At 37.5% G+C, this 1,153,433-nt stretch overlaps 6 protein-coding genes and 1 non-coding gene across 24 annotated transcripts; 3 read left to right on the top strand and 4 right to left on the bottom strand.

Moving 5' to 3' along the window:
• Positions 1–30,611: 30,611 nt before the first annotated feature.
• LOC134546317 (kinesin-associated protein 3) lies at positions 30,612–165,459 on the top strand. Of its 2 annotated transcripts, XM_063389056.1 has the most exons (19): positions 30,712–30,821; positions 32,994–33,111; positions 40,722–40,890; positions 45,559–45,765; positions 52,220–52,356; positions 69,355–69,682; positions 72,563–72,741; positions 75,740–75,902; positions 86,546–86,646; positions 94,330–94,548; positions 99,357–99,522; positions 103,055–103,180; positions 114,285–114,383; positions 115,458–115,543; positions 115,790–115,979; positions 124,940–125,015; positions 128,010–128,135; positions 155,587–155,634; positions 165,272–165,459. In XM_063389056.1, the coding sequence occupies exons 1-18, from the start codon at positions 30,790–30,792 to the stop codon at positions 155,603–155,605; spliced, it is 2,541 nt and encodes an 846-aa protein (XP_063245126.1). In that variant the 5' UTR covers positions 30,712–30,789; the 3' UTR covers positions 155,606–155,634; positions 165,272–165,459. The 2 variants fall into 2 exon arrangements, with proteins under 2 accessions (XP_063245125.1, XP_063245126.1); XM_063389055.1 differs by lacking the exons at positions 155,587–155,634; positions 165,272–165,459 and adding an exon at positions 138,131–140,130 and having other exon boundaries at positions 30,612–30,821.
• An 8,262-nt stretch (positions 165,460–173,721) lies between these two features.
• Trnam-cau (transfer RNA methionine (anticodon CAU)) lies at positions 173,722–173,794 on the bottom strand. The gene has a single exon. It is a non-coding gene; the product is annotated as a tRNA-Met (tRNA).
• A 736-nt stretch (positions 173,795–174,530) lies between these two features.
• Positions 174,531–333,550, top strand: LOC134546316 (uncharacterized). Of its 2 annotated transcripts, XM_063389054.1 has the most exons (9): positions 174,754–174,820; positions 269,314–269,455; positions 316,353–316,544; positions 322,111–322,248; positions 326,550–326,688; positions 329,559–329,708; positions 330,796–330,924; positions 331,756–331,947; positions 333,171–333,550. In XM_063389054.1, exons 3-9 carry the CDS (start codon positions 316,380–316,382, stop codon positions 333,272–333,274), a joined length of 1,017 nt encoding a protein of 338 aa, XP_063245124.1. In that variant the 5' UTR covers positions 174,754–174,820; positions 269,314–269,455; positions 316,353–316,379; the 3' UTR covers positions 333,275–333,550. The 2 variants fall into 2 exon arrangements, with proteins under 2 accessions (XP_063245122.1, XP_063245124.1); XM_063389052.1 differs by lacking the exon at positions 269,314–269,455 and having other exon boundaries at positions 174,531–174,820.
• On the bottom strand, positions 326,422–398,920 carry LOC134546314 (uncharacterized protein F21D5.5). Of its 6 annotated transcripts, none has more exons than XM_063389048.1 (8): positions 398,701–398,910; positions 395,503–395,903; positions 393,274–393,591; positions 376,654–376,935; positions 374,811–375,098; positions 361,716–361,777; positions 360,710–360,844; positions 326,422–326,753 (listed from the first exon to the last, which is right to left on the bottom strand). In XM_063389048.1, the coding sequence occupies exons 1-7, from the start codon at positions 398,837–398,839 to the stop codon at positions 360,721–360,723; spliced, it is 1,614 nt and encodes a 537-aa protein (XP_063245118.1). In that variant the 5' UTR covers positions 398,840–398,910; the 3' UTR covers positions 326,422–326,753; positions 360,710–360,720. The 6 variants fall into 6 exon arrangements, with proteins under 6 accessions (XP_063245118.1, XP_063245121.1, XP_063245117.1 ...); XM_063389051.1 differs by lacking the exon at positions 326,422–326,753 and adding an exon at positions 333,471–340,431 and having other exon boundaries at positions 374,811–375,074; positions 398,701–398,920; XM_063389047.1 differs by lacking the exon at positions 326,422–326,753 and adding an exon at positions 333,471–340,431.
• A 112,747-nt stretch (positions 398,921–511,667) lies between these two features.
• Positions 511,668–515,351, bottom strand: LOC134537938 (uncharacterized). The gene is made up of 2 exons (XM_063378971.1): positions 515,000–515,351; positions 511,668–513,109 (listed from the first exon to the last, which is right to left on the bottom strand). Exons 1-2 carry the CDS (start codon positions 515,349–515,351, stop codon positions 512,322–512,324), a joined length of 1,140 nt encoding a protein of 379 aa, XP_063235041.1. The 3' UTR covers positions 511,668–512,321.
• A 20,404-nt stretch (positions 515,352–535,755) lies between these two features.
• LOC134546312 (nuclear receptor coactivator 3) lies at positions 535,756–1,152,061 on the top strand. Of its 8 annotated transcripts, none has more exons than XM_063389038.1 (23): positions 882,419–883,487; positions 959,008–959,069; positions 1,017,235–1,017,345; positions 1,024,736–1,024,886; positions 1,026,325–1,026,441; positions 1,027,286–1,027,463; positions 1,028,269–1,028,402; positions 1,029,306–1,029,539; positions 1,030,120–1,030,346; positions 1,033,244–1,033,961; positions 1,034,730–1,035,294; positions 1,049,487–1,049,900; positions 1,053,174–1,053,370; positions 1,058,070–1,058,207; positions 1,078,508–1,078,690; positions 1,083,937–1,084,106; positions 1,085,646–1,085,760; positions 1,089,734–1,089,874; positions 1,093,004–1,093,334; positions 1,116,493–1,116,771; positions 1,121,397–1,121,603; positions 1,136,234–1,136,310; positions 1,148,797–1,152,061. In XM_063389038.1, exons 1-23 carry the CDS (start codon positions 883,485–883,487, stop codon positions 1,148,872–1,148,874), a joined length of 4,830 nt encoding a protein of 1,609 aa, XP_063245108.1. In that variant the 5' UTR covers positions 882,419–883,484; the 3' UTR covers positions 1,148,875–1,152,061. The 8 variants fall into 8 exon arrangements, with proteins under 8 accessions (XP_063245111.1, XP_063245108.1, XP_063245112.1 ...); XM_063389043.1 differs by having other exon boundaries at positions 882,421–883,487; positions 1,033,670–1,033,961; XM_063389041.1 differs by lacking the exons at positions 882,419–883,487; positions 959,008–959,069 and adding an exon at positions 535,756–536,011.
• Positions 663,294–666,884, bottom strand: LOC134546309 (uncharacterized). Of its 4 annotated transcripts, XR_010079135.1 has the most exons (4): positions 666,455–666,884; positions 665,087–665,223; positions 664,792–664,995; positions 663,294–663,627 (listed from the first exon to the last, which is right to left on the bottom strand). XR_010079135.1 is itself a non-coding variant. In XM_063389035.1 (3 exons), the coding sequence occupies exons 1-3, from the start codon at positions 666,554–666,556 to the stop codon at positions 663,402–663,404; spliced, it is 465 nt and encodes a 154-aa protein (XP_063245105.1). In that variant the 5' UTR covers positions 666,557–666,884; the 3' UTR covers positions 663,294–663,401. The 4 variants fall into 4 exon arrangements, 1 of the variants encoding a protein (XP_063245105.1); XR_010079133.1 differs by having other exon boundaries at positions 664,792–665,223; XM_063389035.1 differs by lacking the exon at positions 664,792–664,995.
• Positions 1,152,062–1,153,433: the final 1,372 nt, after the last annotated feature.

Raw genomic sequence — 1,153,433 nt, 5'->3', positions numbered from 1 at the left:
CAGTTACCTTCATTGTCACGATTTGTTGTTCAACAACCCGTCACCAATATACATGTTGCTAACGGCGAGGTGATACGCGCCGAGGTAGTGGTCGTGTTACATCTTAAGATTCAGGGTTTTTCCAGGAATGGGAAATTTTCGGTGGTTCCCGGGCTTTCGCCAAAACTTATATTGGGTCTGGATTTTCTTAGTAAGACGCGATGTGTAGTGGATATGCATCGTCATGAACTTAGTTTTGGTTTTGCCCCGTCAGTTAAAGTTTTCATGCGTCATGAGTCAAGCATGCCTATTGTGCTTACTAGTGACGGCTCTAAACAGACTACGAACGAGACGGCTATCGCCGAGCTTGTTAGGATGTTTCCTGAGGTTATCACGCGCAAATTAGGGAAATGTGATATCCTGCCTTACCGTTTTCATCTTAAGGACGAAACACCAGTCTGTAGTAAATACCATAAAGTTTCACCCCCCAAATTACAAATTTTGCGTGACACCATTGATAGGCTTTTAGACGCCGACATCATCACTCCTTCCACTTCTGATTTTAGTACGCCGACGTTTCTCGTCCCTAAGAAGGACCCGTCAAAATGGCGATTGGTTCACAACTTTAAACCATTGAATGCTAAACTGGTAGATGATATTTGGCCCTTACCTACTGTGGAAAGCGCCCTTCAACATCTTGGCAAGGCGTCCTTTTTCTCCGTAATCGATCTTAACGAAAGTTTTCATCAATGTTTGTTAGCTCCCGAGTGTCGTAAATATACAGCTTTCTCTACTCCCTTCGGTCAATTTCAGTTCAACAGAATCCCCATGGGAGTGAGTTTTGGTTCACAAGCACTTAGTCGCGTTTAAGATCATGTGTTTAGCGATCTTAAGTATAAATTTGTGTTCAATTATATTGACGACATTATTGTTTTTAGTAACTACTTTCAGGAGAATTTGTCTCACCTTAAGGAGGTCTTCAATCGCCTTAAGGAAGTAGGCCTTACTGTGAATCCTAGTAAAATCACCTTGGGAAAGTCTTACGTTAAATTTTTAGGCTATGTAATCTCGCAAGGTCAGCTCCTTATGGACACTGACTAAATTGCGCCTATTGTTAACTTCGCACGTCCTGTGAATCTTAAGGGAGTTCAGAGGTTTCTTGGCATGCTTGGTTACTTTGCCCGTTTTATCCCGGATTTTGCGGCCATTTGCGCCCCTCTGAATAAGTTGCGTAAAAAGAATATGCCATTTGAATGGGGTGAAGAGCAGGAATTGGCCTTTACTTCACTTAAGTCCTGTATGGCCTCTCCTCCTGTGTTGATCCTCCCTGAATTTGATAAACGGTTTGCTGTGCTGGTAGACGCGTCCTCCATAGCCCTAGGCGCGGTCCTGGGGCACATGGAGAATGGCAAAATTAGACCTATTGCCTACGCTAGCTGCACCCTGTCAGAATCCGAACAACGGTTAGGCACCTATGAGAAGGAGGCCCTTGCTTGCCTTTTTGGTATTGAAAAATTTCAGAACTATTTAGATTGTCGTTGTTTTGACCTTTTCACGGACAACCGTGCATTGAGCTGGTTGTGTAATCACCCCCATCAATTAGGGAAGTTAGGACGTTGGATACAAAGGCTGTCTAGGTTTAATTTTGTTATTCACCATATTAAGGGTACCGACAACGCCGTTGCGGATGCGCTTTCGCGCATGTTTTGCCTGGACGAGTTTGAGCCTGTTGATCCCCCTCCGTTACTCAAGGCTGATTTTGTGTCGGTTTGTAAGGTGTTTCCGGCATCATATGTCAACATTAAGGAGTATCAACTGGAGGATGCCTTTTGTGCCCAAATCCTTAAGGATTTGAAGGCTAACAAACCCGTTCCCTTTATTGTTGACCGGGATTTGATCGTGTACACGGGCAAGTCAGGTCGTGCGCGGAAAGTGCTCGTTCCAGATAAGTTAAGACCTATGGTCCTTTCTTATTTTCATAGCTCGGTAATAGGGGGTCACTTAGGCATTGACAAGACTTTCCGTCGTGTTTCTGCACACTTTTATTGGCCTGATCTGTGAGGTGACGTACGTAGCTATGTCAGGTCGTGCCATGACTGCCAGATTTCTAAGCCGCCCCATAATTCGAAAGTGGGACTTTACTGTGCCGATCCGCCGGTGGCGCCATGGCACGCTGTGCATTTAGATATTTTTGGGCCTCTCACAAGGTCCTGCAAGGGAAATGTGGGTTTATTAGTGTTAGTTGATGTTTTCACGAAATTTGTGATACTCCTCCCTCTGAGAAACATGAAGGCCATTTCCATTGTCAAGGCCCTTAAGGAACAGGTCTGGAAATTGTTTGGTGCCCCGGCGCTCTTAGTGTCTGATAATGCCCCGTATTTTAGATCCCATGTATATCTTGACATGTGTTTTGAGTGGGCCATCAAACCTGTTTTCAGCTCAGCGTATTTCCCTCAGGGAAACCAGTCAGAGAGGGTAAATAAAGTCCTTAAAGGCATTTTGACATTCTTCTATCGTGATGACCAAACTCTCTGGGACTCGGACTTAGAATTTTTAAATGTGGGTCGTAACTCGGCTGTTTATTCCGCCTCTGGCTACCCTCCCTCTCTCCTTTTCCTGGGGCGAGAGCTCACCCTCCCGCTACTCAATAAATGGGGCCTGCCGCCACTGTACTCTGACCTTAGCCATGTTGATTTGAAATATTTATTGCAGAGTGTTGATTGCAATTTGAAGAAAGCTAGAGACTGAGTCTCGAGTGCTTATGACAAGCATCGGGCAGCCCATTCCTTCGTGGTAGGGGATACTGTCATCTGCAGAGCTTATACTCTCCCTTCTTTAGCCTCTAAGTTAAATACTAAATTATTACCTCCTTATCAGGGTCGGTATACTCTTGTTAGGTTTTTGGGCAGTAACACGGCTTTATTACAAGATTGTCAATCTAAACATAAATTCAAGAAATGCCACGTAGCTCAGCTCAAAAGGTATGTGCCTTAATGTGCATTTGGGTACCGTAGTGATATTTTTTTTCCTTTTGTTATGTAATTAATATGTGTAATGTTTATTTGCATCTTTTTGTATGTAGAATTCTGGCGCCTCCTATCCTTTCCCTCGATTTCGACACGCCGGTGCACTCTGATGTCGTCTTCGGATCGTCATGGCCTACGTCAACACTGTGAGGAGACATCCTCGCCGTGTCACCGTCGGCCGCTCCTCCCCGCGCTGCCCGCTGCCTGAGTTTTGACGCCTGTGCTCGTGCTGTTGGTGGCCTCCTTTCGGGGTTATCACTGCCTGCTCATCCTTGCCTTGCTTTATGTGTGAAGTCTCCTGGGACTGGCCCTCCTAGTTGAGACTGCCCTCTGGATCGAGGTCTCCGTTCTCAATCCTTGGTGACGCTGCACGGGGAAAACGCGGATTGGGACTCGTCGTCTGCCTGAGGCGGTCCTATGACTCCGTGCCGGCGCCCTCTGCGCCGCCTGAGTTCGTCGCTGCCCGGGCCGGCGGTTGACCCACGTCTTGGCACTGCTCCGTGCCGATTTCGTCGTTGAGATGTGCCGAGATCCTGGCAGTTGGCACTCTTCTCCGCCGGCGAGCAAGGAGCGTGTCCGCAAGGCTGATGCGGCTTCACCACCAGTTCTACAGTCGGTGGCCATGCACTCCCTGTCCGGAGGCGCGCCATTCTTGCGCCTTGAGTGGTGGTGCGTCGGGTTGTTGCGGCTACGGGTGCAGTCCCTCTGTCACCGTGCCGTGGCGGGAGCGGACTTGGCCTCTCTGGCAGTGGCGCTGGAGAGCAGGTACCCGGGCCTAAAAACGGGCTGTAAACTGCACAGCGAGGTTTCCCCTTTAGCCTTGCAGTCGGTGAGGAGATTCAGGCAACCCCGAGGTCTCCTCTGCCTGCTCTAAGGTTTCCACACACCGATAGGAAGGTGATTGTCGTCTGAGATGTCGGAACTGTTGCCGGTTCTAGTATCCGAGACATGAACCATCAAGTCCGCGGAAAGGGTGTGTGATGCGATTATATAGCCTCTCCACACCAAGTGGCAACTCTCTGCCTCCACGTTGGCACCGCTGTTGGGGGAGGATCGTGGTGACTATGTTGGGAGGGTTCCCCAACCTCTGGTCATAGCACCTCTCTAACTAAAGAGGGCGCTGCCGGGTCTAACTCTGCCACAGTGCATCCTCAATTGCATGTATGAGACCGGAAATGGTGAAAGGGCTGAATCTGCTGGCAACAGCAGATGCGATAGAAACCTTTCCGGGGGGTTCGACGGCCGAGCCTCGGTGCATCGGTCCCAAAGGACCCCATAGTGAATGGATTAGGCCCCATGGTAAAGGAGTTCGACTGGGTATGGTGGTTGCGGTGTCGGGCGACCGGGCCTAAAAACGAGCTGTAAACTGCACGGCGAGGTTTCCCCTTTAGCCTTGTAGTCGGTGGAGGTACTGAGGAAACCCCCAGGTGCCTCCTGCCTGGGCACTGTAGTTGCCATTTTCCAGCTGGGGTTGACGGCGGTCGTCGCCTGACGAGTGCGGTCGCATCCGGGCCCTAATCGGCTGTAAACCCGCCTGGCCGAGGTACGGCGGGTCGGAGGGTTTTCCGAAGCGACGAGGACACCTCGTGGCTGCACTCTGAAGTGCGGTGGTCTGGTCAAACTACCGGCGAACAGTCTGCCGACGAGACCAAAAGTTGGTCGTAGTACGGGAAGAATCCATCAAGTTTAAATGGTTCCCCGCTGAGGTTTCCTTAAGGCCCAGGATTCTTGGTGAGGTAGGACTCGTACTTGGGAGTGGTGCCCCGAGTGCTTTAGGGGCAGGTATCAGGGTTCCCTAGCCCATTGAAGTACCGACGTTGTGAGCGACGAGGACAGCTCCGGTTACCAGCCTGGACAGCTGGCAGAGGTTGGGTAGGCCTCCACCGGACCGCGGGTTCGCTGGGTGATTGAGGAGTCCCAGTGTGAGGCGGGAGACCGGGGTAGGCACCAGAAGTGATTACAACTCCAGAGGGCTAAGGGAGCATCCAACTTGCTGGTTAGCTGAGTGGAGTAGGGGGCCGGAGGTGGTGCATAAACTGAGATGGGTAGCCTCAGTCCCTTTGCATAGCCAAAAGCTCTAACGCTCTTCCTGGTTGCGTATGCGGCGTATCCGCATCCACACCCGTGGGGGCCCCAGGGCGGTAGGGCTTATTGCTAAGAGCACTGAATTATCAAAGAAAAGGGGGGAAACCCTTATTCGTGACTTCGTGTCACCGTGCCGTCGGTTGCAGCCTGGGGCACGCCTTACCGCCGCCACCCGCCTCATCTTTACCGGGACGTTCCGGCACCGTCCGCTTCGTCCATTTGCCGCTTCAACCGACGGCCGAGGTCGACGAGCAACTTGGTGTGCCTGAGCATCTTGAAGCCATCATGAAGATTTCGTACACTGAATGTTACTTTTTCATTCTGCTCACTCAGGCAGTTAGGGCTGTTAAGGGGGCGGGAGTTGAAGCGGGCGCTTAGCCCTGACTTTCGCGCATGCATCGGATCGGCGACCTTCCCCTCTTCCCCACTTCTTTCCACTCCTACTTCCCCTCTAGTGCCTTAGTGACCTCAGCGCCACCTGCGAGGTTTTAAAAGCGGCTGCGCGCGCTGAGTTTCGTTCATTATTTAGTTGCTCTTAGACAAGTTAGTATGAGTAGGATGCGGTGTGCGGAGCTCGGCAGTAGCTGGCCTGAGGGGTAATGCCTTGGTATATTCTTAGGAATGTCGTCGCACGAGGTGGCCGTGCCATTAGCCATGCCTTAAGGTGACGTATCGTTGAGTGCCTACTCTTCTAAATTCCGTTTCGGCCGCCACCTGTAGAAATTCACTTTGGACAAGTCATGTTTCGTTTTCGTAAGGCAGTATTTTTGGCGTATCGTTTGGTTATAATGGGATGCTCTTGATTTGCCCTTTTTATTGCTTGCTGTTTAGCCAGTTGCTACCATGAGCAGTTGTTCGTTGCGCAATGTTTCCGTAATTATGCGTCGTTATGTCTGTCTTATATAGTATCATTTTTGCGTCTTGTTCTGGTTTCCGGGAATTTTAACGTTCCTTGATTGCGGGCTTGTATCGTAGGGTCGTTTGATTTGGATCCGCACGCCTCATGCGTATTTGACTATTCCACATCTATGTTTATTGTACTTAATGACTTATGAGTCTTTTGAGATTCTATGTATGATTATTTATTGTCGTGGCCGCGCGTCTAAATGTAATTCCTTACTGTGATATATATATAGTAGTAGATTGTACACGCATGTAACTGGCGTATTTGTATCCTAGTCATTTCCTATTACAAGCCTTCATTAGTCATGTAATCCATATTGTTTTAGTATGCTCATTCCTTGTGATAACGTTGATGATGTTTGCGATGTGACAACATAATTTAATCACCTCATGTTAGCCCATCTGAGAGGCCTTGTATAATGCGTGAGCTTTTGTGTGTTAATTAAAAATAAAATAAAAGAGATTTCGCCGAGGGCGAGTGGAGAATTATATGGGTGTTTTGTTTATTGGGTTTCTTTTCCCCGGGCCAACGGTCACTTTGCTCTGTGGCTCTGATATTTGAGTCGTAACCATCTGTTACAAGAGAATCACTGTGGCTGTAGCGTGCGAAACACGGCTACAAGACGAACACGAGTTCGGCGTAATACATAATGTTGAACAAGTTTCGTTGCCATTGGGCATGCTTGGAAATAAAATATTAAAAGGACAAATATTGTTTATGGTTTATGGAAGTGAAACATGCCACGGTTAAACCGCAAACCGGATAACCCCCACCCGCATACTCGGGAGTCTACTATAAAAAAATTTAAAAGGAAAACTGTCAGCGATAAGTAGGCTTTTCTAGTTTAAGAGTAACGATCAACCAACTTAACCACGTACAGTTGAGTCTGCATAATATTCATTCAAATTCATATAAATGAACTACAAAATTAAATTTGTATTTTTAAGATACATTGAATTTTTGCTCACTGCATTAAAAGACTTTTGTGGCCTGTATTGACTACGGAACTCTACCCTGTGTATAGTCAGACATGCACTTGGCTGGTTTTTTATTTTTTATTTTAATTTCGTAAAGATTTAATTTTATAAATGTTACAAACAGATGATTACTAGGAGCTATGATTATTATAAGCCGATAAATAAACATAGGTACTTAGCTGTAATTACAATTTTTTTGCAATGACAAATTATACATTGTTTTATAATCACACTAACCAGTTAAAATAATACTGATTATATCATTATATGTAGACCCACATCAGAAATAATATTAACGCAATAATTGCAATTTGATGTGTGATAGTACTCTTCGAATGTGTACAAGTACAAACAGTGAAGGAAGCCCTTTGGGTATTCCCCAATTTTGCCAGTCCTGTCATAGAGCACGAGTATGGGTACTTATTTCGATATGCGGGTGGCGACCGGTGGCGCAACCTGCCGACAGACTTTTGCATTGCATCTTAGTTCTGATGGATGGCGCTGTTAATGCTAAAATATAAAACAAAATAGTTAATCCGCAGTCAGAATTTTTTCTTGGTGCGATGATATTTCTTATGTTATAGGAGGGGTGGGTATTATGACAATGATTTAGCATATTACCTGATTGATGGCTCGGTTTGCCGCTCCCCCTAAACATGCAGCCCATGTGTGGTGCACTTCTTGCACACCCGCTTATGACGGGTCTGTGGATCTACCAGTGTCAGTAAGTTGCAGTGCGTGAATGCAATCGAAGGCACACAGAGTGGGGGCGTCCCACTTGTAGCTGAACTGGGGTGACAAGTCGGTCAGTGGTGCAGTGACTAGTGAAAACTCAGGGATGTAACATCTTAGCCAGTTAATTAGCCCTATGAAGTGCTGCAGTTGTTTGCATGTCCATAGCACCTCGGCTTCCGCGACTTTTCGAAGGTGATGGGTTGGAGACGGTTGACTTCCACACTGACAATATGACCTAAGAATTTGACTTTCAGTTTCCCTACCATATGTGGCATTTGTGGTGCACATAGTGTGTAGAGTGTCGCCAGTCACTCCAACACGAATGCCAGGTGTTTGACATTATACTCCCAAGTCCCAGACGACAATAACATTATCTGGTTAGGATATTACGAATTTCCCCCCATAGCCCTGAAGAACTCTGGTCATTATTTCCTGAAAGTGGTGGGAGCGCATATTAGGCCAAGAGGCATAGCTCTAAACTGAAATCTTCACCCATCGGGCACATGAAAGCTGTCTTCTCTCTGTCCCCCACCGTATAGACACCTGCCAGTAACCAGCCTTTAGGTCGAGTGTGCTAAATACTCTTGGCCTGGCCGAACCCAGCTATGGTGGCATTAGAGCTTATCTTTGGGGGGGGGGGAGGGGCAGCTGACTGTGATGGCATTCAGTGGCGGAAGTCGGCACAAAAGAACGACAAGCAGTCTTTTTTCGAGACTAACACAACACACACATTATAGTGGCTATTGGAAAGCTCAATCATGCCATCTTGCAACATCTTTTACATTTGTTCTCTGATGCATGTTTCTCTCTGAAGCCATAACCCCAAGGCGGTTCACAACTAGGGATGACATGGGTGGTTAAAATTCTGCATTCCACCACTGGGGTTTATTGGAAAGTTAATGGCATACAAGTTCGGTCTTACATAACACATGCTTGACAGCTGACTGGAACAATGGGGAAACATTGATATAAATGCAGTAGAGTCAGTAGTTCACCAGGTGGTTTGGATGCTATACCCGAGGCATATACAGTGAAGCGCTCATGGGTACCCACATAGATACAGGTGAGTTTCAATTATCCACGAACCAAGGCTGCCCCAAAATGATTTCCTCATGCAAGTCTTCCACAAAAACAGCTGTCACTTTGGTCATCAGGTCTCAAAGGCTTACCATAAATGTCCACTTGGCCCACTATCATGTCAGGCCATGTGCTGGTTGCCAGGCGCAGTTCAGTGCTGTTTGGTTGGAGTGTGTCAGGTGGCACAAGGCCGTGTCAACCCGCACAGCTGGGATGCAAACAAACAGTCGTGAGGCTGGGACAGCTGGCCCAGGATTTATGGGCCACCCTCGACTCCTGTGTCCTGATCAGCTAGCCCTTAGGCTCCACAACTCCCGCAGTCTGTTTCCCAGAAGCAGTGCTGGCGGTTGTTTGCTGTAGTGTGAGGGGGCCTTCACTATGCCAGAGAAATGTCCTGGCTAGGAATTCTTGTTGACATGGTGGTGGCCGATTGAAGTTTGGCCACGGCGGGTCGTCACAGTGGTCTGGCTGTGGTTGGTTCGTTCATGTATTTGGCACATTTTCAATGGCGCATTATCGTTTGGATGATGGTTGCATTTCATTTGTTATGTTATGATGTGTGGTGACTGGGACTTACCTGGTGGAGGGCAGGTTGTTTGTTCTGCCCGAAGTCAGTGAACTCCGAAAACATACTTTTTAAGGTTTCTCTCCATTGCCACATTCTGGTGCATGTATTCTTTTACAGGGGCGGATCGGTATCACTTGAGGGACGACTGTAGTTCGTCATGTAGCAATGTTGTCACGAATGGTAGCATCGCTGTCGGCTCCATGTCGGGTGAGACACGCCTGAATAACTGTAGCTTGTGTGCGATAAATTGCTTTATTTGTTCACTATCTCGCTGGTGTGGTCTGTAGAATTGTAATGTGCACAGTATCATCGATTGGCCGGTATCGAATCTATGTACAAATGGCACCAATGAATTCACCTGTGACGGACTGTGCCTCTCAGCTGTCCGCTTGCATGCTCTGTCCTCGTATCATTCAGTTGCTAGACATACTTCACACTGCCTTAAGTAGATGCCTGGGTCTTCATGCGGTGGTCCGCTAAATTCCAGCAGTGTTAATCGCCCCGGGCTCGTCACTACTTATGAAGCTAACCATGTGTTTGGGTCGGTTAGCGAAGTCAGTTCCCATGCTAGTACTCTGATTCTGAGCGTGAACTGCGCAATTTGTACATGTGACTGTTTTCATGTCAACTAATTTGGTATCTTCCATGACGGTATACTTGTTTGGTTATGTTAATTGGGTTAGCTGCAATGGTTGTAACAGTTCTGTTTCGCATTTTAATTTTGACGTCGTACCGACCGGAGGCCATTAAGCCCAGCCTCGACCCGCCAGTATTGGCTCCCGCTGGTGGAACGCACCCCTCGCAAACTCAACCCAGGTCAAACGCGGAGTAGATACGCAAGTACTCCCAGTGTATAACTTTTGTCATGGAACTGCACCTGATGCAAACAACCGATAATAATTCACGAAGTAAGCTCATCAAGCCATCCCCTTAAATTAACATGTGATAATCAATGTGCATCGTAGAGCACGAGTGTTAGCCCCCTCCAGGCACAGTATTTAATGAACGCCCTTAATTGTCATCGCGGTATAGAGATTTAATTTAAGTAAGAAACCAGGTGCTGAAGCGATATCCATAACAAACCCACAAACATAAACATAACCATTGGTTTTTACCAACTAGTCAGTAGTCTTTAAGTTGACTCATCTTTTTAAATAATGTTTGTTCAATTTCTTAAACTAAGGCTTTAATCAATATTTCATAATACATCTAATGTTAGCATTAATATTCAAACAAGGGTCATGTACAATTAACAAGTAAGTTTTCAAATAAAAACCGAGTAACGGTAATTTCTTCTCTTCACTCGTGGTTTGGCGCGCGGCGGAACAGTTCCCCCCCTGCGCGACAGCCCCCTCCAGCAGTCTAGATCAGCTCGCGGCCTGGGGTGGATGTGTTCGTGTGTTCGTTCTGTGGGGAACCTTCAATTTAGTAACTCACCGATTCTTCACTCTGATTAATATAGACACGGACCAAATACTTTGTAACGTAAATTCCCCACGCGACCCGGGATTGGTTTTTACGGTGCAGGGCTTAACCCGGCCGTCGTAATTCCTACCTTAAGGCCACGGGCCACAGGGCCACCTTAAGGTCCGTCACTTTACTGACCTGGCCGACTCCAGGACAACCAACGAACTCCCCCTTCTAACGGACTGCCTTAGGGAGAGACAATCATAATTAATCAAGAGTAGTGTCGTGCAATAACGTGTACCCAAATATGTCTGTTAATAAATACGTGTACCACACATTTTCAGTTCCAGTGCGTGTATTACATCTGTAGTTAGGCACCAGCCACCTTATGCTGAACAGGGAGTGTCACCATTGTCTACTAGCAGTTAATACCACCCTTAAGATACAGTCTAGGGAAGCATGCTGGGGGCGATCGACCCACCCCATTGGTTAGACATGCGAGCTAACCTGGCGCCCTCCCGGAAAAACACACCATAAAACACCACTCGAGACCCCGGCCGACGGAAATTTCTACTTGTGATACAGTAATTGTTATTTCCCATACATTATTGGCAGTGTTGACTGTTTCCTGCTTGGGTGTTGCATTGCTGATGTTAGGTGTGCACAGGCACATGTTGCGCCACTGTAGTGCAACTATCAGTAAGGCCATATTTTTTTTGTAGAAAACAGTGTGAAAATATGACTGCCATTGTATATGGTAACATTTCGATGGTTTGCTATGTGTGCTAGGTCAGAGTATAAACAAACAAAAAATGTTGCACTGCTCTGCACCGAAGTCCTGGGTGTGGAAGTTCTAAGGGTTGGCGTAGTGGTTGTGTGTGTACAGCCATGGAGGGTGTGGTTCGCTATGCAAAGGAGAGTGCAAAAGACAATGGGCGATAGGGAGTTTGGATCGTGTCGTAGCATGCCCGTTTCGCTGGAATGTAATAAAGGGATGGGGAGACCCTTTGTCCACTGCCTTGATCGTGCCAAACTGTCAGACCCTGATCACTTTCTTAATACAAAATGGCCTTTTTGTGTACATTGTCTTGTTCGCTGTTCGAACTTTGTGGGAAGAATACTAAATTATTGCTGATTTTCACCCTATGTTGGGCGCTAAATGCCATTACCTGTGGTCTCAAGCCTGAAACCCAGAGTAGGCCGGGAGGGCGCCAGGCTAGCTAACCATTGCTGTTGTGTAGTTCATCAACTTCAGCGTAGTCCACTAAGTTCGTAGGATATGACTTAATATTGAATAACTAGCTGCTACACTGATGCACACTCCCTAGTCAGCTTTGAATATATATACTGTATATAAGTCGCGAGTGGATAGGATTTACTCTACGTTTTTCAGAAGGGTATGATGAGCAGCTTGGGAACTTCACCGTTGCAGTGCGCTGCCGTATTGCCCTGTATCGTCTTAGTTGTTATGTACACATTAGAGAGCAGCACTGTCGCCTGCTGCCATACCCCGCACCCCTCATCCATCATTCACTGCAGCTCAAGGTCGTTCAATGGGAGGGGGAAGGGGTGTTTGAAGAGTTCGACACTTGTCCGCTAGGGACCACCACAAGTCGATGCCCTAGAGATGGTGGCGATTGCGGCGGTGAATTAACCAACTACCTCAAAACCGTATTAGAAATTTTAACCTGGGCTGGCGACTTCTATACAGTATATATATTCAAAGCTAGTCAGCATGGTGCACTGATGCCTTTAGTGAATACTGGTAAATAACTATAAAATGTTTTTGACGTGACAACGTCTAATAAATCGATGAAAGCCGGCTGCACACACGAAAAAGTGTCACTTTACGCACATTGTCCCATTACGCTTTGTCCCGTTACGCTCATTGTACGCTTGCGCCGCATCTATCTCTCTTCCACTCGATTGGAACAACCATCGATTTGCCTTTTTTTGGCACATTAAACTTGAAACACTCCCATTCGTTTCCTACTTTTCCTATCATCGTCCTATCCTTAAGAATATAACACAGATTGGAAGAAGTTAAAAAGCAAACATGTATAAAAGTTATAGTTAAAATAATCTCTTCGTTTAAGTAATAAACATATTTGAATTAATGAGTGCAAATAAAAGTAAATTTATCAATTAAATTGTAGATTTCATTTCACTCCTTTGTATCCATACAAAATAGTGCTAATTCAATAAAAATGATTTGATGTCGTCCCAAGTGCTCCTCAGGCTCGCTGAGGCCATTATTGCCCGTTGCTGCTTCAGGCTTGCGTGTGCGCCGGCGCCCATGCACGAAAGTGTAAGAAACGGCCTTGGCCGAGAGGGGAACGCCCTGCAGAGGCACCACCATAACAGTGATGTATCTTTTCATAAGGGTTTTGTTTATGTAATTATGTGAGTGTTTAAATATATATTTGTGTTGTTGGGTACATGTAGATGTGTTTGCGGGGCGAATGAGTCGCGTCTCCCCGCCTGTGACCATGTGGGCTCCACACACTCGCTCACGAAGGGAAGAGGGGGCATTCATGTGCGCGCGGCAAGGGGGGAGGCCGCTGAGACGTCGCGGAGTGTGAGTCGAGTTAGTCGCCTGAGTGGTATGAGAGAGTGCGGTCGCGAAGTTGTGAGTGAGAGTCGAACGGACACTGTCAGTCGTGTCACCACTGTCATGTCCCCATCATTCGCGTCTTCGTCGGTGGCGTCACCATCATTCGCGTTGTCAGTCACATCATGTCAGTCACGTCTCCATCAGTCACGTCACCATCTTTCGCGTCGGCAGTTATGTCACAGTCTTTCGTGTCATCGTCATTCACATCACTGACAGTCACGTCACCATCATTAACGCCACTGTCAGTCGCGTCACTGTCGTGTCACCGCCAGTCAGGTCACTGGTAGTGTCGTGTCGCGCTCAAAGTGCGTGGAGCCGGGCCTAGCCCTGATGGACTGTCACAGATGGGAGCCATGACAGCCCATGTACAGTGTGTGACATGTGCAGTAAACACAACTTAACATCATAAACTCTTTTATTTCACCCGAGTTAGGCTAGTTCCTTTGCCACATGGCACGAACCTTCTCTGCCGGAGCAGCTGGGCAGCGACTCCGAACCACGGGAACGGCCCTAACATCGACAGATTCAATTTTATTCATAAAAGTATGCAATCATTTCATCAATGTTTTGTTATGACGTCACGTTAAACTATCGTCCGTAAACCGACTTTACAGACAGTCAATTTTTTGATGTGACAACGTTTAATAAATCTATGAACGCAGGCTGCATGCACGAAAAAGTGTCCCGTTATGCACATTGTCCCGTTTCGCTGTGTCCCATACGCTCTTTGCTAACCTGAACCTCCTAGCATTGCGACCGAGTCCGTGGCGTAATTCTGTTTTCATGCATTTCAATTTAACATTTTCACTGCTCTTTGCTAACCCGTTCCTCATAGTATTGCTGCAGAGTTCGTGGCGCAAATATATTATTTTTGACTGTAACATTAAAATGACCTGGGACTACGTAAGAAGTAATATAAAAAAGGTTTTCGGTCAATTAATTATAGTTACTACACGACCAAGCCAACTGTAGTCCCGAGGAGGGGAGTGTCTGGAGCGTTAGTGTCGCAGTGAGAGAGGGGTGGGAAATGAGGAGGGGTTGGCAGTAGGGGAATACCGTTAGCTGTGGAAGCAAGGAGTATACACATGCGTTCATAAGTGTACGCAACATGTAAGCATGATTACCTGGATGAAACGATGGCCATGAAGCGCAGTCATGCAGTAAGAAATGTTGTGATAAGCTGAAGGTACAGTCGTATGAAACAGCGAAACACAGTGTCTACGAAGATGTCACAGCATCACATCGTACTGTTTGTGTTATAATAATTATTTCACTCAGCACCATATTTTAACATACATGTCGGTATACATTTGCCTATAATCAAAGAAAATATTGTTTGTGTGATTAATTAATGGAAAAAAATGCAAGAAACATTTCAACACAGTTTCGTGCATAGTGCACGTAACAAACGCCCACTCAGCCATTTAGTTCTTCAATTCCTGTTATGTTACCATTGGAATATGTGCTGCTGTTGTCCGAAAAGTCCCATTCACTGTCTGAGCTGGACTCGCCAAAGTTAACAACAATTTTCTCAATTTCGTGCTCCATTAGACAGTCACTTGTCCAGTACTCTGCTTCTGTATGTTTTACATGTAAAATAGCATTTTGCCATTCTTCTTGACGCTATTGATTGCTTCTGTTATGTTATTTTCAATAGTACGTGATGATTGAGCGCCTTTTTTTTCAGCAACACGTGATTTCACAATGTTCCATACATACTCAATAGCAATAAGCTCACAGTGGTATGGTGGTAAACTTATTACTTCATGCCCATGTTCTTCTAACATCTCATCTATGCGAAACCTGGGAGGTGGATGTCGACCACGAACGAGCTAGAGGAGTTCACATTTTGTCATATCATTGTCATTCGGAACGTTGTTGTTCTGTAACCATTGAATGATATCTTGTTTTCTTGTACCGGCTGTTGGTGGTTTATTTAAATGAACGGAATGATAAGGGGCATTATCCATTACAACCAACGAATTAGCAGGCAGATTTGGAATAAGCTTGTCTTGCACCCATCTGGAAAAGTTTGCGAAGTTCATCTCCTCGTGATAATCGCCACTTTTACCTTTCGACTTGAAAATGAGATATGCACCTGGTATGAAACCTAGATCGCAACCTGCATGTACGATTATCCAACGTTGACCAGCGCTGTCTTCAAAACACCGGCTGTTTTGTTGTCTTGCCAACACTTGTTTACTGTGTACGTCGGGTGAATCCAGGTTTCATCAATGTACACAACTGTTTTTTTCTTTTCACCAGCCTGCTTATTTGCTTTCATACGACGTAAATATTTGCCCCTACAAGCAACAATGTCATTGCGTTCCATTCATATTTTCCTTTTATTCTTGCATTTTTTGAACCGGAAACCCAATTTATGCAGGATTTTTCTCAAAGTTTCTTTTCGTCCAGGGAAATTTATTTCTTCTTGTAACACTGTAAGAAGCTCATTAAGTGTTGGAACCTCTTCTTTCACCGTATAAAACTGTTGTACGGTGCGCCGTATTACCCCAAGGTCAAACCAATCAACCGATATCTTGTTACTACTTGCTTTTCTTTTCTTTCCTGGTGTGCGCAAAATTCCCCCAGTGATAGCGGCTTCTTTACTTTCTTTTCTAATTTTGCAAATTGTTCCTTTAGATTTCCCTGTCGCTGCGGCCGCACGCTTTGTTGCATTACATAATGGATGGGTAAGTTTGCCTGATGCCTTCTCCTGATCACAAAATGCAATCACATTGCTAATCACTTCCCTGCACTGGCTATGTATAGTTTTGTGTTTTATTGTACTGCCCGATGCCATTTGTCAATACACGTTATATTACAGTCACGCACGCTTCGAAACCTTGCTCCGCTTTCAAAGGATCCGTGAAATACTTGAACAGCGATACTCCCGTATCGCACTGAGTCGTGACTTATGGTAACAACTCTACTTGCCGTCCCACCCGCGACATGACGCGCTTCGACACTTGAGGCGGACTAGGGAAAGGGAGGGGACAGTGTGCCAGAAGGGATGACGTCGGAGAGAGGGGTCCGTCTGACCTTGAGTAGTTCACATTTTTCCCGGGACCACAGTTGGCTTGGGCGTGTAGTACCAGAGTTATGAATCAGTGAGACAAAAATAAAGGCTTCACATGAAATGGTACATCCGCAACTGGTCGTAGCCTAATGAGGACTGCTTCAAGGTGTTGGCCCGAGAGATGGAGACAGTGTGATATCGTGCAAAAACCCACATGAAAAGGTAAATAATTCTTATATGAAACTTACCTGCTCTAAACATATTGCAATTCCCTTGAATAAATTTCTTAGATGAAATACAAATGGCTAAAGCTTAAAAGTCCTCAGGTTAATTGTAAATTAAATTATTAGTTTAAATATATGAGTCAAATTGAAGAATGTCTGTTGTTTGATGTAAATACTCTGTTTAGTTACTATAAAACAATCTTTACATTAGGAAACACACTCAGTTGGCAATATGAATTAAATAAGACCTAAGGATGCCAATGGGATTGAGGATGTTCATTAAGTACGGTGGCCTTAAGAGGTCAACACACTTGTATGTCCTACTTTCCCATTTGTGCATAATTGGGATTAGATTGGTTTAGTTACATATGTGCTGGAATTGTATGTGAACACATTATGGAGGGCAAATAAAATACACCACTTATGTGTGTTTGCATGTTTGCACTGTTCTGTCCTTGACTCGTGCGGACTGGATGGGAGAGTGTGTTCCACCAATAGAACTGATACAGGTGGTATAAGTACCGGACTTTACTGCCCCAGGAGGTACAGCATCATTGTGTAATGCTAGATTTATTGTATATTGAAATAGTTACTGGGCATTGCGAATCTAAATTTTCATTTTTCTGATGTTGATATCCATATCAACTATTTCCACATTAAATAATGCAATGTCTTCAATATCCATTGCATTCGGATTTTAATCGCTATTTGAACATACGGAATTGTTTAGTAGTTGAATATGTAATCACAGTATACAAACAGACTCAAACGATTTAAAACACACATTTATTTTTCTTCTACACTTCATACAAAATTTAGATAAATTTGAAAAAATTAGAGATTTACAAGTATAATTTATTTTATACACTGCAAGCTGAACAAGCAATTGCTTGATACATATTTGCAGCTGTCTTAGAAAACACTTGACGTCCCTCGGCTTTAGATCCCTGATTCCCCGTTTACGTAATTGTCCTGTTATGCCCGTCCTGCTCTCGTCGGTGAGGTGTGGGTCCAGGCCAACGTGGCCGGGACCGAGAAATACAGGACCTGGAGAGAGAGTGAGGTGAGGAGGAAGAATGGTAGGCGGTTCCAAGGATAACTCGATGTTAACAGTTCCACAAGCCCCTTTTATTGTAGTTTTGAGATCCTGCCGCAGCCTGGCGGATCCGTCGCGGAACGAGCGAGCTTCCCAGGACGACCCGGACTCCCGGAAGACCGTCCCATCCAACACGTCCCGACACAAACTGGAAATTCTCCCATGTAACAATGTCCCCGATTAAAGTCGCTCCACAAAGATGCGTGACACGTGCGCTGTCCGTTACGTAAAAAGTCTCGTAATGACGGCGAAGGTTCGGCGGTTCGTAACCACGCTTACGCGTTCTAGGAAGTTCGACTGGTGACGTAACTCGTAACTCGTAAACTCAACAGGGTGAGTGACTCGGCGGATGCAGCTCAGCTGCCGCGACAACCCGTGCAGTTACACTGTCGCCGGACCACGAGCTCGGAAGACGCGCCTCGCGATCAGCGCGGAGCGGCGTTCACGTCTGTCCCTGATCGAGCCCTGAGCAACACTGCCCTTCCCCGCCCGCCAGTGGGCCGCGGAGGAGGGGAGGAGAAATCGGCCGGCGCGGGAGAGTCCCCCCCCCCCCTCGCGATGCGCCAGGCTGCGATTACATACTAGCACTGCGAAACATTTGAGAAAATTACAAGATTATTTACACAACTTAGCTAGACATTAATCAAAAGTAAATTTACACAAGAATTAATAAATTACGATTACATTATTTACACACTTATTGAGGTTCGCGACCATTTGAAAAATACATAAAGCAGAATTATTTGTAACACTAAAAAAGCTCACTGGCATGCTAGGGCGCACGCGGGTGCGTCCCTGGCTGTCTCACTACACAGATGGTACACTGGGGGGACAGACTCCCTCAGGCCCACGTCGGTGAACAGGTACGGCCTCTGCATCTGGGAGGGTACGACGACTGTCGTCATTCCCCCCCCCCTCTCTCGAGGCCGTCCTGGCCCCCGACGTCGATCTAGACCGGCAGCTGCGTCCGCGTCCGGCCACGTGTCTGGTCGTCGGAGTCCGTCACGTAATTCCGTATGGGTTGGGCAATCTGGGGCAGGAGCTGCATCACGCTGCAGCGTAGCCCACCGACGGCCGTCTGTCGTACGTCTCGGGGCTTGTACTGACCCCCCCACTCGTAGTACCGGAGGTAGTGAAGGGCCGTTTTCTCACGCGTGGACCGGCGCAACGCCGGTCCTCTACCCGCGCGAGCGGTCGTCATCGGCTCCCCGGAAGGCAAGTCCAGGACCACCTGCTGGGCCCTGTCAACATCGCCCTCCCCACTGAGGAGCCAGACCGTTACCCCATCTGTCACGTCCTTGCTCACATCCGTCCTTGTCACCCGCCGTTCCCAGGGGTGGACGCATCTCCGTCCATGCCTCTGGACAGGCTCCAGCAACGTCACTACTGGATCACTCAGGTTGACCAGGTCGCCCTGTGCAATGTCGTCATGCGTCACGTCCTTGATGAGCAGTCTGTCATTAACGTTGGCGTTGGCGTTGACGTCATTGGGCGGAAGTACCCGGTCCACAAAGCGCTCCAGCTCTGCCATACTCACGCCATGCGGACCCCTTCTGCCCCTCCTGACGGGCGTTCTTGCCCCGCCCCCTATCGCCAGCCGAGAGCCGCCGTCTCCTCCCTGATGTCCCCTCAATGGGGGCTGAGTCGATATCGTCGTGCGGGCCCGTTCGTGCGTCATGCCCCGTGTGTCATCGTCTCCGTCAACGCCCCCCTTACCACCTGCCGTGACTTGGGGTGGGTGTGTCCCCGTCGATGTCCCTGGTCCAGCTTCGGTGGCGTCACCACGGGGTCACCGAGGTCGACCAGTATTCCTACGGCGAAGTTGCCATTGGCCCTGTCCTTGACCACTGGCCCACTGCCGTCATGGCCACCCCTGTGTGACCCGTCCTGTGTGTCATCGTCCTCGTCAACATCCCCGCTTACCACCCGCCTTGACCTGGGGTGGACGTGTCCCCGTCGACGTCCCTGGTCCAGCTCCGGTGGCGTCACCATGGGGTCCCCGAGGTCGACCAGTATTCCTACGGTGACGTTGTCATTGGCCCTGTCCTTGACTACTGGCCCACTGTCATCGTGGCCGCCCCCGTGTGTCCCGTCCCGTGATTCATCGTCCTCGTCAACGTCCCCGCTTACCACCCACCGTGACCTGGGGTGGGCGTGTCCCCGTCGACGTCTCTGGTGCAGCTCCGGCGGCATCACCGGGGTTGACCCATACTCCTATGGTGACATCACCATTCGCTCCGTCCTCGACCACTGGCCCGCTGTCGTCGTGGTCGTCCTTGTCGTGCGGCTCGTTTACCGATCGGATGTCGTCTCTGTGTACTTTAGTCGTTCGTCCGTCGGCGCGACGTACGAGGTACATGGTGGTCTCCAGTCTGTCAACTACTTCCTGCGGTCCTGACCACTTTGGAACCAGACTAGCGCAGAAGCCCCTCTCGCCAGACGACAAGTGGTGACACCTGACAAAAACCAGCTGGCCAGGCTCCAATTGTCCTGGGGGCTGGTGCGTCTGCAGTGTACGTCGGACCAGGTAGTCAGCCTGGCAACGTCGGGCTCCTCGCGCAGATCGTCCGTGGTCAAGTCGTGCGAGTCAGGTGGTGTGCGTGCTTCCCCGGGCAGGGTGAGGTTTCGGCCCTGCAGCAGTTCAGCGGGGGAGTGGCCCGTGACAGCGTTCGTCAGGCTGCGCAGGCAAAACAGCAGCGTCGGCAGGTGCAGGTCCCATTTGGTGTGGTCCTCGTCCAACCGGATGCGCAGCTGAATCTTAATGTCCTGATTCCGCCTTTCGGTCAAATTCACGCGCGGATGGTAGGTGGGCGTGGTGTGATGCTCCACCCCCCATCCCGCGCAGGACATTCGCCAGTTTCTCCCCGTGAACTGCACCCCGTTGTCATTCAGCAGGACTGCGGGGTACCCGTATCGCGGGAAGAACTCGCGCTCGAGCAGGGCAATCACGGTGCCGGCCTTCACGTTTGGCACCGCGAACACCTCCACCCAGCGGGAGAAGACGTCCGTGACCACAACGATGAAACGCCGGCCACGGGACGTACGAAGATACGGCCCCATGATATCAACCGCCACTGTGTGAAAGGGATCTCGGGGCCGTCGCGGGACCTGTTGCTCTTTGCTGTCGGGTCGTCTGGACTTCCGCTCCTGGCAACGCAGGCAGGCCCGCACGTAGCGTCTCACTTCTGCCGCGTCGCCAGGCCAGTGGAACGTATGTCTGACCTCACGCAGCGTCTGCTCCGCACCTGGGTGTCCCGCCAGGGGGTGTTCATGCAGGTAACCCATGACCCAGCGCCTCGCCTCGGGCGGCACGTGGGTCTGCCACATGCTCGTCCTGTGTGCCCCACTGGTCTGGAGCACCCTGTCCAGATTCCGGCAGCCCGGTACCACCCCTTCCCCGCACTCCGTCAGTTGAGTCTGGGTGTCGGGATCCCGGAGCTGTGCATCGTGGACCCACTTGAGCAGCTCAGTCATTGTCTCTGGTCTCGCGTCCGGCGCAGGGGCAGTGGAGCTGGACAGCACGTACAACGCACACGGTCGCGGCACCGAGTCCTCGACCCCGCGTTCGCGTTAAGGGAAGAGCACTTCCTCCCAGCCCTGGTCGTCATGGAACTTATTCTCAGGGTCCGGATTCCGGGACAACTCGTCGGCCAACTGATTTTCACGTCCAGGAACGTGTTCGACCATGAACGAGAATTCCTGGATCAGCATGGCCCACCGAGTGAACTTAGACTTCCGGCCCTGAGCGGGGTCTAGCCAGCGGAGGCATTGGCTGTCGGTTCTTAGCGTGAATGAGCGCCCCTCGATGTGGTGACGGTACCGCTGCAGGGCCCAGACCACCGCAAGGCACTCCTGCTCATTCACGTGATACCTCCGTTCAGCCTGCCCAAACTTGGCGCTGGCATACTCGATCACGCGTCTCACGACCTGGTCATCCATCTGGTACAGTACCGCACCCATTCCCTCCTGACTCGCATCTGTCTGGATGAAGATGGGGCGGCTGGGCACCAGGCACGAGAGCGTGTGACAGTTCCTGAATCGGTGCTTCACCTGCCGCAAGGCCTCGTCCGCGGCGGGGGTCCACCGGAACTTAGTCTTTGGCGACAGTAGGTCCGTCATCGGGGCCGTGATCGTGGTGAAGTCGGGGACAAAGGTTCGCAGTCAGTTGAGCAGCCCCAGCATCTTCTGGAGCTGCTTCCGGGTCTTCGGTGCCCCCTTTCCTTCGATCAGCTCCAACTGCTCGGGTCTGGGGTGGCACCCCTCCGCCGTCACTATGTGCCCCAGGAACTCGATCTCAGTGGCCCCAATGTGACATTTCTTTGGGACACACGTCAGTCCGTGTCTGGCCATACGTTCTAGCACCAGTGCCAGATGGTGCGCGTGCTCCTCCCACGTCCTGGACCAGATGATAACGTCGTCCAGATAGGCACTGGCGAATTCACCAATGTACCCATCCAGAACACATATCATCAGGGCCAAGAATGTCGCCGGGGCATCCATGAGACCAAACGGCATGGCGCAGAACTGGTATCGCCGTCCGTCTGGTGCTGTGAATGCCGTCTTAGGGCGGGCCTCCGGGCATACCGGCACCTGCCAGTACCCCGATTTCAAGTCAAGTGTCGTGAAGATGGTTGCGTCCCCCAGTCCGGCCAGAGCGTCCGTGATGTTGATCTGCGGGGGCGGGGCCGGGATGGTCAGTTTGTTTACCGCCTTGAAGTTCACGCAAAAGCGTAAACTTCCGTCCTTTTTGGTGGCCAGCACCACCCGCGAGTTGTACGGGGAAGTGCTGGGTTCAACCACTCTGTCAAATAACATCTCGTCAATTTGAGTCTGTATGGCCCCCCGTTCTCGGATGCCAAATCCGTATACCTTCTCAAAGGGGGGGCGGTGCGGTACCATCGGTATCCGGTGCTCAGTCACGTTCGTCCGTCGTGGGCGGTCTGCGGCCGCAAATACCTGTGCCTGGGAGGCGAGGACACTGTTGATGGCGTCGACGTGCTCCTCGGGGACACAGTGCTGAAGATCCTCCAGGCAGATGTCTGACTGAGGGGGACTGGGGGGAACCTGGTGCACGCCGTACACCGTCCAGCACCCCCGGGTGCCGAAGTGCATCCACCCAGCTCGTACTTCCACGGTGGCGTCGACCTTGTACAGCCACGGGACTCCCAAGATCAGCCCCTCGCGGAGCTCGGGGACCGCCCAGGCCTCGATGTGGCTAACGTGACCAACGATGCTCAATGTTACCTGAGTGATGCCCCATGCTGCGACGACAGCGTCCCTGGTGGCCAGCTGCACCAGCTCCCTCCGCGGGGTCACCGCCTCCGCTCTCACCAGGTGGGCCGCAATGTAGGATCGACTGGCGGCGGTGTCCACCAGGGCTAGCATCTCCCGTCCATTAGCGTGGACGGGAATTCGTAGCAGCTCCTGCTCCTCGGGGCCGACCTGCCCCAGCTGTGCAGCCATCTGTCCCCCACCGCCCCCGGCCTCCTGGCCGTCCGGGCGAGGGGAACTCGCAGCGAGGTCCTCAGCTCGTCCTGGCGTTGACGTGTTGACGTTACGGTGGTCCACCTTGTCGACGGCAGGTCGATGATGCAGCTGGTCCGGCCCCGGAAAAACCTCCGTCGGGGCCGCTGTGGTCATGGCGGCATCCAGTTGTCCCTGGGGTTGTCCCAGCATGGGAACTACTGGCGGGATACCTATGCTGACGCTCCGGTTGCCCACCTCGCCGACGGCATGTCGACGAGGTGGCTGGTCCGGCCCTGGTAAAACCGACTTCATGGCCGTGGTGGTCGTGGCGGCATCCAGCTGTCCCTGAGGTTTTCCCGGCACTGGAACAGCTGACGGGGAGAAGTTCTGTTGCTACTTGCTTCCCGGCGATGGACACGATGTTGGTGTGGTAGGCGCTGGCGGTGGTCGACGAGTCCTGCTGGTTACTGGGTCTGCTGGTGGCTGGCGGGTCGGGGAGTGGCACCCAGTTGTCCCTCCGCCCCCGTTCCTGTGTTTCCCGCCTGCGACGTGTTTCCTTCGCGCGCCTTCTCCCACGCGGCTCTGGTGGGGCACAGGCGATGCCAATGGTACGCCTCCGGGCAAAACCGGCATCGCGGCGGACGCTGGTCCCTCTCCCGCGTTTCTGTCCGCTCGTGACGTTCTCCTCCTGCTGCAGCTGTCTCTGAACGTCCCCTAGTGCCACCTCGGTCTGTTGTCTTCCGAGGTCCCGCGCCGTCGGCGTAGCTCACCATGGCCATGTCATTTTCCGTGACTTCAGTGACGGTCACCCCCCACGGTCCCGAGCGGGCCCGGGGAACCCTCGCGCCCCTAAGTGCCGTCTTCCACTGCGACATGTCGCGCTCAATCACGCGACCGAGGGCCACGAACTCCTCTGTGTCACGTCCGGCAGCTGTTCTCATGAAGGGGCGGAACTCTGGTAGCAATTGTTCGACGTTGGTTGGTAACACCGCACTCACTACACACTCGTCCCCAATCGGCGGAACATGCGCAGCTTCTCATAAATGAACTGTTCCGCACTCTCGTCCTCATCCTGGTTCCGGCAATAAAATGTCCGCAGACACATCGCACGCGCCTGAACGTTATCGAACCTATTCTCGACTTGGCGTACAAAATGTCCCCACTCGGTATCAAAACTCCCGGCCATTGACCACCAGTTTCTTGCCTCGCCGCGGAGCTGTCCTGCCACTCGCGACGCCCACTCTGCCCGTCGCACTTCATATAGTTTTAGGAGGTGCTCTCACTCCCACTCAAACTCCCGCGGGCCCTTGTTGTCTCTCCCCGCAAACACTGGCAACTCGAACTGCGTATTCACGTACCGCACTACCGGCCCCTCCACGTCCGCGGGCCTGTCGCTCTGTTCCCCTTTACAGTTGTCGTCTGTGCTGTCCATGCCGTTCGCGCCCCCGGCCACCCCGCCGGACCCGCACACTATGCTTTTTATGTCCATTTTTGCAGAGTCCCCTTCCTCGTACATGTCTGTTTCGAAACTGATCAGATCGCCTCTGTCTTGTCCCGCCTGCTTCCATGCCATCCTATCCTCCGGCGCTCCTGAGCCGGGACGTAATCGCAATCTCCCCCAGTAATGCAGTCCGATCCTTCCCGTCGCTTTATCTTCAGTCGGAGATCCCGCTGCGCCGCCGTCTTGAGTTTCCGTCGCTCCCACATCGCGCTATCTCTCGCTGAAACATCTCGTGTTCTCTGCGATATCTCTCGCCGACGTCTCAAGTTCGCGTTATCTCCCGCCGGCGCGCCGGCGCGACGGCTCGAGATCGCGCCGCTCCCACGCCGCGCGGCTACACCTGCTTCCGTCCTGTCTGCGTGCGCTTGCGTGCGCTTGCGTGCGCTTGCGTGCGCTTGCGTGCGCTTGCGTGCGCTTGCGTGTGTTTGTGTGTGCTTACGGCCACACTAGTTGGGCGCCAAATGACGTCCCTCGGCTTTAGGTCCCTGATTCCCCGTTTACGTAATTGTCCTGTTATGCCCGTCCTGCTCTCGTCGGTGAGGTGTGGGTCCAGGCCAATGTGGCCGGGACCGGGAAATACAGGACCTGGAGAGAGAGTGAGGTGAGGAGGAAGAATGGTAGGCGGTTCCAAGGATAACTCGATGTTAACAGTTCCACGAGCCCCTTTTATTGTAGTTTTGAGAGCCTGCCGCAGCCTGGCGGATCCGTCGCGGAACGAGCGAGCTTCCCACGACGACCCGGACTCCCGGAAGACCGTCCCGTCCGTTAACACGTCCCGACACAAACTGGAAATTCTCCCACGTAACAATGTCCCCGATTAAAGTCGCTCCACAAAGATGCGTGACACGTGCGCTGTCCGTTACGTAAAAAGTCTCGTAATGACGGCGAAGGTTCGGCGGTTCGTAACCACGCTTACGCGTTCTAGGAAGTTCGCCTGGTGACGTAACTCGTAACTCGTAAACTCAACAGGGTGAGTGACTCGGCGGATGCAGCTCAGCTGCCGCGACAACCCGTGCAGTTACACTGTCGCCGGACCACGAGCTCAGAAGACGCGCCTCGCGATCAGCGCGGTTCGGCGTTCACGTCTGTCCCTGATCGAGCCCTGAGCAACACTGCCCTTCCCCGCCCGCCAGTGGGCCGCGGAGGAGGGGAGGTGAAATCGGCCGGCGCGGGAGAGCCCCCCCCCCCCCCCCCCCCTCGCGATGCGCCAGGCTGCGATTACATACTAGCACTGCGAAACATTTGAGAAAATTACAAGATTATTTACACAACTTAGCTAGACATTAATCAAAAGTAAATTTACACAAGAATTAATAATTTACGATTACATTATTTACACACTTATTGAGGTTCGCGACCATTTGAAAAATACATAAAGCAGAATTATTTGTAACACTAAAGAAGTTCACTGGCATGCTTGGGCGCACGCGGGTGCGTCCCTTGCCGTCGCACTACACAGATGGTGCACTGGGGGGACAGACTCTCTCAGGCCCACGTCGGTGGCCAGGTACGGCCTCTGCATCTGGGAGGGTACGACGACTGTCGTCACACTGTCTTATTCTTAATCATTATCCCAGTCTCAACGACTATTAAAAACTGTCTTTCATGATGGTTTTCTCCATCAAGTGATTGATTAAGATACAGGAGAATGTCCTCACAGAAGCACGAAGTATGAGACCAATATAGAACAGTCTTCACTATGCCTTTTTTTGTTTTTGTTTCAATTACTTGAGACGATCTCATGCAATAATTATAAAACACCAACATTTAGTTAGAATGCATATGCAGTGATTTAACTATTGCTTAAGAAATAAGTATAAATACCTTTCTAAATAATATTGTGTCAAAATTTAATTCATTTAAACACATTGACTTCTAACCCACTGCATCGCGGATATGTGTTGAATGATTGCGGTTGTGCTCGGCGCCAATCAGTGATTATGTGCATTGATACACGAGAATATCTCAGGGGGGATATTGGCCACGTGGCCGTAGGCAGTGGTATGTCGGCAGAGTCGACTTCTCCTGCTCTTACTGGCCATCTCAGGTACCACACACACCGTAATTAGTCACTACAGGAATGTTGAGAATGTACGGAAACAAACTATGAAGTACACTAGCAGGGTTTATTTTACATACCAGCCTCGTACATGGTACTGCCCCAGTAACTAACCTGTCCAGTGCATGAGAGAAGCTCGTCTGGTGCGCTTTGAGTTGCTGGCGAAGGTTCCACGTGTCCCGGCGCTGAGTTCTACTGGCAAGGCCATGGACCGATCGTAGCTGCCCGGACCGTTCCCGCGCGAATTCCGCGCGCCAAAACCGAAAGACCAGATAGGCCAACCAGTTTGGAGTAATTGCACAGTGAACAATTAGTAGCAGACTAAACAAGCCTTCCATGTTTTCAAAATTATTACTGTAAATTTTTACCGAATTTATATCCACAAATCGGCGAAGCTTTCCCTCGTACTGCATCGATAGCGCCGTCTCGCTTCTATCGATGTATCGTTGTGGCGTGGGCCGGTCGGCGCACTGCACATTTCGACACCACGGCAATGGGCAGTAATGGCCTAAATGACCGGAGGGAGCCCAAACAGGTGTCATCAACATATTACTTTTAGTTAGCTTCACCTGTATGTATGTATGAATGGACTATGTAATAAAGTCTTTCAATTCTATTTTTACCCACTTTTTGACATCTAAATGTGTTGAAATTTTGCATACATATAAAGAACCAACCTCTTACAATACAATGTTTTGATATAAATAAAACTTGAGATTTAAGGTGAAGTGGGTGGTCAGAGTGTTAGAAAGCCACTAATTTCGAGCTATTGGTAATAACCAGGCTCTTTATGTATCCATGGGGTCGCGGCATGATGGAAATTTTCCCCGGGGTCGACTGTTACCCTGGTGGGGAGGGGGTGGTTAAACTGCCAAAAGCCAAAACTCGATGCTTTTTTGATTTGGAGTGTTTCCGATCCAAAATGTTGGGTTATGTTAGAAAATCTTTCCTTCTGAGAGGGAGGTGGGGGAGGGGCAAAATAACCCATAATTTAAAAATTTTAAAAGTATATTCTTTTCGATTTAGAGTTTTTCTGAGGTCGTATTATGGTGTAAAATGTGCCAGGAGTTTGACTTTCTCCCCCTTGAAGGGTGAAAGGGGTGTAAAGCCCCTAAATTTCGAAAATTTAAATATTATTCTTTTTGATTTAGAGTTTTTCCAAGGTAGGATTTTATGGTGGAAAATTGACCCAGGGTTCGTTAATGGCAATGTGGGTGATATATCTGAAATTATCTGGCCCCTCTTACAGCGTAATCATGTGTATGATACGGACATTCCATCAGTCTGTGTTGATTTTGGCACAGATAGTGCTGTCTTCTGGGGTCTCGTGCTCGATACCGGGCATGTGTTCTAGCAGATATGTGGCTTTTAGGTGTTTCTCCGCGTGGGCGGCAGGCTAGCTGCTCTAACCATGATGTGGGTGTGGGTGCTTCGCCCCTTGCGTGGTCTACTAGCGTCGGCGGTACTTACTACAAATAATGTACATGGGTTTTCTGAGACGTCTTTTAATTGCTCAGCACACACTGATTAGGCATAGCCTGCACTGTACGAATGTTTGCAATTACATACGAAATTACACGACATGTTACAAATGAAGTTACACTATACCTTACAAAGGAAGTTTTTTATTAATACATCTGTGAGTGCTCCCCTTGCGGCCTTCAGCCTAATTTAAATAAAGTAGTGTGTGACTTAATTTAAACCGCCCAAAATTTTCATGTATCATTCGCCACTGGAGCAGTCATCAAGCGACGAACAGTATCCAGTGTGACTCAGATTATTCAAACTTAATTAATGTAAACTTGTTAAATACAATTTCCAAAATGTATATATGTATTAGGTTAATTGTTAATTTTTAATGTGTGTATTTAGAGCCACTTACAATCTTTTTTTAATATAATATTTTACGAATAACGCAACTTTAGAAACCTTGGCGCGAGAGGATGCTCACCCGTCCCCTCGCACGAGGGCCAGATGCCAGTACCAAGCGACTCGCGGACCGGGATGGACGTACGTCCCACGGGGAGCCTTCAACCATTGTCTACACTGATTTCATTCTGGTCATTATAGTCACACTTCAAAACCTTTTTTAATTAACTCCCTGTGGCACCCGGTCCTTTTACGGTGTAGGGCCTATCCCAGCTACTTAATCGTAAACTCCCCGCACAACCAAGCATCGCCGTTCGCAATTTACGGGATTGGCCGACTCATATCGAACTCTCCCCCTCAACCTCGACTGGCGTGAGGGCTTAACGTTAGTGACGGCGTGTCAGAACACACAGTATAAACATAGTGTAATTTGTGTAGGGAAAATAGTGTAACTGTAACTGCAAGTGTAATTGCCAACGTTAATTAAACGTCCACTCCGCACACTCCGTGCGCGACGTGTATACGACAGTGCAAAACAGACTCGTGAATGTTATTTGTGAACCTCCCCAATCCAGTTAGGGATCAGTGTGCTATGCTGTGTAGGGCCAGTAGTGCATCAGTAATCAGGGACCCCTAACATCACGACCACCGCCGCCATTCCTAGTGGGCCACGCAGGGGCATTCGTACCCAACGACCCACCTCGTGGTTAACCACCTAGTTAGCCTGGCGCCCTCCCGGACACGTTTCACGTAAAACAACAGCCTTCTCACTAAGAACTACGCCGAAATTCGAACACGAGAACCCGGGAGACAGCAGTACTGCTGAAAGGCGAATGTTGCCTTTAATACTGAGTTGGGCATCTACTGTGCACAAAATGTAAGGCTGCACTGTAGATTATGCAGTTGTTTATTTGCGATCGCATCTCATTTTGCAGCACAGGTTTATGTAGCTCTTAGTCGCGTAGTCACTGCATGTTCTCCAAGTAGAAGAAATTAATATAACATTAAAGTGTTATGCAATGTTGATGCATTAGCTAAAATGACTAACTAGATTAAGTTAACATTGATGACTAATTTTAAGTTCATTGTAACAAATAAACACTTTTATCACTCATATTTAGTTTTTTAATTTATTTCAATTTCACATGTTTAATATTCATATTTTTTGTGACAAAGAGTAATAACATAAACTCATGGAAAAAATCTAAAAAAAAAAGCTCCACTTTTCTCATTGAATGACTAAAAATTAAAATAAAATTTAAGTGTTTTTGTCCAAATGCAAATAATGAACCACAACTCTGTATAACTAAAAGTGTGGGGTGCTCTCTTCTTTCATTTTCGTAATGACTATATCCTAAAATTAGTGCTAGAAAATTTAAGACAAATGAAATGAAGCACCTCCTGGGCATAGATCCCATGGAGGTGGACAGAGGTGCCCGGGCCTACTTGGAATTAAGAATCCCCTCACTAAGGGAGGCTGCCTGCACTTGCAAAAGTATGACTGTGAAACGTGTTGATGTGAAAACTATGTCTTACAGAAAACTTTCTGTAAATTTCCGCGTGCCCTACTTGCGAATCCTACAATTTTGCGCCCCTGAAGCGCTCCATTACGAATTTTAAGTTCATTACTTTTATTAAGTTTTTTTATTCATTGTCGTATCGTATTGACTAGATCCTAAAATAACTGTTAGAAAATCTATTATAAATCAGACCGAAAATTCAAGACAAATAAGATCAAGCACCCCACGTTTAAATTTGTATAGAGTTGTCGTGTATTATTTGACTGATGGACAAAAATAATATTTTTTACTTTTTTTTAATTTTTAGTTCATTCAATGATTAAAGCATTTTTTTTTTTTTTTTAGTTTTTAAACTTTTTTTTTACATTATATCACTTTACAATCTGTACAGATCGAAATAAATTTTTTAATTCTTTATTTACATTTTATTCGATTGAACTATCAACGCTGTTCATAAATTAGTGCTATTGAAAATAAGAGACAACACTTTAATTGTTATAGGTTTTTATAAATATTTATTTAATGATAAACTGAATTGTTTTTGCGCAAGGTTGAAAATGTTTTATTTCAGTGCTAATGAAAAAAAATTATAAAAAAAAACATGTTTATTAATGTCTACCAGTGTTAATTGTTTTTGTAAATGTTTTTGAAATATTATCAGAAATGCAGTCTGAGGATGCCAGATATTTAAAAAGGTAAATGCTTGTGAATATTACCGGGTATTCTTAGAATATTTTGGTTGGATGACATTTAAAATAAAGACAATCAAAATATTTGAGATTGTCATATTAGGCTATGGTTCAGTATGATAAGTAAACGGAAAAATTTACATTCTCTGAGCACTTCATGATTTAGTTCTGTATTTACTTGGTGTCCGACTTATTTATCTAGCCTTAACTTGGTTGGCAAATGATTCCAGTTTCAGTTCCCAAGTAGAGCTAGTGGAATGGACACACTCGTGTTCTGTAGCATCTTATTCCTTGTCTCTCTCTAGACACAAGGTTTAAGTCCTAACCCACATTTCCAAAAAAAATAATTTACCAATGTTGAGACAGTGCAGCATATTGTGCCATGTGCATCAGTATGTGATGTTACTTTTTTTTAAAGCTGAATATTAGATTTTAGTTTTTGATTATAAAGCAGCATGTTCCCTTGAATGCTTAGTAGGTAATTTTATAAGTAGGTGCTAATTAAATAATATAAAAATTTGTAAATTGTTAACTTTACCTACTTTTACCAGAAAAAAGTTGTTGAGTGTTTTAAATATTGCTAACCTAACCAACTGTTAAACTGTATTTTAAAAACAGTATTCTAAAAGGGGTAATTATTAAGGAGAGCCACTTTTCTAAAATAAAATAATACAGAATTCCAAAATACTTTTTTATTTTCCTGAAATGTTTTACAGTCATATTGTAAGAGGGTAGTGTGATACTTTAATGAGTTGTTCACTAGTTATTTACCATTTTAATGAGTCTTGAGTTTAGGTCATATATTATAAAGGTACTTACGTATTAATGCCACTGTAGCTACAGATTTGGAATATTGTAAAATCACATGAAGGGTTGGTTAGGTCCGGATAGCTACATCTGAAATTGGTAATTTCTAAGCAATCATAAGATATATTTTATAGTTTTTATGATAGCTATATAATAAACCAACCAACCGTCCACAATGTTAATTTTAGCACAACTTCTGCTGGGGTGGCGTTAATACGTAAGTACCATTATAAATATTGTGGTATTGTGAGAATGGTCATTGAAGTTTGCTACATTAAAAATACTTTATAACAGTGTGGACAGTTGGTTAGGTTAATTTAACTACATTAAAAATACAGTAAATTGGTTAGGAATTGTCAATATAAAATTAGCTAATTTAACATTATGAAACATCTGTATTATTTTATAGTACTTTTTAATGTATCTTATCAACCATTCACACAATTTCAAATTTCACTAACATAACCAACTGTCCTCACTATTATAAGGTATTTTTAGTGTAGCTAACTCAACCTAAACAATCTTTCTTATGATTTTGCACTTTTTAATGTCCTAATCTCATATAATAGTTTTTTAAAATGGTAAATTACTGGTTAATTACTTGAAGTATCACAAAAACTTGTTATATTATGATTGGAAAACAAGTCAGGAAATAAAATTAATTATTATGGAATTTGTGTAATAATTTTTACAGAAAAATGGCTGTCCTTCAGAATTAACATTTTCAAAATGGTAATCTACTTGAAATATTTTGAAATTTTGTTTAACAGAATCATCAAATAGAATAAGAGAAACTAAAGATTTTTTTTTCAGTAGCGCACCTAATCTAGAAAATAACTGTAATATTTCAAACCATTTGTAATTTAGGGCATACATGTGGGCCAACATGTACATGGAAATTGTTCCTGGTATTATAATTTATTGTTATCTTGGATTTAAGTTGCTTTGAAATTGATCATTTAATAAGAGTGCAGTTAAGCTGCTACTAGATTACACTACTTTCCGAACAGAGAGAGCTTACTGCTCCGTTTCGTACTACGGTACCTGTTTTTCTTATCTAATTATTACACCCTGTTTTTAATTTGGTCTGTTTTTGATTCCCAGAATATAATTTTTATAAAGCTTGTAGGTCTATGTAATGTTGGAAGTTGCCTTAAAAATGAAATAGGTACCTACTCTGTGGCATAGAAATATTACAAATAGTGTAATTGTTTAGTACTAACATCATAAGAGTAGAGTAAGAGACCTGTCCATTTAAAAAATTGGTTTTTTCTTCTTCAGAATAAATTACCGTAAATTTAATTATTTTTTCCTTGAACTTTTGCTAGGTATGATGTGAAGAGTTTGTTACTGAAACTTGTTGTAATGCAGGAAAATCCGATCAAGATCCATTGATGTTCATCCAACAGAGAAAGCTTTGGTGGTAAATTATGAACTAGAAGCATTTATTCTAGGAGATTTAGGAGATCCTCTACTGGGGGACAAGAAGGTATGTCTCAGTATTTTGACATCAGTGTGTGGTCGCATGCCATGAAATTTGTTGTAGATAATAAGTACCTAGTATATAACTATACAATAAGCTTAACATTTAATTGTGTTGTATCTTTTCACTGATAAATTTTGTGTGCAGAATAGGCTTTCAGTCAGTGTAGCAGTATCACCTACATATATACAGTGTTTATTGGTTAAATAATAAATAGCTTTTGAGCTCAGACTGACAAATGGGTCAGTATTTTAAGCAAAGTTTAGGAATATTAGGTTTTTAGAATGTTTCCTGTTCTGTATAACTACCAAGCAGTCTACTAGTACAGTAATGTACTTGCAGTGTTAAGCCCCTTTGTTCAGCAACTGCTACAGGGCCAACGTGACCGTAATGCGTATTTTTATAGGCATCTTTAAGTGGGTAAATACCTGTTGGGGAGGAGGTGGGGCTTAGATATGTGCTATTTTCTTTCATATTTCCACACCAAAATGTAAGATTGGGGTAGATGTAATATATTTTCTGGCTTTCTTGTTTATGAATATTAATTCAGATTTTAAATATTGCTCCATCTTATTTTAAAAGGGGTGGGGGAGGGATCCAAAGAAAATTCATTATTTCCTAAGGGTTTTCGAGTCAAAAAATTTAAGTTTGATTAGTTAAATTTTTATTGGACATATATCAGATAAAAATAAGAAACAATAGTATTTTTTTTATTAAGTTTATGAGAATAAAGTGAAAAAATACTTGTGAAATCTTTTTTTAAGTACCGTATCCAAAAACACAAAATGTAGGTAATAAATTGTCTGTGATTCTTATGAAAGTTATTCAACCATCAACTATAAAATGTGCGTGATAAACCATGATAAAGTGATTTTTTAAAAAAAAAAAGTGTTTTAATGTATTTTTAATTAGAATATCTTAATTAATTTTAATAAAAGTTCTAATTTCACTGTAATAATAACAATAGCTCATTAGTGTTTCTTGTGATTTATGGAAACAAATAGTTATATACTAATCAAGTTATTATCATTTAAATTATCTGAATACGCTGTAAATTATACCCAGCTAAATACTCCTCCAAAATAAAATAAATTAGTAAATAATAGTCAAAGTGTAAAAAAAAAGGAAATACATAAATTTATTATTAAAAATATTCCTATTTTGTGGGAAATCCCTAACAATACAGTAAATCCCCTTTCTGTGGTGAATCCTCCTCCTGTGGGGAAACACCCTTTATGTGGTTAAGTTCCAGTCAGTTGTGCAGATTTTCTGGACTTCAGTTCTTTGATGCTGAGAACCAAAATAACTAGTGTAATAAAAAAAACTGGTTGTTTGGTTTTTTAAAAACCTGGCTTTTTTCCAACCCTGATATAAACATAGACAGAGGCAGGGTCCACATGGATGAAATGGGGCACACACTCATAGGAGCCGGCTGCCGTGCCCAAGGTTCAGAACTGTCGTTCCAGCCAGCCTGAGAGGGTGTGAGGAGTGTGGAGCAGCGACGGAATGAATTGGTGGGGGTAACGGGAGTAGTACCACCATGTCATGTTTCCCACTTGCTGGAAATGAAATCCCGGTCACCTTGTTGGTGGCCGATTGCTCTGACCACTTAACTACTGTGCCTTTTAATACCCTTTTAACTGAAGTAAACATTTTGATTCATACTTAATCTATTATTAGTATCTATATTATATCATTGCTTAGTTCTGGCAAACATTACCATTCATCATAAACCATAATTTTGGTCATCGACAATCATTTTTTTAATTGACCGTCATCAAAATGAACATTCATCGTCCATTATCATCTGTCACCATTACCTATCTATTATATTCGTTGTTGTCAGCCCTTGTCATCATCTATACTAAAATTAAAACTGTTTAAGGCAAAAAGTCTGTACATTGGATGAAATGATAAAAAAAACTATTGGAAATATCTAATTTACATTATTGAAAACTCTAAAATATAGTTTTTTAAATTTTTGTTTGTTTGAGCATCAATTGAAAACTACTTTATGGATTTGGATGAAAGGTTTTTTAATAGAAACGTCTTTGGCTAACTTAAAAATTTGGCTATATATTATTACTGAATTCCACTCATATGGAGGTGAAAAAGGGTTAAATATGGTTTTAAGATAGTTATATCTCTGAAACTAATCAGGCTAAAAAATAAATATTTGGTACCAATAATTAAAATACAAAACCATCCAACCAAAAATTTAGAATTTTGCCAAAATCAACTCCTAAGGGTTGAAAAAGGAGTAATTATATTTTTAAGTTGTTTAATTATAACTCAGAATTCAATTAACTGTAATAAATTATATTAAATACCAATAATAAACATACAAATACAAAACAAAATTCTTTTTTAAATTTTGGAATTTCAACCCCTTAGGGGTATAAAAAGTGGTAATTATGTTTTAAGATTAATAATTATATCTCCACCTTTTTTTTTATAATGATAAATAATATTGGGTATCAATAATATAAAATACTAATACAAACAACCACAATTTTTTATATTTTGAGAAATTCAACCCCTAATGGGTAAAAAGGGGTAGGTAGGTATATTTTTAAGATATATAATTATATCTGAGAATTTAATTAAGCACAATATTGGGTACAAATAATAATCATACAATTACAAAACACCTCAAATTTTATATTTTGCAAATTTCAACTCATAAGGGGTGAAAAAGAGGTAATAAGTTTTGTCTGAGTTTATTTCAGCATAGTAAATTATATTGACTACCATAAATAAACATACAAAAACTACCAACCACAATTTTAATATTTGCTCAATCCAAACTCTTAAGGAGTAAAAAAGAGGTAAGAATGCTTTTAAGATAAATAATTATATCCAAATTTAATCAAGCATAGTAAATAATGTTGGGTAATAATAGTACATATACAATAATACACAATACAATTTTTTTATATTTTCCAAAATTCTAACCCTGCGGGGTGAAAATGGGGTAACTATATTTTTCAGATTAATAATTATACCTCTGATTTTAATAACTGTAATAAATTACATTGTGTAACAATCATAAACCTACTAAAATTACCAACCACAATTTTTATATAAATATAATTTCACATAATACCTTTTTGGTACTATAATAAACATAAGTAATCTACCAATCACAATTTTATCATTTTATGAAATACAACCCCTAAGGGGTGAAAAAGAGGGAAATATGGTTAAAAGATAATTAATTATATCCCCTAAGCTAACCAAGCATAACAAAATAAACAAGGGGCAAAAAAAAACTCACAATTACAATTTTATCATTTTGTAAAATTCCAGCCGTAAGGGGTGAATATGGTTTAAGTTAAATAAATTTTAATTTTTTATTTAATCAAGCATAAAAAATATTAGGTACCAATAATAAACTTACTAAACTTACCTATCACAATTTTTACATTTTGCGAAATTCAGCCCCTAAGGTTTGAAAACAGGTTAAGTAGGCTATGGTTTTAAGATTATTAATTATATCTCTGAACTAAATTAAGCACATTGAATTATTTTGGGTTCCAATAATAAACATACAAAATTTACCAACCACAATTTACCAGTTTGCAAAATTCAAACTAAGATTGGTAAAGGGGTAGGTGTGTTTTAAAACCAAAAACTGACACTTCATATTCCATTAGAATAAGAAGTTAGAAACCAAAAAAAAAAACTTGTATTTAATGTTATGTATAGCTTTTTTTTTTTTGCATTTATTAAAATGTGCCTTTTAATAGGGGTGAAAACAGGATAGGGCTTTATGTATTAAAAAAAATTTATGCCGAAGCTAATTAAGTAGGACGTAAATTAATGCTAAAAATAATAAACTATAAAATTAATATTTATCTTATTTTCAAGATTCTTCTGAATCTACTAGATCTAAGGGTTAGAAATTAAGAATGAACAACAAGCACATAGAGTTACGAATTGTATTTTATCAGTTTTTCTGGATTTCGTCCTTTTAGGGTGTGAAAAGAGAATAAGTCATGTATTATCATAATAAATTTATATCTCCATAGCAAATAAAGTTGGATGTAAGGAACTTAGCATGAATAAAGTAAATAATGAATTACGTTGAGTACTTTTACAATTTTTCATAGTCAACCCAAAAGCAGTGAAACAGGAGCACAATAATTTTTATAGTAATAAATCATATAGCCAATCAAATTAAGATTAAGGTAAAAAACTGAGCAAGAATAAATACAAAATTATGTTTTAACATCAGTTTAAACCTTTACCATTTTTATATATTTGACTGCGAAAAGGGTGAAAAGCAGGTTTTTTTTTATTCTTATTAAATTCGTATCTCTTAAGCTGATCAAGTGGAATGTAAGTTAAATGATTTACAAACATGCAAAATCTACCAACTATTTTTTACAGCTTGCTGAAGTTCTACTTTTTAGTACTTAGGTGAAATATTGTAAATATTGTTTTAATATTAAAAATATATTCTGAGCAAATAAAACTTAATTTTTTATATAGGAAATGATAAATAAACATACTTTAAGCTACCTTCTCTTATTCAACTTTATTTTAAATATCACCTCTTAAATTGTAACAAGGATTAATATTATTTAAAAATAAAATTAATGTTATGGAATCCATGAAATCAGTATATTGAAGATATTTTTAAATTTAATAGAATTATGTTTATTATAATTATTTTAGAATCCATAATTGGTAATAAAGGGGGGGGGGGGGGGGAATGGGATGAGTTTGGTTTTTGTTTGGTTAGTGGATATTGCCTTATTTACTTAGTTCTGAATTTTTATATGGGCATCTGTGTGGGAAAAGATGAATGGAGTAAAAAATTTGGGGATATTAAGTAATACTAAGCAAACTAAAATTCATCTAATATGTTGGATAATAAATTTTATATCTGTATTATTTATTTCAAATAAAGATGTGATTGTATCAAATATATTTAAATAATGAGAGGTATTTGTAATAAGAAATAACTTAATAAGGTGAAATTATATAATTATTCCAAGCATAGCTTTACTATAGTAAATGATAGTGTTAGTGTAAATGATGGCATGAACATAGTTAAAATTAAATAGGTATGTGTGACAATTTTTAAAATTGTGTACCTCATGAAATTAAAAGTAGCCAAGTATGATGTCATCAACATAAAATAGATACTTGATCTATAATAAAAATTAAAAAGGTCTACACATTTCCACTTTAAAAATATACAAGGGTTATTTTTTTTCAACCTCCGATTGGCTGTAATAAAAAAAACGGGAATGAATTGGGAAATTATTTTAATGTCAAAAGAAACGTACATCTTTACTCTATTTTTACACATAATCACCGTGCAGATTGAGGCATTTGTCGTACCGATGCAATAGCTTTCCAATACCCTCTGCATAAAATGATGCCTCCTGCCTATTCAGCCACGTTTTAACAGTGCCCTGCAGTGTGATTACAGTTTCATTTCTCCATGGCATGCCCATTAATCGATACCCTAATCGCTCGTACACGAATCGACACGTCTCGTAGTGTTTACCCCCTCCACCAACCATGTGGAGCGGCCAACTCACACCTCAGTTGAAGCTTGGTTATGGGAATGTCAACATGGCTGCAACGATAAACTGTACGGCGAAATGCGAGCTGCGTGGAGTCATCCGTTTCTTACAGGCAGAAGGGCACACTGCAGCAGAAATCCATCGCCGAATGAGTGTTGTGTGTTAAAACGTGGCTGAATAGGCAGGAGGCATCATTTTATGCAGAGGGTATTGGAAAGCTGGTGCATCGGTACGACAAATGCCTCAATCTGCACGGTGATTATGTGGAAAAATAGAGTAAAGATGTACGTTTATTTTGACATTAAAATAATTTCCCAATTCATTCCCTTTTTTTTATTACAGCAGATCGGAGGTTGAAAAAAAAATAACCCTCGTATATATCTGTGTGTGTGTGTGGGCATGTGTGCGTGTTCATTGCATGTATCTCTACTTGTTTGCTACATAACATGTTAGTAGTGCTTATATGCTGTGGTATAGATACGTAAAATGCAGTTGATTAGGCAGTTGGCGAGTTCTGAAATGGTATTTTCAATGTTCGTAATGTTTCGATAATAATTTATATCCCTAATTTAAAATGTGTTTTTATAGATAGGTACGTTGTAAAACAGAGTAAAACAAAAAAAAAATTCTTATTTCTAAACCTCTGTAGCGCAGTTCAACTGTGAAGGAGGCCGGCTACTTAAGTAACCCAGGTAATTAGACTTCTACGGGAACCATTGTTTTATTAGTCTTGTAATTCCTGACTGCATCACTTTCTTGAGGTCCTCGCTGTAACAAGTCCTCGAAATGGCTTGTCAAAGTAGGCGTCCTCGCTTGTGGCGTTAGCAGCGCGGAAGTCATGTCCTCAGATCAGTGCCAGTAGTTAAGGTCCTCGTAAAGGAGCATGTGTACGTATAGGTGTGTGTGTGTGTGGGGGGGGGGGTGTGGGCATGGGCATGTGTGTGGGGGTGTATGTGTGTGTGTGGGCGTGTGTGTGCGTGTGAAAATGTTTGGAATTAATAAAAAAAAATTTCATTGTTAAGATTTTAGCAATAATCTGAAATTGTGTGAGCGAAGCCACTGGTTTTAAGCTAGTCATAGAATAAAGGTACAGTTGGCAGCCTTCGATCTTGAACATTGTGTGATTATTTGTCAATTGTGTTTACCGTACTGTGTTCATGTCATGTATCACATGTTTCAAAAAAAGTTATCAAAATTTAAACTTTAATATTTTTATGACTCCTCGCTACATATAAAAATTACATTTTGAATTGTGTTCACACGTTGTCAAACCCAAGCATCTCGGATCGCAAAGCATCGGTGTCTGAAATTTTCCTTCGCAAATTTGCAACTGAGTCCCGCTCGCAACTTAGCTGTTTCGGAAACTTGTTAAGGAAGGAAAGCCAGGTGGCAAGTTCCTTATGGATCCTTTGATGAACTCTCCTTCCTTGCCACGCACACCGCCTGCTACTGCTCGAGGACGAAGAGGACTTGTCCTATTTTTATGATGAAGAATATGCTTCAGTAAAACCATATTTTGAAAATCAAACAATAGAAAATTATGATGGGCTGAAATCTGTTCAAACTAAAATGGTGTATTTTGGTTTATTTTTCTTCCCCTCAAGTCTTATGTCTTCACATGGTTAATTAGCACTTATTGTTTGTGTACTTTTTTTCTCTGCCAGAAATTGATTGGCTCGAGGACGTAGAGGAAACTAGAGCTTGATAGTAGGGATACAGCTACTTCTTGGAATTAGTTAGGTCTTTAATTTTATTAACTTCCCCCCACCTCCAACCATTGGTCTTGTTCAGGTTTCAAGAGTCTCGCAGTAGAAGGCTGGCTTTTGGAATTTCTTTGCCAAGAAGTGAACCTGCTGACAGCTGTTACAAAAAAAATTACAGATATTTGTCTGCATTTAATGCACTTTTTTTTATACAATGTTGTAATTGTGTACTGATTTCTCTTGAATATAAGGTTTTGTTTGTTAGCTTGTTTGTAAACATCAAGTAATGTTTGAGAGTGTGTTCCCAATATGCCTCTAAACGTGTGGGTATTGTGAATGTTGGTGCAGTGGCCAATGTTGTGTGCTTTTTCAGGAGCTACAAAAGATAATAAGGCTGAAGAGCTTGAATGAGGACACGGACTGTGCAGCCTTCGCCAAGGAGGTGGTGGAGAAGTGTACTCTCATACACCCTTCCAAGCTTGAAGAGGTCGAGCAACTCATCTACTACCTTCAGAAACGCAAGGATGCTTCGCTCTCTACCTGTGAGCGACATTCTTTCATTTCCATTGAGTTCACTGCTTGAAGTTCCGTCTCGCATGCCATGTTGATTATTTTTTTATCTATTATTTTTGAAGGGCTATTTCTAAAAATTTGAATTGATATCTCCCGTATATCTGTGGTTCTGCCACAAATATTTTCAACAGATATTCACTTGGTGTAATATCATGGGTGTTAAAAGTCGTGCAAGTGATGCTGAGAGATAAGAAATAGAAACCACAAGACACCATATTAGTTCCTACAATTTTTATCCTATGAAGATTTTTCATAGTTTAAAATTGAAACTTTGCCTTCGTTAAGGCAGAGATAACATAGTGTCTACTGACAGTATTATTAAATTGTAGTCATTCCAAAAAATGAGTTCAATATTAAATGCTAATGATTTCACTGAGGAAACAAATTATTATTTGCCACTTATTATTTTCTTCAGACATTCCATTAAATTATATACTATGCTTTAGTAAAACCATATTTTGAAAATCAAACAATAGAAAATTATGATGGGCTAAAATCTGTTCAAACTAAAATGGGGTATTTTGGTTTATTTTTCTTCCCCTCAAGTCTTATGTCTTCACGTGGTTAATTAGCACTTATTGTTTGTGTACTTTTTCTGTCTGCCAGAGAAATATGACGGTTAATTTGTAAGTCAAGTTGTGTTTATTATTTAATGGACTTAAGTAAATTCGTCAGTTTGTATGGATGGACTTCGTACTGTACACATGATGGTTTATGCTCCTGTAAGCTCAGATTGAAGTGCTGGGTAAAATTCTAACATCGCTGCTTATTTGGGAATAAAATAATAAAATCCTGGGAAAAAAATTTTTTTTCTAACATTAAAGACGTTCTTCTATTTACCCGGAAAACAGTGTTATTCTTACTGGTTTCTAAGAAATTACTGTTTAAAAGATACATTAGGTAGCTTGTGCAGTGTAGCGACCGCTTCCATTGTGCTTTAGCATAGCAACTTGATTTGGTGGTTCTAAATATATATATGTATGTGTGTGTGTGTGTGTATTTTGTATTTGGATTTTGTAAGGGTAAATAAAAATTAAAAAATATGATTTGTGTTTCATGTATGGCCACGCCCCCGGCCTACATGAGTCCCAGCTGTGCATCTAAACCCCACCATCAACCCTTGACAGGGATTTTTTTAGAATTAAAGAGGCGCAGGGCACCTACTTGTTATGTGAAGTATCATGTAACCTGACTTAAAAAAGGAATTGTCATTACTTGTATCAAACATAATAATTCTTTTTTAAAGTCAGGTTATGTGCTGTTGCACCTGTCCGCATCTCCATACTCAAAAAATTCCCTGTCAAGGGTTGATGGTTGGGTTTGGATGCACTGCAGGGACTCGTGTAACTGGGTGGCCCGTGGCTGTACACGAAACACATATTATATATTTTAATTTTTATTTACCACCAGAAATATATTTTATTTATTCTCTTTGTATGAAAAAATAAACAAACATTTATATTTGAGTATAAGATAAAATACTAAAATAATTCTAGAATATTTGACATATTTTTAGAGGAGTATGTTTGTTATATTTTTCACACTTATCATAAATGCTTCAAATGAAATGAAATGGTTTATCAAATTATATCATTTTATGTGTGTGCTGAACCAACAGACAGAACAGGATATTTAATTATAATAAATACATAGTGCTAATATTAGGAAGAACATATTTTTATTTACGATATCAATGTTCTTAGTTCTCTATAACAAAAACAGGAGAGAACAATTAATTCATGTGTTTTCACATTTGTTAGATGAGAAGTTGCTTCCATTTTTGTTTCAGCTGTTGTTGGGCTGGTCCTGATATCACTTAAAGCATTTGTTGTTTTCCTAAATGCTTTTAAATTACAGCTGCAGCTTCATTCTTATTCAACCATCTGGTATTGTTTTGCAATTTGAGAGATAGGGGAACATGTTTTACTTACTGAACCTCCCATCTTTTGGTGGAGGAAGCAAAGAAATTGTACAGGCAGTCAACTGTAAGTAGGACTCTGCCTCTGGTGGCAAGCTAGTAGCATTCGCACCAAGTTTAGCAAATGTGCTGCACATGGCACAAAATATGCCAAAATATTTAATTCTTTAATTTGAGATTTAACTCCTTTGTACACACCAGCCATGTTTGACCAATTATCAATTAACAAGGGATAGAGGACATAAGTTCATAACTCACTTAATAGGTGCACCATAAAAACTGTTCAAATTATTTGTTAAATTTATGATTATTAATTATTATCTAAATCTATTGTATGAAACAATTTTTGATAATTAAAACAATTGCTGCAAGGGTTTGAAAAAAACAGGAGTAGAAATACAGAACAAAATTCATAATTTTTGTAGTATGTATATTAAAAAAAAAGTTTCATGTTAATTGTAAAATTTCTAAATATTATTTACAACTTTTATCTGAAAGTTTATACAACCAATCATTACTGCAAAAGGTAAAATTGAAATGGGGTTGTTGGACAAAAAAAAATCATAACTCCCTTGGTAGGATCACTATTAAAAATTTTTGTAAACTTTATAAATATTATCTAAAACTTTTGTCTGAAACAATTTTTGATAAGACAAACCATTACTGCAAGTGGTTGAAAAAACAGAGGTGTAAATGAAACGAAAATTTGTAACTTCCGTACCATGTACACTATTGAATCTATTCTTGTTTATTTTAAACATTTGAAATATGAGAAAAAACTTAAGTCATACTAAGTTTTGATACAATCAATCATTACTGAAAGGGATGGAAATAATAACAGTTGAAGGGAAAAAAATCATAACTACGTTAGTTAGTGTACTTTTAAATCCAATATAATTTATTGTAAAAACCCTACACATTATCTAAAATTTTGGATGAAAAAACTTTTTATGAGAGAAACTATTACTGCAAGGGATTGAAAAAAGAGGGGTTGAAATAAAAAATGTCCTATCACATACATTATAAAATTAGTTGAAATATATTGTAAACCATCTAAACATTATTCTAAACCGTGATCCAAAACAAATTTTTATATGACCACTTATTAGTGGAAGGAATGAAATTGAAATAAAGTGTTGAAGGTAAAAAAAAAATTATTGTAGCAGGCATGGTACGAAGTTCATTAAGTTATTCATTGCTGGATCCCTTGAATTAAAAAACATTTGAAACAAATTTCACTGCATGAAATATGAGAAAATGTGTAATTGATCAACTGGGAATATTGGAGAACATATAGGATGTTATGTACATTTTCTCACAATGTTCCAGAAATTTCCAGAATATTCCAGAAGAAATTGGTATTTCAAAATCTACCTGTGACTGTAGGCTGTGCCAAAAGGAATATTTTAGATATTTAACATTGAATCTTTTTTATTTTATAGGTCTGGTGTTCTATTAGAGATTGTTTTATCTTTTTCCAACATCCATAAAAAAATTTATACATATCCTGGCAATAAAATCGTTATTTCTAGATTATTGCTATATCTATCTAATATTTCTGGGTTTTTATAGTAAACCTTGCTCACTCAGAATTAAGTCTACTACATGAATAGAAATACAAGATATTTGTATTTTTCCCTTGATGGCAAGGAATATGAAATTTAGTGGAAATTGTGGGTAGTGGCAACCATGTTGAACATACATAGATGAAGTACATTGGAATTATCTATGACCTATGAGTACAAGTCAAAGGGTGTTATGTTGCACATTTACAGTTTTTGTTCGTGAACTCAATTAAATACCCACAAACCGTTAATACAGTAAGTAGTATAATAACTGTATACACAAAAATGACACATTTCATCCTAATCACATAACAGTGAGTTGGATTAAAATCATATTACCAATAGATGGACAGAAGACACGCGCAGCAAACTGTTAGTGTACTTTGTTTGCCTACGGACCTTCAAAATGTTATGTAAAATTAAGTATTAAAGGTATATGTGACCCTAGTTAAGTTCTAGTGCAATACCTTTCTATAACAAATATAAAATAAAGAAGTAACATATATCAAATCATTGTTGTATTAGGTATTCAAATTAGTTGATTAATAACTTCTTTCTTTTTTCACGTCTTTAACATTAAAACAAGATTGCAACAAAAATGAAGATTTCTTTTTCTCATTCTTTAGCTCTTCTTTTCAATTTTACACCAGACAGATTTTTTTTTACATATTTTATGATAAAAAAACTAATATCAAACACGGTTTAAACGGTTCACAAGATTGTATAATTGCAAACAGTAAAATTGATTTACCTGACAACCAAAAAAAAAACTAGAAAAGATAATCGTGGGTGAATGACCCCTACTGGGTTGTGGTTTTGATCAGCTGAAGATCAGCGCCAAGGGGAGGGGGGGGGAGAATTGTGGCGACTTTCCAAGGTCAGTTGGAGAGCTCCCCTCCATTCTTCCCATGACAGTGTTGCCAATCTAGACGGTATTTGTACCATAATTCAGCTGTATGTACCACCTTACCATCACAAGTTTGGATGGTATGCATAAAATACCACCTTTTGAGCATTTTGACAATATAATAATGTATGCATCTTTCAATTTCAAATAATTCAGTTCATCTTCCCTCGTACTATGTTTGTTGTTCTGACGCTGTGATATCTGCAGTTGAGCATCCCCCCCACGGGTAAGTGTGGTGTCCTCTCAGCCGGCAGCACGTCCGCGGGGGAGGAGGCCTCGGGCTCGGGCAACGAGAGCCCCGGCTCGGCCAGCCTCGCGGAGGCCGCCAGCATCAACCGCGTGGACAGCTACGTGGAGCTGCTGTACGAGGGCACGGCCGACAAGGTGCGGGGCTCCGCGCTGCTCCTGCAGCTGGCCCGCAACCCGGACAACCTGGACGAGCTGGGGGCCAACGGTGCGTCACGCGGTGGCTCTGTTTCATGCTGCTATCTTTTTGTGAACAAAAAAATAACTGCAGGTGTCAGAATTATTGGACTCAAATCAAACAGTTAAATATTCGATAGTTTCTGTTTGTTCTACATGTAGTATTTCAGAATCACTCGGCTTTGTGTGATAATGGTAGATGAACTAAATTCATTGCACACAAAATACTAATGTACTGTTTAATTGGTGAAAAAAAATTATCTTAAAATATATATATATATATATATATATATATATATATATATATATTGTGTGAGGGTTTTTTTTTTTTTTTTTTTTTTTGAAATCATCTTGAGTATAATAATTTTCACACCTCTGTGACACTTTTGCAAATTTAATCAGCTTTTGGAAACAAGCTATTAGAAATTTTCAGGAATTCATAGCATTATTCATATATAGACACACACACACACACATGCGCGTACACACACCATGCACACGTTAGTTGTCCATTACTACCATTTTGTTTTAGCAAGTTCAGAACATGATGTTTTAATTTTTATATAGCACACATTTTCATATTGTGCTTTAGTTTTTGTTGTTCTGAAACCACTTGAGCATGCTTGGTGCATGGCTGTAAGTATCTAACAAGCAGGCCATGAAAACAGAAACCACCCATTTCAAGCATTATATTGTGTATTAAAAAATTACTAATTATTATTTTGCATCTTTTAATTTTTCATCACATCGCTGCTGCGGATGAGGAATGCAGTGATCTTTTATACTCTTTTTGCTCTCGTTACTGTTCGGCAAGTTGTTTACATCTTGTTTCAAATGTGTGTTTTTTGTGAGTTGCACTCTAATGTATAGTTTTTGATGTGAGTTTTATAAACTATATAATGTAAATAGTGTAAAATCCACCTGGTGAAGAAAAACACACACTGGCAGTGTACGACATGCATACCTAAAATTGGTTCAGCAATTTTGAAATATTTTTTTTTTATTCTACGTTCACTCTTAGCTGAGTTCTGAAATAAACAAACACAGCCGTATCACTGCGCCGCGTCAGCAAGTGATAGGTTGAATTCATCTGGCGCGCCAAGCACTAGTTGCAACACACACACTTCAGTACAGTCGGTGCTAATAAAATAACGGAGACGTAATATAACAGGAAGCACCGTAGCACTTTGTTCAGCGTAGGTGGTTCATTTGCGAAGAAAAAACTATGCACTTTACGCCTAATAACCGTCTTCACAAAATCATCACAAGTTTTTATAACAGGATACTCAAGTTTTCTTTTCTTCCCGGAAGATGTTAATGTCCCGGTGTCCTGTAATTCTTTCCTTGCACGAAGCACACTGCTCTTCGAAACACGCCTAAATTCCGCAGTTAAACTCGCAATATCGTTCACACGACAATCTGGATATTTGTCTGAAAATGTTTTAAAAACATTCAACACAATAGTTTTCTGTGCACTTTTCAAAGGCTTTCCCGTTCTGTGTTTTACAAAACTCGGTCCGACGTCAGCCATAACAAACCGTGCGCGCGCGAATCCGAAATGCAACTGTTGCGCCGGGCATCAACTGTACACTGTACAGTACCTTTTGTCTATGCCACCGTACACACGGCGTCTGCTAACATAATTGTAAGTACATACTTGCTGACACATTAAACTGTATTAGAAATTAATGATGAATCGCTATAATGCTATATATCAACAATTGTTATAAAAAAGACAGTGTAAAAATACTTACAAATGGTACGTAACCAAGGGACTATTTCTTGCGCACGAATAATGTGCGCGGAGGCTGGCAGCCAATGAAAATGTTTGTTTACAAGAGGCTTTGTTTATTCCAAAACTCAGGTAAGAGTGAACGGAGAATAGTCACCTTAATTTACAAAAAAAAAAAAGGGGGTTTTTTTTTTTACTAAATACTTAAGTTTAGTAGTATGATTGTATGGCATATAATAACACTATTAATTTTTTCCCTGCTCTTGACCATGATCAGTCATGCAGAGGAAAATGTTATTTTAAGTGCACATATTGAAATGGTGCAATCTTCACCATGTGTTATGTTCTGTTAACAGGATTCCTACAATCTGGATGGTCAGGGAGATAGCTATAAAGTCAGTGAAATGTAGTGGAAAGTAAAATTTCGAAAAATAACTCTGAAAGAAATATATCTAATCAAAAAACATCATAGGTCTGGCTATTAGCTATGTATGTACATACATCATCTCTAGTTGCAATAAATTCTGTTCCGCTCACTGTATCTTTTGAAGGTTACTGCAGTCTTCTGCATGCAGTGATGAATGAAGATGTGAAAGTAGTAAAGAAGTTCACTAACTCGGCTTGTATGTCTTAAGTTTTGAGATATATTAAGTATTACGCTGTATTTACCATTAATAGTGTTTTGCTAACACACTTACTAGTTTGTTTTAAAATACAGTGGAACCCCTGAATTACAGTTTTCAAGGGGAAGACTGAAAAAGGTGTAATTCGGAGGAAAGTATAATTGAGGGGAAAGTAAAATTTTACTAAAAACTACATGATGATAGATATAATTATTCTTGAAGTCAACGCTTGATGTAATAAAGTTTTACAACAATAACTATATTATTTTTGTTTGCAATTAACTTTAGTATTTAATGGCAATCCTAAAACTTAAGTAAAAATATGTTATAGGCCTAACATTAACAATAGATATTTTTTAATTTTTTTTTGCCATTGGTCGATATTGTTCTGCTGCATTTTCGTTGGACGTTCGATTATGAACAATTGTGTTTAATGTAGACACGATAAGTTCTCAATGCCTTGGCTAAGGCCACATGCGATCCAACTTGGTTGTCAAACTACCTCAAAATATTCCATTTTTGCTTAACTGTTACAGCGTTTCTTTCACGACCACTCGCCATTGCATGAATATTGCGATAATTAATCATAAACGTGAATAAATTATCTGTAGAACGTGTCAATAAAGCACGAAAATTTACGTCAAGGTAAACTAAAACAAAGCCCAAAATCACTGGTACCAAACCAACACAGCGGTGCGCAGTATGTGTTGCCAACGTTTGACAAGGAGTGAGAAACTGTATTTGCTACGCGGATGTGTTCCTTTCACTACATGGAACGATCACCCATGAAACACACCATATTTCAAGGATTTATATATTTTACGGTGATATAGTATTTTAAATAATGCGAACCTAACCTAACCTCCTAGAAAATAAAAATAGAAAGAACTTTTATTTATGTAACTGACCGAACCTAACTTAACCTTTCACTTCGGTAAACTTCGGAACTGTTCGGGTTGTGGCTGTGGCTCTCTTGCCTGTGAAAAGAAGGCTACCTGTTTGTTGCATGTGGAGTAGTAAGCTTTTGTGTGTAACCATCCACATACTTTGTTTTGTTCCAGGTTGATTATGTAAAGACTGTTACAGTTCATTATGTCTGACAAAAAAACTGTATTTAATCAGCTGTGGCTGAACCCAGCTGTTTCCAGATTTTTCAGCATGGGTGCATCCTGTAGATGGGAATAATACTCAAGAAATTTGTAGTGTGTGTAAAAAGACTTTGAACTTGAGCAATATGGGAAAGCAAGCATTAGTTTCTCATGGGAAAGGACCAACCCATTTGAAAATGGTGGGAGGTGCAACAAGTCAGACTTTTTGTCTTCTTTTTTCATAAAGACGCCAGGTAATATTGCAAGTTGTTCTGGATCAACAGCGATTTCAGACGTTAACCTAGACAAGGGACAGAGTAGTGATTCTTCTTGCTCAAATAGTGTCTTCACGTCACAATGCACTCAGCTTCAGATAAACACGGTCACTAGTCTACAGAATGTAGTGCCTCAAAGAAATCTCAACAATTATGTTTTAAAAGAAGATGCAATGAAAGCAGAGATTATTTGGAGTCTACAGGTTGTGTGCAAGAAAATGTCTTTTAATTCTTGCAGTAACATAAGTACTGTATTTAAAATTATGTTTCCAGATAGTGCAGTTGCCAATGCATTTACTTTAGGAGGAGATAAAGTTGCGTATGTTCTTCATGGGCTAGCACTGTACTTCCAGCAGAATATGCTAGATCGCCTGAAGTTGTGCGAAAATTTTGTATTATGTTTTGATGAAGCATTGAACAAAGTAATTCAGCGAGGACAAATGGACACAGTAATCAGGTTTTGGGATAAAGAAAAGCAAATGGTTATTACCAGATACTTGAATAGTGTGTTTCTTGATAGAAGCACAGCTGAACATTTGCTTAGGCATTTTTTGGATGGAATTGCTCCTCTGTCATCTTCCAAAATAATACAGGTGTCTATGAATGCCCCCAACGTCATTTTGAAATTTTTCAAATGTCTCCAAGAACACATCAGATCCACTACAAGCAATGAAACTTTCACATTACTGAATCTGGGAACGTGTAGTTTGCATGTGGTTCATGGTGCTTTGAAAACTGGCATTGAATCTGTTGGATGGGACATTAGTACCTTGTTGCTACAATTATATTTTCTTTTCCAAGATTCTCCAGCTCGGCGAGCATTATTTACAGAGTTGACGGAATGCACAATATTTCCTTTGAAGTTCTGTAATGTACGTTGGCTAGACAATGCCAAGTGCCTTAAAAGAGCGTTAGAGATATGGGATCATGTTGCAAAATTTGTTAATGTAGCCAAGCTTCCGAAGACAAAAGTTGCAAAAACCTTGATTGAAGCTGCTCAGGATCCATTTGTAAAGTGTAAATTGGCATTCTGCAAGACAATTGCAGATAGTGTGAGTACTTTCTTAAGAAGTTTCAAACTTCAAAACCCACGAGTCCATTTATTTTTGAAGCAGTGGAGAAACTTCTGAGAGAAATTATGAACCGCTGTGTAAAGCCTGACGTGATGAAGTATACTAGCACAAATCTGCTCTATTGATGTAAAAAAAATCAGACAATTTGATCCTAAGCAATAAAGTTGATGTTGGATTTGCAGCAAAACGCTTTCTTGCAGAAGTATCAACCTCTGTAACGGAAAGAGAAAAGCTTGAGTTTATGCATGAATGTCGTGGCATGTTGACAGCCATGAGTGCCAAACTTCAAGAAAGATATCCTTTGAAGTACAAAGCAGTTAGAGGATTGTCTTCTCTAGATCCCTCGATTATTCAACACTCACCTTCACTTGGTCAGAAAAGGTTTTCTTTTCTTTTAGAAAAGCTACTTTCTTCAAACAAAATAGATGATGAAGTTGCAGAAAAGGCTAAAAAAAAAGAATACTGTAACTTGTGTGATGTGAAGAAAACTGTACTTAGGGAAATGTTTCAAGAACACTGCGAAACTAATGAGGAGGCAAGACTCTATAGCACCTATGGAAACTTCATGAGAGGAAGTGAAGTGTACAAAAACCTGTGGGAAGTAATTAAGATATGTCTTCTGCTCTCCCATGGTAATGCAACTGTGGAAGGGGGTTTTTCAATTAATAAGTCACTATTGGTTGAAAACATGCTAGAAAAGACAGTGATAGCACAACTCCATATTCAAGATGAAGTGCAACAGGCAGGAGGTATTGAGAATGTGAAAATAGATAAAAGGATGTTAGATTATGTGAAAAGTGCTCGAAAACGATATCAAGATTATTTGGAACTAAGAAAACAGAAAACAAGTGAGGAAACAACAAGAAAGGGAGAAAAGAGATTGTTAGAAAAACAAGTGAAAGAGTTAGGAGAAGAAAGAAAAAAAAATTATGAGGTAAATAGAAGAGAAAAAGGAAGCAATGGAAAGGGAATTAAAAGAACTTGAAAAAAAAAAAAGAGCTTTGCTGTAACTAGTATTTCAAATTTTTTGAATTTATTTGTTACATGTTAACATTTTGTTTTGTAATTGAATTACGTATTTATTGAACCACAGTGTTTTGAATTTTTTTTAATATTCATGTCAAAAATGGAAGTTTTAGTAAAGTTTGTGTCTGCTTTCTGATATTTATGTTGAAGGTGTGGTACGGTTAGCTGAAGGGGAGGAGGAGGCCAATATAATTAGTGCACAGTTAAAACATCAATATTTTTTGTAAAGCTGAATTTTTTTTCGTAATTGGTCAGGGAAGTTTCAATGAATGGTTAGGGAAAAGTCAGGGAAATAAATTTGACTCAGACTGTAGGAACCCTGGTTAAGCAGTTCTTAATTTAGGCATTCAATCAATGTTAAAAAGGTTTTAAATGAGAAAATGAGTACTAAGCACAAAACAAAATGGTTATTGAAATAAAACAAATTGGTTTTATGATAATGTGATATAAGTTCAGAACACAAAATACTAGCTTCTCAGCCTCTATGATTTAAAATTTCCTCCCAACACATTAATTCATTCTAAATTGCAGAAGTAGTAAAACTAGTATGTACGTGTAACATTAGGTTATGTAGTTTGCTGATTACAGCACTCATGTGATAGGTATGGAGTTATTGATGGCATTAGTGTTAATAGTGCACATATCTGTGTCTGTTTTGTGTGGCGCAGAGTCCGTGTTGAGTGCGCTCTCCCGCGTTCTGCGAGAGGACTGGAAGAAGAGCGTCGAGCTGAGCACGAACATTGTTTACATTTTCTTTTGCTTCTCCACGTACAGCCAGTTCCATCACGTCATCCTCCAGTACAAGGTCTGTGCTACCTGCCTGCTTGCCTGGAACGGAACACTACTCTCTGTTTAGAGTACCTTCAGTTCTTTTATTGTTCTGATGGTCGACAGTTAGTTAACCCTTAATACCCGAGTTGACATTTATAGTGCACAGTTCTGAGGCAAGGACTGTGAGACCACGGATGTATTTTTGCTAAATAAAATATACACAGTGTCATTTTTAACTGCTTGATAATGAATACTGAATAATTTTTTTTTAATTGTATCCATTGCTAGCGTAGTTCCCGTATTTACGTGAATATAATTCTATGATTTTTACCAAAACTTGTAACAACCCAGATTACAGCCTTCCCCATGCAATCCAGTAAGAATAATTTTGTTATAAATTGTTTGTCATATATCAGGTTAGATGTAAAGTTTTTCCTTTTAAAAGTTATTGTTAATGTAATTCACCGGGTTTATTGTTTTTATTTATTTTTTAATTAAGAAATTTATTTTTCTAGTTTTTTTTTTTTTTTGCTGGCTTCTTTGTGTGGGAAGGCGTGCTGAAGTGATTCTCCTTCATTTTTTCTACGACCGAGGCTTCGTTTCACATGCTAGGCGTGTGAGTCACGGTCACGGGAGTGTGAGAGAGAGACAAAATTGCTGCATCGTGGGAACAGAAGTAAGCATTTCATGGAAGTTTCTGTTGCTATGCACCGTGATTGGCTGAGAAATACGTCAGCGAGCCCAGGTTACTGCCCGCACAAAGGAAAGGAAGGTCCGGTGCTCGGACAATGACTAACTTTACAGCCTTCCTTCCCTTTGTGCGGGCAGTAACCTGGGCTCGCTGACGTAATTCTCAGCCAATCACGGCGCATAGCAACAGAAACTTCCACGAAATGCTTACTTCTGTTCCCACAACACAGCAATTTTGTCTCTTTCTCACACTCCCGTGACCGTGACTCTCACGCCTAACGTGTGAAACAAAGCCTCGGCCGTGGAAAAAACAAAGGAGAATCACTTCAGCACGCCTTCCCACACAAAGAAGCCAGCAAAAAAAAATACTAAAAAATAAACTTCTTAATTAAAAAATAAATAAAAATAATAAACCCGGTGAATTACATTAACAATAACTTTTAAAAGGAAAAACTTTACACCTAACCTGAAATATGACAAACAATTTATAACAAAATTATTCTTACTGGATTGCATGGGGAAGGCTGTAATCTGGGTTGTTACAAACTATGGAAACTAAAAGTGGGGGTCGCATTATAATCGCAAACTTTTATCTTGCCAATGGGAATAGCTAGGTTGAAAAAGTACATGCTCTGTCGCTTAAATGTGTCACTTATGTGACTTAAGACCACTGTTAATTACTGCCTCCTGAACCTACACAGGCTGACAGATGTGTGATGCAGAATGAAGGAGAGGGTATGAAGTACGAATGGTGTTTGTAACTGGTTCTTTCTGCTTTTCTTCACTATGGCTTCTGTCTCTTTCACCCTTTCAGGTGACCACCGTATATCACCACATTCTTAGCTCCCTGAACAGCCCCCCCCCCCTCCCCCCCCCCCTCCTATTCTCACCATTTTGAACTACTGTAATAAAAAACAATTTTTTTTTCTGACTGCAGCGTGGTGTTTCAAAAGAGACCATGTAATCACTCTACTGATGAAAGTGGCTAGAAAGGGTCTAGTAAATATAGAATATATCTAATAATTGAAAAATTATTAAGTTTTATGTACCTGAATTGTGATTTCCATTCCATAAAGTCTTTTTCATAAATTTATAATTAAAAAGTTTGGGGCCACATTATATTCAGAGGCGCATTATTTTCCGGTAAATAAGATATATGAAAAGTTTATCTGTTAAATGTGATGCAAATTTCAAATTCCAGTTATCTTTAATTTGGATCCCAAAAAGTACTTGTAATATGCCCTACTAATTGGAACATAGATATCAAGGGTCCAAAATACAATAATTAGAGACAAGATTTTATGGTTTTATTTTACGTCCAATTTTGTTTTTAAAACAGATTTCCGTGTTATTGTTTTTATTTTTATAAAAACTTGTTTATTTATTTGTAATTTTTTTTATATTTACTCCACAAAAATAGTGGTAAAATTAATATGCTGCATTTTACGATAAAATAATTTGTAATAAATTGGTCTAAAACAGATATATTCACAAGAATAAAAATATATTAGCGAGCATTTGTGGTTTAGAAGTGATTCAATAAGAGATGCACATGCCTTATTTTCAAACATTAAAAGATTACTTTTGTATCATTTGAATTAAGTTTGATTAAATGTAACTTAATTCCATGAAATGACTTGCATTTTGATGTTATGTAGTGTAATACCCCTAGTGTCTTAAAGAATAATTCAGTAATTAGATAAAAAGATTTGGAAACACTGAATACTGGGGCCCTCAATTGATAGCTATAAAAGTCAACAACAGAGGCGACACTAGGAGTAAACAAAGAAAATTTAGAGACTCCCTACGAACACTTGGGAGAAAAAGGATCGTTCTTATATATTAAACAAATAAAAAACAACTGTTACGTCTATAGACTTCCTTATTTTATTAATCATTGTTCTTTCTTTTTTTATAGATTAAATTTTCCTTAGTAACATCGTTTTTTTTTTATAAGTGATCTAACATAAATTCCTCACAATTACACTTATTATATGATATTCCTTAACGTTATTTACGAGAGGGCCGGCCCTGAATGTATAACAAAAATTACAATATTTAAAAACAAGAATGAAATTAACATTGGTAACTTTAAGAGTTGTACATATAGTCCTTGCAAAACATAATATAAATTTCTTCTCCTCGACTTGCTTTTACTGTCCGCTGTCTTAACTGGGTTACACTATTTTTTTTGTTGAGTTTGTGAATAGAATAATAGAATAATGCGGGTATCACCCGGGGCTGTAGGTAGACGGTGAGCGAGGTAGTTGGCCTAAAGGTGGTGGGGTCTGCTCAAGAACCGACTCCAGAGGTTCTGGCAGAGGATTTTGGCTGCCCCAAACTTGGAACCCTGTCTGAAACAGAAGTCCAAATTCCAAAGAATTAGACCTGTTTCCAGACAGTATGCTTAAATGGCGCAAAAGGCCAATATAAGGAAAATTAAAGGGGGGGGATGTTGATGTCAAGACTTACCAAAACAGGGTGTTGGTCCTGGCGCTCAGGAGAGGGCGTCTCGTCTCCGAAAACTCGAACCACGATTCGCGGTAGCCACGGAAGTCATCATGATTAATTTTAAAAAAATATAAAAAAAATACTAAATTTCTCTAGGTACTTTCAACTAAACTACTGACTGGTTAATAATAATTTTAGATAGGGACTCCATCCCTCTAGTCTGAGCAGACTACATAATATACGGTGCGATGTCGATGATTCGCCGAAGATCGCAACTACAAACGGTACCAGTCAGTCAGGAGGCGCGCACCGAAGTAAGTTCAGAGCGGGATATCACCAGGATATCATAAGCGCGGGGTCTCTAGAGAATGGGAAGGGGGGTAGGCTCTGAGCCGAAAATGACCGAGTCCACCCGAAGGTGTCCGGCATAAAAAAATTAGATCTTACTGGAGTGACTGCGCGACTGAGGCGCTATCTTTTGGTGGCGAGAGGAAGTACTAATAAATCGACTTGTGACCGACGAGAGTGTCAAGCTAGGGGGTAATGGAGTAACCAGTGGTGCCACCTAGCGGCCTGAGACATAAAGAGGGGAAAGGTTGTCGTTACCTCCGCGCGAGCGCGGTAGTGTCGGCGCCGCCGACGCCCACGAGTGGCATTTGTTACCACAGCCGTCGCTAGGTGTCGCTAAGGTGTCGCTAAGGTCCAGAATCGTAACTGCGGCTGTCAAGCCTGAGATGGCCTTGACTCCGGTTAACGTCCCCGTGCGGTCGTGGCTCCTAGCCACACTTCTGAGAAGAAAGTGGTGGGTGAGCAGTAGGGGGATGGCTTCAAAAAACGCATGGTCTGTGGGACACAAGGCCCACGGGATCCTCCTGTCATGTCTTGCTGCTAGTGAACCTTATACCGATTCGTGACAGAGTTAGCAGGGCTCAGCACTGCTTCACAAGCTGCTATAGGCAAAAGAAGACCCGCGAAGAAATAACGTTACCGGCTCCGACGTGCCTGGAGGCGGGAGAAATATTAGCCAGAATGCTAGCCTAGCATGAGGCTGGGAAAGAAAATCAGCTCGCCTCTGAGAACAGAGGCTGAGGGCCTGGCCGTAAAGAAAATAAGATGAGAGAAAAAAATAATAATTCCAAAAATATTTAAGATTACAAAATTTTTAAATAAAACGTGCCTAAATCCCTAATACACGGCACAGTAGTGTGTTGACATGCTTTTTGGTCTTATTTTGATTTTATTGCAATCACCATACATATAATCTTGTCTCTAACAATAATGTACAAGAAAACAAAATTATTAACTATGGTGTTGAAACATTCAACACTTTAAATGCTTTATTCATTAGCTCAAGTTTCCAGAACCAAAACATATTGCAATTTTATTTATATATGTAATTACATGTTAAATGTACAATATCTTGGAGAATGGTAACATGATCGTTATGAAGAATAAATATTGACCTAGTAAACATCAAGGTTATCAGTGTTGAATTTTTTATTTACATTATTCCTGTAGTATTTTTCTTTGAATCTTTTTCCTCTAATATTGAATTCTTTGAATACTAAGGATTTGATGGCATTTGAGAATTTTTTTGGTCCATCCTTTTTTTTTTTTTCAAATGAAATCACAAATTGTCAAGTTGACCATACTATCAATAAAATTTGGAGAAAAAAAATTCTTAAACATTTACAAAATTTGTTTTTATCGTTTAAAGAATTTAAACTTTAAAATTATTGGATTTTGGTTTGGTCATAACTAGGGACATGATTATATGGTGTGAAGGCTTCCATGAGCTTCATAGGAAAGTGTCAACAGGTGAAGTACATTCACGTGAACCTTCAACTGCGTGTAACACCATCCTTAAAAATAATAAAATAATTTAAGCTGAGTAAACAGTGTTCAAAAGGGTAATCTAATAAATTATAGCCAAGGATGGATGCAAAGGTTAAATTAGCAAGTAATGAAATTAACACATGTCGTTTAATCCTAGGCAAAAGCCTCACGTAAATCCTTGTACAAATACATCATTCTTTCACATACAAAAGTAATACTGAGTATTAATTAATACTGATAGCAAGAAAAAGCAGCGGTACAAATGCCACGGCAAAATACGTGAACGCATATCTATATTTTCTTTAGGATTAAATACTTGATAGAATACATGATAGAAACTTGATAGATACTTGATAGATAGAAATTTTACAATTAATTTAATGCTTACATACAGGGACAATGAATGTCGTTAACACAGACAAATGCCTCATTAGAGAATACAAAAAACGTTAAATGAACATGCAGGCGACCGCGGCCTGACCTACACTAGGCGGTATAAAGCTTACTTTAAAGCATGATAAAGCATGATATCAAAAGAAAACTCACAAATTAATACATTAAATACATTACGTAAAAGCGAAAAACAAGTCCTAGCGAAGAGTGAAGACATGACGGGGAGAAACGTCAAACAAACTACACATGGTATAGAGAGCAATTAATACAAAAACGAGCAAGGTAAAAATAAATGCCAAATAGAATTTAGAAGGTGACGGCCGAAATAAGAATTTATAGTTTAGCTATTACCAAGTACCAATTACATGACTGTAAGGGTCACCACCTTACAAACACTTACGTGCATTCTCCCCGCTGTCACACTCTCTCTCTAAAGCAATTATCTGACTACATGCTTAATTCAGCAGCGCACGACCAGCACCGACTGAGTGCTAACGAACAAGAAGAGCCTTCAAGGCAATACACCTAGTTTTAAGTAAGAAAGAGGGCGCCACGCGCATGCGCGGACACCTCACGAGGGGAAGTCAGACACAGCACTAGACGCAGAGAAAGGGGGGGGGGGGGGAAAGTAGGAAGGGAAGGAGCGCCGAAGCCCGCCGCGCGGCGCGAAGTTCAAATGACGCGCACCGACCACTTCAGGTGAATTGAAATAAAACTGAAATAATACCAAAAAGCATGTCATATACCAAATAACACCAAAATTCACAATAATATACACTACAAAGCACCAAAATACAACTAATCAGCATTTTTAATCAAAATTTAACTCTTACTACAAGTAGCTAACTAGTCTTTTAAATATTAAATTCAAGGAAAGAAATTAATTTAGCATTTAATCAAAAATCCAATAACTTAATTAACAATTAAACAATTTAATCAAATATTATTTGGAAAAGTTTACTTTTTTAATCCAGCAACTTCTATTAATTACTCATTTTTAAATTACGACCTTAGAACATTTTTCAAATACAGAAATACAACAGACTTATTTTATTTGTTCCAAAATATTAAGATATGCGTATTAAAAATCATGTAAAAGTGCATCATGTATCAGTCAATATGACACCTTTTTGGAGAAATTCATATCATGGAACTTTTAGTGTATCTCATTTGTTCAGTAATATGTTTTTTTTTAAATAAACAGATATCATAAAAATAAAAAAAAACAGTAACACAGAAGCATACTGTTTTAAAAATGAAATTGGTCAGAATAAAAAACGTTAAAATCTTATCTCTAATCATAACACGCCTAAAAATGTTCTTCCCACTAATATGTGTTGCAAAAAGATACATATTGGGTGGACTCATGGTTAGTGTAGAAAATTTCTGAATATATCAACAGACCAATTACTGCCTTCAACTGTAGCATGTAAAAGTCATTTATGTCGCTCACATTTTTATTGTCTTTTTTGGCTCTTTGTCTACCAAGTTTTGATGTTTATCCATTTCAAAATTATTTGAAATTTTATCATTCTCTACCAAATCCCATAGAGTTAAGTATATGCTTCAACACCAAGATGTGCAAAAGCTCACAGTATATTATAAACTTGTGTTTCCGTGTTCATGCTCTAGATGTAAAAAAGTTTTCTGTCCTTTTGTACCTGTTTTGATCATAGTAATTTAGAACTGAGTACTCTATTTCATCATGTGATGTGGAATGTTCACTCTTTTCTGGTGTGGAATGGTCATTGTGAATGGCAAAATCTTCATCACAATCATCAGCATCACTACTGTAACCAGTAGCGGATCCAGCTCAAGCCCCCTCCAAAAGTATCTGGGTCCACTATTGTTTTAGTGTTTGCCTTTATAAAGCCTAGCCTCAGCTGGGTCAAGCCCCTCCCAAACCTAAATCCTGGATCCGCCACTGACTGTAACCTATATTAACTTTCTGAAATCCACCGACTTGTGATGGCATCAAAATTGGGATCATCAGCACAAATGTTTCTCTGCACTTAGTGGTCATAGTCCATGATGTTTACCCTGACGTACAGTCTCGGGGACTGATGTTTTAAAAAATTTAACACAGTGTAACACAATCTGCTAGATAGCTAGGGCATAACTGATGTAGGTATTGAAAGATGATAGGAAAGGAAGGTAGGCGAACTGGGGGAGTATACAAGACGCGAGTCAAGAAAACAAACATTTGCCATAACATGTTGCTGTCTCAGAGACCACACCTCGGGTGTTAGGGTTAAGATACACAATTAATAGGTTTTTTTTCTTAGATTCAGGGTTGGAAAAGAACCAGGTTTTTTTTTTAAAAGAAACCAAAACTGGTTATTTTGGTTCTCTGCATGTTCAAATGAAAGCCTTACAACATCCCGCTTTCCGCCACTCATGTTAAACCAGAAAAGTTATAACATCTAAGAACTGAAGTCCAGCAAATCTGCACATCTGACTGGAACTTGACCACAGAAAGGGTATATGTATTACCTCAGGAGGAGGATTCTCCATAGAATGGGTGTTTCCCACAGAAAGGGGATTTACTGTACAGTCAGGGACTCTAAAAAAAAAAAAAATTTTAATAATAAATTTATTTATTTCCTCTTTTTTTACACTTTGACTACAATTTTATAATTAATTTTTTTTAGAGTATTTAGTTGGGTATAATTTATGATGTATTCACATAATTTAAATGATAAGATCTTGATTAGTATATAACTATTTTTTCCCATAAAGCACGAGAAACACCAATGAGCAAATTATTGTTATTACTACAGTGGAATTAGACCTTTTATTAAAATTTATTTAGGTATTCTATTTAAAAATGTATTTAAATTTTTTTATGAAAAAAAATTAATTTATGCATGATTTACACTGGTTTAAAATATTGCAGTTAAAATCAGCAAACTTTGTTTAGATCATTAAACAAATATTAACTTTATGGATTCCTTCAAATTATAATTTTCAAAGCTGCTTCTCTGGTTCTGGTTTGTTGATTGTTGTTTTGCAGAATTGTTAGCTAAGAGGTAAATCTTAAATGGATGATTTGAAACATTGAGAGAATATTAAATGATATAATATTAAATATTAAATCTTTTTAAATTCTTGCAACACTGTTGTTACATTCCCGTAGGGCACACAATAAAAGAACTCTCAAATTTTACTTTTGTTTAGGGTTAGAGGTTTTACCAGGTGACTTGCATCAGTTTCTTGGACTCTGTGCAGGAGTGTACACAGAATTTAATCTTGGGGGGGGGGGGGGGGGGGTTTACCTGCTGTTTTTTTCAAATTCTTTCAATTTTTTTTGTTACACCCATGACTCTGGTCATGATTGCCAATGCACCACGCTCAAATTTATGAGTGCCAAGTTTGTTTCATAGTTAAACTTTCATGCTTAGCTATATGATGTACCCTAGCTCCACTTTTTCTGCATGTTTAGATAAAATAAAATTGCATTCTTTCATGAAAACCGCTAACTAATTTAATTTTTAGTGTACTATAAATTGAGCATACCATGGAACAGTTATTAAGCAGTTTAAAGTGCAGGGAAATGTAGAGTCAAGGTGTGTGAATGAGTATTACTGTTCTCTTCCAAGTGTCACAGGAATGTTATGCAGTCGTAAAAGAATGGACTTGCATTGGGAAGCGCCAAGTTTTTAACCGTGGTGTGACCATCCTGATTTTAGTTTTTCATGGTTTCTTAAGGTTCATTCAGTTAAATGAGACATACTGTCCACGCCAGGAAAGGTGGCACTTCTCTCCGCGGGGGTGAGGGGTCATGCTGGAGAGAGGGGAAGTGACTCCCCGCGTATACCTGCGACTGTAGCCTGCAACCTACAAACATTGTTCCCTCACAGCAGTTGAACAGTGGTAGTCGGTTACGATGGATGCTAGAGAATGTCCGGTACGATTTAAAAAAGTAATTCATAGTGGCGAAAGAGAAATAATGAAACATGTTATGGAATGTTGTGACCGCGAAGCGAAAAATAAGTGTTTAGAAGTGCCAGTCCACAAACCTACGGACAGAGTAGCACACTAGTGTAAGCCGTCGGTCTGTCCTAAGGATAAGGAAACAAAACAAAGAACGTCCACACGAACCTCAAACAACTCCTGGTATAAAAAAGGTATGTAATGTAAGGGATCATTATAATAAATAATGGTGTTTGGGGGAAGCGTTTTTGTATTCCATGTTACTATGATAATTTGCAGGGGCGCGGAAAGAATTGAAAAATAAATAAACTATATTTTAATTAAACCAAAAATCCTCGCCTCCTATTTGAACGGGTGTTTTCGGCATAGAAAGGCCGCCTACTTAAGCCCAATATATACGTTCATTAAACACAAAGAACCGATGGAAAATCAGGTGTATGTTCGTATGTGTCCGAATTGTAGATTGTGCTGAAATTGATTCGTGAAAACTGTCCAGTTTCTATTTAAGTATGTTAGTTTTATTAAGGGGTTAGTTTCCTAGATTTAATAATTTTATAATTATTACTCAGTAATAATATTTATGGCTTAATCTTGAAATTTGGTGGTAATCATGACACATTAAAGTACTTATCAGACCTTTTGAAGTTGAAATCAGTTGCCTGTCATCCATATCATTTGTTGAGGGACTGAAATTATTAACTTATTAGAATATACCTAATTAGGATCATGCAGGTCATAAAATGGTTTTAATATTAACAAAAAGTACTTAAAATTACTGTTAAAACGTGATGTATGTCATACTTAACCTAGTTTGAAAATATTGCATATATATAAATATAGTAATGGAGAAATCTCAACAAATTCATGAAAGTAAGGAAACTACCCCCTTAAAGCTAACTTGTTGATTCTAATTTAAATTAACAGGTTTTTGCAGTCCAAGAAAGACTGTAAAAATTGACGTTGACAGTTTTGATAGAAGACTTATTCGAGATACAATTCACAAATTCTATATTGTGAAAAAGGTTGTGCCAACAGTCAACAAGCTATTATTAATTCTTAAAGAAAAGATCGGCTGGATTTGGAGCAAATCGTCATTGCGCCGACTTCTGAAGGAAATGGATTTCGTGTGGAGGAAAACCCAAGACAAACATGTAGTACTCCTTGAACGAGCTGATATCGTTCGTTAGCGGTCAAAATACCTTACTGAAATGAAGCAAATCAGAAAAGACAGAAAAAAAATATTTTTCCTTGATGAAACTTGGGTGACACAAATTTAACATTCAAGAAATGTTGGCAGAAAAAGGACTATATAAACGGTGTTGAGTACAGGAAACGCTGCTCACAGACTAATAGTTTTGAATATTGGTTCGAGAAATGGTTTCCTTCCAGGAGCATGTGTTGTTTACAAAGCTAGTGCTACAGTGGGGGATTACCACAGACAAATGAACACTGTAAATTTCGAAAAATGGCTTTCAGAAAAGGTACTGCCAAATCTACCACCTGCATCGATCGTAGTTATGGACAACGCACCATACCACTCCAAACAAGTGGACAAGCCACCATAAAAATACGATGTTAAACGAGAAATAGTGGGTTGGCTTAATAGAAATGGGGTCGAATGTAATGTGACTATGAGTAAAACAGAGCTACTAGATCTGCTGGACAGACACCGACCACGAACAAAAAGGTTTAGAGTTGATCACCTATTAGCAACTCATGGTCATCAGGCTATCAGATTACCACCCTACATGTGTGAATTGAATGCTATAGAGCTCGCTTGGGCACAACTTAAACGTCTAGTGCGAGAAAATAACACCACCGGTGAATTGTCTCTCCAATCATTGCAAATTCAAACCACACAAGCTATGAATTCTATTACCTGAAGTGACTGGGAGGGCTACTGCCAACACGTACAGAACACGGAAGACAATTATTGCAAAAAAGACCACTTAATGGACGATATTCAAGACAAATTTTGTCATCACCATTGGGAACGACGGTGAAGATACTGATACCGGTGAGGGTAGTGAAAACAGTGCCAAAAACAGTGATGGTTACTGTTATACATCCTGTGAAAGTAACGACAGTGTTTTGGCAAGTCCATTGTGAGTTTCCTGACATGTGCAGCACATTTTGTACGTTTGAAACAACATTATATTTCAAATATATATCTATCAGCGTAGCTTGGTATTTACCTCATACATTTCTGAATCGTATTTAATTTGTTGGTATTGTTTATTTATAGCTTTTGTAATTCTACACTTTCAGCCTTATTATTATTATTATTATTATTATTATTATTATTATTATTATTATTATTTTACCATTCATGTTATCACATTTTTAATTGCACTAGGGTCATTCCAAATCAAATCATCCAGAGAAAACAAAATTTTGCACCCCACCCTCTCCGATTTTTATGAATTTTTTTTTATAGCATCTATGAACAAATATAACAACGCGTATTTTTTATTTTGGCCAAATTCGCTTTAGTTATTTTTTTATAATTTTTTTAGGAAATGGTGCATTTTAACCAATCTGTTATTTTAGGTGCGAGATGAAAAAGGCACCTTTCAATAAAAATTTAATTGTGAAGTTATTATTTAATACTATCCAATGAATTTTACAATTCTTTCTTGAAATTTCATCAGGGTTTCAAAAATCAGGTTAAAAATAACATTAGACTCATATTAAACCCTGTTTTCACTCTTTAAAATTGGCGCTCTGTAATTTTTTTCATCTGTACAGCAATTTCCGTAAATGTTCCTAACTTTTTTCTGGCTGATCCAATGAGGCTGAGAAATGTCTCATTTGAAAGAGGATGAAAAGGTACTATAATAATATAAAATAAAATTCATGGGTATTTGATGTTATCATTTGATAAAAAGGGAAAAAATTATTATATTGCTGAAAATATGCAGGTTAGCTCTAAATCATTATCAAATCAATAGTTAGAACAATCATATTAATTTTATTTATTATTACACATAACACATAGTTTGTGTACACTTTAAAATTAGTTAACCTTCTTTTACTTGAGATTTACATTTACAGTAAACTCTTGATTATCCATGTTAATTAGAACCCACCAATGTAAAAACCCTGGATAATCCTTTTCATCCTAAGAGCCCTCAAATTTAGATTGTACCATATATTTGCCTTCAGTAGAATTCTGAGCACAAGAGAAGTCTTTGTATTTTTTCTCAGCTATTGGAATGTAAACCCTACAGCACTGCCCCCCCCCCCCCCCCCCCCTCCCCTTCCCCGCACACATGTAATTGTCCATCTGCTGGAGAGGCCCCCTTCTCCCTCCTTCCTTGTATTTAATTTTTTTTCCTTGGTGGAAAGTTATTATTTCTTCTCAGTCCCTTGCCAGTTAGTCACATAACCATAGAAAAAAATTGTTTGAGGGAGGGGGGGGGGGGGGTTGCCAGGCAGACAGGGGCAGGCTGAAACAAACCAGGCATCTGTGAAGTAGCTTTATGGCCACTATCTAATACTGTAATAGCAGCAAAACGGATAAGCAGTGACAAATTTTTTTCATCGAGGTATAGTTTATCACAAAAACTAGATCTTCCAAATTTCCAACCAAATACCTATGTGTATGAAGATAATGATTGGACTCATTTTGGTGCTTGATGATGACAATAAAGATGCTTATATCAATTTCATGCACCCTCACTGGCCATCACAGACATTTTTTTTGGCCACAAAACTGAAATGTTGGAAGAGAGGATAAGTGCTGGGTCCCTTTTACAAACATAAGTTGCTCCATAGATGTTCCACAATTAAGGGCCGATATTATGACCTCCGGCTAAATCTTCAGGTTAGCTAGCCTTCAGGTTAGGCTAGCCTCCGGTTAACGAACGAGGGGTGTATTATGACCCAAACTTAGCCTGCGGTTGGCTAACCGGAACCTGACGAAGCGTGTGGTGTAATAATGGGTGTGTTGGTAATGAAATAAACCAGAATTTGGTAACTTTTGTTGCAAGACAGTTCTTTTTCTGGTAGAATGTTAGTCAGCTGTTTGTTTTTATTGTGAATCGTAATGTTTACAGCTGCAGTAAATAAATATGCCGCGAACTTTATCTTGCAACAGATATAATTAAATTAACCAAAAACTCCTTCGACGTCAAACCTGCTTTGTATTAAACCATAAAATTACAATTTACAATTCAAAACCGTGTGTTTTCAACTTTACTCTTGTATTGAAACTCATGATTTTGTTAGGTTATATAGTAAGCCAAAACTAACGAAGTAATTCTTTACAAACATATAAATAGGGATGACATTTTTGCTAGAGAACACTTATTTCTTTCATAAATTTATTTCATAATCAAATAATATAGATCCTGTTTCGGGAAAATACTTGTCGATTTTCATTTCACTGGTGTAGGTTTCATTTTTGTACTAATAGTTTTGTATCACGTATCCAAATTAATCCAATCCTGATGGAATTAGTTTGTGGTATAGGATGCTTGCTGTTTTAATTTAGTAGGTCGAGAGATCCTAGACATACCTATTCACTGGTGAAATAATTATGATTGTAAAATGTATACGAAATAAATATATTTTTACAAGACCTGACATAATTTGTTTGTATCGTGATATGTTAGGTATTTTGAGTTATGTACAGGATTTTTCAACATTCTAAATTAAAACAGCAAGTCTAATGTAAAACAAGACCAACATATAAAGGGTCATGCCGATAAGATCAAGGGATAAACTTGGATACGGGAAACAGAATAATTCCAGTGCTGTTTTCGTTTTGCACTTGCGTGGCAGGTAGATAATAAGTACCTAAAGGTTTGTAAGATAGGGAAGGGGTAATTGGGTAACATTTATTTTCACATTCAATTGTATTCATTGAATTAGAACCACGTCTGAAGTCGTATGAAGTGTATTTCATTCCCGGCATATGTCCACTGTATTACGAATAAAAATTCACAGATACAACTTCCATGAAAACACACATTTTATAGGTAATAATAACCCTTGTTTTGCAATTTTAAAATGCACTAATTTACACATGTTCTTAAGCAGGAACATTTAAGTTTATATACATTGCACACGTTTATGTACTTCGTGATCAATTAAAGTCAAATAATAATACACGACTCGAGGAGAATAGAAAAGCGTGACTACACTTTCATGTCATGTAATTTTTAATAAATCTTTGACGAATACGACGAAGCATTTTATATTTAGTAATAAATTATTCCATCGCATCCTGCAAATATTGAATAGAATTCCTCAAATAGTCATCATCACTATCAACAACTAACCTCGCCTGATACATCGCCATTTTATTTTCTGTTGCTTAGCCTCCGGTTAAGCAGCTATCGGCCGGTTCATCCACCCGCTAGGTTAGCCGGGACTTTAACTTGAAGGTAGACGTTAACAGGGAGTCATAAAACCGAAATAAGAGCTAGCCTGCGGTTAAATTTTAGCCGGAACTTTAGCCGGGGGTCATAAAACCGGCCCTAAGTGCTCAAGTTGGACGAATGATGTTCAGTCTTTCTAAAAAAAAAAGTGTTAAAAACAATTATGCTGCCTGGCCAAGGAAATATTATGTTTCATATCAACAAAAAAGGTAAACCAAAAAATTAAATAACTTTATTAATACCTATAATTTTTAACACACTTTAACTACCTACTCGACACTTGAATGTTACCTAAAAATCCTAAGTAGTAACCTTTACAAAATTAAAACTATATGATTAGTTTCATTAGCCTATTAGAGAGTATAAGCTATTTGTTATCTGTAATAATAAAATTAATATAATTGTTCTAACCATTGATTTGATAACAATTTACAGCTAACATGCATCTTTTCAGCAATATAATATGTTTTTCCCGTTTTATCGAATGATAACATCAAATACCCATGAATTTGGTTTATATTATTATAGTACTTTTCATCCTTTTTCAAATGAGACATTTCTCAGCCTCATTGGATCAGCCATAAAAAAGTTAGGAACATCTACGGAAATTGCTGTACAGATGAAAAAAATTACAGAGCGCCAACTTTAAAGAGTGAAAACAGGGTTTAGTATGAGTCTAATGTTATTTTTAACCGGATTTTTGGAACCCTGATGAAATTTCAAGTAATAATTGTAAAATTCATTAGTTAGTATTAAATAATAACTTCACAATTAAATTTTTACTGAAAAGTGCCTTTTTCATCTCGAACCTCAAATAACAGATCAGTTAAAATGCACCATTTTCTAAAAAAAACTTGTAAAATAAAAACTAAAGCAAATTTGGCCAAAATAAAAAATACGCGTTGTTATATTTGTTCATAAGTGCTGTAAAAAAATTTCAAGAAAATCTGAGGGGGTGGGGTGTAGACCCCTGGATGATTTGAAATGGATTGACCCACTACCATATTTGCGATAACAATTAAATGGTGTTTTAAGAAGATTATTTATGTAGTATTGACAAAATGTTAATGCGTTGTAAGATATGTGTTATTAACGTTATTAGGATATTTTATTTTTAACAGCATATATACATATATATATGATTTGAAGCATAAGAGACATTAATGCCTAAGACACTTTGTATTGCATAGCTATACAAAGACTGCAGGGACATTTCAGCTGCGCAGTAATGCAGTACCGTGATGAATGTTTTGTTTACATTTCAATGTGACATAAATGTTTAGTATTTTAAATTATGTTTAATATTCGATGTGTTGTTTTTTTTTTTACTGAAACAAATTAGTACCTGGTCTTGAAAGCTGTTGTAAAGTCAATGATTATGGTCACATGGTACAGGTGTATATCAACATTTACTGTGAAACATTTATAAATATAGTCATGTAACGGAATATATGACCACGCCGTTACTACTATCGTCCTCGCTACAGATGATCGTACCCTCTGATCCGAGGAATAGATTGACCGAGTGCCACCATTCCTGGCGTGGACAAATGTTTTCATGTAAGAGAATGTACGGCCACGCCGTTACTGCTGTCGCCCGTCGCTGCGGGTGGTCGTGCCCTCCCATTAGCCCGAGGACTAGGGAGCTTGAGTGCCACCATTCCTGGCGTGGACAGTAAGACCTTAAAAGAGTCCTGCCTACCCGGGCAGACATACTGTGTGCAGAGCTTCCGAAGAAACCATGTGATTTGAAAACTGCTCAAAATATCCAAGTGGGTTCTGTTTACAAAAAGCCTTTAATAATACACTGAGCGTGGATAAGTACTTCTGTTTTCTTTTTTAAACTGTATTTTCCAAAGAGTTAAAATATTTTGTAGGCATAAAACATTCAGTAGAGTTTCGTGAAAGCATTCAAGGGACTTGCATTACACCATTATTTAATTTCTCCATCATAAAATGTTATGGTTACTGCTCCAATCTCATAGTTGCCCAGTGCACTTAAAGGCAATACTGCACTAGAAGCACAGTGGGCGTCGCTCTTATCATTTCGCCTCACACAAATATACCCCTGACTAGCGGGCCCCTTAATATCTTGTCGAAATTCAAGTCAATAGAGATGATGAAGGGTGATGAGATGAGAATTGGTGGAATTGTTTGGGGGTATGGGAGAAAGTACCTCGAGAAAACCTACTGGCTATGGCAACATCCAGCACGTTTCTCACTTGCGAAAAATCGTGGTCTGACTGCGAGGAATGGAAACCGGATGTAGGAAGGCAAATAATCGGATTGCTGGAGCACTGTTTGAAAACATAAAGTAGCTATAGTAAGTGTGTTTTTTTTGTCAGATCGGGTCCCTGTGCATGGAAGTGATCGATCACGAGCTGAAGAAGTTTGACCAGTGGAAGGGTGACCTGGACCTCCGGCAGCGCAGGCTGGACGAGAGCTGCCCGGAGCAGGGTCCCGCTGCCCCCGAGAGCGCGGGTGAGCCCCGCAAGAGGGCGTCCGACGGCTCTGTGTCGCACATCCCAGTGGCCGCAGCGCCCAAGAGAAAGCAGGGCGACGCGCGCTGCTCGAACGAGGCGACGGACGACGCACGTAGAACTAGAGAGGAGCTGGACAAGGGGAGGAAGAAGCTCCTCAGTTATGTCAAGAAGCAGGATCAACTACTGCGAGGTCTGCTCCTTTTTTATATATAAAGTTACAATTTGAGATGGACCTCAAGTACAGTAGTGTCTCGATTAACCGAGTTAATATAGACAGCTCTAACCTTGGATAAGCAAAATCTTGGATAACACTGTTATAGTAAGAAAATCGCATTGATTTTTTAGTCGGTCCAGTGGTGTTACTTTTTTGGTGTTTTTTTTTTTCCTCCCAGATTTTCTTCCGTGAAAATTTTTTTTCGTCAGTCCATAATTTGCCCAACCAGTAACTGGCATCTTTGAAGTTAATTTTTTTTTTGGCTTCCCCAACAGTTTTGCTGGTAAAGACACTTTAGTTCGGCTAGGATAAAGTGAAACCTTGGTTAATCGAGGGTCGGTCAATCAAAACTAATGTACCATCAAATCTTAATAGTCGAAAAATTGGATTTTCAAGAAAAAAGATTCAATAAAAAATGTATTTAGGAAATTAGTCGATTATATAAAAAATATCGACTACTTAACTCCTTTTACCGGTTTTTTAATTATATTTTGCCTTTTTATTGTGTAATATTAAAATTAAAAAATTATATCTGGTGATTTGGAATACATAAGGGTTAAATGTTTAACAGCAGGGTTAATGGTTTTTATTGTTTGTACATTATTTTATTTTTGACCTAGGTCACGAAAGTCACAAAAAAGTCACGAATGTTGTAAAAGGTCACGAAAGTCCCGAAAAAGTCACAATTTTTAAGTATATTTTTGTAAGTCATGAAAAAATTAATTAAAAGGCTATTGTGTATTTCTTGTGCACTGATCTTGTATATACCATATTTTTTGTGCTTTTGGCAGCTTGCATTTTCAGGAAAATCATCGCTTAAGATGTTCCCACACAATACATTTTCCCGTGTTTAACTAGGCCAGTCCTGCCATTTTTGCCATAAGACGTTTGCTTTAAAATCCCGTTCAAAATGTTACTTACAGCTTCTATTCTCCTATGTGTAACGTCATAATTTTCACATAGAATGCAGAGAAAATTTTAATAATAGCGATTTGCTCTTCTTTATTTAAAAAAAAAAAAGTCCATTAGAATGCTGTGAATATGTAATTTATTCAATTCTCGTACCTTACACGCTTAAAAAAAGGGTGGTATTCGTTCCGTCGCAGCCACGGTGTAGTAATTTTCATTCTTACTCTACAGAGTGCACAACGATCGCACATAATCGATTGTAGCTGTCAAATGGCAAGCGTTCATAATCAAACTTATAGCGTTGAGTTTGTTTGTTTACTGCTTGCTTGTGTGTACGAAACGTAAATTTATGTTTGGCTACGATAAAAGAAAGCCAAAAATTTGTGCACAAAATGTGTGATGTATTTTCGTGTTTTGGTTTTGTTAACGACTGTGTTTACAAATTACAAAACAAAAAATCCCTAAATAGCCGCCACATTTTATTTTCCAACTGAAATCATTTTCGAAGAGGTTAAAGTGCTATGGAATGGAATAGTAATATTTTCTATAATATAATGTGCTGAAAATGTTTGCCAACAAATTTTAACGTGTTTTAGCGCTTAAAGTGCGACGAAAAATTGGCATGCGGGAAAGCAAATATAATTAATTTTATTCAATTAAGTTTCAAACTAACCTTCATTTGTTAACTTTGTATATTTTTGCATGCTTTTACTGCAACTACTTGCTAATAATTTTATTTTCAGTGTTAATTGAATGAAAAGTAACTAAGAAAAAGAAAATTCCTGGAAAATGTTTTAAAGAATATTGGCTCTCAGATGAAAATGATAGGTTTTCAAAGTGGTTGCGTCCTGTTAAAGATGACAAGTAGAAGGCATTTTGCACACTCTGTAAATCGAAGTTTGATGTAAGTCACAGTGGTTTGTCATCTGTGGAGGTTCATGAAGCAGGAAAAAAACATCTGGAGCTATCTTCTACCATACTACAAAGCAAACAATCAACACTAAGTTTTTTGAAGGTTGACAAGCTCCCACATTTGGGTCAGGAAAAAGATACGACACCTTCCACTTCAAGTAGTTCAGGAACCGTGACTTCTATTGATAAATCATTTACTGAATGTGCAACTCCTTCAAATTCAAAGTCACAACATTTCCCAGGTTCTTTAAATAAATATTGTGTTGATGAGAATGTGTGGAAAGCAGAAATATTGTGGTCACTTAATAAGGTAATGACACACACATCTGACAGAGGTTCATGCGCTACTAGTGATTTTTGTTCCCCATAATGTTCCCAGACATGTTATAGCACAAAAATTCAAAATGCAGAAGGATAAAATTGGTTATGTGACAACCTTTGGCCTTGGCCCTTTTTTTCAAGATTAATTTTATAACATTTAAAAATTATACCATTTTGACAAGTTTCGTGGTCACACTTCAGTAGAAATTGTCAAGAAAAAGTCACTAATTTTTGTTTTTGTAACTCAGTAGACACCCTGTTTTAAGACTTACATTGAGAGAGGAACTCTTTGTGACTTGAATTTGCGATTTGGATTCGAGAAAATTTGGGAATTGACACATCACTGGTTTCGAAAAAACCATTTTTTGGTTCTTTTGGTTGTCAGTTTGTTTACTAATGAAACCTATGCATTTATTATATTTTCCCATTTGTTATCTTTGGCTTTATTTTATCATCAATAATATTTTGTACCATCAAAAACTTCAGACTTTTTCTTTCTTATTTATTTAATTTTTTGCTTAATTTTTTGGACTTTTTTTAATAGTTCTATTACTTACCTTATTGTTATTACATCTCTTTCATGGTGTAGCTTTTAAATGTTTTGTATGAGTTCAGTTATAACTTTTGAAGTGTAAGTTTTTTTGTAATTATAAAAAAAGGTTTGCAATGGCATAGTATCAAAGAAGTGTTGTGATTAGTTTTTTTTTTGTCTAGTGTCATTCTACCTGCTACTGAACATTGCAGAAGACACCAAGGTAGAGGATAAAATGTGCAGGAAGAATATAGTGGGCTTGTTGACCATGACGCTGGACCGTGATAATGTAGACCTTATAATACTCATTCTAACCTTCTTAAAGAAGCTGTCTGTATTCAGGGAAAATGTGAATGAAATGGTAATGTATTGTTTGCTTATAATTTGTTTACTTTTTAACAATAAAATATAATATATAAATTTTGCATGTAATGGAATTCATTACCAGTCGTATTATAATTTTCTGGTTGGTTGTAGTAGAATATTCTTCACTGAAATTTGCATGGATGTTTTGTACACCAGTATTTACTCTGCAGTATTTATATAAATAAAAAAATTTCTTCAGTCTGCTAACAGTATTCCTAACCTCATGGTGTGTTTACTGCAATGCATCAAAATATTGGCTGCATGATAAATTCATTGTTTATATGTTAAAATGAGTGTTAATATTTCATTTTTGTGTACTGCAAAATATATACACAATTTATATATCAATGGAAATGACAGTGAAGATATATTACTGAATTTTAAGATTGTGTATATTAAATAATTGGTAGTGGTATCAGTAGAAAAAACATTGATTCTTCAATTAAATTGATTTAAAAATGAATCCATCAAATTGTAAGGTAATGAAAAAAATATTTTTAAGTTCTATGATTTAGTTTCTAATTATTTATTTAGTTAATATAAAATTAATGTAGTACTTGGGAGTCACCTGCATACAATTCTTGCTACTTTATACTATATTTAAAATATCAATTTAATTCTTAAATGTTTAGCAGTCATGTAGAATGACCTCAATTATAGATTCCCTCAAGTTTAAGATGCTCTAACATATAAGGTTGTCTTGAGTGTAGGACGACTTTAATAAGGCGATCTTATCTTAATACAACCTCAAACAATGTAAGCAAGCCTTGGAATAAAAGGGGAATGTTGAATACTAGACATTTTTGGTTATAAAGTTACCTTGAATATAAGGCAACTTCGACTGTAAGATTACATCAAATAAATGTGTCTTAAATTTTAAACATCTCATAATTAGTTTTAATTTGGTTTGGATAAGCTCTCAAGTAAAATAATTGGTACTCATTTCAGGGTCATACAAATTCCTAATATTCAATTTTTGAAGCTGAAAGATATAATTCCTGGTCTATTTGTGATTTTTTATGAATATTTGTGCTTAACAAATTTTGTGTTTAAGTTTGGTTTTATTACTTTTTAAGTTTAGGTATACATTTTTTTTTTCCATATGCCAAATGAACTATTATTTCCTTGTCTGGTTTTGAACTGGGCATTGTGTTGTTTCTTCACCTCCAAAGTGTAAGGCAGTGGTGAACCATCACTAGGTCTGTGTGAAGCTTCAACTAAGCGAATCAATTGAAGCTCTTTTATTATTCAATTTTTCTTCACCAGGTAATTTGCTATTCACGTTATTTGAAGCTTTGGTTGCTGTGCAAAGCTTTAAAACATTGAAGCCTATAATTTGCTCATAAAAAATTTTTAATTTTTAGTTTTTGTTTTGTATATGAACTGCGTAAATAAAGTTAGTTATGTAAAAAAAAATTTAAAAAGGCACTCTGTTTGCTTCTGTGAATGCTCAATGCTAATACAGTGTAACTCCTCAATTCCGAACTAATTGGGGCTGTAGCCTGTTAGGATTTCAATTTGTTCGGATTAGCCGAAAACTACCCGTAACATAATAACGAACTCTTCTTACAGTTTAGGACTGTGCATTGAGCTAGGCATACTGGTTTTGGCGCTGGTTGAGGATTCTGTAGAAGGTTTTCTAGAGGAGTGGGCGAGATTTGATGTCAATGAAGAATGCAGCGAACATGAAATAGTGAGTCTGGTCCAAAGTCAACATGATGGCAATGTAGCTAGTGACAGTGAGAAAGAAGAAACTTCGACAGTCAATGTGACTTATACTGATGCTGCCTCTGCTCTTGACATCGCCTTGCGCTTCGTAGAACCACACGCAGCAACCATGCCAAACAATGTCATGTTCATGCTAAATATCCTCCGTGGGAAGATTTCATCACTTCGACAATTGAAGATAACTGGTGTCAAGTAAAAGATTAAGTGATATTTTGTGTGTTTCTATTGTTATTTCATTGTTTTTGCAAAGTGATTAACCTAAAGAATTTCAATAACCAAATGTTACCGTTTTTCAATCCTGGATGACATAAGTATGTAAACACATTTACACCTGTTAGGTATGCTAACTGTACTTCTTTGTTAATTTTCAACTAATTATGTAAAATAAGTTTATAATGTTGAATATATAATTGTTTTATGACTAAATAAATAAGTTTCACTTTTTTGCGTGTTTTTCAAACCTAAATTTGACCAAAAAAAATTGTTCGGATTTCCTGGGATTTTGGATTTCCAGAGTTTGGATTTGAGGGGTTTCACTGTATTATTAATGGTGATTTTATAATTTTATTGTATGATGTAAAATATATTTTTTTAATAAGTGTAATGCAGGTTTGCCTAGAACAATATTTGCAATTCAATTTGACTTGAATATTTTAAACTTTCAAATTGAATTTTGCTTTGCATCAAAATACTATAATTCGCCCAGGCCTAACCATCACAGTTTCACCTCGCCTAGTGCGCCTGAGTCACCCAAAGGTCATTTTTCCATGACAATGGCTGGGATACCAGCTATATATAGTTTTTTTTTTTTTTGCTTGTATATATTCCCAAAAAGTTACGTGTTATTGTTATTACGTTATTAGTATTGAATTAACTATTTATTATCATCAAGGGTGGAGCTCTCTTATCACCACCATCGTCATCATTTTCATCATCTAATAATCCTACTAAAATTCTGATGTGTTCATTGAATGATTCTTACAAAGAGATTGATTAAAAAAATTTTTTGGCCACATGACATTGCTGGCTTGCACTGTAGAGAACCTCTATAAGGGGGGGGGGGGGGGGGACTTATAAGTTGTTTAAAATTTTGTTTTATAGTAAATTTAAGATATTGTTCAGTTTCACAATAAGTTTGGCCGTATTTGATATTGTACATAGTAAGGATTTTTATTATTATTTCAACCCTACTTGATTATATTATTCTGGTTCAGCAAGTCGTCAGATCCGAGATGCAGTGGCCACAGCATTGTGTTTTGGTGCAGGCGAGGCTCAACGTGGTGGAGAAGATGCCCAGGATCTTGAAGATGAACCACTCGGACCTGATCCACATTGCCTTGAGGCTGTTGCTGAACCTGTCCTTCGACACTCAGCTGCGGGACCGGATGGTGCGGGTCGGCCTGCTCAACAAGCTGGTCGGCTTCCTGGGTGGGTGCGCTCGCTTTCAGTCCGTTTGCCCGTCGCACCGCCACACCGACAAGGAATCAGTACTCACTTGCTGAATAAAGTGAAACCAAATAACATAGCATGGTTTTGTAAATTGTCAAATTTTTAATCGTACTTTTTATACTATTGTTCAATTGCCCTATATGAGAGGTGTGATTTCACTAGGGGTGTGCGAATATTCATAAACATAAATGGTTTGGAATAGCATTTAATATACTATTAGCATTCGGAAGTCGAATACACCAATCCCTCACTTAGCACGACTAATGCGTTCCTAAAAATGTCTGTGTTATTCTAAATCGCGTCTTCTGAAGCATTGGACTCCATAAATAGCTAGGCTAATTTACTTAATGTGTCCCAAAATGTGTAGGGAAATATTTTTTATGTAATATAAATGTGTAGAATAACACTCAACAATAAACATGTCACACCATTTATCTTTATAAGCTTACCATCAAATACTTTGTGTGACAAATATGACACAGTATAATGGGAGATAGTTACAGGAAAGCACCAGTACAACGAACTTCAGTTAAACGAACACTTCACTTAACCGAACTCATTGTTTGGTCCCGCCAAAAACGTATATAATAACCTTGAATTTTATTTCATCTTAACGAATTTTACGACGGTCCGTTTCTTCCTGAAACAAAAATATTCACTTGAACGAACAACCTTGAGGCAAATTTTGAAAAAAATTACCATCCATAAACTTGTACTTTATTTTTAATTTTCTTATTCAAACGTAACAGCGTGTACGTAAACAAAAACAATAACGGAACTAGTATGTGTGCGCATGTACTGTCGACATGAGTAGATTAATTCTCGTGTTTTGAAATAATAATGGGATGGTATTACGTCCGTTGTACGATACAAATAGTACATATTCTCGGACTTTTCGTTTGTTGGCTACTTACATCACGATAATTTTTGTACGGTACTTTGGCTAACCTGTGCTGTTTTAATTTATTTCTTGAAATTCATTTTTTTCACCATATTGTTTTTGTCGTGTCTACAGACGTGAAATTTTTTTCCTTTTTTCAATAGTGTTGTGTTCTTCAGTGCCGGTTGTGGGAAGCCTACAACTCACGTAGTTTCGGTTCCCTGCAAGAATTTCCGAAGATTTTCGAAGTTTTGCGTTTCGGTATTAACGCCACTTCAGCCGCTAAATCAATGAAAACAAGCATGTTGTGACTAACCTAACCCAACCCTTCGATTTTTTTAATTTCAATTTTTGAGTGAAATCCAAAGTTGCACGAACGTGGTAGGAAACTGAAACTACGTGAGTTGTAGGCTACCGGCCGGTTGTAGAAATGAAGCGTGTATCTGGGGGATAAAAAAAAGAACGCAATTCTTCAAAACTTTCGACCTAAGACCTAACTATTCAAAAGAATGGTCATGCTTGTCTTCAAATGTTTTGGAACACCACGCGTTTTGTAATGTATGCACGTTTGACTTTTCGATTGCACATGGTGGAAGGGATGACTGTAGAGGGCACATTGAATTAAAGAAACAGGCGGAACATTTTATAGTCATGACGAGCAATAAATCCATATCGTAGTTTTTTCGCTACATCTGAAAAAACGAAAGTAACGAACGCAGAGTTATTGTTTACAAGTTCTTTTGTTTGTCTTCTGTTGTTTGTTTATAAGACAGTTCTTATCAAACCAGGATAAAAGAAGCAAATAAAAATATAATTGTTCAAAAGTATAACTTTGAATACTTTGAATTGAAGGTTGAAAATTTCCTGTAAAATTAATGACATTTCTTACATATTCAGATGATTGTATTGTTCAAATAGTTTTTTTCTTCGATTCATTAATTTTCATTGTATTCATATACATAGGCCTACATTTTTAATTTTTTTTGCATATTATTGTCCTTTGTTTTCTCTTGTGTGTGTCATAATTCCTCAGGAAAAATTTATTGTGCATGATTTACGCGTACTTTTTTAATATAATTGTCATTACTGATGGGTGTGATTTGAGGTTGGCAGCTCTGCCTACAATGTGTCTCCTGACCATAGACAAAGCATCAGCAGAGAGTATGTGAACAGGTTCTTCAAGCGGCCATAGACTAATGACTGAGATACTGAACCTTAAAACACTTAAGGTGTTTCATGTGTTTATCGGTATACATATTTATAACAATGCTTATGTTTCAGTATAAAGAACTTCAGTATAACAAACTCAACTATTTTTTGGTCCCTTCATGTTCTTTATAGTGAAGCTTTCCTGTACCTTGTTTTCTTGTATAATCGTCACACATTTTATTCTAAAATCAAGTTTGAAAAGTAGGGGTGCGACGATTATGCGGAAAAAAAAATTTTTTTGTTAGGTAAAGTTATTCATAAAAACAAAACCCGTTCATGGAAAGTACGTTTATTTAAAAAAAGGTGGAGTACACAAGATCACTCCAAACAATCTATATTAATAATTCCTTAAACAAAAACCTTTCTTCAACTTTAAATAGAAAAACCAAAACTGTAACACGAACGCAAGCCACTTGAATCTGACGTGAACTAACATGTCTTAGTATACACTTGCCACGAAAGAATGCGGGCTATCAAATGTAGTTAACCCGGCACCTGACAGAGAGCGCGCATTGCATCCAATCGGCGAGATATCAATATTCGACTATGTGCGCGCGCTCTATACGCAGTACTGCCAACTATTACGGATTGTCCGTAATTATTACTGATTTAGACGTTCAGTTACAGAATTACGGAAGGCTATTTCTTTATTACGGACAATAATAAATTTAACGAAAAGTTAAAAATATCGGGTGTCTAGTTTTCCTTAGATATTTTCGAGACGGAGCGCTATATATCGTACCATAAATATCGGTCGTGTATCCGATTAGCAATGTTTAGGGAACGAGACTTTTGGTATTCTATAATCTTACGGGCACGACAATTCTGGTAATTGTGGGTAGTTAATGTTATGGCAACATTGAAAACATGCAAGGTTGGTAGCAGCCTACACATGGAAGTTTTTCTGTTGTCTTTCGCGTTCCGCGTCGCAATAGTTTTGTGTCTAATGGCAAAATGAAGCGTGTAGGCGTTCCTTCTACATCTAGTGGCAAAAAAATTGTTAAAAAATACCGTGAAAGTTACACAAAAGAGTGGCCGTGTCTAGTCGCTTCAAAAGTTTCAGATAAACATGTATTTTGTGAAGTCTGCAGTTGTGATTTTGTTATCGCACATGGAGGACGTGATGACTGCCGAGGCCACATTGAATCTAAGAAGCATCAAGATTACGGTAAAGTGAGATGTGTACACAAACCTATTTCGTCTTTTTTTGTGAAATGTTTTAGTGAAAGTGAGAGTACGACCGCCGAACTGTTATTTACGTCGTTCCTGGTGGAATAATAATATTCCATTGGCCGTTTCCGACCATGCGAGTAATTTGTTTCGGACTATGTTTCCTGATTCCAAAATCGCCCAAAAGTATGGATGCGCACGGACAAAAACTTCTGCGTTTGTGCAGTGTATGGCAAAACAAACTAAGGAAGAAATTGCTTCTGTTTTGCAAATTTCAGCATTTTCATTAGCAACTGATGGCAGAACAGACAAAAATGCCATTAAATTGTATCCAATTGTGGTTTCATTTTATAGTGAAAAACTTAATCAAGTCTGTACTCTACTGTTATCTTTGCTGGAATCTTCGGACAACACAGGTGAAGGAATTTTTACTGCCATAGATAGAGAACTGCGTTCATTGGAAATATGTTGGGATAACTGTATTGCTTTCTCATGTGATAATGCTAACACAATGATTGGTTATAACAAAGGCATGATTTCATTTGCACGGGCTAAACACCCATCCATTTTTCTACAGCGCTGTTCATGTCATCTTATCCATTTGGCTGCTCAGAAGGCTTCAAGTCAACTTTGTGTTAATGTAGAACAGTTTTTGGTGCAGGTTTTTTACTTTTTAGAGAAGAGTTCCAAACGACAGAATACCTTGAAACTACACCAAGCTGTCTGCGGAAGTAAACCTCACAAAATTTTAAAGTGTGTCAGCACTAGATGGCTTTCTCTTCTTGAATCTGTTGAAAGATTGTTAGAACAGTGGGAACCTTTGAAATTGTTGTTTTGTGAACCAGACAGTAATCTTGCTGCAAGCAGTTCTCAGTTTGAATTCATCAAGTCATTGATGCAAAATCCTTCTACAAAACTCTACTGTCTGTTCCTTGAAAGTACACTTCCACTCTTTAATGCTGTGAATATTTTTTTCCAACAAGAAGCCCCTGTAATTCATGTGTTAAAACGAAAATTGCAAGGTCTTCTCAAAGAATTGTTGGTTAGATTTGTCAAGCCATCTGCTTTGCAGATAGGTTCTACATCAATTACTGATGTTAACTTCAAAAAAAGGAAACACCAAAAAGATGACACTGATTTGGTAATTGGTTCCAAGTGTAGAGCACAGTTGAAAGACTTAGCCAGCCAGGTTGATGCTCAAAAATTCTATTCTTCTGTGCGTGATTTCTATGTTTCAGCATGTAGTTACATGGTAGATAAATTCCCACTGAATGATAAGTTCCTGCAACATGCTGAAGTCTGTGATATTTCTTGCAAAGAAAATGCCTCCTATTCTTCAGTCCAGTATTTCACTGAAAGATTTCCAAAGCTTGTTGATAGTACAGATTTGGATCTGTTGGAACAAGAATTTGCAATGTATCAATGTGAAACTTTTTCGGATGACATACTTAATGCTGAAAGAATGGATGTTTGCTGGGGTATTATTTCTACTCTCAGAAATTCAAGTGGTCAACTAAAATTTAGAATATTGCCAAAAGTAATGTTGGCGATTTTGACAGTGCCTCACAGCAATTCTTCAACAGAGAGAATTTTCAGCAGTGTTCGTCGCAACCAGACAGAGTTTAGATCATCTTTGTCTACAGCAACTTTGGGTGCTCTAATGGTGCAGAAAGTAAAATGCAGTTCATCTAAAGAAGTATGCTATAAAAACACATTTACTTCAAAGCAGATTGAGGAAGTTAAGCATGCAACAATGCGGATGTTATCAGGCGATAATTAAAAGGCAAGAATGTTGAAAAGAACATACATAAATAATGAAATAAAATGTTTTTTTTTTTTTTAATTTTTTAGTTACATTTTTGTTATCCTACTCTTGTAAATATTTATTATTCAGTGGATTAGTAAAGTTTATCGAATTCATAAGAGTGTGTCTGTGAGTTGTTAATCTTATATATAAAATTCTCGTGTCACAGTTTTCGTTGCCATACTCCTCCGAAACGGCTTGACCGATTTTGATGAAATTTTTTGTGCTTATCCGGTATCTATGAGAATCGGCCAACATCTATTTTTCATCCCCCTAAATGTTAGGGGTAGTCCACCCCTAAATTTTTTTTTTATTTCCAGTTTTTGGTAGGAAATCACCATGGCAACGGCTGTAGCATTGTTGATGCTTCATTCGTCTCTATGGCAACGGCTATTTCATTGTTAGTGCAGTCCTCATCACCGTTGAAATTTTGCGGGTACTTTAAATATCAAAAATTGCCCTTTTTTTTTCAAGTATATATATTTTACAGACTTGAAACTTCACAGTAATGTTCCTTATGTTACGCAGGATGACATTTTCCGAAAATTAGATCCCATAGCATAGGTGGTTAAAACCAGGAAACAGTGGGTACTATGTCTGCATGAGAACAGGATTTTCAATTGTTCATGCCTTCTGCGTCTCCATGCCAACGGGCATCGCGCGGCAGTGGCGTACCCACAAGGAGGGGCATGTATAATAAGCGGCGCAAGAGTGATCTGCCTGTAGACTGCCATAGCGAAGTACGGGTACATCAGTTTTATGTTGCGTGCACGAGTCGGGAAACCATCGGTACATTATACAGCATTGTAATAAATTTTCACGGAATTTTTTATTATTTACCATTACTGTAAATGGGAGATGTGGCATAATTCTTTTTCCATTAGTATAGCCGTGCGAAGCCGGGTCGGGCAGCTAGTATAGTATAAAATTTGCCTCTTATGTTTACGCATGTTTTATTTCATTTATAATTCTCATTACTGATGAGAGAGTTGGGAGGTTGGCAGCACTGTATACGGGAAGAAACATAACCAAACATGAATGATGCGCTGGCTACATTTTTATAAGCGATACACCGTGGTAACGCAGACAATCAGATAAAGAAAATACAGTTTAAAAACGTCTTTAAAAGAAAATTTACACTTCAGACAACTTTGTATTTCCGTTAATAAAATAAATAAGTGTTAATGACCGAAACAAATTTTAGATTATACCTACACAATTATACCTACACCGCAGCGACGCATACGATCAGATAAAGGAAATAACGTTTAAAACGTCTTTATAAGAAAATTTACACGTCAAACAACTTTGTATTTTTCCGTTCATTTATTAAGTGGTAATGACCGAATAAAAAGGTTTATTCCTAGAAATTAAAATTGTCTTTATTAAATCAACAAGACTTAGGTAGTAAATTAACACAGTGCTGTCAACGTCATTTCCAAATGAATTAGAATGTTAGCAGGAATGCCATTCCTCTCGTATTTTTTTATGAATGTTTGCTATAATTTGTAAAATGTAAAAATAAATATTCAAAACATAATTTGAGTATAACCTTTTCAATCTCTGCTGTTTGAGATTACAGTGAAATTAATTTCCAGTTTTTGCACTACTTTTTTTTTAATATAACCATTTGCTATTTTGGTAACTGGATGAAATAACAACAGTAATAAAGTTTTCAATCTTTGATGTCATCTTAATTATGAAAATTTGTATATGGTTTGCTACCATGTAAAAAATGCTATTAACTGAACCACATTTTTTTAGTAGTTTCATTGATTACAAAAAAAACTATGAAAACCTTCCATGGTTCATGAAAAATCGAATGTAATCTTTATCTGTGCGTGTAGTCAGCCATTGTCCTTGGGTGCTGGGTATGCCTAGCCTCAGTTGTGTTCATTAAGAATATAAAAACAGAGATTTATATTTTTAAAAGAAGTTATTCTAAGTTTTGATCATAAATAGATACCGGGCAAAGTGTTGAAGAGTCAAGTTCTAAGAGTTTGAACCATGACAAACCAAATACATCGAAAATAAAATGGTGGTATCTTTTACTTTACCAGCAGCAAGCAAACACCAAAATGGTAAATATTCCACTTATATTCTGAAAACTCCAACAAGTTGTCTATTTTAAATTATGCTCAACACTCTTTTGAACATATTTTTGTAATAAAATGATATACCCAAAGTTACTATTTTATTTTTCATTTATTTCTATTCACTATTCACTGAAATACAATCAAACACCATTTTGTTACTACTGAGTTTGCAGTGAGGTATAAATGGATATCAAAAATAACTGGAAAAAAAATGGTTTTCTTATGTTTAAATTTGTCCATTTGTTTAGCTAATTCAATTAGCATTCAAGAATTTCTCAAACCACGTTTAAGGAAAACATGCTTGTCGCTGTGGTGCCTAGGTTTTTTCAAATTAAGTTTCAAGAATAGCAAATGTTGCTGTATAAATGAATTTACCCTTGCTACCCAAAACTTGATCTGTTGATGTTGTTTATTCTGTTCTATTCTGTATGGTAATACACCAAAGTAAATTATGACATCTATTTGACTTCAATACTATTCGCATTCAATTAGAAAATTATACTATTCAGTTTGAAAACTGTGTAATATTTAGTTTTTGTGGTTGTACAGTTTGTTTGTATATATGTATATATTTGTATTAATTGACTTGTTCTATATCCCGGAGTCCTTACCTCCATATGTGATCTACAGAACAAAAATTGAATAAATAAATAAATAAATAAAATATTCTACCTCCAAAATCCACTATTTGCGCACCTCTTGATTGTACTGATATAATTTTTAGTTTCTTGTATTAATGTTGTATAACTAACCTAAATTGGTTTTAAATCTGACCGGGAGGGGTGGTTTGATTATTAAAAAAAATTTTTGTAATCCTGAGTTGTTAGAGAAACAGGGAAACCTGGAAAACTCAGGTGATTTTAGAACAGGTAAAAGTCAGGGAATATCTTAGGTTGTCAGGGAATTTTTTTGATAATGTTACTGAAAAATTAAAGTCATAGCAGAGATTTATTTTGATTTGTCCCGGTTCCTGGTAGATATCCTGTCTTTCTCCTTTCTTATCTGTATCTAAGTGTTACAAAAAAAATTTTGTCCCATTTTATTTTGCTTGTAAGTATATCAGCACTTTGACCATGCACGTTGACTTCCGTACTATTTATTTTAATGTGATAAAGTAATAGTTGCCTGTTGGTATAGCGAAGTATGGTATAAATTTGAGTATTTGACAGTTATTGGCAACTAACTATAATATCAATGGCCAGGGAATTATTTTTTTCCAAGCCTGGCAAAGTCGGGAAATTTTTTATCAGATTTGCTAGCCACCTGGTTCTTGACTCTCACTGCTTACAGGTAGGCTACTCAGCTTGTCATAATTTTGCTAGTAGTATCTCTTTAAAAGATAACAAAATATTTATTTCCTTAGAGTTTGTAGGATACTATACTACATTCAGGTCTTTTAAAACCCTGGAAATGCTGTGATTCCAGCAATATTTTATTCCTGTGCTAAGCTTCGACTAAGCAAATCAATCAAAGCTCTTTTTTTTATATTCTATTTGACATAGCCAGGAAATTTGCTATTCGTTTTATTTGAAACTTCATATCTGATGTAAAACTTCACATTTGTTGCAGAGCTTTACAAACATTGAAAGCCTAAGATTTGCTCATGAAATAATTTTTTTTTGTATATATGTTTTGCTTGAATAAAGTTGACTACTTAAAAAAAATCAAAAGGTGGCCCTCCAATTTTGTTTATGAATGCTCAATACTAATATTATGCATGGTTATTTAATAATTTTTATTTGAATTATGTTATACACAAGATTTATTTGGTTAATCACTTAATTAGTTCAAACACTACAAAAGTTCAATAATTTTTTTTTTTTACTTTAATCCTGTATTTTATAAAAATAAGTGTAATACAGTTTCCCCTAGAACAATATTCGCAATACCATTCAACTGCGAATATTTCAAACATTCATTTTTAAACTCGCTTCGCATCAAAAAGTAGCATTTGCATAGGCCCGCACTATTCCTTATAGACCACACTAGCAGTCATTGCAGAACAAGACAGGTTTCAAGGATGTGTGGACACAAGGAGAGTTTTTGACATGCCCTTACTTTAAGAATGAAGAGCAAATAGGGCCCTCTTGTTTGGTGCCCTACTGATATTTTCTGACCACCTCTGTAGGACCTAGAACATTAACTAAGGAAATTTAATTCCTCTCATTTGCAAAATGAGGAATTGAGAATAAGCATAATTTCTGTACTGAAAAGATATGGGGACCTATGGATATGACTGTTGTGATCTGTAGTCATTGGACAGGTATTCTTTCACAGGGTTTCTACATCTTAATTACATTTGAAAAGTCCTTAATTTGATTTTAATTGCTTAAGGTCCTTTGAACATTTTTAAGTTTTACAATGGATTGTATAAAACTCCTTAATAAACATTTTACTATAGCCAAATTTTAAAAAATAAACACATTGTGTTGTGTGAATTTTTTATGCTTTGGTTTGTCACTGGCAGCAAGTAATGTTTTGTACATGCAATTTGTGTGTTATGCTAATGCTGGTTATCTTATAAAATACTCTTTGTGCCTGTGTATCTTTGTGAATGGTGAAGCAGACGGTTTTCTTACCTCTTCAGTTTTCGGATGATGATAATTTTAAATATGATTAACTAACTATTAGTTAAAAATATTGATTGGTATTAGGTTGTATTTTAAGTCATAAGTCATTATCTCCTTAAAACTCCCAAAATTTCGTACCTTTTGGAAAATGACTGAATTATATTTAAGTGAAACCATGCTCTATATGTGTTTATTTTTATGCATTTACTGTGACTGTAAGAATTAATGAGTGAACTTAAAATAACTTATATGAATGTTCAGTTATGTAATTGTGGTTACCTTTAGCACCAAATTTTCATAATGATATTGTGAAGTTTTCCTGATTGTACATAACATTAATAAATATTAAAATACAGTGTCATTGGCATTGTGTTAGTATTACTGGTTGTACGACAATTCACAGTTATAACAATTCCTTTCACAGTATTGTTCTTGAGTACCGGATATTATACTAAAGTTCCATGTATGTTGTAACCAAATGTACTTTGCAATTGAAATAGTTTAAGTAAATTCTGGTAATTTTTTTTAATATAAGAAGTTAAAGAAAATTTTACTGCTATATACAACTTGATCAAGATGAATAAATCTTTTTTGTCAAAAACTTGTCAATCCAAAACTTTTATTTTGGAGTAAAAAAATTTGGGCTGGATCAATTCAAATTGATGAGGAGTTTATGTATAAAATTATCAGTACATCTTAAAATAATCCAGAATTTGAAATTCATTTTACATATTTTTACAAATAAAATATTTTTGTACCTTTTACAACTTTCAATACATGGAAATGGCCAATATACGACTGATAGGTTTTTATTGAACAGTGAATTTAAATCACTCTTTTGTTTCTAATACTTGTTGCTTGTCTCTATTTTTGTTATATGATTTTATTTTCAGGTGATGAGAAACATGAAACAATTGTTCTGAAGATATTGTACCACATGAGCATGGATGACAGATGTAAATCTATGTTCTCGTATACAGACTGCGTTCCAGTGGTGAGTGTGTGTTTGTGTCTAGCAATACCTTTTTTCTTATGTTATATAATATATAATACAAATAAACTTCAAATTTTTAAAATTTTATATCAGAAGTGAAAAAAGTGTCTTTGAGAAGACCCAATTTCAAGTCTCAGTCCAGTCATCTGGATTTTAGTTTCCATGGTTTCTTGAAATCACACCAGGTAAATGCTATCCCTGAATTTTATGGTAACGTATCATCATCAAAATAATGATCGTCATATAATCATCATTATATCACCTTCGTCTTATCATCATCCATCATCTTATTAATCCACCATCATCAATCCATTCTCACTATCATCTTATCATCATAATCCATCACTATCATCCATCACTACCATCATCATCATCATCATCATCATCATCATCATCATCGTCATCATCATATCATCCTATCATCATCAAAATGTTTGACCGCAACTATTGAAATACATGATTTATAGAGATGTGCGGGTACCTGATATTTTCGGGTATGGTGGTTTGAATCCACAATTACCCAAACCCGGAATCATTGTACATACATGGATTCTAACAGTATTACAAATGTTATAAATTTATTTAATACGGCTTAAAAAACTAGCAGTGAAAAATCAAATTAGGCTACTATTACGTAAGTATTTATAATATGATGTATCAAAGAAGGAAACGTAAATTAAATAATTAACACAGTGACATTAAAAAATTTTTGAGATTTCGAGAGCTTAAATTGTAATTACGAATATCTTTGTAAAAAATGGGTTCGTTTGCTGAAACGTTTATAAAACTGAGATTTCCCTGTGGCGTGCAGATTATTACGATTGTGTCGGAGAATCTGCAAAGTGTAAGCCAAAAGCCAATTCTTGGGAATATCAAAAAACTAACAAACAACGTTCAACGAAAAACTAAATGTAACTGCAGTGTTGCCAAACCTGTAAATCCTATTTAACGTACCTGTATCTATAACTAACGTATAGCATCCCTTGAATTTCATACAAAATCGTACTTCAGGCAATGTTATGCCATACAAAACAATTTTATGGCGTACAAGACACTAAATCCTTGTAAACGTAAGTATGGCAACACTGAAACGGTGTGGTAGTTAATATTCGCAGTAAATAAATTTCCCCCTGATTATTTATGCGATGATTAGTTTCCTTATTCAACAAGTGTCACTGTTGAGTGCGTATGTATACTGTATTTCAGTTTGTTTTTTTGTCTTTTGACAGATTTTGTCATACAGTAGAGCCCCGATTATCCGAGCTAATGTGGACCAGAGGACCCTCGGATAACCAGAAACTCGGATAACACGGGCAGACAGAGCGGCGAACGAGAGCGTCCCGTGCCGCTATTGAAATCAATGATAGCGTGTGCGTTTTGGGCCGCTGGTCTGTGTTACGGGCGTTACAAAGACATTTTGGGGTTGATACAGTAATAAATAAAGACGTAAAATTGAATTACAGTAACATATTAAGTTCACTTTATTATGAAACCCACTAAAAATACAGTTTTAGTTAATAAAATCCAGCCTATAAATATAAAACAAGGTCAATGGTAAATATGAAAATATACACTTAAGAATAACACACTTAATAACAGTATTAAAAACAGTTTTGTACTGGTACTGTACAGTACTTTATCAATAAAAATTTAACTTTAAAACTAAGCATACTTCTTGAAAAAGTTCATCAGAGTTTTCTGCTTTACTGAACTGGCCCGCTTCTTTGCAGCTGTTTCTCGAAGTCGACGAAGCAGCAGAAGATCCGTCGAAGTTGTTCCTGCCTGTTGCTCCAAATAGTCTATAGCACTTTGTATGGCTTTGAAGCCCTCGGCGTGACTTATTTTATTTTCAGTCTGTTCCATCGGCTCATCTTCATCACTCACCTCTTCGGCGTTTTGTGCCTCATCATTGACTGTCTCGACAATCATGTCATCTGTGACTTCATATTGTTCGTCCGCATTAATCCATTCTTCCACGTCGTCTGTAGTAATAGCCTTGTCAGAGGGGATTCTTTGCACCAGGCTTACGATAGAGTCATCAGCATTTTCATTTTCCGAGGTTGCGGCTTCTTGAACATCAACACTATACAGCTTTCTCCAGGATCTTTCAAGGGTAGAGCTTTTAACTTCCTCCCAGGACTCGGCTGTCATGTATACAACATCTTTCATTGTGATGGCTTTTAGAGTATGCAAAACTTCGTTTCCTTCATCAATTTCCTTTATGAGCAGTTTTAAAAGTCTTCTTTTATAATTTCTCTTAAGGTTTTCCAACACCCCTTGGTCCATGGGCTGGAGAAGTGGGGTTACGTTAGGGGGCAAAAACATTGTCTTGATTTCGCCAGAAACCATTTCTTTCGTGTCGGGATGAGCAGGACAATTGTCCATAAGCATAAGAGCTTTGCGAGGGAGATTGTTTTCTGCCAAATATTTTTCGACTTGAGGCACAAAGCTATCAAAAAACCACTCTTTGAAAATTTTGGAATCCATCCAAGCACTTTTTTGGTTTTTGTACAAAACGGGGAGGCTATAAATGGAAATGTTTTTAAACGCTCTAGGCTTAGCAGATTTCCCTATGAGCAAAAACTTTAGTTTGCAGTCTCCGGTAGCATTTGAACAAGCCAAAAGTGTAACTCTGTCTTTTGATTTCTTGAACCCCGGAGCAGAAGCTTCTTGTTTGGAGGCAAGTGTTTTTGTTGGAAGCATACGGTAATTTAATCCCGTTTCATCACAATTAAAAATCTGCTGAAGCGACAAATTTTCCTGGTCAATCAAAGCTTTAAACTGGTCCTTGAACGATACAACAATTTCATGATCGGATGATAGTTTTTCGCCTGAAATATTAAGCTCTCTAATTCCATACCTGGTTTTCCAGCGATGCAGCCATCCTCTGCTAGCAGTAAACTCCTCTTCTCCATCTTTAAACTTGTTGTGGAATTCACTAGCTTTTTCTTGTAACAAAGGCCCACTGACGGGACTTCCTTTGCTCCGTAATTGGGTAAACCACATAAAAAGGGCACTTGATGTTTTTTCAAACTCACCAGTTTTCATTGTTTTTCATTTGCTGTCATTTTCGTTGTCCTTTTGCGAACACCACTTTTCAATATCAGCCCGTTTTCTTCTCCAATCACCAACCGTTACCTCACCAACACCTAAATCTGCAGCCACTCTTTTTATCGTTTCCCCTTTGTCTAGTCTTTTAATAGCCTTTAGTTTAGTCTCTAAACTCACAACAGTTCTTTTAGGTGAAGAGCTCATAATGAAAACACCACAGTAACACAGCACAAAATGTCAGAATACCGTTCGAGTAACAGCGGGACTAACACCAACCAAGACTGTGAGAAGACACTGACTCAGCCAAAGCGCTTTAGACTACGTACGTGCAGTGTGGTGGGAGAGCGAGGGGGGTGGCAATGACCTTGGCACAGTAGCAGCGGTCACCCCACTCCACCGCTCGCTCGCTACGGTACTGTACAGAGTACAAACACTGTCGCCGGGCGCCCGGCATCCATGGCGCCGTCTTAAATAAATATATTTTTTAATTTTTTTTTTTGCGCTTACCATTTATTTTAATATAAAACTTGCAGTACACTTTTTAATTTTTTTTTTTTTTTTTTTTTTTTGCCAAAACTCAAAATTTTTCATGCCTCTGCAATTGATATGCTTGTCGATGAGATTTCCTTCCGCACCGCATTCGTTCAAATTCAACATAACCTCCTTATTGGTCTTTGTCTTTGAGTCTTGCATTGTAATTTACGTTATTTCATGGTGAAACAGTTTTCAGATATTGTTTAGAAAAAAATATGAGTTCCGGCAGTGATGATGGTGCATGTGCGCTGCCAGTGACGTCAAAACGAAAACACCGTAGTTGGCGTAGCTTTGTTTGGAATTACTTCACTAAAACTTCAGATTTTAAGTCAAAGTGTAAAACGTGTGCACGTGAGCTTAAATGCACCTCTGGTAGTTCTTCAAGCATGAAGAAACATTTAATGCTGCACAAGAAAAGGATTCTGAATTTCTTCAGCTTCAACAGAATACAAAGAAACAACCGCTAGTGGAAAACAAGTACAACAAACACTCACAGGTATGTTTCAAAAAAGTGCTAAGTACTCGAGTGAAAATCCCTGTGCCATTGCTATTACAAACAGTATAGGCAGTATGATTGCCTTAGATCTGCAGCCATTCAGCATGGTAAATGATAGGGGTTTTCATGAAATTATGTACGTTTTGGAACCACACTACACAGTTCCAAGTTGCACCACGTTTTTAAGAAATGTTATTCCTGAACTGTATGAACACACAGTTGCAAAAATTACTAGCAACTTGTGAAATGATTTCAAAGATGGTGTAAATTCAATATCTTATACCACTGACATGTAGACATCACGCAGTAATGACAGTTATTTGTCGCTGACATGTCACTACCTAAGCAAGAAGAACTTTTAACTTGTGCAATACACATTAGGGAACTTCCCTTTCTCACGAGAACACAGTGGCACTGCTATCTCTGATGCTTTGTTGGAAATGTCAAATAAATATACAATTCCACAATGTATGCCTTTGTATGTAGAATCTGACAATGCCAAAAATATGAAATTAGCATTGTCAAAAACTTCATGGGTAGCATTGAATTGTTTAGGCCATACACTGCAACTGGCTATAAATGACAGCAAAAAGGAAACTCCAGGAATAGGAGTAGTTTGTAAGAAGGCACACAGTATAGTGAGCTACTACAAGCGTAGTTCTCAGGCAAGCCAAAAACTACATAATCTGCAGAAGCAAATGGGAAAACCCAGCACGAGCTTATCCAAGATGTTGATACATGCTGGAATAGTGTATTTGTTATGCTGTCCTGTCTGCTAGAGCAAAAGGAAGCTGTTGCTGCAGAACTTGCATCCTCATGTTCACTAGATAATTTTGCCTCCAATGAATGGAAACAAATTTCAGGACTAATTGATGTATTATCACCTATACAACAAACGACTTGAGTGGTAAGAAGTATGCAACTATTTCTAAGGTGATTCCTATTATTAATGGTATCATAAATCTCCTCGAAAGCTTCATCAGTAGGGCTGATGCCGGAAGTGTTATCATCTTTGCACGCAAGGTATTGAAGGCAGTAATGATGTGATTCCCAGACTACAGGTTACGCAATGAATATCTTGTTTCTATGATTGTCAATCCTCGTTATAAAGTTGTTTTATTACAGGAACTCTAAAAGAAAAAATGCCTTCATTCGCTAAAACATTTGACAGGGAGTGATCCAAGTCTGGCAGGGAAGCACCAAGAATCAACTACGAGTACACCACAAGGGAATCCCGCAACTTCATTGGCTTCTAATTTCTCAGTGTGGACTAAATTTGACCAAGTGTCTCAAATAGCTGCTGTAAATGAGACCTCTTCGTCTAGGTACAACAATATGGATAGACTGGATAGTGACATAGAAAACTATCTAAAAGAGCTTGTCGTCAATAGGCATTAGGATCCATGAATGGTGGAAAACAAATCAGCGCCGTTTCAGTTATGTGGCAATTGCTGCAAGAAGAATGCTCTCAGTTCCTGCTACTTCTGTGCCAAGTGAGCTGCTTTTTTCTACTGCTGGAAGTATTGTTACATCTCGCTGACAGAATCTTGCATGTGAACTAGTAGAAATGTTAACATTTTTACATGGCAATCTCTAAAATGCCACCTAGGCTTATATAATTCTTAGACTTTGACTTTGTTTTGTTTATTTTTATTAAGTAATAGGTAATCAGATTACTTTGGATTTGAAAAAGTTCTAATGTGCTTGAATTGAACTCCACTGTAGGAGGTAAGGTTTCTCAGCTAATTTAATGAATTTTGTATGCATGTATGTAACCAAAACTTTTGAAAAAATTTTGAGATATGGTAGCTTCAATAAAGTAACCAACTACTTTTTTTTGTTCTTATAAATAGTTGTGTGAATGTTGTACTAGCCTATATCTTTATTAATTGAACCATATTATTGATAATAAAATTAGATTTATAAATAAAAGTAGCCCAACTTCTTTTGCTTGATTTGCAGTCAGTTGCATTAATCACAGAATATTGTATTATTTTTATTTAAAAAATACTGCTTTAGCTTGCTTACTTTACCGATACAACTAAATTCATACATAAATGAAAATGACATACAGTTAAATATGTACTTCAAACTGCATCAAAACATATCAATATAGGCCTAGAAATAAGCTGTCTTTAAGTATGGATGTAACAGAAACTTGTGAAAACCAATTGAATTAGGTAAGTCAAGTAGGGAATATTTGAAACTTGCTTCATGTTTTGGTTATCATCATTTAGAGTGTTTATTATTAATTAAGTTTACATAATTATAAACATTTCAATCTCAGTGTAAGATATAATTGCCAGTAGTTACAGTTAGAAAAAAGAGAACACACATACGTAATTTTTAAATTAATCAATTATTTTTAATTCTTCTGTGCTTAATATTCAGAATCGGATTCATATCTCAAATATTGCTAGGTATTCGAATCGGATTCGAACTGAACTGAAAATCAAGGATTCGCACATTCCTAAATTGATTTAACTACTACTTGTTTATGAAATATTGCAATAACCCTGTTTGCCACTGAGTTGTCACACACTCGCTTGTGTTGATAGTGTATAACTGTCTGATACTGTATTAGTGTCTAGTGTATTTGTTACAGGCTGAGGCATATATTGTTGGCTGCTAAGAGGCAATATTATCACGTGCATGTAAATTATGGAAATTTATATACAATTTGTTTGAAAGTGTCAGGAAAAGAACTTTGTCCTTTAATTCATTTTATTTGTTTTTATTTGTGTTATCAAACTACTAAGTACAGGAAGGGCAAGTTACTTTGATACCTCGATACTATGTCGAATTGATAGTACAGTGATCCAAACTTATTGGGACCAAGACCTAAATGTTTTACCCATTTCTGATTGGCACCATAAATGCAGTAATGTGACAGCATGTACTTCTTTTAAGTGTTTAGTTATGAAGTAACATAGCCTGTAACCTTATTATGAACACAAAATCACTAAACTTGTTGGGATTAATCAGATTTTCAGATTAGAGATACTCTACTTTATAAAATATTGTTCTAAACCATTATACTGGAAGACCCAACATTATTTTCCTTGCCACTCCAGCTGACAAGGAAGTTGAGTCATGAAAGTTTAATTTCCAGCAGTCTTTTGCTAACTTGAATTTTTTTTAATGCCTCACTCCACTTTATGGTTGCACAATGAAACTAAATAGTTGGAGACTACCTATCCACTTAAAAGGTTTTAGCTTTCCAACTTAAAAATCTGCCTGTGCAAATAGTAGATGTGTTTTGTATTATGTTTAATTTTTCTTATTACATTTATAAAAATAGGCTTGTTGGTTGAGTGGTTAAAACACTCACCGGGTTAGATTCCTTTCGAAGTTGGACCTGGACGTTCCGTGCAAGTGGATCCTGCCTCAGGCGGGATTCTTCCTGTCAATTTTCATTTTTCACTTACTTAAAAAATGTCTGTGTGATATAAAAATAAAATATTTAAAAAAATGTTATTGACAGGTCATGAAAAAGTATTGAAATTGATTCACAAGGCTAATGTAATCCATGTAAAGTTGAATGTATACATAAACAAATTGTATGAAATGTGGCGTACAGTGGTATGTAACCCGTGCTGCAGGCGATGCGCATGCTGCTGAAGTGCCCCGAGGACGAGGTGAACCTGGAGCTTCTGGCGCTGTGCATCAACCTGGCCGTGAACAAGCGCAACGCACAGATGATGATGGAGAACAGCCAGCTTCGCGGCCTCATGGAGCGTGCCTTCCGCAACCAGGACTCCCTCATCATGAAGATGATACGCAACGTGGCGCAGCACGACTGCACCAAGAACAGCTTCGTGGTCAGTGGAACATAGCTCAAAGCTTTATACTTTATATTTCATAATTATATTAGAGGCCCCGCCTACCTAGGCATACAAGATGTGAAGAACTTCAGAAAGAAGAAGAAAAAACAAGCAATTTTAAAAACTGCTCAAGATATTCAAGTGGTGACTGTTTACGAAAAGCATTTAAGTAGTTCTGTTTCTGTATTTTGTTTTTAATTATACTTTTAGAAAAGTGCAAATTTTTTAAGTACGTGTTTTCAGAATAATCTTTAAGCATGATACAGCTGGTACACATTCTTGAAAACACTCGAGGGCCTAGCATTACACCTTTGTCTTCATTTCTTTGCTGTATAATGTTATGGTCACCACTCAAATTTCATATTTGTTCTATGCATTATGAGAAGACTGTGCCAGTTTAGAGCCTTGAGTTAGAGGTGATACCACGCTAGAAGCACCAGTGAGTAGGGATGAGCATGCCGATTCTTCTATTGCACCGATTCTACGTAGAATCTATAAGGAATCTTACCATATAAGGAAGTGTATCAAATTTAGAATGATAGGTCATAAGAACTGTCAATAATTTGGATGTAAAGTAGATTCCCATAAATTGATTCTTTCCACAATAGCCATTGTTTCTGGCCAGTAAGCTGACAATGTTTGCGCAACTCGCTTAGCACCAATACAGTCAAACCTCATTATTACAAACCTGAAGGGACCATAATTTTAGCACTTGTATTGACCAAACTATTGGGAAATCATTACGACAAAAGTTTATTGATTACCTTCTAATTCCTATAATTATAATCATAAAGAATATTATATACACAGCATTATATAAACCGTTATAGCCAACCACGACTGAACTTAAATTCCGAAATCCCTAACCTCAATGCTAAGTAATCTGCCTTCTTCTGCATCATAGGTCCAGAAATTAGCAAATTTGCTGCACAGATTTCTTCATTTCATGCAAAATGCAGCTTCATGTTTTGGATCTCACGTTCTTTTTTTAGTTGATAACCTACAAGAACTCGCAAAAGATGATTCAAACTGATTTATATTCATATATTGTTGACAAGGATTAATGCAAGATGTTAAATTCTCTATCAATTTCAGTTTTTGTTTTTTCTCCATTGTCATCTAATTTGATAATTTTAGTTTTAACTTGGTTACTTTTGCAATCATTTTACAACACAACACAAACTCAAAATTTTTGTTATGGCTCCTATGCGAACAAAAGAAAATACTCAAACTTATTATCATAGATTATTAGAGATGGTGATTTATAGCATTTAAAATAATAACATTTAGTATTTTGAATTTGAAATTTAGCATTTTGTAGCATTTTTAAAAACAAGATTTAGCCAATTCTCTCATTTTACATTACTGAAGAAAAGTATATTTTTAATAAGCATTAAATAATACACATATTAATTATTAACAACCACAGAAATAAAGATCTAGCACAACTACAAAGATAGCCTATCTTGGCTGGTTTCCAAACAACTTTTTAGCACTTATGAGTGCAATAAATTGAATTCTTAAAATTACAATAAATATTTTTTAGCCGTGTTCATGGCCATAGTTGATGTAGAGTGCACAAATAATGTTATTGAAGCTCATTTTTTCAATTTTTTCTTTTCGTTTTTTCAATTTTTGCCTTCTTTTGGTTTTCAATCATGCCGGAAACCGTTGCTTGCCGTTTTACCGACTTTTTTTCTTCATCCGATTTCTCGGTGAACCTTTTTTTTAGCAGCCTGATGTCCCTCAAATTTAATGTGCTTTTCAAGTACCTACATCTTTTTTTTTCCCACTCCAGACGGCGATTACAAAAATTGCACATTAAAATATTCATATCACTTTCGTAGAACTGTTCACTTTTGTATTCATTTATACGATCGCGAATGGAAATTACTTTTCGTACCATTTTTACCACGAGAAATAACAGTACACAACACATTCGCGAGTATGCACGTATTTGTAAACACACCACTTTCCACAGACTACACAAGAACGTGGCTTTCACGTGAAACAGCCAGAAAATGGGACTTACATTTGTTAGCGCGGCGAAGCAGAGATGTCGCAATATGGTAGCCTAAAAACTTGTACTCTGCATGATGACGGACAATCTTTTAGCTAGTTGTTCTTTGCTTTGTTTACAATCGCGAGGCACGGATGGCCATTCTTCATTCAATATTTACGAACAATAGTTGTTGTGAATGACTGAACTGAAACTAAATACAATCGGTAAATAAATTGTGTAGAGTGAAGACGAATCTAAGTTTTTTACCTTGATTTCGCATTTATCTCGGAATAGTCTAGATTTCGCATTTTATAGCGGGAAAAATATAATTTAGCTTAATTTCGCATCTATTTCGCGAAAACGAAAAATCACCATAACTATAGATTATCAACCTTTTTCCTATGTGCACTTCCAATGACTAATATAAATAGATTACCTTCCATTTAGTTTCAATGTCATATTTAGTTGCTAACATCGCCACCAGAGTTACAATTTAAATTCTTGTTTTTCAATCAATTTGTGCTGTGAGATACATACATCTTTGAAAAAATGTTTGTTTACTTGATGGCTATGAAAATTTGATTATTTATTTAAACTTTGGCAGTGAAATTCATATAAACAGTTTACTTGTATATATTAACAGTATATCGTATTAAAGTACTGAATAACACAGGAAAGAATATTTTATTTTCTGTGACTGTGAAAGTACTTCACATAAACAGGAATGTACTAAGCGATTGTTATTAATAAGGTTTGATTGTATACATAAGATGTAGTTATAACCCTCTTTTAGCTCATAATCGTCGCACGCGCATAATCTTCACAACCATATTTTAGGGTGTCAAAATTTGGATTAAAAAACCTCTCGCGTAATCGTTGCATGATGTTTTTGGTCCCACTATTAGTTTCCGAGCTCTTTGTTTAGGTATTTTTTCCGTATAAAACAATTTATTTTAAAGTAGAAATTTAATATTTATGCATACATTACCACTTATTTAATTAACGGAAATACGAAGTTGTATGACATGTAAATTCTCTTTTAAAGGCGTTTTTAAACGTTATAACCTTTATCTGATCATCTGCGTCGCTGCGATGTACCGCTTATAAAAATGTAGCCAGCGCTAGTTGGCATAATTCATTATTAGTTATGTTGCTTCCCGTATAGAGCGCGCACACGTAGTTGAATATTGATATCTCGCCGATTGCATGCAACGCGCGCTATCTGTCAAGTGCTGAGTTAACTACATCTGATGGCCCGCCCTCTTTTGTGGTAAGTGTGTACTATGACGATAGTTATGCGTTTCTTCATGCTCGCATTTGAGTCACAGATTTTGGTTTTCTATTTAAAGTTGAAGAAAGGTTATAAATTGTTTGGCGTGCTCTTTTATACTTCACTTTTTAAATAAACGTACCTTCCATGAATGGGTTTTGTTTTTATGAATAACTTTAGCTAACAAAATTTTTTCTCTCGCATAAACGTCGCACATCTACTTTTCAATCTTTGATTTTAGTATAAAATGTGCGACGATTATGTGATAAAACACTGTATTTTAAAGGGTAGATCACAACTGCAATCACCTACAATCCATAATTCTGTACTTACTTGGTAAAGTTAAATTTCTGGTCTTGCGGGGGAAACATTATATCCTCATTTCAGCATAGTAACTTTATTTCATAAATACAACATTAATGTAACATTTTTTTTCACTTGTGAGTATAATATCTTTCACTTACAATGTCTGCAGGCAATCGTGACACCATGTTAAAGTAAATAATTTAAAGCAGGCTGGCCAACCATGTTCATATACATTTAAGTTTTACTTTCGATACTTTTGTGTAAATATTTTTCGCTTCAAAGAAGAAGATGGTTTAATATTGGATTTACGAGCATGTAAAGTCATTAAATTAAATGTCTAATGTTTATTATTTGTGTTAACATGTTGCTGTCTGAGTGTAAACAAAATTTTGTACAAAATTTGCTGTTTTTATGTTTGTGTTGATGTTTCAATTGCCATGATCCCGATAGCTTGCATTATTAAATCTATTGTGAATTTGAATCACGATAAACAGAAACTATCTCAGGATCTGTTAGTGTTTTGACATAATGTAAATGTTCATGGGCGTAAATCATGTGAAACAGGACATGTGATGTGAAGCATGACAGGAGAGAGGAATTTCACAGGAAAACATAATTATGGATTTGTATTGGTAATTAGAATCGGAATTGAACTTGGAATCGAGAGAAATTTTGGAATCGGAATCGGAATCGAATAAATGTGGAATTGACAATTGACCCATTCCTACTAGTCTGCATCACACTTATCATTCCCCCTTACTAATATAGATCCATTCCTGACAATGCTGGTCCCTTAATGCAAATCACATTTAAAAAATTTAAAATAAAAAATAAACACATTTTTCATTAGTAAAAACTTTTTCAGCTTTGACTGAAGCCCATTTTGCATCCACCAATAGTTACTATCATGTGGAAAGCTCAAGCAAAATGCACTAGCCATTTTACCAAAGAATTCTAGCTTATTTTAAAATGCATGTTTAATATAACTGCAGCTCACATGACCAGAGTAGACAGGACAAGAGACTTGCCTGTCTCTGCTAGATTCCTGATCATGCTGGAAGTATAGGGCATTTTTACTACCTAATCTTCAGGGGTGGACTAGCTGTAACAAGGGGGTAGTGTACGTATCTGGAAGACACCAACCATATCCATTTACAAGGCTGCTGTTGCGGTAATGTAGAGCTGTTATGAGTGGAATTCAGACGATGTGTAGTGTGTGTGTTGCAGGAGTTTGTAGGGGACATAGCGAAGGCTATCGTCGACTGTGAGAGCGAAGACTTTGTAGTGGAGTGTCTGGGCGTGTTGGGCAACATGACGCTCCCGGAACTCGACTTCTCGCAGTTGTTCCAGCGGTTCAACCTCGTGTCCTGGGTTCTCAACGCGCTTGTGCCAGGTGAACAATGCTTATTGTAAGAAGCCATGTTACTTGGCTTGTAGCCAAGTAGCCTCGTGTGTTCTAGTGATCTAAAGTGTGTTTTTTTATGTGTTTATTGTGGCAGCACTACTTGACTAAGTAGTCTGTTCATAGTTACCTGGGTAAATAAGCGTGTCATGCTCCAGCGCATGTTAAAGATAACTGGAATGTGGTGGCACTCCAAATTAGGTGTTCAATCCCTAGGAGGATCAAACACAGATTTTTCGCAATTGGGGAATTTGGTGCAGTTTTCCATGCATTATAGGGTGTCATGCTTATATTACAGTACAGAGTAAATTCTATTACCATACTATACTACTTGGGTTGTTAACATTAAAAATTCTTATATCATATACCAGGGATGCCACCAAGAATGGTTATAAAATCCTGTATTAGACCATAAAAAACCCTGTAAAATCATGTAAGAAGAAATTTCTGTAAACAGGTTTTTCATTCGCGCCAACATTTTTTTTACATCTAAGACACAGGAGAAAACAAAGTATTTTAAGCATATTTCTTCAAAAATCAGCTTTTCCTTCATTCCAGTTGCATAGGCCTACTTTAAAATAATAATAATGAATGTAGATAAAAAACTGATAAGTTTACATGTAAAGAGTTAAGTACCAGTATGAGGTTCTCACAAAAATCACTTAAAAAATATACACACACTTTTTGATGTATTTGCAGGCATTTCTTGCCTGAAAACTCCAACTGCTTCACTTCTTCAGGTTCTAGCTTTTTTCTCAGCTCATCAGTGGATTTGAATTCTAGCCCCAAATTTTTGGTCCTGTTGTGGCAGTACAACAATGCATTCAACATTGGCATTTCTAAACAACAGCGACCGTTTTACCGGGTTTCAGCCACTTTAATTCTACTTTCCACTCACATTTATATCGTTGTTTTTACAGCGTTCGATCTGGAGATGTCTTGCGTTTTCTTTCCATTTCTTTCAATTACAATCTCCACAAAGATGCAAGCCGATTTTTTTGTACGTAACAATTACTTTAAAATTAACAAACTGTAAACACTCCGTCAATCCATCATAGAAATCGTGATTGCATGGTATAACAACACAGACTGTAAAAACACCGTCTCAGATATCACTTCGCACAAATATTACTGGGTGTGTTCCATTACACGCACGAACGCACCATCGCGCAGAAGAGAGAAACAGAACACGGTGTCTAAAACAACTGTCATAGATATTACGATGCACTGTATATTTTCATCCGTGAAATAAAAAAATGCTTCCAGACATAAAAGGTAGAGCGTGAATTGTTATCATCTTAGAAAAACTGAAACTACGTAGCAAAGTGAAGTGTCTCTTGATGACATGTTATCTATGAAGTGGAGCGGGAGCAGTAAGTAAATATTTATGTTTGTGCGTTCGTCAATTAAAATATCCGTGATTCGAAGTGCTTATCTGTTAATTCGTTGTAACTCCAAAATATCAGTGGAAACGGATAAAATCCATAAAAACTGCAACACTGTTATATACCATTGTTAATTATAATATATTTTGATATTTTTTATCTTGACTAATTGTTAATTTTATTCAACTGTAGTCATTCTGAAAGAAGAAAATTTCAGTGCTAAACACATCATCATCATCATTATTATTATTATTATTGCACAGACAAACTATTTATAGCATTCTATCACTATTTATAACAAAACATGTCACTACAGTCAAACCTCTATCTATCGTTTTTCAGGGGACCAACAAAAAAATTCAGTAGATGCGGACATTCAATAGATGTGGACTTCACTCTAAGAATTTTTAAAAAAATAATATTCCAACCTCAAAATTAGTGTCAGAAATATATCAGTTACTTGTCTTTAAAGTTAAATCAGTTGAAAAATAAATACAAATGAAAGTATTTTTTACTTAATTCAATTTACACTTCCAAAAAAAAAAAACATACACACAATAAATCTACATGGCAATTAAAGTCTTTTTCAATATCCTGAAGTCTGAAATATGTTTACTCATGTCATCAAATGTAGAGCTGTACTGAAGAAGCCGATTTTGCCAATATTTAGTTGAATCGGCATTTCTGCCGACTTCCGATACGCTTGTTAATTTTCGGCCGATATTACTGAAAAACGAGAGACTGCCATAACCTAAAAATCCACGAGTATCCTTTTCACTTTTCGTAGTAGTACTGCATTCTTTCAGATCGCATTATTTCTTCGCAACATGTGCCAAACGTACATATAAAAATTTAACATCCTTTTTTTCAATAATGTTCTTTAATTTTAATATGTCATAAATAAATTCATTACCGTCACGGTAAATATACTTCTCGGTTGTTACGATAACTGTAGTGCAAATGTGGTAGCTATCGTGCTTCTGTAGTAATTATGGTATCGACAAAGAATCTTTAGTTCTTTTCATGGTAATTATCTTAGAATAACAATTGGGTTTGTACTGTAGTTATGGTACATCATCCATATTTCTTCGTAAGGTGTTGTTCATTTGTCTTTTCTTCATATTTACGTGCTCCATTACTTGGCTGCAGATTTAAGTTGATTTTTACTACTGTATACTATCGTTACTGTTTTTATGACGGTTTCTTTCTAAGAAATTGTTATTTCTGCAAAATCTTTATGGTTAAACGATCATCTATTATAATTTATAGTGACGGGACCACATTTTTGTACGATCAATGCGGACAAAACGATAATTCCAACATCGGTACAAGCGGACGTTTTTTAACCTTAGTTGTATGGCAATATTGCCGGGACCGTAGAAAGTATACGATAAACACGGACAATCGATACATGCGAGTTCGATAGATAGAGGTTTGACTGTATGTGCTCTCCTCAGTCAAAATTGTCAATATTAAACAATTGAAAAAATATTTTGGATAAAAAGGTTGAAACCAAGATGGCTGCTTACAGTTGTCTCTCTTTAGAGGTAAAAATGAAATATCAGATGATGCTCTTAGTAAAGAACAAGAAAATGTGTTTCTAAAATTCTAATTCAAAATTTTCCTTTACAGAATATAGACACATATTTAAAAAAAAAAATTCATTTCATTTTAAAGTTAATCTTTTACACTCTGTAATGTGTATCTGACAACAGAACACACTGAAACAAGTACAGCACTAATAGCAGAGATGTGCATTGAAAAGAGAGAGAGTGAATACCCATTAAAATTCACACTGAAACTAAGAATAATACATGCCACAGTGAGTTTTCTCAAAGTATTCTGGTTTCCCTCACACATTGATTCCATCAAGTCACCATTCTCATCTAATCTCCCTTTACTATCTCTCATGACCCTGATGTTGAAACGTTAAGCCATAATTCATTCTTTCTATCATTAGTTTATTCATTCATTCATTCATTCATTCAATCCATCCAAATTCGGTAGCTCGATTGTGACATCAAATCTAAAATGTAAACTCAATGTGCAGTCAGTATTTTTATTTGAATTAAGTAACTGTCTTTGTTGATGTTTGTTGGTAGTCAAAAGCAGAGGAAACATGTCTCTGAGTGCTCTAGGCAAATACGAGGATGACATCTTACTGGAAGTGGTAGTCTTGTTGGGGACTGCTGCGTTAGATGAAGGCTGTGTGTCTCTCCTCTGCAAGGCGGATGTTCTCTTGTCGCTCATCGAATTGCTCAAAGGTAAACAGTTTTTTTTTTGCTTACAAGTGTAATAGGTACCATGTTTTATCGCATAATCATCGCACCATTATTATAGGATGTCAAAATTTGAAGAGAAAAAATTCTTGAATAAACGTTGCATGATGTTTTTGGTCCCGCTGTTATATTCTGAGCGCTTTGTGTAGGTAGTTTTCCCATATAAAAGATTTATTTTAAGTTGAAATCTAATATTGATTTGGATATTACCAGTTTCTTATTTAATTAACAGAAATACAAAGTTGTCTGATGTGTAAATTTTCTTTTAAGATGTTTTCAAACATTATAATGTGTATCTGTTCGTTTTCGTCGCCGCTGTGTACCGCTCATAAAAATGTAGCCAGCACTAGTTAGTATCATTCATGTTTGGTTATGTTTATTCCTGTATAGAGAGTGTGCATGTAGTCGAATATCAATATTGATAGATCGCCGATTGCATGCAATGTGCGCGCTCTATGTAATGCCGAGTTAACTACATTTGATAGCCTGTACTCTTCTGTGGTAAGTATGTACTACGACGATAGTTATGCGTTAATTCCAACTCACGTTCGAGTGACAATTTTTGTTTTTCTATTTAAAGTTGAACAAAATGTTTTTGTTGCATGACTTACTGATTTAAATTGTTTGGCCTGCTTTTATATACTCTACTTTTTATAAAAAAGTTCTTTCAATGTATAGGTTTTGTGTTTATGAATAACTTTACCTAACATAAAATTATTTTTTCCCATAAAAATTGCACCCCTACTTTTCAAACCTGATTTTAGTGTTAAATGTGCGACAATTTTACATATTGACATGCCAGTATTGTTGACAAACTATTTTCAAAGAAAACACTGTACTTTAACCTAAGTCAATACATGCATGCAAGGAAATCTGAAATGCACCGTTTTTGGTATTTTAAACTCAAAACTATTAATAGTGGTGTAAAAACATTCATATTCATGATCGTAAGCAAGCACTTTATCCAGCATTTGAAAGGTACAACAAATAATCTAAGTTATTTTCATAGCGTAAGGAATATAATCCATGACTAAAATACTGGCCTATTTGACTCATTAAACATATTATAAACCATTATTAATTTTTTTTATATTACATACTGGAGGAAAAAAAATGTCAACGACCATGAATTACAAAAACAAAAAGGACTTTAATTGTTTTGCTATGAACAGAATGTGAACACAGTAGTTGAAACGATGTAGGTATAAATTGAGAGTCATGTTCGATTTACCATCACGTTCACAGTAGTATCTTACTTGCTGCACTATATATATACATATACATATATATATATATATATATATATATATATATATATATATATATATATATATATATATATATACACACTAGAGTCGTTATAAACATGATTATATAAAAATAAATTTTAACCTAGCGTACGTCTCCAGAGCAATATTCTTTTCAAATGAGTGTTTCATGAAATTGACCTGCCATTATCAATTTATTATCACTAGATTTAGACTTACGTAATCTTTGTAAAATTATTGAAAATTTTGGGATATCTAACCTCAAATATTTTTATCCTGTCTCGTTTCATGCTGGAACTTTATCTTTCTCACCCAAAATTTTTCCAAACCAAAATTTTCTATCCGCCCAACTCTAGCTCTGTCTTATGTCTGATGTACACTAGCATTAAGGGTAAGAAATAACTTTTACTACAAGGGTGGGTTTCCCCCCCCCCTCCCCTTCCCCTGTCAAACCTCAGTAATACGAATCCGCTTTGTACGAAATTCCCATTTATTCGAAGTACTTTCATAGTCCCAGAAAATGAAATATGCTTTCCAGTGTTATTCAGTACTTTTAATACGGTTAATATGAAATACGAAGTGGTTTTTAACCCTCAAGTTGTTTAAATGTATAAGTAATCGGTTAATATGAATTTCACTACCAAAGTTCAAAATAAATAATCACATTTGCATAACCAGCAATTAAACAAACGTTACTCCAAAGATGTATGTATGTATCCCACAGCGCACAATGGTTGAAAACAAGGTGAAAAGTGTAACTATTGTTGGATGTTAGTAACTAAACTAGAAAAGATGCCATTTTGTAAACTGAAGCTAAAAGGAAGATACTTTATACCATATTTATTCATTCGAAGTGCACATATGAAGTTTAGATAATAGGGTGTTTGAGGGTGTGTTATAAAATAACTGCAAAATGTAAACTTAACACTATTACATTTCATGTTAAAAGAAAATTATCAAAGAAGTTGACAATGGAGAGAAAAAAATTTGTAATCGCTAGAGATTGGGGTTAGGGATTTCAGAATTTAAGTTCAGCAGTGGTTGGCTACATCAGTTTATATAATACAGTGTATATAATATTATTTAGGTTGTAATTATAAGATTTAGAAGGTAATCAATTTATTTTTGTTGCCATGTTTTCCCAATAGTTTGGTTAATACAAACCTCATTATGACAAAGGGCTAAAATAATGATCCCTTCAGTTTTTGTAATAATGAGGTTTGACTGTATGTATAAATTTTCAAACCATTAGCTATAAAAGAATTTTAAGATCTCATTTCAGTTTATTGAGTCACTGGCATGTTTTTTGATGTTAAGTTCTGAGTTATGGTAGGCAATCTTTTCGTAGTGCTGCATGCAATATTGTGATTATAATTTTAGTTAGAAAATATGTAACAGAGGTCAGTGCAGTTCATTTGAAAGGTGTTGAGAGGTATTTTTAGTCAGAAAATGTAGCTCATTTACTCTTTGTGCAATGTATTAAATGTTTTCCTATAATGTGTATTAATGTGTATTAATGTGTATTTGAAACACTGTGCAGTACAACTCAATGCCAGAAATAGAAAGATGAGCCCTGTGGGACTAGTCAACCATGTAGCACAACTCAGTGTTACTATGTTCTTTCAATGGGTCTTGCAGTGATTGATTTAAAACATTTTTATGTACATACACCATTACTGGTTTTCACTCTATGATGAGTGTGTGCTTTTTCTGTTCTTGTTACAACTGTCTCGAAGTCATCTGCTCACAGTAATTGTTTGTGCCATGTATTTTTTTCTGATTATTCCTTTCACTGTGTAAAAATAGAGCATGTTTACAAGATATTTTTATTATTATTTTGAAACAATATATATTTAAAGTTTAAATCATGAAAATTGTAAATTTTAATTTTAAGATTGGTACAGTTGTATAGTGAGCAACCCAATCCCTAGCCATATAATTTCATTTATAATATGTTTCATTTTGATTTGATTTAGTTTGGTTTTAATGCTCATACATTGTTGCAATGCCGGCTTCAAACACACATTCTTCTATTAATTACACCTTTCCAAAGACGGCCAGGTAGCAGTAGTGTCATTCATTCTTTCTCCTAGCACTGTTACTCCTTGGTATGCATGCTAAATTAAAATATAATTTTTCTCTCAATGAAAAAGACCGTTCATCGGGCAAGACGTCTCCCATGTGTGTGGCAGTCCCGATTCCTACGGGACCCCACACTGGAGACTAGAAGCTTCACAACAACCGCGAGAGAGGCTGTGTTTCCTACAAAGTTCCATATTCAGGACGTCTGATTTAGCTTACGTCAGACGAAGGGTGTTGAAGCAAACATATCCTCCTTTCGCATCAGGCAATAACAATAGATAGTGCTTGAAGAACACGTCGGAGCTGTACTATTTTATGCAAATATCATTGGTGAGATTTTTTTTTCCCCCTTTTACTTTTTCATGTTTAGGAGTTTGCAGCCGCCCAGAGAATCGCTGATATCCAGCTTCAGTTCCTGAAATTTGGTATTAGTTATAGCATTCTATACAGATATAGCCCTGCTATCCTCATTGCCATGAAAATCTTCCAGAGGTTCTGAAGACTACGACTATCATCTCTGTCCAGTTCCAGAACTACAGAAATTACATTTTGAAGTGGCTATAATACCATCATCAAAACTACCAAAGCTATTCTTTAGTTGATATTTTTAATTATACCTAAGTTTGCTCATTATAGTCATAATGTTAAAGAAATTGTTAAGTCTGTGCGATATCAGTTTTTTAGTTGGAATCAAATACGAATACAACTATCAAATTATTCTTGAATACAAATATTGAATTTGAATAGTAAGAAGTAGAATACCAAAAAAAAATTTCCACATTTAACAAATGCATATTGAAAGAAAAATTAAATGTCTAGTGTAACCTTCTGGGTAATTAAATAAATAATACTAAGTGAAAGGTTGGTTAGGTTAAGTCAGCCACAATTACTATAGGTAAAATTTTGTTGAAATATTCGAATTTTGAAAGGGAAATATAAATTATTTATCATGGTACACAAGAAAGAGCTGCAAAAAAAAAATATATTTTAATAAACAGTGCAAAGTGAATATGTAAAGCAATTGCAGTATGTGTGAAGAATCTTCAATAGGGTGGGTTTAAAAAGAATGTACAGTGAGAAGTTTAAATCTATAGTTAAATATGATGTAGATCTAAAATAATTTAAAACTCATTTGTTTATATTTTTCTTTATGTGAAAATCATTGTTTATATTAACATATATGGGTAGAGACCCCAAAAAATGGTGAAGCGTGAAATTCACGAAATAACGCGAAAATTTGATACTTTAAAATGAATTTTGCGACTTTCCTCACCCAATTGATTTTAACTGATCTGAAATGAAAACTGTCAACTTACACACCCAATTGATTTTAACGGACGTATTTATCCTTATCAGTATGCTGTCAGTTCTAATCTATTTTTAACGACCTGCGGACCTGCCTGACTTTCTTCTCCAAAATATACTTTAGCTAATAACGTGGGTGTTACTAATGGTTCGGAATTACTGTGTTAAATCCGGCTTTACTATATAGATCAGTCAGATTAGACATTGAACATTGCATCAAATCAGGTAATATTGCTTTTTTGATATGTTATTTATGGTGCAAAGGGAATGCTAAATCCAAGTTTTCGACCTTTGGCAGACGACCGCGTCATTATCAAAAATTGAAAAAACCTCAAAATTTTCCACCTTTTTTCAGTTTTTGTCGTTTTTGACCCAGAAAGACTGGTTAAACTCACGGAGATACAATTTTTAAATATTTGGCCAGTTTTTCAGGTTACATGATTTTTAGCAAAATTTCATAGTTTTTAGTAACATGTGTTTCTGAAGACCCAGTGTATTTTTCGAAAATCCTCTCCTACTCTCTCAGTGTACTCTACTGTCCTGGAATCTCAGGGGATCACAAATGAACCCACCCCCTAGCCACTTGAGCAAAAAAAAGAGATTTTGTATTTTTATTTACAGGCAGGGAATGCAAAAAAATCAGAAATACTGACATTACAAACAATGTCTTTTAATTATTGGGATGATCATTTATATATAATATTGAAAATAAATACCTAGATGGAAATATCTGATAATCTAACCTATTTATACAATTTCGAGGATTTTTTTGTTATTTTAATCAAATTTCGTCCTCTTTGATGGACCTGGTTGGTCTAAGACTTCTTCTGAAAGGACAGGAAGATTTTCAAGAATGTCTGAGACAGGCGTCCACAATTCTTCATTTAGTTCGTCTTCGTCTGTCATGTCATCTGAGACAGATGAGTAATTCATGCCAAATGCAACCTCAGGGACATTGTCACATTAGGCTCCCTTGCAGTGGCTGCAAACGATGGAGCACTTGGCACTTGAGTACAGCCTTCCTGCAGCTGCAAGCACTGCCGCAGCCTTTTCTGCAGCTGAAGGAGATGAGCTCCAGCCAGGGCCGCAACTAGGGGGGAGCAAGTGGGGCATACGCCCCGGGCGCAAAGCTGTGGGGGCGCCTAAATCGCTTGCATTGTAATCCCTACTACAACTGGTAACTGGTAAAAAGTTTTTTTTAACTTGCATGCCAGGAATGTCTAATCTGATTTACAATATAACGTCTCAACATATATTTAATGAACAAGTCTAGTGATTATACGGACTACTTTATGGACATGGTGGGTTCATGCATGGAAGTTACAGTAGCACAGAAACTGTTACATGCAGGTATGGAAAATGCTTAAATAGCACCATTTTTCGTGGGAGGGCCCCCGGACCCCTCTGCTTTATTGGTGTGGTATGTGCAAAAAAAGAGGGGGGGGGGGGGGGGGCGCATGAATACATTCATTCCCCGGGTGCCAGAGACTCTAGTTGCGGCCCTGGCTCCAGCAGATGTTGAGGCGCCGCATCTCTTGTCATGATCTTGGGGGCTGAGACCTTGAGAAGTGCGCAGCCACCCCCCAGTCAAGAGTCTCTTTGTCGACTCCTAACCACTTCTGGACCTGTGTTAAAAACACATACAAAGAAAGTTCAGGCATTAATTGGGTACCAAAACAATCAAAGAGCAAATATGCATGAAGATAAATGGTATTAAAAGACTGTTGTACCTGGTGGTAGGTGCGCAGGGAGTGAAACCTGATTGAATCCTGGCTGGGAGGCAATCTCGCTAGGTTGAATTTTGTTTTCATTGCAGCCTTTGCGAACAATTGTATCTCAGTTCACCCAGGTTTTGAGTTTTGTGCAGTCCTCCATAAAGAGCAATTGTGATATGCTCACCTGCAGCTGCAATATCATCCGGGTTGGCGTTGCTGTCCAAGAAAATGGCAGCTTTTCAATCAAGGTCTAGATGTTTTGGAAATGTTGGACAATTTTTATTTTCCCTTGCCCGAGAATGAAGATGTGGAGTTGCAACCACTGAAGGCATGGGAGACAAGCAGAAGTTGAGGGTTACTATAGTCATATTTGAAAGAGGTGTTGGTATAGGTCACATCATGTTGACCCCGCCCACATTTCATGAAAAATATGTTCCTGTGGTTTGGCGGTGTGATGCCTTCGGGTATGACTAGCAAGTCCACATCCTCACCAACAATTACAACATCGTGAGTAGTGATTAAGAGATTGCTGTTGTTATGATCAGTCTGTCGGCATCTTCTGTAGCCTGCACTGTTGGAATATTGTGTTACCCCTTTCTGTCTTCAAGAAGTCTACAATGAATTTTATTGTTTTCATTGGATAAAAACTTTTCTTGAGACACATGAGCAATTGTACTGGCGTTAATTAAAATTTGAGGGGATGTTGCAGCCTTAGATCTGCGAATACACACGGAGCTCTTTGTTCTCTTCTCTGCAGCCTGTTGGCTAGCCATCGAAAACTACTGTGACTTTGGATCCATAGTGAGTAGTGAGATATTGGATGTACCTGACAGCTATTACCTCGAACGAGGAGTTGTGAGGCCACACAACTTTGTGGAGAAGATGCCCGCCATCTATCACCACATGTTTTGGTGTTTCTCGAGACTCATCCCTGTTGACAGGTTCGAATGCTGCATAAAAAGCCGATTTTGTGCCCTTACTCTTTCCTTCTTCTGTAAACATTGACAGTGGGAATGGTGACAGCTCATACATAAAAAACAATTTCAATTCTTCATCAAATTGTTTCAAGTTGCATAACCTGTGAAACAGGGTTAGAGGGTCAACTGTCATCTTTCTCTCACCAACTGATACTGTTGTTTAGCAGATGTCAGGTATATGACTTTGTTGTTTCGTTTCAATTTGACATCACAGAAGTTTTGTCCAGCTACTCGTAACAAAGATTCATGCCCAATCTGAAGGGCCATGTGGCAGTTAACAGTGCTTCTCCAACCATCCCACTGCTTATTGACATGATGAATTTAGTGATTGGGAAAATCAGTGACACAACTATTCTGTATCCGCTACATCTCGGGTAATACGAGACTGTCGTAGGTCCACATGCTGCTCACTTGTTGCTGAGTCAATATCACAGTTGACCTCTACTTCTTCGTAGATGTTCTGGAGATAAACCATTCCCAAAGTCCATCGAGTCAGCATGCTGGAAGTAATTTCACGACAACGGGTGAGCCCTCCATAGCTCTTCAGGGAATTTCATGAGCACTTGCTCTATATAGACATATAAGACGAGATGCCAGCCCAGAAATTTTTAGACCGTTGGATTGTTAAGTATCCATCTGTTGTAAAAAATTTATATTCCCGAGGATCCATTCTCTCTTCCAAACCCAGCATGTCCTGAACATACAAGTGAGCACACTTATCATAAAACAAGTGGCCTGCAGCATGGAAAAATGGTAGCATATGCTGTGAGGTGGTCAAATGTAAATCCCAGTTCCCAGATCTCTCTGCTTCAATGAATTGTTTCATCAGTGTCACCATTTGGAAATACTACTACCACAATTGGGCAGTAGGACCATTGCAGATTACACAAATTGGGGAAGAGGGGGGTCACTTTGTGGCCCCCTGAGACGCTAGTAGAGTCCGTTGAGAGGGTACGAGGGTTTACAAACAATAAGCTGCGCCTTTGGAAATATAAATGTTACTGAAAACAATGAAATTTTGCTAAATATCATGTAAAATGAAAAATGTTCCATATTTTTCAAAGCTGTATCTTCAAAACTATTAGTCCTACAATAACCGTTTTAGTCTCATATTGTTGCAAATTTAATCTTCAGTAGTAAATTAACCATTGTTGCCCAAAAACCAGTCCTTCTGGGTCAAAATCGACAAAACCTGAAAAAGGGTTGAACATTTTGAGGTTATTTCAATTTTTGATAATGACGCGGTCGTCTGCGAGGTCAAAAACTGGGATTTAACATTCCCTTTGAATCATAAACAACATATCAAAAAAACAAAAATATCTGATTTGATGCATCGTTCACCCCCTTTTCATGTCTAATTTGACTATTAATATTAATATTAGTCTTCTTAAAATTTAAGTGGCCAGATGTAGCAAAAAAACTCCACATAAATAACTCCCAAAACATTACGAAAATCCTGTGGAAATTTTGTCCTGGCCCGACAAGAAAATCTACTGTGATCTCAAAATTATTACAGACTTTAAAGATCCCGCACAGCCGTATTCGTAAACGACTGAATATTTGTTTTTCGAAGTGTTAGTATTTGACATTGAATACTTATAATAAACTATTTATTTTGATATTTTAAAATTCATTATATTTTGCGCAGGCCTAGTAATTGTACAAGTAAGCATTTATAAAGCTATTATAGAAATGTTGATTCAGGTATTATACCATAATATTCAAGTGTAATATACTTAATGCATGTCGTGTCAGCAACTAAGTAAAGCCATTAAAGATCGTTAATATTTTAAAAACTAATAATTTTATCATTTCAGTTATTTTGTTATATGTATTTGAATTAGGTGCAATTACACAGATTATTTTGATATCTCAAGTAGTCATTTTGATGTGTTCATTATGGTCCTGTAATCATGCTATCCTACTAGCCTGCCATCACACCCTATTAAATATTATATTTTGACGTGACAACATCTAATAAATTGATGAACTCCGGCTGCACGCACGAAAAAGTGTTCCGTAACGCACATTGTCCCACTATGATGTGTCCTGTTACGCTCATTGTACGCTTACACCGCATCTATCTCTCTTCCACTCGATTTGACTTTTCAATCATGTTTTCGTCGTTTGAATTATTAATATAATGTAATTTAACGATCGTCCACCAATTTTCAGCACAATCAGTACGGTTATTTTAAAGTAATGTTGAATTTTCAAATACGTTTTTGTAAGAACAATGGTGTTTTACAGTTACACATAATAATTCAAATTACACCCGGGATCTTTTGCACAATGTTTTAAAAAATATTGGAACACATTATAAATAAGTTTGGTGTATTAGAGATGTGTATTTGTTATAAAATCGTATTATAAAAACGAAATAATATTATTCCCCTACGGTGCTGTCATCTACGGTGATGGACGCGAACCAAACAAATCACGCTATCTATCAGCTTCCACTGCAACCAGGAACTCGTTAATACATATTTTCCAGGCACTCGTTAATACATATTTGTGTTTGTGTATCGCGAGGGGCGTTATTATTAATGAATTATAAATAAAATTTTGTGCCCGGGGCCACATTCGCATATCATTTTGAGCACTGGAAGACATAAAAACGTAAAATATTCTCGACGAATTTTAATCTCGGCCCCAGCGCACCACGAGTGTCTGGGTTGGAGATTAAAGCTGAAATTCTTTCTTAAACTTACTAATACTTATTTTATAAACTGCAAGGGCATTTTTATTAAATTCTACGTTTAATTTCACGACGAACAAACTTCGTCGTTAAATGTGTAATTGTGAAAAAGCGTAAAACATTCTCGACAATCTTGAAGTTAAATAGCAAACATGTGTAAAAGTTATAGTTAAAATAATCTCTTCGTTAAAGTAATAAACATATTTGAATTAATGAGTGCAAATAAAAGTAAATTTATCAATTAAATTGTAGATTTAATTTCACTCCTTCTTTGTATCCATACAAAATAGTGATAATTCAATAAAAATGATTCAATTTTATTCATAATAGTATGCAATCATTTCATCAATGTTTTGTTATGACGTTCTCACGTTAAACTATCGTCCGTAAACCGACTTTACGGACAACCAATTTTTTTTTTTTTTTTACTCAAATCATTCTCGTTGCTTATATACTATCTGTTAACACTATAGATCAACTGAATTTGTTGCAGAGTGTAGATACATCTGTGGTTATCATATTGCCGGGTAAAGCAGTAGTAACACATAATATAATTTGATTTACCACAACCAAATTCTCTGTGCTTTGTATTCATTTAACATTGGACATCTGCTGATTTTGGTTTGTTTTTCTGTATTTTTATTTATTTTTCTTTCTTGTCCATTTTTGTGGTTTCTGTATGACATACAGTGAAACCCAGCAGGGGTGTATGGCCATAAAAATGTTTTTACAGGTTTAACACTGCTTGGTTTTCAATCCTATCAGCATGTGCACCTTCCTTATTTGGTGATTAAGTGACCAAAATTCAGGTACTCCAACCCTTGATTTCTACAGCATTCATCACTCGTTTGAGAAAGCATTAGCTATGGGAAAAATAAAAATAAACACTCTTCACTAATGGCATTTCTGCAGTTCACCTGAAGGGCAACAGGTGTGTAATTTGTGCTTCAAGCCTGGGAATTCATTTTGAGTCGAACTACTCTATCCTAAATATAAGAGTAGAGATAAAATGACTAAAATTATATTATTTTCTTTTGTTAACAGCCAAACAGGAAGACGATGAAATGGTGCTACAGATTATTTATGTTTTCTATGCTGTTTCTCGTCACATTTCTACACGTGACTACATTATTAAAGAGACTGGTATCCTTTTACTTTGGTTATACATATAACATGTGGTATTTTGAATACTATGTGATGTAATTTGCACTGTTTTAAATGAAATTACACTAGTAATGAACATACCTTTCTTAAAACTTGAGCATTTGCTTTAGTTCATATGGTCGTTTGAATCTTAGCTTTGTCTGGCAGCCTAGACAACTCCAACCAGTTAAGCCATAAAGAAACTCACGAAGTCATAACAGTTACACTAAAAATGTTTTAAAACAAATATTTTGCATATGTAGAATGTTTACAAGTTAATACTTGATTCTAAGAGTAATTAACAGTTTTGGACCATTGAATGCACCTAGCACGTTTTACATAGTGTGTCTCACTTCAACCAGTAATTACCCAGTGAGTTGGGCTGACAACCGGAGATGTGAACTTAGCACGAGCACTTAACATTTAATCTGATACTCATCACCAGCCTTTAATAGCAATAAAAATAACAATCTACAAATAATTGGCAAATACCCTGTAGGAGGTTGCAACCTCCTGCAGGGCATCCACCACAGTCTCACCATATTTCCTTTTTTATTTTCTTCATTAGGATAAAAAAAAATCATTTAATTCTGACCACATAGAAGTAGGCCACGGTGGGTTGAAAGTAGAGCTTGGTTTACAGTGAGTCTCCATACAAAATGGTCAGGAATCTGCACGCAGGTTATAATGTCCACACAATATGATTCTGGCTCCAGTTATTGAACATTGATCATTTCCTCAAGAACCCATAACTACACTCCGTGTGGCTCTGACCATGACTCGGCACCCTGCATTAGGTGCTTCTCCCCTTCTGCTGGCGGTGCTTGCTCCCGGAAGGTGGACTGAGAGACTGGCAGCTTCGTCTGGGACCAATTCCATGTATGAAACACTTGCTGCAAGAATAAATACCAGTGTAAAGTTTAATAAAATACAGTAGTTTTATGCATTGTAAATAACTAGTCTTGTTCTTACTTTATAACTCGTAGGTACATACTTTGCAGTGTTAGCACTATATATAATATATATAAATGTATCAACATAATAAATAACGATAATCCTTAATCATATAACCAGAGGTGCCTGCTTACCTTATTGACTTGATGCACGACAAGAATCTTCAAATTCGTAAAGTGTGCAACTTGTGCCTGGACATTATAGCTGTGAGTATATATTCGTGTGTGTGATTTTTATACATCTGTAATTTCATTGTAGCATTACATTTAATTTAAATAGCTTATTGTGTAAGGGTGTTTTCTTGTCAAGTTTCGAAGCTTTGTATATTTGAAATGAAATTTCTGTGTGTTATTTGATTTGAGAGTTGACATGATACATTTGCCTAACAGGAAAGCTGAGGTAGATGAGGGGGAGAGTAGCGAGATGTGCATGCATTGTTGCGCTGGCTGCAGGAGTGGAACAAGGAGTGGTCGGAGCGCATCAAGCTGGAGAAGTTCCGCTGGCACAACTCGCAGTGGCTGGAGATGGTCGAGGGCAGCGCAGCCGACCCCGTGGCCTTCGATCACGCGGGCAGCCCCGATCGCGAGGGGCCTCCCTATCCGGACGATGACATCGTGCAGCGCACCCTCCTCTTCTCTGCGGGCAAGCACTTCGAGCTCTTTATCTAATAAATAAATACTATGCAACAGTTTAAACATTTTGGAACGTTGTTTTGAGACTGTAAGGTGATTTTAGAAGTAATTTTTTTTTTTACTTGTGTCAAATATTATTTTACTGTTCCTGTATCACATAAGGTTTTTATACAATTCAATTTTGAGTTTTTTTTTTTAAGGGGCAGTAGGACTGAAAACTTAAAATTAAGTTGGTTTTCACCAATTTTCTCTCTTGTAACGTAATACTTTTGAATGGTTTCACTTTTAATAATTAATTTACATTACTATCTCAATTATTTGCTACAGTTTTAATTATAAACAAAGTATTAAAGAAGTTATGCACTATTTAGCATCCCAAAACGCTTGTTCAGAACAGAGGTAAATAAACCCCTTAAGTAAATGAAATTTTTTGGATAGTGGACAATTTATTTCAGTTTAATTTAAAAGTGGTGTATTTTATAACCCAGTGTGAAATTGCAATGCACTTGCATTACAGTGGACAATAGTATAATATATTATACTCACTTTAAAATTCAATGACTGTTACGAAAACACAATGGTATCTGACAATTTAATTCATCGTCTTTGTTGATTTCACTTCAAGATCTGTCTGACGTGGGCTGAAACTTCTCTTCCTCGATTGTCTTCCTTCAGCAGTGCCATCTCTTATAAGCATGAAGCAGTAGTCCGCCATAATCTTTACATCCCACCTTCCCTGGTATCTCATTTCCATGTTCTTTATGTCCTAGTGGAAACGTTCTCCTTGTTCTTCACTGACATTGCCGAGATTCACAGGGAAAAAATCAATATGTGAATGTAAGAAGTGAAATTTCACACTCATGTTACATCCTAATTTCATGAAATCCTCGCAACGTTTCTTTAACCATTCTTTTGTACTCTGGGGCTCTGCTGTCTCATTAACAAATAAAACATGGCATTTTTGTGTAGCCAAATGGTAGACCAAGTAGCATACCAACAACTTTTAAATCACCGCAAATTGTCCAAGAATGTTTTTCATTGTTCACACATTTTAGCAGAACTTTTGAGTTTTTCATATGTTTCCTTGAGATGCACTGAATATGCATTGGGTAATGACCCAAAAAATATTCCATTATGTAAAATTATGCTGTTGAGATTACTTTTGGATGAGTCTATAAATAACCTCCACTCAATTGGATTGTAAGTGACATTAAAGAAATTCAATAAACCCTTAATATCACATTAATAAATCAGAGAGTCTTCTTCTTTAAAGAATTTTATTAATTCTTTGTCTCAAGTCCTATACCAAGAGAACGAAACTCCAAATAGTAGGAGAGTTTTTGCTTTCAATCTTGATCCAAGCAATTGAGCAGCATCCTGTGTCAGATTTAATCACGAGTTAAATCGTTAAGTTCATTTTGAGTGAATAATTTTGCCGCAGAATTTTCTTCATACTTGTAATCATAAGCATTATCACATTTATTTTCTGAACTGCTCTCCTGTAGCACATTTTCGAGAACGGGAGGTGGAACTGGGATAGGAAGAGATTCACAATGTATAACTGGTCGTATTGCCAAAAGAATGTTAGGATATTGTATGTCTTTCTTAGTTTTTACATTATAACCTTGAACGTTAACCATACAGAAATAACAGTCATTAATATGTTTTTGTGACTCCCTCCAAACCATTGGAATTGCAAAGGGCATTGATTTTTTTGCACCATTTTTCCACAGTCTGTCCCTCGACACATGTACAACATACCTTGTGCGGTGCCCAGTTTTTGTCTTGATCACCAAGCTTTATGCCGAAGTAAGCATAATTGACATTTCTCACAAAACTGCTGATGTCTTGTTTTTGCTTAACAGTTACATAACAACTACAAATATGACAGAACACGTTTGGGTTATTTAAACATTTATGGGAAATCATTTGTTAAATATAACCTCACACTACAGCATATAAACAATGAAATACTGTTTCCCTCCTAAAGCCAGCTGTGTGTTACAAGTGTTGCTAACTATTCCCTGTTACCACAATAAAATTTCCCCTTCACAGTGAAAATTCTCTTTGTAAAATCTACGTTTAAATAAAAAATGAGTTTCCTCAGTGTGCAAAAAATCTGTTTGTGATAAGAAAAAACGGATTGCATATCTGGAATCGCCGCAAAAACATACTGTTGCAATTTATAATGTGAGGAGAACTGGGTTCGTAAGGGATAGCCCAATTAAGTTTTATTACAGTTTTATTGATTACTAATATTTATATTAATAATAAATAATTATACTTAAAAATAATGTTCAATCACAAGTCACTGGCACTTAAAAATGTTTATTCTCAAGTTACTAATGTCTATCAAGTTCTGCAGTTCGCACTCCTCACTAGAGCTAGGCTCAACAGTGGTTCGCCCCTTACCTTGCTCCTGTCCACACACACACAGTCTCGCGCCACTCAGTCGCACTCTCGATCCCGTCGCTCCGCGTCACTCTCGAGGGGGGTTTCTCACCCTCTTCGCCTATATCACACTTCTCTTCACTCGGAATCCTTTCGGAACTGTCGCGGGACTGACGCGGCACCCGTGAACTCTCACCGAACTCTCGTCAAAACTCCGTAGCCGCACTCGTGGCACTCACCGGTCCTCACCGTCACGAGAGACTGTCGCCCCAAAAATTCCTGCAGAGGCCGGTGTCCCTGCTTTAATAGTCTGTGCATACTTGCCAACTTGTACGATTTACCCGTAAAATGTACGGAAAATCATGTTATTGTACGATTCTACGGCCATATCAGTTATTTTACTGGTTTTCCGACATTTTTACGTTATTAAAATACGTTTGTAAGATTTTGGTATCGTATCAGCGACGGGATATCAAGGTCAAATAAAATTTGTCCGTGTCAATTGTTTCTTCATTGGTTGCTACAAGCGAATCATCGCGCAGTTTATGTTGTGTTTATCTTTTGGGCATGTATTTTTTTAGCAGTCTTGGAGTATTTTAGCGCGGAATAAAGTGTTGTGGTTTGAATACGGTTATATAATAATTTTTTTTTATTTAGCTTGCATTAAACAAAATGCGTAGTACTTCGTAAATAATTATTTAAAGATGCGTGTATTGTAATTGCGTTTGTGGCATCAGTACGATTGTATTGTTTACAATATGAGCGGAAAAACCAAGCAGTACTCGCAGGCATTCAGAGACGTGTATATGCAAGAGTTTCCGTATATTATCAAGTCTGATAAAGGTAATACATATGCCTTCTGTAAGGTTTGTCGTGGCGATGTAAACATTGCACACGGCGGAAAAAACGACATTAGAAATCATGGCAAAACCACCAAACACAACAATAACATGAAAAGTGGCGAAGAAAATACAAAAATTCAGAATTATTTTGTGAAAACTGAAAGCGTGGACAATGCCGTCATTAGAAGTGAGTGTTTGTTCACGCATTTCATTGTGGAACATAACCTGCGGCTTAGTGTGGCCGACCACGCCGGGCCTTTATTTAGGAAAATGTTTTCTTCATCCGACGTCGCAAAGAAATATAGCTGTGGCAGAACAAAAACATCTGCTATTGTTAAAGAAATGTCTGCAAATGCTACAGAGGATATTGTGACGCATTTGCAAAATGGCCCTTTTTGTTTGTCAACCGATGGGAGTAATGATTCCGATTCCAAATGGTATCCAGTGGTGGTTACGTTTTTTGACGAAAATGTGCAAAAAATGGTCTCATGCATTCTTTCGTTCCCTAATTTACAAGGCCATGCAACAGGTCTTAATATCGGCAGTTTGATGTTAGCAGAATTGGAACGTCTTAAAGTACCCATAAAAAACATGATATTTTCTGCAGACAATGCTGCAGTTATGCTTGGACATAAAAATGGTGTGGCAGCTGTTTTAAAAAATGCTCAGGAGGGACTTATTGTAATGGGATGTTTGTGCCATTTGATTAATTTGGCTGCAGAAAAGGGGTCAAGTTGCTTGCCAGTAAAAATTGACGAAATTTTAATAGACATTTATTATTATCTTGAGAAAAGCAGCAAACAAAAAGAAAGTCTGGCAGAATTTCAAAATCTACACAATAAAGATGCTAAAAAGATTTTGAAACATGTTTGTACCAGGTGGCTGTCATTGGGTAGAAGTCTGACTAGATTTGTAGATCAGTGGGAACCTTTGTTGAGTTTCTTCAAGAAAGAAGTCAGTCATCAGAAACCATAGTGTTCGTCACTGACATCTTACAGGATTCCGAAAGAGAGTAACAAATCTGGAGAGAGGGTAGGCATGATTCAGAAACCATCAGGTTCTTCACTCTTGCCCAAAGAGAACTTCTCATCAGTAGGTAAGTAAGATGTTCTTTCACCATCGTGTTCTTCCTCACCTTCAAGCATGACTACCAAGCCATCTGGAACAAAAGAATCTTTTAATTTTGAAAGAAAACAGTCAAGTAAAAGAAAAGCAGATGGTGATCCTAAGGTCTCTTACAAGAAAATGGCTGGTGCAGTCTTGTCAGTAAGTGATTTTGACCTTATTTTGAAAAGTAAAAGTCCAAATTTAAGTCGTGAAGAAAAGCTGTTTTTTTTATTTCTCTCAATGCCACTGAATAGAGCTTTCTGCTTGTTTTTGTTGCATGTGATACCCTCATTTGAAAAAGTAAGCATAATGCTCCAAGCATCAGAACCGCAAATTCACATTTTGCGACACATGCTCTGTGACTTGTTGAAAGAGATATTATCTAAGTTTGTTAAGCCTGCTGCTATCAAGAATGTGGATATTCTTGAAGTTAGCTATCATGCTGTTGAAAATCAGAGGCAAGACTCTGATATGGTTATTGGCTTTCAGACTTCACAAACTGTAAGTGAATTAAAAGCATCTGACAAAAAAGTGTTTTATGAATCTGTGAAAAAGTATTTCATCACTGCATGTGACTATATTGTTAACAAGTTTCCACTGAAGAACAAAGTTTTGATGAAAGCAAATGCTGCCAACATTGAGGGCATTGAAAATGTCAGTTTCTCTGATGTTGAGTACTTCCTGAAATTGTTTCCTGTAATGTTACCACAATGACAATGAAACAAGGAGCATGGCCATGGATGAACTTCACAAACAGTTCATTTCCCTTCAGCTGGAAGATCTTTCTTGTTTAACACAGAGTGCCAATATGGTGGAAAAATGGGTCAGTGTCTCAAATATGAAAAGCATAACTGGGGAACCAAAATTTGATAGACTATCTAGAGTAATGTTTTCCATACTCACAATCCCTCACAGTAATGCAGAGTGCAAGAGGGTGTTTAGTTTGGTCAAGAAAAACAGGACCCAGTTCAGATCCCAGTTGTCAAATAACTCTCTTGAAAGCATTTCTGTAATTAAATCCAGACAAGTGGGTTTTTGCTATGATCAGAAGTTTTCTGAGAAATTTCTTCAAAAAGCTAAGAAAGCTACTGCAGCATCACTGAAGCATTTTCCTTAAGAAAAAAAAAACTAGTTCGAAAGTGTTGTAAATAAGTTTGTAGGCCCATATTTAATTACATACCTAGATAAGAACATGAATTGAGTGCAGCTGATGATGGGTGCAATATTGTGTAAACTTATATATCAGATGTGTGTGAAATATGAAATTCACAATATTACAATGCAGATGTTTAGGTAATTTAATAGCTGTATTTACTTTTTTGTTAGATAGTATAAAATATACAATATTTGGTTATTTGTTATGTTTAATCATGGAGTAACCAAATTGCCGTGTTTGGTTCACGCTATAATTAATCATTTGAAATTTCTACTGGATTGGGAATTTCAAAAGTTGGCAAGTATGTCTGTGGCACCTTTCTAGAACTGACGAGAGCAGCTGGGACGGGTCACGTTATCCCACGCCGACCCGACGCAGCGTCGAGAATAGTGTCACTCGTTCACACGGCGGCCCGCGCAATTCCCAAGGCCGTTCAGCGATAGATAACGGCGCCAAGGCAGGACAAAGCGTTTTGAGCGGAGGGGGGAAGGGGGTAGCGACGACCCTTGTAATCCGGCAAGGCACGTGTGGTATGCCTTACGTCAGTGGGCCGCACGTGATATGGCGTACGACGCCTGTGGCCTGGCTGGGCCACCAGCCAGCTCTGTCTGCGTTCGTAACAATACTTTAGGAACACCTAATATCAGAGAATCATAGAAAATCATGTTGCATAGTGTAATCATTTAATTATTTATTATATCAGAAAAGAATGTATTATATTGTTAATTTACCATATTACACCTCATTAAAGCAAAACTTAACAAAACCAAATCTTTTTGTTGTTTGAAGTTATATAAAAAAAATTTACTCTAGTTATTTTTGGACGCAGTAATGCACTCCGAAACAAACTACAAAAACTGTTTTTTTGTTCTACAGCCACTTTCACAGAGCCTTGCGATTCAAATTTTATCTTGCATCTTAGTTACATAGTGTGGTATTATTTTCCATATTGATTTCTTTCCAAAGAACATATTAGGTCTTTTCTTTTACCAAGATCCAAAATTTTATTAGTTCTTGGTTTCGCATTGCATGACTGCATCTATTTATGACAACTTTTAATTAGTTATGAAACTTGCTGTCATAAACTCAATGCTGCTTGAGCTACAAGCCTTGACCATCTTTTAAGCCAGCAGAATATTCCTAACATTGTTGGTTATGGGGTTATGGCTTAAATATCATGCCTCTAACACTTGTACAACAGGCGGACGAATTGCAGACAGAATAATTGTGGAAATCCTGATATTGTCACTGCTGTTAAGAAGTTGGCATCATAAAAATTATAATTCAGATGTTGACAGGCCACAGTGCATAGTTGCACTTCAGGAGGCATCAAAAGATTGGTTATAGTCTAGGAAATAAGTGTTGTTGATTGATGTTGACTGGTGTCTAACATTAATGCTAGTGTGGGTGTGGTGTTTTTTTGTGTTGAGCAGATTGTGCATACCATAAAGTTTTAATTCATCTTTTTTGTTTCATTGCTGCCATGTTCTGATTGAAATCATTATATGGCCATGAGCTTTGTTTTGTATACCTGCTAGATACTGTCATATGTTATTTTAATTTGTTGTGACATATTCATATTTTTCTCCCCTTCATGTTAACTTGTTTCTTGTTTGCATTGACATGTGTTCATTGACAATACACAAATGATTTGACGCCACTACTGTGGCCGGCAGTTATCTTGGCGTGTCTCAGCGCGGGGGTGCGGGGACAGCGGGACCGGAGAAAGAAGAGGGGGTAAGCAGGCGACACGTAGCCGAGAGCCGTGTAGTGGCTGTTAGGAAAATATCGCCCTTCAGTGTATACCCGAAAATGGAAGGCGAAGGTGGCAGCTCGCAGAGGCGCGGTAAAGTGATACATAGCGGAGAGCGGGAAATAATAAAAACGTGATGTAGTTTATTGATGAAGAAGCGAAAAATAAATGTCTGCTCGAGCCTTTACAGAGACAGACGGCAAGAGCAGCGAAGTACACGGGTGTGAGTGAACGGTCCATAGTCAGGATTCGTAAAGTCAGCAAAGAACAACCACATGACCCACAGACTACGCCAGGAAAAAAACAGATATTTTAAGTATTTAATAAACAATGGAAATATATCTTTACTACGTTACTGTTACGTAGTGTATAGTGGAGTAAAATATTTGGGCAGTTAGGGTGTGTGTGAGTTGGGCGGCTATTAACAAGTAAGGGTCTTGATAGCCTATTGTGGAGAAATGATGAGTATGAAGCGTTGACGAAATGACAGAACGGGGAAAACGGGAGTACCTAGAGAAAGTAATAAGAATAGTAATATTAGTAATTAATTTTAACTTAATTTTGTTTTTCTTCACCTAATACAATCAATTATCATGGAAAGAGAACTTCACACTTACATTAAACAAATCATATAATATATATGATGTTTTGAAGGTTATAATATGCATTCTAAAGTGGAAGTACAATGCAAATTGTATTTACATTTATAATAAATAATCGATTATAGGTGCATTAAAATATAAAGCCACACATACACAAGCATTTTTTAAATGCCATTAACGTTGATAGTCAGGTGTTTCCTAAACGACTGACATGAAGTTAAAGCAGCAAATATAACATAACAAGCTCCATGTTTACTTAAATGTACATCCAGCGCTAAATGGAACGTTTTAGGTACGGAAACCGGAGAACGATAAAGGCTAGACTGGCTCCTGCGTCATCTACTGTGAGATAGCTTTCGCGCGGAGAGCTACAATTGCGTAATGTTTTGGTCGTTTCCTTTTTCTTGTAAGACTTTTGTTTTAATTAACTTTGAGAACACAGTGAATTGAGAAGCATAGTTTTAAATTTATTTTAAATACTAAGTGACCTAGTTTTCCAAAATAAATCGTGTCTGGTTTTCGCTAGTTACTGAGTTAACATTTCAATTAATTTTGGTTAGCATAATGATTAGCAGACACCGTAAGTATATTTAATGGGACAAAGTAAAACGTTACAGGTTTAGATAATAGTTTGTTACTTTTTCTGACAGATGAGTACAAATATTCGAGCAGAACCACTGCAATTTACACAATGTTACACTTATGTAATACAAGTACAATTCATAGGATTTCTCACTTTTGGTTTGGTAACCCAGCGCTCTTAGCCAAAAGGCCTTACCACCCTGGGGCCCCCACGGACGTGGATACAGACTTACGTAGTGTAGGAAGTCACGCACCGAATGTTTTCTGTTCTGCTAGTACAACCTGGCCGCTGACCTTGACAATAGGGTATCGCTTTCTCTTCACCCTCCCCTCCCTGCCAGACAGGACTAGGGAGCTCAGACGCCAAGATAACTGCCGGGCATAGTAAATGTTTTCCATATTATGAATTCGGAAAAAATTAATTCTTCATCACCTTTTTAATTATGTGTGAAAAGGCAGTTAATTGTACATAAAAAAATATTGTAATTATTTATTTTTAACTAGTGCTAAAAAATGTTTTCCGGCTGCGTATTTTAGGTTCACATCTGGCCTTGAATGAATCAGAAGACTCATTGATGAACAACAAAGATAACCTTACTGAGCCAAGGAGCAGGTGAGTAATAGAATAACATTTAAAAATACTAAAAAAAAAATATTATTTGCTTACAGTTAGGTCACGTAGCAGTTTAATCTTGTAGTTATTTGCATAAGCCACACTACAATCTGACCACATTTTCACCCAGAGTATGGGTTGTAGAGATAATATCTGGGAGTGTGAAAAAGAATTCATTTTAAATAAAATATGTATTTGACATTCCAAGAAAATTTATAGTACTCATTTGAAGAGTATCTTCTAATTTTCACTTGCATGGTATTAAGCTGTGTGGCGTATGACTGATTAAAGAATAAAGAATAAACACTAGAAGGCAGTTGCTGGCCAGCAAGTTAGCTAGTGTCACAGGGTGCCATGTTTAGGTAATTTCATGGCACTTTTAATTTTTTCATAAAACTCAATGTTATTAATTTATTATTATATGGGAGTTACTTTTGTTTAATTTTATGTTGTTTACCTTCAAAGCTTTCAACCAGAAAGGTTTAGCCAATTTTTCTATCTTTAAACAGTTGAAACAGTTAAACAGTCATGTTCAAATTTTGCCAGTGCTGGTCCAAGCATATCCTGTTCTCTCAACCATGGCATCACACCATTTTCTTGCTATATTTCTACCACTTCATCTCTGTACTTTTCCCACCTAAAACGGTCCCGTTCCCCGCATCTAAATCCTATTCTGTGTCCTGGCAGCAAGTTGTGTGTCCTACACTGGTTTTTCACTGTTAATTTTCTTGCCTTTGACTCTCCTTCCCTCTTCTGGCCCTAAAACTATCAAAGTGAAGTGTACGCGCAGTCACGCTGCAACTTCGCTACCTCACTTGTGTATTATTCCGCTTTTCCTGGTATGCCACGATGCTCCACCATTTCTTGCACCACTGTTCTCGTAAGCCACGACTTTTGTTATCGGTGCCTTTTCATGTTCGGTGCAGAGGTTGTGATATGCAATGTAATTGCTTAAGTGGGGAATATTTTCCGATAAAACTGGTCGTCTATTTAAATTCTTCAGCTGGATTGTCAGTTCTATGTGCCAAAATGGCTTCTTCTGCGTTCTTCTTTACAATTGCCATTTCAGGATGACAAGATGTAAACTCACATAATTTTGGGTTTCACTATACCCCCAGAATGGTGGTCAGTCTACTAACTTCAGTCTGTACTTAGTGACATTCCTTCACACCACCTACGCCTTGTTCGATGGCATCCTGAGTTTCATCTATAGCTAATTAAATAAACAATTTAATATATTTTATTTATTTATCAAAAGAACTGAAAAATAATTATATTAATTCTCCAGATGAACATTTTGATTAATAATCTACAAAATGTTACAATGACAGTTTTAAACTTAAAAAAAATCATTAACGGTACTTTTTTTTTTTTTTCATATTTTATCTTGTTTGGTCAAATTTTGTAAATATGTATTGCATCATCAAGTATGATTACCAGGGGGAAAAAATAGTATCAAAGTTTACTTGTTATTTTTTGTAAAACCTGCGTAATGTAAAGTTATCCTATCCAGTAATAGTTTTAGGAAAAAACTAAAAGATTTACTTGTTGGACTGTTAATATGTCTCTCTACCTGTTTAAAGTATATAAAAATAATAGTATTTTTTACCTCAGCATGCATCCAAACTATTTTAAATCATCAGTAATTAATTAAGGTAGTAGAGTATGGTTATTTGCTGCAAGTTTATCTGTTTGACTGTTTATCTATCTGAATGTTTTTAAGGCAGTTAAGTATTTTTGGTACCTCTGGGGAGGGGTGATTTTCAAGGAAACATAAGTAGATTTGGGGGTGTAGAGAATGCAGTATATCTTTGCTCCCTCTGTTGACCACCCGCAGGAGGGGAGGCTCATTCCAGCACTTCTTGTCACCACATAACACTCACCTTTCCATGCTCTTTGGTTGCAATTGAGGTCAATCCCTTTTTGACATCAATAGAAACTTCCTCTTTGCCACTTTACACATATTTCTCACATGTAACATTTCAGTGCTGACATTATACATATTTTAGGACTGTAAAAATAAGGGTGCAGACATTACGCAGTGGCAAGGCTTATACAAGTAAATGCAGTTATTTTTTGCAATCTGTTTGATTCCTAGTGATGCATAAACACAATTACACTGTATGTGAATTGGGTGACCCATACCATAATCCATAACTAGAAGTAATCTGTAATTTTATTGTTTGAATCCCTTAAGTGTGTTGCAGTACGAGGGACTTATTTGATTAATAATATGTTTTCTCTTTATATAGTGTATTTCACAGTCTACATAATGTGCTATTTGTTTCCTCCATGACTTGTTTTAAGAAAAATATTGGAAAGAAAAAACTCACCTATTATGAAAATTTTAATTTATTTCTTTCCCACGTAAGTAAATAAAAAGTTAGTTCATTATGCATGTGAGTCTGGTCTCATTCAGTTACTTTCAAGGTCTTCGTTTAGGACTCTGGGTTGATGCTAAACATTTAATATCAATGGTTTGAAAATTTGGAAGATTTCTGAAAAAAGATTATATATATTTAATTTTTTAGTTTAGAAAAACTGTTTTATTCCCAAGTAGTACAATGTTCATATAATATAAACAGGGCCATGGGGGGGGGGGGGGGGCAAATCTCGGGCCTGGGCTTGAGGTGGTTGGGGGGCCCGGTTAAGTCTCGAGATTGTTAATAAATTCATAGGTCATGGTAACGTTTAGAGTTACAAAGATTCTTTTTTTTCATCTTGGAGTTCAAACAGTTGTGCAATACCTAAATAACAGGGAGGAACCTGACAAAATTATTTCCACTTGGCCCTGGGTTTTTCTTGTCAGCCCTGTTAATAAACTAAATTAACGTTAAACAGGAACAGGCACCTGAATATTCATTTTTCATTCCTCTGACAGCTCAGTGAATTTGTAAGGAAATAGATGAACAAATGTTGGGAAATGTTTGGTATGGACACCAGTACGGCATCTCTACGACAGTTCAGTGCAGTGAGTGTGGGGCTGGCTCGCAGGTACAGCAGCGACCTGGAGGGCCGGCGAGGCCTGTCTCCCAGCAGCAACAGCAGCAGCAGCAGCAGCGAGGACCTGGCGCGCAGTGGCCTCGGCAACCTGAGACTACGGCCCGTCTCCGCCGCACAGTACGTCCTCATATAGCTCCCAGCAGCCCGCACCTTCCCACAGCTTGTAGCCAGCATACTCACTCTGCCGCTTGTCTCGTTCAGATGTTTTATACTGTTCCAGCGACTGCTCCGCACTGTTTAGTTCAAACTACTTATGTACACGTGTAATTCAGTGTTTTATATACTGTAGGCCATTAGTTGTGTAGACTGCAGTAGATCAGTGATGACCAACTTCATTCATTTGGGAACCTTTTATTATTCTTCAAACTAATCTGAGGGCCAGGCACATGAATAAATATCACATTTCTAGCAACAATTTTTTAAAATATATTCTGTGTATTAACCAATAAATAGAATGGTTTGTCATCAAGAAACAAAAAATTATTATTTTAAACATAGTATTGGCAAAAAATAATAAATGAAAACCTTTTCATCCAAAAAGAATATTGAAACAATATATAGATTTTAAGAAAAGTATAATCATATTTTTCAATATTTCAGTGACAAATAGGCTTCATAACAGTGTCTGCTGGCAACTTATTCTACATATAGGTAGGCAAACAAATATGGCTGATACATGAGAATATACCGAATATTTTATTGAAAGATTCTTTAAATGGGCGGATCCCCCCCGTGGGCCGGCAGTTGGTCATCACTGCAGTAAATGATGAAGTAAACCTACATAAAAAGATACCGACATTTTTAAACATAACAAATGGCATTTACCTAGTTTTTTTATTATGTGGTATAAAATTTTCAGGACTTATTGATATGTAGTTATAAAATCTAATTTTTTTGTTACCATTGTATCAAGCCTCTTTCAACTCCCTGTGAATATATTGATATTATATTGTTCAAGCTAGTCATGAATGAAGTTATGCAAAAAAAATTGGTACTTGGTAGAGCATACAGGTGTGTTTTACCAATAACTTTTAGGAAATAACTAATTCTTTTCAGAGCTGTGTTTTGTTACAGTGTTAAGTGTCTGTAAGAGTGAACATTACCAACAAAATTTTCAAACTTAAATAATTTGGGAAACATTATTTAGACCAAAAGCTATAAATAAATTGTTGTACGTATTAATTAAGGTAAAAGAAAACATTTAAAAAATATTAGTATGTATTAGGATTAGACATAATGGACAGATAAATTTGAAAGACTATAATTATTGTTAGATAAAAACTCTGACTATAGGCCCAGTGTAGCGTGTAAATTACTTTGAAGATGGTGGATTTAATTAGTATTGAAAGTAACTTGTTCAGTTCTTGAATTTATGGCTGCAACAGCAATTGAAAAAATACATTTAGTAACAACTCTACTGCCTGGTGTACAGTAATATGTAGTTTTATAGCACCTTAAAGTGCATGCATAATATGCCATTTGCCTTTGTGTTACCTTTGTTCGTAATTAGGAAACCATCTCATAAACAATTGCTTATTAATAGTGGTGCACCGATATGACTTTACCGATTACCGATTCGATTACCGATTATGAGAGCAATAATCGGCAGATACCGATTCAGTTACCGATTATAATGAAATTTTTTTAAGTGTAATAATGCACACAAAATTTTTTATTCCCATGTGAATTTAATAACAAGATTAGGTAAAATTGAGAATACAGTTATAATAACAGTATAAAAATATATAAAATACACAATTAAGTCATTAAAAGGGGAAATTAAATTAAATTCTATTTAAATATTTGTTATTGTAAACAACTTGAACTACAGTCTAATAATAATTACAATTATTGTAATTTACAATGGGTAAGTTTTTGTTGCGGAAAACCAGCATTATTATCGTCTATCACATCAGGTTGCATCAAGAAATTACCGTTTAACAATGTAAACATGCTGCTATATTTTGTTCACTTGAGTTTATAGAAAAAATGTTTCCACACTTCACTTATTTTCTCCCTACTCGCCATCTCACTATAATTATATAAAAATGACTAAAAACCAATTCTAGCACATGTGATTTTATTTATGTTGACTGAATATATAAAATTATAAATACTTTTTCACTTTTCACGTCACATACAAATAACAAACGGATAATGTTACCAAAGACGCCCATAACGAGTTTGTAAAACGCAGTGATAAAAACTAGAAGGAATCGGGACCACGATTTTACAACGCTGCTACGACTCGAAAAGATCGATTGTCATAGAATCCACTGCAACTGTTTGTGGTATTTTGATTGCGTGCCATCTATTTTACTTCTCTGGCTATACGTAATGTACAAGGCCACTAAACAAAAGACGAAACGTAAATAAACATGTAAGAAAAATGCATTTTTTATTGTTTGAGGCAATGAGATTTATTAAACTTAACGAAATATCTGTAATTATGATATGACGCAGTTAGATGAATTATGTAATATATACAAATATTACCGTATTTCATCCTAAAATGTGTAACAAAATATTACACGGTAAAAACCTACTTAATTACGCCGGGACGTAAATAATCGGCAAAGTAATCGTTGAGATAATCGCCGATTACGATTAATCGGTAAGTACCCATAATCGCCGATTACGATTCATCGGTATCCGCATCGGTGCACCACTACTTATTAAGCATCATAGTAAATTAAGTATTAATTAATAAAATCCCCTAATATGATTTTTCCTGTTATAAATTGAGTACTGGAAGTGTGTGTGTGTTTTTTTATTATTATTTAAAAAAAAAAAAACTTTGTGGTGTGTTTGAATATTCAAGCAGTGTGTAAAAATTACCATTATGTCTCAATAGGAACACACTGTAGTATAATGCTTTGTTTGAACAATCATATGAAAGTAATCATTATTCACATGTATGACACATTGTAGGCTTGCTTGGAACTGCAATTTGACAATTAATAAAGTGGGTTAATTCTTCACCTTTATAAAAACCTGAAAATTTGGGAGTATCTATCATATAATAAGGGTAATTGGTCAATACAGTAAATTAATTTTTTTTCTCGATTTAAACTGTATATTTAATTAATCAGGATTTGCACACTTTAAAACATGTTTTAAGTCAATTTAATATGATTTTTGTTGTTTTGTTTTTCTTTCATTAAACATGAGGTTTTTGGTAGATAAATAATGGGGTTTATCAGTGTCTTTATCAATTACTCAGTGCTAGTATTGTCTTCTTTTGATTATTTAAATTTAATTAAGAGAAAGTTTTGATTTTCAAATTAATCAACAGTACTGGTTCATACTTTACAGCAAAGTGTTTTAATTAAAAGTGTCATTTGAGCAACATCTTTTAGTAAAAGTATAATTTCAATAAAATCCCATTGTTAGAGTATGTATTAGAGATGTGCGAGAAGTCCTTTTCAAAAACCGAGACAAGATCACAACAGAAATACTAAAATTCTCGAGAATCGAGACGAGATCGAGAATTCAGTTTTTTTTTAATTTCAAAATTGCAATTTGGTGTCAGTGAAGTTTTCCTCAACGAGATTTTAGATGCAATAAATTGGGCCCACCCTACTCTTTCCTCTTGAGTTCTTTGTAATTCTTGATGTGCAAATATCAACAGTTTTACATGTATAAGCTATTTAATGAAAGAAATAAAAGGACTACATATACGCTTACAAAAATGAATTCACAAAAATAAATAGGCCTGCACTGTACTCACAGGAGCATTTCAATAGGCCTTTTATTGAAAACAGTCAACTTTATTTGGTAGCTCACATTTAAAATCTGCTGTTTAAAAAGACAAGCTGCTCTATATTTTCGGCCAACGGATTCTCTCTTCTGGATGTAACAGTGTCACCAACACTGCTGAAAAGCCTTTCGCTTTCCACCTGCGTGGCTGGTATGGCCAAATATTTTCTTGCGACTCTGGCAAGAGCAGGGAAACGTGACTGGTTCTGCTGCCACCACATAAGAGGGTCACTTGATCGGGGGATAACATTTTCACCAAGATAAGTGGTAAGTTCATTTTCAACTCTTGGTGACGTTGCTGAGGAACAGCTTGATTTCTTCAGATGTTCAAAAGTATTCCACAGAGAACAGGTGGCTTCAACTGTATCTGATGGATTTTCTTCTGGAACAGGTGCTGTTTTATTATCAACAACCACTTTGATATCTGAAATAATACGCTGCACGCAAATAAGAATTTCTAGGTCTTGCAGCAATATGTTTTTGAAGCGTGGGTCAAGTACCATTGCAATCATGTCTTCTTTTACTGTTGTGTACAACGGAAACCTAGATTTAATACTTTTCTGAAGAGAGATAGTAAATGCAATTCCAGGGTTACTTTGATCTTCAACATAGTTAGAAAGTGTTGCCTCAACGCCATACAGCAATGGTATTTTGGAAGAGATAGTGGGAAATTGAGAGTTATTGGCTGTAACATACTTACTACATTAGCAGCAAGCTTCCACTCACTCAATGTGAAATTTTCTACTGCCATTGAATCTCCTAGATCTGCAGATAAGGGTACCTGCTGCTCAACAAGGCGGAAGAGCATTGTAAACTCACTGTTCCATCTTGTCGGCACCATTGGTAACAGCTCGTGTACAGGTTTGTTCAACTTTAGCTGCAGCATGAAGCCTTTCTCAAGCAATATTGCTATGGCGATAATGTCCCACGATTGCCTGGCATTTTACTACAAGGTCTGCAACATTTTGTTCACTTTTAGCATCTTGAACTGCCAACTGTAGTGTGTGAGCAAAACACCATGTGTGAATCCATGATGTTTTGTTTATGGCAGCTGTGAAATTCTTAGCATTATCTGTAACTACGTACAATGGAATTGAATTGGTGGGAAAATTCCATTAGTCTATAGCTGCTGTCAGCTTTTCTTGTATTGCCAGAGCAGTGTGCGAACCTGAAAAGTGGTAATTTCCAAGGACATGATATTTCAACTCAAAGTCTTTTGTCAAATAGTGACTTGTAAGAGAAATAAAACTGTCCTGCCTTGCGGATGACCACATGTCAGTAGTAAATGAAACAGACTGAAGTCCATCATCAACATCTCTCTTTATTTCTTCTGCAAGTTTGGCTTTTTCTTCACGGTAAATTTTTGGTACAATAGACCTGAAAAATGTAGTGCAAGATGGTACTTCTTAACCTGGTTCTAATTCATTGAGCAGTCCTTTAAATCCGTGATCCTCTACAATGCTGTATGGCTGAAAATCACATGCCATCATTACACCAATTTTCCTGTCAATTATGTTTTTTCTAGCTTCGCAAACTTCTTGTTTCTTTGTGACACAGTCTTGGATTGATAACTATCTATAAGAATTTTCTGGTTGTTTTGTAGCTTTTTCCTTTGTTAATTCCAAATAATCCTTTTCGACGGCTGGATGAAGTTTCAAGTGTCGCAAGAGAACTTGTTGAACAAGTCGGCGTCTGAATACGTTTTTTGCACACTTTGCACTCGCCCTCACCCTTTCATTTTTCATAAAATTTCCAAATGTGCGGCAATTTACGGTCTTGAACATTTCCAGAACTATCAGCCATTCTAATAATTACATGTATTAGCACTGAAAATAACTTTAAAAAAAAAAAAAACTGGTACGATCCTTTATTTCCCGGTAATTTAAACTAAACCCCAAAAAGAAAATAAACAACGTATTGAGCTCTTTCCATAGATTACAGGACACACAAACAGTGAGTGTTCACTTCTTGCCATATCCGTGCCGTTGTTGCTTGCGATCCAAGCGAAGTTCTTTCAAAATATGGTATATTCTTAAAGTGCGACATGTATTGGTGTTCGTTTGAATTGTGAAACGTCACTGTTATGAAAAAATTTACGTGAACGTGGAAAATAAACGATAGAACATACACTGTGTTATGTCGGCATGTGGTAACTGATTCATTTTTTTATTTTAATTACCTAGTAGCTCTTTTTTTTACATGTAAGTAAAAACTTTGCTTTGTTTAAATGCATAAGTAGACAATCAGAGCTAAGCAATACAAATTCTCGAAATTGTCGGAAATTCTAAAATGTTCTCGAGACGAAATCAAGAATATTTTGATGTCGATAATTTCTCAATATTACCGAGACTCGCACGTCTCTAGTATGTATATTGATAGAAGTGTTCCAATCAGTTTTAAATTAAATTACCAAAACATTTTTGCCACAATATAAAAAAAACCAAACCTTATCTAACATGATTTTTTACTTAAACTTTCTTTTAATGTAGTAGGTATAACATAAATTACAATGGTTTAAATTTTACTGTCACACAGAAACAGCACTGAGATACACAAGTGTTGATTTATTTCAGGGCTTTCAGGTACGTAACTGAAATTAGTGTCATATTAATAAGCTGTTATAGTCGGGAGTAGTTGGATAAGCATTATCTATGGAATCGACCCAACACTAGAAGATTAAATCTAAACATCTGCATGTCAGAATTCCGTAAATATAATTCAATCATTCTTTATAATTTCTTAGGTAAATATATATTTTTCATTTTAAATAATTCCTTAAACTATAAAGATACTACTATATAATTACTTATTTTCAAAATATATTTGAGTTAAATATTTACAAAGATTTCATCTTAAAAGTAAAATTTTGGAACACGTGGGCTCTTAAACAGTATCATTATTTTATTATCATTCATATATAACAATGTAAACATACTCAGTTAAATTGTACATGGAAAATAAGAGGTATGATTTCTGAACATACAAAATACTATACAAAAATTTGTCTATTCCATTATGTTTTCTCTGAATCAATATCAAAGTACAGTAGAACCCCAATTTTACATTTTCCCGTTATTTGCAACATTTTATTTAGGTCCCCTTCTAACTTCATTTGATGCAATGCAATAAATTCCCGTTGATTACAACTGCTTCCCACAATTTATGCTGCTTGTTTATGCTATACCTACATAAATTTGTTATTTCCATGTTTGTCACATACATCATACATATGATCTCCGTTGAGGGTATACTAGAATTTTTTGAATTGCCAGTTCTCATATTCATTATTGTAATTCTTGGGTATAATTTAATTTATTTGGTTTTCATTCTTGTGGTTGAGAGGGGTGCATCTTATGTTTCAGTTCTATGATTTTATTGAACCTATGGCTTGAATATTTTATTATGCATGTACTTTATTTCTTCTGATGTCTTTCATTCTGCTTTCTTTGTCCTGAACCTTTCTTTTATTTGTTCAGACATCAAGCATAAATTTTTAGTTCTGTATTTACCTTCCTCTTATGTGACTGAATCGTGCTTAACAGATTTTATATCTTCTCTTCTTATATCATTTTGCTTGGGTTATATTCAGTCCATGTACCTATCGTGGGTTTCGTCTGCTAGCATCATTTTCTTTTCTTAACTTCTTTCAACATCATTTTATCTTCTTATCTTCTAACTCCAGTCAGCTTCTTCTCCAAGTTCTTAGTTGTAACTTAAGACATTGTTATTCTAAAATAATTTAGAAGAAGCAGCAGTAACAGCAGCATTGAATGAAATCCAAAATGCTGTTGGGAACACTAGCGCTGTAGCCCCTGGATTTTTCTATGTGCTCTTCTATTAAAAATGGTATTTACAGTCTGCCAACACCGGCCTTATAAAGGCAGACTTTATGAAAATGTTAGCACTAAAGTTTATAAAAATTCCGAGTGGCCATTATATTTACGTAATTATCTATGGAAAACATTTTTCAACTGACGAAAAACTAAACATTTTAAAGTGCATGGACGAACACTAAGGTACTCATGTTTTACTGCTGAGAGTTAGGCGTGTCTGTTTCAACTCTGAACACAATTTTGAAAAGTTGCAGAATCATTTAAGGAAATGCAGCTCAGTGTGATGATAACGTACTGTATTTTTATTAATATGCTTAACCTGTAAATGTCTGATCTCTGATGTTAGTATGAATTGCTAATTTATGTATGAAAGTACATATACTGTATGTATACTTACCTATACTCTACGCAGAATGAAAATATAGGATTTAAATGTTAATTATTCTATTTATATATGCTTCAGACATTCTTAATCAATAATTATGTTTATTTTAAAGTATGGTAGGCCTATGTTCAAGTCGTATATTGCTGTTCTATGAGAAAAAAAATATTTCATACATTTTTCTTATTGTTCACTTTCCTGCATTTTACATTTTTAGACAACAAACACCCCCCCCCCCCCCCCACCTCCCCTCCCCCCAGAATAGTGTAAAAACGGGGTTCTACTTTATTATTTTATTCAAAGTTGCCAAAAATTTTAAATAATTTTCTTGTGAATGGGAAAACAGGTTTGTAATGGATATCCTAATTAATTAAATTACAATGTTTTAACTATCTGCACAAATTAAGCACTCGTTCATTAAGTCCACAATGTACTCTCCCCACTGGAGCTCAGTGACACGCTCTCTTCTGCTAGTCTCTTAACGTGCACCTATGTCCTGAAACATTTCCTCGCATTAGTCACTCGTCCGTCACACACACAGTACCGTCCCAGATGCTTTTGTCCACAGCCCTCACAGGTCAACTGCATCATTTTTTTACCCCTCAGCCCCCGCCCTGGAAAAGTCTTGCAGCCTTTCGAAGTGTCACATCATCAGGGTCAACTCTACATCCGGAGCTCCCAGAACAGTGGCATTCTAGTTACGTCACTTCACGCGGACGGGGTGCTTATCCAATTACCATGAAAGGGAGTGGGGACTAGTATATAACACGTATGTACCAAAGATGGTGCAATATTTTTTTATGTAGTTCAGTTATCCTAAGCAACCATCCCCACTACATCAAAATAGTCTTAATGTACCCGACCTAACATAACCAACCTTTCACTGTGTTTTTAATACCTGAACGAGTGTAAACCTACCTTAGAAAATTAAAAGTTTTACGTAAACCAAGAAAAGAAATTTTCTAACCTATAACTAGGTCATGTATTTTTCGTGAAAAGATATTGTGACCAATTGAGTGCCAAAACTCTGTAGCAGCGTCTATGATTTGTGATTGGTCGAGTTACTTTCAGGTACATGTCTGGTGTCACAATAATTATTTTGTGGAAACAAACGCGTTCTGAATGGCCCTGGCCTGCCTCGTTGCCTCACCTCTAGTATCCCAGTAACAATATCTTTGATGTGGTTGAATTATCAACATGGTCTAAAATAGAGCTGGTCACTTCTTTCTTACAGAATCTGTTTGGAAATCCATCGATGTTATTTTAGTGAACAGTGAATACATTTTTTTTGAGCTGTAAATGATTGAGGTTAACAAAATCCACTTTACCGTGGATGTAACTACATTCCCAGTGGGATTGTAGTTACAACCTCTGTAATCCATTGCCATTAATGGAAAATAAATTGTTGCTTTTCTGTTGTGAGTGCACAATACCTTTGGTGTACCTCCATAGAATGTGGATAAACAAGGACTGAATTACGATGAGTAGATTGACCCTCTACTGATCCTTCTACTGAGTAATTGTTTATTTATTACAAGGGTTAGTATTGCCTGAGTTGGGTGGTTTTACATACAACGCACTTAAATTCAACAGTGAATGATAAACACCATGTGCAGTTAACATTTAGTTAAAAACTGAACTAACATGTTGAGCAAAACATTGTGTGCTGTGTTGGAATACTGCTGAACTGCACTCAGGGTTTTCTGGGAATTTTCTTTGCAAATGATTTAAAAAAGTACCTACGTATCTTCTAGCTGTTTTACTTGGAGCGTACTTTCCAAACACATGCCTGAAGTTTCTCAGAATCAATACAGATTCTGCTTATACACACCACAAAATGCACTGTGCCTTATATTATCCTAGTTGAGTAGCTTTGACTATCTTGTTGCCATTTATTTAAAATTTATCCTGGTTATCTGCAAAATGTTTTAAGCAAATGAATTATGAATTGCAAAAACACCTGTGTACACCTTAATCTCCAGAGATCTTTCTCGGACATCTGTAACAGAGCAAGTTGTTGTGTATTGGTACCTAATGTTTATTAATGGGAAACAATGTCCCAAAATTTTTGTTCTTCAATTCGGATTTTCAGTGAAAAAATGTTAATGATGTTGACGATTTGATTTGGCCCATCACAGGTTTATGAATTTCAAGCAGTCGCAGATGTCTTAGTGGCAGGACGTTGGCATGCAGGAGGCAAACTTGAAGCATTTCTAAGTACTGTACGTGTCTTGTTAAAACTGCTATATGAAGTGTTGTACAAATGATGTGGCTTTTATTTATCCCAATTAATAAATACCTTACACTGTACATGCTTTCTGTTGCTCAAAGTGTTTGTTAAAATTAATGTATTGTAACTAGGCCTTTGCGAATTTTTGAATATAAATAACTTGATATTTGTATTCAATTCGAATTTGAATATTAACACTTTGAAATTTGCTTACGAATATTTGACACTGTGTGTTTGTCGTATATCAGTGTTCACTGTTGAGCTTAAGTCTTTTATGCAATATAAAGACCCTTTTTTATGTTCTAATGGGACTTCATAGTTAAAAACATTAACAATAAGCAATGTTTTAAACATAACAATCATTCAAAAAAAAAATTTTCACTTTTGTCTCACAAAACAGTAATGGAAAAATTGTATGAACAATGTTAAACACTGCATATTTGTAACATTTCAAACTTGAAAACGAAATATTATTCGGTTTCGATTCCTCACAAGGTACCAGTAGTGGAAATAAATAAATAAACATCAACAACCTTGTACTGCATCATCACAAAACACGGGACACTCCATTGTGATGACCATTAAAAGAAGTGAACACCAAAGTTTCAACGGCATACAAATTGATAGTCATAATAGATCTAACAAAATGTGACACAATAGAAGCTTATTTGCTGTATGTATCTATGGCGAAATAGACTTTGTAACTTAAAAGAAAAAAATTTGTAGAAACTGTGTTTATAACATTGCTGAACTAAAATGCAGTTATCTGGCTGCCATTAACAATGAAAATGTGTGAATAACTAGGGTGTAAATATGTAAATATGAGTTCATTTAATCTCTAATTTGGAAACATTAAAAAATCATGTTTTTCATGAAATGGATTGGCTTTCTTGGTACCTATTTTGCACTTCACGAAATTTTTTGGATCATTATGTAGAGTAACAAGTTCTGGAAAATAAGGTGAATAGGAAATGAAATGAAATATTGGTTGGTCAGGTTAAAGTTAGGTTTGTTGCATTATTAAAAACACAATATTATTATTTCAAAATTTAAATATTTTACAAAAATTTATGTACAATTATTGTAGCTTCTTAAACAAACCAACTTTTCACTTTAGAATTATTTGTCTAATTTCCTATTTGATTCAAACTAAAAAACTGATATTCACACAGGCCTAATTGTAACACAGAGGGACATAATGTTTTGTCCAAATTGTCTTTGTAAATTATTGATAATTTACTAAGACGATTTGGACAAAATATCACGTCTCTTGTGTTAGTACAACTATCCTAGTTAACATATAATCATAGAAGTGAAAATACCTTTTCTTAATATTTTTCACAGCTTAAAGTATCCATGGAACCATCTCATCAATATTTCTAGAGGGTCGATAACTATGTACATTAAAAATAATGGACAGGTGCTTGTAGCTGAAGCTTTCTAAAAGTTACCTGCTAATATGATGATTTGCCAACAGTGTCTTTTACATTATATATTTATTACATTTTTTTCATTAGATTTTTGTGAATAATCATGGTACAGTAGAGTTTTGATTAACCAAGTTGATGTATTCCGCACCAACCTTGATAAAATCACAGATAACATGGATGTAATAATAAATTGGGTTGGTTTTCAGTTTGCCCATTGTTATCAAATTTTGGGGTGATGTTTTTCCAACTTTTCTTCAGTGTAGAAAAGTCACTCCATGATTTGCTCAACCAGTGACTGGCATCTTTGAGGTTAATTTTTTTAAAGTTTTTTACAACAGTTATATAATTTTCTAGGTTGTCAAGCTATTGTTGAAGCTCGGTTAATCAAGACACTACTTACAGCCACACAATGCTTTTCGTAGTTGCAAAATAATGATTTGCATGTACATCGTATACAAACTGACCACAATTTAAAATACTCATAATTTATTGCCCCTGCTACCTTTATAAAGAGTAACTGTAAATGTTTATACTTAAATTATTTGGAAAAAATGTTATTTTTGTAAAACAATTAAATTTTTGCATTTATTTCTTGCTATATTTATTTATTTATTGCAATATTTGTCTCTTTATTAAGTTTATATAATACTTTTATTTATTCTTTCTTGCTGTAAAAGTTTTTGTATAATTATATAAGTTTTATAATATTATAACTCAAAATAAAATTTGTTGTCAGTGTTAAGTTATTAGTGTTTTTGAATGTAATTTTGGTGCTCGAAAATGATCTGAAATATAATTATGTTTGAGTAGGTAATTGTAATTAATTGAAGTTTTTATGTTTATAAATGTTTCATCCCACCGAAAAGTAATAAAATATTTGAGAAGTGATATAGGTATTGTAGAGTTTCTGTAGTTGTACAGTAATGATTGCGTTCATGATTATTATTAGCCTTGATTCAGTTATTTGTAAAAACATTAGTATGTTTAAAAAAAATTGTATGATACTGAAAGTAGGCATAATGCAGTGGAGCTTTCTGTATGTGTAATTATGGTATCCTGGTGTATCTGTTGTGATACAAAATAATTGAAAGTTAAATTTTACTGCCCCCTCCCCCTAATTCTGTATAAAAATTGTTCATGCTAGGGATTGGAGTGAGTTGTAGAGAAGCTTATCTGCTTGGTCTTGTTTGAGTCACCGTTATGTGTGTAACTTACCTGCTCACAATGTTTATTTAACATAAATTTTGTAGTTGCAGCGACAATGTTAGCCTATTATTAGGCTTGTGCAATTATTCTAAATTATAGGACAAATATTTATATTATTTGTGTTTAGTTTTATTTCCTCAAAATAATGAATATTCAATAGTTTTGTAAGCATAGAAAGGCTATTCATCAACTCATGTATCAAAATTGAAGTTGAGTCTGATATAAAAGTTTGCAAACCCAGTATATAAAGGGGCAATGCCCAATGCCCATCCCATAACTATAGACTAGATTATTGTGAATAGCGATAAAACCCAAATAATAGCAAAAATAAGTCAACTCACTGCTAAACACCAAAATGGAAGTCACTACAATGCCAAACACTGAAATAGAAGTTAATAACGCTGCATAACACCGAAAAGCAGCAAAATTCACCTCAATTACCTCTGATAATAAATTTAAATATTCAATTCTATCATAAATAAATCTTAAGTTTAGGTTTTTATTTAAAAACCTAAAATGTTGTTTACTAATAAAACAATTATTTAGTTCCTATCCAAGGTTTTTTTCAACGTAAACAAAATAAAAGCAGTCTTTAGCTTGTATCATACAGACATCCATAAAGAGGTTTACAGAGAAACACAACAAGAAAATGTATAAATCAAATGATTTTGGGCTTTTAACATTGCATACTGATTTTTTTATTATTGAATGTTTTAATTGAAGTTTTTTGTTTGACTTGCCTTTATCAGTATCCAATATATGTAGTATTTTTAATGTAAATCTTTTAAATGTCTTACCACTATTTGTTAAACCAATTGAGCAATATAATTGTGTTGATATGTATTATCATTACTTGTTTTTTTTAAATTTTTAATGACAATGAAGGCATAGACACTATTTTTAATAACAAAATTTACTTTCTTAGAACACCATAAAATCTTGGCTCCGCCCATAAGTTATTTTTAAATGTCTGCAGTAATAAGCAGAATGGCAAAGATTCAGATGGAGCAAAAACTGAAAAAGTACCTAAAAACTCCAAAGCAGACATATTGTATAGTTGTGTTTCATTATTTATGACCATTAACTTGAAATATTTATTGCAGTTGCATGAAAGCACACACGAGTTATTGTTAAAATGTGAGATGCAAACAATTGTGAGAAATACTAAAAACATTTTTATTCATATTAAGTTCAAAATATGAAATAACCTTATACTTGCACAAGCCTATGTTATTAGGTGTTTTATGTGAAAAAAATAGTGCTACATTAATCCAGAACTGCAATAAAGATAAGTTTGGGGTAGTGAAGCTGCTGGATGCTAGCATTTGTGTAAAACATTTGTGTTCATTTTATGATTTTGGTTTTACAACAATATTTAAAATAAAAATGAACAAATTATTAAATGATTGAAAAATGCATTTCATTCAAAGTTGTAAACTTGATATGGCATTAAATATTTTTCATCTATTGTTGCCTGTTAAGAGTGGTTGTTGAACATATTCTTGCTGATGTTGATTGATCACACAGAACTAACTAAAATTGTTCTACATGACTGGCAACATTCCATAAGTAAATTATTGTTCATTCGTTAATCATGCAACACTTCTAATGAACCAGATTTCAGATGCTGTCTCTTATATTTTGTTGTACCTTGACTAGAGAACTTGACGAAGAACTTTTTTGTTTCAAACATATATCTACAGTATTCCAGGTTCCAACCTTTTTTTATACAGAATGCTCTACTTGAAAAATAATTTTCACCTTTATAAAATAAATGGATGTAGATGTTTCCCAAAATAGAAAAATAAATCTCTAATAAAAGTTTTTTTTTACATAACTGAATTTATATTGTAGTTCATCCTGTGGATTACATTGCATGAGATTTGACTGTGACTTTCAGTTTTCAAGTACATACTATTATAGTTTCGCACTTGAAACATTGTAGAAATGTCTATGGAACTTGGTGCGTGACTATGTGTGTAACATTTAGTTTAGTTTTTTTATTCCATATATTTATCACTTTAAATTTTAATGTTGTTAAATTTGTTGTTTTCCTTTTTTTTGGGTGATTTAATATTTACTGTTGTGAAATCTATTTTTTAATAATTATCTTTTGGTCAAGAATCAAAAAATGTTGCCTTTTTAATGTTATTTGAAGACTGTAATGCTACTTATTTTAAACATTTGATTTGTTAAATGTCCATTACATTATCACATTTTTATTTGTGGAATAAGAACATGAAACTTTTATTTGAAGATTAATTGATTAAAACCCATTCCCATTTAAGATTTTTCATTAGAAAGTTTTCAAATATGTTCTAAGACAATGTAAAAATCTAAATTTGAATCTGTGCCAGTTTTTGCATGAGTAGCTGTGATTTATTTTTCCAAGACTAACACAAAATAATAGGCCAGTTGGGTAGTAAAGAAAAACAAAAAAGAGCCCACTTTTCAATCAAGTTGTTTATCATGAGAATTCCTGACAGATTTAAATTTGAAACATAGAAAAAGTGAATTTAACATAACCTTAAGTTAAAAATGAGCAGTCGCACAATTAAATATATACTGTCTGATTCTTCAAAGACATGTCACTGGCACTTCAATAATTAAATCAGAAAATAAATATTATTAAGTATAAAATTAAGTAAAATTAAATTACCAAATGTGTGGTATAAATGATGATACATGTTAATATTGTTTAAGTGTCTATTCTACTTAAAAACTTTAGGCCAATAAGAAATAAACGAGGCCAAGAGCTAAGAACTAGTCATAGCTCTATTAGTATAGAAGGAAGGTGTTAGCAGGCTGTGGGGTTTTGTCTATGCACAACGTCACCGCAGAGACTCGGACACAAAACCAAACTGACTAAAATACGTGCCAAAGTATGGAATATAATGATATTTTAGGTTACACAGTTGGTAGTTATGCACAGGCAGTCTCTCCATGATCATAGTGTGCAGCTTTTGAAACTGACTCTGTGCTCATAAGTTTAGTTATGCAAAGGGAGTCATAAGTTCTAGACAACTTTTTACTTAAGGGCGCGGTTCAGTGACTAAAAATCACTACTCTATATTTATGTTTTGGCAAAAATGTGAATAACACCATCGAAATCAACTACCCGACCACTCCGCCCGGTCGGTATAAGTGTCTGCGTAGCTGGGAACAGCGGTCATTCGAGTCAGGCTCTTCATACGGGAAGGGTGTGTCTCTCCTCTTTCTTGGCCGGCTTTAGACACGCGAAGGCAGTCTGCCTGCCCCCTCCCCCGGAATGTGCGGGTTCTACCCGCGCATGCGCAGTACAGGGCTGATAACCGCACTGTTGCCAGTTCTGCTCGACCCTTCCCATTCTTCCTTCCTCCTTCCTCCTTCCTCCTCTCCCTCACCCTGCCGAGACCCGGCCGTGCTGACAGTCCGCCGGAACAGACAAGCTTGGCTGGCGGCCCGCGGGAAAACACTTCACACACTCCAGAGTTCACACATTTAAAAAAAAAATACATTACCGTGTTGTACGCAATAATTGGAGTTAAATTTTTTTAGAAATAAAACAATAATACACAGTGTTATTCACGTTTAGACGTGGCGTCTAATAAATAGAAGAACGCCGGCTGAACACACGAAAAAGTGTCCCGTTACGCACATTGTCCAGTAACGCTGTGTCCCATTACGCTCATTGTACGCTTGCGCCGCATCTATCTCTCTTCCACTCGATTGGAACAACCATCGATTTAACTTTTTCGAGGCACATTAAACTTGAAACACTCCCATTCGTTTCCTACTTTTCCTATCATCGTCCTATACTTAACAGAATAACACAGATTGGAAGAAGTTAAATAGCAAACATTTATAAAAGTTATAGTTAAAATAATCTCTTCATTAAAGTAATAAACATATTAGAATTAATGAGTGAAAATAAAAGTAAATGTATCAATTAAATTGTAGATTTCATTTCACTCCTTTGTATCCATACAAAATAGTAATAATTTAATAAAAATGATTCAATTTTATTCATAAAAGTATGCAATCATTTCATCAAAGTTTTGTTATGACATCACGTTAAACTATCGTCCGTAAACCGACTTTACAGACAACCAATTTTTATGTAAAAACATTTTAATAAATTTCTACTAACGTATCAATTTTGAACGCTGAAAACAAAAGTTAAATCAAGCGCAATCATACCACAATTTTTAATTCTGTCTAGGAACCTAAATTTTGAATGTCTTATAGTTATATTTTACTTATGACTCACATACAAGAAGTCAAATAAATCGGAAACACAAGGTCACAATAAATATATAAGTAGCATTAATGTCAGATATCGTCATTATGTCACTTAGATGTAATTAGTACAATAGTAGAATGTAAAATTAGAGGTATAACAATAATCTTGTCAGTTAAATGGTACATTTTTATTACCTACCTAAATCATTACAAATAAATTACAAATAAATTTTGAATGTCTTATAGTTATATTTTACTTATGACTCACATACAAGAAGTCAAATAAATCGGAAACACAAGGTCACAATAAATATATAAGTAGCATTAATGTCAGATATCGTCATTATGTCACTTAGATGTAATTAGTGCAATAGTAGAATGTAAAATTAGAGGTATAACAATAATCTTGTCAGTTAAATGGTACATTTTTATTACCTACCTAAATCATTACAAATGCTGTCAAAAAAACACAAATAACACGGATATTTAATCACATAATTTGGTTTCTATTTACAAGGGAAACAGAGAAACCAACATTTACTACTACTTTATATAGGTATATATAAAATTGTCGTAATTTTTTAGTTAGGCATTGTGGAATTAGGAATTGTTATCAATTGTAGTGTTACTCAGAATTGTGTAGCAATATTTTATAATAAAAGATGGGTATTTTAACACTTTCTAATTCTCATAGGCCTAACTAAAAAATTACGACACATTTTTAATTTAGCATTTTTGATGTAGAACCGTTATTAATTAGCCTATAAACTGTTTTCGTTGAGTTCTGAAACAATCTTTATGATTACAAAGTACATGATAATTCATTGGCGACCGATGTGAGCTGCAGGAGAGGAGTTTGCCAGTGCGCTGTACATTCACAACAAGCATAATTCACCGATGACCACAATGCCACAGAGGAGCCAGCGACTACCAACCAGTTACAGCCACGCTGATCAATATTTCAGTGGGCGTTGCATCTACTGGAAAGAATTGGAGTTGGAACACTGCATTTATTTACTAGTTAACACAGTAACAATGCGCTACAAAAACAATAAATTACAATAATGTTGTCAAAATAAAATTAAAATCCCTTGTATATGATAGTAACTTAGTAACCTCGGTCCAGAAATGGTGTCGTCTGGTTGGCGGCGACTGTGGCAGCTAATTCAAAACGCCGCTCCGTAGATAACCTCCGCTTTCTCAACGATTAAACCCACAGATTACGGTGTCAAAATAATTACACTTTTCTGATGAACATGGCACTTTTAATTATTGTATGCACACTACTTCTGTCGCTGACTTAGGCACACCTAACTTCCAGACTCTCATCTCAAAGACTGTCTTCTGGGTAACTAAAGCTATATGCTGACTGCTGCCCCGTCGCTAGGGCAAGGTCAACAAGAATGAATACGTTTATAAAAATTGAATGAAATAAATGTGGCATAATACAAAAAAAAAATGTATTTATGAAAATAAGCATGAAAAGCCACCCGAGAATAATAAAAGCATAATTATATATCACTCTTGAGAGTTACTTTTAAACAAACTGTTTAAAGAAAAGCTAAGAATCTTGTTACATAAAATATGTATATTTTTTAGGAGTACGTATATTTCTTTTGAAACATTCTGTGAACTCCTAGAAACGTCTTGAACATCTTCAAGAACTTACATTAAGTTTTATCGAATTTGATACTGCTCATAGTAAGGAAGTTTTAATTTTTTTTCAACCCCTGTTATTACAACCTCTTGCAGCATATTTGGTCTCAACAGAAAATGCGTCAGCTAAAGTGATAGTGTTAAGATATTTTACAATAAATTATAATGGATTTGATAGTTTACCCCTTAAAAAAAATTAACGATTTATTGCGACTTCGGCCCTCGTTATTTCGACCCCTTGCATTATTGATAAATGGTATCAACATTTATTTGTGATGAATGTTCGAGATAATATTTATAAATTTTTTAAATATATAATAATTAATTCGATAGAGTACATCACACGGAAGTTATTTTTCGACCACTTTCTGTAACGGTTGGTCTTATCGAAAATTGATTCAGAAAAATGCTATAGATAGTATCTAGAGTAGAAACAGATTTGATATTGTACCTAGTAAGAATGTTGTGAAATTTTTGTCCTTCACCCCTGACTTTCCACCCTTAGCAGCAATGGTTGGTTGTATAAAAATATTAATTCAGATTATTTTGATTATATTGTTGGAGATACAACCTGAACGGATTCGATAGGTATTTATTTACTTAGGGAAGTAAGATATTTTTGTCTTTCAACCCTTTTATTTTTTCTTCACTTCTTTAGGTAATGGTTGGATGTAACAAAATAATTTGTTTAAAATTGTAGACAATCTTTAGAAAGGATTTTATTATGTTTTATACATTTTTAAAGTCTTTATTTTAACCCTTGATTTTCCAAACTCTTGGAGCAATAGTTCTTATCAAAAAATTGATTCAAATAAAAGTTTTAATATTATAATAAAAATTGGATTTACTAACAACTCGAACGGATTCGAAGGTGTACCTAAGGCCTGTTCCACAATGACACGGAAACGGAACAGACGGAAACGGAGACGAAAACGGAGTATTGTTCCGTTCCGTCCGTATTTTTCTCGTTCTACAATACACGGACCCGTAAGAAATCTTGGCCAATAAGAAAGAGCGAGCGTGACGTAACTGAAAACTACGAGTATCAAGTGAACTACCTGTTAAATCGAAATGTATGGTTGTTAACTTGGTAATGTAGTAATAGTTTTTTTTTTTTTTGTGTTGTGGCGGTGGTAAAGTAGTCCTTCTCCGTCTTCTCATACATAGCAGGTATATCTTTAACCATGAAAATTAAATGTTCATCAAAATTCGTCATGATGAAACCCACGTGCACAATTCAAATTTCAAAACAAATCTTGTTTTGTTGTTCACGCATAAAAAAAGTAGTCGAAAATACGGAAACCAACATTAGTCAAAACTAATATCTTAATTAACATGAGCTCGCAACTGTAGCTTGACAACTGCAGTGAATAAATAACGTGCTCCTATTGGTCTAACGGAGTAACGTAAACGGAAGACTTCAGCACTGCTGAGCAGGTCCGTGTGGGTACGTCTCCGTTTGCGTGCTATTGTAGAGGCTCTGTTCCGTGAAATCCGTCTTCGTTTCCGTGTTCCGTCTCCGTTTCCGTGTCATTGTGGAACGGGTCTAATAAGGGAGGTATGACTATTTTTGTCCTCCAACTGCGGTTTTTTCCACCCCTTGCAATTATGGTTGGTTGTGTTTTACAAACATTTTTGGTATTACTCAAACAATATTCAATTACTTCATACGGATACGATATTTATCATACTAAGGTAGTTGTAACGATTTTTTTTTTAATTTTCCCTATTTCTCTACTTTCAGTCAGATTTTGCCCAACGAACTCGACCAAGATTTTCGATTAGGCCTACTATTTTTATTTTATTTATTAGTTCGGAAGTGATTCTTACAAAATAACGGCTGTTATAGTGTTCATAAAAGTGTGTGTGTGTGTGTGTATATATATATATATAGCCTATGGTTTTAGGGTCCATGAACCATGAAACAACAAACTATGTAAACATTTCCTAGAAATTGCACGATGGTAATGTTTAGTCCTTCTTCTAAATCTACCTAAAAAGCTGCTCGCCTCTTGCAACAGTGAAAGTTGTTTTCTTTTAAACATTAACTTTTTTTTTTAAACATGTTTGTGCTTCTAAAATGTATCGTGGTTCCCTAATAGATTTTCCTTTGTTACGTTTGTATCGGCTAACTATGGTAGCAAACAATTCATATAAAATCTCTGAAGTTTGGGAAGCAAATCTTACGTCCAAATAGCACCTAAGAAAGTGTTACATAAATCACTGCTTGATACTAATTCGTTCTCTTCTCGCCAGCCGCGAACAGAACGGGCGAAGGAACCGGGCGGCAACACTGTAGTATCGTCCACTACCTGCTGGACCGCCGTTCCGTCAACAACACTCCCCGCGCATTCTAGTGAACGAGAACAGAACTGTGTTTACCATTGAGGCACGCGGAACACAGTTTGTTTTAATTGTAGCGAAGTAAATTACCATAGTAACGAAACATACAAAATATCTAAGTAATCCGTAAAACTTGTTTTACCTCTTAGCCTACAATATCAGCAGTAATAATACTTCTTTGCATTTAAAAGTGTCGAGTTTGTAATAACATGTATTCAGTTTAATAAAGAAAATAATTATTTTCTCAATAATGCAGCACTCTGAACCAATTTTATCTGTGATAGCCTTCGCGAAAAATACTAAAGAAAAGTTATGCATTTAAAATTTTTGGATATCATGCATAAATGAAAAATTATCTATAAATAACTAAATTGTGAGACAGCAGTTTTGTATCATTCTCTATGTACTCTTTTAAGTGCTAAAAATATTTTTATCAAATTAGTAATAGCTTTAACTGCAAGAGTAAAGATAGATCTTCGAATAAGCAGCAATAGACGTTTTCACAATTTAAAATAGATGATCAGTGAACTATCGCAAGGAGAGAAAATTTTCAAAACACCTGAACCGCGCCCTTAAGCGTAGCTCCTCATTGACATCACTACTCCCCGAGGATGTATTGCGTTCTCTTTTTCAGTTTTATGTAATCTGGGTACTAAAAGTTTTAAGTGATTGTTTCAAATAAATATAACCATAATGTTTTGTAAGATTTCAAAAATTATTATTTTTTTTTTTAAGTTAACGTTCACATAGACCTATGTAATCTAAACATTGAAAAATGTATACACACTGAAAACACACACATATATATATATAAACTATTTACTATGTATATATTATATGTAAAAAATAAACTTGGTAGTCTTTACGTAGTGTAAAAATTTATATCAAGAAAAGAATACAGAAAGTTTTTGGAAATTTTTATCTGAATATTCAGTCAAGAAGTGGATACTATAATACACAGTATCAGTTATATGGAGGAAAATATACATGTTAGTCTTTAACTTTTTATTATTTTGCTACAAATTTATAAATACTGGTATCTAAAAATGGCATATTTGATGTAATTTTTTGTTTTTAAGTGTAAACCATTAATATATATATATATGTGTGTGTGTGTGTGTGTGTGTGTGTGTGTGTGTGTGTGTGTAGTAGTAGTAGTAGTAGTAGTAGTAGTAGTAGTAGAGGATGACCACAAACTTTTCACAACTCGGATACACTGCAGACATTGCAGTGAGCCGATAGTTTTACTCAGGGTGTTCCTGTTTCACCCACCAGTGCATTCCTTCACTGTTCCATCCACATCATTTCACCTTTGTCTAATGACTTCAATGTGGAGAGAGGTAAGCCATTGTAAACCCCTGACGGTCGGCGCTAATCGAGGGGACGTGCCTGCAGGTGACTGAAATTGCCAGATAATTCAAAGTACCAGATAATCCTCAAAAATATACAACCTTTCATCGCCAAAGAAATCATAAACACAGTCATTCAAAACTTTTAGCGAATGGCCAGTGATTTTATTGTTTAAATATTAGTTTATTTCATTTGTCAAATGTCCTACAAATTTACACCACTGAAGATAAAAATTAAATGTTAACCAGTTGAAGGTATAAATGAGAGAATTTTTTGTGGACAGTTTTTACTTATGTCTGTATCGACATCAATAATGAAATGTGGTGTCAGTTATAAAGTTTGCAGTTTCTCCAAGCTGTGAGTAGCACCTGTGCAAAGTCTGGGATGTGAATTGGGGCATGAAGAAACAAACACTAATATGTAGTTGCGAGTTCCCTCGTGGGCCACTTGCCGATTCTGTTTGTTCAGCTGTATTGCTCATACAGGTAGTATATATACAGTTTAGAGCGCTTTCTACGAGGTACTGATCTTCAACATGCTTAGATATCAGCTCATTCTTACTGTGGCAGTGCTCGCCACAGTGGTAGCTTCAGCTATCGCTTCGCCGGTAAGTTCGCTGTTCAGAAATGGCTGAATCATAAGTAAAACACATATGTACATACTAGTGAAGTATACTTATTACATACTTGCTTGGTTCCTGTTCAGGGAAGGTATGATTGCAGACTGTTTCTTTTGCAGAACTTTGCAACAGTAACAACACATAGCATTGTTCTGACTGGCATTATTATGTTTTTCAGTCGTTCGCTTCAATATCCAACCACTTTTTTTTTTCTTCCCCAAGTGAAACTTCTTTGCTGAGGGGGTAACAATTTTTGAGCGTTATAAAAATTTCAATCGCGTGAGAGGAAATAGCTAGGTGTGTGGTGGAGGAATCTGGAGAGGAGATGGCAGGGAAAGGTATAAATGACGCAGCATACTTGCGCTCTTGCTCTTTTGCACTCTTGCTCTCTTGTGCACTTTCATGTGCGCAGTTGTTTCTTGGGGGTGGACGTCGCGCTATCCCCACTCCGGGGCCGTTGGCATGGTCTGTGATCGCTGGAGCAGCCTTGAGCGGGCTCCACGTGGTGGCGTGGGGCTCAGGTTGAACCCCGCCATGCTGCAGGGATAGGCGGGTCGCGGCGGTAGGGACCCACCTGCGCCTGACGGCTCCCAACTTGGGCAGAGGGCAACACAACTGGGTTTGAGCTTATTGTTGGGCACTGTGCCACTGGCCGTATTTGAAAGAATACATTTTTCTTTCATGTATGTGGGTATTATCAGGGTGGCCAGCCAACCGATGAATCAGGAAATGCGGGAAATAGCCAGGATTTCTTTAAAAAAAAAAAACAGGAATACCTGGAATCAACCAGGAATTTTTATTAGAACCGGGAATTTTTTTATGAAGTAACGATCGCAATAACATACGGCTGTTAAAAGTCTATGATGGAGAAACTTGAACGAGAGCACGTTCACCACCCGTCGAAGCACGACAGTATGCTCATGAGCTATATTTTGTGAAAGTTAATTTGTTCATATTGCATTTAAAATCTTTTGTAGTACGTAAGAAACCTTTAACAATTCAGACTTCCATTCTTATTATGTTTCTGTATTCAAAAGCAACAGCTGAAAATGTTGTAATTTCTCGCACTGCATGTTGGTAGCACTAGTTTTGTATATGTATATATATATGTGTGTGTGTGTGTGTGTGTGTATGTATGTATGTATATATATATATATATATATATATATATATATATATATATATATATATATATTACTTTGCGCTCATGTTGTTGCATCACGGTATCACGGATACTTTTCTCGAATTTTTTAAAAGTATAGTTGTGCGGGACATTGTTTTGAATTTTTTAATCCAACATGTAATTTGCGCAGACTATCAAAATGTCAAAGAGTTTGGTCACCACATACAATGACAAATATACAGAAGAGTTTGAATGGGTGGAGAAAGATCCAAAGTGCAGGACAAAGCCATTTGCAATTTGTGTAGTGTTAAAATCAATATCAGTAGCATGGGAAGAACAGCAATAGCCAGCCACGCAAGAGGGGCAAAACACGTGCGTTTGGTGTCAAGTAATTTTGGTGACGTGAGATTTTAAATTTTTTTGTTGGTGGTAGGTTTTGTTTTAAGCAAGTTCATTGATTTAATTTTTAAGCCTATAGTTAAGTTGTTTATTGTTTAACACCAATTAAAACATCATATTGTGTGTGCTTTGTGTAACAAAAATGCAAATTGTATGCAAATATTGATAAAAAAAAACCTTGAAAAATCCTGGAAAAAACCAGGAATTTTATTATCCCAGAAGAGTGGCCACCCTGATTATTAATTTAATTACTTGTGTAAATAAGTATTGTTAAACAATGTTGTGTGTTGTTTAGCTGTGTAACTAAATATTTCTGCTGGTACAGTTCTTTTCATGCTTTAGCGTGACATGGGTAATTATTTCATTAACTAAATCACGCACTGTATTATAGTTACAAGCCTATGAGTGTGTAAATATGTTAAGTTCAACTAAAAGGCGTGAATATTTCTCGATCGGAGAGTAGGTGTGGGTGACTGTGACTCAACAAAATAGCATTGAGCTAAGTTCTATTTATATGCAATGTTGTTACTTTCACATGCCTCATACCTACCTCAGACTAAACACGTCCATTTGGATAATTCGTTAAGTTGCATAAACTACCTAATTATCGGCAAGCTTCAAGTTTAAGAATTATTTAAAATCAAAGTTTGTTTTAAGTGTAAGAGAAAAAAAATTTAGTACTTATTTTTTTAGTCAAAGAATCTACAATTTATTTATTTGTGTGGAAAAGACTTATTCCATTTGAGATCATACCTGCGTTCTTACTATTCTCAATTATCTCTCGTATTAAAAAATATTAGTAATTTATCTCTATCTGGGAATAATAAGTAATAAATTTCACATCTGTAGTGTGTGGACTCCACACTCACATTTTTTTTTTATTTAGGCTTAATTATTTGTTGACATTGAGGGCATAAAGAGACTGTGACACACAGCAAAAGAGACCATGGAAACTGAGGTCAGGATGGGCGGACGGAGTTTCAAACTGGGGATCCTCTGGAATTTTTAACTCATTTAAGCTCATGGAATCTATATATTGACATGGCCGTGGCCTAACTGTCATGCTAAGCGGGGGTTTGCGTCGATACATGTACTGAGATGAATTTGTGGGCGCCACCGTGCAAGGGGCACGGACCCGGGAGAGACGTTTTCAGGGCCATGACGTCGCCCATGTGAGGCGTGATTTTAACCCCCCTGAAGCCAATCCTAGTACTCGCCACTGGTTCGCTCTCAGCGTCGGGTACGCTCTTCACCTACGCAGTGGGCTCTTACGGCGTCCCAAATGCCGTCACACTCAGGATGTTGAAATAAAAAAATACAAATAAAATCGTATGCCCTGGTTTATTAGTTGCTACTTCGCCTACACCTTTGATTATATCACACAATGCCTGCGGCACGAATCGGTTACGTGGTCACACTCTACAATTAGGTAATTCGCATAAAAAGGACTATAGTGGTCACTCATACAATTATTTAAACAGTCCCCCCGACCGAGCGAAGCCCCGAGGAATTACGAACGTAAGATATAAGATGATAAAGATTTAACAGAATTACTTAGCAGTGCAGGCAAGCGGTGAGGTCCCCGGGGTGCTGATACGTCTGCTCTTGGTCGGTGCTGGTGAAGGACTGGGGTGAACTCAGGGCTCTGCTAGCCTAACATGGCGTCTTCGCGCCTAACCAATTACCGTCATACTTATTTACGATTACGTGCCACAGGAAGCTACAGGTAAAACATGAAACACTCTTAGTAATTATATTACACCTAATGCATGCATGATAAAAATTATTAACTAAAATTACAACAATTTATTATTAATGATAACCAGTCCGGCTTCGGTGGACTTCGGTTTGTCTCGTGCATGTTCGGTACGTCTTTTCGTTGTTTATGCCTTAACTGAATATTAATCACTTAAAGTACATAAAACACTCCCGGCCGATCTGCCATCACACGCCACTTGGGGAAAAATAAGCAAAAAAGAATTACAATGTTTATCTCTAGTTAAAGGGGTGTGGTGCACTGCTGCTACAGCGCCCTCTTGACGTCCGTGGCGCGCTATTCAAACACACACACACGACTACGTACTCGAGACGGAGCGGCTGCCAGTACGGGAAGTGGGACGTGGGCGAGGGGAAAGGTGGCGGAGGCTGACCAGGCTTCTGGGGCGCAGGCCCGGTTGACGTCAATATGTATTTTGAAGATAGAAAGCTATAAAATTGCTATGAAAATTATTGTGCCAAATTAACTGCTCAGTATTCAAAGACCATCTTTCTCACTGAAATAATTAAGTTTAATGTTACAATAATTACTCATTTTGATGTTTTATCAATTGAGCTAAGTGCCACAATTGTAAAACACTTTCCTTGCATTCATGAGCATAAATTAATTTTTCAGTATGGTATTCTAAATTTTTTATGTTCTCTATAACACAAATCATATTAAAGACTGTAATTTTGAATTGGATCAAATTGTGAAATGTAATTTTAATACATTGTAATTGTGTGTGGGGGGGTGTGTGGTGTGGTGTGTTTTGTGTGTTTGTGGTGTGTAATTGTTGGTCTTGATTGTAACAAAAGCTGCCAAATTATGTTGAGGTGAAACTTTTTTTCTGAGAGAGCTACAATTTTTCGAAACATCCGATCACATGAGGGGAATAGTTAGGTATGTGGTGGGGGAACCAGTAGAGGAGGAGATGGCAAGGGAGAGGTAGGAATGATGCAGCATACTTGCACTCAAATACTTTTTGTGTGTGTGTCTGTCTGTGCACGTGCATGTGTGTGTGTCTCATATATATATATATATATATATATATACACACACACATACATACATACACACATATACATATATATACACGTATACATATACATATATATAGATATATATATATATATATATATATATATATATATATATGTTTCCTATACCCAATAACATATGAAGCAAGAAGTTTCCTATCTGTCATACACAGACTCCATGCACACATTTTTTGTAGTATGTATTGTGTTTTTTTTTCCAGATTGAAAAACGTTACTTAGTTTGGCCAACAGCACTGAACACAACAAATGTGAGTTTATTGTCACTATCAGTAGTAGTAGTAGTAGTAGTTGATAATGTACTTTCAAAACATAATTTTTACAATAAATTTTTGAAGTACAGTCTATATTTGTTGAAGAGCATATATTTCTAAGATAAAATAATATTTTACCATATTTATGATTAATGTTAATTAGGTATATACTTTTTCCAGCAGGTTTCTTTCATAGATGTCAACTATTTGTTATCCAAGTATACTGTATTTTGAAGTAGTACCTAATTATCTAAAGCCACTTGTATTCACAAAAGCTGTGAAATAAATGATGCAAACCCCGGTGTCATGTCATAACCCCATAGCCAGTTCATTGGGAAGATACAGCAAAGTAACTTACACAGTGGAGTAGTTGCACGCGTGTGCCCATTTTATAGCTTTGTTCTTCTTTGCAACCCTGCAGTGAAATTAGTAATGAGGTTGTTATGGCTTTTTTTTAATTCAGTTATATTTTGCTTATATTAATTGTGCTGCATTTTCCATGAGTTCAAGATAAGCACTTAGTCCTACTTGGGCTGTCATGACTTCAAAAATAAAGTACTAGGTAGTCCATTTGATCAGCTTATATAGTTTTTGTTCTTGACTATGCAATTTGATCTTAATACAGTCATTTTCACAAAACGTTATTAATTTTTGACAGCTGTGCAGGTAAAATATACAGTGATGTGCTCTCCCACCATAGCGTTGCCATACAATTTATTTATCTGAGGCGCTAAGGTCAGCATCACATGCCAAGAATGTAGCAACCCAGGTTACTGCCCTTCCCATTTGATAAATAGTTTAATTTAAAATTTATTACGTTATCTTGTAGTAAATGCTAAGGTTAGTTTTCTTTTTCGAATAGTTTATTTAATTATGAAAAAGTCGTTGAAATGGGTTTTTACTTATTTTGGCATACTTATTTGAGTTTTTAGAGGCTTTCATATAATAATATTGTTTATTTGTCTTGGTTTTTAAAAATTTGCGATAACGTAACTTTCCATTATTTTTTGTAGCATGGCTAGTTCTTTGTGCTAGGGCAGGCTGTTGGCTGATGCAATAATTTATTAGTTTCGTCACCATTGGAGGTACATACATTTATTGTTTGTGTAGAAAGTTAGCAAAGTGGGTTTTAAAAAATAAGGTTTGTTGCAGATTTCATGAAAATCACACATTTGAGGCTATTAGAGCTCCTGGTGCAACCTGCACGATGGTTTGCACTCTAGTTTTAATTTTTATTGATAGTACACACATGTATGAAGGTTGCTCTATCGTTATCTTCGCACATTTTGTTGTAAAAATATAAAATTGCTGTAGTTGTGTGGAATGACTGTTGTTCCAAGCTCTGTCCTGGGCGGCCGGTTAGAGCTAACTTTAGCTCATTATGTATTCATATATATTTACTTATAGCACAATTTAATCATATATGTATCAGTGGCGAAGGGTGAATTTCAAAAAGGGGGAACCAAATATGTTCACTATCACCCCCTATTAAGGTGGGGGGTCCGGGGGTCCTCCCCCGGAAAAATTTGATTTTAAGGTGCAAATTGGTGCTATTTAAGCGGTTTAACGTATCTCTTTTGTAGGAAATTTTATGCTCTTTAATTTTGTATCAAAATGTTTTTTTTTTTTTTTTTGCTAAAACCCATAGTTTGGAAAATACTTAAGCAAAAGTGATGAATTGTACCTTTAAACAGCCCTACCACCGACCAATGGGTCTATTAGTATGTTTTTCATTTATTTTACTTTTGTTGCCTCGACTAATAAGGCGACTTCCGCAGCAAAACAATTTTAAGTGTCGATGAAAGCTAGGCCTAAGAGTTTCTCTTCAAAATGTTAAATCAACATTTCCTATATTATAATAAAATTAAAAAGCTGGTATGACTAAAACTTGAGCAATCGTCGTTACACGAAGCAAGATATTTTAATCAGTGAAACTGAAAGATACGCTCGGAAACACATCACCAGCATACCTATATCAAAATTCACGAAATTATGATTTTGGTAGTCAATGCAATACATGTTAAAGTCACACAGAATTTAATAATCTTAACTTTCACTTTCAAGCATGAGCATGTATGGTCATTTTGTTCGGCTATTTCTCTTATTAGATTTGAAGTGTCTTTTGCACTGCACACCGCTTGAATTAGCATTTGTTACCATACACGACATGTCTGGCGTGGGTCTACCTTGCAAAATTAAAACCCGTTTTTGTTCGAAACCTTAAGCACCAAAAGATGAAACAAGTAATTTTCTAGAGCTGTAGCAAACCGTATGTATTCGGTACTGAGTAACGGGTGTGCCATCTAGTAACGAGTAACGAAACGTTACACACACACGGATGCATTTTTCGTATGTTTTAGGCATGCGCGCGCATATTCGATGAATTTACGTTAGAAAGAACGATGTTTGTTTATTAAGTAAAGTATAATTTGGAAATTCGTCGTTCAAGTTTTTTTACTGTTTATTTGTGTAGACAAAGTTTGAGATTGGAACAGAAACAACGTAAGAAAGTATTTTTTACTAAAGCCCACCCCACACGATGCCCATTTTCTGCTATAACTTCTGTTATACCCATGGGTATAAAAATTTTCATAAAAATTTGTATAGCAGAACCGCAGAAAGATTTCTTAACTCCATACACACGATACCTAGAATGCTAACAGAAAACCAGCCAACGCAGTTGCCGACCAAAGCAAACATATCAGGGGAGGATAAACCTGTCGAAGTCAACTTATCAAAATACTGAAAAAAAAGTGAAAGTTACACCTGTTTGTGTTAAAAATTATGTAACTTGCGGAAATATTATTTGATATTTTATCTTATATTTTTCATTTGCAAATAAATAACAAAATTGGTTTAGTATTTAAAAACAAATTAAGAGCAATTTTGGAATTACAAATATATTTTTAAGTTGTAGGTTAATTTCAAAATCTAAAAATATATAAATTTAAATGATACAAGGGACATTGGGTTTACTAAATGTAGTTTATGTACGGTTTAAATTCTAATATTAATTTAATTATACAGTTAATCAAGCTAATTTCATTGTAATAGTAAAAAATGCTACCGATTCATATATGTTATATATAAGATTTATTGATTACTTATATATTTAACTACATAATTAGAGGAATTGTAACTAATATTTTTTGTAACCCAGTGAGACAAATAAACACGCACATACCGCGTAATAAATTTAAATCTTAGGTGAAGAAAAACATTTTGCATGTTTTTTTTTACCCTCACAGGTGTGTCGCTATGAAGTATCAGTTTATTCATTATTAATTTATGGACACTCGTTTCTTAATAAACGTTGGCGTTTTAATTATAAAATTAACTTTTGGTTTAAATTATTTGTGAACATGTGATTTTACTTTACTTTTTTAAAAGTAAAAATAAATCTAGGTACGTAGTACCATTGAATATATATAATGTATAGAAGTCGCGAGCCCAGGTTAAATTTTCTGTCCGGTTTCTCAGAAGAATTGTTGTAGTTCCAAGCTCCGCCGCTGCGATCGCTTTCATCGCTGGGTATCGGCCGTATACGCCCCTGGTGGTATTTGGCAGAACTAGGTTAACCAGCCCAGTCGTGACATCATCCTTCACCCCCCCCCCCCCAAACCCCCTTCGAAAATCCAAGACCAACGATTCAAATTACCCGGCAGGTCTTATCAGTATCGTTAGGCGACCTTGAAGAGGAGCTTCCCTTACCGTCGTTTGAGAATGATGAAATCCCAAAAGAAGCTAGCCACGGAAATCACTGAATGATGGGATTCTGTACCCGAGTGAAGTGAAAATTAGCTATTAAAACTGTATTGGGTTAATAGTCAGTGTTCCGTTCAAAATATGGTTTTATTTTAAAAGTAAAATACTTATTTAAACTATATTTCGCGTTTGTACAAATTTACTTTTAGATATTGGCAAGGAAAATCAACATACCTTAAACAACCTTCTCTTATTCAACGTAATCTATTAAGTAGTAAAAGGGGTAGATATTATTTTTAAAAATAAAAAAATGGAACCCACTAAGTCAGTGGCAAGATATATATAAATTCAATAATAAAATACGCATATTAAATTTTTTTGTATTTAACTTTTTTCGGAAATAAAAATTAAGGATGATTTTGGTTTAATTGGTTTACGTATATTGCTATATTTTCTAAATCACATAGAAAAGGGAAAAGAGTACATCAGTGAAAATTCAAAAATTTAGTTTAAGTAATACTAGCCATACCAAAAAATCAATATGCGAGATAAGAAATTTGGTAACTGCTCTACATTTCAAATAAAAATGCATTGGTTTCATGAATACTGAAATGTATGCGTAATAAAGCATATTATGTTATTATCCTAAGCATGTCTATAACTAAAAAAATTACAGTAATTTAAAACGATGGCAGTCTTAACATACAATAAGTGCGCGATTCTTAGTTTATATTTTAATTGGCTTCTTCGTCAGATGGAAAAGAGTTAAGATTTCATCAAGGAAAAATATATTCTCAAAGTCACTAAACCGGGAGATAGAAAATAAGGTAGGTACTTAATTTTAAATAAAAGTTAAAATAGGCTTACGCTAAACCAACTAAAAATAAATCGTAAAAATATTTTTATTTATTAAATATGTTCTATACGTGACAGTTCTTTGTGTATAATTCTTCAAAAATCTTTGGAATTTAATACATACTTTTCTTAAAATGGTAGAATATCAGCAATACCCGGAAATTACGTGAGCAAAGCCACGGGTTATTAGATATACTTTTACTATAAAATAAAAACAACTATACATTTATAGTTCACGAATGTGATATTTTGTTTATTGCTTCACAACATTCATTTGCCAGTCTGAAATTTCATCGTACCACTTGTCAGAAATGTCACCAAAAATGAGAGATTTTTTTTGACGAATTTCAATTACGAGGAAACCTTTCGCAAGATTTTTTTCTTCGCAGTAGACACTGGGACACCATTAATTTAAATCCACTAAGATATAAAATTGTATGTATAATGATTTGTTTTTGTATATTTATATAACTTCCCAACCAATTTTTAATGATTTTCATGTGAATAAAAACTTGTAAAGCAATTTAATTAACTGTGTCATAATTATTCTGATTAGATGGAAATACAAACTTTTCATCCGTAATATACGATGATAAAATATATTTATTATTGCAAAATAATATTCACTGTTCAAATGCAAATTTAAATAGATTATTCATACATGTTTCCTGCTAATTAATGGTTTAACATAATAATTGTTAGTATAAAATCCTTTTTCTCTTGTGTTAAAATGGGTTGCTAAAATGAGGAATTATAAATATATCACCTACTAAGTCCGTGCACAGATTTACACAAAACAGCAATGTAGATAATCTTTTTTGGTAGTTTCTAATTTTCTGCCCTGAATAACATGAATTTGGTTAAATTCATACCAAAGTGAATTTTTTGAACAACTTAAATTGATGTCATAAATAAATATTTATTTTATATTAAAAATCCACAAACTGTTTTTAAAATATAATATTTATCACGCCAGATGGAATAATAAACAAAAAATAGCTCTTATATGTTGTCTGTGTTTAAATAATTGTATTATATTTCATGGAAATAATATTAACCTTTCGGTTATTAAAAGAAAATATATTTGTATTCAAAATACTTGCGCATCGTTTTTACGAGCATAACTTGTGTATCTAACCTCAAAACAAGGAATATAAAGAGTGGCAACTAAATGCTATAACAAAAACTCTTATTTTCTTTGGAGATCCGGGAAATGTGCGTTATTTATAAGCAACTTAACATAGTAAATCGTTAACTTTTCAGATCTATGTTGGCAATATTCACCTTATAACGTTTAAGATTATTTATTTTGAATTACGAAACAACCAAAACATTATGTAAAAATGCTTCATCTTATGTTAAAAAAATTATAAACTGCATAGCCACAAAGTATGACATCATACCATTAGTTTCAGTTACTAATAACATTACGTGCACGCGTTTGAACAGTCATCGCAGCCATAGTTGTTTCATAGCTACCAAAATCATTCAACGTTGTCAAGAATTATTCCAAATTATGTTTAGCCATTTTACTCAATGCGCCACTCCGTTAACACAACATTTTATAAATTCTGAACTACGAATGTCAGTATTTTTTTATTTTTTTATTTACGTTATTACGTTTAAGAAATTTCTGTAGTTTTCTTATAATTAAAACTTAAATTTTGATGTTGGCATCTTTTAACCGCACTTTTTTTTTCGGTGGCCGTACTCCTCCAATTCAGTTGCGCCCGTCCGTATCTAAGCGCTCGGATTTCAACAAAAGGCACCGCCTCTCGATAGAGTGAGACAGAGAATTACGCGCATGACCTTGAAAAAAGCGACGCTACAGCGCTCTGGCGTGGAAGCTGGTAACTACGAGTACCCTCTTGTGGAAAGAAGAGCTGTCTAGCGGCGGAGCTAACAACTACCACAGTTTTGGATCCGAAAATTGGAATAATAAATCCTATCCCCTCGCGACTTCTATAAGTTATATATATTCAATGGTAGTACTATGAATAAAATCAATGGACTGAGACACCTAAATGTAGTTAATAATATTATATCATAAATTAATTCTAATAATTTATATTTGCAGAAAGCACAGTATGTACAATTTAATTATCTGTTATTTAAAAAAAAAAAAACTAAAAAAAAATTGGACTGATGTGGGTTCGAACCACATTCAAAATCACCCTTCTACCACTGCCATCGTGCCCTTCGCCACTACGCTACCGCAACTTCTACTAAAGTAATAGGAGATAATGGGAAATATAAAATGAAACGTATTTTCATAACGTATTTTAAAATTTCCGATTACTTCTTTCTGTGGCAATTTCAGCTTAACAAATATATTCCATAGTCGTTTTACTATTATAAAGTTTCATTTGGCATACCATTACATTTGTTACGTCCCTTAGTGTTGACAATACAGACTATATACGGGGTTATATTGCAACACGTGGGTCCGCCATCTTGACGGCTCCAGCTCGTGGGTATAGCAGAAAAATAGAACACATTCTATTACGGTTTTGGCTAAGACTTCTGTTATGAAAACTTTTATACCCAGAGCCAGACCCCTTGGAAGGGTGCTGAAATGTTACCCACACGGGAGCAGGCGCGCTAGCATAAAAATTACATGAAAACTGCTAAGGAAATGGGTGTCGTGTGGGGCAGGCTTAATGAGAAATATGTATGTTTTTGTTTTTTAGTATCGCGTATTTTCACGTTTTTCTTGTTATTATCTTAAAAGAGATAATATAATGAAGCCGCTCTAATGAGATTTAATTGTTTCTTGGTTAACAAAAACTGTTAATTATCAAATATTGTTAATTGTATATATTCTATTTATTATTATTTACGCGACGTCATACTGTACGCGTACGCAATTCGTTGCTGCAACATAACATAGCATGTTATGCGGTATCAGAAGTAACGAGTAACGTAACGATACGATAGTAACGAGTACTAATTGCTATAGTAACGAATACATACGGATACGCTTTTTTTCGTTACTTTTACACCTCTAAAATTTTTCTACCACGCAGTCACAAGCGTGTCTGTTTCCTGCCGCTCCCTCCCCTACTGCGACAGCTTCGTCCCTCCGCACTCCCCTTAAAATCCCCTCCATGGCCAGGGCCCGCAGAATAGACTGTTGGTTCCCTTCAGGGGGGTGACAGTAGATAGGACAAACTGAATCCTTAAAAATGAGATCATACCATGTTTCACCAACATCGGAAAAAAAAGTTACAAGTTTTGATCTCTTTAGTTTATTACATATCCAGTTATTATAATTATATACGGCCATCTTTGTATTGTCTCGTGGTAATAATGGGATTTTAAAGTAAAAGTATATATTTTTTAAATGTCACTGAAAACTAGATGCTGCGTGGCATATTGCCGAAACCGAAAATTAGAGCACGTTGGCCTGTCGTTCTCCATATTACCTGCTAGGGCTGCTACTGTAGTTTTTGGAGTTGAAAATTAAAAAAAAAAAAATTAAAAATGGAATGGAAAATAAATATAATAAACAGAAATAAAATTAATTACTAAACGATCATCAGTTTCAATCTGACTGTATATAATTAATTTGGACTTTACTAGTGCAGAAAAATATTGTATAAGTATATACACTTGTTATATCTATTTGAAGATAGATTGGTGGTCTTGTGGGCAAAGGCGTCATATCTCGAAACTGACGATTGAGAGTTCGAAACTACCTAAGTTCATAACTTTTTTTTTCTTTTGCGGAAATAGTTTAACGTCCTATTATAAGGACTAACATAAAGCAATTTTACAATATCAGTAGCCTTTATCGAAAAAATATAAAATATGACGACTACAAAGGTGCCAACGGTGCCAACTATCACACGCTAAACCTTTCTCAGGTTGTATCTGGCTGTAATTTTTTCGTTGTCAAGTTGCAAAGAAATGGTATGATCGCAAGGGTTTTGTTTACAAATTTAAGCAAACGATCATTACTATGGGAGTGGCGCCTCTCCCTTTACTTACTCTATGGTTCCCTTGGCAGAGCCTACCGCAAAGAGCGAGTTCAACAATGCTGTAGCTATGTGGCCACTTTTGAATTTGACGAAACTCTTCACCAAAAACTTGGAACGTAATTAAGTATTATAAAGTACGTATTCTTACCGCAGTAAATCTGCTTTCAGGCTGCCAGGCGAGTTATTTTACGCAACGCGAAGCACACAATTTCTCTAGAGAATACACCACGTGGCACTCGGTGGAACCAGCCCTCTGGGCTCTGGCTTGGTTCCTCAGGTCGGAAGCCGAAGCCGAGTGCTCACGGAAACACCCGAAGGCGAAGGCGCAGAAAGCAATGGATGACCCCGGGGGGGGGGGGGGGGGGGGGGAGGAGGACATGGGAGCGGGGAAGGCTGAGAGAGAAAGAGAGGCGTGAGAGAGATAAAGCGATAGCTGAAGAGATTCAACGTGCGAACTCGCCTACACAAAGTGTTAGGGTGAGCTGTTCAAAAAATACGAGTTGAATTATTTACGACAGTAGACAAGTAGTAATATATTTATTTTATTTATTTGTCAGCAGTGGGGAACCAGTGGTTCCCTTGGTTCCATGGAATATTCGCCCCTGATATGTATATATATTTGTAACCCAGTGATTATGTTTCAACCAGAATAAAAATTACCCCTTGAGCCTATCAACTGTGCATTTTAACACTAAGCCATCAGGAGTGCTGGGGGTTGGGAAGGAGACTATTATAAACAGTATAATGCCAGTTTTCTTAGGTATTTGAAAACTTGGGATTACATTTTACTGTAGCTAGTATTTTAGTTTACCAAATATATTCCAGGGTAGTTTCACTATCATAAAGTTTCATTTGGCACATTTGGTACATATGTCTCCTAATGGTTACAAAAGTGACTATACATGGGTTTATGTTGCTACACGTGGGTCTGCCATCTTTGTGTTACATTTCTGTTCATCCATTTTCAATAAGTTACTCCTACCAAATGCCATATACCGAGAGCTAAGATGTTTACACGTCAAAAATAATTTAAATTGATTTGCATTCACGAATCTTTAAACAGTTGTAAGTTCATTACGTTTATTTTGTTTCAGGCAACTGTGCAATGGATTCCCCTTTATCAAGCTTTGTTTGGCAGAGAACCTGTTGTCCTCTTGGGGTAATAATTCAGTAATTCAAGAAAATTGACTTGTGTTTTTATTGTAAACCGTGTAAATTATTTGATTATTCACACATTGAATTATTCAAAATAAAGTGAATAGCTCCTTTTTTTTTAATACCATACGATTTATTTATTCATTTGTGCATGTTTTCCTCTATCATTCCCACTATTTTAATTTATATTTGAAATGTTCTGATGTAAAAATTAGTGCTCCTACTCAATAAAACAACACAATCTTCACAATAATTGTGAGCAAATGTAAGAGGAAGTAAGGTCATAGAATTTAGAGAGATTTAATTACAAATTTTGTGGGAAATTTGAGCACATTCCTACATAGCAGATCCACCAGTTGAAACTGGTTTAGTGGAGGAAGTGATTATGTGGTTGTTGGTCCGGACCTTCTAGACCCATCTTGAAGTGGCTCTTTACACAACATGGAATCTAAAGGTTTTTTTACCTCAACTTTATATTCACTTCCTTAAAATAATGAATATAAGGAACATGTAACTGCAACATAAGAAGCTGTATTACGCTATTCTCAACTTATTCCCGAACATCAACTTCAAAAAATATTGAACAGCCTTTGATCATCTAGTTCGTGTATTGCACTGGGGTTGAAAGTCACGCGGTGTGTGAGCATCGACTAAATATGAGCGCCACCACGTGGTTTAAGGGCACGTGGATTCGGCTATCCCCTCTCAGGGTCGTGACGCCCAAGTGCGACGAGGCTCGCAACCCCTTAACGACTCAAATCTAGTCTAACCACCCTCTCTCAGCGGCGGGCACGTTCCTTCACTCACGAGAAGAAATCACAAGAGTGGTTTCTAGGCGTCCCCAAATGCCGGAGGACGGGAAGGAATCACACGTGGTCGCTGCGTCCTGCTCCGGGTGGTGATCGAGATAAGACTGGGCTGTGGTCAAGATGTCATGGCCGCAGGAAGCTTCGGATTTACCATTAGGCAACGGACAATGATGTGGAGGAACTAAGTACCTAGCGGAGCAAAGCCCTTACAGTTCTTAACACAAGTTTAAACATATTTTTACTTGAATTAATATTACATAAAATCGTCACAAATTTCTACTTAAGTTAAAAAATAGTCTACCCGCATCGGGTAGTTCTGAAACCTGCCCCGCATGGCGCTTCTCAGTCCTTATGTAGGGAACAGTAAAAGAAAAGATAAAGAATGACAATTTATTTAAATAATTATGTTACGGTTGCATGGCACAGGCTCTATATATGTGTCTCTTGCAGGGCGGACAAACACACGCACGCACACTGGTTCTTGATGGCAGGAGGTTCGAAACCGAGGGATGATTGGGGGGGAGGGGCCGGGCGAGACGTGAGGCACATCGGGACGTCAGCTTAATGACACAGATACGTTAAAGTAACTCCCCAGCAGATTTTGAACAACAGTTCTGATACATCCTTATTTTTATTTAACATGCGTCTTCTCGAAACCTTGTTGTACTTGGTGCTAGTGGGAATACCTAAAATAATCAAGCACTTAATTACTGCTTGAAACCAAATCTAAATTTTAAAAAAAATGTTTGAATATTTTTTATCTTAATGTCTTGATTTCTTGTACATTGCTAACAAGTTCTGAGAATGAACAATTTTGTTTGGACATTTTTTTTTTGACGTGACGTATAATAAATCGATGAACGCCGGCTGCACGCACGAAAAAGTGTCCCGTAACGCACATTGTCCCACTACGGATGTGTCCCGTTACGCTCATTGTACGCATGCGCTGTATCTCTCTTCCACTCGATTGTAACAACCATCAATTTGACTTTTCAATCATGTTTTCGTCGTTTGAATTATTAATATTATATAATCTAACGATCGTCCACCGATTTTCAGCACAATCGGTACAGTTATTTAAAAACAATGTTAAATTTTCAAATACGTTTTATTTGTACGAACAATGGTGTTTTACAGTTACACATAATAATTCAAATTACACCCGGGATCTTTTGCACAATGTTTTAAAAAATATTGTAACACATTATAAATAAGTTTGGTGTATTTGGGATGTGTATTTGTTATAAAATCGTATTATAAAAACTAAATAATATTATTCCCCTACGGTGCTGTCATCTACGGTCACAGACGTGAACCGAACGAATCGTGCTCTCTATCAGCTGCCGCGGCAACCAGGCACTCACTAGTACATATTTTCCTTTGTTTATCACGAGGGGCGTTATTATTAATGAATTATAAATAATATTTCGTGCCCGGGGCCACAATTGAATATCATTTTGAGCACTGGAAGACAAAACGTAAAATATTCTCGACGAATTTTAATCTGTGGTTTTGATTGCTTATTACCTACAACAACAATTTCGGCAATAAAGGTTAATTATTCTTGCATTTTAAAAATCTGATTACGAGTATAATTTCAAGTAATTTATTCTTTTATTATTAAAAAAAAGTAGCATCTGTCGGCGAGTGCAGTAATAGTAGGTTATGTTAGCTATTTGATTACAGTTTATTTATATGAAATCTTGTTCATAATGATATTTAAACGAAAAGTTAATGTGGATTTCATTGCTAATTACAACAAAAATTTCGGCAATAAAGGTTAATTATTCTTGCATTTTAAAAATCTGATTACTAGTATAATTTCAAGTATTTATTCCTTATTATTAAAAAAAGTAGCATCTGTCGGCGAGTTCATTAATAAAAGGTTATGTTACAATTGACTAAAAAAATATGGTAATTCATATAATTGATGATAGAGATATTTGATTACAGTTTATTTATATGAAAACTTGTTCATAATTATATTTAAACTTTATAGCTAAACGCCAGTTTTTAAAATTAATTACAAGTCATCTAAACGTGAACTGTTTCGTCGACTGTTTATAAAGTGAAGTGAAAAGTTAATGTGGTTTTCATTGCTTATTACAACAACAACAACACATTTTCGGCAATAAAGGTTAATTATTCTTGCATTTTAAAAATATTATTACTAGTATAATATCAAGTATTTTTTCTTTTATTATTAAAATAAAAATGATTCAATTTTATTCATAAAAGTATGCAATAATTTCATCAATGTTTTGTTATGACATCACGTTAAACTATCGTCTGTAAACTGACTTTACAGACAACCATTTTTAATTCTATTTTTAGTCACATACATTCATTGAAAAAATTTTAGATTAGCTCTTTTGAAATTTTTTTTTGCTTAGACACATTTATTGTAATTTTTGTTTATTTTGTCATCCTAATCTGCAGAAAAAAGCTACAATTTATTCAAAAAATGTATTCATTTCATTTCACTACGTACTCCTCTGGTACTGTTGAAAGTGAAATTGCTGGCTTACTCACGGCTTAGTTTTTCCAAACTATGTATTAAAATCATATGTGCAAAGCAAAACTTCTGTTGAGCATATAAATTGTATATAAATGTATTCAGAAATTATGGAACAAATTTGGTCGATGATTGCTAGCAAGACAAATGATTAAGAGAGAACTTGTGAATATATTGTACAGTAAAGCACAGACAGGGACAGATCTAGGCTTTCCTACACCTGGGGCAGAAATTGTGATCAGCGACCAACCCCCCCCCCCCCCCCCGCCCCTCCCTTTTCTTTTCTCACAAATTAACAGCAATAAACATAACAGTCATAATTAGTGTTGCCTCCGTGTATATTATATGTAAACATTTTCAGTTAAATTTAATAAAAACCCATGTACTTACGAGTGTTGGTATGTTTGACGTAAGTACGGTATTTATAGTTTTTATATTTAGTATTCAAGGTTCAGGTTCAATGCAAATATGAAACATTTTAAAAAATACATATCTAGTTTTAACGGTGTTATAGTTTTTAAATTGTAGTATTGAATATTTATACTTTTTTCTAATTGCCTTTAAAATAACACTTTTCGTAGTCTACAAAAAATGTATCGGCACATTCTGTGCCCCCTATAACCCGACGCCCGGTGGGAGGCCGACCCCTCCCTGCCCCCAAAAACCGTCGCTGAGCACGGTAATTCTAACATTGTTAAGTCTGCCCCACTTTCACAATCACAGCTAAAGTTCAAAGTGTCTGACTGCACTGCACTACAATGCAAGTTTTGCTCCCTGAAGCATGCGACTGGTGAAAACACTCAAAGAACCCGGGTCCATTTCGAATATCATAAAATACGTTGATGGCATCACGATAGCACATATTTACACTTGCCAGCTACCCAGAAGCTCTGATATCGAAAGCCAACAAGCTATGCAGCAAGTCAGGCCATGATGACATTATACAGAAAACTTTTATCGGAAAGATTGCCGTTGCCCAACCAGTAGCAGAATATGCTACTCGATAGCATATTCCTCGATATGCCAAGGAAGTGTTGCAATGCCATGTTCAAAAGCTAAGAAAGTCGGTGCAGTTAACTCCTGTAGTTAGACCCTTGGCCTAGGCGTGCTCAGCATCCAAGCACCATCTGCGTCTCAGTAAACTATTAGGCCACTAATAGACGAGCGTATGAAAGTAAGATTTCCATGCTGGACGCGCCTCACGCAGGAGGCGCAAAACAAACGATCGTGTAACCCGCGCTTGCGACGGCGTTGTCAGCAACTAATGTGCCTACCGATGTTATGCATATTATATGTTATTGAGAAATAGGCCTAATGACCTAATGAACAAATGTCCTGTTGAAACTGCCTAGGGCCACCATTTCAGCGCAAATGATACTATGTTTGGGACATTTGTGCACGAAGGTTTAAATACAATAATTACGATTGGACACCTGAGAATAACCAGATAGCTAGCACAAATTAAAAGTTGTTTTTTTTATGTAGGTGTACATGAGGAGTCACACGGTTACAGTAGCCTACTTTCGTTAGTACATGAGGCGAGGCCTTAAGTAAATGCAACCTGCTGCATATGTCGGCAAATCCCTCCTAAGTGTGTTGGCCTCCACTGCTGCAGAACACATACGTGATGTCAGCTTGCACAAACATCCATGGCGCGTTTCAGTTGAAACTGTCGAGAATAGTCAACCTAATATTGTTTGTTTGTCACGTTGTTAGAACGCAGGAGTGGGGTGGGGAGATATTGGAGGCTATCTCTCTCCCCCCCCCCTCCCCAAAAATGGTAAATTATATATCATTCCCACCAACAAATGGAAAAAAAAAATATTGTGAAAGCAAACAGCGCAGCTGGGAAAGTGGTTATATATATCCCCCCCCCCCCCCCCCCCCAATTTCAAGAGAAATGAAATTGTGCGCACAGTACGCTCCTGCCTTAGGTTGACATAATGTTTTATGGCTAAGAGACTAGCGGGAGTGGAGTCCAGCAGCCACGAGCTTCTCTTAGACGTGCCCGGGCGGCGGGTACTCGCGACTGAGGTCCTGTGTTCGAGTCTCCGCTAGAGCAGCAGCACCCAGCGACCCGTCCATGCACAGGCGAATAAACGGCATTACTTAAATGGCAAGTGCGAGAATCACGAACTCACAGCCCAGTCAAATCCCCAAACCTTCCCTGCCCCATCCCAACTCCTACCCTATCCCTTTCCTTCCAGTGGCAACACTGGTTGTGTCACATAGCGAAGAATGGTTCCATTACATTTGGTACCATTGCACTTAAAAATATTATCTAAAACTATTGTCTGAAACATTTTTTATACAACCAACAATTGCTTCAAAGGGTGGGTGAAAAAAGGTTTAAAGGACAAAGAAATTCATAACTCACGTATCAGATAATCCATCAAATCGATTACAATTTGTTATATATCTCCTAAATATTATCTCTAACTTTAGTCTGCAACAATATTTGTTAAGACGAATCCTTCTGCAAGAAGTTAAAAAAATAATGGTTAAAAAAAATTTCAAAAACTGAACCGCGTACATTACCGAATCCGTTCTTATTTATTTTGAACATTCTAAATATCTAAAAAATTTGTATGAAATAAGGTTAGATACGACTAGCCATCACTGTAAGTGGTGGGAATAACAAGGGTTGAAGGACAAAAAAGTTCATTTAATAGGTATACTTTCAAATCCGTCATAATTTATTGGAAAAATACTTAACATTATCTAAAACTTTTGGCTGAAATAATATTTTGATGAGATAAATTATTACTGCCGAGGATGTACTCAAATAGTGATTTGGAATGGGGAGGATATTACTTCCCACTTTTCCAAAATCCTAAGAAATCATAAAATAATATAGAATTCCCACGTACAGAAATAAAGCAAGCTGCAAGCAAACAAGTTCTATGGCCAATCCGAAATTAAATTCTGCATACACTCTAAAAATTTTAACTTGTCTGCCAACTCGATGCTCAAAATTTTGTCGTGCTGTCAGGGCTGCAGTTAGACCCCTCCCTACCATAATAGGTTCGTAGTCAGGGCCGGAACTAGGAGATTCGTTAGGGGGGGGGCAAAGCTTAATTTGCCGCCCCCTCCTTACCAACATTATAAAATACACTTTTTCGTTAGAAGCGGTGGTTGAAATGATACCATTCACTTATACATAATTGAGAACTTTTATTTATCAAGTACACTAATTGGAAAACTAATACAATTACATTTTTTTATTATAATATATTAGACTGTTATCAAACTATTGTTTATTGTTTGCAAAACAGTGAAAATAAATGTCTTACCAATAAGTTTATTAAGTACTAAAATTACATAAGGAACATGTGATTCTGAATTAAGTATAATATTGTATTGATAACCATACAAAGAAATTCAGTTCAAAATTTAATTTTTCGAGCATGATTAGCTGCAAAAGTGTTAATAATATCATCAAAATTGATCAAAGCAGCTCGTTTTTGTTCAATAGATATAATACTTAGATTTGTTAATCTCTGCTGGTCCATCGTGCTTCTCAAATAGCTTTTAATAAGTTTAAGTTTACTAAAACTTCTTTCACCTGACGCAATTGTAACTGGAAGGGTGAAAAACATTCTCAGAGTTTGTTTTTGGAAATAAGGCTCAACATTGTTGATGCTGTAGCATCTTTTAATTCATAGTCTACTGTTAATGCATGGTGCTTAAAACTTTCAATTTCAAATACGAATTCTTCTTTGTTAAGATCGGCACTGTGTTTCCTAATTCTGCTGCTTTGATTTTTATTCTTCTACTTCCATTTTAGGAATTTGAACACCTTTAAAAATCCAAACTTATTGTTAGTGTTCTCCAAAGCCTTAAACGTGTTACTCAGTTCCATAATTAATCTGTCAATGACTTTAAACATTACTTGATGTAAGTTTTTTGGACATAAGCCATTGCTAAGCACTTTTTCTGTAGAAGAAAACTAAAAAATAAAATTAATAAATAAGTAAAAATAACCAAAAGACAAAAAGCGCAAATTAAGCAAAAAAAATTCTGTTGTCAACAGAATTAAACACCACAAAATATTCCGTAACAGGAATATGGTCAACAAACAAAGAAAAACAAAGAAAAATGTACTAAGAGAACGAAACAAAACCACAAATCATGACGACACAATAATATTGAACCCAAAAAAAATTCAGCACAATGGTTGAAACGAGACAAAAACACGACAAAACGAAAAGACGAAACAAACACAATAGATCTCCAAAACAGAATAGAACGATAAAAACCCCACAAATGATGACAGAACAAAAATATTGAACCCAAAAAAATTCAGCATAACAGTTGAAACGAGACAATAACACGACAAAACGAAAAGACGAAACAAACACAATAGTTTTTCCAAAACAAAAACAAGCGACGTTTCGGGAACTGCTATCTGCTCCCGTCCTCAGGCAGAGACGCACATGGTACGAAAACACAGGAGCGACTGAGTAGGGGCTGGAAAAATGAGGGTATTTATCAGAGAAAGGGCTACATCTTGCTCAGCCAAGTGATCACCCGCGCAACGGGTCCTTGAGATGCCAGCTCTCATCGCAGTGGTTTTACTCACTCAAGACCACGAATTATGGTAATACTTGTTTCTTAGAGTGAAGTAACGCATTTGAAGTACGAATATATTTACAAATTATGCATAATCAAGTTAAATAGAATTTCTTAATTTCTTGGTTAACTTATTGGTTGCGATATGTACACTTTCAAAACTTTTTTTAATGACTAGTTTCAACTTGTTTTAGTGAGCCACTTTTCATATTTTGCCGCCCCCTGATATTTGCCGCCCGGGGCACATGCCCCCCATGCCCCCCCTTAGTTCCGGCCCTGTTCGTAGTTCCATTTTATCTAGTGCGACTGAATGTTTTGGTTATGATTTCGGAAATGTCGATTATCCTGCTTATTTTAAATTCATTTCTGAACATTTTTCTTTTGAAACAGTAAAATAAATTTAAAAACGTCGTATTACGATTTCGAAAGGATAAACGGATGGTATTCGGTTGGTACGTTAAATAAAGCGAAGTTATTACAATGTAAAAGGTAATGCCCCGGGTGAGGATCGAACTCACGACCTTAAGATTATGAGACTTACGCGCTGCCTACTGCGCTACCGAGGCCACTAAATATTCACGTTACGCACAGTTGTATATATTTACTTATATAGTTAAAGTTCATTACTGTATTATTAAAGATTAGTGTTATTCTACAAAATTTTTGTAGGTAATTGTTCTTTATGACATATCCAGTTTTTTAAAAATTAATTATTAGAATTAAAGGAGGAATGGTATTTTTGTGATGCAAAGCTGTGTAATTACCAAAATATATTATTTTGAAAATATGTATAAAAATAAAGTTCGCAGGCTTTCGCAGCCAAGTAATATATACCTAGAAAACCTTGCATTGTTCCCGGAAGCAATTTCACAGTGCAAATATCCATTCGCATTTTAACGTAAAAAGAAAAAGAAAAAGAAAAAAAGAAACGGTTGAATGTGTTTGTAATTTGAAAGTGTACAATTACCAAAATACTTTTAGATTTGGAAAATATTTATTATAAATCTTTGATGTATAAGTTATAAGGAACGCTGTCACTGGAAGAAATAGTTCAATATACAGTAACGCATCGAATTGTATTTTAACGTAAAATATTATAAGTAAGCAATTGAACGTGTTTGTGATGCGAAACTTTAACATAAAAATAAATTGTATTTTTTTTAAATATTGAATCATAAAACTTGTATATGAACTGGATAAGCAATAAGGAACAATTTTTTTTTTTTCTTATAGATTTTCTATACAGCAAATTTGGCATACCAAGAACGGGAGAGAGCGAATAGCGAACTAAAGAGCGACTGCGCGCGCGCTACCTACCAGCGAGCAAGGCAACTACGTCGATCCCTCACAGGAACGCCATCAGCTGCTCGGGGAGTCAGTGTGGCACCAGCTGTGCGAGTTGGTGGTTGGGTGAAGTGAGGTGTACGGTGTCCGGGCTGTGGTGCACGATGCTCGTGGTGGACGGGGGTGCCACCCCTGCTGGCGACGCCTCGCCGTCGCTGCTGGACTCGCCCACCCTAGCGAGGGTCGAGCGCGCGAGGCTACGACAAGAGGGCGGAGAGACGCCACTCAGACACACGGCGTGCTGTCAGGTAAACACAATCACCCGTGTTCCTTCTTGTCGTCCTGGAGAAACAGTGCTATTTGTAACTGTAGATAGTACTTACCTTCTATTATTATTATTTACTTTTTTAACATACTCAAAGAAATATTACAAAATTGACAAACATAAAAACTGCTTTACGAAACAAATGGTAGTTTTTTTAAGAGCAAATTATTTTTCGTGTTATCTTTGAAAGATTTGTGCAATGGGAGTGCATGACTTGATGTAAGTTTTTGGACATACGCCATTGCTAAGAACTTTTTCTGTTGCACCTGTGTTTCCGTACCATGTGCGTCTCTGCCTGAGGACGGGAGCAGATAGCAGTTCCCGAAACGTCGCTTGTTTCTGTTTAGGTAAAACTATTGTATTTGTTTGTTTTTTCGTTTTGTCATGTTTTTTGTCTCGCTTCAACTGTTGTGCTGAATTATTTTGGGTTTCAATATTTTTGTGTTGTCATCAATTGTGGGGATTTTTTCGTTCTCTTAGTACATTTTTCTTTGTTTTTTCTTTGTTTGCTGACCATATTCCTGTTTCGGAATATTTTGTGGTGTTCATATCCTTGTTGACAACAGCAATTGTTTGCTTAATTTTGTGTGTTTTTTGTATTTTTTTTTTTGAGTATTTTTATTTTTATTTATTTATTTTATTTATTAGTTTTTCTTCAACAGAAAAAGTTCTTAGCAATGGCGTATGTCCAAAAACTTACATCAAGTCAATTATTTTTCGGTTGGACAAAGTATTTACACGATTAAAAAATATCAAATTTAAAAACACGGTAAAAAAAAAAAATTGTACATGTGCTCCACAGCACATTTCTTACATCTTAAAGTAATCTCATGATCAGTTGAATTATACAGCTAAAGAGTTTTTTTTTATTTCAAAATAAATATAAGTTTTTATATTGTTCAGTAAGTACTGTAACATTCGATAGCTAAACTAGTTTAATGGTCTTGGGTTCAAAATTCTCAAAACGTATTAAAATTTTTATTTAGTACATGCATTTCATTACCATAGCTTCGGTTTTGACGTCTTACTCAAAACAGTAAAATCTTGAGTTAGGTATTTATCATTTATGTGGGGAAAAATAAAGTAAAAAAAAAATTGTAAAATTATTATTATTATTATTGTAAGCAAGTCATAATTGCGTAAGATCGATTCCATTTTTGAAAAAGGGGGGTGGGGGGTGGAATACATGGGCGCAAATCTGTAGGATTTCCAGGGGGGGCCCGTGAATTCTGTGGTTTAAGAATTTTGCGCTAGAGGTCAACCGAAACAAGTCTTCTCTGGATGATAAGCTCGTATGTTACACACTTTATTTTTACGTAAGTGATATTAACAATAAAGCAGAGCAACATATGTTTTAGTAATTATTAATTAATGACTATAAGAAGTGATCTCTCAAACATGTTTGAATAATTTGCTAACCTAAATACATAAAATATCCATTAAAAAAAATTTATAAAAATAATATACGTGAATATAGTGCAAATAGATAACACCCTACCCATACATTACCATTTTCTAAAAGTGTTTATTCTAATTTCAGATCTTGAAGCAAAATCTTTAGCTAATTCATGTAAACTAAGTTCATCCAAACGACTTTTGTGAACATGACACACAGTCACTGAGTTGAGACGGGTTTGAGTCATGGTACTTCTTAATCATATCTTCAGACGCCTCAGAGCGCATAGTGGTCATTTAGAACTTTACCAAATACACATTTTCGATATACCTATGTTTTGCTCATTTCATTTGTGTGATGATTTCATCACACGTCCTAAATGCGTACATATTATTGTTATTAATCATTTGAAACAAAAATGTCAAGTTTATGTGAGAAAAAATCTTTTTTTTTTTTTTCATTTTCGTAATAATACATAAACGGCACAGAATAATGTATATACTTCAGTGATGAGTCATTTATTTGCCATATTATTCTTTAAATTATTTTCGATCCTCTTGAGAGTATAAAATGTCAGCTTCACCGTAGAGACCGATTAAGTTGCTAAGAAAATCAGTAAAAATTTAATATTAGGGTAACAGATCTTATTAAAATCATCTCAACCTGACGAAGTTTCAGATGTAAAGAGTGGGGTTACATTTTAAGGCTTCCGTACCCAAAGGGTAAAACGGGACCCTATTACTAAGACTCCGCTGTCCGTCCGTCTGTCTGTCTGTCTGTCCGTCTGCCACCAGGCTGTATCTCATGAACCGTGATAGTTAGACACAACAAATACTAAAAGCATAGTAAAATAAATATTTAAGGGTGCTCCCATACAACCAACGTGATTTTTTTGTTTGTTTTTGCTCGATATTGAAAACGGCAAAAGGTGATATTCACAGAATATTTAATTATATATTCACTTTAAAAATAACTGATTAAATTAAAATAAAACAAATATTTAACAGGGCTCCCATACAACAAACGTGAAAACAGAATAAAATTTCACAAATTATGTATTTCTGTTGCCACTATTACAAGAAATACTAAAACAGAATAAAATAAATGTTAAAGTGGGGCTCCCATAAAACAGACATAATTTTTTTTTTTGCAATTTTTATAGATAATGGTACGGAACCCTTCGTGCGCGAGTTCGACTCACACTTTAGCGGTTTTTTTTATGCCACATCACATAATTACTGCGATTCAAATGCTGTTCGTGAAATTCTTTGTTCACAGTTTTTGATGCGCCCTAAAAACCCAAAGTGCCAAAGCTAATAAACGGATCAACATCAAATGAACGATCGAATCATATTAAAACCCTTAAAGACTATTTTATTTGGTAAAGGCATAAACCAGGTAAAAGAGAAAAAAACTTAATGACACGAATGAAAAATCTCGGAGATAGAACTATGAAATTTATCCTACAGCTAATTGAACCACATACATTTCTCGGCTTATATTTATTATAATCAGTATTTTGGCAGTGAATTATTTAGTTAAAATATGCCGCTTGATTAGTTATTAAAGAGACGCGTTTGCTTCCTTATTAACTTAAATACGGATGTGTAACGTTTAAATACTTCTTTCTCACTCTTATTTCTGTTTACTCGTGCAGTGTTGCAGTTATCAAAAAACAAATGTTTTAAAGTGATTATCGGACATGAATTGTGAAAACTATCGTTTGATAATAAAAGGGGAGTGATTTTAAATTCCATATTGACGAGGAAAAAAATTATTCCCTGTATATTCACATGTAACGTACAGAGCAGCTAGCCTTACAGAATGGAGACGAGCTAAAAAAAATTCCAGAAAATGGTATATAAGTTTCAGTTCGTAAATAAACTAAATTCTGCTTTAATTACTGTTAAAATATTAAGTTGTTTATTTACTGGAAAAAATAACGTTACATAATCACTTAAATAAAATATATTACCTAAATAATAGTCACTACTTATAAAACAATCAAGCTTACCCGGTGAGAATCAGATTTTGTTTTCCGTTTCTTCCGCGTCACGAACTTATCCATGTTGATGTTTGCCAAGAAAGCAGAAGACTGGCGCACACGAGAGCAAAACCACTTTAAAAACAGACTACCTGAAACCTATAATACTGTCGTTTCAGAGGACAAGGTAGTGTGGGTAACAATGGGGAGGAAATGCTAACGGAACCCTACCCTAGCTTCGTCCTTTAAAATGAACGGTTTCTAGGAATTAAGGGTTTCAAAGTTCTCACTGGAAAACTCCATACCATGGCTTTCGCAGAAGGGGTAAGGGAAAATAACTACGGAACTCGAAGGTAGGAATGTAAAGCATGTCAAAGTGTCTGTCGTCGTTGTAAATAATAATCTGATATATATGTTGTGTACACCATTAACTTTAAAATCACGAAGTGGGCCCCCCCAAGGAGGGGCCCATTAATTCCAGGGGGGGCCCGGGCCCCCCTGGCCCCCCCGGGATCTACGCCCATGGTGGAATATAATTACTTTGCCCGCTGTTTACTTTAAAATTCTTTCTGTTTGGTATAATTAATTAAATCTATCATTTACGGAAAACTGTGACCTCTGTTAACCAGGAATCTTGTAGGTTCTAGATTTTGATTTTAATCAGGAATTTATCTAGATAAAATGCATTTAGTCAGGAAATATAATCTAAGAACAGTTCTGTTTAAAAATAATATTTTTGTTTGTAAAATACAAATACATAAGTGTAAATAGGTTTTTAATGCGGGTGATATTACTTTTGTTTATGTTTTAAACAGTTGAACCAAACATTCTTGACGAGTTTGAGCACTTTTTGTTTATTTAGTGCAATATCATTCAAGCTTCAATCAACTAAACAAATTTTGATAGTTATTAGTGTGAAGCGAGAAATCTATTTTCGTAAAAGAATTTTGTTTTATCTTTCTGTTAAAATTAAGCTTCAAACCAGCTCATGGCATAAAGCTGTTGCCCCTTTTTAAAAGTTAGTTAGACAATTAATCTGTATATTTGAAAACTTGTCGCGTACTAGTAATGCGTATTCTTCTTCTTTCAAACAAGTGTAGGTACAAAAATGATAATATTACAAATCAAGCAAATGTGAGCGCAGCGTCCCGCGCGGTACACATTGGTAGTGGGGGTGCATACCCCCTCCACCCTTTCCAAACCCTGCTGAAGTTATGAAAATAATGCGAGCTCTCGGTAAAGGCAGTACAGTATGTTATTTTGGGTTATTCCAGATGATGGGTTGCAACACATGGAATCACAAACCACTAAGGCAGTGATGCATATTGAGAATTATAATGTAGGTAACTGTCCAAACCCCTTGTAGACGTAAGTTTATATTTATATTCAAATACCCGCCCGAAAGAAATTCCTGAATCCGTTACTGCATACGAGTCTAAACAACCAAACAATTATTTTTAAACTTTGTATGGCGCTTGTCTTCTCTCTCTCTCTCTCGCTCTCTCGCTCTCTCTCTCTCTCTCTCTCTCTCTCTCTCTCTCTCTCTCTATATATATATATATATATATATATATATATATATAGGGTGTACTCTATAAGACTATCTAATAAGACATTGACTATCCTGAACACAACTCGTCATTTTACAGTTTTCACGATTACAAAAGTATAATAATTTGCAATTTAGACGCCCTGTCACATCGGTATATTATTCATCTGGACCAATGAAGTCCAGTTTTTGATACAATTTTTTTTATTACAACTGTGGAGTAAGTAGAGGAGACCGGGGCTGGTTGTCAAACTCTTTATATAGACGTTTCTAATGGCTAGAATGTATAGATTTCATTCACAGGTTACAAGAGTCACTATCTAACGGACGTAAAAGAATTTACATGCTGACCGCAGCTTTTCTTTCTTCGGAATAACCATTTTTGTGTTCATGATAAGTGCGAGTAAAAACTTTCTGTCTACTCAATCAGTCACTGTACACATTCCTTCATATAAGTTAAGAAATTTAACAACATATTCATAATCTATAAACGTTTTGCGTTAAAATAATGTACATAAATAATATTCACTTGAAAAACTTTAGATAGTGTTGCAAAATGAAATAATGGTGCTCTGGGGCAAGTTGTCACAAGGAATCGGTGGCTAGTTGTCACTGTGACATTTTGCCCCATGTGGAGAAGAAATATAAAATAGTTTACTGACTTTTTTGATAAAAATGTTTGCATTGTTAGTATAATATGTTAAGGATAAATATCAAACTGTCTTTCATAAATTGGCTCATGACAATGGCCAACCACTTATGTCGAGGGGCTTTTTTGATATCATAATATAACAATAAACGATTCAATTTAACAATAAGATTATATGTAATTTTATTAACTCACAAAACAATAAGTTGCAATTGTTAAGTTTTAGGTAATTTATACTTCGTTTCAAGTTCTTTTGCTACAAGACATACATAAATATTTATTTTCCGGAAATAGCGTACCCCATTTAAACATTTCTCCACGTATTAATTTTAAACAGCATTTCTTAAGGGATGGTCTATCAGGATGTCAAATAACAACAAATCAATCTGGTTGGATGAAATAAGAAAACTTCCTGAATTTCATTCATCATTTTGTTGCAAATGAGTGTACAAACTAAATCCCAACCTCCTCCTACTCGATAATCACGGTTATCATCTTTCTATCTCAACTCTGGATTATTCTAAAGAAAATGGCATCGTTATGCCACCCCAATGTTCTCACAAACTTCACCCTCTTGATCTAAGTGTGGTTGAAACACTAATAAAGTTGGTTAACACCGCTTGAGATTCGTAGTTAATAAACCACCCTGGATCAACTCTAAGCATATACACATATGAGATTCCATTGATAATTCCCACAGCACTTCTGCAGGCTATCACTCTAAGCAATATATCACCAGGTTTCAAAACGACGGGGATCTTTCCATCTAACTTATTTCTGATGACTTCCGTCCTAGTTATGCCACGGGAAGATCGAATCCAAATGGATCTATTACAAACCAAATACAGGGAATAAGCAGTCCCTTATTCTAGTGCCGTTAAAATTCAAGTCTTAGATAATTCAGTTTCTCCTGATTATCTACAAATTTTTCAACTTCATTCTCACCGGAACATGTAAGACTATTTCCCAAAACTGAAGACAGAAAACACTGTCCATAAAGAAAAACAAGAAAATTCGCTACCCTGACTGACACTCCGGTAAAAGATGCATTGATGGCAGAAATAAAGAGCGTAAATCGGTGTAAAGAAAACTCCTTTGTTAGATCTACGTAGTAAAACAAAATATTCGAAATCATGAGAGCTCCACTCATGCAGCTAAATCGTCTGAAGATACAGATACATTCTGTTCATTGGTGAAGAACCTTTCAGACAAATTGTTCCACAAAATGAATGAGTTAGGTTTATTCTGTAAAGTGTGTGCCAATATTGTGAATCCGACTCTTCAGAATAAAGTGGTTAGTTTGAGTTGGGTAGGTATCTATTAAAATTATTGTTTGAATTTGTAATCAAAAATAGTTTCTTCAATTTCAACAGAGACAAACATTGAATTAAAGTATATTTTAACTAAGAATAAAAATATCTTTATGATAATTCTTTGATATAACAAATTATTAATCAATATATTTGTGACAACAAGCCCCTCGCTAAGTGACAACATTGGGATAAGTTGTCACAGTTGCAACTGGCTTTTGGTTGTGAAAATAAATACTTTAACTATGTGCTTTTAATTTGTAATAAATTTCAGTAATAGGAAAAGGTCTAATAAGTAATTTGTAGTAACTGCATCAGTGAACATTGTAACATTTATAAAGGGAAAAATAAAATGTGAAATTTGTGACAACTAGCCCGGTATCCCCTACTAAATGGACCCTTGAAGTTTTATAATATTTCTACACATTTTAAACACAATTTTCAATGTGGCGATGCGTCATCCGATGAGCGTGGAATGAATGTTTGTCCCGTCGACATCGAGACCACTAAGACCGACTGACCTATGAGTGTCAAAGTTAATGTAATGGTTTCCTTCAAGGAGCTTAGAGTTTGCTTCGCACGGTTACGCTCAAACTCTAGGATCGAACTTCTTGGTTATCGACTCCGTGCTCATGAATTATTGAGTCTCGCCTGGGGTCGGGATCGAAGATGGCAAGGGCGTTAAGCGGCGAAGGCTTGGATTGTTATATTACGCAGTCAGTCACGGTTGTATTGGTAAAAGAAAAGGTTTAAACGGAAGAGGAAATTTTTGAACGTGGCTTTAGCTTTTTTCGTTTCCATATTGGTTTACATTTTTAGCATTTTTTCTCGTGTTACTACAAATTAAACATTATTATACAAACGTAAATTATTACAGATCTTGGGATTAACCTTGAAGTCGGAATTGCTAGTTGGTTCAGCTTATTTACCAGTGTGAAAAACAGTTTAAGAATAGAAAATGTTTCGAAATTCGTAGTACATACGTTAGGATGTAGAAAGCAACTAGACAAGAACTGCGCGGTTACATCGTTTACTGGAAAGCGCCGTCTAGCGCTTCACCGGTTCAGTTCAGTGATATATTGTATGTTGACTTGTGTTTGTCTAATTGCCAGGGCCGTGCGCAAGGAGAGGGAGGAAGGGGATAATCCCACCCCCTTGTAACCCCTTCCCCTTCCCAAAAAATCCTTAAGAAATATAAATAAATCTATCATGCCCAACAACAAAAGAAAAAAAATCTAAAGCAAACAGCAGGCAACACGATTCCAACTCTCCCCCCCCCCCCCCCCCCCCAAAAAAAAAAATCTGCGTTCTTTTCTTCTAGTCCATTCTATCACGTAAACACTACGAATCTGTAACAACCATTATATCAGCAAGAGCTAAAATTCTTTTGTGTGTGTTTAAATTTGATTCCTTGCAGCATCTACAACTGAAACATGAAACAACATCAAATGGATAGTTAACCTCCTGTGCATTTGTGTCTGTGTTAGTAAGGCGGGGTGATTTAAGTGCGAGGCTCGCTGGTGCTTCCAGCGCAGTGTCGCCTCTGAACTGACGCGCAGTCTTCTCGTCGTATCTACGAGATTATAGCGGTAACCATAACATTATATGGCGGAGAAATGAGATATGTGTAGTACAAGTCCCTTGAGTGTTTTCAAAGATCTGTGAACCGGTTTTTTCATGCCTAAAAATTATTGTGAAAACGCTGTTTAAAAATGAAATGCGGAAACAGAACTACTAATCCGCCATCAGCGTATCTGTAAATGCTATTCGTAAACAGACCTCACACAGATATCGTGAGCAGTTTTTATGTCACGTGATTTTGTTTCTGAAGCTTTGCACTCCGTATGTGCGTCCAGTTAGAAAATTAGCTTTTGTCGTGTAAAAAGGCCTATTGTTGGTATCTCGTATCTCTGTGAAGAAAACTTCACTTCCGCCATACTAGACGCTGAATACCTGCGCACACAAGCACAGTTGTCTCGGGGGACAAAGGCAGGTCGGATCAGCCTTTGCCACGCTTTGGCATGGATTCCAGCCGTCCTTGAAGGAAGTAGAAAACTTTTGATAGCTCGTGAAATACTTATTTGCTTTATTTGGTCGTGACGGCCCGTCGACAGCTAGTTCAAAAGAGACGGATAAACCCAACAACACAGTTAAAGGAAACTGAAGAGGACTCGCATTGCGGGAAACCGCGGGAATGTGGAATCTAGACGGCACAACCCTGCTTCGCGTGGCAGCATCTCGCGAGGTGTTCTCGGCTGTGTTTGCTTCCTGCTCCTTGCAGGAAACTAGGAATTCTAAAAACTGCGTTTAGTAATAACTATCAGTTATATCTCTCCTTTATTTATATTAAAAATGAGGTTCTGCATACTTTTAAATCGTGTAGTACATCTAATAAATATCAATACTTTACAGGAGTGTTGTTGACAAACAATTGAGAGATCAAAAGTCTTAATTCAACATTTCATTAATCTTTTTTACTTCAAATATCTATATTTGTTTACGTTTATTATAAAAGTAATTACTAGTTTTTTTTTTTGCAATTTTTTTTAAGTGAAAACTTATATGGGAAGGTTTGGGTAGGGATTATATTCATGTAAGTCGTCATCGACATGGTCACTTGACGTGTTAACGATAACACTATATCTGTTCCTATTAGTGTTCAAATTGTGTTTTTATTCGATTTTTATTTTAAATCTTAAGTATACGATTACTGTGCAGTAAAAAGTGAGAATAAAATATATTAATATTCTCATATAGATATATAGTTTGAATAACGAAGAAAACAGTCTTTGTAGCAATATAACCTAATAACTAAGAACATTATTTTTTTTAATACCTTCAATTACTATGCAATGTGTATTTTATAGTAATTTTGGAGTTATTTTACTAACGTGATAAAACAAATTTTATGTGTGATAATATTTTTTTTCGTAAAAATTGCGAAAAAGTCTGATTTTTATCAAGAAATATTTTCTTGTGTTATACAATTATATTTTACAAAGTTAGTATTTCTTATTTAAGATTATATTTGTATTTTCTTAATTCTAATATTAATATTAATAATAGTTACTTTGATTTACAAGTTTTAATTTAAGATCAAACAATTAATTTGGATATCCAAATATAACAACTGTTTGTTTATAGTTTAGCATTTCTTATTTGATACCTGACCAAAAGGCTATTGCGATCGCCAGTTAGTTGTACAACAGAAAGAACCAAGCCAAATATTCAGTTATGAAGAGAATTGGACTGAGACCGAGCGATAGTTTTAAAAATGTGAGAGAACTGTGTGTGTGACATGGCGCCGCGAGACTACACAGCTGTAGTCGTGTGGTCCTGGAAAATGTTCCCCCACGCATTATGCAAATGAGCGTGATTCAGCGGTTAACGGGAGTGGATCAGTTCATCCCGCGGGGGGTGGTGACGTCACGCGCTGAGATCCTCTGTCGTCCCGGTCTTCGCCAAACCAGCGGCGCTGCGACGTCGTGTGACGTCACTGCTCCGCCCACTGCTTCTGGGTAGAGAGTCCTCGCTGGTTGTCTGTTTGCCCTCACGGCTTAGCTCACGGGTAGTCGTGATCCAGGGTTGTTGGAATGACTGTGAAAGTAAGATAAATGTATGTTAGGTCAGACTAGACGAAGGCTCGTCCATTATCACTAACCCATTGAGGGTCTCGCCTAGCCGTGGGTGTATTTGTGTTGGTGAGGCGGGACGATAAGGTTGACGCTATCTGGTGCTTCTAGCACGGTGTCGCCTCTGAGATGGCGCGCAGTATTCTCGTCGTTCATGGGCCAACTATGCGATTTGGAGGTAACCGTTGCATTTAATGGCGTAAAAATGAAGATAAGTTCCCTTGGAGTGCTTTTAAGAATCTGTACCGGATGTTTCATGCCTAAAACATTATTCTGAAAACACGCGTTTCAGCAATTTCCACTCTTCTGAAAATACAGTTTGAAAACGAAATTCTGAAACATAACTACTCATCCTCCATCGCCATTCTTAAATACTTTTCGTAAACGGACGCCACTCGGATGTATCGAGCAGTTGTCAAATCGCGTGGTTTCTTCTGAAGCTTTGCACAGTGTATGTATGGTCTGTCCGAGTAGGCGATTCCCTCAACTCAGTTATGCATGTTATGTCTTGCTCAGTTTTTTTTTTACGTTGCAATGCAGTTGTGCCAAGCATTTTTTTGAGCGTAGCCGTATTTTTGGCATGTGCGTCTGAATTACATCTGTGGTGATGTCTAGCTTTTTATTACTGTGTAAACAGTTCTGTCGCATGGAAGAATGTGTAAGTACGTTGTGACTATGTCAGTGTTCGGAAGTAGTGCAAAAATCTAGATTGGTTGTTTTCGGGATATATTTCGTGTTTCGATCGACGTAAAATCACAAAAGACTTGGAAAAGTCAGGGAATTCGTTTTATGGATTTTGCTGGACATCCTGTGATCCCATAGATATCAGGCTCTAATTTATGAAACCCTAGTCGGTAATCTGTGGCTCGAAGGACTGAGACCCACCCATCCATTATGACCCCAACTTACACTGGTAAAAATTACGTTTTTGGAGGGGGAGGTGGGAATCATTCAATGTAAATTAAAACGGATCTCCACCCCTCACCCCACTCTTTCTCTATACTCATTTTCTCAAATCACGAGCTTCGTTGGTAACCAATAAGATATAATTGTAGATTTTATCTTATTGGAGCTTTTAGTTACTTCATTATCCGGAACTCCCCCCCCCCCTCCTGGTTGCAGTGTTTCCTGTTAGGGTCCCGCCTACCCGGCCACACGCACGCGGTGCGTAGAAGTAGGTAATTATAGTATGTATGGGGACACCGGTGGGTGGTGGGGGAGCCGGGGAGCCACGGCGGCCATCTTGGTTTACGTCACTTCCGGCGACCATCTTGGATTACGTCATTTCCGGCGGCCATCTTGGATTACGTCATTTCCGGCGGCCATCTTGGATTACATCACTTCCTGCAACCATCTTGGATTTGACCTTGACCTTTGAACCCGGAGGCCATTTTGTTTTTCTAGAACTTTCCTCCATTTTGTTTTCTAGATCATTCTGCCATTTTGAGTTTCGTCCGCCATCTTGAAAATCTCTATTTATTATCCGATTTTAATGAAAAAAATTTAAAATTTAAAAAAATTAAATAATCAAAATTTTAAAATAAAATTAAAAATATTATTTAATAAAATTTTAATTAAAAACCTACGCATCGAACACCCCACTCCTCTAAATTACAAATACATAATCTAGCACCCCCACCCCTCTGTTACAATGACATCGTCATCGAACACGCCACTCATTCCTGTTACAATTTTTCGTTACATCCACCATCTTGGAAAATCATAATTATTAACTTAGAAAATCAGGGAAAAAAATATATCATCATTGTCTGCTGGAGGCAGCCATCTTATTTAGTGGAGACTACCATCTTGATTTCATCTGGTGGGTGTCGTCATCGGTTGTAGGTTTCTAAAGTATGTTAGTGTATGTAAGGTCGAGTTACAATTCTCTACCAACATTGTTATGAACCTTATAGACCAAAATCCACAGAATCCACAAGATCCAAAAAATCCACAGTCACTTTGTTGTTGTAACCGACATTTTTTCTTAAAGTCTTATCACTTATAGGTTTTAACTAAAATATATGTTATCAATACTGTCGTTGTGGATGCGTTAGTTAAAGTAATGATAATTTAAAAAACATTTATTACTCCATCTTAGCTGACCAGAAATTTTTCATAGTCCTATCATACATGTAAACATACTAAATAAATTAATGTTTGTGTATTCGTGTTTAAAACTGCATGGAAGCAGATATTTAGGTGTTTGTGTATAATATCATTTCTTAGTGTTCGTGTTTGCGTTCCTGTGTTTAAAAGCTGCATGGAAGCAGATATTTTAGGTGTTTGTGTCTAATTACATGATCATTTTACGATATCAAATTAAGTATAAGTACCTTGAGGAATATAGGGCATTAATTAAAAAAATAATAAGCGATATGTAGGTAAAATTATATTTACTGAATCAAAGAAATATATTGTACAAAACAAAACCCTCAAGGAGAGAAAAATATACTTGTCAAACGAAGCTATAAAAAAAACAGAAACTATATACAAAAACGAAAACTGTTTACAACAAAAAGACTGGAACTATACAACAGATAATTCATCTCCAACATAGCCGTGGGGAACCGTATGGATGCCATCCTCACATATTTGGCGCTTATCATCCTCCCATGTTATGGCCAGCTTATTTGTGCTCTCGCTATAGAGCACCTGCTGCCTCGAGCGTATGGCCCTAACTGCTACTCGTCGTGTGTGGTGATCGTGCAGGGCATCCAGGTAGTCACTGAATGTTATGCGGTTTTTGACCACACACCGCTGGATACCCTTGGCCTTCTTCTCAACTTTGTCACCACACTTGTATGCATACAGTTTGGCCCGCAGACCGACAAACTCACTCATCACTTTCCCCCCACACTCATCCTTAAACTTTCCGACAACCTTTTTGTTGATGGGGGAGAAGCAAGGGTGGTCGGAAGGGTAGCAGCTGGTGTCGAACTTCTCCATGAGTGTAGGATCGGCTTTGAGGTCATGGTAGAAATCATCGGTTTGTATCTCGTATACGAAACTATCGGTGTCCATGTATGCCAGATGAATGTTTTCTGCATATCTGGGTTTCATTGTGCTGTAATGGAAGTCGTACATGAGTGTTTTTGAGAGATCAAGTACTGCGAGTCCGGCATAGATTGGCTTATCGAAAATTATGGTCTCATGGTTCAGGTGGACTAGAGTCAAGTTCGGTTCATACATTGTGCGGTCCTTGAAGGATGGACGACACACCAGTTTCTTGAACCGCTTCTCGGAACATACCAACTCCATTTTGAGCCTCCGCCTCTTGTTCTCCATCAGTTTCCCGAAAGTACTGTTTACAGCGAGCTTAAAGAACTCCTTCTCGAATTCGTTGGCTGCAGCCTTGCGCTTATTGGTGTTGAGCTTAATGTATGGCTCCAACCACGCCGACTGCTCAAACTGGAGGACTCTGTGTACCTTAGTAACTATCAACCCATGTGATACTGCTTGCTGGAGGTTTCTGTAGTGTACAATGTAATGTTCCTTAATTTCTAGTGTTGTCATGAGCTTTGATTGTTTGGAGCCGGGCGGACATTGATTGATGGGGAGAAACGGAAGGTCTTTGTGACTTTCGTGGAGTTCAGTAGGGTACTCCACGTCACATTCGATAATGTACCCGATAGGAGAATTTTCTGGAATAGTCATGACATCAATAGATGTGTCTGACCATTTGAAATGTCGAATCGGAAGCGACAGCGACATCGCCCACCCGTACAAATTATTTGCATCAATGTACTGTAGATATGTGGATGGCTTGGACACATCATGTGTCTCAGGAACGTATTTGTTGTTACCCACACAAAGACGTTTGATGCTTTGCGCTACACCCCCACGAATACCTGCTTCCACAAACATATACATATCGTAATCTGTCAGAAGCTCGAGTTGTACTCCTGTGGTGCGAAGCATCGCATCGAAAGCGAACCCAGGACAGGAAATGTAGTGTGACGGGTCTAGACTGTATGTCTCCAAGCAAAGACTGCGAAAATTCTCGAATACGTCCGCCAAAATCAGGACATCCGTCTTTAGGTACAAGTCAGCGTACTCCCCCAAAGTAGCACACTGAAACTTGTCCCAGACATTTTGTGCGTGAGCGTAATCCGCCTCGGAAATACCAGAATCAGTCAGAATATTAAAGAACTCATCGATAGATGGAAGACTAGTATCGTCTAGTCGAGCAAAAGAATCAACGAAGTCGTAGGGGAAGACTCCCTTGCGAGTAACCAACTCCAACTCATCAGGAGCGAAAAACTCAGCAGTACTGACAAACTTGTCTGCAGGCAAGAACTCTGCGAGCGAAGCAAGACCCCGACTCATGAAACGGAACGTATCGACAAACTGAATGCTGAACTTATCATGCAACTTCTTGGAAAAAGTTATCAACTTCTCTTCCGAATTAGGAATGATGAAGATGTCTTTAGTATCGTACCCCAACTTCCTGATAATGAAGTTCTGGTCGTACGCCAGGTTGTGGAAGAACACAATCATCTTTTTCGGTCTGCGCCTGAGAAGGTTGCAGTCATTACATGCAGGTCCAATAAATTTGCCGGTGAAGTGATTATGATCACGAACTTTCTTTACGACCCCTCCAAACTTTCCTCCACAGTAGCAACAACACCTTGCTTGCAGAAAAGCAGTGTTTTGTGCATGTGTGAGCGGAGTCATAGGAACAGACATAGAAAATATTTTCTGCACGTCATGTCCAATCTCCACAATGCGGGATATGAATTTATCTTCTGCGTCACAACCGCGATACACTTCAGGCTGTGAAGGAAGTGAAGAAGTGAGGTGTACTGGAATCACGGAGTTATCTGCTTTCACGTAAATGCAGTAGCTGTACGTTTTATGCTTTTGATACTGCAGTGTGTATGCTTCATCAGGATTCGGGTGACATGTATGGATTTTCTCCAGAATAGCTTCAAAGTCGCAATATACCACGATGGGCATTTTATCACTGTGATGGAAGTTTTTGAACTTCAAAACAGGAGGCAAACCATTTTCATCAACCTGGGGCATTTCCATCCTAACAGCAGCATGCTGTTTACAGAGCTCACTGTGTTTTTCCAAACACTGAAGACCAGTAAGCCCGCTAACCCTATCCTGATCATCATAATGCTTGAAGCATCTTTTGCAAACATGAATAGCCTCAGTGTGTGTAGTGATTTGGGACCGAACCAGAGCAGAAAAATTATTGATGTAGGCGAAATGGGACGAATTGTCATTGACCAAGAGCAGAAGATCGAAATGATGTTCTTTTTCTTCAGGAGCGACTCGTGCAGGAACAACATTCAGATTCTCGTCGATACTGTAAATGTTGATGGAGACTCCGGGGTTCTGTTTTTCAAACAGCGGTATTTGCTTGATTGGAGTAGGGGAGTCAATGTTGTTGAAGTTGAACTTCCCCTCCAAGTCATGGTAGCGCTGGTTGACACGTTCAGGATGCTCACCTTCCACGTACTTAACAAGAATTGACCACTTGAAGCACATGTGGTCTTCGAGGTTTTGCGGATTGATCACAGCGTATTTGTCTTTGATGGAAGTAGGTAATTCAATGTAGGAGCTGGCACGGAGTGGATCAAGCTTGTTTATTCGGAGTTGAAGTCGCTTAACGGCCGACAAAGTCCATCCGGACCCCTTACCCATGTAATCTTCCTCCTCCTTGCAGATCTTGGAGATGGACTCGGTAACTGCCTCCTCCACCTCATGAACTGCGTAGAGGGGAACATTCATGGTTTTGAAGGCCCTCTTGTCTTCACAGGCATCTACTGGTTTTTCGTAGTCGCACTCAAGAACGACATTAAACTTCAGCGGTCCATTCTCTTCAATCTCCTCCTCAAGTTGGCTTATTATTTTTGCCTTGATGGAGTCCAGGTACGTACAAATGTCCTTGGCAGAACTTGACGTATTTACAGCAACATAAGTCTTCAAGTTGCCCTTGAATCCCACTTCGGCGGTGATGAAGCCATGGGTATTGGCCAAACCCGCGCCGGTCACCACCTTTGTTCGGCTGGTCGATGGTTTAGTCAGTACTGCTGGCTTAACTGCTGCCATTCTCTGCTTCTTTGTTGGAGGCGGAGCAGGCCCCTTGCACACCTTAATGTGGTTGCGAAGAGTGTCAGCCCTGACGAACTCTTTAGCACAGTTCGTGCAGGAATGTGCTATGCGGTTAGGGTTAAGACCGCAAGCCGACTTCTCATGTAGTCTGGCGACATCAGCACGGGCGAAGGCCTTATAGCAGAAGCTACACCGGGTGCCTGATGTCGTGGCGACAGCACCAGTACATGTTGACAGGTGCTGCTGCATCTTGTCGCTGCGTGCGACCATCTTGCCACATAGGTGGCACTGCTGGTAGTCACGATGCTGGTTCTCGGCACACTGTCGCTCGTGCCGGTAGCGGTTCTTAGCTGCCGTGAAGGTAGCAGAGCAGAAACGGCATTTCTGCGCGGTAAATGCCATCTCGACAATCGGTAGACTGGTCTCAACGTACGGAACACGCGAAGGAAGCTCGACGTACGGAGAACTATAACATAAGAATAAAGAAAACAATGTAGCTAGATGTTACATGAAAACAAACATATCCTCAAAACTCTAGCCTCAAGCTTTCTAACCTAAACTACTAGCAATGTTACTAAATAAAAAAGTTGCAAACATAACCTCAAAACTCTAGCCCTCAAGCTTTCTAACCTAACTTGATAGCAATGTAATAAATAAAAAAGTTACAAACATAACCTCAAAACTCTAGCCATCAAGCTTAATAACCTAACTTGATAGCAATGTTACTAAATAAAAAAAGTTGCAAACATAACCTCAAAACTCTAGCCCTCAAGCTTACTAACCTAAACTGTTAGCAATGTTACTAAATAAAAAAAAGTTACAAACATAACCTCAAAGCTACTCCTTCATTCATGTACAATCCTAAAAATGGTAGAATATTTAAAGTACTGATAAAAGTCAAAGCTGAAAAATATTCAATGTTAACTAAAAATGATTGATTACATAACCTCAAAACTACTCTAATGCACAACCCAAAAATGCTAGAATTTTAAAGTACTGTTAAAAGTTTAAGCTAAACAATTCCTGGTTACCCACACATAAGTGTACAGAGAAAAAACTAGTTAGCTGATAACCTACGAAAAAGCTGAGAAACATTCAATGTTAACGAAACATGTAGCATACCTCAGAAAAAGATGAAGTGGAGCTGTAGAACACAAAGTAGCGTTGGCGGTAGAAATCGTGGTAGCAGCTAAACTCACACACGAACTAGCTCACTCAAACTCCAAGAACACAATGAAGCTCCGACAGCTAATCCCGGCCTTTTATAGCCGCGGACCTGCTTGTTCTTGGAAAAACCATTAGGAACATAGTATTTTTACCGAACCTACCAATAGGAATATAGTATGTGGAGGGGAAGTACCATTGTCTTCGGAAAAACCCAGCATGACTCATGCGCAGGTCGTAGTAGGTCTGTGAGGGGTGGGAGGTAGAAATGTAGGTAATAACTTAACATAGGAAACCACTCTCGGGTAAAACCACTAATGACCTAGGTGATGAGAGATTAGGTCGCGAGGCACTTCATGCATCGTGACTCATCACTCAGAAATGTCGTCTCGCAGTGCCGAGGGGACCCGAACAATAGACTTGACCGTGCATGTCACAACAGATCCATTAGTCGCCCGACTTTGTGGCGCCATGAGGCGCTCAGGTAGCAGTCATGGTCTACGGCAACAGACTCGTTAAAGTGTCATTACGAAGCACTCAAGCTGAGTTCGAGGAAAATACAGCTAAATATTCATTATAGATATGTAAGGAAATAAATAAAAAATAAATCGGGTAAGTTTAATACATTTGTTAAAAGTAAGAACACATTACAAAACTACAACATTAAAAATTTAACCTACACTTATTATGACCAACATTCGTTTAAAATTTTTTAGCATTTCATTGCGAACAATCAGTTGAACATCCACAGAATGACACATTTTGCTGATGTTCCAGGAACAAACCCTTTTCACAACCATTTAAGGAGACTTTCCTTAAGCTCTCTTTTTATTGGTCAAATAAAACATCTCCCTCTCTTCCCCTCATACAATGATGCTGCTTCACCATCACGCTAAAATTCTGTAAGACCAAACAAAATATACTTCCCTTAAACCTTATGGTAGAAATTTCATCCTAGGATGCTGTTACTGCATCTAGAAATTAAAAATTATATTATCTCATACAGGTTTTATTTACATGTTAGACTTAACCATCCTACCACACACTGGCTCACACTTACACACACACATGCGTGCGCATGCGTGCACTGAGATTAAATACATACTTGCCCACATAATGTACTTTTATTTACAAAGGCAACATATTAAAACACATAATATTTAAATTTTGTGTAGATTGGATGGTACCAGGAAACCATACTGCAAAACGAGCGGACAACACTTGAGTCTTTACTATCATTGGGCTGACGGATTGCCTCTGAACGCCCTTACCTTCAACGACTTAGAATTAATACTTTTATCCATCAAAAAACAAAACAGTTTTACTAAGCAAACATACACCCCACACCCCTCAAAAAATTGTTATTACACAGGGCATTATTTACATGGCAGGAGACCGCACATACGAAGTGCGCAGCTTCAGGTTAGAAATATTGATTAAAATAACTGCTAAAGATGATAATTTGTTTATGAAAAAACTGCACATGAAATACAGACACTTGGTTATTTACACACACATACATACATACATACATACATACATACATACATACATACATACATACATACATACACCCTGCATCGCTTCAGATGGAAGTACGATATTTTGAAAACCACTCAAGACTTACATCTGTTTATGAAAAGGAGCTAAAAATTAAAAATTTTCAAAGTTAATTTTAGAGATGAAACATCATGTGCAAGTCCTTGCATGCGAGAACATTTTATTACGCAATTATCTTCATTTTTCCCAAACCATAGGTCTGATGTCTGGATACCACACAAATCTCATACTTAACATATGCACTACGAGATGACTGCGCGCCAGTCCAAGCCCCCTGCGCTTAGAGACGAAACTGCACTAGAAGCGTTAGCAAGCATTGCAATTATCTCGCTTCAGTAATGCAGATTCACCTCTGACTAGGTGGACCTCCTGAAACACTAAACATAGGACAGTGAAACACATTAAAATAATGCATTTCAAAATAATTGAATAATATAAAACACTGCATATTTCTCTAGAATCACCACGCAACTGACAGCCCTTTCAATCACAATTCTGCGAATGCTATCACAGAATGCTATATTAAGAAAGAAAGTATCATTCATTCCTTCATTATGGAACACAGTAATACATCACATGAAGAGAAACAAAAAAGGAACACACTTCGTTCTTAGACTCGTGCCGCCTCCTTGACAGAGAGAAAAGTTTTTACACATAAAATAGTATATATTTCTTTTCCAGCGATGAAGCTGTACTAATATCACCTTGACAAGCTTAGATGATCTAGGGAGAGACAAAGTAAATTAATTAACAATAAAAAAGTCGACTAAAATCATTTACAAACAATATACTTAATATTTCTTCGATTACATATTTTTCTCAATTTAATAAATGTGTGAACACAAAAATTTCCTTAAATCACTATTTATCAATTTTAAACTCTCATGTACATCAGGAAAAAATATATAGTTTCAGGCATTATTAGTTGTAATGTAAAAAATTCAAAACAGTTTCTTTGTGGGATGTGGAATGCTCACTCACGATCGAAAAAAGGAGGTGCTTCGCTGTAACACAAGGGGAGGGGGAAACCATCTTTAAAGTTGTCGTTGCTCATATATTTGGATATATAGTAATCAAGCAAGTAATAACATTTGGTGGTATAATCTCCGGCTGATTAAAGTTTATTTGCTAACATGAATTCACAAATTAAACGAATCTCTAAGTACATTTGCTTATCTTTTATAGAAAAAAAATGCACAGATTGATTTTTTTATCATGAATAACCAGGAGCACACTAAAAAAACCAACGAAATTCTCGCCAATAATAACCAACAGCACACGAACAATAGAAAAAAAACATTTTCTCAGTAATCACATACAGCATGCGGAGAAAATCACCAAAATATTGTCAAGAATATCCATTAATACATGTAGAATACCAATAAAGTCTTGACATAAAAAAGGCTGAAGTGCACGGACAAAAATCATCAAATTCTTGTCAGGTAAAAAAAGCAGAAGCACATGAAAAAAAAAAACAACAAAATTCTAACACAGTAAAGTTGAAGCACACGTAGAAATCTATCGAAATTTCATGTAAAAAAATAGGAGCACTCAGAGAAAACCATCAGGGAGAAGATGTTTAAAAACATCATAAATTATCAATTGTTTAAGCAAAGAGTTCACAAGCTGACTTGTGCTAGAACTCTCATGTTACTTAAGCAAAGAGTTCACAAGCTGACTTGTGCTAGAACTCTCATGTTGCTTAAGCAAAGAGTTCACAAGCTGACTTGTGCTAGAACTCTCATGTTGCTTAAGCAAAGAGTTCACAAGCTGACTTGTGCTAGAACTCTCATGTTGCTTAAGCAAAGAGATCTGGCAGGATTTAATTTGAACTTTTTCTTAAACAATTGATAATTTATGATGTTTTTAAACATCTTCTCCCTGATGGTTTTCTCTGAGTGCTCCTATTTTTTCACATGAAATTTCGATAGATTTCTACGTGTGCTTCAACTTTACTGTGTTAGAATTTTGTTGGTTTTTTTTTTTTTTCATGTGCTTCTGCTTTTTTTACCTGACAAGAATTTGATGATTTTTGTCCGTGCACTTCAGCCTTTTTTATGTCAAGACTTTATTGGTATTCTACATGTATTAATGGATATTCTTGACAATATTTTGGTGATTTTCTCCGCATGCTGTATGTGATTACTGAGAAAATGTTTTTTTTTCTATTGTTCGTGTGCTGTTGGTTATTATTGGCGAGAATTTCGTTGGTTTTTTTAGTGTGCTCCTGGTTATTCATGATAAAAAAATCAATCTGTGCATTTTTTTTTCTATAAAAGATAAGCAAATGTACTTAGAGATTCGTTTAATTTGTGAATTCATGTTAGCAAATAAACTTTAATCAGCCGGAGATTATACCACCAAATGTTATTACTTGCTTGATTACTATATATCCAAATATATGAGCAACGACAACTTTAAAGATGGTTTCCCCCTCCCCTTGTGTTACAGCGAAGCACCTCCTTTTTTCGATCGTGAGTGAGCATTCCACATCCCACAAAGAAACTGTTTTGAATTTTTTACATTACAACTAATAATGCCTGAAACTATATATTTTTTCCTGATGTACATGAGAGTTTAAAATTGATAAATAGTGATTTAAGGAAATTTTTGTGTTCACACATTTATTAAATTGAGAAAAATATGTAATCGAAGAAATATTAAGTATATTGTTTGTAAATGATTTTAGTCGACTTTTTTATTGTTAATTAATTTACTTTGTCTCTCCCTAGATCATCTAAGCTTGTCAAGGTGATATTAGTACAGCTTCATCGCTGGAAAAGAAATATATACTATTTTATGTGTAAAAACTTTTCTCTCTGTCAAGGAGGCGGCACGAGTCTAAGAACGAAGTGTGTTCCTTTTTTGTTTCTCTTCATGTGATGTATTACTGTGTTCCATAATGAAGGAATGAATGATCCTTTCTTTCTTAATATAGCATTCTGTGATAGCATTCGCAGAATTGTGATTGAAAGGGCTGTCAGTTGCGTGGTGATTCTAGAGAAATATGCAGTGTTTTATATTATTCAATTATTTTGAAATGCATTATTTTAATGTGTTTCACTGTCCTATGTTTAGTGTTTCAGGAGGTCCACCTAGTCAGAGGTGAATCTGCATTACTGAAGCGAGATAATTGCAATGCTTGCTAACGCTTCTAGTGCAGTTTCGTCTCTAAGCGCAGGGGGCTTGGACTGGCGCGCAGTCATCTCGTAGTGCATATGTTAAGTATGAGATTTGTGTGGTATCCAGACATCAGACCTATGGTTTGGGAAAAATGAAGATAATTGCGTAATAAAATGTTCTCGCATGCAAGGACTTGCACATGATGTTTCATCTCTAAAATTAACTTTGAAAATTTTTAATTTTTAGCTCCTTTTCATAAACAGATGTAAGTCTTGAGTGGTTTTCAAAATATCGTACTTCCATCTGAAGCGATGCAGGGTGTATGTATGTATGTATGTATGTATGTATGTATGTATGTATGTATGTATGTATGTGTGTGTAAATAACCAAGTGTCTGTATTTCATGTGCAGTTTTTTCATAAACAAATTATCATCTTTAGCAGTTATTTTAATCAATATTTCTAACCTGAAGCTGCGCACTTCGTATGTGCGGTCTCCTGCCATGTAAATAATGCCCTGTGTAATAACAATTTTTTGAGGGGTGTGGGGTGTATGTTTGCTTAGTAAAACTGTTTTGTTTTTTGATGGATAAAAGTATTAATTCTAAGTCGTTGAAGGTAAGGGCGTTCAGAGGCAATCCGTCAGCCCAATGATAGTAAAGACTCAAGTGTTGTCCGCTCGTTTTGCAGTATGGTTTCCTGGTACCATCCAATCTACACAAAATTTAAATATTATGTGTTTTAATATGTTGCCTTTGTAAATAAAAGTACATTATGTGGGCAAGTATGTATTTAATCTCAGTGCACGCATGCGCACGCATGTGTGTGTGTAAGTGTGAGCCAGTGTGTGGTAGGATGGTTAAGTCTAACATGTAAATAAAACCTGTATGAGATAATATAATTTTTAATTTCTAGATGCAGTAACAGCATCCTAGGATGAAATTTCTACCATAAGGTTTAAGGGAAGTATATTTTGTTTGGTCTTACAGAATTTTAGCGTGATGGTGAAGCAGCATCATTGTATGAGGGGAAGAGAGGGAGATGTTTTATTTGACCAATAAAAAGAGAGCTTAAGGAAAGTCTCCTTAAATGGTTGTGAAAAGGGTTTGTTCCTGGAACATCAGCAAAATGTGTCATTCTGTGGATGTTCAACTGATTGTTCGCAATGAAATGCTAAAAAATTTTAAACGAATGTTGGTCATAATAAGTGTAGGTTAAATTTTTAATGTTGTAGTTTTGTAATGTGTTCTTACTTTTAACAAATGTATTAAACTTACCCGATTTATTTTTTATTTATTTCCTTACATATCTATAATGAATATTTAGCTGTATTTTCCTCGAACTCAGCTTGAGTGCTTCGTAATGACACTTTAACGAGTCTGTTGCCGTAGACCATGACTGCTACCTGAGCGCCTCATGGCGCCACAAAGTCGGGCGACTAATGGATCTGTTGTGACATGCACGGTCAAGTCTATTGTTCGGGTCCCCTCGGCACTGCGAGACGACATTTCTGAGTGATGAGTCACGATGCATGAAGTGCCTCGCGACCTAATCTCTCATCACCTAGGTCATTAGTGGTTTTACCCGAGAGTGGTTTCCTATGTTAAGTTATTACCTACATTTCTACCTCCCACCCCTCACAGACCTACTACGACCTGCGCATGAGTCATGCTGGGTTTTTCCGAAGACAATGGTACTTCCCCTCCACATACTATATTCCTATTGGTAGGTTCGGTAAAAATACTATGTTCCTAATGGTTTTTCCAAGAACAAGCAGGTCCGCGGCTATAAAAGGCCGGGATTAGCTGTCGGAGCTTCATTGTGTTCTTGGAGTTTGAGTGAGCTAGTTCGTGTGTGAGTTTAGCTGCTACCACGATTTCTACCGCCAACGCTACTTTGTGTTCTACAGCTCCACTTCATCTTTTTCTGAGGTATGCTACATGTTTCGTTAACATTGAATGTTTCTCAGCTTTTTCGTAGGTTATCAGCTAACTAGTTTTTTCTCTGTACACTTATGTGTGGGTAACCAGGAATTGTTTAGCTTAAACTTTTAACAGTACTTTAAAATTCTAGCATTTTTGGGTTGTGCATTAGAGTAGTTTTGAGGTTATGTAATCAATCATTTTTAGTTAACATTGAATATTTTTCAGCTTTGACTTTTATCAGTACTTTAAATATTCTACCATTTTTAGGATTGTACATGAATGAAGGAGTAGCTTTGAGGTTATGTTTGTAACTTTTTTTTATTTAGTAACATTGCTAACAGTTTAGGTTAGTAAGCTTGAGGGCTAGAGTTTTGAGGTTATGTTTGCAACTTTTTTTATTTAGTAACATTGCTATCAAGTTAGGTTATTAAGCTTGATGGCTAGAGTTTTGAGGTTATGTTTGTAACTTTTTTATTTATTACATTGCTATCAAGTTAGGTTAGAAAGCTTGAGGGCTAGAGTTTTGAGGTTATGTTTGCAACTTTTTTATTTAGTAACATTGCTAGTAGTTTAGGTTAGAAAGCTTGAGGCTAGAGTTTTGAGGATATGTTTGTTTTCATGTAACATCTAGCTACATTGTTTTCTTTATTCTTATGTTATAGTTCTCCGTACGTCGAGCTTCCTTCGCGTGTTCCGTACGTTGAGACCAGTCTACCGATTGTCGAGATGGCATTTACCGCGCAGAAATGCCGTTTCTGCTCTGCTACCTTCACGGCAGCTAAGAACCGCTACCGGCACGAGCGACAGTGTGCCGAGAACCAGCATCGTGACTACCAGCAGTGCCACCTATGTGGCAAGATGGTCGCACGCAGCGACAAGATGCAGCAGCACCTGTCAACATGTACTGGTGCTGTCGCCACGACATCAGGCACCCGGTGTAGCTTCTGCTATAAGGCCTTCGCCCGTGCTGATGTCGCCAGACTACATGAGAAGTCGGCTTGCGGTCTTAACCCTAACCGCATAGCACATTCCTGCACGAACTGTGCTAAAGAGTTCGTCAGGGCTGACACTCTTCGCAACCACATTAAGGTGTGCAAGGGGCCTGCTCCGCCTCCAACAAAGAAGCAGAGAATGGCAGCAGTTAAGCCAGCAGTACTGACTAAACCATCGACCAGCCGAACAAAGGTGGTGACCGGCGCGGGTTTGGCCAATACCCATGGCTTCATCACCGCCGAAGTGGGATTCAAGGGCAACTTGAAGACTTATGTTGCTGTAAATACGTCAAGTTCTGCCAAGGACATTTGTACGTACCTGGACTCCATCAAGGCAAAAATAATAAGCCAACTTGAGGAGGAGATTGAAGAGAATGGACCGCTGAAGTTTAATGTCGTTCTTGAGTGCGACTACGAAAAACCAGTAGATGCCTGTGAAGACAAGAGGGCCTTCAAAACCATGAATGTTCCCCTCTACGCAGTTCATGAGGTGGAGGAGGCAGTTACCGAGTCCATCTCCAAGATCTGCAAGGAGGAGGAAGATTACATGGGTAAGGGGTCCGGATGGACTTTGTCGGCCGTTAAGCGACTTCAACTCCGAATAAACAAGCTTGATCCACTCCGTGCCAGCTCCTACATTGAATTACCTACTTCCATCAAAGACAAATACGCTGTGATCAATCCGCAAAACCTCGAAGACCACATGTGCTTCAAGTGGTCAATTCTTGTTAAGTACGTGGAAGGTGAGCATCCTGAACGTGTCAACCAGCGCTACCATGACTTGGAGGGGAAGTTCAACTTCAACAACATTGACTCCCCTACTCCAATCAAGCAAATACCGCTGTTTGAAAAACAGAACCCCGGAGTCTCCATCAACATTTACAGTATCGACGAGAATCTGAATGTTGTTCCTGCACGAGTCGCTCCTGAAGAAAAAGAACATCATTTCGATCTTCTGCTCTTGGTCAATGACAATTCGTCCCATTTCGCCTACATCAATAATTTTTCTGCTCTGGTTCGGTCCCAAATCACTACACACACTGAGGCTATTCATGTTTGCAAAAGATGCTTCAAGCATTATGATGATCAGGATAGGGTTAGCGGGCTTACTGGTCTTCAGTGTTTGGAAAAACACAGTGAGCTCTGTAAACAGCATGCTGCTGTTAGGATGGAAATGCCCCAGGTTGATGAAAATGGTTTGCCTCCTGTTTTGAAGTTCAAAAACTTCCATCACAGTGATAAAATGCCCATCGTGGTATATTGCGACTTTGAAGCTATTCTGGAGAAAATCCATACATGTCACCCGAATCCTGATGAAGCATACACACTGCAGTATCAAAAGCATAAAACGTACAGCTACTGCATTTACGTGAAAGCAGATAACTCCGTGATTCCAGTACACCTCACTTCTTCACTTCCTTCACAGCCTGAAGTGTATCGCGGTTGTGACGCAGAAGATAAATTCATATCCCGCATTGTGGAGATTGGACATGACGTGCAGAAAATATTTTCTATGTCTGTTCCTATGACTCCGCTCACACATGCACAAAACACTGCTTTTCTGCAAGCAAGGTGTTGTTGCTACTGTGGAGGAAAGTTTGGAGGGGTCGTAAAGAAAGTTCGTGATCATAATCACTTCACCGGCAAATTTATTGGACCTGCATGTAATGACTGCAACCTTCTCAGGCGCAGACCGAAAAAGATGATTGTGTTCTTCCACAACCTGGCGTACGACCAGAACTTCATTATCAGGAAGTTGGGGTACGATACTAAAGACATCTTCATCATTCCTAATTCGGAAGAGAAGTTGATAACTTTTTCCAAGAAGTTGCATGATAAGTTCAGCATTCAGTTTGTCGATACGTTCCGTTTCATGAGTCGGGGTCTTGCTTCGCTCGCAGAGTTCTTGCCTGCAGACAAGTTTGTCAGTACTGCTGAGTTTTTCGCTCCTGATGAGTTGGAGTTGGTTACTCGCAAGGGAGTCTTCCCCTACGACTTCGTTGATTCTTTTGCTCGACTAGACGATACTAGTCTTCCATCTATCGATGAGTTCTTTAATATTCTGACTGATTCTGGTATTTCCGAGGCGGATTACGCTCACGCACAAAATGTCTGGGACAAGTTTCAGTGTGCTACTTTGGGGGAGTACGCTGACTTGTACCTAAAGACGGATGTCCTGATTTTGGCGGACGTATTCGAGAATTTTCGCAGTCTTTGCTTGGAGACATACAGTCTAGACCCGTCACACTACATTTCCTGTCCTGGGTTCGCTTTCGATGCGATGCTTCGCACCACAGGAGTACAACTCGAGCTTCTGACAGATTACGATATGTATATGTTTGTGGAAGCAGGTATTCGTGGGGGTGTAGCGCAAAGCATCAAACGTCTTTGTGTGGGTAACAACAAATACGTTCCTGAGACACATGATGTGTCCAAGCCATCCACATATCTACAGTACATTGATGCAAATAATTTGTACGGGTGGGCGATGTCGCTGTCGCTTCCGATTCGACATTTCAAATGGTCAGACACATCTATTGATGTCATGACTATTCCAGAAAATTCTCCTATCGGGTACATTATCGAATGTGACGTGGAGTACCCTACTGAACTCCACGAAAGTCACAAAGACCTTCCGTTTCTCCCCATCAATCAATGTCCGCCCGGCTCCAAACAATCAAAGCTCATGACAACACTAGAAATTAAGGAACATTACATTGTACACTACAGAAACCTCCAGCAAGCAGTATCACATGGGTTGATAGTTACTAAGGTACACAGAGTCCTCCAGTTTGAGCAGTCGGCGTGGTTGGAGCCATACATTAAGCTCAACACCAATAAGCGCAAGGCTGCAGCCAACGAATTCGAGAAGGAGTTCTTTAAGCTCGCTGTAAACAGTACTTTCGGGAAACTGATGGAGAACAAGAGGCGGAGGCTCAAAATGGAGTTGGTATGTTCCGAGAAGCGGTTCAAGAAACTGGTGTGTCGTCCATCCTTCAAGGACCGCACAATGTATGAACCGAACTTGACTCTAGTCCACCTGAACCATGAGACCATAATTTTCGATAAGCCAATCTATGCCGGACTCGCAGTACTTGATCTCTCAAAAACACTCATGTACGACTTCCATTACAGCACAATGAAACCCAGATATGCAGAAAACATTCATCTGGCATACATGGACACCGATAGTTTCGTATACGAGATACAAACCGATGATTTCTACCATGACCTCAAAGCCGATCCTACACTCATGGAGAAGTTCGACACCAGCTGCTACCCTTCCGACCACCCTTGCTTCTCCCCCATCAACAAAAAGGTTGTCGGAAAGTTTAAGGATGAGTGTGGGGGGAAAGTGATGAGTGAGTTTGTCGGTCTGCGGGCCAAACTGTATGCATACAAGTGTGGTGACAAAGTTGAGAAGAAGGCCAAGGGTATCCAGCGGTGTGTGGTCAAAAACCGCATAACATTCAGTGACTACCTGGATGCCCTGCACGATCACCACACACGACGAGTAGCAGTTAGGGCCATACGCTCGAGGCAGCAGGTGCTCTATAGCGAGAGCACAAATAAGCTGGCCATAACATGGGAGGATGATAAGCGCCAAATATGTGAGGATGGCATCCATACGGTTCCCCACGGCTATGTTGGAGATGAATTATCTGTTGTATAGTTCCAGTCTTTTTGTTGTAAACAGTTTTCGTTTTTGTATATAGTTTCTGTTTTTTTTATAGCTTCGTTTGACAAGTATATTTTTCTCTCCTTGAGGGTTTTGTTTTGTACAATATATTTCTTTGATTCAGTAAATATAATTTTACCTACATATCGCTTATTATTTTTTTAATTAATGCCCTATATTCCTCAAGGTACTTATACTTAATTTGATATCGTAAAATGATCATGTAATTAGACACAAACACCTAAAATATCTGCTTCCATGCAGCTTTTAAACACAGGAACGCAAACACGAACACTAAGAAATGATATTATACACAAACACCTAAATATCTGCTTCCATGCAGTTTTAAACACGAATACACAAACATTAATTTATTTAGTATGTTTACATGTATGATAGGACTATGAAAAATTTCTGGTCAGCTAAGATGGAGTAATAAATGTTTTTTAAATTATCATTACTTTAACTAACGCATCCACAACGACAGTATTGATAACATATATTTTAGTTAAAACCTATAAGTGATAAGACTTTAAGAAAAAATGTCGGTTACAACAACAAAGTGACTGTGGATTTTTTGGATCTTGTGGATTCTGTGGATTTTGGTCTATAAGGTTCATAACAATGTTGGTAGAGAATTGTAACTCGACCTTACATACACTAACATACTTTAGAAACCTACAACCGATGACGACACCCACCAGATGAAATCAAGATGGTAGTCTCCACTAAATAAGATGGCTGCCTCCAGCAGACAATGATGATATATTTTTTTCCCTGATTTTCTAAGTTAATAATTATGATTTTCCAAGATGGTGGATGTAACGAAAAATTGTAACAGGAATGAGTGGCGTGTTCGATGACGATGTCATTGTAACAGAGGGGTGGGGGTGCTAGATTATGTATTTGTAATTTAGAGGAGTGGGGTGTTCGATGCGTAGGTTTTTAATTAAAATTTTATTAAATAATATTTTTAATTTTATTTTAAAATTTTGATTATTTAATTTTTTTAAATTTTAAATTTTTTTCATTAAAATCGGATAATAAATAGAGATTTTCAAGATGGCGGACGAAACTCAAAATGGCAGAATGATCTAGAAAACAAAATGGAGGAAAGTTCTAGAAAAACAAAATGGCCTCCGGGTTCAAAGGTCAAGGTCAAATCCAAGATGGTTGCAGGAAGTGATGTAATCCAAGATGGCCGCCGGAAATGACGTAATCCAAGATGGCCGCCGGAAATGACGTAATCCAAGATGGTCGCCGGAAGTGACGTAAACCAAGATGGCCGCCGTGGCTCCCCGGCTCCCCCACCACCCACCGGTGTCCCCATACATACTATAATTACCTACTCGTAGAGCTTCATAAGAAACCACGGGATTTGAAAACCGCTCGAGATATCCAAATTGTGTCTGTTTACGAAAAGCATATAAGAATACGGTGATGGCAGATGAGTAGTTCTGTTTACGTAGTTTGTTTCTAAACTGTATTTTTTGTAGGGTGAAAATGGCTGAGACACACGTTCTCAGATTAATTTTTAGGCATGAAAATACCGGTACAGAATCTTGAAAGCACTCAAGGGACTTGCATTACACCTTAATCGTCATTTCTCACCATGGTTAACGCTAGAATATCACAGTTGCCCTAAGCCCAACGAGAGGTCTGCACACCAGTCCACAGCCTTGCCCTTAGAGGCGACATCGCGCTAGAATCACCTGTGAGGGTCGCACTTATCACCCCGTCTCACCAACACACACACCTGACTAGGTAAGCTAGAATCAGAATGACCATACCGGGCTTTAGACGCGGGTTGTGATGTGAACAGTACGTTCACCCAGTTCCTCGCGAAGCGGGCGACTCTGGAAATGTGCTGACCTCGTGTTCTTTAATGTTCCTTTTCGAGCGTAACGTGTTCGCGAGCATTTTAATGGACCTGCGGCTACGTGAAAACCTTCTCTGGCTGCCCGTGCTGCCGTCGGGCCAAATATGGTAGCGCAGAGACTGCCTATACGCAGTACGTCGTGCGTGTGTGCGCTTGCGAGAAGAGAGATAGAATACGTGCATCAGGGTGTCCACATTCTGTGAAGTAAGGGAAAAGTCGGGGAAGTTGTAAATGGTCAGGGAATTTACTTCAAATCCCGGAAAAGTTATGGAAATTTCCCAGGGTGTAGTTATTTGAGGGGGCAATTTCATACTCCAGTCTGCCATTACCCAGACAGTGAAAATGTTTTAATGAAATAGTGATTAGAGTGAATTTTGCGATGCACGCATAGCATGCAAAGAAATTTTCACAGGACGAAAAAAAAAAAAGCTTCATACTAATAAAAATTATGTATGTGGTTTTAAATCTTATACTTTAGTGATTAATATTTATTACTGATACGTATAATTAAAACATTTATTTATCGTGAATATTCGTGATATAAATAGTTTTACAAACTTTTTTAAGGCCATTTTCAAGTGTATTTATGTAAGTCAGGTTATGTTCCCGTATTTATAAATAATTTGTATTATAAATTATTACAATATTAAATAAATAATTAAAATTTATAATTAAAAATAATTTTTCAGTATATTGATTCATTTTCACTATTAATTAAAATTAACTATTTTATTAAATAATTGATTGTATACACATGTTTATATTACTATTGAATACTTAGTATTTATTTATTTTTAAATTTGGTTTAATTTATATTTTGCCACTAGTATTTATAATGTTACGACCTATATGTGGAGACAGGCTTCGTAAGGGATAGGTAACCCAATTACGTTGTATTACAGTTTTATTAATTACTTCAATTTACATTAATGATAAATAATTGTACTTAAAAATGTCCGATTACAAATCACTAGCACTTAAAAAAATGGTTATTCTCAAGTCACTCAACGTCTGTCAAGTTCCACAGTTCGCACTCCTCCATGGAGCTAGGCTCAGCAGTGGTTCGCCCCTTACCTCGCACCTGACCGGCACACACAGTCTCGCGCCACTCAGTCACACACTCTCGATCCCGTCGCTCCGCGTCGCGCCACTCTCGAGGGGTCACTCGGAACTGTCGCGGCACTCACGACACTCCCGCCACTCCCGCGGAGGCCAGCGTCTCTGTTTAAGTACTTGAGGCACCCTTCTCTAACCTACGAGAGCGGCTGTGACGAGTCGCATCATCCTGGGCCGACCCGACGCCCGAAAAGTCCAGAAAGGCGTCGCTCCTTCACGCCACTCCGCGCGGCAGCCCATGGAATTCCCAAAGCCGTTCAACGATAGACAACAGCGCTGAGGCAGGACGATGCGCGGGGAGTGGAGTGGGGAGGTGGGTTGCGAAGACTCTTGTAATCCGGCCAGGCACGCGTGCCATTCCTTACGTCAGTTGACAGCACGTGACACGGCGTGTGACGCCAGTGGCCGTGCATTGCCGCCAACCAGCTCCGAACCTGGCATCGTGGTCTGGTTTCTCGCGTTCCTAACAATAATATCACTCCAGTCATTTTATTATTTTATTTATATAAATTATTTGCATGCAAAATGAAAGTTAGTTTTTTTTATTACGCCAACTAAGTATAACTTCTAACGCTAATACATAAGTACACGCACCCATTTTTTCAGATATTGTATTAGTGCATAGTCACACACTCTAAAATGGCGTAAGCAAGGTTCTGTTTGAATGTTCATTTTTCTAACATAATTCTTAGCCAGCTACGGGGGTGGTGGATGCTGTATTTTCATCATTTCTCTCAGAAAATACAGAAATTATTTTTAAAAATAGTCAGGTATTTTAGAAATTTGGGTCATGTAAAGTCAGGATAGATTAGAGAAATTTGTGATGTTTGTGTAGACACCCTGTTAAAAGACTCTTTAGCCTGAAGGATCCTGCAAAAGCGCATCATAAAATATGTCCTCTACTTATGTTGGCCTTTCGAATAGTTACAAGGAATCTTGCAGAATTCCTCGCGTCCTTTCATGCATCCTTGTGGCCTTTCAGGGTTTTGCGACAGTATATTTTAAAACAAATGTAACGATAGCCTGTTCCTTAACTATTAACAATTGCTGCCAAATTATTAACTTGAACGTTTAAAAGTTGAAAAATTCCTGAAAATATATGCTGTTTTCGAATACAGGGGGATGCGTCCATAGCGCACGCGTTCCTGCACCCCTTAGCAAATTCAGCCACAATGGAAAGGACTCATGCCCAAGGGATGAATGGTATCCGAATACTTCTACTGCTAACACTATCTGTTGAGAGTTCACTAACATGCACGCAGCCATTTCGAGTCGTGATATCTACGGAGATTCAGCGAGACGTAAACAGCGACCATTGGTAAATACAATCACAAAATATTATTATAATGTGAGTAATAGAAAAAGTTTAAAAATAAAAATGTACTTATAATTTTAAAAATTAAAAAATATATATATATATAATGAGCATTAAATAAACTTAGAAGTTTTACGTTCGTCCATCGGTAATACTTTTATTGGCGTTTTTCTTTGTCTTTGAGTTATAACTTACTCTTCACCATAGTAAACAAAATTCTAAACCTCTGAAGTAATATTATGTACAAACAAAATACAAGCTAATAGACGTAGGGACGCATATCTCTAGGAATCTCTCGTGGACGCATGTAGGGATTTATAAGCATCCCTCACGAGAGTCCGGAAGCAACTTCAAGATGGCCACGTCCACTACGATGCACTTTTAAGGCTCCCCCACACACTCAGTCCAGCTACCAGTTCGGACTACTCAGCCCGAACTGACATTTTGGATTGAATTAAAACCCTCAGTCCAGGTGCTCAGCTCGGAACCAGCAGTCCAAACTGACAGTTTGGACTGAACTGAAGCCTTCCCCACACACACATTGGTATTGTAGCTGCTGCTGTTGTTGGATGTATCGTTTATTGGATGTTGCAATCACATTTTCACTTTTAGTTAGAAAAAAAGGGGAAAATGGCAAAGCAACCAAACAAAGATGTCTGCCACGACACTCAGCTGATGGAATGATTTTTCGGACTGACAATTTGGACTGGCGAGACGATGTTCCCACGCACGGCAGTTTGGACTGCGTGCTGTCGAGCCCAGAGTCCGATTTGATATAAAGCCATCATTTGGTCAGTCCGTTAAATCCGACTGATCAATCCACCGTTGCTCACACACGACAGTTCCGACTGATACGTGTGTGGGGGCCTTTAGTGGATTCCTTAGCTAAGGGATCCACTGGGATACTATTCAGAAACAGCCACTGTTAAAATGTGTGTGAGAACGCAAACAATTGACTACCTAAAAATTATTTCTTTATTGATACTCCAGGTTGTGTTATCGTTGAAAGAATTAAGATATATTTTCCGGCCAGTTTCTTACCGAATGAAGCCTTAAAAATTGTAGGATTTTTGAGTTAAGTCAGCATCAGTAAAGAACACGGCCTTAATATTTTAAGACAATAGTAACAATATTGAGACACGCCTGAGTTCGCAGATTGTAAAGTTAGCCTAATTGTAGACAGTTCTGGTGCTTTTATTACATTGCAGCCGTTATGTCTATATTGCTATGGGTTGTTAACTTTTTGCTCGTCGAGTAACGATTGAGAAATTATTTAAGAATTTAGAACGCTTGTGCGTAACTAAAATTGAGTTTCAGGAAATCCATCGTATATGCTACTTTAGTAATGAATTAAATGTCCCAAAGCAGAAATTCTGAGCCACCAACAAGTGCTTCAAACATATTAAATTCATGTATTGTGCTTCTGCTGAGATTTGTAATTGTACCAAATACAGATTTACTTGTATATTGACTTGAATTTATCGCATTTGTCAAGAACGGAAACTTCCCCCACTGTATACCTTCACGGTTTATATATATATATATATATATATATATATATATATATATATATAAGTTTTTTAGCTTAATCAATTTTTCATCCAATTTTCGTTCGAGATTTTGCATCCCAAATTGGTGACTGGAGGTATTACGAATTGGAAAATCAATGGTAAAATTATATCATAATACTTTTTGTCGTGTTTTATGCGTGCTGTAAATGAAACTAAACACTAGCTAAAGTCACTCAGGTGTGCTGTATGGTTGGTAGCCGTGTGCTCAGCGGGTCGCATGTCGCGCCGGCCGACCGGAAGTTACCGGCATGGCCGCGACACGACTTCGACATGTTTGGTGTGTCGCCGGCTCCAGGAGCGTCAGCAGAATTTCAATGGTGGTGTTACTTTTCCTGCTGTTTGCTTTTAAATGCTTTCCTTTTGGTGGTAGGACTGATAGCAGCAATTTTAGGGAGATGTCTCCCCATCTCACTTCACGTCTGCGTACGCCTTTGTAAGGGTCAAAATCATTTTAGAGTTCGGTTGGACATGTCTGATAGATTTGTTTTGATCGATATGTTGACTTAATACACATTATATTAATGTAGATGGGTACCTATACCTATATATTATTTTAAATATTGTTCGACTTGTCAGGGGTGAAAAGCCAGTACTACCGACGGTTACTTGTTAAAAGCACTACACAATAATAGTGTGTCAAGACTGGTCATTGCTATCCGAACATACTAAGGGTAAAAATTTCAAATTGTTGAAAAATAATTAAAAAATAATAATAATAAAACCCAAATACCCAATTTGGTATTATGATATTGAGTTCAACATTTTCGAAGCCACCATTAATATCACGAAAACAAGACACTGTCGAACTTGTATCGCAATTTGACACATGTGAACTACTGCCCCCCCCCCCCCCCCCCCCCCCCCTTCACCCCATTTTTTTTTTTCATTTTGCTCAAAGATAAACATTTACATTTATGACGCCAGCATTGAACAAATATAAATACGACAGCCATCGATGCGTGCAGGTTTTTACTAAATCGACATGTTTGAGAAAAATATGTACAGTACAAATTTAAAATTCAGTTGGAAAAATAACCGTGCGTGAACATTTCAGAGTTTGCGTAGATAAATTTAGTAAAAAAAAAAAACTTTAGCAATACACGTATGATAGTAATATTATTGCCAATCCGTCAGTTTGGTCATTTTACGAAAACAAGTTTCGCGTCCGCGATGGGATGGAAATAGACAATATTCCGTATCGGGAAGATCTTCGTCCGTCGCGCTGTTGGTGTTTCCTGCATTATGGTGCACGCAGTTAAAGCTTTGAGTTTATGAAATCTCATATAACTTTCTATTGTTTCAGAATCAATGTTTTGTATGTTATCCCGTGACTAGTACATTAAAATATGTACTACGTCGGTCGATTTACAACTTTACGTATAATAATCTAAACAAAAGCTTGCGTATAGTATCAGTTGTATACAAACGCACGTTGCTTACATAAGCATATATTTACATTTACGTTGGCAAAATTTTAAGCCAATACTGGAGCATTGCGCAGGAGACAACAATCGGTCTACACTTAGATTAGTTTTTGACCTGCACCTACACCCCAACGTTGAGCGGCAGTTATCTGCAACTTTTCCCGCGCTTACTGGTTATTACTAAGGTCGGGTTTATGATCTACGCTTCATGCAACCAACGCGACAAAATCAACAGTCGTTTATAAAGCTCGAAAGTCGTGGAAACGTGATTATACAATACAAATATTTATTTAAGTAAAAAATTAATATACCTAGCAATTTTTTTTTTAACTGGCTAAAGTATAAAATTATTTGTACTAGTCCCATACAGATTCCTAACTCCATAGAGATTTTTCTGAAAATTTGTGATTGTGAATTTTTAATACATGTGAAAATAATTGATTGTAAGATTAAAAACGAAAAACGTGGGGCGTATGCAGTAGATTATTGATACAGAGTAGTTCACATAAGTCACTAACAATTTTATTTCACTGCAAATGATATGAACTTTTGCGTGAGTGTCTCAACGACATTTACTCCTCACACTAATTCATACTATCAGTTGCATGTCTCCCACGGTTTTCGTTTTAAATCTTACTAGTATTTTCATAGCTATTAAAAATTTACAATCACAAAATTTCATGATAATCTGTTTGGGGTTAAGAATCTGTATTTGGTTATAAATTTGTATGAGGCTAGGATAATTTCTTTATAATTTTTAGCTCGTTTTAGAAAAAAAGGTATATATATTTTTTTAATTAAATTATTATTTTCTGCTTTTTAGTCTTGTGTATGCAAGGTCATCAAGTTCTGAGCTATGTTTAAATTTCATGTCTTCAGCTAATCGGGAAGTTGGTTTAAAAGCGATTGCAAAATTTGTACCGAATACACAAACAGACAAGAAAGCGAGTTATAAAAACGTGGTGATAACAACATCGTGTCTTTCTTTGTACATGACGTTTGCGTCTTTAAAGGTTCTCGGAACATATTTCTTCAAGTGTGGAAGGCGGAAGCGCAAGCCAAAACGCAAGAAGTTTAAAGTTGGCCGATTCTTGCGTTGTGTTTTTTTTTTCCTTCGTCTTGCGTAGTTTATAAGCCCGGCCGAAGGCTGACCCCCTTTGCCCCTGCCCGCTGGTTCTAGCCTCGCGTCACAACTTAGAACAGTCTAACTTAGAATTCTTAAACAAATTCCCATAAGTTAGAACGATCGTAACCTAGCAACACGCAGCACAGAACCACGTGACTTAGAACTATCACATGTTAGAACCACGTAACAGAGAACAGGCATTACGTAGAGAATTCTGTCTGTGTTTCCAAGTTATGACGAGGATTACCCACGTCAGAATGATGACATTGTAACCAGGTGAAGCCTTTTTTTTTTCTTTCTTTCTTTCAGAGAATGGCCTGCACTGTGTCCAAAACATTGGCTGAAGTGCAGTGTTTGCATTGTGAAAACAGTTTGAAATGGTTTGTTTGTGGAAATGACTAACGACGGAGATTCTGGTCTAGACGTGGTCAGAGGTCAGAGCGGTGGCTTGGGCGTGGCAACATGGCGACCTGCGTGGTTGCTGCAGGGGGCGGGACCCGGACAGCGCACGTCGCGCGAACAAAGCCCGCGGGACGCGAGTTCGGGCCGCATACCGACGAGACGACCGCTCATGTGATTTGCAGCAGGTGTCGCGTGTGGCGGACAGTGGAAATATGATTTCCTAAACGCGCCGGAGGTCTTCAGTGGCCGCCACCATCCGCCTCAGGCCTGCGTCTTTCTCCCCAGTGTCGTTGCTCCTGGAAACTGAAGCCTGAAGCCTGCTGGCTCTGCACTATAGACCGTCCGTCTCACGCTGTTGCCAGACCTCTAACACATTACGAAAATGTTCAGCGGGTGATGTACTGCTTTGGATTTTTTTCGTGCACAAGAAGCATTTTAAGAATCCATTACAGAAATGTCTAATGTTTTAGCCCTATAGCAATTATTACGTTCATGAATCTGTAATGCATCGCCTTTTTTTTATCTTAAAATAAGAAACAATTCACACACATCAATTGATTCGAATACATACTAAAATTGTAATATTCACTTGATAAATAAATAAACAAGATCCAACACCTTCAATTTCAAATACTTTTTATATTTGGTAGGGGTATCACCCCCTCCCTCCTTACGTGCGCCCTTGAAACATACATGGCACTATTCAGAAATAGGCCGTAACGTTTGGCTTTCCCACACATTCAGCTATGATAAAGGTAAATCGTGCCACAAAGTTTTTACACTTACTGTAGCAAAATTACATCGCCAACCTTTTATTCACGTGATACCGCCAATTGACACGCTTTTAAATCAGTTTTGGCCGTAAGAAAAAGGGGTATATTAATAAAAAAATATGCAATCTATGGGTGAAGGTGGTATGCTTGTTTGGATGATGCAAGGTGAGCTGTTAAAACAGCTGGAACTACAAACCAAACAGGAAGTAGTGCACGTTGAGAATTATAATGTAACTTTTAAAACCTTTATGTGACGTAGGTTCTTTTAAATCACAAATTATTGTTTTAAAATAACCTTCCGAAAAAAAAAAGTTTTTTCTGAATCCGCCACTGCGTGTTTTGTAAACGTAGCATTCTAAATGTGTGCTCATACTCATGCCGTCATGAAGTTGTCAATATTCAAAATGTTGTGTTCACACTAAAGAAAATGGTTTCTGCGCTAATATCCACGATCTTCGTGTTTACCAGGTCTCATGCCTCAGAGCGTGAGTTCATCATCAACTTTCACGCGCACGCCTCTTTCGGCGGACCGCGGCTCCAACTGCTATTTGCGAATAATTGCTTAAAGGTCCGTTTAGCCTAAAGGATCCTTGAGAAGCGCACATTAAAGGATGTCAGTGTTTTTTTGTCGACCTTCAGAACCGTTGAAAGTATCCTAACAGAATTGGCGATGCAGCCATTCGTGAAAGGAAGAGTCATTGCTGCCTTTGAGAGGTTTGTGCCGCTATATTTTTGTCAAAAAATTTACGGATGGTCTTAACCAGCCAACAGCTGTCTAAACCATTTTATATTTATCTATGTCAACCAAATGAATAACTGAAACATGTGAAAATTTAAAAGTTTCCTAACAATAAATGTGTGAGAATTTAGTAAATGTAAACAAATGACTGCCGAAAAGGTATTTCTTTGTGTAGTATACACCTTATGTTAGTGTTGAAAAGGTTTGGATATCCTTTCACGGCTGTTGTCTTATTAAATGCAGCCTTGAAACTGAAGGGGCCCGTCTAATGAGTTGTGTCTTGTGTATTCGTGTTAGCGGTGATAGGTGCGACGCTCGCTGGTGCTTCCACCGCGGTATCTCCTCAGAACTGGCGCGCAGACTTCCTCGCCGTGAGTGGAACGGTCTCCATAACATTATAAGCTGTGTAATGCAGGTCCCTTGATTGCTTTCAAGATCCTCTATCAGGAGTCTCATGCCTGAAAATTATTCTGAAAACACACAATTTAGCCATTTCCTGTCTTCTAAAAATACAGTTGTTGAAAAACGACACATGGAAACAGAACTGCTCATCCGACGTCCGCGTACATTTAAATTCTTCTAGTAAGCAGACTTCACTCGCCCGGATATCAAGAACAGTTTTCAAATCGCGTGTGTTTCTTCACACCATGTGCGGGCCCGGGTAATATGGGTGTGGGGGGGGGGGGGGGGGAGGCTAGAGGTAAAGGACACCACCCTACTACTCGGAAACCGCGGACGTGTGCGCCGAGCATTGCCGGGGCCGAACAGCGTCCGCGGAACACCGCGCGCCGCCGTGGTGACGTCACGCTGCAATCCCGGGAGGCTGAGTCGTGGGCGAGCGCACCAGTCGACCTCCGGTTTACAAACCTACCACCATTCTGCTCTTTTGTACGGTATGTGTAACATCTTAGCTCTCGGTGTGTGGCATTTGGTGGGAGTGAGTTCGTGAATGGAACGGAAATATGTAATAACCACGGTGCGGCCATCTTTGGCGGATTGCGAGAACCAAAGTTCACAAAGCCAAATGGAAACTTCATAGTTTTAACTGTTTAATGTATTTTAACAAGGTAGAAATTATTTCAATAAAATTCCGTCCAAGGACGGTTTTTTTCCCCCCAAGTCTTTTTCGCTTTTATCGAAGCGGTTTCATTATATAATTTGAAATTTCGGTCTGATTGTATAGTCGACGTAGGTGCTCCGGCAGCGAATTCTAGCGGCAGTGCGGAAACTACGTGAGATTCGAGTTAATAATTGTAGTTGAAAACACAATTTGCGTATATTTATCGCGCTCGGCATTATTTTAAATAATTATACGGTAAATTTCGCGTCTGAGGTCTACGTTTCGTACTATGAGTGCATTTGCAACATGGAACGCGTGAATTTGCTGGTTACAGGGGTTAGATGTTACACATCTCTGGTGAGTATTGAAAGACTGGCTTACATTTTTTTTATTAGCCATAACCTAGATTATTTAACGCACGAGAAGGGTGTTAAAGAAGGGGGGGGGGATAGCAAAATCCCCCGACCCAGTTGGGTTTCGAGATTTTTTTTACGCATGAATTTTCCCTGCAGAAAACGGAAATTGTAAGTATATTGCTAATAGAATTCAAACGAAACTCTAACCCATACGCGCATTATAAAGTTTTCTGGACGACCCTAGCCATAACTTGCAGTGCTAGTACACTCTTTTTTATGGCTCGAAAAACTACAGGACATAGCTTTGAACCCTGGTTGAAGTCAACACTCGAGACTAGTGTAACTGTTCCGTCAACCGCAGACTCACATGAAATCATCAGTGATTTGCTCCCTGTGATTACTTTTTGGCGCCTTTTCATTTGCCCAGCGGTTTTTACACGTGAGGGTAACCGACACACGTCATCTCACTAGACAGTCTAGACCCATATGCATTCAATAAGCGGAAAACTTTATAATATAAAAAAAATCCTATTATTATTACGTTTATCATCCCCGTATCAGTGACTATTGCCTCCAGTGAGGAACTGTCTTAATTCCTGAGGGGGGGGGGGGGGGCTGTTTCTACGCCAATGCTGTTAACAGTCTTCTTAAACAAGTGCAAGTGACAGTTGGCACCACTTTTGAAAACTGCCACGGCCGTTGATAGTATCTTGTAAAGGAGAAGGTCTGGTATAACCATTATATCATTTGATATGAGTAAGTTATTTTGTAATAATGTTCGCAGGTTGAATTTAAAATAAAATTGATTGGAACGGTAAAATATCAAGCAATAGACTTTTAGAACTCCAACATTTAAACATAGAAATTTAAATCATGTTTTTTCTTGAGAAAAGAAAACTGAATTTTTTTATGTTTAGGCTTTTATTTTATTGTTTGAAGTACTTTGTACTTAGGTAAGTTTTTTTGATGACTTTGTTCTAACAAGACACACATATATATATATAATACATATGTTTAAATGTTAGCTATTAAATACATGAAACATAAACGTCAAGTTCGTTTAAAAGACATACAGCAACACGTGTAATCCGGCATTAAAACACAACTCTTGCCGCTCTGTGTATGAGGGCTGTCAGGCTATAATGGGGAGGAAATACATTATTGGATCCCACTAAGCATTACGAGTATTCTCTGTTACGTTTAGTAGCTAAGTTGCAATAATTTTCTTATTCTGATTCACGTCTGTGTAATTTTTTTTTCTTTTTACAATCCTATAAGGGAGTGGTTTGGGTCCCTGGTTACGTCCCTGTGTTCTGTATCCGAGGCAAGTCACACGACACAAACTGTACCGCACAACGGGGGCGGGCCCATCGACAGAAATGAAAGGCCTATGGATAAATAATTTTCTCGGGCCCCCTCCCTACTACCTAATAAACAACTTTTCAAATCCCAACAATTTAAAAAAAAAAATTCTAAAGACCGTAACTATTACTATGTCCATAACAGTAAAAGAGATCTGTGCGTATTCCAACTAATTATGTTATAAATAGACATGTATCGGTATAAACCCAAGCTGTGAAGGGGGGAGGGGGGACGGACCGAGTGACGTCAGCAACACTCACCTCGTGGGTGCGCACCTGTCGTGACGCCGAGGATTGCGCGGTGCCGGGCGCGCCATCTTGCATGCGTGTCGAGTACCCGCGACAGCGGCCGAGGGGACGCTTGGCGAAGCTCTGCAGGCGCGAGCTGCCCGGGCGAGGTGGGGGGGTCGGGTTCGCATTACAGGAAGCCCGGGCTCGAACCCCATCACAGCCATCACGCCGTGTGCTGTCCCATTCTTCCCGGCGAATGCCGGGTGGTTCCTCGCTGTAGGCCAGTCGCGGCCAACTGCAATCTTTTGGAGGCCCACGTGTCATTTTTATGAATTATACATTCTGTATATTGACCTATAAATCAAATATGTAGAATGCGGTGGAAAAAAAAAACACCGAAAAAATACGCATTTTAAAAATAGTATTACAAAAATGAGACTTAAAATTTAAGAACATTTTTTTATTGAACCTTTATTACAATTAATTAAAATAATTTTTTAAAGATATATCATGTAAACCACTTGCCATGTACATTTTTATTTTAACTTTTAATTATTTTAATGTATAATGAAAAACCTGTAATTTTTAACTAATAATAGTAGAAGGTTTGATGTTTTTGCTTGTCCAACGTCTACTGTGTTTTTTCCGTTCTTGTGATTTGTGTTTCTATGTCGTGTACACCCTAGAAGTCTTTTGACTGTTGGTGTGCATGGTACAAGTGTAAATAAATAAAATATAGAATAATATTTGAGTAATTCGGCGAGAATACTGGGTCTTCTAATACCTTTTTGACACTTATTCTTCACACACACACACACACACACACACACATAATATATAAACAAAGACGGATAGAAGAAAGTAAGTGTACAATCATTATAATAGTTCTTTGTTGAAAAATACGTTAAACTGCCCGCCAGTCTGTTATCACTCTATAGGTCACGGCTGATTCCTTCACAGACATTCCTGATCTTGTGTTGTTGCGTGAGGCCTTCTCTAATGACCTCGCCGTCGACGTAAAGCTACGCATAAATAAATACAATCCTTGAATTGGTGTAATTCTGGAATCACAACAGATGGCGGCGCGCCAGAGCAAACCAACGCTTTAATGTGAACACGCAGTGTCTACCCTCGCGAGAAACAAAATACCCAACGTTTAAATAATAAACAGAAGTATGTTTTGCCATTACGTATGCACCACAAATACGACCGCCATCAATGCATGTGCATGTTCGAGAGAAATGTGTTTATTACAAATTTTATGTTCGTAAGAGTATAGTTGAAGCGCTGTCCATTACTGCCGCGCACCTAAACGCCTCGCTATCCCCCTTACTGGAGGGTCTGGCACGTTCCCAGAGCCCCGCCTTCGTGAAGTGCCGTGTCTAGGACGTCATTGTTCTGGAAGCGTCGGGTGTCAAGTCGACCCTGATGACGCGACACTTCAAAGTGGTTCGAGACCATTCCAGAAGGGAGCAGAGGGGCATGAAAACGGTGACGCCAGCCTCCGAGGCAGTGAAGTACGGAGAGCGAGTGGTCCCTTGGTGAGCAAAAGCGGGCGACGAGCCTCGTGTGCGGAGACTGGTGCACCCATGATGTAAAGAAGGGGAGGTGAAACCGTGCGCAGGTTTTCCCCCTCCACGCGGTCCCTTGCTACGTCACCTTGGTTGTAGCCAGCGCTCTTCTTCCAGGCGCTTCCCATCCATTTCATCTGCGTCTCGTGCGAATTTTTGTTATTGTTGGTGTTTACATAATCCTGAGTGCTTTTATGTAGCTGTGCAGTGTTCGGATTTCACAATCATTTCAAAAAGACTCGAGATTCTGGCATAAAATATTTTTCTTTTCCAAAAAATGAAGATCTTTGCAATAAGTGGGTGAACGTATGTAAAAGGAAGGACACATTCTGTGTTAGCAGAGGTAAGTTTAAACAAACGTGATTTTAAGTAGAAATGTCACTTGTTTTATAATACGAGTATTTATTTTTAATTTTTTATATGATTAACTGTAGGTTAATATTAGGTCAAGGATTATATTTTGTGCAAAATACTGAGTTATTATCTATAATAATAAAGTATTTCGCGGTAAAAAGGTTATTTACTGAATTAATTTATTAAAAATTAAATCTTAACGTATATATACCCACCCATTAATAACAACTCAAATCAATTGTTTTTAAAATGTTTGTGTGTTCGGGCATCAGCGAGAACTACAGAATTTATTTCAATTTAACTTTTTTTCTTGTTTGTTATAGAACTAACCTAAACACTAGGTTGTGTAGTATTAATAAAGAAGGGAAAATATTTCATCAATGCATGTAAACAAATCGAATGAAAGTAGGAATGTGAACCCGTTATACATAAAAAAGAAACATGCGCATTTTTTCTATTGTTCAAAATGTTCTCTTTAATGGAGTGGGGAGGACATATGATATCATTACGTTTAAATATATTTAAGTATACACGCAAAACCGTGAGATAAGAATTATAAATAGTATTTAACGCGTTAAAAAAACTGCCATTTTAAATACTTAAAATTAAGGTTTGCAGGGACCATAGATCAGTACATTCTCAGCGCACGTGCGTGTGTGCTCCATAGGTGAATCCTGAAGGGGGGAAGGGGGGCACAGGGGCACGTGCCCTCCCACCCATCTAAGGGTAAAATATACATTGATTAATAACGACTTTTGCAGTAATAAACAGGTATCATACTAGGCCCAGACTCATGGCAACCCCCCCCCCCCCCCCCCAGTAATTCCTGGATCCGCCCCTACTGTGTCTACAATCCTAACACTAACACAACTCGGCTATAACTAAAAACAGTTTAGAACATAAGTTTGCATGTTTGTAGGTATTCATTTTTCTAGATTATAAAACTATAAAGCGCATGATATATATAAAAAAACAGCTATGTATTGAAAATTGTACAGCGCGGCCTTGGAATAGTTATTATGGAAGGAAGCGGCTTTTCCGTAAAACTAGATATAAGTGGGAAAAATGGTATTTCCGATTTTAATGTTTTATGATTACAATGATTTTATTCTATTTCAATATTTTTATATTTTTAATGTTTTTATCACACCATTTCCCTTGAATGTATTGCCTTCAAATCATTTTAGTATTACAGAATCCAGGAGGAATTTTGAAACGCCAATTTTAAGGGGAATTAGATGAACTTAGATATTTATTTTGTAATTTTTTTCCATGGAAAGGCCGTGACTCTCTTCAAATTATGCGAGTGCCTGCAAATGCACAATGTACAGCAGGTAAAACAATACTTATTTTGTTATAACATGGAATTTTCAGTAATCAAAATGATAGCAAGCAACATTTTTGAGTTTTCAGAAGTTAAAATTATAAAAATGGAGAAAGAAACACCTACAGCCAAGATACACGCGTTAAAATTACATTCAAATACCTATGAGGGACGGGAGTTCAAGCCATTATGAATCGATTTTGGCTTTAATAAAATGTAGTGTAGAAGGCATACGGGTTTTGTGAAATATTTAGTGGCGAGTTATTTGGCAATTGAGTTATTTTTAGTAATCAACCAACAATTATGTGCCATGTTTTAACGCACAATGTGCTTGGGGGATTTGAATACTATTAGGTTTTTCCTTTCCAAGATAATAAACAAATCCAACCTTTTCGTTTTTTTTGCCGTGAAAAAAAATTTGTATGCCTGCAAGCTGTTTTTTGCTGAATATTGTAGAGCTATTTGGTTTAATAATATGTTTTTAAATATTTTTTCTATCATTATTTACCCTTTTGTTTATTGTTTGTAAATAAATACAATTAAATTTAGTAAATAAATCAAAAGCGCTTATGTTTATGTAAATTACAAATAAGTATTTATAGAAACTTTGCTTTGTGTCAGATGCTTTTTTTTTTTTAATACGTTTGTATTATTATTTGCCGCCTGCATCCTGAATGTTTATTATATCTATTTAATTAATATTCATAATAAATATTTTCGAAGTATATTCATTCCAATTCCCATTACCATTCCGTGTTTACAAGACTCAATCAACATTTTGAAGTGATGAAACAGCAGAAAAATATTGTTTCGTTGATTTTATTATTAATATAAACCCCGTGTTTGGATGCTAATACATTTATTTAAACTGTATGTTCTAAATGCATGCTATGCAATGTACATAGAAAAGTATTTCTACGCTTCGTGGTCACTCTTACTATTCAAACGATTGTAAATGAACTGTCTCTGCGTCGTATTCCCGTAAGCGCGCTGCGTGTAGACCGGGCGGTGCGACCAAGGTGACGTAGTGCGCAGTGGAGGACGCGTTTGGGCGGCCGGAAGGTTTCACCTCCTCTTCTTTACATCATGGGTGCACCGGGACTGTGCTGTGTGCGAGGGGCGAGTGAGCAGTGCGAGGCAGTGTTGGGACAAAGGTGCGCGGTAAGAGACGAGCAGTAGAGAGCCACTGTCGAGCCGATCTCCAGTGGGGAGAGTGAATAGTGGACTGATAAAGAGTAATTAATTTGTAGTCAGAATTTAGATCTTTGTAATTTAAGGAAAATGTAGATATTTAATAAATAACACTGTATTAAATTAATTGGGCTAAATTTGTCGAATCTGTCTTCCCAGTAGTAACAATATTCAGTTAAGAAAACATCACTGTATGTGAACATATTTCAAAGCTTGTCCAGATAAATTTAGTAAACAAAACATCAACAATACACGAATAATAGTATTGCCAATTCACGAGTCTTACCATCTTTCGAAAACAAAGTTCCGATGATCTATACAGTAACATCGCGCCCGCATCGCTGCGGACATAAAAAAGTATTTCTTATCGGGAAGTGTTTCGCGTCCGCCATGAATGTCGCGCTGACGCCACACATGTCGAACGTGATTGGTTTGACAAATATTCGCGCCCAGCGCGCAATTGTGATTCCAGTGCAACTATGATGATAGCTCTAGTCGCCTGCGTGAAGAAACGCCCGTTTTTCCTGCACTTCTACAAACGTTTTTCGCTCAGCACGATTGCGTAGCTGGACACTTGACTAACCCTGGTTTCCAAAACACTTGCCTCATTTAAGAGTTTTAAGACCCTGACCACAACAGTCCGAACCTGTGGGTGATCGGTGTCCTTATCCTGATGTGAATGGCCGTCACGTTGTTGCACGGAAACCTGCCCTTTGTACTATTTCGATCACCGATGTCCGAATATACTGTTTTGTAAAGTATTCACCTGAGCGCAGTAAATAGAGAGCGCCAAAATAAGTGTTATTTCGATTGTTTTTTGTTTATTGTTACCATGCATTGTAAATGAGTGCGCAGTTAAGTGTTGCATATTCGTTTAAATTATGAAAGTTGTAGGAGTTTAAGAATATTTATTTTTGAAACAGAGAACAGGAAACTACAAATATCGTGATTGTTCTTCTTATGTGCTACCAAAGAACATAGATTGGGACAAAAGGTCCAATCTGACTAATGTATTCGGACCACTGTTCGCACCATCCATGACGTCAGAGGGTCGCGTGGACCAACCAGCTACCAGTGTCAGTCGGACACAATTTGGGACGTTGCTGTTGTAGACGGGCCTAAAAGTTACTTCCTCTCGAAACGGAGATAGGTCGAGTGTTAGATCATGTTCTTAAAAAATATACAGCAACAGGATATAATATCTCGGGATAGTACTGAAAACAATTTTAAATAAGTAACTGAAAGAGAATAAAAACATGGCACTAGAGTTGTATAATTTTTTTAACTTTTCTTTCTTTTACCGTTGTGTAGGAAAAAGCAAGCATTAATTATGAACTGTGAAGCTACGCAACCTCACTGTACTCTGTTGCAATAAAAATGACTCTGAAGGCGAAAGGAGGCTGAATGATTCATGATTCGGTAGGCGGGAGCCTAAGCAAACTGTGACGAGTATTGTGATTCAGTTTGACGAGGGAGATTCCCCCGAGCCAGGAAAGTTATGGGCGCGCCATCAACTCGCTGTCTCGGAAATAACGAGGGAAGGAAGGAGGCATATTCGCTGGATGACTGCGCCGGTATCTGCGAAGAGCGGCGCGCTCTGGGCTGCACCAGCCGGGACCGCTCAGTCGTTCACATTATGCACTAGGGAACATGTAGTCTTATAGCAGATAAACGAAGGCGTGCTTTCCCATTATCTAAACTACCCTTAGTTTTTTTTTTAAATTAATTTTTTTAAAAACTATTTTTGATCATGTTTACCTGGTTATCTCCACAGCCATTTTTTGACACCTCGTTAACTTTCAGATCTTAATTTTCAGCCATCATTATCTTTGCTATCATACTGATTGTATATTGTTGGTTAAATTAATTCTATTTCAAGGCCCTTAGAAAATGCTGAAACCAAGAAGGCGTTTATATATATATATATATATATATATATATATATAAGTTCTTTGTTCTAAAGATTATTTTTGTTTCATAAGTGAATTTCCGAAACTCGATGCAGATAATGTTTTTTTTTTTCGCCGGAGGCGCGGCAGTGATTCTATTTTGGTAACTGTGCAGTTTTACATCACAAACACATTCAAGTGCTTTTTTATTTATTGTTTACGTTAAAATACAATTGGATATGGACAGTTGTTCCCGGGATCAACGTTGTTTCTCAAAGTTTTATACATGTTTTCAAAATAAAACATATTTTGGTAATTATAAAGCTTTGTATTACACATACAACCAATTCCTTTCTTTATTTTAATATTTTATTTTAAAATACAACTGGATATGCAATAAAAAGCAAACCCCTGGTAACGTCGCGGTGCACCTGGGTTTTCGTGGCAGAGTTGGGGCTCGTTGTCACTCGCCATGTAGATTCTTTTTTTTTTCGTTTTTAATTCTTTGTAGTTGAAGGCTATTTCGAAAATTTTGACTCTATAACTCTCGAGCTTTTGTTGTGCCACAAATATTTCTAACAGATATTGAAGTAGTGTAATATCATGGGTGTAAAAAGTCGCGCAAGTGGTAATAATACTAATAAATAAGAAGACTTGCACGCATTTTCACACGCTTAATATTTCACCAAGTGAATTTCTGTTAAAAATATTAGTGCAGAACAACAAAATCAAGGGAGGTATCGAAAGGGACCAACATGGCGTTGGGGCCGAGCCCCAGGACGCGACACAGGACCTGGAAGGACGCCCTTCACCCGTGAGCACTCCCCGAGCCGGCCGGGACCTCTCTCAGTCTTGCAGCGACGGACTTCTGCTGGCGACAGGCGACCTGCCACTCTGTCCCTTCTGGGGTGAGACCCGATGCACCAGTTCGCGATTAACTAACGTAATTCAACCTACAATGAGTACCATTAATATGCACTCAGCACCGGCTTCCTCTACGTAGTTTGAAGCACACGTGCTGGCTGGCAGCCGCAGGGCGACGAATGACGTCACTCACCGCCAGGGGCGCATGGCGCCACACACACCAACGTGGACAGCGAGGTCCAAGCTCCCGACCCCAGCATGACCAACTCTTCTACCGGACCATCCTTCTGGTCCTGTATTGACCCTGCCTGCTTAGTGCTTGCAGTCATTTAACCCTGCTTGAATGTGTCTATGCAGGTTTTACCTGGGCCCCACTTAACCAGTTATAGTCTAGATCTAAGATCAATCGCTGCCATGGCTGGCCAATCCCCGAACAAAGCACACGATGAATGCTACACTCTCTGCATGGCTGACACCCAGCATGATGAGGCGTAAAGGCTTCGGCCTGGGACGCACCTAGAGTCCTCCCTAACCCAGACCTCTCCCAAACAATTGCACTTTGTTTTAGTTAGGTTAGGAAAAAAATTATCAGCAGCCAGCAGCTCCAATAACCACTGAGCCGAGATCTGCTGCGATGTGCGATGGTTGGTTAGCAAGTATGGTCGTCACATTTGAATTGAGTGAGTAGAAAACTTGCAATCCTATATATAGTTACGCTTATCACTGACTTAATGATAGCGTAACGCTGTGACATAGTGCCTGCCTGCAGAATGCTAGCGTGCGGCGGGAAGTGGCCCACCAGGAGTCTGGAGCCGGCATTCTGCAGGTAGGCGCACTCGCTGTTTCACACACAGCAACGCTTTCATAATCTTTTATATGTGTATTGTATTTATGTATTTGAATTTTTTGACTTTTCGAATTTGATTGATTAATTTCGCAAAGTAAGTAAATATTTAATTTATCGCTTAAAATCAATTTTGATTACGTGAGTATGTCGTTATAATTAATTAATGATTATTGAGTGACCAGAGACAATTCACACGCAATGTAGTTTTTCAAGAGGTTCTTCATTAAAAACAAATTTTCTGTCAAATATTTTGTTATCATTATCAGAAAATATTTTAATTTACACAGATTAAAATAATTTTTTAATAAATATATCGTGTATATTAAAATAAGGTTTTATATTTATAATTTTTTTGACGGTTGCCTTGGGTGCCTTACAACTCACTAGATTAGGATAGTGTGCAACAATTAGCCAATTTCGCTATCAAGTATTTAGAAATATAATTTTACCAGCTTTGTTTAACTCCATAGTAAACATTTATCAGGATCTTCAAATGTAGTTAAACTATTTTTTTTCTAACGTTTATGCTAAAAACGTTTGTACAAACCTGTAATAACTCTTTTTCGTGTTTATATCTCTCCTTCAGACTGCAAAATTAGGTTTTTATTTCAAAACAATGTGCAAGATTAGCGAGTTAAACGTACCGTTCAAGCTTAACAAAGTTTGTTTACTATAACTTACCACTTGTTTTGACATTTGTTTGACAGTCTGGGAAACAAACCAGGGCAGAAGACAAGGTCGTCGAACTACCGTTTGCTGGCCTGAATGATACAGTTTCCACCAGCTGACTGTTATCAACTGTTCGGCAATCGACCAAAATAGGAAGAAAAATAATTAGGTTGTTAAGCGCAATTTAGATTGCTCGCCTCTTGGGGAACCTTATCTGATCCGCGAGAAATGCTGCGTGTTTAAATACCGCCGAAAGCAGTAACCGCGACTGAGGAACAGGAAATAAAGATTCCTCGCTTTTTCTCGCCTCTTATCTCCCGCGGGTTGCCTTGGTGATAACAGCCGCGCCGCGGAGATAAGCCCTTCCTGCGAATGCACATGGTCCCCAGTAGCGCGGGCTGTTCTCATTTCCTGCGTGCTTTAGTTTTTATTATTTGGGTGTATTGGTAATTTAGCTTACACAGAAAAACAAGTCAGTAAGTGTTTCAGTACTCGCCAGAGATGTGCAACATCTAACCTCGGTAACGAGCAAATTCATGTGTTCTCATGTTGCAAATACACTTGTAATACGAAACCCTGACATAAAATTTAAAGTAAAATTCTTTGAAAAATTGCCGAGCGTGATAAATATACGCGTATATTCACTACATTTCTGGACGCGAATCACGTGTAGTTTCCGCACTCGCCGCTAGAATTCGCTGCCATAGCTACATTAACTATATAATCATTTGATTAGTATACATAAATTTTAAACTATATATTGAAACGGCTCCGATAAAAACGAAACAGACTTGAAAAAATTACTTAACCCGGCTTTGGACCAGATTTGCGACAAGGAATTTAACTCAAAATACTGCTCATCTTGTTTAAATTCATCAAAGAGTTAATACTATAAAGTTTTCCTTTTGTTTTGTGAACTGCGGTTTGCGCAATCCGCCACGGATGGCAGCACCGTGGTTACACATTTACGTTCCAAGGGACTTCGTTTCATTCGCGAAACTACTACTACCAAACGGGCGGATCCTATGATGAGTGTCTGTCCCCCCCCCCCCCCCCCCCCCCCCCTCAAATCATCACCAAAAAAAAAACATGGATAAGGAAGTGAGGAACTTATTTCCTAAAACATAAAACATTATTGACAAAACCCTATTTTGGAAACTCGGGCATAGATTAGCCAATAAAGAATAAACATATTGATTATACCAACCTGATAAACATAATTCAAAATAATTAACCTAAAAATTAAATATTATTAGAAAGCTAATTTAATTATTTTTTAAAACAATTCTGATCAAGTAGAATGCAATACTTGGAGCATTGGAAAAGGTCTTGGACAAATAAACTGAGAGTAATTTCAGCTTATTCACAAAAAAAAAACATTCACCTGGATTGCTTTGAAACCTGATAATTACAAAATCTAGCTAACCTAGGAATACTAAAATACCCAAAGTATGTCTTAAATGCGTACAAGTCCCTACTTCCCAATAAAAAAAATCAATTTAAAATATAAACCATGATGTGTGGCTGTAAACATTTTTCGTGACTACTGTAAAATGTATGAAAATGGAATAATGAAATAATCAAGCCAGTAGACTGAGCTATGTATTTAATAATATAAAAATTATATTGACCTAAACAATGAAAATGCATTAATATATATTTGCTTGAAGCCAATTTTTTTTATAATCCAGTAATCTTTTATTCAAGGATAAAAGTGAAAAATTCCAGTGGCGAGGTTTGAACCACGTCAAAGTTAGACCTTAAATTTCCCAAACGCCCGCTCTGCCGCCCGCGCTGCCGAGAATATTGGAATCTAGAAAGGGGACAATGTATTATAAATAATGTAATGTCTGGTTTCTTTCGTATTTAAAACCATGCTGCAGTAATTCTTACATCAAACAGCTCACGGAAAACATGGTTTACCGAAACAACTCTCATTACCACTGTCCTGCTGCTTGTTTCCTTTTACAGCGCGTGAAATTATCTCGGACATTACAGTTTCCAAGCAGTCTTGCCACATTCATACTGATAAATTCCTCGAAATAAGAATAAACTCCCCATTTAAGATATACTCTTCCATATACAGTAAAGTTACGAGCAGTGTTGCCAACTTCATATTGATAAATTCCTTGAAAAAAGCATAGGTAAATTTATCATTAATGATACGAAATTTTTTCCAATATATCCTTTAATAAATGTTTTAAGTGTTGGTATTAATAAGCATCATTACATTATTTGGCAAGGTTCGGCTCTTAGGGGGAGGGGGAGGAATCCTTCCCACCCCTTGAAACCGCCTTTGCTACCAAATACCGTATCCCGAGAGCCAAGATGATGAACATCAGAAACTTGTAAGATGTTAGATTTGTACTTTGTAACGTTATTTCAGTCTTACAAAATACGTATTTCATGTACAGTAGGTGCAGCATATCTCAAGGCTTGTCATCGTCAGACTATTAAACCGCCATTGAACAAGTTTAAGGTATTAACTTTCATTTGACATATATATATATATATAGTTTCAAAGCTGTTACGCTGGTTTCGTAAGTGGAGGGCCGGGTTTATACATATTCAAGGAACGCAACACGCAACCAACGCAAGAAACTAACGCAAGACGTTACCAACCTCACTACTTGAAAATGTAAAGCTGTAGAAAATAATTTTCTTCCCCAGACTTCATTTGATAAGATCATGAAGCATATAAAAAAAAGTCGATTTGATTTAAAGGTGTCATTTTCTTTCACTCCGCTAAAAATTAACTGGTGAAAACGTTATGCAGGTATATAATAAAAACATCGGCCTTCTATGCACATAACGTCTGCGTCTTGAAAAATTTGACTTTAAATATTGCAGGCGTAAACGCAAGTCGAAACGCGAGAAGTTGAAAGTTGGACAATTATGGCGTTATTTTTTTTTTTTTCGTTTAGTGTAATTCATCAATTAGTATTTGGAAACATAAAAATTGGACATTTGCGTTCTTGCGTTTGTGCGATTATTGTGTATTTTAATCCGTTCTGGAGTAAAATATAGTTGACTAGTATTTTTTGTCCTTTTGCAGGAATGAATCCTGCGCCTACTTAGTTCCGTATTTTCCACCACAAGTGAGTGCTTCTATTTCGGAATGTTCGTTGTTTGACCTACATTCACAAACAATTTGCGCAATCTGCGCGCATTTTATCAGCATCTAGTCGCATATTTCGTTGAGAAAAAAAAAACCTCTATGACATTAAACAATGTTCTATGAACGTGTGCACTTTTCTGGTACGTAACTTGTCAACGTTTTCCAACTTTGACAACTCAATATTCTTATATCGTTTTGAGAAAAAACTGGTAAATGGTTGGTAAGCCTAGTTCTATAAAAAAACGAACATTTTATTTCATTTGATGGGATTCTTTAATTTCATTTGTGTGGAATGAGTGAATGACAGCACGCTGACAGAATCCCTGGCACGAATCTCCCGAAATAGTTCTCTCCTTCATGGGGTGGACTTTACGTGAAGCTGTTGCGGAGGTAACAAATTTTATTTATTTTTAAAGGCGTGAACGAGAGCTTCCGTACGCGCGAGACACGACCTGGGAGTGGATTCCCGCCCGGAGCTTGGGCACTGATGGCCGGGAAGGGGGGAGAAGGCTACGTAGGTATCGAAGTTCAAGTCATTTTTAATTCTAGAATTTACCATAGTAGTAAGACGAAAATTACAAGTCTATTGTTAATAGAATTAATTAGAACGCAGAAATCACGTAGTTATTGCCACGGTAACTTGAACAGTTTTTATATTTTTTTGGTAGTACCTAGTTCTATTTCACGTATACAAGTTGATCCCTTCATCCTGATGGCATGATCCTGTGGTACATGATGCTTGCTGTTTTAATTTCGTACGTCGAAAGAGCCTGCATATAAAAAACTTGTGGAATAACAATGTATCACAATAAGTTGAATAAAAAAATATAATGTATTTAGTATTGAACTTGCGATATTTATTCCTTGTTATATCACAATTATTTGTTATGTTCAGGATCTTTGGGCGTACTAAATTAAAACAGCAAGCATCATGCACCACAAGATCAAAATATACATCATGGCATCAGGATCAAGGGACCAACTTGGATACGCGATACGAAACTTTTACAGATTTTTTTATTCGTGGGGAGTTTTTTTTCCACGTTCACAGTCATGGGGAAGGGTCGACAAAACAATTTGCCCCCGGGCTCTTGGTTTTTCTCGACGGCAGAGGCAGAGGCGGCCGCGCATGTGAGGCGTTTATTGCTCCCAGGAATGCGAGTTCTCGTTCGAGGACGGGCCGCGCCGTCGCTCCGCGTGCTGCGTGCCGCGTGCCACGTGCCACGTGCCCCACACGTCGTCGCTTTCTCCGTGTGTTCGGCCGGGCATTTCGCGGCCCCGCGCGCCTCGCGTGTACTCACGTCTCGGCTGTGCTCGGCGTGTTCGCTCGTCCTCCAGCGTCTCCCGAATAATGCGCGAGGGGGCTCGGGACAGCATTGCTGGGCGCACGATCCCGAGCAACCACCATTCATTCCCTCTCCTTGTACATCATTTGTAGGTAGAGTTTTTCAGAAAAGTATTTCTGGGAAAATTTCTACAAAACTGGTAAATTTTTCAACGAGTTATACTGTCACAGAAACACAATTTAATTTTATCTACAGACATAACTAAATAGCAAAGGAAGTGAGCCATTAGGTGGTTAAGAAAGATACAATTTACTATACATGACATAAAGTCAGTTCTATACCTACTTTTTAATTTCAAAATATTTTACCTGTGCTGTAATGTAATGGTAATGTACGATTTTACATGTAGTATAAACCATTTGTGATATAGGATAAATATAAAACACTGTATAAATGCGTACAGGATTCAGCATAGTATTTCAGCATATTCCAAATTATGTAAAACTATGGGGAGGGGGGAGAGAGAGAGAGAGGAAGACTTCCCGGAGGATCCGTGGTTATGTTTTTCAAGACAATGGCCACTCGCATCTTTATTGGAAAGTGCTTAAGGCCGCGGGGATCGGGAGGTAGGACCACTCGCCTCGCGTCAGGGTGATTGTGGTTCGATTCCTGGGCGAAGTGGTGGACGTTGCCGTGAGCCAGAATATTTCCTCAGCAGCACTCCTGTGTTCCTCGGCTGGTCTGCCTCGCACATTCGCCTGTCCCCTGCCTCGCTGATCCTGGTGCGGACCCAGATGCAGTCAGTCACGTGGTCGGTGAGTTTGCCCACAGCGGTCAGATATGACATTGGTTATCATTGTTTTAAATACCGAAAAGTGTGGTCTTTTTAAAACGTAAATATTAGTTTCAGAAAAAGTTCACTGAAAGCATTTTGTTACAACAACAATAATAATTTTTAAAATGTGGGTTATCTGTAAAGTCTGTTTACGGACGATAATTTTACGTGATAACGTCATATGAAAACATTGATGAAAAATTGCATACAAACCACATTAACTTTTCACTTCACTTTATAAACGGTTGACAAATTAATTCACGTGTAGGTTGTGTGCTGCCGCTGTCTCTCTTCTACTCGGACGCATCGGCCGATGGAGTGGAAGAGAGATAGATGCGTCACAAGCCGAACGCTTAGGCCGATCGTGCCTCTCTATCGCTTGTTCCGCGCTCTCGCTGGCACGCTCGGCTCAGGCGGAACGTGACAATGAGTCATGCTTTTTCGTGCGTGCAGTCGGCGTTCATCGATTTATAAAGACGTTATCACGTCAAAAGACGTACGTGCAGAAACGAGTATTCCCAAATGAGATGCAAGATCCGCGGCTTCCTGCGTGGATGTACCCGTGATGTGGTGTGTGGCAGCAGTTGTGTCGGGAGCTGCAGGGAAACTTCCAGCCTGGCGGACCCCAGCCCGGGAGTCGCACGCCAGGCGCCCGAGACCTCGTGCGCCGTGTTCGCCCAAGTGGTCCAAGTTCGCGCGGGTTTTAGCGCGCCCATTGTGGTGTAGGTAAAAGTTCCGTGTCACGTATCCAAGTTTATCCCACGATCCTCTATTCATTGATCCTGTGGTAGGTACATGATGCTTGCCGTTTTAATTTAGTACGTCGAAAGATCGTGAACATAACAGAATCTTGTGTTATAATATAGTGTATTACGTCCGTAAGTTCTCGACACGAATGTAAAACAAAATCTCCCAGATCTTGTAAGTATAATATGTTTGTATTGAGTGAGATATTTGAGTTTTTGTTTGGCCAGAGGATCTAATCACGTACCACAGATGAATGTAAACAGTACCAGTATTGCGGGGAGTTGCCCCCAGCGACGGCGGCTGGAGCGACGAGTCGTGCCGGGGCGACCCCGGGCACTTGGCGGGAGTCAGGGTCGCGCGGTCCGGCAGAGTTCGCCCACAGCGAGCCGCGGCAGGAAATAGCGATGATGCACCGCGCAGCCGGCCCGGCCGGGTCCCGCTCACTCTCACTGCCGGACACGCACCACCTTCTTTCACAGAATAATTAACATTACGTAATTTAAATAATTACATACATTTACATAAATAAAATTAACACCGCTAGAATTCGCTGCCTGAATCGTAAACGTTGCTCGGCACCATCAAACGCAGATCAGACTGAAATCAGCATGTAAATACTTAACTGCAAACACACCTTAACTTTATTGAGCTGATACAACGTTACTATATTATGTTATTAAAAAAAGTATTTACAAAATCCTGTGACGATATTAGAACCACGCCCCTTGAGGTTACCAAGCGCACGCTTTGCTACTAAGGCTCTTGGGAATTGAGAAGGGGAATATGTAATTATAATCATTGTAATGCCAGTTTTCTTACTTATATTAAAACTTGTGATTATTTTTTACTGTGACTATTTTAGTTTACCAAGTATATTCCAGGGTAGTTTCACTATCATGAAGTTTCATTTGGCAGACTGTGTTTGGCATGTCCCCTAATATTTACGAAAGTGACTATATACGGATTTATGTTGCTAAACGTGGGTTCGCCATCTTTATGACACATACCCGTTCATCGAATTCCGTTCCATTTTCACGAAATGCCGCACCAAATGCCGCATGCCGAGAGCTAGGATGTTAACACATGAATAAAAGAAAATATTTGAATATGTTGACTTGTGACTAGTATTTTTTGCTGGAATAAACTTATTGTTAAATAATTGTGTCATGTTTTCATATGTGTAAAACCCAATAACAATCTTTAGTCTAAAGAATGTATCCCTACCCCACTACACCCCCTCCCATTGATAAAAACCCAAACAAAAAGCTGGGAAATAACATTTTCTACAGCAGTCTTCGAAGCATACCTCGATAGAGAAAATTGGCTCAGGTAGGTACGTCTTGACTTCCATACGTCAAATTCCGTTTAACCGATGATTACAAACCAGTCTGGCCGCAGTACTTGGTGACAGTCGCGCGGGACACTGTGGGGTCAGTACTTACCTCGGGGTCAGCCTGTGCCGGGTCGGACGGCAGCATTGAGGAACACGCGCGGAGGGCGACGGGCTGGCGGGCAGCAGCGCCACGTGTTGCCGTGGCGCGGCGCGCTCCTGCAGTGGCGAGGCCCTCGTGTTCTACCGCGAGGCAGAGGCCGGAGGGAGGACGGATATGCGATCAAAACCTCCCCGAGGGAAATATGAAAAATAAAATGTTTAAAACAAACATTTTTAAAGCCAATATGAAACTTAAATTTAGACGATGGTTTTTTTTAAATTTATCTTATGTAATTTTGGTATGTATTTCTTGTTTTTCTGAGAAATCATACGCCGGTTGATTTTATAAATTCAAACGATCAAATTCCGGTTAAATGGCGTCATCATGAGCCAGTACGAATTTTGAACGTTATTTGTAATGAAATCGTGAAAACTCAATTTAAATGACAAGCTAATAACATTTTAATTATTCCTTTTCCCATTAATGTGGATATGTTTACATAAAACTGGGCAAAAAGGAAAATAAAAATGAAGTGTCGGCGCAATGTTTCTGGTTAATGGAAGTAAAAATAAATGCACTTTTGGAATCAGATAGTGACGAGGGAGTAGCTTGTGCCGCAGTGGTTTGTGTTTTTGAAGAGGAAAATCGTGAAAAGTAAAAAGCTGTTGATGGTGGCATTATATAAAAATCAGAGAAGGTAATTATAATGATAACGACACTCAGGGGCGCAGATCTTTCGGATTCGCAACCGTAGAAATAGCCGGGAGGGGGGGGGGGGGGGGTGCGGCCCGAGAGTTATGCGCGTGGATTAACCGATATGTGTCATTCATATCTGGATGGGGTGCTTGTATGTTGTATACTGTCCATATTTTGGCATGCAATAAGCATATAAATGTTAAATGTACAGAAAGTTTTCAATAAGAAATAGTTTTGACATCAAATCCGTTGGTTTTGCAAGTGCGGGCAGGCCCCCGAGATGCACGCCCATGCCGGCACTAATAACTGCGCTGCCCAGACCACAACGGGCCGCGGGGAGGGGGCAGACGAGGCTTGTACCGCGAGCGCCCACTTCATTTCGTAGAAGGGGGGGGGGGGGGGGGCGGCTAAACTAGCAGAGTAATTTTTACTATGGATATTTACTTGAATTTACTAGTATTGAAACACAAAAAAGTTGGAGGGCAAATGATTCGAATTATTTATATTGAAAGATACAAACATGTTATCGTCAAATTGTTAAAAACTGGTATTTTTCGCGCACTATCTATATTGCGATGTACAAAAAATTACATGACTGCAAATAAATATATTTTTTTACCATATGAGTTAAAACAAAAATATTTTTTGAGTAGTGTAGTGGAATTAAGGTGGTGGCGATATGAGGTGTTGTCTGGGAAGGTTTTGGTTTGGTTGGTTAAAAAAGGGGGGGGGGGGGGGGCATCAAGATGAGTTCTTTCCCCGGATGGAAGCTAGTCTAGTTACGTCACTGAGGCCGAGACAACCCGAGCAATTACGAGTTCTTACGTTCCCACGACGCGAGGTGCGACCAACTTCATCTCGTGGTTTTCATGATTTTTTATACAAGGGGTGCCCACATAAATCTATAATAAAATATCTGACTTTTCCTTGATTTTCCATGACCAAAATTACAAATTTCTGCGACTATTCTTTTTTTCAATAACTTACTTTTTTGCAATTTTCTGAAAGCAATAAAAGGAAACCCAGCCCTCACCAACCCCATAGCTGGCCTAATAATCTCTCCACTTTTTTAAATTTCAAACAGAACCTCGAATACACAATTTTATAGTGTGCACGACTATGCACTAAAACACCATCCGATTTTTTTTTTTTTTTTTTTTTTTCAGTCTGGGTGATGACAGTCTCTCTTTAATCTTCTATCACTAGGGAGTTTATATTACTTTTCCAGGTTTTCAAGTAAATTCCCTGGCCAACTCCAACTTCCTGGTTTGCCCTGCCGCGCCGGCCTGTGGACTCAGAGTGACCGCGCACCTGCCAGTCCGGCGCCCAGCAGCGCGGTGGTGCCTGGACCTGGGCCGTGTTGGGCGAGGGTCGCGTGCATTGTGATAACTGTCCAACCAAGTGGTCTGGAGGTCCTAACACAGACAATTTTTACTTTTCTTTTTTAACAGGTTCAAAGTTTATTTATTTAGTTGTTTCCATTAAAAACGTTTTTAAATGAAGTTTGATGCAATATTCGCCCGAAAAAGATAACAGTTTAATGATTTATAATTGCTTAACCAAAATGACCGTTAACGTTCACAAGTTAAATTTAAATCACTTTTTTTTTTAATCCTTCTAGTTACTTGGAAATATTTGATTGACGAGTCGCTCAGCTTGCTGGCGGACGAACGCAACGGATCAGTGAGAGTCCAGCTTGACGGGCATATACGGAGTGAGCCTCGTTTCTCGATCAGCTGTTTCTCTGAAACAACTGAGAATAGGGTTTTCTCCTTTAGAGAGTGGATAATTGCAACATTAGAACACATGAATGTGCTCGTTACCGAGGTTATGTGTTGCACGTCTCTGGCGAGTACTGAAACACTCGCCCGCTTTTTTCTTTTTTATATAGCTTTGATATGACCATAGCATAAAAATATCCCCGTACCTACTCCAGTTTGAAAGGAAAGCTTCCATCTCAAGGCACCTCGCAACTTGCCGGGCGAGAGACTGCAGTGGCTAGACGCCATCCGCAGACGGGCACGCTGCCCGTGTCCCTGGAGACAGAGCGACAGAGGAGGGCCGTGGTTGTCGATCTGGGGGAAATTGCCTGTGCTAGCGACGACTTCCTCCCCAGCGCAGCGCTTCGGCGGATATTTGGGCCCGCGGTGGGGCGCGAGAGGGAAGGGTTGCGTCCAAGTGCGTAGTCTCGTCACAGTGGCGTCGGCACTCACCAGCCCGACTGTCTGCGACCAAGACTGAAAGCTTGAAGATCGAATTCAGTTTGTCTGTGTGTGAGACAATGATAGCTTCAGTCAGAATTCTTCGTCCGTCTCACTCTCACTCATGTTGAATGGCTATAATACTTAGACAAATTGACGCAGAATTTTGAATAGGTACGCGGAACGAAGATCATTTGAAATTTGGTTATTTTACAACAAAAAAACACTTCTTTTTTTCAGAAGTGATTAGTTTTGTACCACTTTGCGTAAGTGATTTGTCTTTTAAAATACTTGCCAAGTAAGCATAGTACATTTTCTACAGTATGAATAGTCAAAGTTACCCGATAAAAATTTTCTGCCGCATAAGACGTGGAAAGATATTCCTTTTATTTCCGTTTGATTTTGTTTTCAATTATTAATATTAGGGTTATTCAGAATAGCGTAGCGAAATGTATAATCTTATAAAATGGAAATGTGTATACACAAGTACCAAATAATTCGGTGCAGTGTGGGAATTTAAAAACTTTTGAAAAGAAAGCCTGTAACTTAAAAATAAAGATTTTTTTTTTAATATTCAAAACCATCTGTTCTCGGCTTGACGTTGAGTTCCGGGAAACCCGGTACATGCAACACATTTTCTTTTTTTTGATGAAAAGTCTGGCAAGATTAACATTTCGCTTGACTCTTCGTCGCGGTCACGTCCAAAAAGTTCATTCTACGCTCCAACAGCTATACAACGCAGTGGCACCATTTCATCTGCCAGCAGGACGGTCCGGTGGGAGTGGCCGTGAGCCGATGGAAGTTTCTCGGGATGCTCCTGTTTCCTCCTCCATTGCTCCATTACTCTCTCGTCACCCTTCTCCGACGAGATGGAGTACAGAAGTAAACAGAGATGTCACTCGAAGGTTAAAAACAAATTCCTTATTTTTTTCTCTCCTAAATCGGCTACAAACGATTCTGAGCATAAAGCCAAAGAAATTTAGCTTTGTCCCGAACAATATCAGAATATAGATTTATTTTTTTTTAAAAATTCAGAATTCTTCGGGTTTAGGATTTAGGTCTCTTTAATACATTTTAACGTTTTAATAAAATATCGTCTAATTTGTGTTTTCATATCTTTATATTCATCACAAAAATTAAGGACGAGCCGTTAAAGTGTAATCCATTCATATATTCAGTCTTATTTGAATCAGCGGCGGATCTAGAAGCTCGTAAAGGTGGCGGTTAGTGTTAGAGAATTTTTATTTTACAAGATTTTCCCAGAAATCTTTTTTTATCAATCGTTAGTTTAGATAGGAAGGGAGGGGCTTCAAACATTGAGGCAATAGTATATGTATGCAACAGCTCTATAGAGAAACAAATCGTAGTTTTATAAAAGCTAATATGGTAGAAGTTTGTTTAATAGCTTGAAAGTAACTCGCTAGGAAGAATAAATGACATCATATATTTAGTATTGTCAAACGACATTATGATAACACATCTGCAAGTAAGTAGCTTTAAACTTTAAAACAACAACAAAACAAAAATGTGAGCGAGTATTTCAGTACTCACCAGAAGTACGTAACAACTAGCAACTCGGCAGCGAGCAAACTCGTGTGTTATCATGTCGCCAATACACTTAATATACGAAACTGGACACGAATCAAAAAGCAAAATTCTTAAAAATAATTCCAAGCGTGATAGATTTACGCAACTACATTTATGGACGAGAATCACGGGTAGTTTCCGCACCTGCTACTAGAATTCGCTTCCAGAGTAGCTACGTCAATTAGCAGACCCAAATTTTAAACTATATAATGAAACGGCTCCAATAAAAACAAAAAAAGACTGGAAAAAAACCCCACTAAACCCCCCGGCTTTGGACATTATTTTTGAAAATGAAAATTATTGAAATACTGCCCGTCATGTTTAAATTCATTAAGGAGTTAATGTTATAAAGTTTCCCTTTGTCTTTGTGAACTTAGATTCGCGCCATCCGCCACAGATGGCTGCTCCGTGGTTGTCGCACACGAAATTGCTTCCACCAAGAATGCCACATACCGACTGCTAAGGTGTTAAGAGCTATGGCAGTAACGCGGCGAGGACCGCGGCCCGTGGGAACCTGGTCTGCGCAGAGGCGGTGCCGGCGAAAGGCACGGCGCCTGTAGAGAGCCGCGGCCGCCACTTTCTCGGGGCGATGAACCCTCCCGGGCCAGCGAGAGTCGTCCGGGCAGCGGCGACTGCTGGCTCGACGGTCCACTCTTTCAGTGGCCCAACTTCAAACTATAAATATAGTGCTTACTTTTTAATAGGTACCTAAATGTTAATTTTGAATTTTTAACATTTTTGTGCATTTTAGTTACGGGGAACTAGATGGAATAAATAACCGAACAGTTTTTTTTTTTGTTTAAGGGCAATGTTGAAGGATACTGCGTGGCATGGGCGTTGATCCCGCAGGAGGGAAGAGGGGGGTACGCTTGCACTTGCAGAACCGTGACTATGAAGCGAGTCTGATGTCGAAAATATATGTTATGGAAAACTTTCTGTATATTTTAAAGTTTTCTTCTTATTGCACGCATGTTGGCCAGAATATGGGCAGTGTACAACATAACATACAAGCACCGTATCAATAGATGACTTGTGTCAGTTAACCCCACGTCCCCCCCCCCCTCTGCCCTGGAAATTTCCGCGGGCCCCTCCCCTTTTCGAATCCTACAGATTTATGCCCTTGCTGCGTGGTATGGTTTAAATTTATATCCGGAAAAAAATATTTTCAAAGCTAAAAAGTTCTGAAGGTTTTAAAAGGGTAGTTAATTATTTTTTCTGAAATAATTTAAACCACATAACATAGTAGCCAGTAAAATTTAATTTAAACAAAAAAGTTCCAGTTTTATATTTTGTATCATTCTCCTCATCCATACTGCACAAAAACGTTAAAAATGCAATTTTTTTTTTAGCTAATTATACAATAAGTATACGATATATATATGTGTAAAATAGAGAAACCTTTGAAATACAGCTACATAAGTAGAACACACCTTAATTATTAAATAAAGTGGCGCGTTACGAATAACTATGCTTACAATTACTAGAAAGGCATATATATCAGAGTTTAGCTCTACGAAAAATGGCGAAAATGTTTTCCTTTTTGGAACTCCAAGTTTGCGTCACTGGGAATAATTTTTTTATATTTTGAATTGGGTACTTTTGCCCTTTCGAAAATCTTTGTTGTTTTTTTAAATTATTTTAATTATGCTTGTATATTAGAAATTTTTAATTTCATTAAAAAACCGTTTGTATTTGTATCTTTTGTGTATAAATTATATTTAATATATTCAAAAGATTTTTTTACAGATTTGTTTTTTGTAAATACGCCCTTTTGAATTGTTAGTAAACATACATATATTTTTCTTCTGTAGTCATTTAATTTGTTGCGACTAAATTTACCGGTAAATATCATATATACACTATATATACAGGGGTGCCCACAAGGGGGGTAACGACGCAGACTGCGTCATTAAAATTTCAGGGGGGGGGTGTTAAAAGACGAGAAAAATGTATATATTATTTACATAATTATAGCTTCTAATGTGAAAATACGTTTCTGGTGCTTTGATAATTGAAAGGGATCTTGTAAATCAAATTGGCAACCCCGCACTTTCCTCAACAAAAGCAGTTTGGCATCTGTCGGTTCAGGATGGAAATATTACCTGATATGACCAAAATTATTATTATAAAATCAGTTTTAATTAATGCAAAATGTGATAAAATATAATACTAAAACAGTATATTATTATAAAATAATTGAGTAAATCATTAAGAAAATGGCATAAAAAATTTCGGGGGGGGGGGGGGGGCGCATCATTAGGTTAGGGGGGGGTGAGTCAGTGTTTGGGGGGGGGGGCACCTCTGATATATATACACACACACACACCTACACACACACACACACCTACACACACACACCTATATATATTCTTAAACATTTTCCCCTTTTTATATATAATCAGAAATAATTTTAATTTGCGCAATATTAAAATTAATTGAATTATTAATATAAATTTCGTGTGTATCAAATTAAAATGTTCGTTGTTTTCATTTTTCAACGGGCGCCTTAGGCGCCTTGCAGCCTCCCAGTGTTGAAATAAATATCAGAGTGGAAAATATTGAAAAATATAAATGAGTTATAAGTGCCTAGATTTCTGGATTGTCAAACTGATCGAACCATGCAAGACAAATTTTCTCCAAAATGTAATTTTTCTCAACAGTTGCAAATCGCTCGGTGACTGACGGACGGGCGCGACGTATTATTGCAACTCCGGTTTTACGAGCTTGAGGGTGGGGGGGGGGGGGGGGGGGCTTATCGGGTTCCAAGAATAGCCCAGTTGGTTTTCAGTCTACGTCCAAGCTTTTCCTGGTTTGGCTGGACGATTTAAGAAACTGATTTAAAAGTACCACCGTGGAATTATTTATGGCTTGCGAGATCTTAAAGCCCTGATACCCATGATGGTTACCGACCTTCTTAGAGGAGATGGCACGCAAGTCTATTGTCTGTCAACATCAAGACGTATGTAAGAGGGAGATGTGGAGGGGATATGTACCTCCTTCCCGAAATCTTAAAGAAAAAAATCTTACCCTCCCCAACAAATGGAAATAATTTGAAAGCAAACAGCGGGCAAAGTAGCTCTATCCTTCCCCCTGAAATTAAATTCTGCTTACCCTCCCGGCCCACATCGGAATATTACCTATGCCACTATTTACATACATACGTCGCTGCAATCTGACTCGTCAGTGGCTCACTGTTTTTGTTGTCCTTACCGCCCACCACTGTTCCCGCACACTCCCACCACTACCCACTGTGCGCAGTCTTACCACCCGAACAGTCTTCTGGCTGTTTAACGGAAACTAAATTGTGGCGATATATATATTTTTGAAGTTATACTTCTTGAGGCGCGTTATGATAAAATTATGAGAGTGAACTTCTACGATGCGCGTGCACCATGTAACGAAATTTCCACAGGATAGAAATAAAGCTGCATACAAAAAGGATACATATAAATACAAATTATATATACATATATGCTTTTAAATATTATACTTTAGTGATTGATATTGAATACTGGTCCATATAATTAAAATACGTTTATTTATTGTGAATATTAGGTTGATAGAAATTGTGGGGCATGTGTCGTTTTGCCTAAAGGCGTTTTGCCTAATTTTAGGCAAAACGCCGTTTAGGCAAAACGCCGTTTAGGCAAAACGCCGTTTAGGCAAAACGCCGTTTAGGCAAAACGCCGTTTAGGCAAAACGCCGTTTAGGCAAAACGCCGTTTAGGCAAAACGCCGTTTAGGCAAAACGCCGTTTAGGCAAAACGCCGTTTAGGCAAAACGCCGTTTAGGCAAAACGCCGTTTAGGCAAAACGCCGTTTAGGCAAAACGCCGTTAAGGCAAAACGCCGTTAGGCAAACCGCTGATAGGCAAAACGCCGTTAGGTTAGCTTAGGTTAGGTTAGGTTAGGTTAGGTTAGCTTAGCTTAGGTTAGCTTAGGTTAGCTTAGGTTAGCTTAGGTTAGCTTAGGTTAGCTTAGGTTAGGTTAGGTTAGGTTAGGTTAGGCGAAACGCTGTTAGGCAAATCGCCATTAGCAAAATGCCGTTAGGCAATTCGCCGTTAGGCAAAACGAGGTTTTGTCATCATAGTAACATTTTAGGCAAAAAGCCGTTAGGCAAATCGCCGTTAGGCAAATCGCCGTCAGGCAGAACTCCGTTAGGGAAAACGCCGTTAGGCGAAATTTTTTTAGGCAAATCGCCGTAACGAATTCATGTTTAGGCAAATCGCCTGTTACTCAAATTGTGTTTATAAACTTGTTGAGGTGTATTTATATAAGTGAGATTATTTTCCCGCGTGTATATAACGATGTCAGGTTGCGTTTAAGCATACATTGTCGCTGGTAGGGAGTGTTTGTGAAAGATTTGATAGTCTCCTGGCCGTTTTCATGGGAGGGTTTGTGAGGTTATGTTCCCTTATGTAAATTTATTTGCATTATAAATTATTACACTATTTAAAAAATAATGAAAATTAATAAATTGGAATAAACTTTTAGCATATTTTTTGAGTTCCGTTATTATTTAAAATTTATCTCGATTATTTTACTAAATTAAATAATTTATTTTGTTCTTTTTATATAAATATTAAATACTGCGTATTTATTAAAAACTGTTTAATTTTATTGAATTAATACCTAACCAACCGTATTTAATCACTCCAGTTATTTTATTTCTAATGATTTGCATGCAAAATTAAAGTTATTTTTTATTACGCTACGTAAGTATATTAGGTATATATTGCGCTTACGAAAGTAAATACACCCATTTTTTTTTTAAGTTTTATTTAACTTCATGCTGTCGTTAAAAAAAAAAATCAATTGCAAGTGAGTAGCGAGAATAGTCCCCGCCCCGCCTAGCGAGTCGACTTGGTTGCACAGCGCGCCTCGTCTCTTCCGTCAGCCGCGCCCGTGAGTCAGCGCGAGTCAGCGCGAGTCCCGCAGACTGCCCACGCTCGGAATTAGAAGCTGGATCATCCGTGTGCGGTGAGTCAAGGTATTCCGAAGTCTAGTGTCGTCATTCCTTTATTTCCCTTTCCCCCCTCCTGGAGGCCACAGACAGGCAGGTACCGTAGCGTCGCTCGGCAAAGTGGTCAAGGCTGTCGCCAGACACGTGACTCGCTGCCTGAGCGAGACGCCGCCGCCTGGGCCATGGGTTAGCCCCCAAACACACTTAATCCTACACTTATGTTGCTAATATATCTTAACATCATTTTGGTGTTCTTTCCTGATCAATTATTCTCAAGTTTTCTTTACAAATTATAACTATGCGTCGTCATGTGAGACAAAACTATCTCTGAAAGTTGATAAAAGTCTTTTAAAAACTGTGGTGATAAGAAAATCGAATACATAATCAAAATGGCTACAGCCGTCATGTCCAAGGCTGGGTTTGTAAACTTCGCAAGAAACGTAAGAGTGCAAGGACGCAACACGCAGCAAACGCAAGAGAATTGCGGTTGTTTGTAAAACACGGAAGTCGCAGGACGACGTCATCGACTTCACAACTTGAAACTGTAAAACTACGTTTTTTTTACATATTACATTAAATACTTATTATTTGATTCAAAAGCGTCATTAGTTTAATAAGTGAAACAGGTTATGCGTGTGATAAAAAGGAAATAGTATGCATCTTTAAAAGATTTCGGAACAATTCGCTTAAAATATGGAAGGCGGAAAAGCAAGGAGTTGGAAGTTGGTCAAGGCTTGCGTTGGGTGTTTTCTCTTGCGTATTTTATAAGCGGGTTTTTATTCATTTATTTATTTATATTTTTTTTTTTTTACTTTTCTGGCTACTTTTGTTTCTTGCTTACTTTGTAAACCCAGCCGAAGATATCGTTTATAAACCTTTGTAAGAACTAAGAACGCAAGATGCAAAATGTTAAGCAACATCCTTCTAGAGTATCTGTTTATATATGTATACTACGCAGGACGCAATAGCGCATCGCAAGTATTGTTCTACTTCCAACTTTTTTTGCGTTTGACTTGCGTTTTCGACAGCCATATTTGAAGAGATGTGTTCCGAAAACATTTAAAGACGCAGAAGTTATGGCACGATGTTCATTTTATTATATACAACATGTTTATACTTGTTAAACTGTTACATAGTGAAGTAGTATTAGTATATACACATTTAAATCAAATTACTGATTTTTTTTTGTGTTCATGAGAAATATTAATTATCAAAATAAGCCCTGGGCAGAAATTGGTTTTCTACTGTTTTGCAATTTTAAGTTATATGGTAGTGACGTGCTTTATAAACGGGTCTGATGTTGCGTCGTTGCGTTTTCAATGAGGCCCGTTCTTCAGTGGCACGGAAACGGGGACGGTTCTCACGAAACATTTCACTATGATGTCTGCCGCATCCACAATGCACGGAAACGTAACGAATGGCAACCAATGAGATTACATTCAAGGTTGCGAAATAGTAATCTCATTAAAATATGCTTCGAGATCATAGCACCTTCAGAATTGTTATAAATGATAATAAAAATAAAGTACAAAGTTATAATACAGCCATGGGCGTCGCAAGGATATATTTTTTTTTGGGGGGGGGGGGGACTTCAATTGATTTAGTTGTTGAGGAATATCCATCCCCTGGAAAAAAAAGCGGGGGGTTGGGGTGTCCTCCCCCGGGAAAATTTGGGGTTTGAAGGTGCAAAAAGGTGCTTTTTAGGCGTTTTTCTTTCCTAAATATTCTAATTATAGTTGGTTGCAATATATAATTTATTTTTTATAAAAAATATTTTCAGAGAACAAATTTGTAAAAACACAGTTAACATATCTGCTGGTGCTATATCCACACAAAATCATTAATTTAAACATCAGGAGAAACTACGAAACTACGAAACTAAATACGTGTCCCCCCCGGTTGCGACGCCCCACTAGCTATGCTTGCACTTGGGATAATAATGGAAGGTGTGTAGAACACCGCGGCAGAGGTGAGAGCCTGCCCGGCGCGCCGCAGGTGTGGGGCAGGCCCCGGGAGTGCTGACGGGGCGCTATCGCGAGGCGACACGCGAGGCGCGGTGAGGTCACACCGTGTCCCCGCGCCCGGTCAAAGGTCGTCCTGCCCTCCGGCCAGGGCGCGGTGTTGCCAGACGCACCGCGACTCCTCCCGGGAGCCGACTGGGTGTCGGGTGTGCAGAGTTCCCGAACACACAACACTCGCGATTTGAACACTGTTCGATTATCACAGTGATGAGTTCTGTTTCAGTATTTAGTTTATAAACTGTAGCTTTAGATGTTTTTAGGCATGAAACATCGGGTATAGATTCTTGAAAGCACTCGAGGGACTTGCATTACACCTTTATCCTCAAATCTCTTGGTTGCGCTATGCACGACGAGAAGACTGCGCGCCGGTCCAGAGGCGACACCGCGCCAGAAGCTCCAGCGAGCGTCCCGCCTCGCCAACACATACGCCCGGCGGGCAATCATCTCCAAGCTGTAAGGTAGAAACTTTTTTGCCCGGTCCAACTCTTCTTCCGGGCCGTTCCTTTGTCCCCTTTGTCCTGTTTTCACACGCCTGCTTAATTTTTGCCATACCTATACCTGTATATCTTTTTGTCCGTGTGTTTTTTACCTTGTTAAAAAACCCGGTAAATATTTAAAATCGCGGTAGATGCCAAAAAAAAAAACCTAAAAATCTGAAAATACTTTTATTCTGTGCCCTTTCACTTCCTCTTTTCAAAACAACCGGCGGAGGTAAGAAATTCCAAATACTTTAGGAGATATCGAATTTTTTAATTTCATTATATGTAGAGTCGCGGTAGATGCCAAAAAAAATGCTAAAAATCTGAAAATACTTTTATTCTGTGCTCTTTCACTTCCTCTTTTCAAATCAACCAGCGGAGGTAAGAAATTCCAAATAATTTAGGAGATATCGAATTTTTTAATTTTCATCACAATACCTGCGTAGTATGCGGCGATGACATTGTTTCTTGTTTACGAGTATCATGTTTCTTAATAAATAAAGTAGGTTGTCACGTGACTGTTCCGTGATTGGCCAATATTCAAATGAACCAATATGTGATTATTTATTCCGTGATTGGTCAGTATTCAAATGAACCAATACGTGATTATTTATTCATTTATTGTTCAATGCGATGTTTAATTAATCGGTCAACTTCTGCCGTGAACGACTACATCGTTTCCTTATAGTGACAAAGGAAATGTACCCGCCTCCAACTTAGGTGAGTTTTTAACGTTTCTAATTTTAAAGTTTTTTTTTTTTTTTAGATATTGTTGCGCAAGTAATAAGTAAAAAAAAATTACGTGAGTTGTTGATGTTCATCATTTGTCCGGGTTTTGTTAGGTCAGGTCAGTTACATTATAAATAATTTAAAACTAAAGAACCATTAAATTAAATTCACATTATTTTTAATGTTCGCTTAGTTTGAAAGTATTTATAATGTAACTGACCTGACCTAATCGACCATTTTATTTATTACGCATTCACTAACACACGTCAAAATAAAAAATGGCGACGTTCGAAGGGTTAAACGGGCGTTGTATTGCTAAATTAAAAAATTCGATATCTCCTTAAGTATTTGGAATTTCTTATCTCCGCCGGTTGATTTGAAAATAAGAAGTGAAAGAGCATAGAATAAAAGTATTTTCGGATTTTTAGCATTTTTTTTTTGGCATCTACCGCGACTCTACATATCATGAAATTAAAAAATTCGATATCTCCTAAAGTATTTGGAATTTCTTATCTCCGCCGGTTGATTTGAAAAGAGGAAGTGAAAGAGCATAGAATAAAAGTATTTTCGGATTTTTAGCATTTTTTTGGCATCTACCGCGATTGTAAATATTTACCAAAAACCCTGCATGATCATGCATGCAGGCTTGATATGAGACGCACTGACAGTCTTCCCTAACATGGATCCCTCCCAAACCATTACACTTAATTTAGGTTTATAATTAGGAACATGATAAAATAATCGAAACCTACGACGTTTTTTAACGTCTCCAGCAGTGCCGTAACCAATGTTTTTTTTTTTGTTTGGAAAAAGAGGAATGTGGTAAAATTGTATTACCTTGGTCCTCGGTGGGTGTTCTACAGTAAGTGCTATATTCCCACCTGGGCCAGTCGTACCATTCCATTGGCGACTTTTAAAATTAAAGTAATTAATACTCTTTACTTTTGAATATTAAAGAATATACCTATAAGAACATCAACATTTACCAGTGAGATAACTAATTGTACGGTTTCGTTACATAATTTGTTAATGTTTTTTGTAATATGTCTGGGGATATTGTAATATTTTCTGGACTCTGAAAACACACACATTCTTTTTCGTCTGGCTGCGAGCCTGCGTCTCTAGTCAGGATTTGTAATTTTTGTTGCAAGTTACAACCATGAGCGTACGTAGATATTCATTTGGGGGGGGGGGGGGGGGTATAGACACACTTTGCCCGCTGTTTGCTTTATTTTCTCCTTTTTGTGGTAATGATAGATTTTTTAGGATTTACATCCCCCTCCCCCCCCCCCCTCTCTGTTAGTACGGCCCTGATTACAACGTAACAGGAACATCGGAATGATTTTTTAGGTACAGAAGCAAAAATATCCTATTTCCGAGAAAAGAGATCCCATAAAATGATCGGTAGAGCAGCCAGATGCAGACGATGACAGCGGTGTGGCTAAGGCGGGGGCTGGATAAGGTGATTCTGTCATGGTTCGCCCTTGCCTTCTGCAGTACACCCAGTTATGAACTCGTTGAGGAAAAAATTTCACTTGTGAAAAATCTCCGACCCGGCCTGGAACAAGCCCGTAACCTTTGGCACACCATCCAGCTGGGTGGAAAAATATTTTTCTAGCTAAATTGGTACTTTAAGGTTTATGGTGAAGTATTTTACAAATAAAACTTGTTACATAATAACAAAACACCATAATAACAGTTTAGGTAACAGTTCTTATGTCAATATCAAGAGTTCCATAAAACCCAATTCAAAATAGTAAGTGATGACTAAAAATATATATTAAAAAAAATGCTCAATAGAGAATAATAAAACTTCACGGAGTTCGGTTTTTAAGAGGCCACTCCAGTGTTTCAGGGGCACTACGCAACCCGCGTTAACCTCTTAAGATTCAATGCTATTTTTATTTTGCTTATAACTTATTAACTAATATAGATTTGCTTTATATGTAAGACAACGATGCTCTTATCAAAGCCCCTTTCTTCAAAAACGTGCATAAATTATGGTTCAAACCTAGACAATACACTGATGCATATTAGTAAAGATTAGAATAAAACCATAATTTATGCACGTTTTTGAAGAAAGGGGCTTTGATAAGAGCATCGTTGTCTTACATATCAAGCAAGCATCATTTCGAAATCTCTATTAGTTAATTAGTTATAAGCAAAATGAAAATAGCATTGAATCTTATGAAGTTAACGCGGGTTGCGTAGTGCCCCTGAAACACTGGAGTGGCCTCTTAACTCCATGTTCATATTTACACAAGTCTTAACATTTATACAATATGCTTTAAAGGAAAAGAACGAGGGGTGAAATGTACATTCTGCCCCAGTAACCAACTAATGTGGTTGGGGGCGATATCCCACATTGCTCCCCCCCCCCCCCCTCAAGTTTTGACCTCACTGCAAAAAAAAGCCGTGTACACATGGCCACATGGGCCTATCTCTGTCATCTGCATCAACAGTTGCCAGACTTGTTCGACGGCATTTCTTTTTGCATCCCTGCACTGCCCCTGTCTTTCCGTCTTCCCACGAGTAGCACATTTTTAGAGTTCCGCTTCAAGTTCTGTAGCCCTTTCATTTCTTATCTGCTGGTCAAGCGTCGATCACTAAGGTAGAATCCCGTAATCTGCGATATGTCTTTAGCCAACGCATTCAAGTATACTTGCAGTTTAAGTTTAAAAAAAAAAATTGATGACTTCAACGAAGACAACACCTAAAATTAACGTAGGGCTCTTCGTATAGTATGTCTCGTTATTAGTTTGCAGTATACAGCAAATGACGCACACTGTTGCCAGATTTCGTATACCTACTAAAAATAATTATGGTATCTTTAATTTTTGTAATTGTACCAATTTTTTTGATTTTTTAAAGAAAAAATAGCTGCTTTTGATAGTTATTGCAGTTTTATAGGTACACGTGAAAGCAAAAAAATACAATTCTAAACATCAATCATTATTTTACAAGAGAAACGTATTGTGGCAGTCTGTCACTATTAATAACAAGGCATTCCATTAAATTATTTCTATTGTCGAAGATAGGTCAAATTTTTAACATTGAAAGATATTTAAAAAAACTAATGACAATTGTTGAAAACATTATGGCGTCTTTATGATAAATTTTCTTAGAAGAAAGAATTGAATATTATCAGATGATGCTCTTGATGAAATACAACAAGAAACTGTATTTCCAGATTTCTCATTCCAAATTTTGCTTTAAAAATAAAATAAAAAATTATCTTTACCAATTTAAAAACTATTTTTAAATGATAAAGAATTGTCTAAAAACCTTTTATGCTCTTTGCATGTATCTGACATTACTAGTAGCAGATATTGTGCGTTGGAAAGAGAGAGTAAAGGCCCGTTAAAATGCACACTGCAATCTAAGGATAAGAAGTGCTTTCGTCCCAAATAACTAGCTCTCCGTGGCACATTGAGCTAGGACTTGGTTCGTCGGACATGGTGCAAACAGGCACGAGGAAGGAGGAAGAGTGTTTCCTGTGGATTTATCCATATTTTGAGAGTTTTTGCTAATGTTCGCAGGCTCTGATATCGGGTATCTAGCGCTCTGGGCATAGGCTATAATATTTAGCCCCCCCCCCCCCCCTTTTATCTTCTTTCCCTTTTTCAGTCCTCCCCAAACATCATAACATTCTACAAATTCAAGCTTATTCAATATTAGTTTTAAACTGCGTCATTATGCAAGTAAATGCCAAGTTTTTTCAAAGACATAGGCTGTCAATGAACCTGAAACAGGTTATGTGTTCTGTTACGGCAAGCGCGGGGATGTTAAACATGTTAAATGACAGGATTTACAAAGTATTTTTGGATATCAAATCATTAACATACGTTAAAAAAATTATTTTATTTCCCCGACCCTCAAATTTTTTTGGGGGCGCGTCGTTTAGCCTAAAATCGTTTTGCCTAATCGTGTTTCCCCACCTTCGTTTTGCCTAAAATTTGGTTTGCCTAAAGTCATTTTGCCTAAAGTCATTTTGCCTAAAGTCATTTTGCCTATAGTCGTTTTGCCTAAAGTCGTTTTGCCTAAAGTCATTTTGCCTAAAGTTAGTTTGCCTAAAGTCGTATTGCCTAAAACCATTTTGCCTAAAATCGTTTTGCCTAAAGTCGGTTTGCCTAAAAGTCATTTTGCCTAAAGTCATTTTGCCTAAAATCGTTGTGCCTAAAGTCGTTTTGCCTAAAATTATAATCTCATGCTTAAGTTCCCCTACAGTCGTTTTGCCTAAAATCGTACTGCCTAAAATTCGTTTTGCCCTAAAGTCGTTTTGCCTAATGTCATTTCGCCTAAAGTTGTTTTGCCTAAAGTTTCAGCACTTCGCTTTCTTTAACAGACAGTTAACTTGCCGAGCAGTCGTTTTGCCTAAAATCGTTTTGCCTAAAGTCATTTTGCCTAAAAGTATTTTAGTATATTCTTGCTCCATATAGTGTGTGTAAATACATTCCAGCCACTTGTAACTCTATTTGTGGATTCTGGAACTACTACCGAAACATTGTGAGAGGTTTGACATTCTGCCACAAGAGTGGAGGGTGTTCAGTATCGCCTGCATCTTTCAAGGAGGAAGGGTAGTTCGTTTTCGAGACAACAGGTAGTGTGTCGCTCATCAAGTATCGCCTGCATCTTTCAAGGAAGATGGGTAGTTCGTTTCCGAGACAAATAGATTGTGTGTCGCTCACCATTACTATATATCGTCTTTTAAGGTTGCTTCCTTATTAAATATTTGAGCGCAGTTGTCCCATTTACGCCATGCATTCAATGCTACGGAACGCATCACGCCTATACTAATTACTCGCAAACAAGATCTGTAACAGTGGGGTATTATTACGCGATAAAAGACAAATGATAAATCTACTAATTTCATGTTGTACATTTTGACTGCGAATCAAGTAAACTGCGTAACCAGGCTCTGAATATGCGCTTTTTCGCCATTTTCACAAAAAAATTGTCTATGTAAATATATTATACGGAAAATGTAAAACAACACAATTTTCACTTTTCGTGGAATAAAATCGTATTACCAAAACATTTTTTTACGGGGACTTACGAATACCTACGCTTAACTAGGGAAGGCCCTTACGTATAAAGTATTACTGTTTTTGAAGGAATATTATACACTCCTGCGCTATTATTTATAACTTAGGATAGATACTACGACAGTTTAAATATACTAAAACTGTTAATATTTTTGGAGTCCTAGAAGTATATTTCGTGGTTTAATGTTTCCAGAGCAAAAATTTAAATTGAATTTCCTGTATGACTTATTTATATATCATTTCTATAGCTGAGTAATATGAAATAAATACTTTGAAATCAAAGGAAAGAAAGCGATAGGGTAAGTGAACGAAACGGAAACTTGTTAAATAAAACACGTTCGGCAACTTAACATATCATGGAATTATTATTATTATTATTTTTATTCCACAAGGAGTTGTCTGTGGTAATGTTGTGGCCTTTGTATCGCTGTGACGACTTTACGTTGAACTTCCCCTTCTCAAGATACTGCAAGCCTATTACATTTTGTTTTAGTAATTTTAATGAACATAATCTGAAGACGAGTTTATAAATAACACAAACGTATACAATAAAGTTTACTTCTGCTATGTATGTTTGCTATAATCAATAAATTTGTATTGCGTTAGCAACTTGACTTCACCTAAGCCACTGAAAAAACCTGATAGCCTATATGTTTAAGAAACGGAATAGCCCTTATTAGCCTACTTTACTCTAAGAAAAGTAGTATAAACTAATATATCGTCTTTAGTCACGCCGGATATCTGTATGTATATTTATATTAAAAATATTTGTAAAATTATGATAATCGCCAGAAAATACGCCTACTTTTAACCAAATGCTATGCAGATCAAAAACGGGGCGCTATGTTTTTTTACGTTAGGAAAGTGAGTGAAACCACCGCTACTAGCACTACCTCTTGAATGCTGGATGCAATATAATTCGAAATAAACTTTGTTATAGCACTTTAGAAATTTTTAATCGCGTTTTTCAGGTACTTTTGATAATTTTAGTACACATTTTCTGAATTCAACTCTCGACTTTTCAATGTAAACGAATACGGCGAAACCCCTAACTTCATCCACATCCCGCTGGGATCGCTGGTCAAAGTAGTTTCCGCTACTCTTGCCGAATTTCCGGTATTGCTCTGTATTGTATTTGGTTTACCTCATTGAAACGTATGATTTTATGATATGTAGTTTTTCATGATTTATGACGTAATTTCACATGATTTTTTATTTTTAATTTAGTCGGAAATTTTTTTACGTCTGTAATTTGTTTACTCTATGCGATTTAAGTATGCCTGAGTTCCAGGTACTAAGCAATTTAAAGTAACGATGATGTTGTACTTTAACAAAATTTTTTTATTAAATAATTTATTCCATGCAATCCCTGTTTTCACACCTTTACAATGATAGCGTAGTACGCCACCTTGGTTGTAATATGGAGCGAAATAAGTAGGCCGCGTAGCGCGACGCCTGAAGCATTTTATTGTGAAATTTAAGTCATTTGAGTACCTACTAGGAATGCGTATCGTCCCAGAACAGTTTTGAGAGATGTGAAGCTACATTGTGTAGTAAAATAAAGTAGTTTTGAAATGGTAATCTATAAATTTATATTAAGAGAATAGATGTGGTTAACCACTTTTAATTATTGTAGTTAGCTTTGCTTAAGCCAGCCTGCCTAAAGAGAATCTACGGTCATTTTTTTAAAGAGAATTTAAATTCGGTTTATATCATATTCATAATTGAGATTATTTTCCAATTAATGAGAGGTTGTATTTGTTTTGCTATGATATTGACTATCCTACCAAGTCACAAAAGCTCTGATAGTGATGAGAAGAATTAATTGCTTTAACCTAGCCCCAGAACAATGTTATAGTCGACTTTATTTTGATTTAAATACCTGATATGTGTATATTACTTCTATAATTACGTCACAGAGATTTTTAATTCGGTTAATTGCTATAATACCTGTAAACCTGTGCTATTCGTTTTCTCTCCGATTTATTAAAAAAAAACATTGTAATAAATTAATTGCCATTATATTTCATTTATTATTACTGTAAATCGGAGATTTGGTCTTTTCCCTTTAGTATAGCCGTGCGAAGACGGGTCGGTCAGCTAGTAATATAAAGTTGGAGGTGTTTCGAGTACTATGGCACTGGTTCCCATTTTAAGAAGTCAATGTGTTTATTGAGTAGGTAAAACTAAACGAAAGACAAAAATTTTACCGTATGTTAATAAAAGTACATATATAGTTATTTAAATATGATAAACAACCACTGAACTTCTTTCAACAGAGCCATACGCCAGCGACCGTATGTTACTGCGACGCCATTCAGATTTCACTATAAATTCATTTTGAACTTTTGAGGCTAAGTTACAATGGAAACTACGTGGTTTTAGTTTTTTTAATCTTCGACACATTTGTGACTCTGAGTTCTAATATATTTACTTATATTGTATAAAACACTACATATTATAACTTGGACAGTGAAAAAATATGTTGTGATTATTATTTTCCTGTTTATATACTATCGCTGTTACATCTCTTTACATTTTGGTTTTATTTAGCAAAAAATATATTAGAACTCCGAGTCACAAAAGTGTCAAACAAGTTATGGTATTTTCAATCCATCACCTCTTATAAGGACCTCGCCAAAATACATAACATTATCTTCTTACTATACTATATGGACCTTTGAAAAATGCGGAACTGTCATATAGGGGATGCACACTTTTAGATATTACCGAGCACCTATTTTTAATTCTGCATGGCAACGCTTAAAATTAACATTTAATTACGAAGCAATTATTCTTAACTTATTTACAGGTAGACTTACCAAATCCTTAGGTACTTCATGTTGCACATATGTATTTCTACAAAGCACCCTTCTTACAAAAATTGAAGACACTAATATTAACGTAAGAATATTGTTTTGTTATTTTCAATATTATCTCCAACATGTCCAAAGTAATACCATCACCGTTGTCCGCATCACTATTTTATTACATGCTCTACTTAGTTTAAATACTAACAAGTGAAATGTTTAATATAAGGTTTGTTATTTTGAAAATAAAAGTGTCTTTCTTAAATCAAAACGTAAATGTCGAATACCATATAACTAATTGCATGCCTGATTTGACGCGAATCGATTACGTAATGTTAAAAACTAGAAACCTACCCCGGTTTCACACGGGTAGCAGATCACATATGCCTACATAAACGGACGTTACGATCCTGATGCGGAAAGGAATATGCATGCCAAATTTCAATTCAATCGGACGTATAGTTTTAGAGATCTCGTGATGAGTCAGTGGTATTTCGCTTATATTTATAGATTATGGCATAGTCTTAATTTTTTAACGAATAATGATTACAAAACAAGATGAAAATAATGCATTTGTGTCACATTAAAGGTGGTTTAACGTAGATAAATAAACGAAACATTATAGTTGGCAGAAAAGTTTAATATAATTGCCTCATATTCTGAAAACTTATAGTGTTGTATTTTTTGCATTACTTGACTACCAAATTTGTCACAAGTGGGCTGTGGAGTTCACATGTTATGAAGTAAAAGTTTTATATTTTTGGTTTCAGTATCTTAGAAGCTAGTGAATTAATAAATTTACGTAAATAACAATTTCGTTCTAGCACAGTGGACTGGTTGTTAAAATGTGTCAAACATTTAATGAGATTTGATATTAGCTACATCATTTAAAATAGTTCAATTTTGAAAAAAAATAGAGTGCATTATCTTCTTGTTTCTCATAAAGTTATCCCTTCTGTATTATATTTTTTTGAAAACTAAATTTGCTGCGAGTATCGCGTATAGCTCCCAAGAAATTAAGTAGGTTAAAATTTGTGTAATGGTTCCTGCGATATTATATATGCAGCAACCAAAACGCTGAATAAACAAATATGTATTACTGAAAATGTTTCTAATAACCATATTTTGGAGCCAAACACTTAGTTTGGACAGGTATCCGGATTTTTCCCATTGGACAACACAAGTTAGTCATTCTAAATAGCTACCTATCCGGATTTCAGTAATGGGGCAACTAACGCCTTTAAAAATTCTGAACTATGCCTAACCGGAATAAGTTCCCTATACGGATATTTACATCAGTACAATAAAATGCAGACGCCAGGAAAGGACAGCTATCCGATTTGTAAAGTTCACTAATTTAGAGTTTCATGACTCGGTGCCAAATTAAAATAGCCAAGTAGGACACTTATCTGTATGTTAACTTACACGCCACAGTTTTAAAGAAATTATTCGCTTTGCTCACATATTGTATTAAGTGTATTTGCAGATTGTGCCATGTATAAAAAAAAGGCGAAGTTTTGGTTAACCGTAAGCGGTAGATTACTAATCCCCTCGGTTTTATTAAAGTTGGTTTATAACGCCCCCGAAGTTTTCGTGTTTTGCATTTCCTCGTTCCATGATGCATCCGGAAACTTTGAGATATATCTTCCAATGTCGACGTTACTAGCAATAAACTTGTGCTTAAATTCCATTTTCAAGATTTTTTAAAATATATTTGGCTTTTACGTGGGCTAATAGTTGTGAATTTTATGTTTACCTACTTTTTAAAAATGAATCGTCACCTGAAGTTCGTCCTTGTGGTTTGTCCTAGTGGTTCGTGTTTTAAAAACAAAATATATTTATTTAAACAGACTCGTGGTTTTTAGAATGACTCGATGTCACAGTGCGGGTTAATGTATCTGGGTACCGTAAAGACCCTGCTACAATTGACTTGTCCAATGCCATGTCCGTTGGACACAACTCACCTATTGGTCCACGAAGCCCTGTGGCGTCATATTTCTTGTCCCTTCGTCCCTTGTCCCTTCGTGATCAAGCAGTTGGCGAACTTTTATAATTTTGTCCCTTATTGAGTTTTCCCATGCAAGAAAAATACGTTTGAAAACATGTAAAAATTGTAAACAAACATAAATTATTTAAAATTAAAAAAAAACGTAAAATGTCTACAGAGGATCACAAACCGCGCGGGAAAAATAGTAGTATACAAACAATAAAAACAAAGTGAATTTTGTGAATTGACCATTATGTACCGAAATTGGAAATAGGTCACGTAATTACTCTGCCATTGAAATGTCAGTTTACCGAGCTACCTTTCAAACAGAATAAGCTTGGCAATATTCACATCATCAATATTTTTAAATTGATTTTGTGGCCTCTAAAAGATCTACTAGTATTATAATTTTTTTTAAGGGATTTGTGGTCTCCAACTTTTGCAAATGGCCACAACACATCAGACAAATGAAGAAGGAAATATTAAAATGTCGCTCAAAACTACTGCACTCTTGTGTTGGTATTTGAAATGTTTACAATTTGACAACTCGGGACATAACTTTTGTGGCAACCTTTTTTCGTGAGAGGATGATACAAAGAGACCAAGACACATGGCAATTGTAGCAGGGCCTTATTAAAAATAGGCGAAAATTCCAATACTGCATTTATCTGACTGAAATTTAAGAGCAGCGGCTATTTTCCGCGATATTATTTTGGTTTTATTATTATTGGTTATTATTTTGGACCATTTGCACAAAATTAATTTCTTCCGTTTAATTTTTTTGGATTCAAGGGTTTAAGTTGTTTCCGTTGTCTCATTAGAATAATGCCCCCTCTACACTTAGCCCGAACGTTCGCGAACGTTCGCGAACGTTCGCGAGCGCCAAGTGTGGAGGGCTGGTTGGCATGTGAAGGCTTGTGTTCGTGTTAGTTCGTGGGCGCTCGCCTCGGTGACGTTTTTTTTTTTGAACAAGTCAAAGGAAGTTGGGCCAACGTCCGTAATGTGTGTATCTACACTTGGCCTGCAAGCAGTAACCCAAGAAGATTCATCGAAGTTATCTTGGTGTTTATATTTTCTTGGTAAACAAAACAGAGTAAACTATAGCTGCCTGCAGTGTACCATAACTACATCAATACTCTTTATAGCAGACACTTTCAGTTCGTTTGTGACTGATTCATCTAGTTCGCTTCGGAATTGGGAATCGCGTTTGCAGGCCAAGTGTGGATTCATGGTTCATTGGCATCTGAAAAAATTCGTCTTTGTTCGCATTCGTGTTGGAATTCGAGTTAGCCTGCCAAGTGTAGAGGTAGCATAACATATGCCCGTGTACTTCTGCCCCCTCCTTTTTTTCCCACCGCTTTTTCGACACTCCTTTTAGGCCAGCGGCTGTCCTAAGCGCCTGGGTAGATAAAAAAAATCTAGAAAATCATAAAAAGTGTAAATAAATTAAATGAGCTTAAATCTAGCACCAAATTTTGTTCTTGATAACGTATGTGGAATTTTACTCGTCTGCCTCCACTATAACCACAGTTGCTCTTCAGCAATCTCAGTTACCAAGACCTGTAATCCCATTTACTACCTTGTCCATTCCTCTCTGTACTATGGTGATGACATTCATGCTATTCACTTTAGCAATATATAGACATGGAAAATTTGTGCTTACAGATACACCAGTTAAATAATGGGTAGAGACTGGAAAATTTAGCAAGTTCAGTTACAGGTCGGCTACACTTTACCTTACTATGTTAAATGAATGCTCTGCAAGTTTTAAGCTGTTGTTGCTCAACTGCATTTACGTTTTTACATAATCACTCAAAATGTGATTTTATCTAATTGTCTGTTGCGGTATTTGGCATTTATTAATATATCTACACAGCGTGCGAAAGAACTGAGATACGCCACTACATTTGCAAACTCAACATGATTTTACATGCGTTGAGAGTATAGATTGCCCTAAAACTAATATATGATATTTCGCGTACCTATTTATAGGCTGTTATTATTAGTTAATTTCTCATATTCACAGAAATAAGCTATATAGCTGGCCTCAGGTATATCAATTGTAAAATATGTAATATACATTCAATATACAAGTAATTTTAATCATTGGTAGTATTTTATATAAGGCAAAATAGAACCATGAAGAATCCTATCGTTTAATGAACTTATAAAACATGTATTTTTCAATGCGTATTCAGCCTTCCAGATTTTAACGAATAAGTTTCTAGTAGGCTACGTACGAATAGAAAATAACGTAATTTCCAACTAGGCATGTATAATTATGAATATAAAAATTTACCAAAAAACAAAACACATACCATAGAAAATCCAGTGTATAATAATTATCATTTAAAACATTATTATTTTCAGAATACGTATTTCTAAGCACTATAGTAAAATTAAATTAACAAAGGCTGTTATTTTTCGCGAAAAAATACATTTCTTATTCATGATTGATAGAATTACAATTTTGACCGTGTGAAAAGTCTGAAAGCGAATCACGAAAGTTCGGTGCAAAAGTTACCGATTTCTGATTGGGCCAGAGAAAAAATTAAATTTTCGTGAGCGATAGCAACCATTAGCTAGAAAGACACTGCTGGTATGTGCGTATAGAATTGAAATATACAGTAAGCTCAAACTGTTTCAGAAAATAATCACGGGATACATAAATAAGTTGACTATACACCACAAACATACTATACACCTTAACACACATATAATTCACTTAATCAGTCTCGTAACATATTTAAATTATGGCATGCAGTATGATCGTAGTAACAAGCCTATTATGTTTCATTTCTCATTATATTTATTAATCCTAACAGAATAAATGTAATTAGTAAAACTATCAGCTTTTAGATTGTAAGATACTTCGGGGTTATTTTACATTACGATAAATCCCATGTGGTATCGCAAAGTAAAATAATGAGGCCAGCCGGCCTGCTATATATACTTATATATATATATATATATATATATATATATATATATATATATATATATATATATACAGTGTTGTTAAGTGACGAATTACAAGTAATCGGATTACTTGAAACGATTACTTTTCAAGTAATTTATACTTGTAACGAATTACATTTCAAAAATGTAATTCGTACTTGTAATCGGAATACATAACATTAATTGTAATCCATATATTAAGGTAATTGATACTTTATATTTACTTGCCGTTACTTTTATTCTCGGAACGTATAATGAATACATAAGAACAAGAAGATGTTACACTTTTGTATTAGTAAAGTTTATAATTTTACTCTTGTAGTGCTACGATCTTATGCACAACATGTATGATCAAAAATGAAGAGCCATAATGACTTGCAGTTCGGAAATCTTCGGAAATTCTTGCAGGGAACCGAAACTACGTAAGTTGTAGGCTTCCCGTCTCAACATTAACCTATCCTAAAATCTGCATTTTAAAAATTTAACACATCGCTGCCGTCAAGTGCTCCCGTTGAGCGTCTTTTTAGTGTTGGTAAAGATGTTTTTTGCCATCAAGAGAGGGAATCTATCTGATCGAGAACTTTAAAATGCAATTGTTTTGTAAGGTCAATTCCACTACTTGTATGAAGTCTTTTAATGTTATTCAAGCAAGTTTGTCCTCAAATATTATTCATTTAATTTAAGATAATAAATTTAATAATTACATGAAATAATTTTTTTAAAAAAACATATATGTATGTATGTTTATTAATGTAACAAAGTGTAAAAAATTGAATCGTAGGTCAGTTTTAAAATGGTAGCGGAAAGTAATTGTAATTGTAATTTTACTGATTATTTCTATGTAAAGTAATTTTTACTTGTAATTAGTTACATTATCACCACAGTAATTGTAATTGAGCCCAATTACTTTTTCTGAGTACTTTTAACAACACTGTATATATACTTATATATATATATACACATACACTTTTTTATTCTTCAAGTGCAAAATTTATTTAACTAAGTTAGGAAAACACATTAACCACAAATTTCTTGCCGTTCGGGTTTATAACAGTGATATTTTCTAAAACAAGAACAATGTAGTCCGCGGTTTCAGTGCCTGTATACAGCTGTTCACATTAACGTTTTAGTGCAAGAAGTACTCAATTATGAAAATTAATGAATTTATGTTTATAATAGGGTTTTAAATTAACTTCCGTTAATTTCTACTCACTTAAGTAATTCATGTCCAGGGAAACTTTATACTATACAATTTTATTATTAATAAAAATGGTGTTTGTTTGTTTATAATGTCATGCTATTTTGTACGATGCTGTCTGCAATTTCCATGGATTGCCGAATCTCTTTTGCGATAACAGTTTTTACTAGCACATTCTATTAAATAAATATGCATCATGTGCTACAGCAAAATCATGGATATATATGAAAATTAAAATAAAATGTATACCTTCAAACAAAGCTCACATGTCTTAAAATAAAATTAGTTCTGTGAATCTAATATATTAAACTGAACTAGTATTATAAACAATTATTACTTATAAACATTATAATATAATCAATTTACATATTACGTATATTCACAAAATTGCTTTTCTTTGAACTTATACGCAGCCTTGTGACCCGAAATTAAACCAGCATACTCATTGTTTTAAATGTAACTTGTAGCACCACCTGTTTTGGTTAAACTGAACTAAATGATTCTTTACTTGTGCTAAACATGTTGTTACGAGATATACTACTAGTCACGCCATCTATGCGCCAAATGTGAACGAAGTATTATTCTGAATATTTTATAGATTACATTTATGTATCCAAATGTCGTTTTGCCTAAAGTCGTTTTGCCTAAAGTCGTTTTGCCTAAACTCGCAGAGCACCACTCCACATTCTCAGGCAGTGATAAAACCTTACAGTCATTTTGCCTAAATTCGTTCTGCCTAAAGTCGTTTTGCCTAAAATTTTAGGCATCTGTTTAGCTTGCCTACAGTCATTTTGCCTAAAGTCATTTCGCCTAAAAGTCGTTTTGCCTAAAGTCGTTTTGCCTAAAGTCGTTGTGCCTAAAGTCGTTTTGCCTAAAATTATTATCACCTGCTTAAGTTCCCTTAAAGTCGTTTTGCCTAAAATCGTAATGCCTAAAATTCGTTTTGCCTAAAGTCATTTTGCCTAAAGTCATTTGGCCTAAAGTAAGTTTGCCTAAAGTCGTTTTTCCTAAAGTCGTTTTGCCTAAAAGTCATTTTGCCTAAAGTCATTTCGCCTAAAGTCGTTTGGCCTAAAGTCATTTTGCCTAAAGAACATTTTAGGCTAAATGACTTTAGGCAAAACGACGTGTACTCATTTTTTTTCCCCATTTCTTTCGCGCCTCGAATTCTCCCGCCCCTCAAAAACTGGCGCTGTGGGCGTATGCCCGCTTGGTCTGTTTGTAAATCGGAGCAAGAATTCAGCAAAAGGAGTCTTAATGAGTTCTTGCTGAAAGCACTATAAGGCTTAATAATTTCTGGCCAGTTATGTTCGTCAATTTAATGTGTAATATTTTAGCAGTGAACTATCGGATGTCCAAGTTTGGCCTGTGACCCGGCAATCAAAGGACTCAAGTTGTCTACTACTAGGCGCGGACGTAAACCTGTTGGATTCTGAGCCTGGGTTTTGTACGTGTAGTTAACCGACCCAAGACATCAGCGATGGGGCTTTTTAATTCCAGGGGGGGGATCCCCCTGTTTCTTCCCCCCAACTCCGCGATCTCCGCCCGTGTGTTAGGGACGGTCCAGCGGTCCCGCGGAACGCCGAAGAGAAAGGCGTTCCACGCAGCACGCAACACTGTCTTGGCGGCGCCTGAACTTGACCGAAAAAAATCTTGGGTTTGCGGTGGAAAGTGTTCTTAAGGCTCGGTCTCACTCGCCATTTTGAATTTATCGGTTGTTTTCATTATTATTTTCATCTAGGCAAGTGATGATAATGACTATCAGTTGAAAATATTTGTGGCAGAACAACAAATGCAAGGGAAGTATTGAGTTAAAATTTCATAAATAGACCTAAAAATAAAGTAATGAAAAAAAAACAATAAAAACAACGTGGTTGGTCAACGTAGACGTTTACTACACAAAATTGCACAGCATACTAAATAGTGGATGGTTCCATACAAAATTGCAAGAACGTTACATCTATTTTTTCAATACATAGCCTACTTGAAAGGTAATTTATAGTTTTTTTCTTACCGCTGCGTATAGATTGGGAACTGAATGTATTAAATATTTCATTGGGTGTCCAAGTTTAATTGGGTGGTACCAATGTATTCGAAATTTTCACTTTGGGTCTCTTCTTACAACTCATTAACCATAACATCATTCTGAAGATAATTTAAAAAAATGTCAAACTGACAAATCTCTTTTCCAGACTTAAAATCGGTAAGTCACGAGTGTCACTAAATGGTAATAAATTCATGTCGCACATGATTAAGGCTGTTATTTCTTCCCTTTTCGAATGGAAAGCAATTAATGATTAATTTAGCTGAAATAATTTTTGTAATAACATGTTGTCACGGGGTTATTTAATTTATATTATTCTCACATTGTTGCACGAGATAAAATATGACTAGAAATGAGGTCAGCTTTCCCGCGTGTGACTGCGGAATCACCCATGGTGGTATTCCTGCCGAGTTCAGTAGAATGGTCGGTCTGCCCTCCGACGTATTTTCATGGGTAGATATCAATAATTTCTTATTTGAAGGCATTAAATTTCGATCAAGTTTCGTTACGATAAATGCATCTTAATTTATAAACACAGATCAGCTGTTGAACGGCTTTTTCCCCTAATGTTCTTTGAATTTTTATGTCATGCATACTGAGTTTCAACCATTTTATCAACCTCATAATCCACTGTGTATTACTGAATAAGGAATTTTTTTAAATGATTCGGTGAACAGTATAAAACAAAAAAATATTCAATGTTTTGTTTTGGTGGATTTTAATATCATTCTTCATTAAATTAAAATAGTTGGTTTCCTTCTGTTCATGGCATAATTCTTAATATTTTATAAACTATAATTTTATGATATTATTTATGACATGTTCTGCACTAGAAGCGAGGTATACTATTTTCTGCATCAGTAAAAGCCGTACTGCTAATGCCATAACGGTAAATGTCAATTACTCCCCCCCCCCCCCCCCAACCCAATTGTTCCGCCTTTGAGAACCGGTAGGACAAGTTCGAAGTAGCGGCTGAGCAGCACTCGAGATTGCGCTGCAGTGTTTTCTAAGCGCGCTTTTCTTTTTACAGGAAAACCACTTATACACGTTTAACAACATCCATCAGACTAAGTTCAACCGAGGTATTTTGGCGTTTGGTAAATATTTGTTGGAAGTTCTTCAACATGGCCCTAAATGGAAATTTTCATGTTGCTGTACAGATTATGCTGTAATAATTTAATTTTTTTTTGTCCTTCAAAATCTATTTTTCATCCCTTGCACTAATAACGTGGTCGTATAAAAATGTGCTTTGGACCAAGGTTTAAGATGATAATAATAATAATAATAATAATAATAATAATAATGTTTAAAATAAATTCAAACGGATTTGATACTAAAAAAAGTTTTTATTTTTTTATTTTTTCAACCTCTGTTTTTACGGTAATAATTCGTTTAATCAAAAATTGTTTCCGCCAAGTTTTAGTTAAAGATTAGGATTTATACAATAAATTATAATGGACAGTCAACTTTCAAGCCTTGTTATTTCCACACCTTGCAGTAATGTTTGGTTGGATAAAAATTTGTTTTAACAAAAGTTTTAGACAATATTTAGAAAGAAATAAGAATGGATTCGATAGTATACATGGTACTGAAGTTTTAATTATTTTCTTATTCCAACCCCAGTTTATTTTTTAACCCTTTGCAATAATTGTTTATATTATCAAAAATTATTTCAGACAAAAGTTTTAGATTAAAAATGATAAAATTTACAAAAAATTTGAACGGATTTGATAGTGTGCTTACTAACACGTTATGCATTTTTTTGTCATTCAACCCCTGTTTATTTCATCCCTTGCAGTAACGGTAGGTCTTATAAAAAATTATTTCAGACGAAAGTTTTAGATAATAATTCATGGTTTATCAATAAATTAAAACAAATTTTATAGTGTACATAGTTCGGAAATTATGAATTTATTTTCATTCTACTCCTGTTTTTTTTCCAACCCGCTGCAGCAATTTATCAAAAATTGTTTCCGATAAAAGTTTTAGATTAAAAATATAACATTTAAAAACTTTTTGAACATATTTGATTGTGTGATTACTAATAAATTTATTAATTCATTTTTGATTTTAACCCTTCTATATCCACTTTCTGCAGCAATGGTTCGTCTAATCAAAATTTGTTTCAGACAAAAGTTTTAGATAAACATTATAAGATTAATACATCATTTGTACGAATTCTATGTTGTGCCTACGAAGGGAGTTAAGATTATTTTTTGTCCTCCAGCCCTTATTTTTTCAACCCCTTTCAGTTTTTAAGTAAAATATTTTGATATTACTCCTACGATTACTCATACGTTCATACGGATGTGATATTTTCCATGGGAGTTACAGCGATTTTTCTGTTTTCAAAAAACCATCCCCATTTTTACCCCTCTGGTTGGATATTGGCCATATCGAACCGAGTCTATGGACCATGAAACTGAAAAATAATATAAATAGTTTTCGGAAGTCGCACCAAGGTAACGGTTACAATAGGCAGTCTTTCTTAGAAATCTACCTAAAAATGATGCCTATGTTAAAAATAAAATCGTAGCATCCTTTCTATACACGTGATGTTCGAATTATTACAAGTTTTCGGAGCACTTCCTTTCAAATAGGTATGACAGGCGGAAACGCAGGCAGTTGGATGATGGCGAATTCTTGCGTTGCGTTTCTGCGTCTGGCGTATTTTAAAATCATGTACTACTTTAAAACGTCTTTATTTAACTTTTTTTCGTTCTTGCGCATTTTATAAACCTGTCCTTAAAGCTCGGTCTTACACGCCATTTTGAATTTTTTTTTCTTCATTTTTTCGTGATGACTTTGATATAAGGTCTATTTTTAATATTTTAACTCGATACCTCCCTTGCATTTTTTTGTTCTGTCACAAACATTTTCAACATATCGCACCCCCAGAATAATACTGTCGTAACTCCCAAAAATGCCATTTTGAGGTAAGTGCGCAGCCTGACTCACCGTTTTGACACGCATAGAACAGTAAAACTGTCGTATCTCTAAGTACGAAGGACATCAGTCAATGAACAAAACCACAGTATAGATCTAATCGTTTTACAGTGGGTATAAACACAAAGACTGTCGTATGTATAACATCACAGATTGATCTGTCAGAGAATGGGTATTGGATTGATTGTAAAACTGTAGTAACTCCAGTTACCACAGTTTTGCTGTTAAAAGAAAATATTTTTTAAAGTTTGGTACTGTGGTAACTCCAGTTACAACAGTTTTGTTGCTAAGAGAAAATATATTTTTAAGGTTGGTTCTGTATGTTACAGCTGGTGACCGCCATTATTAACCGAAATATGTTATATTAGATGGGATTCGCAGCCACATAAAATCCTTCCCTGTGATAGAAAGCCACTACTTACGTGCTCAAACAAGGCGATGTTATTTAGATGGGAGCCTATCGATTTCTCACATGTACCGACTGTATGAAGAAAAATGTGGCATATCAAATGAGGTATGTGCTAAGGAACACACGTATGCAAGAGTGTTCAACAACGAATTTAATTTATGTTTTTTTCACACCAAAAAAGGACCAGTGTTTACTTTGCGAGCTATACAATAACACCAGTCTTGAGGAACGTGTGCAGCTCGAAGATAGATATCAAAACCACATTAAATTAATGTAAATAATGTCATGTGAAATAAAAAGGGCTGATGTAGAAGTAGCACTCAAAAACAAGCAAATAAGAGTATGTGACTTTGATTTACAGTCAGTATTACAGACACCTTGTGGGGATGTTTCTGTATTGTACTATACGAGGAGACTAAACGTGTATAATTTCACAATATTTGACAATGCATCAAAAAATGGCTATTGTTACCTGTGGAATGAGGCATCTGGAAACAAAGGAACAATAGAAATTGCATCGTGTGCAAATGAATATATATAAAGTTTACAGACTGTACAGATTTCATATTCTACAGCGATAATTGTTGTGCTCAAAACAAAAACAAATTCCTAGCTACAATGTATCTGTTCGCCACCCAGACACTACAGAAGGTAGAATCCATTACACACAAATATTTGATTGTAGGACACACACAGAATGCTGGAGATTCGATGCATTCTTGTATCGAAAAACAAAAAAAGAGAGCCTTGAAAAGTGGTCTTGTTTATGTACCTTCACAGTGGACTGGGATTGTTCAGTGTTCCAAAAAGACAGGAAATCCTTATCATGTGTGGGAAATGAACTTTACCGACTTTCATGACATCAAGACATTATCTGCAGAAATGGAAAGTAATTTCACTGTAGATGAACATGGAGATATCGTGAAATGGAATGACATTCGCGTACTAAAAGTCAAGAAAGATCACAAATATGTGCTGTTTTATAAGACAGATTTTGAAAGTGACGAATTCAAATCTATCCATATTAGGGGACTTCGAAGAGGTCGTCCGTTTTCTGAGGGTTTTTCACTCACTCCTGCCTACATAGCAAGGCCATGCATCTCTTCTGAAAAGAAGGACCTTTCATCATTATGTACTGATGGAATAATTCCAAGTGTATATCACGAGTTCTATCAGTCCCTACCAACAACTACTGTTCACTTGATCAGTCAAAGCGAAGCAACAATCCCAATGAGGATACTTTCGAATGTGAAAGCGAGTAGCTAGTGTTTTTTGTTGTTGATGAAAACTCTTTACAAACAACTGCAATAATGTGTTGCATTGATGATAGTTGTATTTTAAGTGTAATTTGGGACAGTGTAATTAATGTTTGTTCTCTATATTAACTACAGTATATTCAACCAACTTGAAGTATTTAAATAGTCACTGACAGTTAACTTGTTGTATCTACATTTTTTTTAATGTTCAAATTCGACTGCAGTTGTTTTGAATTAACTTTTATTATAAGTATTATAAGTGTAATTAAGGAAAATGTAACATTTAGTTTTTGTTGTCTTTACTAACCAGAATTTCAATAATCATTCATAATAAACATTGTTGTAATTCTTTATTTGCACCTGTCATCAACAGTTAAACTGTTGTAACTTCTTTCATTATTTTTTTTAAATATTTATTTTCAATTTCAGATGTCTATTAGAAGGTATCTTCAAAGCATTGCAATAACAACACATGCCACAAAAATTACGAAAGGGAGGTAGCTGACCCTGATTTATCATGACACTTTCAAATATTTAAACCCAATTTACTCAAAACATTGAATTCGTAGTTACGACAGTCTTATTCTGGGGGTGCGATATATTTACTGAGTGTAATATAATTTGTTAAAAAGGTTGCGCAAGTGATAATTATTACGAAGATTTACGTGAACTTTCACGCTAAAGATATTACACTAAGTGAATATTATGTTGAAAATGTTTGTGACAGAACAAAAAAATGCAAGGGAGGTATAGGGTTGAAATTCCAGAAAGAGCTCCTAAATAATAGTAATGGCGAGAAAATGAAAACATCAACTACCGCTGCCCCAAGGTTCGTGAAGGCCGACCTGGAAGAATGCCGGACACAAGTGTGACCTTGACGTTTAAGCTGGTTGATGAAGGAGGGGGGGGGGGGAGGTAGTGGGCGAGCTGGAACGATGGAAGTAGAGGGAGTACGTGTCCTGCGATACCTACTCCAAAGTGAACAATAAATCGCTGCTGTCTTCGGCAGTGCTCATTTTTTTTTGTGTGCTCAAACCCACGCTCAAACCAAGCTGTCTGGGGCCTCATACACGCGTGCACGTGTTCTTACAATAAGGCACGTAATATAGGGTGTCGGCGACGTGAATTGCAGGCGAGTAGGAACCACAAACCGGTTCCCTAATTCGTGAAATGCCAGCTGATGTCGCTTCTGTTGTATCCTACCTTCTCAACTACCAATCCAGCAAGTTGCGGTTGGTAAGTAATTGGCTCCAAGGGGTTAGTCGATATATAATTGAACATACGTTTTTCAAACGATCTTAGGGTCTTGTAACAAGTGGGTTAAAATCTTACGTGTTTCGTTGGATGAGTCTGTACCGTCTTTTTTTTTAAATTGTAAGTAATGCTTGCTGCTTGCGTCCGGTTACCACGATATCAAGTCGTTTATACCAGTTGCGTTCAGCGATAAGACTACTCTTGCGCAATCGTTGTGACCATTACGCACGTGCATGTGTTCGCCGAGGAAAGAATAAGTAACGTGGAGTGACTCACTGGCTCCGCAAACCGCCTTCAGGCCCTCCTCGCGTCGTCTCGCCCGACCACGCCACTGGTCGCGTGCTGCGGTGCCAGTCTTCCACATCAGTTGCTTGCATGTTCTGTTCACCAGGTGCCTACTAGAGTCCTGCCTCCTGCGCTCTAAGAAAAACTATCGACACAATATTCAGCAAAAAAAAAAAAACAGTAGTTTTAGCCACACCGACATAAACACATAGCGTGTGACAAAATTCACTTGCGTAAGGAGCGATTTTCAAAGAAAATGTCTTACTGCAGAATGATTTAAAGTGGGGTCTCACATGCCTTGTTGATTTTGTTAATTTTCTCGTCATTTATATTATTTAAGGGCTGTTTATTTTATTTTACATTATACCTATTTTGCATTAGTTTATCCATCGAAAATAATTTCAATGTTTAGTTAGTGTTAGAGGCTGTAAAAAGTCGCGCAAGATTTTGCAATGGTCATTTGCGTAACATTTTACTGTAATTATATCACACTTAATAAAAATCTTTTAAAAATATTTGCGGTAGAAAAACAAATGCAAAACGGGTATAGTGTTTAATTTACAGAAATATCCCTTCACTTATAGTAATGACGAAACAATTCCAATTAACATGCGAGATCCCACCCTCAACTGATGCGAAAGGCTGTGTTGGATCCAACGACACGTACATATCCCAGCCACCAGACCATGGTGACACGGGGGCTGTCTTCGCAGAACCCGCAGACATCGCCATGGAGTGACAGGGTCGAACTAGGCGAGATGATACTGTTGTGGCGCACTATTGCCTTCCGCATTATGTGGTAGACATAGAACATATCTGAACGAACTGGTAATGAAATATCTGTGTCGGAATAACTCGAATATAAAGAAACACACGAGAGAGTACAATCTCAACGAGCAACGACAACGTGTGAACTGCTGTCCACCATGACAAATATGTATTTTTTGACAGATCTTTGGGGAAATAAGCCGTTGAAAGATGGACTGAAAAAAAAAAATTCTACTCCACATCTTGCGTGCATGGTCTTTATTCATATTTAGCCTATAATTTTTTTTCCTCCGCCCAGTACATGTTGGCGTAACTCATCCCGCGAATAATTCCCCAGATTTCATCACCAGTGGATGCCATCCGGGCGTCGTTTCCGCCTTCTAGTTTCCTGGTGTCGACATCTCGCACTTCTCGTCGAGACGCGCGAGGCGAGGCGGTGACTCGTTAGCTTGGCCAAGCAGCAACAGAGAAGCCGACTGGTTCGTCTTATCAAACATTGTTTCCGACAAAAGTTTAATATTTACAAACAATTTTAAAACGAATTAGATGTGCCTACGAAGGGAGTTGTGATTATTTTTTTTTTGTCCTCCAACCCTTGTATTTTTAACCCCTTTCAGTTATGGTTGATCGTATCAAAAACCTATTCAGGCAAAATATTTTGGTATTACTCCTATGAGTTATAATACTTTAAAAACGGATGTGATATTTTCTATATTATGGGAGTTACAGCGATTTTTCTGTTTTTAAAAAGAAAAAACCTCTTTGGTCGGATATTGTCCATTAACGAACTAGACCGAGATTTTCCACTACTAGATTTTATGTATCAGTTTGGAAGTGATTAGTGAAAAATTGACGTACATTTCACTAAAACGTTATATCTTAGAAATTTGACCGCCTATGCAAAAAGTAATGCCATATTTGAATTCAGGGCACCGAATTCACATTAAATCAGCTCCAAATACCCCGGCACCAAAACTATTGTTGCTCTGTGATAATCTGCTCTAAGGTTTATGTTCTCGCAGCCCTCAGCAGCAGGCAGTTGGTTTGCAAAGAATTTTTTTTTCGTGTTGACCCTCGACCCCTTTGGTTGCACGCTTGATTTCATTTAGTTGAATTTGGGGCAAGGCATATAACTTCAAATCAAGTAATATACCAAATGCATGCCCTTATTTCCTGATACTGTTACACGGCTTTGTCCGCTGTGTGCTTTCAACTTTTTTTTGGTGGGAATGTTATATTGTTTAGGGTTGAGGAAGGGGCGCTTACCCAGCCTCCACCCCCCTTTTCCTTTTGTACGCCACTGTTGACCTGTTTACACACACGTGTAGACGGGCCGCCAATATTATAGTGGGACAAACTACTTGTGGACCTTCTCGACATAAATTTAAATCAATGATATTTGCTTGCATTCAGAAAAACCCGACTATTGCCTGTTTTCGTGGGTTTTCGAAATATCACGTTGTGATTTTGCTGTAATTGCTCCCTTATCTTCTCTGAGTCATTGGCGATTCCTTCTGCGGCTGTGACTAATCTTCTAATGAACTCGTTGTTGACAAGGCGTTACATTTCATTGTCCACGTGTAGAAATACTAATATTATAAATGCGAAAGTGTTTGTGTATTCATCTTTCACGCAGCAACGGAGCAACGGTTCGACCTTTTTATTATGTATATGGATAGTTTATGGGCTGGAGAGTGACATAGATAACATATAATTATGAAATTCCATCCCTAAGGGAGTTAAAAAGGGTAAATTCAGTTTTATAATAGAAAATCTAAAGAGGTAGGTTATACACACAAACAGTGAGTTTGTGTCATTTCTCTATGTACGCCACACGGTCATATAGTAACGTCTGGCAACCTACTATTCTTCTCCTCGACGAAACCCATTCGCTTAGTGAAGCTCTCGGCTTCTAGCGAACTAAAGCTAATAACAGTTTAGTTTAGAACTTTGATGGCGTTGCCTTGAATTGGTAACGCGCTATCGTTTGGTGCGTCCGTCACGTCTTGCCTAGGGGTTACCTGCCTTCCCCCAAAATGAAGCTGAAGATTGACTGAAGATTTGCTGATGCGTAGCCTTGATGCACCCAGATTGTGCAATCAATGGGAATTGAAAATCAAAATTTCCCGTTTTTCATGTTTATGTCCTACAGACTTGAAATGAAACTTGGTATTGTTGGTCTATACATTATGATGTGTTTAGCCCGGGCAACGCCAGGTACGTCAGCTAGTATATAAATATATACACATCATAATGTAAAGACCAACAATACCAAGTTTCATTTCAAGTCTGTAGGACATAAACATGAAAAACCGGGAAATTTTTATTTTCAATTCCCATTGATTGCACAATCTCGGTGCATCAAGGCTACGTATCAGCAAATCTTCATTCAGCTAGTATTATATAAATATATATATATATATATATTGCTAAGTTTCTCTTCGTTCTTCGTCCACGGTTCGGAAAATTTTCTTGGGGCGACGGCTCTTGGAAGGAATGTCGTAATCGCAAGGTTGCCAACAGCCCAAGAGCTAAATATTTGTAATATACCTCCTCTCCCCCAGTTTCCTTGACCCCTGGCAACCCTGCGCGCCGTGCCCGACCGGTGCTACTTTCACTGTAGCGGGTAATTACCGCCGGAGGGCACCTGCAGGCCACAGCCAGATACGGAGTCCGTGCCGATCCCACGCCGCGCTGCTAGCGCGAGACAAGGCTGTGTTTCACTGCCGGCTTATTTATTTGTTGACTTGTTGACTCTTGCACTTCACCACAGTCAAGGGGGGGCCGAGCCATTCACCTAGCGGGGCGGGGACTTATCGAGGGGCTTGTAGCCATCCTCCGGGACATTTGAAGAATAAACTATTTATAACTACGTTTTGTAATCCAACACTTTTTACTTAAATTTTCGGCGAATGTTTTAATAACATGTCTTGAGGAATTAATATATTATTTCGTAATGAAGTATACACGAGTTAGTTTTATAAATGCTAGCGATCGAATTCCGATGGATTATGTTCATTACGTGATACAAACAAATGTGAAAGTTTTTATAGTATCAAATCATGAAAACTCAATTGGAAAACTTTAAATGTGTTGACCAACACAATGAGTTACATGCAATTAACTATTTTCTTTAATGTCCCAGCTAGGAGCGGGGAGTTGCTAGGTGCGAGGGGCTAATAGGCGCGGGGCCTAGCTAGGTGTGGGGCCCAGCTCGGTAAGGGGCCATGCTTGGCGCGGGGGGCTGCTAGAAGTGAGGCCGCTAGAAGTGAGGCCCTGCTAGGCGCGGTGCCCTGCTAGGTGTGGGGCTCTGCTAGGCGCAGGGGCCTAGACTTTGCCTGACTAGTCCGGTTCTGGAGCCGCTTCTTGCTACAGTACTACATAACTAACTACACAAAAAGCAACTTGATAAACGTATAAGGGATTATTGTTGTTTGCGATACCATATCAATACTAATGGCGTCACCAATATGGCTTCGCAAACATCATTACAACCCCTACTGTCTAACGGGACAGGCGTGGGAATATGGGGCTTTTGGGTTGGGGGAACAATAAACACACAATTTTTTACTCATTTAATTTTTGAATATATTTTTCCGATAATTGAACTAAAATATAATGCCTTCCTCTCCCGTCTATGTTCTACTTTGCGATACCAATTTTTTTAATTTTTTAAGAAATTATGTAAGTTCACATTACATTTTATGGTGGAAACGTGAAAGTTAACATCGTGCTGTATTTATTATAATTAATTTTACTGAAAAATTAAAGTTGCATGAAAAGTGGTTAGTTATAAGAATTTTAATACCAGTATCGCAAAATAGAGTTGACTGGTTGGGACTTTATTCTAGTTCACGATACCGAGAAAATATTACATAAATGTCTCACGTTCAAAAATTAAACTCTGGTATCGCAAATTAAATCTGACCGGGTGGGACTGTATTATAGTTCAAGATACCGATAAAATATTGTACCAGAGAGTGTTTCTGAGTATGTCATAGAGAAACCACAAGAATGGATGAGAAATATGTCACTCAAACACACATAAAACAAGCCAAAGTCAGCATATGTAATATGTTAAACACACAGACAGTACAGAGAGAATTCCGTGGAAGGATTAGCCGGAAAAAAAATATCTCAGCACAGGCGAGCAGTGGGCTGACAAACGAGACAGTTGTAACAAGAAAAGAAAATACAAACAAACAACAACCGTGGACAACACAGCGGCAAACGGACGAGCCCGACTATGACACACAACAGATTGTGTTTGCTACGGGATCTCTTGGCAAGGACACGCACAGATATTTTGGTGTAGCAGGGAAGGACCGAGGTAAAGGCGGTACGAATTAATCTCTTACTCTTTTAAGTCTTACACTTCAGCTAATCGAGGATTGGAGCTAGAGATATTTTAAGAAAAACAGTATATTTGTAAAATAATTGTCGGTAATTTGCAGGAAGATTTTCTGCAAAACAGAAAAATTCTCTGATTATACTTTCATAGAACACACACAAATGAATGTTATCAACATTAATATAAAAAACACAGTATTTTATCACATAATAGACAACTTAACATTTGAGAGGTGGGTAAACCCCTTGCTACCCTCTACCAACTGATAACACAAAAACTAAAATTGTAATTTAAACAATACCCATTAATCTGCTGGAAATAAATTTTGTATAATGCATATCAACCTATCTTAAATTATGTAACTATGTTGGTAATGGAAAAATGGAAAGTTTTTCTGAAAATAATTTTAATATAATCAGAAAATATCGAACAGCCAAATAAAAATTCCTTCAGGGATGAGTGCTGGTTCGTCTAGATCCAACGAGACAACAGTGCCGGAAATAGTAACGTTTGTTTGGATTGCACATCACAAAGTTATGCACAGAGGCGTAATGTTGGTGTTAGAATTATAATAGCATAATGGAAGCAATGCTACGGCTGTGAATATTTTTTCAACTCATTATATTCGCCACTTATGTGACTAGAATGCGAGAAAAATGGTGTACGCGACAAACTTCGTGATTATAGTTTTTTTTTTTCTATTTCCATCGTATCGCGGGCGCGAAATGTATGAAGTGAAGTTGAGAATTAGTTTTTGGATGTTGGTTAAACTGTTGCATTAGTAATTACATTATTATTATTCAGTATTTGAGGTATTAATTACTATGCTGTTTTAGGAAAGATTTAAATTGACTTTTCGTAACTAATATTAAATTTGGATCAAAGCAATGATTCTCAAATTTGTCAGTTTAAACAAACTAGTAAACACTGATGTGTGATGGCTGTCTTATATATGGGTTGCATATGGGATGAAAATAAACCTTTTATTTATTTCTAATTTTTTGTTTTGGTTGGTGCGTGTTTAAAAGTGGCATGTTCACAATGATGCGATATTTATCTGTCGCGTCGCCGCCTTCACGTCGCATCTGTCGCACTGTTGTGATTCCAGTATGTTTGGCAACGTTGCACAACAACGCGCAACGTTGCCAGATGATGAACATGGCGCGTGTCAGTCAGTGGTGGCTCCAGCGAGTAGACCGGGTAGGCCCGGGCCTACCAACATTTTCAAAATTGAAATCTGGAAATTTGACTTTTTATAAAAATACACAATTTATATTAAACATTAAATTTATTTTGAAAACCATAAGAAAATAAATGTTATTTTCATTACAAACTGTAATTTATGTGCAGTTTGCCATGAAATTAAACTATGCATTCGCCTGCAGATTTGTAACATTTTACATTAATATAAGAGTTGTGTTGTAATATTCACCTTATGAGTATTACAGTGTATTTTGTTCACATACAATCATACGTTTATAATAATTCTTATGATTAATATATTACACAAATTGGACTTCGGAGAGAGAGCCACAAAATTTTACCATTTTTGATCTGAATTGTAAAAATTCCCCGGGGCACCCTCTGATATGGAGGCCTGACTCCCAAAACTGTGCATACGCCCCTGCGGTACAGTCCGGGCCTACCAAAATAAATCCTGGAGCTGCCCCTGGTTTCATGTATAGTCTAGTTGCGCATCAAATGTTAGCATACGTATAGACGCAGGACCGTACACTAGGAAAATGAGGAGGGGGGATATATATCCCCTTCCCCTGAAATCCTAAAAAATTTTTTTAATAATTCTTACCAACAAATGGAATTAATTTGAAAGCAAACAGCGAGAAAAGTTGTTCTCTACCTATTCCCCTTCCCACACGAAACGAAATTCTGCATACTCTCCCGATCAAGCGTTTTTGTCATGTTGTAATGTCACGCGACATGTTGTCAATGACTAATCATGTACGGACAGAAAACAAGAACGCGGATGAGGGGGGCAGGTAGGGGTCATGGGCCCCCTTCTAAAATATTGCATTTTAAAAATAACGCAACTTATTAACCAGCTTAAAATGACTGATGCACTGTTTTATTTATGGCCACTAAATATGCTAAATTTTTTAACTGAAACCTTCTTTTTAAACACACGCATGGACTTAATCAAAAGCAATACGTTTTCAGTATGAAACTATTCACTTAAGAATTTAAGGTTTTAAAAAATCATTTAAGTTTCCTCAAACAGCCTTAAAATGCGTATTACTTTTTTTTGCGTGGGGGGGGGGGGGGGTGGAAGGGGGGTAATTCCATCCCGGATTCCCCGGCCTTTAGAAACAGGCTCCCAAAAATATATTCTTACCACTTCCCTCCGCGCCCGTCACCCATGAATCCTGGCCCGCCCGTGACAGACGAGTAGCCGAACAAGAGTCCCGTGCCGGCGCGGGTGTTGTCCGGTGAGCAGCTCAGCCTGGCTGTCGGCGGTCCCGGTCACGAGAACCCCAGAGGCCCTGTCACACTCTGCAATATCTTGACAATAGAGTTGGAGGGGAAGTATTGTACGGAAAATGGCTTCCAATTTTCCCCATCAAATATATTTGGACAGATAACCTCAAATATGTTTTCAATCATGTCACACTATCAAAGTTTATTTTTGGTCTGAGCTATCTCAAATTTTCAATTTTTTTTAAACTTTGAATTCAAATAATGCATCACATTGTTTAACGGAATTTTTTGATTATTTATTATGTTTGTGCATTTTTAATATTTTTGAACATGTATAAATTTAAATCACAATAATATTCGTTTTATAATGAAATAATTTTTCAGAGATTTTTTTAAGTTGTAGAAATATGATTTCATTTTCACGCATAAAATGTTTTCGCATACGACATTCATTTTAACATTATCTTTAACCTTTTTAATCGGTCATGTGCTCTTCGCCATTTTAAAGAATCGTTGAAATGAAAACGGATGTAATTTCCGTTTCACGTAGGGCATGATTGTGTTTGGCCAAGCGCACCCAACTAGTGGAACGAGCATGGCTGTGAAGGTGCTGGGAGCGGCGGCTCGGCAGGCGGCGGGCCTAGCGCGGCGGCGCGGTGGCGTGGAAAGCGGCGGTCTCGCCCCACCGGGCCCCGGAAGCCGGCCATCTGACGGCCGACGCCGGCACTTGCTCGAGTGAAAGCGTAAGCAAAGCCGAGTAAAAAAAAAAAAAAAAACACCAGCAAAGACCCGTCACCTTGCTTCCGGTCAAGAGCGGAAGAGAGAAAAGGAAATGGAAAAGGAAAGACACTTTCGCGGAAAATTGTGCATCAGCATGGCACGGCGACCCCACGCGCTCAAACTGCAGACGAAATAAATGCAACACTTTTTTTTTATCTTGGAGGAAATTAATGCCCAGTAAGTATCTGTCAAGTCCACAGTTTACACTCCTCACTGAAGCTAGGCTCTGCAGTGGTGCTCCCCTTACCTCGCACCTGTCCACACAGTCTTGCGCCGCTCGGCCGCACTCGCTCGGTCCCGTCGCTCCGCTTCTAAGCCACTCACCGAACTCGCACTTCACTCTCTCGCCTGCTGGAACTCCCGTGGAGGCCGGCGTCACCGCTTTTATTCCCGTTGGCCGTCTTTCTGGAACCGACTGGAATGGATATGACGTGTCGCGTCATCCCGGGCTGACCCAACGCTCGAAGCGTCCAGAACATCGGCGCTTATTCACGCCACCCCACGCGGCGGCCTCTGTAAGCCCTCGGAATCCCCAGGCCGCGGGGGCAGGGGGTGGCGAGTTCGGGCAGCTCTAATCCCTGAAGGTATGCGCGCGTGACGTCAGTGGCCGGGCAGGACCGCCAGGCCGCTCAGTTACCTGGCCCGCGTTGTGGCCTTGTCTCCCGCGTGCGTTACAAAAATATACAGTGGGGGAAAAACTCCTACACTCTACTATGTTAACGACTTCATAATGAATATGTTCGCAGCATTTTAATAGTTTTTCATTGTAATTCAGCTGATTCGAAGCTAACAGTTTCACATTTGAAGGGTGTCACATCAAAACGTTCTATCATTTCTGTAATTGAAAGGTTGCTGCGCAAAAAACTTGTAAATGCCACTTTGTGTATCCTCTAGTGTAAAATATTTTACAAGGTTTCAAGTACCGTTTTACATTTTTACTGGAGAACATAAGCAAAGTGGTTTTTACAGCGTTTTGGGGGGGGGGGGGGGGGGGGGAGGGGGATACACATTCATTTCAAGAAATGGCACTCACAACGTTTTTTAAGTGGCGCCCTTCATCGTTCTCTGTGGGGAAGTACTACAAAAGTCTGAAACACGACTTATGGTCTAAATGGCTTTCAAAGGCTGGTACACGTCTTTGAAGATGGAATTTGAGAACATTTTTATTGTAAATAATAGAAAAAGTATTTTTAATGGAACACAGAACTTCACAGAACGTATGTTTAATTGAACGAAATTCTACAACTAACGTGAATTTTGTCGCTGTAGAAAAATTATTTGATTGAATTAACTGGAGGTATGTCACAAAACTGTGTGGAAAATAAAGATCGTATCCCCTCACATATCAATGAAACATTTTTTTGCGACAGTTAAATATAAGCCAGACATTTAGTGTTCCATCTTAAATACGTTCTCTATTTAAAATAAAAGGGTAATATAGCACCAACTTCAAAGACGTATTCCAGCCTTGGGAAGCACTTAAGAGCATATAAATCGTTAAAGTGTTTTCAACTTATTTTGTCGTGATGAACCTATAACTGAAGTTTGTTGGTAGAATTCAGACTCAACCTTAATACCGCGGGTAAACTGCAAAAAACGTGACCAAGTCAAAAAATAACAAAATGGACAAACGTTCACTTCGTAAATTATTATCGATAAAAAATTTAGGTATTGCGTGCTTTGTCAAAATATCGACAATTTTATTTTTAGTTTATTGATTGAGGTACTGAATTGGGCCTTTTTTTTTTTTTTCGAGGCGTACTTCTGCTGTTTATTACGCAGATGGTAATTTATTCTCGTTTCTGCCACATTTCGACTTGTTAACTACTTGCAATATAATCACGCACGATGTGTACTCGTAGATTCACCCACCCGCAAACTTCGAGTGAAAGAAACGTGTTCGCTGTCTCGCAGCGGGGAACTCCAAACCCTCCTTCCCCTTTATCCCGTTCACCTCCGAAATCCAAGTACAGTCATTCATATACTGTTTTAACTGATTCAAAATTATTGATCATATAACTGCATGTTTTAGACAATGCCGAAAGGTTATACATTAAAAGAAATGTTAAAAATATGATTGCGAAGGTCTTGTTTCCCTTAGATTCTTATCTCCTAATTCGGTTCGCCTCAGGAAAAGATAAGGCTAGGGCCTGTTCCGATCGCCTAATCAGGTTGGTGGCGAGCCAAGGCAAGTAGTTCTGTGGCTGGACGGCTAATATGAAGTGTTAAGTTTGAATTGGTAGCTAAGCGCAAAACTGTAGGATTCGCGCGGCGCGAGAGGTTTGTGCTCGGTGCTCATCGACACAAGTCGTCTCTGGATGGGCGCTTGTATGTTCCGGTCTGTGTGCATCCAGTAAACAGAGAACTTTAAATAAAATGTACAGAAAGTTTTCCATAACGTTTACGTTTATCAACCTCGTTTCACAGTCATGATTTTGCAAGCGCAATCGGGTTCCCTCGGTGAAGGGCTTCTTGTTTCCCTGGGGGGGGGGGGCTGCCCCCCTGCCCCCTGCCCCCCTGCTCCATGGTAGCTCTTAGGACCAGCTACATCTTGTACAACTCCAGTTATAATTGTTAGCAAAATGACACATGTTTTGTTTTCTGTATCCAAGCATCACAGTTTCAAGACAATTAACACGTTCACTACCACTAAGTTAACCAAATAACATCTTATTCAGACCAAGCAGTTTTCTGATATATCCCATATAAATTAATTATATACTTTAGTGCAACATAATATACTAGAAATAATATTTATTGTGAATAATATAATTATGAGACTTTGGTCTCCAGGAAAATACAATTGTTCTATTGTCATGATATTTCTACCTGTTGCATTACGGTTTCAAAAGAAAATAAATACATTGACATTATCGTTAAGAAAACAATGGGCACATGTTGTCGTTATTTTACATTATTTATTAGTGGGTACAAATTTAAAACCACGAAGAAACAAGTTAATCTAGATAAGATTTCAAACATAGAGTAAACAAAACATTAAAAAAAAAATTGGCATCAAATGGAAGTCTTTCTTCACATTGTCAATAAAGATTTTTTTCTCCAAACATAAACAACAATGAAAAAGTTTCGAATCACCAGAAATATTTACAATTACAGACAAAATTACTTCAATTGGCAACAGGGCATAACCAGAATGCAAATCACTTCCAAATAGGATTCTTATAAACATAATTTAAAACCAAGAACAAACCAATTCCGAAGATCAAAATATGTGTGTATAAAACATGAACAAGTTTACACAAATTGGCTGCATTGCATTGGCCACACTGCCAAACATTATAATCCAAAGGTAATTGGCACTAATCCTTGTTTTAGATTGCGGATAAATTCTTGATAAAATTAACAAAAATTGAATGAAAATAGTTTTAAATTAACATTTTTTTTTCCAAATATACTCACAAATATACATATTATTTTTAATGACGTTAGCAAAACAAAAGCAAAACTTTTCAAAACAAGGAGGTAAATTATGATAGGCCTACCGTTTTAGCAGCACTCATAATATTTGGTGCCAAAATGCACAAGGATGAGCACAATGTCCGGTTTTTTTTACCTTTGTCATCGTTACAGATATTGCAAGTAAAAAAAAGTAGCAGAACGCTTTTAGTTTTTAATACACTGGCGACATATCAGCCTTTTCTCCCTCTTAACTTGGAAGTGCTGAAGCCGTGGACTGACATGAGGATTTTTAGGAGAGTGATACGCGTGTTTTAAGAATAATGTTTTGGCTCAAAACATCTGGTAGAGATTATTGAAAGCACTGAAGGGACTTGAACAACTCATTTATCTTCATTTCTCCGCCATATAATGTTACGGTTACCGCTGAAATGTCACAGTTGCCCCATGCACGACGAGAAGACCGCGCGCCAGTCAGAGCCATAGAGGCACCAGCGAGCCATAGAGGCACCAGCGAGCGCCACACTTGTCATCCCGCCTCACTAATACTAATACATCCCTGACCAGTCGACGCTTAAAGTCGGACACACAACGGAACAAGTATAACGCAAAGGAATCAGGCATCGTGCCTGGGCTGTATATTAAGGAACCAACCCAGCACTCGACAGTATTGATTTTGGGAAACCACGAATGACTAAAGCTGGATGGATGGACTGGAATTTGAACCCAGACCTTCGGAGTATATTCCAGTATTTTCACCATCTCTCCATCTCGGTAAAACAGTGGGAAATCAAACATGGTTGACAGAAAGGGTTGCAAAAAAAATGTGAGTTAGTCTTCCAGCACTCGCCAGAGATGTGTAACATCTAACCTCGGTAACGACCAAATTCATGTATTGTCACGATTTAAATACACTTATAATACTAACTCCGGCCTTGGAAACGAAATTTTAAGTTGAATTCTTTAAATAATGCCGAGCGTGATAAATATACGCAAACTGTTTTTTCAACTAAATTTCTGAACGCGAAACACACGTAGTTTGCGCACCCGCAGCTAGAATTCGCTGCCGGAGCAGCTACGTCGACTATAGAATCATGTCATTTGCAGAACTAAATTTTAAATTATATAATGTAACAGCTCCGATAAAAGCGAAAAAGACTTGAAGAAAAATACTAAATCCTAACTTTGGACTTATTTTCGACAGTGAATTTTTATTTAGAATACTGCCTATCTTGTTAAAATTCATTATACAGTTATTACTATAAGTTTTCCCTTTGTCTTTGTGATCTTTGGTTCGCGCCATCCGTCACAGATGGTAGCACCGTGGTTGTTTTACATTTCCGTTCGTTGACTTCTTCGCATTCACTAAATTAACCCCCAAATGCCGTATTCCGAAATCAAGATGTTACACATAAAAAAATGTATAATGTGACTTGCAGATGACAGTTCTTCCCCTCGCTGTGTAGGGAGGGGGGGGGGGGGTTGCGCGGAGCTCCCGACAGAGAGCGCCACACACCTCTCACACGACGCTGCTCACTGCTAATGCTGGCCGGAGTCATTCATTTGATTCTTGCAACGGAACTCGAAACCGATTCTATACAAAAAATAGTGTATCATCAATCTGTATTGGTGTAACTGCGTACAGAAGGGAGGAGACAGTCATAAGCAATACTACATAATATAAGGATTTACCGTTCATAAAAGTCACGTTTTATTTAAAACTTTAACATTTGGCAAAAAAAAAAAAAACTTGAGGGTCATCAGATAGCCGACAATGTGTATTAAAACCTCATCTTTTGAAAAAAAAATTCTGGGAGAGGAACACCGGACCGGACGCTTTTCTATGAACGGTGGGTGATGGGGGAAGGGGTGAAGTTTTCCATATCGTTCCCCTCAGAGCCCTTAAAACAGGCCTGTCAAGAATGTATTCTTGTTGAAGCTTCGCTTGGCCCTCCTCTCGCCCAGCTCCTCGCTACGGCCATTGCTGGTGTGCAGTCGGTGAGCCCGCCACGCCGTGCTGTCGCTGCTGCCGGCCCTGCGCCACGAGGCCGCGCCGAAAAAGGCCCGCGACTGGATATCTCGGCCACGCCCGGAGTCGCCGCCTGGTGGTTCCCTATTGCCCCCTGCGAGCCTGCTGGCCGGCCGTGATCGCATTACCCCCTCCCGCACTCCCACCTTCCCGGCACACCGCTCTGGCCATGTTAGCTTTCCTCCGAACTCTACTGGTGTGCTGGCTGGCAGCCCGGTGGGAAACAACTAAAATGCCCCCCCCCCCCCCCCTACCGTCCCAGCACCGCCCGAACTAATGCGGACAGCAATGTACAAGTTCCCGCCCCCTTGACTAGTAGTTGCTTTCTACTCTGCCCAACTCTTCTTCCGCAACCATCCCGTTGTTTCCTGTAGCCAACCTGCTTTTGCACCACGCATGTAGGTGCCCCGGGTTTTCCCTGTGTCTATGCAGGTTTTACCTGGGCCCAACTTATCTAGTTATAGTCTAGAATAGTCAGTGAGGGGAGTTAGTCATGGCGCCAATCCCCCTCCTAGTACATGACGCATGCTTCCCCTCCTGCATGGCTAATACCCTGCATATGTAGAGCATATAGGCTTCGGCCTGAGACGCACGTGGGCCCCTGCCTAACCCGGACCCCTGCCAAATACAAGCAGTTTTTAGTTAGGTTAGGGAAAAAATCCCGACTGAGTGTAGCGACCAGAATGGTCATTTCACTTTCCTCGCGCCAGAACCAAGGCGATCCTGATTTGATTCTTGGCGGGATCAAACCACAATTTTCGCAAGTGGGATACGTGGTGGACGTGGTCTTGTTCCCATCCCCCACCCTTCAACACACCATATTCATTCCTGCAGTGTTCCATTCACATCTGATCTCCCCTAATCACCCCGATGCTGTTCTTTTTATACTTTGCGCTATTTCATAATACCTGTAGTTATTAATTGTTTTAATATAGTCACGATGGAGAGGTATTTATTTTTTCGGGATCGGTTTGGCGTCTAGTGGTTATTCAGACGGTTGGATCGTGAAGGTGATTCTGCGATGGGCTTCGCTTGCCTTCCGCAGTACAGCGACTCGGCAGCCCTGTAAAATAGCTCTGCAGTCCTGTAAAACGACTAGACTGACCTGTAAAACAACTAGACTGACCTGTAAAACAAATAGACGGTCATGTACAACTAAACGGTCATGTACAACTAAACGCTCATGTCCAACCACTAAACTGTCATGTAGGTACAATTACTAGTCGGTTATGCACAACAGCTAGACTGTCCTGTACAACTATACGGTCATGTACAAAAACTCGACTGTGTAGTACAAAAATTGGACTGACTGTCATGTTCAACTATATTCAACTGTCCATTTATACAAAAAAAAATATATATATGTCGCTCCCAGGAGCCGTGCTTGCCTCTAAGCGCAAGGCTTCTCGTCGTGCACAGGCCAACTATTAGATTTGAGTGGTAAACTTATCATTATATGGCGGAGAAATGAAGATAAAGGTGTAATGCAAGTCCCTTAAAGAATCTGTCCTGGGTGTTTCATGCCAAAAAATTTATTCTGAAAATATGCTTTTTAGCCATTTTCACGATTATAAAAACAAAGCTTAAACACTAAATACGGAAACATAACTACTCATCCACCCTCTGTGTATTCAATGTTTTTTCCCCCGTAAATATACTCTTTGCTGATATATTGAGCTGTTTTTAAATTACGTGGTTTCTTCTGAAACTCTGCACACCGTATGTGTGCTCGGGTAGGCGGGCAACCCTTGGTTATTTTACGAACTCCGACCACAAAACGAACATGTTTACGAACGCTGTTAACAGACCAACAGTGAAGGAGGATATATGCCATTGGTACATTTCAGACAAGTTACGTGACCTAGATTATAGTTCCCTCACGCGTGGCGGTTCTGCGCGGGGCCTGAGCCATCCAGTCGGCGGGCAGGTTCAGAAAAGCGCGGCCAGCTGGGAACCACATCAGGCCTCACATACAACTACTTACGCAAATAGAGCTGTCAAAACATTCTTTCATGGCGGATGCGTCTCTCACGCCATGTTGCTATTTTAATTTTCTCATCGTTACTATTATTTAAGGACTATTTTGAACATTTTAACGCGATTAACTCCCTTGAATTTTTTGTTCTGTCACAAAATATTTTCAATAGATATTCACCAAGTGTAATATAATTAGTGTAAAAACTCGCGGAAGTTTTCGTAATTATTATGCCTTGCACAACTTTTTACAGCCATAATATTACACTTTTGGAATATTTTTTTGAAAATATTAGTGACAACCACAAGTGCAAAGGTTGTGTCGTGTTAAAATGTCAAAAATAGCCATTCAAAAATTGAATGACGAGAAAATAATAATAAAAAATAATAATGTGTCGTGTGAGACCGAGCCTCAAATGCACATCTTTAACAACGCTTAGTGCGCCCGGGTTTCAATGTGTGGCGACTCCTTGCATCAGACTGTGTATTGCGTCAAAATACAATCTAACAATTTAGTACTTAACAGTAAGAACATGTGTAGGAAATATAATATGAGAGGAAGTGTGTCGTCTAAACTCCACCAGGCCGCCTAGCGACCCCGTGTGTCCCAGGTGCGCTGTGCTTGAGAGCCGACACGTGGCTTGGCGCGGCAGGGGTGGCAGGCCAGTGCAGTACTGCTAGGTTACTAAGAGTACCGCAGGCAGTACAGGCAGTACTGGCAGCAACTAAGACGTGGAGTAGAGTCTGCGAGACGCCACGAGCCTTACCGCGGTGAGCAGAGCGGTAGGTGCTCGCTAGATAGAGCCTAGTTCGACCTTGTGATAGAGCAGAGCCACAGAGACTAGACTTCATGTACAGGGTCGAGCATGCAGAGACGACGAATAAGTAGGAAGATCCTTAGAAATATCTGTTGGTGTTTTAATTGATGTATACTATGACAAACTCTCTAGAAACTGTACGGGCAGGCGACAAATGCGAATATCACGAACCCCGCGCCCTCCTGTTCCTCCTATCCCTACCCAGCGTCCCTAATCATCATCCAGTGAAAGGGCACTGGTGGTGGCAGCCATTGCAAGTGGCATCTGATGTTAGGCACCTTACATAGGCTATCTGTAAACAAAAATCACTGAAGTGACATCTGCTGATTTTGACAGTTCTGTTGGCAGATCGTAAGCTAGCATAAGGCTAGAGTTTGAGTCAGGGAAAATAGTTGTGGTGCCAATTGCTGACACCATATTCTTATAGCACAGCACCGGCTACCCTGCTACCTTTTCTGCGTGGTCAAAATACCCGCATGATTAACCATTTAAGCACGATGAGGGTTATCCACGCAGGGGGGAGAGCTGGGAGATATTCACCTCCTCCCCTCGACATACTAAAAATCGGTCATTCCCACCAAGAAAAGTAAAGTATTTGAAAGAGCAAATTGCGGACAAAGAGGTTCTCTCCCCCTCCCTCTCAAAATGAAATTCTGCGTATGCTCCTTTTTAACCTCTTTAGGACCTATTTAACACCTTTAACTGTACTTAGTTCTAAAAATTAACTTACGAGTATGAATAAATATGACTTTATTAATTTTGCTCTCCCTAAATATGGAATGCCTAATTTTGAGGTTAGTTGGTAGTACCCGTACCGAACTTAAACATCAGTACACTACCAAAATCACTGGCTGTCGCAGCCATTGCGTGAGTTTTCTTGGCTTGTGTGTTCTAGGCGCGGCAAAAAGTGAAGAGGCTACCAAAGTTTCGGTCGACATTGAAGTTCCCATCATCAGGGCAAAAGTTCATTGGGAGACTTGTTAGTTACCCTGATGATGGCGACCGAAGCGTGTGCGAACTCCCCACGGTGCATGTGGCTAGAGCGCACAAGCAGTGTGGAGCTAGTTAGCGCCGATGCGAGAGCCATGTGCTGGAGCAAGAACCGGCCGTGCCACTGGCGCTTGGCACGACCCGCGCCGAGGCACGAACACGGCGCGTCGAGCAGCGGGGCCGGGGCTGGTCGTGACCATTGCCGAGCCTGAGACCTTGTGTTTTTAAGTAGTTTCGGTCCCACCCGCTAGATAGAACTTTCATTATATGTTGCTAACATAGCTACATTGATTGTGAGAAGTGTTGCATAAGCTATTAGGAAAATAAACGAGTGAAAAATAATACCTTCTATTTTTGTAATCACATATTTTGTGACGTGGCATACCAGAAGTTTTTGCATATCTTACTCATTTATATATAGCATGACTTTTTTTTATTATCACAAAACAGCATTAAATGTGTTTAACACAGATTAAATAATTTTTACTGTTAATCGTCAAGTAGATAAATTAACATCATTAACCTAAAAATTTGTATTAGAACCTATATCACGATGTTTTTTTGCTTGCAGTTACGAGCCCACCCAACAGATAGCGTCACATGTCGCGAGACAAGTATGCAGTTGCAAAACAACCGCTTTCAATAAGGCTTCGAATATTTACAAACACAGTGCGTATCAAATTCATGCATATTTCACTGCATGGGTTTCCTTGCAGCTAGCACGCCGATTAGGTACTTTCAACACGCCATGTTGTCTTATGTTTGCCAGGATTCATCACGTGATAAAAATTAATAAAATTTCCGTTCCTCGTAATTAACAGTAGTAACAGTTCGAGGGTTGAAAAAGTTAAAAAAAAAAACATATTAATTAAAGTAAAAAAATCAATAGCTTGAAAAGTTTTGTTTGTTTTTCCAAGGTTCGATTTAGCGTCGAGCCATAAGAATAACGGGCTCACTGCTCCCTATGGTGTCCCCTCCTGAACAGACTCTACACCGTGGTGCGGGCAGTTATAGTTAGTTGGGGGGGGGGGGGGGGGGGGGGAATGACCACGATGCTGGAGCCGTCTCGTGGTAGAGAACCTCACAGCTTGCCTTGCACGAGGGAATGAGCGACTGTGATAGACGCAGTTCAAATACATGCAAGTTGTATTTCAGTTAAATTCTTGAGATCCAGGACACCATATGTCACTGGCTTGAATTAGCACAATCGAGGTCGTTAAGGTACTATGAAAGGTGAAGTTATCTGGTTGGAGCAGCAGAAGAATTTTCGGGGAAGTACCCCGAAGAAAAAAACCATCGGCTCGCAACATCATCCACGTTTCCCACTTGCGGAACATCCGGTTTCGACTCCGCCAGGAATCGAACCTGTGTGAGATGTGTTCCCCCCTCCCCTCCTTTTTCTTACGCACGGACACACTTCTCTTCCTTGGAACATCGTGATATTATTTCTTTAAGATTTTTTTTCATTGCTGGTTACACTTAATGCCATAATAAATCTCAATAACAGGGGGAAAAAAAAAAACACTGGAAAACGAGCCGAAATAAACCGACGTTAAAAAATATAGCACAGAAAATTCCGTGGAAAGAATTAACCAAAAAAAAATTATATTATATATTACAGCACAGACAGATACAGTAGCCTAACAACGACGATACAATAGCAACTAGAATGGTAAATAAAGATAAGTAACTGACCTTGTACAACACAGAGATAGATGCACAACGACCGCACATACGGGCACTTCACTACATAGTATAAAATAAAGTCGCTTCCCGCTGTCTGTCTGTCCCTATGTATGCTTAGATCTTTAGAACTACGCAACGGATTTTGATGTGGCTTTTTTAATAGATAGATTGATTCAAGAGAGAGTTTTATATGTATAGTACATATTATATAGTAGAGAAACACTAATAATTTTAGAGGTTTCTAATGTGATGTCGTAAATAAACACATTTGTTTGCGCTCACATTGCAAACGCTGGCTGAACCCTACGAGATAGATCAAAATAATGTACTACAGTCCGTGATGGTATATGTCTATCTCTTAGGGATAACCCACAATAACCATTTTTTATCCATTAATTTTTACGAGAAATAATGGCTTATTTACGAAGCGATTTTAAGCAATACAGAATCAATCCTTTTAAGTACCTTAAATACATAGTGCATTTAATATAGATCAATATGGCCCTTTACAGCATGTAATTGCGGCGCGTGCCTATAAATAGCGCGTCGAAGGCCACGCTTCACCCTACAGCACTTCATGATTAGCAACGATCGCACGCGTTTATCGGAGCTCCCTCTTAATAAAAACGTGCTTTTCAGCGCGACAACGTAATCCGTATTTATAAGTACGTTACGATAAATTAAAAAAATATAAATTCGAAATTATATGATAGTATTTAAATATCTAAAGTGAATTCTTTTTTAAGACTAAACGTGTTTTTCAGCGCGACAATTTGTTCGAAATTGTATGTTCTTACTTTAGTCGGTATTAAGGTTAATTTTTAAACCGCACTTATTGTAAGTGGCCTACATTAGGTTGGATATGATTAGATTGAAACCATAATTTATCAATTGTATTTCTTATATTAAGATCTTGGTTTGAATTTAGACTTAAGGCCATTTAGTATTAGGGCAAGTATTTTTAATTATCGAAAATCGTAGTTTAAGGTAAGGTATTTAAGTTCAAAAAAGAACTGAATAGAATAGGTATATTATGTTGTTGATAATTGTTGATTATCTTTTGTTTTTAGTAGAACGAATAGTAAGTAAAATATTTTTTTTAATTTAACTATCAAAAATCGTAGTTTAAGGTAAGGTATTTAAGTTCAAAAAAGAACTGAATAGAATAGGTATATTTTGTTGTTGATGTTTGTTGATTATCTTTTGTTTTTAGTTGAACGAATAGTAAGTCAAATATTTTTATCTGCAGCACATACTAATTATATGGCAATTTGTTCATAATCATACGTATAGTTTTAAGGTGTGAGTTCAAACAAGAACTGAGTAAATTTTGTACAGAAATTATAAAGTCATGTCTGGAAGACGTCGTCGTTCGAACCTAGGTCGTAGTACAGCGAATGCCAGAAGAGCACGTTCAGCAAGAGATGAAGAATCGTCAACGGAACGTGAGGCTCGCCGTAGCCAGGATCGGGATAGACATCGAATACAGAGAGCCAGACATTCTGTAGTATATTTAATATCAGCATTGCACCCGTGCGAAGCCGGGGCGGGTCGCTAGTAATAACTAAATTAAATACTGAGCAGCGACGGTCTCTTGCTCGGATAATGTCGCAAAAATCCCCCTCCTTGCTTGCCAAATCTAAATAAATTTCCCACGAAATTAAATTCGGCAAAACCTTAATAATGTTTAAATGATTAACTTCAATATATTTTATATATTGTCAATCGTGGCCACAAACCGAATAGTATTTCAAACATAGCTTCAAACGTTGAGGTTGTGGGCAGATGGTACACCCAGCGGGCTCTGGGGTTCGATGCATAATTCGGGTACTCTGTCCTGAGGTCTGCAGTAGCGACGATATCCCAGCTGCAGTCGGTAATGGTTACACGGGGTTGCTTCATTATACAATAATTCTGAGCAGTTGTCGGCAAACTAGCGATTCCAACCCCAATATTCTGGTGCGTCCAATAGTTACGGCACGCTAGTGAAATTATGGCAGGAGGGAATAACCGTACGCGGTATGTGTCGGGCAGAAATGATGGTAGGCCCTCTTAGCCAACACTCTACCTCCACCCCTTCATCCAGGTTCGTCTGCAGAAGTACGCCATTTTGGCTGGCGTCTCCGTCTCTCCTCTCAACAGGATTTGTTTTGCAAGTGTAAAAGGTGTTGTAGGTTGCCGGGAGCCGATGTGCTTCCCCGCCGCTGCCTCGGTCTCCAGCGACCCTGGTGGGCCCGCCGGCCAGGGCGTGTCTTGGCGCGCGGCGCGCGGCTGAATCACGACCGGGCGGACCGCCGCCTGTCTGAGTCACCCCCTTCCCTCCTCTGTCTCACCTTATCAGAGGTGCGTCTCGTAGCACGCAACAAACCAAACGGGCAACGGAAGGAGACGAGATTCATTGGAGCATGGACGGTTGAACGTTTTTTTTTTTTGGTGGGGGGTGGGGTGGAACTCCGTGGGGGGAACCTGCTCACGGTAACGTCCGCTATGTTTCTATACCTCCGGGAAGACCTCTAAACTACCACTGCCCCTCACGTAACACATTCGAGGCCTCGAACATGAGACTTGCCTTATTGCTTCAAAGCGCACGCCGGTCCAGCGCTGTAATACTGTTAACACGTCATCACAATGCAGATAAAGTTTTTCGCGATTAGTAGTAGGCCTGCATGAAAATTTGCATGGGTACGCCTAATCAGTAGTGTACCTGTGTCAGTGAGGGGACGCTCGCTGGTGCTTCTAGCGCAAGGCTCGCAGTCTTCTCGTCGTGCATAGGACAACTATGATATTTGAGCGGTGATTGTAACATTAAATTGTGGCGAAATGAGGATATAGGAGTAATGCAAGTCCATTGAGTGCTTTAGGAATTTTTACTGGTTGTTTAGTGCCTATTTAGTCATTTCCAATATTCTAAACACAGTAATTTTTAAATATTTTTCGTAAACGGACACCACTCTGATATCTTGAGCAGTTTGCAAATCGCGTGGTTTCTTCTGGAGCCCAGCACACCGTGTGTCAGCCCGGGTAGGAACAAACTATTGAGTCTGGTGGTGAAGCAAATGTAAACCAACGAATGCTGTTACTGGTTACATAAAGTTATTTCACACAGACCCATTAGACCGTGTAGCCGACGACAGGCCCTCGTGCAGGACTGATAAGCCGCGCACCTCATCGCTAGTCCGAGGGTCGCCTCCCGGCGGTCGTGTGTGACGTCACGCCGCCCGTGCATGACCGGACCCCGCCGGGCGCCTGGAAGGCGTCTCCCCCAGGCCGGCTGGAGCCAGTACCTGCAGGGTGCAGGGGGTGTCCAGCTGGCGCGCAGTCTGCTCGCCGTGCGGAGCGGTCACCAGCCATTACGTTATGTGGCGGAGAAATGAACACAAAGGTTAAATGTACTGCCTTTGGGTACTTCGAAGACTCTACCTGGCGTTTCATGTTTCTAAAATATGTTCTGGAAACACGCGTTTTAGCCAGTGGCGTAGCCAGTATTTGTGTATGGGGGGTGTTAAGAAGCATGGTGTAAAATAGTGCTATTTTAGCAGTTTTCGGTACTTAAATTTAAATATTGTAATGGTAAAAATTTAATTAATTTTAATATGAAATTTGTTTGAGTGATGAATAAGAAATTAATTAAAGATTTGGTGCTAAGGGGGGGGGATGAACCCCCAAACCCCACCCCCCCTGGCTACGCCCCTGGTTTTAGCCCTTTTCACTTACCGAAAAATACAGTTTCCAAACGAAATACGGAAACAGAACCGCCCATCCACCCTCAACGTATTCTTAAATGTTTTTCGTAAACAGGCATGACTCTGATATCTTGAGCAGTTTGCAAATCACTTGGTTTCTTCTGAAGCTCTGCACACCGTGTGTGTGTCCGGATAGGCGTGTCCTTCTATGCCGTTGGCTGCTGAGCTGTGATGGGGTGTACAACCTCCCACCGTAATGGCTTAATGATTTGGAAATATAAACTTTCCATTAAGCGGGACCGGTGTAGTTTCAAGATTGCTAATACAATTCTTAGGAAACCTTAAAAGTTAAAGAGATATGCACAGATCACATTTACAGTTATGGCACGGTAGTTTTTTTGTTTGAATTGTGGGATTTGGTCATTTGTGTATAACATGATAGGGAGGCCATGCCATCACGTTTTATATACTAATCAGCAGGCAAAGTCGCAAACATTGTATCGGTTCTGCATATGATTAGAACATATAAATTTCACAACACTATTTAAAGTAGCATTCATTACCTTCCCTTATCCGGGATAAATATCGCGTACGAGACAACTCTGCATCGCAGGTGGTTTTTGTGCGTGAAAGTAAAGTGTATCAATGTTTCGTCTAGGTGCCGTAATTATTCCATAAATATCTACATAGACTTGCAAACTTCGCATTGTTTTCTAATGCTAGGGTTAGAATCCACATGCGTGTGCATAACCGAGACAATAGCAGGCGTACATTGGCTGCTGCCACAGTTCATTTTTATCCTCGTCGCACATGATTGGCTAGTTTTAATTTTAAAGTGTTTATCATTGGTGTCTAGTCCTTCAGGGCGTATCAAGTAATCTGTGTTCGACGACGAAGGTAATTCAGTGTAGAAATATCTGCATACTAGACAGTCAACTTATAATAACCACGAGGTTTCTGCATGTCTCTGGATCAGGGGGTACCCACCATTAACCAGTGACCGTATAATTAAGGAGAATTATTTCTCAGGATTATTTTTTTTAATGGATAATATCTTGTTGTTCTTTTTACAGCATGGCAAACCACGTGACCTTACTGTAGACCGACGACTATATACCCTTGTTTGAAGTCCATGCGCGTGCGTAACTGTTACGTCATATACAGTCACCTTCGTTGAATAATAATTTCTTTTTTCAGGTGGGCTTGTTATAGAGCTTGTTAAATAAACGCCATATTATAAAAAAAAACTAGAAGGAAAGGAAGCTTAGGATCGTATGATTCATTCCTCAATGTTCTATTAATTCTGATTAATAAATCACAATAGAACTTAGCAGAGAAATGGTATATTCAAGCTGACAGTGATTATTTTGCTTCTTATATTTCGTGTTTTTGCACATAATATAACCATATTAAATTGTTTACAAAAGCTTTCTATTTTACGAAACAAGTAATTATTTAATGGTTTTTATGGACTTAAAGAAAAATATTTGTCAGCTCTAGCGGACTGTAATCATATAATCATGTGGTATACAGTTCGGGATTAACGGTTCGTATGTAGCCTTCGTCTTCAACAATTAATATTTAGTACATCGCCTATTAAATCAGTAAAACATTGGTTTCCCCAAAAACATATGGTCTATAAAAAAATCTTGAGTAAAAATACGAAACATCAGCAGTAAACTAGTCTAGGAAACTACCTCGTACACGCTTCTGCCGTCCAGATTCAATCCTCAGCGAACACAACCGCAATATTGTCCTCGTTTTCATTCCACTTTTAATTTTAAGATTTATTTACGTCGCGTATTTCATGCCAGTAGGCTAAATAACTAACAAAAGTAAACCTAGCAAGTCCGGGAAAAAGGCTATGAAAAGAATTGCTGGCTCCTGCTTGGGAACGAACTCAGTCCTTCCCGAGCACCGTGTCGATGTCAGCGCTGTGGCGCGTCTGCGGCCGTGCATGGCAGCTTCGTAGTATCACATCATATAGAGTGTGCCCCTAAGATGAACTAATCCATTTTCTGAAATGTTTTCAAGCCTTTTTTTTTGGGCGTCATTAATGAAGAGTACGACATCCTAAACGTGCGTGGGAATAAAAATTATTACATTTTAAACGGTCATGAAGCTTGTTTGGTGCAGTTTTCTCCAAGGATAATTACATTAAACATAATACTGAATGTTTATTTAATAAGAACATTTTTCAAAAATAGAATTTGTTTTTAATCGATTCTTCAAAATATTTACATGATAACCGAATTCAATTGAACGGGTTTATTGAAGTAATAGCGAAATTATTTAAGAATAAACACGTGCCTAGGTAATGTTTAATTCAACAAATTTATTTAAAATGATTTAAGGTAACTACAACACAGAAAAATGTATGGAAAATAATGGCGCCATCCACATTTATTTAAATGAAATAATTTTGCCATAACGACCATTTGTAACTAGTAACACCCGTGACCTCGCAGTGGCACGATGTCAGTTGGCTATGTAAACTTGCTTGATTCCGCCCAACTTTTCCTAGATGGAATTGTACGCTTCTTTCTGGTTTTGTCTCTCTTTTTTATCATGCATTTGTTGACGTGATAACGTGTTATAAATCGATGAACGCCGGCTGCAAGCACGAAAAAGCTTCTCTCGTTGTCACGTTCCCCATGAGCCGAGCGTGCCAGCGAGAGCGCGAAACAAGCGATAGAGAGGCACGATCGGCTTGTGACGCATCTATCTCTCTTCCACTCCATCGGCCGATGCGTCCGAGTAGAAGAGAGACAGCGGCAGCACACAACCTGCACGTGAACTGTTTTGTCAACCGTTTATAAAGTGAAGTGAAAAGGTAATGTGGTTTCCATTGTTTATTACAACACCAATTGCGGCAAAAAAGGTAATTAATTCTTGCATTTTAAGAAATTGATAAGCGATATAATCTCATATATTTGTTATTTGATTATTAAAAAAAGTAGCATCGGTTGGCGAGTTTAGTAATAATAGGTTATGTTACAATTTTGACTAAAAATATTATCTCATATAAACGATCGTATAAAAATTCAACTGCTTTTATTTAGTATTCAATGAATAAAATAATCTTGCGTAGCTATTAATGTAAGATTAAAAATTAATGTTTAACCTCACACATGTCATAATGTCTAAAATGACAAGTTGAACCGGCCAACCACCGTGCGAGAAAATCTTATATAATATCAAACAGGTTAAGGCGGGCTTTTTAAAAGCAGCAATTTTAAAAAATTAATATATTTGTCCAATTTCGTCATTTAAAATTAACAATTTATTGACATTGATTTGATTTCAGTTTATTTCTCTAACTAATTGTTCGTGATTATATTTAAACAAATTATTTAAATTAAATTTGCAAAAACTGTAAATAATATTTGAAAATTAAAAAAGTATGCAATATTTCATCAATGTTTTCTTATGACGTTATCACGTAAAATTATAGTCCGTAAACCGACTTTACAGACAACCCCCTTTTTTGATTATAGAGTGTGTTCTAGATATTTTTAAAATTACACATGTACATGCTTCGGTGTGGTGACTACGTGTGAAGGTGAAGCGAGCGGGTCGTTACCACAACGCCGAAATACCATAACGTCGAATGTCTAAATTGACCACAACGCCGACAGCTAGAAAACTGCTGTGTACCACAACGCCTAAATAACAACTGAATGAATTTGTGTGAGTTTCTTAAATGTACCTTAGCGCCGAAATACCACAATCAAACCTAACCTAACCTAACCTAACCTTACCTAACCTAACCTAACCTAGCGTAATATAACCTAACTTAACCTAGCCTATCCTAGCCTAACCTAACCTAACCTAGCGTAATATAACCTAACTTAACCTAGCCTATCCTAGCCTAACCTAACCTAACCTAACCTAGTCTAACCGAACCTAGTCTAACCTAACCTAGTCTAACCTAACCTTTGTGGCAGTCCTGCAATGACATTTTTCGGCGTTGTGTTATTTCGGCGTTGTGGTGTGTCCCTCGGTGCTGTCACCGGCGGCGCGGCAGACCAGAGCTGGCGCCGCCCGGCGACATCCTGTGGGCCGGCAGTGACCCTCCCCAAGGTCGCCCGTGCCCTCGCCCTGCCCCGCCGCGCCGGCCAATTACAACGTCGCGTCCCTACTGATGTTATAAAAGCGAAAGTGTGTTTGTCTGTCCTTTCACGCAGCAACTGAGCAACGGACGGACGTGATATTTTTGCATGTAGATAGTTCACGGGCCGGAGATTGTCATAGACTACAGATAATTTAGAAATTCCATCCCTAATTGAGTATTAAAAGGGGCAAATTCAGTTTTATATTATAAAATCGTAGGAAGTAGGTCATATACACACAAACAGTGATTTTGTGTCATTTCTCTATGTCCGCTACACGGTCATATAGTAAGATCTGACAACTTCCTATCCTTCTCCTTGACGAAACCCATCCGCCTAGCGAACTAAAGCTAATAACAGTTTAGTTTAGAACTTTGATGGCGTTACCTTGAATTTGTAACGCGCTATCGTTTGGTGCGTCCGTCACGTCTTGCCTAGGGGTTACCTGCCTTCCCACAAGATGAAGCTGAAGATTGACTGAAGATTTGCTGATACGTAGCCTTGATGCACCGAGATTGTGCAATCAATGGGACTTTAAAATCAAAATTTCCTGTTTTTCAAGTGTATGGCCTACATACTTGAAACTAGGCAGTGATGTTCATTATATTATGACGTGTTTAGCCCGGGCAAAGGCGAGTACTTCAGCTAGTAGTCTATATTTAACAACTAGTAATTTCTTCATATTTCGGTAGGTGTTTGTATTCCACATACTCTGTTTCCATGAAGATAAAAAGTTAGGGTGTGGTTGTGTATAATCTTTGCCATGTTAATAGGAAGTCAAAACGAAAACGACCCCAAACCACCTTTCCCATTATGATATAATATTTTGTCGTTGTTATAATGAAGGGTAAATCTTATTCCTTTCTGATATGCCGTTAAGATCTTTTTGAGCAATACTCAACTGATGACGACTTTTCTAAGATTTTCGTAGCGAGTACTTTTCAAGTTATTAAACAAACATCTAGCATTAGCAAAAATACATGTACGGTTTTTTCTAAACAATTGTTAACTAAATTGACTTTAACTTTATAAAAAAAATTCATAGATTCTTATGGAGTGTACTAACATGGCCTCCATGAATCTCTACCCCCCTACTAATTCTTCAAGACTACTTCAGGTCTGGTACAGCAGCAGTAACTTATATTCTTTGGACGTTGTTTCTGTTGACAGGAGGTAATTTTAGGTGGAAACCAACAAAAAATCCACAATAAATGGAGATATAAAGAGGAAATCGGCCATGCCTGCATATTATGGTGACTAATATTCCCAGCATTTGCATGGAGTTATTTTGGAAATCCAGCCTAAATCAAGATGCCTTGCCCGGGATTCGAACTCAAGACCTCTCAGATGCGTGTCTGAAACAACGGCAATATGTCACTTATGAAAAAGGCTATTTAAGTAATTGACTAAGATGATTTGAAACAACGCTTTGAAAGTAGATTTAAAAAAGAAATTAATTATAATATGGAGACGACTTACACATACTTATTTTTTTGTTAGTTCTTAATTCAGAAACACAGCTCATTCTCGAATGTGTAGTATTTAAATAAATTATTATAAACATAAATAATGGCAGTTTGATGTAGGCCCCTACAGTGTCGTAAAATCTTACTCACGTAGATTATTAAATGCTATATATATATATGTATTAATTCATGCATGTTAATATGAATTAGTATTTGTTATCCTTCAGTGCAGCAGCGACAACATTCGATAGTAAAGTAGGCTTTTAGGAGGTTTATTGCGTGGATTACGTAATCAATGTTCATCGTTGTTAGTGACTCTTGAATTTCATATAGTAGGTACTTTCAAAACACAACTGGGCCTTCTGAGAGCGTGATCGCTGAAGCGCCTCACTTGTGGCAAGCGTCGTGGGTTCGAGCAAATATCGTAAAGACAATAAAGGAAACTCAGGCCTGTTCAGAATAAACAAAAATAATATACAAATAATTTTATATGTATAAAACTATGTAAACATGTGTTAAAGACTGAAATAAGTTAATTCAATGACATTGTGATACCTAGTTATAAAGCTTTGGGACCATTTCATAGCAGCAGTAACACAAACAGCCTGCAAAGACTATTATTTTAACTTTAATTCACATAGTTGTCTATGCAATTTCATATTCTTTTCTCAATGCACATGTTAACTGTTTTAATATTACCATTGTATTTAGTATATATTTAGTTATAAGTGTTTCTCCTTTTTTTAAGCTTGATGGTAACTATGACCTCAGGCCATAGAAAAATTTGCTTGACCAGTATGATTTGAATTGTTGAAAAAGTTTTGGAATCATGTCAATCAGAATATGTAATACTGAATTAAGACATCAAGATTGAATTAAATGATTGCAATGATATTTGTGAAGAATATAATGCTTATTATGAGTAAATTGAGGTGCATAAAACTAGAACTGAGGTGAGCTGATTATCTTCACTATTTCCGAATATCGGTTTGAATGAATATATTGGATGGCCACAGAAATTGACGCTATGGAAAGAATCATCAATATTCAATATTTTTTCCTTACCATAACTTGTGTTAAAACCAGGAGTCTTGTAGACCTTACGAGTATCTGAATCTACCGAACTGAAGTCGAGGCAACATTGATATACGAGAATATTTCTAGTTCAAATTGTTTTTTAATAATTATCATAAACAATAATATTCGATTAGATCTGGACTTTTGATAAAAGCTGGACCCCACATAACTTCCTGCTAGTATACCTACAAAATATAATAATTTAAAACATGTGTTTGGTTCCTTATATTAGGTACATGATTTGTGTATTGGGCATTCCAAAACAGTAATATATACCAATCACCTTTACTATTTACATATTTGACAGACCCGCAATAAAACTCAATATATGTATATATCATATAAATAAATAATAATTATGTAATAGTAAATTTAAATAGATACTGTATAGTAATGGCACACCACCATAATACACCCTTACACTGTTAACCTGGGCGAAGCATGAGACGCTACTACAGCGATCCGAGTGGAGTGAGAGTTAAGCATACTTTGTGCTGTTTTGATGGGTGACTTAGGTCGTGGAGGTAAGTAGTTATATCAAATATCGTAATACGACAACATGAGAAACTCTGGCCAAATAGCATTGGCGAACCGCGAGACACTTTACCGCATTGCTTTCAAGCTATTTTACTCTCCAGGCCACTAGATGCCACCACTGTAACGTAGGTACACTTGGCGCCGCGAGGTTCGCTGACATCATTTTGTCTCGCGTACTTCTTACCAGTTTCCCATACTGTCCCTAATACGATATTTATACCTCCGTGACCTAGGCATGGTTTTTCTCTAAATACTGAAGAAAAACAACTCTTCTTGTACTGAAAATAATGTTTATATGTATTTTTTCGTATTTCTCCAAAGTTCTGAAATGTATTCATGCTTCAAAATTTTATGTAAAATAAATAGTAATTAAAACGAAATGAAACTTAAAAATCTCGTACTAACAACATTGTTTACAGCTCGTGCCACCAGCGCCAGGGTCGCTAAAATCACTCGTCCTGTATTAACCTACTACAATATTTGGTTCGAGCCCACGATAACCTCGGCGGTCCCGTCGCTGCCAGCCTCTGAGCACAGCCGCGGCACGCAGTCCCTGGACGGGACATGTTCTCACGTGTGTGTGTCTGTGTGTCTGTGTGGCTTCGCATTGGCATTGCGTCCGCTCTCGGAGGCGGCTCCGCATAAGGAAGCCTAAGATTCACAACAGCCCATTCCGAGGCTCGAACAGTCCCGAGCTCATATCGTATGATAACAACGCACAGGAAATACGTCGAGATAGACTTTCATAGACTTTATTGTCGGAGAAATTAGAGAATTGTCAAGCTACATAAAAAATACTCTAAAATAGTGTGGTTGGTTGATTATGTTAACTACACTGAACGGTTGGTTGAATTAGGTTAACTATTTTACTAATACTATAAAAAAGAGATATTTGTTACTTTAAGTTAGCGACATCTTAAATTAGTAATTTCTAACAAACCATTAAGTTTATTTTACTGTAGGTATATGTAATGTAACCAACTATCCACTCTTTTAAAGTATTTTTAATGTAGTTATCCTAAACCATCCGACCTTTCTCACGATATCACAAATTTGTAATATTTACACCAAACATTAAAATTGTGAGCTACTAACATTTTGGAATTATTTTTAATTTTCAGAAATTTGACTTTTTTCCAGAGTTACCAATACTTTTTAACCAATCAGCACACAACTTCTAACCAAATACCCTATAAATTGAATTTAAAATTAGAATCCTTGACGTGTTTATTTTAGATAAACGGAGAGAAAGAGAGAGGAAACGAGGGGGGGAAAATACGTAAGATGCACGAACGCGACCTCGGAATGACCTTGGTGTGAACCTTAAGTATCCCTTCCGTGAATATCCTCGCTAAGCGATGCTAACGAATGCGACCGGTCGAACAAACGCTCCCGGACATCCATGTTCAGCAGCGACGATCGACTTCGTCAGTCGCTGTTACAGACAGTTGCGGGAGTGGCAACAGCTGTCAAGGGTCGTCGAGAGAAACTAAGAACCCGGGAGCAAATCATCTTGTCGGGTCTCCTCCCTGTTAAGTATTTAAAGTAGTGATGGGTCAGATCCCAACTTTCTCGAATCAAAATCTCGAATTCGAATCCCAAAACTGTGCAGGTTAATCAAATGGAGAAATACTTTACTTTGCCTCGAGTTACGACTGTGCAAGTCGTCCAAGGCCTGAAAGGTCAAAAATATAATTATATTCCATGATGGAAGAAGTGGCGAATGACGACCACTTACTCTGCAAGTTCAACTCTGCAAATAAAATATCACAGAATAATTTTCTACTGCTAAATATACGGACAATTCTGTCTTCAAAGTTAGCGTGTGTCTAACTTTATGTTAGTGCTGTCTGGCTTCCGTTTGCTTCGACTGTGGCATCTTGGTCGAGTTGTCGCTGTCTTGTTCCGCGGTCACGTGACATCCGCTCGCGGTGTGACTGTCACATGGCTTCCCGACTGGAACGAGGCCGGCGGGAACGGGTCGGCAGACTCGGGCTTGCTGGGGACCTGGCGCGGCGGTCTTTACGAAGCTGTCGGCTCTTTCATCTGAGAGCCGAGCCGCGCCAATGCTGCCTCCCGCTTGGATCTGATGCAAGTGCACCGAGCATTACTGGGCAATCCGCACATTGCTCTGCCTCCGAGAAGATTAATATTCTGATGCTTCCTAAAGACGAGACCCCCTCCTCACGAGATTAAAAAGAAACTAAACACATTCGACAAGTCTAGTCTTTTAGTGTGTAAATGTGTATGTGTAGTATATATAGTAGTGATGAGTTGAAAATTTGGACACCATTTCACCAGACGGGAGAAAGTTACATATTATGTGACGTGGTCTAAAAGGGTTTTAGCGGTTTGAAATTAAACAGAACAATTTAAAATCGCTATTTTAAAAATATTTATTTCCAATATTCCAATTGAATAAAGTTAAAAGTGGTAAACGAAACAAAATTATGTAAAACAAAGGATGGCGTAAGTAGACTAATTTGAAATAATAAATAAAATCTGGTTCGTATCTAATATGGTTTCAGTTGCCTAGCTCCAAAACTAATAATAGCAGTAGGACGTAGTTATGAATTTCCACACCCATATCCACACTTCACCGCCATACTCTTGTTTGCATATTTGCATATGCATATAACGGAACTGTTCTTACGTAATTGCGACTTAACTCTGGCTTACAAAAAACAACGTGGTAGTGAATGCCGTTATCTGTGATGGCGGCTGTGTGTGGTCCGCTACAAGCATGCCCTGCCGGAACTAAGAACCCCGGCATTGGCAGCGCAGTGCGTTGTGGAGGCTGCTATCTCCTCGCTCGACGGGAAACATGTTCGGTTGTTAGCCTTGGCTGGCCACGCACCCACGCACGCACGCACGCACAGGCTGGGCAGCGCCGAGACTCGCCATCCGTCAGCGAGGTCGGCGCATCATCGCGACACCTCGGCGGCCACAACAGGCCTGCGAGTGGCCCACGCAACCATGTGACTGGTTCATTGATGGCCACGTTCACTCTCTTCGTGGGCCAGATATCAGTTTTGAAATATAATCCTACGACCAAACTCACATTAGTCATTTTTTTTTTACATTATTTAAGTTCTGCACAGTGGCCAATTAATACAGTTTGTTGTTTTTCATAAAGTAACAAATTTCTTTTAAAAATATTTACAAAAATAAAAAAATAAAATGTAAAATGTATATTATCATTAAACAAATTTTGAAAATGCATAACTAGAAATTGTGTATATATATATCATTATTATTATTATTATTATTATTATTATTGTGAGGATTCTGTGGTTTCTGAACAGTTTCTGCTGCCAACTCACTCTACATACATGCAAACAATGGCTGCTTACACAAGACAATTTGCCTGACAATACTTCTTTGTTAAAAGATTGTTGACGTAAACAATGTCGCAGGCCGAATGTGGCCCGTGCGCCACCAGCTGGTAACCACTTGACGAGATCGAAATGATCAGGTTCTTGTCTTCAGCGTACGAATCCTTCATTGGCTTTACTGCTTGCCAACAGAACTGGTGTGAACAAATACCTACAAGTTGATTTGTTACTAACTGTTTCTTTTTGACATTTTTAAATTACAGGAGGTTATAATTAGACACAGGGCATTTTGTAAATGCACTTGTAACGATATAACGAACACTTGCTGTTTTGAAACTCTGGACGTAAAATGTTATACAAGATTCTTATAACCTCACCGACGCACCAACTGCCGTCCTCAAATAAGCCTGTAAATCACAGATACAAAAAATAATTTATGGTGAATTGCGTTGAAACCGAAGTTACATTGAAAAGCATGTCATTTACACGATATAACACCGAAATATAAGTTAATAAACCACATAGCACCGAACAGCAACTTAAATCATTAAATTGTTCAAGTTATTAACGAAGGTTAACTAAAATCACAAACATTTAATATTTTAATATATTTAATTCATTTTAACATTTATTTTAGCGATTTGTTGATACCAAAAAATATAAAACAAATAAATATTTAAAAAAAATATTTTGTTCCATCAACCTGTATATTTTATTTACTCATATTTTAATTGCTGACAGTACTTATTTGTCGAATAATATGCTAAATTATAAACAGATTTTTTAAAAATAAAAAAATTACACGGTTTTAGTTTTTATAACGATTTTTGACCGTAAAAAAAAAACCAAAAAATCTTGTCTAATCATGGACAGACACAAAATATATCTACTACGCAGCTTGCACGCGCGGTCTTTATACAGTCTTTGATATTTCTTTACTAGTGCACTTTAATATGTTGCATATCAAATAACTTATTTACATCTAATAATTTTCAAACATAAGTGATGTGGATAGTTCTGTGTGCAGACTAAAAATGGTTTATAGACCGCACGTGCTAGCTGGTTAGTAGAAATATTCTGTGTCCAAATGTTGAAAAACTGTTGATAAACTGCTTGTCAGATGTCATGGAAAAATCATTTGGTAGTTAATATAGTTATTTACTAACACTACCAACAGATTTCGGGTACATTTCAAAATTTCATTGGCTAAAACAAACAGTAATATTTCATTATTGTGAACGTATTTCGCCCAGATTGTGTGCATAACAGAAGGTTTGAATGCGGCTTTATCTGTGGACGGCTGTTGCGTCGTTGAAGTTATAACAATTTCTTGTCACTTTTGCCGTTTAAAAATGTTGTGAATTTTTGGTGAAACGTCAGTAAACAATTGTATCTTTGTTTACGACAGAAATGAAAGTCACAACCACAACCCGAACAATTTTGAAGTTTACCGAAGTAAAATGTTATGTTTATTTTAGGTTGGTTCGGTTCGGTCAGTGTAATAAATAATATTTATTTATTTTTTATGAGAGGGTAGGTTAGATTAGGTTAGGTTATCGTAACTAAAATGAAAGATTGGTTAGGTTAGCGATATTAAAAATACTCTATGATCTTAAAATATATAAATCCTTGCATTAATTTTTTTCCACGGACGATCGGAAAACTTCAAAGAACTTGTTAACTGTTCGGGTGCGTCTCTCATCCCCTTGACGAGGACAGTTCTGTTGGCAGACCGTGAGCCAATAAGGCCTCGTGCGCTGGAGACACGACAAGAATTTGTTCTGTCAGTATAGTATATGTCTTGTACATCCTGCTACAAGAAGCGAGTTCGCCACCGTGGCAGAACTGCCACAAGTAGGTCTACGTTTCGGCGTGTGCCCAACATCGCGTGAGCCGCAGCCGCCCAATAGTCGAGGTTTTCTGGAGCGTGAACTGCGCTTGCAGGTCGCCCGCACTAGTCACGTCCACGGCCGTGGTCACACGTCACCGCCAGTGTTGCCAACCGGCCGAGTTCCCCAACTAGCGTTAACACTATTCCTTAAGGAAGGACTGCGAAACATTGCGCGATTTGGTTTTGGTAATGCCTTTGTCGACTTCTTTTTTTTTTTTTTTTAATGTGTAACATTCTAGCTCTCGGTATACGGCATTTGGTTGGAGTAACTTCGTGAGTGCGACAGAAGTAAAGGAACGGAAATGTGTTACAGACGTTGGAGCTATCTGTGGCGGATGGCGCAAACCAAAGTTCACAAAGACAAAGGGAAAACTTGTGTTATTAACTTTATAATGAATTTTATCAAGATGAGCTATATTTTAATAAAATTCCTTGTCGAAAATCAGGTCCAAAGCCGGGGTTTAGTATGTTCTCAAGTCTTTTTTCCCTTTTATCGGAGCGGTTTCATTATATAGTTTAAAATTTCGGTCTGCAGAAGGTATGATTCGGTAGTTGACGTAGCTGTTCCGGCAGAGAATTCTAGCGCCGGGTGCAGAAACTACATTTGATTCGCGTCAAGAAATGAAGTTGAAAACTCAATTTGCGCATATTTATCACGCTCGGCATTAAATATATAAATGTGCGTTAAATTTTGTGTCAGAGTTTTGTATTAGGTATAAGTCTACATTAATTTGCTCGTTACCGAGGTTAGATGTTATACATCTCTGGTAAGTACTGAAAGACTGTCCACATTTTTTTTTATTAATAGCTTATTGTTAAAAGGTACGTGATTGCAATTTGGGAAGATGTCAGAAATATGGGGAAAAACTGATTTACAAGGAAAACTGTTGGGTTGAAAAATTGTCGTTTTGTGTTTAATTTCCAACTTGACACGTGAACACAAGTCAACATAGCCCACAGTTTTCTTGGAAATCTGTATTTCAAATTTTTTTCACAACTTCATAAATGGCGTTCAGGTACCCGTTAAAATATTTTAGCATTATCTCATCATTGGTAGAGTGTTTTTATCTAGCTTTATTTTCAGGCGGTAAAGAAATGTTTTATCATTGTTATGCGTGTTAGCTAATTTGGCAACAGCGCTCAGTGCGAACTGTCAAAACGCAGGATTCGGTAAAACTCGCCCTGCCCGCAGTTCTGTTCGATGGGATGATTTTTTGGGTTTTGGGGGGGGGGGGGGGGGGGGGGTGAATTTGAGTAAGCTAACCGAACCATTCATTACCTGAAATATATATTATTTTTTTACTTGTACATTGCCCATGATCATATAAGAACATATTTCAAGGAATAGTTTCTAAATATATCAAAGTTTCAAAAACACAATGAGAGAGGATTTTAAATATATTATGTATTAATAACCTTGAATTTTTTAATGTGTAAATAAAATTAATATATGTATACTTGGCGTAGTATTTTATTCTAATTGAATTCTAATTTTTACGTTACCAAACGTATATATCACTCCAGTCCTTTTATTGTATGCAAAATTTCGGCGTAGTAAAATACTAACTTCTAATGTTCGTGCATGCGTCCAGGTCTTACCACTTATTTTAATTATTAATAATGAAAATCAATAAACATGCTGAAAGATTTTTCTAATTTATTATCTTAAATTATTTATTGAATAATAGTTTGCATCAGTGTAATTTATAATGCAAATAAATGATAAACACGGGAACATTTGTATAACTCCACTAGAAAATAAACTTGAAAAAGTTTATAGACACAATTTCTTTTACTAAAGTATATTATTTAAAAGTACTTATATAATTTATGTTTGTACGTAGCCATTTTTCATCCTGTCAATTTTTGTTGCATGCTGCGCGTGCATCGTAAAATTTCTTTCAATTAATTTTTTCCATAACGCTCCGAAAGATGTACTATCATCCCCACCACAAAAAGGGAAAAGAGAAGTGAAAGCAAAGCCGAAGCGCGCTCGCTCGTGCCGGGTGTCGCGCGGCCGGTGGGATCGTCGCCAGGGTGCACCGACACTCAGCACGGGAGTTCCGGCGTTCACGACCAGTGTGCGTCCACCTTAGTTCGCCAGGCCGCAGCCGGCCCGGTAGCGTGGTCAAGGCCGCTGTAGACAGTGGCATACAATTTTAAAAATATCTGTTTCTTTCAGGACAACTTGACATTCAGAATACTATTAAACAGATAACATGCTCATTTAAAATTGCACTATCATTTTTGAAGGTTGCTTCAAAATTATAAATTTGCTTATTGCATGTTTGTATACTTTCAAAAAAAAAAAAAGTTAAAAATGTAGATATATTAAATTGTTACAACATGGTATGTGCCACGTAACTTGTCTCAAATATAACAGTTCTCAAAGGCAGTACTAAAGGTGTACGTATCCTCCTGTTATTACTGATGTCACATTGTAAACTGCTGCATGTGGTTGTTGGTGTTGGTAAACAAAGATAATGTAATGACATGTAGTGCCTGGTACTATTGCTTTTGAGAACTCTCAAATTTAAGTATTCCTTATAGATTTGACAATTAAGTTTTTTTTTTTATTTCCCTTAACCAGTCCCTTAAAGGGTGCATTTGTATTGGTGAGGCGGGATGATAAGTTCGATGCTCGCTGGTGCTTCTAGTGCAGTATAGCCCTGAAATGGCACTCAAACTCTCTTGGGTGCTTTCAAGAATCTGTGCCGGGTGTTTATCCTGAAAACACGCGTTTTAGCCATTTTCACTCTTCTTCTAGACACACAGTTTAAAAACGAAATGCAGGAACAGAACTTCATCCGTCCTACATAAATGGTTTTGGAAAAGACTCCACAGATGTCGTGAACGGTTTTATGATCGCGTGGCTTCTTGCAAAGCACGTGTGCCCTGGAGGAGGGGCGCAGCCAGTCGGCAGGCGATAAGGCGGCCAGGAAGTGACGGTGCTGCTGCCTGGCGGCGGCTGCGGGCGGCTGCGGGCTTCCTGCGGCCAGCGCCACATCCTACAGCTTGATAACTTCCCTCCTTCCCGCCGGCTTCCGCGCAGCACGAGCGCCCAGCGGCACAACGCGCTCTCTGTGCCTGCGGACACTTGGCAGCAGCACGCCAGCGCGGACACGGCCATTGTTGGCTGTCTGGGAGATTAGCAGGACACTTTAAACTGTTAAAGACGGCTTCGATAAAACCCCGGCTTTTGACCTGATTTGCGACAAGCGACTTTGTTAAAATACTGCCCATCTTGTTAAAATTCACAAAAAAAAAAAAAAAAAACTTTAATACTATAAAGTTTTTGCGCGCGTTAGAATTTATACTTCTATGGCATTACTAGAATATTAACCTGAAATTTTTTTGAAAAAACATAACGCTAAGTATATATGTTTATATATTTGTTTTTGCTCAAAAGACTTAAATCAGTCTGTAAATACTTCCAACAAAAATTAATAATATTGAGCTGACTCAACATTATAATTATATTATAATAAAGTATTCAAACATCCAGTGAAGAGATTTGAATCATGATCCATGAGATCACCAAGCGCGCGCTCTACCGCTGTGCTAGTAGCCTCTTGGGAATTGAGGAGACTATGTATTATAATCATTGTAATACATACCAGTTTTCTTAGGTATTTTAAAACTTGTGATTACTTTTTGTTATGACTATTTTAGTTTGCCAAATATATTACAGGTTAGTTTCACTATCATAAAGTTTCATTTGGCACACCAATATGTTTGGTACGTCCCGTAAAGTTTAAAAAAGTGACTATCTTGCTACAATTGGGTCCGCCATATTTGTCACATTTCCGTTCTTCGAATTTCGTTCTTCGAATTCCGTTCCATTTTCACGAAATTACTCCTACCAAATGCCGTCTACCGAGTCACACATCAAAATATAAACTAAACTAAAGAATTTGAAAGCAAACAGCAGGCAGTGTAGTTCTCCCACCCCAGCTCCCAACTGAAATGAAATTATGCGTACAGGGGGAGAAGGTGTATGGCGATCTCTGTATCACGTGGGAACTTATGTACGGAGACACTTTTGTAATACACTTACATTTGTGAGCAGTGGTATTTAGTGTGTGTCCAACCTCCTTGTCATGGTTGATCATTTTACTAACTAAAAAAATAATAATAAACTAACAAAACAAAATGCACATTATTTACATGAGGTCTTCTCCAATCATTCATGAAGGAGGGGAAAAGTCGTCCAACACACCCCCCCCCCCTCCCTGGAACTATCACTCGGCAGCAGGTGTTAAAAGCTGCTACGCGTTCAGGCTAACATTTTTAAGAGCGTTGCTTCAGACCTTTTAACCAAATGTGTTATCATTCCACGGCATGTCTTGGTAAAGGCTTACTGATTCGTGTCCACGTGTTGATAATGTGAAACGGAGATAGATTTTACTAACATTGTAGTTATTATCTTGAAATATGTATTATGCTTTTTAATGTTCGATTAAGTAATTAAAAGTAACCATGCGTGCTTATTCAACATTTGACGGTTCATACACATCGTCCATTGAAATGTCAATCACTAAAGAGGTTGTATGTTAGGCTTAAATCGCAGTATTTGGTGGTTGTTTTTTTTTAATATTTCTCTATCCAAAACAAAATTATAATAGCGTAGCGCATATCGTAATTATATTAGTTTTATAGCACGTGTACATTATTCTTAAATATTGAAAAATACAGTAAATAATATTTTAACTTATAATATATTTCTTAAAGCACACTATATATCACATTATCTTATGTTTTTTCACCTACGATATTCCAATCCTGAATGATTTATTTTTCGGCGAATGAAACCATTTAAAGACCTGACAGTTTTATTGTGTCTGTGGCTGTACTTACGGATGTTTGTGAAATATAACTTTTTTTTTACAAAGTTGCAATACTGTCCATATCCTGGATTTGCTCGAGTGAAGCCGCGGTTGGTGGTTTTAAATATCAGTGTTTTTCCCGTCAGACGTACAAATGAAGTATTCGCAGCACACAAGTTCACGCATCCAACAAGCCCGACTACAATCCGCAACTCGCTAGTCACGTGTGGTGTCGGTCGTGCCGAGTTCGCGCATTCGAACTCCCTTCGGCGTCAGCACTCGGGTGTAGAAACAATGGCCGACAAAGAAAAATTTACTGACCAGCGAAAATTGTTTCTGAAAGGCGACCCGTCCAAATCAGCGTGCCATTAGCCATCAGCTGACGAAGCTTCAAACGGTCTCGAAAACGAACAGGCGTGTTTCTCTTTGGCAAAGACTTAAGGTTCCCGATTCAAATAATGTTTTTTCGAAAAATTAACATTTTTTTCTGATCCCATAGTGGTTTTGACTGCCACTGTACCTTGTAAATGTTCTTTGCTTGTAAATAGGGCTAACAGTACGTATTTTTATTTTTCAAACTAAGAAGTAAAATTTAGTAATCGAGTCTGACTGTCTCTGATTGAAATTAAAGTTGCATGTTTAAAATTAGTAATTTATTTGCAATCCTGTAGTAAAAGCAGTGAACGCTGTTACATCACATTCTTAGGTGGGAGATTTTTATTAAACGTTACAGCACTTAGCCAAATCTTTGTACTGAACCAACCTCAACTGAGAGCTGTATTTAAACAGAAGACCGAGATAAATTTCACTTAATGTACCTGAACATTGTATTGGTAAAATGCAGCTGAGAAGCGCCTCAGCGCCGAGAACACGCAGCTGCAAGTACATGCGTGTGTAACCAGTTGCATATCACTAGGCGACCTGCCGCGCGAGATAGCGAGGTCCTGCCTGTTACCGTAGCCATAGCATTGAATATATATAATGTATAGAAGTCGCGAGCCCAGGTTAAATTTTCTGTCCGGTTTCTTAGAAGAATTGTTGTAGTTCCAAGCTCCGCCGCTGCGATCGCTTTCATCGCTGGGTATCGGCTGTATACGCCCCTGGCGGTATTTGGCAGAACTAGGTTAACCAGCCCAGTCGTGACATCATCCTTCACCCCCCCCCCCCCTCGAAAATCCCAGACCAACGATTCAAATTACCCGGCAGGTCTTATCAACATCGTTAGGCGACCTTGAAGAGGAGCTTCCCTTACCGTCGTTTGAGAATGATGAAATCCCAAAAGAAGCTAGCCACGGAAATCACTGAATGATGGGATTCTGTACCCGAGTGAAGTGAAAATTAGCTATTAAAACTTTGTATTGGGCCAATAGTCAGTGTTACGTTCAAAATATGGTTTTATTTTAAAAGTAAAATACTTATTTAAACTATATTTCGCGTTTGTGCAAATTTACTTTTAGATATTGGCAAGGAAAATCAACATACCTTAAACAACCTTCTCTTATTCAACGTTATCTATTAAGTAGTAAAAGGGGTGGATATTATTTTTAAAAATAAAAAAAATTATATAACCCACTAAATCAGTATTGGCAAGATATATATAAATTCAATATTAAAATACGCACATTAAAAATTTTTGTAATTAACTTTTTTCTGTAATAAAAATTCAGGATGATTTTGGTTTAATTGGTTTACGTATATTGCTATATTTTCTAAATCACATAGAAAAGGGAAAACAGTGCATCAGTGAAAATTCAAAAATTTAGTTTAAGTAATACTAGCCATACCAAAAGATCAATATGCGAGATAAGAAATTTGGTAACTGCTCTACATTTCAAATAAAAATGCACTGGTTTCATGAATACTGAAATGTATGCGTAATAAGGCATATTATGTTATTATACTAAGCATGACTATAACTAAAAAAATTACAGTAATTTAAAACGATGGCATTCTTAACATACAATAAGTGCGCGAGTCTTAGTTTATTTTTTAATTGGCTTCTTCGTCAGATGGAAAAGAGTTAAGATTTCATCAAGGAAAAATATATTCTCAAAGTCACTAAACCGGGAGATAGAAAATAAGGTAGGTACTTAATTTTAAATAAAAGTTAAAATAGACTTACGCTAAACCAATTAAAAATAAGTCGTAAAAATATTTTTATTTATTAAATATGTTCTATACTTGACAGTTCTTTGTGTATAATTCTTCAAAAATATTTGAAATTTAATACATATTTTCTTAAAATGGTAGAATATCAGCAATACCCGGAAATTACGTGAGCAAAGCCACGGGTTATTAGATACACTTTTATTATAAAATAAAAACAATTATGCATTTGTAGTTCACGAATGTGATATTTTGTTTATTGCTTCACAACATTCATTTGCCAGTCTCAAATTTCATTGTACCACTTGTCAGAAATGTCACCAAAAATGAGAGATAGTTTTTTTTGACGAATTTCAATTACGAGGAAACCTTTCGCAAGACTTTTTTCTTCGCAGTAGTCACTGGGACACCATTAATTTAAATCCACTAAGATAATAAAATTGTATGTATAATGATTTGTTTTTGTATATTTATATAACTTTCCAACCAATTTTTAATGATTTTCATGTGAATAAAAACTTGTAAAGCAATTTAATTAACTGTGTCATAATACTTCTGATTAGATGGAAATACAAACTTTTCATCAGTAATATACGATGATAAAAATATTTATTATTGTAAAATAATATTCACTGTTCAAATGCAAATTTAAATATATTATTCATACATGTTTCCTGCTAATTAATGGTTTAAAATAATAATTTTTTAATATAAAATCATTTTTCTCTTGTGTTAAAATGGGTTGCTAAAATGAGGAATTATAAATATGTCACTTACTAAGTCCGTGCACAGATTTACACAAAACAGCAATGTAAATAATCTTTTTTGGTAGTTTCTAATTTTGTGCCCTGGATAACATGAATTTGGTTTAATTCATACCAAAGTGAATTTTTTGAACAACTTAAATTGATGTCATAAACAAATATTTATTTTATATTAAAAATCCACAAACAGTTTTTAAAATATAATATTTATCACGCCAGATGGAATAATAAACAAAAAATAGCTCTTATATGTTGTCTGTGTTTAAAGAATTGTATTATATTTCATGGAAATAATATTTACCTTTCGGTTATTAAAAGAAAATATATTTGTATTCAAAATACTTGCGCATCGTTTTTACGAGCATAAAGGCCGGGATACATTCGCAATAGCACGCAAACAGCACACAGATAGCACACACGCACAGAGATAGCACAGAGCTTGATGCTACATTCACGCACAACACAACACAAAATAATACCGGAAGCATTCAAAAAAGTTTTTTAAATGTAAAACTCCCGTTCACAATTTTGGTCACTGAAGTTGGCATACGTGACGTTTGTTTAGATTCGTGTGTTGTTATTGTGGTACGGTTTTCGTTAAACCCAGAAATATTTTAAATATTTCAAAGTTTACGTACAAAACACAATGAGCATTCAAAAATATATATCACTGTTTATTTCAAATCCGGCTTCTTTAACACATTCAGACACAGACTTCCAAGCATTTAATTTAGCTTCTTCATTTTTGTATCCTGCGGATCCCCTGTCATACAAAATATTTTTACTTTCTATTACAGCTATCAAAAAGCTATCAAATGTGCCTTCCATTTTTATGTTATCGCGTGTTTGAAAACAATAACAAACTACTCAAGTCAAGAGCACCAATACTTTCGTGACAATTGTTCTTTTATAAGCCCACTCGAGTAGTACTTAAACTGTTTGCTGATTGGCTACCATCATGGTCGCGCACAGAAAATAACCTAAAAGTTAAAAGTTAATGAACTTTCTGTGCGCCGATCCTGTGCTATTTTTCTGTGCGCGTGCTATTTGCCAATGTGGCAGCTCATATCTAATAGTGTATGTTGAACTTCTGTGCGTCTGTGCTGTTTGCTTGCTATTGCGAATGTAGCCCGGGCTTAACTTGTGTATCTAACCTCAAAGCAAGGAATATAAAGAGTGGGAACTCAATGCTATAACAAACACTCTTATTTTCTTTGGAGATCCGGGAAATGTGCTTTATTTATAAGCAACTTAACATAGTAAATCGTTAACTTTTCAGATCTATGTTGGCAAAATTGATTTTTTTTGTGGTCATTCGCTACTGGGAATATTCACCATATAACGTTTAAGATTATTTATTTTGAATAACGAAACAACCAAAACATTATGTAAAAATGCTTCATCTTATGTTAAAAAAATTATAAACTGCATAGCCACAAAGTATGACATCATACCATTAGTTTCTGTTACTAATAACAACACGTGCACGCGTTTGAACAGTCATCGCAGCCATAGTTGTTTCATAGCTACCAAAATCATTCAACGTTGTCAAGAATTATTCCAAATTATGTTTTGCCATTTTACTCAATGCGCCACTCCGTTAACACAACTTTTTATAAATTCTGAACCACGAATGTCAGTGGGAATGTACACTATACTGTACATTCCAATCTGATACGCTTTAAGAAATTTCTGTAGTTTTCTTATTATTAAAACTTAATTTTTGATGTTGGCATCTTTTAACCGCACTTTTTTTTTTTTTTTTTTTTTTTCGGTGGCCGTACTCCTCCAATTCAGTTGCGCCCGCCGATATCTAAGCGCTCGGATTTCAACAAAAGGCACCGCCTCTCGATAGAGTGAAACAGAGAATTACGCGCACGACCTTGAAAAAAGCGACGCTACAGCGCTCTGGCGTGGAAGCTGGTAACTACGAGTACCCTCTTGTGGAAAGAAGAGCTGTCTAGCGGCGGAGCTAACAACTACCTCAGTTTTGGATCCGAAAATTGGAATAATAAATCCTATCCCCTCGCGACTTTTATAAGTTATATATATTCAATGGCCATAGCGAGGCAGATACGCACTCAGATAATGTATAAATATGTATATTTTTAAGGATTGTTTTACATTTAAATTCAAGAAAGGTCACATCTGTCGTGCGCTTCAGTGGCGTATTCGGGGTTCATTAAAGCGAGGGGCAAACAATATAGTATTGTCACGTAATTTGTCTACGTATCATTCTACAGCTGTTGTTTCGTCAAAATTGTTTGCAAGCAGCTACATTTGTTTTCAGTCTCCAAGAAAAAGTTATGTGTAGCTTCGAAAATGGCAGTTAGAAAGTGGGCTCCAGTTGTACTACTTTCGAGAACTGTCAAATTTGAGACAAGTTAAATTACACAGACTTCAACTGCGATTGTTCCTATTAAAATTCTGTTGATCATCTCATCTACCCACGGTCATGTAGGTCGCTTCAATATTTACCCAATTTTTTTCATAGTTGGCTTATATTGCTTCTAATATGTTTTTAGCACATAGATAAAACTATTACAGTACAGTTTATGGTTATTACGGTTTGATGTGTAATTAACATGATTTCAAACAGGGCGCATGCCCCCGTAGACACGCCACTGGTTAGCTTCGTCCGGGCATTGTCATCGGTCTCGAATCTCGCCGGTTGAGGAGCCCGGATAAACTTAAACTCGCGCTCGGGCGCACCTCAGGCTTAGTCACGCGGAGTGTCAATGACACGAATCAAGCAAGCACATGATAATGCACATAGTAGGAGAGGCTGTTTCGGTGAGGCGACAAGAGTTGCAGCAGGAGCAGCGGCTCTTTTCGCAACAGACGTGTGCCGAATTGTGAATACCTTCGTACGGCTTCAACCAGCGACCGCCTGAAACTGGGAGTTTTATACCACGAAGGGTGCTGTGTGCACCGTACAGCTGGTTGCAAGTGTACGGCTAAACTCTGTAAACGTCTGCGTCCCCTCTCCACTGGTACCACCTGATGCGCGCGAAATTCAAATTTGCGCTATACTGTTAATGCCTGTAAAGTAGAGGCCACACAGAAAGCTTCGCTAAGTTCGCGACGTTTGCGATGTTCGCTGTGTTCGTTGTGTTTGCTGCGCCAGGTGGCCAGACAGGATAGTCTAGTTCGCGATGTCGCAGAGACGCATGCCGCGGGACGACGATGCTATTATTCTGCTGGCTCTCACGGTATGTGGACGTAAAAATAAACGGGTTCATGAATTTAATATATATTTTTTTAATTTCATCTTTTGATGAAGCAATTGCTTGTGAGAACGAAAAATTCAACTCAGTTTGATAGCATTCCCTCGGAATCAAATCCCAGGCATTGTCCTGCCTTCTATTTTCTTCCATCGATTTAATCCATAAACGTGGATGTTATCGTAATCTTTCACTTAACTTTTACTTCGACTTGACTATTTAAAGCACAATATTGAGAAGAGAGATATTAAACTTCATAAAAAGCAAACGCAGAAGTACAGCACAATTCCGCACGGAAACGGGTGTTTTTATCTGCGCATGCGCGAAGTTAGCGACGTTTCAGAAAAATAGCCGAGAACCTAACACCTGGCGACGTCGCGCCAACACAGCTTGGTGTGGCCAGTGACACCTGAGATGCACCTGGCTATATTTTACTCGCGTAGCGAACATCGCGAACATAGCGCATATAAAAAATTTCCTGTCGTGGCATTCCCTGCCACCCATGAAATTTAAACCTAGGAGTTTTCCCGAATACACTGGCTATGTGCCACTGACACAAACGCACACGCACACATACGACATATATATAACCTGTAGGCTGCCCATCTTCCCGTAACAAAACCCTGGCCAACCCGCTTGTTCTGTTGTAAGCTTGTACGGAGGCGTCGTGCACTTGTTACAGCCTCCGACACGACACTCGCATTCCACAGCAGCCGGGCCCAAGTCCTGGTCTCCTCTGATCTAGGTCCACTCCCCTCCCTCGTGGTTGCCATGACTTGCATACATTAGGTGTTGTAGGGGGCCTACTCCACACAAATAATTTTTAATTTACAATCAGTGGCGTGGGAACAGATAGGTGCAACTTATAATTTGTACCACCCATATATTAAACTTTCACATTCATAAATATTACCACATTAAATTAAGAATACTCAAGTTGGTTAGTTGATCTCATATTATATAATAAGGCTTTATATAAGATTTATTTGTAAACTTCAGCTATAAAAATAATCTATGAACATTTAAAATTGGTGCAATATGGATAAGAAAGAAAAAGAGGGCATGTACTACCACTCCGCTGTTTATCATAAATGGTAGCAGTTAGGTTTACCACATGATGTACAGATGGATATGGTGCAAGGTGGCCACTAGCCTATGAACACTGAACAGTGGGTTTTCGCCTGTTGGCCGCACTTGTCTGCTCCGTGGCAAGAAGGGCGTGGGTAACAGATCACAACTGAGAGTGCCTCTTCTATGATCATGTGAAGTAAATAGGTGATTTTTAATTAATAGAATACATGTATTTGGAAAAAAAAATATTTGCAAGGAAGGAATCAAGGCTTTAACAACTCGAAGTGAAAGATGGGATTTTGCAACAAGTGTTTCTTCACAGTATTTTTTTTTGTAGTTTTTCTGCAATAGAGTAAAGTCATTATTTCCAAGGAAGTAATTTTCATAATTTCTTTCGCGTTTTATGTCGTAATAATACCTTGGTTTCTGCTAAGCACTAAATAGATTTTTTTTCTGCTTTTTTTTATACTAAATATTGCATAATGTATAAAGTAATGATTGAAAAGACTTAGAGGAGGAGATAACTATCTTCAAATTAAAGTGTCTCTTTAAGGTTTAAATAGCTGAATACTGTGACCAAATTCAGATACATATGGTATCAGACTAGCTTATAATGCATAAATAATTATTTTGTAAATTTTGTAAAAACAAATTAGCTGTTTAAGTTTGAGTGTTGAAGCACTTGCCAAAAAAAGTGACGCACAATCCTGAACAGATTTTAAGTTTCAAGGTTTAGAATATTCTACTCCTGATGTGCAGTAGGCGTAGCAAAATGATTTTAAAAAAATGTGAACTTGTGGTTGCAGTCGTTGCTGTCGAACAGAGGACGGGAGATGCACGCCATCAAGAAGGGGTTGCTCTGGCAACAGAGGGACCGGATCTTCTCACGCTGGAAGGAGCGATACTTCATCCTCACCAGGGACTACCTGCACTGCTTCAAGAGGGCTTCCGGGTCGGGACCTGACCGGATATCCGACATGGGCCAGTTCATATTCAAGGTGAGCTATTGGGCACGCCATGGGCTGGCTGCATATAACGGTGCCGTTATTTTCATTGAAAAATGCTTGTCATTCACAAAAAAAAAATCATTTTGGGGCAGCATCTAATATTCACATCGTAACTGTGAGTACGCAGTAAGGAGAAACATCAATGTGCGTAGGTCCAGACGGGCGGTTCTAGGATTTATTTTTGGGTACGCTCGGACTGTACCGCAGGGGCGTATGCACAGTTTTGAGGATCCGAATCCTACCGGGGGGTCTGGCCCCCCTGTCAGAGGGAATCTGGGGAATTTTTTTAAATGCAGGTGAAAAATGGTAAGTTTTGTGGGTTCCTGAGGATAAATATTGCTCTCTGAAGTCCATTATGTATTTTTATGGTTTATAATGTCGGGAGAAAGGGTTCGTATTTGATAGCGCAATTAAGTTTTATTGATTTCAAATATTTATAATAATAAATAATTGTACTTTAAAATTTTCGATCACAAATCACTGGCACTTAAAAATGTTTATCCTCAAGTCACTCAATGTCTGTCAAGTTCCACAGTTCGCACTCCTCACTGGAGCTAGGCTCAACAGTGGTTCGCTCCTTACCTCGCGCCCTGTCTACACACAGTCTCGCGCCACTCAGTTGCCGCACTCTCACGATCCAGTCGAACTCCAGGTCGCGCCACTCTCAAGGAAGGGGTGGGGGGGGGGGGGTTGTCTCTCTCGCCCTCTTCGCCGATGTCGCATTTCCTTTCGCTCGGAACTCTATCGGGACTGTCGCCTAACTGTCGCGGCACTCTCACCGCACTCGCGGCACTCACTGTCGGAACCCCGGTGTATGCCGGCGTCGTTGCTAAGTACTCTGGCGCCCTTTTCGAACCGACGAGAGTAGCCGTGACGAGTTGCGTCATCGCGGGCCGACCCGACGCCCGAACAGTCCAGAAGGGCGTCGCTTGTTCACGCCACTTCACGTGGCGGCCAGCGTAATTCTCAAGGCCGCTCAGCGACAGATAATAGCGCCGAGGCAGGACGATGCGCGCAGAGCGGAGGAGGGGAGGAAGTGTATCGACGATCCTTGTAATCCGACCAGGCGCGCGTGGCATGCCTATCGTTAGTGGACCGCACATGGCCGTCAGCCAGCTCTGAACCTGGCATCGTGGACAGGTCTTTCACATTCGTAACAATATTATATATTAATCATAAGAATTATTATAAACTTATAATTGTCACCAAAATACACTGTAATAACTATCAAGATTACAAAATAATTGTTAGCATTAAACTTGTATTAATATAAGGTGAATATTACAACTCAATTTGTATGTTACTTGCGAAAGTATAGTGACATTTAATTCCAAACTGCCCTTCTCAGAAGGGCAGACGATTATAATTTGTAATGAATATAAGATTTACTTATTATAGTTTTCAAAATAAACCTAACTTTTAATATGAATTGTGTATTTTTATAAAAAGTTTTATTTCCAATGTTAGGTAGACCCGGGCCTATCTGCTGAAACAGCCACTAGGTCAAGAAATGCTTCTGTTTATAGCCACAGCCATAACTGCATACAATTAGATACACTGTATTCCTGCTATGTGGAATGCAATATCAGTGATAGTGATGACGGTATACTATTTGCATGTTCGAGGTTACAACATGGTTAGTTGTGTAGTTGTGTAGTTGTGTAGGGTGCAAAAAAACTCTGGAGCCTAGTTTAAAAAAAATTCAATCATCTTATTTGTCAGTGCCGTTTTATGGATAAAATAACTCCATCACAAAAAATAGAAGTAAATAATAAAAATACCTGCTGTGACCCACTCCACATGCCCTTCACACACCTAATGAAGGCTCCCCTGAGGAAAATATCCTGCAGCTCATGCCTGAAGGTGTTTCAGACTGACAAAGGGCATTGGCGTTGTACTATCTCTGTGCTTCTTATCTGGCCTGCTTCACATCGCGACAGTCCTTGTGTGGCTGACAGTGAGTAACTTGTAACATGAACAGCTTTATCTTTTCAAGGTGACCAAAGTTGTTTGTATTTGTTGTAAGTTGTCTGTGTTTATATGCACCGTGTTTAGTCACTTGGAAATATGCATCAAAATAAATTTTACTAAAGATTTTTTACGCACAACATTTATACATTATACTAAAAATACATTATGTGCTGAAAAATAGTTATCTGAACTTTACTGATAAGTGGCAAACTGGTACAATTATCACTATTATTCTGATATAAAACACATTATTATTCATTATTTATCAATGTTGTATCTTATAAAAATGTTATCTTTTATTGCTAAACTAGCTGCAGTACCCAGCGTTGCTCGGGCTGAACACAGGGTGAAGGGGAACTGTTTAGAGATCAGATGTAGTTAGTAATTGTCTTCTTAATTTGAATGTCAAGTGTGCAAAATAATTTATATCACTTTCAGATCCGGACAGACGTTGTTCTGCCAGTTTATGGTTATTTACCTGGCCTGTATGTAATCTAGACTCTATAAAGCAATATAGAAAAAAAAAACTGAAAAATAAGGGATTACTAATATTGAAAAGATTCCATTATCTAGCTAATGTTCGGCATGCATTGCAATGCCTCAATCAGTTTTGTTTTGTAATATGTTTGAAGTAATCACACATATACAAATAATCTATCCATGTCTCAAAATATATATTTATATCTATCTACATCTATAGTCCTATATATCTATGTACCTCTATCTGTATTTATCTCTTTATATCTACATATATACCTCACACTATCTCTATGTATTCTATATGAGGGTACTGATTGCTTCGTTGTTAATATCACACGGGTGTTTTTTACTTGTATGGGAAAATTAAGAATGATAAGGCAATTAGTGCGTGGCAACAATGTTAATAGGCAATAGGAAATAAACTTCTGGCACCTGCGGCATTGTCAACACACACTTTGTACGTGTACTGCATGTTGTATCTAACCCCCTCCAACGCATTTGATTCTGAATTTGACTTTTAGTAAGGATCCCTAATGTTATTGATAATATAATATAACCTTTAGCCTTCCTCGATAAATTTACTATCCAACACTGAAAGAATTTTTCAAATCGGACCAGTGGTTCCTGAGATTAGCGCGTTCAAACAAACAAACAAACAAACAAACAAACAAACAAACTCTTCAGCTTTATAATATTAGTATATAGATTTAACTGCAACAACATTTTCAATCATCTTTACTAATCACAGTGTCAACATTAAAAACATAGAATATTTGAAGTTCAGAATTTTAAATAAATATGAGGTGACATAGAAAAATGGAAACTTTTGAAAAAAAAAAAAATGAAAAAGAAAGAAAGAATATACTCAATGACACAAACATGTGACAGTAATTAAACCATTACAACTTGCCTTTCAAGAACAACAATCTAAATTATCAATTTATGAAAATTACGTTCTGCAGATGGCTTCCTTGTCTACATATACATTCTTATAATCTGTTGTGCAGGTTCCCCATTGATCGCTGCAACATCTCAGCTGGGATACCACTAATTTCGTCTTTAATTCTTTATTTCAGTTTATCCTATGTACTTGGCCGAGTTGGGTGGACCCGGCTCTAAAGGTAGCCCCACAAGAAAAAATCACAAACCTATGAATTCGATGATGTTGGGAGTAAAGGAATGTCACAGAATCTTGATGACATGATTACCAAAAAATTCTCACACAGCTGTAATTGATTGCCTTGCAGTGAGCGATGTGGCACCATCCTGCGGAAACCAGGTTTCATGAAGTTGTAAGAAATTGTTCAATGCAGGTGCAATAAAAGTTCACAACATTCAGATCCGAAGTGACAGTCACTGTGATTCAGTCTTCATTTTCGAAAAAGTAAGGTCCGATGACCCCGTTTGACGAAACTGCCCACCATACTGTGACCATACTGGCATTTAAAGGGTGTTCATGAACTTCCTAATGGTTGCTCTCTGCCCAGAAACGATAGTTATGCTTGTTCACATAACCAGTAAGATGTAAATGGGCCTCTTCTGACATCCACAGCTTTTTCAGAGATTCATTGTTCTCATTTATGTCATAATTTGCTGACAGAATTGTAATCGCGACCGGTAATCATTCCCTTGTGTCATTGCATGTATTCTTTTTTTATTTGTTTGTAAAAAGTTACTGTTTTTCTGTGTTAACTTGTATTTTATATTTTCATGATCTAAACATAGCTACTAAACAACTATAGAAAAGTTTGTAATACAATCAACTAGAAATTTAAAAATCTTGCCCTTTTGATGTAAATTTTTTATTATTCGTTAGTCAAGACTATAGCAAAAGGATAAAAATGAATCCAGTATGTAAATATTTTGATGAAAATGAAAGACTACAACCACAAATATCCACTTTTAGAGATCAGATATATATTCTTATTTGCTTTTACTTTTCAGATTTTGGTTTCTAATATTTTTTGTGTTTAAAATATTGCAGAAATGTGAGGACAGCCAATGAATAAAATGTTTTTGTTTTGCAAAGTCCTGCGAAGAAAAGTATTATTTTAAATGGCAAACTCAATGTGAATTTTCAATGCAAACCTAGGTATCGGCATATAATGTCCCTTGGATATCATGTCGTTATTCTTTTCTACTTTAGTCAGTTTCGAGTATTACATTTTTTACAGAAGCACCAAGCTTGGAGTGACTACGTAGTGAACCAGCTACCTTAAGGTAGCAGTAATCTGTCTGCTCAGAGAGTTAATATCAACTTTTTATAATATTAACCATTAGTTAAAATATTACCGTTTCAACAAATTTACAGCAACTAACTCTTGGTTCTAAAGATTTACAGAACCTATCAAATCATACAATATAAGTCTGTGATTTAAGCCAAGACAATTTGAAATATTTAACACACAAGCATTCCTACATTCTGAAGTACCTAGTGTTTGAGCTTCAGTATGTATGTTGTAAGTACAGCGGTCATTAGTCTGGCAGGTTTGGAACTGCGGCTATGCTGGATTATTGAAAGTCAATATAAATATAAAATGTTAAGTTTATGCCTTATTAAAACTCGGACATATATCCTACATGAATAACATTATTACGGTGTTAGGGCAAGGAATGTAATAACCAAACAATGTAGTTTATGAACTTTTATACACTGTAATTTAATTTTAGCTTATTGTTTAATCTCAAAATGTCATTTAAATGTTAATTTAAATGTACTTAAAATGTTAAGTACTGCAAATTGATTTTAATGGGAGTAGGGCCTTCAATAAAATGGTATTAAACAAGCACATTTACCTGATCAGAAAACAAATTATTTTGATTAACATGCACACTTATGGAAAAAAATGTATTTGATTAGCTTGTTTTGATTATCAAACTGTTTACCTGGACCCATTAGGGTGTTACGTTAAGTGGGGGGTGTAGTTTAAAAAGTAAAACTAAATGTGAAAATGTGGAATGTAGCCTGCTGTAAAACAGGAAACACTGTACTGAAATAAAACTCTAATTGTGAACTAAACTAAGCTGGTAGTGCAGTGATGCGACCTGGCGGAAACCTTTCACTGCAGCGTGTGCTTGCTAACACAGCGAGGAACGCTCTCCGCAGGTGAAGCTGGTGGAAGTGGACAGAGTGGAGTGGATCAACAAGAAGACGTACAGCACGGTGGTTCTGGACCTCGGCAGAGATGGGAGGGTCCTGCTCAGGGCCCCAGAAGGACTCGAGGACTGGTTTGAACTCCTGGAGGTACGCACGGGTCCACTACTTGTCTGCTGTAGTTCTCAGTTATGTACCTAAATAGTAGGCAAGTGGGTTATTATTGGCAGCGGTATGCCGGGATGCAACCATTGTGTGGGTTATAGTTGTTTCCCGGAAAACAAACATTTATCGCTAGTGGGATACTCGGCTGATGTTGCAGTGAGCCGGTGGATTTTCTCCGCGTACCCCTGATTTCCTTGCTCATTTCTGAAGCATTTTGTCAATGCTTCATTCACACCACGTCACCTCATCGTCTCTAATGACCTTGAGTCAACAATAATTCATAATTCATTTATTCAATCTGTCACCCCTTCCCCAGACCCTACCAACTTGAACGAAGGTGTCATCTACAAAACATCTAGTACAAAAATATAAATTTTTGAAGAATTGCTATTCATAAAGCAAAGTCATAGCACATTTTTCACAACTTTTGACTTACTCAGTAGACTATCTGCAGTTGGTTATCTCTTGACTAAGAATATACCACATTACTATATAAAAAAGTATCTTTTTTTGTGCTGAAGGCTTGTAAAACGTTATGTAATCAATGCTTGGCAGTTTAGATATGCTAAGTGTTGTTGAAAAGTGAAAATATTGCATAAAACACACATATTACTATCGTGGTCGTAGACGACACCTTGATTTATGTTGGGATGTCAGTAAGAGGTGACAGATTGAATAAATGAATTACGAATTATTGTTGACATCAAGGTCATTAGAGACGATGAGGTGATGTGGTGTGAATGAAGCATTGATGAAATGCTTCAGAAATAAGCAAGGAAAACAGGAGTACTCTGAGAAAATCCACTGGCTCACTGCATTTGCATAGCTCCACTGAAAACTAATTATTTATAATCCCTTAAGGAACTGTGATGGTTCACTTTTAGTTTGGAAGGTTCCCTCCAGCTTGGGTTTTGACATATTTCTTAATTTCTGAATGTTATAGTTCAGTATTTATAGTTAACCCCAATGTAACAACTGTTATTTTAAAATTCTTCATATTTTCTACTGTTCAGTTGTGAATAGACCTTGAAGATGGGTGAACATGGCATGCCAAAACATCAGGCACACCATAATTTTCGCATTGTATCTGTAACTACTATACGTGATAGTATTTTTTTAAAAAATCTCAAATAAGAAAATTGATGTTTCTCAATCGGCACCAGTACCACAAAATTGTTGTATGTATTCTCTGTAAGATATCATGAACTTTGTTTTTCGATCCATTTAAAAGATATAAAATATTCAAGATGCAATGAATCTCTCCACCCAACGAGAATTTGAACAACAATTTAACACCTAAATCCACTGGAACACCTTTAAAGTAAACTCAGTGGGTTACAGTGTAACAAATAATCTAGTGGCAAGAAGTGTCACTACAAATAGTTAAATCATGAAGCTATTATATTTTATGGTAACAAACATTTTTCAGTTTTGTTTAAAAATTTGAAGCACTGGAGGTTTAGTTTTACAGTAAATATGCATTACCGTAAAAATAATTTTGCTAAGTCAAAAGTTTTTCCCATTATCATATTATCATGAATGAAACAAAAAAAAAATGGTTACATGGTCACCATACATATTATAAGTGAAACTTCATAGACAGAGGGATAGGAAATATTGTTGGGTACCTACACAAATATTTGAAACACATGCGATGATAAAATATCTTTATTCACTAGTCTCAATTTCTTCATTAGAATCTAAGAATGAAATAGTGGGTTTCTGGTAGATAGTATATAATCCTATTGTAAATGTGTTTAATTTTTAAATATTATGAATTAATTTAATATTTAAATAGAAAACTCGTCTTTTCCAGTATAACAAAAAAATGCAGCACTGTAGCATTGCATCACCAACGTTTACCCTGTAGTGAGGAGTGGGGCACTCAATATTAGGCATCCCCCCTTCCATCACCAAGTCCCCAATACGTGCCATTGAGCAGCTTACTCTTGAGCAGTTATTTTTATTACAATGTGATGAGTCATTGCCTCGTATATTCTACCGGCTGTAAATAGAGGTAGGTTGTTACAGCAATTTTCGGTATCTGTTCCAACCTGATACTGATACAGTAATGTACCTAGTTACAAGTCTCTGATATTTTTGTATCAGAGCAGTAGCGGTGTCAGGAAGCGACAAGGTATCAGCATTCTCGTTACAGGGTACACATCCTCCGTGCCGTCATCACCAGCGTAAAAAGGTATCGGTGTCTCTGATACATTATTTATCACGCCTGGTAATTCTCTACCTCTGTTACTCTCATGCCCGCCTGATACAGCCAGTATCAATCATATCAACATTCACTGCAGTTCGTCCTGGCCGTGTATTACCATGTACATTGTTACGGGCTGTCATGCTTTGTAGTTAGTATCTTTATAGTGAAATAAGGAATGGATAAGTGCAAGAAAAAGACTTAATTTGTGTGGAATTTTTTTTACGGAAAATAATGAGTTTGCTAATTGTAATTTGTGTAAACAAAAACTGAGTTATAAATCATCATCGACTAATCTGAAGAAACATTTGAAATGTAAACATTGATATAGTATGCTCACTAATGAACGTATCTTTTTTTTATTTTTTATTTTTGATAAAATCGTAATCTTTTAATGTATGAAAACACTAGTTACTAATCGTTTTCGAAAAAAAAAAAGTCTATATGTTGATTACATCTGTTATTAGTGTCAACTGAGAATTTATTTGCATTTTCATATCTGTTAGGTGCACAAATATAAATATTATATCTTGTATTAATGTACTTTTTAATATTAAAATTTCGTTAGTTTTATTATTGAACGAGACTGTGCACGCACTCCTTACTGAGCGTACTTTGATGTGGGACAGTAACCAAACGACTCGTAACAATTTCGCTTTGCGCCTCTCCTTCAACGCCTTCCCCTGCGCTTCCTCCCCTACATTATTTCCCTTCTTTATCCCTTATTCGTCATTCCTGCTCCCTCCCCTTTCACAAGCTCCGCCCAAGTGACCGTCATCTGCGATCGGGTTCTGCGCACATTGGCCGTGGTGTTGTTCCAGGCGAATTCTGAACTGATACTAAAGTACTTGATACTTTTCAAGTGTACTCGTTTGCCGTTCCTGATACAGTCACGTATCAGTGACAAAGTATCAAGTTGATACTTTTCGACCCACCTCTAGCTGTAAAGAACTTTTGCCTAAACATGGAAATTCTTGCAACATTATTAACCGTGCAATAGTTTGTTATTGTAATATATGAACCAACCTCTGTACATTTTAAGACAAATACATTTTTACTATGTTCCTTAATATGTAAACTAAATGGAAGTTGTAAACCTATACAACTGTAAAGAAAATTTCCCAATAAATCATAGCATTTCTCTTAAGATTTGTTTTGGAAAAAAGTGAAGTGCATAGAAAATGTACCATATATGTATGGTAAATAATTTCCTACACAATTGAATACCTATATCAATAATGTCCATACAATGTTTAGGATTGTTACCAAAAATTTCTTAGTTTCGTTAGACTAAATCCAGAGCAGGATGCTAAAATATTCTTATGATTAATATTGGCTACCATTCCATACCATAATACTTCAATTAAACTTATGTGACATTCATTGTAAGAAATGAATGAAAATTTACTGACTTTTCAACTAAGAATGTGCCTCAAATAAACAAGGATTCTTCATAGTGTCAATTAACTTGGTCTTTCTATAAACTACACAGGATCCATCAACAGCGCTGAGAGTTGTAAAAGTATGGAAAAGTGTGGAAAAGTACACAAAAGTAAATGAAAGTGTGGGGAAAAGTGTGCTGTATGAAGTGTGTAGTAATTCACTTGAACGGTAAAACTTTACAATAAACAATGAATGTGCACTATTGCAACAAACATGCAAACAAAAAAAATCTCAGTGTTTATATGAAATATCAGTAATTCACTTCACAATTAAATTAATAAAGTACACAATGAATGTTCAAAATACTAACAAAAATGGCAATGAAAAACCTGCAAAACACCCCCCCCCCCCCCCCCCCACCCCCACCAATTTAAACACTGCGCAATTAATTGAGCAATATCTGTTACCTTCGTTACCTGCTCAATTCTGTCCCCCTGTGAAGACATCATCACTCAACTCGCTCTACAAGCTGTATTGAAGTTTCACTTGAAAAAAAAACAGTGTTGATATTGGCCACATCCTCTGCCATTTACTAGATTCATTAGAGTGAGAAGTGTTCTCCAGCGTGGTTGGTCACACACGTGACGAGGTAGAGAGGAAGTGCACGACCGGCAGCCGTGTTGCGTTGTCGCAGGAGTGCACTCTGGCGAGCAAGGAGCGGCGCAAGGCTCTGCGGATCTCGCGCGACCCCAGCCAGCTGCAGCAGAACGGAGACCCTCGCGACTCCATCAGCAGCTCCCTGGACGAGTGGCTGCTGGCCAGGCACAAGATAGGTGAGGACGCTTCCTTGCTCCTGCCCCGTCAAGGAGGCTGCATGCTCTCAGGGGCCAGTCACCAACTACACAACAAACAAGTGAAACCAAACAAGTTTTTTTAAAATATTCAATTACAAGTTTTACACAAAAATTACTCTTGTAAACTTGTAATGACAAGTGAATTTTCACTAGTTAACAAGTTATTTACTTGTAAACTACCTTTAGGGGGATTTGGCCTCTCTATTTTGCTATTTAAAATATTTTCATATGGCTTGCAATAAAGCTTCCATGCTAAATTTTTTGGTTTGACGTGGCATAGGACTTGACTTTGGCTGCATGTTCAAGTCAACCAACACTTGTGAACTAGTGTGTTTATCACGACAGTTGCTGTCACCCGCATGAAATAATGTTATTTCCTTGTGGCACTTACAGATTAGAGCCTGTTAGTTAATATATGGTTGTAACAAGGTATAGGTCTGGGAGAAATTTATGCCTTCTTATGCCAAAAATGAGGATAAATAGTTCAAAATTATAATTATAGCAAAAATATGTAAAAACCAAAGCTGGTGGGCCCTCTGGGTTATTGAAAATTGTAGCTTATAAACTTGTAGCTGACACTTGTTGTCTACTACTAATTTTCTACCTATCTTAAAAATTACAAGTTTACTAACAATACACCTAGAAAGTTGTTATGGTCTAGTTTTGTCTTCTACTGTGTTAAAAAAAAAAAATACAATCTAAATAAAATTACAAACAAGTTCATGCTTGCTGTTGCCAGTATTTTAATTAAATGGGGTTATGTTGCTAAAATTGTTCGATACAAGTGCACTAACTACTACGCTCTTCACACGAATCCTAGAATTCTACTTGTTAGCAAAAATTTTTAGACAAGTTATGTGAAATGAACTCCTGTTCAAGTACCTGCTAGTGAAATATCTTTGCCCATAGCAACACACAGGAAATTACTTACTGGAGTGAGGCGATGCTGTGGTAAGACACTGACTCACATTCCAGAGGATCTGGGTTTAAATCCCAATCCAGCCACTATTTCTTTTAGTTTTGTCAAATTGTTGATTGATTTCATGTTTTAGTTACACTTCAGAGCTAAATGGTGTATTAACTTGCATTTCAGTGTTTATGTGGTATTGGCAAGCTTTGCGGTGTTATTTCGGTTTTATCACAATTCACCTTACAATCTTGTCCCTAGCAATTTTGTACATGTGATGTGCTTATAGTCCAGTTGACAGCAGAATAAAGTAAAGTATTTCTTTGTCATAACTGACACTATAATACATTTATATCCATGACAACTCCACAGCATTACATGAACACCAAATGCTAGGCCCATGGAAATGTTAATTTTGATTAATAAGGTAAGGAATAAAATTCCAAATATTGCAAAAGTCTAAGGACCAGCTAAACCTATGCCTACCAATCCACTCATTAAACCAGCATAGGATCTTCTTAGCTATTTAGCGTTGTTAAATTTTTGTACCTTTCTATTCTACTTGCCAGATCATCCTTAAATGTTTTTTCCCTAGTATATTTTATGTAAAGTTTGCCATACTGTACAGTTTTTAAGCTTTGAATGAATTTCAAACTGATGTGCAACATTCGTATTACTAAAAAAGAAATTTTTCAATACTATATATTTGTTCAGCACATGAAGCTTCCCAATGATTTTTTAAGGGCACACAGTAAAAGATTTTGAATATTTAGGCTGCTTTTATGCTTTCCACAATACAATTACGTGCCAGTATCTTGTATCTGTCAACCATCGCTGGAAACCGCACACAAGTATGTCATTTCGTTTGTGTCTGGCACAAGTGAAAGTTTCCAAGGCTGTGGACAGAGAGATTGTCAGTAAGTGTGTCAACTGTTCTCAACATGTCATTATTCTGTGCACACACCTTTACATGCAAAAAGAACACATCAGTTCTGGTCCTTCGTGAAATTCCATAATGACAATACATTATACTGTGTATTCTTCTTGGTTTTGATGTAAGAAGAAGATAAAAACTATGGCTTTTGATGGCAAGTGGTTTGACTAGGAAAGTGCGGGGACCCTGAAATACGTTAATATGTTTGCTCATTGACACATCCACAGCGTTTTCCACCTTTAAAAACATCTGTACCCTGAACCATAGGTGAAGGGATGGTTATACATTGCATAGTTGTGCACAAAAGCTTGCTTATGGCGATGCGACTTCCAAGAGAAAACTTGGTATCAGCTCAGATTAATTCCAGAGGGTGGGATCAAACCATAACTGTAACCTTGCGAGCATGACATGTTAGCAGTGATGGCCAATGAAAAGTTAAAATTTTTTAAGCATTTATAAACTTAGGCATAAAAATACACAAAGTGCATTTTTACTAATAAGGTTACTGTAGGTTTATGTACAATAGTAGCTCTCATTAGTTATTTATATACTGTAATGGCTAGTTGCCCTGAAGAGATTTTATCTGGACCCTCCATCCTTTTATCATATGAGAAATTTTTTTAATGAATTCCCCAAATACACCTGAAAGGTAATGCAAGTGTTTGTGCGTGCATGCTTAAATTTTTTTTTTGTTAAGATGACATACATCTTAGTTGTAACAAAGTGAATGATGTAAACATGACAAAGCTTGTTCACAAAATAAGGCCCGGACAAAATGTTTTAACATAGTTAAACACTGACTGGCACAACCCATTTTATTAAAGTAGTACGCAACTCACAAAAGCCTGCCTGCAGTCAGGTATGAAGAATCTAGGCAAAAACTCTGTAGGTTTACGAAACAGAGCAGTACATTCCTTTTCCTCGAGTGACGTTTGTGCAAGTGAGCTTCTGTTAGTTGAAAAGCAGCAAGTTAAGTGCAGCACGTGTGATCTTTGATGGTGTTTTCAGCTGGCCTCCAGAACCTCGCAGACTCGGTTCCAGATCTGAACCACGACGGAGACTCCAGGAGGTCCAGCCGGGACTGTGACCGAGATAGTTCCCACGAGGAGAGTCAGTGGCTCCGCAGGAGGCCTGCCAATCACGAGCAGAGACTTTCCCGTGAGTTCCCACTGCACCAGCAAGCACCTATCGCTGCTTTACTCCTACTGTTGTGTGTTGTGTCAGCAGCTTAAAACAGCAATAGTGATAGAACATGTTGTAGAGGAACATGGCTGAACTTTGGAGAAACCACTCTACTGCAGGAGTGAACGTCTGAACAATGGATGACACATAATGCATTATTATTACTCATTAGTGTTATATTATTGTGTTGAATGAAGTGTGTGTTTCAAATCAGAAAATAAAAACATAATTATTAATTAATAATTTGTACATATTTATCAGCAAATATGCCAGTGGTTCAAGCATAGAGTGAAAAACTTAATCTTGCTTTACATTTTTCTGAAAGAAGATATGGATGGTTAAGAGCACATTTTACAGCCAGGACTCTTTATATCCACCCTGCTTGTTTGTAACAACATAAGGCTGGTTTTTAGTTGTCACATTTAGCAAACCAATCAAATGCTTATGCATTTTTCAGAATAGTGCTGTGTGTTGTGTTGAGTTTGTCAACAGAGCTTCGACAGGCTAAGGGCATCATAATCATTGCATGAACATCTGATACTGCATTCATTATATATTGTATTCTTGGGATAGTAAAATAATAATAAACTTTTAAACCCAAAACTGTGCAAATAATTGAAGTTGGGTAATAAATGCATGTGATTTAACAGTTTTTAAAGATACTGATGTTGTCTGAATTTAAATATTATTGTCACATAAGTTCATAGTATTTTACAGTGTCATATTTTTGTTTAAGTTGTAAAAGTTTCTATAGGAGAATCTATGACAGTCCAATATTCCTCACCAGTGATCAGTGATCTTCACTACACTACTGTGAAATCATGAAAAAATGTTCAGTTGACTGCTGGCATCAAGCACATTACATTTAAAACCTATGGAACATACTTACGTCCATACAGTTGTAGTTAGTCCAACATCAGGCATAGATAAATTTTTGTCATGATTAGTAAGTATGCAGACCATCCATCATCAAAGCCACCAAAATAAGATTACTTTGAATATGACACACAAACTGACTTGCATCACTAAATAGTTTATAACAGATCATGCTTTGTATGTGTAGTGCTGACGGATATAGACATCAACAGCTACGATGTGCAGATGGATACCCCTCCTCCTTCCGTTCCCCCGTCCTTCAGGGGACGACCAACCAGCTACCGCCTCAACAGTGATGTGTTCTTCATGTCTGCAGGTAACAATTTAGATAATAATGAGTTTGAGCTATATCAAGCAGAGAAGTTGTGCATAAAATAATGTTGTATATAGTGCATGCCTTTAAGCAATATTATTATGTAAAATCGTAATCAAAATTCTTTTAAATTCTCAAAATAATAATAATAATATAGGTAATAATGTGTTTTTATGCAGCTAACCAAATCATCATTTCACTTCAGTTATTAGTCGCCTTAATTTTCAGAAGGTGCTACTACTCCACATATTGATCGAGGAAATTTTTGCTAAATTTTACTAAACATTTTACTAAAAAAAGTGAAATTTTGTTAAAAAAAATAGTTTGTTTTTAAGTTTAAAATGTAAAAAATAATCAGTTTTTTTTGGATTGGACCACATAATTTTCAAGAAACAGTAGCGAAATAACTTTGAATGCTTGCAAGTTTTAAATTAAGTGGTTCCATTAAACCATATAAATTTGATATACTATATGTTGCACAAATAAATTGACCTCAACAGCGAACACTGATATGCTACAAAGTTACGTGGTATACTGTCAAATATACGGGGTGGGATGACGACATGGAATTTATATTATTTTGAAGTGTTAGTATTCAAAAGATAATTCAAAAACTGATACATCATAAACAATTCATATTTGAAAATTCAAATACCTATTCACAGGTCTAATTATTAGACCTTTTCTCAACAATGAATGGCCCTTAATCACCCATGGGAAATGTAAATTAGATAATGCAGCTTACCCATGAGGGAGTGTGTCTCTGTATGGTTGCACATGTCACCTTAAAGGCTACACAGACTGAGTACATTTGGTGACTTGTTCTGGTGCAAGCTCCGAACGACGACCGGGAGCGACACCGCTATGGAGGCGGCGGCGGTACGGCTACACCGTCCTTCTGCAGCACTCGGCCGGTCCTCACACCCGTCGGCTCTTTCCGGAGCACGCACCTCTTCAACCCCTCCAAGATGGCTGCGGACCGATACTCCGTCATGAGCGACGCTCCGCAAGTGTCCCGATACAGAGGTTAGCCATTAATCATCTGCCCACGTATCGAACCTATGAACTTACCAGCCCACCCTATGCTATTACTGAACAATCCTCAATCAGTTTCACCTACTAATTAATATTATAAATTATAAATTATAAACTAATACACTCAAATGTCTTTCTAATTCCCCCATGTTCAGTACCTGGCCATGATGAAGTTGGGAATGTCAATATAGTTTTAATGGAAATACCACAAAAATTAATATAGACTACAGTGGTATTGAAACAAGTACTATCAATAAACTACTTTATCAGAAAAAAATACAGAAGAGCATTTATCTTCTTCAAAAAATGCATAACACAAATTAATCTGTAGGAAAAAACAAAGAAACACACTGAAATAAAAAAAAAATAGTAATAATGATAAACTCTGAACAAACTAAAAATTCAGTAATGCGACCTGGTGGCCAGGGGCAAGACTTACCTGGAGGTAGGCATAAGGGGCTTGGAGGGGGGAGCTAAAGTAAGTAGAGCAGTAATATATACGATAGATATTTACTTGAATATTGTAGTGTTAGAAAAAAACAAAAATGTCGGAACAGATGAAGTGAATTATTTGTATTGAAAAATTCATGATGAATATGGTCATATATTTAAAAACTGGTATTTTTCGTGGACTATCCAACTTGCGATGTATATATGTATGTATTTATTTACCATTTAAGTTGAATCAAAACTATTTGAAATAGCGGCAATATGACGTAGTGTTGGTAAAGGTTATGGTTTAGTTAGTTAATAAAAAAAGGGGGGGGGGGGGTGGTGAGATTAGTTCTTGCTCTGGGTGAAAACTAGTCTAGTTACGTCGCTGGGCAAGGACAACAGCAGCAGCAACAGGAGTCCACTCAGTAAAACTGAAACTTGAGCTGCTCAATTGCTGCCGGAGTACAGAATGCCAGATTAAAGACCTTTCACAGTCAGATAGTGAACAGGGTGGCTACTCTTCTGACAATATCACACCCACCCACCCACACCCACGCACACACCCACACACAGACACACACAGAGAGAGAGAGAGAGAGACTTTTAAAGTCTGATATATAACTCTTAATTAATTTACTACCATTCTTTCTTCAACTAAAATTATGTGCTGCATGATGGTACAACTGGTAGGGCAAGGGGAAGGAGACAGCATGTAAAATAACACAATCATAATGCTTGATGTGTTTAGAGACTTAAACTGACAAGCCATTTGATTTCAGATCGTTCTCAGAGCGAGACGCACAAGCAAGAACGCCACAACTGGAAGGCTACAACTGAGGCAACCAGAAGGACCAGTTACTTGGTGAATGCTACTCAAGTTTAAGAAGATGGTCATAATTTTTATACATTTATAAAAATTTTAGACATATGACTTGCACTTAAGACTAAAATATAAATATCACTTTGTTACCAATGGAAAGACATTACTAGCAAGCAATATAGATATTTTGATACATAACTTATGTTATAAATATCATAAACTAGCAAAATGTGTATGGCTATATACATGTAAAAATGAAAATGAAATAAAAATGTATTAAAATAGATAACAAACCTTCCAAGTATTTCCTCATTTGATACAAAATTTCATTCAGAAAAAAAAAATTTAACATGTAGCAGCGAAATGTCAAAATTTAAATTTTAAGTTTCAGCCATTGCCCATATCTAATTTAATTTCAAATACTAGTTTCTTTGCTGTCCTTAACACACACAATTATGTTTTTTAATTTAATATCCATAAGTTATTTGCTAATATCACTACACAAAACTGCCAAAATGTGAAAGTTATTAACTAGTATTTGGTTTAAATTATGGACACAATACTAAAAAAAACTTTGGATGAAAATGTTATTTATCGCTTAAGTCACACATTTTATGCTAAAACCAAGTTTGAAAAGTAGGGTGCGATTTTTATGCAAGAGAATCATTTTTCTCGAGATTAGTTTTTTCATAATGAAACTGTTGCATAGGAATTATGTACGTTTAATTGAAAGAGTATACAAAAGCATGCCAAACAAAACTACATAATTAGTCCTTCAACAAAAACAAATTTTGTATAAACTTAATTGATAACGAAAACTGTGAATTGAACATACGGTGGAACAATACTTATAACAATCATAGTAATGCATGCAAACCATTGAAGTGTGCAGGCTATCAAATGTAGTTTATTCGTAGCGGCCGGAAAAATTATCACCTCGCTATAAATGCTATTTTAACTATTTTTTTAATGCCTTTTTTTAATAGCAAAATTGGGTTAAAATAGCCTTTATAAAATGTGACAATACAGCTACATATATTTTGATAGTTTTGAAAATCATTGCTCAAAACTTATATTCTCTTACACTTAGAATGAAACAACCCTTCAAGTATAGACTTTGTTACCCAACTTACCTTATATATGGACGGCTTTTATATAAAAAGAACCAAGCGCCATTTTTTACATTTTTGAGATATACCCATAACTGAATGCATGAAACACGCTAAATTCTTTAAAAAAATAGACCCAAGTGATATCTAGACTGTGCTGCTATTTGTGAGCACTTGAACCAACAACCATTTTGCATAGAGGTTTTCTACTTTTATTTAAACTGAACCAAGTGACATTTGGCGGTTGGTTCTGTTTAAAGAATATTTAATGTGTATTTTCTTTCTTGATTTAAAAAGAACCACGTGATATTATGGTGATTCAACAGTGATAATATTGTGAAATCAAACAGCTGCTGGATTCAATTTGTTTTTAATTCAATGTAGATTTTGAAATACTTGAGGGTACAAAATTCTGTAAGTTAATATTAGATTTGTTATTGTGTGTGTTTTTTTTTTTTAACAAGATCATGATGTATATTGTCAAAAGGATCATACAAATGATGATGAAGACTGGGATGATAGTGTTCAAGATCCAGACTACACTCCACATTTAGATTCAGGCAATGAAGGTGAACATAGAGAGACCAAAGACATAGAGGAAGAGAATAAAAATAATAGTAATGTACCTGAAAAGTTAGATGGGCAAACGACTCAAAATAAGAAAGGAGGTAGACCTAAAAAGATGAGAAAACGAAAGCATGTAAGTCAAACATGCCAGTCACGGAAAAATCTAAAAGACAGCATCAAACCTCATTTCGTAGTTAAAGGTACTTACTTTAGTCCCAAGAAATTCAATGATTTTAATTGCAACTACCCCAAACGATGCAAAGACAATGTTAATATTGATTCTAGAAAAAAAATTAATTTTGGGATTTAGGATTTTATGATTGCCAGACTGCTTTCATTGCTGCACATATTCAAGAGGTAAATGTTAAAAGAAAGAGGTCATCATCTAACAAACGACAATACACTAGAAAATACGAACTGGACAAAGTGAATGTCTGCAGAGAAATGTTTACTCATGCCTTGGGAGTATCAACAAAACGAGTCAACACATCACTGAACAAATTTCGCTCCGATTGTGTAACTGACAAGAGAGAAACTCAAAGAAAAGGTGTGCCTCGAATTTCTCCCGTTGAAATTCAAAAAATTAAGGATCACATCAACAAGTTTTGTAGGTATAAATCACACTACTGTCGGCGAGTGAGTGGTGATACACAATACCTATCTACAGAACTTACAGAATCAAAAATGTATTAATTATACAGAGAGAAAAATGAAGGAAATGGAGCAGTAAGTTTTAGTTGCAACAGAATGATACTTCACAGAGATTTTAATATCAAACGGAAAAAGCTGAAAAAAGATACATGCAATGCATGTGACAGATTTCATGCAGCAATGCAAAACTGCAACAACATTGAAAAGAAAACAATTATGAATGAGTTAAATGTGCATCAGTCAGAAGCTGAAGAAGCAAGAGATGCAATGAATCGTGAGCTTAAGACTGCAAAGGAATGTGAAAATGTGGAAATGTTATGTTATGACATGGAGAAAACATTGCCTCTGCCTAGAATCCCAACAAGGGATGGGTACAAGGCACTGCCGGAAGAGATGCCCAAGAAGTGGGTTCCAGCTTGCGAAAGCATATTGTTACTCATGTCGGAAGGAATGTCACAGACATCATTTTGTGGTCTGACTCGTGTGGGGGCCAGGATAGGAATATCAAAATGGTACTAATGATGAACACATTGTTTGGTGATCCAAACTCACTGAATTCTGTGACACTTAAGTATTTAGTTTCAGGTCACACCTCCCGAATAATTCTGATTTTGGCGATGTGGAATCTGCCCTAAAACAACAGCTTCTATATACTTTGGAGGACTACATAAAGGTAATGGAAGGATGCCGTAAAAAGAGAAAATTTGTTGTGACACAAATGCAGAATGACGACTTTAAAGGGACCAGTGAAATAGAGAAAGAGATCACCAACAGGAAGATTGACACAGAAGGAAATAAAATTAACTGGCTCACACTTCGTCAAATTAAATTGGAGGGATGTAAACCACAAGTTCTTCAGATGAAGACCAGCCATTCTCAAGAAACTTTCATTGATGTTAACATTAACAAAAACAAGCGACGAGGGAGACCCTCAGATGGATTTCAATCATCTAAATTAATTTCCCTGTGGCCTGAAGGAAAGCCTATAAGTAAGGAAAAGCTTAAGGGTATTAAATCTATTCGTCATCTTATACCTCAAGGAGTATGGCATTTTTATCAGAAATTTCAATCGAGTACAGAGGTTTAAGATGACATAGATGGCTTTGGGAATAACGCAGACTTCACAATGGAAGATTAATAATAAATTGCTTTGTGTTTTATGCTGAAATGTGTAAGTAAAAGTTTCTCATAACCAACTGACTTTTAAAAACATTTTTGTGATTTATTTGTCATCTCATATGGTATAAGTTATTCTTTCAGGGTATCTGGCATTTTTAACACAAAGCTTATATCCGATACATGAAGAACACTTGCCAGATTGTTTTAAGACTGATTATGTAGATTTGCAATGGGCAATTACTGAACGATGGGTATTAAGGTATTTAAAATGGTGTATTATTTGTTTTTTTGACAACGTGACCATGGCATTCATGTTCCATTATACTTGGTTCTTTTTAAAGAAACTCTACTTTATTTTATTCAAAGAGAACCAACATCCATTTTTACTGATTAAACTATGATAGGAAGAGAATTCACAATGTTGTGCATAATAATAAAGCAGCTTATTATACCTGTTAAAATATTTTACATTGATTTTTTTATGTAGATGTTTCATTATTTTTTTGACATATGGATACTTTGAACAGTCTTTTCTCAGTTGTGACTGAATGGCGCTTGGTTCCATTTATATAAAAGCCGTCCATATATGGTAATAAATAAATATATACACATACATACACTTTGCTGTTTGTCTAGGACACATTAGCATGTATAATTAATTAAATTATTTAAATAATGTTTTCACTTAAGACTTTTCAGCACATATTAACTTAAGGGCGCTGGAAGGCTAATGCAGTCACCCGAATACCGCTAGGTAGCGGAGGCTGCTCTACAGGCACTGGAGGCTGGAAGTGTGTCTTATCGCAGTCACAATCTGTAGTTCCCCTCTCTGTCGCACCCGGGCCGTATACCGAGCCGTGCTGGGCGAAGGGAAGGGATCAGCTACCAGTGTTGTCAACTCCACGGGCTAGCCTCGGGTGACGTGTCACAGCCAAGAGGTAACGTCAGCGAGCCCTGACCTTGAAGAAACGCACGTCCTTTGCCAAGAATGAATACCTGGCTTCCTGCAGCGATTGTGGTGACCGTATCTCAGCCTATGGCCAACGACAGTTAAAATCGACAAATATGTATGGTAATTTTGTTTTCTCACGTATAGTATTCCTAAACTTATATACGTACATATAAATGATAATGTATTTATTGTTCCGTTGATTTGTATGCAGTTAGTATAAATGAAATTGGAAATCTAAAAACTACTAGGTATATATGATTAAGGTAGTGGATTTTTAAAATACACACATACAAACATAGTGTTGAGTCAAAATTATATTCCAAATAAATGATGTCGCTCTCATGCGACATGGGTCGTGTATTCTATCCCAAACCTCTTTTTGACTCAATTTATGAGCACTGAGTGGTTACCATAACACCGTTATGTAAAATCAAATTAAACTCTTATCGCAAACTGTTCTCTTTGAGATTGTACGTGATCTAAATTGCATTCGTAACAGTTTACTTACTACAAAAGAAATGGTGCATGGCTCAAACGTTGTATCTTGTCACATTTAGTACTAAATGTGTACTAATTTTTAATGATAAAGTACCTTTAACATTAAAATACTCTGTGGAAGGGAACACACAGTTAATTATCATATATGGTGATCAAAACCGATCTAAAAAAATAAGTATATCTTCGAATAAAAAAAATCCATGAAGAAATATGTTGTTGATCAACAACTTGTTTGGAATCCCAGTTTTGCTGTGGAATTTCCAAACATTTGTATATTTTTTAATACAGGCATTTTTAGTGACTACTTACCTTGCCTATTGCTACAAAGTTTTATAGTTGTATTACATGTTTTTTTTTTAAATGGAAATTGCCATCTAAATACAAATCTGAGTTATATAAATAAGGCCATTATATTTTCTCATAATATATACATGTCAACTGGCCTTTTGGTATTGAATCCCTAATATTGAGAATACAGTCTATAGAAGTCTTCAAACAGCATTTTAATTTTTGTATACTGTATATTTAGCCAGATGCTTTTGTTCAGAAATCAACAATATTATCTCAATTGAAAATTTATTACAACTTGTGATTACTAACAGCAAGGCTCTTCCATAATTAAATAATATAACAAGGAATTTGTAAAAATGTTTGTCCACTGCTGCACAGAAAGCAATGGGAGATATTTGTTTTCATTTAGGTATAAATTTTAAACAGCCACTATACTAACATGCACAATGTAAATTACCAATTCTGGTCAACTGATTAATAAATTTTTTAATAAACTTTTATGTACATAAGAAAACACACCGTATAATATATCATTTTAGAAAACTACCTATTTAGGCAAATAGCCTACTATTAGAATAATCTGTAACCCGCCCTATGACGAACGCCGTCTGTCCTTTGCTCCGGCTAGTACTAGGTAAACACGACTGGTTGAGGTCAGATGTAATAAAAAAAATTGTATTTTAAATGGCCTCTCATGTAACTTGGTTGCTATGGCTCGGTTTTATATACATTTGTTATTCTGTCTGAGTATCTGGCTTGCTTATATTTTAATCATCGGCTATACCGTGCCCTTAATAGATAAAATTTCCTGGGACCGGCGTTTACGCTTCAGGCCCCAGAACTCTTAAATATCGAACTGTGCCAGGACCTTTCGAAGATCGGACACGTTAATCTGCCTTAGACGCTAGATCAAGACTACCTTTTTTTTTCTCTTCGCACATTGCCCCTCAAGGAGGCCTGTTCGGTGCCCCCGGACTCTTGCGGTCCACCAACCAGCGCTCTTAGACTATTCTAGGCTCTGCCCCCGCAGCCAAATTACGTGTTTGTGGTCAGAGTTTTATTACGATAATTTTGAATTTTTGTATAATTTACATTGGTGTGCTGTAACAAAATTTGTCAATTATTTAGAAATAGTTGTAAAATTAATATTCATTTGACCTTGAATACTGTTTCCCTATTGGACAGTCAACCCATCTGACCATTAGGTGAGGTGGTTCCACAGCCCTCAAGCACAGGCCAGCAGGAAATCCCTTGACAAAGGAGTTCTGCTAGGCCATGCATAGTGCATAGTTTGAATTGATACACTTATCTTAAATCTTACTTAAAACATAGCATTAATCAATTGATATATTATACAATTATAATAAAACATAAAATAATATTAAGTAAATGGGCGTATTACAAAACATATTTCCAACACAAAAAAAGTAATGAAAGATAAAAGGTTTCTGAATTCAAATTTGGACATTATCTGTATTGTCTACAAGAAAAACAAAATAATTATATTAGAGGAGATCCACCTTCACTCATCTGATAACCAGATGAGACAGATGTTTTATGAAATTTTATTGATTTATTAACACGCCTATGATAAATGGGGCCATTATAAAAGCATGGATTTGATATTTGACTCGCTCATTCTTGCTTTTTAAAGTGTGCCATTCCATGCTCTGGCGCTTGGTTTTTGGGTCGTATTCAAATACCCCAAGACTTGTCACCGGTTATGACAAGTTCCAGAAAAAGGTGATCATTTTCACTCAACTCCAAAAAGTCAAGGCACCTTTCCCTCCCAATGTTCTTAGGGTCCTGCCAAAGGTTTATTGGAACCATTTTTGCACAGATTTTTCTCATTCCCAATTTGTTGGTTAAATTCTGATGAATGGAGGTGTAAGTCAAATTCAACTCTTCCCCAATCATTCTGACCATCAACTAATGATCTGAACATACAAGATTTTGGATTCTGTCAACATTTTCACTGGTTCTTGATGAAGGCCTTTCGCTTGGTGGTTCATCTTCAATCAACTGTCTTCCCTCTGAAAATGCGCACACCGTTGATCGAAATTTATGTCACTCATTTTTAGAATGCAGGTCATGTTTACTACCTACACAAAGCAGCGGGACCAAAAACATCAAGCAACTTTTAAACGAGAATTACCCCCCCCCCCCCCCCCCCCCATTTTGATGCCCTAAAACAACAGTGTAACAATTACACAAGTGCAACAATTATGTGATACAACACGGTAATACTCTTGTTACAATTTTATTATAAAATGTATGTTTATACCATTATATGCTGGTTTCTGAAACCCTTATTTCATGTGACATTATAAACGTAATGTGTCTCATATAACTTAAATTTTAACAGTTCTGTAGGAAAAGTAATGCACAATAATATGTCCTTCCATCACTTCTGTTGTCAATGTAACTCATATTGCCATGTATCTTCCATTGTTTTCAAACACTGCATGATTTGATGTGTCAATTTTGGTTTTTACTTTCAAATGTATGCTTTTATGTATAAAGAAACATAAAACTTAACTCTGAATGTGCAGGAACTTAAATTAACAAAGGAAACTTAAGTTGACACACATTTATTTAGCAGAGGTGAACTGTGTTTATCATCACTGCTGCTTGATAGCAGCATCATTGCATGCTATGGAGGTTGCTTGAATGTAAATTCTTATCACCAGTGGAGAGATATAATACTAAACAAAATAACTTTTATTGGTGAAATACTGTATTTTGTGTACCAATTTCTAAGAAAGATTTCTGCACAGTGCACATAAAACTGTCAATCACTAATATATGGCTGTACTTTTGTCCCACTGCAATCACAAACTGTTAATTCCCAAGTGGACGATTGGACTGTAAACTCTTGTCCACATCTGTTCCAGACACAACAAAGTACTTTTCACCATGTACCATTTACTTTTCACCATATTATGTACTCATCCACTTTTGACCCATTTATTACCATCTCTTAGATGTCAAATAAAAAATGTAAGTTTCAAAGAATTAATGAAACCAGAAATATTAAAATTTTAATACCATAATTTTAAGTTGTCAGATTTTTGACACCGCTTTTTCGTACCTGCAGCCACCGTAATAACATACACCCAGCAAAAATGCATGAATTGAGAATATTTTTCAAATAAGATGATTTACATGTTTATATACTGTTTCATTGTAAAAATTTAGTGAAGTAAGTTAGTGTTGAAACAAAATATTTTTAGATATTTAAAAAAAAATCAAAATAAATACTATTAAAAGGGATTTATTAAAATGAATTAAAAAATTTATTGTTATTAACAATATTTAACCATACAAAAAACTCCAGTTTCTTTCTACAATCACATTTTCTATAATTTTTCATGTTGTCTTGCAAATATTAACAGTGCTAAATACAGTATTACCTATAATAAATATCCTATATACAAGGCCATCATAATGTACCATTTTTCAAAAGCACGAACTAGTAAAATCTCATAGCTAAACATAATACAATAATTTAAAAAAAAACTTTTTTAAAAGAATTAATATTAACCACATTTATTTCTATCTTTTCTGGCCATTTATCAATATCCTAACCAATAAGTATGAAATATTATATAGAAACTGAAAAATATTAAAAATAATAAAAATACACATGAAAACACAAAATTTACTTATGATTAGAGGCACTGGAAAATCGTAAAAACGATATAGGCGCGAATAAAAGCGACAAAATGGTTTACCGACAAATAAACAATACAATACCGTTTTTAGGAGTAATTATTAAAATTTTAAGTAATATTAAAATTTCCAGTAAATTTTAGGTGAACCTAATATTTTTAAATAAACCATTCCTTATTATTAACGGCCTAACCTCATACAATAAAGAGCATTCTTTTTATTATGCATCTTCTTACCATGTTTGAAGATTACCTAATAAACAGTGACGATGGCGAGCCATGTAAACAATCAACATGAAACACAATTTAAATACGCATAGGCTCGCGCGGAAAATTGGTTAACTGCAAACGTAACGTACAACCCAAACAAATGTAAACGATTAAAGAGAGACGTTTATTTACGTGCATGAATATATTCACGGGAAAGAAAGTGAAAATATTGAAGCGGCCATGTTTGCCAACGTGTGCATGCATGCGTGTGTGACAACGACCTAGAAATACATAGACTGCTAATAGGATGCCATATATGATTCCAATTGAAACTCAATGTTATGATGTTGGTTATGATGGACTTTGACAGTTGAGGGGGCAAAACAAAGCGGTAACCTCCATCCCAAAGCAAGGAAAGCATGGCGAAGTGACTGTAATTTTATGAAACGAACGTGAATTTGTGGATTATTGTGGTTCGAGCGATATGTTTATCTCCTCCAAGCTTTATCTTGAAGATATTTGTTAGCAGTTTTGTTGTAACAGCCAAGATCAAGTGGCTACGAAGCGTCGATATGCCGAATTCGTGTGTTGCCTACAATTGTACGAACAGAGTTTTACGTGCATCTGGAATATTGTTTTACAAGTAAGTAGTATAGTTACTCGTATACGATACGCAGTTATTAATCAAAATTAGTGGGTTTAAGTGTATGTTATGTAATGAAGATCCGGATGCTAACAAATAAATACAAAAAAAATACCCGTACAGTGAGGGGTTAATGGCACATACAGGTGTAACCTTATGAGATATTGTAACGAATTAGTTTTCATTTGAAAAATTGTATTACTGATACCGTCAATTTATTAGTAAAGCAATGGTATGACAAGGCCAATTTTCAGAATGGAAACCATGTATCCATGTAGGCCTTTGATTTCGGGCATTGAGTGCGCTGACCTGCAGTCGGAGATATTGTCAACTTATCATGAAAAGTAAAGAAAGGACTGCAAATTCCTACTGATGTAATACTGAAATAATTTGTTTTTTAAAGTTCTCTTGTTTGTGGGTTTAACTTGTAACCAGTATACAAGTTAAACAATTATGAAAACTGGTAATCGCCAATGCACCTGTGTGTGTGAAATGCCTTTTATATTAGTATGTTTTAACTGCACAGATGTTGTAAAATAGACCACATAAGACACAGTCTCGTGGAAAATAAAACAAAACTTTATTATCTAAACAAACATTCTTTGTTACATAGACACAGACACAAATACTAAGGGTTCTGCGACATGAATGCAGGTAGCAGCAGCTTTTAGAGCCAAAGTTAATATAATTACATGCCATGTAGAATTATGTAGAATTTTGTACTTTCAGGTTTCCTACCTGCCCAGATTTGAAGAAACTATGGGTACATGCAGTGCGAAGACAAAATTGGATGCCATCTGTTGACAGCAAGCTTTGTTCTCAGCATTTTAAGGCTACATGTTTCAAGTAAGTTTAGCAATAGGCCTACAATTATTATTAATTATATTTAGGGAGTGAATTCACAGGACAACTGTAGTATGCGATGTTGAACATAAACATAATGTATATTACACTGAAGCCCGGGGGGGGGGGGGAATTTGTATATGCCGATACTGTTTAACGAAGAATTGTTTGTAACAGTGTTACATCCAGGTTATTAAGCAACATTGTGAACCGAACTAAAGAAATGAACAGTAACATTGCACCACATGGAAACATACACTAGCTTACATGTTTTGCTAACAACTGCATATTTTCTAAAGTAATTTTGCAGTGCTCAGCTATTCAGCTATTCAGCTATTTTTTCCCTGTCTTATTTGCCATATATGCTCGTAGAAATGTGCTAATGCACAGACCACAACGATAATTCATGTATTCTTTATATTCACAAAGTACTATTGCATCCACATAAAGAACCAACTAGTATAGCCACAAGTGATTTACCTTAGTGTGCCTTTACAGCATGAATGTCCCATGAGTTTTAAAATTGTCTGTAATTAGTTACATAATTTTCATCCCTAGAATCTTCGACACACACATACTGTATAAGGTTGTACATAATTCATATATTCGCCTCTCGAAGTAACGCCTTTATTCTTTCAAGGAAAACTGCTCGAACAATCAAAATAGGTCTGTTCAATACTTTTCTTACATAAGAGTGCATGTTACTCAAAAAACATAATTCATTTTACTATAAGTTAAGCCCTAAGAGATTGTTGACTACCATTTTAAGAATCTACGCTGTTGAAACTGATTTACAGTTAAGATGCGTCTAAATATAAATGAATTTCATTCAATTAAATTTTGAATAATATTTTGAGGTTAAATCATGTAAAATTAAATTTTAAAACATTCCTAAGTAGGTGCTACCAACATTTCTGTTTCACAAAATAAAATTTATTAAGATAGGAAATGAACTGTTTCAGTTCTAATAATATTTAATTAAGAAACAATGTAATGCTTTCTAGTATTAAAGAGTTTATTTACCCTTTTAACATAATTCTAGACTACATTGCTTAATAAATGTGTTTCTGCCATGACTTGTACTAGCGCATTATGGTGGCCCGAGGTAAACTAGCCTTTCAAGCTTCTCATTTTTCTTTCAATAGTTGCTAACAAGCAAAATGGCAGAATATAAACACTGGGGGCTATGACATCGTCGGAATTAAACACACAATGAAAGAAGCAATTAGCTATTCGTGGCATTATTAATTCTTTGCTTAGTTAATAATTTGTGGGATTGTATTTAATGCTACACATACAATATATAATGGTTGACATTGTCCGTGCACAGAAATAAAACGCAATATATTTTTGTTTATGGTATATACAAGTGAAAAATGGCATGGTTAAGCTGAAAACCGGTTAAACCACACCCGGATAATCAGAATCTACTGTATTTAACTTTTATGTTAGGAAGTTTTTTAAATGTTGTTAATATAAAAACATTTTTTTTATTTACAGTGTCTTTGGTGACCGCAAGTATTTGAAGGAAACAGCAGTTCCAACAATATTCAATTTTCCAGCTCATCTCATGAAAACAACAAAACCTCGTTCTACAACAAAGAAAAGGAATCACTCCCCAGATGTTATTCCAGCTAGTACGAAGAGGCAGAGAACATGTAGGGAAGTAGGTTCTAAGGATCAAGAGTACCATGTTGGCAAGCATTGTCTGGGCACAACTGAAAATATAGAAGCAACTGACTCGGTACAGGCTTCCATACAAGAGAACTGTTCAACAAGTAGAGAAGATGTATCTTCTGTTACTCCACCAACCACTTCTACAATAGATAAATGTCCAGAAAATGCAAGTGTGCTTGAGTCTCATGAAATGAATACAATAAGTGAGAATTCATTAGCACCATGTCATAGCGAACCACAGAATTCAAAAAATCTCAAACACAAAAATTTAGACCATGATTAATGCTTGCCAAGTCCTATAAAAATGTACAAACAGTTGTGTGCGTACAGAGAAAGAAACAAAATCCTAACGAAGAAAGTTAAGGTTACTAAAATGAAAAGCAAAAGACAGATTAAGAAGTTGAATAACTTGCAAGATGCTTTGACAGGACTCAGAAAACACCTTTCTGAGTCAGATTCCGTCATACTGAGTGAAGTTTTTGGTGATGTCATCAAGGAGCTAATTACTTCGAAGAAATCGTTGGCCTACTCTGATGAAGTAAAAAAGTTTGCTACTACTTTGCAGTTCTATTCAGACAAAGCATACAGGTACATAAAGAAGTACTTACCTTTGCCTCATCCCAGTACTATTCGTAATTGGGCATCAAAATTGGATGGTGGGCCAGGATTCACACAACAGTGTTTTGGCTATCTAGCTTCTTTGCCAGAGCCCAAGAATGTGTGCTTAGTCATGGATGAAATGGCCATAAAACATCAAATTGATTTTGATGGTAAGCAGTCTGTAGGTTTTTGTGATCTTGGCCATGGATTTCTTGAACATGACAATGTCCCAGAAGCTAGAGAAGCACTAGTTTTCATGGTTGTGGCCATGAACGGAAGTTGGAAGCTTCAGATTGGCTACAGTTTGGTGAATGGTTTGAACCACAGTGTCAAGACTAACCTTGTCATCCAGTACATAAAAAAACTGTATTCTGTTGGTGTCACTTGTGTAGCAGTCACGTTTGATGGTGCACCTACAAATATTGCAATGATGAAAGAGTTGGGAATAGAGTTAGATGATTCTGGTGTTCCTAAGAACTGCTTTTTCCAACATCCGTGTGAGAAAAACTTGAAAGTTAGATGCTTTCTGGATATTTCCCACATGTTGAAACTTATCAGGAATTTGTTGGGGGAGTATAAGATTTTGATATATGATAGCGTCCAAGGTCCAAAACCAATTGACTGGAAGTATTTCACCATGCTTCAAGAATTACAGTCAGAAGAAGTAATGCATGCAGCGAATAAGTTTGGTAGACAGCATATTAAATGGCAACGTCAAAAAATGAAAGTTAAACTAGCAGCCCAGACCTTCAGTTTGGCTGTATCCAGTGCCTTCAAATTCTTGGAGAAATTGTTACCAGAATTCTCTGGTGTCACAGCTACTGCTGAATTTTGTGAAGTAATAAATAACTGTTTTGATTTACTCAATTCATGCCACCCTTTGGCCTCCTATTCAAAGAGCCCCATCACCAAAAACAACAGAGAACATGTCTGCAGTGTAGTAACATCTACAGTAGATTACCTTAAACGAATTTGTGATGGCAGTTACATCCCAGTGTTGAATGGCAGGAGGAAGACAGCTGTATTGGGTATGATTTTGGATTTGATGAGTGTACAGTCCATTGCCGAAGAGTATGTTTGGCAGAAAAGCTCACATATGAAGTATTTGCTGACAAGAAAATTCAGCCAAGACCATCTTGAGTTATTTTTCGCAACAATCAGGAGCAGGGGTGGGAATAACAACAATCCATCAGCACTTCAGTTCAGGTCAGCCTACCGTAGAACCCTTTTGGCCAGCATTACTCCTCCATCTTCCGGTAATTGTGCAGCAGACGACACACACACTCCACTTGTGCATTCATTCATCAATGATGTTACACAAAATGTTGCACACAACATCTTTGCTGTTGAAAAGGACCACAATTATTGTTTGGGCATAGTGATAGAATGTGTGGTGGTTTGGATATTTGAATTTGGCGCCATCGATCGTGAGGGCGCCACTGTGGCGGCCATCTTGTTCAGCAGTGCCATCTGTAAATAGTTTAGTCAGTCTTTTACTGTTTCTCCGCATTGCTGGGCGTCATGCAGCTAAACTATTAGTTTCAATTTAGTTTTGTGAACATTTTTGGTCCTCCGGGCCGGATATCTGTATGTTTGAGCCAGTTTACTCGGTGGATCGCATAAACAACGTAAAAGCCATTCAGATATCGGTCTTCTTTGTTCAAAAATAGACCTGTGCAGTACCGTTACGAATCGCGTGCGTGACTTTATCCGGGATTATAGTGTTGTGCTATCAAGAAAATATCAGTGTATACGCAAACACTGTATTATTTGAGCTCATAAATGTACTTTACGTAATTTTGATTGCGTGCAAGCGATTATATGCAACACGTGGTTTTAGGTTAGGCCTAGGTTACCTATCTTGCATTGGTTCGTGTATTGCCGGTGCGTCCGAACGTCTGCAAGACCGTTACTTAAAATGTCAAATCAAGCCAAAACGCGTTTGCGCCTCGTTAAGTGCCGCATTACAAGACTTCTGACGCTCGCCGACGAAGTCGAGCGCAACCCGAGTCGCGCGGGACTTTTCAAGGCCACGTGTACCGATTTACACCAATTGAAGACAGACTTTGAAGAAAATCACATGCAACTTGCTATTCAAGCTACAGAGACCGAGTCGTTAGTGGAATCTGAAGCCAGCGAAAGGGAACTTGAGGAATTTGATGAAGCCTACTATAGGATACAGGAAGTATTGAACAAGCTCACTGTAAACGAAACAGGCCAGAACAAACAACGCAATCAAATTGCCAAGACATCTTCCAACGTTAAGTTGCCGAAGCTGCAGTTGCCAGAATTCAAGGGTCTCTTGACTGACTGGCCCACATTTTATGACCTTTTCACATCCTTGGTGCATAATAATGAGGGCCTGTCAGATGTGGAGAAACACCAATACCTTCTTACATCACTATCAGGTGAGCCATTTAATCTAATAAAGACACTCCCACTGTCTAAGGAAAATTATATTCTGGCATGGCAAACTTTGGTAGATAGGTATCACAATGTCCGGGCAATTGCAAACATGCATTGGGACAAGATTGTGCAACTTCCTCGTCTGTCAATTGTCGCGCCTGACAAACTGAGAAATATGTTCTAAAGGAGAATCTGGGTGCCTTGAAGGTTCTCAAGTTGCCTTTTACTGAATGGAGCTTTGTGTTGCTGAATCTAATGTTACCAAAGCTTGATCCAGATACAAGAAATCAGTTTGAAATAGCACACAAAAATGTTCAAATGCCCACATTTAATCAATTGTTAGAGTTCGTGGAGCTGCAGTCTAAGGCCCTGATGATGTCAAATCACACTCCAGCTGTAGTGCCTGCCGCACGCCCTTTTCCAAAGAGGTCACTGCCTCAAAACCCAAATTTTAAATCCTCATTTCTAGTGACCGCAGAAGCAGAGCCTTGTAGTGCCTGTGGAGACATGCATGGACTTCACAAGTGCCCTGTTTTTACGGGTCAGTCAAGCGATGATAGGATAGAGTTTGTACGTAGGAAGATGCTGTGTTTTAACTGCTTACAAGGTCACAGAGTGAAGGATTGTAGGTCAAGAAGAAACTGTTATCACTGCTGCAGGAGACACCATTCTCTCCTTCACACTGCGGTTCCCAATCAAGAAGTGAAACTACCTGCAGGTGAATCTATCCAAGAGATTACTATGCCACAAGCAAGTCACAAGGAGGATGCTGCGACAGTGGTATCGCTAACTTCTTCAACTGCAGTTTCAACCACTGTCGTTCTAGGTACTGCTATGGTACGAGTCCAGGATGCAAGTGGAATGCTGCAAAATGTTAGAGTACTACTCGATTCAGGATCGCAGAGCTCATTTATTACCGAAGAATGTGTTCATAGGTTGGGGCTAAAGTGTCGAAGGGCTAAGGTTCCTGTTGTGGGCCTGGCTCACTCTGTTGTTGTTGCTAACAGTGGTGCAGTTACTTGTTTTCTAACATCATGTAAGGGCGTAGGAACTGGCGTTACTGATGCTTTAGTGTTGAAGAACATAGCTGCCAATTTACCCACCATTCCCCTTCCCCACCATGTGAGAGACATGTATCGACATCTGGAACTAGCGGACCCATCTTTTGATACTCCAGGAGCAATTGATATCCTTCTTGGTGCTGATGTATATCCAGACGTGTTTAATGGTGGGCGGTACCAGCCTTCGAAGGGAGTTCCCGTAGCGTTGCACAGTATATTTGGTTGGGTTATTATGGGTAAGGTGACTCAGGTTGCAGATACTTCCAGTAGTGGTGTTGTCTCAATGTATGCGTCATCGGATACAGCCCTAACAGATACCATCCGCAAGTTCTGGGAGACCGAGGAGTTACCATCTGTCCAGCTTCCAGCCTAGAAGACACAAAATGTGAGAATCATTTTGTTGAGACTCACTCACGAAACCTCGAAGGAAGATATGTACTGAGACTACCATTTAAGGAGAGAGACCCAGATTTAGGAGATACACGTAGTCATGCAGTTAAGAGGTTACGTCAGTTGGAATCCAGACTGCACCACCAACCGGAAGCCTATACCAAATATTGCAAGTTCCTCCGTGAATATGAGCAACTGGGGCACATGCATTGTCTAGATAATGCAACTGGTCAGGAACGTCGTTACTACATCCCTCATCACTATGTGTGCAAGGAATCCAGCTCAACGACAAGGTTACGAGTGGTGTTTGATGCCTCAACTCGCTCCACTTCAGGGAAGTCACTCAATGATGTTTTGATGACTGGACCCAAGCTTCAAAATGACATTGTGGACATAATCACTCACTTCCGTCTTCACCGTGTGGTATTAACTACAGACATCTGCAAAATGTATCGTCAGGTTCTGGTGCATCCAGACGATGCACCATACCAGGTAATTCTGTGGAGGGAGAACCCTGACCAACCAATACGTGAATTCCAACTTGACACTGTCACTTACGGAGTCTCAGCTGCTCCATTTATGGCGATGAGAGCCTTACAGCAACTTGCAATGGAAGAGGGTCCTCGGTATCCGATGGCAGCAAGGGTTGTGATGGATGATGTGTTTGTAGATGACATTGTGACTGGTGCAGCATCAGTCACAGAAGCTCTCGCCTTACAGCAAGAATTAATAAATCTCCTGAAACAAGGTGGTTTTGAACTAAGAAAATGGTCCAGTAATAGTAAGGCAGTTTTGGATGCAGTTCCAGAAGATCACCGGGAGAGTCCACTTAGTTTTCATGGTAGCAATGAAGTTATTAAGGTACTTGGTCTTCAATGGGATTGGAAGGCAGATGTTTTCTCATATCATGTTCAGCATGCTAGTGCAACAGTCACCAAGAGAACCATCCTTTCAGAAATTGCTAGGTTATATGATCTGCTAGGGTGGATTACTCCAGTCATCATTTGAGCCAAAATCTTTCTCCAAAGGCTTTGGTTACTGGGAGTTTCTTGGGATGACACCCCACCACTAGACTTAGTTGCTGATTGGCAGGTTTTCATTGGCCAGTTGGATGTCCTAAGCAAGCTGTCCGTACCTCGTCTTGTTTCTGCACCACAGTCTGAATACCAGCTCCATGGTTTTAGTGATGCATCCAATGAGGGTTACGCAGCTGTTGTGTATTTGCGGACTTCTAGCCACGGTGAAACAAAATCACGTTTGCTTATCGCCAAGTCACGTGTTGCACCACTGAAGACCGTCACACTTCCGCGACTTGAATTGCAGGCTGCACTCTTGCTTATCAAATTGATCGAATCACTGATCACAACACTGTCCGAGCGAATCCATATAAGTTGCATTTATGCATGGTGTGACTCGACCGTAGTGCTTGCTTGGATTAAGATTCCGCCACATCGGCTGAAAACATTTGTGGCGAACAGAGTTTCTCGTATTCAGGAGAGCAAGGTTCCGGTCCACTGGAGACATGTTTCCTCTGCTGAAAATGCTGCAGACTGTGCATCAAGAGGACTCTCACCCAAGGAGCTTCTAACACAACCACTTTGGTGGACTGGGCCAGGTTGGTTGACAGCAGAGGTGGATTTATGGCCCAGTCAAGGATATACCAGTTCAGAGGAAGGTAAAGAGGAGTTGAAGGCAATCACGCTAGTCTCATTGGTTGGTCAGTGTATACCGAACATTCTTAACATCCTTTGTAGGTTTTCGTCCTGGTCACGACTGCAAAGAGTACTTGCGTACGTGTTGAGATTTGCATTAAATTTAAAGGTTTCAAGGGAGTTGCGACACACAGGTCCTCTCACTGTAACAGAAATTGACGCTGCCAAGAAGGTGTGTTTGAAGCAGCTTCAGCAAGAGAATTTCAAATTAGAGTTTGATTGTTTGGCTGCAGCTCGCGAATGTTCTTCTGGAATTAAAAGACTACAGCCATTCATTGACGCTGATGGGATCATCCGTGTAGGTGGACGCCTGCAGAATTCACATGTAGCCTATGAAATGAAACATCAAGTCCTGCTTCCCAAAAGGAGTTTTGTGACAGAAATGATTATTGACTACTATCATGTCTTACACCTTCATGCTGGCCCCAGTGCCACACATGCTGCAATTCGGTGTGAGTACTGGATAGTGGCAGGTAGAGGAGCTGTCAAGACTAGGATACACGCCTGTGTAAAATGTTACAGATTCAGAGCCACCAATGTGCAGCCATCCATGGGAAATCTTCCACCAAGTCGAGTGCAACAAACAAGACCATTTCTGAATGTGGGTGTTGACTATGGGGGCCCTTTCCAAGTCAGGCTTTCGAATGGTCGAAACAGTCGTTCATCCAAGGCCTACCTGTGTTTATTCATATGCTTAGCAACTAAGGCAGTACACTTGGAAGTTGTTTCATCATTGAGTACCACTGCCTACTTAAATGCCTTTTTCAGATTCGTGGCTAGGCGTGGACTCTGTAAGGCTGTTTTTTCAGATTGTGGAACCAACTTCATAGGGGCACGTCGCTACTTCAATGACCTTCAAAGGTACCTGAGGAACACCTCTAACTGGCATTGTGTGGCAGATACTCTGGCTACTCGTGGGATTCAGTGGAACCTCAATGCTCCATCTGCACCACATTTTGGAGGCCTGTGGGAGGCAAGCATCAAGTCTGCGAAGTACCATCTCAAGAGAGTCGTTGGCCAGCAGATACTCACGTTTGAAGAGCTGTCGACTTTGTTCACTCAAATTGAAGCTGTCCTCAATTCACGTCCACTCTGTGCCATTTCATCAGACCCAAATGACGTGGAGGCCCTTACGCCAGCACATTTCCTTGTTGGCACTTCTCTGACATCTCCTCCAGCTGCAGACCTCACGGAAATTCAGACCAACAGATTAGACAGATGGCAGCTGGTACAGAGTGCATCACAGCACTTCTGGCAGCGGTGGCACAAGGAATATTTGCACACACTACAACCACGTGGCAAGTGGACCAAAAGCGAAGGTGACCTGCAGGTTGGTGACCTTGTCCTCATCAAAGAAGACCACCTTCCACCCCTGCAGTGGCAACTCGGCCGTGTCGCAACCCTACATCCTGGTCAGGATGGTGTGTCAAGAGTAGCTACCATCAAACAGCAGCATCGAGTGGTGAAGCGGCCAGTGATAAAATTGTGTCGGTTGCCAGTCAACTAAGAACCAGTGTAGTGAAACATAAAAAATGTTATTTTTGGTGGGCGGTATGTTTGGGCATAGTGCTAGAATGTGTGGTGGTTTGGATATTTGAATTTGGCGCCATCGATCGTGAGGGCGCCACTGTGGTGGCCATCTTGTTCAGCAGTGCCATCTGTAAATAGTTTAGTCAGTCTTTTACCGTTTCTCCGCGTTGCTGGGCATCATGCAGCTAAACTATTAGTTTCAATTTAGTTTTGTGAACAATTATGCTGCGTATGTTGGTGAATTCAAACAGATTTCAGAATACAGTGACCAGGTAGTTGTATACATTGCAGGTTGGGTTGCTCGCAAACTACAGAAAGTTTTAACATGTCAGTTGTGTATCAACATTGCTGTGATTGCAGTTTCACAAGAAGAATACAGTTTGTTAGCAATAAAAAACAGAGGTGGTTTAGTTCATGCTTCTGCAGATGTAGTAAATACGTGTTTGATTGCTGAGAAAGTTTTGAGAGTTAGTTGCCTCCTGCACAAATTGACACCTCAAAAAAACATTCTTCTTCAGTTAACAGTGAAGGCTGCTAACATTTTGTCAGGTAAGAAATATTTCAGACATCATGAACATCTGTTTACTGCCTCAGAGTTTGGAGCAGAGTCTCACCACAGCATTTTGACAAAATGTCATAAAACTGTACTTGCAAACTAGGCTTCGCCATGTAGCAAAACTCCATAGTTCGTTGCAGCAGGGTCAGTCAGTCAGACAGATGTATACTAAGCTTATCTTATTTAAAGGTCAGTAATAATTTTACTGTATAGTTTATTGCCCTGAATAAGTCTGTTTGTCTGTCTAATGTACTATAAGTGCACCAGTTGGATTCTATTTTAAAAGGGATTTCCACAGGTATTATTTTTTCTCAATGAAAAATAAGGTAAACATGGGCTATGGATAAAACTGTAAACATTTACTTTAGCAACATTGTTTAGTCAGTGCAGTTATGCTCCACATAAACTATGATGTAGCTAAAACAACTTTTATGATTGAGATGTCAAGTTTTGATTGTTATGACATTATAGTATTCTGTAAATTTTGTAACCCTATTCAATCATTTTATGGGGTACAGAAAAAGGGAGGTTTCAATTTTGTAATTATTTCCTTAGGTTATTTATATAGTTTTGTGTGTTGATTTATATAACTTTGCTAGAGCCAATTTTGTTAGTGAGTTAAATATGTATTTGTCACTGCCAATTGTAGCCAATACCAAAGGAATGATAAGGTGTTTTCATAAAAAATACACTTTTTTTACTATTGGTTTATTTACTGTAGCCTAGTGACACTTGCAACAGACCAAGTTTTTACAGCTGCTATGCAAAGGTATAGTGTTTTGATGTATGTACATTTGTTACTGTTGATTTATCCACTATATTGTCACTTGAAACTGACCAAGTCATTGCCATTTCTAGTTCAAGAGTTACTTCTTTGATGTGCATATATGTGTCACTGCAAATTATTTCACCATATTGTCGGAGGCTGACCTAGTTTTTACCGCTGCTATGACAACGGTGTAGTGTTTTGATGTACATACATTCGTATTGAGAAAAATGCACTTGGTTTTATTTCAGTTTTGGAGATAAATTGTTTTAAACATACCATCAGGTTATTTGACTTCACGCCTTATTATAGCAGAATCTGCCAACGATATATCCATGTAACTTTGCATTTGGCTGCAGTAGTTCTGTCTTTAATGTATATCAGGAGCAGAAGAGGTCCAACGACCTTGCAGGACTCCTGAGTATTTTTGTGAGTGATATGCAATGTGTGTGTGTATGTGTACATATATATAGAATTTTTTTTGTTATTATTTCAACTATCTCTGAAAATCATATGAAAAGCTGGGAACTTGCATATATAAATATTGATGGCTTTACACTAAGCTCACACTTTTATACCATCCATGAATATTTAAACTTTATTTAAAAAAGGTAAACATACCATTTATACACTCAGTATTTTTTTTTTGTATGTATGTAAATAAAGTTTAAAGGAGGGCATGTGTATGCAATGGTGTGTGATCACTTGTGTGTGTATATTTATTAATTGGTTGTTTTAGCTACATTATGCAGATCACATCATGTTTGTAATGTAAATAGCTTTGCAACTCAGTACAGTTTAAACATATTTGTCAAAGTGTATGTACATAGATTTCTCATCATGTATATATGTATTTGTAATATGAATTAATTATTACACCATGTATATCTATGTATCATTGACATGCTTCAGATCCCTATTGTCTGAAAGACACATAGAGGGATTCACAAAGCGAAAATAAATAGATAAATCTGCTTCCTGTTTGTCATATATGATAACAGTAATTTGTTTGCAAATACCTTTTATATCTATGTCCTACAGTTTTTCAAATAATTTGTGCTCAGCAATATCAAAAACTTTTGATATGTCAAGGAATATTCCAAGTTATTTACAATTGTCATTATTATTGGTTACAATTTATTTCTCTGTAATAATAACTGGTACAACAATTACTTTGTAATATTTATTATTAAGTAATTTAAACTTGAAAAAATTGTTACTTAAGTTAATATTAACTTAAAAATTGCACTTAACTGTGATACAGGTGTCTTATGCTCACACTCCCAAACATGTTAAAACATAACTCTCAAAACAAATCAAAGGGTATTTTGATTATAAAAACTGAGTCAGGCTCAAGAAAACCCTAATAACAAAAAATTAAAAAAAAAAAAAAAAAAAAAAAAAAAAGGTGTGCAGGAAGCTATCTGATAACATTCACTTTTTCATATGATCATGATGATTTAAAATTAAGGCTTAGCAAGCATTCTTTGATTACTTGATGTCAGCTAGTCATGTTAAATTTTTTGATCTCAATATATAACCTGAATTAATGCCAATCTCTGTGTAGCTACCTAGGCAATTCATTTAAAAATAGGCTATGTGTAAGGTACTATACAAGCATTTGTGTAGAATGAAATGAGTACAGAGTGTTATGGATTAGCAAGAGAATGCATTGTTTGAAACAATTTCGACATAATGGTAGTCTGAGGTGAAACCACTAGAAATCCATCCCAGAATACCTTGGTGTTATGTATTTGAAATGAATTTGAATTTCTCTTGCAATTTGCCTTCAGCCCTGTAGCAAGTACTGCCTCTACCAACATCTCAATCCCTCAGCCAGCCCCTTCAACATTTTCTGAAACTCCCTTGCTTCAGTCACCTTAACCACATCCTTCCCCAACTCATTACACTCCTTTATTGTTCTTTCTGTAATAGTGGTTTTCCTCTCTCTCTCTTTGTCCTCTTTCTCACCCCTTGCCTGATAAAACTTGTGAAATGGAAAAAAGTTGCTGTTATAAAAGCCTAAAAATAAACAAACTTGTTATCTATTAATGCACGAGGTAACATCACAAATATGTACTTTCAAACTCATCACAACACAGATAGCCTGGTGATTAGGCCATAATTAACAGTGAAAGAAAATGAACTTAACTCTTTCGTCGTAAAAAATACAGCCACTTAGGTTTTTTTTAAAGGTATGTTTACCTTGCCTGCCACAGGGTTCTGCTAAATTGTATGTTCTAGCCGAGGTGTACATAATGTATTTTAGATATGTAGCGTTTATTATTTGCTACATACGATACTGGAACAGAAAGAAGCTATGCATGCTGCAAGTAGCTAAGGGACCTTACTTCCACGTGCTTAGCTAGACAAATGTTGGGGCAGGATAATTCTGTGAGCATACTATAGTTCACCACACACACCTACGATCACTTTCAGTTTTAAGGAAACAAGCACAGCTGTGTTTTTTCAATTCACTATTCTTTAATTGCATCCTAGTAGACTATACCGGACCTTGTCATGTAAAAGGCCTTTCAACTATAAACGCAGTGTTTCGGCAACTGAACTATTATATAACTTAGGCCTATTTAACTTAAAAAGTTGCTTAATTCAATTGTTACGTAAATCATTTTAAAACGGTACATTTACAAATACTTTACGTGAGCCAAGATAAGCGAAATCGCGGGGATAAAATTGTAAATACAAGACCATAACAAACTTTTATTTACGGAAATTCCAACTAGGCACAGTGGTTGATTGAATCTCACTGTATTATTTATATTGTGCTGCTTTAATATTACACATTTTGTATGGTGACCTTACTTGTTACAAATAATTAGACTTGAAAAACGAACTAGTAGTTTCATTTGTCCATAAGGAACAATAAACAATGGATACAATCTCTGCCCCCTCTTCTGTCAAAACATGTTTCTGTCTCACTCACTCGAAGAGTAGTTCCAGAGATTGCCGTCGACAGCAGCAAATGGCGCTGAAAGCATATGTACCAGCAGTCTATGTATTTCTAGGTCGTTGGTGTGTGATATTAACACAAACAATCAAATTATTTATTGTTAAATGACAACTAAAATATAAAAATGCATTAATTTAAGTTTACAGCACACGCAGCTTATATTTGGCAACTACAAAAAAAAAATTATGAAAATCTACTTCAGTCAAATTCGTTAGCACTTTAACGGGAAAAAAAGATGGCAGCAATGTAGCTCTATGCTTTTGTTGCTCATTTGTTGAACGTACCTAGTGTTTTCCGAATTTCCTAACCCGAAAAACAAACGGTAATCTGTGAAACTAAAATATTGCGCTGCTATTCACAATAAAATTAAGGTTATTAAAGTTGGTTTTCTGTATCGCGTTTGCGGGCAATGCAGTTAGAACTGTAATATATATATACACACACACACACACACACACGCACGCACACACACACACACACACACACACATACCATTATGGGATGGACAAAATCTGTTACCGTGCATTCACGTGCAGAGCAATACAAATCGCACCATTTATATGTATGTTAGTGACACTAACATTCTTACGTGCAAAGCTTGCAACATCCGCATAAACTGGGAGAAGAATTAAAATTAAAGCTATATTAATGCTATATGGCAAAATATAAATGCTACGAACAGATATTATAAACGCTATTTTCCAGTGCCTCTACTTATGATAGTTAAACATCTCTAAAAAAAAAATTCTGCCCCCCACTCACACTAAGAGCATAAATGTGACATATACTTAAATGCATAATAATGCACCCTTCTGCATTTCTTACAGTGTTTTAGCACATAATCGTCATTCTCACATAATTGTGGGTTTGTGGCATTGTTATTTTAGGGCTTAAAAATTTAGGAAAAAATATTTTGCATAAAAATTGCATGAATTTTTTAATCCAGCTGTTAGATTCAGAGCAATTTCTGTAGGTAGTAAACATGAACGTGCCAAAGATTATAGGACAGTTTTCAAGTTGCAGTCAGATATGGTAGTTAAAATGGAAAAATAATGTAATCACAGTTAAAATTCTTTGACATTCCCACATAATATGGTCTAATGTTTCCAGTCCCGCAATTTTTCCATAAGATGTATGTAATTTTTTTCCATGTAAAACATTGCTCAAAAACTCTTCCTGTATGATGAAACCACATTTTTAATTTAGTTGAAGTCTACTGTTCATTGACAGTTTCCAACATGTAAATTCTCTTTTACACACTTTTACAAATTTTAAATCTTTATCTGTTACGTTGCCACTGTGAAACATTTATGAAAATGGAAATTTAGCCAGTTGGCATCATACATGTTTGGTTATGTTGATGCCTGTATAGAGCGCGCGTACATAGTCTTAACACTGATAGCTCGCCAACTGCATGCAACGCCCACTCTGTCTCTTGTCAGAAAACATTTGACAGCTCGGACTGCACTATTTCCTGGTTAATGTATACTATGACAATAGTTGTGGGTACACTACATTAGTTCCACCTCACATTAGATTCATGATTTTCATTTTAGGTTAGGTTAGGTTAGGTTAGGTTAGGTTAGGTTAGGTTAGGTCACTTTACAAACTAACCACTGTCAGAAAAATCCTGAAGGGCTGCCCATCCAAGGGGCAACAATTCAGACAAGCTTTCAAAAACACCACTGCCAGAAAAATCCTGATGGGCTGCCCATCCAAGGGGCAACAATTCAGACAAGCTTTCAAAAACACCACTGTCAGAAAAATCCTCATGGGCTGCCCATCCAATGGGCAACAATTCAGACAACCTTTCAAAAACACTACTGTTAGAAAAATCCTGATGGGCTGCCCATCCAAGGGGCAAGTTTTCAGGATTATTTAAACTCTTAAAGGAGCGTGTTTTCAGAAATTGGATGGGCTGCCCTTCCAGTCTCTGTACAAATAAACCACTGTCAGAAAAATCCTGAAGGGCTGCCCTTCCAATGTGCAACAATTCAGTCGCCCCTGATAAAACACATTTCACTACCTTTATATGTAATCAAGGTTGGAGGCATTTTTTTAAGGGGAGGGAGGAGATTAAAAAAGTGTGTCACACTGTGTGTGTTGTGTGTGTGTTTGTGTACACACAGGTATTCAAAAAGTTTACACTACTACTGACACTAAGTCTGACAAATTGGCCTACAGAACACGCCATAGATGACGCAGCTTCTCACGCAGTTGAAAGTGCAGTTGTTGTATCAGCTCACCTTGCATCACCTACAATAACACACTGCCATCAACTTCGGTAGCGGGGTGCAGGGGCTGCATTCCAATATATTCCCCCTATCCCCCCCCTCCAGCATCCACCAGTGTGCAATTAATGTGAGGTGGACTGGAGCTTACCCCAATGCCCTGGTAAAATGGCAGTTAAGCCACTTCTTCCAACCGCCCCGATAGCAGTATTGTCTATAGCAAGGGGGCTGTTATTGGCTAGGAACTACTTTCTTGCGCCCTGATCCACCTAGTATTTAGCTTGAAACTTTTGCGTTGTGAACTAACTTGTAGGACTTCAATAATAGTGGTTAAACACTTTCTGAAATTATACTTCGTTAGAATAAGTGAGCTTGCTAAACAGTTTTGAATTCAAATTCCCTCATTTGGAGTGCGGCGGAGGGATACGGAGTGCGGCGGAGGGATACGGAGTGCCGGTGAGGGAGACGGGGGAGCAAAGGAAGGACAAGATGGAGAATGGGAGGCGGAGAGAAAACGTGTGTGTGAGGTGCACAGGGGAGGAGTAAGGAAGAGGAACTGCAAAAAGACTGGATGTGACTTGTGTAGCCATTTCTCGGTAACCAATGAACCGCTGGAAAATCCCTTTGTTTGGGGAGTCGTGCAACAACCAATGGCGCCCGAACAGACGTGAGTCGGGGGTGGACAACGTTACATTAAGTATTAATAAAAATACAGGACTTTTCCATTAACATTTCCTAGGCCTACAATCATAACAGAACAAACCATTTTCTAACAAAAGTTTCACAAAAATAAAAATTTCTGTTGGCCAAAGCAAGACTTCATATCCATCAATTCGTTTGATTGTTACATCCTCAGTTCTCGGTTTCGACAATTTGCGGAGAGCTGGGAAAATATCTTTAGAACCAATTCACTGTATCCCTTAAGTAAAAATTATATATTCATATTCAACCCAAAAGGGCAATAGAACTCTTAGAAACAGCTTATGAATTGTTTGCTGTTTTGACATCACTTTCACAGGCTCACATAACAGTCTCGACACCAACCTCTGCCATGCTCATTTTTCGACCAAGTACATCTTGTACAGCTTCTCTTGTTCTGGATCGGTAAACTCCGGAATGAAGTTGATCTTCACCACAGCACTGAAACCTTCGCCTGTGGTTGGCTCTTCGTACTTGGACCTGAAAACAAAAAGCCACATTAAATATTTGCAGATCAATACACACTAAAAATTAACATGTAAAAACATCCACAAGTTTCTAGTAATTATAACAAAGAAAAACATTTTTGAGGCTTAATAAAATACTTTTTTTAAACACTGTTAATTAAAGTAAAAACAAAGCTAAAAAATAAATGTAATCTTTAATAATGAAATAATACTTATAAATTGATCAGTACTAGGTACATGTATGCTGTTAGCAGTGAATCAATGTGAATTAGACTTTCAAATAGTTCATTTGCATAATTTAGCATGATTCAGCTCAAAGAAGAGTCAGCAATTTTTGCATGATGAAGAAAGAATTGTGGGAACAATGCATTTTCACACTGTAGTGGCAATATAAGAAGAGTTAATACGTATACTTTTATTAGTTAAATATTTTCAACTTTTGGTTACTTTAATATACGCAGCATCATGATAGATTTTATTTTTGGCACAAGAAGCCAGCTTTATGAATACTTCAAAAATAATAAAATATAATTTCTCAAACTGCACTGCAAGTTCTAATATAGTTGCAAAGACTATAATAATTTCCATTTCCAGGCTATTTCCTCTTTTCTTCAAGAGTTTAAAAGATATTGAGTGAATCTCAGTTCACCAGTTATTCCATTAGAACAAAAAAGTTACGAACCTTAAAATGCTGCTTAAAAAATAATTAGTCTCAACTCCTAAGCATTAGAATAAAGATTGGGAACCTGTACTAACTTCGAGTATTTGTTAAACTCGCTAAAATTCAAGCACCTAAATTATAATTGCGTGCAATTTTCTCTCAATGTTTTAAGCAAGTACAGATATTTTATAGCTATGCAGGCAAAGCATTTTTGCATACATACTTAAACATGTTGATGACCATTTCACTCACTGGAACATGTGAACTGTCGGTGAACTCTCTGAACTGCAACAGAAAATAAAAAAATATTTAAATGACAGAACTCATTGAAATAAAAATATAATACATACCCAGGGGCAATGAAAAATGGTAAATAAAATGTTTCAATTTCGGTGAATAAACCAGAGGATTTCGTCATAAAATTTCGGTATTATAAGATAATTTAGTTGAATAAAAACAATGTATTTAGAGTCATTTTTATGCATTTCATAAGCAATGAGATTCAATTACAACAATTTTTTACACAAGACATTCATAATAATACACATTTAAGATTTATAATAAAATTTATAAAGAATATAATGAATATAGCCTTGTAGTCCTATCTCTGGTTTGAGGTTTCCCACATACGGTTTCCTCAAATTTTGTATACAGTTTTAAGGCCATGTTGCCCATGTTGCAGTGTTTTTCAACTACTTTTGAAAAATTATAATAATTCCATTTGTATGGAAAAATTGAAACACAGTTTAAACAAAGATGTGTCTGAACACCTACCCAAAATTTGTTTCATATCATTTCAAACAATTTCTTAATATTTTTGACCAAATGTAATACAATTTTCAGTATAAAATAAGCCAAAGTCAATCTAAAAAATTGTGTTATAAATTTGCAAAACTTGTAACACAGGTTGGTGGCGTGCATAGTGTGACTGGATCCTCTTGATTTTTTTCGAAGCAATCTGCTACAATGTTTTTGAATAATTTGCAAAAGTACTTTTAGAGTAAACTGAGTAACTTAACGTGGCCTTCTTAATCTGTTTACATTGTTTCTGACAAGAATGAAATAGAGAACATGTGAAAATATTGAATTGTGGTAGTAACACAAGAACACAAAAACTTAAAATCCTTGACTTCAATGGCTATCTCTAAAACACATTCCCAACATAAGTTTAATGTTATCAGCCCACAAAGATGTTCGCTTGTCGGACATGATGTTGCTGTACATGGAAAAAGCCCTCTCACTGTCAACATTGGAAACAGGGATCCACAGGCACTTCACAGCATTGGTTACATACTCTGGGAAATCTGATTTTAAAGACAGCAGGATGGTAAGAATGCCGACATTGTTAGAAATTGATTTTAAGACTGCCTGTTTAGTCTGAGTGTAGCCTTCTAGAACAATTCGAAAAGGCACCTGGGATAGGAAATGAAGTTTTTCAATCTTGTTCTGCAACTCAACAGCGTCAACCTCTAGCCCCTTACAAGCAATTTCTCTGGGATCAAACAAAGCACCCACACACTCTACAAAATCCTTGGCAGGATCACTGGCAATCAACGATGATAGCTTCAATAGAGACTTTTGTCCTGTTGAAACAAGAGTAGCCCTAACAGCAGATTTCAAGCAAAGTTGTGAGTTCAGCATCTGTGTTGTTTCAGGATGAAATGTATTATCACTGGCCAATTTGAAACTGGTTTTCAAATCATAAAGTTTTCCTAGCAACCTGTGAGCAAAAGGATATGACGAACCCTCTAAAATCTCAAGCAATTCTACAGTTGACTTACAGTGCTCAACTACAAATCTTGCTTCACATTGCAAAACAGCAACTTTGTCCATAGACATCTGCATGTAATATTCTGTTGAACTGCCACTAGTTTCTGCATCTTCTGTCTTGAAGTATTCTAAAAGATGGGGTAAGTATGTGTCAATGTACTCCACAGCACGGAACCACGAATTCCAGCGTGTTAAAACAGGAGATGGGAACAATTTGGGGTGAATGGACGACACCGTCAGAAACTGCAAATAGTGGTGTTTCCTTTTCCTTGAATTCAAGAAAAACATTTTGGTTTTCATTACACACTCATTCAGTTCGGAAAGCTGTGCCACCTAAATATTGCCAACCAGGCAGAGCTTGTGTGCCCAGCACTGGATATGTAGCAGTTTGTCACTTACCAAAACGCACATAAGGTCAGCACATTTAGTCATGTACTTCGCCGAGTCGCAAGTGAAAGAAATTACGTTATCATATTTCACATCAAATTTCACCAATATATCAACAATTGCTCGTGAGCATTCTGTCCAATTTGCATTCATCAAAACTTTTGTCCCAGCTACAAGCAATTTTTGTTCACTGCTTGCAGACAGAATCTTAAATAGTACGACGAACACACACTGTCCTTTCTTGTTGGTTGTTTCGTCACACAATACAACAATGTCTTGCCCTTTCACCAGTTCTTTTATTTTCTCCTCCTCTTCAACTTTCAAACTTTCAAGGTAAGTGCTTCGTAAGGTAGGTGAATGTGGAAGATCACCGGACCGTAAAAATAAACAATATTTATTTTCTCAATTTGTATTGATTTCACACATTCTGAACTAAACTTTTGAAAAATAATCCTGTTTCCATGTGTTTTGATACTAGCACTACATACTTCTCTTGTGAAATTTAAAGGCCCCGTATTTACCTTGCACATTAATAAATTATGGAAATACCATAGATGAAATATAGAAAAAAGATAAGTAGTTTTTATTATTAGCAAGTGTGAAATAATGACCAGTTGGTGTTAAGACTTAAGTGATTTGAGAATATTTTGCATGTGTCAGAATAACAAGTAACAGTAAAGTTTAAATTACCTAAAAATGGGTTGTTAGCAAACTCAAAAAGACTAAAAATACAAAATACATTAAAAGTGTTTTATTGTGGTAACGAGGCACTTCTACTTAACTTACCTGGAATGTATTCATTCATCCAAGATCGCAGTCCTGGATGGTCCAGTTTTTCAAGCGGGATGTTTGCTTGCACGAAAGCCCGCACTGTGTCTTTCGCCAATTTAGTTTTTTCTGCCTTTTGTTTTTTGTTCATAGACACATTTTCAACAATTGTTATCTGTCTTTTCACTCCGTTGCCACCATTATCTTTGTTGACTTTGTGCGAAGACCTTTGTTTACAATGTTTTTCGCAGCTATCCTTCCTTTTCCAGTCAACTGTTACATTGCAGTACTTGCACATCATAACTTTTTTATGTTTGTCAAACACATAGAACCCTTCCCCCGTGCCCTTTCAAATACACTTAAAACCTTTGGCATGTTTATACACAATTTTTACTGAGAACGAAGCGTTTGTTTGGGAGTTAAAGTCAAGTTAATTTAAGTTTAGGTTATGTTACGATGCATTAAATTTTTTCAATGATATTTTGCGGTAACACAACCAGTTGGCAAACAAGTTTAATTTATTACATCCCGTGAACAGGGACCACAAAGAACAAATTTAACAACAACTCGCGGGCTGTTCTGTTTGGTATACACGCCCGTTCTGTTCCAACCAATACCATTCCTCCGTGATTTTTGTAGTTCTTTTGTCTGGAAAGCTGTTCCCATTTGTGTACAGTCCCCTACGTCGGGTATCGTATCGATGTACTTAAGTTATTTCGTGCATTGCTAATAATTTTAACGTACCTATTTTCAAATTAAATTAGATAGGCATTTCGCAATTTCGTTACAAAATAGCCAATTTCGCGCCTTGACGGTATATTTCGCGGTGGTAATAAGATTTCGCGAAAACGAAATGTGTATAGGTGTGCTGTGGATAGGTTAAGTTCACTTATTGATACAGTACAGATAATTGGAAGGGGTTTTACAAAAATTTCGCGATTTCGCATTCACCATTTTTCACTGCCCCTATACATACCTAAACAGTAATATAACCAAATATCTTAAAATATATGACATATACTTGACAAAGAGAGGAGTTATTGCATCACATTACAAAATTCATATACAGTGACATCATGTATTTAAGCCAATAAGCATCAAACCTTTTATATGTCTTGTCATAAATCTCTACAATAGTGTTTACACACAAAGATACACATATTATTTCGCCACCAGCATCATTAAAATTATTAACATATTTGACTAGTGCATAGCCTACTTTAGTGTCCAGAAGATCTAGCCATTGTCTGTTTTGTGAAATGTAAAATTGAAATTACAAAAGGATTCAATAAAAAATATTATCAAAAAATAATCTACTATTTTGGAAGATTTTGGCTTAATACTGCAAAGTATCTTCAGCTACCTTGAACCACTAAATGAAATGGTCAACTACAAAAAAAAAATCACATCACAATTTTATAAAATTTTAAGTTCAGTGCATTCATTAAATAAGGTTATCAATCACATGTTTTCAATATTATGAAGAGAAAAATGCAGAATTTTAAATACTGGTAGCATTCAAATCATTTGTGTTGTACATTTAAAATGTTAAGTTGAATTACTATAAATATAATTGCATCATGAACAAACATACTATTTCTATTATGTTTTTTGATAAAACATTTGGTAACATTCCCAACTACACAGCTAAATTTATATAAAAAGATAAAATAAACAATTCTTATTTTATTTTATACCCTTGACTTAATGTGTAATGTTACTGACAATAGTGAAATAATTCAAAACCTTGTGAACATTAACAAATTATGATGAGGAAATAAAAATATCACTGGTTAATGCTTAAATGAACATTTTCAGGAGCCCTGCTTAAGATCTACCTTCAGTAAGTACCTTTTGGCCACACTCATTAATAGGGATGGGACGATTCCAATATATCAATTCTCGATACCCAATTCTCGATTCCCTATTGATTCTTGCTCCACTTCTGCATACCTTAAGTTCAATGAAGAAATTAGATCATTTTTCATACCCAGAATTCCTGAGCCATTGGGTGCTGGCTTTTGTAGCTCTCTACGTGTGCTGTTAACAATCGATATTACCTCTGATGCAGTCACAGTTGCAGAACTAACAGCAAGTGTAGCATGGTTGAAAATGCTCAGTAGGTCAGACACATGGGCAAGTAAATTCCATTCTGCAGTCATCAATAAACGCAGTATGTTTCCCAAGATGTTTTATCATGTTTGCTGTTGTTTTTGAAGCACCACCTCGCAAAATTTTCGTACTACAAATTTGGCAAATTGCATAATTGTTGTTGTTTGGATCAATAAAAAAATTCTCCCAGACTTCACTTGACATGATCGTAATTAATAAAAAAGTAGTAAACACTCGGAAGTATACAATGTTTTTAAAGCATTTTAAACAGCACAGTACAAATTCTTCCAGATATACAACAATTTCGAAGTGAAGTTGCATGCAATCAATATAACTTACTTAGTAGGTACGTGTTTACGTTTTGCCGATGCTGCTTTCCTTACGGTAGTTGATTCTGCGGCCACGTGCTAGCTATCTATGACTGATTCAGTAAAACTGAACGCACCAACGACTATTTGTGATAGAATGAAATAGCTCTTTTTTTTTTGTAGCAAACTGTTATATCGTGCCATACAGCACGGCAGCAAGCTGTAGCAGTGTATTTACTCAATGGAGATATACTCTATGGCTACTACATCTTTGGAATCTCGTGATGTCATGTTGCTATGTATATAATATTTAAAGCCGGCAGTAATAAGTGTAACTATTAACAGTCGGGGCAATCATAAGTATATAATCATTTAAAATGTTTTTAAGGGTATGGTACATTTTTACGTTACGTTACGCAGTTTTATTATGTTATTGGTACGAGTCCTCTGCGTTCATATTTTCGTTGCGGCGAGGATACAATAAAATTTTTATATTCCTTTTTATTACCAATAATTACCGTGGAATATAAAATGGTTACTGTATGTAAATCAAAACAATATGTAGTTAAAATTACGGGTATATATTTGTCAGTAAACATACGTGTACAGCTGATTTATGAACAGTGATGGGCAAAAATCTTCACTAAACTTCCGAATGTCTAAAATTTGCACGGAAAATTATTTTAGATCGCATATTATGCTGGTTTTGGCATTTTTATTCCAGTACCACATATTTTTTGTATGTTTAGATAAATTGTGACGCAAAGATTAGGTTAGGTAATCGAAAATGAAAATAATCGACGTTTTTTCCCGATTCTCAATTAATTTCACAGAATCAATTGGTATCAGGGAATCAATTTTCCCATCCCTACAAATTACGAAACATTACTTAATTATCACTGTTATGACTCAAGGACCTAATGTAATGATCTTTGACCGGCACCACACAAAGTAAAACTCTTACTTTGTGGAAATATGGAAGAGTTGCCACTGTGCCAAATTTCATTCTATTGAACATAGATGAAAATAAATCTTAGTAACAACCAATTTTCCACAGCACGTTAAGCTGAATCACTTTTCCTTGATCTACTTCTACCATAAATGGGTGTACCTATATCAGATTGTAAATACAATCCTTCACTAAAGCAGTTTATGTGAATTTTTTCTTCCAACAAATGGTCAAAAGTATTCAGATAAGCCTTGCAGTAGTCCTCTCACCGCACCGAGCCCTCTTGACAGAGAGCCAGCAGAGGTGGAGAAGGTCGAACTGCTAGTCTGGCCCCACGTTGGGCGCCAGAATGATGTGCTGTCGTCTCCTCACCGATGTCTCTCTTGGGTGAGAGCCAGGTATCGGGTGGAGAAGGTCCAAGCTGCTGGTCTTGCGGCAGGATGCACAGTTGGTTGGTGAAGGCGAATCTTATGCTTGGGTAGTCTTCTTGGTGGGGCCGCGCATGGGTTTCGGATGAGTCCGTCTCCGGGCTGGGATGGTGTTGAGGATGGCTGTTGGAAGATCCCCGGATGACCTGGACTGCTTCATTCCGGGATGTTGTGGAGAGCCGGCGAGGGGTGACAGGGGAGCCGGGAAGCGCCGATAGAGTCGCAGGATGCTTCTTATGCGCCTCTGGCTGGACTCCTGGTCTCTCGAAGGAGTTTCGAGGGGGCTGGTGGTCGGTTTAGGAGCATGGGTCCTCGGAGGGCTGGGTATGGGTGAGAGTGGAGGCGGAATGGAGTGATAGGGGCGTAGGAGTTGATGGAGCTGACCCTGGTTGAGCTCTTCCCCTTCTTGCCTCTTGATGGTGGTTGGCCGGATACTGGGAAGGGCGGTCTCCAACAGCTCGCAGAATCCCCTCGGCAGAGGGAAACCGTGGCGCAGGTCTGGGCGGTTCTCCTGGTGTCCAATGAGCTCCTCCAGGGTTGGTGGCGGCCCGGGAATCCGCACCAGGGGTGGGAATAACCCCGACGGAGGCTTCACTGAGGCGACCTGAAGCTTCCTCTGCTGGGCGGCCTGCTGGCGTAGCTGAATAGCTAGTGGGGTGAGGGATGGAGCTAGGCTATACATTGAAGAATACTGTCGGTATTTTCGCGAAACTTTTATTGTCCTGAATGTCCAAACATACACTGAGTGGAAACACGGTACACCCTATCGTCCAGAAAGGGGAGGGGGAAGGGAGACAAATTCCCTAGGCCGAGATAGGTCCTCGGCTGGCCTAACCGCGAAGGAGGGGTGCGAGCAGCAGAAAACGGATAGCCAGTAGTTCTGCTGCTCCCCCTATGATCGTCCTATGACCAGTGGGCGGAATCCAGCCACACTGGCCGTCGGGCCGATCAACTCACTCTCAGGTGGATGACCTCGCCTTTATATAGGGAGAAATGCGCGGGAACGAAGAAAAAGAAGGGAGGGGCGAACTGACTCCTCTTTGGAAGGGATGAGATGTGCGCGCATGAATCTCGCTGAAATTTCCCTGCCCTGGTGGTGGAAGTATAAACTAGATATTAATAATTAAAAAGAAAAGATAAATGTGGCATAAATAATTATATGTACCTACATTAATATTCAATCCTATGTATTAAAAAGTATTTAAACTTGCTTTCACAACTTAATTAGTTAAATTTATACTATTATAAAATATAAATACAGTTGGTAGATCGCCGTTCACAAGATGGCGTCACAATGTACATGTTTAGCTGTGGCAAGAGAAAAATATACATTGTTTACATAACTCGTCCATATTTACTATTATATTCTGAAGTGCATTAATATGTGTGGTTATAGCGACGTGAAAAATAAAGGGTGAAGATGGTTCGTTGCTTTAATGAATTATTCTATTGTTCGTCGCTTTGTTTATAACCTACGACGTCGCACAGATTCGTTGCCGCATATTACGTGAGTAGGCCTACTGCCGAAATACAATTTTCCCTGAATTGCTTCTGAACTTATAAAAACTTGTTTTGGGTTTAATTATCACGTAAAGTAACGTGATATTTAATATAGGAAGGGCGGGCACGCGTCAATTTCCCCCCTAGTGGCGAGCGTTACTTTACGGGAGAAGACGCTAGGACGTCTTGGAGGAACACTTTACACATAGATAACTGTCATTCTCTGTAATGTACGAGTCTCTGGGTTATCACTTCGGATATGGCTTCTTCAGCTTTCTGGAAGTCCTGATTGGGGACAGCTGCCGGTGGTCTCCTGGGAACGCCTATTGGGACAGCTGCCGGTGGTCTCCTGGGAACGCCTATTGGGACTGCTGCCGGTGGTTGTAGGATTCGGCCATTGGTAAGGCCGTTTGTTTGGTGGCCGCCAAACTGTCTCTCGGTACCGTCCTGGTAAGTCCTTGGGGTCTCCTTTGCAGCTCCGCCATGGCATCTGGCGACGTTGTGGAGGCTGGTAGAGGCCTAGTTGGGGTTTGACTGGCCTCTGCTGTATGAGCTCCGTTGGTTTTGGGTGCTGACCTGTGTTGAATTGCTCGGAGTTCAGGGGCTGCCTTGAGGTACACGGTTGCTCTGGAGCGGTTGTTTGTCTTTTCCCTGGAAGATGTTCTGGATCCTTGCCCTTGGAGTGGTTGGTCCAGCCCTGGTTATCCTGGAACTGGGTTGGTTGAAACTCCCTTGGAGTGGTTAGGAGCGGGATTCTGTTCGGGGTCTCCTGTGCTTTCCATGGGTTCGTGGTTGGCATTGCACCTTCTGGCTGGAAAGCCATGGGAGGATAAGTTCCCTTGGTTACAGAGGGCAAGATGATGGGTTGATTACTTGCTTTTCCCGTGGTGACTTGCCGGTTTCTATTGTCAGCTACTGAGCTCGGACAACCTTCATCTTCCTGATTTTCCATTGCTGGGGTGAGGATGCCTCTTCTTCTTACTTGTGTGGGAGGAGGACTGGGAGCTTCTCTCGGTATAGTAGTTGATGGTGCTGGCTTGAGCTGGTCACGAGATATTTTCCGTATTTTCCCATGTGGGTCCTCTATCCAGTAGACATTCCCTTGTCGCTGGAGGACTTGGTAGGGTCCTTCCCACTTTGGTGCGAATCCGGTGCAGAAGTGGTTAGGTTTATTGCTGAGTGGATGGGTCTTGGCTAGTACCATTTGTCCTTCAGCAATCTGGTGGTTGGGCGGATTCTTCGGTGTAGGATACTTGCGGGCTAGGTACCCTAGTTGAGCCTTTCGGGCGGCATCTACTCTGGTGGCAGCTCGTAGACGGATCTCTTCGGCTGAAGGGCGGTATGTGGGGTTGGAACTCCATTTCCAATCTCCGGGTCTCTGGATCTGTCGTCCCAAGTTCAATTCGCTGGGGCTGGTTCCGATTGCTTCATTGTGTCTACGCCGCAGTGTGAAGAGGATTTCTCCCAGGTAGCGATCCCAGTGGCGATGATTGCCCGTGGTACGCAACCTGAGCCCTTTCTTCAGTTCCTGATTACGGCGCTCAGTAGGGTTTGCCTGGGGATGGTAAACTGGAGTGGCCCAGGTTTCTAGTTCCCTTTTGGCGCAAGTGTCGGCCCATAATTTGTTAGTGAATTGCACCCCATTGTCTGTAAGTATGCTTTTGGGGTATCCCCATCCAGGGAACACTTTATCTTGGAGTAGAAAATAAATCAACTTTAGCGAGGGGAAAGGCTTCGACCCATCGTGAGAAAAGGTCTGTGACGACGAGTAGGAAGCACTTACCTGTCGTGCTTCTGGGGTAAGGTCCCATCAGGTCTGGAACTAATTGGTTCCATGCTGCAGCAGTATTGTCTCTGCTGGCATGCGAGGCATCGATATTCTAGTACGGCGTAATCTCGGGGCTCGTCTGGCCATCCCAGACAAGAGTGATGGAACAGGAGTCCACAGTGAGCACAGCTGATCTGGTGGATTCCGGTGCCAGGGCAGTCTTCTACAGCGCAGAGTCGATGAGCTGCGTCTGCCGTCGTTGGGTATGTACAGGTAGGTGAGTTGTTGGGCGCCATGAGGGGAGGCTGTTCCCCTCCACTGTCTGGGTCTGCTTCTCGAGGATCCATGGTGGTAGGAAGGTCAGGAGCACTTGACTGCTTGCTGCTGTTCCCGGTGTGGGCCATGGTGTGCCTGCTGTTGGTTAAGTCTTCTATGAGCTGTAAGTGGTGGCAAGGGTCCATTCCAGTGGTTGCTGGCTAGTCCATCTGGTAGAGCTTGCAATGGGTCTTCACGGGTATTGTAGAACAATCAACGGGCCCCGCGTTGGTGCGCCAACTTGCAGTGCTGTTGTTGATCCTCTCCTCTCCTCTCTTACCGAGCCCTCTTGACAGAGAGCCAGCAGGGGTGGAGGAGGTCGAACTGCTGGTCTGGCCCCACGTTGGGCGCCAGAATGATGTGCTGTCGTCTCCTCACCGATGTCTCTCTTGGGTGAGAGCCAGGTATCGGGTGGAGAAGGTCCAAGCTGCTGGTCTTGCGGCAGGATGCACAGTTGGTTGGTGAAGGCGAATCTTATGCTTGGGTAGTCTTGGTGGGGCCGCGCATGGGTTTCGGATGAGTCCGTCTCCGGGCTGGGATGGTGTTGAGGATGGCTGTTGGAAGATCCCCGGATGACCTGGACTGCTTCATACCGGGATGTTGTGGAGAGCCGGCGAGGGGTGACAGGGGAGCCGGGAAGCGCCGATAGAGTCGCAGGATGCTTCTTATGCGCCTCTGGCTGGACTCCTGGTCTCTCGAAGGAGTATCGAGGGGGCTGGTGGTCGGTTTAGGAGCATGGGTCCTCGGAGGGCTGGGTATGGGTGAGAGTGGAGGCGGAATGGAGTGATAGGGGCGTAGGAGTTGATGGAGCTGACCCTGGTTGAGCTCTTCCCCTTCTTGCCTCTTGATGGTGGTTGGCCGGATACTGGGAAGGGCGGTCTCCAACAGCTCGCAGAATCCCCTCGGCAGAGGGAAACCGTGGCGCAGGTCTGGGCGGTTCTCCTGGTGTCCAATGAGCTCCTCCAGGGTTGGTGGCGGCCCGGGAATCCGCACCAGGGGTGGGAATAACCCCGACGGAGGCTTCACTGAGGCGACCTGAAGCTTCCTCTGCTGGGCGGCCTGCTGGCGTAGCTGAATAGCTAGTGGGGTGAGGGATGGAGCTAGGCTATACATTGAAGAATACTGTCGGTATTTTCGCGAAACTTTTATTGTCCTGAATGTCCAAACACACACTGAGTGGAAACACGGTACACCCTATCGTCCAGAAAGGGGAGGGGGAAGGGAGACAAATTCCCTAGGCCGAGATAGGTCCTCGGCTGGCCTAACCGCGAAGGAGGGGTGCGAGCAGCAGAAAACGGATAGCCAGTAGTTCTGCTGCTCCCCCTATGATCGTCCTATGACCAGTGGGCGGAATACAGCCACACTGGCCGTCGGGCCGATCAACTCACTCTCAGGTGGATGACCTCGCCTTTATATAGGGAGAAATGCGCGGGAACGAAGAAAAAGAAGGGAGGGGCGAACTGACTCCTCTTTGGAAGGGATGAGATGCGCGCGCATGAATCTCGCTGAAATTTCCCTGCCCTGGTGGTGGAAGTATAAACTAGATATTAATAATTAAAAAGAAAAGATAAATGTGGCATAAATAATTATATGTACCTACATTAATATTCAATCCTATGTATTAAAAAGTATTTAAACTTGCTTTCACAACTTAATTAGTTAAATTTATACTATTATAAAATATAAATACAGTTGGTAGATCGCCGTTCACAAGATGGCGTCACAATGTACATGTTTAGCTGTGGCAAGAGAAAAATATACATTGTTTACATAACTCGTCCATATTTACTATTATATTCTGAAGTGCATTAATATGTGTGGTTATAGCGACGTGAAAAATAAAGGGCGAAGATGGTTCGTTGCTTTAATGAATTATTCTATTGTTCATCGCTTTGTTTATAACCTACGACGTCGCACAGATTCGTTGCCGCATATTACGTGAGTAGGCCTACTGCCGAAATACAATTTTCCCTGAATTGCTTCTGAACTTATAAAAACTTGTTTTGGGTTTAATTATCACGTAAAGTAACGTGATATTTAATATAGGAAGGGCGGGCACGCGTCAGCCTAAATGGACTGTAGGTCAGTGTCGGCCGTGCAGCCTGGGACACGCGTCCTCCAAGCTAATCCAAGTGCAGCACCTGCCATGGTTCTGCCTCCTCCTGCCTCCTTCCCGGCCTGGTGTTCTACAATGGGGCAGTCAATAACTCATGTGTCCATAATCTTATCAAGGCAGCACCAGTGGTGCATCCACAAGCTCCCTGTTTATTTCTCAAAAACTTAATATAATACAATGTGGGCGGTTGTTATCCCCGAAGGAGGACCCGGAGGGGGGGAGAGGGCACTTTTAGCCCCTCAGCACTTGGATCCACAGCCACCAATATCACAATGGCTAAAGACAGCAATGCACACAGTACACAAGCATCAATGTTTACCCTGTTCACAGAGTGAATTCCGACGGACTCTGTTTTGAATCCTGGGACGTACATCCAGATTTTGGTTCTTCCATGGAAGTCACTCCAGGCAAATTATGTAATTGTTTTTAATTCAGGGTGTCTATAAGTAACTGGTGAACCAATTTCACTGCTTTTTCAGGACTGTGATAAAATTTTCCAACAATATTTTTTTTTATAAAATGGTGGTTTTTAAATAAATATATATACATGACCAAAATTAAACATGAGCAAGTGTAATGACACAATTTTCTTCAATTCGCAGGAATGTATAAATTTTTAAAATTAAAAAGCTAAAACTTTTTCACAGACAATTTCCACATGATTTGATTTAAGTGGACTATCGCCAACTATTTGTTTTTAAAGAGTGACTCGACAGCGCAAGTCAGAACAAGGCTGCTGGAAATTAAATTTTCCTAACTTCCAGAGCTCCGATGCTATTTATTTAGGGCCTTTCCATGAGTTTTGTGACAAGTCCTCCAGTTTACTTTCTTTTCCACGACTTTGGTTGCCTGTAGACACACTGTGATCGTAGGCCCTTGAAGCTGAGTTAGCCATACCCTGTTGTTGTGTCTGGCGAGCTCCGGGCCGGCGCCCATCAGGAAGCACCTGCAGGGCACCCCGTGCCTGCGAGCGACCTCCAGGAACCTGGCGCGGGACTCCCGGTCGGGGTTGGTGTTGTCGATGGCGACGCTCCTCCCGGAGGCGAGGGCGGAGTCGGCAGCGGAGATGCAGCGCTGCCACGAGCCCAGCGTGTCGCGGTTCACGTGGCAGTAGCCGGCTGGCACGAGGCGCGACCGCGCCAAGAAGCTCTTGCCCGAGCCCTGGCAGCCCACCAACACCACCGCCTGCCGCAAACACACGTGTCGCGCCCACACTAACTGCCTCAACTTATCACACTGAGGCACGCAGAACCACCTAACATGTCACCATCTTGACTACTATTCACTATACACTATACACCCAAAAATTTTAATTTTTTTTCATTTAATCCACCTCCACTTAGTTATTATGTAGTTATAACAAAATTGTATCTTGAGATGTACCAGTAATATTAAGCACACAATTCTATGTACTAAATATTACACTGAATTAAAAAAAAAAAAAAGACTAAAACTGTACATGTAAACAGCCTGAAATATTTTGGCAGCCACATTTTTGGGAGCTATTTATCCTCAGTGTTGATTAGATAGTATTAAGCAACTTCCAAAAAAAAAAAAAAAAAAACAGGACAAACTTTTCTGCCAGGTGGGGTGAGAGTGTACTAGCTAGATTAAGGCACTCTAATTAATATAATGTGTAAAATACCATATTGATAAATAAACAACTATAAAATGTAATGAGCACAGTTAGAAAATGGAATATTACTGTTGTGCTCATTGATGATAAAAGTTTAATCAGATGATGGCTTTGTAAGCTAGTGGCTGTAGGAAATTTTCTTCTTTCTACATTACCATATACGTATATACATATTCAAAAACATTGCAAGTTTATATTTTGAATTTGTATTCATGTGTCTTTAGGTAGAACAATATTAATGCATATGTTTTTTTTAAAAATCTGTTTCTTTATGAGTCTATGCTGAGATACAAGGAAATGACATCAATGTAATTCTAACAGAACAAAAAATTAAGGTGTGAAAAAAGTCCTGACAGTGATAGAAGTATCTTATTTGATTTATTGTCCCAGCAAGTGGCAAGTGTTTGTTGTTGACCTCAAACCTTATAGCATAATTTGTACAGGAATTTACACTCTATTGAATTACTCGAACCATTTACAGATCTGCAATTAGTCTAACAGAGAGCATGGGCGTCGCAAGGATATATTTTTTTGGGGGGACTGCAATTGATTATGTTGTTAAGGAATATCCATCCCCTGGAAAAAAAGCGGGGAAATTTGGGGTTTGAAGGTGCAAAAAGGTGGTTTTTAGGCATTTTTCTTTCCTAAATATTCTAATTATAGTTGGTTGCAATATATAATTAATTTTTTATAAAAAATATTCTCAGAGAACAAATTTGTAAAAACACAGTGCTCACATTACCACAATTGGACTAAATACACCATGCACAACATATGGGTTATATATATCACAGAAATCATATTTTTTAATATAACTAAAAAACTCAATATATCATTGGAGGGGACGAAATTGAAGACTTTTATTATTCGGGGGACGGTTGCGACGCCCATGACAGAGAGCAAGAAAAAATTTACAAAAATAGAAGAATAACCTTTCCCATGAAAACACTAATCAACTTCCAAAATATTCCTAAGCATTTAATTAACGTTCTTACTGCTAACAGCACTCTATGACAAAGCAGTCATAAATCCAGTATGTTTCACTAAGATAAAAACCAGAAATAAACCTCTAGCAAGAGGTAACAAAACATCAGTGTCACCTACCTCCTGCTTATCCGAGACGACGGCAGCGTCCGATGGTTCGCACAGCGGTGGTGGCTTGGTGAAGAGGTCCGCGGGGTCGAAGCTGGGCAGCTTGAACGGGGCCGGCCTGTGGCCCAGGAAGTGCTCTTCAGGCGTGAAGAACCTGAGCCCGACGTTCAGTGCAAACAGGCGGTCGGAACTGGAGAAGTCCTTCTTCTTCTTGGGGGCCCAGTTGGCTTCTCTCCCTGCGGCGTCACCGCAGTAGAACGATGCTTTCATGTCCACGGCCACACCGTCATTCTTCTACAAGAAACACACAGTAGAATCTCATTACGATCTGACCTCGCCCACCATGCCGAGTTTTTTTTAGAGATGCGACGAATTTGCAAATTTTTGGGTCGAATCAAGCTGAGCCGAGTTCATTATCAATATCTTTAAGTAAAGTCGAATGAGTCGAGTCCACACTTAATACTTTTTTTAGTCTAGAAGAGTCCTTAAAAATCGAGATGGGTTCAAGCAATTGCAGAAATTTTAGAGAACAGTATTATATTCCTGGTGTTTATGTAAATGTACCATTAGCATAATACTAAATTTCATATGTGTCTTCAACTAGTCTTTGATAAGTTATCCATTTGTGTTAATTGTACATAATTAAGATTTCTTTTAAAATTATTTTATTCCCAATGGATTCTGTGAAATTTATAGTTGTGAAGGCTTTTGATGTAAAGGAAAATTGTGTGGTATAGTAAAATAAAAATGAGAAAATATTAATAATAAATTTTAACAATGTTTTTCTTGATTTAAATTATTTTAACCTTACAATTTCCTGAGAAATTATATTTTTAAAATACCTGACATGTTTTTGAATTGTTTTCTATGTAAGCATTGCATAAAGTAGTTAACACTTTCTTTTCTTTTGTTAGTTTCAGATCTTTTCGAAGAAATATTTTGGAAATGGGACTTTAAAAGTTATATTTGTTTAGAAGTTTTGAAAACACAAAGAACTTCTTGTGAATTGCCAATATACAATAAGTCTGCAAAAATTTAAATTATAATATTTGCCTGATGTGGCAAATAGTTAATATAGAAAATTAAACACAAAAACATATAACGAAGTAATTGCAATAGAACCCTGTTATAATGTTTTTCAAGGGAGCACAAGAAAAAAACATAAGCAGGAAAACGTGTTAAGCAGGAAATCTCAATTTAGCACTTAACAATGTTCGAGCTTTGTACCAATGGACTCACCAAGCTATGTAAACAACTTTAGTGTTAAAACCGAAGATAGTATACTTGATACATGAATTTTCTGAAACAAGCCAACAATTTTTCAACTTCGTCATGTTTTGTTTGTCTTTAAAGATACACTGCCACATTTTTTGTAAAATTGTCTCACGATTCATGATGATAACATTAAGAGTGAGAACGTCTACTCCTTCGCCACCTGAAAATGTTTAATTTTGGGATTCCTATGTATGAATGAAAAAAAAATTATTTGTAAGCAATATAAAAAACTTTTAGTTATGCCCTCGCTCAATGGTTGGCAACTTAAATATCGTAGGACTATGTACGTGCATCTGAATACCCACTGGAATGGCAAAGAAGAGAAGAGTTGACTAAGGGTGCCAACTGACACGTAACTATGGACATTGTGTACCTTCAGTATAGTGCATAAAATTGTATTTTAACAAACTTCATGTATTGTATGGCAGTGATTGTAAACATAAACATACATAAAGGAAACTTTTTATCGTAAGTGTTCGAATAATTTGGTTTTAAAACATTTTTTCCCCATTTATTGAATGTTAGAAAGCAAACATTATAAGCAGGAAATTACACTAGGTATTTATGAATGTTATATGCAGGAAATAAATACATTGTCCTTATGGGGGAAATATTGGGACTTTAAAAATATGACATTATAAGCAGGAAAACATTATATGCAGGAACATTATAACAGGGTTCTACTGTGTATGGTGAACTGTTTACAATATCATAACTAAGCAAAAATAATGACGAGAAAATGCAATAAACAACCTAACGTGGCAGGGACGGGTGAAGCAGTCATAAGCTGGTATAAATTGCAGTGCTGCCAACTGCCGGGTACACCCATCATCACATTTATGCATACAACTCAAACGTTAAACAAACGCTATAAAGTTTATGCCCGATACATGATACTAGACAACAAAATAATTGACACCACTTCCATATAGTAACAAGATAATCTATCCATGAAGTAATTTAAAAATTACACAGGTTTGGAAAACACTTGATAGGTAATTAAAAAGATAAACTAAGTTTTAGGATTCATATTTACTTTAAGTACATACTTTACAAAAGATTCACCTCCTTTTCACAAGCGATAAATAAGCAATATTTATTGTACAGAACACTGATTTTGAGACATTGTCGTGAGGGGAGTTTTGGAATTGGCGTACGTGTATACCTTGGGCGCCATGGATGGGCATGTGGACCCGGCTACCGACTCTGTCCTAGGGCCGTGACGTGACCCATGTGGAGCTAGGCTCGACTTCCCCATGCTAGCACTCACCGGCCCGCTCTCATTGGCGGGCACGCTATGTTACTGCTTGTGGGGTCTTGAGGCGCCCCACACACGTCTCTGTGCTGGGAAACTCGTGGTCGGGAATTAAGTGCAACGAGTCGTGGGAATATTGAGTTTTATTGGCGCCGACATGAAAAAAGATGACGCACACAGAAAACAGCACATAGTCCAGGTTTCTTGCTGACAAGGACACCGCGTGGCCCGGCCCCGAAATTACACGTCCGCCGATTAATCCAAAACGCTCCGGGCAGCTTTAATTAATTAATTTACACAGTCTGCCGCCAGGGTAGGCCTCGAAGGTTGATTAAAAAAGGTTTAAAAAAAAAAGTTACGACTGTGGATGTTAATGGATCGGTTACGAGCAAAAGTTGAAGTCGACGAGGTGCTGAGATGCGTCCTACCTCGCATAGCAACGGAAGAGACTGCCCCGGGCCCTGGGTGTCATGGCCTCAGGAAGTGCTGAACTTACCGTTAGTAAATTGATATTAAACACAGTTAAACATAACTATTTAATCCTTTTAAAAATTACAAGTTAATTTGAATTTATGGATTACATATTACAGATATTTAAGAATTACCACATTATTTGAAGAGATGCAGTCAAAAGGTGGGTGCCGAAATGGTTCGCGCAGGGCGACCGAACACACGCACACACACACACACTTGTTGGCGGGAGATTTGAAACAGAGGGTGTCAGTGGGAGGAAAGGGGGTCAACAGTGGCGTGAGGCACATCGTGCTTAGGGAGTGCGTAGCCTTGGTCGACGTCAACGTCCTAAAGTTTATCTGTTTTAGAAATACTCCGTAGTTTTGTAACTGGCCATTTAAAACAGTAATAATTACTGAAAATCTGTATTACTTGGCAGTGCTGCAATTGGGATTGGAGCAAGTTATGGATTACGGAAGTCCTGGTTAACTGAGAATATGGGCAGAATCAATCTAGGACAATATAGTTACAGAAAAATGAACACTATATTGAACAAAAAATGTTTGAAACATATTTATATTTATAGTTTAAAACACATCTACAAAAATGCACTCGCCGTACATTACAATCACATTTTAATGAGAGAAAAAATATGCTTGTAATTCTTGCACAAATTGTGCTTTAGCCGCTCTCTGATTGTCACCAAAGGCTTAACTGTGAACTAAAATTTAGTTGCTTGAATAAATTTTTAATTAAATTTTTATTTTGTGTACAAGTGTACCATGGGTGTCAGAATCCAGCACTTTCCTGGTTTATTTTTTGCTTAACATGTTGTCAACAGCCAAGTTATTGGCGATAGTAAAGGAATCCTGGTGATAAATATTCAATATTAATAAATAATTTTTATATTCGATTCAAAACTACAAATCAAATATGTAATTTGTTTGATTATTAGTTAAAGCAAGTGGGACTCATTCGCAAAAAAACTTAAAAGAAAAAGTGTAACATTAATGATGCCAAGAAGATTAATTGTCAAATTTGGGTTTGCTTTCTGCAAATACAACATACATACTTTTTAAGCAACTAATTATGTGTTTTTGACTAAAAAATACTCTATTTGTATGTATATGATCAGTTTTATAAACAGAACAATTTTCAGAATTAAAACTTTAGTGTTTTAAGAAAATTCATTACCTCCTTTTGTTTTATTTTCTTGCATTTTACATTGCGAAATTATAATTTCACTTTTATATATATATTGACGACAGTCGTCGTACCCTCCCAGATACAGAGGCCGTACCTGGCCACCGACGCGGGCCTGAGGGGGCCTGTTTTCCCCCCCCAGTGAACCCCAGTGTGTGCGACGGCCAGGGACGCACCCGCGTGCGCCCTAGCATGCCAACGAGTGTTTTTTCTATGTGACTTTATCTTTTATTTCAGTGTGTATATATTTGTGAACGATTAAGGGATTTGAATGTGTGTAATTAACTTATTTTATTTATTATTTATTGTGCAAGTTCGCTGTGTAATTAATGTCTCGTGTATGTCTTTGTAAATAATTCAATAACTTTTTCTGAAGTGTTTCGCCATAGTATGTAATTGCAGCCTGGCGCGCCGCGGGACGGAGCTCTCTCCCACGCCGGCCGATTTTCCCCTCCCTCCCCGCCACCCGCGGGCGCCGGCCCGCGGGCGAGCGGGGAGAGTCAGTCGCGTCCTGGTCTCGAGCGGAGACAGACGTGTTCGTTGCTCCGCGAGCCGCGCACGTTGCGCTCGGGATTGAACGTTCGCTCAGTCCGCAGTCGGTCACGGCAGCTGAGCTGCCACCGCGAATCAGCTTAGCATTGTTAACTTACGAGTCATCGGGAGACGTGTCTAGCGGGCAGTTTCTACAACGCGAACGTGGTGCTACGAGTCTCTGAACTTTTCGCCGTCCACGAAACATTACGTAACGGACCGCGTATGTACAGCGCTCCGTCTTCGGGCCCTTTCTCACTGGGTCAGCCTGGCATTAATAAACTTTACGATTCGCGCCGAAACGTATTTGAGAACCGCCCCGTCATCAGGGAGTCCGTGTCGCCGTGGTAGGGCACTTGTTCCGCGACGGTTCCGCCAGGCTGCGGCAGGACTTTATAAGCGTTAATAAAAGACGGCTCGTGAAATTCGTTAATGCCGTGTTCTGCTTGCGACAACCTACCAACATTCCTCGCAATCACTTCACTCTCCCTCCAGGTCCCGCCTTTCCCGGTCCCGGCCACGTTGGCCTGGACCCACACCTCTCCGACGAGGGCAGTACGGGCATAACAGGACATTTATTTCAACGGGAAAACGGGGACCAGAAGCCGAGGGACGTCATTTGGCGCCCAACTAGTGTGGCCGTAAGCGCACGCAAGCGCACGCAAGCGCGCAGGTGCAGGACAGAACGGAAGCAGGTGCGACCGCGCGGCGTGGGAGCAGCTCGAATTCGAGACGGCGCGCCGGCGCGCAGGCGGGAGATAACGCGGCGCGGGAACATCGCGAATACGAGTCGTTTCGGCGAGAGATAACGTGTCGTGGGGGCGACAGAAATACAAGACGGCGGTGCAGCGGTATCCCGGACTGAAGATAACGCGCCGGGGAGGATCGTATTGTATTACTGGGGGAGATTGTGTTCACGATCCGCGGATCAGTAGCACAGGAGGACAGGATGGCGTGGAAACAGGCGGGACAAGAAAGATACTATCTAATCAGTTTCGAAACGGACTTGTGTGAGGAGGGAGACTCCGCGAAAATGGACGTAAAAAACGAGGTGTGCGGGTCCGGCGGCGCGGCCGAGGGCGCGAACAGCACGGACAGCACAGTTGAGGACAGTAAACGGGAACAGGGGGACAGGCACGCGGACGCAGATGGGCCGGTAGTGCGGTACATGAGCACGCAGTTTGAGTTGCCAGAGTTTGCGGGGAGAGACAACGAGGACCCGCGGGAGTTTTTGCGGGAGTGTGAACACCTCCTAAAACTGTACGAAGTGCGACGGGCGGAGTGGACGCCGCGAGTGGCGGGACAGCTCCGCGGCGAGACAAGGAACTGGTGGTCAATGGCCGGGAGTTTTGATACCGAGTGGGGACATTTTGTACGCCAAGTCAAAACTAGGTTTGATAACGATCAGGCGCGGGCAATGTGTTTGCGGACATTTTATTGCCGAAACCAGGAGGAGGACGAGAGTGCAGAGCAGTTCATTTACGAGAAGTTACGCATGTTCCGCCGATTGGGGACAAGTGGGGACGTGAGTGCGGCGTTGCCAACCATTGTCGAACAATTGCTGCCAGAGTTTCGCCCCTTCATGAGGACGGCTGCTGGTCGTGACACGGAGGAGTTCGTGGCCCTCGCCCGCGTGATCGAACGTGACATGTCGCAGTGGAGGACGGCACTCAGGGGCGCGAGAGCTCCCCGTGCTCGCTCGGGGCCGCGGGGGGTCACCGTCACAGAGGTCACGGACAGTGACTTGGCCGTGGTGAGCTACGCCGGCGGCGCGGGACCGCGCAGGACAACAGACCGCGGTGGCACCAGGGAACGCCCGGAACCAGCTGCGACAGGAGGAGGACGTCACGAGCGGACAGCTACGAGAGAGAGGGACGAACGTCCGCCGCGATGCCGTTTTTGCCCGGACGCGTACCATTGGCATCGCCTCTGCCCCACAGAGCCGCGTGGGAGGAGGCGCGCGAAGGCAACACGTCGCAGGCGGGAAACGCAGGACCGGGGGCGGAGGGACAACTGGGTGCCGCTCCCCGGCCCGCCAGCCACCGGCAGTCCCAGTAACTGACAGAACACGTCGACCACCACCGGCGCCTACCGCACTAACGTCCTGTATGCCGCCGGGAAGCAGGGGACAACGGGACTGCTCCTCATCAGCTGTCCCCACGCCGGGGCAACTGCGGGGACAGCTGACTGCCGGCGCCACCACCGCGGCCCTGAGGCCGGGTATACCAGGGCCGGACCAGCCGCCTCGTCGACACGCCGTCGACGGGGCGGACAACCAGAGCATCAGCGCAGGCATCCCGCCGGCCATCTCCGTGCAGGGACAGCTGACTGCCGGCGCCACCACCGCGGCCCTGAGGCCGGGTATACCAGGGCCGGACCAGCCGCCTCGTCGACACGCCGGCCATCTCCGTGCAGGGACAGCTGACTGCCGGCGCCACCACCGCGGCCCTGAGGCCGGGTATACCAGGGCCGGACCAGCCGCCTCGTCGACACGCCGTCGACGGGGCGGACAACCAGAGCATCAGCGCAGGCATCCCGCCGGCCATCTCCGTGCAGGGTCAGCTGACTGCCGGCGCCACCACCGCGGCCCTGAGGCCGGTTATACCAGGGCCGGACCAGCCGCCTCGTCGACCTGTCGTCGACGAGGTGGACCACCGGAACGTCAACACGTCGGCGCCGGGGCGAGCCGCGGACCTCGCCGCGAGTTCCCCACGCCCGGACGGCCAGGTGGCCGGGGGCGGTGGGGGACAGACGACTGCACAGCTGGGGCAGGTCGGCCCCGAGGAGCCGGAGCTGCTGCGAATTCCTGTCCGCGCTAACGGGCGGGAGATGCTGGCCCTGGTGGACACCGCCGCCAGCCGAACCTACATCGCGGCCCACCTGGTGGGAGCGGAGGCAGTGACACTGCGGAGGGAGCTGGTGCAGCTGGCCACCAGGGACGCCGTCGTTGCAGCAGGGGGCATCACTCAGGTAACAATGAGCATCGTTGGTCACGTTAGCCACGTCGAGGCCTGGGTGGTCCCCGAGCTCCGCGAGGGGCTGATTCTGGGGGTCCCATGGCTGCACGAGGGCGACGCCACCGTGGAAGTACGAGCTGGCCGGATGCACTTCGGCACCCAGGGGCGCTGGACGGTGTACGGCGTGCACCAGGTTCCCCCCAGTCCCCCTCAGTCAGTCATTCGCCTAGAAGACCTTCAGCACGGTGTTCCAGAGGAGTACGTCGATGTCATCAACCATGTCCTCACCTCTCAGGCACAGGTATTTGCGGCCGCGGACCGGCTACGACGGACAAACGTGACGGAGCACCGGATACCGATGGTACCGCACCGCCCTCCCTTTGAGAAGGTATACGGATTTGGCATCCGGGAACGGGAGGCCATACAGACTCAAATTGACGAGATGTTACGTGACGGGGTAGTGGAACCCAGCACCTCCCCGTATAACTCGCGGGTGGTGCTGGCCACCAAGAAAGACGGAAGTCTACGCTTTTGCGTAAACTTCAAGGCGATAAACAAACTGACCATTCCCGCCCCGCCCCCGCAGATCAATATCACAGACGCACTGGCAGGACTGGGGGACGCCACTATTTTCACGACACTAGACTTAAAATCAGGCTACTGGCAGGTGCCGGTATGTCTGGAGGACCGCCCTAAGACGGCATTTACGGCACCAGACGGTCGACGTTACCAGTTCTGCGCCATGCCGTTTGGTCTCATGGACGCCCCTGCCACGTTCCAGGCCCTGATGGTACGTGTTCTGGATGGGTACATTGGTGAGTTCGCCAGTGCCTATCTGGACGACGTTATCATCTGGTCCAGGACGTGGGAGGAACACGCGCACCATCTGGCATTGGTGCTAGAACGTATGGCCAGACACGGACTGACGTGCGCCCCAAAGAAATGCCACATTGGGGCCACGGAAATAGAGTTCCTAGGACACATAGTGACGGCGGAGGGGTGCCGCCCCCGACCTGAGCAGTTGGAGCTTATAGAGGGAAAGGGGGCACCGAAGACCAGGAAGCAGCTCCAGAAGCTGCTGGGGCTGCTCAACTGGCTGCGGTCCTTCGTCCCCGACTTCGCCACGGTGACGGCCCCGATGACGGACCTACTGTCGCCGAAGACTAAGTTCCGGTGGACCCCCGCCGCGGACGAGGCCTTGCGACAGGTGAAGCGCCGGTTCAGGAACTGTCACACGCTCTCACGCCTGGTGCCCAGCCGCCCCATCTTCATCCAGACGGATGCGAGTCAGGAGGGGATGGGGGCGGTGTTGTACCAGATGGATGACCGGGGCGAGAGGCGCGTGATCGAGTACGCCAGTGCCAAGTTTGGGCAGGCTGAGCGGAAGTATCACGTGAATGAGCAAGAGTGCCTTGCGGTGGTCTGGGCCCTACAGAGGTACCGTCACCACGTCGAGGGCCGCTCATTCACGCTGAGAACCGACAGCCAATGCCTCCGCTGGTTGGACTCCGCTCAGGGCCGGAAGTCTAAGTTCACTCGGTGGGCCATGCTGATCCAGGAATTCTCGTTCACGGTCGAGCACATTCCTGGACGTGAAAATCAGTTGGCCGACGAGTTGTCCCGGAATCCGGACCCTGAGAATGAGTTCCACGACGACCAGGGCTGGGAGGAAGTGCTCCTCCCTGAGCGTGAGCGCGGGGTAGAGGACTCGGTGCCGCGACCGTGCGCGTTGTACGCGCTGACAAGCCCCACTGCTCCTGCACCCGACGCGCGACCCGAGACTATGACTGACCTGCTGGCGTGGGTCTACGCGGCGCAACTCCGGGACCCCGACACCCGGACCCGACTGACAGAGTGTGGGGAGGGGGTGATACCGGGCTGCCGGAGCCTGAACGGGGTGCTCCAGACCAGGGGGGCTCACAGGTCGAGCGGGTGGCGGACCCACGTGCCGCCCGAGGCCAGGCGCTGGGTCCTGAGCTACCTGCATGACCACCCCCTGGCGGGACACCCGGGCGCGGAGCAGACGCTGCGTGAGGTCAGACGGACGTTCCGCTGGCCTGGCGACGCGGCAGAAGTGAGACGCTACGTGCGGGCCTGCCTGCGTTGCCAGGAGCGGAAGTCCAGGCGACCCGACGGCAAGGAGCAGCAGGTCCCACGACGGCCCCGGAATCCCTTCCACACTGTGGCGGTGGATATTATGGGGCCGTATCCTCGCACGTCCCGTGGTCGGCGATTCATTGTTGTGGTCACGGATGTCTTCACCCGCTGGGTGGAGGCGTTCGCAGTACCGAACGTGAAAGCCGGCACCGTGATTGCCCTGCTCGAGCGCGAGTTCTTCCCGCGATACGGGTACCCCGCGGTCCTGCTGACGGACAACGGGGTGCAGTTCACGGGGAGAAGCTGGCGAGTGTCCTGCGCGGGTTGGGGGGTGGAGCATCACACGACGCCCACCTACCATCCGCGCGCGAATCCGACCGAAAGGCGGAATCAGGACATTAAAACTCAGCTGCGCATCCGGTTGGACGAGGACCACACCAAGTGGGACCTGCACCTGCCGACGCTGCTGTTTTGCCTGCGCCGTCGGACGAACGCGGTCACGGGCCATTCCCCCGCTGAACTGGTGCAGGGCCGGAACCTCGCCCTGCCCGGGGAAGCGCGCGCAACCCCCGACTTGCACGACATGACCACGGACGATCTGCGCGAAGACGCCCGACGTCGCCAAGCTGACTACCTGACTCGACGTACGCCGCAGACGCACCAGCCCCCAGCACGACTAGAGCCTGGCCAGCAGGTGTTTGTTAAGTGTCATCACCTGTCGGCTGGCGAGCGGGGCTTTTGCGCCAGTCTGGCTCCTAAGTGGGCGGGGCCACAGGAGATCGTAGACAGACTGGGCACCACCTCGTACCTCGTGCGTCGCGCCGACGGACGGACAACTAAGGTGCACAGGGACGACATTCGACTGATAGGCGACCCGCACGACGAGTACGACCACGACGACAGCGGACCAGTGGACGGTGACGAGGCCGAGGATGACGTCACCGAAGGTGTACTGGCCGACCTCGGCGCCCCTGTGGTGGTACCGCCGGAGCCGGACCTGGGACGTCGACGGGGACACGCCTACCCCGGGTCGCGGCGAGTGGCAGGCGAGAACGCTGACGGGGACGGTGACACACGGGACAGGACCGATGACAACGTCGCAGTAGGGGTCCTGGTCGACCTCGGTGACCCCGTGGTGACGCCACCGGAGCCGGATCAGGGACGTCGACGGGGACACGCCCACCCCAGGTCACTGCGGGGGGTGGGCAGGAACGTTGACAGGGACGACGACACACGGGACAGGACCGATGACAACGTCGCAGTAGGAGTCCTGGTCGACCTCGGTGACCCTGTGGTGACGCCACCGGAGCCGGATCAGGGACGTCGACGAGGACACGCCCACCCCAGGTCACTGCGGGGGGTGGGCAGGAACGTTGACAGGGACGACGACACACGGGACAGGACCGATGACAACGTCGCAGTAGGAGTCCTGGTCGACCTCGGTGACCCCGTGGTGACGCCACCGGAGCCGGATCAGGGACGTCGACGAGGACACGCCCACCCCAGGTCACTGCGGGGGGTGGGCAGGAACGTTGACAGGGACGACGACACACGGGACAGGACCGATGACAACGTCGCAGTAGGAGTCCTGGTCGACCTCGGTGACCCCGTGGTGACGCCACCGGAGCCGGATCAGGGACGTCGACGAGGACACGCCCACCCCAAGTCACTGCGGGGGGTTGGCAGGAACGTTGACAGGGACGACGACACCTGGGGCACGACACATGGACGGGCCCCCACGACGACACCGACTCAGCCTCCTACGGGGGGACAGCAAAAGGGGAACGGTGGTTGGCAACTGGCAAGAGGGGGCGGGGAACGGACGCCCGTCAGAAGGGGCGGAAGGGGTCCGCGTGGCGCAAGCATGGCAGAGCTGGAGCGCTTCGTGGACCGGGTGCTCCCGCCTGATGACGTCAGCGCCTACGCCAACGACACTGATGGACCACTCATCGAGGACGTAACACATGACAACACTGCTCAGGGCGACCTGGTCGACCTGAGTGAACCAGTGGTGACGTTGCCGGAGCCTACCCAGAGACGTGGACGGAGGTACGTCCACTCCTGGGAACGGCGGGTGACGGGGACGGACGTGAGCAAGGACGTGACAGACGGGGTAACAGTCCGGCTCCTCAGTGGGGAGGGCGATGTCGACAGGGCCCAGCAGGTGGTCCTGGACTTGCCTTCCGGGGAGCCGAGGATGACCGCTCACGCGGGGAGGGGACCGGCGTTGCGCCGGTCCACGCGTGAGAAGACGGCCCCCCACTACCTCCGGGACTACGAGTGGGGGAGTCAGCGCAAACCCCGAGACGTAAGACAAACGACCGACGGGGGTTTACGCTGCAGCGTGATGCAGCTCCTGCCCCAGTTTGCCCGACCCGGACGGAATGACGTGACGAGCTCCGACGACCAGACAAGTGGCCGGACGCGGACGCGGCTGCCGGTCTAGGTCGGCGTCGGGGGCCAGGACGGCCTCGGGGGAGGGGGGGCATATGACGACAGTCGTCGTACCCTCCCAGATACAGAGGCCGTACCTGGCCACCGACGCGGGCCTGAGGGGGCCTGTTTTCCCCCCCCAGTGAACCCCAGTGTGTGCGACGGCCAGGGACGCACCCGCGTGCGCCCTAGCATGCCAACGAGTGTTTTTTCTATGTGACTTTATCTTTTATTTCAGTGTGTATATATTTGTGAACGATTAAGGGATTTGAATGTGTGTAATTAACTTATTTTATTTATTATTTATTGTGCAAGTTCGCTGTGTAATTAATGTCTCGTGTATGTCTTTGTAAATAATTCAATAACTTTTTCTGAAGTGTTTCGCCATAGTATGTAATTGCAGCCTGGCGCGCCGCGGGACGGAGCTCTCTCCCACGCCGGCCGATTTTCCCCTCCCTCCCCGCCACCCGCGGGCGCCGGCCCGCGGGCGAGCGGGGAGAGTCAGTCGCGTCCTGGTCTCGAGCGGAGACAGACGTGTTCGTTACTCCGCGAGCCGCGCACGTTGCGCTCGGGATTGAACGTTCGCTCAGTCCGCAGTCGGTCACGGCAGCTGAGCTGCCACCGCGAATCAGCTTAGCACTGTTAACTTACGAGTCATCGGGAGACGTGTCTAGCGGGCAGTTTCTACAACGCGAACGTGGTGCTACGAGTCTCTGAACTTTTCGCCGTCCACGGAACATTACGTAACGGGCCGCGTATGTACAGCGCTCCGTCTTCGGGCCCTTTCTCACTGGGTCAGCCTGGCATTAATAAACTTTACGATTCGCGCCGAAACGTATTTGAGAACCGCCCCGTCATCAGGGAGTCCGTGTCGCCGTGGTAGGGCACTTGTTCCGACGGTTCCGCCAGGCTGCGGCAGGACTTTATAAGCGTTAATAAAAGACGGCTCGTGAAATTCGTTAATGCCGTGTTCTGCTTGCGACAACCTACCAACATTCCTCGCAATCACTTCACTCTCCCTCCAGGTCCCGCCTTTCCCGGTCCCGGCCACGTTGGCCTGGACCCACACCTCTCCGACGAGGGCAGTACGGGCATAACAGGACATTTATTTCAACGGGAAAACGGGGACCAGAAGCCGAGGGACGTCAATATATATATATATATATATATATATATATATATATATATATATATATATATATATATATATATATATATATATATATATATATATATATATATATATATATATATTCCTCTTTTTAATTTTACTGTATTTTGCATTAATTTTTCATTAAGAAAAAGTTTACTGTGTGATTAAATTTGATTTTAAAAATATTCAACATTCATTAATAATTTGATACTCAATTAAAAATTCAGTTTCAATTAAAAAAAGAATATTCGAAGAAGCCTAAATTGACTTGTAATAAGGATCTATCCCAGAGTTTGATTGACAGGAGGGTCATACCACATGAAATTGTCAAATATATTCAAATAAATGATTACTAGACTATTATAAATATTTAATTTTTTTAATACATGTAACCCCACGAATATCTGTCTTTTTTTTAATCAGCAATTATATTGCATGTAGGCTCAATTTTATTTGTAACTTCAGGCAAAACCAAGGGCTAATAGAAGTTTTGATAAGCCACTGTTTTTCTGAAGGTACTGATTTTCTTAAACATAAAGATAACATTAGAGATAATAGGTACATAAATATATAGGAATGGTGGTAAATATTTAAAAACCACAATTCAATTGTTTGTATTATAAATATAGCAAGAGTAATTTAGAGCAAAGTCTGGGTTGACTTGCTACTTTTTTAAGTCCTCAAAGTTTAAAAATATTCCATTTTTGCTCAATTCAAGATAAAATTTCTCAAAACAAAGACCAGATAACAAAGATTTTGGCTTTCGCTAAATACAGGGTGTCTACCAGATCTAGTAAATGAAATTCCCTGATTTTTCCAGGTTTTCCAGGTCTAAAACTGAATTTTTCCAGGTTTTCTTTAACACAATTACGACATTCCACGAAACTGAAAAAACTGCATAACAATACATTGATGGGTTTCGAAGTATTTCAACTTACTTAAATTTGTAAAAATATTACCTTCTTCTAGATGTCGCCAAAGTGACTCAATTGATGGCAAATAAAACATGCTGCTACAAATATTTCACACACTTACTTTTGCAAAGAACATTAGTAAAGGAAGCTCCCGTCAATTTCGCAGTGACTCAACTTTTGCATCTATAGCACTTGCTTCAGAACAAGCCAAATCCAACACTCAAGCCTTCTTAAACTGCAATGCCTTGATCTCCTCTTCAACTCTTCTTTTTTCTGCCTTCTTCTTGTCTGTAGCTTCCTTTCCTTTTTGTTTTGTTTGCAGGGCTTCCTTACGCCTACAACTAGCATTTCTTACATACTGTAACATGGACTTGATGATATCAACATGCTCTACATCTCCAGAACGTTGAACAAAGTCATACTCTTGTCTTTGTGCAATCAGTGTTTCTTCCTGCAAGTTTTCAGTCAGCAGATTAGAATTCACTGAAAATCCTCTTTCCAATGATGCATTTCCATCATCATCCTCACAAACTTTAGAAGGCCTGTTTTGGCAACTACTGTATGTGCCTTAAGAATGAGCATCCACAAGTGATCAAGGCGCCCATCTTCTCGAGAAAAAGACGAGACCAGTGCTTCAGAATCTTGCGAGGAACATACCAACTGATATGATCACTCAATGTTATCAGCTTCTTGTCCTGATAGCCACCTGTTTCGAAGACAAAATTCTAAACTGTACTTCACACGCTGTTTCCTCACACCCGAATTTAAAGCCATAGACGGACATAAGCAGGAAATTCCTTTGGTAAGTTTGTACTTTAGGGGACTTTTTTCTTGAAGTTTTTTTACCATAACCTTTGGACAAGTCCTAACATCATTTTTCAGTAACAGTACAGACTTTTCTGGTACTTTCTCTTTCTTGATGGCATGGCGTACTGCATAACCCAACTTGATATTGTTAGCAGTCAATAGGTTTTCCTGGTTATCTACATCCAATCGAGATACATTGTGTTTTTCCCTAAAGCTCTTCAGTACTTCTGGTTTCACAAACTTTCCTGCCAAAGCTAATAAAATGTCTACCAGTGAATCATACAGAAAAGGTGCCATGGGTGCTTCACTTTGGAACATTGTAAGAAACAATGCCAGCTCTGATGCCAAAGAGTAGAAGAATGTAAATTTTACTTCTACAAGATTATCTTCAAGAGCATTTTTCAGTACATTGAAAGACAGATGAAATAGAAACTTCACTAACAAATTTCTTTGGAACATTGTAAGAAACAATTCCAGCTCTGATGCCAAAGAGTGGAAAAATGTAAATTTTACTTCTAGAAGATTATCTTCAAGAGCACTTTCCACTACCTACATTGAAAGACAGATGAAATAGAAACTTCACTAACAAAGTTCTTTAGGTGGGGTAACGTTTTCATGGCACGCTCAGCAACTGCAGTATTTTCTAACCATCTGATTGCCCAAAATTTCTTGGGAAAAAGCTCTGATCTAGTTATTCTAATGTAATCTGCCCTCCTTGCAGGTACATGCTTAAACAAAAAGTAACTGTGCCTCAAAAAAATAACAACGTCCCATTGTGTAGCAGAAAATTCAGTTTTGAAAGCACCATGGACCGTATGAAGCCCACAGCTACCAATTTATAGCAACGATGGCGAATCTTCACCAAAAGTGTCTGTGATATGTATTTTCAAAGCTAACAAAAATGCCCAGTTTACGTTGGGGGCATCCATAATTACTTAAAATTAAATGCACCTGTCAGTGTAATCCGAGCGCGGGATGCACATGCCGCAGCACGTCACGTCAGCACGATAACAGACCAGCTTGAACCAGTTTGTATCACGTGATATGACGCCACTTCCGAATCCGATGGTAAATAAAAGAAAATGGACGTGGGAACTGTTCGTTATTTGCCATTCAAAAATAAAAATGGGAGGGATACACTTGATGCTACATCAATGCAAGCTGATCAATAAACAAAAAAGTATTGCCAACTACAACCTACCAAACAAAAATTCCCTGATTTTTGAAAATATTTCCTGATTTTCCCCTGATTATTCCCTGATTACAATATTCCCTGATTACAATATTCCCTGATTTTTCCAGGTTTTACATAGTTTTCCAGGGTCAGTAGACACCCTGTAAATAATACTTTTATTCATCAAAAACTGTTTAATTTGTGGTTTGGACTGGTTTAGAAGTTACAGGCTCCAAAAGATGTTAAAGTCTAGTCATACAATCACTAAGAGAATCAATTAACATGTCTATTACACTGTAAAAGAAGTTAAAATACAATTTTAAATTTGTATGTTTATATTCTTGGTAACATGAATTGTAACCCGAGTCCTCTGCACGTACCTGCCGTATCAAAGTGTTCCACATGCCCGGGGCTGGCTTCCTGTAGACGCCCTTCCCGGCCGAGACGAACACCTGGAGGGGCACCCCCAGGCGGGCCGCCACCTTGCAGACCTTGCCCTTGAAGTCGCCCGCCTTCAGCGTGCCTCGGCCGATGCCCGCCTGGTTGGTCAGCAGCACCACCTTGTGGCCGGCGGCCCACAGCTCCTTCAGCTTGCCCGGCACCTCGGGGTGCAGTATCTGCCAGTCGTCCGTGTCCTTGGGGAACACCCGCCCCGACTTGGTGCTGATCAGGGTGCCGTCCAGGTCGTACGCTGCGATCTGCCGACACCATGGCATATTCTGGCCATTACCTCTACTTCATTCTACCATTATTATGTATACACTGTACAGTAATTTTTCTAGACGTGTATACTATGTATTGTATTTTAAGGAAATAAACATGTTTATATTTTTTTTCTATTCATGTAAATAGCAATGCATGACTTGACGTGTTCTATAGCCCAGAGCCACGTACCCAAATAAGAAAAAAAAATTTCGGTAACAGGAAATTTTCCAAATTATAGTTTCACAAAATACATACAAATAAATTTTATCAGCATTTTTATGCAAACAGAACAAATTTAAACAAATTTTTATATTTATTTACCACCTAATGGCTAACTTATCATTAGTAATGTAGGACCAATGTCACCCTCTATCAACTTGTAGAAACTAAAACTTGTCTTCTAAACAGTACCTACCAATCTGCAGAAAAGAAATTATTGTATAACGTATGCAAACCTATCATAAATTATGTAAATCTATGTTGGTAATGGTAAAAAATAAAATTTTCAGGAAAATAAGTGGTTACATTTTTCCAAAAACATTTTTCCGGCTCACTTCTCTAAACAGCAGTGTGACTAAACACTTCCTTTGAGTGGCGACATTAGGTAAACTAGACAGGAACAGAATTAATTATTTTTCTGATTCATAACAAAAAAAAAAGTATCACTCCATAAATATACTGACCACTGAGGAACCATTATTATATAGCCAAGATATTTATTTAACACCAAAATAACATCATACACTATATTGAAATATAATTCAAACTAAAGCTCACAAAATTAACCAATAAGAATTTCTATCTTTACACACAACACACGTAACTACCTATGATTTATATATTTATAAAATATATAGTACTTTTAATGTCTATAATTGAAATAGTTGTACAATAGCATAATTTGTAAAATATGAAATCATGGTCACTAACAAAATAACAATGTGAAAACTCAGCTTAGAAGTTAACTACTGAAAACTGACAACGGAAGACGAGGTATAGTATGCCACACCACATTTTAAAATAAAAATTAACAGCTACCTAGCTTTGTGAGGTCTCAATTGACTAGCCTTTCCAAGTATTTAAATAGTGCAGTTATTTTTTTTTCAAATACAGAAATATAAATTCTCTGGATGCAGTTAACAAGACTAAAGCAAGGTGTTGCCACTGCTGTTACAATCAACAGTCTTGAACGACAGCCCTAGCCAGCTATTCAAGATTTTGACTGCACTTACATTTTGTTATTTACAATTCACATTGCCAGATGCATATGTGGAAGAGGCATGAATGCTCAGAAACAGAAGTCAGACACTGCGCAATACTCAGAACCAGCCACTGATCGTTTAGTTAGTTCAAAAACCCACTCCAAGAAGTAATAATAAAAAAAAATGCTAAGGGCTCTTCTGTGAGAAAAAGAGCCAAAATAAAACAAATAAATATATAAGTAACTTCTGTGGGATAACACAAACACAGAATCATCATTAAAGTGTAATTTTCTAGAGAAAAAAAAGTAAACATAGGTATGTTCTGAAAAATTTATTTATAGTTCCCCTAATTATATTTCATAATTATGCAAAACAGCATAATAACATTTCAAGTAGTTCACCAGAAGTTTAACATTTTGTACAGTTGGGTGGATTATGTTAGCTACAATTTAAAATACTATAAAACTGATTGAACACTTGGTTAGGTTAGGTTAGGTGAGCTTCAATTAAAATAGTGCTAAATGATTGAATGAATGGTTACGTTATGGAAAGTAAGCTACATTAAAAATATTGTAAATTGGTGTTAATTGTTTTGTTTTAGGTTGTCTAGGACAACTAGTATTCAAAAAACCATTTTTGGACATTCATTTTTTTGGATGAGTACCTACCCTAGAATATTATCCAATAAAAAATCAGGTATACCTTAGAACGCCCTTCTACACCTTTTGATGTAAAGATAAGAAGATTGCCATTATCAATGTTTTCCCATCTATCTTCTGGACATGGTTTATTTTTCTCATCAATGCAGTTTTCACTTGGGGTAGGGATTGTGGTCGCAGGTGGACTATCACACTTCCTCTTTGCTGCACCATTCTCGCCAAGAGATCTCTTTACTCCAGCTCCACGGTGAGCCTTGCTGTCTGGTGGCGCCGGGTCAAACTCCACAGTGTGGATGTACTGGCCGAGCAACACTTCAAGCCTGTCGCCGTGTTGCAACGTGTATGCTTCACCCTTCCTCATCAGCAGGCCGTTGATACCAGAGCCGTTCTGGCCGACCTGCTTAACCAATACCTCGGACTTGTCCTTGTCTGCTGTCAGGCTCACTGCAAACACACACAACACTCCAGATACAACCAACCTCAACACAATAACCAAGAAACATGCATTTGGCTGCCAGTCCTAGGGAAGACACTGTCAAGCAAGCAAATGTTACTGGCATTTAGTACACTTCTTATACAATAAATTACTTTATAAATTGGAAAACTTATTTTTACATGATGTTTATAGTTTGGGAATTTTGTTGGTTTTGAAAATGTTTGCTTAGTTTAGACATTACCACTTCAAAGATAAAATAACTAACAAAAACTTACAAATTTTATGATGTAGACAACACACTCTCATACAATATTTACTAAAGGTAGTTACAACATTAAAATTTATATCATGTATATAGTTAGCTTTTGTATACCAATCTATTCAAGATGTATTTGCAAAGTAATGGTCTGCGACATGAAACAAGAGGAAAATAAAATGATGCCATAAAAGTGCGGTTTGAAGAATGTGCTTGTTAGAGTGATACAAGGCCAACTAAAATGATCAAGTCATATGTTATAGGAATATTAGGAATGTCCGGGTGTCCACACAAATCTGTAAAAAATTTCCCTGACTAATTTTATTTAAATTATTTCACCTATTTTTTTATTTTTATGAAGAAAAAAAAATGAGGAAAAACCATCATCCACCAACCCCATGGCTGTTATTGTACTCTCTCCATTTTCTTTATTTCAAACAGAACCTTGCTATGCCATTTTAAAGAGTGTTTGACTATGCACTAAAACACCATTTGGGGAAAAAATACTTTTATTTTTGATTTCAAATTGGAGTGTATATTTTCCATTCAAATTATTATCACTGAGAAATTTCAGTGAATTTTCTACAATTTCATGTAAATTCCCTGACTTTCCCTGACCATTTCTAACATCCCGATTTTCTTTAACTTTCCAGAAAGTGGACACCCCGAATGTAGTTCACAGTGTGGTGAGTAGTAGTGATATGTCGCTTGTTAATTTGTTCAAAATAAACAAATCTTGAGAATGGAATCATGTGATTCGTTCATGATGTAAAGAATTGGTTCTTTGAGAGTCAGAAGAATGTAAAACGCAGAGAGTACAAGACAAGAACCGGCCACATGGCCAGTCTCATTCATTTCTTGGATTTGTTTGTGAAATGACTCATGATGTCAGGAGTCAGAGTAATTAGTAATTGTAGTGTGCACTTATACACAAGAGCAAATGTTACCTGATAAAATAAAATAGGGCAACATGAAAAGTATCTACACCTGACAATGTCAACTGTTAAGTAGTTCCTTGGAATATCTTTATCACATACACAAACTTTGGAAATAAAAAAAATAACAAACCATACGAACTAACAAATTCAGGAACATAATAAATGTGCACCACACTTACTATATCTGGGGTAATTACCTACTTAACATTTCTTGTAATGGCTTTCTAAAATGGTCCTATGACAATGTTGTTTAGTTGTTGCTTATATGTTTACGTTTTTGTTTATTGAATGACAAATAAATAATATATAAAGAAAAATAGCTTAGAAAATAAGTTTATTTAACAATGTGTATCAGATAAAATTATAATAATTGTCATCAGCTGTTGAACTTATACAAATATTGATATAATTTTGCAAACATTCACTAATATGTCATTATATAATGTAATTATTATATCTGACCAGTTTACTCAGTGTGTCAAGCTCCTGGTCGGAGAACTATAGGTACAAATTTTATTCTCTGCCGGGTCAGGAAAAGAAAAACTTTCCACCCAGGTCCAGAACTGGATGTTGCACAATTTCTTTCACGGAAAGAAATGGTAAACCATCACACAATCAACCTGTCATGAAAACCGCAGGTACACTGCAGCTTCCCACCACAACATTACCTGGGTTAATCGTGCTCAGACACAAGTAAAAAGAAATCATCAATGTGATCATATTTACAAATGCTCCAAAATTATATATTTAAAAAGGCACGTAACACTTAAAGCAAATAGCAGTAAATATTTTTGTAAGTCAGCATACAGTTAGACATCTACAATTTCTGCTATCCAAACCGAGCAGATTACAATAACCAGCCAGGCACAAAGACGTAACTAATACTCGAAAGGGTGAAATAGTTATGACTCTTGATAAGTCAAGTGGCACATTCCGTGCTCAGAACTAAAAGAACAAAATTAACAAATATTTTGAATGAATCACTACATGGACCTGGTTAAAATTAATTGATTTGGTCAAAAGAATCCTTCTGCCATCACTAATGCATGTTGGATAATCATGTCATAGTGTAGCTGAAAACTAGAATCCCAATAATCTAGTGTCTATTTATTACCAGAAAGGTAGTAGTTTTTGAATGAAATTATTTGTAATATTATTACTGGGCCCTCCCAAAACTCTCATTATTCCCCTGCTTGTACGTTAAGAATGTAGGAGTTGTAATGTAAGCACCACCATTTTAATGATGCTATCACTATTTATATTTATGATATTAAATATTTTCCTAAGTGAGTCGCTCCATTACTGTAGGTATGCCAATCTATAGTTTTATCTAATGCATACAAATTCTCGAGTATTATTTTGAATTATAAGCCTAGACAAGTAATATAGCAAGATCTATACGATTTTTATTTTTCATCGAAAAGTGCAGTCATGCTAGTGAATTTGCAAAACCCAATCAAATGTGTGATGCAATTTCCTTTTTATAAGTAAAAAAAAATAGGAGCCAATTGTATCAATTACAATTTCGTTTAGCCTCTAACAAATTAATTTTTTGAATCCTACAAATGCGAAAACTTAAAACGTTTTCCTTAATTAAGCAAATAAATTAACCTTGTTGTTTGGAACATCTCTTATCAGAAATTTTAGTCTCCACACTTCTTCCAATAATAACTTCTTTCCCGTGAGGTAAAATTATAGGATCATGAGTACTATTTATGCACAATAACAAACATTTTTTTGTATTTTCCATAACTAATACCCACTAATAAACAAAAACAAACATTCATTCCGCTTTTCTGAACAGTCAAATTAAAAACAACACAAATTCCGTTTCCGGTACGTTGTTGGATTGGTTCCGATAGTAAACCATTTTACTTGTGGATAATGTTTTTTAAATGAGAAAAAGGTGGTTATGTGGATAAGGCTGGGTTCACAATTAAAAAAATTAAGCGAGTGCATAGCAAGCCATGCACACGACCTGTGCGAACTGCGAAATTGGTTCACAATTGAATTCTTACTGTTAATTTCAGCCAATGAAATTTCGCGAACTATGCGACATCTGTTTGCAGTGTTAGTAAATAAACATATTAACTTTCAAAATAACGATAGTACTATTATTATCTCGACATTTTCTTACCACAATATGGTTAGTAAATATATACATATTTCTAGTCCCGCCAAAAAAGCACCCTGCTCTTCTCTCATTGGCTGTTGTGCCATGCGTACGCGACCGAAATAAGGCTGGGTTCGCAGTTGAAAAAATAACAGTAACAGTAACAGTAGGTCGTGTGCATAGGATATGAACGCCATGTTGCCTAACCTAACGATTCACAATAGCAGAAAGTTGGTTGTGTGCATGGGAGCGAGGTCGTGCGCATAGGAGTGAAATGAATAAACATTCTAATTAATTTTTTTTTTAAATATAGTTATGTGGCCTACAGCTTTCGCCTATAGCCAAAGGGTCATTATACGCAACGTGAATCTCAATTTCAAGTCGTAATCAAATATTAGAATATAGGTATATATATTACACCCATGCTTTACCCGGGACTAGAACCCAGGACCCCTCGCACCGTAAGCCGGAAAAACATTCTACAATCAGCATAAACAAGTATATAGTTGCATTGACCAAAAGTGGTTTGTACGAAATTTACTTGTTTTGTGTAAAAACCAATTTCACCAATCTTATTAGGTACCTAAAATATTATAAATTCCAATTATCCACAACAATTTTGATAAAATTAATTTTATTTCACTTTCAACAAAATTGCAAAATAACTTTGGAAACTTATTCTTTTATTCACACATCGTGAAATAAATGCCACCACTTCTAAACATTCAATCTTCCACATATACGCAATGAACATAGGAAAAATCCCTGGGACCCGAGCAGTAGTTTCAAAATTATTTTTAATGCTTGGGTTTACCCTGAAGGGACGAAAATAATAAATATATTGTTAAAAGTAAAACTTGCATCTAATAATGTACATAGTGATATGCACAGATAATTTTTACCATACTTTTATTAGATATATGTGTATGTATGTATGTATAGACTACCTATGTAATAAAATATTCCCATTCAGTTTTTACCCACTTTTCGATGTCCGAATATGTTGACATTTTGCATTCATATAAAGAATTTCTGACAATACATTGATAACTTAAGACCTTAGAGTTAAGGGAGAGTGGGATTCACTGTATCAAAAAACTACCAATTTCGAACTATTGGTAATAATCAGGCATTTTGTGTATCCATAAGGTCGGGGCATGGTGTGAATTTGTTCCGGAGTCGACTGTTACCCTAAAGGGCAAAATAAAAGGAAAAAGAAGGGGGGAAGGGGGGTAAAAACCAAAAATTTCGAAAATTCTAAAACTTAATTCTTTTTTGATTTGGAGTGTTTTCGATCAAAAAGGTCGGGTTATGGTGGAAAATGTGCCAGGGGTTTGTTAATTGCAATATGGGTACTATATCTGAAATTATCTGGCCACTCTTCCATAATGATCAAGTGTATGATTGGACCACGGTCTAAGAAGGGGAGGTCTGGACACTCGCCAGATAAAAGTGACAACTTACTGTCTCCATAGTTCGTTCGACATCCGCTATTCAACTCTAGCGCTAGGTGTCTTGCGGTGAAAATATATCACTAGGTGTTATGATGAATTTGTCAATTCTCGTGAAAAACAAACAAGAGGTAAATAATATACGATACAACGATAATTTAAAATCATCGCCGGAGGACGCACAGTAACGTGATAATCGGGCATAGGGCCACGTTTCCGCAAACTAATAAGTTAATATCTATAAAACTTTAAAAAAATACACTCGTTTAAAACGGTAATTTTATGCAAATTACTGGAAATATCGCAATGCCGTTTTGCAGAATAATCAGGAATCATGTAAGAAAGTAAAAATATATATATATTTTTTTACTTTTTTATTTCCATGGTAGCTCTCTACTCCATAATTGCAAACGTAGAGAGTTACGACAGTATTTGATGCACTGCAATGAATTTTAATATAATTACACTATATTTTAACATTTAACATTAAAGGCTGAATCAAATTACATAACTTGGCTGATTTACGTATTTGAATAACAATACCAAACCTGCATTTACAATACATTATTTGCTACACAAATAAGTGCCATCGTCAATGTTTTGTGTCTCATGTCAAGGGTTGACGCTTCAGCTTGGGTGCATAGTAGGGACGTATTTTTTTAAATTTTTTATTTACATTGCATTACAATATCAAAATAAAAAATATATACGTTTTTATAAGTTTTGTCGAAAACAAACAAGACGCACATACACAGCAAGCAAAAATAATGGCTTCGACTACATAAATGCACAGGTATTGTAATGTAAATTACAAACGGCGATTACTCCTAAACGAGTTGGAATTCCGTATCTGCGCCCTTTGAAATAACAAAGGAAAGTTTAGAGCACTGAATAATTTTTTTTTTTGGGATTTTTATTATTTTTTTTGAGGAAGAGACCGCACTCGTTTTGCAAATTTTGTATTTTAATAAAAAAATGGTGTATTTTCAAACTACTTACAAACAGGTATTATCAGGGTTGTGCTGGTCATTAATAAAATTAGAGATCATACATTCAATTTTTAAAAAAGTCGGGCCTATACAAAAATAAGTAATCTTTAGACTACATTCATACAAATAATAAAATTTAACTTACTATTCCAATGACGTTTCGGAACTGATCTTTGTGTTCCTTTTTTTGTGAGAATGTCGTCTTCCACAAAATGTTTTTCGCATACATAATGGGATCTTTTAAGTACAAACTTGTCTCATGGAATTGCTTTCTGCCACAATTGCCTAACATTGTCATCATTGAGAACTCGGAATATTGCAACTTTCTCGTCCGACTTTGCCTGATAATTTGTTTTGCACCCAGCTGCAACACAATGGTTAGGCATTTTCACAATTAAAATAATATACACTTATTCTCTTTACTAACAATCAATGCTCCTTGCTCACAATGAAGTTCCCGGCTTCCCGCAAATGCCAATGTGGAAACTGTACTTCGTAACCTAATTTACCTAATTTATGAAATAATTTCCAAACTTATAAAAAATAAACACATCCAATTTAACACTGTGTCGATATCTGGAGATGAATGCATTTTTAACATTTAAATGAACATTTAAATGATTATTATGTTGAGTTGTTCATAACAACAAAGCTTAAAATACCACCGCAGAACAACCAGCGCTACAGGTCAGATGGTGGAGCGGAGCGTAACTACGGAGACATTAGGTGTGCCACTTTTGCATGCTGGCCTGGTTGGGGAGTGTCCAGACCTCCCCTTCTTAGACCGTGGATTGGACATTCAATCAGCCTGTGTTGATTTCGGCGCAGATTATGTACATATAATTAAACCAATAGCCAGTAATTTTCCAGTGAAATACAGCTATTGTACCATTGAAAGGTGAATGTTGCCATTAATACTGAGTTGGGCAAATACTGTGCATAAAATGCAAGGATGCATGGTATATTATGAAGTTGTTTATTTGGAATCGCTTCACTTTGCTGCTGGACAGACTTATGTAGCTCTTAGTCGTGTAAAGTCGTCTCCAAGTAGAACTTTGTCCTAAGATAACAAGAAAGGTTCCTTGTAATGTTGATGCATTAGCTGAAATGACTAGATTGTGTGAAAATAATGCCTAATTTTAAGTTCATTGTAACAAATATATATTTTAATCACTCTAATTTTAATATTTGTTATTTGTTTAAATTACTCATATTCGATTTTTTTTAGATTAAAAAGAATAAAATAAACTTGTAGTTAAAACTCTAAAAAAAATTATCATTGAATGAATTAAAAATTAAATAATAAATTTAATTTTAAGTTTTTTCTGCAACAGCTAAATAATGCACTATAACTCTGTATAACTAATTCTATATCCTAAAATTAGTTATGAAAAATTTAAGACAAATGATATCAAACTACCCCCGGGAATTCATTCAAGAAAATGGCATGGGGGGGGGGGGGGAGGCAAGAATTTTGCCCCAACAGAGAAGTCCTGGCCATTGTAGCCACTGGGTAAACGATGTTAATGATGGTCGCTAAATACTTACATAATAAGAATTATGGCAGCACTGGTAAGACTGGTGTTTATTTGTTCATGATCCTCGTGCATGCGCTGCCTAATACATGACTTCTCTTAGGGCGGTATTCCAAGACGTTTGAGTAAGGTAGCGAATATGCACTGCCTAATTGGGTAACTGCCGTACCCTAACTCTCGGGTCATATTCCAAAACGTGTCCTAACTGAACCCCTGTAAGGTATCAGATCGGCAGCCGTTTTAATAAATGAGGACTTGTGCGAGGCTATAAACAGTTGTACTTCGTGGAATCCATCGTAATTTTAGCTTGTTTTTTAAAACTATGGAATTATAATGTGAAATAAAATATTTAATTTTGGCTGTACAAGAATAAACGATGAATTTTTGGCCGTATTTATGTTTGCTGTTTTTTAAGATATTAGGGGGGGGGAGGGAAATTTTAATCGTAAAAGTTCCGTTAAAGTTCATTAAAAAGGAAAAAATATATACAGTTATGGATCAAATCGGCAACAGATAGGACACCAAAAATCAGTGCCCTAGAAATAAGGGACTGGCCGTGTCCTATCGTGCACTTGGAATATGGTTAGGGTACAGGTATTGCATATTCAACACCTAAACCCTTATTTTTGTGTCTTGGAATACGGCCCTTAGTCTTTAAATTTAGGCTCGTCGTGACATATATCTTATGCCACATGACTGTGAACAATAATAACGAACCTTAGCAGTTTGTGACTAGATATTTAAGATCACTCGGCACTTAGGTACTCTGAAAACGAGACAGCTATCGACGATGCTCTGTACTGAAAGTTAATAATATTGTATATGAAAACATGAGGGCTTGTGTATGATGACTATGATACGCGATTTGATTGAGCATACACAATAAAATACAAAAACACTATAATGTGACAGCTACGTCCTATAGCTATATTACACTTACACAAACATACTGTATGTGACAAACTATGAAATAGAAATGCACCACTTATTCCATGAGTAATTAATTACACATGAAACAGTACCTAGTTATTCTAATTGATGCTGAGTTGGATACTAAACAATCGCCAAGTGAACTGAAACTTCAGGCCCCAAAAGTTCTCGGGCCATATTAAATGAAAATTGTCTAAAGGGGGTGCTTATCACCTATCATGGTGGCCCTGTGCGGGCGATACTGTAAATGTCTTTCGACAAAGTCCAATAGTGAGACCTGGTCCGCATTCCACGACCAAGCAAAATCGAGAATTATATATTAAATATAAAATGTACCTTGAGCGGTCATAGATAGTAATGTAGTAGTAATAGTAGTAATAGTAATATGGCTGTTGAGCTCAATCCAGTACCATTTGGGGGGGCGGGGGGTAGCTGGCCATGGAGCCTATGAATGAGGATTTGGAAAAAAAGTCACACTATTGTTGAACATAGTCAATGTTGAAGACGGTTTAGGGGCTCCGCTGTGCAACACACTCGCCTAGCCCTGGTGATGATGGATGACAAACAATGAGTTCTGTGTAGCTGCGAGCTACTAGGAGCCGGACCGGTTCCCGCAAAAAATGTGCTGTGAACTGCAGAGTAGTTCAGGCCATGGTATGTGTGGAATCATGCTAAGTCAAAAATATTTTAGTAGCTATCTGTTTCCATAAAAACATCTTATAATTACTGAGTTATTATATAAAAATATTTAACATATTGAAGCAACCCTGGTAGTTTACCACTCAGGCCACAATATATACATCGGTTGTGCATTCTGTTCGTGGTGTCACACTTAATTACGCTACATGGCACTCGGGGTGCATTTTGGTAGTGTGTACTGATGCACACGCCCTGTCGAGGTGGTGTCGAGGTATAGTGAGTAACCTGTGCGGATCGAGGGAGCACCGATGGATGTCGTCACTGTGGTGGATCACGACCCACCTCACAATGTGTTTGTCCGAGTTTTGAGCCAAGCATAATACAACTTTTGGTTTTTGTCATGCCTACCTTTTGAGGATTTTCTCAAAAGCATATAGTAGGTAGCAACATAAACCAATAGGTACTTATTTATTTTCCAAGTCCGGAACACCAAACTAAATAACATGTCTACAATGTTCAGTGACTTGGATTATGTTTTCATTAAAATGAAATAAATCTTAATGAGTAATTACACACAGTTAGTTGTTCGGAACCGGTTATAAGATAATTTTCCATCATCGTCGTAGCCCCATCTGATAAAGTGGTTTCTACATGTGGACGCTCTTGTCCTTATCTGTTACTGAGATATTCATATTAAGTTTTTCAGCTGTTATCTGGCAGCCAGCTCCTCTCCGACGAGTTCATGACTATCAGCTAACTCTTTCTATAAAGCGATCAATCTCTCTCTTCAGGCTACTTCAGAAAAGGTGTAGTTTGATGAAATGAAGCTGCAACTCGATCTCAAACGACAGGCTGCAATGTATGGCTATACATATAGCTAGCCACTCACCTATCAGCTGCTTCTTCCTACTTATGTCGGTTGATACCCGATGCCTGATTCTAAGTGGTGCTATACCGACCCAAGAGCGAAATTTGTGAACTGTTATACATCGGGATTACTCTTACGCTATTGATCTTTCCATTAGCCGGGGTCGTGTGCTCGGTGCCCGGGGTGGTTTTAGTACAATACTGGTGACTTCGATCGATGTAAGTTGTCCGGAGGGTGCCAGGTGAGATCAAGGCTAGTCGATGAGTAGGATCGCGGATCGACTGCCCTAGTGTGAGTTGTGCTAGTCCATTAGCATTCCTATGTGTTTGTACAGAAATGTGGTACCTAGCAGTGAGGGAATTTTCTAAATAGCGAAGAATAAGTACAAAATAATACGAGACAAGTTCTGTAGCAATGCAGTTTGAAACCCACCTGATTTTATTTATTGTCAACACTCGTGCACAAACTGTATTGGTTAACACATTATATGAGTGCAGCAATAATTGCTATATTGATTATGTTAATTAAGGTACTTGGTAGCAGCAGTCTCGCTTGATTGTTGTGTTCTGGAATAGGCCAGTGTCGTAAATTAAGAAAAAGTTAAAGCCAGCAGGATCAAGCCCTTAACTGCAAATGGCCCGAGGATGCGTGGAGGCAAAATTAATTTACAAAAAAGGTTAGCTTGAAAACTACTATAACTACCGGGATGAAATTTCTATGAAGTAAAGTTGCTGGACCTCCACAGTACATCCTTAGCCCCGTCTACTGCCGCTACGACATTTTGATCATGGTGTTGGGGGTAGGGGTGGGGGTGGTAAAATCACCTACGTGCCAGGTTTACACAACAAAAGATAAACTGTCAAAAAATTAATTTGCTAAAAAACCCTTAACATAGAAAACGTTTTATGACACATTAATTCTGATTTTAATGTTTTAGTAAAATAATAAATAAAATAGTATAATAGTTCTAATGCTGGGGTGGGCACGTTCTGCTACTGAGCCAAGCTACTGCTGGGACTGAGACGGGGCTTTCAATCAAGCCAGGAAGTACGGCGTCAATGTGTGAACGTGTGTGTGTATGTTTATATCTGTTTATATTGCTGAGGCTGAGTATATAGGGCGATCCTATTTGGCGTCACCTGAGGAATATTCACAGGATGTATAGTGGGTTCATTGCATAAATTATTCACGAATTCTTTTGTAATTACATATCATATCCAAGTCAGAGAAAGTCAACAAATTTTTTCTCTCTTCCTCAGCTAACACCCGCACCGAGGACTTTTTTTTCTCAAATGAACGTTACAGCTTGGAATTAAATTTTTCTGAAAAGATTTAGTTTAGGTTATTACATGCGCCTCAAACGGAAAAAAAAAGCTAATTCTAATTTTGAAAATTAACTCATGAAACCAAAATATCGTTAGAACTAAGATAAACGGAAATATATATAAACCAAAAGCCGCCATCTCGGAATCAAAGTTTTCTAAAAGCCTTCGAGTTTTCATGTGTTTAACCAACATTAATGTGTTCCTGTTACGATAAATATGATTATAGAGAGACTGGAATATGATCCGATCCGAAAATGAATAAAGTCTCGACAATACAATAGCCGTTGCTGCGAGACGAAGAAAGCAACCATACAATATCCGTCGCCGGGTCGAATAAAGTTTTTTCAACAATGTAACAGCCATTGCCATGGAGATGATCACGAAAACATGGTCGGAAATCGCTATAAGTATTAAAAAAAACCTCTTTGAGGTGCAAAAGGATCCCGCCTGATAATCCACGTACCGAATTATTTCCATATCAACATTTTTCATGTTATTTGCAATTTTGTTTTCACCAAATTGTGACAGTTCTACGTGCACACTCCCTCTCAAGAGTGTGACGTAATATTACTCGTGCTAACTGAGAATCGCGCGTGCAAAATCCCTGTCCGCCCGCGCTATCGCACGGCCCCAGAGGTAGGTACTCTACTCTCTGAACGCTAATGACCACTTCGAGCAGTTCGTCCCCGGCTAATGAGCAATTGTGGCGGCCTTTAGACGATCGCACGCCTCGCCTTGCGTGTTTCGCAATATGCGTTCGATGCCATGCGCCTGCATTAAGTCGACTAGAGTTCCCCCCCCCCCCCCCCATGTATTCACAGCAGTTTGATCTGTCACTGACCAAGGGGTAGCGCGTTGCATGATTACATGGTAACCGGATTAAGCCGTTTTCGAGGTGCAAACATCTTAGCTCTCTGTATACGGTATTTGGTAAGAGTAATTTCGTGAAAATGGAACGGGAGTCATTGAACGGAAATGTGCCACAAAGATGGCGGACCTACGTGTAGCAACATAAATCCGTATATAGTCACTTTCGTATACTTAGGGGGACATACCAAACGTATTGGTGTGTCAAATGACGCTTTATGATAGTGAAACTAATCTGGAATATTTTTGGTAAACTAAACTAGTCATTAAAAATAATCAGAAGTTTTAAAGAAGCTAAGATAACTGGCATTACAATTAATATAATACATATTCTCCTCAATTACTCAGAGGTTTACTAGCAGAGCGGTAGAGCGCGTTCTTGGTAAACTCGAAGGAGGTGATTCGAATCTCCTTTTTACTTGTTAATAACATTATAATTTAATAATAGTATATAATAATATAGTTGAATTAGGTCAATAAGGTTAAGACCTGTTTGTAAGAATTACTTACAATCGTTTAAGCAAAAACAAATGCACAAACTTACATTTAATAGTATAACATGTGTTTTAAAATGTTTCTGGTTAATATTTTAGTAATGCCATAGAAGTATATCTTCTAACATGTGCGGAAACTTAATAGAATTAACTGTTTAGTGAATTTTAACATTATAGGCAGTATTTTAATAACATTTTTGTCGAAATTCAGGTCCAATGCCGGGGCTATTTTATTTTTTATATTTTTTTTATACATTTTATTTTTATATTGTATTATTATGATATTATATTTTTTTATAATTTCCTGTTGTTTCGTGCTGCTAACTGCTATCAGCGTTTGATGGCGGCAAGCAACGTTTTCGATTCCGGCAGCGAATTTTAGCGGTGGGCGCAGAAAGTTGTGTGATTCGCATCCAGAAATTTTTATATTTGAAAAGCGATTTTTTTTATCAGTTTATTTATCACGCTTGGCATTATTTTAAGAAATTCTACGTTAAATTTCGTGTTCCGAGTTTCATATTATAAGATTATTTGCAACATGAACGACATGAGAACACATGAATTTGCTCGTTACCGAGGTTATACATATGTATACACATCACTGGCGAGTACTGGAAGAATCGCTCTCATTTTTTGTATATCATATCATAGCCTGCGCCAAGTTGGTTAGACGCCCAGTACATTAGCTGAAGTGTAGTTTTCTTTTGGAAACAGTTTTAAATGACTGTATTTTATGGAAGTTATTGTGTTTAGTGAAGTAAATTTTAATTCACACTTACTAACCATCATCACACATGGTCAATCATCATTTCCACCCTCTTCTGGCAATTCCTAACTTCATGTCTCTAACGACCGATGAGATAAACAGTGCTACTATACATTCTCTTACAGAAAATTTAATGATGTGACACAGTAGCGTAGCCAGGATTTGTGTATTTGGGGGGGGGGGGGGGGGTTAAGAAGAAGCATGGTCCCCATCTATTAAAGCGGGGGGTCCGGGGGTCCTCCCCCGGAAAAATTTGGTTTTTAAGGTGTAAAATAGTGCTATTTGAGCATTTTTCGGTACTTAACTTTAAATATTGTTATGGTAAAAATATTATTAATTTTTTAATAAAAATTGTTTGAGTAATGAAGTAAGAAATTAATTAAACATATTTTAATCAATCCAAGTGCCTTGTCCACATCCACTCAAAATCATAAATCATGCTCGAAGCTCGACAATACAAAAAAAAAAGAATAAAAATGGTTGGGCTTTGGCAGAACTGGCCTATTCCTGGAAACAATTAGCTTTAGCTTGAAGAATTATCCAGTCACCACCTGCTTATAATTATCGCACTGGTTAAATACAGTAGGTGTAAGATATTTGAAAGCTTGGGACCCGTCACGGCGTCACAACCTTATAGCTTCTGCTCGTGACAGGGGTAAGGGAAGGGAAGGAGAATCGGTAGGGCTCGCTTACTCTTCCCCTCCAGTGCAGTAGCCGGTGATAGCAGTATGACACCCAGGCTTTTAGCTAATCTGCTTTCAGATAAGAAAAAAATGTTGGCTAGGGGGAGGGGGGGGGGGTTAGAACCCCTAAAAAAAAAACCCTGGCTACGCCCCTGATGGGACATAAATACAACACTATAAACTTAGATGACTTGTTTGTACTACTATCAGTATTAATTTAAAGTGTTCCGTTATGTGCATTTTTAAAACTAGCGCATCGATGTGCGCTGAATACAATGTTCGACGTCCGTGCCACGCACTCTACGCATATCGCTAGTCGCATAGCCTCGCATCAAAACTCAACGCATTCGTGTGAAACATGCATCTACTCTCCGTTTCTGTACAAGCGCCGATGTTCTGGTCTCTAAAAAAACATTCGCTTTTTTTAGTTGAAGCCTCAGTTAAAAAGAATTTAAATTCGGACGCACCTTAGTCTATTTCCATACACACGCCAGATTATGTTTATTATTATTTTTTTACTTACAGCTTAGTTAAAGAGGATGAAAATTAATTTAACTGGCAAGGTACTCGAATTTTTTTTTTTTTTAATGAATGGTATCTTACAAGCTATATATTATTCGTCCCACCGTAAAAAAAAAAAAAAAAAAAAAAAAAGGTTGTATCTTTAAATTCCGATACTTTGGTAAGTGTTTATATTCTTCAATAACAGGTATTTAAAATAACAAAGCCTTAAAACAAAATATTCCTTTAGTGAATCTTTTAAGGCTTTATGTATGAAGATACCCCGAAGAATTTTTCCTGCTAACAAAAAGTACTGTTTTTTTTTTCGGTTACGATGATTATTTTTAACTACATGTATGTGTAATTTTGAGTTAATTGTAAACTCTTTTTCAAGAGAGTGTGCTAGGAGTGTTCAAAATAAAACTCTACTCCCAGAAACGGCAGGCATCTTGTATTGACAAAGTGCTGTCGAAGCTGAATAAACAACATATACCTAACTTCATTTGGAACATGGTTGATTGGAAATGCGACAACTGACTTTTTGACAAATAGGCAGGATAATCAACCTTCCCCTTCGTAAAGCCTTGAACATCCACAAAATAACGTTAATTTTGCTGCTCAACAATTTTTAAGTGAGGAAAACAAATTAGCGCGTAGTAATAGAGAAAATGTTGCATTTGGATAAGTCTAAACACGCTTAGAATAAATGTGTTTAATTCAGATAGGAATGTTCGCGGTTGATCTGATGATGAAATTTTGAGGACAGTTTTTTTCCTTCGATTTAATCGAAAGCACAGAATAAATTTCATGTTAAAAAAAATTGGTTGTCTGTAAAGTCGGTTTACGGACGATAGTTTAACGTGACGTCAAAACAAAACATTGATGAAATGATTGCATACTTTTATGAATAAAATTGAATCATTTTTATTGAATTATCACTATTTTGTATGGATACAAAGAAGGAGTGAAATGAAATCTACAATTTAATTGATAAATTTACTTTTATTTGCACTCATTAATTCAATTATGTTTATTACTTTAACGAAGAGATTATTTTAACTATAACTTTTATACATGTTTGCTATTTAACTTCAAGATCGTCGAGAATGTTTTACGCTTTTTCGCAACTACACATTTAACGACGAAGTTTGTTCGTCGTGAAATTAAAAGTAGAATTTAATAAAAATGCCCTTGCAATAATAAAATAAGTATTAGTAAGTTTAAGAAAGAATTTCGGTTTTATTTCCAACCCAGACGCTCGTGGTGCGCTGTGGCCGAGATTAAAATTCGTCGAGAATATTTTACGTTTTTATGTCTTCCAGTGCTCAAAATGATATGCAATTGTGGCCCCGGGCGCGATATTTAATTTATAATTCATTAATAATAACGCCCCTCACGATAAACAAAGGAAAATATGTATTAACGAGTGCCTGGTTTCCGCGGAAGGTAATAGATAGCACGATTCGTTCGGTTCGCGTCCGTCACCGTAGATAGCAGCACCGTAGGGGAATAATATTATTTCGTTTTTATAATACGATTTTATAACAAATACGCATTCCCAAATACACCAAACTTATTTATAATGTGTAACAATATATTTTAAAACATTGTGTAAAAGATCCCGGGTGTAATTTGAATTATTATGTGTAACTGTAAAACACCATTGTTCGTACAAAAACGTATTTGAAAATTCAACATTATTTTTAAATAACCGTACCGATTGTGCTGAAAATCGGTGGACGATCGTTAAATTACATAATATTAATAATTCAAACGACGAAAACATGATTGAAAAGTCAAATCGATGGTTGTTCCAATCGAGTGCGGAAGAGAAATGCGGCGAAAGCGTACAATGAGCGTAACGGGACACATCGCTGTGGGAAAATGTGCGTTACGGGACACTTTTTCGTGCGTGCAGCCGGCGTCCATCGATTTATTAGACGTTGTCACGTCAAAAAAATAAAAAATTATTTTAAAGGCAACCAACGTTCTGGTTAATTGGGTTGTACTGTCTTCAATTTCTTTCGTCAATTTTGTTAATGCAATATTTTATTTCCTAGTGACATAACTGGTTTGGAAGCCCAAAAATTTCTACACTTATAATAGGTTTTTGATTGCTACAACTGGGAGGAGCACCAGTTGCCAAGAAATCTACAGTCAGATTATACGAGGGACTGTCACGGTAAACTGACCGGTAACATATTGGGTTATCCTGGCTCAACCTACTTTGAAATTCCCATCGCCTGGCTACAGGATGTGAATTAGAGAACCATTGAATAAATAAAACTAACACGATAGATACATTAGATCAAACTTAACCTGAAACAGTTATTAACTTTATAATTTTACAACTATCCTTTAATACTTTGTTATAATTTGCACTCATAAAAATAACTAATGACAACATAAAATACTCGTTAAAATACTGTAAATACACCTTTGACCACCCTTAGTTAACATTGAAATGTAGAGATTCAGAAAACAAGGGGAAGACAGCAGTGCTTCCTCTGCAAAGAACTAGGACACATCCGGCGCGAGTGTCCGAATCGTGGTAGGAAGCCCAATGGAGAAGTACATCGCTGTGAGACAACGATCGAACAGGAGAAGAGTCTACCGGTCCGACGGAGAAGAGGTCGCCCACGATGTTACGCGTGTCAAGAAAGAGGGCATGTCCAACATGACTGCCCGAATCGTGTGAAGAAACCGAAGGAAGAAGGACATCGATGTGATAGCGGGATTAAGGAGGGTGCTAACTCACTGGTTAAAGGAACGGGAAGTCACCTACGGTGTTCTGCTTCTGCGTGCCGACAAGGGTATTCTCAAGGGAGGTGCCCGGAATGGGAGCATGTTCAGCGGGGTTGCCTGGTGGAAAAGGAAGCGCCACAGTAGCAGGTGCGGAAGAGCGAGACCCATAGTCACCGCAAAGCTGGCATACGGACCCGAAAAGTCGAAGGATGGCCGCGATGTTACATCTGTCAGGAAGTGGGCCATAATCAGTACACCTGCCCGCTGCGTAGGATGGCTTCATCGCATGGCTCACAACAGCGCTGTTCGTCCCGAACAGGTTTAAGGAGGGGGCAATGTTACGACCGTGACATTGGCCGGGATACGTGCAGGTGCAGAGCTGGCTGGCGACTGCCGCAATATGATATGTGCCGCGCGCGCTTGGAAGATAACAAGGATTGTCGCTTTCCCCCCTCCTTCCCAACACTCCCCGCGCGGCGCCCTGCCTTTGACACGTAACTGACACCGGACAGCTGGGAGTTGCGCGAGCCGCCGTCGGGACGGCTTGGAGTGACGCGACAGGCCCCAGCCGCTCTCGCGAGTTCTGGAATTTCGCTGGGGCCTATATATAGGCCCGAGGACGTCAGTCTGAGTCAGTTGAGTTCGGAGTGTTCAGTCGGGAGTTTTCCCGCGGCGGAGTTTCCGGGCGATAGAGTCGCGGGCGCGGTGGAGTCCCGAGCGAAGTTGCGAGCGAGACGTCGAGCGGATCATCTGCGAAGGGGAAGTGCGTCGGCGGTGGCGGAGTGCGGCGACGGAGTCCCGCGGTGGAGATCCACGAGGGGTGCTGCGGCGAGAGTTGCGCCAGAGTTGCGGCCCAGCGAGGTGTGTGGAACGAGTGACTGGGGAATAGACCTTTCTTTAAGTGTAATTAATTATTTCCCATTTTAGAAGATTTTTGTGACAAAAGTAGTGGCACTAAATAAAACTGTGTAGTGTAATAAAATCTTTAATTGGGTTATCCTTTACGAACCCGCGGTAAATCGTAACAATATTATTATTTTATTTTTAAATAACATGCTTGGAGTTATTAGAAATGGAGACTTTTTTAAATCAATTGCAAGAGGACCTCTTTTTGAGACGTTTCCGGATTTTTACTCTAACGTTGTAACATCTATCGATAAAAGAGTATTTATTCTATTCTCGTTCTTTCCATTATTCCCACTTCACTTTGCTACCACTAAATTATTTTTTTATTGATGAATAATCATCAGTGATGCCAACTTGTGGGTTTTCCCCTCAAATGTGTGTGTGTGGAAGGGTGGGGGGATGAGTTTTAAAAAGAGGATTTTATGGGGGAAAATATTTTAGGGTATTTTATAGGGAGAGTTCTTTGAAATTATTAACGAGTTGGGAATTAACATAGTCTAAATATGTACAGTTATATATGTATTTATTTTATTTTTATTTATCGTTTTCACGTACTGACACCGAAACAATAAATAAGAAAACTTTTTTTAAAAAATCTATGTACTATTTCTAATATACATTTTTTATTCAAAACATTCTTATTAAAAAAATTTGCAGGTAATTTAATTAAATATATTTTAAAAAATTAGAAATATATAATTATATTTTTCATTTAGTTAATAAATTATGCTAAGCAATAAAATATAACAAAATGAAACTGTATCATTGATTTAAAATTTTATCACGTTCGAAGTAAAGGTATTTTAGTCAGAATTTAGGGGATTTTAAAATAGGCTTGGGGGGAAAATTTTTGGTTAGTTTAATTCCCTGCCAATCATCCACACAGACTGTTCAGCCACACACGGTTCACCGTCAGCTCTGGGCAGTAGTCACGACTGTCAAGCAAGCACTCTCCAGCCAGCTGCAAGCTGAAATGCAAATCGCTGGGATTCGACAGGAAGAGGGTGGAAAAGGGGGGGGGGGGGGGTGGTTGCGCGTGGGGTTAACGGACACAATTCTTCTCTGGATAAGTTGCTTATATGTTTTATACTCTCCACATTCGGGCATATATGCATGCAATAAGCATAAAACTTTAAATTATACAGAAAGCTTTCCATAAGCCATAGTTTTGACATAAAACCCGTTTCACAGTCACGTTTTTGCAGGCTCAAGCAGGCCCCCCTCAGTGAGGGGCTTCCTAACTCCAGATGGGGCCCTCCCCCCCCCCCACCACCCGCGAGATCTACGCCCATGGCTGCAAGTAAGTAAGGATGGCAAGCCTAGCTCCAAGTCCCGTTCTACAATGACACGGAAGCGGAGCTGAATCACGTACACGGATAATGATCTCCCGGAATGGAGCATCCACAATGGCACGCATGCGGACGCGAACTCGTAAGGATTAGCTCTTCCGTTTACGTTGCTCCGTATGGAAGCAATGGATACGAGTTTTTTGGCCGCGGTGGTAGCCAAGTTTATTTACGTTTTCAGTACGTTAAAAATGGTTTCAAGTAGAAGTATAGCTATTGTTATATCATTATTCAGTGGGTTATTTTTTATTACATACTTAAATCCTGATTTTTTTTTTGTTCACGTTATCTCAAAAATATTTCACTAAAATTAATTTTTCGCTACCGTGAATTTCAGTCTCATTGGTTGCCATTTGTTTCGTGGAAGCGACAGACGGATAGTGAAACGTGCATATCTTGTGGGTCCGGATATGTTTCCGTTCCTACGTTTGCGCGTCATTGGAACACGCCTCCGCGTCTCGGCAGTTTCCCCGGCGGCGGAATCGATTGCTCGTTCCTCGAGAGCGAAACTGATTAGCTCGCCGTGAACGGCAGCGCGAACCGAGCTGTATGTCCAGCCGCCGCGTCGCCGTATCGCAGCTCCAGGGCAGGGTCGCAGGCTGTCCACAGAACAAGGTCCCGGTTACAATGGTTTAATTTAAGGTAAATTAACCTAGTTTATCTTACAAATGTCCAATATTTGCACCTTAAGTTATACGGCACACATCCAATTCTTTCCACACTTTGGTTAACACGTCCGGAGTAATGGAAGCAATAGCCTCTTAAATTCTGTGTCTCAACTCTGGCAAATCATTAGGTAGCGGCGGAACTTAGACACGATATTTTATACAGCAACAAAGGGGAAAAAAATCGCATGGCGTTTTGTCAGGTGAACGTGGAGTCCAGCGAAAAAGAGCTCTGTCGTCTCGAACATTACGAATAATCCAACGGTGAGGGACTTCGACGTTCAACCACTCTTTCTTTATAAGAGATTACAATGGGGAGTGGTTATATCTTGTTGCCAATGAAGTTTACAGGGTCATCCTCTTCTAATTGGGTAAAGAAACATTCTTTCGTGTTATAAGCGAGAAAACAACAAAGCAGTATTCTCGCATGCGCTTTAATGGTGACCTTGAACCAACATTCTACAACGCTTACAGTTGATACTATTACATTTTATGACTGTCACATTATTTTATGGAATACACACTATATGGCCGAAGCACCTGTAAAATATGCATTTATTTATGTAAATTAGCAAAACCATCGTCTAAGTTCCAGGTTACCTTAAAAACTTTGTTTTAAAGAGTTAATTTTTCAAATTTCTCCGGGAAGAGCCCCAGAACCCATCTTTTTTTTCTGGAGGCTATTCCATACTAGGTAGGCCCCTCTCTAAAATATTAAGTCCCTGCAAAACTAAATGGTCCAGAGCCCCGCAAAGTCTTGGGCAGCCACCGGGGCCCCTGCCCCTTAATTCCGTGACAGACACACTTGTTGCTTCTGTGGTCGCACGTATATGATACTCAGAGTATTGAATATACTCACAGCAATAGATCCCATTGTTTTATTATTCATATAGAACATTCACTCGAAGATAGGGTAGAATGTTGCACATACTTAGGATTACTGTGTTGGCCATAGTTTGAGTTTTAGGACGCACATCCTATGTTTTTTTTTCATTTATTGCTTGGTTATAATACAAAATTAATACCGTCATAAAACTAAAACAATTCAGAGAGTACATACTAAGTACTTTAAGATTATATAAATCGAGCAGAATGATGTTGATACTGAAACAAGTCAAGAAACAAGGTAAACTGTATACACGAAAGACACCCCAACCTTTATTACCAAATAATTGTACATAATCATTAGTATTCCCAAATTTTTAACCCTTTTAAACCGACTTAAAAAAAGAGTAGGTTCACAATTCGTCTGTAATATATCTTTTTATGTATAATCGGTCATAACTTCTTTGTTTATGAATAGATTTTAATTATTCTTTTTAGTTGAGTTCAATATGGCTACAAGGTGGTTCAATTTAATTTTATTGTTACTGGACATTGTAATTCGAAAATACATAACAGAACTCCTCGAAATAAAATAAGAAATATATAGTAATTGAAGTATTGTTAGCTTTATGACAATTCCAGAACAAGATATGTACCTAACTGTGGCAAAGGACGTGCTGGACTGGACTTTGACTGCGAATGTTAACGACAAACAGCACGACTTTGTAATAATTTGTTATTTGTAATATGGTACCATACTATAGGTACCTACCTTACTATAGAACTAAGTAGAAATACATCGAAACGCTTTAGCGAAAAATAACAACATAAAAACGGTGAATTGATTTATTGTTTGTGACTTATACTTTTTTAATACATTATCAATAAAAAAAGATAACTTGTTAGTATATAATGTCAGTTACAGGACGAAGTTAGACTTCGCAATCGTATAATTTCTGACAATGCTGTTTCGTTGTGTGGCCTACGGAATAATTTAATTGATTCTAAATCAGATAATGCTATTCCTTCCAATATTTCCACACGATGAGAGCTACTTACATCTGGCATATAGAACAACTTTTTCCCCAGGTCTATAACAGCTTTATCAAGTGCAGTGCCCTGTAACTTCTGTACGTGACTGCCCAGCTTAGAATCAAAGATAACATTCGGTGCTCGACGTCTCCGTATCCTTTAGTTGCATGAAATGTTGCAACAACAATAATTATCGCAACCAAGCTATCTCCATCATTCATTCTGCTTTCAATCGTATCATCATCAAATTTTATAAATGCACATTCGGGTAATTCGCCTTCTTCGATTTTTCTCTCCGAAGAGCAGGCAACTTAAATTTATTGGCAATCTCCATTGCTCCATTTACAAGCCGGTCTGAGACCGATATATTTAGCCTTAGCGTGACCCGAAATTCTTAAGCTAACTTCAGCGTTGATAATAAACCTCCGCAGTTATATATATGTTTGGAATGACAATGTTTGGTGGCGTCTTTCCCTAAGTGGCTATTTGATGAGACTCATCTACAGAGTTTATGGTTTAAACTTGACTGGTTTTCGCATTTTATGCTGTCATGTTATCATTGTAAGCTCCAATTGTTTCACAGTGGTGTAGATTCGAACTGCAACTCCGTCAGAAAACTCCCCCTTTAAATATATTCTGCCACATTCACATAGCAATTGCATCTGATTGGTAGTTAATTCATCAACTCAAAACTTATTTAACAGATCTATAAATTCACTATCGTTTTGTTGGTGCATATTTACTGTCAGCTCGCAAAATGAAAACTGATGCCACAAATTAATTTCTGCTGCAAACCATAATGGTTTCAAAAACACCAGTGACCTTTGACAGGAGGCAATTCCATAATGTTACCAAATAGTAAGATGTTAACTCCGCCAAATAATTTCTCGTTGTTTTGAAATCCCTGTAGACGAAAATAGATAATCCTCAAATTCTAGTAGGAGACCTTTGACATTTGACTAAGCCGGTTTGTACATTCTTCATCTGTTTCGCTGGCAAGTCGCGTGCGAATTAAACGAAGTTGATGAGCACGGTGTTCATCTGCATTTGTTCAATCATCTCGTATCATGGTAAAGCGATGGTCTCAAACTTCTTGACTTTCGTTTCTTAATGTGGTATTCAAAACATAAACTCTCACACCCGACAATCAATTTTCTCGCTCCTTTGGACTTTCATTCTTATCTTTTAATATTTATGTTTCAATTTTTTTTCTAGGCGTTTCCATTTTTCATCTTCATGTTCAACTAGTCATCATTTCCTCATTCGAGAAGCGTCTTTACAAGGTTTACCCATAACAAAAAATCGAAAAATAAACAACTAAATAAATTGACTTCAAAGTACACAAAAGTAACATAAGTTCACTAAATAGCAAAAAATAAATATTTTATACACAAATTTAATACTTAATTGTTTTTTTTTCGTTTTTGTAATTAAGAACTTATTCATAGAGTAAGAACTTATTGTTTATTATGCAATTACTAATTTATTGTTTTATAATTTTGAAGTCGGTGCCTAGTAGAACATAAAAAAGAGCATTTGTAACTCAATACACGTGGAAGTGACACTTCTTTGGCAGTTCAATTTACACACAGTACCTATATCTCTTTGGCCAAGTACCTATTCTCCAACCTTCTCGTGTCAGAAACGTTTCAAAACGTTTCACGAAAACGTTGCATTTAAATTCGGCCTTGATTGATGTTTTACTCTCATCGCGCCCAAAAGAAGTTTCAACTTCAAAAATTATGTACCTTACTTGTATAATATTTGATATATAGCATCCATTATTTATCGCAAACATGTAAATAAACCAACGCAAATAAAAACTTAAAGCAAAGACTACAGAGCTAAATACCGGACATTCTTTGAAAATCATGGCAACCAGTGAGCCCAGCGCTCCTAGCGACAGTTGTTTTCTAACTACCATTAAAGCTGATTTTAAACAGTCGTGGAAATTTAGTGACTATCAATAACAATTAAAGTGTACATTTGAATTGAAACTTCTTCTTTCAATACCGATATTTAATGCAACATTTTCGTGAAACATTTTTGCGAAACATTTGTAACACGAGCAGGACAAGAATAGGTATTTGGCCAAAGAAATATGAAGATAGCCCTAGTATACATAATTAGTTGAGGTTTGAAATGGCAGAGAAGTTTTACTTCTATCACGTGTATTGAATTACAAACGCTCGTTTAAGATATATTTCAAAGAAATGCTACCTATTTTAGCCGTTACCATGGTGTGCTTTTCGAAAATTTTTATATAGTTTTTCTTTCATGGTCCATAGACCCCAAAACCAACGTCAACACAAAACTTTATATATTTATCACAATTTGTGGACACGATAACTGTCGCAATTTTTCACAGATCACTTACAAACTGATACATAAAATTTAGTATTGGAAAATCTCGGTCGAGTTAGTTAATGGCAATATCCGACCAAAGGGGTGGAAATGGAGAAAGTTTTAAAAAAAAATAAAAATCACTGTTACTCCTTATAATGGAAAATATTACATCCGTTTGGATGTATTATAACTCGTAGGAGTAATACAAAAAAAATTTTATCTGAATAAATTTTGATAGTACCAACTAAAACTGCAAGAGGTTGAAAAAACAAGAGCTGGGGACAAAAAAAAAATAATAACTCAGTTCGTAGGCACACTAGAATTAGTTAACAGTGTTCATGAATTTTATAATTTTTATCCAAAACTTTTGGCTGAAACAATTTTTGATAAGACTAACTATTGCTTAAAGGGGTAAAAAAAATTCAAAATAACAATATGCATAAAATACGTACTTTATACACTATTCAATCCATTTCTTTTTATTGTAAAACCTAAAAATACTATCAACAAATTTAGTCCAAAATTATTTTTTATACGACACGTCATACTACAAGGGGTGGAAAATAGCAGGGGCTGAAAGATAAAAAAAAATCATAACTCCCTTAATATGCACATTATTAAATCCGTTCGATTTGTTTGTAAACCGAATAAATATTATCTAAAACTTTTGTCTGAAACAATTTTTGATAATACCTAACATTAAGCAAGGGGTTTAAAAAGCCTGGGGTTGAAATGAGAAAATAAATAAAACTTCCCAACCCGGTACATTATAGAAACCATTCTTATTTTTGTTTAACTGTCTAAATACTGACTAAAGTTATTGTTAAAATAAATTTTTGTGTACCCAACGATTACTGCAAGGTTTGAAAGTAAACTACAATCATTAATTTTTTTAATAGATGCACTTCATATCCGTTATAATTTATTGTATGAATCCTAAACTTTATATAAAACTTTGCTTGAAACAATTTTTGATGAAACGAATTATTACCGTAAAAACATCGGTTGAAATAAAAAAATCAATACTTTATTAGTATCAAATTCGTTTGATTTTTTTTTTAACCATCTTTATATTATCTTAATCCTTGTTGCAAAGCAAATTTTTATACGACCACGTTATTAGTTCAAGGGATGAAAAATGGTGTTACAAGGTCAAAAAAATTAATTAATTCCCTTAGTTGGCATATAATATGAAATTCGTTCTAAGCTATTCAATACTGCGTTCTAAATAATGAGTTAAAAACATTTGTAATATTATAACTGAATGGAAAATGAGCAAATATGTAATCGATTAATTTGTAATATTGGAGAACATAAATATGTTAAGTACGTTAAGTTCTTAATAAGTTCCAGAAGTTTATAGAATTTTCCAAAATATTTCTAGAAAAAATGGGTACTGCAAAATATACCTACGCACGTGAGCTGTGCCGAAAGAGATTTTTTTATGTTATACTAGGCACCAACTTCAAAATTATAAAACAACTAGCTCCAATACCCGGCGTTTCCCGGGCTGAACACAGGGTGAAGGGGACCTTTTCGAAATCAGATATAGTTAGTAATTGTCTTCTTAATTTGAATGTCAAGTGTGAAAATTAATTTATATCACTTTCAGATCCCGACAGACGTTGTTCTGCCAGTTTATAGTTATTTACCTGGTCTGTGTGTAATTTAGACTTTATAAAGCAATATAGGAAAAAAGCTGAAAAATAAGAGATTACTAATATTGAAAAGATTCCATTATCTAGCTAATGCTCGGCCGGCATTGCAATGCCTCATTCAGTTTTGTTTTGTAATATGTTTGAAGTAGTTACACATATACAAATCATCTATCCATCTCTCTCTATATATTTATCTCTATATACATATATGTATCTCTCTAGCTCTATTTATCTCTTTATATCTATATAGGCCTATATACTTCCCACTATCTCTATATCTTCTATATATAAGTCTCTATATAGCTCTATACATATATATGTATAACTCTTTATCTAACCCATTTCATTCTCTATACCTCGCTCTATCTTAACTTATCTCTCCGTCTCTATCTCACTATATATATATATATATATATATATATATATATATATATATATATATCACTCTATCTCTGTCTCTCTTTTATATTTAAATAAATTGTGTCATGCGTGCGCACTTATACAACAAAAACAGACGAAGTGCAGCTATATAAAAAGAAATAAACACATTTTTTGACACGATTAGTGCTCCAACTATTGAAAAATAGTTATACCGTCTCAGTAACCTTCATGGGCATGCGCATAACAAATCACCAAAATTTCATCGCAATCGGATGAATGGTATAGGAACGCATACGGCACAAACAAACGAAAATTAAAGACATGACAAAAGCATCAACCGATGGTGTGTTTAAAATTCAAGGCAACTCTATCTATTGACGAAGTTAAGAACAAAACTGTTATTAGAGCCTTTATTTTGCTAGCCGCTGCGAGCTCCACTAAGCGGACTGGTCTCACCAAGGAGAAAAATATTAATTTGCCAGACCTTACTATGTGCATGATCGTGTGTCAGACATAGAGAAATGACACTCACTCACTATTTGTATGTCTATGACCTATGATTTTTCTGTTATAAAATGAAATTATCACTTTTTCACTCCCTTAGGGATGGAATTTCATATTAATATGGTGTCTATGTGTTAATCCAGGTTATAAGCTAGCTGTAGGCCAAATTTCATTCAAATCCATTCAGTAGTTTTTACGTGAAAGAGTAACATCCATCCATCCATCCATACTTACAAACTTTCGCGTTTATAATATTATAAAACAATTAACAATTTCATAATAAACAATAAGGTCTTAGTTATAATAAACTAAAAAAAAAAATCAATTGAGATTTAACTTGGCTTGTTAAATATATATTTATTGCTTTTTAGTGAACTTATGTTCCTTTAGTGTATTTTGAAGTCGCTTATTTTTTTTTAAAGTTATTTATAATTTGGAAGTTCCAAAAATTTTTTTTTAATTTTTAGAAGATTTGAGACACGTAACTTTTTATTAGTGGATTTATACTTTCTAATATTATCCAATTCTGTAATTCTGTACGGTGAAGTTTATAATAATAGCATTCTTACTATATGAAGGACTAGTAAGTTATAAGGCGCCTAATGCGCCCGTTTAAATATGAGGAATATAACAAACACTGTAATTTAATACACACGAAATGTTTATTAAAAATTTAATTTCTTTTAATATTGTGCAAATGAAAACTTTATATATACCTAACTATTTATTATATGATACATAAAATTTAAAACAAATTAAAAATTATATATACGGATTTTTAATAAAATTATAAACTTTAAAGATATAAGCATATTAAAAAATAAGTTCACATATTTTCGGAAATGCATAACTACAAATTCAATATATCATCAAAAAATCCCAGTGTAGCAAATTTAGATTTTCAAGAAGGGAAACATTTTACAGTTTTTCGTTAAAAGCTTAACTTTCAGAGACATAAGAATTTTAGTAATTATAAGCGTAGTTATTCGTAAGGCGTCTCTAATTTAATAACTAAGGCGTGTTACACTTATGTAGCTGTATTTCAAATGTTACTCTATTATTACTCTTCCATTTTATATTTTATACATATCTATATGGATTAAGCTAATATCTGTACTTCGTGATACGCTTGTCTACAAGGTATACATATATCTTTGGCGTTACAGAGTCAGTGGGTCAATGATGAGCGTAGCTATATATAGGATTAATATAAACATGTGTATAAAATTAATTATTTAATTTAGTAAAATAATCGAAATAAATTTTAATTAATAATGAAAATAAATCGATATTCTGAATGTTTATTCTAAATTTCTATGTATGATAAGTCAGTGAGTGACTGCTACGCTACTTAAGTCCACCTCTGCTCCTCCTCGTGGGTACGCCACTGTCCTTTCTTGTGGGTACGCCACTGTCCTTTCTTGTGGGTACACCACTGTCCTTTCTTGTGGGTACGCCATTCCATGCTGTATGGCTTTTAGGCTCCGTTTAAAAAAGAATAAAAAACTAACTTTAATTCTTTATGCAAATAATTAATAGAAATAAATTAATAAAAAGGACTGGAGTGATTATAACTACTGTTGGTAAAGTTTAAATGAAATCACATCATTTTTTTATTAAATAAATAATATTAAATATTAATATAAATCCGTGTATAAAATTAGTTATTAAATTTAGTTAAATAATTGAGATGAATTTTAACTATTAATGAAAATGAATAAAAACATAGAATTCAAATAGTAATGTAATAATGTATAATTTGTAATGCAAATAAATAATACTTACGTAATATAACTTCACTTACATAAATACAATTGAAAATACACTTGAAAAAATTTATAAACAAATTTTTATCACTAATATTCACAATAAATCAATGCTTTTAATTATATGGACCAGTATTCAATATCATTCACTAAAATAGGTATATATTTAAAAGCAAGTATATATTTTTCTTTGATTGTGGCCTTTTTTCATATTATAAATTATTCGTTGCATGCTGCGCGCGCATCTATATTTTCACTTTCGTTATTTTTTCATAACTTGCCTAAAGAAGTATAACATAACCTCACTTATGTATAATTTGTATGTAGCCTGTTTTCATCCTGTCAGTTTTTTTTGTATGCTGCACGCGTATCATAAAAATTCACTCTCATAATTTTTCCATAAAGTGTCCAAAGTGTAACTTCAAGAAACATTTTATTAAATTTTAATTTAATATTTAATTCCTTACGTACGTAATTTTAGTTAGCTGTAAGGCATCTAAGGCACCCGTTGAAAAATGATGAATATAACAAACACTTTAATTTAATATATACAAAATATATATTAAAAATTTAATTTATTTTAATATATTACAAGCGCATTAATTAATTGTCTCTGGTGATTCAATAATCTTCTTTGCTGTTGATTGATTCAATATACATTTTCACTTGACTTGCAACTCTTGATCGTGACAAAGCCGCATACAGTTGGTTGTGTGAAAATATATTGAACAATAAAATATGTATTTCATTGCATATAAAGCTGATACCAACAAACAGGATGGACCATTTATCTACCTTAATCATTCAAATACAGAATGACATAAGGAAAGATAATGGGTATACATATATGGAAAAATAATGGTCATGTATATTGAAAGATAATGGTCAAACACATAATCATTCAGACACAGAATTATATAAATGAACTAACACACAGAATCATGGGCGCAAATCTGTAGGATTTCCAGGGGGGGCCCGTGAATTCTGTGGTTTAAGAATTTTGCGCTAGAGGTCAACCGAAACAAGTCTTCTCTGGATGATGAGCTCGTATGTTATACACTTTATTTTTACGTAAGTGATATTAACAATAAAGCAGCGCAACATATGTTTTAGTAATTATTAATTAATGACTATAAAATTGATCTCTCAAACATGTTTGAATAATTTGATAACCTAAATACATAAAATATCCATGAAAAAATCTATAAAAATAATATACGTGAACGTAATGCAAATAGATAACACCCCACCGATACATTACTATTTTCCAAAAGTGTTTATTCTAATTTCAATTTAAAAATAAATGATTAAATAAAAATAAAACAAATATTTAAGGGGGGCTCCCATACAACAAACGTGAAAACAGAATAAAATTTCACAAATGATGTATTTCTGTTGCAGCTGTAACAAGAAATACTAAAACAGAATAAAATAAATATTTAAGTGGGGCTCCCATACAACAGACATGGTTTTTTTTTTTGCCGTTTTTATAGATAATGGTACGGAACCCTTCGTGCGCGAGTTCGACTCGCACTTTGTCGGTTTTTTTTAATGCCAAATCACATAATTACTGCGATTCAAATGCTGTTCGTGAAATTCTTTGTTCACAGTTTTTGATGCGCCCCAAAAAACCAAAGCGCCAAAGCTAATAAACGGATCAACATCAAATGACGATCGAATCATATTAAAACCCTTAAAGACTATTTTATTTAGTAAATGCATCAACCAGGTAAAAAAGAAAAAAACTTAATGACACAAATGAAAAATCTCGGAGATAGAACTATGAAATTTATCCTACAGCTAATTGAACCACATACATTTCTCGGCTTATATTTAGTATAATCAGTATTTTGGCACTGAATTATTTAGTTAAAATATGCCGCTTGATTAGTTATTAAAGAGACGCGTTTGCTTCCTTATTAACTTAAATACGGATGTGTAACGTTTAAATACTTCTTTCTCACTCTTACTTCTGTTTACTCGTGCAGTGTTGCAGTTATCAAATAACAAATGTTATAAAGTGATTATCGGCCATGAATTGTGAAAATTATCGTTTGATAATGAAAGGGGAGTGATTTTAAATTCCATATTGACGAGGAAAAAAAATTATTCCCTGTATATTCACATGTAACGTACAGAGCAGCTAGCCTTACAGAATGGAGATGAGCTAAAAAATTCCAGAAAATGGTATATAAGTTCAGTTCGTAAATAAACTAAATTATGCTATAATTACTGTTAAAGTATTAAGTTGTTTATTTACTGGAAAACATAACGTTACATAATCACTTAAATAAAATATATTGCCTAAATAATAGTCACTACTTAAAAAACAATCAAGCTTACCAGGTGAGAATCAGATTCTGTTTTCCGTTTCTTCCGCGTCACGAACTTATCCATGTTGATGTTTGCCAAGAAAGCAGAAGACTGGCGCACACGAGAGCAAAACCACTTTAAAAACAGACTACCTGAAACCTATAATACTATCGTTTCAGAGGACAAGGTAGTGTGGGTAACAATAGGGAGAAAATGCTAATGGAACCCTACCCTAGCTTCCTCCTTTGGAATGAACAGTTTCTAGGAATTAAGGGTTTCAAAGTTCTCACTGGAAAACCCCATACAATGGCTTTCGCAGAAGGGGTAAGGGAAAATAACTACGGAACTCGAAGGTAGGAATGTAAAGCATGTCAAAGTGTCTGTCGTCGTTGTAAATAATAACCTGATATATATATATATATATATATATATATATATATATATGTTGTGTACACCATTAACTTTAAAATCACGAAGTGGGCCCCCCCAAGGAGGGGCCCATTTATTCCAGGGGGGGCCCGGGCCCCCCTGGCCCCCCCGGGATCTACGCCCATGCACAGAATCATACATTTAATATACTTAACTCACCGATGATGTGCAGGAAAATGGCTTGCCTAACACCAAGATGTAGTCAAAATCTTATATTTGCGTCACGGACTCGGCAACAATGTTAGGAGGAACAGATTAGCAAAGAGCAATGAAAATGATATAGCCTATAGCGTTACGCGATCATTAAGTCAGTGATGAGCGTAACTATATATATATATATGTAGGTTGCCTTTTTCAAACTTAGTAGTGGTGTGTTGTAAGGGTATATTTTTATTACGGCCTCAAGTATGTTCGAGTGTTTGCACACGATAAGAGTTGGAGTTGCACAAAGGCCATAATGCTGTAAATTGATTATGAAATAAACTTATTGTGTTGCGAAGTATATAGTTGCAGTACAGAGTTTTAATGTAATGTTGCAGAGTGGAGGCTAAATAAATTGACTGGAGGATGACAAAATCTGATCAGTCGAGAGAGAATAAAATAGCAACATAAAGACGGCATGAACCAGACGACTCACCGCGGTAGACTCTCCATCAGATGACGCCAAAGAGGGATGGAACCGCCACGTGGCACAAGTGATTGCAACGCACGAATGGAACAGGGTCTCAACTCTTGACGTGTGCCGCGCCACCAAGAGCAGTTCCTGAGGTAGGGGGTTAGCGCAGCAAGGCGATAGCCCCTCCCAAACCCAAATTTTATTTTATATTTTATATTGTATGATGTATTTATGTTAACTGAAATATTTTAATTCATTTATTAAACTTTTCTTTCATTAAAAGTTGTCTGAAACTATTACAGCACAGTATTTGTAAATGTCCCAAGACTATCTCTGGCTTGCTCAGGCGTCACAGGGCGGGTCCGTAGCGCGGCAGGTAGGCGCGCAAGAACTATCTTGAGCCACAGCTGCGAACAGCGACTCCGCCACATTACCAGGATGGATTTGGAGGCAGCAAGTTCATTTTTTGTGTTGTTGCCACAGCAGAAGAAATATCGTAAAAGCAGATGATATTGGATCTATACGATCCTTTGTTTATTAATAACATAACAATTTCTAACCTGCACTTCTTTTTAACTCTGAGTATTCCTTTGCAGGTATGTCCTAGATTGCGATTCCCTCCTGCTTTACTAGAATAAACCGTCGGTGTGGGAACTTGATTCAGCAATACCCTCGATGAAGCAGATGTACTGCAGGAAGTGGATTGATTATAAACGCGCCAGTGTGCACGACACCCAGTCACTTCTGGCGTGAATGTGCGCCATTCTGTGTGAATAGTTGTGTTTGGTTTCACGTCGCCACGGTGTAGCACGTTTATATTGGCGCGCACGCAGTGGCCCGGTGTGAAGGGAGCCCTAATGCCACGTCTTGCAACTGCATTATTTATTTGGCGATAGCCCCTCCCGAAAAGTATTCCTGGATCCGCCACAGCACGCCACTCGTCTCCAGCGGTTCTCGGACGGCTGATGGGCGGAACACGAATGGTCGCCGGCGACACCGAGTGGCAAGTTTACATCTGCTACTCCCTCAAAAGACTTCTCACCTTAAATTTACGAAGAACATTGGCCACAAAATAACCAGGGCTCTTAGTAAATTTAAGGTTATCTTCGTAAATTTACGAATCCTCAGTTCACTTAATTTGAACACTAACTCAAAACAATCATCGTGAAGTTCAAACATCAACCTTACAAATACTTCGTTAAACCTACAGCAAAACATTCTTCTTTCCCACGCATATTCTCCTTGCTTACAACAGAACACAGAACTCGGAGATCGGAATTCAGCGCATTTTCTATGAAGGTCTGATTTTCTGAAGCTACGAAGAACTGTTCAATTATTCGAAGTGCATCCTTAGTTAGAAAGTCTGTAAGTTTACTGTGATTTCAAACAGCGCACAAAAGCTCTTGCTCGAAGGACGTGTTTACAAAATACGCAAGAAACGCAAGAACGCAAAAAAAAAAAAAAAAAAAAAAAAAAAAAAACATTTTCAAAATAATTGTTTATAAATTACGCAAAAACACAACGCAAGCATCGGCCAACTTTCAACTTATTGCGTTTCAGCTTGAGTTCTCGCCCTCCATTTTTGATGCGAAGTGTTCTTAAAACTTTTAAAGACCCAGATGTTATATGCATAGCAAGCCACGATGTTGTTTTTATTATAAGAATCACATTACTTTATCACATGTTGAACTTTCGTACAGAGAAAGAAAATAACACGTTTGATTTCATGTTTTCATGAAAACAAGATATATCAAAAGAAACCCAGGAATAATTTTTTTTTTACTGTTTTACAATTTGAAGTTGTAGGGTTGGTGACGTGTCGCAAATTTCGTGAGTAGTATGTATTGGCCGGAGCTGTGACAGGCTTCAGGCTGAGGTGTGTGGTGGGGTCAATGACCGACCGACCTCTGACGTCATGGCGGCCATATTGGATGATCTTGACCTGGACCTTTGACCTTGCCGCGACCTTGACATTCAAAATATTCTAAAATTTGCCCAAAATTCGCCAAATCCACCAAAATTTTCAGTTTTTTGGAAAAAAATTTGACAAATAAAAAATTTCTCTTTTTCGCGGGAAAAATTCTCGTTTTATTCCTCAAAAATTCAAAAATTAAGATTTCGAAAAATCTCTAAAGACTTTTGCCTTAGAAAGAACACGTAATTCTTATTGAGGCTTAAGAATCCATGTCTACAGCCTCCGATAAGCCTCTGACGTAATCTCGGATTATGACGTCACCGTTGCAATTTCCGTTACAGCCACCGTCTTGAAAATCTTTATTTATTATCCGATTTTAATGAAAAAAATATAAAAAATATTAATTAATCAAATTTTAATAAAAAAATATTCTAAAAAGCACTTACTCTATGGAATCCTCGGTTCGAACCCGGTGACAGCAAAACTAAACAATAGCGACCGATCCTTCCTCCACGGAAGCTACCTGCAGACTGACCTCACATCACTTATGTCAAGGTTTATATATAGTCAGTCAGTATTATGTAATGTCCGCCATCTTGAAAATCCATAATTTAAATGCTAAAAAATCAGGAAAAATTAAAAAAATTATAAAAAAATAATTAATTAAATTTTAATAAAAATCTTTAAAAAACACCATTGCACATATCGTTACGGCCACCATCTTGGATTATATAAATGTTGCATGTTTCGTAATGCCTGCCATTTTGGATGAGTATGAGGCTATCGTTACACTTTTCGTTAAGGCCGCCATCTTGAAAATCCGTAATTTTTATACTAGAAATTTGTAAAAAAAATTCAAAATTATAATAAAATTTTATTAATCAAATTTTAATAAAATACTATTTAAAATTGCACTTACGCCTTGAAGTCCTTGCTTCGAACCCGGTAAGAGCAAAAAAAAATGTCGATAGATACTTCCTCCACGGAAGCCACCTGTAGACTGACCTCCCACCACCAATGCCAAGGTATATATCATCAGCTGGTATGACGTCAAGTTCATTATTTTGTTTTCATCTGTCGGAGACCGACATCTTCTTTATGTCTACTAGAGTGCGCTACCATAGTGTTATTTTAATTATTACCCGCTAGAGTGCAGTAATCACTTAGTATTACTGAAGCGCCTGCCATTTGAAATTTGGGAGCCATCTTGGAATTGTGTAATTATTTAGCTAGATATTCGGGAAAAATTCCAAAAGTCATTAAATAAATTTGCAATCAATTTACTGATGGTTTCTATCGATTCCTGTCCTTGGTTATATCCCTGGGCGATGCAAAACCTTTAATTTTGTTTAAAAAATAATCATTTCAATAAATCATTTTCAAAATCCTAAAAGCAGCATAAGCTACTAGTCTGCAAGCCTCTATTAAGCCTATATGTCCGCCATATTGACATTTGTGCACCATCTTGGAAGTTCGTAATATTTAACCTAGAAATTCGGGAAAAATTCTAAAATTCATTAAATAAATCTGCAATTAACATACTGATTGAATCGATGGATTACTGTCCTAGGTTTGATTCTTGACCAGTGACAAGTGTAACTAAATATTAAACAAATTTTTTATTCTATTTCCCATTACCTTTTGCAGAGTTTATTAATTATGCACTCCAAGAAAAAACAACACAAGGAAATATACATGTCCAACGAATTAAATATGTCTCATTACCTAACATGGAAGTCTTTTATTTTTCAATACTAAGATTAACTTCTAATCAGTTCATGTACAAAGCCATACATATAGACCAAGCGTCTTCGGACCGCAGGACCAGGTCATTAACAATGTCAGAAGTATAGACCAGACATTTCCGAACCTCATGACCTTCTTTGTCGTCAGCTAATATAACATATTTCGACCAGTCAAGACAAGGTCTTAAAACTGTCAGACCTAATGAATCATAAAATCAATTACAATCAATTAGACCAACAAAACATGTTTTATGCATACTAAATGACCAAGGTACCTTTAAAAATGTTATCAAGACAAAGAGGTTTTGAACTAGTAAATATTCAGAGTCACTGCAGATTATACTACGCAGAATCATCGAAAGGAAACACATGTGGAAGCACAATAATCGAAAATGAAGCACATTTGGAAGCACAATCGGAAGCACAATCATCAAAAAGGAAGCAGAATTATCAAAAAGGAAGCACCATCGGAAGCATAATCAATTAAAGGAAGCACAACCAACGAAAGGAAGCACCATCGAAAGCTCAATCAACGAAAAGGAAGCACATTTGGAAGCATAATGAAAAAAAAAAAAAAAGGACTGTGTTAGTCTACAGGTGGCTTCCGTGGAATCTATCGACATTTTTTTTTATTTTTGCTCTTACCGGGTTCGAAGCAAGGACTTCAAGGCATAAGTGCATTTTTAAATAGTATTTTATTAAACTTTGATTAATAAAATTTTATTATAATTTTTAAAACTTTTTCCAAATTTATAGCATAAAAATTACGGATTTTCAAGGTGGCGGCTGTAACGAAAAGTGCAACGATCTAGAATCCAATGTGGTAGCTGTAACGAAAAGTGTAACGATGGCATCATACTCATCCAAAATGGCAGGCGTAACGAAACATGCAGCATTTATAGAATCCAAGATTGCGGCCATAACGATATGTGCAATGGTGTTTTTTAAAGATTTTTATTAAAATACTAGCAGACCCGGACACGCGTTGCTGTAGCTGAGTGATTTAGAAAGGATTTAAAAGACAAAATTTAACACAGATTAACATAACGTTTTCAATTCTATAGATTATAAAATTTGCAGTAAAGGTAGAATTAATTAATACTTACAAATTTTTTAACATTAAATAAAATTTGATGAACTCTGATTCTCTAGCTAATATTATTAATTTTATTATTATACCTATCTGTAGATTCACAGCTGAAAATAGATATCAATAATTGTAAACACGTGAGAATAAAATAAAAAATAATACAAAAAAGCGAGGTTACGTAGTACATTGAGCAACGAAAATGTGCACAACATGGAGAAAAATAAAATTTGAATTGACACGTAGCGCCATCTATGAGATATTTATGTCAGACAGTACAACAGTTGTCCGTAAAAAACTGATTTAAGGCGTCATCTGTTTGAGACTTATAAAACTTACGATTAATAAAACCAATCAACATTGATAATCAGTTTATTATTAATTATAAATAATTAAGACCATTAATCGAAATAAAAACTATCCTATCTCTCAAGTTGGAAAAAATTACACATAAATGCCAATTTTCATCGAAATCGGTTGACTTGGTGAAGAGTTCACTGGAAACAAACATCAGGACACTGAATTTATATATATTAAGATAATAATTATTTATAAATTTTAAAATTTTTCCAGATTTTCTAGCATATTTAATTATTGATTTTCAAGACGGCGGACATTACACCATACTGACTGACTATATATATATATAGGGCCTATATACCTTGACATACGTGGTGGGAGGTCAGTCTGCCGGCAGTTTCCGTGGAGGAAGGATCGGTCGCCATTGTTAATTTTTGCTTTCACCTTGTTCGAACCGAGAATTCCATAATGTAAATGCCTTTTTAAAAGATATATATATTTTTAATTTGATTAATGAATATTTTTTTATAAATTTTAAAATTTTGTTCAAAAAAATCGGATATTAAATAAAGATTTTCAAGATGGCGACCGTAACGGAAATATGCAATGGTGACAACATAATCCTAGATGACGTCAGAGGCTTCTCGGAGGTTGTAGACATGGATTCTTAAGCCGCAATAAGTATTACGTGTTCTTTCTAAGGCAAAAATCTTTTTAGGTTTTACGAAATCCTAATTGGTGAATTTTTGAGGAAGAAAACGAGAATTTTTTCCACGAAAAAGAGAAATTTTATTTTTTCCCAATGTTCTGAGAATTTTTGGTAGATTTTTTTTTCCAAAGAAATGGAAATTTTAAAGGATTTTGGGCAATTTTTGAAGGTTAAGGTCACGGTCAAGGTCAAAGGTCAAGGTGAAAGTCATCCAAGATGGCCTCCGTGACGTCAGAGGTCGGTCGGTCATTTACCCCACTACACACCACAGCCTGAAGCCTGTCCCAGCTACGGCCAATACATACTACTTTCGTGCTTTATGTATGACCGTGATTTTCTTGTGTTGGTTACGTGTAGCGATGTTGCGTCGTTGCGTTCCTTGCGTAGTTAATAAACCCGACTGAAAGCCAACCTTAACTTGCAATGCGCGGTACACACGTCTGATGTGGGGCGTCAGAGCACAATAATTTGATCAACACTTTCAATGAGTGTAAAACTGAAGCAAGAGGGCGTTATATGAAGATTTAAACTACTCTATATAAGTGCAATGGTTTTAATAAAATTGCGTTTGAACTTGTTTGTAAGGTTATACATAGAAAATATTTTCTGTACTTTTAAAAAAGATATATTTTGAAACCAGTTGCCAAGAAATAGTTTGTGATACTTCAAGAAAGATATTTTTACGATTTATAATGTGGGTTGGAACTGGGTTCGTAAGGGATAGTCCAGTTAAATTTTATTAGAGTTTTATTGATTACTGATATTTACATAACTAATAAATAATCTTACTTAAAATGCCTAATCACCAATACTCGCACTTAATAATGTTTATTCCCAAGTCACTCGGTGTCTGTCAAGTTCCACAGACCGCACTCCTCACTGGGCCGCACTTCTCGCGGAACTCTCGCAGCACATACCTCTAAACTCTGTCCCAAAAAACTGTCTCCGAAACCACCGCGGAACTCCGTCACGGGACTCTTGTCGCCAAACTCTCGCCGCATTCGCGGCACTCTCGAAAAAAATTGGTTGTCTGTAAAGTCGGTTTACGGACGATAGTTTAACGTGACAACGTCATAACAAAACATTGATGAAATGATTGCATACTTTTATTAATAAGATTGAATCATTTTTATTGAATTATCACTATTTTGTATGGATACAAAGAAGGAGTGAAATGAAATCTACAATTTAATTGATAAATTTACTTTTATTTGCACTCATGTTTGCTATTTAACTTCTTCCAATCTGTGTTATTCTGTTAAGGATAGGACGATGATAGGAAAAGTAGGAAACGAATGGGAGTGTTTCAAGTTTAATGTGCCTCGAAAATGTCAAATCGATGGTTGTTCCAATCGAGTGGAAGAGAGATAGATGTGGCGCAAGCGTACAATGAGCGTAACGGGACACCTCGTAACGGGACACAGCGTAACGGGACAATGTGCGTAACGGGACACTTTTTCTTTTGTGCAGCCGGCGTTCATCGATTTATTAGACGTTGTCACGTCAAAAAAAAAACTCTCGCAGAGTACGGCGTTGCTGCTTTAGTAGTGTGTGGCGCCCTTCACGAACAGCCGAGAGCAGCCACGACGATTCGAGTTATCCCGGGCCGACCCGACGCCCGAAGCGTCGAGAGTAGCGTCGCTCGCTCACGTGACATAACGCGGCGCCCCGCGGAATTCCCAAGACTGATCAGCGATAGATAACGGCGCCGAGGGAGGACGATGTGTTTGAAGCAAAGGGGGGAGGGGGATAGCGACGACCCTTGTAATCCGGCCAGGCACGCGTGGCATGCCTTACGTCAGTGGCGGCCACGTGTTGCGCGCATGACGCCTGGGGCCTGGCAGGGCTGCCAGCCAGCTCCGAACCTGGTGCGCGCCGCGGTCTGGTCTCTCACATTCGTAACAATGTTATAACTTTGTACAACAAATGGCAATGGTTATGTTTGCATATATGAAATACTTTTTTCGAGCTAATACTGAATATTTCTTACAAAAATTGCCGTATAATTATGTACTTTAATTGATTTTTCATTCAAGCATCATTTTTATAACAACGGAAAATATAATCAATCATTTAACAATTTGACTTTATTTTGTTGTATCATACTTACTATGTAAACAGTTAATACTGGAAAACTACTGCGAAAACGGCAAAAAAAAATAGCTCTAACCATTGGAGGTACCGGACAACACAAAGCATAAATGACCGAAGAATCCAAACCCAGTATTACTGTCAACACTATTTTGTAGTGATACGGTTTTATTATGGAAATGTACATATTTACAAATACCTATAAGTTTACATGAATATTTCTGTTCCATTTACGAAAAAAATAATTACAGTGAATGATAATCTAAATGAACTTATAAGTATAACAGTAGGTATATCCATTACTTGGCAAAGTGCATAATAAATGGTTACTGCACTCTAGTGGTTAGAAATCAAACTAACATGATGGCAGTGCACTCTAGCAGACGAAAACAATATGGCGGCCTCCAACAAACAAAAATAATATGGTGGATGTGACATCATACTAGCTGGTGATATATGTACCTTGGCATTAGTGGTGGGGGTCAGTCAGTCGGCGGCTTCCATGGAGGCAGGATCTAAAATCCGGTTTTTTTTACTTTGCTCTCACTATGTTCGAACCGAGGACTCCATGATTAAGCGCGTGTTTAAAATATAAATTTATTAAAATTGGATTAATACTTTTTTATAAATTTAAAATTTTTTCCCGCATAATAATTACGGATTTTCAAGATGGCAGCCATAACGTAAATGGCAACGGTGTTTTGAATAATATTTTATTAAAATTTTACTAATTAAATTTTTTATAAATTTAAAAACAATTCTGATAATAATTATAGTTTTTCAAGATGGCGGCCTTAACGAAAATTGAATTAGTGATGAAATAATTAAAAATGACAGAAAATTCTAGAAAACAAAATGACATAATTCAAAATGGTGGAATGTTCTAGAAACTAAAATGACGGATCCAAGATGGCGGCCGGGTAAAGGTCAAAGGTCAAGGTCGTACAATATGGCCACCGTGACATCACAATCCAAGATGGCGGTCAGCACCTCGCACCTCAGTCAGAAGCCAGGGCTCGGAAATACTTTCCTATATACTACTTATTATGTTATTCGATACGATGTCCAAGTACCTCTGCAAAGCCCGATGACCTCTACAAGGACTGAGGACCTCTACAAGGACTGAGGACCCCTGCAATGGCCGAGGATCGCTGCAAGGCCAGAGGACCCCTCAAGGCGCGACGAGCTCCGCAAGTCCCCAGGAGCCCGACAATGCCCGATGCTACCGGGCAGATCAGACGACCCCTGCAAGGTCCGAGGGCCACGCGGTGCCCGGGACGGACGGAGGGAACGCGGCGTGGCGTGCGGCGGGTCGGAAAGGCTGCCGCCGGTGACGTTGCGTCGTGTTGCTAGGCAACAAGCCTCCCGCGGAGCGTCCCGCGCCCCGCCCACCCGGCCCCCGCGACCCGCTGGTCGCCGGCCCGCCAGTTGTTGCGCTAGCGCGCGTCCCGACGCCGGCCGGTGCGCGAACCATGGACTCTCGGCGCCTCTACGACGAGATCGACGCGTTGGACTTCACCAGGTAAGCCGCCTCACCCGGCTGTCTTGCTGTTGGATGAGTGATGTCTTGCTGCTAGATGCGAGACGACCTGTCTTTGCTGTCATAGCTGCTGGATGCGAGGTGGCATGTCCTCGACTGTTTTCTTGCTGCTGGTTGCGCGGTAACCATCAGTTACCAGATTCTTTTAATTCAAAAAAATGTCTGTGAAAAATTGGCATCAAGAACATTTTGTAACTGTCATATATATGTTTACGTGTTGAATTTTTTCTGATCTGTAAATTTAACTTTTTTGTTTGTTTTGAAATTTAGCAATCTCCAGAAATGATTTAACGGTTGTTTTCAGCAATATTGTCATAAAACCAAGAGAGGGCCAAAAAAATAATTTATGGTCATTCGTTGCAATTTTAGGAAGACAGAAGAAATTTTCATTTTCTAAATTAAAATAAAAAATAAAAACAATTTGTGTCCGACACGGTTTATGGTTATCGTGGATAGACTCGCCTCATATCTCGTGGTCCCTAGGTCGACAATCCACTGGGCACGCAATGTTTCACCGTGTTCCGACAAGGCCATGACCGGCAAGAGACCGCGGCGAACATTTGGGATGAACGCGACGTCAACCCAGAAGCTAGGAAAACTCGCTCTGCTCTCTCCACCCCAGCAACCCTGGCCCGCCACGGGCGGTGTGGCGGCGACCGTCGCTCCGTCGCGTCGCTCGCGTCGCGGACCTCGCGCCGGCGACGAGCTGCGGCCCGTCTTCGGGAACCTGCTGGCTCGGCCGGCGACCAGCACGAGTCATCGCCTTTAGCAGCAGGCGACTCCCGTCCACCTGGACGGAAGGACGCCGTACTAGCCTGTACGCTCGCCTCTTCCTCAACCCGAATGTAGATCCTCTCGGGCGCCAGAGCTCTGATAGCTGGGGGGCACCAAGGGCGACACTAGTCCGCATATAACGCGCATCTTCGCCTTTACGCGCAAGGCACCGCACTGGCGTGCAGTAGGTAACGCGCCTCTGTGTATCTTTAAGCAGCGCCCCTGTATTGTTACGGAGGAATATTAAAGATAAAGAATAGCTGCACGTACCTATCCTACACAGAAAGAAAATTTCTATATTTTTACAAAAGATTTCTTTGGAAACCGGTTGCCAAGAAATATTTTGTAATAATACAAGATATTTATTGCAAATTTGTTCAACACACGGCTTTGGTTATTTTTGCATATATGAAATACGTTTTTCGAGATAATTCTGAGTGTTTATTTTTTACAAAAATTGGCGATTATTTTTATATTTTAATTGATGTTTCATTTTAGTATAATGTTTTTTAATAATATAGAAGATAATTGGATATTCAACAATTTGACTTTATTTGGTTTTACCGTGCTCATTAATATGCGCAGTTAATATTGGAAAGCTATTTGGGGCACTGTTTACAAATAACTTTAACTATTGGAGGTATTGGGTCAACAAAAAACATAATTGCCCGGGTAAGAATCTGAACCCAGTATTACTGTGAACACTATTTTGTAGCGATACAGTTGCTTTCATGCAAATGTACTAAATTACAAATATTTGTACGTTAAAATGAATATTTATGTTCCATTTACAAAAAAAAATTACAGTGCACTTGCAATATTGTGCACCTTAATGTCCATGCAAACACCCGTTTCAGCCTTTTTAAGAACTTCATGTTAACATCTAAACCTTGAAAACGTTAGGAAAGTGCAATAGTGCTTTCACGCTCTTCGTAATCAGACTTATGAAATTAATGTTGAGCGGTTTGTAAACATCCGGAGCTCTGCACGCCTTAAGAACATTTTATAAGTTGTCATCGTTTTATTTTGCTCGCTTAGTATGCCGCCCTGAACTAAGTCTTCTGGTATCATGCGAAGAGTTAATATCTCCTAAAATATTCCGAATGTAGAAATACTGATACCAGCGTTTATACATCACTTTAATGCTCCCATAAAACAACCAGCTACCTAGAGACTGATTCATTAATTTTAGTCCAGAAAAAATAGACATTCGAGTTGGCATTGATTCCCAACAAGCTGGATTTTTTAACCTTGAGGTAGTGTACTCGGCGCTTTTTTTAAACGTGGTTTCCCCAGTATTATTACCCCACCATATTTCGATCAAGGAAATTTGATGGGACAATGTTTTGTTAATAAAAATTGTAGCAACAAGACAATTACACTATTATTCATCATCAAATTCTACTTGATCACTCGTCTCTTCCTCTTGGCTCTCTTCTTCCTCTTCTTGATCGATTTGTGTAGACTGCTCCAAGAAGAGAGATATTTATGTTATATCCTCATCGATTTCGAAACAATCTTCATCTGTTGCATTTGATTCAACATCAGTGCAACCGGCTGTTTCCAACTCACGTTACACTTTACGAAACTGCTTATGGATTATTACAGATTGTTTGTCTTTCAAGTATTCATCAAACCCATCACTCCTTTCATTATTCGAATCGATCAATGTTTTCATTCCACGATCAACAACCATAATTTTCACCTTCAGTCAAAGATTCACTGCAAATGAAGCAAAACTTCTGACATTTTTATAAAATTTTGTAACGACACAGTTGAAAATGAAAATATCATCTACAAACACGTCTATTCACTACGAAAAAAACTGTTTAAAAGTGACTGGATTTACTACAGTTATGTCCCTTGAAAAAAGCAGGTATACGCCGGTTCCTACCCAAAAAATGGAGTGTCGAAGCAGGTTGCTTAAGGCCAACCGACCAATGGAATTAGGGACGGATAGTTGAATCGCTCAAAATTGTATATTTTCCCCGTATTTGAGTCACAGAAACCAATTCTCCAATATTTTTTTCTTCAAATGGAAGACCCGATGATGCATACTGGCTGCATATGAGTGCATATTAGTATTTTTGAGGTTTGAAATCGCGATAACTCGAGAATTGTGATTCTTAGGGGAAAAGGTTTTGATACCTTTAATGTAAAGGATTTCACGATCTATATACTTTTTCTGATCCATTTTTACGGTTGCTCTTGTCGTTTCAGAGATATACGTAAAAACATAAATTGGTGACCTTTGACCTCGAATAAAAAACAACGCACCAGCGGGATCGATGGGGACTTTTGACACATCATTCGTAATGACGTATTCAAGACCTGTGCAAAAATCCAGCTTGTTGGGAATCAATGCAAACTCAGCATCTTTTTTCGTCTACTTTTTATGGACTATATCTGCCAGAAACTGGCCGAAAATACACTAACCAGTACGCACGTTTTACTGTTCGGTGCAGTGCGTCGTTATCAGGCACTTTGTTATGTGGAGTGGGGATAGGAACTGACCACCCTAACTTGACACTGCTGCGTCTGTACTTAGGACAGTCACTGTCACTGTCACTGTCACTGCAACTGTCACTGTCATGGCACAGCCACCAGCGGTTTGGTTCGAATCAGACTGGTTGCACAGCTGATAAGGAACGAAACCAATCTTCAGTCTGAAGAAAACAACATGTTGTTGATGATGACTGGGTGATAAGCCCGGAGACTGGACAAGAGGCTCATCCATAGCGTGACTAATACGCTGGTTCGTCATCGCCATCCTCAGGGAGAGAATCAGCCACAAGTGGAACATCTCCGACCCGAGCGGGAATAGAGCCTAGGGCCACTTTTTTCTTCATATTATTTTTAATCACCAACGAGCCAACCATTTGTGACTTTTCGTAGAATTTTTGTTACCAATTTAGAAGTTACAAATTCACACGAATGTCTCAACCGGGACTCTAACCCAGAACTCTTTGCGCCGTGAGCCGACGTGTGTCCGACAGCGCTGCTGAGGTTGGGAACACTGAGCCGACAGGTCTGGCCATAATATGTCAACACCGCATTACTTATAATGCGTTACACACGATATTTAATGCTAAGAATTAAAAATTTATATAGTTATTTTTTATATAATTTTACTTTCACGTTGTTACCACTCAACGAGACTTATCAAATACGAATTCTAATGACTGTCAGTTAAGTCGAGGTAGTCCTAGATGTAGTGGTGGTCCTGTACTTTGTGGGGCCTTAATATTTTTGAGAGGAGCCTAACTGTGAAAAAAAGGGGAGGGGGCAGATATGGAATAACTCCCAGAGATACAGGTGCTGTGGGTTCAGTGGCCCTCCACAGATAATTTTAAAAATAATATATTTAAATCAACAGTTTTAAATCAACCTGAAACTTAAATTTTGATTATTTATCTTAAAAAATTTTAATATACTTTTTCTGTTAAATTACACCTGGGTTAATTTTATAAATTCTAACGATTAAATTCCGGTGAAATTAAGTCTCTACATAAAGGAATAAAATTTTTGAAAGTTTTTCTAACGTAAAATCATTAAAACTCAATTGAAATTGGAAGCACTTTAAACATTTCGCTAATAAAAATTTAATTCTTCCTTTTACCATTAATGTTCATATATGTTTACATAAAAATAGATAAAAAGAAAATAAAAATGAACAAACCGGCGCGGCGCCCTATAGCCGCACCACCAATACCAACATAAGTTAACACGAAATGTTATATATATACATACATATAAGCGATCGATTAACGTTACTTCTAAATGTTGTCAAATAAGAATATGTTGTAATTGAGCCTAAATATATTTAACCATAAATTACTAGTTCTTCTTTTTAACATCGTCAGATAAAGTGGTTGCTTACCTGGATAACTACACTGCTTCAAACAGATGTCTTATTACTAGAGACCGGAAAAATTCGCGAATTCATTTCGCGATAGGCTAAAATACAAATAGTTATACCTCAGTGCTGCCTCTGCTATTGGCTCACAACTCACCTGGATGTCTCTGAGCCAATGAGAAACACTCAACCAAAGCTGTATCGAATCACAGGCTGCTATGTTGGGACGTCTCACAAGACAGCAGCCAATGAGTGGGTGACATTTGACCGAGTGTACGTAGAACTATGGAGTTCATCCTACAGGTCATTGAACCCGCGAATTTTTCGTCTCTATTTATTACAAATATCATTTAAGAGCGTAGGTACTTTTCAATACAAGTTTCATTTTTTTCTTCCTTGTTACGTTCTCAATGTGTTTCAATACTAAGTAAAAATTATTTTAAAAAATCACAACCATTTTTGGTAAATATTTTGTATGCAATATCGCAGGGGTGCATGGAATCTTCGTCTGTATTATTCCATTGGGAAACTTTAGGTTCAAAGCCCAAAGTCTCAGAGAGTCGTGTGACTGTCGAAAGAAACGTACGTCAGCGCACCATCTTGCGCTTGGAGACGAAGAGGTGTGCGATGCGTTAGTCAGTGTCGTTCTTAAAGGGCCCATCTAGTCGGTTGTATTGGTGTGTGCGAGGCGTGATGAGTGCGGCGCTCGCTGGTGCTTCTAGCGCGGTGTCGCCTCTATGCGCTTGGCTCTGGACTGTTGCGCAGTCTTCTCTTCGTAAAATCTGTAACGGGTTTTTATGCCGTAAGATTATTCTCGAAACACGCGTTGTAGTCATTTTCACTGTTCTAAAAATACAGTTTAAACGAAATACATAAACAGAACTACTCATCCGCCCGCAGCGTTTTCTTATATGCTTTTCGTAAACAGGCATCAGACGGATACATTGAGTATGGTTTTCAAATTGCGTGGTTCCTTCTGAAGCTCTGTACACCGGGTAGGCGGGAGCCTTAAGGAGGTAGTGTCCTAATTTATTCGGCTTTCACAATTTCTTAATTCTGATCATTATTCAAAATACTATCATACATCACATACATCATTCATAATACTATTATTTTTAGTTGTTTATAAGATGATTTATAAATTTAATACGTAATTATTCAAAAGTTTTTAGTAACTTAAAGGCTAATTTTTATGTCAACTCTAGCATGAACTAAAAGCATGTAATTTTCTTGTATACAGTTTTAAATCAATCATTTTTGTATATTTTTGGACATGTATTACTTAATTTTTTTGTATTATTTTCATACTCAAAAAAAATTTAATTTCCCAAACCCTGAACAACTATGTTTTGTAGATTGTGAGAAAACCAAATTTTTATCGACTTATGAATGAATATCGATTTAATATTTCTGTCACATAATAAAACCTTCGTTCAACATATATATACATATAATTAATTTTTTTTACAGACTTTACACTACTGTAACTAAATAACATAGCATATCCTGCTGCTTCAAGTTGTCCATTATCTTCTCTACAACCGGTTACTGAACCTTTAAATTTTGTACAAATATACAAATAGCACGTGTAGTATTTTTTTCTGCTTTTATAAGATGCTGTATCATGGAGTGTGATTTGTTTTAACATATTTTTTTTTATTATAACTTTTAAATCATTTTGTCAGTCATTATACCCAGTGACAGTCCCTTCCTCCGTCTCCCATAACCCCTGTAATCATTAAAATAATAACTGGCCATGTAAAAATATATATTAAATATGTCACTTATACGATAAATTAGCCTAAGGAGCTATTCCTTTTCAAAACTATTTTAACCCTCCATACGCACCTCCCAAAACAGTCCGGTCATCCACTCACCCCCCCCCCCCCCCCCCCAAATCGCCATCAATTACCCCTTTAAAAATTATAAGCCTGTACCGCCCCTGATTCTACTACGATATTTTCTCTAATGGTACTCAATCGTTTATTAAATAAATGCGCGAATTTCTTACATCTTCAAAATTCTTACTGTTTTCATTCATGTATATTCATGAACTCAAAATATCACAGAGAATAAGCCACACGTTCCGTTCAATCGAAATGCGCTGGTAATCTTTGGCATGATGATCAATGACCAGCAGTCGATAGGAAATGTAATTTGCTTCCTAAGAAGATCATTTATTGAGCACTTCATCATTCAGTCTCCTGGAACTACGACATTATAAGTTTTAATATTTTCAACTTTGCAAACACAGCATATGCCAGTTTTCTTATTTCGTAATTTCCCTAGCTTCTGTGCCTTCATTCTAAGGATCTGTGATTTCCAGAGATCAAAGAGACGCTCTATATCCTCTATAATAAATTAACTTCCCTTGCACAAGGCTAGGTCTTATCTTGTCTTTACTCTCTGAAAGCGCCGGCTAACCACTCGCTTAGCTACTGGGATTACCGCAAAAGTCTTAACTCAATGAATATAGCGAAAATGCGAAATAATTATTTACATGTTGGTTAAACCAATGTTGGGTTTAGCTAAATTAATGTTGTGAAACGTTCGCCCTCTCTAATTTCCCTGCAACCAAATTAAGTATGCAAATTATGCGTTAACGGCTTTTTGATTATCAGAAAAATAAATAATAACACCGAAATAGCTTTGTGTTTGACAATGAATTTAAAATGCCCGTCTATCTTTCGCGTTGATATGCTGCACGGTATTTTTCAATTATACGTTTTTGCAGGAAACCAAGTGATCTGCTTTCAATCTGTTTTACACAAAAAAATAAACCGAGCATCCAGATGACAGCTTTATAACATTGAGTGTGAGGTAAGCATTGCAATAAATACTTTCAGAAAATTTTTATGAAAACCTTCCTACTATATATATATATATATATATATATATATATATATATATATATATATATATATATATACAGACTTGTATGAACTCTGATACGCGATGTCAAACATAAACATTATGGTTATCATTAAGATTTGAATATGCTTCCCATCACTAAAAAAGATCAAAAACAGCCAAATATGTAACAGCACAGATAAAAACAGCCAAATATGTAACAGCACAGATAAAAACAGCCTGAATAAGAGAACAGATTCTAGGGTCGGAAACAGCGTAAATTCTTGTGTTGTCATCTCTGTCGCCCTACTTCGTTGCTTAATCTTCTCTCCTTTGGCGTTTTTATGTTTTGTAATAGTTCTGCCAGTTGTTTTTAACACTGTCGTTGATTGTTGCATGGAGTTAGGAACTGTCAGGAGACGGCATGCTGTGACGTAGGTGAAGTCACTTGTTAGCCTTGCCTTCGCCAAAGTGTATACGCCCAAAACATTGTGGGAATGATGCTGAACCACGTCTGATGACCATTGGTAAGTATGAACTAGAATCTCAGTCGTTAAAACCAGTCACTTCCATAAAAAAAAGTAATTCAACGCAAACACTAAGCTTTAGCTAACGTTATGGGTGTTTAACCAAAATGGCGCAACAATTAGTTGAAGGGAAAGAAAAGCGGCTTCACAGTTTCACACACTTGCCATATAATCATGAAGACGTGGCCACCCTCTGGATTTTTGGGTATTTAGTTTTGGTTTTTATGTCAGACTTTGTGTTGATTCCAATTACTAAGTCGGCGTCGTTTTCTTTTATTGTTCTGGCACGTCATTTGTTATTTCGTCTAATTTGTATGCAATTGAAAAGTCTGTCAGTAGTATAGGAAAGTATGTCCGAGCGCACGGGTTCTGGGTGAGGAGCCTGAGGAGCCGACCGCCATATTGGATTGTGACGTCACGGCGGCCATCTTGGATGGATGTGACCTTGACCTTTGACCTTGACCTTGAATTTGACCTGCAAAATGTGTCAAAATTCTCCAAAATTGGGCAAAATGTGCCCAAAATTCCTCAAAATTTCCATTTTTGTGGAAAAACATTCCACCAAAAAATCTGAAAAAATAAAAAAAATAAAAAAATTCCCTTTTCGAGGGAAAAATTCCCATTTCGAGGGAAAATTTCCCGTTTTTAGTCCTTAAAAATCCCAGTGGCTAGAAATGTCCATATAGCGGCTTAAGCATCCATGTCTACAGCCGCAGATAAGCCTCTGACGTCATATTGGATGATGACGTCACCGTTGCAGTTTCCGTTACGCCCGCCATCTTTAACTTTTTTATTTATTATCCGATTTTAATGAAATTTTTTTTAAAACTTATAAAAAAATTCAATTAATAAAATGTTAATAAAATATTTATAAAAAATATACTTTTACGACACGGAGTTCGGAGTCCTCGGTTCGAACCCGACGAGTGCAAAAAAAATTAAAAATGGCGACCGATCCTTCTCTCACAGTGAACGCAGGTAGACTGACCCCCACCACTTTCACCAATGCACATATACCATCAGGTAGTATGACGTCATGTCCACCATCTTGAAAATCCGTAATTTTAATGCTAGAGATTCGGGAAAAATTTTAAAAATCATTAAAAAAATTAAATAATAGAATTAAATAATAGAAATTTAATAAAATATTACTTATAAACCACTGTAGCACGTATCGTTATGGTCGCCATCTTGGATTATATAATTGTAGCATGTTTCGTTACGCCCGCCATCTTGTCTTCGTCTGCTGGAGACCTCCATCTTGTTATCATTGGCTAGAGTGCGCTGACACCATGTTAGTTTAATTCTTACCCGCTAGAGTGCAGTAATCATTTATTATTACTGTGACACCCGCCATCTTGTCATTTGGCCGCCATCTTGAAAATCCGTAATTATTTAGCTAGAGATGCGGGAAAAAGTTCAAAATTCATTAAATAAATCACCCATTAATTTAAATATTGATTCGATCGCTTCCTGTCCTTGCTTCGATACCCGACCGATGCAATAATGTTTAATTTTATGTAAAATAATAATAATTTCAATAAACCATGTTCAACATTCTTAAAGAGACTTTAAAACCTCTACTACCATCATCCTAAAAGCCATCAACACCACCACCTTGGAAAATTCGTAATTATATTGCTAGAGATTCGGGAAAAAGTTACAAATTCATTAAATAAATTTGCAAACAATTAAATGATTAATTAGGTCGACTTAGGCCCTTGGCACGATTCGGAATGAAGATGAAAAATAATAAACATAATATACTTAATAGTGGCAGGTTCGACAAAGAAAACAACACAAGTTCTTTCACAAAATAAACTTTATTACATAATTTCTACTTTACTACACGAACACTTGCGAAAGTTAACATTATAATAATCATTTAGGTCCGCATAGGCGTGAAATGACTAATTCTTAGCTCCAATCGGTTTATACTAGAAAGAGTCCAACCAGAACCTTTACAGACATAGTCCTCCTCTTCTTGACAGAGTTTCCGGATACCATTTTTAACAGTATGCTTCACATCGTCAGAACTGTAAATTACTGCAGCCGATGTCTTGAATGCACACTTCTTCACTTCGTCTTCGAATGGATACGGCTTTCCATATATACAGTCCAACCACAAGTTGTATTTTAATGGACCGTTTGTTGCAACGTCATCAGTAAGTTGACTGATTATGTTCTCTCTGATATCATCAAGAAAATTACAAATGTCTTTCGACTCACCTAACGTATTTAGATAATAGTAGTCTTTCAATGTCCCACGAAATGCAGACTGCGCCAAGTAGAACCCATTATCATTCACTTGTAATGTGCCGAACACAGTCTTAGGTTTATTTTCTTGTCCAGACGTTATAGCAATCGGTTGCTGCACATCGGTTTTCTTGCTTGTTCTCTTACGAGTCTCCAATCTAAAGCGAGGAGTCGAAATTTCTACAGGTAATTCTTCAGCAGACACACGGACCTTACCGTTGCAATTTTTCACATGCCGTCGCAAACTATCAATACGTGTAAACCATTCATGACACCCATCACAGCGAAACTTTATACGGGATGGATTCTTCTTGCATTTACTCCGTTCATGTCTTCGTGCATCATGAGAAAATGCGAACGACATATCACAGTAGCTGCAAGGATACCGGGGTGATGAAGACGAGCCTTTCAGGCCCGATCCAGATACTAACGTTGCCGCAGTTGCGTCATCTCTAGGCATACTCTTATGCACATCGATGCATCGTTGTTGCACCGATACCTTTACTTTCTGCCGCTCTGCAGGACCTTTACATGTCTCCAAGTGATGCTTCAAATTAGCATTTCTTGTAAATTGCTTGCGACATTTGTTACAGCCAAACATTTTACGATAAGGGTTCTTAGCGCATTCTCTCCTCTCGTGTCGTCGAGCATTGCTGTTGTTTGAGAAAATCTTGTCACAGTAACAGCACTCATGTTCGTTAGTTGTTGTTGAATCACCATCCATTGAAGTTTCCATCGAGGGCGAAACGAAGTTCGACGAGTTTCCCTGCGTAGTCAGCACCACCGGCATTAAAGTCTCTCCTGCTGACGGTATCGCGACTGTTGAAATCTCCTCTTTTGATGACGTCGTCGTTGCCGACGGGATCTGCACCTTCTCCGCCGTAGCTGACGTCAGGGTTCCCGTAGACGATGGTGCGTCGTCCATCAAGTTCAGCGTTTTAGATGGTAAAGATGCCATCGAAGTCTCAAGAACAAGCAATTACACGACTTATGCACCAGAAGAAACAAACTAGGTGATCCGTACACCGTCGACGTCAGTAACAACTGAGCGTCCTGCTGTCTAGGACTCGCTTATATACATGCACCGGTTGGAATAATATGCTAGTCAAATCAAGAACCAATTACTATAATACTCGAGTCAAAACATCATTTAAAAAAGAAGCACACCAAAATAAGGTAACACATTTGGAAGCAAATTCGACAAATGAAATGGTCACACAATACACGCACGTGCAGCTTTCATCACAAAGTTAACATTTACATTCCATTCAAGCGAAGTATCAAGCCAACGCCACATCATCATATTAACATCCTATTGGTCATACTATCCTCAAAATTTCACAGTCTTATAAATCACACTAGTTATAGAAGGACTTATAGTTTATAACACACATCATTTCAGACATTGATCGTTAACAAATTCGAATTTAAAAATGTAAAATGTAAGTACTTGTTAAATTGAAGAACCAGGTACGTAAATATTTTATATACTTTATGTACACTGTAGGCGTCAAGAGCTTGAAAGTACTTACGTAAGAATGATATTTAATAAAACTCATATTAAATTGTATATTTATTTCCAATAATATACATCTGATCAAAAAAAGCGGGTTTTATTCTATAAACCCTGCATATCGTAGTTCATGTTTCTTTGAGGATGTACAAATTTTGAACATATCGCGAACCAAGTAGAAGTTTTAGCCTATTCACCAATCATTTGGATTGACTCTCGATGAGCAATTTGGTCTCGCGTGCTACGGCTTCCATCATCTTTACATATATGTTATTAATAGTCTTAAAATCTTCACTATCACAGACGTAAAGACATCATCACCGTAGCTACCAGTTATAATACCAGGAGCCGCATCAATATCACTCATTTTATGATATCGTCTCCGCATTTCTGTTGTCAGAGACGTACCACAATCTACGATCGTGTAAGCTTTACAATAGTCTCTATTGTTTTCTAGACATGGTTAGCTCCATTCCCATTTTCTGTAAAAGCTAGTGTGTCCAGTTTTACTATTTAAACCTTCAACCCATCATCCCAAACAAAATTAAATCATCGTAGTATATAGAAAAAAAAAAATCAACAAAGTTCCTTTCATTTAATCTTAGGAACCGCTTCATCCTTTACACCTTTAGTATAGTTTCTTGAGCCCAAGTGTCTTTCATTATATACCATGCAGTGTTTTTCAAGAGATGTGGTATACTACCAGTTCTACATACAAATCCATCCTATCATTGATTTGTTTACACATTAGAAAAAAAACCACGTTATTTTTACGTGTTTTATTAAATTACCACTTCGACTAAAATAATTAACACACATAGTAATTTCTACAAAGGACACTTTACCCAAGATATTTTAACCATCATCTCTGAAAACAACCATGTCCCATCTATATTACGTAGTAAACGAGGGTTAGAGGAGATGGGACAAACAAGTGCTAGTCACTCATAGGGTAAGAACCATGTGTGTTCAATACCTATCTCAGTCAATGAAGCATATATGTATTTCTCTTACCTCATGTAGAAAAATATCTTCCAATGCATACGAATTTAAACTTATTCACGTACGACTAGTCAAAAGTACATAAATTCAAGCATGTCAACCGAAAAAAAAAATCTCAATGATAGAGGCAGAGACTTCTCGATCGAGACACGCCTACCATCACCTGCAAATGAACATTGACCCCTCGCGCGGGAGTTGCAAGCTTGCAGAATGCTGCGACACTCATATGTTTTGCTCGAGACATGCATACATCACGTCGCTAGCCTTCCAACTCATTACACGTAAAACTCCAGTGAAATCGTAATCAAGCACATGTAAAGTACTTGACGGAACCACTTCAAAGTATACATCACCGAACCAGAGAGAAAATCAGCCTACGAATGTATATCTTGCTACCTACAAAAATAAATGTGTAGCACATATACGAGAGGAGTCGATTCCTACATACCATACTCAAAACTCTGATAATTATAAGCAGCAAAATATTTTAAATCAAGACCTTAGCCAGTATACATTTAATTTCCCATGTTGTAAAAATTCATGTTAGTAATCAGCTACGAAGGAGTGAGTAACTTGGATGAAGAACCGCTTTCCAAGTATCCAGAATCTTACTGTTACAGCCAGTGCACCAGCTTACTCCAAAGTGTGGTCAATTGATAAACATTCTTTAATTTTTTAATATCACCCCCGTAGTGTCCACCAATATATGACAGGTTACGATTTAAGACCATAAATTTCCCACAAGTCTGTTAGTTTTATTTCGGGAAGTAATAAATTATTTCTCAGAAATAATAAATCAAGTTCCTAGTCAGATTTGCTCTAATGTTACGGCATTACCTGTACCTGCACTTTACCAAAATATCTCCCATAAATAATCTTAAGAATGCAGATGGCATACTCAGTCAAAAATAATTTTAGCAAAAAAAAAACTGTCTTCATCATCATTGGTAAAACAAAATAATACACTCAAACAAGACAAAACGAACATTACAAACCTAACCAAGATTACGTGTCACATGTAGTTTATTACATTAAGTTATAACGATGTAGGTTAGAGAAGAATGAATAAAAAAATTCTTTAATTCTATAATTTATTTAAAATTGTACATTTATACACAATAAAATCTGACACTATATATATTTTTTACATTTCTCAGTCCACACGACATTCATTTTTATTAAAATAAATTATTAAAGTTCGTATTAAGAGTGACAAAATACTAATAATTCATACAGATCACGATACATCAGTTCAGGAGTGTAACACCTTAGAGGGCCAGAAATTATGCTAGAAACCCGCCTTTACAAAATTTATAATGTTTTTTCAAGTAAAATTTTCGTGTAACCTGTACACCGCACTTCTCACACAGAAATTTTACACGGTCAAGATTTCTTCTGCAGCTATGCTTTTCATGGATGCGTGTACTTCGTAGTCGTTCAAATCGTTTACCACAGTAGCAGCACTGATACAGATATTCATCACAATTACCATCGCTTCCCCGCTGTACAACTTGCAAATGAACTTTGCTTTTACAATGCCTAATAAAATTACTTTTGTTTGTGAAATGTACACCACATGGGTAACACGGAAATGTCACACGATTAACGTTTCTTCTACAGACATGATTTTCATGTCTTCTTGCATGTTGACGGTATTTAAAACTTTTGTCACAGTAACAGCACCGATGTTCGTTAGTCGTTCTTGAATCACCAGTCATTGAAGTTTCCATCGAGGACGAAACGAAGTTCGTAGAGTTTTCCTGTGTAGCCAGCACCACCGGCATTAAAGTCTCTTCTGCTGACGATATCGCGACTGTTGAAGTCTCCTCTTGCGATGACGTCGTCGTTGCCGACGGGATCTGCACCTTCTCCACCGTAGCTGACGTCAGGGTTCCCGTAGACGATGGTACATCATCCAGCAAGTTCGTCGTTTTAGATGGTAAAGATGCCATCGAGTTCACAAGAACAGGTAATTACACGTCTTTTGCACCAGAAGAATCAAACTAGGTGATCCTTACACCGTCGTCGCCAGTAACAAACTGAGCGACCTGCTGTCTAAGACTCGCTTAAATATCAGCGTCCGCTTGTATAATACGCAAGTCAATACATCACCCAATGCTATTACTAAAAAAAATTAGGAATTTCAAGGAATAAAAGTTTAAATTATTTATTGAAACAACTAATCACACATCCTACATACACGGTTCATTTAGACTTAATAGAGGAGCAAGAGTCTGTAATCAATGGAACTCTCACAACCCAAAAAAAATTTAAAGTAGGTACCCGAATTTAAATATTATTATGTAGAGCTACACATAACATCCAACTGACTCCAAATGACTACAACACATGACTAAAATAATTTATACGATACCAGGTTAGGTCCAAAGTCAATTTTTTTTGTACCTCTCATCTACAGTTCAGAGGACCTTCAGTGTTGATATAGCTACAGCCAAGACATGTCCAGTACCATACATCTTCAAAGCCTTCAAAGTCGATCCTTGTTAAGCCTTACGACAAAAGTCTCCGAAACAAGAGTCCTACTCTACAAGTTTACTATACAATTTTATGCCTTTTCATAGCACACATCGATAAATATCTTCATAAATAACCCAAAATATTATCAGACCACTAGCATTCGATTTATGCACCAACATATCCATCAACACAAATGTCCATTCTACATTAAGCTCCTCACTTATTTTCATCAGTCTACTCGGCTACACTCAGCACACAAAAACCAAAAGAAGTCAATTAACAACCTAGTATTTATGTACATTCGGTCATTTAACATGAGGTGCCCACCATATTGAAATTTAGGCACCATCTTAGATATTTGTATTTATTGACTTATTAGTTCGGGAAAAATTCCAAAATTCACCGAAAAAATCACACATTATTTTACATATTGAATCGAAAATTGCTTCGATCTATGGACGAAGCTGAAAATAAATTTTAATTTAAATATCAGAAAAGTGTCAGGTTCGAGAAATAAAACACCTCAAGTTCTTTTACAAACATAATATTTATTACACAATTTCTATCCTACTACAGAATCACTTGCGAAAGCCAGCAATCTTATAAACATTTAGCCCTGCATAGACGTGCAACGACTACTTCTTAGCTCCAACAGCTCTAAATGCTCCAACAGCTCCAAATGCTCCAACAGCTCCAACAGCTCCAAATGCTCCAACTGCCTTTTCTTTCAACAGCTCCAATGATATTGGGCTACAATGCTACGAGTCTAAGAGACTACGAGGCTACAAGGCTACGAGTCTAAAAGGATCTAGATGGTTCCGAGTTATACATGGCTGCGAGACTGCATGACTAAAAGACCGCATGGCTACGAAACTACATGTCTATGAAGCTACCTGGATACAAGTCTACTCGGCTCCAACACGCAATGTACACACAGTACACACAGGAAACTGAACGTACACACAGTACACACAGGAAACGGAACGTACACACAGTACACACACACACACATGAAAACGGAACGTACACACAGTACACACAGTACACACAGGAAACGGAACGTATACACAGTACACACAGGAAACAAAACGTACACATACAGTAGCGGAAACACAGGCTTAGTTGGAAATCAGAATACAAGAAATAAAAACATTAAATTTTTTTTAGTTTCAATATTTAATTTATTTCTCAACATTACACAAATACAAGTAAAAGAAGCCATTATTGTATGTAGCAAGCTTTCCTCAGTTCTTTGAGTATGACGGATATTTCATTGATGCACGAATATTTTCCTGCACAAAGCGAGCCATGTAGAAGTCTTAGCCTGTCAACCAATATGTTGGGATCTTTCCATGAGCTACAATCAATCTCTTCTGCTACGTTCATCTTCCTATTATGTTTATAATAAATATTATTATCCCTGGTGTCTTCTGTTTCAACACCAACTACAAGGTCACTTTCGACATCAAGCCAGTGATTATCACAAACTTGATTAGGATAATTGATTTTATTATGTCGTTTCCATCGTTGTGATCCCAGGCCACCATCACTGTATTTGCTCTTGACCGCTTTAGGTGCTTCAGCACAGTACTCAATCATGTCAGCATCACAAGCTTGATCAGAATAATTCATTTTATTACGTCGTTTCCATCGTTTTGGTCTCAAGACACCATCACAGTCTTCGCTCTTGTATGATTTAAGTGCTTCAGCACAGTACTCATTCATATCAGCATCAGAAGATTGATAAAGATAATGTATTTTATTTCGACGCTTCCACCATTTTGGTCTTAGGCCGACATCACAGTCTTCGATCTTGACCGCTTTAGGTGCTTCAGCACAGTACTCAATCATGTCAGCCTTAATTGTGACAGCACAGTCATCGATCATGTCAACCTCAGATGTGTCACCACAATCTTCAATCATGTCAGCTTCAGATGTTTCATCACAGTCTTCGGTCTTGTCAACTTCAGGTGGTTCTCCATCTTTCACATTTTCATGGAGACGACTAGATATTGGTGTAAATATCTTTTCATTTCTAATGAGGTTGCTACTTTCTTCGTTTGTTTTTAATTTTAAATTATTGTTTTGATCTATATCAATATTTTTAGCATTAGCTTTTTTACATTCTTCATAATCATTATTGTCGTCTAATATTCTGCCTTCGTTCCTCTTCCACGATGTTGGAATACAGTATTCGTTATCTTTATTCATTTTAGTTGTACAGTTCTTGCAATGTCTATCCAAGTAATATCTTCTACCAAAGGATTTATGACACTGACTGCAATTAAATGGTTTTTGACAAGGATCCAAACTACACTCGCTTCTCTCGTGACGTTTAGCATTCTTTCTCAAGGTAAACACCTTGCTGCAGTATCTACAGTGATGCCGGTTTGATACAGCTACAGGCAACGAATCAGGGTACATGTTAGCTTCTGCGACTAATGGCAGATGAAAACTAAGAGTTGTAAATTAAACCATTACTTAAATAGAATTTTTAAAATTATTTCGTCAGCGAGAGTTAAGTTATCTCATACAAAAGTACTGGTTGTAAGTAGTTCTACTTTTCATCAACAGATGACTCCACATGTTGCTAGCTGGTAAATAATATTTATTTCTTTTATGCGGGATGCGGGATGCTCACTAACGATCTGTTGAAAAAGGTGTGCTTCCCTAGATCTCAAGAGGAAGAACATCGACCTTATTTTAAAATTAGTGAATAACATCATGGCCTAGCGAGAAACACAAGATAACCTATTCACATATTAGTAACCATCATGTATCAGTTGTCTGTATAAGCAGTCTCTGTTGTCTGTATAAGCAGTCATTGTTTTGTGTGGGATGCGGGATGCTCCCTAACGATCGCAACAGAAGGAGGGCTTCGCTACAACTCAAGGGGAAGGGAAATTATCGTGTATGATAGCGTTTCCCAGTTGTTTCATGGCGTAGTAATCGTCTGATTAATGAATTTTTTTGTCTGATGTCCACCTGATAAAAATAATTAAGTGATGATTTGATAATATGAATTCGGAAATTTATACGAAACTCTGAATAAAATTACCTGTCTTAGACATCAAGGACAATGCAGCTTGTCTTACATGTTAATGCTTCTTAGCTGTCTCAAAGCACATTATTTGTCTGAGTAAGGTTATTTTTCTAATCCACCTGATAAAAATATTGTAAGTGTCAATTTATTAGCAGAATTTTACTAATTAAATGTAACTCTGAATAAAATGACATGACTCATTAGGTAAAAATTCCTTCATGAAGAGATCGATTCCTCACAAATAAGCAGGAGCATTCGGAGAAAACCTCCATCATATTGACAAGGATCATCAGAAGCACACGGAGAAAACCACCATAATATTGACAAGAATAATCAGAAGCACACGGAGAAAACCTCCATAATATTCACAAGAATAATCAGAAGCACACGGAGAAAACAACCACACATTTTCTTTGATATCATAAAATTAAAGGAAAATAAAATTTAAAAATAAAAATAAATTAATAAAAAATTTAAAATAAAAACAAAAAATACATAAAATTCTGGCTTGTACTAGAACTCTATCTTTGCTCAACAATGAGAAGTTCACAAGCTAGCAGAATATATTTATGCATTTTTTGTTTTTATTTTAAATTTTTTATTAATTTATTTTTATTTTTAAATTTTATTTTCCTTTAATTTTATGATATCAAAGAAAATGTGTGGTTGTTTTCTCCGTGTGCTTCTGATTATTCTTGTGAATATTATGGAGGTTTTCTCCGTGTGCTTCTGATTATTCTTGTCAATATTATGGTGGTTTTCTCCGTGTGCTTCTGATGATCCTTGTCAATATGATGGAGGTTTTCTCCGAATGCTCCTGCTTATTTGTGAGGAATCGATCTCTTCATGAAGGAATTTTTACCTAATGAGTCATGTCATTTTATTCAGAGTTACATTTAATTAGTAAAATTCTGCTAATAAATTGACACTTACGATATTTTTATCAGGTGGATTAGAAAAATAACCTTACTCAGACAAATAATGTGCTTTGAGACAGCTAAGAAGCATTAACATGTAAGACAAGCTGCATTGTCCTTGATGTCTAAGACAGGTAATTTTATTCAGAGTTTCGTATAAATTTCCGAATTCATATTATCAAATCATCACTTAATTATTTTTATCAGGTGGACATCAGACAAAAAAATTCATTAATCAGACGATTACTACGCCATGAAACAACTGGGAAACGCTATCATACACGATGATTTCCCTTCCCCTTGAGTTGTAGCGAAGCCCTCCTTCTGTTGCGATCGTTAGGGAGCATCCCGCATCCCACACAAAACAATGACTGCTTATACAGACAACAGAGACTGCTTATACAGACAACTGATACATGATGGTTACTAATATGTGAATAGGTTATCTTGTGATTCTCGCTAGGCCATGATGTTATTCACTAATTTTAAAATAAGGTCGATGTTCTTCCTCTTGAGATCTAGGGAAGCACACCTTTTTCAACAGATCGTTAGTGAGCATCCCGCATCCCGCATAAAAGAAATAAATATTATTTACCAGCTAGCAACATGTGGAGTCATCTGTTGATGAAAAGTAGAACTACTTACAACCAGTACTTTTGTATGAGATAACTTAACTCTCGCTGACGAAATAATTTTAAAAATTCTATTTAAGTAATGGTTTAATTTACAACTCTTAGTTTTCATCTGCCATTAGTCGCAGAAGCTAACATGTACCCTGATTCGTTGCCTGTAGCTGTATCAAACCGGCATCACTGTAGATACTGCAGCAAGGTGTTTACCTTGAGAAAGAATGCTAAACGTCACGAGAGAAGCGAGTGTAGTTTGGGTCCTTGTCAAAAACCATTTAATTGCAGTCAGTGTCATAAATCCTTTGGTAGAAGATATTACTTGGATAGACATTGCAAGAACTGTACAACTAAAATGAATAAAGATAACGAATACTGTATTCCAACATCGTGGAAGAGGAACGAAGGCAGAATATTAGACGACAATAATGATTATGAAGAATGTAAAAAAGCTAATGCTAAAAATATTGATATAGATCAAAACAATAATTTAAAATTAAAAACAAACGAAGAAAGTAGCAACCTCATTAGAAATGAAAAGATATTTACACCAATATCTGGTCGTCTCCATGAAAATGTGAAAGATGGAGAACCACCTGAAGTTGACAAGACCGAAGACTGTGATGAAACATCTGAAGCTGACATGATTGAAGATTGTGGTGACACATCTGAGGTTGACATGATCGATGACTGTGCTGTCACAATTAAGGCTGACATGATTGAGTACTGTGCTGAAGCACCTAAAGCGGTCAAGATCGAAGACTGTGATGTCGGCCTAAGACCAAAATGGTGGAAGCGTCGAAATAAAATACATTATCTTTATCAATCTTCTGATGCTGATATGAATGAGTACTGTGCTGAAGCACTTAAATCATACAAGAGCGAAGACTGTGATGGTGTCTTGAGACCAAAACGATGGAAACGACGTAATAAAATGAATTATTCTGATCAAGCTTGTGATGCTGACATGATTGAGTACTGTGCTGAAGCACCTAAAGCGGTCAAGAGCAAATACAGTGATGGTGGCCTGGGATCACAACGATGGAAACGACATAATAAAATCAATTATCCTAATCAAGTTTGTGATAATCACTGGCTTGATGTCGAAAGTGACCTTGTAGTTGGTGTTGAAACAGAAGACACCAGGGATAATAATATTTATTATAAACATAATAGGAAGATGAACGTAGCAGAAGAGATTGATTGTAGCTCATGGAAAGATCCCAACATATTGGTTGACAGGCTAAGACTTCTACATGGCTCGCTTTGTGCAGGAAAATATTCGTGCATCAATGAAATATCCGTCATACTCAAAGAACTGAGGAAAGCTTGCTACATACAATAATGGCTTCTTTTACTTGTATTTGTGTAATGTTGAGAAATAAATTAAATATTGAAACTAAAAAAAATTTAATGTTTTTATTTCTTGTATTCTGATTTCCAACTAAGCCTGTGTTTCCGCTACTGTATGTGTACGTTTTGTTTCCTGTGTGTACTGTGTATACGTTCCGTTTCCTGTGTGTACTGTGTGTACTGTGTGTACGTTCCGTTTTCATGTGTGTGTGTGTACTGTGTGTACGTTCCGTTTCCTGTGTGTACTGTGTGTACGTTCAGTTTCCTGTGTGTACTGTGTGTACATTGCGTGTTGGAGCCGAGTAGACTTGTATCCAGGTAGCTTCATAGACATGTAGTTTCGTAGCCATGCGGTCTTTTAGTCATGCAGTCTCGCAGCCATGTATAACTCGGAACCATCTAGATCCTTTTAGACTCGTAGCCTTGTAGCCTCGTAGTCTCTTAGACTCGTAGCATTGTAGCCCAATATCATTGGAGTTGTTGAAAGAAAAGGCAGTTGGAGCATTTGGAGCTGTTGGAGCTGTTGGAGCATTTGGAGCTGTTGGAGCATTTAGAGCTGTTGGAGCTAAGAAGTAGTCGTTGCACGTCTATGCAGGGCTAAATGTTTATAAGATTGCTGGCTTTCGCAAGTGATTCTGTAGTAGGATAGAAATTGTGTAATAAATATTATGTTTGTAAAAGAACTTGAGGTGTTTTATTTCTCGAACCTGACACTTTTCTGATATTTAAATTAAAATTTATTTTCAGCTTCGTCCATAGATCGAAGCAATTTTCGATTCAATATGTAAAATAATGTGTGATTTTTTCGGTGAATTTTGGAATTATTCCCGAACTAATAAGTCAATAAATACAAATATCTAAGATGGTGCCTAAATTTCAATTCGGTGGGCACCTCATGTTAAATGACCGAATGTACATAAATACTAGGTTGTTAATTGACTTCTTTTGGTTTTTGTGTGCTGAGTGTAGCCGAGTAGACTGATGAAAATAAGTGAGGAGCTTAATGTAGAATGGACTTGTGTTGATGGATATGTTGGTGCATAAATCGAATGCTAGTGGTCTGATAATATTTTGGGTTATTTATGAAGATATTTATCGATGTGTGCTATGAAAAGGCATAAAATTGTATAGTAAACTTGTAGTGTATGACTCTTGTTTCGGAGACTTTTGTCGTAAGGCTTAACAAGGATCGACTTTGAAGGCTTTGAAGATGTATGGTACTGGACATGTCTTGGCTGTAGCTATATCAACACTGAAGGTCCTCTGAACTGTAGATGAGAGGTACAAAAAAAATTGACTTTGGACCTAACCTGGTATCGTATAAATTATTTTAGTCATGTGTTGTAGTCATTTGGAGTCAGTTGGATGTTATGTGTAGCTCTACATAATAATATTTAAATTCGGGTACCTACTTTAAATTTTTTTTGGGTTGTGAGAGTTCCATTGATTACAGACTCTTGCTCCTCTATTAAGTCTAAATGAACCGTGTATGTAGGATGTGTGATTAGTTGTTTCAATAAATAATTTAAACTTTTATTCCTTGAAATTCCTAATTTTTTTTTAGTAATAGCATTGGGTGATGTATTGACTTGCGTATTATACAAGCGGACGCTGATATTTAAGCGAGTCTTAGACAGCAGGTCGCTCAGTTTGTTACTGGCGACGACGGTGTAAGGATCACCTAGTTTGATTCTTCTAGTGCAAAAGACGTGTAATTACCTGTTCTTGTGAATCTATGGCATCTTTACCATCTAAAACGACGAACTTGCTGGATGATGTACCATCGTCTACGGGAACCCTGACGTCAGCTACGGTGGAGAAGGTGCAGATCCCGTCGGCAACGACGACGTCATCGCAAGAGGAGACTTCAACAGTCGCGATATCGTCAGCAGAAGAGACTTTAATGCCGGTGGTGCTGGCTACACAGGAAAACTCTACGAACTTCGTTTCGTCCTCGATGGAAACTTCAATGACTGGTGATTCAAGAACGACTAACGAACATCGGTGCTGTTACTGTGACAAAAGTTTTAAATACCGTCAACATGCAAGAAGACATGAAAATCATGTCTGTAGAAGAAACGTTAATCGTGTGACATTTCCGTGTTACCCATGTGGTGTACATTTCACAAACAAAAGTAATTTTATTAGGCATTGTAAAAGCAAAGTTCATTTGCAAGTTGTACAGCGGGGAAGCGATGGTAATTGTGATGAATATCTGTATCAGTGCTGCTACTGTGGTAAACGATTTGAACGACTACGAAGTACACGCATCCATGAAAAGCATAGCTGCAGAAGAAATCTTGACCGTGTAAAATTTCTGTGTGAGAAGTGCGGTGTACAGGTTACACGAAAATTTTACTTGAAAAAACATTATAAATTTTGTAAAGGCGGGTTTCTAGCATAATTTCTGGCCCTCTAAGGTGTTACACTCCTGAACTGATGTATCGTGATCTGTATGAATTATTAGTATTTTGTCACTCTTAATACGAACTTTAATAATTTATTTTAATAAAAATGAATGTCGTGTGGACTGAGAAATGTAAAAAATATATATAGTGTCAGATTTTATTGTGTATAAATGTACAATTTTAAATAAATTATAGAATTAAAGAATTTTTTTATTCATTCTTCTCTAACCTACATCGTTATAACTTAATGTAATAAACTACATGTGACACGTAATCTTGGTTAGGTTTGTAATGTTCGTTTTGTCTTGTTTGAGTGTATTATTTTGTTTTACCAATGATGATGAAGACAGTTTTTTTTTGCTAAAATTATTTTTGACTGAGTATGCCATCTGCATTCTTAAGATTATTTATGGGAGATATTTTGGTAAAGTGCAGGTACAGGTAATGCCGTAACATTAGAGCAAATCTGACTAGGAACTTGATTTATTATTTCTGAGAAATAATTTATTACTTCCCGAAATAAAACTAACAGACTTGTGGGAAATTTATGGTCTTAAATCGTAACCTGTCATATATTGGTGGACACTACGGGGGTGATATTAAAAAATTAAAGAATGTTTATCAATTGACCACACTTTGGAGTAAGCTGGTGCACTGGCTGTAACAGTAAGATTCTGGATACTTGGAAAGCGGTTCTTCATCCAAGTTACTCACTCCTTCGTAGCTGATTACTAACATGAATTTTTACAACATGGGAAATTAAATGTATACTGGCTAAGGTCTTGATTTAAAATATTTTGCTGCTTATAATTATCAGAGTTTTGAGTATGGTATGTAGGAATCGACTCCTCTCGTATATGTGCTACACATTTATTTTTGTAGGTAGCAAGATATACATTCGTAGGCTGATTTTCTCTCTGGTTCGGTGATGTATACTTTGAAGTGGTTCCGTCAAGTACTTTACATGTGCTTGATTACGATTTCACTGGAGTTTTACGTGTAATGAGTTGGAAGGCTAGCGACGTGATGTATGCATGTCTCGAGCAAAACATATGAGTGTCGCAGCATTCTGCAAGCTTGCAACTCCCGCGCGAGGGGTCAATGTTCATTTGCAGGTGATGGTAGGCATGTCTCGATCGAGAAGTCTCTGCCTCTATCCTTGAGATTTTTTTTTTCGGTTGACATGCTTGAATTTATGTACTTTTGACTAGTCGTACGTGAATAAGTTTAAATTCGTATGCATTGGAAGATATTTTTCTACATGAGGTAAGAGAAATACATATATGCTTCATTGACTGAGATAGGTATTGAACACACATGGTTCTTACCCTATGAGTGACTAGCACTTGTTTGTCCCATCTCCTCTAACCCTCGTTTACTACGTAATATAGATGGGACATGGTTGTTTTCAGAGATGATGGTTAAAATATCTTGGGTAAAGTGTCCTTTGTAGAAATTACTATGTGTGTTAATTATTTTAGTCGAAGTGGTAATTTAATAAAACACGTAAAAATAACGTGGTTTTTTTTCTAATGTGTAAACAAATCAATGATAGGATGGATTTGTATGTAGAACTGGTAGTATACCACATCTCTTGAAAAACACTGCATGGTATATAATGAAAGACACTTGGGCTCAAGAAACTATACTAAAGGTGTAAAGGATGAAGCGGTTCCTAAGATTAAATGAAAGGAACTTTGTTGATTTTTCTTTTCTATATACTACGATGATTTAATTTTGTTTGGGATGATGGGTTGAAGGTTTAAATAGTAAAACTGGACACACTAGCTTTTACAGAAAATGGGAATGGAGCTAACCATGTCTAGAAAACAATAGAGACTATTGTAAAGCTTACACGATCGTAGATTGTGGTACGTCTCTGACAACAGAAATGCGGAGACGATATCATAAAATGAGTGATATTGATGCGGCTCCTGGTATTATAACTGGTAGCTACGGTGATGATGTCTTTACGTCTGTGATAGTGAAGATTTTAAGACTATTAATAACATATATGTAAAGATGATGGAAGCCGTAGCACGCGAGACCAAATTGCTCATCGAGAGTCAATCCAAATGATTGGTGAATAGGCTAAAACTTCTACTTGGTTCGCGATATGTTCAAAATTTGTACATCCTCAAAGAAACATGAACTACGATATGCAGGGTTTATAGAATAAAACCCGCTTTTTTTGATCAGATGTATATTATTGGAAATAAATATACAATTTAATATGAGTTTTATTAAATATCATTCTTACGTAAGTACTTTCAAGCTCTTGACGCCTACAGTGTACATAAAGTATATAAAATATTTACGTACCTGGTTCTTCAATTTAACAAGTACTTACATTTTACATTTTTAAATTCGAATTTGTTAACGATCAATGTCTGAAATGATGTGTGTTATAAACTATAAGTCCTTCTATAACTAGTGTGATTTATAAGACTGTGAAATTTTGAGGATAGTATGACCAATAGGATGTTAATATGATGATGTGGCGTTGGCTTGATACTTCGCTTGAATGGAATGTAAATGTTAACTTTGTGATGAAAGCTGCACGTGCGTGTATTGTGTGACCATTTCATTTGTCGAATTTGCTTCCAAATGTGTTACCTTATTTTGGTGTGCTTCTTTTTTAAATGATGTTTTGACTCGAGTATTATAGTAATTGGTTCTTGATTTGACTAGCATATTATTCCAACCGGTGCATGTATATAAGCGAGTCCTAGACAGCAGGACGCTCAGTTGTTACTGACGTCGACGGTGTACGGATCACCTAGTTTGTTTCTTCTGGTGCATAAGTCGTGTAATTGCTTGTTCTTGAGACTTCGATGGCATCTTTACCATCTAAAACGCTGAACTTGATGGACGACGCACCATCGTCTACGGGAACCCTGACGTCAGCTACGGCGGAGAAGGTGCAGATCCCGTCGGCAACGACGACGTCATCAAAAGAGGAGATTTCAACAGTCGCGATACCGTCAGCAGGAGAGACTTTAATGCCGGTGGTGCTGACTACGCAGGAAAACTCGTCGAACTTCGTTTCGCCCTCGATGGAAACTTCAATGGATGGTGATTCAACAACATTTAACGAACATGAGTGCTGTTACTGTGACAAGATTTTCTCAAACAACAGCAATGCTCGACGACACGAGAGGAGAGAATGCGCTAAGAACCCTTATCGTAAAATGTTTGGCTGTAACAAATGTCGCAAGCAATTTACAAGAAATGCTAATTTGAAGCATCACTTGGAGACATGTAAAGGTCCTGCAGAGCGGCAGAAAGTAAAGGTATCGGTGCAACAACGATGCATCGATGTGCATAAGAGTATGCCTAGAGATGACGCAACTGCGGCAACGTTAGTATCTGGATCGGGCCTGAAAGGCTCGTCTTCATCACCCCGGTATCCTTGCAGCTACTGTGATATGTCGTTCGCATTTTCTCATGATGCACGAAGACATGAACGGAGTAAATGCAAGAAGAATCCATCCCGTATAAAGTTTCGCTGTGATGGGTGTCATGAATGGTTTACACGTATTGATAGTTTGCGACGGCATGTGAAAAATTGCAACGGTAAGGTCCGTGTGTCTGCTGAAGAATTACCTGTAGAAATTTCGACTCCTCGCTTTAGATTGGAGACTCGTAAGAGAACAAGCAAGAAAACCGATGTGCAGCAACCGATTGCTATAACGTCTGGACAAGAAAATAAACCTAAGACTGTGTTCGGCACATTACAAGTGAATGATAATGGGTTCTACTTGGCGCAGTCTGCATTTCGTGGGACATTGAAAGACTACTATTATCTAAATACGTTAGGTGAGTCGAAAGACATTTGTAATTTTCTTGATGATATCAGAGAGAACATAATCAGTCAACTTACTGATGACGTTGCAACAAACGGTCCATTAAAATACAACTTGTGGTTGGACTGTATATATGGAAAGCCGTATCCATTCGAAGACGAAGTGAAGAAGTGTGCATTCAAGACATCGGCTGCAGTAATTTACAGTTCTGACGATGTGAAGCATACTGTTAAAAATGGTATCCGGAAACTCTGTCAAGAAGAGGAGGACTATGTCTGTAAAGGTTCTGGTTGGACTCTTTCTAGTATAAACCGATTGGAGCTAAGAATTAGTCATTTCACGCCTATGCGGACCTAAATGATTATAATGTTAACTTTCGCAAGTGTTCGTGTAGTAAAGTAGAAATTATGTAATAAAGTTTATTTTGTGAAAGAACTTGTGTTGTTTTCTTTGTCGAACCTGCCACTATTAAGTATATTATGTTTATTATTTTTCATCTTCATTCCGAATCGTGCCAAGGGCCTAAGTCGACCTAATTAATCATTTAATTGTTTGCAAATTTATTTAATGAATTTGTAACTTTTTCCCGAATCTCTAGCAATATAATTACGAATTTTCCAAGGTGGTGGTGTTGATGGCTTTTAGGATGATGGTAGTAGAGGTTTTAAAGTCTCTTTAAGAATGTTGAACATGGTTTATTGAAATTATTATTATTTTACATAAAATTAAACATTATTGCATCGGTCGGGTATCGAAGCAAGGACAGGAAGCGATCGAATCAATATTTAAATTAATGGGTGATTTATTTAATGAATTTTGAACTTTTTCCCGCATCTCTAGCTAAATAATTACGGATTTTCAAGATGGCGGCCAAATGACAAGATGGCGGGTGTCACAGTAATAATAAATGATTACTGCACTCTAGCGGGTAAGAATTAAACTAACATGGTGTCAGCGCACTCTAGCCAATGATAACAAGATGGAGGTCTCCAGCAGACGAAGACAAGATGGCGGGCGTAACGAAACATGCTACAATTATATAATCCAAGATGGCGACCATAACGATACGTGCTACAGTGGTTTATAAGTAATATTTTATTAAATTTCTATTATTTAATTCTATTATTTAATTTTTTTAATGATTTTTAAAATTTTTCCCGAATCTCTAGCATTAAAATTACGGATTTTCAAGATGGTGGACATGACGTCATACTACCTGATGGTATATGTGCATTGGTGAAAGTGGTGGGGGTCAGTCTACCTGCGTCCACTGTGAGAGAAGGATCGGTCGCCATTTTTAATTTTTTTTGCACTCGTCGGGTTCGAACCGAGGACTCCGAACTCCGTGTCGTAAAAGTATATTTTTTATAAATATTTTATTAACATTTTATTAATTGAATTTTTTTATAAGTTTTAAAAAAAATTTCATTAAAATCGGATAATAAATAAAAAAGTTAAAGATGGCGGGCGTAACGGAAACTGCAACGGTGACGTCATCATCCAATATGACGTCAGAGGCTTATCTGCGGCTGTAGACATGGATGCTTAAGCCGCTATATGGACATTTCTAGCCACTGGGATTTTTAAGGACTAAAAACGGGAAATTTTCCCTCGAAATGGGAATTTTTCCCTCGAAAAGGGAATTTTTTTATTTTTTTTATTTTTTCAGATTTTTTGGTGGAATGTTTTTCCACAAAAATGGAAATTTTGAGGAATTTTGGGCACATTTTGCCCAATTTTGGAGAATTTTGACACATTTTGCAGGTCAAATTCAAGGTCAAGGTCAAAGGTCAAGGTCACATCCATCCAAGATGGCCGCCGTGACGTCACAATCCAATATGGCGGTCGGCTCCTCAGGCTCCTCACCCAGAACCCGTGCGCTCGGACATACTTTCCTATACTACTTCTGTCAACTGATTATGCTACATAACACGTCACACTTGACATTTAACTTTGAAGATAACCGTAAAAAATACGATGATTGTCGAAGTCCTGTTGTTATCCGCAGCTATGCGCATCAGCTCACTGACTCGCGTCTAGGTAGCTCGACCGGCTGGCTGGGCGCACGAGCTCTGACAGCTCGGGGCGCTAAGGGCGACACTGGCTCGCGCGTCGCACGTATCACAGCCTCTACGCGCCAGGCACAGAACAGTCGGTGCCGCGCCTCTGTGGGACTTGAAGCGGTGACCCTGTCATTTTATTCTGGAATATTAGAGATAAAGCTTCTCAACCACTAACAATATTTTGTTTAGAATTTTTCATACCTGAAAAACGTGCGTGAAAACACCCGTTTTAACCCTTTTCACTGTCCAAAAAAAATGCATTTTGAAGACGAAGAAATGAAACATTATTTGTATAGGCAAGTGCAATGGCTTTTAATGCCTTTCGTTATCAAGACACTTTCGAGAAATCATTGTAAACGGCGCGTGACGTTTGACAACCAGACCAGACAGCCTTTCACAGTCCTATGACAGTTCCATCTATCGTAATAAAGAACGTTATGACAGGCAGGAACAGATTTTCGCTCCCGCCCAAGGCGATACGGGTTCGGTTCCCGGCGAGGGGGGGGGGGGGAGGGTTGTCACACCCTGACTTTTCGCAAGTGAGAAACTTGTTGGGTGTTGCTTTGAGCCGGTGAGTTTTCTCTGGGTTCTCACCTCCCTAATCGCCTGATGTCGACGGGACGTTAAGCTATAGTTAACTAATTAAATAAATATAACATTCACATTTGTTTGCAGTACTTCTCTATAGACCTGCCACAAATAAAATATTTTAAAAGAAACTGATGGTGTATAATTAAAAACAAAAAAAAAATTACGAGAGAACATTTTTTCACTGAAATCGAGTTTTGTTTTTACTGAATAATGCTTTTGAGTTACAAACTAAATAAATTATAAATCCTACTAATATTATAAATGCGAAAGTTTGTATGTGTGTGTTTATTACCACTCAGCTCCTTATCGTTTGAACGAATTTTCCTGAAGATTGGTTTATAATTACTTTAGTCCTGGAATAGGACATATGGTACTTTCCAATCATTAAAAAATTATAGTTCTTGTGAGATGGTAAAACGTCACTCTGATTTCCTGAACGGATGATTTTGAATTTTAGCGTATTCGATAGGTGTACGACCTGAAATAACAAAATATGTTTATACAGCTTTTGTTATAAGTTTATAAGTCATGTAATACATTGTTTTTTTTAATAGAGAGCAGGAATAATATTATTTTCTCTTCCGTATTTACTTTTTCTTTTCATAGACTACTTATAAACCAAAAAGTTCATTTTTTTCAATTGTTTCGTCTAATTGTCATTGTAATTCTTTCTGTTGTGATATTTAAAAATATATTTTGAAATAACTAAAGGAGTATCATTTATAAATTTTTATTTAAAAATAATTATATTTGCCATGTTTCAACTAATATATTTTCATATTTAGCATTAAAATTCAAATTTATTAAAACAATACTATATATAAAACTTTATCTGCCCAGGCAAAGCTAGTTAAAACTTATTTATTGAATTAATGCTTGAAGGGATTGAATCAGGGTTTTTCCGTCAGTTGGCATCATCAGTAAAAAAATGTTACGTACACACAAATTGATTTAGCAAATGGCTTGGCAAGCTGAAAAAAGACGGTCAGTGGACCAACGGAAAAAATAACTGCTATGGCAGGTTACTTTGAGTCTGTTTTAATACCAATTTCATTCCCTTTTACTAGCCGACCACGTGATCTAGTTTATTGTATTTCATTAAACAAATTTAAATAAATATAGTCAAAAACAAAAAATAGGGTTAAATACATTACTTTTTTTATTGATAAATTTATGTTTTACAATGTGGTCGATCAAACGCATATTAGAAATCTCTTATAAAAAATAGCAGTAAATAATACCTAAAATATTATAAATTACATCCATTAGGTTAACTAAAACAAGCACAAACTGCAACACACAGATTAAAACAATATTTTGGATAAATTAACTATCTATATCTAAATGACAAATGATATCACATTATTTCTTTGCAGGATTGACATCTGACGAGTAGGTTACCAGATTTTGGAAATAATATCCATGCTTATTAGATGGAATCATTTGTAATTCTGAATTCCTTTTGGCATCGTTATTCCTTATGATAATGAGATTAATTTGAAAATATACGAAAAACTCGTTTTAGCTATATTAAAAACTATTCTATTATAAACAATATGAACGAAGTGACAACAGAAACAAACAACTAAATGTAAATGTTTCTTGCTAATACATACGCAACCTTTATACAACAGTTATCAATATTTACAAGTTTTTTTTAACTAACCTTTATTTTTAATTCTTTGATCCACATTGATATATACATAAGTATATATATTTCAAAAAAGTAATTTTTATGAACGTATTTAATATATTTCTTAAACGAATGTAGTAATTAAAACATAAATTATACACAAATAATAAATTTATTACCTATCACCAGTTTAACCAACTAAGAAAACCAAATTTTCTCGCTCATTTATGTAACATCACACCCACGACACGATGGAGGTAGAAAAACTTTCTAACTGCCATTTTTGTCTTGCGTGATAGGTTAGACGAATAGTTAATTCATCGCACTGCGCCTTTAGGGCTATTGTGATGATTCCAACACAAGTGTCAACTGCTTGTAATTCAGGAAACTAGAGTCGGTGCGCATGAATGGAATGAGCTTTCAGTAATTGGAGTGGATAAAATGTTCCCTGTCTCGGTTATTTGCGGAACTATTTCACACATATGAAACAATTTCAAACGGTGTTTCATTCATTTTCGTAATGTCAAAGATGAAGAATAGCTCCCGCGGCTTCTTGTAAACATGCTCCCTCGGCTTGGAACATATAATAATTAAGGATGTGCAAGTAGTATAGGAATGACGGTCCGGGCGCAGGCCTCAGGCGGCGGTGCTTGGTGCCGACCGCCATCTTGGATTGTGACGTCACGGTGGCCATCTTGGATTCTGACGTCACGGCGGCCATCTTGGATTCTGACGTCACGGCGGCCATCTTGGATGAGCGTAACGGGACACATCGTAACGGGACACAGCGTAACGGGACATAGTGTAACGGGACATAACGTAACGGGACAAGTAGATCACGGCGGCCATTTTGGATCCGCCATCTTGGATCCGCCATTTTGAATGACGTCATTGTGTTCTAGAAAATTCCGGCGATGTGTTTTCTGCCATATTGGATGATGACGTCATCGTTGCAATTTCCGTTACGGCCGCCATCTTTAACTTTTTTATTTATTATCCGATTTTAACGAAATTTTTTTTAAAAATTATAAAAAAATTAATTTAATAAAATTTTAATAAAATAATTACAAAAAACAAACATGTACGACACGGAGTTCGGAGTCCTCGGTTCGAACCCGATGAGTGCAAAAAAATAAAAATGGCGACCGATCCTTCCCCCTAGGTGACTGCAGGCAGACTGACTCCCACCACTTTTTTTCAAAGCATATATATCGTCACCTAGTATGACGTCATGTCCGCCATCTTGTCTTCGATGCTGGAAGCCATCATCATTGTATCGTCGGCTAGAGTGCGCCCATGACATGTTAGTTTAATTCGTATCCGCTAGAGTGCAGTAATCATTTATTATTGCTGTGACACCCGCCATCTTGTCATTTGGCCGCCATCTTGAAAATCCGTAATTATTTAGCTAGAAATTCGGGAAAAGTTCCAAAATTCATTAAATAAATCACTCATTAATTTACATATTGATTCGATCGATTCCCGTCCTCGGTTCGATACCCGATCGTTGCAATAATGTTTAATCTTATGTAAAAAAAATAATTTAAATAAACCATGTTCAACATTCGTAAAGAGACTCTAAATCCTCTACGACCACCATCCTATCAGACATCAAGACCACCATATTGGAAATGTGTAATTTTAATGCTAGAGATCCGGGAAATAGTTCAGAAATCATTAAATAAATTTGTAATCCATATACTGATTGATTAGATCGACTTAGGCCCTTGGTTCAATCCCTGGCCGATACAAAACAACTTTAATTTAAAAAATACTAAAAAAGTGTTAGGTTTGAGAAAATAAAAACACCACAAGTTCTTTTAAAAAAAATTTATTACATAAATTCAATACACTACTACAAGTACAAAAAAATACACAGACAAATTACTAAAGTTTTGTGGATTTCTCGATTGAAACAGTCTTCTTACTATACGGACTAAGTCCTTTACATGACTTGAAATGTCTATTCAGTTTATCAGGTCGACATATTGGTACACCACAATTTTCACACAAAGCCGAATTATCGACTTCATTAAAAGGACAGTGATATATTTCATGTTGTTTTGCACTTCGAATAGTTGCTAATGTTTTGTTACAAAATATACAGCTTGATTCCGATGAATGTACAGCCAGTCTATCACAATTCCTGAGGTGCCGTTTTAATCTTCCATAGTGTATAAACTTGCTTAAACACCTGTTGCACTGATATTTAATGCGTTCAGAGTTACCACTACAATTGTGTATTACATAATCACGTAATTTCAAGTTTTTGATCTTCTCGCAGTATGTGCAGTCGGGTGATGGAACACCGTTGGATGCTCCTTCCTTCATCAATGCCACTGGAACTGTTGACAACCATTGTAACACTGCTGACATGTTAACTTCTGAAGCCGTTGAGGTCTGCTCTGCGGAAGATGTTGCACGCGTCGAAATCTCCCGCTGTGCTGAGAGAGCAGGTGTAGCTGTAGACGTCGATGTCATCGTGCTCTGCACTGATGATGGTAGACCTTCGATCCAGGTTGGTGTTGATACTGGTAATGATGCCATCGAGTTCTCAAGAATAGATAGATACTGGTCTATTATGTTATACAAGTCTAACTATCCGAGCCGTTCATCACCGCAGTCAGAGACGGACTGAAGTCCATATCACCTGGGGTCTCACTTATATAGTCTCATTAGCCGGTACAACACATGAGTCAAATCAATAACCATGTTCATTATACGTCTCGGAGCATTTTTTATAATGAAGATGCAAGCTACCGAGACGTGAAATTAGTTTATTGCACTTTTTGCACTGAAACAGTATTCTTTGAGCATTATTCTGACAGCTGCTTCTTTCATGTCTGCGCGCATTTGAAGTTCTAGTAAATGGTGCGTCACAGTATTTGCACTGACGCAATGTACGCTCTTCATTAGTTGAAGTCTGGAATGCAGATGGTGAAACTTCAGCTGATGATGGAACAGCACGTATCGTTGTCTCCTCTGCAGCAGGTATCGGGATCTTCACAGCTGTCGTCACCTCAGCCATTGAGCCCTCCGCTGCCATGGTCTCCTCTGCTAATGGTATCGGGATCTCCGTCTCCATCATCGTTGCTGCCATCGAGGTCCCCGCTGCTGACGGTAAACTTTCTATTCCGGTCGACATAACTAAATCTCACGAAACTTAATGGAGAGAGCACGTCCGTACAGCACCGCGGCCAGAGGTGAACTGCGGGTCCAGTCGTCCGAACCTCGCTTATATACCCACGGTCTACTGGTATACTACATGAGTCAAAATAATGTCTGTATTAAAAATTATTTTTTTATTAGGTACCTAAAAATTATAGAAATAAAAAACACACGAGTTCAAGTTTTACACATTTATTTATAAAACATACACAAATACACATTAGGTTAAGGAATCAAGCATTTTCACAAGCAAAGTCTTTAATGCCGCACGAACTGTCTCGTCGACTCCGGTTCCAACTGGTTCGCAGGCCACGGGATCAGGAACACAGGTTTCCAGCTGGTCATCTTCTGCGATGTCGACAACTCCGACAAGACATGGTCGATGACGTCTGTGACCACGTCTACACCTGGGCTTTGGCTCAGTGCTAGTTGGGACAGATTCACTGCCTGAACTGCGACGATGAGACGCACACCGTTTGGACGTCTGCGTAGAAGCATCACAGGTCGCAACAGTTTGCAACACGTCCATGTTTGGTGTTGCACATGCAGACGAGGCGACAACCTCAGCGATGCTGGCAGGAAGGATTGTGTGTGGTCTCATGTGATAGACGGCACAGTTTCCAGGTTCGCAACAATCTACCAGCTGCTGGGTCGGTTCGTAGGACACAGGAAAGTGCGCAAACCGCCAATGCTGAGCGCCTCCATCACAGGTTTCTGTATATGTACGTAGATACCCGGAATCCCAGTAGCTGTACTCGACACTGCTGAAGCTAGGTCTTGCGCTCACGTACACGTTAGCAGGATGAAACGTAAACATCTTCTTGCAGGTCGAACGTCAACTGAAGGCACGTACGTATGTACGCCATTTATATATGCAGGCTCCTACTAACACTGTGTGTGCCATTTCTGCATTAACTGCGAGTTTGTACAGGCACAGACACGTTCAAACTTGTCACGTAGCTGCACGGCGTATATTGCACTAAGATTGCGCAGGGAAGGACAGCCGTAGTCGGTCTGTATATCCACAATTTCAGCTGCTCCGACGTCACACAGTTCTCGTAGCCATTTCTTCTGTTCAGGTCCAGCGACGTAGATTATTTCGTTTTGCAGTAGTAAATCTTCAATAGTGTTTTTCACTTGGTGGTACGGAATTTTTCCTTCGTCCCACTCTAGTTCATGATAATATTTACATAACCATTCATTCGACCGTTTACTTTTTTCGTCTAGTAGTTTCCACGGATACGGAGGTCGGAAGCTGCGGGTTCGAGTCTTGTCTCCAGAGGTGACGCTAATTTCCTTGAGCACGAATCCGTTTTGGCTCTGGAAACCTTGCAGGTTGCAGTACATCTTGTCGCTAGCAATGCTCGGTCGTAACTAAATTATCATAGAAAACGAAACGGTATTTATGTCAGAATTTTCACAAGTTTGTCTCGACAATTGTACGAAGCAAGCCGATCGTGAAGTATCAGACAAAAAGCATAGGTGTTTGGCGGAATATTTCCGCTAGTCGTTATCTCGATCCTACAGTCGATGATGTTTGAATTTATACGATCATCCTGTTTGGAAACGTCAAACACCATTAACGGTGCCTTGTTCTTGAAACTGTCGGGACTCAGTATCGGTGACTGTATCCGACCGTAGTAAGCTTGCTGAAACTTGGCATACATTTGATATGCTAGAAGAAATCTTCCACTTTCAAAATCCATGTTCATGTCAACGTACGGATAACTTTCGCTGTTTAAAAATATTTTTACATTACGTATTTGACAGTTATCGAATATGGAGCGACTTACTCCTGCATTAAGCTGTCTTCCGGTCTGAAGTCCGACGATGATGTATCTTGGTTTTTCCGTAGCGAAGCTGGACTTTACTATCCAATTGATACGCTGACTATGAGGCAAGCCAGGATAAGTTTCCAGGCTCCAGGATCGGAATGGCACATCGAAGTTCTTGCCATTTTCTATGTTCTTCAACATCTTGACTCGCTCAACGGTGCTCACTTGGATGTGGGGCAGCATCCACTCGATAGACTGAAGTGTTAGCGAAACATCTTGAGGGTTTTCAGCAGCGGCGACAATTGCATTAATGTGCGTGTTGGCTAGAAGCAGTACGAGCTCTTGTTTCGAATTAATGATTATATGCTTGTAGTCCTCAGCGAATCCGAGAAGCATGGACAGAGGAACACAAACTTCGAACTTCCCTTCGGCATAAACCGGAAGCTTATATTCATCCTCGAGAGCCCAACCGGCCATCTTTGCAGCAGACAGTTCATTTGGCGTGAGCGAAAGGTAATTTTTCATAGCAGATGTTATGCCTACATCTCTCGTCTGGTCTACCTCGACACCATTGAGTACATAAGTAATGCGCTCGATTAGGTGAAGAATACCATTGCAGGATATTGATGTCGTTGTCGGATGCGTACCATCCGCTTTTGTAAGCGTGCCTCTTATACGTAGAAATGACTGCGAAGGTAAAGTACAAATATCTTGGTGCTGTACAGCAATGCGTACTTCCGATGGTAGTGCGTACGGTCCGAGCAGGAAAGGCTGGTACTCGTGCAATTCCATTTTCGTAATGCTGTCATCAAAAATGACCGGATCTTCCACGTTGAGGATTTCGTCTTCCATATTTATTCGGCACTTGTCCAATACTGAGAAGATACTTTATGTTGTCAGGTGTTAATGCACCGATGTCTGGTAGAGAACTGTTCTTATTCACGACAATACGATTTCTTTTATAACTGTTCGGTGTTACGAACTTTATGCCCATCGCTTCAAGTGCAGACGTAATGTAATTTCTTCGTCTTGAAAATTCACCAATCGTCCTCGCTGGTCAACGATTCTGACGACGACTTCGTGTGCGCACTTCACGACGACTGGAACGTAAATGATACTTTGCGGTACTTCTACCAGTTTATATCCTGGCGGGACCATCGGCGAAAACTCGTGCAGCATGTTGCTTAGTCTTCCGTTGAGATACGTTCCACTTGCCAAATTACAGTTTATTCTTATGACATTCACAGGCAAAATGTTTACTGCGCGCGTAGATTCGTACGTTCTTCCTGTACCATACACCTTTGATTCGAATCCGAGCATCGTACCTATGGTCCCAGGTTTCGTAAAGTCGACATTTTCACTGCATGTTAGAATGCTTTTTTGAGTGTTTGGATTTCCACGCAGTTGAAAGTCTACATCCTGTGGTAACATATCCCTGATGTAATTTGCAATGTCATCTATTTCGTAAGAGCCAACAGGTAACCGTATTTCATGAGCGGTCCCATCGCTTTTCAGGAAGCATATCTTGCAGTTTTCCTCGTCGATGTTCGGTATGGCATTATACGTTTGAAAATCTACGAGTCCGATACACCATTCTCCGTCTAAATCCAGAGGCGGGAAATGAACCGCCCGCAGCTTAGATGCGTGACCTGTCAAGGTAAGTGTTATCGACATGACTAATAAATAATCGTCACTGCACAACCTTTAAGTAGCAATTTTTATTGGTCAGCTAATTTTTGTTTGTTAAAAAGCGAAGACACAAGTGCCCGCAGTTTGTTTGATTTGGCCTCTGTTCCGTTTCGTAATTGTAAAACAACGTAGTGGACCGGCCCAGGTACAACCTAAGTTCTGGCGGAGGGCGTAAATTACCGAAACTGTCGTAGTACTCGGCCATGTTTCCAGTCTTTACATAGGCTACCCAGTGCGTGCCTCGACCCGCCGACGTGTCTAAATTAATTATGGCGCACTCACGTGTCTTTGGCTTGCTGGGCAAAGTGTCTCGCATAAACACGCCGCGGAAATTTGCTATTTTAAGTTTGCGTGCGTACTTTATTAAATCTACGTTGGTGAGCGGACGTTTCGGCAAAGAACTTAGGATTTTTTCATTCGTTTCTTTTTCATGCCTCGGCCTGTCTTGTGAGGTCGTAAGTACAGTCCTGCGCCGTTTTTTTTTACCGATGGCAATGGCTTCCATGCTGGCATTGTGTCGCTGTGCTTCTTTTAACTGCTTGCGCTCATTCTTCGAAGTGTTGACTGCCCGCACTATACCGCTCGTTGCACCGATGAGGCCGCCGAGAACACCCAATGCAGGCAAAAGCAAAGGAAGAAATCCTCCTATAATCTTCTTGTCGAGAGTCTGTAATTTTTGCTTGGCTTTTTGCACACCTGCACCGATCTTGCGTTTGGTCTTGCGCGAGTTAGTCTTTGACTTGATGGAGCCGGCTCGACGAGCGCCCAGTCCTAATTTCGTCTTTGCCTTCATGATCTTAGATACGCCCCACGCTGCGATTTTCTCTCCTAGTCCCGCGTTCGACGATTTACTTATATCTTCGGCTTCCTGTGCCAATGTCTCGTCGGCCCGGTGCCTGGATTCCAGATCCTTGCTTAATGAATATGCGATATCGTGCTGCTTGCACTTTTCGTCGAGAGAATTAATGCCCACGTCACCGCGAGCTAACCTTTTCGCTAGTTTAGTTCCGGGGCCGCAAAATCTGTAGCCGGGAATGTGTAGCTCGAATGGTAGGTTGTTTATCAGCGAGTTTACGAGTCCCGCACCGATGTGTTTTTTGTTCTTACCTCTTCGAGTCATTACGCACAACTGACCAGAAAGTATAAATGTGTTTGATTTTATACAATTACTTTAGTACAATGCAGGTCGTCAAGCAAGACGTGTGTTTGCCCGTGCGCATTACGCAAGACGATGTATTTAGTGCGCGTGAATCACGACATGGCTTACTGTTGCCTTCTGCTGTACGATGCATAATGGCGGGTCCGTCCAACTGTGGCAAGACGTGTGTTTTACTGAGTTTACTGGAGGAACCAAATGGTCTTCGGTTCGAGAACGTTTACTTGTATTCCAAGTCGTTGCAACAGCCAAAGTACCAGCGCCTAGCAACTGTTCTACGATCTGTGGATGGTCTGGAGTATTTTCCGTTTAGCGATAATACCGATGTTGTACCTCCAAGCGAAGCAAAAGCCAATTCCGTGTTTGTTTTCGACGATGTAATGTGCGAGAAACAAGGCATAATACAAGAGTACTTTTCCATGGGCAGACACGCCAAGGTAGACTGCGTTTACCTGTGTCAGACGTACAGTCGTATTCCAAAACATCTCCTACGAGACAACGCAAATGTCATAGTTTTGTTTCGCATGGACGAACTTAATTTACGCCACGCTTATGATGATCACGTAAACACCGACATGACATTCCAGGAATTCAAAGACATGTGCTCCTTGTGTTGGAAAGAAGAACACGGATTCCTAGTTATAGTCAAAGACTGGCCTCTATATAAGGGCAGGTACAGACGAGGTTTCGATCAGTTTATCACCAAACATGAGTCATAGCATTTCGAAATTCGGTCGTAGCAGTCGAGACTTACGTACTGCTCTCAAGTCTCATGACGACGTTATCCGCAAATACATTTCGCTACTGGCTCAAAAAGTAGACGGGGTGAAAAAGGAATTTCTTGAGTACCTTGTAGCCATAGACCAGCGCGTGGAAGCTTCGGATTCTTGCATTCGCGACATGATCGAAGTATCGAATGCACAAAGACGTGACGATCTGAGGACTTTTCAAAGTAGTCTGAAAGCATCACTATCTCAATCGTCAACAAATTCAGATTTGGCCAAACACAAGAAAGAAGTTTCTGCGAACGAATAAAAAAGTATATAAGGAGGTCTTGCAATAAGTTTTCAGCCAGTACAATGTCGGACCTGGCCAGTGACCTTCATCGAGCTATACAGTCTGTTCGTGAAAAATATTTACTTGCTAGACGAACCAGACTTGCACGTGAGATGGAAAATGAGGAGATATTTAAACCAATCACTAGTCGCCTCGACGAACTTAAAAACAAGGAAGAACCAGCCTTCATTGTGAAGACAGAAGTTGAAGATGAAATGCCGACTGTAAAGAAGAGAAAGTATGAACCAGATCGAGAAGAAGAGGACTTAACAAGTACAGAGTCCATGCACAAGAAAAAAATACCGAAAAAGGGACATCAAGTTAATGCAATGGTCCGACCATACCTGACATCGTTTACGAGCCGGAATAATGACACGACCTACGGAGTGTACAGAAAACATAATAAGTGGTTCCTCGGTGCTAAAGAAATAGACTTTCTACCAGGAAACATCGTGCGCGTAGCAGAGTTCAAAACGCGCGGGACTCCGGGTCTGTACGAATTGCTGTTTCGCAGGGAACCTAAAGGATATTCTCACAACGACTTACAAGAGTACAAAAAACTGCTAGAGCTAACCAATGCACATTTTCGCGATAACGATCCAGATAGTGGTGTATATAAAGATGTAGATCATGAAAAAATGGACATTCTCGCTAATCTCTTCAGTGAACTAACAATACACGGAGAAGGTTTAAAAAGGCTAGAAAGTGGTCAGACATTTGACTATGTATATTGGGACGACCCTAATGAATTAGTTGATCGCCTTAGAATTCTACATGCTTCGCTTAGTGTAGGAAACTATTCGCACATCAACGAAATAGTCTCCATACTTGAAGAACTGAAGGAAGCCGGCTACATACAATGAGTCGAACTGGAATCGCTCGCGAACTTCATGCTCCTGCTAGACGAAAATACCTTCGTCGCAAAGTCATAGTTCGTGGAATTGATGATTTATTCCAGGCGGACCTTGTTGAGATGGTACCGTATTCCCGATTGAATAAAGGTTTCAAGTACATGTTGACAGTCATCGATGTTTATAGCAAGTTCGCTTGGGCTAGACCTGTAAAATCAAAGACTGCAACTGACGTAACCAAGGCCATGAACAATATTTTGCGTGATGGACGTGTACCGTCGCACCTGCAAACGGACCTCGGGAAAGAATTCTACAATGCAACCTTCAAGGCTTTGATGAAGAAGTATGGCATCAAACACTACTCTACATTTAGTAACGTCAAGGCCTCCGTTATCGAAAGGTTTAACAGAACTTTGCGTTCCAAGATGTGGCGACAGTTCACGGCTAACGGAAATTACAAATGGCTTGACATCTTGTCAAAACTAATAAGCGAGTATAATTCCACTGTGCATTCTACCACGAAAATGAAGCCAAAGGACGTAACGGACAATCGCCTGCTTCAAACAGTGTTTTCCAACACGAAGAAGAAAGATCCACGAAAGAAAAAAGCTAACGTCGGTGACATTGTGCGAATCTCCAAGCAGAAAGGTATCTTCGAGAAAGGTTTCACTGAAAACTGGAGTCCCGAACTTTTCCGTGTGACACATGTTCGTGAATCAGAGCCTAGGACCTACTACCTCGAAGATTTGGACCACAAACCTATCCATGGAGGCTTCTATGCCGAAGAGATTCAGCCTACGTTGTATCCCGATACGTACTTGGTGGAGAAGATTATAAAACGAAGAAATGGACGGTCCTACGTCAAGTGGTGGGGCTTTCCACCTCGCTTTAATTCGTGGGTGGCAGATGCAGATGTCGAGAAATCCACAAAACTTTAGTAATTTGTCTGTGTATTTTTTTGTACTTGTAGTAGTGTATTGAATTTATGTAATAAATTTTTTTTAAAAGAACTTGTGGTGTTTTTATTTTCTCAAACCTAACACTTTTTTAGTATTTTTTAAATTAAAGTTGTTTTGTATCGGCCAGGGATCGAACCAAGGGCCTAAGTCGATCTAATCAATCAGTATATGGATTACAAATTTATTTAATGATTTCTGAACTATTTCCCGGATATCTAGCATTAAAATTACACATTTCCAATATGGTGGTCTTGATGTCTGATAGGATGGTGGTCGTAGAGGATTTAGAGTCTCTTTACGAATGTTGAACATGGTTTATTTAAATTATTTTTTTTACATAATATTAAACATTATTGCAACGATCGGGTATCGAACCGAGGACGGGAATCGATCGAATCAATATGTAAATTAATGAGTGATTTATTTAATGAATTTTGGAACTTTTCCCGAATTTCTAGCTAAATAATTACGGATTTTCAAGATGGCGGCCAAATGACAAGATGGCGGGTGTCACAGCAATAATAAATGATTACTGCACTCTAGCGGATACGAATTAAACTAACATGTCATCGGCGCCCTCTAGCCGACGATACAATGATGATGGCTTCCAGCATCGAAGACAAGATGGCGGACATGACGTCATACTAGGTGACGATATATATGCTTTGAAAAAAAGTGGTGGGAGTCAGTCTGCCTGCAGTCACCTAGGGGGAAGGATCGGTCGCCATTTTTATTTTTTTGCACTCGTCGGGTTCGAACCGAGGACTCCGAACTCCGTGTCGTACATGTTTGTTTTTTGTAATTATTTTATTAAAATTTTATTAAATTAATTTTTTTATAATTTTTAAAAAAAAATTCGTTAAAATCGGATAATAAATTAAAAAGTTAAAGATGGCGGCCGTAACGGAAATTGCAACGATGACGTCATCATCCAATATGGCGGAAAACACATCGCCGGAATTTTCTAGAACACAATGACGTCATTCAAAATGGCGGATCCAAGATGGCGGATCCAAAATGGCCGCCGTGATCTACTTGTCCCGTTACGTTATGTCCCGTTACACTATGTCCCGTTACGCTGTGTCCCGTTACGATGTGTCCCGTTACGCTCATCCAAGATGGCCGCCGTGACGTCAGAATCCAAGATGGCCGCCGTGACGTCAGAATCCAAGATGGCCACCGTGACGTCACAATCCAAGATGGCGGTCGGCACCAAGCACCACCGCCTGAGGCCTGCGCCCGGACCGTCATTCCTATACTACTTGTGCAGTAGAAATGACTTGAGTCATTCGTTGGATGGCTTATTGGCCGATATAAGGCCCGACTTGATCAGCCCGAACCTGCGAGCGGCCGGTGTCCTTATCCTGATGTGAATGACGTCACATTGTCGCACGTAAAAACTGCTGATCTCTAAAGTAGTCACCAGAGTCCAGTAAATACAGAGCGCCAAATAAGTGATTTTACGCAGCGAAGTTTTGGATATTCATTTGACTTGTGGAATTTGTGGAAGATAAAAAATAATTCGTTATTTGGTAACGCGAAAGTAAATGCTAATAAATTAAATTCTAATCATACCTCCAATGTGCCGGTTGAAAACGCACCGCACCAATCAAAATTTTGACTTGGTCTTCTTAGGTTTCTACCACACTGTCCATTGTTATTTCTGTTTACAGCAAATATCTTGAGTGTTCTTTTTCTAGGCTACCAAAGGACACACATTGGGACAAAAAAAAACAAGTTGACCAAAATATTCGAACCACCGTCCACACCACCCATGACGTCAAAGTCTTACGGGGACCAATTAGCGACCTGCGTCCGTTTGACATAATTTGGTACATTGTTATTGTAGACGGGCCTATAACCGTAAAAAAAAGTGTCATAGGGGACGGCAGTTGTTGCGGCGTTGTACAGCACATTGTTATGTTTTTTTTTAATGTATGAAATGCGTTTTTATAAACAATACTAAAAGTTTCTTGTCGTGTTTATAAAAATTGTTGCAAAATTTAAAATTTGATATATGTTTTATGCAAGAATAAATTTTTCAACCATGGAAAAGATAATCGAATATTCAGGAATTGGACTTTATTTTGTTTTATTATATTTATTAATGAGCACAGTTAATATTTGAAAGATTTTCGGGGAACAGTTTTAAATAACTTTAACTAATGTAGATATAGGAACACAAAGCATAAATGACCGGGCAAGAATGTGAACCCAGTATTAGTGCGAACATTTTTGTATCGATACAGTTGCTTTCGTGTAAATGTACAGATTTACAAATATCTGTTATGGTACATGATTATTTCATTTCTATTTTAAAAAAATTACAGTGTAGTTTATTTAAATTTGTTTTAAGTCAGATTAATGATTGAAATTTAGAAACATCATCAGAAACATGTGTCTGTCGGTGTACCGTTAGTAAACAAACCCACATGTCTTTGTTTACTTCAGTTGAATTTGGTAGTTCTGTTGGCAAATCGTAAGTAAATTATACCCTCGTGCGCTGAAGACAAGAACCGGCTTATATTATTATATCCTTGGTCCATGTCTTGAACACCTACGTGTGAAGGCACTGACACTGTCAAGTCGTCGCTTCCAACACCTTCCAATAAAGTTGGTCAAGTAAAGTTGGAGGATTATGACTTCACCGAAAACTTCACTACCGCAGCCATGTGTTGTTCGACAAGTTGGATGGATTAAGTTTGTATCGGATATTCATTCTAATATATAGGACTGATTCTAAAATATGTTGAATGCTTGACGGAATCAGCCAATCAGAATCATGCCCAGCGGAAACAGAAATTATGTGCTTCACCGTCTCAACGAATCTTTAAAATGTGCGAAGAAGACATTACAAGAGTTTACGAATGTAAATTGATGTTAATATGAAAGTAACGAGTAAAGTGAAATGTCCATAAATTTTTAAGATCGCGAACATTAATGTATTATGCAATGCGTATTAATGTTATTTAATATTAAAATTTGTTTTCAACGTTAATAAAACCATAAATATGATTAAAAGTTCAAATTTTCCATCCAGAAGTGTAACACAAATATTTAAAAAAATTTTAAATATGATATTTTAAAACGTTTTAGCTAGCTCAGGCAAACATTAAATTTTGATAGTGTGACCGGATTTAAAACATGTTTGAGGGTTTTAGGACAACACATTTCATGGAAAAACATTGGGATTAATATTTCAATAAATATAACCTATGGAATTATTTTTTTCCAGTATAAAGTTGGAGGCTAAACTTGGTCAATATGACGGGGCCTATAGGGACGAGGGGTAGTCAGCTAAATAGGGGTGACGACATTTAACTTAAGAGGAATGTCCCGTTCCAGGTCAATATTCCACACGTTTAAACTTGCTGCCTTTTTGAGTGGCTGAATTTTCACAAAATGAAAAAAATAATTCAATTGCATACGTTTTGTATAATTAGCTGGATAAGTTTCATTTTTTAACATTTTTGCGCAGTATGGATAAGAAGAATGAAATTCAATATAAAATCGGAATTATTTATGTATAAAGACAATTTTTACTGGCTACTGTGTGATGTGGTTTAATTTCATTCAGGAAAAAATTATTTAATCTTACCTAGCCTTTTGAAATGCTCAGAATTTTTATTATTTTAAAAGGCTTTAAAAAAAACCTTGTTTAAAGAATTAAAACCATATCACGCAGTAGCCACAGTATTGCCTTTAAACCTAAAAATTCTCAGTATTTTTTTAATTTGGTTCTCCTTATCCATACTGCATTAACATGTTAAAAATTACACTTTACCAGCAAATTATGCAAAAAGTATGCACTATATATATATATATATATATATCATTTTGTTGAAGTTCAACCACTCAAGATTTGTACTAGTTTAACCGTGTTAATCGTAAATGTAAAATAATGGCCTGGAACGGGCGAGCTAGGCGGCGCAAGGGTGGCCGTGAAGCCGGGTCCCCGTGCTGGCCAGAAGTGACTCCGCGGACAGTTGCTGGGTTGGCCGCTCGCCTGTGGCCAGGGGTTGGCAGGAGGTCGCTGCGCAGCCACGGCCCAATCACAGCGCAAGTCCTCAACCCGCGCTCGCTCAGCTGCTTTTTATTTCAATAATTAATCACAATAATTTAGGTTTCCTTGTTTCATCAATAGAGTCATAAAAATGTCTACAATATTTCTCACATTTACGTGGTTTTTTTTTTCAAGTAGGCTTTATTTTTAAGACTATGTTGAATTTGTGAATAAAATATTATGATTTTATCTCTTTTTTATCGTTTTTAAACTCCGCGTAGAAACAGAGAAAATACGTGTCGCGGCTCTCTAAAAAAAATGTGAGAATCTGGTAACTTCATATTCGGCTCATCTCACTCGAATGTGTGCCGACCCCTGTCCTAGGCCGTGGCAGATTTCCCTAAACTGTATCGCGTATGTCTGTTTTTTTATGGCCTCGTTGTCAATGAAACGTAATACCAAAATACATCAACTGAAAAACTAACGCTCTATCACTGGACCCTTTACTAATAGAAAAAATGTTTAATGTCACCAATCACAATGCATACTGAACATACCGTTATAAACTTAAATAAAAATCAACTTCACAATATAAAAAAAAACTAACATTTCAGTATACTAAATACGTGTTTAATGAAACACACCGAATAAAAAATAAATGTTAAAAGTACTTATTTTTTCGCAACTATCAAAGCAAATGTTTTCATAGCTGTAGACCAGCGGTTCCCAATCAGTGGGTCACGGAAGGGTTACAGGTGGGTCGCGACTCGATCCTAAAACTATCAGAAACCATCGAATAAACATAAGAAAAGATAAGAAAAATCGAAACAAATCAAATTGTGTTTTGATTATTTTCTTGGTTCTTGATTTTCGGCATCTGGAGCAGACAACAGAACCACTACATCCCTCCCCGATGACTCAGTCACACAGGTGGTGCACACTCTGGCAACGCCGCTCCCCCTCCAGTTCTACCGCCACACTGTCGTAGGTCTCGCCACGGGAGCACTATTGTTTACTGACCTCAGTCACTCAGTCTTACTGTGGACATCGTGCAGTGAGTTACATTTTTGGTTATATATCTATTGTTAAATAAATAACTGGTTTGCTACAAAGTGCTTATAGGCTATTTTGTCAACCATTTTCAAATCAGAACACAAATTGTTTATCAATAATCAATCTGTATCTTCAAAAAAGCATATATATATATATATATATATATATATATATGTATATGTATATATATATGTAATATTTGATGTTAAATTATACAAACATAAGGAAGGGATACGATACAAGTAAGGTTTTTTACTCCACCATGGACCGATGGACCGTGGAGGTATTCCGATATGGAAAGGTGGGTCGCCAGCTGAAAAAGGTTGGGAACCACTGCCGTAGACAATTATTTAGTCGGTGAAACAATTATGATTAATTACATGTGTGCCTAGTGACATTGGCTTTTTACATAAGAAGATCCATGATTGATTCAGTTCTCGCAAATGCCCTGTCGCACTGAGGCGCGCCAGCTCGGAACACACGCTCTTCAACAGTCGCGCGCTAATTCGCGCCGGCTGCAGGGAAGGCACAGCAACACGATGACAAAAAAAAAAAAAAAGGCTGTTTCACACGAGCGGTTCGTGCGCGACTGCCGACTGTGCTCCAGTATTATGAAGCTTTGGCAGACGCACGTTAATTACGGTAATGGTTTTGAATGCAGCGTGCCAGCAACTACTGCGGTAGTTCTACCAGGATTATCACAACCGACAGCGAAGAAGCTGTCCGCATGATTAAAACTCTGTGCGTGACTCTGCACTGACAATTTCAGCATTGTCAACCAGCCCTGAATAATATTTAGCTAATTTACTTCTAATCTATAATAGTTTGACAAATTTCGAAATTAATTTATTTTGCAATTATTATTCTCTCAGTACAAAATATTTCGTGAACCTCCTTAAGTAAAGCTTCGTCACTATTATCGAAACAAAGTAATAATTTCGCTTGTGAAAGTATACACTTTGTAACGCTAAAATTTATCTTATGTGATAACTAATTATCGCTTCCGTGATTATTTATATAGTGAATTAGACATTCCTAATTCTTATAAGAGAGATTAACTACTACGAGTTCATAAGCCCAATATTTATAATTCAAAAGATAATTTGCATCTTGTATAAAATGAAGTTGTGGTATAAGCATTGCATACTATGTTTGTTTTTTTCAAATTTTGTTGCCAGATCTAGGCTACACGATAATTAACGACTGATTAACTCTGAGTTCTTTTTCTTGTTTGATTTTTTCGCAGTTGGGTGATGCACGCGGTTTAACTAGAAACCCCTATTTTCGTTCTGAATTTAAAATTTAATTTTTTCTAGTTACATAGTTTTTTTTGCATTCTTATTTTTTGGCCCGTTTAATTAAGTTAATTTTATGTTTAGTTCATAATTTATTTCCTGTGGTCGGCGTCTTGTTTGGAAACAATCCTAAAGGAAATTACTTTTAAGTTGTTATACCTAACCTAAAATGGCCTGGAAGGTCGAAGAACATTCTGGTTTAGTATAATTTATATGGTATTTAGTATGTTGTAAGTATTTTTAGGATATTTTATTGTATTAATTTTTAACCATATTTTTATGGTTTAATTTTTTTAGCATGGCCACCTTATAAATAGGTAGGTAAATATAAACGTGTGCTTGCGTGAGTGAGGGGGAAGTGTGCAGTGACAGTTGGCCACGGCCCGGCGCGGGAGACGCGAGAGCCGCTGCCTGCGCTCCGCGAGAATACTTTAAACCCGTGGTTGCACGAGTGTCACGCATTTTTGAGAATCTCGCACGTATTGCCGTGTAACTATGTCCGTGATCGACTACTGCAAAATGTGGTTTCTGGTTTTCAAGATCTATGAGTGCGTGGATTGGCGCCCTATAGTACTGGGTGCTGTTGGTCGTCGGGCACGCCCTGTGCTGCTGTAGTGTGATAGAGACTTTCAGCACACCTGAAGAAGAAATCCACTACGAACCACGGACTTGCAAGTAAACGTTGACCCACCATATTGAGTACGCCCCTGGGAAAACAGTAAACTTACATTTTCATGACCGCGTCAGCGCCGAGCCACTTGGTGTTCTCAAGCTCACAATCGAGAGCAGAACACTGTGTTGGGCTTGGAGACCGTTAATAATAATGTTTAAACTCGTGCGGAACTAACTTTGTAGTGGATTTATCAAGAAATTACCATCGTCGCTAACGGAACCTTTCAGTATTTTTTGTTGTTGTTATAAAAAAACCTTTAAACACACGCAAAACGTTGAACTGACTGTGATAAGACAATTAATATGGTTGAGCCAAGGCTTTAATGTTCAATGTTTGTAAAAAGGAGCCGTTATTTTTATGAAGTATAGGTATATATTGCTTATTTCCCTTTTTTTATAATTTTAGGGTACTTTGTATGTTAGGTTTTTTATATAATTTTAACGAATTAAGCCCTGTTACAGAGTGTTTTTTGCAAAAACAACCCAAGAACTCAAGGCCAAGCGTATTTTCCCCAGAAAAACAATGTTTTGGAGTCTTTATGATTTTTATAGTAATTTATTAAGTGATAATTTTTTTATTATTTTATACTTCCGCCTATCCGTACTCATTTATTTATCTGCTTAAAATTTTCAAATTTCATTTCTGTTGGTATTATTTGCTGGCAACCTTTAAGACGCCAGAGCTAGTTCTTTTATTACTGCGGCACTTAAAAATGTTGGTTCATGTGTGCGCCGCTAATGTTTAACTTAGCTCCCCGCTGGGTGCCGGAGATGTTATCATTGACTCAGAGTAAGGGCAGTGGTAACAAACTTTTGGGGTCACATTTTAACAAAAAATTGTCCTCATAAAATTCTTAAATTACATAAGCAAACCTATAGACATGAAATGGAAACAAGAACGAGATCAGGGAGGGGCATGGATTTTTTTTTTCAATAACATATAATGCACTTCGTTAACTTTCTTAAAATGACTTAATAATCGCACAATTTATGGCCATTGAACATGCAAAATTAGACACGTATTAGAACATTATCAAAATCAGCGGTAGTGTAACGAATATAGGTACCTTTAATAAGTGGGAATTTTTATCTAAGAATTTCATGTTTTGAAAAAGAACTTAAAGGTCTTCAGATAACCTTAAATATGGGTTTCCAAGCTAAATTTTTTTAATTCCCTGGAAATTGTCCTCCCAGGGTCCCAGACCCCCAGGATTAGGCATATGCAAAATGCGATATTCTTACAACTCTCTTCATCCTCCGTCACGCAGAAATCCTGACTACGCCTGTGGCTGGGATGTCTCCTTGGAACAAGTGACGGTGGGTTCCTTCGCCAACTTCCTCGCTCCTTGTCGTGTGTCGCTGTCCCTGTCTGCTCGCTGCCGACGAGACGTCAGGCCCCACCAACAAACAAATCATTGCAGACAGTTAATAGCAACTCCACTCAGTCCATTAAACCACGTGAAATGTTTTAACGAACCGTAAAACGTGGTGAACAGAAACTGTCCGTTCAGAGAATCATAAAATCCCAGTTTAACTGATGATGTCTCTCTTTTTTATGGTGGCATATGTACTTGTACTTTTATTTTTAATGTTATTTTTAATTTTATATATTTTTGCATGAATTTAAAACTTTCTAACTTAAAAATTAATTTTCTATAAAAAAAAAAGCAAAATATAATAAAATTTTATTTTCGAATTTTTGACATGTTTTTATAATTTTTTGCAATATTTAGTTTTTATTATATTGTTACGAACGTGAGCAATGCCACGACACGTGCAGGTGCAGAGCTGGCTGGCGGATGCCGCAACATGATATGCGCCGCGCGCGCCTGGAAGATTACAAGGATTGTCGCTTTCCCCCCTCCTTCCCACCACTCCCCGCGCGGCGCCATGCCTTTGACACGTAACTGACACCTGACACTGCGGAGTTACGCGAGCCGCCGACACGTGTTTCGAGAGATTTCTGCCGTCGGGTCGGCACGGAATGACGCGACTGGCCCCAGCCGCACTCGCGAATTCGAGTAAGCGCCTGGGCTATATATATGCCTGGGACGCCGGCCTCGGAGTCTGAGTTCAGTCAGAGTTCAGGCGGGAGCTTTCCCGCGGCGGAGTTTCCGGGGCGATAGTGCCGCGGGTGCGGCAGAGTGGCGAAGTCCTTGGACGAAGGTACCAGGGCAGGAGTTCAGTGTAGTCGGGAGTTTTCCCGCGACGGAGTTTCCGGGCGATACAGCGGCGAAGTCCCTGGACGAAGGTTCCAGGGCGAAGAGTTCAGTTCCGGGCGATAGTGTCGCGGGCGCGGCGGAGTCCCGAGCGAAGTTCCGAGCGAGGCGTCGAGCGGACCCTCGGCGAAGGCAAGTGCGTCGGCGGAATCGACGGAGTCCCGCGGCGGAGATCCACGAGGGGTGCTGCGGCGAGAGTTGCGCCAGAGGTGCGGCCCAGCGAGGTGTGTGGTATGTGGGAAACGAGTGACTGGGAGAAGCAACATTATTTTGTAAGTGCAATTGATTTTTTGCCATTTTATAATATTAATTGTAAGTGACATAAGTAGTGGCCATCAATAAAACTGTTAAGTGATAAAATATTTAATTGGGCTATCCATTACGAACCCCTGTAATTCGTAAGAATATAGATAGTATACTGCACATACCACACGTAGCATAAAGACACTAGTAGCACTCAAACACAAGCTTGCTTTGTGAGAGTTAAATCTTTCTAAAAAAAAACTTAGTGTGTTTGTAACATGTATAAAAAAAGAAAATAAGAAAATAATATTATTTTAACACTTCTATAAAAATAACGCTTATTTATATTGGCAAATAACTGACAAAATGTAAAAATGTACAGTGGAAGATTTAATTCATACTGCTTCCTTGAGCAGACTGTTTGTAATAAACCCGCAGTTTGACGGTATTTCAAAAGTGAATAATGGACTGTTTCGAAGTTGTAATGGGTGAATCCAAGATGGCGTCGCGAGCGGGTCGGGCCCTCGCATGCGGTCCATTAGCCGTGATCGCAGCCTCGTGTCGGGCCGCGGGCGTCCCTTCTTGCGGCTCCGCGGGGCCCTCCCCCCCCCCCCCCCCCCACGTGACGTAGTGGCGGGGTCTGGTTGGTGGTTGGCCAGGCGCCCGGGCGTAGTCAGGTAGAAGCCATAACCCTCTTCCCCCAAGGATACTCATCAGCCAGCTTAAAGTAACGAATATATGGCTCACTGAATATGAATAATCATAGAGTAAGTAGCCTTCCCTTTGAAGCACTGGTACATAGTGTAAGGATCTGCCGTTCATAAGTGCCACGTTTTATTTAAACGTTTCACGGTTTGAAAAAAAGAAAAGCACCCGAAGGTCATCAGTTAGCCTAAAATGCGTATTAAATTGTTCATTTTGAAATTTTACAAAGCTCTGCCTTGCCGTTTTAAAAGTGATATAGTTGGCAACTGAGTTTCCAAACGTACAAACATTTTTTTCAGTGTACGTACGCCCATGGACAGACGCAGATGCTTAAGATGACGGGACCTGCGAAATTACAGCGGGCTCCGATCTACGTGTTAGCGATCACGGCTTGCTTAATGAACATTCAGTCCAAAAGGTTCCCTTTTCAAGTGAGCCAGCTGATTGCGGTGACAAACGTAGATGTAACTTTGACGTAAAGTGCGCAATAAACCTGCACAGAACCCATTTGTGGTCCCGGCACTGAATCGCGTATTTGCCCATGGAACTGCCAAAATAACTCTTGAGAAGTATCCATGCAGTTTCCAAAAACCTTTAGTTTGTGAATTATGTAGCACATCGTTGCCCTATGAACGACTGTACGTCTGCGTGCCAGAGTTAGAAGCACCAGCGAGCGTCACACTTATCATCCCGCCTTACTGACACAAACACGCCTCTGTGTGAGCCCCTTAATGTGAAACAGGTGTTTGTTTACGTGTTATAATGGTAAAAAAAAACATTAACTGTGAAACCCCTTGAATTAAGTGTATGAAATACTCCTGGGAGGGAGTACCGATATATGCCACCAGACGTATGTGCCCTCTTCCCCGGATCGACCGGATGCGTATGTCAGTCTTCAGAGGCCTTTCTTAGAGGGTTCGCCGCCCCCGTGCGCCAAAGACATAACGACCACGGCTGCCGTCGCCATGGAGGCCGGCCGCGTGCGACCTGCGTCACCGCAGCCCAGCGTGCGGGTTCCGGGAAGTCGTCCCGATTGTGTTCCGCCCGCTCAAGTTGGCGGCACTGCGGTTTTCGAGTTGGCTGTTGGCGGGACGTCCCCGCTCGGGGGCCACGCACTAACGACGAGATGTCGCACACGCGAGCTGCGCAGGGACACATTTCCAAGCACCGACGTAAAACGGCTTTTTTTTTTTTGCCAACGGAATGCTAAATACAACATTTGTCAGGGTGGACACAGCTTTGCTGAGGCTGCAAAATCTCCTTAGCACTTTTTTATAGTCAGTATCATGACCTAACTTGACAATTCTCAAAAGTATTACCATTTCCCAACTGTCACTTGCAAAGCATCACATTTATGTTTGTTTACGAACACCGACAGACACATAAAGTTGTTTGCAAACAAACACCGTTGACACAAGAAAGTAGTGTGCAGAATAATACGAAGACCGTTGGTCTTACTTTTGAAAACGGCTAAACTCGAGACAAGTTACATGGCTCAGACTACATGTTCTATTTTCGTGACTGGTGCAGTGAACTAGCTATGCATTGTTTAATTTTTTTTTACTACTTGTAAGCAAGTGTTTGTGTTACTGTTCACATCAGCCTATGCTGACAGTTCTGGCGGCTAATCGATCGCCAATAGTTAGCCTATGTGCAGATAACAAGATTATATGTACAGTATAGCCAAGCACATTATGCTCAATGGAAGCTGGATATTTTCATTTTCTCCTTCCGCACTAGGTTCTCACAATGATCCGTCGCATCAATCCGTCACCCGTCTGTCCGTCAAACACGTGAACTACAGCCAATCAAATGGCCCAAACAAACCCATATGTTCGTCCGTAAAAACAATGTTACGCTTTAACTTTCGACGGACTGACAGGTGAAATTATAACCTCAAACATTTCTGAAGGTATTGCCTTTAATTTAAAAGTTTTTTAGTTTGTTTATTTGTTCAGCTGCTTCTGTATTATGTTTATAACTTGCGAGTGAACACGTTTTAAAGTTTGCAAATCGAAAATTTTTTTTTACCTAAGTAGTATGTTTTGGTATGTCCGGGCACAGGGTTCAGGGTGTGGAGCTGTGTGTACAGGATTTTTTGAGTGGTGCCGACCGCCATCTTGGATTTTGACGTCACGGCGGCCATCTTGGATGAACTTGACTTTGAACTTTGACCTTGACCTTGACCTTGGACCTTCAAAAATTGCCAAAATTGAGCCAAAAATCGCCTAAATTAGCCAAAAATAGTCAAAATAGGCAAAATTTAAATTTTTTTGGAAAAAAATCCCGCCAAAAATTCTCAAAATTTTCCACAATTCAAAAATAAGGATTTCGAAAACCTCAAAATTTGTTTTTGCCTTAGAAATAACCCAAATTCCTAAAAACGGTTTAAGCATCCATGTCTAAAGCCTCCGATAAGCCATTTCTAGGAATAAGGATACCATTACCGCCATATTGGATTATGATGTCACCGTTGCAATTTACGTTACCGTGGCCATCTTGAAAATCCGTAATTTTTGTTAGAAAGTCGGGAAAAAATTTAAAATTTATAAAAAAATTAAATAATCGAATTTAATAATGAAAATTTAATAAAAAATTATTTTAAAAAATTTAATGTTCACTTACAACATTGAGATCGGAGTCCTTGGTTCGAACCCGGTGTGGTAAAAAAAAAATGACGACCTATCCTTCCTCCACGGAAGCTGCTGGCAGACTGACCTCCCACTACTTATTTCAATGTATATATATCGTCAACTAGTATGACGTCAAGTCCGCCATCTTGAAAATCTATATTTATTATCCGATTTTAATGAAAAAAGTTTTAAAATTTATAAAGAAATATATAATCAAAATTTGATTTAAAATATTTAAAAAAATACAGTTGCATGTTTCGTTACGACCACCATCTTGAAAATCCGTAATTTCAATGCTAGAAATTCCAAAAAAAAAAAATCCAAAAAATATTTTAAAAATCGCCTACTTCAAATGTTTAGTTATTTAAACGATTTCGGTCGTCAGGTCGATTTCCGGCGAGTGTAAACCAGTAATTTATAAATGTATCAAAAAAATTCTCAACTAAAAGTAGGTAATAAAAACATCTTACGACACACCCTAAATTTTGAATTATGTCACCACTGTATCAATTATCGTTATGGATGCCATCTTGAAAATCTTTATTTATTATCCGATTTTAATGGAAAAAAGGTTCAAAATTCATCAAAAATTAACTTATTAGAATACTTATTGATTAGATCGATTCCCGTCCTTGGTTCGAAACCGGTAAGAGCAAAAAATAAAATAAAAACAGATCCTCCACGGAAGCCAACTAGACTGACCTCTCACCACCAATACTAAGGTATATATCGTCAACTGGTATGTCATGTCCGCCACCTTGTCTTCGTCCGCTGGAGGCCGCCATTTTGTTTTCGTCTGCTATAGTGTGCTGACGACATGTTAGTATAATTTTCTGTTCACCATACATTTGACCTTGACTATTGACATTGAACTTTGACCTTGAACTTGAAAATTGACCTAGGCCTTGAAATTTGACTTTGACCTTGACTACCATCATGGGTACAACATTTTGTGTTCAGTAGGTACATGCTACCAGTAGCTACCACCAGCTAGAGGACATTGCCACCACCATGTTTTTGGCTGCTGGAGGATACCATCTTGTGTGTGTACTCGTCTTATAGAGTGCATTAAAATCATGTTAGTTTTATTCTAACCCGCTAGAGTGCAGTAATCATTTATTATTACTGAGGTGCCCGCCATCCGGAAATTTGGGTGCCATCTAGTAATCGTGTAATTATTAGCTAGAGATTCGGGAAAAGATCCAAAATTCATCAAAAAAATTAACTCATTAAAGTAATGATTGATTCGAAACTTGGTTCGATCCCTGTACGATATAAAATTAATTTAATATAACGTCAATTTAGCATAATAGTGACAGGTTCGAGAATAAAACAGTACAAGTTCTTTTACAAAATACATTTTATTACATATCTTCTATTCTACTACAGAAACACTTGCGAAAGTTAACAATTTCATAAACATTTAGTTCCGCAGCGGTGTGAAATGACTAATTCTAAGCTCCAATCGGTTTATACTGGAAAGAGACCAACTATAACCTTTAATGAAATAGTCCTCTTATTGACAGAGTTTCTGGATACCGTGTTTAACAGTTTGCTTCACATCGTTAGAACTGTAATTAATTACTGCAGCCGATGTCTTGACTGCACACTTCACTTTGTCATGGAACGTATATGGTTTGACATATAAACAGTCCAGCCACACGTTATATTTTAAAGGAACGTTTGTTGCCACATCATCAGTAAGCTGATTTATAATATTCTTCCTGATACCGCCAAAGGAAAATAAAAAAGTCTTTGGCTCCAAATGATGAATCAGCTCCAAAGCTCCAACAGCTATAAATGCTCCAAAGGCTTTAATCGTTCCATAGCTCCAACAGCTCCAAAGCTCCAACAGCTCCAACAGTTCCAAAGCTCCAACAGCTCCAACAGCTCCAAAGCTCCAACAGCTCCAAAGTTCCAACAGCTCCAAAGCTCAAACAGCACCAACAGCTCCAAAGCTCCAAAGCACCAACAGCTACAAAGCTCCAAAGCTCCAAAGCTCCAACAGCTCAAAAAACTCAAATTCGCGCCATCAGGTATATCTACATTTGGCTACAATTTCTCGAAGTGTGCTACGTTCATCTTCCTTGTATGTTTATAATGAATATTATGATCTCTGGTGTCTTCCGTTTTAACACCAACCACAAGGTCACTTTCATCATCGAGCCAGTGATCATCACAAGCTTGATCAGTATTATTTATTTTATTACGACGTTTCCATCTTGGTCTCAGGCCACCATCAAAGTCTTCGATCTTGACTGCTTTAGGTGCTCCAGCACAGTACTCAATCATGTCAGCCTTAGATGTTTCAGCACAGTCCTCGATCGTGTCAGCCTCAGATGTGTCACCGCAGTCTTCAACCATGTCAGCTTCAGATGATACATCACAGTCTTCATCCTTGTCAGCTTTAGGTGGTTCTACGTCGTTCACATTTTCATGGAGACGACTAGATATTGGTGTAAATATCTTTTCATTTCTAATGAGGTTGCTAATTTCTTCGCTTGTTTTTAATTTTAAATTATTATCGTGATCTAGAGCAGTATTTTTAGCATTAACTTTTTTACATTCTTCGTAATCATTATTGTCATTTCTAGTGAGATTGCTACTTTCTTCGTTTGTTTTAAATTTTAAATTATTATCGTGATCTAGAGCAGTATTTTTAGCATTAACTTTTTTACATTCTTCGTAATCATTATTGTCGTCTAATATTTCGCCTTCGTTCCTCTTCCGCGATATTGTAGCCCAGTCTTCGTTATCTTTATTCACCTTAGTTATACAGGTCTTGCAATGTCTATTCAAGAAATATCTTCTACCAAAAGATTTATGACACTGACTGCAAATAAATGGTTTTTGACAAGGACCCAAAATACACTCGCCTCTCTCATGTCGTTTAACATTTTTTCTTAAGGTAAACACCTTGCTGCAGTATTTACAGTGATGCAGTTTTGATACAGCTACAGACAACGGACCAGGATACATATTAGCTTCTGTGACCAATGTCAGATGCAAACTGAGAGTTTGAAATTGAAACCATTACTTAAATAGAAGTTTTTAAATATTTCGTCAGTGAGAGTTAATTTATCTCATGCAGAATAACATGTGGTAAGTAGTGTCGATTCTTACCAACAGATGATACCACATGCTGCCTATAGGGAAATATTATTTAGTTATTTTATTTGGGATGCAGGATGCTCACTGATCATCGCAAAAGAAGGATGGCTTCGCTAAGCTCCAAGGAGAAGGAAGTTCGTCTTGCTTATTAGTGATTTCCAGATGTCTCAGAGCTTATTATTTATATATGACTGAGTAATGTTTTTTTTTTCGTTTCAATTCCATCTGATAAAAATATTGCAAGTGCTGATTTAGTAGCAGAAATTCAAGATGGCGGAAATGACGTCATACTAGTTGATGATATATATATATACGTTGAAATAAGTAGTGGGAGGTCAGTTTGCCAGTGGCTTCCGTGGAGGAAGGATAGGTCGTCATTTTTTTGACCACACCGGGTTTGAACCGAGGACTCCAATCTCAATGTCGTAAGTGATCATTTAATCTTTTAAAAATAAATTGTTATTATTAAATTCGATTATTTAATTTTTTTATTAATTTTAAACATTTTACCGTTATTCTAACATAAAATTACGGATTTTCAAGATGGCGACCGTAACGGAAATTGCAACGGTGACGTCATAATCCAATATGGAGGTCATGGTATCCTTATTCCTAGAAATGGCTTATCGGAGGCTTTAGACATGGATGCTTAAGTCATTTTTAGGAATTTGGGTTCTTTCTAAGGCAAAAACAAATTTCGAGGTTTTCGTAATCCTAATTTTTGAATTGTGGAATTTTTTGAGAATTTTTGGCTAAATTTGTCTAATTTTGGCAAATTTTGAAGGTCAAGGTCAAAGTTAAAGGTCAAGGTCATCCAATATGGCTGCCGTGACGTCAAAATCCAAGATGGCGGTCGGCACCACTCAGAAAACCCTGTACACACAGCTCCACACCCTGAACCCTGTGCCCGGACATACCAAAACATACTACTGACCGAGACCCAAACGTATATAATTAATAACGTATTGTAACTCAAAAATATATTTAAATAAACATTAGAGCAAATAATAGTTTTACAATTTTTAAGTGTTTAGCATACATGATTGTCAAACTAATAATCTTTTACGAAAAAAAAAAATTCAAAAAAATTTAAGCCTTCCAGTCAGTTGGCAGCATCCAAGTGGAAATATATGAAGACGGACGTACGTATCATCACGAATCGCTCGGCTTGCTGACGGACGGACGGATGGCGGACGGACGCAACGGATCATTGAGAGTCCAGCTTAAGTATACCGGCATAAAAGTCGGGAGATATTTAAACTCATAATCACTCTAAAATTAAAAGCAAATAATAATAATACAATGGTGTCGAACTGTTTCGCTGATTGTTGGTGACAGCGTACAAGGCGGTTACTGCCCAAATTCGCTTTTCAAGCCTCTAGTTGGGATTAACTCCTCAGGATCGTGTTTAAGCGTGCCACCGAGCACCAATACAAAGTAAACTAATCCACTGGCGTGCACAGGAACCTTCCTCGGCTGTGACGAAGACATTTTGTCATGATGCGCGCATATCGACCTCCGAGATACAGCGTGGCGATGAATGGGAGACATGATGAACTCCCGCTGCTGGTCTTTGAATGTGGTTTGATTATTTGGAGGATGTACAACAGTGTGACGTCATATCGCTCTACCTCACAGCGACGTATTCTACACTAATCACCACTTTTTACTGATGGTAATATTACTACGATGTGTTTGTTATTACGCCACACTTTCAAAATACAAAATAATATTTAAAAAAATGATAAAACTTCACTTTATAGCTGCATGGTCGATTTGAAAATATGGACAACTTCAACAAGAAGTATTTGATTTATGGGATGATTTTTTTAAGTGGCGTGGGGGACTGGGGGAAGAAACAATAGATCCTGGAAACGTATCACTTACATAACACCCTTTCCTTTTTACGAGATTCTGGACCCGCTACTGGATATATATTTATATATCATATATATATATATATATATATATATATATATTTCATATCATGCTATAAGAAAGGTAAATGAGTAAGAAAATGTTATAAGAGATTAACCTTGAAAATAAATCTTTGTTTGGTGATCAATGACAGATAGTCATAGCTACAGAAATTTTATAATAAACAATTGAAAACTATACTGTACTTTACTGTTCGACATAATCTCCACACACTTTGAGGCACTTGACGAAACGTTAAAGAAGTTTTAAAATACTTTCTTCAAAAAAATGCATCCACCTAGGAACGAGGCCACTGTGTAACAGCATCGCGATGTGCATATCGTCATCGTTGACGCTGTACGGCGCAAGCCACTGTTTCATGGGCCAGAAGAGGTGGTAATCACTCGGGGCCAAAGGGGGAAGGGGGATGATCAGAAACGAAACTGCTGCGGAAGTACTCCGATGCTTCTAGCCCTGAGCGGTCAAGCATTATCGTGAACCCACACCATACCAGAAGTCAGAATGCCTCGACGCTTGTGATGAACGGCTCGTTTGGGTTTTCTTAATGTTTCACAGTATGCGCGCTTTTCTATGACAGCGTTCGTTTTCTACCGATGTAGCGGACGAGTCACTGCAACACAATCTTCTAATTCCACCTGTTCGCACGCCACAAGAACGATATTGCTACCTTCGCCCATTTATCGCACGTGTGCAAACGGAGTACCCCCCCCCCCCCCCCCCAAATCAAACTCGTACTCACACAATTCGAAACCTAGCACAGTTCAACAACAACGGCCTAGTCGGGATTCGCACCCGGAGCGTGTTACGAGAAGCCGGCGTTATAATCGCACTTTAACCAAAGAGCCATATCCTTCCCTCCGAAACATGACAATACTCCAAAAATAAATCTAAAGTAATTTTCACGTAATATGCACGTCAGACGAGACTCAAAACCTGAGCTTTAGTAATTGGTTTAGGGAGTCTTGAATTAGAATTAAATTAGCGGTTTATATGTTTAAGAAAACATTACCAATAGTTTTCCACTGCCTTGCTCAATCTGTATCACAGCATGGCTTCACTCCAAAAGTAAAGTAAGAAAGCAGTGACAGATTATGAACGCCAAAAAGAAAGTAAGAAAGCAGTGGCAGATTATAAACTTCAAGAGGAAAGTAAGAAAGCAGTGGCAGATTATAAACTTCAAGAGGAAAGTAAGAAAGCAGTGGCAGATTATAAACTTCAAGAAGAAAGTAAGTAAGCAGTGGCAGATTATAAACATAATGCGCCATAATGATGAACAATGGAGAAGCAATGTAATGATCAAGCACAATCCCCAGAATTACAGTTCTCCAATTGCATGCACCGTTTCGCTCCTCGGAATGTATCGCGTACTTTCAGCACTCTTGGTGCCTTAACGCGCCATCAGCTGTGATACCGCGGGCATTTGTGCCGTGGACTTCAGCTGGTGTACACGCACTAAAGTGCCAAGTTTTGGCCCTCAGTTAATTATAATAATTTTTTTTCGTTTGATGTAAAACAATGAATTATTCGGGCTACGTTAAAAAACGGGAAACATATATGTACAACTGACTTATTTTTCCTCAGTTGTTTTTGGAAGGATCATGACATGTTAGTTAGTTAAACAACCAATTATATAAAACATTATATCGAAGTCATTCAAAATATTCTCTCTCTCTCTCTCTTTCTCTCTCTATCTCCCTATCTCTCTCTCTCTATATATATATATATATTAAAATTAAAATTTGTATACTTCATTATGGAAATATAATGGATACAATATTAATGGAAACTGTTGGAAATTATGTTATTGATGCTATTGTGTTAAGGATACACCACCATTTTCAGACCCAAAATTTATATGGATTTTGTGACTTTTCAAATACTTAGTCATTTTTTATATACAATGCATTGAGGTGGACGTAAGTATATAAAAAATGACTAAGTATTTGAAAAGTCACAAAATCCATATAAATTTTGGGTCTGAAAATGGTGGTGTATCCTTAACACAATAGCATCAATAACATAATTTCCAACAGTTTCCATTAATATTGTATCCATTATATTTCCATAATGAAGTATACAAATTTTAATTGTAAAATATATTACTTGGGTGTTAAGACTAGTATAAATAATTGTTACACATATAACAAGGCCATGAATGTTACAAGAAACATTATGAAACACAAGAATAATATTACATTAAGAAACAGCTTGCGAATTATAAATCTGAAGTTTTAATTGTAATAATACACCTGTAGTTTAAATGAAACAATATTCTGGATTTTTCCCCCCCTTAGTTATACAAGGGAATTCACTTGTGACTTGTAGAGTTGTAGATTTATGGAATAAGGCCCTCATAACACGGTTATGATGAGACCTCCAAGATTATAAAGGGTTCCGAACAATTTGGCTACCAACATTGTGGCTCATATACGATTCAAGCCTGTGGTTGGACTGGCGCCACAGAGCGTGACGCATCAAAAATGTTTCATGAAACATTTAGCCTTGTGGCATATATCAACACGTGGCGATTTATATGCCATTTATGCAACTATATTTCCGTTCTGTGCACATGCAGTTTTTAAAGGTGGGTATTAGGTTTATATTGTTTAAATTTTATTTATATTTTTGATGATTCCATTAGTAAAAAATATTAATTATAAATTACTGCTTCTGTATAAATGAACATAATTAATGCACTTTCAGTAGTATATAATAGTATGTTCTGCGGCTGGTTCTTGGGTCCAGAGCCTGAGTGGATGCCATCATTTTAATTGTGACGTCACGGCAGCCTTTTGGTGTCAAATTTCTTCAAAAATTCCTCAAAATCTACTCAAAATTCTTCAAAATACCTAGAAATATCTTTATTTCGAGGGAACATTGTCCGTTTTAAGGAAAAATTTCCCATTTTAATCCTAAAAAAATTACAGGGGCTTGAAATGTCCCCATTGAGGCATAAATTCCCCATGGAAAACCTCCAATAAGCTTCTGGCAGGGACCTATGACCATGACCTTGACCTCGATCACCATCGTCGCACTTTTCGTTACGGTCGTCATCTTGGAAATCCGTAAATATTAACAATAGTAGAAATAGTTTTTTAATTCTTAAGATATATAAAAAAATTCAATTAAAGGAATTATGCCGTTTTAAAAATTGTCCACCATATTGTATATTCGTGAATAATATCCGATTTTGATGGAAAAATAAAACATTATAAAACTTTAATTAATAACATTTTTATTAAAAAACTATAATGGAGTCTTCGGTTCGAAACCGGCGAGGTCATTCGATTAAATTTGGCGACGAATCCTTCCTCCATGGATGCCACCGGCAGACTTACCTCCCACCACTACTGCCAAGGCAGATTTTACGTCAGCCAGTATGACGTCAAGGCAGCCATCTTGTTTTCGTTGGCTGGAGGCTGCCATTTTGGATCTGACTTGATGTTTTTCGTCTATTAGATTGTGCTGCAGCCGTATTAGTTTAATGTTTACTTGCTATAAAGCAGTGTTAATTTATTACTGAGTTGTCCGGCAGCTAAAATCTGGCCGCTATCTTGGAAATCTGTAATTTAAAAGCTAAAAATATGTAAAAAAATCGGTAAAAACAATTTATTAAAATAATTATTGATACGATTGTCTTGGTTCGATCCCTGACTGATGCAAAATTAGATAATTTAATTAAAATTACAAAAAATACATGTTTAAGAAAAAACCAACCTAATTACAAATAAAATATTAATTACAGAAATTCTACAAGTAAAAAAAAAAGTACTAACGTTTCTCAATGTCTACAGTCTTCTTAGAAAACGAAACGAGTCCTTTGCATGCCTTGTGCAATTCAACATGTAAGTCGATTAACCAGCTACGTCCAGTCGGTGACCATGCACATCACTGGGACCAGACATGTCTAGTCAGTGCTCAGGAACGCATGTCCAGTAGGTGGTCTAAAACATCCAGGCCATAGCCAAGATGTATTTTTCGACGATACTCGGCGAACATATTGAACATTTCATGTACAATGTTAGACGTATAGACAAAGTGTCTCCGAACCAAGAGGTCCTATTCGCCGATACCCACCCCCAAAAGTTTAAACAGGTCATGTTCCATGTAATGCGTATAGACAAGGCATCTCCGAACCACGAGATCAATCTTGGCCTGATTACAGTCTTATCGATACACATAGAAAAAAAAGGAAGCACATTCATGAAAGGAAACACATTCAAAAAAGGAAGCACATTCATAAAAGGAAGTACGTTCAAAAAAGAAAGTACATTGAAAACAGAAAGCACATTTGGAAGAATATTTAACGAAAAGAACGTAGCTTTGGTCGAAAATTCAACTAAGAATACGATTTCGTCACAGCGATACGATCTCGTCGCAGGGATACGGCACAGGGATAAGATTTTACCACAGGGATACGATCTTGCCACAGAGATGCGATCTGGCCACAGGGATACGATCTCATAGAAGGGATACGACGCAGAGATAATATCTCGTCGCAGGGATACGGCATAGTGATACGATCTCATAGGAGGAATACGACACAGGGATACGAGTGGTAGGATACAACGAGAATTCAGTCTTAGTTAGAAATCTGATTTAGAAAATAAAACAATAATTATTGAAATCCAAATAAATGATTTTTTTTTCTTATACAGAAGCAGGTATAACAGGTCATTATTGTATATAGCCTGCATTTCTTAGCTCTTTGATTATGGTGGCTACTTCGTTGAGATATGAATAGTTACCTGCCCTAATCGAAGCCATCAGTAGTCTCAGACGATCGCCCAATATGTTAGGATCTTCCTATGATGTGTAATCGATATTTTCTGCTAATGTTGTATTCCTTGCATGTTTATTATGAATAATTTTAGTATCACTATCGTTCCAGTGATTATAGTTAGCTTTATCAGAATAATTAATTTTATCACAACATTTCCATCGTTTTGGTCTCAGTGCATCATCATTGGTAGCTTCTAATTCTTCTATGGTATTGCTCTCATTTTATGTAAAGTAGTTGTTGCTATCATGTTTCCGCTAATATTATTTAATTCTTCAGCTTCAGTAACAGAAAATCCATCAGAGATTTCTGAAGGAAGATCAAATCCTTCATGACTCATCTTAGAAAACATGTCATCATTTTCTTCCTGTAGTAGTGTATTTTTCTGTCGTTTATTAAATGCTGCTATCTCATTACATTTCAATGCAGACGATGCAGATGCCAAAATGTGATGATTTTTTCCAATTCAAACATTGTGACCTTCACAGGTTTTTAAGTTTTTTTAAAAAATTTATTACTTCATAGAAAACTGCAAGTTACAACTATCGCAACATAGCAAAGGACTCTTTGCACGATTGTTTTCATATGAGCGTCGAACATTGTTTGTTTTAGTGAACGAAATGCCAGAGTACCCACACTTATTATTATATTTGCATGAACAAGACTAGTCAGGTCATGATTGATCTCGTGGTTCGGTAATGCCTGGTATATACCCTTAACATTGTACATGAACTGTTTAATATGTTCGCCGAGTATCGTCGAAAAATACATCTTGGCTATGGCCTGGATGTTTCTGACCACCTACTGGGCGCCTGGCTACCAACTGGGTGTGTCTGGCCACCTACTGGACATGCGTTCCTGGCCACTGAATAGACGTGTCTAGTCCAAGTGATGTGCATGGTCACCGACTGGACGTAGCTGGTTAATCGACTTGCATGTTGAATTGCACAAGGCATGCAAAGGACTCGTTTCGTTTTCTAAGAAGACTGTAGACATTGAAAAACGTTAGTACTTTGTTTTTTTTTTTGCTTGTAGAATTTCTGTAATTAATATTTTATTTGTAATTAGGTTGGTTTTTGCTTAAACATGTATTTTTTTTGTTATTTTAATTAAATTATTTAATTTTGCATCAGTCAGGGATCGAACCAAGACAATCGAATCAATCATTATTTTAATGAGTGGTTTTTACTGATTTTTTGATCTTTTTTTTTTTTACAAATTTATAATTTTAAAATTACAGATTTCCAAGATAGCGGCCAGATTTTAGTTGGCGGATGCCTCAGTAATAAATTAATACTGCTTTCTAGCAAGTAAACATTAAACTAATATGGCTGCAGCACAATTTAATAGACGAAAAACATTGTCAGATCCAAAATGGCAGCCTCCAGCCAACGAAAACAAGTTTTCTGCCTTGACGTCATACTGGCTGACGTAATATCTGCCTTGGCAGTAGTGGTGGGAGGTAAGTCTGCCGGTGGCATCCATGGAGGGAGGATCCGTCGCCAATTTTAATCGAATGACCTTGCCGGATTCGAACCGAAGACTGCTTTTTTTTTTAAATTTAAATGTTATTAATTAAATTTTTACAAATTGTACAACAATCCGTTAAAGTTGGATAATATTTACAGAATTCCATAATGGCGACCGTAACGAAAAGTGCCACGATGGCTGTTGAAGTCATGGTCATGGTCAAAGGTCCCCACCAGAGGCTTATTTGAAGCTTTTCCATGGGGATTTCAAGACTCAGTGGGGATATTTGAAGGCTCTGGAATTTTTGGGGAATGAAATGGGAATATTTCTCTCAATACGAGAATTTTTCTCTGAAAATAGGGGAATTTCTAAGAATTTAGAAGCATTTAGAGACAAATTTGAGGAATTTTGATGAAATATGACACCAAAATGGCCACCGTGACGTCACAATCCATGATGGCGGACATCGGCTCAGACTCTGGACCCAGGACCCAGCTGTAAGACATACTATTATACACTACTAATATCCCATTGTGTATATATATACATCTCTATAGATTGTCTTTTTTGTGGTCATTTAAGGATTTTTTTTATGTTTTGTGACAATTTTTAAATACTTTAACAGTTTTTTTTTTCTGTATATACACACGTCCACCTCAAAGGGGGTTTAATATATGTTATGCAATATACTCTTGAATATCAATTCAAATACATTTGCTTTTATGTTTTTAACTTAATAACATTTAATTTAAATAAATACACAATCATACAACAAGAAGATACATAGTGTTACGAACGTGAGCAAGGCCGCGACACGTGCCGGTGCACAGCTGGCTGACATGCGGCCGCGCAACATGAGATGTTCCGCGCGCACCCGGGTCACCGCTTCCCCTCCCTCCAGCACTCAGCTCCCCGCGCGGCGCTGTTAGTTTGACATCCGAATCCTGACAGCTGCGGAGTTACGCGAGCCGCCGACACGTGTTTCGAGAGATTTCTGCCGTCGGGATGGCGCGGAATGACGCGACTGGCCCCAGCCGCGCTCGGGAGTTCTGGAAGGTGACTGGGCATATATATATATATATATATATATATATATATATATATATATATATATGTGTGTGTGTGTGTGCCCGGGACGCCGGCCAAGAGTTAGTCTGAGTTGAGAAGAGATTTCAGGCGGGAGCTTTCCCGCGGTGGAGTTTCCGGGGCAATAGTGCCGCGGGTGCGGCAGGGTGGCGAAGTCCTTGGACGAAGGTTCCAGGGCGGAGTTTCCGGGTGATAGTGTCGCAGGCGCGGCGGAGTCCCGAGCAAAGTTCCGAGCGAGGCGTCGAGCGGATCCTCGGCGAAGGCAAGTGCGTCGGCGGCGGCGGAGTGCGGCGACGGAGTCCTGCGGTGGAGACCCACGAGGGGTGCTGCGGCGAGAGTTGAGCCAGAGGTGCAGCCCAGCGAGGTGTGCGGTGTGTGAAAACGAGTGACTGGGGAAGCAACATTTTTAAGTGCAATTGATTATTTGCCATTTTGGAGTATTATTTGTAAGTGACATAAGTAGTGGCAATAAATTAAACTGTGTAGTGTGTAGTAAAATCTATTAATTGGGTTATTATTTACGAACCCGCGGTAAATCGCAACAATAGATAATGTTATTCATCAAATGTAAATCCACATAATCAAAAATAGGTTATGTTTCTCAACATGGTATATAAATAAGTTTTATTTTTTATACACCTCTTTTTTTCTTTTCCAAGAACAAGTCCAATAATTAATTTTGTCCTTTTTGTAATTTTATCTGAGAATGTTTTTAATTTTTCTGAAGTACTGACAGTTTGATATGGATTTGCGTGTTTTTCAAGTTCTTTTTTTCAATTTTCACATAAAACTTGTTATCTCAATAAAAATTTCCATCAAAAAATAAACAATCCTAGCTAATTGTAAACTTTTTATTCAGTTTTATTAGTGTGCCAACTTTTACAAGTCAATTATTTTTCGTTGTGAAACAGTTCAGTTTTACCATTTCTAGACTTACACGTATAACTAATAACGTGTAATTTGTAGACTTGTAGTTTTGTGAAATAGAGTCCACATTGCACGAAACGCAAGGCAAAGCAGATGGGAAAAGGAACATGCCACACCTGCCAGTGCAGGGTAAATGAATGTTTAGGCGTAAGAGAAACGATGCCGCCGAGTGTGACGACACAAGCCCCTAGCCCATATGCAGGCCCGCAGAGCCGCAGCGTTGCGCGGGACGGCCTACACACAGCTTCTCAGGCGCTCGCCGCCGAGCGCTCAGTTTGTTGACACCGGTACCTTGGCGACAGGAGCTCGATAAACTTGGAACGAATGCGGTGCCGATGGGGAACTCGGGGGAACGGTGGAAGGGGAAGAATGAAAAAAATATATAAAAAAGCAAGGCCTGTGAGAAGGAGGTGAAAGAAGATAAAAGAGACTAACACTTGACGACACGACAAGAAGACATTACTTTAGCGCTCAGAACCTCGGCTTTTGAGACCCCTTAGAATGAGAGGAACAATGTTTTAAGGCAGCTGTAGTTCATGATTATTGTTGTTTCTCACGAGAGCTTCTTAAGCTTACGTACTCTGAGGATATAGTCTTTCTTTAAACGTTATAAAACTCACATCTGAAAAAAAAATTCATCATTATAGAAAACATGTAAGGTGTATGCCTATTTTGAAAAACCATCCCATTTCCATTCTTCAAATCATAATGTCGGTATATACATATATACATGAAATTAAGCACAATTAATGTTAAGAACAAGAGGGAATGTACTTCTTTATCGGATTTCAAAATAGCCACCCCAATCTTCTTATTAACAGAAACCCTTTTTTCAGAAACCACCCCTTCTCCCTTTTCCATCCCTTAAAACAGTATATTGGCATTTCTCTGTCAAATTTTTCACACTTGATGTTAAAAATAAAAATTTAATTACTGTTAAACCCACTATTTTTCCTGGATGCATGAAGCTTCATTCCACTTCACTTTCCCTTAAAGCAGATTGTTGGGTCTTCTTGGTGAAATTTAGAACAGTTCACGAACAAAAAAAAGGAGGGGGGAATTTATCGTCAACATCCAATTTAAGAAAAAGTAGTTCACTTAAAACATGAGATTACGAAACTCCCCCTCCCCCGTTTCCCTTCCACGCCCGTAAAAACAGTATTTTGGTCATCCTAGGTGAAAATTTGCTCACTTGACGTTAAAAATAAGAGCTCTACTATCTACATCTGTTTTTAATAAAAAGTTAATTGAATATATGAAATTTTAAAACTTCTTTCCTCCCCCCCCCCCCCCCAACCCTTCCACATTACACTTTTCTATCCCTTGAATCAGCATTTGGACAACTTTTGATGAAAATTTGCACCCTTGGATTTTAAATTAAGAAGACAATTACTGTCTACATCTTTTTTTAAAAAAAAAAGAATTCCCTTCACCCTGGGTTCAGCCCGGGCAGCGCCGGGTACTTCAGCTAGTCTTTATATAAAATATATAAGAAACCATACATATTTTCCAGCTAGAATATACCACGAGAATGTGCACTATTTTTTGCAAGTAACTATATTAATGTTTTTAGTTTTAAAGTTGAATATGCATAAATGATTACAGTAAAAAATACTAGTAAGGGGTTGGCTAACCTATTTCAATAAAATAAACAAATGACTTTATCTTCTCTGTTGTAATAATTTGTGTGGAAAGACAGGTTAATGCCACAGTCGTAGATACTGACATCATACGCAGCAAAATGACTTTGATGATTAAGTTATTATCAATGCATTTCTACCAGCGTAGTTGGACCAAGTTTCTCTGTGACAATGTCGCTCGTGGTCCACGATGCACAGCTCACTCTATTGGGACGCGACTCGGGATTGATACGCTGCCGATATGTTATCAGCATCGATAAACGTTGCAACCAATAACTGATACTGTAAAATACTACTTTTCTATCTAAAAACATACTTTTACTTTGGCATGGAAAAAACATATACAAACGCTTCTGTCCAAAAGGCCCTGTTGTGCGTGATGTAGCTGTTAGCTCCGTAACTAACACAGCCAACTTGAGCTGATACCTCGGTAAGTAATATGATTTATAATATAATTATAATATGCACGTAACAAATGGTAAATAAATAAATAAATTTTTTTCTTAACCCTGAAGAAGCCTGCTGTAATGCAGTGCGAAGCGTCTACCACCTCGACATGGCTCAACCTTGAAAGCAACGGCTAACGAAAGCCTGTAATATATTTTAATGAGTGTTCTTACTGACATTCTTAGAAGGATAACCTTCAGTGGAACCTACCCTGAAACGCGGCAATAGAGAAAACGCATCCATCGATATGAAAGTGAAAACAAAAGGGCGATAGGCTTCAAAAGCGCGGATGATGCGAAGACTATAAGTGCTCCCACACCCGACGGTGTGGGATGAGTGGTGTGCGCACTGTTCAAGATGAAAGACCATTGGCGCACACAGCAATCGTTCCTTCGCGGGTTTCAAGAACTTGGGCAAATAAAAGAGATTAATAACTCAACGCACTAAAAGAAAGAATCGTTTGACATAAAAATATTAATTCCTTAAGTGAATAATCTTTCAGTCGGTAAGGTAAGTCGAGGCGATAACTCATCAGAGCGTAACGAACAGGGGTAACGGGCGAGAAGGTGAGGGGTAAGTGGAATAACGAATAATGCAGAGAGACAACTGTAAGACTCTTTGCCGATCTTCGTTTGGTGCGATTGTGAACCTCGAGTGTGAATGTGAACCTCTACTGTGTACTTTATCTTTTAGTTTTAACTTTATTAAATATTGCTGTGAAAACGTCTGTTCACTCGTTACAGCGATAGTCTGTCCAACTTACTTGTGTGACAAAACACCGTCAGATTTGAATCGCCAACAACTTCGAGACTAATAATGGGTAAACAAAGGTTGAGCTCACAAGGGACATACCGTGTTGGTTGCGCAGTATTTGTTTTGCCTGATACGTCATCGTACCAGTGCAGGCACATGCACGAGATTGTTACGAATTAGTTTAATGTAGAGTTATAAACTTGTGTAGCGTGGAAACGCGTGCAGCGAGGACATTGATTCGGGTGTCATTGTGTGACAGTAAAAATATTTGCCTGAATATAAGTGAAACTCGGTATTCATTAGAAAATTACAAAATAATTAATGCTTTCTCATATGACTCATAAATATGCTCGGAATGATAGAAAACGTAAGTCAGGGGAAATATTTGCGTCGAAAGGAACCCCAAAAACCTAAAACCTAAGTTTTCCAGTGCCGAGCGAATGCAAGAGCTACAGCAGCGTCGAAAAGGAAATAAAAACCGAATTTGTTCACGAAAAAACTACGGTGCGAACCCGAACTGCGCATTTATTCCATTTTTTCCCCCCATCGTTTGAGTGGATTGTTCAAGTATAAAGTTTCATTTTCTAAATAATGCCAAACAAATAAGAAATACTGATTTCATTCACATATTTTGTTTGACCAAATTTTTTTTCCTATCGTAACTGAATATTTATTTTGTTCGATTGTGTATGTATGTATGTATGTATGCCAAAAAAATCATCAGCCGTTTTTGTTCTTATAATTAGGTATGTCCGGTTAATTCACATAAACTGATTATCGTAACAGTAATTTGTATGTCGCCATTAAAACTAGTGTTTTCTACTCATCCAATCAAACATTTTTTTGTAAGAATAACTGGGACGCTTGTTTGTAATGTAAGAACTCTTTTGTTTTCGAATTCCAGACAAAGTGTTTTTTAACTTAAAATATTGTTACGAACGCGAGAGACAAGACCGCGATGCACACCAGGTTCGAAGCGAGCTGGCGGCCCTACCAGGCCACTGACGTCACCCGCCGTCCATTGACGTAAGTCATTCCACGCGTGCCGGGCCTGATTACAAGAGTCCTCGCTACCCACCCCCTCCGCTCCCCCCGCACCGTCCCGCCTCGGGATATTGTCTCCTTTTAGCGGCCTGGGAATTCCGGGCTTACAGAAGCCGCCGCGAGGAGTGACGTGAATAAGCGTCGCTGTTCTGGGTGTTTCGGGTGTCGGATCGGCCCGGAATGACGCGATACGTCAAAGCGCTCTCGTCCCTTTGAGAAGGACGCCCCAGGTGTATAAGCGACGACGCCGGCCTTCGCGGGAGTTCGAGGTTCCGGAGAGTTCTTTGAGTAGGGGAGAGAGTCTCCCCTTCGGTGAGTGATATTGGCGATACCCGAGCGATCAGCAGAAGGTGAAGAGGGCAAGTGGCCCTTGCTGAGCGAACCAGATCTATCAGGAGGCGATACCTGCAAGTGAAGGCCTGGCGAGCCAGTCGGGTGCGATGAGCGATAGTTAGGGACTGTGCTGCGGCGTGGGTGAGTGTACGAAGGAAGCGGACAGAGGCGGAAAGAAGAGCGAGCCACTGTCGAGCTCAGGCGGAAAGTGATAATGTTTCAATGACCAGTATAAGACTAATTGTTGTGGACAGAAATCTTGAGTGCAGTAATTAAATGTATAGTGTATACATTAGTAATAAATAAAACTGTACTAAATAATTGGGCTATCCCTTACGAACCCAGTTGTTCTCCCCACATTATAAATCGTAACAATATGTATCATTAAACCTCAAAAACAATAAAAAGTAAATAAAATAAAAACACGTAAAATGAGCTTTGTAATAGGCATTGCATGGGACAAAGAAAAGCGTTGCACTCGGGTAGGGGGGGGGGGAGAAAGAGTTCTAAAGAGAAACAGGTTGAAACACAACCCACTACGGGAACGCCAGACAATGGCTGGAAGACACGGCACGTCTGAGAAGAGCGGAGAGTGCAGTCGCTGAAAGCAGCCGTGTCCGACGCGGCCAGTTAGAGGACGGGCGAGGCCAGTTGGACGCCAAGGCACTCCGACGAAACGAGCGCAACTGTCGATGCAGAGCCACTAGACGTCACACGCCGGGCTGGGGCCATTGCGCGGCGGGTTTACAAGCTTCTGCGCTGTTAGAAATTACAGTACATTTACGGACTTTCAATGAAGAATTGACCTAAAAAAAACGAAGAGTTCTTCGTTCTTAGGACCTACGCCGTATTTTAAATTCCGAGTTGTTTTTTTTTTTCGTTCTGAACAAAGATAAACTAACACGTGAACAAAAGAATATTGCATTTAACAAGTTTATGAAAGGTTTGTTAATATACCAAGAATATTATTTTGACTTCATGTTCAAAGAAAGTTGGAAAGTGTTCGTAACTTTACGAAGATCCGTTGCTTATTTGTAACCAGTGTTATTCGTAAATTGAACGTAAAATATTGTAATAGTGTGGGCCGACATTCGCAGGCTGGCAAGTTCCGTCAGAGCGCGTTTCAAACTAAACTTTTTGGCTGAGAAATTTTACTTGCACTATTTAACGGCTATAAACGAATATATTTCGCATAGCTCCAATATGTATGTAAGATTTTCGGAAATTACTGGTAACAAATTTAATAATGAGTGGCAGGGAATACAAAACAAACTTGAATTCCCCGCGCATTTGGCGCCAATCCAGTGTCTGAGAGGACGCGAGATCGCAGCGCGAAGCAACCCCCTCTCAGGACTTGCCACTGCTTCCGGTGAAGGGAGGGTGTTAGGAATCTCCCGGTATAAACAACACCCAGCACACAAACAGTCAAGCCAATAATAATAAATCGCCACAAAATAACTAGAAATCTGCACACTTTCTCAATGCGCAGATAACTGAAGATAAATGCACACAAATTAAATAATTTTAAAACAACATTTAAATCATCCAAAATATTTACATTCAAAATTTAAACCAAAAAAAATCCAAAATAACCTTCCCCGGCCCCCTTCCGCTTTTTTGAACTTAGGCTCGTGTCACGGCCGATGCCTCAATAATAAAGTTAAACATGCTACGTGGCCGAGGCCCAGGGGCGGGTGCCCGGGACTGTCCTCCAGGCAGCGGGGCGCGCCCCGGCCCGCCGTCTGCACGCCTTAAGCTAAGGCCGCACCGAACACAGCAGGAGGGTAGATAGGAGGGTAGAGGGTGGAGGTTGGCGGGTAGTGGCTGGATGCAGCCTGACCGCACCGACAGGCTGTTTACAGCTTGCATCCTCCTTCAGTCTGACGCGAAAGCTGAAAACGTGCACATCTAAATGTCACTTTCAAAAGCATCTCGCAGAATTTTGCTGTCCGAAAATTCTGTTTTGAAAGCGAAACTACTAAATAGGAACCATAGGGCGTGGATTCATGATTATAATGTACAAAGAACAACGGACGGTGAATTTGTTAGGGTTTATAAGGAGCTTAGGAACCACAGTGACAAGTTTTATAATTACTTGCGGATGAGCAAAGAATTGTTTGATTTACTTTTTTTCAAAGTGCAAAAGTTTCTGCATCATGTGACAACAAACTTCAGAGAAACAATCTCTGCTGAACAACGACTAGTAATTACATGCAGGTAAGACCAATTTTATTTTCACTACTATAAATTATAATATTGCTGTTATAAATATGATATTGGTTTTGATGAGCCTTTTCACAGGGTTTTTATTAGTAATTTTAATGTTATTATTATTGAAACAGTACAAATGGTATACACTAGCCCTGCCTAATTTTCACTAACAATATTATCACACAATTATAAACATTCAATGGTATTTTCATAGATGCATATTTTACACTTGCGAAAAATTACGAATAGTGAGAAACATCAAATGTTCCTGTTGATGTATCCAAAGATTCCGTTGAAGGCGCATTAAATGACGCAGGATGTAGTACATGGTGATTCTCGGATGAATCCCGCGTGGCGGGAGAAGACAAGTAGCTTCCTGCAAGTTGATGATGTGGTAATGGACCTATGCTCTGTGTTGCCTCATACTCTCGGGTAACGATTTCTTGTATTGCCGCACGTACTCGAAGCTTTTGTAAGCCATTGAAACAGTGCATGTACGGCAATAAACTCTTGAAGAAGTTCAGATCCGGATCTTCTGTGGTGTTGATCTCTTTTTCGAGAAGAGCAATCTTCTTTTTTTCTATTTCAATTAACTCATCTTCCTTACATCTTTGCTGTGATGAAGTTTGTTTCCGTTTTCTAACTTCACTTCTTTTCTTTAAAAAATTGTACTCAGTTTCCTGTGAAACACTCAAAGTTGACGTTTCGGGTATGACATCTGCTAGAATGGCAAGAGACTCACTTTGCTGTTCGAATGTTTCGTAATTGTTGGTCACATTTGTTTCAGATGATTGTGAAGCATCGTTGCTGTCTTGTGTTGTTGCTTCTTTAGAAACATGAAGGTTATCGTCTCTAGGACAACTAGAGCTAACAATGACATCTTTTAAAAACATCAGTTGAGAGAAAAAGCTCCATGTACTTACAGTTTTTGTATTGCCACCACTTCCACTTTTTGGGATTTCTAACTCTCGCAATTCTTTGGCGAAATAAGCGCGAAGGTTCTTCCATTTTGCTCTCGCTGTCTTCACTGAAAGAGAAAGAAAACGGGTAATGAATAAAATAAATATTAGTTGTTTACATATATATATATATATATATATATATATATATATATATATATACATACATACAAACAGAAACGTATTTTGGTCAAACTGTTGCGGCTACTAGGCCTTTGCCATTCTCAGGTGCTATCTATGTTCAAAATCTCCATTATCATTGGTATTATTTATTAATATTTCAGAAAGATTTAAGAAATTATATATTTTTGTTATTCTAATGGAAGTACCTACAAATAGTTCAGGAAAATTCCGTAATAAGTCAAACATAAAATGTCAACACCAAATTAAATAATCAACAATATACACAACATAAAACATTCAGTATAAAATTCTAACGAGCTAGAATGCATTAAGTTTTGTCTATGTTTTTATTATATTAGCTTTTCATTTTATCACATTATTTGTTTTATGTGTTTCAGATATCTGGCTTCCGGGGAGTCCTTCAGTTCGTTGGCATTGAGATTTAAGATGGGCAAGACAACTATTGCTGAGATCGTCCATGACACCTGCCGAGTTATATGGGATATTTTAAAAGATGATTATCTACCCGCCCCAAAAAAAGAAATGTGGCTTTCTGTGGCTGAAAATTTTGAAAAGAAATGGAATTTCCCCAACTGTTTCGGGTGCATAGACGGCAAACACGTAAGAATAAAGTGTCCTGCCAACAGTGGATCGCAGTACCACTGTTATAAACAGTTCTTTTCAATTTTACTGCAGGCTGTAGTCGATGCAGATGGAAGGCTTATTGCTGTCGACATTGGCACTCCGGGGAGACAAAGTGATGGAGGAAATTTTAGATCGTCGAATTTGTTCCGTTTACTTGAAGCTGGAGAACTGAACGTGCCAGAATGCAGACCTCTTCCATCTACAAATACGACAGTTCCATTTGTCTTGTTAGGAGATGAAGGCTACCCCTTATTGTCATACCTGATGCGACCTTACCCGCAAAGAGATTTAGATGATCGGAAGAGAGTGTTTAACTACAGGTTAAGTCGTGCGCGAAATAGTGTTGAATGTACATTTGGCATCATGGCTGCAAAGTGGAGACTGTTAAATAAGGCAATTGAATCGAATGTTTCTAATGCTGTACAAATAGTTAAAGCTATTTGCATCCTACATAACTTCGTTCTGACACACGAAAGAGATGTGTACGAGAAAATGTATGCCGCGGTGTCCCTAACTTTCAGCCTGTGCATCACCGATTCACCACAACAGCATTAAGAACCAGAGATCACTTAACGGATTACTTCAATGGCGTGGGTTCAGTCCCATGGCAGGAAGATTATGCTCTCCCACAGAACATTGTGCGCCGCCACAACAGAAACCAAAATCTTAACAACTTTTCAGTTACATAATTTGTTGTGTTTTTAAGATTCAATTAGGGCTAAAGTTATTTTATGTAGTATTTGTCTTGAAATTTAATGGCTGAAGTGATAACAATGGTCTGGGTAAGTTAAAAACAAAGTCAACAGGCATTACAATTTAATAAACATTGCAGAACAGACATATGGAGCAACGTATGTTCAAAGAAAATTGTACTTGACACTGTAAATTAAAATACGAATAAAGATGATACTGTATTATCATTAAATGGTAGTTATACAAACGTTAACGTTCCGCTCCAATATATCTTTTACTACTGACGTTTTGTAAAATATACTGTAAAAATTATCTTAATGAAATAGGAAAGTAAAGAGTAAAGTAATCATAACTTAATATTATTTCATTAGGTACTTGTGTGTCAATATAATTACATTTTAATAGCTTTCTGCAACAGAACACAAATTACATGAAACAAATAGAACTATGGACTTTCCAGACTCATACATCCCGAATACTGTAGATTAATAACTTACCATCTATTCCAACTTCTTGAGCTACTTCAGCCCACAATGCATTCAAAATCTTTGAATTCTTCCTGAGACCGTCGGTAGGATCCCAAATAGCTTTACGCTTGTACACAGCTGCTATAATAAGTTCCTCCATGCTGTAGCGCAGTCGTAGTGCAGCGGTAAAATGCCTGGATGGCTGGCTGGAAGAACAAACAGGATTGTTCGGGTGGATACCCGCCAGGCGACCCGCCAGGCGGTTGAGACTGGAGGGTCGAGGGTGGATGTTTCCGGTGCGGCCACTTTCACCCGTCAACAAAGGTAATATCTCTGCCTCGCTGGTCGCCAGGCGTCTCGCTACCCTCCACCCGCCAGGCATTTCTGTTCAGTGCGGCCTTAGGTTGCTGCTCGTGCCGGCAGCTCTGCAGAGTCGCGTTCCCGGACATAAGCTCTTCGACAACAAATCGCCACTCATTGAAGTTATTCCCAGCAATTTCCAAACACTCTGTATTTGTTCCGTAATAACACTGTGCTTTTTTAAGAGTTTATTTTTTTATATTTAACCATCCTAGTGGAGTGGCTAATATACTAAACCGGTTCTACCGTTGAAAGTACCCAAGCGCTGACACTCACCCTACAAACCAAACAAACTCTTAACACTCTCGGCGGGAAGATCCTAAGATCCACTTCATCGGCTTGCGCGTTACGATTTCGAAAACACGCTCGTACTACCTTGGAAAAAAATATTATTCCTAAATAATTTCCCCAATCAACAGACAGGAGACTACTCATATTTTAATTTCGGAGAAGGGGGCAGGGATGGTATTGGTTTTGAGAGAACCTGTTTGCCTTCAAATTATTTCCTTTTGTTGGATTTCTCCCCTTCTTCATTCGCACCGCTGTCAACAGATGATCACCTTATTGGAAATAAGTTGGAAAAAATATCTAAAAGCACAATTTTTTTCCGACGTCTAACGAACGCCAGCATGGAACCAGGTGTTCCGCAGCAGAGGATACGAGTTTCCGCTTCGAGCCATGGCCGTCGCTTGCTAGCCGTCCGCCATGGAGGTCGCTGAGTTGGAGCAGCTTCCCGAGGTGCGCGCCGCCGCCAGAGGTCAGCGCGGTAGCTCGACCTGGGCCAACAGTCGTAGGTCGCGCTTCGAGCGCTGCGGGGGAGGGAACAAGGGTTGGTGGAGGGGCGGCTCCCAGCTTCGGAGAGGGGGATCCATGCCACCTCCCCCTTCGCCGGTCGCCCCGACCAGCTGACAGCTTTACATCGCGGGGCAGCATTTCGAGCACAATTCGCGTGACAGCATGTTGCTACCATTCGCTCAGCCGGTTAAATTCATCGCTCATTAAAAATTCCACGGCGGGCTACTTTTTTTTATGTGTAACATCTTAGCTTTTGGTATACTGTATTTGGTGGGAGTGAATTCGTGAATGGAACGGAAGTGACATGAAACGGAAATGAGTAACCACGGTGGTGCCATAATATTAACTGTTTAGTGAATTTTGACATGTTCAGTATTTTAAAAAAATTCCTTGTTGAAAATTGGTCCAAAGCCGGAGTTCAGTATTTTTCTTATACTGTTTCGCTTTTATCGGAGCAGTTTCATTATATAGTTTAAAATTTTGTTTTGCTAGTCAATGATTCAATAGTCGACGTAGCTGCTCCAGCAACGAATTCTTGCGGTGGGTGCAGAAACTGAGCGTGATTCGCATCAAGAAGTATAGTTAAAAAACAATTTGCATATATATTTATCATTCTCCGCATTATTTTAAAGAATTATATGTTAAATTTCGTGTCTGAGTGCCGTATTATAAGTTTATTTGTAACATGAGAGCACATGAATTTGCTCGTTGCGATTGTTAGATGTTACACATCACTGGCGAGTACTGAAGAACGCGCTCACGTGTTTATTTGTTTATTTTGAATTTCATAGTATCCCAATTAATCTTGTTTCTATTATTTATATTTATTAATCACATTTAACATCCATTCGAGGGAAATTCATTCAGCAAGTTTCAGAATGTGATTAAAAATAACTTACAGTGAAACTGGTTATAGTTCTCAATAAAATCTCCCATAATTTTATCAGTTCCCCAATACCCGCGGCATGAAATTATTTGTGTTGCTGTCTCGGCTACAACACGCTGTTCTCTATCGTACAATCATAGAACACCATCGCCATTTTGGAAAATAAATGACGCACGCGTGCAAATGAATTCGATGTCATAATGCTTCATGATGTTGTCATCTATTAGCATTCTTGGAAAGTACTTGCTACTGCTTTTAAAGTAAATTAAATCAATTTGTTTTTTAATGAATGTACCTCGTATTGATCGGAAAATGAGAAATGTTACCGACTAGACTGAACCGCACACGGAGTTTATAGTCTTTCCTGAAGGTAAAATATCAAACAAAAAAAAGATAAGCTAGTATTCAATTTCACCCGCTGGAACAAAGTTAGCGGACAGTTAACTTAGTGTAACAAGCTGATAATAATCTCACTCGGGTGATAAGGATTATTTTGATCGTAGTTACAGTCTATGAAAAGGGCTGCCATGTTGGTGCATAGAATAACTTTTCTGTACTTTTACAAAAGATTCGTTTGAAAATCAGTTGCCAAAGAAATAGTTTTTAATACTGCAAGAAAAATACTGTCGCTTTGTACAACACATGGCTATTGTTACTTTTGCATTTTTTAAATACGCTTTTTGAAATAATAATAAGTATTTCTTACGAAAATTGGCGCAAATTTATATATTTATTGTTGTTTTACTCAAGCATATTTTTAAACCATTGAAAATATTATGGAAAGTTCAATAATTTGACTATATTTTGTTTTATTTTGCTTATAAATGTGTGCAGTTAACACCGGGAAGCTTTTCAGGTTTACAAATAACTAACTACCGTATTTACAAAAAACATAAACTCACGGGTAAGAACCCGTACCTAGAATTATTGCGAACACTATTTTGTAGTGATATCGTTGTCTCCATGCAAATGAACAAATTTACAAATATCTGTGATTTTACATGAATATTTCTATTCCATGTATAAAAAAAGTATTAGAGTGTGTAATGATAGGATCGCAGACTCCCGGTGGAGTCGAATCTGAATTTTCGCAGTGTAACATAATCAGGAGGGACTGAAGAGAGGAAGGTATACATTCCCATTCACCCCACCTTTCAATATTATTCCATTTAAAGTCCATCCTGAAAACTGTATCTTTCAGCTCAGAATTAAAAATTCTTGTGAAAAACAGTTTTAAAGTGACATAACTTTTATGAAATTAACGATAAGTTTTAAATTTAAAAGAACATATGTTACAAATTATTCGGGAATATTCGTAAATGTAGAGGTAGTAAATTTACTTTTTTTTACATGCCCTCTTGAGAATAATTTCGGATCTTTACAAGAACCTTAATGAACATGTTAAGGAGGAAGTATCTCAAATAATTTTTATTTTATTATTTCGTGCTTTTACACGTGATTTTTAATAAATTCATAATGTTTGTTCATGAAAGAGTTTTTATAATAAACAATTCTTTATTTAATGGTATTTATGAACTTAAAGGCAAATTTTTACATCAGTCTTAGAAGGAACTGGAAACATGGAATCGTGTGGTACACCGTTTTGGATTAACCGTTCGTATGTAGCCTTCGTCTTAAAAGATCTATTTTTGTACTTCATTCATTAAATCACTAAAAACAGGTTTCCCCAAAACCATGAAAAAACTCAGGTTTATATGGCTTTGTAAGCGCTGCGAATAAATAACTTATTATTTCACGCTTGCGACTACGGCTATCATGACAATCACACAAGTGTTGACTTCAACAAGTAGTCAGTGCCCTGTCCTATTCCATGCCGATCCAAAACATTTAGCACGGACGTTTAATTGCAAGCGGTATCAAAATATTTGAAATGGCAAAATGGTGTGGCCTAACCCCCCTTAAGTCTAAAGCAGAAACACGCTTTGCTCTTCCACTCTCGTGTTTTCAACGGAACAGACATAATATACGTACATATAATTAGTAAGTCTGGATCCGCCGTAGCTTCTAGGAAGAGCCAGGTATCTGGAACTAAGAAGTACGCTTAGTTTATTTGAGGAGCATTCTTATGGCTCTGTTACACTGTCAAATATTTGTCTCCAACTATATTTGACAATAGAGTTAAAGGGGTAGTATTGGACGGAAAATAACTTACGATTTTCTCCTTAAAATTAATTTGGACACATAACCTCAAATATGTTTTAAATCATGTCACACTATCAAAGTTTATTTTTGTACTGAGCTATCTCAAACTTTCTAATTTGAATATCATTTTAAAATTAAATAACGCATCATTGTGCTGGATAGAATTTTTGAACTTGTTGTGCTATTTGTGCATTTATAAATTTTTAAATATATAAGAACTGAACTCACAATAATCTTCGTTAAATAATAAAAGTAAATGTTCAGTGATTTTTTAAAAGTTATAGAAACCTAATTTCCTTCTTACACATACAATTATTTCGTATATGACATCAATACTATCATTATTTTAGTTATTTCACTTTTAAAAACCTCTTTAATCGTTCATGTGTTCTTCGCCATTCTAAAGATTCGTTGTGACGAAAAGGAATGTATTATCCGTTTTCGATAGGATCGAATTTGATTGGCTGTTCGCATCCAACATCCAACATATTTTAGTATTTGTACTTAAGCAAAATATTTGTTGGAAACTCGAGTCATCCAACTTGTCAAAGAAACGTAGCTGCGCTAGTGTAGTTTTTGGTGGTGTCATAACCCTCTAACATTATTTGACACAACATATTGGAAGGTGACTGAAGCAAAAATTTGAAGGTATGTCAGGGCCTTTAGTCGCAAGTAAATTTACCGTTATTTCTAACAGTGCTCAGGCATGAGGAATCAACGCGAAAACAGAGAAATAAAACGCGAAGCATGACGCAAGGAAAGAGAAATCAAGTGGACGACGGGCGAACCGATAAATCGACGTTGAAACTATGGCTTTTCCCGCGAGATCAAGTAAAAAAACTCGCGGGTGAGAAAAAAGAAATGAAACAATGATATACGAGGACGTGATGAGTGATGAAGAGCAGACAGGTCGATACTAGGTCAGCTGGAGCTATTAGTTACGTGAAGGGGATGCGACGTGGAAAAATAGAAAAGGCACGGATTTGAAATTGGGAGTAAACCGATTACTCAGAGATTCCCGCTGCGGGGCCAGTGGTTGGAAATGAGAGCGCGTGTACTTGGATGTGAGGGTATCTTTCACCCCCACGCAGTCGGCCGAGGGCAATTTCACGCTTCCCCGGGGAGATAATATCGCGATGCTGTTTGAGGCAATAAACGGGAGGACGCGAAGGGAGAGAGAGAAAGAGAGCGAAAGATAGAAAGAAAGGGAAAGAGAGAGGAAAATAGAAAAAGAAAGAGAGAGAAAGATAAAGTAAACGCACTGATGTTTGCAACCAAAGATGCGTTGAAATAACACATTATGAGGTGTTTGTTTCCAAAACCAGTTAAGACCATAATGGTACTTTTTGAGTAACAAAGTTTTAAGAGTCTGATTTTTGTTCCTAACATATAGTTGGGGTCAGTGGCAAACAATTTTCAGCTCTGGTTCTTGGACCAGAGGAGGCGCGCTATATTGTATACGCACTCTCTGTATCAATTTTGACCAAAAGTAAAATTATATGGTTTTTGCAGCAAATCCATGTCCCCCTCAAGATATCTTACCAATACCGTCGACCATATGCCAACTAAGGAACTACGCCGTGCGCTAAGCATGCAGTAGGAAAAATTCCGTACCTCGGAACCAAACAATCTTAGGTCACAATTGGACAAATTAACAGGAGAGTAACAAAAAAAAATGCTCTTTAAAGGATACTGTGTTCTTCATCAATCTCCTTATGCATGTGGCCTGCAATAACGAACATATGATAAATTCCTTCCGACTGGGGGATTTTTCCCAACCTCCTCAGGTACATAACACTGTAAGTGAACTTACTTTCGTTCTGGTTAGACTAAAGCTTTGGACTTAGCTTAAGCTCTTATAAGCGATTGAGTGCTATTGCTTTAGAACTTTTTTGATGCTGTTAGGATCTTTACAGTTCGATAGAAAAAAATTTTTAAAACATAATATGAAATAAAATAAAAATACCCAAATTTTGTATTTCGGTTCGTTTGGCTCTGAGGTACAGAATTGTGCGCAATATTGAACGCTTTACCAGTACAGCTGTCAGAAACTTGTGTCATGGCAGGTGCAACTGGTGCTTTCTTGGTTGTAAATTCTCATAGAAATTTGCCGGTATGAGTTTTAATGCAGTAAGTGATTGGTTTCTTACTAACCAGACTAACCAAAAACTAAGTGTATTTTGTAGGAAGGGCCCGGGTTAGGGAGGGACCTAGGTGAAGCCTATATGTCTAGTCAAGTCGGAGATTAGCCATGCGGGAAGAGGGTCACTTGCATCGTGAGCATTGTGCGGGGATTGGTCAGCCATCGTAGCGATTGAAGCCGTGAAGAACTCTCCTATATTAAATCTATATCAAAACTATGTTACGTTAGGGTCATGTACAACCTGCGCAGACACAGGGAAAACCCTGGGCACAGACATTCGGGGTGCAAAAGGCATGTCTTAAGAGTAGAGGTAAATTAAGGAGAAAGAGGACTTTTCATATGAAGAGGCGGTGAGGGTAGAAAATAGTCTACCATGCTGGTGGCTGGGTGTTTGGACTCTGTGGTCCGCTTTATTTTCTTTTTTTACAACTGGTCTTGTAACCAGGTACGTGTGCACCCATTGGCGGCGGGTGATTATGCAGTCAAAACCCACACAGACTCCAGCCAGCGTACCTAAAATCTATGGGAAAAAAGAAATCAGAGAAAATTTACGATACATGCACCAGGAGACGGGCCCGCGGTACACTGCGTTCAGGGGAATCTTCAAAGGTATATTATGCTTCTATGCCATAGACAGCTAAGCATAACCCACAAGTCATACTGGCTACGAAAATTATTTTAATTCCAATTTCCACCTTGTAGGTGGTGGGGGGGGGGGGGGTTAACCCCTCCCTTCTAATTGTACGGGGCTTCCACAAAGCTTTAATATAATGTAGCCTATGGATAATTTCGAATGATTTGGCCCAATTTCCGAAGGGACGAGTTCAAATTACGAGCGAAAATTTGTTCTTGAATAATGAATATGACCATGGAAATGCCACCTCTTTGGAACTAGTGCATTCCGCGGATCCACCGCACTGCCACCCGAAACATTTAGTTTGCGCGGGACGAGAAACCAAGGTTTCTGTAACTGACTCAGTGTATATTATTCCTGATGCACACCTCACTTTTTTTGCATCATTTAAATCGATGCAGGAGTACAGGACTCGAATGAGCTCGTGGAAAGATCAAGAGCTGAGCTTGTGAGGCCATTTACAGAGAATGGGAAAAGAGAGGCTGCCTAGTAAAAATGATGGACTTAAAACAGAAAAAAGGCCCCAAAAAGACGGAGGAGGTGGGAAGAGCAGATAGTTGAGTGCAGGTGAGAAGAGAAGAATGGAACAGAGTGAAGGAGGATGAATTGTGGAGAGACAGAGGCCGACGGAGACTTTATTTTTGCTGACCCGGCCACAGGCTGGAAAGAGTTGATGATGATTTTGTTTTTAATTTTTTTCTACAGAACAAAACTGCAGGATTTCCTACTTTATATTTTCCATTCGCATTTCTTAATATTTCTCTAGTTAGTTACGCTTATATCAACATAATATTATTTATATAAAAGGGATGAACAGGAATGAGATCTTTCTTGAGTTTTAATGACAACTCTTCTGTCATAATTGTACAGAACTGATTTATATGTAAGTTTTTCTAACAAATGAGAGTTCCTGTACTAAATTCTAATGTCTTTCAAAAATTCAGTCAGCTAATTCTGGGATCACAACAGCGTGTCGGATGCGAATATTTTTCCAACTAATCACGTTCGACACATCTATGACGTCAGCGCGTCATAATAGCGGACGCGACAGACTTCCCGATTAGAAATATTTTCCTTTTCCAGCGCGTTGTGGGCATAACGTTACTGTAAAGAGCATCAGAAATTTGTTTTTCGAAAGTTGGCCAGACTGGCGGATTAGTATATACAATTATTATACGTCTATTTTCTAGGTTTTGGTTTGCTAAATTCATCTGTGCCAGTTCTGAAACGTGTTCACGCAAATAGATTTTTCCAACTGAATATTAAATTTGAACTAAACATATTGCTCTCAAACATACCTATTTGATAAAATTTCATGCGTTTATGGACATCGTATGTTTGGTACATACATAATGGCATCTTTGCTTGTAGCGCGGTGAAAAATGCATTTTCACATTAACGTAATATTTTGTTTTCGTATCGGGTGCTTCGAATCGCGGCGTCACGCTATGTGATTCCATCGTGAGTAGTTAAGTTACGGGTATTTTACACTTAAAATAACTGTTCAAGGTTTAATATTTACGTGAAACATAGTTCAGCTCATGTTTTTTTTAATAATGTTAATTTCATGAAACAAAAAAAAAGTAGCATATTTTTTGTATTAAAATATTTAACCATTTGTAGATATATATACGACTCGTTAATAAACTTGAATGAACATATCTGAGCTAAATGATATTACGTTGAAGTAACCAATTGCACTGAATTTTAACCTGGGAAGATTAATTACTGTAAACTACTTAAGTTAGTTTTTCCTTTTCACTAGACATCCGAAATGTCAAAAGTAAAAGTGACTTTGACAGCCGCAGTAACGGAAGCAGTGACGCGCCTAATGTTCTCATGGCAAGGCGATTCTACAAAGGTTTCCTACTGCATTCCGCCTCATGGACGTAAAGGGTCAGCACGGCACCCAGTCCAGAAATTTGTGAATGAAATCTTCTACGAGAGAAAAAAATGCACCGGCCTGCCGAGAATATAATCTGAAACTGAGTCATTAGGCGGACTAGCGGTAAATTAACAAATATTGTATAATCCAGTTAATTTTGAATTGAATCATCACACTCATTCTAGTAAAAAAAAATTGCACGAAATGAAAGTAATGTTTCGGCTTTTTTCGTCATTTGGAGTCAAACCAAGATTTTTTCATTTAAAACATTTTTATAGACATGCTGGTTTTCACTGTATGTCACTTTCCGTTCTTATTACTACTGTCTCGTCTTTATCAGTTTACTGTGTTCGTCTGTGCCTTGATATTTTTCCGACTAATTTACTTCCACGGTATTCTCTGGGCTGAATATGCAAGCAATGGTGTACGTTAAAGAAATCAAATCAATCTTCCCCATTCCAATAACCATTCCAAACACGAAACATACGTAGCCTGTCGTACATCTGTCTTCCAACTGTCAACTTGTAAGCAGTTTCATGTTCTAACACGAAACATACGTAGCCTGTCCTACATCTGTCTTCCAACTGTCAACTTGTAAGCAGGTTCATGTTCGAACGAATTATTTACCGAAAGAAAGTAAAAGGAAACCATTTGTTAACAGTTGTAATGTTTTCAGATTAGCTGGAAAAACCTAGAATATGCACAACCTTTTTTTTAATGTGTGGTGCATACGTGATAGAAAACAGCTAGACAAGCACATTTCGCTCCACAATGAAGCGCTAGAGGGCGGTGCGTGCTGAAACAAGACATAAAGTGACGGAATGACAGCACACTGAATAATTTACAGAAAATATTTCACTCAATTATTTGCAATCACTCTAGTCCCGTATCAGGAAAAATCCTCAAAAATGCGGCCGCCAACACTGAAGCAGGCTTCACGCGCGTCTTGGTAAACGCTCTCTGGTGCAATCGCCGTGCTTCCCTCGCACTGCTGCTCGCAAGCCTGTGAATGCGATGCATGTCGGCCCTCTCTTGTTTCGCGTGCGCATTCATCTCGTTGGAGATACACAGCACGGATGAAGAAAATTGCTGTCAACTGCTCATTCACATCGTTTACTGGGAAGCGCCCCTGTAGAGCTTCGTCTGTTGAGTTCCAAGCGCACGCTGTATGGTGACTTGTGCTTTTCTAGTTGCGTTATATCACCTCCTAACGTATCTATCACGAATGCTGAAACATTCTGTGTACAGATAGATATTGCTCGTCTTCTGTGCTGATTGACTGCAACAAATACACTATGAGGGTAATAGCAGACAGCTCTAAACAAACAACACAGGGGAGAGTGTGGAAAACAACCAAGTGGCAAGAGGTGTGACTACAAAAATATATAAAACATAACATTTTAAATTATATATTTTATTATCTGGTGTCAAGCACGATTGTATATTTTTTTAAAGAAATTTGAGGCACTAAATGTTTATTGTTCCCATAAAAATTACAACGATTAAAAAAATTTAACTAATAGAAAATAAAGTTATATCAGTTGACATAATTTTGGTAGCATATGTAATGAACTGATATATTGTTCATACCGGGCATATCATCTGCCATCTGTCGGATTGACATGACAACAACGCCAGGTTTTCACTCAAAAATCTTGTAGCTGTGGGTGCACAATTGAAAAAAAGTATAGTAACGGTAACGGTAGGTTTGTGCACAAGTTTTAACCGCCGTGTTTTCGAACCCACTGATTCACAATAGCGCATTGGACGGTCGTGTGCATAGGAGACAGGTCGCACATAGGAGGGAAATTAATATATTTTACTGATGTTATGGACGTTGGCGCAACAACCAATGAAAGTAGAGTGCGATGAAATTTTGGCGGGACTGGAGAACTGTTTATATTTATCAATCATATTGTGGTAAGAAATTGTCTATGTATTACAAGATTCATGTATATTTAATTCCTGCTTTAAAAATTAATTACTGCTATTTCTTATAAAACGTTTCTAGCAAGTAATGTAAATAAAAAAAATGTTTCGCTGGCAGAATGGTAAACTAAACATTTTACATAACCCAAATTAGTGTATATGTTGAAAAACAGTGTTCAGAAATTTCTGATCAGATGCAGTGAGATAATCATTTGGTATATACTATAGTTATTTACTAACACTACCAACAGATGTCGGATACTTCGCAAAATTTCATTCCCTTCAATTAACAATAAAATTTCAATAATTATGAACTTATTTTCGCACAGGTGGTGTGCACAGCCGTGTACTTGGCCTGCTATGCACTCGCTTATGTTTTTTAATTGTGAACCCAGATTTCAGTTTATAGCGTATTTGACTGCGAGGCTCGCTAGGCCTTCTCGAGAGGATTTTTTTCCCCACGAGCTTCTTGCGCGGCGTTGCCAGGTCGCGTGGGCCGAACGCGCTGGGGCTCCATTGTGGCGGCCGGGCCAGGCAGGTATTTTATTCCTCCCCTCCCCCCTCCCCTTCAGTCTCCCGGGATAGCGGGGGTGACTCCCGTACACAAAGGATAGTCTCTATTCAATATAAAGAAATTATGCGTTTCCTTGGACCCTGTGAGGAATGAAAGAGGGAGGGGGTGAGAGAGAGATATATAGAGAGGTACCAACCGACCTTGAACAGGGTAGCGACCCTCCGCCGATCTTTCGTGGGCGGCGAGGGGGGTAGTTTTTTGTATACAGAACATATTGCGATCGTCCTGGAACGCAATGGCTACCGGAGCGGGAAGATTCTCTTGGGCGGATGACAATAGATTCGCGACACTCGGTATCACTCGCCATGTTTGTCATTTCATTATTTGTGGGGCTTCCAGTTCACAAAGATAAAGGAAAACGTTATAGTATTAACGGTTTGATGCATTTTAACAATACGGGCAGTATTTTAATAAAATTCCTTGTCGAAAATCAGGTCCAAAGCCGGGGTTTAGAATTTTTTTCAAGTGTTTTTTCGCTTTTATCGGAGCAGTCTCATTATATTGTTTAAAACTTTGGACTACTAATAAAATGATTCAATAGTCGATGTAGCTGCTCCGGCAACGAAATCTAGCGGCGTGTGCGGTAGTGTGGTGTAGTTGGAAACACAGTTTCCGCATAAATTTATTTCGCTCAGGATTTTTTAAAAGAATTCTATGTTAAATTTAGTGTCCGAGTTTCATATAACAAGTGCATTTGCAACATAAGTAAACATGAAATTTTTTTTCAGCTAACACTGTCTATTAAATTTTCCGCAAGAAATAAACCATGTTTTAAACATAGCAAATGACATTGAATATGTATGATTATTCTTTTGTCAATGTACATAACCACAATGTAGTTTTAGTTAAACAGTTTAGTTGAACAGTGATTTTTCAGCAAGGGAACAACTTAAAAATACAGGAAACATATCTTAGAATATGGTTAGTATTGTAACATTGAATATATTTACAAAATTGTAGCAGTAAATTGATATAATATTTACAATATAGTTAAATCAGATATATTGCCAGACAAAATAAACAGGTGATGGCTGATTTAACTCCTATTTCTTTAAATTGCGTTGTAGTGTGTATCCATATCTTACAAACATGCTGTCAAACAGTCTTTAAGATGTAGGGACACAGTATTGAATGAAAAATATCGATACTGTACTCAGAGAAACACCGAAATAAAATCATTGTACCCATAAAAGCATCAAAAGAAAAGTATCGATACTTTTCTATAATACTTAACTTTTGAACGTTTAATATTAAATAACAATACACGCAATAAATCAGTCAATATTTTTGTCACAAATTTTCCGTTACAAACTAACAACAACAAAAAAAAGAAGTGTCACGAAAATACGAAACAGATTATCAGTGTAACTGTGACCAATTGGAAAGTATCCAAACCTAAATGTAAATGAAGAAAATCTTACCTTTAAACCTACCACTCTTCCTCTTTACAATCATTTAAAAACCATTTTTTATCTAATCGTTTCACTGATAGCATGTGTCGTGTCTTTGAGAATGTACTGCCTGCCTTCGAAATACAAAATGGCGTGGTATTATGTCTCTTGAGCCTAAATGCGTGGCCTGAACAGGTTAATTTCCGGGCGGCGGAGTGTTCTCGTGGACCTACCTCACGCAGGGAGACGCGCTGTGCCGAACGAAGAAGAGGGCAAGGAATATGGGAGGGGAGAGTTGTCCCTCCTACCCCTACAGAGGTGAGCAACCCTTGTAGGGGCGGAATAAGGTCTGGGAGGGGGGAGAGGGTTAGGGTTGACGGCCGGACAGGTCGGGCAACCCAAAGTGATTATAAGGGTAGAGTGCGGAGCTTGGTTGCGCAGTAGCAAATTTTGCGGCCAACGTTTACGGTGCTCACAAACACGCGACACTTTTGCTTGACCAATCAACGTCAAGTATACGTATCGTAATAAGAGACTTATTTTTTCAAGGAAAAATAATCATAGTGACACCTCTCAACCTGTACTTTGTTTCAAAACTCATTATTCAATACATTCACATTTCATTACTATTTAAAACATTTCCAAAAATGTTAAATAATAATAATAAAGTTCCACAAATCTGAAAAATTCCTTAATTTCCCGTATTAAGGATCTTAATTTACCAGTGCCAGTATAGATAAACTCTAATGTGTTTATAAGCACTTTTCAAAAGTTTTTGAATTCCCATCCTGCTGTGACTAATTTTTTTTTTTTGCAACTCAATCATAAATAACCATACTGTTGATAACAATTCAAAATAAAATAAAACATGATATAATTTTAGGGGAAATAATTATTTGGAAGACTGATTATGTGCAAAAGGTTTTAATCTGGTAAATTTGACTGATCATACTTAAAATTAAAAACAACTTTGCTAGCAGGGCAAGTTATTTGTAAAATATTCCATTTTATAGCAAATAACATGCTAACTAAGCAAAGTATCTTTTTTATAGTGTGAATAGTCAAAGTTACCCGATTAAAAATAGTTGCCGCGTATGTCATGCAAAGAATTATCCCCCCCCCCCCCCAAATATAACATGTATGATTTTATTTTGCTTGGTTATCAATAGTAGGGTTATTTATGATTGCTTAGCATAAAAAAAAACTAAAACAGTCATGGGGACTGTCAACAGAAGTGAAAACTTAAAACTTTGGAATAACTGTGTTCTACTTTTGAATTTCTAAATTAATTTTAGCCTGAATACCATTCAATATCATGCTTTACATAATATGTAACTCATAACTGACTCATGAATAACTCATAATTTCGCATTTATTTACATCAGATACTGACGTAACATTAATGACATAATGATGATGTTAGTCTGACATCATTGTGATTTCCCTTAAGTGGATTTTACATACCGATGACATAGTAATGATCCTCAATTTTATCGATTAAACCAGGCGTCGAATAATAATAATAATAGTAATAATATTTTTAAATGCCTAGCGATTCAGGTTGGAATCCCACTCGGATACGTTAATTTATTTATTTTAATAAAATAATAAATAATTAAATAATAAAGGACTCGAATATTGTTATTATGATGATTATTTATGAAATCATAATTATTATTAAATTATAAATATATAATAAAATAATTCAATGTGATTCAAATACAAAAATTATCGACGAAAAATAACAACATTCAGAAAACGATCCTAGTATCTAACATTCGCCAGTCTTATGCGTTATCCGCAATGCTACGGAACCGATCATCATTCAGGTATTTTAGTGATTTGATATAAGCTAGTCGTAAACAACGCCTCTACAAATGACAATGCATTCTGTTGAATATTTAAGGGAGAAGGGATAAAAGGTCACGAACACATGTAAAATTATTATGTACCCAGTTGGCAATTATATAAAAAATATATGTATTTTTTATTCTCTTGTTTCACATTTCGGAAAAAGTAAACAATTACTTTTAAATTAAGAAAATTGAAATTCTTGATTTCTATTTTATCGAACAAGGGCTTCATAAGATTTCATAGCGATTTTCTCAGCTCTCTATACCTCGATATCTATACATATCAGTATGATGTCAGCATGGTATCATTTATATTTACATCATTTTTTAATCACAACAGATGTCAGTGGTATTTCAAAATTACGTAAATATTCATTACTTAGCTATGACTTACCAGTGATGTCAGACTTAGGTCATATGTTCACTGGGCAATGCACAGTATACACAAATTAAACTTTTCGCGTGGTCAATTTAACTTCACTTACTGCTACTACAGCATGTCGGTGACGCGAACTCACAATATTTTACCCATCCAAAAAGAGTCAATCACGCACATGACACAGTTGAGTATATACAATGTATTAGTGTATATATGCTTATGCATGTACAGAGGCCGCTGCGCGTCGCCAGTCTGGCGCAACACGTCACTAGCATGTCGGTGACGCGAACTCATAAGTTTTGCCCCTACCAAAAATCGCTCAACTCTTCTAAATAAGTTTTCACTTCAAAAAGTTACCCATAGTATCTAAAACTTTGGTGCAAGTTGGAGATTTAAATTTTTTTTGAAAAAATGCCCATAACTCTAAAACTGTGATACTTTTTGAAATTTTGGTTTTTCGATTCATAACATTATTAATTGCCCTATCAACTGTTATCGACTTGACGTTGAGTTTTGGGACATTCTGTATATGTTAGCACGTTGTACAGAAGCACGATTTATTATTATTATTTTTCTCTATCCCTTAGTTCAATCTACGGGGCATACGGTTTGGCGCAGAGGCGAGCGAAGTTCTCGCGTGAAAACGCAGTATTTAGTACTAGACTTAAGAGACCAAACGATTACATTCATATAGTGAATGCCAACTAATTTAAATGTTTTTGAATATTAAAATGTGTGTTATACTGTGGCGTACACACAATTAAGCATGTGTTGCATCTTTGTGCTCGTCATATAACCATTTTAACTGTCACAATTTTTAAGGAAAAAAAAATCATTTGTAGTTAGGTTTGTTTCGAAGAAAGACTACGTACTTCAATCATTGCCATAGTGAGACTTCCATATAATTTTCATCCTGTTTTCCGTTTCATAGTCTCTTAGACTCCCAAACCACCGTCCATCAACTCAGAAGTTCAAGCAATACATAACTTTCTAAAGGCACAATGTATGTAGTAAGTCTGCACCAATAACTTCCAGCCTTATCCAGACACACAAACATTTATTATCTTCATGCTCGTCGGCGTATACGATTTGTATATAATTCATAAGATGCTTAATCGTAAACTCACTGTTATTGTATTTGATGACACACCTCTTCTTGATGTGAGACTTTCTATGAGTTCAATGAAGTTCCTCATACCTTACCAGATAGCAGGTGACTCTTCCTATACTAATAATAAAACTATTCGAGGCAAAAAGTCTGTACATTGGATACAATTATAAAAAAAATATATTGAAAATAGCTGTTTACATTATCAAGAATTAAAAAAAAAAACTTTTTAAATTTTTTGACTGTTCGTCTGTTAGTCTGTTTGTTCAAGCATCACTCGAAAACCACTTGACCGATTTTGTTGAACTTTTTTTTATTAGAAAGGACTTTGGCTAAGTTAAAAACTAGGCTATATATTATTTCAGAATTCCACACCTAAAGGGGTGGAAAAGAGATAAATATGGTAATATATCTCTGAAACTAATCAAGCCAAATAAAATATTTTCGGTACCAATAATAAACATAAAAAATATCCAACTAAAATTTTTTACATTCTGCGAAAATAAACCCCTACCTTGTGAAAAAGGGGTAAGTTTGTTTTTGAAATTAATAATTACACCATCTAATTCGATTAAGCGTAATAAATTACCCAATAATAAACATAAAAATATTAACAACCACATTTTTTTTTTTAAATTTACGATATTCAACCCCTAAAGGGTGTAAAAGGGATAAGTATGTTTTTAAGATTAATAATTATATCATCGAATTTAATTAAGCACTATAAATTATATTGGGTACCAACAATAAACATACGAAAATCAACAACAATTTTTATATTTTGCGAAATTCAAACCGTTAAGGGGTGAAAAAGAGGTAAGTATTTTTTAAAGTTTAATAATTATACCTCCGAATTCAGTTACCGTTATAAATGATTTTGGGTACCAATAATAAACACACGAAAACTACTAACTACAATATTTATAGTTTTCAAAATTCCACCCTTTAGGGGTAAAAAAGAGGAAGGTATACTTTTAAGATTAATTATTATATCTATGAATTTAATTAAGTTTAATAAATGGTGTTGGGTTAAAATAATAAACATACGAAAACAAACAATATATATGTTCGAATTTAATAACTGTAATAAATTATATTGAGTAACAATGATAAACATACGAAAATCACCAACTACAAATGTAATATTTTGCACAATGCAACCCCTAACGGGTGAAAAGATAATATGGTTTTAAGATTAATTAATATATCTCTGAATAAAATTAAGCATAATAAACATAAGAAAACTACCAACCACAAATTTTCCTTTTTGTGATAGTCAACCCTAAGGGGTGAAAAATATATAAATATGGGTTAAAGATAATTTATTATATCTCCTAAGCTAACCAAGCATAACAAACGATATGAGGGACGAATGAAAACACAGAATACTACCAACTAAAATTTTAATATGGTTTAAAAAAAACATACTTTGATTTTAATCAAGTAAAATAAAAAAAATACTAGTTCCCAATAAAAAAACGTACAAATATGTTATTTCTGAAATAAATGAAGCAAATTTAATACTTTGGGTACCAATAATAAACATACAAAAAGTACCAACCACAATTTTACCCGTTAGCAAAATTCAAACCCTAAGGTTGGAAAAAGTGGTAGAAATGTTTTTAAAATATTCAAATAGAATAAGAAGGCAGGAACTAAAATAAAATTTGCATTTAGTGTTACATATTGTTTATTTTTTGCTTTTATTAAAATTCATTTTCAATAGGGGTGAAAACGGGGTAGGTCTTCATTTATTAAAAAAATATCTTATCTCCGAAACTAATAAATTAATACATAAATTAATGGTAAAAATAATAAAGTATAAAATGATTATTTATCTTATTTACAATATTCCGACTCTAATGGCGGTGAAGGGGTTAAGTTAGCTTTAAAGAAAAAAATTACAAGTAATATGTATGTATGTCCTGCGTCTGGGTTCTGGGTGGGGAGCCAAAGCCGACCACCATCTTGGATTGTGACGTCACGGTGGCCATTTCTTGTCTCAAATTTCCTCAAAATGGCTCATAATTCCTAAAAATTTCCCGATTTCGAGTTTCGAGTGAAAATTCCTGTTTTGAGAGAAAGTTTCCATTTTAGTTTTCAAAAATTAAAAAATTCGGAAATTGATATTGCTCAAAAGATTTTTGCCTTTGAAAAAACACAAATTCCAAAACCGCTGAGATAACCTTTACAATTAGGATGTCATGGCCGCCATATTGTACGATGTCACGTCCGCCATCTTGAAAATCCGTAATTAATTAAGCTAGAAATTGGGAGAAAATTTTAAAATTCATAAAAAAATTATATAGTAAAATGTTTATCAAAATATCATTCTGCCATTTTCAAATTTGTCTTCATATTGAAAATCCGTATTTTTTAAATACAAAATTGAGAAAAAATGAAAATTCATAAAAATTATCTAATAAAATTTTAATAAAAACGTCTTTATGTAATGGAGTCCTCGGTTTGAACCCGACGAGGTCATTGATTAAAAATGGCGATTGATCCTTTCTCCATGGAAGCCTCCCTCTCTTTTCTATGCATGGAAGCCACCAGCAGATTGACCTCCCACCGATTTTTTTTTTCCTAACATAACTAAAAACTAAGTGTGTTTGGGAGGGGTCCGGGTTAGGGAGGGACCACTAATGCCAAGGAATATATTACATCAGCCAGTATGACGTAATGGTGACTATCTTGTTTTCGTCTGCTGGAGGCCGCCATCTTGGATCCGAAATACTATTTTCGTCTGCTAGTGAGTGGCATCGCCACATTAGTTTAACTTTTATCTGCCAGAGTGTAGAGTGCCAGGGCACCCGCCATCTTGTCGGCCGTCTTGGCCAAAATATTGAAATTCTGTGAATATTAAGCTAGAAATACGAAAAATATCAAAACTCCAAAAAAACATCACTTTTTAAAATAATGATTTATTCGATCGATTTCTGTCCTCAGTTCGATCCTTGACTAATAACAAAGATAATTTAATAAAAATTACCATAAAATGACAGGTTTGAGAAAAAAAACAAGATTTTTACAATAAAAATTTAGTAAATAAATTCTACTATACTACATGAATGCATGCGAAAGTTAGTAAACTAATAAACATTAAGTTCAGTGTTCAGTAATGGTCTGAACTGACTAATACTCAGCTCCAATCGGTCATCAATATAAGTTAGGATATCTCCTACAATCAAGTTTATGAATTTAAATTTATAAATGTTTTCCAAATTAAATTGATTTAGGTCCAAATATTTTAGCTGCAATGATTTAAAGTATGTTGACTATAATTTTATGAAGATAAGTCAAGAAGGCAATAAACTTCAAAGTCAAGTGTTGTGTGAAAAACATATATTCCATAACGAGTAATACAATGACTTTATTACCCGTATGTTTAAAATATTTGTGTTTGAGAAAATTATCAAGAACATTATTATTTAACTGTATAAGTTCAAGTGCGTTTTTTTTTACTTTTAAAAGGGATTTATCTTTGATTTTGTTGTAATAATAAACAATATTTTCACCATGTACTTTAATGTCGCTTACATGAATGATGGGGTAAGAATAAGAAGATAATTTTAATTATAGAAAGGTGCTATAATAAAAGCTGAAATTAAAAATAATTATTTGATATAAACATTAACGATTAAAATAAGTGTTTTTATTTTCCTATTTCAACCCATATTGGTTCAACTTCAGAAATATTTCAATAAAATTTTTGCCTGGTTTGTATGGTAAGAAAAAAAACCCTAAAATGTTCCTTTGTGAGACTGTTTTTGTGTTTGTGCTAACATTTACAGTTCACAGCGCATTAAAATAAAAAAATTGATTCTGGCATCCCGCGTGTTATCGCGCGCGATATATAAACATCACGCAGTCTGAAAACGTACTCAGTCACGATTCTACGTTGACACTGAAAGTAGCGAAGTGGTTAAGATCTTATAAAGCTAAAAATACTTTAAATTAAACACAAAAAACTTAACATTAAGTTCTACAGAAGTAGCTGGTAACTTGATTTTTTTATTACATGTTCCTTATCAGGCAGTTGTTCGCCTTTTATACGTTAATATCGTTCTCTGAAGTTCTATGATGTGGAAAGTTATAATACTATTAGACACTTTAAATTAAATTACCTCCAATTATTCATGACTATGTACTAGACGAATAAATTTTTAAGTTCAAGAACTTATCCTTACTGGTTTGACTTATTAACTGTCGGTACATTGCACAGCTTTGCCACGAGAACTTGTGAGTTTAGAAGTGAATTTATAATCAGGCCAACGATGTATACTGTGGTATTAATAATAGTTTAGCTCTAATTTTGAATTAATTTTTGTGATTGGGCTGATTTAAATGCACATACACAGAAAAGATTTAATTAAATAAGCATTGGAAATGGGAAACAAATTAATTTTATATTTAGTAAGTGAGGGTTACTACTGAACTATATATTAATTTTTTTAAACTGTAAATCATTGTTTGTAATGCAATGCATTTTATATGCGATGGTTTTCAAGTCCTTATAGTCCGTGTTTCGCCCTTCGTTCCCGCCGACCTTGAGAAAATGAGCGCTACATTCATCCAATCAAATTGTAGCTCTCTCCTGGGTGACGAATCGGCTTTAGTTTTACTGAGCCGTGATCCAGGGTCAACAAATCTTAGCCGCTTGGTAAATAGTAGAGTTGCGGAGCAGCCATATTGAAAATAGTTCTGTTGTTGCTGCTGTTTGAATGTTGAGAAATAACGTGTGTGTCAAACACATATTATTAAGTCATTTTATGAACCCCTGAATATTTCCTTGTTTGAAGTGAAGAAAGTTTGTAAATACTTCTAAGTGTACTTCTGTGTTTCCGTGACAGTGCGGTTCATTATCGGGACCTTGAAAACATGGATCGTATTATGGAAGGAAATGTGTAGAACAATTTCAGAATGCCGGCAGCTTGTGCAGGTAGATTGACATGTCAAGTTGTCTACTTAGTTTAAGTCTTCGGCAGATTTGGGTTCTGTAACCTTTGTAGTAATGCAGTGTGTGTGTGTTGTTTACATTTTGATAGGCGTAGGTTATCATGTATAGGGATTCTAACCTCTGGGAATGTTTTTATTTACTTTTGTGATGCTTGGCGAATATTATAGAAGTGAAAACGTGTTGTTTCTGTACAGTTTGTCAAGTTTGGAGGCATTGTTTGCAATAAGCGGCATGATAAAATCTTGTGATTTTATTTTCAATAAAACCTCGGAATATTGCATATTCCTGTAATATATCTGATGACAGTTCTCAGTGTATCGTATTAACACGATCGAATATTGCTTTAAAGGATAAATTACATAGCTTCAACGTGATGAAGATGAAAAAATTCAATTTTATCTAGTTATCTTGGGTTAACCTCATATGACCTTCACTAACCCAACTTAACCTGTACGTGTTCTAACGCAATTTGGTGAACAGTATTCTGTAACCAGCATATTTCGGGTTTGATGCAGAATCATTTGAAGCGTAAAGCTTAACTTTTGAGCTTTCTTGTAAATTTTAATAGGTATAGTCTGTGAAGGTTTTGAAATAATAGGTCTTATCTTGTTGGATGCTTTGTTTAGTTACTGGCAGTAGACCCTTTTATGACACACATGTATACATCTAGCTTTAAAACTGGTGTTGATTTAATTAGTCTTTTACTATAGCTATAGCCACTTTTAACTTACTTAACACCAATTCTAGGTTAAACTTTCCATTATAAAAGAACCTGTCAGAAAAAATAATGGAAATTAGTGTTGTTGGACTTAAAGTTTTGTGTACATTACCAGTAATACTGGTTTTCATTCTAAGCACATGGTTAGGCCAGTGTAGCAAAGTTGAGACAGAACTACTGCAAGTCAATGACCCCAGGTTACATAATACTTTTAATTTTTTTTAATTTAGAACAGTAACTGACGGTTATGTTTGGTTAAATTGTTTTTGCAGTACCTACAAATATATATTTTTTGTGGTTGACTGAGTTTGGTTTTTAAACTAGTAAGATAAAATTTTTGAGACTGTTAAGCTAAATGTCAAGGCAAACGAAATTAACAATTTAATAAAGCTTTTTTTAAAAAAATTCCTGACACTGTGTTTAGTCATGATGTAAAGAGGCATTTTAATATTTAAAGTAGTTCACCATTTAACAGGTTGTTAGGTTAGGTTAGCTACATTTAAAATACTGTATAGTTATGCAAATGGTTGTTAGGATGTCAGCTACATTAATTACACAATACATGTTTATTACTTATTGAATATGTTTTATTAATTTAGCTGACCTAAGCCAACTGACTTTTTCACTTAGCAAGAATCAGGATCACGTGCCGAAATCTAACCTCCAAAACATATAAGCTTATTAAAGAAATCAAATATTTAACCAGTACCTACTACGACAATGAGGAAACATTGTATAACTCACCTTTGCAACGACTTGCAACCAGTCTTTACAATGTCTACAATTCAAACAACATATAGAGAGACAACCAAACAGTTTGAAATTCAGCTTAATATCCCCTCTCGATAAACAACTTCATTTTTACTATAAGAAGATACCATGAAGTATAATTAATTTATAAATACCATAAATGTTAAGGTAATCATCAGCAGAGAGGTGCATCTGATAAAAAGCAAATAAGTATCAGGAAATGTAATTTTTTTTTTACTTCCTTGCATATTTTATAATCATTCTCCTAAACTGCATTGAAGTATTTCAAGTTTTTACCCGTTGTTTATGGTTTTAAGGGCTTGGTTGCATTAGGTTTTCAGGTAACTACACTCAAAAACTATAAATTTGTGTGAACAGCCGGCTAGGTTAGTTACATTTAAAATACTGTAAAATCGTGTGCACACTTGTTATGTTAGGTTGGGTGCATTAAATATACTGTTAAATCATGTAAATGGTTGATTAGATTGGATCAGCTACATTAACTATGTATTTTGTATTCATTACCTATTATTAATGTAACAGATCCAACAAACAAAAATCTTTTATTTTTGCAAGATTGAGTGAATGTGAGGAAATCTAAGCTTGGAAACATACATTAATGAAATCAAAACAATCACCAATAGGTAGGTACTATGAAATTTGAAGAAACATAAACTAACACATTTTCTCAACAACTTGCAACCACTTACAACATCCTGACGTCTTGTTTCAAGTATTCAACATGGCTGTAATCATATTCTTCTATGAACAGAACATGCTACTGGAAAATAATTCTGCCTCAGGTAATAAAATAAAAGTAATGCTACGTCATTTTACTGGATGATTAGAAAAATGTTAGAAACATAAAAAAAATGCATTTTAGGATATTGATTTGCTTTATTTTCGATAAGTCCCTCTCCTTGACAATTACTGAAATTAGAAAGTTATGAAATCTTTAATTTTTCATAGAAGTATCAGTTAATATTTATTATTATACCTAGTAGTATCGTATGCTTAAATCACAAAAGCTAATTTTTTTAAACATAATTTATTTTTGTTTTAACAACCCAACTTCTCCTTGCTTCTTGGTTGAGCTAGCAGTATGAATGTATAAAGCTTGATTGGAGATCTGCTTCATTTCCTCTCCCATTGTAACAAACCAAATCCAGAGTGGGTAAACATCAGGGGACCACAGTTACATTACCTTGACAAAAAAAAACAATGGAAGCGGAAAGGTAACGAGTGGGTAAGTACCTTTGTAGTTTTGGGGTTTTTCGGAAGAAATGATAAAAAATTTACATGAATGAGTTTTGTTTAAGTTTTATCCGTTTTGGCTAGCTATCAGGCAAAGGCTGACATTTTTTTTTCCAATCGCAAATCTGCACAACTTTGCTTCCAAGAGCACAAGCGAAGCGAGCACATGGCACACCTGTTTGCCTGCAGCATTTTAACATTTTAAAAATAATTTATTACAAGTAAGCATTGATTCATTTATGGTCCAGGAAGCAGTCCTGCAGATTTGCAACTAAAAACAACAAAAAAGGGGTAAGGGGGAACTTAGACCCTTGCTAATGTGTTGCTGTCTTTGAGACAGCAACACATCATGGTATATGTTCGTTATTCCGACTCATGTGTCATATAGCCTTGCCATCCCATCTACCTCCCTTCCCTATCATTTACACTCACTATTTACATCAGGTACGCCGCAGATGCCTGACACAAGGGCGGTCGGGGAGGGCCAAATTAAATCTTCTATTGCAATTTTAGTACATTTAGAACTGAAATATCTTTGTTACATTTTATTTGTGGTTCAAATATGTCCCATTTTCTACAGCACTTTAGTAAGGTTGCTAAACTATGATAAGGAATTAGGACAAAATCTGAAAATTATTTAAAGTTCAGGGGGTCGGGGGGGGTACGTGCTGTTATGGCTCTCCCTCTAGATCTGCCAGTGGCCTGACAAGCTGTGTTAAACAGTTTTTAAGTTTTGAAGCAGTCTCCGAGACGACTGCATATCGGGCCAAACAAATGGATTGTGACAATGAACTGCGGAGAAAAATTTGCGCTTTTTATCTGGATTTTGAAGTCATCATGTGCTGGTAACTTCTGAAAGATCACAAAGGATACTCCAGTGATTCTAAAGACTCTGATTATGATGTTGCCATTCACAGTGACCATTCAAACTAGAAAATGATAAAGACACTAACACGAGTGACCGTGAGTACTCAGTTTTTAAATAATTACGGTAAAAGGGCATAAACTCACATCTAGTACATGAACACAGAAGTACAACTTAATTTTTTTTTATTGGGAGCTTCTGCTCATGATGGTTTGTAGCATATCCTGAAATTGCATGGAATTTGTTAAAGAATGGTGAAATGCATCAAATAATTTTTAAATGGACAAAAACCAAACTTGGTTGACAAAGAGCCACAAAAGACAACACAAATGTGACAAGACATGTGTGATTTTGATATGCCAAAATTGAAGGCAGTAATTGGTCTATTGATATATTCAGCTGTTTTTAAAGCCAACTCCGAGTCCGCTATGATATTTTTGCAGTTAGCAGTGGGAGGAACATTTTATGAACAGCAAACACACAAAAATATATACATATATATATTATAAATAAATTACACATTTTAAAACATTTATGAGACCTTTGTAGATGTTTAACATTTTTTTGTAAATTTTGCTGACAGTACTTATGGTTGTCTTTACCATTTGTATTTTGGTTTTTCAAAATCTAATTTATTATTATTATTTTTGAAAGTGGGGTTATGTTAAAGAGTTCATATAAGGTTGAAAATATTGTATCTGTTTTTGCTGTATTCAATCTTTTTTATTTAATTTTAATTTGTGTACTTAATATAGTTTTTAAAAAATGCAAATTTTTTGTTATGTATTTATTTAATGACTTTTTTACATCATGTAATTATTGTAGAAAATATGAAGTAATAAGATACAAACTGTTAAGTTTCCATAATCAAGCAGTTAAAAATGACAGTATGTATGCTTTATTGAACGAAAATTTATCAATGATCTCAAATACTTCACCTCATGGACTGTGAACTTAAAATTTCACTTCTGGTAATAAGGGTTAAAAACATGCTTTTGTGGAATGATTAAGTAGGTACTACTTAAGCCAACCCCACACGATACCAATTTCCTTAGCAATTTTCATACCTATTTTCTTTGCACACCTGCTCTCGTGCAGGTAACATTTCCGCACCCTTCCAAGGGGTCTGGCTCCGGCTATAAAAGTTTTCACACCCGAAGTCTTAGCCAAAACCGTAATAGAATGTGTTCTATTTTTCTGTTATACCCACAAGCTAAAGTCATCAAGATAGCAGACCTACTTGTAGCAATATAAACCCTTATATAGTCCCTTTTAAAACATTAGGGTACATAACAAACGTAAAGGTTTGCAAAATTGAACTTTATAATAGTAAAACTACCCTGGAATATATTTAGTAAACTAAAATAATCATAGAAAAAATATTTTCAAGTTTTAAAATACATGATAAAAATGCATGATAAAAATGTTAATAACTAGTAGTCTCCACTGCAAAGTATGTAAGTCTTGGTAGTGTACTTTGTAGTGTGCGGTAGTAGTGAGCGAGGGGTAGTTTTTGATGTTCAAAACCTCGTCAATGCAAAAACTTTTTACTTTTTTTTAAATAATAGATTACTGGTTTATACATATAATGCTTTAAGAAAATGTGTATTAATATATTTTGTTTATCTTTAAGTTATAACATTATTAAATACATAGCTCAGACCATTGGTTTTATTATTTTATACTAGTTAGATTTATTTTAATTTTTAATAAAATAAAATAATGTTCAAAAGTAATTTAAACAATAATATTCAATTCTCTAATTAAAACTTTCTAACGTTTCTTAGGAAATGACTGTCCATAAATTTTAAATAAATAAACTAACACTTTATATATAGAAACTCACACCTAAATGCAAAAGCTTGATGATTTTCCTTCACTTTAGATTTAAGTTTATTATGACAACTATGCAGGTTTCTTTGTTTCACTGCGTTACAAAAAATTTTAGTTACAATTTCTCAAAGTAAGTGGTAAGTTAGTATCAAGTAACATACATAAAATATCTGAATCTGTAGCATTTTTTTACTATTATAATAAAATTAGCACAATACTGTGAATTAGCTAGATGAACTTTCTGAATAATGAACTATTATAAATATATAATAAATAAACTACATTAAAGCAAATCCAATTTCCCTTGTATTCTTTAAATTTTATATTACTATATTTTGAAACTAAATTACCAATAAAAAATAGTCTGGTTAATTAAAAAAATTGCTTTGAACTTTTATAAATACTAAACCAACTTTGTTATTTTTTTTTTGTAAATTCACAAAATCATCTATTAGGTTACAAAATTTGTAACATAAACAGCTGCAATTTTCATATTTTTTCAGTATTTTGTTAAATTAACAACATGTTTATCCTTCCTCGATATGCTTGCTTTGGTCGGCAACTACGTTATCTGGTTTTCTGTTAAATCTAGGTATCATTAGTATGTTGTTTAGAATTCTTTCTTCTCTTCTGCTATACAAACTTTTATGCATATGGCGCGCACTGTTGCCAAATCTCTAACACATTACGAATTTCAGGAGATGCGTGTCTTTGTAATTTGGATCGAACAAGAAGCATTTTAAGAAATCATATCGTAATTTATAATATTTTATACTATTACACATCTAATTTGTAATAATGCCACTTTTATGTAAATTTCAAATAAAAACTACCTATTGCAGACAAAATTTTCTTATAGTTTTCTTTTCTGTTCTAAAAATCCCATATATATATATATCACACACACACACACATATATATATATATCACATTTTCATGGGCCCGATAAATGCCGTATTTTTGGACAAGTCATGTCCAAAATGATAAATAAAATACGGTAATGGAAATTCTTGGTCGAGTAAGTTATGGAAAAAATCCGAACAATTGGTTCGAAATGGGGAAGATTTTTTGAAAAACAGAAAAATCGCAACAACTCCCATAATATGAATAATATCGAATCCGTTTTAACGTATGATAACTCGGATTACCTAATGCCGAAAAATGTTTTCTAAATACATTTTTGATACGACCAGCCATAACTGCATGGGTTCGAAAAAAATTTTCACCGGACAAAAAAACGTAACTGCCTTAGTAGACACCTTATCAAATCTGTTTAAATTGTTTGTAATAATATCATAATTATTTTCCAAAACTTTGTCTAAAACAATGTTTGATAAGATGCTTCAAAATTTTGTACCATGATCGCTATTAAATTCCTTCGTATTTATTTCATACATTTTAAATATTATGTTCAAGAATCAATTATAATATTTTTTGTTGACTAAGGAAGCCATGTATTTGAAATTGCTTGTAGGACAGAACCCCACTTATCTAAACACACGACCCTGTTTCCTCTTACGATGGCAGCGCGCTCTTGTACTGATAAGACACATCTTTAACAGCTATTTCCACTGAAACTGTAGAAGCAATTGAGATGGAGTTGCTTTTAAAAACTAATTCAATTCATTGTGAACATTTTTCTCGCTTTCGTCCCCCATCTATCTTTAATAGAAAAATTTTTTTCCGCGGGTCAACTTTTTGATGTGTCAGTTTATGAGAAAATGCATTTCAATATATTAAAAAAATTATTTAAGTGAAACCTGTACAGTTTTTGTCTTAACATTTGTTCGGTGGCGTCCTAAGGCATTAATTTACTAATAAAAAAAATCTGAATGAAATACACATGTAGGTTTTCTTTTTTTGATGTGAAACATATCGGAATACTTCAAAACAGTTCGCAGCGAATAAGTTATGTTTTTTAATTTTTTCGGACACTTAAAATATTGTTAAGTATTCAAAATAAGCATTGCTTGATGCGTATTTTGATTCTATACAATATGAAAAAAAGCTTGGTCCAAAAATTAAAATTTTAAATTTCGTTTGATATTTGGCAACAACGCACGAAGAAACAAGGACAGTGCTAACGGCAATCGGCGTGTGTTAGAGAGAGAGAGAATGCGCCCATTTACTTCCATACTGCAATCTAAGAGTGGGATGCTCTATAGTTGCACTCAAAAACACAGTTTTTTTAAAAAAAAATTTTTTAGAAATGTTTTGAAAATTCATAATTTTTTTCCCATGTGTTGGCTCTGTTTGTGATCTGGGTAGCAGAGTGAATATATTTGAAAAGTAAAAAAAAAAACTGTAATAATTAATTAATTCATTTCAATTTTTGGAAGAAAAATGTGAATTTTGTTTCCTAACTTTAGTTAAAAGTGTTTGTTACTTTTCGCATGCATTAAATTTGCAGTTTACAACCACAGCTTTTTTTTCTCTCCAGAATATTAAGCTAACTTATTTGTAGTTAATTATATTTTAGATTTATTACAGAATATATTAGTTCTGTAAGTATCTCGGACATTTGCTCATTCATAAATCTGTGAATAATCTCTACTTAGATTCTGCAACTTTACTTATGCACCAAAAATAAATTCATGTATTAAATTTTGACAGAAATATTTTACAGGTATGTTAGCAATTCAGAAATTTTAAATGGGCCTCAATTTATTGTACAGTGGAAGGTTGCTCGTGTTTAGATTTGTTTTGGGTGAATTACGGCTGTTGACCTGGGCTGCCAGGTTGCATTATTGTGCTGCAAGCGTTTTTAGTTTGCTCAAAGTTTATAGTTATTGGCTGTAGAGTACAGTACTGTGTTCTGGCAGGTTACATTTCACGTCTGCATTTCCATTATAATTCTTTGAAGAAGACCAATGATCATATGTATTTTTTCTTTCAGTGAAGCAGCTTATTACAACGTGTTTTAAATACCATTTATACTGTGTAATAATTTTTCTTTGGTATTTCTGTTAAAACTATATCAATATTCAATAATCCAGCATGGCTGTGGTCTCGAATGTGCCGGATTAAAAAGAGTTTACTGTACCAAGGTGTAGAAGCGCAAGAGTAGGTATCAAGGTTGATACTAGTTTGAGCCATTTATAACATTGAAAGTAGTTTCTCATTGCTTTTATTTATTTTAAATCTTGAAATTATTTTTCAGGGTAAATATACTAAAAATGCCAGAGATCTTTAACAATTGATTAAAAAATGATAATTTTCATGTTGATAAAGTTTGTATCTAAAAACGTCAATTCAGAAAAATTGCACAGTTGGAATAAGTTTAGTTATTATGTGACTCAGGAAAAGTACTTCCTTTTAACGTGGCCCTGTGTGAAGAACATGTAGAGCACTTTCGCAGCACTTCATAACATAAAGCTTTACATTTACCCAGAGCAAGTGTGACTTCATAATACTAAATGGACCAACTTTAGTTTTCTAGGATTTTTGCCATCTAGTTCAATTGGCAGATGGTTTACCTCAAAGTACACTGGTACTCATTGTTAAACATTTCAGGAGCACAGATTAAATTCTTGAATGATATAAAAATTATTTAATTTTAAATACCTACTGAAAATGAAATTTTATTGGGTATAACTGTGCTAATTTAATAATACTAAATATTTCTTTTTGTCTGCAAAAAATTAATAAAAGTAGGAAATTTCATAAATATGTACTTATAACTATTTTAAATTTCATCGCATTGCTCATCAGAGTTTTGATCATACCATTAATAATACACCACTCCTCAGGGGCGGAACAACTAAATTTCCAAAATGGGGGGGCAATATACCTTTTTATAAAGAATCATCGATCCCCCCTATTGAATGTATTTCAAGGTGGAAAATGGTGCTATTTAAGCAGTTTTATTATCTAAAAATTGATTACACAGCACTTTCTTTGCCCTCGTTTGCCCCCACTTCAAGGTTTCAGAGGGGGGGGGGGGGGGGCAAAATACCCTTGCCCCCCCCCCCCTGTTGTTGCGCCCCTGCCACTCCTAAACCTGAATAAATTAACTGGTCAAATGGGGTTTATGCAAAAAAGGGGGGGGGGGGGAGGAGATACAGTGATACATACCTCAAAGTCCTCAAAATCTATTATTTCCACCTACAAAAGGAAAGCATTTGAAAGCGAACAGCAGGCAAAGTGGTTCCATCCCCCTCCTTCCTCATGAAATTAAATTTTACGTACACTCTTTCTGGACACATCTTTGAGTATAAATATAGCTACTAGTATATCTGAGCTTTGCCATTATGCTTCATAATCTCTGTAATTTTTTTTTTAATGTAGACATAGATATTTTACATTCTAATTTAAGTTACTAGACAAAATTATGTGTAAATATATTACATGCCAATTATGACTGTTTGAAAGTCATTTGTAGGTTGTCTCTCTTGCAAGTAGCAATTCACAAGTAAAAAAATAAATGTAAAATTTTTAAAGCAAATTCACGATAATGCCTGCATGGATAAAATGTGGTTAGCTGGTGGTTTTGTTAATTTATTTGTAGCTTCTTATGTAAATGTTGGCATTGCTTTCAAACACGAAATTATGTATTTGATCCACCAAAGGTATCAAAATTTTTGGAAGTTACATTTCTTGAAGCTAAGTCTACTATTCTATTAACGGAAAAATTAACACATACTGCAGAGTTTTTCTCCATTTTTGAATACAAAGAAAGAGAGATACACATTTGGAATGCTATAAAAATTCTTATGTATGGTTTATATAAACTGGCTATTTTATTATAGTGTTTAATGCCAATTGAAAAATTAATATGTAGTCTCCCTGATTTCCAACCCAAGGTTAAGGCTGACAATCAACACCTCTTAGTGAAAGGGTGAGAAAAAAGATATGATCAAGAAAATTTAAATCTGCAAAAAAGTATTGCTCAAAAAATTTCCTCCCTGATATTGGTGTCTTAAATTGATGTTAAATTCAAATCATGCAGAGTAAATAAAAATTAGGAGTTGAAAAGGAATAGTAATAAAAATATTTCAAGAATTTAATTTTTCCAAAATAATGGAATATATATTTTTCTTTACAAATATCACTAACAAGTGATGGCAGTAAGCTAGTAATATTTTAAAAAGCCTTTAAATCCATAAAATTTTACCCAAAAAAATAATTACACGTATGACAATATAATAGCAATGCCAGTGTACTAACATATAATTGTAAAACATTAAAAACCCAGTGATTTTACCTACAAGATAGCTAAAATACCTTGCAATACTAAAATGTTGAATATACTAAAATATTACAAAAGTCAAAACAAATATTAAAATATTCTTTGCACATATAGTCCACCAAAATAATAAAAATACTAAGAAAACTATTCATATTAATGTGTGAGGTTTTACTACAATTCCTACTATTGCGCACAGTAACTTAAACATATTTTTCCAGCAATTTCCACAAGTTTACTGAAAGTTATGATTTGTTCTCGCTCGCCAAACACTTTGTTCACCAAAGTTTGTAATATCAACTTTGAGAGAGAACCGTTTTCAAATTTTAAGCATAACCACAATTTTTTTAGTTATTTGTTTGTTATTCCTAAAAGAACGAGACACATTAATTTTTATAGGCTAATATTTTGATCTTGTAGGGAAAATTTGTGTAAATAAACTGGAGATAGATCTTGCTGAGTTTATGATATAAACAAAACTAGCTTTTATCTAAACTGTATTCATACAATTCATACCTGTGTAATTTTCATAGCTCTCACGTTAAACAAAAATTGTTGACTAGGGTGCCAAGAATGACATTAAGTTTCGACAGGCGGAATTGTCTCATCCTTCTGTATTGTCATGCTGAAAGATAAATGTGAACTACATATTTGAAGATTCATATATTTATATGAAATACATCTACAGGCTGCAGCTACACATACAAACTTGACATTGTTTGCTTACAGGTGCAAGTCTCGAACTTTTTATCTAAAATGTGGAAACAGACTCAAGATCTGTGCATAAGGAAAAAAGTACTTGTGGCATACCTTGTTAAAGTAACAAGCTGAAAATGATAGAACTGATAAAACACATCCATTATTAAATAAAGAGAAAGAGAGCTAGCAGCTATCAGATGAGAAGTATTTAAATCTATAGTTATGCTGAGCAGCTTAAATATACTAATTGGTAGGCAATTTTTGGTAGCATGCCTACTATTTATTAATGAAAACATATTTTACAAGCACACACAGTGTAGAAAGTGTTAGTGAGTTGAAAGAGAGAGAACTAATGGTTCTTATTAAAATCACTTTACTCCTTGAGAGTAAGTGTATTTGTTATTGGAGAGTAAAAAAATAAATAAAAAATCAACATGTAGTTTCCTGCCTGAGGCAGGGTATATATGGATGGAATGGAACTTTTTTTTTTAACACAAAATTAAATTACACGCATAAAAATACAACAGTTTTCATTCTTACATTTTAAAAATAGTTATTTCTTTAATATGTTTTAATTGCATTTTATATTATCACTGTTCTTGAAAAAAATAGAATTATGCTAACAGAGAACTTAAATAATAAGGCAAGCTTATATAAATTATTCATTTGAATGCTGTAAAACATAGGTGTGTACTTATGTATGCATGTTAGAAGTTGTCTTTTTTTACTTCAGACATTAAAAAATTTTGAAAATTACTGAAACAAAATTTAATTATTTAATTTAGTAAAATAATAGAGATAAATTTTGATTAGTAATGAAAATAAATAAATATGCTGAATGTTTATTATATTTTATTAATTTTTTTATTATTTATTAAAAATAATGTAAAGATTATTAATTTATAAAAATAAAATAAATTGTGCATATGGGAACAAAACATCACTTATGTAAATACACATGAAAATACACATGCAAAAGTTTATAAACACAATTTCTATCACTAATATTTATAATAAATAAATGTTTTTAATTATATGGACCAGTATTCAATATCAATCACTAAATTTCTGAACGTGACTCACACATAGTTTCGCACCTGCCGCTAGAATTTACTACCAGAGCAGGTACATACGTCGACTATTAAATCAATCAATTTACAGAGCGAAAGGTTAAATTATATAATGATATGTCTCTGAAAAAATTCTAAACTCAGACTTGGACCTGATTTTTGACAAGGTATTTTATTAAAATATTAAAATTTTGTTAAAAGTTTTTAAAAAGTTAATAATGTATAGTTTTTGCACATTATATGAATATAAATTACTAGCTGCAGTACTTGGTGTTGCCCGGGCTGAACACAGTGTGATATACTGTCCGCAAGTTAAAGCAAAATGGATAGCGGGAAGCCTACGATGTACATTCTGTATTGCACAGACCCGAATACTCACATTTGCAAGCCTTCTTTTCACAGACGAGAGAGCCAAACCCGAAGTTCCCCGAAGTTCATGCTCGCTTTTTTGTTTACATGATTTCACAGTATCTTTAATGTAGCTATCCTAACCAAATCAACCGTCCACAATGTTTTAAAGTATTTATAATGTAGCTAACCTAACCTAATTGACCATTAGTTATCATGAATTGTATATTTATTCATTTACAATGAACAAAAAAAAAACCGAAGATGCACGATTGGGCGTTTGGCTCTCTCGTCTGTTGAAAGAAGGCTTGCCAACGTGAGTATTCGGGTCTGTGCAATACAAAAAGTACATCGTAGGCTTCCCATGGATAGCACTATATGACAGTGTGTTGAACATAGAGAAATACCACACAATTTCTGTGTGTATGTTAATGACCTATTATTTTCTGTTTACCCATGGCAATTGGTTGAACGGTTTAGAAGTTGATGCGCTGCACCGCCATCTAGCAACGAGTTACAAAAAATTGGATAGCATAATAATGTTCTCCCAGAAAAAAAACACTTCGATATGTGAACTTTCATGGCGATCAATCGAACATTGTCTAAATTATTGACGTCATACATACCAACATCCAATTTTATATATATAGATTAACTAGTTATACCATTAAAAAGTTTTATTTTTTATTATGTATGCAAATTCATGGAAATTAATTTCATAACAAACCTAATTAATTTAATATTACTTTAAGAAAAATAGAGGATATAAGCCTACCTAGTATGAAATAATCCAATGGACTGAGATATGTATTTAATAATATCATAGCAATATGATAAACAAATAAAATTTATATATATATATATATATATATATATATATATATATATATATATATATATATATATATATATATATATATGTTTAGAGAACAGTTTGTATAATCCAGTAATCTGTAATTTTAAAAAAATTACCCACTGCTAAATTACCAACCATGTTTCTTTAGCTTATTAACCGCACATTATTATAACCACTGTGCTACGAAGATTGTAAGTATAATATGTATTATAATTGTTGGAAAACCAGTATCCTTGGGTTTTTTAAAAAATGTAATTTCTTTTTACTATGAATATTTTAGGTTATCAAATATATTATAGGATAGTTTCACTATTATAAAATTTCATTTGGTACACCAATACGTTTGGACTATATATGGGTTTATGTTTATACATGTGAGTCTGCCATCTTCCTATGAAAATTTAGTTGCATGGTGTGCGTGCATCGTAAAGATCCATGCTCGTAATTTTTCCATAACGCGCTTAAAGATGTGTAACAGATATGTAACAGAATCAGTTTCTGATTAAATACATGTCTTTTCTTTAAACAACCATTTGGTTACTGACAAGGTATTATTATTGTTTTCATAGTTTAGGTAGGTTCTAATGGTTGTTACTGATTAACTGGAGCATTTTAAACTTTTTAGCCTTTGGTTTTTCTGGCCAGTCGAACTAGTGATATGGTATAGTTGACTTATACTGTATTTTACTATTTATATAATTTTTACACACTCTAATTTTGCTTGTGTGGGATTGTATCTTATAGCATGTCAGTTTTATAGGCAGCCCCTGTGTCATGTGTGGCCTACAAAACCTCTGTGTTTAAATAATTTGAATTTTCCAGCTTAAATGTAAAAACTGTAATGCATATTTATGCATGTCATAGTAAAATAATTAAAATGTAATATTTTTCTAATTCCACAAATATCACCAATAAGATGAATTATATATACATACTTCTGAATTATAATTTATCTTCAAATTGCTGCATCATTTTTTTTAGGCATATCATCAAGTCTAGTTACTACATAATCTCTCAAAATCAAGTATTTATTACCTCAAACTAGTGTCTACCAAAAAAAAAAAAAGAAATCCTTTTTAAAAATCTTTGTGCATGGGTTAAGTTGGATTGGTCTGCATTTACATAGGATAAAATACATGCTATTCTACATGTATGCTGGAACCATTTATTAGCTTTTGAGTTACTTCATGGTAGCCAGGCAACATTTGTTAGAATGTAATGGAACAGAAGTTATTTAAGGACAGTGCTAATTACAAAAATATCCTGCTTGTGTATTCATTGCAGATGACGTATGCTTCCTTAGCTTGATGTGGGTGACCTGTATCATAGTGAAAATTTTTGGCAATCACTTAGGAAACATTGTATATTCACACCCACACTAAATTTATAAATTCTATTCTTCGGCGTCATCACTGATAATAGCATTTAATAGATAAGGAAAAGGGTCCTGCATTATGGTTTAAAGTGCCGGCGTCTTGTGGGTTGGGAATAACCAGGTAGAATAAACAATTAGAGTTGAAGTAAACATTGTAATTTGACTTAATTAAAGGAGGATAATTCTAATAGATTATTTATCTCAAGCGCCTGAGCTAAGAGTGCCTTCCGTCGGCTTCGAACGATCCGAAGGAGGGAGGGGGCCGAGAGCCGAGACGCTCACCGGCAACTGCTGACCTCTGTGGGGGGAACTGGCAACTAATTGAAACTGGCGGCGGGCGCTTCTCCGCCCGTCTACAGGCTGACGTCACTAGTTCACTCGACCGCTCCGTCGCGCAGGGGACAGCCCTGCTTCCGGTCCGCACTGGTTAGGCAAACACGGTTGTCCTGTCTTCCCCCTCCCCTCTTTTTATTTCCCCTCATTCGAATGACTAACGAGTAGGTGAGCACACAATAGAGTAAGGAAATTTCCATTGCGTGCGGTCAGAAAATTCCATTTAGGAGAACAAACTGTATGTTAAATATTTAGCCGATGATGCTACGTTCAGTGAGCGCCTTAGCGGTAGGTGAATAAATTATATAGGAGAAAATGGTTTAAGCTACGAAGGAAAGGTTTCGTACAAGCTCCATTAAGGGGATTGGTGCACCAGCATCGTATTAAAAAAAACAATATATTTGTTAATGATTCAGCTGCTAGAGAAGATTTGAACCATTCTGGTGAAAAATTTATTTTTTTATTTTTTTATTTTAATTAAGTTATTGCTGATTTTCGGGAATTTTTTAAGTTCAAGCTTTATTAAAAAACTATAAAGAAATCAGTGGTAAAACTTTCGCAGATAAATTTTCAGACACGGGAGATATGACTGTGACCATTTTTTTATCTGTAATCATTATTAATTTAACGTATTTACAATTTGAATTTTAATAAATGAGCTGCTACGAAATTGCGTGATATTCATTTGCGAATTTAATAACATTCGCGTTTTCATTTGTAATTCAAACTCCTACATATATGTCGGCTGAATGATTGACTTTATTTTAATCTTTAGCTTATTGTAGTCGGACCTAAAGTAAAAACGTAGCTGTAGAAATTTGAGCAGCGTGCAAGCTCGGATACGAGGAATTATAGAGCGCGCTGGACAGTAGTGACACCTTGCGACAGTTTTCCAAACTTTTTGCAGCTCGTTGCCACCCTGCCACAGCTGTCTGCCTTTTACGAAGGGGAGACGGGATTTCGCGGGAAACTGATATGAAGATCAACGTACTCAATTTCAGTAGATAAGAGAACGTGTTTGGTCGAGCTCAGCGTATAATTGAATGGTTATTCTCTGTTATTATTTAGCACAGTGATTTAGCTAGATGTTTTTTGTTGTAAGCGTAAGATAAGAGATTATTTTATTATAGCTTTTTTTACCATATATTTATTTTTCAGAGTTGCGTATGTACAACGCGATGGACCCGATGTGACAACAAAAAGATGTGTAAAATTGTAAACATGTTTTTTTTTTCAGCAATGCGTGAACCATTCATAAACTATACTCAACATGTATCCGTATAATTACGTTTGAATTTTTTTTATGACAGGCATCAATGTTAACAAGTTTATTAAGCCACAATAGACTTTTATCAGAAAACTAAGTGTAGCAGAAAACACTCAACATAGTCTCACACAAAATCTGTTTACATGAATGCAGTTTTTAGAAGTAAGCTACGTAAATAATAGTTAAACATTATTTAATATCTGCTGGTAACGTTTACAAAGTATCAGCTTCGCCTTCATTCACGAACAATATTCGTGAGCTTATTTATGTATTTTGCTGACTATTCGTTGGTGACTGTTAGGACTGCAAAATTAGTAAATATTTTTCACCCTATCCTGAGTTAAATCTAAGTGTGCGCGGTTAGATGAGGACCTAGATGTGTCTCAGGCTTACGCCTTTACACTCTACTCATGCGGGGTATTAACCATGCGCGTTAAGGGCACGTTGCCATTGACCTGTAGGATAGTCTCAACAATCCTCTACGGACTCGAAAAATGTCACCTGCTCATTGGCTACTTGACTTGTGACAACTGTTTGTTGTAATGCCTGTGATTCATCGTTGATTTTGTTGAGGAGTTTTCAGTGATTCAGAGCCTCCCATTTAACTGTGGCCGAATTGAAGAAGCAGTACACATGTTACATGCTTGAATTCATAGCGAATGGAAACCACAAATATTTACTGATGTAGTGGTTGGTAAAAAAAAATATTATTCGTATCGCGTCCATCGCTTCGCGCCATGTTGGCTCCTATATTATATGGATTTACAAAATATAACGATTCATTTACGAAACTTAAGATAAGGTGTGTAGGATTTTAAGAATTCACTTGAATTAATATTTAAGAACATATTTCAGGATAACTTGTGAAGACGCTCGTACAGACGGCACCGGTTGTGATGACTCATTATTACCAGAGCAGGGGCCATCTCGTGTACACGAAGTGGCATGTGAAACCTCAACATAACTCGAAAATCAGTTAGTGTTACATTGAAATGTGTCCGCTACAAATGTTCAGGAATTATAATTTTTAAATCGAGTAGAAATATTCCTGCAATTAGCATTAGGTATATTTTAATAGACATTGAAAGCGAATCATTAAGTAGCTTCAAAATCCAAATACCAGAATACAGATAGTCTGTAACAATACAGACCTCACCGACTAGATATGGTCCAGATTGTTAATACTAACACATTTGAAAAACTGACTAGTTACTGAATATGTTGAAATTTTGCAAACCTGTTACTTTAGTTGATTGGTGATGTAATAATGTCTCTTGGAAACTACATAAGATTTTAGCTGCTTTTATTTCTCCATAAATTCGCAAATCACCATGGCGGCCACATTACGATCACGATTTAGTTCTTAAATTTTAAATTAGTTTATTTGTTGAGAGCCTGGTACAATGTGTCTGACCACTAAAGCGACCCGAGCCGCGTAGTGTATACTACTGCGAGGTTGCCGAAGTAGGCTCGGGTCGGGACGAATTTCGCTGTGAAGAAACAAAGGTTTTTAATACATGGAAAACTATCCCAAAGCCGAAAATTTGTACAGTAGTAGAATGAAAATTTCTTAGTAACACGTCAAAAGTTTAAGTATTGGCGCAAACCTTGTGCGTCACACCAAAAACGAGCAGTTAAGTCCAAAATGACAATTTTTTGCAACGATCCACAATAATGGATATTGAAAATGCAGTTTATGGAGTAGACCGTCAGAATGGAACCCAAAATAATCTAGAAACATTGCCCTATCTGAGGATAGTGATAAAAAGCACAAAGTTTAAACATGTTTCTATGAAATAGACCTTTTAAATCATTAAAGTTAACTAATTCACTTTCATTCAATTTTAAGGAAATATAAATACATCTTACATAAACTTAAAGAGCCCAACGTGGAAATCGTTTAGAGTAAACGTTGTTGCATATTTATTCATCTTTAAATTGGTATATTTTTTAAGTGTCTCATACAATTAGTCTGACCACTAAAGCGATCCGAGCCGCGTAGTGTATACTACTGCGAGGTTGTCGAAGTAGGCTCGGGTCGGGACAAATTTCGCTGTAAGGAAACAAAAAATTTTAATACATGGAAAATTATCCCAAAGCAAAAATTTTGTACAGTAGTAGAATGAACATTTGTTAGTAACACGTCAAAAGTTTACCGATGAAAACTTGTGATCACACCAATAATGAGCAGTTGAGTCCTTAATGATAAGTTCTACAATGATCCACAAAAATGTTTCGTAAATTTAATAACTTTAATACTTTTTTAAGCCGGTTTATCATTATGGCACCAAAGTAATATAAAAGAATGTCCTACATGGAAACTGTGATAAACACCTCAATGTTTAAACGTGCTATTATTAAAATTGGTAATTTTAATAATAAAAGGTAAGAAATATATATTTTTTTTATAGAAATTTGACTGCATGTTACATAAATATGTTGAGCGTAGCGTCAAAATCACTTCATAAATATTGTCTGTGTTTTTTTTGTAAGGTTTAAATGTATATATTTTGAGTGTCTGGTATAATAGTCTGACCACTGATGTATTTCAAGCTTCGTAGTGTGTGTGCAGCAGTGTTAAAGTCGCTCGTGCTGGGACGTTTTTTGCTCCAGAAAACTAAGGTTTTTAATGTATGGTAATTCCAGACTGAAAGAATAAAAGTTTCCAAACTGCAAGTGATTTTTGCTGCAAACGTAGATAAAAATCTTCCAGGATGCGATTTGCTTAGGTAAAAATGTTAGTATGATCGACTCTTTAATTTATAAATTATAAATAAATAAAAACAATAAAACTTCCCGGAAAGTTGTGATGAACTGACGATATTACGCGAGTAGCAGACCCGTACGTGACTACAGAGAAAGGCTATTTTCCTTGACCGTTAGAATTTCTGGGACGAACATCCTCTCACAGCTGGGGTTATAAAATACGGTCAAACTCTTGCAAAAACATCCACCACTGCTCTTTGTCACTAGCAATTCAACGAAGTAAGCTAGGCGCAGCACTCCAATGAATTAACTTAGAAAAAAATACTAAATATGTAATTCTATCAATACATTTTACAACACAATTTATGTTTTATTTATTTTCTGGAAGAAAAATATTATCATACGAATTATGTTATAAAAGTGACAAAACTCAATAAGCACATTTACGGTGTATCGTTTTCTTCAATTGTTATGTAGTAAATTAATTTCATACAGTTAAATATATATATATTATAATATAGGCTACATTAAAATTTTGCACAGTTCTGATCTAAAATAATATAATGTATTAGAAATAAAAAAATAATTATATTTTTTGGTATTAAAATAATTCTTAATAATAAAATTTTTGTAACAAAATACGAACACACATATATAAAACCAGAGGTCCTCTAGAATTTTGATTTACAAGTTCCAAGCAGAAATTGTTTATTGTTAATTTTATTGTATCAAAAATCATTCATATAAGAAAAAAGAATATGTATATCTCAATAGATGTAACATGAATACACCCTATCATATGCATTAAATATATTTTAAGTAATCCTTAAATAAGACCAAGTTTATTGAGTGTCGCAATACGCAGCGTGTTTCAAAGCCCGCCGGCCGTGAAACATCAGTAGGGCTGCAGTACACTGCAACGCTCGGGCAGCTTTAATGAGGCAACTAATTATGCTAGACTCTTTATAAATATACTATCTTAAAGCTAAAAGTATAATTAAAAACATTTATTTAGACATTTTTTCGCATTGGGCTCTTCAAATCGGTGTAAATCGTATTTTTATCTGGTTGGCAAATATAAAAAAATATATGTCGTGAATTAATCGCTTTATATCATATCTTAAATATTAAATATTTAAATTTTTTCTAACATTAATGGGTGTATTACAGTTTCTAGATTATTTTGGTAAGTTTACGGACAGTCAAAATTAAAAACTGTATAAATGGGTAGTATTTTAATGGACTGATGCAAGTTGCTGTCACCTAGGACTTAAATGCAAATTTTCGGTGATAACGCACAAGGTCTACAGCGGTAAACTTTCGGTATGTTATTAAGCATAGTCAACTCTACCACAGTACAAAAATTCAGCTTTGGACAAATTTTTCACAGGTTGTCTTGGTTTCCTGGAGTAACACGAAAGTCTACGCGGGGAAGGGCGGCTACCTGATCCGAGAATGAAGGATAGGGCGAGATGGGAAGCGAAGATAAGAGCTGGTTGGGTGTCCGTGTTGGAGGGAGAGAGAGAGAGAGAGAGAGAAAGGCGATATTGTGGAAGACCTTCGAAAGATTCCCGCTAGATGGCAGGCCTCAGAGCTGCAGTCTTCGACAACCTCCCCTCACGGAAGCTCTCTCGCCACTAACTTGCCAAATCTCACCCGCTAGCTTATATACGTGCTGGCTGGCCGTACAGTAGTAATAAACAAGCATTTATGAAACACTTAAGCTCATTTCCAACAAATTCTGACGAATGACTGTTTTTTGTCCTGCACCAATCCCCTTAAAAGCTTCCACAGATCTACTACTGTACTACCCGAACAAGCCTGCAAAAAACAGGTTTCTGTGTAGTATCGCACGTACTTTACTCACAGCTTATGCTGTACCAATTCACGGAGCCGATTTGTTTTCGTACGGTAAAATATACTTTTAGTTGAATACAAAGAACTATAAATTAATTTTAAACCTACCACATTTTTTTTATTGTAGGCTACACGTGTCGGCGTGTCTTCTTTTTAATTACTGTTACGTAGATAATTGAATAGTTGATCCGTTATACATAATTTTGTAACTATATTGGACGAACAATGAACCATTGGCCTGTCTAGCAGGGTCGTTTCTTTTTGCGGCAAATATAGCATGCCCTATTCAGTGCCTATTTTTAGCGACCTATCGAGAGGATTCACTATAGTCGTAATCCACGGTACTTGTGTGAGATAGTGAACTGGAGAGCATCATTAGTATAGTCAGCCTCGCGGATATGTTGAAAATAGCCCCAGAGCCGTGTTTTGAGCTAATTGCTCCGGAATGGCGTCAGCTTTCTCGAGCCGCGCCGCCGCTGATACGAGATTTGCATGCGATCAGGGGAGGATACTGGGTTGTCTTCGGGTGGGGGGGGGGGGGGGGGGGCGGCTTGGAGTCCGGGAAACCCCCTTGAAACTGGAGACCGGTGAGTTGTCATATCCCAATATTAAGCTTAATTGACTTAAGACCTAGACACTAACAATTTGGACTAGATGTTAGATCCAGGCTACTTATTAACAACTATAAATCCGTCTTCGATAAGTATTTAAGATAAAAATAGTCCAAAATATAATTTCACTTAATGAGTGCTACTTGTACCCTTGCTGGTAAGCCATGTTGGGGGGGGGGGGGGGGGGGGACTTCCTTCCTCTGAATGCATTCATATTTCTTTTTAACTTAGTCATTTTTGTACTGGGAATTTTAAAAAAATATATTCCTTTCCAAAATATTTTGGAAACTTCTATAAAATTCTGGAACATTTTAAGAACTTACATACATGACATATTTATGTTTTCTAATATTAAAAAAATGATCAACTATATATTAGCTCATTTTCCATGCAGTGAAAATATTAAGACTATTTATAACTCAATGTATCCACCATTGAATAACGTAGAACGATATTCATATTATTATATACAAATAAGGAAATTATATAATTGTTTTAACCTCCAAACACTATTTTTCATCCCATGCACTAATAACGTGGTCGTACAAAAATTTGCTTTGCAGCAAGGTTGAAGATAATATTTAAAGAGTTCAAATATATACTGATGAATTTTTTACTAAGAAATTTTGAATTATTTTTAATTTCAATTCCGTTTTTTTACATTAATAATTCGTTTCATCTAAAATTGTTTCGGCCAAAGTTTTATATATGGTATCCGATATATACAATAAATTATAACTGATTTAATAATAAATTATAAAAAAAGCAATGATAATTTTTAACTTTCAAACCTTATTTCCTTCCCTTCCAATAATGGTTGGTTGTATAACAATTTATTTTAACAATAGTTTTAGTCAATATTTCGATAGTCAAACAAAAATAAGAATGAATTCGGTAGTGTACATGTATGGGAATTTTTTTTATTTTATTATTCCAACCACTTACAATAATGGTTTGTTTTATCAAAAATTATTACAGATAAAAATTTTAAGATTTAAACAATTTTTTAACGAATTTGATAATGTGCCTAATAAGGAAGTTATGATTTTTTTTTTTTTGTCATTCAACCTCAGTTTATTCCACCACTTGCAGTCATAGTAGCTCGCGTAAAAAATATTTCAGACAAAAGTTGTACATAATAATTAATTGCTTTACAATTAATTAGAATGAATTTGTTAGTGTACATGGTACGTAAATTATGAATTTTTTTAATACTACTACTACCCATGTATTTTTTCCAATCCCTTGCAGCAGTGTCTCATCTTATCAAAAATTGTTTCCGATAAAAATATTAATGCGACTTACGGAAATTTTTTTATGTTGTTTTTCGTTTCATGGTCCGTAGACCCTAAACCAATCGTCAACTTAAAAGTTTATATACATATTTATATATATCACAATTTTGTGTACACGGTAACTGCCGCAATTTTTAACAAATCTCTTCCAAACTGATACATAAAATCAGTTGTGGTAAAGTTCGAGTTCGTTAATGGGCAATTTCCGACCAAAGGGGTATAAATGGGGAAGGTTTAAAAAATATTCGCTGTAACTTCCATAATATGGTAAATATCACATCAATTTGAACGTATTATAAATAGTAGGAGTAACTTCAAAAAAGTTTGTCTAAAAACATTTTTGATAAGACGAACCATAACTGCAAGGAGTGGAAAAAGCAAGGGTTGGGGGACAAAAAAAAACAGCATCTAAATCGTTCAAAGTGTTTGTGAATCTGATAATTTTTAACTAAAACTTTTGTCTGAAACATTTTTTGATGACGAACCATTGCTACAAAAGGTTGAGAGAAAAAAATTTAAAATAACAAAATCATAAAATCCGTACTTTGTACACTATTAAATCATTTCTTTTCATTATAAAACATAATTTATTATCTACAATTTTCGCCCGAAATTTTTTATGACCAACTTTTACTGCAAGTGGTGGAAAATAACAGGGGTTGAAAATAAAAAAAAATCATTAACTCCCTTAATATACACACTATTAAATCCGTTCGAATAGTTTGAAAACCATATAAATATTATCTAAAACTTTCTTCTGAAATAATTTTTACACGACCAACCATAACTTCAAGGGATGAAAAAACAAGGGTTGGAAGTAAAAAAAAAAAATTATAACTCCCTTGGTAAGGACAATTGAATCTGTTCAAGTTGTTTGTAAATCTTATGATTTTTATTTAAAACTTCAGGTTTAAACAATTTTTGATAAGATGAGCCATTGCTGCAAGAGGTTGGAAAAACAAACAAGGGTAGAATAAAAAAATTTCATAATTTCCGTACCATGTACATAATCAAATTCAATGCAGTTTTTTTGGACCTACGCCTTTTCACTGCAATGAAATGCATTCTGCAATGAAGTGCATTGCAGTGAAATGGAGTATGTAAAAAAACTGCATTACCTAAATCAAAATTCCCCATTGCATGAATCGTTTAAAGAACACACACACATTTTATATATATATATATATATATATATATATATCACAATTTTGTGGACACTATAACTATCGCAATCTTTCACAATTCACTTCCAAACTCATACATAAAATCTAGTAGTGGAAAATCTCGCTCGAGTTCGTTAATGGGCAATATACGATAAAATGAATAGAAATAGGGAAGGTTTTTTGAAAACTAGAAAAATCGCTGTAACTTCATAATATGTAAAATATCACATACGTTTGAAAATATTATTATAACTCGTAGGATTAATACTATAATCGTTTGTCTGAATAAGTTTTTGATACGACCAACCATAACTGCAAGGGGTTGAAAAAACAATGGTTGGAGGACAAAAAAAAAAATCACAACTCCCTTCGTAGGCACAACATTGAATTCGTAAAATTTATTTATTAATCTTATAATGTTAATTTAAAACGTTTGTCTGAAACAATTTTTGATTAGACGAACCATTGTTGCAAGGGGTTAAAAAATATGGGGTAGAATTTAAAAAAATATCTTAAATATCTTAGTAGGTTCACTATCAAATCCGTTAAAATTGTTTGTAAATCTAATTTTTTTTATCTAAAACAATTTTTAATAAGATGAGCCATTGCTGCAGGGGGTTGAAAAAAAGGTAGAATTTTTAATAAATTATATTTTCCGTACCATGTATTACACTATCAAATTCGTTCTATAAACCTGGTAAAACCTTGAATTATTATCTACAACTTTTGTCTTGATTAATTTTTTATACTACCTACTATGACTGTAAGAGGTGGAATTAACAGTGTGTGAATAACAAAAAATTCATAACTCCCTTTGTAGGCACACTATAAATCCGTTAAAATTGTCTTTTTCTAGAACATTTGTCTAAACAATTTTTGATAATACAAACGATTATTGCAAAGGGTAGAAACCTGGGGTTGGAATGAGACAATAAATAAAACTAGCCTACCCGGTACACTATCGAATCCATTCTTATTTTTGTTTAACATTCTAAATATTGACTAAAACTATTGTTAAAATAATTTTTTGTTTACCCAACCATTACTGCAAGGTGTGGAAATAACATGGTTTGATAGGAAAAAAATAATCATTACTTTTTTTAAATCGATATACTATCATATCCGTTATAATTGCTTGTATGAATCCAAAACTTCATCTAAAACTTTTGCAGAAACAATTTTTGATGAAACGAATTGTTACCGTACATGGGTTGAAGTAATAAAAAATTCAAAACTTACTTAGTATCAAATTCGTTTGAATTTATTTTAAAACATATTAATATTATTTAAACCTTGGTGCAGATAACGATATTAGTGAAAGGGATGAAAAATAGTATTTGAAGGCCAAACAAATTAAATAATTACCTTGGTTGGCATATCATATGAAATTAGTTCTAAGATATTCAATGCTGGATACATTGAGTTAAAAATATTCGTAATATTTTCGCTGCATGGAATGAGCAAATATTTAATTGATCATTTTTTAATATTCGAGAACATAAATATGTTATGTATATTAAATTCTTAAAATGTTACAGAAGTTTATAGAAGCTTCCAAAATATTTCCAGAACAAATAGGTACTTCGAAATCTACCTACGTCTTTAGGCTGTGTCGAAATTGATTTTTTTCCCCGTCCTTCTACCCCTGTTTTCTCCACCCCATGAGCAATGGTAAGTTGTATTAAATATTGTGTCAGACAAAAATTCTAGATAATATTTAGAAGATATTTTAACACATTTTATAGTATACATAGAAAGTGAGTTGTGTTTTATTCCTTGTATTTCTACAACGGGTTTTTCAACCTTTAGCAGTAATTGTAGGTATTTACAAAAATTGTTTCAGACAAAATTTTTAGATTTTGATTGTTTACTAAAAATATGAGCGAAATCTTGCTTATTAAGTGAGTTACGAATTTTTTGTCCTTCAACCCCTGTTTTTTTACACCCCTTCCAGTAATGGTTAGTTGTATCTAAAATGGATTTAGACAAAAGGCCTTGGTATCACTCGTACGAGGTGTAATAATCTCAAACGGATTTGATTTTTTTCCATATTAAGGGAGTTTCAGTGATTTATTTATTTATTTTTTTTTTTTTTTCAAAAATTTTCCCCATTTCTACCTATTTGGTCCGATTTTCACCTTTAACGAACTCGATCGAGATTTTTCATCTCTGTATTTTGTGTTTCAGTTTGGAAGTGATTTGTGCAAAATTACGGCAGTATTGTTTCCATAACAAATTTATATACAAACACGTTTGAGATGGCGATAGTTTTTTTGGGTCAAAAGACCATGAAATGAAAAAAAAAAAAACTAAAATTGTCTGGATGTCGCACAATGGCAAATACTACAATAAAAAAATTGTAATCACTGGGAAAAATTTTTCTCCAAATTATTACATTATAAAAATACATTCTTTTATTACGGGAATTTTGTGACGCTACAAGAAACTTTATTCGGAAGATAAAGCCTCACAACACCCCAATTTCATCAGTATATTTCCTCTTGTCAAGTTTACTTGCCATACAACAGAATTGCTTTTTATGCGTATATTACCAGCATTTCTTTCTTTTTAAAAGTATACCCACATTATTTAAATAACTGGCAGCTTTACCACCGATTTGGAATTCAAGGTTGACGTTTGTGCTACAGACAGACAGTCGCCATGTTGGTTTCAACAGTGTCTAGTTCATAACAATTGTTTATCGCATAAAATTGCAAAATTGCCTTCGTTAAGACAGATACACATAAAGGGATTTTATGATACTTTTAATTGTTTCATAAAAATAAAATTTAAACTAAACGTCATGGCATTACATGGACACTATTTTATTTACATCATGCACTCCATTAAATTATCTTAAATACTATAACGAAGCCAAATATCCAATATTAAACTATATAAATTATGTTATGGCCTAAAAACTTTGAAACCGAGATTATATATCTCTTCCCTTTAAATCCGAAGAGCACAGACATTTTAGGCTGTGTGTGAGAATAAAAAAAAATATTTTTATAAAAATCTAAATTTATGAAATTCGTTATTATTTGGAAGTTAGTGAAATTTTCAGGCACCGTTATTGTTCTGGAAGGTTTTCCAGTTAATCTAGAAAACTGTTGGAACAATTTGGGAAGTATTTCCAGCTAAGAACCTTAAATTGCTTGGCACAAAAGACCATGGAAAAATCGTCGTATACCACCTGGCATAGCGAGACAACATAGATTTATGATACTTTTTACAATGATTTTTTTAAATATATTTTTGAGTCAGTTTGGATCTAAATTAATAGTTTCTTTGTCTTCTGTTAGGGTCTGATTGTTTGTAGAATGTGTTCCTTGCTGGCTAACATTTTTTTCTTCCTCTCCATCCCTCCTTCATCTAGTCCTGGGATCTGTTCTTCGGTCCCGACGCATTTTGTTTCTCTAATTTTTTTTGTACAATTAAATGTTCTTGTAATTTTATTTGCCATATTGCCACACCATGGAAGAAGAGAAGTACATTTGTTTTTGTAAGCTACAGTTTATTAACGAATTTACAACAATTCACAAACGAGAGCGAACGTATTTATTGGAGGAAACTTACGTCAGTTAAGAGAAATAAAATTCCCCCAGAACTTTAAATAATTCTGCAGCGAAAACTAGAATTTGCTCAAGCACGAAATGTATGGAACCGGATCTTATTGCATAGTTTGGTTTACATTGCAAGAAAACATTTTTTTAAAAAATTTCTAAACCGTCATGAGTTTAAAACCACGAAAAAATAAGATTGCTTATATAATTTAATCCAAGTGTTTCTGAAAATCTTTGAAAAAAACGTTTCGGTACACTCTGTGGATATTTTTAAACATTAAAATGTGTGTAGATATATACAATATCCTTATTATGTATGTAAATAACAAGGTACAAAATTTGTCATTATTGCGTGCATGCATTCAGTCCCCACTTCCAGGACGACGTAAGTTATTCCAGCCGATGTAGGCGTGTGGTGCCAGTTCGCTCTGAAGTGAAGTTACCGTGCCGCAGACGCAGTTTTCCACGTACGGCCGCGTCAGGGTTCTCGGACCCGACCCGACTCGGCGCCGAGGCCGGATCATCGAACATCGTCCCGCATTGTCCCGGCGAGTTGCCGAGACAGCAGCCTCGCCTGCCGCGTGGACAGTGTCGCACGCCCGCCTGACCCACTGGAGCGTGCGCCTAGTGGATCGTATTGGCGGCAGTGGCTAGCTCCCAGACACAGCTGGTAGTCCCTACCGCTGGTTCTCAATTCCCACTGTAGAAACTCTACCAGTTCCAAGGACGGGTTTATTTACCACGCTAGGAACGCGACAACGAACCAACGCAAGAAAATGAGGGTTGTTAATAGAGCTCGAAAGTTGTAAGGCTACTTTTGCTGTCGTATTGTAGCTACTACAGGGTTAAAAACTGAACCATTGGAGGCTACGTACCTTAAGGAACAGAACCTTAAAATTTTGTGGAGTTTGGTTTGTTGGTTACTTCACAGTGACGATTTATTTCACCATATGACGTACAGCAGCGTTGGCTGGGAGATCGGCGTCCCTTCTCGCGCGAGACCAAAAATGGCGGCATTTAATACCTTGTTGTTAATAGTGCCCTAAAATGTTGTAAGACGTCATCAACCCTACAACTTGTAATTGTAAACTAGGTAAAAATAAATTTATTCTCCGGGCTTTTGATAATTCATGTTTATCATGAGAAAATGAAACGCAATAATCTATGTCTGTACTACTATTATAAGACTGTAACTGTCTGTTTCTTTGAGCATCACGCAAAAACTACTGAACCAATTTTGACGAAACGTTTTGTTTTTAAAAACTTATTTTTTTTTTACTTAAAAACTGGTATATATTTTATCTCGCTACGATGACGGGAGTCGGAGATATAACATAAAAACCACATGTTTGCAGACATACTACAGGACTACGAGAATTTTTGAATTTTGACCACTGGCTTATATTAAAGGCCCTCGATTGCTTTTATTTCGGCTGGCTATAATTGGATTATATAATAAAGAAATTCCAACTATAAGGCGTGAATTCAGTTTTAAAATAGAAAATCATAGACATGTATTAAGGTATGGCAAATTCCTATTCTTGACGAGACCCGTCCATTTAGTGAAGCTCGCGGCGGCTAGCGAACTAAAGGCGCCAATAACAGATTAGTTTTTTTAATTTCTTAAATAGATGGCGTTGCCTTGAATTTGTAATGCGATATCGTTTGGTGCGTCCGTCACGTCTTGCCTAGGGTATACTTGTCTTCCCACAAACTGAAGCTGAAGGTTGGCGTCACGTATTTGCTGATGCGTACCCTTGATGCACCGAGATTGTGCATCGGTACCAATATGCGCATCACAGAGCCGGGGAGAAACATTATATTCTCACCGACCGGAATAGCTAAAGGAGAGAACATGTTGATTCCCCGATCATTCCCAATAAATAGCCATTACAATTTAAGAAGTTGCATTTACTGCGAAAGTTAACATTTGAAATGAAAATAAGTCCCAGGGTTAAACTTTGAATGTGGCAGGAATTCTTTGGGCACTCCATGCTTCTCGCATGGTCAGCTCTGTGTAGGTTGTTCAAGAGTACCGAATGCCCAAAACGTTTACATACTGGCGGAAAATAAAAATGATGTAATGTTGTTTAAAAATATATATTGCAGTAAATTAAGAGTGAGAAACAATATAAATCCATGACTCTACCGCATCATTGAAGCGTGAAATTTCAGTACAAATTAGACGACTATTTTTTTATAATTAATATCCCCTCTTTATTCATTCTCCTCTGTATCCAATTCTCAAGTCCACCCAGACGAAGTCGCGTGCAAAAGCATGTTATAAAATCAGATAGTTACTTAATCTGTACTAAAAATTTAAAAAGGCTTACGCACAACTGTTAATTAATTGTACCCATTTCTTAAGCAAAAATGTTTGAAATAAATAACTTATTTTTACGATGGTAGAATATCAGCTATACCCTGAAATGGCGCGAGCAAAGCCGCGGGTTATTGGCTAGTTAAATTTAAAATTGTTATTTTCTTTCACTCTGCGAAAGTTGAACAAGTGAAAATGTGATGCATATAATTAATACAATATCGTCGTGTCTTTCTCTGTTGATATCTGCGTCTTAAGTAGTTTTCGGATTATTTCACTTCACATATGGAAGGCGGAAACAAACCCAAACGCAAGAAGTTGACAGTCGCCCGATGCTTGCGTCGGTTTTTTTTTTCATGTTGGTAATTTATGAACGGGTATTTGAAAATATTCTTATAAGACATTTTTGCCTTGCGTTTTTGCGCAGTTTATAAACTCGGCGTAACCCCCAAATCAGTTAATTATTGGTTTGTGTTTTAGTATGGATTCTTAATGTATTTCTGCAGTATTATTAAACCGTATTAGTCACAATGCATTTGTATCTTAGCCACGGTGGTTAAATGGTCAGATTACTCGCGTCCTACCAAGGTCGAATCCAGATATTTCGCAAGTTGGGGAACGTGGCCAGTGGGTTTCCTCGGAGTTTTCCCGTATCCTTCACCCAATTCAGTTTTGTGAGTGCTCCGTTAACACATCATCTTTCATCGTCGGTAATTGCCTTGATATCGATGAGACGTCAAGATCAGTAATTTCATCTTGCGGTAGTGTTGTTAATTTTCTCAGTGAACTATAAAACCAACTAGGTAGGAGTTCTGCATTTTATACCAGATATTAGTAAGGTTGGGGTTGCAAATGTTCTTTTTTTTTTGTCACCTCTTATAAATTTTCCTGTAGCAAGAAAAAATTTAATAATTAGTCAATTACATAGATATACAGTTAATATTTTTTTACAGTTATTTACATGAAGTGCTGTTTAAGGATTTCCCAGAAGAGTTATAAAGTGCACTTATTTCTAACATTAACTCACAAGAATCTCCTTGGTGTACCTTCATTGTCTTGTTGAGTTCACAGCAAACACTTCCTTCTGCCGTCCACGTATAGTGAGTGCCTGTTATCCTGCTTTAAGCGGAGAAAATAACTAGGCGGCAGGGCCGTCGAAAGGCATGGAGCAAAATAATTGTGTCGGCCTCCCTCCCCATTACTTAATGTACAACTTTTCAAACCCCACAACTGTGAACGTGAATTGCGCGTATGTCATAACTTGTAACGTTTCCCATGAATTCTGTTAGCAATAGACTTGTAATTTTATTCCTACTATCTGAGTAAACTCAGGCAGCCAAAAAATCTCAAAACTCAACCGGACCCCGGGGATTCCTCTTTTCCCCCTCCAGTCCCTCTCGTCAGTCATGCTTTGGCGGCGTTGTTTTGCGAAGACCCAGTATCTGGAACTTCGAAGAACTATTCGTTTACTTGATGTGATTAATTTGAAAGCCCGTATTTTTACTGTAATTTATAACAGTATTATTAATTTTCGTAAATACCCAAACTTGGCAGGTCATACTTCTGGTGCCGCCAGTGCTTAACGCTGTCCAAGTGTCAGCCGCCTTTTTTGGCAACCCACCGCAAGGGATTGGGAACATAGAAAGTAACGAAACACTGAAATTGATTTAAACAGAGCGCAGGTTCTGATGCGACTATAATCGCCGTTTACGGTATTACACCAACCGTCTCCCTTCTGTAGCGGCGCCGACGTGTTTATCGATTCCTTGCAGTGTAACACCGCCTGCGGGTGGCTTCTGTAGACACGTGATGAGGGTTGCCATGTGCAGACGGGCGCCTTTTTTTTTCTGTTCGAGAAACGGTAACTTCGCCATCTGTAGCGAGTACGATTTCGTTCTCGCATGCTGATAATTTTGTGGTAGGATCTGATGCCGTCATGTGTTGTACACATTTCACGAGTACGTTCTTTGAAATATTCTTGCAATGGGGCAGATTCATTTAGGATATTTTAATGGACATACGCCATTAATTGTTTTCACTGTATGTCATAGAGAAACTGTATGTCATTAAAATAGACAATAAAAATAAACAAGCCGAAATTAGCCGTTGTCAGAAGCATGAAGGCATAGACAGCACAGAAAATTCCGTGGAAGGAATTAGTCAGAAAAAAAAGAACGGCACAGACGAACACAGTGGGCTGAAAAAAATAATTAAAATTCCCTATTTCGAAGGAAAAATTCCCGTTTCCCCTCAAACTATCCATAACAGCAATTTTTCTCAGAGGGGCAACTTTTGTCTAAGACGACAATTTTTTTTAAGTGGAGCCATATTCTTCAAAAGGCCCCATCTGAGGTCATGGTCTTGACCTCGACTATCAACTTGAAAATTTTTAAACGTTGATCAAAATATCCCGAATATAAAACATTATTTATTTCCAATAATTATTTACTAAATGGATTGCGGTCTCCGGTTCGAACCCAAGGTCTGTTTTTTAAAATATTAATAAATTAAAAAAATATGTACATATGTTTAAATAAAAATGGACATTGGGAGTCCTCGTTTCGAACTTGATAAGGGCAAAAATGGCAACGAGTCCTTCCTCTACGGAGGCTACCAGCAGACTGATCACCTATTACTAATGCTAAAGGATAAATATTAGGCCAACCAGTGTGATATCTAAGCGGCCATCTTTGATACGAAATCTTGTTTTCAGCTGCTGGTGTGTTATCGCCATACTGGTTTAATTTTTAACCGCTAGAGTGCAGTAGTGTCCTGCTCATTTCAATTTTTTTTAAATCAACCGTAAAAAAATCGGTCCATAACTACATATAGGCCCACATTTTTCATGTTCGCAGCAAGTCGTGAAATGTAGTTTCATGTCTTATAATCTTTTAAAAGCACACACAGCGTTTCAATTTGTTGGTCACTAAATTCGATTTATTTTCGTTTATGTAGGCCTATATTCAAGTATGTTTTGGCGTAACTGTAACAGTTATGTTTCAAATCAGTGAGTTTATTATGGTCGACGTAGCTATATCGGTAAATAGGTCCGCAGAAATGTTAGTTTCTACATGAGGTGAAAGGTTATTGAAAGAGAATTTTGAGTAGGGCTTCTGAAAGTGAAATGCAAGGCAGCCACTGAAATTGAAGAGCTAGAAAGGAAGAGTGGTTGGAGGGTGTTCGGGAAACGCTCAGAAAGGAAGTGTTTATGACTTGCAACCACCAGTGTAATTATTATGTAGTATTTTATTTTGCTATCGAAAGCTAAATGCAATGTATTTAGTTAGGGAACTAAAAATTTTATGGTAACTTGTTCTAGAAAATTTTATTTTATTGTTCTATTATAGTGGTATACCTATATAATTCGAATACTTATTTCCTTAATCACATCATGGCAGGATATTTCTAAACACTTACCTTATCGTTGATACATGTACCGTAAACAGTAATCTTAATCCTCAGTTGGATTCTTTATCAATAAGTATCTATGTTCTTTGTAATATTAAAAGTTAAGAATCAGGCCAGTACAACGCATGCACATGTTTCTAATGCGTGAAATAGTTAAAGATAATTGTCTGGAAAAATATGAGCTACACCGGACCTTGATAGCCTTGAAAAGAAAACGGAATTTTTAAATAGTTTTTCGGTAGGTCCAGTAACCTCAGTAGCGAATTAGCGAGTTGGCAACCAACAGGTTCCGCGCCCTCTGTAATTCGTAGTAGTAGTAGTTCCATGAGACGTAAAACCCTACCTTTACGTAAGAGGAGAGTTTGACTAAATTTTTTTTTATACCACGATCACAAGTAATTGGATATTTTTGTGTAGAATGGTTAGTTTTACAACGTGTGTACTTTGTATTCACGCATTATCCCAACGGCGGAACCAAGGATATGTGTCTCGAGCGCATGGCTTGTTCACTTTTCTGATAACGTATCTTCGAAGCAGTGATATAAACTGTGTCAAGATTATCAGCGCAGACTCAATCTTGTTCTGCCGGTTGTGAGCAGCCGCATGAAAAATTATTTAAGTTTTCCTAGCGGCGGCCATCATACTCGTCACGTGGGAAATATATATTTTAAAATTTTATTTTAATCACATCCAACGGAACATAATGTTATAGCCTGTCAATAATACATAGTGCATTTACACTTTACAATCAAGAATACAATAGAAACACATCTGCTTGACTTATAACAACTTTAGACAACAACGAAACAATTGTTTGAGCTAAAATAATTTTACTGTAAGACACATAGTCCAAGCTCGCGACATATTTCGAGATGGTCCTTTTCGGCAAAATGAAATTGCGAAAAAATGTAATTTTGTCAGTTGGCGAAACCAGGCCTGCAAGTCTGGCAGAGTTTGCTGTTATTTTGATACTGCGCAGCATATAACATTTGCAAAAAAATCGCAAAAATATATTTTCGGCAACTAGATTTTTTAAAATCTTTTAATTTAGTTGTTAAAGAATTTAAAAAAATTCCCAGACTTATTTGTCGGTTATAAAATATTAGCAGACGCCTTTAAATATATTTTATGAAAATTCCCAAAAAATATAATTTTGGCAATCTGGAATTTTATTCACATATTTATTGAGTAATTTTGATAATACCTGCAAATCGCCAGACGGATTGAGCGGTTTTAAACAACTCCCACGCGCGAATAAAGTTTACAAATGTATAAGACAAAAAAGTCTTATGCGTAGCCATAGGTGCGACAAGGAGAGCTTATTGAGTCGTTTTTTGACGTGATAACGTCTTATAAATCGATGAACGCCGGCTGCACGCACGAAAAAGCATGACTCATTGTCACGTTCCGCCTGAGCCGAGCGTGCAAGAACCGGCAAACCGCCGTGCGAGAAAATCATTTATAATATCAAACAGGTTAAGGCGGGCTTTTTAAAAGCAGCAATTTAAAAAATTGATTTATTTGTCCAATTTCGTCATTTAAAATTAACAATTTATTGACTTTTATTTCAGTTTATTCTATAACTAATTGTTCGTAATTATGTTTAAACAAATTATTTAAATTAAATTTGCAAAAACTGTAAATAATATTTGAAAATTAAAAAGTATGCAATTTTTTATCAATGTTTTCTTATGACATTATCACGTAAAATTATCGTCCGTAAACCGACTTTACAGACAACCCCCCCTTTTTTCTATCTTTTTAAAGTTTATTGCTCTAGGATTTAGCATGTGTGTATGCGAATACATGAACATGTAAATATCTGTGAATATGATTTAAATTGTTTCGGATTAGTGTAGTAATAATTTTTAAAGTAGCTACTAATTTTAAGGTTACGTACAGATAAATCACGATGAATAAACAACTTTTAAATTGTGTTATTTGTAAAAAAAAAATGTAGTGGTAAGGTCATTGTTTTTAATAAAAACCAATTGCAAAAGTGCAAAAAAAAAAAAAAATTTAAAAATTCGTCCATACCTCTATCCATGCATGTACTTTAATATAATAATTAAAAAAATTGTGTTAATTTAATAAAATTTGGATAAAAAATGAATTATTTAATGATTTTATCTGGACCCTTTACCTTAGTATATAAAATGATTTGTTAATAATAGTACACGATATTATATTAAATTTAAAAATTAATCTTACTTGAAATTTACATTTTCTTGAAAGCTAAAATACAATTAACTAAATTTTACAGTTTTATAATATTTGCAGCAAGCGTAAGTATATATTTTTTAATTTTTAATTATCTAATAATTTTTTAGAAAAAAAAATAAACTACTCTAAAATACTCTGTTGTGAATGCAGAGTTCAAACTATATTTGAAACGCGTGGTTTCTCAATAACCAATCACAGGGCGAGGAGCTGGGGCATCCATCAGCTGTCGGCACGACTCAATAAGCTATCCTTGTCGCACCTATGGCTACGCATAAGACTTTTTTGTCTTATACATTTGTAAACTTTATTCGCGCGTGGGAGTTGTTTAAAACCGCTCAATCCGTCTGGCGATTTGCAGGTATTATCAAAATTACTCAATAAATATGTGAATAAAATTCCAGATTACCAAAATTATATTTTTTGGGAATTTTCATAAAATATATTTAAAGGGGTCTGCTAATATTTTATAACCGACAAATAAGTCTGGGAATTTTTTTTAATTCCTTAAAAACTGAATTAAAATATTTAAAAAAATCTAGTTGCCGAAAATATATTTTTTGCAAATGTTATATGCTGCGCAGTAGCAAAATAACCGCAAATTCTGCCAGACTTGCAGGCCTGGTTTCGCCATTTAATTTTGCCGAAAGGACCTTCCCGAAATTGGTCGCGAGATCTCCGACTAACAAGAATTTGGAGTAGGCACTAATAGCATTTCAACATGTTTATTTACAATCTTCTAGGTTTTCATCAATTGTATAAAAAATGAATCTAAAGTTCTTACTTTATAAAATTTAATTTTGTTTTCAAAGTGTTTTATGTTTTTTTTGGAAGGCTATTAAAAAGTTAAACTCCATTGCAGAACGCTTGCTTTGACAATATTTGTTTGTGGTTCTCTGCTCGTGTATTTTGTGGCTGCTCTAATTTTGTAATGTTGGCAATCGGAATTAATAGTTTTATAATGTGATGTCTGCAATACTTACGTTTTTATTTTGTTTGTTATTTGCCCTGTGTGCAAGTCCAAAAATTACAGCATCCTTCTTGTGTAATATATTAAAAATAATCGCGTTTATGTTTTGTTTTAAAACTCGCAAGTTCGGTTGCCTGAGTATTATTTTTTTGGCAGAAGTTACCACACTGAAATGAAGAAAACAAAAGCCTTATCAGATCCAACTGTTAAGGACCACGAGAGTCCTGTTTCCTGTAGTGCGGTGCATCGTGTTCGTGCATTTTCGCAACTAACTGGCAGCACATCCTGACGTGCGCGGCGTAAGAAAACTGCATCCGGCCATTCAAGGTCGGGCTCGGATATGCGAGCTATCTCCGGCCATATTCACTCATTCCTCTCTACGCCTTGAGCGGGATATACCCTTTTTCATTCCTTCTTAAACAATCATTAAAAATATTGGGCCTAGGATATCAACAAAGGTTGATATATTAATATATAATAAAATTTTTATATAAACCTTAAATGTATAGACTATTCTGTCATATTTCTATATACAAAAAATAAACAAAACAAATGAACAGAATACAAACAGTTAATGTGATATTAGTACTGGTTACGGAATCCTGTCAGTTACCCAGTTTTCAGACCACGTATTTTCGGAGAGCCATAAGTTTTAACTGATAGCTACTAGGCGTTGCATGCTGTGGTTTATGGTAAGTTAGCCTGTTATTCCTTGCGCAGGGAAAGTTTAATGCATTAGTGAAAATGCTTCCACCCAACATTATATGTTGTGTTGTGAAACCGATATTTCTTCTCTCCCCCCCCCCCCCCCTCCAACTCTCCTGGTAATAATGGGTACGCGGGTATTTAACGTAAACCCTTAAAACTATGCCTCTTTTTTTCTACGTCGTCTTGTAGCTTGATTTTGTAATGGTGTTTTGGTTAGCCTTCGAAGTTGACTAAATGAACGGCGCGGCGTGACAAAATTGTTTAATTCGTAGCGTCCATTCATTATGGTCACGAAGACTGTGTAGTTTAGAGATGTGTAAAAATAAGAAAATATTTGTAAACTGAGAACTTGCGTTAATTGCATTGCCCATGTGTGGAAAAACATTGTATGCCCAGGTTGCAATCAATAAATTATCACATTCAGCACTGTGAACTTAACAAAATTGAAAAAATAATGTGTAGATATTATGAAATCAAAATTATAATTTTTTTTCTACGAACACAAGAAAAATCGAAGGAAAAAACTCAATAGGAAGGAAATCTCTTAGAGATATTTTATAAAAAAAAGTCTCTTGTATGCATAAAGGCTTAATGAGGGACAGCTTGTAAACTTATTAGTACTTCAAACACGTCTGAGACTGGGCTTGAACCCACCAGGGGCGTAAACAGGGGGGGGGGGGGGTTGGGGGTTCAAACCCCCCCCCCCCTTAGCACCAAATCTTTAATTAAATTTCTTATTCATCACTTAAACAAATTTCATTTTAAAAATTAATAAAATTTTTACCATTACAATATTTAAATTTAAGTACCGAAAACTGCTAAAATAGCACTATTTTACACCTTAAAATCCAAATTTTCCCGGGGGAGTACCCCCGAGCCCCCCGCTTTAATAAGAGGGGGGGGGGGCATGCTTCTTAACACCCCCCATACACAAATCCTGGCTACGCCACTGGAACCCACTACCCCAGAGCTTGCACTGAGGAACGCTGACCACTATACTACAGATGTTGGTCGAAAAAATCCTTTTGCTTATCGTTGCTATTAATTAAATAATTTTCCTGTAAATTTATTCCGATAGCTCGTTCCTCACAAGCTATTTACTAAAAGTTATTTTCGGTCTTCAAAATTTCACGCGAGTGATCATACTTATAAAACTTTATGAGCTAATATTTAGTGAATACCTGTTGAGAAAATTTAAGACGAAACATAAAATGCAAAAGAGTTGTCTGGATAAAATGTACAGGAAAATGCCTTGAATAGTTGAAATGACAAGAAAAGGGAATATCCAACTAGGCGTGTGAGACAAGCCTTTAGAAATCTGAAGGGATGATATTATTATTATTAATATTATGTAAATAATATTGATTGCATATGGGTGGTGGACACTTACGGATTAGCAGACATCGGAAATGAAATTGTCTTGTGCCATGAAATGAAGCCCTGAGCGTGAGTAGCCCTCTCTAGCGGCTGGAAGGAAATGCGACAGCGGTTCCGTGCGGTGGTTCCAATAGCGAGGTGTACGCGAGTTGGGCCTCGGCCTTGGGGGAGGTCCTTCAACCGCAGCGGTATCGCAAGTGTGCATGTCCCGTTGCACGATGGGGCCAGCGGCTCGTGCCTCGACGGGGAAGCACTGCAGCTGTTTCCCCTCCTCTTCCCCGCCCTGGTCATTCGGCGGTGAGCCAGTTTCCTCTACCACTGCCCGATTATTCACCTGCGTCTCCTCCTGTCTCCGCCCCAGAAGGTATAACCTACAGTTCACAGGGATGAAAACATCAACTACAACCACAACCCGAACAGTTCTGAAGTTTACCGAAGTAAAAGGTTATGTTAGGTTAGGTTATGTTAGGCCAGTGTAATAAATAACAGTTTTTTTCCCCCCCCGGGACGTTAGGTTAGCGTAACTAAAATGAAAGGGTGGTTAGGTTAGCGTGATTTAAAATACTCTAATGATCGTAAAATATATAAATCCTTGTAATATGGTGGCTCTTTTTTCACGAGCGATTTGCCAACTGCGGATAACTTCATCACTGTGAATTGAAGGCCTCCCCCCCCCCCCTTCCCGAGAAGCATCCAGTGTCTTCTGCAGAGCGTTGTTGAGGTTTCGGTCTCGCCCGCCGTGTTTAGTTAATTTAGATACTGCATTTCCACAGCATCATTTTTATTTTAGAGCGAGTCCTGTGGAAGATTCAGCTAGTATTCACGATAAAAACTCTTTTGTTTGGCTAATGGCTTCATGCTCGTGCATGGTACGTTGATTCAGCAAACACGACGAAGAAAAATCCGCGAATTGGCGAGAATTAGGTAAAAATCCGCAAAAAAATTAAATTTCTCGCAAAAAATCGACTTTTCCGCGAATTTGGGGATATTATCAATTACACTAGAGACTAATGCCAGACAGCTCTATACTAAAAACATATGCGAGAAGTGTGACTACAGATATATTTTACAGATAAATACGGAAATAATATATAATATTACTAGCTGCAGTACCCGGCGTTGCCCGGGCTAAACACATGGGAGCTTTATTGTCTGCGAGTTACAGCAAACTGGATAGCGCTATATGACAGTGTGTTGGACATAGAGAAATGTCACACAATTACTGTTTGTATGTTTATGACCTATGATTTTTTGTTTACCCATGGCGAGATCGGTTATTTATTATTAATTATAAATTAATCGAATTAATCGAAATAAAAACTATCCTATCTCTCAAGTTGGAAAATAATTACACATAAATGCCAATTTTCATCGAAATCGGTTGACTTGGAGAAGAGTTCACTGGAAACAAACATCAGGACACTGGATTTATATATATTAAGATATAGTGTTGTCAAACATTAACTCCTTTTTTAAAAACTTTAAGAACTGGGGGATTATACCTCCCACAAATCCTTATAACGATTTAAAAAAAATTATTTTTTATTATATTGCTGGTACCTACCACCTGAATTGTCATACTGGGTATAGCGTCTGCCATCAACGCTAGGTTTTCACACAGAATTCTTGGAGCTGTCCGGTATTAGTCTTTAGTGTATTTGATATTATGCACGAAAAACTTGATTAGTTTTAACACTTGTCATTTTTTATTTACTTGTTTGTGCAATGAAGAATGTAAACACAGTTGTCATCGTGAACAAAAAAAAATCCAAATTAATTAACATGCATCATTGTATTTTACAATAGGCCTATCGACCTGGATCGTACCATACACACCCTCATTTCAGTGCTTGTGAGTAATTTTCTTCCCGCGAAGCAATCATTAGCGCCTGTGCTTACTTGTATGGCGTGTGCAGCACTCTGTGGTGACCTTGTTTGTAAACATGCGAACGTTTCTAAAAGTTTGAACAACCCTTTTTGTAACTTGAAAGTTTAGTGGAGTGGAATAGATACGTCAAAAACATGAAATCTCGTTTAAGCACCTGGAATCGTTGACAGCAACCAGCGGAGAAGATTGAATTATCAGCCTACAGAATGTGCTTACCTTGTACTGGTTATATTAAAAAAAAAAAAGAGCATAAAATCGTGGGAGACACATGCAACTGGATTAACTGAGTGTCACCATGCGTCTTTTTGCATTCATTTCCATGTTTATCTCGTGCACTCGCTTGAATTGGCCGAGAGAAAGCGTCCGCCACATCACGTAATGTACACAAAAGTTAATCAAAACGCGAAACGGTAAAATAATTTAAAAAAAAATGTATGTACGGGAACTCGCGTAAATTCACAAATTGTTTAAAATTTAAATTTAACAGTGTAGATGTATTTTTGTATAGGTTTGGAATCATGTTTGTACATGTACCTGGGTTTGTGTAAGTATTATTATTAGCTTTCACATACTTGTATCTGTGATACAGGCATTCTGTTTTTAGACGAAGCAGGGGTGCAACGAGTTAAGGCAAGAAAACAGGGTAAATATGTAAATGGGCGATATGTGTTAAAAAAAATATTTTAATCCGAAAATACTTTTATTCTATGCTCTTTAACTTCCTCTTTTCATTAAACCCGGCGGAGATAAGAAATTCCAAATACTTCAGGAGATATCGAATTTTTTAATTTTCATCACAATACCTTTGCATTCATGCGGCGTTAACCATTGTTTCTTGTTTACGAGTATGAATTTTTTTTTTCCTTGCACCCGCCTCTAACTTAGGTGAGTTTTTAACGTTTCAAATGTTAATGTTTTATTTGTTATTTGGATATTGTTGCGCAAGTAATAAGTAAAGAAAAATTACGTGAGTTCCTACTGTTCATCCTTTGTCCCGGTTTGTTAGGTCTGGTCAGTTAATACTTTAAAACTAAACAACCATTAAAATTAATTTATATTATTTTTAATGTCCGCTTAGTTTGAAAGTATTTATAATGTAACTGACCTGACCTAATCGACCATTTTAATTAATTAGGCATTCACGAACACACGGCAAAATAAAAAATGGCGATGGTCGAATGATTGCACAGGTCTTGTATTGCAAAATAAGAACGGCTATATGTCCTAAAGTATTTGTAATTTCTTATCTCCGCCGGGTTTTATGAAAAGAGGAAGTTAAAAAGCATAGAATAAAAGTATCTTCGGAATTTAAAATTTTTTTAACACATATCGCTCAACTACATATTTACCGAAAACAGAAATAGCTAAAAAGAAAACCCACACCTTAATTCCTTAGTAAAATAACGTAATAGAGTTTTCAGTACTCGCCAATGATTTGTATCTAAACTTTGTAAGGAGCAAATTCATGTCTTTTTATGTTGTTCATGTTGCAAGTTAACTTAAAAAATAAAACTCGGACACGAAATCTAAGGTAGAATTCTTTAAAATAATGCCATATAGCCTATAAATAGACTAGCAGAACCTTGCATACGTTGTCCTGCTTGTGTATATTTGAATTTTTTCATATCTAAAAATGAATTGTTTGTATTTTCCTTAGAATCTATTATTTGTTATAAAAATGAAAAAAAAAGCAAGATAACTTATAGTGATAAGATTTCATTATATTAATTGATATAAACTATATAAATTTTTAACAATAATTCACTTGAATGAACAATATTTTTAGACTATTCTATTTATTATGCAATTGGGCTAATTAAAAATAATTTAAACCAATACTAACATTTAGTGTAACGCAAGTTGAACCATATTTTTGGTATTCTGATTTGGTGTATAGATGTATAGAGTTTATGGAGTTCCTACTCTGGAGCAAGCAACTTATAGTTGCCCATGTAAAAAAACATGGATTTGTTAAATTTAATCCGGCAACGCTCATCGCGAACACAAGACGCACAGAAAATTGCAGACGTTTCAACATGAAGGGCAAATCAGTGGGAATCATTGGAATGGGTGGAATCAGCAGCTCTTAAAGTAGAGGCTCTGTTCCTGTTAGTTTCCAGACGTGCCTCTTTCTCTTCAAATGTTTCGGAAGATCTACTGGCTGGCAGTTACCGCGCATCTCTTGTATTGATCTTCCTATTTTTGACTTGTTACGCGGCATTTCAAATAATTACTAGTATTTAATGTTTATCTATACTAATATTATAAAGCTGAAGAGTTTGTTTGTTTGTCTGTTTGTTTGTTTGTTTGAACGCGCTAATCTCAGGAACCACTGGTCCGATTTGAAAAATTCTTTCAGTGTTGGATAGTACATTTATCGAGGAAGGCTATAGGCTATATTATATTATCAATAACATTAGGGATCCTTACTAAAAGTCCAATTTAGAATCAAATGCGTTGGAGGGGGTTAGATACAAAATGCAGTACACGTACGAAGTGTGTGTTGACAATGCCGCAGGCGCTAGAAGTTTATTTCCTATTGCCTATTAACATTGTTGCCACGCACTAGATGCCTTATCGTTCTTAATTTTCCCATACAAATAAAAAACACCTGTGTGATATTAACAACGAAGCAATCAGTACCCTCATAAGTTTCAGTTAGTATTTAAATACTTTTATCACTTTAAATCGCAAACCTATACTATTGTTTTTTTACTCTCTCTCTGTGATTAATTTGTTTTTTTATTGCCCTTTTTTTTCAAGTACATATATTTTACAGACTTGAAACTTCACAGTAATGTTCCTTATGTTACGCAGGATGACATTTTCCGAAAATTAGATCCCATGGGTGGTTAAAACCAGGCAACAGTGGGTACTTTGTCTGCATGAGAACAGGATTTTGCATTGTTGATGCCTTCTGCGTCTCCATGGCAACGGGCATCGCGCGGCAGTGGCGTACCCACCATGGAGCTAATATACAGTAATACATCTGGAGAGGACAAGGGAAGGCCAGCAAAGGATGCGAGGTGAAGCCGGGTATCGGCGTTTGTTCCCTGCTTCCTACGCTGGAAGAAAACGAAAACGAGCCAAACTTGTCTCGCGCGGCGGAAAAATCCTCCAAACTAAACTCGCAACAGCTCCGAAACTATCAAAACAATCAAACTGAAAATTTTACTGGATTATCTGTAAACATTCTTCCCCACACCGCTTTAATATTTTTTTTCGAAACATGAATACTTTCATTTTTAAAAATTAAATACCTATTTACTGCCAAATTTTTTTGTGAATACGCAGAGTAAATTTCAACATCGAGGAAAAATTTTTGTTTGCAACTATAGGTGGGGGACACCTGCGAATGAAATTAGGAAGAAGCTTCAAATTTTATTTATATACCACTCTAGACGCATTCAACCCAATACTTTTATTTTTACAGAGAGTTGAAGTGGGAATAATGTTTCAGTGGGTAACACTACCGACATTTATGTCTTCGTAACGCACTTCTTTTTGTTATTATACTTTTCAAATTTTATAATTTCATACACAACGTTTATAAAAAACGAATTCTTACTTACTTCATTTAATCTATTACAAATCTCTTGTAATATACGTGTAATAGTAGAAGTTAGAAGTCTTTTCAATATCATGTTCATGTTCCAGTCTACTTACTCAACCAACGTAACATGCAAACCTTAGCTTAACACTGGTAGAGAATTGTTTGTAATAACTGTAATGCTATGCATATACTGACAATGTAAGAAACTTTCAATTTTATTAATTGTTTGCATAAGAATTAATCATTTAAAAAAATCATAGAATAGGCCTTTATAGACTGAAAACCTTTCACGTAGTTTCAAGTAGCGTACATAAAAGTTTTTAAATATATAAAATTACCAAATATTGTTGAATATATTTAACATTTTTATACATGTTACAACACACATATAATAACAAGCCTATATAGGATATAAAAAGACAGACGCCAAATTTTAGCATTTTGTATTTCTTTTCTCTGTGTGAATAAAATAACAGTTCTTAACGTAGTTGCTAATACATACTGTACTATATTTCTAAAAAAAAATACGAAAACCCCTGACATCGTCACCATAACAATGATAAATTTGCAAAATAATTAAGGCACGTCTTTTAATGCTACGAAGCACACTCTTAAGAGAAATGTTTTAAACTTATGTTGGGATTTATCTAATATCTTAAAAGCATTGTGAAACCGTTCCTTTGAGGGAAACCTTAATATACCGAACACCATATCATCCTTTAATCGAGTTAGATTTTCGCTTCTTAAGACCCATTTGTCTTCAAAATGCACTGTACACAATGCATGGTTCGGAGACGCAGTCCAATTTTTCCGCTTTGTCGCTTTTTCCCAGATCTGTCGTTGATCGTCACGTTTTGGAAATCTATGAAAAAAGTAAAGAATTATACAACTGAAACTACTTCTCTTTGTTAAATAGTTTTCTTAGGTTTTTCGAAAAGTTCGAAGATTAGTTACTTCTGTTTAAAACATTTGCCACTTTTTTCTGATGCTTCAAAAGTTTTGGGAATTGATTTAGTTAACAAATGAAAAAAAAAATCTTTAATACATGTGAAAAGCAACGCCATCCGGCTTGGAATTCCATCGATTTGTACAGCCATATGCGCTACAGGAAATCACCATTGTAGCCGCACACCAGCGCCACTCAAACCTCAAGGACAAGTGGGCTGGGGCTGCGTTTGCAGTAGAAATACGCTCTCCTCCTCTTTCTTTTCAACCCTTCTTCGCAACCGGCTGGCTTCGCTCTCGCCCTACACATGTCCACTCCAGATCTTCTTACATGCTCCTTGGTACCCACAAGGAGGGGCATGTATAATGAGCGGCGCAAGAGTGATCTGCCTGTAGACTGCCATATAGTCGCCGCACGGTAAGTTCGTACTTTTGGGAAGAACTGTTGAAAAATGGAACTAAGAATATTTGGTTTACTATTGTGCAATTTGTTTGACAAATAAATAAACAAAATAGGACGACATAATTTATCAAGCTATTACGTTTCCGTACGTGTGTATTTTTATTGAAATAATTTGTATTTGTTAATTTTATATGTAAGTTTTTAAACACGCGTGGCAACGATATTTATCGGTATGTTGGCTACACACTTGAAGAAATAGTTCCTTAGTATGTAATTTTGAACAGCTGAAATAACGATAAATATTGCTTAAAATGCTTCACATATGTTTATTTCCAGATCCTGGAGTAATATTGTTTAATATATACGAAAGTTAAGTTATTTTGTTTATAGATGACGTTGCAAGCTGTTGCGGATGAATCACCTACGTAACTGTGTGTCGGCCCGAGCCATGTTGATCGCTTGTTTGCTCAAAACGACTTCTGATTTTCCGAAAACATCCAGTGTATTTGTGTAATAATTAATTTTCTAATTTTAAAGGGTTGTCTTAATTGTAACTTGTAGTGAACTATTGCTTTTACAGTGTAACTTTGTGTTAGTTATTACGGTTTGTTAGGTTATTAAAATGAATGTAAAGAAGGAGACAGCACGATACAGTATATTATCAACGTGGCACGAAGAGTTACGATGTTAATGAGTACAGGTCAACTGGAACAGGGTGATGTCGCAGAAATGACAGCATTTCTTCTAGATCTGGGCGTCACGACCGTGAAAAAGTGAGTGACTAATTAACACGTTATGAAAATATGTGCGTGAAAACGTTCCGTTAGGTTGGGGCGTGTTTGTAAAATAGTGTAAAAGTACCTTCCTCGCAGCTTTCTTGTTTTGAATGTCGGGCAAATTACAAACAGACACGTTTTTATATTTTCGGTTATATATTAGGTAATGTCCCACAAGCAAAACATATTAAATGTAAGGGCATGTACACAGAATTTTTATTATTTTAACAATATGTAATATGATTGTATGATTGTATTGTTGATTTTTATATAACTTCCATTGTATTAAATTGTATTTAACTTGCTCCATGTCCCTAATTTGGGACTAAACGGAGTGCATAAATAAATAAATAAATAAATACTAACCTAACATAACCTATCCTCAACCAACATAATGTAACCTAACCCAACTCAAATGAGGTTTATTTACATTAAATTAGGTTTGGTAAATTTTGGTTAATTTTGGTTAGGTAAGGAAACATAATTGTCAATAATTAGAATGCATTTTAAAAAACTTGAGTAGAAATTCAACTCTACGTAGGTTGTTGTCATGACTTTTTGTTAACACCTGTAACCTTAAAAAAATACAGCATTTGAATATATGCTCAGGGTAAATGTGCTAATGTATGCTTTTTAATTACAGGTGTTCTGGATAACGTGTTTAGTGATATGTAATATCTCTGCTGTGTTTATATGTGATTCTTAAACATTAGTATCATTACAGGATATAATATAATATTGATGGTAGTGATAATTTATTGCTGAGTTTCGATTTATTTAATATATTAATTTTATTACAGATTCTTAAGTTAAGTTTTTTATGGCAACAATTTCTTTTCTGCATTGTACATACTTAAGTGATATAGTTTTTATATGAGACAAACCACATAGACACATAAAAATACACACTTACAGAAATTTTTAATGTATAACTTAGAATTTGAATTTAAAATTTATTCTGCTTGATAGAAAATAATGCCTCTAATTACAAAACACATGTTGGTTAGCCATAACCTTTAACCGATACTTGACTCAGTTCGTAGTGCCAGAAAAGTGTTACTAACTTGGGTAAATATGTAGTTGAGCGGTATTTGCGAAAAAAAATGTTAAAAATCCGAAAATATCTTTACTATATGCTCTTCAACTTCCTCTTTTCATTAAAAGCGGCGGAGATAAGAAATTCCAAATACTTTAGGAGATATCGAATTTTTTAATTTTGCAATACAAGACCTGTGGAACCATTCGAGCGACGCAATTTTTGTTATTTTGCCGTGTGTTCGTGAATACGCGAATCGTCAATGCGTAATTAATAAAATGGTTGATTAGGTCAGGTCAGTTACATTATTAATACTTTCAAACTAAGCCGACATTAAAAATAATGTGAATTAATTTTAATTATTCTTTAGTTTTAAATTATTTATAATGTAACTGACCTTACCTAACAAACCCGTAACAAAGGATGCACAGTAATAACTCACGTATTTTTTTTTGTTACTTATTACTTGCACAACAATATCAAAATAACAAATAAGACTTTAAAATTAGAAACGTTAAAAACTCACCTAAGTTGGAGGCGGTAATTAAACACCGTTTTAAACAATAAATGAACTAAATAATCACGTATTGGTTCGTTTGAATTCTGGCCTATCACGAACAATCACGTGACATCATTATCCAATAAAAAAAGCAGATACTCGTACGTAAACAAGAAACAATGATAATCGCCACATCAATGCACTGGTATTGTGATGAAATTTAAAAATTCGGTAAGGAAGTTGAAGAGCATACAATAAAGGTATTTTCGGATTTTTAACATTTTTTTTCGCAAATACCGCCCAACTACATATTTACCCTAACTTGATATTTTCTATTCACAAATGACCTCTCGATGTAATGGCAGTGATGTGCCTGGCACTCACGGCTTTAGGAAACTAACAGTTTACATAGCTACCTCATTCTGAATAATTTCTTAAAGTTAAATTCTTCATAAATGATACTGACATAATTTTCATGCTTTCAACCATAGCACTTTGTGATATAGTAATCTCGAAGCAGCAAAATTTCTTTAGTAAAACTTAACATTAATTTTTATAGATATTATGTGAAGACACAGCACCACGCTGGGTTTAAACTCTAAACTATAAAAATTTGCTTAGATTTTTTTATATTTAATATTTGAATTATAAAACATGGTGTTATGACATTTTCTACTGACATTTAACCAATTATAAAAATTGCATTGTAATTTTATTATCCATTAATTACATCCCTATTTGACAGTTACCCAACCAAAACATTGCCATGTGGTAGTCACATGGTTTTCCACATGGCAATGTTATTGTTGATATTTGGCGGAAGGATACATAGTCACCTTGTAAATAGATCCCAGCTTGAAGCAGGGCTTCCTAAAAGTATGAACTTACCGTGCGGCGACTATAGTGAAGTCGGGTACATCAGTTGTACGTTGCGTGCCCGAGTCGGAAAACCATCGGTGCTATTTATTTTCTCTCCGGTACATTATACAACATTGTAATACATTTTCACTGAATTTTTTTTATTTACCATTACTGTAAATGGGAGATGTGGCTTAATTTTTTTCCATTAGTATAGCCGTGCGAAGCCGGGTCGGGCAGCTAGTTGACAGATAAAATGCCTAAAGATAGTTTAATGGCGTGTGATACAAATGTAATTTGCCTACAATTAAAAGTATATTAGTTATTCATATATCACTTACATTTTATACTTGTTTACCAATTATTAATCAAAATCACAATCACTATTTGTTATTTTTAAACTTACTCACCAATTACTAATCACAGTCGCAATCAGTATTTGTTATTAGGGTGGAGTGGTGTAATTGTGTACCATTTTCAGCAAAATTCAACTTTTTCGGTTTATAGTGGTTCTACACTAACTGAACATTAGTATTATTTTTATTTTATCATTTAAGAATGTTACTCTATATTGTAAAACACTCGCTGGATGTTTAACGAAGTAAATTTTTCATGGTTTTATCAAAGTTTTTTTTTAAACATCCTCTGAAGTACACATTTACCCCAGAATTTGGGGAAAATGTGCTCTGAGCTTGGAATTCCTATAAGATCTAGTTGTTTCGCTGTTGGGGCAAATGTGTGCAAACAAGACGAATAACCCCATATAGGATTTTTTCTCTGATTTTTTTGGGCATTCAAGACTTTTTTTTTCTTATCTTTCTTCACGTTGGTGCAATTTACAAGGGTGAAAAACCAGCTAATTTAGTATATAAGATTAAGAAGGATCAATAAAATGTATTATAATAAAGAAAAAATGTATTTTAATCAATTTAAAACTTGATATAAAATATAAAGAATAAGTCCAAGTACAAGACAAATTCCAGAATGATCATTTCAGAAGACCATAGGGAAAGAAACACCTATCCAATATTATAGGAAGAAAACTGAACTAAAAAGGTCAAGACACCTCTTCATCTGGTGGTTGGCTCTGGAAGCTTGGTTGTTATATTCTCGCGATCTGTTTTACTGACATTATCACACTGTATGTAAATAAAAGTGTATTCTAACTCTTCTTTATATATTCAACAATAGGAGTTTGCTCTTCAAATGCTGTTAATTTACCAACACAGTGTTTAATTTTTTTTGGTAGCTAAGCGTACTAAAACCCTATTTCCTATTTCAATTTGTTCACTTATATTATCATCATTGTTTGAGAGGGTATTAACTGTTCTTCTAGATCACTGGGGAGGTTATCTTCACTCTGAAGACTGATGTCACTAAGCCTGATGTCTTCATCTGAAGTATCAGGGAAAATTTCTATTGTATTTTGTTTTCTCTTCTTATTTTCGGTCTGTTTAGGCTTCTCTCTCTTGTTCTTCTTTACTTCACTAGCAGCTAAAGCTTGTTCTTCAGTTGTAACTACTTCAGCCCTTTTGCCCCCTCTTCTTGGTAGAGGTTTCCCTTGTAGTCTGTTTCACCAGATTAAGAAGAAGATCTTCAAAACTCTGTTTGCTGCTAGTTGAACAATCTTGTTGAGTAGGGACAGAATTATCCAATGAGGAAGAATTTTCACATGGGTAAGAAACCGAAATGGCATTTTCTTGGTGAGCCAAAGATGAAATTTCAGCATGCGACATAGGTTGCATCAAGGTGGAAGCGGGGGTTCTGAAATGTTTTCTTACAAAGTTTGCTGATGATGGTTGAATCTGTCCAGAGATTTAGGATAGAATTTGTCCCTAGGAACCATTTCCTGGTTGAAAGGGTGATTACCACAACATTTAAATCCATTTTTATTACATCCTTTGGCATTTATATCCATTCTTGGCCCAATATCCCAAAAAACTCGTTTGCTTTCTTTATACGAGTTTCTCATCCCATTTAAGCTTCAGGGATCGAAATTCAGCCTTGTCTAATGGCTAAAGAAGATGCCTCATGTGGGGAGGGAGTCTGAGAATCACATCTTCTTTCAGAGCCTCCCCTACCACTTCGAGACTAACGTGTGTGAAATGGCCATCAAAAATTACTAGAGCTGGTCGCTTAGGCCCCAGTGCAGGAAAGAACTGCTTCTGAAAATGATTTTCGAATATTTCTGTTACCCATCTTTTGGGCTTGCAGCGTATGAAGTCCCTGGATATCGTAATACTGCTAGAGCTAATCAATCATCCCAAATATTTTTAGCTTTAAATATTATGAGGGGAGGAGTCTTCTTTCCTGAAGCATTACATGCTGCCAGTACAGTAGTATTTCCTTTGCCCCCCCCCCCCCCCCTCCGACTAGTAACGTGGGATGATGGTGTTTCTTTATCACCAACAATTTTAGTCCGCGAAGGGTCAGAGCAAAATGAATTCTCATCCAAAGATGGGGCTTCTCATGAAGCTTATGGGTGTCCAGAATGTCTTTCAACAAATCAAAATATTTCCCCACCACAAATGGGTCTGTCATCCTTTTCCTGGCATATTCTAGAGGTTTGGGTTTTTTCACGGACTTAAAGTTCAGAAACAAAGTCTTCAACAGGGTAAATATTACGGAAAGAGGTTTCGATGTTGTTTGTTTCATACAAGTGAACTTCTTCCAACATCTCCTTTCAAAACCAAAACCCCCATCTTATCATAATTTTAAATGTTAGGGCTAGTTTTTCTTCTTCAGCTACAGCGATTGCAGTAGGTCGACTTCTTACTGAACCTTTTGTTTTCTGATCTCTTATACCCTTAAGCCTATTATACTATGTCATTTTAGGGATGCCACAAATGCCTCGAGTTCTGTGTACAGTCACAACACCTGCACGAATTTAAGCAAGAGCTTGGTCCAATAGTTCACAGTTATACTTGCGCTGAATGTTTTTTTTCCTGTGGGATTTCAAGGCATCTTCTTACGGAAAACATAAATAAAAAAAAATAGTTTCTTGGTGGGAAACAATCAAACATGTTTAGGATTAAAATCGAAAGCAAGAAATAAGAACGTAGGAACCACCCCAGAAAATCCCACAATATCCCCACAACAGGAAAACGTGTGGGGTAATTGTGTACCCCAAGATTATGTAAAGGTAGACAGTAATTTAAAGCCTTTGCTACTTAAAATAAACAGAACTACTTTCCTTGAAGTGATTTCACCACAAAAAACTGACTCCTTTTTAAAATGGTAAATTAGCAACAATCCAAACACAGTTCTCCAAAATGCAGCTCACTGTAAAACACAAACCTGAATAAACAAAACAAGGTTATTAAAAGCCTTCTCAATAAACACAAAACACATTTTACAACCAACATAACAGTTATAACCAATATAACCTGCAAACTATCAATGTAAACAAGAGAGCAGCAGAGGATCATGGGAACTTGAGCTAGCTCTGTGATTGGCTGTTTTGGAATAAATTTCTTTTGATTGTCACTGCTGCTGGATTAAATTTATTTTGAAATAAAATTCAATTTTCGAATGGCAACATACATGGGATTAATTTTTTTCTAACATTTTGTGTGATGACATTAGTTCAGGATGACCAATCCCTACACAAAAAATACCCTGAGCTCACTTGATTTTTGTGAATAAACTCTTTTTTCGTCACCTCCTCAAATATTTATTAGTTATAAAAAATTCAACTGAAAATTCTTATTATTCATTTATAAGAAACTAGCTGAAGTACCCGGCGTTGCCCGGGCTATACACATCATAATATAAGGAACATTACTACCGAATTTCAAGTCTGTAGGACATACACCAGAATAACGGGAAATTTTGATTTTAAAGTCCCATTGATTGCACAATCTCGGTGCATCAAGGCTAAGCATCAGCAAAACTGGTCGCCAATCTTCAGTTTCATTTTGTGGGAAGGTAGAACCCCTAGGCAAGTCGTGACGGGCGCACCAAACGATAGCGCGTTACAAATTCAAGGCAACTCCATATATTGACGACGTTCTAAACTAAACTGTTATTAGCTTTAGTTCGCTAGCAGCCGCGAGCTTCGCTAAGCTGGTTTCGCCAAGGAGAAGAATATTAAGTTGCCAGACGTTAGTATATGACCGTGTGGCGGATATAAAGAAATGACACAAACACACTGTTTGTGTGTCTGTGACATACCTCCAATGATTTTCTATTATTTATCTCTATTATTTTATTTTCTATTATTAAACTGAATTTACTCTTATTTCACTCCCTTCGGGATGTCATTTAATTATTATATGTAGTCTGTGTAACTCTCCGATTCATAACCTATCTATATGTAAAAAAAATCATGTCAATCTGTTGCTGCGTGAAAGGACAAACACACACTTTTTCGTATTTATAATATTAGTAGGGATACTAGTTTTAACTTCATTCGCGTGTATTTTAAATATCTTGTATTGTTGATAGATGATTGTAAAAGGCACGCCGAAACGTCGGGCAATTTATATTCGCAAGGACGTGGTCTCAACCCAGAAGCTAAGAAGTAGTTAGTGATTCAAGTTATGATCGTGCATGGAAGTATCATAGTTCATACTAAATGAGCTAATTTGTTTTCAGTGCAGATCAAAATTATTTTGAAACATAAAAAATGTCCCCGCGGGGCCCGAGGCTTCGGGCTTAGCCCAGACGAAGCCAGGAGAGGGGTGCGGTGTCGGGGGCGACGCGATGCAATTAGCGGCGAGATTGTGATTACGTGAGATGGCTGCCGGATGAGATTGTTGATTAGTTTGCCCGCGTTATTAACGGATGTGAATATCGCACGCGTGTCGCGGGGGTAGCAAGGGAGCGGCGTAATTGAACCGGGCGTCGCTACGAGAAGACACCTCGGTCACGGAGGGCGCGCTTGACCGTGAGTCCGACCCGCCGATGCGTCCCTGATTGCTTTGCAGTCATCCCTGCCCCACAGCGTAGCTCCTCGCGTTATAGACAGGTCTGGCAACTTCCTATCCTTTCCCTTGGCGTGTCTCGTCGGCGGCGGCCTGCAAACTAACGGCGCTAGTTGTAGATCAGCCCATTATTAACATTGTGTTCATTTGGCATCTCGTATATACTTAATATTTCTAATTCCTTCTCGATTTTAATTTTTTTCCCCTAAAGTTGTTTTTTATTTAATTTGGTTGCTTGGCAAGTGCCTAGTCCGGACTAATGCCTTAGAATTTGTCCCTCATTGTTAGTCAAGCTGAAGTGATGTGAGAATGCCTCACTCTTCTATTGCGCCTGGTTGTAATGGAGGTTATGGCTCAAAACAGTCATGTTTATGACCTTATATTGGAAATCACATCATACTTCATCTGTAAGGTAATCCACCACGTATGTTAGCTTTACTTACAAGCATTACATGGGTGTAAATTTTGCAACTATACGTGAAAGTGAAAAATGTCTTTAAATTTTAACATAGTCAAGCAATGTTTAAAAACTAATTTAAATTGTGCTTTAGGCACAAAGTGCAACTTGAAAAACATAATAGTAGTATATGAATGTATTTCCGGGCACAGGCGCCAGGCGGTGGTGTGTGGCGGTTTCTGCTGCCTTGGAATCTACATCTCCGATGACGTCACGGCGGCCATCTTGCATGACCTTGACCTTGAAACCCGGAGGCCATCTTTAAATCGAGCGGCCCACTCGCTCATGATTACATTTTCGTCACGACCGCCATATTGATTTTTTTCTGTTCCATTGGAGATCGCCATTTTGGATACCGTCGACTTTGTTTCTGCTGTTTGTCCCTAGAGAGCGCCAGCGTCGCTCTCTCTCATCACACAAGATCGATGTTCCATTACCTACCAGAGCTATTACGGTCCTTATCGAAATATTAAATTTAATTTTTTATGCAAATTACATTAGAAGCGCTGTGATTCTAACCATCGCAGCTCACCTCTAGGTTGGAAAAAATACGCCTTTGAGCGCACGGCCATCGAGACTTTTACCAGACTGAGAATTAAATAAGGTTTATATAGAAATAACATGCATATTCGGACTTGTAATTTTTTTTTCATTTGAAGTAATAATAGCATCGCCTGTTCGAGACATAACCGCCATCTTGTATTAAGACGTAACTGTTGCAATTATTGTTACGGTCGCCATCTTGAAAATCCATAATTTTAATGCTGGAAAATCTGAAAACTTTCCAAAAAATATTTAAAAATTTTTCTACTTCATATGTTTAGTTACTAAATCGATTTCGGTCATCGGTTCGATTCCCGGCGAGAGTAAACCAGTAATTTATTGATATATATTAAAAAATTCTCAATAAAAAGTAATAAAAATGTCATGCCACATCCGACATTTTGAATTATGTCGTCTCCATTGAAATTTTCGTTACGGATGCCATCTGGGATTCTAGAAACATTGCTTGATTCGTTACGTCCGACATATTGGATGACTATGACATTGTTACACTTTTTTGTGATAGCTACCATATTGGATTCTAGAACGTTGCATTTTTCGGTACGGTCGCCATCTTGAAAATCTTTATTAATCGATTTTAATGAAAACAATTTAAAATTTAAATTTTTTTTACTAATTAAAATTAAATAAAAATTATGTAAAAACGCATTTATGTCTTTGGTTTGAACCCGATGAGGTCAAAAAATTAAAAAAAAAAAAAAGCGACAGATCCTTGCTCCATGTCAGCCGCCGGCAGACTGACCTCCCACCACTAATGTCAAGGTGTATATATATATATATATATATATATATATATATATATATATATAACATCGGCTAGTACGACGTCAAATCCGCCATCTTGTTTACGTCTGCTGGAGACCAATATCTTGTTTACGTCTACTAGAGTGCGCTACCGTCATATTAGTTTATTTCTTACCCGCTAGAGAGCAGTAATAATTTATTATTACTGAGGCGCCCACCGTTTTGAAATTTGGATGTCATCTTGAAATTGTGTAATTATTTAGCTAGAAATTGGGAAAAATTCCAAAATTCATTAAATAAATCTGCAATTAATATAATGTTTGAATCGATGGATTCCTGTCCTCGGTTTGATTCTCGGTCATTGACATGTGTAACAAAATATGAAATAAATGTTACATTCTGTTTCCCATCACCTTTCGTGGAGTTTATTAATCATTCACTCTAAGAAAAACAACTTAATGACAATATACCTATCCGACGAGTTAAATACGTTGCCGACTAGCCTAAAATGGAAGTCTAATTTGTTTTCAATACTCAGATTAACTTCTAAACCGTTCATGTACAAAGTCATACATATAGACCAATCGTCTTCGGACCACGAGACCGGGTCATGAACAATGACAGAAGTATAGACCAGTCATTACCGGACCTCCTAACCTTTTTCGTAGTCAGCTAATATAACATATTTCGATCAGTCAAAACAAAGTCTTCGAACTGTCAGACCTAAGGTATCATAAAATCAATAACAATCAATTAGACCACGTAACATGTTTTATGTATACGAAAAGACCAAGAGACCTTGATAAATATTTTTATCAAGACCAAGTGGTTTTGAACTAGTAAATATTCAGAGTCATTACAGATTTTACTACGCACAATCATCGAAAAGGCAGCTCAATCAGAAGCACAATCAACGAAAAAGAAGCACAATCAACTAAAAGAAAGCATATTTTGGAAGCACAATCAACAAAAAGGAAGCACAATCGGAAGCACTATCAAAGAAAAGAAAGCACAATCAACAAAAAGGAAGCACATTTGGAAGGACAATCTATAAAAAGGAAACTCATTTGGAAACACCATCAACGAAAAGGAGGCACAATAAACGAAAAGGAAGCACAATAAACGAAAAGGAAGCACAATAAACAAAAAGGAAGCACATTTGGTAACACCATCGACGAAAAGGAGGCACAATCAACAAAAAGGAAGCTGAATCAACGAAAAGAAAAAAAAATCAACTAAAAGAAAGCACATTTGGGAAGCAAAACGAAAAGGAAGCACATTTTGACGCACAATCAACAAAAAGGAAGCACAATGAACGAAAAGGAAGCACATTTGGAAGCACAATCAACAAAAAGGTAGCGCAATCAACGAAAAGGAAGCACATTTGGAAGCACAATCAACAGTATAGTTAGGAATCAGTTTACAAGAAATAAAACATTTTTTTAAAATCTAAATAATTCATTTATTTTTTAATATTACACACATGACTGTTAAACAAGTGATTATTGTATGTAGCCAGCTGCCCGCAGTTCTTTAAGTATGGACGATACTTCGTCGATATGCGAGTAGTAGTTTCCTCTACGAACAGATGCCACCAACAGTCTCAGGCGATCAACTAATATATTAGGATCTTCACATGACATATAATCAATCTCTTATGATATCGTCATCTTCCTGGAATGCCAGTTCTTAAATTTTTAAAATCACTATCTTCCCAGTGTTTATCATAAGCTTGATCAGAATTATTTAATTTATCACGATGTTTCCACCGTTTCGGTCTCAGGGCTTCATCACAGCTTTCGATCCTGACAGCCTTTGGTGGTTCTTCACAGTCGTTGGTTTTGTCTCCAGCCTCAGAGTCACTGTCAACACCATCGTAGAAGTCAATGTCTTCACCCGGATTACTGTAAGAATTCGAAATCGTTGATGTCGAAGCTGCTTCATCTTCTTCAAGTTTCCTTTTCAAGAGTTCATCTTTTTTACAAAGTACGGATGATCTACTTGAATTCGACTTGAATTAATCCTCACTTGTCACGTTAATGATTCTTCCATTGTCTTCATTCTTCCATAAATCAGAAACATCCTTCAATGTATGGTCTTTGTCGAGATCGGAAGAGCCATTAACATAATCTCTTCCAAGACAACGAAAATTATTGACGTAATGCAGATCACTCTTCTTTAGACTAGTAGATCCAACGTTGTCCTCTGGCTTGTTTGCAGGCTTTGCGTTACAAGTTCTAGCATGTCTTTTTAAGCTCTCTCTTCGAGTAAACGACTTGCTACATCGAACACAACTTATCATATTGCGTAGTGGATTTTTAACACAGTCATTCTTCTCGTGTTGTCTACCATTCTTTCTCAAGATAAATTCCTTGCCGCAAAACTTACACCTGTGTCCTTTCGATACAGCGACAGACACCGAATCAGGATCCATATTAGTTACTGAGACTAATGCCAGATGCAAACTGAGAGTTTTAAATTGGATCCATTACTAAAATAGAAATTTTTAAATATTTCATCAGCGAGAGTTACGTTATCTCATGCAAAATAACTTGTTGAAAGTAGTGTCGATTCTTGCCAATAGATGTCGTCACCTGTTACATGTAGGTAAATATTATTTATTTAATTTATGTGGGAAGTGGGATGCTCACTGACGATTGCAAAAGAAGGAAGGCTTCGCTAGACACCAAGGAAAAGGAAGTTCGTCCTTCGTGATAGTGTTTCTCAACAATCTTACCACATATTATTAGGCTAATTAATGTTATTTTTGTTTGAATTCCACCTGATAAAATTATTGTTGGTTCAGATTTAGTAGCAAAAATTCACTAATAAAATGCAACTCTACATTATAAGGTATGACTCATTAAGTAAAAAATATATATATTTCATGCAGAGATAGATTTCTCACAAAAAATAATCAGAAGCACTCGGAGAAAACCATCAGATGTCTAGCCAGGAATAATCATAAGCACTCGGAGAAAACCATCGCAAGTTATCCTTTATATTAGAAAACAATTTACAGAAGAAAAAAAATGGATAAAAAATTATAAAAATTCTGCCAGCTTGTAAACTTCTCATTTGTAGAACAAGGATAGAGTTCTAGCACAAGCTAGAATTTTTATTGGTCAGTGTAAATGCGATAAATTGGTTGTTGAATTTTTATGTACGAGATAAAAATCGAGGTCTTGTGTTTCGAAAACCGCCTCTAAAGACAATAAAAAAGGAAAATTTAAGAAGTAGAAGTGTTTGGTATAGCTGCATTGAAAAAAAAAAAAAAAACGCCACCACAGCTGTCAGCAGCGTTCGCGCATGCAAACACGTGTATAAAGAGAAACCGGCGTTCCAGCACACGGGAATGCGAAGAAAAGCTGAAACTTCCAACCAGACTGTGGAAATTGTTGTAGGCGATATTTTTTTTAGTTAAGAAAATAAAACCGGCAGTATCACTATTGTGATTACTAGAGTAAAAGTATCACTCCATTCGACGTTTATGATGGAAGTTTTTTAAATTCAGTATTTAGAACCGATGATATCAAGGGAATATCCAGCTTAAAACATTGTGCACGTTAGTCGTGTTTTAATACACAATAACTAAAGGAATAATTAATAAGATGTTTAAAAATTTTGAAAAATTTATTGTTTTATTTTTTTGGTGTTTTTTTTTCTTTTCAGAAAGAAAGGGGTTATATACTTATATATATGTGTGTGTATGTATACACACACACGCTTGCAACAAATATTGGAAAATAATTACAACTATACGACACTCATGACCTTGTCCGATCCGTTCTCGACCTTTGGCGTCCTATAGCGCACCAACCTGCTTTTCCGGACATGGATCCCCCTCTTAGAAAATTACATTTCCTGTCCCGCTCAACATACTAAGCGTTGTTGGTGTGGTTTTGACTAACACGGTATACAGGATGTTTGGAAATTGGATTGGAAATTTTATAGTTGGTAGGTAATAATAATAATAATAATAATGTTGTTTTGTCAAGGAACGTAGTCCGGAAACGCAACCCTGCAAAGTCACAGGTGCAAACAGCAGATGGCGCAACTCAGGGACGGAGCCAGGGGGAGGTCCTGGGGTCCGGCCCCTCCCTTTCGAAATGTAAAAGAAAAGAAAAACAAGCGAAATCAGAATTTATAAATAACAGCATTTTAGCTACTGTGCCCGGCAGTTATCTTTGCGTATCTCAGCGCGTTGGTGCGGGGACAGCGGGACCGGAGAAAGTGGAGGGGGTAAGCAGGCGACACGTAGCCGAGAGCCGTGTAGTGGCTGTTAGGAAAATATCGTCCTTCAGTGTATACCCGAAAATGGAAGGCAAAGGTGGCAGCTCGCAGAGGCGCGGTAAAGTGATACATAGCGGAGAGCGGGAAATAATATAATCTTTTTTTCTATGGTATAAGTTGCTATTACTCCAAAAAAGCGCAAAGGTGGCTTAAATGGAAAGTTTAACATTGTAAGTTATATGTTCTGCATTGTTTGTACACTATTAATGCTGACAATCGAATAATAACAATAGTAATTAACTTTAACTTAATTTTGTTTTTCGTCACCTAATACAATCAATTATCATGGAAAGAGAACTTCACACTTACATTAAACAAATCATATAATATATATATATATAAGGTTTTGAAGGTTATAATAGGCATTCTAAAGTGGAAGTACAATGCAAATTGTATATACATTTATAATAAATAATCGATTAAAGGTGCATTAAAATATAAAGCCACACATACAGAAGCATTTTTTAAATGCCATTAACGTTGGTAGTCAGGTGTTTCCTAAACGACTGACATGAAGTTAAAGCATCAAATATAACATAACAAGCTCCATGTTTAGTTAAATGTAAATCCAGCGCTAAATGGCACGTTTTAGGTACGGAAACCGGAAAACGATAAGGGCTAGACTGGCTCCTGCGTCATCAACTGTGAGATAGCTTTCGCGCGGAGAGCTACAATTGCGTAATGTTTTGGTCGTTTGCTTTTTCTTGTAAAAGACTTTTTAAAAAAAAATAACTTTGAGAACACAATAAATTGAGAAGCATAGTTTTAAATTTATTTTACATACTAAGTGACCTAGTTTTCCAAAATAAATCGTGTCTGGTTTTCGCTAGTTACTGAGTTAACATTTCAATTAATTTTGGTTAGCATAATAATTAGCAGACACCGTATGTATATTTGATGGGACAAAGTAAAACGTTGCAGGTTTACATAATAGTTTGTTACTTTTCCTGACAGATGAGTACAAATATTCGAGCACAACCACTGCAATTTACACAATGGTACACTTACGTAGTACAAGTACAATTCATAGGATTTCTCACTTTTGGTTTGGTAACCCAGCTCTCAAAAGGCCTTACGCCCTGGGGTCCCAACGGGCGTGGATACAGACTTACGTAGTGTAGGAAGTCACGCGCCGAATGTTTTCTGTTCTGCTAGTACAAACCTGGCCGCTGACCTTGACAATAGGGTATCGCTTTCTCTTCGCCCTCCCCTTTTCTCCAGACAGGACTAGGGAGCTCAGACGCTAAGTTATCTGCCGGGCACAGTACATACGGTTACACAGATATCATTTTGGAAATATTATTCTAATCCATAGTGGGGAAAAATAGCGCACTTCCTCCATATTACAGTCCTCCTACACAGAAGCAAGATGAGTTGTTTTTTCCAAGTACAGTCTATATTTCATACCAGTCTGCACATGTGTTACTGTAAGCATGTCTTTCATACAAACAAAATGTGTTTTTCATGTATTTATTAGTATTAATATATATTTATGCCTTGTCTTAACGAAACCATCAAACGTAAGAACACAGACAAAAACAAACAAAAAAAAATAAAAATAAACCCAGTTTTATTTTCTCGAGAAAAAAACATTACTTATAAATTTCATGCGTATACATTGGAGTTCTAAAATTATACTAATCACTGAGATTTTAGTGTGAGAATTTTCTTTTAAAATTCCATTATAAAGAATACTTACTTGTAAAATATGATGCAGTGGTATTACTGGACTCCACAAAATCCTGGCCACGGCGTTGCGCAGCTGGACATCACGCCACTGGCGGAGAGGACCCGGATGTGCCGTAGGAAGCAGGCACGAGGGCGCACATGCTCAGAGTTAGCCGTACACTCTAGTAAACAGGCGGGTCCTACTCGAATTACATATAAGCCTATAATCTCTTTCCTAGCCCAACTAAAACTAAGTGTATATGTTTGGGAGGGGTCTGGGTTAGAGAAGAGCCGAAGCATGTACGCCTAATGATGCTGGGTCAGCCTTTTAGGATCATGTGCCAGCCCCATGGCAGCAATTTGACTACAACTGGTTTAAGTTGGGCCCAGGTCAAACCAGCATAGACACAGGGAAAACCCTAGGCTCATTCATGTGGGGGGTATCAAGATGTGCGTTAATAAATCAGGTTGAGTGCAGGAAAAATGATGGTCCAGGTAGAATAGTTGGTTGGGGCACAAAAGCGACTACCACGCTAGAACTTGGACATTGCTGTCCGCTTTTGTTTTGGGCGGTACTGGAATTTTGGGGAGCGACTGTTGTCAGCTGCCAGTTAGACTTTTAAGCCTAGATAAATACAGGTTTTGATGTGTACCATCTGACTTAGCTCTCGGTGTACGGTATTTTATTGCAGTAATTTCGTGAATGCCACGGAAGAAGAGGAACGGAAATGTGCATCAGATGGTGCTGCCATCTTTGGCGGATGTCGCGTACAAAGGTTCCCAATGCCAAAGGGAAACTTTAAAGTATTAACTGTTTAATGAATTTTAACAAGGAGGACAGTTTTTTAATAAAATTCCTTGTCGAACATCGAATCCAAAGCAGGTTGTTAGTATTATTTCAAGTCATTAATCGTAGCTGCTTCATTATATAGTTTAATATTTTGGTCTGCAATTGAAATGATTCGACAGTCGACTTAGCTGCTCCGGCAGCGAATTCTAGGGGCCTGGTGCGGAAACCACGTGTCCATAAAATTAATTGTAAAAACAATTTGCGTATATTTATCGGCACTATTTTAAGAAATTGACGTTATATTTCGTGTCAGAGTTTCGTATTATAAGTTTATTTGCAACATGAGAACATATTAATTTGCTAGTTACCAAGTTTAGATGTTACACATCACTCCCAATACTGAAAGACTCGCTCACATGTTATTTATATATATATGTATATATGTATATATATGTATATTTATTTAACCTTTAAATTAACTATCTTGTTCGTGACTCACTCTCTGTGTGTCACTGTCTCTTTATTTTTTTTTCTCACTTTCATGCACGGTTTCCTAGTTTCCCTGTTTGTAGCGACCCGTCGCAGGAAAGACGCTCGTTCACGACCCGAAGTCGTTATTCTCAAACTACCATCTCCTCGGCGGTGGAAATGACCATCCCGGGAGTGCGGGCCATCGACTCGCGTGGGAGAACGGCCGCCTGCGCCTTTTGCCACCGCGTGCAATGTAGCGAGATGTTCTATCGCACATACACACACTATCCCTGTCTTCCTGTCGAGCGGACACTCGTCTGATGGCGTGCGCGTGGCAACATATCCCTTCCATCCTTTCCTGCTGACTGGTCTCTGAGAGGCTTGCTTGTACGTACACTACATTTCAAATTAATTCATAACCATTTTTTTTAACAGTTTTCTTAAGGATGGGAACCTCGTTTGTCCAGATGTGTCTTTTGTGGGTACTCTTAAAGCTGGAGTTCACAATGCCACGACGGACACGACACATGCGATTTGACTTTGTACATCCTTTTAGCACGACGGAGTTATTAGCGTAGGGTTACAATACCACGGCAACATTAACACGACGAACTCTTAATATGGCTGTTGTCGGAAAAACTTTCCATGCCAAATGAGCCCATAAATTACAGTATAGTATTTATGCACTGTAGAAAGCCTTTAATTTCTTGTTGACAATTGATGTGCATAATAACTAACATTTAGTCGTCTCTGACACGAAGTGATATTTTAGATACAAGAACCCAAGATATAGATGTGTTAGTGAGGGGCAGAAAAATTAATTCTCCTGTTAGCTATGCGAATAATTAAAATTAAAACTTGACAAAAATTACAATAATAACAAGATTATATTTCCTTTTACACAACCAGTTGAAGGCGCACTACAAATATGAAAGTGTACTCAACACGTAAAAAAAAATTGGTTTTTCAGCATAAGAATTTACCAAGTGGGTTAATATTTTGAATTTTAGGTTTGTAAGGATTCTGCTTTGGTTTCCGTCGTGTGGTACGACACAACGGAATAGAATCTACTTCTGGCGGGCCGTCAGGGCGCGTAATTTGGTCGTGTTGACGTCACGGTGATCTTGTATTTCATTGGCTACTGAGCGTGTCGGGCCTGTCGTGTCGTGTCCTTCGTGGCATTGTGACTCCAGCTTTAGGCGTAGTCGTGTTCTTGTGGCGTAGGGTTTCGATCCCAACACCCTTGCATGGCTCAAATGATCTCTGAGTTCCCGTCGGCGTAAGCATCTGTGCATAACCGTGAACGTAAGAGTTAGCAAACATTTTAATATAACTTCATGGGCAATCGCCATTGACACTGGTTGTCGTAGAAACTCTGGGGAATAAACTATAATTCCCTAGATTGAGACCTAGGTTTTTGAAGTAGTTTTGGGCTCACCCGCTAGATAGTAGATTCTTAATATATTACTAATATTTCTACGTTGATTGTGAGAAGTAATGCATAATATATTATCAGGCAAATAAAACAAGTGAGAATTAATTTACTTTATTTTGTTAGCCACATATTTTGTGGTGCAGCGTATAAGACATTTTGAATCTTCTACTAATTTACATAGAATTTTTTTCTCTCACAAAACAGCATAAAGTTTTTCTCGTTCATTTGATATCTCTGTTACCAAGCATTTAGTCGTCAAGTAGTTAAATTAACATAATAAAACTAACAATTCGGATTTGAACCTCCAGTCCAAGTTTTTTTTATAAGTTATGGGCCCCATAGCGTCTCATGTCGCGCAAAACATAGTTTTAGTTTCCACTGTAAGAGTCTCACTTCTATAACTCCCTCGTTCTGTGCTTAGAAACACCTCAAGATTGGATAGCACAGATGAATACATAAACACACGGACAACAAGCCAAGTTGTTTCGTAACCCCCTGCTCACTATATAAGGCACTTCTCCAAATATAAGGGCTCCTCAACAAAAGTAAACGGCCCAGGGCCCCGCTTACATTATAGCCGCCGCTATTGTTTATAAGCTAACTAGTGTGAATCAGCAATGGCGTGTGCCCGTGTTATTATTTCAAATCAATCTTTACCATTATTAGGATTTTTCAAAAAACTTCAACCAATCATGAATTTACTGTTTTTTTTAAAATTAATTTACATCTTGTTTGGAGACCAATCATGACTTATCTTATATATCATATGTTAATTTATAAATATCATTTGCACGTACAATATCGTGGCTTTATAACAGGTTGGTATTGGATAATGTAACAAACCTGTTATATAAGCTTTGCTGAAGTCATTTCTGTCGCTGTAGGTACGTAGTGTGCCATGAGAGCTGCTCGAAAATCGTCGGTTGTTTATAGTTATTATTATATATTTATATTTATGTTTTTTTAGCTAAAATTTCCTTAAATATGTCGCATTTTAGATCTCGATGTTAGGTGAGCATGGTAATTTATCGAACATTTATAAACAAAAACCTTGAGAAGCTGATATATTTACCTATAATATATATAAATTTTCTCTGGGAAAGTGTAACAAGGACAGAACTTTTTAATTACCCGTGCCCTACCTCACAGTTAGATATAATATTAATCAATTTATTTTTAATCTTTTTGGGACGTAGTTCTGGTTTCAATAAAGATAATACGCAGAGTGCTTTATGTTACATTGGTTGATAAGTGTAATGTTGGCGTGTGTGTCAGTTATTAAATTTATCTATGTTTTGTTTAAGGTTCTGTATGTATCACTTGCACCGTCTCCATTGCCATATTGTTACGCCCAAAAGATTGCTTGACCAGGCTGCCCGTGATTGTTACGTGCGCTGTTTTTGAATGCACAAATATTTCCAATGCTGGGAGACAACACACTTCACGCAGTGTTTTGGGCGTCCAGCCAACATTGCGCAAACCATGAACTAGTGGCTTGGGGGGTGAGGATAAGCGAGTCTTTCAGTACTCTTTCAGAAATATGTAACATTCAATCTCGGTAACCAGCAAATCATGTGCTTTCACGTTGCAAGTACACTTATAATACGATAGTCGTACACTAAATTTAATGTAAAATTATTAAAAATAATGCCGAGCGTGAGATAAAAACGCAAATTGTTTTCAACTACATTCATGGACGCGAATCACAAGTAATTTCCTCACCCGCCACTAGAATTCGCTGCGGGAACAGCTACGTCGAGTATAGAATCATTCCTTTTGCAGAGCGAAATTTTAAACAATATAATGAAACGGCTCCGATTAAAGCGAAAAAGACTAAAAATTCACGTGTTTTCGTGTTGCAGATGCACTTATAATACGAAACACGTACACGAAATTTAACGTAGAATCTTTAAAATAAAATATTAACATAATTATTTATAATGCGCTATTATATTACTACGTATTATAACACTTAAGTATATGTTTGTATGCCTATATTAGTTTTTGCTTAAACGACTAAAATTTTGTTTGTGCATAAACGCTGTAAATACTTCCTTCAAACCAAACTTAGCCTAATTGAGCTGATTCAGCATTTAAGATTTAACAGTAAAATGTCATGACGAATTGTTTTATCATTCATGACGTCGAATATTCGTTGGCTAAACATTTCTTGTGTCTTTACAGTATGATGAACGCTGCGCTATCTCTACGATTCCATGTTTACTAAAATTGTAATGAGTATTTTTAAGTTGTCATTATTTTTATGACTATAAACGATAATATAAAGTACTAAAGGATAGTTCTGTTATAAAGATTTTTTATTATACCAATGTGCGTTGTAAATTCTGAGTTGTTCGCGAAAAAAATATATACGGATGAATCACGCGGGTCCGCCATCTTTTCAAGATTTCTGTGCCATCCGCCAGAGATGGCAGCACCGTGGTTAAGCATTTTCGTTTGTTCGACTTCCAGTCCAGTCATGAAATTACTCCTACCAAATGCCTTATACCAAGAGCTTAGATGTTACAATTCAAATACTGATTCGACCGGTTTGCCATGTATTCATGCAGACGTGGACACCCCCTGCTAAGGCTGGTACGTTTGTGTGCCGTATCTGCATCATGGTACACAATACTGGGATTATGGTACATGTACCGTGGCCATGGTACGTCTAACGACCCTGGAACTGCGTAGTGTGATGATGTGATGCAATGTCCATACCGAGTTTTCCGCGCATTGCTCACCGACAACTTTTTCCACTTCCCCCTCCCCCCAGCCAACCCTCCTCGGTCGTTTCTTTCTTTGTTGTCCGCGTGGACGTGACTCACGCTGCTCGGCGATACGGCCGGCGCGGCCAGGACTGTCCAAAATGCTGGCCGATCGACGACTCTAGGATAGCTGAACGTGACGTGTTTATACTAGTAGAGTTTTTGCACCTTTGTCTTTACAGGCGGAGATCCCTACGGGACCAGAGCCAGCGGCCTGATTGCGAACACTCGCGGAGACACGCGGTATTCTCCACGCTCTACCGAAACACGTACACAGTTGCTGATTACGAACCAACATACTATGCGCAGATCTTTATAATTCTCGAGACTTGTGACCCACGTAATAAATCAATTACGTTAAAGTGTTGAATAAAGTATTGTGTCAGTAAAGCCATTTTGTTTTGCAGATAACTTGAAATATTTATTTTAGTATTTTATTTTCTTGTTTAAAGCATTTAAAATTTCAACTGAATAGGGTTATATTCCCGCAGGGGTTGAACCCGGATTTTTCGCAAGTGGGAGACGTGGCGGACGTTGCCGTGGCATGTGGATTTTCTTGGGGTACTCATCCCCCCCCCCCCCCCCCAGCAATTCATTATCCGTCGCTGCCGCACACCCCATCTCATCTCACTTCATTATTCTCCAGGCTGGTCGGGCAGCCGGTGCCTCAAGTGTCAGCCACGTTCTATCCATGTAGACCCTGCCTCAGGCGGAAGCTACATGTTGATTTTAGTTTGTTTTTTCATAATTATTTTAATATAGATGCCGTACATAATTTTGTGTAGTCAATGTTGACAAAAGTTGAATTGCCATAGCAAGCAAAAGAACCGCTACAGTAATAGCCCTTAACCTCAATCATTTTTTTACGTTAAACTTTGGTTCTAATCGATTAAGCTCCCAAGAATACTCTAAAATGTTACAACTAAATTGTACCACTAAATGTTTTTACTTTTTAAATACTTATAATTAAATTACATCGTTAACCTTTTATTCGCTTCATACCACCAACTGATACACACGTGTGCTATAACTTATCACCGGTGCGTTAAATAACACTTAAACCGTTGTCATCAACTGTTACGGTGTATATCTACCGTCACAACGTCAACAATTGTCGGAGCTTAACGAAAAAGGTTGTGTTCGTAATAACGTAGCTTCTTCCTGCGGTAAACTTCACGACCTTCGTTGCTTACCGTGTCGTATCGTAAAATGTGTGTTCCGCTCGCGAGAGGGGATGTGAAGGCGTTAAAAAAAAATAATTGTGTAGGCAATCGTTTTTGTCAAACAGGAATGATCATCATAATAACGCCAAAACTACGTTTTAAGTAAAATGTTTTCAGTGTTACAGAGTTTTCGACTTATTGTATGCATATACTCGTACGCCGAGTGAGATGACTTGTATCTGTTACCACCATGCGCAAACTCCTTGTTGTCTCAGATTCCTCTCCCCCCTATAACCCCCTCCAAATGATCGCTATAGATTTACGCCCTTTCTTGTCATTGAAGATTAAGTTTAATTTAAAAAAATTCTCTTACTATATTCTGTGTCTGGAAATTTTGTGTTATTTCCAGTGTATTTTTTATTTATGTGGTTTCAAAACCGATCTTAATCGACCTATTTGGGATTATGTATGTAGATGCAAATTATGTTATGCTTATGAGCTTGACCGATGGTTCCAGAGTCTACTGGATGGCGACCAGGTCGCGGATGTCTTATTTCACTTCCGGAACTGGAGTTACGTTATCCCTCCCATTTCTACACCTCGAAAGATGGCGGTAAGCCATCGCGGAATCATTTTTCCGTCAGTTCGATGGTGAATCTCCATCACGCGATGACTGACAAGGGCGAAAGTCTTTTTTGCGCGCGGCAAGAAACTCTCCTAGGCGTAGGCTGGAATCACAATAGCACGATGGACGCGACGCGAATGAAATATTTTCCCAACCAATCACGTTCGACACACGTGTGACATCAACGCGACGAAAATAGCGGACGCTATAGACATCCTAAATAGAAATTTTTTTTGGGGGCATAATGTTACGGAAAAGGGCGTGAGAATTTCGTTTTCGAATGTTGGTTTAACTAGTTAATTGGTAATAAATTGTTATTTGTGTATTTTTGAGATTTTATTTACCAAAAACTAATTAAATACGTTCACGTACAATGAATCTTCGGATCATTTGTTAAATTTGAATTGAAAAGGTCAGTTTAAATGTCAAGAAACTTTGTTTCTGTTCTTCGCGCGGATTAAAATGACAGGGTTATAAAATTTTTTTTAAACGTGTAAATACCTCGGTATACGGCATCTGGTAGGAGTAATGAAACTGAAGTCAATGAACAGAAATGTGTGGCAAAAATGGCGGTCCCACGTGTAGCCACATAAACCCGTATATAGTCAATTTCCTGGCTAATAATGTATAGGTGTTTTTAAAGTCTCTATTATATTCCCGTATGACTATTCATGCTTACAAAATGTATTCTAGGATAGTTTCACTACCATAACGTTTACTTTGGCACACCAATACGCTTAGTACATCCCCCTATGTTCGCGAAACATGCACGGTGCCACAGGTGAGTCCGCCATCTTGACGACTGCGGCTCGTGACTATAGACTATAGCAGTTTCTACATGCATGCGCCTTGTACTTTCAACCTGTAAAATTCCCTTAGTGCGCTTATTTCATTGCATTTCTCGTACATACTAAAATTTATTCCATAACGCGCCTAAAGCTATGTTCGCAATGTTCGCGGTGTTTGCGATGTTCGCTATGTTCGCTGCGCCAGGTGGCCAGACAGGATAGTCCAGTCTGCGATGTCGGAGAGACGCATGCCGTGGTATTCGGGTGATGATTCCGACGATGATAATATTCTGCTGGCTCTCACAGTATGTGAACATAAAAAGAAATGGGTTCATGAATTTAATATAAAAACATAAGAATTCGAAGAATTTCATCATTTGATGAAGCAGCTGTTTGTGATGACGAAACCAAATTTATGGATTATTTCAGGATGAATTCAACTCAGTTTGATAGCATTCCCGTGAAATCAAATTCCGGGAATTGGCATGCATATCCTGCCTTCTATATTCTTCCATCGATTTGTTCCTTAAACATGGATATTTTCGTAATCTTTCAATTAACTTTTTCGTTGACTTGACTATTTAAAGTACAATACTGACAAGAGAGAAATTAAATTTATAAAAAGCAAACGCAGCAGTACAGCACAATTCTGCGCGAAAACAAGTGTTCTTATTTGCGCATGCGCGAAGTCAGTGACGTTTTAGAAAAATAGCCGAGAACCAAACATCTGGCGACGTCGCCAACATAAAAAAACACATCGAACATACCGAACACAGCTTTGTGTGGCCGGTGACACCCGAGATGCAGCTGGCTATATTTTACTGTATTTGTTTTTTGCGAACATCACAAACATACCGAAAATAGCGCCCTGTGTGGCTTTAGCGTAAAAAAATATATAACCTCAACAACGCATGCGATGATAATTCTTGCCTAGGGGGAAATGTCACATGTTTAGCGTTGAGGCATTTACATGCACGCGTTCATTACTCCCTGTTGTTCGGCTAGCCCTGAGAAATCAATGGTATCATCTTGTTAAACAGAATAATATATAGGTTTTAAAAAGGGGAAAAGTTTTGATCGGTTGTTCCCTCAAATGAATACTTTCGTTATATTTATCCCGCTCGGTGTTATTTTTAAGAATTCTTCGTAGTGTCGTATTATAAGTATATTTTTCAACAAGAAAACACAGAATTTGCCTTTTACCGAGGTTAAATGTTTACACATCACAGGCGACTACTGAAAGACTCGCTCACTTTTTTTTCCTTGGCTGTCGCATCGCTTCCTTCGCGTCGCTTCTGTCGCGCTATTGTGATCCCTGCACGACGCGAAAGTCGTCGTGCCTTGCTACGGTGAAGGACGTGCCTCCACGAGCGTCCCCCGCGACGAGAGTCGCCCGAGCGGAGAAGGTCCTGAGGAGAGATTACTCCGCCAAAACGCGCAGCGATATTACCCGCTGACGCTAATGGGCTCAGTGTGTTTGTGCCTCATGACGGGAGCAGATCTCGGATTCCCAAACGTCGCAGCTGCTTCGTCGTAGAACATTTACTGCGTTCGTCTGTGCTGTCGTCGTTGTGTTGTTTCTGCTAATATATATTACATGTTAAATTTCTTCAATGAGTTTGTCTGTGCTTCGCTGTATTGTCATTGTATTTTCCAGAATATAATATATGCTAAGTTTTATCGTTGGGTTCGTCTGTCCGTCGCTGTTTTGTCCAAGGTTATTGTTTCTTTTTACTGTTCTTGTTGCAATTGTCTCGTAGTGTCAACCTACTGTGTTCGCCTTGCTGTAATTTTTTTCTGGTCAGCTGTCGTGCCGCGGACTTCTCAGTGCACACTAAAATTTACTGACACTGTTCACAAATAATTCAGGGATCTTCGTAAATTTACGGATACCGAGTTTAACTACTTTGAACGAACGACGTGAACTCGTAGAAATCATCTTGCAGTAATGACAAAACCTTTAAAATTTTTTTTGTCTATAGCAACACACACCTGTAACCGCACGACGGAACACAGAACTCTAAGTGGTAATACAACGTAGTTTCTACGAATATCAAGTTGTCCAGAACTGCTTAGAACAACCCCTTTATCTGAGTTTCATTCGTCGTTGAAAAGTCCGTAGATTTTCTTAATTTCGAACAATTTTTTTTTTCGCGGTTGAACTAGCTTATTTCGAAAAATAAAAATTCGTTCTCCAATTTAGAACAAATTTCAACTGTGTACTGTTTGCTGCTCTCCTCCCCGTTTTTTTTCCCCTTAAGGGGCCTCCCTAGTAAAAATGTTTAGCGCGGTGGGCCACTGGCCACGTGCTACGGCCAGTGGTTGGGCGGGGCGATATACCTGAGCCTGTCGCCTGCGCCGGGGTGGAGGGGGGAGAGGGCGTTTCAGCGAGGGGGGGCGGAAAAATGGGAGGGTTGTCATTGTGTGGAGTCCATTTACTACTTATACCTGCGTTATCTGCGAACAAGATCGTGGCAAGAAAGGTGACTGTTTTTCCCTTTCGCTACATTCAATCAAAAGGATAATGTTCTCGCATTGCCTTGCTTGCTTCCTGACAGTGTTTATTAACTTGAAACATTAAATTAGTGTTGCGATCCAGTCCATATCCATGAAATGCAAACAATCGTCAATTCTGTTTAAAACATGTATTTTTATTTTTTAATTAACGTTCTACATAATTAAGAGATTTACATATATTACAAAAAATGCTGTCACCAACAATCGATGTGTTAGCTTGTGTTTTCAGGGGGGGAAAAATGCAAAAATTATATCATTAAAAAAATTTCCAACATTATACTTTCGAACTGACATTTGTGTGATGAATGGTTTTGCACGAACAGTTATGCTTTCATTCATAAAAGTATTCCGCACCGCGACGAGAAATCACGTCCTACTAATAATTGAGTAATAAAACTGGGAATAAAATGATGGAAATAATATTAATTATTTTTACTCTTAGACACAAATCAACTTTTTAAATCGCAATAACGACAAATAAATTTTTAACTTACTTCCTGAATAAAAAGTGCATGTCTAACTTACTTTTAAATTCTGTAAAGAAAAAAATGTCAGGAACAAACAAGTGTTCCCACCAACGACACATCGTCAACTTTGTATTCTAGGGTTCACGTCGTATTTAGTTACACTAAATATTACTGCATATTATTATTTTCTGGCTCTTATTACATGTTTAGCATTTTATTTTATTTTTTCATATTTTTTTAATGACTTTAACGTTGCATAATATGATGAATAAGTATACACGAATGAACTGGAATCCCGTTTCGAGTTACATACAGACTGTTCACTACGAGCAGTGTAAATTTCTTAGCTGTTGCAACAGCGGCCTACAGGTGGATTCAGACTGCAGGCTTAGTCAGTCACGCTGAATCCACCTGAGTTCAGATTTTATCGAAGACAAGTGCGGGTGGTATGGAAGAACTCAGTGTGCACTGACTGTTGTGCTCAAGGTGTCAGTGAAATGTATAGCTGGAATCACGGGCGAAAATTTGTAGGATTCCCATGAGGCCCACGGGATAACGTGAAGATTTTGCAAATGCAAGCGGGCCCCCTCAGACGGACTTTTTTATTTCAGGGAGGTTCGGGCCACCCTGAGATTCTCCCCTCCTCCCGGAATCTACGCATGCAGCTGGAATTAATTTTTAGCCAAGTACGTCATTTGGTGCTGTATTTAGGCTGTCAAAGAAGATACGAAATATGGCTGCTTTGATAATTGACGATAACTCCTTTTTATTGTGGAATAGTACCCATCTACAAATAAATCCCTAAATATACCACCACTACTGTTGGGGATTTTCTATACAAACTATCAAAATAATTTTGGTTTCGTCACTGTCACTAGCTATTATTGTATCATACGAAAACATGTATGTTTTGTGTATTAATTTACGGTATTCATCTCTGTCAAAAAAAAATATTTTTCGATAATAGAGTGTAAGCAAGGTAGAATACAATGGCTAATTTTAAAATAAAAATGGAATAAAGTATTTTTTGCTTGCAGTAGTTCAAATTTTTGAATTAATTTAGTTGTTTGTTTAAAAAACCCTTCTAAAATCAAAGAAACTACCTACTTCCTAAATAGATAAATAGTGCTTTAAGATCACACGCTTTCATAAATATTTAAACGCCAACATTTAAAATGTAGATTTCACATAATGATAAAATCTTATCTATTTTCATGGTCACGCCTAATGGAAATAATACACAACAATTCGTCATATATGTTTTTTATGCTTTTAATAACTACTCTACACATGAGCAAATTTCAATATACATAAAACTGAGGAACTCTGCATTACATTTTTAATCTGTGTACGACACTAACAGAAATTGAAGCATAAAATAACATTTTTATTTTTTAATTAATAAGTATTTTATCAACGTGAGCTTTGCTTTCATCTCAATGAAGCCAATCTACATAGAGGAAGTGCACATGTATTCAGTCTTAACAACAGACCCTCCGGATCACAGAGTAAACGAATGAATGGAATTCATAACATCACGTAGGGTTTTAAGACATATTTTCCCTTCTACTCAATCGCAACATCTCACTTAGCGCGTAACATGGTTTCAGTAAACATAACATAAAAAATATTCGCCCCATGTACAGTAGAGGAAACTAAAATGTTTGGAACACTGTAAAATAATTGTATTGTCATTTCTGTAGTCGCCCGAAGCGGCAAACTATGTATCTTTGTTCAATAAAACGAAATATTAAAACAAACAAACAATAACATTACGTTCAGACAATTCGTTACGTGAAGTGAATGTAATAAAATACACAAGACAGTTACACACACCATTACCAAAACACAATCCCATAAAAATCATAATATTACATGTCGACTTAAAATTATTATTATTCACCATGATAATTTCTTGCGGGTAGCCAGCAACAAAGGGACACAATTTTTATTCATTTAATTAACTTTGACAAAACTTGTAAAACCTGGCATGAGCAAAGTAAGCTGATTCACAATTTTATTTTGCGTCAAAATATTAAACATCAACTAGTAATGAATTAAGAGTATGCTTCGCTTGGTAGAACACCGAATATAGTCATCTCCAGGTATTAAACTGAATTTTGAAAGAGGGACTCAAGTTTCTGAAGAAGTTGTTGACTTTCCTGATGATCCATCGACAGTTCGTAAACGGTCTCATCGTCGGGATGTCGAGCTTGGGACCTTTTTCCTCACCATAGTCCCGTGGTATGTTCTACCATTCGCACAGCTATCCCAACCTATACAAATAGCCGAGTGATACTACTCCCGTTGCTTCTATCATGGAGCTCGCCCGCAGTCGTACTTCCCTATCCAGCCTGCGTAATACACGCGTCCTACCTGCTAGCCGCCAAGAACGCGTCCATTTGTGAAAAAGCCTCACCCGCCAACAATACTAACTCATGACATTAATTATAATATGCAAAACATGAAAACATTACATATGCGATAAAACAAAATTTGCTGCTGTCATAAGCCGAAGAAAAAGAATCAATTTGAAATATAACATAGACAGATAAATCTAAAATAGAGTTATCAATAGTAATGTTTTAATAAACAGAATAATATATGTCGTATTACACTAAATACGTGTTCTTACTGACAACCCAATTTAAAAATAAATTAAATTACTTTTTTTTTTCAACCATAACCGCATAGAAGAAACAATACTTTTGATACAATTTTTTGCATAATCATACGACAGGACTAAAAGTACATTGTACTTAATAAGTATTTGCTTATAGGAATTAGTGCTGCAGAATATACGAATAGATTCAAATGCATAGAATTTAATATATTGTCAAATTTATTTGGCAATATGCATGTAACAAAAGATTTAATTTGAAATGAATTATCTGTTTTTAACTACAAATATAATTTTATCATATCTCACTTTCATTCAAACTTAAGAGTGTCATTTTCAACAACAAAATAGCCACAACTACACTTAAAAATATTTTAACTTGATACTTATATTGTATAACTTTTGATGAAATTAAATGTTAAGAGGTTCATTTAAGTTTGTAAGGAAACATAAATACAATGTTCAAAATAAATAACAAAAATTTTGTGTAGTTAGGAGCTCCGCGTCATGCAAATAAAGGAAAGTTAAACTTTTCAGTATACAGCTGCGATAATTAGAGAGGAAAATGTTATTTATTCATTACTTTTAATTCCCGTTTGGAGAAAATAAATCGAAAAGTGCTATACCGAAAGTATGAAGTTGAAGTTCAATATCGCTTGTCAAGTAAGTTCAAGAACAAAATTAAAAAAAAGAAAATTTGTTTTCTTGAATCTACTTTTTTCAGAAAAGTATACATACATACAATATTATTATATTATAAAAATAAAATTTTTTAGTCCTTAAGTATAAATTACTGAAATATTTTTTTAGTTAATTAATTTTTTCATGCGAAGAAATATTTAATTGTTAAAATCACGAGAACATAATTTATTATATTTATGTATTCCAAAAGCTTATGTTAAAGATCGACTATATGCTATTCAATTTGCCCAAAAATTTTACTGAAATAGGAGAGCATTACAAAAACACAATTTAACTAATGTAGGTATTATAACAATAAGTTATGTTCATAAACTATATTAATGGGAAACAAATATTTATCATTTAATGATATGCAACTATTTTCCTTTGAGGTAAAAATTGAGGTATATTTAATGTAATAAGTAAATCCTCTCATAAAATTTACTGAAACTAATATTCTTCATTGTCCGTCATATTATGATTCCAAACAGTTTAAATCAACTGAAACATGAAATAAAATAGTAAGGTTAACCATGAGGTGTGGAAGAAATTAGAGATTGCTTTGTAAAATGTTTTAAAAATTTCTCATGAAATATTGTGATTATAATGTTCGTACATAATGTAAAAAAAAAATTCAATACATGAAATTCAACACATACTTTGTATTGCAAGTTATTAAACATATATTTTAAAAACACATGTGCGTATCTAAGTTGAATTGTTATGTAATACATGATGAACATTACCGATACAACTTCCCTTACAAATAACTTTCACCCAAAGATAAGGCCGCGAACAAATTATACACACTGGTCGCACGAGGAGCTGAAATAAGTCATATAAGAAAGCCGGCCGGAGTAATTCTTTTCAAGCCAAAGCTAAAAGTAATGGATGTTGTTTGTCTAAAGCAGGCAGTGAAATGACATACAAGTTTACAGAATAGCCATATAAGATCTTTGACGCTTCTTATCCCGTCAGTGGACTGTACGCGAAGAACCAACTGCATCATGGCCCGCCGCCAGTTTTATACTTACGTATGAATACACTTGTAAACGTTGGTTTGTATACTTATGTATGTTGCCGACATCGATAGGTATTCTTTGGCAGCTCGATGTGGATTCATTCGAACACGTTTGCGCTAAACACGACATATTTTTACATGAGAGTGACATCGCGCACTGAAAAACGTTGCAGGTCTGTAACGCAACAGTGATACAAATATTACATAGTTCGAACATTTTCTGGAGCACGACATTCACTTTGGGTAATGCTAAGCTACTTGATAGGTACCCTTTACCCGCTTTAAAAGTGATAACTTAAAAAAAAAGTGTTCATGAAAGCAGACTCAGCCATATGTTTATTGCTGTTGTATTTGTCATAAACCTACCCTACGTTCAATACGGCCTGTAAGTAGAACCATGTTTTTTTTTACTTGTGTACAAGCTGTGGTTGTAAAGCGAATTTATATTCTTAGTTAACTAACGTCTATCATAACATATTTGGAATAAGGCTACCTTAATTTTTTTTTCTAGATTGCTATATTGTTATATATATAAGTATTACTTAAACGGAAATATCTGGTAATAAAAATAAATGAAAAAAAGCATGAAAGGTTAAGGATTTATTTTTTTTCAACAACAAATAATTTATGGTTTAACTGCTTTGTGTACTATATAAAAACAGAACAAGCTTTCAAAATTTCAAAATTTCTTTGATTATCCGTTATAGTTATGTTTGGTTTTAACTCATAAATATTTAAGTTGATTGCCAACGTCACGAATGTACAGTAATATATTTCACACCGCTCCGGGTTGCAGGTAAAGTAACAGGCGTGCAATTTGATCAGAAACGCGTTCTACTTATTCAGGCCCTTTAATTGGGCGTGACGGACCATGTGCCAAATATGTAACAATTATAAGTAGGTGAAGTATAAAAAAATAAAGAACTTGAATGCAAAATAATGCATCTAACAAAAATAATTTGCAAGGTTCTTTCGTGGATGTTGTAATGTGTGGGCAATATTTACTTAATTTTGGTTTTTGGATAAATTGTGGTTTAAAATTTTTTAATAATTTTGTATAATTGCTGTAAAAAATTTATTTCCTGCCCTTATTAATTAATTGAGCTGTAGAAATAAATTTATCTGAAAATTTACGTCATCTTTATTAAACATTGCCACTAATTATACTTTTTAACTTCAAAATGGTTTTTGAATTTTGTAATTAATAACGTACCATCCATAACTACATATGTGAGCGATCGGTCACTGACCTCATCTTCAATCCTCCTCGTGATTCCTGCGCCAGGAGGAACATTTACATAATTCTGACTAGCTTATTTAATATAGAACTTTCCTAGTTTTTAATTTTTATTTATCATTCCATGAACATTTTTAAAACAGTGCAGACAATCAGATACCTATCTAACCAAAAAGCATAGCAAAATGACATTTAGTTTTCAAAATACGATTTTTCTTTTAATTTAAGATACATTTTATATAAAACCTACATTTTTAAGTTTCAAAACTTTCGTAAATAGTTAACCATTTGGTTAATACCAGTATAAAATTTTTCCCCGGCGTTGTAAGATGTGTAAAATCATTTTGGAAAACTAAAATAATTTTAAAAAATATTGGGTAGTATAATAATTGTTTCTTGAATTTTTATTAAAAATAAAAGGAAAAACAATGAAGTGTATTTTCATGTTAAAAATTAAATATAAATTTTGTCGAATTAGCTAGCGAGACTGTAAAGCCACCAATAAATAGTTTGTAGGACAACTTTCAATGTGTTGATTGATTAGTTTCAATACTTTATTTCGTAATACATGATCTAGTATGGTAAGCTTTAGGATATTAGTAGTTTAAACAAAAGCAATGTTTTAGAGATACACGAATAAAGTCACAGAGTAAGTCGAGCACATGGTACTGTGGCGAGGCACACTAAAAGCGATTCTGAGAATTTCTTTCGGTCACGGGATTATCTTTTACCGGTGCCGGTTGTGGGTTGTCTCCCTCTCACGCACGCACGCACACACAGGTAGCCTGCCTCCCCTCCGGCCACGTGTTCCTCCACCCGGCTACCTGAGCTGTGTGGCCTGCGAGCTGGCTTCGCCGAGCGGCAGCACGAGACGGTGGAAAACTTTCAGGATTTGCGGAAATTGTGGAAAAGATATCTCGGAATTCAAAGCGATGACTATATGTTTTAAATACATGAATTTCTTCAGAAAAAAATTATCTTTTTTTCTAGACTTGTACTTTTTTTCTGTCATTCTCCTAAGCAGTATAAAATGGCCCCAAAGTTGGACAAGTTGGTGATTTTTTATTTCATATTTTGATAGAAAAAAACAAAAATGTAAAAGTATACAGACAATTCGTGTATTGTCTTCTCGTGGGTGAAAAATTTTCAGATTCGTAGTGTCGATTAATAAAGTCCCATCATTATTTTAAAAACATAGTGTTCCGCTAACTTCTGATGCTACTAGGGAGGCCCCTTAAAAAGGTGTTACAGGAGACTTAAAAATTATCAAAATTCTAAGTGCCCGGGAAGTCGAAATTATTTGAGTTTAGATAACCAAAACATAACAATCAATTTGGTTTGTTGTGAAAATAATTAAGGATCTTGTTAATTAAATAAGTTTACTTTATATTAATGTATATTATATTTAGAATATTATTACTTCCGATTATGTTATGGATGTAAAATACCGTGTTGCGCTATTTGTGTTTAACAATCTATTTCTGTGCTATTAGAAGGTTCTTGTGAATGATAAACGGCAGTCTCGTGTGTTTTATTGTGCCCGGCGCTGAGACTGCACTTCGGACCCAAACATTCAAAAATCCGAACTACCATCAGTGTGTGATTATGTATTAATTATAATTGCTGAATGACAAAGTAACCTATTTTAGAAGGCACCCAATTCAAACATCAAGTTTTTGAATAGGAAATAAAACCAGAGTAATACGTTCTTCAGCTCGCTTCCGACTTGCTGGTGCGTCAGGCTACACATGTAATGACATACATTTATTCGTCAGCAACGGTTGTGCGACAATTCCGACCACGGACAATTCCGGAAATGGGAAAATTCGCGACATTTCCGGCCACTGACTCGCAAAGCTTTACCATTTGTATACAGTCAGTGACAATTGCGGACATGTACACCTGTTAGTTTTTTGACGCACTAAAACCCTCTCCCCTCCTCCTCCCGCACTCTCCCCCTCCCACACAAAGCGTGAAAACTGTTCATCAATCAGTTAGTCTACGCTGCTCTTTCTTTGTTGACGCACCACAACGTTGTGACGGAAATTATTGAAACGGAGAAAGGGAAGCCTGCAGTGCTTTATGGTGGACATGCCTACCGAAAGAAGCGTGTCAATGCTGACGGTGCTGTGACGTGGGTTTGCTTGCAAGAAAGGACTAAAAACTGCAAGGGAAGATTAGTTAGTAGAAATATGGAAGTTTTAAATGTGTCAGATCACGAATGTATTCCAGACATTGCTAAACTTGACGTGATGAAATATGTCTTTAGAGTCAAGAAAAGAGTACGAGAAGAGTGTGTCACCGTGGCAAAAGTGTACTCTGACGAATTGGGCACTTTACACGATAAAGGATATGGAGGGACTGAATTACCACATGCGTCGTCAGTTAAGCGGACTCTTTACCGACATGAATACCAGGCACATGGGTCATTAGCAGAACCTACTGAACGTCAGGATGTTGTGTTATGAGCAGAAGGTTTAAAGATGAGCGATTTCAGTAACTTCCTTTTAACAGATAACGGGATAGAAGACAGAATCATTGCTTTAGTTGGTGACAAGTGCCTCAGAACTCAGAGCCACTTTTTCATGGATGGTACATTTCGGAGCTGCAACAAGCAGTTCGCACAGATCTATACTATTCATGTAGATATAGGAAGCAATGAAAAAGAAACAAACGTAATTCCTGTTATTTTTGCTTTGCTTCCCAACAAGAGGAACTAAACTTACATTCGTCTGTTTCGGTTGGTGATGGAGAGAATTTCAGAGTGAAATCCTCAGACAATAAACGTGGATTTCGAGTCAGCGGCCATATCGGCACTTATTGATATCAATGGTTGTTTCTTCCACATGAAGAAGTGCCTGTGGAGGAAGGTACAAAGCGTAGGTTTAACGAATGAGTATAAAGAAAACGAAGAAGTGAGACTCAGCATCCGGATGTTTGCAGCTCTGGCTTTCTAAAACCTGAAGATGTATGCGAAGGGTGGCTCATAATCCATGGAGAAGCACCCTCAAACTCTAAACTAGAAGAGTTATTCGATTACTTCATTGACCAGTGGCTTGATAATGACATCATACCTGTGCAGCAATGGACCTGTTATAAGCGAAGGCACAGAACCAATATTGCAGTAGAGGGTTGGAGCAGTAAAATAAATGTGTGTCTTGGTAAACCCCACCCGAAGATACAAGTATGAAACATGTTACATCTTGCCTGAAAAGTGAAAACGCCAACATTATGTCCATGAGGATGGAGTTTAATTTAGAAGGGGAAAAAAGAGTGAAAAGTTGTACAAGAATATCGACGAAAAAATTCGGATGAACCAAGAAAAGTACGAAAACACTGGAGACTCAGAACCATAGCCTGTGTACAAAATTTAGATTAAAATTTCAACACTGACAATACGTATTTACATTGATTTTAAATATTAGTAATAAAAACCAAAAAAAAAAACCAAGACAAAAAATGATAGAACGTTGATTTTAAATAATAGTAATAAAAAAACCAAAGACAAAAAATTGATTGAAAGTTGATTTTAAATATTATTAAAAAAAAATCAAAGACAAATAAAAAAAAATATTTTAAACACGCGAAAGTAGGTTTGACTTAAAAGTGAGAGAAGTCAAAGTCGTCCCCCCTCCCCCATTTCTTGATTTCCTGATATTCGGTGAGATAATGATTGAGCTGTCCGGAATTGTCACAAGAAGTGTGTTTGTCATTGAGATTATGTTTATTTGTTTGCCGGAATTGTCGGTGTCCGGAATTTTTGGTGTCCGGAATTGTCCCGACACCTCAGCAACGTGGGGTATTTTTTCGTTTAAATTTTGATTTCAACAATCAATGTTAAGATCAATTGAAATGCATTATTTCTTTGTGTTTGAGTGTCCAATTATTGCAAATTTTATTTTGGTTTCAGAACAGTAGTCCTCATTATTTATTACAAAAATGGGGGGGGGGGGGGGAATAACTGTATATAGGTTGTACCAGTAATAGCTCGGCAAGTGTTTTTGTTAACGATTCAGTCGGAAATAACTGCGTGAGCAATGTGGAAAGGCCGTGGGCTGTCCTGTCTCAAACTCCCCCAGCTACGTCATTTGGCAAAACCGGTTGTGCGGCTTCCCTCCTGTTTACACTAGGCTGATCTCGTAGCCTTGGGCGGGGCCAGTCTCTCTCGAGGCATGTACTTAGTTGATTCACGTACTGGGAGTCTCTTGTAGTGCACTGAATACTCGTTACTGAAGTTTAAGGGGCAGTGCCGCTAATTATTTGACGTCTATAATGTTATGTATTATTCGTGTAAATGAATTCGTAATATTACCATCGTTTATTGTTTGTAAATTTTTTTATCAATTCAGTAAGTGTTTATTTGAATGTTTTTAGAATATTGCCAATTTAATTTCAACTATGTTCCTATGTCGTAATTCTTTATTTCTAGTGTATATCATTCATGAATCAATAACAAAATGGTTTTCCTAAAATAATATAAATCTAAGTTTTTAAAGGTTTTAAGAAAAATAATGGCTTCTTAACAAATAGCGTTTAAGAGCCATTACACTTATCTATACAAGTTGCGTTCCATGTTTTAGTCTATAACGTGTACTTTTAGAACAATGAAAAAGGTTAAAGCGGGTGTTTTCACGGACGTTTAAAGAGACGCGTTATCGACGAGAAGACTGCACACCAGTTCGTTGCCTGGCGCGTAGAGACTGTGAGACGTGCGATGCGCGAGCCAGTGTCGCCCTTAGCGCCCCCGCGCTTTCAGAACTCGTGCGCCCAGCCAGGCGGCCACCTTAAACCAAATTTATCCATCTATTCATTTATTAAAGTACTGGCACTTGATGTGTCTCGAAACTTCATTTTTAGGGACATTTATTTTTCGCCAAAAAAATTTTGAAAGTACCCGTGGGTTTGAAAAATAATTGTAGAATTGTCTTGTGTATTGTTATTAATTGATTTTCTTTTAAGTACACGCCCACTTTCGCCACGGAAACACAGCAGTTATGTGCGGGAAATCCGGAATGGCCTGGCAAAATAAGGCAATGGTTTCTCTTGAAGACGGTCGCCAATTACAGCGACATTGCTGCGGACATACTTTGTTGCAGTCTAGTGACTTCCGTCTAAGCATTCTTCTTCTGGCCACTCTTAAAGTAAGTTCTGGTAAACAATGCTTCATTTACCGTCATCAGCTCCGTGCAAACTTTCGGCAGAAATGTTTTTCAATTTCAATATTATAAGACAAAAGGGCAAGCTAAGGGTTTTTACGCCGCACAATCACGCATAAAGTAATAAGATGACGGGTCCTCTAATATTATAGTGTGTTCCACACTATTTGACTGCCGACTAAGCTTTCATAATTTTCAGTCTTTCTTGGAAAATGAAAAAAAATATGGATGTGTGTGTGATATATATATATATATATATATCCTATGGCCATCGCTAAATGAAAACGACACTGCAGTAATAACGGCCACCAAGGGCCGAAATTAATTGAATTAAATAATTTAAGTGAATTTTTGTAAAAATATATTTTGAAGTGTGAGCATTCTCGGTTTTTATTACAACGTAACATGACCTGTGCACATACTCTTTGTACTTTTTTGAATTCGCCAATCATGAGATATCGCCGCACAATATTATCAAATTATCACTTTTCGTCCCGGCTGTTACTGTTTCATGTTGCTTGTCTTTCAAGATGCAAATAATGACTTTGGACCACAAGGCAGTCCATGGTTATCCCTCCTTTTTTTTTATTCAAAATGTAATTGCGATGTAAAATTATAACTTAATATTTACAATTATTGTCGATTATTCATTGGTTTTTCAGTCAAGAAATGTTTTCACTTGTAAGTGTGGGGGGAAAAATTGTGATTTGGGGAGGGGGAGGGCGGCTAAGTAATAATAGGCATAGTGTAAACAAAAAGTGGTTGGTAGTCTTACCAAAGTACTATATTTACCACTAAAGAGGATTTATTAATATGTTTTGAATTTTTTCTTGTATTATATTGTTACGAGTGGAAAATAAATGTTTGAAAAAGAATAGTCCAATTAATTAAATAGTTTTATTTAAACTATTAATTAAATTACAACCTTTATAAGGTCTGTTCAGAATTTAATCATCTTTTCGTTTAGTTCACAAACTACTCTCACCACAGGAGCTCTACTCGAAAGTGGCTCTCCATACTGCTTCGCTTTACTCGCACCTCAGTTCCAGCACGCTGCCTCGCACTACTCACTCGCCCCTCGCGCACAGCACAGTCCCGATGCACCAGTCTCCGCGCACGAGGCCCGTCGCTGGTCGTCCGCGTACACTCGCCAAGGGGTTACTCGCCCTCCTCACTTCACTGCCTCGGAGGCATGTGTCGCCGTTTTCATGCCCTCAGCCCCATTCTGGAATGGTCTCGCACCCCTTTGAAGTGTCGCGTCATCAGGGTAGACTTGACGACCGAAGTCCCCAGAATAATGGGGTTCAAGTTACTCCACTCCATGCGGCGGGCTCCGGGAGGAAGGGTGAAGCGTAGGAGGGGGCGCCGTGGCTAATCCGATAAGGAATGTGTTGCAGTAATGGACCGCGCCCCACCGAGGGACTAACGGGCCAGCTGACTGGCTAGAAAGCCCACTGGCCTGCCTCGTGGACCCGCTTCTAGTGTTATCGTAACACTATGTATGCCAATATTTAAATTACCTTGACGTCTTGAAATCGTATCTGCGAAGCAACCAATAATGGGTTTTCTACTGACGCATGAGTTATTTAAAATTATTTTCCACGAGAGTTAGTTCAGTTCCATATGAACCTTGGTGAGAGAGGTTCGTCGGGCGCCGCTCCGACGACCCCGATCAGGCCGCAGCCTTTGTCAGCTCGCGGCTAGTCGTGGCCACGCCGCCTCGTGGTCGTGGCCAGCGATTAGTCGCCAGCCGCGCGTCAGCTGTGGCACGCCCATGCACACGCCGTATCGATTTTTTTTTCCTTTTCTCTACATTACTGCTTGTTAAGGGGGTGCCTCCCATTTTAGGTCATGTTTTTATATTTATATTAATCACTGATCAACTTTTAGACTTTGTCAATTGTTTAACTTTCATGAAATGAAAAATATATTCAGCGCATACGTTTTGCATAAATAGCTGCCAAAGTTAAATTTTTAACGTTTTTGGGTTGTACAAATAAGGAGAATTAAATTTATTGCAGAACTGAAATTTTTTAGGTTTAACTGCAATGCCACTGGCTACTTCATGATATGGTTTGCATTGCTATCACAAAAACTCATTTCATGTTTCTTGGCTGTCAAAATCGTAACAAATTTGAGAATTTTGAAATGCCAGGTAAAATTAATTAATATTTTCTGAAAGAAATTCTAACCATTTCATGAATTAGCCAGTGGCATTGCAGTTAAACCAAAAAAGTTTCAGCTCTGCAATAAATGAAATTCTCCTTATTTGTACAACCAAAAAAACGTTAAAAATGTAACTTTGGCAGCTAATTATGCAAAACTTATGCGCTGTATATATTTTTTTCATTTCGTGAAAGTTAAACAATTGAAAAAGTCTACAAGTTTGTCTGTAATTACTGTAAATATAAAATCTGGCCCTGAAATGTAAGGCACCCCTTTAAGTGCTATGTCTGTAAATTTAACTCTATAACTCTCTGGCATTTGCCGTACTTTCACTAATATTTGAAAAATGTATTTACTTAGTGTTATATAATGGGCGTAAAAAGTCGCGCTAGTGATATTACATTTATTATATTACACTTAGTGAATATATGTTGAAAGTATTTGTGACAGAATAACAAATGCAAGTGAGGTACTATTGCAAATTGACAGAAATAGCCTTTAATTAAGTAGTAATTATGAGATAATGCACCCGAACTCTAGAAGTGCGAGGGGCGCTAAGGGCGACACTGGCTTTTTCACCACACGCCTCTTCGCCTCTACGCACCAGGCACCGAACTGCCGAACAGTCTTCGCGTGGGTAACGCTACTTTATGGGTTTTCAAGCTGTGGTCCAAAATTGTATGCTGGAATATAAAATATAAAGTCTCCCTGTACTTTCCTGTAACACACTGTGTTTGTAGTTTTTCATACCTAAAAACGTACGTGAAAACACCCTTTTTAAATAGTTTTTACAGTCAAAAATACGTGTTAAAAAACGAAATCATGACATGAAACTTGTATAGACAAGTGTGTGACTCTTAAAATATTGTTCGTAATCAGACACTCTGAACAAATGTAATTTGTAAAAAGCACTCGACATCTCGAGTTCTGCGCGCCTTTCGGCGGCCCAGCCTTAAGGCGGCCACCGTAAGGTATTGTAACCCCCAAGATTACAGTGGGGTCCCGAACCACTTAGCTACCAATTAAGTGCTCATAAATTTGTGTCTTAGTGGGGTATGAGAAATTAGTTAACGAACATGGCCATCAAGATCTCTCCAACTTTCGTATTTACACTTCCATTGCACCTACCTCTCCCCCTTCTTCCAATAAATACAGTCACACTTAATCGTCCGAATCTCAATTTAAGACTGTTAAGGGTGATTGTGGTTAGTTCCGCCTGTTAACTCGAAGATGGCCACTGTTTGCTTTCAAATTTTTCCTTCTTTTTTGTGGGAATAATAGTTTTTTTAAGACTTGTTTTTTTTAAAAAGGGGGGGGGGGGTGTATCTCCCAATTACACCTTCTGCACACGCTCTTACCCACCATGGCTTGGGCAGTGGCGCGCCATCTAGTAGGAAACGACTGCTCGATTTCTAAATACACCGAAATAAAAATTTCAATTTGTAAATTATATTTTTTTCAATTGCTGTATGTGTATACTGTGAGTTTACTGGTATAGTGCTCAGTTGCTTCTGCTTACGTTTAAAGCAAAAAAAAAAAAAAAGAGAGAGAAGAGTGGTGAGGGAGAGATTTGTTGTCGATACTTACTAGAAAGTCTTCACGAGATAAGGTCTGGCTCTTACTATTTAAAGGTCGGCCACCCGTTGCAAAGACAATATATAAAAACTTTTAATCGTAATCGTGTTGTTAATATAACCAGAAATACGTATAATCATTAGTTAGCGTGTAACATTTTGCATGCTCAACCTTGTTAGACGATGTTTCAATTAAACATATAACTTAAATCAGACAGTGCTAAAATTAGTTACAATGCAGCGGAGGTTTGAACGCCACCGCATCAATTCCCTGGGCACTCGACCTGGTGGCTTTGTTCGTAAGGTAATCTTTCAACTGTGGCTCATGTGTAGGATCCTCTTCATCGCCGCCACTCTCGAGTCCAGCGCAGCCGCCGCAACTTCTGTAGCAATCTTTATTCTTGAATTGGTGCAAAGTCTGTGAAGCTCGTGCCACGCTATCAGCAGCGCTTATCGAACTGTTTCAAGAGTTGTGAAGATAAAAGTTAAACAGGCAGTGCTTGCTTTGAATCACGCTCCATTGTGTTAGTTCCTGTCAGACATTTGTGACCCTATTGGTTTGTCGTTTGCTGAGCTTAGCAATCGTGCATGTGCAATTTAATAGTGAAAAGAGGTTAGACATAAGTTTTATAAAAAGATAGGGCACGTTGGTGTTTCATTTAGGTTTTTCGCCTCTTACTGAAGCGGAGTGGGTTAAAATACCGGCGTATCCAACCGTTATATATATATATAATTTTAGGTGGGTCATTGGGTTTTCTCCGTGTTCTCCCATTTCCCTCATCAAACGTATTCCATCGCTGATCCAACTCACCTGGCAATATTCGCGCCCATTTACCCTCATAGTATTGAAACGCGAAATTTTAAAATGCCTTTTCACTCATTTATAATTGATTAGCACTAATTTCGCAGTAAATGAAAAAATACCAGTGACGTTTACTGACGTGTCGGTTCGCAACAGCTCCTTAACATAATTGCTCAGTTACTATATTTTCATTGGTTCAGAATTATTACTCATATCTCTCAGGCAGGACAGCCGTTTCTTGCCATGTCGACCCTGCTTCAGGCGGGAGACGAATGGGCGGGGAAGGTCAGTGTGTGTTCATTGGCACGCTTTCATATCTAACAGTCGATATGCAATATTTCCCGAGGCTCGTTGCAGCACATCACGATATGTAAAACAAGGAAGCAAGGCTTCATGTATTTTTTTCTTACCATTGCATTTGTAAAATGCCCATTTAAAATTGTTAAAATGTATCATTTCCGCGGTCTTAATGACATGTGAAACTTGCATTTATGTAACGGCAAAAATGAATTTTCTGTTTCGGCAATTTTGATATTGATGTGTATAAAACAAATACAACTTGATTTAAACTGCCACCGATTAAAAAAAATCATACTATTAACTACTTGTAAGGTCATGTAAGACTTGTCCTTATTAATTACGCCAAATGGTGCAGAATTTTTTTTTAAGAGGAGGGATAAGATGCTATATTAAAAGTATTTTTTGTACCATTATCATTATATTCGGTTTGTTACTTAACATTTGAAACCGATAGAGCATGGAACATGACTAAACGTATTTCCGAAGTTCGTATCAATTGTATGGTCTGCTCTTGTTTTCTCCTGTAAACTCACTGGGTCAAAGTAACTATTTTTTTTTTTTATAAAATTCACATAAACCGTGTATCAGCACAAAATATTAATGTGAGTACTACACTTATAGTCACGTTAAAAAAAAAACAATGTTTAGTAAAACTATAGCGTAAAGTGTTAGTATTAAAATGGCCTCTTCCTCGGGTATCTCGTTATAGAAGAAAATTATTTTGGTTTAAATTTGCGCTAGAAAATTTTTTTTCTTGTTGTGTTGCAGGTGAGTAAGATTGAACCCATGCAGCCGCTGTAGCCAGAGGAAGGAAGCTGTGTCACAGTCGGACCCTTGTAGCGCCGCGGACTGCGAGCGGTGCGGCCGGGGCGCGTCGCGCGGCCAGGCGAGCCCTGCGGAGACATGCGGCACTCTCCATTCGGCGATCACGTACCGACTTGCGGTGTGCGTCTCGTTATGATCCGGGACACTTGTAAGCCTTGGACTGTACACCTATAAATCAATGACGTCTAAGGGCAAGCGACCTCTGAATTGTTGTACCGATAGGTTTTATTTTTATTATTTAATTTTCTCTTGCGCTGATTTGTTTCGTATTAATTTCATTCATAATTCGCAGCACAAAATTTTGTGTCGTTAGTGTTGCTAAACACGTGCTTTGCCATAGTTAATATCCTACTAATATTATAAACGCGAAAGTTTGGATGGATGGATGGATGGATGGATGGACGGATGGATGTTTGTTACTCTTTCACGTAAAAACTACTGAATGGATTTGAATGAAATTTAGCCTACAGCTAGCTTATAACCTGGATTAACACATAGACACCATATTAATATGAAATTCCATCCCTAAGGGAGTGAAAAAGTGATAATTTCATTTTATAACAGAAATAATCATAGGTCATAGACATACAAATAGTGAGTGAGTGTCATTTCTCTATGTCTGACACAAGATCATACACATAGTAAGGTCTGACAAATTAATATTTTTCTCCTTGGTGAGACCAGTCCGCTTAGTGGATGGAGCTCGCAGCGGCTAGCAAAATAAAGGCGCTAATAACAGTTTTGTTCTTAACTTCGTCAATAGATAGAGTTGCCTTGAATTTTAAACGCACCATCGTTTGATGCGTTTGTCATGTCTTTAATTTTCGTTTGTTTGTGCCGTATGCGTTCCTATACCATTCATCCGATTGCGATGAAATTTTGGTGATTTGTTATGCGCATGCCCATGAGGGTTACTGAGACGGTATAACTATTTTTCAATAGTTGGAGCACTAATCGTGTCAAAAAATGTGTTTATTTCATTTTATATAGCGGCACTTCGTCTGTTTTTGTTGTATAAGTGCGCACGCATGACACAATTTATTTAAATATAAAAGAGAGACAGAGATAGAGTGATATATACATACATATAGAGTGAGATAGAGATGGAGAGATAAGTTGAGATAGCGAGGTATAGAGAATGAAATGGGTTAGATAAAGAGATATACCTATAGATGTATAGAGCTATATAGAGACTTATATATAGAAGATATAGAGATAGTGGGAAGTATATGTAGATATAGAGATAAATAGAGATAGAGAGTTACATAGATGTATATAGATGTAGATAGAGATAAATATATATAGAGAGATGGATAGATGATTTGTATGTGTGGAGCTACTTCAAACATATTACAAAACAAAACTGAATGAGGCATTGCAATGCAGACCGAGCATTAGCTAGATAATGGAATCTTTTCAATATTAGTAATCTCTTATTTTTAAGCTTTATTCTATATTGCTTTATAAAGTCTAAATTACATACAGACCAGGTAAATAACTATAAACTGGCAGAACAACGTCTGTCGGGATCTGAAAGTGATATAAATTAATTTTCACACTTGACATTCAAATTAAGAAGACAATTACTAACTACACCCTGTGTTCAGCCCGGGCAACGCCGGGTATTGCAGCTAGTTAAACCATAGATAAAAAAAACCTTAACAGTTAGTAACTTCAAATATTGTTTACATTAAGGTTCAGTTTTAATGTTTGTCTCCTTGCTCCATAAGTGCCTCGCCTAGTTAGGGATGTATCTGTGTTAGTGAGGCGGGATAATAAGTGCGACGCTTGCTGGTGTTTTTTCTGGCGTAGTATCGCCTCAAAACGCAAGGCTTTGAACTGGCGCGCAGTCTTCTCGTCGTGCATAGGACAACTGTGAAATTTGAGCGGCCCCGTAACACATTCAAAGAAAATAGAGCTTATAAAAGTCCACACTATTCAGTACTTATTATACTTAACTTATATCACTAACATGTTACTGGTTTCATATTCGTGAAGCGCGCAAAAGAAATGGGCGAATTGTATGCCGCTCCGGATGATTGGCGACCTTAAGAACGGCTGTTCAGCAGCGCGAGAGGCTGTTCGGAACGCGCGCGAGCACAGCTGTGGAGGCGTTGTTCGCCAACCGCGCCGGGCTTGTTGTTGTTGTTGTTGTTGGGGTGAGCGAGTGGCCGCGGTGCTGGTTGTTTGTTGTGTTCCCGCGGCGCCGAACGAGCGTGGCGGCTGGCGGCGGTCCAGCTGCGGGGCGATCTGACTGCCCTCTCGCATCTCCGTGTTCACCGACCCTGTCAGTCCTGTGGTGGGTCAGGGAACAGTTCTCGCGTGGTACACACCCTTCCAGCAAATACACTAGATACCAATATCGGACAGATCCAATAATTTTGTGTGAAAACCCGGCCATGTTGTCACGTCAGTCCGATAAATGGTATGTCCGGTATGAACAATGTAGCTGTTTATTACATGTGGTACCAACATTTTTACGACAAAAATAACTTAATTGTTTCTTGGAAAAAAGGTACATATATTTTAATCACTATACAGATTTATACCAGATATAAACCTCTAGTTCTTAAATATTTTAAAAAGATTTTAATGTTTGACACTAGATAATAATATATATAATTTGACAATTTAGCTGTAAATATATATTTGTAGTTACACTAAGTCATTTTTCACATTCTCGCTTGTGCTGATAGTACCTATACAGCTGTCCGGTATTAGTTTCCAGTGTATTTGCTTCTACTACCAGTTCATTTCTTCACAGCTCCAGCTCACCGTTTCTTATCTTCATTCATCAATATCCTTGACGACAATAAGTTAAAACCCTGGTTCATTCCTTTGTTTATTAGCATTAAATTATAGCCTGAATAGAATAAATCGTTTCACTGATGGCTAGATGCACCATTAGAGTTCAAGCGTGAACATGTTTTATTCATTGGTCTGATCACGATTCGACCACATTTTATGTTGCAATTTTGTATTGTGATCGCCGAACGAAAATCATTGGGAACTTCGAAATGAACCAACAATCTAGTCGGTTCGTGGACAGTGATCTCGAATCGAACACTGCGCAAGCAAACATGTTCGGAAATTTTACGGACTTCATGTAAGTTATTTTAATCAGACGTAAATATTGTTACGACCTATGTGGGGAGAACTGGTTTCGTAAGGGATAGCCCAATTAATTTTTATTACTGAGTTATTAATTACTAATATTTACATTACTAATACATAATTGAACATAAAAATTTCCTATTACAATCAGTGGCATTTAAAAACGTTTATTCGTAAATCGCTCAATGTCTGTCAAGTTCCACAATTCACACTCCTCACTGGAGCTAGGTTCAACAGTGGTTTGCCCCTTACCCCGCGACACCCCGCGACAGTCCACACACACACAGTCTTGCGCCATTGGGTATCTGTATCCCGTCGCTCCGGGTCGCGCCACTCTCGAGGGGGTCGCACTTCCTTTCATTCGCGGAACTTTCCGAAGACTCGGAACTATCCGAAATCTCGAAACTCGCTCGGAGGCCGGCGTTGCTGCTCAAGTACTAGTGGTCGTCTTACCAGAACCGACAGAGCGGCTGTGACGAGTCGCGTCATCCCGGACCGACCCGACACCCGAACAGTCCAGAAGGGCGTCGCTTGTTCACGCCACTTCACGCGGCGGCACGCGGAATTCCCAAGGCCGCTCAGCGACAGATAACAGCGCCGAGGCAGGACGATGCGCGCAGAGCGGAGGAGGGGAGGAGGTGTATCGACGACCCTTGTAATCCGACCAGGCGCACATGGCCGTCAGTCAGCTCTGAACCTGGCATCGCGGTCTGGTCTCTCGCGTTTGTAACAATATTAAAGCTTTATGTACAAAATTTCAGATCATATATAATACTCGTATCAAAAATGCTACTTATTCTAGTGTTGTAACGACTTTTCATGTGTAATATCCATATTTTAAGTGTTGGATGAAATGTTTTTTTTTTTTTTTTGTAGTTCACTGATTAAATAAGGGTTTTTATTTAGTCATAATTACTTTCCATGTTAAATATGGGCCTTTTTTGTAGTCAAAACCTATTAATAATTTAGATTGCTTTGATTTGTAATAATTTTAAAATACAGTATATGTATGTGTTTTCAGTCGTTTTAAAAATTGAGGCAGCTACCGTATGTGCTATTATCTTGTGGAAATCGCATTAATCATTTGTTCGCCATGTCACAATCGATGGTAAGGACTTAATATTGTTCCAGTTCATCAATCGAAACATTTATTCGACACTTAGCGCAACGTTGAGAGGAATGATCCAAAGATCATTCTTGGTCTGAGGTCGTTAGATCGTGATTCGAAGCCGCAGATTGGTGCTACTGGCCATAAGGGACTTTGCAGTGTTGCCGCAAAAGAATAAAAAGCCATGGAAAGGTTTTTTGTACTATATACATCGTAACTTTTTTTTTTAAACTTTTCCTTGCCCTCCAAATTAACTACTGCAGTTCGAAACTTAGCTTCAAACTTGTTTCGCCGCGAACCTTGAGTCTTTCCTGGAGGAAACTCGAAATAAATCATTGCGTTAAATTGTTCCTTTCTCGAAAACACATTTACCGACATTCCTGCGATGTAAAACAGAAATAAAATACTTTAAAAAAAGTAACTTAATTAGATACAGTCCGAGAAATTCAAGCGAACAAAGGAGGCAAAGAGTCAGCAAAAATTAGGAAGACACGTAATTTAGAAGGAAGAGAAAAAAAAAGCTGTTGAAGAGGAGCGTGGGCTACAGAACTGCGAGGATGGTCGCGGCTTCCATAGCTTGATCGTGGTTCCGGATTGGACGATGCATTATTCCGTAATGCGGCCGGGATGTGAGAGGCACCGCGGAGGCTGCGGGTGTCGCCGTGGAGGGACTGGATACAGCCCGGTGTGACCAATCACGGGCAGGAGAGGCAGTGGTTCAGACGTTACGGTTCGGCGCCGCCGGTTGTTGGCGAGAAGTCCCCACCTCACCCACTCCACACTCGCCATCTCGTCCTGGACGCGCCGAGCCAGACGAAGGTTGACGAGCACCACTGTGCGTCTTGATAGGCGGGGACAGAACTGTCCAGCAACTTTCCCACGTCGTTTCGTCTATTTTATTATTCCTTGATTTCCGTCAGGGGGATTGTTTTTGTTTGTCTTCTTTAAAATTGCGTGTGGTAGATAATATCATGAGAGACTTGTTTCACGCGGATCAGTTTTAACTCCTTAATAGTCGTAAGCTGCATCTCAGGTGTGACTGGCCACACGAAGTTGTGTTCGCTATGTTGACGACGTCGCCAGATGTTTGGTTCTCGGCTATGCGCAGGTAGACGAAACATCTGTTTTCGCATGGAATTGTACTGTACTTCTGTGTTTGCTTTAAATTAGTATCATGTCGATAGGAAAGTTCATTGAAGAATTACGAAAACATCCATGTTTATGGAATAAATCGATAGAAGAATATAGAAAGCAAGATATGCAAGAAAATGCCCGGGATTTGATTTCATCGGAAGTTATTAAGGAAATAATAATTATTGGTATAAATTTTCCTTTTATTTCGTTGACGATTAATCGTTAAAGAATTATATCGTCATGAAATCATTGTTTACTAACGACAAGCAAATAGTCAATCGTTCTTCTGCTAAAATACTTTTACTTTAATTTAGATTTTTCTTCTCAATTTAATCTTACTGAGAAGTAAAATGCTATCGAGCTGAGGTGTATTTATTCTGAAATAATTCATAAATTTAGCTTCGTCCTCCCGCACCTGCTTAGTCAAATTATAAAAGTCTCCAAATTATTTTCTTTTTGAATTGACTTCATCAACCCCCCCCCCCCCCCCCCCCACCTTTTTTATACGTTTGCATACCGTGAGAGCTAACATAATATTATCACCACGGCATGCGTCTCCGACATCGCTAACTAGACTATCCTGTCTGGCCACCTGGCGCAGCAAACATAGCGAACATCGCGTTGTTTTCTGTGTAGCCTCGCTTTTACTCTTCAACATGTTGTTCGTGTATGCGACATTGTTTCTTGTTTGGCTAGCATCTCTTTCACCTAGCGTTCAGGCCAATGAACATGCGTTTGATGTACTATTGAATGTTATGTGGCTAGCTTGGAAATTCTGCACACCATTTATATATGCTTTTTTAAAAAAAATATTTCACCACGCAAAGGGAGTTAGAAGGTATGTTTAGGATATGGCAAGGACAGCTACCCCACGTCCGATGTAAAAAAAAAAAAAAAAAAGGCCACAATGAGCCGTAATTTAGAAAGTTTGTAACTAATTCTCACGCACCTGCGCGCCGCAGCCCTGCTTACGTTCGTAACATTATGTTAATAAGTTTTAGCCTTTTGAAGCTCTATACGTGGTACAAAATCATAAATTAAATTTTACAGTAGACACTTCAGTAGTATAGGAATGGGCATCCGGCGCCAGGATCCAGGGGCGTGGAGCTGGAGCCGGTCCGCCATCTTGGATTTGTGACGTCACGGCGGCCATCTTGGATGAGTGTAACGGGACACCGCGTAATGGGACAAGTAGGACATTGACCTTTGACCCTCAAAATTCTCCAAAATTGGGCAAAATTTACCCAAAAATCCTCAAAAATCGCCAAAATTTCCATTTATGTGGAAACAAATTCCGCCAAAAAATCTCAAAAAATTCCACAAATTAAAAATTTCTCTTTTAGAGGGAAAAATTCCCGTTTCGAGGGAAAATTTCCCGTTTTTAGTCCTTAAAAATCCCGGCGGCTAGAAATGTCCATTAGAGGCTTAAGCATCCATGTCGACAGCCTCCGATAAGCCTATGACGTCATCATGGAATATGTCATCTTGGATAATGACGTCACCGTTGCAATTTTCGTTACGGTCGCCATCTTTAACTTTTTATTTATTATACGATTTTAATGAAATTTTTTTAAAATTTATAAAAAAATCCATTTAATAAAATTTTAATAAAAATATTTAAAAAATAAACATTTACGCCACGGAGCTCGGAGTCCTCGGTTCGAACCCGGTGAGGGCAAAAAAATAAAAATGGAGACCGATCCTTCCCCCGCGGTGGCTGCTGGCAGACTGACTCCCACCACTTTTTTTTTCAAAGCATATAACGCCAGTGAGCATGACGTCATGTCCGCCATCTTGAAAATCCGTAATTTTAATGCTAGAGATTCGGGAAAAAATTTAAAAATCATTATAAAAATTAATCAACCTAATTAAATAATAAAAAATCCTTAAAACCACCGCTGCACTTTTCTTGACGGCCGCCATCTTGAAATCACCCGCTGGAGATCACCATCTTGTTTTCGTCCGCTAGAGTGTGCTGATACCATGTTAGTATAATTTTCTAGTCACCACACCTTTGTCCGCAACCGCTGACCTTGAACTTTGACCTTGACCTTGAACTTTGACCTTGACCTTGAACTTTGACCTTGACCTTGAAATTTGACCTTGTCATTGATCTTTGACTTTGACCATGATGTCCATCATGGATCCGTCATTTTATGTTCATTAGGGTAGGTGACCCAAATATGAGACCCGGCCTTAATATGAGACCCTTGGTTATCTTGACAAGTAAGAGCTGCTACCTATCAGCCGCTTATGGAACTAATAGCAGCCTCCATTTCCCGACCACGGATAGAGTGAGACATTTATCTGATGCGCGCGAGATCCAGAATAATAGTTTATACGATTTTCTTCATTTTGAGTTTTCGTGAGTGGCATCTTGCAGCTTTATTATCAACATAGAGGTACGTTTATATTAATTATCCATTCATACTTTCTTATGAGCAGTGAAGTAAGCTTCTGTGTGTATAAATAAGGAACTATGGCAGTTTAAAATTTCAGCCTTGTTGACGTGTTTTGTAGCGGCCATGACAAGGTGCCTAATATGAGACCACTTACGTGTCCTAATTTGAGATAGGGTCTCATATTAGGAGTAAGGGTCTCATATTAGGTGATTTAGATTAAAAATAATACTGTCGCTGTAAGAACAGTAACTAATAAGTTTAATTATATATAAAATATGTTAAAATTTTGTGATAGAACATAGTTAGATATGTAGGCCCTGCTGAGAAGGCCAGGGAAAGCCACGTTTCGATCATCTGCTTACCTCCACACTCATCTCATAAAATGCAGCCGTTGGACGTAGGTTTTATGTTACCTCTCAAGACATCTTATGCTCAAGAAGTAGAAGACTGGCTGTGCCGAAACCCAAATCATGTGGTTACAAACTTTACAGTGGCTAAACTTTTCAGTGGCTAAACTTTTCAGTGGCTAAACTTTTCAGTGCTGCATACCAAAGAGCAGCAACAATGGAAATATCTGTTAATTCTTTTAATAAAACAGGCCTGTTTCCATTTAACCGAAACATATTTCGTGATTATGAATTTGGTGCTTTCTCTAAATCATTAAATGGCCAAGAAACTAGAGAAGAAAATGGAGCTCAAGAGAATTCAGATACAGCCATTTGTAGAGAAGACCAGAGCCACCCAAGAGAAACTTCGATGCAGACAGATCAGCCATGTTGCAGCAGTGTAGTTAGGCCCTTTATCAGACCTGTGGATATTTCACCACTACCAAATTTTCCTTCAAAAGAAACATCCAGTAGATGTGGCAGTGCTAATGTTATCTCATCATCGCCATACAAAACAAGCTTGGATGAAAATGTCGCAAGAAAGAAAAAGGCTGAAGCTCGTAAGAAATTGGTTCTTGGAAAACAGAAAGGAAACGAAGCTAGACCTACACAAACCAGATCTCGCAACACGGACAAATTAAGGATTAATACCAAATCATTCATCGCTGTAGATTCTGAGGACTTCAGTGACGAAAATATTTCGCTGCATGACAGTTCAAATGAAAGTGATGGATCTGAAAGTGATGGATGCAGAGTGTTTGTTATGCGGCTGCCTTTTCTCAGAGGACAAACATGGCGAGAAATGGCGGCAGTGCCTCAAGTGCTATGGGTGCGCTCATGAAGATTGCGGAGCTGATCCATGTTTTGTGTGTCCTATGTGTAACAAACAAAAGTGCAAAAAGTGACTAAATGATATCAAATATGGAATTTGTAACATAATGTAGGGGGTGTCTCATATTAGGAACACATTTTTGTTTTCACAAAATTTCGCATTTTTTTTATTTCTTAGTTTAATTATTTTCTGTATTAATACAAGTGCTCAATCCTGTTTTGAAGTACAAGTGCATTACATAATATATCATATAAGATAAATAAATCTACCAATGTTGGTTTTAATAACAAAATATAAATATTTTAAAAAATGGGTCTCATATTCGGTACACTTGCCCTACATGCTAACAGGAGCTACCGCATGCTAGTGGTCATTGCTACCATCTTGTTTTCGTCTGCTGGAGGTCACCTTGTGTGTACTCGTCTTACCATCGTGCTAGTTTTATTCTCACCTGCTACAGTGCAGTAATCATTTATTATTACTGAGGTGCCCGCCATCTTGAAATTTGACCGACATCTTGAAATCATGAAATTATTTAGCTAGAAATGCGTAAAATCCAAATTGTCTCCGCAAAAATCAATTATTAATTTACAAATTGAATCGGATTCCTGTCCACGGTTCGATTCTTGACCAGTGATAGTTGTAACTAATTATTAAATAAATGTTAGGTTCCGTTTTCCATTACCTTTCGCGGAGTTTATTAATCATTCACTCTACGAAAAACATCTCAAGTCAATATACCTGACCAACGAATTAATACAGTGCCGATTAGCCTATTATGAAAGTCTAATTTTTCAATAATCTGAATAACATATAACAGGGTTCCTACAATCTGGAATGTCAGGGATAGTCAGGGAAAGTCAGGGAAAAATAAAGGTGTCAGGGAAAGTCAGTGAGATAGCTATAAAGTCAGGGAAAGTCAGGGAGATAGCTATAAAGTTAGTGAAATGAAGTGGAAAGTAAAATTTCGAAAAATAACTCTGAAAGAAATATATCTAATTAAAAAACATCATAGGTCTGGCTATTAGCTATGTACATAGATCATCTCTAGTTGCAATAAATTCTGTTCCGCTCACTGTATCTTTTGAAGGTTACTGCAGTCTTCTGCATGCAGTAGTGAATGAAGATGTGAAAGTAGTAAAGAAGTTCACTAACTCGGCTTGTATGTCTTAAGTTTTGAGATATATTAAGTATTATGCTGTATTTACCATTTGTAGTGTTTTGCCAACACACTAGTTTGTTTCAAAATACAGTGGAACCCCTGAATTACACTTTTCAAAGGGAAAACTGAAAAAGGTGTAATTCGGAGGAAAGTGTAATTGAGGGGAAGGTAAAATTTTACTAAAAACTACATGATGATAGATATAATTATTCTTCAAGTCAACGCTTGATGTAATAAAATTTTACAACTATATTATTTTTGTTTGCAATAAACTTTAGTATTTAATGGCAATCCTAAAACTTAAGTAAAAATATGTTATAGGCCTAACATTAACAACTTTATATTTTTAAATTTTTTTGCCATTGGTCCACATTGTTCTGCGGCATTTTCGATGGACGTTCGATTATGAACAATTGTGTTTAATGTAGACATGAGAAATTCTCAATGCCTTGGCTAAGGCCACACGCGATCCAATGCGGTTTTCATACTAACTCAAAATATTCCATTTTTGCTTAACTGTTAACAGCTTTTCTTTCACGACCACTCGCCATTGCACGAATTCGCGAAAAGTAATCATAAACGTGAATAAATTATCTGTAAAACGTGTCAATAAAGCACGAAAATTTACGTCAAGGTAAACAAAAACAAAGCCCAAAATCACTGGTACCAAACAAACAGAGTGGCGTGCAGTATCTGTTGCAAACTTTTGCCAAGGAGTGGGAAACTGTATTTGCTACGTGGACGTGTTCCTTTCACTACATGGAACGATCACCCTTGAAAAACACCATATTTCAAGGATTTATATATTTTACGGTGATATAGGATGTTAAATAACGCGAACCTAACTTAACCTTTCACTTTGTTAAACTTCGGAACTGTTCGGGTGGTGGTTGTGGCTCTCTTGCCTGTGAAAAGAAGGCTACCTGTTTGTTGCATGTGGAGTAGTAAGCTTTTGTGTGTAACCATCCACCTACATTGTTTTGTTCCAGGTTGATTATGTAAAGACTGTTACAGTTCATTATGTCTGACAAAAAAACTGTATTTAATCAGCTGTGGCTGAACCCAGCTCTGTTTCCAGATTTTTCAGCATGGGTACGTCCTGTAGATGGGCATAATACTCAAGCATTTTGTAGTGTGTGTAAAAAGACTTTGAACTTGAGCAATATGGGAAAGCAAGCATTAGTTTCTCATGGGAAAGGACCAACCCATTTGAAAATGGTGGGAGGTGCAACAAGTCAGACTTCTTTGTCTTCTTTTTTCATAAAGACGCCAGGTAATATTGCAAGTTGTTCTGGATCAACAGCGATTTCAGGCGTTAACCTAGACAAGGGACAGAGTAGTGATTCTTCTTGCTCAAATAGTGTCTTCACGTCACAATGCACTCAGCTTCAGATAAACACGGTCACTAGTCTACAGAATGTAGTGCCTCAAAGAAATCTCAACAGTTACGTTTTAAAAGAAGATACAATGAAAGCAGAGATTATTTGGAGTCTGCAGGTTGTGTGCAAGAAAATGTCTTTTAATTCTTGCAGTAACATAAGTACTGAATTTAAAATGATGTTTCCCGATAGTGCAGTTGCCAATGCATTTACTTTAGGAGGAGATAAAGTTGCCTATGTTCTTGTTCACGGGCTAGCACCGTACTTCCAGCAGAATATGCTAGATCGTCTGAAGTTGTGCGACAATTTTGTATTATGTTTTGATGAAGCATTGAACAAAGTAATTCAGCGAGGACAAATGGACATAGTAATTAGGTTTTGGGATGAAGAAAAGCAAATGGTTATTACCAGATACTTGAACAGTGTGTTTCTTGATAGAAGCACAGCTGAACATTTGCTTAGGAATTTTTTTGGTGGGATTGCTCCTCTGTCACCTTCCAAAATAATACAGGTGTCTATGGATGGCCCCAACGTCAAATTGAAATTTTTAAAATGTCTCCAAGAACACATCAGATCCACCACAAGCAATGAAACTTTCACATTACTGAATCTGGGAACGTGTAGTTTGCATGTGGTTCATGGTGCTTTGAAAACTGGCATTGAATCTGTTGGATGGGACATTAGTACCTTGTTGCTACACTTATATTTTCTTTTCCATGATTCTCCAGCTCGACGAGCATTATTTACAGAGCTGACGGAATGCACAATATTTCCTTTGAAGTTCTGTAATGTATGATGGCTAGACAATGCCAAGTGCCTTAAAAGAGCGTTAGAGATATGGGATCATGTTGCAAAATTTGTTAATGTAGCCAAGCTTCCGAAGACAAAAGTTGCAAAAACCTTGATTGAAGCCATTCGTGATCCATTTGTAAAGTGTAAATTGGCATTCTGCAAGACAATTGCAGATGAGTGTGAGCCCTTTCTTAAGAAGTTTTAAACTTCAAAACCCATGAGTCCATTTATTTTTGAAGCAGTGCAGAAACTTCTGAGAGAAATTATGAACCGCTGTGTAAAGCCTGACGTGATGAAGTGTACTAGCACAAATCTGCTCTCTATTGATGTAAAAAAATCAGACAATTTGATCCTAAGCAATAAAGTTGATGTTGGATTTGCAGCAAAACGCTTTCTTGCAGAAGTATCAACCTCTGTAACGGAAAGAGAAAAGCTTGAGTTTATGCATGAATGTCGGGGTATGTTGACAGCCATGACTGCCAAACTTCAAGAAAGATGTCCTTTGAAGTACAAAGCAGTTAGAGGATTGTCTTCTCTAGATCCCTCGATTATTCAACACTCACCTTCGCTTGGTCAGAAAAGGTTTTCTTTTCAATTAGATGAGCTACTTGCTTCAAACAAAATAGATGATGAAGTTGCAGAAAAGGCTAAAAAAGAATACTGTAACTTGTGTGATATGAAGAAATCTGTACTTAGTGAAATGCTTCAAGAACACTGCAAAAATAACGAGGAGGCAAGACTCGATAGTACCTATGGAAACTTCATGAGAGGAAGTGAAGTGTACAAAAACCTGTGGGAAGTAATTAAGATATGTCTTGTGCTCTCCCATGGTAATGCAACTGTGGAAGGGGTTTTTTCAATTAATAAGTCACTATTGGTTGAAAACATGCTAGAAAAGACAGTGATAGCACAACGCCATATTCAAGATGAAGTGCAACAGGCAGGAGGGATTGAGAATGTGAAAATAGATAAAATGATGTTAGATTATGTGAAAAGTGCTCGAAAACGATATCAAGATTATTTGGAACATAGAAAACAAGTGAGGAAACAACAAGAAAGGGAGAAAAGAGATTGTTAGAAAAACAAGTTAAAGAGTTAGTAGAAGAAAGAAAAAGATTTATGAGGGAAATAGAAGAAAAAAAGGAAGCAATGGAAAGGGAATTAAAAGAACTTGAAAAAAAAAAGAGCTTTGCTGTAACTAGTATTTCAAATTTTTTGAATTTATTTGTTACATGTTAACATTTCGTTTTGTAATTGAATTACATATTTATTGAATCACAGTGTTTTGAATTTTTTAATATTCATGTCCAAAATGGAAGTTTAGTAAAGTTTGTGCTTTGTGTGTGCTTTCTGATATTTATATTTAAGGTGTGGTACGGTTAGCTTAAGGAAAGGAGGAGGCCAATATAATTAAGGCACAGTTAAAACATCAATATTTTTTTGTAAAACTGAATTTTTTTTTTTCGTAATTGGTCAGGGCAGTTTCAATGAATGGTCAGGGAAAGTCAGGGAAAAGTCAGGGAAATAAATTTGACTCAGGCTGTAGGAACCCTGTATAAGCCGTTCATGTACAAAGCCACACATATAGAACAATTGTCTTCAGTCCATGAGACCTAGTCATGTCATTATCAGACGTATAGGCTAGTCATTTCAGGACCGCATGACCTTCGTCGTTAGCTAATTATATTCAATTAATCCATCGTGACATTTTTATACATTCTAAAGGACCAAGTAACCTTGAAAAATATTTGAGTAACACCAAGAGGTTTTAAACTAGTAAATATTCAAACACTACATTTTGTACTACGTGCAATCAACAAAAAGGAAGTACCAACAACGAAAAGGCAGCACCGCCAACGAAAAGGCAGATTATTTGGAAGCACCGACAAAGTAAAGGCAGCACCGCCAACGAAAAGGCAGCACATTTGGAAGCACCGACATCGAAAAGGCGGCACATTTGGAAGCACCATCAACGAAAAGGCAACACATTTGTCATTGACTCCAATATTCATTGGCTCCAATATTCATTAGCACCAATATTCATTGGCTCCAATATTTATTAGCGCCAATATTCATTGGCTCCAAAAGGTCCCAAAAGGTTCCAAAGGCTACAAAAGGCTCCAAATGCTCCAAAGGCTCCATTGCTCCAAATGGCTCGAAATGCTCCAAAAGGCTCCAAAGGCTCCAAATGCTACAAAAGGCTCCAAATGCTCCAACAGCTCCAACAGCTCCAAATGCTCCAACTGCCTTTTCTTTCAACAGCTCCAATGATATTGGGCTACAATGCTACGAGTCTAAGAGACTACGAGGCACAAGGCTACGAGTCTAAAAGGATCTAGCTGGTTCCGAGTTATACATGGCTGCGAGACGGCATGACTAAAAGACCGCATGGCTACGAAACTACATGTCTATGAAGCTACATGGATACAAGTCTACTAGGCTCCAACACGCAATGTACACACAGTACACACAGGAAACTGAACGTACACACAGTACACACAGGAAACGGAACGTATACACACAGTACACACAGGAAACGGAACGTATACACACAGTACACACAGGAAACGGAACGTACACACAGTACACACAGGAAACGGAACGTACACACAGTACACACAGGAAACGGAATGATCACACATACAGTAGCGGAAACGCACAGGCTTAGTTGGAAATCAGAATACAAGAAATAAAAACATTAAATTTTTACTTTCAATATTTAATTACTTCTCAACATTACACAAATACAAGTAAAAGAAGCCATTATTGTATGTACCCAGCTTTCCTCAGTTCTTTGAGTATGAAGGATATTTCTTTGATGCACGAATAGTTCCCTGCACAAAGCGAGCCATGAAGAAGTCTTAGCCGGTCAACCAATATGTTTGGATCTTTCCATGATGTGTAATCAATCTCTCCTACCACCATCTTACTTGCTTGTTTATTATAAATACTTTTAATATCACAATCGTCCCAGTGATCATAATAAGCATTATCAGATTTATTTATTATAACACGTTTCCATCGTTTCAGTCTCAGGACATCGCCACATTCTTCGATCTTGTCAGCTCTAGGTGCTTCATCACAGTCTATGCCTTTGTCAACAGCCTCAGAGTCACTGTAACAATCACTGTAGAAGACATCCTCTTCACCCAGATTACCGTACGAATTCGCTATCGATGATGTCGAAGTGTCTTCATCGTCTTCATGCTTCCTTTTTAGGAGTCCATCATTTTTACAAAGAATGGAGGATCTACTGAATATAGGCTTGAATGTATTCTCACTTTTCACGGTGTTGATACTTCCATTAGTTTCAGTCTTCCCGAACCCATTAGCATCCTTCAATTTATGTTCTTCCTCACGATCGGGTGAGCTAATACCATCATGCTCAGGACAAGGAAAATTCTTTAGTCTAGTGGATCCATCGGTGTCCTTTATGCCGTAAGTAGTCTTGACCTTACATGTTCTACCATGTCTTTTTAAGCTGTCAATTCGTGTTAACAACCTGCTACAACGATTACAGCTTTACATGTTGCGTAGTGGGTTTCTAGCACAATCATTCTTCTCATGACGTCTAGCATTCCTTCTCATGACAAAATCCTTGCCACAGTATCTACAGCGGATTCCTTCCGATTCAGCTGCAGATAATAAACCATGATCCATGGTAGTTTCTGTGACTAATGTTAGATACAAACTGTCAGTTTTCTCCAATTGGAACCATTTCTTAAATAGAATTTTTTAAATATTTCATCAGCGAGAGTTAAGTTATCTAATGCAAAGCAAATTGATGCAAGTAGTTCTGGCTGTCATCAACAGATGTCGCCACGTGTTGCTTGCAGGTAAATAATATCTATTTCATTAATGCGGGATGCGGAATGCTCACTATCGATCGCAAAGGAAGGTTGGCTTGGCTAGACTCCAAGGAGAAGGAAGTTCGTCCTTCCTGTTAGTGCTTCTTAGATTTCTCAGAGATTATTATTATTCGACTGAGTAATGATTTTTTTTTTAAATTTCCGCCTGGTAAAAATATTACAAGTGATGATTAAGTAGCAGAATTTCACTAATTAAATGCAACCTTGAATAAAAAAATGACATGCCTCATTAAGTAAAAAAAATCCTTCACGCAAAGGTCAATTTCTTATCAGTAACCAGAAGCACTCGGAGAAAACCATCACATGTCTAGTCAGGAATAGTCAGAAGCACCCAGAAAAACCATCAAAATATTGTCAAGAATAATCAGGAGCACACGGAGAAATCCACCATAATATTGACAATATTTTGATGGTTTTCTCTGGGTGCTTCTGATTATTCCCGACTAGACATCTGATGGTTTTCTCCGAGTGCTTCCGATTATTCTTGACAATATTATGGTGGTTTTCTCCGTGTGCTCATGATTATTCTTGACAATATTTTGATGGTTTTCTCTGGGTGCTTCCGATTATTCTTGATAATAATATGGTTTTTTTTCTCCGTGTGCTCCTGATTATTCTTGACAATATTTTGATGGTTTTCTCTGGGTGCTTCTGATTATTCTTGACTAGACATGTGATGGTTTTCTCCGAGTGCTTCTGGTTACTGATGAGAAATTGATCTCTGCATAAAGGATTTTTTTACTTAATGAGGCATGTCATTTTTTTATTCAAGGTTGCATTTAATTAGTGAAATTCAGCTACTTAATCATCACTTGTAATATTTTTATCAGGTGGAAATTTAAAAAAAATCATTACTCAGTCGAATAATAATAATCTCTGAGAAATCTAAGAAGCACTAACAGGAAGGACGAACTTCCTTCTCCTTGGAGTCTAGCCAAGCCAACCTTCCTTTGCGATCGATAGTGAGCATTCCGCATCCCGCATTAATGAAATAGATATTATTTACCTGCAAGCAACACGTGGCGACATCTGTTGATGACAGCCAGAACTACTTGCATCAATTTGCTTTGCATTAGATAACTTAACTCTCGCTGATGAAATATTTAAAAAATTCTATTTAAGAAATGGTTCCAATTGGAGAAAACTGACAGTTTGTATCTAACATTAGTCACAGAAACTACCATGGATCATGGTTTGTTATCTGCAGCTGAATCGGAAGGAATCCGCTGTAGATACTGTGGCAAGGATTTTGTCATGAGAAGGAATGCTAGACGTCATGAGAAGAATGATTGTGCTAGAAACCCACTACGCAACATGTAAAGCTGTAATCGTTGTAGCAGGTTGTTAACACGAATTGACAGCTTAAAAAGACATGGTAGAACATGTAAGGTCAAGACTACTTACGGCATAGAGGACACCGATGGATCCACTAGACTAAAGAATTTTCCTTGTCCTGAGCATGATGGTATTAGCTCACCCGATCGTGAGGAAGAACATAAATTGAAGGATGCTAATGGGTTCGGGAAGACTGAAACTAATGGAAGTATCAACACCGTGAAAAGTGAGAATACATTCAAGCCTATATTCAGTAGATCCTCCATTCTTTGTAAAAATGATGGACTCCTAAAAAGGAAGCATGAAGACGATGAAGACACTTCGACATCATCGATAGCGAATTCGTACGGTAATCTGGGTGAAGAGGATGTCTTCTACAGTGATTGTTACAGTGACTCTGAGGCTGTTGACAAAGGCATAGACTGTGATGAAGCACCTAGAGCTGACAAGATCGAAGAATGTGGCGATGTCCTGAGACTGAAACGATGGAAACGTGTTATAATAAATAAATCTGATAATGCTTATTATGATCACTGGGACGATTGTGATATTAAAAGTATTTATAATAAACAAGCAAGTAAGATGGTGGTAGGAGAGATTGATTACACATCATGGAAAGATCCAAACATATTGGTTGACCGGCTAAGACTTCTTCATGGCTCGCTTTGTGCAGGGAACTATTCGTGCATCAAAGAAATATCCTTCATACTCAAAGAACTGAGGAAAGCTGGGTACATACAATAATGGCTTCTTTTACTTGTATTTGTGTAATGTTGAGAAGTAATTAAATATTGAAAGTAAAAATTTAATGTTTTTATTTCTTGTATTCTGATTTCCAACTAAGCCTGTGCATTTCCGCTACTGTATGTGTGATCATTCCGTTTCCTGTGTGTACTGTGTGTACGTTCCGTTTCCTGTGTGTACTGTGTGTACGTTCCGTTTCCTGTGTGTACTGTGTGTGTACGTTCCGTTTCCTGTGTGTACTGTGTGTATACGTTCCGTTTCCTGTGTGTACTGTGTGTACATTGCGTGTTGGAGCCTAGTAGACTTGTATCCATGTAGCTTCATAGACATGTAGTTTCGTAGCCATGCGGTCTTTTAGTCATGCCGTCTCGCAGCCATGTATAACTCGGAACCAGCTAGATCCTTTTAGACTCGTAGCCTTGTGCCTCGTAGTCTCTTAGACTCGTAGCATTGTAGCCCAATATCATTGGAGCTGTTGAAAGAAAAGGCAGTTGGAGCATTTGGAGCTGTTGGAGCTGTTGGAGCATTTGGAGCCTTTTGTAGCATTTGGAGCCTTTGGAGCCTTTTGGAGCATTTCGAGCCATTTGGAGCAATGGAGCCTTTGGAGCATTTGGAGCCTTTGGAGCATTTGGAGCCTTTTGTAGCCTTTGGAACCTTTTGGGACCTTTTGGAGCCAATGAATATTGGCGCTAATAAATATTGGAGCCAATGAATATTGGTGCTAATGAATATTGGAGCCAATGAATATTGGAGTCAATGACAAATGTGTTGCCTTTTCGTTGATGGTGCTTCCAAATGTGCCGCCTTTTCGATGTCGGTGCTTCCAAATGTGCTGCCTTTTCGTTGGCGGTGCTGCCTTTACTTTGTCGGTGCTTCCAAATAATCTGCCTTTTCGTTGGCGGTGCTGCCTTTTCGTTGTTGGTACTTCCTTTTTGTTGATTGCACGTAGTACAAAATGTAGTGTTTGAATATTTACTAGTTTAAAACCTCTTGGTGTTACTCAAATATTTTTCAAGGTTACTTGGTCCTTTAGAATGTATAAAAATGTCACGATGGATTAATTGAATATAATTAGCTAACGACGAAGGTCATGCGGTCCTGAAATGACTAGCCTATACGTCTGATAATGACATGACTCGGTCTCATGGACTGCAGACAATTGTTCTATATGTGTGGCTTTGTACATGAACGGCTTATATTTTATTCAGATTATTGAAAAATTAGCCTTTCATAGTAGGCAAATCGGCACTGTATTAATTCGTTGGTCAGGTATATTGACTTGAGTTGTTTTTCGTAGAGTGAATGATTAATAAACTCCGCGAAAGGTAATGGAAAACGGAACCTAACATTTCTTTAATAATTAGTTACAACTGTCACTGGTCAAGAATCGAACCGTGGACAGGAATCCAACGATTCAATTTGTAAATTAATAATTGATTTATGCGGAGACAATTTGGAATTTTTCCCGCATTTCTAGCTAAATAATTTCATGATTTCAAGTTGTCGGTCAAATTTCAAGATGGCGGGCACCTCAGTAATTATAAATGATTACTGCACTGTAGCAGGTTAGAATAAAACTAGCATGATGGTAAGACGAGTACACACAAGGTGACCTCCAGCAGACGAAAACAAGATGGTAGCAATGACCACTAGCATGCGGTAGCTCCTGTTAGCATGTACTGAACATAAAATGACGGATCCATGATGGACATCAAGGTCAAAGTCAAAGATCAATGTCAAGGTCAAATGTCAAGGTCAAAGTTCAAGTTCAAGGTCATAGTTCAAGGTCAGCGGTTGCGGACAAAGGTGTGGTGACTAGAAAATTATACTAACATGGTATCAGCACACTCTAGCGGACGAAAACAAGATGGTGATCTCCAGCGGGTGATTTCAAGATGGCGGCCGTCACGAAATGTGCAACGGTGGTTTTAAGGATTTTTTTATTATTTAATTAGGTTGATTAATTTTTATAATGATTTTTAAATTTTTTTCCCGAATCTCTAGCATTAAAATTACGCATTTTCAAGATGGTGGACATGACGTCATGCTCACTGGCGATATATATATGCTATGGAAAAAAAAGTGGTGGGAGTCAGTCTGCCAGCAGCCACCACGGGGGAAGGATCGGTCTCCATTTTTTTTTTGCCCTCACCGGGTTCGAACCGAGGACTCCGAGCTCCGTGGCGTAAATGTTTATTTTTTAAATATTTTTATTAAAATTTTATTAAATGATTTTTTTTATAAATTTTAAAATTTTTTTCATTAAAATCGTATAATAAATAAAAAAGTTAAAGATGGCGACCGTAACGAAAATTACAACGGTGACGTCATAATCCAAGATGACATATTCCATGATGACGTCAGAGGCTTATCGGAGGCTGTCGACATGGATGCTTAAGCCTCTATATGGACATTTCTAGCCGCCGGGATTTTTAAGGACTAAAAACGGGAAATCTTCCCTCTAAAAGAGAAATTTTTAATTTGTGGAATTTTTTGAGATTTTTTGGCGGATCTTGTTTCCACATAAATGGAAATTTTGGCGATTTTTGAGGATTTTTGGGTAAATTTTGCCCAATTTTGGAGAATTTTGAGGGTCAAAGGTCAATGTCCTACTTGTCCCATTACGCTGTGTCCCGTTACACTCATCCAAGAAACCTGCCGTGACGTCACTAATCCAAGATGGCGGACTGGCTCCAGCTCCACGCCCCTGGACCCTGGCGCCGGATGCCCATTCCTATACTACTCACTTCAGCCGCGATGTCTAATGTTTTTAAGAACACTGAAGCTTAAAACACCACGATATAAAATAGTTTGAAATTTAAACAAAATACATTTCTTATTTAACACTTTAATTCTTCCTTGTAATACCACATTTGCCAAAATTAATCACACAAAGTAAAATTAGGCTAATAAAAGGATATATTCACAGTTTAATATTATTTATATTTAAATAAATTTTGTGCCTAATATTGGCCAGCAAAAACACTTTATGTTGCGGTTAAGCCGGCCTTACACGATGTTTAATTTTTGCCATATCTGCTGTGCCAATGGGTATAGAAGTGGGCATAGGTGTTTGCATAGCAGTAGAGAAGAATGAATTTGTTGCTTCACGTAATATACCAATAGAAAAACAGCCACCATAGTTGCCGACCAAAGCAGCTGCATTATGAGTAGAAATGAGCGTAGTATGGTTTTATTTTAACCAAATACTGAAAAGACACATACATTTCAGCATTGGAATCTAAAATTATGTAATCTGGGGAATGAATTATTGTTATTTTTGACGTGACAACGTCTAATAAATTGATGAACGCTGGCTGCACGCACGAAAAAGTGTGCCGTTACGCACATTGTTCTGTTACGCTGTGTCCTGTTACGCACATTGTTCCGTTACGCTGTGTCCCGTTACGCTCATTGTACGCTTGTGCCGCATCTCTCTTCCACTCGATTGGCCTATGCGTCCGAGGAGAAGAAAGACAGCGGCAGCACACAACTTACATTTACACGTGAACTGTTTCGTCGAGTTTATTTAATATGTAAAATATTTTGATTAATTACTTATTAAACTAGTTTTAAAAAATTGTAAAACTGTTTTTTCAACTGAGAAAAATGGACAAGCACACATTAACATAATAGTAATGTCCGTAATTCTTTAATTCTCAGTGAAATAAAACCAGCTCGCACTTCCATTTGACAGGGTTGCAGTTATTATCAGTAATTAATCTACCCATGAAAATAATATACATATTTACACGAAACGTAGTCGTGTTCAATTATGGAGTTTTTTTTAAATTTATTTTGTAATATAAGTAATAAATAAAGTAATATAGGATATATTATATAATATATAATACACTTTGAGTAATATATCATATACTATATATTATATAAGTAATACATTAAAAAATAAATGAGCTATGTATTAAAAGTTATTACAGCAATTACATACAAAAATTAATATTTTTGCGTAAAGTACAATTTGTATATTACAATATTAATTTATATAAAAAATGTAAAACTTTTTATTCGCAGTGACGGGATTTGAACCAAATCAAAAGAAATGCATTGGATTTGAATGCGCATGCACAATGTAAAAATCATGAGATTGTGTATAATCAGTATAATGATGCCAGATATCTAACGTATTTTTGAAGTTGTTATTACGCCTTGCTATGCCGATTTAAGTTTACAATGTGTATTGGAGACTAGTATTGCTACTAGCCAACGTGCGAGAGTTTGACCGCAGCTCGTCGCCCATGACAACAGTTCGTCAATTTCCAAGCTCCTGTGCTGAGGCTACAATCACTGTTACATGAATGAACTGTCAGTCCGCAGGACTATCTCTAATAGGCATAGCCTCGCAACTGGGGAGCTTGCAAAATGACGCTCTGGTTGCAGAGAGCGCTCCTGACGTGTCAGTACCTACTAGAGAACACCACGGCACGCCCCGCAAACGGGAAACCCGACAACACTCACACCTACCGCCTACACGCAGTGTGCAGTTCAGAATCAAGCCCATGGAGACGACTGGGTCGTTAACAAAGCCTCTGCTTTCGGAGATTGTGTGGCGTGCGACGCAGTGTCTATCGAAGTTTATCATCTCCTCTTCGACATGGCTGTTGGCTCTTAATTTATGCTTAATTACGGAGAAGAACCGCACCTCAGACTGCATCTGTCATTTTACTGAAACAACACTGCGTTGGTGAAAAATAGTCATTCAAGGCTTGAGAAGGGTAGTTTTTCCTTCCCTGTTAACATTTTAGTATTCCTTCTTTTCAGCGATTCTGTTCCTTTCGTTAAGTAGATACACATTTCCTCATTCGTTTAGAAATATTAAAATCTAAATAATTAAGATTATACATTTATTCAGTCTGTGTCAAGGACTGCTGGAGCTACTGTGGATCAGGATACACATTAAACGTTATTTCACACGGTCAAGTTATTCTTCAAATCACGTTTTTTATATTAATTTTGATTGAATTCAGTACCTCGAATGAAATTTGTCACTAAAACGTCATAACTGGGGCCATTTTCGGGATATTAATGCGATTGCCGCTAAACATTGGTACCATTTGAAATTATGGATGAAAAATTACATTCGAGAATTTAAGGAGTATGTTCGAAACGAAAATATTTTAAGTAATAGGAAAATTAAAATTCTTTAACATGAAAAAGGTTCCGATTATGATGGTTTTTAGAAACGTCATAGGTCGTTCAAGTGAATGTGATTTGATTAAACATTTGATCGTTAAAAATGACCTCTATAGATGTAAAATTTTCCAGTTGCTTAGCTGTTAAAATCCTTACACAAGTTAAAAGTTAAAATCCTTACACAAGTTAAAAATTTTTTAACGTAAATATGAAATAATGACTAAGTCGGAGACTGGGATATAATTGTTATGACATGGCCTCTTATGGTTCGGCTAACCCGTTTTGTTGTGTGTCTGCATATAAATGTCATTATTTATTCAGGGCAATCTATGAACATATTTCACCATATGAACATTGCATATAAAGTTGTGTCGCAAGTTTTGTTGTCTGCCATGTACTGTACGTTATTTGAAGTTTATTTCCTATGTTTATGCAGCCGGGTAATGCATACAACGTTGGCTCGGTCTCACATGCCATGATGATAATTTAATTTCCTCGTCTTTAATTTAAGGCCTGTTTCTGAAATTTTACATCTGGTATTCTGTCACCAGTATTTTCAACAAATATCCACTAATTCGATAATTTTGAACATTTGCGCGCCTTTTTACACACATTAAATTACAATTAGTGACTGTCTGTTGAAAAAATTGGTGACAGAACAACAAATGCAATGAAGGGTGTTAGAATCCCAGGAATAGTCCTTAGTCTAGGGTGACCAAACGTCCCGTAAAAACGGGATTGTCCCGTTTTTTAACGATCGTACACGGGGTCCCGAAAAAGTTTCCCGGGACGCCTAAATGTCCCGTATTTACGTTGGGTTGATGATACACTTTTTTCGCGCCTCTCCTCAGGCCGTCTTCCCCTCTCCTCGACAGATGAACTCGCCCATTTTAGTTACCTTGTTTAATTATGTTTTTAAGTATGTCATAATACTTATAATAAATAAGTATTCACTACAAAATTGTTGTTTTTATTTATTATACGCCTCACAATTTAAATTAAATTACATATTCATAGGTAAATTGAAAAAGATTTATAGGTCTCAAATTAGCAAAAAAAGAGCATGTTTGAATGATTACGTCTCGATGGAGGCCCCTCTGACTCTTTAGCTGGAGGGTATCGCCCCCAAATCCTCCTCGGATGTGTCCCGTTTTTTCAAGTTTATGATTTGGTCACCCTACCTTAGTCTCATTTTCTCGTCATATTTATCGACATGGCATGGGAGATCGAGACCTAACTCCTTTAGTTCACAATGTTTGATAAATGTAAGATTTTATAAGTTTAATGACCGGCATTGTCGAACGGGGAATTTCTATGGGTTATTTGAAAATCACGCGTGGATCAGCGGCACCGCACGCGCTGTGTCGCCCAGCGCGATAGCTGCGGGAGAGAAGGCTGACCGGGGAGATGTTGCCGCGTGACTTCTCCGTGGCCCGCGATCTGCGCGGTCACTCAGAGTGGATCGAGGCAGCAATGTAAGATATTGGTAGGGACAAGATTGTATGGCGATTGCGATAAAACAGAAATGACACCGAAAAACATGCCATAACACTGCATAACGCCGAATGCTATTTAATACACCATACAGCACTTAAATGCAAATTATATCATGGAATTAATTTAACCAAAACTTAATTGAAATCTAAAAAAAAAAAGGAATCTTTTAATGTTTTAAATTCAAGAAATGTAATTTCCGGATAAAAAAAATTGTACCATAGTGCATAGACAAGAAAAAATAATTTAATTTGTTTAAGGCGCGTCTCTTATTGAATCATTTTAAAACCACAACTGCTCGCCAATTAATTTTTATTGCGCTGAATGTATCTGTTTTAGACCAATTATTTTATCATAAAAATACAGCTTATTAATTTTATCTTTATTTTGGTGAAGTAAGGGCTACCTACTAGACAAGACAGTTTTTATACAAATAAAAACCATATCACCGAAATCTTCTGTTTTAAAAACGACTAAAAATGAAACCATAAAATGTCTCTAGATATTGGTCATCAAGGTTCGGTCTCACACGCTCACGTGGTTATCACCACCACCAACAGGGACTTTCCTGTAAGTGTGCTTCGATAGCACTCTTGTATTTGTTGCGGGCTCACAATTTTTACTAATATTAGTTATTTTCGAGCTGGAAAAGGCCAATCAAGTGTTTATAACTATGGGCACTTGCTTTGAATTTTACCGCTATTACATGATATTTTATATGTACATGTTGAGAAAATTAGTGACAACAGAGATATCGAGAAACGTTAATTGAGAGCAATGACATGAAAATGAAATAATCAACATGGTAAATAAGAACGAGCCTTAAGTTTGGAATTTGGAAGAAAAAAGTTCAGTGTTAAAAGTCATTGACTATGAGGATTTGCTTAATTGTCAGTAAAATAGGATTTTGGAAGATGGCTGGTAAATTTCTTATAAATTAAGGCAGGAACGTCACTTGAAAACATGATTTTAGTCAGGAAAAGTACTATTCTGAGTATTTCTGTGCCACTAAGAAAATTTTAGGTGGGTAATTTTTTGACGTGACAATGTCTAATAAATCGATGAACGCCGGCTGCACGCACGAAAAAGTGTCCCGTTACGCACATTGTTCCATTACGCTGTGTCCCGTTACGCACATTTTTCCGTTAGCTGTGTCCCGTTACGCACATTTTTCCGTTAGCTGTGTCCCGTTACGCTCATGGTACGCTTGCGCCGCATCTATCTCTCTTCCACTCGACTGTTTATAAAGTGAAGTGAAAAGTTAAAGTGGTTTTCATTGCTTATTACAACAACTATTTCGGCAATAAAGGTTAATTATTCTTTAAAAATCTGATTACTAGTATAATTTCAAGTATTTATTCTTTTATTATTAAAATAAAAATGATTCAATTTTATTCATAAAGTATGCAATCATTTCACCAATGTTTTGTTATGACGTCACGTTAAACTATCGTCCGTAACCGACTTTACAGACAACAATTTTTTTTTTTAATTCTGAGGAATTTTTATTTTTTGAGTTGTAACCTGTATAAACTTTTAAATAAATTTGTATATCTGCTGCTGAATGCGATGAAGTTACGATTAGGTAAACTTGTTTTATGTGACTATTCAGGAGGGAAGGAATTTTCATTGAAATTATCTAATCAAACAGGTTTGTTGAATTTTTCGAACAATTTTTATAATGTTCGTTTCAGCTTAAAAGAGTCGCGAATTATTCCCGTTTTATTCAGGAATGAGCTAAATTCCGGAATTAAGAATATCCAAAATAGTAGTGGGAATTCGGCCCATTCACATTTGATTCTGTACGCAGTAGCTGGAAACACTCCATGGTCAGGTGACTGCCTGCCACCACGATGACCCGGGTTCGATTGCCGGCGGGGTCCCGAGTGGGAAACGTGGCCGATGTTGCCGTCAGCCGATGGGTGTTATTGGGACACTCCCGTTAACCCCTTCCCACGCAATACCTCTCCAACACACACACCAATACCAATCCATTCTGTAAATGCTCCATTCTCATCTCTACAAGGAACCCGCCTAGTCAGGGTAGTATCTGTGTTAAGTGAGGCGGGACGCTCGCTGGAGCTTCTGGCGCGGGGTGGCCTCTGGACCGGCGCGCAGTCTTCTCGTCGTGCGTAGGGCAACTGTGAGATTTGAACGATAACCATAACATTATATGGCGGAGAGAAATTAAAGTAAAAGTGTAAAGCAAGTCACTTTTAAATGCTTTCAACAACCTGTACCGGGTGTTTCATGCCTAAAAATACAGTCCTAAAAATACGTCCCTCAGTTTAAAATCGAAATACGGAAACGCAACAACTTATCCGACTTAAATGTGTATTCTTACATGATTTTCGTAAACAAACGCCACTAGGGTATTTTGAGCAGTTTTTCAGATGACAATTTTATTTGTTCTGCACTCTGTATGTGTGCACAGGTAGGCGGGGCCTTGAGCCGTAATTCATTGAAATCACCCGCTTGACGGTCTGCTGCTTAGAAGACTGGCGACTCCACTTGTTGCTGGGTTGCTGGGTTGCTGGGTTGCTGGGGACAGTTTGCGACTGTGCTCATGATTGTGAGTTCGGCGTGCGAAACAATAAAATAAAAAAAGAGGTTTTGTGGGTCTAGTTGTTGCGCTTCCTGTGTTAAATTACCGAAGAGCCACCCTCTTCCCCTCCTTCCTGAGCGGACTGGTTTCCTTGCGTGTAGTTCGCAAGTCTTTTGCTCGCCCCCCCCCCCCCCCCCCCCCCATTTTGTGGTCAGCGCGTGTGACGTACAGTCTTTTAGTCCAAGGACGGATGTAAAGGGAGGGGGCGGGGTTGGGGAGGCAGCTCTCCCCACCCAGGTTGTCGAGTAAAAAAAATCGTTAAATGGATTAGTCATGCTATGTATGGCATCATGAAAGAGGTAAAATCCCGAAAAAAAGTCCCCTTTTTCTATAGCGTTTTGAGCTGGAAACGTCTTTGCTGTAGTCCAAAGTTCGATTATAAACCGGGATTGTAAATACTATTTAAAAGTAGCAATATATATTTAAAATTGTTTTTACATATGAAAGTGAAATAATTTTTCTTAATAAAAAACGCGAGAGAGTGAAAATGACGTTTTCGTGCAGATACGTTATCGGTATATGATAGGATGTACATTATAAATAATACTATCTATGAAGATCTCTGTAAACAATGCCGTCTTGTCATTAATAATAATAAAAAAATTGGAGATGGATATACGGCTGCTTACATTAAAAACGTTTTGTTCTAGATCAAAATTCAACCCGTCAGTGAAGTAGATGCATGAAAAAGAGCTGCTGCGTAAATGAATGTTTTCATAAATGTAAATGTGATTGGCTAAACATAGTGTAAGGGTACAGAGTATTATCAGGTGTCAAAGTTGTTTATTTTGATTTCTTTGAATCTAGTTGCCATGGTTACTGTAAGTTAGTAAATATTGTTTGTTTACTTGGCGGCAACAAACAAAGAAAGAGATTTTTGGCTGTGACCGAAGCTGGTTTGGTTAGTGTGTGAGTCCAGTAATTTCGGTGGAGTGTTATTGAAGTTGAAACAATATGAAGTATATCTTTATTATTGAGTTGTATATATCAAGGATCCATACATCTGAGTTACATATGTTTATACTATTCCGTGTCCAAAATTGATGGTAATAAAAATAGTTACAATTACGACGATTTATTCAGCATCAAAAGGTACGCCATTTTATGCTTTAATAATTGTAATCCCAGTGACGCCATCGCTGTATAATTTATTAACGGCGTAATATCGAGTTGTAATCTGGACATTTTGACTCATTTAAGTGCAATAACTAAAGTAACATTAGTTGTAATGGGATTTGTTTCCACGGAATAATCGACAATGTTCAGCACACTGCACACTCAGGTCTAGTGGTCTTGAGTGTAGTATCTCATGAGTCTACCGACTATAGCAGCATTAAAATTTAACCCTGAGATTATTATTATAAATTTTACAAACTTTTGGTACATGTGCACACCGATTAAGGGCTACGCTAATTCAGGTATCATATCCCGATTTTTATTATGGAAGTTGGAGTATTTTCAAGTATTATTATTTTCATATTATTTTATTAATTTTATTACATGCTTATAGATTTTTTACGTTGTTTGGATTGCATTCAAATAAAATGAGTTCTAATTTCTTACTGATTATTGTATGTTTTACCAACTTGCCTCATTAGTTGTGTGCATATTTATGTTACCCTTTCACTAGTTACTCTGTTGTTACACATGATTGTAGAGTAGTGCAGCTTGGGTAAGTTGTCTCCCTATAGAAGTGTGTTCAAGCTCTCACTTACCCTGCAAATCGTAATTTTCAGAGTAAGCTTACAGAGTGATAGACCGATAATAGGAAATCGTTCCAAAATAAAGTAAAATGTTAAAATATACTAGTGTTAACTAAATGTAAAAAGTTAAAGGTACTATCTAAACCTGGCGTTGACACTGGTTATCGCAATTTTTGTGTCCTTTATTATTGCTTACGTCTTTCATATTTATTAATAAAAAAAAACATGTATAATGTATGGTAATATTAACTTTCGACCTGATTTTCTGTTTTATTTAGAAATTTTTTTTTGTACATTTGGAAACTTTTGACTATATTCAAAAAAGTTGTTGTACAGCTACCGCGCTTTAAAGCTTAATGCTGTAATCTACACTATTTTATTGTTTCTGCATTTAATAGTGCAATTATTACTATAGATTCGAAAACTTTAACATTAGTTTATATAAATGATTGTTGCTACACGCAAGACCATTCACAACCAAATTTTATTTGACGGCATGGACGTCTTGGAGGTAATAAGTACGCGAGTTGGTGTGTAAAAATTTTGCCTTGTTAATAATAATTGTCAAAATAAGAACGACCCCCCTCTTTTTGTATAGAGAACCATATTTTGGTTATAATTAAGTTTAACGATAATTCCTTGCATATTTTGTTATTTACGTATGTTTAACAATACACTTTATGGTGGTATTTTTATTATTTTTTGTTGTGCGTTATTTTCAAGCTATTATACCATTTTCTAGCATAATTAGTCTTCATGCAGCTACGAATTGTTTTTATTTCTAATTGCTAGCCAGTTGACTTCAGCTTCAGAATAGACGCCCCCTCCATAGACCACAACTCCACCAGAAACCTGCCTTGGAACGAACTGGATCAGGCAACAAGGTATCTGAAGACGCATCTCTGGAACAGCTACTCAGCAATATTACTCCGCGGCTTACCTACTGCATGAATCTATGTGTGTATGTGTGATGACTGGTATTTATGGGATACTATCTGGTATTATCTTATATTGACAACGAATGACTTTTAACCATAAATTACATCCAAGCAGGTGTACGCCTGTGCTTGATTTAGAGTTACATATGTATTAGTTTTCTGTTTAGCTTTCATTATTGAATATTTTGTCAGAATTAAGACAAATGATATCAAGCACCCCACGTTTTTAGTTATACAGAGTTTTTGTGCATTATTTGGCTGTTAAACAAAAAAAATTAAATTTAAAAATCTTATTCATTTTTTTTTTTTTAATTTTAGTTCATTCAACGATAAAAGCCCAGAATAAATCGGTACAATGATTAACCTCCAGTGCTTAAAATTCCTTAGAAATAAGTTTATCAGTTTTGACACCAGATTATAGCCCGCCAAGCTGTTTACTTGGACTCGTTTCTGCCGCGGAGTGAGGCAGGAAAATCCTCGTGTTTCTGGGGTGATGATTTCGCGGGCCCGCACAATGCTGGAAGGCTGATTAGGTTACGACTTACTCGCTTACATATATAATTTTTTTTTCGAGGTTAAACTCAAAACAGATGACCCTAGGGTTAGACCGCTCCACCACCGATCTCGTCATATAATACATTTGTAACTGCGTTTATTTTCCGATTTTTCCTTTAATTGTTTTTACTGATATATTTCAGGATGCAATTTTTTTTCTTCTTACACTCGAGCACCGGCAGGACCTTAATTCAAACCGAAGATTATGATTTACCCAAATATCCCACGTCAGAATAGGATGGTTGCCAGATTCTGTTTGTGCTATTGGTAATACAATGATGGAATTCATATCTTCAAGGTACACGATTCTTAACCAAAACATAGTGCAACACAACATAGACGCAGGATATCTGATAACTTGGCGAATAGCCTTTAGAACTGCCGTTGAACAAGAGCCAAGATACAAAAATGCGTAGACGTTTTATATAATATCATTATTTTAGTGCTTTAGTGCCTTAGATATTAATGTGGGAAATTAAAAAGCCTGCATTTGTATTTGTGTCCTTGCTGAAGGACATAGCCAGTGCTCATTAAGCTTTCACATATTTTGCGCGAATAATTGTAGTATTAGAAGTGTTGACTTGGTGGTTCTTGCTTCTGGCAGGCGTGCCAAAGATCCTGGGTTCTTCTTCTTTTCATCCACACCGCGGGAGGCAGTGGCGAACCATCGCGAAATCACCTTGTTTAAATATCCCTGGCCAGCAATTGCTGCAACGACGCCTCGGGACCGGATCATCTCGAAGTAACCTCTCGTGGGGTATGCGACTTGTGGCGAAACCCAGCCGTAGGGCACGGTATAATAATCGATATTTAGTATCGATTAGTTTCCTTTCGATACCCATACCTTTTGTACTCGATACTTTTATCCATGTGTCTTTTTTGACAAGCATCAAATGATTATATCTATTAAATATATATTTTTTTTTTATAATTTATAATAAAATGACGAAACAGGCTATCAGCTAAACAATTAGATAAAATATTGTATTTGAGTGATTGTATGGAAGAAGAGTGGGAAGTATAAACAGATTTTTTTTACTTCCATTTAGGTTTAGGTATACATACTTTCCAATCTTTTCACAGTTTTACTGATTTTCTGATTTGTAATTTCGTGTCTTGTGTAACAAAAAGTTGTTATAAAAATGTAGATTTAGTTAATTGTTTATAATTAAATGTGACAAAAACAACTATAAGTGTCGGAGGAAAATTCCCGATACCTCAGCGTATCGGTACTTTTAATTCGATACAGTTTCCTTACCTAGTCGTAAGAAAACTTGAAGCAAGTGTTGCAGACGTGTGCCTGTTGTTTCCCCGGTCCCCAGGTGGCCGCTCTTGTCAGCCGGGCCGAGCCCTCGAAGCGTGTCGCTCGCTGCAGTTTTTGCGCTGCCCCTCCTACTGTTCCACATCAGGAGCCCGCGACGGGTTCTTGTGCCATCCTGGTCTTACTGCCCTCCTCCGTAGTCCCCATCCCTCGAGTCCCGCGTGTGGCGACAACAGGTGGCTCGTACGATTCCGCGTGGCTCCTGCCGTCTCCTGATCCCTCTCTGAAGCATGGCCGCTAGTGTTTCTGAAGCCTGCTCCGGCAGTGGAAAATACATTCTAAAGGTTCTTACTAAGTGAACATTTTAGCCACTCAGATTATCTTTGAATCCGTTAACTAGTGATCAAATATTTTGTATGTTTTTTTTAATGCCGAAAAATGTGAGCTGTTACAAATTAAGCTTCCATAGTTTTAAATATTATTTAAAGTCCGAAATACCACAATAAATCAACTCGGCAGCGTTTATGTAAACGAATATTACAGAGGCAGTGAGTGAAATGTGTGATATGTTATTCCATGTGAACCTTCATAGCTACTTTTCCTGAAGACTCGGGTATCAGGTGAGGTATCACTTGCCCATTGTACTGGTCTCCATTGTTTTTATGTCCTGGTTGTGGCCACGAATTTACATTTGTTCGCTGCAGTCTTTTTTTTTCGCAACCCAAAACATTTCATATATACTGCTGGGTACGTGCTGTTGCGTTCCATGACTGTTGCATCGTGGTAGACTTAAAATAGGCCTTACATGCTACACAAAGCTTGATGATAGTACCAGCATCACGATACTGATACTATACGCACAGGTTGATGTATAATACAGACCGATTCTTGTCTATGCGCATAAGTCTATCATTGGCTTACAATTTGCCATAGAGTTGTCATTGGCATGCTCATTCCATTCAACTACTGAATGTTCAAGAGTAATTTGACGCAGAAGATAATTTCAATGTATCATTCATGACATATCAGAAACAGTAGCGGACGTAACCCCGAAGTTTCAAAAAAAAGTTGTAGATGTAGTAGAGAGTTCTCCCGCTAGATGGGTTTAATATATACTTTCACTAAACAGCTTCCCAGACGGTTTCAGTTTGTAGGTTAACTTTTATCGTAGTATTGTTTTTCTCTTACTGTTCTCGTGTTCCGCCTGCGAAGTCGTTATGGCAGCTTTAAAAGAACAAAGAGTGTGTTTGAAATATTGTTTCCTGCTTGAAAAATCGGCAACGGAATCTTACCAAATGCTTCAACAGGCTTTCAATGAGGATGCTATGAGTAGCATACAAGTTTTCTAGTGGTTTGGGATCTTTAAGCGTGGTGAGATGAGTGTTGAAGACCATGCTCTTCTGGGCGCTCTTCAACATCTCGAAACATTGAAAATGTTGAACAAATCTGCCACAAAATCGAGGATCGTCGTTTCATGATCGACGAAATTTCAGAAGAGACAGGAGTGAGTTGGAGCTCGTTCAGCGGATTTCGACTGAGGATTTGCAAATGAGACGCGTTGTTGCCACTAAATTTATTCCTCGCCTTTTCAAACAGGATAAAAATAAAACATTCGATTGAATTTGAGCCAGTACTTGAAAAAAGAGATTGAAAGTGATCCTAAAGTTTTGACCAAAGTCATTACAGGTGATGAGAGTTGGTGTTACGGGTATGACCCAGAAACCAAGCAAGCGTCAAGCCAGTGGAAGTCTCCCAACTCCCCCGGACAAAAAAAGGACTAATACATTTAACACATTCCGTCAAGTGAGCCTCTGCGTTAAAAAAAAAAAAAAATTGGTTGTCTGTAAAGTTGGTTTACAGACGATAGTTTAACTTGACGTCATAACAAAACATTGATGAAATTATTGCATACTTTTATGAATAAAATTGAATCATTTTTATTTTAATAATAAAAGAATAAATACTTGAAATTATACTAGTAATCAGATTTTTAAAATGCAAGAATAATTAACCTTTATAGCCGAGATTATTGTTGTAATAAGCAATGAAAACCACATTAACTTTTCACTTCACTTTATAAACAGTCGACGAAACAGTTCACGTGTAGATGTAAGTTGTGTGCTGCTGCTGTCTTTCTTCTCCTCGGACGCATAGGCCAATCGAGTGGAAGAGAGATAGATGCGGCGCAAGCGTACAATGAGCGCAACGGGACACAGCGTAACGGAACAATGTGCGTAACGGGACACTTTTTCGTGCGTGCAGCCGGCGTTCATCGATTTATTAGACGTCACGTCAAAAAAGACTAGTGAGGTCGAATGTTAAGAGGCCGTGTCAGTAAATGTTTATTTCCAATATTCTGCTCTAGAAGTTCTCTCTTTTAACAGTGAGATTTAGTGGCTTTTTCAACCGAAGGAACTGTAGCCGCAGCGCGTGATAAAGCTACTATATATACCCTTATCACAGGATTAGTGGGAAGGTTGACAGCTCGAGTTTACTCGACGAAAAATGTATCTGGTTCCTCGACAATCTGAGAGGATGACAATCTGACCGGCGGCTCACTAGGAAATTGCGGATGCAGGGATTCAGAATCAAGAAACCTCACTTATACAACTATGGTATGAGTCGAATCTAAAAATTTTAATACTTTAAACGTATCGGAATACAATTAATCTTCAAACATGTGGTAATTATTCTTTATCTGGATGTAATAGTCCGTGATAAATAATGTTAGTTGACATTAAAAAGTATACGAAATTCATCATGTAACGTTTTAAAAGGATAATAACATAAATGCATATGCTTAGATATTGCATATGCATCACACACAATCTAAATACAATCTCACTTAAGTCAGACTACCTAATTTTTTACAATGCACCATCATACAGTTTAACAGAGGTAGGTGAACCTCTTATCGACGTTGTTTCAAAGAATTTAAATTTACAAATATTATACTATTTATCTTAATACGATATGTAGCCTACCTTTATGAATACGAACTTACAAAAAAATTATTGAATTTATCACATTACACTTTAACATTACACAAGACTAAAACACTAACAAAACTTAATTTTATACATTGCTGTAGCATATTAGAAGACGAAATAACTCACAAGACTAACATTAAGAGGGCTGCATTACAAATTTACTTTACAGAGAAGAAAATATCCTTTCAAGATATTTCATTACCTCATTCATTACATAATACTGCCGTTGATGTGATCGTAGATATAAAGTATTTAAAAAATATATTCCATTATGTTTATGTAAATATTTTGAAAACGTTATTGCTTAAAGATGCTCATTATTTAAATAATAACGAATCTTTTACTTTTATGTACTGAACAAACAAAATACTTATAAGTTAATAAGAATAAGCTTAGTTGAGTAACATCTTCAATTTGTATTGAATTCAATGTACATATCGAAAATCATGTACAATGAATGCAACAGATTGAATTCAATAAATATTTGATCTTGTGAAACGGCCATAATATTGATGTAGATTAGGGACCGGAAAAATTCGCGGTTTCGACGGCCTTCAGGATAGACTGGACATTCCCCTGTACACTCGGGCAAATAATGGCAGTTCATTTGCTGCTGACTTGTTAGTCGTCTCAGCTTGTTTGTCTGTGATTCGATCCTTCTTTGGTTGGTGTTTTATAATTGGTTGAGATTCGTCCAGATGAACAGTAAGCCAATAGCAAAATCATCTAAAAGGTATATGTATTTGACTTCTAGCCTATCGCCGAATGAATCCGCGAATTTTTCCGGTCTTTATTAATTATAGATGCTCACATGCATCGTGAGAGTCCGTATAAAGCCTATTACAATTCTATAAGTATACATTAAAATGCTTTTAAAATATACATGTGTAATATAATTAAAACTTGTTTAAGTAAGATCATCACAAAAAAAATGAAAATCCTTCAACAGTAAGTGATGTTTTATAAGATTTTAACAAAACACACTTACAATAAGAGAATACTAATCATACCACAAAATTCAACACAAAATATACATTCCAGTAGGCGCTACGTAAAAACAACTTATATTTTTATGCTGATAACTCTGCATTGTTTTATATATATCATTATTTCTAACTTTTAATATTCTCTACACATTAACTGAAATTACTTATTTACAGAGTCTTAGCTAATGTTGGTCTGTACCACATACAGTTCGTACGATATCTCTACGCAAAACACATACAGTTCATTATTAGTAATATCAATTATATTTCATGAACATAATGAAATTAGTATAGGCCCTAGGTTGTTCACTGTTAATTGAGTACTTCTGAAGTATTTTCATTGTGAGTTAACATACATACCAAATGCCATTCTTCCATTAAAGTTACAAAGAAGACAACAAGATAATATAAATATGTATGTAGTACCATATTTTAAACCCCTATTAAATGAATAATAACTCAATCTCTATTCTGGACTATTAAGTAATAATTTTTATTAATGTTATTTATAACTTAAATAAAATGACAACTAACAAATTAGTAAAAAAATATAATTACGTGCGATATAGTGTGACATTTGTACTTGGACGGCAAACGAATATAATAAAATGTCTATGACAATGTTAACTTTACTCATTATTATGGAAAGAAACAAAATGGGCAGATAAGCATATTCTACGCTGACATTTAAAAATGCTCAATTTAAAATGAACATTCCAAGAAAATTTATTTTATATCACCACAAAAAATCAAACTGCGGCGTCATTTTCCCGATGACAAACAAAAAAGTTGTATGGTCGCGAATAATACATTCGTATGGCGTCACATCAGCGGAATATTCCCTTGGCATAAATGTGTGAATTCTGTGGCACTAATGGAGAAGTAAACCTTCGCTCGAACACAAAAACAAATGAACGAACAGCTTTTTTTTTTTTGATAAGATGTGTAATCGGAGACCCCTGGGGTGGTTGAAGAGTGTCAGGTCGGTCGCCAGACCAGATAGTAAAAGCTCAGGGGCTGAGGATAGAAAAGGCATATCTCCAAATTATTAAGTATAAATGTTGTCATGTAATAGTTAAAGACTTGATTACACCCAGGTTTATAAACCCATCATGATCATGAAGACACTGATCGGAAGGTAATGTGCAATACATTTCAATGGCGTTTTCAGTTTTTGCTAAATAATTATAAATATAAGCAAAATTTCAATGTATCTGGACAAATCAAAATATTGATAATATTATTTTCATCACAGAAATAATATATGATATGATAAATAAATTTGAAAAAAGCGGTTATGTTAAATGTATTGTATACTTTCAGTAGGCAAAATTTCCGGCCCCTACCTCTTATAGACTTTGAGAAAAACTGCCTTTTAAAATAACATTAATATAGATAGGAGCGCAAATTTGTGACACGGCCTCTTAAGACAATGATCATTGTCTCTTTTTTTTATGTCCTTGGAATTGTGCACCGGAAATTTGTTCCCCCTGGCCAGACTGTTAACCAGCACTTTTATTTGGAAGTTTTTAACACGTTTGCGAGAGGATGTGTGGAGGAAACGCCCGGAACTTTGGCTATCAGGTGACTGGTTCCTTCATCACGACACCACCCCCGCACACACGGTCTTACAAGTGAACCGCTATAGTCCATCCACGGTAACCTCCTACTTTTCTGAAGCCCTGCTTTTCACCGGATCTACTTTAATGTCACTATGTATCCTTCCGCCGTATGTAAACAAAAACATTGCCATGTGACAAATGTCAAATGGTTTGTTTACAATCACCAGCTGTCAAAACAATGTGTGTGTGTGTGTGTGTGTATGTATGTATGTATGTATGTATATATATATATATGTATATGTATGTACATATATATATATATATATATATATATATATAAGTAATTTGAATATGATCTAAGTATACATGTATATGTTCATAACATTTATGATACCCAATGGTAAAAATATTAAAAAATAAGTTTGTTAGCTAAAGAAATAACATATAATTTAAAGAAAATTTTTAGGAGAACATATAAATTTACAACATTTATGTAAGCAATAAATATCATCCTTTAGTACAGTTCAACACAGTTTTCTGCATCTGAAAAAAAAAGTATTGTAAATTATACATATGGCTGTCCATCTAAGCAATCTGGAAAAGACTAAGGATTGAAGGTTTAATAAAATTAACAAATTCAGATGAAAACATTTAAAAATGAATTTTCTTCTTTTATTTAATAAACCCCTACCATTTTGCCGGTTAAGGCCACAAATAAAAATATGGTTATATACATTTTCCTGAGTATACTTATTAGACAAAATCATAATTTTATGAACAGTAAAATTGTGGTAAAGAATTGACAGTAATTTCTATACCACTTATATGCATTATTTATTTGTGGCCCTGGATGGGGACTGGCTTTTTGTTTTCCAAGTAAGTTCACTGAAAAATGAAGACACACAACAAAATAAAATGTTTCACATACACCTATACGAATCCAGAAATGAAATTTATTATAAATTTATCATAATATGTGTAATATAAAGTTAATACATAAAGTTCCAGTAATCAACATACTTAATGGGAATGCATAAAAGAAAAAAAAATGTTTCAAACCCCAATACTTACAGTTGCCCAGGTGTTTATTACATACAGACCTCAATAAGAACACCCGGGTAAATCATCAAGAGGAACTGCCAGTACTTCACTGTCTCCATCTACTTGCTGTGTCGTAACCTCAAATTCTTCGCTGTCACTGTCTTCACTTGAACTATCCTTGCCGAGGTGGATGATGAGTGGAGGAATGGTGCCGCTGTCTATGTGGACTTCTCTCTCCCAGTCTGCTTGAATTAGCTTCTCCACGTGATCCACACACCTCGCCCATCTAAAAAAATTAATGTATACAGTAAAACCTCTATATAAATGACCTGTTTATAGCAAAAACCACTCTACAACAAAATATGTTTGTTTCTGTCAAAACGGCATAGTAAACAATGCATGGCATGCTCTTTATTACATACAATTTTGAACTCACTCCACAAGAAACTATTTTTAAACACAACAAAACTCATTTAATGTGTTTTCCTCAACTATCAAAGCTATTATTTAATACTTGAAGTAACATGTTTTGTTTTATGTTATCTGAAAAAAAAATTTATAGTGGTTTATTCAAGATATAATAAAGCTGTAAATATTTTCTATGTTATCATTAAAGGCTTAGAATGCATATGATAAAATATTTATTTCATAAGTTTTGTGTTTGTTTTTGGTTAAAATTTGTCCCAGACAAAAACAGTGAGATATAGCGAAAATTTAATTTTTTGAATAGTTTTGATGATTTACTGTATATGTATTTCACTATAATAACATAACTTTTGAAAATACTAATGTGCAAGAACTACATGTGTAAATACCTATTCAAGTTCGCTAGATGAAAATATTCAAAATTCTCTACGTTGAAATTTTATCTGAATATTGAAATCTGCCTACAGCACTGAACCCACCATAACTTTAAAGTCATTGACACAAGATTAAGCATAACAGAAAGTAATATCACAATTACTAATAAATACAAAACTATTTATGGAAATGAAACAATTGCAAATGGACTGCAATTACAAAAAAAAAAACCTTGCAAATAAGTCACCACTGTTAGATCTAGAAACTACACAGATATGTATGAATCACATGGGAATAAAATTACAAACACAAACACAAACACAAACACAAACACGAACACAAACACATACATGCAACACATTTTCAAAACGACAACTACACAAATTCAAACCACTTATTTTTACCAATTGTTTTAAAACTGTATTACTGGTATATGAATATACACAAAATGATAATCACACTATACACACACTAGCACACAAAGTTATCAAAAGGAATGGTAGGACCAGGCTGCTAGGCAACAATACTTACGTATTATGTAAAAATGTATGGTAAGGGTTTTGCTGAAGCTTGAGGAATGTTCTACAGGAAAATAAAACAATTTCTACTTCAAAAGGAATACCCCATTGGTCATGCAACATGAAAATACCTCTCTGGTGTGGAAGCATCAAGAGCCTCTTTCCAGATGGCTGCAACTGCATCATTGTCAAATCTCTTGGCCCGCCCCACGTTACTATTGTAATGGTGTTAACATTGAGCCCAAACTAGTTCGATTGCATTATAGTGGCAGTGATAGGGTGGGAGTCGTAGAATTTCGTGGCCATAGTTACGAGCCAACTCGTCTACCTCATATCTGAAAAGTGTGTTAGAACAAGGCGTATACGTAATTTTTTGCAACTATCTCACTTTTAAAGAAATGCTGTAAAAAAAACGAAATAATATACCGTATTCGGGGCTTGTTTTGTTTAGCTATTCTCAGCAGCTCCACTTTCAACAAATTATTTTCATGTTTTATCTCATTCTTCTCCAGCCACGCGATCAGTGCATCCTTGGTCCAGTTCGTTGTAGGTGTTTTCTCAACCTACGTTATGCCAACATTTAACTAAATACTCAAGTAGCTGATAAGAATTCATGACAGTAGAACCCTGTTACAATTTTACTGCTTATAAAGTTTTCCTGCCTATAATGTATTATTTTTCAAGTCCAATATTTTCCCTATAAGGACAATGTATTTAATTCCTGGATATAATGTTTCACAAATTATGCGTTTCGTGCTTGTAATGTTCACTTCATAAAATTTTAGAAGACGAAAAAAATTAAAAGCCTTTGTCTATACTGTCTATGTATATGTGTATGTTAGCAGTTAACTGCCTGTTGACACCCTTGGAAAACAAATAAATTCATAAATTTTTAGCCATTCTGTGTGTTTTCAAATGTATTCACTTAAATCACATGTTCAAGTGGCAAAAGAACTGGACTTAAGCATTTCCACTGTAAACACTGTCGTGAATTATGACAATTATACAGAAATGAGACAATTTTACAGCAATGAGACAATGTGTAAGTAAAGACAAAGCAGATAGAAGCTGGAAGCACCATGATGTTAAAGAAAAATTGTTTTTGGCTTGCTACAAGCAAATTGGAGCATCAAATATATCTTTATGCAGCTTGTTGAGTCCATTGGCAATAAATCCACACTAAAAAGTACTAAATTGAATTTCCTGCTTATGTTTTTTTTTCTTGTAGCCCCTTAAAAACAAATTATAACAGGGTTCTACTGTACTTATGCAAAGCAAACATGTGTTTTGGCATATTGTCGTAATGAATTTCTAAATTTAACAAAGCATGTTAGTTTAGTGACTAGAAATTTTTTTGAAAATATTATTTTAATTTATTAAGTAGGGCAACAGAGCATTCATAAAGTGGGTCCTTTTACCAAACAAGTAATTATGTCATTTTCAAATGCTATTTGCAATAAAAAAATTTTATTTGGTATTTCAAACCCTCTACTAAATTAGTTTACACTACGATGTAATTCAATTACATTATATATATATATATATATATATATATATATATATATATATATATATATATATATATATATCTGTGTGTATGTGTGTGTAATCAATTTCAGCTCAAACATTATAGTTTATAAAAATGTAGTGTAGGCATACTATTAAGATAACAATTATTGCTGGCAAAATGTATTAGTCTCGAATATTCGTACTTATACACAATAATAAACACATGTAAATTTTTCACATTACAATTTGAGCAATAAAAAGACACTGCTTTACCATTGCACATACCTGGGTGCTGTGATATGAAGCATTGTCCATTATGATGACACTGGGTTCCTCAAGATGCACCAACATGTCTTCAAACCACATCAAGAAAGTTTCCCCATTCATCTCGCCATGGTAGTCTGCAGTCTTCTGACCTGAAACAAAAAGTAATCCTGCTCCTGGCACAAAGCCAGTGCGCCCTCCAGCATTAACAACAATAAACCTTTTACCATCTCCAACAGTACGTCTCTTCGCAGATTGTAGACTCTTGTCCTGCCATGACTTTGATACAGTTCCTGAAAAATATATGAAATGGAAATGAAATACTTTGTATTGGACCACAGAACAAATTTTCAAATAAATTAATGCCTTGCCTCTCTGTAAAATCCATGTTTCATCAACAAATATGAAATTGGCACCTCTTTCTTTTTCTTCTTTATACTTTCTCAAGAAATCTATTATTATTATTACTTAACCTGCAATTGGGCTTTCACCCGGTGGCAAGAACTCCCACTCACTCCCCTCTCCCCCCCCCCCCTCCATCAGCTTTCTCCTCAGCTCCCACCCATCCCTGACCTCCACCATTTCCTCCCCCAGCCCATTCCACTCCCTCCCCGTCCTCACCAGGAAGGTGTTCCGCCCTCTCTCTGTCCGCCTCCACACCCTCTGGAGCTTACATCTGTGGTCTCTTCGTCCTCTGTACTCCCCTCTATGTACTTTGCTTCCCAATTGCCCCCATCCCCCTTCCCCCTTCAGCACCTTGAACATCCTGACCAACCTTTCCACTCTTCTTCTCCTCTGTAACGTTTCCCACCCCAACTCCTTAATCATTTCCGTTGGGCTATGCAGTTTCCCATCCTGCCCCTCCCTCCTTCTCCACATTCCCATCACCCACCTAGCCGCTCTGCGCTGCACCCCTTCCAGCTCCTTCACCTCAGTCACCAGGTAGGGGTCCCAGACCGCCGCCGCATACTCCAACATTGGCCTGACCAATGTGGAGTATGCCTTCTCCTTTGTCCTCCTCCCAGCTCCCTGCAGGGTCCTACCAAGCAACCCCAGCGCCTGCCTTCCCCTCCTGACCACCCCCTCTATGTGCTCCGCCCATCCTAGGTCATTTTTCAGTGTCACCCCCAGGTACTTATATCCTGCTGCCTCTCTTATCTCCTGCCCCTTCCAGTAATATACATTTCGTGTGACTTTCCTCCTCTTTGTAAATCTGACAACTTTTGTCTTACCAACATTCAAGGACATTCCATTTTTCTCCGTCCATTGCTCCAACCTTATCAAGTCCTCTGCTAAACATCCCCCTTCCCCCACAACCTCATACACTACACAGTCATCTGCAAATAGCCTCCATCTGGCTTTCATGCCCTCCCCCAGATCGTTTATCATAATTGTGAACAACAGAGGCCCCAGCACACTCCCCTGTGGCACCCCCGACGTCACTTCCCCCTCCTCGGAGCTTTCCTCACCCACTCTCACTCTTTGTCTTCTATTCCTCAGGAAATCACCCACCCAGTTTACCACCCTTCCATCCCTCACCAGCAACTCAACCTTTTCCATTAACCTCCTATGGGGGACCTTATCAAACGCCTTTTCAAAATCTATAAAGATTGCATCTATCTGCTTCCCCCCGTCCACCGCTTCCACCAGGTCTTCCAACAGCCCAGCCATCTGGGTCTCGCATGAGAACCCCATCCTGAATCCATGCTGCCTGTTATCCACCCACCCCAGATCTTCCATTTCCCCCTTTACGTACCTTCCTACCAACCTCTCCATCACTTTTCCTACACAGGACGTCAAACTGACCGGCCTGTAACTTCCTGGCTCCGCCTTATCATTTCCCCCCTTGTAGATGGGAACTACCACTGCCTCCTTCCATTCCATTGGTAGTTTCCCCTCCTCCAGAGACTGCTTGAAAACCTCCAACAGGTACTTCCCAATCTCCCTATCACCCAACTTCAAATGACTATTCCCTATACCATCTGGCCCAGCTGCCTTTCTCCCTTTCAACCTCCTGATCACCTTAATTACATCTGTCAGTCGCAGCTCAAAGGCCTTCCTGCCCATTAAACTGTCGTCCTCTTTACCCTCCCATGCCTCCCCCTTTGTAAATACTGCCAGATATTGCTCCTGCAGTAAGTCTGCCTTTTCCCTGTCCTCTGTATATTCCTGCCCCCCTCCTCCTCGGAGAACCCCTATTCCCTCCTCACCCTTCACTCTTCTTATGTATCTGTAGAGCTCCGTCCCATTTACCGTCCCCCCTTCCCCCATCAGCTGTTCCATGTAAGCATCCCTTGCTTCCCGCGATTTCCTCCCTAGTTCCTTCCCAAGCGCCTTCATTTCCGCCTCTATCTCCTCTCCCCCAAGCTTCCTTGCCCTCGCATGCAGCCTCCTACATTTCCTTTTCAACACTTTCAACTCCCTTCCATAGTAGGGAGGGTCACCTCCTTGGCCTACCCTCCTCTGAGGTACAAAACGTGTAGCCATCTGCAGCAGAATATTTCTTAAGGCAGCCCATCTACCTTCGAGGTCCTCTATATCTACCCATCTACTGTATTCCCCCTTCAGGAATGCCTCTGCCCCCACTCTATCAGCCTTACCCCAACAGTTTACCACGTTTCCCCTCCTTACCCTTTTCTCCCTCCAGCCCACGTCTAACTCCACTACTGGGATCCTGTGATCACTGATGCCCTCCATTACCACACTTCCCCTGACCGCCTCCATTGGTCTCACAAGTACCACATCCAACAGGTTCCCGTCATCCTGCTCTCCTCTCCTGGCACCTTTTCTGGTGCTTTCAGTCACCACCTGCTCCAGTCCTCTGTTTGCCAGTTGAGATGCCCATCTCTGTTCCCTTGACCCCATCCCCTCCGGCCCCTTTTCCCATGCCACCCCTGGCATGTTCGCTGCAATACTATGTTTTCATTCTCTATCAAAGCTTTTCGTCCATCAACAGTTGTCCATGAAAATCCCATCTTCTTTAACAATTTATGAAGACTTGATCTTCCACCATAATAATCTATTTGTCTTTCCCTGATTTCTTTCAAAATGGTGTCGACTGTAACATTCAAACCTGTAAATTTATTGCATACATTAACAATACATGAAATAACAGAGGTACACAAAACTAAGCGAAACCACAACCCCGTAGAAGATAATTTAAGTGCACAATTTACATTTATTAAATAGTTTTAATAAACTTACATTTCAAAAATACTTTTAAATTAATTTAAATTTTGTAGTTTGCTTAGAGGAATTCTACATTGCAGTATTTTAGTCTGCAATGATATGACGATTATATTGCGCGTTTGTATTGAAGTTGTGTAAAATATTAGTATTTCAGCATTCAATTTAGCAATCAATAAGTTACAAGCTCTACACTGTGTTATAGGTAAATGTTTTGTATCGTGTATCCCATGTGATCCCTAGATCTTTATGCATGAACCTGTACATCCTATTGATCGTGTGGTGCATGTTTTTTTTCATTTATTCAGATCAAAGATCCTGAACATAATCAAATATTGTGGTATAGCAAGAATAATTATCATAAGTTTAATAAAACATATATATTTTCATTATTATTCAACTTTAAATCATAACTCATTACTATATCACAGGTTTTTAGTTTTGGTTTTGTACAGGATTTTTAAACGTAATAAATTAGAAAAGCAAGCATCATCAATTACAGGATCAATATTTGCAGGATCATGCGATCAGGATCAATGTATCGAATCGGATACGCGATACTAAACTTTTACTGTTTTATAACCTTCTGTTACTTCATACACTAACACACAGTTTGTCTGGCTAAGTTGTGTTTTCATATGATACTTCATTACAATTAAGTAGGCCTATTGTTTATAAAATAACAATACCCCTATATTTTCTAAAGGGTTAGGCGGGGCATGACACTATTTTGCAATAGAATATATATTGTACGGGACCCTGCCACACAGTACAATTTAGCCAATTAAGTATCCCAATTTTTTTTTAATAACCATGCTTGCTTAGACCACAACTCACTAATTTGTAACCAATTACTGCTAAAGCGCACAACTGGATATTATTGATACTGGAAATAGTCATTATTTAACCTTCTGATACATCATACAAGTTGAGGTTATTTAATATGTATACTGTGTATAACGATATAAACATTACTTGTAGTTTTAGAATGTAACAATTTTCTTTCTATCTTTAACCTAACCTTAAAAGGACGTGTACCTATTTCATATGTTGCACAATATTCTATATATCAATACCATATCAATAAAGAAACCTAACAAACCACCCAAAAATGTTAAGTATTTTTAAAGGACAGATTATATCGGGAAAAAAACTGAACCGGTCAATCTGCATATGGATATATGAAATGAATACAATTAAGTAGGGCCTACCCCAGTGATATTGAAACTACTCTTCAGTATCAAATTTTTACCTTCAGCGTACATCCTGTAAATTGCATTCCTGATTGCATTTACTGTGAAATCGTCGACTGTGTCAAGTGACTTTCCTTCCTGTGGCCTTTTTTTCCTCTTTTTTCCTGGTGTTGAAATTTCTTCAATGTCTTTCTTGTAGTACCTAACCAAAAAAAAAAAACATTTGTCATAACACTTTTCCGGGGACCCGTTCACAATACGCAGTTAGGCAGTGTTCCAAATATGGCATTTTGTCACAAATATTTGCTTTGTGGTCACTAAATGGAAACATGACAGACTTTGTCCACGAAATTAATGAAGTGTTTTTTTATTTATTTTGTGATCTCCCAAACAGATGAAAAACTAATTAAATGCAAATTATAAAATCACTCCCTTATGTTATAGTTAAACCTATCATAAAGTTTATAAACATCGTTATAAACAAACGTGTATCACACCCATAAAAATACTTGAAAGTGCCTATATTGTTATTGTTAGGACCTGAGTAGGCCTAATATGATTTTAGGTTAACTTTTCAACAGAGACGCCACATGGCGGTGTTGTCTCACACCAAAAATTATAAATTGGAAATAAAACACAAAAAACCTCGTGAGTTAAAACACAGGCCGACAATACTTAGGACACAGTCGATATTTTTTTTACGTGCATGAAAACGAAAAAAGCCTACTTACTTGAGAACAGTTGACTTTGCGATGTTGAGAAGAAACGCGGTCGTCTGCGTAACGTCACATTTCTTCAAGTCGCCTTTCCTAATTAAAACATATAAGTTCTGAGCGACGTTAATGATGTCCATCTGACGCTGCGAAGAAGTAGCTTTCCCCATCCCGGAACCAATTACCATTACAGCAATCACAAGAACCACACAAAATATCAAAACGATAACAAATTCCATCATTACAATAGTAGATAATAAATAATATAACAAAGTTAAAATACACAATATTAACACAAAATCCTGAAACACAAACTGTACGTTATTTCACGGTCAGTAATATACTAAAACACACTGCAATATGGCGTAACTGCAGACAAACGGCTGAAAGAGAAAACAAACAAGTGACTATTAACATTATTAATGCGCGACCACGGTTTCGGCACGTAATATTTTTTTACCGTTAACATAACGTTTTTATTTCACCAGAGATTTAAAAAAATGTTCAAACTTAACAAATACCCAAACAAATTCTTAAATACACGCGGAAAGTCAAAAAATATATATTTTGGCTATGGAACTATTTCGTTCTAATCATTGCCAACACACCACTTCTCTCACTGTTTCATTTACACACATGCGAGATCATTAATATTAATAATATTGTACATAGATAGTTACTTTTTTGTAAAATTTTATTTAACATCATTATACGGTAATTTAGTGTTAATGCATGTTTAATATGCATATGATGGAAAGTATTTTTGCAAACGAACCAAACATGCTGCATCCTGGTGTGTTTTTTCAAAGGTTCGTTTAAAAAAGTAGGAGGTTACCGTGGATGGACTATATTTGGCCTCTCAGAGGTGGCCTGTCGATCCCCACCCTCCCTATTTACCAGACATACCCCCGCGCGACTTTTTATGTTCCCGAGAATGAAGAAAAGTCTAAAAGGAAAGCGTTTTGTTGATGTGGAGGTGGTTAAAACAGCTTCGCAAAGGGACTGGATGATATCAAAGGTGAAGAGTTTAAGAGGTGCTTCAAACAGTGGGGAAAAAGACTTGACAAGCGCATCGCATCTAATTGAGAGTACTTTAAAGGTGCCTAAAAATAATTTTGTAAAAAAGGTAAATACATTTATTATGACAATTACATTTTTATGCCCCCCCCCCCCCTGTATATTAATATATGGATCTCGTTGAGTTACGCCCTACACACACCGTCGCGAGCGGAGAACGACACGTCCGGCCAGGGATCGACGCTCGGCGCCGCTCCTGGTGGCTGCGGCGGCAGGCGGACGTCCAGGGATGGAAGCACCTGTCGTCACCTGGTTACTCTTATTTTAAACCTTGAGGAGAGTGCGTCGACGGCAGTGTTTGCAGTTTCACGGCGCGCTATCTTGGTTTGAGGATTGTCGCCGGCTGCTCTTGCGACAAAGTCCGCTGCATTACGCTTATTGTTGCGACGCGACGGTCTCCTTGCAGGTGTTTTGCTTCTCGTGTTGATGGTTGCGGTATAAGCCCCTCACAACAAATTTTACTGACAAACAGTTCAATGTAGGCTTAACAAATTTTGTTACTGCGCACCTTTTGCGTTCGGTGTATATCCGTCATTGATGATGATGATGATGATGATGATGATGATGATGATGATGATGATGATTTCTTGATACTCGTATCTAAGCACGGCTACCCCAGTTTATGCCGCGGCGTTGGAAGCCGGGTAGCCGAGGTATCGCCTCTGAACTGGCGCGCAGTCTTCTCGTCGTGCATAGCGCAACTATGATATTTGAGCGGTGACCATAACATTATATAGCGGAGAAATGAAGTTAAAGGTGCAAGTCCCCTGAGTACTTTCAAGAATCTGTACCGAGGGTTTCATGCCTAAACATTGTTCTGAAAACAAACATTGAAGTAATTTTCACTCTTATAATAATACAGTTTTAAAACGAAATATGGATCCACCGTCAGCGTATTTTAAATGCTTTTCATAAATAGACACCACTCTAATATCTGAGCAATTTTCAAATCGCGTTGTTTTTACTGAAGCTGTGCACGCCGTGTGCCAGCCCGGGTAAGCGGGCCGACAGATAGGACACATGACGCTGGGTCATTGAGAGCGCGTGCAAGGCGCTAGGGGCCGGCCGGCGTGTCCGGCGTGTCCGAGAGCTCCCCAGGCCGCGCGGGGGCGAGGTGTCGCTGCGGGGTTCGAACCCGCGGCACTGGCGCGCGACTAACAAACGCCGACCGCCGCCGCTGTTTAACGAGCTTCCTGCCGGGCGTCGTAGTTATTACACTGCCGGTAATTGTGTCAGACCTCCTTCCTGCCGCCTTCACCGTCCCCTCTCAGCAGTTTCGCCGGCTCGGAGCACGCGCTCAATTACCCGGTGACTTACGTAATCAGACGACGAGTTCCTGCAACCAATCAAACCTTAGTGAAGAAGGGAGGTGGGCTTCCCACGTGCAGTATTGATGGTGGGCGCTGCTGGGGATGCCCATCCTGGAAACTGCTGGCATGAACTTATGATTGTTTGCGTTTATTAGAACATGTTCACGCATTCCTCCGTCAAATGGTCGTGACTGGTATATTGGGGCAGAATGCACACACAAAGTGAGCTGTTTATGTATAAAGTCCGAACTTAGAACTTTCTTTTTTATTACACAGTTATTACGTGATTGGCGTTAAAGTAATTCCCGCAGACTTTTTCCGACTGAGCTTCATTTCAGATGTTTTTGGATTATGTGTTTGCAATTTCATGTCGTTTTAGGACAAGTCCCACTAATTTTTCATTGTGTTAACATGATATATTATATTGCAAATTTTGTTTTCACTAGCTATAAGCTGCAGCTAGGGTATCAGCTTTCTAGAAAGTTAAAGAAAATCAGGGTAAAGTCAAGAAAGCTTAAATGGTCAGGAAAGTCCTTGATTTTACTTGAAATTATCGAAAAATCGTGCTAGGAGTTTGAGGGGGAAATACTATGCTGCAGTCTGCCATGGGCCAGATTTTTTTTCGTATGGTGTTTTAGTGCATAGTCACACACTGTAAAATGGCTTATGCAGATTATGTTTGAACTAAGCTATATATGGGGATAGTGGTGGCTGGATTTATTTTATGTATTTCAGAAAATATAGCAAATTAGCATATAGCAAATTAGCTGAATTGTTAAAAAAATACGGAAATTTGAAATTTTGGTTATTAAATGTCTGGAATTTTTATTGCAGATTTTAGTGGACACTCTCGGTACACGTTATTTTTTTAAAAGTAATTTATATCATAATTTAAACTTTGCTCTACTATCTCTGTTTCCATGTATACATGAAGATCTGGAATTAGAATTAACCAAGATTTCGGCATATTGGGTAAGTTGTGCTAAAATGTGCTATGTGTCGAACTACAAATTTACATCTGGTAAGATCAACAAAATCTAGGATCTATTTGTGACGTCAAATGTAAACGCAAGTGCGTTGGTTACCGTATTTTACATTTATTTTCACTCTTTAGTGGCAATAGTAAAACTAATCAATATCAAGGTTAAGCAAGCCATAATAGACCCACAGAGGGTCTCTGACAGAATTTAAACGCGGTTTGTTATTGAGCACTGCGTGAGATCTTCGCTGATTCCGCTTTTTTTGTGTTTGCCGCACAAGTCTTCCAGTCTCTGTTGATTTGTGTATGTGCTCAAAAGTCTTTTTTGTGTTTCCTTCTCGCTGAGATGATGTGATGACGGGAAGTGATATTTGTTTTATTATCAACTGATAGTCCTCACTAAAAGCTCTTATAACACTGTTAGGCATAAAAGATGAAAGTAATTTTTTTCATAATTTTTTGTTCTGTCTCAGAAGTTACGTACGTGTTCCTTGCAGAATGCGTGAAAACGGGAAAACATTCTTCAGATGTATTTTTTCTTGTTTAGTCTAACGTTTATCAAAAACAACCACAGTCGTTTGCTTTTTGGTTATCTTCTTGCCCTGCGAGTGCTTCAAGCCTGGGAAAGAACGTGCAACCACATTTTAATGATAACAGAAGAAGTAGGTACTTGCTGAATTATTTGTAGTTTACTTGTAACTTTAACAGCAACTGCTCAATGTTCGACTTACAATAGCCTGTCGTGCCACTGTTCCAAATAATAACAGGACAAGTATTTACTATTTTGTTGCCTACTTGGCTGAATTTTTTTCTCTCAAGAATGCTGTAAATGTGTTCAGATTAGCTTAAGTATTGCACATTAATTTAGTTACGATTTATATTAACCATATGTTAAATATATTTATGCATTTTTTAGGTGTTACATTTAAAGCTAGAGATTCTGGGGCAGTTTCTCGCAACGGCGTTGTCGATACGAAGAGTATTGCTCATAGGCCTACTCCTTCAGCTTATTGAATCGTGTTTTCAGTATAAGGGGCCTCGTTTCTTAGTTTCGTTTCTTTATAATTAATGGCCTTATTCCTTCTGCGGCATTTTCTTTTAGTTAGTATACGTGTCGTGTGAACAGTTTATTTTGAATGGTTGTTTCATTAGCCTATTCGTGTTAGTAAGTTTTTCTTCGTCGCTGTCTAGTAACCATTTCGTTGGTTTCCTGACCAAAATGTAATAATGACATCGAAGTAATTAGAGACGCCAAGGAATGCTGAGACGTAAATGAAGCATTGACGGAATGGACGTGAGGCGGAAACAAGAATAACCCCGACAAAACCCACCTTCCCAGAGCAACGTCTCCACGTTTCACCACTACCCCGCTTGGGAAGCGAGTGGTCTGACCACTCAACCCCGGACCTCTTCTTTATTCGTTAATTCTTCATACCTCCCTCCTTCGCAGTTTTACATTTCATCCGTACGATTTCAGTTCACTGGGCCCAATCGGTGGTAATGTCAACACCCAAATGGAGGATACAGAGTAAAAAAGAAATTAGAAATATATTGAACTTTTAGAATTGTTCTCTATATCGTGTACTTGGCCATTGTTTGGGAGTCAGTGAATTAGAACATACTGTATAGTGCATGAAAGTATTTACTACGAAGTATAAACTGTAGCAGCTGACCTCCTTTGGGTACAATAAAAATAAAAATTCATTGGCTGCACTGGTAAGCATTAAAGGATTAGTACATTCTCTCCAGCCGGGAATTTAGTAATTTTACACTGGTGCGGTAGATACGATTTTAATTACCTTATTGGTCGGTTTTTGCTTCCCTCGCGGTATCATATAAAATGCCTTTTTTTTTGTATTCCATATTTGGTATTATATCTGGCTTCTTCATAAGCCGCAAATGTAGTTTATTCGAAATATTTAAATTCGTTGTTATTAATTTATGTAAGTACACTACATAGCCATGTTCAGTTTACGTCAACTGATATGCCTTCTGGCTTTTTCAGAATTTACCTACTATACTGTTTACTGTCAAAATATTGATATTTTACTGTTGCAAATATTAGCAATGAAGAGAAGTTGACCCTTGCAATGAATTATACGCAGTTAAAGGCGTTACATTTCTCACACTTCGAGTGGATGAGTTAATTAAAAAAGAAAACAATTTTTTTTTCGTTCATGTTTCCGTCTGGTTCAATTCTGGAATCAAATCCAAACAATGGGTCAGACTGAAATCGTGTTCGAATTTGTTAATTCGTGATTTTGTAATTTTTAATGTTTCCATTCTTATTCATTCTTCATTAAAAAAAAATCAAAACTACGTTATTTCTCTAATATGCCTCACACGTAACTATACCAAATATATTTACTATTCCCACTAATAGTTTACATTTAAGTAATCGTATCACCATTTACTGCAATTTACAATACTGATTTTTGATCACCATGGTTAATTTTGAAGTTAAAAATTGAAGTTAATAACACACTTTTTGTTATAAAAGTTATAACCAGCATGGTGAAGTAATATTATATTGAGTACATGTTTGAGTTACGTTAGATACAAAATATGTTAAGCGTGTCCTGGCTGTCTTGTAAGAAGAATGGAAAAACAAAATCAGGTGATGCAATAAGGCCTATGTATAAGTACAAGTATTTAATTATTATTTAGGATTGGAAGCTTAACAGGTGGTTGGACAACGGATTAGCATCAAATTTAAGAAAATGTCTCCAGCGTAGTTTTTTTTATTTCATTTCAATTTTTTTTTCTCGTTTTTATGTAGAAATTACATACAAAATTACTTAAACGATAGTAAGAAAAATACAAGTTTCTGAATAGGTGGAGGGTTACAGGGAAACTTTGGTTATGTACTGATTAAATTTTAAAGTGTAGCGGACTCTAGTTAAACAGTGTGTTTTTTTATAAAATTTGTTACTTGACAAAAACTAATTTTTTAATTTCACAGCAGGGTTTTCAAGTTTTTTTTTCTTTCCCCGATGGGGAAATGGCTAGGAACAGGTTTTTCCAGGACTTTTTGGGGTTCAGAAATACCTGCATAAAGACTCTGGTACAGCAACTTGCAGCATGAATTTTTTGTTATGTCGTACAATTATAAGGCAACCACTTCAAGAAAGCACGTATCTGAACATTGAGGCGACGCGGCTATGATACACTGGCAAGTCAATATTCTTAAACACGAACAGTTACTTGTGTATGTTCGTTTCAAATGGTTTAGTTAAACTATTTGAAGTATAAAATACTTCAGTCGTTACTGCCAAAACTCTGACATAAAATTTTACCTCCAGAGCTCATCGAAAAACCCAATACAATAATTTAATATTTTTGATATATTTTATTTTTTATTATGAATAAACAAATAAAAAACGTATAGGATATACATGATCTCAGAAAATCATCTGTAGGTACTTTTTCATTATAAATAACAATTCGAGGAAATTACAAGAATTTTAAAATTTATTACAAGCACAATTTACAATGAAAAATACTTTTTTGTTAGTTCATTTGCATTTGTAGATAATGTTTTAGAACAATCTTATATAAACACACAGCAATATAATTTAATTCGTGTAGGCCTATAGGATTAATTGCAAATTTAATCATTCTCTGCACAAAAGTAATGAAATATGGCTTCTGCCAATTAAAAATTTACTCAGTAATTATGGGAAAGCACGATTTATTTCCGTTGGAAGTTAGTGAACGATACTCCAGCAGGCGGTAGTGTGTGGTTTGTTTAAGAGGATTCTGATTGGTCAGTCTACCCAACACTATACAATTTTTTAAAGCAGTTGTTAATTGAAAGCATTTACAGAAAAAGGCTGCCGTCTAACTTCACAGAAGAAGTGATCTTCCAAACTCCGGAGTAAATAAACGCGTTCAAACAAACCATACCGGGTGGTTGGGATCGAACTACTGACCCTCGCTATGTGAAGCCGTTTTTAAGTACGTAGTTGTGTACTACTTCATTTGCCCTTGTACTTGACGAATACGGATGGGTTCAGTGTTTAGGCTCCTCAAAAAGGTTTTAACCAGCCAAACAGGTTGCTTACGTAATATTTCCTTTAATACATGTTATTGAAATACTTTGTTGAACTGAAATTGGTTCTTTTGAACTCTTATTAGTGTCTCAAGAATTTACTCAATTTGATTTCATGATTCTATACTTGTTTCGTAGTTATGGTCGATGGGTATGTGGTCGGTATGTATGTGCACGTATTTGTTTAAAATTCCTTACAAACGTGTTTAAATATATTTTTTAATTACATTTATTGATACCAATTACAATTAAAGTGAAAACGATTTATTCAAGTCTATAAATTACTTTTATGTCGTATCAGATATAACCTACAACAATTTTTTTTTTCTGTTTGGCGATGTTTATTTTACTCAAGTTCACAGATTCGTTTACTTGAATTCTTGAACACTTCCAGTTCAGACAGCCGTTGTGATAACACTTCCAGGGATAAGTACGTACACTTAAGGCGAATTCGGACTCGGATTGATTGTTGACCTCGACCATAAAGATGGATGCGGTGGGGCGGGAGTGCCATCAGGAAACCCACTGGCTTACGGCAACGTCCGCCACGTTTCCCATTAGCAGAAAACTTTGGGGGCCAGGATCCGAACTGCTGATCGCCTCGATATGCAAGGCCAATTGGTAGATCTCTCTCTTTGCGGGGAAGAGGGGGAGGGCGTATCCCCCCTCAGGTTCAGCTGCCTGCCCCCTCGCTCCCTCTCTTTAACTTTACAATTTGTGTGTCAAAACGGAACACCGAGCGTCTTAATTATTTTGAAGGAATGATGTTCTACAACCACAGCGGTTTTTTTCGCTGTAGCAAAATTATTTAATTGAAATAACATATTTACTGTCCCCATATTTTTGTAACGCGTTGTTTCCTCCTAGTTATTTCAATGAACTAATTTTGCTACAACTATACAATTCGCGGTGGTTGTAGAACGTCATTATACTAAAAATAATTGAGACGCTTAGTGTCCCATGTGGAATACTTTTCTTTATTTATAATAAAAGTGTAAATCAAAGACGTACACCAGCCTTGATAAACACTTTAGACTATAAGCCATATATATATATATATATTATTAAACTTATTTTGTCGTGATGAACATACAGCCAAAGTTTGTCGGTCGAATTCAGAATCATGCATATGCCTAATCTTGATGTGCACAAGTTCTCAGTCTTCAAGGAGCGTTTAGGTACACACGTATAGTAAACGGGATAAAAACTTGGGCTAGTAACAGGGTCGTTGATACGATGACACGCAGGGCACAGCGTATAACTGAATTTTAAAAAAAAAGTAAAAATTGAGAAAATTGCGCGTAATTACGGGGTTTGTTATTCAGGCCAAGGATATCCTTGACGCCCTGCCGGCAGCTGAAGCAGAAGCGAGAGTGATCGCTGATCGGGATGGTTTTGCACCGAGGACCGATCCTGAGCTTGAGATGGCCCCATACTTCGTCCAGAGCCTGCCGGGCTGGCACCTGGAAGGCGAACCATCGGTGGCCACTCCGTGTGGATGTCAGTACAGTCTTGTAGCTTGTTAGTCCTAGGTGCAAGCTTCAGTACAGGCGAACGGCCTTCAACTGTTCACTCTATTTTGAACCCCCGACAAAAAAAAAAAGTAACGAAAGGGTATTTATTATAAGTTTAACGTGTGTATCTGTGTAACTTATATCTGACTGTCGCATCGTAGCTCCCAAACGAACGAACCGATTTTGATTTGTTTTTTTTTTTATTTGAAAGGTGACTTGATTGAGAGTGTTCTTTAGCCATGATTCAAGAAAATCTGTTCTGCCGTTTGAAGATCATCAGATCTTCTATAGTTGATGAAGGGATGCGAGCAACTTACACAGGTTTTATAGATTCGAAATTTTGTATCCGGTTACTTCAATGATATTGAAAGAACATGGTAACCTTGACCTGATGCAGTATGGTATGGATTGTGTAGTATAGTACAGACTACAAAAACAAAACAATGGTAAAATACGATGATAGTTTTAAATGCATTTTAATTACTAATAGTAGCCTGAATGGAGAATTGCAAGTTCTGAGTTATTTTAAATTTTAAATTTAATGTTTTTTGACTTGAATTACCAATAGGAATATGAATGTCTTTAATCTCGGATTGGGTGTCACTTCGGCTGAGGATTTGACACCCCTTAAAACTCGTTAATAATGAAAGCTACAGAGTTCAAGCAAGTATATCTTAGTAGAACAGTTTCCTCGTGGTCCTTACGTATGGCTCACGGGGTTAAAATTTGCAGTGATGACGTATTGAGCGTTAGTGGGGAGTGTCGAATTGAAGTCAGTGAGAACTATAACTCCGAGAGTAATAGTCCGATTTACATGATTTAAACTTTAATTTGCCCGTGATGAGTGAGCACAGAGATGCTAGTTGAATATAAAAAAAAATTATAAAGTTACTAACTTTGGTTTTGAAGCAATTGATCGCAAATGCCTGAGTGAAAACAGGCTATGTTGGAGAAAAGAAAGAAAATAAAACTAAATCGCCCGAGCAGAAGCAATTAAAAAATGCATAGAGATGTCGTAGGTATCGAATGAGGCAAAACGTAGCCGAGAGAAATGAGCGAGTCCCCGAACGAGGCACGAAATTTGCGCTCGGGTGAGCCTCAGCCGGCCACCTCGCGAGAAGCGTCGGGGAATGCAGAATATTGTTTGGTAATGGACGTGTATATGCTCTCTGATGATTTTGATGTTGATATGGAGTCTGAGCCAGTGGTTTTGAACGATGGGCCGAGTTTGTCGTGGTTTGGTGTCGCAATATTTCTGACGTGGCCGCCCGACCGTCGAGTAAGACGTTCATCGAATTACACCAAAAATAAAGTTACATAAATTTTGTAAAATTATTTTATTTATTTCATACACAACATTCCCGTTTCAGCGCGATGGAAATTCATGTAACAAACCCCTTGCGTCTGTAGTCCAAAATACAGCCTACCCAGAATTTATTTAAATTTAATGTAATCCAGGGTATCTCTTTATTTGTGTAGACAATAGGTCAGATGCATTGGAAGTGTACCGCACTTGTATCGTAAATTTCCCATGCAATTGTACATTTTAATAACTTACTTAGAGACGTTTCTAATTTTTTATAGTGATAGTTGTAGACCTACGCATAAAGCAGAGTTGCGTTCGTGACAACAGTTCCATCCATACGCTGTGAATTTTATTCACTATGTTAGGTCCATAAATGTTTATATGAATACTTTAATAAAATATTTTGCAAAAAAAATTTGATTATAAAACAATAAAATGTGCTTTGGAGTTTAATTCAATTTATGTGAGTCGACATGTGAATATACAGTAACGTGTCAATGCCCTGACATCTGAGAAGAGAACCAGGGGGCAATGCCGTGTGTACACCATGAAGGCACGTACTGTTGTGCTTCTATCTGCTCTTTCAAACGACACGAACTAAAACATTTTTATTCGGCACACCGTCTTAAAAGAGGTTGAGGCACTACTAAGAAGATGTTTCAGAAGACGGGAGAGAAAAGCACCTTGCAAAGGAGAAGATGAGATACTGAGACCGGCTTGCTCAGTCAGGTAAGAAAAATCTAAGCAAAAACTTTGCAGGTTGATCAAACGGAATAATTCTTTGTCTCAAGTCACGACTTCGGGCGAAACAGGCTCGTGCGTCCGATGCCTCATCGCCCTTACGCGCAAGGCAGTGTACTGGCATGCAGTATTTTCATTGGCAACGCGCCTCAACGCCACTTTGAAGTAGCTATCGCGTAATTTGTAATTTTATGGCGGAGTGATGAGTCGATTGTGAGAATATCTAGCTATCCAAAATAGACGTGTAAAACTGGCGGCCAGAGGTGAATATGTTTTGCTGCCCACCCCGCCTACATAAAATGCACTCTTTTTTTTATATTCACACCAAACTACACTTTTTCAGACACGGCGATTTACAACACTTTATTTTTAATCTTTTAAAATTTATATGATATTTACGTATTGGATTTTGTTCTTACGAGAGAATTTTTTTTATCAAAGTAATTTATCTATATTACATAGACTAGATTCACCTTCATTTATTTATTAGGCAATATACGCAAATTATATACAAATAATCGAATTGTATAAACGTGAATTGTAGGTTTTTGGCGTTAAATAAATTACTGCGCTTGCTGCCTGCAGATCGTGTGCTGGCCTTTATATGCCTTATTGACGTGAAACATGTTCCGTGGCCCAAATGATTTCGGCACTTCTGACCTGAAACATAAATATTAAAAACGAAACAAAAAAAATTGATTAGTTTATGAATAAAACACATTGAGAGAGAATCACATTGTAAATCTGAAATCGTTATAACATTTCCATAACGAAGCAGTTTAAACCGTTTCCGATACTGGTTAAGGTTCGAGGCGACTGACTAGCAGACGGACTGTAATTCGGGAATAGTTGCTGTTCGTGAAGGAAGGCTCTCTTTCTTGTGGGGAAAGTGAAAAGTGTCTGAGCAGAGCAGCGATGGCTTGCCGGAGGCTGCCTGGCGGCGCAGCGGCGCGTGTGTGGGAAGAAGCCCCGGCGCCCGGCGGGGCGTACTGCATATTCATAACTTTCTCTCGGCCGGGCGCGCGTTGCGAGACCCCGCGCGTGTGCCTCTCGATAGCAGGGTGTCCACACGTCGCAGTCACCAAGCAGTCACTTTACTACTTACAGTGGTCTACCTTATTGAAACACAATACAAAGTACATTTATTATAATATAGGTAGCTGTACAGAGTGTACATATTAAATGCACGAATTAAGTATTGGTCACATTTCAAAAGCGTTGTAATCAGTACTTTGTGTTAAAAATGTAAAAGTAATGTCATTTTAACCACTGTCCTGTGTCTTTAACTTCTGTTGTATTAAAAAAATTCTTTCAGTGAGTAAGAAGGGTGTTTTTGAATAACTTGCTTTAGTGCTATTTTTAATATAGTTAAAATGTTAAAATAAACGGTAAATCTGTTGGAAATAACGAAACTTTAATTTCGAGAGGGCTTTTGTGCTAACTTGCATTTTTTTTGACGCATCTTCATAAATAGTTCAAAGACTGTTCACTTCATCCATTTGAAAATTATCACTAAAAAGATTTTAACTTTTTTAAACATAATTTCTTAATATGACTACAAATAGTTTTATTTGTAACACATTTGTTCCTGCTTTAATTTTTATCATGTTAAAAACGTACAGAAATCAACCTGTGATATAAACGTAGTCGTAATAAAATTTTATAAAAAGTACCCGGGTGCTTATTCTAAGTTTATCGTTTCGATAAATTTTGTAGTTGCCTATTCGGTTATCGTTCTTTCTCGACTTTTGTATTTTAAGTTTTTCTGTGACGTCATTCTCGATGTATAAAATCGTAATAAACTATAATGTCGTAACGAAAGGGTACAAGCTATCGAAAGCCCCACACGATGCTCATTTCCTTGGCAGTTTTCAAGCTTATTTTTTGCTGGCATTCCACGCTCCCGTGTAGATCACAATTTAGCATCCTTCTGAGAGGGTCTGGCTCTGGGTTTAAAAGTTTTCATGCCCATAGTCTTACATAAAACCGCAACATTCTATTTTCCTGCCATTATGGCGGACCCGCGTGTGATATACACTCGTATATATTATCTTTAATTTATATATGGGGACGAACCAAACATATTGGTGTGCCAAATGAAACTTTGTGATAATGGAACTCTCCTGAAATACATTTTGTAAACTTAAATAGTCATGGATAGAGACAACCACACTGTAATAATACGCAAGGAAACAGGAATTACGTAACTGTGTGTCCGTAGCGTATCGGGCTAGAGCGCGGTCCCATGATTCAAGGAAATGTTTTGAAGTTGTTCAAACCCCGTCGCTGAAAAAAATAATATTTTGAAACTGTTTGTGGCATTAAACAAGTTGTACATCACGTAAAATTGAAAAAAAAAGAAGTTTCTTTTTCTAATTCCTTTAATAATTTTAATTAATAGCCCAGTCCATTGGTTTCCTTATTGCATGCTGGGTAAGCCTATAGCCTTTATTTTTTAATAATAATAAAAACACAAGTAAATAATTAAAAAAAATCAATCTCTAAAGAAACATCATATTTTAATAAAATATTACTATACATAAATATTATATGCATAAAATAACGCATTTATATGAACCGCACACCTGGAAATTAAAAATACGATATGGTTTTCTTTCTCATAGTATTATAGTTTATCTTACATTCTGCTTGTTTCTTTGTCTCGATTGTTATTTACAGTTACACACAGAACATATAAAAATAATGGATCGGTGGCATATTGAAATCTTTAGATTTAATGAGAACCATTATTACTGCAAATTTTTTCCATAAGCTAACTAACTGCATGTAATTATAGGATTATATCATAAATAATCTACGTACATCAAAGCAGTTACCACTTCCTTTATAACCTGTTTATATTGTATTGTTACGAACGTCAGCAGAGCTGCGGCGCGCAGGTGCAGCGCTAGCTGGCTGACAGGTGGCCACTGCAACATGAGACGTGCTGCGCGCACCTGGGTCGCCGCTTCCCCCCTCCCCGCGCGGCGCTGATAGTTTGACATCCGAAACCTGACAGCTGCGGAGTTACGTGAGCCGCCGACACGTGTTTCGAGAGATTTCTGCCGTCGGGTCGGCGCGGAATGACGCGACAGGCCCCAGCCGCGCTCGTGAGTTCTAGAAATGGCGTCTGTGATATATAAGACGAGGACGCCGGCCTCAGGGGCAGTTCAGTGGAGTCGGGAGTCCTCCCGCGGCGGAGTTTCCGGGCGATAGAGCGGCGATGTCCCTGGACGAAGGTCCCAGGGCGAAGAGTTCAGTTCCGGGCGATAGTGTCGCGGGCGCGGCGGAGTTCCGAGCGAAGATCCGAGCGAGGCGTCGAGTGGGATCTCGGCGAAGGGGAAGTGCGACGGCGGCGGCGGAGTGTGGTGACGGAGTCCCGCGGCGGAGGTCCACGAGGGGTGCTGCGGTGAGAGTTGCGCCAGAGGTGCGGCCCAGCGAGGTGTGCGGTGACTATATTTCCAAACATGCATAACAAAGAAAATTGGTAAATTGCACAGGATATTTTAATACCAACTAAGTCATCTTAATTGTGTTTTCTTGCAAGTGAAGTATAGATTATAAAGTATCAAAAATTCATTCCGCTAGTTGAATAATTTTAGAAGAAACTGCTGAATTTTTTGTGGTATTTCTTCCTTTTTTTAGTTTGGGTTGTTTGACAGCAACATATTTATGTTTACATAGGTAAGCGGTTTTTTTTGTTCGGCAATTGCGTAGGTTGTTTTTCTGTTAGTTTTTTTAAGTATCGTATGTGGGAAGAAACCCAATTTTTGTTTTACTTCTGCTATAGAAACTTTCGCGGAGTAATCAAAGTTGTAAACTTTAATTTTTAATCACGGGAGTGTGTGGCCTACATAGTTTATAATTACAATTTATCTTTGTTCTACCAACCAATAGAACTTTGGTTCTAAAATAATTACATATTTTAATACAACACATTTGCATTTCAGAAAATTGCGTTTTATTTGTAACACTTAAGAAATATATACCTAAGCTTTTCATTCGTTACGTTGCCGCTGTGACGTGCCCACTCTCAAGTCTCGGAGGAGGAGAGGAAAAACTCGACGTCAAGATGACTCGATGGATGTAACGGTATTTTTAGAATAAGCCCCATGAAGAAGTCCTGAGATAGGTTAACTCGGTATTTGGTAACATTCTGGATAGCGACCTTTAGTGAAGACGTGAAAAATAAGCGGTGCTCATAACAAGTGTAGTCAGACATGGTGGATCGCTGGTTAACGCTTCCAGCTGGTGAGCCTTGGGTCCCGGGCTCGATTTCAGGCCGGGTTTAGTATTTTTCACGCGTCTTCCTTCACCTCCATTCTGTGGAAGACAATGTTCGAGCACAACGGTATCATCTCGCGTTTGGCCATATCACACCACCACCACCACCACCACCACCACCACCACCACCACCACCACCACCACCACCACCACCACCACCACCACCACCACAACCACCACACCACCACCATTATCATCTTAACAAGAATATTTCTTTCGTTACTTTTCCAGAAGCGTTTTGCAATGTTTACAGGTTTATCAGGTATTTGATAGCGATGTTGGTTATAAACACCATCTTTACAAAGTTGTTAATGTTGGTCTTTTTTTACCTGTGCCCATTGCTTTTCAGTTGGTAATTCACACTGGGTTTGAAAGCCTTTTTTAAAACCTTTCGATTAGTTTTACCTTCCAGTATACTTCCAGTTTTTAGTCATAAATCACTATCCACACAGAATTTCTTCGCACAATATGCGATCTGTTCGTATGAAAATGATTACTCTAAATTTTCCATTATTATGATTGGAAACAAAGTGACATTGTTTCTTATATATTGCGACACTAGGCTCCTATTAATGAGTTTATTTATGGTGTATTTATTATAGGTATGTAAAGTTGTTCTAAGTGTTAAAAGCAGAATTTTTAGTGCATGTATTTAACTATGTGGCTTTCGTTATCTAGCCGCGTCGAAGTGGCGGATTGTACCAACGTTTCGTTCTGCATTGCAACAGACTTCTACTGTTGGTGCAGTTTTAAGCCAGCAGTTGTAAAATACTTCTCTTCCCGCGATGCAATGTTTCACAGTGGAAGTTTTAATAACTATTTGTTTCTGTGCCTTCACAACATATAAAAAAATTACAATGCAATAGCCTCCGTAGGATTGTTAAACTCTCAAACGGCTGTATAGTATGACGCAGTCGGTAGACTGGTGTTTGATGCGGTTTATTTGTATTTGATGAATTTGTTAAACAACATGTACAATGTGGCGCTCTGCACTGAAAAAAAAAAATAGTTTTGTAGCTGCTACAAAACTATTTTTTATCAATACTGACTCACAAAATACTTTGTGGTAACACCAAAATTTAATTTCAGTGCTCAAGAAGTGTTATTGGTAGGGGCATGTTTTTTTTTTTTTTTTTTTTCGAAAGGAAGTATGCCTGTGCCAGCATTTACTTCCTTGTGATTGGCGGCCGTCCGCAAGTAAAGCTATTGCCGTATTTGGCGGTCCATTCAGGACGCGTTATACTTCCGCACGGGATGACAGTGATTCGTGTACCCACAGTAGACATACCTGGGAGAAACTTGTACAGTCATGAAGCACAGACAGCACAACATGTTTTACCACACAGCTAATCCAGAAATCCCATCGTGAAAAATTATGGCCCTACTTATTGGTGACAGAAAATTGTTGCTGTTACTAACAGCTTACAATATTTGGTGGGATCTAACGCTGGAATCACACAACCGTGACGCGAAGGACCCGATGCGAAAGCAATTTATCTCATTATTTTGAACGTGCAGCTTTCACCCGTATGACAAACCAAGATTACCATAAAAAAATCCAATACGTATTTACCAAAAATATGACAGCCATCCATGCATGCTGGCTTTATTAAATCAACGTGTTTTAGAGAAATATGTTTAGTACACATTTAATATTCAGTTATAAAAATCACTGTGCTTGAACACATTTCAGATTTTGCCCAGATAAATTTAGTAAATAAAACCTTGACACTTCACATCGCGCCTGAGACGCTAAGAAAATATCTCTACTTCCCTGAAACTGACGCGACGCGGGTGCTCAGCGGCGAACACCGCCTGCGCCAACCGGACATGTCAGTTCGCCGGTTGGGAGGCCGGCCTGAAGACTGCGTGCCCGCTGAGGTCCGCGACGGTTCTTCATAAAATTAACGAATTAATAAGGGTTTAACGTAGATATCGTAATAGGACAATATAGAAAACTCTGGCCAATTAGGATTGGCGAAGCGCGAGACAATTTACTCATTGCTTTTAAGCTGTTTTACACTCCACGCCCACTAGATGCCATTACTGTAAACTAGTTTAACGCCCTAAAAAACGTAGACACGCTCAACACCGCTAGGTTCGCTGGCATCACTTGCTCGCGTTTTTCTTACCAGTTTCCCATATTGTCCATATTACAATATTTGTTTAACGTCTGGAGGTCTTAAGACAACATGGAGCAGCGACGGAATGTATTGGCGGAAAAAAAGGCAGTACCTCGAGAAAACCCTCACTTGCTCGCCCATCCCCCTTGGTGGGCGCAAGCGATCTGACCGTGACCTCCATTTGTACTCTTTGGTGGAGTCAAGTTGGTGACTTGTTCGTGTGATTGCCCGTGCAGTCTTGTTTTCCCTGCGCGCCCTGTGCATGAGTTCTCCCCTCCCACGAACCGAGTTTCGCTGCTGTCCGAAGATGATTTCCCTCGGGAGTCGGAGGGAGGACTTCCTCTGTGCTAGGGCACCAGCACAACACTTATTCGTTTATGCTTCGAGTTAGGGACAGAGTTTTGCAAATTATCCGCTCTTTTCGTGTTAGAGAAATCACCAAGAATTGTACTTTTTTGTTCCTTGTTTCAATTTGAGTAGACTACGCCATGGGCGAAAATCTGTAGAATTCCCAGGAGGGCGTCGGGATAGCGTTTATCATTCCTATTACACAGTTACGATATTGCAAGTGTAAGTGGACCCACTCGGAGAGGGGATTTTGGTTTACAGCCCCCCACCCCCCTTTTCCGGGATCTACAACATTGGACAACGTCTATGGATTACATTGGTGTATTTTTTCCCGAATTTATTGCAGTTAGTAAAAAAAATAGAATGTTTGAATGCGAGAAAGTGAAGTCGCGCCAAATGCCATCTAAGTACGCATGAAGATACAGAAGTCGCCTGTACACACATCGTGTTGTTATTGGGGAGAAAAAGTTGGTAAGGTAAAATAAAATCATAATTCTTCAAATTGTATTCAGTCCTTTGTCATTTATTGCTTAGAAACGGGTACAAGTATTGTGCTGACGCAACAATTAGGCAAAATATTGTCCTTGGAAAAAAATTGTAAAGAACCTAAGATTTACTTCTTGTGAACAGAATTTATCTTCGCCCAAGTTGTTACAAAACACTAGATTGTAGGATTTGGACTTTTACAATAACCCCACATGTTTGGTTTGCTTGAAGGGTTTTACTTCACACGGTCTTGCACGGGACCTGAGATACTACTATGGACTTGGAACCACTTGATACTGACTCAGTGGTTAAGGCGTGTACACAGTGCAACAGGGAACGCGCGTTGCACGCAATGCACGGAGCAACACAGCGCCTCGAGCACCATGTGCTGCTTGTGTGCAGTGGTGTGGTTGTAATAGCTGCCTACTATTGTATAGCGTCGATCTCGACGATGCTGGCGCTCGTATCTTTTTAAAGATCATGCAGCTAACGAGTTGACAGGAGTCCTGAAAGCTCAGCAACTAAGCGGCCAATACAAAAATTTTACACGAATGAGCAGGACTACTTTTAAGGATTTATTGATTAAAATTGGACCAAAAATCTTTACGAAGGAATCAACTGGCGAGAACCGATCGCTATTCGGTAAGTAGCCTATTAATTGTTCACAATTTTTACTAATGTCTGACAACATTTTCCTGTCAGCATTATTAAAAGAATTAATCGTCATAGGATTACAGTCAACCTTTTTTTTTTTTAATTAATAGATATTCCAGTAACCGTGACCTCGCGGTTTTTACCGACATAAACTTCTTACTCAAGCCTGCAATATATTATCCGAATTTCAAAATAGGCTATAGGAAGAATAGTTCCAGAAGTGTGATCAGCGTTGATTGAAGTGTTAATATCTGTAATAATTGAAGGATAATATTTAGGTAAGTAGAAACCCAAATACATATAAACTTTCTTATTGCTTAAGTTTTTATTTATAAAAATATATTTAGAAAAACGCAATACACGCATGATGTAAGAAAATAAACATTAAATAAACAAACCCAATAAAAAATTTGTTTTTCTTTTGATTTCTCCCTTCTGTAGAGATGACAGTAAACTAATAATATTTTTCCTCCATCTTCTGACTGCCCGACCCTTCCACGCATTCATTTTTTAGGCATTTTTTTTTGTAATTGTCTTTATTACTTTGATTCGAAAGCATGTGATATGTTTTACACACTTCTTTCAGGCCCAACACATCATCGTCACACCCTCCATGCTCGCTGCCTGTGCGCTTCGAAGGACGAGCGTGCCCCGAACACGTCCACACTGGCGCGCAGAAACACTTTATGTTCGTCGTACAAACCGACACTCGGTGGTTCGCGGCGCGTGTTCGAGGCTCCGTCCACACAGTGCGAGTCCCGACCACTGTTCGCGGCGCGCATGTGTGTACGCGCCATAATGCCGGGGTGTGCTGGGACACTCGTCACAGAGCGAGACGCGTCAGCGAACACGGACCCGTAACTTCTGTGAAAACCATTTTCCTCGAGCTAATAAAGCATTTCAAAGTGTAAAAGAGACCTTATTAGTGCTTGTGTCTGACGACAGGATTTTGGACGAAGGAAGAAGGCACGCATTTGCTGCGCAAGTTAAGAAATCTCGATACTTTATGTAGACTATATACCTTTGTTTTAGTACTTAAATATTACCATATTAACAATAATATTGTTATATTCACAGTAGGAAATAATATTAAGAATTTTCAAAGTCATTAGTATTTATAAAAATATTCTATTAATTTTGTGTTATATTTAACTCGATATTTATCAACGTTTAGATTAATGTTTGAAAACAAACTACTGTTCTTTGGTACATGTTACGTACTTATCCCCATAAACGCGGTAGTGTAAATGTTTACGTAAGGATAAAGAGCGAGGAAGTCAGTAGTGGCGTGCATAAAAAATGATGAACTTAATTAAAACGTGTTAAAATTGTGTAATGTTCAACCATGTTGATAACATGTTCATATCTTGACGTGACTATATTATGTGTCTCTAAATGTAACTCTCAAATGAAGATCTTTCTATAAATGTCACGACATTTCGCGGTGATAATTTACACGTAATTGAAGATGATTCACGTACGCTTTCTTATCCATTGTGTAGTGCAGACCTGCGAAGTTTCTTGCGTAGATATGTATTTGTGCTGCACTGTGTTCGTTCGGTATCTTATCGCTCATTGTTGGTGCCATAAGTGTACTTCCCAGTATAATAATGCAAGTGCATTTTTGTACTCTATTCATGGTATGGCGAAGTGAAAAATGGTAGAAATCGCCATAAGGCGCATGCGTTGTGCGGCAAGGACGACACTGGCTACACGCATGCTAAAGATTTTTTCCCCATTGTGGATAACGTTCATAATTTTGGATATTTCTGGTGCACATATTTCCTTCACAATTCTAACTAAGGGACAATTTCCAGGCACACAAAAGGTTGCCTACTGGCTATGTCGCCATACGGCATGCAAAGCTCCAGGTGTTGAGGGGTCCGCCTACCCGGGCTGACACACGGTGTGCAGAGCTTCAGAAGAAACCACGCGATTAACAACTGCTCAAGATATCAGAGTGGCACCTGTTTACGGAAAGAAAAAAAATTATTAAGTATGCGCTAAGGGCGGGTGGGTAGTTCTGTTTCCGTATTTAATTTTTAAACAGTATTTTTAGAAGAGTGAAAATGGCTGAAACTTATGTTTTCAGAAAAATTTCTAGGCAGGAAACACCCGGCCATATTCATGTTAGCACTCAAAGGCCATGCTTTACACCTTTATTTTCATTTCTCCACCATTTAATGTTATGTTTACCGCTCTAAACTCACAATTACCCTATGCACGACGAGAAGATTGCGCGCCAATTCAGAGCATTGCGCTTAGAGGAGATGCCGCGCTAGAAGCACCAGCGAGCGTCGCATTTATCATTCCGTCTCACTAATACAAATACACCCCTGACTAGGCGGACCCCTTAACGCACCATTTACAAAGCTCAATATTTATTAAAAGTGTTTTGATTAGTATTTAAGAGCAATTGCACTTGTTTATACTAGTTTCGTTTCATGGTTTCGTCTATATCGTGTACCTTTTGAACAGTTAAAAGTTTAAAACTGTTTTTTTTTTAACGGACATTTTTAGATTGAAAAATTCTGCACACAGTATTGTAAATAATACAGGAAACTGCAGGGAGCCTTTATTTTTAATATTCCCTAGAGGCGTATTATCGACTATAAGACTGCACGTCAGTACGGTGCCTGGCGCGTAGATGCGAAGAGGCGTGTGGTGCACGAGCCAATGTCGCCCTTAGCGCCCCGCGCTGCTAAGAGTTCGTGCGCTCAGCAGCAACTGGAGTGAACTGGTGGAGATGGTCTACAGAGTCCTCTGGCGCTGCAGGGACTGCGAGGTATGCAACCGGGATGGCAGCGGTGCTGCGCGGGCGTCAGGCCTAGTCGGGCCCGGCGCATCCATTGTCCCTGCGTTTTGCAAGCGGCCGAACGTGACGGTGACTCGGCAGAAGCAGTCGGCCACTGGGAGTCAGCTGCTCGGTCGGGTTAGTGACTTGCATGGATCGTTTACACATCGCCTTCTACTTGCTGCAAGTAGGCCAGCAACTGGCCACACCGACTGGAATGGCGCTTCCAGCAACACAAGTGCCAGTTGTGACAGTGTCAGTAAAATGTCTGAAGAACGCTCAAAGTGTTAGCTATAAAAAATCATTAGTTCATCTATAACTGTTATATTGGAGGAAGTACGTGGCATTGTGGACGAAGAAATGACGAAAGAAGGCGTGGACAAGAACATGGGGCGTGGAGAATCAGCACTAAATTTGGTTCTTACATTACCGCCACCCCACTCCACTAGTGGACGACGGGGCAGCTTACACTTAGCTGGTGGTTACACTAACTGAAAACGCTCACGAAAAGTACCTTCACAGCCCAAGCAATGGAGTTTGCTTTTAATTTATGGGAGGCCGAGAATGCGACGGTTGTGCACCCCGCAACATGGATGTTGAAATTAAATGTCTCATGTAAAGAATATAAGTTAGGTATAAAGCAAACATATGGTTGACAAGAGTCACAATTGAATACTTATATTAGAAAGGTATATGATTCACACATAAATTAAATATATGTACGTACAAATACATAACAAATGAAAAAGTCGAAATTTTAATTCGTATACGTACGGAAAAAAAAGTTGTAAAGAACATATGTTACTTCAACCAAAGTTTTATCGGGCAGAAAAAATAACCTTTACCTGGCTAGCCTGAGAGTTTGTTATAACTGTTATCATAACGTGTATCGGTCTCACACTGAGTTGATAGCACCACTGTGAATCGCGTCAGCTAAAGCAGATGCACATGTACTCCCGGCAGGTGATGTCAGTTCCGTTGTTGCTGGTGACTGGAACGCTGATTGTGGAGGTTCCAACTGAACTGGAGACGTTAATGAGCCGCAGTGTCAACTTCTACTCAACAAACGCAAACAGGGTATTTGGTACACTTTGCACACTTGCGATATAATGACATTTTATACAATGTGATATGAGTACAGAGATAGCCAGGTGGTGCAGTAGTACAACACTGATCGGATCTCGCACCGGTCTGTGGCTCTTCTCCAGAAACACATTACAACTCTACAGCTCACACAATACACACACATGCACATAGTGTTTGTATGGACACGTATTGTAATTGGTTGTTGTTTATCGTTGTATGTTGTGTACAACTTTCAACACGCGACTAATAGGTAGTCTTTTTGGAATATTTTCATTTACAGGCTCAGGATATTGATCAGTGGAAATGTATACGAGAATTCAATGGCAAATTGAATTTTCCCATTTGTTATGTCGCTGTTTACGTTAAGCATGTGGCAATTTAGACACATGCCTATTCAGGAAGTGAATATTTTGAATTATAAACGCACCAACAGCATCGTGCCAATGGCAGTGGTCGATCACGACTATGGTTTCTCGCACATCGTATGTCGGCTCATACATACGGCCGCAATGCTGGTGGCGGAGTATTCCGACGTACCTTGAAGCCTTAACTTCTTAAGCCGTATGCACAGTCATCTTTAAATATCGAACAGAAAATATTTAACTACAGGCTAAGCCGAATCCGTCGCATAGCTGAAAATGCGTTCGGTATCTTGTCATCGCGTGTCCGTGTGTTCGGTAAGCCAGTAACCGTTCACGTAGTCACAGCAACTAAAATAATCGTACAAGCAGCATACTATTTGCGTTTGACATTTTCGTACACACGGCACACACCACCAGAATCACGTGACTACGAGGACACTATGGCTGGCATGCACAGTCGTGACTACGGGCAAAATAAAGTATTTCACCATTTGATTAACCTGCAAAGTTTTTGCTTATGTTTTACTGACCTGACTCTGCAAGCGGACCCATGATTGGACGTGTTCTTCCTGCCATGTGGATGTCCGAGATTGCCGCCCTTTATAATATATTAACCTCAAGAAGCAACAATAGACCGAAAAAAACAGCAGAAAAGTTGTGAGAAGACTCATAAACTTACTATTTCTCAGGCAACGGAGTGTTATCCTGGCAGGAAGACATAATACATGGACATTTTCTAATGTGATGAGGGCCAGTTAATTATTGTGTGCAAATTGGAAGTGTCGACCTGCTCGTACCTTACTGTGGTCATGCTATTGATGTTCAGCTGCAACTGTACGTGTGTTGAAATGATGTTAGACTCATAATTTCTACAACCTGCTATTCTTTTTAAATGTGTATTTTCATTTATATTTGCATCACAGGAAATCAGTAAACAGAGGATTGATACCATATCCACAGATTGTATGTTTTTTTTGTTAGGCTTGTGTCACTATGCGTTTCTGCCGCTGCGGATGTTGGCTGAATATTCTTTCAACCGTTTTTCTTTTATATTGGCTACATGTCCTTGAATCCTTGAAAAAACTGGATTTGTTCTTGAATTTTTTTGTCCTGGGAAAATTGGGAATTGTGCTTAAATTTAGGTAAAATTTCTTGAATTTTGTTGTTTCAGAAAGTATTTTGATTTTTATAGAGACTTAATATAAATCTTAATCTACGTTATGCTCTGAGCCACACCTCCATAATAAGCAGTATTTGAGATGTATCGTAATTGAGATATTGATGTGTGTGCAATGTGCATTTTTTTGTTAAAGTATTGAAATATATATGTCTCTGTACATTGCTGTCTTTACAACTATTTTAAAGTAAATGTTTGTTTTAAAATATTTATTACGAGCTGTTAATATATTTTTTATATCTATTTTGTTAATATCAAAATTTAGATACAAATTTATCAGATTTTCTATTTTTGTAAATGCCAACAAAACAATACATATCCCTCCTACTTCTAGGATTTTCCTTCGCAACTCGTTGCCCTAGCTATCTCTACCCTCCCCCCTGCTCAATACTGAGTGTAGTTTACCAACGTCAGAAAAAATTAGACCATAAATAAACACCATGTCTGGAGGGTGATGTGAAGAACTAGGTATACATCAGCATTGTTCATATCACCATGCAAAGCATACTCTCCTAGTAAATAATGTTTTTGCTTTGAATTGTTTTCATCACTTTTTCAATTACTGAACCTTGGAATACACAATTTTGTGTACTTGAAATCCTTGACATGTCCTTGAATTTTCAAATCATGCCTTAGAGTGTACTATGCAGGTCTCTCAAGAACGCACTAAGTTAATTTATGAAAATCGTTACATGTTAACTGTTGATCTAGAGGAAATCACGGAGTAAAGTGTGTATCACTTTTAGTTTGCAGTACAAAATAAATGGCGCCCACTGTTGCCAGGTTGATACTGCTCAGCTTGTTAACATTAACAATTTTATTTTGTAAACCATAGTTAATTATAATAGTTTTTAATTTTTTGATTTTTTGATTTTTCTATTATTCCGCCGATCCAGAAGTCTGACTTAGAAAATATTAGCAGACTTGGGTGATAGAATATGCATAAGTTTGCTGCTTATGGAACTTTAATTTTTTTAAGAGATCTCCGACGTTAGTGACTGTGAACAAGTCATGGACTTGATTCCGTTGAGCTGGAGTGACGAGGTGTCGACGAAAATAACAACTTTGATGTTGATTGAATTTGATAGTGGTTTATAAGTTATTACGAATATACGAAAGGGACAACAGGTTACGCCAGTGCTATGCCTATTTGAGTTCATGGTGGCCTCCCGAATAACATTCTTTAATTTTACGACCCTACCTCAAAGTTTACGTAAGGGTTTACAATTTCTTACGTCGTTGATGTAACCGGACTTTGTTTGTTTTCGAGTGTTCAGAGACTTTACTCACCTGTGCTCAGGTGGATTTGAAGTCACAGTTCAGCAAGATTTGCATGGTGTGAACACGCTATGCCAAATGAGAAGCTTGTGGTAATACTTCCATACGAGTTGTGCAGGACTTGCCACCGAGTTCTGACCGGGGGAGCCGCTGTGTTAGAAGAGTGACTTGGCGAGGTGTTCCCGAGTCGTACACCAGCTGCGTGCTGGGAGAACTGTTGGCTGTCCTGGTCGAGAGCCATAGACCAAGACTGGTTACTTCCGACACCAACGACTGTCAGTAGGGGCATTTCTCCGAACAAATTATAACGGCGAGTTATCAGTTTTGTCATAGGCACCGCCAATTGGGTGCACTTATTGTAGCAGACTTAAAGCTAGTCAGTTTAGAGCTTGTTTAGTGGTTGTAAATTGTTCTTTATTCATTAGAGCCAGTTGGGCCTTTAATACATGTTTTTAAATCGCTCTTTGTAAGCACCTAATATTCTTTATTAATGGTACAGGGCCATAGTCTTATATTTTATTTTTTTCTTTAGTTTTAACATTCGTTTTAACATAAATTTTATTGCCCTATCTTTGCTAAGCTGCGCTTCGTGTACTTTTAACAGAGTTGTGTTGTGTAATCCTGCGAAGCAGCTTGATACTCTCTTGAGGACTTTTATTGATATTTAGGAGACATTTTCAAGGTCAATGTTATGAGGTTTTTATACCTGAATGGGTTACAGTTGGTACCAGGGCAGTAGAAAGAGACACATCGTGGTAGTAGAGCCTATGGTCCTTTCATATTCTATTGCTAATGTGTCCTATGTTCTTGGAAATTATTGTAAAATAAATATTTTATTTGCACTATCCGCCTAGCTCTATTATGATACCCAATTCCACGCTTTGCCACATAATAAAGTGTCTATTGACAGTATTATTGCAGTTGTTATTCTGAGAAAAAAAATCAGTGCTAAAAACCAATTATTATTTCACAGAAGAAACTATCTGTAGTAGCCGGTCTCTATTAATAAAAAGGCATTCCATAAAATTATGTGTTGTGCTCATGCACCCAAAACTTTTAATATTAAATAATATAAAAAAACATTTGTGGGCAGCAGCGAGCGAGTCGGAAAGTTGAAGATGTTGCCGCCAAGTGAACGTTTTTTCACGAGCTATAATAATTATTATATTTTATTTTTGTCTACCTGCTCAAAATACTTATGTCCCCTTTTTATAAATTCCTGTCTATGTTTGTTTAGACAGTGATTATATATTTACACAATATTTGTTTGTTAGGAAACAATGTTTTGAAGACGAAGGCTAGAATTTGAGACATGTTTCCTGTTACGAAATTATAGTACTGTTGGATACAATTATATCCTGTTAAAGATGTACATATTGAACCACAGAAGCTGGTATGTAGGTTTGTTGTGCTGATCTAGGCCCCTATTATTATCAACTGTAACTCGCCCGCGCCATTTATTAATTGAAGGGTCCGTAAGCCTTTTTGTTCGAGTTCATCGAGTCTTATCAATGTGATAGCAGCTGCCATATGATCTTCAGGTTCTACTGAGATTTATATACTTAGCAGCTTTTCAAGAATTTAGCGTTAAGAAAACAAACTAAGGGGCGTGCCTTTCAAAAAAATTAGCTTTGTTTTTAGACAGTGTGACGTTACTGATGTGAAGGAGAATTTTTCTGCTTGCTGAAAATGTCGTCCAACTTGTATTGTCATATATGTTGTAGTGTGTGGCATTTTTCCGTCATATACTGTGCTGCGTGGCCGCCACGCGCGTTATAAGTGAAACTTCACATATAGAGATGTAAGGATGAATATGAGAGTGTGCAAATATACAAATAAGCAAGTACGTTAGTGTCTAATATGCACGTGTGCTATAATGCAAACATTTCATTGACTGTCCCACTCCTGAGCCCCTTCCTCTCTCGTCCAAAGATCGGCCCGCTCCTTATAGTAGCACTCTTATTTTCTGCCTGAGCGTTACGCTCTGATGACTTGTTTGCCTCGACTGGACCCTACTGTTTGCAAAGAAGCTTCACTCGACAAGCATATGGACTCCTGAGAGGACGGCAGAAACGCGCGTACTTACGCCCGTGGGGGAGCCACTGTGTCGGCTCGCTGGTGGGCGGCCAGGGAGACACGACGGAGCGCTGGCGCGGTGTCTCGAGCGTAGCGGAGATAAGGCTTGCTTTTCATAGCGCGCCCAGGCAGCCGGGCGCATTAATGCTAGGTTACGACCTCGCGTCGGCTATAAACAGTTGTCGCTGCGTCGTTACTCGCTCCCGCGGACCGATACACGCCGCCCCGAGAATTTCTGGAGATCACCACTTCTCAGGCGATCAGAACAAGCAGCTTTTAAATAAAAAAAACTTTACATATAACATCCTTGCGCTTGTATCTACCCATAGACCTCGCAAAGCGTTGTGTTTATTTCGTAAGTTTACTTGCAATTTAAACGTTAAAAGTTTGCTATGTGAATGCTGTACAAGTTATTGAACAAGTGCAATTGTACAGCGAATGCTTATGTAAAAAAAATAAAGTTTTCAGGCATTGTAGAACGATCAGATTAACTTAAAAGTATGATAATTTAAGTGATTAAGCTTAACTGAAGTAGTGGACCAAGTCTAGTTGGAATTAATTAATCCGTTTAAAAGTATTTAGATGCAGTGAATCATGAGCACACATACAGAACCCTGTTTCAGCAGACCCCTATTATCGTAAAAATTTGTAAGTAAAAAAGTTTTAAATAAAAGAATTAGTAACTTCTGGACGCGGAGTAATTGCTCTATTGAGCTAGGAAGATGGCGTCGCAGGCGACTGGGTTTCAGATGAACAAGAAAATGGCGTTGCCACAGCATCTCGATTGAACGCCTGAAGCCCAGTGTGTTATTCATGAACGTTGGTCGGACTGGCAGTGCTCAAGCGCAGTTCGAAACAATCACCAATTGATACGAGACCATTAACTACGCTTCTACATTTACCATAGTATATTATGTGTATTCGTGGACTACATGTTGTCCAATTGCTTGTTTTCAAATGACTGTAATGGCAGGCGTGCTAGCAACGCTAGCTTCGACCAGCAACGCGCTGCGATACAATCAGAAGATACCCCGGAGCTACGTCTTACATCTGTGCTCATTTTACATGTAAGTGTTGCATGTTAACTACGCAAGAAAAAAATCCTTTCACGGACAGAAGATTCTATAACTAATAATTTTTTGTTTGTACATGTTTGTATTTAAGAGTGATTGAACTATTGAGATCTCTGCAGTGTTGAGTTTCACTGCAATGAATTCATCAGAACTTTCAGTTAAAATCCTTGTTCTCATTTCAAATCATACAGAGACTGTATTAAAAGGTCTCTTTCTCATAAACAGTGGCTCGAGGCGACCGTACCTCCGTACTTGAATACTGATTGGGTGATCATAAGCTTGACATGCCAAGGCCTGGGAATCGAAACTGTGGTCCTCACCGCACGACCCTGAAGCCTTAGCAGCCACGGCCGTGCAGTGTTTACGACCAAGGGCGTGAATTTTTTGTTCAGTTACTGTCTTTTCGTGATTAGAGCTTTATCCGCCAGATAAACCATATACGTAATCCTTTATTTGTAAGAAGTCAGGCCTGATTGACTGATTGTGTCATGGTAGAGGTAGATTCATTTTTCATGTTTCCATGTTTCCATAGTCTGATAAAGCACACAATCGAGCGGTTATGGCCTCATGTATTTCTTCATATAACCCTGGAACTTGAAGAGCAGAGCCAACTTGGCGGGAAGGCAGAGATGCCGACCATCAGACGCCACCAACTTGTCTGAGGTTGGTAAGACGCTTATCTGCTCACCGTTCAACAAGAACGAACTCTGCGTATTTTGCGGTGGATGCTCGCGGTTTATCTTAGAGCTTTCTTTTACGACAGAAGTGCGCAAGCAGTACTTGGGAGTTGTAATTTTACGGCACGTTTATTACACTGACCAGGGCCAAGGATTTGCGGTCTGTAAATGGGGTTAAGCTGTGGTATTGTGCTAAAATGTGATTGGTAATTCTGTGCGAAAATGAAGCGTGCTTAGCCAATTCTTTTTTCGAAAATGTTAATCTCCAGTTAAAATATTTTGCCTTAAATCTGCTGTAATTTATTCTATCGTAGGGCTTTGCCTTAACGGGAAAATTCTTGATTGCTCAGTCGAGGACTCTTTTAACGCCTGCAGTACGTGGCTGAATGGTATTTTATGACTCTGGCAAGATTGCATTACTTTTACGATCTTGCAACCTGTCCTTGAAAGTTAAGAAGTGAAACAAATAGTTGCAGAAACACATGAAATATCCTATTATAGAAAAATGTTATATATTGTGCTGTTCTTGCCTTTTATATAACACCAGCCCCACTTTAAAGTTTTTATAGGGAAGGCGTGGCGACAACAAGTGTTACGTATTCATTACACGTTTGAAACAAGAATAACGCAAAATGCAATGTGTATATAATATGTAATACTTTTCAGTTCTTGTTCTTACTATTTTTGTATTTCAGTTTTAAAAATGTTTCTATTTTATAGTTTCAAGATTACATAACGCGGGTAACTTCATTTAGAATAGGAGGCATTGAATATGCTGGTTGTGTAGAATATGGGTCTACATACAATCCTGCTATCTTTGTTCTTATATACAACTCTTGGAAATATTTTTTGATGCATCTTCGTAAGTTTTAGCTTGTACAGTGCCTGATTTATGGCACTATATGAACAGAACACAAAGCTCGGCGGTGGCTAAACGTCTGTTACAGATTCCGCCAGTTAGCTCCCGTGGTGAAAGTATTTTACCGCAATTAATGTTTTAACTTGGCAGTCCATAAACATTATCCACCTTTCAAGCTATGTGTCATGGACACCTCAGCTAACGTAGTGAGACAAATACGTTCGCATCTCCACAGACCAGAGCCTAATTTCGTACTCCAGCCCTGCATTCCCACGCATTGTCGCGTGCGATGCCCACGATGAACATGGCGCGTGGCGAGTAAACGTCAGTGCAGCAATGCGTGCGCTGTAGGGCCCTGCATCGCAGTTGGGGGGTGTCTATGAACCCTTGAGGCCGAACGCAATAGACGACCGCATTCGTCCATTCATAACGGGCTCGCTCTACCGTATGATTCGACATCAGAGAGAGCAAATTTACTTCACAGATGGCGACATCCCCTGCACTTTTAAGTTATCGGCAGTGAAAACAAGTTCGCCAGTAACGAATTGTCTCGTTTTTGAATGCATTTATTTTATGGCACCTTAGTGTATTTGAAATGAGTTTTGTGATATTTTACAACTAACACATACTTTCACTCATGTTGTGTAATCCCTTCAAATCTTTGGGAGTTATTATTGCACTTTTTTTTTAAATGTCATCATCAAACTTTGGATAGTAAATTGTACAAAAATTCGTTTATTTACATGTACAAAATTGAGAAATTTTACATTTTTTTTTTCGTGTAATTCAAAACAAAATTGTGTAATTTTACACAAATATTTATAGAAAAAGAAATTGTGTTACGGGCTTCGGTAAAAATACACGAATGCATATATGGCCGATCTAATTAATAAAACTCGTAACTCCAAATTATTTTCTGACTGTCCTCTCCAAGTGTTCTAACCAAGAAATTTTTCTATGAAAATTATATTGCAGTGAGCAGTCGTATATTTTGATCTTACCTTAGGGTTATTAAAATTCTCAGTAAAGAGTAAAACAAAGGAGTTAGTAGGTAGCAATTGTTATAACTGGCAGTAAGAATGGCGTTTCAAGTTTTTGTTCTTGCTCCCTCCTGTAAAATTTTCATTCAGGGAGTTACGAGTTACTAGACCGACGATATGTTATTACAATCACTAACATGCTTAATTACATATTTAAATATATAAATTAAATTACACATACGAATGTTAAATTAATCAGTGTTTTTTTTTGTCAGCGCACTGTACTTACAGCTACGCACATAGGTAATTGTAAAAGTGCAAAATATTTGTCAGAGTATATTTACAGTCACTAAGGATATGCGAAAAATACAATGTATTTTGCAATTGATACTGACAAAACCCATTTAATTCACTATAGGTTATGAAAGTTTGCACGGGGGACGAGATGTTAAGACGCTTTACCAACAATCAAAGGGCTGTGGGTTCGATACTCCGCTTACTGACTCACATTGTCTGAATCTTTTACTATAACACTTAAAGGTGATAATATTACCAATTCATATAAAAACCACATTGTTCATTAACAGATTTAAGTTACAAAATATATTTGGAAGTAGAATAAATTAACATGTTAATGTAAATTTACTAACGATGAAATAAAATAAACTTATAGTTAATATACACATGCATGCATATGTAAATTTATATATAACAGAGAAAAAATACACCTACAACTATGACGTATTTGCCAAACCATAGCAATTGTACAGTTACACGTTTAATATTATTTTTATTTGAGTACAGGAGTAAAAGAAAATCTAACATTATGTAGGTGTATAAAATCACACATCGATTGAGACTGTTGCCACCAATAGCTACTTTGCGTAAAATCTCACAATTGTTTTTACAGTTTAATTCAATTAGTTTTCACTGTTCGTTTCCTGTACAAGACTTAATGTTTAATGTCATATAATTTACTATGAAATTGTGTTAAATGACTTGTTTCACATAACGAGGTTGTAGCTTATTGCAAGCGAAAAACCGATAGTAGATAAAGTTCTGATTCGGTTTCAACAGTGTACGGAAATATCCTGATAGCCTTTTGAATATCCCCTGTGCTGTTGTTTACTACTTTCTGAAATATCAGTAAATAAACGAAGATTTCACCTCGAATAAACGAAGCGAAGAGTTCTTACAAGTTCCATATAACCAGACCTTCGTAGAGACTACGCTGCGGTATTCCGTCTTCAGAGTTCTTAGTTCTGTTTCTGTGAAGCTAACAAATTGGTGAACGTTTTCTTAATACACCAATAAGATAACTGTAAAATTATTTTTTTAAGTTATTAGTAAACACGTAAATTTACTAATATTTCTGGTTAATTTGTAACCATTGGTTTTCGTAAATTTTAAGTAAAAATATCAACTGCCAAGACGAGATCATTTACCTGCACTTGACGGGGCTTGGGGTTTGTAGCATTTGTGAAACAAGCAGACCTCGTTGTTCAGCTCGTCTCTCGAACAGTTTTCACGCAGGCGAGTTAACCAGCAGGATAACGAAATACACCCGTGTTTTCTCAAGCTCCAGCATAGCCTTCCCCCTTCCCCTTCCTCTTCTTGACGCCTTCCAGGGGCTTGCTTGTCCGTTGCTAATTAAAACAAGGTCTCGAGGGAAGAGAAAACCGCCCGCCTCGCCACGTTTAGCGGCATTGAGTTTCGAGACCACGCGGACATTCAGCAGCTCGGTGGAAAGCGAGTCGGTGACTTGTGGAGTAGGCCTTATTCACCGTGCGAGGTCGCCTTAATGCGCTTTCTAGAAGTGATCGGTTCTTACGCGCAGATTCCAGTACAGAGCAGATGGCGCCTACTGTTGCCAGATTAATACTACGTGGATTGTTAACATTATAATAAGTCTTAGTTTGTAAGCCATGAATAATTGTATAACTTTTGGTATTTTTTCTAATTTAACAATTTGCTGATTTTTCTATTACCGTAAACTAGTGTCTTTGGACATTATTATTACAGTTGTATACATTCTGAAAGAACAATTATCAACTCTAAATACATATTATTTCATAGGAAAAACTTTTTTTTAGCAGCTGGTCACTATTAACAACAAGACATCCCATTAATTATGTGCTACGGTCAAACGGAGCTAACATTTCTAATATTTAATGAAATAAAAATTTGATGAAAAAATGTTGAAACCAAGATGGCGTCTTTAAGTTCCTTCAGAAGAAAAATGAAATATTCTCATATGTTGCTCTAGATGAACAACAAGAAGAAAATGTATTTCCAAAATTCGCATTCCAAATTTCCCTTTATAAAATAAAAACTTGTGAGTGCATTTTTAAAAAAAAAATTTCATTACATAATAGAGTTGTGTCTGAACCTTTTGTGCTTCTTGGGTGGATCTGGCAACAGATCACATCGAACCAAGGACCGCGCCAACAGCAGATAGCGTGCATTAGAAAGAGAAATGTTCGTTAAAATGTACACTGCAAACTAAGCATGAGGCACGATGTAAGTGCTGGTGAACAAGCCCCGTGGTTAGGTGTGATAGAACACTTCACTTCGAGCCCGTTTACACACCCATCAGCTCATTTGTTAATATTGACGTGGTAAAGTGATGTCCATACATGCTTTACATATTTATGCATTATTAGTCCTTAAAATATATTTTTATGTGTAACGTCTCAGCTTTTGTTATACGGAATTTGTGGGAGTAATTTCGTGAATGCGACGGAAGTCAAAGAACGGAAATGTGTAACAACCACGGTGCTGCCATCTGTGGCGGATGGCGCGACACTAAGTTCACTAAGACAAGGGAAAACTTTATAGTGAATTTTAACAAGTTGGACAGTATTTTAATAAAATGTCTTGCCTACTATCAGGTTCAAAGCCGGGGTTTAGTATTTTTCTTTGCGTCGAGTCACGACTGTGAAAGCTGGCCTTAATATGTATTGCAGAACTTAAAACAATCCAGATTAAACTTAAATGATACTGGCTACTTCATTAAATATGTACTGTCTGTAATTCTTCTTAAAGAAAATTATTAACTTGACCGTCAAAATTCTATGTGAGAGGCAAAGCGTACGTATCATTTCCAGCCTTGAACGAGAAATCATGGGAGATGAGGATATGGTACGAAGATACACGCAGACTGGAAATTCGAAGCACCATTAGCAGTACTGGCTTGTGGCTTAGCTGCATACCACAAAAACTGCCGCCCGTGTTTGGTCTGCTTGAGTTATTATCCCATATAAACGCTAATAACCAACCCATTTTTTAAAGTTTATTTTATCTTATCTTGAACTGGACACGTTAGCCTAGGAATATAAATCTTTCACAGTTCCAAGAGATATCGCAAAATACTTGTAGTACAATACAGCAATTATATCACGCTTAGTAAATTTCTGTTTAAAATATTACTGATAGAACAACAAATGTAAGAGAGGTATAGTGCTACATTTACAGAAATGGTAATGACAAGAAAAAATATAAAAATGGCTTGTGAGACCCCACCTTATCTATAAAGCTGGGTGCATTTATCATCTTTTTTTAAAATCTAAAGCCGGGTGCATTATTTAATGTGTTCATACTTAGTTTTTTAAGAGAATATATTTAAATGACAGCTATGTCTTGAAAATATTTTTTTTTTACATTCTGTTACGGGTGAGTTGGCAGCATAGGCCTATCAAAATGGTGACAGAAAAAGACCCCACCTTATATATAAAGCTGGGTGCATTTATCATATTTTTTTTAAATCTAAAGCCGGGTGCATTATTTAATGTGTTCATACTTAGTTTTTTAAGAGAATATATTTAAATGACAGCTATGTCTTGAAAATATATATTTTTTTTTTGCATTCTGTTACGGGTGAGTTGGCAGCATAGGCCTATCAAAATGGTGACAGAAAATACGGATTAGCCTGCGCAGAAAGCAAAGGTTTTCGTGCGAGAATCGTGCTTTCTATTTCGAGTCGTGTGCAAAATTAAGTACACAGCAAATCCTTGGCAAGGCCCATAAAGCCTAGAGTTTGTTTTGTTGTTCGTCGCTGAAGTTCACTCGACGAGTTTTAACTCATAGCAAATGAAGAAGCTGGAATCCAGGCATTACCAAGGGAAAAAAAAAATGTTCGTCGTTTTTCAACCGGAGGATCAAGTGAATTTTTACAAGCTACTTGGGCGAGACCTGATCTTTTTGGGTTAGTGGGGAGGGGGGGGGGGGGCATTTGGATACGGGCCCGGTAGAGTTCCGAAATAATTTTTATGCTTGTGTTTATTCACATAGTGTGACAAAAATTACAAATATAATGCTAATAAAATTCATTGGTAAACTTACAGTTTATGCAATTTTTCCAGATCACGTTTACATTATGGCTACGGTAACTTAGTCTTAGAGTTTTGATGTGTAAATATCGTAGTTCTCGGTATGCGGCATTTAGTAGGAGTAATTTCGTGAACGGGACGGAAGTCGAATGAACGGAAATGTGTAAACACATTGCTGAATTCGTCAAGTCGGCAGCTCCACGTGTAGCAACATAAATACATATTTAGAAACTTTCGTAAACATTAGGAGACATACCATACGTTTTCGTTTTTTAATATTGAACTAATGATAGTGAACCTATCCTGGAATATATTTGGTAAATTAAAATAGCCATAGTAAAAAGTAATCCCAGGTTTTAAAATATCTACGAAAACTGGCATGCCATTGATTATAATACATATTCTCTTTGGAAAATTCCAATAGACTCGGTAACAGCGGTAGAACGCGTGCTTGGAAAATTCAAGGGCGAATTTTTCACGAGCTTCAAAACTCGTCACTGGAAATATATATTTTTTTACTTTTTAAAAATAATATAATTATATATTGAAAATACATGTTTTTTTTTTTCATTTTTAAAATAATATGATATATTATTATGTAATAATAACGTTGAATCAGCTCAACGTTAAGGTTTTTTGTAGGAAGTTTGTACAGACTGATTTCAGTCGTTGAAGCAAATCAAATATACAAACATATACTTAGTGCCATAGAAGTATAATTTATAACGTGTACGGAAACTTTATAATATTAACTGTTTAGTGAATTTTAACTTTAGACCATTCGTCTCTAAATTGCTTCCCAAGGCTGGTATATGTCTTTAAAGTTGGGGCTGAACAACATTTTTACTGTAAATAATCCAGAAAGTATTTTTAATGAACACTAAGCGTCTTAATTATGTTTCTTTGAACGAAGTTCTACAGCCACCGCGAATTCTATTGCTACAGAAAAATTATTTCAGAAAGAAATTTACCACATATGTATGTTTATAACCAGTTACTACCCCCGTTATATATAATCACCCTCTGATTAAAAATGAGATGTAGGAAAATTTTATTAAAAGTTCCTGCATATTGGTTCACCAGATATTAGTAGACAATCTGTATATCCCTATTTGGAGACCGTTTGCTGACGAACTGCGCGCGATGACGCGTGTCAGCTGCAGCATAAGGACACACGTCTACGTGATGTTGATGCGACCCATTCCATAACTGTCAAAAGATGTTCGTAATGTAGGTCAGAGCGCACAAGTGCGCGTCGGTCACTGAGAAAGAATGTTTCGTACGCGTGTTCCTATTAGGGCATCTGCAAGACTCGCATGTGGTCAAAGGACTTCGTGATGTTGGTAATTTGTTTTACTCCTTTCTGTTATATTGACATACGTTTTTTGTTTTTGTTTTCACTAAATATATAGGGGAATTTTTTCAATACTTTCAAAAGTATTGATGAGTTCAGTCTTCACATCACGTTTTTTTTTACTTTAATTTTTCATGATAAAGACCATCAAACCTTGTTCATATTTTATTCTGGACGAAAACAACGAAGTTCTAAAATTGTATAAATGCTATCTGGAATTTGGCAATAACTTACTGAAGGAAATGTGTACATTAAGTTGCGAATGTTGGAATGGGAGTTGGAGAAGGTGAGCATGTTAACATTTGCAGGGAGTGCTATAAAAAAAAGTCCCTAGAATAACTTTAAAATATTTAAAATAAAAATGGTGTTGCATTTATATACTACGTCATATTTTGTTATAGTGTAACTATATTTACTCTATTCAACTCTGAATTCATACGGTTAATTTTTTTTTCTAGTATTCTAAAACATGCTCATCACTTCATCACTTTATGAAAGGTGCATTATCAAACTATCATAATATAATAACTAAAACTTTCACGAAAACTAGAGTTGAACTACTAATACATTCATACTAGCTGCCACGGATGCTAGAAAGGAATATTTCTGTCTTGGCACACCTGCTTCAGCAGCATCGTCGAACATCCTCAGTGACGCCCGCGCAGCGACGCCGTGTGGCTGTTGCGTGCGGGATACACAGCCTCGTCTTTGTTCGCAGCACGTGCGTCGGTGTGCGTCTGTACGGTAATTGCCGCTAATTGTACCGTCTGTACTTCGTTATACCGCACGAGAGGCGCCGGCGGGCTATTCCTGGCGGCCGCGGCTCTCTCTCTCTCTCTGACAGCTTTATGGCCGTTTAGTCGGATTCCTTTGTTGTCTCTCTTTATATACTCGACGTGGTCCGCGTGCCAACCGCTGACGCGGGCCAAGGCGTCTGTCCTCGGCTCTTCAGACTTCATCACGCGGCTCGTTGTCTGTGTGTTCTTGTTTATTTTCTGCGACAACTTGCTGTCCAGGGCTCTTCATATTTCATAACATGGCTCTTTTTCTGAACTAACTTGTTTGCTTTCTACAAAAGCTTCCTGTCCAGGACTCTTCAGATTTCATCACGCGGCTCTTTGTCTATGTGTACTTGTTTACTTTCTGCGACAACATTCTGTCCGGGGTTCTTCAGATTTCATCACATGGCTTTTTGTTTGTACTAACTTGTTTACTTTCTACAAAAGCTTGTTGTCCAAGGCTCTTAAAACGTCATCATTCGGCTCTTTGTTTATAAGTACTTGTTTACATTATACAAAAGCTTGCTTCCGGGACCCTTAATACATCAAGTAGTTATTTGTATGTTCCTTCTTGTTCACATTCTGAAAAGCGATTGCTGAACAAGACTATTCATACTTTATCACATGGCTCGCTGTCTGTATGTATATGTACTTGTTTACTTTCAATAAAATCTTCCTGTTTGGACTCTTTAGTCTTCATCACGGGCTCTTTGTTAATATTGGTTTACTTTCTACGACAACTTGCTGTCAGGACTCCTTGGAATTCATCACGTTGCTCATTGTGTGTATGTACTTGTTTACTTTCTACAACAGCTTGCTATACTGGGCTCTTCAGTCTTATTACGCGGCTCGTAGTCCGTGCGCTCTTGTGTATTTTCTGCGTTCTTTGCTGTTCAAGGCTCTTCATTATTTATCACGCAGCTCTTTGTCTATGCGTACAGCGCTCTTCAGACTTCTTTGCGTACTTGTTTACAAACTGTGATATTTTGCTGTTAGCGGTTCATCATACTCCGTTTTTTGTCTCTTTTTGTCTTTGTCAAACATTTGTAGCTTTAATTCTGGATGAATTATTAAGCTTTCATGATAAATTGTTCCCATTGGATTTTTTTCTGAATTGCCACAATTTGTGTGGAGATAATTCAGGTTGCAATTGTGTGAACTGACCTAAGTAACAAATAAATTATACATACATGCATTTATTCTTTGCTGTATTTTTATGACTGTTGACAAACATTTTTTTAATATTCATGCTCATTTCTCTATTTTACATACCGGCGTATCTCGTCCGTTTTTCACTCGGATTTTACAGAGTACTCTATGGAAATATGCCTATACCGTGAGTCCTTACAAAATTTTGTGTGAGACATTCACGTTTCGTGAGATAACGTGTAAGAGCAACTAGGCGTCCGCTCGCTCTGTGACAGGTAAAAGAGTGTGAGTCGGTAATACATATAAATACATATAGGTATATACTAAGCACATGCTAGCTCTTCATCCGGGGTAAAATACGTGATTTAAAATAAACAATTTGAATAAACGCAGATCTGCGTAATATTTAATATCACTCTGCACCCCTTTTTTATTATTGCGGAAACAACCAAGTAACACGTGAGCTTCAGAAATTCGTTACTTGGAAGTAACACACGCGTCGCTTGTTTCTGTTTTTAAGACTAGGTCTCACTCACTATGTTGGTTATTTAATTTTCTTGTCATTACTGTTATTTCCAAGACTGTTCTTATAAATATATATGTATAGCTCTTTTGCATTTCATGTTTTGTCTCAAATTATCTCAATACACATTTACTGTATATTGGCGGTAAAAAATTCCTTGCAAGTGTATAGCTAATTATGATTACCTGCGTGACCATGTACAGCTCGAATGTAACGATTTGTCAATGCATGTTGAAAAAATGTGTGACCCGACAAAAAATTTAAAAGTGATATAGGCTTGTAATTAGCAAAATTGTTGCTAATTTAATGTAGCCTACCTACTTTTTTTTAAAATTAAAACTTCTTTTATTAACAGACTGTATTCCTTGCAGTTATTAACTTATCTATGTGTAACACAATACGTCAAAATTTGCAAAATTAAAAATACGCACTACAAATTGTAGTAGCAGACCTTCCAAGTATAAGTAACAGCCGAGTGTTAATATGATGTTCTTTACTAGGAATAATCCATGTTTACCCAATTCATGCAAACTGCAATGTTAGTTGTTTTTTTTGTCGGATGAGATGATGTAAGAGTTCTAAAAATATCGCAATAATATATATATATATATATATATATATATATATATATAGCAGCATCAATACATATAAAAGAAAGTCCTCCCGCCGCGTCTGTCTGGACGCGATAAACTAATAAACTACCGAACGGATTATCATACGGTTTTCACCAATGGACGGTGTGATTCATGAGGAAGGTTTAGGTGTATAATTGATTATGGTTTTGTGTAAATTTACTGTGAATGTGGAAATGTTTTTAATGCAAGATTGCCGTCTGGTAGACATAAACCTGTGAATGTTATTTCTCTATGGCCATCAGATGTACAAACTGTGTGTGTAATTTTCTATGGCCACCAACAACTCGGCCTACTGACATGATGCCTGGGGTAAAGCCTGTGGTAATTCCTTAAAAACATTTATTTGTTACCGTTTATTTATCTTTTTTAATTGATAACTTAATAATATTGTAGTTGTATTACGTTTTAAGTTTATATTGTTCCTTTTTTTTCAAGCAATCGTTTGTCATATATTATTTTTAATGTTACTTATCTTACTTCTAATTCTGCTTTTTCAATTTTCATATATTTTTTATAGTATTTTCCATTTTTACCTTTTGTCTGTTTTCATTTTAGGTTAGGTATCTTTTTACGTTTTTATGTTTGAGTGTTAGGGGCAATTTCTGTAACTACTGATCCAATTCTTACAATTCTCTCACTAATATGAAGCTACATTTACCCTGAGTCTATATGCTATTTTTTATTTTATAAAGATATGATTTCAAAAAATTCTCGGTAACTGTAATTGAAGTCAGAAAAAGTCGTCTGGTATACTAACAACCTGTGAGTGTAATTTCTCTACGGCCACCAAGCCATTACTTTTTTTCTTCTATCTTTAACCCTTCAACAGTGGTTATCGCAACTTCAAAAAAATAAAACTAACCCAGCTAAGCGGATTTATATCAGCTGTGACGATGATTGTTGAATATGTCGACTGGGACCATTAGTTTACAATTAGGCGAGCGGTTAAGCGCTCGTTTACCTATAGTAAACGGACTTTCGAAGCGAGTGCACTCGTCGCGCGTTGTCTAAATTTGAGTATTACACATACATTATAATCTTCGTTGTTGGTTACAATTGCTGTATGCATTATTTTCAATTAGGTTTTGTATGCATTATTTTCAATTAGGTGTTGTATGCATTATCTTTTCAATTAAGAAGTGGAGGTCTTTTTTTTTTGTGTTGTCTTTAGGTTGATAGGTACTTATTTTCAGATGAAATTTATAATTGTAAACCTACTTTTATTCGAGTGAATTTTATCTGATTTTTGTTTTGTAATATTTTTAGTTTCACACTAGTTAATCATGACTCGACGAAGATCGAATATGGGACGAAGTACGTCAACTGCCAAAAAACTTTGTTTCGAATTAACGAAAATGATGAAGAGAAGGGAAGACCGTTTATCCTTAGACCGTGATAGGTAATTTTCTGAAGACTTACTCCAAGTAGGCAATGGTGAATTTCAAGCCGTTAATGTCAAGACCAATCCTAATAATGTGTGTGTTTTGGTGCAAACTGTGGATGAATTGATTGAAAAGGTATATCCCTATATTAATATCATAACCACTATGACACTAAATTGATTTCAAGAAATGGCTATACTATCACCTACAAATGTTAATAAATTAAAATTTTAAGTTAATAAATTAAATTATTTGATTATTTCAAATATTAAAGTACCATCACAAATCTACTACTCAGTTGACACAGTCGCGACAAGTCGTGGATAGGGAGGAGGCAGTACATTATCCATCTGAATTTTAAATTCTTTGATGACTCCCGGAATGCCTCCTCACAAATTAATATTAAAAGTAGGTTCACCTATTATATTACTAAGAAATTTAAACACCTAAACTGTGTAACGATGCGATGCGATGCAATCAAAATAGCGTAACTGTGAAACTGTTTTGATATCAAGAATACCGATGATACCCTCAGAATTGCCGTTTCAGTTTAAATGGCTCCAATTTCCAATTCAATTAGCATTTGGAATGACCATTAATAAAGCAAAGATTAAACTTTGAAAGTTGTTGGAATTGACTTAACTACTCAATGTTTTTCACACGGCCAATTATATGTTGCCCTGTCACGTGTAACATATAAACATAACATGTAAGTTTTTACACATAATCCGGCAGAAGTTATCAACGTTAATATTTCCCACATGCTCAACGCAACAGGCTGATACGACACTACGACAGAAAAAAAGTAGGCGTATATGCTCTGCTACCGGTGCGAAGCCGGGGCGGGTAGCTAGTATTATATATATATAGAGACCTGCAAAATTCGCGGATTCATTCGGTGATAGGCTAGAATTCAAACACATATACCTCTTAGATAATTTTGCTATTGGCTTACTGTTCATCTGGACGAATCTCAACCAGTTATAAACCCTCAACCAAAGAAGGATCGAATCACAGACAAACCAGCTGAGACGACTTACAAGTCGGCAGCCAATGAACTTGCGTTATTTGCCCGAGTGTACAGGGGTATGTGCAGTCTATCCTGAAGGCTATCGAAACCGCGAATTTTGCAGGTCTATATATATATAATATAATTAATGTATCTGCATATGCCTCACCATGAAAGTGAACGATGCAGTTTTTGAGATTTTTTCAGCACCGACAACTAGCGACAAAATTGTTACAGTTATTTGTTCTTGTGCATGTTCATACCAAACCGCGTCTAGTAGCAGAAGAAGGTACAGTGTGTGGTTGTTGAAAAGAGCGATGTTACCGCCATCAGTCACACTTGCCACACCCACCTCACAGCTCCCTATTTGCTTCGTGACTAATCGCCGCGGAGTGGACGCGGCGAGTTCCAGTCTACCTCTCAGCAGCCTCTCTCCCAGAGTTCCCTAGGGACGGCCGATGTGCACGTGGTCTAAGGGAAGATGAGAGTAACTGCAGCAGAAGCAATGCGCGTCTGCCAAATGCGCACTTACGACAGACATTACCGAGTAGGAAGATCTTCTCGCGTCTTAACCAGCGACCGCCTGAAACTGGGAGATTCATACCACTAGCTGGTTGCTAGTGTGTACGACTAACTGTAAACCTTCGTGCTTGATGTCTGCTTCCCGGGGAGCATTTGAACATTACAGCGCTGCGTTCGCGTTCACGCGTCCTCTCAGCCACTCGAGCGGCGCCTGACAAGCGAGGAATTCAGATTTGCGCACTACTGTTTGCTTCTGCATCTTTAAGGCTAGTCCACATACCTCGTCCTCGGACAGTGGTCCGCGGACGCCCAACGTCCGCGGACGAATGCACACATTTGTGCTGTCTACATGCTGCTGGTCCGAAACAGGTCCAAAGTGAAGCTTAGCAGTCAGTGGCGTCTCGTCAGGGCAAGCAAGGCAAGCAGTGCTTGCCCAGGCAGTTTCCAGACATTGTATTTTTTTAAATAAATATTTTATTCAGTATAGTATTTTACTTTGGCTCGTGCAGTTAGGTGTATGTATCTTTTACACTATCTTCTTGGGACCCAATACTGTGCGCTGTGCGCTATAAGAAAAGAACTCATTGACACACAAAACATGCTGTTTTAGAAGCGTTGCTAGGTTTAGAAGCGCTGGTAGGACCGCTTTCAGCAGGAAGGCTGCCGCAGTAGTTTCCTTTCAGAAGGGGGTGGCATGGTACAAAGGTTCGATGAGGGGATTGGCTATAAAAACACGTGTTAGAAGCTACGATTTTTTTTCCTAACCTAACTAAAACTAAGTGTATTTTGGAGGGGTCCGGGTTAGGGAGGGACCAGGTGCGTCTCAGGCCGAAGCCTATACGCCTAGTCATGCTGGGATTAGCCATGCAGGGAGAGGGTCGCATGCATCATGTGCTAGGAGGAGATTGGCCAGCCATGGCAGCGATTGGCGCCATGACTAACTCCCCTCACTCTTAAATCTAGACTATAACTAGAGATAGGTTGGGCCCAGGTAAAACCTGCATAGACACAGGGAAAACCCTGGGCACATTCATGCGGGATGCAAATTGGCATGCATTACGTGTAGGAATTTACAGGAGACAGAGGATGGTCTGAATGAAGTGTTGGACAGAGTAGAAAAGAGTCTACCATGCGGGGGTTGGGCACTTGGACTCGTGGTCCGCTTTGCTATTTGTCCAGTACTGGATTTAGTGACCAGGGACGCAAGCGCCCCTGGTGGTGAGTGGTTGCACTGACCACTCACTCCGCCGCCAGTCAGCACTAGAAGCTACGATTTTTTTTCCCCTAACCTAACTAAAACTAAGTGTATTTTGGAGGGGTCCGGGTTAGGGAGGGACCTAGGTGCGTCTCAGGCCGAAGCCTATACGCCTAGTCATGCTGGGATTAGCCATGCAGGGAGAGGGTCGCATGCATCATGTGCTAGGAGGGGATTGGCCAGCCATGGCAGCGATTGGCGCCATGACTAACTCCCCTCACTCTTAAATCTAGACTATAACTAGAGATAGGTTGGGCCCAGGTAAAACCTGCATAGACACAGGGAAAACCCTGGGCACATTCATGCGGGATGCAAATTGGCATGCATTACGTGTAGGAATTTACAGGAGACAGAGGATGGTCTGAATGAAGTGTTGGACAGAGTAGAAGAGTCTACCATGCGGGGGTTGGGCACTTGGACTCGTGGTCCGCTTTGCTATTTGTCCAGTACTGGATTTAGTGACCAGGGACGCAAGCGCCCCTGGTGGTGAGTGGTTGCACTGACCACTCACTCCGCCGCCAGTCAGCACTAGAAGCTACGATTTTTTTTCCCCCTAACCTAACTAAAACTAAGTGTATTTTGGAGGGGTCCGGGTTAGGGAGGGACCTAGGTGCGTCTCAGGCCGAAGCCTATACGCCTAGTCATGCTGGGATTAGCCATGCAGGGAGAGGGTCGCATGCATCATGTGCTAGGAGGGGATTGGCCAGCCATGGCAGCGATTGGCGCCATGACTAACTCCCCTCACTCTTAAATCTAGACTATAACTAGAGATAGGTTGGGCCCAGGTAAAACCTGCATAGACACAGGGAAAACCCTGGGCACATTCATGCGGGATGCAAATTGGCATGCATTACGTGTAGGAATTTACAGGAGACAGAGGATGGTCTGGATGAAGTGTTGGACAGAGTAGAAAAGAGTCTACCATGCGGGGGTTGGGCACTTGGACTCGTGGTCCGCTTTTCCAGTTGTTCAGTACTGGATTTAGTGACCAGGGACGCAAGCGCCCCTGGTGGTGAGTGGTTGCACTGACCACTCACTCCGCCGCCAGTCAGCACCTAAAAAACTAAGAAACTAAAACAGAAAAAAGATAAATGACTTACAAACTAGGCATTTCGTTACAAAATATGCAAACACCCAACTCAGGGATGGACGTGCAGTGCTTAAGATAAAACTAAAATAAGAACTTTTTTTTTAGATTTAGATTTAGATTTAGAAGCTACGAAGGTAACGCTTTCTTGCCGAACTGAAGCGAACTTGGCCGAAGCAGACGGTGGAATTCTTCCGCTGACTGCTTCGGCTATATCTGCTACAGTTCGGCAGGGCAGGTGGCGAGGTGGTGTTTCAGGAATGGAATGATTGATGTGCCAGTTTCTTGGTACACGTTCCAGTTAACAGAGTTTCTGATCACGTACGAAGATAGTTTATTTTGTGTTGGTACGAAAAATACCAACATTTAATTTTTACTATTCTAGTACATTTTTATGAGGTTCTTCTCTTTATTTTAAGTACTTACTTTGCCATGTGTTGTCTGTTTATATATTTTGTACCAGATATCGATGATACTACACTCCCACTTGTATATAAATAATGTAGAGTAGGTATTTTATTATCAGAATAATGTACGTCAAACATTATTATTTATCAAAAATAGTTTATAATTAAAAAAAATGTCAATTTTTCTACCTGTGGAATAGTCAATGTTCAGTTAAGAAAACTACTTAAATAGCATCCTTTTGTACCTTGAAATCCATATTTTCCCGGGGGAGGGCCCCCGGACCCCCCCCCCCCCCTCGTGTTTTTATGTGAACGGAGTTGTTGCTTCCCCTCATGTAAACCTCACGCCTCGCCACTGTTAGCAGTCGTAACACCAGAGTGCAGTAAATGTGCGAGGCATTTGCTTTTGTCTACATCGAGTTGTTTTCATTTAAAGTCGTCTGCTAGATTTACATATGCATAGTTTATTTTGTTTCATTTGTTTTGAAATTTAAGTTTGCAGTTTATATATTTTGTACATTAATTTTGACAATATGTTAAATAAATAAATATTACAACATAATATAATTGAGCTTTTATCATACGTGGCACAATATTAGGTGAATTATTGCCTAAGCAGTTTTAACTTCAGACGAATCTTCATATAGTTTTCAAGACGTCTGCTTTCGCATCATGTAAAACCACAGTGTAAAACAAAGAAAATGTTAACAAACATAAACCTCAAGTCGTTCTCTTCGCGACCAACTCTTTTTTTATTTTAGGTCAAATTGCTCCCAAATCTTTCAACTCTCGCGAGTCAAACAAATCTGACTCGTCCGCGGACTAAAAGTTAAAGTTTGCGAATGATCTTGGGACATGGGACATTGGGACATTGGGACACCGGGACGTGACGTCAGAGGGTCACGTGCACCAATCAGCAGTTAGCTGTCCGCGGACTACGGTCCGAGGACGAGGTATGTGGACTAGGCTTTACAGGGCTGCGATTCCGGACATGTGTTCATTAGAAAAAAAAATTGTTTTGGTATTCCCTACCGCCCATTAGATTTGTGCCTCGCACTTCGCTAACATATCTTCTATATAGGTATATTTGGCAGTGTACGGTCTGTGAATGTATTGAATTCATGTACTCTATTCCTTGGAGGTTGGATTTCGAGTTACTCTTATTATGAGTTACAGCTCCGATATTCAAGCCTGTACTTGGACGTAAAAACGTGAAACATTCCTGTTGTGTTTCGTAAGCACGTGTCGTTATATCTCTGGGTTAAAATACTGCGTAGTTAATTCATTTAAGAAAATATTGAGTTAATGGCTCCTTAAAGCCCACAATAAATCTACTGTGAACAATTAGAAGGAAGTGCATAGCGTTCGTATGTCTATCGTTAAGTCGCCATAACACGAGGTGTGTTTGAAATGTTGCCTGCAAGAAACAGCTTTTATTTGTGCAATGATTTCGTACTCAATTCTGAAATTCCCCGATGGATCACGACCTATTGTTAATCTAAGTTTCTGTTCTTGCGCAAGAGAAGTTCGTATGTAGAGCTGCCGCCATGGTAAAAAAAATTTCAAAAAAAAATAATGTATATCTAGATATTGTGAGTGCCACTGTATACACAAATCTAAAAATAACACCCAATGTTATCAATCACTTTCTATTTCTGTTAATTTGTCAATAAGTGAATGATCGTTGTCGGGTCATTAATCTATTTGCAGGACAACGGAAGTTACGAATAAGTTCTGAATGAAATAATAACTATGCTGGAAGACACGAAACTTAAATTCCCACCAATAATTTGAAAACGTGAAATTTTTTTGTAATTTGCCCCTCAAATCATGTCGAATTTATCTCTAAGAAAGATTTTGGCATTCTAACACAAAAACTGGTACATTCCTACGAGCAGTGAAGTTATTTCGTTAATGTTCAGTTTTTGTTATATAAAAAAATTACCTAGTTATATAAATATATTGTAGAAAAATTTTACTTTTTAAATGATAACCCACGTATGTATGATAAAATGGGTCTGCTGAATTGGTTTCCACGTTACCTTCTAGAACTGATACCGATATTACATCGGTTGACCACTACCTGGGAGCAGTTTTTTCGTAACCTTTAGTTTGAAGCCTGTATGCAGCAGTTAAACTTGCGTGGTGTAACACAGTAAATGATATCTCGCGGGACACACTTAACGATCCCCTCGAAAATAATTGACACCAACGGAACAAGTTTCCGCCGACCATGGCAACTTTGCGTGTTAATTATGGTGCATGGAGCTACGTGAATCACAGTGGAAGGGGAAATAAATATCGAAATTTGACGTGGCCTTCACCCGATTTGGCGAACCAGTGACCTCATTCGCACTAGAAGGGTGAATGAATGTTTAGGATACCGTTAAGTAACGAGTCGTTTGAAGTTCATTTACTTTACTTAGTGGGTGTTTATTACCAGGTGAATGGTCAACTCTCTTACTTTTGGTTTCGGGTCACAAGATTTTTCTCATTAGATATTTATTAAACGTTATTTTTGAGCTGTAAAAGTTGACACAAGTGAGCATAATCATGAACGCTTGCGTGACTTTATTTTACAGCTATTTAGATATTATTTAGTAATTTAGTAAATATCCTTTGAGAAAACTTTAAACGAATCTTACAACAGTGAAATCTGATAAATTTACAGGAAAAAACCTTAATTAACAGCATGGACAAAAAAATAAATAATCAACGTGGCATGTGAGAACGAGCCTTACGCCTTGAGTATAAAAAATGTCGAATATCTGTAAGTTAGTGTCAGTCACCGACATTTACATACATTTAAGCTACTTAAGTAATCAATTGTCTTGTTGGTATTAATACAAACCAACAAACTTAGGAATTGACATGGGTAAAGATGTTAACGCATCTTCACATAGAAATTATTTCTTCATTCTATAAATAACTTAACAATCAAAATCTCTTATTGACATGGTTATACTTCGTGGTCGACTGTTCCATCTGGCAGAAGCATCGTGCAACAAACTTAAACTTACAATACAAGTATTTAGGTACAGCAAACTTCAAATGCAGTATTACACTTATGGTGGCATTTGATCAACTCGAAATTAATCTCTGTGTAAAAACCTAATAAACTCTCCACAATAATACTGTGCCCCGGGTGTGTACAACTCGCTAGACATCATAAGAGAACAAACTGTTCTACAGAAAAACTATTCTAAAAGCATAATACTAAAATTGCACTTATATTCCGGGGCACTTAACAAAATGTTTGGAGTCTAGTGTAGTGCTTACTAAAAATAATTTACGATCCTCTCACTATTACCACGAATTCCCTCAGTACCTGTTCCAACCCTTATGTGAAACTATTTAAAATATTTTCGACTTGGACTATGGGACTTAACTACTGCCAATACTTGGCTCGTTTGTTCCATACCTCCAGGTTCTCGGTGATGGCATCGCCGTAGTTCGCCTCGAGATGTCCCTCCAGGTTAGCTGCCTGCATGCACCTCCTAGTGTTGACATGCTGCGAATAAACTTTCTTCTGCTTGTCTCCAACCACCCTTGGGAATGGTTCTGACTCCGGCGGGAGAAGTGCCTGCCATTTGAGGTGTCGGAGCTGTTACTAACACTAGTATCAGAGATATAATCCAACAGGGTCATGGAAAGGATGCATGGATGCGAATATATAGCCTCTCCGCACAAAGACAACTCACTACCTCCTCGTGGTACCAAGGTTGTTTACTTGAGTGAACTGTGCCGGGAAGTCTCCGTCCCTCGACATCCTCAGACATTGGAAAGAGGTTTCTGGTGATGTGGAAAAGCCATCTCTGCAGGCAATGGCAGATAGTTTGAAAACTTTACCTGGGGCGTCAGCACTGTCGGGCCCTAAGGCCATTGAGTGTCAAGGGTAATGGCTAGTCTGGGTGCTGTGGAAACAGATGCATCCGGGCATGAAAGAATGGTGTAAGCTATGGGGCATCGGAGCCAGTGGAGTATCCTAGTGGCTGGCCCTACGGGTCCAGTACCCAAGGCGTCTCCTGCGTCCCAGGCAGTGGCAGTTACCGTACTAGCTTGAGGGCTAAAACACAGTTCAAGTCCACAAGTGCATGGAAAATCTAGGCATTAGTGCGGGGCGACCCTTGCTGATGCTGGATTCCCCACTGAGGTTTTCTCTACCGGCCCAGGTCGCACAGTGGGGACTCGCGCTTGCACTCGTTTAGAGCACATCCAGAGGGGTCCCCACCCCATTGAAGGGAGGACGGAGTGAGCGGCAGAACAGCTTCGGAGCCAGCATGGAAAGTTAGTAAAGGTTGGATGCACATCAGCCAAATCACATGCTCTCAGGGTTGTCTGAGGAGTCCCAGAGATGTGATAGATAATCTTAGGATGGGGATATCTTTGAGTCAATCCCAGGTTAGAAAAATGGTTAGGGGGGAGGTGTCAGTGAGGTTGGGATGGGTCACCTCAGCCTCTCACTGTAGCTCCTCCTCAAAACCTCCAAGTCATGTTGAAAAAGCATATCAATTTTCCTGTGGCTCTAGAGAGCTCGTATTGGTAGCGATCCAGCCCTCACCAGGGAGTAATTGCCATAAAATTCAGCATGTTAAAACACCGGCACAGTCGTAGTTGACCTAAGTGTATGCAACCATCGTCCGCGGCAGCAGTGAGTTACCTCTCGCTCAGGGACCGACGTTCCGGCCGCAGAGAATTCCCACTCGCTCATCGACCGACATTCCAGTAGTAGCGAGTTCCCACTCGCTCTGCGAGCAACCCGGTGAATAGTGATGAATTCCCTTTCGCTCGGAAGGAGCTTCCACTCGCTAGCCATCCTTTCGGGGGGGTTCTGGCTGCTCATCTGGCGATGTATTACTACTTTCTGGCTAGCAACTGATTGGGTTTATATACCCGTCAGCTATGATAACGCCAGGTATTTTTCTCTCTCGTGTTTGTTGCTGCATCCCTGTCCACAGCTGGTATCTTGGGATGTCACATTTTGCGGTGTTTACACTAAGCTAAGATTTATAACTCTTTGCTCAAACTACACATTTATGTTAACGTAGTAGAAGGATTGAAAACAAATGTTACGATTTTACACCTCGTAACCGTCTTCCAGATACACCAGTGGCGTAGTTTTTACAGGCTATCGGAAACATTTTACCGGTATTGATAAGTTTACATGTTTTAAATTTTGAGAGGGCGATCATTGTCTGACTACGAAAGAGGGAACGAAGTTTGGCTGTAGGGGTGAATTGAAGTTTTTTTTTTTTGCTGTGATCCCTGCATGAATATGTATATCAAAATGACAATCGCAACATATTTCAGTATTTCAAAGCTTGTATTTCTCTTTTGCAGTCAATCTGTATGCTGTCACGTACAGTTGTGAAATTTCTCCGCACATGCGTTGGCGACGTTGAAGTTTGTTGTAAAGTGGAGGAAGGTTGGGGATAAATTACTGTACCCGTGAGACCGCCTGGTGCTGGCTCTCAATTTACACTGCGTTTTAGTTAGAAGTTTGACTGATCAGCTTTCATAACATGGTAATGTTTCGTAGATCCCTGAAATTAGTTTCCGTTTTAAGTTTGTGATTTAACCTTACAGTAATCACAGCTTTTATTTTTGCAGTTTTTCCTAAGATTTCTAGGACTTATGGGAGTAATAAGTTGTTAAATATACATATACAGCATTCGTTAAATGATTTTTTTGGTTACATTAAAAAAAATACAGCTATACAAATTTAAGCTGAAGGTACGTTTTTTTAAAATATTTTTCACGTACATTTTTCAATGTATCACCTTTCTATATTTACAGTTTATCTGTTCTGGTTTCTTACATAGCTAACGTGTAAGGGAAGTTACAGAACGTTTTGTTTAAAAACGCGATGCTTGAACAAAAGAGATGTTTTATTTCGCCAAATTGCAGATTCTTAGTGTGTATGAATTCGTGTACTGCATCATTACTATCTTAACAACATGAAATACCTATACATGTCCGTCTATTTCGATGATTATTTGTTTCTCAGAAAATAAATCAAAGTACTATAGTTTTGGGTAATTCTAAACTTAGTTGGTAATTTTCATCGGAACCGAGGTAGGTTGAAAAACTCAGACAACTGCGTGAGACAATTTGAGTGCTATTACAGCTCCATGTACTTGAATTCTGAAAACATTTAAGGCATATGTTGGTCATTTAGACCACTGAAAGGAGGATTTTAATATGGCAAACTAATAGCTGAGTGTATTCTTAAAAATAACATCCACGTACAGATACAATACAAAGTATGTATAAAAATATGGTCACACATTATTCGACGTAGAAATGTAAATTTAAGGATGTTAAGCATTGTATTTCGTATAATAATTTGTTCACTTACCAACATAACTAACAAAATTATCCTTTTTGGCACATCATAAAGGCGTAGGTATATTTCTATGTACATACCTATTTATTTTGGAACATCCTGCTTCTAGAACTAATGTTCTCCAATATTCCAAAATGGTTTATTTAACATTTACCCTATTCCATTAAGTCAAAATGTTTCGAATGTTTTAATTAATTGATTTCAGCATTGCACATATTAGAACTAGTTTCATACTATGCCTACTAAGGTAGTTATGGACGTTTTTGACCTTAACTCTATATAATTGATCCCTTGACCTAAAACGTGGTCATATAAAAATGTATTTGGACCTAGGTTTAAGATAATATTTATAATATTGAACGAATTTGATAGTATACGACTTAAGGAAGTTTTTAATATTTTTAAATTGTTTTTTCAACAACTTGCAAGCAATAATTATCTCATCAAAAGTTATTTCAGCCAAAATAGATAATGCGGAGAATTTTTACAATAAATTATAACGCTTTTTATTGTAAACGTACTAAAGGACATGCTTTTTATCTTTCAACCCTTGCGTAATGGTTGGTTGTTTAAAATTTACTTTAGACAATATTTAAAAGGTTTAAAATAAATAATAATGGATTTGATAGTGTACATGGTACGAAAAATATAACTTTTTTAAATTTCAACCCCTTCTTTTCAATTGCTTGCGATAATGGTTCGTCTTATCAAGCATTGTGTCAGAAAAAAGTTTTAGATAATATTTAGAAAATATAAACTAAATGTTTCAGTTTTGTAGTTTACATAAACAGGGAGTTACGCATTTTTGTTATCCTTTAAGGGCTCCGCCTATCCGGGCACACATACTTACAGTGCGCAGAGCTTCAGGAAAAACGAGATTTCAAAACTACTAAGATATCCGAGTGGGATCTGCTTACGAAACGCATTTAAGAGTTCGCTGAGGGCCGAAAATTACTTTTGATTTTGGATTAAGTTTTTAAACTGTATTTTTAGAAGAGTTAAAATGGCTAAAACGTATGTTTTCAAAGTAATTTTTAGGCGTAAAACAACCAGTTCAGAATCTTGTAAGCACTTAAAAGGGATTTGCATTACACATTTATATTCATTTCTACGCAATATAACATTACGGTTACCGCTCAAATTTCACAGTTATAATGTGACGACGAGAAGACTGCGCGCCATTTCATAGCCTTGCGCTTAGAGGCTATACAGCGGTAGAAGCACCAGCGAGCGTCGCATTTATCATCCCGCCTCACTAACACAGATACACCCCTGACGAGGCGGGCCCCTTAACCCTTGTTTTTTTACCAACCTTTGTAGAAATGGTTTTGTATAAGTTTTAGATAATATTTAAAAGTTTCAGAAACAATTTGAACGAAATTATAACGTGCCTACTTAAGGAGTTATGAATGTTTTTGTCCTTCAACCCCTATTTTCCCCCCACAATAATGGTTGATTGTATGAACAATTATTTCAGATAAATGTTCGTAGAAAATATTTAGAAGTTTTACAATCAATAAGAATGTGTTTGATTGTGTATATGGTACGAAATTTAAACTTTTTTTTTGTGTATTTCAAACCCTGTTTTTTCAACCCCTTGCAGCCATAGTTGGTCGTATAAAAATGTACTATGACAACAAAGGTTTTTGGTATTTTTCTAACGAGATATACCAATTTCATACGGAATCAATTTTTGTCATATTAAGAGAGCTATATAGATATTTCTGTTTTTCAAAGAACCTAACCAATATCTACTCCTTTGATCGGATTTTTCCCATTAGCAAACTTGACCGATGTTTTCTATTATTAATTTTTTTGTATCAGTTTGGAAGTGATTTGTGCAAAATTACGTAAGTTATCATGTCCATAAAAATGTGATATACATGTATGTATGTATGTATGTGTGTGTATATATGTGTATATATATATATATATTTAAACTTTTGATTTGACGATTGTCTTGGACCATGAAACGAAAAACTGTGTAAAGATTTTCCGGAAGTCTCACCATGGTAACGGTACAAAGGTAGTTTTTCTTCGAAATCTGCCTAAAAACGTAATCAGACTGCTATATCCCGAACCATCTAACACATGAAAAACTATAACAAATATACGACAACATTGAACATACTTTGTAACTAATACAAAATGTCAGCGGTTGTAAGTCCAGTAGTAGTTGCACATCGTACGCCGAGAACATGCATTTTGAAACCTTTTACGTTAAGACGACACCGTGCTAGCTGTAGCGAGTGTCGCCCTTAGTTCTCTCGTGGTTGTTTGACAGAGGAGTTCTTAGGCTTTTGCATATTCGTCACTTAAGGAAAATGAAAGTATTACTCTAGTTGATTAACTTGTGAAGTTTTTGTTCAAGTGTTCTTTAACTAACTGTGCAAGCCAACCTGAGGTATTTCAGATCTTGTACTCGAGATACTGGGTACAGCTTTTGTTCTTGAATACTATCGATACAAGTGATATCTTAAGTGTAGTATTGATGGTGGTATAGGGTCTTTCCAATTCAAATATACAAAATAATAACCTCGAACTTTTTGGTACTTACCTACATTGTTCCTATAAAGTAAATAAAAAAATAAGAGTTATTTAAATTTTCTGAGTAAATAGTTTTTGTAAAAGAAAACATTAAAAATGAGAAAATATTGCTACTTGTTGTGAACATTGGTTCAGTAAAATGGCTGTTGTTTTTGAACCATTATACCTATAAATCTAAAATAGGGCTCTTTTAAAGTCGTTTGAAAATAGCTAACTATCAATATGCTACGTGGGCAACTTAAGTAAAAAATAAAAATTTCAAAAGGTTTATAAAAATTGCTTGTGTAGCTATTATCAAGATCTTTTAAATGAGCTCTACGAGCTTTCTAGGTAAAATGGTTTAAAAACAAGAGCCGTTGTAACAAACATATTGACCAAAAGTAGCAATATTTTCTCATTTTAAATAATTGAAGTAAAAATTACTCACTGAATAAAATTTAAATAATGCATATTTCTAATGTACTTCATAGGAACAGTAGGCCTATAAGTAGCAAAGCATAGAATTCTGAGACATCAAAGTCAGACCATTGATTTGACATGTTTGTTCTGTTTTGACATTTATGAAAAGGCATCATGTTTTTTTTTTTTTTAAATTTAATTTCAATGAAATATGTTATGGAAAAGTTATTTCCAAATTAAGTATTCCGTTATTACATACTCAGCACTCGACAGCTCAGCTAATATCGTTGATATTAGTCTGTGTTTTACTCCTAAAGTTATAACATTATTCAGAAAATATATTTCGTAATACAGGTAATTACTGAACACATCAATTAATTACTTTATTTATTAATGGGCTGACCGACATTTCCGACACAAAAACTTTACCAGGATTTTCAAACAGTTTAATTTAGTTTCCGTAGTGGCCGTCTATATTTAATCATCTCCGCAAAATCATATACTAAATAATTTATGGGCCATACTTTGTTTCAAATTTTTAGGTTAATATCACTACAATATTTTCGTAAATTTCGGAACTTTAGCCACAAAAAGTTTCTAGTACATTATAATCAGTGTAATGAGATTTCGTGTTGTATAGTGAGTTTGTAAATTAGTTTAAACTTTAACGGATAGGCTAACGAGGACACTTTATTCGGTACACTTTACTGATGTGTTTTTTTTCTTCAGGTAAATCCATCAATTTGTTTATTATCTGACCATGCCGATACGATATTATGAACTGAATATAAATTTTATTCGTAAAACTATTTAGTTTAGAAAAGTTATTTAAATCTTATCGTTATTTTATTTTAAATGATTTTTACTGACTTGCTTTTTAAGATGTGAGACATTACCGTAACCCACAAAATTACTAGTATATAGGTTCATTCTAATCAGTTTTTCATGGGTTGTGTAAAATATGTCACGTAAACTTACTAGCACAGAAAAATATAAAACCATGGCATATGATTCATTATCTTTTTAATATACATATAGTGATAATTTTCTCTTCAAATTAAATATTTTCTTTGAACAACTATGATATAAACTATATTGGCTTTCGAGGTTTAGCCACGTCGCAGCGGTAGTATGCACCGACGTTTCACTCTGTATTTCAACAGGCATATTCAGGTTTTAGGATAAACTGAGAATCAACAATCAATTAATCAATTTAATATTACTTTACATGGGACATGTTTTGTTGCTCACTATTATTACGTTTTATTTCTAGGAACAGTGTTTACTATTATATCAGTGTAAGGGAATGCAATATTATAAACCTTATAAGGCAGTTTGCGCCTGGCGAGGAAGAGTGTTCGCCTCCCGGCCTTGCGCCGCGCGAGGAGTGCTGTGCAAGTGAGCACCTACGAGCCATTGTGACTTGCAGTGATGGTCGACCGACGAGAGGTCACTAAATTCCTTACCGTAAAGACCTGCAGCAGGGCGCGTGCAGAGAGAGAGAGAGAGAGAGAGAGAGAGAGAGAGAGAGAGAGAGAGAGAGAGAAAGAGAGAGAGAGTTATGTCTTAACGGGAGCGAAAGTATATTTGCACCGAGAATAGCGCAAGATTGACTTGTAAAGTAGGATGATAGTTATCAACCTTATAGTCTCAGGATGCACCGCACTCGGCTAGCGCACGTTGGAGGTCTCCGGTTCGATGCTAGAGAGAGAGAGAGAAACAGAGAGAGAAAGATTGAAAGAGAGAGAGAGAGAAAATACTGCGACCGAAGCTGTAAAGGGCAGATTCGTGCAAAGATAATATATATAGTGTTCAATGAACAGAACTAGTATGTATGTAGTAATAACTAATAAGTTCTTGGGTACCCCTTATGACTTGCCGGACTTAGGCAAATACATAATTGATAAGTGCGAAGATACCGAATCTAGTCCCATACGATCTTGAACTTCCTCCTACCTTCCCTCTACCTAACCCTCCCTCCTACCTCACATCCTTCCTTCCAGATTACTGGCGATGTAAGAATCCTGAGGGAACCGTTACTTTCGGTGCCAGTTTAATAAAATTATTTGCATGACTCTCACTTAATCCCGTATGATTAAAAATTCAATTTGTTACTACGTTTATTGGAGTAAATTAAATTTACTTTCCCTAAAATTTTCTAGGATTACCAATTTGACCACTACTGGTTGGTGATTCTCAGTTTATCTTAAACCGTGAAGATATATTCTGTAATACAGAGCGAAACGTCGGTAAATACTGTCACTGCGACGTGACTCAACCCTGAAAGCCAATATATCGTATATTATCAGTCAATGTCCGCTAAACCCCGCAATCTGTCTTAACTATAAGGTAACTCGATCAATAATTTTGTATTGAATTTGTTTTTGATGCTCATTCATATTTGGTTTTTACTATAAAACTTCAGCGAAAAACTAGTAGCCTTTTGAAATGAAACTAAGTATTTATTTACATCGTGTGATGTCAGTACAAAACCTGATAGGTTGATATTTTACAACATAGCCTTAACAGTCGGCAGTCGACAGTGTAATTAAATTTACAAGTGCATTTCCTTTTACATGCTGTTATCGAACATAAGTTCCTCTCCACATAACATATTATCTTTACACACACACACACACACACACACACACATATACATACATACATACATACATATACATAAACACAGAAATATTGAGTGATTTTCTGTAATTACAAATGTATAAAAAAATAGCAAACAAGGGTTACATACTGCAAATACACGTTTTTATACTACCTACTCAAAATTAGTTTTTGAATATAATATATTTGTAATGAAAAACTAAAGCAAAAAATGTATGCACACATATATCTTGATTTTAAGTTTCGTTCGTTATAAAAATTACATCAGAGTCTGACTGGTGGTGAAAATCCTATAATTGTTTTTTTCTTTCTTTTTTTCAACCAATGTGTCCAACGCAGAATTTGATTGGTGGAGCTGTGACTGCCGACGAGGCCTACACCAAGCAACACGTCGCTAGGTCGGCGCTGCGCTGGTCGCGGGGTCAAGTGTATCGATTCGGCGTCGCGGCGCGGCGGCCCGCATGCTGGCCCGTGTTGTTGAGGGGGGAGGGGAAACAGGAGTGTGGGAGAAGGGGCCTTGGCACACATCTGGCCGGGCCGCCGCGGCGGAAGCTCACGCAACTTCCCCTCTCTTCGTAGCTGGCCGACGGCTCTTTTCCTTCCCCGGCGATAACGCGCTCTGTGTCGTCACACGTACCGTTATTACAGTAGGCCTACGTCTGGCCCTTGGGCTGGGATTCCGCACAAAGGGGAACGAGGGATACAGGAAATAGGGAATTGAATTAGTGTCTTCATAATCTGGAAAACACAGGGAAATTTACATTAACAATACAACTAAACAAATTAAATTTATTGTTAACGTCTATCCTAGACATTCAACATTCTTTTATATTAATTGGGCATCCTTTTACAATACATTAACACTCATATTTAAAACAAATACGCGATCATGATATTTCACGTCAATCATTATAAATAATTATAAAACCTTAACACAACTATAACACTTATGCTTTCGAACTTCTTGATGACTTCTTTTTGCAGTGTTTACTAGTTTTCAATGCTTTAAAATGGGATGTTGGTCGGTGATCAGCAGGAGCTCGATACTCCTGGAACGTAGGTCGGTGAGCGAGTGGGGACTCACTGCTGCTGGGGACGGTGGTTGCACACAGCAGTAACTACGCATTTAATTGAATTATTAAATATATTGTTTTTACTGTTCGTTACTAAACTGGTGTATGTAATTTTTTATACTAACGTGTTTCTTTTATATCTTAAAAAAGTTTTTTATGTAATAATATACTTATTCGGGTTTAGTTGAAATCTTTGTTTTCATCATTAATCAAACGTAAGGCAAACAGTCAACTGAGTCGACTGTGAGTTGATTTTGATTTAATGATTTTAAAGTGTCGACAGACATTCACCTGTTCACAATAAATAATGTATTTTTCCAAAGTTTGAATAAATATGGTGGTTTTATATTGCAGACTGGCATGAGCGTACATCCCGGAGGGGGGCCGCTTGCGCTTGCATAATCGTGATAAACGTAAAAACTATGTTTTATGAAAAATGTATATTTAATGTTCCCTGCTTAATGTATGCATATAGGCCACAATATGGGCAGTGTACAACACACAAGCACCCTCTCCAGAGATGACTTGTGTCGGTTAAAACCAACGCGCAGAACTCTCGGGCCGTGTGCCCCCTTCCCCTTCCCCTCTCCTGCAAATCCTATAGACTTGCGCCTTCAGATAACAGTACAATCTGTATACGAAAATATTCTATGGTCAGAGTGACATGTTTAAATTGTGTCGATAGTTAGGATTTCTAGTTTAGTATAATATATTTGTATTATCTTGATAGATTGAATGATTGATGAGACAGGCTTGGACAGGGAAAACTTAAGGAAATTGTTTCGAGTAAAAGTGTGGGAACACAGCGATAACTCGATGATTTAAAACTTGTGACTGTTTACAGTTTACAGTTTTTTCACAGTTAATATTTTGTCAGCCGTTCTAGTTCATAATTTCTGGATTATCATATTTTTTATATCTGCATGTTAGCCACCCGAGACATACATTAAATGCAGTCTTCGGTAGAACCGTTTAATTAATTATTGTCAGCAAAGGGCATGCTTTGATGCAGTTAAATGTTTTTTTTTTTTAATTATATCGCCATTGCAATATTGTAACGCTTAAAATACTGCGGGAACGGTTCTTGACCACGTCTGTAGCCACTTCCATAAAATACAGTAATTAAAACTGTTTCCACAATGCAAACACTATATTTCAGCCATGAGCTGGGGAAAAAATCCACTTCACCCGGTTACCATGTAATCGTGTAGACGTGACTACTCCTTGGCTAGAACTAATGAATATAAAATCGAGCGTTTTATAAATTATTCAATAGTACCGTTATCTCGTGACAGTGTTCTGTCCTTTCGTGGCAGTGTACCGTTATTTAGGATGCCCCGCACCATGACGTCACATTCCTGATCGCGTGCCGTGCGGCTCCGCGCCGGCCAATCATGGCGTTCCTTCGCCGCTTCTTGCCAAAACTGCTCTGCCGGGCGATCGCAAGATCCGTGTCAAGGCCGGTCCCTCGGGCAGACGGCCCGTTCAGCAGTGGCGTCGACTCCTGGCCACTCGTTCCTTTAGCGAACAAACCGTTCAGCAGTGGCGTCGACTCCTGGCCACTCGTTCCTTTAGCGAACAAACCGTTCTCACATAGTTGGAGTCAGGGTGTCTGCAAGTCACGGAAAAGTAAAGAAACTGTAGCACCAGTCGCGAAAGAAGTCTTGCTAGGAGTCACAACACGTTAATTTCTTGTAGCCTTTTGCTAACTTGCATTTTATCACCTCACTTCAGTTTACAGTCGCACATTAGATACAAATATGTGACTGTTCACTTGAATCATGTTGAAAATTAGGTTTTAATTATATTTTCTGAGTTGAAAATGGGCACGTTCCTCCGAATAATAGATCCATGTTAAATTTTGCTTAATATGCAACAAAATGACTGTGACATTAAAAAGGTTGTCAAAAATTGTTAATAAGTCCTGAAAAGTTCACCAGGTATTTTATGCACCCTGGAATTTCGTTTCAGATTCCCTGGTCTCCATCTCCGAGGTCCAATATCTGTTTTGGATTTTGCGCTATATTCGTTTTACACCTGGTAACTATTTACAATAATCACGTGACATTTGCGGTTCCATTTCTATGCATTGTGGGACTAACTTACCACAATGTCACGTGCTTCTGTGAAATATAGGAGCATGTTTCAGTTTTCCGTTAAACATAAATAATAAGATAGCCCATCAGCTGTTCTGTGACATACGACTTTAACTCTCATTTATATTGCTGGAGCTTCAGTGAAAGGTAGACAGCACACGATATTTATTCCCGACCTTTCTGTCAGCAAAAAAAAAAAAAAAAACAGTAATTTTTTTAATTTGTTAGTAGCTTCTACATGTCATTAAATTTAAATCACTGTGCACAGTTTTTTTTTTTTTTTTTTTTTTTTTTTAAACCTGGCAGTGCACACTTCAAAGTGAACAGTGTATATGACGGCCAGCTGACGGTAAATAACCGTTGCACAAGGTCCGCAATGAAAGTGTTTGCGACTTGTCTGTCAGACGCTGTGACTCATCTTCCGAGTCCGAGCTGGACTCGTGCGAGCAGAACGATTCACGTGCCGTGCAGGCGTGGCTCGCCGGAAAAAAATAAGTAAAAATAAAATGTTGATGAATTTTTCTTCTTTAACGACTGTTATTTAATTTATAGCTTCATACCAACAAGAGGGAATAGTAAATTACTTTCTTTCTGTGTGTGATGGATTTGACGTCATTTGCAAGCGGATAAGAAATCGTGTGTATTGGCCCTCTCATTTTGTCTGTCCCAGTGCTGACCCTTCAGCCAGGTGCTTGGTACTCGAAAAATACTTATAAACAATAATGCGAGCAGATAATCTTTCCGGGAGCATCATTTAGTTGTTAAAAAAAAAAACTATTTTTGAAGTGAAACTACTTTAGGCGCGATGGGAGTAAACTTTCAAGGCTGAATTTTAATGCAATGTTTTCGTGAAACATTGTTGTGAAACGTTTCTGACCCGAAAAGGACGGAGAATATGTTGCGCACGGTGCAGATAATTTGTCGGGCTCGAAGTGGCGGCGTGGGGCTCAGGTTGAACCCCGCCATGCTGCAGGGATAGGCGGGTCGCGGCGGTAGGCACCCGCCTGCGTCTGAGCCACCCGACTTGGGCAGAGGGCAACACAACTGGGTTTGAGCTTATTGATGTGCACCGCTGCCAAGGGCTATATTCACAAGAAAATTGTGTTCTTCCACGTACCTACACATTATTTTAATTACTTGTGTAAATCAGTATTGTTAAACAGTATTATATGAGTATTGTTTTAACTGTGTAAGTAAATATGTTTTGCTAGTATAATGATTTTCACGCGTTTGTTTTACAGGGTAATTATTTGTTACGAATTGTTATGTGATTATCTGACACACCATATTATAATTATGAGCCCACGAGTGTGTAACTAAGAATATGTTAGTTAAAAAAAAAAGTTTAAACTAATCCCGTGCGTGAAATATTATTTTTCCCCCTTTGTGACAGTATGGTTATAATGTAAAGAATTACAGTGAGGTAGGTCCGCGGCGTTTAGTTTTCCGGTCGCGAAGCGGCGGACAATTAATTGTTCATTCATTCGACGGCAGAACATTATCAATGTGTATGAATGCATTGCAGTATGTCTACGTAGCCTATTGGCAGAATCTGTTGCACTACAACTCAATGATAATGTGATATTTGCATACTACAAAATCAGTGTATTAGAATGCTCGATAACATCTAACCTATACCTGATATAAAATTAAATTGAAAATTAATTTGTTATAATCAATCCTAGCTTGTATATTTACTAAACAAATTTTCTTTACGGTAATTCCAGAGTGAGTAATATTAATTTTAATCAATCTTTATTGATCAATAATTATTGATATCCTGACATGTTATTTTCAAGTGAGTAATAATTATGTCAATTCATGTTTATTTAGAAAATTTACGTGTATCTCTCTCTCTCTCTCTCTCTCTCTCTCTCTCTCTCTCTCTCTCTCTCTGCCGTTTTACCCCTTACGATATACTTACGAGTCGGGGTTTGAATTGTCAAATAATTTTCACCTTTATCATGTGTACTGAGTTTTTCTGTGTTCTAACACTACGATGTAAAAATGACTGCCAGTTTAGCGCTTCCCTGTCACGTCCCTACATGAAATGAGATGGCTGGAACGTGAAAGAGCGGCGCCGCGCCTCCGCGGGGAAGCGCCCGCCGCGATAACAGCTCGGAGCCGGCCTTACGCAACGCCCCGTGTCCCACTGACCCACTGACCAACTGCGGGCGTCGAGGTCCGGCCAGGGCCGCCTGCCTGCGTGTCGCGGCACAGCGGCGCACAGCTTCACAAGTAAACAACACTTCTCAAGATATCCGCGATATTTGAGAATACTACTAAGGTAGTTGAGTAGCCTTGTTTCCATTTTTAGCTTTTTAACTGTATTTTTAAGAGTGAAAATGGCAAACACGCGCTTTTTTCCCATTCAGAACACTTTTTAAGCATGAAACATCCTGTGCAGATTCTTGAAAGCACTCGCGGGACTTGCATTACATCTTTATCTTCATTTCTGTGTCATATAATGTTGAAGGTTGCCACTCAAATGATATAGTTGGCCTATCCACGACGAGAAGACTGCGCGCCAGCCCAGAGCCTTGCGATTGGAGGCGCTATAGCACTAGAAACACCATCGAGCCTCTGACTGGGTGGCCACCTGACTGGGCGTACGAGCTCTAAAAGCACGGGGGCCTAAGGGCGACACCGGCTCGCGCATCACGCGCCTCTTCGCCTCTACGCGCCAGGCACCGAACTGACGTGTAGTCACACCTGGAGCTCTGCACGCGGTTAGCGGCCCGACCAGAAAGCCATCTTAAACATCATCCAGAGATATAACAAATTTGCGGAAGTCTTCGCGAGTTGACGGAGCTGAGTTTACTATGAGAATGAACTTATACGATTCTACTTGGGGTGTTAACGAAACCTCCAAAAAACTTAGCAAACTCAGTCTTCTTCCGTATACTCAAGGTTATGCGTACTTAGACAGCTAAGCCAAATTAAATTATAATTTTTTTTACTGAAATCAAAACTATATCATGAAGGAGCGTTAATTGCCTTTGAACCTAAAAAGCTTCAGTTCTGTGATCCATTTTTTTCTTCTTTTTCGGTAGCCTATATTTCACAAACAAACTTTAAAAGTGTAAATTGGGCACCTAATTACCCACGCAAAATGTATGCAGTTCGTAATTTCATTTTGTAATATTAACACCCTTCAAATATTTTACATGTTTAACAGTTTTTAACTCTTTGAAGATGCCCTTATTTTTGTGCTTTATGACGGGAGTATTGCCGGTTTGCACAGTCTAGACGTAAGGCTTAGTAAAATATTTCTCCATTTGATTACTGTACTTCGCCTGCTGTGCAAGCTGGCGTTGGTGTCGCGTGCTGCTTGGGCAAGTGGCTCGCTGGTTAAATGCGGTCGGAACAGAATTTAAATGCGTCTCTTGTTGTTCGAAAGGCCTTTGTAAAGTTGTGACTGCCCTCCGTTCAACGGGCTCTTTCATCGCTTTATTTATTGTATTAAATATTAAACATAGTAATTTGTACAAGCGGATGTGGCATGTTTCAAAGATTTCTTTCTGTTAGCCATTCATGAAATTTTAATGCGCCCCAGTTTAATCATTCAATGATATTGATCGGTCGATGGTTTCAGCAGGGTATCCTCATTCTGGAAAGTCAGGGAAAAGTAAGGGCAGTTGAAATCGGTCATTCAGGGAATCTACTTGAAATCATGGACTAGTCCTAGAAATTCCCCACTGATAGTAATTTCAGAGGGAAATGTCATGATCCAATCTGCCATCACCTAAACTGTGAATTTTTTTTTCAGATTGTGATTTAGACGGTGCACTTTCGGGTGCGTGATCACCGCCCTCTTTAAGCAGAAAGTCATAGCGACCAGAATGGCGATAGCTGTCGGGACAAGGAATTTACCCCCTGATGATTTCCATTCCCCGTTATGGTCTAATCCTGTAGATGCAGACATAAGAATCCCGTGACCTTCTTGACTGTCAGTATAGAGTTTTGTGGGTCCCACTAACGTAAAGTATTAAAAAAATCTAGGATTTTTAACTCGTCTAACAAAAAAATATGACATATTAATACATCCTTTGAATTATTCTTGTAATGGGGAAGATTGATTTAAAACTATTTTTTTTTTTTGGATATAGCAATTGCTTGTTTATACTGTCGTGTTGTAGATAAACGACAAGAATGGCCAAAGAGGTGAATAAACACACACAGAAAACAAGCCAGAATCAGTCGATGTCAAAAGTTAAATGTATAGACATCACAGATAATTTCGTGGAAAAGATTAGTCTGAAAAATAACAAGCATATACGACCACAGTGAGCTGAAAACGACTAGAGAGTTGCAACAAGTACAATAAATACCAATAAAAAAGACTTTAATCAACACAGTGACAGGCAGGGAAACCCAACGATGATGATCAAAAGATGATCTGGACAACGCAACTACAACACAGTAACCCACGATGAGCCTAGCGATGAAACTAAACATATATTCTGTACAACACGACGACGACTGCACAGACGAACACAGAAGGTAGGTATTCTGCGACAAAACCTTCAAAATAAGTAAAATGTCGCTGTCTACATAAGATTCCTAAAAACAATCCCAATTTCCATTCTTCCTGGTGAAATTTTGTACATCTGCCATATAAAATAAGAATAATATTACTGTCTTCATCTAATTGTGAAAACTGTGTTTACAACCTTTATGGAAACAAATCTCAATGAGTATGACGTAAAGTAGTTAGGCCCCTACATATCTGCAACATTTAATGCTTTTAAATATTAATTGTTTTTGACGTGACGTCTGATGAATCGATGAACGCCGGCTGCACGCATGAAAACGTGTCCCGTTACGCACATTGTTCCATTACGCTGTGTCCCGTTACGCTCATTGTACGCTTGCGCCGCATCTATCTCTCTTCCACTCGATTGGCCTATGCATCCAAGGAGAAGAAAGACAGCGGCAGCACACAACTTATATCTACACGTGAACTGTTTCGTCGACTGGTTATAAAGTGAAGTGAAAAGTTAATGTGGTTTTCATTGCTTATTAAAACAACATTTTCGGCAATAAAGGTTAATTAATCTTGCATTTTTAAAATCTGATTACTAGTATAATTTCAAGTATTTATTATTTTATTATTAAAATAAAAATGATTCCATGTTATTCATAAAAGTATGCAATAATTTCATCAATGTTTTGTTATGACGTTGTCACGTTAAACTATCGTCCATAAACCGACTTTACAGACAACCAATTTTTTAATATTAATGTTAAATAATTTTTGTAAATTTTTAAATCGTAATTTTCTAGAGTAGGTGCTCTTCTAAAATTTTTATATTAAAATCTGAAAATTGAATTTTTGTTTTCCTCTCATTCTATTTGATGACTGATAAACTGCATTGCAATATTTAAAGTAGTTTATCAATAGTACACGTTTTTGAAAAGTTGATAAAACTATGTTAGCTACATTTAAAATACTGTAAATTATTTTTAATGTTTCGTTAGTTTAAGTTAGCGACATTCTAAACACCTAACTGTGTTTCTCGGGACAGTAGTATTCAAAAATACAATTTCTCTGAGTTTTTTTCCCCAGATGAGCACCTAGGTTTTTTTAGGAGATAAACTGTTTTATCATGATTCACGGAATTATTTACGAAATAAACGATTTACAAAGATTCAGTTTTAATTGTAAGTATGTTTCATTGTTAAAAATTGTATGATCATTGCAGTTTTGTCATTTTTTATGATCTTTAAGACAATATATTTGTTTATATTGCAAAAATTATTTCGATTATGAATACTGTTTTCATACAAATGTATGGAGTATGAATTCATTACTCTACGAGAGAAAATCTGTGTCGATATCGCCCATTGTAATACAAAGGAATTTGTATTTCGTCGGCGTTCTTCAGGCCAAGCTGCAGTCGGGTGTCGTCAGCGTTCGCCATGTTAAAAGGCATGGGTTTCCGATATTGTTCTACTAAAATAATTTTCCACGCCTCATTAGGGTGGCATTGGGGATGTTACTCTGTGTATCCTGTGTGATGTTTTAGAATTTGCGTATTTCCATCTCTATTCGTACTTCTTTTCAACCAACTTAAACGTAGCACTGGAGATCATATTTCTGTAAATTTAGTTTCTGAGATTTTTTTTCTTTTATTCTACAGATTGCGTAATTTCAGTTTATGTTCGAAGTTCACACAGATGTTAACTTGTAAAACTAACCTTCAGTAAAGTGTATTTATATTTATGAAACAGAAAAAAAAATGGAATGTAATACCTATATTACATGTGGGTCGATTTAACGACATCAATGTATTCGAAGTTATAGCTTTGTTCTTCAGTACTGGATGGCGAATACCGAAATTCATAAGAGTATCATACGCAAGAAAAAACACGCACTTAAATTACCTCGCTAGTCATACTATACGCGGGAAAGTTTTTTTTTTGTTTTTTCTTAGTAAAAATATGTAATTTATCTCAATATCGCACAAACTTAATGTCAGTTCATTACACATGAATTTTGGATTTATATTAAATTGATTTGCCAAGTTATAATGGCTGGAAAATATACCCACTACTCAGTGACTGCGATAATAAGTATTCGTAGGTGAAGCTTATTGATAAGGTCTGATTCATATGTTTGGATGAGTTGACGAGGCGTAGTTTTGTTCTTTTTCTTTGCTGATGAATATTAGTTGTTTAGATTAACTCTAATAACAAGATGCATCATTTCAATATTCGTACAATCAAGTTGTGTGTACATAAAGATGAAATGCCAACCAAATCGTAATTTTTTTTTTGGTTGTGTACGAACTCATTGCTGTCATTATGGCGTTCTTGTTAAATTTTAATGAACCAATTGTCCTTGTAACTTAACTTCAAAAGAATTTGTAGCGCCGGTTTGTAATTAACTGTAGAACAAATGTCAATGTCCCCCCCCCCCCCCCTTTTTTTTACTCAGCTGTGGTGCAAACCCTGCCAAGCAGAAAAGTTGCAATTTCGTGTTGTATCGCTTGCAAGAGGAGACGGGTTTCACTCGGGCTGATTGATTAGTTGCAGGCATCGGTAGTTATTTTCGTTCGTGCCCGCCGCCCACGCCTCTTTGCGGATGTCTATTGATCCGGGCCCTCTTCGCCCCCTCCGTTCTGCCTGTGTTTACGCCGGGCTTGGGGTACCGCGTCTTCTCGGACACATTACTCGTACTGTTGTGAGTGGCGGTTTCTTTAAGGCTTCGAGTAAGTGCACTCAGCGTTCAGAGTACTAGAGCATCAAGCCATCACAGGATTCTCACGGTCAGTAACAGAATATTCAGGCATTTGGAAAAATGGTAAGAAAATTCTTTCCTTCATTACACATACACACAGACACACTGACGGGGACGGACGGTCACACACACGGACCAACGGACACACACACACGGACACGGACGGACAGAAACACAGCCTGACACACACATAAGCAATTTCAATTCATACCATGGTTCTTGTAAGGGAAATTCATTTCCCAAGATCATTTTTTTTTGCAGAAAGATAGAATGCCCGAGGAAAAGTATATAGAAAAACCTTTTGAATTTATAATGTTATTCAAACCTGAAAAAAAAAACTAATGTTATTTATCTAATGTTTTTTACTGCTGTAGGCTGAAGGCAAAATGAAAATTTGTATGCGACGTAGCAGGATGAGACAATCAGGTCCGCTTACACAGTCGTGACTTTAAGTAAAGTAAACTATTACTTCATTTGATTAACCTGCCAAGTTTATTGCTCAGATTTTGTTTACATAAATGTGCAAGTGGCCCTACCTGTCTTAAAAATTACTCAATAAATCACATTTAGTGAGTGTTTTGATCACTGCTGTTTTGTCTGTTTCTAATTTTTTTTTATAAAAGCGCCGTTACAGCTTAAATGAGCCAGGAATGTTTTCTGTGTATGTCAGGGATGGACAGGTAAGGGAAGGAATGCAGGTAGAAAAATATTCAGCGTAAACCCTGTAATTAAAGGCTCATAGAACCAACCTTTGTCAATAGTCGCTTGCAGTGAAATTATAAGCTCCGTCGCTTGAAGCCCCCATTGTTTCGCGCAGCTCGACGAAGCTCGACTGCAGGCCCAATCGCCGTGCTTGTAGAGGTGATTGGGTACTTGATGCGCGTGCCTTCGTGGCCATATCTTCCTTGTTCCTGGGCCTGAACACGCAAGATACTAGCGACGCGGTGCGCAGCAGGACTATGACGACATGGAGCTAGCCCATTCGTAGCTCCAATATTGAACGGCCCATTTGCCAATAGAGCACCCAAAGAACATGTGTGAAGGCGGACGCGCCTAGCCAATATTGTTAAGTGAGGTTGTAAAATATCGCAGCACTTAGTGTATGTCCGAGCTATTACATTTAAATGCCACTACGTCAAACTACAAATTTACATCTATTTTTTTTAATGAAAATCGTGTGTCTTAATATAGTACTATTTGTATAAAAACATAGGACATATGTCCACACGTTTGAAGTTATACTATACTTCATTTGTTCCATTGCATCTTTTGGACTGCAATCTTTAGTTTGATAAATACGTAAAAATATCGCAGCTTTCGTAATGTTAAATATAACCAACAAAATATTATAATATTTGAAACCATTTTTGTTCCAACACAGTTTCGTGGTTAATAAATTGTATGTATTTTTTAAGTTGCTATTATTTCTTGTTACGACTATTATATTTTACTAGTTAGTTATAAGGCACCTGAGGCGTCCGTTGAAAAATGATGAATATAACAATCACTGATAAATGCTAAAATTATCGGCCTCGTCAAAATATGACGCTATGCCCCCGTGTATATTATCTTTCCGCCACGGACTCGGCAGCAATGCAAGGAGTAACAGGTTTTCAAAGACCTATGAAAATGTTACACTGTAAGCCCATGAAAACAAATCATACAGCGTTACAGAATCAGCCAGTGAGTCAAATGATGAGCGTATTTATATATAATATGTATTCCAGGGTAGTTTCACCTTCATAAATTTTCATTTGGCTCGTTAATTCCCGTAAATCTTCGCCCGATAATTGAAAGCGAATATATATGGGTCCGCAATCTTGATGACTTTGGCTCCTTAATCGCACTATAATTTCACACTCAACGCACCTGAAGAAGTAACTTCAAAATGATTCATAAATAAGGAACAAGAAGGATTTTTGATTAACGAACGAATGTGTCAAAGGAGAAATAATTTTATTTTCAAAATCTAAGTCAGACAAACAAACAGAAACGTAACCCGGAGATTACACATGCTCTCTTGTTACTCGCTTCCCTTCATGACTGGCGAGTAGCCTCGCTCTTGTAGACAGGTAACTGTTAAAAATAACAGGAACACAAAAATAATATTAATACACATTAGTCCTGGCTTGATTACAATTGCAGTGGCTAAACACACAGAAACAGTTCCTGTTATGATAATCACAAATTATATTTCTTTTACAAAAAAATATTACACGATATACTTTATATGTTTCTGTTACCGGCAGTTTCGATATGCCAACTAAAATCACAACAAATATTCAAGTAGTGCAGTGTTTCAATAAAATACAAAAATATTGAAATGTCTCAACACCTCACTCTTAAGCAACTTGCCCACTGTTAATTACTTACAACTTGGAAATGCTGATTGGAAAACTAGTCATTTTTCACAATATGTCTTTAGAGTGACGACCGAAAATAATTACTGTAAATAAACCCCACTGCACTTGGGTGTTTGCAGTTGCCACACGCGCCTGGTATCATGCACCGACTTCTCCCACGGCGAAGTGCACCAAGGCGTTGTCCATGAAGAACTCGGTGGCCAGCGTCCGCCCTCCTTCCCTTCTCGACGGACGTCTAGACTTCGATGAGGAGATTTCCGGACGAGATGACTTGTGACACACCACGTAACCCTGGGTGATAACCTCCACTCGAGACTGGGCTTATAGTTGATCCAACACTTTCCTTCGAACACTGCCAAAGTTTATATGTTAGTCACAGACCTTCATTTACGGATTCACCTCCTTCGCCCTCCAGCGAATTTCGTATCTCAAAAGTCTTAATTCCTTGTTTGTTTCTTTGCTAAGTCAACACTTGTCTAGGCTATCCGAGTTTATTAATTCCTGACCCACGGGTACTTAGGACACTTTTGCTCGCCGCACCGTGAACTCGTCCGCCCCCTCTACTCGGTCGCTCTCTACTCGCCCGTCACTTACTCGCCCAGCGAGTGAATTATGTGACCTTCACCGGCGAGTACTTTTGACATACCTTCAGCTGTAGTGTAGTACTAAACCCTTAAAATTTCACAGAGCTAGTTTCCAGGTTTCACGCGCTCAGCGAGTCGGCTATGACAGCGAGTGCGGACTTCTGCACCCTCGACGAGTTACATTTGTCTTGACGACTATCTCCGTCTGCTTCTCCTCGTCGGGTGCTAAGTCCACCGAACTTGGCATGTTAGTTGCGCCAGCCTGGCATCGGCTGGAGTTGCACTCGGACAGCACGACGACCTCCTAGCGGGCGGCAGCGCGGCGGCCTTCCTCGGTGTTAGGCTGCTGGGCTGTTGATGGACGACTGCGCACCCCTAGCTTCCACTCGGCCGAGCCCAACGAACTTCGGCTTCCACAACTGCTGAGAATAATCTTCCGAAGCTTCGTTCGGAAGAGTTCGAGTGTCACTTCCCGGCGCTTTCCGGGCCACGCGGCCTGAGGGGGAGCGTAGCAGTGATGCCTAAACACTCAGGAGAGAGAAAAAGAACAAGGACAGAAGATGCCGTGTTCGGCGGGTAGACTGCTTACAGGCGGCATACACGTACAAGTCCGGGAGAGAAGGAAGACTTTACAGGCCACAAAACCCACCTGTAACACGTGCGTCAGTTTTGACGTCAGCCGAGGGCCAGGTGACCCGCCTCCCACCAAGGGGACTTGGGTTCGGTGCCCGGCGAGGTCGGGGCGAGTTGATTGGATTGTCCCCGGGATGTTCCCCGTTTCCCCGGTGGAATCCGTTGCTGTACGGTCTCATCAGTTTTTCCCTCTTTGTTTTGAAACTTTGAAAATAATAAACTATATAAAACAAAAGCAAGCAATCTTGTAAGTGCATCTAGTCACTTTAATCTACGTGCGGTATTTTCATTAATGTAAACATTTTAAAAATTTGTAAAAATAAAGACATATAAATAACTTATGAAACGCTTTCATTAGTTATTATAATGTTGAAAGTATAATATTGTTTCAGAAATTTTTTTTTATTAAAACGTAAAAAATGAAGATATAAAGGGAAAAAATGCAGATTATAAAACCTTACGTTAATATTAAAGAATCTCTTCATAATTTAAACGATGCAGCCAAAGATGGACAAAAATTTTATTTGAAAATTATTTTTTGTTTTAATTTTTTTCAGAATTTTTTGGAAGCAGAAATTATAAATATCTCTGTGAAATTGTTTTATCCGTTTGTATCGACCTAGGTTTCGGCGAGACTTAAAACTCAGTTATAAGCTGTACGGCAATAATGGGACCATGCACAGAATACATGAATCGGCCTGTATCGTGATATAGTTAGGGTTTTTTTTTTACTTCCGCTATTGCTGGTTACACTGTATGTCATTGATAAACCTCAATAACGGTAATTGTTTGTATCCTATTTACTGTTATTGTTACAACTCTCTCGTCATTGTCAACCTACAGTGTTCGTCTGTACTGTACATTTTTCTGACTAATTCATTTCATGGAATTATGTATGATTTTGGCATCGGCTGATTTTCTGTGTGCTTGCGCATTCATCTTTTTTTTTTTTTTGCAGTTATTAAGGTTTATATATGACGTACAATCCAAACCAGCAATGACGTATGTCCGTATAATTGTTTTAAATCAATCTTCATCATTGCAAAAATCATTCAAATAACGTAAGACGCCTTTTATTCACTTGTTCGCATTCGCGTTTCCTCAAAAGCCCCCCCCCCCTTTTTTTTTTAAAACTAAGTTGGGTGCAATGAACATTTTTATTCGCGGTGGAGCGTATTTGAAACGCGCGTTTTGTAAACCGGAACGCTGGTAGTTAACGCTACGCAGCGTTTGAGCGTCTCCCTAATACCATTGTGTTGTGTGGTACCTTATATTCACAGCGCTGCGATCCGCCGAGCGCACGCAGGGTTGCCAGCCCTGTCGGTCCCTCCAAGGTCTCTGCCACAGTTTCATTCTGGTCGATGTTTGGCGTGGACTTGTACGGAGAAGCAAGCCAGTGCGAAATCAGTTGAATTTTTTATTTAAGATATACAGATTGAGGCCGTGTATTTAGAATACCTGCTCTGAAGACAATTAAAAACGGAATTTAAGGAGTAGCAGTGGTTGGTATGACTGCATTGTAAATAACGCCACTACAGCTGTCAGCAGCATTCGCGCATGCAAAAACGTGAACAAAAGAGGTCTAAGGGTGGTATTCAAAGACATTCGGGTAAATTAGCGAATACGCACTGCCTTGTTAGGATACAGCCGTACCCTAACTCGCGGGCCGTATTCCATAACGTGTCCAAACCAAATCCCAGTATGGTAGCAAATCGGCAACCGTTTTAATAAACGGTGCCCTGAGCGAGGCTAGAAACTGGTTCCAGCGCATTCTAACGGACGTTTCGCATCCTTCGATACAATTGTTACGCCAAAAATCCTAGAGATAGCAGTACCATCGCACAAAAATAAAACAGCATTTATATTTCTTTTATAAAGTTCTTTTAAGGTTGAGATTGTCTTATTATAACCATTAAAAAGTACAAATTGTATTCCAGGATAGTTTCACTGCCATAAATTTTCATTTGACACACTAATATGCTTGGTACGAGTTAATGGCGTCAGACGTGGGTCCTCCATCGGGACGAAATCAACGAAAAAGTTAGCTCTGCGCATGCACGGAAGGTTTGGGCAACAGATAGTTCATGTATAGTCCTTAAAAATAAGGGACTGGCCGTGTCCTATGTGAGGGTTTGGGAGCGTTTGGTGCCCTTGGAATACAGATAGGGTACAGGTGTTGCATTAAGAGTGAACGAGGCCTCGAGACACGAATGACCCGGAGCACCGACGGAGACTGGAGCACCCCGAGCAGACCCGGCGGGAGTGAGGCGCGAGACGCGGGGAGACGCGGCCCGCCACAACGGCGCGCGGCGTGCGGCAGCGCCGGCCTCGCAGGACGCATGTGCGTCGCGGCGCATCGATCGGCGCCCTCAACTGGGTCACCTGGGGAAATGGGGCAGGCGCGGCTAATCGATGCGGCGTCCTTCCGCTGCTGCCCTTCCCTTCCCTTCCCTTCCCTTCCTTTCCTTAGGCCGTTCGCGCACACTCGCCATTTGTAATCGCGCTACAACGAAGCACGGGGTTTATAAATGCGAATGCACGCGCATGCGACTATGAAATCGCGGCGATAAAAAAGATTTAATCAGACCCATTTCCATGGCGACGCGATTGTCGCTGCTCGAATGAGTCGAATTAACAGGCACGCAACTGCACTCTCTAGGGGCAGTTCAGCCACAGGTTTGCTGCTGGGATAGATACTTAGGTGTGATAATACATTCTCTATCTTGTGTTATGCGTAATTTTTCAGCCAATTAATTCCATCTGTTATTAAAAAAAACTGTTTTTACCCATTCGTTTTCAATGGAATAAATCCATTACAGAACTATAGAAGAACCTGTAATTTATCAGTCGTTGTGCGCGCATAACAAAAACGTTTTGCGGTAGCGATGTATATTTTTAGACAATGCGACACGAAGTCACAAATGCGCGCCTAGCTTTGAGGGCGCCGTTTGCCCGAGCACACATGCGGTGCGCAGAGCTTCAGGAAAAACTACGTTTTTTTCAAAACTTTTCAAGTAATCTGCTTACGAAAAGCATTTAAAATTTCGCGAGGGCCGAAAAGTACTTTTGATTTAAGTTTTAGTTTTTTAACTGTATTTTTAGAAGCGTTAAAATGGCTAAAGGCGTGTTTTCAGAGTAATTTTTAGGCATGAAACAACCAGTACATAATCTTATAAAGCACTTAAGGGACTTGCATTACACCTTTACCTCCATTTCTATACTATATATTTGTTACGGTCACCGCTCAAATTTCACAGTAGTTGTCATATGGACGACGAGAAGATGGCGCGCCAGTTCAGAACCTTGCGCTTAGAGGTGATACCGCGCTAGAAGCACCAGCTCACTCTTTGGCATCTCTCTCACTAACACAATAAATACATCCCTGACTGGGCTTCCAGTGCTCTGAATAGGGCCGTAGTAAAAACGTTTAATAAAAATAAATTAAAAGTGTTGTTCAATATCTTGTAGACAGGGAAGTTACTAGCGAAAACACACACAACTACACTTGGAGAAGGAATCTACCATTGCCTATAGCAAGGAAACAGCCCAGCATTTGCCTGGAGGGGTTTAGATAAATCATGGAAAACTGAAATCAGAGTGTCCAAATCTTGACTCGAACCCGTATCTCTGACTTGCGAGTCGAGTGTGTGGCCACTGCGCCAGCCCGCCCCCAAAAACAGTAAACTTTGTGCATATATCCGCACGATCGTTGAGGCAGGCTTTTCCCGAATGAGCAGGAGTGAATTATCTTAAACTTTTAGTTTCGAAAATTTGCGAGGTCTCGTGGCGTGTGCGCGTGGACTCCGTGGCATTGATTAAGGCGTCACGTTTTCACTACTTTATTTTAGTTTCAGTGCAATTATTGTAGTTGCATAACTATACAAGCATTGCATGTTAAGTTTTGTTGTTAATTTTTGCGCCTCATTTAATCTTACATGTTATCAACTATTTGTGAAACGTCATGCAAGTAATCATACTGGTCATTAGGTCACTCACTAGAAGTTTATTTACTGTGTTTCCATGTACATAGCTGGCTACTGCATGCAACTGTAATCCAATAGTTTATGTATGTAACTATTTCGTCATGAAGATTGTGGAGATCCCCTCTCCTCTTACCGAGGCCTCTTGACAGAGAGCCAGCAGGGGTGGAGGAGGTCGAACTGCTGGTCTGGCCCCACGTTGGGCGCCAGATAAATTGTGATTCTCTCCTCTCAATTGCACCGAGCCCTCTTGAGAGAAAGCCAGCAGGGGTGGAGGAGGTCGAGCTGCTGGTCTGGCCCCACGTTGGGCGCCAGAATATTTGTGATTCTCTCCTCTCAATTGCACCGAGCCCTCTTGAGAGAGAGCCAGCAGGGGTGGAGGAGGTCGAGCTGCTGGTCTGGCCCCACGTTGGGCGCCAGCTAATTGTTGATGGCGTTGCCTCCTCTCTTCTCGCATCTACTCTGGTGGCAGCTCGTAGACAGATCTCTTCGGCTGAAGGGCGGTATGTGGGGTTGGAACTCCACTTCATTCTCCAGGTCGCTGGATCTGTCGTCTCAAGTTTAATTCGCTGGTGCTGGTTCCGATTGCTTCATTGTGCCTACGCCGCAGTGTGAAGAGGATTTCTCCCAGGTAGCGATCCCAGTGGCGATGATTGCCCGCAGTACGCAACCTGAGCCCTTTCTTCAGTTCCTGATTACGGCGCTCTGTAGGGTTTGCCTGGGGATGGTAAACTGGAGTGGCCCAGGTTTCTAGTTCTCATTTGGCGCAAGTGTCGGCCCATAGTTTGCTAGTGAATTGCACCCCATTGTCTGTAAGTATGCTTTTGGGGTATCCCCATCAAGGGAACACTTCATCTTGGAGTAGAAAATGAATAAACTTTAGCGAGGGGAAAGGCTTCGACCCATCGTGAGAAAAGGTCTGTGATGACGAGTAGGAAGCACTTACCCGTCGTGCTTCTGGGGTAAGGTCCCATCAGGTCTAGAGCTAATTGGTTCCATGCTGCAGCAGGATTGTCTCTGCTGGCATGCGAGGCATCGATATTCTAGTCCGGCGTGATCTCGGGGCTCGTCTGGCCATCCCAGACAAGAGTGATGGAACAGGAGTCTACAGTGAGCACAGCTGATCTGGTGGATTCCGGTGCCAGGGCAGTCTTCTACAGCGCAGAGTCGATGGACTGCGTCCGCCGTCGTTGGGTATGTACAGGTAGGTGAGTTGTTGGGCGCCAGGAGGGGAGGCTGTTCCCCTCCGCTGTCTGGGTCTGCTTCTCGAGAATCCCTGGTGGTAGGAAGGTCAGGAGCACTTGCCTGCTTGCTGCTGTTCCTGGTGTGGGCCATGGTGTGCCTGCTGTTGTTGGTGAAGTCTTCTATGAGCTGCAAGTGGTGGCAGGGGTCCATTCCAGTGGTTGCTGGCTAGTCCGTCTGGTAGAGCTTGCAATGGGTCTTCATGGGTATTGTAGAACAATCAACGGGCCCTGCGTTGTTGCGCCAGCTAAGTTGTTCCGTTGTCTCATCTCCTCTCCTTCTCCTCTTCGCACCGAGCCCTCTTGACAGAGAGCCAGCAGGGGTGGAGGAGGTCGAGCTGATCTGGCTCCACGTTGGGCGCCATCTAATTTGTGGTGTTGATGTCCTCTTCTCTTCTTCGCACCGATGTCTCTCTTGGGTGAGAGCCAGGTACCGGGTGGAGAAGGCTGGTCTTGCGGCAGGATTTGCAGTTGGCGGGTGAAGGCGAATAGCTAGTGGGGTGAGGGATGGGGGCTAGGCTATTCATTAAAAAATGTCGGTATTTTACACGGAACTTTTATTGACCTGTATGTCCACCTGCATGTAGCTCCATGTGGGGATTTTGGTCTACAGGTCCCTAAGAAGCCACTATGTATGTAGTGGTGGAGGGGACATGTTTTCCTGGATCTGGAAGTTTCAGTGGAAAAGAGCTCTGTATTCTTCAGATCAGTAAGCAGACTCCCAATCTACCCTTAAAGGGCGCACATTTGGGAGGGGTGGTAGGCGGGTGCGTTGGCCTTCGGGCCCTCGAAAACATGACCTGTATGACCAAACAGTTCAATTTGTCGCCTGCATCGGCTTTTACAACATACACTGAATTGATACACGGTACACCCTATCGTCAAGAAAAGGGGGGGGGGGGGGGGGGAACGGAGACAAATTCCCTAGGCCGAAATAGGTCCTCGGATGGCCTGACTCGCGAAGGAGGGGTGCGAGCAGCAGAAAACGGATAGCCAGTCGTTCTGCTGCTCCCCCTATGATCGTCCTATGGCCAGTGGGCGGAATCCTGCCTCACTGGCCGTCGGGCCGATCAACTAACTTTCAGGTGGATGACCTCGCCTTTATATAGGGAGAAATGCGCGGGAACGAAGAAAAGGAATGGAGGGGCGAACTAACTCCTCTTTGAAAGGGATGAGATGCGCGCGCATGAATCTCGCCGAAATTTCCCTGCCCTGGTGGTGGAAGTATAAACTAGATATTAATAATTAAAATGAAAAGATAAACGTGGCATAAATAATTATATGTACCTACATTAATATTCAATCCTATGTATTAAAAAGTATTTAAACTTGCTTTCACAACTTAATTAGTTAAATTTATACTATTATAAAATATAAATACAGTTGGTAGATCGCCGGTCACAAGATGGCGTCCCAATGTACATGTTTAGCTGTGGCAAGAGAAAAATATACATTTGTATACATAACTCGTTCATATTTACTTTTATATTCTGAAGTGCATTAATATGTGAGGTTATACCGACGTAAAAAAATAAAGGACGAAGATGGTTGGTTGCTTTAATGAATTATTCTATTGTTCATTGCTTTGTTTATAACCTACGACGTCGCACAGATTCGTCGCCGCATATTACGTGAGTAGGCCTATTGCCGAAACATTTTTCCCTGAATTGCTTCTGAACTTATTAAAACTCGTTTTGAGTTTAGTTATCACGTAAAGTAACGTGATATTTAATATAGGGAGGGCGGGCACGCGTCAAGATTTGGATCAAGAAAAATTATCCAACCTGGTGAATGAAGCAGCGCCGTGAGCGCTAATTGTGTCTTCTTGCCGAACTGATGACTAGGTGTGATCTATCGCGCCAATCGTGTAGGGTTTGGACTGTTGAGAATTCCTACTTCCCGTTGGAGGGCAGGCCGTATAAGAGGTGGCAAACAGTGTGTTAGTGTGGATGTACGTTATATTCAAAAATTAGCTCTTGACAACCCCGGGTGTTATGCGCGTAGGTGATAACGTTGCTTCCTTTAAACGACTACCGCGTGCAAAGCACCTCGTGTGGCTTGGGCAATCTCACCTCGCGAGCAAAGTTGCTAGTCACGTTGCCATTTGTTAGAGCTCTATCTGACTCTCTCTCTCTCTCTCTCTCTCTCTCTCTCTCTCTCTCTCTCTCGTCGTGCACGGGCTTCGTTATAAACCAGGACAGCTCTGCAAGGTGACGCATGTCAAGTTAACAGTCCGCCACAAAACTTTTTTTTTAACGTTTCTTGATTCTAAACTAAATATGTATGTAACACGACTACCCCGTATGCCTACTTTATTATGTTCGCGACTAACCATTGATTCCACAAATTCATCATAGAAATCTATGTAGACCTAATAAAAAAAAATGTTTCTCTGATTAAACATGTTGCTTCGTACACACAGACAGCAAACTGCAAACTCCGTGATGAGAGACAGTTTTAGTTTCATATACAATAATTTGAAAAAAAAAAATAGTAAATTAGGGAAAAAACACTGATCGGAAGTGCACATAATTTTAATAAAATTCTTCTGGGCTCACACCAGCTCGTTTACACCGAATCAGAAAGCGACTTATTAAATTTAAAATTTAGTGTTTAAATCGTAAACAGTGAAAACTTTCAATAGTTCTAAAGTAATTTACAAGTTAAAAATCTAACCACGTATTTTGTATATTAACAGGGGAAAAAAGGGCCCGGGGGGCGGGGGGGTTATTCTTGTTACCAACTTCTGAGACAAGTAACAAGCAAAAAATTCGTCGGAATTATCCTGCCTTTATATACTATCGCCTGATTGGCTGCAGCTGTGGGCCAATCAGAGTCTTCCTTTCATCTGGTTTGCTGGTTGGTTTGGCCAATCGGAGCTGGGCTTCATTGGTTGGCTGGGGCTGCTGGCCAAACAAAGGCGATGTCTTTTGTTGGATTCAGAGCTAGGTTTTGAGGATTTCTGAAAACTGAAGAATGTTTCCCATATTCTGCTTTATCTATACCTAAATTTATTGATACAACTGTAGGGCCTACTAACATTGAACTCTTTACTAATTGTACTCTGTACAAACGCTTTTATATTATTTGAAAATTAAGTAATTCTAGTGTCTTCAGTTTTTTTTTGTGGGGGGAGGGGAAGAGGGAGAGATAAAGGTATATGTTAATGTGAGGAATTGTCAGTAACGGTTTTAAGTCGCTACATTGAAAATGCTATACAAATAAAGAATTACTTTATTTTGTGTTATATTTTCGTTAACATTGCTCTTATGATAAAATGTGTCAATTAACCTAGAATATATGTGGCAATTTTTTTCCTAGATTGCTAATACATAGGTTTTTAATGAATTTTTTTCTTTGAAGAATTTTAGGCAAAAGGTTTTTTATGCTAAATACGAGAAGTGTTTTAAACTGTTTAGTCCTTTATTGCTATTTTTTTTAGCAATTTATTAAATTACCAAGTTTTTAGTTGCATTAAGCAGAAACATTTTTTCACCTAAAATCTAGCGGACATTCCGTAGTCTACTATCGCAATGTATTGCTACAGTTACTATTCCTCATATTCGTGGCAGTTTTTTTTTAATAACACTGGCCATATCAACCATACTTTAAGCATGGCTGCGTTTACCTGAAGTTACTTTTGCGTTTAGCAAGATACAAAAGTGACACGAAGTCTTTGTGGTGCAAAGTGTAAACGAGAGACTAGGCTGTAGGCATCGCCCGGAGTTGGATGCACATAGGGAGTAGTATCCTAAATTATTTTGCTTCTAATGTTCTAGTTTGTATGATTTTAAATAAATTCGTAATGCAACGTTATTTAATTGTTTACCGAAGGCTTTTTGTACAAACCCAGTCTTTATATTATTTTTTGTGAACTTGCTTTTTTGTCACTCCTAGCATATTTTGAAAGCATGTAATCGTGTGTTATACAGTTTTGGATTAACCGTTTGTATGTAACTTAAGTAGCTTTCGTCTTCAAACGTTCAAACACTTTATTTTTAGTATATTATTAATAAATAAATAAGGTTTCCCCAAAGCCTTGAAAAACTAAAGTTGCTATGGTTTTAGGAAAACCTGATTTTTATTGATTTATGAATGGTATACTAAAAATAAAGAGTTTTAAGAGAAAGGCTACACTCGAACGGTTAATCCAAAACTGTATGCCACACGATTCTGTGCTTTCAGTATACACTAGGTCGGCGGCGCGCCCAGATGTCTTTAAACGTTGAATCGCTTCACTTTCCTAAACAAACAAGCTATAGTACCCGGCGTTGCCCGGGATGAACACAGGGTGATATATTGTCCGCGAGTTAAAGAAAAATGTATAACGCTATATGAAAGTGTGGTAGACGTAGAGAAATGACACACAATTGATCTGTGTATGTTAATGACCTATTATTTTCTGCTTACCCATGTCACTCGGTTGAACGGTTTAGAAGTTGATGCGTAGTAACCTTTCCCTGAAAAAAAAAAAAAAAAACATTTCGATATGCCTACTTTCATAGCGATCGGTCGAACGGTATCGGAGTTTATCAATTTCATATATACATTCCAACACACTATTTTACATTTAAATATATGATTTTATTATGAATTTGTTTAAGATTATGTGTAAAACTACGAAATTTTAGAAGCAATTATTGGCAATACAACAATTCAAAAGGGTTTACTTTTTTATTCTGATTTTCTTCTTCAATATCATAAAAAAATGTATTGCTGTTCGTTACCGTGTATGAGTCTTGAAAGCTTTTCAAAAAATAATAATAATAATCAAAGATAGCGTCTTGTTTAGTACAGCTGACGTTCTCGGCACGAGAACATTGAAGTGAGCTGAAAAGCTCCGCGAGTTGGTTTCGTGGGTTTATTAGCTGCGATCTTGATTTAGAGCACCACACGGTGTTTTACTGCTCGCAGCGCCACTTTACGATGCCCGTGCTGGCAGAATGGGCGGCGTGGTTGAAGCTATTGGCTTACTTCCACTGTACAGCTTCATTTCCTTAGCGTTACTGAGCTGTTGGTCCGAAACATTTAAGAGCGCTAAGTGGGGTTCTTTGTGAACAAAACTCGGAAAGCATGAAAGTATAAACTCTGTCCGAGCTTCAATCAGGCTCCTGCAGTAAACGCCGTTAGTCTTGGCTCCTAAGACATAATTTACGAAGTACGTAGGTACATACAATACATCTCGTTAATTAGGTTATGTTTATTTTAATTTTTTTTATTTTTTAGCTTTAGTATTATTAAGAATAAATTTTGTAGAATTTTTTTTACGATTAGGTTTATTTTATAATTTTTAAAGTAAAATCTATTGCTTACATTTTGTTTGAGAGTAAATTAAATTATGTATTTTTTTTCTATAAAATTTCTTGAATATTTTTATTTAAATTTACATTTTGTTAGTAATCTAATACAGTTAGTTTTCTTATAGTTGTAATTTGTTCGGTCTTCTTAATCAAATGATTTTTTTTTTTTTTCATTTAAGACTCGGTATTACACGTTAGGTTGAATTTTCTTTTTCGTTATTACTTTAATTTAAGGGCTTTTTTTTTTTTGTAAAATTTTAACTCGATACCGCCCTTGATTACGCCACAATTTTTTTCAACAGAATTGCATATAATATGTAAAACTGGTGAATAGTAAATTTATCAAAGCTGTAGAAATTCTCTCAATGGCACGACATGCATGGGACCGTATGAGTCCTCACAAGGTGGCATTCATTTGTCAGCTGTTGTTTTTACAGTCATCGGCGTGCACGCGGCAGGTAGTGTATCGCATGCTTGCGTGCACTCGTGTTCGCTGGTTGTACATGGCGTTTACGACCTAGTAGTGACATGCACATTTGCACTCGCTGCAGCTCGTTCTGGTGTGCGCACACGCTTAACGCACTAGGCGCATGTGGCGAGCAATGATGCCATAAGCTATTTATTGCTACTGACACCTTATCACGGTCATTTCACCAGCCCTTTTAGAGTTCCAGCATATAGAAGAAGTACAGGTTACAGAAAACCACCAGCAAACGGTGGAACGACTTTACAAAAAACAAAGTTCAAATAAAAAATTCCACCGTGAAGTGTGTTGTAAATTATTTATAGGTTAACCTTGGTAATGTAATTATAGATAGTTTAAATATATATGTCTGTATGTGTTTGTTACTCAATATTTTTTTTAAGATCAATCACTATGATTGAAAATGTTAAATGTAGGTGAATGAAATACATGTATTAGTGTAAAACCGGCCTTTGGCCTAACTACGTGGGTATATGGAGGTAAATGGAAAACTCCTATTGTGGATGTCCTGGTCAAAAGGGGGGAGGGGGAACTACATCGGCCAGGATTATAGGAAGCCATCCCACACAAACAGGTATCCACTGGCTGGCGAGTTCACATCACCCTCCGTCTCGGAAGAGGAGACAACCTTAAGGAAGAAGTGAAAGCTCTAAAAAATGCTCTTCAAGCAGAGAAAGCCTTGAAGAAGACCCTATAAAAAATACAGTCGAATTGAGAACCTCTTCCTTTTTTGAAGTCGGTTAAAAAATAACATCGAACGTCTTTCTAGCAAAGCCTTGATTCCCTACATAAAATACATTTATAACCAAGTGGCCAGATTCCTCAGGAAGCATGACGTATGTGCAATTTTCAAACCCACAAACAAGATTTAGGTGTTCCTGAAATAAATGAAAGACAAGACTCTAGCTGATTATCTTGCCAGAGTTTACATAATTGCATGTCCGTTTGGCAAACAGTGTACACAGGACAAACTGGCAGGCGAACATATGAAAGAGGATTGCCAAGACTCAGTAGGAAACCTGTTACCCTGATGATGTTTGTTGAATGTACCTAAACGTTGGTGAAGACTTCACTTTTTACGCTCAGTGAAAACGTGCGATCCTTTTCAAGTATGAAACTATGAAAGACACTTTGAATGAGTAAGATTTGACTTAATAAATAAATAAAAATAAAAATTAGGTCTGCTCTTTTATGTTAAAGGTTGGATATTTTTTTTTTTTTTTTTTTTTTAACTTTCTTCTGCAGATGTGAGCAGTTTTAACAGTTTCGTAACGCAATACAAAGCGCTCGCTGTTGATCAGTGGCGCTGACCCGGCAGTGGGAGGGACTACATTATGCACACAATAGACTGGCAGCGCGACCGCGTAATGCATATTCATGTTATTAGCTGGCGTGGCCCAGTTCCCAGGATTGGTTTCCATGGCGACATAATGGCGCAGAATCCGCCTCCCAGTCGCCGCTGACATTAGTTGCTGAAAGGGTTCGGCATCCTTCGTGCGTTCGACCAGACTGGCGGGGGGTAACTTCATAATGTTTTATGTCACAAGCAAAACCCTTTCAGGAATTGGGGGGGGGGGGGGGGGGGTGGAATAAGGAAAGGGGGAACGTAAGATAAATAAAACATTTTTTGTTTTACATAGCGGTCGATTCCATTTCTGGGGATGATACATGACAAATTACATACACACACACATAAAATATAATAAGGAACACAAACTATAAAATTATATTATACTCACATTTCAATCATAACACTGATTTGGTGAACTGTAAATAATAATAATAATAAAATAAAACGTGCACCATATCTATGCAACCACGATAATATAGCATGCATTTATACTCTGGTTTAAGTCATCCCACATTCTTTATTACAGTTTTTTTGGTTTATAAAATTTTCAAGGCCTTTGAAATACTAAAAAAAAACTATTTTGTGCTAGTTTTTGCAACTCTATTACAATTTTTTGTTTATATTTGTAACATGTGATAAAATATTGTACAAGCAGATGCCCACAGAATTACATTTTTTTAAATATTGGCTGGTGGACTGAGACGGTATTCTGAAGTCTAGTTCTTGTTTTATATGGGTATATGTCAGTATTTGATTTGTGGAGGAGGATTTTATCTTTCATCAAAATAAATAGTTTAGTAAAATATTGGCATGAAAAATATAGAATTTGGAGATTCGTTAACAAACATTTAAAAATTGTTAATTAAATATAAAAAACACGTATATTGTGCTTTAGAGCCGTTAAAAGGCCAGTCCAAACAAAAAAATTAAGGGCTGGCTTATAAAAATAATATAAAACTCCTCACTAGCGCTAATTGAATTTGAGTCATTAATTACATAATAATTATTTTTGACACCGCATAGATACAAATTGCTATTTCGATGAAAGATAATAATTTGTAGTAAATGTGAGTGCAAACATAATTATTTGAACAAAAATGAACAGGTCTAGGTTTAGTGTTATTCAGTAACTGTCAAAAGACTCGTGCTTAGTATACCCATGGTATCGAATCAGTTTTGTTGTGTTGGTATTTTCCTATGAATATTTAGCAATCTAAATTTTTAAACGTAAAAGTGAGCTTTATTTTTTCCTGTAAAAGAAGAAAAGCGAAAACTTGGCTCTTGACGTTATTTATTTCGAATCCTTTTGGTGCCGCTTGTTAAAAACTTGTTTAACACAGGAATTTAATAACACAACTTCCATCATAACGTTGCGATTTTAATTGACTCACTGTTTCTGTTGAACCTTTGCGATGAAGGAAAATTTATTACAGAGATATATTCAGTAGGTACTTAATAAGATCAGAGGAATTTTTTTTCCCCGTACAGATGTTTGCAGGATTTTTCCTTGAAACAAATAAGTGCCACCCTCCTCCCCCCCTAAACGCTCATGTATCCAATTCAATTCCAGGTTTTAACACCCGGGCTATGTTACAGTCTGGTTTTTGTCAAACTTCAGTGCTCTTAGCAAATGTAGTTAATTTTTTTTTTTGCTATTTAATTTTCTTTCGGCGGGTCCAATTCCGCTTGATGGTGCACAGTGCCTCCTCTACCGAGAGAGGGACGGCCTTGATGGTTCCTTGCCAGTTCCCTTTTACGGCTCGGTCTCTGACGACCTCTGTCGGCGAGAAATGGAAAGAAAAAAAAGTGATAGAAACACATGCCGTGTTGATTTGTAATTTTATCGATTTTACTATTAATCAAGGCTTATATCTGTTAATTTAACACCATACCTATATTGCATTAGTTGTTCTGTCACAAATATTTCCAAGATATATTTACCAAGTGTAATATAATTGTTGTTACAAGGTGCGCAACAGATGGTGATTACAAATAATTGCTCGTATTTTAACACCCCTTAAATAACACTGGGTAAATATCTGTTGAAAATGAACAACTGCAAGAGAGGTATAGAGTTAAATTTACAAATGTAGCCCATATATGATGTCAATGACGAGAAAATGAAAAAAAAAAAGAAAGAAAAACAACATGGCATGTGAGGCCCCACCTTAATACAGCTTAATCCGAGCGAAGTAGAGACACGGCTTCTTAAAACGTCCCCTTTTTCACAGTTCTCAGCCCACTCGTCCCATGAAGCGCGCGTATTCTCTGTCGACCTGTCCTCGGCCGTGCGTGTCGAGTGGTCAGTCATTGGTCTTGCACCGAGGCGAGGTTGGGAGACGTGGCGGACGTTGCCGGGAGCTATCAGCCAACGGGCTTGTAGGCATTGTCAGTAATCAGGGTGTCCACATTCTTGAACGTCAGAGATAATCAGGTAAAAGTCAGGGAATTTACTTGAAATCCTGGAAATGTCATGCTCCAGTTTGCTATCGCTCAGACTGTGGGAGTTTATTTTCCCCAATAGGTTTTTTACAGCATAGTGTATAGTCACATACACTATAAAATAGAGTATGTCAAAATAAATTGGAGAGAAAGCTAGGCCAGCTATGGGAATGATGGAGGCTGGATTAAATTTATTTATTTCCTAAAATTGGAACTTGGGTGAATTTTTCTGTTTTAAAAATTGTCGGAGGAATTGAAGTATTTTTGTCAAGGAAATTTGATTACAGATCTGTGTGGACGCCCTGGTAAAATACGTAAGTACCTACATTTGCACTTTAAAATCGAGAATGCACGAGAACATAAACTTAACTTGATGGCTTTTAACTACAGAACACAATAATCTTAAACTTGAAACACACATTTCTCGGGGTGCTCCCATTGACCTTACCGATGTATTCCGTCAGTGATCCATTCTCTTATCACCCTTCAGACGTCCGCAATGACCCAGAGTTCGACGACAGTTCCATCCGTGATCCACCCTTCTTCCCAAGCTACTTCCTGCGCGCACAATTTTGACGTCTGCCATAAATTAGTCCGCGTTCGAAGCCTGAGTCCGTAGTGAGCGACCGGCCCACGGCGCACGTGGCACTAGTGAGCGAACCATGAACGTGAGCACGTGTTCTAAATCAATGAAACATTAGTAGATGAGAGTTCTGTTGACGAGTTGTTTCTAATGGTCTTCAATGGCATTCGTGGGGAAAGCTATGCCTATGGTAGTGGAATTCACTGCGAAATAACAGTTGTTAATTGCAAAAGCGGTAGAATTCGCGATTAGTTCAGTGAACTTAGCAGTTAAAATTCGAAGTTTTAATTGTAGCAGTTAGAACAGATTTGCAATTAAATGTTTCTGAATTGTAAAGATTCGCACTAGTTTAATTTATAATTTGTCTTTGAAAGTGCTGCTACTGCCAAGATGTTTGACGGCGTCACTAATAAAACGAGCACTGAAACAGCTGAAACATCACAAAAAAAGCATAAAAGTCCTATTCACTGAATACACACAGTAGGGTAGACTGGGTACGATTGTGCCAGGGTACGGTCGTGACAGTCGTCGTATTGGCGAAACTATAAGGAATAAGATGGGGGGGGGGGGGGTGCAAGGGCAGAGAGGAGCGACGTGCCTGTCCGCACGTGTTCAACAGTATTGCGTCAGCCGGCGCGCGACGTAGCGGCTTGCAGAGTACCACATTAATATTGTTCCATGAAGAGTAAGTTATTTTGTTCGATTTATTTGTGTGGCTGTTGTTTTATTAATACATATAGAGTGATAAGTTTGTTTTCTCGTAAAAACTTAAACATTAGTGGTTAAATAGCAGTGATTACTTTGAACGTAGGTTATCCGGTATAGTCATGGCAATTGTTTTTTTGCGAATGAATGCAATGGGTACGGTTGTGCCATATTTTCTGGGTACAGTTGTGACATAAGTAAATAATTTTTTCTTGCTTTTAGATGGATCAAATGCCAAGGAAAATGTAAGCTGTGGTCCCACTTTGAGTGCACAGATGGTAGTCGCCATTACATTTGTCATAACTGTGAAGAGTCTGACTAGATCTCAGTAGGTTACTTTTTTTGAAGTAAGAACTTCCTTAGATTTTATTGATTTTGTTTTTGTTGTTGCATGTTCACTTACATAATTGTTTATTTAAGCTGTTATACAGCTGATTAGAATTTTAGTTTACTATGGGCTGATTAATATGAAGACTGTTAATAATTAAAGATTCTATAGAGCCTTATTAGTTATAAGTAATACAAATGTTCCATTATTTCCTGTATTTTACCACAAAATGATTGTATGACATTTATTACGTGCCTTATAGGTGATTTTAGACCATTTATGTGTATTTATCTTAGATGACATTAGTAACCTGCAGCGGTTGCTGCTACTGTTTCAAACGTGCGCGCGTTTGCCGACCTCCCGTCAGTCATAGGTCCCCTTCCCTTTTCCTCCCCTCCTTCTTGATGTGCCCTTTCTTCCCCTACCTCGCCGGGGCGCTTGCGCAGTGGCCAAGGCAGGAGGCTATACAGTGTTGGTCCGCCGTCGGACGGGGGTCTTCTTCGTCCTCAGTCCGTCGCAGCATTAGGGTTTTGTGATTCAGCTACTACTGAATATTTTATCTGCGATGTGATAGGTTTGCCGTAATTAATCGCACGAGATCACGAACCGTCATGGTTTTACAACGGCTGCGGTGTTAGAATGGTCTATGTAGCGCAAGGGTAGCCGCGTTTGAACGTAGTTTATAAATTCTTCGCGCACCTTCCTTCATAGGCGTGCGCACGGTAGGTGCCACAGGTGCCTTGGCACCACCATTAGGGTTAACGTTATTTTGTTTTTTACACGCAGAAATAATACATACTTACAAAAACCCGTATTATTTCCAAAAAAAAAATGTGTTTTCCAATCGTGTCGAGTTACAGATATGTGCTCATAACACTATCAGTATATCAATTATCAATCGAACCAACTATACACACGGAAACAAGCCAGGTGCAATTACTTGTGTTGTACACGCGGGCCGCGGCTACGAAACTTCTGAAATGTAAATACTTCTCCTAGTTCTCCTCGAATTACATAGAATGCGCGCTCTGTGTCCACTGTTCACTCCACTCGGCAGGCGCACGGAATAATAGCCGCCATCCGCCAGGTAGCACTACTGTGTAGTGTTTACTCTTACTGTTTACTCATCAGTTTACTGTTCTAATGATTACACGAGTACAGCCTGTGTTTATTGCGTGGATCACTAATTAATTAATTATCATTTTATTTTCACTAGTTGACAGTTCTTATGGTTCGTTAATTGCTGTATAGGCTATATCTGTCTGTATGATGTATAAATGAGTGATTAAAATTAAAAAGCCGGATCCCAAAGAGGATTACTCGATGACTTATATGCAGTCGCCGACAAAACATTTTTGTTGTATTCCAAAAGTTAAAACTTTTGCCCACTCTTATTTGTGTAATTTTATTATTTTAATATTTTACATATTTGAGGTATGTTACAAAAACTCCCTTGATTTCTGGATTTTAAAACTTAACATCTGAGAATGTTTTTTCTAGCATTTATTTGGCGTCTTCAAAAAACATATAAGTACGGTTTTTCAAAGCCACCAGCATGAATTCCGTGCAAACAATTTGTGCAATTTACTTTATGGCTCAACAAAGCTTAAAACTGTAAATAGTTTAGTAGTTTTCCTGGTGATTATAACGTTCAAAGCCATAATTTGTCATAAAAAATGTTAAAAATTTTTACATCTGTGTATTTAATGTTTTTGTTCGGGAACACCTTAAATAGCACCATTTTGCGCTTTCAAATCCAAATTTTTCAGGGGTAGGACCCCCGGACCCCCCGCTTTTGGCTCGGGGTCCGTGAATGACAGGGCTGTTGTGTAATCTGGCACCACCAATACTGAAGTCCTGCGCACGCCTATGCCTTCCTTCCTTTTTTTATTCAAAGTCCTTTGTTTAGCTACCTTTAATTGGTTTGACGTTAGTGCGTGATGGGCGCGGTGCTTCCACATCGAGCGTTGCAAAGCCATGTCTGGTAAGTGTGTATCTCAAGTGCCTTCTCTCTTTTTTTTTGTTACGATTCCGTAATTAAATTTTTGCAGTGATCAGTGCATTCTTAAATTCTTATCTGTTATGTCTTCTGTTCTGTGTTGAGTCTCGCCCCATCTGGGCTATGAAATAAATTTATCTTTATATATCTTGTTCTCGCGTCTACGAAGTTGCGTGTTCGTGCGTTCGGCCTGTTAGATTTCATAATTGCGGACGTTTCCATGTTTGTGAAATATGCCTTCTCACGTGGGTTATTAGTCTTTTGCTTGCCCTTGCCCATGGGTAGGTCATTTGCTGTAATATTTCACTAAAATATTTTTAATGTGTAATTGTATTTGCATATTACGCGTTGCTGCGCAATATATCCAATTGTGTATATCCATGTATATGCATTTGTTCAGCGTGCTGCGGCATTAATCTTTGTATTTCGTTAAAGTCATGTTATTTATTGTACGTTATTGTACTGTTTTCATATTTAATCACATATTTGCATTTTGAGGTTTGTCTTAATATAGAAATTTTGTCACTTAATTTGGAAAATAAATAATAAGAATAACGTCTAGTTAATACAATAATGCTGGTTCTCTTGTTTAAGATCACTCAGCTATTATGTTCAGAACACCCGACTTTGGCTGCCTAAACCATATTGGGCATTGTATTTGTGTGTCTTTCAGCGTGGAAGTGTAGGCTACTGGGACCAAGGGATCCCAGGAGGCTGCAAACCTATTGGCTGATTAATGTGAAGACTGTTAATAATTAAATATGCTACAAAATTGATGCAAATGTTTCTTTGTTACCCGACGTATTTCTTCACAAAATGATTGTATGACATTTATTACGTGCAATAAAGCAGATTAAAGACCATTTATGTGTATTTTTGAACCTGTCACTTTCGACCCCAGGCACTGTCACAACCGTCCTTGGGGTGGGGACGATTGTGACATTTTCTTCTTTTCTTTTTAAATGGCTCCTATAAGTTAACATTTGCACTTATAGACAAAATTGTAGTAATTATATGTAGGCAAATGTCAATTTCACTATCAAACACACATTACTTCCAGCTAACTGGAATACTTACGAAATTATGGGCGATCAAATGATAATTGGCACAACCGTACCCAGTTTCCCCTACATCATGATGTAGAAATTCCCACGATAAAAAATATTTTGCTCACATAAAGTACCTCCCTGTATTTTTTTTAAATGTAAATTTCGCCGTTTTTTTCGCTTTGTTTCAACTTACTTGTGCGTATTATCCAGCCGTAAAAAAAAATATATCCTGCTGAGTTGACTATGATGCACATAATATACACCATTTTAATAATGAATGTATTCCTGACTTCAGAAGTACAATATAGAAGGTTATGTGTTGTAGATATTTGGGAAGCTCCATAACATAGTGGTGTATGTCAGGAATTTTGCATATTAGAGTTTACAAAAAATTATTTGAACGTTTTAGACGTGAAACACGTAGGCTGACTCAAAGTTACAACATTTTTGACGTACGCCACTTTATTCCCGAACCTCTCATATGTTGACAAAATTTGCAATACAATGGAGTGATGTAGCGTAGTGATGGGACACTTGATTTGCTGGATGACTGGAGTTCGTATAATAATGCAATACTCTTATAGTGAAAAATCCTTAAAACTCTTAAAGTAAAAATGACATGCATAATTAAAAAAATGCAAATCAAACCTTTTTTTTCATCAACCGTGTGACATGAAACAATAGCTTAAAGGTGGTTTTGTCCTCTTGTGCATAGTGTAGTGGTTTTACATAGCCCACACCCACACACGTTCTGGTTAGAGTTGTATACCAACGACTTGCTTCCACTTTCGTTAGTGTGCTTATAAGTGGTTAGGTGTTGAGCTCAGCCGGAGTAATAATGCGAGACCCTTTGTACATCTTCGCTTTGTAAAGTGAAAAGTTGGTGAGAAGTATACCGTCTACGCGAGGTGTGGAGATGTTCGTTGGCGCGTGCAAACTCTGTCCAATGGACAGGTAGGTACTTCAGCGAACATTCAGACTTTTTCAGGTGAATATTGAGGCGTGATAACCCAAGGAAACAGAATTATGTAGCACCAGACTGGTTAATTTATGTATAATTATTTTGTTGGTTTAAAGGTGTGTAACGGTGAGAATGTTTGCTGGATCACCTGTCGTAAAAGTGACACAGTATCTTGAACGGAGTGTACAATCTGCGTGTTACCAGCGGTTGGAAGCAGCCGAGAAGAGGCTCCTTTGTTGCGATGACGCAATTTCCCGAGCAGCCTGTGACCTCACGGATTCTTATCTCTTTCATTTTCTCCGAGCCTCGCGGCGGTAATGACTACATGCTCTTTCCTGTTCTGGCATCTTTCATTCATCTGCGTTCGCGGGAGGCAGTTATTCTGCTACCCGTACTCGCGGCTTGTCGGCACTGTTCGCGCGCTCGATCACGGTTCCAGCTCCGACTCAGCCCTTTTCATTTTCTTTTACTGACTGCTTACGCAATTTTCTGTGCGGGCTTCATTTCTACGTCTGTACTTTGTTAGCAGAGTCGTCGAAAGGGTGACACAGGAGTGGGGTGGCACAGGAGTGGGGTGGCGGAAAGCCCTGATAGAACCAAAATTAATTGTCTATTGCTAATAGAATTTATTGGAAACTTTACAACTTGGCGACACTTGCAGATTATGTTTACATTTATGGCCACGATAACATTTACAGTATTTAAGTAATTTTTTTTAAATTATTAGCTTCTGGGCTCTTAATTTCTTTCGACGGACATGTTTACTACCTGTTCTGCATTTGCGAAAATTTACTTTCATCCACTTTTGATTTCATTCGCCGGAAAAGTACTAAAATGTTAACTGTAAAAAACAGTAACAAAAAAATAAAAAGGACACTTTTTTTATAAAAATATAATGCTTCAGTATTCATATTATACCTAATGTACAATATTTTTTAATATTACCTTGCTGCCAATGCTAAATTTGGTGAACATATACGCATGGGTCCTGATAAGTTACACCGTGTGGTCAACAAGATAAAAATATAAATGGTTCCCGTTGGATTAATAATATATATTTCAATTAGTTTCGTAGATATAGAAGTTTCCTACTTTTTTTTAATTTACTTCAATTTTTTTATTTATTTCATAGCTCACCTTAGCGAGGGTGCACGTTTCTATAGGCATCGAGAGTTAGGTCAAGTTTGAAACACGATACCATGTATTACCGATGTTTTTTATTCGGTTTAAAAGATGTAGGGAAATGTATTACGTCATGGAAGTAGGCCAATGGAAGTGAGATGGTTGGTAGGCCTACATATATAAATTCCCCGCCCAAAACCCCCATATTCCCGGGCTTGTTTTGCAATAATGTAGGGGTGGTAATGACGTGAGTAAAGTCATGTTGGTCATGTCATCAATATTGATATGGTATCGGGATCTGGACTACTCTGGGTTCTCTCTCTCTAAACACCCGAGTGGTCATTGACGATTGGCCAGTTCATGCATTTTATATTTGCGGCAACAGACTGCAGTGTTGATTTCTGTTGGTGAGCTGGAACGATATGAAGTCGCTACAATCGATGGTTGATGCGGTTTCCACAAGATTGCAGCTCGTGTGGTATCTACCTCCTCTTTGTTGAATAACGACTTAAAAACGCATACCAGTATTTAAAAGCTGTTACAAAACGGTCCGAAACATTAATAATTTATTTGGTAAAAATTATTTTTAGTAAGAAAATAATTCTATCAAAATCGAAAGTTTTAATAAAGTATTAAACTTAAATAATGAGCATTACAAACACTTAAAATATGTTGCTACATTTAGGAATTGGTTGATACACTATAAAAAGCAACTTTTTTTTCCACGTTGTGTTACATTGTATCTGAAATTTTGTGAGGAATTATCTAATGTTTACGTCTGAATACAATAATATCTTACTTGAAGTCGGTTACAATTCCGGACTTCTACTCGCGCAATGTGGATACGAGATCATAGTTTTGAACCGCCAAGTTGGTCTGTTCTCCAGACGTTCGCAGTGATCTTCGTTCGGCGCTCAGAAAACAATGGTGCAACAAAATGTGATAGAACTACGATAAAACCAATGCAATAAAATAAATGTTCGTTTATAAAGCACGAAAGTCGCCAGACGTCACAAACCGTTCTTCTTGAAATTGTTTAAAATATGTTCTGTCGCAAAACACAATATTTTTAATGATTCAAACCAAAATGTATGTGCGTAGACGTAATGTTCGTAAACAAACGCAGTGTGTTTACACCGGCAGATATGTGTGGTAAATTGTAAGTCCATGATGTCCCCGCGCGTAAAAAACAGGAATGCCTACAAGTTTGATGTAAAACCTGGAAAAGTCAGGGTAACTATACGAGTGTCTATCTGTAAAATAAACTGTCATTAGTGTTAGTAAAATAATTTGTATTTTGTAGAAGAAAAAATAAACGTGACAACCATTTTGACTTGTCACAGCTGAGCATTTTATCTTTCTTTGAGTGCACATCAGGTTAAAATATCAGAACTTTTTTACATAAAAAAATGACTGTAAATCCTTTATTTGACTGTTCAAGGAAACTTGTAAACGTGAGGGATTGAGCAGGTTGTTGAGCTTACTGTCGCGAGACGCTTGCTCGGCGACGGATCCCGGCTGCCACTCCAGCCGAGTGCCGCATTCAGCTGGAGTGTCGTCGGCTACGAGCTGTTGGCTCCAGCCGCTCGATGCGAGGGCGCGGCTCTCTCCTTTTTACGAGCGGCGACTCACCTTCTCTCTTCGTTTCTAGTCGTTCGCGTTTGCTTGGCTGTTTTCTTTCTGTCTGCATCTTCTTGTAACTCCTGTATATGCCTTTTTTTATCCTTTCTTCTTTTACCAGACTTTCGGGACACTTTATTTCTTATTTCTCTAGTGAAACTAACGGGTTTTTATTTAAGCATAATTACTGTGGCCGATATAGAAATAGTCTTGGCCGTGGACATGCTTCTTTCCACCATGGCCGTGGACCCGTCTATATAACTCATTTGTCCACAACTTGACGGGAAAATGTTAGACCTTTAATAAAATGGCTTTAAACCCATTGGACCTTCGTCGATTAGTAGATATGTATATCCACACAAACCCAAGTTGGCTGAAATTCATCACCGAAATTTTGATAAATTGAATGCTCTCAACAGGAAAAAAAAAAAAAAACGAGTCTTTCAGTACTCGCAGCGATGTGTAGCAGCTAACATATCGTGTCACAAACTATGTATTAACACAAGTATTTATGCTATATATTATCCATTATTATTTCACAAGCGTAGTAGAAAAGCCATATGGTAATGCTTCGCGCTGTTCAAGACTACTGTTAGCGGAACAAACTATAAACAGCTGTCTCTTCTTTCTCGTCCTCCCTTTCTGTCTCTGTTCAAACGCCATCAACATTTTTGCGTCCCCTAATACGCTGCACCACAAGCGCCAACTGTAGGCTGCCTCGTAAAATTGAATGGCGTGCGCTTCGCCCTACTTCCTGTTACACATTTCCGTCGCATTCACAAAATGACTCCCGCTAAATGCCGTATAACGAGAACTGAGATGTTACACATCAAAACACACAATTTTAAAACACTAAGCACGCTTTAACCCTAAACGTGCAAAATCGAGCTTCTTACTTAACACAGACTATAAATGGTTTTCATTATGGGGTGTTAAAATCCAAAGGTTGTATATAAAACCGTTAATATTTATATTACACTATTACTCTATATATACCTCGAAAATATTTCAAACATCACCAAAATCTTTAAGTGCTATTAATTTCTGAAGTATTCGTTTTAAGGAAGATTTTTTTTCCCCCTTCACTTTTTAAAACCTAAATATATGTCTGTTTATGGCACTGTTGCTTGTAAAAAATAAGTACTTATATCACTTTAGCACTGGAGTGATTCATTGCTTCATTGATATTATTGAATACACCTTTATGCTTCTGTATACATTTTAGAGAGAGAGAAAGAAAGAGAGAAAGAGAGAAAGAGAGAGAGAGATTTTTAAATCTTAAAATATCTGTAACTTTTAGTATTAATTTTAGGAAAAACGGGGAAATCCCCTTTTAAATAAAACCCAACATAATTTTGTTTAACAAGATGGTACTATTGATTTATAAAATAAAATTTAGTGTGTATTTAAGTACACGTTCGATGTTATACTTCTTTGATATTACTAACCTGAAACATTTAAAACACATATTATAATACTAAGTATATGTAAATATATTGGTTTTTGCTAAATGACTGAAATCAGTCTGTAAATACTTCCTTAAAAACAAACCTTAATCTTTTTTTGAGCGAATTTAACTTTTAAGATTTAACAGTAAAAATTTTATCACAAAATTCTTTTATTTTTTATGGAGTCGAATATTTGTTGGCTAGCAATTTCGTCGTGTCTCTACAGTATGTGAACGTTGCGTTATTTCTACATTTCAATGTTAACTAAGGATTGTAAACATTAAAATGCCAGGATTCTAACATAATCTTTTCATTTGTCTTTTTTTATTACTATAAATTATAACATTAAGTATTAAAGGCTAGTTGTACTAATATAAAGTTTTATTTTTTTAATGCGTATATGCTGTGTAAATTCTGCGATGTTTACGAAAGCAGTATTTACTTACCTACGGATAAATCACGTCGGTCCGCCATATTTTCGAGATTTTTGTGTTGTCCGCCACAGATGGCAGCACCGTGTTTACACATTTCCCTTCCATGCCACTTCGTTCCATTCCATTTCGATTGTTTCTGGTGAAAGTTTCACAAATAATTTGCGATAGTGACGTGAAACGAAACGTATACTCACACTAACATTGCACAAATATGCTGTGAAAAATTTCTTTGATTTGGGTGGACCCATTGCAGTGTCATGGATGTATACGGAATGTGTTGGCTCTACAGGATCCTAGTAGACAATATGATATGATGCGAGGGTGTTGATGTAAGCAGTGTTTGCAGTTTACATTGCTTGGTTTTTACGCATTTTTTTTTGCTCCGGCCATGACTTCTTGCACCTCTTAACATCTCACACTTCGGTTGTAACTTTCATCCCATTCTTGCACTGTACACCTTTTCTTCTCAACTCCAATTCTATCACTTAAGTTCAGCAGAAAATGTTAGTCATAAACCTTTACATTTTGTAATTGATACAGAATGAAAACAAGAATATATACCTTTTTTTTAATTTTTTTATCCCCCTCGTCTGAAAATTTTAATATACTCAAATACAGAAAAATGGTTTTTGTTTCGATACCGATAAACTAATGAGCACTATTAAAATTTGGAATTCAATTTAAATGTATATTTCTTTTGCTGAGTTCCACTTATAATTGTCCTGCTGTGTAAGCATTGTAATAATTAATGAGCTTAAGTACTAATGTTACGAGTGGGAAAACCGGTCTGAAAAGAATAGCCTAGATAATTAAATACAGTTCTATTACCTAATATTTACACTATTCTTTAAGTTATAATAACTTAACTGTCTTTCCACAAATTCATCACTCTTTCATTAAGACCACAATTGAAATCTCCCCGCTGGAGCTTGGTTCGTCAGTGGCTCTCTCTACTGCTCGTCTCTTAGCGCGCACCAATAACTCAACACACTGCCTTGCACTTCTCATTCGTCCGCTACACACATCAACACCCGGATGCTTCGGTCCCTATTGCACCAATCTTCTCACACGAAGTCTGACGCTCGCCGTCCGCTATCGCTTACCAAGAGGTCACTCACCCGCTTCTCTTCACAGCCGCACGGGCCGGCGTCGCCGCTTATTTACCTCTCAGACCTGCTCTTGTTAGATATAGTAGCCCTTCGAAGTGTCGCGTTATAAAAATCCCCGACTTAACACTCGAAGCTCCGAAAATGCCACTTCTTGCAAAGGGGGACAGACAGGCGCCGCTATAACGTATTACTACCTATGTATTGGGCTGATAATGGGACCTCCCCATGACCCCCCACTGACTGGCTTGCTGGGCCTTCTGGCCTGCCTCGTTTCTTCGCCTGTAGTATTCTCGTAACAATAATGTAGTCTTAGAAGGTTAAGACAAATTTCTCTTATTTTTTTTTTTTGCTCTTAGTGAATAATACAGTAAATGTGATTTATCTGTTTTAACTGTTAGCTCTTGTGCCGTCGATGGTGTATAATCCGTATCGAAAATGTGAACATACTTATCTCTCACTTACAAAGGGTTTGATTGTAAACTACCATATACCGTTTCTTTTATTGGATTACACGCAACAAAGGGATATGAAGTAATAAAGCATTTAAAAACAACTGCAATGAGTATATGAAAGCACAGTTGGCAAGGTTTGTCAATATCTTATCTCCCAGATATCTTTGGATAACAGAGTATACCACTACAATTATGTAAGATGTACAAGTCACGGTGCACGCTCTTACAGGTTTCATGTTGAAGTAAAAAAATATATATACATATTATTTAAAATAACATTAGTAGCTTTATGCATAAGTATAAAACATTGCAAATAAGCAACTTCATTTTCAAAAATACTTAATTTACATTATATTTTTTTAAAATACTATATTTACATTTGCCCTTATGTAGTTTATTTTGGCTTGTGCCATTTTTCTTTGTGTCAGCAGTGTTTAAGATGGTGCTGGGTTGTGTATGATGGCCGTTTATGCCTAATGTTTCTGTTATCTTTAAAAGATTTGTGCAATGGGAGTGCATGACTTGATGTAAGTTTTTGGACATACGCCATTGCCATTGATAAAGAGAGAAACATCCCTGCAGCACAAAACAATAGCCAATACTCAACCCACCATAACCAATCCGCTTTAACTACATGGTGCACAGCCAATGGGGAGACAGCTCGTCTGTCATTGGCTGAGCAAGATGTAGCCCTTTCTCTGATAAATACCCTCATTTTCCAGCCCCTTCTCAGTCGCACCTGTGTTTCCGTGCCATGTGCGTCTCTGCCTGAGGACGGGAGCAGATAGCAGTTCCCGAAACGTCGCTTGTTTCTGTTTAGGTAAAACTATTGTATTTGTTTGTTTTTTCGTTTTGTCATGTTTTTTGTCTCGCTTCAACTGTTGTGCTGAATTATTTTGGGTTTCAATATTTTTGTGTTGTCATCATTTGTGGGGATTTTTTCGTTCTCTTAGTACATTTTTCTTTGTTTTTTCTCTGTTTGCTGACCATATTCCTGTTTCGGAATATTTTGTGGTGTTCATATCCTTGTTGACAACAGCAATTGTTTGCTTAATTTTGTGTGTTTTTTGTATATTTTTTTGAGTATTTTTATTTTTATTTTTATTTATTTATTTTATTTATTAGTTTTTCTTCAACAGAAAAAGTTCTTAGCAATGGCGTATGTCCAAAAACTTACATCAAGTCCTAATGTTTCTGTAGTTTATTTATTGTAGTTTCTACTCACCCAGTCAAATTCTTGTTACCAAAATGGTCCTCCGGAAGATAATCATCTAAACAATGAACATTTGGTCCATATCGACCGTATATTTACCAGTAATAGTGTGTGTTATTTGTGTCGTGTCGTGATGCTGATCAATTATGATCATGTTTTTTCAGTTTTCGTGTGTGTGTGTGTGTCGGGACTCGGTAATGCTTACGCGGTGTTCGTTAATATTTCATTTGATGGGCTTTTAGCACATATAGTCGGTTCTAGTATTTTTTTTTTTAAGTTACATGGAACTTTGACACGTTCCTTTAGTTTTTATGTCAACAACATAAACAATCGTGTTGGGTTGTGCTATAGTAGCTGTAAGATTTGCGAGTAGTTTAGTCGCTTAGTTTTTGGTTTTCTGCATTAAACATAGAATTAATGACAAGATAAGATAGAAGTGTTAAAAAGACGCCAGGATCATGGTGAAAACAAGTTATGTCATGCCGATGCTCTTGCTGATAAGATGAATGAAGAGTGACGATATGCAATGTGAACGGTTTATTCCAATTTGTGATTTGTCACAGTTACGTACCAGTTTTAAAGACTATTGTTTTTGACATTGGAAATGTTGCCCAAATCTGACCTGGATTTTACAAAAAAAAATCACAGTGAACGCTTATTTTCTTTAGACGACACTTTGTGTTCATGCAATATTCACTGCCGCATGTAAAATGAATAAGTTGCATGATGGTGCGAAAGCATCAACTTCCCACAACTTGTCCCAAGTCACGCTTCCAACCATAAATCTTCCACAGTTCTCTGGAAATCCGATGGAGTGGATAAACTTTTCTATCCTCTTTACCACATGGGTTGTAAACAGTGTTCAGTTAACGATTTTGAAATGTTATATCGTACCTTAAAACCTCACTGTCTTCAGAGCCACTTTATCTTATCCTTAGCCTTTGACTAATGAGAATCTCAAGGTAGCATGGAATTTAATTGGATGGAGATATGTAAGGCTTATTATGTCACGCCACATTGATGGAATTATGCAAAAATATACAGTTTATCTTGCTTATCCTGCTACATTAACTGTTTTGGTGTCGTTTAATGAACATATGGTTGCCTTGCATTCTATGAAACTAGCATTCAGGGGGCGCACTTTTGGAACATGTTTTTGGAGGGGAAGTTAGGTAGTCAGTTTCGTCAACAGTAAGAACCACACAGCTCAGGGATTTGCACATAAATTCCTACATTTGCTCAGGTTTTAGCCGTTTTTTTAATGGTTATCGCTTGGCTACTGAGGCAATGTCTGGTGCCTCCAGTAAGTCAGGGTCTGGAGTAAGGTAGGCATATTACAACTTTAATAGCCTTGTCTCGCTGTCTGTAAACACAGTTTGTTGGAATAACCTTTGTTCCTGCTATGAAATTCAGTGTATGCGACAGTGACAACTCTCTTAATAAATGTCCCCAGTTTATACAACCTAGGCCAGGATATCGCTACCATTTTGTGAAAGAGACTTAACCTTTGCTTGAATTGCCTAGGAGAATTTCATCATATGAAGCAGTGTCTTTTGAAAACCAGCTGTCACTTATTCAGGAATAGACACCACTCGCTTTTGCACTTCACTGAAGCCAACACTCATACACTGCTGAACGAGGAAGCTACTTCATTATAGCCTGCGTCACCTGGATCTGCAGAAACAGCACCTACACAAGCTGTTGCATTGGCCACAGCTCAAGAGCCCTGGCCAATCAGACCCAAGAAATGTATTGTTATCCACTACAGACATACGAGATAGTGTCGGTCGTCACCACATGTTTCGATCAGTCTTGGACTCAGCCAGCCATTCAGTTGAGTTCCGTAACAACATTGTGCCCAACTATTGTGATTGACTCGTCAGAAGGTTTTTTTATTTTTTTTTAAACAAATTTATGAATGTCATAAGCACTTGTGCACACGACAAAAGGATTAGTTCAGTGTTGCATTAAACCAGTTGGCAAAATAAACCCTCAACTGCCACTTATTGCCTGTGTTGTACCAAAAATAACTGTAGATTTGCCTACATTTCCTTGCATTCAGATATGCGAATCATATACTTCATTTGCTACTCTAAGTTCGATTGATATTTTTATTGGAGAAGATTTATTTCTATATATACTTACGGGGAACGGGTTAGTGATAAATGTAGATTCACTTGTTGCACTGGATACTGTTTTTGGCTGGATTCTAATGGGTGAACTGCCCAGTTCCATGGTACCAACCAACCATGATGTCACTGTTTGTGTCGACTATGTGCCCGTAACCATATGTGGAAACTGTTGTTGAAAGGTTTTGGGAAATATAAGTTTTTTTTCAAATATGCACATTTATCTCCAGAAGAGTAAGCCTGCGAGGTTTTATTTAAAACCTCTCACCTTCGAGAATTTCTGGACATTACATAGTTTCACTGCTGTTCCATTCACCTAAACTGATATCTGGTGACTCAAGATCACATGCAGTTCGTTGTCTAGAAACTTAGGAGTGCTGTATGATTAAGCAACTTCAACTGCATACAGAGTACCTGGCATTCATGGTGGACTACTTGTAGAGTGGTCACATTGAGGTAATTGCCAACCCATGGCATGATGCTGAATTGGCCTATAATCATTATCATGGTGTTATCAAGATGTAAAGACCACTACTAAGCTATGTGTGGTCTTCAAATTTATCTGGTAATTCCCAGCAATGTGAGCCTAAATTACATGCTGATAACTGGTGCCAAGTTACAGACAGATTTTTGAGAAATTCTGCTATGGGTTCGTGTTCATTAAGTTGTATTCACTGCAGACAACAAGCAACTGTATCGACACATATTGGTAGGTAGAGAACATCAAAACTATCAACACATTGTTTGGCATTTTTCTCCAACTGCTCCTATTGTGGATTATAATTTGCAGACACAGTTTCACATGCCCTTATCTAGCAACTCTCACCCTTCATCATCTGACTCAAAATGAACAGTGTAAATTTCCTCAGGCAGTTAACCTTTTTAAGATTGATAAATGATGTCACAGGGGAAAATATTATTGTTACGATTTACCTGCGGGTTCGTAAAGGATAGCCCAATTAAAGATTTTTATCACACACACACAGTTTTATTTATTACCACTACTTGTCACTTACAATTCATCTTCTAAATTAGCAGATAATTAATTACACGTAAAGAAATGTCAATTCCCCAGTCACTCGTTTCACACACCTCGCTGGGCCGCACTTCCGGCGCAACTCTCGCCGCAGCACCCCTCGTGGGTCTCAGCCGCGGGACTCCGTCACCGCACTCCGCCGCCGCACTCCGCCGCCGCCGTCACACCCTTCGCCGAGATCCCACACGACGACTCGCTCGCAACTTCACTCGGGACTCCGCCGCGCCCGCGACTCTATCGCCCGGAAACTCCCGACTCCACTGAACTCACTCACTCCCTGCCCTGGAACCTTCGTCCAAGGACTTCGCCACTCTGCCGCACCCGCGGCACTATCGCCCGGAAACTCCGCTGCGGGAGAACTCCCCACTGAACTCCTCACTCAGACTCTCTGCCCTCATTCGAGGGTCGGCCCAACCTCCTTATATAGCCCTTGGGTTCCCGTCCAGAACAATCGGGCATGTCTCCGAGATATCGCGCGACCTTCGCCGTCGAAATATCCAGAAACGCGTCGTAAGTCCTGTCGAAGGACGCGGCGGCTGCTCAAAGAACGCCGATAAACGCAACAAGCATCGGGTTCCCACAAAACGCGCCGATAAACATGTCTGAGTCCTTTTATGCCGCAGTGCGGCCTCTTTTAAGTAACTCGATCTGAGGCAGGTGCGCGCTGCGACGGTCAGGATGTCGTGCGATAATATGACACGAGATACCAGGGAGAGGATGCAGGTGGAAGGTGGCGCAGACAGGCCGAACGAGCGCGGCGATGCCAAGCACTGCAGCCAAGCGCGATCGTAACAGTATGATAGAAGCCACTGCTCTTCAAAATTAATTATTGCTTTGTTGGCAGCTGGCACTTCCATCTCAGGAAGTTTTCCAACACTTATAGTGAAGTACTTGAATGGTTGTCCCTAGACCAGCTACAATACCCATAATTTATGTTGTCTGACAAATAACATCCAGCTGTGGGGAAAGTGCTTGGTGTACAATGGAACTTCAGTTCAGACTGTTTTTCTTATCTTATAACTCCCACAATAAAAAGGGTGATTCGGTCAGATATAGCTAGGATCTTTATCCCCTTGGATGGCTAACTCCAATTCTCTTGTATGCCAAGTCTCTTGTACTGCTGTTGTGGTTCAGTAAAGCAGGATGGGATGAACAGCTTCCCCCAGAGGTCTTACACTGGTGAAGTGACTTAAAGTGTGTGCTATCTCTGTTGTCACAACTTCCACTATCTCTGTGCATATCAGGCTTAGCAAAGACTATTCATGAACTGCATAGATTTGATGTCAGTTCAGAAATTAGCTTTGCATTTGTTGTATATCTGAAATAAACTTTTTTAGATGGCAGCATCAGGGTCTGTCTTTTGATGGTAGTTTCAATGGTATAACCGGTGAAAAGGATCTTTTTGCCCCGCCTTGTGCTTTGTGCAGCTGTGATGTTAGCCAAGTTAAATATTTTTGTGACCTCAGTATATAAGACTATACTGAAAATCATACAAGTTTTGCGTGGTTAGACCCTACTATTGTCCTTTAATGGATTGCATAATCACCCCACTGATGGAAAACATTTGTGGCTAATCGTGTCATTATCATACTGGACTTAACTCGCAAAGAATTAGGGAGACATGTTCGTACTGACAAAAACCCAGCAGATTGTGCTTCTCGTGACTTGTTGCCCTCATAACTTATTGATCATCCTTTTGGTAGTTTGGAGCTCCATGGCTAAGACAGCCGCACAGGCAGTGGCCAAACGATCTTCTGAGTAGTGTGGTTATAGATGACATTGCTTGTGAAGAAACAAATTGCAGCAATAATTTTTGTGACAGATGTAGCCTTATACTTTGTCGCATATTCTTCTCAAGTTAGCTGCAGCAGGTTGTTGCTTACTCCCTTCGATTTGGAGACAATTATTGTTACCCTATGGACCATAAACAACTGCAGAGTTACAAAAGGGCTTACCAGACATTCACAACAATACTTTGCTGCTGATAAAACTTATAAAAATGGCAGTACTGTTCTCATCAAATTCGGCACTTGAGCCTCTTTGTGGATAATGTTGGTACTATTCGCGTAGGTGGGAGATTAAATCGGGCTTCCCTTCCCTATTCTGTCCAGCACCCTATTTTGCTCCCCAAAAGTCACCCATTCACATTAATCGTAATCAAACACTTTCAACATTTGATTTAAATTACAAAAACTCACCGCATGAAAGAATTTTGTTGAAGACTCGATATTACATACTCAGTTCCCATTAAAATTTTGTTATTTGTAAGCCCACATTTATACAAGACTGTAATGATGTAATTTTTTTAATAGAGAAGGTAAATTTGCCTCAACAAAAAGGTAAACATAGCAGGAAACCGAGTAGCTAAATATTAATCTTGAGTTTGAGGTTTTCTAAGAAACAAAATTTGGTGTTATATAATATATTTACAACAATTTTATATCTTTAATACAAGGTAAATTGACTTCTGAAACCTTCAACCGACATTTTTTTTGTCTTGATGTCCTAGGTTCATATCCCAGATATCGCATAATACGATGTTTGTGTTTAATTTAATTCCTGAGAATTTTTTTAATGTGTAGCTATTTATAAATTTGGTTATTCGTATCCCACATCTTACACAATACGATGATATTCTTAATCGATTGCCTGGTGCTTAGCGAGGAAACTTTAATATTGCGACTAATTTGTTTTTTCTAAGTTGGTGGTTAAAGCTAAATCTTACATGTTATGGTGATACTATGTTCTCATTTTCTTGTCAATTATATTATTTTAAGGCTACTGCTGTAAATTTAATTCGATAACTCATGCGTATTTATGCCTCATTTCAATTTTTTGTTACCAGATATTTACTGAGTGTTGTCTGATAGCAATAATTAGTCGCACAAGTGTTTTTAATTCTTATAGCTTGCATGAAATTTAAAATCTAATTAATCATTTGACAAAGTTTGCATCCAAACAACAAATGCAAAAGAACTTTTGTGACAAATTAACACAGATAGCCCTGGAATAGCTGTAATGACAAGAAAATAAGATAGCCAATGTGGCGTCTGAAACACCGCATTAGACTAGAGTCTAGACTACAGTTTTGGAAAATTTAAACGATCAAGCATCTTATGGTTGTATTCATGTATGAAAGAAAATAATTTGTCAAGTTTAATGTTTGAGAAACCTAAGTTGTTCAGGAATTTCTGTTCCGTCGCTTTGATGGGTTACACACTTGCCTTTGAGCATGTCTGTAGAAAACTTGAGCAAACTCTATGATCACACATGATAAAATTTTCCGGACTGATGCATGTTGTAAATTTATTCCATTTGGGGAAGAAAATATAAAAGTGTGTCAGAAACATTCATCGCCGTGTCGCGAACATCAAAGTAACAAGGTTGGTTTCAGGAGGCATGGGTAGCTTGCGCCAAATTACATGATGAGGGCGGGACAATATGTTCCTGTCGGGAGAATGGACTAGGAGAAGGAGGCTCTTTGTGATTGGTCGCCACTGCGGAGAGACGGTCGGCGCTCTGATGAAGTCCCCGGAGGATGCGAGATCCCAGTTTGGCTCCCTGTTAGCGGGGAACCGCGCCACCTCAGGTTACTGCGGACTATCCCAGGCCTCGCTTTAAAGGGGACATATCTCGCTGCAACGGCTGCCACCTTTGCTCTTGACCAAAATGTTTCCAGAAGAAACACTTTATGGATAGTCTTGGTCTGCTACTATATATTCATTTGTGAACCCCTTTGGTTCCATTTTCTGTAATTTGAAATACTGGTTTAGGGGTAGTGTTTGCAATTGGTTTTGCAACAAAATAATTTTGCGTTTAAAGACGTATATTGATATATCATGTGGATAATTTTGGTGAATACTTTTGTACGCTAAATGCTTGAAATCTAGTTAAGAGGTGGGTAACTAGCAGCCTACTGCTAAAAAAAGTTAGAAATGCTGCGTTTAGAAATTAGAATAGCTCGTATGGTTAGGGCAGGAATGGTTTCGAGGATTCGATGAATTACTAAGCTGGCACGTAAACCTTGGTGCGGGTATGAGCAATAAGCAAGCGACGTTAATTGAGGGTAACTATTTAAGTGGAGGAAACGCAAGTGTTTCACCCTTGTAGCGGTGTACTGGCCAGGCCAGGACCCGGTAAATCGTACCCCCCCCACCTCCACCTTTATTACCCGCGCTGATAGTTACATTCCGAAGCTTGGATTTATGGTGGTCCTCAGTGTGAAGCCTTCACGATTGAGGTGCCGACCTTTGTTGCAGAGACTACAGTAATGCATCTGGGAAAGACATGCTAGCACAGGGCTGGCTGAACCTATGAGCGTTGCGAGTGGGAATACGATGTGTGTACATGGAATATGTGAATAATTATTTCCAAGTTTCTCGAGAAGTATATTGTTACGAACGTAAGCAGGGCCGCAGCGCGCGCGGGTTCGGACCTGGCTGGCGGCCCCGCACGGCCACTGACGTCACGTGGCCGCCGCAATGTGAGACATGCCGCGCGCGCCTGGTGGATTACAAGGGTCGTCGCTTCCCCCCTCCATTCCCCCTGTGGTTCTCTGTCTTGGCGCCGCTAACCTGACACCTGGCAGCTGTGGGGAGTTCCGCGGATCGCCTCGTGAGCTGCTGACGCCTGTCTCGATAATTCTGCCGTCGGGTCGGCGCGGAAGGACGCGACTGGCCCCAACCGCGCTCGTGAATTCTATAAGTGGCGCCTGGGCCTATATAAGCCCAGGGTGCCGGTTTCCCGAGAGTTTTTTCCGCAGCGATAGTGCCGCGGGTGCGGCGGAGTTCCTCGGCGAGAGAGTTCAGTTCCGGGGTGAGAGTCTGGGCGAGAGAGTCTGCGCGATAGTGTCGCGGGTGCGGCGAGATTCCCGAGTGAAGTTCCGAGCGAAGCGTCGAGCGGAACCTCGGCGAAGGGAAGTGCGGCGACGGAACCCCGCGACGGAGGTCCACGAGGGGTGCTGCGGCGAGATTTGCGCCAGAGGTTCTGCCCAGCGAGGTGTGCGGTGTGTAAGAACCGAGTGACGGGGGAATAAATTTTTTTTTTAAGTGTAATTGGTTATGAGGCATTTTTAGAAGATTATTTGTTAGTGACGTAAATATTGGTTATCAGTAAAACTGTGTATTAAAATCTTTAATTGGGGTATATATTTACTAACCCATTAGTTTTCCCACGACGACTATTATTTCATTTTAATAATTCGTAACAATATATTTTACTTATATACTATGCATTAGATGTCTGTGGAAAATTCTGTGAAGTTATAACGAGAATGCCGTGTTCTCGTTGGTTGCAATACGGAATGGAATAGCTCATTAACAAAATAAGGTCAAATGCTTATTAAATATGTAATAAAACGTAATGTTGTACATTAAAATGTTTCCAAATGTTTTTAGATGGCCTAGTATTCGCGTTATGGATTTACAACGGCATGAGATAATGCTGCCGACGTGACGTAAAATGTACACTATGAAAACTCATCACGACTTATTGTATTTTATCAAATAAAACATTTGTTTGAATGTGAACCACTGCAAAGTTACATTCAGGAAAAATTTTGTTTGAATTATACAGAATGTTTCACATTCTTCTTCACAGTGTCTGAAGCAAGATGACTTTTCTTAATTCATTAGATTATGGATAAATTTGTATAGTATGATATTCTATATATATGTAATATAATATGCAGAATAATTCCATTTAGCCACCGCCCAAGCACACGTCGGAAATTATACGTGTGTGGATCGTCAGCAAACACATTATCAGCCGAATACCATTCCACACTCAGGCTGGCTTGCAGTCATGACTTGAGGCAAAGTAAAGTATTTCTCCATTTGATTAACCTGGAAAGTTTTTGCTTGGATTTTACTTACCTGACTCTGCAAACGGCCCACTGTCTCTCGATTTGGAACCAAATGGGCTAGGAATTGAATATGGGATATAAATATAATCACGTTCCCAACAAAAACCAATGTGAGAGAAGGGCTTTTCAAAAAATTTAGTATCATTGGATCCGAAGTCAACAGGAATCAGGTCAACGAAATGCTGAATAGTTAGCACTGTGGACGAATTTGACATTACAATGCTGTGCCTGTATTTATAATAAGGGTGAAATCAGCCATTTAATACGTTATGTAGTGATGTAGTGACTTATTTTTTTCCCCAAGTGCCTTTAGAATAACTACATAATGTTGTCATTTACTGTGCTTAATTATACTTCTGTCAGTATCTGTACATTGGGTGGTGTGAGTGACCCAGTTCCGAGTTCACTCGTTATCATCTTCCCGGAATATTGCGACAGGGTCGTCCAAACTCTAAGTAAACCTGTCCATTGATATGCGAGTTTGCAAGTTGCCCCTCGATGGTTATCACTGCCTCGTACAAAACATTTCATTACCGCAGGTACTTCGTCCGTCTTAGTCATCACTTTTCACTCATTCGTATCATACAGTTTAGTCGGCGCTGTCAGTTCGCTGATAAAACTTTCTTCGCCTTCGTCTTAGCGACATATATGGGGACAGTGACTTGTTTCTTCAGGTGTACCTGTGATTTACTTTGTGGATATCCGTCTTCCTTGTACCACAGTCTCGTTATGTCGGGGAACTGTGGTCAACTCCATAGGTATTCCGCATTTAGAATTTTTTTTTTTTTCAGTTTTGTGTTTTAATTATTATCTTCGTTTATTTAACCAGATATTTTATTAGACAATGCATATACATTTATTCCCAAGTTTTTATACCTTATTCCAATCTTATATTTACTAGCAGGCTCCAGTCTGTAAGTGCCGGGGAAACTGCTGTTGTGATTGTCACTCAAGACCACGGTTGTTACTCCGGAAAGTGTCCAGGGTTAGATCCTGTGGTTTAATGGAAATGCCCCCAGTTATACTTATTAACAGTCTGTTATCACCCAGATTGTGAAATAATTTTTTTTTTGCGAATAGTGTTTAATTGATAGTCATTGCCTACACACTTTAAAATGGCGTGTTGAAAGTTCTGTTTGAATAAAGAACGTGGAGGCAATTTATGGGGTTGGTGGAGGCTGGATTGTTGTTTTTAAATAATTGTAAATAGGCTAAAATAAAAAAATAAAAAAGGAAAATTTGAAATTTTATTACGTAAAGCCAGAGACAAGTTAAGGACATGCTATAATATATGTGTGTGGACACTCTGTAATACCTCTTAATGTGCATCATTAGCTCCAATATGAGGTGTGCAGCAGCGCAGACAGCAGACAACAGAGATAACCACCCCGTCGACAGTCTTGGGGAAGACGAAGGCTGGTCGCACAAGCCGATGCCAGATGCTGTAGTTCCCGCTCTTCCCGCCGAGGGTTTTTGTCCCCGCGCGCGGCCCCACATCTGCCCGGGACCCGGCCGCGCTCTGGCCCATCTGCACGGCCCGCCCGTCACTGGGCTAGCACTGCCAACTGTCGTTCTCTCTTACGTCGCAATTGCTGTGCATATTTCACCATACAAACAATGCTAATTACTATTTAGTACTGCCTATTATATTTTATATGCTATTTATGGAGTCAGGCAAAAATTCATATAACAAAGAAAGTCACTCACTAAATTTTTTTTTTTCCCACAGGTGCGTATCGGATATATAATTAACTATACAGTCTCATTTTGTACGTGTTCGGTATAGAGCGGTATTGGTAGCTTCGTAGGTTATTTATTTTTATTTTTATTTTTGTTTTACATTTCGTTGGTTAAAAGACTATTCTTTATTATTGTAGCTTCATCACAAAAAATCTTTTGCATTTGTTGTTTGGTCCGAAATAGTGAGCTTTAAATTTCATGCAAGTGATTATGATGATTATTTCTTGCGTGACTTTTTACCGTTATTAGATAACACGTAATGAATATATGGTAGCAAACATTTTTAACGCACCTTAAAATTCAAGTACAGGAATAACCCTCAGATAAAAGTAATAACAAGGAAAAACCCAACAGGTTGTTTGAAAGCTCCTCAAACATAGCATCTCCTATACTCCTTTCCAAACGACAACGAACGCCAAGTAGTTTTATATTATAACTCCTTGACGGAAAGAAAAACTTCCAAATTCATCCCCCCCCCCTTTTTTTATAGTTGTCTGCTAATGGTTCCATAATTTACTTACGATTTTCAAACAAAACATGCATTTGTTTACAGGAACTTTGGGCACATAAATGCCTTTTTAGACGTTGTTCAACCCAGAAGCCAAGAATCAGTAACACAAAGTACTAACGCCACCGCGGCAAATATGGAGAAATCCTTCCGAGGATCGAGCCTACTGGAGTCGTGCGCATCATCAACTCGGAATCAACCCGTCTTCCGCCCTGAAGAAGTTCCGAATCACGTAAATACTGTCGGAAGTTAATACCGCTTTAGGCTAACCATCGTGCTGGTAACCCAAAACCGGTCTGATGAGTATTAAAATTCAGAACTGTTCTCCTCCCAAACTCTGGGAAGGTCGATAAGTGCTGCCCAGGAGCTGGTCGTAAATTATATAACGCCCATTGGTGTTTTGTTTGGTTTGGTGGTGGTGGTGGTGGTGGGGGTGGGGGTTAGAGGCGTGGCTTGGTCGAGATCCCAGACACCCCAGTCACGGGTTTTCCTATAATTGTTACATCAGCTAAATATACTGTGCAACACCTGCTTTCAGATCTGTGGTGGACATTCCATACTAGGTTATTCGAATGTAGTCAGCACTCTACATCTGTAGTTATCTTGCACCTATTAGATGACGACTAGCCGTAACTCGGACCAGTCTTACTCCTAGTGGGATGCATCGGGTCCCTGGTAAGGCATGGGTGCCCATTTGAAAGAGGATATTACGATTTATAAATATATAATGAACAGTTTCGCTGATCGCTGGCGTAAAGCTGTAGACGATATAATTTATAAAAATACTCGTTAAATCATTATAAATCACAGGTGAAAATGTGTTTCCAAAAGTACTCGGAAACGTTTCCTTGCCATTGCTTTGAGTTCATTTAATTATTTACGGATTTTTTTTTTCAATGTTGCAATTATCGTGTTATGTAGAAAATATTTGTTCCGAACATAACTGCCCGTTTAGACTGCTGGAGAGAATGGATTCAGATTTTTTGTTGTAATTTAAATTTTATATATACGCAAAACCAAATGTGAAGTATTTACTTGCAATGTTTTCGAGTCGAGAGGTTAGCTATGAAGCTGTAAACATAATTTGATTGTGTTATGCAAAAAAAAATTTTTTTCTCAATGCAATGTATGAAAAAAAAAAATTGAAATAGAAATTGTTTCGGTAATCCTCTTTTGCTGAACGCTATTTCACAGACTGTTGTCACAGTCTTATTATTTCTTGAGAATAAATATTTATTTATGATATTGACATTTGTGGAGATGTTATGCCAATCATATATCTCGTTTCCCAGGCGCTGGGTTGTAATATCTTTCGTGAAAATTTTCTCTGTGCAGCTATCATCATATTGTGCTTGTATTCCAACGCATTTCATGCGGTTAGCCCATATTTTTTATTGGCTGAAATGTTGTAGCGTAGTATATAAAGTTACCCCACTACTCATTGGGCGAGCCTCAACTACACACGTCAGGAATTGCCTTTGCCTTGAGTGACCACGGAAAACTACGGAAGACATATCAATATGGCAGGACCCGGGATTCGAACCCGCACCTGAGTGTTATACCTTTGTGCCACCTCGCTCCTTGCGGATCCACTGACAGAGGGAATGAGTACTAGTATGCCTCCCACTTTCTATTCTTGCTTCAATTAACGTTTCTACAAAACTAATTTGAAAAAAAAATATTTATGAGAATTACCGACACTTTATTAATCACGAGTACAATTAATTTCTTTGAGGCTACATAAACTGAAAAAAAAAAAAAACCTCGAGTGTAGTTCAAAATAAAAAAATTATTATGTAGTTAGGGCTATGGAAATTACTTGGTGGATTTATTAAAAATATCAAAAATTTGCACTTTTCCTAGGTTTTAAGTGGGTTTTATGGAATTATGACATATGTGTATGTGTGTGCGTGTGTGTGTAAGAAAGATGATACGTGTTATTCCCCAGTCATCATAAGTATGTTCGCTATTTTTTCTTGGCTCCTGTTTTAAACCCTGCTTTAGGTATTCCTCTGCTGTAATGTTTTATAAATTTACAAAATATCACAATGTTTTTCCAAGGTGTCAGAAGAAATAATTGATACAGTTGTATGAAACGAAGTGTTGGGTTGCATACAGCATTTAGAGTAAGAATTTGGACTGCAGCGAACTTGGACAGAAGAAAGAATGGAGAGTTCACATACGTCACTAGAGTGTTGAAGAGAAACCTATTGTTATATTGTTCGAAGTACAAAACCGATAATTTTCGAGTTATATTAGGTACGTAATATGGGCTGATAAAAAAAGAACACCCAGCAATAATTCCACCTACTATCGGGTAATATGTTTCTCTGTTTTTATCCCCTTCTTATATGTTTTTCACCACACTTGCTTCTCGAATACAAACAATAAAATTACATCTTCTAATTCGAAATGTCTACTTAACTTTTTTCTTTCGAACCCGGTCCAGGATCCAAAATGACGTCCAGTTTTTCAACTGGTCCAGTAAATCACTCCTCAGTTCACTCCAGTTCGAACGTGATTTGGATATAGTTTCAATCGAAAATGTTTCACTTAAATCCGGATAGAAAAAGGTTGACCGTAATGCAGAAATTTTTTCCGGGTAGAAGAAATGAATATTATTTCTGTTGTAGGGTGTCTATAAATAACTGTGCCAGGAGCCACGAAACTTTAGATTTCCACCAGTTTGTTAACTAACTTGCATTTTGCCTTTTTTTTAACGTCTCACTTCGGTCCATAGTGGCACCTAAAATATAAATAGTTGAAGGCTATCATGAGGAAATCATCTCTGAAAAGGTTTCAACTTCCTAACTTTGAAAGCGGTACTTTCCAGCGAGTAGTAGATATATTTTATGTTACGTTTGTTTGTGTTGAATTGTGTATATTATATTGATGAAGCAATGACTGTGTGATATATAAACGTTGTTAGAATATTTAGCTTGAAGGTTCTGAATCATGTGGACAGCGTGCAGTAAAACAGGCAATGCTCAGTTGCAACTTGTTTGTTCCCAGGTAAGGCTGGTGGTGCCGGTGAATGCATGGCTAGCTGCTGTTCCGTGGGAGCAAGAAGGGGGTGTGGGTGGCTGGTGAACCATCCGGCTGCAGGCACGTCGTGCGTCGCCGTGGTCGGCTCCCGGCGCCGGTTTGAGCGCTTAAAAGCCGACGCTGTCTTGGATTCAACTGTGTTTCGTGGTCACAAAATTTTTATATTTTTCATGATTGAAAATTAGCCTCCGTTAAGGCAGAGAAAAATACATTTGTCAAACTAATTATGGAATCAGACTTGATGTGTTTTCAGCCGCAGTATGAACTCCAAGCAGCGTCTATTTGTTGTCTAAGTCTATCCGTAATAGTCTTCGTGCAGTTGGCCTCTATGCACTTATAGGCCCATTAACAAGAGGGCACCTTAAAGCTGGGTGCACAAGATTTAACCGCCATGTTTTCGAACCTCCCAATTCACAATAGCACATAGGACGGTCATACACATGGGTGACGGGTCGTGTGCATAGGAGGAAAATAACATACTTTAATTGTTACGCGCGCATGGCGCAACAGCCATTGTTCATTGAGAGTAGAGGAGGTTGCCATTTTGGCGGGACTAGAGAACTGTTTATTACTATCAATAATATTCTGGCAAGAAATTGTCGCTATATTACAATGTTCAGGTGTATGTAATTCCTGCTTTAAAAATTTATCATTGCTATTATTTACGAAAAGTCACTAGCTATTAATGTAAATAAAAACGTTTCGTGGGTTAGATGATAAAACTAAACATTTTACATAACCCAAATTATTTATATGTTGAAAAACGGTGTTCACAAATTGCTGGTCGTGGGGTATTAATTTGGTAGTTAAAATAATTATTTACTTCACTACCAACAGGTGTCGGGGGGATCCGTTCTGTTCTCCAATGAGTCGTGATTCAGTGTGGAGCTTGATAATATTGACGTGAAACCAGCCAGCAAGAATCTGGTATTCATACTCTTTAACTTTTTTTATCTGCTCCCTTAATTGTTTTGACTAGTTCACTGCACGGCCCAGCACCGGACAGTAGGCATGTTCAGCGTGAAGAAATAAGGTAAACCATTCACACATGCCTCTTGTAGCAGATTTGATGTTCCTATTTTTTAAGAACACTCCTCATATTTGCACAGTTATGATTTTATGATAAATATGACATAGCGTAAAGTGTTATTCATTTCACATATTATATTTTATTTACTAATCTAGCATGGTTGTTATATTAATTACACCAGTACATTTCTTGCACTGTGAACAATGACAAATATTGCTTTCACAACTAAACATGTACTTAAAGCGTGTATAAATTCATAGCAATAACATCAATTACTCAGATTTATTTAAAATTCCAAGTTACAGTGATAATATTTTCAAAAAGTTTTAATAAATTATTTCAATATTTATTTCTGTATTTTAACCCAATGATGTGGGTTTTGTATTTCCCACATGAACGTATCAATTGGTACGTAAGGCAAATTTACTTGAAGGATAATTTTTTTCTGACTTTGATGACATGCAAACTGCAGGATCAAGGACAAAATTTTTTTTGGGGATTTTATTTTTACACGAAAATTGGTGCTAGTAATTTAATTTAGTTGTGTCATGGAACGACTATTAGTTATATTCGTATTAGTATAAAGCAAAATTGTGAGGGGGGAGGTAAATTTGCTACCTGGGACTGAGCTATTTTAATGTGTCCCACGAAGTTTAGGGGGAAGGAGGAGGGGGACAGGCTAAAAGTTGACAGGAATAACACTATGCGACATTTAAACATTTTCGGAACGATGTTAAGGGGCAGTAAGACACCCCTGGTTTGAGCAAGCGTTTTCGGATGCTAAATTGCGTATAACTTCTTTAATACTTTGTTTATAAAAACGACTGTGGCACATAATTTAGATAATGATGTAAATGAATTATTATAACTGAAACCATTAAAAAATGTTTCTTGCAAGAGAGAAAATTGCTGAAAACTTAAAATTAAAATTGGTTTTCTCCTATTTTCTCACTTGTAACGTAGTATTTTTGAATGGTTTCACTTTAAATAATTCATTTACATTATTATCTAAATTATTTGCTACAATATTAATTATAAACGAAGTATTAAACAAGTTATGTGATATTTAGCATCCCAAAACGCTTGTTCATACCAGGGGTAAATAAAACCCTTTATGTAAATGCAATTTTTGGACAGTAAACATTTTATTTTAGTTTCATTTAAAAGCCGTGTATTTTATAACCCAGTATGAAATTGCAATGCACTTGCATTACAGTGGACAATTGTATAATATATTATACTCACTTTAGAATTTTATGACATATATAAGACAAAATACAAAGTGTTTTAATAAAATTATAAACTTCAAAGATATAAGCATATTAAAAATTAAAAACAAAGATTTTTGAAAGGGCGTGGTTATAAAATTTAAAAAAAAAATCATAAAACGATTCCCAGTGACGCAAAATTACATTTCCTAAAAGGAAAAACATCACTTTTTATCGTTTGGAGCTTAACTTTCTGAGATATAAGCCTTATTCGTGTTTATAAGCATAGTTAGTTGTACGGTGCCTAAGGCGCCGTTGAAAATGAATGAATATAACCAACACTTTAATTTTTGCTATTAACCGATAATTTTAGCAGCAAGAAATCAAGTGTACACAAAAAAAATATAATATAAAATTCAAAAGAGTGTAACTACAAAAACAATCTGCCAAAAAAATCTTTCGACCATACAAAAGTTCAAAATTCAAAATATCAAAATATTCCAATTGACGCAAGCTTGTATTTCCAAAAAATAAAAAACACCGTTTTTCGTTTAGATTTAAACTTTATGAGATATAAGCCTTTTTAGTAATTATAAGCATAGTTATTCGTAAGGCGCCTAAGGTGCCCATTTAAAAATAATGAAAATAAACACTTTAACTGAATAACCAAGCCGTATTCCACTTACTTAGCTGTATTTCAAATGTAACTCTTTTGTTTCACTTCCATTTTCTAATTTATGCACCTCTATGGAGAAGGTAATATTTGTGCTTCATGATACGCTTGTCTTCAAGGTTTGCGTATCTCTTTCGCGTAACAGTGTCAGTGAGTGATGATTGTAACTATATATAAGTAGTAATAAGCAATGATTTATGTAAACCAAATACTATCCTTCAAACCGTAGTTAGTTCCTATTGATTTCGTTATATTTTATTTATATGCATATAGCCCTCATCATTTCATCATTACTTTTACAAAGTAAACAGAGCATCATTATAAAAGGTGTGAAGCCCATACTTACACATCTGTTTTAGGAAAATAATTATATGATTTCACATTATTTTAGAATATATAATTATTACAGCCATGCGTTGCACGTATTTAGTGACTTGGCCGTACACCTGGTTAGTTTTAAGAGATCCCGGCTGATTTAAAGCAGTTGTGTCATTGTGACGATCACTCTACGAACATGTCCGTGTAAGGGCGGACGCAAACGGGAGACTTTTTATCGCACAATTATTTCGTCTCCTCCACGAAGTCGGTACAATCATATGTAGGTACGTACACGTAGCGACGCGACAGCAACGCAACTTTTTAGTTCGCTTTGGCCACTGACAGAAGGGCGACGAATAGTCCTCTCATAGTTTAGAACTACGTGCGCACTCGGGCGACATTTTAGTTGCCGTCTCCTTGGGAGAATCTTTAATAGAAGAGACTGAGATTTAGTTTTTTATGGGTCCACCCAACAGATAGCGTCACAAATCGCGCAAAACAAGGTTTCAATTTCCACTGTAAGAGTCGCATTTCTATATCGCCCTCCTTGTTCTATGGTCGTCTCAAGCACACTGTTCAACGATCTCTCTGTTATTTTTGCAGTTTAAAAATTTTAAAGGCAAAATGGCTGTTGTAAAGGATGAAAGAATCGACAGTGAATTGGTAATAAATAAAGTACAAAAGATGCCAGCATTGTTTAATACAATTTTAAAAGATTATGCAGGTGCTAATTTTAAAAGTTTCATTAACTTTTGTCCTTGAATAGTATATAACAGACTAAATAAAATAACTTTAATTGTATTCAATCCACTTTAATGTAACACCTAGCTCTCTTCTGGTGGAATCGCCAGTCACATTTTGTTTTTTATGTGATGGCAGATCCCAGCATTGTGACAACTCGTCAAATGTTATACTGTGTGGAAGTAACTGAAGAATTTATCTTGGTAACATCTTAGCTATTCAAACATCAAGTGAATTCCCCCTTATTTAGTATTACATACATCAGCGGGTGAATCCAATATTGCCTTTTTCGTTTATTTTTCCTGTGTCGAATGATGAGAGCACTAACCACTGTAGTCTACAACAAATACATATTTAAACAACGTTCACTTGTCGACTGTACTACATAAACCCATGAAAATGAGTTTGCTGTAGGAAACAGCTTCTCTGGTGTCCCAAATACATTTATTGGTAGGCTATATACATCCTTTAAAATAAAAAACACTTTAATTTTGTAATTTAATACATCATTTTTTAAATATTGCTAGTCTGTTTCAAAGATGGTTTCTAAGCAACTCTCGCACAATGGTTTTCATGATTTCCAGAGTGTGTACGGTATTGAACTGTGTAGTATTTGGCACGAGCTAAACATTGTATAACCGCTACAACGCACATTTCTACGGGAACACGATTATCGCTGCTCGGATGCTTCGAATGGGGCAGGCGCACAATTGCACGCTCTAGTACTGTTCGGTCGCAAGTTTGCTGCTGGGATGGATAATTTACTAGTTGTGATGAGACATTATATTGTGCTTTTGTACGTAGCCTACTTTCTGATCCATTTTATTCCAATTACTCTACAGTTGTTTTCATCCATTCGGCAATACCGGGAAAAAATCCACAACAATAATGTCATAGCCTAAGTCTTAGAATAACTTAAATAAATTTGGCATTAACTTTTGGCTTGGTCTCGGATACACCCAATAGACGGTGCTCACGTCGTTTAGCCTCGTTGCGGAGTGGGAGAGCGACCACGCACGTGGTTTCAATGCAGTCCGTTGCAGTGCTGGCCTGGTTGGGTAAACCATAGGAGGGCCCCGCCTACCTGGGCGCACATACGTGTGCAGAGCTTCAAAAGAAACCCCGTGATTTTAAAACTGCTCAAGATATCAGCAAGGGGTAGGCCTATATTTACGAAAAGTATTTAAGAATACCCTGAGGGTGGATGGTAGTTCTCTTTCCGTATTTCGTTTTTAAACTGCATTTATAGGAAATATAAAATGACTAAAACGCGGATTTTCAGACTACTTTTTAGGCAAGAAACGCCCGGTATAGATTCTTGAAAGCACCCAAGTCCTTGCAGTTACACCTTTAACTTCATTTCTCTGCCATCTAATTTTATTGTTACCACTGAATTTCATAGTTGTCCTATGTACGATGAGAAGACAGCACGCCAGTTCAGAGCATTTCGCTTAGAGGCGATACCGCTAAAAACACAGCGATTGTCGCACTTATCATCCCACCTCACATACACCCCCTCACTAGGTGGGCCCCCTAAGTACGAACGTAGACCACGCCCGCGATCTGCGCATTGTGTTGTATGTATGTGTGTATATACATGTATATACATATATCGATATGTATGTATATACACACATACACACACATTTAGCCCAACATTGAAGGTAAGTTTTGCGTGTAGAACAATACATCGTGGCGGATGGCATTGGGCGCATAGTTTAAACTATAAACTCGCGTCGTGTATGAGTTTCGAATTATTGTTTTATATTTCATCGATAGTATATTTGAATTTGCGCTATTTGAAATAAATACTTTAAGTTTAAAAGGAATTACAAAAAAGGGTCTCGGTTGTCTTACGTACTACAAGTAGGCAAACACCCACGCGGCTTTGTTTACGCCAGCTGAATTTGGCAGTTTGTTTGCTAATCATAAGCGGTCTATATAATATCAATAGTCCAAGATATAAACACCTGGAGTCTTCGAAAATATATTCCCGTCAGTGCACAATATTATAGCAGTTTTTTTTAATCAGACTGACGGCCACCTTTTTAATCTGCATTATGATTAAATGTGACAATATTAAATTTTAATCCCAAGTAAAATAATAGCCACAAACATCAATCACAAAATTTTTGAGAGTATAGTAACTAAACGGGCCTTCTCTATCAAACGTTTATTTATTATTATAAATCCGTTTGACTTTGAACGACTCGAAAGTACTTAGACTCGTTCTAATGTATTTATAGGATAAAACAAAAGAACTAATCATTTTATATTAATTTGTGGGCGCCAACAACTTTTAAGAAGTTGTAAAACTGAGTAAACATTAAAATATTTAGCTATTTAGACTTGATTATGAATGACACAATATTCGTAACGTGATCGGGAAATAACCGTTATCAGTTTTCAGTGACATTCCATAATTATCAACAGATATTCATAATTTGTTTAGTACCAGTAAAATAGTATCAAACGCTTTGAACCTATTTTATTACAAGTCTTCACTCAGCGAATGTTTACTACACAAAATTTATTCTAATTAATTTATTGTCCTGACTATTCAGTAGGTAGAGCTGGGTATTTCGTGGAAAAATTCGTAAGTTCATTAGATTAGTTGACATACAAACTTTTTAACTTTAACTCAAGTTGTCACTAGACTTAAACAGTATGGTATTGGTTTAGAGAGTATACAAGACGGATTTCTCGTGATTTTACTATTCCGATGTGTTAGTTTTTGCAAAGCTGATAAGTTTTGTAAAATTCCTTTACAAATACCTGACCGACCTGTTAGTATAGTTCAGTAGTAACGAACTATGCATTACGATGTCTGTCTTCGATGTACGGGAACTCAGCAACAAAGATTCCACGTCTTCATCCTTGAAACGCCCTTAAGCTGTTTCATGTCTTCGTCCTGGAAACGCCTCGTAGTGATTCTTCGTCTTCGTCCTGGGAACGCCTCTTGTTAGTTGTCTTCGTCCTGGGAATGCCTCTCGCTGTTTCCGGATGATCTCGTACAGTCAATTATTCATCATATTATATTCTTCGTCCTGGGAACGCCTCAATATTTCTTCCAATCTTCGTAGTCGGGTTTCATGATCTTCATCCTGGGAACGCCTCGATGTTTCTTATAATCTTCTTACAAATAATAATTCTTCTTCAATTCAATAAATATCTCCAAATCATCAATATTATTAATGTCTACTATTATTTCTTGCCATTCTTCAAAGTATTCTAACAGTCTTAATTCCAATTTCTGCAGTAATAAAATGTCACGTCTAGCTTGTCCGATGGTTCCTATATCAATCCTTCCTTTTCGTTTTCACTTAAAATTCCAAACAAAACTTTTATTTTCCAGCAATAGTTTTTGTTATACCCTTTCGACCAATACCAGATTGTTTTACAAACTCTTAGTCATATAATATTAAACATGAACTTTGAAAATACCCTCCTGTTTGGTAAAACAAAATATCTCATTCCTTGAGCAAAGAAGTTTTACATTAAAATATATAAATACAAAATTACTGACTTATGGTTCATAGAGAAATAAAGAAATGTGCTCAGAAGTGAAATTATAAAATATGATACATTAATTTTGTTCCTCCATCTTGTTATATAAAGTTGACAAGTTCAACCTTTATATAATGGTGTTCCAGAAGGTGAAAATCCAAATAATTAAGTTCAAACCAACGTCCATACATATTTGTCATTTAGTTAAATATAAATTAAACCAGGAATTTTTGTATAGTACAGTTATGTTTCGATTAACCTAGGTTCCTTATTATCCAAGCTTACATAAAATGCCATTACCGGCAAAGACTGTTGAAACACTCTTGATAGACGAAGAAATTTATCTAACCGTTGTCGAGAGCCTAAAAAATTAATCTGAAGGAATCGACACAGAAAAATGTTGGTATTAAATGGGGTATGGTTGTGTCATGGACACGGCCGTGTTTTGTACGTGAATACGCGTACGTAACAGGTAATATTTTCTATACAAAATATTTAATACGCTATTTTTTTATTTGAACACCAATTATATACTACGAGAGCTGACGATTGATACCTAAACGAACGTTGTAGCTTCTCCAAGTCAAAATTTATACTGAATGGAAAAATCGAAACGTAGTAAAATGACCTTAAAATGGCGGCGCTTTCCCCTCCACCGCGCTTTCGTCTTTGATCATTTAGCTATCCAGTGGTGTAATTAAATTTTGGATAAATATAATATATATGTAGCTGCAACACCTAACTGTATCCTCTGATTTTGTTATAATTTGTTTTTTGAATTGCCTCCCACTAGGGAAGCAATTTTTAATGACGTATTCACTTCAAAAAATTCCCCCTAAGAAATAATACCTCAGGGTAAAATCAAGACGGTTTTCTTATTCTGTCCGTGTTATCCGAGTATTTGCTAATCCGAGGGTGCCGCGGTGCACACTAACTCGGTTAGTCGAGTCTGTACTGTATATAGTTTTATTTCGATGCGAAGACCAGACTTTGGGCTCTGTGTCAAACATCCTGCGGAAGCAGCCTTGTGGAGCAGCAATACAATCGGACGGTCCCGTTTCAGCAACCTCCGCTGACCTCGGGGAGTGTTCCGATACTCATCTGCCCGGCATTGTCGCGGCCAGCAGCGTCCCGACACTGCACCGGGACTGCAACGGCTGCTACAAGGCCGACCTGCGCCCTGTCGCTGGGAGCATCTGTGCCTGTAACCTTCAGCCCTCACCGCGGTAGCTTTTCAACTCCCTTTGTGACAGCTGGGTTCGTCTACGCGTCGCTGTGTTGTTGCAGACTGCCTCGTCGTTCTCGGCCCACTGTGTTCGTCTTGGCTCTAATTATTATTGTAATTCTTCCACGGAAATTTTCATTTGACAACAGCTTGGCTTGTTCTTCGCGTGTTTATGTACATTGTTTGTGCTGTTCGTTCTTGATGATTTTCTGTGACCAGTAGTGCAAACCAGCAATGGTCTCATGTCCGTGAAGTAGTTTTAAATCAATCTTCTTCACCATTGCAAACGTGGTTATCGCGATAAATTCTGTACGCCTTGAGGGGCCAGACTTCGTGGAGTTGGTACTGATTTTATTTGGGCAGGGATCAGGAAACGTTAAGGCGTGTGAGGGGAAAATAGGAAAAGTTTGAGGAATTTGATGACGTCAGAGGTCAAAGGTCAAAGGTCACGAATACTGAACCATATGCCACAAGACACTGCCCTCGGAGCCCCATAACCACACTACTTTCAAGTTTATCAATAACAACTTAGGAAAAGCTCAGTAATTTTATTCAATTGTTTTTGCTACTAATATGTGGAAGTATAATTGTGAAAACGCGATGCAACTCTACATACGTAACGTCTCTTAAATAATAAAATCAAAATATACAAATTTGTAAATATAATATGTATATTGAATTTATGTAGCCATTTACTCAATATTTCAAATAACTTCAAACTATTTTTAATTAAATAAATTTTATTGTTTTCGGAGTAATTACCTTTAAATAAAGAAGGCAGAAGCGTAAGCCGAAACGCAAGTAGTTAGAAGTTGATGAATGCTTACTTTTTTTTTTTTGCGTCTCACGTAATTTATAAACGGGTATTTTAAAACTATATTTCCCTTTTTAAATTTTTTTCTTATGCAAAAAAAAATTAAATACCTTTATAGCGTAGCGAAACGCCGGGTATTCGGACCACTTAAGAAATAAACTAGCATGAATGTAAAAATAATTAAAAATACCTCCTCTGTCAAGTACATTGCAATAAAGCTTGCAAATATATAAAAATCAGAATAATAATCCCTTTTTCAATTACGTTAAATATAATATTTGTCATGTAAAAATTTACATGACACAGAACATAGCAGTGTTTTTGGCCTAGAAAAAGATTTAGCGAACGTTTGGCGACACGAGACAATCCTCAAGATTAATTATAGATGTAATACACAACAAGGGGGGAAAAAATTACGTTCGCCGGTACTTTAATTTGTGTTTACCAGAAAAGAAAAAAAAGAAGAAAACAGGTATTTATTGTAGAGGTGTTGGAGAAGGGGACCGTGTTCATACAGCACTCCTTTGTCCGCCATTCTGACAGCCACTAGTCCTTGGGTAATTGAATGTCGACACATGACTATTCGCTTTGACTCATTCATAAAGGAACATGCACACTTTCGAACCAAACTTTCAGAGAAACTTGCCTCTTCAATTTCCGAGGGTGATGATCCAAACAAATGTGTTTTGCTTTCGCTTCTTTTCTTGACGACAAATACCTGGGAGAGAAAGTACGATTTCCAACTTCATGTTCCGATTTAATGCCCGACGTACAACATCCGGGCTCCAGCTCAGCTGTCCACCGACCCAGAACCACCAGTTCCACCACAGTTAAGGGCCTCGTCTACGTGGGCACACGCGATTTGAAACTACTCGAGATATCCTAGTGGCGTCTGTTTGCCAAAATGGATGGAATAGTTTCCGTATTTCTTTTTTAAAGTGTTTTTTAGGACAGCGTAAAGGGTTAAAACGCGTGTTTTCAGAATGTGATTTAGACCTGAAACGCCTGGTAAATATTCTTGAAAGTACCCAAGGGCATTTAATTACGCCTTTATCTTCATTTCTCCGCCATCTGATGTTATTGTTGCCGTTCAAATTTAATAGTTGCCCTATGCAGGACGAGAAGACTGCGCGACAATCCACAGCCTTGCGTTTAGAAGCGATACCGCAATAGAAACACAAGAGGGCGCTGCACATATCATATCTCCTCACTATCACATAAACCCCCCCCCCTCCGCCCTTTTCCTGGCGGCCTCTTAATCAGTCAGTCTTTTTCTGTGTACTACACCATGAATTCCGCAGCTGTGCATTCAGTGTATTCATTCCAACAATCAGGTATTCTATTAATCACTTAAAACAGTTGACAATTATTCGTTCTTGTTTTTATTACTACCTGGGCATACATACGGTGTGCAGAGCTTCAAAAAAAAACCTACACGATTTGAAATCTGCTCGAGATATTCGAGTGGCGTCTGTTTACGAAATACAGTTAAGAATACACTGAGGGCGTATGAGTAGTTCTGTTTTCGTAATTATTTATTAAACAGTTTTTTTTTCAGGAGAGCGTAAAGCGTTAAAACGCTTTTTTTTTTTTTTCAGAATATAGTTTAGACATGAAACCCGCCAAAGATTCTTGAAAACACTCAAGGGCCCTTCTTTACACTTTTGCTTTTTGAATTTACAAGCATAAAAATCTCTACTGTTTTCCTTTCCTCCAAGACCTATCTTATGGCACAGTATGTTTTGAGCAGTTGTTCAGATTCGTAGATTTTCGCAGTCATTGTCTGCAGTTGCTTGGCTTCTGGGTGGTAACCGCGTCGAAAACGATGATTTTACCGACGTTTCGGTAGACCTTGCAGTCACCGTTACCAGAGTAGCCGTTACTTTGTTGAAGTTTCTTTGAAATCCTTCTGCTTGTGGGAAAACCAGCCAACCAGGAGAAAAGGAACGCTCTGATTATCCCTCAACTGCAGCCAATCAGGAAACACACTCTTATTAGTCGACAGAATTTAAATGCAGAAGAATTTCAAAGAACCTCAGCAGGTAATTGTTACCCTGATGATGGCGACTGCAAAGCCTACCGAAACGTCTGTGAAATCTTCGCCTTCGACGCGGATACAATCCAGAAGCCAAACTACTGTAGTGTGTTCCAGCTAACCTGGACATTCTGTGTTCAATCCTAAATTTATGAGCACTGAGTGGGTGGCAAGCTGTTTTGGTTCCGTTGCCTTAAACTCCCGTGTATACACGTGCGACGTAAAACCATAGCGGAAAAACAAGAAATCTTGCTAATTTTGTTCTTAGAATAAGCAAGTATCAAAGCATGAAACTACTTGTCCTAATGAATGTTGTCAGGCTATGCTTGGTTTTGTTTAGTTGTTAACAGAAATTACTGTTCAAAATCGATACCAACGTTTTGGCTTAGCTAATGATTCCTGGAAGAGCTTAAATCAGGGGGAGGATATTGGAATGTATCCTTTGAGAAATTCTGTGTCGGGGGTAGTTTTGCTTTCGCACTATTTTATCCCCCCCCCCCCCCATTTTACTTCAACTCGTTCCTATCGCATTTGGCTCTAAGTAGCTGAGCTCCAATTTCTCCAATCGGCTCAAATGGCTCCAATTGGCTGCAATTGCTCCAATCGACTACGTGGCTCCAATTGCGTTTGGCTCGAAATGGTTCGACTGGCTTTCTAATTAGTCTCCATTTTGTAAGTCACTGAAAAAAATAAACACAAACAAAAAATGGTGGCATCTAGCAGACGAAAACAAAATGGCGACCTCTAGATGTCGTTTTTGACATATCCAAGATGGGGGAGTAAAAAAGTGCGGAATTTTCTAGAATAAAAAATGGTGGTGGTGGTAGTCATCCAATGTGGTGTCCGGATCAGAATATAACGTCACCCAATATGGCGGCCGTGACGTCATAATCCAAGATGCCTGATTCCAATATTAACACCACAGCCGGCACTCTGATATTTAGTAGAATATATCTAGCTCAAACATGAGAACAAAAAGTTTTTGTAATGCTTTTAAAGTGAAATATTCCTAGGAAATGCAATAAAGGAAATAACATATTGACGTGGAAAGTTTGAAGAGATATGAGGGTTGGAACGATGAGCTTTAGTACTGCCAAGAATCGTGCCGTTTCAGTATTCGCTCTGCGGACAAGTGGAACTCTGAACATAAAATTAGAGCGGAGCTTCGTCCGCTCCCAAAGTATCGTGTGATTAGTAACGAGAAATTACAATAGAACTTGTAAAAAAAATAGGAGAAATAATGGGTATTTATTAAAAATAAAATAATTGAAATAATTACTTCAATTTATAAATTTAAAAAAAAGTTTACAATACCATACTAGCAAAATATTATCTGACATTTTATAGAAACTTTTCAATTGTCAACCATTTTTTTTTTCCACAAAATTTTCATCATTTCAAAAATAACAGATTATATTTATTATAGTTAGTATATCTGTTCGGTTCCCCAGCAACTAAGTTAAATCAGGAACGATTTCATTGGAATGTAAATAGATGGCTCAAACAAGCTCAAAACGAATGGAGAGCACGCATTAATCTGCTTGTGCACATTTGTGTTAATGCTCTTCGTTTGCGTCCGCTGCATGTCTGCTGATGACAATCGGCTTATGTGTGAAACCACTGTAAAAGTGAGCGTCCACGTGGCAAGTTCTGCGCGGGATACTTATGGAGTCGCTATCCCTTTGTTGAGTGTTGGCCTGGATCGGATGGAAGGAAGGGCGTAAGTGTATATCCAAGCAATTAATCCGTCCTTAAGAGGCCTAACAGACAAGGAACAACTCCGCGAGCTGGTTCAGCGTGTACAATTTCGGGGAAGGTGGGCGGGACAATCTGGAGGGTTGGAGACATGGATTGGTTATCTGGGCCGAGCGTCACTTTGACTGGGTTGCGGAGTGGGGGGAATGCTTTCAACCCCTCCGGCATTAGGACGTGGTCTGTCTGCCATGCAGGATATGGGTATTATTTACCCTCTAAATACCATCAAAATTATTCAAAAATGATTTTAAAAAAATTGCTATAACTCCCATAATATGACAAATATCGCATCCGTTTGATCGTATTATAACTTGACCAATCACAACTGCAAGGGCAAGGGGAGGAAAAAACAAGGATTGGAGGACAAATAATTCATAACTCCCTTAGTAGGTACACCATCGAATCCGCTCAATTTGTTTATAAAAAGTATAATTTTTATCCAGAATTTTCTCTAGAAACAATTATTGATTAAACGAACTATTGCAGCAAGAGTACAAAAAAAACATGGGTAGGATTTAAAATTTCACAACTCCCTTAGTTATCTGTTCGAATTGTTTGTAAATTTTTATCTAAAGCTTTTGTGTGAAACAATTTTTGATAAAACGAACCATGACAGCAAGATGATGATGATAAAAACAGAGCAGGATTAAACATTTCACAATTTCTGTGCAAAATACACTATTAAATCCGTTCTTATTTATTTTAAAACATAAAAATATTATCTACAACTTTCGTCCGAAATAATTTTTTATACAACCAACAATTATAGTAATGGATGGAAAAAAAAAAACCAGGGTTGAAGACAAAACAATGCACAACTTCCTCAGTAGGCACCTTATTAAATCCGTTTGGATTGTTTGTAAACCTTAAAAAAATTATCAAAATCTTTTGTCAAAAACATTTTTTGATGGAACCACGCATTATTGCAAAGGGTAGATAGAATAAACAGGGGTTAAAGATCAAATAAAATCATAACTCCCTTATTAGGTAAACTAGAATCTATAAACATTGATTTTAAATTTTCAACAAAAAATTATCTAAATCTTTGGTCTGAAACAATTCTGATAAGACGAATCATTACAACTAGAGGTTGAAAAAAATCAAGAGTTGGAATAAAAAAATTAATACAATTTCCGTGACATGTAGACTATTTATTCCATTCTTATTAAACTTCCTAATTTAAGTCTAAAACTTTCTTCTAAAGCAATTTTTTTATTAAATCACCTATTGCTTCAAGGGATTAAAATAAGGGTTAAAAGAAAATAATCATACATTTTTTGTATGTATACTATCAAATCCATTATAATTTATTATAAAAACCCTAAACGTTATTTAAAACCATTGGTTGAAACAATTTTTGATGAGACACATTTACAGTAAAACAAAGTGGTTTAGGGGGGGGGGGGGTGTTTGTGTTTATTTTTAATTAATAAAACTTCATACTTCCTTAACTTTGAATGTATTTAAACCATCTTAATATTATCCTAAACCTTAGTCTAAAGCAAATATTTGTACGCCCACGTATTAGTGCAAGGGATAAAAAAAAGTGTTTGAAGGTCAAAAATATTAATTACTACCTTAGTAGGCATAATATGAAAAATCGTTCTAAGCTATTATGTGCTGGATGCATTGAGTTAGAAACATTCAAAACTTTTCGCTTAATGAAATATGAGAAAATATTATCGAACATTTTGGATTATCGGATATTGGAGAACATATAGTATGTTATGTACTTTAAAACGTATTGGTGTGCCAAATGAATCTCTATTATAGTGAAACTACCATGGAAGAAAATATTCATAGCTAAAAGTAATCTCAAGTTTTGTAATAACCTAAGAAAACTGGTATTGCAATGATTATAATACATGTTCTCCATCTAAAATTATTTGAGGGTTAGTAGCATAGCGGTAGAGCATGTGCTTAGTAACCTCCTAGGGCAGGGGTCGGCAACCTGCGGCTCGCGAGCCACATGCGGCTCTTTGGATGTGAAGCTGCGGCTCTTTAGTTCCGTACCAGAAATACTGCATCACCAGGTCATTTATACAGAAAATACTTTTTTATTACAAACTAGTAGTAAGCCTGGTTTTTTTTCCACGCTTGTTATATTTTACTAAACAATATGTCATCAACCAGTTAAATTATCAATTTAAAGCTATCCATCCACCCGAGGTTATCGGTTTACTAGTACTTACGGGCCCACCCAACAGATAGGCTTATATATGAATAAATTTTTGTTATGAATAAATATATTAGTTTTTTTTTATCAAAAAATCTTTATTTATGCAAGTACTATTTATTGTTGGCAAGAAATTTTTTTGTGGCTCTTTAAAAACTCTGAAATTTTGTAAATTGTAATTTTTGGCTCTTCCGACTCAAAAGGTTGCCGACCCCTGTCCTAGGGCATGTTTCACTTCATACCTCGTCGCTGGAAAATAAAATTGTTGGTTTAAATTTTAAACAAAAAAAAAGTATTATAATTTTGGATAAGATCAGTAAAGTTAAGTTTTGTTTGAAGGAAGTATTTGCAGACTGGGTACAATCGTTTAAGCAAAAAATAATGCGCATATTCTTAGAGTTATATTGCGAGTTTTAAAATGTTTCAGATTAAAATTGTATTAATGCCATAGAAGTATGTTTTATAACGTGTGGAGATACTTTATAGTATTAATTATTAAATGAATTTGAATAAGATGGGCAATATTTTAATAAAATTCATTGTCGAAAATAAGGCCCAAAGCCGGGGTTTTATCGGAACCATTTCTAATAGTTTAAAATTTCTGGGTGTTTCTTGTTACTAATTACTGTCTGCGTTTGAAGGTGGCAAGCAACGTTTACGATTCAGGAAGAGAATTATAGCCGCGGGGTCAGAAACTATATGTGTGTGATTTGCATCCAGAATTTTTGGTATTTGAAACGCGAAAATTTTATTTATCAGTTTATTTATCACGCTCGGAATTACTTTAAATAATTCTACGCTAACTTTTTTGTCTCCGAGTTTTCTTAATATAAGTTTATTTGCAATACGAACAGCATGAGAACCCTTGAGTTTGCTCGTTTCCGAGGTTATATTTGTACACATCACTGCCGAGTATGAAGAAGTAGCTCACATTTTTTTTTTTAGAGATCTCTCGTTTTCCACGCTTTCGGAGTTAATTCAGTCTTCTAGATGTAAGTTCTATTATGCTGTGATAATTGGTTTTTTCGTTATATTCAAACAAAATATTACAACCTTTTAATATCACTGTCAGAAATATGAAGTCCTACATTTTACATACTGGAAAAAAAAAGCATACATAGCAAACGCGCACACAAGTACGTAAACATCTACATATTATGTGTGTATATATATGCATACGCACACAGGTACATGTACGCGGACCCATGCACAGTTACTTAGAAATATTTCGTTTGTAGGTTTAAACCTCGCCGGCCAAGAAACGAAAATTTATTAGCAAGCAATGTTTTCTTTAAATAGAAAGCTGAGATGAAATGTTACCGATCTAATGCTATTTTTATACACTTGGATCTAGCTCTCATTCACTTGATGTGCTATTACGTGTCCTGCAGCAACAAAGTGTTGTGAATACCGTGTAATAAAGAAGACTATTTCCCAACTCAACAGTTTTATCTTATGTAAGTTAAGGTCAGAAGAAAGAGGGCTTACGTAAATACTTTGTTTTTGAATAACTGACATCTTGATATATAACCTAAAAAACTTATAGTTTAAAAAATGTGAAACCTCGCTTTTATCGTTAAAGTAAAAATTAAAAAAAAATAATATTTTTTTTTGTCCAACAGCCAAATAATGCACCCACCACCACACTGTATAACTAAAAACGTGGTGTGCTTGATAACATTTGTCTTAAATTTTCTATTAGTAATAATAACATGATTTGTAATAGATTTTCTATCACTTATTTTAGTATACCTATAGTAAATACGAAAAATTTATAATATAGTCAATTTGAAAATTTTACAATATAGTCATTACTAAAATGAATATACGACCTTAACAATATTGAAATTAAAATTAGTAATGGGTTGCTGGATATCATTTATCTTAAATTTTCTATCACTAATTTTTGGATATCGTCATTACGAAAATTAAAGAAAAGAGCACCCCATGCTTTTAGTTTTACAGAGTTGTGGTGCATTAAATGTATGGCCGTTAGAGAAAAACTTTAATTTAAATTTTTTAATTTTTAGTTCAACGATAAAAGCGGTATTTGAAATTTTTTAAACTATACCTTTATTATATGCTTTTAAGTCTCAAAATAGAATAAAAAATATTGAATATAAGTAATTTAACCAAATTAAAAATACTAAATATGAGCGATTAAAGTATTTATTTGTATATTTATGTGTTATATATATATATGTATATATATATATGTTATTAATGATCATATAATCTAGTCATTTCAGCTAATGCTTCAACATTGCAAGGAACTTTTCTTGTTATCTTAGAGCAATCAAGTTATTCTATTTGGAGACCATCCAGTGACTTTACGCGACTAAGAGCCACATAAACCTGTCCGGCAGCAAAGAGACGCAATCCCAAATAAACAACTGCATAATATACAGTGCAGCCTTGCATTTTATGCCCGATAGATGCCCAACTTAGCATTAATGGCAACATTAGGGGCATTACGCCCCTTCCCCTTCCAAGGGGGAGAAAGTCGAACCCCGGACACATTATCCACCATAAACTGACCTCAGAAACTCACTAAATTGAAAATAATATATTAAAAAGATTTTAAAATAGAATACACTTATATTTAAATTTAGGTAAATTTATCTTGCTAATACTAATTTAATTTTAGAATTTGTTTTATTGTTTTAAATAATCCTAACACTGTTACAACTTAAGAGTGATATTTTGGAGAACGTTGAATAAGAAAAGGTAGCTTAAGGTATGTTTACTTATAATATCCAATATTCTAAATTAAGTTTGGTTTGATTAGGTTATATTATTTTTAATTCAAAACCATATTTAAAATATTTAACCTTTGAAAAGTATAACTTCAAGTTTTAGAAAAATTACTGGTAGATTTTGTATGTTTCAAAATCATATCACATAACTTAGATCCCGCTTTATTAGCTTCAGAGATACGACTTTTATTACAATAAAAATTGACCGCTTTTTCACCCCTTTTGCGGTCGAATATAGAGAAATGGTAAAGGTTAAAACATGATATTAAATCATAATTTTGTACGTTATTCTTGCCCAGCTTTTTACCTCCATATTATTTTGCTTGTATTTATAGTATATTACTATTAAAACTAACATTACCGTTTCGATGCCGTTTGGGGTCGAATAACGAAAAAATGGTAAAAGTACTCTACTTAATTATTTATTTACGCTATTCATGCTAAGTTTCGTCAACAGGCTTTATTTGCTATAGAGAAATGTGTTTTTCTTTATATAAAACAAAACTTACCCCCATTTAACACCTTTAAAAGACGAAATTCGGAAAACTGAAAAATAAAATTGCAATTCGTAACTCTTTATGGCTCGGCTTTATTGTTCAATCTTAGTTTCTAACCCTTAGATCTAGTAGATTCGGAATTATGCATCCCCCTCCCTTTTTTTTTTACCCAAACCCTTTCACAATCCTTAGTAGCTGAATCTTGCAAATAACTAAAATAATAATTTTTATTGTATTATTTTTACCATTTCATTGACGTCATTTAATTAGTTTCGGGGATACGGTATTTTAAAATAAATTGAAACTTACTCTGTTTTCACCCACATAAAATACGAATTTTAATAAACGCAGAACAACGTAACTATATATGCAAGTGTTTTTTTTTTTTTTTTTAGTTTCTTCTAGTTCTAATTGTATTGGAAGTCTTAGTTTTTTGGTTTTAAAAATACACCCACCCCTTTTTACCAACCTTAGGGTTAGATTTTCGCAAAATGGTAAAATTGTGGTTGGTACTTTTTGTATGTTTATTATTAGCACCAAAATTTTTATGTTTGATTGAATTCGAAGTTAAGATTATTTTTCTTAAAACCATATTCACCCGTTTTCACCCCTTAAGGCGATAATTACGCAAAATAGTAAAATTGTGGTTGGTAGTTTATGGGTGTTTATTACTGGTACCTAGAATCTTTTGTTCTGTTTGGTTAGCTTCGGGGATATAATTATTAATCGTACAACCATACTTACCCTTTTCCCCTTTTAGGGTTTGCATTTCGCAAAATGTAAAATTGTGTTTGGTAGTTTTCGTATGTTTAAAATTGGTACCCAATATAATTTATTACTATTAATTAAATTCAAAGATCTTATTGATCTTAAAAATATATTTATCCCCTTTTCACCCTTTAGGGGTTAAATTTTGCATAATATAAATAATGACGTGTACCCAATAATTTTTTCTAATTGTTGATTAGTTTCAGTTATATAAATAATTATATATGGCATTTTTAAAACTAGCCAAAAATCTTTCTAATAAAAAAACATTAAAATCCGTTTAGCAGTTTTTAATTGATGCTGAAACAAACAGGCAGACAGACAACAATATAGAAAAAAATGTTATGATTTCTCAATAATGCAAATAGTAATTTCCAATCATTTTTTTCCACATTTCATCCGATGTACAGACTTTTCATTTCGAACAATTTAGTATTATTATTATAAATTATATTTTTATTAAAAAGGTAAAAAAAAAAAATTCAGTGAATCACGCCCATTGAGGTTACCAAGTACGCACTCTACCGCTGTGCTACTAAGTGTCTTGGGAATTTAGAATGAGAATACATATGTGCTATACTCATTCTAATGGCAGTTTTCATACTTATTTTAAAACTTGGAATTACTTTCTACCATGTCTATTTTAGTTTACCAAGTCTATTCCGGGGTAGTTTTACTATCATATAGTTCCATTTGTCACACCAATACTTTTGGTATTATGTACCTTAATTTTTACGAAAGTTACCATATACGGGCTTATGCTTTTATACGTGGGTCATTGTAACACATTTCCGTTCAACGACTTCCGTTCCATTTTTATGAAATGACTTCTACCAAATACCGTATACTGAGAGCTGAGATGTTTGAATGGCGGGCTCGAGGGTCTAATGGGTGGCCCTGGCCGCTGGGCGCTAGGCCCGGCCGCGACACGGCTCCACCTCCATGCCTCCATGCCTCCATGGGGCGAGGGTCGCTCTCGTTGCAGTGCGTTCCAAGTAGAGATGCTAGTTTCTGGGGAAATCTTCCGCTAACTTAACCGCAAAACAGGACAATTTTTCAACAAGTTATACTTTCACAGAAACACACACACACATAATGTTTCCTACGGTTTTATATAATATATATTATATTTTGCGAAATTTAATTCCTAGGGAGTGAAAAAGGGGTATATATGATTTTAAGGTTAATAATTACGACTCCGAATTTAATTAAGCAAGGCAAATAATATTGGGTGCCATATACGAAAACTACGACCTTCGATTTTTATATTTAGCAAAATTCAACCGCTAAGGGGTGAAAAAGGGTTAAGTACGTTTTTAAGGTTAGTAATTATATCCCGATTTTAATTAAACATAGAAACCGATACTGAAAACAGATTTTAAACATACAAAAACTACCATCACAATTAGTACATTTTGACATTGTTGTATCCATTTAACAAAAGAAGTTAGTTAGGCAGTAAAGAAAGAGAAAATTTACTATACATACGGGCTTTCTCCATATTTCCTTAATTATACTGTAATATAGTGGTACTATAAAAATGTTCAAGCTGTTTAAAAATACGGTGGTAGAGGAGGAATACGAAACACTTTATATGGGTACAGACTACAGCATAGAAATATTGTACCATTATCTTAGTATATCAACGTATCTTAAACTATAATAATCTATGTTGGTACTGGAAAAAAAAAATTTCTCAGTAAAATATGTGGTTTCATTTTCCTGGACATTTCCAGAACAGAAATTACTTGTAAAATTTTCCTACTCACATCTCTAGTTTCGAGCTTATGTAAACACCAACTTTTGCAAACATTCACATCCCGTAACTGTAGGTAATTAAACTTAAGCCTAGCCTACATATTTTATTTATCATTGCTAGTTTTCAGCGTCATTTGAATTCCCCGTGATGACATTTCACACATATATCTTAACAGCATGGGTTGATGGTTGACTACTCAAGTACCAGTGGGATTGTAAAATTGGTCGAAGAAAGTAGACGAATGAAGCTTATTTAAATGTTAGCTACCTATATAGTGTAACCTAAGCATTCAATGCTTCATGCAATGTAGAATTTTTATTTCACACAATTTCTTGGACATAATGCCATTGTTTGTCATGGGAAAAAATCATAAATGCAACATAAGAAATAAAAAATAAAAACATAAACCCACAGAAAACAAGCCTAAATCAGCTAATGTCAACACAACGATGAACCTAAACATGTATTATGGAAAACAAAATGACGACAGCACAGACGACACATTCAAACTTAAATATCAGACTGCACAAGAATATCGTGAAAAGAATGTAGTCATGAAAAAAAAAAAAAAAACCAGCACAGCCGAACACAGTGTGCTAACAACGTTTCAGACTCAACAATAACAGTAAATGCAGACTGACAACAAAACCAGGACAACGCAGCAAGTGTACGAAAACAACAATGAATATAAACATATATTACGAACAACACACCGGTGACAACACCGACGAGCACAGTTTTCCTATGGCCAAACAGTTGCGACGTTTTGGAATTTGGTATATGTTCCCGTCATCAAGCAAATTTTGCATTTATGAATTTTTGTCATGACAAACAATGCAAAAGTAATTGCATTAAATCCAAGCTTTAAACGTATTCCACATAATGTGTGAGTGAATAGGCTGCAGGCGGGAATGGTTTATGGTCTTCGTCGCGGGGTCCAGTGGTCGCGTGGACAGATATGGGCACTGAACACGTGCTCCAGCTCATCTCTCGACAGGCACGCATCCCTGCTGGCGCGTGCCTGCGCTGCAAGCCTCTCTCGTGGCTGCACTGCGTGGTTCTGGATTAGTATTGCCGTGCAGTACCAGCGATGAGGCACGTGTGTGTACCCGAATTTCACTCTAAATACATACTAAGGAGCATACGCATAGGGGGGATACAACCACTTTGCTCTCTGTGTACCTTCAAATTATTTTATTTTGTTGGTAGGAATGATAATTTTTTTTTATTTCTTAGGCGCGGGGGGGGGGGGGGGAATTAACATACATCCCACCTTATTTCCCCCTAACCCTTGCGTACGCCACTGTACATACGTTAAGAAGTTTCTCAAACTGTTGCCTCACTTCACTTTTCTCTGATTCCTGAAAAGCTTAACCAAATATGAGCTGTCTAAAATGACCATTTGATGGCCATAAATCGGCCAGTTTCACAGTCACGCAGGGCGCTGGAAGGCAAGTGCAGTCGCCCAATACCGCTAGGTAGCCGAGGCCGCTCCACAAGCGCAGTGTCGCACCCGGGCCGTGCCTCGCCATGCCTCGGCTCACGAGTGTTGTCGCTCCACGTGACGTCACTGCGAGGGCTGTCCTTGAAGGAACGCACGTCTCATGCCAATACCCGGCTTCCTGAAGCGAGTGGTCATCACCTTACCTCAGCCTGTGGCCTACCACAATTAAAATCGACAAATTTGGACGGTAGAATATTTTTAATGTTCATTCCTAAACCAATATACGTACATTAATAATTAATAATGCATCTTGTGTTCCATTATTTTGTACACAGGATGTATGTATGAAATTAGAAATCTAAAAACTACGATGCCGAGAAATATGACTTATGTAATGGATTTTTTTTTAATAATCACTAATATATGCATAGCGTTTCGAAAAAATTATATCTATACTTCTATACTTAATATTATAAAGCTGAAGAGTTTGTTTGTTTCTTTGTTTGTGTGAACGCGCTAATCTCAGGAACCACTGGTCCGATTTGAAAAATTCTTTCATAATAACATTAGGGATCCTTACTAAAAGTCCAATTTAGAATCAAATGCGTTGGAGGGGGTTAGATACAACATGCAGTACTGGTACGAAGTGTGTGTTGACAATGCCGCAGGCGCTAGAAGTTTATTTCCTATTGCCTATTAACATTGTTGCCACGCATTAGATGCCTTATCATTCTTCATTTTCCCATACAAGTAAAAAACACCCACCCTCATAAGAGTTCAATTAGTATTTAAATACTTTTTATCACTTTAAATCGCAAACCTAAACTATTGTTTTTTTCCTCTCTCTGTGTTTAATTTGTTTTTTTTTTCTTTTACTAGAATTATTTTTATTATTTTGAATTAATTTTCATTTTTCGGACCATCAATAATTTTCCTCTCCCGTTACAATTCTGACAAGGACTTGTGTGTGTGTTTAGGTGTGTGTGTGTGTGTATATATATATATATACATACACACACACACACACACACACACACACACCTACCTGCCAACTTTTACGGATTGTCCGTAAGTTTTAGGGATTTTAATACTATTTTACGGTTTTACGGACGTCTTTAATATCTTACGGATTTATTTTTGCGTGGTGGTTTATTACCGTTCATTGTACCGGCCATGTATACCTGCCAACTTTTACTGTACCGGCCATGTTACCGACGCACCGACGGAAGGCGGAATGAAAACAAAACAATAAATAGTTAGTTATTTGTATATGGTTTGTACTGGACGGTCTACGGTCGTTTTCCACTTACCGCAACGAAAAAGTGCTTCCTTAAACGGAGGACCGGACCACAATTGTGACGTCAGCCCTAACTCCTTGGTCTGTTCCTTGTTCCTTAATTATATTAATTCCAAAATGGCTGACTATTGTTCGTAGTTCCAATGTAGTGCTGCGCAACCGTTTTTTTTTCGTGTGTATTTACGTGGTGGGAACCATGAGTAAGCTAGCCAACAAGAAATACATCCAGACTTACCGTGCTGGGTATAACAACGAATTGCCGTGTATTCTGAAATCGTAAAAAGGAGAAACTTTTGTGTTTTGCACAGTGTGCCGGTGTCCTAAGCATAGGAAAAACGTGCTTTCTGAGGAAGAAAATAAGATTGATAGCTTTTTCACCAGTACTGCACACACGGGGTTGTAAGTGACAAAAGCATGCACTGTTGATGTCAAGTGGGCTGAATTATCAAGAGTTCGTGGAGTACCGGTAGATGGCTTCCTGAAGTATAACATACTGTCAAAGATAATGCTATCAATTCTGTCAATCCCCCACAGTAATTCAGAATGAGAGCGCATTTTCAGTATGGTAAAAAAAAACAGAACCCAAATTAGGTCCTCCATGTCATCTGAAACTTTGCAGTCTATTTCTGTGTTGAAATCAAGGAATTGTGTTGTTTATGAACAAAGGTTTACCTCAGATTTATTAGGTAAAGCAAAGAAGGCAACTGCTGCACATTCAAAGTCTTAAAATTGCTTCAAGGATGATAATCAGGAGATGACTGAAATATGTAACAAACATGTGATATAGGAAGGTATGTCTTTAAGTAATTTTGTTTAGTGAATACTATTGCTTTTGTTTTGTACTTGATCATTTAGCTTTTCATATGCATTCTGTGTAAATTGGCACATTCTGGATAGGTTTAGTTTCCCAGTACATTTACAATATTGACTGTATGAGGTTTTCATTCTAGGCCATCGATATGCCCTTCATGTCATTAGTAAATTAGCAGAAACCAAATGGAATAGAAAAATAGAGAATAATTGCACATAAAGCATGTAAAAAAATTGCCGCATTTGAATTACGATACATTTTCCCAATTTAAAAGTTTTCTTGATGACCAAACTAAAAAGTTGGCAGGTATGCTGTGTGTATATATATAAAAGCGAAATACCACTCACTGACTCACTCATCACGAGATCTCTAAAACTATACACCCGATTGACTTGAAATTTAGCATAGTTACTCATTTTGTGATGTAGACGCTCACTAAGAACGGATTCTGCGGAAATCCGATCCCAAGGGGAGTTTAGGGGGCGTAATATATCAAAATTTCAATTTTTTTGGTAGGAAATCACCATGGCAACGGCTGTTGCTTTGTTGATGCTTCATTCGTCTCTATGGCAACGACTATTTAGTATAGTTATTTGTGGTTAGAGGGAAGTAATTTTTGGAAAGCTAATTTTTGCTGGAAAAGATCCTGTATGTTCACCTTTATCTTTGGAAGGAAATCACCTGAAATCCGCAATGGGGAACATGCCGCCATCTTGGAAAAATGGCGGATAAAATAGGTTTTTCTTATTTATCTCGTAAACCGTTGCTTTTAAAAGAAAAATACTAGAGAAGTAAAAGACAGATAATAAAATTTTACATAAAACGTTTTTCTTTCAATTTTTCTCTGTCTTTTACAGTTGAAAAGTTATGGTCAATTTAAGATAATGAGTAAGTGCGAAAGTCTGCATTTAGTAGGTTCATCCTTATTCGCGCCTAAACAGTACGACTGATATATGTGAAGTTTTGTCAGCACATAGACAATGATTTGAAATAACATATTGTTAACTTTTTAACTCAATAGGATAATTCACAAATAAAGGGGCAAAACAATTTTTTCATAAATCTTTATAAGAAGATTAAGTCAATGTCAACATTTTAAAAGTTATCACATACCTGGACAAATCCTATGCAGCTAGCCATACGTAAACCAATACTGGGCAAATATTTAAGTGTTTACCCACCATGTTATTTTCTGCATGCTTACATAGTTAATAGTTTGGAATTTTAGTATCATAGTATAAATACAGAATTAACACAGTCTTAATGCGAACATAAAATTTATCGGTGCACTATTCAGTCACAATAGTTTTATTCGGACACCAGTTACTGAGCCAGGCGTCTTCGCTTTGGGTTCGTAAGTTTCTTAATGTTTGAACAGTTTTCATTTTGTGTATCACTATTCTCCAGTTCATCATGAGAGTCATCTTCATCAACACATCCAAGTGCATCAAGGTCATCGTCCACAATTTGCAATCTGTTACTGCAAGTCTCACCAGCACACACACCACACATTGTAGAACACTGAAGACCATTTTCCTGCAATCACAATTTCTTTCACAACCAGATTTGCAATTGCAGCGCACAGGATGGAGCAAATAGTCTGGTTCTGGAGGAAGAGTTGTAGGAATTGGTTTAAATGTTCCATGTTTTATCTTCCATCCCCAGTCACCTTCTGGGTGATAATTACTGCGCCATGCCTGAACTTGATGGTAGACTCGTAGACTGTGCTGCCGAGCTGCTGCAAAAGTTGGTGGGAGGGATGCTAGATCTAGTACATAGTTGAGAGGCTTTTTACCGACACATTGCATGTACTTTTTGTATCTAGTCGTATCTAGACCATCCTCAATTTTACCACCATATAGCTTAATGAAGAATGCATCACCTGCAGCTGCTATTTCATCTGGTGATGCTGCGGTATCATTGAATTTTCTCACAACAGATTGTAGTTGAACGTTATCTTTAAGCTTACTAAAACCAATTCTATGTCTCTTTTGTATGGTCTGGATGTTGTATCACAGCCCATCATAGCATGTATGAACATAATGTGTTCTGTCATGTTTCCCAATCCTTCTTGCATCTTCAAGCTGCTATAAATTTTCTTCTGTGTATTAGAACTGCTCGGAGTTAGTATATGCAACTCCTCGTATATATAATATAATATATAATTCTGGCTTGTACTAGAACTATATCTTTGCTCAACAATGAGAAGTTCACAAGCTAGCAGAATCTGTTTATGAATTTTTTGTATTTTATTTTGTCATTTAATTTTTTTTATTAATTTATTTGTTATTTTTTCTGTATTTTTATGATATCAAAGAAAACCCGTGGTGGTTTTCTCCGTGTGCTTCCGATTATTCTTGACAATATTATGGTGGTTTTCTCCGTGTGCTTCCGATTATTATTGTTTATATTATGGTGGATTTCTCCGTGTGCTTTTGATTATACCTGACTAGACATCTTATGGTTTTCTCCGAGTGCTTCTTATTATTCTTGTTAATATATTGATGGCTTTCTCCAAGTGTTTCTGATTATTCCTGGCTAGACATCTGATGGTTTTCTCCGAGTGCTCCTGATTATTTGTGAGAAATCTATCTCTGCATGAGAATTTTTTACTTAATGAGTCATGTCATTTCTATTTAGAGTTACATTTAATTAGTGAAATTCTGTCAATAAATCAGCACTTACAATATTTTTGAGACAGCTGAGAAGCATTAACATGAAGGACAAACTGCATTGTCCTTGGAGACTATCGAAGCCAACCTTCCTTTGCGATCGATAGTGAGCGTTCCGCATCCCACATTAATGAAATAGATATTTTTTACCTGTAAGCAACACGTGGCGACATCTGTTGACGACAGCCAGAACTACTTGCATCAATTTGCTTTGCATTAGATAACTTAACTCTCGCTGATGAAATATTAAAAAACTCTATTTAAGAAATGGTTCCAATTGGAGAAAACTGACAGTTTGTATCTAACATTAGTCACAGAAGCAAGCATGGATCGTGGATTGTTATCTGCAGCTGAATCGGAAGGATGCTGCTGTAGATACTGTGGCAAGGATTTTGCCATGAGAAGGAATGCTAGACGTCATGAGAAGAATGATTGTGCTAGAAACCCACTACGCAACATGTTAAGCTGTAATCGTTGTAGCAGGTTGTTAACACGAATTGACAGCTTAAAAATACATGGTAGAACATGTAAAGTCTAGACTACTTACGGCATGGAGGAAACCGATGGATCCACTATACTAAAGAAGAGTGATCTGCATTACGACAATAATTTTCCTTGTCCTGAGCGTGATGGTATTAGCTCACCCGATCGTGAGGAAGAAAATAAATTCAAGGATGCTAATGGCTTCGGGAAGACTGAAACTAATGGAAGTATCAACACCGTGAAAGGTGAGAATACATTCAAGCCTATATTCAGTAGATCCTCCATTCTTTGTAAAAATGATTGACTCCTAAAAAGGAAGCATGAAGACGATGAAGACACTTCGACATCAACGATAGCGAATTCATACGGTAATCTGGGTGAAGAGGATGTCTTCTACAGTGATTGTTACAGTGACTCTGTGGCTGTTGACAAAGACATAGACTGTGATGAAGCACCTAGAGCTGACAAGATCGAAGAATGTGGCTATGTCCTGAGACCGAAACGATGGAAACGTCGTGTTATAATAAATAAATCTGATCAAGCTTGTGATGATCACTGGGACGATTGTGATATTAACAGTATTTATAATAAACGAGCAAGTAAGATGGTGGTAGTAGAGATTGATTACACATCATGGAAAGATCCAAACATATTGGTTGACCGGCTAAGACTTCTACATGGCTCGCTTTGTGCAGGAAACTATTCGTGCATCAAAGAAATATCCTTCATACTCAAAGAACTGAGGAAAGCTGGCTACATACAATAATGGCTTCTTTTACTTGTATTTGTGTAATGTTGAGAAGTAATTAAATATTGAAAGTAAAAATTTAATGTTTTTATTTCTTGTATTCTGATTTCCAACTAAGCCTGTGTGTTTCCGCTACTGTATGTGTGATCATTCCGTTTCCTTTGTGTACTGTGTGTATAACGTTTCGTTTCGTGTGTGTACTGTGTGTACGTTCCGTTTCCTGTGTGTACTGTGTGTACGTTCCGTTTCCTGTGTGTATTGTGTGTACGTTTCGTTTCCTGTGTGTACTGTGTGTACGTTCCGTTTCCTGTGTGTACTGTGTGTACTATAAACAAACCAGTAGTTTATAGTAATTAATAATGTTATTTAATTTCAAAATTTGTATATATTTATTTTTGAAGTATTGCCACAACTTGTGTTTTGGGAAACCTTCTTTTTCTTTTCATTATACCTCATAGTAACTTTTAACAACGATATCTTTGGATTAAAAAAAACATATTTATTTGCCTACTTCCTCTATTCTTGCTTTTGAATTACAAGTTAGATGGAGAATTTTTATTAGGAAGGATGAATTCGAACGGCGAGCATGAAAGAAGAAAATGATAAGCAGCAAAAGTGACTGAGACTTCGAGAAATGTACAAATCTAAAATTTTTATAAAACTTAAAGTTCATCGCTGCCAATATTCGACCAGAACTACATAATCGTCGTCGAAGGTATTCAAGAACTACATAGTCGTCATCGAAGATAGACCAGAACTACATAATCGTCGTCACAGATAGTCAAGAACTACATATGCGTCATCGAGGATATTAAATCGCTGCATCATTATCAAGAATGTGAACAACTGCCCCTCGTCGTCATCAAGAATCGCCGGTTTGGAGACCCATCAACTAACAGTCACTGTCCACATCGGGACCTGTACCACATCCAGCTGTACACACCGAGAGTCGCTGTTCCTGTGGAGTCATCATCAGGACGATCGAGAAGTCGCTGTTCCTGTGGAGTCATCATCAGGACGATCGAGAAGTCGCTGTTCCTGTGGAGTCATCATCAGGAAGATCGAGAACTAAGACATCACTACGTCAGTACGAATGTAGTACTGAGATCCGCAGTTCATGGTATAGTTGAAATACCATATCTTAAGGAGGTATTGTCCTTAACTTGCGGCATTTTCTGAGGTAACTATGAACTATGAGAAAATTTTACATCTTTCCAACTCCACAAGCGTATAATTAATAGCAGTACATAACTCGACAGTATTGTAGCAATCTTATGTCTGATTTATCTACTTACACCCATATAACCCGAGAGACTAACCGAAGAGTTTCGATTGAGCTAAAATAAATTAAAATTTTACTACATTTGAATATTGCAATATAAATATTAAATTTTTATTTGAAGAGGTGTCCTATTACACAGGTTGTGCAATATTAATTTTAAACCATTCTACTGAATATAGTTATTCTTGTAAAAATTCCAATTAGCATGTTGTAATGTGAAAACAATATCATTTCCAGTAATATAACTATTCATATTACAACAGTGAATCGTTTGCGTTATCATTGAAATTGAATTAAAACTTAAGATTAATGACAAGTACAATTTTGTGTTTATAAATAACACAGTGGATCACCTTAACTCAACATGTTAATGATTGTTATTGATTCACCACCAATAATCATAAACATATACTCAGAGTTCAAATATGTTCTTTAGAGTTTCTCAAATTTGGTATTAACCAAATTATTTTCTTTGTTGGTCTGCCAATGACCGGGCTAGTCAGATTGAAATAGGCGATCACAGTATGTTCCGTTTCCTGTGTGTACTGTGTGTATGTTCCGTTTCCTGTGTGTACTGTGTGTACGTTCCGTTTCCTGTGTGTACGTTCCGTTTCCTGTGTGTACTGTCTGTATACGTTCCGTTTCCTGTGTGTACTGTGTGTACGTTCCTTTTCCTGTGTGTACTGTGTGTACGTTCCGTTTCCTGTGTGTACTGTGTGATCATTACATTTATTGCATGTAAATTGCATGTATTGCGCGTACAATGCGTACATTACGTGTTGGAGCTGATGGAGCTGTTGGAGCACTTGAAGCTGATGATCAATTGAAGCATAGGAGCAAAATGTAGATGGATCTGATGACGTGAATTGTAGCTCTTGGAGCCTGGCGTATATTGGAGAGATCAAATTTTTTTTTCTCGAACAAATGATTCTCTTTTCTAATTTGTAGATTTGACTCTAGTATTATTGTAAATGGTTCTTGATTTGACTATCGTATTATTCCATACGGTGCATGTATATAAGCGAGTCCTAGACAGCAGGTCGCTCAGTTTGTTACTGTCGTCGACGGTGTAAGGATCACCTAGATTATTTCATCTGGTGCATAAGTCGCGTAATTACCTGTTCTTGCGAACTCGATGGCATCTTTACCGACTTTAACGTCGAACTCGATGGACGATGTACCATCGTCTACGGGAACCATGATGTCAGCGCCGACGATGTTGGAGCAGATCCCGTTGACAACGACGACGACGTCAACATTGGAGAAGATTTCAACAGATGTGATACCACCAGCAGAAGATAGCTAATTAATGACTACAGAGCTGGATGTGCAGGAAACCACGACGATCGACGATACGACCTCGATGGAGACTTCAATGGATGCCGATTTGACAACAAGCGAACATCGGTGCTGTTACTGCGACAAGATTTTCTCAAACAACAGCAATGCTCGACGACACGAGAGGAGCGAATGTGTCAAGAACCTATATCGCAAAATGTTTGTTTGTGAGAAATGTCATAAGCAGTTTGCCAGAAAAGATAATATGAAAACGCACATAAAGGCATGCAAATGTCCTGCTGTGCGGCAGAAAGTAAAGGTTTCGGTGCAACAACGATGCATCGATGTGCATAAGAGTATGCCTGGAAATGGTACTACTGTTGCAATGCCTGTATCTGGATCAGGTCTGAAAGGCTCGTCTTCATCACCGCGGTATCCTTGCAGCTACTGTGATACGTCGTTCGCATTTTCCTATGATGCACGAAGACATGAGCGGAGCAAATGCATGAAGAATCCTTCTCGCATGAAGTTTCGCTGTGATGAGTGCCTTAAATGGTTTACTCGAATTGACAGTTTGCGACATCATGCGAAGAAATGTAAAGGTGGAGTCTGTGCTCCTACTGCTGAACTACCTGCCGACATTTCGACTCCTCGCTTTAGATTGGAGACACGAAAGTGTACAACCAAAAAAACAGATGCCCAGCAACCGATTGTTATGACGTCTGCCCATGGAACTAAACCTAAGACTGTGTTCGGAGCATTACAAGTGAACGATAATGGCTTCTACTTGGCGCAGTCTGCATTTCGTGGAATGTTGAAAGACTACTATTATCTAAATACGTTTAGTGAGATGAAGGACATTCGTAATTTTCTAGACGATATCAGACAGAACATAATCAATCAGCTTACTGATGACGTAGCAACAAACGGACCTTTGAAGTATAACTTGTGGTTGGACTGTTTATATGGAAAGCCATATCCGTTCGATGAAAAAGTGAAGAAGTGTGCATTCAAGACATCGGCTGCAGTAATTTACAGTTCTGACGATGTGAAGCAAACTGTTAAAAACGGTATCCAGAAAATCTGTCAAGAAGAGGAGGTCTATGTCTGTAAAGGTTCTGGTTGGTCTCTGTCTAGTATAAACCGATTGGAGCTAAGAATTAGTCATTTCACGCCTATGCAGGGCTAAATATTTAAAAGATTGATGGCTTTCGCAAGTGATCCTGTAGTAGGATAGAAATTGTGTAATAAATATTATGTTTGTGAAAGAACTTGAGGTGTTTTATTTACGAGCCTGTCATTATTGTGGTATTTTTACATAAAATTATTTTTGTATCGACCAGGGATCGAACCAAGTTTCGAACCACTCATTGCTTGAATGAGTAAATTTTTTTTTGATGAATTTTGGAATGTTTTTCATTAAAATCTGATAATAAATAAAAAATTTAAAGATGGCGACCATAACGATATTTGCTACATTAATTGGATCCAATATGGTTGTCGTAACGTAAAGTGTAATGATGGCAACGTACTCAACCAAGATGGCGGGACGTATCGAAACATGTAACATTTATATAATCCAAGATGGCGACCATAACGATAAGTGCAACAGTGGTTTTTAAGATTTTTTATTAATCAATTCCATTAAATTTTTTAATGATTTTTATAATTTTTCCCGATTTTCTAACATAAGAATTACGGATTTTCAAGATGGTGGCCATGACGTCATACTAGGTGACGATATATACTTTGACATAAGTGTCGGGGGTCAGTCTGTCAGCAGCCACCACGGGGGGAAGGATCAGTCGCCATTTTTTTTTTGCCTGCACCGGGTTTGAAACGCGGACTCCGAGCGTGTCGTAAATGTTTGTTTTTTATTAAAACTTTATTTAATTTTAATAAGTGAATTTTTTTATAAATTTAAATATTTTTTTCATTAAAATCGGATCATAAATAAAAAAGGTTAAAGATGGCGACCGTAACGAAAATTGCAACGGTGTCGACATAATCCAAGATGGCCGTCATGGTATCCTTATTCCTAGAAATGGCTTATAAGCGGCTATCTCTTAGGAGTTTAAGCCAGTTTTAGGAATTTTCAGCCGCTGGGATTTTTAAGGAATAAAAACGGGAAATTTTCCCTCGAAACGGGAAATTTTTCCCTCGAAAAGAGAAATTTTTAATTTGTGGAATTATTTGAGATTTTCTGGCGGTATTTTTTTCCACAAAAATGAAATTTTTGCGATTTTTGAGGAATTTTGGGCAATTTTTGCCCAATTTTGGCAAGTTTTGAGGATCAAATTCAAGGTCAAGGTCAAAGGTCAAGGTCATCCAAGATGTCCGTCGTGACGTCACAATCCAAGATGGCGGACACCGACACCACAACCACATCCTGAATCCTGGCGCAGGTCCGTCATTTACTTACTACTCCGGTACATTATACAGCATTGTAATAAATTTTCACTGAATTTTTTATATTTTACCATTACTGTAAATGGGAGATGTGGCTTAATTTTTTTCCATTAGTATAGCCGTGCGAAGCCGGGTTGGGCAGCTAGTTATAAATAAATGGTATCACTTAGATGCCACTCATGTGACGTGGGTCACGTGTTCTGTCCCAACCCTCTTTTTGTCTCGGTTTATAAGCACTGAGTTTGTACCATAGTGATTGCATGTGTAATTTTTTTAGTCTGATTAGCAAATAATTACATCGTTTCTTAAAAGATATTGCTTGCAAATTTTAATGCTTTATTTATAACACATAAAACACTTATTTACAATCAAATCAAAACACGTGATTTTCAAATGATATCGCAAACAGTTCTATTTTAAATTCTACGTGATCTAAACTTCATACGTAGGTAATAGTTTACTTAACTATATAAGAAATGGCACATGACTTGAGAGTTGACTCTTGTATTAATATTGAATGATAATACATCAATAGCATTAAAACCCTCTGTAGAAGGGAACTCACTGTTAATTACACTTTATACTTTTAAAAACCGATCCAAAATAAGTATATCCTTGATTACAAAACAAAAACTTTCATCAAGAAATATTCTGCTAATTAACAACTGATTGGGAACCATTTTTTCTGTGCATTTTTCTAGCGTTTTGTGTATTTATTTAATGCACGCCTTTTTTAGTGTCTACCTACCTTGTTTATTGCCTTACACAGTTTTGTAGTTATATTATATATACATCTTGTTTTTAAATTGTCCAACATAGCTAAATGCAAATTTGTTTTATTTGTAGTTTTTTTAGGCCAACATACATCCTCATAATATTCATTTGTCAACTGCTATTTTGGGATTGAGTCCTTATTGACTATTACAGTCTATGGAAGTCTCCAAACAGCGTTTTATACTTTTATATTCTGTATACATATTTACCTATAAAAAACTTTACCGCGCAATATTTAGCAAGGTACTTTTTGTTAAGGAATCACTAACATTATTTTAATTAAAATTTTATAACAACTGGCAGTCATCAATAGCAAGGCCTTTCCTCAATTAAATATTAATGTGACAATAAATTAATAAAACTGTTTGTCCACTTCTTTACAGAAAGCAACTGGAGAGATTAATTTTCATTTAGGTATTAAGTTTAAACATCTAATAGATTAACACGCACACAGTTACCAAATCTGGTCAATTGTTTGATTTGTTTGCCAAACTTTTATGTACAAAAGCAAACACGCAATGAAATAAGATATTATATATTATATTAACTATTTAACCAAATATTATTAAAATATATTATGTAATTTTTCTTATACAATTATAAACATATTAAAGAAAAGAGTAGTAAAAAATTAACTGTTTCCTGGATTAGAATTTTGACAGAATTTGTATTGTCTGCAGACAAAAATAATTACAAAAGCATTAACCCACTGAACGAATTGGCATAAGTTAAAATTCAATACAATGTTCACAAAATGCTAATATTCAATATAATGTACAAAAACCCACCAGGATATCAACTCAAATAATTCAAAGGAAAAAAGTTTGTAACTATTGTACACTATTAAAAGTATTAGAGTTTACCCAGGTAACATTTTTATTTTTTACTGGCTACCAATAAAACTAATAATAACAAAAAATATTAACTCACAAAAAATTGCAAATGCCTAAAATGTCAACATTCAATACGCTGTAAAAAAAAATACCGATAGTAAAAGTACTTAAATATGCAATTTAGCATTTATATTGCAGGTATAGTGATTGTTTTTAGCTTCATAATTAGTTTTTATGACTTACATATCGTGTATTGGCTACCAATAAAACTTGTTATTGCAAGAAAACAAACATAACAACATAACAGAATGAGATGGCGTAAGCGTAGAAAAACATTTCACTACATTTTTCACAAAGTCAATAATATTTCTGTTGTTTGGCAGATACGAAATAGTCGTAACATACACAAGCACGCATATAAAAAACAGCGAAGCACTTTTAAGGGGATGTGTCCTTTTTCAGGCCATAACTATATATTTACGTCAAATATTGTCAAACTTGAGGATATTTTTAGTTTTTACTTTCACAAAGTGAAAAATAAATGTATTAGACGAATATTTGCATAGTTACCTTTCAAAAGTACATTTTAAACTATTTTTGTCATTAAAAATGAGGATTAAAAATAGATTTCTGAACTGAAACTTTTTTTTTGTTTAAAAGCAATAACACTGGTAACTTCATGATATCGTTTTAATTTAGTTGAGAAAATACATATTTTATAATTTTTTTTTGTCTTTCAAAATTGTTTCATTTTTGAGGATTTTGAAAGAAATTAAAACTATATAGACCAGTAGCATTCCTTTTATACCTTAAAAGTTTCAGTTCAGTAATCAGTTACATTTTATTTATTTGTACAACACAAAATCGTAAATCATGAATTTTTGGCAGTTAACTATGCAAAACTTATACAATATATGTACTTTCAGTTTATTGAAAGTGAAACCACTAAAATTTCTAAAGGTTTTAACACTTTTGCTAACGTAAATTTAACATTATGATTTGAAACCGAATGTATCCTCTTAATAATAATATGATATAAAATAAACGATTTTGGCAGGAACCTTCAAGTTTCCTTATTTTGAATTGACTTTCTTTTTATAGTGTTGCGCTTATGTTTCAGTTATGTGCAGTGGTTCACGAACCTGTTTACCGCGGGAGAGTTCGTGTGTCAGAGATTTCCTGCAGAATGCAATTAATATAAAATTGAGATAATTTTGGCAGCATTTTTTCTTGCCAAAAAAGCTTGTCCCTGACAACACATTCCACTGTTAACCTTCCTTCTGCATATACATCAAAGTCACAATGAATATTCCCTTCAGTCATTGCTTTTTATAAAATCTGATCTTTGAGTGAATACAAACATTTTACTTTGAGCGACGTACCCTTTCCTACAAGTTTGTCTGGACTGGCACTGAGGTATGAATGCTCACTAACCAAGAACAGACCACATTTCTGAACATCGGCACTTTGCTCTTGTTCCTAAAGGTTAATGGCCACCGATTCGTTAAACCTCCCATACTGAATGACAGGTGTGTGAAGATCTTTTTTGTACGAAATGGCTTCTACTAAATTGTAATACGATGTCTTCTCACGCCTGCACATTACCGAACCAAACATAGATGCAGTGAGGCGGTTCATTCGATGTTCGCGCCACTTTATGTTAATGTGTTGTCCAACTGTATCGCGCTCTAGATTTTCCTTTTTTTTTTTTTTCGGAAGTTTCCACATCAGATTTCAAGCTTTCCAATGTTTCTAACCTTTTATTCTCTAGTGCATGTTTATCGATGTCCGGTTGAGCAGCATCGGGTCCATATTCTTGGACAGCACCACCTTCACGTTTTTTTGTAAACTCTCGCATTTGCTCCTGCTAATAGACTCAGCCAACAAGCAGTTCTTTTTCTTTCGTGAGATGCACATATTCTTTGAGTACCTTTTCTGGGCTTCTGCTTGACACGCGTTTCCAAGGACTGAGATGCGAACTTGCTCCGTGGGTATGCGCCAGGTCAGCGTCATGACGACATATGTGGTAAGACCCCTTCAGTATGTGGTTGATGCGTTAACCTCCCGTGAACTTAGTTACTAAAACCGTGTATCAGAAAAAATTACCAATATACATTATTATGTACAATATTACAATTAGAAAGTAATCCTAACTCTAGTCTTATCATGTGAACATTACTCTTACCTTTCAGCTTCATTCGTAGTTTCATTGAATGAAACTTGATCGGCCTTTCTAACGACATTATCAATGCGTTTAAAAACTTGCTGCAATAGTCCTCCTTCCGCAATATTTCCTACTTAGTCTTCCTCTTTCTTCTTGCAGAAGGCTTCGCGGCATTTCAGGCTCTTCCCAAGGCGTGGTAAGGGTTGTTAAGTCTTTTTACGCAGTCGTTCAACAGAAGCTTGGCTGGTCTGTACCCGATTATTTTATTGCAGCCTTCACGTCAATCATCATACGATCAATGCATTTCACACCATTAATCTTGGCTTTCAAAACTCTACGTACATGGAGTGGATATGACGCGTACGCAGCAAGCTTACGTAAATTCTTGCTGAAGGCACGTATTACATGGTTAGCACATTATATTTTTACAGTTTGCCTTCCATATGAAACTCCTCCTTGTATCCTGCAGAAATTACTGGAGTCAAAACCCCCTATGTAATACCTGTATATCACGCCATATTTCTGTATACTATGTCTGAAACCTTCAACTATGTCACACTGCTCCATGCCAGTTTAAGGGCCACAATAAGTTTTTAACCAATCATACTGTGGGATTTCAGATTAGTCTTTTTTTAACTCTGGCACGTACAGAACAGAATGCATTTTCGATGGAAAGAAACAACAGCTTTTTAGTAGCAGCGCCAATGAAAATACCACGCAACAGCAAGAAATATTATATATATATATATATATATATATATATATATACTTATATATAATGTTGGTATGGATGACGTCGATAAACTCTAACACCGTTTGACCGATCGCCGTGAAAGTTGGCACATCGAAGTGTTTATCCATGGATAAGGTTTTTATGCTATCCATTTTTTTGTAACTCGCCGCTAGATGGCCTGCAGCGCATCAACTTATATTCCTATCAACCGATTGTCAAGGGTAAACAGAAAATCATAGGTCATAAACATACAAACAGTAATTTTGTTTAATTTCTCTATGTCCACCACACGGTCATTTAACGCTATCACCCTGTGTTCAGCCCGGGCAACGCCGTGTACTGCAGCTATGAATAACTATTATTCTTTTATTTGTAGACAGAAGACATTTGTATCACACGCAACTAAACTATCTTTGGATGTCTGATCTGTCAATTTACATTCAATATTATTGTATCACATGCAATTTAACTATCTTTAGAAGTCTTATATGTCAATTATTAATACAATATCTATTTTGCTATAAATCAATGAACATATAGCAACAAGTAATAAAAAAAAATAGTGCGTGGAGTCCCTCCGCGCGGAAGAAGTGAAACTTCGTAATGTGGAAATGAAAATAGGAAGGGGTAGAAATTGATTTTTAGTGAAATCATATTGCATCAAATCAAACTAAAAAGACAAGTAAATGAAACAATGAATATTATATATTAAAATAGAACAATAAAATAGAACAACAAGTACGTATTTCAGCTAATTTCACGACGCTCACACTGTTTACTTCGCTGCATAGCATCAATACCACGCGCATGTGCTTGTAATATTGGACGCTACTCGTTGCTAACGCTCGCGCTGGCCTGTAACAGGCATTCGTTCTAGTGCCACGCATTCACTATCGCTCTGTCTCTTTCTATTCCCCCTTCCCAGGAGCGTTGAACGTTTAACGCAACAATGCTTCCCCCTCCATGATAGCGTTAAACACCTTGTTAGAAGTCGCATTAGAAGTTTCACTTCAACAAATACTCTTTGTAACTGATTAGTAATTGGCAAGTTTAATAATAATAACTAGTGATTGTGATTTTGATTAATAATTGGTAAGCAACTACAATATGCAAGTGCTATGTGAATAACTATTATTATTTTAATTGTAGGATAATGATATTTGTATCACATGCATTTAAACTCCCTTTGGACATCTTATCTGTCAATGAAGATTAAATACTAGCAATTATTTGAAAATAAATTAAATATAGGTACACAGGCAGGACAGTGTCTGCCGGGTTCTGCTAGTATTATGTAAATATCCATTTGGTGTTCACTAAACAATAATTATAAAAATATGTCCCCAAAACACATTTTATCTTGTTAAAGCAATGCAGATAAAATGAGAAGTATTATTTTTTTTTATTGAAAATGTCTGAAAAAGTACATTTCACATTTTTAACTACAACAAAATTAATTTCATACAATTACGTAAGGTGCTCCAAAAATTTTGATCAAATTTGTAATTTTTTTTTGTATTGGAGTATGCTACTGTATGAGTTTTAATGATGACATGGAAAGAAAATACAATTAAAATGAAATAAAAACGAATGAAATTTAAAAAAAAAATGTTGACACAAATTACAATGACCGGAGATTAATAAAATAACTGTAGCAGTCGATAATCCTCGAACAAATAGCTGGGACGAAAACACTAAACAAACAAAAAATTATCCAAATACATGAAATATTTATATATTTGTATTTCGAATTTGTTTCGGCGTTCGTCCCTATGCATTTCAGATTTCAGTCCTGGATTAGTGTTGGACGTGTGTATTTTTCAGTTTACGCTTTGTTGGCGCATAAAAGCCGCTTGTTCGGCTGTGATAGAATTGCTGTAGAGGAGGTGTTGAAATAATAATGCGGATATGTGGACCTAATGTGATGAAAGGGATAAATATATGGGTGCCTTGAAAATAAATAATTTTCGATTTATAGTTTAGTCAAGTGAACTCAATTGTAGCTGATGGCTGTTAATAGTATTTCTACATTAATTTCATTAACACTATTACTCATATTGTTACCAAGCTTATCGTCTTAGGTACTGAAATAAGATATAACTTGTTAAAAATGCATAGTAATCAATATTTAATTGAATTTAAAAAAGTTGTTCTAAAATTATTATAATTTCCAAAACAATAAAGTACTGATATCAGTCTTGTAGGTTTCCGGAATAAAAAATAGGAATTATAACATTTTTAAATACAGGTCATTCACACACATTACTACAGATCTATATGCCATTAGTCGTATCGGCTGCTCACAGTCGTAGAACAGAGACGGTAATCATGCAGAGGACCCCTGGATGCTTGGTCTCGGCACACAGGCGTGTGAGGATATCGAAAGGAACTATTCTCCCGACGTTGTTCCGGTACCATCTCCTTCGGCAGCTTAAAGTTTCCTAATGCATCGATCTCGCCGATGAAGACAAATATTTGATGACTGGATAGAGCAGCCTAAATAATCTCAAATTTGTTACAAGATATGATTTTCGTCGGATGAATAAAGGTCACAAAAAGAAACAGAAAAAAAAATTGGTAGCAGCCGCCTTAACAACCTGCAACATTCAAGTACACCATTCAAATAAGCGTACCTTACTTGATGATTTCATTTTTTTGTGGCAATAGTTTTTCGTTTTTAATTTCAATAATATTTAAAAATGAAACCCTGACCTCTCATAAACATGACCCATGTCGAGGCCTGTTAGTCCATGGCTTGTAATTACTCTTACGTAATAGAAAACCACCATGAAGAGCATGCAGGCTACACTGCCGATAAGCTTGTTCACTCTGACGTGACTAAACAGGAAGCAGGTGACAGTACAGAGGCAGCTGAAGGCCTGCTGCATCCAGCATCAACGATCTACCAAACAGACGTCTTCTGCTTCGCAACAGTCTGTTTTTGTCTTTCAATTCCCGAAACCTCGCAACCGTTTTCTCTTAGAAAGCCTTTTGTGTTCGTCTTTGCTGTCTTTGTTGTGTTGCCAAAAATCTGTTTTAATTTCATCGCCGGGCTTGCACAGTCACTGTATTTTCGTTGTATTGTCGAGTTTATCTGTTTTTTAGTATCTCCGTTGGGTTCCTCTGTCGCTATGTTTGCCCAAGGTTGTTGTTCGTCTGGATTTACTGTTATTGTTGGAACTATCTCGTTGTCAGCCCACTGAGTTCTTCTGTGCTGTGATATTTTTCTGACTAATTCCTTCCACGGAATCATCTGCGCTGTCTTTGCATTTACCATTTGAGATCGGCTGATTTGGGATTGTTTTCTGTGTGATTTTGTTCATGTTTATTTGTCCGTTCTTCAGGTTTATCAGTGACATCGACCGTAAACAAGCAACGACATATGTCCAAAATAATGTTTTTAATCAATCTGTCCCATTGCAAAAATCATTCAAAAAGTATTGGGAAAGGTTGGTTGCAATTAGCCTTCGAGTACAAGAAAGGGACAGTTACGGAATAAAGTCGGTGTACGTCGCACGGTTATGCACGGACGAGACCTCCAAGCTCACAGCGGACCCAGCTTCGAACTGTAGGGACGGCCGGTACGGGAAGACCTCCCAGTTAAATGGGGAGTCAGAAATTTTTGGAGGGAAATCAATTTCTGACGCCTAAAATTTCATTATCAAAACTTCGGTTTTATCTGACTATAAACCGTAGTCTACAAAAATCTTATACAATTACATTCACTGTATATGTACAAAATTAATTGACATCAAACGTCGGACTTTTTTAATTCGAGGGGTTGCGAAAGCAATATAGGGGAGGGATCGCCCCTCCCACAGGGCCGCCGCAGCGGGCGGTGAGCCACCAGATTGCCACGTGCGGAGATACCGCGAGGTGTCGGCTGTTGAGCAGTTCTGCCTCCAAGCCACGCGGGATTCCACGCCGCCGCGTCGCGTGTGCCATCAACGCCGTGACTTTACTAATGAGATAATGTGTTTCATGAAAATAGGTTCCCCTCTGTGAAAAAAATTTGTGAAATTGTAATATTACACGTTGCCTGATATTATGTACAAATCGTTAACATGAACGATGGAAAGAAATTGTGCTGCCTAAAATATAGATAATAAATAATGATACTATTTTGTGGAGGTATACTATTTTGTGGAGGTTAGCTTACACTAGCGAATAAGGCCAGCTAAGGCGAATGGAAATACAGTTTCGAATCCATGTTTAGTATTACAGCAATTATAAAAAGTATAAGGTTTGGTAGTAATTGAGAGACGCTCGATGCATTAAAACCATGCATGTCGACACAGGACATTTCTTAAATAAACATAGGACATGTGTACTTAATGAAACAGATATTCGTGAACCATAATGGAACAACGGCAGTCAATCGTGTCTAACCCTGAAGTAAAACCTGCGACTAAATGTAGTGCAATACCGCTACCCTGGTTTTAATGCCATGTTTCTATTGGTTTAATCCCGTAAAACGTTCTCGGTTCTTTGTAGAGATATTTTAGGTACTTTAAATGAACGTAACCATCTGGAAGGTTTAATGCATTCGTAATACTCAGCAAAATTAATATTAATAATTTGCCTGAAATTATTTTTCCTTCTGACATTAACATCAGGTAACTTCTTCAACCAAAACAATAAACACAATCTTCCACAGTAAAATTGAACTACAAAAATATTTTAATGAGAATTTAAATTCAACAAAATTATACCCAACCTTAAAAATCGACATGTGATTTACTTAACATAAAATACTTGTAAAAAAATCAAATACAAGTGTTTGCTTGTGACATTTAGTTTATGGACGTTGCTTGCAATTTCGCTTGTACAATTTTTTAACAAAATGAAAGGGGTTTTCACAACTTACATGCAAATTCATTTGGAACTTTTCCAAAAAAACGTCACAGTACAGACAAGTGAGTGTAAAAGTTGAAAATAATGAAACGAGCTGTGTTCCACAAATGTACAAGTAACGCGTAAGTCTCAGTAAATTTGCAAGTGTCAATTTTTTTTTGCTATTTTACAACTGTTCCACTAAAAAAATAAGCTGAAATGTTTTAATTGACACCTGTAAAATGACTGTCCAAGTTTACCCAGCATAATTGTAGGTGTTTATGAGCTGCAAGTTGTTTTGTTAACATTGATCTCGTAGGGTTGAGTAGCTCAGTGGTAATGCTTCATAATACACCTGTACCTTAGAAATAGTACGCGTTATTGTAGATTAGTAATTTTTTTTTATTCCTGTACTGAAATTATACAAGGCCAAGAATTGTGTGGCGAGTCACTACTCGAGTTGCAAGAGGTCATGCTTCTAGACCGGTAGCGACTATGAGTGTGGCTTGCCCCAAAGTACTTGGCTTGACGGTTTCCCAGGTGTATAGGTAGTAAGAAACCGGTAAGTATTCTTCTTTGAGCAGGACCACTAAGTTGCTCAAATTTTGTGGGTTTATTATCTTTCCAAAAATGAAAACACTAGCTCATACAAACTCGACATTGCAACTTGGCTACACGTTAAGTACAGGGATATGGCATTTCTTTGGAATTAAAAGCGATGACCATGCTGTTATTATCAATTAAAAGTTTAATATAATTTGAAGCTAGAAATGAGTATTACATTTCCCTCTCACTGTTATTATATTAAAAAAATGGTTGCATGTACTATGTACAATAAATTCATTCTTCCCTACTGATACACACACTGCCATGCTTACTTTTTAACCGACTTCAAAAAAGGAGGAGGTTCTCAATTCGTCTGTATTTTTTTTTAAATGTTTGTTTCCTCAGAACTTTTGACTGGGTGAACCGATTTTGATGATTCTTTTATTTTATTTAAAAGCTGGTGCTTCCCGTGTGGTCCCATTTCAATTTGGTCCAGTTCGGACAATGACATCCATAAGAAAACCATATGTCTTAAATGTGCATTAAGTATGTGCGCGACAAATGGACGAATAACTCAATATAACGCCAACCGATTTCGATGATTCTTTTTTTATTGGAAAGGATGTACTTCAAGGGTAGTTTGATGAGAGTTTGGTTAGGTTCTGATTATGGGATCCATGACAAAGTAACGGTACTCTTCAATTCTTAGGAGAAAATTAACGATACTCGGCCGAATCTTTTATAGGCTATCCGGATATTTGAGTCACCTACCGTAACGTCGTTATGGTCAAGTAATTGTCGTAGTCGAATATGATGATCAATGGAACTCCTTAACGGCTTACAGTAAGGGTGCGATCTGTGGCAGAATTTCTGTCTGTAATCAAATTGAAATGCGCTTACGTTCGTTGCTGCATTGCAACATGACGCAAGCGTTCTAATTGCATTACTTAAGGTGTATTATGTGTGACCTTCATTGTCGGAAGACAGGTTTCGTGTTCTCGTTATTTCCGTCAACAATCTATCGTCGTGTGGTCTATTTAATAATTTGTTGGCGTCCAAATCTGATAAAGCTATGCCTTTCAAACTTTTGACACGACTTAGTGCAACATATATTTGCCCTTTTGCAAAGTTTTTTTTAGCAAGGTCGATTATCGATATTTTCCCTGTTCATAACTTTTTTCATGTAAAGCCGCATTTTCGAAAGTCTATTTTTGCGCTCTTCGCAAGTCTCTTTTGAAATTGTCCTCGAGGTAGATTTCCTCTGGTGTGATAAGAGTTTCTCCCTGACTTCGTTTGTTTTATTTAAACGGCGCTGTCTCATATGAGCAGCAAGTTTAGTAGGTCTTCCCATATTCAGACAAATTAGTTAGTGTGCTTCAGATTCGCTAAAAATCAAAAAATATAAACTCAGATTTAAAAAAAGACTTAAAAAACCGACTTAAAAAACTATTCCAAAACAAACTAATATGCACTAAAAAGTTAAAAAAAAATTGCGTATTCTTCTACAACTTAATAATCAACTTTTTATACTCATAAATATGTAGGTACGATCTATGTGTTTACCCCGCAAGAAGGTTGGTAGGTACCTACCCACTTCAAATAACTCAACACATACCTATGAATAACAAACAATGATCAACATATTTTTAGAGTTCTCCTAAGTAAAATGAAAAAAAAAATATTAGACTACTTAAAAGTCAATCAAATTATTACGATAATATAATGTAGTTGCAATTATTGTTATTTTTGGAGTTGGTGTCAGTGCATATTTGCATTAAAACCGAAACATTTTAAGAACTCGGAAAGGGTACCTTCCAGTTTCTACCCAGCTACACTACCGCCACCAAAAGTATGAAATGTACCCATTCCAAGGGGATACAATTCAGCCCCCTATTTGGTTAGGAAATGCTGTAAATGTAACCAAGTACTGAAAATACACAAAAATTGTAAGTCATTAATTCTAAAAGATTGTTAACAGTGGAATTGACTTTTTATAATTTTTTTCTTCACGTCACGTGAAAAAATAATGCAACTTGATGTGTCATCGATTTAAAAAAAATTCTCTCCTCTGAACTAAATTAGATTAATTTTTCCTTCTTGATGGGCAAATTTATTATTTATTGATTATTTTGTAATTAAGTTTTTTTTTGCTTTTGTATTTTTTATGGCACTTAGTTTTAGACTCTGCGTCTAGTTTGGTAACGTTAGGCTTGGCTACCGCAGCCATGACGCGGTCTAGTTGTTGTGTTCCCTGGCCGCTGCGAGGCGTGGTGATCGGCGCTAGCTGCGAGCACGCGGACGTCGCGACCTTCACTGGGTCACGAGTCTTCGGGCAAGAAACTGCGGTAGCCGCCTGCGACGCCCTGGTCTAGCTGCGGCATTGGACTTCGCAGCTGGAGCGGCTACTTTGCCTGAACGATTTTTGTCAAACCAGTAGTATATGAATGGGCGTCCGACGGCAGGGTTCAGGGTGTGGATTGATGATTGTCGGTCCGCCATCTTGGATTGTGACGTCACGGCGGCCATCTTGGATGACCTTGACCTTGACCTTTGTCCTTGACCTTTAATTTGATCCTCAAAAATCGTCAAAATCCGTCAAAATTGGGCAACATTTGCCCAAAATTCCTCAAAATTTGCCAAAATTTCCATTTATGTGGAAATAAATTCCGCCAAAAAATCTCAAATAATTCCACAGTTCAAAAATTAGGATTTCGAAAATCCTCAAAAGTCGCTTTGCCCTAGAAAAAACGAAAACTCCTAAAAGCGGCTTAAAACTCCTAAGAGCTAGCCGCTTATAAGCCGCCGACCTTGAAAATAAGGATGTCATGGCAGCCATATTGGATGATGACGTCACCGTTGCAAATTTTGTTACGGCCGCCATCTTTAACTTTTTTATTTATTATCCGATTTTAATGAAAAAAAATTAAAAATTATAAAAAAAATCCATTTAATAAAATTTTAATAAAAGATTTATAAAAATTATATTTTTACGACACGGAGTTCGGAGTCCTCGGTTCGAACCCGGTGAGGGCAAAAAAATTAAAAATGGCGACCGATCCTTCCCCCCGTGGTGTGTGCTAGCAGACTGACTCCCACCACTTTTTTTCAAAGCATATAGATCGTCATCTAGTATGACGTCATGTCCGCCATCTTGTCTTTGATGCTGGAAGCCATCATCAATGTATCGTCGGCGAGAGTGCGCTCACGCCATGTTAGTTTAGTTCTTATCCGATAGAGTGCAGTAATCATTTATTACTGTGCCACCCGCCATCTTGAAATTTGGCCGCCATCTTGAAAATCCGTAATTATTTAGCTAGAAATTCGGGAAAAGTTCCAAAATTCATTAAATAAATCACTCATTAATTTACATATTGATTCGATCGATTCACGTCCTCGGTTCGATACCCGATCGATGCAATAATGTTTAATTTTATGAAAAAATAATAATTTCAATAAACCATGTTAAACTTTCGTAAAGAGACTTTAAATCCTCTACTACCATCATCCTATCAGACGTCAAGACTACCATATTGGAAATTCGTAATTTTAATGCTAGAGATTCGGGAAAAAGTTCAAAATTCATTAAATAAATTTGTAATCAATATACTGATTGATTGGATCGACTAAGGTCCGTGGTTCGATCCCTTGTCGATACAAAACAACATTAATATTTTAAAAAAGTACCACTAAAGTGTAAGGTTTGAGAAAATTAAAAACACCGCAAGTTCTTTTAAAAAAACTTTTATTTCATACATACTACACTACTACAAGTACAAAAAAAAAAAAAACACTGACAAATTACTAAAGTTTTGTGGATTTCTCGATTTAAACAGTCTTCTTATTGTACGTACTAAGCCTTTTACATGACTTTAAATGTCTATACGATCCGTTCATCACCACAGCCAGAGACGGACTGAAGTTCATATCACTTATATAGTCTCATTAGCCGGTACAACACATGAGTCGAAACAATAACCATGTTCATTATACGTCTCGGAGCATTTTTTATAATGACGATGTAAGCTATCGAGACGTGAAATTAGTTTATTACATTTTATACACTGAAAATGTATTCTTTGAACATTATTAGAAAAACCGCTCCTTTCATGTCTGCGCGCATTTGAAGTTCTAGTAAATGATGCGTCACAATATTTGCACTGATGCGATGCACGCTCTTCATGAATTGAAGTCTGGAATGCAGATGGTGAAACTTCAGCTGATGGTGGAACAGCACATATCGAAGTCTCCTCCAGCGTTGTCAGAGGCGTTGCCAACGGGATCTGCTCCAACATCGTCGGCGCCGACGTCATGGTTCTCGTAGTCGATGGTACATCCTCCATCGAGTACGACGTTAAAGTCGGTAAAGATGCCATCGAAGTCTCAAGAACAGGCAATTACGCGACTTATACACCAGAAGAAACAAACTAGGTGATCCGTACACCGTCAACGGCAGTAACAAACTAAGCGTCCTGCTGTATAGGACTCGTTAATATACATTAACCGGTTTGAATAATACGATAGTCAAATCAAGAACAATTTACTAAAATACTAGAGTCAAAACAACATTAAAAAAATAGAAGCACCGTCAACAAAAAAGGAAGCACATTTGGAAGCACCTTCAAAAAAGGAAAAACAATAGGAAGCACCGACTACGAAAAAACAGCACATTTGGAAGCACCGACAACGAAAAGGCAGCACATTTGGAAGCACCGTCATCGAAAAGGCAGCACATTTGGAAGCACCGACTACCAAAAGGCAGCACATTTGGAAGCACCGACTACGAAAAGACAGCACATTTGACAGCACCGACAACGAAAAGGCAGCACATTTGGAAGCACCGACTACGAAAAGGCAGCACATTTGACAGCACCGACAACGAAAAGGCAGCACATTTGGAAGCACCAACTACGAAAAGGCAGCACATTTGGAAGCACCGACAACGAAAAGGCAGCACATTTGGAAGCACCGACTACGAAAAGGCAGCACATTTGGAAGCACCGACTACGAAAAGGCAGCACATTTGACAGCACCGACAACGAAAAGGCAGCACATTTGGAAGCACCAACATGCAAGACGAACTTCCTTTTCCTTGGAGTCTATCGAAGCCATCCTTCTTTTGCGATCGTTAGTGAGCATCAGGCATCCCGCATAAAAGAACTAAACATTATTTACCTGCAAGCAACATGTGTTGACATCTGTTGTTGAAAAGCAGAACTACATGCATAAAGTACTTTTGCATGAGATATATTAATTATCGCTGATGAAATAATTAAAAAATTATATTTAAGTAATATATCTAATTTAAAACTCTTAGTTTGCATCTGACATTAGTCTCAGTAACTAATATGAATTCCGATTTGGGATCTGACGCTGTATCGAAAGAACATAGGTGTAAGTTTTGCAGTAAAGAGTTTATCTTGAGAAAGAATAAAAGACAACACGAGAAGAATGACTGTGTTAAAAATCCACTGCGCAATATGATAAGTTGTGTTCGATGTAGCAAGTCGTTTACGCGGAGAGAGAGCCTAAAAAGACATGGCAGAACTTGTAGCGTCAAGCCTGCGTACAAGCTAGAGGACAACGATGAATCTACTAGCCTAAGGAAGAGTGATCTGCATTACGACAATAATTTTCTTGGCTCTTCCGATCTCGACAAAGAACTAAAATTGAAGGAGGATGATGATTTACGGAAGAATGAAGACAATGGAAGAATCCTTAACGTGAAAAGTGTGAATATATTCCAGCCGAAATCAAGTAGTTCTTTCCTACTTTGTAAAAATGATGGACTCCTAAAAAGGAAGCATGAAGACGATGAAGACACTTCAACATCATCAACATCGAATTATTATGGTAAATTGGGTGAAGACGATTCCTTCTACGGTGATTGTTACAGTGACTCTGAGGCTGCTGACAAAGACATAGACTATGATGAAGCACCTAAAGCTGCCAAGATCGAAGAATGTGGCGGTGTCCTGAGACCGAAACGTTGGAAACGACGTGATATATTAAATAAATCTGATCAAGTTTGTGATGATCACCGTCTCAAACATGAAAGTTACCCTGAGGTTGGTGGTAAAACGGAAGACACCAGAGATCATAATATTTATTATAAAGGTGCAAGGAAGATGGTGGTAGAAGAGAATGATTACACATCATGGAAAGATCCAAACATATTGGTTGACCGGCTAAGACTTCTACATGGTTCGCTTTGTGCAGGAAACTATTCATGCATCAAAGAAATATCCTTCATACTCAAGGAACTGAGGGAAGCTGGCTACATACAATAATGGCTTGTTTTACTTGCATTTGTATAATGTAAAGAATTAAAATAAATAATTTAAATTATAAGAATTTAATGTTTTTATTTCTTGTATTCTGATTTCTAACTAAGACTTAGATCTCGTAAATTTTGCTTCCTTTTTGGCTTTTTTTTTTTTTTTTTTTGTTGATGGAGCTTCCAAATGTGCTTCCTTATTCGATGGTGCTTCCAAAATGTGCTGCCTTTATGATAGTGCATCCAAAATGAGCTGCCTTTTCGTTGTCGGTGCTTCCAAATGTGCTGCCTTTTCGTTGTCGGTGCTACCAAATGTGCTGCCTTTTCGTTTTCGGTGCTTCCAAATGTGCTGCCTTTTCGTTGTCGGTGCTTCCAAATGTGCTGCCTTTTCGTAGTCGGTGCTTAAGAATGTGCTGCCTTTTCGTAGTCGGTGCTTCCAAATGTGCTGCCTTTTCGTTGTCGGTGCTGCCAAATGTGCTGCCTTTTCGTAGTCGGTGCTTCCAAATGTGCTGCCTTTTCGTAGTCGGTGCTTCCAAATGTGCTGCCTTTTCGTTGTCGGTGCTGCCAAATGTGCTGCCTTTTCGTAGTCGGTGCTTCCAAATGTGCTGCCTTTTCGTTGTGGGTGCTTCCAAATGTGCTGCCTTTTCGTAGTTGGTGCTTCCAAATGTGCTGCCTTTTCGTTGTCGGTGCTGTCAAATGTGCTGCCTTTTCGTAGTCGGTGCTTCCAAATGTGCTGCCTTTTCGTAGTCGGTGCTTCCAAATGTGCTGCCTTTTCGTTGTCGGTGCTTCCAAATGTGCTGCCTTTTCGTAGTTGGTGCTTCCAAATGTGCTGCCTTTTCGTTGTCGGTGCTGTCAAATGTGCTGCCTTTTCGTAGTCGGTGCTTCCAAATGTGCTGCCTTTTCGTTGTCGGTGCTGTCAAATGTGCTGTCTTTTCGTAGTCGGTGCTTCCAAATGTGCTGCCTTTTGGTAGTCGGTGCTTCCAAATGTGCTGCCTTTTCGATGACGGTGCTTCCAAATGTGCTGCCTTTTCGTTGTCGGTGCTTCCAAATGTGCTGTTTTTTCGTAGTCGGTGCTTCCTATTGTTTTTCCTTTTTTGAAGGTGCTTCCAAATGTGCTTCCTTTTTTGTTGACGGTGCTTCTATTTTTTTAATGTTGTTTTGACTCTAGTATTTTAGTAAATTGTTCTTGATTTGACTATCGTATTATTCAAACCGGTTAATGTATATTAACGAGTCCTATACAGCAGGACGCTTAGTTTGTTACTGCCGTTGACGGTGTACGGATCACCTAGTTTGTTTCTTCTGGTGTATAAGTCGCGTAATTGCCTGTTCTTGAGACTTCGATGGCATCTTTACCGACTTTAACGTCGTACTCGATGGAGGATGTACCATCGACTACGAGAACCATGACGTCGGCGCCGACGATGTTGGAGCAGATCCCGTTGGCAACGCCTCTGACAACGCTGGAGGAGACTTCGATATGTGCTGTTCCACCATCAGCTGAAGTTTCACCATCTGCATTCCAGACTTCAATTCATGAAGAGCGTGCATCGCATCAGTGCAAATATTGTGACGCATCATTTACTAGAACTTCAAATGCGCGCAGACATGAAAGGAGCGGTTTTTCTAATAATGTTCAAAGAATACATTTTCAGTGTATAAAATGTAATAAACTAATTTCACGTCTCGATAGCTTACATCGTCATTATAAAAAATGCTCCGAGACGTATAATGAACATGGTTATTGTTTCGACTCATGTGTTGTACCGGCTAATGAGACTATATAAGTGATATGAACTTCAGTCCGTCTCTGGCTGTGGTGATGAACGGATCGTATAGACATTTAAAGTCATGTAAAAGGCTTAGTACGTACAATAAGAAGACTGTTTAAATCGAGAAATCCACAAAACTTTAGTAATTTGTCAGTGTTTTTTTTTTTTTTTGTACTTGTAGTAGTGTAGTATGTATGAAATAAAAGTTTTTTTAAAAGAACTTGCGGTGTTTTTAATTTTCTCAAACCTTACACTTTAGTGGTACTTTTTTAAAATATTAATGTTGTTTTGTATCGACAAGGGATCGAACCACGGACCTTAGTCGATCCAATCAATCAGTATATTGATTACAAATTTATTTAATGAATTTTGAACTTTTTCCCGAATCTCTAGCATTAAAATTACGAATTTCCAATATGGTAGTCTTGACGTCTGATAGGATGATGGTAGTAGAGGATTTAAAGTCTCTTTACGAAAGTTTAACATGGTTTATTGAAATTATTATTTTTTCATAAAATTAAACATTATTGCATCGATCGGGTATCGAACCGAGGACGTGAATCGATCGAATCAATATGTAAATTAATGAGTGATTTATTTAATGAATTTTGGAACTTTTCCCGAATTTCTAGCTAAATAATTACGGATTTTCAAGATGGCGGCCAAATTTCAAGATGGCGGGTGGCACAGTAATAAATGATTACTGCACTCTATCGGATAAGAACTAAACTAACATGGTGTGAGCGCACTCTCGCCGACGATACATTGATGATGGCTTCCAGCATCAAAGACAAGATGGCGGACATGACGTCATACTAGATGACGATCTATATGCTTTGAAAAAAAGTGGTGGGAGTCAGTCTGCTAGCACACACCACGGGGGGAAGGATCGGTCGCCATTTTTAATTTTTTTGCCCTCACCGGGTTCGAACCGAGGACTCCGAACTCCGTGTCGTAAAAATATAATTTTTATAAATCTTTTATTAAAATTTTATTAAATGGATTTTTTTTTATAATTTTTAATTTTTTTTCATTAAAATCGGATAATAAATAAAAAAGTTAAAGATGGCGGCCGTAACAAAATTTGCAACGGTGACGTCATCATCCAATATGGCTGCCATGACATCCTTATTTTCAAGGTCGGCGGCTTATAAGCGGCTAGCTCTTAGGAGTTTTAAGCCGCTTTTAGGAGTTTTCGTTTTTTCTAGGGCAAAGCGACTTTTGAGGATTTTCGAAATCCTAATTTTTGAACTGTGGAATTATTTGAGATTTTTTGGCGGAATTTATTTCCACATAAATGGAAATTTTGGCAAATTTTGAGGAATTTTGGGCAAATTTTGCCCAATTTTGACGGATTTTGACGATTTTTGAGGATCAAATTAAAGGTCAAGGACCAAGGTCAAGGTCATCCAAGATGGCCGCCGTGACGTCACAATCCAAGATGGCGGACCGACAATCATCAATCCACACCCTGAACCCTGCCGTCGGACGCCCATTCATATACTACTCAAACCTATTTACGTTTTATTTAACGTAGGAAACTTGTGATGAATACGTAATCGTAAAATAACATGCATTTAATTTTTAGGGTAGTCCACGTTCAAAGTAATTAATGCGTTCATCTTAATAGTTCAAATTGACCTCGAGTCATGCCTTTTTGATAGGTTATTTTGTGTTAGTTTATTACGGTGTTGTATAACGTATTAATATTTTTGAGTAGTTGTAAAAGGACTTTTTTTTTTAAATAATAACCTAGAATCAAGCCAATTTAAAGATAAGTGAAGTCCTCATCACAAACTAAAATCATCAGTTAAAGAAAACCACCTCGCATTCCTATCAGTTCTTCGTTTAAATATCAACAACATATGGGCATTCACTCCATTGTAAATTTCTTTCAGTTTCTAAGTTAATATAAATATATAACTCGTCTAAATACGTTTGTTTTTATTGTTTATTTTAAAATGGATGCTTAAAAATTCTCTTGACATAACTAGTATGAAATTACAGAACAAATGTGCAGAAATATGTATTAAAAATCATAAGAGCAAGCAGAGAAATAAATAAATATTAATAATAATAATATATTTTGCATAATGTAAACTATATATAATGTAATAATGAAGTATAAACAAAATAAAAAGTATAAAATGCAATGACAGGGTCTAAAACATGTCTTGGCCTTCATGTTACGTTCATTGGCACCATGCACTTTACTTTTGTGCTACAGACACACATACACTACAAACTTGAGACGTTACTGTATAAATTTAATGAAGCTAGTTTAATCACGAATTTAGAAAGTTGTGTTTATTTCATATTAGCTGTGCCCGCGACTTTGTCCGCGTGGAATAGTGTCTGGGTAGCATTTTTTAATTATTTAGGCTAATTATTTTACAAATAAGACACATACGTATAAATACTTTAATGAGAGGGCGGAGGGTTTCCGTACTTATTTTCAAATTGTATTTTCAGAGAGTGAATAGGGATAAAAAGCGTGTTTTCAGAATATTTTTTAAACATGGAACACCTGGTAAAGATTTTTGAAAGCGCTCAATAGCCTTGCACTACACCTTTGTCCTCATTTCCCCGCCATCCAATATAATGATTACCGCTCAAACGCACGACGAGAAGACTGCGCGCCAGAGGCGATACCGCGCTAGGATCGGGAAGATGTGTGATGGACAGCGGAGCGGCGCACAGTAGGAGAAAAGCCCAAAAACCTGGCCAAAACCCCAAAAAATAAATTTTCGAAATAGGGTCAGTTGAGTAGTCATTCAGGTAGAGGACTAGTAACTGAATTCTATTGTGGAAGGGGAAGCCCTTTAAGTGTATACCTGCGCCGCAGCGTCAGTTGGCAGCTAGTGTTCGTGAAGAGTGTACGTGTCACGCGCTGAACAGACGAAAATAACGCTGACTTCAAAAACCCATAACTTTAAAGTGACGGGTTTAATTTCAATTCTGCAACATGGATATGACTTCTGGAGGTATGTAGAACATGTTTTTACATCGGTTGAATCTAAAGTTTATGTATAAATGATTGAAATGTAGTATAGCCTTCGGCATAAATAAAATTGAATAATTTTGAAAACTTATATTTTCAACGGTCCGAAAAGTTATATATTTTGTCACATTTTGCAAAGCTCCTAGTCTCGGCCTTTAGTTTAATGTATAAGCTTTCGAAATTTACAAGAGTTACCTGCGGAAAACGTGCGTCTTGTCCGTTATGATTTTTTTCGCATCGTGCGGTAGCCGAGCGTGCACGCGGCACTATTGAGCAGCCTCTGCGCCTCTACCTGAGAATGGGTGAAGTAGCATCATAACGGACAAGACGGCTGTTATACGCTTGAAATAAATTATTTTAATATATATGTATGTGTATATATATATATAAATTTTCTGTGATTTAATTGTGATATATACGTATGCATATATATATATACATATTAAAATCAACCACATAAAAATGTCTTAAATATGAATGAAATGTTATAACATTCAAATAAAATATTTGAATATACATATATTATATAGTAAGCAAAGCTTTCTTTTAACCAAATCCATGTCAATATTTTCTGTCTAATTTTTTTAAAATTATTTCAATTATTGCGGTTATTTATTTGGTAAAATAATGTACATTGTTCAAGTTTTTGTATTAATTGAAAATTTTATCTTTTCCTTTAACACCAATTTTCTACAATTTTATGTCTTTATTACAGGATCCGGTTACAAAGAATTGGTGCTGACAAGGAAAGAAGTATTTCTGATAATCAGCGAGCATTTATCCGATAAATTCGCTTCCTTGATCGAATTTATGGTAGAAAAAATTTCCAAGGACACCGGACGTACAGTTGTAGTGCCTGAGGACTCGAAACAGACTTTTTCGATACTCTTCAATCAAATGAGAACGAGGTGGCAACAAGCTCACAGAAAATCCTGTGTATTTTTCAAGAATAACGGTGAATGGCTTAGCAAGCAGGTATGTTTTGCCGCACCTACAGACACTGTAGTAACAAGCCCGGGTAATACGGGCGGCCGCCCGTCCCTTGAGTTTACAATGTCCAGTGAAAGATCTAAACGAAGGAAGACCCAAGATATTCGTACATCGTTCAACTCGGTCGAGTTAGCATACGCTACTCAGATGAGCCTTCGCTCTTCAGGACAATCCGACGCCGCAAAAGTTATTAAGGACGTAACAATGACGAGTCCTTTAAGAGCTTCCAAGTATCGTAAAGCTTACTCAGCAACGGATGAAATTACTTTATCCGAAGAGGCTGCACTTTCCGCTATGATTGAATATAAATTCTCCAAGAGTACTTACCAGGGAATGAGAAGATTAGGGAAGGAAAATAACTGTAAGCTATATCCGTCTTACGAAAAAGTGATGAAAGCAAAAAAGCGTTGTTATCCACCACGTGATGCAATCAGGATTACAGAGAGTAGTGCAGAAGTCCAACTACAGGCACTATTAGATCATACAGTTGAACGTATTTTACTCGTCCAAAATGTACTCATTCAAAGATTGACTCCAGATAATGTTCGTAAAATGGACTTGATTTGCAAGTGGGGTTGCGATGGAAGTTCTGGGCAAAGTGAATATAAGCAGACGTTCAGTGATGACAGCAAATCTGATGCGCATGTATTCTTTACTTCAGTCGTGCCATTACAACTCGTGTGTTATAATCAACAATCGAAGGAAGAAATAGTTGTTTGGAAGAACCCCAGACCCTCGTCTCCACGATTTTGTAGACCGCTTAGACTACTGTTTCTACGCGAAGACACAGAGTCAACACTTAATGAAGTCCAAATTGTTGAAGAACAAATACAGTCACTTCGTCCATTCGAAAGTGTAATAGATGGAAAAGAAATCTCCGTAATGTACAAGTTGTTGTTCACCATGATAGATGGTAAAGTTTGCAACGCTGTATCATTGACGAAATCTGCTCAACGGTGCTATTTGTGTGGAGCAACCAGCAAAGATTTTAATGCCATCGACACTGTATTGCAAAGGGAAATCAATGAAACAAATTTGAAGTTCGGATTGTCGACGCTGCACGCGTGGATACGGTGCTTCGAGTATTGCTTACACGTGTCTTACAAACTCGGCATTAAAAAATGGCAAGCTCGAAGTGCCGAAGAAAATAAAATTACCCTGGAACGCAAGAGGGCCATTCAAGAAGGATTCAAGAAGCAATTGGGTCTAAATATCGATCGCCCAAAGCCTGGATACGGCAGCAGCAATGATGGCAACACAGCTCGGCGATTCTTTGAAAATTCGACGGTTTCCGCTGCGATAATGGGGGTCAACGAAGAAGTTATTAAACGCTTGTACGTAATCCTACAAGTTATATCGTGTGGCCACGAGATAAACTGTGAAAGATTTGAACAGTATGCTATTGAAACGGCAAGAAAGACCGTTGCATTATACCCTTGGTACTTCGGTGCACAAACTATTAATTCATGGTCCAGTGATAATAACTCATGCTCTATTACCAATCGGCCAATTATCCGAAGATGCTCAGGAAGCTCGAAACAAAGACATCAAACGATATCGAGAAGATTTTGCGCGAAAAAGTTCCAGGGTTAAAACTATGGAAGATGTTTTTTATCGGCTCTTAGTTACTTCTGATCCGTACATTTCAAGTGTCAGAAGACTACCACAGAAGAAGCTGAAGAGTTTGTCGCCGGAAGCTGTAGCGATGTTGATCGCTCCTAAAGTGACTGCTGCAGCAGACGCATTTTGCGCAGAGATTGAAGCCGTGCCGGGAGTTGTAATAGATACAAACTCGGATAATGATTCTGACTCCGACTCCGACTCCGATTACGATTTTGATTAAGAATAAAATATTCTATTTTTGAAACGTTCCGTATGTATTTTGGAAATAAAAATAATAATTGCGTAGAATACACTGTTCACATTTATTTTATTATGATGATTTTTTTCAATATATTAATGTATCTATTTAGCAGGATACTCGGCCATTTTGTTTATAACAATTTGCTGTAAGCTCTTTGTTGCAAGTTATAAACAATAGATATCGGATTGGTAATCAGCGACCTTGAAAACCCGTATATACCAATTTTTGTCAACATCTGGTAACTTTTTAACGTTCATGTCGGCCATATTGGATCGGCCATTTTTTTTACGATAATTTGGCTTGCGGATTCGTAATCAGCGACCTTGAAAATCCGTAAATACCAATTTTTGTCGACATCTGGCAACTTTTTAACATTCATGTCAGCCATATTGGATCGGCCATTTTGTTTACGATAATTTGGCTTTCAGATTCGTAATCAGCGACCTTGAAAACCCCTGTAAGCCAATTTTCATTCCCGTCAAAGGTCATTTGAGGTTTTGGCCAGGTTTTTGGGCTTTTCTCCTACTGTGCGGCGACTCATCAGGTGACTGGAAAGCGGGTGGCGGTGACGTCAGCATGCTCCGGCCCGCGCGGGCGGGACCGCCGGACATGACGCCGCACTAAACCGCGGCGGCGCGACTCTCTGCCGCCCGTGGTTCCGGAAGCCCTCGCCGTTGGCCGTTGTTAGTGCAACTACCATTGGCGCGTGTCTGTGGAATCGCAAGTGAGCTGAAGGCACCGTGTGACCTGCAACCAATCGTGCACAGTCTCTTGGGCATGGCATAAATGGCCTAAACTCCTTCACACGCCCACAGGCTTCTATTTTGCCTAGCCGGGAAGGCACGTCAGAGGAGTCCCGTACTGGCCCACTCCTGCCAAGCATATGTGGTGACGACATTGTGGCTAGACGTCCAAAATATTGGCTGAAGTGTAGTGTTTGTACTCAGAAAACTGATCTAAAAGATTTTTTTTTTTTTAAGTGACTGTTAAATGACGGAGATTCTAATTCATGCTTACTAAACATCATCAGACGTGGTCAAACACCATTTCCGCAATGCTTTTGGCGTGACATAATGGCAATGACGAGTTAAAAAAGTGACTTCAACTACGTCACAGCATGCTGTCTCATGACTGTTCCTAACTCATGCCTGATCGCTTCCTTCTTTTCTGTAATGTCTGCCCTTCGCCCAATATGACACATCTGTGCTTCATGAACGATATGATAAATTCGGTTTTATTTTCACTAACGCCATCGATGTAGTTAGTTGCTGGTTTTCGCTGAAATACATATAATTTGTTTAGAATATTAATGTCTTTATTTTGATAGGTATGATAAATATAGGTTAGGTTTTTACAATACATATTATTTTATACAATAAATAAAAGTAATGTATGCTTTAACAAGGATTCTAAATCAGAATATTGACTCCACGGTAACAACATGGATAAACCAATATAAATGTAAAAATATTATTCCGTATAGTCAAGTAAAGTACCTACAGACCTTTGCGCCCGGGATATTCGATACAAAATAAGATATCAGAAGAAGTTAATTGCATTGAAGTATAACGGACAGTCTGTCCATTCTTGTCGTGTTCTTCTTGTATTGCTTCAGTACAGTGACGTTTCATTCAATGCGTTCATCTTGGCGTTATGCTACTGTTTGCGCATATTTTTGAATTTTGAAGTGGATGTATCCAGGGCAAATTGAGTTTAACTGGAAATAATTTTATTGCTTATATTTATGTGGAACATCAAACCTATATTAACTTATTAATACAAACGTAAAGGTAACGCATTAAGTTTTCCAGAGTAGCGTGTATTAGTAATTCCAATTATTTTTTATATTTAAAATGCTGATGAAATTTAACTCGTGATTGTTTTCAGCCATTAAGCACACTTCATGATAGTTAATACACCGCAAAGCATCTTTTCGTAGTAATGTGCAAAATAGTGCCGTTTTTATTTTCTTTGCCTTTCATGGTTTTACAATACGCTAGTGGGCTTCAAATCAGCTTTTGATTATCCAGTTTAATTTATTCTCTGCACCTATAGCCATTTCTGTGGACTCAATTACGTAAAGTGTTTCATTGCATTGTTATAGTTTTTTCTTCTTTCCAAGTATTCGGGAAGGTGGATTAGCCTTCACCTGAAGTTCATCTGATGGCGTTGAACTCTCCCAACTCCATCAGTGCAGCCAGAGGTTTCGCTACTTTCGCTCCGGGTGTGTCAAGGTCCATTTGCTTCCGCCGCTGCGAGGAGAATTGTGGAGTCACAGTGGAGTGGATGATCCGCGATTTGTTGTTACCTTGCCGGGCGGTTTTTGTGCACGTCTTTAGGTGAGTGCTCTTTGGGCCAGATAGTGTTTGGCAAAAATATTGTTTAGTATGAACATAAGGATAAACATTTCAACACGCATACAGGCCAGAACTAAATATTTACTGTATTATTTGTACATACATAGTAGTAATAGGCGTTCCTGATCTGCGCTGAACACTTCCAACTACTACTTATATACATATTGTGAAAGCGTTTTTTGTCCTTAGCGAGAAATAATAGGTGTTGAGCTTAAGTTAGCTTGGTTGGCTTAAGTATTTCATTGTAAGTAGAACCTTCAGCTGTGCGTTACACGGCGTTTCCGTTTTCGTCTCGCAAGTAGGCTTGCTGCATGGTATGTTACTTGGGTTATAGTTAGGTATGTTCTCTACTACTATGGTTGTAGTAGTTAGTAAATACTTAGAGCCGCATTAGTTTGTTTGTTCTAACTCAATCCCAACCTTATCTCCCATTCTAATAAACTTGCAGTATAAGCACTCATCGGTTACAGCTGCTACATGCTGTTCGGTTGTCTGCTCGAGCTGAGCTAACTGTTGCTCCTGCGTGTCTAGTTGTTCTTGTTATGCAAGGTGCTGCTCCAAACACTGTACTTTACCTTCGAACTGGATGCATGTTTCGTCCATTTTCTGTAATTCTTCTTGAGCAGCCGAGAGTTCATTACATATATCTTCCTGATCCCTCTTCATATCCTCTTGGTTTTTCTTCATATCTTCGATCTCGGTCTTCATGGCATTCTTCATCTCTTCTTGGCCATTCATTTCCTCTTAGCAGTTCTTTATTTCATTCTTCATCTCATATTGACCATTCTTCATTTGGCTATTATCAATTTTATTCTTCATCTCTTCGTGGCCTTTATGTTATTATTCAGTTCGGACAAGATAGCCATTATATTTTTTAAGTTCGTCAACACCATATTTCTTGTCCACATACACTACCATTCTGTCATTATCACTACTATCCTACGATCTACAGTGTCATTTGCCCTACGAACTAACCTAAACTTCTACTGATAACATGAACTTTACTTCTACTACTACATCACTCAAAACTAACCACAATTCATAAATAACTCATTTCTTGAATAACTAATATATATTTTAAATTTTAGTAATAAAACTGTACACTAAATCTATTTATTAGGGCATCCCACTTCTGACACAAAATGTTACTATTTATAATGTGAGGAGAACTGGGTTCGTAAGGGATAGCCCAATTAAGTTTTATTACAGTTTTATTTATTGATAATTAACAATTGTACTTAAAAATGGCCGATCACAAATCACTGGCACTTAAAAATGTTTATTCTCAAGTCACGCAATGTCTGTCAAGTTCCATTTTTCGCACTCCTCCTTACTGTAGGTAGGCGCAACACTGTTCATCCCTTACCACCGCACTCTTACGAACCAGTCGAATCTCGCATTGCGCCACTTTGGGGGGGGGGGGGGGGGGCTGTTGGCTCTCAACCTATTCGCCGATGTCGCATTTCCCTTCGCTCGGAATCCGCTCGGAACTCCCACGGAGAACGGAGTCGTCACTTAAGTACTCTTGCGTCCTTCTCGAACCGATGAGAGCACCTGTGACGATTCTCGTCATCCCGACCCGACCCGACGCCCGAACAGTCGAGAAGTGCGTCGCTTGTTCACGCCACTTTGCTCGGCAGCCCGCGGAATTCCTAAGGCCGCTCACCGATAGAAAACGGCGCCCCGCGGAATTTCCAAGGCCGCTCACCGATATATAACGGCACCAAGGCAGGACGATGCGCGGGTTTTGTTGGGAAACCCAGCTCCGAACGTGGTGCGTGTTTCGGTCCTGTGTTCGTAACAGTGTGTTATGTAACACAGTTTACATGTAAAACATGTCTATTGTAACGAGGTAGGTGGAAAATTTTTAAATGTATTTGGATCATTAAATGTGTTGACTGTTGTAATGAAGGATTTTGTTATATTCACATATTTAAGGGTATATTTTAAGTTTCTGCATCACTGTAGCTTAGGTGGATCTTTGTTATCCAAAGAAGTTTGTAGTAATTGAGTGGTCCATCTCTCCCATAGTTTTGGGACAGATGTGTCAGACACATTTAGGGATAGATGGACCACTTATTTTAGTGATGTACATGGTATACTTGTATGTGTTGTGTGTGGTTATAAAGGTATTTTAGGGAAGGGTTATTAAAATAATTGTCTATATAGATTTTAAAATTAGAATTGTGGTCGAATGTGGCTGGAGGTTTTTTAATATTTGAGTACTGTAGGTATGAATACATCAAAGATAGCAAACAATGAAATAGTTGCCGTTTTTACGGTCTCTTATTCTGACAACCACTATACCAGGTATTTTTCAAGTCTCAGAAGTCCTACTACTTTAAGGCATGCAACAACTTCATGGCAAACTACCCTTCAAGAAAACTGACAAAGCCACAGTTGTGAGAATGCTGACTGCCGCCTGGAACAAGTCAGCATCAGTAGAAAATTGCATCTATGCATTCAAATCTACTTGAGTTATACCTTTCAACCCTAATGTCATCTCAGAATAGACTTTTCTTACAAACGCTATTAGACATAACCTAGCTTCAGATGGGACCCAGCGAAAAACTGAATATGTTGATACGCCTACGAGTGAACAAAGTATCATTAATTCTAGAACTTGACTTAAAGAAAATTCAGGCGAGAATATTTCGTATTCCCAAGGATCTTCTCGATGTTCTTTGCCAGTAACTTTGACAGAGAACATCTCGCATTTTCCTGGAACTTCTCAAATTTCTATTCCAACATATAAAACCTCACCGTCCCTTAAAATTTTCGATAATGAGACAGCTTACGTTAAAAAAAACGTAAAGTTACTACACCTGAAAAGATACCGCAAGAAGTTTCGTCAAAACAGTTAACACCAAGTAAAATGCTGTGTGATATTTCACCAGTCCCTTGGTAACGAAAACTAAATCAGTACGACGAAGGAGTAAACCAGCACATCTAACCAAAATCTCAACTTTCGTAAAGGAGAAGAAAAGAATACAAAATGAAGACCAAGAAAAGAAAATGAACGAAAGAGCAGAATTTAAATAAGAAAAAGAACGAAAGCAAAACAAGGGGAAAAAAGTCATTTGACAGCGGGAGAACACATGCAAAAGAAGAGGAAAATTAATATTTTTTCGAGGAAAGAAAGTAAACCTAAAATAAATTCAAGCCTGCCTCATTCCCTGGAAAGTGAATCAGTTATAAATCAGAAAATTGACGACGGTCTACCAGAAGAGTGGAATAAGAGTGAGTGTGTTGGTTGCGGAGAAGACTATAACGAAACATAATAACGAGATGAGTGGTTTCAGTGTGTTTTAAGTTATTATTGGCTTCACGAAAGCTGCAGTCACTGGGAAAAAGTGTCTCACGAATGTGGAAAAAAATTACGAAAAGGAAGGTGTGTGGCAGAGTAATAATTTAATTGGTAAACAATGGTTTGATATTTAATTTGATAGTTAACTGTAATTTTTAATGCTGTTTACCTTTTCAGGTGAAATAAGTTTACTAAAATAACAAAACATTTATTCGATTATCTAAACTCAAATAGAAGCTTTTTTTTACTGTTCATAGCGATGCTTTATTGAATTAATATTAATTAAAAAAGAGGACAATTTTATTTAGGATACTATGATTTTCTAATAGGATTTTTACAATTCTTGGTCTATCTATCGCATACCATGTTGACCATATCTCTAGGACTATGGAATAGATGGACCATGCAAACACTTTTTATAAAGAGTAAAATTTATATAATTAAAACAGATTCAACCTACTTATATCCACAAACGTAAAGGAAACATATCTGCGCATCATCGTCTGGACTAATAATATATGTGGTTCAATACAGGTATTCAGAATAATGTGTAAAACAAAAAAATATATATGGTCCATCTCTCCCAGAACTACCCTCCCTATTCATAAATATTTGAACACAGATCATATTTACACGGAGAGTATTTTCGCGTTATCCATTTTGTTATAACTCGCCACTAGATGGCGCTGCAGCGCATCAACTTATAAATCGTTCAACCGATCCCAGCGGGTAAACAGAAAAACATAGAGGTCATAAACGTACAAACAGTAATTCACTGTCATTTCTATATGTCCACCACACTGTCATATAACGCTATCACCGTGTGTTCACCCCAGGCAACGCTGTGTACTCCAGCTATGAATAACTATTATTCCGTTATTTGTAGGCAAATGATATTTGTATCACACGCAACTAAACTATCTTTGAAAGTGATATATGTCGATTATTTAAATATCTGTTTTGCTCTACCTCAAGGAACACACAGCAACAAATAGTAACAGTACTTAGTGATTGTAACCATAGGCGTGCGCAGGACTTCAGTATTGGTGGTGCCAGATTACACAACAGCCCTGTCATTCACGGACCCCGAGCCTAAAGCGGGGGGTCCGGGGGTCCTCCCCCGGAAAAATTTGGATTTGAAAGCGCAAAATGGTGCTATTTAAGGTGTTTCCGAAAAAAAAAACACATTAAATACACAGATGTAAACATTTTAACATTTTTTATGACAAATTATGGCTTTGAACGTTATAATCACCAGGAAAACTACTAAACTATTTACAGTTTTAAGCTTTGTTGAGCCATAAAGTAAATTGCACAAATTGTTTCACGGAATTCATGCTGGTGGTTTTGAAAAACCGTACTTACATGTTTTCTGAAGACGCCAAATAAATGCTAGAAAAAACATTCTCAAATGTTAAGTTTTAAAATCAACAAATCAAGGGAGTTTTTGTAACATACCTTAAATATGTAAAATATTAAAATAATAAAAATACACAAATAAGAGTGGGCAAAAGTTTTAACTTTTGGAATACAACAAAAATGTTTTGTCGGCGACTGCATATAAGTCATCGAGTAAGCCTATCCTTTTAATTAACTAATTTCTCTCTCTTTTTATAAAAACAACCCTGGCGGACGGCGGCTATTATTCCGTGCGCCTGCCGAGTGGAGTGAACAGTGGACACCGAGCGCGCATTCTATGTAATTCGAGGAGAACTATGAGAAGTATTTACATTTCAGAAGTTTCGTAGCCGCGGCCCGCGTGTACAACACAAGTAATTGCACCTGGCTTGTTTCCGTGTGTATAGTTGGTTCGATTGATAATTGATATACTGATAGTGTTATGAGCACATATCTGTAACTCGACACGATTGGAAAACATATTTTTTTTGAAATAATACGGATTTTTGTAAGTATGTATTATTTCTGCTTGTAAAAAACAAAATTACGTTAACCCTAATGGTGGTGCCAAGGCACCTGTGGCACCTACCGTGCGCACGCCTATGATTGTAACTGTCATTAGTAATATATAAGTTAACTTTCATTTTTCCAATTTTTTTTGTAACACATTATATATAATAGATAAAATACAAACCATTAATTTTAAATATAAAAAATAAAACAAATATACACAGGCAGGGCAACGTCTGCCGGGTTCTGCTAGTCATGTATAACAATGACCACATAATAAGTGCTACATTAACCTGACAACCGGCCGAGGTGGCAGAGCCTCGGGCACTCGGCACGAGACACGCACTTGAGCGTGGAAAGTGCGGCAGGTTGCGACTGTCGCCGCGCGGCGCAGTGGGTCGCGCTCGCCGCCTACGTCACGCGACGTGAGGCGCCTGTGCGATGGGCCCGCCCGGGCGGAAGACACGCGCCACCGCCTACACCCGGACCCGTGTCGCCCTCCGTGCTGGTGCTTCTGGCGCGGCGTCGCCTCGTGCGATGCAAGTTCCTTGAGTGCTGTCAACAATCTCTACCGGATCTTTCATGCCTAGAAATTATCCTGAAAACACGCGTCTTTAGCCATTTTCACGCTTCTAAAAATACAGTTTACAAATGAAATAAGGAAACAGCACTTAATGCGCTTTCAGCGTAATCTTAAAAAAAAAAAGTTAACATAACACGACTAAGATATCTTGAGCAGTTTTCAAATCGCGTTTTTTTTCTTCTGAAAATCTGCACACCATATGTGTGCTCTGGTTAGGTGGGGCCCTTAACGCCGGCATGGCAAGTAGAAGCGATGGCGTAACCACAGCGAGATCGAAAGTAGCGTGAAGCAAAGGGCAGAGCGTTACGGAAAACGTAATGTAGTGGTGTAACTTGCATTGTTATTTGACGCCATGTTTGTTACACCTGTGCTCTTTTATGGTCTCACCGAGCAATTGGGTGTGGCGAGGTTTTGTCGCTACGGATGTACATTATACACATTATTTTCAAGCCTCTACAAACTGCTAGAAACTAAATTTTCATGCTTACACAAACTTAAAAACCCACAACTTGTAAATAACCTGTAATTGTATTTTACTAGCGTTAACGATAAAGCCCCACGAATCGTGAATTCATGTATCATATTCTACCTATGAAGTTACTTGCTGAGAAAAGAGAGTGCTGCAGCAGTAGCAGCAGCGGCGGCGCTGCTTACTGCACCGTTAGTGAGCTGACGTATAACTGTAACCAGTCAGTGAAGTTTCACTTGTAACGCGCGTGGCGACCACGCACTCACGACTTTTTGTTATGTCCTACGGCAGCTCGTTGGTATGTTCCACTACAGACGCCACATGCAGCAGCTGGTTAGAGTGCGATCGTCGGCACTCGCCTGGCCTGTAAGTTCGTCAATCGTCGCATTACACCGACCTTCGTGAAGTCACGAGACCTGCTCGCCGTCCCAAGGCGATCATTAGGCTGAGTTTATAAACTACTCAAGAATTGAAATGACGCAAAAAGTTCAACAACGACGTTTTCGAATACCTGTTCATAAACTACGCAAGATGCCAAACCACAACGCAAGCATCGTCCAACTTTCAACTTCTTGCGTTCGGCTTCCGTTTGCGCCTTCCATTTTTGAAGTGGCGTGTTCCTAAAACTTCCAGAGCAGCAGATTTTATGCGAAATGAAGGCTACAATATCTTTATTATACGTTCATCAAGTTTCCACTTGTTAAACTAACGCACAGTGAAATAATTTTTTTTATAAAATTGACTGTTTGATGTGTTTTCGTTATAAAACGAATTATCAAAAGAAACCCGGGGGAATAAATTGGTTTCTTCTGTTCTACAATTTCAAGTTGGAGGGTTGGTGATGTTTTGCAACTTTCGTGCTTCATAAAAGACTTTTTTTTTTTGCGTGGTTGCGTGTTACGTTGTTGAGACGTTGCGTTAGTTGCGTAGTTTAAAACCCGGACTTATACATTTTTGTCTCTCGTCTTTTAATTCACTCGATGAAAGTCAGGATCAATCGATCCGTTTCAGCTTAGGAGGTCTATTCACTAGTTTGTTTATGTGACCTAAGGCGATAGGTATTCCAAGACGTTCGGGTAAGCACTGCCTTGTTGGAACACAACCATAACCTACTCGCGGGCCGTATTACAGATCGTGTTCAAACCGAATCAAATCGGCAGCAGTTTTAATAAACGGTGCTGTGTGCGAGGCTGGAAACTGGTTCCAACGCATTCTAGCGGACGTTTGGCAACCAACGATACAATTGTTACAACAAAAATACTAGAGATATAAGCACCGCCACATGGATTACATGATGTTAGTCTAATTTTCGTAAGTACTTTTCATGTTGCGATTATTTCTTGATATGGCCATTAAAATATTCCAACTGTGTTCCAGGATAGTTTCATACCATAAAGTTTCATTTCGCACGCCAATACGTTTCGTACGTCCCCCGAAATTCACGAAATTTAATCTAAATGAGTTAATGGCGTTTGATGCAGTTCCGCCATCTGGACGAAATCAACGTAAAAGTGAGCTCTTGAGCATGCGCGGAAATTGGGAAACATACTTGTCACGGATAAGACACAGAAATACGTTCATTAGAAATAAGGGACTGGCCGTGTCCTATCGCGCACTACGAATACGGTTAGGATACAGCTGTAGCATATTCATCAATTAAACTCTTATTTTTGTGTCTTGAACACCGCCCCTAATCTCGAAGATAAGATCAATAGCTACGCTGCTGTTGGCAAATACTTTCGGACCGATTCTCTATGCTCTGTGGTCTCTTAACGTGAATACCAAGTGACACAAATGGCTGCTGACTTTAATTATAGATAAAATCGCATGATATAATAAAATGTATGAAAATGAGTTTAAATAAATAAGACGTAACATATAAAATGTTAAGCAAATGTTACTAAATTCTTATTTAGTGGTTCATTGTATTGTTCAAATAGGCTACATTTTTAAAAATAAAATAGTGCAATGAGAGAAATTTCATGATCATATTTATTGTATTCCATTAAAAATTTCACTGTTTAGATGTGTGCTTATGTTTTAAGTGGTATACGAGCGTAAAATAACTTTTCATTAAATTTTTTTTTTCCATATTTTCTTTGGCAAAATTAGTTCGCATTTCTCTATCTATAAGTACAAGATAACTACTTGCAATTTGACTGTAAAATGTAACATTTAATAATGTCTTAACTGAAAGAAAGAAAAAAAAATCTTAAAGGTTCTCAAAAACAATAATTGTTATTTTACTAGTGGCCACATAAAAAAATATTTTATTATTTGGCTTGCAGTGTTTCAAAACAATTGTAGCTTTCATTACCTAATAAAGTGTTATAATACTGAAAACTAAATGTTCTCTGAGAATCAAGAAAAGAATTTTCCTTCTTTCTTAACTTTTTTTTTTTGTTTTCTTTTCTTTGCTGTTGAGAAAGTCACAATGTTGTTTTGTCAAGTCCTCTGACCTTTACTGTATTTTGTTAACAGTTAACACAGTGATTAAAGAATACCAAGTTATAGATAGTGTTATGTAGATAAGTTGAAAGATAAGGCTATTTTTTTTTTTGCTGTTTCTCTCATGCTTTCTTAATTTTTTCGACATTACTCTTAGTCATAGTAACTCGATAACTCTTATGCATTTGTCATTTGATCTAATATATTTTTAGCTGTTATATACTAAGTGTAATAACTGTTGAAAATATTTGTGACAAAACAACAAATGCAAGAGAGATACAAGGTAAAATTTATTGAAATATAACACTTAGAGCAAGTAATGCCATGAACCAATTATCAGCTTTCCGTGTTTGAGTTTTAAGTGGCGAAGTTCGTGAATATCCACCCAGGGTTAGAAGAGAAAAACAAAAATTTGTTTGTGAACTAAAACAAAAAAAAAAACCTTTGGGTACAGCATACATGCGTAAATAAATTTCTAAGTGTCTATTTCTTCTTCAAATGTTCTAGGAATTTCTATAAACTTCTTTAACATTTTAAGAACATAATGTACTTAATACCCATATGTTCTCCATTTTTTTCAAAATGATCGATTAAACATTTTCTCATATTCCATGCAGCGAAAATATTTCGAAGGTTTTTAATTTGATGCATCCTGCATTGAATAGCTTAGAACGAATTTCACATTATGCCTACTTAAGGTAGTTATTCATTTATGACCTTAAAACACTATTTTTTCCATCCACTTACACGTGGCGGTATAAAAATTTGCTTTGGACCAAGGTTTAAGATAATTTTGAGATGGTTTATAACAAATTCGAACGAATTTGATAGTAAGGTAAGTTTAGTTTTTTTTATTTCAACCCCTGTATGTTCAGTAATAGTTCGTATCATATAAAGTTTGTTTCTGCCTAGGATTTAGATGATGCTTAGGATTTTTACAATAAATTATAATGGATTTTATGTACGTATACCTTCTAAAAAAAGTTTTTTTTGTCTTTCAATCCTTGTTACTTTTACCCCTTGCTGTAATGGTTGGTTACATAAAAATTTAATTTAGACAAAATTTTTAGACAATATTTGGAAAGTTTAAAATAAATAAGAACAGATTAAATAGTGTACATGGTACTGAAGTTTAAGTTTTTTTGAACCCCTTGCAGTGATGATTGGATCTATCAAAAATTGTATCAGACTAAAGTTTTAGATCATTTTTAGAATATTTACAATTAAATTATTTATTTTATAGTTTACCTTATAAGAGAATTACATATATATATTTTTTTGTAAATTTAACTCCTCTTTAGCCAGCCTTTGAAGCATTGGTTGGTTGTATTAAAGATTTTTCAGAAAAATGTTTTAGATAATATTTGTAATGTTTACAAACAATCTGAATGGATTTAATAGTGTGCCTATTAAGGGAGTTGTGAATTTTTTTAGTTTTGTTTTTATACCTCTTGCATTAATGTTTGGTCGTATTAAAATTATTTTTTGATACGAAAGTTGTAGATTATGTTTTAAGGTTGCGATAAATAAAAACGGATTTAATGGTGCTAAATAGCACGGAAAATAGATTTTTCTTTAAATTCCACCCCTGTTTTTTTGCTGCAATGGTTCGTCTTATCAAAAATTGTTTCAGACAAAAGATTTAGATAATAATCAAATATTTACAATCAGCGTGAATGGATTCAATGATTACTCTGAGTTATGAATTTGTTTTTGTCATCCAACCCTTGATATTCAGCCCGTTGCAGTTATGGTTGGTGATATCAAAGATATTATTCAGAAATAATTTTTGGCATTACTCCTACGAGTTATAATACGTTAAAACCAATGCATTATTCGTAATATTATAGTTACACCGATTATTCTGTTTTTCAAAAATATTTACCCATTTCTACCCTTTTGGTGAGATTATACCCATTAACGAATTCGACCGAGATATTCTACTACCATATTTTATGTATTGGTTTAGAAGGGATTTATGCAAAATTACGGCAGTTATCGTGTCCATAAAAATATTATATACCTATGTAGATATATAAATATATATAAACTGTTATGGCCACAATATGTAGTCTTCTACTTTCTTCAGAATCTGCATACGAAGAATAACCCGGGCTTTGGCTACATACTGTAATATTAGTGACGAAAACTTACTGCATAAGAGATGTACCATGTTTTATGGTAAAAACTTCAATTGCATGTTAAGTAATGTTAACAAAATATTTTTTTACAATGTACGTAGGTCTTAGAATATGTATGTGTAGATGCATACTTGTACAGTAAAAATCTCATAAAAATGTTTCGCTTGAGAAATTTTCTGCTTAATAAACTTAAATAATTTGGTACATTGTCTACTTTTGATCACAACAATTTTGAACGCTGTTGATAATTAGTAAAATTAAATGATTTGCCAATTTCAGAATGTTCTCTTTCAGTGTATGTGATGAAAGATGTTTGCATGCAATTCACGTTTAGGCGAATTGAAATTTTTTGTTTATTTCGTTAAAATTAAATAAAAGAGCATAATATATTATCATCGGAAGGCACACATTTTGTATGCAGTAAGAGGCTGTCGCCCACTCTACTATTTTGATGTAGCGGAGGGTATGTTATTAAAAGCTTGTTGACAAGGATAGTAACGTTGTAGAATTAATTAGTATCCTCGTAAACGCAGTTTTATTTCAAATATTCCTCGATGTTTTCCACTTAACTGATTTTCAAGGGTGAATATCTATCGTTTAGGAAGTGAACTGGGTTGCACGTGCTTTTAAATCATTTTCCACAAGGAATCTGTTCCCGGAATGTTTTGGGTGGGTTTCAGAATAACCTGTATGTACTTACAAGGCACCATGTTGAAACCAAGTATTTGCTATAATTAAGTGGAAATTATCTTTGGTGGTTTCTTGTTTTACCACATAGTTCTGTACTAAATCCTTCATACTTAGATTTTTATTGAATAGCTGTGGTGATACCTATCGCGTGTTGCACCTGAAGCATAGGCGCAAACCGGAAGGATTCGCAGGGGAGACTCGTGGGATCTGCGGCCCAATGGTTTTACGCTTGGAGATAACCGACACAGCTCACTAGGCGGCCTAGGTCTATATGCATGCAATAAGCGGAACTTTTATAATATTCAAAAAGTTTTTCTTAATACGTAGTTCCGGCATCATCATCATCATCCTTATCCTTGTTTCACATTTACGATTGCCTCCACAATACAATACAATGGTAGAAACTGGACCCTTCTTAGCATTAGCCCTCCGGGGTTTCTTTTGTCCCTGTAATTTGAGGTACTGTGAATAAGATTTAAATCTATCCATTTTAGTTTTCTTTGTTAACCCGATGCCTTTCAGTCCCGGGGACCCCATGGACGAGGATACGGATGAGCCGTATACGCAACTGGCAATTGGCTAACCAGATAGTTGACTGAGTCCCAATGCCCTTGGACCCAGTACCACTGGCGCCTCACTCTGGGACCCCTCAGTCACCCAGAATACCCGTGGTGCGGTCGAGGCCTATCCACCCGCTCCTAGCCAACCAGGCTAGTAACCGGAGCCGTATCGCCGCTCACTGCGTCGGCATTTCACGGGTCTAGGGAACCCCAACTCCAAGTCTGCCCTAAGCGATAAGGGCACCACTGTCAAGTACGAAGCTGACACCAGACGTGGTCCTGAGCCGAAGAGAAAACCTCAGCGGGGATCTATTTCAAAATCGGGACCGCCCCGTACTTCTACCAACTTCGGTGGTGTCTATGAGTTCTACTAGAACGTTGCCAAACGCAAGAATTCCTCGAAAAGATGTCGGTACCTCTCCCTAAGGTCTGTGCCCTCCGGAGTTACTTGATTCGGGGTGCTTGCGCAGAGAGATAACTTAATAGAGTTAACCTTTCAGACCTGACGTTTATAGGCCAGAGGGCCGGGTGGCTCCGACAGCGGAGCCATGGATGCCATTCCATTAGCCTTGTTTCTCAACATGAGACCGACTATTTGGGCTTCACCACTAGGGCTCAGTAATTAACCCCCCAGGAAGGTTTCAATCGCATCTGATGTTTCTCGCAGATTGAGCCCATTAACCATTCATGGTACCCCACCAAACAATTTTAAAAACCTGCGATTGCATCCACAGTGATAATCATTTTAATTCGGGTTGGGGGGGGGGATATGCTTCCCTCCCTCCCTCCCTCCCCCGGTTTTACGTCCATGACCTGAAGTGTGTGGCCCCAATAATGATTACACGAAGTTTACTGGGATGAGGAACATCAGTGACGAAGTTCAGATTTTCGGTGTCGCCTAGTCAGGGGCGTATATGTGTTAGTGAGGCGGGATGATAAGTGCGACGCTCGCTGGTGCTTCTAGCACGATATATCGCCTCTGAACTGGCGCGCAGTCGTTCGGTCGTCCATAGAGTGGACATCATAACATCATGGTGGAGAAATGAAGATAAAGGTGCAATGCATGTTCCTTGAGTGCTTTCAAGAATCTATACCGGGTGTTTCATGCTAAAATTACAGTTTAAAAACGAAATCCAGTGAACATAACTACTCATTTGCCTTCAGTGTATCATTAAATGCTTTTCGTAAACACACATAACTCGGATATCTTTAGGATTTTAAATTTAAAATTTATTTTTTTATTATTTTTAGCTCTGCACACCTTATAAGTACCCAGGTAGGCGGGGCCCTTAAGTTCCTCGTTAGTGACGTGAGGCGACAGCGATGTCTGATTTCCCTACATTCAAAACTCTTTATCAGTGAGTGTAATACCAGACAGAAACGCTAGTGTTTTCCAATGTTTCATTTTGAAGCTCGGGCTCATAGCACCGTATGCATTTTTTCTATTTTAAGCAGTCAATGTTCAAACTACGTCTCTACCATAATGATGTAGGGACAAACAGCCAGTCGTCTTCGCTGTTTAAAAAGTGAGCCGTTATTAAAACGTGTGAATAGGTACATTTTTAGCCACTCTGAGATTCACAGGGGGAAAATTTTTTTGGCATACTTTGCTTCTTTTCATGCAGACAATTTCAAGTTTCGGAGTTTGGTATATTTCAGTCTTTCAGTCTTTGTTTTACCAAAAATAAATAAATCCTACCCCATCTACCAGTAGTGGGTACTCGACACTTGTTTGAATGGTGGTCAAAATATCGACATATACAGGCGTATTACTAAACGTTTTGCTCTAAATATAACTACGGTCGTAATGCATACATTATTTGCTTCTTCATGAATACTATGAATAATGCATCATGTAACAATGCATATCTTACAGCGTCACATATTAGTTTCCAACAGATTAAAAATAATCTTATAAATTACGAGAGCCAAATGTGCTGAAGCTTTATTGTCGCAGAATGTTGTCAGCAACTGTACTTCAGTTTTTCTAGACGAGACACGGCACAGCGTGGCGTATTAAAAAGCAGAAATCGTCCAACGTAATCGCATAAAGTATCATTAAAAAATAATTGGCATTTTACTGCACGCAGCGTTCCGCGACCGTGTTGTCATCGTGCATCCACTGTGACGTAAAGGGCAGAAGGCAATGAATTCGAGCCAACGAACGGATGTCTACAGCACCGCAGTTTGCTCTAGGGGGAAAAAAGATAATATACGGCTACCGTTAGTTAATGATTACTGCCAGTTAATCGTCCACATATACACACGTACAGAGGAACGTCCAACAATCACAAATTCGAGAATGCAGTTAAATAAATAAATAAATAAATAAATATTTACTTAAGTGGTGTTTCATTCTTCAGTACATTAAATATTATACTCTTCATAAGACTATATTTTTATTTAACAAATCAGTTCTATAATTAGGTGCATTACAATTATTTTTTAATACCAACCTCATTTTCTTTTATCAAAAAAATACTTGAGACTACATTGCACACATATAGGCATACTCTCAGAGATGTATATATATTAGTAGCGTCTTAGTTTTTATGACTTTATGATCTAAGGAAACTTCTAAAAAAAATTTAAATTTATTTAAAGGAGCTTTCTGAAAATATTTACTAGAACTTTCTCGTAATATGACGGGAAATGTGTTAAAGATTGTATCGAAATGGTTTTTGAGTCGACTATAATCCGTCGCTGTGAAGCTGTGACGTAACACGTAAGATTCCAGAGACGAGTGATGTCGGAAGGGGCAGCAGGGGCGGGGAGGGGTCTCGCGCCATAGCTCACGGGGCGCAGCGGGAAGGACAGTCGCGCGGTCGCCTCGGTCTCGTCTCGGAGGATGCCCCGGCTAATTGCCGCCGCCACGGCCGCCCCCGGCTGGCCACGCCCCCTGGACCGGTTCCCCCGTCTCGGCGGCGGCGTTTCGCGGGCTGGACTGCTGCGAGCTCGAAGCAGCGAGAACTGGGCGTGAAGGGCTGAATCTGGAGGATCCTCAAGGGTTTTGCGCGTGGGTAAGGTTCTTTTATGTTGTATACCTACTGGGTTTATTTTGAAAATAATAAATAATATTTCACCTATGCTATGTTTTGTAAGGGCATTTTAATTAATTCTGGTGACATTTACACTGGAGGAAATAACGCTTTTGGAGATTTAAAAAACTGAAAACTATTAGTTTCTTAACATGCTTTCACGAGCTTCTACATTAGCTAATTTCCTATAAAGGGATTTGTAGCCCAGCAAACGTAAATAGAGAAAATGGCTACAAATTAAGCAGAATATGGGACCCACTTTTCAGAAAACCTCAAAACCGAGCTCTGCAACTAACAAAAAGATAGGTCGCCTCTGGTTGGCTAAACAGCCCAGTCAATCAGAAGAGAAGAGACCACTAATTTGCCAGCATACCCAGCCAATCACAGAAGCCCAACTCCGATTGGCCAAACCATCAGGCCAACCAGACGAAAGGAAGGCTGTGATTGGCCCATAGCTGCAGCCATTCGGGAATCACTCCTCTCAGGCGAGAGTATTAAAGGCAGAAGAATCATAATAACCTCAGTACCCCCCGCATGATAGACTCTTTTCTACTGTGTCCAACTCTTCTTCCATATCCATCCCTCTGATTTCCCGTAAGCTTCCTGCTTGATATTAATGCATGAAACTTTTGCATCCCGCATTTCAGAGCCCAGGGTTTTCCCTGTGTCTATACAGGTTTTACCTGGGCTCAACTTATCTAGTTTTAGTCTAGTATAGTCAGTGATGGGAGTTAGTCATGGCGTCAATCGCTGCCATTGCTGGCCAATCCCCCTCCTAGCACATGATGCATGCTACCCCTCCTTCATGGCTAACCCCTGCATGTTTAGAGCGTATGGGATTCGGCCTAAGACGGACTTAGTCTCCCTCCCTAACCCGGAACCCTCCCCAACACACTTAGTTCCAGAAGCCAAGCTATTTGTGACAGAATAAATGTTGGCGACACCAATAATAACATGGAGCATCTCTCCATTTCTTTAACTCAGAAAGTGTTTGCTTGGAAGTAAGTTGTGTTTTCCATAAACTTCGAGTCGTGAGAGGCGTCGGATGTCAGATTATCGACGATACAGTTTCATTCTGCAGCACACAGGTTAAGTAGCTGTGATGAATCCTGTAAGAGACCCGCCCAGTCAGATGTGTGTATGTGTTGGTGAGGCGGGATGATAAGCGTGACGCTCGCAGGTGCTTTTAGCGCTGTATCGCCCCAGGACTGGCTTGCAGTCTTCTCGTCGCGCATAGGGCAACTGTGAAATTGGAGCGGTAACCACACATCATATAGCGGATAATTGAAGGTAAAGATGTTTGACAAGGCCTTGGGTGATTTAAAGTATATTTAGCGGGCGTTTCATGTCTAAATAATTATTCTGAAAACACGCTTGTTAGCCTTTTTCACTCTCCTTAAAATACAATTTTAAAAAATTACCGAATCCGCTCTCAGCGCATTTTTAATGCCTTTCATGAACAGCCACCACTCGGATATCTTGAGCAGTTTTCAAATTGCGTGGTTTTTCTGAAGCTCTGCACACGTGTGTGTGGCCGGGTTGGCGGGGACCTTAACGGACCCACAGTGAATTACTCCTGCTGCGGCTTAAATCTCAGCAGAATTTTTTTTTGGCTGAATATTCTTCCGACAGCTTTTTTTTTTTTGAGTGCACAGTGCATGTCTCTTAAATAATATATACTAATTAAATTTATCAAAATGGAACATGTAGCCAAATCAATTGATCTAGAAGAAACCATAGAGTAGAAACTGGCAACCGCTCCGTAAAATGTGACCGCTCTAATTGTTTACAGTCTAATGCGCTGGTCGAACATAACGCGAAATTATAGGGTCCCTAGCGATTTGCCATTTGAAAGAGAGAACGCCATCGTGTTACTGAGGAAGTTATCATTCTGGGTATTCATGTTTTACTTGGTGCATTTTTGCATAAAGAGCCTTTAAAACGCCCCGCCTACTTAGCGCCAAGTGGCATACGTTTATATTTTAAAATTTTATATTTTATAACAGTTTAGTTTCAGGCGATGTCGCGCAACTTTCTAAAGTCTTCTACTTCGCAAACTTGAAATTGGACCCCTTCAATTCCAATTAGAAAGACATTTTCACACGGATATACCACCGGCTGGCTTTGTGGTTAGAGCTTCCGGTTATTTATCTGCAGGTCCTGTAGCTAAACACTGAGAATGAAGTGGTGGTTAAACACTACATAATCATCTAGTTTGGTCTGGCCTAGTCACTCCGCGGACATCTCCCATTGACGATTTGGGGGGGGGGGGGGGTGGTCCCAAAACCAATTCTCGGGCCGATACACTACAGTGCATTCAGGCTTGTCCGAAGACTTTTAGATATAATGTGCAGCCGTAAATTGGGAATGGAAGAACGTGTTCCCGCTTTTGTTAGGTTGCCAGCATATCAAAAGACTTAAAAAAACTTTTTGTGTTTGAATTTGGTTGCTTTTAAAATAGTTGTAATTTACGCTTATGTCCATTATAATAAGATTCAGCGCTGCAGAAATATCTGTACATTTATTTTCTGAAACAGTTTTGTATGGGTAGATGCATGCTCATAAGTGATTAGACTCGCTATAGTATTTTTTTTTATTGTGATCAAAGGATCATGAAAAGGTACTTCAAGAAAAATCACATTAATGGTGTATAGGGAAAATGTATGATTTTTTTTTATTATATGTGTCACATCTAAAAGTGGTTGCAGTTCAGAACCTCCTCCATGTGTAGGCGATACCTCGTAAAATGCACACTAGTGCGTCTCCATCGCTGTTTCTCATTCGACTACTCAAACGACCCTCCTATATCAGGCAGATTCGTCACATTTATCTTCCAAATATTGAGCTGTTTTCCTGGTGTGGACCTACGGTAGCTATCAGTCTTTAGCTTAATATGTGGCTAGTGTTTTGTCTCAAAGGGCTTTTTACTCCCAATTTTTAATAGCCCTTTGTTAAATAAATTTAAGAAACGGATTGAAAATGATATTCTGAAAGTTCTCATAAATATTATACCAGGCTTTGAAATGTTTTGACGTAAAAAAATGCGGATATGTAATTTTAACTCCCCCTTCCCCCTTGTGAGTAATGAAAGTAATTTTGATATAAATAATGCAAATTTTGCTTTCTTCCACTGTAATAGGGATAACCCATCTTCAACTTTTACCTCCATAATTGCACTAAGCTACATTATAAATTATAAAACTTTTTTTCCTTCATTTTTTTACCATGAGAAGGTAGGCCATGTCAAGTGTGAACAAATGAGGACCTTTGTCCTCGTCTGCTGTGCGGGCAACCCAACCGTCGCCAATTACAACGTGTTTTCTGTAATTGCAACTGCTCCAAGCTTTCAAATTACCATCTTACATTAATGGTTTAGCGAGTAAAAAACAAAAGGGACTCTGTATTGTAGCACGGTGCGATTCCGCGATGTAACGCGTTAACGTTACAAAGTGTTACGTGTTTGTCACCGTCGTGGTCGTTGCAAATTATATGTAACCGATTAACGTGGTTTTATTTGAAATTCATGTCACGATGACAGTCTTCACTTGTAAATGTGAAACGACTACAAGAAATACAAGTAGGCCCATGATGGTAAGAAGGCAGGCATGAGTTGGTTTGAGCAATCTTGTGACCGTGGTCACCATTGCTCACTGGCCTGTAACTATTAAAGTTTTAAAGAAAGTTTCCCTTTTTTTAATTTATTCCTTTTAATGTAGTGTTCTTTCAATAATTTTATTTAAATTTTATTTTGTAAGGTTGAATTATAAGTTAGATGCTTTTAGTTTTTTGAAGTTAGTGAACAGAACTGAGCTTGTAATTGGTAATTTTTGACATACATACTTTTTTTTAGTTAGTAAGAAGTTTTAGTAAACATAAATTTTAATTTAAGTGCTACGTACAATTTAGGTACGGAAATATACTTTTCTTCTGGTTTACTTTTATATTTAGGTACGTAGTAGTAGTTTGACTGAGTGCCGCGGGAGGCGCGTGACGTCACGAAAGCTCAGCTGTTCGTGTGGAGCGAAGATATGGTTTGTGCAAATCTAAACGGGCGAACAGAAGTGTGCGTGCGTGCGTGCGTGCGTGCTGAATCTTCGCGCGCGAAATCCAGGAGTGGAGTGTTTCGGGCTACAAGTGGGCGCTGCGCCAAGACGAGGGTGCATGTCTCGTGTGTGTTCTTTGGTGGCGCGCAGTTTTAACAAGACACGGTAAGTTACGTCAACCTGGTAGCATTAGCCCCCGCCGAAGAAATTGGACACTACGTGTTTTTTTTAATCGTATTTTTGATGTCCTTCGCCATGTCCGAAAATACCTTTTCATAAGTGAAGTTTTTTTTTGCCCGCCTACGTCTTGATTAACTTTGCACGTGGCCGTTACAGTGCAAAGGATTTTTTTTTGCGAACGACTATAATTTTAAAACATTATTAACTTCTTTGTGGAAGCCCTCCAAATTTAATAAGAATTAATATTTTTTGAAAAATAATTTTACGTACGTGTCATCGGACATTTGGTTTACCGGTAGAAGAGTAAGGTAGTCATGGAATTATTTTTGATCTTCAAACACTACTTTACATTCCTTTCACTAATATGTTGTTGTATAACTTTTTTTTTGCACAAAGGTTGAAGGTAATATTAAGATATTAATAAATTCCGACGAATTTGATACTACTAATACTATTTTTTTTAAAATTTCAGCCCCGGTTTTTACGGCAGTGGTTCGTTTCATTCATGATTGTTCCAGCCAGAGGTTTGAGATAAAGTTAAGGTGTTTTACAATAATTTATAATGTAAATTAAAGAAAATGTATTTAAAAAAATTAAACATTTTGTTTTTCTACCCTTGTTATTTCCACGTCTTGCAGTAATGGTTTGTATTATCAAAAATTATTTCAGACAAAAGTTTTAGGCAAAAATTATAAAATTTACAAAACAATTTGAACTGATTTGATAGTGTACCTATAAGGGAGTTATGCATTTTTTTTTTAAATTCCACCCCTCGATTTTTCAACGCCTTGCAGTAATAGTTCGTCTAATCAAAAATTGTTTTAGACAAAAGTTTTAGATAAAAATTATAAGCTTTACAAATAATGTGAACGGATTTGATAGTGTAACTACTAAGGGAGTACGAATTGTTTTTAAATTTTAACCCTTAATTTTTCAGTGGTTCATCTAATCAAAAATTGTTTCAGACAAAAGTTTTAGATAAAAATTATAAGATTACTACATAATTTGTACAAATTCGATGTTATGCCTACGAACAGAGTTATTTTTTTTTGTCCGCCTACACTTGTTTTTTCAACCTATTATTATGGTTAGTCGTATCAAAAAGTTATTCAGACAATTCAGACAAAATATTTTGGCATTACTACTACGAGTTATAAAACGTTCAAACGGATGTGATATTTTCCATATTACAGGAGTTAGACCAATTTTTTATGTTTTTTTTTTAAAAACCTCCATTTCAACCCCGTTGGTTAGATACTGCCCTTTAACGAACTCGACAGAGATTTTCCACTACTAGATTTTATGTATCAGTATCCACAAAATTCTGATATATATATATATATAACATATATATTTATATATAATATATATTTATATATAATATATATTTATATATAATATATATTTATATAATATATATAATATTTATATTTTAATTGACAATGGTTTTGGGGTCTATGGACCATGAAACGAAAAACTATATAAAATTTTTCCGGAAGTCGCACCATGGTAACGCTACAATAGGTAGTATTTCTTTTAAATCTAACAAAACCGCTCGGGATTAAGTATTTAAAAACGAGTAAACTGTAAACTGCCGCGTTACTGCAAAGGCAAACTTTTAATGGTGAATTACATGTAAATTTAATTAAAAAAGGTAAATATTCGATTGTTTAGAAAAAAAAACTTTGTTGTTAATCGTAGGTTTCCCTTATACGGCTACGATTTGTTTCGCTATCCAATTGCTAACCAGTTGACTTGAACTTCTAGACACTCCATTGACAAATACAGGGCTTCGTGAGCATGCCTGTATGTAAGTCTCGGCCGCTCGTCAGCTGACCGGAGCACCCAGATCAGGCGCCAGCGCTCTTCGCTTGCCTGCTTCGGCTCCTGGAAACAGAGTCTTCTTTCCGTGTTCGCAGGACTGATCACAACTGTATTTATAGTTATTGCCTGTTATATCGTGTATTCTTTCTTCCTGCATAAAGTGGACATTATTGGATGCTGTTCAGAGCCAGACCTCAGTAGCATGCTTGCCCAATTTAAGCGCCCACGGGCACTGCTAACTCGCTAACCGTCTTAGCGCTCGTACCTTTTGAGTGATGCCAGGTGCAGGGACCACAAGAGCTCTTCTCCGTGGTGCGTGTGAATGTGACATCCCAAGAGTCGCTGTGGAGTCGCGTGTCCAGCTGTCCACGAGCAGTTGGGTTTTACTGTGGCGGCCGCCGTGGAGGCAGTTGCGGGGCTGCATGGCCCCAGCCCCCGAGCCATCACACCGTCACACACACCTTCCAGTAGCTGTGTCAAATGATATCGACAGTTTGGCTACGATTTCACTCAAATAGTTCGCATGTAAGACGGGTTATAAAATATGGTGGATGTTGGACGGAATCAGACAAATTAAATATTGCCCAGCTAAAACGGAAATGGCGTCCGTTGCCGTCACAGCGAATCTTTAAAATGGCGGGGAAAAAAAGGGCGATTAAAGAGGTAATATAGGTGAAATAACTTAAGTGATTAAAGTATGAATGTTGTATGCTCATTAATTTTATATGTAAAAAAAGGCAAATAACGTGTCTATAACTTTTAAAAATCCCAAACATTTTTTATTATGTAACGAGTATTAAAGTAATTTCAGTTTACAATTTTTTTCTTTAAATTTTATAAATGTTGAGATAGCTTATCCCAAGAAAAAATAAATTGTGACAGTGTGACATGATTAAAAACATATTTGAGGTTATCCGTCCAATTTTATTTGGTGGAGAAAATTGAAAACCATTTTTCTTTCAATATTTCCCCGTCAACTCTGTTGTCAAATATATATTCGGAGACAAAAATTTGACGGTGTGACAGGGTCTGTACAGATTCCGGTAATGGCGGTTGTTTCCCGCCGTCCACGCACCCTTCGCCGCTGCCTCGGTATGGGAATGATTTTCGTACCCTTTTAGCCGGACGCTGTCTATCGCCCGAGTGCTGCGCCCCTCTCCCGTCTCTACCGCACTCTGGTTTCAATGGCGCCCTGTTGTATCTTTATTGTCTCGTCATTCCTCGTCGTCCCGCTCCTTTCTCCGTCCGCTTGCTTTCAGACGCACGGCTCTTCCCTCTAATCTCCACTACCCTCGTTTCCACAGGCATCCTGTACAGCGCGACCCGACGAATGTCGCTCTAAACAATCGGTGAAATTTTTTTCACAAAAACTCGGTTTACACGCTATTGCCGTGGATTTCACAGAAAATTAGAAATTAGAAAGAGTTCATTGATTGATTTAGAAAAGTTAGATTTATGGGTATGGGAACTGTTTTCATTAATTAAAGTCGAAGGAGTCTGTCTTACGAAAGTTTAAATTACTAAAATTAATATTTGGTATTGCGTGTATGACCTTACGAAACGACTTCATCTATTTTCAGAGCCGTTTGTATGTTTACTTGCATTGCTAACAATGGCAGTATTCTATAGTCCATTAATGTGAGAATATACTAATGTTTGTTGGTAATGATACGTGATGGAACTGTTAAATAAATTATAGAGCATCTTGTGCTTAGTTTGCTATGTACATTATAGTGTAGTGCGCATCCACACTTTTCCAATACACGATAATATTTGGAATATTCTAGGTCTGTAGACTAAACTTCTCACGGTTTATTGAGTAATCACATTTTCGCGTTCGTCACAAGTAGTATATGAACATATTATTGTTTTTAATTTTTAATGAGCGAAGGGCTTACGCGAGATATTTGGTACTTGAAAATGGTTTAATAAGAAACGTCGACGCTTTGGCTTCAAGATGTTACACAAATTAACATGAAATATCCCTATTTCCGCCGAACTAGGGCTACATGACCAGTGAATTACAAATTCGATAAATTTTTTTGTGTCGTGTGAACTTTTACTCCGAGCACAATTTTTTTTAGCTATTAAATTAGAAAAAATCCTTAACGTACCATGAATAAAATTGTCTCTGTTGGGGACGAAATCTTACTTTAGTAAATTTTTATCATGCCCACGGAAAGATTTTTTATAATAATGGTAGTAGTCGTCTGACGTCACGCGCTCGTGTAAGTTGGCGTACATTTGTGCACATTTAAGAAATTGTTTGAATCGCATTATATGTAATGTGTGCTCTTTTAAAATAATCTATTTTTCTGTGAGATACCTATAAAAAAAAGCAGGATTAGTTTTGGTTTGTTTACAAGCATGACTTGTGTTGAACCATTGTCAATTTTTGTACTGATTGACTCCCTTATTTCCCCTCCCCCCCCCCTCCCCTTGTTTTCCTTAGATATATGACCCGCCAAGGTAGGGGCCTGTGGTTGTGACTAATGCCACACTGATTGCCCCACATCACAAGCGAGCAGGTTTATCCTTAACACCGCAGCTGCGGTCTGCTCTCGAGAAGGCAGCTGACGGCTGTCGCTGCCTGGCAACATGCGAGGCGAGGCGAGGCGAGGCGAGGCGAGGCGAGGCAGGACAGAGTTCCTTCTCTTAGTTATTCAGGGTGTATGCGAGTCACGAAACCACAAAATTCACGAAATAAACAGTAATGGTGCTTGAGGTCACGAAACTTTAATTTCCAGCGGTCGTTGTCAAACTTGCGTTATTTTTTACGCCTCACCTCACTTTATGATCGGACATTTAATGTAAAAACTTGGAGACTGTTAACTTAAACCACGTGGAAATAATCTCGGAAAAAGTTTTAGCTTTCTAACATAAAATCGGCACGTTCGTGCGAAATGTAGATATAATATATTTCATAATATGCATAGTTTTGCATATAATATGGCCCTGTGATATAAACAAAGTTTTAATAAATTTTATTGTTTAACATTTCAGTCACACATTTCAATTTGTAAAATTATTTTTCTTAATTTTTACTTAACTATTTTTTATATTATATGCAGTAACAATCTTAATCTATAATTATAACATTAATGTATAATTATATTAATTAATTTTATACCTATAAAGTATTATGTCGGACCCACCCATTTAAAATTTTGATAAATCCGTTCGTTGATCATGAATATAAATTGACCACTTGAGTGCACCGAAAGGGTTAAGTTGTTGAAAGAGTGGTCAACAAGGTTGAGGAGAGGTTTGTAGGCACCCTGTAGTTGTGATCGCCGCTACGCGACGGGCGTCTCTTCCCGGAGGAACCCCGGGGACGTCAACAAGCGAGATACCATCTGGCCCGGAGGCTCGACAAACAGAAGCACGGCTCGGCGAGATAGGTCGCTCGGCATTCCTCTCTCGGACCCTCCTGCCGGCGCGGCGGCCACGCCGAACAACATGTTGGTGGGCTGTGCGACGAGGACAATGCCGAGCCGCGATCACGCCTCGCATCTCGCCTGGTAGCTGGGGTGATCTGAAACACGACACTTGTGGTGGAAGGTCTCGATACGTCCCCCATTGTCTGTTGACTGGTGATTTCTCTTGTTTTTTTTTTTTGTGGCGAAAAGTACACGGTATTAAAATTCCGATCGCGTTATATGTTCTGCTTTGTATTGCCAGTGAGTAAACTTTGTTGGAATTTTACGTGTTTCTTCATTTAAAATATTGCACCATCACATTCACATAAATGCCACATAAAAAAATTAAAAAAAAAACCTTGCTTTTTCAGGTCTAGAAGTATTGCGATTTCGAGTTTTATAATTTAGTGTTCTGTGCTTCTTCTTCTTTGGTTTCCTCCACTCTCTCCCCCCCCCCTTCCCTTTTTTTGTGGTTGCAGACCAACTATACTCATTTTCAAGCCAGGTGTGGTTTAAGAAAACAGGAATGTAAAAAATAAATATATGTTGTATGTATTAAAGCAGGCGCTTAAGTCACCTATAGGCAATATCACCCGTTTCTCTTGCTCAAGGGGTGAGTTCCCAGTCCCTGTCATAACTCGGTTCTCGGCGAGGAGCCACGGCGGAGACTCCAAGGTTCCATTGCCGGCGGGGTGAAGCCCGGATAGTTCTCGAGCGGGAAAAGTGGCGTATCTAAACGTTCTTGGAATTAATCTTGCAGTGGGGAAGATTGCTTTTAATCATTTTGGACATGTGCCATTGCTGGTCTGCACTGTATAGCATAGAGAAACCTGAATAACGGACAAAGACGAGCACACAAACATACAGAACACAAGTCAAAATCAGCCGATGTAGTAGCAATTAGAACAATGTAACTGCACAGACGAACGTACTGGGCTGATGACGAGACGGTTGCAACAGTAATTACAGATAAAAAAATCATGGAAAACACAGCGACAGACATAGGAATCCAACGATGATATTAAACATATGATGATCTGGATAACACAACGACGACAGCATAGTCGAACACAGTTGGCTTCCGAAGACAAAACAGTTGCGACGTTTCGGGAAGTGAAATCTGTTCCTGTCATCAGGCGGATCTTTCTTTCCCAACCCATTCGTGTTGCTCGGTTAGATACTTATCACCCCGCGCCGTCTCTGGCCTGATGTCGAAACGTTACTACAAAGTGTTTTGGAGTTCATTCGGTATAATCTTGAAGTATGCATAACCTCGCGTTTGAAATCCCTAATTTTTTACTCGAGTCTGAATAAATAGCTTTACTTATAAAGACGATGATGTATGCTTATCTTGTTATTTTATATATTATCCTAAAATCGTTTATGTACGTATATAATTATTTCCGGACAAAGAGGATTGCAAATTTCATACTTGGCTGTTTTACTTACAACTATTTTAAATGGCTTATGGTAGGAATACAAGCTGATATTTTATGAACGACCACATTCTCTGCGCTACTTACTTCACAAAACTGTGGCCGAACTGCTAAACAGCTTATCATGAGACAAGCGTCACAACGGGTAATCGAGAACACTTATGTTGAATAAGAATTCAATCCTCGATGTATGTCGGTAGTAGACTGCAAAGCGCAGGTTATTCTGTATCACTCAAGATTTATGTTGATGCCACTCCGGCAGTTCACAGGGTAGCTTTATGTTGTGTCCCGTTCTAGCTGTAGCCAAACTGCGCACACCCAGAAGCGTAGTAACATATTAGCTAATGTTAAAATGCCCACAATATGCAGTAAATAACATGTCACATTACCTAGCGTTATGAACGAACCTTGTGAAGATTTTTGGGATGTTACGTAATTGTATACACGTCGAATGGTAGGGTTTTACATGCGTGTAAGCATTGTGGAACGCGTATTGTTCCGTTTTGTATTTCATTAAGAATTCTAGTCTCAAGCGCCGCAACCAAATGTTACGCAACACTCGTCACAGCTTGACATTTCCCTTGCACAATGATTACGTGGAGCTTGCGTGTTCTCTATTGATTTCGCCGGGAAGACTACGTAACACATACGTGCTCGTGTGTTACCGTTGAAGCCCGTACTCTGATGCTTCTCAGTGAATCCGGTCTAGACTTCTGACCGCCACACGCAAGGAGAACTTACGTCCATTTGTAATGCTGCGTGGTCTTGTTCAGGCCCAACTTCGAATTTTGGCAGAGGTGGATGACCGGAGGCATAAATAATAATTTTCCAACCCTTTTTTACATGGCTATATTATGGCATTAATGAACAATATTCATAATGTTACTGTGGAAAGGAAATTACTACTGATTATTTCACGTGAGCAGCTTTCAGATGATGCAATAGTTACACTATGCCACACATGTTGTCTTCAACAAGGGTCGAAAACTATGCTGTGTTGTTTTTAAGCTAAAATATCACATAATACATCTGCACTGCAAGCTGTGGCTAATTATTAAATATTTAGCTCTATCGCGCACATGGCAGATAGGTCTGGCAACTTCCCTTCACTCTTCGTCTGCTTAATGAAGCGTGCAGCGACTTGCAAACTAACGGCGCTAGTAGTAGCTTAGCCCTGACTTAACATCGTACATAGGGGAGTTTGAATATGTTTAATATTATTAGTAATCATGACACTTAAAAATGAGTTATAAATTTTGAAAAAGTTATCTAACGCATTTCTGACGTACATCAACATAAGTTAAATGATTAAGTAGCACCGAGAAAATGTAAATTAAAACTTTCTTTACAAAAAAAATAGCACCGACTTCAAAGATAAGATGCGCCCGAAGGAGATTAACACTCTTCTTAGCTCTCGGTATACGGCATTTGGTAGAACTTATTTCGTGAAGTTGGAACGGAAATCTTTGAACGGAAATGTGTCGCAAAGATGGCGGACCAAATGTTGCAACAAACCAGTATGTATTCACTTTCGTGAACGTTAGGGGACATACCAAATGTATTGGTGTGCCAAATGAAACTTTATGATAGTGAAACTAACCTTGAATATACATATTTAGTAAACTAAAATAGCCATAGTAAAAAGTAGTCGCAAGTTTTAAAATACCTAAGAAAACTGGTATTACAATTATCATAATACATATTCTCCTTCTCAATTCCCAAGAGGCTACTAGCACAGTGGTAGAGCGCGCGCTTGGTAATCTAAAGGGGCGTGGTCAAAATCTCGGCACTTTAATTATTTTTTACCTTTTTTAATAACATGATAACAACAATAATGTTTAATCAACTCTATAAGATTATTTGTTTGTAGAAAGTATTTAAAGAATGATTTCAGTCGTTTAAGCAAAAACAAATATACAAATATATACCTACTTAGTTTTATAATTTGTGTTAAAAAATGTTCCAGGTTAATATTTTAGTATAACATATATCGTATGTGGAAACTTTATAATTTTCACTGTTAAGTGAATATTAACAAGATGGGCAGTATTTTAATAAAATTCCTTGTCGAAATTCTGGTCAAATTCCTTGTCGAAATTATAGTCAAAAGTCAGACAGCTAATTCTAGCGGCGGGCGCAGAAAGTATGTGTGTGATTCGCATTCGCATCCAGAAATTTTGTTAATTGAAAAGCTACAGTTTTAATTATCATCGTATTTATGACCATCGGCATTATTTAAAAAAATTCTACGTTAAATGTCGTGTCCGAGTTTCTTATAAGATGTTTTGCAACATGAACAATATAACACACGAATTGCTCGTTACCGGGGTAAATGTTTATACATCACTGGCGATTACTGAAATACTTTTTTTTTGTGTGTGTGTGTAGTGGGGGTGTTTCCAATAGCCTCTCTCATAGGCTCCAAATGAGCATTATTATAGTTGTATACAAAGTGAAAAAAAAAGTTTTAAGTAATGTAAGTTCTTTTCAACGAAGAATGTATCCCAAATAAACGATAGGTTCTTCAGTCTCATATATATTATACGCCAAATTAGACTTCAGTTCTGTGTTCCGTCGGAAACAGGGTAAACTGCACGCGGAAGGAAGGATGAAGGTTTTTTTTTCTGTGAGGGTTTTGAAGGTTTCGTTAACACTCAAGATTATTCTTGTTAGTTCCTTTTCGAGATGAGCTCAGTATACGTACATAAACAAATTCACGAAGAGCCCTGGATAATATTTTAACCATTGTTTTTCGTAAATTTATGACGAAAATTTTTAATCTTGCGTAAACATATAATGTTTTTTAAACATTAGTGTCGCTAATTTGTAGTTTTTAGTAGTTGTAATGTCCTAAAAAAGTAATACTTCTAAACTTAATTTAAATTTAAAAAATACGTTTTTACAAAATAGATATAAGTACTTACAGCAAGTATTTGCCTTTCTTCGCGTGTAAATATATGACTAATATGGTTCATATCAGTCCCGTGCCTGCAGAGCTCGCCGCTTTGCTCGTAGAGGCGCCGGGGCAGTACGTACGTGCGACGTGTCTAGCGTGCTCGACCGCCGACGGACAACATACTATCTACGAAGATCGGATAATCGGCGGTGATTGTTGCACATGTGACCATTAGAAGAAACAAAAATAAGTCGAATAAAGCACAAAAACCGTTCTTATTTTTTAAAAAAAAATCCAATATGCTAATCGAAATAAGGCTCTAAATCTTAACTGTGTTTTGCATGAATTCAGACGGGTCTTACAAAATTGAGGTACATATATATATATTTTTAATTTATTGTCACTATTCCTTTGATGGGTTACATTTTTTAAGGTTATCTTGTGGCGCTTGTTTGTGTTGACTAGAAAGAGCTATTCCTGATCCATGATTCAAGGGCGGAATGAGGGCATTTTGGAATGTGGTTCTGCAACATTTTCGTTGCAACAGCGTTGGAAGTCCTTCCTAGCGTTGATGGAGAATACTTCGTAAACGCTCTTCGCGGTAACGTCATCCTTCAGATTGCCAGGTTGTCTTTCACACAAAATAAGTTAAATTAAAAATTAAATAAACCCCGCTTTATTAGGTAGATTTGTATCCGTTACCATGGTGCAACTTCCAAAAAATCTTTTATATAATTTTTCGTTTCATGGTCCGTAGACCCCAAAACCATAGTTAACTCAATAGTTGTATATATAAAATCACATCCTTTTGAACGTATTATAACTCGTTGGAGTAATATCAAAATCTTTGTCTAAAAAAAAAAAAGATCTTTGATACGACCAACCATACTTGCAAGAAGTTGAAAAATCATGCGCTGGAGGACAAAAAAAAAACATAACTCCCTTCGTAATCACAACATCGAATTCGTACAAATTATGTATTAATCTTATAATTTTTATCTAAAACTTTTGTCCGAAACAAATTTTGATAAGACGAACCATTGCTGCAAGTGTTTGCAAAAAAAGAAAGGGGTTTTAAAAAAACCAAATAATTCAAAAAATCCGTACCTTGTACGCTATTAAATACATTTCTTTTTATTACAAAGCATAAAAATATTATCTACAACTTTCGTCTGAAAATATTTTTTATATGACCAACCATTACTGCGAAAAAGGGGTTTGAAGATAAAAAAATTTAACTCCCTTAGTAAGGACACAATCGAATACGGTCAAATTTTTTTGTAAATCATATAATTTTTATCTAAAACTTTTGTCTGTTTTTTGCAAGGGGTTGACAAAACGTGGATTTGGAAAAAGAAAATAAATACAACTTCCCTACCATGTACCCTATCGAATCCATTCTTATTTTTGTTTTACTGTATAATTATTGACTAAAACTATTGTTAAAATAATTTTTTATCCAACCAACCATGTCTGCAAGGGGTGAAAAAAAACTTAAGTTTTGAAAGTAAAAAAAGATAATGATTACTTTTTAATAGATATACTATCATATCAGTTAAATGTATTGTATGAATCCTAAATTTCATCAAAATTTTTGGTTAAAACTGTTTTTGATGTTTCGAATTATTACTTTAAAAACAGGGTTTGAAAATTAAAAAAAAAAAAATTATCTTAGTATCAAATTCGTTCGAATTTATTTTAAAGTATCTTAATATTATATTAAACCTTGGCGTAAAGCAAAATTTTATACGACCACGTTATTAGTGCAGGGATGAAAAATAGTGTTTGAAGGTAAAAAAATTAAATAATACCTAAGTTGGCATATAAAATAAAATTGTTTTAAACTGCTGGATACACTGAGTTAAATATATTCGTAATGTTTTCGCTGCAAGGAAAATGAACAAATATTTAATCGATCATTTTGTAATTTTGTAGAACCAATGATGATATGTACATTAAGTTCTTAAAATGTTCCACGAGTATAAAGAAATTTCCAAAATATTTCCAGAATAAATAGGTACTTCGAAATCTACCTAAGCGTGAAGGCTGTGCCGAAATTGATTTTTTTTTTTCGTTCCTGGATTATTTTGTAATTTGTTAAGAATATTTATAACATTAAATTTTGAGCCTATTATTAACGTGCCCAATTCGTGGTATACATTGTGTAGAATATAGTCTAGGGTTTTAAAGTGTCTGTTTACTATTCTGTACACGTGTTGGTACGAAGTGGCTGTGATGTATTCCTTTCGAAACTGTTGTTAGTACAGTGTGGTTCTAAGTATTCAGCAGTTCTTTTGTTTGGCTAGTAAGGAACATTCTTCCAAGCGCGATTTTTTAAAGGATGTCAACACAGAATTGGACTTCATTAGTGTAGGCTAGTTATACGATTAACGGCATTGTATTTGAACTAGCTAAAAAAATATATGTTGGAGGTTTAGAGATTTTATTTAAATTTTTACACCGGATTATTTTCCGTGATTGGATGACGAGCTCAATAAAAAAGTATAATACGTTTTTATTCTATTTTGGTTCATCTGTGTGAGGACACGGGGTTCGAATCCCGTCATCCTGATTTCTATTTTCCACGGTCTCCTGAGATAGTTTTGTTGCTTTCTTGATTGTACTGCCTTGTCATGCTCGTGTCCGTCTCCAGTGGCTCCCATGACGATGAAATATGAAACAAAAATAACCTACCAACACGTTTCCGGGTCGATAGTTCGGTTCGTGATAAGGTAAGTGATTTTTCTACATGTGTTGCAAGGAACATTCGGACACCGATAACTGAGTATCGTGACGTAATTGACAAAACAAACTGAGAATAATGTCGCATCAGATTAGCTAATTATGTATCGATGATAATGGTCGCAGGCTTTCACGACAATTTCCTGAGGTTTCTTGGCCCTTGGGTTTTAGCCGGGTCAGGGTGAAGAGTCCACCGAAGTTTCGGCCGACGTTGCTGTAGGAGACTGTTAGTTACCGTGACGATGGCGACTGCAATGTCGACCGAGACATTGAAACGGCTGAAACCCACGAGCCAAGAATCCTCAAGTGTCAATATTTATTATGTTTATGGTTTAGAATGACGAGCTGTCGGGAGCCCGAATGTTTCTTGCAGCACCGGTCAGGTCTCGTCGTATCTCCAACAGAACGCAACTTCGGGCAGGCCGCGGGAATTTAAGCTGTTTCCGAATCCAGCCTGATGAATTCCTTGGCCAAGAGTTCCACTAAAAGTGCGTCGAAGTGGACGCGACCATCGTTGTGTTGCTTCCGCATTCTCTGAAGGGGGATACTTATGCGTCTCTACATGCGTCCACAAAAATATAGGTTTCTAGAGATGCGACACTCGCATCCACTAATGCAGCCCTACGTCCTTTAACTTCGGTATCGTGTATTGTTTGTGCACAATATTACTTCAGCTTTTTGGTTCTAAATTTCTTGAAAAGTGTTTAGCTTACGCTATAACTTAAATAGAGACAAAGAAAAACGCAAAACAAAAAATTAACCGAAGGATGAACGCAAATTTAATGTCCTAATAAGTTTTTTTTAATATTTTGGAATTCATAAGTATTTTTTTTTATTTTAATCGCTAACCATTTTATAATATTCATGCTAAGCTACATTAATTTTTTAAAACTCGCTTTACTAATGCCTTTGTTTATGTCTCGCTGAATCTACGTAAATATCACAACTAAAAATGGCTGCCTGGAAAATAATACTGTAACGTTGCGTGCCCTTGCACTTCCCAACTTTCCTGAGTATTTTTATGCTATATTATCCAGTAAGACAGTATATCAGCTGATTATATGGCCTAAGGTCATAGTGACCTAGTTTTTGATACTTATATTTCATCATTATTAATCATTGTTACTTGGGTGTTTTATTCAGAAAAAACAGTTTCACTAATTTTAAACTGATTTTTACTTTGTTTTCTAGATTATTATTTGTGTAAATGCATTTTTTTCAGCAATTTATTTATTTTAAATATGGTTTTATGCCGGTATTTTACGCTTGTATTTATTTGAAAGCTATCCTTAGAACATTGTTTTGGACATTTTTAATTATAAATATTTGACCACAGGCGGCAGCGTAGGCCCAGATGGAGCCGTTTTTGTGAATCGGTGGCCACGCCGAGCAGACATAGGTATGTCGCCCCTTTGCACTGTACGTCGCAAGCGATCGCGGGATTTCCGTTAATGAACTGTGAATTAAATACGTGCCGTGTGATTTTTTATTTTTTTTTAGAAGTTTTGATTGTCTGCAAGTTTTTCGTTTTCGTCCTGTAATTCCTAATGTGTCGTAAAATGGTGGCGGTGTTCATTGTTTAATAAACAGATAATTAAATCAACAAACTTTATTCGTGACTTTATTTATTTATTCGAGGCAATCTTACATGTAAAATTACATAACCTCGAAAGGTAATATTCTATGGAACTTACAATTATTCCAACAAATTTCTGAAAGTGTTTTGTTTTTGTGTGTGTGTAATTCAGACCAACTGTAAATAGGTAGTGTTAGCAGTAGAAATAATCGGGTATCGCATTTCCATCGCGGCTGCATTTGCTAAGGGGTGTAGTGACGTGCGCGCTATGGGCGTATGGCCTATGTGTTCGGAAACAGCCATAGACTAGACGTAGAAGTAGCGGTGCGCGCGGGGTCTTGCGTCGGGATATTCGCCGGCGCCGAGGATAGACGCGTGATTCAGGAGCGGCCACAACGCCGCCGCCCCGCCCGCCCCGCTCGCGCGGCATCTCATCTTCAGCCTCGTCACACACGCGCGAGGGGCCGTCGTCTGCGGCTGTCCAGAGGTGATGGAAAGGGGGCAAAATTCCTGGGGCCGGTCACAAGGAAGGGGGGGGGGGGTTGAGTTTTAAAATGTTTTAATGGATGAGTTTACCCTGACAGCGGGACGAAATTAGTCTACTGCTAACATGATTGGCAACCTTACAAATTCGGCAATACGCACAGGCACATTTACAGTTATGACCACGGAAACATTTACATCTTTAGATTTATTTTTTAATTCGTGGGGTTTGAAAAAATTGTACAATAATGGGGAAAGGCCCCGATAAGATTGTTTGTCATAAACATTAGAAACGCAATCATCTAATTTTTCCTAACGACGATCTCTGTCCAATTGACATTTTGTAAAACAAGTTCGCCAACACTCCGAATATCAGTTTAGTTCAGTTAAGTCTAATGGTCCTTTGAATATATTTCGTGCCTACCACTGGGTTACTGATAGACGGCAAAATGTATATGAAAAACTAGAACCCTGAGGACTAGAACTATTGTAACGTGAAGACCATAGTTTTGTGGTGATACTGTTTTTGTGAGTGTGTCCGACTTAACTTCCAATTTTTAATTTGCATTCGTCTGACACACACTACTTATCCTTGTTTTATTGAAGGACTGAACTTGTAGGAAATACGTATCAGTGAGGCTGGGAACATCTATTCGGGCGTGGCATTTTTCGGAGAGCGCTGTGCTCGTTCAAATATGTTGACCATTTGTGAGCTATACGTGGAACACGCACCAGCGTCATTACGTTGACGGTTGTTTTTAGAACAGCTGAGTCGGTAGGTACTCAGGGCCGGTGCAAGGTAAATTGGCGCCCTAGGCGAAAAACCTTAATCCCCGCCGGACACCCCAAAATAATTTTCCTTGCCTCAAAATACATCACGTAAGCCTAAGATTTTGTCAACAATCAAATGTAAGCAGGCTTGTGTTTTTTTTTTACTTTTTTACTTATTACAAATCATAAACAGGTCACCGTGGACTTTAAATAATTACTTATATCAATATAAACATTCCAAACTGTTACAAAAATCCATTTTAATCTAGTTACAATAATCGTTAAACATATTAGGTATATCAGCTGTTATGTGTCGTGCTGCGCCGCCCCCAGCTACTTGGCGCCCTAGGCGGTTGTCTAGTTCGCCTATATGGACGCGCCGGCCCTGTAGGTACTATATGTTCCGCAGGGCTCCGCCCACTATTCGGCTCTGCGGACCGTTTCGAGCAAGCCTTGTTTACGCTTAGCTGTCAACTATCCATTGTTTCTTCAGTCATAGGTTTTGCAAGCTACCCTGATAGCATTGGTATTTGTTTACGTTGAAAAACGTATAATTCTGGAGCCATATAACAATCTATTTTAAAATATCAGTATTTTGTTTAGTGTAAGTATATACGCATCCCCGTCACACTCTGATTTTCGGCACAAGATATAGGCAAGTGTATGTTGTTTATGTTGATTTTTATTGCTATCGCAGTAATCGTGTTTTACGTGGCTGAAGTGGGTTTACTGCTGGATCAGAATCCAGTACACTGCCAATACCACAACACAAACAGCAGTTTACACAAAAATACCAGGACTGTATTGTGCAACGCAGCACCCACTTCAGAGGACTATCACCGAGCGGCAGACTGCATACGCAACCATATATAACATAACACGCTACTACTACCACCACCTCAACACTATTAAATTCATTCGAATAGTTTGTAAACCGTAGAAATATTATCTAATTTTTTTCTGATATAATTTTTGATACGATCAAACTTAATGCAAGGAGTGGAAAAATCAAGGGTTAGAAGACAAAAAAAATCCGTAACACTCTTAGTAAGGACACAATCGAATCCGTTCGAATTGTATGTAAATCTTATAATTTTTATCTAAAACTTATGTTGAAAACAATTTTTGATAATACAAACCATTATTGCAAGGGATTAAAAAAACCTGGGGTTGTAATGAAAAATAAATAAAACTTCCCTGCCCGGTACTCTATCGAAACCTTTCTTATTTATATTCAACTTTCTAAATATTATCTAATTTTATTGTTGAAATAAATTTTTATCTAATATTTCATCTAACCAACCATTACTGCAAAAGGTGAAAATAACAAGATTTGAAAGTAAAAAAAAAATCATAACTTAAAAAAAAATAGATAAACTTATAACTTATAGTATGAATCCTAAACGTCATCTAAAACTTAGACTGAAACAATTTTTGATTAAACCAATTATTACCGTAAACAACATAGGTTGATATTTTATATATATATATATATATATATATATATATATATATATCTTAGTATCAAATTAGTTAGAATTTATTTTAAATCATTTTAATATTTTCTCAAACCAAAGCAGATATTTATACGACACGGTATTAGTGCAAGGAATAAAAAATAGTTGTGGAAGGTCAAAAAAATTAAATAATCATCTTAGGTGGCATATAATATGAAATTCGTTCTAAGCTATTCAATGCTGGATACATAGAGTTAAAAATATTCGTTATATTTGTAATACTGAAGGACATAAATATGTCATGTACATTAAGCTTCCACGAGTATATGGAAGTTTCCAAAATATTTCCAGAATAAATAGGTACAGTAAACTCCCTATTATCCGCACCTGCTACGAAAAGATACAGCACATATGTAAATCTGTATTTTATTACAAGTGAGCAAATTTGAACTCTACTGACTTATTGTGTGCAGTATATAGTAAAACGCCACAGGCCTTCTCGGAACTCACGCAGTAGGCTGGCATGCGTTGCTATTTTTGTCTCTGTCGCTCTTTGTTTATAGTCGTTTGGTTGCTTTTTTAGTGTCTAATGAAGTCTCTGAGTACGTACAGTACTGTATCCTTGTTGCGAAGCAAGTACCGAGTACATTTAAGTTTACATTACTGAAATGTATTGTATGTTAATTATTCAGTAAAATACTAACATTTTAGCATCATTAAAAATATTTCTACTATTAATTGTAACTTTTACTGAACATAAATTTTTAGATTTTTAGGTAGAAATTAATGTTTCCTTTTTTGTTTCCCATTTTCGGCACTTTTGCGGATTATCCGCGATTTTCACTATCCGCGGTGGCCCTGCCACTTAATTTCGCGGATAATCGGGAGTGTACTGTACTTCGAAATCTACATACCTTACCTACGCCTAAAGGCTGTGCCAACGTAGCTTTTTGTTGAGTCGAATGTTCGAAAAGTCAGATCGCAGATGATTCTCGTCGTGGTCGGATCTGGCAACGTGAGCGTCATACTTCGTTTTACATGTACATTTGTAGGAAATGCAACATAGCAGATCATTCTTATAATTCTTTTCTAACTGATTGCCTAACGATACAGTATATGTGTAATGTACGTTGCCTTATATTCTATTATTATTTATAGACTTTATAGCGAAGTTAAGGCGTTTAGCCTTCTCTTACTCTTCCCGCAAGAATACACAAAAAATACCTTAAACTTATAATACTAAACTAACCTAATACCTTAAGACCAGACATTTTTACTACTAAAGAACATAATCATAAGTTAATAACATTAAAAATTAAAAGATCTTAAAACAGAAGTACAGCAGATGTGGTTACAAACGTTACACATTTTTTTTACACTTTTTCATAGCTATAATTCAGTATGTAAGTCGTGTACCGATATAACTAAGTTGTGTTTCAATACCAGTTAAATCGTCAGCTTTCTTACTGACACATGCACTCGCCTAGACATGTTGCTTCACTACGCTGCTCATTTAACATGAACAGCTCTGACATTTTGTCACGTAGACGGCATACATAACCTTACTGCTAGCACGGCCACCAGGGTCTCGGAAGGATAGTTTGTTAGTCGTCTGAGCGAGAAGCTCAGAGTCAACGTGGTTCAGGCTTCGTCACGACTTGCCGCGTCCTGTATTTCCTGCCTCCATTGTGTCGCAAGCTGCCGAGCGAGGCCCCGAGCAGCGGGGACGTGGCAACGCCGCGCGCGGCGGGTGTCCGGTGGCGCCACGCGGCGGCCGCAACACGAAGCTGCGGGCCAGTGGTCCGGTCGCCTCGCCTCGAGTCGCAGTGCCAGTCCCGCTGCGGTTCACAAGATGGAGGTGTGCGTGTCGGCGAGCCTGCGTCGTGGTCGGCGTCGCGGCGCGATCACGCGGTGCGTCCCGTGCGTGCGTGGTGCGTGATTCGCCGGCGAGTGACATGTGGACCACGTGATCGGAACTGTTTCCACTCACGTGGACGTGGACGCAGTAGTTTTATTTTTGTGTATTTGTCGTACATAACGTCTTATCAAGAACATTAGCTGTTAAATAACACGTACACGGTCCGTTATTTGTTAACGACACTGTGTACGTTCCGTGACAACTGCGTCTCCGATGTTGGAAGTTGAATTTCACTGACGCATACAGTGCGGTGTTTAGTGACGTAGGTCTTCAGATAGGGGTCAAGTGATTTTTTTGGGAAGTGGGCCGTGTTTGTGCGAGTGTTTGTCACACTCTAGTCGACCTTGGCCTGGGTTTTCGATTGCCAAGTGTTGCGTGTGGTTAAATGAAAATATCCCAACTCTGAGAGTGATGCTGTGTTAATGGTGTGGATGGCATTTGTTTAAAAATACTTTCGGCAATTATTGTGTGTGATCCTTTTAGCTACTGGGAGTTTTGCAACACATGACCACCGCAGTCTCGGAAAATGCATGGTGAGTTTGCCACTGTGGGTGGATTTATCGTCTTTTGTATGCGATGGTCACATGTCAAATGTTTTTCTCTCGCCGGTTATACTGCAAAAAAAAAATTATGTATTATGTTCTGTTACGTATACGGTCATGAATATGGGCTTCTGATACCTGCCATGGATTTTTTATTTCTTACCGATTGAATAAATATTATTTTCTCTGGCATGTTTGTATGATACATTATAACCTGAGGCCACTGATGGTGCCTTTTAACCAGTCTCATAATTATCTGAACATATTTTTGGGGTGGGAATTTGTTACGTATCTTACTAATGGACCATTAAATACATCTAGTCTGTACTTTTCGGTACTGCACCAGATAACTAAGAAAATAAAACGTCTATATTTAAGCTATTTGACGTAAATATAAACGTGCATGCTTCGTGTGGTGAATGATTTTATATTATATATAATGTGTATTTGTGTAATAAGGTTCTTGTGTTCGGTGCAGGTACTAAATTTAACCGTACGATGGCTTAATTTCGCACGTGTTTTAAACATAGTTAACATATTTAGGCTGTAGTTACTACACCAACAACATTCGTGATAATGTCAGTAGGACTATAGTTCAGTAGGCTTTCATCAAATGCGTAATTTGATAACGTGTCATCATGTTGTAACATGGAGAAAAACATGTAATGTTGCCATACCTGAGACCATGTAACTGGTCAGTTTATTTTATAATGTGCTAGTTCAGTTTAGATACTTTCAGCATTACTTTACTACCCGCATGCGCACACGTAATATTTCTCGGGCTTCATACAAATGCGATTACATGCCATTTAATATAAATACTAATTTACACAAATGCAATAAATATTGCATTGATATAATTGATTGATTGTTACGCTTGCGACTGGGCTTTGATTTCGTGCAAAAATCAATGTGTTTTTTTGTCTTAATTATCGAGCAACCGAATTGTTACTTCCAACACAGCAGTGTTGTGGACTCTGAACGACAATAGGCTGCCAGCCCTACTCGAATTTAGACAATTTATGACACGGTAAGATATTCTTGTATGTTTCCAAATTAATTTTTGACAGTTTTTAAATTGGATATTTTAAATAACGGAGTAGAGAATTAAAATACGGGCATCGTCTTATCAGCATTCGGTATCTTGAGACCGCTAATATTAGATTGTTACGTCTTATCTTATCAGATGGTTGAGAACTGGCCAATCTAGAGTGCTTTCACGTTCGTATCTAAATTTAGTTGCCAAATTGCCCCTGAACGCACGGCCAAACCGCATGTTGTGGATAGTTTGTCTGTAGTAAACTTGGTGCACTACTCAGTGACAGTACGAGGTAGTAGTCTACATCCCGGTACCGTAGCAATATGTATTTTTTTTTTTTATCTGACCTACCCTCACAAACGATTTCCATGTGTTTTTATCATTTACACAATTGAAAACTAATCAATAGGGAAACGAGCCGTTTTTACACTACTTAATCAATTTTATGCTTCATCTAATCAAAGAAAATATTCTACCAAACATCACAAATCAATCCCACAACATACCTCTCACCTAACACAGCAAACTTAATGCACATCAAGAACAACTACAAATCACAAACATTTAAAAGCCAAGAAACACCACTTAACCTTTCTTGGCTTTATGACAATAATCGTTACTCTCTATGTTTCTCTTATATATATTAAATTTAAGCCAACAATTTTGCAATTCCTCTATTGAATTAATTCTGTATTGCGAAACACGAACCTTCCTTTCCTGGTCAATATTACCATTACAACCGCATGATTACTCTACCATTATATTAATTAAATATAAATAAACACGACCTTGCTCTTCTCTAGTGACTACTGCACTCATTACTACACATATCAAATACCTACATTTCTTACTACATACCAAATATTTATTGTGTATTTATTTAATTTATAAAGATATCCCATTCCACTTATTATTTCACCCATACCCGACCATTACTATCGCTCCAAAACTCATACTATCTTTAGTATATATTTTCACGGCGCAATTTTGTCTATCACTGTTACTAGAGCTAATCTAACATAACCAGCCAATCGTTAAAAGAGTAAACTACTGGTAAATTTCATGAAGTATCACATTACGTTCGTAGGGAATGATTCAAAACATGTGGGGAAGTGGGGGAAAAAAGCACTTTTAATTTTTTTTCAAAAGAGGGTCTTCTTGGGATATAAAAATCGTAGTTGAAACTGAATAATTTAAATTATAATAAAGTGATATCGCAAAATTTACTAAGTACGCATGGTGAAATTATACGTTCGGTAACCGTTTTATAGACTGGATTAAGTATGTAGTATATAATACAATCACAGAAAGTTAGTTTCATTAAGAAACTTAATTTGTTCAGACAAGCATATGGGTATTCGCCGCTCAAAACCCCCATATACCGCGCTTGTCGCATGAGAATGTAGGGGTGGTACTGACGTGAGCGATGACATGTTGCTTGCTGACATCAATATGGTCAGGGCCGCAACTAGAGGGGTGCAAGCGGGGCATACGCCCCGGGCGCAAAGCTGTGGGGGCGCTGAAATCGCTTGCATTGTAATTCCTACTACAACTGGTAACTGGTAAAAATTTTTTGCATGGAAGTTACAGTAGCACAGAAACTGTTACATGTAGGTATGGAAAATGCTTAAATAGCACCATTTTTCCGTGGGAGGGCCCCCGGACAACCGCTTTATTGGTGTGGTATGTGCAAAAAAAAAAAAGGGGGGGGGGGGGGGCGCATGAATCCATTCATGTCCCGGTTGCCAGAGACTCTAGTTGCGGCCCTGAATATGGTTTTGGTATCGCGTTGTAAACTACTATTCCCCGCGATTAATTTATTTTGCTGTTGGAGCTGTCAATTATAAAGACCATTCATTCATTATATTGCTTCGAATTAATTCGGACGTCGTTCTTACAACATTGGTTAAATTAAGGCCACTCGTTCGTCACTGTGTGGTTGTTGTCACAGTTCCATGTCACGCGAGACAGCTAATGATTTTGACATACAAATATTTCGAAATCAGAAGACTCATGTATTGAGAAGAATATTTACTCGGTATTCTTAAAAATCGCTGTAGTTAAAACTTTAACACTTACCTATTGAGTTTTTATTTGTTGAATGGGTGATAAACACGGGGTTACAAGACCGCGTACCTATGTATCGAGCATGTCGTCAAAAAAATTGAAAAATTTAAAGGCACTGTTTACGTATACCGTTAAGTTTATAAACTTTGCAGAAGACTCATATCAAACATGAAACTAACGCAAGAAAACCACCGCCGGTTATTAGACACGAAAGTCGCAAGACGTCATCATCCCTGCATCTTGAAATAAATTATTGTAGAACTGTAGAATATATTACCTAGGAATTGTTTTCATTCATGTTGAACTTAAACATTTATTGAATTCTTAATGATTTGTTTCTCAAATGTATTTGCTTTCATTGTGAGATTATATAATATGTGAAAATGCTATGCATTTAATAAATATCGTAGCATTCTGTACATGTAACGTCTCTAACTTTTAAAAGTTTTTGGAATGCATATCTCAATTATAGAAGGTGGAAACGCAAGCTGAAACGCATGAAATCGAAATTTGAACCGTGCTTGATTTGCCTTTTTTGTATAAATTTTTTTTGAAGGCGTTTTAAAACATTTTATTGCCTTTTGCGAAATGCATTTTTCTTTGCTTCGTATTTAATATTGTTGAAAATAAAGGCCTAAGGATGAAGCCGTAGCCGCACCTGAGAAACGGAACGCTGACTTGAAGCGGTGGACTGGAAACTTAGAAATATCACGACAGAACTGCCTGCGCCACAACGTGATAGTAATAGAATTCAGTTTCACTTGGCAAACGGCCAACCAGGAATGTTGTGCTTGCACTTGCGGGCTCTATGTCGCGATGATTCGGGAGTGCTGTTGCAGTGTAAGCGACGTCTTCTGCCGCGTCCCACGTCCCGCGGCGCGGAAGCGCAACGTCCACATCCTGTTGGCGGGTCAGGGTCCATTCATCAGCTGAGTGGGGGAGCGTCGTCCGAGCCGCTCGCGCGTCTGGTCGTCGGTGAATTACAGGCTGAAACTTGAAGTGGCCATATTTTATATTTGCACAATTTCCGTGATTCTCTCCGTACGTGAACGTTCAAAACTCCACGAGTGAATTACGAGAGTGATGTTTCAAGATTTACCTACTTCACTTTTTGAAAGAGTATTTAGTTGTATAACTTAATGAAATCGTTTTGGCTGGAACACACTCTGCATTAACAATTTTTTAATTTATACTCACCCTGTTCGATACTATTTAAACGAGAATTTTTTCCCCCCACTTGTTTGGAAGGTCGTCATGATATTACAATGCATAAATGTAGAGCAAGATACACTGCAGGTGATCAGTTTGGAGAATATTTTAAGCAAATCTATATGCTCAAAAATCTTGTGAAATTTATTTGGCGAGATATCTTCGGTTTTACTCGTGTCACTGAATTCCTAATGTAGTAATTTTCCTGCGTTTAATGAATTTGACTAAATTATTTTACACACACAAATTTGGCTTGTTATATGTATATACATGTCTATGATGTGTGATAAGGAATTGGGACCTCTGCAAACAAATGATTGAACCATTGTGTAGCAGTATACGCTAATAAGCTATCACGTGACATTTTATATATAGGTGTTCGAATAAATGGCCTTTCCCTTCCGTTGGTTGTACCGTGGTGGCATTTTCGAAAAGTTTGAACTGGCAACTTGTAATTTTCTCCGGAACGTATCTTGCGGCAATTTGTAGCGGGATACTTTGTAAATGCCATAGTAGCAGGTGACGTAGGCCTGACTGGCTTGTTAAGTCTGATTAAGGCTTTGTTCTAAATTTGTTCGCAGTAAAGGTCCTATTAGGAGGAGGCGTGTAAAGCAACTGACGGACAAAGGGAATTAAAGGGATTGAATTCTGTCATATAAGTATTTCCTTGATCTAACTTTGGTATATGAGCGTTCTTTGATGTAGGGATATTTATTACAGGGAATACTTAATTTTTAATACTATGATAAATTAAAATTGTTTGCAATATTGCGTATTTAATCATGTGAATCGTTACATACGTTATACAAATTAAGAACTAGGAATAAATCAAATAAAAAAAACATCATTCAGCATCGCATCCACATGGCAGATACGGTTTTTTTTAATTAGTGATTAGCAAAATAAGTGTTACACAAGCCGTCTCATCGAGACCTTATCAAGTGTTTTTTTTTGTTGTTAATCGTGTTTGGACGGACGTGCGTGTGTGTGTGTGTGTGTGTGGGGGGGGGGGGACTGTCCGTCAGTTTTGAAGTTTGATGTTTGTAATTGATGGAGAAAATGAGATTAGTCTTCTCAAGCGGGTGACAACACTGATAATAGCAATAGTACTAATAATACTTTTTTACGAATATTTATCTTTCTTTTAACCATGATATGTGTGTATTAGCAGTCTTGTATGCATACCTATATGTAGAATAAGTGGTTAGCAACACTGTTAAAAAGCAATCATATTTTTACAAATATTGAAAAATTCTGATATTTTTGTAATTTATATATATTATCAAAGCAATGTTTTTTGAATTTTATGTTTTTTTTATTTTTAAGATATTGTTTTTTTACAGTATCACATGCAACATGTATTCATTGCTTATTGTACAAAATAATACAATATTATCGTAAAAAAAATAACATTAATTCACTCGTGTCTGGCTGTCGGATTAGTTTCGAAAATTATGTCAGTTCTTAAAAAAGGGCGAAGTAGGGAATCGCTGATCCAAAGGAAAATAACCCAGAGATATGCCTGCCAGTGTTTTTCACATTTAAAAAAATTTGCTCTGCACTGTTGTGACAGCAATAAATTAGAAGCTATAGGACAAAAATCTTGAACTGTCTTTGTTGTTCATTCCCCCTCGGAACTTAAGTTTGAAATTAATTTAGTATAAAACTATATATACTCTGTTCAAGCATATGCACTCCATCTGATCTGAATACGATTTAAGTAGGTACTTATCAATTATTTTCTGGTCAAGTTCACTACACGATACCGTGCTTCTATTGGTTGGAAATAAAATAGTTGGTAACAGTGCAAGATTACTAGCGTCGTGAAAATAAATACGATTGATAGCTTTGTGAATTTTGGAGAGATAGTAGGGTTTTGTGGTACAAATAGGAGTGAAGTAATATATGGAATATAATATCTTATAAAGTGAATGAATATGGAAGTGATCTGGAAAACAACAGTTGTTTCACGATATTAAATTAATTAAATGGTGGAATGACTTAATTTTTTTGGGGTAGGTAAATTTAATATTTACAATAGTAGGTACTACGTTCAACCAATATCACATAATTCGTAATCGATCCTATTTACTGTATAGTTAGTGATGTGCCTGTCATTGTTGGCAAGGCGAAGGGTATAACGGCTTGTTATCTGTTCATGCGTTTTTTTCTACGCTTTTATTAGCTTGACCTGTATGTATGACTGAATGAATGAATGAATGGACTGTGTAATAAAATCTCTCCATTCAACTTTTACCCACTTTTCGACGTCCGAATGTGTTGAAATTTTGCATACATATAAAGAACCTCTGACGATACAATATTTTGATAACTTAAAACCTTAAGTGTTAGGGGGGGGGGTCAAAGGGTCAACAAATTCATTTTCGAGCTATGGGTAGTAACCATCCTTTTTGTGTATCCTTGAGGTCGGGGCATGTTGGGAATTTGTCCCGGATATAGTCATTACGAAAATTTCAGAATATAGTCATTACGAAAATGAAAGAAGAGGGCACCCTATGCATTTAGTTATACAGAGTTGTGGTACATTATTCGGCTGTTGGACAAAAGTAAACTTAATTTAAAAATTATTTTGTTAATTTTTAGTTAATTTAATGATAAAAGCTTTTTTTTTTAACTATTAGTTTATTTATGTGTAGCATGCCTACTAGCAGTATTGTGTAATTTTCCACTCTTAGTTTTTTACGTGATATGTTTTGATGATTTTCACCTTGAATCGACCTTAGATAAGCTGAGCAGGAGTCCAAGGCAAGGAACGTGGCGGTTTGGAGGCGCGCATGTTGGAAGAAGTCGATACGGAAGTGGGCGTGGCATGTGGGTCGGCGACGTACGCCAGTGCTGGGGGTGCCGGACGGCATCAGCGTGGCTTGCTGATTGGTAGGGGAGATGTAGATGGTGATGGTGCCTTTCCACACGCTTACTCTTGATGTTGATAAGCGTTTTTGGATGCTAAAATTAAAATATCGGCCAGTGCCAAACTCTTTAATGCCACTTTCAACCTGACTAAATAAAATTTCAATCATAATCTAAAATATACTGTTATATTTTTATTGTTACCACAACAGTGTAACGATTTAAGGGAACCAGAGAGCAATGTACCAGAGGCATAAAAGAAAACCTTTTTAAAACAACGCGTTATTGTTCACAATTAAAGTACATATTGTATCATAACTCCAATAATAATCGTTACTAACAGCCTCCATCTCTGCTCTTAAGCTTGGTCCGGATCTTGACATGTATCGGAGGAAGCATTACAAATTAGCTTTATTTTAAAAAAAAATCACTTACAGACTGACAATTTAACACCTTATAGCCCAGGCTCTCAAAAATCGAAAACAAAATGTGTAACAAATATTGGTTACACAACTATTTTCCTATAAAATAAAATGTCTATCAACTTGCGACTTATCGGCATATACTGTGTTTAAGAATATGTTGTGAAGTTTATAGTAATTTGTCTTTATACATAAATGCCAGTCAGTCTTGCATTACTCGGTTGTTTTTAGTACTAAGCTTTAGGCTGCCTATTAATACAACTCGTTCTCTCCGAGTAAACACACTAGTTTACTAGTAACCCTAGTGAGTGACTGTGTTTATACCTGGGTTTATACTCGCCCAGTCGTCCAGGAATTCCTCGAGGACTCGCTGCCTGTCCGTCCATCAGCAGGAAGTGATGTTGCTGGAAGGGATCCCGTTTCTCGGATTGCCGGTCGCTGTTTGACTGCCGACTCACCAACCCACCGTCGCTTGCTTGCTCGCCCCGCGAGTGGATCCGACGACTGCGATGACGTTACGGGAGCACTCGCTCATCCCGTGTGACATGCATTCAACTCGCGGAGAGCGAGTAGTCGATGGCCACGGGACACCTCGCCAGTGATCTCTGCTGCTCCAGTCTCGGCACTCGGACTTGAACCAGTGGCCGCGCCGAGGGGTCATGTTCGTTAGCGCGCCCATTGACTGGAGTTATTTTGTTTCCGAGCCGCTGACGGTCATGCTGCGGTGACGTGTGCTGCGGCGGGCAGTGTTCCAGGCAATACTATCTAACGTCGTATGTCTCCTCTGCTGCGGGAAACCTCTATTTATCTCCGCCCGGCGAGTAATGATAATGTTCTGGAATACACTCTCTTTAGGAAGCATTCCCCACCTTTCGGCCACGTGGCAAGCCGAATGCTCCCTTTACATGGCAAGACTCAAAAGAGTCCCGTACAATCAGCGCGCGCTCACAGTCCATTCATTCTCTGACTCGCAGTATGCCGCTCGCTCGGTGAGTCCGCGCGAGTTCGGGGCCTCAAAATTTTCCCCGTAACATCATCTCAGGTTAACCACAAAATTAACGTTGGCCGAATATCAAGTCTTAACTATAGTTCCTGTCGTTTAAATAACTCTTATTATGTGCATTTAAGTTAGCCTGAATTCAGAAGAGATGATTTAGGTTAGCATGTGAACGTAATTTGTAACTTAATTGCATAATACGTTTAGATCGTGAATTGTATTTAATTGTTACTGCTGTTTGTGTATATGGAGCGTAAGTTCTTTTAGATTGTTCCTTATAAATTATATCTAATGATATCTAATGATAAAGAGTTATAATATAGCTTTTAGAATGGCTTAAATCGACTTAATTTTTTTAAACATTTTGCGTGAATTATCTTTAATGTCAGGATTACTAAATCTAGGCAGTCACGTGTAATAAAAATGTTATTGATATTCCCCGGTGCTAGGTACATAAAGGTAACGCCGGGGATCGAACGCCCTCGCCTCTGGCAACCGCCCGCGGACTGCGCTAGCAAGCGGCGACGATCATGCCCCGGCAGTCGAACCGGTCACCTTGTCTGAAGGTTCGGCGTCGCTGTCTTCTGGCCAGTGTCAGGGAAGTCTCCGTCTCCTGAGGCCCGACCAGTGCGCTTGAGGGCATTGCGCGTCGGGAAGCTGATTAACACGTTTCTGTTATCGCAGTCTTTCACCGTGCCGTCGAAATTGTGGACATCTTTTGAGCCAAGTTCTTGGTCGCTGCAGTGTGTCACTTGTGATGTCCATTCCATGAACGAGTTCAATATTTTTACAAATTCACGTGAGGCAGAATGCTGTCATTCTACACTAATCATTACATTAAAAGAAGTAAATTCATTTATTTACTAAAGAATTAGTCTAGACTTACCTTTGCAACTATTTTCCTCAAATGATGTAAGAATATTCAACTGTCAAACTAAAATTCTTAAAATTCACCTCCAAGAAAAGTGCACTCTTTCGTGTAATATTTATTAATGTACATTCGAGGCTGACCTGATACATCTCTCTGTGGTCTTGTCTATTTAAATCAACATTAGGTAGCTCCAGATACACTTTTTCGTATTCAAGGTGCAATTAATCGAGATGCAGCGGTCGTCATGTTTAAAATTAGGTTTGCATGGAAGTAAGTCTGACTGAAAACTCCAGAGCTGGGCCTCCTGGTCATTATTTCAGTGAACATATAACGCACACTCATGCAAACCGCTGTCATCTTGGGAAAACCACGAGATTTATCTTTTCTAGTCCAGCAGACACTCGTTTCGAACTAACATTTTTTTTCCCTGCGACTCAACTTATTCGTAATAACCTTTATCTTTGAATACTTCGTGGATTAATAGTGTGTATCTTTTAAATTCTTAACCAAATTTTCAGCAAATATGTATTTAAGATCAGTTATTTCATTATTTGTATTTTTCATTGCATAAAACGTCTCTAGGAGGAAAGTTATTTTCTATCAACTTCAACAATTAAATTTCGTGCCGAGAAACCAGATAGTAAAGCTGTGGTTTGTAAGAATTTGAGTAGAGGTCTTTTCAAGGGCTTCTTTAAGGTAGGGCAAGTAGGAAAAAAAATTAACAAGTTAGTTGTATTTCAACACGATTTTAAAAGAAACTAATTACGAAGTGAGGACATTGCGTCAGGTATAAGAAGTCATGATAGTAACATTGAGCTGGACACGCAGTGACGGTAGCTGCCCGCCGAGAACGTGCAGGGTGTCCGCGCGCTCTCGCGTGGGGCGTGTCGCGCGGACGATGGGGGCCGCTGCTCGCGTGTGATTGGCTCGCCCCTATGCCCGGCCATGCGGGCTCCCAGTTGCTACACGATCAGCTCGCGCTGTGCCTCTGCCACACGCCGCGTTTGTTGTTTTTTTTTTCCCTTGGCATTACTGTTTTAAGCGTTTTTCTCTGGAAATTTATTCTGATAGCTCTCGAATTTCTATTGTTCTCACTCGATACGTTCTAAACGTTAAGATAACGCCAGTGAACATAATCATGAACGTTTGCGTGAGGTTTTTACCGCTATTATATTACATGTTTCTGAAGTTGTGCTTCTTTAGGCAGATTATGAAAGAAAAAAAAACAATATACCAATAACAATTATATGTGCTTTTAAGTCTTATAATTTAGTGATATGCATTACTGGTCCATATCATTAAAAATTTATTTATTGTGAATACAAGTGATATAAATTGTGTTTATAAACTTTATAAAGTGTATTTACATAAGTCGTTGACAGGGAGTGTCTGTGGCAAGTTTAGTAATCTCCTGGCCGTTTTCATAAGTGTGTTCGTAAGGTTATGTTCGTTGTATGTATACTTTATCTGCATTATAGATTATTACATTATGTAATAAATACTTAAAATTAATAAATTACAATAAACATTTAGTATAATTATTGATTTTCGCTATCAATTATTTTACTAAATTAAATAATTATTGTTAAACATATGATTATATTAATATAGAATACTGAGTAACAATTAAATAATAATTTCATTGCATTTATACCTTACCAACCGTATTTATCACACTAACACTTTTATTATTTCATTTATATTAATTATTTACATGCAGTATCAATTAGTTTTTATTACACTAAGTACCTATAACTTTTAACGCGCGTACATAAGTACATGCACCCAATTATTATTATTATTATTATTAAATATACATGGGAAAAATTGTAGACGAAACATTCAAATGTTTGTGAGATAGAGAGAGTTATCGTGATATAAATACACAGTATGCCCACATTCTGGGAGGTCAGGGAAGTTGAAATTGGCCAGAGAAAGACAGGTAATTTACTTTAAAACCTGGAAAAGCAATGGAAATTCCTCAGTGATAGTAATTCGAGAGGGAAATGTGATGCTCCGATATGCCATCATCCAGATCCTGAACACATTGTTTTCCCCAGATGTTGCTTAATTGCATAATCATACACACTGTAAAATAGCGTATGCAAGGTTCTGTTTGAACTTAAAGCTATAGGATTGGTGGAAACTGGGTTGTCTTTATTTCTATCAGAAATGTGTAATACACCGTAGTAATGACAATAAAATGAAATGACTAACTCTGCGTGAAGCCGAGTGAAGAGAATGGACAGTGTAATACCCAGGAAGTGAGAAATCCCCGAACCAGCTTCTCTCAACTCACCAAACAGGAATTGAGCCAACGGAGTCACAAATTAACATTTCCTGCGGGAATTTGACTTGGATAAAGGTTCCACTTCATTCCAAAATCAGGTTAACTCATGTAGGCTACCTGTTTCCTGGTTGTTCAGCTTTATTTCCGTGTCAGAAATTTTGACGTGTTTAGGAATCCAGCTGTACTGAGTTTTGGCAACCCACATCAGTGAACATCCTGTGTAACGCCAACGGCTCTGTTAGACATACAGCGCGTGCTGGTTCGAGGACTGTTTGGTTATTGACGTTTATCCAAGCGCCACTTGTACCGTTGTACGCCAGAGACTTGCAAACATAGAAAGGTGTTAGTTTTCGCGCGTGCGATTGCGCTGTAAGAGTTCCGCTACCTTCTCCGCCTGCGAATTCACTCGTCGCCACCTTGCGCGAGGTGATGGCGCGCCGGGAAACTCGCCGCTCAATTCGAGGTGGTGTAACGATAACACACTAAGACTCGTATTCCGGAGACCCGGGTTCGAACTCCGATCCGACTATCCTTACCAATATTCCTGGATTGTGTTATTGTCAGGGGCGTATATGTGTTAGTGAGACGGGATGATCGCAGGTGTTTCTACAGTCTTCTCGTCGTGCATAAGACAGCTGTGAGGTTTGAGAGTTAACCGTAATATTTTATGGCGGAGAAATAAAGATAAAGGTGTAACAAGTTCCAAGAATCCGTACCGTAAGTTTCTTGCCTAATAATTACTCTGAAAACACAAGTTTTTAGCAATTTTTACTCTATTAAAAACACAGTTTAAAAACGAAATACGTAACAGGACTACTTGTCCGCCCTCAACGTATTCTTAAATACTTTTCGTAAACAGGTACCATTCGAATCTCTCGAGCAGTTTTTAAATTGCGTGGTTTCTCTGAAGCGCTGCCCATCGTATGCGCGCTAGGTAGGCGGGGCCCTATAGCGCAAGTGTGTTGTTACTGACTATCGTAAAGCAGTTGAAGGATATAAAGACCACCAAAATCAGTGGTGCTCACGAGTGAGAACGCAACAGTTTTCGCGAGTGAGCGAACGCAGCTGTGTAACCGACAATCGCAGACGGAACAGCCAGAAAGTGCGGGCGGGCGCTAGCGTGACCGTGTGACGCGGACTTGGCGCGGCGACCTGGCAACAGCGCCTTGCCCGCTCCGCACAAACCTGCGCGCGCTGCCTGCCTCCGCGTAGCCCCGCCGTAACGCGTCGCCCGAGCAGTCCCGGGAGCTTACACGATCGTCATATTTTGTCTGCACGAAATTTTTTGTTTGATTATATCTGCGTGTAAAGGTCTACACGGAAAGATTTATTTTTGTTATAGCCTGGAAAGTACGTAATATTAGTTATGCTTTTCATGTAAATGTTCTAGTAACAGTTTTTTTATAAGCCTTATGGGCTTATGTCATATGTAACCTTGCCATAACATACACAACATATCAATTATCGTATGCTTTATTTGTATCCGAATGAGAAAGTTATATATTCTTGACCAAGTTACACGACCGAAGGTTCGGAATTGTTCGGGCGCGCAGAGGACGAAGTGAAACTCGGGTTTGCCATATCACTGCCACCATTCCCCCCCCCCCCTGCCTAACGTAAACTAAGTGTATTGGTTTGGGAGGGGTTGGGTTAGGGATGGACTTAGGTACGTCTCAGGCGGAAGTCTATACGCCTACTCATGCAGTCATTCAGAAGGATAGTCATGCATCAAGTGCTTAATTGGTGGTTGACAAGCAATGTCAGCAATTGATGCCATGCTTAATTCCCCTATCTTATCTCATCTCGAGACTATAAGTAGTTAATTTGGGCTCAGGTGAGAACACGTGGCACATTCATGTGGATTGCGATAAGTCAAGCATTAAGCAAGCAGGAATGCTAAGATGAATGGTCCGGGAAGAAGGTTTGCTCGCTACAGCTGGCTGCTTCTGGTCGCAGAGTAACCCCCTCTCCCTCCTCACTCACTTCACTTTTTTCTGTGATGGAGTCATGTCGACACGCTGTTAACTTTGTAATTTTTTTTATCGTATACGCAACGATGATGGACTTGGTGGCAAGTAAATTAATTCAAAATCCAGTTTTATGTGTTTTGCGAATTTCATGGCATGCACTAAAGCCATGCGCCACGACATATTTCGGTAGACTATCTGTTGTTGAAGTTGATCAATTCAACATTTATTGCCGTTACTGATTGTGTTTTTCGGAATGCTTACCATATGTGTAAGCTTTAAAAACATTTTTTAAACGTGCAAAATGTTTCTTGGGCCTTAAATTTAAAGTTCTCCTCCTCCCCTTCCCCTCGAATGTTTCAAATGATTAGAGAAAAAAAAAATAGGAATAACAATTGGGGAAGTAACTGTACGCTCATTTCCCCTATAACACGATTTACAATTTGTTTATTCATTCCTATGTAGAGTAAGTGAAATGCGCAGATCCATATACTTTTGTCAAAGCGTTTGGATTTCCTTAATACTTTTTTATTGGCGTGGCCCAAACTGCTCCCACATGTTCCCAATATGAGAGGAGTCTGGTGTCACGATCCACTGGTTCAGGGAGTATCCATCAGCGTGCTCACAGATACCGCGCTATTACCATGTGCTGTTACGCGTTCCGCGTTGCTCCCGCTAGTCCCCGAGGTTACGTCATCGTCACATCATGCAATAACAAGCGTTATGTAAGCCCGTGATGAACGGTTTACGACTGACAATGCTGTTCCCAGTGTTTACTGTGTGTTTGCATCCTGACTGTCGGAAGCCAATGCGGAGGTCTTTTAATGGTTTCAGTTTTTGTAAGGGAATTTCTTTCAGTGGTCGAGTGGTCGGTTCGATTTCAGGTGAGGTTTGACCCGGTCTTTCGTTAGGGAGATACTAGGCGGTGGGTTGTCTCGGGTGGTCATATCCAATTAATCAATTAGTGATTCATCCCCATATCACATATCGTCTCTATGGACCGTGATGCGCTGATCTATGTTTGTAGCCAAAATGTATTACGTTTTATTTTTGAGGGTATAGTTAATGTTTACTTCAATACTGAAATCCACGTGTTAAACTTTTCTTTCATTACAAGTTTTATGAAACTATTAAAGTTCAGTATTTGATACAATAAATTTATAAATATTCCAAGGCCAATCTTTTTCTTTGTACGATAGCCCCTTCCGAAACATTTCTCTGGTCACGTCTCATGTTTGGAGAACTTACTCATGAGTACCGCCTATTATCCGCCGCTTGGTGATTTGAAGTTTGATCATAACAATCGAGGGCGGATAAAATGTATTGATTCCACGAACCTTTTCCATGCTCTAGGTGCTGAGCCCTCAGGTTCGTACCCTGGTGTTGGCGCAGGTACGAAGTAAGCAGATTCCAACTGGCGTAGCGCTACTGCCTACAGGAGTTGACACGTTTGTACCTATCACTTGCATATTCCATAGTGCTGTTAGGACATTTTACACGCGTGGCTTCATCACAGCTGCTGTGCTTAGTGTATCGTACCAGAATAGTGGGTCTTATAAGTCATTTCTATATTACATTTTTATTACAGTGTGAAAAAGGCATGTACGTATATGGTTGTCTGAGGACTGTGGTTTTCCACTCTCGTAAACAAATTGAAGCTACGTTGCATAACAAAAAAGCTTTGATACTTATATTCGACAGCGAGGTCATAAACCAATGAACAACCCGGAATGATAGTGAAGTAGGGATCAACAATGAACTATTATTGGCAATGTGCCATCCCTGCATTTACTTGAACTGGAAAACCGAGATCAGAAGGGATAGGTATTTTCGAATGTAAGTCGACTTTGTAGCTGTTACGCTGTTGTATCTGTGCATAATTAAATGAACTCGAGATATTCTGTTATTTTTTTTTTTGTTATAAACATATTTAATTTTTTTTAACTAGGCTTATGTATTGACCGAGAAAGATAGGGTGCGAAATGTAGTTTCTGTCTCCGCACACGGATTATAGCGTGGTAACAGCCTTCACTGTTCAGTGTTTTAATCAGTAGCGTGAAGTATAATTTTTTTTCGGAATTTGTTTTCTACCGCAAGCGAACAAATAATTTAATCCATAAAGGTTGAAATTGGAAAGAATTTAAAAATATGGTTTTGAGAATATTTAACAACTTGCCACGCTGTGGTGCACGGGGCTGTGTTACGCTCCAGATCAGTGCCACGCAGCGACGGTATGGGATCACGTGAGCACGGCTCCCCGCTGGCGGACTAGTCACGTGACAAGACAACGAAGCCCCAGCGTGATACTGAGTGGCGTGTTTTTACATCGGAATTATACTTCCTGAGAATCGTAGCAATTTTTCCGTATCAGAACTATGGCTGTCTTAACCCAACTTAAGTATGTAGTACCTCAATTTATTTTGCTACTATTATTACATGTTTTTGCACATGATTTCAGATAAAATCATATAACCGTATTAATGGTATATTAAACCTTTTTTTTTTCTACCAAACAAGTCATTATTTAATGGCTGTTATGATCTTAAAGGCACATTTTTATGTCAGGTGTAGCATGTACTGAAATCATGAAATCACATTGTTTACAGGTTTGGTTTAACCGTTCGTATGTAGCCTCCGTCTTAATAAACTGTTTATTTTTAGTATGTCATCAAACATACTAAAGACTAATACCGGACAGCTTCAAGAATTTTGTGTGAAAACGTGGCGTTGTTGTCGCGTCAGTCCAATAGCAAAAGTAGCTTTATTTTTTCTTGTATAAATCATTTTTAAATCATTATACAGATTTACGGGAGCTGTAAACCTCCAATTCTTAAAATTGTTAAAAAGACGTTTGTCATGTTTGATACCAGATGTATATAATTTAACAATTTTTTTATAATATATTTCTGTAGTAACACCTTTCACCTCGAGGTTATTTTTCATACACTAGTTTCTGTTAGTATAGAGCTGCCCGGTATTAGTCTCTAGTGTATTTGATATCAATAATTAAATATATAATAAAATAAGTTTTCCCAGAACCTTTCAAACCTGAGTTTTTCTTCCCAATAATGATATTCAACAAGCTTTCAACTCTTACTTTACTACATGTGGCCAGCACGTAATGATATTTAACACCATGAGTTACCAAATTTGGTACTACGATCGAGCTATTGTATTTCGGTGGCCTAAGATTGACATATTCTCAGTTGCTGAGAAAACGAAATATTGCATTTTAATTTTTTTTTTTTTTAGAAGGGCTGGTTGGGTTACCTCAGCGTTATCTAGAATACGCACGTTTCTGGGAGAGCACGATTCCGACGCAGCCGAGGAGACTTGCGTGGCAACGCCGCCCAGGTGCGGTGCGGGAGGCGCAGTGCGCTGGTCCAGGCATGTCCCGTCCCGCGGGGGTATTGACACCGCAGCTCGCCGGATGCGCGCAGCGGCAGGGGCGATAGCGCTTCCTTCCGCCCCGCGCCCGCCTTCTCCGAGCTCACCTGTCCGCAGTGACGTACAACTAATGTCCAGAAAATTACGTGTGGCGTTGGAGCCGAATCTCACCCAATCTCTCGTGGTTAAGAGTGGTGAGGGAGGTTCTCGGCAAATATTACGTTTTTTTTCCCCCTTGCAAGAAACAGTGTAAAATTGCGAGAAAATTAAGTAAAGCATGTTTCTCCGCTAAAATTTGGCTAAATCCTACACAATATTTATCGCGGTTATACAAACGCCATAAATTCACTCTTGAGACCACACATGAGTCCCCGTGTACTGAATTCGAATGTGTATTTACTACGTTCTGTCTTAAATACTAGTCTTCACTAACTTAGTCATAAATAAAAATAATTAAGCAAACTATGTTGTTTTTTATTGAATCCAACGTTATTAAACAAAGATTAACATATTTACACTAAAAATACGCATTTTGAATAATCCCACGTTTTTGGGGGGGGGGGGGGGGGGTCGAGCCAAATCTCACGACATTTCCCCAAGGAGGAAGGGATTAGAAAAATCGCCTCACGTAAATAATGGATGCCCCTTAAAACAAGCCAAAATCAACCGATTCCAAAAGTTTAACGCACTGCACAGAGAATACCGCGAAAATAGTTTGGAAAAAAAATCACACCACATGTGTACACAGCTGCAAACAGACGAACGAATCCAACGATGATACTAAACAGATAAACAACACCACGATAACATAGAGAACATTATGGTTTCTACGTTCTATATTACATTTTTATTACAGTGTGAAAAAGGCATGTACGTATATGGTTGTGTCTGAGGACTGTGGTTTTCCAATCTCGGGTAACTAATAACAAACAAATGTGACTAAGCCGATATTCTGGACACCACGACAACGACAAAACAGACTCGATGGATTTTATTGAATAAAACAAACAAAAAAAGCATATACATGTAATTTTATTACACCACAATTAAATATGTTTATGTACTGTCGTACTAATAATTAGAAAGTCAGAATTAAAATAAAAGCAAAGCAAACACATGTGGATCAAAAATCTGTCGGTGAGAGATTATACGCTGTGGGTGAAATGGTTGTCGCTGCTGGTCTGGCTTGTACTCTCCAACTCGGTCACGCCTCGCAGGCGCGCCCGCTCGCCGCTCGCCTTTGGCGAAGATTCTATCAGTTCAGTCATGGCGCCGTATTTAACGCAAGAAATATGGAATGTATATGCGTCTGTGTTTTTTTTTTCAAGACCGTACTTGAATGTGACTGTAGTAGGTTTTATCGAATGGCCTCAACACTGAAGCCGAGAACTATAGTTTTTTCGCGTCAAAATTAACTTCGGTGTCCTTCCTTCTCATGTGAAAGTAACAAGTGTCTGTAACTTAAAAATACCAATGTATTTGAAGTAAGAAGGCTCTATATTATAAATTAGTTGTACGGGGAGGGGGAGGGGCTTTTACTTGTTCGTTTGATCACACTTAATGCTCTCTCTCACACGCCTGTTGATTTTTTCATTACTTTTATTTCAAGCTGTTTCTAAAATTTTAACTCTGTACCTCCCTTGCATTTGTTCTGCCACAAATATGTATTATCACCAGATATTCATCTAATGTAATACAATTGGTGTCAAAAGTCGCTCAGGTGCTGATAATTACGAAGACCTATGATATTACACTAATGAAATATCTGTTGAAAATATTTGATGCGAAACAAAAAAAATGCAAGGGAAGTATCGAACTAACATTTTAGAAATAACCTTTAAATAAAAGGAATGGCCAAACAAAAAAAAAATAATATGCCTTGTGAGACCGAGCCCTGCGATACACTACTTGTAAAAATAAATGTTGTAACTTGACAAGTGAGAATTGTTTCCCAGCGGGAGGCGCTGAAGGCGGGCGAGTTGTTGGGGTCGCCGGTCATCAGGCGGCGTCGCGGCGCGTCCCGGCGCCCGGCTAATTCAGGCCTCTTCGGGGTCCTTCCTCCCCTCTCCCGACCCTCGTCACTTCTCGCCCGCTCCTCGTACTGCTGGCGCGCACCGGAAGTTGCTCTCCCCCTTCTCAGCCGCAGCTGCGCCCCAAGTCTTTCATCTCGGCAACCCCTTCGGCGCGCTGCTGCTGATGACGGACCATTGTTTCTTTATGGCGGACTCGAACAAAGCTGGCTAGTTACAGTTAGCTGGTTTTATAGTCGTTGCGAGACGGCGCGATACTTGTGACATTCCGGAAATAAAGTACACAGGCTTTATGAACAGTCATATATCGCATGACTAATATTTTTTTATCATCGGTACATTTTTTTGCTTAAAATAGTATTATGTTATAGTTGCCGTAATGTTGGCATCATTAACAAATTGAATAAATTTATACACAGTGGCCAAATATACTTGTATTTTCGGGACTATACACATAACCCTCACTTAGCACGTATTCAGATTGCGCGGATTTATTTAGCGCGATGTGAATTTTACTGCCCCAGTCTTAATAGCACGTCTGTAAATTTAAGTTAGCACGAAATCTCTGCAGGAAAAAAAATTCGAACATGATGCCACGAAGTCAGTTTCAACTTCTGTAAACAAATTTGCCATGGGATACAGTTAGCCAAACAAGGGGGGAAGAGATGCGCGCACAGGTCTGACTACGCTATCGGCTGTTGTTCAAACATCAGCTATGGCAAGTAAAATTGCAGCTATGGAGTGTAAAGGACCAAATGTTTTTACGTCCACGCGTATGCCGCCGTGCCGTACTGTTGTCGCCTGGCCACAAACCGGGCCGTGAACTCAGTCTAACCAGTGGCAGGGTATTCACTCAGACAAAATCAACGTCTGCCCATTCAGCTGCCGGTAACTGTACGTGCTTGATCACTCATAATGCATCGTGTTCAATTATTTGAGACAAAACTAAAAGTATTACGGCGCACAGATGGTCATGAAGACCATGCTTATGTTGGTCGCACTTTATTTTTAAACAAGTCAACTGTGCGCACAATCGTACGAAGTAAGGACTCTTAACCAAACGTTTATATAAGTCTGATGCTGTTGGTTGTACGAGCGGGATTATATTAGACATTAGAAACCGGAACAAAAATGAACAGATGATTCACGTGGAAAAGGTTGTTAATGAATGTTGCAATGAAAAAAAAAATCATTGTCCTGGCAGGATTGGTGTGAACCAGGTGGTGATACGCGAATAAGCACTTTATTTTTTGAAACATTAAAATGTAATTATTCGGACAGTATAATTGGTTTCACTGTCAGTAAAGGATGTTTGTAAAGGTACGCGACGTGTGTCGAAGGTCACGCCCGGGCAGGTAAGTCACAGTCGACTGACGATAAGTATCTCCCGTTACGCTGTGTCGTATGTGTCATACAAAGTGCGATGGGAGGCATATAAAGATAAATGGTGTGACATTTATAGTTGAGTGTTATTCAACGCATTTATATTACGTAAAGTATATATTTCTACACAATTTTAGAACACATTAAATAAATTAGCCTTGCTATTTATGGAAACTAATGCTTCGGATTACGCGATTTCGAATAACACGATCATTTTTAGAAACGAATTAGTTGTGCTAAGTAAGGGATAGGTTTAATGTAAAGTTTTATCGAGATAAAACATTTTCAACTCTCTGGTATCAGTTGCCAGTGTATTCGAGGGGAAAAAAAAGGGGTGGAGGGGGGGGGGGGGGTCGAACTGCGATGTTTCGTGGTGGGTGAACCGCGTTATGTGATATTTCATAAGTTCATTCGACGATAAGTTGAATTAGGGACACGGGTTATGTTTCCACGACGTCTATTGAGATCACGGTCAAGGACACTTATTAAAGTTAGTCTACTTAGTAGACCAACAGCAACTGGACGGTCGAAATACATTGTAACTATAAAAGGCTAAAACTTCATACCCATCTCTAGGAAAGGTTTCATAATACAGGGCGTGCACAGCACATTGAACCCGCGAAATATACTCACGGCTACCGACGATTTTATTATTCCTGGAAACTACCTAAATCACACGGTCGGGATCATTGTTTTCGGTTATTAAATGAATACACTACAAAACAAATTTTTTTTTTCTACCTTTAGTCCTTTGCATCAGGATTACCAAGAATTTTCCTTGCAAAATGTACAAGAAATTTTTACAGTGTAGCAATATTTCTGTATTCTTTTTGTTTGCTCTATTAAAATTTTTGATTTTGTGGGAACGTTAAGGCGCAGTCCTTTTCATTCGCATGTAAAGAGAAAATAAGAAAAATGCATTTAAAGAAAGCCATTACGTCAGAGGACATATTTATAGTTATTATGTCTAACCAGAGTAGCTAGTAGTTTAGCTATGTGATAAATATTCGTAAGTGGTATGAATGTAGTACCGTTGTGAAATTATGATTTAAGAAAATACACAAAGTGGCATTTCCTGAGGGTAATAATTGGTAGAAACCATTTGGAACTACAAATACTATGGTTGGTGGCGGGGGGGGGGGGGGGGGGGGGGGGGGGGATTGTTACAAAACGTAGTGGTGTATGTTTAGAATTTTTCAGGTTGGAGTTTGCCATACCAAATAATAATTTGTACGTTTCAGTGGTTAAATATGCAACTAAATCAATATGCATTAGTAATAATAGTTTGAAGAAAAAGGATTTAAAGTATCTTTGTATAACAAAAAAAAATTTTTTTGTACAAAGCCGCCTAATACCATTGTTCGACCGGCTTTATTAACTGCGGAAGAAACTCAAGAAAAATATTAATAAAGACGTTTTCAAATACATAAGATGCAAAAATACAACGCGAGTATTGGCGAAATTTTAACTACTTGCGTTTCCGTCCACCTTCCACAATATTATTTGCAGTGGTGTTCCATAAACTTAAAAATACGCTGACGGCACCTGCAAAGAACGCCTTCTACGATTTCGTTTTCATGAGATAAATCACGTTTTCACTTATTAAACTTTTCGCACAATAGAAGAAAATAACTCTTTAAAATCAAATTATTGACTTTTGTATATATTTTTCACGATAAATGTTAATATCTTCGGGTGGGGGGATAAATGTTTTATACTGTTTTACAATTAAGGTTGAGACGTCTTTAAACGATACTACACAGAAATCGGCAATCACTTTTAATACATTGGTTCTCAAACGTAAATTCAACTACTTGGTTGTACAAATTAACAAATACCAAATCCAGACAAAATTAGTACGTCTATACCTACCACAACGCATCCGACACAAAATAAATTACATTATTCTGATTGTTATAAATAAAAATCGATAAATAGAGTAAATTTACAAAATAATCTATATATAGCCGTTAAAATAATAAATGAAAATATATATTAAAACGTCTATATGAAATGAGTTCAGACTTCTTGGTGATTGTTTTTCACGTAAGGTTATTTGAACTCCAGCCAGATGTGTCATTTTACTAAAGCCGTAAACACACTGACTTTTTACTTCGTGCTGCCCTAAATATTTCAAATATTAAAAACATCGTCCCATAGAGTTTTGGGTGGTACCGATGTAGCGTCTCTAGAACCAGGCCTGCTCGTATTCCTCCGCCTGCGAACAGTGCGGGGCTTGTGGGCCACCGGTACACCCTGCATCCTGCATCCTGCGCGCGCCGCTGCCAAGGTCGCGGGCGGTGCCGTATCTTCCATCCACTCCTTCACATAGGTTCTGAACTGCCCCGACTGCCTTTATTTATTTCTGCAATACATTTCCTGAAGTCATATAAGGCCATGAAACAAGTCAACTTTACACGTTCACATTTGGAGATTTACTATTAAAATTGAATAACTATGAAAAATCTAAAATATACATTGAAAACTTAATACTTACTTACATTCCAGCGACAGTCAGGTTCTGCATATAATATGCTATACATAATGTGATATTAACTAACAATATTAAGTTGCACATAAATGTTTTACAGTGAGTCAATTTTCTACGAAATACAATTGACATATAAATCAGCGAGACATAATAAAGAGTGAGGCATTAACTAAAGATACGTATTATTCATGCGAAGAGTTCCAGGCGACGGAATTCCTTTCAGGACTATACTATTAACATACCTGATTGAGATTGTTATGGCGGTACAAAAAATTAGTTGTTTTGTTCCAATTAGCAAGGTAGCGCCGGGTACGTTGATCGCGTCACCACTAAATAGTATTTAAACCAACTATTGTAATATTTAAATATGTCTTTAACATTACTCTTCCCCACATTGTTACGCTAAGGTGATATTTGGCTGGCTCCACAAAGATGGTCTCGATGTCCATGCGCAATTGTCGTAAGTCATCATACCGTCAATAGATAACTAAACGGCCTCTTGCAATGTACCACAAAGCAAAATGACAGAATATTAGAGAGGATATGGATGTCGTTGGTAACCTTATGAAGTCAACAAAATACAATTTGGCCTGAGCGATTAATTATTTTTTTAATTGGCTTTCGCTATTAAAGGATTAGCCAGCCATCAACTTGATCTGGTACTCTCACAGCGTTTTAAATTATTATTTATTTATTTTAATTACACAACTTATCTTACATTACTGTTCGCTCCTACCTTTATACGATTTCGTGACCAAAAACAGTTTTCATTATAAAAACAATTTTTAATGTGTTAATGATCTTAAGTAAACCGATGAATCACTGGAGTGGCCTTAAATTTGTATAAATATAAGTAAATTAAGTGATTGTTGGTCATTGGAATCAGCGTTGACTGCATTTCAGTCACGTGGTACTTAATTTGCACTGTAGAATTAGTGCAGCCATTTGCACGGCATTTTAAAATTGTTCTGCTGTAGAAGTTCATCCGAAAATAAAAGTTGTTGGATGGATCAGTTTAATTTTGTGCATAACCTTAAAATTTATACGTAAGAGCCGAACTAATTTAGTTTGAAGTAAAACTAGATTTGTTAAATTTGTCTTGGTACGTATATACCTGTACTTTGTATAGTTTTAATGCGTGCAGCTATAAGTTATTACATTTATCGTGATTTTTACATTTTCAGAGATAATTATTTGAAAATTTAATGATATGAAGCTTCTTATAATCATGTTTTTATTAAAAGTGATATATCTCGAACATACGCATGCAAGTGGAAACATTTGAATGCCTGCTGTTTCAGAAAAAAAAAAAACATTCTTGCTATGACAGACCCGGCAAAGCTGCTCTAATCGCCAGCAGAGAAGATGCTGCGTAATTACGTGTGTCCGGAAATGCCTCTCTCTTCTGAACTGAGATCATCTAGCAGCGAAACGAAGAGTTTCCTGGCTCGTCCTGAATGGTTATTATTAGCCCTCTCCAAGGGAGATCCCTGTAATGAGATCCAGTGGAACTTGGCGATGTAGTATTTGCTCTAATTTTACCGCTTGTTTTAAGATGGACTGAGTATGGACCACGTGGCGTAGTTAAGCCACGTTTTCAGTTACGCGCCGATTTTTATGTAGTAAAGGTAATGTATATGTGCATGTATCTGATTAAATCGTGTACGTGTGTTATTTTTCTGAAGCCCAGTAACCTTTACGATACTTTGCGTATGTATATAGGCCTATAGGTAAATATAGTTTATATAGGCGTAGTGTTTTATCATTATGATTCAAAGAAAATTTGGGCAATTGCCCAAAAGTAATATACCTAATAACGAATACAGTTAAGTGCAAGAAGCTTTTAAAAAAAAGTATTTTATCGCAAACACCAAACAATTAAGACGAACATTTCGTCACTAAGGTAAGAAATTCTGTTTTATGGCTATATTTTAACGATAAAAATATTATATAAAAATAAAACTTACATACGAATGAATGTAATCTTTCTAGACAAGTCCGCAATAAAGTCTCCACAGTGTAACATAATGAAGGTATTTGTGTCTCTAATTGCATTATTATAATACAGTAAATTTTTGGTACATTTTAAAACAAACTGTCATTTCACGTAAATATATATTTTTATTCATAAGAATTGTAACCGTATTTTGAAAGTGCTGAAGTATTTAATTCAAGGCCGATTTAATTTAATGATGTTATACCACATTATCAAGTATGATTAGGTACACAATAAATATCGAATATAAGCACTTTACTTCTGCTGGAAATCACATCGTCTGCAATTATTTGTGAAAAATAACGTTTACACACTTGAGACATATTTAAAAGGATTTCTTCATCGTGCTGGATAACTGAAGCAGTCGAAAGAGAACCTGTAGAAACGGAACTGACCGAGAAACTGAGTTGTGTGAGCATTAATCGTTCAGTTTATTGTTTCGATCAGGATTTAGCTGAACTGGGCTTGTATATTTTGCCTATTGGAATCGTAACGTCAGATCACGACGGTACGTGAGACATGATGTCGCGTGGACTATTGTTCCGTGCTCTTTGCGGACCGAGATCGGGGCACGCCAGTTTAGCAAGAGGTGTGTTTTTTTTCTTTCCCGCGTGCGTGTTGAAATAGCCGATGTGAAATTGCAGTGTTTCGCGTCACCGCAGTGAAACCCATTACGCCAGCTTGTCCCTACTTCGCCGTCGCAAATGCTTACCTATGGACATTCTGCCTTCGTTCCCCGTCACCCGTTACCCTCTAACCGTAGTGTGTCATTTCAGCGAGTTCCGTTACGTACGGCTTACTGCAACAAAAAAATGTAATTGTTAGGTACACGCTAAGAGCCGTGTACAGATACTGTATTAGTAAATAAGCGTTTTTTTTTTTCCGTCGTGTCACAGGGAAAAAAAGTTTACATTACACATTCAAATCTTACTAGGTACGGAGAGAAACAGTCAAATTTAATTTTGAGGTTTCAGTTTTTATAGGCAAAGTAGCTTAATTTGTTTAACACTTTAATTTGCTGAAGTTGACAAATGTCTCTCTGAAAGGGTTGGATTGATAATTAAAGAAAAAACTGACGCTTTAAGCCAATAAGAGCCAATATGAGTCAATAAGATAACTCGAACAATACTATCTGCTGATGCAATTTTCCCCCCTCAAAACTTTTGTAAGGTAATGCCAGAAAGATCTAGTTTAGTTCAAAGGTTATGTAGGTTCCTCACTCCCATAATCATGTGGAATTCTAACAGGTACCGGTCATTACAAAAGAGTAATGAAATTTTTACTTTATAATTTTTATACTATTTCGAGTTTTTATTTTTAATATTTATGGTGGTGTTCGGTTATGTGAAATAAAATTGTTTATCAGCATATTATCTTTGAAAGATTTGTGCAACGGGAGTGCATGACTTGATGTAAGCTTTTGGACATACGCCATTGCTAAGCACATGTATGTCTGTAGAAGAAAACTACAATAAACCCAAAAGACAAGCAAAAAATTGCAGTTGTCAACAGGATATAAACACCACATAATATTCCATAACAGGAATATGGTCAACAAACAAAGAAAAACGGACTAACAGAACGAAAAAACCCTCACAAATGATGACAGCACAAACATATTGAACCCCAAAAAAATTCAGCACAACAGTTGAAACGAGACAAAAAAACACGAAAAAACGAAAAGACGAAACAAACACAATAGTTTTCCAAAATAGAAGAGAACGAAAAAAAAAAAACACAAATGATGACAGCACAAAAATATTGAACCCAAAAAAAATTCAGCACAAAAGTAGAAACGAGACAAAAACATGACAAAACGAAAAGACGAAACAAACGCAATAGTTTTCCAAAACAGAAACAAGTGACGTTTCGGGAACTGTTATCTGCTCCCGTGCTCAGGCAGAGACGCACATGGTACGAAAACACAGGTGCGACTCTGTGTTCCATCCCAAATCTCGCCGTGGCCCAAATACATGAGCACTGAGTCGTTAGTTTAATGATTCGGAGCCCTATATCACTTTAAAGGTCCCGTCGTGTCGTTTGAGGCCTCTACTAACTAAAAAGTATAATTTAACATTTTGAAGATGTCTCGAAAACTGCGTTATGTTTGGTTTCGATGCATTTAGCAGTGGGTGTTGGTGTGGCGGGCAACTGCCCTAACCTCGGATGGCTGTGGGTTGGCCCACAGAGTAAGTAAAGAAAGACGCCACTCCCGTGTAGGCTAAAATTCCTTAATGAACAAGTCTCTTTTTGTGTTGGTGGGTGTGTAGTAGGCCTCCTTACACCCATCAACTTCAGTCAATAAAGACGGAGAATAATCAAGCAGATAAGATGTGAGAAGATAAGCCTTTTTATATTAAAAATAGGTACTAATAAATTAGTGTTAAATGGTCAGTATCTTCCTTATGTCAAAATACATTATATTTGTACGCCCATGTTGATTTTTTCCTTCCTTTGACTTTTCTCAACAGTCCCTTGATTGAGGATTTTTTTATATACAATTTGTACGCAATTTATTTCCAGCACGCATTAGTTTCGAAACGAATTCAAATGGAATTTCCAAGTTATCCATCAGAAAAAGAAAAACCGCAAGTGCGCAAGACTATAACCATCTGCCACGAAAACTATCACGTGTAACAGTGTGGCCACTATTTCTAGCAGTTAAATCGTTTTGTAAATGCTTACAACGAAGATGATAATTTCGATACACATAAATTAAATATTTTTATAATGTTTAAATATTTAAACAATCAATTTTTGCTCGGGAGATGAAACATCCTTGAAATCATACTGTTGGTGCGTCATGTCGAGCAGAGGAATAAGAGCTTGGAGCCTGTATCATTGAATATATATAACATATAGAAGTCGCGAGGGGATACGATTTATTCTGCCGGTTTTGGAATCCAAACTGAGGTAGTTGGAAGCTCCCCCGCCAGACAGCTCTGCTTTCGAAAAGAAGGCACTCGTGGTTAGTGTCTCCCCCGCTAGAGCGCTATAGTATCGCTTGTCTCAAGGTCGCGCGCGTATTATCTCTCTCTCTTTCTCGCTCTCTCTCTCTTTTTTTTGTATTTTGTTTCCGTTGCTGTGTGGAGGGCCAGCGCATTGACAAGGCGGGAGGTTATGCTCGTCAAAAAGATGCGTAAATATATTTAACACAAATGTATTTTGTTTAAAGAACCGAAAGCAAAAAAATAATTTCTTGAAATATTACACAATTATTTAAAAACAGACACATAAATCAGCAATTCATTGGTGTTTGATTCCAGATGGTGTAATAATTATTATATTTGAATAAAAATTGGTCCATTGGATATAAAATAATTATTTTATTCACCAAATCAATTAAAGTACCTCAAAGAATCCACTTTAATATGAATTCAAATGGGTGGAAGTAAAACAAAAATACCACAAACAAATGAATATACGTACTATTTTATCATCATCATAATTTTCAAATAATGAGGGCTCAGTAACTTTGAGATAAGTTGGTGTATAAAACTCTTGCGAAAAACATTTCTCTGTACCTATTCTAGAGTTGTTTGAAGAGTTTATTTACATGCACAAAAACTTTCAATGTAAGAAGCCACATCATAATCCTATCATAGTAGATGACATTTTTGACAGGTCGTACAACGAAATTTGAGACTTTGACATATGAATTATGTGAAGCATTAAGAATTTGTGAAACAATAAACAAAACTAACACATATTCATGTAGTGCAAGACTAGCTAATCATGTATTAATATTTTTTTGTTTATTTTACAGTAAAATATTCAGCGACCAAAGACTTAAGCCGTCCCAATAAATGTAATTTAAAGCCACCTTAAGTGAAACAGACTGTGGCTAAATGAGGCCCAGTAATTTTGAGCAAAATTGTAATCGTGCAAGTTCCCATGTACCACAGCTGTATTTACCTTATATTATATGTATATGCACAATAAATTTAAATATCATTTAACAACTTAAACAAAACAAAAAGAAAACAGAGTACAAAATAAATGTTAAAGAATTATTTCATTCTAAATATCAGTATATAAAACTCTTCCATTGCGTATAAAATTTTTGTAACGTTTACTTCCGTACATTCTTAACGATACGAAACATGCACAATGCCATCTAATGACATTTAACAAAACTATTATGTTATTGTCCCTAGTTATACGTTACGTATACGTTTTATACGTTAAGTGAAATAATCTCATTATTAAGTACTCTTTTTTAAAACATTAACTAATGTAAAATATTTCATTGTCGAGCTTTAGCAAACGACTTACACACGTGCAATCACTGACACGTATAGAGGGAGGTTTATAAATCAATTACTCGTTAGAAAATGTACGTGTTTGTTTAATATCTGTGAAATATGTAAAAATATGATCGTGTAAACCACAGAGGAATAATCAACTGTCATATCTCAGGACTGAGATTAGTTGTCAGAAACGTTTGATGAAAGCTTTCAAACTAGCAATAGTTCTAATGAAGGAATAGCCCAGTCAAAATATGCTAAAATTTCGCTCGTTGTCGAATTAAATCCGATATTTTTGTTACACTTTACACGTATTTAGTAGTGTCCAGATGCCAAATGCTGTCACTTGACTTTACAAGACATGTTTAAGCTAGAGTCCATGATGACCCCAGAATTCAAAAATTTTGCATATCAGGGTCACTCACTTCTCAAAGAAAAGAAACTGATAGTGTTTGGTCAGACAGACCAAAGAACAGACTTAAATGCGTAACATGAAAATTGTTGGGAGCCTCACACGAGGACGAGGATTCACTGATAATTTTTGGAGCGAGTGGACTTTGGGGATGACTGAAACTGCATCTGTTCATCATTGAAGAGTTATGCGGTATTCATTTTATATCTTTGAACAACTTGATTTCTGACAATCTCGAAGAAGTAGGGATGCCACAGATCAATATAATATCTCTGCTTAGCTAAATAATCACCCACCATTTCCTGGATCACAACAAATCATGTCTATAGCAACTGGACTAGTAGGGGATGCCACAGTTACCTTTTTCAATGCTATAGTAATTGGCAAGCAATCAATACAGTGTAATGTTGGAAAAATTCTAATCAAGCATTGTCACGAAAAGATCAAGCTCTCACTCTGGCGAATATTAGCTACACAATTACTTTCAATTGTAATAGCTCATTTATTTATAATTTGTTAGTTTTCCAGAGGATAACGATAAGTGAAGAAAAATAGGATGACTTGATCATGTATACGCAGTATGAGTTGGCTCCATTTCATTTAGCTCTCTTTAACGAAGCTGGGATACGCAAAACCAAGAAAGCAACCCCGTTTGTTTTATGTGACAAGGGAGAATTTGGACTTGGAGTGTTGGAGAACGCTGACTTTGTTCTTAATGGTGAATTCTTACTACACAGTCATATAGCCGACAAGTGGTACTGATTCATCTATTTTCCCAAAATATGTCAATTACATTATCATTTCCTATTTATCATGACTGTTGATGTGACATTACGTGCAGACCACTGAACAATTGTAACACAAAATCATAAACATCGGATTGAATTTGAGCACATGATTTACTTTGACTGGGCTAGTGTCTTCCATGCTAATTTTTTTTCTGGATATATAATAAAATATTCTGGAATTTAAATTGTTCATAACTTAGGTAGTAACAGTAGAATTCAAATCATTTTAAACAGTTTTAGCTACTTAAAAAAAGTACTATGGTGGTTGTGTGGACCAATTTTTACCACGTTTTTGTTTTTATTTTTGTATAAAACTAAAGTTCGAACTTATGTTTTTCTTACACTAATCCACTTACAAAGTACGTTCTCTTGTAAATAAACGCAAAATTTTTCACATTACCTTTTTTAACAGCGATCATTAAGCTACTAACATCCTAATATTGTAAAGTAATAAACCAAAAAAAATACTAATGCAGCTGCAGTCTATCTACTCACAAATAATTATTGTTTAGTTATTTCTTAAGCACATTTTGCAATCAATCTTAAAATTTTTGTTGAAACGCTTGCCAAACAATGCATTTTATGTGAAACAGACGGCGTGGGTAATACTTGGCTAAAACTTTGCGTTTATTAAAATTTACATCGAAAATTAACTAGCGTTCACTCGGTTTTAATCAAAATGATGAAATTAAAAATATGTGTTTGTTGTAATCCAATTAGTTTTTTTAAAGTAATAAAAACGTGGATATTTTAAATATAAAAGAAAAGAATTCTATAGTAATTCATATTAAATAATTAGGACCTTCCTCGCATACTCGCGTCAACTTTTTCTTTACACAGTATCTAACTGATACATAATGTAAAACAAAATTGGCAAGTTATAATTCACAACTTCCCTGTCCTTATTTTTAACTGGAAAACGGAACATTGATGTGCCTCGTGAACTGAACCTCGTATTCTGACAGCCCGTGTACGCACATTTCTTACCCACCAAAATGTTTGACACTATAAAATCATCAATGCGAAATAAAGTTAAAATAAGTATGTATATAACTTTTAAATTAAATAATATTTTAAACTCAACACTGACTGTAGGCCTGATACAAAGTTCTTAGAAGCTAATTTTCACGTTACTAGGGTACACAATCCCTCCATACAGTGATCCCAGTGACTTGTCTTCTCCCGTGGTTCCGTGGCTCTCAAAGACAGTGGTAAGGAATACTTATTGTCAAGGTCGCCGAACGGTGCTGATAATAGCTTCCCGTATATGGGAGGGTGACTGGCTGGTTAACCTAGTACGCCCTAAGACCGCTAGGGGCGTGCGCTGTCGATACCCAGCGATTGAAGCGATCGCAGCGGCGGAGCTTGGAACTACAACAAATCTTCTGAGAAACCTGGCAGAAAATTTAACCTGGGCTCGCGACTTCTATACATTATATATATTCAATGCCTGTATGCAGCGGGAGCCCCTGGGTCGGCCGCGAACAGCCCTCGGCGGCGCAGGTAGCTCTGACCTTGCGGCCGGCGGACGTCACCGGCTCGTGACGCAACCCTCGCCGGGTGAAAGTCTGCGACTTGGCAACGCCGTCTGCCGCAGTGGCCCCCAGCGACACGGTCGGCCGCGGCGCGACCCGTGTTGCGGAGACATCCACATCTGGGTCGGTACGGAGACGGAAGAGTCGACCATCCCAGCATTTGCCTGCGGAGATTTCGGGTTATTCTGTACCGGGATTCGAAACCGGTTCCTATCGGATCCGTATCAAACGTTCTAACTTTGCACCATCTCGCCTGGTATGTGATCTTAACTGAGCACACGTTCAGTGTGCAGAGCTTCAGGAAAAGAACCACGCAATTTGAAAAAGGACGGATGAGTATTTCTGTTTTGGATTTATTTTAATTTATTTTTAGGAGAGTAAAAATGGCTAAAACGCTTTTTTTATAATAATAATTTTAGGCATGAACTGTTCGGTAGGGATGTTTGAAAGTACTCAAGGAACACGCAATAGTCTGTATTTTCATTTTTCCGCCATATAATGTTATGGTTACAACTAAAATCCACGACGAGAGGACTGCGCGCCAGTTCACAGCCTTCCGCCTAGAGGCGATACCGCGCTAGAAGCACCAGTGAGCGTCGCACTTATCATCCCGCTTCAGTAACAAATACTCCCGTGGGCCCCTTAATTTTTCGCTGGCGTCGCCGTCATTGGATACTCTAGAGGATAAAGCGATACGAATGGAAGAGCGACGTCGCAGTGCATTGGGCGAGGGGAAATGGAAGCACCCCGAGTAAACTCACCTGCATGACGGCAACGTCCACCGCGTATCCCACCTGCGAACTGTGGCATGTTTGAGGACCGCCGGTCATCAGGCCTGCATCGCCTCGGTACTGAGGTTAGCGGTATTATGACCGCCTAGGATAAGCTAATACGTATTGGCACAGGTGAAGAGGATCAGGTCACAGGTCGTTGACGGAAGACTTTGACCATTAAATTAATCTGGTTTAGGGGGGGGTTCCGTTCGGCGTGTAGGTGGATGTGGGTTCGATTCTCTGTTTTAAGTGTTTTGTTTTATTTAAATTGTGTGCTACGCCCTGTGGTAGACAAGAATACAAATTAATAATTGGCCCTCAGAAACTATCCCAGCATTTGCGACGAGTGATTTCGGAAGTTGGTTTCAAACTTAAGTGTATCATAGTGCAAGTCAGTGAGTGTTCCCGCCCGCATATCTGTATTATTAAATAATACTTAAAAACAATGTCAGCCCTGTTGTACCCAATGGAAATTTTACTGTAACCTACATGTCTTGTGGAAGATTTTTTTTCTTTTACTTCCTAGATTATTCGTTTCAATCACTTGCATATTCTCGCACACACAGCTACAAATTTGCAAACCCAAAATTGTATGTGAAGTTTCAAATTTTCCCCCGGAAAATCACGTCTTACTATTCATTATTACCGACTTATATGATGAATTTTGGTTTTAAGCTTGTTATTTAAAATCACATACTTAAGTAAGACTACTTAAGTCAGTTGGTTTTCTCTCTATCATATTTTATAGAAATAAAATTTTTGAGTCCACAGCAGTGCAAGTTATTTTACATTTATAATAAGTGCGTTTGTAAAGATAAATGAAAACAATGTAAATAAAAAAAATTGGTTGTCTGTAAAGTCTGCTTACTGACGATAGTTTTACGTGATAACGTCTTAACAAAACATTGATGAAATGATTGCATACTTTTATGAATAAAATTGAAACATTTTTATTTTAATAATAAAAGAATAAATACTTGAAATTATACTAGTAATCAGATTTTTAAAATGCAAGAATAATTAACTTTTATTGCCGAAATTGTTGTTGTAATAAGCAATGAAAACCACATTAACTTTTCACTTCACTTTATAAACAGTCGACGAAACAGTTCACGTGTAGATGACTTGTACTTAATTAATTTTAAAAACTAGCGATTAGCTATAAAGTTGAAATATAATTGTGAACAAGTTTTCCTATAAATAAACTGTAATCAAATATATACAATCAATTATATGAATCACCATAATTTTTTAGTCAATTGTAACATAACCTATTATTACTGCACTCGCCGACAGCGTAACGGGACACAGCGTAACGGAACAATGTGCGTAATGGGACACTTTTTCGTGCGTGCAGCCGGCGTTCATCGATTTATTATACATCACGTCAAAATAAATTTTATAACATTCAGGAAAGGTTTGTGTTATTTAAACTGTTTGGACTATACCCTTTTCCTTTGAATAAATGTATTTAAAATTTGTTATTCTACTATAGTACTGAACTAAGATGATGGTCAAGTGTGTTTTGTAATGATGTGTGTGTGTGTATATATATAAATTTTAATTCACTGTCAGAAATCTAAATACGAAAATATTTATTGAAGTTTAGTAGTATTGGAAAATTTATAATCATATATATATATATACACACACACACACGCTCATCATTGACTTAAATGATCGCGTAACGCCAGAGATATGTGTATATTTGGAGACAAGCGTATCATAAAGCACAAGTATTAGCCTACTCCATAGAGATATGTATAAAATGGACGAATAACAGAGTAACATTTGAAATACAACTACATAAGTGGAACACGCCTTAATTATTAGTTTAAAATGTTTGTTACATTTCATTTATTATTTTTCAACACAGCCTTAAGCGCCTTACAATTATAATTACTAAAATAAGGTTTATATCTCAGAAAGTTGACAATGTTTCCCTTTTTTGGAAATATAAGTATGTGTCACTGGGAATATTTTTAATTTTGTACGTATGCCCTTTCGAACTTTCTTTGAAGTTTAGAATTTTATAGAAAACTGTTGGTATTTTTGTGTTTTATGTTTGTGTGTGTCTATATAAATTATATATATATATATACACACACACACACACACACACTATGTGTGTGTGTGTCCGAACGTTTTTTGGCAGATTCTATTTTTTTGTAGTAACGCCCTTTTAAATAGTAATTATATATATATATATATATATATATATATATATATATATATATATATATTAGTCACTTAATTTCTTGCTGCGAAAATTATCGGTTAATAGCAAAGATTAAAGTGTTGGTTATAATTAATCATTTATCAACGGATGCCTTGGGCGTCTTACAACGCCATTATTTATTATATAATGCAAATAACCTGATACCGGATGTTATTTTCCACATTTTCTTTCCAACAATTTTCTGCAGTTCTCGCGGTGTTTTGTTTCGTCGCTTCCCCATTGGCCGGCGCGGCGACCGGATATTGCCTCGCCATGAAAAGCGCGCTCTGAAAACGCCCGTAAGGATGCAGTCGGTAATAAGCAGGAATGGCGTTGTAAAAGGGCGTGGAATAAAGTGGTTGCTGGGGACCGCCTGTGACCGTGAACCACCTACACCTGCTGTCGCGGCTTGTTAGCGGCTGTAGCCCTGCTCGCTCCGTTGCCTGCGCCCTATGCCTGCGAGTCACACGACCCCGGGGACCGGTAGGGTTTCCACATTTCTTTATTCTTCACTCCGGTGCGGTGGTAAGAAGTAAGTTACACGCTCTTAGAAATCAAATTAAACTAGCTGAAATATCCGGCGTTGCCCGGGCTAAACACATAAGATAAGGAACATTACTATCGAGTTTCAAGTCTGTAGGACGTACACTTGTAAAACATGGGACATTTTTTTATTTTAAAGTCCCATTGATTGCACAATCTCGGTGCATCAAGGCTACGCATAAGCAAAACCGGTACGCCAATATCCAGCATCATTTTTTGGGAAGGAAGGTAACTCCTAGGGAAGACGTGACGATAGTGTGTTAAAAATTCAGGGCATCGTCATATGGAGTTCTAAACTAAACTGTTACTAGCGCCTTTAGTTCGCTAGCAAACGCGAGCTACACTAAGTTGATGGGTTTCGTCAAGGAGAACGATAGGAAATTGCCATACCTTACTATATGACGGTGTGACGCTCATGGAGAAATGACACACTCACTGTTTGTGTGTCTGTGACCTGTCTCCTATTTTCTATTTTAAAACTGAATTTGCATTTTTTCACTTCTTTGGGGATTGAATTTCATAATTGTTTGTAGTCTTATGTCACTCACCGGCCCATAAACTTTTAGTGAAAAACATCTTGTCGATCCGTTGCTCCGATGTTGCGTGAAAGGACAAACGGACAAACATACTTACGTATTGATAATATTTCAACGAAAAATTCACCTAAAATAAAATAACAGTTTTTTGTAATTTCAGACAGGTGTATCTTCGTAGAAACTACACCGTAGGTTAAATGAGATTTTTTTTGCAGGAATCTCAACACGTTTTTGAATGTTTTGATAATATGCCAATATCTTTTTGTAGATTCATGTTCACAGTGACTTAGTACTCGTAAATTTACGAAGATCCCTGGATAATTTTTAACCAGAGTTCTTCGTAAATTCAAGGTAAATATTTTTGGCAGTGCGCAGGGTTTCCACAGTCAGGAAAATCTGTAAAACAGGAAAAACACTGGGAATAAATAGAAAAGTATTTAAAAAACAGGAAAGCACAGGAAAAAATAACATCGTAGTTAAAAAATAGGTTCATAATTTTTTCCATACTCTGAAGTAATGTCTTAATTTTAATGTATTTCAACCATAAATGTTAAATATGTTAACCATATGTTAAATATCTGTATCTGATTTTTACAAAAATTAAACAAATTTTTAGACTGGTAATTTTAGTTGCACAGTGTTACAGAAAATGGAAACTGTGTTAACTGTATATTTATGTTTGTAATAATGTGTATTATAATAAATCTGTTAGCTTGCCAAATACACCGGCATGACAGGGATGGGACAGAGAAATCTCAAGTTGTAATAAGTGTGTGGAACATTTTTAGAAGTCTACTGCTAATATAATTAATAGTAAACTTTACTATTAATGAAATACGCACAGAACACGTTTATTCTTATGGCCATGGTAACGTTTACAGCCTTAATATTTTTATTTAATTTGCGGAGTTTGACAAGTTCATAAAATTACTTACCCTTGGAACCTTATGTTTTCTTGACTCGACGACCCTGTACATCTCCCTATTTTTTCTCTCTCTATATCTACAGCCAAAATTGCATGGTTTTATGTTTAGTCAAATTTAGTTGTGGAAAATTAAGATTTCGTTGTTTTCGTTTTTGTTTTTATGAATGTTATACCTGGGGATGTACTGGCCACGAAATACACTAAAGAAGTAAGGAAACCTAAATAGTAACGGTGCTTAAAGTGTCGAAGCTATATTTTCCAATACCTTTTTTCTTACTTGCATTTTGTTTTTGAGGTCTCCTTTCAGTTAATAGTCGCACATTAAGGGGATTGGTGCAGGACAAAAAACAGTCATTCGTCAGAATTTGTTGGAAATGAGCTTAAGTGTTTCATAAATGCTTGTTTATTACTACTGTATGGCCAGCCAGCACGTATATAAGCTAGCGGGTAAGATTTGGCAGGTTAGTGGCGAGAGAGCTTCTGTGAGGGGAGGTTGTCGAATGTTGCAGCTCTGAGGCCTGCCATCTAGCGGGAATCTTTCGAAGGTCTTACACAATATCGCCTTTCTCTCTCTATCTCTCTCTCCAACACGGACACCCAACCAGCTCTTATCGCTTCCCATCTCGCCTTATCCTTCATTCTCGGATCAGGTAGCCGCCCTTCCCCGCGTAGACTTTCGTGTTACTCCAGGAAACCAAGACAACCTGTGAACAATTTGTCCAAAGCTGAATTTTTGTACTGTGGTAGAGTTGACTATGCTTAATAACATACCGAAAGTTTACCACTGTAGACCTTGTGCGTTATCACCGAAAATTTGCATTTAAGTCCTAGGTGACAGCAACTTGCATCAGTCCATTAAAATGCTACCCATTTATACAGTTTTTAATTTAGACTGTCCATAAACTTACCAAAATAATCTAGAAACTTTAATACACCCATTAATGTTAGAAAAAATTTAAATTTTTAGTATATATGATATAAAGCGATTAATTCACGACATATTTTTTTTTATCTTTGCCACCCAGATAAAAATACGATTTACACCGATTTGAAGAGCCCAATGCGAAAAAATGTCTAAATACATGTTTTTAATTATACTTTTAGCTTTAATATAGTATATTTATAAAGAGTCTAGCATAATTAGTTGCCTCATTAAAGCTGCCCGAGCGTTGCAGTGTACTGCGGCCGTACTGATCTTTCACGGCCGGCGGGCTTTGAAACACGCTGCGTACTGCGACACTCAATAAACTTGGTCTTATTTATGGATTACTTAAAATATATTTAATGCATATGATAGGGTGTATTCATGTTACATCTATTGAGATATACATATTATTTTTTTATATATGAATGATTTTTGATACAATAAAATTAACAATAAACAATTTCTGCTAGGAACTTGTAAATCAAAATTCTAGAGGACCTCTGATTTTATATGTGTGTTCGTATTTTGTTACAAAAATTTTATTATTAAAAATTATTTTTTATTTCTAATACATTATATTATTTTAGATCAGAACTGTGCAAAATTTTAATGTAGCCTATATTATAAAATATATATATATTTAATTGTATGAAATTATTTTACTATATAACAATTGAAGAAAACGATACACCGTTAATGTGCTTGTTGAGTTTTGTCACTTTTATAACATAATTCGGATGATAATATTATTTTTTTCCAGAAAATAAATAATACATAAGTTGTGTTGTAAAATGTATTGATAGAATTACATATTTAGTAATTTTTTTTCTAAGTTAATTCATTGGAGTGCTGCGCCTAGCTTACTTCGTTGAATTGCTAGTGGCAAAGAGCGTTGGTGGATGTTTTTGCAAGAGTTTGACCGTATTTTATGACCCCAGCTGTGAGAGGGTGTTCGTCCCAGAAATCCTAACGGTCAAGGAAAATAGCCTTTCTCTGTAGTCACGTACGGGTCTGCTACTCGCGCAATATCGTCAGTTTATCACAACTTTCCGGGAAGTTCTATTGTTGTTATTTATTTATAATTTAGAAATTAAAGAGTCGATCATACTAACATTTTTACCTAAGCAAATTGCATCCTGGAAGATTTTTATCTACGTTTGCAGCAAAAATCACTTGCAGTTAGGAAACTTTTATTCTTTCAGAGTAAAATTCAGTCTGGAATTACCATACATTAAAAACCTTAGTTTTCTGGAGCAAAAAACGTCCCAGCACGAGCGACTTTAACACTGCTGCACCACACACTACGCAGCTTGAAATACATCAGTGGTCAGACTATTGTACCAGACACTCAAAATATACACATTTAAACCTTAAAAAAAAAAAACACAGACAATATTTATGAAGTGATTTTGACGTTACGCTCAACATATTTATGTAACATGTAGTCAAATTTCTATAAAAAAATATATTTATTTCTTACCTTTTATGATTAAAATTACCAATTTAATAATAGGACGTTTTAACTTTGAGGTGTTTATCACAGTTACCATGTAGGACATTATTTTATATTACTTTGGTGCCATAATGAGAACCGACTTAAAAAAGTATTAAAGTTATTAAATTTACGAAACATTTTTGTGGATCATTGTAGAAATTATCATTAAGGACTCAACTGCTCATTTATTGGTGTGATCACAAGGTTTCAACGGTAAACTTTTGACGTGTTACTAAGAAATGTTCATTCTACTACTGTAAAAATTTTTTTCTTTGGGATAATTTTCCATGTATTAAAAATTTTTGTTTCTTAACAGCGAAATTCGTCTCGACCCGAACCTACTTCGACAACCTCGCAGTAGTATACACTACGCGGCTCGGATCGCTTTAGTGGTCAGACTAATTGTATGAGACACTTAAAAAATATACCAATTTAAAGATGAATAAATATGCAACAACGATTACTTTAAGCGATTTCCACGTTGGGCTCTTTAAGTTTATGTAAGATGTATTTATATTTCCTTAAAATTGAATGAAAGTGAATTCGTTAACTTTAATGATTTAAAAGGTCTATTTTATAGAAACATGTTAAACTTTGTGCTTTTTATCACTATCCTCAGATAGGGCAATGTTTCTAGATTATTTTGGGTTCCATACTGAGGTCTATTCCATAAACTGCATTTGCAATATCCATTATTGTGGATCGTTGCAAAAAAATTTAATTTTGGAATTAACTACTCGTTTTCGGTGTGACACACAAGGTTTGCGGCAGTACTTAAACTTTTGACGTGTTACTAAGAAATGTTCATTCTACTACTGTACAAATTTCGGCTTTGGGATAATTTTCTATGTATTAAAAACCTTTGTTTCTTCACAGCAAAATTCGTCCCGACCCGAGCCTACTTCTGCAACCTCGCAGTAGTATACACTACGCGGCTCGGATCGCTTTAGTGGTCAGATACATTGTACCAGGCTCTCAACAAATAAACTAATTTAAAATTTAAGAACTAAATCGTGATCTTAAATTGGCCGCCATGGTGATTTGCGAATTTATGGAGAAATAAAAGCAGTTAAAATCTTATGTAGTTTCCAAGAGACATTATTACATCACCAATCATCTTAAGTAACAGGTTTACAAAATTTCAACATATTCATTAACTAGTCAGTTTTTTTCAAATGTGTTAGTATTAACAATCTGGACCATATCTAGTCGGTGAGGTCTGTATTGTTACAGACTATCTGTATTCCGGTATTTGGATTTTGAAGCTACTTAATGATTCGCTTTCAATGTCTATTAAAATATACCTAATGCTAATTGCAGGAATATTTCTACTCGATTTCAAAATTATAATTCCTGAACATTTGTAGCGGACACATTTCAATGTAACACTCACTGATTTTCGAGTTGTGTTGAGGTTTCGCATGCCACTTCGTGTACACGAGATGGCCCCTGCTCTGGTAACAATGAGTAGGGACACCTGTATTTCGCGAATACATTTCGTGTCAAGGTATTTCACAAAATACTGTAGCTTTTTATAAGAGGAAAGACAAATTGTGAGGGTGCAGCAGTACGGTGACCACATTCTCATTGGCCCCGTCAAGAGCGGGACGACACCTCTCACCGACCTCAGCCAATAACCACAGGAGAAAAGCTACAGTATTTTGTGAAATACCTTGACACGAAATGTATTCTCGAAATACAGGTGTCCCTAACAATGAGTCATCACAACCGGTGCCGTCTGTACGAGCGTCTTCACAAGTTATCCTGAAATATGTTCTTAAATATTAATTCAAGTGAATTCTTAAAATCCTACACACCTTATCTTAAGTGTCGTAAGTGAATCGTTATATTTTGTAAATCCATATAATATAGGAGCCACCATGGCGCGAAGCGATGGACGCGATACGAATATTTTTTTTTACCAACCACTACATCAGTAAATATTTGTGGTTTCCATTCGCTATGAATTCAAGCATGTAACATTTGTACTGCTTCTTCAATTCGGCCACAGTTAAATGGGAGGCTCTGAATCCCTGAAAACTCCTCAACAAAATCAACGATGAATCACAGGCATTATAACAAACAGTTGTCACAAGTCAAGTAGCCAATGAGCAGGTGACATTTTTCGAGTCCGTAGAGGATTGACTATCGTACAGGTCATTAACAACACGCCCTTACGCGCATGGTTAATACCCGCATGAGTAGAGCAGAGGTGCCCACCTCTCCCCCCCCCCCCAAACTCTATGACTCACCCCCCCCCCCCTAAACTAATTATGCCCCCCCCCCCCGAATTTTTTTATGCCATTTTCTAAATGATTTACTCAATTATTTTATAATATTATACTTTTTTAGTATTATATTTTATCACATTTTGCATTAATTAAAACTGATTTTCTAATAATAATTTTGGTAATATCAGGTAATATTTCCATCCTGAACCGACAGATGCCAAACTGCTTTTGTTGAGGAAAGTGCGGGGTTGCCAATTTGATTTACAAGATCCCTTTCATTTATCAAAGCACCAGAATCGTATTTTCACATTAGAAGCTATAATTATGTAAATAATATATACATTTTTCTCGTCTTTTAACCACCCCCCCCCCCCCCCCCTGAAATATTAATGACGCAGTCTGCGTCGTTACCCCCCCCTTGTGGGCACCCCTGAGTAGAGTGTAAAGGCGTAAGCATGATACACATCTGGTCCTCATCTAACCGCGCACACTTAGATTTAACTCAGGATAGGGTGAAAAATGTTTACTAATTTTGCAGTCCTAACAGTCACCAACGAAACGCCAGCAAAATAAATAAATAAGGCCACGAATATTGTTCGTGAATGAAGGCGAAGCTGATACTTTGGAAACGTTACCAGCATATATTAAATAATGTTTAACTATTATTTACGTAGCTTACTTCTTAAAACTGCATTCATGTAAACTGATTTTGTGTGAGACTATGTTGAGTGTTTTCTGCTACACTTATTTTTCTGAAAAAAAGTATATTGTGGCTTAATAAACTTGTTAACATTGATGCCTGTCATAAAAAAAATTCAAACGTAATCATACGGATACATGTTGAGTATAGTTTATGAATGGTTCACGCATTGCTGGAAAAAAAAAGCATGTTTACAATTTTACACATCTTTATGTTGTCGCATCGCGTCCATCGCGTTGTACATACGCAACTCTGAAAAATAAATGTATGGTAAAAAAGCTATAATAAAATAATCTCTTATCTTTCTTTATTCTTTTTTCTAAGCGCTCTAATGGCTTTCGATAGTTTTGTTCTTTTGTGTACTATGCTTGGTGGAGGTTTCTTCGGCATTTTATTCCTGAATAAATCTCACGCTTACAACAAAAAACATCTAGCTAAATCACTGTGCTAAATAATAACAGAGAATAACCATTCAATTATACGCCGAGCTAGACCAAACACGTTCTCTTATCTACTGAAAATGAGTACGTTGACCTTCATATCAGTTTCGCGCGAAATCCCGTCTCCCCTTCGTAAACAGCAGACAGCTGAGGCAGGGTGGGAACGAGAGAAAACACTGGCTGCAAACAGTTCGGGAAACTGTCGCAAGGTGTCACTACTGTCCAGCGCGCTCCATAATTTCTCGTATCCGAGCTTGCACGCTGCTCAAACTTCTACAGTTACGTTTTTACTTTAGGTCCGACTGCAATAAGCTAAAGACTAAAATAAAGTCAATCATTCAGCCGACAGATATATTGGCGTTTGAATTACAAATGAAAACGCGAATGTTATTAAATTCGCAAATGAATATCACGCAATTTCGTAGCAGCTCATTTATTAAAATTCAAATTGTAAATACGTTAAATTAATAATGATTACAGATAAAATAATGGTCACAGTCATATCTCCCGTGTCTGAAAATTTATCTGCGAAAGTTTTACCACTGAATTCTTTATAGTTTATTAATAAAGCTTGAATTAAAGAAATTTCCGAAAATCAGCAATAACTTAATTAAAATAAAAAAATAAAAAAAATAATTTTACACCAGAATGGTTCAAATCTTCTCTAGAAGCTGAATCATTAACAAATATATTGTTTTTTTTAATACGATGCTGGTGCACCAATCCCCTTAAGGGGCTTATCCATTCAGGGGTGTATTTGTGTTAGTGCGACGGGATGTTAGTGTAACGCTCTAACTGGCGCGCAGTCTTCTCGTCGTGCATACAACTATGGAATTTGAGCGGTAACCATAATATTATATAGCGGAAAATTGAAAATAAAAGGTGTAACGCTCGAGTGCTTTCAAGAATTGAGTTGTAGAAATTTTTACTCTTTTAAAATACATTTTAAAAATGAAATACGGTAACAGAACTGCTCATCCGCCGTATTATTGAATGATTTTCGTTGAAAAATAGAGTACTTTATTCTGAAGCACTGCACATCATATGTGTGTCCAGGTAGGGCCTTAAATATAAATAGTTGGAGACTGTACACCTAAAATTCTCGGGGAAATAATCGCGTAGTTTTTCCAGCGTTCTAACATAAAATTCGCATGTTAATTAAAAAAAAGTGTGTGTGATGTGTGTATATATAATGTTGTAAGAAAATCTCATTAAAAGGGCCTGAAAAATCATTAAATTAATTCACAAGGTATTTGTGGACTTGTCGTGAATACGAGACTGTATAAAATTTTTCATGTTGCGGCAGGTATCACTCTAATGTCCCAAAACTATGTTTTTGTCCTATTAAACGTACTAAAATTTGTGCCCTTTGTCACTCATTATTACAATACAGTTTATATAAATAAAAAATAAACATACAGTGATGAAATCCCAATGTTTCGCTGTAGGGTTTAAACCACATATGTATGGTATCATATATTGACTGCTTTTATTTACTTAACTGTTAGGTTTTTAATAAAACTTATTTTTACTTTCGTTACTTTTCAATGTACTCAGGAAAAAAACATACGCTAGAAAATAATAAATTTGGTATACTGTACATAGCAATACATTTTTTAAAATAGAATAAATAATAGTTTTTAAAAACTACAAAACACACTTTTATAGAAAATCCAACTAAAAAATAGAAAATAAATTTTAATCAATTTGAATCAAGAATAGTGAAAATAAGAAAAAAATTATTTTATTGTAAAAAAAGCGTGGGGTGCTATTTAAGATATTATCAAAATTATAATCCTCCTACTCATACCTGTCAATAAAATATTTATAACTATCGACACATGCACCCCACTCCTTTTTTTTACAATAAAATATTTTTTTTCTTTTTACACTATTCTTAATTCAAATTTATTTTTTATCTTTTGGTTGGATTTTCTATAAAAGTGTGTTTTTTAGTTTTTTAAAACTGTTATTTAGTTCTCAATTTTTGTTGGGTTTTCTTTATTACACCAATCTATATATATATATTATATATATATATATAAAAATGAAACCCGTTTTCCTTGGTCACGGCATCACGCGTGAACGGCTGGACCGATTTCACTAATTTTTTTTTGTTGTGTTTGCTATGGTCAGGAGAAGGTTCTTATGAAAGAAAAAATTAAGAAAATTGTGCGGAAAATTAGAAAATTTAAGAATAATGAATTCCTATTTCCCTTGGTCACGCCATCACGCGTAAATGACTGAACCGATTTCACTAATTCTTTTTTTGTTGTGTTTGTTATTGTCACGAGAAGGTTCTTATGAAAGAAAAAATTTAACGGAAAATTAGAAAATTTAAGAATATTGAACCACCATATATAAAATTATTTCCAAACTAACCCAACACTTTGTACAATATAAATATTTTTAAAGTAACCTTATGACATTCAGCTTTAAGCGTTTACAGTTTCCAGTGCGGCTTGCATTTGCAATGTCAATAAATAAATCGCAAGGGCAGTCGCTAAGTGTATGTGGCATCAACCTAGAAAATCCATGTTTTTCACATGGCCAATTATATGTCGCCTGTTCCCGTGTCGGAAAACCATCAACATTATTTATTTACGCGCCAGAACATAAAACTAAAAATATAGTTTATCAAAAAGCATTAGAGTAGAGAGAAGCAGTGAGGGGTACAGAGACTATTAGTTGATTTATAGAGCGCGCGTGGCATTGAGCTCATTGTTTACTTAAAAATGCCAAGTTGTTCAATAGCAATTTGTAAAAACATTAGTGGAATTATTGAATCCTATGGAATAAACACTATTTTTACAATATATATTTTGTTTTTTATTTAATTAAATTAGTAAGGTCCTTTTCAGTTATAGTGATACCAGGGAATTATGGATTCATTTTTATATGGAGGATATTATAGATTCCAGTTAAAATTGAATAGGTACTCATACCTAAGATAGGTCAGCTATACAAAATAAAGTAGTGCATCATTACTACGCTAAGTCGGTACGAAGTTCGCCGGGTCAGCTAGTTTACTATAAAAGTGAGTTTGAGTAGATATTGGCTGCTTTTAAAATATATTTTCGATATAGTGTGTTGAACTATAGTACACAATATTTTCAATATCCTACTATGAAAATCAATGATTTTCTATAAAATTGGGAAGTCATTGATGTTTATTCTAAGTCAGTAACTTATCCGAGAAATGAGCAATTTGGGCGCCTGCTGCCTCCCTTGGATGAGATAGCCGGTTCTCAGGTTCCCTCTCCGAAAATTTTATCTTATTCAAAGTCGGTAACTTAACCGAGAAATAGGTGATCGGCGCGCCTGGTAGTTTCCTTTCTTGGCCTTGGCGCAAAGACGCTAGGGACCAGTTTTAGGAAAACAAAAAAAATCGCTAATTCTGATTATCCTAGTAAGAATAACTGGTCTAACTGTTTAAAATATTGAATTGTCACCGATCCTTGATAAGTATGCCAAATTTAGAGTTAATCCGACGATTTGAAGGGGGTCAAAATCATGTTCAATGTTTCCGTTACATACTAACATACGTAGGTATGAATCTAATAAAAGCGTGTTAAAAATCGGAACTAAAGATTTTTAGAACTGAACTAAATTTTACAATTACGCAGTGCAGTGAATTTGGAGGCATTTTGTGTTTTGCCTTGGATTTCAGTTCATTATCTAATTTTCTTACCTCAGTTGTTGTATATCCATTTTAAGGGTTGGTGGGATTTCATGTTTGACCGTTGGTCATCGTTTTCTTTTATTGTGCTTTGTTGGGTCTACAGAAGTAACTATTCATGGATTTGTAATAAATCGCAAAGTAAATAGAGGAAAATGTGTTTTTAAGCTTCAGTCTCCACGAAAACACGAGAAAAATTCAGGCAGGGTGATTACTGTAGTGTCTCGAAGCAGAAATTTTCTGCTCTTCGACGAACCTATTATTTCAGGCTTATAGGAGGATTTGGGACAGGTGGTAGTGTTGTGGATTTACTTAGTAGCAGACGTCCAGGATGTTTTTTTAACTGAATAAAATTCTTTCCTCGTTGCCCAGAGTTGTCATTAGTTCACTAAATCGACAAGGATGGCATCTCTCGAACTGGATTGCTGTAAAAAAAGCGCGTTGCACGACCTGATAAACTCTATCGACAAAAGATTTTTTAAAGTCTTAACACGAAGACGATGCAATGTCGTTTAGAGTTTAGCGAATGTTTATTATTCGGCACGAAGGTGATCCATAATTCAGAAAAAAATTTAACTGACACACATGTGTTTGCTGGACTATTGAAAATCAACATTCCTGTTATAACAGAATAATTAAACTTATCTGGCGTGACTGTTAGGGGTGGGCTTTGTAGTTGAGGCTTTTTTTTTTCCTCTGGAGGTAACTGTAAACAGTGATGATATCTTCAGATTATGTTAGAGAGGTGGTCTTAATCGATTTGGAAAACAATCCTCAGTATTCCGGAACACAGTATATGGCAACTTTTTTGATTTAAAAGCGAGAAGAAATTTGAATCCGCACATCCACGAATGGACTGGCCGCTGTGGCCAGACAGGAAGGTCTCCCAAACATGCAATCATCTCTCACCCCTTATTTATCGTTTGTGGGGGAGGGGGGGGGGTGTTCCGTGGTAGATGGCGTTTATGCGTGAACTGCAAGATCTCAACCACTTACTACAGTTGATAGAACAGTCTTTCGACACGTTGGACACAAATTTAAAATTGTGTTTTAACATTGTGAATCTGTCTGCACTGTGTGAATTATGTATAGAGAAACGTCTACAACTCGAACACTCTTTGTCAAGAACTTAATCTAGCTAAACTGGGAAAGCTTATTTTATGTTAAGCAATAATGTATTCTGCAAATAACTGAAATTGAACTGTTAGTTCAATGGTGAAAGCGACTTAATTCGATCATGTGGTGTATCAACGAATCTAAATGCTAAATTTCGTATATTTACTGAGCATTTTTGGCCTGCTGTAGCATGACTGTCTCCTACGAAATTTTCGACTTACGCTCCCCCTCCCCCTCTCCATCTCCCCCTCTCCCTCTCCCTCTCCCTCTCCCTCTCCCTCTCCCTCTCCCTCTCTCCCCTCCTCCCCCCTTCCCCCCTGGACTTATCGTGGCAAATGCATTTTCCGTACAAACTACCTTAGTCCCTGCCGAGTACAAACTGGTGCACCACCATGACCTGTCAGTTCTGCATGCATGTCATCTTGAAGTGCATATTTTTTTGCTAGGTGATGCAGTTATGATTAACCGGCAGTGCTGACTTCTGTAAACAGAAGTGGAGAGGGGGACTGGATTAGATTGCCTTGTCATTGCTGTTTGTGCCACTAGCTGGCGGCTTGATTCATCACACGCTAGGATCAAACCGACTGTCTGGTCGTATAATATATATACAGCCCATTCTCGCTTATCCTAAATTGCATGTCGCTTTGCCTGCGTGTCAAGTTATTTTACACACGTGGTGAAAGATATAAAAAGTTTATCTTAATGAAAGGCTTCTAAAAATGTTTATTTAAATGCTAACAAACTTAATTAGGAATCAGTAAATCTGTAATTGTATTTTCTAAATTGTGATTTTTATATACTGAAGGTGGAGTGTGTTCAGTTTTTCTTCTTTTATCATGAATAAGAGCTCCAGTATATCAAGTCTGCCTCTTAGTTCTCGGGATCGTTGTTTACGGCCGAGAACAAATTTTTTTAAGTGTCGAGAAAAGTCCCTCGTGATGTTTTAAGAGGCTCGTAAAGCGCTGTGCTCTCGCTGCTGTGCCAAGATGACTGTGAGAGCAGCAATGTGAGGTCGCTAGGGCATGCTCTTGATACAGGGGATTCAAAACAATGGCACTTCGGCGCAACATAATTGTACATTCCTAATAAATGTACAACAGTTATGCTTTTTAAATATTTTAATTCTTTAAAATATGTTGCCCTTTTGGTATTCAGTAAAAATTATAATTGAAAAAAAAAACGGAATATAAATATAGATTAGTTTATGAATTAAAAAATAAATAATACTATTTCACATAGATAATAATTAAAAAATTGACGTTGTTTAGAACCTATATAAAGAAGTTGTTAAAAATACTATCGTGTATCTGTGTATTTGTTTTGCATAGCTGACGAATAATTGTCTGCGTACCGTGACATTTTCTAATGGTACACGGTACACAAAGCTTGAAAATGGCCAAAGTACCAGAAACGTGGCACACGTACCAGTTTAGTGTCACGAGTACCAGAAGGATGGTGTTTGTGCCAGTACAGTGGCACGCCGGACAACCCTGGCAGCGACGCCGTGTTTACGAGCGGGTTGGGCCGCGAATAGCTGGCGAGCGACCGGGCCCGCCTCAACGCGTCGCAAATAACCACGGCGTCGCCCGACCTCAGACCTCACCAGCCACGCTGCGTTATTGCGATCTCGTGACGATATTTGTGTCTATTCCTATCCCCGGGACACCGACCCGTCGCTCTTCGATTCATGCCGAGGTGCTGGGATCGATATTATGCTTTGTTGCATATTTCGTAATACGAAGTGCGCTGCGACAGGAGTACGTTTTTGCGTTTTCTCAAAAACTGAGTATCTACGAAACGACTCGGAACAGCCTGCATTGAACGTTGTTCACAGTTTCCAACGATACAATTAAGGGGCCCGTCCATAGCCATGGAATGGGACGATAAACAAGTGCGACGCTCGCTGGTGCTTCTGACGCGCCTATAGGCGCAAGGCTGTGAACTGGCGCGCAGTCTTCTTGTGCATAGGACAACAATGCGGTTTGAGCGGTAATCATTACATTATATGGTGGAAAAGTGAAGGTAAGTTGTGATGGAAGTCTACTGAGGGCTTTCAAGAATATGTAATTTACCTGTGTTTCATGCCTAAAACATATTTTGAAAACGAGCGTTTTAGCCATTTCCATTCTTCTACAAATACAGTTTATAGACTAAACGAAATGCGTAAACATAACTACTCATCCGACCTCAGAGTATTCTAAAATGCTTTTCGTAAACAGATAACCACTGAAGCTCTGTACACCGAATGTGTGCCCGGGTGGGCGGGGGCCTCAGACACCAGTGGTTGGTTATAAACACTTCTGGCCGACCCCCGGAGCAGCATGCTTGCAGGTCGCGTCGCTCGGTTACGCAAAAAGCCCCGTGGAAGTGGCGGGCCAGAAGGAAGGAGTTGCGGGCGCGGGAGGGAGAGGGAGAGGGGGAGGGGGTGATAGACGGTAACCTTGTGCCAGTTTCCGTGTCCCTCGTGAGGCAAGCGAAGCCAGCCAGCTGTGGTCTCTCGCCGCGCGTGCCGCTACTGCGAATAAAGTGCGGGCTTTTTGCCGTGCCTTTCGCCAGTGGCGGATACACGATTTTATTTCCGTGGAGGATTTGAAGAAATAAAAGTATTCAAAAACTTATAACGTCAACAAATATATTAGAAAATCTTAATATTACATTCAAAATGCATCACTGCCTTTGTGGTTCTGTGATTACAGATGCTGCAACAACTCTCATTGCATGTTCCAAAATAACATACTACCGAGTTCGAGTTCTCCCATATTTTTCCATAACTTGGGGGGGGGGGGGGGAGGTTGTATGTATACCTACTATATTAAATACTTCCCTCATTCCCTGCGTCTGCCATTGCTTTTCACAGCTGAATATTCTTCCATCACTGTTGAGAAATATACTGGTTAGTGGTTGGCAAGCCTAGTTCTTTGTAAAAAAAGAGTACTAATATGAATGTCTCACATAAATCTGGCTTCGTGCATTAATTCATGGAAGAGTTATAGCCCGCTCTTCACCTGCACCCCACTTAGAAATTAACTATAATTGAAGCGTAGTTTTGCCCTCGGCTTGTTACCGTTTTTCCTAATAGGACGTACTCTCGCCTTTCTTGTTGTATACGGATGTTGTTAGAGTAAGTTCGTCTATGAGTAAGTACAGACACAGTCTCACTGTGCCCGACGTATTTTGTTACTGGCTGTAATTGGTAAGCTTTACTTTTCCGCACTTGGCTGGACCATTGAGAACGCAATGTTTGTGCTACTGGACGTCAATGATTAGCTTGAACATCACTACTCCCCGTTGAACATTATTCCATCTACCATGACGGTGACCTAGAGTGTTGATAAAACGCTTGTTCGCGGAATACAGGTATGTAAATTTACATGCTGTTTCCCAGTTAACCAGGATATCACTATTCAAAACACACGGTCTTTCGAAATAGATCATATATCTACCCGAGGCGCTGGTTTCTCCTACTTGTTTCTCCTAACTGGTTAGAGTGGTTTAAAGGTTTAGTTAAATATGTAAGTCATCTTGCATTTTCACACCCGGCAGATTGTTCCAGGCTGGGGTGGATGTTGTGAAATTGTTGATACAGCTAAGGATCAGTTGTTGTACCATTAGACTTAAAGCTTGATCTCGTTCACTAACTGGTTTGATCATGGTGCGAACAAATCTTCTGTTGCACTGTTGTGTTATGAGCGCTGAACGAAGATCATTGGGAATTTTGAGTTCAACCGATAAACCTAGAGATCCATGGACAATGATTTCGGATTGACACAGCACAATCATACAGGTCCTAATTTTTTCTGACTCTGTTTGGCTTGTTTTCAAAACAAGGCGTAAATATTAAAGTAGTTACATACAATATTGTATATATTTGATACATTTATGAAAAAAGTTGCTTTCTATAGAGTTACAATTAACTTTTACGAGAAGTGACAGTATTTTAGTTTTTGAAATATTTTTTTTTAGTTTACTGGTTTATGAAGGCTGTTTATTTCATAGAAATTTCTTTGTCCACTATATAGAGGCATTTTTAAATATAAACTTTTCATATTTCAGTCTATTTCGTTTTGTAATATATTTTCAATCTTAAGACTTGTTTTCATTCATTATAAAACAACAGACTAGAAGCAGCTCCCGCACAAGCTGCTATCTTGTGGCAACCGCATTAATTATTTGCTCGTCATGACACAACCGACTATAACGACTTCATATCGTCCCAGCTCACAAATAGAAAGGCATTTCTGACTGTTGCAGCAGGATGATAATGTATGAACTACGGTTCACGCGACCCACGATATTTTAGTCCCAGTATGTGTTGCCGCAACGTTTGAGAGAATGATCCTAAGATCATTCTTGGGTTAAGATCTCTGGATCGTGGATTGAAGAGCAGAATGGTGCAACTCGCCCTAATCTGCATTAATTACGTTTAGAACAAAAAGAGCACCAGAAATAATTATGCAATTTATTGCAAGAGTCGGCTAAATCACATCTAAGTCATTGTCCTTAATATGCATATACGGATACGTAAGCTGTGTGTGAAAATAATTTAAGTAGAGAGGTGTAGTGAATCTGCGAGTGAGCTCGATCCAGTAAAATGAATAGTGGACGATCGAGTAGCCTCTTCCCCCCCCCCCCCCCCCCACACACACACACCTATACACACTCACCTCACTCTACTAAAGAGGTGTGAACGACGTTTTAGAAGAGCTCCTTAGTGGATTGAATATTCACAGCTCGACACTCGAACCACTACTAAAATCGCTTCTTGCCTCGTGTGAACCCTCACTCGCCAGCTTGCCGTTTTCTTGTCCACGCGCCACTCGACTAAATTACTGGCCTAGTGTTTAGCCAGCCTTTAGTAGTACCTGCTTAGTATTTGTTCCCCTCGGTTAGACAGACTATTTGTCGTTGTACCTTGTCAGTTGGTATAGTTGTAAGCCAGGCTTTGTGTTGAATTTCGTGCAGTTGTGGACGGGGATTGCTGCTGTACTAGGCTCCAAGTGTTCCGAATAGCGGGAAAGCTTTTCAATTCAGGACGTAAATAAAAAGTGTCAGTTCTGACAATAAAGGCCCCTCACACGATCCGTGAATCCTCGGAGGAAAAATTGCGCAGACCAAGCGTTAAGACATACGCAGCGTATATGACGCGCAACTGCGCGGGTTAGGACTGTACAGGCCGCCGGAGAAGAGTGGAAAAATATTAAGTTAAGCCTGCGCAGTACTGTACCTGAGCGTGCCAGTCCAGTTGATGCTGCAGAACCATGTCTCGCGACGTAACAGAAGAGCTTATAAAAACACACAAGTGGCATGATCTAAGGAAAAAGAATGTGCCTACGCGTGTTTTGTTTAGTCGAAATATAGAAAACCATAGACACGTTCTCACTGTTTTTGAATGCCATGTGTCGCAACTAAGCACCCAGGTCACAGTGGTCAGAGTGGATGCGTGTTGTGTCGTCCGGAGCGGCGGGGCTCGGAGCGAGCTCGACCGCGCCCCGGCAGGTATCGATCACGACGGCCGGCGTGGGCGGCGCCATCCGTGTCTAGGTCAGCCCGCCGCGGCCGTGGGGTAGGCTGCGCGCGACGCACACCTCCCGCCGCAAGGCTTGATCGCGCCGCGCACACCTCCCGCCGCAACCTCTGATCGGCGCGGCATATCTTCCTCGGAGCGGACCTAGTTTGGAATTGTTTTTTTTTATTAAGGGGTTGTGTGGAATTAAATAGCTCCCAGTTAAATGGGGAGTCATACATTTTGAAAATTAATAGTTCCCTAAATGGCTATTTAATGCATTTATGACGTCTTATATTCATTATCAGAGCTATGGAGTAGATTATTTGGTATTACTGCAACAGTTATGGTTATGGGGTTAAGCGATCACCTCCATAAGACCACTAAGTTCTACCCAAATTCAACCTTTGTAAAATATGCAGAAGCTTAGGTCAGTACTGCGCGTTTGTAATAATATTCGTTATTTGACGAGGTAACAAATTCATCAACTAAAATAGTTGCATAGCTTGTCGTTGGTGGGCAGGCCGGTCCGACTGGACGAACGACCGCCCCACTCAACGCCTCGCTCTACCTCGCAGGTTTTACCACGGCGGGTATGTCGTCAGTGAGGCTCCAGCAAACGCAGATCTCGCACTGTTTCCTGCCGTCCTGTGCAGGTTGGCTGGACCATTAATGTCCAGATGGGGATAAGGGATATCTTCCTCTCCAAGTTCCGAAACCCTAAATCTTATCATTCCACCAACAAACTGAAAGAATTTGAAAGCAAAAATCGGGAAAATCGGGTCCATCACCTTCCCGCTTTCATTTTCTCTTAAATGAATTGCTGCCTACTTCTCTGCAGGTATCCAACCTTTAAATAGTGAGGGTTAACTGAAATTTTGGAAAAATTGTGTCTTTTGTAATCTTTTCAGTGCAGCCCTGACTTAATATCATGTTGGTTTATGATAAAACATAAATCATTGTATTACATCAGTTAAAACGTATAATAATATAGAATTTGAATCGTTGTAGTAATGCTATTATATTTCGAGTCTTTCATTTGTCACCAACCCCACAGGATCCAAACGCAGATCCAAATGTCAACGTACAAAGTCAAGTGGTTTCAAATTTTTACTGCGTGTAGATTGAAAGAAAAAGACCTCTCATTAGCATGTATGTAGTCGCGGAAATGGATTTATAGCACTTCAATACTTCCTATGTACACACTAGCTTTGCATAAAGAGTAATATAAATAAATAATAAGCATATCAGACTCTGATTTAGTCATAAAATAAGCACGCACGCATTGTCTCTCTCCCGAGTGTAGTTTTGATACCAATCAACGTGGGAATTCATCGGTGTTGAGTGTTGAAACAATGCTCTTGGAGGCACTGTGACATGTCAATGCCAATCGTACACCTTGAAAAACACCACTGAGAACCGACAAAACCGTTAAAGGCCCCGCTTATCTAAGCGCACATATGGTGTGCAGTTTCAGAAGTATATATATATATATATATATATATATATATATATATATATATATATATATATATAAGAATGCGCAAAAGGCAGATGGGTAGTTCTGTTTCATATTTCGTTTTTAACTGTATTTTTAGGAGAGTAAGAGGGCTAAAACGCGTGTTTTCATGATAAATTTTAGACACGAAACACACCCTACCTACATATATTTGAAAGCACTCAAGATTCTTCATTATACCTTTACCGTAACTACCCTGCCATATATTGTTATGGTTACCAAACAAATCACATAGTTGCCCAAGGCACAACGAGAAGACTGTGAGCAAGTACAGAGCCGCTCGCTTAGAGGCGATACTGTGCTATCACCACCAGCGTGTGTCGCACTTATCACCGCCCCCTTAAGGCTTCGTGGGCCCTGTGTTTAGTAAAGCTGGACTCCCAATCATCCGTTTCATCCGTCCGTCACCCGTCCGTCACCCGTCCGTCCGTCAATTTCGGTCCGTTATTTTCTCTGGGCAATTATTACCGACTCTCAACCATCCGCCATCCGTCCGTCCGTCACTATTCTAAAATATCAGTGCTACAACTTTCCGCCACATACTTTCTCAATTGTAAGTAAACTTTTGGTGAAAATAATTTACTTGGGATAATTAACTTTTGTTTTTATTAATGTGATAATAAGTTTACAGGCGGGAACCGTGCTTTGACAAGTGGATTAAACGGGTGCCGTCTTAAAAATAATATTAGTCATGCCAGCAATAAATAAAATTATGCTTCTCTTATTACTGTGTCAAAGGAAACAAAGAAAAGATATTTCCATCCAGGCTTTTTCCCTCAGTTTCTTATCCCGATAGTCTTTGCTATATATATTATACAAATGCTCCCTTTCCCGGACGTAATTTATCAGCATTTCTTCCGAAAAGCTCATTCTCATAAGCCATCTTTACCGTTATTATGACAATAATAATCGGTCAATACGACACAGCCTTCTATATATTGCAAATTAAAAAAATCGAACACTGTTTTCGGAAAGTCGTATTGAAGACGATCGACTTAACAAGGCGGTGGACCATCCGTTGGTCCGTCAAAAGCTAAAGCTTGGCAAGGTTTTGACGGACGGACGGACGGATGGAATTTTTCGGGCCATCTGATTGGCTACAGGTCACGTGATTGACGGACGGATGAAACGGATGATTGGGAGTCCAGCTTAAGTTAAATGCGTTGTGGGCCATGTGTTTAGTAAGTTAGGTTAGTAATCTACTCTCCCCACTGTGATTCACCCTCACGTTACTGGGCTGAAGGACCAGGACTGTACTGAAGGCGTATACGTAACATTAATATTTAAAAAAAATATATTGTGGCCGTAGATTAGCTTACAATTTGCTAACAGGGCGCTCAGTCATAAAATTTAAACTTTGACTCGTTCGTTTTACATTGAATGGTATTCTCGCGGTATTCGGCTTGGTGGGGGGGGGGGGGGGTTGTTTAGGGCAAGGAACTCTGTCACCATCTCGCTGCTAAATCGTTTGGTTGTAAATGAGGCAGCGCGCAAGTACATAACATTTTTTTCTTCTCAATATTATTTCTGAAGAGTTAATCCTCGGACACGCAACTGCGGTGTCGCTAATACGACTCTGAGTTGGCGTCGCTGGCGAGCTTTCGGCGGGCGGAGGGGCGGCGCTCGGTGAAGGACGGCGCGAGCACCTCTTGGCAATCCAATGCGCTGAAAGCTCATCCCTGCAGTAAACATTTCACGTTAAACCAACGGTGGTGTGACCCAGACACATTTCACCATGAATATAATCCCAAGCTAATCGTGAACTAAACCGAGCAGAAGTGGCTCCATGGTGAAACTGGTTCCGCATTCGTTAGGACTCGAGTTGGAATGCCGGCCATCAGTCCTGGGCAACATTTATTGAAATGACTGGAGGCAAAGGCTTGACTATGGCTTGGGACGGTTCTCCGGAATCACCGGAGGCGAACTCTGGGATGGTGGTGTCCGCCAGGGGTGTGTGGCGTATGGCCGTCCGTGGCGACCTCGCAGCGGACCTCCGCGGCGGCTCGGAGGGAGCGAGCAGGAAACGGGCGCCGCACATTTAATTACGCCGACTTCCCGCCTGGAAGTGATATTTACAATGTAAATGTCCCCGAGGCAGCCCCGGTCCGTGTCCCCCGGGCGTTCGGCGCAGCCAGCTGGCGTCGCCGTGCTCCGTGGCTGCTGCATGGGCGTACATCCCGTGGCACTCAGGCCAATCCCTCATGTGGAGTTCTGATCAACCCAGCCTCACCTTGGAAGGAGCAGGTAATGCATTTTTGCAAGAAAGTCCAGTTCTCCATGCTTTGACTACCACGATTAAAATTTTTTTTTTATCTCCCAGTGTTAAAACCATCCTTGTTCTAACCTTAATTTTGCCTCACTTCGATTACTGCGATGTTTTTTTTCCTGACGTGACGCATAAACTGGTAATCGGCTTCAGAAGCTCCAAATCTGCTGGTTAAGATTTATTTTCAACCTTAAATCACGAGACCATCGTACTCGGTACTATCAGCAGTTGGAATGGTTGCAACTCAGACGAAACAAGCACACAGATTCTTACTTATAATGTACTGCAGCCGGGATCCCCTCGCTATCTGTCGGCCAATTTAAATCATCGACACAGCTACCATGAACATGAGACACGAGCCACAAACATCTCTGTGCAGGCTATCCCTGCACGATCATCTAAAAGCTTATCAGGATCTTACAACTACGAGCAGCAGCTCTGTAATGAGCTGGATCAGGCGACAAGACAGTCTAATAACCCAGCAACCTGCAAGCACGGGCTGAATAAGGAACATCTCTGGAACACCTCCTCAGCATGATCACTCCGCGGCTTACCTACTGCTTGAATCTGTGTTTGTGTTTGTGTGGGAGAATGGCATTGTATCATATTGGCAACAGATGACTATCAACATTTAATTATATTACAGCAGTTGTGTTAAATACTAATAAGTTAAATTCAAATTTACAAGTTAGAGTTAAGTACAATTGAGTTTTTTGTTTATCTTTGTATATTTAGTTCACATTCAAGTTAGTCTTATATGAAGTATTATTTTGCTATGCTTAATTATTTATCTTTTTAACATGCAATGCTAATCTACAGAATTGTAAATATTTAATGTTAATGTAAATGTTTAAGTGTAAGAAAAGTGTAATCGTCTTAACTTCACCACAATAAAGACCACAAATACATAAATAAAATCGTAACTGTAAATCGAGGATGATAAACGTAATAACTCTATAACTATTTTTCTGTAAAACGTTAGCATATTATAAAGATTTCCGCTTTTTGCATTCATTCGAGGCTAGATCGCCCCACCCTGACCCTTTAACCCCAGCTAATCCTATAGATTTGCACCCTTAGCGGCACTTGACCCCTACACTAACGACGAGCCACATACCAATGTACACTGTTAAAAATTTTGACCTTCAATTTGTAATTAAGTTGGCTACAAATTATCCAGGCATATTTTAAGTTAACTTACTTTGAACATAATACAAAAGAATATTCTTGTTATATTAGGAAAACATTCAAAACCTGGTTCTCAGCAATAGCACTCTTTTTTATCCACCTTTACTTAGAACGAAACATAGAACTCTAAAGTCGAATTATGGCGTAGTTTCTGTGAAGATTATGTTATTTGAAATTACGAAGAAGTCTTCGTTTGTTTAAGCTGAATTCCTCGTGAAAAAAGGACTTAAATGTACTGTAATTGTTAACAGCGCGGTACTTTCCCTGATCATTTAACATTTTTCTAAAGAAACGTGGGCAATTGTGCAGGTTAGTGGTTGGGAAGGCAAGGCCGCGCGCGGTCAAGGCCCGCAGCAGCTGTTGCCCGCCGTCCCGCTCAAGGGTCGCCGCGACCCCGCGGTGACGTCACGGTCAGGTGTGAGCGCACCTGGCTGGCGTGGGCCGCGCGCCAGCGCCCACTCGCCGACCTCGCATCCCCATACTCCACTGCTCCACTGCTCCACGGCTCCACGACCGCTTAGTGAAGCCCGTATTATTATGTACTTCGATATTGCGTTTCGCCTCGTATGTTGTCACCGGGTATTTACTAAGTGTTTCTAATTGTGGTGGTTCATAATTATGATACTTGCGTGAGATTTAATAGCTCACTAATTACGTTTGGTAAACATCGGGTAACAAAGTTTGCGATCAAACAACAAATGCAAAAAAAGAGCTAGCGTGATAAATGTACGGGAAAAAGTAACCAAATAGAAATGACTAAACGAATGGAATAACAACCACAGTGAGATTAGTAACAATGTTAACTTCTTATAGTAGGTTTTCAAATGCAATGGAATATAGCCTTGCTACGTGTACGTGTGAGTAATAGTTTTCCGAGTTATCTCGTTGTTAGTCTGTAAGCAGAGCGCGATCTGTCAGTCGCGGCACCACGTTGCAGGCCGGCGCGACGTACACGGTCTGACGTGGCGGGCGGTTGTGTTTTTACATTTTCCCACTTTCTTCGCGATCTATTCACAAGCATGTCTTAATTATACTAACATGTTCCAAGTTTATCAATTTACGAGTGCAATGATGACTGCGCAGTTACTGTATGTTGACTGGCTCAAATACAGACTAAGGTCACATTTCACTAAAGGTAGCGTTACATACCCCTTGAAAGCAATAAAGAAACGTGAAAGGACGCTAGCGACTGTTCTTGACGCGAAAGGCAGAATCGGCAAATCTGCAGGGATCCCTGCAACTATTCGGAAGGTCGACTGCAGTGGCCGACGTGCTTTTCAAGGTTCCTTTAGGCCAAGGGCTACAACTCCAATAGCGACGTTTTCATATACCCGTTTATAAACTACGAAAAACTCAAAAAACGCAACGCAAGTAACTTCTTGAGTTTCGGCTTGCGTTCCCGCCTTTCTTTTTAAAGTGAAGTGTTCCGATAAAATTAAAATACGTAGACGTTATGCGAATAGGTCACGATTTTGTGATTATAGACATCACTTTTTCACTTGTTAAATTTTGGCTTTGTGACAGACAATTTGATATATTTTCATGCTATACTTGGATTATCGAAAGCACTCCAGGGAACATATGTGTTGTTGGAAGTTTAAAGGATAGTGACGTCTTGCAACTTCCGTGCTTAATAAATGACCGTATTTTTCTTGCGTTGGTTGCGTCCCTGCATAGTTTTAAAACCCTGCCCGAAGGATCCTTTGAAGAGGTATTCGGAAGCACACCGTGTGTGTTAAGGGACCCGCCTAGTCAGAGATTGTGGAGTGACGCGCAGATTTAACTTAACGGACAGTGCAACTACGAGATTAGAGCGGTAGCCATAACATCATAGGGGGTTGGGGGAAATGGATATAAAGGTGAAATTCAAGTACCGTGAGTGCTTTCCAGAATCTATACTGGATGTTTGTCTTAACAATTATTCTGAAAACACGTGTTTTAGCCTTTTTCACTCGTCCGAAAAAATTACACTTTTCAAATGAAATATGGAAACAGACTGCTCATCCGTACTCAGCCTATTCTTGAATGATTTTCGTAAACACACACTACTTTGATATCATGATTAGTAGGGCCTTGAAAAATTACCAGTTTCGATTACCTTTAGGTTTTGACTCCTTCGATCATCTATGTATTCGGGACAGTTACACCATCTCATTGTCTATATTTATTGACTTGTGAAACCTATTAAGTGGGATGCTTGTAATCCCATACTTCTATCAATGAGGGTTAGTCATTGGCCCTGAGTCCTTCAGACCAACTGTTGTCTATTCACTGAAACAGCAAAAAGTTACACATTTGGATTCTGGCCAGTGGTGAAATAAAACAGCAAATTTTTCCGGTCGGTATTGATTAGTCTTTAAATTACGCGTTTTTTTCTTAAACTATGCACGCCGTATGCGTGCCCGGATAGGCGTGCTCTGGACACTTTTAGAGGCGTATTCCCTGAACACTAGTCATAGACTTGAGCTAGTGCTTGAGCTGCGGGTGTCGGGGCGGAGGCCGGCTGTCAGCGCGGCTGCCACTCGGCGGGGATGTGGCAACACTGCACCTGAGCGCGGACAGTATTGTTGTGTTGTCAGATGAGCAGTGAGTGCCGGGGCGGGGGCCGGCTGTCAGCGCGGCTGCCAATCGGCGGGGATGTGGCAGCACTGCACCTGAGCGCGTACAGTATTGTTGTGTTGTCAGATGAGCAGTGAGTGCCGGGGCGGGGGCCGGCTGTCAGCGCGGCTGCCACTCGGCGGGGATGTGGCAACACTGCACCTGAGCGCGGACAGTATTGTTGTGTTGTCAGATGAGCAGTGAGTGCCGGGGCGGGGGCCGGCTGTCAGCGCGGCTGCCACTCGGCGGGGATGTGGCAACACTGCACCTGAGCGCGGACAGTATTGTTGTGTTGTCAGATGAGCAGTGAGTGCCGGGGCGGGGGCCGGCTGTCAGCGCGGCTGCCACTCGGCGGGGATGTGGCAACACTGCACCTGAGCGCGGACAGTATTGTTGTGTTGTCAGATGAGCAGTGAGTGCCGGGGCGGGGGCCGGCTGTCAGCGCGGCTGCTGCTCGGCGGGGATGTGGCAACACTGCACCTGAGCGCGGACAGTATTGTGTTGTCAGATGAGCAGTGAGTGCCGGGGCGGGGGCCGGCTGTCAGCGCGGCTGCCAATCGGCGGGGATGTGGCAGCACTGCACCTGAGCGCGTACAGTATTGTTGTGTTGTCAGATGAGCAGTGAGTGCCGGGGCGGGGGCCGGCTGTCAGCGCGGCTGCCACTCGGCGGGGATGTGGCAACACTGCACCTGAGCGCGGACAGTATTGTTGTGTTGTCAGATGAGCAGTGAGTGCCGGGGCGGGGGCCGGCTGTCAGCGCGGCTGCCACTCGGCGGGGATGTGGCAACACTGCACCTGAGCGCGGACAGTATTGTTGTGTTGTCAGATGAGCAGTGAGTGCCGGGGCGGGGGCCGGCTGTCAGCGCGGCTGCCACTCGGCGGGGATGTGGCAACACTGCACCTGAGCGCGGACAGTATTGTTGTGTTGTCAGATGAGCAGTGAGTGCCCGGGCGGGGGCCGGCTGTCAGCGCGGCTGCCACTCGGCGGGGATGTGGCAACACTGCACCTGAGCGCGGACAGTTGTCATATGAGCTGCGAGTCCCCCGCTCATCTCGAGATTGTTTGCGATTTTCCCTTCTTTTATTTTTCGCTAGATGTACTAATTTTTGCCAAATCAGAAATCATCCAGGAAACAAAATCGTGACTTTTTTATAAAACAGAATGTTTACATTATGGAAAGGTATGTTTAAATTGGTCAGGGAAAGTTAGGGAATTTACTTAAAAACCTGGATAATTCATAGTAATTTCTGAGTGATAGTATTGTGATTGGAAATGCCGTGCTCCGGTATGCAATTGCCCAGATCCTGAACAGTTTTTTTTTCGTGACTTGTATACACACTGTAAAATGGCGAATGCAAGGTTCTGTTTGAACTTATAGCTATAGGGATGGTGGAGGCTGGATTGTTATTTATTTCTTTCAGAAAATTGCAAAATATGTAAATAATTTTTAAAATTCTTTCAGGGAAATTTTGTAATTTTGGTCTAGAAAAGTCATGGAATAGTCGGGTCTTCTTTCTACAGATTTGTGTTGACACAGTTTAAAATGTGCCGATGTGTAAATTATTTTAGAAAATATTTATAAGAATTATTTCAATTGCGTAAGAAATGCGGCTGGTTTGACTGACTAAACTTATTTATAGCTCTGAAACATGTAAAATTTTAATTAGGTTCTTAAGATTTTTTTTTGTTGGAAGCTTCTAATTGCAGAAAAATATTTCAGGTTGGTAAGTTACTTTTCTCTTGTTTTTCCTTCACCAATGTTTCCCGATTTACTGCATAACCAGTAATACGTGTGAACTGCAGCTACATAAATCTACCTCGAGCACTGACAGGCGGATAGCAATACATCACACGGCACGTGAGCGAATGGCAATTTGAGTAATAAGCCACAATTACGTTTGGGACACATTACTAGCTGCTAGTCGGCGAGGCGAGGCATGCAACTATAGCGAGCATGTTGCCACCAACTTCAGCGTTAAGGGGCCTCCCTAGTAAAAATGTTTAGCGCGGTGGGCCACTGGCCACGTGCTACTGCCAGTGGTTGGGCGGGGCGATATACCTGAGCTTGTCGCCTGCGCCGTGGTGGAGGGGGGAGAGGGCGTTTCAGCGAGGGGGGCGGAATAATGGGAGGGTTGTCATTGTGTGGAGTCCATTTGCTACTTATACCTGCGTTATCTGCGAACAAGATCGTGGCAAGAAAGGTGACTGTTTTTCCCTTTCGCTACATTCAACCAAAAGGATAATGTTCTCGCATTGCCTTGCTTGCTTCCTGACAGTGTTTATTAACTCGAAACATTAAATTAGTGTTGCGATCCAGTCCATATCCATGAAATGCAAACAATCGTCAATTCTGTTTAAAACATGTATTTTTATTTTTTAATTAACGTTCTACATAATTAAGAGATTTACATACACTACAAAAAATGCTGTCACCAACAATCGATGTGTTAGCTTGTGTTTTCAGGGGGGAAAAAATGCAAAAATTATATCATTTAACAAATTTTCAACATTATACTTTCGAACTGACATTTGTGTGACGAATGGTTTTGCACGAACAGATGTGCTTTCATTCATAAAAGTATTCCGCACCGCGACGAGAAATCACGTCCTACTAATAATTGAGTAATAAAACTGGGAATAAAATGATGAAAATAATATTATTTATTTTTACTCTTAGACACAAATCAACTTTTTAAATCACAATAACGACAAATAAATTTTTAACTTACTTCCTGAAGAAAAAGTGCATGTCAAACTCACTTTTAAATTCTGTAAAGAAAAAAAATGTCAGGAACAAACAAGTGTTCCCACCAACGACACATCGTCAACTTTGTATTCTAGGGTTCACGTCGTATTTAGTTACACTAAATATTACTGCATATTATTATTTTCTGGCTCTTATTACATGTTTAGCATTTTATTTTATTTTTGCATATTTTTTAAATGACTTTAACGTTGCATAATAAGATGAATAAGTATATACGAATGAACTGGAATCCCGTTTCGAGTTACATACAGACTGTTCACTACGAGCAGTGTAAATTTCTTAGCTGTTGCAACAGCGGCCTACAGGTGGATTCAGACTGCAGGCTTAGTCAGTCACGCTGAATCCACCTGAGTTCAGATTTTACCGAAGACAAGTGCGGGTGGTATGGAAGAACTCAGTGTGCACTGACTGTTGTGCTCAAGGTGTCAGTGAAATGTATAGCTGGAATCACGGGCGAAAATTTGTAGGATTCCCATGAGGCCCACGGGATAACGTGAAGATTTTGCAAATGCAAGCGGGCCCCCTCAGACGGACTTTTTTATTTCAGGGAGGTTCGGGCCACCCTGAGATTCTCCCCTCCTCCCGGAATCTACGCATGCAGCTGGAATTAATTTTTAGCCAAGTACGTCATTTGGTGCTGTATTTAGGCTGTCAAAGAAGATACGAAATATGGCTGCTTTGATAATTGACGATAACTCCTTTTTATTGTGGAATAGTACCCATCTACAAAGAAATCCCTAAATATACCACCACTACTGTTTGGGATTTTCTATACAAACTATCAAAATAATTTTGGTTTCGTCACTGTCACTAGCTGTTATTGTATCATACGAAAACATGTATGTTTTGTGTATTAATTTACGGTATTCATCTCTGTCAAAAAAAAATCTTTTTCGATAATAGAGTGTAAGCAAGGTAGAATACAATGGCTAATTTTAAAATAAAAATGGAATAAAGTATTTTTTGCTTGCAGTAGTTCAAATTTTTGAATTAATTTAGTTGTTTGTTTAAAAAAAACCTTCTAAAATCAAAGAAACTACCTACTTCCTAAATAGATAAATAGTGCTTTAAGATCACACGCTTTCATAAATATTTAAACGCCAACATTTAAAATGTAGATTTCACATAATGATAAAATCTTATCTATTTTCATGGTCACCTCACGCCTAATGGAAATAATACACAACAATTCGTCATATATGTTTTTTATGCTTTTAATAACTACTCTACACATGAGCAAATTTCAATATACATAAAACTGAGGAACTCTGCATTACATTTTTAATCTGTGTACGACACTAACAGAAATTGAAGCATAAAACAACATTTTTATTTTTTAATTAATAAGTATTTCATCAACGTGAGCTTTGCTTTCATCTCAATGAAGCCACTCTACATAGAGGAAGTGCACATGTATTCAGTCTTAACATTAGACCCTCCGGATCACAGAGTAAACGAATGAATGGAATTCATAACATTACGCAGGGTTTTAAGACATATTTTCCCTTCTACTCAATCGCAACATCTCACTTAGCGCGTAAAATGGTTTCAGTAAACATAACATAAAAAAATTTCGCCCCATGTACAGTAGAGGAAACTAAAATGTTTGTAACACTGTAAACTAATTGTATTGTCATTTCTGTAGTCGCTCGAAGCGGCAAACTATGTATCGTTGTTCAATAAAACGAAATATTAAAACAAACAAACAATAATATTACGTTCAGACAATTCGTTACGTGAAATGAATGTAATAAAATACACAAGACAGTTACACATACCATTTCCAAAACACAATCCCATAAAAATCATAATATTACATGTCGACTTAAAATTATTATTATTCACCATGATAATTTCTTGCGGGTAGCCAGCAACAAAGGGACACAATTTTTATTCATTTAATTAACTTTGACAAAACTTGTAAAAGCTGGCATGAGCAAAGTAAGCTGATTCACAATTTTATTTTGCGTCAAAATATTAAACATCAACTAGTAATGAATTAAGAGTATGCTTCGCTTGGTAGAACACCGAATATAGTCATCTCCAGGTATTAAACTGAATTTTGAAAGAGGGACTCAAGTTTCTGAAGAAGTTGTTAACTTTCCTGATGATCCATCGACAGTTCGTAAACGGTCTCATCGTCGGGATGTCGAGCTTGGGACCTTTTTCCTCACCATAGTCCCGTGGTCTGTTCTACCATTCGCACAGCTATCCCAACATATACAAGTAGCCGAGTGATACTACTCCCGTTGCTTCTATCATGGAGCTCGCCCGCAGTCGTACTTCCCTATCCAGCCTGCGTAATACACGCGTCCTACCTGCTAGCCGCCAAGAACGCGTCCATTTGTGAAAAAGCCTCACCCGCCAACAATACTAACTCATTAATTATAATATGCAAAACATAAAAACATTACATATGCGATAAAACAAAATTTGCTGCTGTCATAAGCCGAAGAAAAAGAATCAATTTGAAATATAACATAGACAGATAAATCTAAAATAGAATAATGTATGTCATATTACACTAAATACGTGTTCTTACTGACAACCCAATTTAAAAATAAATTAAATTACTTTTTTTTCTTTTTCAACCATAACCGCATAGAAGAAACAATACTTTTGATACAATGTTTTGCATAACTATACGACAGGACTAAAAGTACATTGTACGTAATAAGTATTTGCTTATAGGAATTAATGCTGCAGAATATACGAATAGATTCAAATGCATAGAATTTAATATATTGTCAAATTTATTTGGAAATATGCATGTAACAAAAGATTGAATTTGAAATGAATTATATGTTTTTAACTACAAATATAATTTTATCATATCTCACTTTCATTCAAACTTAAGATTGTCATTTTCAACAACAAAATAGCCACAACTACACTTAAAAATATTTTAACTTGATACTTATATTGTATAACTTTTGATGAAATTAAATGTTAAGAGGTTCATTTAAGTTTGTAAGGAAACATAAATACAACGTTCAAAATAAATAACAAAAATTTTGTGTAGTTAGGAGCTCCGCATCATGCAAATAAAGGAAAGTTAAACTTTTCAGTATACGGCTGCAATAATTATAGAGGAAAATGTTATTTATTCTTTACTTTTAATTCCCGTTTGGAGAAAATAAATCGAAAAGTGCTATACCGAAAGTATAAAGTTGAAGTTCAATATCGCTTGTCAAGTAAGTTCAAGAACAAAATTAAAAAAAGAAAATTTGTTTTCTTGAATCTACTTTTTTCAGAAAAGTATACATACATACAATATTATTATATTATAAAAATAAAATTTTTTAGTCCTTAAGTATAAATTACTGAAATATTTTTTAGTTAGTTAATTTTTTCATGCGAAGAAATATTTAATTGTTAAAATCACGAGAACATAATTTATTATATTTATGTATTCCAAAAGCTTATGTTAAAGATCGACTATATGCTATTCAATTTGCCCAAAAATTTTACTGAAATAGGAGAGCATTACAAAAACACAATTTAACTAATGTAGGTATTATAACAATAAGTTGTGTTCATAAACTATATTAATGGGAAACAAATATTTATCATTTAATGATATGCAACTATTTTCCTTTGAGGTAAAAATTGAAGTATATTTAATGTAATAAGTAAATCCTCTCATAAAATTTACTAAAACTAATATTCTTCATGTCCGTCATATTATGATTCCAAACAGTTTAAATCAACTGAAACATGAAATAAAATAGTAAGGTTAACCATGAGGTGTGGAAGAAATTAGAGATTGCTTTGTAAAATGTTTTAAAAATTTCTCATGAAATATTGTGATTATTATGTTCGTACATAATGTAAAAAAAATTCAATACATGAAATTCAACACATACTTTGTATTGCAAGTTATTAAACATATATTTTAAAAACACATGTGCGTATCTAAGTCGAATTGTTATGTAATACATGATGAACATTACCGATACAAATTATCTTACAAATAACTTTCACCCAAAGATAAGGCCGCGGACAAATTATACACACTGGTCGCACGAGGAGCTGAAATAAGTCATATAAGAAAGCCGGCCGGAGTAATTCTTTTCAAGCCAAAGCTAAAAGTAATGGATGTTGTTTGTCTAAAGCAGGCAGTGAAATGACATACAAGTTTACAGAATAGCCATATAAGATCTTTGACGCTTCTTATCCCGTCAGTGGACTGTACGCGAAGAACCAACTGCATCATGGCCCACCGCCAGTTTTATACTTACGTATGAATACACTTGTAAACGTTGGTTTGTATACTTATGTATGTTGCCGACATCGATAGGTATTCTTTGGCAGCTCGATGTGGATTCATTCGAACACGTTTGCGCTAAACACGACATATTTTTACATGAGAGTGACATCGCGCACTGAAAAAAGTTGCAGGTCTGTAACGCAACAGTGATACAAATATTACATAGTTCGAACATTTTCTGGAGCACGACATTCACTTTGGGTAATGCTAAGCTACTTGATAGGTACCCTTTACCCGCTTTAAAAGTGATAACTTAAAAAAAAGTGTACATGAAAGCAGACTCAGCCATATATGTTTATTGCTGTTGTATTTGTCATAAACCTACCCTACGTTCAATACGGCCTGTAAGTAGAACCATGTTTTTTTTACGACTTGTGTACAAGCTGTGGTTGTAAAGCGAATTTATATTCTTAGTTAACTAACGTCTATCATAACATATTTGAAATAAGGCTACCTTAATTTTTTTTCTAGATTGCTGTATTGTTATATATATAAGTATTACTTCAACGGAAATATGTGGTAATAAAAATAAATGAAAAAAGCATGAAAGGTTAAGGATTATTTTTTTTCAGCAACAAATAATTTATGGTTTAACTGCTTTGTGTACTATATAAAAACAGAACAAGCTTTCAAAATTTCACAATTTCTTTGATCATCCGTTACATATAGGTAGTTATGTTTTGTTTTAACTCATAAATATTTAAGTTGATACTTATTCAGGCCCTTTAATTGGGCGTGACGGACCATGTGCCAAATATGTAACAATTATAAGTAGGTGAAGTATTAAAAAATAAAGAACTTGAATGCAAAATAATGCATCTATCAAAAATAATTTTTTAAGGTTCTTTCGTGGATGTTGTAATGTGTGGGCAATATTTACTTAATTTTGGTTTTTGGATAAATTAATTGTGGTTTAAATTTTTTTAATAATTTTGTATAATTGCTGTAAAAAATTTATTTCCTGCCCTTATTAATTAATTGAGCTGTAGAAATAAGTTTATCTGAAAATTTACGTCATCTTTATTAAACATTGCCACTAATTATACTTTTTAACTTCAAAATGGTTTTTGAATTTTGTAATTAATAACGTACCATCCATAACTACATATGTGAGCGATCGGTCACTGACCTCATCTTCAATCCTCCTCGTGATTCCTGCGCCAGGAGGAACATTTACATAATTCTGACTAGCTTATTTAATATAGAACTTCCCTAGTTTTTATTTTTTATTTATCATTCAATGAACATTTTTAAAACAGTGCAGACAATCAGATATCTATCTAATCAAAAAGCATAGCAAAATGACATTTAGTTTTCAAAATACGATTTTTCTTTTAATTTAAGATACATTTTATATAAAACCTACATTTTTAAGTATCAAAACTTTTGTAAATAGTTAACCATTTGGTTAATACCAGTATAAAATTTTTCCCCGGCGTTGTAAGATGTGTAAAATCATTTTGGAAAACTAAAAAAATTTTAAAAAATATTGGGTAGAATAATAATTGTTTCTTGAATTTTTATTAAAAATAAAAGGAAAAACAATGAAGTGTATTTTCATGTTAAAAATTAAATATAAATTTTGTCGAATTAGCTAGCGAGTCTGTAAAGCCACCAATAAATAGTTTGTAGGACAACTTTCAATGTATTGATTGATTAGTTTCAATACTTTATTTCGTAATACATGATCTAGTATGGTAAGCTTTAGGATATTTGTAGTTTAAACAAAAGCAATGTTTTAGAGATACACGAATATAGTCACAGAGTAAGTCGAGCACATGGTACTGAGGCGAGGCACACTAAAAGCAATTCTGAGAATTTCTTTCTGTCCGGGGATTATCTTTTACCGGTGCCGGTTGTGGGTTGTCTCCCTCTCACGCACGCACGCACACACGGGTAGCCTGACTCCCCTCCGGGAACGGGTTCCTCCACCACGCTACCTGAGCCGTGGGCGGCGAGCTGGCTTCGCCGAGCGGCAGCACGAGACGGTGGAAAACTTTCAGGATTTGCAGAAATTGTGGAAAAGATATCTCGGAATTCAAAGCGATGACTATATGTTTTAAATACATGAATTTCTTCAGAAAAAAATTATCTTTTTTTCTAGACTTGTACTTTCTTTCTGTCATTCTCCTAAGCAGTATAAAATGGCCCCAAAGTTGGACAAGTTGGTGATTTTTTATTTCATATTTTGATAGAAAAAAACAAAAATGTAAAAGTATACAGACAATTCGTGTATTATCTTCTCGTGGGTGAAAAATTTTCAGATTCGTAGTGTCGATTAATAAAGTCCCATCATTATTTTAAAAACATAGTGTTCCGCTAACTTCTGATGCTACTAGGGAGGCCCCTCACACTTAATATTGAGGTTAACCACTCCTTTCTAATGCAACGCCGGCACTACGAATACGGACACTGTAATTGTTCTTTCAATACACGCTATCTCGGATTCAATAGGTTGCATCACAGAATAATGTATTTAATAGACATATAATATTTGCATTATAAATGTAAGATGAATATGAATATTTAGTTGTCTCTTTTATACTGACTTTTACCTTGTTCTTTGTCTTAACTTTTTTTTTTAGTTGTGCTTCTTTGTATGATCACCCAGTGGTCCGATGGATTAAGTTTGTTACTTTGCTCCACTTAAGACTGAGCATAGTTTGGTCATGTAACGTAAACGTATAGTATAAACTATGGTAAACGATTACTTTTTTTAAAAGTAACTTCAATTTGAAACCACTGAATGAATACTAAATGCTGCCAATACTAAATAAACTACATGACTTAACGCGACCATCTGGAACCTAATGAGCTTATTCATACACTGTTATATTGATGTTTAAATTATTAAAGAACTCACGAATATTGATTATGTAAAATATTGTATCAGTTCCCAGTATGCATGAAATGAAATTCCGCTTATTTGGTAGTGCATTTTAATTCAAATAGAGTTCCTGGTGCCAAACACAGGTATACATTTTGGTCGCAGAAAACTGTGGAAAATAAATAAACAGTTTTGAACAGATTTTAGGTGAACAACTTTCAAATCATAATAAATGTTAGTAACCCATGTATAGGTGAAGTCACCTACGCATAGTAAATTCATTAAAATAGAACACGGAAAAAATTGATGTAGAAGATATCACCTACATCCGGCAACCGGCCTGACGTTATTGCTTCGGTTTCTTCATTAAAGTAAGCACACAAACGAAAAGAAAAAAAAAAATCTGCTGCCATTGATTCGCTGCCAGCCCTGTTTTCTTTAAATGATGTACAGGCAGAAACAGAGGTTGGATTTATGTTTTGGTATTAGTGGGAATACTGTGCCGCCAGGTACGAACGCGAAACTGCTCACTGCGCTTGCGTACTAAGAGTAAGTTAATTAAATGTTTACGCGCGCTTTGCTTTGCACCATTCGGCGCAAATGGCAGTTACGAAGCTACTGAATAGCGAATCCTCTTGTTGCGAATTAACTCGCTCACGATAACACGTTATTACGTTAACTTGTGGCTCGCTTTGCTCCAGTGGTCAAGTTGAAGACTGAGCTACTTTTTTCGCTTCTTGCTTACCATTGCTCTCTCTCTTTTATATGTAAGTCTTTGAAGCCTCAGAAGACATTGGCGAATTTTCGCTTAACCTTTAACTGAAGTGGTGATAACAGCAATAAAGAAACTATATTAATGCATACAAATCTATTAACATCTCGGCAAAACTCTTGTGAGCCTGTAAAGTATATCCAACAAAGAATTAATTTTTTATGACAAGTAACAACTTTTTAGTTTTAGTAGTATTACTTTATAATTTCTGAGGGATACAGTGGTAAATAGTTGACTATTGAAGTTCTCTCTAGATTAATGTTGTTTATTTAATTTGATTAATAAATGTGGTCTAAGAGCTTAATTGCGTACGTGATCCTATGGGAAAAAGCACACTCGTCAATGTGATGAACTATAAAAATGTTTCGCTCGCCCTTCTCTAATAGACACTCGCTTGACGAGTAGCGGGTGGACTCACTCGATCGGACCCGACTGACCGTGGGCGGAGTGTAAGTGGGTTGCCTCTCGCCTCTTCCTGCAGTACCGGCGTGACGTCACGTGGCCGTGCGCTGTTGCCAAGCTTCTCTCACCTACTTGGCGCATTGCTGAACACCGTTTTACACGAGCACATTTTTACGGTAGTTATATAATATTTATATTAAATTCATTTTTCCTTGTATGGACATTGTGATGTTCTAGAAATTGAACGTCCCGATTCTATGCACTCCTTTAATTTCGTATATGTTATGAATTTTCTTGAATGGAATTTATTGATCTTAACTCATTACGTTAGTGCTTTTGTGGTCGTGTGTGCTGGAAACGAGATAACCAATTTTAGGAACCATAAAGATAATACATTTCAATGGGGAGAAATATCTTGTTTTAGTGAGGAAAACACAAATTATAATTTCGTAAGAAAATAAATTGTTATTTTAAACATTTTATTTAATCTAGTTAACTACTTGGATATTGAGTGAAATTCATTTATTTGTTTTGTTAGTGGGTTCTACATTTTTAGAAAATATTGTTAATTTGTGCCTTGTTAACATTATGTATTGACCCTCACTATTTAAAGGTTGGATACCTGCAGAGAAGTAGGCAGCAATTCATTTAAGAGGAAATGGAAGCGGGAAGGCGATGTATTAAAAGAGTTACAGTAAAAAGTACTCTCAAGCTTTTAAATACCCAAGAAGATTGGCATTACAATGATTATCCTTACAATATAAATACACTCATTATTGACACACTGACTGACTCTGTAACGCTTTATTAATTATTTTTTCATGCGCATACAATGTAGCATTTTCATTGCTTTTGGCTAACATGTTCCTACTAGTATTGCTCATGAGTCCATGGCGCAAAGATAATATGCATGGGGGCATAGCGTCATATTTTGATGAGGCTCAAGGTTTCAGTATTTTCCTGTGATAAACTCGCTAGCCGTGGCTTAGTTTGCCCCGTTTTGACCGCTGACGAGTCTCAGTGTTAAATGTACTATATTTGATGCATCAAAAGACGGATAATTAAGCCCATCGAAAGTTTAACTTAAATGCGTACATCTTGATTTTCGGTAAGCCATTTTCCTGCACATCATCGGTGGGTTAAGTATCTTAAATATAAATACGCTCATCAATGACTGGCTGTATTGACTGAATGAGTCTAGTTGCATGATTCCGTGTGTGAGTCGATTTCCTTGCCGAAACAGATTTCTAATATTTTCCGTAGTTTTCTGTAAAAAACTTTTCTTTCAAACACACTGCAACGCTGTTCAAAAGCTAGGTAGGCGGGCACCTTAAAGACACCAGTCCGCTGTATAAATAGTGTGGGTTAGAATTATTTTTTTCAAATTCATCAGCCAGAAGCAGCCGTGCAATTAATTACATGTCATCGCAACACACACATTCCTCGACTCCGTTTAGAATGAATTTCCTGTTTGTATTGAACTTTGATCTCGAGCGAGGGATCCCGTTAAGCAATCCTTCCGGGCTGAAACAGGTCTGCAGTGATTACCCAGTCCACCTTGAAGTTCGGGCTGCAGCGTGGAGCATGGACCGAGGACCAAGTAGCGCCCCGTCGCGCCTGGCACTACTGTGCTGTCGCTCCCGACACGTTGGCATCACCGACATGCGCTGTAGAGCGCCTCGCTCGTTTACTTGCATTCCACCGTTTAAACATGCGGCTTATTTACAATACAAATATTTAAAATTATATAAAGCTTTTAGGTATATATTTGTAATATTTTTATATTTTTTGAAGACTATAAAATAGTGTATGTATACTTACAGTATCACTACAGTTGCAGTTATTATGCAAACAATTAATTCAATACTAAACGCCAATTAATTAACACGACTAAACTATTTGTAGTAGCCTGTCAATGTAAATTTCAGGAATTCCATTAAATCATGTATGATGTTCAAGCAGTTAAAATGTGAATATTTAATTTTTTTAAAAAAAGTTAACAACAAAGGCATTTAAATCCTAGTTGGCAACTTTCGATTGTCTCCTTATAAGTGAAAATATATACTATGCTTCTGACAAAATACATTAAGATACATTATTTCTCGAATACTAAATTTTCCTTAGTAGCATACAATAATTCTAATTAAACAAGTTTTAACTTTCATAAAAAAAATATATATATATATATCTGGCACATTTCAAAGTTGCCTTAAAACTTTTGTGCTCCGAGGCGTATATCTGGCAACAGAACATACCGACACAAGGACAGCGTTAGTGGTGGAAATCGTGTACTACGTGAAAAGACTCGGTGTGTTGTAGGAATAGTTCTGGTAAGTGAGGTGAATGATTTCCGTGACGTAAACACGCTGCTAATTACGGACTCGCGTGTTACAACTCGCATTGTTTATAGAGCATTCCCAATGTTAAAAAGACGTCGATAAGAAGTTTAAGTATGAATTCTATGTATATTAGATATATTTCGAAAGAAACAGTATCTATTGTAGCCTTTTACATACAATAAAGTAATGGAAAATCTCGGTCTAGTTCTTTAATGGGAAAAATACGACCAAGGTGGTAGAAATGGGAAAGGTTTTTTGAAAAGATAAAAAAACTATCTCTCTAACTCCCTTAATATGACAAGTGTATCTTACGAACGGAGTTATTATATCTCGTTACAGTAATACAAGAAAGGTTTGTCATGGAAATATTTTTTGATTCGACAGACCATAACTGCAAGAAGTAGAAAAACAGGGGTTGGAGGACAAAACAATTCATAACTCCCTTAAAATTGTTTGTTTACCTTATACTATGTATAAATTTGTCTAAAACAATTTTTATGCAATCATCATTACTGCTAAGGGTGGGGAAAAAAAGGGGGTTAAATGAGAAAAACCAAATGATAACTCCATTATTATATACACAATCAAAACTGTTACAATTTATTGTAATGTTATAATATCATCTAAAACTTTTGCCTGAATAATATTTTAATAATTCAAGCCATTACTGCAAAACAAAAATTCATAACTTCCGTACCATATAAACTATCGAATCTATTCTTATTTGTTTTATACACTATAAGTAGGTATTTCACGGTCACAGAACATAACACATCAGGGAGATTCAAGGGCACAGATAGAGGCAAGGTGGTTCCATGCCCCCTCACCCCCCACTAACAGCAACTAACTAACCAGTCCAAAAAGACAAATTTATGGCTCAATTTATGGCCACTGAATATGCAAAATTAGAGTAACTTTCTATAAAATCACGTATTAGAACATAATTCTAAGAAACGGTATTGTAAGGATCTACCTTTTATTAGTGTCACTTTTTAGCTAAGAATGTCAGATATTGTAAAAGCTGTAAGGTTCCTCAGATAGCCTAAAAATGAGTTTTAAAGGATCTTAAAAAAATTTCTGGGTCGAATCTTAGGACCTCACATGTGAGATGGGTATTCCAAACCCTTCCCCTCCAGGAACCCAGAAATAGGCCTATCAAAAATGTATTCCCATAGCTTCGCCTCCTTCTCTCTTCCACAGATCCTGGCTGCTCCTTTGTGCAAATTGGGGTAGGGATCCGTCATGGCCCCCAGAATTCTCCTGATGTGGAACATGTGAAGACAGAATTCAGGATGAAATGTGCCGAGAATCGATTCCGGGGCCAACCGAATATTGAAATATGTTTGAGCCAGGCTGTGTTCGATGTAGAATTGCGCAGACAGTGATGACTACCGGAAGGTCGGAAGTTAATTGCAAGGGCTCGTGTGTGCTGTGTGTGTGTCCCCTCCTTGACGGTGTCTGTGGTGTGTGTTTCAGGTGAGTGCAGTCGGCCGATCGCAGCGGCCAGCGGGCGAGACCACAGCAGTAGCAGTCACTCGGTGGGGTGGTCGCCTGTGACACGCTAGACAATAGTACTGGGCAATGCAAAACAAAAATCGCCATATTGAAACACTCGAGCGTGTCAGATTTTTATACAGACGGTTCAGCTCTTATGTCCCAGTCGTGCTAGCCTAAAATCTGACGATTATTTGGAGAATTCTTAATCTGAGGGCTAGGAATTTTTTTGATATTTTTTTCTTTTTAATAACCGTGAAATATGACAAATAAAAGCACGAAAAATTAATATAATAACTGGTGTTATGACATCTTCACGGGCTTCTGGTAGGTTATTACCGACGAACCAGGTGCGAGAGAGTCAGAGATAGGGAAAAAGTGAAAGTGAAAGAGATGCGTGGAGTGGGGAATACATGCTTTATTTACCCCAGCTGCACGCACTAAATTTTTGGACGATTTTTGTTATTTCGGCTTGTGGAAATCGGCAGATTATATTTTTCCCGTTATTTTTGCACTATTTCCTTAAAAATAAAAACAAAATCAACAACGCTCGAGAATGCCAAAACGACTTTTTTTTTTTTTTTTTGCAAATTGTGACACTTCATTACATTACGCTCAAATCGTCAGATTATTGAAATTGAAATATTGAAATGGGTACTTTTCAGCTAGTAATTAACCCACCGTACCTTAATCTGATGCGCTTGAGTATTTCTGACTTTTTTTTTTTAATTTATTACTATTCTGATAGGTTGCTCGTTTATACATGGTGGAGGTAGCCTACTCAACAAAATACCAGGTATTCTCCCTTATGTTCTTCTGCCGCGCTGGAGTAAATCCCAAAATCCCCTATTGGGCTCCCCTACTAATAATCAAGCGTAGGCTTGGTTAGTACAAGCGTGTAGCGAATTGACACGCAAACCCAAGTGGTTACCAAGCTGATGGGCGATATGGTTATGGTACACTTTCGCATCACAAAAACATTTTACTACTTACTTTGTTTTAATATTTGGCGTTAAAATAAAATTGGATGCGTTACACGGAACAATATCTCCTGGGGACATTGTTACCTATCTTTGCATAACAAACACATCCAATTTCTTTATTTATTTTAATATTTTATGTAAAAAATTAACTGGCTACTGAATAAGGAACAATTACCAAAAGTTGTTGTTAAAACATAAGAGTGAATTATTTTGAGGAGTATGCGTCCCCCAGTTGTGGTAACCATAATGGGTGTGCAATTGCGCGAATGCATAGTCGTGCATTCGTGTAGGTGGCAAGTTACGGATCCAGGGGACCTATTTTTGAGTTTTTAGTCGCACACGAGTTGGAAGTCTCACAGTATTATCTCTAACGGAACGCAGTTGTGGTAGTATTGTGCGATTAAAGCGTTCGCAATGGAATTCGACTGGTCCGCACCCTTCGACTTAGACAATTGCATACGGAATTGTTAAATATACAGTTGAATGAAGAGAACTGTTTCAAATAAATATATATAAATGCCATTAATTTGTCAGAATCATTGAAAGATAACAATTCATAAAATTATAAATCTTTAGTAATTCTATTATGAATGTTAGCTACGTTCTGAGATCTACGATATGAGATCTGCAACCATAACACATTTCTCGTTCATTGCTTTTATATCCTTATGGCCTAAACTAATTCAGTTGTGTGACCTGTTTTTTTATATAATTATTATATTTCTTGCTTTACTATATCTACATTCATAATTAATGAAATCTAACCTGTAGGCCTACTTTTGGTAATAAAAAGCTGTTTCAAATACATAGCATATTTATCTATGTCAGAGCTACTTAAAAAAATACAATTCGTTAAACTATTCAGTTTGAGTAATAATTCTGCTTGGAGTATTGTATACGATCTTTGATTTACGATATGCCATTTCTAAGCATAAACTTTTCTCTTTCAGTGAATTTGTGTTCTTGTAGCATAAACTAATTCAGTTACGTGACTTAGCGTGTTATTTTTAGTATCATAATTATATTTCACCTTATGCGAAAAACATTTATATTCTCTCACTGGTATGCTGAATAAAATCTAACCCCTAGGCTTACTTTTAGTAATGTTCAGAGAAGCGGGAGTAAAATAAGTGATATTCTTAAAATATTGTTTTGGATTACTGCTTATTTTTGATTACTCTGTAAAGCGGCATTGCTATATTGTAGTAATTTTAATCTGGAACGATTTGTGTAATCATTTTTTTACTCTTTTGAGTGGAATTAGATTGGTAATGGTCATTACAGGTTATAATAGATTAAGTTTGGAAATAAATGATGCTAGCCATGCCTTTAAAATGCCATTCCTGGGAATTATTTATAGCTTGGATATTTCAGAAGTGTTTAGTTAACCTGGAATGATGTATGTACGTGGAGATGTGTCTTAAGTGCTGTCGTAACAGCTATTTTTTATTTTTGTTAACACATGAGTTTTGGCAGCATGTATTCGCACTTAAAGAGGATTACGTACACGGCTGCCAGACAATGTGGAGCTTACAGTAGATAACGAATTATTAAATAATTTCTTACCCTATCTGCATCTTGGAACTGAGAGCATTTAAGACAGTGCCATCCTGTAGCTGACGCGAAAATACGTTTTCGGCTATACGCATTAATTGGCTGGATCGAGATCCTTGTAAATAGTTGTATTCAGCAGGGGTACAGACAAGTGATAGCTTCTACCGAGCTGGAATGTTATTAATTTTTACAGTGGTGGGTGTATTTCTTTAATATTAAAATTCATGTATTGAATTTTTCTTCCATCAAATATTGTACGAAGAACTGAAAGTTTAATATTCAATAACATAAATTGGTAAATATTCCAGGGCCAATCTCTGACTTGTCATGTTTGGTAACTGTATCCTTCTGTGTAAAGTTCCTCCCGAAAATACTAATATGCCGTTTTTATCATGTTGATGTAGTGTTATTGTATGTCCTCTCGCTGCCTCAACTCACTAAATTCTTGCGTCATAACCGCTTCGTCTTGGCTCTCCATAATCAAACCGCTTGGGATGATATTAGTTATACTAATTCAGTGTCTGAATTAGCTTTGAGTATATACTTAATAACGTATTTTTTCTCGGAAGTGATCACAAAGGCTGTCCGAACTGAAAGTGAAGTTTGCATGTTAACGAATATGTACATTCGCGTACTTAGAGTTATTAACGTCGCTGTTAGGAAGACGTTTTGTATGTTTTACCAACTTCAGGTTCATTACGACAAAATAATTTCAAAACCTCTGTACGACTTAGTCAAAAATGCTTCGCAAGTGTGGTATACGACTGGGAAGTTGGAACTGAACATTTTTATCTTAAATAATAAAGTATAGAACACTGAGCGTCTGGATTATGTTTGAGTGAAGTTTTTCAACCATTGTGAATTTTTGACTGAAGAAAATTTATTTTATTGAAATGATTCGGGGTAGTAACACGTCACACAAGTATATGGAAAATCAAGTGCTACTCCCAATTATATCAATGAAATAATTTTGCTCCAGCCACAAGATTCACGGTGGCTGTAGAACATAATTCAATGAAACCTAATTTAGACGCTCAGTGTTCTATCTTAAATACGTTGTCTATTATTTACAAAAAAAATTGTTCAACCCCTACTTCAAACACGTAAACCAGACTTGGGAAGCCCTTTTAGACCATGTCGTACAGAGGTTTTCAACTAATTCTGTCATCATGAATCTGCAGCCAAAGTTTGTCGATCGAATTGAGTCTCACGCTGCATATTTGATATAACATTTAAGTAATTCAAAGACTTGTAAAATCAGCTTCACTTTATATACGACTGGTATTAATAACTTGAATTAAAAATAAATATTTTAACACGTTATAAGAAAGTTTTACATATACATTCACATACGTAACTACGAAACAAAAGTAGAATCATTAAGTAAATTGTCGCAAATTCGTGTGACACTGATGAAGTGATAAAATTACCAATTTCAGTTAACCATTATTTTCCATAAAAACTAATTATTAAAAAAAAAGTTCTGCTGGGGGATAGATATCGTCTGAAAAGGCCAAACTTTGAACCCGTACGGATTAGTTAAGTACGCCACAATGGCAAGTGAAGTACGTCAGCTCGCAAGTACGCAACTGCGTACTTCAATTCGGATACGGCCTTTGCCCTCGACCTTGCAGACCATTCGTCATCGTTCGACTCCAAGTGGGGGGCGACATTCGGTTATCGTAGCGCAGCGTTCCGCCAGAGGTGCGTGGGCACGCAGTGGAAGCACTGGAAGTGGAAGTGATCGCGCCGCGGCTGTGCGAGTAGCTTCGTGGTTACCTCAACCAGTTGCGCCCCGTGTCGCGTAAACTTTCAGGGGAAAAAATATATTTATAAGGTGCCCTTTTTTAGTATAAAAGTTTTCAGCCACTTAAACCACGTTTATTTTTCGGCTCAATTTTTCCGTATGCAGTGTTATATCGGTAAGCCCTACAGACTATTCCATGTTATATGTACATTTGTCACGTATGTTCTTAATCAGAACTTATTTCAAATTCCTTGAAATTCAAACCATCCAATCGCAATGCAGTCATGGGCGTCAATTCCGGTGTGGTGGCGGTTGTGGGGGGGGGGGGGGGTGGGGGGGGGGGCTTGCCTAGAGAACCTCTTGCTCTAGCAAAGTAGTAACTGCGAAACTGTGCCCCCTCCCCCTTAACGGGGTAGCCAACAGATTTTCGCCCCTAGTTTCAGGCACTACAAACATTTCTGTTAACTACTGCACAGAATTACTCATGAACATGTAGCCTGTAATTATGTTACATTATGGTTTTTCTAACACAATAAGGTTAAATAGTTTCACGTTTAAAAGAATTCTTAACTGAAAAAAATAGACAAGATTACACCATGCTCCGATTTAGTTGGAATGCACCTAAGATGCCGAATATGACGTAAATGATTTTAATAGTCGGGGAGGAATGTAAATCACTGGCGAGGCATCGAGTCATGTTTGAGTGTTCTTTAAAGTTCTACGTCGTGTGGTTGTGCGTAGAGGCTCAAGGCGACGGTTGTAGTGAACTCCGACCACTTGGGTAATCAATAATCAACTCTGTGGTATTGGGTTCGAACCCACATAGCGGGATGTGTTAGAGACCCTCGAGAGTTAACAGTTTCGAAGAGAAATTTGAAAATAAAAAAGCACTTAACCTTGTTCTTCATTTACAACTTGAACAAAACGTTCTAAACATGCATAGTGATTCCAGCTGACATGAACGCTCAGAAGTGTTTGCCAACAGTCAGTTGGGACGACTGCGCATTCGCTGACAGGAGTGTCCATGATAAGTATATTGTAAAATGTTGCGGCCTGCTGGAATGCTGTTCGCTAAGCGCCGTTTCAGTTTTGAAAACTCGCGCGGTGCGGGCTCTTAGGACAATGCGGGTTGGGGAATGCCCCGGGAGGGCGGTCGTGTTATGTAAGGGATGGTTTACCTGGTGTCGGGGGTGGGCCGTGGAGCGAACCTTTTGATCCTCCGCCCCACCTGGTACCTGGCACCTCGCACCTGGCGGGCCCCCGCGCACTGTTGCCGCCTCTCCCTTGCGAGCATTTATTATTTAGGTTTCTAACCTGCGACCGAAAACAGATCAGCATTTTAAATTTAAAGTAAGTTTGCGTGATGTGGAATTACGTAGAAATAGATATTGTTTGCATCGTAGGGTAGACGTCACAAAAGTCAGGAATCTCATAAAAATTACGTTATGCATGAACGGAATATGTTATTTTTAAGCCCACTACTTAAACAATGCAGCGAGTTCCATAAAATATATTGCAGGACCGTGGAAGCCAAATGTCTTGTTGGGTGATAATGCGTGGTGAATCACTACACGAAAATTTTTTGAAGAGCTATATTCAGGAAGTATTTTTGTAACAGCCTGTCAAACATCCGTGTCGTTCCAAGGGCCACTGGGCGGGTAACTAGTAGGGCTGGCTAGCCGTTCGCGTGTTTTTTTGTATATATCCATGCCTTTAGTGTGGCTTAGAATAATCAATGTGTAGGCGTGATGATTCTGAACCCATGCAAAATAGGCAAGCAAATGTTATAATTTTTGTTCTGTTTCAAAAGACACTGAAACATTGGTGTTTTTTTTTTTTTTTTTTTTTTTTTACCGAGGCTATTTTAAAAATTTTAATGGTGAAGTGGTTACACGTTGTACGTTAACAACACGGCCTCCAAAGTCCAGAAGAACTATTTCGGTAGTACAGCGTCAGCTTTGTGCCGAAAACGCTGAAGACGAACGGAACGAGATTGCACATATTTGCTTCAAAGTGATCTCGGCTAGCGCTGCTTGCGCCTGAAGCAGCGATGAAGCGTTGGTGGTGCGGAGTCAGCCTGTCCACGTGACCGAACTGAAGCGGGCACGCCACGGGGAAAGTCTCCTTGCAAGCTACCATGGCCGCTAGTATGGAATGTTCTATGGAAGTTTTGATAGTCTGTTTGGCCGTTTTCATGGAAATTTTTAGTGTTAGAGGTCATTTGTGACAGGTGTTTTTTTAGACACAACCAAAAATGTGATATGCCATACAAAAAAAATGTGAGCTAGTATTTCAGTACTCACCAGTGATGTGTAACTTCTAACCTAGGCAACGAGCGAATTCGTGTGTGCAAACACTTACAATACAAAACTCGGACATGAAATTTAACGTAGAATTCTTTAAAATAATGTCGTGCGTGATAAATAAGCGCAAATTTGGTTTTAAATTACATTTCTGAATGCGAATCTCACGTCGTTTCCGCACCCGTCGCTATATCGACTATGGAATCATTTGATTAGCATACAGAAATTTTAAACTATATAATGGAACGGCTCCTTTAAAAGCGACAAAAGCCTTGAAGAAATACTAAACCATATTTTGAATTGATTCTCACCAGAAATTTTATTAAAATCCTGTCCCTCGTTTTAAAATTATACTATAAAGTTTCCTTTTTTCATTGTGAATTTTGGTTCGCGCCATCTGACACAGATGGCAGCACTGTGGTTGTTACACATTTCCATTCCGTGACTTTTGTCGCATTCACGAAATTACTCCTACCAAATGTCGTATACCGAGAGCTAAGATGTTACACATGGATAGTTATCAATATTATGATAGTTGGGCAGGGTTGGAAACCACTGGCGGAGCACTTGGACAGGCTTCTACGTCGCGTGGCGGTGCACAGAGGCTGAAGGCGACGGTGATTGTAGTGGACTCTGAACCACTTTTAACACTCGACTCGTGATAACTCGTAATTTGGAAGGCACACACTTTGTCAAACATGTAATAATTGAAAATTATTTAACAGTCCAAGACCATAATATGATGATTAATCAAAACTTTTGTTTACTGGTTTATAAATAAGGTTCGTCTGTGTGATCTTTACAAATTTTTCATCCCGGGATGATAAGGTATCATTTATCACGCCGTGTCCGCCAACTCGGTGTAGTGGCTAGCATGTCCGGTCGTTTGGCCAGGGGATCCGGGTTCGATTCCTGCCGTCGAGGGGATTTTTCAAATCTTCTCCCTGGGTCCAGGGAAAAACGTTTTGCCGCATATATTCTACACGTTACACGATACTTCTATAAAGACAGTTAAACCTCTCAAAATGAAATATTTGCCTGTCTTATTGCGCCGTGGTTGCTCATTAGAAAAAGATTTTTGATGTTTTACACATCTTTGCTCTTAGTATACGGCATTTGCTAGAAGTGATTTCGTGAATGGAACGGAAGTCGTAATGAACGAAGTGTTTAACCGCGGTGTTGCCATCTGTGAAAGTCTCAATCTCGAGAAAAAAAATGGCGGACCCGCGTAATTCATCCGTACATATTAACTTCTGCCAATATCGGGGGCTGTACTAAGCGCATCAGTGTCAAAGTAACTTTATAATATTACAACTATATTTTAATACTTTGTTATAATTAAAGTCATAAAAAGAAATGACAACATTTATGCTTAATGATTGGTTGATTGTGATGTCTCTTTCACCTTCATCCCGCGGAAGGCAATGGTAAACCACTGAGGGATTATCCTGCCTTGGTAAGCATTAAGACGTTACGGCTGCCAATAGCCATGGTGTTGCCTGTGCTCTCGACACCCAGAATGAGTAAACCAGAATGAGTAAAACGACTCATCAATTACAGCTGTAATTTTATGCTTCTGAAAAAAAATATTGTAATGAAACATAGAAGTGAGAAAAATTGTAAAGCGATGTATGAACTCGTGAACTCGCGATAGGTAGGGAGGCAGGTGCTCTCCGCGGTTTGGCCCGGAGTGTACCGGCGAGCAACAGGTGTGCCATCGCCACCAGCACGGCACCGCGCTGTGACAAATGGCCATGCAGCCTCCTCCCGCAGTGGGCATTCCTTTCCTTTCAAACTGGCCCATGTAACTCTCAGGCAGGGAGGTGATTTAAAAAAATTAAATAATTTGTGTATTAAAAAAATACGTCGACAAGAGGTTTGGATAGTTATAATATAACTTTTATCGTGCATCCCTTCCTGTGAGGTTTGAAGTTCTGAGTGTCGCAACAGCTCGCCTTTCATCACCGAGATCTCGTATATATTTTTATAAACTTCAGGGGGGGAATGTATCTCCCTTATCCCCTCCTTGTGACTGCCGTTACTGTCGTGCTCTGTAGCAGCATTTGACGTGTAGGAACCAGCGGCCATTCATTCGGTAATATTCCATCGAGTTAAAATGCATAAATTTAATTTGTGAACGTGTTCGCTTTAGAACCCGTCTTTGGCGGGTTTAATTTCGATTTCAGGGCATTGTGTTCTCATTCACCCATTAGACTTCAAGGACATACTACCTATTGCAGTCGTTACAATGGTGCGACTTTCGGAAAATTTTTATATAGTTTTTCGTTTCTTGGTCCATAGACCCCAACACCACCGTAAAATCAAATGTTTATATATCTATATTTTGTGGGTACAATAACTTTCGCAATTTTTTACAAATCGCTTCCAAACTGATACATAAAATGTAGTGGGAAATCTCGGTTGAGTTCGTTAATTGGCAATCTCCGACCAAAGAGGTAGAAATGGAGATTTTTGAAAAACAGAAAAATCGTAACTCCCATGATATGGAAAATATCACATCCGTTTGAACGTATTATAGCTCGTGGGAGTGTTACCAAAAAATATTGTCTGAATAAGTTTTTGATATGACCAACTATAAATTTTTATCTAAAACTTTTGTCAAACAATTTTTTATTAGACAAACCATTGCTCCAAGTGTTTTAAAAAAGGAAAGGAAATTTAAAAAAAAAATTCTTCATAAAATTCGTTACTTTTACACTATTAAATTCGTTCTTTTTTATTGTAAAACCTATAAATATTATCTACAACATTGGTCCGAAATTTTTATAAGACCAACCATTACACTGCAAGGGGTGGAAATAGGTTTGTAAGTAAAAATTAATCATTACTTTTTTAATATATATACTATCATATACGTTATAATTTATTGTGTGATTCCTAAACTTCATCTAAAACTCTAGCTGAAACAACTTTTGATGAAACAAATTATTACTGTCAAAACATTGATTGAAAAAAAAAAATCAAAACTTTCTTAGTATCAAATTCGTGTGAATTTATTTTGAACTAAATTATTAATACCTTAATGTTTGTTGCAAAGCAAATTATTATTCTACCACGTTATTAGTGCAAGGGGAGAAAAATAGTGTTTGAATGTCAAAAAAATTTAAATAATTAAGTTGGCATATAATTATGAAATTCGTTCTATGCTATTCAATGCTGCGTTCTTAACCATTCAATGCTGCGGTGTAAACTATTCAATGCCGGTTAAAAATATTCGTAATATTTTCGCTGCTTGGAAAATGAGCAAATATTTAATCGATCATTTTATAATATTGTAGAACCTAAATATGGTATGTACATTAAGTTCTTACAATGTTGCAGAAGATTATAGAAGTTTCCAAAATATTTCCAGAATAAATAGGTACTTCGAAAAATACCTACGCCAGTAGGCTGTGCCGAATGGGAGCTTTTGTATATATATCGCTATGAAGATAACGAGCAATTTACGGTAAAATAATATTATTACAGGCTAATTATAAAATACTGAAACATTATTACGTTGTGCAAAGTTGAAACAAATAGTAATGAAATTTTTCGCGAAGCTTTAAACGTAAATATTTGTCAGGAAAAAAAATCCTTGGACAAATTTTAATATTTTCTGTTGTGTGGTAGTTTTTCGGTAAAGAAAAAAATGTTCGTGTCGTGGCATCAATTTTAAATTTTCAGAGTTCCTGCAAATATATCCGGTAAATACTTCGGCCTCAGTAGGAATTTATAACATTTATACTTTGTATAGTTCGAAATTGTATTTAGAATGGTATGGAGTAACAAAACAAAGTTACTTCGTGAATGTATGAGAGCATGTTCGCAGTGCAGACCTCGGGAACCTTGCCAGGAATGTTGACTAGCTCGAGGCGGAGCTCAACAGCGCGACGATACAAGAGCAGCTTCAAGCTTTGCGGGCGGGTTGCTGGCGCCAATTTTCCGTTCCGCCAACTGTGAGACGAACCAACCAACCCTTCAGCGTGCAATTCCCGGAGCCTGCCCCTGTTAGCGTGCCTTGTGCGCGCTTCAGGTGTCAACCACGTCTTGCGCCGGATAATGCCTTCGAAGCAAATCCGCATTCCCGCTGTCTTTTCTGACAGACGTGTGTGTTACACCTGTCCTGACAAAATTTAAGACAAGTAGTCACGTATTTTAATGCCTTTTTATTTGAAAAAATAAAAATAAACTTTTTAGCCAAGAGTTTCCCAAGTGTGCGCCGCGGGTTTTCTCTATCACGTATCACACAATCACACTCCCGATTGACTGTCCTGTCTGAATAACTGAACTAAACGCAAGAAGTGTAATTTTGCACTGCATTAACCGTGTTACTCCTGTTATTTCTATATGTTAAATTCTTATTTCTAACCTCTTCCTTTCTACCAACTCTTGTATTTTTTTTTTATCTTTACAAAGCTTCAATAATAAATATAGCTTAATTTAAATTAATATTAAAATTTTTATTGAATGTTAATAATAAAATTTAGCCACAATATTTTGTGGTTTGTGCTATAAAATGTATTTCAACTATTTTTGAGACGAACCGGCAGAGCCGCTGGTATACTAAGTCTGTGAAGCCCTGCACATAGGAATTATTCCAAAGTGCTCACCTACCGCGCAGCCCGCTCCGCTAACCAGAAAATCTCTATTTAACTGCAAGGTAGCACATTCTTGCCAAATTTCAGTTCATAAATTACAATATTTTTTTTTTGTTGCTGTAGACGAGAGCTAGATTTTACTGATTCATGTTTTACCATAAACAAAAATGTCTTACAATCAAACGAAAGTATCATACAGCATACAAATGGTCCGCTATATTAGTACACTGGTAAAAATAATGAGATCAGACGAAAATTATTAGGGGATCGGACATACATAATTAGGCAAGATGTGTTTTCAGCAGCAGCATGAGCTAAACGCAATGTCTTAGACAGCCCGTTGGAACAGGAGGCAGAATGCAGCGCGACTGCGACGTGCCTTGCAGACATAAACAGGCCGCAGGATGTCATCTCAAACTGTCTTAATCGTCTTGAAGCAGGTGGCCTCTATGCACGTAGGTCCGTGCTGTTGTGTGCCAGTAACAAGTCAGCACCGCACAGCCCTTTGATACTGGGCGAAGGAACATCGTGGATGGGGCCACGCCGAATTTATATCGTTCTGTTCTCCATGAGTTGCGATTCAATGTGGAGCCTGACTAGATAATTGACATCTCATCTGGCATAGTTATGGTATCAATCGTCTTATTATTGTTGACTTATCCCGTAATTATGACCAGTTTATGTAGTAATTGTTAGGGACAGGCACTTATCGCGAAAAATTATCCGAACGCCCATTCGATTGCAACATGGTATGCGTCTGTAAGAGAAGTTATTTCCTTATTTGACAGATCCACTCGGGAAGCGTTTGCTCCCACACTGAATTACGTACTGTGATTGGTGTTCTAACAGTAGACGTGTACGTGAAATAGACTCACGCAATCACAAAACACAGACTACGTGGCTATGTTTGAACGCTCAGCTAGTGTGTAATCTTTCCGCGAGAAGTACATGCCCGAAGTGATTGGCCACTGCTATCTGCAGGTTGGCCACCCCTGCGCCTTCGCTCCGGACCGGTCCTAGCGGGCTGCGCCTGCGCGCGGCGCGGTTAGGCAGACCCGCCGAGCGCACCCAGCCAGCACTGACACAAAAACTGTTGGCGGCGTTGCCACGTCGTCTGCTCGCGCGGGGCCTCTGCGTCAGCTGACTTCTGCCCGCGTCTCTACCTGGCGCGCACAGCTCGCCCATCTCGCCCATCTCGCCCATCTCGCCCATCTCGCCCATCTCGCCCATCTCGCCCATCTCGCCCGTGCCGCGGGGGTTTTCAAACTGTTCAGTTTGTTTTGAAACAAACTTGAATCAAGACTTAATCAAGCATCTTAGCTTTTTGCGACATCACACATGAACAATCAAATAAACACTTGTTTTATCGCATTTGCCGTCTGATACATTTACTTTAATGCTTACTGATTTTTTTTTGTTGGGTTAATTCAATATAGCAGTACGGGGTATATTATACCGTGGTGAAAATCTGCTAGCCACTCTTGTGCACGTTGTTAAAATTTTGTTTTTAATGCATGTTATGTTTTTACTCATGGACCGCATTTATGTAGGTTTCTTTTTTTTTAATATCTTAAATTATGTTCGATGTTGTTTATTTCATAAAACAGTTTAGTTTTTGAGTGGCGCAACTTCAAGCATAAAAAAGACAAGCTAACATTGAGGAAAATTGCCCAGCGGGCTGGTTCCGAACACACATTCTGCGGTACGAGACATGGCAAGCAACGAAGCTTGTGGATATTGTCGCAGGAGGAAGCCGCGTGATTGCGAACACAGCATTCTTCGCTACACTATGTTATATCCCAAACGTGTATAAGTTGGTGTGTTGCTATGAAACGATTAACGATGTAATTAACTAATATTAAATAGTGTACACATTTAGTGGTACTGCTTACTTTTAACTTAGTTGAGTGTGTAATGGCCAGTTGTATCTTTATAGAGTTCAGGCGTGATCTCGAGTCATAAGCAAGTTTCATCATCATTGGACCAATTTTTTTTGCCACCGTTGTGAGCGCAGAGCGAAGATCATTGGAAATTTTATGTGGACCGACTTCACAACAATGATCTCGGATCGACACTTTGCGAGCAGACTTGGCCGCCATTTAATTATGGACTTTATGCATGCAAATTTAATAATACGTAAATATTGGACTATTATTTACAAAATTTAATATTGGATATGATACACGTATAAAATTAACATATTTCAAATGTTTAAAATATTTGTATTTCAGTTTGTTTCCATATTGAATACCATAATGATTGCTTTTCATATTAAATAGAAGCGTTTTTTTTGTAGCCATTGACTTTTAAATACCAGTATTTGTTTACAGTCGTTATTAAAATTCGAAATATGAAGTAGCGACTACATGTGCTGCTATCTTGTGGCAATCTCATCAGTTGTTTGCTCGCCGTGACATAATCGATTTGACTTCATATCCTTCCAACCCACTAATAGAAATGCACCTAACATTTCTTCGACACTGCTGCTGCCTGTTGTCACAGATTGGAAATGTATGAACAATTCTTCACGCGAACGAAGATCGTGTAGTCCCAGTATGTGTTGGAGCAAAGTTGAGAAGAATGGTCCTTAGATCATTCTTGGGCTAAGATCACAGGATCGCGGATCGAAGAGCAAAATGGTGCAATTGGCCATTAGAGAGCCGAATCTATGAAAACTGAAGTTCAGCGTAAATAATAATCGAGGTTAGGATTTGCTACCGTAGAAGTTTTATTTGGCCACTCTCAGGATTTGGTGGTGGCAGGGTGGTCATACTAGTCAGTTATGTACTTCATTTACTACATTTCACAAAATTTGTAGGTGCGTTTGAATTTGCTTTACTTTGTCGTAAATAACGCTATATTTGTGCAGCTGGCAACACTGGCCGGTGGTTGGTTAAGTGTCGCTGGGGTAAGAAATGTGTCCCTTCCCGCCCTTGCTTGAAATAATGGGTTTGTACATCGTGACCTTGCATCCCCACGCCTGTTGTTCGCTGCTCGAGCTGATGCCTCTGCCACCCCTTTTGAAAGAAAAAGGCATGTGTGGGGGGGGGGGGGGGGGGTGTTTGCCGCCTGCAGAGCCGCATACCCAGTCACCATCGCGCTGCCAACACTTGGGAAAAAAAAGTGAGCTAGTTTTTCAATACTCGCCAGTGATGTGTAAACATGTGTTCTCGTGTTGTTCATGTTGCAATTAAACTTTTCGACATGAATTTCATTAAAATTCTGTCCATTCATTAAATAGTAAATACTTAAAAGTTTCCTCGCACATTGTTATACTTATATGGCATTATTAAAATGTTAACCTTGAAAGATTAAAAAAAAAACATAATGCTAAGTATGTGTTTGTATATTTGTTTTTACAATCTATTGCAATTTTTTTAATACGTACAAATATACCCTAAACTCATTGATCCGATTTAACATTCAACATTATTATATTTAAAAAAACTTCCAGCGACGATATTCGATCCACGTCCCGTAAGTTTGATAAGTGCGCGCTTTGCCGCTGTGCTGCCGAGCCCGTGTACATAATGCAAGAATGATATGTATTATCATTGGAATGCCAGTGTTCTTAAAACTTAATATTACTCTTTACTGTGACTATTACCAAGTGTATTCGGGTACACATCGTTTGCCCTACAGGCGTTTGCCCTAAACGTAGGGCAAATGCCTGTAGGGCAAACGACTTTGGGGCAAATGCCGTTTAGTGCAAACGACTGTAGGGCAAACGCCGGCAAGCACTTATGTTTTGGATTAACGAAACCACACCAACTTTTAGGGCAGACGCCTGTAGGGCAGATGCCTGTAGGGCAAACGACTGTCGATGAACTTATTTTAGGGCAAACGCCTTTAGGGCAAATGCCGGAGCTTGGTCCGAATGGGATTATCAAACATTTTGTGCAAACGCCTTTAGGGCAAATGCCTGTAGGGCAAATGCCTTTAGGGCAAACGCCTGTAGGGCAAATGACTTTAGGGTAAACGAAGTTTATGTTATTTTGGGTAATGTAGGTTTTTTCAATTATGTATCGATACAAACAGTGTTCTCGTAGTTTATATTTCCTCCGCAGGTGGCAGTACCTAAATGAATGTTTTCCCTCTAAATGCAAAGTTTACAAAACCGTCGCTAGATGGCACTTATGTAAGCCTATATCGAGGTTTGGTGGGAATTCATGTGGTATGAATTTCCTATATTCACCAACAGATGGTTCCCTGTACTAAGTACAATGTTATCGAATATTTTTTTCTGTAAAATATTTCGAAACATTAGATGATGTAAGGTCTTCGACCAAAAAAAGAAATCGTATAATAAAAAAACAGTATTGGCGATTTAACAAAAATATCGCTCGAAAAAGGTTCAACTTTTTTTCCGGGGCTTTGCTTATTTCAATTTCAGCTGTCAGACGCGCATTACGCTATGATTACTTAAAATATTACGATCATATAGGTAAATAATGCGAATACTAGCTGTTAAACATTTTCTTAATTAGCATAATAGTACTAATGCGGTTAAACTCCTACATATAGTTCATACTATTTTATTCTGGAATGTATACACAACATACAGCTGAAGTACACAATGAAGAAGTATTCTAGTTCGTTTTGTTCTGGGTTTTACATAATTTGCATTTAGTTTGTAATGTTTGTGTTATATAATTTTGACGTTCAGTTATAAGAGTTGGCCGATAATAGTCATTGGTTGGCATGATTCTTAAAATAGGCTATATCCGTAATATAATATATATTTAAATATATCCATAATATTTCCCATATTTCCATAGTGGATTCCACTTATATTCCTAAAATAAAATAATGAAGATACGTAATGGTATTTCTCAATAATAATAATAATAATAATAATAATAATGTGACTTTAACCCACCGCACACAGAACGACTTTCCTTGCGGGATTGTATGCATATTTGTTTGTTCCACAATATTCCTTCCTTCTTCCAAAGTGACTTGCAGTGACGCGATGTAATGTTCACACTTACTTAATAGTTCATTTTCAGGAAGATCACACCCTTGTACTTCAGTAACTTGCCCTGATGAGAATCCATAGTCAACATTTGGTTAAGTCGATTGGAGTTCACGCCGTTTTAGTGTCAACCGACTATCTTCTTGGTAAGCCAGTTTACGCCAAGTTGTGCCGTGTCGAATCTTTTTACGAATGACTTTCTTGTGTATTGAACCAGGGCTCCTACCTGTCATTTTTTTTAAAGGACTCTTCTCCCAAGCTAAACCATTCTTGAATCTTGTCCTGCCATGTAACATTTACGCTGAAAGGAGCCTCGCTGTGTCTGTGTGTAGGTAATTTATTATTTTGCGTCCATTAAATAAGGCAACGAGGCTCGTATATAATTCTGCCGAATTACTGGTTTTGTTTTCTTTGAAATATCTGTCACAAAAAAAAAAGTCTTATTAAAAAATTAAAAACCTTTCGTTTGAACAAGATTGTTTTAGATGTGAAGTGTCTGTGTGCATAATAGTGTGAAATCATATATCCCATAATTATAAATGAAAAATCCCCGATGGCAGCCAGTCGGAAAGGTAAATTTCGCTGTGCGGCCTACCAATATAAAAAAAAAAACTTTCTGAAAAATTCCAGAAGTTTCAATAACTATGTAAAATCTTATGAATATTTCTAGAATATCCAATGTAACAATAAATTGCAAATTAATTGTTGGCTCAACAATATGTATGGGATATAAATCCAATCCAACAATACATTAGACATTCATATTTACCTCAATTAGAAATTCTGAAATTCATAGGACCTAGATAGGAGAAAATATCGTGAAATTTTCTGTAAGTCGCTCTGAGAAATCTACCTAAAAACGATCTCAGGAGAAAAAAAATTATAGTCACGTACAAACTTAATTTGTGGAGATGAACTGCGCGTGCACAACTAATACTATTTTTGATACATGATTGTTATGCTAACAGTTTTTGTTATGGTTTGCTGTCCTGTAAGCCCGCCCCACACGACGTCCAATTTCTGCTTTATATTCTATTATACCCATGGGTATAAAAGTGGGTATATAAATTTCATTAGCAGAAGTGAAGAAAGAATTCATTACTCCATACACACGATACCCAGAGTTCTAACAGAGAAAACAGCCAACATATTTGCCGACCAAGGCAAGCAAGTCGGGTTGGATAAACCTATTGCGTACATTTATCCAAATACTGAATATATATATATATATATATATATATATATATATATATATATATAGTGCTCACTGTTAAAGTGGGCATGTGACAAATATGTAATTAACTAAATAAAATTGCAACGGTTTATTTTGAAAATTATGTAATTCGGTGAATTATATTTTAAAATATTTATTTTCTAATCTTCACTTGCAAAAAGTATAGAGAAGTTGATTCAGTATTTGCTGATTCATTAGCATCTGAAACAGAGTTATATTTAATGATCTTTCTTTGTGTATTATACTTTTACGTAATTCATTATTGTACATTCTACGACATATCAAAATCGTTCCTAGTTTACACTCATACCTATGACATTCATTCAAATCTTGTGGCAATATGGATGATATGATTAAATGCATTTTTAAAAGTTGTACATTTCATTGGCTGTCACACATAAATCAGTCTTTTATTATACCTACTTGTTCTAATAAAACTTATTAGGGGTTAAGCTATAGATGGTCTGGACGAATTAGCAAAATATGCACACTCTCGATGGAAGTATTTTCACCGCATTCTACAAAAATATTAATAAAACGACAGATTCAGTTGGGCACATGTTATATAAAAATTGAAAATAGGCATGAAGGTCTCGGAGGCTATTTTAACAGTAACTTTTAAACAGTGAAAATGTTTTTATAAATGCATATGTATAATCTTCTGCCTTAAATTATTTTAGGGTCATCGTTTTTAGGACGACTTTAAGTGAACGTTCCAGCAGGCAAGGATAATAAAATTTTGTAAGCTCCTTTTGTTAACGCTTGTTTTTATATATAGCAGCAATATTAAATTAAGTTAATTCGTTCGCTAGTTAACACCCCACACCCCACCCTGGAAAATAATACATCATCAACTTCTCTGTTAAAAAATGATTTAAAAAATACAATCCAGTCACTGAGATTGGCGCACCATCTGTTGTAAGGTTCAATTACCAGCTGCATTCTTAGACTTCAACGTTGGGAAAGCAAACTGTATGTGCTGCCATCTAATTTGTGAATTTTGTACTTTGTACTCATTTGGAGAATGGTTCCAACATTTGTCAACAGGGGCGACACACGTAAGGACATCTATCTTCGAAAAGGTTCGTAGGGCAAACGCCTGTAGGGCAAACGACTTTAGGGCAAATGACTTTAGGGGAAACGACTGTAGGGCAAACGCCGGCAAGCATTCATTTTCGGATTATTGAAAATTCGCAAACTTTTAGGGCAAACGCCTGTAGGGCAAACGCCTGTAGGGCAAACGACTGTCGAAAAACTTATTTTAGGGCAAACGCCTTTAGGGCAAATGCCGGAGCTTGGTCCGAATGTGGTTATCAAACATTTTGTGCAAACGCCTTTAGGGCAAACGCCTTTAGGGCAAACGCCTGTAGGGCAAACGCCTGTAGGGCAAACGCCTGTAGGGCAAACGACTTTAGGACAAACGCCTTTAGGGCAAACGCTTTTAGGGCAAACGCCTGATTGGAATGAGGAATGCGAGAATATGCTTCGAAAATGCGTTTAGGGCAAACGCCTGTAGGGCAAACGACGCACTCCCGTGTATTCCATGGTAGTTTCATTATCACAAAGTTTCATTTCGTACACCAATAGATTTGGTTTGTACCCTAATGTTTAGGAAAGAGTCTATATACAGGTTTATGTTGTTGCACGTGGGTGCGCCATCTTTGTGTCACATTTCCGTCCCATTCACGAAATTACTCCTACCAAATACCGTATACCTAGAGCTAAGATATTTACACATAAAAAAAATGCTCACGGAGAGTTCGGAAACCGGCCCGTGACTATGAAAGTGACACAATTTCGGATATTCATGACGAGAAATTAAGTAGATTTATCATAGAACGATTTGCGCGTGCGAGATTCTCTGTGCATGACGGAAACAGTACTAATATTGTTTGTTCGAGCAGGGGTTTCTCTGAAATATTGAAAATTGTTCAGTTTCTGACTGCCTTTTGTTTACGCGAAGTACGTAACCTCTGTAGTTAAAGCTTGGTTGGCAAGACACTTGGAGTGATATTTAATTAACATCTGACATGATTGGAACGTAAACACGAAAACGAAAAGATAAATCATAATGACTTAGTGGTACTGACAAGTATGTGGTGTCCGCAGAGACGTTAAACGAGGGCGTGGCGGGCGCAGCAGTGGATTAAACTAACTCTTGTACTGGCTGCGGGGATACGCCCGAAGTGAAATAACTCTCGTGATGCGAGTTCTTCGGTAATTAATTGCATTATGGCTTCACACAGTTGGGCCGGGGGGGGGGGGGGGATCTGAGCCCAACCTCAGCTTAGTTGCGAAATCTTTGAAAAAGGGGAAGGGGGGGGGGGGGCAGGTAAGAAAAACGTGACGACCTCGTTTGTCCAAACCTTATGATAAGTTCGACAGGAATTCCTTCATGCCATTAATTCATAATAATTAGGGGCATGTATTTTTTCACTGGTCATATGACCGCTCATTAGACTGTAAAAAGGTATGCCATCGCTTATAATTGACAGCTATCTGCAAGAGATGTCATTTCACTGTTTGGCCGGGCCATTCAGGGCGCGTTTGCTTCAACACTGGGTGTCTATGAGTGGTGTGCTGACAGGTGACATGTACCTGAAACAAACCCAGCCAACCAAGAATCTCGGACATTGCCACAAATTTTTAACACACAGCTGGTCTGGAAATCTTTTCGCTAAAAGTACACTGCCTAATAATTATGATTAATTACTTTTCTATCGAGTATTATAATTTTTGGGGACGTTTGTATACATACGCATACAGTTAATGTAAGTTTCGCCTCACTAGAACTGATTCTATATCCCGGAATTTTCCGCTAAGGTGAATCGTGGCGGACGTTGTTGTGACCAGTTCCGCCGCTCATTCCGTCAATCTTTCATTCTCAACTCATCGCTTGTCTTCGTCTATCTTCGTCTCTATCCCGATGACTTGTTTAGCTCTCAACCTACTTCTTTGTTCTTTACCCCACCCTACACACTTTTCTATTCACCACCTTCCCTCCCCCTCCCCTGTCTTCTTCGAAGCGGCCTGTAAGCACGCTCCGAAAAACTGCGAAACGCATTGCGTGTTTCACGCGTGTGCGCTTGTCGGCAGGGGCGTGTGAGTGGGAGGGGGGGGGGGGGGTGCGCACGTGTTGGGGCCTTGGTTGCGCGGCCCTCTCCGTCAGCGCTACCGAATTTTATGGCTATCACTTCCTGTAGACGTTTATTGTCCGTTCACCACGTCGTATCCGGCACGCCTGGCATAGTGCTACCTTCCCCGCATGTGTGGCGCGTGGGTTTGGTCGTCTCCTTGACCCGGACACCTTCCAAAACTCATCGGCTTCTAGTCTGTGCTGGAGCATGGCGCTTCCTGATGAATTGGTGGTGGAATTAAATACAATTTTTACAAATAACTTGCTTGTCAAAATTTCTACTGTTTGGTGTGTGTACATCTGCCACCATAATAAATAACTGAGCTCGTTCAATGAAGTATCGTGGAAATAATTGTGTTTATTATTAACATACAGTCTGATCGCGGCCGTGTTGGATTGTCTACAGGAGTACGGGGTGATCACAGCAAGGCGGTAAGAGCAGGTACTACACGCCCAAGCCAACTGTGGTCCCGGGAAAAATGTGAACTACCCAAGGTCAGACGGACCCCTCCCTCCGCCGTTATTCCTTCCGTCACACTATCCCCTCCCTTTTCCTAGTCCGCCTCAATGGTCGAAGCGCGTCATGTCGCGGGTGGGACGGCAAGTAGAGTTGTCACCATAAGTCACGACACAGTGCGCGGATACGTATCGCTGTTCAAGTATTTCACGGATCCTTTGAAAGCGGAGCAAGGTTTCGAAGCGTGCGTGACTGTAATATAACGTGTTATTTTTGAAAGATTAGTGCAATGGGAGTGCATGACTTGATGTAAGCTTTTGGACATACGCCATTGCTTAGCACATGTATGTCTGTAGAAGAAAACTACAAAAAAACACACATGACAAAAAACACAAATTAAGCAAAAAGTTGCTGTTGTCAGGATCTAACGCCACACAATACTCCACAACAGGAATATGGTCAACAAACAAAGAAAAACAAAGAAAAATGGACTAACAGAACGGAAAAAAACCACAAATGATGACAGCACAAAAATACCGAACCCAAAAAATTCAGCACAACAGTTGAAACGAGACAGAAACACAGCAAAACGAAAATACGAAACAAACACAATAGTTTTCCAAAAAATAATAAACAAAAGAGAAACGATAAAAACCCACAAATGACGACAGCACAAAATATTGAACCCAAACAATTCAGCACAACAGTCAAAATGAGACAAAAACACGACCAAACGAAAAGACGAAACAAACACAACAGTTTTCTAAAACAGAAACTAGCGACGTTTCGGGAACTGCTATCTGCTCCCGTCCTCAGGCAGAGACGCATATGGTATGGAAGCACAGGTGCGTCTCTGCCTGAGGAGTTGCCCTGTCGCTCAGGCCACGAACAAATCCCAGCAACAAGGGGAGGATGTTGGTTTAAATAGTAGTAGCGTTGCATTGCCTGTGTGTACACAGCTGGTATTTAGCGCTGGCTTGCGAACTCCAGTGTATTGTATTGTTCTCCTGAGGAAGAAGTTTCACAGCACAGCACTCGCCAGAAGCATAACATCATTATCCCTTGTAATAGCGACCTGGAATAATTGAAGAGTTCGTTCTGTAGTCCCATTCTAAGTAAGCAACACTATGGTCTTTTAAGTAAAATAACTTCAATACTAGTGGAGATATGGCTACGAATATTGTTTGCACAATTGTGAACTAGGATATTTGAAGCTATCGATTATTTATTATTACAGTTATGATAAATATTTTTTGAGATATATTGAAAACACTTGATTTTTCCACATGATTTTCAGTTTACTGGAAAGAACTACAGTAGTTCCGATTAACCAGGCTTCGCTTAACCTAGGCTCCGTATTATTCCGAGCCGACTTAATGCCCCAATACTAGCAAACATTTGAAACATTTTTTGAGGCCCTAAAAAATGATCTTGCTGACGTGGGAAGCCTACTTAAAATTAACCTCAAAAATTCCATTTAAAGGTTGGTCGAATCATGGAGTGACGTGAAAGAATTTGAACAGAAGAAAAGCTGATAAAACATCACCCCGAAATATACCACTGGGCCAAATGAAAGCTAAGACTATTTTCTTATTCTGGCCATGTTATCCGAAATTTCGCTTATCCGTGGTTTCCGCTGTCCACATTAACTCTGTTAATGAAGAGACTACAGTATTAGTAATAAGAGCGTAGAATATGTGGCCATATATTTAACCTTGTCGACAGTTACGTGCAAGACAGCCCAGCCAAGGCATTATCACATTGTCCAGGACTCCTGTAAAGCACTGAACATTTTAACTGAACATCTTTTGGTTTCGTGGACCAATATAGCTACTTTTTAAACTTTTCAACTTTCAAGGACTTTTTATTAGTAAAGTATAAAATGAAAGACCAAACAGAATGTAGTGTTTTTCGCTGGGGGAGGGGGGTGGGGGTGATTTGTGAGAAAATCATAATTCGTCCATTGCGTCGCTTATTGGGCAGCTTGTAGATGACGTCATCTGTCACACAGCTTCGCGGAAGTGCGTACGACTGCGGAAGAAATTTACTGCAGGGTTTTTACTTGGTAGACCATTTATGAAGGACAAGTTTGAAAAATATTCTGTTTACGATACAGTTTAGAATAAACTATAGAAACAAACTATATATGTTCTGTTAGTAGTATCAGCAGTCAGTATTAATTGCGCTCGGCAGTCACATCCGAACTATCTTTACGTTCTGTGATTTAGCGTTCCCGTGACTTGGCGAGAGCATTACCCATAAAGCTGCGTCACGAAATCTTGTGGCAGCGTAATAACGAGAGCCACGCGAACCTACAGTAAATTACACGCCCCCTTCCCCCACCATCAAACAATCTCCTGTCGACCTTGTGCGGCTTCCATTGAACCGTTATAGTTATGGTGGCCCATTTCTGTGCTCGGAACTGTCCTGTGAACTCTCGGCGTTGCGTCGTTCGTGTTGACTGCGCGGGTAATAATAGTGCATCTGAAAACATTGCCTCTCGCTGAGCTCCTCTCCGACAGCAAATGGCTTATGTTAGTGTTCTCTCCTGGAACAGAACAGATAGGGATACCGTAAAAATTAGTTTTTCTGCCGTTCAGTATCGCTTGTATCTGACCAAATCAGTGTGTTTGGCGTGCATGTTGTGGTGATTCGTGAACTGATGAGCGACAACAGACAATTAGCTCACGAAATTATGGATTAGATTAATGCAACATATTTGGATTATATCTGAAAACGAAATGCATCATACACGACGTAACTTTCGGTAATGACCTGGTAATCCATAAACATTTTTTGAAGTTCCAACAGGAATCTCTTGTTTCCGGATAGGATCTACTTCTATGTTTCTGTATTGACGTTAAGTCAACAATTTTAGTTGACTGTGTATGAAAGCGTCATTGTGTGCAGTTAGTTGCCTGATACATCGAGCCGACACATGTTTAGTTCTGGCGTCATCTTAGCTCCATGGACTTGAGAAAATACATTATATATGTCCTGGGTGGGTGTGACTCGCCGCCAGTCCATGAACTAGTTGAGCGTAGTGCACAGTGTAGGTCTCTAAAGAATGCTTTAAGCATATTTATAACAATCGAACTCCGATTACCCTGGTAAGACAACTAGTTAGTGCTTTTGCTATTAATATTTTTTAAACTTGGAAATAAATGCTACGAACCTCGAGTATAATTCAAGTTTTCTTTTACCAGTAAATACATTACGTTTTTTTAAGTAACATAAAATCGTTACCATTAATGAGGATCGCAGGATTTCGCGGCCATTAGATGAAATTGTTTGGCTTTTGAGTTATAGCCGCGTTGCGAACGTGAAAATTTCACTGACGTTTCGGTCGACATTACAATCGCCATCTTCATGGTAGTAGTTACAATACCGGCGTGCTATTTGGTGTGGATTTCGTTCTTTTCCTTAAATTATTTTATTTTTATCAAACCACTTAACAGACTGAGTACATGGGTGTGCTAGCTTTGACTTCGTCTGGGCGGTCATTTTGAATTTTTAGCTCGTAAAATGATAATTACTCAACTAGTAATGAAATTAAGAGTTACATATCACCATTTTTTTTATAAGATTCGATAGCTTGCGCTTCTTGGTCTTCAGTGATCGTGGTTTGCGAGCAGGCTAAACCGGCGATGGTTCTAGAGCTATCACTGGCAGAATGGCTCAGGATCTGATCGTCAAGTGGAAATGTAATCGGCACATTCCGCCACATAATATATATATATATGTGTGTGTGTGTGTGTGTGTGTTCATTTCGAAAAACAAATTATATATTGTTAATTTGTGAATTAAGTAGCAAAATTTTTTATAAAGCAATAAAAAAAATATTGAATTATTTAAATTAAAATTTTTAAGACGTAATTTCGTTGTATGAACAATTATAGGACTTGTTTATAATAAGTCCCGTATTTAAAATATTTTATGTGTAATTTTGTTAAAGTAAAAAATGGTTAACTGTGGTGAATTTTCACACTGAATTTAAGTTAGTATCATTATTAAAATTAATATATTTATATTTGGCTCTAAAGGTTTGGTAGAAATTGCTTCAGAGACTCAATAAATCTTTTAGAAACATTTTTTGTCAGACTTTTATCAAAATATCTTAAATCTACTGATTTAAACTTTTAATGGGACCTGTATGTTACAATATAACAATTTTGCACAAGTCAACCATTTGCTGCCATCGATTATCTAGACTTACATCCTATTCTTTTGGACTAATGCCAGCGCTATAAATACAAGTTTTTCTCATAGTATATTACATAAATACAGGCTGTCTAAAAATTTGTAATACTATTGCAATGCGAAAATTCATTGCTATTATTATTTATTAAATGTAAGTTTATTCAGATGTCCGATTTTAACTTAATAAAACTCAATTCATTATAATAAAATTTCATGGATCGGGCAACTTTTGCTCATGTTTATTGACGCGGCCCTGCAATAACATCTGTATTACGCGTTTCTGAATTTGCGACGAAAATGTCACAAGGTTGACTGCTGGTGTAATGTTCGTCAAATAATTCGCAGTCACCGTTTTGGTGTCGATTAGAATTAAATTCACGTAGCCATAATCACTGAGGGACGTGCCTTACACCCTTGTCTTCATTTATGTGCCAAATAATGTTGTGGTTACTACTTAGATCGCGTATTTGCCCTTTGCTCGACTGGAAGACTGCGTGTCAGTTCAGACCATAGAGCTTACAGCTGACACCGCGCTAGAAGAACCATCCCGCCTCACTAACACGAATACACTTTTCATTGTGCTGTCACGTCTGTAAATATTGCGATGGGGTGATCAGCTCGGAGGATAGTTCGGACCCGTCGCATGGGGGAGTCAACCACGGCGTGACTAGGGCAGTTTAGGTGAGATGATTCTGCGTTGTTGCTCTGTTGCCTTCTGCAGTAAGGATGTGAGGGGACAACATGACACTCGTTCCTGTCCGGGGGAAATAAATTTCCCAGAAGTGATAAATCGTTTCCTCAAATGGGAAACTAACCCCGCGACATTACGCTGTGAGTTATAGACCGGGTTTGTAAACTACCAAAGACATGTAAGACGCAAAACGCTTTACTATGACGTTTTCGAATACACGTTTATAAACTACACCTTAGAAAAAAACGCAACGCAAGCATCGGGCAACTTTCAACTTCTTGTATTTCGTATTGCGTTTTCGCATTTCATATTTGAAGTGAAGTGTTCCAAAGATTTTAAAGGAGGCTACGATGTTTTTATTGATACATTAAGTTTTCACTTGTTAAAACTACCGCAAGGCGAAATGATATAACATTTTAGGTAGATTTAGAACAACTACTATATATTGTAGTCATTACCATGGTGCGACTTCCGGAAATTTGTTATATAGTTTTTCGTATCAAGATCCATAGACCCCAAATTATCGTCAACTCAAACGTTTATATTTATAATATATTGTGGACACGATATCTGCCGTAATTTTTCACAAATCACTTTCAAACTGATGCATAAAATATAAACGTGGAAAATCTCGGTCGAGAGTTCATTAATGGGCAATATCCAACTAAACGGCAGTGGGGAAAGTTTTCTGAAAAACAAAAATCGCTGTAGCTCTCATAATATGGAAAATATCACATACGTCTGAACGTTTTATAACTCTTAGGTGTAATAACAAAATCTTTCGTCTGAATAAGTTTTTGATACGACCAATCATAACTGCAAGGGGTGGAATCAAGGATTGGGATTGGAGGACAAAAAAAAATCATAGCTCTGTTCGTTGGCACACCATCGAATTCGTTCAAAGTGTTTGCAAATCTTATAATTTTTAACGAAAACTTTTTTATGAAATAATTTTTGATAATACAAATCATTATTGCAAGGGGTTGAAAATACGGGCTGGAATAAGAAAATAAAATAAAACCTTCCTACCATATACACTACCGAATCCATTAATATTTTCAATTAACTTTTGAAATATTGTCTAAAACTACTCTTAAAATAAATTTTTTATCTAACCAACCATTACTGCAAAGGATGCAACTAACAAGGTTTGCAAGTAAAAGTATGTTTTTTGAATATATATATATATATATAAAATCTATATTTGATTGTAAAAAACCGTAACTTCATCTAAAACTTTGGCTCAAACAATTTTTTATGAAACTAATTACTACCGTAAAAACATGGGTTGAAATTTAAAACAAAAACTTTCTTTGTATTATTCGTTCGGAATTTCTTTTAAACCGTCTTAATATTATTTTAAACCTGGGTGCAAAGCAAATTATTATCCTATCACGTTATTGGTGCAAGGAATGAAAAATAGTGTGTGATGTTCAAAGAAATTAAATAATTAACTTAGAACAAATTTCATATTATACGCCAACTAGGTATTCAAAACTGGATATACTGAGTTAAAAATGTTCGTAATATTTTCGCTCCGCGGAATATGAGCAAATGTTTAATCAATCATTTTGTAATATTGAAGAACGTAAAGATGTTATGTTCACTAAGTTCTTAAAATGTTCCAAAATGTTATAGAAGTTGCAAAATATTTCCAGAACAAATAGATAGCCTACTTCGAAATCTACGTACGCCGAAAAGGATTTTTTAAATAAATTTTTAATAATATCCGTTTTTTTGTGATAAATATAAATTAACAAAAGAATAAAATGGGAAGAAATTAGTTTAAGATTTCAAGTTTTAGGGCTGGTAACATCTTGCAACTTCAGTGCTTTATAAACGACTGCAATTTTCTTGCTCAGTTTGCGTGTTACTTTGTCGGGACGTTGCGTCCCTCTTGTAGTTTATAAACCCGGCCATAAATTCACTGAGCTAACAGGTTAGGTTCTATAACCACAATCAGACGTAATACATTATTTATCTCGTGCTTTAACCAATGGATGTTCCCCAATACGTAAAATTACCTATCGAATAATTTTTAAGGTAGTTCTGTTGGTGTTTTATTTTTATAAAATATTTTTAATTAATTTGTAGAAGGTAATGATGTCCGTGATAGGCAATCGAGTCTTTGTTCGTTGTTACGTAGACTAATTAATTGTAAATTATGCGTGTTTCTGCGCATGGCTCCTTCATTGGCTGGCAATTTGCCTTTAGAACTGTCGGAACAACGCCACGAGTGATTGTTTACATATGATACTCAAACACACGAGCTTTAATTTCAATTACTTAACTGTCAAGATGTGTTTTAACGCAGTGCGTATTTGAATATACTAATACCAAAGGCAGTAAGTGTTTGGTATTTGAAATTTGAAACGATTTGACACTCGGACATACAGAGTGGTGCGAGATTTTGTTGCATCTGAAATGTACCAAAAAACACTTTTAAAAAAAGCTATTTATTCAATGTTAAGGCCACAAAAATTTCATTGTGCAGTTTGAGATAGGGTGGGCCAGTCACATTCTTTTCGGATATATATACACACACATACACACACATAAGATATAATCTGTTTATAATGCCGAATTAATTAGCAACAGAAAAGGACATGTTTTCGGATCAGGTTTGTTCTTTGCGAGAAAACTGCAGTTTAGTTCCGTGGGTGCGTCACTCAGTTTGTTTTAAAATGCATGGAAACTGTGTAATAATATTAAAGTACCTAATCTTTTTCCAAATTCATTGCCGTTATATTAAAAATATTTGTTTTCAGAATATGAAGTCCTAATTTCAAAATCTCTATTGAGAGACATCATCGATCTGAATTTGCAAATATTTTGTTATCTAAATTCTTTTACTTTTTTTTTGTTGGTTTTGATTAAATGTAATGATAGTTACGTCATAAAACATTTACCAAATAAACAAATCAACAAGATGGAAATACACCAGACCAATAAAAAGTTTTGAAAATAAAATAAAAGTGTAACCTTTGACTTATGCACAGCGAATACAAGATTGAAAACGGATCGCAGAATTGTTCCTGTGCATTTTATACATTGTGTTTTTTTTTATATTTTTTATTTAATGTTCATTGATTGTCACATGATTAGATCGAGTGGCGTACATGCTTCCGTGGTAATCCTAGTTCGTTTTTCTCGGGTGTTGAGTACGACCTGGTTTTGCAGCACCTTCGATGCTTGATCCACCGCGCAACTTTGTAGCACGGCGCGTGGATTTGCTGTTACGGGAAGGCCTTCCCTTATCACCCTTGCCCAGTCGTCGGTAAGACGGGAGTCGCGTCGAAGGACATGCCTAGGGGCAGTAAAGCCCTCCCCCCACAGAAGCTTTCTGCAGGTCAGCTGCCAGGGTTTGCCAGCAAACAGCTATGAAGGTTCGCTTGTGATAGCCTCTGCATTCTCTGTTTATCCATCGAGCCGCTATTTTACAGTGGTAATTCGTAGTTATCTGCAGCAATTAATAACTGCCCAAAATGTTGGCATTATAATGTTGCATTTAAACGTTTCACATTTAAAAGCATCTCTTAAAGGACATATTGGTACAGACTCGTACGCCGCCTTAAGTAATCTTAAAAAAGTCCTTCATTTGTCTTTAATTGAATAAGAGCCCTTAAAAATCCGTAAATTTCACTTTCAATCCTTAAAAAATTCTTAATAAAGACTGATAGCTTGCAAATAAGGTATAAATGTTTGTATTTTAATGTTCTTTTATGTCCTACTTGGCATCAAACAACGCATGTACTTTACAATTGGCGAATTTCGGGCCACGTGATTAGATTTTATGTATAAAGATTTTTTGAATTTGTTTTTCATAATTAGCATCTCACATTTAAAGTAAAATTCTGTGTTTTACTGTCTTACTTTGAACTTATAAAGTAAATGAAATTAGTGATCAAATTAAATGTTAGGGGTGCAAATTTCAGATACATGAATATTGAGTTAGAAATGTGTTCCAGATATAATACTGGACAATATGGGCGGGCTTATCTGTAAGAATTGAATTAACCAGCAAAATTATTTATGTGCAATAACTTTTTAACATTAATATCTTGAGGTATTATCTAATATAACAAATGGTTTTTACCTCTAAATAGTAGTAAAGGGATCCTTAATTTTTGATTGCACAAGAGGGTACGAACCATGACGTAACATTGGTGTGTCAAATAAAACTATCTTAGTGAAACTATATTGAAATATGTAAACTTAAATAATCCTAATATTAAACAATCACAATTTTAATAATTCTTGGTTAAACTAGCTTATTGCTTTTATGGGTTAACGTATCAAAGTTTTAGGTTATGTGTGTCTGTAGCCAAGGGTAAAGTAAATGATATCAATTGACGAAATATGTACCAAACACGCTATTGAATGTCACATTTAAAATTTTTATGTGCATCATTATTGTATTAATATTATATATACTGCACCTTATGCAAAAATGTAATTAAATGTATTTACACAGTAATAAATTAATATTACATTAATCTATTAAAAATATATGACTCGTTGACAATTTGAACACATTTAATAATGTGTACGTGGACTATCTCGTTAAAATAACTGTATGTCACAATAATCGTACAAATCAAACGCAAATTATTTTGTTTACTTATTAAAATTATATTATAAATTAGTCTATCAGGGAAAAAATAATGTCAATTAGTCGAGAGTTTTAACAGAATTTTTTTTCAAACGACGGCACTATTAAGTTAAACTTTTGAGTAGAAGAAACACACAAAAGTTTTAATTCCGCGGGTAGCATTATTTTAGAATCAATGGCTGGCTTGCATTTGTTGTGTATTTTCATTATTTGGTTAAATCGACATCTACATGTTTATTTCTACACAGATTCACAGTTGCTAAAACATAAAAGTATTAAGAAAAAACCTAATTTATATAAACATTTAACAATGTGTTACCTTGCTTTGGCGGCCTTTTTAGTGTATGTAAAAAATTATTATTGCTGTGTTTGAAGTGGGGTTTAATGTAAAACATGAGTTAACAAGTATTATAAAATTGGCCATGACGTTTTGTATAACAGTACAGAATAAATTCGTTTCTTCACCATGCTATCTAATGTGCTAACAGAAAGACAAGTCACCATGATTTCCGCTGTATGTGTGAGTAGAAATAAACATATCGCTATAATTTAATCAAATACTTGGGTGGGGGGGGGGGGGGGGGGGAATCCACATACTTTCATGTAACCTGGAAAATTGAATTTTGTCATTTTATCTTCTATACTTAGCTTGTAAAAATTCATCAGTGTTCACATACACAGACAGATATACGTATACCTACATTAAAATTTTTGTTTTAATGAATGAATTTTTCTTTTAAACTAGATAGAAAAGCTATTCAAAAAAAATGTATCTAAGGGAATTGGGGTCTTACTTAATGTAGTTTTTTTTAATGATACAACCATAAAATTACACGTTAAGTCACTACGAGATAATCCCATCCAAAAATGATACTTATTTAACGTTAAGCGTTCAAAATTCTGCAGAAAATGTTTTTAATTTTGATTAATAATATATTTGTTAGACTATTTTGAGAAATTATTTAAAAAAAATTCTAACGGAGACAAAGTAACAACCATAGTTTAACACAATAGCAATACATATCATTTTAAAATTCATAGTTAAATAAAACCAGTAAGCTTTTCCATTTACAGACTTGCAGTTCCTATAGACAATTCGTTTATCCATGAATAATTAAAAGAAACTAATTTACTAACTAACGTAGGCGTGTACAATTAGTTTTTTTTGTTTAAGGTTTTTGTGCTAATTTATTTTAACTATAAGTAACCAGAGCGAACATAAAATGTTTAAAAAGCCATTATTCCCACCAACAAAACAAAATATGTAAATTGAAAGCAAAACAACTGGAAAACTGGATCTATCTCCTCCTGAAATGAAATTCTGCGTATGCTCCTTTAAGTAACAAATAAACGATATGTAGTATGAAATAACTAACCCAACAGACGAACGATGTATTAGAAGTTATATCAGCCGCTAGATACACGAGATATAATAATACATTTTGCTTAAAGTACAATATGTATACTGCAATATTCGTTTATTTAAAAAAAATAAAAAAAATATTTCATGACGATTTGAACCAAATCAAAAATGAGCTGATATTTATTGATTTGGTTCCCCACGCTTTGTAACTGTGCGATAGAAGCATGTATAAACTGCAATGAGATTGTGTATAATCAATATAATGCCATATTCCTAACGTGTTAGAAATTACTCCTTGTTATGACGATTTAAATTTACAATTTGTATTGCTACTATAAATTTTCATTTGGCACACCAATACGATTGGGGTGTCTCCCGATGTTTATGCGTAGGTTTATGCAGCAACACGTGGGTCCGCCATGTTGACGACTTCGGTTCGGCTGCAGCGATGACGGGTTCCTCCGCCTGTGGGCCTCATTGTTGTATTCTCAAATAGTACTAACTACAAGCCAACATGCGAGAGTTTGACCGCAGCTCGTCGCTCACAACATATCGTCAATTTCCAAGCTCCTGTGCAGAGGCTACAATCACTGCCACATGAATGAACTGTCAAACCACAGGCACTGAATTAATGGCATAGCCTCGCAACTGGGGAGCTTGTAAAATGACGATCTGGTTTTAGATAGCGCCCTTGGCTTGTCGGTAGTATTAGAGAATACCACGATACGCCCCGCAGACGTGAAACCCGACAATACTCCCGACTACCGCCCACTCGCCGTGTGCATTTGAGAATCACACCCCAGCGCACGAGTGTGTTCACGGTTGCGAACAGAACTGTCATTTTCACCTGGTGTGAAGAAAACTTAATGATTTTTAATTCCAACCTTGTGCCAGTAGAGATGTTATTGTTGAAATATTTAGTGTCCGCCTAGTCAGAAGTGTATTTGTGTTAGCGAAGCGGGATGATAAGTTAACGCTTGCTTCTAGCGCGGTGTCGCCTCTGAACTGGCGCGCAGTCTTCTGCTGGGGCAGCTATGAGATTTGAGAGGTGACCTTAACCATATGACGGAAAACTGAACTTTTGTTTTGAAAGATCTACTGGGCGTTTAATGTCCAAAAATTAATCTGAAAAAATATATACGCTTTTTATTCTTTTTCACTCTTCTAAAAATACAGTTTATAAACGAAACATGGAAATATACCTACTCACCCGTCCTCAGCGTATTATTGAATGATTTTCGTAAATAGAGGAACTCGATATCTTGAGCAGTTTTCAAACAGCGTGGTATCTTCTGAATCTCTGCACACCGTATGAATGTTCAGGTAGTCTAGGCCCGTACATGTAAAGTATTATTTTGACACAGAAAATATTTAAACGCACTGATAAGAAATGAACACTACGTTGAAACTTGATCATACGGAGTGACGCGACGTAGCACTGCCATCTGCCGTAGTGTTTTTTTTTTTTTTTCATTTCAGTTAGCTAAAAGGCCGTTCGATGATGGATTCAAAAACGTCTGCTGCGCAGCTTGTGCTAGCGGATTGCAGCCATGTTTAGTCTGTGAAGCGCGGAGGATCGTCCACGAGAATAAACTAATTCCCGTATTAATGGTTATGACGTGATACGGTCAATATTAATTTCAAGGATCAAACGGCCTATTTGTGAATCATATGCAAATCACCTTCGTGAATACAAAAATAATTTTTTTCTGAAAACTGAAATGGTGGCTTCTAACATTTCCAGGAAATATTAATGAAATTAGCACCGTACACAAAGAAGTCATTTTTTCGTATCGGGAAATAAAAACAGTGTCGCGAAATAATCCCGATACCAACACTGTAAGTTGTAAAATGAGGCTCGGAAGTGAAGATTGTATAATTTTTATTTCTGCAACAATCGAATCACGTAAATTAGTCAGGTTTGCAATGCACATTGTTTACTCAGACTGTGCTCAGTCGGCTAGCACAAGCAACTGGTAACAAAGTGAAATATAGCAGCATCTACATTTCCTACATAATAACTGATTTCGTGGACTCCAAAATGCCATTATCTGATTGGCAGTAAGTAATAAATTCGTAACATTTACCTGTGTGATTTGAAACCTTACTTTTTTATGGCATCATATATAAGAAGTCGACAATTGTTTTTAATATATCGGGAAAGAAAAGTTGGATCCATAACGGCGACGTGCCGAAGCCGGTGGCTGCGTAGTTGGCGTCTCGTGACGCACGACGGCCGTGTTATATCGATCCCCGGGCGCGACGTGGGAGCCGGCCAAGTGACACAGTTTCGCTTTCAGCCGGGACGTCGTCGCTGAACTTGCTCCTGTTCGCCGGAGCTGTCGCCAACCCCCGCGCTCAAGTTCCCCTTCAAGAAACACAAGTATTGTTTCCTACAACAAAATATTTATTATCGATGGGAACGAGTATTCTGTAGTTGCCCCAGCGAAAGGATTTCGTCATCTAAACCGCGTGTCTTGACTTGCTTAGTGAAGAAATTATTTTATATCACGTAAATTTGGTTTGACCGAGTAATAATATTTTGTTTTAGCAAGTTAATTTTTGCTCCAGGTATCAGGTATTCATTTAAATGAAACAAACTTTCTTAATAGTATATGTGCATTCTGCAAAGAAGAGCTTTGCTCACGATTTCGCCCTAAACTAGCTTATTCTGAACATTATGTCTTAACCTTTAGCTTACTTTTATTTCTTTAAATATAAAATTAGAAACTTTTAGATTATTCACCACATTATTTCAGATATGATAGTAGTGTATTTTAGTTTTTACTTTGAGACTAAGTTTTATTTTGACTTGTTTTTCTTTTTAAACTAATTTAGCGCTCATCAAATGACTGTCAGGTGCATTTAAAGCGTCAAGTTAGTTTCACGCGAAACATGTGTTGCGATGCATAACCTAAATGTGCCTTTTTGTCTTACGTGCCACTACATCAGTAATTGGCTCACTTTCGTGATTTTTTGTTTTATTATTCTTGTGTTGGCCAAGCGAGAAAACGGTTGTGATTGTTCTCGCCGGTGAATAGTGATGGGAGGGGTCCCGACACTGAACTGCTTGTTTGCCAGTAGAACTAACAATCCAATACGTGTGTATTGACCACGCCCATATACTTAGGTCTGGCAACTCCACTTCGTTCTCCGCCCGCGCAGTGAAGCTCGCGGTGGCTTGCGAGCTAACGGCGCTAGAAGTCATACACTTGCGCTTAACATTGTCATAACGGGAGTTTCGTATGTAATTTCATATTATTGATGTGTAACATCTTAACTCTCGGTAAACGACATTTGGTAGGAGTAATTTCGTGAACGGGACGAAAGTGTATGGGAGGGTTCTCCCATCTGTGGTGGATGGCGCTAACCAAAGTTTACAAAGACCAAGGGAAACTGTTTAGTTAATTTTAACAAGATGTGCAGTATTTTAATAAAATTCCTTGTCGAAAATCAGGTCCAAATCCGGGGTTTCGTATTTTTTCAAGTCCTTTTCACTTTTATTGTAACCTTTTCGTTATATAGTTTAAAATTTTTATCTGCTAATCAAATGATTCAGTAATTGACATAGCTGCTACGGCAACGAATTCTAGCGGCAGGTACAGAAATTGGTGCAATGCGCGTTTAGTGTGTAGCGTGTAGTTGAAAACAAAATTTGGGTGTATATTTATCACCTTGGCATTGTTTTAAAGAATTCTACATTGAATTTCGTGTCAGAGTTTCGTATAAGTTATTTGCAATATGTGAACACATGAATTTGTTCGTTGTCGAGTTTATATGTTACACATCTCTGGCGAGTACTAAAAGACTCCCTCACATAATGTTTGTTCCCGTAATTGTTACCAATTTTAAACGTTGACTAAAAATTATAGTTTTCCATTTATTTAAGAGCTTCGTAGGTGCTAACGCACAACAGTGGCATGTAATTTAAACGCATTTTTCAGTCTAAATTGAAGTGGAAAGAACGTAGTATCCATCGAACGCATTTCTCCCATAAGAAAATGTCAACTCGTATTTTAATCCAGAAGAGTAGTATGTATTGGCCGGCATTGGCACAGGATTCAGGAGTAGGTGCAAATGTGGATATGACCAATGACCAATTGACCTCTGACGTCACGACGGCCATCTTGGATGACCTTGATCTTCAAAATTACTAAAACAAATTTCCTTCTTCGAGGGAAAAATTCCCGTTTGTATAGAAACAAAAATTTCGAAATATCCCCAAAGAGGCTTAAATGCCCAATGGGCAAGCCTCAAATAACCCTCTGGAGGTGATCTTTGACCTTGACCTTAAACTTGAAATCTTTAATTTTCGACCGAATAAATCCGAAAAAATTATTTCTAATGTTAAGTTATCAAATCCTTCTCAGTCCTCGATTCTATTCCCGGCGAGAGTAAACATGTCATTTATGTATCAAAAATTCTTAGTTACAATTAAAATAAAACTTTGATAAAAACGTTTTACGTCACACCCGCAATATTGGATTCTATAAAAACTGCAATTTTCGTTACTCCCGCCAGCTTTAAAATAAGTAATTTTAATGCTAGAAAAACGGAAAAATATTTAAAATTCATAAACAAATTTAATCAATAAAATTTTACTGCAATTTCATTTTAAAAACGCTTTTACAGTGTGGAGTACTCGGTTCGAACCCGGTTATGGCAAAAAATGATGTATCCTTCCTCCACGGAATCCACCAACAGACTGACCTCTCACCACTAATACAAAGGTAGATATTAAGTCAAGTCAGTATGTCATCATGACAGCCATCTTGTTTTCGCCTACTAGAGGGCGCTGCCATCATATTAGTTTAATATTTGCCTGATATAGCGCAATAGTATTTATTACCGTGGCGTCCGTATCTTGACATTGGGCGCCATCTTTAAATTCTGTAAATTTTAAGCTAGAAATTAGGAATTCAAAAAATCACTTGTTAAAGTAATGATTGATTCGATCAATATCAATACGAAAAATGTAATTTAAAAAATACAGGTTCGTGAAATAAAACACAGAGTGTGAAAAATATTGCGTGATTTCCAAAAGTACAAAAAATAGGAAATTACTAGCGTTTCTCGATTTATACAGTCTTCTTAAAAGGCGAAGCGAGTCCTTTACGTGACTAGACACTTGAGTTCAGGACAGTTCTGTAATACAGTCGATTAACCAGACACACCAACTTGGTAGTTAGGCACTTACAGTTTGTAGTCAGGCTAACACGACCAGTTGGTGACCAGGTACATCAGTCTGTTGGTCAGATACGCACAACCAGTCGGTTGGAAAGGCTATCACGTCTAGTTGGTAGCAAGGTACGCCAAGTCGGTGGCCAGACACGTTTATCCAGTGGTCAGGAACACACATCCAGTTGGAAGCCAGGCGCATCCAGTAGGCGGTCAGACACAATCAGTAGCCAAGAGGTATTTTTCGTCGATACTTGGCGAAAATTTTAGATCGTGTACAAACTCATGCGCATAGACCAAACGTCTCCGAACCAGGAGTTCAATCCTGACCTGACTTTAGTCTTGACTACGCACATTCAAAAAAAGAAAGCACATTTGACAAAATACACACACTGGACACGCAATACACTCACTGGAAATGCAATGTATACACAATGAAAACACAATACACTCGCAATGGACTCGCAGTACACATGCAATGAACAAACAGAACATGTAATGAACACGCAGTACTTACACTGGGCATGCAATGGACACTCATTACACACACTGGACATGCAATGGACACTCATTACACACACTGGACATGCAATGGACACTCATTACACACACTGGACATGCAATGGACACTCATTACACACACTGGACATGCAATGGACACGCAGTACACACAATGGACACGCAGTACACACAATGGACACGCAGTACACACAATGGACACGCATTTGGACTAAAATTCAACTTGGTGTGATACGATCTCTTCACAGGAATACGATCACATCAGTCCTGTAGCCTCGTAGTCTCGCAGTCCTGTAGCCTCGTAGTCTCGCAGTCCTGTAGCCTCGTAGTCTCGCAGTCCTGTAGCCTCGTAGTCTCGCAGTCCTGTAGCCTCGTAGTCTCGCAGTCCTGTAGCCTCGTAGTCTCGCAGTCCTGTAGCCTCGTAGTCTCGCAGTCCTGTAGCCTCGTAGTCTCGCAGTCCTGTAACCTCGTAGTCTCGCAGTCATGTAGCCTCGTAGTCTCGTATCCTCGTGGTATTCTAATCCTGTATCCTCGTGGTCTTATCCTGTATCCTCGTAGTCTTCTAATCATGTATCCTCGTAGTCTTCTAGTCCTGTTGCCTCGTAGTCTTCTAGTCCTGTTGCCTCGTAGTCTTCTAGTCCTGTTGCCTCGTAGTCTTCTAGTCCTGTTGCCTCGTAGTTTTGCAGTCTTGTAGCCTCGTAGTCTTGTAGCTTCGTAGCCAGTTGGAACCTTGTAGACTCGTAGCATTGTAGTTTAATACCTTTTTAGTCTGTAGTTAAATGTCCGTAGAGTTGTTGCAGCGGTTTCCTAACGTAACCTGTGAAGATCTTATCCCTGTTGCGAGATCGTATCCTTGTAGCTCGACCGTATCCCTGTTGCGAGATCATATCCCTGTTGCGAGATCGTATCCTTGTAGCTAGACCGTATCCCTGTTGCGAGATTATATCCCTGTGGCGAGATCGTATCACACCAAGTTGAATTTTCGCCCAAATATGCTTCCTTTTTGTCAAATGCTTGTCCAATGTGTGTATTGTGTGTTCATTGCGTGTCTTGTGTTTGTATTGCGTGTTCGTTGCGTGTCCCGTATGTACTGTGGCCAGTATGTACTGTGGCCAGTATGTACTGTGTGTCCATTGCGTTTCCTGTATACTGTGTCCAGTGTATACTATTGTGTACATTGCATGTTCTGTGCGTATGTACCATAGCGTTTCCTGTGTGTGTATTGTGTATCTTTTTTACGATTTTGCTTCCATTTGTGCTTCCTTTTTTTTTTACTGTGCTTCCGATTGTTCTTCCTTTTTTCCACTGCGTGTAGTGTGTGTTCATTGCGTGTGTACTGTCTCTCCTGTGTGTATTACATTTCCAGTGTGTGAATTGCGTGTCCTGTGTGTGTTCTGTGTCCATTTCTTTTCCTGTGTGTGTCGTGTGTGTGTATTGTGTGACCTTTTCTTTTGTCGAATGTGCTTTCTTTTTTTAATGTGCGTAGTCAAGACTGGAGTCAGGTGAAGATTGACCTCTTGGCACGGAGACGCTTGGCCTATGCTTACGATTTTGTTCATGATCTGTTTGAAATTTTCACCGAGTATCTACGAAAAATACCTCTTGGCTACTGCTGACGGGATGTGGCTGGCCACCTACTGGACATTCGTTCCTGACCAATGAATAGACCTGTGTGGTCACCGAATTGGCCATTATTTTGCTACCAACTAGATGTGATATCCTTTCCAACCGACTGGTCGTGCGTGTCTGACCAACCGACTGATATGCCTGGTCACCAACTTTACATGAATAGCTTACATCAAGACGTGGCTGGTCGCAGACTGGATGTGTCTGGCCACTCACTTTAGAGTGTCTATCCAACAACTGGATATGTCTGGGCACCGACTGGATGTGCCTGGTCACCAACTAGCCGTGGCTGGTTAATCGACTGTAAGTAGAACTGTCTGAACTCACATGTCGCTTCGCCTTCTAAGAAGACTGTAGAAATCGAGAAATGCTAGTAATTACCTTGTTTTTGTACTTGTGGAAATTATGCAATACATTTTTTGGTTGTACTCTGTTGTTTTATTTCTCGAACCTGTCATTTTTGATAATTTTGATTAAATTACCTTCTTCGTATTGATCAAGGATTGAACCGAGGACTGATATCGATCGAATCAATCATTATTTTGACAAGTGAATTTTGATGATTTTTATAATTTTTTTCCTATTTCTAGCTTAAATTTTACAGAATTTCAAGATGACACCCAAATGTCAAGCTGACGGAATCCACTGTAATAAATACTACTGCGCTCTAACGGGTGAAAATTATACTACTGTTTTCGCCCTCTAGCAGACGAAAAAATATGTCGTATTAGAGATGGCAGCCTCCAGCAGGCGAAAACAAGATGACTGTCATGACGTCATTTATACTGACTGACTTAATATCTACTTTGGCATTGGTGGTACGAGGTGAGTCTGTTGGTGTATTCAGTGGAGGAAGGATCCATGATTTTTTTTTTTGCTATCACCGGGTACGAACCATGGACTCCCATGTCGTAAGTGCGTTTAAAATGAGATTGTATTAAAATTTTATTCATTAAATTTGTTCATTAATTTTTAATTTTTTTCCCCCAATTTTCTAGCATAAAAATTACTGATTTTCAAGATTACGGGTCGGATGTAAGCAATTTCTTTACTAAAAATTGTATTTAAGTTGTAATTAAAAAAATTAATTTTTTTATAAATAAATTAATATTTACTCTCCCCAGGAACCGAACCGAGAGCTGAAATGGATTCAATAACTAAACAGTAGTAGTAAACATTTTTTAAATATTTTTTTGAATTATTCTGTCGAAAACTAAAGATTTCAAGATCAAGTTCAAAGATCCCCTCCAAAGGCTTATTGGAGGCTTGCCCATGGGGACATTTAAAATCTTTGAATTTTTTGTTATGAAACGGGAAATTTTCCCCCAAAACAAGAATTTTCTCCTCGAAATAGGATTTTTTCAGGATTTGTTTTAGGAATTTTGAGTCATTTTTAAAAATTTTGAAGGTCGCCGTGACTTCAGAGGTAGGTCGGTCATTTACCTCATCCACTTCGGCACCAGAACCTACTCCTGCCTCCTGTGCCAGTACCTGTTTTACATTTTGATCTCCAAGCAAGGGCTGTTCTTTAAAATTTGACTTTTGTGATCCAGTAGTTCTGTCTTTTTAGCTGTAAATCAAGCACTTTAGGTATCTGCTAGAAAAATGACTCACTCAATAGAATGCTCGTCCAGTGCCCATATTGTGAGCTGTCTCCTCGTGCGGTCATGGAGCCATCATTCCGCCCATCTGGCGTAGAGCGGACAGCCTTTACGCCAGGGAAGCTTCCTCAAAGCTGTGTTGAATCAGGTGGAGTTGGTACGGAAGTTCAGCTCAGCTCAGTTGTACCGAAACTTCAGACCAAATACGCTCACCACCTGAGTTAACATTTTTTTTTTTTTACCGCCGCTTAATGGTTTTGCCGCTGCAGTTTATGTTTTAACGAACCGAGTAAACAGACAAAAGTACACTTGTTTTATTTTTTTTGTAACTGCGAGCTGACAAGGCTTTAAACTTAACACTAAACATCTGTACCTTACAGTCCATTGTTTTCGCCTATTGTCACGCCCTGTTTGTGGTTCTGCTTCGTATAATCCAACACCTTCTCTCTGTCTTGAACTTTAGTTTATAAGCTTCTTTTCCTCTGCCTACTCGTGCACAATGTCAACCGGCCTTTGTTCTAGTTTCATAATCGCCCTTGTAACATCAAGGAGCGTGTATATTTTACATAACTGGGCCGACGATTGTTTTTATAACATAAGTTTTACCTCACACCAAGAATATTTTTATAATATTTAATTAATTTTATTTGTTTTATTTAAAAAAGTTTTTGGTGGTGACCTCAGAGGCTTTAAATTTTTACCCTTATTTGGAAAAAATAATTCTCTTTGTAAAAAAACTGTATTTGTGAAATTTTTAGTTTTTTTTTATGAACAATTTTTCCTCAAACCGAATTTCCCCCCCCCTCAAATGATAATTTTAAGGAATCTTGTGTATTTTTTTGGAGGAATGGGATGTTTTGGTCAAGGTCACCCAGTATGGTGACTGTGACGTCACAAATCCAAGATGGCAGTCGACAATTCGCAATCCACTCTCCTACTCCAGTATCTGGACCTAATATTATATAGCTACTATTCAGTAAAGGAAAAAAATGTAACGTAATCAGAACTTGAAAAAATTGCTCAATCTGTTCAGTGTGCAAATGAAATATTATTTTGGAACCACATGTTTAACACTGTGGTGGTAGATAAAGCTTCCAATAAATCGGTTACGCTACGACTTGCTTCCCACGAACTGGGAGTGACCGGTCGGGACGTCACCAGCAGAGTGGAGTGGCGAGTACAAGGATCGCCGCGGTGTCGCCGGAACCTTGTCCCAGTAACCGTGTCGTGACGTCAGCGCCTGTCGTCGCCGGCTCCCGTACAGTGGGAGGCCACGTCACGAGTACAGTCCGAATTGGAAGTGAAGAATGCAGATTCGCAAGTTAAAGAATACGCGTACTTCGGACGAAGAAACGGTACATTTTGTAAAAAAAAAAGTTTTTGTTATATTCGATATAACATTTAGGTAATTTTAAGGACTCTTAAATCGTTCTCACTTTATATTTTTTCTGGTATTTATAAATTATAAATATATAAATATTTGAACATTTTTATAATGAAGATTTAACAAATACTTACATGCACATTCATACAGATCGTAACTACGACACAAAGGCAGAATGGTAGAATAAATATCCTTAAATTCGTGTGTCGCTAATATGTGTAAACAATTAATAATTTCAGCTAAACATTGTTTCTCCAATAAATTTACAATAATAGTGTAAGCAAGCTGTTTGGTTTGAAGAGGCCAACATTGTGTCCGCCCAAATTTCTCTAGTACTAGTGTACCACAAGGGAAACTAAAGTTCGCGGCTCGCAAGTACACTGCTGTGTACTTGAATTCGGACGCGGCCAGTGTCCATGTCGTATAACTGGTCTCAAATTCCCAACTGTCTCTTGTGAATCTCCTCATGTTTGTTTGCGAACATCGACAACCACACAAACACTATGGACAAAACAACAGTTGCAGAAGGATATGGATACCATTGATACTACTTTTGAGAACTTGTCAAATTTGAGGCAAGTTACATGGCACAGGCTCTACAGTAATCTTCATTCTTTGCGTGGCGTAGTGTTGGAATTTTTAAGTATAGAAAACGTATTTAGTTCTTGGCCACAGGATACCAAACTGAAGTGGATGATAATAGTGATTATGACTGTGATAAAATTGCATATACATTACATACAAACTATCCATTTTAGATAGAGGTAAATAAATAAACATTGGCAGGGGAACGTCTGCCAGGTTCAGCTTGTACTATATAAATATAGTGTTCGCAGACCACTGAGTTGAGTTTACTAACTGCTTGTCATTATTAAGACTACTTCGCATTGAGTATAATGTTTTATTTTGCTAATTTTATCGCCACGTATACCCACACCTTACCTGCTACGTGTGGCAACATACACCCGTGCATGTTTCGCGAACATAGGGGGTTGTACTAAGCGTATCGGTGAGCCAAAGCAAACGCTATGGCATTGAAACGTTCGTGGAATACATTTTGTAAACTCGAATAGTCATAAGAAAATATAATAGAGACATTAAAAATACTTTCAATTTATTAGCCAGGAAAGTTTTGTTGGGACTAGCATGGTGTCAAGGATGGTTAACATTTGTGGTTTTCTATAGCATTACTAACATGGCGCTATCTTTGAGGTATTTTTTTAAACTATAAGTTACAGTCCCGACTTTTGATTTGATTTTTCGGCAAGGAATTATATTAAAATACTACCCATCTTGTTAAAATTCACTTAACATTTAATACTAAAACGTTTCCGCACCTTAAACGTTATACTTCTATGGTATTACTAAGTGAAATAATAAACTGAGTAATTTTAAAACACTTATAACACCGATTATATGTTTGTAAATTTGTTTTTGCTTAAATGACTGAAATTAGTTTGTAAATATTTCCTACAAACAAACCTTAACCTTATTGACTTTATTAATTATTTTTATTTGTATATATTATTTTATTAAAACAGTTAAAAAAAAAAACGTTTTCCCTGTGGCAAGTTTTCAACCCCTTCCCTTCAGGTTATCTAACGCGCATTCTACCACTAAGTTATCAGGACAATTTGAGATAGATGTGTAGAGCGATTTTCGTAACGTATTTTAAAACTTAGGATTACTATTTACTATGACTATTATACTTTGCCAAATATATTCCAGGGTAATTTCACTATCATAAAGTTTCATTTGGCACATCAATACGTTTGGTATGTCCCCTAATTTGTACAAAGTTGAAGATACAGGCTTATTTTGCTACATGTCCGCCATATTTGTTCCTCATTTACGTTCGATATACGTTCCATTTTCACGAAATTACTCCTACCACATGCCAAAAAGTTACGATTTTTTTTTTTGCCAATAGATGACGGTATTTGGGAATCCATTGCGTAGGAAATGCAGATGATGCTATATTTTCCTTGATTCGGTGCCAGTTTTCATGTGCTAGTCGATGAGTTGTTTACTGAGTAAATAACGTGCATGCAAGCCTGATTCATTCTAGTGACTCGCTTGTGTCTACGCTCTCCAACCAATAGCAGAAAGAACGAGATAAATTACTGACTACCCTACTTCCCTTTACAACTTGCAGTGTTCGTATGGAAATTTATTTCTGGAAATTTAAATTGGTGTTTATATGTGGGTTTGTGGGGAGGGGGGCGGGCACTTGTTTTTCCTTATACGGCAGATTGAATTATTTTTGTACATTGCCGATATCTTTAAAGCTTTTCAGGTATTATTAGAAAAAAAAATATTTTTATATTCCTGACATGATTAACATGTAGACTAGTAGCGTCCGTTTGATCTGTTGAGCGTATCGCGTCATAACATGATGCGGTAATTCGCGATTGTTTGGGTGGATCAGGTAACTTGGGAAAGATGCATTCGTGTTTTCCCTTGTGACGTCACGGCACGGCGGTCCCGGGAACTGACTACTGCCGCCGCCGCGTCACTTCGGTTACCCGCCCGCTGTGGTCCACTTTCCCCTCGCATCTTTGCTTCTGTTTCCTGGTAAACAAACACGGCCCCGCCATTTCTGATCCAGGTTTGCCTTGGTTTCCCGAACTCCAGGGCGATCCGGGTTAGATTCCCGGCGGTAATTGGGAAAACGGGTGGGGGTTGTTAGGGGTACTTCCGCTTTCCGAACTGTTTGCATTTCGTTAAATTCCTGCATCATCTTTCCTTCTCGTGTTCGTTCCCGATGTCGACTAGACGCTAGGTTACGATTCATTAATTCATTCCGAAATCACTCGAGGGGAATGTTGGAATGGTTCCTGGTCATAGGCAGAACCGCCGAGGGGGCGTGGCAAAGGTTGGAAGGGGGTTAGTTCCTTTTTTTTTTTTTAATCCTTGGGTGTGTTCACTATGATAGGACGAAAATACTAGTCTGTTTTTAATTCAATTTTGAGATAACCTTGTAAGTTATGCGATACGAACATCTCACGCTATTTAGTCTTTATTTTTTTTTATTGTGGGTTTTGTTAGGTGTTACATAATACAATAGGAAATAGACCCGCCGGCCCTGGATAGGCCAGTGTTCCTGGTGTGCGGTGACGGTGCAGTTAGGGACAGTTGAAACACCACACGCGACCCGCGCGGCGATGCGGAGGGAAGAGCAGATAAATTTAGCGGCGGGCGCGCGCTGCGCCGGCGCGGCGCTCGTGGCCCACTGACCCGCTTCGCCGCGGCCCCGCACTCGCCCCGCACTCGCCCGCCGGCCGTGGCAGCGCGCGGACATGCAGTGCGCGCTCGCGAGGACCCTGCCGGACGTCGCCGCACCGCGGTAAGCGCCCTCCATCTGTACGTCCTCGGTGCTGATTCCAGTGTCTCCTTCACTCCCCTCTTCATCCCACTGAAGCATTGCCTGGTAGGAGAAACCAAGTTGCCGTGTCTTACGCTGCGTTGCGTTTTGCTTTCTCGAACCCCTACCACCCCTCCAAACCACGTTTCCCCGCCCCCTATCATGGTAATTCTTAATACAGAATTCCTCTTGATTTTTTAGCTGCGACAGGGTGTTTTTATTAAAAACATTTTCTTAAGCAATAAATAGTCAAAGATCGGTAGTAAACATTAAATTTTTCTGTGCTCTGAAGTTAACATAGCAGTGTAGTGAACTATGACACGTTGATTAATTTTTCTCTTTTTTTACGTATAATGCCATATCTTGATTGCTAGCAATCATATCGACATTTTTTTCCCCTTAAAAATCGGAAGAAACGAGACTTTAAGATTTTCAGAGAGTGCAACATCATAGTTTTTTGAGTGCTGTAATATTTTCGCATGGTGGTACAGATGACTAGGCTCGGCCTCACAGCCATTTTGATTTTTGTTAATTTTTGTCATTACATTTTTTAAGTGCAATTTCTCAAATTTTAACTCATACCTTTTTTGCATTCGTTGTTCTGCCACAAATATTTCAAGCAGATATTCTGCTAGTGTAATGCCATGCGTTTAAAAAGGCGTGCAAGTGTTCGTAATTATCATCACTTCCGGGACTTAAATTTTAGAAATAGCCCTTAAAAAAAGTGATGAAAAAAATGCGAATTCCACATGGCGTGTGGGAGCGAGCCTTAAGGCGATTGCATTGGGCTCCAAACAGTGCTATCGACGATCACGTGCTCGTAATATTCTAAAGGTGCCGGTAGTCGGGGTCGAACCAACGACACCGCCGCGCCGCGCGAGTCGTGCGCGATAACGACGGTCGCCAAGGACTCGCTACTGCCGGCACGGCACACACTGCACTGTGACGCAACCTTGCCAGGCATCGTCATTATGCGCATTTCCCACTCGAAATATTGCATTTAATTGTTAGTTGCGTATTTTGTCGCGTTTCAGGGCAAGTATTTACACCAAAAATATTTTTTACTATTTGTAACATAACATTTAATTTTCCATCACTTGGACAACGCGCACAAGTGTACTTTTAGAGTAGCGTTTTCGAAATATTTCTTCATTAATATCTCGAATTACTGGAAAATATAGAGTAAAATTAAAACATCCAGCATGGCAGACGGTGTTGATGCTAAAGACGCCGAACAGTCAGTGCTGCGTCGATTGTGGTCGGGCGACTGTCGTGGCGAGTCGGTCGTTATCTGTGTTTTTGTTGACTTTGACCTTTTCTCTGCTATGTCTTCCCCCGACCTGACAGTTAGTGGGAAGTAACGAAAGGTTACGAAACACGCGGACCGTTTCCCAAACACAGTCGGCGGTGTTCGGGCAATAACACGCTCAGGTATAGGCTCACTACGGGCTCGTCACAGCCAATCTTTACGGTCGCAGTAGTGCCTGCCCGAGCGCACATGCCGTGTGCAGAGCTTCAGAAAAAACAACACACTCGATTGAAAAACCGATCAAAATACACGATACCCGTCTGGAGTCTGTTTACGAAAATCATTTAACAATACGTTGAGGGCGGATGAGTCGTTCTGTTTCCGTGATTCGTTTTTAAACTGTTTTTTGAAAAGTGTTAATGAGTAAAACGCGGGTTTTCTGAAAAGAATGAAAAATTTCAGGCATGAAACACGCGATAGAGATTCTTAAAAGCACTCACATTAACTTTTTTTTTTTTTCATTTTACGCAAAATAATATTGTTACAACTCAAACCTCATAGTTTCCCCTATGTAAGACGAGAAGACTAACCCGCCAGTCTACAGCCTTGCATGTAGAGGCGACAAGGCGGGAAATGAGTATTCCTAGCATTTGTAGGATCGGCTACCGGCCTTTTTAAAACTATGTAAACTTCTGTTGACACGTTCTTTTAAGTATAAAAAAACACACCAAATTATTAACAAATGGCTAATTTAAAATTAGGAAAATTGTACAGGTTGCACAACTGAACTTCTTCCACGGGAATTTTAACCCCCACTCCCGAACCTAATAAATTTTTACTCCCCCCGCCCCCTTTTTTCCCCCAATACATTTTTAAAAAAATATTTGCAACCAAACAACACAAAAGCTGCCCCTCTAATTCAAACAGAGCACTATAATATTGTCTTAGAAAATGTTGTTTATACCAACATGGAAACTTAAATTCGATACATATATGTTAAAGTTAATAGGCAGCATTTCGTTTCCCGATCCCATGGAGTCATTTTGCTGTTGAAGTAGGCCTATAACGGTTGAGTTTGTATTCCGTGAACGTGATCAATTGTATTTTTTGTACGTGCGTACAGAGATGAGCCGAAAGGGATGAAAGTGGCGTGCCTTGGGGCATGCACGTGAGATGCAAGGAAGGCCGGTCGGGAGCGAGTGAGCGAGGGGGTGTGGTCGGCGCGCGGGCGAGGTTAGTGCCGCGACCTACCGCACTCGGGCCGCGCATCGGGCGGTATTGATTCTGCTCCGGCCGGGTGGGGGCGCGATGCACTTGGTGTTCTTATACATGTGCGCACGCACATACAAAACACGGCCAGATTTTAGCTTATACAAGTAATATATAAATATTTCATTTGGAAAAATTAAGTATTGTTAACTAAGCGAGGGTTTTAACTGGGCGTAATTCTAACAAGTTTATTGTTAGACTAATTATTTTCAGAAAACCCACCAAAATTCAGACTTTTTTTTTTAAAAAAAAAGTCATGTCAAAAACCAACATGGGTTGTTGAAGCTCGGTATCAAAAGGAAATATAATTTTATTTTTATGTCATTGCTTTGCTGCAAGGGCTATTTCTGTAATTTCAACCTCAGCTTGCATTTTATGTTCTGTCACAAATATTATCAACTACGTATATTCACTAAGTGTAATTTCATAGACGTAAGAAACGCACAATTCGCACCCTGAGTACAAGACTATCGTAACTCAAAAAATTGAGTTTGCGAGGTATTTTTACCGTAAGCAGGAAAATATCATTATCTAGGCACTGCAAGACTGTCGCGATATTATATCTACTTTCCACGGGACTCATGGCAAATAATGAAGTGTTGCACTCTGGAAAACATTGTATATAAGAATGCTAGACTATGGCAAATGAGTTGTGGTAGTATTGCACTGATTTTTGAGTTACGATAGTCTTGTACTCATGGTGCGAATTGTTCGTAATTCTCATCCCTTATGCGATGTTTTACACCCGGATTACATTTGGTGAATATTTGTATAACAATATTTGCGGCAGAACAACAAATGAGAGAGATATCATGTTGAATTTAAAGTATAGCCCGTAACTAATTATTTAGAATAAAACTAATACCAGGCTGTGTGAGACGGAGCCTTAAACCATAATTCATAACATGCAATTAAGAAGAACGTCAGTAACCTCTTAAATTATACATTTCGAATTCGAGAATAAATTATGTAGCGATGCATACAGTGTTACATTTTCTTTCGAAAAATTTTATTGGCGTTTTTATGTTTGTATCTAAACTTGAGTATACTAACAGGGTGGTCAGGGTATTTTAGGTAGTCAGGTTTTTTTTTTTTTATGTTACTGAAAAATTAAAGTGACAGCATTTATTAATTTTAATTTGTTCCTGCCACGTACACATTTTCTTTCCCCTTTCCAGTCTGTATAAAAGTGTTACAAAAAGGTTTTTATCACATTAATTTTCGTCCGTAAGTATATAACATCTCGATTACGCGCATTGACATCAGTTCTTTTGACATTATATAAATAAAAGAATTGAAATTATGATGCAGTGCTGAAGTGTGCTATGATTGAGTCGCGATTTTTAATTCTAATTTTGGATAGTTATTAGCGTCCAACGAATATCAGTGGTCAAGGAATTTTTTCACAAAACTGGAAGTCAGGGAATTTTTATTATCATAGGTTTGCTAGACGCCCTGATTAATGACGTAGTGTTATACGTTAGAGGAAACCTGCGTATCCGCTGCGGGGAATCGAGTGGATGATTAAATGAAGACCAGTTCAAGTACCTGGAGAGCCGGCTGATCCAAGCATGTCTGCTGTGAAGACGACATTTACCATTTAGTGACCCGCAATCGTGGGTTGTCGGAATAAACTGATTAAGTGTGGCGAAGGATGAGGTTATTGAACAGCAAGGAAGGAAAAAGAGCAAATACCTGGGATGTTTTAGAGAACTGGTGCTGGAGAATAAAAAAAATAAAACTAAAGTAGACATACAGAGACACAAATAAATGAAGTATTGGGAAGAGTGGGCGAGAAAAAAATACCCTGAGCAGTAGTTTCTCAGGGTAGCGAGAAGGAACTACCCACCGCATGTCGTCATCGATGGGTGGTTGAGACTCCGGGTCTTGGAAGAAGCAGGATTGCAGCTGTGGATCTCTTAAAGAAGATACAGTAGGCACTGAAGCATGAAGGTAAGAATGTGGAAATATTCAGAGCTTAATTTCTGAATAAACACCAACAGGAGAAAAAATAAACATTTATCATTAAATAAAATTATTTGATGAAAACCTACAAGTGTTTTCCTTTGTTCAAATTATTAAATTTGTTTAATAAAATTCATTACTTTTCTATTTCATTTGTTTAGTTTACAATTTGTCAAGTTAATTATACAGTATATTTGAATCACAGTAGTAAAATGTGATTTATTAACAAAAATTATAAATGCCCTTCGAACTCTAGCTTTTTTATAAAAAATTTCTTCGTTAAAATGATGTTGCTTGAAATGAAATAACACATTTTTGAATATTATCTTTGTCATTTGGAGAAAAAAGAAAACTATCGTGGTTAACCACTCAACATTATGTAATGTCGGATAAATATTATCACATCAAAATTAATAAAAAAAACTTAACTTAGTGTAACGGTCTCTGGTGAACTGTTCTGAAAAAAGAGCTGCACAAGTTATTTTTTGTCTGTCAGCTATGCAACTTTAGAATAGTGAGATTTAGGCTACACGTTCGAAGAATTTAAGAATTGAACATGCGTACCTATTCAGAGCCAATGTATATTTAAATTCTAGATTTTTCGGTGCCAGGTTCCCTGTTTCGTAATTATTTATGGCCATGCGTCGTATGTACAGGGAGTCTTTTATAAAACATATTTTATAGCCACAACAAACTATTTTGTCGGTATGCACTCTATACCTACCAATTTGTTTTGTGATGCTCACTAAGTGGTTTTCCTGAGATTTTAAAAATTAATTTCTAAAAAAAAAAAAAAAAAAAAAAAAAACATTTGGTAGGGTGTATATTGACAAAGTGTTTAGTTACTGTCACACATTTTTTCTTCAGTTAATAGATAACCCTATGCAGTGAATGCGTAAAGGCATGTTGACAAAAGGTTATTAGTATACTACTGTGTAATATTTTCTTGTTGATAAAGTGGGTGTTGAAAGTCCAGATGGTGTTTATTTCATAGCCACAAACATTATGAAATGGCGCAAGCAAATTTCTTTTTGAAATAGCCTAAAGTGAAGAGAGAACTATGCCACATGAGGATGGTTTTTTTTTTGGGGGGGGGGGGGAGCGGGGGAGGTGGGGTTGTTGGAGGATTTTCTTATTTGTCAGTTAATTGCAACAAGGGTAAATTATAAAAACAACGGTCAGGGAAATAAAGGGTTTTTGGTCGTGGGAATTGAGGAAAATTTTATTAGAGGTTTGCGTGGACGCATGACCGCTTGTTCCGCTTGCTGCTAAAGCTTTTAGGCCCGTTCTACAATGGCACGGATCTCGCGGAACGTTTCGCTATCGCGTCTGTTGCTTCCATAATGTACGGAAACGTAACCAATGCAAACAACGATATTTTATTTCAAATTTACGAAATATTAATTTAATGAAAAAATATAGATATGCTTTGAAATAATAGCACGGGCAGAAGTAAATATTGTTACGAGTGGGGAAAACTGGTTCGTAACATGAGCCCAATTAATTTTATACAGTTTCATTTGCTACTAATATTTACATTATTAATTAACTCATCGCACTTAAAAAAGGCCGTTCACAAATAATTAAGTATATGTACAGTCCACAGTTCGCACTCCTCACTGGAGCCAGGCTCAACAGTGGTTCGCCCCTTATCTCGCGCCTGTCCGCACACACTCGTTCGCACTCGAACGGCCCTGTCGCGTCGCTCGCTAAGGGGGGAGGGGGGTTGTCTCTCGCCCTCTTCGCTAGACTCGCTTTTTCGGAACTCCTGCGGAGGCTGGCGTCGCAGCTTTTGAACCAGTTGGCCGTCTTTCTGGAGTGGACGGGATTGGTTGTGACGTTTTGCGTCAACCCGGGCCGACCCGACGTTCGAAGCTTCCAGAAAAGTGGCGCGTATTCATGCCATTTCACGCGGTGGCCTCAGTAAGCCCGCATAATTGCCAGGCCGCTAAGGGATAGGTGACAGCGTCGAGGGGGTTTGGTTAGGTTGAGCCGCGCTAATCCCCGAAGGTATGCACGAATTACGACAGCCGTGCAGAGCGGGTGACTTCCCCCCCCCCCCTTTTTACTTTACGATCAAGCTACCGCTAGAAGGACCGCACATGTATCTGGCACGCGTCACGGCTCTGCTTTCCAGTACGTAACAATATATAATAATAAAAAAAACTACTGTAGTAATAGTACAATAGATATTATTGTACTTGAAACAATATTTAACGTATTTAGAACATAAAACAAACTTGGCTACCGCCGCAGCCAAGTAGGCCTACTCAGCTTATATTGGTCGTACGGAGCAACTCATACGGACGAGCTAAGCCTTGCCGAGCTAGTCCTTACTGGTCCGTCTTCCGTCTGCGTGCTATTGTATAAACTCTGATCCCTGATATCCGTCTCCGTTTACGCGATTCTTCTTCGCTTCCCTGACATTGTAGAACGGGCCTCAGCTGCGACGCCCGGCCCGCCAGCTCAGGCGTGGCGCCTCGTGGTGCTCGGGCCTGTTGTGTCGCGGCCTGTCCTCGGCGCTCCAACCCACAAACATTCATCGCATTTCTAATCGAGGCTGAATGCAATCAACAGTTTGTATATCATGTATGTTTGTTTTAAAGTTACTGGCTCTGTGTGTAACTACGTGAGCGAGTCTTTCGGTACGCGCCAGTGATGTTTAACATCGAACCTCAGTAACGAGCTATTATACGTATTCTCATTTTAACGAAGAATTCTTTAAAATAATGCTGAGCGTGATAAATGTTCGAAAAGTATTAATTTTCGGTTGAAACTGTAATTTTTTACCCATTTTTTAAAACCTAATTATAATTCTGTTGAACAAGATGGTACTATTGATTTCTCAGGGCTAGCAGAACAACAGGTGTACCGAACGCGCCGCATGTAAATGCCTCAACACTGAACCTGTGACATTTCCTCCCTGACCGGAATTATCATCGCCTGCGTTTTTGAGGCGCGTTGAGAATTAAATTTTACTATCCACCAGAAATGCAATGAAACAAGCACGCATTACACTACGAAAATTTTGCAGGTTGAAAGTACAAGGCGCATGCATGTATAAACTGCTTTAGCCACGAGCAGAAGTCTTCAAGATGTCGGACCCATGTGGAGCAAAATGCATCCGTATATATTAACTTTCGCGAACATCGGAGTATGTACTAAGCGTATTGGTGTGCCAAAGTAAACTTTAAGGTAGTGAAAGTATCCGGGTTTATATACATTTTGTAAACTTGAACAGTCATAACAAGATTTCGCAATTTTAAAAATACCTATCATTTTATTAACCAGGAAAATTTTGTTGGAACAAACATGGTGTCAAAGATATCTAACATTTTGTTGGTTCTCTAAAGCATTACGAATGCGGTGCTATCTTTTAAGTATTTTTCCAACTAAAAGTTTCCGTCCAATAGAGAACATTAAAACAAAATTAACCTGAAACATTAAAAATTATATTTTTAACACGAAGTATATTTACTTTTTTTTTTTTAACGACAGGAATCGGTCTGGAAATACTTCCTTTAAATAAACAACCTTATTGAATTGATTTCAAGATTAGTTATTACCAGTAAAAATGTCATTACGATATGCTTTTATTAAACATGGTGTCAAATATATGTAGTCTTTAACAATTTTTTATGTCAACAGTATGACGAACGCAACGTTATCTCTACATTTCAATGTTAAGTACGGATTGTAAAAATTGTAGTGCGTATATTTTAAGTTGTCATTTTTATGACTATAAATTATAATATATTAAATGATAGTTTGTTGTACTATTATAAAATTAGTTTGACACACCAATACGCTCAATGCATCCCCAGATGTTTGCAAAAGTGAATATAAAAAACGAATCACGCGAATCTGCCATCTGTTCGAAATTTCTGATATTTACACAGATTGCAGCACCGTGTTTAGACATTTCCGTTCCAATCGACTACGAAATGCTGTGTACCGAGAACGAAGATGTTTGTTTACACATCAAAATTGTGTGGTAGTAAACAATTTTGTATGCTTTTTGGATTTTCAATAAATACGTTTAGGCTACTGTTTTACCATTGCCAAGACTATAAGCTGTCAAACTCCCCCCCCCCCCCCTTTTCTCTTTTTTTCGTACGACTCATCATTGGAAGAAACCTCCGAGGGATATTAGAACAAAGTTTTGAAGTTAAGGAATATTCTTTTATATTTGTTTTCCTTTTAATTCTTCAATGGGTTAGGAAAATACAAAATCGAAAAATATGTTTATTTCCGTGATAAGGAATGTGCACATTAAAATAATTATTAGATTGGTACTGTTATAGTTACACCACGACTTTCAAATACATACCATTAAAATACACAAATAGTTATTAATACAATTGTAAATCTGAACAATAGCATTCTTCCCCTCATGCTGAGGACTTTCAAGTGTGTTCGTCCGTTTCTTTTGAAACACGGGCTCTGGTGGCGTGCCAGTCTCAACTCAATAGGACCGAGCATATCAGGGCTTCTCTGGCTTAGTGACACTGTGTGACTTCGGCGTGGCTCTGCCGCCACTCCCGAGGCCACTCGAAATACGGAGATCAGAACCAGCTTTTGTGAATCACGGACCAGATTTCCGCGAATGTACGGTAGATTTCAGTAAAATGCCACGGAAATTTACATAAATTACTGACCGTATAGCGTGGCGAGTTCAAACTCTGTGGTACAAAGTATTTCCATCCTAAAGTTGATCCTCACAAAGTCTCGTTTTCTTTCCGCTCGTCTGATTTAGACTTAGTGTGTTCGATAGTAAGTGTCCTGATTATATGACAATCGGACACACCCCTCTCAGGAAACGTCTAGCGACAGCGGCTGACATAGACCGCGCGAAGGAGTGTCGGACCTCAAGAGAGGAGAGGTTCCCATTTCTCCCAGCCAGTCCTATCGTGATGTAAATAAACTCATTGCAATGCTTGTACATTATTTGCAGGTCTGAAATAAAAATTGGTAATGCATAGGTAACACTAACATGTTGACAACTATATAGTTTGGTTAAGTTTCATCATCATAAGGTGAAATGTCCGGGCTACTGATTGCTTCCTGCTTTTTGTTATAAAACTTTTTTAAGGGTAGGTAAAAAAGAAACTCAATCCTGGATTCGCCACTGGTCGATGCACGCGGGCTGCAAGATAAAAATAAAATAACTTTGTAGGTCTATTTGGCCAATATACTGTCAGAATAAAAGTGTGATAGCGAACCCAGTCCAGGACGTTTTTGAGGGTATAATATTCCGTTGTACTTTGTACGTCTCAGTTTCTATGATGGTTGATATTTTTTTCTAACGCATTTTGATATATTTCATTATTTTAACTAAGCATGTGGCTAGTGTTTCCATTTGCTGACTTTGGCAGTACTGTTGGCCATGGGCGTAGAATTCTCGTTTTGGCAATTCGTCTGTACTTATTATTCTATGTTTGAAACCACATATAGAGTATGAATAGTATGGTTACGTTGCGCACACGCGACACGTTGAGCAAATCGGTTCATTGTTTTTTTTTTTAATTTTTTTTTTAATCCGTAGCGAACTGTTCGTGCGCGGTGACGGAGCAGGACGGAGCGGACGTAATCTGCGGGACGTGCCTCCGCCGCGAGTAGGGGCTGACGCAAGGCGCGGCCTAGCGCTCTTTCGGCGGCGTTACATGACGTGGCGCGCGATCGCACCTTACATCTCTTAGGCCGGTATTCCAAGAATACTACTTAATCAACCTTTTTACGTTACATTTGATATAATATCCCGTCAAAAGATCTTATATAATAATAATTCATCAAACGCATTTTACTACAGATTAATTACATACTCAATTTTTTTTTAAATTAGTATGTCTTATACTACTTGCTGGACTAATGTGCCACTGTTTATGGTATACTCACATTCTTTCGTCATGGAAGAGGTAAATTTAGAGCTATTAAATCTTGTAGTTTTCATGGTAGCCAAATTGACACCTGTAATCCTTTTGTGGTTTCTTAGTATAGGTGTTGAGTATGCTACACCTGTACCCTAATCGCATTCCTAGTGCACGATAGGACACGTCCAGTCACTTATTTTTAGGGAACGGACTTTGGTGTCCTAGTCGTTGCCAATCTGTTGCCTAAATTCCACGCATGCGCAGAGCTCACTTTTTCGTTGATTTCGTCTGGCACCATTAACTCGTATATAGTCACTTTTGTGATCACCGATGGATGTATCAAGGGAGTTGGTGTGACAAATTAAACTTTATTATAGCGAAACTAACCTGGGATACATTTTTGTACATGCTAATGGTCATAACAATAAATAATCGCAACTTAAAAAGTACTTGAGAAAATAAGAAAGGTGGTTCTATTGTTGTGTGATGGTGCCTCTATCTTTAGTATTTTTTCCGTATCAGTTGTATCAATGAATTCAAAATGTCCACTAGAATGTGTTGAAACCAGTTTATAGCCTCGAACAGGGGCACCGTTTATTATAATGGTTGCTGATGCGTTTTCCGCCGAGTTAGGTTACAGCTACCTTACCTGAACATCTTTCAATACCACCCTTACATTGCTGTATTTCAATGTTTACATCGTATACTTATCGTAATAATCAAGGTTTCTGGAAACATGGAAAAAATAAACATGAAAATTAGCAATATCTTAGCTACAAGCAATATTAGTAATTTCTCATAGTATGTAGTAACATTGTTTTATTTATGAATTAGATTTTTATTCATAATCTGCATTACTGATGCTAATTAAACCAAGTAAGTGTATTAATTTGAATCACAGTCAAATCTGTTTTCGCTGTTCACCTGATTGCAATCAATGTGTTGTTTAAAAAAATTCTATTAAACGTTTATATTGCAAAACAGTTTTTTATAAATACAGTTAGGTTGGTCACCACTCTGTACAACTCAAGCCTTGTTATGCATCAATGTATGTTTTACCGGGTTGTTAATTTTGGTTGGATACGCCGTCTAGTCACAGTGATATTTCTTAACAATTCTGGCAGATGTTGTTCAGAAAGTATAATTTCTATTGCTCTGTATTTAAATTAACTCACAAATGAGCAGTTGAAGTAACATTAATTGGCAGGCTTCATATTTAGACAGGAAATGTGCTTCACAGACCACCAACTATTCCAGAATATTATAAAAAAGTAGCTGACTGCTACTTCTCAGAGAAAATAAATTATGAATTTTATTTTAGGGTTTTGCTGATTTTAGATGTTAGCTATTAAAAAATGTTAAAATTAGGTCTGCAGATGTTTAATTGTATGCATTGCCCTGTTATGAAAATTTAAAACATAATTATAAAACAATGGTGCAAGTAGCACAAAAAAAGTGTTAAATTGTTAATATGTGCCAGAATTTTTATGAATAACACATAATGTGAGAGGTCTTCAATCCACAAAGTTGGGTACCACAGCCACGCCACATTAGCATTTTTTTTTCTGGATTTTCGAGCATCAGTATAGTTTAACTTAAATACCAAAAGTGAATTTGTGAAATATTAAAATTAACATGCTAGAAAATAAGAAAAATTTTGCTGAAATTAAAACTGATAGTAACAAACTCTTGCATGAACTAAAAATGCCCTCAGCACAGTAATGCTACTTGGGGGCCATGGTTTACCGCCAGAATCTATCAAAAAAAAAACTGAAGGCAAGCTGCTAGATTGGTGCAGGATTATAGAATGTGCTAAACCATAGAATGCTGGAAAAAAACTTTCCACTGTATTATGTTTCATCCTACTTAAACTCACCAGTAAATGTCACAAACAAAGCAAGCCAGAAGGTGTTTTGTTTCTTCAGACCTAGTAAACGGAAAACTCTTAGCCATGACTGAAGTATTATTGCTAGAGTACTTTCATCCTTCAGAGAAATTTCTGAAATGAACAAGTGCTATTAAATATCATGCTCACAAAAGTACTTAGAATGAATTACCTTAACTAATAGTGATGTCCACTTTGCATTCTACAGACAATAATCACCAATAATGTCTGGGAATGAGATGATACTGTCTTATTTATTAGATACAAAAGTCATTAATCATCTTACAATGAACTGTTGGCAACTTTGCAATCTTTATAGTCTCATATTGAAGCTGTAGGTTTTCATTGAAATATGATTGAGTTATTGGTATGAAAATGGTCTTAGTCCCAGTATATATTTAATGTGTAATTAATGTGCCCTGTATTGTTTCTTCTTGTTTTAGGCCTGGCCCATGTGACCTCCAAGACCCTTTGTGGGTCAAGATGAGTACTGCAGTCTCAGGGGGTTCAACCAAGAAACGAAAAAAATCAGATACCAAGCCTCAGTCGCAGATGTGAGTATCTTGGGCCAGTGACTGTCATATTTTGTATTCATAAATAAGAATATGAATGTATTTGCAAAAAATTATTTTCCATGAATATGAATATATTATATTTGCAGTTGTGAATATGAATTCAGGTGTATCAATATTTTAGTGTGAATATGTACATACTAAGAGGTTGTAAGCCACTTAAGATGCCCATTGATAAATGATGAATAAAACAAAAACTTCAATTTAATAATTAAGTCATGTTTCACTTATATAGCTGTATTTAAAATGTTATTATATTGTTCCACTTCCATTTTATATTTTATACACATCATTATGAAGTAGGCTATTATTTGTGTTTCATGATACACTTGTCTTCAATGTGTACATCTCTCTTTGGTGTTACTGAGTCAGTGATGAACTTAACTATATATAGGATTAATATAAATCTGTGTATAAAATTAATTATTAAATTTAGTTAATAGTAGAGATAAATTTTAATTTTTAACCAATTGAAAAATGATGAATATAACAAACACTTAGTTTTAATATACATGAAATATTTATTACAAATTCAATTTATTTAAATATATTGCAAGCACATTAGTTGTCTCTGGTGATTCAATAATCGTCCTTACTGTTGATTGATTCAATATACACTTTCACTTGACGTGCAACTCTTGATCATGACAAAGCCACATACACTTGGTCATGTGAAGATAGATTGAACAATAAAATATGTATTTCATATTTCATTGCATATAAAGGTGATACCAACAAAAAAGGAAAGACCATTCATCTACCTTATGACAATCATTCAAACACAGAATGGCACAAGGAAAGATATTGTGCATGCCTGTGGAAAAATAATGTTCATATATATGAGAAGATAATGGTCAAACACACAGTCATTCACACACAATTATATAAATCAACTAACACACAGAATCATACATTTGAGAGACTTAACTCACCGATGATGTGCAGGAAAATGGCTTATCCAACACCGAAATGTAGTAAAAATATTATGTTTGCACTGACTCTGCAGCAATGCTAGGGGGAACAGGTTAGCAAAGAACAATGAAAATATTACACTATAAGTGCATGAAAACAGAGTTGTACCACTGACTCAAATCGCAATGCTAGGAGGTACAGGTTAGCAAAGAGCAATAAAAATGATTTAGCCCAAAGTTTAATGCAATCATTAAGTCTATGATGAGCATAACTATATATAGGATATTCACGTATTCGTATTCTCCTATCAGTGAATACAAAAATTGACCACCTTCATTAATATTTACACTGTTTTTTCGAGCTCTAGAGTACAGTTTAGGTACTTCCCAACATCCTAAATGAAAACTCCACAGGTCCACCCTCTCATAAAAATATGTCTTTTAATAATTAAGAACATACTAAATATTTCAATCGGATAAAAATAAAATATACTGTTATTTCTTAGGCAAAAGTATATTATGCACAAGTGTCATAACCATGTGTAGCATAATCAATAAGAAATTGGGTATGAAATTTAAATTGAATCAGTGTCTTCAAAAATTTATATACACACACTAGTTAAGTAAATTATTTAACTTTTAAAAGGAAGATCAAACTATTAAATATGGCAATAGTCTGTATCCTAGTATTACATGAATAGAAAACCATAATTACATTACATCGACATCTATCAAGTGCTTCGAACATACAAGGAAATACACACACACACTTTAACATTAAGAACATTTCTTATTAGCTTAAAAGTTTTAGTTATAAAAAAGTAATAGCAAATAATTTTTGTTATGAAACCAAGATTTTTATGGTTTTACTACAACTAACAGGTTTATATTATTTTGAAATAGTTAAAAAGTTCACCAAAATATAATTGTCTTAAGAGCCATTCCACCTCAATTCAGGCAGTTAGCAAGATAATGTGTCAGGTCACCATCTCAGATTTGCTTTAAAAAATTACAGCAGTTACAACCAGTGCAGACAAGAAGTATGCCAAAAGGATTTTGTCCCAAACATTTTTTTCCCCATGTTATAGCCTTTTGAAGTTGGTTCAAAATCAAAAAAGGTGGAAAAAGGGGTGTTTTTTAAATGAGCGGCATTTCAAAAATATTTTACTGATTTTGTTGATTTTTTTTTTATTTTGTACCTATTATAGTGAACTACAGAGTGGAATAGTTCCAATGAGCCCAACGACAATATCTTTAAGGGGGGGAAACTAAAAAATTTGGCAAACAATTTAGATTTTTTTGGATTTTCAAAAAAAAAAATTTATGTGGAATAATCAATTTTCATAAAAAGTAATTCTGGTAATATGTAGACCTATTACAGTAGTTTTACAGGAAAAATTGTTTTTAATTCTATGATGCATGGAATTATTAAAATTTAACTTTAAAATTTTCAAAATTTGACAAAAGTGCCATTTTTGATTGAAAATTACTGAAAAACCCCATATTTTAAAAATCTGAAAATTTGTAACTTTGTAGTCCTCACCTTTATTAATAGCATGCACTTTGTTGGATAGTGTGTTTTTGCCTGTAAACATTTCTAGAATTTTTTGAAAATGTAATGTCATTACCTTTTGTATGTTGTGCATGCTCAATTAATAAATGTTTTGTTGGTATCTAAATAGTATGTGATAATTTGTAACTGGTTTTGTATGAGGGGAAACCTTGGGAAATATGAAGGGGGAGTCCCTATCTGAATATTCCCAGGCGCTTGCTGTAAGGGGAATCCCTGGTAGCTTGAGGGAAATCCCTGGTGACCATAGGGGGAATCAACTACAAGACTACAAGGGAATTCCCAAACTTTTGCTGTTACAGTTGTGTTGTGTGTGTTCATGGGTGATGTTCAGCTAGTGAACTAAATCATGTCTGACTTTCATAGTACGGAGAGAATTAAATGTGTGGACTACATTAAAAGGCACAAAAAAAGTGTGTATAAAAGTAAATGTGTGAGGATGTGTAAGGTGAATGATTTAGCAGATGATATTCAAAAGTTTGTGGGTGTATCTGTTTCAGTAAATAAAAATGATATTTTGTGTAGCAACTGTGTTACTTTTTATAAAAAGAAATTTCTGGAACTTGCTGAAGATGCAGAAGAAACATCCACATCAGAGAATTTTATTCCGGAGGATGAACTAGTAAGTGTTTTAAATAGCAGTCTCATTAAAACATTAAATGTAGAAGTATCACCATTGAAATCCCCTTCAGAGGTGAGATTGGATAGGAGAGAAGGTTATGCGAGGAAAAAGAAGATAAAATTAGTTGATGAGTTAAAAACTTCTGCTGTGAACAAATTACAAGACATATATCACGTGCATCTTTCAAGTGAGTCTGATGATGAAATGCCTGTGTGTGTCAATTGTAGTCTATGGTTTTCGAATATTGACTCAGCTCTTCATACTTGTAACTACAATGGAAAAGTACAGCTACTAACATTGGTACCACAAACATTTAGTAAAACTGTATTGAAGGAAAAATTACCTTCAGTGTCAAAGTACCTCATTGATAAATGTCGCACAGTTATAAAAAATAAGGGAATTTATGCTCAACCTGACCCCTATAGTGGACATCCTTTACCTACACAGGTACAAGATCTAGCATTATCATATTACCTAGAAGATAGTAAAGACTGTTCAAGGGAAAGTCCAAACAAAAAAGATGTTATTTGCATTAAGGATGGTAATGGCGAGAAAGTAAAAAAGGTTAAAAGATTCATGACAAGGTCCATCAAAGAGGCATGCAAAGCATTCAAAAAAGATAATCCTCTTATAGAAATTAGTCTTTCAAAGTTTTATGCCTTACGACCAAGATGGGTGAAAATTCAGCCAGAACAGACTGTGTGTTCTTGTATTTACTGCAGTAACATGCAACTTATCTGTGTAGCTCTTTGAAATGTAACAAATAACCAAATTGATGAAGACTATCTTCTACTGAAGTGTTTGTGTGACGAAACAAGGAATGAAGATTGCTGGCTCGAGGAGTGTGGAGACTGTCCTGGCACAGAAACATTAACTGTTGAAAACTTTGGCTTGGATGAAGGGGAAGAAGTTACATTTGCGATTTGGGAACATGGTGACCTCATAAAAAAAACTGTATCTGTAAATAATTTTCTGGAACATGTAAGGCATTGGGTTAAAAAAGCTATTCCTCACAGTTACATTAGGAAAATACAAAGGGAAGGAATAGCTGAAGCAAGAAGTTCTGTCCAACAAAATAATGCTCTTGTTTTACATTTTGATTTTGCTGAGAACTGGTCAGTTGTATTGCCTGATGAAATCCAAACTTACCACTGGCAAACTGATCAGCTTTCACTGTTTACCTGTGTTGCATACTTTGGTGCGGAAATAAGAAGTTTTGTTATAGTATCTGATGATATAGCTCACGACTCTGCTCACGTTCTCTGTGCTTTAGAGGTTATAAAACTGGAAATTTCAAAATTTTGTCAGTTAGAACTTTTGAGTTCAATAGTGTACATTACAGATGGGGCAGCTGGACATTTCAAAAATAGGTTTCAGCTGTATGAACTATGTAAAAATACTCAAACTATTGAAAAAAAATGGATTTTTTCTGCTACAGGGCATGGCAAAAGTGCATGTGATGCAATAGGTGGTTTGTGTAAACACTTTGCAACTAAGTTCAATCTTCGGGCAGAGTGTGTTAATGCCATTAGAGATTCTGCTTCATTTGTTGCTGAAGTAGGTAACCTTGTACCAAAGATAACTCTATTGGCTCTTGAAAGTAAAACAATTCAAACGTATAGGTCATCTAAGGAAAAAGAATGGGCTACTGTAAAACCAGTTGTTGGAATACAATCTAAACATTACTGGCTGATTAAAAATGAGACATACATGGGACGCACAATTAAAGATAAAATAGAAATAGTTGTACAATCTAACCAGATTAAAACACATTATTCAATAAATGATTTCCAAGTAGGCCAGTTCGTTGCTTGTGTATACGATCAGAATTGGTGGATGGGACAGATCACTGGTATATCTAAAGAGTTGAACGACATGACAGTGTCTTTTATGCATCCCCATGGTTCAGCTAAAGGGTTTCAGTGGCCACAGGAATCTGGAAAGAAGAAGGATGAATGTCCGGTGCCACTACAAAATGTTTTGTTAGCAGTAAGCAATCCTACTCAACTTGGACAATCAGCAAGACTCCACACTTTCGACAAAGCTGAGTTGATGAAGATCCAGCAGATCTACTGTCTTTAATCAGCCAAATAATATTTTAGGAAGTTTGTCAATATATGTTACATATAGTTGAGGAAGGGTAAGCAGTCTACATATAATTAATTATAGGTACATATTGTTGGTTTCAATTTTACTTTGAAATTTTGGTTTTCATGCAAGTTAAAGAGTATGCATATGTATTATATGTGTGTATATGTATTGTGCATATTATGTTAATGTGATAATGTATACACAGACTCTCCTTTTGTAATTCCCAAGGTTTCCCCAATTTACAAATTACATCTCACTTTTTGGAAACTAACAAAACATTTGTTAATTGAGTGTGCAGACCTTAGAAAATGTAAGAAAATTACATTTTCAAAAAATTCTAGAAATGTTTACAGGCAAAAACACACTATCCAACAAAGTGCATGCTATTACTAAAGGTGAGGACTACAAAGTTACAAATTTTCAGATTTTTAAAATATGGGATTTTTGAGTAATTTTCAATCAAAAATGGCACTTTTGTCAAATTTTGAAAATTTTAAAGTTAAATTTTAATAATTCCATGCATCATAGAATTAAAAACAATTTTTCCTGTAAAACTACTGTAATAGGTCCACATATTACCAGAATTACTTTTTATGAAAATTGATTATTCCACATAAAAATTTTTTTTTGAAAATTCAAAAAAATTCAAATTTTTTGCCAAATTCTTTAGTTTCCCCCCCCCCCCCCCCCCTTAAAGATATTGTCGTTGGGCTCATTGGAACTATTCCACTCTGTAGTTCACTATAATAGGTACAAAATAAAAAAAAATCAACAAAATCAGTAAAATAGTTTTGAAATGCCGCTCATTTAAAAAACACCCCTTTTTCCACCTTTTTTGATTTCGAACCAACTTCAAAAGGCTATAACATGGGGAAAAAATTTTTTGGGACAAAATCCTTTTGGCATACTTCTTGTCTGCACTGGTTGTAACTGCTGTAATTTTTTAAAGCAAATCCGAGATGGTGACCTGACACGCTCCTGCCTGAATTGAAATGGAATGGCTCTTAAATAACATAATTAAAAATATATATTCCATACCAAATTCATAAAAAAAATTCTTTCTTCCACTTCTCTATATCACACTTCACTCACTTATGAGTTTAATTATGAGTTAGCTGGTAATATAATGCATTTTTTAAATTTTGCACCACTGAATCTTATTATTTTTTGCATACCTGAGCACTTAATGGCAGTAGTGTGTTGAACCTCCTGAATATTTTTAGTATTGTCTGGTAATGCTGGGGCATTTCGAAGCCTGTACAGTGTCCGTAACTGACACAGCTTGATTTTTTATATTATTTTGATTAGAAGGACCACAATGACCTCGTGTCCTCTTCAAAGTCGACAAATTCATTTTCGGGAAGTTCTGTCACCATCTGTACGTTATCACTATCTTGGATCAATACATCCACTGATTTTCATTTATAAGGTACTTAAAGTGAAATTATTAATTTCTCTTGAGCAAATACTTCAACATGTAGAAAATTTTTACTTGAATTTAGGAAATATAAAGGGCCGCGATTGCAGCAGTTTCCCCTTGGGAAACATGGCGCTTCGACCTCAGATGTTTGTGTCTGCATCTGTGCACACACGTTGAACAGGATCTGCATGGCTGTCACATTTCACACAGGGCTTGGAGCAGCACTTGGCCCACAGGAGCTTCTCACTACGTGCCACTGCCTCAGTGGCCATTAATAGGCTTCTTATGGTCGCACCTGTAATTTTGTATATGTGCATTTGCTTCCTGGATGTTTATCAACACTGAACAGAATATCTAGGTAGAAAGCACATTGTGCAGACCAAGTGAAAGTGCTTTTTTTATGTTATTCTCTTGCTCATAGTTAAGTTGGAGTAGTTTTTTAAAGCTTTTTAAATGCTATTGGATTGCTTGTAGAAGCTAGCTGGGTAACTACAACTTTCCCTGTTGCACCTTGACTTCTATAAACACTTCAAACAGTATTTAATTTAAACAAACTTATCGACCTTGAACATTCTACACATCTATGATTTTATTCATTTAAAAACTGCCAACTACAACAAACCTCAAGCCTAGAAAAAAATTGCATATTAACAATAAAGGGTAGAAACAAAAAAAAATGAATTTGCTCTAATTGCGGAATATGTAACAGTGTAGTTGTGTTAATTTTAGCATCTTAACACGTGGTGTGTGTGTTGCAGCAATAAGTGCCTTAATGAGAAACGGCGACGGGAGCAAGAGAACATCTATATTGAAGAGCTGGCTGAGCTGATTTCTGCCAGCTTTGTTGACATGAGCTCGCGCTCCGTCAAACCCGACAAGTGCGCCATCCTCCAAGAAACTGTCAACCAGGTAAGTCATGACACAGTGCGTTATGGAACAAGAAATAGTGACAGTCACAATTAATTAATCTCCATTAGGTAGATACTGTGCAAATTTGGTCAATGTATTTTGGGTTATAGATGACATCAATTGCAGTACAATCAACTTTATTAAAATAACTTTAATGCAATTCTTATGTTAATTCCATTGGGATAGCATAATGCCGGGGAGGGAAGTTTGAAAGATCAGCACATTATTGAAAAAATATATTTTTGTTCTCCATAGAAAGCATGGAGTAGATCTTATGTCCACCATGTCATAAGATCAATTTTCTGGTTTAATCTAGCAGTGGTACACATTATTTGGCTTCACTTTACTAACACTTGTAACAATGTAATTTGTTAGTCGCTAATTTTTTAGGCATGTTTCCATTACTCATTTGCAAGAAAAATTTTCACTGCAGTCTTTTCTATTACCTACTATATAAAAAAAAAAAGTCACATATATGACGTTGTTGTGTTGAGATTTTCTATTCCTATTTTACATATCAAATTTTTATCATGTTTTTTTTCCAGTTAAAGTCATAATTATGTTGTACAGTACTGTTCTTTATATTGCATGGAAAGCATATATATTTTTGAAAATATTATTTGGGTTGTTCCTTCTTAATATGACCTGATGTTTAAATGTTCACTAAATATACAGACAGTAGTTGCTTGGTCTCTGGGTTGTATCCGTGTCAGTTGGTAACTGTTACCCAGATGATGGTGACTGCAAGGTGGACCAAAGCGTTGGTGATATCTTTGCCTTTGCGGCTAAAACCCAGGAGTCAAGCAACTCCAGACAATGGCCGCGAAAATCTGTGATCTTTATTAATGTACAGACAGTGTAAAAATAGCCATATATACTTTAAGGGATTTTAATGGTAATGTAATAATGATTAAAAATTAAAAAAGTGATTTATTACATCAAAGTTTGCCACAGTTTAACCTAACAGTTGAACATTTTTTCTGGAGTTAGTGGTTTGTACCAAATTTATTGTCACACTAGAGAACTGAATGAAGATATAATGCTATTTCATTTTTTATATGCTTAAACCATTCGTAGCATATATTTATGTAAAAAAAATTTCATAGTCTTTAATTTCTTTTAATTTTTTGACAAGTGTGTTTATGTTTATTCCATTCTTTGAGCCCCCCCCCCCCTCCCCCCCCCCCCCTTTTTTTTTAGATATTAATTTAATTTTACATTTTATGTTAGTTACTGTTGGCATTAATTAATATTTTCTGTTTTATCATTTAATATTTGGTTGACTAAGTGATCACAACCAATATTTTGTTAAAGTTGTTGAAGATGGAATAATTAATGTTTGACCTCAATCTTGTATTAGTATACTGGTATATTTATTCCTACTTGATGTAATGCATGAGGGAATTGGATTTATATATTTTTTTTATCTATGTTGCAGATTCGTCATATAAAGGAGCAGGAAGGTCCAAGTAGTGATGCTGTTCAGCAAGGAGAAGTCTCTTCATCTAGACCCACTATCTTGCCTAACGACGTGATAGGACCCTTGCTTTTAGAAGTATGCTTGATGTTACACACTCTCAGCATCATTTTGTTTTGTTAATACTGAAATCTAGTAAGAACAGAATTGTTATGATGCCATTTACTGAGTTTTAAATCCAGAATTTACTAAATGATGTATGCTTTTGACATATCAGTTCAACCTTCAAAAAATATTGTACTAAATTTGTAGATCGTTTATGCTTTTTGCTTGATGATGTGAATACAAATTTGGCTTTTTATGATAAAATTTATTTCAGTCATTAAAAATAACTCTTTTGTCATTGGTTTCACTAAAACCTCGTGTTTGTTAAAATTTGTTTGCATTAAAATTATTACAATAATAATAATAATAATAATAATAATAATAATAATAATCATCATCATCAACTGCTTCCAATCTGTGGCCGGATCAGCAAAGAAAAGTTCCTCTATCTTCCTTTGTTACTCCACCATTCCTCCTATCTTCTCTCTGTTCCATTCTTCAGCTCTCTCCCACACTTCTTTAACTATCTGTTTTCCCACATTCTCATTGGTCATCCTTGGTCTTCCTTGGTCTTCCTTTATCTTCCTTGATCTTTCTTGGGGCCTTATTACTATTTACTTGTATATTATATTTCATTGTAATACATTTTGACAACTGTGTACATTAGGATTTTTTTTATTTTTATAAAAATATTATGGTCACTGCAGTTATTTGAATTTTGCTTAACATGAAATTTTTATAGCTATTTTAAAATATACTTCTGCTCTGTGTGCCTCTCCAACTATTTGCATCCACACATGTTAAATGTCCATGAAAATTAATGTTAACTGGCCTGAGTTTTGTTTTTCAGATGTTAATCTGTAATTTATTTCCACAGGCCCTAGAGGGCTTCTTGTTTGTGGTGAACACGGATGGGAAGATAGAGTACGTGACGGAGAATGTGTCACAGTTCATCAAATATGCCAAGGATGATCTTGTTGGAGAGAGCATCTACAACATCATTCACCATGGAGACCACGCTCGGTTCAGTGCAAGCCTGCTGCCCATGTCGATAGGTACTGGTGGTGTGATGACACCTTTTGTCGCTTTTATGAGAGGTGTGGTGCTCTCAACTTCGAATTCCAAGCTCCTTTGGAAGCCAAGACCCTGAAAACACTGTTCAAGGAAATTACTTTTATTAGAATGCTTTTTGCATTTCATATGATTTCTTCGGCCTCTTATGTCAGTTTGGGTGAAAATGTTTGTGAATGAATGTTCTGAATTGAAATTTTAGTTGTGTTTGGATGTGGTTTTTTAGTTTATTCCCTTTTTTTTCCCCACTGGCCAAGTATATTTTGGGGATTGTATATTTTAATTTTGGTGGAACAGCCATGTTTGTAGTGGTATTTGTGTGTGGTGTTGAAAATAGTACGAGTGATTAATATTTTCGCCAGTATTATTTTATTGTTTATACTGTCCCACTGAATAAATTTTTTTAAATATTGATAATCAAGTAATATGCATTTAAAATTCATTTTAGGTGTCATTTTTATTGGTTAATTGGCTGTGGTACGAGTGTATGACGACAAGATTAAAGTAGTTTGTATACTATCATGGTCTCTTTGGTGTTTTTTTTTAATTTCAGTTTTAACTCATAGTAAGTTTAGAATGCATGATTTGGACTATCTTGCAAATTAAAATATTTTGTTTGTGGTAGCTGAATAAAATTATAAATAAACTTTTGCTGTTACTGTGTTATACAAAAATGTTTTTTGTTTCAAATTCAAATATAGGTTATACTGTATTCAAATCAATGCCAGTAAAATTTAATGGAAATTGTAACTATCATGTGTAAATTTTATTTTGGTGCTTTTGTTCCAGCTTGGACTAGTGAGTCGTCGGCGAATAGCAAAGGCAAGGATATTTGTTGTCGCTTTCTGGTTAAGCCTCCTGATGATCAGGACGAAACTATGGAAGAAAAGCAACAACGTGTATCCAAGTATGAAAATATGCAGGTTAGTGTGAGCATAGGATATTTTCTTTAAATGTCCAATAATGTTTCGACATTTTGGTTTTTCAAATAGGGTTAAGAATAGTATTTTTCTTATACTTCAGATTTTTTTAATATTTTGAAACTCACAGTTTCATTAGCATTAAAACTACAGTTAATCATGCAAATGGTGAAAGGCACTACAGACGGCAGATTTTCCATAATTGAAGTATTTGTTTCCTGCCATCGTCCACACTTTTCTTGTTTTTGTGGCCACTTGGTCTGGCTGGCCTTGTTGGATCCTTGTAGCAGATTTTGATAACCATGAAGGGAATGTGCATCTTAATTGTTCCTCACTGTTTATTTGAAAAAGAGTTTTATTTTCTTCAAATGAAAATGTGTTCATTTTTACAGTTGTAGTTTGGAACAGGAGTTATTTAACTATGGAAGTTTATGTTTTTTGGAAACACAATGCATATGCAGATATTTTAAAAGTTATTTTCATGTGGAAACAATTTTTGGAGTTAAATTTTTAAAACAATTTTAATATTTGTTTTTATGTATTACACTAGTAGATCCAGGAGGAGGGGTGGTTTGAGAGGTCAAAGTAACCTGTTCCATTCTGATGAAATTAACATTGGATGAAATTACCTTTTATAGAGGGAGGGAAAAACTTTTGTTTGTGAACACGAGTGTCTGGATTGCCAATGTTCTTAGGCTATTCTTGGGCAGTGTATAACAGATTTTTTATTTCATTTTTTTTATTTGCAGTTAGTACACAGCTCACTTTTGATAAGTAGTCTGGCTCACTGTGATTAGTACTTTTTTGAGGTACCTTCAGCTACCTACACTATTTGCAACACCCTTGTCCTTGGCGGTGGATGTGTGGCAGAGCAGTAGGGTACCTGTTCTCTCACCACGTGTGCAGGTGACATCCACACTCCTCCCATTCCCAAGTGAGAAGACTGATGGTGGTGGCGTGAGCTCGGAGTCTGCCGAAGTCGGTCCGTGCCTGATGTGCGTCGCCCGTAGGGTGCCTCAGAGTGAGAAGAATATAGGGACGCCCATCGAGCAGTTCACCACCAAACTGGAACCTAGCGGGAAGATCATCAGCGTCGACACAAGCGGAGTATCTTCTACGTATTCACAGTACCTTAACAAAGTGAGTATACCATATACTGACTAAACAGTTTTATTTTGTTTATGTTGCTTATGTTTCTTGAAAAAGTTTAAATCATGAGACTTTAAATGGGGGTTTATGTTATCTTGAGTTTATATGAGCCATTGAGGGTTTTTTATTAAAATTTTTAACATGCCCACCAACATTTTGGGAACAAATGTTATTATTGAACAAGTTTCAAGAGACAGAAGTTTAAATATTCACATCTATCATGGTCATTACTCTCTTTAATTTTAAAGCATATTTTGGAGTATGAAAGGTAAAATCTACTCCTGTAAATATTTACTTTAGTTGCTATAGTGTTCAATGTGTTTTTTCGAAAATAAAGATTTTTGAGTTTTTGTCAGGTTAACCCTAAATATCTGCAGTGCTTCATGTCTGTGTTAGTATGTAGTTTCTTGTGTGCTTCATCTTATTGGTCGGCCCATTGTTGCCCTTCATATCTGCTACGCCTCATATATCCGGGTTAGCATGTAGTTTCTCGTGTGCTTCATCCTGTCGGTCGCCCCAGTACGGAGAGACGGTCATGCGCTGTGAGGAGGGGACATTGTGACTGTCGCAGGACATAATAGACCACATAATCCAGGAGCTGTGCGACAGCCAGGACTTCCAGAAGGTGTCGAGCCACCTGAAGGAGACGTTGAGCGGGGGCTCCCACACCAGCGTGCCGTACCGGCTGTGCGTCATGAACCCAGACAAGTACATACAGGTGCAGACCAAGTCCAAGTTCTTCAAGTCCAGCTCCGTCTCCGAGCCGGACTTCATCATGGCCACCCACTCCATCATCGGGTGAGCACTCGACGACAGTTGCCGCTTTCCTGTTGCAGCATGGAGCTAGGTGGCATTTTAGAGCAAGGCGAAACTGCCATCATGCAGGGATGGTTAAAATGGTATTTTCCTGCTAAATGTTATTCTAAACTAAATAAATGAAGATGAACTAATTCTAAAAATTTGAACATTGAATTTTTTGGTGAGATGATGTTGCTAACAAACTGATGCATACCAGTGTGTGAATACATTCTTTTGTTCCCACAGTTTTTTGGCTGTGATTTGTGTGTGTCAAATTTTTAGATTCCCTTAACACTGGACAAATTTACAAGAATGTTGTAGATCATGGATATGGGTTTCTGTATGTGGTAACATGCAAGATGTGATTGACTACGGTTTCTTTCTAATATTAAAGTTTTTAAACCAACCCTGAAAAAAAAAACTTAACTGCCCATAACTTAACTCATTTTAAAGAAAAATAATCCCTTGTTTTTAAAAATGGTTTCAGTTTCAGCTCTGTGCATTTGGAGTAAGTATTGCTGCAAAAACAACCTATTTTATTAAAATTTCACTGCTTTACATGATTTGTTTGTAAACATGAATAGATTACATAGCAGTCATTTTTTCATGTGTAGAAAAAAATAAGATAAAAGGCAGGACTGCTTAAGTGTTCATTTGATAGCGAACCAAATAGGTACATTAAAAGTTCAAGTTTCAGTCCAACATAAATGTTAAACCATTTTTTGCATTTGGTTTTAAACTTCTTTTTACTATGAATCAATTAATTGAATGGACTCTTTGAAGTTTGTGTACTGATGTCTACATGTAGAACTTGGCTTCAGTAGCATGTATGCATGTGTGTGCACGGGGTCAGGCACTTATGCACTTCTGTTTTCAGCTTGCATTAAATTGTTGTACTGAATCACTGTAGTAAACATCCATTTATTATGGTTGATAGTTTTACCATTAACCTACTGTTTTAATGAGTAGCAGGCTTGACACCATAATACTTGGCTATGAGCAAGGACTTTCTTGTGAAATCTGTGAAAAAATGTAATAGTACAAATCCTTTTATTTGAAAAGTATTAATATCAGACTGTAAGGTTAGATGTATTTGCTAGTTGTATATTTTCAGCTTTTACAAAATTGGTTCTTGAAAATACAATCATCTCTTAATTAAAATTTGACATTTTGAGAATTGTGTATTGAAAGTAACTAACAATTTTCTGGTATTTATACATATTTTTAGGGTGATACACACACACTATACAACAACGCTTACATGAATGATCAATTGAATAACATTTAGAGTTAATTATTAAGCTTATAACATGTGTATCATATTGTTACAAACTTATTTAATTTCAAATCTGGTGTTTTTGTATAGTTTTCTTTGTTGTTTTACAGTTTTATAAGTGCACAAATGACAAGAAGCAAAGCAAAAGAGAGATTGAAATGGGAAATTTTTGTGTGTCCATATTTTATTTCACAGTTTGAAATCATGGTAGGAGGAAGGCCCAACACTATAAATAATTTTACATGCAAAAATGTTACGTATTTTAACAGTTCCAATATATATTGTCCATTTACATGAATTAAAATTGTATTGTATTTGCTTGTGCAAAACATCAGTATCAATTAATTGTAGTAGTTAATAATGGAAACTATGTTAAAAAAATTATGATACTATATTGCATGAATATTTTTTTTTGCAAAGCTTAAAAGTAGTGATATAAGTGGTTGCAAGTATAGTATTTTTTTTGCATGATAATTTATTAGATTATTTTCTTATGAGTTAAATAATATTTTGTGCAATTATTTTTATTTAATTTTTTTTTTTTTCAGTTGGTTAGCTAAGCATGTGAGGATATTGGTATATGTTTTAAGGGCCAGATTGTACAAAATGTTGGACTGGGCTGGCAAGTTGGTGATGTTGCAGCCATTGTGTTAAGTAAACATTGCATGCTTACACAAAACATCTATTTAATGGGGATAAAGTACCGTTCAAATTATTTTGAATCTGGGTGTTGGAGAGATGACCTGTAGTTTTGATGCTTATTCCCTGCAAATTATGAATCTATACGGTATTACTAGTTCTGCATGTGCTCAAGATTTTTATTTTATTATTTTCTTAATGCATGTTGCATTGATGATTCCCTTACTTTGACTTTGTATAAATCAAGTAGATGATAATTTTATCAAACATTTTTTAGTCATAAGTATGAAATTACTATTTAATATCATACAGTTTTTAACTCTTGATCTGTACTGTAACTGTTCATCACAATAAGTAAATATAATATATAACCTACACATACTTGAATTTAAAATGTGGTATTAATTATTTTAACAAATACCAGCATGAAAGTTATAAGAATAGCCAACATTTTAGAGCCAGTTACATTATATTTATAATGAATAATAATCCACACACACACACACATACATACGTACATACATACATACACACACACTTTCTACGTGGAAAAAAAAGTTGAATTCCACGATGGAAAAAATGTTAGTTGTGTGTCATTGAATCTACCACTTTGCATGTATATTTCTTATCTCCTCAACAAATTGTACTTGTAACCCACCAGGGACGTAAACACCTGGTTGGCACAAACTAACAAATGCATGTTTATCAGGTTTTCTAAAGAATCCTAGTTGCCAAAATCATTCGGTAGTTTTGTTACTGTAGCATCCTACTTTTAGAATTGAAATTTAATAAAATATTTTAACAAACAAAATTAGGAAAATTATATTAGAATTACTGCAGAGATATGTGTTAAAAACTGAAGTAAACTGTGATGTGGAGTAAATCACTAACTTCTGTAAACAGCAGGACTTGCATGAGAGACTAACCTATTATGATCCAACTGGACTGGATTGTGTGTTGTCACCTGCCACTATCTCCATAGGGACACAGAGCCGCTCCCCACAGACTGCGGTCACCTCTCCAACTCCCACGCGACCAACTCCCCCAGCCCGGTGAACGGGGGCGGGGTGGTGACCTCGAGCGGGTTCGCGCCCCCCAGCACGCCTGGTGAGCTGGGCAACACCATCACCCTGAACGCAAGCACGTCCTACGCCACCTTCACCCTCGCCAGCAATGACATCAGCCTCAACGACTTCGACCTGTTCCCCTCGTCTACGTGGGACCTGGTGGGAAGCGAGGGGGGCGGGGGCGGAGGGGCAGGAGGCCCCGTGTGGGGGGAGAGTCGCCCGGACTCCCGCCAGAGCTCTCACAGCCCGGCGGGGCCCGGCTACAGTCCCTACCAACCCGCCCAGCCCAGTCCGGCCAACACCCCTGCCCACCCGTTCGGTAACCCCGGGTTCCCGTTCAGCCCCCTGCAGGAGTCGGTGGTGGGGGGCCCCGCCTTCTTGCTGGACGATGGAAAGGACTCGAAGGAGGGCGTGCTGGAAGGTGGAGAGAGCAACAGCGTACCTGGGGACTCGGGACGACTGCGCAACCTGCTGACGAAGCGTGCGAGCACCAGCGCGGAGGAGAGCGAGGACGGCGAGCAGCACAGGATACTGAAGGGCTTGTTGAACCAGGAGGACGACGAGGAGGTGAAGAGTCCTGCCGGCCGGAGTCACGCGTCTAGGTCCTCTACCGGCAACAACATGCTGCTCAAGGTAAATCTCCACGTTGATAGGAGAGCAGGTTGTTACTCTACAGTAATGTTGTACCAGATTAGCAATTTGTCCAGATTATGAGACTATAAAATAGTTTCAACTAGATTAACAAAAATAAGGAATATACAGTAAAATGCTATTTAAAAGTGTTAATAAGCTGCTCTTTGGAAAGAAAGAAAATACACGTTACTTTTTAAAAAGTCTGTAATATTACATTTAAAAAAATTCACTTATGCTCAAATCCACCAAAAAAATTAGAATATGTGCAGTTAAATTGGTGCCGAATTACAAAATGTACCTTACCGAAGAATGCCAGATCAAAGTGCGCAGCTGTAATTTTTTATGTTTACGAAGTTATACTTGTTTAACACCAGTAGCACATTCATCAGGAAAAACATAATAGTGAGGAACAAAATATATATATATATAGTTAAAACTCATTCTACACATCACTTTTACTTCTGAATGAGCTTTTTTTTTATTTATTATCTTACTTGAATAATGCAGTACAGTATTTTAAAAAACAAAAGTTAAAATATGTTGGTTTAAAAATATTGTTACGCAATTTTTTAAGTATCTTTTATATTAATATGTATGTATGTATGTATGTATGTATGTATGTATGTATGTATGTATGTATGTATGTATGTATGTATGTATATGTAGCTTTGTTGTACTTGATTATCAACAGGGAAGGTAATATTCCAGCTGTACCTGCATATGTATTGTTGTAGTTGTTCCTGTGTTGCTGATGTTGGCTTGTTCCAGCTGCTGAACGAGAAGAACGATGAAGATGACTTTGAGAACCAGAAGCAGAACGAGCTGCTCCACCAGCTGATGAAGAAGGGGAGTGACGACTGCAAGCCCCCGCTGTCCGTTGACACGGGCCAGCACTCGCACCCGCCTGGCTCGGATGACGACTTGCTCAAGAGCCTGGGGTTCCCTAACCGATCATCACCATCGCCGCCAGGGGGTGTGACAGTGGGGGCAGGGTCCCCTCGCAAGCGCTCTTCAGACGAGGGGAGTGACCCTGGTCCGGCGGGCAAGCGGCCGGCAGAGCACCACCCGCCCCCGCCTGGCAACAGCGAGCTGTGGAAGAAGAACAAGATGCTGGCATCACTGCTGGCGAAGCAGCCGTCCACCCCCACAACCATACCTCCCATACCTCCGTCGATAATCACAGCAACTCCACAGGAGAAGTTGCCTCGAATTATTGACCGTGTGAAGCATCAGCATCAGCAGCATCAGCAGCAACAACAGCAGCAGCAGCAGCAGCAGCAACAGCAGCAACAGCAACAGCAACAGCAACAATCGCAACAACCGCCGCCACCAGGTAACTTGTTGGAGATGTTACTCATGTATCTTGTCCTGTAATGAATGTCTTTTCTATTTTAGTCTCTGCTTTGGGTAAATATTTCTATATGTATTGAAGTTTTTATCTGTTGTTTTATCTTGCCCACCTCAAAAGTTTTCCATCTTTTGATGGGCATGTTACAATGTTATAAATACATAAAAATTAATAACATTACTGCATTCAGGTTTACATTTTCACCATTTATTAATCATTTTTGTGTATAATTATTTATGGGAATCCAAGCTATTGTATAGTGTTGTATACTTATTGAATAATATTTATTTTAGGGATAGGCCAGTCGAATCCTTGAATCACACTGAATCTTCAGTATTGGAAAGATTATGTATTCGAGAAAAAATATTATTAGAAAAATATAGGCGTAAAAATAGTAAATTAAAAAATTCAACACTGGCAAATGTTTACTAAGTTTATTTATATTTGTTTTTATACTTTTTCTAATTCTGTTCCCTAAAATATTATTCTATTAATATGTTTTAAGTAAATTAAATACTTATCTGGAAAACTTAGTTCATGAAATGAATATAAATGTATAGATTGCCATATTTAGGGACCCTAAAATATGGTGTAGCGCGAAATTTTCTGTAAACAAATTCTGCTGTTTTTTTATAGTTTTTCCCGTATTTTCTCAGATTTTTTGGAAAAACAAAGTTTGGTGCGGAACACAGCTGTTTATGCGAGTTCATCAAGGCCATTTCTAAAAACATCACACGGAAGGTCATAGATCTTTAACACAAGGTCCTTGAAAATATATTTTTAAAAATTTCCTGGCATATTTTCAAATCATTCTGCAAGATGGCATTGTTCTACTTTTAGTAGTTTTTGATTTTATCAAATGGTTAAGTTAGGCATAAATATCATGTGATATTGTAAAATGGGTTGGTTGGGATAGATTAGAGACATTTACATATTGTAAAATCATTAGGAATTACTAATTTTAAAATGTAGCTATCAATCACAGAAACAAACAAGTGTTATGAAGAAGCATTTTATATTTATTAAAAATTTTATTTCTTGGCCATTTCATTTTAGGCTCTTGGAACGTAGACTCGGATTAGAGGGATGGATTTGAGATAATCTGGATTTACCCATCACTTATTTATTTATGAAAATTTATTAAGTGTGCTTTCTGAATTTTAGTTAGATAGTTTGCAATATATTAAAAATAGAGGTGGGACGATACCACACTTTCGATACTCGATTCTGTATTGTTTTTTCAGTTCAATACTTTTGATACTTCGATACTTTCGATACTCCAGGGAAAAATATTTTCCCATTAAGTAAAAAATATTACAAATAACATAAATTAGTTTTAAACTATATAAATTCCCTCTTTATTAAAAAAATACAAACTGCAAACAACTTTAAATAGTTGAGTATAAAAAATAGAAGCGAAATACAAACTATCTTCAAGAGAGTTAGCCCTTTATTTTCCAGTACACTTTTTTTTTACCGCGAACAAATGTAAATAAAAAGAAAATCAGAAATTTTTTCTTGTTTGTTTCATTTTACAAACAACTTAATGCAACAGAACAATATTAAATAAAATTTTAACGTGAGAAATGTAAAATACAAAACAATCCGATAGTAAGAAAACAATATCAAACGGGTGTATTCAGTTCAAAGATTAATGAATGCACAAAATATGAGTTCCGTGCCTTGGTAAAGCGCGTGCACCATTTTCATAATCATTGCTAGTTTGCGCCACTAGTCTCGCTTGGTGCTGGCTATAGATGCTAGTAGCGAGGTGCACAGTCTTCCTGATACCATACATATCTATGGTGCAATAAAGTTATTTTTCTACTTTTGCAAAGGTAAACAATGAACTTTTTTAAAATAAAAGCATTAAAACGTAGTTTATCAGGAGGAATATAACAAAAAAATTTGTAAATTTTAGGACTTTTCCGTTTCGTAAAAACGTATGAAACGGGAAATTAATTATATTATATAAGTGTATGTTCCGGGAAAGTAAACTATTGTAAATATAGTACTTTTGACGGGACCAAAATTAATCGGCGTATGACACGGGAAAATGTATGAAACAGGAACGTATCATCGAGGTACTACTGTAGTTGTATTTTGTACGATGGCGACTCAAAAATTAATTCAATACAAATGAACAAGCATTCCGGTATCGAAAAAATGTATCGAAGTATCGAAAATCGTATCACTAATTAAAAACATGTTTTTTCTGCATACATTTTTATAGATACCAGTTATATGTATTTTCTTTATTCTTTGACATAGTTCCAAATGTGCACAGTTTATTAGGAGATCCTTTTTTTTTTTTTTTCTTTTTGGTCTTGTTATATATATAGCAAAATGTTTGTGAACAATGCCAGTAAACGTAGTTGCTAAATACTGCATTTTTGAGCAGTAATGATTGTATGTTCATTAAAATTAATGGGAAACTATAGTTGCATTTATACTCAAGTCACCCATCAGTTATTAATATATCTTCCTTGTGGATGTATTAGTACAAATATTGCTTACTTTTTGAAAAAGAAATATGCTTTGAGTAGAGGCAAAATTATATGGAGAATATCGATAAAGTAAAAAAATACAGTGAAATTGGAGTTTGTACACCACCAAACACAGAAATTGAACTCGCTGTACCACGAACACTGAAATGTAAGTCATTACACATCATAACACCGAAATTCAAGAAGGCAAAACACAAAATGCAGTTACATCTCTGTACCTTGTTTTTGTTTTTTGTTAAAATATAGAATCCATTTCATAAATATTTAGTTTATACATTTATTTAAAAACTTTAATAGTCTGTACTAATTATTTAGTTTCTTTTTAATTAATATTAAAGCAGTTTACGGGTTATACCCTAAAAGACATGGCTAAATTCCTAAGAGAAACATCACAAGGAAATGTAAAAGCATATTGATTATTTAACAATATTAATTTTATTGAAATAATAAGTCAGTGATGAAGAGCAAATCTTGAATTTGAAAATATTTTGCCACCAAAAATAAACAACCGCACAATTGATCAAGTTTTTTTTTTTTTCCAGTTGCTTAGAAGTTTATGTTGGGGTTGTAGTTTCAATAATGCACTTCCTCGTTTTGCTATTTGAGTAATTTTATATATTTATGCACGACACTTTAAAATTTATAATGATGATGAAACTTGACAAAATATAAAACCACAAAATCTTGACTTTAAGAGCGCGTGGGAGATAATATTTTCTCGCGCGCGGTCAGTTGAAGTGGTTCATGTTTTCCTCGTAGGATAGCGTTGCATTCGGCCAGAAGAGCGTACGGCGCGGCATCATGTGGAAATCCCACGAACTAGTAGGAAAACGGAATGCCACCTGGAGTGGTTAGGTGGGGGGGGGGGGGGGGTAGTGGAGTGAGTGAGAAAGACAAATGAAGGACTGCTGATAGCGTGGGATGAGTCAGCTGAAGCAGCCGAGGCAACGGCTTTTTGATGTGCTGAGAAGCACAAGACCACACTGGACTATGACGCCCGTTTCATACAAACCAGACAGAGCAGATAGATCTTTTTTTTTTCTCGTTTAAAGGAACGCCGATTTTATGCTTAACTGTTTCGGCGTCCATTTTATAACCTTTACGCTTCGTGGATGTTACTGTGTGATACAACACCACTTCGTTTAAATAAAAACCGTTCAACAGTTCTGGTACATAAAATATTACAAAGTAAAATTTTTAGATACTTTAGATACTTTAGATACAAGTCTACACTACATACCTAATAGTTTAGTATTGTCATCTGCCTGACAACTGCAGAACGAAACTTCTTATTTATACCTTTTTTAATACACTTGACGTTTCTGACTCGTGTTTTGTAACAAATGTACCGTTGATTTGTAGAGAATAAAACACAACATAATTTGTTAATAGTTTGAGAAGATAACAGCATATTAAACTCTGAAAAATCACCTATCTCGGCACTTTCCGCATTACAAAATATCGGCTTGACCTCAACTTTTTCTGCTCTTATCGCGCGAGGTTGCGTTAATACCAATGGCGCGTCCTGATAGGCTGGAACAGTTTTCCGCTCTGTCTGGCCGGCGTCCCGGCACCCGAATTACTAGGTACTGGCTCAGGCAACTGAAGCTGAATTACTCCAGGAAAAATTATCCTTATCAGTTTGCTAGTTTACTATTTTCTACATGAACATTTGTTAATTGTTTCTCCAAATTTCGTTTCGAAGTTAAAAAAAAAAAAACTCGAAGTCCGTGTAGTCTACGTTTTTGATTTTAAGAAAAGTCAAACAAGAATTTGTCTTTTTTTTCCCCGCAATGGACCTAGATAATAGTTTGTATATTTTCTGTAAATCCAAATGTCCATACTTTAATTTTAACTTTAAGTTAACTTTTATAAATGTATGTTGTGTATAATTAAGTATACATTTTTTTATCGATCAACATAATATTTGCTCCGTAACCAATTAAGTGAACTTAAAAGTCAATGTTACTGGCATTACAGTATATTATACATAAATTATTATTAATATTGCAATCACAAGTGGAAAACATAATTTAAATAGAACTACTATAATCAATTTCATTGTACGAATTTTGACGTTTAGCTTGTGAGAAAGGTCTCTGTGAACAGGATTGCAAAGATCTTATTTTACCAGAAAACTATTGGACTGCCAGAAAATTTTTAAAAAGTGAACGTCAAAATTCGGACAACATGGACTTTATCTCAATGGAAGTTATTACTGAATACAAAATATTACCATATCGGTTTTTCGAAATTGAATGACAATTCACTAAATTATCATTGCGTTAGGTATGTTGAAATTGAGCCAACTTCTCGCTACAGAAAGGAAACGTATGTCTCTTCTCATATAACGTAGAACATGGTCGTGGTAACTACCCACCTATATACTACCTCTGAAGGTACAATTACTAAACTCGCATTCGCGGTGGCCTGGGTTTCAATCCTTTTCCAGAGAGTCTTGTTATATTTTAAGTAGTGTATCTATATTGCGGCAAATATTAGAATAAATTATATGTGTCGTTAAAAGCCATGACCGTCTATGGTGGAAGGCCGTGGCCTAAGGTGTGGGAGGACTTACTGCCTGTCGCACAGTGGCTGTTCTGTAATTGAAGCTACCGTATATCTAAATATGATACAGAGACTATAACAGCTAATGAGCGACAGCCATTAACCCTAGCACACCGCAGCCTTCCAATAAAGATGCCCACGAAAGAGCCAATCGAAAATTAATATTGAAAGTTGTAATTAATTTAAGTGAAAAATTATGTTTTACTTAATATTTCTTTTCGTTCATGTTACGTAGCGTTTTCTTTCCATAGGCTAGTCATAGGTTCACTAAGGTAACCAAAGTAAGTTTACTCTTGGTTATTGAGCACTATATATATATATATAGAATACATATAAAGTTTACATATATACACAACGTGTATCTAAAACATGTACAAACTTCGACAGGCTGTTTCTGGAAAGAATACAAGACGAAAGCCTAATAACCACGTTACTCATAAATCGAGTTACGAACCTCCGAAAATGGAATTTTCCATATCTTGAAATTAACATCATCAGTAAGTAAACTGTGCCATATGATTTTTTTAGAAAGGAAACTTTACACCTTGCAAACGTGCTTTGTAATGCCTGCCCCAGTTTTTTTAATATTTATTATTAGCTTTTCATGTGGTAAAATGTGCTAAAACAGAAATTCCGTTATATTCTTTGAAGGATGTTCATTACAACCTACGTATCTAGTGGTGAAAAATTTGCGTTCTACAAAATCATCAGACGTAGTGCAAGTTATTCAAGAATAAGAAAATTTGATTTTTGGGGGTTCAAAACTCCGAATCCATTGACGAGAAAAGTATGGTACACAGGTTTACGTCTTTTATTTTCGCCAGGAATATTCTGCCAGAATTTGTCAGTATGTTTTAGATACACGTTGTATATAGAATACATTAGAAAGTTTACATATATATTTATATGGAATACAGTAGAAAGTTTACACATATAATACATATAATACATTACTAACTTTAAAAATGTATATAGAATACTTTAGAAAGTTGACATTCCGTGTTCGGCCCTAGCAAGAATCGAAGTTTTACAAATCGCATCCACAAAATAATAAGTAATGTGTACAGAAAATATAAAAGATTATGGAGTACCTATATTTTAAGAAAATTATATGAAATGAATTTACAGTAGGATATGTCCATGGGCATATATAAGGGGGGGGGATTTTTTGGCTCATTTGGGTATGTAGTAAAGTTCAAGGTCACATAGTCGTGTATATATTAATATAAAGTCACGAAAATGAAATATTGTCAGTAACATTAAATTTGGGGGAAATACAATATTTCAAAAATGTTACGTGTTATGGGGTCAAAGGGTCAGGGTCTCTTGGCGTAGTGCAGGATGTCTGTAATGGTGTAGGTGAAGCACCTTTATTGACTCAGTTTGCATGAGTCATTTTAGGCAGTCTCGGTTTTTCGCCAAAAGAGCCCAAAATCCTCCATGTTGGTTAGCTAAGTATTAGTAACGGTTCTTAAATTTCATTAACATTTTCGGGGTATCAAATTGCTTCGAAGCTGTAGGTTCCAACAAGTCTTTGAGCGATAAAATACATAAACTTTCAAGTTATTTTCCACCAATAAGTTTTTTTTAAATTTACTATATAAAGTACGTCAAAATTTATTTTGAAATAAAGCATAGTCTTAGTAGAAAACCACATATGATACCACAAATTAACGATTAATTGTTAAAGATGGAGTAGTACCTTAGTAGCCATTGCAATTTGTTTTCTATTCATCTGTTCATGCGTATTTATGAAATTTTTAGACACGTGAGATTTTTTACAATGTTCTCCAGTCGCGGTGAAAATTACGATTATTGTAATGTACTCGCACAAAACAGAACAAGAGCACATAAAAGCTTCACCACCAAAAGCTATAGCAGCTCGTAAGATTCGTTTACCGTGCCCAAAAGTTTGAAATACTCCTCACTTACAAATAAGTGTAACTATGTTACACTGCAAACTGATACAAACATTTCGGGACCAATAACATTTTACGATTTAATTATAATATTCTATTAAACTGTACTCCTCCCCCGTGTATCCGGCATCCAGTTATCCGGAACTACAGTTGAGGAAAACATCTGCTGGCCCGTACAACCTCACAACACGATGCCCTCCTCCCTTTCCTTTTTCTCCTCCGTCAAACCCATAACACCCATTCACCTGCCTCTTATGGTTGACGCGGTATTTGTTTACAGCGTTACACCTTATCTTTCAGGTCGCACGTCGACCTCGTCCGGCCGCTAGTGCTAGATAGTGAATTGGTAATGCAGTTGTGCCGTATATATTTTGGACGTTCAGTATTTGTTTATACTGTGTTATGTGATGTCAGCAACAATTAACATTAATGTGTGTCCAGATGTAGCAATAGAAAATATGTAATGACCAAAAAGAGTCCTGGATAGCCGTTTTTAAATCCTCTGAAATCATGTTTTTAATAGACGCGATATATAATTGCTATGCTACGCTTATTTGATAAGTTTCCATTCACGTGTGACATTTCAAGAGTAGTACAGTTAGAGCACCCCTCAACCATAAGTCCCACAAGCGGAACTCCCGATATCCGGAACTAATTTTCCAAAAAAATTAAAACATTACAAAACACCTCCAATACATTTCCGCACTGGAACGAGGCGTTTTTGCTTTTGCCTGACTGTAGATGTAGGCGCGCGCGCGCACGTCTGTCAGAGAGCTAATTATAGCCTGTCTTTCCCGCGCATTGCGTAAATACACCGCTGGTTTTCGCGTAGGACGTGAATTACTATAAAGATATTTATCCAATAAGTAGTTTTATTGCTTCACTATGTCAAGTAAACGGAAAATTCCGGCCGGCCCGAGAGTATGTACACCGACTCCCACTATACACGCTGACACACGTGATAGCGAGTAACATTTACTTCCAATGTGTGATGCTTTCAGTTTGTAGACAATAATTTAGTGTGCAAATATGTATTATGTAAATATTTATACTTTAATATATGGTTAAACAGTCTACTTTTATCTGTATTTTCTATCTCTGTGTTTTTAAACGAGATTCTTGAAGTGTTATTCTTGTGTATGTGAAATGTAAACTGTGCGTGGCAGTAACTATACACTCTCCAGGAAGTGTGAATCACTAGCACGTCAACACAGAAGTAACACAACACTGTAGCTGTAGTCCTACTACCTCCCCCGAATCCTCTTCTTCGTCCTCTTCCTCAATCACGCACCCACCCACAGAGATAAGAAACACCCGCTTGCCAGCTTGCTAGAATCAAGGTTATTCAACCAGCCCAGAGTTTTTCGACCCGGTACGTTTTGAAAACAGTACTTGTAGATCTACATATTTTTTATTGTATGGTTTTATAACTGTGGAAAATATTTACAGTAGAACTTTGGCTATACATATAAGTTAATATGTGCAGCATGTAAAGGCCATTTTATTTGCCTCCCTACCGCAACTCCCCTTACCCGGAATTTTCCCATAACCGGAATAGACCTCCCCCCAATGATTCCGGTTGAGGAGTGCTCTACTGTATTGCATAAGGCTGTGCGAACGTTCGAAATTTCGAACTCGAACCGAACTTTGAAATAGTTCGGTTCAAGTTCGTGTCAATAAATTTGTGTTCGAGTTCGTTTTTTGTGACAACACTAGAACTTGTTAGTTTCCACATTTTAATAATACTAGAACCACGATTTTACGTATGCTCACGTCAAGGGCGCCCATATGGCAGTTTGTAAGGGGGGGGGGGGGGGCAGACTATATGATAGATTGTAGGGGGGGGGGGGCAGACCTTCAAAAATTGACAAAAAGTGTCAAAAATTACAATTTGCCAAAAATCCTCAAAAACCCTGTACGGTTACATGGTACCGCGTACAGCAACATAAGACTACTTAATAATTGTTTTATTATCATATATGTATTTCTTTATTATTGATGATACTATGATGTTGTTTAACACTTTTATATAATATATCTGACCTTCAAACTACGGAACTGTCATGCTACAGCCTAGCATTCATAAACATTGAACTGACTATACTACCATCAAACCTAACCTGATTTAATATTTAACTCATTGTTGTAACTTCACTTCTGTTATTTATTGTATTTTTTGTCTCACCACAAATATTTTATGTTTAATAGTTTTTCACTTTGTTTTGATGTGATTAGTAATCACGTACATCAGATTACCTGTTCCTAGCTGCATTGTTTACAGCCGCAGGCTATCCTGTATAATAGCATACCGCCGTGGGCGGAAGTGCGTCCGTGAATTATGATATAAGAGAGGAAGTAAGAAAAGGCGTCTCTTCGTCTGGGCCTATCCCGACGTCGGCCTTATATAAATTGATATAATTAAAATAATCTTGTAAAATAATATCAATTCTGTGATTATAAACTAATTTGTGTTGTGGTGACTAAGACCGTGAGTATTCACAACGAGATCCGGCGGCAAATAGATAAATTATCTGCGAATTAGTTAGAGGCTTATAGCATAAGCTAAAAGTTGCCATTTTTTTGCTGGATAGCGTCACTAGCACGGAATTTTACAAGTTAATACTATTGAACACTATAATTATATTCCAATCAACTACATGTATTTCGGACAATTTTGAACATTATTTTTTTTTTTTAATTCGTTTGAACTTTATTACAAATTTGAATGATTATTTCAGAATGATTTATAGTGAAAATTCTACTCAGTGGTCTGAGGGCAGAACTTCTGCTAACCCTGAGCACTAGCCGAGGTGACAATATTATTTATTGAAGAAATTTAATAATAGTTATTTAGTGTTTGTATATTTTACTGAAACTGATCGACGGTAAATTACGGAAATTTGAATACATTAACCATTAAACTGTTTCTCGTATAAGAACTTTTGACAAATGATAATTTCAATGTAACGAACTTTAGTATAAATCTGTGCCTACATGTATCCTGAATTTTGAACCAGATCCACCTAACCAGGAAAACCACAATTAACCTGATCAATTCAGAATTTTTTTCTCACTAATAATCTGCACAATTTATCACTATTCATAACAAAACCATTAAATCCCACTGTCTGGCAATAGAAGTGTTAATGTTTTTGTGTAATTATTTGTTTAGAATTAGTATTGTTCGGTGTATTTGTTATAGTTGTTTGCATGTCTTTTGTCATTAAACTGTGTGGTGTTTAAATTGTAATACCCATTCACTCTACACAATTACATTTTTTACTTTTATTATTTTAATTCATTTGATTCCGTAGTTAATTCACTACGTCCAACATATATAACGGACTCTCGCTTAGTATAGCAACGGTGCCCAATAAATTATAATAACTTTTAATTAGCTATGTTATGCCCATAGAATAATTGAAAATAATACGAGAAATAGATACATAGAGTATACAAGTCAGTGTGGCATTACCACCATCCATATACATTATACAAACACAATACATAGTGTAGTATATATAATATACAACCCATACATTTTTTCCTCTTCCTGAAAGCTGGGGGAGGGGGCCACGGCCCTACCCTGCCTATGGGTATGGGCGCCCTTGGCTCACGGTTCCAAGGATGGCATTCGTAAAATCGCTGCCTTTAGAAAATCGGGGCTGGCCCATTTGCCCCCCCCCCCCCCCCTTTTCCCCCCATTTTATTTCTTTAACTTTTCGAACTAAATATATTTGGTATTACTTGTGTGTATTTTGTCGTTATAAACAACATATCATTAAATATTAACGACTATTACTGCAACGAGGGGGGAAAAAAACCTGTAAAACGTGTAAACGTGGCTTGCGCACTGGCCCCGCCAGCCCGGCGCCGCCCGCCCTTTCCCGCACTATCTTCCCACGCTGCGGCCAGTCTCGGATGCTAGTCTCTGCGCTGCTGTTATTTGAAATATTCAGATACATGGAAAGTGTTATACACACGTTTTAAAGATTTTGGAATAAAAAAACAAACTAATATCATCAATTTAAAAATTAGTTACCTAACTTTTATTTTTCCGCTTTGCAGAAAGAAGCAGGTTTCCTTTGTCACTATTATTTTTAAAACGCGTCTTATTGCCACCAATTGCAGCGTTTCCCACCTATTTCAATTTTAAAATGAGCCTTCGTGGTAGCGCGATACAACAAAACAAGTAGTGACGACCTCCGACATGTGCGACATCTGTTATCTGTTACTACAATGAACCTCTGCGTGCGGAGTGCCCGACATCTGTGTATGGACGCGTGAACTACGATGTGTAAAATTCGTTCTTCGTCTACCGATTACAAAGGTTACGGCGGAACAGATTTTTCAGCTGGTATTGCTTCTAAATGCATCCTGCTGTTTCTAACTCATGCACACATATGTGTTGTATAATATTATTATTTTGTTTCCCATTTCCAATCAAATTATACTAGCATTCGTCTACTAAACTTCGCCGTTTTTAGGAATAATTAGTTAATAAAATAAGACGCAAACCGAAATTTCGAGTAATAACATTTTAAGATCCATCCTTACTCTGTAAATAATATTTTACCAAAATACAATTTATGTCATGGCATTTACAGAATCTGCTCCACCGCAAACATCGATTTTGCTGCTCGGAACCACATGTATCGCGCACTCTTAAGTACTGCATTAAATAATATATATTTAGTTGTACGTTTTGTGGTGATGTTTATACAGGGTGTCTACAAGTCACAAAAGTAACGAAAAAGTAACGAATTTTGATGCGAGGTCACGAAGTCACTAAAAAGTCACGGAATTCAATACAAGCTCACGAAAATTTTTTCTATTGACGTATTTTCATGTGTATTTATTGCACACTAAGTGACTGTGTAATTGGCACATCCGTATTTTTCTTTCTTTAGTACGTTTGGCCTGCTATAGAAGAACAAAGTGCTGAAATAAGATACCATGAAACGCAGTGGTGAAATTCAATGCTATGTCAAGCTGATTGTCGTGCTATGTTCGTTTTAATGTTTCGTTTTTTAGGACACAGGCCGTACGAGTCTAGCATTGCCTGACGTATGAAAAGTCTGGTATTTGTACGAGGATTCAGAGGTTTTCAAACCATAGATGTTACAGTATACTAGTACGTACAACTGGTTACAATAACGATGCTTTCCGCCTCCACGTCCATATAAGTATAGTAAATACACAGTCTCTCATTAGCAGAGCTGCCAACCATTACGGATTTAACACCGAATTACGGAATTACGGAACATCGCTGGTTTATTACGGAAACGAGACTTTGTGCTGCATGGTAACGGAGAAAATTCCGTTTCTGCTGTGCGTGTTTAGTGAACGCAGTTTGAATACATTGCTTGGTTGCGCAAATAACGGAACTAGTAAGTGTGCGCATGTACTGTCGAAGGAAGTGGATTAATTCTCGTGTTTTGAAATAATAATGGGATGGTATTACGTCCGTTGTACGATACAACTAGTACATATTCTCAGACTTTTCGTTTGAAGGCTACTTACATCACGATAATTATTTTACGGTACTTTGGCTAACCTGTATTGTTTTAATTAATTGCTTGAAAGCCATTTTTTTCATCATAGTGTTTTTGTCGTGTATATAGATGTGAATATTTTTTATGTTTTCGATAGTGTTGTGTTCTTCAGTGCCGGTTGTAGAAATGAATCGCGTGACAGAACAATGTGTATCTGGGGGGGAAAAATACGCAATTCTTCAGAACTTTCGACTTAAATATTCAAAAGAATGGCCATACTTGTTGTCTTCAAATGTTTGGAACGCCATGCGTATGCGTATGCACGTGTGACTTTTGAATTGCACATGGTGGAAGGGATGACTGTAGACGGCATATTGAATCAAAGAAACATGCGGGTCATTTTATAGCCATGATGAGCAATAAATCTATATCGTCCTTTTTTCGCTACATCTGAAGAAACTAAAGTAACGAACGCAGGGTTATTGTTTACAAGTCCTTGTGTTTGTCTTCTGTTGTTTGGTTACATGACAGTTCTTATCCAATTAGGATAAAAGAAGCAAATAAAAGACAGTTTTTCTAAAGTTTAACTTTGAATACTTTGAATTGAAGATTCAAAATTTCCAGTAAAATTGACATTTCTTACATATTCAGTTTGTATTGTTCAAAACGTACAGGACAAAGGTAGATTAGGTCAGGTCAGCTACAAATACTTTGAAACTGAACGGACATTAAAAATAATACAATTAAATTTAATGGTTTAGTTTTAAAGTATTTATAATGTAGCTGACCTGACCTAACAAACCGGGACAAAGAATGGACAGTAGGAACTCACGTAATTTTCTTTTTACATGATGTAGTCGTTCACCTACGTCGCAAAAAAAAAATCATACTAGCAAACAAGCAACAATGGTGAACGCTGCATGAAAATTAAAAAATTCGATATCTCCTAAAGTATTTGGAATTTCTTATCTCCGCCGGTTTTAATGAAAAGAGGAAGTGAAAGAGCATATAATAAAAGTAATTGAAGATTTTTAGCATTTTGTTTTCGCAAATACCGCTACTCTACATATTCAAAATTAAAAAATTCGATTTCTCCTAAAGTATTTGGAATTTCTTATCTCTGCCGGTTTTAATGAAAAGAGGAAGTGAAAGAGCATATAATAAAAGTAATTTCAGATTTTTAGCATTTTTTTTTTTGCAAATACCGCTACTCTACATATTTACCACCAAATGTGTAATTTTTTTTGTAAAGGTGTCAATTAGTTTAATCAATAGTACAAAGTAAAAAAGAAAACCAAAAAAAAAAAGTTGCCATTTAGGTCAGTAAAAGTCACTGAAAAGGTCACTAAAAAGTTACTAAAATTGATTTTGTCACTTCTGTAGACACCCTGTTATAACTTTCTTGTGAACTGAAGAACATTACAGAAGAATATTGAATATTTCCGTTAATTTTTTTTTTAAAACTTAGTCTCATCAATGTATGATTAGTGTCTTTCAACAATTTTTTGAAGCAGGTTCTTAACGTAACGGTACTATTTTATAATTTTTAATGACAGATAAAGGTAAAATCCATTATTTTTAATGACGAAATTTGATATTTTGTAACACCATAAAATCTTGGTTTTAGCTATGGGTTTGTCTTGCCATTGTGCGAGGAGCCACATGAACTTGTGTGACTGTGTCGACAGCGTGGTCTGGTGGCAGCCTTCAGCCTCCGTCCTCCAGCTCGTTGCCCGCCGGCCGACCCAATCACTCGGTGGAAGCGAGGCCGGGCGCCCGCCACCCTCAGCCGACTGCGAGGCACGCCGGCCACAGCTTCCTCAACCAGATCCTGAACCAGGACCACCAGCAGAAGCTGCAGCAGCAGCAGCAGCAGCAGCAGCATCAGCATCACCAGCAGCTGCAGCAGCAACAGCAGCAGCAGTTGCAGCAGCGGATAGCCCAGCTGGAGGGGGTGGGCTTCCCCTCACCGTCCAACTCGGTAGAGTACCGGGCGGGCACGGTTCTGGCGGCAGACAGCCCTGGCTGGGACAACCAGTCCTCGGATCCCCTCTTGTCGGACATCTTGGATCAGGTCATCGACATCACGGGCAATGTGACTGGTGAGTAGCTTGCACGATGGTTCTACCAAATAATATTTCTAAAATTTTGTTATGTACAGTAAATCCCTGTCTTTATCGTTTTACAAGGGGTAAGGGAAAAAAAATTAAGATAAAAACATTGTAAGCAGGAAATCATCATATTATCACTTGCCAATGTGTGAACTTCTAACCTATGGACTCATTAAGCTATGTAAACAAATATAATGTTAAAAACCACTGATGGATACACTCGATGCTTGAATTTACTTAATTTTTCTTCAAATTCTTCATGCTTCTAGCTTCTATGTTATTGGTATTTAAAGAGACACTACCACATTTCTGTAGAATTTTCTCACTATTCGTAATGATGTTTAGTGTCAAAATGCCTGTATACAAGTCCTTCGTCAATTGAACATGTGTTTTATATTTTTGGATTCCTTGCTACGAATTACCCTGTTTTATCGCATAATTTTCGCATGCACGTAATCGTCCCAACCATATTTTAGGCTGTCAAAATTGGGATAAAAAAACCTCTCGTGTAAACGTCGCATGATGCTTTTGGTCCCGCTAGTAGATGCCGAGCGCTTTGTGTAGGTATCTTTTCCGTATAAAACGATGTATTTCAAAGTATAAATCTAATATTTATTCGGTCATTACCACTTAATAAATTAACGGAAAAATAGGAAGTTGTTTGACGTGTAAATTTTCTTTTAAAGACTTTTTAAACGTTATTTCCTTTATCTGATCGTCTGCGTCGCCGCGGTGTAGGTATAATCAAAAATTTAATTTCTATCATTACCACTTATTTATTTAATTAACGGAAATACGAAGTTGCCTGACGTGTGAATTTTCTTTTAAAGACTTTTTAAACAGTATTTCCTTTATCTGATTGTCTGCGTTGCCGCGGCGTACAGCTTATAAAAATGTAGCCAGCGCATCATTCATGTTTGGTTATGTTGCTTCCCGTATAGAGCGCCCGCACGTAGTCGAATATCGAAATCTTGCCGATTGGATGCAACGTGCGCTTTCTGTCAGGTGCCGAGTTAACTACATTTGATAGCCCGCATTCTTTCGTGGCAAGTGTGTACTACGGCACGTTAGTTCACGTCAGATTCAAGTGGCTTGCGTTCGCGTTAGAGTTTTGGTTTTTCTATTTAAAGTTGAAGAAAGGTTTTTGTTTAAGGAATTATTAATATACAGCAAAACCCCTTATTTGCACTTTTCATGGGGACAAAGTAAAAAAGTGGGAAAGTGTAAATAAAGGGAAATGTATAAAAAGGAGTACAGTTTACCTTATATAGAATTTTTTTTTCCTTTTGTTTAATAGCACATACTATAATGCAGGTACAAACACACTAACAAAAATTTTACTTTAGTATTTAATCAATTATTAATTTACCACATTTGACAAAAATAAAAAAAGAATGAAACAAAAATGTTTTTCTGATTACTTCCTAACAAAAAAATCTGAAATTTTCTTCTGCTTGCTTTTTTGGCTGTTCAAGGAGATTATTTGCCTCTCCAAATTATAAATACAGTTGCAACCGACAGGGTTTATAACAAATACGGGCTACATACACATTGCTAACAGTAAAAAAATTAAAAAAAAAAAGGCCGCAAATTGATGATTTACCGTCAATAGCGCGCCGTACGCGGAGAAAGGTCATTGCACTCGTTCAGCTGCTGTGACGCGGCGGCGCATGCGCACTCTATGCTCCGCCCAGACTCATGACCTGCGATCAGCAGCCAACCAATAGATGCGAGCTTAGCGGAAAAAAATATAAGCTCCGCCTCCCGTTTTTATCCAGTTCTAATACCAGTTTATTGGTATACGCACCAGTTTTCTCGCTGCCGGGACATGTTCAAGTTTACGTTTATCGTGATGTCTTGATACCAATAATTAATTATGTATTTACGATCCCCAGAAATAAATGGTTAGTTTAAAAAATATGCGTAAACTGTACAATACTTCCAAAATTATAAAAGACGTATAAAACAGTTACCAAGACTCCGCTCATTTTATCTTGTGAAGTTTATGTTTCGTACCAGTATTTCGGCTAAGTTGTGACATAAATACAGTATCAGAACTTACAAGCAGCCATGTTTGTACATTCGTGAATTTACGTTTTTCCCTCCTGCATTTTAGATTGTCTCGATGTCTCCTGCTATAATTACTCGTAGTTTTACTCGCCTAGGCTTAAATTATTACATGTTTAGAAATAAAAGCAACTTTTCATGTTATAAAATATGTATATTTTGCGATTTAAAATGTTCATTGCCGACTATAAACGTTACGTTTTTCACAATGTTTTTAGGCCTACTAGCTCCACGGTATTTTCTGGTTGTTTATGGTTGTTACGTGACGTAAATAGCGGGATGGATTCGATTTTTGAGACGTAATTCGCGGGAAAGTATTGTATTGGACTATATGGGAACTAAACGGGACCTGAAGAATATAGTGCAAATAACGGGAAAACGTAAATAACGGTAACGTAAATAAGGGGTTTCGCTGTACATTGTTTGGCGTGCTCTTATATACTCCACCTTTTTTTTAAATAAACGTACTTTCCAAGAACGGGTTTTGTTTTTATGAATAACTTTACCTAACAAAAATTTTTTTTTTCCCGTATATTCGTATATTTTTTATCCGTATAATTTTGCGCTTCACCATTTTTATAGGTTCGTATTTATTGGCACAGGTCCAGATTAGGCTGCTTCTAAAAAATTCCCGTTTTGGTTGGAGCTGTGGGGTTTAGTCTGGACGTAGTCGTAGGGACATAAGTGTGTGCTATGCTGGCGGCTGCAGGGATGCTTCTTTATCTCTTCCCTTGAACCACGTGACACACTTCAGTTCTTGTAGTGTGGATGTGCAAATGGCTTTCAGTGTAGTCTTGATAACTTTCTTAGCAATTATGTGACCACATTAACCCTCTAGGTTTTACAGTATGTAACATAAAACCTCCACAGCTAATTTTCTAAAATGTATGTGATACTGGTGTATCAGACTTAAAGCTGTCTGCCTGTAACTTGAACACACTAAGCAATTAAGAGACAGTAAAAATGTTTACTCATTGCAGGGTTAATAAAGCATGGTTTTGAAATAGTTATTTTTTTTGTCTTTCTATGTTATTAGTTAAAATTGTTGTAAGATAGATGATTTGTAATTTAAATTTTTAAGCAGACATTGTAAGAATGACTTGATTCTAAAATCTGGACTGTACTCAAATAGCTATGTTTTTTCTGCTAGGAAATTTACACTCTTGGTTACTATAGCGTCCTGTTATGTGTTGCCAGACTCAACCACGATCCTGAATATTCTGGACATCATCGACTCGCCTTCGAGCGTGGGTTTCCAGCAGGAGATGCAGAACGAGAAGAAGGCGATACACGAGATACAGAAAGCGCTAATGATGTGCGAATCTGATGTAAACAGTCCTTCGCCCCCTTCTCTCACATTGGCGGCAACACCGCCAGCTTACAGTGCTGCATCGGTAACTAACTTTCCTTTGAATTTCGTTAAAATAATGATAGTACCGTAATTGTTGTGATCTAAACATTGTCACACTTATAAGAATGAAAGAATTTGACTGTAGAAAATATAGAAATACAAAGTTTAAGTATTATTTTATCTTCACTTTGCAAATTTTTCATATAATTGGAAGAAACTAAATCATGATATTTCCTAAAAGATTTGAAGTGTACGTATATGTAGTTATTCTACATTTGCTGAAAATTTTTCTGTGTCCGATATGATTGTTGATGGTGTCAGAGTGATAAAAATTAATTTCTCCACAACACACTTTTTGTCAATGTCGACAAAAATTTTTAGAATTTCCAGTTTTGCTGGAAGAATAATGTTGTTGATACATTTTTGGTTACTCATGGTGGACATCGAATCTATTGCTGGATACATGGAAAAAAAAAATTCATTGCTGTATATTTTTTCTTGCAAAATCAATTGTATTATTACAGCACTGTTTAATTAAATTTGGACTGTTGTTTGGTTACCATAAGGTTATCTTTAAAAAAACAAAAATCATGGCTTCTGACATCATAGAAGTGTGACATCTTGGACAGGTAGGAAGTATAGAAGAAAAAATTATTTTCGAAACTGTAACTAATTCTATATCATCTCATTTTCTTCGATGACATAATGAATATAGTGTAAAAAAATTTAAAATGAGAGAATAATATTTTAAATAGTTTATAATTTGTAATTCATAGTTTAAAGAATATTAGATGGCCCAAAGTCAGTTTAAACCTAGATGGCCTATTTCATGCCCAATGGTTTTGAGAAAAATTAATTCCAGTTTTTTTTCTCTCAAAAATTTGGGATCCTGCACAGCTTTAATAATACACAGTACAATCTTATATTAGTGTTGTATTTGTCCATGTTCTCGGTTCTCAGTTCCACTGGATCTCTGTGATAAACTGGCACTGAGAATAATTTTAAATATACATACTCCTGGTACCACAGAAATGTTTACAGCCGAACTCTTCTCTATTTTTCTCTCCCTCCCTCTCCCTCTCCCCCTCCCCCATACTTTTTCTCCCTGGTTTCTTCCTCTGTGAAGTGAATAGTTACTAGACTCTTATCTGCTCATGTGAAAGTAATGATTAGTAAATTTTTGAAAATTACCAGCAACAGCAACAGTGCAGTCTCTCTTCCCTTCCTTCACCCCCTTGATCTAGCCTGCCCAGGTGGAAAAACAATGCCTCTGAGAGCATAGGGTTTTGAAGGTAAACCAAAGAGTTTTTGGAGCTGAGGTTCTGATTTTTTACATCCTTTTTACTGGATCATGATCATTTAAACTAAAATTAGATCAGTTGAAGATAAGACGAGAGACTGGGTGTATTTAAATAAATGAATACAGTTTAGAACTGTTTCCTACTTATTATGAACTGCAGGATCTGCTACTGCTTTTGCAGCCCTATGTTACTTTAACTCAATCAACAAATTGTATTCATATATACTCTTTTAACAGATCTTTGTTAACTTAGGGGATGCGCATCTTGCCTATTATAATATATACCTAACTCACAATTTGTTTGTTGTTACTGTCATAAGAGAGTTAATATGTAATTGCGAGAGTCACCTATATTGGACTGGTGCTTAAATTGTACCACGTCTGTATTTATACCAAATGACGGCACTTTTTCACTGGCAACAAAAAAAAAGGCAGCGTCACTACCACTCCGCCATTTTGTATCGGCATTGGACAGATATTACGAATGTGATAGAAAAAAATGGTTTTTCGGCTTTATTGATGTTATTTTGCTAGTGTTGTCTAAGGAGGTTGTTCATTGTAATGGTAAGTCATAGTTTTGTAAGATATTACATAAGAGAGCATGTTTTATATTGTTTTAAGTACCGGTAAACAAAAAGAAATCTGTAGAGGTTATGTTCTTATTTGTTATGACGAATTGTAAATCTACCATGATCGTGTATTGGACCACCCACGAGTACCTAAATTGTATCGGTCCAATTATGCAACCGCTTTTGTTTTAAAATTTACATTAATTCTAAATTATTCCGGATGGCGAAAGTAAAAAGGAATATTATAAATGTAGTAAAGAAGATTTAACAAAGAGCATTGTCGGCTTATGATAAAAAATAAATGGGCATCAATGACATCGCCAGACATTATCAAGTGCCAAAAGTAACCATTTTGCATCAGCATCACTCCAAACTGCGTAATAAATTTTCTAGTAATGATGTTACACATAAAGGAAGACTTATCAGTTTTCTCCATTGACCAGGTAAAGGAGCTTGTAGACCTTTTGCTTCTGGAAAACCATATATTTGGCTAATCAATGTGCTGCATTTAGCTTACCAAATTGCAGAACACAACATAATCCCTCATTCCTTTAATAGAGAAAAAGAGATGGCAAGTAAGCTTTAGTTGTATGTATTTTAAGAAAACATGCCCAGAAATCAGTTTTTGTCAATTAGAGAGTACTTCACTTAATAGAGTCAAAGGGTTTAATGTGAGAATGTGTCCAGTTTTTACGATTTACTTGAGAAGATTGTGGACGATAATTCAATCCAGGTCAGCAACATCTTCAATGTAGACGAGACAGGTATTTTGACAGTACAAAAAAAAGCCCACAAAATTGTGGGCTTAAAACGTAAAAACAAATTGGATCAGTGACAAATGGTGAGTGCGAGATCAACACAATTGCAGTATGCTGTGCCAGTGCAACTGGTCAATTTATTCCACCAATGTTGATTTTCAAAAGAAAGAGAGACTTTCCTTAATTAGCTGATGGCTCCCCGGATAGTGTTGTCACAATCTCGGACACTGGCTACATTAATTTTGCTTTATTTGTAGAGTGGCTTAAGCATTTCATTACCATTTTAAAGCCAACACTAGACAAAAAGGTGTTGCTTCTGTTAGATGGGCATAATATGACCCACACAAGAAACCTTGAAGTGGCAAGAGAAAAAGGGATAATTATGGGTCAACTTCCTGGGAACACCACTCGACACCTTTGGATGGTCATTCTTATAAGCCATTAAGCACCTTTTACATACAAGGAGTAGATAAATGGCTTCGGACAAACCCCAGAAGGCAAGTTACTCAATATCAAAGTGCAAGATTGTTTGGAGAAGCCTACCAATGAGTAGCTACCGTAAGCAATGTGTCACGAATTCCGCAGTGCTGGAGTTTGGCCAGTAGACAGAAACATGTTCCCATCACATCTGTTTGAAGAGCAGGTGCCCCTTAATTAAAAACAAAGTGAATTGAAAGATGAAGTGATTCCACCGGCATCTGGTTCTATGAAAGAAAAAGAAAATGATGGAAATCAACTGCAAAATACCTTGTAACCCCAGCCCTCCACGTCAACTAAAGAAATTACAAAATCATTGTTCACCTATTCCAGAGAATAAAGAAAAAAAAAAGAGCTGTACAAAAAGCTGCTGAAAAACACATCCCCATTTAAATTGTTTTACTAGAATATATCCAACGAAAAGGAAAAGCTGACATAGCATAAAAAAGGCCAACTAAAACATTGAACACTAACAAACGAGAGGTAGTGAAAAAGTCTTTGAAAGTGAAAATGTCAATTTCCACAGTTCCGAAGATGGTAATTGATCTAAATGACTATAATTATGATAAGGATGATGAAAATGTGTGCGCTTTGTGCGGTAAGCACTACTTCGACAAAAGTGGACCCCAAGTGGAGTGGCTGCAATGCATGTGGTGCAAGAGATGGCTACATGAGACCTGAACCACAAACCCTGACATGTGATCATTGCTTTAATTGATATTATTATCCAATTCAGTAGGGTTATTCTAATTTTTTTATTTGTTTGTATTGAGCTTCTAATGACTTTATATGTTAGAAAGCTTGAGAGATTGTGTTCATGTTGATTAAATAAGATTCCAAAGACTTGCTAAAGTAATATTGTTCTTGTTTGAAAGACTGATTACATTTAAAGATAAATATAAATTATAATGTTCCTAAACTGTGTATATCATTTGTTAATTATATGTTTTTTAGATTTGGTTCAATTTAGGGTCCTGGTGGTCCAATTTAAGATGCAAGGTTGCATTAATTGGAGCAAATGATACCCTTGCATAAATAATTCATTTTTACTAGTTCCGACTATGCTACAATATTAACAAGTTATTTTCTAGCTACTGAATCAAGCTATATTGAGAGTAATGTTTCATTTTTATAGCTTGACAGGATTTGGTGATAAGTGCTATTATGTCAAAAGTGGTCTAATATATGTTTATCTTCCCTATTTATTTTATTTATTTTAAACAGATAATTAAATATTTCTCAGAGTTTTTTAATTAAATTTTCTCCCAAAAAAAAGTTAATATACAGCTCTAGATATTGCAGTGCTGTAAGATGTAGGTATTATGCTTCTCCAATCATTTGAGGCAAAAGCACCTGTGCTACTGAGGTGCTAGTTGTCTTGTTTTTGGTCAGATTTATGTAAAATGGATTGCCATTTTATTACATTTTTTTGTGGAGGTTGTACATTATCAAGTATCAAAATCCATCACCAAAAAAAAAAAAATCCCCCTTTCAAATGTTGCTGGTAAAGTTGTCATGACAATCACTAGTTTAAGTGCATCCTGGTGAACTCTCCACATACATACTAGTTGGCAAGCTTCAGTCCGTCGATGCTGCAGTGTTGCATGCAGCTCACACTTTGTGGTGGTGTGATGGCAGCTGACAGGCCAGCAGGCGCCGGGGGCAGGCTTCCCGCCGCCACCCGTGTACCAGCAGAGGCCGCGGTTCACCGCGCAGCTGGCTGGGAGGGCAGGTGTACCGCAGTACGGCATCACCGGGACCGCGTTGCTCAACCAGGTAGTGAAACCTCGTACAACGAAGTCCTTGTTATAACGAAGCAGCTCCTGCTGCCAAAACGCTATGTAACCTTATGTATTTTAACCTCTAAATAACTAAATATTTTTCACAGTTCCACCAAAAACACCCGCTGCTGTAAAGGATGTTTTTGTAGAATTGTCATATTTTTTTTTAAATTTGCTTCGTAAATATATTACGTTTCAGCAAATAAACAATTACTGCGGCCATCTTAACAATTGATTGACCATATAACTATTGACGTACTGAAATGCGCTTTGATGCTAGTGAAGTTACGGGGAATTTTTTTATGCTCTGCCTCGTTATAAAGAAACCTCATTATAACAAACATGCCCAAAATCAGTCCCTTCAAGTTTGTTATACTGAGGTTTTACTGTAGTTATTTCATAACATATTAGACAATGTACTTTAAAAATATGAAATAACAACTTTATTACAATTATTTTCTGAATTTTTCCTAATCATTACACAAATGTTATTTTTTTTAGGCCATTTAGGAAAATTTAATAGTATCAAAGGTGTTTTAAAATTATAAAAATTTGATTTTTGGTTGTTTATGCAAGTTTATTTTTAACAAACATTTCTCTACATTTTCCTTCAGTACATTTTTTTTTGGGTGATGACTTGAGTTTCCTAAAATCTAGGGCTGAGCGAATTGTGGATTTTGATAGTTGAATATTTTTGAATTGAATGTGAATAATTTTGAAGTCGAATAGTTGTCATACTTTGCTTTGCCATATAAAATATAAGTAATAAACACACTATGTTATATCTAGAGACGTGCGAGTCTCGGTAATATCTAGAAATTATCGAGATCAAAATATTCTCGATTTCATCTCGAGAACATTTTAGAATTTCGAGAATTTGTATTGCTTAACTCTGATTGTCTACTTATGCATTTAAATAATGCAAAGTTTTTCTTACACGTAAAAAAAAGAGCTACTAGGTACTTAAAATAAAAACTTGAATCAGTTACCACATGCCAACGTAACACAGTGTATGTCAAATCGTTTATTTTCCACGTTCACGTAAAAAATTTTCAAAACAGTGACGTTTTACAATTCAAACGAACACAAATACATGTTGCACTTTAAGAATATAAACATATTTTGAAAGAACGTTGCTTGGATCGCTAGCAACAACGGCACGGATACGGCAAGAAGTGAACGCTCACTGTTTGTGTGTCCCGTAATCTATGGAAAGAGCTCAATACTTTGTTTATCTTCTTTTGACGTGACAACGTCTATTAAATCGATGAACGCCGGCTGCACGCACAAAAAAGTCTAGTGATGTGCGAGTCTCGGCATCATCGAGAACGAGTCGAGACAGAAATTTTCTCGATCTCGTCTCGAGATAATTTTTTTGGCTCGGAATTTTCGAGAATTTTGTAAACAAGAAATTGGTTTGGTAATATAATATATTGAGGCAGCATTTTGCGTTGCGTGTTGAAATAATTAACATATCTTCAACGTAATGTAGATCGAATAAAATAAAATATACTTGTTACGATAGTATACACAATAAATTATTTAAAAGTTAAAAACGAACAACTTCCGTTCAGAAGTCACTACATGAAACGGTAAACGTAAACAATGAATTGTGCTGTGGTTATCACATTAAATTACAGAAGAAAATGATTATTTTCCGTTAATAAAACCAACATTAAAGTTAAAAATAAATCATTTTCGGTATCAATATCAAGTATCAACGTAAAACGGTACGGTAAAAAATAAAAATATAAACATGACTGCAGAATTCTTCCGCGATTGCATTTTGTTTTATGACCTTAGGTTATACACACGGCCAGCAGTATATAACAAGCAACATGATGTTTAAATTGTGGTCCGTATCGATAGTGACATATCGATAGTGGTGAATGTTCAGACTTTCATGATCAAGTACCGTCCATGGCTCAAGGAAACGGTATAGACTATGGAGTCAATAACGTATGTTTACATACGACAGTAGGCAAATAAACTGTTAAGTGAGTGTAAAGGTAAAGTTGTAATTGCAAACCGAAAACAAGTAAAGTTGAGTGCGATGGAGGAAAGTGTTAGTGGTGTGGATAAAAAAGAACGGAAAATGGCCACAGTATGGAACTTTTATTTAAAAAAGAAAGAAGGTGGCGAATGTAAATTGTGTAAAAACATTATTAAAACGCCTTCATGCTCGACAAGTGGACTTTGCGGAACTTGAAACAACATCCAGCCGCTGAAAAAGAATTCAACAAAATAACTGCTGAAGAAAAGAAGACTTCTAGTCGACAACTTTCAATGTTTGAGTGTGTTGCAAAAAAACAGAAGCTTTGCATCAGTGATGTGAGGAAAAATCAAATAGACAAAAAAATTGCTATCATGATGGCTTGTGATTTTCAACCTTACAGCATGGTGGATGACCATGGCTTCAGAGGTCTAATCAACGAATTAGAACCTAGCTACGAGATTCCTTCGCGAACAACATTTTCAAGGACGGTTATACCACAGTTGTATCAAGAGGAAAGAACCAAACTGGCTGATGAAATTAGTACAGATGCCATCAATGGTTTGGAGTCGCTTTCTTTCACTACTGATACATGGTTATCTAGGAGACATGAAAGCTACATTTCGCTTACAGGCCATTACCTAACAGAAGAGTTCAAATTAAAATGCCATATTCTTGGCAATTACCACTTTCCAGGCTCACATACTGCAGATGCAGTACATGCAAAGCTTGTAGGGGCAATGGATGAATGGAATTTGCCAACTGATCAAGTCCCAGTTTATGTCATAACAGACAATGCAAAAAACCTTAAATGTGCCATAAGGAAAACCTTATTTCATCATGTTCAGTGTTTTGCACATACACTACAGTTGGCACTGCACGATGCAAAAAATGAACATGATATTACAGCACTTTTGGCAAAAGGACGAGCTATTGTTGGCCATTATCGACACAGTAATGTTGCTCATGAGAGGCTGCATGCACTTCAAGTGAAGCTAAACAAACCTGTTCACGAGCTACTGCCAATGGTGCCAACTAGATGGAATAGTAAATACACCATGCTGTCACGTCTTGTTGAGCAGCAGGTGCCCATTTCTGCTGATTTAGGAGAGAGCATGGCAGTGGAGAACTTCACCTCTAGTGAGTGGAAACTAGCTGCTAGCATTGCACATATTTTGCAACCAATAGATGAGGCCACAACCGAGTTATGTTACTCAAAGTTCCCAACTCTGTCATCAAAAATCCCATTGATATATGGAATTGAAGCAATGCTTACAAACTATGTCCAAACAGACCAATGCAAATCTGGTACTGCATTTGCTAAATCACTGCAAAGAGGTTTAAAATCAAGATTTCCTTCATATTCTTGTGTGAAAGAAGATCTTTCAATGGCGCTTGACACTAGATTCAAGACTGTGATATTGCAAGACCATGAAAAGTTGTTGTGCACGAAATACATCACTTCACATCAGCAACCTGAAAATGATTATCGTCCTGAACCAGAACTGGAGCAGGTGAGTGAAGCTAAAGAGTAGTGGTGCACCGATATGACTTTACCAATTACCGATTCGATTACCGATTATGAGAGCAATAATCGGCAGATACCGATTCAGTTACCGATTATAATGAAGAAATTTTTTTAAGTGTAATAATGCACACAAAATTTTTTATTCCCATGTGAATTTAATAACAAAATTAGGTAAAATTGAGAATACAGTTATAATAACAGTATAAAAATATATAAAATACACTATTAAGTCATTGAAAGGGGAAATTAAATTAACTTCTATTTAAATATTTGTTATTGTAAACAACTTGAACTACTGTCCAATAATTGTAATTTACAATGGGTAAGTTTTTGTTGCGGAAAACTAGCATTATTATCGACTATCACATAAGGTTGCATCAAAAAATTACCGTTTAACAATGTAAACATGCCGCTTTATTTTGTTGACTTGAGTTTATAAAAAAATGTTTCCACACTTCACTTTTTTTTCTCCCTACTCGCCATCTCACTATAATTATATAAAAATGACTAAAAACCAATTCTAGCACATGTGATTTTATTTATGTTGACTGAATATATAAAATTATAAATACTTTTTTACTTTTCACGTCACATACAAATAACAAACGGATAATGTTACCAAAGACGCCCATAATGAGTTTGTTACCAAAGACGCCCATAACGAGTTTGTAAAACGCAGTGATAAAAACTAGAAGGAATCGGGACCACGATTTTGAACCGCTACTACGTCTCGAAAAGATCGATTGTCATAGAATCCACTGCAACTGTTTGTGGTATTTTGATTGCGTGCCATCTATTTTACTTCTCTGGCTATACGTAATGTACAAGGCCTCTAAACAAAAGACGAAACGTAAATAAACGTGTAGAAAAATGCAGTTTTTATTGTTTGAGGCAATTTGAGTTATTAAACTTAACGAAATATCTGTAATTATGATATGACGCAGTTAGATGAATTTTGTAATATATACAAATATTACAGTATTTCGTCCTAAAATGTGTAACAAAATATTACACGGTAAAAACCTACTTAATTACGCCGGGACGTAAATAATCGGCAGAGTAATCGTTAAGATAATCGCCGATTACGATTAATCGGTAAGTACCCATAATCGCAGATTACGATTCATCGGTATCCGCATCGGTGCACCACTACTAAAGAGACTTGCTCACTGTGGTCAAGTTTTGAAGTGTTGAAGAAGACATCACAATCATCAGTTAGGACTAAATCATCAAGTCTGGAGGAAGAACTAAAAATATATTTACGTGAAGATGTAATTCCAAGGAACGGTGACCCACTTACCTGGTGGAAAAACAACAAGATACGCTTTCCAGCTTTGGCTAAAGTAGCAAGAAGGTATCTGGCAATACCAGCTACACAAGTTGAAAGCGAACGACTATTTAGTACTGCTGGAAACACTGTGAGCATTAGGCGTGAAAATTTGTTGGCTGAAAATGTTGAACATCTGGTGTTTTTAAATAGCCGCTTTAGACCTTAAATCAGGCTAGCCACTAGAGTGTTCTTTCTTTGTAAACTAATGTTTTATTCATCGTCTTTTGTGGATACTTGATAAAATTATTGAATAATTATGTATGTTTGTCAGATTATTGAGTTTTACTTTTTTGGATCATATTATCCTGTTAACTAAAGTACAGATTTCTCGATCTCGACTCGATTCTCGAGAATTTTTAAATTGCTTTCTCGATCTCGTCTCGAATTCAAAAAAGTCTTTCTCGCACATGCCTAAAAAAGTCTCCTGTTACGCACATTGTTCCGTTATGCTGTGTCCCGTTATGCTCATTGTTCCATTACGTTGTGTCCTGTTATGCTCATTGTTACGTTACGCTGTGTCCCGTTATGCTCATTGTTACGTTATGCTGTGTCCCGTTACGCTGTCGGCAAGTGCAGTAATAATAGGTTATGTTAGAATTGACTAAAAAATTGTGGTCATTCATATAATTGATGATAGATATTTGATTAATGTTTATTTATATGAAAACTTGTTCATAATTATATTTAAACTTTATAGCTAAACGCCAGTTTTTAAAATTAATTACAAGTCATCTACACGTGAACTGTTTTGTCGACTGTTTATAAAGTGAAGTAAAAAGTTAATGTGGTTTTCATTTCTTATTACAACAACAATTTCGGCAATAAAGGTTAATTATTCTAGCATTTTAAAAATCTGATTACTAGTATAATTTCAAGTATTTATTCTTTTATTATTAAAATAAAAATGATTCAATTTTATTCATAAGTATGCAATCATTTCATCAATGTTTTGTTATGACGTCACGTTAAACTATCGTCCGTAAACCGACTTTATAGACAACCAATTTTTTTATTTAAAGAATCTACAAATAATTTATTCGTGTGGAAAAGAGTTACTGATTTGTGCAATTGAGTTTATAATTATCATTTATTTATGTAGATAGTTTTATTGAAATGAAAATAATTTACCTCTATACTTAAAAACCAAGAAGTTTCACTTCTGTTGTGCGTGGACTCCACTCGCACAATTTATTGGGGTTAAGTTTAGTTTAATTTCCCGGGAAATAAAGGATTGTACCAGGTGTTTTTTTTTGTTTTTTTTTCCCTCCAGCGCTAATACATGTAATTATTAGAATGGCTGATAGTTCTGGAAATGTTCAAGACCGTAAATTGTCGCACATTTGGAAATTTTATGAAAAACATGAGTGCAAAGTGTACAAAAAATGTATTCAGACGCCGACTTGTTCAACAAGTGGTCTCTTGCGACACATGAAACTTCATCCAGCCGCCGAAAAGGATTATTTGGAATTAACAAAGGAAAAAGCTACAAAACCAAAAGAAAATCCTTATTGACAGTTATCAATCCAAGACTGTGTCACAAAGAAACAAAAAGTTAGCGAAGCTAGAAAAAACATAATTGACAGGAAAATTGGTGTAATGATGGCATGTGATTTTCAGCCATACAGCATTGTAGAGGATCGCGGATTTAAAGGACTGCTCAATGAATTAGAACCAGGTTATGAAGTACCATCTCGCACTGCATTTTCCAGGTCTATTGTACCAAAAATTTACCGCGAAGAAAAAGCCAAACTTGCAGAAGAAATAAAGAGAGATGTTGATGATGGACTTCAGTCTGTTTCATTTACTACTGACATGTGGTTATCCGCAAGGCAGGACAGTTTTATTTCTCTCACAAGTCACTATTTGACAAAAGACTTTGAGTTGAAATATCATGTCCTTGGAAATTACCTCTTTTCAGGTTCGCACACTGCTCTGGCAATACAGTAAGTCCTCGGTTTACGTCGGGGTTACGTTCCTGAAAACCGCGACGTAAATAGAAACGACGCAAAATGAGCCATGTTTCATGCCACCGGCCGACCACGGCCCAAGGTCGGCCGGAAGCGCTGGCATACAGACGTGACAACGGGCAATTTTATCAGCAAATTACAACCGACAGCGTGGGAAACAAGTCCAACTAGTACTTCTCAGTTTTATAGAATGGTTATTTAACTAGCTGCTTTATTACCTTTATTGATTGAAATATAAAAACAGATATATAGTTGTTTGGAAGACATCTTATGAAGAAAAAATCATAAATTGCAGTGAGCTGATACTGTAGGCCTACTACAAACACATTTAATCACGATAAAGTTAACAAAGGCACGTTTAAAACTCCGGCCAACTCAATGATATCATAGCGACTGAAGTGTAGAGCTGTAGCAAACCGTATGTATTCGTTACTGAGTAACGGGTGCGGCATCTAGTAACGAGTAACGAAACGTTACACACGAATGCATTTCGTTACTCGCATTTTTCGTATGTTTTACGCATGCGCGCGCTTATTCGTTACAAAGAACGATGTTTGTTTATTAAGAAAAGTATAATTTGGAAATTCGTCGTCCAAGTTTTTTACTGTTTATTAAAGGTATTGTGTGTGTAGACAAAGTTTGAGATTGGAACAGAAACAACGTAAGAAAGTATTTTTTACAAATTATAAATATGTATGTTTTTGTTTTTTATTATCGCGTATTTTCACGTTTTTTGTTCTTATCTTAAAAGAGATATTATAATAAAGCTGCTCTAATGGGATTTTATTGTTTCTTGGTTAACAAAAGCTGTTAATTATCAAATATTTTTAATGGTTTATATTCGATTTATTATTATTTACACGACGTCATACTGTACGCGTACGAAATACGACTCGATTCGTTGCTGTTACATAACATAGCATGTTATGCGGTATCAGAAGTAACGAGTAACGATACGAAAGTAACGAGTACTAATTGTTATAGTAACGAATACATACGGTTACACTTTTTTTAGTTACTTTTACACCTCTATTGAAGTGCCAAGGAGTTGGACGAAAAGGGGTAGGAGAAAATGCTGTGTCGTTGCGGGAAGTAGATAACACTTCTACGTGCGAGATACGTGGGTGGCCGAGCGGGTGGGCTGGTAGTATTGCATCACCGCGCGGAGAGCAGCGGAGAGCAGGAAGCGTCCCTCATGATGTATGATAAGATAAGGCGGTGAACGTGTAGCTTACGCTACATAGCATAAATTAACTACCGAAGGAAACAAAGAATTATAAACGAATTATATACGGTTTTTTGGTTAAAATAAAGATTTACGGTCATTGTAAACGACGTTATTGTGAATCGGCGACAACTTAAATTGAAACATGAGTACTCAAACATTAGCGACGTTAATCCGAAACGACGTAAATCGGTACGACGTAAATAGAGGACTTACTGTACAAGAAAAGCTGACAGCAGCTATAGACGAATGGAATTTTCCCACCAATTCAATTCCATTGTACATAGTTACAGATAATGGTAAGAATTTCACAGCTGCCATTAACAAAACATCATGGATTCACACACGGTGTTTTGCCCACACACTACAGTTGGCAGTTCAAGATGCTAAAAGTGAACACAATGTTGCAGACCTTCTAGCAAAAGGGTTGGCAATCGTGGAACATTATCACCACAGCAATATTGCTCGAGAAAGGCTTCATGCTCTGCAGCTAAAGTTGAAAAAACCTGTACACGAGCTGTTACCAATGGTGCCGACAAGATGGAACAGTGAGTTTACAATGCTCTCCCGCCTTGTTGAGCAGCAGGTACCCTTATCTGCAGATCTAGGAGATTCAATGGCAGTAGAAAATTTCACATTGAGTGAGTGGAAGCTTGCTGCTAATGTAGTAAGTGTGTTACAGCCAATAGAACAAGCCACAAGAGAGCTGTGTTACTCTAAATTTCCCACTATATCTTCCAAAATACCTTTGCTGTTGGCATTGAGGCAATACTTTCTAACTATGTTGAAGATCAAAGTAACCCTGGAATTGCATTTGCTATCTCTCTTCAGAAATGTATTAAATCTAGGTTTCCGTAGTACACAACAGTAAAAGAAGACATGATTGCAATGGTACTTGACACACGCTTCAAAAACATTTTGCTGCAAGACCACGAAAATCTTATTTGTGTGCAGCGTATTACTTCAGATCTCAAAGTGGTTGTTGATAATAAAACAGCACCTGTTCCAGAAGAAAATCCATCAGATACCGTTGAAGCCACCTGTTCTCTGTGGAATACTTTTGAATATCTGAAGAAATCAAGCTGTTCCTCAGTAACGTCACCAAGAGTTGAAAATGAACTTACCACTTATCTTGGTGAAAATGTTATCCCCCGATCAAGTGACCCTCTTATGTGGTGGCAGCAGAACCAGTCCATTTCCCTGCTCTTGCCAGAGTCGCAAGAAAATATTTGGCCATACTAGGCACACAGGTGGAAAGCGAAAGGCTTTTCAGCAGTGCTGGTAACACTTACATCCAGAAGAGAAAATCTGTTGGCCGAAAATATAGAGCAGCTTGTTTTTTTAAACAGCAGATTTTAAATGTGAGCTACCAAATAAAGTTGACTGTTTTCAATAATAGGCCTATTGAAATGCTCATGTGAATACAGTGCAGGCCTATTTATTTTTGGGGATTCATTTTTTTGTAAATGTGTATTCTATAGCGTATATGTAGTCATTTCATTTCTTTCATTAAATAGCTTAACCATAAACTTTATTAATTTCACAACAGTTTGTAAATTTAGTAGTCATTTACATACTATAAGAATTTTAAAGTTTCTGTAATCTATTGAAAGTGTGAAGTTACTTCTCTTGTATTGTGATGCAATGTGTTTGTGTGTGTGTTAAATTATAAGATGAATTTATAGTTGAAATAGCTATACAGTCAAACCTCTATCTATCGAACTCGCATGTATCGATTGTCCGTGTTTAACGTATACTTTCTACTGTCCCGGAAAAATTGCCGTACAACTAAGGTTAAAAAAGTCTGCTTGTACCGATGTTCGAATTATCGTTTTGTCCGCATTGATCGTACAAAATATGTGGTCCCGTCACTATAAATTATAATAGATGATCGTTTAACCATAAAAATTTTGCAGAAATAACCATTTCTTAGACAGAAACCGTCATAAAAACAGTAACGATTGTATACAGTAGTAGTAAAAATCACCTTAAATCTGCAGCCAAGTAATGGAGCATGTAAACATGAAGAAATGCCAAATGAACAACAACTTACTAAGAAATATGGATGATGTACCATAACTACAGTACAAACCCAATTGTTATCTTACAATAATTACCATAAAAAGAACTAAAGATTCTTTGTAGATACCATAATACTACAGAAGCACGATAGCTACCACATTTGCACTATAGTTACCGTAACAACCGAGATGTATATTTACCGCGATGGTAATGTATTTATTTATGAAATATTAAAATTAAAGAACATTATTGGAAAAAAAAGCATGTTAAATTTTTATATGTATGGTTGGCACATGTTGCGAAGAAATAATGCGATCTGAAAGAATGCAGTACTACTACGAAAAGTGAAAAGGGTACTCGTGGATTTTTAGGTTATGACAGTCTCTTTCGTTTTTCAGTAATATCGGCCGAAAATTAACAAGCGTATCGGAAGTCGGCAGAACTGCCGATTCAACTAAATATTGGCAAAATCGGCTTCTTTACTACAGCTCTACATTTGATGACATGAGTAAACATATTTCAGACTTCAGGATATTTAAAAAGACTTTAATTTCCATGTAGGTTTATTGTGCGTATGTGTTTTTTTTGCAAGTGTAAATTGAATTAAGTTAAATGCTTCCATTTTTATTTTTTTTCCAACTGATTAAACCTTAATGACAAGTAACTGACTGACATATTTCTGACACTAATTTTGAGGTTAAAATTTTTTTTCTTCAAAATCTAAGAGTGAAGTCCACATCTATTGAATGTCCGCATCTACTGAATTTTTTTGTTGGTCCCCTGAAAAACGATAGATAGAGGTTTGAATGTATAAGCCATCAAATTACCATCATTTTTCTTTCACAATCTTGTAGATCATTCTTTTAGGTTCAATTTTTAAAAAAAAATTGACTTTGTATCTTCTATGCCAGCTACAATAATACCAACTCAATAAAACCAAGCAATTGTACTTAAAAATTTGTTTCTCAATCAAACATTAAATTTTTAATGTGTGTCAAGAGTTACGTAGGATTTATGAAACATTTTTTTTCTGAAATCTACATACTTTGATTCATATGTGGAAAAAATTTAGTAATGATACGTAAGTTAGACATAGAGCTACAAATTGTTTTCTATAACACAGTTTTGAAAAGTGGTGTCTTGAAACTTTCGCTTACATACAATTTCCCAAAACTCTGGAAATTTTTATCTCAGAAACTATGTATCCTACAGCGAAAAAAATTTAGGTTGTTCAGTAACTTGATGGGTGGTCCAGTTAAAAAAAATTTCAAGAAAATCTGAGTTGGTGGGTGTCAGTCCACACTAGAGTTGGGTGATCTGATATGGAATGACCCGGCAAGCAAAAGAAGTTGGGCTACTTTTATTTATATATCTAATTTTATTATCAATAATATGGTTCAAATAATAAAGATATAGTACAACATTCCTACAACTATTTATAAGAACAAAAAAAAATTATTTGGTTACTTTATTGAAGCTACCATATCTCAACAATTTTTCAAATGTTTTGGTTACATACATGCATACAAAATTCATTAAATTAGCTTACCTTAGTTACCTTGCATATAATTTTTTTTTACCGAAACGAGTTCAAAAATGTTTTAAAATTTAAATTAGGCTACCTGTTGGAGTTTTCATTACATAAGTGGCCCATTTTACATTTTGTCGTTTACTTGTTGCTGGTAAAGATGTAAAAGATTCCTCTTTTTTTTTTAAGATGTATTTGGTTTGTCATGTTTTAAACTCTTTTGAAAATTAAACTAGCTACCCTTTGCTCGGTATCAATTTTGTAGTAATGAACTTATTAAAAAAATATGAATCCCTGTTTTTACTTTTTTAACAAACACACAGATGTTAGGCCTATTTAGCATCTCAGGACAATGGCTGACTATACGCATAGATAAAGATTATGTCCAAATCCATGTACCATAGTGGGTTTTCATAGATTTTTTCTGTAATCAATATACGTAACTACTAAAAAAATGTGGTTCAATATTTTTTTACGTGGTAGTAAACCACATACAAAAAATTTTTCATAAAGATGACATATGAAAGATTAAAGATTTTTTATTGTTTTTTCATTCAGTTTCCAAAATATCAAAGAGTTAAACAAAAAAAGATATTGTGAAAAGGTAAATTAATTCCAATGTATACTCAAACAGCTGACAGGCATAACACAATTATTAACTGTGATAAACAAATACAGAAAAGGTGATAAATTGAATGTTTGAAATATTTATTTTAACGTATAAATGATAGCAAACGTTCATAAAGAATATGGTAGGTGTTGGCATTCCTGCTAATGCTAACATTCTGTTCATTTGTAAATGCTGTTGTTTATTTGTTACTATCAATCTACAGTGGATGTGTTGATTTAATCCTGTTGGTTAAGATTATTTTCTTATGATAAAGTTTTAAACATGCATCGTGTTACACTTTTATATGAATATATTGGTAGATTACAAATGACAACTTTGTGAGAAACTAAACATTTGGAATCACAAAACAACAAAATATTTACAATATTTACTTTTGATATTTGACCCCCCAATTAGGGCTGTGCGAAGCATCAACTTAGTAGCTCTTTTTAATATTCGATTTGACTTCAATAAATTGGCTATTTGTTTTATTTGAATTTTTGAATGTAATACAAATCGTTTAAGTAAAGATGTAAGATTCACATTTGTTGTAAAGCTTTAAACACTGGAAGCCTAAGAAAGCTGCTTTTCAGGTATAAGCCTGATTATTTAAATTTTAAATTAGTGCCTTTTAATTTCACAAATGCAGTAGATCATAAGTAGAGAGTTTTTTACGTTGGTGTGATCAACCACATTAATAAAAAAAATCTTTTTACGTTATTAGTTTTTACGTTTTGCAACAATTTTCAGTTTTTTGAAGGTACATTTGAAATTTAAATCATTGTTAAAAATTTTCTAAAGTATAATTTACATTTTTACATTTCTAAACATTTGAGAGTAACACCGATTTAAGATACATGTCACACGGTAAGTCACACAGAGGAAATTTCAAAAATAAATTATATGGATATCAATTTTTGGAGTGCCAATAGATAGTATCGATGTTTGGGGTTAATGTATAATGTGCAACAACAAGAAAGTTTTTCATCTGAATCTTGATTTATTTTTATTTATTTATACATTTAGTCACATGCCCACCAACAGCTATAGGTGGTGGGCATGACAATTATGGACAATACAAAATAAAACAAAAGAAAAGACAAAATGGTCACAGCAAATACAATGACAACCCCTCCTGTCGGTACCAAAAGCGGGCAAGTGCTACCTGAGTAGAATCCACAACAGGTAGGTATGTCCGCAATCAGCCAACTCAAAAGGTGATGTCACATGCCTACAGGACTACTCAAAACAATAAAAAAGACAAACAATTATGGGTACTTACCGATTAATCGTAATCGGCGATTATCTTAACGATTACTTTGCCGATTATCTACGTCCCGGCGCAATTAAGTAGGTTTTTACCGTGTAATATTTTCTTACACATTTTAGGACGAAATACTAGAGATGGACGAGTTGAGGTTTTTTGGCTTCGAGTCGAGTCGAGCCGAGTTTAGCAATTCATATTTCGAGTCGAGTCGAGTTTGAGTCACAAAATTTTTGAAGAGGTCGAGTCAGTTTGAGTTTCATAATTTTTTAATTTTTTGCGTCGAATATGATAAATAAAATATTACTACACCCATTAATATAAAAATTGTGTATCCAAGATGCATCTGCATTATTTAAATATTTTAAATGATTAATTAGCAAATCATTATGTTATTTAAATATTTTAAATGATTAATTCAAATCATTATGTTTTTAAATATAAAAAACTAAGCTTTATTTCAACATGATTTCACAGTATCTTTAATGTAGCTATCCTAACCAAATCAACCGTCCACAATGTTTTAAAGTATTTATAATGTAGCGAACCTAACCTAATTGACCATAGTTATCATGAGTTGTCCAAAATAAACATTCACGGACACACTGCAAACGAAAAATATGGCGGCGTACAAATAAATACCGTTGCCTTGTTTATGATATTTCCTTTTATCAACACCGCCATTTTTATTTACAATGAACAAAAAGAAAACGAAGATGTACGATCGGGAGTTTGGCTCTTTCGTCTGTGAAAATAAGGCTTCCCGAGTTACGTAACTTTTTTTTCCGATCCACCGGCAGATCCCCACATGAACAAACAGCTCAAGGGATATAGGCCTTGTCACATTGTCACATTCTCAATGTAAATACACTTTCCGCGGCAAGATTATTCGCCCGGAACTTGTTACAACTACAAGAATATCAATATGTTTTCAAATAAATATTTCATGCATTTGATTTGGCGATCAGTAACTGATTGCCAAATAAAAATGCATGAGCGTTGTTATTATTATATTTTATTCAAACAAAAAGAAAGTAATTTTATCCTAAGGCCGGGTTTATAGAAAACGTAAGAACGCAGAAACGCAAGAAACGCAACTACGGTAAAAGTCCAACCTTAACTCTTCTACCAGCACGTTTATAAAAAACACAAGACACGCAATAACGCAAGAACGCAACGCAGAAGTTGTTCAACTTTCTACTTCTTGCGTTTTCTCCTTGCGTTTCGGCCTTCTATACTGGTTGTTTTAGTATGTGGAAACTGAAACTGTCATGTAATGCATATAGAAGGCTCTGCGATTGTAATTAATCGTTACGCTTGTGTTTATTTATGTTTTGGGCTGGCATTCTTCTAGTGAATACAGCGCAATGGAGGAAGCTGATGAATTTCTGGTTCAGCTTATCCAAAATTTTCCCTGCCTGTACGATAAGTACAACAAAGATTTTAAAAATAATCATGACTTATTCCTGAAATTTTATTTTTTGACGTTGGCGATGGCCGGCGTCCTTGCGTTTTTTTATAAACGACTGTGAATTTCTTGCGGTTGTCGCGTCCTGCGTTCTTGCGTTTCTGCGTTCTTGCGTTTTATATAAACCCGGCCTAAACGTTATTGACACGCAGCGCTGCGTAGCGGAGCACAGCTAAATTTAGTTCCAAAATGCAAGGCTGGCTGGCCTAACACGCAGCCATTTTCACGCATCACGGCTTGGCGTTATTTACTAAATATTACAATATAATTATTTTATGTTTTTATTTTTAGGTTACGGAAATCTCTTGTTTATACGAGTTATTATAAACGGGCCACGATAAACGTGATGATTATTAATATATGTACGTTTTGCAACAAATTTTTCTTCAGTGAAAATCCATTGACGTATTTTGTAAACAAATGTGGTACCGTATTTGAAGTAAACACAGGATGAAAAACAAAATGAAAACAGTGCACGCTGCTTTCCAAGCTTTTTTTTTTATATATATATAAAATGGTCATGTGACATAATTTTGTCCTATAAACTGTCGCCACTATCGACAAAATCACGTTACGACGTCACGTTCATAAATGAAGGTAGGCCTAGGTTTGGTTGCACTTGTACCTATTATAGCGCCGTAGCACGGTAGCGGGCAAGGTTGGGTTAGCACGGGATTTGTTTTGTTTAAAGGTCATTATCATTTCTTGCTGTATTAATGACTTGGCGAAAACGTTAAGACAACCTATAATAAAGTGCTATAATGTCACGATGCTGGTACTTAACTCGAAACGTGTTTCGAGTCTCGAACTTGATAAAATATGTGACTCGGTTTTCGAGTCGAGTCAATCTGACCCAACTCTGCTCAACTCGACTCGATAAACCAAGACTCGACCCATCTCTAAAAATAATAGTAACTAATAATAATAATGATAAAAATCAATAATGTGAATCAAAAGACTCTTCCCCTTTACAGATAAGCCCGGGTACTCCAGTCCGTACAGTCTAACATCTCCCCTGTACGTCCTTAGTCGAGAGGCCGCCCAGTCCCCCCCCCCCCCCCCCCCCCCAGCTTCCCCGCCTCGAGTGCACAGTCCTACCTGTCAAAAGTATTTCAAAGAATGGTTAAAATACAACTAAGATGATAATTATAATGAAGCTACACAAATATAAAAAATGATACATAAGATAAAAATATATGTAATTTTCATACTACTAATTAACTGTGTAAGTAAATAGTCTTCACAAAATTAAGCAAGAAAAATAAAATATAACTATCATTAATTATGTCTTAGTTTTTCTACATACATCAATCCCTCCCTCACTTAGCATGACTAATGTGTCCCTAAAAATGATGTTTGTGTCATCCAAAATTGCATATTTTGAAGGATTAGTCTTTATAAATAGCAAGGCTAATTTAGTTAAAGTGTTCCAAAATGTGTAGGAAAATATTCTTTACATTTTATAAATGTGTAGAATAACACTCAACGATAAACATGTCACACCATTTATCTTTACAAGCCTACCATCAAATACTTTGTATGACAAATACAATATCGCGTAACGGGAGCTAGTTATCGTGGCTGACTTACCTGCCTGGGCATGATCTTCAACTCATGTTGCGTTACTTTCCGCGAACTTTCCAAACCGATACTACTCTCAAGATATTTACATTTTAATTTTTCAGAAATGGAAGTGCTTATTCCTGTATCGCCGCTTGGTTCACATCAATCCTGTCATGCCCATTGATTATTTTTCATTGCACCAATCATTTAAACAAACTTTTACATGTGAATAATCTGTTCATTTGTGTTCCGGTGTCAAGTGTCAAATGTCAAATATATTCCCGCCAATACAACCAACCGTATCAGACTTATATAAATGTTTGGTAGTCCTTATTTTGTACGATTGTGCACACAGTTGACTTGCTTAAAACTAAAGTATTGTTAGGAACGTCAGCTGGGCAGCGGCGCGCAGGTGCAGCGCTAGCTGGCTGACAGGTGGCCACTGCAACATGAGACGTGCTGCGCGCACCTGGGTCGCCGCTTCCCCCCTCCCCGCGCGGCGCTGATAGTTTGACATCCGAAACCTGACAGCTGCGGAGTTATGCGAGCCGCTGACACGTATTTCGAGAGATGTCTGCCGTCGGGTCGGCGCAGAATGACGCGACAGGCCCCAGCCTCGCTCGTGAGTTCTAGAAATGGCGTCTGTGGTATATAAGACGAGGATGTCGGCCTCCAGTTCAGTTCAGTAAAGACGGGAGTTTTCCCGTGGCAGGGTTTCCTGGCGATAGAGCGGTGAAGTCCAGGGCGAAGAGTTCAGTTCCGGGCGATAGTGATGCAGGCGCGGCGAGAGTCCTAAGCGAAGTTCCGAGCGAGGCGTCGAGTGGGATCTCGGCGAAGAGGAAGTGTGGCGGCGGAGTGCGGTGGAGGGTCACAAGGGGTGCCGCGGCGAGAGTTGCGCCAGAGGTGCGGCCCAGTGAGGTGTGTGGAAAAAGTGACTGGGGAAGCAACATTTTTAAGTAAAATATTTAATTGGCATTTTTAGATTATTTGTGACTACACGCCCAAGCCAACTGTGGTCCCGGGAAAAATGTGAACTACCCAAGGTCAGACGGACCTCTCCCTCCGCCGTCATCCCTTCCGCCACACTGTCCCCTCCCTTTCCCTAGTCTGCCTCAAGGGTCGAAGCGCGTCATGTCGCGGGTGGGACGGCAAGTAGAGTTATTACCATAAGTCACGACAAGTGCGCGGATACGTATCGCTGTTCAAGTATTTCACGGATCCTTTAAAAGTGGAGCAAGGTTTTGAAGCGTGCGTGACTGTAATATAACGTGTATTGACAAATGGCATCGAGCAGTACTACAAAACAAAAAACTATACATAGCCAGTTACATAGCCGGTTACTTTTCCAGATGGGTGCAAGACAATTTTATTCCAAATCTGCCTGCTAATTCGATGGTTGTAATGGATAATGCCCCTTATCATTCCGTTCAGTTAAATAAGCCACCAACAGCCGGTACAAGAAAACAAGATATCATCCAATGGTTACAGAATAACATTCCGCATGACAATGATATGACAAAATGTGAACTCCTCCAGCTCGTTCGTGGTCGACGTCCACCTCCCAGGTTTTGCATAGATGAGATGTTAGAAGAACATGGGCATGAAGTAATAAGATTACCACCAAACCACTGTGAGCTTAATGCTATTATGTATGGAACATTGTGAAATCACGTGTTGCTGAAAAAAATGTTGCACAATAATCACGTACCATTGAAAACATCACAACAGAAGCAATCAATAGCGTCACCAAAGAAGAATGGCAAAATGCTATTTTACATGTAAAACATACAAAAGCAGAGTACTGGACAGGTGACCGTCAATGGAGCACGAAATTGAGAAAATTGTTGTTAACTTTGGCGAGTCCAGCTCAGACAGTGAATGGGACTTTTCGGACAACAGTAGCACATACATATACCAATGGTAACATATCAGGAATTGAAGAACTAAATGGCTGAGTGGGTGTTTGTTACGTACACTATGCACGAAACTGTGTTGAAATGTTTCTTGCATTTTTTTCCTTAATTAATGACACAAACAATATTTTCTTTGATTATAGGCAAATGTATACCGACATGTATGTTATATATGGTGCTAAGTGAAATAATTATTATAACACATACGGTACGATGTGATGCTGTGACACACTTTGGTACACACTGTGACATCTTCGTAGACATTGTGTTTTGCTGTTTCATACAACTGTACCTTCACCTTATCACAACATTTCTTACTGCACGACTGCGCTTCATGGCCATTGTTTCATCCAAGTAATCATGCTTACATGTTGCGTACACTTATGAACGCATGTGTATACTCCTTGCTTCCACAGCTAACGGTATTCCCCTACTGCCAACCCCCCCTCATTCCCCACCCCTCTCTCACTGCGACACTAGCGCTCCTGTCACTCCCCTCCTCGGGATCACAGTTGGCTTGGGCGTGTAGTAGTAATGTAAATAGTGGCAATAATTAAAACTGTGTGTGTGATAAAAATCTTTAATTGGCTATTACTTTACGAACCCTGTAAATTGCAACAGTACGACCAACATAAGTGTGGCCTTCATGACATTCTGAACACCTTAATACTTCTAGTTTTGAACCCAATGCATTATGCTCTCACTGAAAGCCATGATTCAACTATGATTCCAACTGCAGGTGCTTACGCATGTACAGTTACTGGCAGATGAATGGGCAGATGTTGCTTTGTGTTGTGTGAGTTCCCTGCCACTGGCTAGACTGAAGTTCATCATGGCTCAGTCTGTGGCCGGGTGACAACGGAACGGCACGACAGCATACGCGCGGACGTAAAAACATTTGGTCCTTTACACTTCATAGCCACAACTTAGCTTGCCGTAGCTGATGTTTGTACAACAGCCAATAGCGTAGTCAGACCTGCACGCGCATCTCTTCTCCCATCGTATAGCTAACTGTATGTCATGGTACGTCTGTTGTTTACCGAGTTGAAACAGATTTTGTGACAACCGGACATTTTTGCATGTGGCAATTTGGCGATTTCATGCTAACTGAAATGTACAGATTTGCTATTTTAGACTAGAGCAGTAAAATTAACAACATGCTAAACAAATTTGCGCAATCTGAAGTTGTGCTAAGTGAGGGATTGGTGTATAGCTTATATTTTAGTATTTATTTTAATAATGGGGTAGTTTAATGTTTATTACAAATGTCAATATAATTTTTACAACAAATTTAATGTTATTTTTTGGTACTTCAAATGTCATGTGAAAATGCCTAAGAAATGTTAATTTTTTAATTGGGCAAAATCATTTTCGTTAATCACTTATTTTTATGGTATATAAAAATTATTTTATGTTTTTTATATTTTTTGTGAGAATAAGTCAATTACCTAAAAAAAATCTAAAGGTCTGCTTTTATGAATTCACAATATTATTTTTATGCATGGTTATTTTATAATTTCTGTTGAGTGTTGTTAAATTTAGGGCCCAATTGATTTTAAAATTATTACAAATATAAAAATGTTTTTATTTAATTTCAGTATTGTATAAAAATAAGTGTTACACCTCCTTGCTGAGAAAAATATTCATAGTTTGATGTGATTTAGCTAATATTGTACAAATTTGATTTGATGTTTGCTTCGCATCAAAAAACTAGTATTCCCACAGGCCTATTTTGTATGTAAATAGTTCATTGATTGCCATTCACAACTATTAGTGTTTATTAATATTTGCATACCCCTACTAAAATCAAATGCTTAGAAAATTTGTCACATAATTTTTGAAGCAGATACCTAATACAGTGTTTTTGTGTTGTGTGCTGTGCAGCACCAGATGCTGCGCACAAAGATGCTGCAGCAGCAGCAACAAAAGCAGCGTCTGCTGCAGCAACAGCAGCAGCAGCAACTGCTGATTCCCTCCAATGCGGCGGCTGACCAGCTGGCGGCGACGGGTCTCCAGAACATAGACAGCCTGCTGAACAACACGGTCGCCCCTAACGTCTCCTTGCAGGTGAGCCATCAGTGTCGCAGCCATGTCCACACTTGTGCTAGGATAACACTGGGGATGTGTGGTTATATGTAGGGACAGGATTATATGGTGAATTGCGATTTAACTGAAATAACACCGAAAGTCATCTAAAAACTCTGTGTAACACCAAAATGCAAGTTGATTAATACACCCTATAGCACTAAAATGTAAGTTATAGCATGGAATTGATTAGCATTTAACGTAAACTTTAATCAAATCATATAAAAATTAATCTTTTAAAGTTCGAAATTCAAGGAATGTCGTTATTTTCGGGCAAAAAAATGTACCAAAGTGCATGGATCAGAAAAATTTATTTAATTTGTTTTATTGTGTCTATGTTATTAAATGACTTCTAAACCACAAATGCTAACTTACTTTTTATTGTTCTGATATATTTGTTAGACCAATTTATTACAAATTATTTTATCGGAAAAATGCAGTACATAAATTTTACCATTATTTCGGTGGAGTATCACACATTAGCTTTTATGAAAATAAAAACAATAACATCAAAATTCAAGGTTTCTAAAAATAAACTGGATTAAAAATAAAACCATAAAATCTTGCCTCTATTTATATGGTGAATTGCAATAGAACCACTAGGTCAGTGCTGTTCCCCAATTTGTCGGTTCTGGTCTTGAATCCTTTAAAATAGTTGACCTGCTACCAACTTTTAAAATCTTCAGTTTTGGTTTCAGGCATTTTTTCTGTAACTCCTTACTTCGTGATCTGTAATAAACTAGAGTCCCGTTATAGCGAGGTGTCACGGTTCCGGGTTTGATCCTCGCTATAACCGAATTGGACAAATTTTGGCCCCCAAAAAATCAAAATTAATGGAAAATAGCATAAAAATTGTGTTTAAACCTGTATAATTGGAAAATAACAGGTTATATTAATGAAATCTTAATTTCTGTGAGCAGATGTGTGAATTCTCTTTAAAACGATACCCCATAAGTACGGATGCGATCACCGATTGCGTCAAAATAACCAGAATACCCTACCACGCCACGTAAGTATAGCATCTCAGCTCGCGGCCGACGCAGCATTGTCCTGCTATCTATTGTCGACGCGGGCTGTCTGCTGGCGGCCATGTTGGTTCGGGATATTTATTACAGGTGGTGCTAGTGTAGCGCGACGATTTAATTCCTTACAAAAACACAGGAGTGCGGCTGCGGCAACGCACGTACGCCTCAAACGTAATAGTCGCTGGAAAACTATACTTTTTTCATTTAAAGAAACCTGTCAACTTTTTTAGAAAATAAATTTGGGATTAAACTCAAACCATCACCACCCCTTTCCCGGACAGATACCCCAACAACTGCCCGAAACAAAAGTTACAAGAAAACTGCCCTAGCGATTCGGAAATAAATACGGTAGTGCCTACTAGAGGTGTAAAAGTAACGAAAAAATGTGTACCCGTATTTATTCGTTACTATAACAATTAGTACTCGTTACTATCGTTACGTTACTCGTTACTTCTGATACCGCATAACATGCTATGTTATGTTGCAGCAACGAATCCAGTCGTATTGCGTACGCGTACAGTATGACGTCGCGTAAATAATAATAAATAGAATAAACAATTAACAATATTTGATAATTAATAGTGTTTGTTAACCAAGAAACAATTAAATCTCATTAGAGCGGCTTTTTAATATCATCTCTTTTAAGATAACAACAAAAAAAACGTGAAAATACGTGATTATAAAATTTGTAAAAAATACTTTCTTACGTTGTTTCTGTTCCAATCTAAACTTTGTCTACACACGGCACAGATTACTAACGGAAGTTTGATAAAAGAAAGAAAGGATGGGATTCTATTTTTAAAGCCACGCACTTAGGTGGCGACTGCACGGCTGAAGAATGTGACAGGCGTCAACGGTAAGATGTCTAGCGGCGAGCGAGAAGGGTGGAGATAAAGCAGACAAATAACAAAAGCGCGCTTCAAGCGATCACGCCGTAAATTCCTCAAAAATACCTCGTTATAGCCGTGTTCTCGCTATTACCGTGCTCGCTATAACGAGATTCTACTGTATTAAAATGCAGTCGCCACCTAAGTGCGTGGCTTTAAAAATAGAATCCCATCCTTTCTTTCTTTTATCAAACTTCCGTTAGTAATCTGTGCCGTGTGTAGACAAAGTTTGAGATTGGAACAGAAACAACGTAAGAAAGTATTTTTTACAAATTAGAAAAATGTATGATTTTGTTTTTATAATCGCGTATTTTCACGTTTTTTTTTGTTATCTTAAAAGAGATAATATTAAAAAGCCGCTCTAATGATATTTAATTGTTTCTTGGTTAACAAAAACTATTAATTATCAAATATTGTTAATTCTTTATATTCTATTTATTTTTATTTACGCGACGTCACACTGTACGCGTACGCAATACGACTGGATTCGTTGCTGCAACATAACATAGCATGTTATGCGGTATCAGAAGTAACGAGTAACGTAACGATAGTAACAAGTACTAATTGTTATAGTAACGAATACATACGGGTACGCATTTTTTCGTTACTTTTACACCTCTAGTAGGCACTACCGTATTTATTTCCTAATCGCTAGGACAGTTTTCTTGTAACTTTTGTTTCGGTCAGTTGTTGGGGTATCTGTCCGGGAAAGGGGTGGTGATGGTTTGAGTTTAATCTCAAATTTATTTTCTAAAAAAAAAACAGGTTTCTTTAAATGAAAAAAGTATAGTTTTCCAGCGACTATTTTGTTTGAGGCTTACGTGCGTTGTTGCACTCCTGCTTTTTTGTAAGGAATTAAATCGTCTCGCTACACTAGCACCACCTGTTAGCAACATCCCGAACCAACTTGGCCGCCAGCAGACAGCCCGCGTCGACAATAGATAGCAGGACAATGCTGCGTCGGCCGCGGGCTGAGATGCTATACTTACGTGGCGTGGTAAGGTATTCTGGTTATTTTGACGCAATCGATGATCGCATCCGTACTTATAGGGTATCGTTAGAGTCAAGATTTTGTGGTATTATTTTAAGACAAATTTCGGTGTAAAGAAATTCAGATTTCGGTGTTATATGGTTTTATTTTTTTGTTCAAAACACCAACGGCAAAATTTTCTTGCTTTTCTGTACGACATGCAAATTTATTAAAACAAATATTAATAAACACTAAAACCTCATGATCTAATTACAATTAAGTTCATTTGAAAATTCATAGATGATTAAGTTCATTTGCAAATTCATAAATTCAAACTTTTAAATAACTACTAAAAATTTCAAGACTTAATTACAATCACATACACTACAAAATTACACAATTAAGCACTTCCGAAGTTACTATTAAGACGGTTTTATTGAAATGCTATCATAGTTAAATTTTCCGCATTTTCTAGAGTGAGACGTTGTCTTCTGTCACTAACTACCAGTGAGTACCTAGAAAATGAACGTTCTGCATCAACTTTTGATTTTGGAAACCAGATTGCCCTTAAACTGGCTTGAGCAAATTCACTGTAGTCCCCTTTAAGGGAGCAAAGTACCTTTGAAACATCAATTTGGCTTGTTTCTGGCAATGAAAGTTCATCCTCAATTATTTCTTTGAAAGCAACATAGCCATGTATGAATGTATCAATTGGAAGATGGGAAACAGAAGGCAAGTTATGCAGAGACTTCTGTAGGTTTGCATCTTCTATGCTAACCCTACTCACATTTCTTGGGTTGAACCGCAAATTAATGGCATTAAAGACTCTTAGACAAGGATGTCGTTTAACAGATCAGTTTTGCCTCAAACGCTTATGTTTCTCACTTGCGACATGTTTCACAAGCGTATCGCGTCTCTCGTAGTCTAGCCTGAAGTTACAGAATTTGTACATTAAAATTTTATCACTGAAATAAAATCCTTCGCTGGAAAATTCTTTTGATCGGTCACTGGCAGAAACCTTCGTTTTAGGCTTTATCAAAAATTTTTAATCACATAGGAAGAATTTAACCTCTTAATACGCAAAAACTTGCCGTGCTGGAAAGATCAAAACAATAGAGAATAGGTGCGAATACAAACGCATACCGAATACGTACGTGAAAATTAATACCGACATAAACATGTACTTTTTATTATTTACAATCGTTACATTAAGCAGGGTTAATTTTATTTTCGTACCCAACGTACTTTATTTTAAATAAACAGTAAAAGCAATGCGCTTTAGTGTGTAATATTTTAATGATTGAAAACGTAATCTTACATATTTTGGACGTTTGTTATTTTTGTATTTACAGAAAGTGAACGGCGGCCATTGTATCATAGTTATCAACATCTGAAATTATTATGGTACACAAGATTACCGTTTAAAGAAAATATTACCTTAATTCCGAGACTTCATTTTAAAATCTATAATGAATCACCGTCGCATATAATATATATGGCTGCTAGTTACTGTCAGAAATATTTTATTGTGCTGAAGATAGTGAATTGTCCTTACAGAATGGAAAAAAAAACGTAAATAATCAGGATAGACGAAATTTGTTATATTTTGTATTATCCATTTTTTTTAAATATATTTTGTGTATAGTTTAATAATTATGTAATTAACATTTCACTAAGTAATGTGTCATGTTATCTTGTCCTTTTGGTATTTATATCATTTCTGTTTTCATGTTTTGTGTTTATCCTGTGCTGTCTCTATTTATTGTGATAGTGTTTGTTTTTACTTGTTTTGTGTTTGTTTTTACTTGTTTTGTGTTGTACTTGTTTTGTGTCGTGCCCACCTATAAAGTCCCAAGACTGTCGGTGGGCATGTAACAAATTTAAATAAATAAAATAAATAAATATCGCGGATTTCGCACAATTTCGTATTATTTCGTATTTTAGCGGTTTTCGGTGTTATTTCGTTTTATCGCGAATTACCATATAATCGTGCCTCTAGGTATCGTTTTAAAGAGAGTTCACACATCTGCTCACAGAAATTAAGATTTCGTTAATATAACCTGTTATTTTCCTATTATACAGGTTTAAACACAATTTTTATTTTTTGGGGGCCAAAATTTGTCCAATTCGGTTATAGCAAGGACACGGTTATAGCGAGGATCAAACCCGGAACCGTGACACCTCGCTATAACGGGACTCTAGTGTACTTGTGGTAAGAATAATGTCTTCAAGCCTCAAACATAATCTAGGATTTCAGTGTTAATTTTTTATTCTTTGATGGTTCCTGGGTATGAATGGTTGTTGGTAATCACATTAGAGAAATAACTTGGAGTGTGTGTTTTACAGCGGTCTGCAAGCGTTCCTGAGTCGCAGCTGTCCCCGAGCTACAGCAGCCAAATGATTGGCGGTGCAGCTCAGATCTCTCCGGGGCAGAGACTGAACCAGCAGCAGCCTTACTCCCCCCACTCGCAGCTGGCCTCGCCGCTCGGGCAGCAGCAAGGCTTCTCCCCTGTCAGGTTGGCACAAGCGATGTGACACTTGGCTTATTTGTGTTTGCTCTTCTTGTGGCCCTCGCGTGACCTCTGTGTTTTCCTTTAGTGATTGAGATATTGGGCCGGAGGTACTCATTAACGAACAAGTTTTTCTTAGGTGGAGCTCCAAGTACTCGAACATTTTAGGACTCTGTAATAAAATTTCTTTTTTGCCATAAATTAAATCTTATGTTAATATTTGGCTTTATTTCTTTTTTTTTTTTTGAAGGTGGTTTCGATATTAAATTATCCACTGAAAATCAAAAATGTATTTTAATCCTGTACTACCTTTTTATAGATCTTCATAAAATTTGTAGAATGTTTTCCCCACTCCCTCCCCGTGTAGTAGTAGTTCTCTCTCTCTCTCTCTCTCTCTCTCTCTCTCTCTCTCTCTATATATATATATATATATATATATATATATATATATATAGAGAGAGAGAGAGAGAGAGAGAGAGAGAGAGAGTGAGAGAGAGAGGCACACACACACACACACACACATGCCGTATTTAATCGTATAATGTCCGCCATCGCATAATGTCGGCACCTTTCTTTTTAAATACTTGAAATGAATTTTTTTAAATCCGCATAAAGTCCGCACCAGACAAAGCAACCTTGGCCACCCCTGAAAGGCACAGTAACGGGATGGAAAATTACAGACGCTGTCAACAATGCTTTGACCTTGAGTTTTTCATTTCTCCGGAGCAGTCGCTGAGAGGGTTTGTAGCGTGGTGAAACCGTCCGGTCTCAGAAACTCGCATTCCACTGCGCAGCTGCCTGTGACGTCACTTGAGTTGCAAGGGGATGGGCTATATATAGCACAAGCCAGTACACGTCAACTCACACTACGTCACAAAGTAGGAGAGGTAGCGGAGAAGTGGTGGGGGTACATGCGCACTGTTTTTTATACACACAGCGGGCAAGGGACAGGGAGGGAGGCTCGCCGGCGCCGGCTAATGCAGACATTAGACATCTGCCCCGTGCCATCAGTGGCCATCTCAATGAAAGATTAAAAAAATATCTTTTCACGCAAAGCGTTTATTTTGTGTAGGCTAGCTTTGGCTTCTGAACATAGGAACGCACACGCGAGTGAGAGAAGAAAAAAAAAAGAGTGGCGTCTTCCACTAATTGCTGGCACCCAATTATCTCGTCACCTGTCACATTTCTCACGTCCGCTGCGGAGGGTCGCCAGTCACCAGCGCTCTGCTAGTAAACTAATTATGAGAGAACAATTTTTTTACTCTACACAAAACGTAAAATTTTGAGGATTTCGGACTTCATCTCATAATGTCCGCACCCCATTTTTTTTGTCAAAAATGTAGCCTAATTACTGCGGACATTATGCGAGTAAATACGGTATATCAATTTCAACATAAAATATATTTTGCTTTAAAAGAATAATAGTGGTTCAGTAATGTTCTGCATAAGTTACTTTTAAACACAAATATTAATTTTTTTAAGTGTAAGCTACATAATGTAGGTTTTAGCTTGTACACCCTGGACATACCGTGTACATGTTTGCAGTGGGATGAGTAACTTTGGTAGCAGTCAGCAGGGCGGCCAGTCCCGCCTCTCCCCTCACCCTCCTGGCAGTCTGTCCACCTTCCAGCCGTCTCAGCTGTCGCCTCGTATCTCCCAGGTGAGTACCGCGGATGGTCAAGCACCTTCTATTTAGCTGCTTGGTACAAACAGTTTTTTTTTTTTACAAGACCATTATCATCCATGGTGTATTCAGGGTTCCCACAGACCTGGAAAGTCAGGGAAAGTCATTGAAAGTCAGTGAAAATAAAATTGGTCAGGGAAAGTCAGGGAAATATGTTTTGGAACCCGGTGAGTCAGGGAAAATTGTGCCGAGATAGCAGAAAGTCAGTGAATATGTCCTGGGTATGACGTTAAACTGCCCCTCCACAGCTTTCACTTCTTTTATGCTGTGGAGGCTTCTTTCTTTGTTCAGCTTTTAGTTTTTCTATTCTCTTTTTTCTTTTTTTTATCTTGGAATATAATTTATAATTAATGGCATTCTTAATGGGCAGCAATTTTGTGTATGTGTGTTGTGTTTAATAACTTTTTTTCCAGGTTGACTGAAGATAATGTGTAAAAACTTTATCTTATTTACTTCAGGGTTACTAATTGTTTCTTTTCCATTTTTTTTTCAGTATCCAGTGAGCTTTTATAAATAGTGTAACATGACCTCAAAAAGAACAGTCTTTAATGAACTATGGCTTGACTCTAAGCAGAGTCCTGAGTTTGTGGGATGGTTATGTAAAGGTCCAGATATTTTTCATGCTTACTGCAGAGCTTGTAAGAAGTCCTTTGAATTGGGTAACATGGGTCGTCAAGCTGTGATCTCACATGCTAAAGGAAAGAAGCACACGAACTTAACAAAATATGTGAATTCCCAGACATCAGTGAAGACCTTTTTTTGTAGTCGTGAAGTGAATATATCATCCTCCTCAAATGTAGCGAACACAGATACAAGTGTTGGAAGTAAAACTACAGACATTTCAGAAGAGTGTACTAAGTTGGACAGTAGTGACCCTCAGTCTTCTATATTTGAAATTAAAACTGTATCCATACCTGCTTGTTCGGTGTCAGTAGACTCGTTCTGCTTGAAAGATGATGTTTTAAGAGCCGAGGTTTTATGGGCTTTGAAAGTTGTGAATACCCAAAATATGTCATTGCATTCAACCGCAGATTTAGGTGAAATATTTCGTTCAATGTTCCCAGACAGTGGGATTGCCTCAAAATTCTCAATGGGTGAAACTAAATGTTCTTATGTTATTAATCATGGACTTGCACCATATTTTGATCAGCTGTTGAAGGAACGTTTAAGTGAATGCAAAGATTATGTTGTTTCCTTTGATGAATCTATAAATAAAATAGTTCAGAGAGGACAAATGGACTTGTTCGTAAGATATTTTGATGTCAATCGAAATAAGGTTTGTACACAGTACTATAATAGTGTATTCCTAGGACATGCCTCAGCAGAAAACCTTCTCCACAGTTTTACATCTGGCATTCAACCTATGTCACTAAACAAAATCTTGAGTAAGTATTTCAATGGATGGGCCCAACGTAAACTTGAGTTTCCTTAAGAAACTTGATGAGAAGATAAGAGAAGAATCGGAACCAGATGGCAAGATTCTTGTGAACACTGGTGTTTGTGGTCTCCATGTTGTAAATGGTACAATAAGAACAGGACTGAATTCTGTTGGTTGGGATGTCCCTACTTTTCTGCGCGATATCTATTTTATCTTTAATGAATCACCTGCAAGGCGTGCAGATTTCACTTCTGTCACTGGAAGAAAAGAGTTTCCTCGAAAGTACTGTACTACTAGGTGGTTGGAGAATGTTCCATGTTTAGAAAGAGCTTTACTTCTGTTTGATGATGTTAAGAAATTTATCGAAAACACAAAGGCTGTAAAAACCAAGACATTACTCAATGTTAGAGACCAATCTAAAGACAAGTTCATGAAGTGTAAACTTTCTTTTTTCAAGTCATTATCAAATGACTGTGAACCTTTCCTGAAGAAATATCACACAGCAAGTCCACTCGCTCCATACTTGTCCTCAGACTTGAAAAACTTGATTGAAACTTTGATGCAATGATTTGTCAAGTCAAACAAGATGCCTGCTACAGTCAAGAAACTTCTTGCTGTTGATTTACACTGTGCGGAGAAATTACTAAGAAACTTCTTAGAGAGGTGGTTTCAACTGATCGCGAAGTTCTTGAATTCAAGAAAGATTGCCAAAAAATACTAACAAGAATGACAGAGAAGATACTTGAACGGAGTCCCTTAAAATATCCAGTAGTTCAGGGGTTGTCCTCATTGGACCCAAAAATTATTCATAAACAGCCAGAGCAAGGAAAAATTAGATTTGATATCCTCTTAGATGTTCTGTATTCACATAATAGAATAACGGAAACTGTTGCACAAAGAGCAAAGACTCAGTACTCTGGCATTTGTGATGAAGCACAGTGTGGTCTTCAGAAAAAGTTTTGTGAATTCCTAGAAGAAAATAATGTAGAGTCTTTTCAGTGCTTAGATGAATTTTATTCTTCAATTTTACTTGAATACCAAGAACTGTGGGAAGTTGTGAAATTGTGCCTTATATTTTCACATGGCAATGCAACAGTTGAGAGTGGTTTTTCGATCAACAAAAGCTTGTTGGTTGAAAATCTACAGGAAGAAAGTCTCATAGCTCAAAGAAAAGTTTATGATGGCATAAAATATTACGAGACCATACACAAGGTCCCGCTAACACAAAAGATGTTGTCTTATGTCAGAAATTCTCGAAGACGGTATAGTGAGCATCTAGACAATGCAAAGCGAAACAAGAAAGAAGGTGGAACCATACAAAAGCGGCAACTCCAAAATGAAATAAAGAAACTAGAAGAAAGAAGAAAGATTTTAAGGTTAGAAAAACAGCATGAAGAAGAAACCATTTCAGCACAGATTAATTTGTTACACAATCAGATACTGGACTGAAGCAGCATATGATGGTTAACCATTGGCAAATGCAATATTTTTGTTTTTAATTCAAATAGGTTTTTGTTCTGGGAAAGATTTATAAATTGTATCACTTGGTAATATTATACTTGTCATATGTTTATTTAAATTTTATGGTACTGTTATCATGATAATGTTATTTTTTAGTTTGTATTCTCGTTCAATAATCTCAATTTTTAAAATGCTTATACCAACATTTCTAATTTTTTTGAGTTCAAAAATTTATAATAAAAAAATTAAAAAAAATATATATAGGTATATTGTTAAACAGGAGCGTGATGGGCAGCTATGGGGATGGTGGAGGCTGTAAAAAAGAGTACATTAGATAAAGTGTTGGTATAAGCATGTTAATAATGGTCAGGGAATTTTGTAAGAAGTGGTCAGGGAAAGTCAGGGAAATTGACTTTCATATTTCTGTGGGAACCCTGTGTATGTAGCTTAAAAAGCATTTATTTATTGGCTTAGTTGTGTTATATTTAATATGACTTATGTTATATATTATATATGTTGTAAAATTTATATTTTAAATTGACTCTTTGTTAGTTTTGGTGACTGTGGGTCGTCGTGAAGTTGGGAAGCGGAAAAACATAAATGCTTTTCTTAGAGGTTTTGTGAAACGACATAGATAATACAATAAGTAAATAACAATGTGGGACTTTCCAAAAAATTTAAGTACCAATTCTACCATTAAGAACACAAATAAGCTTAATTTACTCGGCTTGAAACTAGGGATGTCGAAATATAGAAATTTCGTTGATTACAATATTCATGTAAATTTTCTTCCCAATTTCCAGGTTGATTCAGATTCTGGATCATTCATTTGTTGAATTTGTAAGTTTAATATTAGTTTCGCAGTATTTTGTGTGTTGTGTGACAGCTGAAGATGTTATGTTATTGTCTTAAAGAGCAAAAAAAAGCAACCTTGTTGGAAGTCGCATTAGAAGTTTCACTTCAAAAAAACTTTGTATACTGCATAATGTGATTTTGATACAAACTGCTATATTTCAGCACTATGTCTATGTTGTGAGTGTTCACAATTGCTGCATAGCACATGATGGCACTAAGTGGAATGCTTCCTGCACGTGGCTTGTCTGCTCGCAGGGTCAGCAGCCTTACTCGACAGCCATGTCGCAAGGCAGCCTGACCCAGCCTTCCCCCACCGCCCCCAACTGGTCGCAAGCAGCAGTCTCCAGGCTCAGCCTGCAGCAGCAGCAGAATCCCATGCTCAACGCCCAGCTCACAGTGAGTTGAGACCCAACTCTCTAGTGCAGACCTTCTTCACAGGCTTCATTGACACAGATACACTAGGGCAGTGGTTCGCAAAGTGTGCGCCTGAGATATCCGGATGCACCTTGAGAAATGTGTGTTCAGATTTAAAAATTAATGTACACCCGCCCCTCAAAGTAACACCCTAATTCTTTCTAGAAAATTAGCGCTAATCAAAACAGTCCTAATTGAAAACTTTTTTCCTACTAGAGTAAATGTTAATAAAAAAATCATTTTAAATTAGGTAACTGTGCTATCAAATCAAGACCCTATTTCCATTAAAGAAATTATTGAGTAACTTTTTGAGATTAAAGTACCTACAATTAAAATATAGTGTAACAACATACATGGATGCATTGTTTACGTGACAAGGCTTGGGCATAACATTCCTAAGTATGCGCTGAAAAAATTTCTGATTTACAAGGTGATGTTATTATAGGCAATATTTTTTAGTTATAAATTTTTAAAATGCATAAACTTAATTTTTTATATTATTAGAAGGATTTTATACCTTTTTTTTGTAATTCGCGACTGTTGTTTACTAAATGTGTGTTTGCCATGATATGCCACTTGCCCATCCTGTTAGGCATGAGGTAAACTAGCCCTGGAATCTCTTACTTTTCTCACCAGAGGTGCTACTGACATGCGGGATGGAATAATATAAACAATGGCTGAACAGGCGTCGGAGATTTCTGCATAATATATACCACCCACTGAATTATATTAAATGGACAAAAGTAAATATGCAATGAAGGAAGCGATTCATCACATTATTAATTTGTTACATTGTATTTAATGCTACACAAGTGCTATTGCCATTGGAAATTAAAATTCAGTAAGAAAAAAACATTTTGCTTCGAATCTTTTACCCTGCTACTTCGAATCATAATGTTATTTATTGGTATCTCTTCAGAACGGTGCAAATCAAACTGCATTACTTCGAGGGACGGGCGTAGTTACTTTATTTTGTCATTTAATTTGAATATACGCCCAAACATTGAAGAAATCACTAGGACATATCAGGCTTGTTTTTCTCATAAACACAAAAATAAATAAACTTAATGTATGTTTCATTTTACTTTTTTCTATAGAATTTGACTTAATTTTCTAACATTTTTTTTCTCATAATTTGTATGAGGTGCACCTATAATTATTTGTAGGATTTTAAATGCCTTTACTTCAAAAAGTTTCTAAGATCCATTGCACTAGATACCTGTACCGGACTTACAACACAGGCAAGAGTGTGGAAAGTGACAGTTATCCTAGCAGTCTGAGTTGCCAAATGCGAGCGATTTTCAAATCTCATTAGATGTTTAATAATAGCATAGGTCTTTAGAATGCAATTTGCTTGAAACATCTTGTTTGTGGTAAATATTATATGGTTTAGTATCCATTATTTTTCAACTAATGCCAGTTATATTTTAACTAACGTGAGAAGATACAAAACATGTACATTGTTGTTATTGTGAAAGCGAAAATTAGTCAGTCATACAGGCCACTGAAAAAAAAAAAAAAAATTGTTAGATATTGTGTTAAATGCATGAAGTATTTAAACTATCTAAAGCTTGGCAGTTTAACATGATTCGTTTCAGTTGTTTCATTTTACAGATTATAATTTTAGTTTTATCATTAGTGAAGTACCGTATGGCATCTACAAACAAATATAAGTTGGTTGAGACTGTTCACTGTATCATATGGAAATTATCTTTGAAAAGGTTTTAGGTTTCTGACATAAAAATGGCATGTTCCTACATTAATTAGATCTATTTCGTATTATGTTTACTTTCCTTAGGCTATGTGTAAACATGGCCATGTGACCTGCTAAATAAAGTTGTAATAAAATTTTATTCAGAGGTCGTTAAAAAGTCCTGAAATTGGTTCTCCTGGTATTTGTAGACATCCTTTTGAAAACATGCATCTACAATCGTAAACAAACTTGTAGTCTCCTTAAGACGGCAGAGTGCAGGGTGAATGACTTTCCACATCTAAAAGGGCTAGATGTCCGGTATTAGTTTCAATATTTGGTTGTTCTTCTGTGCATATCTATCTGCAGAGTAACTATAATTTTTACTGCTACAGCTAACAGACTTAATATTCACAAAACATTGTTATTGTTGTTTATACTTTTGAAATTGCTAGACACTATTTACTGAAAAAATATGATATGTAAAAATTTTCTTTTGTGAAGATGTGCAGAAATTAAGTGCAAATGCCATAAGACTTTCATCTTTATCCCTAATTGTGGCAGAGTATTGATGGTGCAGGTGAAACAATACACATCTCAAAAAAAAATTTAAAAAAAAAGGGGGGGGGTGAGGGGGGGTTTGTCAGTAAAGTTGGTTTACGGACAATAATTTTACGCGATAAGGTCATAAGAAATAAGAAAACATTGATGAAAAATTGCATACTTTTTAATTTTCAAATATTATTTACAGTTTTTTGCAAATTTAATTTAAATAATAATTTGTTTAAATATAATCACGAACAATTAGTTATAGAAATAAACTGAAATTAAATCAATGTCAATAAATTGTTAATGACGAAATTGGACAAATAAATCAAATTTTTTAAATTGCTGCTTTTAAAAAGCCCGCCTTAACCTGATTGATATTAGAGAAGATTTTCTCGCACGGTGGTTGGCCGGTTCTTGCACGCTCATCTCAGGCGGAACATGACAATGAATCATGCTTTTTTTGTGCGTGCAGCCGGCGTTCATCGATTTATAAGACCTTATCACGTCAAAAAACTTATTGCTGGAAAACATTTTGTGGTATGGAATATGAGGTGTTGGTTAATTTTTCCGGATTTATAAAAAAATGTTTACTGCACTTTTGCCCTGCTGTTTTCTCGGTAAATAGAATCAATGTTTTTACTCATTTTGCTTATTAAAAATTGTATTTTTGATTATGCACTACTATGTATATTGATATAGTCGTACAACTTCTTGTGTTGGAATGTTGGAATATCACCAGACCAGTCTTAGCAGTCCACTCACTTTTTAAGTGTGGTGTCTGACTGAGGTATTTTATAATAGTTATATTGCAACCATTCTAGTTGTATATCCCTTTTGTCATTTGTTAAGAAAGAGTTGCATCTTGTCAACAGAACAGCTACGGAGGGAACAGTCAAGGCTTCCCCACCCAACGGCAGCAAGCGCAACAGCAGCAACAGCAGCAGCAGCAGCAACAACAGCAGCAGCAGCAGCGGCAGCAACAACAGCAGCAGCAGCAACAGCAGCAAGGCACCCCACAGCAGCAACTACCTCCCGTGCGGTCCCTGGCGAGTCCAGGCGGGCCTCGGCAGTCCCCGTACTCGGGAGAGCAGTTCCCCCCTCCCAGCTCTCCTACCGCGGGCTCCTACCCCGGCCAGCCACCGTACCAGCAACTAAGGCTGCACCGAACGGTCAGCGCCCCGTCTGCCACCACCCATCTGCCAGGTTGGTAGCCACCCTCCTTGCTCTTGGCTCGTGAGTTTATTGAGGGGTCCACCTACCCAGGGTTGATTGTTGTTCTTCTTTGTGTTTCAAGGCATGAGTGTTAAAACTTGTATACCTATGAGTAGAGATAGCCCCAGGCTAGAAACCTCTAACAAAGTTGAGTAAGTAGCTTCAGTTCATTGTACTTGACTGAATGACACTTGACTGTGGTTTTCTTAAAACTAGGTAAGTTTTATTTGCAATTAAAACTAAAATATAATCATATATACCACCACCATGAACATTTTTTCAATTTATAGTGAAATCAATATTTATTTTCTTGCTATTTACCTGTTATCGTAAAGTGCATTTTATTTTACACAAATTTAATACTTGGAAAATGTATATCCCATTACCAACCTTTCAAAATACGGGAAAAGATGTCATTTTGGATTGTTAGGCCGATGACACACCATAGATTTGTAACACAGCTAGTAAACTTTCACAAGAATACACTCGCATGCAATTAAATTGATTCACCTACCAATGTGCCCAAAAAGGTGTATTTTTTAAAATGGCTTAACTGATTTTCACAAAACATTTTTTTTAAAGCTTAATGTTTTTACTTTACAATGATACCATTATCATGAAAATATCTTCATTATTTTTATTTATAATGCTTTTGAATAAAAAGTAAGCAATGTGCAGGACTATGAAATATCTATTGGGGATATTTAAAATTAAATTACATCTAACAATCAAGCAAAGCAAACAAAACTTTATTGATCAATACTTTATATTACTTCCCATTGTCTTTACAATGGCTTGCATGCAGTTCCTCATAGACATTATTAAGGTTTCTACAATATTGTGTAGCAATATTTTATTGTTGACTTAAAATCCTTTGGACTACTAATGGTTTATGGGATGGATTAGATGTTTTTGAGAGACATATTAATGGTTAATATTTTTTTTCTGTATATCAAGTTAAGTAACATAATTTAAATGTTGCTGTTCCCAATCGCGATCCCGAAAATCTAATATCTTTTCTAACTGAATCCCGCCCGAAGTAAAAATGCCATTCGTGTCCACATCTAGTTTTAATGGATTTTTTTTATAATGGAATTTGTGTTGCTTGCATGGTTTGGGTTATATTGTTATTGGCCTTTAACCAAAAGTCAGGAATTCTGTTTAAATATATTGTGCTTTAGCGAAGACAAAAATTAACTGAAGGAAATTACAGTAGAACCTCACATATCCGACCATGACGGGACCGGGCCATGGTCGGAACGGCCAAAAGGTCGGATATCCGTAGGAGCAAAAAAACACCTTTCCCAGCTATACAGTTTGTACAGTAATACAACTTTATTTGTAAAAATGTTGCTGTATACATTTCGAAGATTTACTGTTGTTAAATTATAGATGATAAGATGAATACAATGTAAGCAAACCTTATTTAAAGAATTCAGTAATGTATTTTTGTTTCAGTTTTGCCAAACTTGATTTTGCGGAAGTGTCCCTCCACTTTTTTTTGCCCATAATACGTTACGTTACGTTAAAAAACATAGAACAGTACAAGATTATAGTACGAGCACATTCTACACCAACAATCACGTCTGACCTTACAGTTTGCGTCACTTTTTCAAGTCTGAACAGGCTCGCCAACCACGGAGACTAGGTCGGATATCCGGAGGAGTCGGTTGTGGGAAGGTCGGATATGAGGGGTTCTACTGTATAGCCTAAAAATTGTTGATACTAAGATGATATCCTTCACTTCTTCTCTCTTCCCGCCTTCTCCCAAATGCATTGTAACTATACTTTATGACTGGGGACAATATTACTGGATGAATTGTGATAAAACCAAAATAACACTGGAAAGCATGTCTATACACCGTACAGCACCGAAATGTAACTAAAATCATGTAATTTAGGGCGCGGTTACACGGGACCCTGAACTACTTCAGGTGAACATGTTTAAGTAAACACGTTTACAAACGCGAAAGTGTGCGGTTACACGGTAGTTGCTGAAAAGTGTGTTTAGCTCTAAAACCGATTGTCTACTGTCAACGAATGACTGTGTTGTTGATCTCTATTTTTTAATTGCATCCAGAAAACGCGGGATTTTCTCACTTGTTTATACAGCATTATCAGCAGAAATGAAATGTGTTTACATATTGCTCAATATTTTTTTACAAATCGGGAATTCAAACATGCACAGTAAAATTTTTAAACTTATTTTTTATTATTTTTTGAGCGAGAGTACCTATCTCAGTTTTAAGAAAATTAAGGTCAGGATAAATTAAAAAATATGTATAATTATCTGTTGGTTTTTTTGTTGCATTCGGTAAAATATTACTCGAACTTGTGCCAGAAACACTTTCCATCTAGAATTTCTGCAAAAGACTGTTTATATTCTAACCAGCCAATCAGAGGCTAATGTAGAAGATATGTCGATCTGAACTACTTTGCCAACCTGTTTAAGTTAAATGAGAAATGGCCTCGAACGAAACATGTTCAGACTGTGTGTAACCGCACTCAACAGCTGAACATGTTCACCTGAAGTAGTTCAGACTCCCGTGTAACCGCGCCCTTATTTAGCAGGAGATTTTTGTGCCAAAATGTATGTATGTACTCATTAAATAGGGGGAAAAAAATTTACTTCATTTTTACATTACTATGTTGGAAAATTTTTAAACACACAAATACTTGCAATTTTTTTTATTGTTCGGAGTAGTTAAATGTGCTTATTACAATTTAGTATATTGAAAAAGTGCATCATATATCAATCAAAATGACTGTTTTGGTGAAATAAGGCAAGGTAACAGAAATTTACAAAAAATTACCCAGAACCGAAACTGAAGATTGTTTAAGATGGTTCCTGGACAGGTATTTTAATGGAACCAAACCGGAACTGATAAATCTGGAAACCGCACAGGTCTATTAAAAATATAATCCATATAAGTAATACAGTAGAACCCCTGTCATACACTTTTCAACGGAGGGCACAAAAATGGTGTATGATGCGCGAAAGTGTATGAAAAGGAAATGGCAATAATAAAAATTTTTTTCAATCTAGCATACCAGCACAATGTCAGATTAAACTTAAATACATAATTTGTAAATAATTGCATTATATTAATGAAAGATATGAATTCATCATTATATATACATATAATAAAACCACCATAAAAGTAAAATACAGTCCATAATCAAGTAAAGCAGTCCTTTCTTGGAGGGGGGGGGGGGGGGGGGGAAAGTCACCAAGCCTAAATTAGAAATTTAAAAAAATTAGGCTATTGTAAAAAAAAAAATCAGAAATTTTTGCTTGTTTGTTTCATTTTACGTCAACTTCATACAACATAACATTTTTCAATAAAATTTTAAGTTGAGAAACGTAAAATACAAAACAATCCGACCGTAAGAAAACAATAACAAACGGGTATATTCAGTTCAAAGATTAATGAATGCACAAAATATGAGATCCGTGCCTTGGTAAAGCACGTGCACCATTTTCATAATCATTGCTAGTTTGCGCCACTTGTCTTGCTTGGTGCTGGCCATAGATGCTACTAGCGAAGTGCACAGTCTTCCTGATACTATCCATATCTATGGTGCGATAAAGTTATTTTCTTACGTTTGCAAAGGTAAACAATGAACGTTTTTCAAAATAAAAGCATTAAAATGTATTTTATCAGGAGGAATATAACAAAAAAATTTGTGAATTTAGGACTTTTCCGCTTCGTAAAAACGTATGAAACGGGAAATTATTGATTTTATAAGTGTATGTTCCGGGAAAGAAAACCATTGTAAATATAGTACTTTCGGCGGGACCAAAATTAATCGGCGTATGACACGGGAAAATGTATGAAACGGGAACGTATCATCGAGGTTCTACTGTATTGTGTAAGCATTATTTATTTGACTCTTAATACTGTAACATAATCTTTTTATTGTTCTTAATTGTATTATACCTCATAGAAAAAATTCTGGAATTACTTGAGCACGACTATATTTGTAAGGACTAGACTAAAAATTAATCAAGTTTGGATTCAATTCCAAGGTAAGCTATCATTGTACTGAATTCATCTTGGCCTAGACCCCAACCCAAAATATTGCATACTCCTCCATCTCTACCTACGATGTAAGCAGTGAAAATATAATTTTATATTTGAAAACTTATTCACTCAAACAACTTAAATTTTTAAATCTAAGGTGTGACAAGGTGAGTTTTGACAATGTTGAAGGGCTTGAAACAAATATTTAGTGTTTTCCAAACATCTTATATGAAAGAAGGTCTCTCATGTGGTAAAAAAAAAAAGCTTCTTTTCATACCAAAATGTTTGGAATGCTTTTTGTAGTGTGCTGTAAAATTATGTTTTTAAATCATTCTACTGCCCCTTTTCGTGCCAGGTAGGTGGACTCCTTAATGGAAATGCTTTGTACTTAGCTGTTCTTAGTTTTTGCAGTTTGTTGAACACTGTGAGTATTTGTGTTCTTGGCACCAAGTGTTAACAATAGTATAATCTAAATTATTTAGGAATGTACCCATGATTTGTATTCAACTGTTGCTAGTTTTGTATTTTACTACATAATTTGAAATGCGTATGAAATATTTTAAAAATAATTCCTTAACCTTGACAATATGTTTAACATGTGTTGTAATAATTTGATTTTATGTAAGATTACCAAATTGTAAAAAATTGTCCATTTCTACGTAGGAAGCTTTATCATAAAAATTCAAACTAGAGTCAAGAACTTTATTTAGAATGTGAATCAAAAAAATTTTTTTGGACCGACCCATCATATATATATATGATGGGTCGGTTCAAAAAATTAAATTATATATATATATATATATATATATATATATATATATATATTAGTTAAAAGTAGAAAACTAATTAAACTGTATTTGTTTTTTACTAGTTTTTAACTTTAACACTGCAATTTTGATTTTGTATTTGTTTTCTGCAGCACATTTAAATACTGTTGATGTTTCTCTTGTCACCAGCAACCTTGCAATAAGTGGAAACTAACTGTACTGTGCAGGCCAGAATTCTTGCGAGTGGTCAGTGTGAGGTGTAAGGGAAAGGAGGGGTAGGGAAAGGTATACTTGTCAGTGGGGCGTGGTACTTTCCCTTCGTGTACTTCACCAAGGTGGTGTCAAAATTTATTAATGACAAAATCATGAAATTTAAAATAAGTGTTTGTAAATGTATTGAAAGTACATAAAATGAACTAAAAAATTGTTATAGGTTAATCTTACTACATTTACTGAGTATTTTCCAAATTAATGTGAAATGTATAATTTTTTTAGGGTATAATGTATTTTGAAAAAATTTTCAACACAAAATAAGACTTGTTTTCAACACGCAACAACTTGTTCGATGCTATTTTTGTTATTTTTTTGCAGTCCATAGGGGTGGTGACATGTCAAATTTGGTCACTTTTAATAGACATCAGGAACAGTTCAAAGGACTTTATCGCATAACTTCAGCAAATTGACGGGAATTTTTCTGAGTATAAGAGCAGTGCAATTGTGTTACAACTGGTTTAAATGAAAATACCATTGCCTGATTAAGTGAAACTTTTTACCACTTTACAATGCAGGAAAATTGGCCCAGATTTCACATTGTTAATTTTTCCACTAAATCTTTAAAGGTTTAAATAATGTCCTTGAAAGTTAAATTTTAAATCTAAAATAACTTTACCATAATTATTTTTACATCTTTACTGAAAATATTTTATCATTTTCCGGTGACCCTTACTACAGTCAAACCTCTCTGAAACGACCCCTCACGGTTCCCAGGAATAGGGTCGTAATAGAGAGGGGGTCGTAATAGATGTTTTCCGAAATTTTCAGTTGATTTCACACCCCCTCCCTACACGCTAAGAAACTAGCCGTACAATGGCAGGATGCTGTCACTCACAATGCTAGACGGCTTTGCTGTAAACCCTCTTCAACCTTCATGACAAGTCCGTCGCCCTACAGGCCACCTCTAAAGAAAATATGTCAAAACACAGTTTATTTTTACTGGTTAGTTTACATGTACATTTTCTGCTTGCCGTAGTTAAATACACTAGAACCCCGATGTCACGAACCCCGGATTTAACGAAGCAGTGATTTTACGGATACATTCTCGGGAACCGTCAAAAAATTGGACATTTTGACCAAAATGTGAAAATCAGGAGAAAAAAAAAATTAAAAAAAACGAAATGAAAGATCATTAAAATCTGTTAATTTTAACACACAGCGTATTTTTGTGTCGGCTTTAATACTTCCAATAATGTTCATGTAAGAATAACAAAAAAATAATGGGACATTTCCTTTAAAAATATGGCAGCTGTAGGTTCTGCAACGCGAGTGGGCGCACACGAAGCTCGCCCGGCTGGCTGGCGGCAGCGGCTTCATGACGCATAAGCTCACCCCTCCCTCCCCTCGTTCACATTCTTCAAGGCTAGCTCATTCCTCCCAGACACACAAACCGTCTAGTGTCCCTTAACACCTTAACACCCCAACTTCGCTCTCCTTTTAGGGCCGGTTTCACCAACAGAGATAAACTTAATGGAAAATCGAGATATTTTTATCGAGATAAAAAGTAAAACTTGAATTTTAATCGCGATGATCTTGTGTCCGTTTCACCACGACTTATCCTCTTCCCAGATAATCTAGATAATAATATCTCGATATTCATTATAAAATCCCGATTTTCTTTTTGATATCTCGATGTTTGGAAGAAAAGTAAACAAATATCGCGAGTAGGCTTGTTGTTATTCAAGTCGTGTAGCGATAATAAAGATAATGGAAGCTAAAGAAAACACTTGTTCCGCCAAAAAACCACGAAATAAGAATTTATCACCAGAAGAAAAAACTGTTTTGTTAGATTTGGTGACAGAACATTTTAACATAATTGAAAATAAGCGCACGGATGCAGTAACACAACAGAACAAATTGAAACAGTGGCAAATTATTGCAAGTAGTTACAACTGTGTGTCAGGAGTCCATCACAGATCTGCAGATAACCTGAAATCTGGTTGGGAAAATCTGAAGATGACACGGAAACAGTATGCAGACGAAAAAGTTCAGATGGTATCTGGGACAGGTATGTTTTGTATAAAAATATTTTCAACTTGTATTACAAAATTTAACATTTTATTTTGTGACTTACTATACAGAAGTGAAAGGAAGTGGTTTAATATATTTTTACAAATGGCAATGTTACATTGACAATTAATTAAATTAAATTGTGTACATTGTTTTTTTCAGGTGGAGGACCCCCCACAAAGTGTACAAATGACCCTATTTTGGGCTGCGTATATACTTTAATAAAACCTATGGTTAAAGGACACAATAATATCTTTGACTCAGACGCGGTAATGGTCAAGACATCACAATGCATAAGTAAGTACAGTATGCCTACAAATTAATGGTTTTTCATAGCCTTCTCCTTCAGTACATTTTTCTGTGTAGTAAATGATGTATATGATTGATTAAAATAATTTTGATCGGTTTCATTCTTACATAAAAGAAGTCGCATATTTGGTCGAACATTGGAAATGTTTGACCTATAGGTATGTATTATTTTGTTAAACAGTTAAGTTGTGCTTATAACATCACATGTGAACTAACCAGAATAGTATTGTTCCAGGTGAATCAAACAACACAGAAGAAAATGCAGTTGTAGAGCTGGAAATAGGTGCGATGGTGGAAATTGCTACCCTGGAGACTCAAACTAGTGTAAAGTAGCAGACATTACAAAGCAGTTTAAAATGTTAAAAACATTAACGTAACAAAGAAACTGAACAGTACGATACATTTAGAATGTTTACATTTTTCACACAACAGCGTCTTTTTTTTTATCTTTCAGCAGACACTTCTTAATGGAGACTGGTCCCAATACACTCCCTCACTGCTCAGAGGCCCCATATGTCCTGCTCTTGTACCACAAAATAATGCCAGTTCAACATCATCAGTTTCACCAGTGATATTCCCTTGTGTCAAATAAAAAGTTATGGTAAGCACTGAGCAAGGCAACTGTGAAAGTACTTCAAGAGACCATATTCCCGATAACAGTAACAATGTTGCAAAATCAGTCCCTGAGTGTCAGTTGCCAAACATCGCGGGGAAGTCTTCCTGGACTCGGAGACGGCGGCCTAAATTGCAGTCCAGCAAGAACAATGAAATAAGTGCCCTCCATAAAGCTAAAATTGAACTAATTGAATTATGTAAGAAATATGCAACAGAAGAAAATGAAGCTATGAAAGAACTGCGTCAAGTGAGATTGCAACAAGTACAAGAAAGGCTGAATCATGAAAAGCTACAGACTGAATTTATGACTCTACAGATTAAAAAACTAAAGAAAGAATTGGATGGTTTATAATTTTATGTTTTATGTAATTTGAATACAATTTTACTTTGTAACTCTATTTACAATGAGCATTTCAAAGTGTCTGATTTCGTATATTTGTAATGAAACCTAGTTGTATTGAAAATCATTATCTATATATATTTTTTTGATATTTCTAGCATTACTAATTATTTGACTAATAACAATTATACATAAAACCATTTTACAGTTCTTGTCCCTTGATCCTTGCTGCAACATCTTCGCGAATTTGTTGATGATTTTTTTCTCGAGGCCATCTACAACAAACTGAGACAAAAAAAAATTAAATATGATAGGAGCTTGTATATACAATCGGATAAATTTAATATTATTTGTTCTTACCTTCTGAAATAGTTCTCAATTAATGACCGTCTCACTACATCATATCTGGCCCTTCTCTCCACATTTCCTTCTTGATCCCTAATGTAACCTTCCTCAAGCAGTTCAGTCCACGGTTTTGCACAAATGATGTTAGGATCATCTGGTGGAATTTCTTCGCCGGCTCGTATCAAAATATTATGCAGCACTGCAGTTGCCACAATGATTGGGAAAGCATGCTCTAGGCTGACTTTCAGTCCTAAAGCTAAGACTGGAAAGCACCGTTTCTAGCATCCAAACATTCGTTCTACTGGATTCCTAGATCGTATTTGCGATTCGTTGTAAAGATGTTCCTGACGACTTGTGGGATTGTTCAATGTAGGCATTAGATATTTGTTACAAGCATAGCCTGAATCCACAAGCAATACCGAATCTCCATATGCTCCTCTTTCAAATAATGCTCTTCTATTACTGTTATTAAAGACTGTACTATCGTGTGTGGATCCAGGCCATCTGGCAACAATATCTGTGAATTCCACATTTGGGTCACAAATGGCTTGAATATTGATAGAAAAGTACCCTTTTCTATTTCTGTACAACTCTGCATTTTCTCCTCCTGAAAACAAATATTTTCTGTATTAACAATATGCCTTGACATATCATTCACTTTGAACCTATGCTCAATGATATTCTTAACAAACCTGGTGACTGTATTCTGACATGGGTGCAATCCATTGCACCAATAGCCCTGGGAAATTTTGCAATCTGATAAAATTTCATTTGGGCCGAATGAATTTCTTCTCTGGTCTCAGGAAATCTTATGAATTGAGGCCGAAGAGCAGCGATTGCGCAACTAACCCTGTGGATTATTCTGTGTGCTGTGGGTTTACTACAACCAACATATTCCCCAACAGACAGCTGGTTACATCCCGTTGCATAAAAACAAAGTGTTGCAAGAAGTTGATTCATGGGTGAAACTGACATGTTCCTAAAAGTAAAAATAAATACTGTTAGTAATCTAGGTTTAATTAGAAAATTTAAATGGATGTTTGGACTCAAATAAACCTACCTGTCAGAAGGGAACTCTAGTTGGTTTTCAATATGTTCAAGTACAAACATAGCCGATTGTTTAGAAAGACGAAAGTGAATCTTGAAATCCTCCTCGTCATACAATTCAAAATAATCGCGTCTTTCCTGAATACATCGTGGCCAACGATCGTGAAAATGTTCTTCATCAGCACTGTCCTCAAGAATTAAATTATACATCGCCCGAGCCATATTTCCTCCAAAAATATAATGCATGCTGTGATGTGTTTGTTTATTTTTACATCTTTATCCAGATATTCTCAATTTATCCACCAAATTCCGAGGTTTAAGTATTTTATCTCGATAATATCAGAAAATCGAGATAAAGTGTGTGATGAAACACAACAACTAGAACATCGAGATATTTTTGTACTTTATCTCGATAAAATAGCATTATCCCTGTTGGTGAAACCGGCCCTTAAAAACCTTCAGTGAGAAAATGCTCATTTCACCCTCCCTTCTCCCATAAAATTGGGCTATTATGAATGGGGTACTAAAGTGGTGAGGGAGGGGTCAAAATATGTCACTTTTCACACCAAGTTCGAGTTCAGTCATCTCTGGCAAGGAATTTACAAACTTTCAAACTTAAATATAAATACATATATTTTAATAGGAAAGGAATATACCGAATAAAATCAAGCTGCTGTCACCAAACAAAGCATAAAACGGTCCAATGCTTGGTCGCATCGTTATTGTTCGCGCGAGAGGCGAGACGTGGAATGTTAGAAGAAAGATAAATGCGGGGGAGACAGACGGCAGCCAGTGTGTTTCCTGCGTGGGGAATAAGTGGCGTAGCCTTTTTATTTATGCTGGGTGAAGCGACCTTTTTCTGTCAACCCACAGGAAAAGATAATTGCTTGAGCTGTCAAAATAAACATCGCTGCTGCAGTTAAAACAAGTCGAGGCGGGCGTGCATCCAGTCGTTCGCTGTGTATTGTCAACCGATAGTAATCAAAATCAAGAGAAATCCAGCAGGTAGCTTTGCCTTAACTGCGTACCACACTAGACACTGGATAAAAGCTAAACGTAAACACGTTGCCACAAAAACCTTTATCTGTAAACTGCCGGCAAAGGGACGTGGAATGGGGGTTGTTAAGCGCTGACAGCGGTCGACAGGAAGTGGTATCAATTTTTAGATATGCGCTGCCTACGGCAGTACAGCACTCGGCAAGAGAAATGCAGTAACACGCTACTCACCACAAGAAACTTATTTTCTGTCCGATTTTCTTCGGATTTTCGGCAATTTTTTCACGGTTCCTCAAAATCGGGTTGTAATAGAGAGGTGGTCGCAATAAATGGGGTCGCAACAAAAAGGTTTTACTGTATGTGTGTTCTAAAGAGGTCAACATAAATGCGTAACATTAATGAAGCTTAGTGCATGCATATTTATAAATAAATAAATAAATAAAGAAAAGTGTATGTACTAACATACACACATTAGAAGTTATACTTACCTGGCGTAATAAAAAACTTTTATTTTACATGCAAATAATTAATAGAAATAAAATAATAAATGGACTAGTGATATTATTAATATGTTGGTAAAGTATAAATTTAATCAAATTTAAAAATTACTTAAACAATAAACAATGGACACGAGAAGTTGCACTTAATGCCCATAGGTGGCAGTTAATGTTAAATACAATCTAGACAACTGTATTGCAACTTGTGCGCGTTGCCGGATAAACCCAGCCTGTAACTTTGTTTGCTATCTGGACATAGTAGATGTGTTTGCCAAGTGATGTGTTCCACCGATCATTATTTACAGTACCCTTGTGTGTGTATTGAGAAAATGTAAAGAAAGTACTTGGTATATGTATATACAGTAGAACCCCTGTCATACACTTTTCAACGGAGGGCACAAAAATGGTGTATGATGCGGGAAAGTGTATGAAAAGGGAATGGCAATAATATTTTTTTTTTTCAATCTAGCATACCAGCACAATGTCAGATTAAACTTAAATACATAATGTGTAAATAATTGCATTATATGAAAGATATGAATTCATAATTATATATACATATAATAAAACCACCAGAAATGTAAAATATAGTCCATAATCAAGTAAAGCTGACATGAGAAACAGTGGCCTTACAAAATGTTATGAAGTCCTTTCTTGGAGGGCAGGAAAAGTCACCAAGCCTAAATTAGAAATTAAAAAAATTAGGCTATTGTAAAAAGAAAATCAGAAATTTATGCTTGTTTGTTTCTTTTTACAAACAACTTTATGCCACAGAACAATTTTCAATAATATTTTTAACTTGAGAAACGTAAAATACAAAACAATCCGAACGTAAGATAACAATAACAAACGGGTATATTGAGTTCAAAGATTAATGAATGCACAAAATATGAGATCCGTGCCTTGGTAAAGCACGTGCACCATTTTCATAATCATTGCTAGTTTGCGCCACTAGTCTTGCTTGGTGCTGGCCATAGATGCTACTAGCAAAGTGCATACTCTTCCTGATACTATCAATATCTATGGTGCGATAAAGTTATTTTCTTACGTTTGCAAATGTAAACAATGAACGTTTTTCAAAATAAAAGCATTAAAACGTAGTTTATCAGGAGGAATATAACAAAAAAAATTGTGAATTTTGGGCTTTTCCGCTTCGTAAAAACGTATGAAACGGGAAATTAATGATTTTATAAGTGTATGTTCCGGGAAAGTAAACCATTGTAAATATAGTACTTTCGGCGGGACCAAAATTAATCGGCGTATGACACGGGAAAATGTATGAAACGGGAACGTATCATCGAGGTTCTACTGTATATTACATTGGCAATATGATAATTTTTGGAAAGGGCCTTCATTTTGAATTCTAAAAATAAAAAATATATATATTAAAAACACACACATTGTTGCATGGCCTTAATGTGTGTTAGAAGTGTAGATTTGCACACAAGAGGGATGGAAATTTTTAGGCTACTCTAATATTTGAAACACTTGTAATCGTAGAGGTCTGCGAGTACTCGAAAATCGAGCTCGAGCCGAGTACTTACCTCAAGCTCGAGTACTTATCTCAAGCTCGGGCTTGGCTCGAAAAAATTGTTAGGCTCGAAAATTTCGAGCTTCAACAGCAGCATGTTATTTGGACGGAAAGCATTGTGACAGTGTTTTACTATTTACGGAAAAAAATACAGTAAAACTCGCTTACGAGGTCCCGCATGGTAGGTTTTTCCGTATAAAGCGTTTAAATTGTCCGGGTCCTCATCATTTACGCCATTAAATGTGTGATATAAAGTCCCATTTAAAATTTTTCTGTAAGTTCCTGTTTTAAATAGTAATGGCGCACATAAATATGAAGAAAAGACAAATGAACAACAACTTACGAAGAAATATGGATGATGTACCATAACTACAGTACAAACCCAATAGTTATCTTTAGATAATTACCATAAAAAGAACTAAAGATTCTTTGTAGATACCATAATTACTACAGAAGCATGATAGCTATCACATTTGCACTATAGGTACCGTAACAACCGAGATGTATATTTCCCGTGATGGTAATGTATTTATTTCTGACATGTTAAAATTAAAGAACATTATTGAGAAAAAAAAGGATGTTAAATTTTGATATGTACGGTTGACACATGTTGCTAAGAAATAATGCGATCTGAAAGAATGCAGTACTACTATGAAAAGTGAAAAGGGTACTCGTGGATTTTTAGGTTATGACAGTCTCTTTCGTTTTTCAGTAATATCGGCCCAAAATTAACAAGCGTATTGGAAGTCGGCAGAAATGCCAGTTCAACTAAATATTGGCAAAATCGGCTTCTTCAGTACAGCTCTACATTTGATGACATGAGTAAACATATTTCAGACTTCAGGATATTGAAAAAGACTTTAATTTCCATGTAGATTTATTGTGCGTATGTTTTTTTTGCAAGTGTAAATTGAATTAAGTATAGTGCTTCTGTTTTTATTACTTTCAATTTATTAAATTTAGTTACAGATATTTGACACTAATTTTGAAGTTAAGCAATTTTACTAAAGCATTCCAGCCACACAGGTTGCCAGCAAGATATGCATCTCTTCTGCTGGAAACACCATCTCCAATCATAGAGCTAATTTAACTCCTGAACATGCAGAAAAAATTGTTTTTCTGAATGATAGATTAAAGAACAGAATTAAATACTCTATGACTATATCTCTCAGAATTTTTGTGCTGAAAAGTGGAAATGTTGAAAGAATGTGATTTTTGGTGCTAAGTTTGTTGAAGCTCAGTAAGGACTCCAGAAAAATTGACAAGGATGAAATTACGTTTTCCAAAGATATGTTACATTTACACAAACATATACTTGTAAACTGTGCTTATGTTAGTCGGATGATATCAGTTACCAATGAACCAATTGAAACAGGTAAAATTCAATGGCAAAAATTTTTTTTTTCCCTAGCAGTGCAAATTGTAAATGCACTCTGTAAATAGTTACCCAAAATTAATAAGCCCACTTCATTTTAATACTTTTTTCAAATATTATACTAAGTTTAAGGTAAAAATAATTTCCCAAAAGTGTAACTGTACCACAAAATCTCGAGCTCCAGAACTTTCAAGTAGGCTCGCTCAAGCTCGGCTCGAAGTAATATTCTTTGGCTCGCAGACCTCTAGTAGTCATGCATTGAAAGTAGACTTTTACTAGTGTCTGTCCTTGCCCATCTTAAAATGAATCAATGGGTTTTTGATATATCTAAAATATGATTAATAACCCTATTGGAAATGTCTATAAAAATTGTCACAATTCTAATTCCAACATCTGAGCCAACTTCAGAGTTGAGAGTTAAGAGGCCGTGTCAGTAAATTTTTATTTCCAATATTCTGGTCTAGAAGTTCTCTCTTTTAACAGTGAGATTTAGTGGCTTATTCAACCGAAGTAACTGTAACCGCAGCGCGTGATAAAGCTACTATACCGCCAGATTACTCGACGAAAAATGTATCTGGTTCCTCGACAATCTGAGAGGATGACAATCTGACCGGCGGCTCACTAGGAAATTGCGGATGCAGGGATTCAGAATCAAGAAATCTCACATTTAAAACTGTACTATGAGTCGTATCTAAAAATTTTAATACTTTAAATGTATCGGAATACAATTAATCTTCAAACATGTGGTAATTATTCTTTATCTGGATGTAATATTCCGTGAAAAATAATGTTAGTTGACATTAAAAAAAATACGAAATTCATAGTGTAACGTTTTAAAAGGATAATAACATAAATTCTTATGCTTAGATATTGCATATGCATTACACACAATCTAAATACAATCTCAATTAAGTCAGACTACCTAATTTTTTACAATGCACCATCCTACAGTTTAACAGAGGTAGGAGTACCTCTTATCGATGTTGTTTCAAAGAATCTAAATTTACAAATATTACTATTTATCTTATTATGATATGTATCTTTATGAATAAGAATTTACAAAAAAAAAATGAATTGATTACATTACACTTTAACATTACAAAAGACTAAAACACTAACAAAACTTAGTTTTATATATTGCTGTAGCATATTAGAAGACGAAATAACTCACTAGACTAACATTAAGAGGGCTGTATCACAAATTTACTTTACAGAGGAGAAAATATCTTTTAAAGATATTTCATTACCTCATTGATTACATAATACTGCCGTTGATGTGATCGTAGATATAAAGTATTGAAAAATTAGATTTCATTATGTTTATGTAAATATTTAGAAAACGTTATTGCTTATAGATGCTCATTATTTAAATAATAAAGAATCTTTTACTTTTATGTACTGGACAAAAAAAATACTTATAAGTTAATAAGCTTAGTTGAATAACATCTTCAATTTGTATTGAATTCAATGTACAAATTGAAAATCATGTACAATGAATGCAACTAATTGAATTCAATAAATATTTGATCTTGTGAAACGGCCATAATGGTGATGTAGATAATTATAGATACTCACATGCATTTTGAGAGTCCGTATAAAGCCTATTACAATTCTATAAGTATACATTAAAATGGTTTTAAAATAGACATGTGTAATATAATTAAAACTTGTTTAAATAAGATCATAACAAAAAAAATAAATGAAAATCCTTCAACAGTACGTTATTTTTTATAAGATTTTAACAAAACACACATACCATAAGAGAATATTAATCATGCCACATAATTCAACACTAAATATTCATTCCAATAGGCGCTACGTAAAAATAACTTCTATTTTTATGCTGATAACTTTGCATTGTTTTATATATATCATTATTTCTAACTTTTAATATTCTCCACACATTAACTGAAATTAAGTATTTTCAGAGCCTTAGCAAATGTTGGTCTGTACCACATACAGTTCGTACGATATCTCTACGTGAAACACATACAGTTCATTATTAGTAATTTCAATTATATTTCTATGAACATAATGAAATTAGTATAGGGCCTAGGTTGTTCACTGTTGAGTACTTCTGAAGTATTTTCATTGTGAGTTAACATACATACCAAATGCCATTCTTCCAGTAAAGTTACAAAGAAGACAACAAGATAATATATGTATAATATATATAATATGTATAATATATATAATATGTATGTAGTACCATATTTTAAACCCCTATTAAATGAATAATAACTCAATCTCTTTTCTGGACTATTAAGTAATAGTTTTTGAATACTGTTATTTGTAACTTAAATAAAATGACAACTAACAAATTAGTAAAATATTTATTTACGTGTGATATAGTGTGACAGTTTTACTTGGACGGCAAACGAATATAATAAAATGTCTATGACAATGTTAACTCTACTCATTATTATGGGAAGAAACAAAATGGGCAGATAAGCATATTCTACGCTGACATTTAAAAATGCTCAATTCAAAATGAACATTTCTTCCCGATGACAAACAAAAAAGTTGTATGGTCGCGAATAATACATTCGTATGGCGTCACATCAGCGGAATATTCCCTTGGCATAAATGTGTGAAGTCTGTGACACAAAAACAAATGAACGAACAGCTTTTTTTTTATCGGATGTGTAATCGGAGACCCTTGGGGTGGTTGAAGAGTGTCAGGTCGGTCGCCAGACCAGATAGTAAAAGCTCAGGGGCTTAGGATAGAAAAGGCCTATCTCCAAATTATTAAGTATAAATGTTTTCATGAAATAGTTAAAGACTTGATTACAACCAGGTTTTTAAACCCATCATGATCATGAAGACACTGATCGGAAGGTAATGTACAATACATTTCAATGGCCTTTTCAGTTTTTGCTAAATAATTATAAATATAAGCAAAATTTCACTGTATCTGGACAAATCAAAACATTGATTATATTTTTTTCATCACAGAAATAATATACGATATGATAACTAAATTTGAAAAAAGCGGTTATGTTAAATGTATTGTATACTTTCAGTAGGCAAAATTTCTGGCCCCTACCTCTTATAGACTTTGAGAAAAACTGCCTTTTAAAATAACATTGATATAGATAGGAGCGCAAATTTGTGACACGGCCTCTTAAGATTTGTGAATTACGAGTTGCAAAAGTAAAAGAATAAAATTGAACGCTGTTGCTGCAATCAGTAACCCTGTGTCATTGAGGAATATTTGTGTATCGCTGTATCGAGCCATATATCTCTCTCTCTCTCACTCTCTCCCCACCCCCTCTCCCCCTCTCCCCCTCTCCCCCCTCCTCCCTCAAACTTCAAACTCTAGAATATTGCATAATAAGTATAAGTTAAAACAAAAAAAAATGAGTCTTTTAATATTCACCAGTGATGTGTAAACATCTAATCTCTGTAATAATTAGGGATGGGAAAACCGATTGACCGATTCCCAACTTCATCGATACCTACAGATTCTATATAAATAATCGATAATCGAGAATCGATGATAAAAGTCGATTCCCGCATGTAGCAAAAAAAATTATTTCACAACATTGCAAATCTGTCAGATACAATTATTTAACGACTCTGAGTGGGGTTATGACTGACTAGACGCATATATAACAGTCATATTTCCCCAAATAAACAATATCTAAAACTTGGGTCGATGTTATACACAAGTCAAAGTACAAAAATTATTTATAAAAAAATTATCACTGCATATTAGTAGGGGCCTGTTCTTTTCGCGATCGCGATTGAACGACGATAAAAGCGAAATCACCGTAAAATACACTTTTTACGCGAAATCGCCACAACACAGCGTTTTTCCACGAAATTTAGTATTATAACGCGAAATCGCAATGTTTTTACGGGAAATTTTAATACTGGGTAAAAGATTTGTCTCGTCAATGGTAAACAAACACCGCAACATGGCCGCCATTGAACATTAATCATAAATGCACTAAAGCAAACAAAAGCTTACACACGCTCACGTTATAATTTTAAACCCAAAAATATACTGTAAAAATATGCAAAACTACGGCGTTTATTTTCCTTTCCGGCATAATGTTTGGATAGATAAGACAAACAGGCGAAGTTTTAAAGTCCACACGCACACCGTTCGGGGCACTGACGTCAGCTTGGAATAGCGACACCAAATAAATACAAAAGCAAGCAGATGATTGGCCAAACGGTGTTTGGAACAGCCTTACGTGAGTGGCCATATCACGTCAGCCGGGGGCGCTGGCATATAGTTGGAACAGCGTCGTAGTATCAAGCAGATTATCGGGTGAACCATGCTACTTCTTCACCCAGCCGTATGGGGCAGGGGCAGCACAAGCATTTTAAATCGCGCCAAAAAGCGGAAAAATGTAAACAAACATTCATTTTTGAATGGTGTGACGATGACAATAACAACGAATGAATTTGTGTTTCTTAAATGTAACTTAACGCCGAAATACCACAATCAAGTACAATACTTTCATTTGCTAGTTCTCTAGTTGTTGCTTATTTTTGTTACTGTTTCATTTCACAAATTTTTTAGTTAATTTGTACCCTTCTCTAAGTTAGGCAAGTAGTATGAACAAAAATAATTTATACTGCTCAAGGAAAGCTTAAATTTTTTTTATATAGTTTATTCCGTATTACAAAACAAATTTTAGAATAGTTTGACCCCTTTGACATATGAGTCATTAACTTCTAATGATGTAAACATTTATATAAGTTTATATTAATAACTTAGTTGTGTACTCAAATTTGATAAATATGAATTTATGATGTATGCTACATCATATATGTATTGAAAGCTGAAAAAAAAAATGTTGCAAACAGAATTTGAATTATTTAATATTAAGTTAACTAGGTGAGTATCGAGTATCGAGAATCGAAGGATTTTTTAAGGAATCGATAATCGGGTATCGGAATCAAAAATTTTGGAATCGTTCCATCCCTAGTAATAATCAAATACATTATGCAAATAAACTAATAATATGAATCTCGGACAACAAATTTAACGTAGAATGCTTAAAAATAACGCCTGAGTGATAAATTTTGGAAAAGTTTTTATTTTAAGGAATAACGGTAAAAATTTTGTCTGTTAAACCTATCAATAATTCTTTTTAACAAGATGGCACTATTAATTCCTCAGGACTAGCCGAACAACAGGAGTACTGAACACGTCTCATGTAAATGCCTCTACGCTGATCATTGTCTCAGGTCAACAGGTGCGTTGAGGCTGAAATTTTAGTATGCACCAGAAATGCAATTAAATAAATGTACATTACATAAAGAAATTTGACAGGTTGAAAGTCTAATGAACATGCATGCAGAATCTGCTTAGTTACGAACCCATGTTGGCAACATGCACCTGTGCATGTTTCACGAATATCGGGGGATGTACTAAGCGTATTGGTGTGCCAAAGTAAACATTATGGTAGTGAAACTATCCTGGAATACATTTTGTAAACTTTAATACATTAATAGTCATAATAGCAATTTTAAAAAATTCTTATAATTTATTAGCTAAGAAAATTGTTTTGGGATGAACATTGCATCAAAGATATTTAACATTTTGTTGGTTCTCTAAATCATTGTGAGCATGACGCTATGTTTCTGGGATTTTTAAACTAATGTTTGCAATCCATTAGAACCTGGCTTTGGACCCTATTTTGAAGGAATTTTTATTAAAATACTGCCCATCTTAAAATTCACTAAACGGTTAATACTACAAAGTTTCCGCACATGTTAGAAGTTACACTTCTATGGCATTGCTAAAATATTAACCTGAATCATTTGAAACCACACATACACCAAGTATATGATTGTAAATTAGTTTTTGCGAATTGAAATCAGTCTGTAAATACTTCCTTAAAATAAACCTTAACCTTATTGAGCTGATTATACTATATTATAATATTAAAAAGTAAAACAATTTTACCCAGGGTGAGATTAGAACACCATCCCTTCTGGTTAACAAGCGTGCATTCTACTACTATACTATTGAAACAATTTGAGTTTAGGGAGGAAACTATGTATCATCAACAGTTTTATGCAATTTCCTAACATATTTTAAAACTTTGTATTAATTTTTACTAATATAACTATTTTAGTTTACCAAATATATTCCAGGGTAGTTTCACTATCATAAAGTTTAATTTGGCACATCAATACATTTGGCATTTACTGTAATTTGTTCAGAATTGACGATCTATAGGTTTATGTTGCTGCACCTGTGTCTGCCATCTTTGTCCCACTTTTACGTTCGACTCCTTTCCATTTTCATGAAATTACTCCTAAATGCCATGTACTGAGATTGAAGATGTTTGCACATCAAAAATATTTACAATAAATAATAGTTGTAAATGATGTGAAAGGAATATTATCACTGTAGGAGAGAGACTAACAAACTAACTAACTTTGGCCCTAGTACCCAATAGGCTGTTCACGGTTAAATACAAGTAATATTGAATACTTGGAACAAATATAAATGGTTGCTATCTTGCACTTAGTGAGTTTGAATGAGACATGGTTTTTGTTGGTTTGAAGCAATGTTAGACAAATGCTATATGTAAAACATGATTTGTGCTGAAAAGTCTACATATAGGAACATGGAGAACCACAGTGAAAACTTTCGTAAACAAATAACAAAAATGGTGAAATAAAGTGTAGCTAAATGTAGTGGATTGTGTGCGAATTATTTTTAGTAGAATTCATTGAAACTTCCTGCCCAAAATATAAAGTTTCCCATGATGACAGATATATCTTAACAGATACATGCATGACATCATTACAGTGCTAGATTTTTTAGAACATTTGATTTTTGACCATTTTGTGGCGAGTCTGCCATATATTGCTCCACCTGCTGTGTGGTTCTGCCGGTTTATTTCGAGCAACTAGTGTCCGTGAAACACTGGGGTCTAGCTCGCAGGACTTGTGGTCTGCACTATGCTGTCTGTATTATAGGCCTGTGCAAATATCAGTTGTAGTTTAAATCATGTTTGATTACGAATACCAAATTATTCTCGAATACGAATATTGAATTTGAATAATAAGAATGAGATCATTTAAATCCCATGAAAACATTAATTTTTTTATCACACCACATTACAATCTGTGTAGGATTAAAGTATTCTTAGCATTCAAAAGTTACAGGTTTTTCAATATTTTGGTTATTTATATTTAAATAAAGTAAGTCTGTCACATCACTACATTTGTGGAGAAACACAAGTTACTCTAAACTTTTAGGGAGTAGAGACTTCTACAAGTCACAATATTGTCAGCTGGTGAGAAAAGTCTCTTACTGCATACTTGTGTGGTGGGTTTAGGCAAGTATTTTTTTTTTGCCTCCCAGTGTGTGTGTGCGCATGGGTAAAAGAGGTAGACTTCCCCCCAGCCTTTTATTTGGACCACGCGGGACATGATAATGCCTGAACTGTCACTACACTATGAGTGAGAGTGGGCCTGTATCTGGTCGTTCAGTGTATTATCCACCAAAAAAAATCGTCATGTCTTGTCAGGCTTGAGGAGTCTTTGCTGAGAGTGTGTGGCTAGATGTTTTCATGAGTTCTTTTTCCTTTTCACCACCACATTCTGAACGAATCTAATCGCAGAGCCAGGATACCGTGTTTCTACTCTCTGATCTTCTGAAAACTAACAACTGTAACAACTGCGTTCTGTGATTTTTAGGGACATGCATTTATCCTATCAGTATGCTGATAGTTTTAATCTATTTTTAATAACCCAAGTAACACACTTCTGCGTAAAATACTTTACCAGATATGTGGATGTTAGTAATGGTTCAAAATTACTGTGTTAAATCAGAATTTACTGTATTAGTCTTCTCAAAATTTATGTGGCCGGATGTAGTGGGAAAATCTTCACGTCTTCACATAAATAACCCTAAAACATTTTGAAAATCCGGGAAATTTTGTACCCGCCCGATGAGAAAAACCTCTGTGATCCAGAAATTTTTCCTGATCTTCGTGATCTCTCACAGCCGTATTCATACATGACTAAATATTTGTTTTTTCGAAGTATTAGTATTCAAAATCAAATCAAATATGAATAATAATCTATTTGTTTTGATATTCGGAAATTTGAATATTCGCACAGGCCTACATATAATACATTATGCTATACATTTAATGTGTTATATAGATGTAAAAATTAAGTGGAAGTTTTATTAAATTTGGGAAAAAACTTATCCATGCTGATGTAAGTCTAGTTGTGGTTAAAAAAACAATTGATATACCTATTTTGTGGTTGTTTGTTTTGTGTTACTTTAATTTTTTATGTATAGCTATGCGCACAACAATGACTTGAAATTTTTTGTTAAGTATTGAGGTATGACAATTGTTTGTCCTTTGCAGGGTTTAAAAATCATTTATTGGAATTGTATTTTACTTTATTGATAACAATCAATATTTTTTACTCTGCACTAAAAATGTTGGTACTTAGGTTTTATTTTATGTTTTTTATTCATATGGAAATTTCTTTTTTTTTTTTTTCAACAAAAAAATTTGTGGTTTTAATCAAATATATGTGTGAAAAATTGTTTCTTCAGTTTTAGTAGTTAAATCTTATTTTAATTCAATGGTATTCAAGAGTTGTGTATTTGGGGTCGTAGAGATACTTAAAAGTATTGTGTGGCCTTTGAGACACATCTCCACAGCATCTCACGATTTGACAGATGTGTGATGCACTGTACCACGTGTGGGACCCCAGTCCTTACTGCACGGAGTGCGGCAGCATTCAAGCCTTGACGACTGCAGAACACAGAACTGCTGTCATTTTGTGTGTGCGCAGTTGGAGTGTTGTAGCTTTGTCGACTGCACGGTTGTCACGATTTCCAGCATCACCATCCTCCTCTTCTCTCACACATTAATCAGGATTTTTGAATTTTTTCAGTTTCTCCTCATCCCCCACACTAGTGCATGCATTGTCTCTCACCCGACTTCTCTCCTCGGACTCCCCGGAAGTGGGGCGCATGGCAGGCAATCCAATTGACGAGTCTCGCCTGTGGCTGTTGCAGGTGCTGTAGGCTCCCCGCGGCTTTATGGACTGAAACCGGACCACCTCCACCCCCACCCCCACCCCATGCTGTCCCCGGGTCCTCCCTACCACCCCCACCACCATCACCACCACCACCAGCCTCCGCATCACCACCATCCCCACCCAATGATGTATTCCCCGCACCCTCCTTCATCCATACCACCCCCTGATGCCCAGTTTTGTTACGATCAGGCCAGTTTACAAATATACAGTCCGAACGACAGAGGTCGTCCCCAACAGACCATTCACCAGCCGGGTGGTAAGTCATGTGACTCCGACTGTCATGTGACCGCTCGCTCACACCTGTCGCTCTGTACTCTCTATATATATATATCTTTCTGTGGTCCATTGTCGCATGCTATTCACTCATCCTTCATTACCATCCTCGTCACCTTCAGTCTTATCCCTTTCCCTGTGTGATTAACAACCTAATTTTTTTGTGTGCTTTAGTTCACTTGTAGTTTACATGTGTGGTATGTCACAGGGGAAAATAAAATGTTACATCACAAATCCTGGTAACCCTGTCACCTTGCCCTTTGTGTTTATTCTGTTTGTTTTTGTGCTTTTTATGTTTTTGATTTGTTGGCATTCTGCTTTTTTTTAATATCCAAGCCATGTCACCATACAACTCCTGCACCTTTTCAATAATTTCGGGTCATTTTGCTGGTCACTTAGTTCGTCACCATCGCCCACTAGGCTGGCACACACGTGAGGAATTAAACTGCAGACGGATATTTCGCTTGCATGCAGGCAAGTGTTTGTGTGCGTGCACGATCGCCCAGACACAGTCTCTCGTGAATGTTCACTTGCTTCTCATCACACGCCCACACACGCGCGCGGTTCCTCGGAACATCACACACACGCAGCATGTAGTGCAGGCGTGAGAATGACTACCAACACGGGGCGGAATACGTGCACATCCGTCTTGCACAAATGCTTCGTCACCTGGGGGAACTTGCGACGCAGAAACGGAAGCTGGCGGGCTGCAACCAAAATTAATGATGCTGGCTTATGTTGAACTTGTGGCTGGTGAATGAAAAACTGAAGAAGAATTGTGTGCTTTTAAACTGGGCCAACACCTCAATGGATGCTTGCTGGAATATTTGTAATATGTCTTTCTCTCTCTAGGGTTCTTCTATAATTCAGTTTCAGTTGGGAAGTTTCACGTGTTAGATGTCACTATGTTTGGGAAAGGTACTAATTTATATGATAAGTGAATTTGTAGAAAAAATAGCTTGGTACTAAATCTCAAGTGAAATATATAGTGTATTGTTAAGTCCTTTGTGGATTTGATATGTTGATCGTAGAACATGTGAATGCGTTCTTTCTTTAGTAAAACAGACAGCCAGTGCAGTTAATTGAATGATTAAATTTTCAGTAACTTGCAGATGTATTTCAACTCTCTACAACTTAATTACTAAAAAAATACTAAACTAATTATGTGAAGTACATGTCAGGTTTACAATAATTCCATACTATCATGGGAAAAACTTCAAAATTATGAAATTGAGAACATGAAGTTAGGTAAATACTAAATTTTATTATCAACAATAGTTCCCTTTGAAATATTGTAAAAGTTTTTATAGGTTTATTATTACTTAGTTAAAATTTTAAATTCATAAAACGTATCCATAATTCAATCATGCAGTGACTTGAATTAATAAAATTCAATACCAATTTAGGCACTGACTATGAAAAGGAGGTAAGTGCCATATTTCACCACATTGCCATTTCCCCAGGGAAAGAAGTATCTATTGTGAACATAAACCAAAAGTACCAAAACTTTTATCAACATACAACAAAATAAGTCAGTGATAGTATATTTATACTTCTCAATTGGTTTTTCTTTTTCTGGAAAAAAAAAATAGCAATGTCACTTAACCTCCTTTTCATTGTTAATACCTCAATTTATTAACTCTTGGCTGTCTGGAATTTTCATAAAGCAAGGTACTTTTTTTTACCTTTCTCAACTATAGTACCATCACAGTGTTGCTTTGAGCTATATATTTAGTATGGACTTGCACATCAGTTAATTCAGTTATATTTAAATCATTTTTTTTTGCTGTCATATTTACTGAAGTACCACATGCAATCTGATAGTTACTGTAAGCAATGTTGTGGGTTACATTCCTACCTGCAATTGAAAGTATATACTTTTTAATTTAGAATATTCTATACACTTCCCCATTTTCATTTCCCCCAGTTTTGAATTGAATATCAAATCATTCACCAATATCACTTTTTTTTTTTCAAATTACATTTTAACATACATGCAAACTATATATATGTATATATATATATATATATACACACATACATACATATATATATATATGTGTGTGTGTGTGTATTCCACACTTCAGAAGTGTCCAAGAAAAGTTTAATCAAATTGCAGTAAAATGAAAAAGACGCATGCGGAACAATAATATAGAATTGTAATATGAAAGAAATTTAAAAAAACTGGCACTGCATTTCATTAAATCAGTTAAAATTTCTGTTAAATTTGTTTGTTTTTTTATCCAACTGATTAATGATTAAATACATAAAAAATAGAATGGTATTAACAATTTTAAATCATAATCACATATTATTTGGTGCACACAATTCAAAATTCAATATACGTTTATAATGTAAATCAAACAAATTCAGATTCTGAATAAATCCTCTTAGCTTCATACACTTTTTTTTTTTTGTTAATGAGTCTCACTTGATGTATATATTGGATAACTTATAATTTTAAAAATATATTAGATTTCTAATTTTAAATTTTATATCTAATGATTCACGAATATCAAATATTTTCTAATACTAGCAGACTCCTAGTCGGAAGTAATTGATATGTTTCAGTACAGTTAATTATTTGGTAAGCAAAATGCCTATTGATAAAATTAATTTTGCGAAGAAAGTACCTAACAGTTTTAAAGCTCTATAGGTTTACTCGATCTTTAACAGTTTTCTTCGCTTTTCATAGTATATCAAATGGTGCGACATAGAGAAAAACATGCAGGAATTATAAATGCATTGTTAGTAATAAAATTTCTTGCAAGTTATTAGTATATTTGACAATTTTTTCTTTGCTGCCGAGACAGTGTGTTGTGCACCTTTTAAAATGTGTTGTGCACCTTTTAAAATGTGTTGTGTAGAACAATATCTTGTGTAAACCTTTAAAACACTTTACTATGTTATTTATTTAAACACACTGCATAAAATCGTATCCACTTAAATAATCAACATAAAATGTATTTTTCATGAACACACCACAGCAACACTGAATATCAATTATGGAACTATTAATACAGTTTTCTTCCCAAGGCTTCAAGACAGTTAACACTAAAAAATTAGTAAAAATCAAGTAATGTTTCATTAGTGGCAGTTAAAAAATATTTTCAAAACCATTGTCTCATCTGCAGTGTAAATGGTATGTTTCTTGATGTAGTTCTTGGATATACGTACACAGAAAATTTGGACAGAAGCTTTCTAGGAAGTTTATATCCTGCTGTCTTTAGTAATATCAATCATGTGGGAAACGTGGATATGTATATATATTGTTAAAGTTAGACAAATGATGGTGTCCGTTAAAGAAATTTCCATTAAGTAATGGCTTGCTGAATGTTTTTTTGTGTTGTGAAGAGTTTCATTGAGAGATTATTTGTCAAGTCATTCTGTGTATGCTACATTGAGCCCTCAATACACTATCATTCGTTATTTTTTTTTAACTTCCACCTTTTCCTAAAGTTTTCATAGTATTTATTATCTTTTTGCTAGAAATACTGGGCATACTTCAGTATATATTCATAGGCTATGCACTTGCTGAATGAAAATTGGTACTTCAGTATTTATGGTAATGGTGATGTACCTTTGGTTTTTAAACCATGTATTAAGTGCAGTCTTTACAGTTTTTTTATGTAAGGGTTGTGAACTGAGGCAAAGCTGAAAATGTGTGACTTTTGCTATGTCGAGTTTGCATGTATAGAATAGTGTCGAGGGCATGTCATGTCATTGGGCAGTGTCTGTGCGTCTTGCAGCCGGCTACTTGCATCAAGATGTGGGCCAGTTCTTCCGAGGGGATGCTGCACTGCTTTTAAAAATTGGCTTCTTTTTTTCTGGCTGTTGTTAATACTGCTTAGCCATGTGCCATTGTTTGTGTGTGTCACTGCCATTCCAAGTCTTCATTCAGGCCTTGGGCAGGCCTCATTAACCATCTGTGTTGTACTGTTATTGGATTTGTTGCCTGCGTTTGAGGTGGCGACCTGCCAGAAGCAGTGCATCCTTAAGAAATTTTTACTTTGAATATTGCATAGTGAAAATGATAGTATGTGTAATTTTCTCCTGTGAAATTAAATCAAATGTTTCTCAAATATTAATTGTCAAACATAGCTTCTAACAGGTTGCATCTCAGTAATATAATTTTTTTTTGTTGGGAACATTTGTGTGGGGCAAATGTTGTTGGTTGTACTTTGTGGTTGGTTTTGTTTTTGTTGTCTTCTTTGTTTTGTTTTATTTGTAAATGAAAAATTTTGTTTGGCAAAAGTTTAGTTTCTATATAGTGCATTAAGTTTTTACATATTAATGATATTATAATTTTATTAAGTATTTTTTGAATTCACTTCTAGAAACTGTTAAATAAATATATTTCAATCTATGAAAAAAATTGTTTTCGAATATTTTTTACTTATAAAATTTTTGGTAACACTTTTTTAATCAATTGATGTTTCAGTATCTCATTTATCTTTGTTTTGGAATTTTTCTTCCCAATTTGTAATTTCAGAGAGAAAGAGTTTTGGCTACAGAAGTTTTATGAGGAACTAATAGTGTGAAGCGTGTGAAGAGTGAAAGTGGACGGTTAGCGAGAGAGTGGGGGTGTCTGACGCCGCTTCTCTCCAGGGGGCGGCAACGCGGTGACGGACTACGTGCGCAAGGAGCTGAGAGCGAGGCTGGGAACGCGCACTCAGCAGCAGTCGCCGGGCCAGGGGGCGAGGCAGCAACAGGCCCCTCCCCCGGCTCCCCAGCAGCTGCACTTGGGGCTGGGCCAGCAGGCGTCGGCCGCTGACCTCGAGGCCCTGGGGCTCACCTTCGAGATGACAGCCCCAGGTACGGGGCATCGTCCAGTTTTGTGTACAGGAACGACTGGGTCCAAGAAACCGGGATGATATTTAATAGTGATGAGCGATACGGATGAAAACAGATACCGTTCTGAGTACCAAAACATTTCTTCAACAGATAAGATATAAAACACAAAACTTATTAAATACTTTTTTTATATAGTCCCTGTGCAAGACTCCAGAAATTAAATATTTGTAACAATATTCTTTATTATAATTAATTTTTGGTGGATGAAAAAAAAGTTTTTTAATGCATAAAATTTGTGCTTAGCTCAATACACAATATACTTTGAGTAATTAACAAACACAGCATTAAAGAATAGTCTTATATTACAGAAAAAATTGGAGTAAATGATGCCTGTTCGAGCACATACATCAAAATTCGAACCAACGCCATGATGAGGCATAACTGTCCATTTAGTCCGAAGATCACAGCACTGTCCCAAGGTCCAACGGGTGGTGCAAGAAGGCACCAAGTCACACAATTAAAAAAGTACACAGCAACCCTCAACATTCCGCCCACCGAAAATAAGTATTTTCATAATCACCAGGTAAACATCTAGACAAAAAAAACTACTTAACTCTACGGCATCCCTAACAAGAATGTGAACTAGCCAAGAACTAGTATGGTTAGTTCATGGGCAATGAGCAAACTTTAGCCACTGGTCTCACAAATGTCCCATGAGGAGTCTTCAGTGTGACAACACGCACTATCCCATCTTGGCCTGGATGGATAGCTGTGACACTGGCAGTCTTCCATTTAAGTGGAGGAAGATTGGGTTCTTGGACCAAAACCAGCTGGTCTAGTTGTACGTTAGGTGTTGGAGTGGTCCATTTAGCACGTTTCCACATTGTCTGTTGCAAGCGGGTAATAATTTGCCATCTGTCCAACTTATTTAGGGAAAGATTCATCGAATCGTGGTCTGGCACGGCAATCATTGGCTCGCCAACCAGAAAATGACCTGGAGTGAGTACATCATACTCTAAAGGGTCTGTTGACAGCGCACACAGTGGCCGAGAGTTCATCACCGCTGATATTTGTGCTAGCAGAGTGACAAATTCCTCTAGGGTAAGCAGCAGGTTCCCCACTACTCGCTTCATGTGTTGTTTTGCTATTTTAACAGCCGCCTCCCAGAGGTCCCCAAAGTGAGGGCTTGCGGGGGGGGGGGGGGTTGAAGTGCCATTTGATACCTCGTTGAGCTGCTTCACACAGGATGTGCTGTCGAGGCTCGCCTGACCACAGAGTCTTGTATAGTTCCTTCAAGTGGTTACTGACACCCACAAAGTTTGTACCATTGTCAGAGTAGATTTCCGTGGGAGTTCCACGGAGTGAGACAAACCGTTTCAAAGCTGCTAATAATGCGTCTGCAGAAAGATCAGTCACCATTTCAAGATGTACCGCCTTAGTGGCCATACAGACAAACAAACACATGTAGGTGTTATACGTCACTCTTCTTCGTGTTCTGACTGGGGTAGTGAGAAATGGTCCTGCAAAATCGACTCCTACAGAACGAAACGCTCTGACTTGAGTATGTCTGGCGACTGGTAGTGCGCCCATTAGTGGTGTCAATGCCGTAGCTCTCACCTTGAAACAATTCATACACTTGTGAAGCAGCTTGCGAACTAGACTTCTTCCAGAGACCATCCAGTATTGACGCTGTGTCAGACACAAAGTCGTCTGTGGGCCCGCATGGAGGTGGCCAACATGAAAGTGAATCACAATTAACTCTGAAAGTTTGCTTTGCGCCGCTAACAGAATAGGATGCTTAGTCCTCTCAGGATTAGAGGCATTTTGTCCCGCACACCCTGACGACTCCCTGTAAGTCAATGAAGGGTGCGAATGCCTGAATATTCTTGCTACATGTTTCCCCTTTCTTGATGGCAGTGATGGCATCCTTAAAGAAATATAATTCGGTCATTTTGATCAGGTAAGTTAAAGCAGCCCCCCTTTCCTTGAAGGTTAAAATGGTGTCCTGTAAGTACTGTTGTTTCTGGAATCCTGCTTTCGCATGCAGGACCCATGCTGTCACAGCGTGAAGTTTACTTAATGAAGATGCATTCTGGATAAGACCTAGGAGGGTCCTCTGACCTCTTCTCTTCATGCTGAGCAACCAATATTGCAACTGAGGGTGGTTTCAGTTCGCCTGTGATGGCCAATGTTCTTCCTTTTGCAACAGCCATCCAGGACCGCCGAACCAGCAAGACTGGTCCAGCAGTTGAACTGGCAAGCATCCATGAGAAGCTGCATCAGCTGGGTTGCATTCCGAGGGAACATGATTCCAGGCACTTGGCGGCACAGCAATCTGAATTTCGACCACTCTATTGGCTACAAAAGTCTGCAGCGTGTGTGGAGACATTCTTAACCAAGTTAGGACAACAGTTGAGTCTGTTCAAGCATGCAACACTGGAGTCTTGACCTTGGGCTGGAAAAGTGCCAAAACATGTAGGTAAGCATAGCTTACTCAACAAGTGTGCAGAACAGAGCTCAAGTTTTGGAATTGACAATGTCTTTAGGGGAGCGACCCTTGACTTTGCCATTAGCAGGCGCACAGTAACTTCACCGCTCCTTGTCACACACCTAACATACATGACTGCAGCATAGGCCTTCTCACTCGCGTCACAGAACCCGTGAAACTGAACGTCCAATTCTTGCAATGGAATAAATCGGGGTATTCGTACCCGAGACAATTAAGGTAACGCTGCTGTAAAGCTCTCCCATTCAGACAAGATGTCTTCATCAACTTGGTCGTCCCAAGCAAGACCCTTAGTCCACAACACTTGCAGCAGAATTTTACTGGCTGTAATCACTGGGGCCAACCAGCCACATGGGTCATACAATCAAGCTATGAAGGACAGAATACCACGTTTGGTATTCGGTACAGTGGGTACCTTTACCTTGTAGCAAAACTCATCCTTTGATGGAGTCCAATGTACTCCTAACACCTTCACTGACTCCGTACTGTCGAATTTCATATCAGCCTGAGCAGTGTCATGGGTGCCGACTATTTTTCCATGATTGGAGCACCATTTGTGAAGTTGGAAGTCACCTTCTCCGAGTAGCGTCACTAGCTGAGTTTTCAATTCCTTTGCATCACCTACAGTATCGGCTTCGGTCACAATATCATCGACAAACACATAATGTAACAGAGTGTGAGCAGCTACAGGATAGTTAGCGCCTTCGTCTGTTGCATGGTTCGGAGTGCTTGCAAGGGTGAAGATGATAGTCCATACATTACTGTGTTCAGCTCAAATATATGTATTCGGTCACTAACCGAATTTCGCCACAAAATACACTGGAACTTCCTATCCTCAGGATCAATTATAATTTGACGATACATCTTGCATACATCAGCTGTTATCACAATTGCTGATGTTCGGAAATTCAGCACTATGTCAGCAATCTCCTTGTGCAATTTAGGACCCGACAACAGCAACTTGTTCAAGGAGGGTCCATTGGTCGTCTCCGATGCATCAAATACTACACGTACCTTAGTCGTTAAACTATCTTCTTTGACCACCGCATGATGTGGTATAATGTACAGTGGTCGGTTGCGCGCATCCGCCCTTTATGATACAGACACCTAACTGTCGGCATCCTGTGTCAATGTCCCAATCTTTGACATTTGGCCCAGGCTTTCGTACTCCTCCATGAATTGCTGGTATTGCTGAAGCAACTGTGGGGATTGACATAATTTACGCTCTAACCCCTGCAATTGCTTGAGGGCAGTTGCTTAAGGTTCTATTGATGAGTTGGCAAATGTCTTATTTAAATATTTTCACAAAATTAACTTTATTTCTGAAAAATGACACTTTACTTCTGCCAGGCTAACGTAGCCTAAGAACCACCTCTGCGTTGTAATTTTTTTTGTTTTTGGTTGTGCTTATATAGTTAATCTGGTATCGCACTTTCTCACCAGAAAACAATTATGGTTACACAAAATTATGTTTAACCTCTCTACTTACAGTTATCTTCTATTGGTGAAAATAATGTTCTAAAACTTGAATAACACACAATGCAGATAATTTCGGAATGTTTGAATACTAATTTTGTCCAACATATGCAATTTGATGTCTCAGAACAATATCATTTAAATGCATTGAATCAGAAAAAAATTCTTTTACAACAACCAAAAAAATTTACCTCAATCAAAAGATGGCCATACACTCAAATACTAAAAAAACAAAATTCAATTTTTTGAACTTAGCATCACAGAGGTAGGGGCTAAATAATGTTATACCACTATGCTATGCAAGGAGAATTTTTCATTAAATAATACGAAACACTACTGAGAATATTTGAAACACACAAAATTCCACCTTAAAACAACACAGACAATATTTCAATGATTTAATAACGTTAAAGAAACCAAATATTTGTGATAAAAATCATCATTTGTAATACCAAAATTTTATAATAAGTATTCTTAACTCTCTGTTTCTACGTTCCAGTACAACATGTAAATAGAAAAGATGGATGACACCTGAATGGATGAAATGTAGTTATTTTTTGTGTGGTCGGTGGGAACCAAAAAAATTGGGAATATCCGCGGGTACTGATACTTATAACGATTACATTGGTATGTCGCTATTATTTGAATTGCGATAAATTAACTGTAGTTACTGATATTGTAGCAGTTGCTATGTAGGTTCCTGTTTGGTACTTAAATCTGAAAGTAGAACTGCTCACAAAAGTATATTTTTCTATTGCTGGCTCGTAGATGTTGTGCCCGACTCCTAAATATTCAGATAATTTGTAGAGGCGTGAGTGCCCCGCAGGTGTGAGGCACAGATGCAACTGTCTGTCTCCATGTTGTAAACATAAAGCGAGTTGTCACAGCGGTAAGACTCTGCACCCCGGGAGCAAATCCCTGACATGTCATCCTGATTGTAATTTTTTCATGGTATTCGTGAAATAACTCCAAGCAAATGCCAAGTCCTCCCCCAGTATTCCTGACCTGAAAAGTTGTGCCTCATAGTCGGCTTCTGGAAAGTCAGGAAAAATCAGGGAGTATTCAGGGAAATTTAATTGGTCAGGGAAAGTCAGGAAATTTGCTCAAAATTCTGAAAAATACATTAAAATTCCCCAGTTCTAGTAATTTGAGGGGAAAATGTAATGTGCTATACTGTTATTATGGAAGTCCTGAAGGAATTTTTTTTTAAGGTAATGATTTAGTCCTACACTATAAAAGTTGTGCAGGGTTCTGTTTTAATTTTCATATTTGTTTTGTTTTTCAGAAAACTGCAAAATAGGGAAATTTGTAATTTTGGTCAAGCAATACATGAGTTTTTTTATCCTCAACGATGTGCCAGCTGTGTCTGCCACGACTCATGATTTTAACAGTTTAGTTTGAAAATAAACCATTCAATATTGGACACTAAAATTTTTTACTGCTCAGCTAATGAGGGGTCTATATCAATATTTAGTATACGTGTGCAAATTCTCCCTTCTTTTAACGATTGTGAATAGTTTATTTTTAGAAATGGGCCAAGAGCAAGTAGCTGCAGCTCAAACTCTGCTTGAAAATAGAGTTCATTTTACTCAACAAGACTAGACTCGACAATATTATCCTTAAATTTTTATGTGTTTATCACATGTATGAGCATATCATCACATATAATTATTTTGCAAATGTTGTGAAAGCAAGGTATAATGATATAGAACCAAATTAGTTAACTCAAGTTTACTTACTCTTTAATGGTACACAATTCATACGAACAAAACCTATTATCACCATGGAAAAAAACAACCGACAAAGAAAATCATGGATATCAACATCATGCAAACAATGTAAACAATGTATGTATAATATATGAAGTTTGTTCTCAGTCACAACACTCCCACTAGAACATACTTTGTGAATGTATTAGATCACTGATTTGAGTCCCATTCCTTGAACACAGAAACGGTGTTTGGTGACTGGCAGACCTTTGGTCAGCACATCAGCAATCATGCCAACAGAACCTTGATGAATCACGTTGATCACCTTGTCTTCTACAAGCTGACGTATGAAATGATGTTTTGTGTCAATGTGCTTGGTTCTTGCTCTATAACCAGGTGATGTCGCCAAATCAATTGCACTTTTACTATCACACAAAATGTTTATTGCTCCATGTGAACAAATATTGTCTAACTCGCCTATCAATCCTCTAAGCCAAAGTACCTCTTGACATGCTGCGGAGAGTGCCATGTACTCGGCTTCTGCTGTTGACAGCGCTACAGTTCTCTGCTTCTTGCTACTCCAGGTAATGGCACCTCCTTGCATAGTGAAAACGTAGCCAGTAGTGGAACGTCGATCATCGATATCATTTGCCCAGTCTGCATCACAATGTCCTGTAATGTCACTGGATTCACTACTACTGAATTCAAGCTTGACATCTGCTGTACCCTTCAAATAACGCATGATTCTTTTTACAGCCACCCAGTGAGCCTTACAGGGGTTACTACTGAATCTACTAACTGCATTTAATGCAAATCCAATATCGGGCCTGGTTCCCTGATAAACATACATCAAACTTCCAATAGCCTCTTGGTAAGGTACGTTGCTGAACTCTTCAGGTTCTTGTGATTGCAATCCCATATTCTTCGACAGCCTTTGGTTGATGTCACTAGGGCAGACTGCTGGATTGCATTCTTCCAAGTTAAACTTGGACAGCACCTCCTTGATATAACCTTCTTGATCAATCCAGATCTTCCCTGCAGTACGGTCCCGTGTAACTCTTATTCCCAGAATGCATTTGACCTCTCCCAAATCTTTCATCTTGAATCTCTCCATCAATCCATTTTTAATGGCATTTTTGGTTTGGCTGTTGTTGTAGGCAATGAGTAAATCATCAACATAGACAGCTACAATGACGATGCTCCCACTTTCTACCTTAAAATATATACACTGATCTATCATTGAATGAGAGAGCCCAATCTCTTCCAAAGCTCTATTTAGCTTCTGATTCCATGCTCGACTACCTTGTTTAAGACCATATATTGCCTTTGAAAGTTTGCAAAACTTCTCTTCACCTTCTTCAAAACCTTTTGGCTGAGTCATATATATATCTTCCGAAAGATCTCCATGTAGGAAGGCTGTCACAGCATCCATGTGATCAATGTCTAGGTCATACTTTGCAGCCAATGCTAAAATTATCCTTATTGACGAGTGACGAACTACAGGAGCAAATGTCTCTTCATAATCAATTCCTCTTTTTTGAGCACAACCCTTTGCAACCAGCCTGGCCTTATAACGTTCTATTCCTCCTTCTGTGTTCCTTTTGGTTTTGAATACCCATTTGCAGTCGATGGGTTTTCTGTCAGCTGGTAGGTTTACGATTTCCCATGCGTTATTCTGTCTTAATGAGTCAATTTCTTCCTTCATGGCATGAATCCAATGTTTTCTCGCAGAGCATGCTAGAGCTTCCTCCAGAGTCTGAGGATCAGCAGAGTCAACATTAACCTTGTACATGATGAAGTCCTTCATTTGTTTTGGTTTCTGGGCTCTACCAGAACGTCGGAGCCGCTGATCTTGTGTACCATCACTAATTCGTTCCTCGCTACATACATAGTCTTCAATTGCACAGTCTCCCACTTGACTGAAGCCTTCTTGAGCCTCAAAACCCTTAAATTCATTCAAACTATCTGTTTCATGGCATGAATTGTCTTCAACATCATCTGGTACCATGATGGGAATGTCTTCCTTTAACTGGAGAGATGCAGTTGGAATAGGTTTAAACACATCCTTTTCAGCCTCACTGTGAACTCTGTGAACTCCTTCATTCTCAATGAACACTACATCACGACTCTTGATAACTCTTGTAGTTCCCTGTTTGAGAAGTCGATATCCTTTGGAGTTCTCACAGTAGCCTACAAAGATGCATTCTTCACCCTTTTCACTAAATCGTCTACGTCTTTGCTTGGGAACGTGTGCAAAGGCTTTGCACCCAAAAACTCACAGATGTCGCAAGTCTGGCTTGCGCCCACTCCAGACCTCTGGTGTTTTTCCAGCTAACACTCTAGAAGGGGAACGATTGTGCAAGTAAGCCGCTGTGTTCACTGCTTCAGCCCAAAAAGAGTAATCCAGCCCTGCCTCGATGAGCAAACAACGTGCCTTCTCCACAAGAGTGCGGTTCAGTCGCTCTGCTAGACCGTTCTGCTCAGGTGTGTAGGGGCAAGTGGTCTGATGTTGGATTCCAAGTTCCTTCAAGATCATTGATAGTCCACTGTTGACATATTCACCCCCATTGTCTGTACGCAATATTTTGACTTGCTTATTTGTTTGTCTCTCAATCATGGATCAAAAATCCTTGAATGTATCTGTGACTTCACTTTTAGATTTTAAAAAATAGACGAATACCTTTCTAGAGTAATCATCTATGAGAGTGAAGAAATAGCGGGAACCTCCAATCGACAACTCTTCCATTGGACCACAAATGTCAGAATGCACTAACTGCAATGTGTCAAGTGCCCTTGTTCCTTGATGCTTGAATGGGAGTCTTTGCTGTTTGCCTTTTACACAAGTAGTACATGTAGCACTGTCCACGTTCGAAAAATTCAGCCCCGACGCGGATCCATCCCGCAACTGTTTCATACCCCATCGGTTCAAATGACCTAGCCTTCTGTGCCACAGAGCACTGCCAGAAACCGATCTGGTACAATTGACTCTTTCTTCAGATTGGTCCAGCTTGTACATATTGTTCACTAAAGAGCCTGTAGCCACCAGCTCCCAGTTAGTATCATAAATGCAACAACCCTTATCAGAGAACAACACAGTGTGGCCATGCTTGACAATTCTACTCACAGACAGCAGATTAGTTGAAACATCAGGTACATACAAAACTTCCTCTGCCTTAACAGTATCTACCTTTCCAGCTACAGATACCTTCAAGTGTACATCTCCTTTGCTTCTAGCTGGCAGTCTATTGTTATCCGCCATCATGATTTGATCATTTGTATCTTCACGAGTGCCTGATAGCCAGCTGAGTTTTCTTGTAATATGTGCAATTGCCCCCGAATCAATGTACCATTCCTCAGTATCAGCATTTCCTGTAGTGAGGACAACATTCAGAAAAGCACGGTGACCGGCGCCTTTATTTTCTGTGCCCTTGTGCTCTGAATATCTTGCACGTTCAAATCGTTGGGGGCAATGACGTGCTATGTGGCCATACCCATTGCAGTCAAAACACTTGGGACCCTTGTTGAAATCCCTCCTCGCCTTGGAGCTGTAGAAGGCAGACTCTTGTTCAGGAACTCCTGGTTTTCTTGCAGTTACTTGGACTTCTTGCAATAGTTTGGTCTTAATAGAATCTCCAGTAATAGGCGCTCCTGAACTTTCTAGTCCCATTATCATTGGCCTATAATCATCTGGCAACCCGGCTAACAATAATGTTCCAATCCACTCTTCACTAACCTCAAAATTAATGCCTCTGAGTTTGTGTGCAGTAGTTATAATACTATTGACATACTCTTCTACAGAAGTACAGCTTTCTAACCTAGTCGTAATTAGAGACCTTAACAATCCTACTCTTCTTGTTAACCCTGATCCTGAAAAGCATTCTTCAACTTGTCCCATGCCTCCTTTGCTGTACAAGTGTCTTGAACATGTACATAATTTACAGAGCTGATTGACAAAATAATCTTTGCCCGAGCGCGTTTAATCTTCTTGTCATCCTTTTCTTCACCTGTGACACACTGCCACAATTCTTCATGTTCCAGATAAGTTCTCATTGCAAACTGCCAAGTATTATAGTTTTCCCGTCCGACCAACTTTTCGATCGTCGGCAATGAGCTATGAGCTTGTCCTGCTGCCATATCTAATACCATGTTTTCTTACGTCTATATCATAATTTCATAATATATATCATAATTTCACGTTTCTGGGCCCATAACCTGTTGTGAAAGCAAGGTATAATGATATAGAACCAAATTAGTTAACTCAAGTTTACTTACTCTTTAATGGTACACAATTCATACGAACAAAACCTATTATCACCATGGAAAAAAACAACCGACAAAGAAAATCATGGATATCAACATCATGCAAACAATGTAAACAATGTATGTATAATATATGAAGTTTGTTCTCAGTCACAACAGCAAACACTTAACAGCTTAAACATATATAAAATAGTGATGGGTCGATTCCGATTCCGGAATCGGTCGGTCCCACCGATTCCAGTATAATCGTGGGATTCAGAATACAATGGTTTTGGAATCGACCATGACCGATTCCTGCATTGTTTTTAAGTTTACAAAATACATCTCCTACGCAACGTAAGAAAATACTAAAATGAATGCAAATATAATTTTTAAACTACATAATACAATCTTTTTTACGGAACTGATTTACGAATTACGGTAATTAACGTATTTATTTACTTGCACCGCCATTTTCCCTATAGTACAAATGCAGTATCTACTTTCCCGTTTAAACGAAAGCATTTTTCGGAAATTACGTTGCAGCAGCACTGCATTTAATAGTAAACCTTCAAAACTAACTAGACAAAACCATAAATGTTTAAAGAAAATTATGTAAACGTAAACGGCAAGTAAAATAACGTAAACGTTAACAACTTGATCATGGCAGCTACATTTGCCATTGTAAACAACCTAATTTTTTGTTTGTGCTACCGGCCATGGTAAACCATACGGCCATGAACCAAATCTTTGGTGACGTGAACGTGAAAATTAAGATGTTTCACATCTCTGCACTTTAAACTGTACAGAATTAAATGAAATAATTTTTGAACGAGATTTTACCCAAATTGACAGTGGATTACTGCGACCATATGAAAATAAGTTTAAAAGCAACATAACCAAATTGCTGTAAATCGGCGTTCTTGTGCGTGTTCAGCGATGCTCTTTTTACATTAGATATATTTTGGAAAGGCAGTTGGCTAATCTGAATTTCCAAACATTGCTGCTGAAACGTTCGTAAATTTTTATTACCAGACACAAACAATCTTTTGAAAGTAGTTGTGTTTAACAGAATTGTTTCCGATAAATTTTTGAAATGAATTAAATGTTAACACGCGATTTTTTTAAGAGTTTAATTATTTTGTGTAAGAAAATCTCACCATAAAATGTGGACATTTTGAGATGCTAAACATGCACAGAATGTTCTTAGTCAAGAACCGAAAATTTATTTTCTCTTTATGGTTGTGAAGAACTGCAAGACTGGATGGATTTATTCTTTTCACCAAGTGAGATGGTCCCTTGAAATATGTATCAACGAGGTTATATTGTCATTTTATTTGGATCATTATTTACTTGCGCTTGAAAATAAAATTCTTAACCTAAACGTACAAACCTCTTTTTTTACAATTAATTAATTGAGTTGATAATGTAAGGTATCAAAAGTTAGTTAAGTTATAACATTATTTACAAAATACGTCATAAGACATCTTTGATTATTGGCAGTGTTTGAACACATGTTTCGTCTAACTATATGCAAGGTTAAAAGGCCAAATTGTGCTAGAAATTCAAGGTAGCATAACTTGATGGTAATGAACATACTTTTTAACATTATATAAGCTGTATATAATGTTAATTTCTGCACAGAAAATGAAACACAATTATATCAATAATATATATATTATATATAATTATGCAATTATATTTTTAAAATCATAAACCTTTTTTTTTCTGAGTATATTACTCTGTTGAACATTGTCAGCTAAAAATTAAGGAATCGGAATCGGATCGAAGAATCGACCCTTTAATTTAAGAATCGAAAATGGAATCGGAATCGGTATATTTTAGGAATCGGCCCAACACTAATATAAAAGTTCTCACAGTTAATTTTAGATACTTATAACTGCAAGAATAATTATAAAAATACATCCTGCTATTCATTTTTTTAAGCACTAATAAGACACCTTTTTTGAATGGCTTTTTGTACATCATAAATTTGTTAAACAGCAAATAAACATAAAAAAAAATTTTATGCCTTTTTAGTTTTTGTGCCAATTGATAATATAATTGTTTGGCATAAAGAACACATAAGTGAAAACAGCATGTATCTACTCATATTTGATTATCTAGTTAAAATGGCACACTGCTTCATTTTTTATAACAAATTTATTTATTTTACACCTAGTTTAATGCGGCTTCAAAAAAAATTACTTGTTAAATATATATAGTGCTGTTTTTAATGTTATTTAGTGACAAGATTATATGGTGAATTGCTATAAAACCATAAAAACGCCAAAATCATGTAAATTCACAATATAACTATGAAATAAAAGTTAATACACCATAAATACTAAAATGAAACCAAAATCATATTACTTGACATAACAAAACTTAAATCATGAAATTTTATTTTCTTGTTACATCAAATTCAATGAATGTAACTTATTCAGCAAGAAGTTTGAACCAAAATGTATCATATAAATGGGTTGGAAAAAAATTAATTTTACTTGTTTCAAAAGCTTGCATCATATATTAATTAGTACGTCAATTTTAACTTGCCTTGTTTTACATGTCTTGTAATATAGTTTGTTTATATGTTTATATGTTAGTTGATATGTCTTGTTTATAGTTTACATGCAGTTATTTTTAGCACGTCCATTGAATGGTGTTTATAAATTTTAATTTGAAAATTGTGGCTTTTTCAGAAAAAAAATTTAAAAATTCTAAAAATTGAATTTTTAGTACTTTTAGTGTTGCTTAATTATTCTGAAAACGGTAATTATTTTATTTTCAACTCTTTTGAAGAAAAAAAAATTGGATATTTAGAAATTGTAGGTTGATAATAATTAAAGCAAGAGATTTGATACAAATATTACTTAAGAATATTTCTCATATATAATTAATTAAACTAAACAGTTTTGTAAAATAGAATGGAAGTATAATAATTTTTAAAGTACATCATAAATTGGTACAATTGATAATTATATTTTACGTATTTACATATGACAAAGAGTATCATGTAGGAGACCTACTTAATATTGTGCTAATAATACACAAACATTAACACCAGAAACATAAAATTGTGCTCAAAAATTTCTGCAACTATTTATGCTCACTTGATTATTTTTTTTAATTGACACTACAAAAAAATATTATAATGTGGCTTGGTTTACAGTATTATTACTCAACTCAACTCTACTTGACTGTACCCCAAAAATTTGCAGACCTACCCATCTCTATTTATAATTCATATTTGATATTACCTAAATGCTATCACTTCAAAATAAAAATATTTGATTGTTTACAAAGTTCAGTGAATATTTGACGTAGTATATCTTTTGTATTTGTGGTATATGAATGTTTATTATTGATGTTCAGTCATTTGATTAGATTTTTTTAACAGAACAGCACTCACAAAAACATTAACTATTCTCTGCATTTTAAACATACTAAGTGTTAAGTTATTTCACTACTGTCTTGCCAAATTGTATGAAAAAAAAACATGTAAACAATTTAAACCTCAATTTAAAAATAAATCATTATTTGTATTGGTTTTAAGCCTGTTGGTAGCAGGAAAAATAAATAAGTCCACAATAATGGACTATTACAGACGTTATAGATACCCTCTTTTATCGCATAATCATCGCACGCGCGTAATCGTTACACCCATATTTTAGGCCGTCAAAATTGGGATAAAAAAAACTTGCGTAAACTCGCATGACGTTTTTGGTCCCGCTAGTAGATGCCGAGCGCTTTGTGTAGGTATCTTTTTTGTATAAAGCGGTGTATTTTAAAGTAGAAATCTAATATTTATTTGGTCATTAACACTTACTTAATTAATTAACAAAAAAATATGAAGTTGTCTGACGTGTAAATTTTCTTATAAAGACGTTTTTAAACGTTATATCCTTTATCTGATCGTCTGCGTCGCCGCGGCATACTGCTTATAAAAATGTAGCCGGCGCATCATTCATGTTTGGTTATGTTGCTTCCCGTATAGAGCGCGCGCACGTAGTAGAATATTGATATCTCGCCGATTGGATGCAACGCGCGCTCTCTGTCAAGTGCTGAGTTAACTACATTTGATAGCCCGCATTCTTTCGTGGCAAGTGTGTACGACACGTTAGTTCACGTCAGATTCAAGTGGCTTGCGTTGGGTCAGAGATTTTATTTTTCTATTTAAAGTTAAAGAAAGGTTTTTTGTTTAATGAATTATTAATATAGATTGTTTGGCATGCTCTTGTATACTCCACCTTTTTTTTAAATACGTACTTTCCATGAACGGGTTTTATTTTTATGATTAACTTTACCTAACAAATATTTTTTTTTCCGCATAATCGTCACACCCCTACTGATCAAACTTTATTTTAGTATAAAATGTGCTACGATTATGCGAGAAAACACGGTACTCTTGCCATGGACCCATGACCATAGAAAGAAGTCAACACAATAGTTGCAGCCTTCTATAATTTTGTAGTCACAATCAATATACTACCATGTGACACAGTATATTATTTTTGGTTTTCGAATTCCAATTTTTTTTTATTCTTACATTTCAATTTCAATATTCATATTTGGTAATAATTTGGTATTTGTATTCAAATTTGATTCAAACTAAAAAATTCATTTTTTCCACAGGCCTAATAATTAGTTTATATTTGGCACCTAACTGCTCAATATGCTTTATAAAAAGTGAATAAGGTTTTTTATTTGTATATTTTCAGGTGACAGCAGTCCAAAATTGTGGGGTCTCAGTTCTGAAATGGGATCAAGTTCTCCTCAACAAGGGCTTTCCTCAAGAGTAAGTATAAACACATTGAAACTGAGTGCAAACAGGAGATAAGCTAAATTATTTTGTTTTATTGCATAATCGTCGCACATTTTATACTAAAATCAAGTTTGAAAAGTAGGGGTGTGATGTTCATGCGTAAAAAAAAATTTTTGTTAGGTAAAGTTATTCATAAAAACAAAACCCATTCATGGAAAGTCTATTTATTTAAAAAAGGGGAGTATACAAGAGCATGCCAAACAATTTAAATCAGGGATGGGCCGGTCGAATCCTCGAATCCTCGAATCCCACCGAATCTCTAGTATTCGAAAGATTCGAAATTCGAGGGAAAATATTTGGGATTCGAGGAAAAATATTGATGTAAATGTAGTACTTTAAAAACTTAAATGCTTACAATTTACTTGGCCTGTTTACGTTTTCCTTGGAACACATCCTATTGAGGTACAGTAGAACCTCGTTAATACGTGATGGTCGGGACCGAGATAATCACGGATTACCGAATTTCACGGTCTAGTGATTAAAAGCCCGGAAGGTCTTGTCAAGCTTCTCAGACACCGGCGTGCAGCTGGGTTAAGGCCGTTCACGGTGAGGGCCGGCCGTCTTCGAATTAGTGTCTCGGCTTAAAAAAATACAGCACTGCCTAGCCATTAGTTCACGGTCATTTACAACAGCCGAAGAGAGAAAGATAAGATCGTGCTGACCTTGCACCCACCCCCCTCGACAACTTCATGCCAGCCAGACACGTCACTCGCCAGGCGCCTCCCGTGCGTTGGTGGGTGGAAACAAACAAAGGGAGATGGGAAGCAGAAGTCAGGACATCCCCCTCAAGTTTAAAGAGTGACAAATGTGACAGCTGAAAGGGGAGCGACACAAAGGGTCGGTACAAACAGCGTTGCAGAGTTTGGCGGCCCAAGCCATGGCTTGCAGTGTTTGCCAGCCGCCAGCCCGTGTGACCTTAATTTAATTTTTACTTCTTTATTTCTTCTCTTTTAAATCGTCCCGGATTATCCGATTCCCGAATTAGCGCATCACGGATTAACGAGGTTCTACTGTATTGTACTTTTAATTCGTTATTATATAAAAAAAAATTATGAAGCATGTACTGATTTGGGAAACTTACTTTATATTCATGAACATGGATGCATTGTCGCTACATTGGCATTAAATAAGGCATAAATCACATATGTATTCTCAGAATATGCTAAAAAATAAAATAAAGCACATTTGGGATGTAGACAAATATAATTTTCTTTTTTTTTTTAAATAACTTTACAGAGAAATCTGTTACTTAGTAATACAATAATAATGCCGACTTTCATCACAAGTTACGGTCGCACATGTAGTAATAACAATGAAATAATGAATGACAAAAATTAATACATTATACAATTATTATTTTAATCGCAATACAATTTTAAATATTCTGATACACGTTCTATTTATGAATTTTTTTAGGACCAAGTTTGGTTTTTGTAGACTACCAACGTTAAAATATGTATTATCTGAGAATTCCATGATGGCCAACCAATGAATTTGTTAGCCAATCATGTTGAGCAACATAAAAAATAACTAATATTAATATAAAAAATTTTAATGTGTAAACTAGAGAAAACACCCCGTCACTTTTAACTTCGGGCATATTAATCACTGCTTTAGTGAGGCTTAATTTTAAAAGACGCACGACAATATTTCTTATGGCCTAAAACCATTGAAGCCAAGATGGCGCCGTTCAGATTCCATTAAATATTTCAGGAAAGCGTTTACCTTCATTTGGGACTTAAAACAAATGTCAAGTTGGTAACTACAAAATATTGTTCCGTCGGATGTTGAATTTCGTTTTCCGATTTCCGTGGATACATGAATCACTGTACTCACATATAATGCCTGAATGCCTTAAATCCACCAAGTCGGATTCTACAGTGATTGATGAAGTGACCAGATTCTTACGTGATCCTACAGTTAACCCAGAAATAAACATTCTCAACTACTGGAAAACTCAGTCTGCGTGTTCACCCAGGCTACATAAACTGTCCAAAAAATATTTGTGTTCACCACCTGCGACAGTGTTCTCTGAACGTTTGTTCAGCACTGCAGGAAACAAATGTGACCAAAAACGGAATCGTCTTGATCCAGACCGTGTCAAAATCCTGTTTTTTTAAATAAAAATTTAAAGGGTTAAATAATTCTGCATAATGTTTAATTTTTTCTCTTAACTTATAAATTATTTTATAATTAACCCTTGAGAACTGGATTCGGATTCGAGGGGTGGATTCGAGGTACTGTTTGGGATTCGGATTCGAGATTTGAATTCGAGAAAAATGGGATTTGAACCATCACTAATTTAAATTAATAAGTCAAGCAACAAAACCTTTCTTCAACTTTAAATAGAAAAATAAAATCTGTGACCCGAACACAAGCCACTTGAATCTGTGACGTTAATTAACCCATAACTATCGTAGTAGTACACACTTACTACGAAAGAGTGCGGGCTATCAAATGTAGTTAACTCGGCACTTGACAGAGAGCGCGCGTTGCATGCAATCTGAGAGATATCAATATTAGTGGTGCACCGATATGACTTTACCGATTACCGATTCGATTACCGATTATGAGAGCAATAATCGGCAGATACCGATTCAGTTACCGATTATAATGAAGAAATTTTTTTAAGTGTAATAATGCACACAAAATTTTTTATTCCCATGTGAATTTAATTACAAGAGTAGGTAAAATTGAGAATACAGTTATAATAACAGTATAAAAATATATAAAATACACTATTAAGTCATTGCAAAGTGTAAATTAATTTAACTTCTATTTATATTTGTTATTGTAAACAACTTGAACTGCAGTCTAATAATTGTAATTTACAATGGGTAAGTTTTTGCTGCGGCAAACTAGCATTATTATTGACTATCACATAAGGTTGCTTGGAGAAATTACCGTTTAACAATGTAAACATGTTGCTATATTTTGTTCACTTGAGTTTATAGAGAAATGTTTCCACACTTCACTTTTTTTCTTCCTAGTCGCCATCTCACTATAATTATATAAAAATGACTCAAAACCAATTCTAGCACATGTGATTTTATTAATTTTGACTGAATATATAAAATTATAAATACTTTTTCACTTTTCACGTCACATACAAATAACACAACAACGGACAATGTTACCAAAGACGCCCATAACGAGTTTGTAAAACGCAGTGATAAACTATGAAAGGTATCGGGACCACGATTTTGAACGCTACTACGACACAAAAAGATCGATTCTCATAGAATCCACTGCAACTGCTTGTGGTATTTTGATTGCGTGCCATCTATTTTACGTCTCTGGCTATAGGTAATGTACAAGGCCACTAAACAAAAGACAGAACAAAAGACGAAACGTAAATAAACGTGTAGGACAAATGTATTTTTGTTGTTAGAGGCAATGTGATTTATTAACCTTAACGAAATATCTGTAATCTTGATATGACGGAGTTAGATGAATTTTGTAATATATACAAATATTACCGTATTTCGTCCTAAAATGTGTAACAAAATATTACATGGTAAAACCCTACTTAATTACGCCGGGACGTAGATAATCGGCAAAGTAATCGTTAAGATAATCGCCGATTACGATTAATCGGTAAGTACCCATAATCGCAGATTACGATTCATCGGTATCCGCATCGGTGCACCACTAATCAATATTGATATTCGACTACGTGTGCATGCTCTATACAGGAAGCAACATAACCAAACATGAATGATACCTACTAGCGCTGGCTACATTTTCAATAAGCAGTACACCGCTGCGACGGAGACGAACAGATAAAGGTTATAACGTTTAAAAAAGTTTTTAAAAGAAAATTTACACATCAGACAACTTCATATTTCTGTTAATAAAATAAATAAGTGATAATGTCAGAATAAATATTAGATTTCTACTTTAAAATATATTGTTTTGTAGGGAAAAAATTCCTACACAAAGCACTCAGAATATAATACATCATGCGACGATTATGCGATAAAACAGGGTATTGAGACTGTAGGGATTGGAGTTAAAGAAAAAGTTGATTGTTTATTTCAGCCTGTAAACTATTTCCCTTTTAGTCTTGTTTTGTTTTAGTGCTAACTTTTCTCATCAAAACCACTTGTATGTCGTCAGTTTGATAGTGTGGGTGATCTGTCTTATTCAGGGTTCGTATGCCTCCTTAAAATCCTTAAAAAGCCCTTAATATTTCATTTATGGAATAAGGGCCCTTAAAAGTCCTTAAATTTTACCAAGAGTCCTTAACTCCTTAAAAAACATCGTGCGAACGTAATGACTACTGGTATTTTTGTTTCTTTTCCGGTAACGACTTCGGCAACAAACAATGCTCGGCGCATGCGCCGTTCACGTTTACAACGCTGGGTGTGTGACGAATGAATTAGTACTATCCAGAATTCAGTGCGGCGTGTCCGTGTTTGTTTTGGTAATGGCGGACCATTCAGTGTTCAGCATGACGTAGTTTATGATACGAATTCTAATGCCTGGAGCAGGGGTCGGCAACCTGCGGCTCGCGAGCCACTTGCGGCTCTTTGGATGTGAAGCTGCGGCTCTTTAGTTCCGTACCAGAAATACTGCATCACCAGGTCATTTATACAGAAAATACTTTTTTATTACAAACCAGTAGTAAGCCTGGTTTTTTTTCCATTCTTGTTATATTTTACTAAACAATATGTCATCAAGCAGTTAAATTATCAATGCAAAGCTATCCATCCGCCCGAGGTTTTCGTTTTACTAGTACTTACGGGCCCACCCAACAGATAGGCTTATATATTAATAAATTTTTCTTATGAATAAATAGATTAATTTTTTTATCAAAAAACTTTATTTATGCAAGTATCTACTATTTATTGTTGGGAGGAAAAATTTTAGTGGCTCCTTAAAAACTTGGAAATTTTGTAAATTGTAATTTTTGGCTCTTCCGACTCAAAAGGTTGCCGACCCCTGGCCTGGAGGAAAGTGTGTTTTTAAAGCCACATGGCTTTTGAAAAAGGAGTACAAGGAGTGGTTGCGTGAATACGAAGTGTAAACACACAGCCATGTGTGCACGGTGTAACAAAGTGTTGGATGTTGGTGTAATGGGTGAAAGTGCTTTGAAAGTACATATGCAAGGTACGTAATTTTTTTTGTAGCTAGCTTTTTATAGACTTTACATTTGTTCTATGTCTGAGAAATGCAATATTTAAATTTGAATTATGGTCTTTGTAGTTTAGTCAATTAGTGGGTTTAAATGATGCTACTTTTGCCAACATCTACATGGAACAGTATTGTTTCATTTTATTGTTGTCACACGATCACACGTGATTTTTAAAATCTCTCTGGACTTCCTACATGGGTACTTTCTACCAAGGTATATGACTTAGTTAAGCTTGCTAGGCCCGTTATGTAGGTTACCTAGATGTTGGTCACGAAACTCTCATTTTTCCTATGCCATGTAGGAAATGACTAATTTCGAGCCACATGGCCAAATTTTGTTTATAAAAATGTATTTAATATTTTTCATACTTTGCATCTCACATTTAAACTTAAAATGCTTGTTTCACCATTTTACTTTTTAACTGTTAAATTAGCGGTTATTAGGAATCAAATTATATTTTAGAATTATAAATATTTTAATGGACAATATACTTAGCTATAAGATGGTGAATCACTCAACCAAAAAATTTATTTTTGAGCATATACATACCATATTAATGTTATTTTCTTGTGGGATTTTGAGATATTACACATAGTTTTCTACCCCTCAGTATTGGTGAAGGCAAAGTTAGGGGAGAGTGTTCAGTGAAACTCATTAAAAACAAAGCAATATAATTTCAAAAATTCATTAATTCTGAAGTAGAAAGGTATTTTTCAAACTCGGTTGTTTAAGAATTGAAAAATAATGTAGCTTACCAATCCAACCTTTCACCTTAGTTATGATCAAACGTTTGTGAGAAATAAAATGTTTAAAAGATTTCACCATATATTTTTTAATGTAGCTAACCTAACTTCACCCAATTCACATTACATTAACTCGGAACTTTGTAGGCTATCATTTATTTGTCTTATAGGCTAGTCTAGGTTTAGTCTGTAGTGGTTGTAAGTTAAGTTAATTATAGTGTGGATTGTGTAAGATATTTCTAGAATAGGCTCTTAAGTTTAGCTGTATTATATACCTTTTTTATTGTCATTATTGATGATCATTCATAAAAAAAAATTCTTTTGAGCTTCAAATTATTTAGGAAAAAATACAGATTAGCTACATATACTTTTATAATTTCTACCTTTTTCATTCAGGGAAAAAGCCTTTATCATGTGTTATTGAAAAGATCTTTACAATGAACCATTTTTGACAATGGCTTCTAACAGACAAAATGAATATGGTGCACCACCTGCTGCAACAGGAGAATTACTTCTACCAGCAGCATCAGCAGCATTGGTTGAAACAAGTGGTGCTTCTCAAAATAACACACTTCTACCATTTGTAGCATGCAAGGGAGCCATTAAAGCAGAAATATTGTGATTCAAACTGCTCATATAATTCATGTAGTGATATCAACAGTATATATGTGAACATGTTTCCCAATAGCGAGATCGCTAAGAACTTTTAATGCAGTGAGAAAAAATGTGCTTATCTCAGTTTTGGTATTGCACCACACTTCAAGCAAATGATGTTTGACTGTCTGAAGTAGTGGTGCAACAATGCGGATACCGATGAATCGTAATCGGCGATTATGGGTACTTACCGATTAATCGTAATCGGTGATTATCTTAACGATTACTTTGCCGATTATTTACGTCCCGGCGTAAAGTAGGTTTTTACCGTGTAATATTTTGTTACACATTTTAGGACGAAATACGGTAATATTTGTATATATTACAAAATTCATCTAACTCCGTCATATCATAATTACAGATATTTCGTTAAGTTTAATAAATCTCATTGCCTCGAACAATAAAAAATGAATTTTTCCTACACGTTTATTTACGTTTTGTCTTTTGTTCTGTCTTTTGTTTAGTGGCCTTGTACATTACCTATAGCCAGATACGTAAAATAGATGGCACACAATCAAAATACCACAAACAGTTGCAGTGGATTCTATGCCAATCAATCTTTTCGAGTCGTAGTAGCGGTTCAAAATCGTGGTCCCGATACCTTCTAGTTTTTATCACTGCGTTTTACAAACTCGTTATGGGCGTCTTTGGTAACATTATCCGTTTGTTATTTGTATGTGACGTGAAAAGTGAAAAAGTATTTATAATTTTATATATTCAGTCAACATAAATAAAATCACATGTGCTAGAATTGGTTTTGAGTCATTTTTATATAATTATAGTGAGATGGCGACTAGGGAGAAAAAAAGTGAAGTGTGGAAACATTTCTCTATAAACTCAAGTGAACAAAATAAAGCAGCATGTTTACATTGTTAAACGGTAATTTCTTGATGCAACCTTATGTGATAGTCGATAATAATGCTAGTTTTCCGCAACAAAAACTTACCCATTGTAAATTACAATTATTAGACTGTGGTTCAAGTTGTTTACAATAACAAATATAAATAGAAGTTAATTTAATTTACACTTTGCAATGACTTAATAGTGTATTTTATATATTTTTATACTGTTATTATAACTGTATTCTCAATTTTACCTAATCTTGTTATTAAATTCACATGGGAATAAAAAATGTTGTGTGCATTATTACACTTAAAAAAATTTCTTCATTATAATCGGTAACTGAATCGGTATCTGCCGATTATTGCTCTCATAATCGGTAATCGAATCGGTAATCGGTAAAGTCATATCCGTGCACCACTAGTCTGAAGTATACAAGACATTATGTTGTAATGTTTGATGAAACATTAAATTTTTCTACACATTCTAAGCAAATGGATATCTGGATGAGATTTTGGCATCCAGAAGTAAATGAAGTTAGCACAAGATATCTTGCATCTGTTTTCATTGGTCACTCAACAGCAGCTGATATTATTGTAAGTTTCAAAAGTGCAGTTGAAAATCTAAATTTGTTGAAGATTTTTCAAATCTCTATGGATGGACCAGCAGTTAACTGTAAATTTTACAAACTAATGCAAGGAGAATTGAAGAATGATTATAACTATCAGCCTTTAAATTTGGGTACATGTGGCTTACATGTTTTGAACAATGCTTTCAAACATGGAGTTGCTGCATGTGGTTGGATTGTAGACTCTTTTTTGACCAGTTTGTATTGCCTCTTCAAGGACTGTCCTGCTAGGCTTGAAGATTTTGCAACCACAACGAAGACTGATAAAGTAGGCAAGAAGTTTTGCAATCACAGGTGGTTGTATAATGTTCCAGCTGCTGAAAGAGCTTTAGAATTATGGGATAGTTTGAAACTGTTTGCTTTGAATGTTTCTAAGAAGAAAATTGCAAAGCCAAACTGTAGTTCATATAAAATTGTGTGTTCTGCTCTTGAAAACCATTTGATGCCAGTGAAATTGAATTTTTTTTTCTTTGTGTTGCAAATATCATGCAGCCTTTTTTGACTTTTCATCAGTCTGATAAACCATTAGTGCCTTTTATTGCAACAGATCTGACACGATTGGTTCGAAATGTTCTGTCAACTTTCAATGCCTTAAAGGAAGAAAAAATGAGTTGTATCAGCACTGCAGTAAAGTTAGCAGGATTTGAATTTGATAATGAAGTCAAGAATGATCTTTCCAAATTTAGTTAAGGTTTTGCTGCAGACAGAATGCTTAAAGAATTGGTGAAAACCAAAGCCATTCAAGTGAAGTATGAAGCCATGTCTTTCATTTTTGCCCTTGTAAATAAAATTTTGCAGAAATCACCACTGAAATATTCAATTGTACGGAATCTCTCATGCTTGGATCCGAAGAAAATAACATCTGACAAAATTGCTTGCATAAGAAAAATGAAGAGTGTACTTTCTCACATGGCTGATTGCATCCTTGTAAAAGTAGAGGACTGCGATACACTTTTGCTGCAATTCAAGGAGTTCACTGATAGTTGTCCAAGTACTACTTTCCAGAACTTTTGTGTTGAAGATAATAGCAGTAGGCTTGATGAATTTTATTACAGACACTTGTCAAAGCCTTGTTATGCAGGTATTTGGAATGTAGTCAAAATGCTGCTGATATTATCTCATGGGCAGGCTACCGTAGAAAAAGGATTTTCTGTTAATAAAAATATGGAAGTGGAGCATCTGAAAGGGCGTTCATATGTTTCATTAAGGATTGGTAAGGACCATATAAAGTTTTGTAGAGGTCTATCGAAGGTTTTAATTTCAAATGAATTGATTGCATCTGCAAGTGTAGTGCTAGACTAAAGTAGATGGCTCATCTTGCCAGCGAGAAGGAAATGAAAAAAAAAAAAAAAAGTCATTTGTGAACGAAAGAGAAAATTACAAGATTACTTGCAAGGTCTCAAAAGAAAGAAGATTTGTTTAGAAGCAGACATTAATGAACTTATCAAGTCAGCTGATGAGTTGAGTGAAGCAGCAGAGCTTACAAGATCAATCACACTGTGCTGCAAGTCTAATAGTTTAAGAAAAACTGCAAAAGATAAAAAATTGTCAGTTGAATCTCTGGTGCAACAAATAGAAGAGAAAGTGAAAGAATTGAAAAACTTATACCTTTTCAAATATCTAGGCAACATAAGATACTTGTGAAAAAAAAAAGTTTTATTTTTCGCATATTATTTTCCTTTCTTTCTATCAATATCACATGTATGGTATGTACTAGAGACTTCAAAAATAATGCCTTATTTTACTTAAATATTTGTAGGTATTCATGTATATCTTAAATCCTTAAAATGGTTATTAAAAACTCCTAATAAATATTTTAACCATTGTATTTTTTTGATACAAAATTCTATTTTCACCCCATTTTATCTAATGAATAAAATCAAATTCTGTACGTATAAGTTCCAGTACTCTCTCATGACATAATAATTTGCTAAATACTACAGTGTACAGTAAAACCTCGTACAATGAACTCCTTTATAACTAAATCCTCGTTAAACGAAGCAGCTGTTAGGTCCCACCAAAACGCCTTATAATCTTATGTATTTCAACCACTAAATAACGAAAAAAAAATTTCACAGTTCCGCCAATGAAAAAACTTTAAACATTTCTGTGAAATTGTCATAATTTTTTCCCATTTGCTTCGTAAATATATTATGTTTCAGCAAATAAACAAATACTGCCACCATCTTACAATTGATTGACCATGGAACTAATGACGTACTGAAATGTACTTTAAAGCTAGTAAAGTTAAACACATTGTATCAACATTAGCTAACAAAAAAACTAGGGGTGAGCCGATCACCACATTTGCCGATCATGCCGATGCCCGAAATGTGGTACTGATCATGCCAATTTTTTTGACCGATTAGTGCTCTTTTAAGTTGGTTGTAAAATATGCTCCAAATTACTTAAGTTAAATAATTTTACTTGAAACTACTCATTACTGAATACCCTAAACAAATTGGTTACATATATTTATATGACAAACTTTGGATTTAGACACTGATTATTAGTTGTTCCCATAAACTAATATGGAAATCTATTAATCCCTTTAACAAAATCTATAACACACTGTTGACCAACTAATTATCGTCACACAATTCGAAAATGAATGTTTGTTTACATTTTTCCGCTTTTTGGCGCGATTTAAAATGCTTTCTGCTTGATATTAAGACGCTGTTCCAAACACCGCCACCGTTCGCCCAATCATTGCTTGCTTTTGTATTTATCGGGTGTCGCTGTTCCAAGCTGACGTCAGTGCCCTGAGTGGTGTGCGTAGGCTTTTAAAACTTCGCCTGTTTGTCTTATCTATCCAAACATTATGCCGGATAGGAAAATAAACCCCGTAGTTTTACGTATTTTTACAGTATATTTTTGAGTTTAACATTATAACGTGAGCGTTTGTAAGCTTTTGTTTGCTTTAGTGCATTTATGACATGTTCAGTGGCGGCCATGTTGCGGTGTTTGTTTACCAGTGACAAGAAAAGTCTTTTACCCAGTACATATTTAAATTTCGCTTAAAAACACTGCGATTTCGTGTAAAAACGCTGTGTTATGGCGATTTCGCGTAAAAACTGTATTTTACGGTGATTTCGCGTTTATCGTTGTTTAATCGCGATCGCGAAAAGAACAGGCATGACTTATTAAATGGTTTGGTGTGCTTTTGTTTACTTTTTTTTAACAAACGTACTTTTCATGAATATGTTTATTTTTTAAGAATAACTTTACTTAATTTTTTTCTTCTGCAGAAAAGATTAAAACACGTTAGTAACGTAAATGGTACTTAAAAACGTCAAGCAACAGTTCTGAAGCAAAAAAATATGTCAGCGCTTTTGTGTTACGTAGAGATTTTTTTTTGTCTTCAGAAAGCGGTAATCGGCAAAAAGGATCGGCATGCATGAAGCCGATCATTCAAATGACTAAAATGACCAAAATCGGCCGATCTTAATAATCGGCAATCGGCATCGGCTCACCCCTAAAAAAACCGCACTTTGATTAAACGATGTTCCGAACATCGCCTAGAAAATTTCTCACATATCCCACTCACACAACTTTACATTTGTGTCCTGCGAAGATGTGTGATCGTTTTTAATGAATGCTGATATGCAGTTAAGATTCTGGGAAGTTTTACTTAACTAAAATTCACAGTAGTCTAGTTGTTGTGTCCAAATTGTGGTAAAACAAATGTTACTTAATGTATTTTTTCTTTTGGAGATTTGTTTTGATGGATTAATTTTACTTACAAATTAGTTTATGGTTAGACATCCATGTACAATAGTTAATGTTGAAACTTAACTGTCGGTGATATATTTTTCATTTTCAGATAAGGATTTAAAAAACAGAAAGAAATATATTTGACCATGAAACTGACAATTCTGTATGCTGTTAATCAGGGAGACAAAATGGTGGACCTAGCCAAAAGATTTAGGCCGGCATGCACAGTCGTGACTTGAGGCAAATTAAAGTATTTCTTAGTTGGATAAACCTGAAAAAATTTGGCAGCAGCTATTAGCATCACAAATTCAACTCTATTAACTATACAGATATTAATTTTTGTAGTAGTTATCACTGTAAAACACACACCCAAAATCAGTCCCTTCAAGTTTGTTATACCAAGGTTTTACTGTAGTATTGTTGACAAACATTAGGCCTCTACTTTGGCACTGAATGGCATCAAAAAGTCTTAACTATGTTTTGTAAGTATTCAATTTTTGATCCTGAATGGGAAAAAGTATAGACTGGCTATTAAATGACATATTTAAGCAGTACTATGTTTATATTTTTTGTGGGATTCTCATTTAAAACCACTCTGTTTGGAGCCCAACAAGATCAGTGATCAGAAGTGTCCAGTGGGAAAGCACAAGTGCCCTTGAATGGAGTGTGTGTGAGTGAGGAATGGCGGTAATGAGCTAGTTGTTGGTTTCTGAAGTGCACGGCGGTGATGTGTGTGTTTCCAGAGCAGCATGGAGGAGCCTTCCCGTCCAAATGATCAGAAGGCGTCCGCCTCTTTGCTGCAGAAGCTCTTGTCGGAATGAAGCTCGTGGCGTGCGTTCACGAAAGCCCGAGGCGAGCGAAACAATTTTGGGGTTCCTACCAGTGTGCATTGGCTTTAGCTCAAAAGACACTTTTTATGTTACAAATCCATGGACAAACAAGTATGGTGTTTAGTTGTTTTAACTACAAAGTGCATTAATATTTAATTAGTTTTATTTTCATGTTAGTTTTGTGCCCAGCTCTCATCGAGCAGAGAAGTGTGCTGACTGCAAAGTGTCCTGGACAAAGTGTGCACTCAAGAAAGAAGCTATTACGCTATGTTCCTGTCACCTTCGCTACTCATAATACCTTTGTTTCAGTTCTTGCTCGACTAGACTACTACTACTTCGGGTTTGCAGTTGTGGGGAGCGTCTAACCTAGTCTTGTATGAGCTCTGTTTACGTTCATGGCGTGACCTAGTGTAGCAGTCTGGGAGGGTGGCCCCGCAGTTTTATGAAATATCACATTGTTGATTCACCTGTTAAAACTTGCTATTTTGTTACAAATTTTTTCCTATATATTTTTTATTATAATGATTGATTTAACTGGTTGGCCCTTGGAAAATGTGTGTTCAGTGCATTTCAAGTGGGCTGATAGTGCTGCTTAAATGTAACCACCCAAAGTTATGTTTATGTACAGTTTTTATTATATGTCATTTTATTGTTGTTGAAGCAGTTGAATATATGAATTACTTGAAAACGTTACATACATGCACTTTTGTAGTTTAATATTTATAATTGGTTTCGTCTTTTCAGATCTTATTGTGTAATGTTTGTTATGAAATTCAATGTAATGTATTTTATTTAATAAGGCGAGTGGTTTTTTCGTGTAATTAAGTGGCTACCCTCCCTAAATATGTGATATTCCAAAGATAATTGATTGTGTTTTAAGGGGTTTTGATGTTCATCTGAAGAAATCAAACCACTAAAATTTCTCTATGAACTTAACAATTTTCATTTAAATCATGCTAATTTTTTTTCATTCTTGATTTTATTAAAAAATTATTAAGGTACAATTTAATGTTTTGGATGCAGAGTTACATGTGCAAAACCTTTGTGAGGTGAAATTGCGTATCTTCTGTAACGTACTGTTTGTCTGCAGTTCCATACAGCTACATGTGCTTGTTAATGTTGTGGTTTGATGTGATCTTTCAAATCACTGATCTGAACATAACAGGAATTTTCGGCTTTGTTCTCAAAATAAAATGCTATATCAGGAATTGCTACAAATGTCCACCCATTTTTATTAAAATTATATGTTATAACAGTACTTGGTGTTTGCCACAGTATAAAAATGCATCATCTAGAAGTTTCATTCTTTCATCTAAAATTTCCACTTATTTATCAATGTCATTTTATCAGTTTTTAAATGTTAACTCTAACTTATTGTCTGAGTAGGAGTCCATTCCTTCTCTTGTTCGTGATGGCAGGGAACTCGCACAATAATTTAATTGTTTGCTCGTCACTGGTCAGTAGTATTAGGTAAACACTGAATTATCATATATATATATATATATATATATATATATATATATATATATATATATATATATATATATATATATATATATATATAGTGATATAATTTTTGGTTGTTCAGTCACATTTTGTATTGTTAAGGAGAAATTTTGTTGCAGCACCATTATAATAATTGACTGTTCTTATTCGTTATGAAAAATTATATGATTGTTTTTGTGCTGTAAATGTATTTGAATTTATAATTATATGATTTCTTTATAGATGTGCCAGAGCATATAATTTTTTAACTTTTTTCAACCTAATATTTTTTGAAAATTTTAAGTTTATTTTACAAATTATAAAAATAATACGTACATAATAAGGTTAAAATAATTATTAAATTTTCTTAGACCTAGACAAGCGAGGTGGTAACTGTAATTTAAAATTCAGCAGGACATATTTCTGTACTAAAACACTTTTTGCCTGGATTTATCAGGTTAAAACTCATTAAAAGATTCTCATTCTTTTTACCAACAACAATGGCTTAATATCAAAAATTCTATTACTGATAATATGCACATCATTCTAGCTTAGTTATTCGGCGAAATTCATGATTTAGCTCGCTAAAAATCTACCACACAGCAGTCAATTAAGTGGCAACTCACGCTTAGTAGGTTTACCCTTACTAGCCAGATTTTGTTTAAATCTTTTAAATATAGGGTTATGATTTTTAGTGACTATAGCGACCACGTGAATTGAATTTTATGATTTTTTAAACTGAATATGAGGGTTAAAGATAACATTTTTTGTGGACTAGCACTTATGATCTCGGCACTTAAATAGGCCATTAATTTATTTTTATTTCATTCTGACAGTTATGTAGTACTTTACATCAGCATGTTTGATGGACTATTGTTCGTTTGTCTATTACTAAATAATTATTTCCAGCTCTTCTACAATCTCTCTCCGAAAACAGATATTAGTTGTATTTTATGTAGTAATGATTTGTGACAGATTTACATCTCGAGTTTTGTGAGCGTAGTCAGCAGAGTGACACTACTGTGGCTGAATGATCTGTGTGGCACTGTCATCATTGTGCGAGCTCCCTTGCCAAGTCTTGACTTTCTGTCTGTGTTTTCAACATCTGTCGTGATGTGATGAAGTACAAAAACATTCGTTGACGACTCTTTATTAATAATGTTATATATATTCTGCACTTCTCTTTGGATAAGCAGGCAGGCAGAGAATTAGCTTATAATATTTCATAATATATATATATATATATGTAAATGTATGTATGATAATTATATAGATTATAACCTGAGAAATGTTGACAACAATATTTTTTAAAAAATAAAAGGGAGAAAAATAAAATGTTTGCTATTAAATTATGAAAGACAGGAGACTGGTTAATCATAATTTTTTAGGCACGTAACGGTGCTTTATTTTATTTTTCCTGTGTGAAAAAATATAAGGTTGCATTAAATAAAGTTAAAGAAAAGCAGTAAAGTTGTGCAATTTATTTTTGGTACTGTTGGTTGTGGGCTGGGGTGGACTGTTTCCAGCCACGCAACAATTTTTTCATTGATTAAAACCAAAGGATTAATGTGTTTGTAAATGACTGTACAGTATTAGAAACAAAGGTAGCTATATTGTAAAAAAAATGGGATGAATTTTTACTGAATGTATATTTACGCATTATATAAATAAACAAATAATTTCATAAATTAAATGACACTTGGTAATTTTGAATTAATTTTAGTGGGATGAACCCATTTAGATGCACTGAGTGGCATGTTGAACAGTGTGCTAAATATTTTCATTTTGAATCAATCAACCTTTTCTATACTGTAAATTTACAAATATTTTTGTATGAATGTTATCAGTCCACTACAGTCAGTTTTTTTTTTTTCATCATCCTGCCTGGCTATTATTGGCAGTGATTAAAACTGAGCAGAACTTGAGACCCTATTTGTATGTTTGTAGCACTGTTCATGTAAAAAATTAATCTGTTATCTTTGTATCCCACACCTTTTCATTCTTGGCAACAATACCATAGTTAATTTTTCTTTTTGACTTAGAAATATTTGACATATTTTTTTCTAGCCTTGTTTATGTGATGTTATCATGTGCAAATTTGTTTCACTTATTTACACTTACTTTTAGCAAGGGAGTGTCCAACATTTTTTTTTTTATGTTCCTGACACCCATTTACATGTACAGTTTTTATATTAAATGTAGATTTATAAATTATATAACTCTATAGTAAATGTTGGGGCACTTCTTTTGCATTGACTCCTTATGCTACTTTTAAAGATATGTAAATGGCTGTAAATTTTTGCACAGTCTTTAGTTAGGTTTATTAAAATTGTTACCTGAATTTTATTCCAACAAAAAAAAATTTAATTGTTTTGTACATGAACTTATTACAGGCTTTTTTTTAAAACTCATGTTCTTAGTTATTATAGGCGTAGAGCTGAGAGGAAAATATAGTTTTTCTTTCCTTATGTTGGGATTTTTATTATTAATAAAAGTTGATAAGTAACCAATAAAGAAATTGTTTTGCTGGAAAAAAAAACTATTTGTGTATTGATACTATTTCCAAATGATTTCATAGGCCCTTATGTACTAAACCAAAAGTCGAGAGGCTCTGTATACATTGGTACCTCACTGGTATAAGTACAGGATACTATGAGAGGTCCAAAGTTATAAATATTTTTTAATGCATCAGTTTGACTGTAGAAATTGTAGTATAATTGATAGATTATTTATGAGAGAGCTTTTCTGGCACTTTGTTCGTCAGTACTAATGCTGGAATGCCGCAGCCTTTATAACAAGGGACAGTTAAGAAAAAATTGAGTTTGGCTGCAGAAGCAGAGAACCCTTGTTTACAAAGCAAACAAAGAACTGCAGAACGTGGCGATACACTGGTCGCCAGGGAGCGAGCAAGAGAGAGAAGGGGCAGTCTTTGCTTGCAGCCACTAGGAATGGGGGGAAGGGAGGAACCCTGCGACAAACTGCATTAGCACTCGCTCTCCCCCTTCCCCATCCATCTCCTCCAAATCATAACTTCTTAGTGTGTTTGGTACATTTCTCCTTGGATG

This window comes from Bacillus rossius, chromosome 1, assembly GCF_032445375.1.
Source record: "Bacillus rossius redtenbacheri isolate Brsri chromosome 1, Brsri_v3, whole genome shotgun sequence".
In the NCBI taxonomy this organism is placed as follows: Eukaryota; Metazoa; Arthropoda; class Insecta; order Phasmatodea; family Bacillidae; genus Bacillus; species Bacillus rossius.
The sequence above is the reverse complement of the archived record's forward strand: the minus strand, read 5'-3'. Positions and strand labels throughout refer to the sequence as shown.

Coding starts and splice junctions, on each gene's coding strand:
- LOC134546314 (XM_063389048.1), bottom strand. CDS start 398,839: ATGGAAAATACAAAAAAATGTTTGTTATTGTGCATAAATAGTACTCAT. Junction 395,904..398,700: donor GAGATGTTCCAAACAACAAG/GTTAATTTATTT, acceptor GTGTGTTTGCAG/TGAGCCTGACAGCAGACAAG. Junction 375,099..376,653: donor TCGTCTCGGATAAGCAGGAG/GTAGGTGACACT, acceptor TGTTTGCGGCAG/GCGGTGGTGTTGGTGGGCTG.
- LOC134546309 (XM_063389035.1), bottom strand. CDS start 666,556: ATGAATGGGGAAACTTTCTTGATGTGGTTTGAAGACATGTTGGTGCAT. Junction 665,224..666,454: donor CTTCATATCACAGCACCCAG/GTATGTGCAATG, acceptor GGCATAACGTAG/GTTGAGAAAACACCTACAAC. Junction 663,628..665,086: donor CAAAACAAGCCCCGAATACG/GTATATTATTTC, acceptor TAATTTTTTTAG/ATGGGCGAGGTGTGTGGATC.
- LOC134546317 (XM_063389055.1), top strand. CDS start 30,790: ATGCAGTCTGAGGATGCCAGATATTTAAAAAG. Junction 114,384..115,457: donor CTACATTATTAAAGAGACTG/GTATCCTTTTAC, acceptor TCATATAACCAG/AGGTGCCTGCTTACCTTATT. Junction 115,980..124,939: donor CACCCTCCTCTTCTCTGCGG/GCAAGCACTTCG, acceptor TGCGTATTTTAG/GTTCACATCTGGCCTTGAAT.
- LOC134546316 (XM_063389052.1), top strand. CDS start 174,677: ATGCTCGTGGTGGACGGGGGTGCCACCCCTGCTGGCGACGCCTCGCCG. Junction 316,545..322,110: donor TGGGCCAGTTCATATTCAAG/GTGAGCTATTGG, acceptor CGCTCTCCGCAG/GTGAAGCTGGTGGAAGTGGA. Junction 330,925..331,755: donor TGTGTTCTTCATGTCTGCAG/GTAACAATTTAG, acceptor TTCTGGTGCAAG/CTCCGAACGACGACCGGGAG.
- LOC134546312 (XM_063389038.1), top strand. Junction 1,024,887..1,026,324: donor TCCAAGAAACTGTCAACCAG/GTAAGTCATGAC, acceptor TCTATGTTGCAG/ATTCGTCATATAAAGGAGCA. Junction 1,026,442..1,027,285: donor TAGGACCCTTGCTTTTAGAA/GTATGCTTGATG, acceptor TTATTTCCACAG/GCCCTAGAGGGCTTCTTGTT.
- LOC134537938 (XM_063378971.1), bottom strand. CDS start 515,351: ATGCCTGGCGGGTGGAGGGTAGCGAGACGCCTGGCGACCAGCGAGGCA. Junction 513,110..514,999: donor TCAAGAAGTTGGAATAGATG/GTAAGTTATTAA, acceptor TTTCTCTTTCAG/TGAAGACAGCGAGAGCAAAA.